At 45.8% G+C, this 1,153,433-nt stretch overlaps 6 protein-coding genes and 1 non-coding gene across 9 annotated transcripts; 4 read left to right on the top strand and 3 right to left on the bottom strand.

Moving 5' to 3' along the window:
* Positions 1-1,617: 1,617 nt before the first annotated feature.
* Positions 1,618-208,561, bottom strand: CUNH10orf90 (chromosome unknown C10orf90 homolog). 3 transcript variants are annotated; one of them, XM_055300079.1, is made up of 10 exons: positions 208,322-208,561; positions 186,719-186,791; positions 72,499-72,590; positions 64,214-65,186; positions 26,071-26,361; positions 22,886-23,070; positions 20,492-20,669; positions 6,001-6,064; positions 2,616-2,715; positions 1,618-2,526 (listed from the first exon to the last, which is right to left on the bottom strand). In XM_055300079.1, exons 1-10 carry the CDS (start codon positions 208,559-208,561, stop codon positions 2,488-2,490), a joined length of 2,235 nt encoding a protein of 744 aa, XP_055156054.1. In that variant the 3' UTR covers positions 1,618-2,487. The 3 variants fall into 3 exon arrangements, with proteins under 3 accessions (XP_055156054.1, XP_055156055.1, XP_055156056.1); XM_055300080.1 differs by lacking the exon at positions 26,071-26,361; XM_055300081.1 differs by lacking the exons at positions 186,719-186,791; positions 208,322-208,561 and adding an exon at positions 79,708-79,729.
* Positions 208,562-366,567: 158,006 nt separating this feature from the next.
* On the top strand, positions 366,568-366,674 carry LOC129494008 (U6 spliceosomal RNA). Its single transcript, XR_008661270.1, has one exon. It is a non-coding gene; the product is annotated as a U6 spliceosomal RNA (small nuclear RNA).
* A 23,700-nt stretch (positions 366,675-390,374) lies between these two features.
* Positions 390,375-888,825, top strand: DOCK1 (dedicator of cytokinesis 1). Its single transcript, XM_055346339.1, is given in 53 exon segments — positions 390,375-390,513; positions 447,226-447,309; positions 454,699-454,739; positions 458,289-458,344; positions 461,948-462,044; positions 464,653-464,801; positions 468,915-469,050; positions 469,927-470,084; positions 471,714-471,795; positions 472,208-472,343; positions 475,851-475,923; positions 479,004-479,146; positions 483,571-483,696; positions 488,415-488,539; positions 489,551-489,649; positions 490,623-490,695; positions 495,830-495,933; positions 496,305-496,488; positions 501,133-501,230; positions 505,551-505,640; positions 505,949-506,049; positions 510,307-510,441; positions 519,832-519,940; positions 560,547-560,617; positions 564,216-564,322; positions 581,637-581,764; positions 584,206-584,301; positions 703,888-703,989; positions 710,807-710,901; positions 786,535-786,613; positions 792,111-792,211; positions 802,040-802,098; positions 812,855-813,003; positions 823,469-823,554; positions 823,741-823,897; positions 830,285-830,325; positions 831,764-831,854; positions 834,632-834,751; positions 849,211-849,300; positions 850,079-850,183; positions 854,448-854,589; positions 854,724-854,765; positions 854,768-854,801; positions 856,345-856,429; positions 859,355-859,441; positions 862,163-862,339; positions 863,237-863,320; positions 868,530-868,667; positions 875,470-875,615; positions 878,742-878,940; positions 881,546-881,699; positions 884,325-884,485; positions 887,667-888,825. Coding segments are annotated over 53 exon segments (5,667 nt in total). The 5' UTR covers positions 390,375-390,467; the 3' UTR covers positions 887,763-888,825.
* On the bottom strand, positions 593,580-630,872 carry INSYN2A (inhibitory synaptic factor 2A). The gene is made up of 3 exons (XM_055346340.1): positions 629,701-630,872; positions 609,297-609,368; positions 593,580-593,931 (listed from the first exon to the last, which is right to left on the bottom strand). Exons 1-3 carry the CDS (start codon positions 630,870-630,872, stop codon positions 593,748-593,750), a joined length of 1,428 nt encoding a protein of 475 aa, XP_055202315.1. The 3' UTR covers positions 593,580-593,747.
* Positions 888,826-979,405: 90,580 nt separating the features above from the next.
* NPS (neuropeptide S) lies at positions 979,406-983,325 on the top strand. The gene is made up of 3 exons (XM_055345752.1): positions 979,406-979,446; positions 980,148-980,229; positions 983,146-983,325. The coding sequence occupies exons 1-3, from the start codon at positions 979,406-979,408 to the stop codon at positions 983,323-983,325; spliced, it is 303 nt and encodes a 100-aa protein (XP_055201727.1).
* A 141,135-nt stretch (positions 983,326-1,124,460) lies between these two features.
* On the bottom strand, positions 1,124,461-1,125,479 carry LOC129523132 (nascent polypeptide-associated complex subunit alpha, muscle-specific form-like). Its single transcript, XM_055345753.1, has 2 exons — positions 1,124,913-1,125,479; positions 1,124,461-1,124,835 (listed from the first exon to the last, which is right to left on the bottom strand). Exons 1-2 carry the CDS (start codon positions 1,125,477-1,125,479, stop codon positions 1,124,461-1,124,463), a joined length of 942 nt encoding a protein of 313 aa, XP_055201728.1.
* A 106-nt stretch (positions 1,125,480-1,125,585) lies between these two features.
* FOXI2 (forkhead box I2) lies at positions 1,125,586-1,129,530 on the top strand. Its single transcript, XM_055345754.1, has 2 exons — positions 1,125,586-1,126,093; positions 1,126,922-1,129,530. Exons 1-2 carry the CDS (start codon positions 1,125,586-1,125,588, stop codon positions 1,127,326-1,127,328), a joined length of 915 nt encoding a protein of 304 aa, XP_055201729.1. The 3' UTR covers positions 1,127,329-1,129,530.
* Positions 1,129,531-1,153,433: the final 23,903 nt, after the last annotated feature.

Raw genomic sequence — 1,153,433 nt, forward strand, 5'->3', positions numbered from 1 at the left:
GCCCCGGAGCACAGACCAGCTGGAGCCAGACATCACAAACTCCTACCCGGACTCCACCTCCGGGCCCTTAGTTACGAAATGTCTAAGGGCATTCGATCCCAAGTTGACTCTTTCTTACTATTTAGATTTTAAGACCTGGCATCCGCTTTACAAAGGGGGTAAACTCTTCACCGGCAACTTTTGGAAGTTGGCTGCATGCAGGAATTCTGAGATATTTAGTTGCTAAGTGACATCAACCCACTTCTTAGCAAGTGCCCTAGAACAGTCTAGAAATGGTTGGGCCCTGGATTTAAGTTACCGGTTAGGAAAAGCTTGGAAACTCTCTGAAGATAGTAAAGAAACACAAGAAAAGCTAAGGAACTTGCTGGGCCAGTGTTTGATGGTGTGATCTCACCCTTGCAGAGCTGCCCCTCTTGCCTACCGTTGAGATGGATCTGGGCCCTCTAAATGGTTTCCCGCCACTTGCGGGCACAATGCTAAGCTTTGTTGGTAAAGGAGACAGGGACGCTGTGGGACAGAAGGGCGCTGCTTCCTAGGTCTGGGACAGTCGGCTCTGTGGGCTCCTGTGGGTCAGGTGGTGGCTGCTTCCCCGGCACCCCCTCAGTCGATCCTGCAGCAGAGTAACATGGCTTCCACATGCATCCTAGACAGCTGGCTTCCAGCAAATTCTAGAGGGTGGATTTTCAACAAGATCCATCAGCAGGGACCACAGGCACGCCTGTCACCTGCTGAGCCACAATCATTCCCTCTCCATCCTATCTAGGCTTCAGCCCAGGACAGGAGAGGATGCTCCTTATGGGCAGGGATGCTCCTTTTCTGCACGGTTCCTACCTGCATGCTTTGCAGTTCCTTCTCCCTCTCGCTGGCCGATCCCTTGTTCCTGCAGCTCCGTTATGGTAAATAGTCATATACATTGCACATCCCTGGCCAAGCTACCATGTGGTTTCTCTCCCCTGATTGGATCCAGACCGATAACCTGGTCTAGGGGCGCAGACTGCGGAGCAAAGCAGCTGAGATCTGAATCCAGAGTCTGCTCCCTGCTGTGTTGTTCTATCATCTCTGGTCGGTGGGTTCTGATACGATGTGCCCAAAGGGCGAAGCACCAATCCATCCTGGAGGGCAGGGCAGAGGGGATGGTGTCAGGACAGAACCCAAAGGCTGAATTTTTAAGCAATTTTCTAGTAGATACATAAATGAAAGGCATTCCTGAAAGGGGGCGGTGTATGCAGCCCTGGAAGGAGGGAAAGTGAGTGACATCCCCAGTCTGGGGACAGAGCTGCCAGTAGGGCTCCTGCTTAGTCTCCCCAACCTCCCCGCATTCTGGGGTGATTCCTAGTGAGATCAGAGGCCTTTGGGATCCTAACCCTCGCTCTCCAGTTTCCCTGTTTTCTCACCCCCGCTCTCTGGGGACAACCCGGGGCCTCTCTCTCTCCAGGGCCTCGGGGGGGCAGGGGCTCCTGACCTGGGTGCTGTGGTGGTAAGAAGGTGGCAGAGGAGTGGGTTAGAGGCCCCCACTGGCCGTGATCTCATTTATCAACAAGCATCCTCCACAGCAGCTTCACTCATAACAGAGAATACACAGCAGAGCGACATTCCCATTTTTGTAATAACCGCATTTATTTCCATTTTTGATAAAAAACTAGTTAGTTCTTAACTCCCCAAACACACATGTATAAATAATGAACATCGTCAACGTTGGAAGAGCAAATGGCAGAGCCGGGGCCCTCAGGCCACCTTTAGCAACACAGCTTTTGTTTTGGGAGGAGGGGGCTTTGCAGGAAACACTGAAGTTACCTATAATTTTTCTCCCACCGATTCTGCTCCCCTAGCTCCTGTGGAAACAGACTTTCTATCAATGGAGAGAAGCAGTCAGAGTGGGGTGGGGTAGTGAGGACGGCCCTGCCCACCCCGGGGTCACAGACAAACAGACTGCACGTTCCCGAGTCCCGGACGGAGCACCTGCTTGCGTCCACGGTCAGCTTCCAGCAGCACGCGGCCCACACATCCAGGGAGTTTTTAAACATCCTGGGTGCTGACCCAAAGTCTGGAGTTGGCTGAACTGGCAAATATTGGGACTGACACCGAAAAAGTGATAGATGCGGGTACCAAAAATCCGATGAACAAAAATAACCCCCTGGGATCTAGGCCCGTGGAACCGTGTAAGGCCTTTCTGCCTCAGTGGGAATGGTGGGGGCAAACATCAGAAGCCAAAGGTCAATTCCAAATTGGAAAAATGAGGAGCCTGTTCCTACCGGTTCACATCACGTGGGTCACCCCTTGATGGCCTGCCGACCCGCTCCCTCAAGGGTTACTGTTTCTGTGCGGTTTGGGTAAGCAATTCAGGAAGCTATGTTTTCCCTTATGGGTAAAAAAAAAAAAAAAAAAAAAAAGTGTTTCATATGATGAAGATAATGCTAAGTTTAATGCTTGATCCAGTGTTTGAAGTCATCCCAGGGCCAGGTAGCGGGTCAGCAGGGCAGCCTGTGGTTAGACCGCGTTCCTTTGAAGGAGCTGGTCCAGTAATTGCTAGGGAAGCAGGAGACAAACACGTCAGGTTCAGGGTCAGCATCTGCGCGCCACACACACGTCACACCTGCTGGCGGCCGGGCCATTACCTTTTTGAAGACCTCAGCGCGGAGTCGGTTACTCTGTAAGATCACTCTCTTCTTTTGTTCCTCTTTTTTCTTTTTAACTTCCGGCAAGTTATTATAGATTCTGAAACAGAGTCAGAAAAACCCTCTGAGTGGTGGCGAGACACCGTGTGTGCCTGTGGTGGGTCTGTGTCCTGTCCTGGCGACAGGCTCTTCCATTTCAAAGGCAAGGCCAGCTGCGGATGGGCCATCTCGGATCTGCGAGACGCCGAGTCCCAGGGCTGCCCCGACAGGCCCCAGGACGGGCCGGGGGGGCTGTGACGACGCCAACAGTCCATGGGTCCCCCCCCGCCCCGGGTCAGAGCGGGGAGGCCACCTGTCCGTGGGGCAGTCACTTCTCTGCCCCTCCAGTCTCTCTGAGATAATTAATGACTCGCTTGCATAAAGTGGGAGATTCCAAATCCGCCGCTTGGCCACTCCGTGTAAACTTGCCCCAGATACCTTTTTGCTACACAGTTTTTGGACACTTTCCCGTGACTTAGAAAAGGAGCAGGGAATAAATGGAAGTAGCAGGAGCCGTCCTGGAAGATCACACATGTAAATGTATGTCTACCTCTTAACCTGTTGCCTTCCCAATTCAAGTGCTTCCAGACACGTCTCAGGCATAAAGTATTGTGTTTTGGTCCTGGTGTAAAATCAAGAGTTTCTGAGTTACGAGCAGGGCCCAAGAGACCTTCTTCTGGACCCTTCTTTCCTACCTCTTAACGGAAACTGTTTGTGTACGGACGCCAAAGGATATTTCTGCAAGAACCCACAGTAGAAGGACTGCAGCTGAGCTCTGGGATTGCTGTATACATGGCACTCGGATAAACGCTTTTTTTTTTCATTTTCTCTCATGTCTGAAAGCCAGACAAAATTTGTTTAATAGGTTCTACGGTTACAATAATAACTAATGAATAAAAACATTACTGATGACAATATTAGCAGCTGACCTTATCCTGGTTACTGAGCATGAGGCTAATCGCCTGGCATAAATGTTCTCAATCCTCACAACAGTTGAAAGAGGCATGTTGTGTCCTCCAGAGTATGATTTTTCCCCGCATTTTCCCCCTTTCTTTAAATTTAAGCTCAATTTGCCGGCATATAGTATAACACCCAGGGCTCATCCCATCAAGTGTCCTCCTCAGTGCCCGTCACCCAGTTACCCCATTCCCCCCACCCACCTCCTCTTCTGCAGTCCTTTGTTTGTTTCCCAGAGTTAGGAGTATATTGAGGAAGGCAAGCCCCAGCGAGGATGGGAGACTCGTGTAAAGTCCCTCAGCTGGCTAAGGGTGGGCTGGGATTCGAAGCTCGGACTCTCTCTCTATGCACTACTCTCCCCAAACCATGTAGCATAAAGTGTCTGGGAAATTCTTGTTCCACTGATATGGTGTGAATGAGTAAATAAACACACACAGTTTCCATGTCCAGGAACTATCCTGGAAAGGGCCAGGGATGTAGACGATAAGGAATCAGTAGGAAGCTGAATGTTCCAAAGCTCCACAGTGGAAATCCCTTCAGATGCAGAAGGCCGTCTTCTGGATACGAACCATCTGAATCGTGTGGGCAGCTTAAGATAAAAATTCCTAGGTGTCACTCCTGGAGTGTCTGATGTAGTATTTTGTTAAAAGGGGTTCCTAAATAAATTATGGTACATCCATACCATGCCCCACTCAGCAGAGAGTGAGAACCAATGAGAAAAATCATCTATGCCTGTATCTTTTGACACAGAAAGAACTCACATGTCATAAAGCAAAAAAAGTAAGCTATGGGAAAATAATTTATATGGTATGACCCCATTTATGATTTAAAATTAGATAATTGTAGATGTACAAATAAAAGTCAGTTTCCAAGCAGAGAGAAAGGCCAAGAAGAATACACAGAAGGTGATAACTGTGGGTCTCTGGGGAAAGGATTGGGCTCAGGGAAGTGGGGTAGGAGGTAGGAGGGGGAGACAGTGGACTTAGACTTCAGCTTTTTCTCTACTGTTTGAATTTTTAAAATGAAAATGTGATTTAACAATACAACTAAAGACAAAGAATACAAAAGAAAAGAAAGGTCCATTGTGATTGTGAGTGAGTGAAGTCTGAGAGCCAGGGTCAGAGCCCACCCAGGATGTAGTGAAAACCCAAGTACAGACTCCATCCAGGGCATACACCATAACCTAGCTCCTGCATCCTCCCTGAGCCTTGGTTTCCTCTTCTGGAAAGCCACAGGGCGATCCTGTCGACCCTGAATGCTGCTTTGAGATCTAGCATTTTCATTGCAAGGCTCTGAAATAGCAGCTTTGGGTTTAGGGACCGGGAGGGGAAGATTCAGCTGAATTTTCTCACAAAATTGAAAAAAGAACACAACTCTGCACTTCTCAAACAGCAAGTCTGAAAACCCGGTGGCCCCTCAGCGCCCCCAGTTAGAACGCCGTGAATCCGTGAATCAGGTGGCTAATAAGATGCTCCCCTTCTTGTCACTTCCACTCCTTGACTTACAAAGGGCCCCCCCCCACGGCAGATGATCAAAGTTGGCCAATTATCATGGAAACAATTCGGTCATGCTAAAAGCAGAGATTTTTTGTGCCTGGACTGTGGAGAAATATATTCTTCCTATTTCAGCGGTTTTCCTAAGCTTGCTATCAATTGGGTGTAATTATTAGAGTACGTCCCAGTGCTAGATACTTTACTATAAACAAATGACATTTTACTTGCATGAACTTGGCCAACACTACTGAGTTCTTGCCTTTTGGGTAGGAGGCCAGGGCTCAGAAAGAATGGCCGCCTTTGTGTGCATCAGGTCGGTGAAATTGTGGGGGTCTGGAATTGCAAGCAGCCAAGCAGAACAGGGGAGTTTGCACCAGCAGGGCCGCCAGGCCCGCCGGGGATGCAGCGTCAGGAAGGCCAGCGTGTGGCCCGCGGTGGCTTTGCTGGCTCCCATGTGCCACAGGCTTCCAAGTCTGGACTCTCTTCTTGCAGGCTCTGCCACTGTCAAGGCCCTCAGGAAAAACCGCCTCTCTCCTCATAAAATCACCTTCAAAGGTACATGGCGACACACATCACCTGCCCACAGAGACGATGAGCGTGTGCAGAAGCATTCCCATTACGAGTCTGGGGGTCTCTTAGAGACCAATTACTGGACCAGTTCAGAATCCAAGACCCACCGCTTTCCTAAGGCTTTTCCAAGGACGGCATTAACATTCAGAGGTGCAATTGGACAACTATACTTCTCTTAGCCAGCTTTTCAAACTCACGGCCAAGAAGACCTCAAGACATTAAAGTTGGACCTGGAAATAGTGACTCCTCTGGACAGCGCCTGGACGCATCAGACTCCCTCCCCCGCCTCCCCCCACATTTTTCGATCTCACACAATAACCAAGTACCTTTTAGATCGCATGTGCATCTCCTTCTCTGAAATGTACCTTTCTTTGGGTTTGAACAAGTTATCTGGAATGAAAGAGAAAGAGGATTAATTTTGGAAGGTGTGGATACGGCACATTCTAGAGAAACACTACAGTGGACTTAGTACACACTTTGCTATTGATCCTCAGTCTAAGCCCTGCCCTGCTGCAGATACTGCAGGACATAGTAGACACTCAGACACCGTAAACGGTTATATTAAAATTGACAACCAATAGATTGGTCTTGGCAATAAATACCGTCATGAAACACAAGGTTACCATCTAACATACTTTGCAGACAGTGACCCTTGCATGTGCTCAGATAGCAATAGTCACGGTGCTTGGGGGGGGGGGGGCAGCACCAAGGATCAAATCCCATGTCGGGCTCCCGGTGCATGGATCCTGCTTCTCCCTCTGCCTGTGTCTCTGCCTCTCTCTCTCATTTTGTGTGACTATCATAAATAAATAAAAATTAAAAAAAAAAAAGAAACGCTAGCATTTAAAAAAAAAAAAAGAAAATGTGCTTAAGTGTCACCCTGGGTGCAGGGCCCTGGGTGTCAGGTGAAAGATCTCCACACTAGGCTCTTGTCTCAAAGGACAAGGACATCTCCCTGCTATCATTAGAGCATTTCGAGAGCAGGAGTGGACACTCACAACCGGAGCCCTCGGTCAGGGACACTCAACCTTGGCATCCATTCTCCTGCAGGACTACCCACTTCTAATCACTATGAGTCTGGAATGTTTTTCATCGTAAGTCCATATTACTAATCACAATGATGCTTACAGATGGCACACTTGAGTGTGGTATGTATTTTTTAAAAAAATAGTGAATACCCTCCTGCAATAATTCCATCTACCACAAGGCTCTTGACCCTAAAGACTGGCCAAGAGTCTGTCACACAAAAATCCTCTTGGGGTATGTGTTGCATGGAGTACCTCTGAGAAGCTTCCACACTTCCTGGAACACCTGGATAGGGACCAGGTCCCCTCCTCCACTGAGCACAAGCAGGCAGACACCTCAGCATCCTAGCTAAGTATCACAGAGTTGAAGTGGATTCCCTGTGATCCCCAGTGAAGACCTCACATGTTCCTATCAATCTCCTCCATGGTGGGCCTCTCCCCCCACTCAGCGCTCCCGTGGAGTCACGCAAGACCTCTCAGGCTTGCAGAATTCTCCACGAATATACACGAGGGTGGGGTAGAGACAGGAATTCTAATGAATTTCTCCCCTCTAGAGAAAGAAAACACAGCTACTGATTTACAAACTGGAAACAACAGGGTGGCTGAGCTTGTAGTCTAGTTATTGAACATGAGTGGATAAAAAATGGCACCATTACTTAACTTCAAAGATAAGATTCCAAGGAGGAATAGGAGAGGAGACAAAAGAAAAAAAAAATCAGAAGAATTTTCCCAGCTAAGAGAAAACGTCCCCAGTGTTTGGAAAGGCATGAGAGAAAGAAGCAGTCAACATCACCATTGCGCCCACCCTTGGCTTTCGCCCCAGAAAGGAAAGCTTCAGAAACATCCCGATGACTTTCCCAAAGACATGGGGTGTCACCTTAAGGCGACCAGGTCTTGGGAAAGCGGTTGTGTGACTTTGAAGACTCCCACTCAGGCCAGGAGAAGGAACCTCTACAAAAAATTAAGAGTTAAGCCTGGATTAGCATTCCTTAGGAGGGACTGGAGATTAGGGCGTGGTCAACCCAGACAGATAATGGTGCTCCCAAGGAATACAAACCTTATAAGCCGTATCTGTGATATTTTTTATAATCTTAATCCAATGGTTTGTGGTGTACTCTGGGAAATTCTTTTTTTTTTGTTTTGTTTTGTTTTGTTTTTTTAAGTTTATTTCTCTAGAGCACCTGATATCACAAAGCAGCTTTGGTTTTATTTCCAAGAGGAAACAAAAGCAAATGTGAGCTCTTTGGCACCTCCACTGTTTTGTTTTCTGAGCTCTTCGTGGCCTGCTGTGCCTCAGCAGGAATTGAAATTCAGGGCCTGCAGCCCACATTAGGTGCAAAACAAGTAGGTCCGGCATCCAAGCCGGCCAGGCCCTCCTGGGCTGGTGGGCTCCACCCACACTCTGGGAAAGTGCTCCTTCGTTGCTGACTTAAAGGTTTCATAACACCACCAAGCCCATCTGATGAATAGAGAGACCAAAGAGAGAAGCAGGAGTTCTTGGCGCCTGAAGGAAGTTGTTTGAAGTAAAGCAAGTGGCTTGCTGATGGCTCTCAACCTCACCAGAGTACATAGAACTCTATCTGGCTCTCAGAGGGGGGAAGGAGAGGGGGGAAATGGCACATCAGACATGGTGGGGGGGTCCTTGTTATTATTGATAACAATACTCCTAGCATTTATTGGATGCTTCCCTATGTGATCTTCATACCAACCCTGTGACTTGCTCATGATTTTCCATATTTTAGGATTGGGGAAATCTGAAGTCAAAGGGCTATTTCCTGTTCAGGTTCATGAAGTGAAAGAGTGAATGGCAGAGCTGGGTTTCAGCCCAAATTAGTCCAGCCCTGTCCACACATGCTCTTAACCTCAGAACACTGCCACCGACTCGTATTGCAGAATCCACATACTGGAAGCACTGATAATGCCAGTCCACTTCCCATGAGGCCAACCCCAAATGTGTTTCTCTTGTACTCCTTCCTCTTACATCTAATGAGCAACTACTACATCACCAGGGGTTGCTCAGAAGAAAGAAAGGTAAGATCCTACCATCATGAACCTCATTTGTTCACATAGATCAATGGAACAGAATAGAGAACCCAGAAGTGGACCCTGAACTTTATGGTCAACTAATATTCGATAAAGGAGGAAAGACTATCCACTGGAAGAAAGACAGTCTCTTCAATAAATGGTGCTGGGAAAATTGGACATCCACATGCAGAAGAATGAAACTAGACCACTCTCTTGCACCATACACAAAGATAAACTCAAAATGGATGAAAGATCTAAATGTGAGACAAGATTCCATCAAAATCCTAGAGGAGAACACAGGCAACACCCTTTTTGAACTTGGCCACAGTAACTTCTTGCAAGATACATCCACGAAAGCAAAAGAAACAAAAGCAAAAATGAACTATTGGGACTTCATCAAGATAAGAAGCTGTTGCACAGCAAAGGATACAGTCCACAAAACTAAAAGACAACCTACAGAATGGAAGAAGATATTTGCAAATAACATATCAGATAAAGGGCTAGTTTCCAAAATCTATAAAGAACTTCTTAAACTCAACACCAAAGAAACAAACAATCCAATCATGAAATGGGCAAAGGACATGAAGAGAAATCTCACGGAGGAAGACATAGACATGGCCAACATGCACATGAGAAAATGCTCTGCATCACTTGCCATCAGGGAAATACAAATCAAAATCACAATGAGATACCACCTCACACCAGTGAGAATGGGGAAAATTAACAAGGCAGGAAACAACAAATGTTGGAGAGGATGCAGAGAAAAGGGAACCCTCTTACACTGTTGGTGGGAATGTGAACTGGTGCAGCCACTCTGGAAAACTGTGTGGAGGTTCCTCAAAGAGTTAAAAATAGACCTGCCCTATGACCCAGCAATTGCACTGTTAGGGATTTACCCCAAAGATTCAGATGCAATGAAACGCCGGGACCTGCACCCCGATGTTTCTAGCAGCCATGTCCACAATAGCCAAACTGTGGAAGGAGCCTCGGTGTCCATCGACAGATGATGGATAAAGAAGCTGTGGTTTATGGAATATTCCTCAGCCATTAGAAACGACAAATACCCACCATTTGCTTCCACGTGGATGGAACTGGAGGGTATTATGCTGAGTGAAGTAAGTCAATCGGAGAAAGACAAACAGTGCATGTTCTCATTCATTTGGGGAATATGAATAAAGGTGAAAGGGAATATACGGGAAGGGAGAAGAAATGTGTGGGAAATATCAGAAAGGGAGACAGAACATAAAGACTCCTAACTCTGGGAAACGAACTAGGGGTGGTGGAGGGGGAGGAGGGCGGGGGGTGGGAGTGAATGGGTGACGGGCACTGAGGGGGACACTTGACGGGATGAGTACTGGGTGTTATTCTGTATGTTGGTAAATTGAACACCAATAAAAATTAATTTATTAAAAAAAATGAACCTCATTTGTTGAGGGGTGTGTGTGTGGTATTTAAATGATTAACAAACCAGCCACAAAGTATCAGGCAAGTGCTCGGAAGGAAATGAAACGTGATCACATGGTAAAGGGGGGTTGGGGCGGTGAGGGGAAGAGATATTGAAACCAGAACCCAGATGAACATAGGACCAGCTGTGGGAGGCTCTGGGAGAAGGGGGTCAGTGGGGAGAACCAGCGAGGGCCACAATGGATGCAGTGTGAGGGAGGGAGGGCTCTAGGCATGAGGCAAAGTCAGGCCAGCAGATGATACAAGATGAAAGACAGCACCACTACCCAACCCCCTGCCAGGCACACCTACTGAGAGCCCCCGGGGACTGTGAGCACCGTGCCCGAGTTTGGACACTGGAAATGTAAACCAGAATCTCCAGACTATGCTACTGTGCACCCAAACTGGGAACCACCTGTACTGGGTTTTGTAAGCCAGCTTAAGGGGCTTTGCAAGCCTGGTAAGGAGCATTTCTTCAAAGTGAGAGAGAGATAAATATTTTTTAAAAGGGGGGGCACCTGGGTGGCTCAGCACTTAAGTGTCTGCCTTTAGCTCAGGGCATGATCCTGGGATGGAGTCCCACATCGGGCTCCCCACAAGGAGCCTGCTTCTCCCTCTGCCTGTGTCTCCGCCTCTCTGTCTCTCATGAATAAATGAATAAAATAAAAAAAAAAGTGAGCGAGATGGAGAACCACGTGGGGTTCTAACCAGGAGATCTGATTAGTGTTGGTAAAAGCTGGCCAGCGGCTGTTCATAAACAAACTCAGATGGAAGAGCCACAGATAGGCCCTGGGGAGGGAATCAGGCACCTGGAGGGGGAGCTAGAGAGGGCAGTGCTCCGAGGGCGAAGTTGGTGGGCTCTGGCTTCACCGACACTGCCTGTGGGCAAAGCGAGTGGTGGGCTGGGAGAGGATGGGGACGACTTCCAGACTGTGGGCTGGAGCGACTGTTCACCAGATGCCTGCTAGGCTTCCACCCCTTTGGTGCTATGCAGTAGAGACATGAAGGTCACTAAGACCAAGGGCTTAAAGCCCAGGGTGAGAGTCAGAAAAATAAGGCCTTTGGGAGCCGGGACCAATGGTCTGCATGGGGTGGAGGGCTCCTGGGGGAGTGGGCAGCCCTTGGGGGGAAGATCAGGGCTGGGGGTGCTTGGCAGGAGGAGAAAGCAGAGCTGAATCTTAGTACGGCAAATCGACCTTCAATAAAAACAAATAAAAAAAAAAAAAGAGCTGACGCTGACGGTGGGGGGAGGAAGGGTGGCCCAGGGGGTGGTGGTGGGGGATGCCGCAGAACCACCGGGACCTGTGTGCAGCAAGAGTCGGTTCTTCAAGCCCCCGTGCGACAGGATCCACTGGGGGCCTCACTTCGTGGAATGGAAACCACCCTGCATGCGCTTTGTTAAAAAAAAAAAAAAATACCGCAAAACCGCCTCTATCAATTCTCTTTGAATGAAATTCTGCCTTTATGAAATTAAAGTGACTGGTGAGAACAATTTGCAGCCTGCTTATTGGCCGTTTATGGATTTTCCTTGAAGCGTTGTTATTGCAATTCACTGATAGGGAGCGAGGAGAACCCTGGTTGTATTTACCTTTCATTAACACTCAAAGAGAGGAGGTTTGGGGTTTGTTTTCAGTTTTTTTCAATAAAATTTCTAAGGTAAATTGCCCATTCCTGTATTTCTGGAAAATCCTTTCTGCCCCCCCCCCCCCCGCCCCGCATCTGTTATGTGTGGCTCATTCTTGTATCGAAGCCAGGGGGGCTGTTGATAATTTAATTTGGCAAGGCCAGACACACTTAACCCTTGCCTGTTTCAAAGTTGGCCAATAACAAGCTACCAAGATCTTGGTGCCCCTGAGGCTGCTGGGGGCAGGGGACAGAGTAAGAGCTGAGTCCCGATACCCATCGGTCTCTGTAAACACACGTGTTTATTAATAACCCTCGCCTCCTACGTGTGTGAACACGCACACACACACACAAGGGGACAGGTGGCCTTCACCTTGTATCGCCAGGAGGCAGCAAGGATCAGCCAGTCGCCAGCATGATTGGTTGTTTATGGGCCTGGGGTGGTTCTCCCTCCACACGGGGCCCTATCTAAGGCTCTGACTGCAAAGCTTCATTTTCCCTATTGAGCAAGTAATCTAAATGATAATCAAGTTCACGCTGGATTTATTACTACAGCTCCCTCCCAGGAGCTTGTTCTCTGCAGTCACCCTGAGCACTTTGAAGAATCCTTCAGGTCCTTGCTCCCCCCACCTGAGAAAGCCCCAAAACCAAGAGATGCCTGTTGGAGAGAATCCAGCATAGAGCCAATAAACCACTTTGGAGTGTCGATACCAAGTCTACACCTCTCGGCATCTTCTGTGAAACATTGGGTCTATCGAAAAAGAATGCAGATGGGGTGCGGGTTTTGGGGGGGCGGCGGTTCTCTGATAGATTTTCCCTAACAAAGGACCCCAGTATCTGTGCTTTCTGAGATCACAAGGCCATTGAGCAGCTGGCCATCCTTTTGGCCGGAGTGCTTACATCATGGCTTTCAAGAGTTAAATGCAATCCCTTGCACATCATTTCTATTCAGCTCACTTTGGTGGCACCTCTAATCTGCCTGACACAGGCAATAGCGGAGTGGTCTAGTTTGGGCTAATTAGCCTCCCGAAATTAAATGGTACACACGGCACCGCACAAAAACGAGTGGAAAGATATTTCAGTGCCTCGCCTCCGAAGTGCTCTTGCGATGATAAAATCCTGTGCTGGATAAACATTCTCATTTTTCTCAGATCATTTCGGCCTTCGGTGGAATCCTGCTCTGAATGGCAGTTCCACAGGGTAGGCAGGCTGCTCCGGGCCCTGGAAGGTGGTGGCGGCTGCACAGATGCTGGCGTTGACATGCAAATGATGCTCGGCTCAATTACCACCCAGCTACACCAGAGAGGGGCTGATGTCAGAGCTGGAAAACGCAGCGAGGCTCTCCCATCCTTCCGGCGAAGGGACGCAGCATCAAGAGCTCAAGGAAACACCAGAGGTCTCCAGGGATGCCGACTTCTCTCTGCAGGTACTAAGGTATGAAGTCCGCTGGTTACACAAGTGACTCGGTCTGTTGGCGGAGAGCTCAGTCCCCGTGCAGAGTTTTGTCCTGGGGCAGAGAGCCGGGCAGGGATGCTGGTGGTGACAACAGCCCGCCAACACCACCAGCGACTCATGAGACTCCCCATAAATCTTCATAATAGGAGAGCCCTTGGTGGGGCCCAGGGGCCACAACTTCAGCTCCCCCAGCGAGAGGAACCAGATCCCCAAGGCCAACATGTCTACGAAGAACATTTGTGGAAAGACGTGGGGTCTTCATGCCATCCCTGGTTTTATCCTGTGCTTGGACCAAGAGCAGCCAGCCAAGTCCCCCCACCTCCCTCCCTGCTCTTTCAGGGTCTTTTGCTATGTGATTCCAGACTTGGCTTATAGCGCCTGCCAGGCCAGCTCTCTTCCCAAGTGGCCCTGACTCCTTAGTGACAAAGTGGGGGATGGATTTTTTCTACTCTGCTTCCTCATCCTCCCAACACCCTTGCTCCTTTCCATCCACGCTCCATCCCTATGGCCAAAGACAACAAATGTTATTATTTCTATGTATTATCTGGTTATTCCTCAAAGGCCCAGCAAACAATGAAGGGGCCCAAGGCTCTCTGCTGGCTCTCATGAAAGCCAAGAGGACCGCAGAGGAAGGCAAGCCTGTATCACTGGTTACCTCTCCTCTGCATCACTCCTACTTAAGCTCTTGCTATAGATAACGCCCGCTCTTGCCATTATTTTAGAGTCACATTTGTGAAATACTTTCCAAAGGGACTATGACTGGCTCCTTTCCTCTGATGGACTTTGTGCTGGGTACCAGCATGATGGCATGGTTACGGGGCCAGGGGAACCTACATGGAGACAGGTCTAGCAGAGTCTGTCAACGGACAAGCTTCCAATGAGGCAAAGCAGACCACAGACCGTGAAGGTGGCACCAAACTCTACGGCCCAGAGGCCCCCAGTGCCCTCAACCCTTGCTTCCTGGCACTGCTAGACCAAAGGATACAAGTAAGGAGAGTAAGACCTCCATTCCACAATCCCAGGTTTCTGTGGGAAATGGGAGACTTAAACTCCAGGAGGTGGGGTTTCCTTAGCAAAGCACGGTAGATAGTTCCATAAGCAGAGAGTCCTAGAGTGGTATTTCCAAAGCGGACTCTCGAGAATTGGATAAAAGCATTTCCAAGGTTGAAAGAGTATAGGGGAAACAGGGTCAAACTAATGTAAGCAGTCTTCATTGTTGCACAACTTATGGGTGCCTTCGACAGTCATAATCATCAGTTTTCAAAGTTAGTGTTTATACCTACAGCATAGCAATTAATCTATCTTAAAAAGAAAATCTGCTCTACTTTCCCCACATTTCCCTTAAAAATGTGAGTGTTCAATGGCAAGTTTAAATTACTCATTTAAAGGGACTTTAACAATGGCTCAAATCACACACTTCACTGTAAAACAGCAACAGTTAGTGAAAGTCTGAAAGATTAACTGTTGATATGAGAGTCATTGTTTGCTCCAATTCCAGGGTTTGCCAGCATTTTTTAGGGAACCACAAAATATGGTGATTTACAGATGATGAATAAACTTTCCTCCCCATTGCCAAGTAGATTTATATCCTCAGTGTCACTGCAAGGTTTACTACTAAACTGCATCGTGAGATAAAAGGAAAATCATTTGGAAAATAAAATCCAGACAATTGGGAAAAGGAATCTCCCATAAAGTGATTTTTTTTTTCCTTAACGCTCTGTAATTCCTGTTTCCACCTTGAACTATTTTCATTGGAAACAGCACTGTCCTTCTAACCGACAGATGTAAATTGGTCTTTTTCTCCCACGTTTCTTAAAAAGAAACACAACACCTTTATCATCGGCCTGTGAAGGACACCATAATAGTGCACTTGGAAAGATCTTTGAATCAGGGAAACAGTCTCTTAGCTAAACCGTGCTGCTCGTTTTCTTTGCAGAACTGATGAAGTAACAATGACTTTTATCTGATAAGCACATTTAAAAATTCCTTTGTGAGTAATATTGGGAGAACTACCCCCCAAAATATTTATTCAGATGTTTTATGGGAGAACATTCGTGAGATCAGACCAGGCGGACCAGCCGTGGACCACGCGGCCGGGGCTCAGCTTAGCTGCATGATGAACAGCACATTTTTATGACTGCGATGACTTCCCTGCCATCTCATATCTGCTGGGTCATTTCTCCAGCTCGACGCTCTGGGAATGCAAATTCATTTTAATACTTTGCTCTGGCCAAGATCATCAGTGAAGGCAGATCTGCTGGAGGAGGAATTCTGCGGTGCCTTCCAGAGAATTCCGTTCCTCTACTGGTCCGTGATCTGAATGGCTCCGACTTGGATCACCTTGGGAAGTGTGGATAATGCAATTCAGATGAATTCAGTCTGTTTTGCTACGTGCAGCAGAGCAGCCCAGAGTGACTCAGTGCGGGGTGTGCCCATTGGCGCTTACAGTCTAGGGGGGCTTTACTAGCATCCCCACCTGACCATAAGCCAGGGTGGAGAAGGTAAGAAGGTTGGGGATCCAGAGACATACAAGAGCCATGAGCCCTCACAAGGCAGGATGAGGTGGGGGCAGGGGACAGGATGGGAATATCAGGGAGAGCTTCATGGAAGGAGGGGACATGCCTCATGGGTTTTCTAGGCATTTGCAGGTTAGGGGGACAGTGTGAGTGGGTCACCAGGAGGATCCCGATAGGCAGAGAGACAGAAGCAGCCGGGACTGCGTGAGAGCACAGCGGGGCTCCCATGACCATGCAGGTCAGGCATTACGGGAACCAGAAGGAAGGGCCTTGGGAGTAAGAGGTTAAGGAAGATGCTGGACTTAGGCGGGGCCAGTGAGGTGAGGCAACATTTTATAGGGCAGAGACAAGGAGAGACAGACAAGGCTTCTCTTAGGTGCTTCCGGGATCCTGATGCAAGGACACCAACTGGGAAGCCTGGGGGGTGGGCAGAGTCAGGCCAGGAGGGGCCCAGGTCATGGGGTCGGGATGAAATCCAGGGGGGCTCTGGGCTGGACTCCCAGGCTGCGGGGCTGCAGCAGGAACAGGCCGGAGCCACACCCTGGTCAGCAGGCGGTGGTGAGGGCGCCGCTGATGGAGCACCTACAGGCTACAGAGGCGCTGCCTACACCTGACGCGCTCTGTTCGTCCCGCCCCTCACTCATCCTACTAGGCAGAAGCGATGACTTACTCTGAAACATTCCAAGTTAGGGACCAGCCCCCAGGCCCCTGGGAGCCAGGTAGTGATGTCAGGGAAGGCGGGGGATGGCCCTGAGACTGCAGGTCCATGGTCTCCTCCTTCCTCCTCCTGCTTCCCTGGCTCTCACCTTCTCTCCTCACGACTCAGCAGTCACTACCTTACATTGATTCCATCACCTCAAAAGCTGTCCCATCCGTCACCGTCCTGGATCCCGCTGCCCTGCCCAAGGCCTGCCCATCCCGTCCTGCCCTGGCCTCAGCTCTTGACCTCGGAATAAGGTTCAACTTGGAAGCAGCATTCATGATCCCCGTTAGCCTTCCTGGGCAACTCTGTGGCCCGTCTGCCACCCTGTCGGCCCACACCCCCACTCCGCAGTTCCATCCGAACTGACCCAACACCTCACGCACCCCCATCCTGCTGCACCTGCTCTGCGCCTCGATGCACCAACAGGGCCCCAGCCCAGCACGCTTCGGAGGTCTCCCCATCCGAAGCCGCCCACCAACCCCAAGTGGCTTCTCCCTGTGTTTCCTCCCCCACGAGCTTGGGAGGTCCGTGAGACCAGGGGCTGTACCTGGCACACGGTGAGTTCCCAAGAAAGGTTCACTAAGTGACAGAGGAGCAAAGTCCCGTGTTACTGCCACAGCCACACCACGGTGGGCCCGGGGGGGGGGGTCCGGGCCAGGAAAGGAACGTACGCGTGTGCTGACTCTGATTCAACCCACAGCCGGCGAGTAGTAGAGACAGGCAGGTGGAGACAGGCCTTCATAAGGCTACTCGCTTCCTGGTCTCCCTGGAGTCTCAGCTGCTCATGAACGTCCCCATCTACCAGCAGGGAGCCCGATTACCTGTCCCACACCTGTCCACATGCACGCACACGTGCAGCCCGGCCCTGAGCCCTGAAAACTGCTCGGTGTTCATGGGTTAACAGGAAGCAGAGCCGGCGCCCTGGCCCTCACTGTCAGCAGGCCCGCCGCTGAGATGCTCGCTGTCCCGGCAGCCCCCGGCCATCCAGGCACCTGTCAGCCACCAGAGTGCCCACCTGAGCCTCTTAGGTGCGTCCCCGACACCAGACTGCTGTGCAAACCCCGGCGACAGGAGGCAGCTAGCCCAGCTCGGAAAGCCCACCCGTCTGCCTGTCTGCCTGCCTGCCTTCCTTCCTTCCTTCCTTCCTTCCTTCCTTCCTTCCTTCCAGCCGACGTCTTGACGCTGTAGCCACAGCTCGTTCACGCATATGATTTATTAACTAATTTAGCATGTAAGGAAAACATCTGCATTTCGCTTTTATCATCTTGCCAGCAGACAGGCTGAAGACAAGATGTGTACCGTAGACTTGTTTAATGGGGCCCTAAACACTCCCTCCCCCTTGCCCCAGCTCGCACGAGGCTCCGGTTTCCAAAGTTGTCTGATTTCACTGACCTAACACAAACAAACAGGAGCATAAAGCTCTCATCGACACATAAATACGGCAGGGACGGGCAGTGGCCATAAAACCCCTGCCCCAAAGTCCTGCCCACAGTGTCCTAGTGGCTATGACTACTTCCGAGCTGGGGGACAAAAAGGTATTTAAACTATTGACTGGTTATTAAAACCATTGACTGGGTCCGATCACCCTTTAATATAGATGATTTCAAGATATTTAAAGTAAATTTTGGGGACGCCTGGGTGGTTCAGCGATTGAGGGTCTGCCTTTGGCTCAGGGCACGATCCTGGGATCCGGGATCGAGTCCCACATCGGGCTCCCCAAAGGGAGTCTTCTTGTTCTCTGCCTGTGTCCCTGCCTCTCTCTCTGTGCCTCTCATAAATAAATAAAATCTTTTTTTAAAAAATGAAGTGAATTTTGTTTAAAGACTTCATTTAACATGAACTTGTAAGCAGATCTGTTGAGGGGGAAATGCCACAGTTGGACAATGTAGTGCTGAGAATACCATCTCCCCAAAAAGACATGTTCAGGTCCTCACCCCCCACTCAACCTGTTTTTGTGAATTAACTTAGAAACAGGGTCCTGGCAGACGCGTGTAAGTTAGAATGGGTGATAGTAGATGAGGGTGGACCCCGATCCAGCGACTGGTGTCCTCCTAAGATGAGGAAATTCGAATACAAAGATACACAGACAAGGGCAGGTGGCCACGTAAAGAATGAGGCAAAGAACGCAGTGATGCATCTGTAAGCTAAGGAACACCAAGGATTGCCAGAAGCCACCAGAAGCTAGGACACAGGCCTAGCATGAATGCTCCCTCTGAGCATCCAGAAGAAAACCAGCCATTTAGACCCCCTGATTTTGCACTTTTGGCCCCCGGACTCTGAGACAACACATGTCTACTACTTTAGCCACCCGGCCTGTGGTCACTTGTTAAAGCAGCCCCAGGAGGGACCAACGGGCATCTCTCCAATAGTGGAGACAATGGTCATCCTAGAGCATCTGGCACCCACAGCTGGCCCAGGGGACGAGGAACCCTACGCCGCTGCTGACGAATGGCCCCACGTGGAAGACACTCCTGGTGTCTCTGGGTCCCCATTTCTTCCTGCACAAAGTAAAGCTAAAACTAAACTTCCCGACTAAAAAGGAAGCTAATCAGATGCCATTTTTTTTGCACATGAATCTGCCGAGGTCAACGGCGGCACTGTTTCGTGTTTGTTGTCATTTTCTAACAAGCAAGATCTTGTTGTTGGTCGAGGCCAAGTGGCCCACCCATCACGAGCACCCTGGCGGCCCTTCCCAGGACAAGCGCAGACATCCAAGGGCGCAGGGGGCTCCCACTTGCAGCTGACGGTTGGTCCCTCGTGGTAACCTGAGAAGTCTGCTCCTGAACCCAGATTGCTCTTTGTCGAGCCAGCAGACAGTTTAGTCCCCAGGAGAACACACCCAAATCCAGCCAGGCAGCTTGAAAACGCTGGTGAGACACATTGTCAAAGAGGGAAAGTCTTTGCATGTTCATTTTGTTGGTTTTTTTTTTTTTTAATTTTTTGAAGAAGCAGGCTGGAAAATGTCACTGGGAAGGAACAGCAAAATCCTCTGCCACGAGAAGGATGACCGTTGCCCAGGGTCTTAGGACTTGCAGTGCCGTGGGTGGACGAAGGAGACGGCCTGCCCACGGGCCACAGAGGTCAGAGGGCATCCTGGCATCACACCCCTTGGTCTCCGTCACCCAGGCTCCCCTACGCTGTTTGTAATGTTTGCTAAGCTGCATTTTATTGAATATGCTTATTTCCCTAGAGGACTTTTATTCAGATTTATACCCATGATTTCACCTCCTGGGGGCCAGCACATTTTGCTAGGAAGAAAGCTCTTGTTCCTCTGTCCAAAGGAATAAAAGGGAGGTTTCCCCAGGCCTCCAGATTTTCAGATTTGAGTTGGCAGGCCTTCCGTAGGTCCCCAGTTTTGCTCTCATCTCTTCTTGTTATTCTTGCTGCTTTAATAGTCTGTTTATAAGGTCCGAGAAGAAAGGACCAAGGCCCGTCTGGCTCCCCGCGCCATCCGCAGCTCCCAGCAGGGTGCCTGGCCCAGAGAAGATTCCTGAGAACTCCGTGTCTAGCGAGCCTATGCGTGCCGCCCCTCCCCGGGGTCAGCGCGACACCAGCCCCACCGCGTTTGGAAAGCCGGGCATCCACTCTCGGAGCTCACAGCGGGAAAGGGGTTTCCAGATGACGAATGTTGATGCAGACAAGCTGGAATCGACCTCGCGCCCCGCGCCCGGAGATCTGTTTTGCAATCTATAAAGGGCAGAGGGGATTCTCTTGCAAATGTCTGTTGGGAGCCAAGAATGTGAACTTGCTACCCTGGCGGCTGCAGGCGTGTGGCTTCCTGCCCAGCTCCGGAGGTGCGTTCGTGTCCAAGTGCGTTCTGCTGAACCCAGTGCCCCACACGAGCGCCCAGCACGGGGTGGCTCCCGGAGCAGGCTTTAGGATATTGGGGTTCGGGCGCATGCGGCAAACCCGAGGCCGCTGCAAGTCAGGGGTAGCATTTGCACCATCACTGTGGGTGAAGGTCCCGGCCCCTCAGGCTCCCCCACCCCCCAGCCTCACCTGCCCTCCCAAGCCACCTGTAGCTTACCACTAAGGGGGTGGGGAACCGTGAACTGCTTCTTGTTGGCGCGGACGGGAAAGAGGGTCTGCTTCTGCCCCAGGTTCTCCTTCCGCTGCGCTTTTCTCTGCTGTACCATATGTTCTAGCTTCTTCAGCCGCTCTTGGGAGCGAGAAATGAACTGGGGTTTACGGGTTTCCAGTGCTTCCTAAAAACAGCACGAAGATATTTTACCTTTTTAATAGAAGTGACACAGACAACACACCCCTCTGATTTGGTCAGGAAGCTGATCGAAAGGACCACGTTCAGAGACCAACAGCCACGGCCGTGAGCACACCCCGACTTTCTGCTGCTGCCTCCTGTCAAGACTGCAGGAGACGTGTCATGAGGACACAGGTCCTGCGGGTCAGCCCTGGCCGGCACCGAGGGCCCCCTGGTCACCGACAGCGAGAGGGCACACTGCCACCCACCCCTCCTTCCCTGGCCACCCATTCAATCTCCAAAGGACCAAAATCCAAGTGCCCCGAATTGCATATTCCAAAGACACATGGGTGGGGAAAGAAAGGAAAGGATTATGAGTCACTCGCTTCTGCTGGGGGTTGGAAGCCTCACACACAGACTCAGATCCTCCACCCAGTGCAAAATACGTGCCTTTTCAGGAGAAACCGTAATCCTGGCTAATGGGAACGTCTATTCCCAGGACGACAAAGTTGGCAAAGTATCTTTGCCTCTGCAAACTGGTTCTTTTTTCATTTTTTTTTTAAAGATTTTATTTATTCATGAGAGACACAGAGAAAGAGACAGAGACACAGGCAGAGGGAGAAGCAGGCTCCCTGCGGGGAGCCCGATGTGGGACTCGATCCCAGGACCCCGGGATCACCCCCTGGGCCAAAGGCAGGCGCTCAACAGCTGAGCCCCCCCGGGGGCCCCTGCAAACTGGCCCTGCAAGCTTCACGGAGGGATGTCTGCGTGGCCCCGTTGCCCCTCAGCACGCTCCCCGCTCCACCCCTGCCCTAATCCACGTACTCGGGTCCACGGATGTGTTCCACTCCGTGTCAGACACTGGGCTCTGAGCTCTAGGGGTCTCTGGGAACCCCCACGTTGACTCTGGAAGGCAGGTCTATTTATCCCCATTCGACAGATGCGCAACCCGAGGCTCGTTGCAGTTGGGTGGATCTGAGGGCCACCCCCATTTTTTCCACACTGACTTCCATGGTCTTCACCCGCTATTCCGTGGAAACCTCTGGCCGGTGCTCCACCCCTGGGGTAGGAGCCCGCCACACCCCCAGCTAGAGCTCCAGCTCGCCCGGGAAGCTCTGGCCCATCTCCCGCTCCAGCCTGAGCATCGTGGAACCTCACAGTCCGCCTCGTACAACTGATTCACACGCACTTAGGGCCACGCTGGGCCATGTCTCACCCACGCTGGATCCCTCGCGGCCACTGCCCTGCGCCCCCCACCCCGCACAGCAGGTGCTTGGCAGAGGCTCTCCGGCTGCACTGCCGTCGCGGGCCTGTTCCTCCTCCCCAGTCCTCTCCCAGCCCTTTGGGAGCCCAGGTTGCGGGGGTGGGGGGTGCAGCTCAGGCGCTGTGGCAGGAGGAGGGTCCTCTTGGCCAGCTGGTCTCCATGGCATCCCTCGGTCCCAGGCACACTGGGGCTGCACAGACAGCCCCCGGGAACAGCCCTCTGGCCCATGGCTGCTTCGGGGGCATCAGGAGTCTCTCGCCATGGACCCACGGAGGACCCCGGGGGGCGGGGACCAGCCGATGGCACCATCTCCACATCTGCAGGGAGGTGTGTGACATATCGGGTACTTTCCTAGACAGGGTGTCTCATTATACAACATGCTGCTGGCTGGGGCTTTCTCAGAGTTGTCTGCCCTTCTAATCCTTATCTCTCTATAATTTTGAACTTTAAAAAACATGTACATATTACTTTTACAACCAGGAACAGACACCAAATGAAAGCTTTCATATCCTTGAGCTCATGGCCATGTGATTTAGGGCAACCTCCTTCATCTTTCCAAAGCGTAATATCCTTACACGAGGATGAAATCATAGGGGCCCTACCCCTACCCCTACCCAAGAGGGGGGCTGCGAGGATGGAACGCTCTGATGTCTATGAAGTGACCTGCCCTGCATCACCCGTAAGTTCTCAGGGCGTGCTGTCCCTGCCGTGATCATTGTCACTAGGGGTATTACGTGATCCTCCTTCCAGCCCAGCAGAGTAGACATCGTTTCTCCATCACTCACACGGTGAGACAGAGGCCCAGAAAGGCTAGGGGACCTGCCCAGAGTCACACAGCCATTATGAAGGGGGGGTCAAGCCTCCAGTCTCAGAGGTGGAAGTGACATCGTGCCCCACGGACTCTCCGGGTAAAGGTGTCCCTTCGGTCGGGATCAAGCCGGGTGCACAGAGGGCCTTACCTGCAGGGTCAAGGAACCTACAGGTGTTCGCTGACCCTCAGAATGGTCTTCAGACAGGTCAGGGGTCTCTGGTGGCTCAGGGGGCGCTGGTTTGGGGGGTGCCGGTTCGGGGGGTGCTGGCTCGGGCTCCTCACTCTTCCTGCATTCTTTTATTTTCACAACCAAGTCACAGCACTTGTAATCCCCTGGGAGAGAAGATTTAGAGTCCCATTTAGAGGGGCAGCAAGATTTTCTCCTGGCTCCTCAGAGCCTTGAGACACAGAAGACAACTTGGAAAGTAGAAACACCAGTGGGTTATTAATGGGCCTCGTTAAGTCGACAAGATCCTGCCTCAACAGCCCCCACCGCTCCCCCTCCCCGCCCCAACTGCCCTGGTCACAGGCAGGAATGTCTGTGGGTAGCCAGACTTTGCGACCGTCTAATTACGCCGTGGAGGTATTCCCTCGGCTTCCAGGGTTCAGAATGTCTTTGTTCACAGTGAAAAGAAACTTTTCTATTCTGGGCCTCATATTAAGTGTGTCCTGTACAATTATTGCAGCTCAGTTGTTTGGGGACAGTGTATTAATTTATCTTCTGTTTGCTACGCTAATGATGTAAGACAGAAAAATGGTGTTCAATTATTTATCCCTCCCCTTCATTTGCCAGAGACTACCACTGGCTTTACATGTATAATTGGAACGATCTGTCTCTCGATGCTGGATCTGGCCCCTTCCCGAGGCCATCCTGACATTCCCTTGTGGCAAAGGTCAGGGGACACATCGATTCAATAGCACTTCGGGCAGGGCGGCCTCTGGCCTGTGGAAGGAGGGACTGATGTGTATTCACTGACCAACGGCTCCACCAGGGACACACTGTCCCTTCTGTCCCCATGTCCCCCCAACACAGCCTCCCCAGCCCTGCAACTCAATAGTGTCTTACTCCTCATCCACATGCCCTCCCATCGCCACAAAGCCCCTTTGATTCCCATGCCCGGTGACCTCCGACCTGCAGGCCGAGCCCACATCCATCAGAAGCGCCCCCCCCTTTCCAAAGCAGCTCCAACCCGCAGCTCTGTGTTCCCACAGCAGAACATGCTGCACACCCCCAGCGGCAGGGTCATAACAGGACGTGTTAACCTCACATGCCTGTGTCACTCGAGGGCGGTGGCACCATGTCACATCCACCCCGCGTCCCTCATGGGAGCAGCCTGGGAGCCCTCTGGTTCTGTCGGGAGAGGAGACATGGCCCTCGGGAGGCCCGCCTGGCCCCGGGTTCCATCTCTACGGTCCCATGAATCTCCAACCTGAAGCCCCTTCCAGAACAGCCACCTCTCCTGCCTGGACCCTCTCCGGCCGGAACCCGCGGGCCTCTCTCTGTGCAAAACCCACCCACGCTCCCGAAGGCCTCCAAGTGCCGCAGGCAGACCAGACTCCGGGTAGCTCGTTCACGGGGGATGGCCCACTTCCAACTCTCGCCTTTCACTCTCTACCACCAACTTAGAGGCTCCCAAGGCATTCTCTTCCATTCCTTCAGGCATTTGCTCTTGTTCTTTTTGGAGGATTTCCCTGTTGCCCCCCCCGCCCCCGCCCCAATCCCTGCTTTCAGTCCAACCAACCTGCCCCGATATCCATCCCCCAAGTCCCCTGCTGCTGGAGTTAACTCCACCTCCCCCCACACTCTTCCCCTTTCTTGCCGTGAACTTCCTCCTGGCTCAGCTCATCCACAGGGATGCCACAGGGCCTTAGATCCTTTCCCACCTGCACCCCACCACCAGGCCCCGCAACCCAAGGCCGGTGCAGGCACGCCCACCTTCATCGGTGCTCACAGCAGTGCTCCCTATTATCGTGAAACTCTCCACGACTGTGGCCTCTCCTACCCAGTCTGTGCTCCTCCTCGGAGTCTTGGGGGTCTCAGCCCCCAGCTCTACCCTCTCCCTTTCTTCCCCCTGATCCCCCACCATCCAGTAGGCAATCTCTTTCGGAGTAAATCTAATTCGATCTCTGTCCTTCAAGGGCTTGGCCCTACCTTTGGTCCAAGCCCCATGAGTGGGTTTTAAGGATGGTCCAACTTGACCGCATGACCTCAGACTCCCACTAAGCCCCTCCCCTGTCCCCAGCACCTCTGGCCCTTTGGATCCCAAATCAACCACATCTTTTCCATCAACTCTTTGCTGTGTGTGTGCCCTTCCCCCAGTCTGCAATGCAGTCTGATTTGTAAGCATCCTATCGGCTTTCAAACCCCTGCTTGGGATCATTTCCTCAAGGGGCAGGTCTCGCCCAGCCCCTCCCTGGAGCCCCTGCGGCCACCTGCAGCTTCCTGACTGCTCAGCACACAGGTAGGATCCTGGTGTCTCCAGCAGGGAGCTCTAAGCACAGTGAGTGGCACGCGGTAGGTGTACATACAGTAGGTATTTAATAAATGCTTCTTTCATGTATTAATGGAAGAGGAGCAAGGGATTAACTCAGCTCCCAAGTGAAATCAGTTTTAATCAACTACCATAGCCATTTTAACCTTTCTATCCCAACACCATATAACCTGGTGGGTTTCTTTCTCTCCTCATCCAGAGCAAAATTTGGGAAAACCTTCAGAGCAACAGGAGATCTAAATTCTCTCATTGAAAATTGGGCACCACAGATCTCTTTTCTATTCTACCTTTATATTCCTTTATAGATCAGGGCTCACTGCAATAGGAGTAGGGGTCAGCTGCTTGGCCTTTAGAGAAGGGATGGCCCGGCTGGAATTCTTGGTTCCTTTCCTCTGGGCGAGGGTCGGATTAGGACCTACCTGGAGGGCACTGTGAGGTCTGCACCTCTCGGCCCTGTTCCTAGCTAACCAGTCACAGAGGACCACGGGCAGCCTGGTGGACCTCAGAGCGGCCACATCGGCATCTCAAATCTTCCTTAGCTAAGCCTGGGAACCCGCCATGCACCTGGGAGTGGCCTTCCTCTTGGCCTTAGTCGATACTGACCCTGCACACAGCAGGGCTGGAACCCTTGACCTACACAGGGTTGTCTTCTCCACACTTGGGAGGGAGAACTCACCCACCACGGAAACCTGCTGTCCTGCTTGCTCTCGACTCCCACAGCGGAGCAGGGACAGCTTTACGAGGTGGGCTTGTGTGAACCAGGGCTCAGGAAGGCATCATACCATTTTCCGTTAGAATATCAAGGAGGAATCACCTCATCCCTGCCTCCCTTGCTCCTTACCTTTGGGGAACTCTCTTTCTATCTGAACACCACGGTCTTCCTGTGGAGGTGTGCATAAATCTTGTAAGGGGCAAAGAAACCCGGATAAAGGGATTCTGGATTTCAGGAGGCTTTGCTGTTGACTCTCTGAAGGCTCAGAGAAGTTGCTAGACTGACAGCAGTTGCTTGGAGAGCTATACTCATCGGGAAGGAAATCTTTAACCAGCTTGTGTTCCACTGGGGGAGCAGACAAAGTCACACGTGCTTCTCTCAGTTGCTTCTTGCTGCTTCCAGAAAATACCTTTGTCTCTACTAAAAATAAAACAAGAGTTGTGCTCAAAACATCTGATGAGGGCCCATCAAAGGTACTGACTTCTGCACACCTTGCTCGTCTGGGGACAGGGACTCAGGCTGCAGGACCGCCTCTGGAGGGTTCTGGTGGCATTCAGTCCGTGGTCACTGTTCCAGCTGGGACGTCCCCCCAGCTCACTGAAGAGCTCCACTGTATACGCCACTCTTGGGCATTCAGCCTGGGCATTCACTGTGCTCGCCAAAGCCCTTAGAAACTCAGATGGCTTTCTTGATAATAGGCAACAGAGTGGTGGTTCAGCTACTGACCGTGGGGCCGGAGTACCCGGGTTCAAATCCCACCTCTATCACTTCTAAGGTATCTAGCCCCACCTATGAAATCGAGGTAATACTATCATGAGCTAATCACATTAAATATTATAGCTATTTTGAGTGTAAGTTCATACATGTACATAATAACACATTTATATAGACAATTTTTATAGGATAATGTTATAGCAATTAAAATCGAGATAATATGAAAAAATACTGATCCATGTAAGGTGTTTAGCACAGCACCTAACACACGATACGCCCTCAATAAACGTTGCCTGTCATTATTGATGCAGAAGCATTGATGGAGTTTGTGTACAATGGCGAGTACGGACGTAGGAGGTCACGGTGCTTACTTCTCATAAAGCAGTGGATCGAAAATGTGTACGACATGCTGCTTGTTGCCACACGGTAATACCAAAAGTCTAGAGAGCACCTTCTGTCCCTCAGTGGGGAACTACTAGAACCAGGTGCCTCCACGCTTTGCAGCAAGGGGAGAGAAGAGGGCAAATGCTCTTGTGTAGATGTGCAATAATCTCAGGTGAACGAAGCAAAATGTGGGACCGTGCATCAGCTCTGCTTCCCTGGGTAAGTGCTTATGTAGTCAGGACATCCCTGGAAAGAGCCCGGAGGTGCTAGGCACCTTGGAACCTCGAGGACAGCGCAGGACCAGGAACTGCGGGTGGGGGACAGACTTTCTTTTCACTGTTTGCCTGTTTTATACTCTTGGTTTTTATTTTACCTTTTTTTTTCTTTTGGAATACTCCATAAGTGTTTTAAAGTTATTCATTTTAAGTAAGGCGGTGACTCTTCAGCCGGCACCATCTCCTATGTTGGGAGATGTTAGGGGGACGGAGCCCCCGCTGCCAGGGGCATGTGTCAGATTGCCTCCTTGTGCGCTGGGGAGAAAAAAGTCCCAGGTACTGCTGGGATAATAAGGACTCTTAGAAGGTTCTTGCAAGATTTTCTCAAATGTCATACACAGAAAGGAAATGAGCCCATGACTCCCTGGCACTGATTAGAACTGGGGCCTCTCTTAAAATATCTCAGTTGTCCACAATTCGGTGGAGCCCCTGTGCCCCTGAGCCCTGGTGTTCCCGACAATGAGAACAGATGTGGTGTTCTGGTGTTAGCCCTGGTGTTAAATGTGGTGATGTGCAGCTCAGGGCAGCCAGAAGAACAGAGAGAGGGTGGCTCTGGGGTCTAGGGCAAGTGAATCAATAGAGGATAAAGCCAGCTTTCCATGTTCTTATAAACAAAATGAGGGAAACCTGGGTCAGTGGTTGAGCATCTGCCCTCAGCTCAGGGCATGATCCTGGGGTCCTGGGATCGAGTCCCGCATCGGGCTCCCCATGGGGAGCCTGCTTCTCCCTCTGCCTGTGTCTCTTGTGAACATAATCTTTAAAAACAAAAACAAAATGACATGGAGCACCTCGTGGGTCCTAGCACATTGGAGGTACTAAGAAAATGACAGGTTTTTTATGGCCCTGTCAGTTGGAGATGACCTATGGCATCCTCTGGCAAAGGCTGGGTTTTGCTCATTTGTACAGAACTTTCTAAACTTTTATTTCGAAAACCGTCAATTCTGGTTAAGCACGAGATGTCATATGCAAGATGTCTCAAAATGGTTATTCCTTTCAATGTTGCTTCCTTTTACAAGCAGCTCTCTTAAAAGAATCAAAAATAAAATCAGCAGTCAGTGGTACAGTCCCCGATCTGCTCCTTCCACACGGGTGTCAGGCTCTCTAAGGGACACTGACCCAGCGACCTATAGCGACCTGTCTGGTTTTATGTAAATTCTTACGTGAACCACTGTGTGCAAGTCGGGTGGTCCACTCGTGATGTGGAAGAGTTAAACCCCCCAGAAAGTAGTAAGTAGTTTATGTGCTGGAGAAGAGAAAAATATGCAGTCTGAGAGGGACGCTTCTGACAACTTATTGATCAGGTCTCTTTCTGTGGATTCTGAAAAGTGCAACCATCAGCCGTGACCCTGTCCTCGGGCAGCCCTGCGCAGAGCAAGAGGCGCACTCGCTTTCTCCCCGTAATGCCCTGCATGTGAGCAGGACTGAGTGTGCTCGATTCATGCCCCTGACCCTAAACCCTATCAGCCCGGTGACGGCCCACTGCACTGGCCGTCTTGAGAGTCTTAAGAGAGGTGTGAATAAAGCTGCAGCCTCTGACAGGCATTTTCTATTTCTTGGACTCAAACTCAAAGCCTCCTTCCTGAGCCAGAACTTGGAAGAGCTGGGGCACCGCGGGTTTCCTTGAAATAGTCACATTCCTTCTGTTGCCTCTTCTCAGATGCATCATCACCCTGGGGTGCCTGGGTGACTCGGTGGGTGAAGCATCTGCCTTTGGCTCAGGTCATGATCCCAGGTCCTGGGATGGAGCCCCACGTCTTGCTTCCTGCTCAGGGTGAGGGGAGTCTGCTTCTCCCTCTCCCTCTGCCCCTCCTCTCCACTTGTGGTCTCTCTCTCTTAAATAAATAAAATCTTAAAAATAAAATAAAATCTTAAAATCTTAAAAATAAAATAAAATCTTAAAATCTTAAAAATAAAATAAAATCTTAAAAATAAAAAAATCTTAAAAATAAAATCTTAAAATCTTATATCAAAAAATAAAATCACATCAAAAAAATAAAAAATAAAATAAGATAAAATAAGATAAAATAAGATAAGATAAGATAAAATAAGATAAAATAAATAAAAATAAATAAAATAAAATAAATAAAATTAAATAAATAAAATTAAATAAATAAAATTAAATAAATAAAATAAAATAAAATAAATTAAATTAAATAAATTAAATTAAATAAATAAAATAAAATAAAATAAAATATAAAATAAATAATAAAATAAAATAAAAATAAAATAAAATATAAAATAAAATGCATTACCCTACAGGTTGGTCTTCTATAGCTCGAGTATCCAGAAGACTCACCTATCCAGAACTGTGCCATGCTCCAGGAGGTGAATGAAAGCAACAAAAGATCCTGCCCAACAGTCACGATTATCTTGTGTATAATTTTCCCACCTATGTCAGTATCCATAAACAATATATTTCCAATACCAATAGCAAGCTCAAAGCTAGTTGTTTTCAGGTGAGGAGGTCATTGCACCTGTTACTCAAAAGCTTCCAGGAGGAGAGAGATCAGCAGGCGGGCTCGGCCACAGCTTCCCTGAGAGCTGATGGGGCGTGATTCTGGGGAAGACAGAGGTAAGCCACGAATGAGTCCCAATGACAAGGGGCTGACCAGGGTCTGGGCAGCAGGCAGGGCTGGCCAGCAGGAAGAGAGCCGGGGGGAGTGGGCTGCTCTGGGCTTTCTGTTCCTGCCCTCAGCGTGCATAACTGTAAGCCCAGGGGTGAGTTACAGTGGGACACTTCTCTGCGGTGAGATGCGGGCCCTGGGCTGACCCAAGTGCAAGGCAGGGAGGTGAGCAGGGGGCCTCCTGGACACGCACAGCATCATGGCCAAACTGAAAGACGTGACTCTGGGCCAGGCGACGGCACTACCAGCCCATGCAGGCCCTTAGGAGGAGATGAGAAGGTGCCCCTTCCCCAAGACACTTTACCTCCAATGGCCAGAAAATATCATAATGAACCAATCTGATAGAAAAAAGATACTTCCCAGATTCTTTCCAAATATTAAGACAATGCATCTTTGATTTTTTTTTTAAGAGAGAGAGAGGAAGAGAATGCATACAAGTGGGGAGCGGGGTAGGGAGGTGGGGCAGAGGGAAAGGGAGAGAGAATCTCAAGCAGGCTCCACACCCAACACAAAGTCTGATGTGGGGCTCGATGTCATGACCCTAGATCAGAACTTGAGACAAAGTGAAGAGTCGGACGCTTAACCACCTGAGTCACCCAGGTGCTCCTATAATATTTTATGTTCTTAGATGAGCCCCTACTGAGCTACTAGCCCACCCATTGACATACGGTCCTGACTGACAACCTGGCTCACAACAGATGCTGGGATGGAGCAGTGGTTGCCAAGGAGAAGGACCAGCACAGCAGCCAGTTTCCAATAGTGAATCACAAAGGAAAAGCAGAAAAAAAAAAAAAAAACAGACACACAAGTCAGAGAGGATAGTTGTCTGGGGGATGCTCAAGAGCCTGAGGCAGGAAAGTCACATACAGAGCACATTTTAGAGTCATTTATCTCCACATTAGTTTAGATTTTTGTTCTAAGTTGTTTTGGCGTTGAAGATGGAACTCGGCTCCTAGCAAAGTCCTGTCTAAGGGTTTGGGTTACGTCTGCGCACCTTCCTGCCTTCTTAAAACAGACGGAATCCAGACAATTAGCCAAAGAGACAGTTCTGAACTAAGCCAGCTTCCTTGAATCCCAGGCCCATGTTTGCTCCCACATTTCAATGTTCCTGATGGGGATATTTCTCCCCCTCAAAAGCTGGACCATCTTACAAATGACGGGGTCTTAGAGTAACTGAAGCTTGTTTCTGTCCATGTTTCTGGGTCAATGATATAAACACGAGTTTCTAAACTCAACCACAGACCCAGCGTGAGGATCTCCTACAGGACAGCTATTTGCACTGAAGCCCCCACTGCCCCCCCCACCATCACCTCCTTATTAAAGTTCTTATGTCTGCATTTTCTGTACAGCTTACATAGCTCACCTTCCTGCCTCCCCTGTGGGTTCTCCTCCAGCAAACCCCGTAAGCACCGCACCTCACTGGAAACCAAAGAAGCGAGCTTGATGAGACCGTGTGTCAATCAATGGCAAAGCCACCTTGAATGGCACCCTGGGTCAGTTGCGGACTCTCCTTGACTTTGCTTGTCTCCAGTTTTGGCACGCTGCTGCCCAGGGGAAAGACAGGGCAGTCTCTGCAGGGTGCATGCTAATTTGGGGGGGTGCATAGGCTGTTGGGAGGGAGGGTGCACACAACTTCTCCAGCAAGTGCTTTGCTCCGTTCACCAGAGAGAGAAAACCTCCAAGCACCTCCAGTTACAATGCACAGAAGGTCAAGTCCATCGGTGGCCCCCCACAAGAAACAACCAAGAGAGAAAATAAAAGAAGAGCATTTGGCCACGAGCAGGGCTGGTGGAGGTCTTCTCTTTTTTTTTCATGCATCAAGCCTTCATCGTCTGACTGCAGGCTAGAGCTTGTGTGGAAATGGGTCTCCGTGTGGGACCCCATACCCCACCCAATCCAGACTTCTGTTCAAAATCAGCCAATAAGTGTTTCAGCATATTTCGGTTCAGCTTCTACGTAGAGCTGTCGCAGGCTAGGAAGGGGGTCCGAAGAGGGGAGGGGGGCAGGCAGATGAGATAAACAGCTCCCGGCAGGGAGGCCGTGTCGGGGACCCACAGGGCCCCGAGCCAAGGCCCAGAGCAGGAGCCAAGCCAGGCTGCCTTGGAGAAGAGAAAGGGGAGGACCGGGAGGGCCCAGGGGAGCAGACAGGCAGCCTAAGAGTCAGAGGGTAAGGATGCAGGGGCGCCCCCAAGGCGGCTGGGCCGCAGGAAAGCCACCAGGAACGAGGCCCTTCCTTCTCCGGAAATGAGACTTCCTGCCAGTGCCAGCCCCTGCTAGACAGTAAACAGGTCTCTTCTGCTTTATGCATCAAACATCACAACCCCGTCTGGCTCTAGAGCAGCAGACCTAATGGGGGTGGGGGCAGCCACCAAGAAATACGGCTGACTTGTAAGTGGGGGCAGCCCCTACCCTCTGCAAGAAGAGCCTTCCCTTTCTGGAACCTTGGCCCAGGGTCGGGGAGGGGAGGCCAGGGCTATTATGTTGTTCAGACGTCTACATGGTGTCAGGACACAAATATGCCCGCGCAGGGATCAGAGGACCTCCGTATTCAGGGAACAGGAGAACAACGCAGGAGGTTCATTACTATTGTTCTAGGGTCAAGTTGCAAAACACCATGTGGGGAAGAGCGCGTGCAAGTCTCGTTTGCAGCGAAGGCTCATATGTGCAATTCCTGCGAAGGGCAGTGAGTAATATCCCTCCTCTCCCAGAGACTATCTAGAAAGGACACTGGATAAATAGAACTGTTTTTCTAATTATGTCATAATCCTAGAGGTCTTAAGGCTGATGAGCAAAAGCCTCCGGATGTACAAAAAGTATTTGGAAGGCAGAAATCAAAACGCACGCACACGTGCACACATATATGCCTGTTTTCTGTAACGTGATTACCTTGAACGCATCACACTGCACGTGGTGATCAAGAGACACCAGTTTTAGGTCAGGATTAGATCGCATCTTTGTACCTTACACTCCAGGAAGTCAGTCCCTGGTTATTGGATCGTCCAATAACCATGCTTTAATCCCAAAGCATGACTTCTACTCCTGAAGCACAAGAAAAGCCTTTTCTTAAAACCTGATGCTGGGGGAGTCCGGGTGGTGCCGTTGGTGAGGCATCAGACTCTTGGTTTCGGCTCAGGTCGTGATCTCATGGTCATGAGTTCGAGCCCCGCATTGGGCTCCGTGCAGAGTCTACTTGAGATTCTCTCTGCCCCCCCCCCCCGCCCGTCCCACTTGTGCTCTTTCTCTAAAGTAATGAATAAACAAATCTTGAAAAGAAAAAAAAATCTTGATGAAAAAGTTCCCCAAAGCAGCCATTGGGGAAGATAATTTTCTCATTAAGGTGTACTTCCTTTAAAAAAAAAACTTTTTTTTTTCAAATTACAAAGGCAATACATGATCACATTTGAAATATAGGAAAGCATATAAAAAATTAAAATCACTGACAAGCTGTCACTCAAAAATGTTCAGAGTGATTTTCCTCTGGGAAGGAGGGTACATTTCCTGTGGAATTATCCACTCCCCCCCCCTTTTTTTTCCATTTCCATTTTGGGTATCACTTATAACTGGACAGAATCACCCGCTTCCACACCAGAGATACAGAAAGACACAGGTTCATCAACACACTATTTTTTTTTTTTGGAGAATTTTACGGCTGCTGACGGCCACTCTTTCCACTTTGCTTAATAATGCTGGCAGGCTTTCATCTCCCCTCCTCTTCTTGCTCTTCTTGGGTGCTCAGACAATTACCAAGGAGGTGATGCCGCATGTTAAAAACTGATATAAAAATTTTTAAAAATCCAGCCAACCTTCCAGATGTCAAAGGGAGCAGCAGAGGAGAATCTTAGTCAAGGCTCCTGCAAAGTGAAGTGTCTGCTGGGCGCATGCGTGTGGCAGGGCCAGGGGCCTCTAGGTCTCATCCCATCACCTTCATCGGAGGTTTTAGTACTCCAGAGAGGGAGGAAGTTTGTTTTCAGTCGCTCCTGCTCCCTTAAAGAAAATGCCTGACTTCCCAATCTACAACCCTTTACCAGCACCTATGTGCCAGGCACTGTTATAGGACACTTGGGATGCAGCGGTGAAAATAAGACTAATGCCCTCGCACGAAGGACCATCCACGTCAGCCCCCCTCCTGTAACCAATGACCATCACCTCCACTTCCACAGCCAATGAGATCACTCCTGCTCCTTCAGCCAAAGAAATCACCTCAACTCCTATGACCAGTGACATCACCTCCACCACAACCCACCACCTCTACAACCAATGACCATCACCTCCACGCCTACAGTCAGTGACCACTACCTCCACCCCAAAACCAATGACATCACCTCCACTCTGCCCTCCACTCCTGCAACCAGTGATATCACCTCCACTACCACATCCCTCCTATAATCATGACCATCACCCCTACTCCAATGCTCGTCCTATAGTCAATGACCAGCACAGCACCTCCACCCCTACAATCTGGCATTCGCCCCTAGACAGTCCACATACAGGCAGATCTTCACGCTCCTACATTTTATTTTATCTTTTAAAGATTTGTTAGAGAGAGAGAGAGAGAGAAAGCAGAGGGAGGGGCAGAGAGAGAGAGACAAGCAGACTCCCTGCTGAGCACAGAGCCCAATGCAGGGCTCAATCCCAGGACCCTGAGATCGTGACCGGAGCCACTTAACTGACTGCACCACCCGGGTGCCCTGATGGTCCTACATTTTAGAGCACCCTCACCCCCACAACAGCTTCTATACGTGGATGCTGGATGTTGGCATGACAGGGGACAAACGGAGCCACCATGTGGTGATGCTGCTTTCAGCATTAGCACGAGTGCCAGTGCGGTTTGGACTGCTGTTTTCTGGCCATGATCTGAATATATACCACGTTTTCCCTTCTGTTCAGAAAGGAGTAGAACATCGTTGTATGAACCTGCTTAAGACTCATTTAATACAATTACGATGAAGATGGGAATCATCAGGTCCTGGAAGCAGCAAATCCTTACAACCTTCACTCTGTGGTCCTGGACTAAAGCCAGAAATTGATTGATTTCACGCTGAGTTGTGAAGGACGTAAACACAATTAAAGAGCCGATCTGAAGTGCTTGATATTGAAGATGAAAGCCCAGGCCAAAAGTGCAGGGTATAAGTTAGAGGTCCTATAACACGCCTGAGGGCTCGGCCTGCAGAACCCCCATTTTTGAGATGCTTTCCAGTTCCCAAACAACTGCCTCTGGTGCTCTCGGGACCCTGGCTGTAAGGAATCCCTGTTTTGCTGCTCAGTGGGGTTGGAGCCAGGGAGGAGACAGGCTTGCCTGCTACACAATACCTCCACTTCCTGACTCTCCCATTCAGCCCAGTTCCTCCCTCCAACCCAGGCAGACACTCGTTTCCATTACAAGATCTGGAAACATCATTTGGGGAAGATATAAATACCTCCATGGGTTCCATGTCAGGAAAGGAAGTGAATTCCAAGGCTGTAGGATTCCCGTGGAAAAGGCTCCGGGTTCTACTTCTCAGTGCTGTTGGGACTGCTGGAAGCACTTCCTTGCCTGGCTGACATCATTTTTCTGGTTTTCCCAGACACTTGGTGTAAACCTCAATCGTGTCAAACCAAACTCAGTTGGAAACACATGGTCTTGTGTGCATCTTCTTCTAAGAATGCTGTGGCCTTTGAAGAACTATTTTTGAAAATCAGAATTGGAGAGGTTCCCCAGGGCCTCTGAAGAAAAGCACATGCCACCCGAAAATAGTAACGAAGAATAAATCAAGCAACACAAAGCCTGAATCCGGGCTGGCCAGGCTGCAGTCATCATGCAGACGCCCTGATGCCGGCTGGCTTTCTCTGCCTGCATCTCCTAGGAGCAATGCTTACACCCATCCCGTCCTTTCGGCTCCTGTCCCCTCCTGAATGACCATCATCTCCCAATGAAATAAACAGGTGGTGTCACACCAGACAAATGCTCTGTTTTCCCATTACTCCCATTTTATGTGGATTTCCTGAGTTATTTATTTCTCGTCGCTGAAAGTAATTCATAAGAAACAAAACATATTTAGTTTATGGGCTTGCCCCGAGAGATCACTTAGGTACAGAAAAATGGAAATATGTTTAACTGTTTCTTAAATGCTATGGTGAGTATCTGCAGCTAGTAAGCATTTTCCTCGTGCCCAAAGAAGGGAGAGATTTTTGTGTGTGTGAAAGTGAGCTTATCATTGTCTTATTAAAAATCGTCATCTTGGAGCAATGTGGGAAAGGCAAAATTGCTAAATAATTGCAAGCTTTTTCTGAGCTGATGTCTAATATACGAGCCTGGGGAAAGGAGAGAGATCCCATGTACTTTTATTCTTCCAGTGGTGTCATGTTTGCTAGGAGAGTAAATCACGTCCTTCTGACAACTTCAAATGTTCAGCTAATACAGCTGAGCATTGTTTTATATAAACTTGCACCATTGGCAGTGAATTATACTGAATTAGTGTAGGATGCACACTTTTCTCCCCATACCACTGCCTCCCCCTTCTTTTTCTGGTCAGGATATTCAACTTATCCTTGATTTCAAAATAGTAGGAGAGTAGGAAAAAAAGATAGGTGATTGGGGGTTTTAGAGATTTAAAAGCCCAAAGGAAACCAATCAGGCTTTCCAAAGCTTCTCTTAGGAAGGGAAATCACCATATTTCCCACTGGGTTCTATCCAGTTCCTACAAACTCTGAGCCATCTTTGTTTCTTATCTTGACGCCTTTCAAAGAAGTCTTTTGGGTCAAGCTGTAGAGTAACTACAGCACCCTTTAAAAAGTGAGTTTTCAGGCAGCGAGTCTATAGGTTTTACAGATGGTTTATTTAAGAAATAAATTTTTTGGGATCCCTGGGTGGCGCAGTGGTTTGGCGCCTGCCTTTGGCCCAGGGCGCGATCCTGGAGACCCGGGATCGAATCCCACATGGGGCTCCCGGTGCATGGAGCCTGCTTCTCCTTCTGCCTATGTCTCTGCCTCTCTCTCTCTCTCTCTCTCTCTCTCTCTGTGACTATCATAAAATAAATAAATAAAAAAAATTTAAAAAAAAAGAAATAAATTTTTTTAAATGGTCATGTTAAACATCTTACTTGTTAGCATTAGGAGAAGCAGGGTGAGGCATGCAAGAAAACTCTTTGTATTATATCTGTACCATTTCTGTAAGTCTAAAATTAGGTTAAACTTGAACTTTAAAAAAGTCTTTTGTGAGAGGTTTAATATCTTCCCAAGAGTTGCAGTTTTTCATAGAGTTGAAAGTCACGTCTCAGTAAAAACTCTGTAATATGACTCCCTATCTCTATATTTGTTGATGTACCAGAAATGGCATAAGCATGTTTGTAAAATCCTGCTCTGTATTTATTAAAACATCCTGATGCATCTCAGCACCGTTCCCAGTTTCCCACCATCTGTTGATAAGTGGAGAAGGGTCATCAGCTACTGAGAATCCCACCAAGGTCAGCTCTGTTAACAAGGTACCTGCAGGGTCCCTCAGAGAGAGCATGGCATCAATTCTCCCAGGATGGCCAAGTTTGCAACATGACATCATTTCAGAGAGGCGGAAGGCATTTGGAATATGGATGATAAGAAGGATTTGGAATTGCACACCAGAGATCTGTGATCCACTCCAGCCTGGGTTTGCCTCCCATTAACTGTGACTGTGCAACAGATCACTGAGTCCACCTGGCCTTAAGTCACTCATCTATACAATGGATAACAACCACCCTGCTCCACGAGGACAAACTGGGACATTGTGCACAGAGAGAATAAGGCAGCGTGCAAGGGTGAGCCTTTGTTACAGTGTACTCGGCCCTAAGGTGGCTCATACCCAAGGCACAAAACTAAAAGTCATATGGATGGACTTGTCCTTTATTTCAGATCTGGGGGCAGGGGGAAAGTATACACCCAAGGACACACAGAGGCAGGAAGACAGCTCAATCCTTGACCCATTTCCCACTCGCATGCCCAGACTGCTATTTCCTGCCTATTGTGCCAAATTCACTAGGAGGCCAGGGAAGGTCAATGTGGGTTATGCTTTGTGGTCACTTTATATGGCAGGATAATTGCTGGCCTTTGGATAGAGCACTCAGCCATCTCTGTGGGCCTGCAGAGGAGGACCTCAAATGTACTCTGGAGGAGGGGATTCTGCTCTTCAGCCCCATGGGGCTTAGTCTGTCCCTTGAATGTGCCATCTCCCTCCTTATGCCATGTCAGGAGTTTTTCTGCTGGGGATCAGGTGAGAGAGAAAGAAGGATATGGAACCACCTGCAGGGGCTGGAGAAGATCTGAGACCTCCAGGGGCGCCTCAGATGAAAAGCAGGTGGAAGGAGACAACACCAGCCCCTGGCCCTTCTATACCTTTCTCCCCTCGAATTTGCAGGGGTGCCCTGACCACTTCAGTCCTATTCAGCTGCATATGAATACCTGCACTGGGATGGGGACAGGGAAGAGGAACACCCAGTGAGATAGGTGCCAAAACTCCACCAACCCAGGCATCAAAGGGCAACAAAAAGTCTTTCAAGGTCAACCCATGCATAAAGATATTTGTAATATTTCAGAAACATCTATTCACAATGGGACTCCTTCTAGGGTCACACAGGTATGTCCCAGAACAGAGGGAGAAAAAGCACTGAGAATTAGCAATGCAAGGGGTTTTCCAACAAGCACGGCAGCTCCCACTCCACCCAGAGCTGGAGCCTCTGAGTGGTGAGCTCCCAAGGGACCCCAATGGTTCAATCTCACCCCATCCCGAGTAGGGTCAGACTTGGACAGGACCTGACCCCAGGACACAGCTGATGTGTGCTGTGGTGAGGCCTCTCCGAGGCCACGGGGCGGCTGTTATTTATACACTCTGGGATGATTCTCTTCCTTCATGAAGATGCCTTTCTCCCATTAAAGCTAATGGGAGTCATGTGGCTGAACTGAAGGCATTTCATTCTCCAGATTTTCCAAAAATAAAATGTGGAGAAGGGAAACATATGTATTGTTTCTATTTGGGCTTGTAAAAACACAAACAAAAAGGAACCAGAGAGATTCACTGTCCAAGAGCTCCAGTTCTTTCTCGCTTATAATAGCAGAGAGGTTACTTGCCATTGAATAGGTTTAGACGGGAGATAATCTGAAATCTTGCTCCACGCACTATGTGAGCACAGTTTAATGAATGTTCTTTTTCATCCCTTGAAAACTACATCCCATCTTGACATTGACGACCAGGACACAGAAAGGTCTTTATTAGCTAATAGACTATGGAATGGTCCTGTATTATGGTTCGAAGTAAGAGGAACTATATTCCGGAGAAGTCTGCTGTAAAGAAAATTACTGAAAGGGGAATTTTGTTTTCCTAATGAGTTTCATTATTCACTTGTAATTACATATGGCAAGGATGAAAAAAGTACCTCTTGGATATAATAAAATTACACTTAAGAACACAAACATCCTTTTAGAGTTAGATGTTTAAGGAGAAGATGGTAATACAAGCTTAATACCCACAGCACCAGGAGCCAATCTCAAAATGTCACCAAATAGCAATACTTTACAGGGAACTTCGGGCCTGCCTTTGTCTCATGTAAGTGTAGTATTATCTAAAATTGGCTGCGTTTGCTCAATCTTCTGTTGGCCAGAATATCTCTAATTTCCATTTAGGACCTTTCTGTTTGTTTTGGTTTTCTCATCACTTGTTCGCAAGCATCTTGAAATGTGGCCATCCCTCCACACACAATTTGGTCCAGTGCTTGGGAACCCGCAGACACAACCAGTCTCTGCCTGGCAATGAAGGCTTCCCCCCAGGAGCGGTGAATGGACAGCAGTCAGCTGTCTCATATATTTGGAAACAACCAAGCGGGACCTGAGCCAGCCATTCTGCCCCTAATTCAGTGAGTGTTTACTCCCAAAGCTAGGCATTTCCTTCCTTCCTTCCCTCCACTCCACAAGCATTCCATCAGGGAGTCCTGTTAACTCTAAAACACCTCAAACCATCCATTCTACTCCACCACTCACTTGTTGACTCTCATTCTACAGACTTTTCCGCTTCCACGTGAGATCTTGGGAAAATGTAAGTCAAATCATGAAAATCCTCTGCTTAAATCTCTCCGGGGGCTTTCATTCCACCTAAAATAAATCACAAACTCCTCGCAACCTGATCTGTCTTTTACCCACCCGCTCGAGCTCATGTGGCTGCCCTTGCCCTCCTCTGCACTGCCCCACTAGCCTTGGTATTATCCCTCGAATGTACCAGCTCCATTCTTTATCACATCAGGGGCTTCTCACCTGCTGTTCCTTCCATCTAAAGTGCTCATCCTTTCCACCTTCACAAAGTAGGCCCCCTATTATGCAGATCTTGACTGAAACATCACTTACTCAGAGATGCCTTCTGTGACACCACCCCCTCTGGAGAAGCCAGGAAGTAGCCAATCCAATCACGCCACCAGATTCCAATGCTTTGCTAAAGCTCTTATCGCCACTCGAAATTTCTCATGTTGTTGCATCATCTATTTGTTGTCCATCTCTATCCATTCACAAGAGTAAGCTCCACAAAGGCATGGACATTGCATTGCTCCCTGCAATACCTAACACACCTAGATGATACCTGGCACCCTCAATCAAGCTTTGTCAAGTGACTCACATCATTTAAGTGATGGATCATGTCTTCCATAAGGACTTATAGTCTGTGAGGAGCCCAATAAAATCTGAAGACTCATTTGCCTACCAGATAATAGGAGACAATGAAGAGTTACAGGATCTGCACCCAAAAGTATCATCAGGGGAATTCTGACAATTTCTTAAGGGAGAATATTAATTCGATAATTCAATAGCATTTTTTTAGGTACCTCCTAGGGTCAAGATTCCTAGTATGAATGACAGATAGAATGTGAATGGAGATATAGCTCTTGGCCCCACAGAGTGGCCAAATTGGGGTATTTGTGACAGAGGATAGATGCCTTCAACCTGAGGATAGTTAATTCCATCCTCACTCTTATGGCAACAAAAACACATAATTCTAGAGGAGCCTGGGTTCTTTCAGTTTCAGTGGCCTCAAGGAAAGGAAAATTGTTTTGAGACGAAGCCTAATCCCTGAATGATAGAGCCATTTCTGCATTCTTACAACTTTTTCTTTTTCTGGAATCATTCACTCCATTCAGGAAGATCTTTGAAGCCTTGCTTATCTTAACTGGACCACCATATTGGCAGGCACTGCAAATCCATATGGCTGAAATGGATGGGGAGTGTGGCGATGAGGTGTGTGTACATCCCTGCTGATGGGAACTGGACATTTGCTAACATTCAAATGCACAGATCTCATTATAAGCATGTCATCATAGACAACAGTTCCGGCCCCTTCCTAGTCCAAAACTTTCATAAACCAAATGACAAACTTGACCAATTTGAATTCACAGTCTCTGCACACTATCTTAGCAGAGGCACAGATGGATAGAAATTTAGACAAAAGCCAGGTCAATGGAATAGTGGAGACAGAAAAGCAAAGAGCTCCATTACACTCTGACTGAAAGCATTTACTTCCTAAATAGCTAGTAGTTGTCATCCTGGCTTTCCCCAGGATGTGGAATTACACGTTTTCCATTTCTGACATGACCACCAATCTAGCCATGTGAGGGCAATTTTCAGGAAGGAAGCAGCTGATCAGCTTTACAGGCCATGTAGACCAGATAGTAAACCCTGGTCTGTCCCTGGGGAGAACAAGATGGTCACATTTTGTCTGTGATTAGTAGGGGGTGGGCGTTTCCTTACAGAAAAAATAGTTCAAATTTTAAAGGGAAGTTTCTCTTCTGGAAAAGGAGTGAAGAAACCATTTTTTTGGTGACCCCTTAATTTTAAGTTTCCTGCACCTGTTACATGAGGTTATTTTTGCTGAAAAATATGTAGCAATAAGCAGTATTCAGAAATTCATTGCATCTTAAGTGACTGTCTGGAGGGCATTGCTGGCTGAGACAACACAACTCAAGACAGTCACTGTATGCAGATTATATCCCTATGAAGCTATTATTAAATCACTAAAAAAAAAAAGGCAGGACTGTTCATCAAGCTGATAGGCATGCAGCTGGCAGGTTTTGAACAAGGTGGGGACAGCTAGGGGTTGTACCGTATAAACAAAGAATATTTCCTGCTCAGCAGGTGGAGCCCAAATGAAATATACTGTTGTACACTTAGCATTCTAGTCTTTGCTAGTCTTTTGACTTGCAGTCTAATTTCTTTTGGTTGAGGAACTAATTCAACTCAGCTGCAGAGACTCTGCTTTTTTGTGCTTTAAGTTTTGTGATGTAATTAATTATTCACATCCAATTACATCATGTTAAAATCCCCCTTCCAGTCCTTTCTCTACTAATCCTAGACTCAGTGTCTGTGTGTTGACTTGATCAAGGCTCAAGAGGAAAGCAGAAAGTTCATTCATAAGCACAGAGGTGAGCCTGTGATCATCTTTAGTGATATTTGGCCAAACACATGCATGCTTTCAGTTTTTGTTGAGATCAGACATATCTTTATTAAAAAATCCTAAGGAAACAGGCCATCTCCAGAATAAGACTTTTACAATTAGCTCAATAAACATGGCTTCCATACCAACTGGATGCAGATATTGCCACTTGAGTCCCTGTGGCACTTCACAGTGCACCCAGAGTGAGGCCTAAAATCTCTGCTGTGGATTGCCTTCTGCACTGGGTCCTGGACTTCTTTTCCATCACCATATTCTGTTTGCAATCCATCAAGTTCCCAGGGATCTAAGTACATGCTCTATTTGTCATTGTCCTAGATCTTCTGAATCTCTTTGTCTACTGTGTGCTGCTTTCCAGCCACTGGGATGTCCTTCTCCATCCCACTAATGCCAGGTTCTCCTTGAAATTTTGCTAGTTCTCTCATTGGAAATCAATCCCTCTCACTCTGCTGGCTCAGCACAGCATGTGGATTATCCCATGGGCCTGACTTTGACTCATCCTGCATTTCCCGCTTTCCCACTAGCCTGTGAGTATCTTGAGACAGAGAAAGTTCTCTTTCTCTTCACCATACCACCAACAGCGCCAACCACAGTAATTCATCTCTACTCTCTTCTCAATAAAACCTTGAAAGGTGTTATTTCTGCATCTAGGTTTCTTCATGAACATTCCAGTTCTCTGAAAATCCATCATTATTTGCATTATTACAACAATTTCAATTCTCTAAAGACAGTGAAGTCAGAATACAGTAGCGGAACTGTAAAATGGAAGTTCAAAATGACTTAGCAGTGACTCTACAATGGCCCAGATGGTACAGGCTAATAACCATTGTGGTCCCTGGTGACATAAAAGAGTACATTAAAGACTCCTAGGAAAAACTCTAATGCTCAAGGAGCTGAAGGGGAGATGGAATATAAGACAGTTCCCAAAACAGGAAATATACATGGCTAATAAACAATTCTACCTTATTTAAAATTAAACATGACTGAGATACTATCTTTCACTGATTGAATTAGTAAAGTATAAAATTATATGCACTCAACTTTAGAGAGAACACAGAAGACCAGTTCTCCTATAAAGCCAATGGCCGCAAGCCACAGCAACAATTTTGTAAAGCAATTGGTAGTAAGGTCTCAAAACACTTAAAAGTTTTCAGATATTTTACCCAACAATTCTCCTTCCATGAATATCACTGAAGAACACAAGCAGAAGTGTGGCCAAAGATGTATGCACAAAGATATTCAATAAGTGTTATTATTTATAGAGGTAAAAAATTAAGAAACAAGCAAAATGCCCAATATTAGAAATGTAGTTAAAATTTTTATATCACTATAGGATCTGAATATTAAACTAATACATTCACAGAGAATTTTTAATAACATGGAAAACAAGTCACTGTGATTCATAGCTTGGGAAAAACTGTAATGATGTTAGATAAAGTCTATTGAGGTCATTTAAAAAACCCAACTTAAAATAAACACCACTTAAGTTTCCTTGTGTAAATAAAATGCATACAATGTATAGGCTGTAAAAATTAATATTGTAACAATGACCATTAGTCTATAAATTTAATTTTTAAAAATACCCTAAAATCCCAACATTTTTTTTAAATGAATGGCCAACTTAAGAAAATTCCACTGGAAAAAAATATTTTACTTCCTACAACATGGTTAACTAGATACCCAAAACACCCTTATGCTAAAAAGCAATTAAAAACCATGGAAATAAGCATAAATACATATAGCTCAGCTTGAAGGAAAGTAAGGAAACCCTTCAGAGCCCAAGAAGAAAATTGGAGACCAATCCACCTTCTCTAAGGGCAACTGCTGATTTCTGGTCATCCAGAGCTTTGGATTTAAGGACAAATAGGCTAGTGGACAAAACCTGGTGACTGAGACTATGGGAAGTCAGGCTAGAAACCCCTGCATGAAACACCAAGTCATAATCACAAGCCGATCCCCTCTCAGGCTTAGGGCCAATATTCACACAACTCAGTATGAACAACCATAGGTTAGAACTTTAGCATAATGTGAGCCCACCTGAGAGGAGCATGAAAATCTCTGGAGGAACTTAGCCCCAATCTAGGATTCAGAATTTCCACAGATAAAGTTCCAGTGAACATGTGCTCAGAATCACAGTAGCCAAAGAGCAACCATATATGGTAACCATGGTTACCAAAGTACCCATATATAACCCCAAAAATCACAATATATGCCAGAAACCACCATTAGCAAAAGTCAGTAGATAAGCAGAACTGTAGATTCTGACTACATATGCCTCAGATACTAGAAATATCAGATAGAAATTATAAAATAATTGACATGTTTGGAGGCATAAAAGAATTAATCAAAGTTATCAATAAGGAATAAGAGACTATAAAACTGGCCAGAGCAATTTCAAAAAGAAACTTAAAGGTGCTCCCCACAATGAAGAAATGCATTAATTGAAGCTTAAAACTCAGGTGAATTTAGATAGAGCTGAAAACAGAATTAGTGAAGTAGAATACTAGCCTAAACAAAGTTTAATGAATGCCTCAGAGAGAGTCAAATCAATGGAAATTGAAAGGCAAGCCAAGAGGAAAGAGGATGGAATGAGTACAAAATACATCTGAGCAGAAATGACAGGGGATAATAAAAGAAATGATGGAGAAGAAATAAAGATATGGTTGTGAAACTTCCAGAACTAATAAAAAGAACCATCAGCCTCATGAAGCGCAGCAAATCATGCAAACAACAAAAAAGAGATCCACATCTAAAACTGTCATGGTGAGGCATAATCCCAACACAAACAGAAGATCTTAAAAACAGTGGGGAAAAAAATACAAAGGTCAACAATTATTAGGCCTACAGCTGCCTTCTACAACTGGAAGCCCAAAGCACTAGGATAATATTTTCAGACGGGTGGGAGAAAATAATTGTCATTATAGAAGCTTATGCCTTACAAAGTTTTCTTTCAAGAATATTGTGAAATAAAAATGTTTTTAGAATTCCCAACTTCCCCAACCCCAAACAAATTTGCAGAGTTTACCACCAAAAGTCCCTCCATTTTGGAGCACTTCGGTGGCTCAGTGGTTGAGTGTCTGCCTTTGGCTCAGGTTGTGATCCTGGGGTCCTGGGATCGAGTCCTGCATCAGGCTTCCTGCAGGAAGCCTGCTTCTCTCTCTGCTTGTGTCTCTGTCTCTCTCATGAATAAACAAAATCTTAAAAAAAAAAAAAACAAAACCCTACAAGTCCCTCCAGTTTGATGTGCCACCAAAAGGGACATCTCAAATATATATTTTAGGAAGATGAGAATTGATATCAGCAGCAAAGATCTGACATATATAAAGGAAAGGGGAGCCCAAGCAGTGGTAACCATGAGGTGAATTAAACAGATTGTGTAAAAGTAACATTGGATTTATAGGACTCCTAAAACAAAATATAAAAAAAATAATAGGACTAAAACATAATGACCAATCTGACGGGGTGACGGGAGTTAAGATTCTAAATTGTTTGAGAGAGGATTAAAAATATCAACTTTCAGCTTTGTTAATTTCACATGTTACAATTTCCAGCTGGTCAATGAAATAATAAAGAGTATAACTTCCAAACAGCAGAGGAAAAAAAGTAGAATAGAAAAAAATTATTCATTACAAGGTTATGAAAAGAGATAAAAAGAAAAGGTAGGACAAAGAGAAAGCCTAAACAACATGATGGAAATAAATCCATACATACCAGTAATCAAACTAAGTGTAAGTGGTCTAAATTTTCTAGTTAAAATAAGTAAGAATAGCTAATAGCCTTTAAAAAAAAAAAAGAGCAGTGATTATCTTCTTGCCTTATCAGATATTAAATCACACTATGAAGATACATAAAACATAGTTATATTGGTGGAGCATATGTAGAAAAGATTTTGAACTGAGTGTGAAAAAATGTATATCAAAATTAGAAGGAAATTCGCATCTTGAAATAATTATGTGAAAATATTTGATATGAGCATTTGATTTAAGTTTCCCCCTTAGGCTAAAAAATTAAACAGGAGAGGAGCAAATTTAGGACAAAGTAAATAGACACAAGGAAATAATAAAGCCAAAAGCAGAAATCAGTGTAACAGAAAATCGGCAAACAATAAATAAGTAATAAATAAATAAATAAATAAATAAATAAATAAATAAATAAATAAATGGAACAAAACCTAGATCCTTGGAAAAGTTTTAATAAAATGAATAAACCTCTAGCTACACTGATAAGGACCAAAAAAAAGAGACACAAATGATGAGTACCCAAAGCAAATGAGGAAACATCATTACAGATCCAAGGATAGTAAAAAAAATATTATGAACAACTTTGTGGCAATAATTTCAACAATTTAGGAAATGGCAAATTCCTCGAAGGATGCAAATTACCAAACGGATTGCAGAAGTAGTAAAAAGACTAGTCCTATAATAATTAAAGAAGTTTAATCTGTATTTAAAGGTTTCCCACAGAGAAAACTTCAGGCCAAAATGACTTCACTCGTGATTTCTACCAAACACTTCAGGGAAGAAATAATATCGACCCCCCAAAGTCTCCTCTTGAAATAAAGAGATCACTTCCCAATTTGTTGTATAAAACTAGTATTTTCCTGATACCAAAACCAAAACATTTTTTAAAAGGACATACCACTCTTCCATATTTAAAAGGAACAAATATTGAAAAAAAGATTCCTAAAAATATTAGCAAATAGAATGCAGCAATATATTTATTTTCGGATGTATAATACATCATGACTAAATAGAGTTTAACCTAGAAATATATAGTTAATTTATCATGAAAATTTATGTAATTCCCCATGCTACAATATAAAGGAGAGAAACCCTATTATTTCAAGAGGTACATACAAAGCATGTCAGTGTTCAACAATAATAAACACTTTTCATCAAATTTGAAATAGAAATAATGAAACCACCAAAACAAAAATTGGCAAAAGATTTGACTAGACATTTCTCCAAAGAAGACATACAAAATGGCCAACATGCACATGAGAAGATGCTTGATATCATTAGGGAACCATTAAGGAAATGCACATCAAGCCCACAAAGAGATACCAGTGCACACCCACTAGGATGACTATTACCAAAAAAAAAAAAAATCAAAATGACAAGTATGGACAAGGATACAGAGAAATTGGAAGCCTTGTGCTTTACTAGTAGAAATGTGAAGCGTATAGCTGCTGTGGAAAATGGAATGGTGGTTTCTTAGAAAATTAAACATGGAAATCCTATATGATTCAGCAATTCTACTTCTTGGTATTATACCCCGAAGAATTAAAAGCAAGAGACTCGAAGAAATATGTTCACAGCAGCATAATTAACAAAAGCCAAAAGGTGGGCCCAATGACAACCAAGTGTCCATTGACAGATGAATGCACAAAATGTGGTCCATCCACACAATGGACTATTATTCAACATTAACAAAGGAGGAAATTTTGACACAGGCTACAGTGTAGATAAAATGAGGACATTATGCTGTGTGAAATAAACCAGTCACAAAAGGACAAATACTGTATAATTCCACTCATATGAGGAGTCTTGAGTAGTCAAATTCCTGTAGAAAGAGGAATGGTGATTTCCAGAGACTGGGGGAGAGGGAATGGGGAATCCAAGTTTCAGTTTTGCAAGATGAACAAAATTCTGTGGATCCATGGGAGTAATGGTTGCAAAACCATTACTGAATATATTTAATGCCACATATCACACAAAAAAATGGTTAAAAGGATAAATTTTATGTTATATCAGGATAAAAAATAAAAGAAAAAAATCGGAGTAGAATGAATCTTCTCAACCTGGCAGATGGACTCTATCTACCTACCTCACCTTCCTATCTATATTTTTAAATCCTGGCAGCTAACAAGGGAATAAGTCAGGATGCTCACCCTCATTACTGCTGTTCCACATTTTACTGTTAAGTCTTAGTGTAAAAAGGCAAGAAAAAAGAAGGTAACAGCATCAAGATGGGAAAAAAACAAGTAGAATTTTCATCATACATAATATTACTGTGTATGTAGAAAATCCTGGGGAATCTACAAAAAAAAAACTACTATAATTAAGTGCTTCTAATGACATCGCGGATTCAAGGTCACTATACAGAAATCAATTATATGTCTATGTGTAAGCATAAAAAAGGGGACATGAAGTGTTTAAAATCACTATCAAAAAAATAATAAAAAATAAAAAAAATAAAATCACTACCATTCATTTTTGGGAGCATTCAGAACGTGAAATAAGCAGGAACATATTTAACAAAACACATGAACGATCTTTATCGTGAAAACTACGAAACATCGTGGAGAGAAATTCAAGATAGATGTCGTGATGCGGAAAAATCTCAAAAGCATTAGTCTGAGTGGAAGAAAAGTTCCGAGGAAAAAGCCCAATCTCCTTCAATTTATATAGATTCTAGAATAGACAACAAAAAGAAGATCGGCAGTTTCCTGGTACAGGGAGGAAGGGGAAGATGGGCTCGGAAGGAGCCAAATATTTTTCTGAGCTGAAATATTCTGTATCCCACTGTGATGCTGCCTACATGGGCACATATGCTAAACGTGTGTACCTTAAGGTAAGCAAGTTAAACCTCCGTAGAGCTGATGAAAAGCAAACAACAGAGTGTGGGATTGAAATGAGAGGGTTTTTTTAATATAAAATTAAAATTTGATAAAGTATGATGGCAGCCAGAGACTCTCCCCACCTGAGTCCCGCAGTGACGAGACACATCAGATGCCAAAAGGATGTCACATTTAGGAGTATTTGAAAGATGCCCCATCTCTCAAATGCCTACATGGTCACAGAGCAGCTCCTGTGAGTCACGTAATATTTAAAAGGATGGGAATTTCTAGAAGGAAACTGGAAATACGAGTCAGGAAATCCTCGTATAAACATTAATTCGATACAGGATTGGCATTTCCAGCCAGTAGAGAAATAATGGATTATCTCATCAATCGTCCACAGACAATGGGCAAACCATTCAGGGAAAAGAGACGCCAAGCTTCTGCCATCTGAGGACGTACATCCAGAGGGATTACAGATTTACAACAAAGGAGCTGGAGAATGGGCTTAGGAAAATAATAAAAATTACTGACTGTCAAAAATTAAACAGGCATGGTGACTAAATGCAATGTGATGCCCTGGATGCGATCCTGGAATAGAAAAAGGACATTCGTGGAAAAACCGGTGAAATCGCAATGAAGTCTGGAGTTTAGTTAAAAGCACTGTGGCAATACTGATTGCCTAGTTTAGGTCAGGGGGTCTCAGCTGTGGGTGATTTTGCTCCCCGGGGAACATGTGGCAATGTACAGAGACATTTTTGCTTGTACGGCTGAGATGAATGGAGACTCTGCTAACAGTGTCTTGGGGTCAAGGCCAAGGATGCCGCTAAGCCCTGCAACACAGAGGACAGCCGCCCCCCAGTGAAGACCCCCCCCCATCCGAAATGCCAATAGTGCTGGGGTGGAGGAACTGTCATGGAGAAAAGTGCTGCGATTCTGTAAGACACAGGGAGAAGCTAGATGTAGGAGATATCCAGGAACTCTCCATACCACCTTTGAAACTCTTCTGTCAACTTAAATCATTTCAAAACTCAAAGTTCAGGGATCCCTGGGTGGCGCAGCGGTTTAGCGCCTGCCTTTGGCCCAGGGCGTGATTCTGGAGACCCGGGATCGAATCCCACGTCGGGCTCCTGGTGCATGGAGCCTGCTTCTCCCTCTGCCTATGTCTCTGCCTCCTCTCTCTCTCTCTCTGTGACTATCATAAATAAATAAAAATTTAAAAAAACCCCAAAGTTCACAAACTTATGATGCCCAACATTAAAGAAATACAAAAAGGAGATTTTAACATAAATACAAATCCAAAAGAAAAAAGACTGAAGCAGACAAAGAAAATACACAGGCAATTTACAAGAGCAGAAATATAGACCTACCAAAGGGGAAAAGTTCAACATGAAAAAATTTGCATTCATATATCATCTTTCATTCATCAAAATGGCATGGAAATTGCTGTGATGCCAACACTGAATGTTTGTGCATCTTCAGGGAAGCTGGTGTTTATGTACCGATAGCGTAACTTCAGATACTTGTTGCAGAAAATCTTCTGGAAATCTAGATCTAAAAGCCTTCAAACTCTGCCTATCCTTTGACCCAGAAATTCTTAGGAATCCGAGTTAAGGAAATCATATGAAATGCCCATACAGATTTCTGTAGAAGGACACTTGTCAACACATTGGTTACAAAACTGTAAAAAATGAAAACAATCTATTCTATAAGAAGTTTTTTAAAACAAACCACAACAACAAAACCCCCAGGTAAAATCCATGCAATGAAAGCCTGGGTAGCTTATTACAAGGTTAGCGGGAATATTGTAGGACATGAAAATGAGCTTCACAGTCCACTGCTGAGGATGAGTAGCCTCCTAGAATGATGCTTTACATGACGCCTTTTCTGTTAAGAAAGGACTGGAAGGACAGAATAAAGAAAACATGTTTGCTGCATCCAAGTAATCTGTTCAGGAAGATCTACGAAAATATCCGCAGTGGTGTTACCGTGCGTAGTAGGGCTCTGGTTGCTTTTCATTTCCCTCTCTTGGCTTGTCTACATTTTAACTTTTATAATGAGCATATATATATATATATATATATATATATATATTTTAACAAGAGGAAAAGAAAACATTAAAACAGCAGAAGGAATGAAAGAGAAACATTACATTTACAGCCTTTTCTAAGCATTTAAATGGATGCTGGGGAGAAACCACAGAGTTCCCATGATGCCAAGAGCCAAGGAGGGCTTGGGTCTGAGACCATGAGGATGGGCTTTCCCACACCAACTTCTCCCTGATGTCTAGACAAGCGACCCTGGGACATTCAACATGCTTTAAGGACCACCAGTCCCAGACTCTATGGGTGGGGTCCCACGCACCACTCTTCACAGCTTCTTTGTGATCACTCGTGAACCGGTCTTGCTTTATGGGGTGCAGGACAGGATGCCACTGGAACTCAAGGTCAGTTTCACCATCTACACGGGCCATCTGAGCCAAATCACCTCAATATAATCCACATTTATGCAAAAATGGATAAGGCCCTACCTTAACACACCAGAGCTCCTCATCTGCTGAATATATACCAACATGCAATGCACGCCTAGACCCTCAATTTAGTCTCCTGTCCAAAGAGGGAGCAGATTCTAAGTAAAACTATACACTTTTTCCCTTCATTCCAGCCAACTTAGGTATCAGTACGTGGGAAAGATAAGACCAAGCCCGAACACCAAACATCGCCCTAAGACCCTGCCTGTTTACAAGAAACAGGTGTCGAAGTTGCCTGGATTTTCTGGTAACGTGGAAGGAGAAACATCAGGGGCTGCACAGACTAAATGTCCTGAGAGGGAAGAGTCACTCAGAAGACACACAGCTCTAGGATCAGGGAGTGTGGAGGTGTCACTCCTTGTGGGGCCCCCCCAGAAATGGCATTGTGTAATATGAGTGATCCCCTCCCTTAAAGTAGGCTCGTGCACAACACACACCAAAGCACAGTGAAGACCGAGGTGGTCCCACAGAAGATCAAAATGATGCAGTCCTTGTACCCAAATGTTTCAACTAATCAAAACAACCTGGACTTCTCTAGCTTTTGTCGCCAACTTCTGAGTCTATAGAAAACCGCCACCTAGGAGGCCAGTTTATATAGTCCTCACCCAGACTCTGAGTTTTACTCTGAGTTCCTACAGGGCATTTATCACAAGAATGGGAGTGGGGAAGGGCAGGCATTTGGGGGAGCAGGTTCTCACTGTGCGTGGCCTGACAAAGGCTCCTACAGAGGGAACCCCTGTCCTGTGCAACTGCACTTCAGGACCCCCAAACCTTGAAGAGTTTGACCATTATCCCCGGAAAGCAGAGGATCATGATGCACACAGTGGAAGGGACATGCTGTCCTCCAGACGGAACTGTCCCTGAAGGGTAGTGGCATATGCTTCCCCAAAATATGTCACTTTGCAGGAGCTGAGAGCAGCTGAGAAAAAGCCAGGAGAAGAAATGCTCTCTGCCCTCTCCCCATTTCCCTATTTGACTAAAAGCACAGCATAATTTTACAGAGGTGTCCCTCCTCCCCTCTCCAGCAGGAAGGACAGGAGTTAATCATCAGAGACAACTGCAGACGCATCAGCCAGGAGACAGCACCAGCAGAAGGGACATAACGAGCTCCAGCCTTTATCTGGGATCCTCCCCGCCTTGCTGACCTCGGAAGCCTGACGCTGCTTTCTTTTGTCCTGTCATTTCTTCCCAGAACCATCGTCCTTGTTGAAGATCTACATAAGCCGGACTCTAGGCCGCTGTTCAGAGTCAGATTTCCCACGCATGCCCTTGCCCATGTACACACGTCAATAAACGGATCTGCTTTTCTCTGGTTAATCTGTTTGTTTTTTTTTTAATCTGTCCCAGAGAACACTTAGGAGGGTGGAGGGAAAATTATTTTCCACCCCCTACATCCTTCAGAAAAGACCTCTTTACTGGAGAGACACTGGATTGCAGCACAGAGTCCAGTGTGGACCTTTTGAAAAAGTCCCTGCTGTGCCTGACGCCCACCCCTGGTTGAGAACATGTTTTCCATGCTCTGGTGCTAGCTCCCAAGCCATAGGTGGCGGCCAGAATGTCCCCATGCGAACTGTGGTGGTTCATCCACAGGGATGCCCTCACCGGGCTCTGACCTAATCCAGGAAATAAATGATCCCGTGTAACAAATGGAGAACAATTGCTGCATTTAGCAACAAGCTATTGGGGCAGCATGGCTTAAGACGACTTTCCAGGCTGGTCCTACCATCCTCATCTCTCCTTCCCCCAAAGCTAGTGGGGAGCACGGAAAATAAAGTTACATATTTTTTGGAAAGACCTGAGCTGCTTCTGCTTTAAGATAATGGGGGAAATAGGAGAGCTCATGAAGCCAGAAGACTTAAACACACCACCACCTATTTCGCACATTTTTCTTCCCTTTTCTTCAGGGTCACCCATTCCTGGACCACTTTTCCTTACAGAATTCACTGTTAGAGCCATTCCTTCTTCCAAGATCCCGTCTACATGAATTTCCCACAGACAAGTCAGGTGGCACTGGGTCTAAAGATAATTATTCCCACTGCACACCCACCATGCTCAGTCCTCGTGCACAAGGTCAGTAGCTAACAGAGCCTAAACTGAAACTCAGATGAATCTCATCCCCACACCCACGGTCTTCTGACGGTCACATTCCCCTGACGATCACCGTTTCTCAGGCAGGTTTAGATGGCAGCTCTGCAGTTGCCCAGTTTAGAAGATCAGACCATTTATTCTGTGGTCAGCCGGCCACAGCCCTTGAAACCAGGTCTCTCAATGACCATTTCCTAAACAACGTGAGGACACAAGTCACTCGTACAACTAAGGGAATGCATCAGGGGAAAAAGTGGGGGGAAAAGCTTTTCCCCCCCCTAAAGACAGTGGAGGTAGCTGACATGAACAACTTTGAGAGATCATATAGACGCTGGGAAATGATCTGAACATCATAGTCGAGATTATTGAGGAAAACAATACAATCTCATCCAGATTTACCAAGACCTAAGTGAACACACACACACAAAACCCTTCATAATGTTTTTGCAACACTGTCCCTAGGTTTTCTCTTTTAACATTAAATCAGACCATCTAAAGGATAATAGAGAACTTGTTCCATGGTAATACTTACTGAGTTCTTGGAGGGAAACAACAATTGGAAATTTTTTCCTGCTAAATTTTAAAACCAAGTGGGAATGCCATAGTTTTCACTTCACTTTTTTGCAACCTACCTCTGGACAATGAATCTTACATGGCTCCCCACCCGTTCTTGGCCAGAGAGGTTTTAGATATGTCCACAGGGAGAGGTGGTTTGAGGAAAGACAAGACAGCTGGCTTTTAAGGGACGCTGACATCAGCAAGGCTTTGTTGGGTCATCAAAATGGCCTGTCCTCCAACCAGCACACAAGTCCTGAGTAAGGGCTCTGTGCTCTGTAGCTCTCTGCTGGCTGTGGAGAGGTCAATGCCAAGGCTCAGACCTGGATCCTGACCTCAAGCTCCATGCAATCTAGAAGAAGAAAATGGTCTTCAAAATATAGCAAATATATCATATTAATAGGCCATAAAAGTCCTGGGAGTTGGGTACTTAAGAGAAATGGCTGGACCAAGTGCTGAGGCTGTGTCTCAGTCTGGTGAGCAACAAGGACTGCTGACCAGGCTGGTCTGTCATCACCATGGGCTGTAAGGAGGTCTGGGCATAGAGTACAGGGCCAACAGTCCTCAGCCATGGCATGGGGGATTTTGTTGTGCCCCCAACCAGGCAATGTCTGGAGATAACTGATTTGGTCACAACCGGGAGGGAGGGCTATAGGCACCAAGTGGGCAGAGGCCAGGGGTGCTGTTAACCCCCCCCCACCCCAGTGTACAGACAGCCCTTACAACAGAGAGTGATCTGGCCCCACATGTCTAGGCCTAGAAGAAAAGTTCTGAGGCCTAAAGAAGAAAGGTATGAGGGGTGGGGCCAAGGGGACAGCCACAGCCAAGGTCGAGGTGAGAAGCAGGAGCAAGGAATGCTCACCAGCAATCACAGAAATGCCAGCTCAAACCACAAGGCTGGAGTTTTCATCTTGGAATTTGCAGAACTTAGCAGATTGGTCCCTAATCTTGGCCAAGCACGTATACAGAAAGGGCCTTCACAACTGAGAAAAGAAGCTTCCACCTAGGCTTCTCCTGAAGTTGAATCTGGCACTGTGCCCCAAGAACCTTAAAAGGTTGATACTCTCTGATCTAGATCTGCCAGTTAAAGGATTTTTTTCCAAAAGGATGTAATCTAGCGAAGCCTTACACACCCAGTGTTCGCATTAATATTATTCCAAAAAGTGAAAAATGAGTAACAACTTTAAGGGCCAAGAATGAAGAAATAGTTAAATAAACTATGATATGTCCATAAAACTCACCATTTCAGTCAATAAAATGTTCTCTGTAAAGTACTGTTAATATCAGGAAATATTTATGACCTAGGGCTGAGTGGCAGAGACCCAGAGGAAAATCACATACGTAGCAGGATTTCAACTATTTAAAAGAAAAAAACATACATGCGTAAAAAACCTTGGAACAAATACACCAAAGTATTAACAATGATTATTAAGCTTTTTATTCTGCTTTTTTATTATTCTCAGTTGCCTGTAACGTATTAGTCTTATATCAGGAAAATAAATCCATCTGGGCATGGAAGTTCATGAAGGCAATAAAGAAAGGCATGGATGAGGCTGGTGGGGGTGGACACAGAGGCCAAGGGACGGCTGTGGGAGACTTTCGGCTTTGTCAGTGACCAAACATAGCAGCAAGGGACTGGGAAGGGGTTCAAAGATGACCCAGGCTTCTGAGCCTGGGGTCCAGGAGCTGAGATGACCATTACCAAGAATAGAAGCAAACAGAACTGAGCACAAAGGTGACCACGGTGGCCTGAGATGTGCCATCAGAGGCTGCGGAACACAGCCAGATGCGGGAGTGTGAAGCCTGCCCCTCCCTCCACAGTGAGCAGGTGCCTCTGTGCAAATCTGTTTACCTGGAACTTGAAGGTAAGCAATGTTCCCACCTCATGGCCTTTTAGGGAGCAGTAAAGGGATGAAAACAGTGAAGTACCTGGCCCAGTGCCCGACAACACTAAGACCCCAATATGGAAAAGCTGGGGAGCTCATAGCACTACCACCCGATGGAAATGCTGCTGCTCTTTCCAGGCCCCAAATATTTGCATCCCAACCCTGTTCAGTCCCTGTCCCTCTCTTTCCTTGGGCCTTCTCAAACTCTTCTGCAGCATAAAACACCAACTCTAGGAAGAACCCTCCCAACCACACCTGTAGCCTAGAACATTCTCCAAAGCTCTAGATTCATGGGCCCAACCTCCAGCCTGCCCACTGCACCAGAAGGTTCCACTGACACTTCAAATGTATCCTGACCTCGTGGCACTCGGGGTCGTCTCCGCTTCTCCTTGCATCCTCCCCATCTGGATGAAAACCTTCTCCCCTGTTATCCATAATACACAAACAACTCTTAAAGCTCAACAAGAAGAAAACAAACAATTCCAGTAAAACATGAGCCAAGACCTTAGCAGACACCTCACCAAAGGAGATACGCATCAAAGCAGAAAGATGCTCCACGGAAAGATGCTCCATGTCGTATGTCATCAGGGAATTGCAAATTAAAACAGCAGTGAGACACCGCTACACACCCATCAGGATGGCCACAATCCAGAAGGCTGACCACACCACATGCTAGTGAGCATGAGGAGCAACAGAAGCCCTCACGCGTTGGCTGGCGGGAAGGCAAAATGGTACAGCTACTTTGGAAGACAGTTTGGCAGCTTCTTACAGAACTAAACACGCTCTGGGAAAGCTTTCTGTAAAACTAAACAAACAGACCAACAAAAACTAAACATCCTCTGGCCATGCGATCTAGCAGTCACACTCCTTGGTATCTCCCCAAAGCAGTTGAAAACTTATGTCCACAGAAAAACCTGCGCACAGATGTTTACAGCAGCTTTATTCAACACTTAGAAGCAAACAAGATGCCCTTCAGCAGGTGAGCGGAGAAACTGTGCTCCATCCAGACGATGGAATATTATTCAGTGCTAAAAATAAAAATAAATAAATTAATTAATTAAAAAAATTGAGCTATCAAGTCACAAAAAGACATAGAGGAATCTTAAATGCATATTGCTAAGTGAAAGGAACCAACCTAGAAAGACGACGTACTGTAGGATTCCAACTATTGGACTTTCCAGAAATGGTGAAATACAGAGACAGTAAAATGGTCAGTGGTTGCCAGGGGTTAGTGGGAGGGAGAGATGAATAGAGCACAGAGGATTTTTAGGGCAGTGAAACTATTCCTTAGGCTACTACAGCGGTGGATACGGGTCACGTTCCCGTGTGTTTCAACCCACAGGAGGCACAGCCCCAGGAGAGCACCTACAGTAAACGACAGACTTTGTGTGCTTGTAGTAGATCAATGTAGGTTCATTGACTGTGACAAACGTACCACTCAGTGGGGAGGTTGACAGTAGGGGAGGTTGCTGCATGTGTGGGACGTGGGATTTGTGGCAAATCTCCTCACCTTTCTCTCAAATTTGCCGTGAAACTAAAACTGCTCTAAGAACTAGTCCATACACAAAAACACCACCACCTTCTCTGAATGCTTAAGCCAGAAATCCGAGTTCCACCTCCTCTGGCTTCTTCCTGAGCTCAGCGGTCCTCAAGGCCTGCAAGCTCCACCATCAGACTTCTCCTACCTCTGCAGCCCCCAGGATGGCTCTCAGGTGCACCACAGCTATGGCCTCACCTGCTTCCATCTCTCACCCTCTCTGAGAAGCAAGATGATCTTATTAAAGCATAAATTGCATCACACCATCTTGCTGCACTTAGGGTAAAATTTTAAATCCTTATTCTGGTCTCTGAGCCCCTAACCCCACCTAGAACTGAGGCCGGGCTCACATGGCCCCACTTACTATGTGGGAGGTGCACAAACCTTCTCAGCAACTCCAAAGTGTCACGACTCAAAGCTTTGGGACACAATGGCCCTTCTACTTACGATTCAAGAATCAATTTTTAAAAGGCTCCTCCTCAGAAAGTTCCTGCTAACGTCCCATCTTCTGAATTAAGCCTGCCTTGTCAAACTCTCTTACAGTCATCACTACCCCCTAGAGCATTGACCATGATCTACAATCACACTTATTTTGGGGTGTCAGTTGGATGTCTGTCTTCCCCCTGGACCGTAACCTGCATACCAGGGAGACCATATCTAAGTTTTGTTTCAGTGTTATGGAACCAGAGCCTCACCCAGTGCCAGACACCATGGCTGACACAATAAATGTCATGTGACTGAGGGAGGGTTGTCTAGATGGGACACTGGTCTGGCACTAGCAGGAAGTGCCGGGGCTGGACACATGCCTAAACCACTTAGTGGCAATGGCAGGTGGCACAGAAGTGCCTGATCCTGCTGCTGATGTACAAAGAGGCAGGACAGCACGTGCCAACATTGAACCTTAGTGACACTGCATCTCTGGAGCGGGAGAAAAAAGAGAGAAAGCCAGGAGGGTACTGGTTGGGAAAGGTTGGGGCGAACCCAGAGTATACAGGGCACTGGAGGTCAAGGACGAGAGAGCTCTTCCCTTGGACTCTGAGCATCTTTCCTACATTCTGGGAGTTAACCTACAGAGATGACCCCCCCCCTCATTCCACAGGTGGGACAATGCGAGACTTTGTAGGAAAAGGACCTGCCCAAAGTCACCCAGAGAGCCCGCCCCTGAGCAGGAGGTGGCATGCTTTTCCAGTGAAAGCCCAGAGAGCAAATACTATGGGCTTCGTGGGTCACTCGGCCTCTGTCCCAACTAGTCAACTCTGCTGTCTAGTGAGGAAGCAGCCACAGAACAGCATGTGGAACAGCATAGCTGTGTCCCAAGGGAACCTGATTTCCAGAAACAGGTGGGTTCGGCCCCCTGGGCTGCAGTTTGCTAACCCCCACGCTCCAGCTCCTGCTAGATACCAGGGGTCCCAGTTTAGCGGTCCCTTTGCCAGCTGATTCTAACATCCACTGGCTTGGTTTGCTGTTGACAATAAAACAAAACACAAGAACTCATTCCACTCGATCCTTCTTGTGTAGCTTCACAAAACGTAAGAAGACACAGGCAGATCATTCACCTGGTCCTCAACAGCGCTCCTTGTGATCATGGTCTAAATGTGGGCCAGCCCCTGGGAGACAACTCCCCATCCAGTTGGTCAAGGCAGCCTCAGGAGACGCCCCACAGGCACATTCGGTCACTGTGGCACCACCAGCACACCTGATCATCCACAACCCTGCTGGCTTTTCCTTCCAAACAGTCAGCGTCTGGCCACCTTTCAGCACACCCACCACACCACCTGGTCCAAGTCGCTGCTCCTGCACCAGGACAATGTCCAGCACGCATTTACTGAATGAATGAATAAACATCAAGGGTGGGGAGCAAATTCTCCACTATCCTCTTTGTTCAGGTGCTAAGGTCCACGCGCATGCCCCCACCTCACTGTCCCAGATCCAGCCATGCAAGATCCTTGAGGTGTTTTAGATCAGTATGAGGTCACAGACGAGAAAGATAGATTAAAGGGCAGCATGGCCAGCTATGATGTACACTGTGATGCCCTCGATCCCCCTCAGGAAAGAAGGGATGATTCCCCAGCTGCTGAGAGTCCACCAGGACCATGGCAAGCATCTGGCACAGAGAGCTGCCTCACTCACGGTCACAGCCCCTTCCCGGGGGTGGGGGGGGCAGATAAAGGAACAGCCCCCTTGTCTCAATTCAGAATAACTCTGATGGGCCATCCCAAATTCAGAGTTCCCACAGGCCTTCATTATGACCGCATCACAGAGCGACTTCTCCCTCTGCCCATTCCTACTTTTTTCCCTTCCCACCCACAGATGCCAAGACCACTCCCTAATAAATGCCTGTTAACCTCCAGCTCAGAGTTGGGTTTCCAGAGAAGCCAACATTCAAGACTTGCAAACAGAGTAAAATTTGTTTAGGAGGATGAATGGTTCGGAGTTAGCAAATTTCAGCCAGTAGGCCAAATCGGGCCACTGCCTGTTTTTGTAAATAAAGCTTTATTAGGCCATGTCCATGATCATTTACTTACGCATTGTCTGTGGCTGCTTGAGTTGAGTAGTCACTACGGAAACCATCTGGCCCTTTACAATGAAAGATTGTAGACCCCAGTTCTAGATCATTAAAGGAAAATCGTATTTGTAAAATAAGAGCTCCTCAAATGTTTTCTGGCTCCTAATAAGAAGTTCTCATGGGACTAAAGGAGCAGAACCCAATGCAGATTTCTCTGGTAGGCTTGACACATATGCATATGGTCTATCATTTTCCCTTAGTGATGAAAGTGCTTTCTTCATGACATAAACCTCACTCGCTACCCATGTGTTAGATCATAGCATCAGAACACTGGTAGACACAGTAGACCTTTCACAATGCAGCAGGGATCCAGTCATTCCGCTCAGGTGAATCCTCTCCAACCATTCACACCTTTGATCACCAGTGATGCTAAACTCCACCAGGGACTTCTCAGACCAAGGCCACCAGCAGTGTGAGCACCAGCTGGGCATACTGAGACAGAGTCTGCCACAGAACTTCAATGCTTGGGGCAAATAAAAAAAAAAGTACATTCATAAGTCTCTTCTCCAAAAGCATCTAGTGAACTTCAGTGGATGTCTTGGGAACAGGAGAAAGCTTCAGATCTAGGCCACAGATGCAAAATTAAACTGGCAAGAAGTAATGTACCAAAGTCAATACTGTTTCAGGCATGCAACACCCAGCAAAGAGAACTATTCATATCAATACTGTACATCCCATAGGACAGCACAAAGAATGGGATTTCAGGCTGGGAAGGATTTCTGAGCCAATAAGTTCCACCTGTACCAAATGATGTAGCTTAGTAACTTAATTAGAAATTAACTGGGTAACTCACTCTCCTAATAGATTCTGGCCACCAAACGCTACTATTACTCCCTATGTCCATGAGTGGTCTTCAAATATTCCCATCGTGGTGATAGTGGAGATGGGGCCCACCACTGAGTCTCCACCCAGCAAGCTGCTCTGCTTAGGGCTGTCATTGAGAGAGTACAGTCAGAGCCAAGCACAGGACTGTTCTCAGCTCCGACACTTAACGGCCGTGTGGACTTGGGCAAATCATTTCATCTTCAAACCTCATTTGTCTTAGCTGCAAAATAGGGATAACGATACCATCTCTACAGAATGGTCTGAAGGACTCCAAGAAATGGACACAACCGATGTCAGTCAGGACCTGGCATCTAGAACCTGCATGGTATATGCTACGGTCCTTGGTAGGATGAGTGCTGAAGACAATGAAACCCTTCCTTAGAGCAGAGCAGGGAGCTGTACATTGCCCATCCTGCGGGTGCCGGCAGGAGGCATACCGACAGTGGAGACACAAGGAATGACACAAGGAATGCGATGCCCCATAGACATGGCCTATCTCTACTGCACCAAATGTGTGAAAGTCTCCCATTTTCCCTAATCTTAGTAACCTTTCTGCATGTGCGCCCCGGAGACTCATTCTAGAACACAATGTATAGGACTTCCTGTCTGGTGACCTAATGACTAGAACTGAAACGGCCTCGCCTGTTTGTAGAATCTTCCAGACTGCACCTCCCTTGTGGCTGAATGTCAGCAAGGCGGCTGGAGAGGATGCCGCTCGGCCAGGATCTGGGGATCCTTCAGATAAAAAGAATCAGATTCAGTAACTATGAAATACGAAAACCGCTAATAGCTTGTGTAGCCACAGGAGGTTGTCAAGAATGCCTCCGACGAGATCCCCGTTCCAGACAGGAAACACAAACAGCTCCTCGGAGTTTTAATGAGCACTGTCCCTGTCAGAAAGCACTTGCAATAAGGCTAGAAAGCTCTGTCAAGACCGAAGGTCAGCAAGCTCACCGTCGGAGTTCTGTGTAGATTAGCCCAGGACAGGCTGTGGTAGTTAAAGCCCATGGGCGGTGCTTATAAACCTCAGGCAAGAATTCAGTGGCATGGACAAGAAGCGCGTTCTTGTCACCTGGTAACAAATACGTCCCCTTGCAAATGACTTTCTGAGTGAGAAAGTAGGAAAGTCTAGGGAGGGTTGAGTGAGTGACTGTGTCTATGTACGCATCTGAGGCATGTGCCCAAAATGGAGAGCTCAAGCTTCTGTGAATTGGAGCTTGATGACTGAGGGACCCAGAGTCACATGGACACTCTCCCTCACAGATGTCACCTGTGGCAAATAGAGTTTTTTTTTTCCAAACTAGAGGGAATCTTCGAGAACACCAAATGCACCCCTTATCTAGCTACTCAGATGAAGAAAGGCTCGGAGAGTTGGGGTGGCCTGTCTACATTCACTGCACAAGAAAATAATAGACCAGCAACTTTCAAAAAGGTGACCCGGCCTCTGTGAATATGTCTCCTCAAATGGTAGAATCAGGCCACATGATTCAGAGCCACCCACATGGAATCCTTGGGATCTGGAGTATATTCTGAGGGAAATCGGCCCATGGGAAGTGACTCATACTCTTTGCCTAAGAACATCAGTTACACGAGCAGTCATTCTACAAAGTCAAAATCAAATATCTTCTCTGCACCCAAACCAAAATAAGTTGGGGTGGGGGTAGGGGATTTTCTCTGCTCATGCTCCTTTCCCGTGAAACCAGTGTTTGGGACCGGGCTCTAGGGATTTTTAAAGAGTCTTTGAGGAACATGCCATAAATCCAAAGGATTATTTCACATCATGAGACACAACGTAAAGGACCTGCTTCAGTGGGGGTGGAGGGGACAGACATACAACAATGTAGGTTGTATGTTTCCAGAATCTTCATGGACCAGGAAGAGGAGATGGTTGACTCGGGCGATTTCTCCCCCCCACCCCCAAAGATAGATAGATAGATAAATTTATTTATCTATCTATTTATTTATTTATGAGAGAGAGAGAGAGAGAGAGAGAGAGAGAGAGAGAGAAAGAGAGAGGCAGACACAGGAGGAGGAAGCAGGCTCCATGCTGGGAGCCCGACGTGGGACTTGATCCCAGGACTCCAGGATCGCGCCCTGGGCCAAAGGCAGGCGCTAAACCGCTGAGACACCCAGGGATCCCCTGACTCGGGCGATTTCTTAAGATACTGAGGCCCATCCTTGTAACATTGATCAGGGCTTACATCTTCCTTTTTGCAGTAAGTCTGTAAGACTCAAGCATTTCGATGGTCTAATCAACCTGAAAGCCACGTCAAATTGCCTTAAAAATCTCTGCGCATTCAATATACACACGCTTGTTAAAATTAATTACATCATTTACCATTTCTATGCACATTATAGCTTAAAATGTTTTACAGCTATTTTTATTAATTAATAAAGCCTTAATGGACAAAAATTATACCATAAAATTATTGTACGTATGCTGCATTTCCAGTTTTACTATTATCTTTAAATATTTTCCCCGAGTGGAAAGTCACTAATTCATAAATTAGAGTCTGTCTCGCTGAAAGTAAAACTGAAAATTGGAAGTTTTCTACAGAGAAAGAAATCTCATGTTGGGCGAAGGCCTATTTGCCCCTTCCTCATCTCTTAAGAAAGGTAAAGGGGTGCCCAGGGCTGCTGACATTGGGAAATCTGCCTTGCTCTGGCAGTGGCAGACCGAGCAACAAATTCTAGCCGAGTTGCCCCAGAAAATTCCTGCTTTTGCTCTTTGACAGGGAAAGTCCCCAACTTTTTAAAGAAATGTCCCATAGTACTAATCGCCCCCATGCACACACCTACACTGCCCCACGCACACGCACAGTTATGGACTGTAAGAGCAATCCATAAATACCAACTGTCGGATTGAAAGGTAAAGAGGAGCAGGACTCTGGACCCTTCCAGATATGCAGATGTTCAGCTCAGAGACACAAAACCTCTAGGCGTGGACAGCACTTTGCTCTCTGCTGTTTTCCAGCGATGTGGCCCTAAAATAATTTCACCAGGGGGCTAGCTTTTCCTGCTCACTACACTACAGGGTCTGGAGCTATTGTTGGAAACAAGAGGGAAGGTCTCCCAGAATCTATAAAAGTATCTGTGAAATCTAAGGCAGACTTGAACACTGAATTATCCACGGTCACCTTAGAGCAGAGCAGATAGAGCGAGGCTCCGGAGAACTGCTCCTTGAAATAAGTCACGGAGAAGAAAGTGGCCGCCCACCTTGGCGGGGGACGTGCACGGATGAGCTGACAGCCAGGGATCTGGACTTGGCAGCCCCACCTCCCCAGGACGGCAACGCCACTCACCTGCCGTGTAACTCCAGCCGGGAATGTGAATGGCCAGCTGGCTGGCACCGCGCCCCGGGCCACAGGCTGGGTAGTCCTCTCTCCCTTTGCTTACAGTGACCTGGTTAACTCCCACGTCCGAGAATGCTCGATCTTCCACCCGACGTGAGCCACTGCAAGGACAGGCGGAGGGCCCCAGATGCACCTGCTCCAACGCTTGGTTTTCCTTCAAGAAACTGTCTTGCAAACCTGGGTTCCAGCGGCGGCCTGGCAGGTCCGGGCTCCCCTGGGTGAGCTCCTGCTTCAAGGCGCTGCAGAGGGGCACCCCGTTAGCTGGGCCATCTGCTCCATCTGGCGTCAATCTGTGGGAACTGCAGCTCAGGTGGAGCGACAGGACCGACCTGTGCATTTTGGGGCCTGCATGTTGAGGCTGCTGAGCCGGGCCGGGGAGGACCCCGTCTAGGTAGCCGCCAGAGCTCGGGCACTGCTGGGACACCCTGAGGTGCACGCAGGAGCTGAACACCAGCGGCCCCTTCCCCGCCTGTGGGGCACTGGGAGGAAAGGCGTCCTCCGGGGCGTCCTCCAGGTTGGTGACCCAGTACCTGTGGGCCTCGCACAGCCGGGGCTGCGTCTCAGGCACCTTCAGGCGCATCACAGAGCAGGTTCTGGAGAGCTCCGCGCAGGTGCACGGTCCCTGGTGCCCACGGGGTGCGGCGGGTGCACAGGGTTCCGCGAGCAGAGCGCCCTGGGCCTCCCACGCCAGGCTGCCGGCTGGGGGGCCCACGCGCCGGGCCGTGATGGTGATGGACGCGAAGCCCCTTGGGGGCCCGGGCTCCCCGGGAGGGAGGCCCACGGAGGCCTGTGGCTGCGCGCGCGGGGTGGGAGCGTAGGGCACCTGCAGCGCAGCCCGGGTTGCCTTTGATTTATTCTCATCAATCAGCTGTGAAATGACTATGGATGAAATCATTTTTGTGTTTTGCGATGCCAGAGTCTCCTGCAAATGGAAAAAGATGGCAATTATTCACGCAGCCCATTGTCATGCAGGCAGTAAACGCTCCTCCAAGGGCCAAGAGGACGTCCTGAAGCGTGTTCTCGTCTAAGGCCTCCTGCCCCACACCTGACGCCTCCTCCCGGGCTCCGGAGGGTGGGAAACCCAGACCCATCTGTGAAACGGTTAAACATTCTGAAATCATTCTCCCCACCGACCAGGGGGAATTGGTTTTCTCTGCTGGGTGTCTATTGTTAGTTTATTTAATGATGTTCGGGTGGATGGGGATCATCAAATTTTAATAATCCTCTCCACTAGGCCTGGGAACACCTGAATACAAGTTCACAGCCTCATGGGGGAGGGAGGATGGAATTCTGGAGCAGGGCTGGGACCTGGGGCCGCAGGTTCATGTGGGGGATGAGTTAGCCCTCCCCCCCACTCTGCCTGCATCCCCAACACAATCCTCTACCTTGGCTCCCCATGCTTGCCATGGGGATTTGAAATCCCAGACAGACGAACAAAGGCAATCAAACACCCAAGCTGGACTTAACCTAGACTAACACAGAGACCACGGGAATCACTAATCAGAAAGGGGGCGGAAGGGCGTTGGAAGAGACAGTGTGGTTGCTCTGCACCGCAGGGCTCAGGGGCACAGGCACAACCTCTGTCCAGTAGCGGGAGCAAGGTGTGCCACGCTTCCTTATCAGCAGAGCTGTGTCCTAACAGTAAACTGCTAGTGTGTCCAAAACAATGTGCTGAGATTTTTTAATAAAGCATCTAACCAGGTCAATAGCAGGAGGAAGGATCTCTTCTGTCCTGGTTTTGTTTTTCATGTGTGCGTGGAGAACACTGCAGAAAGCTACGTGGGCGAGTGCGTAGTGCAGGCTCGCGGGGCCCAGGTCGGAGGCCTCCTTTCCGATGCTCCGTATTCTCCGTGCTTAAAAGGGACCCTTGCCTGAACCTGCATACGGTAACCACTCGATTCCCACCGGGAGCAGAGCCTTCTCGAGGAGTCCGGAGGCTTAATTGGTGCTCTGCAAGAAAGCAGCAATTCTCAAGCTGTAAGGGGCCTGGAATGCTAAGCACTGCAGGTTCCCCAGGCTCCAGAGCTTCTGATTCTGGAGGTCTGTAGGTGGGGCCCCAGCATGTACATTTTAACCAACATCCCCGTGATTCTGATGCAGGTGATCCAGGGAATACACTTTGAAAAACGCCAACAACGGCTGGTCTTTTCAAGGAGGGGAAGGGCTTGTGCTTGATGGGAACGAGAAAATTGTTCTCGTTCCCTTAGATGTGATAAGAAAGCACAAAATTTTCTTCAGGGCAGGATCAACACTTAGGCCACTAATGTAATGCTTTTCTCCACCTGGAATTTGGACAGGAGGCCTGGCACACGGGATCTTAGCACCTGAGGCTCATTGATTCTTACTGTTACCATGGGAAGGTGGTCAGCTACTCGGTTTTTCCTTTTTTTTTTCCCCCCGCCCCTGTTTTAGTCCCCATCACCTGACACATACTCAGATTTTAAAGATACATGGGAAGTTGCGAATTCAAAAGATAACAAGAGACAGGTAAAGAAGAAACAATCGTCTTAAAACTCACTTCATCTTTTTAAAAACCTAAATAGCACTGGCTACCTTTTTCCAGGTGGCTCACGAGAGCCAGGCTCTGCTTGAAACCTCCTTCAAGGTGGGGTCTCCTCTTCAGCGCTTCTCATGATACATAACAACCTGGGAGGCCCCCAACTGCCTCAGAATCCCTGGGGGTGGGGCCCAGGCATCAGTGCTTTTAGTTTCCAGTGTGATTCCAGTGGGCAGGTGATGTTGAGAAGCAGCACCTGAGGCTTCTGAGGCACCTGTCTCTCCTTTCGAGGAGGTACTTTCCATGACTGTAGTTTACATACGAGAAAAGTGAAGTGCGTCTGGCACCAACCCCAGGCAGTTTGATTGGCACACAGTCCCTCCCTAGTTAAATTTACCTCTGAAATTAATTGCCTGTCCACCCTACCAGGTGCTTAATCGTACCTGGTAGGAATTCCTTTGACACAGGTGTCTGAAAGAAAAAGCCAATAGTCATCTTGGAAAGTGGGCTGTGTTGGTCTTATTTTATACTCTATAACAATGTTTCCCAAAGTTTGGGCCAGGGACCACTGGCGTAAAAAAACACCTAGCATTGGGGTGGGGTTAAAACTTCTGGGTTCTTCCCTCCCGCTCTCTAGGTGAAGGGTAAATCAGGATCTCTGGGGCTATGGCCAAGAAGCCATGTTTTTAACCAGCTTCCAGGTGATTCTTCTGCACAGATAGGGTAGAAGAAATGCCAGGCCGGGATTCAGACCTCCTTGGGTCCATCCTGAGCACACGGTGGGGGGACACCCTGGGGCTACGTTGGGGGTTGCAGCGGGTACCACTATAGGAGGTCCTAAAGGCCCAGAAGGATAAGATAAAGAATTGCCCACCACCTCATTTTTTTTTGTTTTAATTTTTTTAAATTTATTTATGATAGTCACAGAGAGAGAGAGAGGCAGAGACACAGGCAGAGGGAGAAGCAGGCTCCATGCATCGGGAGCCCGACTTGGGATTCGATCCCCAGTTGGCCAGGATCGCGCCCTGGGCCAAAGGCAGGCGCTAAACCGTTGCGCCACCCAGGGATCCCCTGCCCACCACCTCATTACCTTGGGCCTGGCAGGTGTAACTGTGACTTTGAGTCCATCAAATGCAAATAGATGAAGGAAGAACAATAACGAATGGCATGAATCTGAATGTAACTCTGAAGCTAGGGAGTCGCCTAGTATGTCAAGGTGACACTGCTCCTGAGGGAGAGATGCTGACAGAAATCCAGTTCCCAAGAAAAGTCTGGTTGCCTTCTCCACCTTATAGGAAGTTTTGGAGATCAAAAACAATGAAGGATGTGAAACTACCTCTCAAAATATGAACATGATACGTAACCGCAGGGTGTGACATTTTCTGTGACTTAGCAGAAATCAGAGGACATCTGATGGATTCAAACCTCCAGTTGAGTGAGGGGGTACTTATAATGAATGCTTCTGTGTTTATTTGAATTACATAAGTGGAGATAACCTATCACATAGCCAATACTTTGAAATGTTGTCAATGTGAATATAGAATGAATGAAAGTTTCTAGACGTAAATTCTGTCATTATAACATAGAGTCATGATCAACCCATTTTTTTCATGAACTCATCAGACATATCTATTGAGCTTCTTCAACAGGAAACTGAGGAAACTTCTTGACCCCACAGAGTTAACAAATGGGAGAGAACACCAAGCAGGGATTGCGGTTGTCAGGACTGGGATTACTGGTTAAATTTTACTATGTTTTCTTGAGGTGTTCTCACCCAGCTTTGACAAAAGCCCCAACCGACAACTGAGAGAAACTAAAAAAGAAACACTTTCCTCTTTGCTCATCAATTCACATCCTACTATTGTATGGGAAGTTCTATTTAGCAGATCCTATTTTCTTATTAAGCTCCATTAAATCATTAAAGGATAAGGTCCAACCTCTTAAAAATCAGGCAGCCATAACACAGCACCATAGTCTGGGTGGCTTAAAACCAGAAATTTTATTTTGTCACAATTCTGGTGGCTGGAAGTCGGAGAGCAAGGAGGCGGCATGGTGGGTTCCTTCTGAGTCTTCTCCCCATGTCTTCACATTGTCTTCCCTCAGTGTGTGACTATGTCCCAACATCCTCCTGTTGTAAGGGTGTCGGTCGTATTGGATAAGGCCCACCTTGCTGACCTCATTTAACCTCATTTACCTCTTTAAAGATTCTGTCTCCAAACACAATCACACTCTGTCATTCTGGGAGTTAGGACTTCCACACATGCATTCGGAGTGGGGGGAGACATAGTCCATGACTGACAATACAATACATCACTTTGTGTCCAGCTCTTCTTCCGGGGCTGGGAAACCAAGAAAGAGATGAGACAGAGGAGCTATTTGATGTTCCAAACTTGGCCCACTGCTTTTAAAACAGGGCCACTTTTTAGAAAAGTGATCCCATCGTTCACATCAAATATCTTTCCCAATGAAGCTATTTCAAGGTGCCACTCCGTCTGTTCTTTATATTGGGTTCACTGAACATGGCTTTGGAAAAAATAAAAAGTGTCTTTTATCTAAAATAAGATTAACTGATGTAAGATTTGATTTGAGAAGAAAATAATCTTGCGTTTAGAGTAGAACATTCAAGGTCAGGGAAAGGTCAAATGAATAGTTGGATTTCATGTCTTGCCTGGGCAATAAATCACCCATTTCCTGACCATCCTCGTACCACATTCGTCTGTGTGTATTTTCTTTCTCGTAAATGCTGCTTTAAGATATTGATTTCTTTTAAATGTTTCAAACATGATTTTGTAGGGCTGGTAACTGCTTTCCTAGTTTTATGCATTTTATTGACTGTTTTTAACTTTATATTTATGCCGTAAGGCATATTACTATAAAGGCACCATTTCATATTGAAGGAAGAAAGAGATAAGCGGCGGATGGTCAGAGAAATCAGATCCTGAGCCACTGGGATGAGGATGCTTCCATTCCTGTTGCAATTTATTTCTCCAAAGGATAAGCATCTAATCCAACCTGTGGCTTTGAAATCTATATTTTTCTCCACTTGACAATTCTTGCCATTTTCATGGCTGCTCTGCAGCCTACAACTATGTTTGCCAGATGGATACTTCAGCCCCATGTCTGCACGGATACTCTCTACAGCCACCTCCGTGCTAGCTGCAAGCATGTTTACTCCTTTTTATTTGATCCAGAATTATCACCACTAAGCAATCTGTCAACCTAGTGGCATTTCATCATGCATGTAAGAGTGTTTTCAAATGTGAGTTCACTCTGGTATGTAGCAGTGGAGAAAGACCGGTTTAAGACAAATGGAAGAATTGTAGCTTTTCTCCATCTCCGTCCTAAAACTTTTGTCCTTCTATGCACTTACAAGAAATGAAAGGACTCTTTGCAGTGTAACATATAACAGTGAAAAGCTGGAAAGAATCCAAATGTCTTTTAAAAGAGGATCGGTAAGTAAATCAGGGCAGGCACAACTGCACTGTATTCCATAGAAATTAAAAATAAAGATTACAAAGAATTTACACGCCATGGGAAATTGCTTGTGATGGAATCTTATGTAATAAAAGAGAGCCATAAAACTTGATGTGCATTCTACTTTTATGTAAAAAAAAGATTGCATGGGGAAAATAAGGGAATGAAATATATATCAATATTTTCTTACTTATATATTTCTATATTTTCCTAAGTGTCTACATGGAGCTGCCAGTACTTTTGTGATCAGGAAAATTTAAACGTTGTTTTTTCAAAGAAGAAAACCCTGTTCCATATTTCATTCCTTTTAAATAATCACTTGGTTGAAGAAGTGCCTGCATATCATTTCTACAGCTTCGACGAATTTTGAAAGGAAAAGTGATCAATCTTGTGCAGGCTCCGGCGGAGAGGCGGAGATTTATGGCAGTTACAAAGGAAGGGCATCCGTTTGGAGTGTTTCATCATCTTACAGCATCCTTATAACAAACACACAGGGACAAGCTTTAAAAGCTCAAAGTTAGGAGGGAAATTTGAAAGTCACACTACTGATAAGATCAAAGCTGATGGTCCAGATCATTCCAAAGCAGATGTTTAGAAGGTGTGATTTCTGGGAGTTATTTAATTCAATGATAGATAATGACTGTGTGTGTGTGTGTATGTGTGTGTGTGTGTGTGTGTGTGTGTTATGGAGACCGAGCTGCATGGCTGCAAAGATCTTTATCACTAATAACCAAACTAATTTTAACATCAACAGGAAAATGCTGGAATTTGCCAGCTCAGTGTCAAAAGCAGGTAGGAAAGACCTTCAGCTTGTATCCTTCTTAAAAGAGAAGCAATCAACTTCATCATTATCCTGCCCTTCTTAACTGGGAACCTGCTTCCAGGGATGGTTCTCCATGATCCACTGTTCTTGTTCTTTTCCCTCCCTGCAACCTGAGGTTCCTGCTCCTGCTCCCCAGGAACAAATTAGTGATAGCCCAGCATCTTTACATCTTTAGACAGTGAGCTCAGTGCTTCCCTATAGAAAGGGCTTCAAGTATTGGGGTGCCTAAATGGATGGTTCGGTGGTTGAGCGTCTGCCTTCAGCTCAGGTCATGATCCCAAGGGCCTGGGATTGAGTCCTGCATCGGGCACCCTGCTGGGAGCCTGCTTCTCCCTCTATCTATGTCTCTGCCTCTTTCTCTGGGTCTCTCATGACTAAATAAATAATATCTTCCAAAAAGGGCGGGAGGGCTTTAAGTATTGACAACTAGACTTCACACCCAGAATGGCATCCTTTCTCTGTCATGTGGGAGTTCAGTCCTGGGGTCTCTGAGGGAAATGTCGAACTTCGTTAAATGCAGAGCTAAATCAAAGGGTAATACCTAAGACAAGTATTTTGGGGGGGGAAACAATTTTTTTACAGGTACCCTTGCCACTTGAATCTGTCATGAGACCTCAATTCTTATAATCCCACAATCTCTTAGAATTACAAAAGTCGGTGGCAGATTATCCATTTGTGAAAGACAACAGTGGTCTTGTAAGCTAATGCCTTGGACGGTTCCTTCTGGCTGGAAAGTCCACATAACTAGAATGAGCCTTCCCTGATGCCAGCCTTTCAAGCAAGATGAGAACAGAAGCTCTGGAGCCGGACAGCTGGGGGATTCAGGGCAAGTCAAGTACTAGAGGTACTGGAGCTTTACTTTTCTCACCTACAAAATAGGTATCATAATAATATCTCCCTCCAGGGACTGTGGGAAGGATGGAATGAGTCAGTCAATTAGCCAGAACCTGGTGTGAGAGACACTGGTGGTATTAACCACCATGTACAGAGTCTTTGTTCTCTAGAATCAGAAACATTTCATTTTATACATATGACCTCTAATTTTCTCCCTATTTCAGACAACTGACATTTTCTGCCGTTATAACAATGTATACTAGCTTGTTAGATTTCCAATTATCTCTTCTCCACCTTCCAAGTGCTGCATGGCATCATCCTGTCTCTCTCCAGCAGATTAATTTTGGTTTAAAATGGAGATTCAATCACCATCCTCTCCTATGATACTGCAAATTTACAAATTGTTGGCGAGGATTATAAAAGAATAATTATACAGCATGTACTTCAACCTAACAAGTCTTAGCCATTGATGGTTAGATTTTCTGCTGCCTTAATTCGGTTTTGACTAAACAAAATAAAATGCAAACACAACATAAGGAGGCCAGTGATCATGTTTTATAGTTGGCTGCATTTTGCTGACTACCCTAGAAGTTAGAAACATGTTACCTCGGTGAAGTCAGATTTCTTCTCTGTAACATCAGACTGAAGATGTTTAAGGGTGATTCGATCATTTGTAGTGTACCGGTTGTCCCGTAATCCTAGGCAAAAGGAGATAATATTGCTACCTTTTAGTATATGAAAGGATGAGATGGACTCTATGACTCTACTAGGAAGTTTCACATCACCTAGTCAGGTATTATTACCAGTCAAGGGTGAAGCTGGTATATTTTGACCCATGTTAAAACCTTGTACGTTGCCCTCATTCATTCCACCCCCTTTACTTAGGCTCTATGACTTTATTATTATTTAGTTTACAATTAGGCTGCAAGATTCCTTCTTCCACCCAGCAGTCGTTTATGTTCCTGGATTTAGTAATAATTGAACAAGTTCGGAATGCTCACAGTCTCCCTCATCCTGAGTTTATACCCAGCAGGAGAGAAAACCACATCTAAGAGGTTCCCAGCACCACTCAAGAAAGGCTGAAACATTATGACCAACTTTCATCCAATGTCTTAACACAACAGCGCTTGAAGGAGCCATGATTGGCACAGACGCAGACATCGAAGCTGCTTTCGAATGGCTGAGGATAATTCTGTGATAATACTGCAAGGACACGTGAGACACCATGGGTAGCCCTCCACAGAGACACCTGCCACCCTGATGGCCTGGGATATCATCAGATCCAAGTGCACACACTGGCGGCGAATTGTGAACCTGGATTCAGTTCTGGCCCCACCACCCACGAACTTGATAACAATGGACAAGTTGGAATCTCCTGATCCACCAAACCTGGCCTGCGTGCCTCATAGAGCCCTGGATGGAATCCACAACGCAACAGCATTATGATCACCTGTTGCTAATGTAGGAACGTATGTAAACACAGGAAGGTGGGGTAGAGAGGAGAGTCTGTGTGGCCCAATCTCTGCAGCCCAGGTAACAGTGCTGCCTCCACGATGCAGCTATTCTGGGGAAAGTGATTTTTTCCAGAGCCTATACAGAGTGATTCCCCAACAGCTGGTGCTGGTGATAAGAAAAAAGAGACTTCAGAAGTAGCTTTCTAAGTTAGACTCCTATCTTCATCAACTCATGAGAAGGGCTTATTACATATATATTTACATATAATTCAAACAACTCGTTTTAAATCATTTAAAAATAATACAAAGCATTTTATGGAGCAAATGATACCTTATAGTATTTTTATGCTTGGCAGATTTGCAAAGGGGTCAGGACATGACTTGCGGGAATTTCAGGGGCCACTCTACCAGCCCACCCAAAGCCCGCTCATGTCCCACCTCGTCCTTGGGTGATGAGGCCCCCATCAGCTCTGTCCCAGACGTGTGGTTGTGCCTCCATCTCTGCCTGTTATTGAGTGACAGAGATAGTCATCCAAGATGATGTGCACACATTACTTTCCATGAAGCGCAAATATAAGACCTGAAAGATCTCATGGATTTCTGTGCAGAGTCGATGCGTCATGATGAGCTGACAATAAAGCTGATGAAGATGGAAATCTCCTGGCTCTAGTCAGACAGCATCGTGTAAAGAACTCTAAAGTCAGCAAAGACCTGGGGGCCGGCGAGGCCCAGAGCTGCAGCCTAGCCCAGCCCAGCCCCAAGCTCATGGGCAGTAGGTGAGCTACTCATCCTCTCAGAGTTTCTGCAGCCACAAAATGCAGAGAAGAACACCTCTCGCTCAGCCTCGTTATTGATGCCCCAAGGCTAGTGTATGTAAAGTACGTGGGCCAGGGTGGCATCTGGGGTTAATACTTGATAAACCACACTGGTGAGGACTGTTTGCGAGCACGACCAAGGCAGCACCACCTCCCACCCTGTGCCCCAGATGGTCGCTAGAGTCAGACCACACAGTCCCAGAGTCTCTAGCTACTGGTGTGGCTTTGGGCAAATCACTCAGCATCCCGTGGCTCCTTGGTATGAAGTTGGAGGTGACAATGGAGCCTACTTGATAGAGGTACTGGGAAAGAGTAAGTGGCCTAACTAATTAGCCCTCAACACAATGCCCAGAACCCAAGGATATGTGATAAACATCAGCTACAGGGAAGTTGCATCACCCTCAGTGGAGAGGAGGGACAGCACTGGGCCAGACAAGCAGGGGCTGTGTGTTCGTGGCCTGTAGCTGCTGTATCAGTGATCGCCAACTGTGAGGCCTGTTATCTTATGGTTATGGAGCTCAGACATCCATTGGGAATGAGTCTTACAGGGCTAAAGTCTCAGTATCCAGGGGCTGCACTCCTTCGGGAGGCTCTAGGGAGAATCTGTTTCCTTGCCTGTCCAGCTTCAAGAGCCCGCCGGCTTTCCTTGGCTCCTGGCTCCACATCACTCAAATTGTGCTCCCACCATCACTTCTCCCCCTCTCTCTGACCCTCCCACCTCCCTCTTACCCTTGTGATTAGACTGGGCCCACAGGTAATCCAGGATAGATGTTCCGTCCCATGGTTCTCAACCATACCTGCAAAATCCCTTTTGCCACGAAGGGTAATATGACCACCACTTCTGGGGATGAGGACGTGGACATATTTGGGGGCACCCCTGTTGTGCCTATCAAAGACTAGTTGGGGGCAGCCCCAGTGGCTCAGCAATTTAGCACAACCTTCAGCCCAGGGCCTGATCCTGGAGTCTTGGGATCGAGTCCCACATCAGGCTCCCTGCATGGAGCCTGCTTCTCCCTCTGCCTGTGTCTCTGCCTCTCTCTCTCTCTCTCTCTCTCTCTCTCTCTCTCTCTGTGTCTGTCATGAATAAATAATATCTTAAAAAAAAAAAAGACTAGTTGGGGAGACTGAGGTAGATGTGTTGGATGAAATGTAGGACCTTTAAAACAACACATCGAGAGTCTGTGTAGCAAACAAGGGAAGACACTTACAATGGGCTGTTTATTGAAAGAAAGGAAACAAAAACTTATGAGCCACATGATTGCAGCATTAAAAGAAAATTTTTAATATGTGTGAGAATTCATAAAACCAGTAAACTTGTAACTGAGAGCCATGAACCTAGTTTTGAGTGAAAATGAGGTAGGACTGGAGCCACACATGAGGATGCCTGACATACGACCTCAAAGGACATGAGGAGGTGAGTTACCAGAATGGGTTAAAGCATGGTATTGGGGAAAGAAAGACCCCGATTCAAATCCGTTTTGCCACTAACCACTCAGTCAATTTAAGTAATTTTGGGTAAGTTACTTAAATTGTCAGAGTCTTATTTTCCCATGTGTCAGAGGAAGCAAGACCCGTCTCCTAGAGTGGCTACAAGAAATAATGAGATGATGAATATCAAGACCTGAGCAGAGTGCCCAGCATGTGGTGATGACACAACCCTGCCCTCACCCCATGCCTTCCACTTGACCACGTAACTGTTGCTACCGGTAAAGGTCTGCACCATCAGGTGACCTGCCCTGGCATCTCTGAGTAAGGCCAAGCTGGGGGAATGCTTGGGGCAGGTTAGCAAGAACAAGGGTAATAGTTTTGGCTTTTCCACTAGCTGGGATCCACCAGTTCCATGGGAAAAGGGTTCACATCTCCAGTACAGAAAACACATTAACCAGAATGGACTGCACCTGGACTTGGTCTTGCTCTCAGAACAAGGACAGGAGGGGTCCAGACCAGTTGGCTCCTTCTCTCCACAGTGGGAGCTGGTCTGGCCTGGATCTCTCACAGGCGCAGGTGAAGTCTACTGTGCATCAAGAAATTGTCCTGGTTAAAACACAAAAAACAAAAAAACTGGCAGTAGGTGGGCAGGCCCTGAGCACCTGCAGGACATACACCAACCAGCTATGTGTCATCACAGAAATCCAGCAACCTGGGGCCAAATTCTAAGTTGTGTCACTCTGTGTAGTTTACATAACCCCATCATTTCTGTTTCCCCCTCTAAGAAATTAGAACCTGTCTCTGTTGGGAGGGCAGCTGTCAGAGACTCACAGCTTCACTCTTCTCCGAGAACGGTCCTCTATGGAGGCTGCGCCTTTCTCTATATTGGCTCACAGCCCAGGATGGGGCACAAAATGGGTACAAAAGCCAGGGAAGCTTTGTTGTTTATGCCCTGAGCGTAACCCACGGCCAGGCTGTACCTGAGACCCCATCAGGGCTCCTTAGCTCTCTCACAGTCCTACCTGGACAGCACCCTCTCGCACCTGCCCTCAGTCCCAGCCTCTGCTCCTTGTAAGCCCAATGGGGCCCTACCACACTGTGCTGGTTAAGAAGGAGGGCTTTCAAAGTGGGGCTCCTAGATCACAATTCATCATGGGTGAACTTGTTAGAAGGGCACCTTCTCAGGCCCCACCTGCTGATCTGCAGATCTACTGAATAAAACTCAGGTGGGGCTTAGCCATCAACATTTTAGCAAGCCCTACGGAACATTCGATGCAGCTCAGGCCCAAGAATACTGCTGGTCTTAGGCCAACCGGCTCTTCCACAAATGATGACTTTGAGGTCCCGGGAGGAAACCACATGCTTTCTGATGCAAAACCACCACCCCCTGGCTTTTAGAAAGCCATATCTAGGGGATCTAAATGGATTTTAACCAATGACTTCAATTACAATGAAGGCATCAGGAACGCCAGCATGCTGACTTTCATTCTGAAATGAATTTAAAAGTCAGTCCAGTTGGCCAACAATTCATTGCTGGTTTATGGATCAGCCGTGTTTGGTGCCCAGCGCTCTTTGCCTCTGGCCCCAGGGAGTGTGTCAGCACACGGGCATGTCTGAAGAGGTCTTCTCTTCCAAGACGGTTGGAAGGATTATATATACACTTCTGTCTTCATCAGCCTGCACCACTCACCCAAAGCCACCCATCCCCAACTTTAGGCCCCTTCCCAGAGGCCACAAGCAACCCATTGCTCATGAGGTCTTGAGCCGGACACTCCTGGAATCCAGATTTCCTCTCTGGGGAAAGTGCGCTTCAGCCATGGAATCCAGAGCAGGAATTTATGTGGCGCCCACGGTGTTAAGGCCCCAGTGAGCCCCTCTCTTGCCCACGGCTCTGTCACAGAGAGAGCCCTGCCAGCCAAGGGACTGGTAGGGTTTGGGAGGGGGACACCGGAAACGGCCCTGTAGGATGGGGTGAATGTAGACAAATATGGAAGCAGGATGGAGAGAAGGTGGCACAGCCCAAGCAGAGGCGAAAGAGAAAAGTGGGAATGGCTTAAAGCATAAAAGCAGAAGAATCTGGCGTATTTGGAGAATGGCAAGTAGCACATTGGGTGAAGCACAGGGTAGGAGCAAGGAATGGCCTACAGTTCCCACACAGCACCCAACAATGCTTGAGTCATCACCACGAAACCAGCAGGCAAGCACCTTCGTGCCTGCAAATGGCACCATCAAAGTGGTGCGCACATGAGGCGCACCCAACCTTCAGCCAGCGGGGTGAGCACGGTTGGCACTCCTCTACCGTTCACATCCACATGCCCGCTTCTCGGACCACAAATGCCTTTCACATGATTTACTCAGAGCTCTCACGATGCTTTAACAATACCTTCAGAAAATATTTTAAAATAGGCATTTCTCGGAATCACTTATCCAATTTCAATTCAGCTAGTCACTTCTGTGGGATTTGACCTTGTTGGCTACCCAATGCCTCTGGAAGTTCTTTCTGTATTTGACTTCTGGAAGGACGGGTCATCTGTCTTCCTCCCTCCTGGCTACGGTGTCCTTTCCTTTGTGGGTTCTCTCTTTGACCCCACTTTGTCTCCCCCTTGGGCTCTCATGCCAAACCTCAAGACGCATCATGGCCTTTGCTTGCTTTATAAACCAATGGCAAGGAAGGACCCAGATCTCGTCCTTGAGTACCAACTAGAACCAGCCTCAAGCTCGGCTAGCTTGAAAGGGAACCAGCCAACGTGTCCCAAGTTGCTGCCACCACTGGCCTCCTCTGCCTCTTCTCCCCCTGCCAACCCTGCATCCATTATTTTGGTGAGTGGCCCCCATCCTCTTATCACCCACAATAGAAATTGAGGTGTCCCCTTCTACACACACCTCCTTTCTCTCATCTCACCTCCAATGTCCAGCGGAAAGCCAAGACCTGTTTCCTCTTATGAAATAGGCTCTGCTCTATCCCATCTGTTTCATCTCCCCTGCATTGCCTGGTCTCATCAAGGTCACAGTCAAGCTGGTGACCCCACAGCTTCGTCTCCTGTCTGGTTCCCCCAAATCCCCTCGATGTCACCAGTTTGTGACCTTGTGGTTCCTTTGGAAAATCTAATGAAAGGATCCCCTCCTCTTACCCTCCCTGCCCCGACCCCCAAACAGAGCCTGGGGAATATACACATAAAAACCTGAGCTCATGTGCCCAGGCTCCTGGGGCTCCTGGAAAGGAGGCTAAAATTCCTTAAAACAAGCCTGCCACTCCTTCCCAGACGTGGTGGCTTCCACCCCTCTTTGATCTCAGGTGCCAGCTTTCCAATCCTCCTGACCAGCTCACTGCTCACCTTGGATCCAGCTCTGGAGCATCTCCTCTGAGAAGGGCTTCTTGGGCTGCCCCCTCCACCTGACACCCCCCACCCCATGCTGCATTGCCCTCCGGTCTGTACTGGTGCCTGCATTCACTTCCTAGGGCTGCCGTAGCTAATGATCACCAATGAGGTGGCCATAGGAATGTATTGTGTCACAGTTCTGGAAGCCAGAAATCTGAAATCAAGGTGCCGGCAGGGCCCAGGGGGAGAATCCTCCCTTGTCTCTTGCTGGCTGCTGCTGGTGGCCGGGCATCCTTAGTGTTTCTTAGCTCATAGCAACAGAATGCTCAGGTCTGTGTCCACAATCACATGGGTCTCAGTGTCTGCAAATCCCTCCCTTTACAAGGGCACCAGCCACTGGGTTTAAGACCAACCCTAATCCCGTCTGACCTCATCTTGTTGTATCTGCAAGGACTCTATTTCCAAATTAGGCCATGTTCATGGGTGTTAGGAGGTTAGGACTCACTCCAACATTATCTTTTGGGGGGAACACAGTTCAACCCGCACCTGTGCCCCCAACAGGCTGTTGCTACCGTCCATCCTTACTTACTACACCGTGCCGTAACCACCCGTTCAAGAGGCTGTCTCCCCCATTGGACCGAGGTCTTTAGGGGACATGCTATTCATCTCCTTCCTCCGGTGCCTAGTCCAGCCACCTGGCCAACTGAGGACACTCACTGTTGACTGAATGAACAAATGATTTTATATTTTGATAACAGTTATATCTGTGAGGGGCAAAAAAAAAAAATCACAACATACCTTCCTCGGACAGTTTTATCATATTCCACTGGCGTTTCAAAGACATTTGACTCAGTTTCAGAGGTCTGTTAATGACAAGGATGTTTCTGGCTAAAAAATATAAAAATAAAAATAAGAAAGAAAAGAAAAAAAGAAATATCAGGCACACTTTACATCTGTAGCTACTCTTGGAATGAGTCAGGCTGCCGAGGTCCACGCTGGGCGGAAGAGCCTCGGAGGGTTCTATCTGTGATGAAGTCACCAGAATGTTTACGGGGCAACCAGGGGTGGGGGGAGGGAGTCCACCTTGGCTCCGTTTCTCATTGGCGACAACAGCAACGATCACCGTGATGTTTCTACCTGAGGTTCTCTGACAAGTGAGAAGAGTTGGCATGACCATTATTTACAAGTTTTCTGCAGAGCACTGAGATACGAGTCAAGGAGCTGTTCTCTCTAGTGCCTACATTCAGACACCAACTTCTCCTCTTCCTCACCAACTTCTCACTCCTTCATTTTTCGCCTGGCTTGGGTGACACTGGTTCTCTTGCCAGGTAGCATTTTTTACTGTTTAAAAGTTCCCTGAGTGTGACCATACACTCAGGAAAGCACCACAATGTTAATTTGTTTAATCTGCTTTTAACGTGTTACCAAATTCTGCAAACCGGGTCACAAGTTGGGCAACATGACAGTCTTTATCATGCAAGCTATTTTAAGAACAATCGGTTTTCGTGCAACTTAATAAAACACCTTTGACACTAAATTATAACGAACATTGTTTTATAATTCATGCCCGACTACATCTGAGGTAGCTTATAATTAGCAACAAGGATTTTTTTGTTGTTGTTAAAGGTAAACCCATGATACGAGAGGCAAGCGATGAGCTGGAGAAATCGCTGACCCATAACGCCTGGTCTAAAAGATGACACTGGCACAGATGAATCACAACCTAAGGGTGAGTTTGCCACAGCCAAGGCCAAAGGGAGGCATGATAAATTGCATAACTCATTGCCTTTCGAATGAAATACGATGTTTCGTAAGGAAAGTGGTTTCATCCCCTGGGATAAGACACTGGGAGCAGGGCGGGGGGGGGGGGTGTCATTACATAAATGGACAGCACCTGTGTGAGTCTTTCCGTAAACACCAAACCGATAGAAACTTCCTTGGATAATCCCAAAGTGCTTTGAGTCTGGTCAACGTCACTAATACAACTTAATGGCTAAAATTTCTCTTTCCATCTCTGCAAGACAATCGATGTTGGATTCAGTGTGATCTTCTTTAATGCTCAAACTGGCCTTATGAGGAGGGCGCTATTATTACCCCCGTTTTACAGGTAAGGAGGCTGAGCCTCATTTAAGTGATGTGCAAGGGTCACCCATCCAGGAGGCCTCCAGCTAGGACTTTGCAATACTACTGATCACTGTACCTGTAGCAAAGGTAGAAACTGGGCAGATTGAGAAAATGCCTGGATTTTGGTGGCAGGGCCAAGGTGACACCGGCGCTACCACACTCTTATGCTATCATCTTGGACAAGACGCACACCCTCCAAGCCGGGGTTTGCTCTTTGGAAAGAGAGGCACTGTAGGGCCGGGAACTGTGAAATGAGGTGAATAAAGGTTTTCATGGGCTCAGCACAGTGCCTGGCACACAGTGGGCCCTGGAGAAAATGGAAGGTACTATCAGCCACAGTTCTACACAAAAGTTGTAATCTCAGAAAATTGAGGTAATAAAGATGTTTTAAGTCTATCCACCCATTTTGTAGCTGGTTTCTGAGATGCCTGGAGCTTAAGGCACCGCATGTTCGGCCCCCAGTGTCCCGGGTTGGCTTCCTGGGGACAGCGCAAGGGCTGTGCACTGACTGTGATTGCGCATGTGCACCAGTCTACAAGCCCTGACACCCGCTCATGTCGGGTGAGTACTCATGTACTCACACCACGAGCTCGGTGCCACAAACATGTAAATGAGAACCCAACGTCTTTGAGCACCTAAGTTAGGTGCTGGGGTAACAAAGATGAATAGCACACAGGAGTCCCCGTCTTTGAAAAGCTCAGAGCCTAATGGGGGAAGGAGACCCAAAACTAGGCCTCTTTCATTGCAATGTGGACTTGATCATTTTCTCCATGGACTATCTGCTTTTTTACCTTCAATTGTGGTAAAATACATGCAGCACAAAGTAACCATCTTAACCATTTGTAGGTGTCCAGTTCAGGGGCATTCGGTACGTCCCCACTGTCATGCTCCAGAACTCTCTCATCTTGTAAGCTGAAACCCCGCACCCCTAAAAGCTCACCCCTCATTCCCCACCCGCCCCTCAGGCCCTGGAATCCACCCTCCTACTCTCTGTCTCTATATATTTGACTATTCTAGAAACCTAACATAAGTGGAATCATGCAGTGTTTGTCCTTTTGTGGCTGGCTTGTTTCACGGAGCGTGTCCTCAGAGTTCCTGCGCGCTGCGACTGGCGTCAGCATTTCCTTCCTCTTCAAGGCTGAGTAATATTCCACTGTTTGTAGAGAGCATATTTTGTCTCTCCGTTCACGCGTCGCCGGGCATTCAGGTTGCTTGCACCCCGCGGTCATGTGAATAAAGCTGCCGTGGACACGGCCGTACAAATATCTCTTTGAGGGATCCCTGGGTGGCGCAGCGGTTTAGCGCCTGCCTTTGGCCCAGGGCGCGATCCTGGAGACCCGGGATCGAATCCCACATCGGGCTCCCGGTGCATGGAGCCTGCTTCTCCCTCTGCCTGTGTCTCTGCCTCTCTCCCCCTCTCTCTGTGTGACTATCATAAATAAATAAAAATTTAAAAAAAAAATATCTCTTTGAGTTCCTGCTTTGAATTCTTCCTGCGGGTTACCTTCTACCTTTTTTCTGATTTCCTATCGGTCTTATTACCTAACATTTGCTTGGCAAACTCTAGGGTTCTTTTTTGAGGGGGAGGCAGGACAAAGAGATGGACACATGAGAGATCACTTTAGTAGTCCTCTTAAAAGTGTCCTTGAAAAATTATCATTTCCCGGCTTTGTACATGCATGGGGCGGGGCGGATGGGACAGGTAGGGGGTCATCTTGTTTTATGACCTTGACAGAGGTAAGCAAGAAAGCACAGGTGGCCTCTGTCATGTAACCTAGGTACCTTCGATGTGGGCTCCAATGTGAAGGAGAGAGAACACACCTCCCCTCTCAAAAAAGACTCCATGAGTGGGGACAGGGGGGCAGCCTGGGTCAGAGAGAAACAGGCCTGGGCGGTGGGGCAGGGGTTGTGCTGGGCTCCCAGGGAAGGCGTCGGCTCACCTACACGAGGGGCCTGGGTCCGGGCAGCACCAAGAACAGTGGAAGAGGTTGAAAGCAGGCAGTGTTCCCTCATTTCTTTTGGCTTTAAAAGGGACACAGCGCGCTACAGCGGGCAGAGTCCAGGCAGGCAGCAAGGACACTGGGCTCCTGTCCCACCTGGCCACTCGACTGGGACCCTGAGCAGGTCAGCCCATTTTCCAGGCTCAGCTTCTCCTTCTGTGACATGTGGGGTGGTGGGGGCCCGCGTGGCCTCGGGGACACCGTGTTGTTCTGCTACATGGCCCTGTCCCAAGATGGCCAGCTGCAAGGTGTCAGGGACATTTGAGGGGTGTGCGCGTGGGAACACGACTCCCCGCTCGGGCCTGCTTCCTTCACCGGGCGGAACACACATCGTTACACGCTCTCTTCTTCAAGGAGCATCAAGCTTGCTGAACAAGAGTCGCTATTACCTCGCATTGGAAGTCACAGAGTGGTTGGATTCCAGAGGGGCCATTCACCCTTCCCAGGTGGCGGCAGAAACCTGGGACCCTGGGGTGGACAACAGGGGCCCGCCGGGCCCGTCGCCCCCAGTGAGACCCAGGCCCCCGCCACCGAGGCCACCCCCTGCAGGACGTGCCGGGGGGTCATCTGCTTTGAGCCCAGGCCTGGATGGCAGCCAACACGCGGGGAAGAAGCGGGCCGCGTCCGGACACCTCCGGCCCAGCTGCAGATCCACGCCCTCCAGGGAGCCCCGAGAACCTGGCAGCTCCGTCCCTTATGGAAACCAGAACTCTCTCATCTTGTAAGCTGAAACCCCGCACCCCTATTTTCATAAGATGTCAGGTGGGTCTCCTCTGCTTGCTGCCGGGACGAAGCCGGGAGGGCCCAGGCTGGCTACGGGGCCGGGCGGGGCCGGAGGAACGCAGGCTGCCCCTGGCGCTGGCCACACCAGGGTGGTGCAGCACCCCAGGGCGCCCCGCAGCAAAGCTCTCGTGTAAGAGCCTCGGGCAGCATGGGGAGGGGTGCTGACCCAGATCCGCAAGCCCCGCACCACAGGAAACCCCCAGGCTGGGAGATGCTGGCACATGCTCGGCCCCGTGCCCAGGGGTCTGCCCAGCAAGCCCAGGGGGCTCCCTACACAGTGCTCCCCTTGCCGGCTGGGGAGCTTGCTCTGCACGTCACCGGGCTTCGGGTTTTGAGGGGTGTGGGTTTTCCTTCTTTGTTGCTTGTTTACTGGAACGAAGATCCAGGGCTCTGCGTTTCCTACTAGTCTCTCCTGCTCTAACAGACCCCGAACGCAGGCAAGAGCCAGGAAAACCACCCCCTTTAAACGTGGAGGCACCTAAGCATCGCAGGTGATGGGCTCGTCTACACGGCCCCTCTGCAAAGACGGGACACAGAGGCTGGGGAGGGACAGGGCTGGCCGGAGCAGCTCCAGCTCAGGAGTAGCGGGGGTGGGCTCACTCCTCAGAGACAGTCCTGATCTCCCGCTCTCCCTCACGCTATCTTCTATGCCCCCCACCTCCTGGGCTGACCTTCCCTCCGTGCAGCTGACTTCTGTTCATACAGCTTTATTGAGCTGTAACTCACGTACCATAAAGTTTACCCTTTACAGCGTACAATTCGATGGGTTTGTATATTGACAAAGTTGGGCAACCATCACCACTGTCTGATTCCAGGACAGTCTCATCACCCTCCCGAGAAGCCCCCTCCCTGCTGTTCCCCATCACCCCTTCACCCCAGTCTCTGGCAACCACTAGTCCTCTTTCTCTGGATTTGCTTATTCTGGATAATGCCTATAAATGGAATCATATGACATGTAGCCTTCCAGTTTGGCTTCTTTCACTGAACATCATATTTCTAGGGTTCATCCCTGCAATAGTATGTGTGAGGCTCTCATTCCTTTCTACGGCTGAATACTATCCCATGGCACGGATACACCACATTCTGAGCATCTGTTCATCAGCTGATGGGCATCTGAATTGTTTTCATTTTTGGGTTTTAATGACTGATGCTGAACTTCTGTGTACAAGGTTTTATGTGGACATAGGTTTTCCATCTCGTGGTTGTATACTTAGGAGCAGAATTGCTGGGTCCTAGGGCAATTCCATGTTTAACTTCTTGGGGAAATGTCAAACTGGTTTCTGAAGTCCCTGCACCATTTTAAATTCCTACTAGCAATGTTCGAGGGTTCCACTTTTTCCTCATCTTTGCCAACACTTGCTCTTCTCCATTTCTTTGACTAGAGCCATCCCAGTGGGGGTGCAGTACCATCTCCTTGTAGTGTTGACTTTCCTTTTCCTAATGACTAAAATGTTTTATGCCTTTTCATATGATAGTTGGCTGCTTGCATATCTTCTTTGAAGAAATGTCTATTTTTAAATATTTTTATAGCAACTCTAAGAGAAAGATGCTCAAGGATGCCTCCTTTTCTGTCACCCACATAAATGAGTGAACAACAGTGATTCACAGACTCCCATCAGACAGCATTTCACATCGATGTACCTTCAGCGAGAGTGACATCACTACATGGAGGCTAAGAGAATTTCTTTGGCATTCTACAGATAAGAGCTTGAGTTACCTTGGACACATAAAAAATTTGTGACTTTGAGATAGAAACAAAAAACCCCTAGACTCTTAAATATAGAAAATAAGTGGTTACCAGAGAGGAAGTGGGAGCATGGGTGGGGGTGAAATAGATAAAGGGGAATAAGAGTATACTTATCGTGATGAGCACTGAGTAATGTATACAAATGTTGAATCACCTGAAACTAATATTATACTGTATGTTAACTGGAATTTAAATAAAATTTTTTAAAAAAGAAATGTTAAATCATTATATATACCTGAAGCTAATATAGCACTCTATATTAATTGTGCTCCAATAAAAATAAATAACAAAAAATTTTGTGACTTAGACAAGTCATCTAATGCTCTCTGCCTCAGTTTCCCCACCTGTAAAACAGGGATCATAATGTTTATTTCACTGTACTGTCATGAGAAGTAAGAGAAGACACACTGAAAACCCTTTGCACATGGCTTGGCATATAGGAAGCACCCAATACAATTCACTTCTTTATTCAGTGCAGATATATATATGTGCATATATACACACACACACATATATATATATTCATATATAGTATCAACCATGGGCCAGAGTAGGCCCTGAAGTCACAACAATGAGCAAAACAGACAGAAAATCTCTGCCTGTGTGGAGCTTATATGCAGCTTAACATTTTAGCAAAAGTTAATGATTCTAGTTATTATTATAATTCAACATTTTTACTCTTGATTGCAAAATAAGTACCAGCTCATCAGAAACCAGAAACTAGAATGACAAGATAAAGTTTCCCTAATGAACTTGAACTTTAGAGAGAGATGAAGCATTAGTTTCAGTAATTACGGCTCTCCTGCCGGCTCCCCAGAAAGGCCTTTTCTTCCTCTATACTTGCAGAGAGATATGAAGGAGAAATGCCTAAGAAGACACCCAGCAGTGGGTCCACAGGTCTTTGGAATATGAATAAAGGAGAGAATACCAAGATTTAGCACTTCCAGGTGTCTGAGCAAAGAGAGGGATAACACACCAACTGAAGGGAGTTTTAGAAGCTTCAGAACAGATAATTTAAAAAAAATAGACTAAAAAAGAAAATGAGAGGCATACTTGGGTAGAAAGAGCAAGCAGAGCGGCTTTTGATCCTGGAAAAACAGGTGGGGTGGAGGCAAGTGGCCCTGAATCTGAAACCGAAGGGTAACACTTGAGAGCTCCTCTGGGCATGGGGAGCAAAACTTTCCTGAGCAAACAAGGGTGCAGGAAACACAAACAACCCTGCTCTGTCGGGAAGTCAGTAGAAACACACAAAACTGACCTGCACTCAAGACCAGATTCACCATGGACTAGGCATGTGAACCGAACAAGTTGCTTGCCTTTTTTTTATTTCATCATCTGCAAAATGGGTTGATCTATTCCAACCCCATCCAGCAGGTTAGACTCTCAATCCTTCTAAGAGAACATTTCCACCACCTAGGATGGGAGGCCTTTAGCATAACCTAGTTGTTGATACCCAGCTTACTGTGGGATTTTCTGGGATGTCCAGATAATCACAGTCTCTTTGTGTGTGTGAGAGAATATGTCAAACCTAGGAGAACAGGAATATCAATAGGCTGGTTTTTTGGAGAAAGTCAGACACACAAATAGTCAGGGAAGAGTAATTTGCCCTATCAGATATCAAAATTTGCTTTAAAAGTGTAGAGAAAATGTCAGCGCATTGCTATAGGAATAAACAAAAAAACAACTAGTGGAAAAGAATAAGAAATCCAGAAAGAGACTTTCCCATATATGTAATGTGAAAAGTAATGAGGTAGTGTGGATAAACAGAAACCATAATAGATGATGCTGGGACAATTAGTTGTCATTATTTTAAAAACCAAAATTTGTTCCCTACTCCTTACCACACCCACAAATCAGCTCCAGATAATCTAAAAACTTTAATCTGAAAGGTTAAGCTCTAGGACTATAAAGAGATAAAATAGTTAAGATCTCTATGATCTTGGGTAAGAAATTATAACTTTAAAATGTTCCCAAAGCAAACACTACTAAATAAAAGTTTGATTAATTTGAGTATTTTTAAGAATTACTGACTATTAATGGTGTAATAAAAAGAGAAAGCAAGCTACAAATTAGAAAAAGATATTTGTAACCCACAAAACAGAGTATCAAAACCAATAAAAAACTACTATATCTGAAACTAATGATACATTGCATGTTAACCAATTGAATTTAAATAAAAGTTATTTTTAAAAACTTCTATAAATTAATTTGAGAAAGACTAGCAACTCAATGGAAATATAGGCAAAGACAGAACACAACATTTCTTGGAAGAGAATGTCCACTAAGCAACTGAAAAGAGAGATATAGATATATAGATATGATATTGGGGAAAATAACCTTATTAGCAAATAGAGAAATGAAAATAAAATCATAATAAGAGACCATTTCATAGCTACCCAACTGGTAAAAAATAACAATACTAGTTATTGATAAAGACAAGGGGCAGCTGTGACTCTCATGTATGGCTTGTGAGCATCAGCTGATACAACCAGTGAGAAAGTAACCTGGTGAAGGTGAAGATGAGCAATTTAGCTCTCATTTACAGTATTTCATCAAAATCTAACACTCCATCAATTATAAGATGTACCATTTTCTGTATCATCAAGAAGGAAAAAAAGCTTCCAATTATGCTCTAAGGTATCACTAATTTTAAGACACATTCTGATTTCAGATGTATTAAAATATAAAAAAAACCCCACATTTTAGGATAAATCAGTGTGTATGTAAAAGAAACCTGCTAATCAACACCAGAATTTACAAAACTGTCCATAGAGTCATTGCTTTTATTGGTAAAAACCTGAAAACAACCAAAATGTACTTTGATAGAACTTATAAATAGTGAGATATTCAACACTCCAGCAGTGAAAATAAATAAACTACAGGTGCACAGATCAACATGGGTGACAAAAAAACAAATCAAAATAAGAGCAGAAATTAGTGAAACAACAGGAAAAAATAGAAAAACATTAACAAAACCAAAATTGGGTTTTCTAAGGGAAAAACAACAAAATCAATCAAGAGAAACATTAAAAACACATACAAGTAGCCACTGTCAGGAATGGAAGAAGTGTTACGACTACAGGCATGAAAAGGATAGTGAGGAGATATTATGAATACATTTTATGGGAATAAATTCAACAACATAGAAAAGATGTACGAATTGCTTAAGAAAAACACGACTTACCAAAACTGACACAAGATAAAGTAGAAAATCTTAAGAGTCCTAGAGCTAATAAAGGAATTCAGTCATTATTAAAAAACTTTTTATAAGGAAAACTCTAGGCACATATGGCTTCACTGCAAATAAGGAATAGAATAAGATGGGAGAAAACCAAGTGTTAGCTCAAGCAGCCTGTAGGCATATATGGGAAAGATGAACTTTAAGGAAAACAAAAAATAATGCCAACTACAAGACTCTTGAGAAGTTAGAGACAGAAGCACAACCTATCAAGACTACTAGGAATACCTGACAAAACCATTACAAATATATATATATATATATATATATATATATATATATATATATATATAGAGAGAGAGAGAGAGAGAGAGAGAGAGAGAGAGAGAAAGAAAGATTATAGATCAATGTCCCTCATGAATATGGACCAATGGTTCTCAGGGGTAATCTGCCTCCCAAGGGATGCTTGGCTGTGTCTGGAAACGTTTCTGGCTGTCACCACTGGAGGGGCAGGTGCTACTAGTGACAGCAGATATTCCCTTCCAAGAGGCCACAGAGTCTGGGCTCTGAGACACCCCCCTTCAGCCTTCAGCACCCCCCCACCCAACCGCCTCCCAGTGGCTAACATCACAACTACATCTTTGTCCCATGCCTCAGCACTTCCCTTGGCCCCAGGAACTCTCAGACCTTGGGCAGGGAGACTCTACTGGGCTCCATCAAAGTTGGGTCACCCCAGATCAATCTCCAGTAAGTGGAGTCAGGACTCATATGCAGAGTGAGCACAAAGCAAGCATTCTTTAAAAAAAAAAAAAAGCTTGCTATTATGCTGCTAAACCCCATTCATAGAAACCCAGTAGGATTCCCAATAGGGCCATTTTGGAGTAAATCTCTTTCAACTCAGGGGAACTCTTGTCTTATCACTTAAGGCCCAGTTCAAACTATTTCCCTCTAGAAGCTTTTGCCCCCAGAAGAAACAACCAGTTGCTCAGACATTGGAGGACCTGACACCAACTTTGACTTTAGCAAAGCTAAGTTCTCACAGCCCGTTTCCCATTTGTGACATGAGAGGAAGCACCCCACTCACTTCAGGGAATTGCTTACTGCAGGGAGAGCCCCCAGCACATGTGCCTGGCACGTGGCAGAAACTGAGGAATGGCAGCTTCCAATTAGTATAAGAGCGAATTAAAAGTTTGCTCAACTAGGCTGAATTACACGTGCTGGTTCTCCCAGGGTGGGCCCAGTTCAGTGTGTCCACTGGCACCTTTCCTGAGAGGCCAGCATCCCCATAACTGGGACTGGATTAGACCAGCGCCCCCAAGATGTATCTGCAAATAAAGAAGAGGGAGAAGGAAAATGCAATGATGCTTTGAGAGCAGGAGGCATCGATTTCTCGCTCTCCACACCCTTACTTAGAGCTACCTGCCTCAGGTGCCCCCTCCTGCTCAGAGTGTCTGTCCTCCTTGTCCCCATGAGATCAGCTTCCCTGGGGAAGGACTGTCCATTATACATCCAGGGTGCAAGTCCTGTCCCACCAAACCCCCTACCATCCAAGTGAGATGCCAAGATACCTGCTTGCGCAAGACCCAGCTCTGTTTCTTACCTGATTAATCTAGGCTTCCCATGCAGGCCTCCGAGCTCCTCCCTTCAGTGTCCAAACTACTCTGGTTTTGTCGCTGGGGAATTTCTGAGCTTCTGCTCCCTGACGTTTCATTTTTCTTTGGTGTCGCATTTGCCATCCCCCACTGTACTTGCTCTTACGGTCGTAACGGGGCATTTTGCTCTCCCAGTCTCCCAGTCCTCTGCATCTGGCTGGAAGCTGTCCTACCAAACAGAGGCTGTTACAGTGTTTGGGGTACACAGTCCCTCCTTTCATAGGATATCACTGGTATCATAAACCAAGATCCAAGAGGCATATCCAGCTTTTTTATGACGTCTACAGAGATAGCTTTACTGCATCTCTTGCTCACTCCCTGGGGGTAGAAGAGATAGATGGTGATGCCACAGGTATGGTGATGCCATACAAACTTAATTTTTCTACTAAGAATTATCCAAATCCCTAGAATGAACTCTAAGTTTTTTGTTGCTGCTGTTTTCCAGTTCTGCTTTCCTCCTCCCTCAGTAAAGTCACAGAAATAAGGCATATCGGGTGCATCTGGAAGTTCTCAGCAGGCTCCCGTTCACCTGGCACACACACCATGAAACATGGCACTGTCTTTGGACACCCCAGAGGACTCTGCACAGGGTTGTTTCCCTTGGCGGGTCTCTGTGGGGTGACAGTCACCCCCATCAGCTCTGTGCTTCTCCTGGGAACAGAAACCAGCCACTTCCACCTTGCTGAGAAGGAGCTGATGCCCAGATGGCTTGCTCGCAGCATCTGAGGTCACACTCACAGGAAGAGCTATGTATTTTCATTTCAGGCCTGGAAGATTTTTAAACAAATCTCCAAATATATCATGATACTCTTAATAGATTCCCGCTACCAGGTTGCAAAACATGAAGTTGTGCTCTACAGACCCCTACAAATCAAGTGCATTGTTTGAAATCCATGGATGTAAAGGAAACAGTGAGAAAAATATTTATAGCTGAAGCCCACAGCAGCAGGGATTCTGATTCTATAGATAATATATTTTCATTTCCCTTTCATGTGTCTTGGATCTTCCCATTAGAACTAAAAGTGGTGGAAATATAGCCTTTTTTTTTTTCCTTGCAGGCAACACACAAGTGCTCTCTGGTCTCTGCTTACTCAATCAAGCCTTTCCCCTAAGAATCTCTGTGTTAAGGATCATGGCATGGAAAACGATGAGCCATAACAACACCTGCGTGCAGCATAGCTGTCCTTGAACCTCCAGGGCACACCAGCTCACACCCACATCAGGCGTGGGCGCTATAATCCCTGCCGTTTGTTCTTCTTCTCCAAGGACAATCTGAGCTATCACTGCAGTCCATTGACCCTCCAGGTGGAGCAGAATCTTGAGCCTACTCTTTTTCCTATTGGTGTGGAACAAATGGTACAGCCCCTGAAGAGCCACCTGGGGCACAGGAGGGACACAGTTAGGACAGAAGTCCACCCTTTGCATGATGTGGGTTCTGGAAGGGGCCTCTTCAGTGGTGCTGCTCTGGGAAGAAGTGGGCACTGACAGGGGAACCAGGTCTTCAGTCTGGGACAAGAAGTCCCAGACTGTAGAACACAGAACCACCTCTATCTGTGGATGGGCCAGAGGGCTTGATACACCTTTGAACTTGGCAGGGGGGCGGCTAGGGTGGTGGCACTTTGAGGCAGTGTTCAGTAAGCATGCTTTGGCAAACACACCAAAGACCCTCTCATGGCCCTAGTGCTGATTCCACCCAAGATCAGGAAAGAGTGAAGACTGCTCCCGTCCCCTGAGTGTGGCAAGGATGTAAACGTAGTCCTGCTGGACACCAAGCCAAAGCTTGCCCACCAAGCTGCATGCTGGCCCCAAAGAAATGGTTTCCACCCGGGCTCTCAGTGCTGAGACCGTCCACCACAAAATTATGCATAAAGCCATATTTGTGTTCTTACAGATGACAATGCCCTTGAACTCTTCCAGAGCCCTGCCTGTGTCTGATAAAAATGTCTGCCATTCAAAAGCAGCCCTGAAAATCCCACAGCAAGAAGTCTGGCCAGGTAAGGACGCTCAGGGTCCTTGATCACCAGCTTTGTGTTTCCCCTAAAACAAAGCTTCCAAGGGCTGGATTTGGCAAGTCAACCATTACCCTGCCAAGTCCTCAGAAGCTGGAATACAAACACCCAAGATTAAACAAACACAGGGACGTAAAAATAAAGAGAAATGTAAGTGGGTTTGGTGCTTATCTTTTTTCCCAACAAAAGATAACAGGTAATTGCTTTTTTATCACTAGCACTTGAAATTTGAAAGTAAAGAAGGAGCGAGGCTTGCTATCACACCTAAACTTGGCAGCCCATTGATCCTTAACTTCCACTTCTGCTGAGCACCAATAGTTAAACAACCCTGATACTCGTATACAATTCAATAAGCAAAAGAGCCAAAAAGCAGCAAAGGAAATGTCAACCGTGTCATTTCCAATAGGAGGGCTTTGTGTTTTGATTTTGTTAACTGATTACATATATACATCCCCGCCCCCTTTACCACCATCCCCCAAAAAGTTCTAAAATGTCATCGAGTCTCTAAACGCAGCCTTCACCAAAGTAGAGACGTCTGGACAAGCGGAATGAGATGCTTCATGGCTTCCCCAGAAAAGGAGAAAGCTGTTGCCTAGCAACCCAGCCCCCCAAAACTCCTGCCAGTTGCCTGGCTCTTGTGAAAAGGGAACATTTTTAAGAGACACAGCTCTTGCCTGTAGCTGCCAAAGCAAAGTGCTTCACAGGGGAGCACCCTCTCTTTCCTCCCCGGGGGCTTTCCCATACAGTGACACAGAGGGAGCCAAAAAGTGCCATGTCTGAGCTTCCTGGCTTGTTCCCCTCCGAGAGGAAGATCCTCAAATTCCTCCCCACTTAAGTTCTCAACAGAATTTACTTTCTTCTGTCTAAAGACTTCCCTGGATGCTCAAGAAATTGCAATGGTCCGCAGAGAACCTGCGGTCTCTCATATCTGGAGGTAATTGTCTGGGTTTCAATGTGCTACCGAAAATTTTGAAATCAAAGGTATTTATTGAATACCGTCATGGGTTCAGTTGTCTCTCCCCAAACTTGTATGTTGAATTCCTAAGGTAATCAGGCTGACACGAGGTCATTAGGGTGGGCCCTGATCCAATACGATGGGTGTCCTTATAAAAAGGGTGAGTTTGGACACAGATACGCTCACAGAGGGAAGGTCAGGTACAGATGATGGCAGGGAGCAGGATGGTGCTCAAAGAAGCTGAGGATTGTCAGAGACGGCCAGCAACCCCCAGGAGCGAGGGCGAGAAGGATGGACGGGACAGACTCAGAAGGAACCCTGCCAAGGGCACCTTGACTTTGGACTTCCGGCAAGGGATAACCTAAGCCTTAGTGAAATTTTAGGTTGAATTTCGCAGGCTTCATTTTTTTTACCATTCCTGTTGGAGATGACACTGTTTCCCTTAGTTCATTTTAAATCTAATTGGGGGCCTCCAGACCTGAGAAGCAATGTTTTTGCTGTCTAAGCCACCTGATGTGGGGTCATTTGTTTGGGCGGCTCAGAAAACCAATACTGCCATTCCCCACAGTGCCACAGGCTGCTACAGGTGTCACCCCCTCTCTCACTGAGCCCCCACGGCTCCCTGTGTAGGATTCACCCCGCTTAGCACACAGGGAAGCCCGGGGTTTAGGGAAATGGGGTACCTTGTCTGATACCCCACAGCTCCCAAGCACAGGAGTTGGAATTCAGGGTGAAGTCAGGTGCCTCGGAAGCCCACGGTCTTCACCCCCTTGCTGGTCTCTCTCTGCTCATTCTAGATGAGGCTTCCCTTGCCTGGCGGCCAGGGGTTCCCCCCCACACACACAAAGTAACTAACAGCAGAGCTAACTGCTAACCAGGGCAGGGAAACCCCGCAAAGCCAAGGCGCTCTGAAATATTTAACATATCAATGGGAGGCATATTGCCAGCTGAGCTCAAGCCAGGAGCTGGTCGTTGGCCGACAGGCAAGAGATTCCTGCTCCAGCAAGCTGAGCCCGGAGCAAAGTTAGCTTTGAAGTTTATTAAACGGCTGTGTCTGTAGGGTCAGGGGAGAAAGTATCTGGAGGGGCCCCTGCTGTCCCAGCTCTGGGCAAGGCAGTGCAGGGGGACCGTCCCACCACGGGGGCAGAGTGGGGTACTTAGGAAGTGCTTTTCAGAATTTGCAACACTCAAGGATCCTATTCTCATTTGGATTCCTGCATTTGACAGGGAAAGCAAACTTCCATGAATAGAGTAAAAACCCACAGGAGGGCTCTGCTCCACAAGCAAGAGATGCTAAAATCACCACCAGCAAATGAAGGTGAATTGGTATCACAAACAAGGTCACCACGCTCAGAAAACTAAATCCATGGTGGGAAGGGGGGGGGATATCTTTATTGTTAGTGGGAATCTGTGCAGTAGCATTTGAACTTGGCGAAGGTTCCCCATCAAAGAAGCCACCTCCATCTACTACATTATTTAAAGGATCAGATCACATTAAAAAAAATGCATTTTAGTAATTCTTCCAGTCACACAGATCTTCAGCCAAACGCTGTAGAAGTAAATTCATTCCATAAATATCGCATATGTGAAATGATCAAATAGTAAAATCTGACTAACACGCTATAATGAAACAAAAGAAATATAAAGCTTATTTTTAAGTGATTTTTATAAAATGGGCAAAATTTGGGGACTCCTGGGTGGCAGTTAAGCATCTGCCTTCAGTTCAGGTCATGATCCCAGGGTCCTGGGATTGAGCTCCATGTAGGGCTCCCTGCTCAGCATGGAGCCTGTTTCTCCTCCCCTCCCCCCCACCCCCGCCCATCCCTCCTTTTCCCCTCCCTCCCTGCCTCCCTTGTGCTCACTTTCTCTCTCTCACTCAAATAAATAAATAAAATATTAAGAAAATAAACAAAATGGACAAAATTTATAAGCCACGATATTTGGAAAAAGCTTATAAATTAAAAATCCCAGCATGCACTTATTAAACACATCGTATGACTTCTTGGTTCTTTGCAATTTTAAAAAATAATGAGAATTCTTGTGATAAAACATGAAGTGCCAAACAAGGAAACCTTGGCTGCTGGGAAGAAAGCAAATATTCGCAAGATCACAGAGAGAAAAGGAGGGAAGTAATAAGTTGGCCTGGAAGAGACAAAACCATCATGACTTCTGACGATGTGATTGTCTACCTGGGAACCCTAGGGTCTGAGCCGTAAATGATTAGAAACCACTGGCAGAGCTGTGTGGTTAAAGCACAATCAAAAACTACTCCCCCTCCAAAATCCAAAAGAAACCAAAAAAGACCTACTCCCAAGAATCAATGACTTTCACAAAGAGCAGCAATAACCAATTGCAAATCATCATCAGAAAAAAAATTAACAATAGCAAGAAAATTATACACAATCCAGGAAAGCATCTAACAAGAACTATGCTATGCCTATGTCAAGAAGATCATAAAGTTATACTAGAGGAAATAAAAGAAAGGCTAAGTGGATGGGAAAGCATGCCACATTTCTGGATGAAGAAGTCAGAATTGTAAAGTCAATGCTCCCCAAATTAATTTATATATTCTAAATTTAATTTTAAAAATGGACAATAAACAAATTAAAAAATAAAATTAAAAAATTGAAAATGTGATTTATAAATGTATGTGGAAGAGAGAATACATAAGAATACTCAGATCAGTTTTGATAATATACACGAAGAGTGCGATATTGCCATAATACATAGCGAAACATACAATTCAAACAGTGTGGTTGGTCCTAGTTAAGGAAAAGCTGGTTAGATCAATGAAATAAAACAGAGAGTAAGACACCCATGCACACTGGGGGATTTACTATCTATAAGATGCTACCAATCAAAGGGAACAGGATTGGTATTGGTAATCCATTTAAGGATAAAATAATCCTAGGGCCCATATTTAAGCCATCCACAAAACAAAATTTAAAATGGATTTAAAGTGTAAACATAAACAAGTGAAATTTAAAAAAATAAAATAATATTTTTTATAACATTGGAAGTCTTCTTAAAGACAACATATCAAGAGGCCATAAAAGATTAACAATTAAAATATAAGATAATAAGTAACTCTAATATGACAAATGTTGTTACATACAAAATTAAATGACAAGCAACAGACTGGAAGAAAACATTGAAAGGAAAAATACACAGGATACAAAATTAACTTCTATGCCTATATTAGAATATACTTTTTAAAAGTAAGTAAATGATTTGAACATGGATTTCACAGAAAATACAATGGGGTAATATTCAATTAAAAAAGATTCTGGGGCAGCCCGGGGGGCTCAGCAGTTTAGTGCCACCTTCGGCCCAGGACATGATTCTGGGGACCCGGAATCAAGTCCCATGTCGGGCTCCCTGCATGGAGCCTGCTTCTCCCTCTGCCTGTGTCTCTGTCTCTCTCTCTCTCTTTCTCTCATAAATAAATAAATAAATAAATAAATAAATAAATAAATAAATAAATAAATAAATAAAAATTTAAAAAAAGATTCTGAAGCTCTTTAGCAATTGGGAAATATACATTAAAACATTTAAATAAAATAATACTTTATGCATTAAAGGATATTATTAAAGAAATGAAAAGACAATATACAGAATGGAACAAAATGTTTGCAGAGCGGATATCTGGTAAGATCCAGAATCCTGCATATATAAAGAACTCTGCAGCCTAACAACTAAAAGACAACCCAGTATTAAAATGGCCCAAGAATTGGCATAGACACTTCTCCAAAGAATTTATGCCATGGCCAACAAGCACATGAAAAGAGGCTCAACAGTATGAGTCATGAGGGAAATGTAAATCAAAACCATATAAGACCCCACTTTATATCCAGGATGGCTATAATTAAACCGAAAACAAAACAAAACCACACATACCACAAACCCCCCGGAAAGTAACAAGTACTGGTGAGGATGGGAAGAGATAGAAACTTTCAAACATGGCTGGTGGGAATGTAAACTGGTATGGCCACTGTGGAAACCAGTTTGGTGGCTCCCCCAAAAGTTAAACCTAATCACCATATGATCATATTATCATATATATGTAGATGTATATACATGTATCTATACAAAAGTATTGAAAACAGGTCCTCAAATACTTGTACACAAGCGTTTGTGTCAATACGAATTCACAATAGTCAAAAGGCAGAAGCAAACGAAATGTCCATCAAGAGGTGAGTCCATAAACAAACAGCTGTACGTTGTACAAGGGACAATGTATACACGCACATACACACACTGGAAAATATTCAGTTGTAAAAAGAAGTGAAGCATCAACAGAAGCTACAACATGGATGAACCTCAAAAACATCATGCTAGGTAAAAGAAACCAGACACAAAGGATCCCATATTATATGATTCCCTTTATGGGAAACGTCCAGAATAGGAAAATCCACAAACATGAAAGCAAATTAGCAGTTGCTAGGAACTGGGGGGAGGTATGAATAGGAAGGAAGTAAGGGGCACAGGGTCTTCACTCGGTGAGATGAGATGATTTGGAACTGGATAGAGGCGCTGGTTGCATAACATCGTGAACGTACAAATGCCACTGCCATGTACACTTTAAAATGGTTAAATTTGGGGGCGCTTGGGGAGCTCAGTAGGTTAAGCGTCTGCCTTCGGCTCAGGGCATGATTCCGGGGTCCCACAATGAGCCCCTGGTCGGGCTCCCTGCTCAGCGGGGAGTCTGCTTCTCCCTCTGCCTCCGCCCCTCCCCTCGCCCATGCTCTCTCTCAAATAAGTAAATAAAATCGTAATAAAATGGCTAAATTTTTTGTCATGTTTCACTTCAATAAAAAACAAAATACCTTCCCTTTTTCTTAGTTTGGTGAACACGATCATACACACATGTACACACATCTGTAACAATCCAGTGTCCGGGTGTGGGAAAGTAGGTTCTCTCTATACTTTTGGCTCAAACATCAACCGGCACAGCATTTTGGGGAAGGACATTTGGCAATATCTATCAAAATTTAAAACGTTTGTACCTTGTGACTCCTCAATTCCACTTATGAAATTCAATTCCACACACGCCCTGAGGTAGATGGGTATGTTCACTGGTGCTTAGTTGTTTAAAAAATGACACAGAAAATCCAGCAAATGGGTGTGGTTGGTTTTGTTGAGAGCCTCAAAGAAAAAAAAAACCGAAGGGCCATTTGGTCTCAAATTGCCCTTGAACATCCCTTAAATCGCCCATAAATTACATATATGTGATCTGCGTAAACAAGTCTGTATAGCAATAAAAATGTACAAACATATAATTTACACTATAATGTATAATATGTACGTCCATAAAGTAGTTGTAATAAAAATTAAATCATTCAAGTGCTACACTGCTTAGACACACTTCAACAAATTTGTGAATATTCAAACTTGCCAGCTCTGCCCGTTGGTGAATAATGAAGTGTCCACGCATTTTGGTTCTTTCATCTGAAAAATGGGGATGCTACACACACCTGTCTCCAAGGGTCACCGAGAAGACACGCTGAGTTAATTCAGATAAAGTGCCTGGCACTATAGCTGGCACATCTTCAGTATGCAGTGAATGTGAGATGTTATTAGGCAGCCGAGGGGTTGACCTTCTGGAAGGCGAGGTAGATAATTCACAGACGATTTCACAGAATGCAGTGTGATGAGGATCTCTGGCAGCTGTGGGCACAGGTACACGGGGGAACAGAGCAGGGCACTAAGGACAAGCTGACCACCCCTAGGGGCCCTTCCCACCACCTCTTGGCCCATTTGAAAGTTGGCCATGAACCCATTTCCTGAGACAGAACCACCAAAGGCTCCTAAGACCAATACTAACATGCTTTTCCCTGGAGGACTTCATTCCTCCAGGCCTGTGCTATCAACCATCAGCACATGTGTTTAAGAATTCCCTGTGTTTGTTCTCTGGAAAATAAACTGTTGGAAAGAAAAATCAATTTTCATTAGCAGTGCTATTACTTTCAAGAGAATCCCTTCTCAAATAAAAGTGTTAGAGGATGCTCCAAAAGCTGGTGTCACTTTGACTTTCCCCTGCAGGACTGAGTGAGTTGCTGACTCGAGCCTCAGCGTGGTCGTCTCCCCTCAGCCCCCTGCCCCGTCAGCATCCCGAGAGGACATGCCACCAGAAGCCAGCAGGTGCCACCGAGGCACAATGCAGGCTGGGCGGGCCTGGGCTAACCCGAGAGCCTCCGCTTGAGGCCGAGTAGCCCTGACTTCAGCTGATGCAGGCACAGGACTGGGGTTGCCTGACCCCATTCTTCAAGAGAAACTCTATGCCTGAATTTTTATTTAAAATCTGCCGTTTTTTTTTTTTTTTAATATGAAGTATAAACAAGAAGCACTGTTGGGTCCCTCCAAATCTGCGGGATGGACCTGGCTCAATGGTCCCAGTTGGTGGCTTCATGGGACACACACTTGCCCTTGTAGGTTTGAAACTGTGCGTGCAAAGGTGATCACAGACCACAGCTGTGGATGTCATAGGAAAACAATCTGCTGTGTTCTTCGGGTCCAGCAAAGCCCATTGTTGGATGTGAGTCAGTTTCCCATCCGCAGCCTGTCACTCATCTGCCTTCAGGACTCAGCCCCAATCGCCTCTCTGCACCGTGCCCCCCTGCTGGGGGGTCATCATTTCAAATAACACCTGTCACTCTGTGCTGTGCTTCACATACACCTCACTTAACAAAAATAAATCACAAGACGCATCTTCACCAAGAAAGCACACTGAGGTTTATTTTCATTTCCACTTAAGAAGTCAACAGAATTTGTGACACTTGGCACCTCCCCTTTGTCAGTGGAGCTGTTAGAGAGATTATCTTAAATGAATGTACAGAGAATGATGGAATCAGGGAAGGGAAAGTACAGAGCCACCAGGCAATGCTAGAGAAGAATTGATTTTTCCTAACGGAGAGGAGTGAATAAATCGCATGAAGCACGGCCCGGGAGAGCTACTCTGAAACCCATTCTTTCCCAGATGGTGGAATGCCCCTGCCTTGCCCTATTGATCCCACTGCATGCACAGCCAGAAGAGTGGAGGACCTTTGATTATCTGGTGATTTCAGTATCTCTCCCTCCTTCCTGATCAGCACTGGCAGGATGATGGATTTTGAAGACAATTTCTAGGCTAGATCTCCCATATCTGGCGAGGGCAAAATGACTTCTAAACACTACAGTCATTTCTAGAAGAGATAAATGTCAACCCTTTATTTAAAAGACGTGGTGCCTGTTATCCTGTGTCTGGAAGTGACTCATAGCCTAGCTGAGGTGGGACATAATACATCTCCACCTCTACCCTCCTGTCACATCACAGAGGCTGTGACTACACAGCTGCCTTCATCCACTTAATCACACCCTGCCCTCCTCTGATCTCTCCCATCCAGAGCCAGGGCCCCACTCTCCAGGGACCATGGGAGCTGAGATGACATTAAGCAGAGTACAAATCTCCCATAAACCACCATTTGGGTACAAAATGCACAAGCTATGGTTAGTTTTCCAATACCCTAACTCCTCTTGGTTACGGTGTCTCTACGATCTTAATTAATTCCTGTGCCTTACCTTGTATTATATAAAGGAAGGCATCATGACCTGTATACCTGGCCAAACGAGTGACATCAATGTTTCCCTCTTTTTGGTCACTGATAAAGAAGCCTTTAAAAGTATTCACTTACTCTTATCAATATGCTATGACTGTTTCATGCTGAATTCTCTCCATTGCCCATGATCCCAAGGTGGCTAAGGAACCTAGAGGCAGAAATTTCTCACAATATTTAAATAGCACTCTCTCTCTATCTCTCTCTCTTTTCTCCCTCTGGCAAATACATCTACTGGAATTCCTGAAACCATGGAGGCCAGAGGGAAGTAACACAATATCTCTCAAATGCTTAGACAACAACAACAACAACAACAACAGAACTTTCAACCTAGAATCCTATACCTCAGGAAAGTATCATTCAGAAATGAAGAGGACGTCAAATAGGAAAAAGAAAAAACAAAGAAAATCCGTGGCCAGCAGGCTTACCCTAAGAGAATGGTAAAGGTAGTTCTCTCTAAATAGAAAGGAAAAGATAAAGGAAAGAAACTGGAACACCAGGAAGGAAGAAAGAACACAGTGAGCAAAAGTATGGATAAATACAATAGGTTTTCTTCCCCTCTTGAGTTTTGTGAGGTATGTTTAACAGTTGAGGCAAAAATCACATGATGTGGTTTTAAATGTACGTAGAGGAACTATTTTTAAACCATTGTATTATAAATGCAGGAGGATAAAAGGATATACAGGGAGGTGAAGTTTCTGTATGTCGCTTGAACTGGCAAAATGATGACAGGGGACTGTGATTTTATATAGATAGCTACTTAATATAGCTCTTCCTGCTTTCCTTTGATTGATGTTTGTGTGATATATCTCTTTCCATCCTTTTACTTTCAAGCTGCCTAGATGGCTGTATTTAAAGTGAGTTTCATGTGGATAGCAAATGGCTGGGTCATGTTTTGGAATCTAATGCACTAACTTTCATCTTTTAATCTGTGCATTTGCATTATATACACACATGAGATGTATATATACATAAGTACATAAATATATGATGTCATATACATCATGCATACATATCATATATAGAGAAATATATCTCATGTATGCTTACACAAATAGCATGTATACATGATGAAGTACAAACATGATAGTACATGCATGATATATATTTATATTATGTGTATATATATCATGTATATATGTATGTAATGTGATGAGTTTTATATCCAATACCTCATCCCTAGAGTAACCATTAACAAAAGCTATACAGGGACATACTGGGAAACATTATAGTTAAATGATAATGAAGTTGTAAGAAATGTCCAATAACCCACAGAAGGAAGGACAAGAAAATAGAGAACAGAGAAATGAATAAAACAGAAAAAGCAGAATACAAAAGAAAAGGGTTGACTTAAGTCCTAACTTATCTATAGTTACATTAAATGCAGGTGGTATCAATACACAAAATAAAAGACAATCTTTTGTGGAGTGGCTTTTAAACTATGACCCGATCATTTGCTATCCACAAAAAACTCACTTTAAATATTGCAATATAGGCAGGTCGGAAGTAAAAGAATGGAAACATTAATCCAAGGAAAGCAGGAGTAGCTGTAATAATATCAGACAAAGTAGACCTTAGAGCAAAGAAAATTACCAGAGTAAGAGAGGAACAATGCATAATGATAAAAAAAATCAATCTACCAAGGCGACATGGGAATCATAACTGTGCATGTCTCGCATAACAGAGCTGCGAACATGTGAAGCAAAAGCTGATAGAACTGAGAGGATTAGCAGACAAATCTGAAATTATACTTAGAGAATTTTAACACCCCTCTCTCAACTGTTGATAGAAGAAATGGTCACAAAACCAGCAAGCAGACAGAAGAACTGACGGACACCACGGCCAACCAACAAGATCTAATCAACATTTTTAAAACACTGAAGAAGGGCACCTGGGTAGCTCAGTGGTTGTGCGTCTGCCTTTGGTTCAGGTCATGATCCCTGGGTCCTGGGATCGAGACCTGCATTGGACTCCCCATGGGGAGCCTGCTTCTCCCTCTGCCTGTGTCTCTGCCTCTCTCTGTCTCTCACAAATAAATAAATAAAGTATTAAAAAATAAAACTACTGCACCCAACTACAGCAGAATACACATTATTTCCAAGTAGCCATAGAACATATACCAGAATACACCATTTCCTGAGCCATAAAACAAACATCAACAAACTTGAAAGAGTTGAAATCCTACAGAGTGTGTTTTCTGACTACAGTGGAATCAGACTAGAAATCAATAACAGGAATATAACAGGAAAATCTCCAAACACTTGGAAACTAAGCAACATACTTCTAAATAATCAATGAGTCAAAGAGGACATCTCAAAGGAAATAAAAAAAGTGAACTGAATGAAAATAAAAATACAGCACATCAACATTTGTGAGACACAGCTACAGCAGTGCATTTATAGCACTAAGTGCAAACAATAGAAAAGAGGGGCAGTTTCAAATTAACAACCTAAGCTCCTATCTCAAACAGCTAGGAAAAGAAGAGCAAAGTAATCCCAAAGGTGGCAGAAGGATGGAATGATAAAGGTAAAACAGAAATCAATGAAATCAAAAACAGAAAAACAATAGAGAAAATCAATAGAACAGTGCTGGTATAAATAAAACTGACAAATAAGAAAAAAAAGAGAAGAAATCGATTACTAATAACAGGAATGAAATAGAAAGATATCACTATAGAAATTACAGACATTCAAAAAATAATAAGGGGAAAGGAGAAAAAATAAGTGGGAAATATCAGAAAGGGAGACAGTACATGAAAGACTCCTAACTCTGGGAAGCAAACTAGGGGTGGTGGAACGGGAGGTGGGCGGGGGGTGGGTGTGACTGGGTGGCAGGCACTGAGGTGGGCACTTGACAGGATGAGCACTGGGTGTTATTCTGTATGTTGGCAAATTGAACACCAATAAAAAATAAATTTATTTTAAAAAATAATAATAATAAGTAAATACTATGAATAACTCTACACATAAATCTGACAACTGAGATTAAATGGACCAATTCCCTGAAAATACAAACTACCACAACTCACCCAATATGAAATACATAATTTGACTAGCCTGATAGCAATCAAGAAAATTGAATTTATAATTAAAAGCTCTGTTCCCTCCAAATATCCAGGCCTGATGGCTTCACTTGAGAATTCTACGAAACTTTAAAAAAATTAACATCAATTCTACACAATTCTGTCCAGAAAAAAGAATAATTCTCAGTTTATCTTATAAAGCTAGTATTGCCCTACTACAAAACCAGACTGGAAAGAAAGAAAGAAAATGGTCTTTATTTATATATGACATGTTTGTCTACATAGAATATCCCCCAAATGTCTACAAAAAAGTTATTAAAACTTGTAAGTTCAATAAGGCTGCCAGAGACAACATAAACATATAAAAATAAATTACATTTATATATAGTAACAATGAATGCTTGGGTATCAAAAGCTCAGTCATAATACCATGCACTAAAAAAATAAATAAAAAATAAAGTACTAGGTGTGAATCTAACAGAACATGCGTAGGACATGTGTGTTGAAAATGATACAACATTAACAAAAGGAATCAAAGAAGATATAAGTAGAGAGACATCCCATGTTCATGGATTGAAAGAGTCAACATAGTAAAGACATCAGTTCTCCCTAAATGGATTTGTAGGTTTAACATGATTTCTATCAAAATCCCAGCAAGATTTTTTTATCAGTATAGACAATTTATATGGAAATATATAGGACTTAGAGTAGCTAAAACAATTTTTTTTAAAGGAGAATAAACTGGGAGAAACCAATCTACCCAATTTTAAGATTCACTATATACCTTCAGTAATCAAGACCATGTGGCACTGGCAGATTGTTGGACACCTGTATCAATGGAACAGAATGATGAGCTCAGAAAGGCACTCACACAAATATGTCCAACTGATTTTGATGAAGGTACAAAAGCAATTCAGTGGAGGAAAGATATCTTTTTTTCATTTAAATTCAATAAATTAACATATAATGTATTACTGGTTTCAAAGATAGAGGTCAGGGATTCATCAGTCTTATATAACACCTAGTGCTCATTACATCACAGCCCTCCTTAATGCCCATCACCAGTGACCCTGTCCCTGTCCCCCCACTCCCCTCCCCTCCAGCAACCCTCTGTTTGTTTCCTATGATTTTTAAGAGTCTCTTATGGTTTGTCTCCCATCTGATTTTGTCTTACTTTATTTTTTCCACTCTTCTCTTATGTCCCTCTGTTTTGTTTCTTAAATTCTACATATAAGCAAGATCATATAATGGTCTTTCCCTGATTGACTTATTTCGCTTAGCATAATATCCTCTAGTTCCATTCATGCCATTGCAAATGACAAGATTTCATTTTTTGGAGGCTGAGTAGTATTCCTGTGTGTGTGTGTGTGTGTGTGTGTGTGTGTATACACACATATACATCACATCTTCTTTATCCATTCACCCCTCAATGGACAGCTGGGCTCTTTCCATTGTTTGGCTAATGTGGACATTGCTGCTATAAACATGGGGTGCAGGTGTTCCTTTGGTTCACTGCATTTTTATCTTTGGGGCAAGTCCCAAGTAATGCAATTTCTGGGTTACAGGGTAGCTCTATTTTCAACTTTCTGAGGAACCTCCACAGTTTTCCAGAGTAGCTGTACCAGCATTCATTCCCACCAACCGCGTACAGGGGTTTCCCTTTCTCCACATCCTCGCCAACATCTGTCATTTCCTGACTTGTTAATTTTAGACATTCTGACTGGTGTGAGGTGGTATCTCATTGTGGTTTGATTTGTATTTTCCTGATGCTGGGTGATGTTGAACACCTCTTTGTGTGTCTGTTGGTCATTTGTATGTCTTCTTTGGAGAAATATCTGTTCATGTCTTCTGTCCATTTCTTGATTGGATTACTTGTTCTTTGGGTGTTGAGTTTGATAAATTCTTTATAGATTTTGGATACTAGTCCTTTACCCGATATGTCATTTGCAAATATCTTCTCCCATTCTGGTGGTTAGTTGTCTTTTGTCTTTGTCGACTGTTTCCTTTGCTGTGCAAAAGCTTTTTATATTGATGAAGTCCCAATAGTTCATTTTTGCCTTTGTTTCCCTTGCCTTTGGAGATGTGTCTAGCAAGGTGTTCCTGCAGCCGAGGTCACAGAGGTTGCAGCCTGTGTTCTACTCTAGGATTTACATTTCTCCTTACATTTAGTTCCTTCATCCATTTTGAATTTATTTTTCTATACGGTGTAAGAAAATGGCTCAGTTTTGGGATGCGTGGGTGGCTCAGCAATTGAGCACCTGCCTTCAGCTCAGGGCATGATCCTGGAGTCCCAGGATCGAGTCCCACATCGGGATCCCTGCATGAAGCCTGCTTCTCCCTCTGCCTATGTCTCTGACTCTCTCTTCCTGTGTCTTTCATGAATAAATAAATAAGATCTTAAAAAAAGAAAGAACAGAAAATGGTCCAGTTTCATTCTTGTGCATGTGGCTGTCCAGTTTTCCCAACACCATTTGTTGAAGAGACTGTTTTTTTCCCACTGGATATTCTTTCTTGCTTTGTTGAAGATGAGTTGACCACAGAGTTGAGGGTTCATGTCTGAGTTCTCTATTCTGTTCCATTGATCTATGCGTCCTTTTTTGTGTGAGTACCATACTGTCTTGATGATCACAGCTTTGTAATAGAGCTTGAAGTCCAGAATTGTGATGCCACTAGTTTTGGTTTTCTTTTTCAACATTCCTCTGGCTATTCAGGGTCTTTTCTGGTACCATACAACTCTTGGTATAGTTTGTTCTAGCTCTGTAAAAAATGTTGATGGTATTTTGATAGGAACTGCCTTGAATGTGTAGATTGCTTTGGGTAGCATAGACATTTTTACAATATTTGTTCTTCCAGTCCATGAGCATGGAACATTTTTCCATTTCTTCGTGTCTTCCTCAATTTCTTTCATGAGTGTTCTATAGTTTTCTGAGTAAGGAAAGGTATCTTTTGAAACAAATGGTGCTGAAGCAATTGGACACTTAAAGGTTGAAACATTATCCTTGAACTAAATCTCACAGCTTATACAAAAAATTAGCTCAGAATAGAGTATGAAATAAATGGAAAATATAGAACTATAAATACTTTAGGAAAAACAAAATACTAGACTATCTGTGGGATCTGGGACTAGGCAAAGAGTTCTCAGACTTGAACTAAGAATGAACCACTAAAGGAAAACTGAAAAACTGGACCTCCTCAAAATCAAGATATTTTGCATGGTGAATACCTTGTTTAGAGGATGAAAAGGGATATATTTGCAAATATTTGAGAAAATATCTGTGAACCATATATCCAACAAATGGCTAGAATAAATTTAAAAAGAAAGTCAAAACTCTGTAGTAAGAAAAACAAACCATCCAATTAGATAAAGGTCAAAAGGCAGGAAGATACATTTCACCAATGAGCATATACAGATGGCAAATAAGCATGCAAAAAGATGCTCCACATCATTATCTGTTAAGAAAATGCAAATTAAAACCACAATGAGACATCACTATATATCTATCAGAATGGCTAAAATAAAAAATAGTGACAACACCAAATGCTGGCAAGGAAGCAGAAATACTGCATCACTCATATGTTGCTGGCAAGAATGAGAAATGGTACAGTCACTCTGGAAAACAGTTTGGCAGTCTTCTGAAAAGCTAAACATGCAACTACCATACAACATACTATTACACTCCTGGGCACTCATCCCAGAAAAATGAAGACTTGTGTGCACACACAAAAAAAAAACTGTACGTGAATGTTTCCAACAGCTTTATTTATAATAGCCAAAAACTGGAAAAAATCCATGTGTTCTTCAGTGAGCAACTAGTTAAGCAAACCATGGTACATCTATATCATGGGATATTATTCAGCATTAAAAAGGAATGAACTATTTATACATGGAACAGCCTGAATGAGTCTCTGAATAATTAATTATGCTGAGTGCAAAAGCCAATCCCAAAGGCTGCATGCTGTTTGATTTCATTTATATAACATTCTTGGCATGACAAGATGTTAGAAATGAAGAACAGGTAAATGCTTGTCAGGGATTAAGGAGAGGGAGGAGCAAGAGGGAAGTGGGTGGAGCTATAAAAAAAGTCAACAGGAGGGGTCCTTACAGGGTGGAATATTCCGTTTTGACTTGTATTGTGTCAGTATGCTAGTTGTGAAATTGCACTATAGTTTTGTTTTATTTTTTTTTACTTTGTTTTTTTTTAAGGAGGCCTGAACTCGCAACCCTGAGATGGAGACCCTCAGATCATGAGCTGAGCAGAGATTAAGGGTCCAAGGCTTAAACAGCTGAGCTACCCAGGCACCCCCAGCATTATAGTTTTGTTAAGATGTTACCATTAGGGGAAAATAGGGTAAAAGGTACATGGAATGTCTGTATTACTTCTTAAAACTGCATGTGAACCTTCAATTATTTCCAAATGAAAAACTTTGATTAAAAACATCTCCAATGTCACTGCCTTTCTCTAAATTAGAATTCATCTGGTCCTCCTCTGTTTTCTCCCTCTTGGAGAAGAGGGCGGGAGGGGAGGGCAGAGCCAGACTTGCAGCCAGGTGGTCCTGGATTTAAGTCTTTGATCTTCATATGCCAGCTGCAAAACCTTGAGTGTGTCATTCATCCCCTCCAAGCCTCAATTCTGTAAAAGAGGGATAATTAAATCTACTTTGAAGGGTTGCCCTGAAGTTAAAGAGAACATTTGCAACATGCAAATGGGGTGCCTAGTGCATAATAAATGCTTAATAACTAGTAAATGCCTCTACTGCCACCAGCACCTCTATGTGGGTTTATTCCATTTTGCTTGGTGCGATAGATGATGGTATAAGGGTTCCTCCAAAAGTAGGTGGTAAACTCCTTGTGCAAAGTACTGGGTCCTATTCATTCATTTTAACCTCAGGACATATCATAGTCTGTCACTGGTAAATACCTTATAAATGCATGCTGGACTGAATTCATGGAATAAAGTATTATAAGGGTGACCTGGGCAAAAAATATGTGGCAGAAAAACTGAAGATCAATAAAAGAATGGAAACCTTTTGTTAAAGGTTTATGCAACCTTTAAATGCAACCTGTTGTATCTCAGCAGATCTAAGGGAGCGTAAGATGCCTGCAGCAGGCACAATTTGTCCAAATTCATCTCTTAGGCCTCAGGCTGCATTTGAGATGATTTGATATAATATCCACAGGAAAAAGGCCCAGGAGAAGAGAAACCAGTGATTTACAGGATTAAGTCCAACACCGATTTCCTTATTGATAAGGAGAGACTTGTACTCTTGCTGAAGGCAGTTTTGAAAAGGTCTTCAGAATGACAATGAGGACAGCTGTGTGTCACTTGGTCGGTGGTAGAAGCACAAACAGTAATGCCTACAATTGAATTCACCCACTAGAACCAATTAGGACCCACTGCCTTTCCAAGGTACATCAAGTGGTCCTTGCGTTTCTCAATCTTTGGAGATGAAGTGGAAATTACTAGAAAATAGGTAAGGAATTGGGGAAACTGCCTATGGTTACGGTCTGGAAGTACTGGGTTCTCAAATGCCTGTGGGAGTGGAGAAGCTTGGCAGAGGAGGGAAGGAATTTGCTGGAGTTCAACTGATCTTTAAATGAAAAAGCTCCCAGTATGTCAGCCTGAAACAACATTATCATAATATCCTTATCTGAAATGTAAGCTCCCTGGGAATAAGGGTCCCCGTCTCTTTTGTTCACTGCCAGTGCCTGGAACCACAAAGCATACTCAAAAATATATTTGTTGAATGATGGGTTCACTTTATTACTCCCAAGTGCCCCAGGTATGGATGGTAAATCTTCGAAGTCTGCCTTTGTCTTTGTTAAGGCCAGTCCCGGGACAGAAGCCTCTATTGTGACATCTCTACGTTAATCCAGATCCTTCCTCCACAAAACCCAAAGACACACCATTGGAGTGGAACTGGGCATGCCCCATCAGGGAAGTCTTCTGGGCAAATAGGGGAAGACTGGACAAGTGGTCCTCTATCTGTGTCTCTGTGGAAGGGTGAAATATCCAGATTCTTCTTTAGGATGCACCAGTGTTCACTTCTCCAATACTGAGAAATCACCAGGTCTGCTTTGACCTGAGTCTGGACTGAGCCCTGCCAAGAGACACTGGCTGTAAAGGACACTCATCAGAGATGTGATGCAATCCACTCACCCTGCAGTCTGATTATGTAGCGTTCCCTGTCCACTTTGTCAGACCATTTACCCAGCATGAAAAAAAAAAAAATGCAGGAGCAGCATGTGTCTGCAAAGGCAGAGAGTGAAGTTCTAAGCCTTAGGTTCTTGCTGTATGGCCAGAATGAGTTATCTCATCTCTCTGAGTCTCCAGTTTTTCATATGTGTGGTAGGGATAAAATCAGTAGATGTATTTGGGGGTTATTATAAGAATTAAGTTACAGAGAACAACTGAAACAGTATATCACTGCAATGCAGTAGGAAAAAAATATTTTCAATAAATGTCCCTGGCCAATGGGGCACTGAGCAACTCAGTCAGTTAAGTGTCTGCCTTCAGCTCAGGTCGTGATCTCAAGGTCCTGGGATTGAGCCAGAGCTCAATCTCCTGCTCAGCAATCTCTCAATCTCCTGCTTCTCCCTCTCCTTCTACCTGCTGCTACTCTCCCCACTTGTACTCTCTTCCTCTCTCTGTCAAATAAATAAATAAAATCTTTTAAAAAAAATGACTCTGGCCAAATAGACACCTGTTTGGGGGGTGGGGGACAAGTAAATCTTTACTCCTGCCTCACACAATGAACACAAATTAATTCCAGATAAATTATAACCCTAAAAAAGAAAGGTCAAACTATAATGCTTTCAGAAGAAAGCAGAAGAGTACCTTCATGACTTTGGGGCAGGCAAAATTTTCTTTAAAAAGGTACAAAAAAAAAAGAAAATGAAAAGGTACCCTGAAATAGTATAAAAATTAAAAAAAAAAGATGGATATACTAGACTTCAGAAAAATCAAGAACGTCTTCATCAAAAGACACCATTAAGAGAATGAAAAATCAAGCCACAGATGGAGAAAAGATATCTATAGATCCATATTTTTGTCCTGGATATATAAAGAGCTCCAACAATTCAATAAGAAAAAGATAGAAGACACAATGTTCAAAATTGGGCAAAGAACTTGAAGAAGTACTTCAAAGCACAGGATGTCAAGTGTCCAGAAAGCATATGAACAGGTACCTATTCAGCATCATTAGTCACCAGAATAATTAAATTATGAAAACATTGCTGAAAAGCTAAAATTTAAATATTTGACAGTACCAAGTGCGAAAAAGGATGCCGAGTGACCACAATCTGCATATATTACTAATATAATAGTAATACACTTACAGACACTTTGGAAAACCGGTGGATGTTATCTACAAAGCTAAACAAACGAATAAAATCCAATGCTGACCCTGTGACACAGCTGTTCCACTTCTAGGTATCTATAAAAAAGAAATGGACAAAAATGTCCACCAGGAGCACAAACGAGAATGTTTGTGGCAGGTTCGTCTGTCCAAACACTGGAAACAACCCAAATGTCTACCAATAATAGAACAGATTAATAAATGTGTTCTGTTCATACAATAGAACATCGTGTAGCTATTACAAAAGAGCGATACTAAGACATCGAAACGCTCTCGGCCACAGATGAATCTCAGGCATAGCGTCAAGCAGAGAAGCCAGATTCCAATGGAGAGGATGCCTGACTCCATTTCCGTCGAGTTCAACGGACAAAAGTAATCTGTTGCAGCAGAAGTCAGAATAGTGGTTACCTTGGCCAGGTGGGTTATGGAGGTGGTAGGTCTGGATGCGGAGGGGATGGGAAGGTGCCCTCTGACTTACTGGACATGTTCTATCTCGATGTGAGTGGTAGTTAGAGGAGCAGACATGCGTGTAAAAAACGCACCAAGCTAAAAAAGAAAAAGAAAAAATTCAAAAAACTAAAAAAAAATTTAAATTTTTTTTTAAAAATTAAAAAAACGCACCAAGCTGCACACCTAACATCTGCATGTGACCTCCCCTTAAACACGATCCACGAGGTACGGTGCGAGATCCACAGTAATCACTCAAAAAATTCACTGACATGAAATTACTGTTAAATTGACCATCATAATGAGGGATTCCTTCCCGAGCCGGTTCCGGCTGCCGGTTCTCTTCAGAAACACTGCAGGGGCAATTCGGTCCCTTATTCGCTTTAACCTCGCAGTCTTTGAACTACTTTCATTATCCCTTTTGTCTCACAAAACGTGCATGAAAGCCAAAGACACCTTTATTTCAGACGACTACTCCTGCTGATTGCACCTAGCTCGGAGACTCCGCAAAATGTGCGGCACAATCAGGCAGCCAGGAGGGCGGGGGAGGCAGCAAGCAGAGGCCGCTGATGATCGGGCGTCTGATAACCTGGGAAGGCCAGCAGCTCTGGGCTCACAGTGCTCGCCCTGCCAGGGGCCTTACCACGCTGGGAAATCTCCCGCTGAATATCCCTTTTACTGGGGAGGACAGTCTGATTGTGGTCCACACAAAAGAAGCCACCTCTCCTGGGACTGTCCTCTGTACATTTATCAGAACACTCCGCCTTAGGGCCAGAAATTAGAGAAGGAAGTTTTGGGGGGTGGGGGACACAGCCGGTCCCACCTGGCTCATCAGCCTTTCATTTCCCGCTAATTCACACCCCAGACTTTGCATTAACCTTGAATGCGTAACAGGATAAATGGACCGAGCTTTGGGGGAGAGGAGGTGGAGGGTGGTAAATAAACATAAAATACAGCCAGATCCAAGCACCAGCTTCGCGGAAACGGAACTGGAGGAGATTGACACCTTAGCTTATTGACACCTTAGCTTATTGAAAAAGCTGTTGAAAATAAGCTAATGGGACCCTGCAAATTCACACTTGGGTCAACGTAAGCGAAATCCGCGCCATACTGAGGGGCCGGGGGAGGCAGGCGGACGGGTGTCTCTACTCGGGCCATCAGCTCACTTCAGAAGCCGGTCCCTCTTGGCAATAGAGAGAAATGATTACATTTCACAAAGATATCACTCTGTCTATGCCTGAGTCGATTTCACATTTTAACCTGCCATAAAACTTCTGTGAAATTATACAATTTTGGTGAATGCCTGTAAATTTGTGAAGTGAGTCATCCTCAGGTGAGCCCAAATTGGTGAAAAATGTCTGGCTCAGCCTGCATCAGATCACAAATGAATCTTTGCTTTCTGATGTGATCGAAACCGGCTGGTTGCCTGGCCCTTAGCCAAAGCCATGCATGGGCCAAAATGACAATAATCATAATCTCAGGTCCCCTATCATGATAAAGAAATGATACTTGACTTGTGATCTGGAAGATTGCAAAAAAATCGCCAGCAGGTAGCACGGACGTGCTAAAGCAGAGGAAGCAGGGACAGGAAGGAGAGACTTTGCAAGGACTCAGCAGAGGCAACCAGGTGACACCCCATCTTCTTCTTTTACGCTCAAAATAGAGCGCAGACGGTTCCTCCTCGTGGTTATCGCACCTCGATGTTTTCCTAGCTGCACACTCATGAAATGATCCTTGAAATTATATTACCAAGAGAAATTTTCCTTCATTGCTTATTTTGATATGATTTCAATAAATGTACAGTATGTGAAATTATTTCTTCATTTCACCCTGGTCCTGAAAATGAAATCCAATTTAGGAGCCAGTCTACGGAACACCAGCTGAGCACAACACCCGAGCAGCATACTGTTAACAGCGGGACTGGGTCCTCGGACCGTGTGTTTCCTCGACCTGGGCAGGAACAAGGTGGTCGGTGCCCAGGGTCATTCTCAGTGGGCTGAATCATGGATTGTGGATTCTTAATCAGGAGTGTCAACTCAGAAGCCTTATTTCTTCAATCAGTCTTGTGATCTCTAAAAAGAAGAGCATGAGAGATCCTGCAGAAGCCAGGAGGGCCAAACACCATGGATACATTGGTTCACCACCAATGGTGACCCCAGACAAGGTACTGGGGTGCAAGCCAGAAGCCCTGACCTTGAGGTGGGCAGGCAGGGCTGTAGGGCCTGGGCATCTCTGTGAAGGCTCTGGGTAAGAAAGGTTACCCAGTGTAGCATTGTTCCTAGGGATATATTAAAATGATGGTCTGGGGTGATGGGTTTTTGATGACTTCGAAAAATTATGACATATTTCAGGCACATAGATGTAAAAATGAATAACACTGTTCAGTGACACATTACTGCTGAAGAAATAAGTGTTATCAAAACAGTCGACATCTTTTCCCTAATTATATCTTTCTCCAATTACACCCCCTTCTTTTTTTTTTACACCCCCTCCTCAGATGAACATTGCCCTGAATTCAGTGCACATCTTTCCTGTGATTTGTATTCGTAGAAGTGTATGATTCCTTTAGCAAAGCGTGGTATTGTTTTGAATGCTGTCAAATGTATGTTGACAATATTTTATACTGTTTATGTCAGGGCAGGACTTTTTATCTATTTATCAGAGACAGAGAAAGAGAGAGAGAAAGAGCAGGGGGGAGGAGCAGAGGGAGAAGGAGAAGCAGACCGTCCTCTGAGGAGGGAGCCCGACAAGGGGCTCGATCCCAGGACCCTGAGATCCCGATCTGAGCCGAAGGCACATGCTTCATTGACTGAGCCCCCCCCCCAGGAGCCCCCAGAACTTGATTTTTTGCTCAGCATTTTGAGATTCATCAATGTTAACACATGTAGTTCCTAATGGCTTCTTCTCGCTACTGGTGTCCTATGAATGGGCAACCTCTTTCAGCTCCCCTGGCTTTGGGTTTTCTCTTTCTGAATTTCCTGCATCAGACAGGCATGACTTTTACCATCAGAAGAGAATACAGTTTGATGAAAGGAGGCAGCATCCACAGGACTCCTCCCAATTCTCCTTCTTCTAAGTTCTCTCTCCAGGGACGACGATGCTGGAACCTAGAGCCAGCCTCTGCCCCCAGCCAATGGCCAGGCCTGGGCGCTGCTCCTGCTCGCACCCCCGGATGCCTCACTTACCCCACCCTTCTTCACATCGGGAGCCCATCCCCGTCACTGGGCTGAGGCCATGTGTCCGCCCAGCCTTCTCTTTGCTCTGCCCTGGTTCAATCCACCATCATGAATCCCCACCTGATACTATCCCAGGTCAGGTTTTCATCATCTCATGCTTGTGTTACTCTACCAGCTTCATCACTGGGCTCCTGCCTCCAGTTTCATTGCCAGAAGACTTACCTTTCTAAAACAGAAACCTGAACTTATCAAACCATCCCCTCCACCGTAAAAATCCTTCAGCGACTTCTCATCGTCTTGGGGATGAAATCCAAACGCTGAAGCGTGACGTAGGAGACTCCTTGTAACGCGATCTTTGCCCATCTGGCCAGCCTCCTCCCGTCCACCACGAGGAGCTGCTGAAACTCTGCAGACGGGCTGCACAGCCTCCCACTCTCCCTGTGGTCTCTCCTGCTTGTGCTTGCTCCTCGCCTTTCCCTGCCCAGCCAGTGCTGGCTACGAGCACTCTGGGCCACCTCAGGCCACCTTTACAAAGCCCCTACCCCATCCCAGGTGGGTGTCCCACTCCATGACCCTCAGCATCTTCCCGTTGCCTCTCGCACAACACACTCACACTGGTCTGCACTCGCACAGAGCCGGCCCCCCCAGCACTGTGCCACGCACCTTGAATCCACAAGATCCAGCTCAGCCCACACCTGGGGGTGCGTGAGGGCCAGGTGCCTGCAGAGACCCTGAATTGCTGGGACATGTGGCATCCTGAAAAAATAAACTTTCCACATAACTGAAATTCATCTTTTTGAACCCGAAATACTTCTATTTGGTAACTTATTGAGAAATGTTTCTAAAAATGATTTATGCCACTGATATTTGGCCCATACTCTGGTACACCTGGGCCCGGTCTCTAACCACATTGATTCTTAGAGGTCAGGGCCTGTGCCCGACAGTTGTTAAATGTTTTAAAAAATCACTCTTGGGAAGCCCAGGTGGCTCAGCGGTTTAGCATCACCTTCAGCCCAGGGCGTGATCCTGGAGACCCGGATGAGTCCCATGTCGGGCTCCCTGCAGGGAGTCCGCTTCTCCCTCTGCCTGTCTCTGTCTCTGTCTCTCTCTCTCTCTCATGAATAAATAAACAAAATCTTAAAAAAGAAAAATCACTCTTATTTGCTTCCTTGAATTCTTTAAAGTGATTTTCAACATGTCCTGATGATCCATTAACATGAGCAGCTATGCTAAAGTGTTGGAATCCACATGAGGCTTTGTCCCTATATCAACAGGCCCCATATGGTGAGCTTTGATATGGAGAGTTGATAACCCTCTGCCAATGGCCACCACTATCCTGTCACAACTCTACTAGAGGGAATGTCTTATGCCTGCATCGTGCCTCTTACCATGCAGTTTAGGATTGCCACAGGAGCAGAACTGAGGGCAGCAAGGAAAAGGCACCCAGCCTGGCAAAGCTGCAGGTCCCCTCCACAACCCCTAAACCCTCCATCCTCTCCTTCGGCCTTCTGCCCAGAGCTGGCCGTTTTGTAACTGTCGCACTGAGTCAGTGCTGGTGGGACTGGTCTGAAGGTAGGTACCAGGGGAAGTGAATCATCTCTTCTGTGCCCAAGCACCAACCTGTTGGCTTAAGAAACCAACCAACCAACCAACCAACCAAGAAGCCTTACCTATGATACCAACTGGCAAAGTCAGGATATTTAATATGACAGCATAAACCAGAGTTGATTTCCTTGAGTTAGCAAGTTAGGAAGATTTTTCTCAGAGTTTATTAACAGCTCATGGTCATACTCAAAATATGTAGTGGGAATTTTACTGAAATTAGACTCCCCACGGTTTCAGGAGAAATACCTCATTCTGTTATCCATACTTGATAAACCATGGGAAATGAGAACCTTGAGGAATTGTTAAAGTTCTTGGCTCTTTTTGTGTCTTCTCATGACAGCAGCTTATGTGATGTCGGGTCATCTGAAGGTTAACTTTATAATACTTGCTCTTAGCAAGAAATGCTATATTTCTATGCAACCACTCCATTTGTTTCCTTCAACAATCTTTGAGCAAGGCCACACAGAAAAGAGAATTTTTCCTTTCTCACTGGACAGTTCTCAGCAGCCAGCACGAATTACTTTCAGAATGAAATAAGCAAGGGGCCCCCAGACCAAAGTGGGTAGGACTCAGCCTAAGATGAAAACGTGCCAGCGAGGAAAGCCTTCATTTTTAATGTTTTGCATTTACTTACAACCAGAGGAAAACCAAAATTAATTTTCCACTTTAGTTCATTGGCAAACTATTTTTCACTTTGCTGAGCATTCAAGGCGCAGTGATAAATGGCAAATAATAAGCCTCCACCACTCGAATGCACGGATGGAGGCCTCTCAACTTTGCCTCAGTGGATATAGTCACGTGGCCTTCCCTTTGGGGTGAGACCCTGTTACCACATTTGGCTCTGACTCGCAACGGCCTTCAGTGACACCAGACACCCAAAGTCTTACCAAAAATATAGCCTGTCATGGAATAAGACACCAGCACAGCATGTCTTGGGTGACAGCTCAGAGACCAAGGCCATGCCCACCTTGGCAAATGCTCATCCGAAACAGGGCCAACAAATGATTTCTGCAAAGGGCCAGAGAGTAGATATCGAACGCTTTGCAAACCACGCAGTCCCTGGTGCAACTATTCAAGTCTGCCACTGCAGCACGGACGAGGCCGTGGACAACGAGGAGACAACGGGGTCTTGCCGTGTGGCCCACAAGAACTTTACAGACACTGAAATGTGAATGTCATGTGATTTTCACGTCACAAAACATTTGTCTTTTTTTTTCAACCATTTAAGAATGTAAAAGAAAAAAAAAAATTCTTAGCTCAGAGAGCTTACAGACCCACACAGTATGATTTTCTAGAACATCATCTGCAGGTCCCACAAAGCCTGCACAGAAAGTGCATCCCTCAAGCCCTCTGGAGTAAAAGGAAATGTCTGCAGATAACTTCGGACACGAGCATGATGTACTGGTCTTTGCTCTGGCTGCTCTCAAAGACCTGTCCAGAGTGGATGAAAAAAATGAGTCAACAGTGTGTCTTCAAAGATACCAGAACTGCCAGAAAAGAAAAAAAAAAGAACCTGGGAGATGTGGAAGAAAGAATATGAAAAGTGCCCTAGGAGTATAATTCATAGCCTGTCGCCGGTTCCAAAGTGTGGGTCTCACCCTCTAATTAATCTTAATGGCAGCACCGCCTGCTTCTGCTCACGGAATCCTGATGAAAATTCACTGTATTTCATTCAAACATGCATGAGGCTCCGATACCTTAGCGGGTGGTGCGCGGCGATGACACTGCACAGCGGCGAGCGGCCAGCCCAGCAGGACCCTGTGGCAAGTGTGGGAGCACCCGGGCAACCTGCAGGCGACCGACCTGCTCTGGGATCCGGGTGCGGGCCGGAGCCTGCAGGGGGTCCGGCCGAAAACCATGAAAGCAAACGTTCCCGCTTTGTTCTTCGGTGTCCGCAGGACGGTGAGGCTCCTGTGACCGACAAACGTCACCTCCTGGCCCCGTGGCCGCGAAGTAAGCAAGGACACTCTCGGAGAAACATTGCCTGGCAGCCTGCGGAGTGGAGGGGCAGAGGGAGATGCCAGCAGGATGCGGGGAGCCAGCACCTCCCGGCTCCGCTAAGCACCCATCAACACCTCCAGATAGGATGCCAGGGAGCCCGGGGAGGTGTAAATTTGGAAGTTAAGTGAGAAAGAGACCCCCACTGAGAGCCGAATTGGGAGGGTAAAAGCTGTGCTCCGGGAAGGTCCTTGCAATCAGGATCAGTCCTGAAAGACCTCGGGCCTGGGAGGAAGCATGAATCCCTGACTGCCCCCCCCCCAACCCAGGGGTGCCGGCTGGCTCCTCTCCCCTCTATCTGAGCACAACAGGGGGTTGCCCCGAAGAAGCTGCAAGGTTCCCGCCACTGCTGCCCGGAGCTGGCCCAGCTGGCTCCAGGGAGGAGGCTCCCCCCTGCACCCCCATCCAGTGTGTCTTGTTGCAGCCAGGCTTCCTGGACCCCCAGGGCTTGGAGGGGCCTCCGCCCTCTCCTCCCCCAGCACAGCCACAGTGAATCTCCCAGGATGGACAACTTTAACTGACACTCCCTGCATTCTCCTTCCAGAAGGATCAAAGGGGTTAGCCCGGGATTGGAGCCACGGGAGACAGTCTTCTAAACAGAACACTTTTGGTCTCTGCATGAGACCGAACAGCCCCCCGAGACACAGCAGATGGGGCTCCTGGCTCCGTTACCTGCTCCCTGCACCACCGTGGTAGACCAAGCAACCTCGCTGATAGGCAGATTGCCCCACCTGTCAAATGGGCACAAAGCAATCTGCAGAACTGTGGGTGGTTCTTCCCATCCTTCCCCTGGAGCTGGGATGGTGGTGGGGGGTGGGGGGCAGGGGGCGCCTACTTTAGATTCAGAAGCCACCTTCGGTTTTAATAGGCATCAGTTGCCTGGTTAGAGCCAATATGCGTAGAGCCTGCCGCAGGGAGCCCTGCAACCCGCCTGAGAGTCAGGACCACCCAGGGAACAAAGGTGCCGGAGCCCCCCAGCCAGGGCCGGGAAACCACCAGGAGCATCCCTCCCTTTGTGATTTACCAAACGCACGTTATGCCATCGGCCAACGTGAGGCCACATTTTCTCACTTTGCAGAAACGGAGGTTCCCAGGGCGGGCGTAGGATGCCGGACTCAGGCCCTTCCTCACGGCCCCTCGCGGGGGTGTGCTGGAGCCTGCTCCCACGGCTGGCCAGACACAAGCATCTGCACCTCCTCCTGACTCTGTGGTCACTGGCATCGCGTTGATGTTCTGAAGCCAGGTGTGGCAGGAGCACTTGAGCCACCAAAGCGGCCAGTACTACGACTCACGGTGACCCCTCCTCCCTCTCGGGGGCTGCTCGTAGACTGACAGCAGGCCACGGGACCTGTCGGGGCCCTGCTGCATACCCTGCAGGGAGCTCAGCCAGCAACATGGCTGCGTGTGGCCAAACAGCACGTCTGGCGCGAACCCTCACATCCACCACCTGCCACATGATAGAGCGGACGCCGAGGCCCCAGCTTTCACTCCGAATGAACCGGCAAATGGATCCAGGGCAGGGCAAGCAGAGTCCCGCCTTGGCTCTATGGCTGCAACAGGGTTCTTACCAGGAGCCATAAATGGCCAAACGCAGGGCTCCCGCGCTCACCAGGTGTCCAACAGCGGACAGGAGAGTTCTGACCTCCCAAGCCCATTTCCTCATCTGTAAGAGGTGGACGATCATGGGCCCTTCCTTGGAGGACGGCTGGGAGGAGTATATGTGACTGCTTCTGTGCAGCCCTGTTGCCAGCATGTGGCCCCGAGGCCAGGGCACGTTGACAGGTGTGGCGGAGGGGACTGTGGTGAGGGGAGCCTGCACAGCCCAGCAACCTGTGCACTCAGCCCAGGGCGTCCTGCTGAGCCAAGTCCTTCCTCATTTGCCTCCAGTGACACTATTTGGTCCACAGACCAGAGAAGTTGGCTGCAGCAGCGAACCCACTGAGACACATACTATTATTACTCATTGCACTGACATCACTTAGGACCAGTCGGATACAGTCCCTGCCATCAAGTGATGCACCATCCAGCACAGGGTCCAGAGAGTGGGAGCTAGGAGCAGGAGCGCTCAGAACGGGCTTTCTCAGCTTCGGCACTGCTGAGCTCCAGGCCAGAGCATTCTCTGTGGCCCCCCACACCTGCAGAGTGTAGGGTGCTCAGCATCATCCCCGGCTTCCACTCACTGGACACCAGTAGAGGCCCCCATGCATCCCAGCTGTGACCACCAAAACCATCTCCAGACAAGGCAAACTCATGCTGGGGGACAACCCTGGTTTGGACGGGCAGCCATCTGGTCCAGGGACCGTGGGGGCCAGGGTCTGCATCGCCAGGCTCTGCAGAGCTCCACGCACAGAAGAGATCTGGAAACGTATCAAGTGTCAGCAGGGACAGTCCTTTCCTTCTTTTTAAAGATTTTATGTATTTATTCATGAGAGACACACAGAGAGAGGCAGAGACACAGGCAGAGGGAGAAGCAGGCTCCCTGTAAGGAATCCAATGTGGGACTCGATCCCAGGACCCCGGGTCTTGCCCTGAGCCAAAGGGAGACACTCAACCGCTGAGCGACCCAGGCGTCCCGGGACATTCCTTTCCAAACAGAGCATTTATGTATAGTTTGGCCTTTGTAAACATCCCTGAGTAACAAGGTTGAAAACCTGACCAGACTGCGGTGAGCACAGGAAGGTAATCCAGAGGTGGTGACCAGACATGGGTCCTAGAGGCCAAGGCCAGCTGGGCAGCAAGGGTGGCCTCACCGAGGCAGGAGTGGGGACAAATCCCTCCACGGGCACCCTTCTCCTCCTTCCATCCCAAACACAAGCCAACAATCAAGCCTAAAATCTGTCAGTGTGCAAGCAGCCTGGCTCTCAGAGGGACACAGGCTAATCAGCAGCAGGCGGCCTGCGTCCCATCGGGGCTTGTGTCCCAGGTGCCTGGCAATGCCTGCCTCCCTGCCGGCGCTCAGGCCATGTGGACTAACTGGATCCCTCGCCCTTGCTTAGCGGACACGGAAAAGTGAGACTCCCGAGGTCTCGGAACATGTCAGCAACAAACAAAGTTAAGAAGTAGGAAAAGAATGATGACCCCCGATGGCCACCCCCACCAAGCACTCGCCAAGGGGCAGGCCTTGGCCGAGGGTATTGAAAATGTCATTGCATCTCGTCTCCGAGGCCCCCAGTGAGTTACGGACAGGCTTAGTCCTGCCACTGCACACGGCCTAAGTGACTCTGCCAACGTCCCACAGGCAGAAAGAGCCAGAGCTGGACACGAGACGGAAGCAGAGCCCGCATCCCTGACCTCAACCACAGAACTTCCCGCTAAGGAACGAGGTGATGGGCAGGGCCCGCCGGCAGGAGGGTCTCACACAGAAAGCCACCAAATCCAGGCGTATACTACCAACCACCCCTCACCCTCGACTCTGCTTCAAAGGCCTTCCACATGCGCTCGGAAAGAAAGGGCCTGCCTTTCACAGCCTGGAGAAGTCGGCTGGTGGAAACCATGGCAACCTCCCCCATCTCACGTACGAAGGGCCAGTCTTGTCCCCCATCCACTCTGGCACACAGATTGGCTTTGTTCTTCCTTTTCTCTGCCTCCCACTCATGTGTGGCATGACTGCTAAGTGGCCTTCACTTGCCCTCACCCTCCCCAAGTCATCCAGTTCAATATTGAAGTGAAAACATCTTTGTGTTGACTCAATTATAAATTTAGGAATAAGACTCTAGATCCAAGGTTTTAAAAAAAAAAAATATATATATATATATATATTCATATTCACATGCATTCACACATATGAAAGATGTATACATCTTTCAAACTAAGTAAATGAATCAATTTACTGTCACCCTCCCTAAAAACAGGGCCCTTGTAGGAGCCCCAAGCTCTGCTTTTAAAAAAAAAAAAAAGCGTCTTTCTGTATTAGCATCTGGAAAATTGGCATGTTTCCAGTGAAACGGGAAACTTCTCACCACTCCGTGCTCCCAGACCCTGCACTGGGCTGGTTTAAGGTACTTCAAAGCTCCTTGTCATTTGAACAAATTGGAAACAGAAAACAAAGGGATGAGAAAGGAGCCATCCCCGCGCAAGCACTCTCCATTCTGGAAGGGAAGCAGAGTCCTGGCAGCCTTTGATGTGGCCCTGTGGCCACATTCCTCCCTAAAAGCTCCAGACGCTGGTCCCAGCAGCTCCTCTGTTGTTTGAAACTGAGCAAATCCAGCGTTGCAGACAACAGCCTCATCGTGCAAGCAGAAGCACCTAACATGTGCACTGTTATGGGCGTGATGGGGGTGCTGGTGCTGGTGCAAATAAATATCACTGCTCCATACCTCCCTACCACTTCAACTACTCGGTAGTCCTCACTAATTCCCCTCGATGGCCTGTGTGTGGACGAGCCTAGAGCCCAGATGGAGGACTGAGAGGCAGCCCAGAGCCGGAACGTCTGCCTTCAAGTCCTGACGCCGGCTCCGGCATTCACACAAGCATGACCTCGGGGAGATTATTTCACCCATTCCGGTCTGGTTTCTTTCCCTTTTAAATATTCATGATCATAATACCTACGTGATGGGCTTACTGAGCAGATCAAATGGAATATCTGTGCTTGAAAGATAGCAAGCCAACAATTGATGTTGTTCATGACTTTTTTAATTCAACTAATATTAATTGAGGGCCCTGATGTGTCAGGCATCGTGCTCAGCGCTATGATAGAAGTGTGAAGAAATTGGAGTGAATCCATGCCCTTCAGAAGGCGAGGATGGAAAAAATGAAAAGAAAAGAACAGGGGAATATGTAAGAATTACTTTTAAGTTTCAGAGAGCTCTATGATGGAAATCCCAAGGGGCTGAAGCAAAGGACACAGCGCAGCCAGCTGGGCGAGAACAGGGCTGGCCTCTCTGAAGGGCCAGTGGGAAGGCGGGAAGGACTCAGTGGGCACAGCGAGGGGGAAGAGCACGAGGGAGCACGGGAGGGGAGGAGGGATGGATGATCTACTGGAGGGGGGCATCCCTACTGGGACACATGCAGCCTGAGACGTGTGTTACCCATCCTAGGGGCACCCAGCAGGCAACTGCCTGCCAGCAAGTGCAGCCCAGTGGAGAGCCTGGCAGGGAGGCATAGCTGGAAGTCTCGGCATAGGGCAGACATCAGAGCCGTGGGAGTGTGAGAGATGACGGAGGCGAGCAGAGTGAGGGCCAGGTTGGGTAAAGGAGGTTGACCAGTAGAGCAGACCCAAAAGTTGTGGCCAGTGAAATGAGGGAAACCAGCCAGGAGAAAGTGGTGTTTTTCAGCTAAAAGAAGAGGGAGGCATGGCTGTTATCCATTGCTAGGAGGTCAGGTAGTATGAGGAGAGCAGTGCACGGCTGACCCTGCCAAGAGCAAACACCAGACAGCAGCAGGCGTCTGGAGGAGTGGGGCTGGGGGCAAGCGTGCCATGTGTATTTTTGCCCAAGGGGAAGCAGAGCACTGGGGTGAATCTTGGGAGAGCTGTGTGGTCGAGAAAGACTATTTTGTTAAATGGGACATGTCTGAATGCCGATGGAGACAGCCCAGGAGAGATGAGTGCATCCGAGCTACTGCATGATGTCAGGAAAGACGCTCTTGACAAGAGGGGGTGAGAGAAAAGCAAAGGGGAGGCTTAGGCCATAGATCAGAGATGGGCAAACTGCCACATCCATAGAGAGAACGTGCTCGATCTCTGTTGCTGTGGGACAAACAAACACAAACAGCCCTTAGAAAGATAGCAGGTTACCTCACGGTTATCTAGGTTGGAAGTTGGGCAGAACTCAACTGGACTCTCTGCTCAAGGTCTGTCAAGGCCAAAATCATGCTGTCAGCCAGGGCTGTGTTCTCTCCTGAGCCTGACATGCTCTTCCACGCTCATTCAGGTTGGAAGATAAAGGTATCAGTCCCATGTGGTTGTAGGACTGAGGTCACCGTTGGCTGGGGCTTGCTCTCAGCTCCTGAGGGCTGCTCTCGGGTCCTCACCACAATGCCCCTTCATCTTTAAAGTCCACACAAAGACTCTTCCTCATCTTAGAGTGTCTCTAACCTCGGGAAGGGCCTGACCATTTTAAGGGTTCACCTGATTAGGTCAGGCCCATCTAGGCAATCTTCCTTTTGATTAACTCAAATTTGACCGACCAGTATCCTCATCTTGGCCCACGCGTGTGGGGATCTTACAGGGCACATGTCCAAGGGGACAGGAGTCTTGGAGTTCTGCCCACAGACACAGGGTAAAAGATAGATAAGGGCAGTGGGTATCGGGGAACCCAGAGTGGGGAAGACAGATTTTGCAGTTCACAGTGTCCATTTCCCAGGCAACATGAGGCATGCTGTCTGGGGGCAAGTTGGAGGGGTGAGCACCCGATGGTAGAAGAGGGGAGACCGCAGCCCTCTGGTGGGAGGAAGGCTGGGGTGGGTGCTAAGTTGGAGGGTATAAGCGGTGCTGGGGGTACTGGCAGCCGGGGAAAGGATGCCTGGCCAAGACAGTGGCAGGCACCTCCCTCCAGTCAGTCTTGCAGAGAGGGAAGAGAAAACTGGGTGGTGGTCTAGGAGAGAAACTGTGGCCGTGGGGGAGCAGAAGCCAAAGGGCAGCCACAGGGAAGAGCAGGCCGAGGAATGTCGGGGTTCGGGAGGAACGAGAGAGCTGTTCTCAGTCCTGCACTGGCTGCAGAGAGAAGCTGCTCTTCCTGGGGCCCAGTTACTGCATTATTGTAACACGAATTCTTATAATAAACTGTCTTTCCATGAAGGAACCTGCACTGGTCTCTGTTCCTCGGAGTGGGGGAAGCCCACCGCCCCCCGATGCACACCAGGCTTTGTGCCCAGTACTGAGGGGACGGAGACATGGGTCCTTCCTCTGAGGACTCCACAGCCTGAAGCAAACCGACCTGCAGATAATCATGCACCAGCCAGACCAAGACAGAGGGGTACGAGCCAAGTATGTGGCCTGGTAACAAGTTTTGGGAAGAGGCATGAAAATAAAAAATTAGGCGTAGAGGGCAGAGTGAGCGAGAGAAGACGGTGTCTTGGGAGAATGCAAGCAGGGGGAGTTTACTGGAGGTGTGGAGTCTTACGTCTGAGCACAACCTGGTGGGTGTCTGTGGTCAACCCATCCCAACAGCTGAGAGTCAGAAACACATCACCCAAACAACACTGCAATGGACAAAATGTCATTGTCCCCAGACAAATCAATTCTTGGCACATGAAACCCAACTTGAGAAGGAGCCCCAAAGCTCCTGAAGCATTTCTGAACCACCGAGAAAGCAGAGAGGTGCCCCCGTCAGGCTTTAAAGGAAAAAAAAAAAAACAACAAAAAAAGGCAAGAAACCAACAAAAAGAAAGTGATGCTTCTTTTGAGGTGGTGACCCAGCGCCCCCTCGCATGGTGGCTGTACTCAGTGATACGCTGTAGTCCTTGTGAACCAGAGGCAACAGCGTGCATCTAAAAGAAATATTTCTTTAAAAATTAAATAAAGCAAAAGCTCTCTGTAAGTATTGGTGTTACCCTGCATGCCGAGCTCTGCACTAATCATATTCTGCTTTATTGCAGACCCTGGTTTATGCTGCATTATCTCCCTTCTTTTAATTCCTGGGCACAGCATACTTTATGCCTGCAGACTCAGAAACTCCTTAGGGCAGGGACTTCATTAAGGTTTGTGTCAATCAGGGGAGAGTTATGTGCATTTTCAATAGCACTGAGAACTATCTGCACCGCCTTCCTCTCCTCCTGGAACTTCCCACCCTGCCCGCATGTTCTTTAAGATTCAGAAATCGGATGCACTGAAATGGACCCCCGGAAGTTAATATATTATTACCCAGTTAGCACAGTTTTATTTCATGGTACTATAATGTAAGGCTCAATGATTTTTAGGCAATAAAAGGAGTTACTTTAAAACTTAATTAGGAAAATTTAGAGACTATATAGGATTCTTACTGAATTTTTGAAAACTTGGAAGTATGCACTGATATTCCTGAGATTTATCTAATGGAAATCCCGGGAAGGGTTTTGTGAGCTGTTGTAAAATCATTCTCAAGGGTGCTATCTCTTATGGTTGCACCAAAGGCATCGTACTGAAAAGAAATAAGAAACCAAACAAGAACACCCCATTCCTATGGGACGTGAATCCATATTACTGTCTCCCTCCCATGCTCTTCGGGGATGTCCCCACACATCCTTCAAGTTTCATTCCACTGGACCCCAGTCTGTTCTCCACACTTCCCATTTCTGTCTTTTAAACTAACATGATCTCATTTAAAAGGAAAGGAAAGTGGGGCACCTGGAGAGGGGGTGCAGTGGGTTAAGTGGCTGACTCTTGGCTTTGGCTCAGGTTGTGATCTCAGGGTCGTGAGATGGAGCCCCGTGTTGGGCTCTGTGCAGAGTGGGGAGCCTGCTTGGGATTCTCTCTCCCACTCCCTGCCCCTCTCGCTCGTGCTCACTCTCTCTCTAAAATAAACAAATAAACCTTTTTAAAAAATAAAAAGAAATAAAAGTAAGACAATTTGAGCCATAACAGAATCTTCATCAAGACCCCAGAAACATCTTCCCACAGCATCCCCCGCAGTGACTCTACAGACTGCATTTCCAATGCCATGCCCCTTCCCTTCCCTCCATACAAACCCATCCTTATCCCACAGCTTTATCTTCCATCAAAATAGATGTGCTTGCCTGCAGGAGATTGTCAGGGAAATAAATGTTGGGTTTGGCTCCAGTCCCTTTAAAGAAGCCTTTACATTTCTTGTAAAGGCTATTCAAAGATGCAGCCAGTGAGCGCAATGCACCGGGCTCTGGACCTGCAATGTCCTTCTGGGGACATTGAGACTTCTTTTAGAAGCAAGGGTGAGTGATCACTTTTCAGAGACAGAAATCATTCATTTCACCCTGACAGGGACTCCCACAACCTCACTGCAAACCAAGGGGACAGAGGAGACTCACCAGTGGGAGGGCTGTCTCAGAAGAGCCGGGGGTGCTGGCCAGGAGCCCTGGGGCCCAAGGCACCCAGGACTGGGCTGGCCCTGCAGCTCCTGCAGCAGAGACTGTGGGCAGTGGGGAGAAGCAATCACCTGTGGGGCCTGGGAGGAGGCCCAGGTAGGAGGCAACACTGAATAATGAAATGCTTTCCCTCACATCATTAGCATTCTATTCAAACCATGCAAACGAAGTATCCATTTCTCTTCCTGGCTTAGAAGGAGAAGGGCAGAAGCTGCCCCCTGGGATGGAGATGAGCAAGGGGACCAAGGATGGCAGGAGCTGGCACCTGGATTGACCCTCCACCTGCCACACTCTGCAAGACCGTTCACTACCAGGGACTTAAAAGGAACATCGCTAGTGGGGTGAAGGTGAGGGACTTTGGACCCCAGCCATAAATAAGAAGACTTCAAGCTTCTATCTACAAAAGCAAGGGGGCACCCAGCACAAATAGTCAGGACTGTGTGCTTCTGGGTGGAGAGCCAGCATCTGGAACCCTCAGAGGAAGAGCTTGAGATGGTGACAGGACAACCTCAATTGTCATTGTGAGGAGGGCCCTGATCGGGCCTCTTTGGTCAACATCTCAGCTCAGAAATATACCTCATTAACAGAAGAAGGATACTTAAAAACATTGCCTTTCTAACTCTTAAAAAATGGTGATTTTGAAAGATTTGTTCAAATTCTACCCGATGGAAGGAGAGTGCATGAGGATAATCTTGAAGAAAATGGGCTCCATCTTGCTCTGGGAGAACTAATTTTTTTTTAGTTTCTTCAAGTATGCTATAGTTCACTTTGTTTTAGCAAAAATGCATTATGTTCCTTGTTCCATTCAAATGCTAGTAATTGAAGGCTTCAACAGTAAGAAATAAAGCCTTACAAACATGAAAAGAAGAATATTTTAATAATCTGTATAAGAACACCCTTCAAAACTAGACCCCCCAAATCCAAAAGTCATGAAAAACTGAAAACTTGGATTATATGGAAAATTAGAATGCTCTGCTGTATAGTGACAAAAACTTCTACTACAAACAAAGTCAAAAGATAAATGACAAACTGGCAGAAAGATATTGAACATTCATCTGTTAGGCAAAAGATTAATTTCATTAATGCAAAGTGAGCCCCTACAATCAATAAGACAGAGATCAAAACGAAAGAGAAAAATGGACAAAGGACACAAATGGGTAGTTCACACGGAAAAAATTATAAATAGCTCTTAGACATATGGAAATATGTTTAACCTCAGTATAAAAAAAGAAATACAAACTATGACAGCCTGAAAAGAATATTACAAGACAGGAAAATTAGAGAACAGTCTTTCTTTTGAACATAAATGTAAAAATCTTAGGCAAAATATTAGCAAATCAAAGCCAGTGATATGTAAAGAGAATGATACATCAAGATCAAGTGAGGTCTGTTGCAGGAATGCAAGTGTGGTTTAACGTTTAATAAATCAATCTACATAATATACAGCATTAGCAAAGGAAAAAAATAAGAAAAATAATACAAACATCTTGAAGATGTAAAAATAATGTGACAAGTGGTGTAAAAAAATCCAGAGCAAATTTCATTCTCTCTTTTTTTTTTTTTTAAGAGAGTGAGTGAGCATGCATGAGCAGCAGGTGGGGGAAAGGGACAGAGTGACAGGGAGAGAAAAAATCTTAAGCAAGCCCCACATCCAGCACAGAGCCTCACATGGGGCTCAATCTCACAACCCTGAGATCATGACCTGAGCCAAAATCAAGAAATCAAGAGTCACATGCTTAACTGACTAAGCCACCCAGGTGCACTGCAGATTTCATTCTTGATGGTAAAATAGTAGAAGCTTTCCCTCTGAGGATCAGAATGAATAAATGTACCTCCTACAACCACCTTAATTCAACATGGTACTAGAGGCTCAACTCAGTAAAGTAAGTCAAGAAATAGAAATAAAATGCAGAAGGATTAGAAAGAAAAAAGAAAGCTCTAATTATTTAGAGATAACATGATTATGTATTAGAAACCCAAAAGAATTTTTAAAACTATTAGAATTAATAAGTGAAACTAGTAAGGTGTCTGAGTGTCAGAAAGCAGTATACAAAATTCAATTGTATTTCTATTTACTATCAACAAAGAAAAGAAAACAAAAATTTTTAATTATTTTATTTATAACTTTTTAAAACCTAGGAATAAATATTAAAAAAAAAATCTGTGCAAGACCTCTGGGCTAAAAAACATTTAAATATTATTGAAATAGAGTAGACATTAATAAATGAAGAGATATACTATGTTCATGGAATAGAAGACCCTATTTTGTAAAGATGTCTATTCTCCCCAAATGGAACCATAAATTCATCACAATCCCATTAACATTCTAGCAAAACTCCAGCAATTTTTTTTTGTAGAAACTGACATACTGATTCTAAAATTCACATGGAAATTCCAGGTAATCTTGAAGGACAAAGCTGGAAAATTTACACTATCAGACGTAAAGACTCATCATACTGTCACAAAAATTAAGATGTGTGATACTAAAAAAAGAATGGGTAAACCAGTGGAGATGAATAGTCTGGAAACTGACCATCATCTGATTTATGACAAATGTGATACATAATGTAGTGGGGGAAAGGATGGTCTTTCAATAGAAGGGACCAGATCAAATGGATATCCAAGGAGGTGGGGCAAATGTATCTGGACCCTTATCTCACACTGCACACAATAATCAATTCCAGATGATCAAGATCTTAATGTGAAAGGTAAAAATAAATAAATAGAGCTTCTAGGAGAAAACATAATAACATCTTCGTAACATCAGAGTAGGCAAAAATAAATTGTCACAAACAAAAAATAACTACATTATTTATAATGCATTTGTAGTGCATAAAACATTAATAAATTGAGGCATATTAAATGAAGAACCGTTCATGAAAAGACATCAGTAAGACAGTGAAAATACAATCCACAGAGTGGGAAAAGGTATTTATAACACATACATCCATCAAAGAATTCATGACTAGTGTATGTAAAAAAATCCTGTAAGTTAGTAAGAAAAAGACAATTGGCCCAATTTAAAATGGGCAAAGGACTTAAGCAGACTTTTCACAAAAGTGAATTTACTAATGACTAATAAGCAAAGGGAAATGTGCTCAACTTCATTAATCATCAAGGAAAAGCTAATCAAAACCATTAGACACCCGTCAGAATGGCTAACATAAAACAACTGCAAAATGCCATATGTTGGAGAGACTGTAGAGCCACTGGAAATCTCATACAGTGATGCTAGTAAAGTGTATTAGTAAAATTGCTTTTTAAAGTTGTTTGGCATGCCCTGTGAACTCCCAGTTCATTCCTGGCTATTGCTCAACAGAAATCCTTATATATGTTTAACCAAAGACGTGTATAAGAATGCCCATTATAACTCCAAACTGGAATTTTTTTTCAAATTCCCAGCAACAATAAATACACAAATTGTACATTTGCACAAAGAAATTCCACTCAGCCATGAGAATAAGTGAACCGTGACATGCAATAATATGAATGAATCTCACAAACACAATATGTGAAAGAGGCCAGACGTGAAAAGTATGTACTTTTGGCACAAAGCACAAGACAGGCCAACCATCTGGTCAGTCTGTTGATTCCAGAAAGGAGACACAAGGGAGCTTCTGGGAGGCCTGTCAGGTTCTACATATTGATCTGAGTCCTGGTTACATAGATGTATTCATTTTGTGAAAATTCATGGAACTGTATGCTTAATTATGGTATGTGCATTTTTATCTATAGGTAATACACATCAATGAAAAGCTTTTTAAAACGAGTCAGTTCTGCTCTTGTGGGCAGGTGTTTATTGCTGGCTGCCCAGATAGTAACATCATACCCCATATTCTTTTCTCTAAGGAGACAGTGCCACCAGGTCACACTTATCAACCACTTGCATACAGGTGTTTCAGTGAGATTTCATTCTGAAAGGGTTTCAAAATTTTATATTTCATGATGCAATTTTACACTAAGCAAATTTCACTGAACTCTGTTCAAAGCAAAGACTGCATGAAACTTCTAAAAAGTTGAGCATGTATATTATTCATAGTTACAAATGACATAAACAACAGAAGTGAAGTTTTCCAGGAGTGGTCTTCCTGAAATCTGCCACCATTTTATTGCAAAATATTTCACATATAAATATATGTTGCTGAAGTAATGAGGGAAAGAGTCAATTCTTACCAAGCACTCGTACGGAAGATGTAGTCGCAGGTATTTGCATGTGTGAACACATCGTTGTCCTCAGGACAACCCCATAATGTAGGGTTATCATTAGCTCCATTTTATAGATGGGGAAGCTAAGTGGTTAAACAGTTTGCTTACTATCACAGATCTCCCATATGAAGCCAGTGAGAATCAAACCTGGGTGCCTGGCTCCTGTACCCATGATTCTACCAGGGAATGATCTTTACCCACAAACATAAGCCTGTGGGTCTTGGTGCTATTCGACGTGTCTCTCCTGGACCATGGCAGATTTCCTAGGGGTAGATCCATCTGCTGGCCAGCATCCATTAAATCTGATGTAAAAGCTACCAAGTAAGAGGAAGGGGGAGAAATGCATTAAAGCAAATACCTACCTGAATTCTTAACAGCTGGAGTCCCAGGATGCCCTAACTCTCTTCCCAAGACCTAGATTTGCAATTTTTCTTTAGATACTAAGAGCTATGTCTTTTCTAATAAACCCATTTTTCCAAAGGCTCACTCGAGTTGGTTTCTCTCACTGCAGTAAAAAAAAAAAAAAAGAAAGAAAGAAAGAAAAGAAAGAAAGAAAGAAAGAAAGAAAGAAAGAAAGAAAAGAGAAAAGAAAAGAAAGAAAGAGGGGGATGGAAAGAGGGAAGGAGGGAGGGAGGGAGGGAGGGAGGGAGGGACGGAGGAAGGAAGGAAGGAAGGAAGGAAGGAAGGAAGGAAGGAAGGAAGGAAGGAAGGAAAAGAAAAATGCCACTAAAACAAGATGCTAATCCTCTACTTGCCCATGGTATAAATAAGAAGTGTGTGTGAGTGCATATGTGTGTGTGTGTACCCGTGAGTGTTTCTGGACAGATTTCCAACCTCCCTCTGTCCCATCCACAAGGGGCTAGCTACATTGTCTTTTTTTTCCCATATTCTCCATCCTATTTATCCAACATCATGACTGACACTTACAGTTGTTACAGGAGGCATTAATTTACACTAACAAGGCAAAACTACTAGGTGTCCAGCCAAAGAACTCACTCACAGCCTGGCTGAGAAACAACCCACTTAGACTAGTTGCATTGCAGAGTGAAAACGCCAGAAATACACACTGCACCTTCTACTGCTACTTAGCTAGGACTGTATGAGGTCAACTTTCTCCCTCCTCTGCCTCACTTGGCTCCTTCAGCAAAATAAGACCAGCAGGAATACTCATGCAGGGTCCTTTGTTTTAAAGAACTCAAAGGAATTGAAAGGAAAAAGCCTTATCATGGTGACAATTCCAGCCCCAGAGTGCATTTGACTAGCAGAAGTGCTCCAGGGGAGAATAGACAGGCAGACCCACTGGCCATTTTCCATGAGCACATCCTTGAGTTGGGATTGCCAGAAGAGCCATGTTAGAGGACTGTCCCGTGGTGTGGTCTCATGCCAGCCTGTCTTGCCACAGAGCCTTCTGATTGCCCCATGTAACCCCTTAGGTGGTCTTGGGGCTCTCTCTGCATCTTGTCATTCATATTTCCTCTCTTCTCCCTCCTTACAGGCAGATTTTGCCCTCAGTTGTTTCATAGGATGGTTTGATCATCCTCTTCATGGCACAAACCTGATGGCCAGAGTTTAAAATGAACAGCAGCTCACACTGGCATTGGATTTGTGGATGGCTATCACATGTGGCCGCATGAAATATGATAAACCCCTTCCAATTTTGAAAATTCCCCACCTTGTGAATCCTACATTCGTAACATAGAATCTTAATGCAGAAACAGACTGAACTACATTTCCCAGCATACTTTGCTTCTAGGATGCTGGCATGTGACTCAGAGGCCCACCAAGCAGAGGCGCCCCGGCAGGACCTTGGTTCAGAAACCACTGCAGATGGTGGGCTTCTTCCTGGGACACAAGGGCAGCATCCCAGTCTCCCAGGGCAATGTCAGTCTGGGGTTGGCCGCTGTAGTGCCAACTTCTGGTTGTAGCAGGGACAGTGGGATCCCTGGAGAGAGCCTGGGGACCAAGTAGCTTCCTGGTTGTGGTAAGGGCAGGATAATCCTGGCTCAGCTACATCTCTCCTCTCCCAGGTTTTTCTTCAATGGCTCAGGAAGTCCCTGGAGTAAGCCTACTGCCAGGGCCCCTCCAGAGATGTCCCTTAATAAGTCCCCTGAACTAGCAGCAGGGAACTCTGTGGTCTGCAACTAAAAACGCTGGCCAATTCCCCAGGTAGATGCGAGTGTGTGCCAAGGATGCTTTTAAAGGCTAGAGCTTCTTCCTCCCTACTCCCATCTCCTCGGTAGCTCCTACACCTCTGATTCAAAGCAGGCAAATTGCCTTCCTTCTTCTGCTTCCCTGGATTGATGGCTTTTGATTTTCTTTATCCTTTTCAACAATTCTGATGAAATCTAAGTGATGAGGGAGCAGAAGACTGAGAACAAAGCACAAGCTGACACCCCACAACCCCTCACCACCACTCCTGGGTGAGATCTGTGTGACATTCTTCCAGGAAACTTCCAACTATCTTAATGTTAATGCTTTGCTAGAGGGAAAAAAACACCTTAGCATGATAATAGCAAGGCCTCCAGTATCTTAAGGGTCTTCTTTTGCCTGTGAAAGTCCTTTGGGACACCTCCCTCTTTCCTTACCTCCCCCAACCCCAGAGTATATAGTCCATTGCTCCTCACAACCCCACTGTGGCTCTTTCTGCCCAAGGGTTCTGTCCCTGGCTTTAATAAAACAACCATTTTGCACCAAAGACATCTCAAGAATTCCTTCTTGCCCGTGGGCTCCAGACCTCACCCCACCAAACCTCACTACATTCCTAAACTACATCATAAGGACACTTATTAAGGCTGCATAGATGGTGTGTGAAACAAGGGGGTGTGGATGTACACATTGACAACCTGGCACACAACACCAGCATTCACTGTGTAAAGGATCTGCTGTAGAAGAGCAAGAGGGGGCTGCTATCTCCAGATTCCATATCATTTCCATAGTTAAAAGTGAGACAAAGTCCCTCAATTCATACCTGAGAGGTGAGGGCACATATATATCAACTTACTATGGAAATGAATGAGGAGGTGGGTATCTTCTGATTTTGTTCTCTTCATTTTCTTGGCGTGACCATATTTCTCGACTATTTTCTAAACATCATAAAAATGGCCTAACCAGGAGTATCCCATGCTACCCACCCCCCATGACCTCAAGAAGTGAGCCTAAGGTCTTGAATTAAAAGGTGGACTAGATTACTTAAAACTTGAAAATATGTACCTCACGTCACTCTGAGAAAGAGGTGGTGATGTCACAAAATCACAGATCAAGAGACTCTTTCCTCCAACAGCTCAATGTCATCCTACAGGAGGGTTTCCCAACCATGGTTGACACAGCTGACATTTGGGGCTGGATAACCCTCAGTTGTGGGGGCTGTCCCGGGCATTGTAGAGTGTTCAGTAGCCTCTACCCACTTGGACCCCACCCCCAGTCATGAAATCCAAAGATGTCTCCCCACATCATTGCCACATAGGCCCTGGGGACAGAATCACCCCTACCTGGGAAACACTGCCCTGGAGGCGGGCACAATAGGCTACTTTGCCCAAGTATGGAAGCACCCACATGTACAAGCCTTTTAGCTCAAGGAGTGATGTTTTTTAGTCGAAGCCTCAAGAGTTGTATATTAAATCTCAAGGTAATTTCCTTTTATCTCTGAAACATTTAGAGAGGCAAAAATCATTATGAATTCTAATACAAAAATCTCTGCACCTCAAAGTCATCTCCTTCCATTTGCGATTTCATATCGAAAACAGATCCTGGGTTGTTTAAAAGATCCCTTATCCCACTTTACCTTTCAGGCTTAAAAGCCTCAAATTTAGATTCTTACATTTCATTCTGTTTCATATTTATGAGGCTGAGCATTATCAGTTATGTTCTTTTAAATCATCGTTTCTTGGCATCATTCTGCTCAGACCAGAGCAGAACGGCCAGTCTCCCTCAACGTTTGCAAAGAGCCGTGTCCTGTCAGAGGGCTAGGCCTGGAAGGACAGAGCCCTGAAGTGGCTCCGCACCCCGACTCACCCCAGCCGCACACAGCCGCCGCCCGTGGCTCTTCCAGCTGTGGCAGCCGGCAGAGCTGGCCCACGACGCTCTCAGGAAGGACAGTGCAGCTGTGCTTCTCCCCGGTGCCCCACAGGCTAGTGCAAATGATAAACCGACCTGGATAAACACTCAGTGCTCTGACCTGGAAGAGAGGACAACCCACCACCAGCACCACCAGCACCACCAGCACCAGCACCACCCACCCCAGCAACAACAGCAGCCACCCTGGAGATCCGTGCACCACACCTAGTGAACGTCCCCATCTGCTGGGTGAGGCCCAGGAGCCTGAAGGGAGCCATGTGCCCGCTGCGGCCATGTACCCAGCGAAGCCGCCTGACCTGCTCGCCTGCAGGAGACCCTCATCGCTTGTGCTTGCCCTACGTTGTGTCCCTCTCCCTGTGGTTAATAGTATAAGAGACCCCTGCTGCCCCCTCTCAGAATCCAGCTGACTCGGGAGTAGCTGACAGTCCTAGAACCCAGAGAGGATGGTCGAGGGGAGTATTAGTACTTTTTAGAACCCTAGAATTTTATTTTATTTTTGAATTTTAGAATTGTCTTCCTTCTTTTCTAGAATTTTTCACAGTCCTCATGACCATTCACCTCAATCCCTGAGAGACACCGTATGACATTTGTGTGTTTCAGAAGTTCCCTTGGTGGGCCTAACAAGACATCCCTGATCCCTTCCATCCTGTACAGGTGCACACACACATCACACACATCACACACACACACACACACACACATGTCCCAGGATGACAAACATTGCCTGTGGCCAATGCAGCCCCTGGAGGAGTCTAAGCAGAGGAGCACACATGGTACTGAGTTTCTACGTGGGAGAGGCTTTTCCCAGCAGAACAGAGGATGAAGGACAGATGGAGGAGCACCAGACTGGAGTCAGGATCCCTGCTGGGGTGCTCATCTCCAGCTGGTCAGAACAAAGATAACAAAGATAGGCATTGAAGTAATGTTTCGATCTTGAAGGTGGGATTCGAGCATTGCAGGGAAGGAAGGAAGGAAGGAAGGAAGGAAGGAAGGAAGGAAGGAAGGAAGGAAGGAAGGAAGGAAGGAAGGAAGGAAGGAAGGAAGGAAGGGAGAGGGAAGTAGACAGGGAAAAAGGGAAGAAGAAAAAAGGTCAAAGACAGGAAGAGGGAGCAAGAGAGGGAAGGAGGAAGGGAAGCAGGGAGGAATGGTCAGGAGCAGCAGGTACAGGGCAAGTACAAAGACTAGAGAGCATTCTATCGGGCTGAAATAAAGGATTTATGAGTTGGAGACCATTCGGAAAAGCATATTAGGGCCAGATAAGGGAGAGCAAGAGAGGCCAGTGCCAGCTAAGGCCCTTGGCCTTTGTGCTATCAGCTGTAGTTCTCCAAGCAGGGTCCCCAGATCACAGCTTCAGCTTCAGCTTCAGCTTCACCGCCGTTACCCAGGAACTAGGTAAAAATGCCAATTCTCAAGTGACCTCCTCCTGCCTCCAGACACCCCTGCCATGGGGCCCGGCCTTCTGAGTTTTAAGAAAGCCCCCAGGAAGGGGCGCCTGGGGGGCAGTAGGTGAAGCAACTGCCTTCGGCTCAGGTCATGATCCCAGGGTCCTGGGATCAAGTCCCCACGCTGGGCTCCCTGCTCAGTGGGGAAACTGCTTCTCCCCCTCCTCCCTGCTCCTGCTCTTTCTCCCTATCTCTGTCTCTCTCTCTCTCTCTCTCAAATAAATAAAATCTAGAAAGAAGAAAGAAAGAAAGAAAGAAAGAAAGAAAGAAAGAAAGAAAGAAAGAAAGAAAGAAAAGAAAGAAGAAAGAAAAAAGAAAGAAAAGAAAAGAGAAAAGAAAAGAAAGAGAAAGACCCCAGGGAACTCTGATGCTTTTTAAAGCTCGAGACCCTATTGCTGTGAGCAATAGGGAATCACTGAAGATTATTGAGCAGACAAGCAATTTAACTCTGTCCTAAAAACTGAAGGAACTTACTTTTTTTTTTTTTTCCAGCCTCTCAAATACAAATGGTAAATTCCGGGTGTAAGCGCTCTCCGGGCCCTAATTCCAGACCTTTGCCTTCAGCACATCTTCTTACATTTGGCCTCCACTGTCTGAGGGACGGCTCTGCTATATAATATTTACAGCAGAAACCACCTTCCTGGAGCAATATCCAGGCGTGATGAGCCAGAGCCACGGGAAACTGGATCACGGAGAAAGAGATGTGAGGATGCATCTAGAAACCAGAGCCCTTAGCATCCCTCGACAGCTGTGGGCCCGGGAGACCTTCGCTTTCATTAAGCAAAAGAGAGCCTTGGTGGAGGGGGGCTGGGGTGGCCCTGCGAGGCGCCCCCAGGAGAGGCCAGGCAAGATGAAAGCAGCCTGAAGGTGCTCTGAGCGATCGCGATGCTTCTCGGCGAGGAAATCCAGCATTTGCGAAGCTGCCAGGAGAGGCCTTGCTTTGCCTCTTACTTTGTTTACAAAATAGCAGATGAACAAACCAGGTTGGTAATTGCGACCTGGCATCTTCCAAAGGACCATTTGCATCTATTTCTTTCCTGCAGGGCTTAAATTTCAGAAACTGCTCAGAAAATGCCTAGAGTCCGGTCTCTTAATTGGGTCGCCTAATCCCCAAAAGTCAAGAGGAGGAAATGTCAGCCGTGGAGGGTGACTCTGGAGACTGGGCTCCAGGATGAAAGTGGGGAGAGGGTAAATCTCAAGGCAGAGATCAAAACACTGGCTCAGGGAGAAGGCTCTTCAATTTACCATCTGTGCTTTGCCTGCCATCGCAGATTCTGCTCCTGGGCCACGTCCCATGACCTCACCTCCCCGCCCCCAAGCCTCGGGAATTGGATTCTGGACAAAGGTGCGAGGGGCAGGGGATCTCAGAGGCCAGTTAGGAAGGGACACCACACGGCCTCTTCCAGGCCGACAAAGAGGGAACCAGGCTTCAGTAGCATCAGAACAACGGGGCTGATGTAAAGGTGATTCCATCATCATCCCCTCTATACTCTCATCCCTCTAACAGCAGAGGAAGGGTTATCTGGGAGGGTCCACGCCTTCGGATGATGGAAGCTGCCCATCGGTGACTTCTGGGATGTCATAGCCCAGTGACTGCAGCAGTGACATCAGGGTGGCCTCACTGTCCCTGGCCACCTTTATCCTTTATTGGATAATTAGAGTTTTGGAGCATGGATGGGATCCAGGGCGTCTTAAGACCTCTCTAAGTCACATCCTAGGAAACATAAGAAAATGGTCCCTCAGAACCTTAAGAGTGGAGTGGAGATGTGGTTAATCAGTTGACACAATGTGCTATTTTGTATTATGCTTTTTCTTTTCACATTTTGGAGCCATTAGAATGTGGGGGATTTTTAAGCCCCAACCATTTCACAGATCTCTGAAAAGCAGTCAGGCTGAAACTATGGAGGCCCCAGTGAATTGTGAAAGTGAGGTGCGAATTACATCCCCCACTCCTCAGTCCACGTAGGAAATGAGTTGCCAAAAGGATTTCCAGGGAGGAGCAAGTGACAACAAGACAGGAGCTACATGCTTCGTATCCACAGACATCAGAAGGGACAGAAGAAATCACGGGGTAGGGGTAGCTCCAAATCATCAGGAATATGGTGTTTTCTAAGATGTATGTCATTTTTAAATTACATATTTCCTACCATACATTATGTCCTCTGCTACTCTGTAGGATTAAAAACATCCTTTCTTGTTTTTTGTTTTTAAGTGTTTATTTATTTGAGAGAGAGAAAGAGAGAGAGTGCACGCACAAGTTGGGTAAAGGGCAGAGGAACAAGCAGACTCCCCACTGAGCAGAGAGCCCGATGTGGGGCTTGATCCCCAGAATCAGGACTGGAGCAGAAGGCAGATACTTAACCAGCTAAGTCACCCAGGCACCCCCCCAAAAAATCCTTTCTTGTTTTCAAACACTGCGTTGGGACAGGGAGTGCTATAATAATCATGTTCCATTAATAGCATCCTTGGCATTCGGAGCAAGATACCGACCACCTTGATTCTGCATGGGGAAGGGTAGGAAAGACCTCAGGGAGGAGCTCTATGAAGGAGCTTCCACAGGGAAAGATAAAATGAGCATCGAAAAGCAGCACCAACCCCAGGAAGAACGTGCTGGTGAAGTTCTAGAACCACAGGAGCAGAAACAACCTGCACATCCCCGATAGTTGGGTAGTAACCTAACTGGGGAAGACCAGACCAACGTTACCAAGAGTGAGGTAGGTCTCTCCGTGCTGAAGCAGATATATTTCCTCTAGGCCTCTTCTTAGGTGGTAAGTGAGACAGGACAGAACAGTATGGATGGAAAGATCTCATTTACATTAAAGACAAGAAAATAAGCCAAAACACACAAATTGTGTGTGTGTGTTTGTGTCCAATACAGATACAGATATATATATATATGTAAATGTCCAGAGATGGACATTTCCTGGAAGGAAATGCAGGAAAATGTGAGCAACAATCACATCTAGGGAGGGAGTTGGGAAGATGAGGCCTGCGAGCAGATTGCTGACTATTTTATAGCAGTCAGCACATGTCAACACCTCGTCAGTGCTGGCTACCATTCTCGATGCTAGTACATGAGGTGAATGAGACGCAGACACAGCGCCTTATAGACAGTGACATTCACCCGGGAGGAGACAGTAAACAAACACATACATGGGTAAAATCAGGTGCCGAGATGGGTGCGATGGAGAGAATGACAGAGCATGTCCTCTGTGAGCAGCTGGAGGATGGAGACAACCAAGGTAGGTTCAGAGTAAGAGCATTCCAGGCAGGAAGGTCACCCAAGAGCAAAGGTCCTGGGACAAAAAGAGCTCGCCACGTTCAAGAGATAGAAAATAGACCCACAGGGCAGGGAGTAGTGAACAGAGAGGTGAAAAGAGGCCCCACCAGGTAGGCAGGAGCTTCACAGCATGGCCAAGGGCCTGTGCTGTATTCTAAGTGAAATAGGAAGACTCTGGAGAGCTCTCAGGTGGCAGAGGAGACACAGACCAGGTTTGCTTAGAAAGTGGCCGCTGGCTGCTACAGAGGCACGGGGCAGTCCCACGGGGAAACTATCCCAGTAGCCAAGGGAAGGAATGACATGGTTTGCCAAGGTATGGTATGAAGTGGTGGCTTCCAAATTCTATTTTTGAAGGCCAGTTTGGCAGGACTTAGAGACGCATTCAAGGTGGGATGCGGCAAGAGAGAAGGATCCACCATATCCCTTGAAGGAAGGCCTAAGCGACTTGGTGGAAGATGGTTTCACTGTTGAGATCAGACTGGGGAGGGACACGGTTGTAGGGGCAAGATTTGGAAGGAAAATCAACAGAGGTGCCATCAAGAGGAGATGCAAGTGGGTGGTCCTTTAGTCAGGGGTGGGACATGGGAGAAGGTTCAGACTGAGGCCATGAACAAGAGCGGCTGTCATCGAGTCCCAGATGGTGTCCCAGCTACGGGGCAAGATGATGTCGCCTGGAGAGATGAAGTGGATAGATGAGAGAATGGGGCCCTGGGGCACGCCAAGAAGTTGAGTCTGAATAAGGGGAAGGAGCCTTCAAGGAAAGCAGAGAAAGAAAAGGGCTGCCGGTGACAGAGTGGCTGTGAAGCCTAGAGCAAAAAATGAGTTCAGGAAGAAAAAGTGACCTGCTGTCCCAGATGCTCATGAGCCGGAATGAGGCAGAGATGTAACAACACGGCCATCCCTGACGCCGGGACAATGGTGGGTTCAGTGGTGGGAGGGAGATGATGTGGGTCAGAGTGGGTTGCAGAGAGAATGTACCATGTTCTCATCTGCCATCTAAAAGCCCTCATTAAGGGCTCCCGGAATTCTCTGGCCTTGTGCTTGAACTATGGAATTCAGGCCTTATTGTGCCTCCACCTGCACTTATGGTGATTAGTTAGGTTGCAAGAATACAGAGTCTTTGGAAACCCAAGCGGATCATTAGAATGTCAGGCTGCATTTCACAAAGTGGACAAAAAAAATTCTAATTGATACCCACGAAGCTGACCTCTGCTCCACATTGATTGATAGATTGGGCTCTTCCACTGAGATTCAGAATGTGCTTGCATAGCCTTTGGATGGCTGCCACCCCTCCTGACAAACCCATCTTTTATCTCCCCCGCAAGTGACAGCATCAGAAAAAGAGGAGCTAAATTATTTAGCTTTACGGGTTGCCCGTTTTCAATGTTTAAAATGCTGCAAAGGCAAACTGCAAATAAGGGATTTTGTGGAATCTCCAGCAGCTCTCAGCCAGAGGCAGCACGGAGGTGGGGCAGGAGGAGGTGCAGTGCAGGTCGAGGGGAGACTGAGCCTCCAGCTCCCGTTCTGGCACAGACTGACCTGGGCAAACCACAACCTTTCCCGGGCCCAGCTTCCCCACCTTATAACTTAGGGAATAGATAGACCTCCGACACTGGTAGGTGTGAAGCACTTTGTTCAAATGAAACCCTATGCAGAAGACCCATGAGGCAGGGGTAAAGGTGGACAGGCCATGGTTGGGATCGGCAGCAATCCAAAATCCCCCAGACCTAGCTGCTCACGGACGCATATCCCATCACGGCTCCAAACCTTAAGCACTGGGAATCCTCAAGCTCTCCAGACGATACCATTTAGAAAATAACCTACCGGACTATCCATTTAGAAAAAAACAAAAAAACAAAAAAACAAAACAAAAATGAGCTTCAACCCTTAGTTCACACCTTACACAAAAATTAATTTGAAATGGGTTATATACCTGAATATAAAAGCTAAAACTATAAAACTTACAGAATAAAACATAAGAGAAAATCTTAATGCCTTGGAGTAGCAAATATTTCTTAGAACTCCCAAAATACTGACCATAAAAGAAAAAAAAATGGCAAGTGGACTTCATCAAAATTAAAATCTGTCCTCTGAAAAACACCATTAAGAAAATGGAAAGGCAAACCAGAGATTGGAAGAAAATACTTATATTACTTATATCTGGCAAGTCTTATACCCACATTATATATAGAACTTTTATAACAGGGTGAGTGCGTGGCTCAGTTGCTTAAGCCTCTGACTCTAGATTTCGGCTCAGGTCATGATCTCAAGGTCATGAGATCAGCCCCACATTGGGCTCCGTGTTCAGTGGGGAGTTTACTTGAGATTCTCTGCTCCCTCCCCTGCTGCTCCTTCTCCCACTCGTGCTCGCTCTCTCTCCCAAATAAATAAATACTTTTAAAAAAGAACTTTTAGGGACACCTGGGTGGCTCAGTGGTTGAGCATCTGCCTTTGGTGCAAGGCATGATCCTGGGGTCCTGGGATCGAGTCCTGCATCGGGCTCCCTCCAGGGAGCCTGCTTCTCTCTCTGCCTGTGTCTCTGCCTCTCTCTGTGTGCCTCTCATGAATAAAAAAATAAAATCTTTAAAAATAAAAAAGAACTTTTATAACTAAATAAGAAGACAACTCAATTTTAAACTCTTCATAAATAAAGATAGAAAAGTGACAAAAAAGCACATGGACCTTTCAGCATCTTCAGTCGCCAGGGAAATGCACACTGAAACCACAATGAGATATCCCCAGACACCTACCAAAAAAAATGGCTTTAACCTAAAAATACTGAAAATATCAAGTGTTGATGAGGGTGTGGAGAAATCTGAACTTACATGCACTGAACTTCCTTCATTAGAATATCAGGCTGCATTTCACAAAGTGAACAAAAAAAATTGATACCCACGAAGCTGACCTCTGCTCCACATTGATTGATAGATTGGGCTCTTCCTTTGAGATTCCGTGCATTGCTGGGGGGAATGTGACGTGTTATACTTTACTTTGGAAAAAAATGTAATTTCTCAATAGGATAAACTACAAAGGTTGACGACACAACCCAGCAATTCCAATCCTAGGGATTTACCACCACCCACCCACCCCCTGCAAATGAAAACATATGTCCACACAACGACTTGTAGTATCCAAGTGTTTATAACGGCATTAATCACAGCAGTGGGCCACTCATGCGATGGAATATTACTCAGAAAGGAAGAGGAGTGGATGGGTGTTCAAGGTGGCAGGACCAGAGTGCTCAGGAGCTGAGGCGAGAGGACCCAGTGTGCCCGAGGCACCGTGGGGCTGGGGCAGTGAGGCAGAGAACAGCCAGGAGGCTGGGAGGAGGCTGGCGCCAGATGCCACACGGCCTTGGGAAGCGTGCTAATTACCTGGATTTGTTCTAAGGGCAGGAAAAGTGATGCAGCTGACTAGCTTGATCAGATTTGCATTTTTAAAAGACAGCTGGCTGCCAGGAAGGAATGAACTGGAAAGGGGCAGGAGTAGAGGAGGAGAGACCGGTGGGGGGAGATGCCTGATGACCACGGCTAGGCTTACATGGTGACAATATGGGGGGGGGGATGCATTCGAGGGAGTTCTAGGAGAACATACCAACAGAACTTAATGGCTAACTGAGTTCAGAGGAATGGCTGCACTGATCACTATTAAATAAATCCCATCTTTTTTAGCGTCTGCTCTTCATTTTGGAGTCGTCACCCAGCACATAAGCCATTCCTTGCAAACCTCATCAGTGACTGCCTGTGTCACCTGAGTCATTGGCACAAACGTTGGAACATGACAAGGAACACTATGGCACGAACGACCCACCTCTCCAGGTTGGGTTGGAACAACCCTCTTTATGCCACCATGAATCCCCCAGACCACCTTTCTCCATTCCTCCCTCGGTGTCATGAAAGACCCGGGAGGTGCCCCATGAGCATCCATATTTCACAGCATTGCTCTGCACGGTGGCTCTGAGAAGCAGATCGAAAGCACAGGAAGGATAGGACAACGTGGCTTAGAGCTCTCCAAGGACTTGCTTGTGGTCTTGATGCATCATCACCGACCGGTGGCAGAGCTAGACCCGCACACCAGACACTGAGCACCGTTCACTCCTGCCCCTTCCCCAGCGGCTCCTGCACTGAGATGACAGGTCCAGCCCAGCTGGCCTTTGACCCTTCTGCGCACTTTGCCATAAGCCCAGGTGAGTCATTACACCTGGGTGTGCTTCTCTTGGAAGAGAGAAGAAGGAAACAGCAAACAACCTCGTGACATCCTCCTCTCCTGCACATCCTGTAATCTGACCATAGGGGAATTCATATCTTCGAACCCAAGTCCACTGGAAGCAGGTACTCAGCACAAAGCCCACCTTGTCCTCCAGCTATGCCAGCCAACAGGTTATGATTTAAACATCCATCACCCCTGCACGACTTCCCGCCCCTTGCCTGCACTCTCCTGGCTTGGTACACGCTTCCCTGTCCTCCTCCGCCAGACCTGTAATTAAGCTACTGTGTCAGGCCGCGCTTTCCTTTGCAGTTGGCATGTGAGCTGGTCTTTAGGAAGGAAGCAGTTACCAGCTCACGGACGGGCTTATTCAGCGGTGGCATTTCTGAACTGATTGAAGCAGGTGTCAAAACTGAGCGAAACTAAGGAGTTTACCAGGGAGCAGTCCCAGCGCTGGCCCTGGGGTGAGGAGCAGGGATGAAAACGGGAGCCTGCTGTTTCTCCTCACCCCCCCCCCCCCCCCGCCGCCTCCCTTCCTCCACCCTTCCTTGCTTGTCCCCTTCGTTCCCTCCTTCCCCCTCCCCTTCTTCTCTCTCTCTCTTCCTTCTAATTCAGTGATGAAGGATTTGCAGGCTGTGCTGGTCTATGGTTCCGTTTTGCTCTATTTCCAAAATAAGCGTCCACGCGCACCTGCCGACAAGCTTCAGGTTCCTGTTTTGCTGACAACGACTTAGAAGCATGAGGACGTTTCTGTTGGGGTCAGTGGGCCTCTGCTTGAGCCTGGTTCACACCTGCCCAATGTCTGCTCGTTCTGGTAAACTCCCCTGCACGGGGAGATCTCGGTGCTCTACGGAGATGGGACGCCCCAGTGGAGCTCCACCGTCCGAAAGGCCCAGCCCAAGGCAGCTCCTGGAGCTGGGTGGTGGACGGAAGGCAGCCTCGGGAAAGACTGGGAGACGGAGGCTGGACGGCACCCACGGACACAACTTTGAGATGCCAGGGAAAAGCACCACCTCCCGGCTGTCCCCTCTGCTTTGCAGGGCTTTAAGTGCTCTACTGATAGCTGCATGCACAGTTAGAAGTGAGTTTAAAAAACCAGTAATAAGGTATTTGGAATTAATCCCCTTCCAATTGTTTTTTAAGATTTTTTTTTTTTAAGATTTTACTTATTCAAGAGAAACACAGAGAGGAGAGAGAGGCAGAGGGAGAAGCAGGCTCCATGTAGGGAGCCCGACGTGGGACTCAATCCTGTCTCCAGGATCATGTCCTGGGCCGAAGGCGGCACTAAGCTGCCCCCTTTCCAATTGTTAATATTCATTAAAGTGCTTTTTTTTTTCCTTTCATTAAGCAACAAACACTCATACTCCTTTAAAAGGACGAGCCAGAGAACGCGGTTTGGGAGGGCAACATTTGCTTGCTTTTTCCATCCAGGAAAGCATTATGTGCTTGTTTTCCTTCTCAGCACAAAGCTCTGGGATGGATGTGAGACACAGGTGGAGGAAAAGAATAGCACTCTCTTTTCACCACTTTGTAGATGAGATATTTTTAAAGTTCCAAGATGTAACTGCCTAATCATTTCCCCTAAGAATTGTCTCATTGGCCACTGCAGCCAAATTATATAGATTAAAGCACAGAGAGAGCTCAGCTAACGGGAGCCACGGTGTGTGGGGGTGTGTGTCCAGGTGGATGGCTTTCCTTGGGGCCTGAGAGGGACAGCAGGTGGCCAGCTCACCACAGCCGGCATGCTGAACCTAGGCGTCCTGCGCTTGGCAGGTACTCTGTGTCCCCAGGGGGCTGATGTCATGGAGGAGATGCCGTGGAAAGTCCCAAGGGCAACATTGCTATCTCCTCTTGTGGCCATCAGACGAAAACCCCCACTGAGCCCTAGCGTGGACAGAAGCCCGTGCTGTGTGTGGGGAAGACGTACTCAGGGAACAACAGGCAGATGCAGCGGGAAGCTCACGGGTGAAGTCACAGCAACCAAAGCAAAGCCAACCATGCGCGAGACTCAGGAAGCATTAGGACAGACCAGAAACATCCCCTCACCCCAAAGGGGGAAAATGCATCTCACTCACTGAATTTCAAACCAAGAAAAAAAAAAAGACACCTAGATCCTCCTTTCTGTTCAAACCAGAAAATTCACAAGATGTACCGCAGGCACACGCTGTAAGAGAGAGTGTGCATATCTGTGTGTGCTTTTATTTTTTTAAGATTTTATTTATTGATTAATGAGAGACACAGAGAGAGAAGCAGAGACACAGGCAGAGGGAGAAGCAGGCTCCCTGCAGGGAATCCAATGTGGGACTCGAACCCAGGACCCGGATCATGACCTGAGCCAAAGGCAGATGCTCAACCACCCAGGTGACCCCCGTGTCTGTGTTTAAACACAATATAAGACAGGGGATGTGTTATGTTTATCTCCATCTCTTCACCAAAGCATCATATATGATGCCTGACCTCAAACAACCGGGTTTTCCAGTTTCTTGCCATTTTGGTGCATGTATGCACCATTTGATTTAAATGACTATTTTTTTAAATTTTAATAAAACAATGACTTTTCTAGTTATGCCCTAGAATTCAGAAGCCGAATAAAGTTCCATGCTCCAAGGCTTCTATGACAGATGTTCTTTAGGAATCCAGAATAACCAGCAAGCTGCCCTCCCAAGGAACCACAAGGACATCTGATGATGCCAAGGCACCTCACTCACCATGCAGGGAGCTTGGTTGGCCTCGGGGAGCTTTCGGGGAGCAGGAAAACAATCCATTTTCTCACACCGACCTCTCCTTCATGTGTCCCTTAGTTTCAACTCCAAATGCCTCAAAGTAGCCTATGAGGCAAATAGACACCAGCACACACCCCACATAAGGAAAACGCATTGCTAAACACTATTATTCACATTGCTACGCAAATGTCCTCTCCACAGCCAGTCGCCTCCTAAACGCGAGACCAGATGTGTCCTCCTGAATGAGGCCCACAGACCTCGCCCCAGGAAAAATGTCCCCCAAATGTCTGCTCACATTTCAGGATGAGCCCTTGTGATGAATCGCATCTCTGGCAAAGGTATTAGCTATGATACAAATCAGTGTTTCCTGGGTTTTGAGCTATAATGAGGGTGCTGGAAGCACCTGCTGGGAAACTCTTCCCTTCACCCCAAGCACCCACCTTGGGGAGCAAAGAGCTGTGGGCACAATCATACAACACTAATGAAAACTAATAGTGAGCAGCTGCTCTGCTCCTAGCCCTGTGCTTTCCTCAGAATATCTCATCCCACACCCACACCAGGAGGCAGAGCAAGGGCAAGACCCCAAGGCCCAGTTGGCCATGAGGTGGCTCACCTGGATCTCAACTGACTGGGTTGGGTGGGGGGGTCTGGCTGCAGAGCTCTTGCTCCTACATGCTTCCTCGGGCTCACCGCTGGGTCCTCAGAGCACACAGCCCCTTACAGGTAAGGCTGCACCCATCACTGCTTTCCTGGCCTGTCAGAGGCCACCACCACAAGGGCTTGGGATGCTACGTGTAAGTGAATTTGCCCAAACTGCTGGAAGCAACTGAACCTCTCCGAAGTCAGGATGTGTCTTAAAAAGGATGCTGTGTCATAGTGAAGTTGACAGGTTTGGGGTTTCCTTTTTGGGTCTTTCTTAGCCACACGTAAACTAGTGGTGCATCTTACCATCAGTGGACCTTGGACTTGAGAAAACACAGTCATGTCCATTTACCCCCTCGTTGAAAGACAGTGCCTTGCCAATGGGAGTTCCCAAAATTCAGAATAACAAACAATGGGTGATATGAGTGACACAGCACTCAGAGTAGCAAGTCCAGGACAAGGTCACCGTGAGGGGACAGAAGAGACACTAGGAAGGGGATGGCAGGTTCCAGGGGAGGGGATCGGGTTTAACATGGATCGCGTTGGAGAAACAGAGGAGCGCTCCAGCCTGGAGGTGGAAGTCAGCCTGGAGGTGGAAGTCAGGGTGTCAGCCGTGTCGCATGTCACATGTCGTCATTTGAATAAGACAATATCCCAGGGCTTGACCCCCAGAGGCCCCTACCTGCCGTGTGACCTTAGATGAGCTGCTTAGGCCCTCTATGCCTCAGTTTTCCGTACGTGTAAAAGGGGCCCATAGTTACACTGACCTCCAGGTTAGCGTGCAGGCTGAGTGCATTCGAAGTGCTGGCAACAGCCCCTGGCAATTATTCCTAGATGGTGCCCACCTGCATTTTATCTATGAAAAACATCTTCTACTGCTTCCAGCCCTGAAAGGCAGTCACAGAAGCGTGATTGATTCCACAGGTTTTTGGAATTTGAGGGAAGCTTCTGGTGGATGCGAAAGAGAACCAGAAGCAGTGGGAGGTGGGGGAAAGGCAGGAGGCCATCCACGGAAGCCTGGCATCAGAGGCTGCTTCACGGCCACCCTAGCCTCTGGATTCAAAGTGGGGGAAGAGATAGGGTCGTCAAGGGCAGGCGAGTACAAAGACCGAGATAAAATTAGATTGGATAAGCTTGAAAGAAATGCTTGTGCTCATTTCCCCTGAACATGGCTCTCGACGACTCAATTCGCTCATGTTTTCATTTCCACCCCTCCTGAAGCCAGCCCAGGCTCCTTCCAGAAATGGAGATTCAGAGAAGCCATCTGGCTTCTGACCTTGGGCCTCACCATCCCTTGATATCTAAGTAAAACTGCACCACGAGGGAAAATGCGAACCTTCTATGTCACCCAGGAGTCTTCCTGTGCCACGTTTTCACAAGGAAAAAAAAAAAAAAGAAGAAGCCTCCAAGTCATTTATCCAATATTTTTGCCTGTTTGGCTCTTGATCCTTTATTTCCTTTCTCAGATTTGATCTTTAGTTGAAGGGGAAGAAAAAAAAATCTGTATCTATGCCCTTGTTTAAAAGAGAGAAAATTGCATGAACAAAAAGTCTCCAGTCTTCAGTGAGAACCTCATCTCTACTATACAAGACAAGATAATCTATAAAACATAGAAATGCAAACGCAAAAAAAAAATAAAAATAAAAAATAAAAAAAAAAAAGAAATGCAAACGCAGATGTGCTTGCTTCCCCTTTCCCCAGACTACTATCAAAGTTCATTTAGGGCTTTAGTTTTTTGTTTTCCACAGAAGCCACAGAGTGAGACCATTGGTTTTGGCCACAGGGCTCAACATCCTAATAGTCAGTAAGGCCGAAGTTCTGATAATAGACACAGATTTTGCTGAGGTAACAATTTATCTACACTTCTCTGCAAGTTCCACCAAGCTTGAGTTTCTTTAGCTACATGAATCCATTTTAATAAGAGCTGACAGTTTAATCAGGTAAGATAAGGCACATTTTCATAATAGGGCACAAGAGGTATGCATATTTTTCCATTAATAGATCTTGGGATTTGGTCACGTAGCCTCTGCATAAAATGTAGACATTTCACTCCAACGTACCCTTTTGATCTGGTGCCACACCAGGAAAGCTCAGAAAAAAGGCAAAACTGGCTGTAAAGGACATTTTATAATAAAATGGATTGCACACATTAAAGGGAACTCGACTTTCAAATGAATGTTGCTCCATGGCTTCAGTTACGCTAATCACTTAATGGCCATTTTTAACCTTATAACCAAGTCATGGGGGAGAAAAACTCTTCATTCTGGAAAATGGCTTCATATTTATTCTCAGTAGAGACAGAATTGGGGCCAACAAGTCATGAATATGGATGACTGCAAACGCCCTCAAAGGAGCATGCACCTTGATGTGCCAAACCAGAGATGCGGAGGCAGGAAGGCATTTCTCTGACTCCAGCCCTCTCACCCTCCAACTCTGAAACAGGCCCAGTGCCCTCCGCTGAAAGGCACAGCCTCGGGGTCTGGGGTGATTGGCAGGGCCAGCCCTGCAGGGTACAAGCTGAGACTCGGTTCCCTCTGCAGGACGATTGCAGAAGACCCTGGAAAGGTCCCTATGTTCCTGCAGAACAGCTGCTCCTTGGTGATCCCTGGGACCCTGGTGGGAGCAGCTTGTGTAAGTGGCCCTGGGATAGACATCCAGGAGAAGGGAAAGATGGGCTGTATCCCCCAGCCCCCCAGCCCTAAAGAGCACTCTACCCAAACCTTCGTAGCCAAGGAGGAAGGTAGGCTCCCAGGTCTCCTGGGGTCCTGCAGGTGACTTGACAACACCAACCCTTAGAGATGGAGCCTGCTGAGCATCCTGCCAGGTGTGACATTGCTGCCTCTGGACCCAGAGCCAAAAGTTACTAGGGCCTGGGATTAGGAACCCAACAACCCGAGAAGGGAGAAACAACCAGAAACCCAGAAAATGTGGCTCCTTGTGAAACAGAGCTACAAGACAATACAAAAGAAAACTTAAAATAATAAAAAAAAATTCAATTGCAGTCTATATTTTTAAGACTTTACATACGATCTTTAATTTTAAAATCCCATCTATAAATTGAAGTAGAGGATGGCCACTATTGAGACCTAAATTAGTAGCTTTAAAATTAAGTGGAAGAAACAGCTCAGACTACAGAGTAGCTCTTCAGAGGCAATGCAGTTTCAGGTTAGAGTCTGGGAATACTGAGCCCAGGGGGACCCCCGGATTCCTAAGAGTTCCGCCTGCGGTACATAAAGCAACTCTCAAGACAGGAGAACGCTCATCAGGGATTGTATTGATGTTATGATTAAAAGAATGTCCTTTGAGACATGAAATGCTATTAAAAAAATGAATAATGTCACTCTTGTAGGTTATAATCAGAATGATAAATGATTTTGGGTTTTGAAACACTTGGGGAAGAAAACAAGTACAGCTCATTACCGCGACATCAGTGGGCAGGCTGGCTCTTACCAGAGGCTGTGGGCTCCCTCATGTTGGTAGTGACCTGTGACTCTCTCATCTCCCTTTCTCTTTGAGCAACATGAAGCTACCCCAGGGTCATCCGTGTCATTTCTGAAGGTTATTCTGGAGTGGGCTGTCCAAGATCGATTTTCTTGGCAAGTAAAATCAGCTAACCTACTACCAGGCAAAGAGGCCTGGGCATTCCACCTGCTGTAGAATTTACTTCCAAGAACTTTGAGGGGCTCTAATGTCAAGATGCAGATTAGCAGCATAAGGTCCTTTTAGAACCTGGGAGTGAGGGTATGGATGGAAGCAGAACTAAGGTTTGCACAACTCTTAACTGAATTGGCTTCAAAAATTTCCGTGATGTAGCTGTTTGGGTTGAGGTGTTTATTTGGGGTTATTTGTACAAATGCCGGATAACATCCCTGCATTTCCATGAGGAACCTGCTGGAACTGGGGAAGCAATATAGCTCCTGAATTTCATTTCTCAAACCTCATATTCCATGATTTGATGAAGAGCATAACCTTCAGTGCAACCTTCTCAACCTTGTGTCCCCCTGTACCTGATGTCATCTGTCCACCTCTGCAGGTCCACTCCACCCTTCTCTATCTGTGCTGTACCCTGGCAGGCTGACTTGCATGGACTGTGCTGCCAGGGTTCCCTTACCTCCGGTTGCCAGTTGGGTTCATCCAAAAGGGACCACAGGTGAGATGTAGAAAGGAGAAAAGGTGGGGTATTGGACACCCCCCCCCCCGGCTCCTCCTTGTGGGCTATTTATAGGCTGAGTTCAGTTCCTACAGGTATTCCTCTCTCTCTGGCCAGCCCTCCACTCTCTACCATCGTATATAGATGACCTCACCTCAACATCTCCAGAAGGTATAAGGGGCTGAGACAAGTCCCAGGGTTCTACACCATCCCCTGTCCACCTGTCATAAATGGTCCCTTTTAAAACTCTCCTAAAATTACCCAGATGGGAGTGCACTCTCAGTCTCCTTCCAGGGTCCTGACCAGTGAACTCACATGAGTCCAGCCTAGTCCTTGAGCTTGGATGGCCCTCAGGGAGGGCAGAGATCTCCTCTGGGCTGTTCACTGATAGTCTCCAGGGTTGAGAAGAGTCCCAGACACATAGTATGCACTTACTAAATATTTGCTGGATGAATGAATGAGAAATGAATTTTCCTTTTCATTTTGTCCACATATTTAATCAAATACTTCAAAACACTTTAGATTAGGAATTCATTGCCTCTCCTAGTCACTATTTTAATCCATAGCTATAATCAGACCTCTACCCACCCCCACAGTTAATAAATGAAAACCAGACACAGAACAAGTTAGCAGAGAGGAGAGCTCAAACGAAGCCCCATCTGGAAATCTCCCCAAGTACTCCACATGCCCACCCCCTACACACACACACACACACACACACACACACACACACACTTGGGTCTGGAGGAGGGGTGGGAGTCTCTATACCGGTTCTGTTTTTCTTTGTTTGTTCCCATTTGCATTTAATTTCATTTCTGATATTTTTAAGTGTAACAACTTAAGATGTTATTCACGTACATTCACGTACAATCCACTCATTTAAGTGCACAATTGCTTTTAGTGTAGTCACAGAGTTGTTCAACCATACTAGGACTTCGTCATTTCCAGAACAAACTCCATACCCATTGGCAGTCTCTCTGTATTTTCCTTTCACCCTCCAGCCTAGGCAACCACTCCTATATCTGGACATTTCATATAAATGGAATCATATGGTATGTGGTCCTTTGTAATGGCTTCTTTCACTTAGCATATTTTCAAGATGCACCCATGCTATAGTGTGTATTGGTATTTGGTTCTTTTTATTGCCAGGTAATATTCCACTGTGTGGATACACCACATTTTATTGATCCATTCATCAATCAACAGACATTTGGGTTGTTCCAACTTTTTGGCTATTACGAATGATACTGCTATGAATAGTGTACAAGTTTTCTGTGGACATAGATTTCTGTTTTTCTTGGGTAGGATTCCTAGGTCATATGGTAACTCTATGTCTCACCTTTTGAAAAAGTGCTAGACTGTTTTCTAAAGCAACTGCACCATTTTATGTTCCCACCAGCAACGTAGGAGTCTTCCAATTGCTCCGCACCCTTGTCAACACGTATTATTATCTGCACTTTTTCTTTAATGATAGCTCTAGACTTATTCTTAAACACTTCCCTGAGATGGGATTTTTGTCAGATGTGGCTTCAATCAGCATTCTGGACCCCTCACGGAAATGATCATGTTTAAGGGACTGTTCTAGAATTGCTTCCCCAGCACCTCACAATTTCTGGAGTCCTATCCAGGCTCCAAGGGCACTAAGTAGATGTGGCCTCAAGTAGCACATTCAGAGTCCAGACAAATTCCACAATGGCATGAATTCTGCAGGCTCTAGAGCTGTCCTGTCCAATACGGTAACCACTAACCATATGTGGCTATTCAAATTTAAATTAATTAAAATGAAATGAAATTAAACATTCAGTTGCTCAGTCACACTGATCACATTTCAAGTGCTCAATAGCTGTATTGGACAGTGCAGATACAGCACATTTCCATCACTGTAGGAAGTTCTATTGGATAGCACCAAAGAGGAAAGACAAAAGACACTACACATCCCCACCCTGTGAAAAATGTTCACCGGGGTGGCTTTGTCTCCAGACCCCACGACGCACACTCCCATTTTGCCAGTCAACCGAAGCAGCTCAGAATTCTTAGTGATACTAGAAAAAAAAGGGAGATAGGTCTATATTTTGATGTATGGACACAGAAATTTAGACCTTGAGACCTTACAGGTGGACTATCATGTTTTCCAATCAGTTCAAAATTTCAAGCTATTCTTTTCATTCCTCAGGGTCCAGCTACCCAAACCTCGAAGTCTTAGATGAGAAATATTTAACATCTAAAATGATCTCTCTCTGAAAACTCTTCTGTAAAGGATTGCCAACACTCATGCATTTCTAAAACAAAGGATTTCCTGTGTATGTGCTATTAATAATTAGCAGTCAATTAACACTTTGTCAGCTTCCAGCATGTTAAAACTGTTAACCAAGTGGTTCATAGGAGAAAAACTTGTCCTCGAAGCAGCAATGGTGTGTTACATACTAAAGCAGTCAGTCTTGAATTCTGGAGACTGGAATCTGGTGGGGCATACCAAATACGGGATTTCACACATCTTTATAATTGTTAGTATTCAAAGAGTATATTCATTATTCCTTTGAAGGCAGGCAAATACTCCTCACTGTTTGTATATATCAATGGGCACTAGCCTTCTCTCTCAAGTCATAATACTGCACTTTGCCACAAGTTCAATGACGTCCAAGGACCAAAGCTACAGGTGAACATTTCAATCCACTTATACAAAAGTTCACAATTACTAATTCAGTCCCGAAAAATGATATAAGGCAATTTAAAAGTCAAGTTCTTCACAGAGCTTTTCTCTCCATTTGAATCACTATAGACAAACTAACTCTTGCCAGGTCTTGTTTTAAAGAATCAACCGGGAACTTCCCAATCAAGATAAATCAAATTCACAACTATGTGACCTTCAGGTGAAGACTAAAAGGATTTCTGGGGAACTCTCTCTCTCTCTGGATATGAGCCTCTATTTATACATGAGCCAAGGTTTTCAATGTCTTACATCTGAACAGAGTATGTGGTACCCCATGAGAAGCCGCCCACTGTGATGGCCTGACATCCACCACTTGTTCAATAAATGCAAATGGGAAGCCTAGCCCCATGCTCCTTGAAAGGCAGTCAGGAGACCGTGGGCTCCCCTGAAACTGGTGCTACTCTCCTTCCTTAAAAACGTATGTTCCACATTATATATGGGCAGGTCTTGTGATCCCATCGCACGTCTCTTTGTGTTGTGGGCCCCAAAGCAGCCACAAGGTAGCAGGTAAAGTCAATGTAGCTATGAGGTAGGTTCAAGAGTGGGTACAACCTAAAGTCTTTAAGAGACAGAAAGCTGTGAGACTATAGAGGTCATTGCACTGAGCTGCCATGGCTCTACCTGCCCACATTAGAGGAGGTAACATCTTTTCATCCCCACTTTACAGAAAAGGCCACAGAAATTAAATGGCTTACTTAAATTCATTGGGGGTTGGATGGGAATTGAGGTGTCCGGTCACCATAAAGGGAATAAAAACGTTCACAAAATGTGGCAAGCACCTCTGAGAATATGACAAGGGCAAGGATAGGCATAGCTAGTCTTTGCTGAGTGGATTCAGGGTTAGAGAAAGGCACGTGATGTCCCATGGTACCTTGTAACATCTTCTGCTCTATCCCAAAACAAAGGTATCAACTCCAGACAACCCCTGTCCTCCCCCTATTGGAATCGAGGTTATCATGTGGGGGTGCACACGGGGCACTGGGGATTTGGACAGAAGACCAGGTGTCCCATTCTTCATGGGGTCCCAGGCTGATACTCCTCCATGGTTTCCTATCCTCAGCTCAGCCTTCTAACATCAGCAAAGGTTCACACTTGAGGTCAGTAGGGGAGGAGCATTGCTCAGTGACCCTGCAGGCCATTATTCCTCTAGAAGGTGTGATGCAGAAGCAGAAGGAGACAAGGCATTAACTTCTATTTAATATGTTTACACGCTTTGATAGTATCTGAAATCATCTGTGAAATAGAACAGCAGAAATACTCTTTTTTCAATGCCAACTATTGGGCTCAATCATGTATCAGGTGGCACTTACAGCACCACAGAATGCTATAAAACGCAGTGTCCTGAAACAATGACGTACTTATTATTTCTCCTGATTTTGTATATTGACAGGATGCTTCTGATCTCAGCTGGTTTGGCAGAAGCCCAAGGATCTAGAAGAGTCTCACTGGCATGTCTGGGTTCCCAGCTGGGATCCTGGGGCTCTCTCCACAAGCTTTTTCCTCTAGAAGGCTACCTGGAGCTTCACATAGAGGCACAAAGTTTCCCAGAAGCTAGAGGGGGTGAGCCCCACTTCCCAAGAGCTCTTCAAGTTTCTGCTTGTATTACAGCTGCTAATGTCCGCTCGGCCAAAGCAAGTCACATGGGTCCAGCCCACAATCAGATGGGAGAAGCAACACAAGGGGGTGGCTACAGGGAGGCACGATTCACTGGGGGCCATTTCTACAGCAATCCATAACAAACTACCCCAGATGAGATGAGTGCCATAAACCAGCAAAGGTTATGTCTTCTGTTGAATATAACAAAGAAGAATGAAATAGTATAAAAGCCAAGTTCTTATACTTATTAGTAATATTTCATAGTAAGACTTCAGCAACCATTATCTGTGAAAGAAGATGCACTTGAAGCAAGACCACAAAATATGAAGTCTTAAATACAGAGATCTGAGTTGACTCATATTTTTAACTTCCTTATATTTTATTCTCTAACCAAATCTCCTTAAGATTTCTTTCAGTTTTCCGCAAATATCTTTTTTTTTTACAGTACCTATGATGTGTAAGGCATTATGAAGATTCAAAGATTAGTAGCATATGATCTCTACCCCACTGGGAGAGATAGAGTCTCTGCCCAGATCACTGTAATATTTATCCTAAGAGAGGGAGAAAACATCACAAGAATAGAGAGTCAGAGGAAGGTCCAAATGGAGTCAGGCTCAACGTATACCTCACGGTTACAACTTCCTGAAATTCCATAAACCCTGCATCTAATTCCAGCTTGGCCATGTGCTGGGGACCTCACATCAGGGCACTACTACTGTAACCAACATCTGTGATAGGGGACGTCTAAGTGTTCCAGACCGTTGGACAGAGGTTATCCTCTGGGATGGCTGGATATGGCACTGAGCTGTGTCTCAGGGCACAAATGAGCACATTTCTGCTGGACAGTTGATACACAGTCCCCCCCCCCCCAACTGCTGATGCTCGTGGTCTGCCAGAAGCTGCTAGTCTCTTGATTTTTGTGTTCCTGAGTGTGCCCTCCTTCCAAACCTGTGACTCCTTTATCTAATCTGGGAGTGTAATAAACTAGCTCTGCAAATGCACACTCAAATCTATCTGCCTCACACTTAAACCAATGGCTACTGAACTGAATAAACAAGTCTTTGCCCCCATCTATGCTTCTATTTTTACAACAACGCTCTTGCAACAAGTCGTAGGTGACTCCTATCTAGCTGTCCTAGGGGAAAGGTTTTCAGGGCTCACCTGAAGGTCTTGGATGAGCATAGGGATAGGAAGTGGGGGAGACACACACCAAGTAATCATTCCAATATGATCGCACCCATCCCATGGAATCTACCAGTCTTGCATGCAGTCAGCATCTGCTTGGGTAGGAGGTGAATGGTGAGCGAGGCCTTGGGAGGATTTTAAGATGCAGGAAGGTATTGCAGTTGTGGCAAAGGCAGAAAGGCGGTCCTGTAGTGTGCATCCTCTGGCAGCTTCTAGCAATCCCTTGGGCAGCAACATGGTGGCTCTTTGTCTACTAACTTAACTCTGGAGGGCAGGGCAGGGCTCTTAGGTATCTGAGCCTTGTCTTTGTGTCTGTACAATCCATCTCCTTAATTAATGGCCATTCACAGCTAAAGCCAAGCTGGGGGCAATTCATGCCACTTGAAGAACAAAACCTTTGATCTTTGTTCTTTGTTGTCTCCTCCTAACCGAATCTCAGGCAGGAAGAAAAATAACAGCAAGTCTCCCCTTCTTGATCCAGTGACCTTCATGCCCCAGCAAAGTAAGGCCTGCAACACTGATGTGCTGCATCTCCCCTTCCTAAGCAGAGCTATTTCATCAAACTTGAAAAAAAATGGGAGACTAAAATCCCTGATGGTGATTCTTCTAATCTGCCAGGTATCATTCGCTGTGAGAAATGCAGCTGATTTAATTCCTCCCCATTGAAACTTTCTCCTGTTTCTGATAACCTGAAGAGGGAGAAAGTGGAAAAAAAAAAAACAGTGTGCAATCAAATAGCACAAATTCCTCAATGTATGCCAGGCTAATTTCCTTGGAGCTGCCCCCTCTTTAACTTTCCCAAATCGCTCTATACATCTACAACCCACACCAAATAAGAACACTTGGGGTATTCCTTCCAATTGGATCTCCAACCAGGGAGAGATATAAGATCTCCATTCCTTTCCCCAGGGTGCCAGTGAAAAGAATGTTCTGCTTGCTGACTGGCAAGAACAAGCACTGCAGCAAGACCTCACCACCAATCTAGGTACCTACAGAGAGATGCCATGCCTTCTACTCACAATGACTGGTTCGGATTCTTCGGCCGGCATGGCTTGGGTTCTTATATCCCTCCAGCTCAGAGCCAGGCTTCTTAGCAGGTGTATATACCATGAACATCCAGTCTTTGGGTATGGACACATACTGATACACAAGTCCCTAGATTCATTCTGTGCCAGAGAAGCACTCCCCAACACTGCACTTCGTTTTCATGAATGGCTTCTGAGACCTTCTGATATCAGGATCTTTGTCTTTGTGTCCTGGGCACCTATCTTCCAAGCTGATCTCCCTCAACCCACTCTCTATCTCTGCAGAGGAAGGCATCAACTACCATGGGCTCTCCCTCTGTTCACCTTGGGGTTTGCCATTACAAACGTAGATTATACAGAGAGAGAGAGAGAAGATCGTCAGTCACAAAATCCATGAGCAATAAATGTTAACGTATGCCAATTTTTATTCAGAGTTGGCTGTGGGCCATGGCTGATGCTTAATATTTATTGAGTGCCCATAATGGATGAGGCCTCTTCTGACCCTCTTGTGGAACAACCCTCCGGAGCAATAGAAAATGCTTTCCTAAGGGAATAAGCCTCCCTCGCTGTGAGGCTCACAAGGGAGTCTTAAAGCTGGAAGGGGTTTTATTACCATATTTCATCAAATTGAAGGTGCCTTTCAATCTTATAATCTTCTATTGATGTACCATTATTTTCTGGAGCTAAGAAAGACAGACACTGCCATTAACTGCCAAGTGCCACGGACTCTAGGTGCTATGATGCCCCTAGAGCTCAGAAATGTCAAAATAGGACATAATGTGCATCTTAGAATCAAAGAAATAGTTATTTTATCTAGCTTTGTTCATGACCTTGACATGGAATCTCCTTGACACCATTTGTTTTCTTCTTGAAGACTCTAGGACAAAGGCTTCCCATCTGCCCACAAACCACGATTGTATTTGAACAACCTTATTCTCAGCAAGTCCTTCTTCTTGCCCAGCCAGACTCTCTTTTACTTTTACTTGTTTGATTTTCCACTTACCTGGATAGAAGCTAGACTTCCCTGGCCTTATTTTAAATACAACCCTGTATTTCCTGAAAGACAAGAATCAAGCACCACAGTCTTTCCTCCTATAAAGTCAAACAATTTCAATTTCTTTTTATTGAAGTATGACATCCACATACAAACAAGGAATAAATCACAAATGGATAGCTTGGTAAGTTTTGCAAAATGAACACATCTGCAGAATCACCATTCTGATTGTTTAAAAGTACGAGCCTCCTTTATGCCTTGCCTCCTCATCCGCCCCCAAGTTAATCATTCTGACTTCAGTCAGAACCAGAGATTCATTTTGTCTGTTTTAAACTATATGCAAATGAAAGCATACAGTATATAATCCCTTGCATTTGGTTTCTTTTGCTCAACATTGCACAGCCTCCTGCAGTGTGTGGTGGCAGTTTGTTCCTTTTAATTTCTACAACAGATTTATCCATTTTACTCTTGATGGACCATTAGGTTGTTTCCTGCGAATGCCTGTTACAAATCACGCTGTCGTGTATATGCTCTTATACATGTCTTCCAGGACACAGAGGCACGCATTCCTGTTGGGAATATACATGAGGGTTGAATTACTTAGCCATAGGGTTTGGGTATGTTCAGCCTGAGTACTGACAACTCAAGAGTTTTCCAAAGTCACGGGGCCAGTTCATGCTCCTGCATGCATGAGCAATGCATGAGCGTTCCTGCTGCTCCAAGTCCTCACCAACACTTGGTTGTGTCTACTTCATTAAGCCATGCTGGTGGGTGATATCTCACTGCACTTTTAATTTGCATTTCCCTGATGACTAATGATGTTGAGAGCTTTTCCATACATTTTTTTGCCCATTGGATATCCTCTTCTTTGAAGAATCTTTTAGTTCTTTGGCCCCTTTAAAAAATTGTGTTGTTTTTCCTTATTGAACTTATAGAAATTCTTTATATAGTTGATACTGGATACAAATCCTTTGTTAGATGGATCTATCAATCTGTCAATCTATCACACTGTCAATCTGTCAGTCTTCCGCCACTCTGTGGTTTGCCTCTTTACTACCTTACACAGTGTCTTTTGATGAGCAGCAAGCCTCAATTTTAATTTAACTTTAAAATAATTCAGTGGACCAATCCTTTATAGCCTTATAGTTGGCATTTTATGTCTTACCTATCTCATAATCCTAAAAATATTTTTTTCATGTTATCTACTAAAGCCTACTTGTTTTGGGGCACCTGGGTGGTTCAGTCTCTTGATTTAGCTCAGGTCATGATCTCAGGGTTCTGGATCAAGCCCCACATCTGGCTCTGTGATCAGCACACAGTGTGCTTGTCTTTCTCCCTCTGCTCCTCCTCCCATGCACACACGCTCTCTCATATAAATAAATCTTTAAAAAAAAATTTTAAATAAAACCTACTTGTTTTGCCTTTTACATTTAGGTAAAACACTTTACAATCCACCTGAGACTGAATTTGTATATTTCCAACTGTTTCAGAATGAGTTCTTCCTCACCTCATTGCTGTGGCCCCTTTGTCACTCATCAGGTGACTGTGAGCTTACATCTGGGCTCCGTATTCTGTTCTGTTACCACTTCTAAACTGTCTTGACTACTTCAGCTTTACTGCTTCAACTAATAAAAAAAATAAACTCATGTTATAAAATTGTCACCCATATGATTCATCCCCAGGACAGTGTCTTGATCGAAAGAACAGAGTCCACTGAAACTAAAGGAATCTTAAAATAATTCAACAACATTATTTGTATTTCTCGAGCACCTTACTCCTCCCCATGTCAGGCCCCTCTCTTATTATCCAATATAGAAGTCAGAAAAGATAGAAGACCCTCCCTGGAGGATGGAGAGGACAGAGGGAAGAAAAATTCAGCAAATCCAAAGTCTTTTGACTGGCTATAGGGAAAAGAAACACTAGAAAGATTCCCTCTTACTCATTTGTTTTAATTTTCTTTGGTTTTAAACTGATAAAGGCCATATAAATATTTTATAAATTCCAGTAAATGGGAGGAGGGGAATAATCTACATCCCCAAAAAACTCAACAGTTACAAATTCTTACCAGTTTTATCAAGAAATAAATGGCATCCGTCACTATGTAAGTGTAAGGCATACCGTATGATGGCTTGATTCACATATACTATGAAATGATTACCACAACAGGTTCAGCAGACATCCATCTTCTCATATAGATACAACAAAAAGAAAAGAAGGAAGAAAAGAAAAAAAAATTTTTTTCCACGTGATGAGAGATCTTAGAATCTACTCTCTTAGCAACATCCCTACACATCACCTAGCCAGGTTAGCCATAGCCATCCTGTACATTACATCACTAGGACTTATCTATCTTGTAAGTGGAATTTTGTACCTTTTGACCTCCTTCCTCCAATTCCTCCACCCCCAAGCCCCCACTACCACCTTCGGTACTTACAAGTCTGATCTCATCTCCTATGAATTTGGCTGTTATTGTTTTATCCCACATATAAGTAAGATCACACAGTCTTTCTCGGTCTATTTCACGTAGCATACTGCTTTCAAGGTCCATCCATATTGTCACAAACAACAATTATAAATTTAATGCATCCCTGACTGGTCTTTATTTCATGTGTTTAATTAGTCACTGTTTTTAAATTTGACTAGGTATTATGCTTAATATTTATTGAGTGCCCATAATGGATGAAGCTCCTTCTGACCTTCTTGTGGAACAATCCTCAGGTGGGATAGAAAATGCTTAGCATGTTTTGCATTTCTACAACTTATTCACATGGTCTTTTCTCTACTATCAAGCTTTTCGGTCACTCCTGATTTTTCTTAGAATAAATAATACTGCAATGAACATCTTCAAGTATATGGTTGTCTTCTTTCTATTGAGAGATTTCTTCCCAGTGGGTGTTACTACTTTATGTGACCATGGGCGATGTTTAGTTTCAATATACACATTGTGAATTAATTTACATTTTAATGGGGTTGAATTTTTTTCTACGTTACTTTTTAGCGTCACCTCCTTTTTTTGTCCTTTCTGCATTGATCCAGTGAGGTCTTAATATTTTCCTTTTCAATTAGCGTGACACATCTCTAGATGACAAATATGGTAGCTGTCTTTTGTTTAAACCTTGTACTCCTTTGGGTCAGGGATGGTGTGGAATTTATTTCTGTATGTTCAGTGGTTGGCACACTGCAGGCACCCAGCATGTGCTCAATCAATATTTGCTGAGTGAATGAAGTCATGTTTGTTTCAAGTAGTCTCCCCTATCTATTGTTGCCATCTGTGCTTTGTGCATGGAAGGAATTAATAAATGTTGATTGTTTATTATGATAATGATGACATATGGTGTATTTATTTTTAGTGGCATCTGTCATGAATAAGAATCCCCAGTTTTCTTATTTCAGTATGGCATCTTATGGATTAACTTTCCTGAGACCATTTCACTCATTCTTGCTATTAATAAAAATTCCTCCATACAATTAATGTAGTAAAAATTGGAAAATCTAGACAGAATTCTGTCCCTTCACCTTAACTCATCAAGACCCATCTACTTCTACTCTACAATTATTTTGCATTTTAGCGATACTGAACTACCTACAGTCCTCTAAATGAACTATTCTCTGGCTTCTTGGCCTTAAACATGTTCTTCTCCACCATTTCTTCCACTCTGTCCCATCTTCATCCCCTAATTGGCTTATACTCTATTCCTTCATACACCCAGTTTAGCAAACATCCTCCCCGTCTCTGTCCCATGGGCTCATTAGGTGTTTCTCCCTATTTCCTCCTAGAAGCCCCAAATTTTCCCCTCTGATATCACTTTGCATCTGTATTAGAATCTGTAGAATTGTGTCTGGTTCATTATTATACTCACTCCCACTTCACCGTTGTATCTACATAGTCCCTGGGACATAGTAGCAATCAGATTTATTGTTGAATGAACAAAATAATTGAAATAGGGTCACCTGGGTGGCTCAGTTGAGCGCCTGCCTTCAGCCTAGAACTCTGGGATCGAGTCCTACATCGGGCTCCTTGCAGGGAGCCTGCTTCTCCCTCTACTTGTGTCTCTGCCTCTCTCTGTATCTCTCATGAATAAATACATAAAATCTTTTTTAAAAATAATCAAAATAAACTCCATGGATATCAACCTTCTCTATCTCCATTGATGAATAATTTCACCAGGCTTAGAAAGGAGACTCAGACCCTTCCGTCCACTCTTTATCACCTCTTCCCATTGGTGGGCTTGGCTAGCTCCTCCTTGTGACAAAGAAAAAAAAATCTATCTTTCTCTTTCTGTTAATGTTGTTTTTAAGTCTGAACACTCTATAACAGTGGTTCTCAACTGGGGACTTCTTCCCTCTAGGGGATAGCTGTCAATATCTAGGAACACTTTTAGTTTTCATAATGAGGGAAGAGGTGCTGCTGGCACCTGGTAGGCAGAAGACAAAGATGCAGCTACCATCCTACAGTGCCAGGGTGGCCCCCACTACAGAGAATTATCTGCCCCAATGTCAGTAGTGCCGAGGCTGACAAACCCTGCGCAAAGAAGTCCTTTTCAATTATTTCAGCACCCCGGTCTGCCACCACCCAGCAGTCCCCATCTCCCCAGAAGCCTGAATGACAAGGGAGGATTTTCCTAGAGGTGGCCAGAGTGCCCTGGCATACAGCTATGGTCTCTGCCTCCAACAGTGCTAACCATGCTCTGGTTAGAAAGGTGCACACACTCCCATTATGCAAAGAAACCTCAACAGCCCTTCAGATAGCTACTTGACATAAAATTATTTAATTTACATGTGCAAGCACATATTTTCATACATACTTATCATTGCCACAAATTAAGTAGCAATATTGGAAAGGCTCACATGAAATATTAACAACATAATTTGATTTCAAAATGCACCATGCAATTGTCCTCCATGGGAGACGCAGAAGTGAGAGCAAACAGCATAGCCCAAGGCCTCAGGCCCGATCCCTGCCTGACCAGCAGCTCTAAGGGCTGTTGGATAAGCTCACAGCTGGATGTCACTGCAGACCTGAGAGTAATACTTTTCAAACCCAACTCAGAGCATGCCTTCCCCTACTCAAAACCTCTTCTGGGCTCCTCACTTCAACTTGAATTACCATGGCTTCATGCCCCCACCCCAATCTGTGGCACCATCCCCCACTATCCCCTCATTCATCAGTTCCTGACTGGCCTCTGTACTGTTCTCACTCTACACATGTCCCAGACTCAGGATTTTGTCCTTCTCCAAATCTCTCATACCTCACTTCCTTCCTTCCTTTGTATGGCTCAAACATCCCTTTTTCCCCAGAAGTCTTCTCTGACCATCTACACAAGACAGTGCACCTCCATTCTTCTCTACCCATCTCCTGCACTTTATAGTTCTTTGCAGAGCACACCACCACCTGGCAATCCATATCTTTCTTCGTTGACTGTCCCCCCAAAGTAGGATGAGAACTTCGTGTGGCAAGGTCTTTGACTGCTCATAGCTATAGTACCAGCCCCTAAAATGGTTTCTAAAACACAACATTTATCTAATAAATATTTGTTGAATGAATAACTCCATCATTGCACTTTTAGGTCTGCCCCCATAATACAAAGAGTTGAGGAACTTCACTCGTCTATTCTTGATAGGTGTTTCGCTGGCGCAGGCACTGGAGGATAATTACAAGATCATAAAACCAGGTCCCTTTTTGTTTTCTATTCAGAGTTCCCAGCAGGAACTGCCTCTGGCTAACTTAAACCAATGGCATTGGTCAGAATTGCCAAGAAGGATGAGAACAGGGACCCTGGCAGGAACTATGTGAACTCCTGGGAACTAAACAAACAGAGAGAGTCAGGAATGGTCTTATAGCCAGACACACAGTTGAGGTAAGAACTTTGAGCCATGTCATCTGTGATGGTTTCTTTTCTCCTTATGGTTCTCATTCCAGCGCCAAAGTTTTAAGAAAGAGGATCCATCTGGTGGGTCACCTTTAGGATTTATGCTGAAACTATAGAGTAGGGAAAGGAAATCTGGCAGGAAATCGGCCTGAGGACCACTTGAGCTTCCACAGTGGGGAACAGGCATCCATATTTACTTCCAACAAGGCTGAGCACAGTGGGAATAAATATACCTACAAAGAACTTGGCATGCTGGTAGGAAACAGAAAGGGACCATGGGCAGCCAAAGATGGGCAAATACCCACTCTGCCTTTCCCTCAAGGAGCTGGCAATTGTTTCTTGTTCAATCACAAGTGACAGATGCATCAAGTTCGGTGGTCCAACGACGATGCTAATGCAGAGACCTGCAGAGGTCCTGAGGAGGTGCCCAGTGAGACCCTAGAATTTTCACACACTCTCCCTTATTGGAAATAAAAAGATTATACCTAGCAGACACCAGTCTATCCTTTCCCATGGGGCCTCAGGGCCCAGCCTTCTAGAACAGGCATTCAGTAACGTCTCAGGGCCTAGAGCAGCACTTCCTAATGTATGTTCCATATGACACTTGTCCTGAAAGATGCTCACTATGCAAAGGTCAAGCGGGTTTCCAGAACTTGCACAGACATGCCCTTGGCTCTAAGAGTCCTCATTAAAGAAAACAGCTCACCCTAAAACCCAGTATATCCCAAGTGGACTTGACCGAGGGATGTTTTTATAAAATACAGCAAGTATTTGGCATCCTATTTAAATGGTAACCAATGGAGCATCATTTGGGAAACTTGACCAAGAATACAGTTATCTTTTAGGCTGTGTCTCTTCTATCCCCCATCTCACATATGACTGGTTCCAATATATTCTGAGGAAGTAGAGAAATTCAGAGGGCCGGAACATGGAGGGGGTGGCGGGGAAGCAGTATTGGACCGAGCCAGTTCATATCCTTTCTCAGTAGGTTGAACTCTTTGGTGCAACTCTTTAGTTTCTCTGAAGGTATCAAGGACTCAAAATGAAGTAAGAGTGGGCAATGTGGACACTAACTTGAGGACTGAAATTCAATCCCTTAATTCCTTTACATTGTTCACCAGAATTTTTACTGCAATCTTTAATTCCGACAGTGGATGATTTTGAGATTGGGGACTTTCCACGGGATGCTGCATTACTTCTCAAAGTGTGAAAACACCTCAGACTTCCTTCTCCTAGTGGTGTACAACTCACTCTCTCCTCTATTGTAAAGACAGATTATCATGGAAAGTGGACCATTACCTCAACCTCCCTGTCCATTCCACCTTGCTCTACCCCCCCCACCCCAACCCAGGAAAAATCCCGCTGAGACCACCTGCCTCTAAGAACCCACAGCAATCCTACTGAGCAAGGAGGGAAAGAGGTCACCTGGCTGACTACATTGCTGAGTGCAGCAGCTTCAGGTAAGCTCAGGGGTGTGGATGCTTGGGGTCAGTTCAGGAACTGCTGGGCCTCCTGCCTTGCTTCACATGTGTTAGGCTCATTACTGTGATAATAAAACCTTATTCTGGCTTTAGATATGTTCTTCCAACTTAAGGAAGGATTATTGCATCTTTGATATCACAATTAAAATGGATCAGCAGGAAGAAATAATGATTGATCCTTGAACTATTGTGCTGATGTGTTAAAAGCGCTAAAATATGCCTTGAGCAGAAACACTGAATCACAGGGATCGATAAACTGAGCTATACTGGTGCCCCTGCTGCAGGCTTCCCAGGTAGGCCGGTGCTGGCAATTACAGAAACGGGGCTGACTTTAAAACCGCTTCAGCAGGAGTATGTAACCTTGATTTCTAAGTGAAAGTGTAATTGTCCTTGGGGCTGTCAACACTTCCAAACTTTTCTCTGGCTGTCCACGAGGACATCCCCATCCAGCAGCTATCTCGGCTGCCGCAACAAAGGCCATCTTGCTAAACTGAAATAAAGCTCAGTGAAATCAGGTGGGCCATGTAAGAGCCATGATTTTGTTTTTTTAATAATGGAGATAAACCAGTTATTTTAATTTCTAAGGTCTCATCCCATGTTACTATCCCTCGTGGTTGATTAGGAAAACCTCACCATGGTCCATGGAGGTGGAATGGCACCCCAATGGCATCGGATTCACTGGGAGCGCCACCTAAAGCAAACCTGCAGGGAAACCAGCCTCTTTCTTATCTCTATGTGGTTCATGGCTCCAGTCCTGAAGCCAGACTGAAAATCCAGAATTTTGGCTGCTCCATGGTTAAAGAAGAAGGAGGAGGAGGGGGAAGGCAGGGGAGGAAGAAGAAGAAGATGATGGTGATGGCGAGGCCTGGGGTAGAGGGAGATCCAGCACTAGAAAAAAATCATTCCTGTGTCTGGCCATTACAGGTAAGAAGGGGGAAGTCTAAGAGGCCAAGGTCACACACTTTCATTTCTCTCGGAACCCCCAGCAAAGAGAAAGCTCGCATTCCAGCTGCTCGGCAGAGCATGGTTTCATGTCAACAGGAATATATCTGCTTTCTTTCTGAGCATGCTGGGCCAGTTTTCTCTGAATAGGGGGGCTGCTTGTTCTCCTTGTCAAAAGTAGCCATTGTCTCTCAGAAAAATGCATGGAATTTTACCCAATCTGTAAAGCACAGGTTTTTTGCTCTCATCATAATGATGGGGCCCTCGGTGTGCTGCATGAAAACTCCCTCCCAGTCCAGCCTGAGCGGGTCACTCACCTCTCCTCTGCTCAATTTTCTCATTGGTCAAATAAGGCAAGAAGGTCCCTAAAAGATCTCTTCGGCTTTCACATTCTTGGGGTCTCCAAATGTCCATCTGTTACAGTAAATTCAAAATGCCAAGGCCTATGTCTTATTTATGTGTGCATTTGCAGGCCTTTCTCAAAGTTGGTGCCTATTAGATGTTGGGTGGATGGATGGAAGGAAGAAAAGATGGAAGGAAGGAAAATAGGAAGGAAGGAAGGAAGGAAGGAAGGAAGGAAGGAAGGAAGGAAGGAAGGGGAGAGGGATGGGGGAAAGGAAGGAACGGTGCTGGGGGACTGGATGCTTTGTTTGTCGCTAGTTCACTAGTGTTCCTTTTTTTTTAATTTATTTATTTATGATAGTCACAGAGAGAGAGAGAGAGGCAGAGACACAGGCAGAGGGAGAAGCAGGCTCCATGCACTAGGAGCCCGATGTGGGATTCGATCCCGGGTCTCCAGGATCGCACCCTGGGCCAAAGGCAGGCGCCAAACCGCTGCGCCACCCAGGGATCCCCTAGTGTTCCTTTTTTGTGGAGAATCCCAGCACTCACAACGAGCCCTTGGCTTGAGTTTCGACCGTCACTGGGAACATTGAGCCAACGGGCGGGGTGCCGATCTTGCTAGAAGTCAGCCTTCAAGATGAGTTCCATTGGCATTGAGAGGTCAGCCTTCAAGATGCGTTTCATCGGCTCCTGCCTCTCAGCATTGAAAATCATTCAATAATAAGTAATTTGGGACTGATTTGCCAAGTGGACAGTTCTGAATCCTTGGCAGTCACCACTCCTACACTGAGTGACTCTCTGGCCATGAAACATCACCTTCCTGTCCTTCACCTGGTCCCTGCAGCTTCTCCGACATCAGGCTCACCTTCCCACCCCTCACTCTCCACTGTCCTCACAAGCAGGAGTGCAACTGGAGATCCCAGTTCATTAGGGAGGACTTTCCTTACAAACACCGAGCTCCTTCCATGGGCCACCCCCAACTGTAGAAGTAGCAGTATCCACCATTTACCATTTACCTGGCCTCTGAAGAGACCTGTGGGGTGCCCTTGTGGAAGGAGCTGGGGTCTAGACAGCCCTCTCTGCGACACCGCCAATACAGAAATTAAGATTCCAAACACAGGCCAGTGTTCCGTATAGTTACATCCTCATTGAGATTGGAAGGCAGAGGCAGCCTTCCGAGGTGGCATTTAGGGCCCTAACCGCTCATGAATGATGAAGGCTGTTTTCTGCAGCATTAATTTACCATCATTGACCTCTTCTTGCATTAATTGTGAAGGGTGAAAACTTTTATGATGACAGCTTCTTAAATGCTAATTTCGTCTTTTGGGTGAGGGAACGAGAAGCCCAGCTTATCCTAGCTAATAGGACGGCAGAGGCAGACGCCCTCCGGCAAAGATGTCTGATGGACACATTCTAATGAAGGGGAAACATCTGGCCGGAGACCATCTTCGGCATCCTCAAATAAGACCCCTGCTCTGTGCACAACACATCTCAATTATCAAGAAAAGCCTGCACGGAGACAAATGGCAGGTGTTAACAGCAAGAGCAGGAGATGCAGCTTCCAGCTGCCCAACAGATGCAGACATCTGAAGGGATCTATTCTTTATGCGATGGCTTGAAAGGGGGAAAGTTTTCAAAGTAATCTTACATTCCACATTCTTAAAATTTTAGTTAAACTTATCAGAAAAACCGATGCTCACAAGGGATGAGGAGCCATTTGTAGAAAAATGGGCTTATAAATAATAGGGCTATGCATGCTTTGTATTCTGTGTGGGTATGACCTCCTTCCCCATTAGTAAATCCACATACTTTGTATTCAGTAAAGACAGGAGCCACCAACACTGCAAAGCTCTGTCCAGGGATGGGGCCAGGCAGTGTGGGGTTTGATGAATGCCAGCTGTAAGGAGAGGTGGGGGGGGGGTCTCAGACCCCAAAGATTGAGAGCTTTCCTTTTGCATTCACCCACCTCTCTTTTAACTTGCAAATATTACTCCGAGTTCTATCTTGCATTAGCTGTATGACAATTGCTCCTTTCTTGCCTCTTCAAATATAGATAATAAAAGTAGTCATCACCCATGTGCGCACTTTATACAAGGCACAGTCGGTGCCAACATGACCAGGTTTAATCCTCACGACCCCATGATGTAGAGACTATCACGGTCCCCATTTTCATAACAAGAACATGGGCCAATGAGCTTAAGTCCCTGGAGAACCAGCTCACTACTCTGCCTTTGTGTCAAAAACCTTCGTTCGACAAAACTTGACGTGATGCTCACTGTGTGCAGAGTCTAAGACGCTGGGATGCAGAGGTCCCAGCGTGGCCCCAGTGTGGTTGCCCTGGACTGAGCTGATTGGAGAGGGGAAGCCGAGTAGGGAGAGGGGACTGCCTCAGAGGAGGTGGCCCAGCAGGGCTCCCAGCAGCAGAGGGCCCCTGGGGTCGGGACGGTGAGTCGGTGGGTGGAAAGCACACAGGTGGAAAGCAAAGAAAAGAAGGAAGGCAAAGCCTTTGCTCGCATCCATCCCAAGGGCCCCCTGTATGCTTGGCAACCCCAAAAGTGACCTCGCCAGCTCTGCAGCCTGAGCAAGCACGCAGTGGCAGTGGGCTCCCTCGCACTGGCCAGCGTTCACATCTGACCGACCCTGAGCAGTCCTGAAATGCACAGGGAGCTCCTCAACCTCCCAGGGCCTATTCCCCCACTTCTGGACTTAGGGGGGATCATCAGCCTGTCCTAGAAGTAGTGACAGGATTAAAGGGGGTGCTGGGAGACCACACCCACAATTCTGCCCTTCCCCTGCCATGCACCCCCAACCCTTGAGCAAAATCTTGAGACCCTGCTTTCAACATCTGTGTGACCCCAACTAGTGCCCCGAGGTCACCACCCATCATCACAGGCCCCCTTCTCTGGACAGCTGCTATGGGCCTGGACCCCCTGCAACCCCGCCTGCCCCCCTACCCATGCCACCACTGGGCCCCAGGTCAAGTGGAAGAAGCCTCAGGCTCCTGGCCCATGTGGACACGCTTGCATGTACCAGACCGCAGGCCTCACAACTCCTGACTCTGCCCCGACGTGTATGTGTGGCCTCTTCACAAAGAAGAATGAATCGGGATTGGTAAGGCCCAAAATGAATGAGGATTGGTAAGGCTCAACCCTTGTGCTGCTGGCGCGGCCCTCCAGGTTCATCATTCTGATCACCTCTCCAACCACTTCTCCTTCCGCCTCCCCCTTCCTCACCACAATCAAGCCCCACCAGCTTTCCTTTGCCCTTCCTGGACATGCCAGGTTCCTCCCTCCCTTCCTCCCTCCCTCCCTCAGGAACTTTGCACAGCCTGCTGCCTTGGCCTGAAACAGCCCCCGCCCTGGCCCCCTGGACAGCAGACTTCTCTTCAATCTTCCTGACCTGAGGCAGGCGCCCATCTGTTTTCCTCTCCCATCTCCTTATTATACTAATTTTGCTTACTTGTCTGTTTACTTGATTTTTGTCCATCCTGAGCCTCTAGCATATAAATTCTAGGAGGGCCAGTTCCCGTGATGTCATGGTGAACACTGCACAGCCAGTGCCCAGCACAGTTCCTGGCACATAGTCAGTGCTCAGTAGAGGGGGGAGCCGCCATCCTGACTTACTCAGTCACTACCTTCCAGGTCTTTGAGATCTTTGAACTTCCTTGATGGCAGGGATTTAAATAGTGAATGGTTGAAATGGAAGACAGGCAGCGTAAATACCAAGACCCAAGGAGTAGATGTAGAAGACAGAAGCAAGACTATGAAACCATGAAGGAGCCACGAGGTGGAGCTTCCTCTGCAGGCCAAGGACTATGCCACTGCTTAGGGGCAAGAGTGGATGGACCAGGTGCCTATGGGGGACCAGACACCGTCCTTGTTTCTGTGGCTTCAGGTGCCGCAACAGAGCTGGAATCGCCGAAGACTGTAAGGAGCAGAATCCCAAGGCACATAAACTGACAAAAATTCATATGGAAGAGATGGGATTGGAAACATTCGAGGGCAACCTTAAAGAGACACTATGTCTCCTGGACTTGCAAACTGGAGGTCCCGCAGGTAATCAGTAACTGATAGACCCAGATCTGTCTGACCAGGAGGTATTTTCTTTCCAAGACTCTGTGTGTCGTCTTGCATCCATTGAACAGCTACTTATTGGGTCCCAGACCCTGTGCCAGGCACTGGGACTGCGATGACACATGTGACATGTGTGGTATCTGGACATGTGTAGTCCCAGGCCTGTGGGCAGCCAGCATCTATCGTGCATTCACCAAGTGCCAGGCACAGATGCACTTGGTATATATTTAATGTGCCCAGTGTATTAACTCCCATCACAAAACTCAGAGTAGAACCCCATCTTAGGGGTGAACAGTTTGGCAACCCCATAGGTAACTGGACTTCTTTGAATCTCAATGTTCTTATCTATCAAATGGGCATAAGTGTACCTTCTTCATGGAGTGGTTGTTTTATATATATATATATATATATATATATATATATATATATATATATATATATATATGGCACATGCCCTGCGCCTGCCCAGCAGATTGCCAGGTGTATAGAGTTGGTAGATGGATGGGATTAAGAGTTCCAATTCTCTGCACCCTCCATCCCCCACCCTTTTTGGAGGTGAGGGCTAGTTCTCACCTCTAGGTTCTGAGTTTCATCATTTGGCTTGCATTGGCTTGAAGATAAATTTCTGCACTTCTGTTTCTGCTCTTGCCCCCTGCCTTCACCTTGGGAGCATTCCCAAGTGGCCTGCGTGAGTGGAGATGTCATTCCAACTGACACCCTGCTGATGCCCAGCTGACCCCCAGCACACAAGCAGGCAGACAAGACCAAAGCAAAAGACAAGAACCAGGAGCCGAAATTGCCAACGTGCACTTTAAGAGCCAAAGAAATGCTCATGATTCTATGAGCCACTAAGTCTTGGAGACGGTGTGGGTTTGGGCATTACTATGGCAGTGGACATCTGACCCCCATCGCTGGTGTTCATCCCTCTTCTCCCTTTAGATCCTCTGATGAAATGGCATTTCTGGAACTACATGGAGCCTGGTCTGACTCCAGGACCTGCTGCCAACTTCCTGATGTTGCTTCTCCCACCACCAGCCACATGATAAAAACTGTCCAGGAGGGTACAGCATCCAGGCTCTGCAGGCATTTCCCATCAGCTCCCCAATAATTGCCCAGAGATCCATGAGGACCCATGAGGAATTTTGCTGATGGTCAGGATATGTCTTAGAAGAGAAGATGTGGGACATTCCATAAACTGCCAGGAGACTCTCTAGGTAAGGTGTGGTGGTGTCTGCCTGAGATGGAGCCGCACACAGGGCAGGGAAGTCTGAAGACACCTGCTGAAGTGCTTAGAAGCACAGGCCAAGGGTGGAGCCTGGTCCATCCTGGGGATGGCCTTCCACAGCGGCCAAGGACAGGGACAAAGTTGGCCATTGTGGGGCTCCTGGCCAAGGGAGGTATGGGCATGAGGTTCTGTGATAAGCTGGGAAAAGAGCACCCCTTGTCTGGGATAAAGCTGTGGGGATAAAAAAGAAGGCAGGCCAAGGGACACGCTGAGCACGGTGACCAACTGTATGTGTCACCTAGAAATGGGGAGCAGTCTGGTGTCCAGTGTGGCAGGCCTGGAGGAAGCCCAGGTCATGGGGCAGGTTGTCCTTCTATCCTCGTGCTCTCCTCAACCCTTACCCCCTTGTGGCCCCCAACCTCACCTTCTCTTTCCTTTCCCCACATGCAGCCCAAATAGAATGTTCCAGAAAGAAAATAATAGCATGACCTGTAAGCATCAGTATATTTTTGGCAAAGGGGGTGGGCACTGACAGCACACAATGCTGATTTAAATATCAACGACGAAGATTGGTCACTTGTCATCAGGGAAATGCAAATCAAAGCTGCATGAGAGAGATCACCTCCCACCTGTCAAGTCGGCTAGTATTAAAAAAAAAAAGTAACAAATGTTGGCAAGGATGTGGAGAAATTAGAAACCTTGTATCCTGTTGCTAGGAACTCAAAATTGTGTGGTCACTACAGAAAATGGTGAGGGCGTGGCGGAGGGGGGTGGTTCCAAAAATTAAAAATCAGAACTACCATGTGATCCAGCAATCCGACTTCTGGGTATTTACCTGAAGGACTGAAATCAGGATCTCGAAGTGATAGTAGCACCCCCACGGTCACCGCAGCACTACGCACAGCAGCCAGGATGGGGCAACCACCCAGATAAGCATCAGCGGGTGACTGGATGAAGAAAATGGGGTCAATGTACACAATGAAATACTATCCAGCTGTAGGAAGGAAGGAAATCCTACCCTGTGCAACAACAGGGATGGACCTGGAGGACGTGATGCTGAGTGAAGTAAGCCGGGCACAGACAGACAAACCTGGGGCATCTGGGTGGCTCAGAGGTGGAGCAGCTTCCTTTGGCTCAGGGCGTGATCCCAGGGTCCTGGGATCGAGTCCTGCAGGGAGCCTACTTCTCCCTCTGCCTGTGTCTCTGCCTCTCTCTCTCTTTCTCTCATGAATAAATAAATAAAATATTTTTTAAAAGAAAGAAAGAAAGATAGATAAACCCTGTGTGATTCTACTTCCATGAGGTTTGTAAAATGGTCAGATTGCTAGAATCAGAGACTGGGCTGGTAACAGCCAGGGACTGCAGGGAGGGGGATTGGGGAATCATCAATCAATGGACATAAATTTCAGTTAGGCAGCGTACCCCAGAAATCCCTGTACAGCGCCACGTCCATAACTGGTCTAGCCAGTGTAGGCTTACCAAGTTGCCACATGAGTAGATCTTATGTTGAGGTGTTCTCACCATACTAATGTTTTGTAAAAAAAAAAAAAAAAAAAAAAAAAAAGGTCAGGATTAGTGGTTCTATCTATTTTAACTACTCCTCGGAACAGCAATGCAAGGTAGGGTCTTACCATCCCCACTTTACAAATGGTGAAACTGAGTTGCACAGAGCTCAATTCAGTTGACCAACATTGAAGAGTGAACCGTCGGGGCACCTGGGGGGCTCAGTGGTTGAGCATCAGCCTTTGGCTCAGGTCACGATCCCAGGGTCCTGGGATGGAGTCCTGCAGGGGGCCTGCTTCTCCCTCTGCCTGTGTCTCTGCCTCTCCCTCTCTGTGTCTCTTATGAACAAATAAATAAAATCTTTACAAAAATAATAAATAAATAAATAAATAAATAAATAAATAAATAAATAAATAAATAAAAGAAAATAAAAGTGAACAGTGGAGGAGCTGGGATTGCCTAAGGCCTCCTAGTTTCACCCCCTAACATTGACTCCAGCCAGGGCCATTGTCCTCTGAGCCAACTGTAATTTATGCCCGGGCACCCCTTGCTTGGAACCCGTGTTCACCAACCCCATCACGCAGCACAGCTTTCTGGAATCGACGTCCCCGACCCCAGCCCTGCCCATTTGCAGAGCTGCCCAGGAGCGAGGCTCGGCCCCCTCGGCAGGCTGACAGTCTCAGTGTGTAGTCCCCCCCCAGAGACCGTTTCCTAAGTCCCATAAAAAGAACAAGGCAAACTGGGGCGCCCGCAAGGCGTTGCGGAGAGAGGCGCACATTCGGAGCTGAGCAAGGAGCTGGGGGCCCGGGCTGGCCTGAGGATCCAAAGGGAACGACGAGCTGAGGGTCATTAAACCGAAGCCATTTCGTACCGGAGAGGGGAGGGAACTTTGAAAGCACGGCCCCGTTACAGACCCCGCGGCTTTCCATCTGCCTGTGGAAACCAGGGCACATTCCCGGCGCCCACCTATGGGCCGGTGCCCACCTGAGGGCCAGTGCCCACCTGCAGGCCGGCACCCACCTGTGGGCCGGTGCCCACCTGCGGGCGCCAGCTTGGGCTCTGAGGTGCCGGGAGCACGGCCGCAGCGCCCGAGGGCGCGGGATCCAGATCCACACGGGGCAGGCCTGCGGGTGGAAAGGCACTGCCCGCGCTGACAACCTGCCCCTTGCAGGGCTCCGGGCGGCCTCGGGAAGTCCCCGCGTCCAGGAGAACATCACCTAGTGGGTGCACAGCCAGTGCTGATGCTGCCCAGGGTGCTTGTCGGATCCCGCCCCGTGGAGGCCAGGAGGCCCGGCTGTACCTGCGGGGCTCCCCGCACCCCCACCCACCAGGGCCAGGGCCCCCCCAGCCCCCACGAGCGCCCTGGCTGGCTCCCACACCGGCTCCCCACAGGATCCCATTTCAAGAACGAGTTCCCCTTGCAAGTAACTCGAGCAGCTTTCGGGAAGCTCAGCCTCTGTGGTCGGGGTAGGCTGGGAAGAATGGACCGCCCCGCTGAAGCCCCTATACAAAGGTTCGGGAGCTCCCTCCCAATGCCAGCCTGAGGGGAATGTTCCGGAAGGGTTTGGAAACCTAAGGTCCCCTCCTGTGCCCAGGGGATGCATGAGACACGCAGCTGAGGCTCTTTCCGGAACAGTGGCACCTTTGAAGGCAGAGGCCAGATCTTACCTGTCCGATTGCTCAAACACACACAGGCCATTTCTACCAGGACACGAGAGGTCTTTGCACCCCCTCTGGGAGCTGAAAAGTGGGGGTGGCCCTAATTTTCTTTTTCTATCTGTTATGACCTCTGATTGTGAGCTCCAGGCACAGGCCACCCTGCCCACTGCCTGGTTCCACCAGCCCCGAGGGCAAGTTGGCAGCCTGTGCCCATACCCAGAGAGAGAGAGAGAGAGAGAGAGACCACTCTCGGGAAGCAGGAGAGGAGGAAGCAAGTCAGGAGGTAATTTGTTCAAAAAAGGCTGCTTTTCAGGGCACCAAGGTGGCATTTGCCTTTGGTCCAGGGTGTGATCCCGGGGTCCTGGGATCAAGTCCTGCATCGGGCTCCCTGCAGGGAGGCTGCTTCTCCCTCTGCCTATGTCTCTGCCTCTCTCTGTGTGTCTCTCAAATAAATAAAATCTTTTAAAAAATTAAAAATTAAAAAAATTTAAAAGATGCTTTGCAAGAACAATCTTACGGCCAGCACCAGTGTTCTCACCAACACGTAAACTAGGCCAGGGGCGCAGACGGTCTTGCTCTCTGTGGGAGGCGCTTCGCTCAGTGTCCTGGTCCCCTGGGCTCAGCCACAGCACAGCTGCCAGAGAAATCCTCCTCTCGAGCTTGGAAAGCCGGACACTAACATGACCATTATATTAAATAACACGGTAAGCTTCAAAAGTACATTTAATTCCATGTGTCACTTTCAATTTGCGTTGCCTTTGCTTATACATTTTTTTTCTTTCAAAGAATCTTTTCTTTCGATGGCCAGCTGGGCACAAAGCTGCTCGAAAATAGAACGCTTCAGCTCTTAACCAAGTCTGTCCTCTCCACGCCCTAGTAACAATATTTCACCAAAATAAGCAGCATTTGGGGCAACAGGGCCCACAGAGCTGGGCGGGGTGGGGGGTGGGGGGTGGGTTCCTTTTATTGGCAGCCTTTCCCCAGTGACATCTATCTTTGGAAGGAGTATGTGACTTTGACAATTGTTTAGAAATGTTTTTTCTCTCGGGGGCTCTGGACATAAAACAAACCATAGGGAAGTAGGAACCCATGAGCCTCTTTAACTTAAAGCCTCTGAAATCACACCAGGAATCACATGTAAGCCCTGGGGCTCCTGGCTCTGGGGCAGGCAATACCATGAGATATTGGTGGAATCCCAGGAAGGAGACTGAGAAGCCTGAGGCTGGAAGGGAGGGTCTTGCTGATTCAGAGAGGAGAAGACAGGGCAGAAAGGGAAGTGCACACAGTGTCCCAGCATCACCCTAAAGTCCTTCTGAAGTTAGCTCACGGTGACGTGCCTGATTCCCCATCCCCATGGCTCTCCAGGTTCTACAGGTGACTTAGCTCCTTCCTCCACCCAACTGGCTCATCCCCCCAAAGGTGGTTTACGGCACACCTAGCTTGGTACGGGGGCTGGCAGGCAAAATCCAAGCTCCCCTGCAGCTTACATTCTGGAAGGGAGGGGGCAGGTGCTTCTCAAGCCCAAAGAAACATAACACGATTGTCACAGGTGCAGCAAAGAAGAGGAAGGTGGACTCTGAGTGCCTGCAGTGGGACTGGTCTTGAGATCAGGGATGCTTCCCTAGGATGTATGGCTGAGGATCTGTAGTCAAGGGTCCTTAGGGGGAAAGGAAAGGGCAGCGTGGGTCAGGCAAAGAGATCAGCTTGTCCAGGGGCTTCACAGCAGGAGGCACATGGAGGATGGGGTGGGAGAGCCAGAGGGAGGGAAAGAGGGAGCTCAGGGACTGGCGCCCCCAGGGCCTCTCACACCATAGTAAGCTTTGCCTTTATGAGCAACTGAAAGGCATGGAAGGATTCTAAAGGAGGAATGGCATGGCCCACACAGCTCATTCTGGCTGTAAGCAGAGACGAGACGCAGAAAGCACAGGCTACTGCAGTATCCAGGCCAACACAGCAGCAGGGACGGGTCTCAGAGATGAGCAGGAGGTAAGTCAGAGGGACGCGGTCATGGATTGGACACCAGGGGTGTGGGAGAGACAGAAAGACTCCTAGGCCTCCAGTGTGACAGCCCCATGGATGGTGGTGCCATTCCTGAGAGGGGACAGCAGTCTTAGCTCAGAGAGATATTAGGGTTCCATTGCATCTCGGGCCCATTTTGGCCTCAGTCTAGAACTTGGGTTTCTGCCTTGCTGGGGAACGAGTTCCTGGCTTACACCCGATTCCTGGACCTGATGCTGGGACCTTAGCACTCTGAGCAGGACCTAACCTGAGTCAGATCCAGCCACAGTTTCTCTCTCCATGTGGCTCCCACCCTACATTCCCAGACACCAAGGTGTACTTCCTCCATGTGAGGACACTGTGTCCTCCAGCTGCACGTCCCTGACACTGACCTCGTGCCTCGTTGGTGTCCACACCTGGCTCTTGCCATGCTCTTGGAAGCTGGGTCCAAGCTCTCTCTCTCTCTCTCTCAATCTCTCTCTCTGTCCTCCTTGCCCCAGCAGGTATGTAACCCCCTAGATCCCAGACCATGTCATTCTGCCCAGGCCCCAGGCCTCCACACCTTCACTCTCTCCATGTCAGGCCCTCACTGTGTAAGGATCACCATTAAGACCCCATATCATGTGCTGTTTTGACATCTGGTGCAACTAAGAAGGCTTCATCTGGCCAAACTGCAAACTCCCTTTCCAGCCCTGCTCCCACAGACAAGATCCCCCAGTCAAATAACCCTCCTTGTCATGGAGATGGGGGGTGAGGGGAGGAGCAGCTCCTGCTTTTCCCTGAGCCATAGCTTCATTTCCTTTCCAACTCTTGGAATTACTTAAACAATCCTATTACATCCTCCCACAGGAGCCAAGGGTCACCCCACCCTCTTGACATTACAAAGCCTGCCTCCACTGCTTCTACTTGTTCACTTTGTCCCTGAGGGTAGTTCTCGTGTGGCCCTGCAGGTGACAGGTGGCAGGTGCTGTGCCCCTCCCCAGGACTGTGAGGTGTATGTGATTCATAAACTGCTAGCAGTTGCCCCACCCGGTGTCAGGTGTTGTGCCTGGCCACCCCCATAATCCTAGAGTGGGAACCCTTCTGTTACCAAATGATGAAGAGGAGGCAATTCAAACAGCCTTCTGTAGGAGAGCTTTATGCTGAATAACTCTTGGAGGTGAGGCGTGATAATTACGCATATTTCTTAAAAACACGGCAAATTCCAAAAGACCCATAGGGTGGTTTTTACAAGGGATGCTCGTGACAGCTTCTTGGGCTCTGCTCCCATAGTCTCTGATGCCACAGGTCTGGGTGGAGTCTAGAGAGTTGTTTTTGTTTTAGGTTCCCTGGAGGACTCCGGTGCCCTCTTCCACTTGGGAACTATTGCTAGAGCAGAGCCGTTTCCCTTGCACTGCGATTTCAGTAAAATCTTGTCTCCATGCTGGAAAGGGGATTGCTGCTCAGCCATCAGACTTGGGCTTCTTAATGCCTCTTCACCAGTGGGTGCCCCTTCCCAGCAAAAACATAATGCTGGATGCCTGTCACTCAGACCTGATCCCTTTGTTCAGGTCAAAATACTAGTGCCCAAAGATGCCTGCCCGGACACCCACGTCAAGGTGGAAGGGCTCATATGCTCCAGGGAAAATGAATGGAAACGATGGGCAGTCCTCATTCCTCTAAGAATAGGACACAGTGGCCCTCCCAGAACACTGCCAGTACCTCATGTCTACCCCAGCATCTGATTTCCTTACTTCTAGATGAGCTCCTTTTGTTTCTCTGTACACAAGAGGCGATGACTAAGCTTCCAAGCCTTTGAGGGGAGGCAGTTACATCTGGCTGGATGCATTTCATTCTGCCACAGACCTCCACAGACTGGGGAATCTTCAGCTGAGCTCTTTGCTTGGTATATTTCTTGCCAATTATTTTTAAAATTAGATTATGTACAGGGGATGGGCAAAGATGACCCAGATGCAGAAATTCATACAAGGGGGAAAAGTTGCTTATCACACTATTTATAGGTGATTGTGACAAAACGGAGGGCCAAGACCCAGGCAGGCACTAGGTGGAACTGAGGAAGGGACACGAGCATAACGGTTGTCCATTAGAGAGCAAAGCGACTTGGTCTACTTTCTTTCCAGTCATGTTCTACACAAGCAGGCACAACAGACCCAAACGTGTCCCTTTCATCTGGCACAGAAAGCAGGAATAAATGTTCTTTCTTCTCGGGTGGCCAGCGAAGTTATGTTGCCTTTTCCCACCTTTCCTCTTGCAGAGCGAGGGGGACACTGAGCAGAGCCAGCAGCAAGCAGGCTCCATAGGAGCCACTTGAGTGGAGGCCTCCATCCCCTTAGCAAAGGGAACTGAGTAACAGGACAGGTAAAGCACTCGAGAGAGTCGTAGAAAACCCCAAAGGCAGCTGCTATCCCTGACAGGCTCTCAACTGCGGTCACGGAATCCAATTCCCAGCCTGCTCTGGGGCCTTGCCTGAGAGAGTCAAGTAAGATCCCTGGATGTAGAATTGGCTCCACATGGTTCCTTCAAGCAACTAATCCTTTGCAATCCAGTGAACTTATATACACTGGTCCCTAACCTGGGGAACATAGAGATGAGTGAGACAAGGTCCCTGCCCTCCAAGCCAATAGTCTTGGAGAGAAAAAAGAAGAAAAAAAAAAAAAGACAAGTCTACAAGGGAAAGAGGAAAATGCAGGGTGGACTAGAATCATGGAACACAGAAACCCTGAAGTGCCAAGCATGGGCTGGTTGAATCAGGGAATGCATTTGACAAAAGGAAGGATTTTCACAACCGAGATGTATAGAAGGTGGTTTCGGGAGAGTCCCCAGGGGCAAGGAGAGGGTCAAGCAAGTGTAGAGTCAGATGTGGGATGGCACCAAATGCGGTGCCAAGGAATCGATACTTTGCCCTCCGAGGACTGGTGTGATCTTTAAGCAGAGAAGTTGCATTGATTAAAGTCAATCTTACACGTTGTCCCATAGGTGACTTCCCCTCATGGGCAAGGAGGAGTCTGGGAGTGGGAGGCAGATGGCGATACGGCATGATCAACAGGGAACCTGCAATTACAAACTGCAGAAGAGAAAAGAAATAAAACCCATACCCATCTCGGGGCAGTTTTTAAAGGATAACAGACCAATCCTTCCTTGGAGGATTGGTGTTGTGGCAGGACAGCTGTTTGACTTGGCACTGATGAAACTAAAAGTATGGGTTAGGAAGGCAGCAAATCACTGCTCTTCCTAAAGCTGGAGGAGAGAAACAATGACCCTCAAGTTTTAAGTGAAATATAATTACTTCATCCCACTCATCAATCAAAGACCCACCCTTTAAAAACTGCCAGCTGTAAAGGTCGGGCTTAATTGATCAGGAGGGAGAAAATTTCATGCCGTTCCACCTTCCTTCCTAAGCCAAGTGAATTAGCAATTAAAAATTCCAGGTGATCCTTCATTAATTACCTTTCCATACATTTCCCATAACTGATGTCCCCAGAAATGGCTTAACTAAGCACCTGACCCTCCTAACTATTGCTAAATCCTCAGATGAAGCAGTCTTGTCTGCAGACAGGTAGCACAGGGATGGGGAAACAGTAAAAGGAATCTTTTTATAACATACAGAATGGAAATTTCAAAGGGACTTCCTACCTTCCACTGACTTTTGAAAACAGATATGAGTTTGGGTAGAAACAGTCACCCTTCCTACATTATTTCCCTCTCTTAGTGTTTGGATCCTATTATTCATTGTGACCTGGGGTTCTACGCAGACCAACCGCATTTCAAAGGTCTTGCCAATAGGATGATTTTACCATGAAAAATCAGCTCCCCCTCCCCCCACCCTTCCCACTCCTGGAATCCCCAATGAGCGAGGAATGACTATAGTTGCAGCGTGCAAGCGAAGGGAGCAAAAATGAAAATCCGGAGACGATGTTTCATTTGCAAGTTCGTGCATGAGCCCTTGAACCCTGTTTGCAGAAAATATGCCCCTCCCTATCTGACTTCTAGGTTTACCACCCAGGTCACCCAGTTCTAGAGCAGCTGGTAGAGATGGGGCATAAACCACTGTTGTCTGAGAGCAAAGTAAGACCTGAGCAAGTGGACTTTTCCCAAGACAAGGAGCTGAGTTAGGGCAAAGTCAACCCTGGCACTAAATACCTCACATTGCAAAAGAAAACCCTGATGCCAGGTTTGTGGTTCCCAGGACAGTGCTGTCCTTCCCTGCCCCAGCCACCACCCCACACAGTGGGCTTCTTCGGTTTTGCAGCCTCATCCCCTCTCCATCCAGCTCATATATTTTCTTTTGCATTAATCTCAGTTGTTCTCATGGCCTGTAAATGATGGTCAGATTGAGATCTACGACCCTAACCTGTCTCTCCATCTCAACACCAAACTGCTGAATGCATCCCGGGCATCTAAGGCAGGTGGCTTCTCATAAGTACAGGGTCCAAACCCCACAAAATCGGGATCCTCCAACCAGCACTCCCATACACACTCTGTGAACGTCCTGGCCCCGAGTTCTCTACCCCACTAACAGCAGCACTGTCTACCCAAGAAACATCTTAAGCCTCCCCCTTACTGGGGCATCTGTGTGGCTCAGTGGTTGAGCATCTGCCTTTGGCTCAGGGTGTGATCCTAGGGTCTCCAGATCAGGTCCCCACATCGGGCTCCCACATGGAGCCTGCTTCTCCCTCTGCCTATGTCTCTGCCTCTCTCTGTGTGTCTCTCATAAATAGATAAATAAAATCTTAAAAAAAAAAAAACTTCCTCTTACTGCAAATAATTCGGTCATTACCTAGGGCTCCCGTGACTCAAGCACTGGAGTCACTCCTGCCCTAGATGAAACCCCCATAATCCCCTTCCTGGAACAGGATACAGGAGTCTTTCTAGAACATACATCAGATCATGCATTCTAACAACTCAGTATTTAATAAGGACTCTTTGCCTCCTCAAAACAGATTAAAAGCAAAGAAGTAACTTATTTTAGTTTGGCTCAATACAATCTAAAGGATTTCTAACAGTTCCCACTGTGTGAGCACGTCATGAGCTACCTCCCGAGAGCGAGCCCCCCGTCTGTGGGGTGCTATGTGGTCAGCCTGCTCTGAGAGGCTTCCCCACTTTTGCACAGGAAGGAGGAGGAGGGTTTCAGACATCAGACAGCAGGAGGAAACTGGACAAAACTGGACGAAATGACCCTCAGGCCCTGCCCAAACTTGAGATTCTATGAGCTGACCTCTGTCGGGCCCGTAGACTCCTTCTGGAAGAATTGCGCTGCTAGCCAGGTGTGCACAGGATTACACGCTCAGAAGCCACGTTTCTAATATTTGACCTTGCTTCCTGACCTGTGATGATCGAATCACGATGGAGCCTGAGGAAGTGAATTGACAGACACCAAACCCTCTCATGGTAGCTCTTGGTGAGGCCCACGTCCTCACTGCCGGAGCCCACGGAGTCCCCTTCGTTCCTGTGCTTCCTGCAACCTGGTGGCTCATCCTGACCCCTGTCCTGGCCCTGTTGGTGGTGGCCTGCCAAGCCCAGTTTTAGCAAAGAATCCCACGGAGCCCAGATTTAGAGAGAGAATGCTGCTGAGCCGGTTTCACAAGACTCTCCCCTACCTTGACATCTAATCAAGTTCTTTTTTGGTAATGTTGTATGCACCCAGTCCCCCACCCTACTACAGATGCCCCCACCCCACCGCCAGCTACAGATGCTCTGGCTGCATTGGCTGCGCTGGCTGCATTCAGAGTTGAGCCCAGTTCTCCACTGGGATTTCCCTTCTCTACCGCAGTAGCTCACCTGTCTCGCCATTGCAGAGGAGATGACAGTGCCATTTCTCTTTAAGAGACGGGAATGACCCTTCGGGGAGACGCATGGAGCCTGGACAGCAGAGAGTCGGCCTTCCAGGAGAGCACGGTGCCTACTTAGGTCCTGACTCTGACAGAGACTCTCCTTGATCAAACCAGAGTCAGGCTTCTCTGAGAAGTCGATGTACCAAGACCTCACCCTTGAGCTCTGTCCTTGGCCTATTTAGTCCAGCTTTAGAAAGAATCCTGCTGGTTCCATTAGAAAAAATCCCCCACCCTTGATATGTGATCAAATCCCTCATCCCCCACCCATCAAGTCAATTTAGCCCCCTGACCTCTTAGAAAATTTCCATCCACTGACTCCCACCCTGCTCCTTGGCTGTGAATGCCTACGTTTCCTTATATTCACAGTTGAGCTTGGACTCTCTTTCCTCTTTGAAGACCCCAAAGGAGTGGTCTCCCTGAATAAAAGCTGCCTTACGCTCTTTAAGAAGCCTTACGAATGATTTCTTTCTTTAATAGCTGCTTGCTTTCTATAAGAATGCCCAAGGTTTAAGACTATCTCTAAAGTATCCTTCCATAATTAGAACTCGGAAAATACAGATTTAAAAAGAAAGGACGAGGGAGGGAGAGAGAGGGGGAGAGAGCCAGAGTAGCTGTATCTCCTCCTCGCCCAGGCTTGCTTGGGCACATTCCCTATAGCCTGGACCATTAACCTGTGGCCTCTGGGCCAGCATGTGCAAGGTTTCTAAGTCATTAAACGGCTAAGTACCTCATGAGCCAGCATCCACTGTAGGAGTGCCCGATTAGGCCCATTTTGAGCTAAGCTCGTCCTACAAAAAAAGCAGACTGATGGGTCTACATCTAGGTCACCCGGGCCAGACTGTTCTCCCCACTACCTCTGAGCACTCCGAGGAAAACACGGCATTCTCCTCAACGTCCCCAAGCCCCCTGTAGGGAGCAGGTGGCCAGACGTGCTCATGAGCCTGCCATTTATGCCACTAGAAGTGCCTGTCAGTGGATTCATGTTCTCACCACAAGCAATTTCTGGGCTCAGTTTTTAAAGGATCCAAACTAATTATCTGCCACCATTAAAGAGTAAGCTATAAACCATGCTTTGGGAATCCAGGAAGGATTAACTAGGAAAGCTTCACTCAAATAATATATTTGTCTTGAGTTGACTGTGTTGGTTATGGAGGAGAATTCAGGCCCCTGATACCTTTGATATGGGTCAGGGTTAAGGAGGAGAAAAGCTATAAATGTGTATGTGTATAATCACACGCATGCACGCACGTATATGCATAAAATATTTTTCATAGATACCAATTCACCTGTCACATTTACAAATTAAAATTAACATGAGGATTAAAAAGAAAATGTGCTACATGAACACACGCTTTTAGAAGTTATTATTCAGAAGTTATAGTCTCTGAATTGAAATGCTCTGTTAACCTTGTAGTCTTAGTGTAGCACCATCAGAAAATGTGACCTAAACCCACCTGACTTCTCTCACAGCCCAGGGACTGGGGTGGGGGGGGAGGGTGGGGACAAGCTTGTTTCCACACCACTTATATTAACAAACTTACAAACAAAACAAAACAAAACAAAATATTAACAAACTTAATAAAAGTTCTGAACTGTAACCACCTCACCTGGTGTTGTTCCAGTATAGGGGCCGTGAATTGAAGCTTCACCGCAAATGATTTATACATGCCTATACTTAAACTGCCCCTGCTCCGTTGCGAGAATATTCCATATTCGCCCCATTACTCATTCCTGGAGGAACCTGCACCACGCTGGCCTGAACCCCTGCAATCTGCAGTAATCTCGGGTCCTGAAAGCACTACCAATATTTCTTCTGCATTGTTTGCTTTTCTCGGAGACTGCCAACCTAAACGCCTGGGTGTTTAGAAATTCAAATCAGCTTCAAATCTTGTCAGAGCCACTGAGCTATCATCTTGGGGTTGCAAGGAGATGAGGCTCCAAAGAACATTTCATTATTAATAAAAATAAAGGAGAGAGATAGTAAATAAAGGCTTGAGCGGGAACGCCACCCGGTCAGAGCCCAGCTCTTTACCTGCGTGTGAAAGACCTTCATTTCTTTCCCAAGCGGAATGATCTTTGGGGGACGAGAAGAGCCGACTGTGGATCTGGAAGATAAACAGAAACCTTCCCAGTTTTATATTTTTATTTGCCAGATATATAATCTTCAATAATGCGCATTATTATTTCTAAAGAATCAAGAAACGTCCCTAGAATCTATCCAATCTCCCAAGAAAGAACTCTGGGTTTTAATGAAGACTTATTTCCATTTTCTCCTGCATTAACTCTGCAAATGAATAAAGGGTAGGTTTCTGATGATTTCAAAATGCACAAGGAGGAGGAGGAGAGGGGAAAAAAACCATAATCAGCTAACATAGATTTTGCTAGTAGAGCAAAAAGAACCACATCTAATATTTCTTTTCCATCCCATCATGATGTTGAATGGGTGTGGGGCTAAAATTGGACATGCAATAACTATCGATAAATTGATTAACCACAAGCAATCAAATTTCAGGAATCAGCCTTCAAGGCCCAATGAAAATAAGATTAATATATACAAAAGCGTTCTGCTGTCTGCAAGTAGGATTGTGACACTGACTTCCCCCGCCAAAAGGCAAAGGTTGGTTTTGTGAGTTTATTCCGCAAGTGGTTTGCTATAGGTGAGACTTTTGGTTTGGATTTATGAATTTATAATCAGGGTCCACACTGGGTCTGCCCTGTGCCCGCCATCCCTCCTCACGACTGTCCCCTAAAGCTGATGAGTAACTTTTCCGGCCTCCTGCTGTGAGCGCAGTGTGATTGGACGTGGCGATGCCAATTGTGCATCTCTGCTCACTTCTTGGTCCCACCCAGGCTGAGTCAGGCTTCACAGTGTTCAGTCCCCACCCTGGCCCTTCTCATCCCCAGCATCTGGACAACCAAACTGGGGACAGAGAAACGTGGGGGGAACCCAGAGCAGGGTGGGGCTAAGATCTGGGGAGTCACACACCACGTTTGGCCACTCCCTGGGCTTCTCTGCTCCAAGCCCTCCTCCGTTGCGGCCTATGCACGACATGACCTATTAATTCTCACAACGGACACATCACAGGGAATACCAGGTAACCCGTGGAACACTTTCAGGAAGGAAATACAGGTGCAGCAACATCGGATGTAGGACAGGAAATGATTTAAATCCCAAATTGAGGGACGCCTGGATGGCTCAGTGGTTAAGCATCTGCCTTCAGCCCAGAGCGTGATCCTGGATGGCTGGGATCGAGTCCCACGTCCGGCTCCCTGCAGGGAGCGTGCTTCTCCCTCTGCGTGTGTCTCTGCCTCGCTCTCTGTCTCTCTCATGAGTCATTCAAAATGGACTTAAAGCTCTATTCACAGAGATGTTTTTGTGGCGTGGTTCATCATGGCAAAACATCAGAGGTTTCTGAAATATCCACCACCGGGGAATAGCTCGGGAGGCCAGCGCCAAGTGTTGATGCATCCGTTAACATCGTAACAATGTTCTTGGTCTGAGCTGCAGTCTCCACAGCTACAGACCACGACCACGTGCCACGTGCCACGGGCAGGCTTCAATGCCATGCTAATGTGGATATTATTTCCTAGGTGATGGGGAAGTTTTGGGGATTTTTGAACAAGGAGATTTAGCGCGTAATGTTCACTTGTGTGTTATACCTCAGGCCTGCGTACACGTTGAATTAGAGCCGTGCCTGGAGTCCTGACCATGCGCCAAACTTCGTCACTTCGACATGCGACACTTTGCAACTGTGTTTTACCAAGCCTACCTTGCACTGTATATTCATTTTATAACTTTTTTTATTACAGTAAAATATATTTAATGTAAAATTTGCCATCGTGATCATTTTTTCAAGCATACAGTTCAGTGGCGTTCGACATGTCCACAGTGATGCACAAACCATCACCACTCTCCTCTGTAATTCTTTTCATCTTGTAGAACTGAAACCCTGTACCCATTAACAACTCTCTCCCCTTCCCCTTGTTCCTCGTTTTGGCTAGTGTGAATAGTTATTGCCACGAAATGCATGTACAAACATCTCTTTGAGCTCCTGCTTTCAGTTCTTTGGTGTATATGCCCAGACATGGAATTGCTGGACCATAGAGGAATTCTATTTTTTTTTAATATTTATCTATTTATTTGAGAGACAGAAAGAGAGAGAGCAGGGGGAGGGGCAGAGGGAGAGAGAGAGAGAGAATCCCAAGCAGACTCCACGCTGAGCACAGAGCCCAACACAAGGCTCCATGTCAGGACCCTGAACTCATGACCTACACCAAAATCAAGAGTCAGGCTCTCAACCAACTGAGCCACCATGGTGCCCCCCAATAATTCTATTTTTTAATTTTTTGAGGACCCTTCACACAGTTTTCCTAAGAGGCTTTACCATTTTTGCATTTCCACCAGCAGTGCACAAATGTTTCCCTTTTTCCACATCCCCACCAACATTTGTTATTTTATGTTTTTTTTTAAATAATAACTATCCTAATGGATATGAGATGTATCTCACTACAGTGTGATTTGCATTCCCCTACTTATTCATGATGTGAAGCATCTTTCCATAGGCTTATTATACATCTGCTTTGGAGAAATATTTCTTCAAGTCCTCTACCTTGTTTATTTGTTCTTAAGTTTTGTTTCTCTGTATATTCTGGTCATTAATTCCTTATCAGATAAACCAATTTGCAAGTATTTCCTTCCTTTCTGTACAATGGCCTTTCTCTCCATTGATATTGCCTTTTGATGCATTTTTTTAATTTTTATTTAAATTTAACTTAGTTAACATATATTGCATTATTAGTTTCAGAAGCAGAATTTAGTGATTCACCAGTATGCATAATTTTAAAAACTTTTCATTAGGTCAAATTTGTCTATTTTTTCTCTTGTTGCCTGTGCTTCTAGTGTCATATCCAAGGAGTCACTGCTAAATTAGCTGTCATGAAGCTTTTGCTCTAGGTCTTCTTCTTCTTCTTTGCTCTAGGTCTTTTCATAGTCTTTGGTCTTGGATCCGTGAGAATGTTAGACAAGGATCCAACTGAATTCCTTTGTATATGGATATCCAGTCTTCTCACCACCATTTGTTGACTAGACTGTCCTTCCCCTATTGAATGGCTTGTCAAAAGTCATTTGACCATTTATGAGCAGGCTTATTCTATTTTATGGGTCTATTTTTGGTCTTTACACCAGTACCACACTGTTTTGATTACCGTAGCTTTATAGTAAGCTTTAAAGTCAGGAAGAATGAACCTGCCAGCTTTGTTCTTTTCCTGGATTGTTTTGGCTATTTGGGACCCTTGAGATTTTTTTTTTGGATCCCTTGGGATTATATATGGATTTTATAATGGGTTTTCTTATTTCTGAAAAAAAGTCATTGAGATTTTCACAGGGATTGCACTGACCTTATAGATCATTTTGGGTAGTATCGATATCTTAACAATACTAAGTTACCTGATCCATGAACATGGGATGTGTTTCCAGTTGTTTATGCCTTCCTTAATTTATTTCAGCAACAGTTTGTAGCTTTTATTGTATTGTATATGTCTTTTACCCCCTTGGTTAATTCCTAAGTATTTCATTCTTTTTATTTCAACTGTAATTTGAACTGTTTTCATAATTTCCTTTTCAGATTGTTCACTATTAGTGTAGAGAAATGCAACCGGTTTTTGTGTTATTGCCTCTTCATCTTGTTGTTTTGCCAAATTCGTTTATTAGTTCTAACACTATTTCTGTGGGATCTTCTAGGGCTTTCTGCATATTAGATCATATCATCTACACATAGAGATGATTTTACTTCTTTCTTTATGGTCTGATGCCTTTTATTTCTTTTCTGTGCCTAGTTGGTCTGGCTGAGACTTCCACTATGGTGTTGAACAGAAATGGTGAAAGCAGTCATCCTTGTCTTGTTCCTGATCTTAGAGGAAAAGCTCTCAGTCTTTTACCAGCAAGTATGATGCTCACAGTGGGTTTTTCATTATGTAGCTTCTATGCTTTTGAGTTAGTTTCCTTCTGTTCCTTGTTTGCTGGGTGTGATATATTTTGTGACCTGTTTTCCATGTCCTCCCCCTAGAATGTGAGCTGCACACAGCAAATTCTTTATTCATTGCTTTGGTTGTAACATCTATAACCGCACTGAGTCTTTGAAAGCATGTACTGAATGACAGGAGTGGGTGAAAGGACTGTGATAGCACATGAGCACATGCATGTGATGATGTACCACGTGATATCAGTGGATGTCTACTATGATTTCCACTGAGGAAAAAAAAAAGTTTTATGGAAAGAAAGAATGGAAAAAGTATACAAAACTCAGTATATATGGCACTCTTTCTGCACACAGATCGTGTTCCTAATAAACAAAAGATATTGCTAAAGGTCTTATTAGTTAAGACCTGGGAGTGTCCCCACTAGGAGACACTTATCAGCACTGAGCTATTTCTTGTGTGATCATTAGGTAGCTCCTGTCTCACCCCTTTCAAGACTTTGTCTCCCTTAGGTCTCTGAAGCCATTAGTTCTTAATGAACGGCCATGTTATTTAATGAACGGCTACAGTAACTGACCTAAGCCACATGGTGGAGGTTAGATTTAGACCCCATTTTCTAGCTCTTTTCCCAGAAGCTCCTCAGCCTGCATCAAGCTTGGGATGACACAAGGAGATACCACTGAGGCCTCACTGCACGCACACAGTGACCTCACTGGATCCTACAACAACTCTGTGGGAGAAATAGCTTGATTATTTTACAGAGGTGGAAATTGAGGCACAGAGAGGCTAAGTAATTTTCTCAAAGTCACAGAAACCTAGTAAAGCAAGTGAAGAAGCCCATGTTGGAATCAAGGCAATCGGGATCAAGATCAGTCCTTGAGAACAGAACACTATGATTAGGATCAAGGACATGAAAAGAATCATGACACCTCAGAATACAGGGACTGTTCCAGTTTGCACAGTTCTTTTATACACATTACCTCCTTTTGACTCCCCAAAGTCCCTGAAAGGTGGCCAGAACACATACAGTTCTGATTGTATAAAGAAACAAAGGTCCTGAGAGTGGGAGAGACATCAGGGCCCATGGGCAAGAAAATGGGGCTTTTACACTTGCACCAGCCCTCCTGACTCCAGGCTGGCATTCCTTCCACACCCTCTCACCACTTGCTACCTTATAGGGTCCACCGCTACCAGCAGAAACTCCACGGTCAAGCCTGGCACCAGCTAGGATGCTGATAACATTGACAACAAAATGATCCTGTGAGTTCTGTCAAGAGCCGGAAGCTGAGCACTAGCGAGATCTGAACATCTCTGGTACAGTAATACTAGAACCATCCATTTACAGAAGACTAAACGCTTTACAAAGCAACTCTCACATTCTCCTACTTGATCCTCCCAAGTCCTGCCATAATGGCTGGACCTTAATGAGCAAATATGCTACTGTTTTTGCTGTTTTTGTTGTTTACTGACTCTCCCTTCAAGATATCAGAATTCTTACAATAGATCCATAATCCTTTACCTGCAACTCTAAAATCCGTAAAGCTCTGAAATCCAAGAGGGTTTTTTTTTTTCTGTGAATTTGTAGAAAACGAATCTGACAGTCAGACCTTCCCTGAACTAACCTGAGGCTATTTATAATATTAATTTATTCCATTTAGTGTGAATATTCATACATTTTATTGCAAAAACATCAGTGAGCTTAATTACAGGGTGATTAGATCCTGCTAGAAATGTTGTGCAGTGTTACCTTTCTGAAATAAAATTAAGAAATCATCGTTGAATCACATTTGGCCCCAAGAGCTCTGGATGGAGAACTGTGATCTCCGTACAACAGACGTTTAATAAACTTGCCAGTCCCTGGGTTCGAGTTTTCCATAGATCCTCTCATCCTGTTCCCACAAGGCAGCCAGTATCTCTGCATTTTGTGGATATGGACACGGGGGCAGGGAGAGATTCAGGAATTTGCTCTAGGTCACAGAGCTACTAAATGCCAGAGCCAGGATCCTCTCCAACTAGAACACAGTGCTCTCAGCATTCCCCATATTAGCACATGTGTGTGTGTGTGTGTGTGTGTGTGCTCCTGCATGAGTGTGTGTGTTCAGTGGTGGTCAGGGCTTTGTAAAGCATTGAGCAAGTAAAACAGGGACCAAGTGAAGAGAAAGGAGAGAGAAGAGCAAACAGTTGGGAACTTCTAAGTCTACACAGATCCCTGCCTCTAGTACCTCTTCACTCTGCCTTGCCTGGACGTGTGCATGGTCTACAGAGAAAACAGAGGAGAGATTACAAGTCTATTTATATCTCAAGGACCAAAGACCAAGGGTGGATTTTTGGCCAAGTCTTCTCTTTACAATGATGGCAGACATTGTTGGGGTCCAAAAAAAAAAAGAGGGCCATTTCTTTTCTGCATCCGGTGTCTTCTCCTCAGGGGATATTGAAGGTCCCTCTAGAAGGCAGATAGCACGTCACAGGGAGGGCTCCAGCATGGCCTGCCAACGGGTTAACACAGCCTCTTCTCTTCAGGGGCGGGAATACACTCTCCATGGCTAATCTGGATGCATGATTGATCTTTGCCAGCATTGCATGTTTATATTCAATCTTCTGAATTCTCTTCTGCAACAATAATTAATGTCAGAGCAGTTTTTGGATCAACAGTGTATTTTCTGGTTAATGCAACCCTGCACCTATAATAACTCAAAACTGAGATTTATCACTCTGCCATGATTCCCTCTTCATGCTTCATCTCTCCATGTTTACATCTGCTTTAACTTTTTCTAATCTAAAATAAATCAGCATGAAAAGCATTAGATTTTTCATTTAGATTCTCAATTGCCTTTTATTATGGAGATAACATCCCTTATCTGATTGCAAATGGGGGGGATTGTTCCCTTGTTAGGATCTGCAGGAAGATGCCTCAATCTCTCCTTGCTTCTCCTTCACTTGTGTTGTCAAGAGTGGTGCCTGGTGGGGTTCTGGTTTGAAAATAAGGCAAATCAGCATGGAAGGAGGATCTGTTATTTTCATCCTCCCTCCTCTTGTGAGACTCACGGGAAGCAGCCTCCCTGGCTGCCTAACGAGAAGTGGTCCATGGAGAATTCACCCTCCGTTTTCCCGCCAGGGTGACTTCAGCCCCTGTGTGTTTGCACGGATAAATGAGAACAGTGATGATGAGGATGAAGAGCTTGGCTGGAGATTTCTATGCCAACATCAGGCGTGGGCAGGGGGTGGGGGGACATAACGCCATAACACGGGCATGTTAATTACCCAGTTACAAAGTCAAATTTAGCTGAACTATTTTGTATATCAAAGAGGTGGATTTCCCCTGATTCCTTAAGTATTCCTTTCAGCATGTTCTATTATGTTTCCTATCATTTGCAACCTTCTCTCCTTGCTTTAAAATGCAAGCTGATGATTCCAGAAGCTGAATCCATTGTACCAGGTGGAAACTTCTCTTCCCAGGAATTGTTCCCTGTCACGGGCTACTCTCCCAAGCGGCTTCAAGTACTTCCGAATCCACTACAGTGAAGCTACCCTGACTCGGAACACCTCAGGAAGTTCTGACAATTCAATCGCCTACTCAACTGTACAACTTTTAACTCAACTGCTGTCATTTTTCCTTCTTTCAAAAGAATAGAGACAAAAAAAAAAAAAGGACTAGGGTATTTCCTGTTCTTTGGCTCACCTGTTCACATGGAACTCATCCCCTGGGCCCATGGGAGAAAGGCCTTTACTATTTCACACTGGTGGCTGCTGTTTGCAACTTTTTTTTTTTTAACCTAGACTGGCAGAAAGCAATCTAAATGGAGCCCTTTCACATCTTCTCACAATTAGAGAAGGTGATGACTTTTACTTAGTGAGGAATAGCAAAACAGGGTCCTTGATGGCTTCAGAATGGAATAGTATCAACAGCTACACTACAGATTGCTTACCAAGTGCTAGGCACCATACAAAATGCTAAACTGACATTAAATAATCTCCATGGCAACACAAGAAGGAAGGTACCATGGTGCTGCCATTTGAGAGACAAGGACATGCCATTCTTAGAATTCTTGTTAATGATGGTATCAGTAATAGGATGATAAACAGTTAAGCATTACTGAGCTATTGCTATGAGCCAAGCTCTGCCCTGAGCACTTTTCATACATCACCTTATTCAACCCCCAAAAATGCACTGGGTGAAGGGAAGGGACTCTTATTAACTCCATTTTGTATATAAAGCAACTGATCCTGGGGAAGGTAAGAGTTCATGCAAAGTCAGAATTGAAAGAAAGTGTGGACTTAGAATAAAAATCTATATGTACCGGAATCAGGGATCCTCACCTCTCTGCCACCCCAATAGAACATGATCCATTTAATTAAGAAGCCAGAAGTTGTAATGAAAAATTACAGTCACACACACATACACACACACCCCTGCATATTGCATGATTTCAGTTAAAAACATGCCAGACCAGGTAAAAGTTAAGTGGCAGAAAGCAGATCAGCGGTTGCCAGGGGCAGAGCTGAGGGAAGGTGTTGGGTACAAAAGGCACCAGGGAACTTTCTGGGTGGTAGATATGCCCTACATCGTGATTTGGTGCTGGTTACACCACTGTATGCATTTGTCAAAACAAAATGAACTGTACACTTATACAAAGTATGAATATTAATATATGTAAATCATACATAAGCCTGCATTTTTTAAATGTATCGTGAACAAGCTCCACTTTAGCTCAGAGTTTCAATTCAACACAGGGTTAGTGAGAGAAATGAGACAGGGACCCTGACCTCAGAGATCTCCTCCTGTTGTGAAAGAGAATCGTCCTACGCACTTACAAACACGAGTTAGCGCAGGACCAGCTTCACAGGCATGAGACCCAGGCAGTGGCATGGGAGCCTGTACTGCGAAGGGCCACATACGGGTTTCATGTCACCATCTTGAAATTCTTTTAATTATGGTAAAATATACATAGCATAAAATTTAGCATTTTAAGCGCATAATTCAGTAAGTAACACTAAGTATATTCATCATGTCGCGTGATCATCACCACTGTCTGTCTCCAGAGCTTTTCCAGCCCCACAGGCTGCAACGCTGTACCGTTAAACACTAGTTTCCTATTCTACCCACCGCCCCACAGCCCTGAAAGGCACCAGTCTACTCCCCATCTCAGAGAATTTAACTACTCCAGGTACGTCATCAAAGTGGAGTCTGTCAACATCTGTCTGGTCATGACCAGCTTATTTCACCCAGCATAACTCCATCCAGGCTCACCCAGGTAGTAGGTGGGATTTCCTTTTGCTGTGCTAATAATGTCCTCTGATGCACGCAAGGTTTTCATGCTGACCAAGTCCAATTTATCCATTTTTTTTCCTTCTGCAGCCAGTGCTTTTGTGTCACCATCTTGAATTATAAAATATTTTTATCTTTGAACTTGTGTTTTGTAAATGAAATCCCAAGAGGATAGTGGGTGTACTGTAAACAGAGGACGGGGCAAGGTGTGTGTTTGCTGATTTCCTCGTTGCCCATCACAGATGGTCCTCAGTGGCCCCTCGCTGAGGTGAGCCTACCTTTTGGAAGCCTACCTACCTACCTGGTGAGCCTACCACACGTGGAAGTTCAGCAAGACTCAAAGGGAATATGAGGTAAGCGAATCACATCTAGGATCAAGTATGCTGAGTGCTGACAGCCCCAAGGGGCCCGTGCTCCCCCGGAAACAGACTTACTTCAAATGCAGAAAGAAGGCAGTAGATTTCTGGGAAACACGAGTGACCAAGCAACCCTATCACAGACTTTCTTCCTCATGTTACGTCCCTGTGTTGGCCACCTGCTTATGCTGCAAATGACAGCTCAGAAGGAGAAGGAGAGAGGGAGAGAGAGGACCCCGTAGCTCCCTTTTATCTTAGCCTTTCCTTGCCCAGCAGGAAACTGAAGGTACAGAGCATTGGTCGAATATTATGTCAAATAAAAGAGTTGATTTTTGCAGTGTTTCCATTGTTCCAGTGAGAATGAGATACAGATATGCATGTATAGCATCAGTGCAAATAAAAGCCGCATCATTTCAGTGATTCCACCTATGAGTCGAGTGCTCTTATATTCGTGTTAAAATGGCATTACGCAGTTTAAAGATGAACGTCAAAATTCATGGTAATAATTTAAAATCTAAATTTGTCTTTGCTTAAACCAATGTTAAAGAACCCATTAAAAACCAACAGGACAAACCCAAAGAGAGACAATAAAAGGAAGGAAAAAAGACCTACTTTAGTACCTTGAACAACTATTTCTCCCTGCTGTTCTAACACGAGGAGCACATGTCCCTTTTGCCCTGGCCCCCACGTGTTGCATAATCAAAACTGAGGATGTGGCCATTTATTGCGGAACTCTGTCATGGAAAGTCTTCATATTTTTGTTTCCTGTGTGTCTGACAGCTAGCATGGTGGCACACACCTCCTGGAAGAATGACAAAGCTTCTTTCCTGAATATCACATCAACGGTGAGCAGCAAACAACAAATCTCTGAGCACATTGCGTCTCCCATATGACCCTGGGCCCCTCCTTGCATATCCATCAACCGAGACCCCATCCCTCTGGCACATGTGGCCCAGCTCACCACCTCCTCTAACAGGTGTCCTCCAACACTACTAGCAAAGTGTAGCTACTACCCCAGAACCAAGTGTTGAGAAGCCAGCAGCATCCAGAACTCATTAGAGAGGAGTGCAGCTAAAATAATGAGTTTCATGAACTTTCTGTGACCAGAGGGCTGGATCGGAGGCATCTGAGCCCTAGCAGAGAGTAGCCGCTTAGGGCTAACCCACTCACCGCCAGCTTCGGGCTGCTCTGCTGGGAAGATGCTCCTTGTCTTCAATAGAAATTGGCAAGCAATTTGTTGTCTACTTTAAGAAAATAATTCCCCCATTTGTCTTCAGCCCTATTTGTTTCTCTGACAAATTATTATTCCTAAATTCTGGATGTCTTCCAAGAATGCTTATTTTTAGAGCTGTCTTGAAGTCCTTTCTGGATGGAGAAGGGATATAAATTAGAACCTAGAGAGAAAATTAAATAATTTCTCTATTTGGAATTTGATTGATGAAAAGGGTAATGAAACAAGGGACCTCCATTTTGGACCTTCACTTGGGCTACCTAAAGCCAAGGTGTATCTGTTGATCACTGCAAATGAGTGGATCCTCAGGGAGCCTAACATGAGCATGGACTCAGAGGCAGATCCCTTGCATGCACAGTCTTCAACCATCACCTACTCTGGCCCCAGATTTTCATCTCAAACATACTTTGTGCACTTTTTTGTTTATCCATTCATCCATGAGTGCATCTATTCACATGTGTCCCACAATGATTTTTTTAAAGATTTTATTTATTTATTTGAGAGAGAGAGAGAGAGTGGCAGAGGGAGAGGGAGAAGCAGATTCCTTGCTGAGCAGGGAACCTGACGTGGGGCTTGATCCCAGGACCTTGAGATCATGGCCTGAGCCAAAGGCAGACGTTTAACCAACTGAGCCAGCCAGTTACCCCATGCCACAATGTTCTTGAAGGTGACCTGGTGTTGGGGGCACAGTGGTAAGCCAGAGGACCTTAAGGGCACCTTCCCTTGTGGACCTCCTAGACAGAGGCTCCAAACCTATGTGCCTTCAATTCCAACACCTCCTTCTATTTCCTTTTCTGCCCAGATACAAAAATTTGAAATAAAGTTTAGGCAGAATGTTAAAACAGCTCCCAGGATTCCCACCTTTGGTACACACATCCCAGAGCCTGTGAGTACAACGGGCTCTCACTTCCACAATTAAGTTATATGATATGGAGAGAGGGTTTTGCCTATATAATTAAGGTTGCTAATCAGTTGATTTTGAGTGAATCAAAGGGAGATGATACTGGGGGTGGGGGGGTGCCTGACCTAATCAGGTGTGTCTCCAAAAGAAGTCAGAAATGTTCAGAGCAGCAGATTGTCTTTCTAGCAATTAATAAGCAAGCAAACATGTGAACTGCCTATGGCTGGTGCTGCATGGCAGGGACCTGAGGACAGCTTCCAGGAGCGGAGAGTGCCAGCTGACAGCCACCAACAGAATGCAGACTCAGTCCTCCGACCACAAGGAACTGAATTCTGACAATAACCAGTGATGTTGGAAGAGGCCCCTGAACCTTAGGTGAGATCACAGCCTTGTCTGACACCTTGATTCAGCCTGGAGAGACATTAGCAGAGGGGCCAGCTAACCCACACCAGGATATCCAGTCTACAAAATTGTGAAATAATAAGTAGGTATCATTTTAAGCCAATTACATGATCATTTGTTTTGCAGGAATAGAAAAATCATACAGATAGCATCTGCCAGATTGCTTTTCCCTTTTCTCATAGCCCATCGGAGCTAAAAACAATCTTGCACTAAATTGATATTATCTCAGCCATAAATAAATAAGCAAACTGCCTCAGTGAATCATGCAGCGTGATCACAAAGAAGCAAACATATTCCTTGCACAGGAGAACTCTGATTGACAACCCTGTGACCACCACTGGGAGACACTGAGATATATACTATTTACACAGGATGGGCTGAGCTTGATGATCTGGACTCTACTATATACAAGTACTTGACAGGCAATGCATTGACATATGTTCCAGTAGATTTGGAAACTTTTCAGCCATTATTTCTCCAAATCACTTTCTACCCTCATTTCTGCTCTACTCTTTGAGATTCTAATTATATGTGTGTTGGATCTCTTGATATCAATGTTGTCCTACAGGTCACTCAGGCTTTCGTTCTCTGACTCTCTCTCTCTCTCTTCCCCTCTTCCTCTCCTCTCCCTCTCCTCCCTCTCCTTTTTCTCTGTCTTCAGTTTAGAAATTTCACTGACCTTCTCTTCTGCAGCATCCAATTTCCTATTAATCCCATCTAGTAAAATTTCCATTTCAGGTGGTGTCATTTCTTTTCCTTCTCTGTAAGTTCTATTTGGTGCATTTTTATATCAACTATTTCTTTCTCCATCGTGGTAGTATCTTCTCTTAAACCCTTGAATTTATTTTTTAAAGACTTTATTTATTTATTCATGATAGACATAGAGAGAGAGAGAGGCAGAGACACAGGCAGAAGGAGAAGCAGGCTCCATGCAGGGAGCCCGATGCAGGACTCGATCCTGGGACTCGAGGATCATGCCCTGGGCCAAAGGCAGGCGCCAAACCGCTGAGCCACCCAGGGATCCTCAAACTCTTGAATTTAAATGGAAAACAATAGTCTTGCAATAGCTTTTTTTTAAAAAAAAATCATTGCTTTTTAATTCCATCATCACTGTCATTGATAAATCTGTTGTTATTAATCATGATTTCTCCTGGTTAAGAATCATGCTTTCCTGTTCCTTGAATGTCTAGTGAGCTTTGTCTGGATGCTACATCTTTTTAATTTTACATTATTGCTTGCTGAATTTTGTTGTAATCCGTGAAAGAGTATTGATCATAGTTTTGGCAGGCAATTAAACTACTTGTGGAGGAGCCAAATTCTTTCAAGAATTGTTTCCAAAATTGTTATAGGATGGATATAGGGTAGCCTTTACTCTAGAGCTAGTTTGGCATCCATCCAAGGCAAGACCCTTCTAGAATCTCTACTGAATTTACCCTCTACTCAGTGACGTCTTTCTACTCTGGATGGTGAGAAACTTAAACAATCCATGGCCCTGAGTGAGCCCTGAGAATTGTTCATCTTACGGCTTCCCAACAACTGTTCTTTCCTTGTCAGCTGTTCTTTGGCCTCATGGACTTTCACATAGATTAGTTTTTAGCCACAGATCCAAATTCCAAAACTCTTTCTCTGCCTGGCTCCCTCCTCCCAGGAACTGTGCCCTGCAAATTCTAGCTGCAATTCTAGAGACCACAGAGTTCTACTTACGCGTGATCTTTCTGTGCCACTACCCAGGAGCTGCCATTCCTTCTGCCTGAAATGTCTTTTCCTTCTCCACCCAGGCCCCATATTCTCACTCTCCCTTCATCTTCCATGACAAACATGCCCAAATGTCTCCTTCCCAGCCTTGCCTACAGCTCAGTGTAAACACCTTGACTTGGCACTCATTAGGATGGCTGCCTTTTCAACAGATGCTAAGCAGGGGCAGGAACCCTGCCTTTTGGACCTCTGTGTTCCCAGCACCAGAACAGTTCCTAGCACAGAGTAGGTCCTTGATAATTTTTTTTAAGTCAGCCCAATATTTCCTCTTTAATCTATCTGCTCCACCAGAGAGGGAAGAGAACATGGGACAACACTGAGGTCAGTGAGGACCTATGTGGGACCTAAGGACCAAGGGGAGGTGCTTGGTGAAAGAGCTGCGGGAAGGAAAGATTCCTGAAGCAGAGGGAGAGAGCAAGTCAGAGCAAAGGTATCATTATCTCTTACCACCAGATCCTGGCATAGTTGGCTTTGTCTACAGTCAACCCCAAAGACCCCTGGGTTCCTAGTCGCTGCTGTCAGGATAAGTGCTGCTCCCCCATCTCCCCACTCCTCAGCACCATGCCAGAAGCACAACCTCAGAGCAAGACATAACTGAGGCAGACCCTCCTCCTCCTGCCCCTGTGTCCCCATGCAGCCTGCATCAGTGATTGGGCCTCACAGAACTTTCTCTTTGGAAAAATAGGGCTCATGTGCCCCACACAGCTGTGGTGAGGATCAATGAGGCAATTGAGGGATCAAACAACAGCCCCTTTTGTTCCATCTCTGTCTCTCAGTTCTCCTGGCACACGGTGGCCCAGCCACTCTCCTCTCTGACCATGCCTCCCCTCCCCCGCCCTAGGCCCCTTGGCTCCAGTTTTCTCAACACAGGCCAGTCACTTGGGCTTCTTTGTTGTCTCCTTCTTGGCTTGTGCAGTTGGAAAATATCAGCCTGGAAGTTCCATATTTGGACCTGCATCCAAATCACCTGGATTAGGGGGCACCTGGGTGGCTCAGTGGTTGAGCATCTGCCTTCAGCTCAGGGCATGATCCTGGGGTCCTGGGATTGAGTCCCACATTGGGCTCCCCATGGGGAACCTACTTCTCCCTCTGCCTGTCTCTCTCTCTCTCTCTCTCTCTCTCTCTCTCTCTGTGTGTGTCTCATGAATAAATAAAATTTTTTTAAATCTTAAAAAATCATTTGGATTTCATGTTAAAAACAGAAATTTCTGGATCCCACCCTTCCCAGAGTCCCAGGTCTACATTGCTTGAATGTTCTCCTGAGGATTCTAGAGTACACTAAAGCACGAGGGGCATTCCATCCTTCCTGGGGGTGGTGAACTCCTTTATATCCCTGTGGCTCTTTGAAGGGAAGGTGCATCTCACATGGAACACGTTCTGTTAACACTTCCTGCCTTCTCCCCACCTTTCACAGGCAGGAATCAGATGTGTATGAACTAAATTCTCAACAGTCCCTTGTCAAAGGTGGAATTGGCAGCTGACCACAGAATTAGGTGGGTTGTGAGTGGAAACTGTGCATTCGGCTCAGGGCCAATTTGCTGACTAATGTCTGAGTTGCTTGGGGAATGGATTACCCTGAGCCAAGAGCACCGAAGGTTACAAGTCCCTGTCACCTGGCACTCTGAGTGTGGGGAAGGAGGGGTAGGGATGTTCACCCCAATTTAAACAGGACTGCATGCCCAGAGCAGTCTCCTCTAAGCTCTGGTTACAATCAGCCTGGTCCCAGGGGCCACGCCTTCACAGCAGGGTTGGGGACAGCAGAGAAAGGCAATATTGGAACGTGAGTAGCAACAACTCACCTTGATGAGATGCTGCCTCTCTGCCAGGCCTGAGGCTTAGCCTTTTGTATGGATTGTCTCCCTTCATCCCTGCGGCAAACCTAGGAGGTAGATGTCATGGTTCTCATGAACACAGGTGAGGAAACTAGGCCTCAAAACAGTCAAGAAGCTTCCCAAGGTCACTCATCTAGCAAGACCCCAGGTTCAAGCCAGTGCCCTCACACTTAGCCACATGGCCACCGTTCACCTTCCCTCACCCCTCCCTTGGTTTGGCTGAAATGTGGACACTGAGTCCCCGACCTATGCCCAATGTCCTGATGCACACTGACCACAGCAGTGTCAGATAGATCTCAAGGGACTGCAAGTGTTCCAGATCAAGTCACGTGTCACCTCTAACAAAGCATTCACAGCACAGCTATTCTGGAGACCTCAACCACCAGAGGTGTCTGCTGATGCCACAAAATTCATTTCAGCCCTCCGACCCACGACACCTGCTAAGAACCTTGCCCTCTGATGCCCAGCCTCCCACTGACACCTGTGGGGAGAGCCTGGAAGAATGTGCCGAGTGAGCAGCCCAGAGACCCCATAAGTGATTGTTTCATCTTTTGCCTCCTGGATTTGCCTCCTCCTGCACCTGCATGAAGACCACCAGCTGCTGTCAGCAGAGAGGTGAGTGGCTGAGGCTCCCATCGGAGCACCAAGTACACACACAGGCAGAAGCAAGGCCTGGGGTGAGGCAGGGGTTCCTGACCTGCCAGTGGGACTGCAAAGGTGATGGGAATATTTATTGTCCTTTGTCCAATGGCCTTTTCTCAGTGCTCTTTCCTTGAAGAGCTCACTGCCTACACCACAGCCAGAGCCACCGGCCGATCTAGCAGAAGCCTCGCTGGAGGCCAAGACCTCAGGAAGAAACATGAGACCGTGAAGACTGATCTGGCCACGTCTCTCTGGCTTGATTTGGAAATGGTCACATCATTTTGCCCCGTTTGGTAACTGTGAGAAGAAAGGGAATGTTTATTTTACTTCCTGTTTCCTCTCATTGACTTCTTCATTCCCCAAATAAAGTTATCTTGAAGTCCAAGCACCTAAAACCTGAGTACTTCTATCTCCTATGACCTAGGGCTCACCCCAACCCAAGAAGACATTCGGCAAAGCCCAAAGTGGCATCTCTCAACCGTGGTGGGACATTAAAACTACCTAGGGGGTGGGGGGCGCTTCCACTTCCAGCTACGATGGAGCAGAAAGACAAAAGCTATGAAGCAATGGGGTCTATGATCCTGGAGGGAGGGGGCATGACAGGAGGAAGCCCTACAATTGTCCCTACCCAGAGGCAGTTTCCAGGTTGCAGAGCACAAAGCAGAAGCTCAAGAGAGGAGCATTGGGCAAAGGAGGCAGAGATCAAGACTCCAAGAAACTGAGCCAGCAGAATTTGAGGCTAAATTCTGAAGAGGAGTGAACTGCAGGGAAAGAGAACTCCAGCAACCAGCAACAGGTCCCTCCAGTCTCTGGCTGAATACTGATTTTCGCATGCTTAAGAGAAAACTGCATAAAACCAGAAAAAGAACTACCAGAAAGTAGTAGGTCAGATGCTTCTGGGATCTTTCCCAAGGGCTGGAAACAGTTCATGCTCCTACTGGCCCTGGTGGAAAGTTCTCACACACACACGGGGCATTAAGTAGGTCCTCCCAAGGGTTGTACTTTGACAGTGGGGGCTCAATCAGCCCTAGGCCAGGGCTTCTCAGCCTCCACACTGTGAACATGTCAGGTCAGGTGGGTCTTTGTTGTTGGTGGTGGAAGACAGCCCTGGACGCAGCAGTATATCTAGCAGCATCCCTGGCCCCTCCTCAGTAGGTACCAGTAGCATCTTCCCCACGCTGTGACAACCAAAGTGTCTCCAGGCTTTACCAAGTATCGCCTGGGGACAAAACCATCACTTATTGAGGACGAATCCCCTAGATTAAAGTGTGGGGAAAAGTCAGCCTCACAAGGATCAGATCATTTGCAGGTAATTTCACCTCACACGGGACCAAAGTTCAATCCTCTTTAAAGGAATACAACACAACCCCACACACCTGCCCTGGGTCACAATGGCCTTGGCTGGGCGATGAGCATATGTCAGTGTTAAAAGTTCACCATAAGGAAATTACCCAAATGGTCCATCAACAGATGAACAGATTTTTTTTAAATGTAGCATATAGGGATCTCTGGGTGGCGCAGTGGTTTGGCGCCTGCCTTTGGCCCAGGGCGCGATCCTGGAGACCTGGGATCGAATCCCACATCGGGCTCCCGGTGCATGGAGCCTGCTTCTCCCTCTGCCTGTGTCTCTGCCTCTCTCTCTCTCTCTCTCTCTCTCTCTCTCTCTGTGACTATCATAAATAAATAAAAATTTAAAAAAAAAGAGGTAATAAAAATCATCTTTAAAAAAATAAATAAATAAATGTAGCATATACATGCAATGGAATATTATTCAGGCTTAAAAATTGAGAAATTCCTACACTTGCAACAACACGGGAGAAACCAGAGGATTTTACGTTCAGGGGAATAAGTCCATCACAGAAGGACAAATGCCACATGATTCCACTTATATGAGGCATCTAAACCAAACTCCTAGAAGCCAAAAATAGAATGGTGGTTGCCAGGGACTGGGGAAGGGGAAACGGGAAGCTGTTGCTCAGTGGGTGTAAAGCTTACGTGATAGATTAGTGAGTCCAGAGCTCTGCCGTACAACACGAGTGCCTATAGTTAACAACATGGAGCTAACACCCTTTAAAATACAGTAAGAGAACACATCTCACGTTAAGCATCTTTACCAACAACAACAACAAAAAAAACAAACAAACAAACAAAAAAGTCACATGCACAAGAAAACAGGAAATGTTTAGAGGTGATGGATACGTTTAGAACCTTGATTGTGGTGATTGATGGCTGTCATGGGTGTGTGCCTATGTCCAAACTCATCAAAATTTATACTTTAAATGTGTGCAATCTTTGCATGTCAAAAAAAATTTAAAAATAACAGTTTGCCATGATTCTTACAGTCAGCCAGAATTGAGCATCACTGCCAAATCCAAAAAAAAAAAAAAAAGGATGAGTAGGAAGGAGAGATAGAAATGATAGAAGTTTTAGGAAATCTTAAAAAGCATAGCCACAAGGCGATTACCACATACAGAAACTTTCTCTGGCTCATCTAATGATTAAATGTATTAGAAACTGTCACCCAAGAGAAGACGGATGGATGAGACTTGACTTGCATGCCCCAGCCTGTGCCTATAAGCAGAAGGTTCTCAACAGTCAATTAGGAGATGCTAGCTCATATCCACACTCTAGGAGATGCAAGCGCATCTCTGAATTCCACGTGGTTCCCCTCAAGTGGAAACCATCCCTGCTCTGCTTCTGTAAGGACTCTCGGGATGTGGCCATGTTTGCAGTGTGATCAGCAGCCAGAACTCAAGCGCAGGTCCGTCCCATTACTCGGTTCTGGCTATTTTTAAGTCTGAAGTCTATCAGATATCTAGGCAGGGAGAGAAAGGCCCTTAGCACACTGTGTTTTTAATAGTTTGGAGCATTTTGGAATCAGCAGGGATCAAGGCGTTGCAAACCCCTCGCCACCATCTATTTCCCATCCTACTTACATTTCAGACAAACAGGTCAGCTGTACATTCCTATTAAAAGGCAGTTTAAGTAAGGGAACGAGTGTGGCTGGGCCACCCCTGGGACAGAGTCGGGCTGAGCCACTGCTTATCTCAGATGAGAGGCAGCCTCTTCAGGCATTAACACAGCCCAGGACAAAGACAACAGTTTTAGAGAAATGCCAGTTTTAGACATTCAACTCAACTGGAGTGGATTTGTAGGTCCTCATGGGAGGGACTTGAAATGCCTAAGGTTTTTACAGAAACAAAATTTCCAAAACTCACTTTTACTGGAGAATCAGCTAGTTTCTTTAACCTAGTACCTCTGTGCACTGAGCGTTTGCTTCAGTGACCCTGTCCATTTCTCACCCCATCAGGTACTTTGTGGTCACAGCCCAGGCAGGTTAACCCATGACCTTGGAGCTGGTGAGAGAGAAGGGGTCACTGGGGCCAAGTCTAACAGGGCCCCAAGACTGTTAATTGGGCTCTATCATCAGTTCAGCTTGGAAACTGAGCAAGGAAGTTGACTCCTTCCTGGAATTCCTAATTTAAACAGCGCTGACATGCCCCCGTGGGAATAATATGAATAGTTCAATGGATATGGAATATTTTAAATTCTGACATGTTTGCCTCTAAAAGGGCAGAGCTCAGAAGTAAGAGGGAAAGGAGGCAAGGATCCGATGTTGGGTTTCAAACCTGACCTGCCCCTGAGCAAAGTGGGCCTTGCCTAGACCACTTCCCAAATCACAGACACAGTGAGGTCCGTCAGCTGGGGGCCTGATGGCTATGGGAGGGCCTCAGACTCATTTTCACATAAGAATTAAGACTCCAGGTTACTGCCAGGTGGCAGGCATACAACCTCCACTTGTTGACTGTAACTGGTAATTGGGGGTGGGAGGTGTGGGGGACACAAAGCAGCAGCTGTGACTGTCAGCACGCTTAAAGCTTTTTACAATCTCCTGCAAAGATGCACTTCTCCACATTGTCGCCTTGAGTGTCGCTATAGGGAGAAATGAAGTTTTATTCATAAAAAAAAAAAAAAAACAGGACACCAGAGCTGCTCTCTGTCACTTAAGGCTTAAACTGGAGCCAAGAACACGTCTGCAAAATGCAAGATGGTATAATTCAACAAGTCTTTCTCTCTCTGGAGGATCGAAAAGTAACCTGAACGAAAATTATACAATGATAAAATTCTGTCCCCATCCAATTAATTACTTGTGAATAATAATATCTCTGGTTTCTTTCAATTATATTCTAATTGCACACCTTTTGCTCTGGTTGATTGGACAATGAACTAATGAACAACTATTACTGAATCTAATTAATGCCATTATTTCTGAGGCCTCTATATCTCTGTTGTGAACATGGAAATTCACAATCCCAGGGCTGCAACTGGAAGAAGCCAGCCTTGAACCCTGCAGAACAGGTTCTCACATTGCCCTGAAATGAGGAAGCCCGGAGTGGGGAACAAAAGATGTGGGGTCTTTGCCAGCATTCAGGGCGAAGGCCCTCCTAACAACGGGCATCAACATTCGGAAAGGTTCCCATTTCAAAAACACTGATAATTTACCTGTTACCTTTATCAAAAGAGATAGGTAAGTGAGCTCTAGAGGAGTCAATTACGACGACATTCATAATTTATTACATGTACAGTAACGAGCGGGTCGGATTTCATGCGTGTTTACTCTTGAAAGATAACTGCTCGCGCCTTGCACCAGTTGCAGAATGCAAATGTGTCTGAGGGATGTGTTTATCTCACTTTGACATTCTAAACTCCAAAATTCTCCTTTTCTCCTCCCCCCCCAATCCCTCCCCCCCCCCAAAAAAAAGAGTCGCTTCTGTTTAAAACTTAGGATTCCCTCTCAAAGGAGCAAAAAGGCCACGCTTCCGGGCCTGGCTTAAATCATGCAATTTTAACTCCAGCAAGGCAAGTCATAGATACTTTTTCTACACAAGGCGCCAGGAAACAAATGGGAATTTGTTTCTAAAGACGGATGATTACAAACGAACAGAGCTAGGGCTCTCTAACTGGCAGACGCATACTGCGCTTTCCAAACGCGGATACAAATGAGCTCGCTAGTCCCTACTAAGTGTTTGCAAATGCGGACGTGGGTCATGTGTAAAGGACACTCCTGCGATATGCTGCCCCCCGCCCCCTTCCCGTATCTCAAACACTGAAAGGAGAGGCGAAAACGTCTTTTCCCAGCTTGCCGGGGGAAGAGTACAAATAAGGCGATTCATGTATTAGACCAGTCAAAACACCTGCACCACCTGGCGAGGGGCGCCTCCAGCTTCTCCGCATCAGCGGTGCGCCCACCGCTCCCCCCAGCTCCAGCCGTACCTCATATCTGCTGGCCGCCCGCTCGGCCGTCTCCAGGCCTTGGTACATCTGGATGATGCAGACTTGGGCTCTTCTCTGGGCGGGGAACCAGTTACTCTTCACGAAATCCATGACCATCACATGGTTTCTCAAGCCCGTACTGAATGCTCTTATCTGAAAAGTCGGGTGCCCGGCCGTGTCCGAGTGGCGGGCGGCGCACCCCTCCTGATGGGTGTTTGTAGGAATCCCAGAGTGCCGCATGATACTCGGAATCTTGTGACTTCAGCTGGGGAGCCTGGCACACACGATTTTCTTTGTCTGACCCAGGTATTGGGTGCGGCAGGAGAGCCTCGGGAAGGGCCCCAGCGGGGACGGTCCTGGTGCCCGGGCCCCAGCCGCAAAGGGGCCGGACGCTCCGGGGTGACCTCTACGTGCCTTCAAAGCACGCTGGCCGCCTGCCGTCCCTCCGTCTCCGGCGCCTCTACCTGTGTTCTCGGGTCACCCAAAGCCGTCTCTGGTTTCAAAGGCCCCCCTCTCTTTCCCGCAGTCCCCAGCCCTGCCGGGTGCAGCGAGGTTCCACGTGTCCTGTAGGTCGGGCCCCTCGAATCCCGACGGACTCTTGACTGGGCCGTGCAAAGGAGCTATGGGCGACCCTGGCTGCCTCTGCACAATCCCTGCCTTTTCTCGCCGGGATGCAAAGGATCGAGCGCAGGCTCCTGCCGACACGGAGAGTGACCTCAGCCCCGGGCAGATAAGAAACACATTCAAGAGAGGAAGAGGGCCCGGCGCAGAGGAGCGATGATGCAGGCAGGCGATGGAAAGCCCGCTCTGTTAGGAAGCGCTGTGTCCCTGGCGGGCGGGGACAGCGTAGTGACGGCTCTGGGCCCGAGCCAGGCAAAGTCCCGCCACCAGCCTGAGCCCCGGTCTCCCATGAGGACAACTGGAATCACCAACTCACAGGGACACCAGGGGAGTGAGACGGTGAGGAAAGAGAGGCGTGTCGCACGGTCACCTGGGCATCATTTCCAAGGCCTTGGTACCTGGTTGCATGGTTGCGTGTCTTCTGCCCAAGTTACGTGGCACAGTTCTCTCTCTAACCAATGACGTAGTGGAGATTCGCACGATGCTGAGAATCACTGGCTTGTGAATCGTGTGGAAATGCAGGTGCATGACGTACGCCTACTCATTTCATTTCACGTTTTGGTACCATTTCTGTTAACCCAGTAATTTAGAGGGTGGAAATTACCAGACTTGGATCAAGGGTTGGGCCAGGAGAGAGCTGATGACGGGCACGGCGGCCGTCTTCCGAGTCCTCACACAGCTCTCTCCTCTGTGGGTGACTCCCTCTCAGCTTTCAGCACAGATGCCCCCTGAACAATCCTCCAGCCCCACTCAAAGGCTAGGGCAGGATGGGGGGATCGGGGGGGGGGGAGGCTAAATGAGCAAGTGACTCCAAATGCATTCCCCTGGCCCAGAACCAGACCCCCTCCTGCTAGAGGTGGCGGCTGGCCAGGACCTGGACTGGAAATGTTGAACTCCTACCTTTTGAGGCAACGGGAATGTTGAAGCTGAGAACGAAAACAAAGGAGAGGGGAATGAGCTCAGAGAAAATTTAGGCCGATGTTCTCATTTGACTGTTAAGACATGAGACTCATAATCATTCACTGTGATCCGCACCGTGAAGCGGAGTTGACTGTCCCTTAAGCAGAACACTGTCCGTTCTCCCCGTGGTCCTCCCCAGGATGTCAATGAAGTTGTCAGGACCCAGCTGATGGCAGCGTGGTTCCCACGCGAAGGGCGACACACCAAGATCCAAGCCTGAGAGCCAGGCTGGATGCTCCCCAGTGAGTTACACCATGGGGCGCCATCTGAAATTTGGAAGCTCTTTGATCAAGACAGCCGGGAGAGAAATTTGAGCAATAAAGAAATAAAATTAAACAAGGACAGAAAGGGAAGAGGGCATTTGCTTGGCTCTTTGGGTGCCATGAACACTATTCCCTATATCCAGTCACCATTGAACCAGCTCCTACTGATGCCTATCTGTCCCCATCCAGCAGTGGCAAGAGGGAAGGGAAGGGAAGGGAAGGGAAGGGAAGGGAAGGGAAGGGAAGGGAAAGGGAAAGGGAAAGGGAAAGGGAAAGGGAAAGGGGAAGGGGAAGGGGAAGGGGAAGGGGAAGGGGAAGGGGAAGGGGAAGGGGAAGGGGAAGGGGAAGGGGAAGGGGAGGGAGGGGAGGGGAGGGGAGGGGAGGGGAGGGGAGGGGAGGGGAGGGAAGGGAAGGGAAGGGAAGGGAAGGGAAGGGAAGGGAAGGGAAGGGAAGGGTGATCTGTGGAGACTCCAAAGATCACCAAGGCTGTAGGTGACTCTTCCTTCTGCCAAGGTCATAGGCAGATCTGGGCTTCCACCAGCTTCTGCAGCCGCGAGAGAAAGCACTAGTGTGACCTTGCATAGGTCTCCAGAATTCTCGGCCCTGGAAGGAAACCTCAGCACTGTCAGATCCAATCCCTCATCACCCAGAGCAAGAAGCAGAGGCCCAGGGGGAAGGAAAGAGCACAGCAGGGGGATGGACCCCCAAAGTAGCATGTGATTACAGATGAGCCCCCTCCCATCAGCCTTCTGTTCCTTTGTCACCAAGCCCCTGGGTGCTCCATGTCGATCCAGGTTGTACGGGGACAGAGCGGAGGGCAGCTCCCCGCCCAGGGGAGGTCTCCCCAGGAAAGGCAGCAGACCCTCTGCAGATGGAGGCCTCCTCCTGCCTGAGCCACTGAGGAGGGGCTTGGGGGGGCTCACACCCCCGGTCCAGCCTTGGATCCAGTGCTCCTCATTCTCATCAGGGCCACCCCTGCCACCAGTCTAACCAGAACCCCCGATCCCTCGGTTACTCACAGCAACGGCTCTACAACCTCGGTGAACTGCAGACCACTCTCTGCCTCACCGTCCCCACCTGTTTCAGAGGATAACACCAGCACCTTCCTCCTTTGGGCTTCTGTGGATCTGGAAAAAACTGGAACATGTAAAGTGCTTGGGCCAGCCTGGCACTGGGCACGTGCTCGACAATCACCAGCCACGGTCGCCTAGAAAGGACAAGCACTCTCAGAGTGGTAAACTCCTGGACGCGTTATTTTAATAAGGCAGGAACTCTGTTCAGGGGAAAGAGGAACTGAACTGGACACTGTGAGACCTGAATTCCAGGACTCCGTCCACCACGCGGTGCTGCCCAGAACAGGGTGGGGGGTTGATTCACTCAAGCGCATTTGTAAAGTATATATTTTTTAAACCTATTGAAATGCAAGTTTTTAATGTCAGATACAACAAAAACAAAACACCCAGTGGAAGGAGGAGTACTGGGACGCCTGGGTGGCTCAGCAGTTAAGCAACTGCTTTCGGTCCAGGGCGTGATCCTGGGGTCCCGGGATCGAGTCCCGCATCGGGCTCCCTGCATGAAGCCTGCTTCTCCCTCTGCCTGTGTCTCTGCCTCTCTCGTGTCTCTCATGAATAAATAAATACAATCTTTAAAAAAAAAAAAAAAAAGGAAGGAGGAGTACCAGGCACAAACCTACATCAAGCTAATTCTCACCCAGAGACAGAAAGCCAGTCACATCTACCACCACAAGAGAGTGGCATGGGACTGTGTGATGCCATCGCGTGGGACCATGTTGGCCCAGGACACTGAACACTGTCCTGTGAACTCTCCCGTCAACCTCCACCCCATGGGAGCTGGCCTTTTTTTTTTTTCTAAGATTTTATTTATTTATTTGAGAGAGCGAGAGAAAGAGCACAAGCAGGAGGAGCAGCAGAGGGAGAGGGAGAAGCAGACTCCCCACTGAGCAGGGAGCCCGATGCAGGACTCGAGCCCAGGACCCCAGGATCATGATGTGAGCCGAAGGCAGACGCCTCACCAACTGAGCCCCCCAGGGGCCCCTGGCCTGTCTTATAAGGACAGCTGACCTCAGTTGGCTCGCTCAGGGGTGTGCACCCAGCCAGAACGGAGCCAGTCACAGTCCGTCCTGGAAAATCCTGGGTCCTGGAACAGAGGGGGCGGATGCCACAAGACGGCACACACCTGGCGTGGTGGGGGGAGGTGGCAACGGCCACTGAGAGAGCCAGAGGCCAGAAACGGAGAGCATCCTGATGGCCCTGGAGCCCTGGTTCCTGCCTGTGGGTTCCAAGTGAGACTCTAGATCTTTATACTACTTTCTCTCTTAGGCTGAAGCTATTCAAATTGAGTTTCTGTCACTTGCAACCAACGGAGTTTGGGCTGAGTCTCTGAAAATTGATTCATTCATTAAACGAGCACATGCAAAGCACTTGTGTGTGCCAGGCATTGCCAGCACCGACGACACACAGACGAAACTCACACTGTTCTCACGAGGAGTTCAGTGCTCAGCAGAGGGACAGACGCCTGGACAGGGAGCTCCTCACAGCCCGGGAGTGCTTTTCTTTTTTTTTTTTTTTTTTTTTTTTTTTTAAGATATTACAAATTCCTCGCCTCCATCTTTTTTTTATGATTTTATTTATTTATTTATTCACGAGAGACAGAGAGAGAGAGAGAGAGGCAGAGACACAGGCAGAGGAAGAAGCAGGCTCCATGCAGGGAGCCTGATGTGGGACTCGATCCCAGGACACCAGGATCATGCCCTGGGTCAAAGGCAGATGCTAAACCACTGAGCCACCCAGGGATCCCCCTACCCGGGAATGCTTTCCACGAGGGAGACTTGCACCATGCTGATGCAGACCTCAAGAAAAGACCTGATACAGACCTTGGATAAGAAGAGATAGATAAGGATTAGAGATGTGCTGCTACACACACACACACACACCTGTGGGTGGACAAAAGTCACCTGCAGGGTGTCACATTTCACCTTCTGTCCCCACATTTTATCATTAAGCTCATGGCCAAAAATGGGGAAGCACTGAATGAAACCCCACTTGCCACAAATAATCCCCACTCTATGGAAAACACCTTTCCGATTCCTTTGCTGTTTTATTCTTCTTTTTTTTATTTATTTATTTATTTATGATAGTCACAGAGAGAGAGGGGCAGAGACACAGGCAGAGGGAGAAGCAGGCTCCATGCACCAGGAGCCCGATGTGGGATTCGATCCTGGGTCTCCAGGATCGTGCCCTGGGCCAAAGGCAGGCGCCAAACCACTGTGCGACCCAGGGATCCCTTATTTTTTTCTTCTTAAACCAAAGAACTCAGTAACCTATAAAAGTTAGCTCTCTGACCTTATTAATGTCCTGCAGAAATTCTATTTAATTTCCCTAAATGGGTCCCTAGGGTGACCAAAACTGTAACATTGTTAGCAATTGCCATCCAACGACACCAAATCAACACCGAGGCCTGAATGTGTTTAGCGTTGAAATATATGGGAAATTAATCTCTTATTTCTCCCCTGCCCCCGATACAACACGCAGGGCTGCATAGGATGCGCGGCGAAGTATTTAAATAATGAATTATTCAGGGGATCCCTGGGTGGCGCAGCGGTTTGGCGCCTGCCTTTGGCCCAGGGCGCGATCCTGGAGACCCGGGATCGAATCCCACATCGGGCTCCCTGCATGGAGCCTGCTTCTCCCTCTGCCTGTGTCTCTGCCTCTCTCTCTCTCTGTGACTATCATAAATAAATAAAAATTAAAAAAAAAAAAGAATTTAAATAATGAATTATTCAAAAAGAAAAGGAACTGCAGGTACCTGATGCCAGAAATTCATGCCTGTGAATTCTTAATCTGTTCTCCAATGGGATTAGCATTTACGACTATGAAAGATGTCCTAATTATGCAGAGTTTCAGAGTTGATTTTCTGCAGGGCCCCGCGCAGATCTAAAAAGCATTAGGCAACAATAAAACCAAATGACTATGAATTTCTGAATTCATAATTTGGTTTTCCTTTGGGGGGGGGAGGGAAATGGCATTTTTATTTATGGGCGCCTCACTCATCAGGTGGGAGCTGAAGTTTTCTCTCTCCTCAAAGGCACTGAGCTCGCTGTACGAGCATCCAAACTGTCATGGGTGGAATTCACAGTCGCACTAGGACCAATGCAGTGTGTGTCTCCTCCTCTCTCTTCCCACCTGCTGAGGTTCGAGGCCAAAACAGAGGGCTGAGAATGGCTGATTGTGGGATCCTGTTAGGAAGGGGATGCAAGTTAGCTCCCCGAATGCCGTCGCCTTGAAGCACTCAGCCGCGCTGGGCTCTAGCGCTGGTTGCGGGATGGAAAGGGTGTCCTCATTTCACTAACTATTGGCTCGATGGGTGAGTGAAGTGAAAAGGTATCGGCCGTCTTTTCTCATAGGCTCGCCTTTTCCTCGTCCATAAATGGAAAACTTTTCTTTCTCTGTCTTTAGACAATGTTGAAAACCTTGACAGTCCCATCTGTCTGCCAGCGGTCCCAGGGACAAAACCAGGGAGAAAACTGAAGTCAGTGGCACAAACAATATTGCCAGTTCACCCACGAGGCTCATGTTCTTGTCCCTTGAGCAAGGGATCGGTAATCACTCACTCACCACCCACTGGGTGAGCTTCAGCTGTGTGGCAAGCTCCGATTACACATTCTTTTTTTTTTTAATTTTATAAATTAATTTTTATTGGTGTTCAATTTACCAACATACAGAATAACACCCAGTGCTCATCCCATCAAGTGCCCCCCTCAGTGCCCGTCACCCATTCACCCCCACCCCCCGCCCTCCTCCCCTTCCACCACCCCTAGTTCATTTCCCAGAGTTAGGAGTCTTTATGTTCTGTCTCCCTTTCTGATATTTCTCACACATTTCTTCTCCCTTCCCTTATATTCCCTTTCACTATTATTCATATTCCCCAAATGAATGAGAACATACACTGTTTGTCCTTCTCCGGTTACTGTGGCCAAGTTCAAAAAGGGTGTTGCCTGAGTTCTCCTCTGGGATTTTGATGGAATCTTGTCTCACATTTAGATCTTTCATCTATTTTGAGTTTATCTTTGTGTATGGTGCAAGAGAGTGGTCCAGTTTCATTCTTCTGCATGTGGATGTCCAATGTTCCCAGCACCATTTATTGAAGAGACTTTCTTCCAGTGGATCGTCTTTCCTCCTTTATCGTATATTAGTTGACCATAAAGTTCAGGGTCCACTTCTGGGTTCTCTGTTCTGTTCCATTGATCTATATGTCTGTTTTTGTGCCAGTACCACACTGTCTTTACACATTCTAAGCCACTTCTAAAACCAGAGCTAGGGACGCCTGGGGGGGCTCAGAGACTGAGCCTTTGGCTCAAGTGTGATCCTGGGCTCCTGGGATCGAGTCCCACGTCAGGCTCCCTGCAGGGAGCCCACTTCCCCCTCTGCCTGTGTTTCTGCCTCTCTCTCTGTGTTTCTCACAAATAAATAAAATCTTTAAAAAAAAAATAGGAAAACCAGAGCTAAGCCACCTTTGGGGAGAAATCACATATCCCTCCCTCACGCTCACTGGCAGAAGTGTGTTATTTGAAGACAACGAATGGTATTTTCATATTTTCTCTCTAGTGTGTGAACGAACAGATTTTGAATAAAGAAAATCAATGGCTTTGTTAGACACTATGCTGGATTTTATTTTTTTTAAGCTTTTATTTATTTATGATAGTCACACAGGTAGAGAGAGAGAGACAGAGACATAGGCAGAGGGAGAAGCAGGCTCCATGCACCGGGAGCCCAACGTGGGATTCGATCCCGGGTCTCCAGGATCGTGCCCTGGGCCAAAGGCAGGTGCTAAACCGCTGCACCACCCAGGGATCCCTATGCTGGATTTTAAAGCAATATTTTGACAAGCAAGAGTTGGGGGTGAAAGATTAGGTTGAAATTTTAAGGAAAACAGCAAACTCGATTTGCTATTTACATCCTGGGGCAATTTTACCTGAAAGGAAAGCCTGGAGTGTGGGCCACCCGTCACCGCCCTCCTCCCGCGGGAAATGAAGGCGGGTGGGGCTGGGGCAGCAAACGGCGAGGTCTACTGCTATAGCCCGAGCACTCGCACTCTGCTTTCTCCAGGTGTTCTTCTCGCAAATGTATTCACTGTTACTCTTGGCCAGGCTTCCTTCCTTGCGTGAGTTAATTTTTCAATGGAAGTGTTGAAAACTGGGATGTCTTGGTGGCTCAGCCGTTGAGCATCTGCCTTTGGCTTGGGACATGATCCTGGAGTCCCAGGATCGAATCCCACGTCGGGCTCCCTGCATGGAGCCTGCTTCTCCCTCTGCCTATGTCTCTGCCTCTCTCTCTCTCTCTCTCTCTCTCTCTGTCTCTCTCTGTCTCTCATGAATAAATAAATAAAATCTTTTAAAAAAAAGAAAGAAAGTGTTGAAAACTTCCTGAAATGCAGTATTTATCAGTAAAATAACAAGAGCTTCCCGGGAAACCCCAAGACTAGTGCCCACCAATAGCGTAGCCTCCGCCGACCCCCCAGGTCTACCTGGCGCAGATCCCTCCCTGCCACTGGGGCATCAGGTAGGCAGCTGCTTGGGTGGCACCCAGACTGTCTCCCTGAATGCAGAGTGGCAGGCACCTGTGGGGATGAGGCCCAGATGGCATTTATGGGAAGAGAATGGTCTTCTACCTGCACACCCGCCCGTCAGGCTCGTGTCCTGTGCTACGTGATCCTGTCCTGGGCAGAGGACGGGCTTCCTCTGAGCCCCCAAAGCACCCACCGACTTGGTAACCAGGTGGCCCCCTCCCCACTGCGTGTGGCCAGCCGGGTTATCCTCAAACATGAAAACCAACAGCCAGGATGGGCAGATTACTGATTTCCCAAACATTATAAAAACTGGTTCTATTTCAATGATCTTTTGTGCATGTACGAGAGCATACACACACACGCGCGCGTGCACACGCACACACGCACGAAGATGTGTAACATTCCGTGTGTTTCCTAAAAGTAAAGTAGGCCCAGTACAATTTACCTTTTGGGTCATTTCATATAAATAAGAATTGTCTGGCCACCTTGCCTGTCCATCAATGCATATGAGGTCAGCAAACTCTGGCCTGTGAGTCAAATGTAGCCAGTGGGAAGTAGGCCCACTAGGGCCTATGGGGGCTGGACGCAGAGATGCACTTCATAAGATGCACTTCATAAGGCTCCGTCAGCTGGCCCATGATGGCACGTGAGTTGCCAGGGCTGGCCGGCCTCACGGTGCTCCTGGCCCAGCCTCTCCACCTTCCAGCTGCATTCACCCTGGGCTTTCACTCACCTCTGTTCCCGGGGTGCCCTTTTCAGGTTGGCTGCTGCCACAAGGGGTTTCCCAAACTCTGCTCTCAGGAGAACCCAGGCTAAGTCGAATACCAACTCGCCTATGGCACCCCCTCACTGCAGCCCAGATGGCTCAAGGATCTCTTCTTCGAGTGACTAGTCCCTCCCTTGACTTTCACCTCTAGTGCCCCAGACACTTTGGTGGCGGGCATTCTGCTCTCACTGGGATAAGTATCGAATCTCCATTAGGTCCTTCTAAACGTCCAGCTCAGTATCCTACTCATAAAAGAATCCCAATAAATGTTACGTGTAATAGCACAATAACAAATGAGCCACATATAGGAATAAGGGATAAATCTTGTGCATAAGGATATAGGAGCCACGAATCAACCCTCATCACAGGACATTGAGTTAGCACCATTTAAAGTACCTGGTGTGACTCAGAAGTCCAGGACCATCAAATACTCAGATCACAGATAGGCTGCATCCCACGCTATAGGTTTTCCTCTGATTCCAACCTGTCTTCAAAGGCGTGTAAGCTTGACAAAATATCACAAGGTGTTATTTTTAAACACATGCCAAAGGAGCACAGGGCCATCTCCTGTCGTATTGAAAAAACAGGTAAAGGGAAAGGGTAACTACGGCTGTTGTGTGGGCATCACTGATGGGCATCAGTTTTGGGCATCACTGTGGACTATCGCCATTTGGGCATCACTGTTTGGACATCACTGCTGGGTACCAGCAAAAAAAGAAAATGGACTGTCTAATGGTGAGCTCCCCTCCCACCGTTTCTCCAGAGCTTGCAAGCATGGGTACCTCGAGCCTTTTCTGGGCCCGTCCCCTACTATAAGGTGGGGCACAGTAAGTGTTCGTTGAATGGGTAAGTGCTCCGCCGTTATAGGAGTCTCCTCACTGGGGCAATGGGTTTCTATTACCAGGTTTGGATAGAGTGCAGCCGAGTGCACACCTCTCTGGAACAGGATTCCATTTCTGCGCTGCATTTGAAGGGATCTCACACCCTACTAGAAACGTGCAAGGACACCTGAGTCATCTCCTCAGGGGTGCTCCCTCTCCATCACCTGGTGGGCCAACCTCCCCCAGCCACTGCTGGCAACTGTCTGAGCAGCCTCCGGAGAGGCCTAAGCAGGCCAGGGGCACAAAAGGATTGCAGCGCCCTCACTGGCAGGAGAGTGAAACCTGCCGGGGGAGTCTGTCCAGTATGCGTGTCCCGCACCCACCATGCACCTTGCCCTCCTCCTGTGCCCGGGTACGCAGGCATGGGGCGAGGCCACCTGGCCGTGCAGATCCGCTCTCCACCCTCTCACCAGCCCCCAGGTTCTCGGCCCTGGAGCCTTTCATTCTAGGCTGCTCTGCCCAGCCCGCCCTCGTCCCCCACCACCTGTTCCACCAAAGGGAAACAGACCTCGGATTCCGCTTGTCCTCCCTGTGGGCCGACCACAAAGTGCTCCCTCCTTAAGTTTCCTGCCCGCTTTCTCTCACCCGGCTCCGGTTTCCCTCTGGGCTCCTCACCCTGCAGTTAAAATTCAAATCGGATGACAGCCCTATTTTTTAAGCAAAGGAAAGAGCCTTCTATTGGGAACCAGAATGAACCCAGAATACAGGCCCGGACCAGGCCAGCGCCCTTTTTGAAAAGAAGAAAACAGAAATTCTAAGAGCTTTGCTTTTTCACACAAAGAATTCATCCTGCCAGCCAATTAGAAGAGCGAAAATAGTTTTAAAAGCTACAGCCTGAGTCCTCAGGAGTGGCAGCTCTCTTGGCATCCTGGCTGGAAAACGGGTAATTCGGCATCCAAGCCCAGGTCCCGCTGGGTAGCTGCTGCTGGAGCTTCCTGTTGACCACAGGGTCCAGGCTCTCCCACCCCCACCCCCGCCTCACCCCTGGCTCCCTGGAGCCCACTGGAATTTCAATTGCCTCTTGCTCGCGTATTCACACCGTGGACACTTTTTGAGCACCTGACGCCCAGATGGCAGGCACAGCTCTTGGCATTGGAATACAGAGCCAAGCAGAACACAGTTCCTGACCTGCACACTGCTGGTGGGAAGGGAAAGGAGTGAGACCACCGTGGAAAACTATATGGTGGAGCCTCAAAAAACTGAACATGCCATCACCACGTGATCCCGCAGCTCCACTTCCGGGAATGCACCCAAAAGAATTGAAAGCAGGATCTCAAAGACGTCTTTGTGCACCCACAGTCACAGCGGCCTTGTTCACGAGGGCCGGAAAGCACAAACGACCCGGGTGTACTTTAACGGCTGAATGGATAAACAGAATGGGGGGGGGGGAGTATTACTCAGCCACAAAGAGGAATGAGGTTCTGACACATGGGATGGCCCGGATGAATCATGGAGACGTTTTGCCAAATGAAATAAGTCAGACACAGAACAAAACGCACGCTATGATTCCACTTAGCTGAGGTGCGTGCAATCGTCAAATTCATGGAGACAGAAGGTGGGATGGAGGGTTGCGGGGGGTTGGGGAGGCTGGCGAGGGGAGATGTTACTTCGTGGTTATGGACTTTCAGCTTTGCAGGATGAGATGAGTCCTGGAGATGGATGGAGGTGATGGCAGCACAACGGTGGGAACGTACTTACTGCTGCTGGTCTGTACACCTCAAAAGGGTTAAGATGGTACATTTTGTTACGTATATTTTGCCACAACTAAAAACAATTTTACGGGCACCTACGTGACTCAGTCAGTTGAGCATCTGACTTTGGTTTCAGCTCAAGTCGTGATCTCAGGGTTGTACGATCAAGCCCTGCGTCGGGCTCTGCACTCAGCCAAGAGTCTACATGAGATTCTCTCCCTCTAACTCTCCCTCCTCCCCTGCCCTTCCCCATTCACTCTCATGTGTGAGCTCTCTCTCTCTCCAATAAGTACATAAATCTTTTTTTGAAATAATAATTTTAAAAAAAAACATGGTCCCTGCTCTCAAAGCTCTTGATATCTGGTGGTTCTGGGACAGTGGTGTCTCCAAAGCCGGTCTAGGCACTTGTGCAGTTATTCTCTTGTCCCCGGGGGGATGGAGGACAAGATGGCAACTTTACGTATGCTTGCTTTTAACTCATCTTTTAAAAATATCTGTATAGAGCTGGTTCTATAAAGTACTATATTAGTACAATATAGTTCATGGTCATGCATTATAGACAAAAATTAGGCCTATCTCTGGAGTGCCCTAAAAATTCCTTACTGGTGAGGATGATGGACTGGATGCTGTCTGGAGCCCGTTGTCTTAAAGAATGGGGCTTTGCACCTCTGCAGGGCAAGTAGACCTTTCCCAGAATTGGAATCCTTTTCTCCTCAGAGCAGAGTAGGGGTGGTGGCAGGATAATTATCCAAGTTGTGCTGACAACTGCAAGTGGCAGTGGCACATGGTCCCTGTTTACCAGGCCACCAAATACAATTGGGAAGGGCAACTTCCCAATTTTAAACCCTGTTTCCCAGGGTTTAAAAACAATGACCCTGTTCCCCTCCTCCTTCTCCAGGGTACTCAAGGAGAGTTCGTGCATTATTATTTCTGAGGGATTTTTCTGCTGCTCCTGGGACTGCTGGTCACTCTGCAAAGCCATGGGCAGCCAAGCCTGGCAGAGCCATTGCTACATCACCACTGCCTCTGTTCCTGGGGTCAGGCTTGCCCACTTGTCCCAAAGTGATGGGATGGGCTCTCTCCCTACTGGGATTAGAGCCTACATTAGGTGTCCCACTGTGGTTGATCTTCTCACAGCCCCTACTCTCAAGGGACGTATGACATTCTCCTCTGGGACTAAGTGGATGGTACTGCCTGGGGCTGCTTTCTAAGCGTGCCTCCCACTAGCCCTCAGCTAGTCTTCAGCCCAACCATTGACTATCTTCTGTCTTGGGTAAATCCCAGGTCTATCCTGGAGGGAGGAGGATTTTCTGAGGCTTCCAAGAAAGATGCTCATCCCTGATCTGGGCATGCTGGGAGACACTCGTTCCTTGTGCATGAACAGAAGGGGGCCATGAAGTTTGGAATGTCTATGGCCATCTCCCCCCTGGGGACAAAGCCGACATCAGGGAAGCCAGCATGGACACACAGAAAGCAATCAGATCCTTGATGGCAGGGAGCAGCCTGAAGTATCCCCAAAGCCCATCCTACGCTGGACTTGCCAGCTCCACATGCAGATAAATCCCAGCTACTATTTAACCTCAGTGTGAATTCACTATTGGCACCAAAAAGCATCCTAATTACATGAGCTTTGATTTGGCCCTAGCTCATTTTTATTGCTGGCCTATGATGTCCTTGGACTTCATTCAGCCTGTTACTATTTGTTACTATTTCCAGTAAAAAATAGGGGAGCAGGGAGAGAGATGTTGGCTTCTGTGCTCCATCCTCTTGCAGGAGCCACCCTTCATCATGGGGTCATCTCTGACCCTTCTGGTTCCAGTACCACTCCTCTCCACACATGGACCCAAGCCCAGATGCAAAAGACAACAGGAAGGAGAGATAAGACCCTGTGCATCTACTCAGAGCGGGGGCAGGGCCGAGCACCATGACTTCAAGCGTCTCTATTACTGTCACTCAGTTCCCGATAGCTGCCTCATTGTCTTCCTATCTCACCTGTCTATTAGGGGACATGGGGACATTTTTATGTTTTCTTATATCTCAACCAATTGTGTTCACAAGATACTTCCTACCCTGCGATCTTTAATCTGATTAATAGGCTTAAGCCCCATTTTTATGTTATCTTGTCTTGTTCTGCTTTTGTTCTATCAATCACGTCACTGTGTAGAAAGCAACAAAACTAACATAACAGAAGCTTATTCTTCCCCAACTCGTTTATCCTGGTCTCATTTATCTTGCTGTTCTCTTTCACCTGACTTCCTTCAAGGATTACATGAACACTCACATGTGTTAAATTAGAAAAATATACAACCTTGTAAGAGGGAGTTATATTTGCATAAAATACTGCCACCTGACAGCCCCGCAAGCCACTGTAGACAAGGCAGGGCTTGCCCGTGAAGTTCAAGGCTGCCGTGCCAAACACAGCAGATGTCTTCCTGGAAAACCCAGTGTCCACCAAGAATATTGTATTATTTTTGAATTGCATAAAAGGACCTTGAATTTTCTTTAAAAAAAAAAAACTGCTGGTGAGTTATCTTCTACAGTTAAGAATGTTGATGGCGGTGCTAATTACTTGCAAGCATCACTCCAAGTCTGTCCTTGTAATGTTCTCTCAAGAAGATTCTAGCTGACTAATGGCTTCTCTCTTCAAAGAGAGTTCTTTAAATCATGTGATCCTGCTGACCACAGACGACTGGGTAAGGGATGGGGGCTTAGTTCAAGCCAGTTATATTTCCAAAGAGAAGCTTTCTGTCTGGGGAAAAGGAGACAGAGCCGATTGCTTAGGAGTGACCCACCAGGAAGGTCATGAGATTGAGTGCCGCCATTTGGGGCCAGACAGAACCATGTGCATGGGGACGACCAGAGAGGCTAGGCTGCACAGAGCAGATAAAAGCAGGGTGGCCACAAAGATGAAAGGGGACAAAGAGACATCAGGACACCCTTCTCAGACTTGCCTGTCCTTGTTGTATTTAGGATCCAAGGAATATACTTTTATTCTAACCAGCCATAAATCCTACTTTCTTGCTCTTTCATGAGTAGACTTCTGTACCTTGCAGCAGGGCAATCACGCTGGCTAGGATGCTTTGGAGGATGCAGCATGAGCATCTGGGGGACTTTCTTCAACCCCTTTTTCTCAACACCAGAGGCTTCTCCCAGGCCAGCAGCTTCACACGCTCTGACTTCTTTTTTCTTCCTAATTTACCAGCTGTTCATGAATGGCCCCTAGAGAGGGCTTCAGGGACACAGTGCCAATTACCTTCTGAGAAGAAGCCCAAGTCCTCATGATGGGAACTTCCAAGGCTTAGTGCACTCATTCTTTGGCTATAATTAATAGAATTTTCAAGTTGAAAGAAACTTTATATTAAAGAACCATATGGCCCAAATTTGCAAGATAGTCCTGATTTCAAATATTCTGTTCAGTGTTCAGCCAATCTATTCTTATTTTTGTTTCAGCAAATGTTCTCCTTCCTTCTTCTGCTGGAGATCAGAGAATAAGCTGGGCCCTAGTAGCTAATCTCAAGGAGCTCACCGTCTACTGGAAGGTCAAACGAGAACAGTGTGTGAGGATTCCCTGGGGGCTACAAATGATATAAACCCCCCTACACCAACCCAGACAGAGAGAGGAGCCCAATGGCTCAAAGAATCCAAGGATAGATCCAAGAATCAAACTGCCAGAAGGATAAGGATTTACCAGGAATCAGGAATGACTGGATTCTCCATATGGACTCCCCTGTTGCCTACACCATTGAGGCTTGGCTTACTTATCAATAAATGGGAGGATGATGTCCCTTATAGAGGGCTCAGGCAAAGATTAAATTTAAAATACCTCAGAGAAACACCTAGAATGATGTAAAGGAGGAGCTCAATCAATTTCCCATTTCCCCTTCTGGCGGGACCAAGATGGCAGAAAGCCTAGGAATATACCATTTGTTACCTGACATGCTTGGAGTGGGGTGTAATAGAAATGCAAGAGTGTAGGAAAGTGGAAGGAAAACAGAGATAAAGGAACTTTTGAGTGACTGGAGAGGATCTTCCAGGCATCTTTGACTCCAAGAGAGATATTCTTTCCTTGTAAAACCAGAGACTTCTCTCCCTCCCAGGACAATTGTAGAAATTATCTTGAAGAAAAAAGAAAAAAATTATCTTGAAGAAAGCATTATCACAAAGGAAGCCACGCCCCTGAATTTCCAGCAAATGCACAGATACAAAAAATATTAAAATGGAACATCTAGAGCTAGAAAAACAAAAATGTACTTACAGTGTACATGGAACGGATTCAGAAATTCTCTGTAGATTCCAAACTAAATCTGGACTCACCCAGAAAGACTGATAACTCTCTGGAATTAGCATGTAAATATTGATTTTAACAATAAGTGAGCATCCTCAAGTCAATTGGCACTGACCGATGCTTATTAGTAGAGTAGAGGTACAAAAACTCGAGGAGACAAAAGAAGATATGAGAGGATCCCAGACAGAGCTGCCCTCACCCTCCTAGCTGGGGCTGTACCAAGACCCTCCTGAGGAAAGATCCGAAGGAAGTCATCTGAAATGAGGAAAAAGTCTTCTGTTTTCAACGGAAAAGGTACTAATTATACTATGAAAAAAAATAAACTGGAATATCTAAGTAAAAAAATCAAATTATTAATTATATACTAAAACTATACACACACAGAAAACCTTAAAATGGAATGTGACAAAAAAATGGAATATGACAAAATATCAACAGTGATCTGCTGGTGCAGTGAGACCACAGGCAACCTGTTCTTACGGCTTTTCTTTTCAGTAGTGAATATGCATTCTTCTTCATGAAAACCAATTTTAGGAAAATTTTTCAGAATAACTTCCCTTATTGCTGAAGAGAGGTACCTCAAAGATCAAACTGAAGTTTGAAGAAAAGCAGCTGGAGCATAAGTCAGATGGTGTCGTGCCAACAGTGGGGCTCAACACTCACTGGGCGCGTTGGCGTGCCAGGCACCACAGAGTGTGTAATGCAGAGCTCACAAACACCCGAGACTGACACCACAGTTCCCCACATTCAACAGCAAGGTGAAGTGAGGCAAGAAAGGAATAACACGCTCATGGTCACTCACCAGAGCAGAGGCCCAGCCCAGAGGTGACCTGGAGTCTGGCTGACTCTGAGCCCAGCCTCCAAACCTCTAGGGGAGCAGGGCACCCCATCAAAGTCCATCCTCTTCAGATAAGATGCTCCATGAAAACGAACACAAAAGTTGCTCATGGCGTTTTCATAAGGGTCCTGCCCTAGGTGCAGAAACCAAATCTCAAAAGAAGTCAGGCAACTGGACCACAGCCACACTGCTGGTAAGGGGCAGAGAGCAGACACAGCCCTCCTTTCTTGACACCATGGTCACACCTCTGAGTGCGAGGAGGGCTGGGATCCTAACTCTGCTCATCTCACCTCTGGTCTGAGTTTTTCCAGGAAATTCAATAGTATATTGAAAAAGAAAACATACATTTATATAGTATATTCAACAGGTATTCACTAAGTACTTCCTGGGGCTAATCCCAGGGGCTCAAAGACAACATCCCTCCCTCCAGGATCACACATTCCACTGGGATGGAGGCGTGCGCACAGTCGCAGCCTGTGACAATGACTATAATGGTGCTAGGTCTAAGATGCAGAACCTTCCACGGAAGACCCAGGAGGGACCAGGAAGACCCAGCTGCCTCCAGCAATGAGGAAAGAAGCTGGTTAGTGTCTGCTGTGGGCCTGCAAATGGAAATTAATTCCCCTGTGGAATTGAGGCCAGTCGCCCTCAAATCTGAGTCTGGGGCACAGGTGAGAAATTCAGCTTAACCCAGAGGGCGTCCTACTTCACTCTACCGCCTGCCCTCCCCTGAAATCCAGTTAGCACCTGTTGATCTGAGACTCTTCCATCGGTCAATGCATTATAGATTGCACGTCACGTATCATGCTAAGCCGATACATCACGGGCATGGGGCGCCAACCTCTCTGCCGCTGATCAAACCCCTCTGATGTTGCCAAACCTGGCATCACAGGAGGGCCACCCACAGCCCTCACACTCCGTCTACTGAGTCCGATTTACTGACGGCCCACAGTGAGCTGACACGGGCAGGAACAGAGGAAAGAATAGTCCAAAAAGGAGCTGAGCCCTTGATGCCAAATTCTGTTGGTAATTGGCCTCTGTCCCCTCCCTATCTCTTGTACCCGCTTTTCCACCATCAGTGGTCTTGAATACTAGTCTCACTGAATATTGAAACTGGAATCGGCCTGAAAAAGCCAAAGCATGAAGGAGGTAAGCAACCTGCTCAAGGTCACACAGCCACCTAGAGGAGCCCTTTCTATTTCTGATGAATGGAAGCCATTAGGAATCATCTTGCATACAAGGTAAAGGCTCCACCCTGAGAATTAATTCCAGGAACAGAAGCAGAAACTGGTTGAAACAAGTTAAATCAGCAACTCAGGGAAGCCTGGTGACTGGGGAGACCCAGAGGTCAAGGAAGGATTTGTTTCCCCCTCCGCTCCCCTCCCTGCCCTTTCTGTGATGGCTCCCTTTCCCCCTACCCAGCTCCAATGGCATTTCCTGGACACATGGAGAAAAGCCATGTAAGGAAATTCAGATTTCTGGCTTGAAGAGTTAAAGGCAGACTGTGGTCTGCAAAGCCAGAAAACACTGGGGTCCTCTGGCTCTAGACCCAGTACTGTCATGTGTCATCCACTGGGAGTTGAACACTGGGGGCCTCTGTTTCTCTTTCAGTAAAACACCATTTGCCTCACTCACCTGAGACCTTAGCAGTTAAGGAAAAATTGTTCTGACACTTGTTACAACAGTAAGGAAGACCTTGTTCAAGACCACCGCAAGAGGGAGAGACCCAGCTCACCTTAGAGCACAAGGGCAAGGAGAGAATTCCAGCAAAGGAGTGGAGAGAGGGGCTCAGTGGGTGGACTCAGTGGGTGGAGACACCCTAAGAAAGGCATCAAGAGCCAGCGGGATCCTGGCCAGAGGCAGGCCAAGGTGTTCAGATATCAGGGGGAGGGAGATGCTCGCTAGGAGGAGCTGGGCAGGCCAAAGACAGGGCAGGAGCCAAGGCAAGATCTGGAGGGAACAAAGCATCAGAGGAACCTGACAGTAGGTCAAGGAAAAAGCCTTTTCAGGCCCCGAGAATCAAACAAGACACTCTGAGGCCTGTGCATTGGGGAGCCATGAAGAATGATTCACATCACTTTACGTTCCCAACCCCCATAGTCATTTGCTATGAGAATCATTTAGAAATACCTTATGTTTAATAGATGGTAAAAAAAAAAAAAAAAAAAAAAACACAGTTGGCGTTTGAAGTCTAAACAAACACAAGCTTTAGGCTCTGGAAACTCTGAGAAATAAACAAATTCACACAAGCCAGTGTTGTTACCACCATCTGGCTAATCCTTTGTCACCATCATCATAGCTAATGGCCAAGTAGCCAGGGGACCACTGCGGGCTGGGGGCCTGGTCCTATTGGGCGTCGGAGGGATGGGCCCAGCCAGTTGCCTGTAAGACTCCTGGGATGTTTCCCATTACACGGGACATGGTCAGGGTTCAGCCCGTGGAGGGCTGTGCTAATCAATCTTGTACTTCCAGCCTGGGGTTGGAGGGGGAGGGGCGGTAAACAAAAGTAAAAATAACTCAGAGAGGAACATTCTTGTCACGTATCGAGTCTTCCTGGTCATTTTAAAGACCACGATTTACTACCTGCCAGGATTCGGGGAAGGGACTCCGAATTGCTTCACAGATTCAAAAACATCACTGGGGAAGAGACCAGCTGGCGGAATGGTGGGCCTCTCTGGCCATGCTGCCTTCACATGTGCTCACATGCAGCCAGAAAGTTCTGGTATGTGCCCAGGAGCAGAGAAGCAAATGAACTCGGGGAGCCTAGAACCAAGGACCTGGTGAAGCAAATGCAACCTGACCAAGGGCAGATGGACGGAGGCAGTACACCAACCCGACCCAACCCCGACCCTGGGATGTGAACCCTGAGTGCTGGGGCCCGTCTTCCTCTGCCCAGTGAGCCCCGTGGCTTCTTCCCTCCAGGGTGTCTCTCTCATGCTCCCTCCAACACAAACACCTGGTGGAAGCAGAGCTGCCTGTGGGTATGGCACCGGGGAACTAAACCTTCTCACAGGCTTTGAGGCGCCACACAGATCGCAGACCACCCTCACAAACCCATGACCTCGATCATAAGATCTGACCTTAAGAAGCCCTCCGTGATTCCCAAACTCGGGGCTTGCTCTCGCTCCCCCGGGCCTCTGATTTGCAAGCTCTCTTTGGATCACGTCTGACTTGTTCTGGGCTGCGGTGATTCCTGCCCCATCCCACCACTGCCTTGGAGGGCCTGTTGAGATCATTTTGAGTCAATCGAGGCAGAAGTTCTACTGACCCCAGCGCAGCCTCACGACCCCCCGGCTCTCCCAGGCAGACTCGTCTGGTGGAAAGTAAGTCTCCTGGCTGCCATTCTGAGTCCAGACAGGAGGGCAGAGGAGCCCTGGTCTCTCCCTCTTGTGCCAGAGTGACTGTCTCAGCATTTCCTCTCCCTGCCTTCACCTTTGTTCTCACCCACTTTCAAATAAAGCGAGAAGCCAGACCCTCTCACCCAAAGCAAACAGAGCTTGGCAATGCCCTCACCCGTGTGCCCTAACCTTTCTGAGAAGAGAGAATATAGACGGATCTCAGAGGGCCCACACGCTGCCCCCCCTTCTCTCACCCCATCCCCGCGTGGCCTGAGCATGTGCTCTCGAGAGGGTGTGGAAGTCACGCCAGCCACCCCAATCAACCCATCCGCGTGGCCAACCTCCGGGAGGCCCCCGCCAGTATCCCACCCTTTGCAGACACCTGACGCTCCCTCCAAGACTTCACATGTGAACAGGGAGGGCCCCTGCTGCTCCCCCAGGGTGAAACAGGAGAGGCTCAAAGGCAAGCCTCAGTCTTGTAAGGGTGAAGGCCTGGGAAGTCCCTGCTGGGAAAAGCCTTCTTCCTTCTGGATGTGAAGTAGCCAATAGAGAAAATGTGCTCCTGCCCTGATGGGCAAGGATGAAACACGCTACGTAACACACTGGAAGATGTGAGCTCTCTACTGAACAAACCAGCAGAGGCCAGTGGCCATTGGTCCAACAGCAACAGAGGCACCTGGGGAGGCACCAAAAGAGGGATGTGGTTTTTGTGGATCGGTTTTGAGCACTGAGATTTTACTCCACTAATCTGCTGCATCTACTAAAAGGCAGCCCTCTTCAAAGAGAGGCAACCCAAATATTTCCACCAAGAGGAAAAAATCTGTCCCTCAGGAAGCAGGCAGTAAACATGGAAATGAGGTAAGTGAACATAGCAGACCCTACACCACACTCAGCCATGTGGTGGACTCCTCTAGGGCCCCACGCCTGGGTTTCTGGTGTCCTCCAAGTTCCAGAAGCCTACGGATTAGAGTCCTCCCACAGACTGTTTGGCTGGCCCTCACCATCAGAGGTGACCTGGTCGGAATGCACAGCAAGGCCGAGCACCCGGAGTGGCCGCTGATGCCACATGTAGAGTCAAACGGGCTCAGAGACAGAGTCTGAGGCCAGTGGGCTTGAAGACAGAAGCTGGGGCGGCTCCCTGGGCAGAACCAGCAGGGTGAGGCCAGGAGGGGGATGAGCCTCCTGGCAGGGCCACTGAACCTGCCAGGCTGGTCCTTGGTCAAAGCCCCTGTGACTTCTGATTCCTAAGGCCAGTGGTTCACGACTGGGACCATTCCGTCCTTCCCTGGGGGAACCCGTGGCAATGTCTGGAGACACTTGTGGCTGTCACAGCCGGGAGGACATGTCATGGCATCTGGTCGGTAGAGGCCAGGGATACAGTTAAACATCCAGCAAAGCACCGAACGGCCCCCAAGACCGAGGATTCTCCTGCCCCACACGTCAGCTCCCTGTAACCAGCACGGAGGGTACGTGAAGCTCCAGGAGCAACGTGGTGCCGTCCTTCTCCATGGTCTGCACATTGCTGTCTGCCCTCCTAGAAGTCCTACTTTGAAACTCAGATCCACCAGCAAAGCTCGCAAAGGTCCTGATCCTCGATCACACCTTGACCGAAGTGATCGAAAGTCCAGAAGGTCCCGAGGAAGGCCGCCTCCGTTCTACCCACCAGGCGGCTTTCTCACAAGTGCTCCTTTGTAAGGGGAAGATACCCTGAAGGAGACCAATTTGGGGAAAATGAATTGTTCCCTCCTCTTGCCATGAAACTGGAAAGCTGCCATTTGAATAAACAGGGGTCATTACCCTTTGAAAGATGTCTTTCCTTTTGTCTGATTCAAACTAGCCATTTTTCATGTAAAATACAAGCTAACTGGGAAATTACATTTCTACTCTTTTATAATACAGATTAGAGAGATGAAGAAAAATCTGCCATAAACAATAGAAAAAGCCATTATTCAGATGGAGAGCAGCCTGCAGGAGGCAGTTTGCTTGAGATGCAAGCCCTGAAATCTGCATATGGCTCCAGCCGGTAACTCTCAGTCTTGGCTGCACACTGGAATCACCTGAGAAATTCTGGAAAACTCCCAATGATCAGGCCATATCCCAGACCCATCTCACTAGAAACTCTATGATGGTTGTCACCACTGGGCATCACCCGGAGAGATGATTAAAAGCCAGGCCCCCATGCCCAGGGGTTCCAATCTGTAGGTCAGGGGAGAGCCCAGGAATCTGCATCTCTAACAAGATCCCCCGGTCACAGTGACGGCGATGCTGCTGGCCTGGGAACCACATTGTGAGAACCGCTGCTCTCAGGGAGGATCCAGGTATCCCAGGTGTGCAGCCAGCATTGAGAATCGCTGCTGTGCATCTGCTCAGGGACTGACTTCCCCTAGGGAGGCCGCGAGGAGAAAGTTAGACGGGTCCCTGATGCCTCTGCTTTCCCCGGTCAATGCAATCCTGAAAATGAGAATCCTTTAACAAATGGACTGTGGTGGCTGTAGAGTGGCCAAGCTGGCAGACGCAGCCTCAACTGGGGATCAAGGTTGGCATCACCCGCAACGAGCCATGTTGTGTCACGTGCCCCCTCATGTGATGTGACAAGGAGGGCACATCACCTCTGTGGCGTTCGTCCCCAAAATCTACAACTGCAACGGAACAAGGAGAAAACATCAGAGAAACTCCAACTGAGGGACCTTCTACAAGACGACAGATCACTACTCCTCAAAAGAATTGAGATTATGAAAGTCAAGGGATGGGACACCCTGGGGGGCTCAGCGGTTGAGCATCTGCCTTCGGCTCAGGGCGTGATCCTGGGGTCCTGAGATCCAGTCCCACATCGGGCTCCCCGCACGGAGCCTGCTTCTCCCTCTGCCTGTGTCTCTGCCTCTCTGTCTCTCATGAGTAAATAAAACCTTAAAAAAAAATTTAAGTCAACAAAAGACTGAGGAAGTGTCAAAGATTGGAGGAGGCTAAAGAGATGTTAGGGCTCAATGCCACCTGGGATCCCCGGTTAGATCCCCCGACAGAAAGAGGACCCCAGTGGGAAATCCCAGGAGAACCAGAGAAGCCCGTAGATCACAGCACTGTACCAATGCTAAGGTCTTAGTTTTGACAAACGTACTAAGGTTTCATAGGATGTTAACACTGGGCCAAGCTGCGTCAAGGGGACCCATTACTATCTTCCTAACCCCTTTGCATATTCAAAATTATTTAAAATAAAAACTTTAAAAGTGAGAATCCTAGGACTGTCTGATTTTCTCAGTTCATTTCATTATTTGGAATTTATTTTTTTTAAAGATTTAATTTATTTACGTGACAGAGAGAGAGCACAAGCAGGAGAATGGGCAGAGGCTGATGCAGAGTTCATCCCAGGGCCCCGGGATCATGACCTGAGCTGAAGGCAGATGCTTAACCAAATCAGCCACCCAGGCACCCCCATACTTTGGAATTTATGAAGAGATCTCTGCAAGAGATCAAGGGAGTTATAGAGATGTCCTTCCCTAACTCACTACCCACTGTTTGCTGGGGACATGGACAAGGTGGGGTGCCTCACAGAACTGGGGGCACATGAGCAAATATTTTAATTTTAGTATAAGACATGATTAGGTAAAGTGGTTACTAGGATCAGGATTCTGATAATGCTGAGAAAACAGTAGGAAGTGGTACAATTTGTGACGTACAGACATAGTGCAGGGAGCCACACACTCCTGAGTAGGTGCCTTAGTTTAGCAGCTAAAAAAATTAGGGGCTAACATGATGTCCTTGCAGGTCCTTTCCCCTCGCGTGTTCAACAATTCACGTGTATGTTGGGACTTTTGAATAATCAGCTCTTCTAGAAAATGAGGCGTGCCTATTTCACACACCCTGGGAAATTCGAAGGAAATCTGCAGTTATCTTTCAGTGACACTATTGGTAATTTAAGTTTTTTTCTTCATACTTTCATGTTATTTTACCAATTTTGTAAAAAGGGACATGTTGTGCTTCTGTAAGTCAGGGCGAAATGAACAAAAACACACAAACAAATACAAGAATTTCAGTGTTTTCAAGACTCACAGAAAACAAACCACATATGAGAAGGCCACTGATGATTTGGAATTGCTAATGACGCTCTTCTCTGAGAGATATCACGAGTTGATAAAATGTGTAAATATGAATGCCTGAAGGCTCCACGAGATGCTAAAAGAAATGAGTTTATTCTATTTTCCACAATGCAGAATTGATTTTTCTCTTGCCTTGAAGTCCCAAATTATGCTGTTTTGAATCCATTCCACCCACATGTTGCCAGGCAGGGGATGTGACCAAGAGTTAAACTACACGATAGTCCTGCTTGAATGCAGCGCTTCGAGGTGTTAAATAAAAACTAAATTGAGACTTTCATGCCTGGCCCTGATGGAGAGACTGGACTCAGATGTCCCTTCTTGCTGTGAAGAGCTGTGATGGGCTGATTTTGTGTCCCCCCAAAATTCATATGTTGAAGCCAACCCAAAGTGACAGGTGCTTGGGTATTGGTCATCTGCTTGCATTAAGGGACACTGCGGGAATCTGGTGTTCACACAAAGGTCACTATAACGTCCGTTAGAGATTTCCCAAGGATAAAGTTCACAACAACCAACACTATTGCTTGTGAGGACTTGCAGCCGAAATTCTTCTCAGATGTCAGCCATAGAAAAGAATGGGCATCTGCTAGACAACTCACCTGATTGCTTCTTCTCTCTTTGCTTTGTGGGCTGGGATGCTTGGGGCCAAGTTCATGAACCACCTCAGCCAACAATGAACAAACTCTCTAGTTTCCTTTTTTTCCTACTTAAAATCTCCGCTTAACCTGTTTCCTGCAACTACTTCTTCCAGCATCTTGTATTACTTACATTTTTGGAGGCTACATCAAATCCTCTGTGGACTGAAGCAACATATGAATTAAAATATGGAAAAAACACAGGTAAGCAAATACCACGATGTAAACTTCTAGATTTGCCATTCCACATTTTTTCTGTAAATGTCATAAAGTGACATTAAAATAAGAATAAAAAAAAATCATGCCTTGTCCAACGTGAGGGGTAGATAAAGGAATCCTGTGATCCTATTTGCAAACTTGCATCCAAGATCATCTTTCTCCAACTCTGACACGATACTGCTCAGTTTAGGAAGCTTCAGTGATTACAGGACATAGTGGGCAGAATGATGACCCCTGGAGATGGTCACGTTTGGGTCCCCAGCGCCCATGACCATGTTAAGTTACATGGCAGAGGGAATTAATGCTGCAGATAGAATCAATGTCGCTAATCAGCTAATCTTAAAACAGGTTGTCTCCGGATTATTGGGTGAGCCCAGTATAATCACAAGAGTCCTTAAAAGTGGAAGAGAGATGGAGAGAAGCAGCATGAGGAAGACCCTCCACTGTTGCTGGCTTTGAACATGGAGGAGCGTGTCAGGAGGCAGCCTCTAGAAGCTGGGAGAGGCAGGAAAAACAGTCTTCCCCGGAGCCTCCAGAAGGAATGCAGCCCTGCCCAAGTGAAACCCATTTTGGATTCCGACATCCAGAACTGTAAGATAATAAAACGATATTACTTAAGCCACTAAGTGGTGGTAATTTGTCACAACGGTCACAGAGAACTAATGCCCAGGCTGGTGAACATCGCCTGGGAGCGTGCGGCCACGGCTCTAGACCCTGGCCTACCTTCCCCATCTCCTCGACGGCATCCAACCCCTTCCATCTCCAACTCGCCACCACCCCCATTTCACAGCTCCTTCTCTCCACTCAACGTCCACTGGCCCTCTTGGCCTGGAGTCCTCCTGCTTGGTCTCATGGAGGTCCCTGGGCCTCCTCCGCTCCTCTTCCAAACCATCCATCTGCTGATCTCCTACTTGTCAGTCAAGGCCCAACTCAACGGTCACCTCCTCCTTCAAGGGCTCTCCTTGATTCCGCCGCTGCCCCCCACGGCTCCACGCCACACAGAAAGGGCCCCAGACTGGAAACACTCACGCACCGTGCTGTGACTTCAGCACCGTGGGTTCGTTTTCATGTGGCCCTCCCCAGAACCGACCCTTCGAAGTCAAGGACAGTGCCTTGGTCACCCCCGCCCCCCGCCCCCATGCCTAGCTCTTAGCAAATGGTGTCCTAAAAGGAATGGAACTGAACAAAGACACAAAGACACAACCACCCGCCTTGCCCCCACAAGCAGGTCTCACACCATCTGTAAAAGTTCTGTGTCAACAAATTGGAGGCGACACGGGGTGAGGAGGCCGGCCCTGCCGCCGGGTTCCCTGGACTCCCTCCAGCGCGGCCGCCACCAGCTGCCTGGCCGGGGGCAGGTTTGGGGACGTCCCCGTGCCTCCCTCTCCTGACCTATAAATCCAGGAGCAGGTTCGAAAGCATCTGCATTCCCGAGCTGCCGGGATCAAAATGCAAAGATGAAGCACTCGATAAATGCGAGGTGTTATTTATTTGCTACTCCGCTTGCACTGGAGTTCAAAAGCCACACCGGACTTCCACTAAGGGAGAAAGACACGTTTGCGCCCTACAGGCCGCCCTGGGCTGCCACTGCACACGGGCCGTGTCTAGGGCCCCGGGTCCCCACCGTGCCCCGGCTTCCGTGGCCCCCCATCCTCGGGAGCTGGGCGCTCCCCACGGGCAGATTCCTGGAACGGGACACTTACGGGCCCGCCCGGCGCTCTCAGAAGCAAAAAGCTTGCAGGGCCCGCCGAGTCCAAGGGGCCGTTTGCAGAAAATCCTGGGGGATCGCAGCGGCTTGCACTGTGAGGCCACCTACCCCCTGCGGCTGGGCCACCACCCTGAGGCCCGCGTGCGGGGAGCACCTCCGGGGGCAGCTGGTGACCCCCATCCTTCCGTCCTTTCTTACTGGATGTCTTGATAGAGGTCCCACGGGAGGACGACACCACGACACCAGCTGAAGAACCTCGGGGTCACACGCACCCCTGCAGAGGATGCCCAGGCCCCAGCCGTCCCCTCCTGCTGCAGGAGCAGCTGCACTGGGCCTTGGGGGCACGGTGACCATGGGATGGCTGGGCAGGAGTCCATCCTCCTGCAGAGGCCATCCGTTCATCAGCGTCCTGTCTGTGAGCCACCCGGCCCCCTTCCAGCAAATTCCTTTCTTGGTTTTCCGCCGGCTGACGCTAGTTTCCGTGGCTCACCAACAGAGCCCTGAACCTCCGCTCCGTGAGCTGGTCCCAAGCTCAGGCACCACGGGCAGGAGTGTGACAGGTGGGTGCGACGAGCAAGGGCTGCCTCCAAAATAAAAATGGGGAAAAAAACCCAAACACCCAGCTATCAATATTCACGCTGCTTCCGGATGATTTAACATGAAAGAGCAGCCCTCGAAGGCAAAGACCTGCCTCTTGCGAGCAGCATTTTAAGAGGATGAAAAGCACCCAGTGAGCCCGAGCTCAAGGGCCAGTAAGAGAAACGCAGGGAAACGAAGAGCGGACGCTCGTTCGCTGGAGCCCCACATCCAGCAGGTTGGTGGCAGCTTGGCGACAGCAGGAGGGGACCCAGGATGGAGGAGATCCTCAGGCTGGGGACCCCGGCCAGAGCGCTCCTCTCCCACGGCAGCCAGGAGCGGGCCTTGAGGGCACCGTGGGAGAGCGCGGAGGGGGGTGGCGGTCCTCGGGGTCACCCACACAGCTCAGGCTCTGATGGAGCGTGAGGTGGCCTTTCTTGGACCAAGAGAGGGGAACAATGATTTGTTTCTTGCAGATCCTCCCAGAGGTCCTGGTACCTGCCCGACAGTGTCCTGGGACCTGGGGGTGCAACCGTGCACCTGCTAGGTTAGCTATAATTTTCTTTAAAGTGTGTGGATAGGGACGCCTGGGTGGCTAAGCAGCTGAGCATCAGCGTCGGCTCAGGCTGTGATCCTGGGGTCCCGGGATCGAGTCCTGCATCAGGCTCCCTGCAAGGAGCCTACTTCTCCCAGGCCTGGGTCTCTGCCTCTGTGTGTGTCTCTCATGAGTAAATAAATAAATCTTTAAAAAATAAATAACTATATAAATAAAGTGCGCGGATAATGAGAATCGACGGGGGCTGTCAAGAAACTGGAACCCTCGCCTGTCGCTGATAGAGGACTGTGCAACGGTGCGCCGCGGTGGAGACAGTCTGGGGATTCCTCCAGAATTGGACACAGAATGACCCTTTGCCACAGCAGTCCTGCTTCTGCGGATACACCCCAAAGAACCGACCGGTGCTCAAACACAAACATATACATGAGTAAGCACTAGTCAGCAGCGCCAAGAGGTGGAACAATCCAGATGCCCATGAATAGGTGAGTGCATAAATGTCCACTACCTGCAAAGGAGAGCTACTTGGCCATAAAAAGAAATGAAGTCCTGACACGGGCTACAACACGGATGAGCCTCGGTGATGCGCGGAGTGAACGGAGCCAGACCCAAAAGGCCACCTATGTGGCGTATGATTCCACTTCGATGGAATGTCCAGAGTCGGCAGATCCAGGGGGCCAGGAAGCAGGTTCGTGGCTGCCAGAGGCTGCAGCAGGCGGAGGGAGATGTGGGCACTGGCTGCTTCATATATACGGAGTCTCCTTTTGGGGTGATGCAGACGTCCTGCAGCCAGACGTGGTGGTCTACAGCATTACAGGCAAACCAAATGCCGATGCATTGTACGATTTAAAATGGTTTAAATACTATTATGTGTATTTTAATAAATGGGGGGGGGCCCACCAGCAGGAGTTTACGGTTTAAAGAAACAAAAGAGAAGCTAAAACGAGCATCCATGTGATAAAGGCACGGGAGGGGGAAGGCCCCATAGTACGGCCGCAGGAAAGGGGTTTTGTAACTTGGATGAGGGGAGGGTGTCAACAAGGAAGACTTCCTGGAGGCAGTGATGCCTCAGCCGGGAAAGGACATGTTGGCGTTAGCCAGCCCGGGACTCGGGGATGCGGGCAGACGTGGAAGCAGGTGGGCGGCATCCCAGCAGGTGCAGGGGCCCAGAGGCATGAGGGTCTCAGCATCTTTGGGGGGATTTGGAGGGACCGAGTGCAAGGTGGGCAACCGTGAGGCGTGAGTCTGGCGAGCCGCGGTCAGACCGAGCACAGCTCTCCGCTGGACCGGGGGCTGCTCACGCTGGGCCATCGTGTCCCCCTGACCTTGAGGCCGAGAGCAGGGGAGAGCTCCTGGCTCCCCCTTCAGCGACAGCCCAGGGCGACGCCATCAGGGGAAGGTGTGTGGACCCGGGAGAGAGGGAGGTCTAACCCTCGCGGCACCTCCGCAGCCCCCAGGGCCCCCCGCGCCCCCCTCCCTGCCCCCTGCCTGGGCCCTTGTGGGAGGGGACAGAGGACAGACACGGGAGTAGCCGAGCCCTCTCAGAATCCACTGCAGTGACGCCCAAACCTTGATCCCGCCGACTCTCCCATCGGACGCCAACTCCGCTTTGCAGAGAAGGAAACTGAGGCTCAGGGCCGTCACGGTTTTCTAGAGCCGACGGTGCGGGGCATCCCAAACAGCCTGAGCTCAGCCCCAGCCCCAGGGCTCCCCGCCGGCTCTTCTGGGGCCTGTGCTCGGAGCCCGCTGTCCCCTCTGCCCCCCCCCCAGGCTCGCAGAGCCCGCTGCCAGACCCCCGCTTTGATCCCACCCCTCCAGAAACCATCCTGGGAGTCCAGGCTGCTCCAACCCCTACTACCCATTAAAGTCCCAACTTCCCGGGCGCCCAGGGGGGCTCAGTCCGTGACGTGTCTGTCTTCGGCTCAGGTCATGATCTCAGGGTCCTGGGATCGAGCCCCATATGGGGCTCCCTGCTCCGTGGGGATCCTGCTTTTCCCTCTCCCTCTGCTTGTCCTCCCTCTGTCTCTTTCTCAGCAAAATAAATAAATAAAATCTTTGGAAAACAAAACTCCCCCTGTGCCATCTGCTGGCTCCCCCGGGCCAGCACTCAGCATCCCGCAGGACCTGGCCCAAGGCTGTCATCTCCCCCTCCCTCCCTCAAGCACCTGGCCAGGCTGTCCCCCACCCCCACCCCCCGCCTGCAGGCAGGCCTGTCTCCTCATGCACCTGTCAAGGGAGTAGAGTCTCCCCCTGGGCCCCTCGGGTGCTGGGTGCTGGAGCAAAGGACCTTGCTTCTGAGACCAGGCAGGAATTTCCAGGTCACCCATGATCTCCTGCTGCTCTGGGCACAACTTGCGCAGCTAAAAGCAGCCCGACTCCCCAGCTTTGGCAGCATGTGCTGCTGTCGGATCCCCAGATGGGGCATTATGCAGAGCTGGCCCTGGGCGTCCACACCGGGTGGCCTCAACGTGTGAACAGTTTTTTTCTTTTTTCTTTTTTAATATTTTATTTATTCACGAAAGACAGAGAGAGAGAATGAGAGAGAGAGAGAGAAGCAGGCTCCATACAGGGATCCTGATGCGGGACTCGATCCCAGGACGCCAGGATCATGTCCTGGGCCGAAGGCAGGCGCTAAACCGCCGAGCCACCCAGGGATCCCGTGAACAGAGTTTCTGAAGGTCACGGAGAACTTCCCTGTCTCCTGCCTGAGGCAGCTCCTGACCTTCTAGGGGCTTCGCCACAGACACTCTGCGCAGCCCGGGTACGTTATCTTTATGAACCAGGCGATGTTGTGATTCTGCAGAGGTGTGAACGGAGTTAAAATCATGAAGGCTGCAATCATGCCAGAATTATTTAATTAGAGGAACTGAACGTTGAGATCTTTTATCTTACACTTGAGAACACGAGCCAGAAATCCACCCCCGGCATCAGGCACTTCAGATCCTCGCACTCAAGTGAGAAGCTCCAGCTGCCCCAGCTGCTCAGTGCTCCTGAGACCAAGCACCTCTGCCCCTGTGCGTGCTGTTCTCTCCTCCAAGCCTCCATCCCCATCCACTCCCCGATCCAGCTGGGAAAATTCCACTCAGCTATCAAAAGGGTCAATTCAAATGGCCTCTCCTCTAGGATACCCACCTGGGTTTCTCCCGGCTGAACTGGGGGCTCCCTCCACGGAGCGGCCTCAGGGCCATGAACACAGCCTGTACCATGTTCACTGAGCTTTCTTATTGGCATTTACCTCTCTGGCTTGCCAGGAAAGTAAGCCCTTTTGAAATAGAGACCTGCTCATCTTCACTCCTCCTGTGTCCAGGCACAGCCCGGGTAAAGGCCCCACCCACGACTGTTGGGGCAAACAAAGCCAGGCCTTCTGAAGAAGGGGGCACAGATCCTCCAGCTCCCAAGGAAGCATCCCTGGAGCCAAACACTGAGCCCAACTGTGTGATCCTGGTCCAAAGCCTGGCTTGACTCTCCTACACAGAGTGGCCAGACCTGGTGGTGAAGGCTAAGGAGCTCCGTGGGTCTGCTAAGCAGGAGGTTCCTGCCTTCAAGGAGCTTCCATTCAGTGGGAAAGCAGGCGGTAAAACAAACATATAAGAATTTCCATGAGAGGGATGCCTAGGTGGCTCAGTTGGTTAAGCATCCAACTCTTGATCTCATCTGAGGTCTCGATCTCAGGGTTGTGAGTTCGACCCCTGCATTGGGCACCATGCTGGGCATGGAGCCTGCTTTAAAAAAAAAAAAATAAGAGAAGTGACAGCCACATCCTTACCCAAACAGAGATCATCACCGAAGCCACTGCTACAAATAATTACATTATCCACAGTGCCAAACTTTACAAGCCACAAACTCAGACATATGTGAAGGCAATATTATTTTTTCACACTTGAACTTAATTTCCAAAATTCTATTCACCAGTGACAGGAATTTGACTTTAGATCATTCAGGGTAAACCCACTCAACTAAGGCTCTTCCTTCCCCCTTCTTTGCAGGGTAGCTTCTAAATTGGGGAGGGGAATTTATCTTGGATCAAATAAATAAGTGGAGAGAAGTCCTTGGTACCACATGTGTGAGTGACGGCTGCTACTGAGCCCTCCTTCCTCCTCTGGTCACCAGCCATTGGCATCACCTCCTGCTAGCCTCAGTGAGACGCCCTCATGCTATCTGGTTTACCAGCAAAGATCAACAAAGCCAATGTGGAGCCTTCTTACCCAACCTCCAGGTCTCTTTAGGTTAGTAGCTGTCTCTGTCTACTTGCACATCCCCCTTCAATAGTTTTGCTGGGTTTTGCAAATAAAAATGCAGGGTGATCTGCGTTTCATCTGACAACTCTTAAGTCAGGGACCCAGAAGATTTCAGATACTTTTGCCCAATGCTTCGGCTAGAACTCTAGGGGAATTTCTCAGACCTGTTCCACCTGGATCTCCCACCCCACTGGTCTTCCCTCCTGCTGCCACATTGCATGGGGAGGGACAAGGCCTCAATGCTGGCCTGGGCCCGAACAGGCAGTGGAGCTCAGACCTCCTCTGCCCAAGACACCCAGGTGCAGTTCGAAGTTATATCATCCCTCTTCCTGGGGTATTTCTTGCTCCTCAGAGTAAGGAGGGGCATGGAACCAGCTCCTGTCAGACTGAGCATCTAACTCTGCAGCTTTCCCTCTGACTCTCCCCGGCTAGTACCTGGGGAAAGACCTTTTCTCCTCCAGAACAAGAACACTGATTCTTTAGTTCCTCCTCTAAATCTTCTCTTGTATCTACACCTCAACTTCTGAAAAAAAAATAAAATTGCCTCTCTTCATTTCCTGGCATTTTGGTTAAACAAACGTTACCAACCCTCCCCTAAAGACAATACATTTAGGGAGAGTAGGAAAAAATGCTGGTTTTGAAAAAAGCACGATGAATAATTCAAAATATTATTGATACACATGCTTTCAAATGGGTTGGGTGATTAGTGACTGACCAGTGCTTGCTCCTGGAATAGCCGCAAGCTGACAAAATCCAGAAATGACCTATGTGAATCTAGATCATCCAAAAGGAAGGCACCAGATGAGACTGTGCAATGACTTTACAAGGAAAAGATGCCTTCTAAGAGGCAATCGAGGGGAGCTGGAAAAGGCAGGAAGAGTCATCAGACCATGACACAAGTTGAGGTGCATGAAGGAAAAAGAGGGAAAAAGATGTCCCAGGCTGGGGAGCAATCAAAGGAAGGTTGGGCCAAGCCCTCAGGGAGCCCTCAAGCCAAAGTCTTTAGGTAGAGCAGTCCTGCTCCTCCCAGGAATGGGTCCCCGTGGCATCCCTCTATCACCCTGAGAGCAGCCACTGGGAGGTGTGGCCTCAGAACAGGAGTGGTGACAGGTCTCAGAGCACAGCAGCTGGGGCTCGTGGTCACAGTGTGTGCGGCCCACTCCCTGTCCACGCATCACCTGTTTGGAAGCAGGGGCGAGCTGCTAAAGCAATGAGAATTCAAAACAGATTCTAAAGAAGGAAAAATTTTAGAGACAAAAGCTGTCTGTCACTATCTGCTGTTACTCTAGGGACATTGCCCAGTTCTGAGTATAAAGACAAGGGTAAACATCTTGTGTGATACCCAGTGAAAAACTAGGTAGAGGGTCCCTGGAAGGGAGACAAAAAAAATCCCAGGAGAGCTCTGGCACGCATTTGGGCATCCTCAAGAATATGGGCCTGTTTCCTGAGAACATTAGCTGAATTTTGGAGCTAGGCAGAATGACAACCAGATATGTAGGTGGAAACCTCTGAAAAGCACAGTCCCAGGAGTCAAACATTTGGTCTCAGAACCTTCCTGAGCTTTACTAAGGCTGCAACCCATCGTTGACTTAATCAGACCCTGACTGCACTGGGGAGACCAGTCACTGCTCCATGTTCCCAGCAGAGAAAAGGGTTAAGTCCTGTCTGGAGGAAAACAAAACCATTTGAGGCCTCTAAATTGAAATATTACTAGGTCAAAAGTCAGAATCACATAACCATATAACAAGAGGTGAAAACCCTTCAGAAAACCTAAACAGGAGAATCATACCCACACGGATCTAGATACTGAAATCAGCTAACAAACTATAAAATAACCATAACTAACAAGCTGATGATAAAAATGGATACTAGTCATAAGATAGACAATTTTAACACTGAAATATGGTCTATAAAAAATAATAAATGGTCAATCTTCAACTGAAATAAGTGGTGTTTGAAATGAGGAATTTTAGTCAGATTTAACACAGCAGCATACAGTATTGTTGACCTGTACTGGCAGACAGATCAATGGAAAATATCCAAACTAAAGCATGGAAAGGAAACAGGGGTGGAATAAAATCAGAAAGACACACTGAAATATGTGGTCAGGTCATAATTAAAATATCTAATTATGTGTATAATTAGTGGCCCAGAAGAAGAAAAGGGAAAAAAAATGTGACAGAAGCAATATCTGAAATCAAAGTGGCAGAGAATTTTGTAAAGATGATAAAAGATATCAATTCAAATACCCAAGATATTCTACATAAATATTTAAAAATTTATAATAAGGTAGATCATGATAACACTAATAAAAATCAAAGATATAGAGAACATCATTCAAGCAATGGAAAAGGGTAAATAATTTTTCTTCAAAGACCAACAGAAAGACTAACAGCTGAGTTATCAACAAAAACCATGGATTCTAGTGCTGAAAGAAAAACTATTTAATACTATGCAAAAAAATACTACCAACCTAGAATTTAAAACTCAGCAAAAATAAAAAGCCTTAAAAGACAAAGGTGAAACAATGAAGTTTTCAGACAAATAAAACCTGACAATTCACTCAAAGCAGTATTAACAGGATTTCTTCAGGCAGAAGGACAATGATCCCAGTGAGAAACATAGAATTGCAGAGGAACATCAAGAAAAATGGAAAATGTAAGCATGCAGACAAATATAAAAAATGCTGATTGAAAATGCAGTGTTCAAAATAATTATGGCAATTTCTTGTGGGTTTCAAAATATGTGAAGAATAAAAATATGTGTAGGGGCACCTGGGTGGCATAGTCGGTTAAGTGCCAACTCTTGGTTTCAGCTCTGGTTGTGATCTCCAGGTCATGAGATTAAGCCCCATATCAGGCTCTCCAGTGAGTGGGGCCTGCTTGAGTTTCTCTCTCCCTCTGCCCCTCCTGCTTATGCTCTCTCTCTCTCTCTAAAATAAATAAATAAATAGTTTTTAAAATATGAGTAGTGTCATATGACAATCACTAATGTAAAAGATGGAGGGAGTGATTAAGTTGTCCTAAGTTTCTACCACTATTGGAGAAATGGTAAAAGTAAGAATTTGTTTCAGATTGGAGTAAGACAAGATTCATGTCGTGATCCTTAGGATAGCTACAAAAATAATAGAAGAATGTATAACTAATAAAAGAGGAAAAATGAAATGATAAAAAATGTTTATCATAATTAATCCAAAAGAGGGCAAGAAAGGTGAGAAAAGGGAACATAAAACAGGTGGGTTTTGTTTATGTTAGTATAAACATAAAATGATAGATCTAAAATTCAAGTATATCAATAATTAAATTAAATGTTAATGAATAAAATATTTCAATTAAAATACCAAGTTTGTTAGGATGATTTTTAAAAAAGCAATGCTGCTGTTTACAAGAGTCACAAGTAAAATACAAGTAGGAAGGTTGAAAGAGAAAAAATGGAAAAAGATAAGTCATACAAACAATAACCAGAAGAAAGATGATATAGTTATACTATATCAAAGTAGACTTTAAGGCATGAAACCTACAGATAAGGAGGGACGTTTCATAATGACAAACAATATCACAATCCTAAATGTGAAGGCACTCAGTAACATACTTTCAAAATATATAAAACAAAAAATTTACAGAACTAAGAGAAAAGTAGAGAAATCTGAGCTTACAATGAGAGATTTCAACACATTGCTCTTAATAGTTTATAGGGGAAAAATGACAAAAAATGTACTGAGGATCCTGTATGTATGATGTGAATAACACAATCACCAAGACCTCATTGGCATATATGAAACATGATGGTACCTGCTATTGGGGTGGGAGTGTGGAGTAGGACTAAGCACATGAATTTATGTGCTTTGAAAAATGCTTTGGCTGCTGTGTGATGAATGGATGGTAACACAAGAAAGGGGAAGAAATTGGAAGAAAAGCAGCTAGGATATCATTGCAGAAGTCTTGGCAAAAGATAAAAGTAACAATGGGGAAGAGAATGAGCAATAGTCCAAAGGGGACTGCATTCTCAACTTAAAGCTGACAGGACATGCTAATGGATCAAGTCAGGATTCTCTCTTTTTTTTTTTTTAAAGATTTATTTATTTGAGAGAGAGAGAAAGAGCGAGTGGAGGGAGGGGCAGAGGGAGAGAATTTTTCAAGTCGACTTCCCACTGAGCGTGGAGTCCAACATGGGGCTCAATCCTACAACCCATGAAATCATGACCTGAGCCAAAACCAAGAGTCAGATCTCAACTGACAAAGTCACCCAGGTGCCCTAGGATCAGGTCAGGATTCTGAGGTAAAAGGAAAACCAAGAATGACTCCAAATGACCAACATGTACGTGAAAAGGTGTTCAACATCACTAATCACCAGGGGGATGCAAATCCAAACCACAAGGAGGCATTGCACCTGTTAGAATAACCATCCTCAAAAAGACAAGAGATAACAAGCATAGGTAGGATGTGGGGAGAAGGGAACCTGGTGCACTGTTGGTGGGAGTGTAGATTGGTTCAGCCACTTGGGAAAAACATATAGAGGCACCTCAAAAAATTAAAAATAGGACTACCATAGGATCCAACAATTCCACTCCTCAGTCTACTAGGAATGAAAACAAGATATTGAAAAGATACCTGCACTCCTATGTCACTGCAGCCTTAGTCATGATGGCCAAGGTACAGAAACAACCTCGGTGTCGGACAACGGATGAACGGATAAAGAAGACGTGAGATACACACGCACAGTGGAATATTATTCAGCCATGAGAAAGAAGAAAACCCTGCCATTTGCAACAACATGGATGAGTCTTGAGGGCATTATGCAAGGTAAATAAGCCAGACAAAGACAAAGAATGTATGCTGTCACTCATATGTGGAATCTATAAGAGCCAAACTCAGAGAAACAGAGTAGAAACACAGTGGTCACCAGGGGCCAGAAGTGGGGGGGAGTTGAGGAGATGTCGTCAAAGGATACAAACCTGCAACTAGAAGATGAATGAGCGTGGGAGAGTTAGCGTAGAGCACGGCGATCATGGCCAACAGTACTGCAGTACACACTTCAAAGTTGCTAAGTGACCAGATCTCAAACGTTCTCACCACAAAAAAGAGGTGACAGTTCTGTGCCATGCTAGGGGCATTACCTAGTGATATGGTGGCAATCATATTGCAATATGTAAATAAATCAAATTGACAGTTTTCATACCTGAAATGTACACAATATTATATGTCAATTATATGTCATTTTTAAAAAATGATGACCCCATCACCCATTTGATTGATTCTTTTTTACGTAAACACTATTTTATTTGTGGCCATTTTTTTTTCTTCTTCACAATATGCCTTCAAGACCTTCCCATGTCAGCACATGTAGGATAAGATCTAAGCAACCAACTGCGCGGTCAAAGGCTGTGCATATTTTAAATTTTGAAAGGCCACATCAGCTTGACCTTCCAAAATCCCAAAGGACAGAAGTAACAACATAGCACTCAACTCTGGTCACAAACTCAAACTGTGCCTCAGTTGCCTGACTTGTAGAAGGGTAATGAATAATCCGTCCCCTGCCCACCTCCCAGGATGCTGGTGAGGACCAACCCAGACCGAATAAGGGTCCACACTGTGAAACACGGAGCATGGAGCACAGCGTTGGGGATTACACCAGGAGACTTCAAAAGCAGCTGGACTGGGTGGCCAGAGCTGCAGCCCACCTGCTCCCACTGCCTGCACTTGGAAGTCACAGCGCTGTTTGTCACCGGCACTGTTAAATGAGCACCAACCAATCCTCCTCAGTTGCAGAGAGAACAAGCGTAGGCTCAGCCAGGCATACAAATTACAGGGCTTCCTTCATATATTCAGAGCATGTATGCGTGGCATTAATTTAAAATCATTCATTGCTCTTCTTATCAGGGTAAAGGACATTGGTGCATTTTAGTGTTATCTTGAAGTTAATTTGAGGCTTTAAATATTTAAGTGTTTGATAACTTGTAGTCTGGAAGGATGAAACACAGAGAACCATAGATTGTATTTATTTATCTGCAGGTGAAAGACAGGACACCTTCCCCTCTTGAAATAACACTGACTTTTAAAAATGTCTTTTTAAAAATTCATTTTCAGGCTATTGATTCTTTCAAAATGAAGATGCTCTATCCAAGAGGAAAAGAAATAATTTCTGAATAGCATCTAATTCTACAGAATGTTTGGGTTAGAATACTCAGTGATCTATGCAAGTAGGCAAGGATGTACATTTGTAACGTGAGCTATTAGCATCTTAGAACCCAGCCCTGTGACCTCTGTCTCGTTTGGGGAGACCTCACCCAGCACAGCATTACTGCCAGGCCATCAAAACGTACCTTCCATTAGAAGGCATATTTTTGCTGTTTCCTAGGATGAATGATGATTTTCATCAAACCCCCTCCATTTCCCAGTCAGGTACCCTTTGCACAATTCATTCATTCTTTCATTCATTCATGCGTTCATTCAGGAAGTCTACACCCAACAGCTTATAGTATGGCATGGTGGATAAAAGCTCCCCACACATGTTCAATCCCATCACTGCCGCTCACCAAATGTTTCACCTTGGGCAAGGATCTCCTCCATTTGAAGCAAAATTCGGGTTTTTTAAAAAGCACCTTCTTTGGACACTCTTTTTTTTTTTTTGGACACTCTTTGAAGACTAATTATATAATGCACAGAAGCAATGAGCATAGCACCAGGTACACAGAAGTGTCCTATGGATGCTATGCACTGCTGCTGTTAATACTCTGAGCCAAGTGCAAAGTCTGGGCAAGGCATTATGGGGGGGGGGGGTTGCCAAGATAAAGGAAGACAGAACTGCACCCATAGCTTAAGGCCCGGATAACAGATGAAAGGTGAGAAAGCCATAACAGCTTGCAGAGGAGTTTCAGAATGAAGAAGAGGGTGCAGCATTTGGGGACCCCAACATCCCAGGATGCATCATGTGAAGGGAAGTAACTCCAGGTGGGCCTCATGCGTTGCTCACTGGTACATGATTAGAATGGGCTGGTTATATAAATCAAGATCTGTTGCTCCTCTGTCTGCAGGACCATTCCCAGCAGTGTTCAAACATACTATCCATGTCTCCAGTCTTGGGGTGGGGTGGGAAGAGGCCCACTGGGCTCAAAGGAAAAAATTTTTAAAGGTTAGACAACAAACAGAAATATATGAAAATGCACCTTTTTACTGGGCAACCCAATATCAATGAGTCAGCTTCAGGGAAACAATGTCATCTGTCATAATGCTGCTATGATTTGAACTTTATCGGTACCACACCTGGATATTTTAGAAATATTTAGAAACTTCCTGGCAAACAGCAGGTGCTCAAAGATGCTCTGGAATGGTTAAGTTCAAGTGAGAGCTAACATAAGCCTGAACTCAGGAAGCATGGCGAGGGCAGGACGGTGTGGTATCCGAAGATCCTAGCAGCACCCGGAGTATGTGAGTACACCCAGGAGGCATTAGGGCCAAAAGAACAGGAAGTGGCAGGGATGTGATCATCTATTGGCAGACATGTCTGAGTGCTGACCTCACATCAGACACTACACTGGTACCTGGGGACAAGGTGTTGAACAAAGCATGATGCAACTGGACCCTAAGAGTGGAAGATAGAGCCCTAGAGGAGACCAGAGCTTGGGAAGGAAAGCAAGAAGCCTCTTTGTGAAATATTCCACTTGCAGAGAAGCCCCAAGCCACACACCTGGTAGCCACCACTCTGTTGGACTCCATGTATTTGGTTTCCAGGGCCCTCCCTACTCTTAAGCTCTTACTCGCCAGGACACCCTGCTTATCCTTAGCATTGACAAAGTGGCTGCCATATTGAATCCCAATTTAGGGTGAAAGACAATTAAGTTGGAAATGCTTATTGTCTCAGCCTAGTAATGTAGCATGAGAAATGGACGGAATTAGAGCTGGACAATGATGTCTTTCTTCTTGGGAAATCAAACTTGTCCTGGGTCCCTGATGATACCCTATTACACACACCATTATCTACACATTCAATCTAAGGGACATTTATCTTCTATTTTAAGGAATCATGACAACTCATTATGGAAAAGAAAGAAAAAGATCAGACACACTTCATTATGTGTTTTCCCTCAATTAGGTAGGGATCTCGGCGGATTAATATTCAAAAAGATGTAGGTCTTTCTTCTAACCTAGATTTTCTCTGGGTTTTCTCAATATCAGGCAGCAGATAGCAAGACAAAATCAATGATATGCAATAAACAAACACACGCATTACTGCATTTTAAAGTTTCCCCAAGACCATTGTTTTAACCATAATCACTTGATAAAAATACCGAATTTCCCTGTACTGGATTCTTCCAGTAATCTTCTTAAAATCTTCTTCCAAGATTTTATTTTTAAGTCATCTCCACACCCAAAATGGAGCTCGAACACATGATCCCAAGATCAAGAGTCGCGTGCTCTTCTGACGGAGCCAGCGAGGCACCCCTCCCCCGTGATGGTTTTTAATACTTTTTCTTTCAAGAAATGGGATGGGTATGATAGAAAAAGTCTTAGATTGGTATAACAAGCTTGCTTCTGCAACAATCAAGTCATTTGACCTCTATTACTCATATTCTCATCTGCAAAAATGGTTAGAATGATAATCGCTTCCCATGCTGTCATGAAGGTTAATAATGTACTTTACAAAATCATTTATGACATATTCCAGCAAGAGCAATTATTACTTGTATTCATTTGTTAAGTAAAAGAGTTTTAGTTGTATAGATGTATTATTAAAAATAATTGTCTTAAGCTTGCTGTAGTAACTACTAATTACATACATTTTCCTGAAACTCCTGCTCAACAACCTGCTTATTTAAAAAAAAAAAAAAAAACAGGCAAAGTATATTTATTTTCCCAAATGGCCTTAGCCAATCATTATCACCACTGGTCCCAAAATTGTGTTAGTGCCTCCATCCATTATGAGAACATCTGTTATATGACCCTGGTATTTGCTACATGCATGATCAATTTTCAAGTATTTGATATTCTTGGGGTGGGGAGAATACACAAAATGGAAAGGCAAGAACGTATTAAGCAAAAGCATAGAAGTCTACTCATGAACAAAGTCTCCTTCCGTCATCTGGCGAGTAACTGCGGCTGGTCTAAGAACTCGCATGCCATGGAAGTGGGTTTTCTTTCACCCTGAGCAAAGGATTTCCACTCATTCAATTTTTTTCTTAAAAAAGAGCAGCCCAACATGGACAAAGCAGGTAATAAGACAGAGTGAAGACGATTCAAGACATACCATGTCATCAGTACTTGGGGCCAGAAGGATGATAGCCCAAGGATGGAAACACATTAGGGTTTTTGACCACCTAACTCTCATTCACTTTTCTGGAGGAATGAGCTTTATGCCCACTGACACCTGCCTCTTTTTCTCCCCCTTAGCTTCTCCCACACATCCCTCCTTGCATCTCATTCTCTCCCTCTTCCAAAGTGTCTATCCTCCCAAATGGCGGTGGTTCAGAGAAGAATTGAAGGTTGTCAGGGAGGGAGACAAGAGGAGGAGCGGGGAAAAGCTATAGGATTTTGAGTTGTTCCCATGATTCCGACATTTTTATTTCATTGCTTTGCTTATCTTCAGATTTTATCCATTTCCCCGCTGAGGTCTCGGCTCATACCCGAGTTTCTCTTCTCAAAAGGTTGTTGTGCATTTGCGTTTAAATTATCGACACTTTAGCAAAATGTTCATCTTTTAAAGTGACCCTCTTGTCCTTGGCCTTCATACTAAATGAAGGTGAGGATTAAAATTCAACTCTTTCCACCACTGCTTTCTTTAATGAGAAAAACAAAATTGGGTTTGAAGTAGATTAAATAACTCATTTGATGTCAATCGAGGTGAAGCTGAAACATGAGGCATTCAGTAGAAACAAATACATGTTTTTCACTATTTAAATGTCTCGAGGGTTTGAATCATTTAGGCTTTGGTGACACACTGACCCCGTGGCTCTGTCCATCAGACTGGACCCTGAATACTTCGAACTTGCTTTTACTTCTTTATCATTCCCACAATGTACAGCATAACACCATGTAGAACCTTTGAAAGTATCCGCAGATTCCCAAACTTTAACATACATGAGAATCATCTGGGGTGTTTGTTATGGATGCATACTCCCAGGTTCTGACCCAGAACACTCCCTCATTAGGTCTAGGGATAGGAGGTGGGTACCAGAATCTAAATATTTAACAAGCTCTGCATGTAATGCTGATGTAGATGACCCACAGAAAGCACTCTGGAAAATACTAATGTGGGGGGGGGGGAGGCTTTCCAGTTAGGGGTTTCCTACACTCCCTCTGCAACCTCCGACATGATCAGTGCCTAAGAAATGTTTCAAACTTATGACCAATTTATAAAGGCAAACCCAACAGAAAGAGAACTCAGTAGCGTGAGCCCTCTCCAGGTTTTGAGCATTGCTCTGATTTTCCTTGCCCCATACTTCATTACCCGGGACTTGAGCATTAGATTAGTATCCTACTCATCTATTTATTTCATCCCCATACAAATTCCTTTAACAGCACTTCAGAACAAAAGTGAACTAATTTTAGTAAATCACTCACTGGGGGGCACCTGGGGGGCTCAGTGGTTGAGCGTCTGCCTTCAGTTCAGAACGTGATCCTGGGGTCCTGGGAATAAGTCCCACATTGGGCTTCCCGCAGGGAGCCTGCTTTTTCCTCTGCCTATGTCTCTGCCTCTGTGTGTCTCTCATGAATAAAATAAAATAAAATAAATAAAATAAAATAAAATAAAATAAAATAAAATAAAATAAAATAAAATAAAATAAAATAAAATAAAATAAAATAAAATAAAATAAAATAAAATAAAATAAAATAAAATAAAATAAAATAAAATAAATTTTTTTTAAAAAAATCACTCACTGTGTGGCTAAACCATAACTTTTAGCTCCCAGTCTGGGTTCCTTAAGGAGACTTGAGAGGTTTCAGAAAGTCTGAAGAAGACAGGCAATTAGCCACAGCTTCAAAACACAAGGTGAAGCTAAATTTGAGGAACAATCACATCTACATCTGGGGATTCACAGTTCCAAATCTGGGGGTTCATGGCTCAAAAGTGGGGAAATTTATTGTGTAGCAGGGGCTAGAAAATTTCCCAAGTAGATGTGATCAGTCACTATCTCAAATATTAAACAGGTGATATAATTTGTAATTGCAGAAAAGTTTATTTAATATTTGTTGAGTTCGACAAATGCTTTGGTTGTGTTTTGCCAGTTGTTACTATTGCCTGAGCGTATTAATGGAATGCATTTCCATCGGGGGCCCAGAGAGACTTGCACTCAAATCTTCGCCTTGTCGCTGACTCGCTGTTGGGACACCCAAGGCTGTGGGTTCCCATCACCAGCCTCCAGATGTCTTTCCCATAGTCGCTCCTGTTCCTGACACTTTCTATAATGAAACCAATGTCCACATGGAATGGTTGGTTGCAATGTAGTGACTAAAAGGAGGGCTTGCAGTTTTGAAAAGCCCACCGAAGTTGCCTCTAGCCTTAAACTTTCTTGGCATTATAGACAAAGGATCTAAAAGGAGAAATTAACCTCCTAGCTCCTAACCTGATACCTCAAGATGGAGACTCATACACTCAGAACTGGCTTCTGCTACAGCTGCTCTTTTGTGCAAACACTCTGCCTTTCCCTCTGTCTTCACAAAAACGAATCCCTGCTGCTCTTTTTGAATGCCAGGACCACCTTGATCTATGGCTCCATGAGTCCTTGTTCCTCTTATGAGAATGACAATCATCCTTTAAACAATACACCAAAAGATCAAAGATCTGTGTAGCACTTCGCTAAAATCAGAGTGTCGACTCCTGGGGGCATGAAATACACTTTTCATAATTCCTACTGACAACATTCCGACTAGACGATTTCGTCCTTGTCATCCTGGTGGATTTGCTGTAGGAGAAGCTCCTGGAAGCAGAACGGATGGGCCATCTGCCATCTGCTCAGTGGAGACAATCCCCATTAAGGGTATTGGGCTTCAATGCATCTGCCTGCAAGATGAACCTCTCAAAGTGGGATTTCACTAAATCAGTGTTAATCCCACTTACGTAATCTACTACTCGGTGCTTTGTGAAAACAGCAGGATTCAGCAAGAAGCTGTTCTGGGGTACAAAATGCAACCCCACTCCAAGAGGCCTGTTGGTGTCAACCTCAGCAGTGGTACCTAAGAACCTGTCCCTGCGGGTAATGAATCTTTTATATACCAACTCCTAGGCAGGTTGACCCCTGAGCAGGGCACAGAGGAGCACACACTCAAAGCCTACAAGGAACAGAAGTAAATGAGGGAAGCTGACCTTTTCGGGACAACAGCAAACTTGGAAGGGCAACTCCTATCTAAAAAGGATCCACAGCTATGGAGCGCCACCCAATGCTCCCATGCACAGTGGCTGCCCTGAGCTGTCAGATTTATTGGTTTTTCATAAGATTTACTGTGTTTTAGGTGAAAGCCACTGAATTTTTCTTAATCAACTTAATGCATGCATATCATTAGAAAATCAAAGACTTAAAAATTATGGAGACAGTGAAAAGATTAGTTGCCAGAGGGTCAGGTGTGCGAGATGAGTAGGAGGGGCAGAGAGGATCTGAGGGGCAACCAAGCTACTCTGTATGATACCATGGCGGGGGATACACATCATTACACAGTTGTCCAAACCTTAGAGCCCACAACACCCAGCGTGAACGCTAACGTCAACCATGGACTGTGGGTGAGGAAGACGCGCCCATGCAGGAGCCCACCACCTGGTGGGGGATGTAGATCGTGGAGGAAGCTGTGCCTTTGTGAGGGCAGAGGGCATGTAGGAAATCTCTGAGCCTTCTGCTTAATGTTGCCATGAACCTAAAACTGCTCTAAAAAAAAATTAAAAGGAAAGGGACACCTGATTTCAGCTCAGGTCATGATTTCCAGGGCTGTGAGATCCAGCCCTGAGTTGGGCTCTGTGCTGAGCAAGGAGCCTGCTTGATTCTCTCTCTTCCTCTCCCCCTGCCCCTCCCTGCTGCTTGCTCATACATGCATAGGCTTTCTCTCTCTCTCTCTCTCTCTCTCTCTCTCTCTCTCTCTCAGAATGAAATAAAATCTTAAAAAAAAAAAGAGAGAGACAGAGAGAGAAAAAGAAAAAAGAAAATCAAAAGAAAAGCTGAAAAAAATCAAAGGCTTATAGCAACAGCAACCCTTGTTCTGGCCCCTGCAACCACCATTCCCATTCAGTAAGCACCACTTTTTTTTTTTTAATTTTTAAATTTTTATTTATTTATGATAGTCACACACACAGAGAGAGAGAGAGGCAGAGACACAGGCAGAGGGAGAAGCAGGCTCCATGCACCGGGAGCCCGACGTGGGATTCGATCCGGGGTCTCCAGGATCGCGCCCTGGGCCAAAGGCAGGCGCCAAACAGCTGCACCACTCAGGGATCCCAGTAAGCACCACTTTTAACTCTATTTCTTCTGGTATTTTCTTCTACCTTACAGAAAAGTATGCTTATTTAGCTCTTCAGTAGTTTGGTTACCTATTTATCTCCTGCATTCACAGAGGCGGAGGGCTTTTTAGCTCTCCCAGCACCCAATCCTCCCTCTGCACCACAGCCTTGGTCTCCAGGTCACCCCTCGGCCCTCTCCTGAGCTAGGTTCCCTGTTTTTCTGGGCTCCGTGTTTTTCCTGATTGTTGTTTTGTTAGAAAATAGTTCTGGCAATTTCCCTAAAAATGCTGTTCCGAAGGTAAGTTGTTTGAGGCCCACCTGTTTAGAATGTCTTTGTTCTATTCTCGCACTTGCTTGGGAATTTGGCTGGTACAGATGACTGCCTTGAAAACCATTTTCCTTCAGATTTTTAAAGGCATTCCTTGATTGTTTTCCGTTTCCTGGGTTGCATTAGATAAATCCGTACTCTCCAATTCACATGCCTTCAGCTGTGTCCTACTTCTCTCTTTTTGCGAACTTTAGGGTCTTCTCTTCATTCTGACATGTTACGGTGACAAGGCAAATGTCAGACCTGCATCTAGAGCCCAGCAATGCCATTTGTGAACCCTACGATCCGGGATATAACTTAGGAGTGTCCCTCTGTGAAACAGGCATGAGTGCCCTTCTCGTAAGGGTGGGGGGGGGGTGCAGATTAATGAGAGAATACATCAGAGCCCTCAGAACAGGGCGTGGCACAGAGGGGACAGTCAACAAATATTGGGTTTTGTGACTATTGATACTATCATCCTCATTTTTTTAAGATTTTATTTATTTATTCATGAGAGACACAGAAAGAGAGGCAGAGACACAGGCAGAGGGAGAAGCAGGCTCCCTGCAGGGAGCCCGAAGCGGGATCTTGAGACCCCAGGATCATGCCCTGGGATGAAGGCAGATAGATGCTCAACCACTGAGCCACGCAGGCGTCCCTATCATCCTCATCCTTTGTTCTGCTCCTGATTTCAGCAGTGGTTTGTGTCCTTCACACCTGTCTCTTCAGTTAGATTTTCACTAACTCCCTTCCTCCATGTTCTCTCTTCTTGTTTCCTGGAATTCCTATTAGTCAGATATTGGACTCCTAGCCTCACCTCTCCTGTTCCCACTCTTTCATGTTTTCCATTACTCTTTTATTAGTAGTATTCCACTTTCTGCAATATTTCCTGGACCTTTATTGTCCCAATTCCTCTGAGCTTATTGATGGCTACTATATTTTCAATTTCCAAGAGCTCATTCTATCTCCCTGATGGTTTCTTTCCCATTAGCATCTTGCTCTTGGTTTCTGGATGCACTGTGTCCTCTGATCTCTCTAAGAATAATAAGTAAACTTTGAAATTGCTTGCTGATTCCTACAATCACATTTCCTTTGGATTTCTTTCTTCTACTTGTTTGCTTGTTTCTCTCATTTTCATGATGCAAGATTTCTTCCTCAAATTCTGGTCATCCTTGGCTGTTTGCTCATATCCAAGAGGAAGGGCTGAAAAAGCTATGCCTGGGGTAGTGATTGTTTTCTGGTAGGCTTCAGCCCCGGGGGGTCAGGGGCTTTTCTCCAGAGTTCTTCCTCTGTCCCTGGAGTTGAATTCTCCAGGGTCCCCTCTGGGCACACAGCCTGCCTGCAACATTCTGGAGGAAGGACAGAGGATGGGAGCTGGCTGTCCAGGCTCCAGACACAGACTTTCACATAATCCCTGATGCCCAGCTCTGTACCTCAGCCCTGCCATCTGTGGCCTGGATGCCCTCCATCACAGCTTCTTTAGAGGATGAATTTCCCAGCTATCCATGGAGCCAAATGGAGAGCAGTCAGCCCCAATATCCTACCCTGCCCCCATCAGAGCCTGGGGTCTTCTGGTCCTGAGCATCGAGGGGTTCTTAGGAGTGCACTGGCTGTTCCTCTCTATCACTTTCCACCCCTCATCCACTTTCCAACTCCAGGAAAACAAAGTCCTGATTTTTTAAATTTGGTAACTAATTCAAGTGTTATGATATTCTTCGGCAGGTTGGGGCAAGGGGGAGCATGTATCAGGAGGTCACAACCAGCCCCTTGGCCAGTTGCTAACCTGGGACCCCCCACCCCCACCCCAGCCTACCTATAAGAATGACCTGAGATATTGTTAAGGACACAGATTCCTAGACTCCACCCCAGACCCACTAAACCAGAAGCCCTGTGGGTGGGGCCCAGGAATCTTCATGTTTAATAAGTTATCCTGAGAGGTTTGGATGCAAGTGCCCTGGTGTTCATCACATACAGATGAAGACTGGTTAGTCACTGCTAGTCTGTGGGCAGTCAGCAATGAGGTACTGAGTGTCTGCTTGACATTAGCCTGATTGGGTGATTTCCATGCACTGCTAACATTAAGGGCTCAGCCCAGGGATGCAGTGACTCCATCAGAGCAGGCAGTTGGGATCTAGTCAGTGTTCTACCTGGGGCCGCCCTGGGACACATTCTCAGCAGGTGCAAAGATAAGCACCATCTACAGTGATGCCCTCTGTACGGGTGAATGCACGAATGGGCAAGGAGAGCTAGATGACCGTGTCGTACCACAATGGTGTATTTGTTTGTTCTAGAGACACAGACTATCTTCATCATTTCTGCCCAGCCAGCATGTCATCCGGCGTGGCCCTTAGTAGGTGCTCTATAAATGGTTTTGTTGACATGTTAATTCATCTTTGCCAGATAGGATTTAAACTGACTGCTCTCCATTCAACTTTCCCTATCGGTGTCACACCATTGGAAAGTGCCATCTCGGAAAGCCATTTTAGTTCACTGGAAATGTGGCATCAGCAGGTCTTACAATTTAAAAATGTGGAAATCTGGGCAGCCCCAGTGGCTCAGCGGTTTAGCGCCGCCATCAGCCCAGGGTGTGATCCTGGAGACCTGGGATCAAGTCCACATTGGGCTCCCCACATGGAGCCTGCTTCTCCCTCTGCCTGTGTCTCTGCCTCTCTCTCTCTCTCTCTCTCTCTCTCTCTCTGTGTGTGTGTGTGTGTTTCTCATGAATAAATAAAATCTTTAAAAAAATATAAAAATGTGGAAATGTGAGAATGCTTAGACCTTTTATTAGCAGTAAGATTGGATGCTTGACGCTGATTGTTTACTGGGAGAAGAAAGAAAACAGAAGGCTGTATTAAAGAAATGGAGTGGGGATCCCTGGGTGGCTCAGTGGTTTAGCGCCTGCCTTCGGCCCAGGGTATGATCCTGTAGTCCCAGGATCAAGTCCCACGTCAGGCTCCCTGCATGGAGCCTGCTTCTCCCTCTGCCTGTGTCTCTGTCTCTGTCTCTCTCTCTGTCTCTCCCTCTGTGTCTCTCATGAATAAATAAATAAAATCTTAAAAAAAATGAAATGGAGTGCATGCTCTGTAGAAATTTGCAAGAGCAAAGTATAGTTTGAAAAGTATCATGGCTGATTAGAAATGACAGAACAAGAGTAGATATGTGTGTACATGTCTAGTGTGTGTGTGTGCTTGTGCAAAAGACTGCATCAAGGAAGGACAGAAATAATACCCTTCTCTAGATGAATTGAGTTTTTCCACATCGGTGGGAGTAAGCAAGCCTTCCTACATTGCTACCACTTCCTTGTCTAGAATATGAGTTTTACAAACATGGGAAGGGGGATTTTTTTTTTTTTTGAGAGAGAGAGAGAGAGCGCTCCAGGGGGTGAAGGGGAGAGGAAGAGGAACAAGCAGACTCCCTGCTGAGCAGAGAGCCTCCATGAGGCTCAATCCTAGGACCCTGAGATCATGACCTGAGCTGAATTCAGATGCTTAACTGACTGAGCCACCGAGGACCCTGGGAAGGGGGCTTTTAGATGCTGCTTTTGTTCCTAATGAATCTTTTTCAATCAAGGGGGTGGATGATGGTTCTTTGGATGTATAATATTTTCCAGCATAAACAAAGGGAGCACAGGGCAGAGTCCATCATTATGGTTGAACAGATACCCTTACCCTAGCACTGCACAGGCTGAGAGGCCACTATTTGCCTCCCTTGCCAGCAGGACCAGCCTCCCCCACCTAGGCACTCAACAACCCCAAGCCTACTGTTTAATGGTCATTTTTTCTCAGCATTAAAACCTTTTGTCTTCAAAAGGTCCTCTCTATTTAGGGGATCCCTGGGTGGCTCAGCAGTCTAGTGCCTGCCTTTGGCCTAGGGCATGATCCTGGAGCCCTGGGATAGAGTCCCACATCAGGCTCTCTGCATGGAGCCTGCTTCTCCCTCTCCCTGTGTCTTTCATGAATAAATAAATAAATAAATAATATCAAAAAAAAAATATCTTGAAAATAATCTGGGACTGTTTTGGTAAGGTCCATGCAGTCAAAGCTATTTATGAGAAGGTGTTCACGACAGTCTTATTTATAATTGCAAAAAAATTGGATACCTCCTAAAAGTCTACCAATAAAAGTTGGTCAATAGATTTTATATTTTTTAAAGATTTTTGTTTATTTATTCATGAGAGACACACACACAGAGAGAGGCAGAGACACAGGCAGAGAGAGAAGCAGGCTCCATGCAGGGAGCCTGACATGGAACTCGATCCCAGGTCTCCAGGATCACATCCTGGGCTGAAGGCGACGCTAAACCACTGAGCCACCCGGGCTGCCCCAAGTTGATCAATATACTATGATACTCATGCTATGGAACTCTATGCAGCAGTTGAAATAAACAAAGTGGCTGTTTGCCTCACTGGGATGGGTACTCAAGCATAAGTATTGGGGGAAGATCACTGCAGAGCAAAATATAAAACTGTGTTAAAAAAAAAAAAAGGTGAGGGGTGCCTGGGTGGCTCAACTGGTTGAGCATCTGCCTTTGGCTCAGATCGTGTTCTTGAGGTCCTGGGATCAAGCCCTGTCTCGGGCTCCCTGCTTAGTGGGGAGCCTGTTTCTCCCACTCCCTCTGCAGCTCCCCCTCTGCTTGTGCTCTCTCTCTCTCTCAAATAAATTAATAAAGTCTTTTAAAAAAGAAAGAAAAGAAAAATTAAAGAGTATGTACCAATGTATAATAGATGTTCCAGTGTGCACAGAGAAAATTCTGGAGGAATACAAACTAAACTATGTATAGTGATTATACCTAGAGAATATAATTGATGGGTAGGGAATGAGAAAGAGGAGATTTTCATTTTTTTATTAGAATGGACTGATTTTATAATTTTGAAAAGTCCTCAATCCCCTATGAAGATGCAGCTCTCTATGGAAAAGGTTATTCCATGCTGTGGTCCAGTATCTTGACTGGAACCTGAGTGAATCATGGAAGGGAGCATTTATTATACAATCTGCTGAGAATTAGCCCAAGGATTTTTACAGAGAAGGGGGTTGCAGAGCCCAGACAGGATCCACAAGGTGAGGATGTCCTGTCCAGGGCAAGTCCTTGCCTACAGACCAGAGCTTAGCATGTGTCAAACAGCAGGATTTGGGGAGTGTTGCCCAATAGCATTGCCTTCCTTCTTGCATGGAAAATGATACACCACCGGCCAGCACCAGTCATCTTGTGTCCTATCTCTGCCAAGGATTTCTTTTCTCAAGATGCTGCCCATGCACAAGGTGTAAAAGCCAATGGACCAAACTGTAAGTGGACTGGCCTGTTACCGATCCCCCGTCCTCCTTCCCATAATGTCAACTCACATTATATCTTTAAACATCAGAGCCTCTACTTGGTCAGAAGAATTTAAGCAAGTGACATATGGGCTGCCTGATATGAAAAATAACTATAGTTCCCATTACACAAAGGAATCTTTGCTTTCCCCATCCTGAGCTCTAACTCCCCCTCTGGTTGACTGAGTCCCTGACTCCAGAACACAGCATTTAATTAAAATCAACAAGGGCCAGGATGGCCTAGGATTTTGCTTCTGGCTCCCAAGCAATCTGCTGACCTTTCTCCGACACCACTGATTATATTTTAGTGTTGGAATCATTGAATGGTGGGTTCTAAAGAGAGTCACTGAATACATTTGTGCTTTGGGAAAAAGCAGCCTCAGCCATCCTCATCCATCATCGTTAGGTGGAAGGGGAAAATGCGTCAAAGTGGCTCGTTTTCTTTCAACTGCAATATACCAGCAGAGCGCATAAGGATTCTATAACATGCAGCAACCACTGTGATTTATCCTCATAAGGTAATGTCTGAGCCAAAAGAGAAGTAAATCTCAGAGAAAGCACCTTTCTCTGCTGGGAAAGTGGCTGGGGCCATTTGTCCTCCAGGTACCAACCACTAAGGGTCACAGTGCCCTCTGGTGGTAGATGCTTTTTCCTGCGCTACACAATGGCCGGCTTCTCTGATTGGCCCCACCCAAGACCAAGGCAACTCCACTCTGCAAAAGGTGCTGGGGACCCAGAGGCCCAGAAGAAGAGTATCTGAAAAGCAACCCACATGTAGAAATGGGAACGACTAGTAGGAGCTTGTCGGGCTCCTGCGTGTCCTACGGAGAGCTGGCACTTTGGACAAGGCAGTTGGCTCTATGTAAGTTCTGGTGACCTCTCCTGATCTACTGGAAAACTGTGCCCAGCCAGGAAGAGAAACAGCACTGCCCAGGGAAAGAACGTCTTTGTGTGTGTGCGTGGGGGGGGTGTCAAAGAAGCTGGGTGTGGGACCCCACTTGATCACTTGCTGGTTGAGTGACCTAGGGCAAGTCATTTTGCTTCTGCAGTTTTGTTCATCAGTTTGCTATCTGTGAAATAGGGAGAAGAAATCCTACTTCGTGAGGTCATTGTCCAAGCAAACAAGACAATATGCATCACGGCTTATGTCACAATGCGGTCCCTCCATGGCAAGTGTCACTAAAGCATGGCGTAATTCCACGTGTTGTTTCAGGTTCTTCACGCCACTTGGTGAGACTGCGGGAGACAACAGGCATTTTTTTAAATCATAGATATTATCATAAAGCTGTGGAAAGAAAAGAAAAGAAAGAAAAGAAAAGAAAAAAAGAAAAGAAAAGAGAAAGAAAAGTTATGGCCTCTTTCCTCTAAAGATGGAGTCAAAAAATATGGAGAATCTAATATGAACACTCATGCACGTTCTTTACTTTCCCTTCCTCAGTCTCTCCACTGCTTCTTATCCCTCATTCTAAAATGAACAGACCTTGATGGATCTTTAAAATCTCTTAGAAATTATTTCCGAGTCTGGGAATTCTTATGTTAAACAACCCTACTTGCTCAAGTCGATCCAGAGTATTTCAAGGAATAAAGATCATGAACAATGTGCCCACTAATTTTATTTTAAATTGCAAACAGGTAACTAGCCTCTCTGGTCACAACATTTTCATTAACTGATCAATATATAACCTTGCTTGGGACGCCCAGGTGGCTTAGCGGTTGAGCATCTGCCTTCAGCTCAGGGCATGATCCTGGAGTCCAGGATCGAGTCCCACACATTGGGCTCCCTGCATGGATCCTGCTTTTCCCTCTGCCTCTGTCTCTCTCTCTGTGTCTCTCATGAATAAATAAATAAATCTTATATATATGTATATATATATACATATATATATATGTATATGTATATTTATATATAAAACCTTGCTTTATGTGTGTTTCTGTTTAAAGAAACACCTTATTTAATCTATTTTGTCCACTCACTAACATTGAACTCCTAGCCAACGGCACTATAATTCATGCCTAAACAAATCTTATCATCTAACATGCACATTTTCCCCAAAAAGCACGTCATAGTCTTCTTGCGCTCGGAAACACTAGGTCACGCTTCAGCCCTACCCTTGGGGGACATTTTAAACAGTGAAATTACCAACAAAAAGCACAAAACTAGAGCTAAAAGAGTAGAACTAAATTAACTACATAAAGGACACTTGTTTACGGTATGAGTGCCAAAACAAGAAGGCAGAGGGTCACCTTGTTCCACCCCAGCAGGGAATATGCACCCAGAGCCGCTCAAATTTAAGCTACTGTGTGCATGTGTTTGCCCACAAACAGCCCCGAACACACAGTGAGTGTTGGCTTGAAGCGACATCTTAAGAAGTAGATGAACTCACAATATTGAATCCATGAATAATGAAGACCAACTCTACCAGCAGCTTGCTCGGTGGGGCCTGTGGACCCAAAGACTGCGAGGCTCTTTCAGAAAGAACGTGAGATCAAAACGATTTTCAAAGTATTACCAAGATGCCATTTATTTGCCTTTTCCTCTGTATTGAACGTTTGCACTGATGGCGCCAAGAAGGGCAGTAAAACTACTGGTGTGTCAGCAATGAGTGATGGGCTGGCGCCAAACGCCACCACTCGTCACTGTGTGTGTCACCAAGCACTCAAAGAAAAAATAAGCCAGTTTCACCCAAAAATGTTCTGGAAGCAGTAGAAATGATTACTATTATTTTTGTCTCTACCTATAAGAACTCATCTTTAAATTTGTCCCAATTGGGACATATTGGGAACGGCACATAAAGCACTTTGCTGCATCCCGTTGAGCAACAGTTGTCTGGAATGAAAGTCCTTGAGCAATTATTTGAGTTGCACACTGAACTAGCCAGTTTTTCATGGAACACTGTTTCTGCTTGAAAGCACTTCTAACAAACTATGGGCATTCAGACTTGAGTAACTGGAGACATTTTCTCGGGAGTGAATGAAATGAGTCTGTCACTTCCAGGAAAACAACGGATAGTATTTGTTGCCAATAATAACATTCAAGCTTTCACATGAAAATTACATTTCGGAAAACTTGCCTATGCCACCATGAGCTGGAGAGCCTTCCAACATGTTTAAACAGTTTTCTGATGTGATTGGCGCTGATATTAACAAATGTAATTCCTGATAGTGTGTGATGAAATATATCAACGTCCAGCGGAGCTGTCTAACTAGGTGAGCCCACATTTTCCAAGTGACCAGCGCACGATGTCACAAAATCACACACGGGTAAAATATCCATTTAAAGTACAAGATGGGGGGGGGGGGGAAATGGATCTTATTAAAACAGAGAATGAAAAGTTCATTAATATGACTCCATGTTCCACACTGCAACCAGCTTTTGAGAAACTACCTTCAAGTTTTGATATAGTATAGAAGAAAAAGATCCATGATTACTTGAAAACACTAGGGAACGGTCATCTTTTTTCCAACCACACACTTGTGCATGGCCAGGTTTTCCTTTATATGCTTCAACCAAACATATCACAACACATTTCACGAAGAAACAGATATGAGAATGTAGCTATCTTCTAGGAAGCCCGACATTAACGATATTTCCAAAAATGTAAAATAATGCCACTCTTCTCCTTGTCTTTTTCTTAGAAGATGCAGTTCTTTTTAATGTTATTTATGTTGACATATAATGGGTCTATTCTTATTTCTTAATTAATTTATAAGTAATTTCTCGTGTCTCAGGTAAGTTCTAATGTGGATAATCTCAATAGACAAAGCCCAAATTAACACAAGTTCTTCAGGAATCTCAACAATTGCTAGAGACGTACTGCCCGGCCCACACTCCGCCGCTCAGTCAGCTCTGCCGCCACTTCAGATACAGTATTCTCACGTGGGTTTCAAGATGAAGGTTCTAGCTCTCGCTCCCCAACAGCAAAAGAGCAGAACGAAGCAGGGTGCTTAAAGAACTTGGACCCTGAAAACAAGTTGGGAGCCTTAAAGATTCATGCCAACTTTGATCAAGCCATGGAGAGAACAACGATCTTCCCAAAGATGCAGCGTCCAAGAGCCACTGACAGTGGTCCTCCAGGGTCCATGGATGGAAGATTTGCTGACCAGAAGACCCCTGTGCTATGTCCTCACCCTGAGCAACCTCATCAACTCACAGACATCCAACCACCATCCACAACAGGATTGCTCAAACTCTCTCTCTCTGAGAGGCTGTGAAATCTCTTCCAGTTACCCCAGTAAAAATGCAATAAAAACAAGACAACGGCCAAAACTTGACAAGCCATCTCGGTTACTAGAGAAGGGTCTCAAGCACGAGCCAAAAGAGAGAACCTCATTGCCTGGCTCTGCATCAAAGGATTTGAATTCCTTCAAAGTCCCACCCCTCCAGCGCCCGCTGCACCCTCCTGAGAATCTCACTCCCTTTCTCTGTTTTTTTCCCCACCTTCCTCCCAAAAACCACTCACCCGTATTAGCTTTAGGGATCCATCTTTCCTCAACAAATCTCTTCCATTTTCTTATATAATCACTAGCTTTTCTCCTTCCTTCTCCACTCACTACGTGGTTGAGCATGACAATAGCCCACAAACAAAACATCAGGATCCCCCCTGGAAGAGGATGGGGCAGGCTGAAAATACGTACGTGCAAATGGTTTTGTACAAATCACTTTCTTCTCTAACAGGCAAATGGCACTCAGTTCCAAAGTCTTTTATTTTTATAGGACTAAGAGTTATCCATGAAATGTGTTTCTAAATTTGGAGTTCTTAAACTAAAATCAGCCCTGTATTAGAATTTACTGAGGATTTTGCCTGACAGTATTGCTTCTCTCCTACTTCCTGTGCAAATAAGCCCTTGGAATTTTCAGGGATAATGCTGTGTCATTAATGCATTGTCAACACTGCCTTGAGTTGTTGTGGTTGGTACTTGCTGTTATTATTCCATTTTAATTAGAAATCTTTATTAGTTTGACTTCATCATTATCACTTTAATTTCTTGCAAGCTATTTGGTTTGCTATATAATGAGATGCCTATTAGCATCCACAGCATCTTTGGCCCATAATTTCCCAGTGCCCAGATTTAGGACAATGTGTAATGGTACAAATATGAATCCTTCAGATGCCTATTGCCAAGATTTGTGAGATGTTATTATAGATAATTATATAATCATAAATATGTTATTGTGTGATTTTGTTGTTATATAAATAATCTCAGAATGTCTTTAGACAGTGAAATTTTGTGATTAAAAAGGAGTTTCTTCAACTGGAAAGGTGGAATGGGGCAGCGTGAGGCCACAGTGTCTGTGTCTCAAACAACTAAAGTCAAAAGTGCTAAAGATGCATGGTTTGTAGCATCTGCTGATAATTCCCAAATCAGAATCTCAAACCCATATTTTTTCCTAACCTCTGGTTCCATACATTCAACTAGGTTTCACAAACAAACTCATCATTTCCAAAATAGAAACCATCTCTCTGCTGGCACACCAGTCTCACTCCTTATAGCTATTCCAGGCTCAGGAGATGGCATCACTATTTATTCACTCAGTCTACAGCCCTGACTCCCCTCTCTTTCCCAGTCCAATCTCCAAGTACTATCAGTTCTGCCCTCTAGATACTTCTTCAACCTGCCCTTTACTCCCCATCCCCACTGCTCCCACCCCAAGGCACTATCATCTCTCATCTGGATTTTTTACTATCTCACTCTCCAGCTTCCAAAACCATCTCTGGCATATAGTAGGTGCTTGTGTCCGATATCTTGTATTTGCCTCTTTGGATCCAGCCTTCTCCTGTGCCCAGCCCCTCTGTCCTGGGCCCAGAGAGCTGACCTGATGGCTCATCTCAGCATAACAGTCTGTTCATTGCCTCTTTCAGCAGTGCTGTCCAACAGAAATGAAAGTCAAGCCACCGATGTGAGCCACATGTCATTTAACGTTTTCTAGTAGCCACATTTTTTATAAGTAAAAATAAATGACTGAAGTTCATTTTAATAATACATTTTAACAGGACACATCAACTTGCAATCAATACAAAATATTATTAAATATTTTACAATCTTTTTACTGAGTCTTCATGACCCAGTGTGTATGTCACACAGCACATCTCGGTTCCCACTAACCACATTTCAAGTGTATATTAGCTGCATGTGGCGATGGCTGTCAACCTGGATAGCTCAAGCCAGCATGGGGAAAGGGAGTAAGATCAGAGCGTTTATGCCCCTAACTCCCTGCCTCCCAAAGTTTCCACAGGCTAGCAAGTCCCAGCTCTGGTAGAACAGCCTTCTTGTCTCACCACCTTGTGCATTCCTGTCCTGCTGCTGTAACAAAGCACCAAACACTGGGTGCCTTATAACCACAGACATCTAGTCTCCCACAGTTATGGAAGCAACAAACCTGAAACCGAAGTGTTGGCAGGGCCACGGTCTCTCTGAAGGTTCTAGGGAAGACTCCTTCCTTGCCTCTTCCAGCTTCTGGTGGGTGCTGGCCACCCTTGGGTTCCCTGGTTTGCAGACACATCACCTAATCTCAGCCTCCATTGTCACACGGCCTTCTCTCCCATGTGTCTCTGCATCTCTTTGTATAAGGATACCAGTAGTGTTCTGTTAAGGGCCTGCCCTACTCCTTATGACCTCACCTCAATGAATTACATCTGCGATGACTCTATTTCCAAATAATATCACATTCTGAGGTTTGGAGAAGGACATGAATTGGTGGCAGGGGGGACAATATCCAACCTGAGACACTCCGTAACTGCAAACTCTTCTGACCAAAGCATGAGCAAGTCCTCACTGATGACTCTGGCTTGAGATCCCATCTCTACCAAGCACTAAACTTCCATATGCTAGTAGATCTACTTCTAGATTTTTCTACTCTGTTAAATTGGTCTATGCATGTGCCAGTTGCACTCTACTTTAGTTATAGAATCTTCATATCATGTTTTAATATTTTAATTCTAAAGCTTCATAATCTGTTTAACCTCTGCTCCGCATCCCTGTAACTCACCTTCCTACAGTTCTCCCAGTGAATGCTCCTCATTTGTTATTCCAAATAAACTTCATAAGTGGCCTGTCTAGGCCCATTTGAAGAAGGACAATCATTATATGGTTTCACTCATATGGGGAATATAAGAAATAGTGAAAGGGATTAAAGGGGAAAGGAGGGAAAATGAGTAGGAAAAATTAGAGAGGGTGACAAAACATGAGAGACTCCTCACTCTGGGAAACGAACAAGGGGTAGTAGAAGGGGAGGTGGGCAGGGGGATGGGATGACTGGGTGACCAACACTGAGGGGGGCACTTGACGGGATAAGCACTGGGTGTTATACTATATGTTGGCAAATCGAACTCCAACAAAAAAATATATAGAAAAAAATAATCTCTGATTTTTCTGAGACTGCCTTCACCTAACAAATTGATCTGTAAGGAATTGACATATTTGGGAAAATGGATTTTTCCATCCAAAACATGGGATGTTTTCCCAGTTGCTCACGGCCCCTTTTGTATCTTCCAGGGGTGCTTACGTTTTCCATGTAGGTTTTAGACCTTTCTTGCTAAGTTTACACCCACGTATTTCATTGTCTTTCCTGCTGTTGTAAATGCAGTCTTGTCCTTCAGTATGCCTTTGCATTGGTTTTTGTTTTTATATAGTACATCTACTGATTTGTGTGTTGATTTTATCACTTGTTAATTTACTGAAGTTTCTTACTATTTTATAGCAGCTTCTCATTGATTCTTTGGGTTGTCACATAACCATATTATCTATAAATAGAAATACTTTTATATTCCTTTCTAATGTCTACCCTGTAAGTTCTTTACTTTGTCTGGTTGCATGTAATAACACAATATTAGACAGTAATAAAGAGAGTGGTCATTATTTCTTATTCCAGCCCTTGGCAGCAAGTGTTTTCCCATTAAGTAGAAGCTAACTTTTGTCTGAGGCTTATATATTTTACATGTGGTGAAAGCATCCATCAATTCCTATTCTACCACAGGGATAAGTGTTGATAAAGGGAATAAGTGTTATGATGGGTGGAATTGTGGTCCCCAAAATTCATATGTGGAAGCTGTAACTCCAGTACATCAGAATGTGACTAGATTTGGAGAAAAGACCTCTAATGGGGCAATTTAAGTTAAAATGAAGCCATTAGGCTGGGTCCTAGTCCAATCTGATTCTTCTTATAAGAAGAGGAAATTTGGATACACCAAAAGGCACCAGAAGTGTATGCACACACAGGAAAGACTTTGTGAGGCAACAAGGAGGAGACCATGTGCAAGCCAAGGGGAGATATCTCAGAAGAAAACCCCTCTGCCAACATCTTGACCTTGGACTTAGAGCATCCATAACCATGAGAAGATAAATATCCATGTTTATGCCACCCGGACTATGGTCCCTTGTTGTGACACCTGCAGCAGACCATTGCAGGTATGAGTCATATCAAGAGCCTCTTCCATATCTATGGATATGGCCTTACCATTTAGCACCTTGGTCAGTATGGCGTATCAACGTATTTCCTAATATTGGACCATCCTTGCATTCTGGAATGAATCTCACTTTTTCTTAATGTATCATTCTTTTAATGTGCTCTTGTGTTCTCTTGGATAACTTTTATTTAAAAATTTATCATCAAAAAAATGTATCATCAATATTTATAAGCCAGATCAAACAGAAGTTATATTTTCAATGACATCTTTCCAAATTTGAGGATTAATGAGACTTTATAACAAAGTTATATTTTTCTATTTCTTCTGTGGTAACCAGTCTGTTCAGACTTACTGTCTTTACCAGGTTCTATTAAAGTAAGTTGTATTTTTTTTATTTTTCCCATTTTATTTAGGTTTTCGTATTTATTCCCAACACCCATAGAGTTGTAAAAAAAATACTCTTAATTTTTTTTATTTTTTGGGTTTCACCTTTTGTTACTCCTAAGTTGTGAATTTCTGCTTTCTCTATTAGGTTGATTAGTGGGTGGTTTGTCCATTTTGTTGGGTTTTACTTAAAGAAATCACTTTTTTATTTCCTTGTGATCTCTACTGCTTTTCTATTTCTTTTTTTTTTAATAGGTTCCATGCCCAGCATGGAGGCAGTGCAGGGCTTGAATTCACCAAGACCTTGAAATCATCAGTCTTGAACTCATCAAGACATGACCTGAGATCAAGAGTCAGACACTTAACCAGCTAAGCCACCCAGGAGCCCCCTGCTTCTCTATTTCCCGATGTACTGACTTCTCCATGGTTGGTTATCAAACCCTTCCTTCTCCTCTCTTTTAGTTTGCTATATTGTTCTTTTTCTATTTTTTTTTTTGCATTGGTGCTTAATTTATTTCTTTTTTAATTATCATTGCTATATGGATTGAATGCTACAAATTTTCCACTGGTATTTTTGCTATATCCCTTACATTCTGTTGGGTCGTATTTTTACCTGTACTGACCTTTAAGAACTCCTGCAATTTCAATTTGCATTTTTCCTTTGAATCTAGGAGATGTTTAACAGAGGATTTTTTTTTTTTTTGGTTGTTGTTTTGGTAGTGGTGGTGGTTTTTTTGTTGGGTTTTTGTTTGTTTGTTCGTTTGTTTGTTTAGTTCTTTATTTTATTAACTGCTTACCAGATATATGGGTTACAAATAATTCTCTCCCATTATATAGGAGGCCTTTTAATTTGTTTCATTTTCTGTGCAGTAATTCTTTAGTTTGGTGTAGTCTCACTCATTGATTTTAGCTTTTCTTGCCACTGTTTCTTACAGAAGGACATTTTGATTTGTTAATGTTGTCAATTTCTGGCTTTTTATGGTCAAAGACTCTCACTTGTATTATTTCTATTCCTCTAAATTCATTGAGATCTTCTTTGTGGGATAAGATTTAGTCAATTTTCGTAATGTCCCATGTTTACTTTAAAAGAAAATGTCTTAAGGTGCTTGGATGGCTTAGTTGGCTGAGCATCTGACTCTTGGTTGGGCTCAGGTCATGGTCTTGGGGTCATAGGATTGGGCCCACATTGGGCTCCACACTTATCAGAGAGTCTGCTTAGGATTCCCTCTCCCTCCTTTTCCCTCTGCCCTTCCCCCATTGTGAGCACTAAATAAATAAATAAATAAATTCTTTAGAAAAAATTAAGAGAAAAGAAGATGTATTCCCTTGCCTGGTTCTTTAAATTATACAGATTTACCTCATTGCTCATGCTGGTTATGGTTTCTATATTCTTACTAAGTTTTTGTCCACATGGTATTCCTTCAATTGAGAGAAGTGAATTAAGTTTAATGTTAATGGGTTGGATGACTTCTCTTTGAATCTTTCATAGATTCAGCACTATAAAATTGTTGCTGTGCTACTGGGAGCCTAAATACTAGTAACTGTGGTATCTTTCTTGCAAACTGGAGCCTTGACATCATAGACTCTCTTCTTGGTCTTTTATTATGCTTTCTTTTTTAAAAGATTTTATTTATTTATTTGTTTGTTTGTTTGTTTATTTATGAGAAAGAGAGAGTGCACAAGTGAGAGGGGGAGCGGCAGAGGGAGACGGAGCAGCAGACTCCCCACTGAGCAGGGAGCCTGACGTGGGGCTCAATCCCAGGACACCAGGATCATGACCTGAGCTGAAGGCAAATGCTTAATCAGCTGAGCCACCCACAAGCCCCTTATAAGGCTTTCTGATCTGAATTCCACCTTGCCAGATGTCAAGGTTTCTTTCTTGCATTTTTATCCTTCCTTTTATTTTACTTATGATGATTTTGCATAGTATACATTTGTCTATTCTTTAATTGTTAACCTCTCTCGATCTCTCTTTTTTAGGAGAATCTCTTACATGAATATAGTGTTAAGATTCTCCTTTGGTAGCCGAATCTGTAAATCCTTCTTTTCATAAGCTAAACCATTTATTTTAATCAACATATTTTACCTCATCTTCATATTGTATTTGTATATTTACACATATGTATGTACACACCTATACATAGATACATACATTAAAATACACATAAGAGACTTTCAGCATGTGGTCTCTTTGGTTTTTTATCTTTCTGTTCTTTATGTTTTAGAAAGTAGGAACATTTGTATTTTTATTAGTTACCTTTATACTAGTACTATTTCACAATTCTTTAATTCCTCATCTAGAGCTTTTATCTATTGATCCTCTGCTATAAGCGATATCAAAATTAGCTAGTAGCCCCTTTGCACTCCCATGCTTCCCTTCAGCATCTGATTTGAAATAATATCCTTGTACTCCTGGTTAATACCAATACAGTAACTAGTAAGTCTATCCTTGTAATGGTTAACTGAAGTCATCAAAGTTAATCATTCCAATGTCTGTAGTTCAGTGAGCTATTATTTAACTGAATAATACTGCCCTGCAGGATTCATCCAAACCCCATGTCCTAAATTCTATCAAAGCATTATGGTCAAGAACTGCCTATTACTGAGCTCCAAACATTTTAAACAACGGGAACATAATACACTCCAGGAATGCCTGATTCCCTACTCCCTTGATGGCCACTCTACCCTTAAGGCAGTGTCTTTGGACATTTTTAAGCAGTGGTAAAATCAGTGGTTTTTACTGATAATGCCCAGAACTGTGCTGACTACATATTTTAAAAATTGGTTTATATGAGTAAATGGGACACTGGGACAATGTCTAGCACAGAACAAATCATCATCATCATCACCACCACTCTGAACAGACATCAAAGCTGAACTCAGGACATTCAATATCCTGAGTGAGCACATCCTGGCATATCCTGTTATAGACATTCAGGCTTTTTGCCATGACCTCCTGGAGTCTATTCTTCTTTCCTGTGCAGCCATACTTTTACTTCCCTCTAGAAAACCACCTCTACTGAGCTCTCACTCCTTATTGTTGGAGGAGACCTGGCCTCATCCCAGAGAAGCTCCAGTAGTGAAGCACATGAACAAGACCTAAGCCAATCAGTGGGTAAATCACATTCTCTTTGACACACTGGTTGGTTTAAGGACATGCATATGACGGGACAGAGGCAATAAGATTTTTTTTCTGGGTGTCCTAGGAAAGAAATGCCGTTTTCTCCTGAAAAGTAGAAGATCTGGGGATGTCACAGCCCTTTTGTAATCATGAAAAGAAAGCCTGTCTGGGATGAAGCCCATAAATGAAGCTAAGTGATAAGATGTGGAGAAACAGGTTGGGACTTTTTTTTTTTTTTAACCATGTCTAAAGGTACCCCTGACTTTTTCCCTAAGTGAAACAGTAGGTTTCTTTCATCTTTAGCTGACTGGTGTTGGATTTTGTTACTTCTAACCAAGAGTCTTAAGTGACACATGATCTGATCTTGCTTTTCTGATTTTACCTCCTACATGTGTTTCACAATATTCCAGATACTTGGCTTTGTTCAAACAAATCCCTCTCTCTGTGATACCCTTTTGCCCACTCCAGATATCCAAAGTGTTTTCATTTTTTAAGATAATAGGTCAAATGCTGCCTTCTCTATAAAGAATTCCCTGAATTATTCAGGGAAGATGAACAGTAACTCAGCAATTTATTCTCAAATGGTCCAGGAAACCAATGCTCTTGACTTTCGACTTGCAACTTCTCCATAACTTTGTAATTCTTTTTAATTTTTCTTAAAAATAAAAAAAAGTCTGAGCCGTTTGGTGGGCTTATCCTCAGTAGAGGCAATTTGATGATAATATTAGTAATACTCTCCTTTTGGGGGCTAATAGCCCTAAACATATCCAATCTCCTCAACAAGGTAGATGCACCCCTTGTGAAATGGGCCAAAGTATCCAGGATTTATCCCAGTTCCTGGCACATGATAGGTACTCTGCCAAAGTTTTTGGAATGAGTGAATGGATAGGGATGGATCCTGCACACAGGCATCAAAGTCTTGATTGTACAGAAAACCCATAGAAAATGTTATTCAATATTTTATGTGATGTTAGAAAAGATTATTAGTGTTCTAGGGTCTGATCCTTGCCTAAATAGTTAAGGAGAGTAAAAAGGAGATTTTCCATCAACTGAAATAACTTTGCTTCCTGCAGACTGTGTAGCAGGATAATTGAAGATTCATGCAAAACTAATGGATTCTCTATGAAAGGAACGGAGGCATGAAGGGAACCTGATATCATTGCACGATGACAAAGGAGCAGTTATTTATCAGAAAAATAAATTGGATTTACTCAGCTAGTGGCACTGCCCCTATTGTAATGCTAAGTACACATTTGGCACAATTTACCTCCTTCTTCCCAATCTCCCTCTGCTTTGCCTTCCCCATGTTTGTCAGTGCTTCTTGCATCAGATGGTCCATTCCAGGACCCTGTGTATGAACACAATCGTCTATACAGTCACAAAACCTGCCCAACACCATCAGGACCGGAATGCCTCTGAAAACAGAGGTCCCACTCTTCAGTAATTGGTAAGAGACCACACTCACCCTGGCTGCTGCAGGCCTGACCCCAAATCCCACCCTCACACTGAAAACGTGGACTCTGTCATTTCAAACCAGAGCATCAGAAAGGTGTCAAGTGCCTGCTGGGAAAATCTAATCCCATGTCTCATGTTGTGGAGTCCACTCCTGGCCCCAGCTCAGCCCCTGCATGATTACGATCACCCAGCATCCCAGGCTCAGGCTACTGGTCAGACCAGTAGAAGCCAGTAGCTGCCCTGACCACACAGTCACAGTGAGGAGCAAATACACAGGGAAGAACTATGAACATAAAATAGTTTCCAGTACACAGAAAGTATTAGCATTATTTATATGCTAAGGCAATAGTTCTAGAGATATGAGGCATCAGAGAAAAAAGAAGGTAAAATGGATTGATGAAATTTGCCCAGTCTCCACCTGGAATGCAATGCCCAGCTTTCCCTGAGAGGATGCTGGCCTGCACCGTACCCAGGGCTGATGGCATCACCAGGTAGATCTGGTGGTTGGACAGAGCCATACACCGCAAAGCCTTAGTACTGTAGCACACGTTGATTTAACCCACATCTCCCAGAGATCACAGCTGTGGCATCTGTACGGCAAAGAGAAGGGCATTCACTCAGTCACTCGCATAGACGTGGCCTCCTCGCTGCCATCTTTTCCCACCTGCCCCTCCTCCCTGCTCCACTGTGGCTCTCCCGCTCACGCGTGCTGTTTTCTACTAGCTCCAAGCCACAGAAGTGCTTAGACCTCCCCAAGCAGAAAATACTTGCTCCTACCGTGCAGTCTTCCAAGCAGAAGGGTTTTTTCTTCTCTCCATCTCTCTCCCCCATCCCCTGTCCCGTGCCTCCTAAGTGAAGGTCCATCTCTTGGGCCAAGTAGTTCCCATTTCCCCACATCCTCTTTCCTTAACCTTGTCCACCCACCTGGGCACAGCTAACCCTCCCTGTGACTCTGGAACCTCCGTCTCCCAGGTTCTGGGCCCACACTGTCACTGTCTGTAGGATATCCTCACCCAAATGCCCCAGCAGACCCTTGTGCTCACTCCAGGCCCAACTAAATCTTCACCTTCCTCCTCAGACTTACCTCCTACCTCAAACTCCTGTAATTCAAGCAACAGGGCTAACATCATTCTGGTCATCTGGACTCAAAACCTTGGAATCACTCTTGAGTGCTCCCCTCTATTCCCTACCAGCCCTATAAACCCTCTCCATCCTTTCTGCGGCTGCCTTCACTCAAGGCATTATTGTGTTTTCCCCTGGATGCTGCTTTCTATAGAGTCCAATCCCCTTAGTGTGGCATTCGAGTCCCTTTCTGGCCTCATCCTGGCAGCTTTATTTCCTACTCCTTCCTCATACATACTGTGCTTTCCCCTGGGGCCAGAGTATCTGCCTCGAGCCAAGGACACCAGGGCTTTCTCAGCCCCTGGCCTTTGTTCACACAGGCTCCTCTTCCTGGAGCACCTTTCCCCACCTCCCATCTCTACTTGGCAGAATCATCTGAGCCCCAGCTGCAACCCACCTGCCAGGAAACCTTCCTGGTGCCCTGCTTTTCTGCTGCCTCTTTAGAACCACGGGCAAACATGCCCATTCTCTCCCCTAGATCAGAAGTTCCTTTAGAGAACAGGCTGTGTCTTGCTCCTTGATGAATGGCACACAGTGTCTATCCCATAGTAGCACACCATACTTATTTGCTGTGATAAATCCATTTGTTAAAATAAATTCCGCAGGAGTGGATTCAATACCTCCTTTGAAATGAACCTTGTTGCCTCCTGATGTTTTCATCCCCTTGAAATGTTCAGAAATCTTCTCTTAGACTTGAGGCTCCTACTTTGAATCATCTAGATAGATTTGCTTGGCTGGCAACCACAACACTCATCTCGAAACTTTGTGAAAGAGTAATAATCCAATTCATATGGCATAATAGAACAATGCTAAATAAGAGTGTGTGTTGGTGAACTACAAAATGCCCAAAGAAGAAAGAGATGCTGTTTGAAGGATTAATTAGTAGTGATTGGAAGAAACTGAAGCAAATACAAGGAGAGCCAACTCCTGATTTCCCAATTCCCAGAAAGCAGGGGGGAGGTGGGTACTGTCTCCACGGCCAGGAGAGGAGACAACTTTGTTTCCGGAGTTGAAATAGAAGATTTTTGGAAGTCACATAGACTTAGCAAGTCTGGACAGTTTGACAGGGTAAAGAGAGCTGAACAAGGGCTGAGTGTTCCGGCTTCCAGCGGGGAGGTGACCCTGGACAGCCACGCGGAGCCTCAAGTCCAGAACCCTGAGCTTGCTCTGAGGCTCTGTTGTAGAGTCATCTTGCAATTACCAATTTTTGAACAAGGGGCCCCACAACGAAGCAGCTGGTCCTGGCCTGGGGCCTCTGAGGTCAGAGGAGCAGAGAATAAAGAAACACCATGAAGGTAGCACCATAGGTGAGACGCCACCTGTCTAATGTCACCTGATGAGCAGGGAGGGGGATGCTTGCTCTCCGGGAAAAAGCCTCATCGTTGCTGGGAAAGGGGATACAAGATACCTTTCTCTTTTGTAAGCCAGTCTCTGAAGGCATTTTTGCAAAAATTTTTTCTATCTAGAAGAACGGGAAGTAGAAGTTCCCAGGAAAATTTTCAAGTGAAGGTTTCCATGTGGAATCACCAGACCAATTAAAAATTATAATATGCAAATGTCTCTGGCATATATGCTAATAAGTAGGCTTACAAATACTCCAGGGTGGCACGTCTTAACTGCAAATTACGCAGCTGCTGGTTTTCTGAAGTATATTTCTAATTCCCTTTTAGAAAATGATATTACATGACCATAAATAGTTTATATCCATGACTTGAGAGTCTTCTTAAATGGAGTATCTCGGTGAGGGATCATATTTCTATCACACCTCAGAATGAACTCCTCTGTTAATTATAAGATCTCAAAAACCTATATTTTGTAGGCAAATGCCTACACTGGAGGAACTAGAGGATTTAACCACAATATTTGTCTTGTGGCTCATTTTGGCTTTGACAGTTTGTCTGTAGTAATTATTGCTTTCTCAGGAAATATTTAATGAAGATAATAAGATAATCCCGTGCACTACTGACTTTCTCATTGAATCTTTTTAATCCATTATTTTAATTATGGAAAAAATATTAATTTGTTATTAACCTAACATAAGGTTGAATTTCCTTATATGTTACCAAAAGTGGTAGTTTATTAGATCTGATTTTAAAGTGCAGGTATCCGTAGTTGTTTATACAGTGAGGCTTTTAAAATTATCTTAGTGGAAACACCAACATTCTTTTAGGGAGAGCAGTTGTTCTGTTTATTTGGGAAGATACCCTGATCATCCACTCATGGGGTTCAGGTTTCCACTGGACTGGAAACAAGTCAACAAAAGATGTGGTCAAGCTGCTTTGCATTTGGGGACCAAGGAGAGGAGATAAGAGAGGTTGAAAGGGGTTCCCAAAGCTTTTAGGAATATAGCAGTTGCGGTGCCTGGGTAGCTCAGTGGGTTGAGGGTCTGACTCTAGGTTTCAGCTCAGGTCGTGATCTCAGGGTCATAAGATCGAGCCCCGCATGGGGCTCTGCACTCAGTGGGGGAGTCTGCTTGGGTTTCTCGGTGTGTGTCTCTCTCTCCCTCTGCCCCTCTCCCCTGCTCGTGTGTACTTGCTCGCTCTCTCTCTCTCTCTCTCAAAATAAATATATGAAATCTTTAAAAAAAAATAAAAGGACATAGCAGATAGCAGCTGACACTTGACTGTGAGCTACAAATCAGTGCCAGCCCCCTAACTTCCCTTCAGGTTCACGACCCACACGAATGTCTCGTGTGCAGAAACCGAGGCAAGGGGCGGTTAGCCACTCAGGCTGGCATGGAGCAGAGAGGCCACAGGTCTGACAGAAGCAGAGGCCGAGCACACCCAGGGATCGACCCAACTCGTGAGTGGGCTGGAAGAAGGAACATGAGTGGACTTCTGGGAGGCACTTGGGGGTGCCCTTCACTTAAAAGTCTCTGTAGGGGACACCTGGGTGGCTGAGTGGTTGAGCGTCTGCCTTTGGCTCAGGTGATCCCAGGGTCCTGGGATCAAGTCCCACATTGGGCTCCTCACAGGGAGCCTGCTTCTCCCTCTGCCTCTGTCTCTTTCATGGATAAATAAAATCTTAAAATGAATGAATGAATGTCTCTGTAGGACGTAAACTGAAGGCTGCTGGGGGGCAGGGTGGGGGGTAACTGGGGGACCGGATGGAGGGCACGTGATGGAGCGAGGACTGCATGTGATATGCAGCTGATGAACCACTAAATTCTAATTTTGAAACTAATAATACACTACACGTTAATTTAATTAAATTTAAATATAAATGTACGAATGTCTGTATGTATGTATATATGCCCAAGTGGCTCAATCAGTTCAGCCTCTAACTCTTGATTTTGGCTCAGGTCACGATCTCAGGGTCCTGGGTCTGAGCCCCGAATCTGGCTCTGTGCTCAGACAGAGTCTGCTTGTCCCTCCCCTCCACTCCCCCCACCAAATAAGTAAATAAAAATCTTTTTTAAAAAACAAGAGTCTCTTTTTCAACACTACCATTAATTTTCCAAAAGAAAATGTTTTGCCCTGGGAATTTTTTTTTTCCATGCTAACTGTTTCCTGATTTGGGCGATGTACCATGACTCTCGACCGAGCTTCCCACTCCCCCGCTCAGCCACCACCCTGTCCCCAAAAGGCCTCACTTCGGGCCAGGCACACAAAAGACGAACAATAAAGCCCTGGCCCCTTCTGGGTGTTGGGTGTTTTCTCCTCTCACTTCCTCAGCAAGGACTACAAGGTGGTCAGATCGCCAGGGTTCCCAATCCCCCGGAATAGCCTGCAAGAAACCGAAGCAACGGCAACTAGTGGCATCTTCACTGGAGTTAACGAGGCCTTAGGCCTCTGCCTTCCTTTCTCTCTTCTCCCCAAAACACAAACTGGAAATCTTACAACGTACTCACTGACTCGTCTTCCAGCCTTCCCCTCTCGACCATCATCCACTTAAAATGTGTTCTCTAAGCATCAACTATGAGTAAGGTACTGTGGGACCCAGGAAATCTAACAAAAATCCCCTACCCCTGGACAAGCAGAGCAGGACTAACTCCAGTCTGTGCTACACCCGCCATCTCATGTAAAACCCCCACACGACCTGCCTGTTGCTTAAGGCCTTCCCTCACCCTCGTTTAGCTATTAAGCACACCCTTATCAGAAACCAGCACACATAGGAATGCGGGACCTCTGACCTTTAACCACCAAAGAATGAAAACCCCGTCTTTTGCCCACCAAACCTGCACACCAGTTCTGACCAGAATAATAGGCTAGTTCAGATGGTCACTATAGGGTGAATCGTGATTCAATCGGCCACCTGCGTGTGGACCGACATGACTGTGCAACTTTCTATGTATGTTACGATCTCATTGGCCACCAGCCCCTTCAACACTGCTGTGCTTCTTAGTCTCGGGGTCCAAGTCTCTGCTCCGCTGTGTCGGGTACACTTGGACCCAACCTCGAGCTTGTGATTAAACCCTTGTGCGATTATATCGGTGTCGGCTCCTTGGTGGTTTCTCGGATTTGCAATCTTGGGCACAACAGTACAAATCCATAGGCAGTCTTGCTTAAAAGCTGTATTTTCCTGTTTAGCAAGAAATTATGAAATGTCTGTGAGAAGGCGAAAATATTAGGAAAACACACCCACGAGACTAGCGATACTACGGAACTAACCGCCAGTAGGACACGCTTGTCACTTGCCACTGAAGCTACGGTCCCTGCTCTGTAAACCCAGTGCTCACCGCCCCCCCCGCCCCCCCTGCCACGACCTGTCAATTCCAAAACCACTTCCTCTTTCTTTCTGGATGATTCCTCACTCGAGGGTCTAGAAGATCATGACCGAGTTCCTTTCACTCCAGAACTGCATAGCATGACAGCCTGACATGAGATGAGTCACCGAAGATTTTTGAACCCAGATGAAGAGAAATCAGGAAAACTTATATACACTTGTGAGCAGCTTTCTTCCTAAGCAAGAGTTGCTTGAATTTGCATAGTGATGTAGTCTGTTCCTTCGTTCCAGGGAAACCAGCCAAGGACCTTCAGTATTTGCAAAGCAAGAAGACTCTACTGGAAAGAGTTTTGAGAAAATGCGGCTTCGGGTACCATGCACCTCCACGTAGTCCTCTAAGATGATGTTATTTTCTGTGAACGGACAGAGCTGCCGACTCTAAACGGTGTTAGCGATGGAAAAGTACTCCTTGCCTGAGCGAGGATTTTATCTGCCCTTCATCCACACACTCTTATGCCTTCTTGCAGAGCAGTGGGTGTGTGCCCACAGCAGTTTGGGGGAAGCAAGGATGGGGTGTCAAGGTCTACAGGAAGGACATGCAGGCCTCTCCATCACCTCACTCCAAGAGAGGGTCACAGGGCTCACCTCGGCCTAGCCCAGCCCGGATGGCAGGTAGGATTTAAGACCTGGTAGCCCAGCTTGGAGAATTGTACTCATGTCCTGTGGCTGGTGGCGAAGCAAATCAATGATCCTCATGAAATCGAACCTGGATAGACTTATTATTCTTACCAGGATAAAAGGCTTGGGGCCTGAGGCAGTTCGTCTTGGCCATGCGCAGGTGGCAAGGCAGACATAGGTTTTGAACCCAGGTAGGCAGGAGGCCAGTAAAGGGCTCTCTACAGTAGTTGTGTGTGATTCCTCCACCTTCTGTGATCATGGACCCATCATTAATATTTTCCTAAGAGTCGGAACGTGGTCTTTGCTGTGCTGTAGGGCCGAGAGAAGCCAGCGAGAATGCCATGCTCACCCCTTGTAGTAGTTTCCTATTGCTGCTCTAACAAATCATCATAGATGAAGTGGCTTGAAACAATGCAGAGACATTCTTTCATTTCTGGAGGTCAGAAGTCCAGAATGGGTCTTAGGGAGCTAAAATCAAGGCAGGTGCTTCTTCCAGAGGCTCAAGGCGGGGAAGGGATCTGTTTTCTTGTCTACCTTCTAGAGGCTCCTGCATTCCTTAGCCCATGGCTGCATCACTGCAACCTCACTTGCAACCTCATTTCCACCCTCACATCTGCTTTTCTGGCTCTGACCTTCTTGCTTTCCTTTATGAGGTCCCTTGTGAGTACACTGAGCTCATCCAGTTTTTGCAGGGGAAGCTCCCCATGGCCAGAATCTTAATCACATCGGCAAAGTCCCTCCTACTATGTAAGAAAACAAATTCACAGGTTCCAGGGACTAAGGTAGCACCACCCTTGGGGACATGACTCAGCCTACCACAGCCTTCCACCCCTAGAGACAGCGCTGCAAGGGGCAGAGGCAGCAGAGCCCCAGGGGGCAGGAGGCCAAGGTGGAAGGTCAGGGGCAGCTCCCCGACATGCTTTATTTCAGATTAACAACAAATCACTTTTAGTAAAAGCAAAAAAAAAAAAAAAAAATACTACATGGAACGCACTTAGACTAAAATTTATTCATTGTTTATCTGATATTCACATTTAACTTGGTGTCCTGTATTTTTATTTGCTAAATCTAAACACCCTTGAGGAAATCACAGAAGTAGTTTCACAGCACCTGGAAAGTACTTTGAGGGAGCTAATGTCCTCCAGTGATGCCCTCGGAGAGGTTTGCTATTGCAATTACACTACATACAGGACTCATTGATTTTATAAATTACAATCAGAACTCCCTTAGCACCTTCTTATTTCCACATTAATAATTCTCTGATCTTAATCTCATTGTCTTTTCTAATGTAGGTTTTCTACATTCTTGAAACTTGGCCAACTTTTCTCTGATACTAAATATATATTTCAAAAATAGTATTCCAACCAACGAATCGAATTAAGGTTTTTATTTTCACAAGGCAGAGAGACACTACCTGTTGCTATCAATAAACAATGCGTGGCTCATTCAAACTCACAACTGACTATCAAAATTCCTCATAGACATGTAGAAGGTCAGCTAACACTATAACAGCTATATGATTTGTGCATCAAAAAATTCTTTTGTAAAATGCTAGAACTCTTCAAACAGCATTATAAGCTGGGTGTTAAAAAGAGTTTCAAGTCAATTGCTAGGTCATGGAAGCTTTCCTATGCAGTGGACAACCAGAAGTGTGAGCAAGCCCCCATGAAGAGTATATATTTGTGCTTGAATTGAACAATAGCCTGAACAGGCTAGACTATCCCTATCCAATAGAATTAACCTCAGCCTGATAATTATAAATTTTTAGTAGCTTTTTAATTTAAAAATTAAAAAAATAAAAACATGTAAAGTTAATTTTAATGATATACTGTATTTCATCTATCATATCCAACGTATTATTCTCACAGCATGTAATCGATATAAACAATCCATCCTAATGACATATTTTTATAGTATTTCCCTACTACGTCTTTCAAATCCTGAGTATATTTCATACTTATAGCACAGCTCAACCAGGAGTAGCCTCATATCCAGTGCTCACAGCCACACATGGCTGGTAACTTCCATACTGGATAGGGCAACCTGACAGTGTAATAGACAACCAGTCACAGTGAATTTTTTTTTTTTAAGATTCATTTATTCATGAGAGACACAGATTGAGAGGCAGAAATACAAGCAGAGGGAGAAGGAGGCTCCCCATGGGGAGTCTGATGGGGGGCTCAATCCCAGGAACTCAGGATCACAACCTGAGCCAAAGGCAGATGCTCAACCACTGAGCCACCCAGGTGCCCTCACAGTGAGTTTTCTAAACACAGAAACCCAAGCAAGTGAGTGATTGTCCATGCTGATGGGCATTGATCAGGTTCTGCTAGATCCTCCCAGCATGTCTTTTTAAAATCCCAGTCACCCCATTTGTTTCTACCATCATTCCTTCAAATATAAAAGATAGTACTCAGACACACAAAGATGATTAATTGGAATCAAGCAATTAGGAGGGACCAATATGCTAATTTATTCCTTTACACCTACAGGAAAAGAGAAGCAGTAAATTTAACATTTCAGGGCAGAGGACAAGAAGAGTCATCAGCTTTCTAAAATAGAACAGGAAAAGAATAAAAATTTAAAAATAAAAAAAAATAAATAAATAAATAAACAAATAAATAAATAAATAAAACAGGTTTCTGAACCTGACTCAAACATAAAATGATTTTCAATCCTGTGAAGGAGAAGCACTGTGACATTGTAAAGCTTTTAGAGCAAACTGAAGTCTGAGATCCTGGGGCCCATGGACCCCAGGGAAGAGGGGTTAAGGTGAATCTTAATCTTCTTGGGCAATAGGGTTTGGAACCCAGAGTCCCACGGGCTCTTGGGAAAGATGGAGTGACTTTTGGACCCTACGTGACTATGGGCCTGATCTGGTCCTCTCAGACAGAAATGAGAGTGTCACCCACTGCTAGGCACTCCGGGGGACTCCAGGCTTCAGGTGGGAGGGGAGTCAGGACATGTAAGGCACCCTGGAGCTCCATGGAAACTCCTTTATCACAGAAAACCAGTGGTCCCAGCCAGTCCCACCCTTAGAGTCCCCTGCACAGCCTGTGTACATGGTGTCCAGCCACCCGTGCAGTGCCTGGGGTGGTTGCAGGGGGGGAAGCTGGCACCCAGCTGGAGAAGCAGTGAGTTTCGCTCCTACACATAAGTATACATAAGAGCTCACTGACACGTCAAACAAATGCCCTGAGTCTACAGTTCACACATTCCATTTTTGAGGTTAATAAAATATACGTTAGGAGTTGTAATTGTTGCTTCAGAGCATAAGATCTCAGGGCATGAAGGTTTTCACCATTTGCAAGACCACTGTGAAAACACTTAGAATTGTGGCTGTTGGAACATTCGTACAATGACAACAGGAGCAAAACTCCCAGGGTTCACATTTGATGGAATGGTCATGTGTGACAGAAGGGACGCCGGTCTAATTTTCTGAATGCATTTTCGGTCCCAGTGACTTGTGCTCCCGGTATGAATTCCTCTCGCCAACACACATGACATTTTGGCCTCTTACTCAGAAAAGAAACCTGATGGAACTATGAGTATTGTTCTCGAATAATAAGTCTTCCAAGCTACCAACTGTATACGTGCCAGGGGCGAAGAGCCACAGAGAGCTGATGCCACGGCGGCCAGCTAACATCCTGCTCTACAAGATCTACAGGTATCAGCCGTCTGATAACAGCTGCATTCAATTTCAATAATAGCATCTGCGAAGTGGAGTTCTCCCCCCCAGAAGACTTTTCAGGACGAGATGTCATCTCCAGGTCCCTGTCTGTATCAGGAAAAGAGGCTAATACCAAACCATTGAGACTGATTATCTAAAATACATTTTCCTTTTGGAAGATGTCTGTCGAGGGAGATTTTTGGAAGAAGATGTGTAAAAATCTGATACACTGACTCCAGGCTGCTTATGACCACGTGGCTTCCAAGTTCATGGAGTGAATTTCCCTTTGCTGGTTCTTTTGGGGCGTGGAGATAGTAACAGTCTCACAGATGTCATCATCTGGCCTTACACTGCCCTGATCTTGGGGAGACCTCTGACTCACAGGACATGCCCCATTAGGGGTGCCAGCCACTTATATCTGTGGTTTTATTTTTTTTTAATATCTGTGGTTTTAATAACCCCTCAGAAGGTCTAAAGTATCCACTGTAGCCCAAGGCAGGGGTACATGCTCTATTCTGCTCCAACTCCAGCTATAGAGCACATGGACCTGAAAAGGCCTGGTGACCAGACACAGGTGACCTGCTGCTTCACCCAGGAAACTACCCAACTCTGAAGGGCATTAAATACAAAGCCAGAGAATGGACTGAGAGCCGCACCAAGTGCGGTCCAGGGGTACGCAACATTGGTATCACCTGGGCAGTGGTTAGAAACTCAGAACCTCAGAATCCAGTCCAGACATGTGCAATGAGTTTTAACAACTTCAATGACTCTGATGCTCGCTGAAGTTTGAGACGCCCTAGGCTGAGTAACAAGCTTCGTAGCTCTAGTCCCAAAAAAGGTTAAAGCCAAATATCAGCCTCCTCAAACAAAAAGAACAAAACAGATGTTGCTTCTTTCCATTTATGCATTCAAGCTCAGCTATCACTCTCTGCTGGACTCTGCTGGGCCCGGGGATGCAGGGCAGAGCCCAGCAGGCTGATTCCTGCCTTGCTCATGTCACCTTTCTCATACATCCTGCACGTGCCCACCCTGCTCATACCCAGTGATGGTTACCCAGCACTGTGACTGCATGTAATGCCAGTGAACTGTACACTTTAAAATGGTTAACTTTTATTTGAAAAACTACAAGGTAAAACAACAACAAAGACAGTCTGAAAAGAAAAAGCAAGTATCAGAATCAGGCTGAGGTATTTTGGAGTTACCAGACGGAGGAAGTTAAATCATGATCATTAATGTTTAAGTGTTCTAATAGAAAAAGTAAACTACATACAAGAAGCAGATGGGAAATGTAAGCAGAGAAATAGAAATTTCTAAGAAAAATTAAAAGGAAATGCAAGAAATCAAAAATTGTAAGAGAAATGAAAAATGTCTTTTTTTTTTAATTTTTTTTTTAAATTTATTTATGATAGTCACAGAGAGAGGGAGGCAGAGACATAGGCAGAGGGAGAAGCAGGCTCCATGCACCGGGAGCCCGACGTGGGATTCGATCCCGGGTCTCCAGGATCGCGCCCTGGGCCAAAGGTAGGCGCCAAACCACTGCGCCACCCAGGGATCCCTGAAAAATGTCTTTGATGGGTCCATCAGCAGATTGGACAAGGCCAAGGAAAGGATCCATGAGCTTAAAAATAAGTCAGTAGAAACTTTCTAGGGACACCTGGGTGGCTCAGCAGTTGAGCGTCTGCCTTTGGCTCAGGGCGTGATCCTGGGGTCCTGGGATAGAGTCCCACATCGGGCTCCCTTCATGGAGCCCGCTTCTCCCTCTGCCTGTGTCTCTGCCTCTCTCTCTCTCTCTCTCTCTCTCTCTCTCTGTCTCTCTGTCTCTTATGAATAAATAAATAAAAATATTTTTTAAAAAAGAAGCTTTCTAAACTAAAACACAAAGAATGAAAAAAGCAGAATATCTTGAAAGGAATAGCACAATTTAAAAAGGTGTAACAAATGTGTAATTAAAATATCTATATCTACAGAACATGAAAGACTCCTAACTCTGGGAAATGAACTAGGGGTGGTGGAAGGGGAGGTGGGCGGGGGGTGGGGGTGACTGGGTGACAGGGACTGAGGTGTGCACTTGACGGGAACTATATGTTGGCAAATTGAACACCAATAAAAAATAAATGTATTAAAAAAATAAATAAAATAAAATATCTAGAGGAGGGACCCCAGGTGGCTCAGTCAGTTAAGCATCCAACACTTGATTTCTGCTCAGGTCATCTCAGGGTTGTGAGATCAAGCCCCTCATCAGGCTCTGTGCTCAGTGGGGATCCTACTTAAGATTCTCTCTCTCCCCCCCCAACATGTGCTCATGCTCTCTCTCACTCTCTCTCAAAAATAAACAAATAAATAAATCTAGAAGAAGAGAGAATAGAATATTTGAATAATAATAATGGCAAAGAACTTTCCAAAATTAATAATAGATACTAAATCACAGATCCAGAATCTCAGAAAACATTAAGTAGACTATCAAAAAATCTAAAAACCTATTACCATACCATAATCAAACTGCTGAAAAGCAGTAACAGAGAAAATCTTGAAAGAAGCCAGAGGAAGAAGAAAAAAAAACTTACTTATAAATAAACAAAGACGGGATCCCTGGGTGGCGCAGCAGTTTGGCGCCTGCCTTGGCCCAGGGCGTGATCCTGGAGACCCGGGATCGAGTCCCACGTCGGGCTCCCGGTGCATGGAGCCTGCTTCTCCCTCTGCCTATGTCTCTGCCTTGTCTCTGCCTCTCTCTCTCTCTGTATGACTATCATAAATAAATAATTAAAAAAAATTTAAAAAAAAAACAAAGACAAGAAATTTAGCAGATATTTTATCAGAAACCATGCAGGAGAATGAAGGGAAACATTTTCTGTTGAAAGAACAAAAAGACACCAATCTAGAATTCTATACTCAAAGAAATTACTCCCCAAAGTGAAAGTGAAAGAAAGATCTTCTTAGATAAACATAAACTGAGGAAATTCATCTCCCGTCCTGTAAGACATGTTAAAAGACTTTCTAATGCAGAAGGAAAATGATGTAGGCCAAAACCATGGATCTACATTAAAAAAAAAGAAGCACATAGGAGAAGGAATAAATGAAGGTAAAGCAAAATCTTTTCTTTTCCTTATTCTTCATTGATCAAAGAGACAGCTATTAGTGTGAATTAGTAATAATACCAATGTATTCAGTGATTATCCCAAATGGATAAATGAAATGAATAACAGCAATGCTATAGGACAGGAGAGAGAAATTAGGAATTCTCTTTTATCAGATCACCTTACTACCCATAAAGTGGAATAATGTTATTAGTAAGTAGACTTAAACTGTCTAAAATTAAGTACTGTAGACTTAATTTGTCTACAAATTAGGTATAAGTAGACTTAAATTGTTTAAAAATAAGTACCATAAACTCTTAAAGCAACCACTAAAATTATTTTGAAGGATTTACTTATTTGTTTATTTTAGAGAGAGACAGAGAGCACGTGTGCAAGCAAGCAGGGGAAGGGCAGAGAGAGAAGGGAAATCTCAAGCAAACTCTACACTGAGCACAGAGCCTGATGCAGGGCTCGGGCTCATGACCCCAAGATCATGACCTGAGCCAAAGTCAGGAGTCAGATGCTCAACTGACTGATCCACCCAGGTGCCCTAACATTTTTAAGTATACTGATAAAATATATTAGATAAAATATAATCATTTGAAATGTTCAAATCAGAGAAGACAGGAAAGAAGGTTCCGACAATGAATGGAAAAGAGCTACATAATTGAGACTAATATTAATCCAAATATATCAATAATCACATTAAGTATGAACTGTTTATTTTTTTAACTGTTTAAATACTACAATTAACACAGATTTTTCAGAGGAAAAAACAAAACCCAAATATATGTTGTCTATATGAAACTGATTATAAAGTCCAATGTAAAAGAATGAGAAAAAAGACCACATTAATACTAAAGAAAGCTGGAGTGGCTTATGTTAATTTCAAACAAAGTAGATTTTAAAGCAAGGAAAATTATCAAGGGACCACATAATGACAAAGAGTTAATTCTCTAAGAAGATACGATAGTCCTAAAGATGTATGCACTTAACAACAGAGCATCAAAATATATGATGCAAAATTTGATACAACTGAATGGAGAAATAGACAAATCCACCATTAAAGTTAGAGCTCAACACTTCCCTGTCAGTAATTGATAGACCAAGTAGACATAAAATCAACAAGGACATAATAGACCTGAATAATACTATCAATCAACTTAATCTAACTGCCATTTATTGAATACTCCATCCTACAACGGCAGCATATACATTCTTTCCAAGTATGTATCAAATATTCAGCAAGAGGGACACATTCTAGGCCACCAAACACATCGTAATAAATTTAAAAGAATAAAAATCACATACCACAAAGAAATTAAGCTAGAACATATATAGCTGGAAAATCTCAGATATTTGAAATTTAAGCAATATACTTCTAAACAACACAGGGGTCCCAGGGGAAGTATCAAGAGAAATGTAAAAACATTTTAAACTAAACTGAGAATACAACTTATATGTGGGATATAGTGAAATCAATGCTAAGAGGAAAATACACAGCGTTGAACTGCACTTGTTAAAGAAGAAAACTGTAATTGCAATAATCTAACTATTCATCTCAAAAAACTAGAGAAGGAAGAGCAAGTTAATCCTAGATCAGGAAAGGAGGAGAAATAACAAAAATTAGAGCAGAAATCAATAAAATTAAAAACAGAAAAATAGAAAAAATTCTACAAACCAAAAGATTGATGAAACTGATAAAGCTCTAGGCAAGCTAACCAAGGAAAAGAGAAAATGCAAATTGTCAATTTCAAGCATATCCCATGGGCATATTATATGGCTATTATATATTATACATATTGATATTACATCGAGGGAAGATACCAACAACTCTATGTCCACAAATTGGATAATTTGGATAAAATGTGACAAGCCCTTGTAAGATCAAACTCTCACAAGGAGATATGGACAACTTGAATAGCCTTATATCTTTTTTTAAAAATTGAATTAATAACTAATACCCTTCCAAAAAAGAAGTATCAGATCCATATAGCTTCATGGGTAAACTTTGCCAAACATTTAAGTAAGAAATAATGCCACTTCACCACTATATCTTCCAGAAAATAAAGCAATGGAAACATTACCTAATTCATTTTGTGAGGCCAGCATTACCCTAACAAAAAAATCAAATAAAGAATTACAATAAAGGAAAATCACAGACCAGTATCTTTCTTAAACACAGACTCAAAAATCCTCAAAAAAAAATATTAGAAAATCAGATCTAATAATGCATAAATTCCACAACCTAGTGGGATTTACCCCAGGAATGCAAAGATGGTTTTAACATCTGAAATTCAATGCCATATTAAAAAGCTTATGAATAAAAATTACATTGTCTTATCAATTGACACCAAAAAAGCATTTGACAAAATCCAACACATAGTCATGATTTAAAAAATGATAATAAAACTCAGCAAACTAGGAATAGAAGGAAAGGTCCTTAATCTGGTGAAAAATATCCACAAAAAGCTTACAGTTAATATGAAACTTAATGGTATGAAACTGAACAGTTTCTTTCTAAACCAGGAACAAGACAAGGATATTCTCTCTCACCATTCCTATTCAAAATCATACTAGACATATAAATTAGCAAAATGTAATAAGAGAAGTAAAAGGTAACCAGATTGGAAAGGAAGAAATAAAACTTCTTTGTTCTCAGTAGAAAATGCCAAACAAACAAAAATAGCTCTTTGAACTCAGAGAGTTTAGCACCATCACAAGGTTAATATACCAAAGTCAATTGCTCTCCTTATAACAGCAATGAACTGGAATTTGAGATGAGAAAGGAAATAATTTACAATAGCTTCCAAAAAATAAAATACTTAGGTATTCATCTAACAAAATATATGTAGGAGTGACCGGTGGAAAATTAAAGAACACTGATGAAAATCAAAGATCTGTATAAAAAGACAGAGATTTCATGTTCATGGAATGGAATGATTAACCAGTATGGTTAAGATATAAAATCTTCCCAACATGATGTATAGACTTGACTTAATTCCAATTAAAATTTCAGTAAGTTATTTTGTAGATATCAATAATTCTAAAATTCATAGATAAAAGCAAAAGGCCTTGAATACTGAAGGAGCACAAAATTGGAAGAGTCACACTATCTGATTTCAAGAGTTATCGTAAGGCTACAGTAATCAAGACAGCATGATATTGGTGAACAAATAGGCACATATGATCAATAGAACAAAATAAAAAGCCCAGAGAGAGACCCACACAAGTACAATCTGCTGATCCCTACTAAATTGCAAAGATAATATAGTAGAAAAAGACAGTCTTTTCAACAACAGTACTACATGCAAAATAATAACCCAGTCACAGACCTTATACTTTCCATAAACATTAATTAAAAATGGATTGTGGAAAAAAAATGGATTGTGGATCTAAATGCAAAATGAATACAACTTCTAGAAGAACACATAGGAGAAAATCTACATGACTTTGAGTTTGGTGCTGAGTTTTTAAGTACAACACCAAAAGAATGATCCATAAAAGAAAAACATTGACAAGATTGACTTTATTATAACTAGAACATGCTCTGCAGAAGACACTGTTAAGAGGATGAAAAGATCAAGCCACAGACTAGGAGGAAATATTTTCAAAATACACATATGTTGAAGGATTTGTATCCAAATATGCAAAGAACTGGTGAAACTCAACAATAAAAAAAAAATAAACAAGCAGCCCGATTAAAAAATGGGCCAAAGATCTGAACAGACACCTCAATGAAAATGATATCTAGATGGCAAGTATGCATATAAAAAAGGGCTCGATATCATCTGTGCTTAGGGAATTGCAAGGTAAAACAACAATGTGATACAAGTGCACACCCATTTGAATGGCTAAAATCTAAAAAACCCCAACAATACCAACTGCTGGAAAGAATTCAGAACAGGAACTCTCATTCATTGTCATTAGAATTGCAAAATGATACAGCCCCTTTGAAAGGCAGATTCTTACAAACTAAACATTGCCTTGCCATAAGATCTAGCAATTGCACTTATAAGTATTTACCCAAATGATCTGAAAACCTATGTTCACACACACACACACACACACACACACACACCAAAAAAAAAAATTGTGGACACATACTTAGGCAGCTTCATTCAAAATTGCCAAAAACTGAAAGTAATCAAAATGCCCACCAATGGGTGAACAAATAAACAAATTATGGCATATCCATACAATGGACTATTATTCAGAGCCACCAAACCATGAAAAGACATGAATTAATCCTAAACGCATATTACTAAGTGAAAGAAGCCAATCTAAAAAGGCACATTCTATATAATTACAATTCTGTGATATTCTGGAAAAGGCAAACTATACAGACAGTAAATAGATCTATGGTTGCCAGGGGTTCCAGGCGGGGGTGGGTTGAGTAGAAAGAGCATAGGATTTTTAGGGTGGCAAAACTATCCTGTTTGATATTGTAATGATGAGTACAAGACTATAAGCATTTGTCAAAAACCATAAACTTGACAGCACAAAAAGTAAACCTTAATATATGTAGCTGGGCAAAATGATCAAAAAATCACTTAGGATGTTGAGGGATCCCAGGAGGGAAGACAGAATGTGACAAAAGAGTCTAAATGCATTAAAAACCTATGAAACAAGCTCACTGAATGGGGTAAACAATAAGGTGCAGACCTAAAAAACTCTGGAAATGAGTAGAGGCTGTAAGACCCAAAGGCAAAAGCAACAATACATAAGCACCTTAGTTGACAAAATTGTTTGCCAGGGAGATATGTGTTAATTCCATTATACCAATTCCTTTTATGTGTGCAATTACCAAGTGGCAGGAGCCAGGTTTCCCAAGTTGGAGGGTGGGATACAGAGAAGCAAGGGGAGGAGGCCAGACAATCCATGTGGGAATGATTAGGTCTGGAGACCTGAATATGCTAAACTCATGTTCAACTTGAGACAGTTACACATTAAAATATTTATAGCTGTGTATAGACATGGTTTAGAATATACACATGCATCTGTTGCTCTGTCAGCTGAGAGAACCCAAAAGAAATGACAGCCCAGTAGCAACAAGCACACCTAATACCCAGATGTTGGTTTCTAACATCATTCTCCAATGAAAGGAAACAGGGCTCCTTAGAGAAATGGCTGATTCATGGACTGGGACAGGAAATATACAAGATGAGCCTGGAGAAAAGAGTAGTGCAAGGAAGTGCTTAAAAAAGGAACAGATGGGTCATGGCAAAGAATACAGGAGCCAACTGAAAGCACTCTTTGGCCAACAATGGAAAAATGTGAGTGACAAAATAAAGTACTATTAGATTATAACCCAAGGTATAGAGATATGGAGTCCAAATGATGAAATAAAAATATTAAATAAGTAAATAAATAAAAGTAGACAAATCTTCCATGCAAAAGAATTACAGATAATTTACATAACTATTTCATTTTTAAGAAAGGAGAGTATAGGGCGACCCCGGTGGTGCAGCAGTTTAGTGCCGCCTGCAGCCCAGGTGTGATCCTGGAGACCCAGGATCGAGTCCCATGTCGGGCTCCCTGCATGGAGCCTGCTTCTCTCTCTCTCTCTCTCTCTCTCTCTCTCTCTCTCTCTCTCTCTCTCTCTGTCTCTCATGAATAAATAAATAAAATCTTGAAAAAAAGAAAGAAAGAAAAGAAAGGAGAGCATAGCCCCTTCTCCTTCCCTGCCAAGTGTGGGCTGCATATGGTGACTTTCTTCCAAAGAGTACAGTAGGGAAAAAGAGAAACGAAGCCTAACTTTACAGTGTGGAGACACAGAACGACTTCAGCCAAATGGTCAAGGTCAACATTAACAGTAACAAATCCTATTGATAGTATGTACCCTTGGTAGGATGTGATGAGAACAGCACTTCACCTCTGGGGTCTTCCTCCCAAAAACCAGTAGCCCCAGTCTAACCATGAGAAAAACATCAGACAAATACCAGCTGAAGGATGTTCTCAGAAATATAGGACCAGTACTGCTCAAAACTGTGAAGGTCATCAAAAACAATGAAAGTCCGAGAAACTGCCACAGCCAAGAGGAGCTTGAGGAAACATGACTAAATGTGATGTGGAATCGTGGATGGAATCCTGGAGCAAAAAAAAAGACATTAAGTTAAAACTACAGAAATCTAGTAAACTATGAACTTTGACCAATGAACATATGCCAACATTGGTGTGTGAATTGTGACAAATATACTGTATTAATGTAAGATGTCAACAACAGAGGGTACTTATACGGGTATTTGGGAATTCTCGGTATAATTCTGGCAATAATTCTGTAAATCTATTTTTTTCTTAGTAGGCCTCACACTGGGTGTGGGTCTTGAACTCAGGACCCTGAGATGAAGACCTGAGCTGAGATCAAGAGTTGGACGCTTGACTAACTGAGCCACCTAGGAACCCCAATAATTCTATAAATCTAAAACTCTTATTATAAAAGTTGGTCTTTTAAAAATCAAAAGGATAGGAAGCAGGGGTCAAAGTTGAAAGAACTCACAGATTCTGAAATCTGGGCACCCACCTGAAAAAAAGAATAAAGTCTACCAACATGTCCATCATAACAATATCACCACTGATTGATATGACATGGCTGTAGGCTAAACTAATTGAATTACATCCAATTATAGGCAAGATTCAGATACATACCAAACTATTCAAGAGTCAGATGGGCTGAGGATAATATCTTAATAGAATGAGTGGCTTATTTTTTGAAATGCTAAATCAGAGCATGAAAATCCAGACCTGCATGCTGGCTAAATCCACACAGAGATAGGCAAATGGAATCTCAAACACTGTGCTGCTAATTTGTGGCATCCTTATAACTAAATTGGGCAGTTTGAAGAACACCAGGGAAGAAAGACAAATAAGAAAAATGACCCTAAGGAGAGTATAAACAGAGCCAGAAAATAAGGAAATGAGATTCTAGTTGGATAAATGCCAGGTAAAGCATCTGGGAAAAATAATCCCAAACACAGATAAAGTCACAGGGAATGAGATGCCTAAAAATGCCAAAAGAAATCAAGCAGCGAAAGATTAAATATTAGGTGTACGCAATATGAACACAGCGTGTTGAACAGACAGCGTGTGCCTCCTCTGGGTGTACAGGTGCGACAACGAAGCCAACAGATCTCTTCCCGTGTAAGGTAAAAATCTCTGGTCCTCCGGGAAGCTGGGGAGGCATGGGTGTGGTCCTGGCTTTTCCCAAAGAACAGGGAGCTAAGGAATTCCACACTCCTAAAATTCTTGCCAAATGAGAAGGTTGTTTTCATAACTGAGCACACTCTAAGAACACAAGAGCTGGAGAGGCCTTATGAAACCCAACGTGTGACAGTGTCATGACTCATGACAATGGGAGCAATAGAGGTCACTCATAGATGACATAGCTTAACACCATTATTTTCAAAAAATAGAAATAACAAACAGCCTTTCTCAAGTGCTTACCGTGTGCCAGGCACAGCGCAGAGCATCTATTACACAGTCATTTAATCCTCATGATGCCCTCTAGGGGGGGAAGTGATGTTACCCCCACTTTACAGATGAGGAAGAGGAGGCCCGCTAGGCAGTTGATGCCAAAGCCAGGACTAGAACCTGAGCTGCACGGCTCCCAAGTCTGTGCTCCCAACCACCCAAAGAGGTTGCTGCTTGATGAGCAAGTGTTCCAGAGTGAGCCCCGCCAAACCCACAGCCCCCTGTGGAGGGGTCTAAAGACCTGAGTTGTGATGCTGCAGACGGCATGGTCCAAGAGCTGCAAGTCCCCAGGACAACGGAGGGGAAGGGCACTCTTCTGATCTCTTGCCCTCAGCTCTCTCAAAAAGTGTGACAGGGCAGTTCCAGCCCTGGGGTGGGGAGAAGACAGGATGATGTCCATGCAGCAGACGTGGGGAGCTCCGCCGTGTGGCCACACACCTGAGCCTGTCCTCTTGCTGAGTCTGTATCATCAAGGAGCAAGAGTTTGATTTCTATTTGCCTGACTCTTCCAGTGAAGAGCCATTCCCGCTCTTCTGAATTCAAAGAAGGGGCTTGGTTGGCACTTACAGCCAAGTGAACACTGCAGCTCCCCCCACCTGGTTAGCTGCTCTCTGCTCCAGAGAATGGGGCAGTGCCAAGGCCTTAGGGACTCTACCAGCCAGCAGACACTCCTGACACAAGAACACATGCCCCAAACATATGGCCCACACTTTCCTTGAGCCTTACGTCCTCCGCCACCTACCAGCCAGAGGCCATCTCAACTCATCTTCCTTGGGCATCCATCCCGTGCTTGAAAGGGTCCTGGGAGCAGCCCCCTTGCTAGAAGAGTGTCCACTCTAGTGGGAAGTTCCTGCATGACACCAGTAACATTCTTAAGTGCCCGACACTAGTCTGACACCAGCACAATCAAGAAAAGTGAAATATTGCACCTACATTAAGAAAATGGGTCTGGAGGGAGCTCTGTACAGCAGAAGTAAGGGATGGCCTCACCAAGACATGAAGATTTTCAGTCCATGCACACGTGGAGATATAATATAGAGCTAACACACGTTACAGAATAATAGAAGACAGGCTGCAGTGGAAGGAGGCAAAAATAATTGGGTCCAGACAATAAGAGAAAAAAAAAAAGGAAATGAAAAAGGAAGAGGTCACGAGAGCTAGAGGGTCAATGAGAAGGCTTTAAGAAGCAGCAAGGATTCACTTGGGCTTTGAAGAGGACCTGAACTTTAAGTAGACATGGATCAAAGGCATGGGTGGGGCTCCACTAGGGGGACGTCAGGCAGAAATCAGGGCAGGTCCAGGTCCCAGGCCGAGGCCTGAATCAGCACTGCTGTGGGGGATTTGAAAGAGGGTAGAAGACTGAAGGTCATTGACGGCACCGTCCAGGCCAAAGGAGCATCAGAAAAGCTGGGAGGGGCCAGGTGTGGCGTGCACACCCTCCCGCCCCAGGCTGACTGAGGACCTTTGCCAGGTACCCAGGTGGGCTCTGCTGTGGAGCAGCCTCTCAGCAGTACCTGGGGAGCCAGGATGGGCCAGAAGGGTCAGGTGACTCAAGGAAAGCTGGGAAGTAAGTAACGTCCCCAGCGTCCGGGGCCAACTGTGCAAGAGAGCCTCACCATAAATCAGACCAAAAGCATTCCAGCTGGGGTCCACGCTTTACATGTGCTCCGTCACAGAGTCCTAGAATCCACCTGGAGGGAGGGCTTGACCCTCACCCAACCCAACCACCTCGCTACTCCTGCAGAAGGGGGAAGAGTTCGTGACCCTTAACGTGAGGAACAAAAAGAGAAGTGCCAGGTCTAAACTCCGGCTCTGCTCTCAGGTGTTCGGGGGTGCCAGGGATACGCCAGTGAATAGAACAAAAATCCCTGCCCTCGCAGAGTCTATGTCTCGATGCATCTATAATTCGTGGTGACCCCAAAAAAAAAAATCTTGGTCACCCTCACACCTCCCCTACAGAGCTATAGGAAGTCAGAACAAGGTCCTGTATCACATACAAGGATTGTTTAATGGTGAAAGAAAAATCCCCCGAGCCTGGCACAGAATCTCTGGAGCTGGAACTCAACATATAGGGGGCACAGGGTTGGGCCCTCCCTGCCACGTCCCACGATGTGTCCCAGTGCTGAACAGGCAAGAGCCACCCGGACGCTGGAAGTAGGAGCACCTGCAAGGTGTGGCCCCACGCCACCAGCTGCCACCACCAGCCTTCACGTCCCACGGCTCCACTCCAGAGGCACCCCGACACACTCCAGAAAACTCACCACCACATTCTCAGCCAGCTTGCATCCGAAAGCACCCCCGAAATACTTCTTTGCCAACCAAAAAGAAAGGAAATCAGTTTTTTGCCCAAAACGTGATTTTTTTTAGTAGTCTCCCTCTACAGATGCTTCTAGTTACACCCTGTAGGTTTTAAGCAAAGATAATTAAATGGATCTTTCAAGGCAAAGACCAACCGGTGAGACTAAATTATAGTTAAGCACATGCTTCTAATTGAAACCTGCGACTTACCCAACAGACCGAGCGCTTCCACCTGGTTGGTGGCGAAGCCGGCAGGTGCCGGTGCGATTTTCAGGGTCAAATGCGGGACCCGGAGAGCGGAGGGACCCTCCGTGAGCCCAGAGGGCGATCCCATCTGCCAGATTTCTGGGCTTTTGTCCGAGTCCTCCCCTTGTGTGGGGCCTCCCAGCAAAGGGCCTCCAAGCCTTGAGCTCCTTGCTGGGGAGCGGCCAACCCCAAGGCCCCGCCAGGAGTTGTTGGGACTCCGAGGACCTGTTGGCTCCCCCAGGTCCTCAGCCACGCCTTCCCACCTTGTTCTTGAAGGATGCCGGGCCTGGGACCCACCACTCTGGAGGAAAGAGCTCCTGCCAGCAGAGGTCCAGACACCCAAGCCGCGTGCACAGGTGACAAGGACAGCAAGACCCCAGCAGCCACGGATCCTCTGCCACCCACCCGGTGCGCAGTGGGCTAAGTCCTCCAGCCCGGGTTCAGGGCCTCCCCTCGCCGCTGCCGCCTCTGCTGCTGTTCCAGTTCTGCTCAGGGTGGGATGTGCTGGGCCCCGGCTCTACAGCACGGGGATGGCTATGTCCTGCCCCCACCCACCCTTAGGTGCGCGGGGAGTGGCTTCCTGCAGAGAAGCACCTTCCCCGTGGGGCTTGGTAAGATTCAGTTAACCTTCAAAGTAAAACGGCAAAAATGGGTTTATGCAGGAGTAGCAGAGAACTGCAATCCGGAACATGCAAAACCATAGGTAAGTTCCTAGAACAGAGAAGAGGAAAAAAGGGATGTTGGGAGGGCTGTCCCCAAACCAAAGTCCACTGGAGTAAACTGGGAGTTCCAAGCATGGTGGCTTGGAGCATTCCCCCAGCCAGTCCCTAACTCCATTGTGGTGAGGGCCCTCCTTATTAAAATTCTTAATTCTGGGGATCCCTGGGTGGCTCAACAGTTTGGCGCCTGCCTTTGGGCCATGGCGCGATCCTGGAGTCCCAGGATCGAGTCCCGCGTAGGGCTCCCGGCATGGAGCCTGCTTCTCCCTCCTCCTGTGTCTCTGCCTCTCTCTCTCTATCATTCATAAATAAATATAAATAAATAAATAAATATAAATAAATATAAGTAATAAATAAATAAATCTTAAAAAAATAATAAAATAAAATTCTTAATTCTGGGGACACCTGGGTGGCTCAGTGGTTGAGCACCTGCCTTCAGGGAGTGATCCCAGGGTACTGGGATTGAGTCCCTCATCGGGCTCCCTGCATAGCACCTGCTTCTCCTTCTGCCTGGGTCTTGGCCTCTCTGTGTCTCTCATGAAGAAATAATTTTTTTTAAATATGACCCCCCCAAATGACCCGTTACCTACAATAAAGCCAATTCTGATCCCCTCCCCACAAATTCCCATTCTTTGTCTCTTAAGTGATTGGCTGAACTATTTGTCCACACTGACCAGTCTAGACAAAATATCCACTAACAGGACTTGACCAAATTCCCATCAGGCTCTCCCCTTCCCCAGGGTCTAGTGTTTGTCCTGGAGACTGGAGAAATGAACCCAGTGACCCCTCCTGAGCATCAGCTGACCTCAAGGGAGAACATTCCCTGACCCACCATCTGGCCGTCCTCTCCTCTGACTCCCCTGCACCTGTTCTTTCCGGCCTCTTTACACCTCCCTCCAAAAAGAGCATCTTTCCTGGGGGACCTTCGGGAGCTTGCACATCTCCGAGTTTTTATTGCAGTTGTCTCCTCCCCCCTGGCAGCAATCCTTTTGAGCGAAGTTCCCCCAAACCTAAGTCCAGATTCATGTTTATCCGACACTGCCAGGTCCGGTTCGTTCGTGCCCACTCGGTCTCCTGCTTTCTCGCTGGTGACCTGGGAAAGCCTGCCCAGCCTCTCACCCCTTGGCTCACCTCCTCCATGGAGCCCTCCCTGACTCTGCCCAGTGGGAAGCAGATGGCTTCTGCCAACTTGGCTTCCGATTGTTGCATTTCTGCAGTGGCCACGCAGCCTCAAGCCAGTTCCCTCACTTCTCAGAGCTGAGTTCACAAAAACTACTAATGGCGCCTTCCTCCCAAGAGGAATAAAAATGGGTCGGGGGGCGCAGTGACCTTGCAGTGCTCAGTCCCTGGAAGCCCAGGCCAGCTGACATGCCCCAGGTGTGCCATGACCCTGCTCTAGCGCCCAAGATAAATATCCCTGGCTGGGCCCAGTCCTCTTCTCCTGCTGAGCAGTGGGCAAGGCAGGTGCACCCCTGAGACACCGGTTACTGCGAAAGAGAGGAACCCAGCCAGGGCAGCTCCAGGAAGCCAGGCTCCGTAATGCCACCGAATGCAAAGCCTCCGGTACCCTTGGGTGCTCAGCACTTCCCATCTAGTGGTTCCTACTGGAACAGAGTCTGACAAGGTGGTAACGGGGGTCTGGTCTCTGTTTCCCAGGCTTCTCTGGCTAAAGCGACAGATGCTCATTAAAATACTCATTTTTAAAATTGCTTTCGTTGGCTTCATAACAAGTCATGGTGGTAGCACTGACCTGCTGTTTAATAAATGTGCTTTGTATGTAAAATCTTTCCCAGAACGAGATCTGGGGGGAGGAAAAGTCCTGGAAGATGTCCTGTGGCTGAGGCCCTGACAATGGTGGGAGGGCGGGGGGCGGCCCACGTTCACAGCACAGGAACCGGGGTCACAGGCTCGCCTCTCATATCGTTTTCTTGGCCGGCACACAAATCTAGTTTTTGTTTTGTTTTCAAGTTTCGGCGTGCTGGCCATTCAGCAATGCATTGTCTACCTTCCGATCACCACCCCCGGACTCATCCCCTCCCGATTCCCTCAGCCATCAGCTAGGTCCTGTGGGCACTTCAGTGACTTCAATCAGGCCTCCTGCCTCCTTGACCAGTGCCTTCTCTGTGACACAACACACAGAGTGTTGTGGCGGTGGCCCTACTGGGGACCTCAACCATTTCTCAGGGGGCCTTGGCCCAAGTCGGCCTCCCAGGCCATGAGAATCTTTGAGGTGTTCAAGAGACACATTCAAGAGTCTGAGACTCAGAAACCTCATTTATGTAACTATGAAAGCCCAGTTTTCCTCTCTGACCTAACTCTTCTATTTCTAGAAACATATCCCAGGGAAATATGATCCAAAAAATATGTATAATGATATTCATCAGAGAGCACTGATTAAACACCAGAAGCTTGGCCACAATATAAATGTCTAGCAATACAGCATTCATATATAATTTACAGCCAATAAGAAACCATATAAGCCATTTAAAGATTATGTGTATGCTCTACTCAGATATTTGTTTAATAACAAATTAACGGCCTATGGTTTAATGAGAAAATTATCCATTATCTTGTAATGGACCCAGTTTACTTGCTTCCCTGATCCTCCTCACGCTTGAGGCCTTGGCTACGGCCACCACGACTTAATCTCCCAACACTGCCTGCCTCAGTCTCCCCAGGCCAGCGCTGGGCATGGGCTTTGGGCTCAGGCCCCATTGCTCTCGCAGCCAGGTCCACATCAGAAACCCATGTGGACCATGGCAGCTCCACCCCGGCCAGGCCCTGAGCTGCAGGGTGGGACCTGCTTTCTCCAATGGCCACCTGTAGGGGCTGCTAACAAAGCATAGAAATGCCAGGAAATTGGTGTCCTGTGGAGTAAAACTCTCCCAGTCAGGGGGCAAGAGACTAGAAGGAGACCTCAGGTAGCCAGCTCTCCTCTCCAAACTGTCTGAGGCGTGGAAGACAGGCCGCTTTATTTTTCTCATGAAGCTCTTGATAGCTCAATAACACACTGCCTGATGTTTGGTTTCTCTCCTTCTCTGCCTCCCTCATTGCTGCTGCCCCGGGATTGCAATTCCCAGGAAAGCCTTAGGAACTAAGCCAGGTACCCGGGCTAAAGGAAAAAAAACACCTAATACTCTGTGTGTGTGCACGTACGTGCGTATGAGAGAGAACTGCGGTCACGGGTGATTTTCACTTTTAGATATTTTAAGTTTTCTGTAATTTTAATTGTGAATACTATTACCTTTGTAGCCATTAAATGTTATTTTTGAGAGCATCACCCAGTGAAAATTTTAACCACTCCTGAACAGATGAGCCAGCTGCAAAATTGGAGGTCCACCCTCACTTCTGACACCAAGTGCAGGTTCAGCGGAGGGAGTTCCCAAAACCACCTTTAGGTCTGATGACTCACAAGAATGACTCAGGACTCGCTGAAAGCTTATACTCAGGGTTATAGTTTATGACAAGCAAAGGAAGTAAATTAAAATCAACCAAGGGAAGAGGCTCATGGGCAGAGTCCAGGAAAATACCAAATGTAGAGCTTCTCAGCCTCCCCCTGTGGGGTCAGGGACAGCATTGCTTTCCCAGCATCATTGTGTGACAATATGCAGAATGTTGCCAACCGGGGACACCCACCTGAGTCCTGGTGTCCAAGTTTGTACTGGAGTGCGATGATGTAGACGTGATGGATTGCTGTTGGATCTGAGTGGTCACCAGCCCTTCCAGAGGTCAACTGATACCATGTGACCCTAAGTCCCCACCCTACATCTCACATTGTTACAATCCTGCTTGGTCCAAGGGCCCCAGGAAATGAAGACACCCCTATCGGGTTAAGACATCCCAAGGGCTTAGAGGTCACGTCCCAGAAGCTGAGAACAAAGGCCAGACCTCTTTGGGGACAGGGTTAAATTCTATACTACACAGCCCTGTGGAATTCCTCAGGGGTCCTCCACTGCTGTCATGGTACTGCTGTACCTTTGCAGACCTCTCTATTTTTAATTTTTTTAAAAAATTATTTGAGAGAGAGAGCACACACAAAGGGAGAGGGAGAAGCAGACTCTCCACTGAGTAGGAGCCCAACACGGGGCTCGATCCCAGGATCCTAGGATCATGACCTGAGTTAAAAGGAGATGCTTAACTGACTAAGCCACCCAGACACCCCCTCTGCAGCCCTCTTTAACATCTGGCTGCTGCTTATCTCTCTGGCCACATCCCTACTTCTGTCCTCCCGCCATGGCAGGTGCATGGGTATTGTCTTTTGCTCCAGTTCCCTTGCACTATCTCCTCTGCTCAGAACACCTGGCTGGCTAACCCTACCTGGGGCTTGGACCCACTGAGAGTCTGCACCCTGAGCCTGGGATTCCTACACTCACAAAGCTTTCTTCTTCCCTACAGACCTTCTCTCAGGCAGCAGCTTTCCAAAAGTCATCCCTTTTTAATCGTTTCTTTGGGGAAAACAATATCAGAAGGAAAATGAGCACTGGTGATGGAAGTAAAATATCTAAGAAATGATGGTTCTTGGCCAGAGAGTGGAAGTTTGGGATGGATTAGAGAGTGAAATGTCAAAAATAATTTATTTACTTCATACCTTCTTTGGCCAGATATGTCTCAAGCCTTTACAAATAACTACTGAATCCACTTTTTTTTTTTTTTAAGATTTTATGTATTCATGAGAGACACAAAGACACAGGCAGAGGGAGAAGCAAGCTTCCCCTAGGGAGCCTGATGCAGGACTTGATCCCAGGACCTGAGCCAAAGGCAGATGCTCAACCACTGAGCCACCCAGGTGCCCCACTACTGAACCCTCTTAACAATCCTATGAAGTCAGTACTATTACTATCCTCCATTTACTGAGGAGGAAATGGATACACAGAGAGGCTAAGTAACTGGCTCAGAATCACACAGTTCATAAGTGGTGGAGCCAAGAAGGCATCTGAGTTCTGATTCTACGGCAATGCTGCAATACACTAGGGTATACACCCCAAGGCACCAGGAGCTGAGATCAATCTGCTCACTGCTATATTCCCTGTTGTTAGCACAGTTCTCCGTACCTAATAGATATGCAATGAAGGTTTATTGTTAATTGATTAATTAAGAGGACTAAATATGTTTAAATGTCCATTAATTCATTAGTCACAACGATGGTCTAATATGTGGATCATTTAATGGACATTTGAAGACATTAAATGATCTGCCCAGGCAGAAGGACTAGACATTAGGGAATGTTTTGTGGATGTGAGAGAGAGCAAATAAGTCTCGGTTAGGGATCCACGGAAAGAAAACGTTTGAGAGCCCTCTCCTAGCAAATAAGAATGGGCAGATGACTTTCTAGGGTGAATGTAGCTAAGATACAATTAAATACATTTCTTGTTGAATCCTTGAGTACACGGTCAGGTTCATTAATTAGTACCCATAAGGCTTAGGTCAAGAGAATCACAGGATTTCAAAGATGGAAGTGACCTTAGAGGTCATCAAATTTAACTTTCTCATTTTGCCTGTGATTTTCATAAAAAGGAACCAAGGCCCAGAGTATTCAAGTGGCTTGCTTATGATCATCACTCCCTTTACATAGAAATCCCCTCCCTCCCCTCCTTGAATGTCCTGGTCTGATACATCCTGCAGGGCTCTTCTCAACTCCCATCCATGCCACATCCATTTCCTTACACCCTCAAAGCCATCGGAAGCATTTTATCTCCTTCTAACTCCCATAGCCCCCAGTCTGTAGTGCTCTCTAATGCTTAGCTTTGCAAGCAGCCGGGTGTATGTTCAATTTCCCAGATGGGCATAGAGCTCAGCAATTATTTGTTGAATGAATGAATCAATCTACCAAACCCCATATTGGCTGACACAGCAGGACATACCTGGCTTCACATGTCCTGGCAGACCCGTTCAGGGGCCTGCCCAGGGAGGGGCCCCAGAGAACACCTGTGTGCCAACATACTTCTACCATCTGGGGTCGTAAGCTTCAGAACCTGGGTTTGCTTCCATTCTCCATCACTAACGAGCTGAATTATCTAGGCATTTACTTAACTTCACTGCCCTCCTTGTCTAGAAAATGAGGATAAGAATAAACCATACTTCCCAGGGTTTTCATGAGGATTAAAGGGATAATGTTATATAAAGCATTTAGTACAGTGTTGAGCACATAGCAAGTGCTCAGTAGGTGCTAGCAAATGTTGATTTCTTATTATTGTGCCCAGAATAAAGCCTGGCATGTAGTAAGTGCATAATAGATGGTAACTGGCATTTGCACCCTTGGCGTCTGGAACCTTTGTCGCTGCCTCTAACTGCACTTCAGAATAGAACATTTCATATTATCAAAAGAACAAGAAATTTGGAAGAGACCAGTGCTGTACCCCAAGCTGTAGTTCAAATAACCAGGGAATGATGATGGCAGAAAATTGTAGAAAAGCTTATCTGTGCAGGAAGAAATGTGTATAACTACTACAGACTCTTAAAATTTCCATAAAGTTGTGTGAGCAATTAAAACACATTAGGGACCAATTCCATATTTGCTCCCAGAACCAAATAGGGTAATTGTGTTACTGAACTAATATCATCATTTCTATTTAGCGGAAAGAGTTCTCAGGTCATAAACACTAGGGTTTGCATTCCACCGTAGCCGACTTCCATGAGACCCAATGACCCAGCTAGCTTAATCAAAGCAAGCATCCTTCCCTCCACAAGCTTTTGTCACTCACACTGTAGGATCTAAACTTAAGAATTACAGGATAGGGGCGCCTGGGTGGCTTAATTGGTTAAGCATCCAACTCTTGATTTCAGCTCAAGTCATGATCTCGGGGTCATGAGGTCGAGCCCCGTGTTGGGCTCTGTGTTGGGCATGGAGCCTGCGTAACATTGTCTCTCACCCTCTGCCCCTCCCCACTACTCTTTCTCCCTCTCTCTCCAAAAAAAATTAAAAATTATATAAAAACGAATGAACAAAAATTATGGCACAGCCTAAACACAAAAAAATATTCATTCACCTTTATGAAGCTCTTAGCTCCGAAGATTTAAAATATACTGAGCCAAGTACTTTGAATTCAGGGGGGAAAGAGTCTCCTCAGAGTTAAGTCATGGGGTGATAATAATTACGAGGCATTATTAATTAACCTTTCCTGCCCTCAGACCACATTTCACAGATGATAGAGAGGGATTTTGCTTTCTATTCTTGACATCAGTGTCTTTCCCCTAATTTTAAATATTAGACATGAAAAGAAATCTCACAGAGGAAGACATAGACATGGCCAACAAGCACATGAGATAATGGTCTGCATCACTGGACATCAGGGAAATACAAATCAAAACCGCAATGAGATACCACCTCACACCAGTGAGAATGGGGAAAATTAACAAGGCAGGAAACCACAAATGTTGGAGAGGATGCGGAGAAAAGGGAACACTCTTACACTGTTGGTGGGAATGTGAACTGGTGCAGCCACTCTGGAAAACTGTGTGGAGGCTCCTCAAAGAGTTAAAAATAGAGCTGCCCTGACCCAGCAATTGCACTGCTGGGGATTTACCCCAAAGATACAGATGCAGTGAAATGCCGGGACACCTGCACCCCGATGTTTATAGCAGCAACGTCCACAATAGCCAAACTGTGGAAGGAGCCTCGGTGTCCATCGACAGATGATGGATCAAGAAGCTGTGGTCTATGTGGACAGTGGGATATTCCTCAGCCATCAGAAAGGACGAACACCCACCATTTGCTTCAACGTGGATGGAACTGGAGGGTATTATGCTGAGTGAAATAAGTCAATCGGAGAAGGACAAACATTATATGGTCTCATTCATTTGGGGAATATAAAAAATAGTGAAAGGGAATAAAGGGGAAAGGAGAAAAAATGAGTGGGAAATATCAGGAAGGGAGACAGAACATGAGAGACTCCTAACTCTGGGAAACGAACAAGGGGTGGTGGAAAGGGAGGTGGGCGGGGGGTGGGGGTGACTGGATGACGGGCATTGAGGAGGGCACTTGATGGGGTGAGCACTGGGTGTTATGCTACATGTTGGCAAATTGAACTCCAATAAATAAATAAATAAATAAATAAATAAATAAATAAATAAATAAATAAAAATTTTTAAGAATAAGTAAATATTAGTCTCAGGTTCCTATGGCCTGGAGCAAAATGACAAAATGCCCAAACTGCATCTTATTTCCTTATTGTGATTATATATTTCCCACATTTGGGCAAATAATCAAAACACCCAGCCTGGTCCACAGCAATAGTGGTTTCCGTGCCTCCGTGAGCTGAGATGGCCCCTGTCCTGTTGTTTTCTGCTTGGCATCAGCCTTGACAGAACAGGTAAATCTGAGACCTTAAGAAGGTCTCCGTGTCCACATTGATAGGTCTGCATGACATGTGAGCAGCACTTTACAGCCAGAAGACAGAAACAGAAGCCCTTGTCAGAAATAGCTTCTCCGGCAGGGCACTTTGTGAAAAGAAATAAGACCATTTAATCCCATTGTTAGGCCGTGCTGTAAGAGTTACTGCCTTCTTGCTCTTGGGGGGAAGTTTCATTGTGAGAGATGTTCTTGATGTATTTATGTCTAAATTTTATTTGAAGATAATTCTTTTGCACTTGCAGAAAGTTTCTTTTTTTCTTCGTTGAAAGAAGAGCAGCCCTGCCACGGTGTGCCATTCTTGCTAAATGGGGAGGATGTCATTCATCTCCCATTGAGTTGCTTTGGACTCTCATAGGGACCTGACACTCTGGTGAATAAGATAATTAGAAGGACCCTGCTGAATGGCAAATGAATTGAAACCTCGTAAGGATGAATCAGCATGAACTGGCTAAATAAATTATGGCATTCATACAGTGGAATATTATAAAGGGATTTAAAAGAAGGAGGCAGTTACTGTATTGATACAGAATGTTCTCCAGTACAACTATTATTAAGTGAAAAATATAAGACCATGAAGAGTGGGTCAAGTGTCCCGCAGTTTGTGGAGGCTTTATTTATTTTTTAAAGATTTTATTTATTTATTCATGAGAGATATGGGGGGGGAGGGGGCAGAGATAGAGGCAGAAGGCAAAGCAGGATCCATGCAGGGAGCCTGATGTGGGACTCAATCCTGGGACTCCAGGGCGAAAGGCAGGCACTAAACCACTGAGCCACCCGGGCGTCCCTGTGGGGGCTTTTTTTAAAAGGAGATATAGATCCTTATGCTTACAGGTGCACACGATTTCACATGAAGAATCCATTAGAAATATGTAATGGGCATTTTCTCTAGGGAGGTAACTAGTGCACTAAAAAAGAGATGTACTTTTTTACTGTATACTCCCTATATTTTTACTGAGCTATAATATTCTATTTGGAGAGAGAGAGAGAGAAAGATTTACATTTTTTTAAAAAGAAGGATGTTCCTTACAAATGGTGTTAGAACAATTGTCATCTATATGTTTAAAAAAAATTGACCCACATAAAGATTAACACGAAATGGATCAGAGATGTAAATATAAAATACGGATGACAGCACTTTTTAGAGGAAAACCACCAAAGCCTGCATTAGACAGAGTTCCTAGAAATAACCCAAATCATGATTTGTTAGAGACTGATTGATAGGACATCAGCAGATAGTCTTGCATGCTTACCACCCTGAGCAACAATAATTTGGCAGGCATCCACAAAGAAAAATTTAAAAATAATGAGCAAATTGGATTTTATTAAAAATTTAAGACTGGGGACACCTGGATAGCTCAGCAGTTGAGCGTCTGTCTTTGGCTCCGGGGGTGGTCCCAGAGTCCCGGGATTGAGTCCCACATCAGGCTCCCTTTGAGGAGCCTGCTTCTCCCTCTGCCTATGTCTCTGACTCTCTCTGTGTCTCTCATGAATAAATAAAAGAAATCTTTTTTAAAAAAAAATTAAGACTGGAGCTCATCCAAAGATACTATAAGAGAATAAAGAGACAAGCCATAAACTGGAAGAAAATATTCACAAATCACATTTGATAAAGGACTTGTATCCAGAATATACAAAGAGCTCTCAAAACTCAACAATAAGAAAGCAAACAACCCAATTTGTCAAATTGGAAAAGCTTTTGAACAGATGCTTCACCAGAGATTACATGAGGATGGTAAATAAGCACATGAACAGATATTTAACATCATTAGCTGTTAGGAAAATGCAAATTAAAACCGTGATAAAATGTCACAACAAGCCTGTTAATATAATGGAAATTTTTTAAAATGCTGACAATACCAAATGCTGGCCAAGATGTAGAACAACTCAAATTCTCATACACTGACAATAGGAATACAAAATGATATGGCCACTTTGGAAACCAGTTAGGCAGTTTTTTATAAAGTTAAATATGCACTTATCATATGATCTAGCAATCCCCTCCCTGTGTATGTGTCCTAGAAAAAAGAATGAAAACTTAAGTTTACATAAACACCTGTACACAAATATTCATAATAGCTTTTTTGTGACAGCTAAAAGCTGGAATTAGTCCAAATATTGTCCAGTAGGTTAATTGACAAAGTGTGGTATATCCATACAATGGACTATCTCTCAGCAATAAAAAAGAAGAAAAGGAACAAATTATTGAAACATGGAACAGCTTAGATGGCTTACAAAAACGTGCAGAGTGAGAGAAGCTAGTACAAAGGCTAATGTACAATTCCATTTCTTTGACATTCTCAAAAAGACAAAACTATGGCTATGACAAGCAAATCAGTGGTTGCCAGGAAAGACAGGTGAAAGGAAGGTGTCACTGGAGAAGATTAGCATTAGGGCATTTGGGGGGTAATGGAACTCTTCTATATCCTAATTGTAATAGTGGTTATAGGAAGACATATATATGTCAAAACTCATAAAACTCTACATCAGGGGCCAGCTGGGTGGCTCAGTCAGTAAAGTGTCTTGATCATGATCATAAAGGTCATGATCGCAGCATCCTGGGATTAAGCCTCATGTCCAGCTCCCTACTCAGTTGGGAGCCTGCTTCTTCCTCTCCCTCTGCTGCTCTCCCTGCTTGTGCTCGCTCTCTCTCTCTCTCTCTCTCTCTGTCAAATAAATGAAATTTTTAAAAACAAACAAACATCTACACCAAAGAAAAATAAGATATTTTACTGTATGATTTTTTTTAAGGGAAAGGTAAGTTACAACTTCCAACAACAGAAAAGCAGATTCATGGCTAAGATCATGACTAAGATACTGTTGTAATGCTCCTATGTTATACATAAAATCATAAAATATTAAGTCTAAGTTGATTAATGTAAGTTAAAGACACATAATGTAATCCTTCCAGGAACCACTAAAATATTATTAAAATTGAGATAACAGAAAAAGCCTAAAGAAGAACCAAAAGAAATATTTTACTAACTCACAAGAAGGCAAGAAAGGAGAAACAGAGAAACAAAAAAAGCAGATGAGACAAATAGAAAACAACAGCAAAATTGCACACCTAAATCCAACAGTGTCGATAATTTTTAAATTGATACCAAATTGATTATTAAATGGACTTAAAACTCTAATCAAAAAGCAGAGATTTTCAGACTGGATAAAAAAAAAAAAACCTGGGACCCAAGTATATACTGCCTACAAAGGATACATTTAACATTTTCAAAAAGATAAAATAGGTTGAAAATAAAAAGATGAAAATGGATATACCATGCAAACACTAACCATAACAAAACTAGAGAGGCTACATTAATATCCAGCAAAATAAATTTTTTAAGACAAAAAGCATTACTGAAGATAGAGCAGAGTGTTTTATAATGATAAAAAAGTCAACGTAGCAGGGAGGCATAACATATTTATAACTGTGTCCCTAATAATAGAGCTTCAAAACACATGAGGCAAAAACTAATAGAAATAAAGGAGAAATACATAAAGCCACAGAGTTGGAGATTTTAATACCCCTCTCTAAGTAATGGATAGAACAATTAGAAAAAAAGTAGCAATGATACAGAAGAACTGAATGACACTATAAAACCCTTACGCTAATAGATAGCTACAGAACACTGGCTAATAGCTACAGGACATGCATTCTTTTCAGATGTACATGGAATGTTCATGACATAGACCATATGCTGGCCTATAAAACAAGTCTCAATAAATGTAAAAAAAAATGGAAATCTTGGAGAGTATGTATCCCAACCAAAATTAAAGTAAATTGTAAATCAATGGGACCTGCAGAAAAATCCCAAGTACTGGAAATTAAATAATTAACTTTAAATAAATTATTAATCAGATAATAAACCAGAACACCCATACCAATTATTATTTAAGTTTTCCCTTACATATCTAGAGAAAAGATGAGTAAACCCAAGGTACACAGAGGAAGGACATAACAAAGAACTGAAAAGTAAAATCCAATAAAAGAGAACACAATGGAGAAAATTTTAAACGGCAAAAAGTGATTCTTTCAAGAGATAAATCAGGTTCATTAATCCCCGGTAAGACTAATAAGAGGAAAAAGAAAAAACCAATCATGAGCAACGTGAATAAAAGCTGCGATGTCACTGTGACTCCTACAGACATCAAAAGAACATCTAGCAGCTTAGACAAAATGGAAAATTTCCTTGAAAAACACAATTGATTAAAACTGAAACTACGTAAAATATAAAATGTGATTAGCATTTGTCTAGTCCAGAAAATTGTTTGTTTCTAAAAAACACCGAAAAGAAAATACTAGCCCAGATGTTCTCACTGGTGATTCTGCCAAACGTTAAGGATGAAATAATACCAGTTTTATGTATGCTCTTTCAGAAAATACAAAAATAAGGTACAATAAGCCAGACGCTTAACCACTGAGCCACCCAGGTGCCCCAGGGGCAAGAACTCTTAACAAAATGTTAACAAATCAGAAATAAACATATATATTATATGTTGCTCTATAACATAGCATTATATGTAATGCTTATAATGATTATATGTAATTACAAATGTAAATATAGAAAATAGAGCTATTATATTGTAATTCACGTGTAATATAATTATATTATATGCTATGTTGTTATATATAGTTACATAATATGGTGATATTATTTAATGGAATATTAGCCATCAGAGAGGACATATACCTAACATTTGTATCCATGTAGATGGAACTGGAGGGTATTCTGCTCAGTGAAATAGGTCAGCTGGAGAAAGACAGTTACCATATGCTCTCACTCATATGTGGAAAATAAGAAATAGTGAAAGGGACCATAAGGAAAGGAGGGGAACTGAGTGGGGAAAAATAAGAGAAGACAAACTATGAGAGACTCTTGACTCGGAATCAAACAAAGGGTTGCAGAAGGGGAGGTGGGGGGGTGGGCATTAAGGAGGGCATGTGATGAGATGAGCACGGGGTGTTATACTATATGTTGGCCAGTTGAATTTAAATTTTAAAAAATAAATTAAAATAAATTAAATAAAAATTAATTAATTAATTAAAAATAAATTAAATAAATTAAATAGAAGCACCTGGGTGGCTCAGTGATTGAGCATCTGCCTTTGGCTCAGAGTGTGATCCTGGGGTCTGAGATCGAGTCCTGCATCCGGCTCCCCGCAGGGAGCCTGCTCCTCCCTCTGCCCGTGTCTCTGCTTCTCTCTCTGTGTGTCTCTGCCTCTCTCTGTGTGTGTCTCTTGTGAACAAATAAATAAAATCTTAAAAAAAAAAAAAAAAAGAAGAAGAAGAAACCAGTGACCTACAACAATGTGGGCGAATCTGTCCTACACTATGTTGACAGGAAGAAGCCAGGTACAAAAGAGTACATACATGAGTCCATTTTTATGAAGTTGTAAAACAGGCAAAAGTAATTGAAGGTGGAAAATAAATCAGAACGCAGCGGTCTCTGGGGGCAGGGGAGGAACTGAGTGGGAAAGGACCTTCGGGAATTTTCCGTGCAGACAGAAATATTCTACATCAGGCACGCTGGTATTACTGGTATACCCCTCGGCCAGATCACACAGTGAAGATGTGTGTGCTGCCAAGTTCATAAATCTTACCTCAAAAGGAAACTGTGAAACTAAACTAGAGGAGAGTGGGGTGAAGGCGAGTGAGTGGAACGAGTAATGAAAAAAAAAAACTGTGGATGAATTTCCTAATTGTTGAAACTGGGGGATGGGTGTCCGGGTGGTTCACTGCGCAGCTCTGCTCGCCCTGTGTCCACCTGAAATGTTGCACAGTGAAAGCTAGGATTTGACCTTCGGCCAGGCTGCGTGGTCTTGCGTGGACAGTCTGTGAACATCACACACGCACAGGGGTGCTACTGTCTCCCATGAGGGTACCACACCAAGGGCACGTCCGTGGAGAGCGCACACACCTCCTCCCTTCCCCTTCCCGTGTGTCTCTGCAGACCTTCGTGCTCCCCGGGCACACCAAGCACCTCACAACACCTGTAGGATCATCGTACTATCATTGCCCTAAGTTACCCCCTCCCTCCCCATGGGCTTGAAGCCTGCCCCGACCCACCCACCCTACCTCCCGCTGGGAAGGCACTGCCCTGAACCTTCCAGGGCACTCACCTCACCGGACAGCACAGATCGTCCGGGAAAGTGAACTTCCTTTCATTGAATTTAATAATTCAAAAAAAAAAATGGACAGAGACTTTAAGAATTGTCAGAATCTCCACATCCTGGGTAGTAAGCTGGCATCCTGGTTTCGGTTTTTAAAGATTATTTATTTATTTATTCATTCATTCATTCATTCATTCATTCATCCATTCATGAGAGACCCAGCTAGAGAGGCAGAGACACAGGCAGAGGGAGAAGCAGGCTCCCTGTGGGGAGCCTGATGCGGGACTCGATCCCAGGACCCTGGGATCACCACCTGAGCCAAAGGCAGACATGCAACCACTGAGCCACCCAGCCATCCGGTGTCCTGTTTTGGCAACTGCATCCAAGCCTAGAAGCCCTCAGAAGAAGAGGGGGGCTACTGGAGGGGGCGGGGGCAAGACAGAGGGCTAAGTAGGAACCAGAGGCCCTCCATGCTGTAGAAACCTACACTTAGTGTTTGGACACAAACAAAAATAGTACTAAGAGAGAAAAAAGGAAAATTTTTAAAGATTTATTTATTTGAGAGAGAGAACACACTCAAGTGCGGGCAGGGGCAGAGGAAAAGAATCTCCAGCAGATTCCCAGCTGAGTGCGGCACCCAACTCTGGGGCTCAGGCTCATGCCTCATGAGATCATGACCTAAGCCAAAACCAAGAGTCACACATCCAACTGACTGAGCCACCCAGGCACCCCAGAAACATTGTTATTATGATCCCCTCATGCCTTAAAAAATAAAAAGATATAAAATTCAAGGGGAAATATGAAATACACATGGCTATTTGCATGTTTAAACATGTCCTGGAACCGAATCAGAATGGGTGGCCCTCACTTTGCAAGGTGCCTTGGGACCGAATGCATGCACGCTGGTACCACGCAAAATCCAGGATGTCTGCGTTCTTGCTGAGTAATTTAGGGCCCCCTTAGAAGTGGGAGCAAGGCTCATTTTCTGATTAAAAGTCGGTGAGTAAACCTACTTCTCTCACGCCTTCCAAAGCCACCCCGAACAACAGGGAAATGCAGGAAAACAACATCCTCAAAGAGCCAGGGCAAGAGCCATAACCCCAAAGTACAAAACGACACACACCTGCCCAGTGCTGTGAATTATGCTCTAAGAGAGAGAAACTGCCAAGAGATAAGGCAGACCCTTAGATTTTAAGCTACTCACAAATGTCCATAATTATTAGTGTCACAGTCCTGAAAGGCTCCTACCCCCGTCATCGGCGTTCAATTAGCTTTGTGATTTGGGCAGGCCCGTGCAGGAAGCAAGCTGATCAATGGTCAGAAGAGGTCAGTAAAGGAGAAAGGATGACGAGACACCCCTTTCGTGATGGGGAGGTAGCATCCGACCTGAGGGAAACTGCCAGAGAAAAAGAAGAGGAGGAAGCTATGACCAGGTCAGAACATAGAGGCTACAACTAAGGACTTTATAAAAGCTCTGCTGATTTTGTGGTTGCTGACACCTTCGATGTTACTTCTCCTTCATCTCATATATATCACAGCCACAGTGAACCAAATGTTTCTGTTGCCCCCAAATCCACATGCTGAAATCTAATCCCTAAGGTAATGGTATTAGCAGGTGGGGCCTTTGGGACATGAGGGTGGAGCCCCCATGAGGGGGATTAATGCTTTTATAAAAGAGGCCCCAGGGAGCTCCCAGGTTCCTTCCACCCTGTTGAGGACACAGGAGAAGTCACCATTTCTGAACCAGAATGTGGGCTCTCACCATCCCTGAATCCGCCCCACCGTGATCTTGGACGCCCAGCCTCCAGAAGTGTGAGAAGCACATGCCAGTTGTCTATAAGCCACCCAGGTTATGATATTTTTGTAATAACAGCCCAGATGAACTAGGGCAAGAGGTGATCTGATTCTCTAATAAAAGAGAACCAGAAGGAGGTACAAAGATTCAAAACAGATATTATCAGGCATCAGGAGAGGATAAGCATGTTGGAAGACCTAAGAAAAATAAAGATGTTGAATCATTCAAACACATTGGAAAGGACCAAAATTCTTGTTCAGAAGCATAGAGGGGCAAAACAAAATGCAAAAAGAATAGCCATTAACTTGTGAGAGTTCGGCCTCCTTGGAGAACAGAGCGGCTTGTGTCAAACCAAGCTTGATGGTGGTTATAGGAATTATGAACTCTGGACAAAATCTTTAAAAAATCTTGTTTGAGGGCACTGGAGCACAACCAAATTCAAGCAAAAACTGGAGGTGATTCAACTCTTGAAAGAAAAGAATCACTAGGTGTAATCCCTGCGTAATTGCTTTTCCTTCGAGAACACTTCACTCTGCATGCTGAGGGTTATGTAGAGCTCAAGGGAAGGCAAAGTCCCACTGGCAGAAGGAATCAGAGGAGAAATTGGGGGCTGCCAGGGTGACTAGGAATTAAGGAAGAAATCCGATAAAGGAGAGAGGCACAAAAAAAGGAGCCCCAGCATCTGTAACTAATCCTCCTCCCCAATCCCTGAATGTTCTCCAAACTGCATAGACAGAGAGACACCAAGTAAGGAGGAGGTGGGCAACAGGAGGATAAGGTGCAGGGCAGAGATTTCAGCCACCACCATACCACAGGGAGCCAGTTGGGAATTTGAGTCACCAAGTTAAGAAGACTTTGTAATCAACAGGCTTTCCACTGTCACCCCAGAAAGACCACCTCTTGAGGGTACAGTCCTTATCCGAGGACTAAGAGACTTGCCCAAAGCCTAAGGGCAAAACTGCAATGATTTTGCACAACAAAATCTAAAATCAAGCCTGGACGAGTTCCCGATGGTCTGTCAGAAATCTAACCCCTTGTTGTCACAAAAACCAGCACCCTCTGAGAAGCCAGCCCCTCCAGGACACATAAGTCAGTGTCCAATGTTAATAAAGCTTTAGTGGACATGCGAGGCACCTGGGCGGCTCAGTCAGTTAAGTCAGTTAGAATTATTAGTCCAACTAGTGATTTCGGCTCAGATCAAGGTCTCAGAATCTGGAGATCCCGCCTCCCATTGGGCTCCACACTCAGCGAGGAGCCTGCCTGAGAGTCTCTTTCCCTCTCCCTGCCCCTCCCCCTATACTCCTGCATGGGTGCTCAGGCTCTCCCTCTCTCTTAAATAAATAAATCTTTTCTAAAAAATTGAGTAGACACAAGAAGATACAAGAAATGTGGTTCACAGTCCAAAGGAAAAAAGTCAGTGAATAGAAGAAATAGCACAAAAACTCAAAGTTTGGAATTAGCAGAAAAGGGCCCCCAAAAAGCTGTGATAGATATGTTTATATATAACTTATATTTCATATACATATAAATGGATTTTTATATATAAACAGCATGTAACAGTATGTATATAACAGTACTTATATTTATATATAAAAGTATCAGTTTAAATATGATGAATAAAATCATTTAACTTAAAACACACAGAGAGAAAAAAGTTGCCAAAAACAACCAGAACTTCAGTGGTCTGTGGCTTAGGACCATGCAGCCTAAAGTGTCCCTGAAGATGAGGGGGCAGAGAAGGGGACAGAAAAAACATCTGGAGAAGTAGCGACTGACATTTTTCCAGATTTGATCAAAAGCAGCAATTTGCCAATCCAGGAAACTCTCTGAATCCCAAACTGGAGGAATACAAAGAAAACTACACTTAGGCAAAATTACAAACTACTAAAAACCATCAATGAATTTTTTTTTAATCTTAAGAGAAGGCAAAGAGGGGCACCTGGGGGGCTCAGTCAGATGAGCATCTGCCTTCGGCTCAGGTCATGATCCCAGGGTCCTGGGGTGGAGCTCAGTGTCGGGCTCCCTGCTGGGTCAGAGGGAGTCCGCTTCCCCCCTCCCCTCCCAACCCCTGCTCATGCTCTCTCTCTGTCTTTCTGTCTGAAATAAATAAATAAAACCTTTTAAAAAAAAAAGAGAGAGAGAGAGAAAGAGAGATAAGGCAAAGAAAAAAGACAAATTATATGCTGGAGAATAATGATAAAATGAAGATTTTAGGAAATAATGGAGGCCAGAATACGTTGGAACAATATTTTTAAAGAGCTGAGAGGAATGGAGCACCTGGTAGCTCTGTCGACTGAGCCTCCTACTCTTGAGTTCAACTCAGGTCATGATCTCAGGGCCTTGAGATCAAGCCTTGCATTGGGCTCTGCACTCATTGCTCACCACAGAGTCTGCCTGTTATTCTCCTTCCTCCTGCATTCTCTCCTTCTCTCTCTCTCTCTCTCTCTCATAAATAAATAAATAAATAAATAAATAAATAAATAAAATCTTAAAAAAATAAAAATAGGGGGTTGGGGTGACTGGGTGACGGGCACTGAGGGGGGGCACTTAATGGGATGAGCACTGGGTGATATGCTATATGTTGGCAAATTGATCTCCAATAAAAATAATAATAAAACAAAAAATAAAATAAAAATAAAGACCTGAGAGGGAAAATATTCCCCTAAAATAAAGGTCAAAGACTTTTACGGATGAGGAAAACTGAGAAGACTTGTCAATAGCGTGCCTACAAGAAATACTAAAGGAAATCTCATTGGACTGAAGAGAAATGAAACAAGGTAGAAATTCAGAACTTTAGGCAGGAATCCAGACTACTGGAGGTAGTAATTACATGGGTGAATATGAAAGATTCCTTCTGTATTTTTCTTAAATGATCTAAGAGTTGGGGATCCCTGGGTGGCTCAGCGGTTTAGCGCTGCCTTCGGCCCAGGGCGTGATCCTGGAGTCCCGGATCGAGTCCCACGTTGGGCTCCCTGCATGGAGCCTGCTTTTCCCTCTGCCTGTGTCTCTGTCTCTCTCTCTGTCTCCGTCTCTCTCTCTGTGTGTGTCTCTCATGAATAGATAAAATCTTTAAAAAAAATAAAATAAACAATCTAAGAGTCGATTTACAGCTTATAGCAACATTTAAATAATATATTGTGGAAATAAATAAATAACATATTGTGGGATTTTTAACGTAGGTAGAAGATAAGTGGTCATATTATCAAAGTATACGGAAGAGTAATACCGTTAGAAAATGATGCTGTTTTGAGATTCTCCCATTATTTCTGAAGTGTAAGATGGTGGTAAGTTAACATTGCATATGGTATTCCCTACCACACACACACACACACACACACACACACACACACAAGAAAAAAGGAAAAACCACTTTTCTAGATAGAGGAATAGCCAAAAAGCCAATAGAAGGAGGTACAATAGGGCACCTGGATGGTTCAGTCAGGTAAGCTTCTACCTTGATTTTGGCTCAGGTCATGATCTCCGTGTCTTAAGACTGGTGAGCAGTGAGGAGTCTGCTTCTCCCTCCCCTCACTGCTCCTCTCTCAGCTCTCTCTCTCTCTCTCTTAAATAAATAAATAAATAATAAAATCTTTTTTAAAAAGATTTAAAAAAAGATTTAAAATATTTAAAATAAATTTAAAAATCTTTAATGGAGGTAGAATATTAACGAAGATTCTATAAACACACATAAAAATAGATGGAAAAGAGGAACACAAGTATAAAGAACGGAATCAATAATTAGAAAATAAATAGATATTGTAGATTTAAACTCAACCATATTACTTAGCACATTAAAATTAAGTGCTCTAATTAAAAGGCAAATCGTCAGACTGGATCACAAACCAAGACTCCACAGTATTTTACAAGAGACCAACTTTAGATATAAAAACACACAGACTGAAAGGAAAATGATGGGAAAACCTCCAGGCTCATCTTACACATGAGAAAGGAGGCCTAGCTCTGTTAACAGCTGACTTCAAACCGGAAAGGACAGCAAGAGACAAAGAGAAACATTCCAAAATAATAAAGGAGTCAATTCATGAAAAAGCCATAACAATCCTAAAAACATGTATGCACTAAAAAATGAAGCTTAAATCATAGGAAGCAAAAATCGGCAGATTTGAATTGGCAGACAAGCCCACTCTCCCCCTTCCCTCTCAGCCCATCGCTTTGGCCGCTTCCCATAATGGGCTTTGGGGCACGGTACTGAAAGCTTCCTTTGTGCCAAGAGTCTCCTGCTCACTTCCTCTCCTCTTTGCTAGGGTGCTTATTGGGCAGTAACCTTCCTCATGATCTGTATAATATCACCCAATTCAGTCCATTTGCTCACATACTTACTGGTTAAATACTACGCATTGGCCACCGTGATGTAACTTCTCCGATGGATTCTCATATTTCCCCTACTGGTACATGAGTCAAGATTCATGAACATGAAGGCCGATCCCGCCCCCCAAAATCATTCATCTTTTTACCCATCATGGACTTTAATGCACCATTGGGCACGTATTAAACCCTTGAAGGTAGGGACACCTGGGGGGTTCAGCGGGTGGAGTGTCTGCCTTCGGCCCAGGGAGTGATCCTGGGGTCCTGGGATCGAGTCCTGCATAGGGCTCCCCGCAGGGAGTCTGCTTCTCCCTCTGCCTGTGTCTCTGCCTCTCTCTCTGTGGTCTCCCATGAATAAATACATAAATCTTTAAAAATAAATAAATAACCCCCTGTGGGTATGTGATCATTGAGCATCACTGCCCCCAACCAGCCTTTAGGGAATAATCTCATTGCAGCCCAATTTAAGGAAGGGAGCCTCAGTGGCTTTCAGATTATACATAATCATCCACTGGGGCTGCCCTGCAGTGGGCACTGTAGATCACAGGAGACAACAAGCTGACTTTGGTGGCAGGGGGACTTGTGGGCACCAGCCTGCATTGGGCCAGGCAGGGAAAAGAGGCTTTGCAGGAGGAGAGGAGGGCTTTCCTGAGATGGACTTCCATTATCCCTCCCTATCCATGCACAGCTTTTGTGGAACTCAAAACAATAAGAAGCGTGTCCAAAAGCTCTGCCGAGCCTCCACGGAGACGACAGTGTGGACAGCCTACACACGCAGAATCAGCGCCTGAAGCTATCCTACGGATACACCCACAACTGCGGGGGTGAATGCAGGGGGATAGTCACTGAAGCCCAGAAGTCATTAAAATAAAACTAGAAATCACTTTATCAATAAGAGATTGGTTAAATAAATTATGAAATGAACATAAAATGGAATGCTGTGCAACGATGCCCCAAATATTGACTGAAGAAAAGTGAGGTAGAGGTCATTTTTAGGATAGAATCATCCTTCAATGAAAAAGAAAAGATATACATGTATATAACTAAGAGATATATATGATTATAGAAAATATATCATGTTTGCAAATTCTGGAATATGTAAAATGATTTCATATATATATATATATATATATATATATATATATATACAGAATATATAGAATATATTCCGGAAGGATATATAGGAAAGCATATCTGTAACAAAATGGTCACTTTGAGGGCAGGGGGCTAAAATCAGGGTATAATAGACTTCTCGTTACAAACTTTTATTATTTTTTACTCGATTTATGTTCGACTTTCATAATTCTTAAAAATTGAGTGATTTTTTTTGTCATGAAGAGTTTAACTGGAAGAACTTATGGAATATTCTAGAACAAACCTACTGATTTAAGATACCGAACAAGGCCGCTGAAACTTAGGGATTTAAGTGATCTGTCCCAAGTCCCAGAGGCAATTAGAGCAGAGCTGGGCTGAGAACCCACATCCTCTGGTTCTGCTGCACTGCAGTTCAACCTTCGATTATCCACATGACCTACTGAGGTCCTACTCTGAAGGTAGCATTCATTAAGTGTAGACAGTGCCCGTGGGGATTTCTTTAAATAAACAAAGTCCTGGTGTGAATGCAAAATGATACAGCTACTTTGTTTTAAGTTTTTATTTAAGTTATCTCTGCACCCAATGTGGGGCTCGAATTCTTGACCCTGAGATCAAGAGTCTCATGCTCTGGGGCACCTGGGTGGCTCAGTGGGTTAACCATCTGACTCTTGATTTCAGCTCAGGTCATGATCTCAGGGTTATGAGTTGGAGCCCCTCGTGGGGCTCTGCACTGGGCATGGAGCCTGCTTGAGATTCTCCTTCTCCTCCTCTCCTGACCCCACTCCACCCAACCCCAGAGCATTGCATGCACACACTCTGTCTAAAAAAAAAAAGAGTCCTATGCTCTTCTGACTGAGTCAGGCAGGCACACCAAAAATGGCATAACTATACTTTGGAAAACAGCAGCAAGCTAAAAATGCAGCTACAATATGATCCAGCAATTCCACTCCTAGGGTTACGCTGTAGAGAAATGAAATGAAAACATACATCCATGCACAAACTTGCACATGAATTAGCAGCCTTATAATCATCAAAAAAGTGGACACAGTGCAGATATCCATCAAATGATGAATGGATAAACAAAACATGGTATATCCGTATATTGAAATATTATTCAGCCATAGAATGGAACAAAACACAAATATGCTACAACATGGGTGAACCTTGAAAACACCATGCTGAGTGAAACAAGCCAGACCCCAAAGATCTCATTGTATATGATCCCATTCATAAGAAATTTCCAGAACAAGCAAATCCAACGAGACAGAAGGCAGGTTTGTGGTTGCCTGGGGTTGGGGGAGTGAGGGGACTGGAAGGGAGAGTGATGGCAAAGGGAGTGGAGGTTACTTTTCTGGATGATGGATGATGGGAGTGTTCTAAGCTAACTCTGGTGATGGCAGCGCGACTCAGGAACACGCTGACGGCCACTGAATTATACAAGGGCTTTGACTGGGTGAACTGTGTGGTGTGGCAAGTCTATTGCAGCAAAGCTGTTAAAATAAAAGTCTTGGTTCTGGAACTTCCCATGGGCCTGGAAGAAAGGGCTGGACATGGGGGTTCTAACAGAAAGCTCAGACCAAGGCCTGAGACTTTGAGGAGTGGCCCCACGTGTACTCCTTTCTGCCCTGGGGGATGGGAAAGGGAGTGAGTAGGAGAGGAGAGGTGTGGATGGGCCCCCAGGGGACCCACTGCCACTGGGAAGTGGAAGCACTGGAGGCTCTAGGTCCAGACCATCTGTGCAGCTGCAGGATTCAAGGGACAAGGCCGAGGCCAGGTCAGAAAGTAAACATGCAGCCTCCAGCCATGGGAGCCTCCAGCTGCCTGGGCTTGTGTCACAGGAGGGTCTACATAGACCATGAAGCCCCACATTCATTCCAGAACCTTCCTCTTCCAGATGCATGGGCTTCCCTTTTCTGAAATGCAGTCTCATTCTACAATCTCTAAAACCCAACCGCTTTGCTCATTACTTTTCCAGGATCTATTGAGGAGCCTCCAGTGCCAGTGCTGACCACTGGGTTTCTTCCAGCTGGTTCTTTTTTAGCTCCAGACTTTCATTTTGGATCCCCACCCCCCCACTCCGCCCCTGACAAGACACCATCCTCCCTTGGCTCCTCAATGATCAGTCCTTAGGTGCAGCCTGAATTCTTGACAAGGACCAAGGCAGACTTTAGAAATGTGGTTGCCGTTTGTGGGGCATCATTTCCTGGTGACATGTGTAAATCCAAGTCATGACAAGTGGTGTTACATAATGGATGGGTCTGTTCCTCCGTGGGGGTTTGCCCGGATTGTTATTTGCTCCCACGTACACATCTTTCCCATTAAATACCATCAGCCGGGGATCTTTCCATGAATCGTAACACCATTTTTAAAGTATCTTTTTCTATAACGAATATAAAGAGTAGAAGGATGCTTTAGAGCTTTCTGAAATCCAATTGATCTCATGACTTTCAAATATGTCTACATGGCTTCACTTCTAAGAATCAGAAAATATATATATATTTTTCCAAAGCAATCTCGACTCATTCGTTAGCTCAAATGTCTGTGCTCTGTTCACAAGAGATTGATCCATGATGCTGCAAGACAAATACTAACTGAGCCGTGTGACCTTTGGACCAGCCCTGATTTATTCTATAAAATGGGAATAATAATGTCCCATACTTAATAGAGGTGTTTTTTTTTTTTTAAATGAAGAATGTGTGGGAGCATTTAGGCCATGGCTGGCACAGGGGAACTACTCAGTGAAAGCTAGCTGCCATGTTATGTCATGTCATTTACTCTCTACAGAAAGGTTAGTGTAGGAGGGAGCGGCGAGGGAGGAGATTTGAACACAAGGCCGCGCAACCTCAGTGTGCAGAACGTTGTTACACTTTCCGCAGCACATAAAGCCCTCAGCCCAAGGCCTAGCGCTCAGGAAACATCAGATATGTGCAATAAATCATAGTGAGCCTGGCTATAAACCAGGGTCTGCTCGAGCCAGGGTTTCACAACTGGATCTAAACAAATCTGCAGATGCATAAAGACCCAAATACAAAGGGGAAAAAAACTGTTTTAGAGTAATGAATTATGACCCTTTCCCTTCATTTTATAAAGTCAAATAAACATCTGGGAGGAAGGAAAGCATTGTGAAGGAGGTTTATAATCATTGTAAGTGGAGATAGGGCATTCTGGAAGCATGAGCGTTCTTAGAGACCGTCACAGAATAGCGATGCCCCAATGGAAGCTAAGGGGAAGCTCAGGCATTTGTTCCAAGACCATCCGAGGGACCTCTCCTCAGATAAGTTAACATACAAAACAATAAAAAAAGGAAACCCCACAATTTCTGCCCACTTTTTTTTTGGGGGGGGAAGCTTGAGAAATGTACCAGTTTGGAGGAACAATCATAAACTAAAGATCATTTCCTATTTTTTTAATGAGATGTTATGGCCAGCTCTCACTCACAGTGGACAAGAAGGAAGGCTTGTAAGAAAAATAAAATGGATTAATAGTTTAAAAATAATAATAATAATAAATTTAGCTCTCTCAAGGGTCAGAGCCAAAAGGTTCCTGAAAGTGAGGACCCCAATAGCACAGGTCATGTCCTTCTCTGTCCCCAAAACCCTGAAATGCTTCCTATTTCTTAACAAGGGTCTAGCACCACAGGGTGACAGTTCACTAAAAGCTTTCTAGGTGCTAGGTGGGTACTGTGCAAAGTGCTTCTCGGACATGGCTCCTAGCACCCAGCCTCGGGGATTACCGATGCCAGAGCCTGGATTCCGATCCAACATGGGCACCCTCACCTCCACCCCAGGGTACAGAACTGCTGGTGAGCCTCGCTACCTGTTACTACAAATCTTTATAACAACTCCCATGGTTTCCTGCCCCTCTCTCTTTGCTTCTGTTGTTCTCTCTGCAAAAATGCCACCCCACCCAGTCTGTTGAAGCCAATCCCTCCCCCAAGAGACAGTTGCACCCTCACCACATCCCCCGACCTCTCAAGTTCCTCAACTGTGCCCCTACCTGCCTTTCCACATGTATGACATCTGGTGCCTCTCTTAACGAAACCAGAAGGGTGTATGGAGGCTCACAGTGTCCTGGAAAGTGCTGATGCTTTCCCACCAGATTTTGAATCTCGCCTCTGCTTTCCATTCGCTATGTGATCTTGGATAAGCTCTTTAGACTTCCCATCTGTAAAATAGAGGCAACAATTCCCCTGCTTCCCCTGGTGGCAAGCTGGCATTTCTCTTGCTACCTGGTTAGGTTGTGGGAGACATGCCATGGACCATGTGTTATTCATTTTGTGTTTCCTGCTTGGCCCCATACACATGGTAGGACCTCTAGGACTCCCAGTCAAACTGAACTTTAATGCATGTCTCCCCCAGAACATAGAGTGAATGCTTACATCGCCCTGGTCTATTCAGTCTGGATCTCCTAATACACAGTTTTAATGCAATAAGAATTATTCAGAGTTAGGGAAGCCCGGGTGGCTCAGCGGTTTAGCACCGCCTTCAGCCCAGGGTGTGATCCTGGAGTCCCGGGATCGAGTCCCACATCGGGCTCCCTGCATGGAGCCTGCTTCTCTGCCTCTCTTTCTCTGTGTGTGTGTCTCTCATGAATAAATAAAATCTTTAAAAAAAAGTTTTTTAAAAAAGAATCATTCAGGGGATCCCTGGGTGGCGCAGTGGTTTGGCGCCTGCCTTTGGCCCAGGGCGCGATCCTGGAGACCCGGGATCGAATCCCACATCGGGCTCCCGGTGCATGGAGCCTGCTTCTCCCTCTGCCTGTGTCTCTGCCTCTCTCTCTCTCTCCCTGTGTGACTATCATAAATAAATTTAAAAAAAAATCTTAAAAATACTGTATAAAAAAAAAGAATCATTCAGAGTTATTAACTTTTAGTAACAGTCTTTGCAAAGAACATCTAAATCTTCAGTAGGAGCTGTGTTTACGTAAATATTTATTGGTTTTAAGGATTTCAGGGTATATTGTAACAATACTTCCAGGCATAGTTCCTATTATTGCTCAGAATAGACTGAATTTAATTTTTCATGTTCTGTTCTTAGTTATTAAGGACACATTGCCCTGCCCTGGTATCTCTGGAGCCACCAACATAAAAAAGCAAGCAGAGAAAGGACAGAATGATTCCAGGATCCTTGGTCAGCATTATCATTCACCAGCGCTGGGATTGTGGATGACTCAATAAATTCCTCTCGGCCTCTATTTCTACCTCTGTAAAGTGGGGGTATTACTAGTATCGCCCTTGCAGTGATGTTATGAGAATCCAGTCAGAAAGCGTAGGCAAAAGTGCCTGCTGACATGAAAGAAACACAATCTTAGTGATAATTATGGGCATTGCACTATTGCAGCTGTCTACCAAACACAACTCTGAGCTTCCTGGATATCTGGTCACGAGGGAAAACCACAATTTATATATTTAGTAAGAGGAAGCTTAACATTTCTTTGGGAAAGAAACTCTATGCTCAGGGGAATGTGCCATGCCGATACACACAGGAGAGCAGCAAATTTTCTAATGAATGATGTGTTGTGGGCCATCTTGGAAAGAACAGAGACATTCTTCTTGGAAGCATTTCTCACAGTGACACTTGAGAAAAGTTGAGAACATAGTATCGGCTCATCACTAAGTGAGGGAGCTCCTGGCAGCCGAATTTCCTGCTCCTGGCAGAGCATTTCTCGGGCTGGAGAATTTCTCAATATCAGAGAATGGCTTCATTATCTATAGGTCCTCCGCACGGCACAAAACAGAGAGAGAGAGAAAGAGAGAAAGAGAACATTCGTCATCAGGTGTCAGCTTCACCTACTCAAAGGGCAGAGAATCTAGGATCCATGATTTCCTATAATAGTCTCATTTGACAAGCTAGAAAGAGATGAACATCTTTACTAAGACATAGCAGTTCGCCAAGAGAAAAATCCCTAACTAAAACACTCCCTGGTCCCAAAGAAAACCATTAAGCTACAATTTATAATGAGTAGCACAACCCTCATTTGGGTAATGCTCATATATTCAGCAAATGTGTACTGGACCTAACAATATTATTATTGGTAAAAGCATATAATAAATATAATAGCAAACATTTACTGAGCCAAGAACAGTTGTGGACATTTGGGTCTTAAATAGAGAGCTGGATGCCTGGTCTGTGCCCTGGGGGAAGGAGCTAGGAGAGGGCTGAAGGGTGGGATGGTTACCTTGAGGATGTGAAAGTAGATCTTGTAGCGAAGAATGGGGAGACCCAGTCTGCAGGATGAAAAACCCCTGCGTGTGAGGTAAACATGTTCAAGAAGTAGGGTGAAGGATTGCTCGTACTGGGCAGAGGGAGGTTCCAGTATTGACCCCCACCGGTGCAAAGAGCAAGTCTACAGTTGAGTATTTCACTGAACTCAATCAAACATCACAAACACGTACCTGCATGTCTGGAATCTTCTATCTGACCAGCCCCCACCCTGTCCAAGCCATCGTCCTCTCTTCCTGGACAATCATGCCATTTCCTAACTGGCCCCTCCCACCATGCTCTGTACAGCGGCCAGAGTGAGCATTCTGGGTGGCAGATCTGACTTCGTCACTGCTCCCACTCGAAATGAGTCTGCAGTGGCCCCCACACCCTCAGGAAAAAGGTGCGCTCTTCAGAAGGGCTCCAAAGACCCTTCCTGACCTGTTCCCACCACCTCCCCAGACTCCACTTCCCAGAGTTCCTCTGTCCTCTGAGGTCTCCTTCTGAACCCTCACCTCCTGGCCTGGCACAAGCCTCATCCACTTCCCTCCTCTCTCTTTGCCAGGCTGACTTCTCATGCTTCTGGGTCACGTTCATGAACCATCTCCCTGTCCCTGTGTGCTCCTCCCATGGTGAAGCCACCCCTCTAGCTACCATTGCCCATTGGCCCCGCCCAACTGATGTTGACAGCAACAGGCCAGTGGCAAGCTCAGGGTGGGTGTCCAGGAATGTTGAAGGAATGAGCATATCAAAGAAAGGCAGAAAAACACCAACAAGGCCAGCTCCAATTCCAGTCTAGACTAAACCACAGCAGGTGGAGGGGCCATCTTAGATCAACCAGCTCCTCGACTCTGCGGAGCCAAACCAACCACAGGCACTTTGTATGAGAGGCCGGAGTTCCTCTTGTGTCCATTACAGTGATGCTTCTCTAACCCACACAAACACCAGTCTTCCTCCATGGTACCATTCCTTCCTTTGAGATGAGTCCCGCCCTCGTATTTTAAATGTCAGTACACTGCGTACTTCAGAGCATCTTCCTTCATGAGCTCTGAAGTGCCCATCCACAGAATGATCTAATACGTAGCCTAGGCCCCCAGGGTTTGAGGTGGGGTTTTTAGCCACTGTTATGCAATCAACTGATCTTTCCCTTCAGTGACATCTAGTTCAGTACAATCTCTCACTTAGACTGCAAAATATGGACTTCTCAGAATTTTGATGTTGAGTGTCCACTGTAAGTGAAGATAGTGGAATTGAATGGCCGTGGGTTTACCTACAATCACCTGAATCTCCCTCCCCTTCTCCATACACACACCACACACTCCAGGCATCTGGAACCTCCAGAGCGGGATTCAACACCAAGTTGGCCGAACCCAAGACTCACTGGGGATCTCAAGGAAAATGGATAGACTCGCTGAGTATGATCAGAAAGTCTGAACTGAAAACACCAACAATGCTTTGTTTCCACACAAAACGTAGCCCCTTGGGAAATTACACTTGGGTGATTTATGGAATGTGGGCCTTTAGCTGTCTCACACTTTGCAGTGCCGACAAAGACAACAATAATGTATAATTGATTCCACTTGGATCTCAGCGAGTCAATAAAGAACTTTGTTTATACATAATTTTGTTGGGCAAATCTCCCAGATGGTACTGAAATGTTGCATTTTTAAGAAGTTGCGTTTGGTCCAGGAGGATCATAAATTATAAAGATAATGTGTCTTTTGTATCATTACAGTCATATAATTGTAATCACAATTAGAGTCACTGTGAGATCTAACTACATTCTATTTAAGTATTACTTTCGACATTTTTAAAGCTTCATTTATTTAAGAGCCAAAAGTCAAAATAAGGGCTACAGAACCCCTGAGCTCCGCCTGCTAATGCAAGGGTAATTTTACAAATTAAAATCTATCGTGAAAATAAAAATTTGCTATTCTTAACCATAGGAATCAGCAGCACAAATATAAACTTCAGTGGGTTTAGGTTAACTTTCTCAATCTATAGAAAGATGCTTTTTAGCTAGGTTCCTGGAAAACTAACACTTTACCTCTGCAATAATCTTCTACTCATCAAAACATGTAATTTGCGCTTTTATTAAAGATAAAATTATGTTTCTCTCTTATTGCTGCATTGCACAAAAATGCTCAAACAGATTATCATGAAGTTGGGAGGATAGGTTTGGCAGAACGTGGAAGGTTCCGGCTTATGAAATGCTTCTGGGGGCCCCTGGTGGGTTCACCTCAAAGAGGCTGGTGTCCCGGTGTGGCTGAGACCGGCACCCCAGCGCACCCCACCTGGTCCCTCCCCAAGGAGCCACAAGCCCTGCATACTAAGGCACTGTAGACAGAGAAAGCAAGCCGTAGTTTCAAAAATAAGCCCCCAAATGGAAATTACCCAGGCAGAGGCTCCAGACTGTAGGCGTTGGCTTATAAATCGAGCTGCTTCTCCGGAGGGTGACGCCGCGTTCACCTGCTCCAGGTGAGAGGCCTCGGGGATTCGAGTATCAGGATAGTTAATGATTCTCTCAAGTGATGGCAGGAAGCCCAGCTGCCTCCTGCACAGATGGGAGGAGATTCGGGGCAAGGGAAGAAGCCTTGGAGAAGGGACTAGAACAGCAGTTCTCAGACTTGAGGGAGCATCCCAATCACCGGCGGGACACGCTCATCCCAGATGGCAGGGCTGCACCCCCCAGAGATTCTGATTGGAGGCCGTGGAAGGGGGCCTGAGCATTTGCAGTCCTAACAAGTCCCCAGATGCTGCTGCGGGTCCCGACACCACAGGTGTGAACACAGCACCCGAGCAGGGCCTGTTAGAAACGCAGACTCTCCAACCACCCCAGAACCTACTGATTCAAATCCACAGCTTAACAAGGTTCCCCAGGTGGTTCGTGCACACATTAAAGTTTGGAAAGCACCACACTGTGTGACATTTAAGGCACTTTGGGTCCCTGGATTCAACTACTTCTGCAGCCAGATTGTTCCGATATGGGGGTGTGCGCCTGCGCGCGGGCACAGGTGTTTGCTGGAGAAGGGAAGGTGTGGTTGGCTCTCAGCCCTGGACGGCCTTTCCCCACTCCCTCTCCCCTCCTAGACACACAGACCAGAGTAAGGCTGTGCGTCTACCCTGCCAGGTAACCTGCTGATGCACGTGCCCCGAGCCAGTGCACCAATCCTCACACCATAGCAGCTGCCCGTCCTTGAGAGGCGCCCCGACCCTGTGCCCGACATCAAGGTGGCAATGGTCCTGACTCCTTTTTTTTTTTTTTAAAGTCCCAGCTCCTCCGCGAGGGCTCTGGGGCTCAGAACCGAGGATGGACTCAGCTCCTTCTTTTTTTTTTTAATTTTTATTTATTTATGATAAATAAATGAGAGAGGCAGAGACACAGGCAGAGGGAGAAGCAGGCTCCATGCACCGGGAGCCCGACGTGGGATTCGATCCTGGGTCTCCAGGATCGCGCCCTGGGCCAAAGGCAGGCGCCAAACCGCTGTGCCACCCAGGGATCCCCGGTCCTGACTCCTTGGTCCCCCCACAGCATAGCCTCGGCCCACAGATGTTGGTGGGTTGACAGAAGGGCTGCTGGCCAAGGACCTGCGGTGAGACACACAGCACCTGCTCATGCTGTGATCCCCCAAGCCCTCCCCAGCTCTGCCCCCCACCTTCACACCCAATTTCCCCCACCCCCAGAGCCCATGTGGAGCACAGCCCACTTGCCCCAGACTCTCCCGACTCACAGCTCCTCTCTGGAAATGACTTGGTCCTGCTGCTTAGCCCCTGGAACACAGATGTTAGGGTCACAGTGGAGAGAAGGAACGGACAAGCTTTTTCTATAAAGGGCCAAATGGTTAATATTTTAGACTCTGTGAACCACACAGTCTCCGTTATGCAACTTAACTCAGCCCGTGTTGCTTAAAACCAGGCGTAGACGACATGTCAGCCAACAGACATGGCCACGTTCCAACAAAACTTTATTTATGGAAGCTGACATTTGAATTTCGTATAGTTTTCATGTATTACAAAATATTATTCCTCTTTTGATTTTTTTTCCCAACCATCCAAAAATGTAAAAGTTCTTATCGCATGGGCCATACAAATAACAGGAAACAGGCAGCACGCTGGATTTGGCTCACGGGCCATAGCCTGACCTCATCGAGAGGGCAAGTACAAGGTTAAGGTCAGATCCTGACTGGGTGTCTGACTGTATGGCCTTAACCCACCCACTTAACCTCTTCCTAGCACCTGCTTCAGAGGGCTGCTGCCAAGGGGAAATGAGAGGACACAGGCTGTGCCTTAGTGACGAATACGTGGCGGTGGTTACTGTTGTTGACACAGCTAATGGAGGGGCGCCTGGCTGGCTCAGTCAGCAGAGCACGAGGCTCTTGATCTCAGGGTCATGAGTTCAAGCCCCAGGTTGGGCATGGAGCCTACTTAATCATTTAATTAAGCCAATGAAAACCAAGTTCAGGAAAGACCAAGGTGCTTTATTCAAGAAGCAGGCCCCCATTTATTAAACACTGTTGAGAATATGGAGGAGAGTAGGGTCTCTCCACGGTGCCCCAACTTGCAGGGGTTCTGTGGCTGCTGAGGTCCCCAGGAAGCCACACTAAAGCACCCAGGAGAATATAAAAAGTAGTGAAAGGGAATAAAGGGGAAAGGAGAAAAAAATAAGTGGGAAATATCAGAAAGGGAGACAGAACATGAAAGACTCCTAACTCTGGGAAACAAACTAGGGATGGTGGAAGAGGAGGTGGGCAGGGGGTGGGGGTGACTGGGTGATGGGCACTGAGGGGGGCACTGACGGGATGAGCACTGGGTGTTATTCTAAATGTTGGCAAATTGAACACCAATAAAAAATAAATTTATTTTAAAAAGTAATAATAATAAAGCACCCAGGAGCTACCTGGGACGTGCCAGAAAGTAGGGCAAGTGTAGACCTGGGCCGCAGTGGCCAGGATAAGCCCTAATCCAAACTTGTCTCAGAGGTAAGAGAGCCAAGGGGGCCCCTGAAGAGGCTGGAAATGGGTCTGGCTCTCCCCTCTGCGAGCCCTCTGACAGCCTGGTAATTCAGCATCTCTGAACCTTGGCTGCATCATCTATCCTATATTTGCTAATTGGTTTGACAAATATTTATTGAATACCCACTCTGTGCCAGCTACTGCTGTCAGCGCTACCGGAACAAATGTAGAAGACATAAAAAATAGAGGGAGATGATGGATCTGGAGATAGATGAGAGTTGGGTGGATGGATAGACAGATAATAAACAGATGGGTGGATGGATGGATAGTAACATAGCTGCCGTCAGCAACTTCTTGGCTTAGGGGAATAGTTTGATGAGCTTGTTGGGTTGTGCCAGGTGAGGCCCGAAGGCTGCAGGGTCAGCCTGCAGGGGCGATTCTCCAGCTGGCTTCTGTACGGTGGTGGGGGTGACGGGACTCTGGCCCACCGGACAGCCTGATTTACACAGGAAGGGGTCCCCATCCTGCGTGACTGCCCAAATTTTCCAAAGAAACTAAAACTGTGGCAGTGCGCCAAATGTTCGATGTCGGGCCTCTATCTCAAAAACGTTTTAACGCTGGGGCCCAAACGATGCACACCTGTGAGCCGAACGTATCTGGCCTGGAGGCCACCAGTCGGTGATCTCTGATTCAGAAAGACACTGTAGAAGAGCAGACACACGGGGTGCAGCAGGGGTGTGAGGAGGGAGGACAGAGATGGAGGCTGATGGGGCGAGGCCAGGGCATCGAGGCCAGCAGGCTCTGAAGGACAAAGACGCCTCATGTCAGCGCTGCGCTGCTCCGGCCGTGCCATCGACAAGCTCATCCCGGGGCAGACCTTGGGTGGATCTGCCTGGCGTGAGTGTTGTGGAAAGAGATGCAGGAAGGGGGCGGGGTGCCCGGCAAGAGCAGGAACCCAGAAGGCCCTTGGAAATGGCAAAATCAGCGTGGATGAGGAACAGGAGATTGGGGTCCACGGGAGTGTCAAGGGCAGGGTGCCTCCAGCCGCAGCCGGGTTCAACAGCGGAGTGCAAAGCCTGGCCCCGTCCTCACCGGCTTTACCTGGACGGACAGACGACTCTGGCTCTGCTGACCTCATGGACCAAATCAGCTGATTATACATGAGGAGGGGCCTTCCCAGGCAGCTTCTGCGTGGCCAAAAGTTGTGTCTCAGAACATTTGGTCCTCAGGGCACTTGGGGTGGGGGGGGAGGCTTCACTCCCACAAGGAAAGCGAGGAGCGCACAGCGGACCGTGTGCCACAGTCGCAGAGTAAAGGGCACATCCTGAAATCCACCCCGGGTCCGCCAGCCGGTTCCCTCCACTGTGATGTTGTGTTTCTTGTCGTGTTGTTGTGCTGGTGTCGAAGCCCATCAGGAGAAGAGAGACACTGGCAAAGGTCAGCAGAGGTGGAGAGAGACGGCACAGCAGGCCCTGAGCGGGCATCTCCCAGCCACGCCCGTCCTCCTCTCTGTCCCCTGTTGCCGTAGCTGAAAGCCCGTGTGCTCGGGGCCGAAGCCCCGTTCTCCACTTGTACCTGTTGCGTGACCGCAGACGTGTCTCTTACTCCTTGGAGCCTCACCTCTGACGTGGGAGTAATAGCGTTCCCGTCCCTTCTGTGAAAGGTTGTAGGATGGAGAGCACTCAGGTAGGTCCTGCTGGGAAGAGGTTTTGTGCCTGGGTTGGGTTGGGTTTCATCTTTGGTGTTGGGGTGACCTTCTGCACCTCCTGCACGCCTCAGCTCAAGAAGGAAGCCCTGACTCTGCGACAGTCGTGAACCACCTCGTGTCACCCAACTCCTAATCTATGGCATGACTCATCATCACACCACCACGTCCCTTCCCTGGGGGACTCATCGTTGGCCTTTCAGATGGACGCAAAAGTCCCCTGGGCTGTAGAGACCCATTGTAGTGGGCAGGGGCTCTCCCGGCCCAAGATAACTGGAACCATTTGGGGGACCAGGCAACCAGCATTCGGGTCACCTGGTGTTTCTGCTTCTGCTGAACCCCCAACCTCCGGCTTACCCCCACCTTGCTTCCAGGTGGGCCTCTGCTCTCCAGGCCAAAATGACCAACACTTCCCCATCAGGCCCTATCTGTCCAGTGTTCTGGTTTTCCCAACCTGTGGGAGCACCAGCAGGCCCATGTGCAGCCCAGTGTCACTGCAGCCAGCCTCCCAGGGGGCACATTTACATTTTGGTGGGGCCTCTGCTGTCTGAATTCAGACACTAGCTAAAGGCAGATTCTGAGACACAGGAATGAGGGCCACTGGGCTTGTTCACTGGGGGCTCTGCATGCAGGTAGGTTCCCCCCAAGAGTGCAGGTTCTGCCTCCCTCATTCTAACTCTGAGCAAGATTCCCACCGAAGCTCCACATAGGCTGCACACGAAGATGCTCACCATCCTAATTCCACAGGGGCTAACTCCTCACTTTGTTTTTGCTTTAGTAGATCCACTGGTCCTGGGCTTCACGGCACACTGCAGCCCCATCCGTTCCAGGCTGTGTCCTGGACAGTAGAGGGGTGACCAGGGCCAAGTTCAGTGACTCTAGTGTTGGGAATTTATCTTGAACCCAAAACAGTGGGAACAGGGGCCAAAGTGCCTCATCCTGTTCAGTCTGCCCCGCCAGGACCAGCCAGCTATCCTCACGTCGGTTGCCGCCACCAGCACGAAAATAAAAGGTATTTGTCTCCATACCACCTAAAAGCATTGCTTCTTTCACTAATTTTGTAATTTAATAAAAAAAAAAAAGCAGTCAACTTGGCTTGATATGATCCATCCTTTATATACCAAAGGGATAGGCATTACTGCTTTAAATTAAATATAACTTCAAAATGTGCCACCTGGATGCCACCATCCCTTAAGCCCTTTAAACTGCATTCTCTTGGAAACAACGTGACATTTTAGCTGAACACAGTGTCTTTTTTTTTTTCCAATTGTGAATGAGTGTTTTATGTCCTGCGAAAATCAAAAGGAAATTTTTGCTGTTATGATTTTATTATGCTTCTTTATAGTATCGTTTGCTTTTGTGAAGTTAAAGAAAGCAGTGGAGTGGAAACCAGTAACAAATAGGGCATATTGAAATGGGGCTCCATAGCTTAGAGTTTCCATTCATTTAATTGGGGAGAAAAGTGTGTGTTTGTTTGGATATCTAATTATTGGGAAAGGAGAGGTTCATTTGTCTGAGTTAATATCCCTTAACCAAGTTAAAAATTAGCATACATCTCTTTAATTACACCTTGGAGTGACAGCATCATGCATCAGCCACTCGCACAGGCCCATTTGCCACCGATCCCCTCCGTCTAATCTCTGTACGAGGCTGGGAGGGGATGTTCTGACCACCTGCTCCCCCTGCCCCCCCCACACACACACACACTACCAATTGCTGGAGGGACATAAGGTCCCCTCCCCGGGAGCCTCCACCTGCCCCTTTGTCATCACCGGCTGGAAGCCAGCGTGACCCTAGATGACCAGCCTCCCTCCATGTGCTCGGCCAGCACACTCTCCGATCTGTAGGTGCCTTGGTGCATAGATGTGCACAATCACTGCAGAATGAATGAATGAATGAATGAATGATATTTTAACAAATGCTTGTGAGCCCTCCTCTATGGCATCACAAGGCACATGGGTTACTAGTCAACCTATGAAGTCAGGTTGTCATCTGCCCCTGCTGAAACAGTCATGGGTCTGGGACCGTGTCCCCCTGGAGGTTGAGAATGGAAGGAGCCTTTCCTGCTGAGACTTACGTGGGTTTTTTGTGTTTTTGTTTTTTAGGATTTTATTAATTTATTCATGAGAGACATAGAGAGGCAGAGACACAGGCAGAGGGACAAGCAGGCTTCCCACAAGGAGCCCCATGTGGGACTTTATCCCAGGACCCCAGGATCACGACCTGAGCCCCCCAGGTGTCCCTATGCGTTAACTTCTTAAGCGCCTCGCCCGGCAGGTCCGTTCGTCACCTGCCTTAATATCACCAAAAACAGATGACCTGTAGCTTACGTGTCCCACAACCGAGAGATGGTGGCGGGAGGACTAGAACTGAAGTGCACGAAGTTACTATTGAAAAGGATGTTTATACGGCACTTACAATAACATGAAAAATTGTTTATGATCTAATACTAACAGGAAGCAAAATAGTCTGGTCCATATAACGTTATATGAAGACTATTATGACAAATGTATTTTTTTTAAGAAATTGGAGAATTCTAATATACCAGAAGAAAGCAGCAAGAATGGTATCTTTGGATGATGAGTTTGGGATGTTTACTCCTCCCTTTGACCAGAGTTTCCACAGTGAGCTTGTCGTACTGTTACTGTATAAAGAAATCGTCCAGAAGGGACTCGAGTCACCTCCACGCCCACAGCCAGCTTAGATTACTATCGTTGGCTTTCCCGAAAACACGGTTCTGGTGACATCTGTGTGGCCAGGAGGCTTTCCCATCCCCGGAGGGCTGCTGGGTCCATGCCACAGGCCAGTCCAAGCCCCAGGGCGCCCACCCTTTCCATTGAGTGAGGACTCAGTTTCCCGATAACAGGGGCAGGGGACGAATGGGGCTCCTACCTCCACCTGTCTCGTTAATTATTCAAGCTTGGATGCTGCACTGCCTCCCGAATTACATTTCCAAGGTGCTTTAAAATCAATAACTAATTTATACCCAGTCCTCTAAGAAGGAGTTAGGAGTTATTTTTCATCTCATTAAAATGTAACCTCACTTAAGCCACGACCGGTGCTAGATTCGGCTCGGGGTGGGACCGACTCCCGGGGCGAGATGGCCAGGCCTCGAGGGTGAGAAGGGTGCCTGGGTGCTACTGCTGCCCGGGAAGCCCGAGGTCCTGGCCCAAGAGCAAAGCCCCCGCAGTCATAGAGGAGGGGCCATCTGGGCTCCCACTAGGAAATTTGTCATTGTCCCATCCTGTGAATTCACTTTAGGGATTCTAGAAGCAGGTGAGGATTGCATGTGGAAGTGTGTAGGAATTGTTGCGGACTATTCTAGAAATCCTGCTAGAAGTGCCGATGGCACGTGGCTATAACTGCTAGGGCGCCCTCCACGTTGACATACCCTCTGCGTTGTCTGCCCAGGGAAACCAGCATATGGTCACATGCTTCCTATCATGTTTCATTTTTATATAAAAATTGTTAAGGTTGTATTTAATAGCACCTCAAGGAATGCTGTCATGGGAACAAAATCCCTTTTTAAATCGCATATTGAAACATTAGTCACTTGAGTTCACAAAGATAGGATAAAAAAATTTTTATCACAGTACCATTTAGTTATAAAGGCACTGGAATCCATCTACTCCCAAATTTCCAGGGCACATTTCCTTTGATCCATTGGTATTTCTGAAATCCAACAATCAAAACTGCTTTAACAAGTGGCCGTGCACATGGCCTGGGTCCGAATCTTCTCTCTCCCTAAATCCCACCATCCTGTGCAACCCAGCTCCGGTGCTGGCTCTTCCTGTCGTGCCCCAGATGAGGCCGAGGGCTGTGTCCTCCAGACATCTCAGTTCTCTGTCTTCTTCCTGGACCCTCTGGCTCCCATGATTACTGGTCCAAACTCATCACCATTCCTCCCCTGGTGTTGTGAGGCAGAGCCATCCACACACCAGTTTCTGGGAAGAGAAGAGGAAGGGAACGCTAATGTTTAGGAAATAGTGAGACCACGAGGTCTGGGAGTAAACGATAGGAGGCAGGGGGTGTGAGGTCATCCCACAAAGGGAGAAGGGAGTCACTTTTGAACACCCTTGAATGCATTGCTGAGGTACTTGTTCTTCATTCTGTAGGTAATAGGGAGCCACTGATGGTTTCCAAGCATAGGAGTGAGGTGATCAGAGATGCGGTCTTTGAAGGTCTTGCAAGAAAGACGAGAGCTGGAAAACACCACCCTACCCCTCCAGCTGGAAGTCAGATGGCCCCATTTGAGACCCTCCCTCATTTCTTCTAGTCTCTGTTTAGGAAGACTCCTTCCAACCTTGTGGCTCAGCATCTCTGTCCTCCCATGCCTCATCTTCCCGGTATCTGTTAGCATCTTGCGGTGGGTTTTATGCCACATATTCCTTCCCCAACAGCGTCTGCAGCAGTAATGGGTACCACCCCTGCTTCTTGTCTCTCTGCCTGATTTCAAACCTGTCTTATTTCAAAAGAGGTTCTGGACAGATTGTTGGTGGTAAAGCAATTAGACGAATGTATGGATAAATGGACACATGAAGGCACAAGTGAAGGCTTGAGGGAATGCCAGCTTCCACTGTCCCAGAGGCCTCTGCTGCTCCCACAGCCCGTAGGGACCAGGTAGGCCATGCCCCGGGCATCCAAAGCAAATGATATGAAGGAGACTCTGGGGCTCCTGCTCTCATGTCTCTGGGCACCAAGGGGACCAGCGTCATGGACCCAGCATCCTGGCCTTCTCCCTGTCACTTCTCTCCCTCGTGACGCTTTTCATCCTCCTCATCTTATTCCTTTTAAAAAAAAAAGATTTTATTTATTTATTCATGAGAGACGGAGAGAGAGAGAGAGAGAGAGAGAGAGAGAGAGAGAGAGAGAGAGAAAGGCAGAGACAGAAGCAGGCTCCATGCAGGGAGCCCGATGCAGGAATCGATCCCGGGACTCCAGGACCACGCCCCGGGCCGAAGGCAGACGCTAAACCGCTGAGCCACCCAGGGATCCCCCTCCTCATCTTATTCCTAAGGATAGAGGCCTTCTCTAATGCTAACTTTTGCAAAGATCATTATAGCACAAGGTCCTCGACATGTCAAATCTTCCTTAATCACTCATCCTTGGCCACTTTCCTTTAGATGAATAGAAACCCATATTGCTTTGGCTGATCAAACTGGGGTCCACAGAGATGCGCAGATCTCTGTGAGTCCACCCAGATCTGCCCACCTTTTCCAGGTGAACTAGGTCCCTAGGGGAGAGAGGATTTTTTGTTTGCTTGCTTGCTTGCTTGCTTGTTTTAACATAGGCTCCATGCCCAGCGCGAAGCCCAACGTGGAGTTTGAACTCAACTTGAGAACCGAGCTGAGATCAAGAGTCAAACGCTTAACCAAATGTACCACCCAGGTGCTCCCGAGAGCATTTTTTAAAATTCTACCTTCAGATAAATATTGTGGAAGAAACTGGACTGAGAAGAAATACAATGGGTGTGGGAAAGATAAATAGATCCTGCGTCTCCAAGTTATGCATATTTGTTAAAATAGCCTGTACCCCAGGATCTTTATTTATGATTTTGAAAAGCAAACTGTTTGGAAAGCTATAATAACTTTAACTACAGCATAAAGGAAGGTACTGTGTAGCATGATTTGCCTGCCATTATGTTATTTGTACTGTATAGATACAAATTTTCAGAATCAGATGTTTTATGGGAAATCATTACAATTCTGAAAATGTGACTGAACTTTTCCTAAACGTATCAAAACTAGAACAGCTTGTGAGCATACATAATTGACAACAAAGTTTATGAGGCAGTAGATGTCTACAAATATCAACAGAAATTTTACAGAACTATGTCGAAATTTGTTTTGTATGTTACACTCAGAAAAACAAATGCTTTCCGGCATGTATCTACCATTCACGTAGTTGGTGGCAATGAGCTCATTCGCAGAAGGGTCAAATTATTTGATGAGATCTCTGGGGCTTGAGACTGATAGGGCTGCCATGGACAGCCGTGCAGGTTGTGCACTGAACAACTGCAGGAGACCGCTGGGACATAAAGAATGACGTAAAAGGCGCTCCTGGTACTGCATGGTGCACAGCCCACACAGCGGCAGAGTTCATGAGTCGTGTTGTGGGAGAAGCGGGATCCACTCGTGTGCCCCCTGAAGAACACAAGCAAGAAAGAAGGCAAACTTGCACTCCTATTAAAAACAAAAAACCAAAACAACTCCCTAAACCCTTGTGCCCTGTCAGTGGGAATGTAAATTGGTGCAGCCACTATGGAAAACAGTGTGGAGGTTCCTCAAAAAATTAAAAATAGGCCTATCATATGATCCAGCATCCTACTTCTGTGTATATATTTGAGGAAAAGAAAAACACCGACTCTGAATGGGACACGCACGCGTGCCCGCTGCAGCATTACTTACCGCGCCAACACATGGAAACAGCCTCGGTGTCCGCTGCTGGATAAACAGGTAAAGAAACTGTACCTGTACAAACACCTGTATACACCCACACATGGTGGGATATTACTCAGCTGTGAAAACAAATAAAATATTGCGCTTTGCAACCACATGAATGGGCCTTGAGGCTTTATGCTGAATGAAATAAGTCAGAGAAAGACAAATAACTATTTGATCTCACTTGTGTGTACAATCTTACCCAAAAAAGCCAAGCTCGTAGATATAGAGAACAGACTGATGATTTCCAGAAGTGGGGGTTGGAGGAGTGAAAGGAGTGAAGGAAGTCAAAAGGTACAAATTTCTGATTATTAAAAAAAGGGGGGGGCATCTGGGTGGCTCAGAGATTGAGCTTCTGCCTTTGGCTCAGGTGTGATCCCAGGGTCCTGGGATCGAGTCCCACCTCCGGCTCCTTGCAGGGAGCCTGCTTCTCCCTTGGCCTCTGCCTCTGGCTCTCTCTGTGTGTCTCTCATAAATAAATAACTAAAACTTTACAAAAGAAAAAAAAAGAAGGGGCACCAGGGTGGCTCAGTAGGTGAAGCATCTACCTTCAGCTCAGGTCATGATCCCGGGGTCCTGGGACAGAGCCTTGCATCAGACGGAACCCGCTTCTCCCTCTCCCTCTGCCTACCACTCCCCCTGCTTATGCTCTCTTGCTCGCTCTCTCTCTCAAATAAATAAATAAAATATTTTTTTAAAAAAAGAAAATGGATTGGGATCCCTGGGTGACTCAGCGGTTTAGTGCCTGCCTTTGGTCCAGGGCGAGTCCCAGGATCGAGTTCCACATCAGGATCCCTGCATGGAGCCTGCTTCTCCCTCTGCCTGTGTCTCTGCCTCTCTCTCTCTCGCTCTCTCTCTCTCTCTCTCTCATGAATGAATAAATAAATAAAATATTTTTAAATGGATAAAGAAAAGGATTCCTTACCAATCAGAACCACCTTCAATTCATTCATTCACCGATTCACTTGTTCATTCAGCTCTTGAATATTTGCACTCGTGCACATGCACACACACACACACACACACACACACACTGATACCCCAGGGTATCTGCATCTACCAGAGAACACTACTCCTTGGTCTGCTCTCACTCTGGGATCCATGATCTCACCCGCAAACCAAGTATTTTTCATCCTGTGGTCCTGCCCCTGGGTGCAGCTTTCTTTGCCCCCAGGGTTTGTGAGTTGGAACCCGTTGCCTTCTAACAACTGGGAAGGTCTTGTTTGCCTGTTTCAGGTTTGCATTTGAGAAAAGTCTCAAGCACACCCCCGGGCCCCATCGCATGAGATGTGTTAGTAACTCTACCCAGGAGAACATGAAATGGTTGCTCGAGAGCTGCTCATGATAATAACCTAGAACAATTCCATGAGACATGATCCCGCTTTAGGCCCAGGAAGACCAATTGCATTCCAACAAATGATTTAGAGCTGGCCAAAAAAATCTCTCATAAATAAAATGGAAATGAATAAGCAATGAATTGGCATCTGTTATGGCTTTTGAAAATGTCCAGTTGGCTATGGATAGACTCTGGAGCTACTAACGTTTGTAGTACTTAGGACATCTCCTCGAGGACCCCACCACCACCACCACACTCTGGAATTGGGTTCATTTAGCACTGGAAATTTCTTTGCTGCTAACTAGTATTTAATACTATCCCACACATTGAATAACTGCAAGAACTTGTGTCTCCTCTGGAGAAAAGAAGCTCAGGTAATTTACGAGTTAGAAAATGAGACCAAAGCAGAAAACAGTTGATGGAATTGGGACAATTTCACCCAGGGAAGAAACAGACTACACGATGGGTCACTAATTCTGGCAAGTTTATTAAAAGTTATTTCATGTGGGGCACTGACCATCTGGTTTCCCTTTCCTGAGCACAGAGAGGAAATGACTTGCAATTGCATCAGGAAGGATTTTGGTTGGAAAATAAGGAAGGATTTCCAGATGCTTAAGGTTATTAAATCCTGGCTGATGAGGGGCTATAGCATCACCTTCTGGAAATGGTTCAGGGAACGACAACTGCTATCAGCCCAGGCCGTTTTAGGAGCAGTCTGAGCAGAGGACGCGGGACAAGTGAGGTGATCTCTCTGAAATGCCTTCCAGAGTTCTTCCTTGTGCTGAAAGTGCCTCTTGCAGGAGGGTACATAATGTCCAGGCTTCCAAAACATTCTTGCTGTTGGATTGCAGAGACCCTTCCTAGGGGCAGAAGGGGGGAGTTATCCGGCCCTGGCCCCACATCTGTTGTGGGTGAGTCATGGGACCTGTAACATTATCAGGGTCTCTGTGCCCCCTTTGCTCTTTCCGAGCTTCTTAGCAGTGGTCAGGTAAGCCCTCCGGTGAGCCCCACCTGCTGTATGCATCAGTCACCATTTCTGACCCCCTGGCATTCCCTCCCCTGCACCTGGATCTACTAGTCTGCCTCCCTAATTGCAGGGGACGGCACCCACTCCAGGTCGCCATCCCCTGTCCCCTGTCCCTTGCCCACTGTGATTGGTCTAGTGTTGCCTTCAGCTCAAGTCATGATCCCGGGGTCTTGGGAAGGAGCCTTGCATCAGACGGAGCCCAGGGCAGGCCAATCAGAACTTTGCCCAGACTGTTCTACCCAAGGGTGCTGCTTCCTTTGTGGAGACAAGGATGGGGTCCCTGATGCCTGAAGCCATGTCTCCACTACCTGAAGAAAGCTGTTTTCAGAAGAATCCCAGGAGATGGGAGGTAGAAAGGATGAATATGGAGAAAACTTTGCCAAGCCTCCAGGTCAGCCTGTCGGCCAGCCTCCCCTGCTATTTCCTCTTAGGTTTCTCGAGTCAAGAGAATACTCTCTTTTTCCCCTGAAGCTAATTTGACTTGGGTTTCTGTTGTTTGCAACCCAAAAGTCCTGATGAATATGGAGTAGGAATGAGGTCCCAGGATGTGGGTGTTAGCAAGAGCCAAGGGCATTGAAGATAGGGCCATGCTGTTCTGTATTAGAAATGTCCATCAGTGGGGCACCTGGATGGCTCAGTGGTCGAGCATCTGCCTACGGCTCAGGTCATGATCCCCAGGTCCTGGGATTGAGTCCTGCATCGGGCTCCCTGCAGAGAGCCTGCTTCTCTCTCAGCCTAGTCTGGGCCTCTCTCTGTGTGTGTCCCTCATGAATAAAATCTTTTTTAAAAAAAACAGAATCCATCAGAAGTGTCTATTCACCTCTGGAGAGAAGAGAGGAAAGGATAGAAAGAAGAGAGAGAAGCAAGGAGTCAAGAGGGCCGACGGCAGGGCACCACCCTGACTGAACTTGCAGAGGGTCCAGCGTGCTCCCAAGAGCAGCAGGACGTGACGCAGGATTTCCAAAAGCTTGCTGCGTGCTGGGGAAGTGAATATTCCCTTGACCCACAAACTTTTGGAGAAAGTTCCACCACGTGCAAGCAGCCTATATTCATGGCAGTCAGAAGGTGGGCGATGAATTCAGAAGAAGGAGTGTCGGGCTGCAGTTAGGCTCACCATTAGGTGGAAATAAAAGGCAACCCCCCAAGAGGCAGAACCTGGAAGGAGAACTCTTTAAGGCAAGAAATCAAGAATTCTGGTCTGACTTTCACCACGGTAAGCCGTGGACCATTTGCAGACAGCTAAGGGGTGGGCTTTTGATTTCCGTGGGGCCCAGAAGAAGTATTTGAGTCATTTGAGTCACTGTTATCTAGATGCCATGAGACCTAGGGGCCCTGGAAGTAAATTAAATGCTCTCCTCTGGTAATAAGGTCACAGTGATTTAGGATCTATACCTGAGCAGTCCTTAAGCCAGACCCGGTCCCATTTGCATGGGGCATTTTATTTATTTGTTTATTTATTTTTTATTTATTTATTTATTTATTTATTTATTTATTTATTTATTTATTTATTTTGCATGGGGCATTTTATAAGCAAAGGGCGGATGGGGAGCAAGCAAGAAAGGTTTTCCCAAGTCTTTGGGGAGCTGAGCAGGAGGCAGCATCAGAAAGAAATTGTGACCAAGACAGTGTCAGTCAAGCCAACACAATTATCGCCCCTAAATTGTGAAGTGGAAGGCAGTAGGTTTCGGAATGACATTGATCTGGGTGAGAATTACCCAGAACACTGTTTTAAGGAACAAGCTACCTTTTTCAACAGTGCTAAGCTGATGCCCAGACTACTTTACCATTACCATTTAACAAAGAAGATTTAATGTGAGAGAAGCTAAACTTCCATTAAGTCATTTCAAACACCCCCGATTCATATTTACTAATAACGATGATTTCCAAAAGCTCATTCCTGCAACCGAGCGGGCGGCGCAGCAGGCCAACGCTGTGCACGGAGTAATCTCCGTGAATAATTGCCTGTCAGCGTCGCATATTAAAGAGAAAACAGCAAGCTTAGGAGACAACGCTTTGGTCTGATTTCTAACTTGAAGACACAAAGCAGAAAACTCAGCTTGAGGAAAATGCTTTTAGACTTTCAAGTTTACATGACATTTGGGAGTCTCAGCCCCATAGGAAGGGACTTAGAGCCATCGACGGATGCCCTGAAACTCAGCACCGGATTTTTTTTCTGTATGCCTGTATTGTGTGCCTTTTCTAGGAAGAGGGTTGATAGAAGGAATACGACCCCCAAACATTTTAGAAACACTGAATAAATGGACCTCTGCTGGTGCTGCCCAGTAGAATTTTCTGGAATGATGGGAATATTTTCTGTCTGCGCCGTCCAGAATGGTAGCCGTCAGCCACATGTCACTATTGAGCGCATGAAATGTGGCTGGTGCAACTGACCAACTGAATCTTTTATTTTGTCTAATTTTAATTAATTTAAATCCTGAAAGGCGAAATTATAGAAATACAAAACAGATGGTTGTGAGGGACTTGGGGTTGATAGAAGGCTGACCACCAAGGAGCAACCCAAGGGGATATTTTAAAGTGAACAAACTCTTCTGGGTCTTCAGGGTGGTGGTGGTTACTTGACTTTATGCAATTGTCAAAGCCAAGGAACCATGCATGAAAAATACTGCATGTAGGGAATTTGTTGTATGTGAATTGAAAATAAAAATTTTAAAGATTTAATTGGCTGCAGTGGTTAGTGGCTACCGAACTGGATGTGCAGCTCTAGACTGTCGCTTGAAAAGGCCTACATGTGCTGCCTTCAGCTAAGATCGTGATCCCAGGGTCCTGGGATCGAGGCCCTAGTTGGGTTCCTTGCTCAACAGTGACCCTGCTTCTCCCTCTCCCTCTCCCTCTGCCTGCCACTCCCCTGCTCATGCCCGCTCTCTCTCTCTGTCAAATAAATAAAATCTTTGGGGGGGAAAAAAAAAGGCCTACACGTACGTGCATCAGCCATGATGTACCTGAGCTCACCTGACCAACAGATTCATTAGCTTAGAAATTGTTGCTCAAACCATCACTGTAATAAAGTGCATTCCTGCCTCACTGACAAGGGCAACAGGCTGAGCACAGGATGTTGACTCTTGTCCCAATCCCTCCACCTCTGCTGAGTGGGCCCAACCCGCCTTGGCTACCACAAAGTCCAGCAAAGCAATCTCGTCGCACATCTACTACCACAGTCCCAGGTTCCAGTCTCTCGCCAGCGTTGGGGCTGAGCTCCTGCATTTGCACCATCCACAGAGTCCTGCAGGCAGAGAATAGGCACGTGGCCTGAACACGCAGTGAGAGCCCGCAGAACCTCCCCTGGCAACAACAGGCATCTTCCCCAGAAGCAATCCCACGACCCTGGCGGACACAGCCCTGGCTCTTTCCCAGGTGAGCCTGCATTTGTTTCCTGGAACCTCCCTGACAAAGTCCTGAAAACCTAGTGGCTTAAAACAATAGAAATGGATTGTCCTGTGGAGGCTAGCAGTTTGAAATCAAGGTGTGGGCAAGGTTGGCATATTCTTGAGTGTCCCAAGGGAGACTACACGCCATGCCTCCCTTGGAGCTTCTGGAGGGTTCCAGATGTCCTCAGTGTTTCTTGGCTTGTGGCAGCAGCACTCGGGTCTCTGATTCCACTTCCCCCTTCACATGGCATTCTCTCAGCTGTGTCTCTCTGAATCTCTGTGCCCAAATTTCCCTTTTCTTATGAGGACACTAGAAATTGGTGTTGGGCCCCTCCTAAGTCATATACTCTCATCTTAATGACATCTGCAAAGATCCTCTTTTCAAAAAAGGTCATAACCCCAGATAACAGGACTTCAATGTATCCCTTTCACAACTGAAACCTAAGAGATCCCAACCATTGTTGGGACACAGTCCCTTTCCCAGGGTGGAACATTCTAGACCAGATATGGCTTCACGTGACTATGTTTCATTTCATTTGCTTGTGTGTGCACGTGTGTTTTCCACTGCAGTGCTCTTGCCATAATGTGAGTGTCCTGTTCAGGGCAAAGTGGGGTGGTGCCAGGCCAGTGTCTATCCTTAAAATTCGGTAGAAACTTCCCTTTGTTAACCAAAGGGCAGGCCCCTGAGGCATAGGCGTGGCCTCTCCTGAGTCAGGGGCCCTTGAGCTGGTTGGCCCAACTCTGGCCACCTGAGCAACTGTGATGCAATACACCAGAGAAACCGGGATAGATTGATTGATTCTAACACATGCTTCCTACCACAGGTGACGTTGAGTTAGTTCACTTTTGAGCCTTCTTACAGGTAAAACATTGTGCGTCTCTTTGTTTATTTCTCTCAGAAATGTTATAAGGAGTAGAAGTACGTCTTAAGTCCATTCTGAAAATGATCACTTCCTAATTTCTCCTTTCTTTTTTTTTTAAAGATTTTATTTTTTTATTCATGAGAGACACACACAGAGAGGCAGAGACACAGGCAGAGGGAGAAGCAGGCTCCATGCGGGGAGCCCGATGTGGGACTCGATCCCGGGGCCCCAGGATCATGCCCTGGGCTGAAGGCAAGAGCTAAACCACTGAGCCTCCCAGGGATCCCCTAATTTCTCCTTTCTTTTTCTTCATTAGTCATGTGTACATGTAATGCCTACTTCTTGGGCAGTTTCACTCATTGGATAATATACATACTGAGCACCTAGTGGCTAACTGGTAAACATTACCTTCCTGACTTTTTTCTTTTCACTTTTCCACACACATAGGGGCCTTAAAAAACAATTTTTATTTAATATAAAAATGAAGACAAACATAAAGAGTAAATTAAAATATCTGTAATTCCCTCACCCAGATATAATTATTGTTTAAATGCTTATGTATTTTCCTTACAGTCTTTGTTAACGCAAATGTTTACACACACTATTTCTGCCAACTTGGTTTCATTCTGTACATATTTGTTTTGCGACCTCTCTCACTTAACAAGATAGTACATTTTCATATTTAATTAAGTGGTCTTCTAAAGCATGGTTTGTAAAGGCTGCAGAGTAATCCGTCATGGATATAACATACTTCTTCAATGTGTAACCTTTCGTCAGCAATGTTGGCTGTTCCCAATTTTTTACTATTTTGAAGAATATCGTCAGAGGCATTCTTACAGGTAGAGCATTGTGCACCTCTTTGTTTATTCTTCTTAGAAATGTTATAAGGAGGGACACCTGGGCGGCTCAGGGGTTGAGCGTCTGCCTTTGGCTCAGGGCATGATCCCAGGGTCCAGGATCCAGTCCCACATCGTGCTCCCTACAGGGAGCCTGCTTGTGTCCCTGCCTCTCTCTCTGTGTCTCTCATGAATAAATAAATAAATAAATATTTTTTTTAAAAAAAAAGAAAAGTTATAAGGAGCAGAGATACGTCTTAAGTCCATTCTGAAAATGATCACTTCTGAATTTGTCCTTTCTTCTTCCTTCTTTTTTCCCCTCTTTTCATCTCAGCCAGTAACCTGCCCTCTGTGTCCCACTGAGCAAGCAGAAGCCGTCAGAACAAAGTTCAGTTCTTCCACTGGGGCACTGGGACCTGACCTCCCTGCTACTCAGGGATGCTGCTCCTAGAATCTTCCTTCCTCTCCTGCATCCCCAAATCGCTACTGGATCCGGATCATCCCCAATACCGTGTAAACATGCTGACTGCCCTACTATACTCATCTTCTGTACCTGCTATAACAAATCACTGCAAACTTTGTGGCTTAAAGTAACACAAATCTATTATCTTACTGTCTTGGAGGTCAGAAGTCCAAAATGGGACTTCACTGGGTGAAAATCAAGGTATCAGGGGTTGCATTCCTTTGGAAGCTCTGGGGAAGAATCCATCTCCTTGCCATTTTCAGCTTTGACAGGCTTCTCATATTCCTTAGCTCATGGTCTTTCCTACCATCTTCAAAGTGAGCAACATATCATGTTCAAATCTCTCTCTGGCTGACCCTTCTGCCTCTCCCTTATAAAGATCCTGTGATGGGACACCTGGGTGGCTCAGTGGTTGAGCATCTGCCTTTGGCTCAGGTCATGATCCAAGGGTCATAGGATCAAGTCCCATATCGGGCTCCCTGCATAGAGCCTGCTTCTCCCTCTGCCTCTGTCTCCGCCTCTCTCTATATCTCTCATGAATAAATAAATAAAGACTTAAAAAAAAGACCCTGTGACTACATTGAGCCCACCCAGATAATCCAGGATAATTTCATCATCTCAAAATCCTTCACTTAATCACATCTACAATGGTACCTTCTGGCATGTAAGGTGAACTACTCAAATATATGGACATCTTTGGGAAATATTATCCTGCCAACATCTACCATCTTACTCCCAGAACCCACTCCAGTTGGACCTTTACCCCCACCCACAAGTGTCCTGCTCCTGCCAGGTCACCTGTGATCTCCATGGTGCCACATCCAGGGGTCCAGGTCTCCTGTGCTCTGATGTCTCTGCTACATTTGATTAACTGATCATTCTTTCCTGCATGGAACATCTTTTAGCTTTTAGGATGCCAGGATTTCTTGGCTTTCCCCTTATTTCACTGGTGGCACCTTCTCAATCTCTCTAACTAAATCCTTCCCCTCCCCTTGACCACTGTGTACCTCAGGATGCAAAATCTTTATCTGCACTGACTCCGGGGGTGGCCTCATTTGGTCCTATGATGTGGAACATTACCTACTTACTGATGGTGCCCAAATCCATATTCCCAGTCCTACCTCTCCTCTGAGCTTGCAGACTCAGAAAGTTCCCTTTGAAACAATAGATGTTGGTGAGGATGTGGAGAAGAGGAACCCTTGTATGCTGTTGGTAGGAATGCAAGCTGATGCAGCCACTCTAGAAAACAGTATGGATATTCCTCAAAAAAGTTGAAAATAGAGCTACCCTCTGACCCTACAATTGCACTATTGGTAGTTACCCCAAAGATACAAATGTAGTGCTCTGAAGGGATACCCGTACCCCAATGTTTATAACAGCAATGTCCACAATAGCCAAACTATGGAAAGAGTCTAGATGTCCATCGACAGATGAATGGATAAAAAAGATGTGAGAGATACACACACACACACACACACACACAATGGAGTACTACTCAGCCATCAAAAAAAGAAATCTTGCCATTTGCAACAACGTGGATGGAACTAGAGGGTTGTATGCCAAGCAAAATAAGTCAGTCAGAGAAAGACAATTATTATATGATCTCACTCATATGTGGAATTTAAGAAACAAAACAAAATCATAAGAGGGGAAAGAAAAAATAAAACAAGACAAAATCAGAGAAGAAGACAAATCATAAGAGATTCTTAATCCTAGGAAACAAACTGAGGGTTGCAGGGCAGGTGGATGGGGTAACTGGGTGATGGGCATTAAAGAGGGCACGCAGGGATCCCTGGGTGGCTCAGCGGTTTAGCGCCTGCCTTCAGCTCAGGGCGTGATCCTGGAGTCCCGGGATCGAGTCCCACATCGGGCTCCCTGCAGGGAGCCTGCTTCTCCCTCTGCCTGTGTCTCTGCCTCTCTCTCTCTCTGTGTGTGTGTCTCTCATGAATAAATAAAATCTTTTTTAAAAAAACATAAAAAGGAAAATTAAATAAACATATTTTAAATATATCTCAAAAAATACATATATTTAGAAGAGCCCCAGTGAGTGGGCCAGGCAGTGGTTCTGGGACTGGGCTTGCAGCAGAAGCAGCTCAAGACAGTTTTGACAATATCAATGCCTGGATCCTCCCCAGATTGCAAATCAGAACCTCTGGGACACGAGATGCCAGGATCAGTACATTTTATTTTATTTTTTTAAGACTTTATTTATTCATGAGAGACAGAGAGAGAGAGAGAGAGAGGCAGAGACACAGGCAGAGGGAGAAGCAGGCTCCAAGCAGGGAGCCTGATGTGGGACTCGATCCCGAGTCTCCAGGATCAGGCCCTGGGCTGCAGGTGGCACTAAACCGCTGACCACCCGGGCTGCCCAGATCAGTACATTTTGAAAGTTCTCCAAATGATTCTGCTATCAGGACTGAGAACCACTAGTCAAGTGTAGGAACATGGGAGGTGGTGGATAAGGTGAGAAGGAAAAGATACAGAGGCATGAGCCCAAGCTGTCCAGTGATCATTTATGTGGATACTGAAGTATCCACATGGATACTACACGGAGACAGAGCAAAGAAATCCAGTTCGTTCTAAGTACAGATGCTTTCCTGGTCTGGTCTCCTGGGTGTTTTATTGAGATAAGCTGGACAGCTCGTGAGGGGTAGTTGGGAGTGTGATCTGACCAGGGGCATGTGAGCCTCTTAGCGTTTCCCTCAAATTCTACTGTGGCTGGTGTTGAGGCCCAGGAGTGGGATGATCTAAATAAGATCACTCTGAGGTTGGAGGCCTCTCTTGTGTCTCTGGTAGGCAGAATAATGGCCCCGTGTAGTGAGTTAGGTGGTGTCTCCCCCCAAATCCATGTCTACCCTGAAACTCGGGAAGAGATTCTTTGGAAATAGGGTCTCTGCAGATGAAATTAAGATCATACTGGGTCAGGGTGGCCCTTTACTACAATGACTGGTGCCTTGATGAGAAGAAAGGACACAAGAGAGAGGGTACCCATGTGAAGACCATGGCCAAGATTGAAGTGATAAAACTTCAAGCAAGGAACACCAAAGATTGCTGTAGCCACCCAAAACTAGAAGCAGGAAAGGGGGCGGGCACCTGGGTGGCTCAGTGATTGAGTGTCTGCCTTTGGCTCAGGTCGTGATCCCGGGGTCCTGGGATCAAGTCCCCACATCAGGCTCCTTGCCAGGAGCCTGCTTCTCCCTCTGCCTCTGTCTCTGCCTCTCTCTCTCTGTCTCTCATGAATAAATAAATAAAATATTTTTAAAAATAAAATAAAAGGAAGAAGCAGGAAAGGATTCTTCCCTAGAAACTTTAGAGGGAGCATAGCCATAGGGACACCCATTAGTCTCTAGAACTGTGAGAGAATAAATTTCTGTTGTTTTAAGCCACCCAATTTTTGGCACTTTGTTATAGCATCCCTAGGGCCCCCAAAGATGTCCACATCTGAGTCCCCAGGTCCTATAAATGCATTATGTTTCATGGCAAGGGGGAAACAAGATTGCAGATGGAATTAAGGCTGCTAATCATCTGAGTTTAAACTAGGGAGATTATTCTGGATTACCCAGGTGATCTCATTGTAGTCATAAGTGTCCTTTCAAGTGGCAGAGGAAGACAGAGGATTCATTATCATAAAGATATGATTTTGGAAAGACTCAACTGATCATTGGTTTCAAAGATGAAGATCTGATGAGAGGTTTAGATGCCACATTTCCAAAGAACGTAAACACATATATGCAAAATTTTGCCTTGATTACAAACCTGCTGCAAGGTCAAGCCTGCTGCAATTTCTTCTGGTGGAGAGCATGAAGAAGACACCTTATTTCAAAAAGGGCTTCTTGTCGCACTAACATGTCCCATAAACAAAATTTCAAATACATAATGGAAGGCCTTTTTATTCCCTCAGGATGAAGATTTCACCTCTGGGAAAGAAGGGAAGAAATCTCTTTTTAAAAAAATGGATCTAAAAAAAATAAAATAAAATAAAATAAAATAAATAAAATAAAAATTAAAAAATGGATCTAAATATATGCCCAAAACAGTCAAATGCAAAGACTCAGAGTCTTATACACCAGTGTCCACAGCATGATTCACAATAGCCAGAAGGTTCCAAGGAAACAACTGAAATATCCATTGACTGAGGAACAGATAAACAAAATGTGGTCCTTCCATACAACGGAGTATTATCCCTCCTTAAACAGGAACAAAAAATCCTGACACTGGCTACGACATGGCTGGACTCGAAAACATTATGCTAAGAAAAATATACACACCAGACACAGAAGAACAAATATTATATGATTCCACTTATATGCTGTGTCTGAACTAAAAAAAATTTATAGAGACAAAAAGTAGAACAGAGGAGAAAGAGAAAATCAAGAGTAATTGTTGAAGGTGTGCAGAGTGTTCACTGGGAATGAAAAAGTTCTGAACACGAGTAGTAGGGGCAGCTGAACAACAGTGTGAGCGTGAATAAAGCCAAGTAACTATACACTTAAAACAGTTAAAGAACTATTTTATGTTGTGTACACTTTACCATAAGAATAAATAGTCCTCCTCCCAGGACTATTTCCTGGAAGGACTTTCCCAGGAAGCCCTGGGTGGAGAGCCCAGCAAAGACCTACAAGAACTGTCCACATTAGTATGTAATATACTTTTAAAAGAGAACAAAAATAATAGGACTAAAAAAATTCTTTGCAAATACAAACACAAAATGACGACTGAAGCTCAGCTGCTCTGGGCTGCTCACCTGTAGATCTATTATTCACTCAGTTGACCACTATTTACTAAGGTTTCACACCTGCCGCAGCCGCGCTAGCCGGGATAGGCAACTGCGCACGAGTGTACCCACTCCTCCCTACCGGTGGCTGGAGGCTGGGTGCCAGGTACGCCGCCAGGTCCCCTTCACAACCAAGTCACTCTCTCTCCCACCTGCTGGGAGTTGGGGCCGTCAGCTGAGTCTCCCCCCAAGTATCACAGAGGCTGTCACCAGGCAAAGATCATGCCTCCCACCTGGGGACCACATCTGGGGGCCAGTCTGTGATGGGTGATGGGGTATGAAGGTCAGGCTGAGGGGGCCACCCCACTCCCTCACCCCACGTGATGGGCAGAGGCCAGTGTCCGGCCCGAGTCCCAGCTCAGAGCCTTCCTTTGCCAAATCCTGCTTCCCCTGCTATGCACCCCCTCCACCCTGTAAGAGGTTGAAGGCTTCTGGCCCAAAAGCTTCCTGCCCACAAATCTCCTTCACAGGACCCGTTTCTCAGAACTCGACCTCAGACACAGGGGAAGCAACCCCAGATCGTCAACCATGAGAAGACCAACCCCCAGTGCTCCTCACTACAAGGAGAGAGAAAAGTGTCTCCCTGGATGGTCAGGTTGGTCTTGTTTGGGGCGGTGGGGGTGGATTTCATCTGAGATGTAAAGGATGGAAAGGACTTCTGGTGGCCACAGGTGGGAAGGCATTGCCCCAAACGGGACATGTGTGGGCAAAGATGAGAAGTGTGGGAAGGCAGGGCGTGTCCCCCAGGCGGTGGAGAGCCTGCTGGGGCCCGGGGCTGCCGGGGCAGCAGCGAAGGGAGGCGCGAGCCTGGCTGACCTGTTCCTGACCTCACCCCTGTTGAGGCCCAGAGGCCCCTCCCTGATGAGTCAAGAAGGAGTTACCTGCGAACAAGTCAAGGAAGATGTTAGAACCAGAGGAGCATCAGGACCTTGTGATAAAAGAGCTCAGAGAAATTATATATGCACTGAATATGGATGTCTGAGAGGTGGGGAAGATTCCCTGGGGAGATAAATGGTTAAAGGAATCGTAACATCTTGTTCCGAATGCTTCCTTTTATCCGTTCCGTGTAGATACGTACAATGACCTGCAGGGAAAGATGGCAGGTGTTATTGCTAACACCTCTTTTTATAGATGATGATTCAGACAGAGACAGACAGAGAGAGAGAGATTAAGCAATTTGTCTAAGGTCAATGACTTGTAGAATTCTGTTCTTGCAGGGCCGTAGGGAAGTAGAGCAGCATACTTAACGCTAACATTAGTAGAATTTATGAATATAGACACTTCTGGGAGCTTAAAAGTAACCCCCACCATTCGTGTAACAAACAAGAACCCTGAGATCCAAGGAGGTCAACTAGCCCGTCCAAGACCACAGAGCTCTTAGAATTAGACTGGATCCCAATTCATGGAAATCCTTAGGACGGAGCAGCTATGGGAAATTCTGCCCACAACATGGTGGGATTTGGTGTTGAAGCCTCCTTTGGCTTCCCACCAGCTGTATGAGCAGCCCAACAGACATGCACTTGGCTAGGTCCCTATGACTGGTGAGCAGGAGCTCTAGAAATTATTACTTCTGTGTGCTCCACTGAGATCCAGAAAGCTCTCAATGTGTTCCACTCGGCAGTGAGATGACATCAAAGTACAACTTTTACGATGTGATGTCTTGTGGCTGGAGGCCCTTGCTATAGCATGTGGGCCTGTCAGGATGCCAGTTCACTCAGCTGTCTAGCCCTATGTCACCTTATTCTATTCAACTTGCCTGGGCCCCAGCAGCGTGGACGCCCCACACCACCCCCCTGAGCCTACCGTGTTGTCATGACCTAGCACCTCTACACACACGGTGCTCATTTTCTGGTCTCTGCTTTCCTCTGTTATTCCAGGAAAATCTTACTTCTTCAAGACTCTTCTTTTTTTTTTTTTTTTTGTGGTGTGCCTAGGTGGCTCAGTATCTGCTTTCAGCTCAGGTCATGATCTCAGAGTCCTGGGATCCAGTCCCATGTCTGGCTCCCTGCTCAGGGGGGAGTATGCTTCTCCTTCTCCATCTGCCCACCTATGCTCTCTCTCTCTCTCTCTCTCTCTCTCTTTCATGTGGATGAATAAAATCTTTTAAAAAAATGTTTGCACTCATGTTTATAGCAGCAATAGTCACTACAGTGAAGAAGAGGAAACAATACCTATGCCCATCCAAGAATGAATGGATAAACAAAATGTGTTCTATTCATACAACAGAATATTATTCTGCCTTAAAAAGGAAGGAAATAGGGGATCCCTCAGTGGCTCAGTGGGTTAGCACCTGCCTTTGACCCAGGGCATGATCCTGGAGTCCCTGGATTGAGTCCCACATTGGGCTCCCTGCATGGAGCCTGCTTCTCCCTCTGCCTGTGTCTCTGCCTCTCTCTCTCTCTCTCTCTCTGTGTGTGTGTATGTGTGTGTGTGTGTAGCTCTCATTAATTAATTAATTAATTAATTAAAGGAAGGAAATTCTGACACAACGCTATAACGTGGATGAACTTTGAAGACGTTACGCTAAGTGAAATAAGCCAGCCATTAAAGACAAATACCGTGTGATTCCATACTGTGAGGTCCCTAGAGTCATCAAATCCACAGAGTCAGAAGGTTGAATGGTTGCCAGGGACTGGTGGGAGGGAGAATTATTATTTCATGGGTGCAGCTTAGGAAGATGAAAAGTTTCTGCAGACTGATTGCACAACAATGTGAATATACTTAACAATACTGGGCTGTGCACTCAGACATGGTTAAAATGGTAAGTTGCATGTTATAAGTATTTTGAAATACAAAAAATTTGAATACAAATACAATTTGGAAAAAAAAAAAGCCCATCCTCTGCAAAGTATTCCTTGAGTCCCCACATGGGTGATCCATTCCCACCCAGGTCTCTCCAAGGTTCTCTGGACACACTTCCATTGATGTGCTGGTACTGCTACCGTGTAATTACTTACTGATGTGCTTCCTTCCACCAACAAGGGATTTATTAAGAAAAGGATGGCCTGATTGCTTTGGTCTCTGTAGCCACAGCCCCTATGCAGTTGACTGTACATGGCCAGGGCTCAGCCAGTGTTTGCTGATCAATTGCTGAACCCTAAGTAGGGTGTTACCATGAGGTGTCAAGCCGTCCCAGCTCTTTGATATGATCATAGGTCCGTGGAGACTCAACCTGATGCTTCTACAACTGACAAGTCATTTATAAAGAATTGGCTTGACAGATTGAACATTTTCCCCTTGAAAAATGGAGATGAATAAGAAAATATTGAGCATCCTGAAGCAATTGGATGATTTACAGCGACATTAACGAGAGCTGAGCCCTGCCCAGCTCAACTTTGCTTTGTTGGCATCTAATGCACCTCCATAGCCTTCCTCCCCTTATCGAGATCTGCAATCCACGAGCCTATAAATATTGTAGTAGCATATGACCAGGGGTGTCAGAGATGTCAGCCGTGGTGATAAAAGTGTCTATCGAAGAAGCTTGAGGGTGCATCGCGGTGAAGGATGGACTGGAGACAGTCCATGGCGAATGTTAATTACAGGGCTGGGTTTGGGATCCAGGCACAGAGGCTGCGGTGGAGGGTGGGAGGAAGGGGGGACGAGGGCCAAGGGCTGTCCCTGGGTCGTTCCTCATTCCTCCACCCCGAGTTGTTTGCTGCCTCAGTGCTCACGCTTCGGGCCCAGTATTGAGGTGTTACTGAGTCTCCACGTAGGTCCCGCATGTTTTCATAGTTCCCCAGTTCTTTTTTTTTTTAATTTTTATTTATTTATGATAGAGAGAGAGGCAGAGACATAGGCAGAGGGAGAAGCAGGCTCCATGAACCGGGAGCCTGACGTGGGATTCGATCCCGGGTCTCCAGGATCGCGCCCTGGGCCAAAGGCAGGCACTAAACCGCTGCACCACCCAGGGATCCCTAGTTCCCCAGTTCTTACACCGCCTCCACCCCATCCCTGTGGTCAGCCTCTGGCTTTGGCTGTGAAGAGGAACCAGCTGGCTGGGGCAGGTGCCCCTCAGATGGGTGAGCTGTAATCCCAGAGATTTGGGAGGAGAGGGGTCATCAGTGGGAATGGGGTGAAGGGGTGGGAGCTGATTGGAAATGTGTCTCAGAGCCAAGATCACCCAGATGGTCCGGAACGATTCATGCACGAACCTCTGGGGAATAAGGGTTTGAAAGGGGTCTGAAAGCAAACAGCAATGCCTGCCCACAGCCGAAGGCTTCGCTGACAGCAATAACAGTCATAACTTACACTGGCTGAACTTACTTCGTTCGGTCTAACAGTAATAACCTACATCGCCTCAGTGGTAAGCACTGCGCTACGCGTTTTTAATGGACTATCTCATTGAGTCTTCCCATAACTCCATAGAGCATATTCATTAGCTCCACTTTCCTGTTAAGGAAACCGAGGAACTGAGAGGCCAGGTGACCTGCTCTAGGACCTGTGTGATGCCTGGATGGGGACCAGCTTGGGGAGGCTGGACAGAACCATCATAAATCAGGATAAAGAGCCACAACCCTGGGGCTGGGTCGCTGTGAAAACACACGCTGGAGAAGTGCCAGTGATTGTAGGCAGATGGTCAGATGCTGTGACTAAAATACCATCCAGGTGCCAAGCATTCATATTAATCAGAGGGTAGGTTGATATTTCAGTAAAGGGGCCATAGAGAAAGAGGCTACAGAGACAGTCCCCACCCGAGACAGTGAGTTCCAGGTAGTGAGACCACCTGGCTGCACACAATGCCCGAGGGACCAGAGCAGCTGTGCCAGCAGGGAAGGCAGGCTCCTACCCCTGGGGTTCACTCACACACACTCCAGCAAGACCTTGGCTGCACACACGGGGTGTCCCGATCTGATGATTCATAGACATTCAATCCTCAGAGAAAAGAAGGCAGGTCCTTGGCAAGAATCCTCAACCTGCCCCTTCTTCAGAATCTGTAATGAAATCTGCCTGAAATTACAGACTTAATTTTTAACTAGCTTTCCCAGTAGATACTGGGGGAGATACATTCACTGGGATGATTTGAGCCCTGGAGATGGGCCACGTGAGTGGAATCCATACTATGTTTCACGCTTGGCACATATTTAGTTGACCCTGCGTGTGCCAGTCGCTGGGCTGGGTCCTGGGGCTACCCGGTCAAATAAGACGTGGGCTCAGTTTCAGTAACAGGTCAGTCAGCTGTGAGGTTGCAAGAAGCCCCGTCATGAGAAGTGATGGGAATCCACGTGGAGCTCTGCAGGATCATAGCAGAGCTGCCACTTGGTTTGGGGGCGCCTGGAAGCTGATCGTGAGGCTGGGGGCTACTTGGGAGGCGTGAAGCGTGCAGGCAGGGGAGTGGGGAATAAGATAAGGAGAGGAAAGCACCGATGATCCTGCACTCTTGAGCCAGCTACGTTGTGGGATGAAGGTGCTTCACCCTGCGCGGGGAGCCAGGAGCCAGTGTACAATGCCCCCCTGTGAGCTGACCCAGGGAGGACGAGACAGACGGGCATTTATGTATCAGCTCCCAGCGTTCATCGGCTAAGCCTGCTCCCAAGGGCTTTAATTCTCTGGCACCTCTGACCTGCCACACAGGTGACAGCTCGAGTGGCAAGCAGAACCCCTTGGCGGCAGCGGAGGAGGAGCGTATGCTGGCGCTGGGACTCCAGCCAGTATGCACTGCAGTGGCAAAGGTGAGGGCACGCGGCTGGCACACTCGGTGTCCATCCAAGGGTCACGCCTCTCCCAATGGTTATTTTTAAGGCGTTCATCGGGCCTCTCAAACTAAAACATAACCCTGTCCAAAGACAAAGGCCATTGCTCTGCCTCTTGGCATCCATTCCCACAATATTGCCACCTGCTTGACCCTGTGCCCTACGTCAGACCTGGCCGGTATAATTCATAATTCCCCCTAAGGATTCTGCTATGAGGTCATCAGCTGTTTTCCAGAGAAGGAAACAGGGAGTCAGGGCTTCTGCCTGTGGACTGTGGGGGTTGTGCACAGCACCCAGGGGCTGCTATTCGTGCAGACTTCTATATGAATGGAGCCTTCTAGAGTTGAGCAGTGTGCAGCATGTGCAACATGTTCAGGAGCCCTGTCCGAGAGAGGTTAAGCTGCTTGCCAAGCATCCTACTACTAGGAATAGGCCGCTCCAAAGCCCCAGCTCCTAGTCCCTGTCTCTTCCTGGGGAAGGCATGTCATAAAGGCCTCAGGACAGCACAGGGCTCCCATGGAAAACCCACCTTAACTCTTTCAGTCCTTCCAGAAGCCACTGAGTCATCTAATAGGGATATGCTGTTGGTCAAGGGCGGAAGGAGGAGGACCCGGCACAGGGAGCTGGGAAGGAGCACCCAAAAGATCAGAAGGGAACCCCGAAAGAGTGGGCTCCCGGAAGACAGAGGAAGGGGGTGTTTCAGCAGGAAAGAGCGGCCCACTGTGAGGACCTCCAAGTAGCTGTATGCGCACAAAGGGGAGCCCATTTGCTTGGAATATGGAGCTCCTGTGTGACCCCGACACAGGTACCATTATGTGAGGCCTGTGTGCAGTGAAGTCAGGAACGGGAGAGAAAGCATAGACGTTTATTTCAAGTGCAGGTTTGCAGGTTGATGGGGAAGAAAGTGATGGAGCAGGGGAAGGGGTGCAGGACCCCAGCCCTTACTGTGACCAGGGGGCTGGGCCAGAGCCCTGGAACTCTTTACTGAATTGGGAGGAAACCCCCGAGAATGTGGCTCCTAGAAGCCAGGAGCACAGTGGGACCGGGGGCGGGGGTGTGTGTGTGTGTGTGTGTGGCGTGGGCTCAGATGCAGGACTGGATGGTTTAAGGGAGACCTTTCAGGAGTCCCGGGAGGGTCACCTGTAATCCAGTCTAACGTCTACAGGCTGGGAGTGTGTCCCTCTCCTCGCCTGGGTGCACGCTCTCTTGCAGGGTTCTGTTTTCAGAGCCCCCCTGACTTATTTCCATGTTACTTCAGGGGACCCAGCTCTTTCCAGAGCAACAGTGCTCCCAGCTGATGGGGGGCTGGATGTGGATCATTCGGGTAGTTTACCGAGAGTTACAGGAAGGAGGGACTGTGTTGGTCTGCCCTTCTTTCTGCACGCTCTCCCAGACAACGGCACCGGGCTCCAGGCTCTAAATGCTGTGTGTTTGATGGCCCCTCCTGCTGTCCATATCTCTTGCCCTCATCACCTCCAGAAATTCCAGCCCCCAGATCTGACAGCCGATGGCATGGCTCTTGGATGCCTTGGAATAATCTCAGACTTCACAGGGAAAACAGAATTTGTATTTCCTACAGTTACGCACCATCCACACCTTCCTGCATCCCCTCCGTCTCTGTATCCCATCCCACCCCACCCAGATTTTCAAGCCAACTATCTAGGAATCCTCATGGAGGTCCCCTCCATTCCTCACTCCTTCTCTGCCTGCAGCCCATTACAGGTCCTGCCATAACCCCCACTACCAGTGGGACCAGGACACCCTGATCCCCAGAGATCTTCAGCACCTCCTAGTGAGTCTTCCTGCCTGGACTCTTGGACCGTCTTCAATTTATTCACAGTAGAGCTGCTGGAGGATTTTTAAAGAACATTAGATCTATCACTACTCTTCAGCCTAAACACACAAGGCTGGCTACGACATCTAGAATGAAACCCAGCCCTGCCTCCCTCTCAGGCCTGATCTGCCCCGTCCTCCACTGTTAATTCTTTGCCAGCCATATGGCTATGCCTCTTCCTTGAACACACCAAGCCCACCCTTCCTGCTGGCTCTTGGCTCTCCATAGTCCCACTCCTCAGAATGTGCTACCCCACCTAGGCATTGGAGAGTCGTGTCTTAAAGGTCCCTCGGGGTCTCTTTTACGTCCCCACCACCACCACCACAACCGTGTAACTCTCTGCAAAGCCCTTAACCCATCTTCTTGGTTTCTTGTTTATATTGTGTGTTTATTATCTGTTCCCTCCCTGCCTTGCTCATCACAGTCATACCCGTGCTTGGGGTCTTGACTGAGCATGATGGTCTCGAGAACCACTTGAAGGGTTAAGATAGAATGGATATCTGAACTGACCCAAACAGAGGGGAACCAGACTGTGAAGTCTCTTTCAAAAATGGGCATCCCCAAGATGAGAACTAAGCCATCTACAGGCCAATGAGGTCATGGTTCTTCTAATCCCCAAAGAACAAAGATAAATGAAAGTCATGCCTGCAAGTCCAGACATGGACCCTTCCTTCTAATTCCTCCTCGAAATCAATCTCATCATTGTAATGAGCACATTTAACATTATGGCCAACTTGAGCTTGATGGTAAATCAATAACACGAGGAATCACAGAGAAGAACGGACCCATGTTATAATCTGTAGGCTCAAAACTTCAAAGAAATGTTACTGCTACTTTCACCCTTGACTCTTGGAGCTGGCCGCTGGGGGCTGTGCAATGAGTAATAGCCTCATAATTGTGCCATGGATCAACCGTCTGTTCTCTTTCACTGGGATTCGGATTTTGATCTGTCATATTTTAGTAATTACAAGTCAGGATTATATTTCAGGAAGAAAATGTGTTTGAAGCCAAAAATATAGATCTTAAGTTTACTCATTAAAAAAAAATGCACCAACCCAAGAGAGGTTTTGTGAACCTCTATGGGATAACAATCTAGAAGCCAGAGTGGCCTATAGCCGGGCCAAGTCAAAATTTAATGCTATTCCTATTCAAATGGACAAGTTCTTTGGATGTTGTTTGTGAAAGGGAGATAAATGCAAAAAGATCTCTGAAGGCCAAGGAGCCATATGACCAAGGAAGAGGGCAGGAAGTCCAGCTTGACAAGAAGTGGTTTCTGAAGGGGACATAGGGATGACAGAAGCATGTCGTAGGCTGCCCCAAGACAGTAAATCACCACGCCCCACATCTTGTGTTAGACCCGCTTTTGTCACCCTGGAGGTTTGTCACCCGCTTTTGTCACCCTGGAACTAGGTGCTCTTAGCCCTCTCTTCAGAGCAGATCAGGATAGCAGGCCCGAGGGTGTCCTTAAGGGTGTAGTTAGACAAAAAGAGAGACTGAGGGAAGGGGTCTGTGCTCTAGAAGGCTCCATATCACAGAGCAGTCATCACGGCGGGTTTGACCAAAGTAGCCCCAGATGTGAAAAGAAGACAGTATAATAAGAACGACTAGGGTTTATTAAACAAAAAATATGCAAGACTTTTTCTCCAGGGCGTCCATTTTGCCCTTTAGCACAGTTGGCATTCTCAGACTCCATACGACAAATAGCTATAGGCTTTCATCTTAAAATTCTGATTTTAATATCTTTTTTTGGTGGGAGCAGGGCTGAGTGGCCCAGTTGAAGTGTCTGCCTTCAACAAAAAGACATTAAAGGCATTCAAATTGGCAAAGAAGAAGTCAAACTCTCCCTCTTCGCCGATGACATGATACTCTACATAGAAAACCCAAAAGCCTCCACCCCAAGATTGCTAGAACTCATACAGCAATTTGGTAGCGTGGCAGGATACAAAATCAATGCCCAGAAATCAATGGCATTCCTATACACTAACAATGAGACTGAAGAAAGAGAAATTAAGGAGTCAATCCCATTTACAATTGCACCCAAAAGCATAAGATACCTAGGAATAAACCTAACCAAAGAGGTAAAGGATCTATACCCTAAAAACTATAGAACACTTCTGAAAGAAATTGAGGAAGATACAAAGAGATGGAAAAATATTCCATGCTCATGGATTGGCAGAATTAATATTGTGAAAATGTCAATGCTACCCAGGGCAATTTACACGTTCAATGCAATCCCTATCAAAATACCATGGACTTTTTTCAGAGACTTAGAACAAATTATTTTAAGATTTGTGTGGAATCAGAAAAGACCCCGAATAGCCAGGGGAATTTTAAAAAAGAAAACCATAGCTGGGGGCATCACAATGCCAGATTTCAGGTTGTACTACAAAGCTGTGGTCATCAAGACAGTGTGGTACTGGCACAAAAACAGACACATAGACCAATGGAACAGAATAGAGAATCCAGAAATGGACCCTGAACTTTATGGTCAACTAATATTCGACAAAGGAGGAAAGACGATCCACTGGAAGAAAGACAGTCTCTTCAATAAATGGTGCTGGGAAAATTGGTCATCCACATGCAGAAGAATGAAACTAGACCACTCTCTTGCACCATACACAAAGATAAACTCAAAATGGATGAAAGATTTAAATGTGAGACAAGACTCCATCAAAATCCTAGAGGAGAACACAGGCAACACCCTTTTTGAACTTGGTCACAGTAACTTCTTGCAAGATACATCCACGAAAACAAAAGAAACAAAAGCAAAAATGAACTATTGGGACTTCATCAAGATAAGAAGCTTTTGCACAGCAAAGGATACAGTCAACAAAACTCAAAGACAACCTACAGAATGGGAGAAGATATTTGCAAATAACATATCAGATAAAGGGCTAGTTTCCAAAATCCATAAAGAACTTATTAAACTCAACACCAAAGAAACAAACAATCCAATCATGAAATGGGCAAAAGACATGAAGAGAAATCTCACAGAGGAAGACGTAGACATGGCCAACATGCACATGAGAAAATGCTCTGCATCACTTGCCATCAGGGAAATACAAATCAAAACCACAATGAGATACCACCTCACACCAGTGAGAATGGGGAAAATTAATAAGGCAGGAAACAACAAATGTTGGAGAGGATGTGGAGAAAAGGGAACCCTCTTACACTGTTGGTGGGAATGTGAACTGGTGCAGCCACTCTGGAAAACTGTGTGGAGGTTCCTCAAAGAATTAAAAATAGACCTGCCCTACGACCCAGCAATTGCACTGTTAGGGATTTACCCCGAAGATTCAGATGCAATGAAACGCCGGGGCACCTGCACCCCGATGTTTCTAGCAGCCATGTCCACAATAGCCAAACTGTGGAAGGAGCCTCGGTGCCCATCGAAAGATGAATGGATAAAGAAGATGTGGTTTATGTATACAATGGAATATTCCTCAGCCATTAGAAACAACAAATACCCACCATTTGCTTCAACGTGGATGGAACTGGAGGGTATTATGCTGAGTGAAGTAAGTCAATCGGAGAAGGACAAACAGTGTATGTTCTCACTCATTTGGGGAATATGAATAACAGTGAAGGGGAATATAAGGGAAGGGAGAAGAAATGTGTGGGAGATATCAGAAAGGGACACAGAACATAAAGACTTCTAACTCTGGGAAATGAACTAGGGGTGGTGGAAGGGGAGGAGGGCGGGGGGTGGGGGTGGGTGGGTGACGGGCACGGAGGGGGACACTTGGCGGGATGAGCACTGGGTGTTATTCTGTATGTTGGTAAATTGAACACCAATAAAAATTAATTTATATAAAAAAAAAAAAAGAAGTGTCTGCCTTCAGCTCAGGTCATGATCTCAGGGTCCTGGGCTCCCTGCTCAGGGGGGAGTCTACTTCTCCCTTTTTCCCTCCCCCCACCTTGTGCACTCACTCTCTTGCTCTCTGTCATAAATAAATAAATAAATAAATAAATAAATAAATAATAAATAAAATCTTTTTTAAAAATATATTTTTTTAAGTAGGCTTCATGCCCAACACGGAGCCCAACATAGGGCTCAAACTCACACCATGAGATAAAGACCTGAACAGAGAACAAGAGTTGGACACTCAACCGACTGAGCTACCTAGGTGCTCCTGATTTTAAAATCTTCATGCATTTTCTAGTATGTGCTGGCTTAAAGCCTGAGGAGAATAGCATTATTCGTGTTGTATTAAGTTCTAATAGTCAACTCAATATCATTGTATTCTAGGTGTTGGTTCTGTGACTTAGAGATGTGGGTTGAATGGAGTGACCCCTCCTTACCCACCATGTGAATCCTGCTTTAGGATCCATCCAACAGCCAGAGATCTAGGTAAAGGATCTTGGCTTTTGTGTGGTCTCTTATCTCCCATGTGTTCTACAAATTCCTATCCTTCTTCCCTGTCTGGAGTCAGGCTTTCAGCACTTCTTACCTGGTGAGAATCACCTGCTTCACTGCTCAGACTCCTTGTCCTCCAGACTGGCATCTTCAGTCCAGCCTTCCATTGCAGTCCCTGCTTCTGTTCTAAGGTACAAATACAGGGACACCGGGGTGGCTCAGTTGGTTAGGCATCCTACTTTTTTTTTTTTTCATCCTACCCTTGATTTCATCTCAGGTCATGATCTTAGGGTTGTGAGATCAAGCCCTGCATCCAGCTCTGTGCTGAGCAAGGAACCAGCCTAAGATTCTCTCTCTGCCCTACCACCTTCCTCTCCAAAAAAGTAAATAAGGTACAAATACACTCATGCTTATACTCACTCAACATGGAGGGGTGCCTCTAGGGGAATCGTTAGAATGAGAGACTGAATCTGCCATGATTGTCACCTTTCCCACCTTGACCTTCACCCTTCTATGCTTCCAGTTCCATTTCATGGCTCCCTACTCTTCTGGGTCACCCACATTCCACCTCTGCTAGACCACAGGTGGCTTTGTGTCTATAATCACATTCACGTTTTCTCTTCTGGAAGGGTGTTTCCTCCTCTGTCCAATTCACTTTTACTCATCCCCCAAGGGGTAGTGTTACCTCTGCTGGGAAGTCGTGGATTCTCAGACTTGACTCCAGGTCTCTTCTCAGTGTGCCCATCATCCCCAGAGCATACGATATGCTCCCAATAAACAATTCACTGGTTCACGTGCGGCACTTAACTGTGAGCTCTCAGAGGGCAGGGCAGGGTGTTTCCTGGCACATAGCAGCCATTCAACACATGCTGGGTGAATGACTGTGGAGTGGATGAATGGCTGGGACAAGATCTGTTCTTATGCTTATTGCCAAAAGCTTTTTTGCAAAATGACAGTGCCTGTCACCTGGGCCAAGAGAAACCAGAAAAGAAGCCAGTGTCCCAGCCTGGAGGGCAGAAAATTAGAGGGCAGGTAGATGCCCTTGTAGGGGCCATCAGGGAGGTGGCCACAGGAATCAAAGGGAGAAACTGTCCTTAAGATACAAACATGGGAGGCTCTAACTCAGGTTTTAGCCTTCAGTTTTCTCAACATGGATATTTGCTCCAAGACACCATAAATAGAAACAAAGAAAAGGATTGGAAAAGGAATTTGAGACAAAGATTTAAAGACCTTTGGTATTTAAAATTAAGAACCAAATTAAAGGAGAGGCCCTGAAGTAAATAAAGAACGTGTTCACTCAACACAGGACTGATGGGGAGACATCCAGGGACTCAGCAGTGCCGTTTCCCTGAGCAGGCATCGACACTGGGAGCCGGAGGGCGTGGGATTCCCTCTGGAAGAGTGACAAGAGGAATCTCCCTCCATCTAGTTTGCCTTAGTGCCGTCCTGAGGATCAACAAATCACTAACATCCCAAAATTTCTGCTGCAAGAGCAAAGGCAGGCCAGAACTATCACCAGAAAGCCACTAAACATCCCCACTGCACCTGGGGATATGCTCTGGCTGATGTCCCCATGTGCCAGGTCCTGGACAGCAACACTGCAGGTCCAGAAGCTGAACCTAGGGTTGATCGGACATAGAAACACACTCACATTAACAAAATTTCCAAGAGGTATATGTATAGATCAGAACAACCTGAGAAAAAAGTGCTAAGAAATAAAATGGTAAGTAGCCCATGATCCTCATGCCTACAGATCTGTGTACACTCCCTCTAAAGTCACAGTGCCAAGTGAGGGGCACTGGGGGACACGGAGTCTAGCAAAGGCTACTGGTTTGGTGACCCTAAGCCTAATGCCAGGGGACTCTGCTAGCCAACCCCCTTGTCTCCACAGTAAGGTGGGATCTCACCTACTCAGCAGAAGCTTGGATTTGGGAGCACCTGGATAGCTCAGTCAGTTAAATGTCTGACTCTTGATTTTGGCTCAGGTTATGATCTCAGGATCAGGTTGTGAGATCCAGCCCTTCATTGGGCTCCACATGCTCAGCCTGCTTGAGATTGTCTCTCTCCCTCTCCCTCAGCCCCTCTGTCTCCTTCTTTTCCTTCCCCTGTATGCTTGGAGAAATGTTTTCTCTCTCTCTCTCTCTCTCTCTCTCTCTCGAAGAAGAAGAAGAAGAAGAAGAAGAAGAAGAAGAAGAAGAAGAAGAAAAAGAAAAAAGAAACTTGCATTTGAATGGATTTTTTTTTCTTTCTGCCTATAGCTCTTCTGGCCCCTCTCTTCCTCAGAAAGGATGTAGGGGATTAGGTTTAAGACTTTTGGAAATAATACCCAAACTAGTTGATGTCATAGTTTGGAGCTCCCAAAAGCAGATACCGTGATAAAGACTTGGGTGAAGATAGTTTTTTGGAAGATGATCCCAGGAAGCACAAGGGAGGACATGAGGAAAGGGAGCCAAGGAAGGGAGAAAAGTCAAAGGTTCATTAATGATCAGGATGCTCCTTGTTCCCCACTAGGGCCCATCTGAGATACCATGGGAAGCAAGCCCAGTAAAGTATACTCCCACTAATTCCCTTCTCCATTGGTTGAAGCTTATTCCTGGAGGCATTTACTATCCACGGTACCTCCAAGCTATGCTTCAAGTGCCAAAGAAAGCCTTCAAGCAGGGGGGAAGAGAGAGAAACCAGAGTCCATGGATGCTTGGAATCATCTGTAAGTGCCTAGGAATTCACAGGCACCCACTCGGATTGTGCTGTAGCTGACATCTCCCCGGCCACTGCTCTGGGATCGTGGTCCCACAGCATTCAGCCCAAGAATTCAAGCCCAAGAATGGAAATGATACTCATTGAAAAGGTTGTTTTTTTTTCCCCCCAATGTTTTCATTTACTGTGAACTATAAATGATTCATAACTTGATTTTCCCCACTTGTCACAAAATGTGAATTTTCAGTTCATTTTAAAGATTAATTTTTAAACTTAGGGATCCCTGGGTGGCACAGCGGTTTGGCGGCTGCCTTTGGCCCAGGGCGCGATCCTGGAGACCCGGGATCAAATCCCACATCGGGCTCCCGGTGCATGGAGCCTGCTTCTCCCTCTGCCTGTGTCTCTGCCTCTCTCTCTTTCTCTCTCTGTGACTATCATAAATAAATAAAAATTTAAAAAAAACTAAAAAAATTTTTTTAAACTTAAACCAACCCCTAAAAAAGTAGTAATATTTAAAATCATCTTTCAGTTCATTTCTATTTTAATATAGAAATTAACAGACCTACTCAAGATTTAAGATTCTGTCTTTTTATTCAATTAATAGCTTACAATTAAACATTTATTATTGCTATTAAGGACAACTAAAAATTATTAATTGTGCCTAAATTACAATCAAGTCAAAATTTTCCAAATGAAGATATAATACTAAAACATTTACCCTCCTTTCTGCTTATGATATAATTACAGAGACAGTCAACCTACTATTTATCTAGAGTATTTATTCAACCACATTATAAACCATTAATTTTTAGAGAAAGTTTAGTTACCAAACACTCTTGGCTTATGCTTGAGTGTCTAGAGTATAATCTTTATTGTTCTTCCAACTGTGATAGCGAGTGGCAGTGACAAAATTTCTGATATCTGCCACTTGTAGCTGAAGTGCTATGATGGAAGAAGTGTACCATGATTTAAAGCCAACAAAAAAGCAAAGGCATAGGGGAATTCCAAGAACAGTATTTGAAACCTGCAGAGGTTTATGCCCCTTCCAACAGATAGTGAACACAGGGTTTTCAGGGAAGAAGGTTGGAAGGGCTGTAGCAGCTTGAGCCCTAGGAATGCTCCAAATGGCCCTGCTGGGATTTGCTTCTAGAACAGGGCACACACAGAGTCTTGAGAAACCTCAGGAAATGAATCAAAACTGTCCAGGATGGGCAATAGAGACAAATGTAAAGAGAAGATCCAGACCACAGTGGGGAAGGGGACTGGATCCAGGAAAGTTTGCTCAGAAAGCAAGGCACCGTATGTTTGAACAATATGCAAAAACAACAGAGTGGGGAGCTCTCTAGATTTAGAAAAGCTTTTCTGAACACTTCTTCAATTGGAAAGTTCGGGAGAACCAATTCTACTTAAAAACGAGTAACAGACGTGCTTATTTTAGCAGCACATATACTAAAATTGGAACGATGCAGAGAAGATTAGTATGGCCTCTGTGCAAGGAAGACACTCAAATCTGTGAAGCATTCCATATTAAAAAGAGAGAGAGAAAGTAACATAAAATATTGAGGTCAAATCCCATACAAAATGACTATAATAGAGTAAGAAGCAGAATAAACATTCGTACAGACAATCAAAGCATGCCAGAAAGATGTGGCAACAGAACAGATCTGAATTAACCTATTATCTCAGAATAAGCTAAAATGATATAACATATGGGTAAACAATACTTAGGAAGACCCAGAAATGAGATAACGGAACTCACAAAACAATTAGAAGTCAAAGAAAAGTTTATATCAAAATGAAGCCTAAATTAGAAGGAACATAGTAGTGAATAGACAAAAATCGCTCCTGAAAAGAAATAGCTGATTAAAAAGAAAGAAGAAGAAGAAAGAAGAAAGGAAGAAGAAGAAGAAGAAGAAGAAGAAGAAGAAGAAGAAGAAGAAGAAGAAGAAGAAGAAATTTAAATCAGAAATAAATTTTAAAAGGGTGCCCGGTAACCCAGTAGATTGGGTGTTTGACTCTTGGTTTCAGCTCAGTTCATGATCTCAGGGTCATGAAATTGAGCCCCACCTTAGGCTTTGCCCTTAGAGTGGAGTCTGCTGGAGATTTTCCCTCTTCCTCTGCCTCTCCTCCCATTCCTGCTCCTGTTCTCTCTCTCTAGAATAATGAACAAATAAATCTTTAAAAAAAATTTTTTAAACCTTTGAGAAAAAATAATGAGTATTGAAAATAGGGAAAGAAGATTAAACACACAGATAGTAGGAGTCCCTTAAAAAGATAATAGAAGCAAGGGAAGAAAAATATTAAAAACATAATTCAAGAAAAATTCCTAGAAATTAAAAAAAGGATATGAGAGTCCAAATTGAAACAGCATAGTGCAAACCTGAGACCACTGACCTCAAATAACCAACAGCAAGATACGAAAGTTTAGTAGAATTACTGAGTTTAAAAAGTCAAAATAAAAAAAAAAAAAACACGTTGGGCCTTTAGAAAAAAGGACATGGGACTTGTAAGGAAAAAGAAATGAGATTACCCTCAGACTTTTTACTGGAATGATTTCATCCAGAAGAAAATAGAGCTCATATTTAAGAAACTCAAGGAAAGGAATTATAAGTCAAGGATTTTATATCCAGAGAAACTGACTCTCAGATATAAAATTATTATGGACAAGCAAGAGATCCAGGAATGCTCAGTCATCAGCTATAAAGATATTTGATGAGCATGGAATATACAGTTACCTGTAGAAGTAAGCAGGGATGAAGAGCAAGAGGTCAGAGTAAGTCACAAGGGTGTATTGTGACAACACAGATAAAGACAACTGTTTTTCTAATTAGGGAAAAGAGAATGTGGTGAATATTTGCATAAAAAATGCCTTAAATATATTTGTGGTAGTATTAGTACTTTTATTCTGAGGCTGCTGTGTACTCAATATGGGATAAAACAAATGTGTGATTATGGGCTGTATTAATTCTATCATCCCTTGTGTCCTTGAGAACCAGGAATCTTGGTATCAAAGAAGGTACATGTATAATAGAAAAGAACTATAAGAAAAATTACATAAAATTCTAAGTCTTTTTTTTTAAGATTTTATTCATTTATTCATGAGAGACACAGAGAGAGGCAGAGACATAGGCAGAGGGAGAAGCATACTCCATGCAGGTAGCCTGATGTGGGACTCGATTCTGGGACTCCAGGATCATGCCATGGGCCAAAGGCAGATGCCCAACCGCTGAGCCACCCTGGCATCCCAAATTCTAGACTCTTAAATCAATATGAAAAAAAAAAAAAAAGAAATCAGTATGAAGGGACACCTGGGTGGCTCAGTGGCTGAGTGTCTGCCTTCGGCTCAGAGCATGATCTTGGAGTCCTGGGATTGAGTCCAATGTCAGGCTCCTTGCATCTCCAGCCTGCTCCTCCTGTCTCTGCTTCTCTCTGTGTCTCTCATGAATAAGTAAATAAAATCATTTATTTTATATACATATGTATGTATTTATATACATACATATGATCAAAAGCTATAAGCTTCCAGTTATAAGATACGTAAGTACCAGGGATGAACAATTTGATAACTACAGTTACCATTGCTACATGATATGTGGGAAAGGTCTTAAGGGAGTTAATCTTAAGTGTTGTCATCACAAGAAACATTTTTTTTTTGGAAGATACTTATGTATTCCTGAAAAACACGCACAGAGAGAGGCAGAGACACAGGCAGAGGAAGAAGCAGGTTCCATGCAGGAAGCTCCATGTAGGTCTTGATCCTGGGACCCCGGTATCACGCCCTGAGCCAAAGGCAGATGCTTGACTGCTGAGCCACCCAGGTGTTCCAATTAACATTTTTTCATACCTTTTTATTATGTCAGTATGAGATAATGGATGTCAACTAACCTTACTGTGGTAATCAATCATGACGTGTTAATCACACCTTTATTCTGTACACCTTAAACTCACACTGTGATATATGTCAATTATATCTCAATAAAACTGGAAAAATATTTTATTTTATTTTATTTTATTGGAAAATATTTTATTTTATTTTTTTAATTTTTATTTATTTATTTATGATAGTCACACACACACACACACACACACACAGAGAGAGAGAGAGAGAGAGAGAGAGGCAGAGACACAGGCAGAGGGAGAAGCAGGCTCCATGCACCGGGAGCCCGATGTGGGATTCGATCCCGGGTCTCCAGGATCGCGCCCTGGGCCAAAGGCAGGCGCTAAACCGCTGCGCCACCCAGGGATCCCGGAAAATATTTTAAATAAAAAGAAAAACGTTAAAATTATTGCTTCATATATTAAAAATACATTGCTGAAAAGGCTGATAAATAATAACTAATCCGATTGAAGTGAGCATCTCCAGAGCTCAATATGTCATCTAAAAGAGTTTCTCACTGAAAGAAACTGGTGCTTCTTAGAGAAATGACTGATTCCAGACCTAGAGCAGGAAACATATAGGTGACCTGAAACATCTTTTAATGCCAGATGGAGGCTATCAGAGATGACTAGGGTCATGTCAAAAGGACCCAGGAGGCAACATGAAATGCCTCCCTCAGGCCAAAGATGGGACAATGAGCTTCTATAATGCTAACAACTGCTATTGAGTGAAATACCCCTGTCCCCAATCTACAGCTTCAAAAGTTATTACCGAGAAAGGATTATATTTGAAAGATGACAGAGAGAGGATTCATGATCTTGAAAACAGGTGACTACAGAAGAGTCAAGCATTGTTCTACCTTATTCATGTAAGAATCATCCCACTGGGGAACCAAATAGTAGATGAAGGGAGGCATCTCTTTAAAATTGTATTCCAGCTCATAAATGAAAAATGAAATGGCCGAATTAGAATATCACCATTTAGCAATCCCCAATAATTTAACACAGAAAGGCATGAAGCATCAAAGCCTGTTAACATGACAAAGAAAGAGAGACAGTTAATTAAGTGCCTCCTATTATCTGGCCGAAAGGACCTAACCTGAATCTGATCCAGTCTCTGGAGCCAGCTACAAATTTTCAGGAGATACAAGGACAAAAGAACACGTTAAACTATACATAAGTGTGCAATCGGCAAAGGACAGACTGTGGGAAATTTTACAGGTCAAAGGTCCTTCAACAGATTAACCTGGAAGAGAACAAAAGGATGGAAAAGGAGCCAAGAGATTAAAAGAGACTTGAAAGATAGACATTTTTTAAGCAAGGTCAGTGCCCAAAGTGGGACTTGAGCTCACAACTCCAAGGTCAAGAGTTGCATGTTCCACTGGTTGAGCCAGCCAGGTGCCCCAAAGATAAGCATTTTTTAATATAAGACAGTGATTATGACGTAACAAAAAATATGTATCTGGTCTCTGCCCATTCTCGGCACAGAGCTTCTAAGACCCTTGGAATCTTCTGAGTCCTAGGAGTGTCTTTGGTATACTAACGAGATGTCTCTAGGCTAGAGCGTCTCTAGTTAGACTCCATGTGGAGGCTGGTTGCCAGGGGAACCAGTCCTGTGATTAGAGGGGTGGAATTTCAACCCCTTACCATGGCCCTTTCACCCCCACCCTGCCTGCTCCCACCAAATCTCCAGGGAGGCAGGAGGGCTAGAGATAGAGTCAATCACTGCAGCCAACAATTTAATCAATCGTGCCTACATAGTAGAACCTCCACAAAACCCTTAAATGATGAGGTGTGGAGAGCTTCTGGGTTGGTGAATACATCTGTGTGCCCAGGAGGATGGTACATACCAAATTCCAAGGGGTCAGAAGCTTCTGTGTTTGGTACCCTCCCAGACCTTGCTCTCTATGCTTCTTCACCTGGCTGTTCATTTCTATCTTTTACTAAATCCTCTATAATAACAGTAAATAAAGTGTGTCCCTGAGCTCTGTGAGTCGATAAAGCAAATTACTCAAATTGTAGCCAAGTCAGACAGAAGTGTAAGTGACCTGGGGACCCGCCACTTACAATTGGCTTCTGGGGTGAGGTTAACTTTAGTGGGACTGAGCCCTTTACCTGTGGGGTTGGTACTCACACCGGGTGGTTAGGGTCAGAACTGAATTAAATTGTAGGCTTCCCAAGTGGAGTCCGAGAATTGATGAAGTGCTTGATGTGGAAAATCTGCACATTTGGTGGCAGATGTGTTACGTGAGAGAAACAGTTTTCCTTTCATCGTGGGTGGGGATGCATGTTTAGGTGATAAAGATGCATTTAAAAAAAGCACAAGAAATGTACCACTGTAACAGTCCACACGATGGTTGCCTATGGGGCCACGGGAGAGGTTGTGGCTGGGACAGGGCCTTGTGATTGCATGGGGCTTCGGGGCGGCTGGCCAAGTTGCGGTTCTTCACCTGATGGCGTTTGCCTTGAAATAATTCGCTAAGCCAAAGGTTTGATTTGTGAAGTTTTCTATACTTGTGATTTATTTTACAAGAAAAGGATTTTAGAAGCAAAACAAAAGCTTATCCCATGAGCACGATTTCCTTTTTGAAAGCTAAAACCTGATTTGTCCTGTGTGCTTCTCTATACATTATGAAATAACTGTTTCGATAAAACAAAGCAGTGTTTTTAAAGCCTCTCCAGGAATTTGTACCTCGTATCTGAATGAACACAGAATTTTCCTCTTGCTTAGTTTCACAAGGCTTAGAGTGGCTTTTCTAGTCTGCAGAATAGAGAAATTCACCTGCACAACTCCCGCTTTCAGTACGGGATTAAGTCACTTTTCTTCAATAGAACAAAAACATACTTCTCTATCATCTCTGCTTGAGAGTGAACGGGGGACATTCTGAGATTCTGTATTTTCCCTGAAAAAGTGTAGCCCAGTTTGCGCACTTAATGTCACCCGGGCCGGGTGCCCCTTTGAACTTCAGCTGGCCGAGGGCTCCCTGCCTCAAACTAATGAAAGGATCCAGGAAGCTACAGCATAGATTGCATTCCGAGGAGGTCTTGGCTCAGCCTGAGGCTCCCTCTCATGCCCTTCGGCTTGATGCTTCCATTTGCACCTTGTTCAGAAGTTTCTAGAGTCAGTCGCTTAGCAAACACAGCCCCCAGTGCTCTTGGGAGGCTGGGCTTGAATTTCGACTCCATAACCTCACTGCTGAAGTCAAAAACTTCCTTGTGCATTGCTCAAGGAAAAGGAACCAGCTGGAAGGCATGATGAAGGTCTGCCCTGCCCGTAGCCCTTCCTGCAGTTGGGCTAACCTACACTCATCAAGGTAGATCCTGGTGGTACCTAGTCAGGTGAACTCACCTGCCAGGGCAGTCAGCCCCAGTTACTAGGGGTCTGATGTGAACTTTAAATATGAGCTCTTGGGACGCCTCAGTGGCTCAGCAGTTGAACACTTGCCTTTGGCCCAGGGCGTGATCCTGGAGTCCCAGGATCGAGTCCCACATCGGGCTCCCTGCATGGAGCCTGCTTCTCCCTCTGCCTGTGTCTCTGCCTCTCATGAATAAATAAAATCTTTAAAAAATAAATGAATAATAAAATAAATACATATGAGCTCTCTAAAGGTTTCTAGAAAGTGGAACTATACCTTTAAGATGCCCCACACAAAGCCTGGGGTGCCGGGTTCAGGGAGCTCCCCTGGAGCCAAAAAGGTTTCCTGCCCTCCCAGCCCCCAGCCTGCACCGCAAACCCAGCACAGCAGAGATCCTCACAGAAGATAATAGACAATAATAAATATTTACACTACATGAGGTATATGAAGTACACTAAAGCACTCATCTAAATAAATGATCGCACATAATACTAAGTAACTTTAGGGTACAGTTTCTGCCCTGGGCAGGGGGTGTATGTTGGGTTGACAAGATTCACCCAAAATCAGAAGCAACTAAAAGCACAACTATACCACCTGCCGCCTCCCTACCATTTCCACCGCACCGCCTACCACCTCCCCTCAAACTAATACTCCATGGGTCTTCGGATCCTAGCACTCGGACCTTTGTACTTGCCACTTCCTCAATTCTATTTATGCTGCTCCCAGATTTTTGGAAAAAAAAGAAAAAAATTCAGGTCTTAGCTCACACGTCCTCCTCTCGCAGAGGCTTTCCTGAAAGCCCATTATCCGCCTGATTTATTTGCTTGCTGGTTTATTTGCCTCCCTAACTATCAGCCCCATCAGAGCAGGAAACCTTGTCACTTGTGTATCCCGAGCACCTAGCACACCACCTGACTCTAAGAGTGTTCCGGAGACCAGAAGGTGAGGGGTGGCTCCTGGCCTTTGGGGTCACCGTCACCACGTCAGGGCCCATCAACCCGTCACCTGGCAGGTAGCTTCACGCTGGAGGTCCTGCGCCCCTAGGCCTCTTCTCCATCTGGAGGACAGCCCTTCTGTCCCTGCTCTACACACAACCTCTCGTCTCCCTCGAATCCAGGACACTGGCTTCTGTCTTTAACAAATGCCTTGGACCTACTACACCTGAGGTGGGGAGCCCTGCTTGGTGGCGCTCTGCCAGGGGGTGATGTCAGGAACTGCCGTGGTGGGGCGGTCGGGGGGAAGCAGGGGACGGAGGGGACCAGCTCCGGCCTCCTCCCGAGGGGGCTGTGGCAGGAACTGCGCCACAGACGTCCTGCTCAGAGATGTAAGGTCAGCATTTGGAGCCTCTGTGTCTGGGCCTGTGGGTCATTGGCCCCAGTCTGGGCAGGGGTGGGGCTCCTGGCTCCCACCAGGGCAGGGGGTGGAGGGAGGGCAGCAAGGGGCCACCAGCACTCACAGCCACTGCAGGTAAGGTCACCTGGCTCTTGACCTCCAGCAGCCTCTGCTTCCTGGCCTTGGAGTCCCCAATGGGGAGCATCATGGGGAGGCCTGCACCCTGCCCTGATGGAGAATGCAAGGACCCTGCACGGAAGAACCCAAATCCACAAGTCAACCCTCAAGCCCTGAGGCAAGTGCTCCGTCCAGGTGAGCGCTGGGCTGTAGGTGTGCCACCTGCTGCAGACAGCAAGGCCGCAGTGCCCTCCACCCTCCCAAGGGGCCCACGTGGCCTCCGTGGCCGTGCCTGCTGGGTGGCATGGAGAGCGGGGTGGGGGCGACGACGTCCCCCACAGCTCCTCCTCACCTCCTTCATTAGTTTCTTTCACCAGCACTGGGGGAGCCCCAGCCCCGAGCTACAGGTTTTATAGCCCCAGGAGGTTCCATTCAAGCCGCGCTGTTCCTGCAGAATTTCTCCATGGCTCTCCGCACTTGAGGAAAGGAAAGAAGAAAATCAAGGATGCCTAAAATACACCAAAAGCATCTGTTGCTTAAAACTCTTTCATTCTGCTGATTAAAAAATAAATAAATAAAAAGGAATGAACTTCAGAAAACGAAGATCTCACCCGAAATAGGAATTCCATGCTTGTCGCTCCTTAAATTAAACTAAAATAGCTTCAAGCTTAAAGTTTCTATAACATGATAAAAAGCAGGCAGGTCAACCCTGGAAGACATTCATGTGTCCACCGTGGCCCGGAGGTGAGGGAAGTGGTCTTTGCATCTCAGGGCTCAAGTGGAGTGTGGTAGGTGCACAAAGAACTCTTCCCGAACCAATGCCTGCACGAGCGAGCGTGCCTTACCTGGCCTCCCTCTTGTCCGGGGCCTCCCCCCTCCTTGCCCCCCACTCTGGGGCCTGCCCCCCTCCTGTCCGGGGCACCAGCCTCTTTCTAGGACAACCTGCAGCCGGGCAGGAGGGAGCTAGGGGCCAGGAGGGCCCAGCACCAGGCCTTCACCATACTTGCCTGCCAACACCTTGGTCTTGGACTTCCAGCCTCCAGAACTTTGAGAAACGGTGTCTGTTGTTTAGAAGTCACTCAGTCTATGGTATCCTATCACAGCAGGCCGAATAGACTAAGACAGTTCCCTTTGGGGATCCTAGACTGTGGGGTCTCCTAGTGAACACACACACACACACACACACACACACACATGCATTCGGCCCCAGAAGCTTCCCGCTGCCCCTGTGGCCTCTGCTCCCCCTGCTAGTAGGTTCCTCTCTTCCTACCATAGCTGCTCTCTCTCCAACTCATGGGTTACCTCTGCCGCCCCCTCACTGCTGCAGGGCTGTGCCCCTCCTGCAAAGCCACTTGCTCCTGGAAACCCTTCCCCTATCCCCGCTGCCCCTCAGCCCTGCCTCTTCTTGGTCATTGCGGGGTGGGGGGTTGGGGGGAGAGGCTGCAGGGAGCACAGAGTGTCCCACAGTGTGGGATGGGAGGGGATTTGAAGTGGGCACACGAATGAACACTTCTTCCTTAAGGTACTTAGGCCTTTATTTTTAGTTACTTTCTACTTATGGCAAGAGATACTGATTCTCCTTTTCAAAAACATCTTCCTTTTTTAAACATCTTGTATTTTTTTAATATTTTAAAAAAGATTTTATTTATTTGTTTATTTGAGAGAGAGAGAGAGAAAGAGAGAGAGACAGAGAGAGAGAGAGAGAGAAAGAGAGAGAGACAGAGAGAGAGAGAGCATGAGCAAGGAGGGGCAGAGGGAGAGGGAGAGGGAGAAGCAGGCTCTCCACTGAGCAGGGTGCCCACGCAGAGTTTGATCTCTGGCCCCTGAGATCATGACCTGAGCTGAGGACAGATGCTTAACCGACTGAGCCACCCAGGTGCCCCTTACATTTTTTGATTAAAAATATATAAGCAGAGCACCTGGGTGGCTCAATCGGTTGGGGGTCCAATTGGGTCAGCTCAGGTCACCATCTCAGAGGTGTGGGATGGAGCCATGTTTTGGGCTCTGGTCTCAGTGGGCAGTCGGCTTATTCCTCTCCCTTCCCTGCTTGCTCTCTCTCTCTCTCTGTCTCTCTGTCTCTCTCTCTCAGATAAATACATAAATAAAATGTTTAAAAAATATTAAGCCCATGACAGCACAAGTGGTGGTGGGTGTGGCAAAAGTCCTCAGAGTGGCAGGACAGGGAGTGGTTTTAGAACCCGTGGCCCCAGTTTCACCCTCTCTTACCACTTATGCCTTTCTCTGGAGCTGTTTCCCAGTCTGTTGTCCTCCAGACTGTGCGGCCCTGGGAGTGGGGACAGCTCTTGGCCATTGCTGTGTGCATCCAGGACCTGTGCTGTGCCTGGCAGGCAGTGGGTACACCACGCACACTTCCTGCCCCGAGCAGAGTCCTGCAGGATCCCAGACCCTCTGCTGGGCCTAGGATACATCTGGCTTGGCCCAGAAGCCACTTCCTCATTGCCCGTGGTCCTGGCCCCTGGATGCCGGCCAAGGGACAGGGTGTGTGTGCCTGCCTGCATCTGGCTATGGCCCGCCTCCGAGGTCCTCACCCACTTATGGCTGAATTCTGCTCTCCCTGTGGCTCTGCAGAGCTTGCTCCTGTGCCCAGGAGTGAGGAGTGCTTGTTGCTGAACGTGTTTGTGTGTCTCAGGCTTGTCCTCTTCTGGGGAGAGGGTCTGGGACTGGGCCTTCCATGATGCTGAACACTGGGTGGCTTGTGCAAGTTCAAGAAAAGGCTAATTGGGATTGGTCCTGTCCCCAGGGTCACTCAGCTGCACCCTTGCACAAGCCAGATGGGTTGGTCCACAGGTCAGGGACACGAGTTTGTATTGCTCTGACAGTCCCTGCTGTAAGTGACTCCTGCAGCACCCAGAAGAGAGGCTGAGTCACCCACGTAGTCACTCACCCATTCATTCATTTGACAAACATCTGTTAATAATAATAGCTAACAGGTTTTTAAAGATTTATTTATTAGAGAGGCAGAGAAAGAGCATGCACGTGAGCAGCAGGAGGGGCAGAGGGAGAGAGAATCTGAAGCAGACTGAGTGCTGAGCGTGGAGCCTGACGCAGGGCCTGATCTCATAGCTCTGAGATCAGAACTGACCAAGAGTTGGTTGATTAACGGATTATACCACCCAGGGGCCCCAACAGTAGCAAACATTGACTCGTTATGTTCCAGACAGCGAACAAAATGCTGTCCATACGGGTATCTGCCAATGAGAGGCTGTAATTAAGGGAGATAATGCCTGAGCTCAATGAGGGCTGTCTGTATTATTACTCCCAGCTCACTACTAGTAGCCCCAAGGGCCAGGGTCTGCACAGAGGATGCAGAAGGCTCCCTCCCAGGCGAGGGGCAGTCGCAGATAATTACAGGGTCACGTAAGTCCAAGTAAATGCTGTCTCAGATGGAAGGGCTTCTGTGAGTACTACTGAGGGGGTGACCAACTGCCTGGGGAGTGGAATCCTCACCTGGCTGCCCTCTGACCTGGGCTGGGCTGGTGTTAGCCCCAGCCAGAAAGAGAAATGTGTGGGGATGCAGTATTGGCTGAGGAAGGCTTCAGTTGAGGGGGATTCTGTGTCCAGGGACCTGGAGAGAGTAGGTGTGGCTGGAGCCAAGTAGAGAATAGTGTGGACCTGGGAGCTCAGGTTAACACAGTGCTTATTGGGGCGGTGGGGGGCAGGTAGGCTGATGTGTGCCCGTGGGGTGGATAGTGAGCTGGGAGGGATAGTCTGGGTGCAGAGGCAGCCCCAGCAGGGGTATCCTGGGCCCAGGCCACACCAGGCTGAGAAGAGCCAGCAGGCTGCCCCTGCCTGGATCTCCATCCAGTCATGGCACTGGGGCACTGACCACTGGCCTCTTCAGGAAGTTTGAATTTCACTATGAAGACACGTGCAACTGTGTCTAACCCCTTCCAACAGGACAGGGATGTCCAGGTGGCCCTTATCTGGTCTGGGTGATGGGAGTCCACTGGCTTCATTGTGTACCTTTGGGCTGTTTGGACCTGGAAGCAGGGAGATCCCAGGAGCACCGGTCCCTGAGGGCTAGAAGTCTCAGGTCAGGCCCTGGCTGCAGCCCCTGACAGCCTCCTGGTCTGCAAGGTCAGCGTTAGAACAAGGCCTGGCATATCCACGTAGCTTGGCTGCCATAGTCGGTCACATAGTTAAAGTCTGGGGTCTGACATTGGAATGATCGGGTTTAGTCTTGACTCTACGGCTTTCTAGCTGTGTGAACTCTGAGCAAGTGACCGAGAATCTTTAGGAGGCTGAGGTTCTTTTTCTAGACCGTGGGGATAACCGTAGCACATAACGCATAGGTTAGCGCCAGAATTAAATGCTCTTGGGGCATTAGTGGGAACATTCCCAGTAAATTGGCTGTTACCGTGCATGTGTTTAATCGGTGAATGTCGAAACTCTAAAAGACTTTCCAAATTCATCCCCTCCCCGCCTTTCCTCGTAATTTGTTCTCTAGATCCAGTTTGTCCTCTCCCTAGTCCATGTGTCCCAAGCTCACCAGAGTGAGCTTCCTAAGGCACAGATTGGATCATGCTGGCCCCCTGGCTTGGCAGTCGCTGCCCTTCCCCGCAGACCCCATATCCTCCCACCACTCTTTACCGCACCCGCATCCTGCAGTCCCAGGCACGGAGCACCTTCCCTGCCTGGGTTACATCTCACGTAGTTCCTTTTTGCCCAGAATGACATGTCACCATCCTATCTCAGCTTCTCCCCAGACTGTCACCTCTTTGTCCACTTCCTCTGATTCCTCCAGGTAGTACAGATTTCTCTTTCTTCCAGACATACCCCCAAGCCTCTAGAGGCAGGAGCGTGGGGTGGTGTGTGTGTCTGAGCCCTGGACTGGCATCCCCAGAGCCTGCCCACAGCGGGCCTCCTGCAGGCTGGCTCTCACCTGGACTCCCCCGTGGCGGCTGAGAAGGAACCTCTGGGCCAAGGGATCCGGCTGTGGGGCTCAGAAGAGAAAGTGCTGCCTCTGCTGTTTGAACGTCAGGTGGCAAGAGCCAGGTCCTGGAGTGGGTCCGGCTGTCAGGGCTGCAGCCCACATGCTGTCCCTGGCTTTCCAGGTGACCCCGGGTGACCATGGAAGTTGGTGGGAAGCTTCCTTAGCTTCTGCGCAGGTGACCACCACAAGCCAGGGATGAGACACTTATTCTCACAGTTCTGGAAGCTACAAATCTGAGGTCAAGCTGTCTGCAGGTCGGGTTCTCCCTGAGGCCTCTCTCCACGGCCACTGTCGTGGCCTTCCCTCTGTGCACATGCATCCCTCATGTCCGTCTGTGTGTCCAGATCTCCTCCTCCGGGAAGGACACCAATCAGGTTGGATCGGGGCCATCCCTAATGGCCTCAATTAACTTAATCATCAGTTAATGGATTGATTGAAGTATAATTAGTTTCAGGTATACAGTGTAATGATTCACCAATTCTATATATTTCTCACTGTTCATCACCATCGGTGTCCTCTTGATCTCCTTGACGGATTTCACCCGTCCCCCTGCCCACCCGCCCTCTGGCAATCACCAGTTTGTTCTCTGTATTTAAGCATCTGTTTTTTGTCTCTTTTTTTTTCTTTTTCTTTGTGTGTTTCTTTTCTTTTTTAGGATTTTTATTTTTTTAGGAATCTCTACACCCAATGTGGGGCTCGAACTTGCAACCCCGAGATGAATGGTCACATTAATGACGTTAATGGTCGCTGCACCAGTCAGGTGCCCTCATGTTTTGTTTCTTAAATTCCAAGTGTGTGTGAAATCATACAGTATTTGTCTTTCCCTGACTTACTTAACTTAGCTTTATTCTCTCTAGATCCATCACATTATTGCAATGGCAAGATTTCATTCCCCCTTTTTTTTTTTGCCTGAGTAATATTCCATTATGTATACACTGCATCTTCTTTTCCCATTCATCAGTCAATGAACACTTGGGCTGCTTCCATATCTTGGCTATTGTAGATAATGCTGCAATAAACACAGGGGTGCACATATCCTTTTGAATTAGTGTTTTCTTTCTTTTTTTTTTTTTTAATTTATTTTTTTTTTATTTTTATTTTTTTTATAAATTAATTTTTATTGGTGTTCAATTTACCAACATACAGAATAACACCCAGTGCTCATCCCGTCAAGTGTACCCCTCAGTGCCCGTCACCCATTCACCCCCACCCCCCACCCTCCTCCCCCTCCACCACCCCTAGTTCATTTCCCAGAGTTAGAAGTCTTTATGTTCTGTCTCCCTTTCTGATATTTCTCACACATTTCTTCTCCCTTCCCTTATATTCCCTTTCGCTATTATTCATATTCCCCAAATGAATGAGAACATACACTGTTTGTCCTTCTCCGGTTACTGTGGCCAAGTTCAAAAAGGGTGTTGCCTGAGTTCTTCTCTGGGATTTTGATGGAATCTTGTCTCACATTTAGATCTTTCATCCATTTTGAGTTTATCTTTGTGTATGGTGCATGAGAGTGGTCCAGTTTCATTCTTCTGCATGTGGATGTCCAATTTTCCCAGCACCATTTATTGAAGAGACTGTCTTTCTTCTAGTGGATCGTCTTTCCACCTTTATTGTATATTAGTTGAGCATAAAGTTCAGGGTCCACTTCTGGGTTCTCTGTTCTGTTCCATTGATCTATATGTCTGTTTTTGTGCCAGTACCACACTGTCTTGATGAACACAGCTTTGTAGTACAACCTGAAATCTGGCATTGTGATGCCCCCAGATATGGTTTTCTTTTTTTTAAAATTCCCCTGGCTGTTTGGGGTCTTTTCTGATTCCACACAAATCTTAAAATAATTTGTTCTAAGTCTCTGAAGAAAGTCCATGGTATTTTGATAGGGATTGCATTATACGTGTAAATTTGCCCTGGGTAACATTGACATTTTCACAATATTAATTCTGCCAATCCATGAGCATGGAATATTTTTCCATCTCTTTGTGTCTTCCTCAATTTCTTTCAGAAGTGTTCTGTAGTTTTTAGGGTATATTTTGAGAACCATTTGAATGGTAAATGGTTCTCCAACCTTTTATTTTCAGGTTGTAGGTGTCCTTCTGTCTAAAATGAGTCTCTTGTAGACAGCAAATAGATGGGTCCTGTTTTTTTATCCAGTCTGAAACTCTGCGCCTTTTGATGGGGTCATTAAGCCCATTCACGTTCAGAGTTACTTGAACTTCTTCTTAAAGGGGAGTTTTAAGAGTCCCCCTTAAAATTTCTTGCAGAGCTGGTTTGGAGGTCACATATTCTTTCAGTTCCTGCCTGTCTTGGAAGCTCTTTATCTCTCCTTCCATTTTGAATGAGAGCCTTGCTGGATAAAGTATTCTTGGTTGCATGTTCTTCTCATTTAGGACCCTGAATATATCCTGCCAGCCCTTTCTGGCCTGCCAGGTCTCTGTGGAGAGGTCTGCTGTTACCCTAATATTCCTCCCCATGAAAGTCAGGGACTTCTTGTCTCTTGTTGCTTTAAGGATCTTCTCTTTATCTTTGGAATTTGCAAGCTTCACTATTAGATGTCGAGGTGTTGAACGGTTTTTATTGATTTTAGGGGGGGATCTCTCTATTTCCTGGATCTGAATGCCTGTTTCCCTTCCCAGATTGGGAAAGTTTTCAGCTAGGATTTGTTCAAATACATATTCTGGCCCTCTGTCCCTTTCGGCACCCTCGGGAACCCCAATTAAACGTAGGTTTTTCTTCCTCAGACTGTCATTTATTTGCCTTAATCTGTCTTCATGGTCCCTTAATTGTCTGTCTCTTTTTTCCTCAGTTTCCCTCTTTGCCATCAACTTGTCTTCTATGTCACTCACTCGTTCTTCCACCACGTTAACCCTCGTCGTTAGGACTTCTAGTTTGGATTGCATCTCATTCAATTGATTTTTAATTTCTGCCTGATTGGATCTAAATTCTGCAGTCATGAAGTCTCGTGAGGCCTTAATGCTTTTTTCTAGAGCCACCAGTAGCTGTATAATGGTGCTTCTGAATTGGCTTTCTGACATTGAAGTGTAATCCAGATTTTGTAACTCTGTGGGAGAGAGGGCTGTTTCTGATTCTTTCTTTTGAAGTGAGGTTTTCCTTCTAGTCATTTTGCTCAGTGCAGAGTGGCCAAAAACAAGTTGTATTGGAACACGGGGGAGTATCACTGGTCCGTCTAGCTGGTCTTCTGGGGGAGGGGCCTGCTGTGCTGATTTTCAGGTGTCAGCACTTGGGGGAGCTGCTCTGCCCCTGCCTGCTGCAGGGCTCAGCGGGGGTTGTTTACCCCGTGGGACCCAGGGAGGAACAGCAGCAGTTGCTATGGCAACTCTGGAAGCCTGGATTCAGCCTCCGCAGGAACTACAGGGCTCGGGCTCTCGGCTCTCAGTCTGCAGGGCCTGGAGGCTCCGGGGCGGGGCCGCTGATCTGCTCAGCTCGGGGCAGGAGCGTCCTTGCTGTCCTGGGCCCTCCCGGCCTCTGCCTGTCCCGGGGGAGGCCGGATCCTGGGCTGTGTCCCAGCGCCCTGTGCTCCGGGGCCTGCGCTGTGGGATTCGCGCTCCCGCCCCGCAGCTCCCTCCCTGGAGCCGCTCCCGAGCCCCTCCGAGCTGCTCCGGTGCGTGCTGCAGCCCTTAGGGAGCTCGGCGCACTCTCCTGCGCTTGCAGGTGCCTGTTAGTGTCCCCGGGAGCCCGAGGGCATCCCCGCCCTCCTGGGTCCTGCTCCAACTCCCTGCGAGCCCCTTTCCGCCCGCCCGGGAAGGTTGGTGCAGCTCCTGCTCCTCCGGGACGGGGCTTTCCTGTCCTGGGGACACTCGCCCCGGCCTCAGCCCGGCTCCTCGCGGGGCCCCTCCCCCTTGGAGGCCTTTTGTTCCTTTATTTCTTTTTCCCCGTCCTCCTACCTTGATAGAAGCGCGAACTCTTCTCACTGTAGCATTCCAGCTGGTCTCTCTTTACATCTCAGGCCGAATTCGTAAATTTTCAGGATGGTTTGAAGGTTATCTAGGTAACTTGGTGGGGACAGGTGATTTGGGGACCCTGCTCTTCCGCCATCTTGCCCCTCCCTCTCTCTTTTTTTTTTTTTTTTTTTTTGATAAATACCCAGTAATGGAATTACTGGGTCATATGATATTTCTATTTTTAATTTTTTGAAGAACCCTCACACTGTTTTCCACAGTGGCTGAGCCAGTTTGCGTTCCCACCGACAGTGCACGAGGGTTCCTTTTTCTCCACATCCTTGCCAACACTTGTTATTTAGCCATTCTGACAGGTGTGAGTTGGCATCTTGTCATGGTTTTGATTTGCGTTTGCCTGATGATGAGTGACGTTGAGCATCTTTTCATGTGTTTGTTGTTCATTGTGTGTCTTCTCTGGAAAAAAGCCTATTCAGGCCCTCTATTTGTAATGGAATTATTTTTTTGGTTGTTGCTTTTTTGTTGTTGAGTTGTATAAGTTCTTTTTTTAAAATTTTTTTTATAATTTATTTATGATAGTCACACACAGAGAGAGAGAGAGAGAGAGAGAGAGAGAGAGAGGCAGAGACACAGGCAGAGGGAGAAGCAGGCTCCATGCACCGGGAGCCCGACGTGGGATTTGATCCCGGGTCTCCAGGATCACGCCCTGGGCCAAAGGCAGGCGCTAAACTGCTGCGCCACCCAGGGATCCCTATAAGTTCTTTATATTGTTTGGATATTAACCCCTTATTAGATAGATCATTTGCAAATATCTTCTCCCATTCAGTAGTTTGCCTTTTTTTGTTGTTGTTATTGATGGTTTCCTTTGCTGTGTAAAAGCTTTTTATTTTGGTATAGTCCCAATAGTTTAATTTTGCTTTTGTTTTCCTTGCCCCAGGAGACATATCTAGAAAAATGTTGCTAAGGGCAATGTCAGAGAAATTACTGCCCATGTTTTCTCCTAGGAGTTTTATGGTCTCAGGTATCACACGTAGGTCTTAAATCCATCTTGTGTTTGTGTCTGTGTATGGTTTAAGAAAGTTTCATTCTTTAGCATGTGGCTGTTCAGTTTTTTCCCAGTGCCATTTGTTGAAGACTCAATCACCTTTTCACAAGCCCTATCTCCAAATAAAGTCACATTCTGAGGTACTAGGGGTTAGGGTTTCAACATATGAATTTTAGGGGATGCACAGCAGTGCCTAACAGCGAGTGCCCAGAGGATAACCAGGAAGTTGTTGTCCAAAGAAGTAAGGGGGGGGGGAGACAAACCCAACAAATGCCCACTCTAACTCCTGACTACCTCTTCATGGAGCCATGAAGCCTATGACCCATGCCCACAGCAGTGAGCATGTGCAGAACCAGAGACAGGAAGGGTCTCATCTGAATAAGTTGAAAAGGAAGAGGCTAAGAGAATCTCAGAATTTCCCAGGTGGAATAGGGTACTTTAGAGAGATCTACCACCAAACCTGCCATGACAGGAACAGCTCCCAGTTCTAGGCACTTAACTCTGATTTTATGGTCTCCGTTTTTTTCCCCTCAATATTTTTTGTGTTTCCCTCTACCATTTGGGGGTATACGGAGCATATTGATAATACCGCTTTAAGGTCCTTGTATCTGTGTCTGTTTCTACTGATCGATATTTTCCCCCTGGTTATAGGTCATATTTTCCTGTGTCTCTGCATACCTGGTCACTTTTGGTAGGATGCCCGACATCATGCCCTTTTACATTGTCGGGGGTAGATTTTATTGTATTCTTTTAGATAGCATTGGACTTTGTCCTAGAGCTATTAAGTTACTTGGGCTCAGTTTCATTCTTTTGAGCTTGTTTTTCAGCTTATTGTTGTCTAGAGCAGCCTTGGGTTTGGGGATAATGTAGCCTCACTGCAAAGGAGTGATCCTTTGGAGGACCATCCCTGTCCCACTCTATATTTTGAGCTCTTTGCACCCTGCTCGGAGGGACCACTAAGTACTGTGTGAGCTCTGGGAATTATGTGGGGCCTGCTACTTTCTGGTATTCTTTTTATGAAGTTTTAATCCATATATGCATAGTATTCTAAGACTCAGGGCAGCCCATTTGCAGATCTCTGGGATTCTCTGTGTGGGCAGGCCCATCCTCCTGGGGACTCTGCCCTGCAAGTCCTAGCAGCTGTGACTTCTTTGAACTCCAATTTCCATCTCCAGTGAGTGACCTGCCTCCAGGCTTGGTGGAATACTGTTCCCTGGGCTGCAACCCCAAAACTGCCTCTAGGAAGTGAGTAACTGTACAGCACACTCCATTCATTCACCTACTATCAGGGATCATAGTTGGGGACAGCCTAATATCTGGTGCCTGAAAACCGTTCATTTATGTGGAGCCCACACCATCATTAGGCTCTGCTACAATTATCTCATTAAATCTTCACAACACCTTAAAAATCAGACTATTTTAAAGAGTTGCCAGGTACCTTTCCCAGAATCAGACAGCTGCTGAGGTCTTGGCCATGATGTCTGGTGGATTCTACGACCACTGTCCTGCACCATCAGAGGACCTTGAGGTTCACCGGGTGGGGGGCACTCCACTCGTGAGGGCATCCAGCCTCTAAGGGCAAGACCTCGATGGCCTTGACACCCAGATCTAGGGCTCCTTTGATTTCAGGACACTCGATCTCCTGCAGGTGCCCTGTCCCCTGGCTCCGGAGCTCATTTCTTTGTATACTCAGTGTGGGAAGGACTGCTTGGTGTGCATTTATATTCACAGTCACATTAGCCCACAAGGTACTCTGGTACAGGAGGCAGCATCCTCTACTGACCTACATATTTGCTTTATGGCGCTGGTTGAAGTTTAACACCCGGGGTCGGCCTTCATAATCTTCCTGGAGGATGCTGAGCCGTGGGAGGTGAGGCAGAGGCCGAGCTGTCAGAGCGAGGTCAGTCCAGGCTACTGTTGGGTTTTAAATCTCAGACCCTTCCTTCCTCCCCATTTTTATTTTATTTTATAAAAAATTTCAAACATATAAAAAGTAGAGGTGAAACACTCATAGACCTTCCACCTAGATTGAACAATTTCATTTTTTTTTTTTTTTTTGCTTTCGTTGCGGTATTTTAAAGTGTACGTGACAAGCACAATGACGGTTCACTTCTAAACACTTCAGCAGTCACCTCAACAGTACAAGGGCACTTTTTGACACAACCACAATAATACCACAATCACCTTTGATAAAATAAATAATAATTCAAAAATATCATCTAAGACTAGTTCATAGTTAACATCTCTCTCGTCTTTAACATCTTTTAGCGTGTGTTTTAAAAAAGTAGTAGGCGGTCAACAGCTGTACTTCGCATTTGAGTGTCGTATTTCTTAAATCTTTCGAAATCTACAATGGTTCTTTCCTATCCGTCCATTTTTTTTTTTCTGTAAGATTTTCTTGTTGATGACATCAGACCGGGGTCCTGTAGAAGGTCCCACCTTGTATCTTTGTCTGAGTGTATTTCATGTTATGTCATTTAACTTGTTTCTTGATCATCTCTGTAAACTGAATGTTAGATGTAAAATCTTGAGTATACCTTTTTTTTTGTGCTATGTCACCTTGTGTACTGTGCCCACACACCTGGTCATCTAATATGACGTGGATATCTGCCATTGGCTCAAAGGGGCAGCAGCTAGATGCCTCACTACAAGACCATGTTCCTCCCCAGCCTGTAGTCACACCCCTTTGTTGAGGTGTATAAAAAACCCCACATCCAGGTCCTGTTCTCCTCTATATCACCCACTGCCAATAATTTTTTTTAAAGATTTTATTTATTTATTTATTTATGAGAGATACAGAGAGAGGCAGAGACAGGCAGGCAGAGGGAGAAAGAGGCTCCCCACAGGGAATCCCAACATGGGACTTGATCCAGGGGCCCTGGAATCATGCCCTGAGCTGAAGGCAGACGCTCAACCACTGAGGAATCCCCACCCAGGAATCCCCACCCACTGCAAATAATTATTTCTCCCTAATGACTGGCATCTGCAGTGGGCAAGATTTTGCTGAGCATACCTCCTGAATTTGTACTTTAAATAAGGACATTTTTTCAAATTAAAAACAACTTAAACAATTTTCAAAATTTAAAACTGTAATATAGATTATGCCTTTTTCACGGCTCCATCTCAAGATTCTGCTGTATCTTGAGGAGGTCACTAGTCTGAACTCCCACTGATGCTTAGGAGTGGGACATTTGGGAACTCCAGAGCTCTTGGACAGATCACACCCACAAGCACAGCATAGACCTAAGTCCTGCACGAGGCCTGGCAGGTGTGGCTGAGATCCGTGGCCCGGGCTTGTGGACTCAGGAGTTAAAAATGCCAACTGGCCACAACACGCGAGACTCCCGGAACTGGAGATGTAGCCAGTCCCGAGCTCATGTAACCGTGGGGCCAGGAGCCAGGGCCATGGACTTGATTTAGAACCACTGCTGGAGTCGGCCAGGGAATGCTGACAAACCTCAGAGCTGCAAAAGCCGTGGCCACATGCACACGATCTCAGCCAAGCTCGGGCACACTTTTCAACAATGGGACCAAAGGCTTCGTGTCTCAGGCACACAGTCCATGGTCCATCTGGAGTTTTAAAGATCCGATTTAGAAATTCATTTATATGACAGTCTTACAACCATATACAAGTATGTATCTGTTTATATATTTGGTGGGTCACCTTTATCAGAGTGCCAGTGGCCACTGTTCTAGAATGTGGACCATGAAGTTGTTAGGCAAAGAACCTAGAGGTAGCATGCGAGGGGGAAGCCAACCATAGTTACGGTGTCTTACGTGTGCAGCCGGTCTCCTGTGATCCTCAGAAGAGCCCCATGAGGTTGGCGTCATTACCCCTAGTTTCTATGTAGGGAGCTCAGAACAGAATGACCAGAAATGGAAAGAGAATGGCCACCCTGCTGCAGCGGCTCGCCCAGGCCTCCTGAGTGTGTGTGTGTGACTCTGAAGCCTCTGGGCTTTCACTTTATCGCGCATCTTCCCCAGTGTGTAGCCACACAAGCAAAATTGAAATTGGGCATAGAAGACAAGGTAAGTAGCACCAAAATTTGTTTGCCAGGTGTTCTCTGCAGAATCAGAATTCCTAGCAAGACCCTTCCTCTGCAGGCTCATTTTGTGTCCCTTTTCTCATTTTTCCCCCCAGATGCTTCAGTCGTTCAGTTCCTTGAAGGAGATGTGTTCCTTTCCACCCCAGGGCCTTTGTACATGCTGTTCCCTCAGCAGTTCACCTGGTTCGTTTCTGCTTGTCCTTAAAGTTTGGGCTTACGTTGTTGCTTTCTCCGGGAAGCCCTTCCTGACCTGGATGGAGGTCAGGCCACCATGCCACCTGTCTTGGGGCACCCTTCTTCTCTTGGACAGCCCCTTTACGGTTGCTTCTCTTTCAATGGTCAGTCACAGGCCGTGTGTTCGGGGCCTGAGCCCCTGAGGTTTCTCTTTCTCCACGGGGGCTTCGAGTGCACGCAGGAGCCCAGGTGCCTTTCCCCTGCGGGATTTAAGTTCCTTACTAGTAGAATAAGGACCGTAACTTTCTGTGCATCTGTGGTTGACACCCCCGGACTCTCAAGTCACACCTCATCCTCTCCTATGCAGCAGGTTCTCTCCCCCACGCAGACTGAAAAGCTCCTAGGGCTTCCAAAGCGTATTTAGTCTGCATCCTGGGTGGGATGCTGAGATCTCCTTGGCTCAGAGTAGCCCCAAGGGCAGGCAAGGGCACCCTCTACAGCAGAACGGTGGCCCGCCTGGCTTTCCCCAGGCCCTTGTGGCGCCCTCCCCCCCAGCTCTGCCACCCTATGCCCTTCCTACCCTGTGGAGCCTTTCGTCCTTTTACCTAACCCTTCCTCCAAGCCTTGAAGACTCCCAGCCCTAGGGCCATTGTCACGGTTCTTGGCAGGAAGAGGACAACCAGTTAATAGGATTCTGAATTAACTCCACTTACTGAGCTGCCTGCATTCTGAGGATTTCTCCTGTTTCTTGGTTTTAACCTCTTGTTCTTTCCTGAAATTATGGTGAAAAATAGAGACGTGTATTTTAAGTTTTTTTTTTTTTTTTTTTTTTTTTTTTTTTTAGGATTTTATTTATTTATTCATGAGAGGCACGCAGAGAGAGGCAGAGACACAGGCAGAGGGAGAAGCAGGCTCCCCGTGGGGGGCCGGACGCAGGACTCGATCCCAGGACCCCGGGGTCACGCCCTGAGCCAAAGGAAGACCTTCAACCCCTGAGCCACCCAGGCGCCCCTGTTTGAAGTTTTTCCTTGGAGAAATGTGAAGCCCCATTATTTATTGGCGTGGAAACAGGCCAGGGTGTGAGAACCCACCTACAGGGTGAAGGCCCCTTTCCACAGAGCCCCTGCCGTCTGCTCTGGCTCCTCTCCCGCTTCCTCAGTTTCCCTCCTGCACACACCCGCACTCGCGTCTGCGAGCCCAAGGAGGACGGGGTCGCTGGGCCTCGGCGGGGCTTCTCTGGGTCGCTGCCCTCGTTCCACACTCAAGCGAGGGGTCACCTCCCTGGGCAGCCCTCCGCGACCAGCCCTGCGCCCCCCTTCCCGCCCCGAGCACCGACCTAACCCTCCCACCTGCGGCTCCTCGGCGCCTCCTCCTCCCCCAACGGGCAGGTGCTCACTCTGAGTTCAGGGTGGGGGGACCGCGTGCTCGGCTCCGGGAGACACCCCCTGGCGGTCCCCGAGCGGGGCGAACCCCAAGCCCCGCAGATCGCCCCCTTGTCGCTGCCCCGCCCCAGTCCAGGGCGCCCCCCTGTCGTGCTTGGACGGCCTGGCCCCCAGGAGGCCTCCGGGACCAGGGGTCCCCACGGGTCGGGGTCGACGTACCCACGGGTCGGGGTCGGGGTGGGAGTCGGGGTCCCCGTGGGTCGGGGTGGGGGTCTCTGCGGGTCGAGGTGGGGGTCGGGGTGGGGGTCTCCGCGGGTCGAGGTGGGGGTCCCCGCGGGTGGGGGTCCCCGCGGGTCGGGGCGGGGGTCCCCGCGGGTGGGGGCGGGGGTCGGGGTCCCCGTGGGTCGGGGCGGGGGGTTCCCGCGGGTGGGGGTCCCCGCGGGTGGGGGCGGGGGTCGGGGTCCCCGTGGGTCGGGGCGGGGGTCCCCGCGGGTGGGGGTGGGGGTCCCCGTGGGTCGGGGCGGGGGTCCCCGTGGGTCGGGGTGGGGGTCCCCGCGGGTGGGGGTGGGGGTCCCCGTGGGTCGGGGCGGGGGTCCCCGTGGGTCGGGGTGGGGGTCCCCGCGGGTGGGGGTCCCCGTGGGTCGGGGCGGGGGTCCCCGCGGGTGGGGGTGGGGGTCCCCGTGGGTCGGGGTGGGGGTCCCCGCGGGTGGGGGTCGGGGTCCCCGTGGGTCGGGGGTCCCCGCGGGTGGGGGTCGGGGTCCCCGCGGGTGGGGGCGGGGGTCGGGGTCCCCGTGGGTGGGGGCGGGGGTCCCCGTGGGTCGGGGCGGGGGTCGGGGTCCCCGCGGGTCGGGGCGGGGGTCCCCGCGGGTCGGGGGTCCCCGCGGGTGGGGGTGGGGGTCGGGGCGGGGGTCCCCGCGCGGGGGCAGGGCTCGGGGCCGCAGACCCGCCGCCTCCCGCGGGCGCTCCCGGCCTTTCCCATCCGGCCCGCGACGCCCCGCCCGCCCCGTCCCACATGACACCGCCTCCGCCGCAAACTTTTTCCTCCCATCCTGTCGCGGCTCGGAAGGAATGGAAAATGGCGGCCTAGGCGCGGAGTTTCCTGCCGGGCGGCGGCGGCTGTGGCGGCGCCATGACGCGCTGGGTGCCCACCAAGCGGGAGGAGAAATACGGCGTGGGTGAGCCGGGGTGAGCGGGCGGGCGGGGCGAGCGGGGTGAGCGGGGTGAGCCGGGGTGAGCGGGGCGAGCGGGGCGGGCCGGGGTGAGCGGGGGGGCGGGGGGGAGCGGGGCGAGCGGGGCGGGCGGGGGGAGCGGGGCGGGCGGGGGTGAGCGGGGCGAGCGGGGCGGGCGGGGGCGAGCGGGGCGGGGCGGGGGTGAGCGGGGGGCGAGCGGGGCGGGCGGGGGCGAGCGGGGCGGGCCGGGGTGAGCGGGGCGAGCGGGGCGGGCGGGGGGCGAGCGGGGCGGGCGGGGGTGAGCGGGGCGAGCCGGGGCGAGCGGGGCGAGCGGGGCGAGCGGGGCGGGCGGGGCGCCCCGAGCCTGCTGCCGGCGCCCCAGGAGCGCGGGAGGCGGCCGGGACGCGCCCCCCCCCCCCCGCGACCCCGCGTCCCCGCGTCCCCTCCCGGGGCGCCCCCACCCCGGGCCCCGCGCTCCGGCCGCGGCGCAGCCCTGCAGCCTCGGGGCCCCTCGGGGCGCGCTCGGACCCCGGCGCCGCGGCCGCAGCCTCGGGGGGGCCCTGCCCGGCGCCCGGGGCATGGTCGGGCCGCGCGGGTCCGCGTCGGCTCCCGCGGGGCGGGGCGGGGCGGGGCGGGGCGTGCGGCGCTCGAGGCGGCGGCGGCGGCTGCAAGTTGCAGGGGGCCCGGCGGGACGTGCGCCCCGGCCCGGGAGCTGCGGGCGCGGAGGCGGGACAGCCCGGGCTCCGCCGCCCTTTGTGGTCTCCTGAGCGCAGTGCGCGGTCGGGCGGCGGGGTCGCGGGGGGCGGGGGGCGCGAGCGCGGGGAGCGAGCGGGGCCGCCCCGACGGCGCCCTCCCCCTCCCCTCCCCCCTCCCCTCCCCCCTCCCCTCCCCTCCCCCCGCCCGCCCCGGGAGCCCCAGCCCTGGCTGCTCCCGCGCCCCGCGCCGCCCGAGCTCGCTCTCCGTCGCCTCCGTCCGTCCCCCCGGCTGCCCCCCCCCGCCCCCGCCCGACTCGTAAGGTCTTTGGTGACCTCGGCCTCTCCTGGCCCCACAGCCGGGCTGCTCCCGGGGCGCCAGGCCTGGCCCCACAGCCGGGAAAGCCTCCGGGCGGCCCTGGCCCTCGGGGTTCCTCTGTGACTGCTGGCTCGTCCCCACCTGTGGACACTGCAGCAGCGGGGCCCGGCCCACCTGCGGGGCTGGGGGAGGGGAGGGGGACTTGCTTCTCGCTCCGGGGACCCCTGTGGCTGAGCTCTCTTCCCACCCCATTTGCAGAGATGAGGAAGCTGAGGCTCAGACAGGGTCACAGAGGTCAGCGGCACAGGTGGCCTCTGAGTGTGTAAGCGGCGCCCTGGGCGCCTCCATGTGGCTCCGTCTCCGTCTCAGCCGTCCTGATAGACACGTCGGGGTCCCTCTGCAGCCCACGGAGGAGGTGTGGGGTGAATGTCCGCGACTGCTTCAAGGTGTGGTGGCCCTGGGGGTCCGGGGACACAGCAGGGACAGGTGGAGGGGGGCCCGGAGCACTGGGGCTGGCGGCAGGGGAGGCAGGAAGGCCGGGAGCGGAGGAGCGGGACCGCAGACAGCCCTGCGGAGGAGGCTGCGGAGGAGGCAGGCAGCAGCTCTAGCTCTGGCCAAGGGCTTGCCTCCCCCCTCCCTGTGCACTGGGACACTGCAAGTGTCAAGTGTCAAGTGCCACTCCCACTTGACAGGGCCAGAGAGAACCTCCAGTGTTCACACCTCTGCTGAGTGCTACTTCTGGGATGGGAACTCTGGCTGGGGAACTTAGGTCATCCCACGGAGGCCAGGGGATGGGGAGGGGCTTCTCCCTGGAGCACAACATTTTTGATACCTGACACCTTTCATTGGCTCCCAGGATGACCTGCTGGTGTCCGTGAGGACGCTGTAGGTGTGGCACCTGTTGAGCTGCAGGACTGTCCCCGTCGAGAGGACCAAAGGGAGCACCCCGTGACAGAGTGAGCGGGGTCTCCTTGCTGGGGAGGTGACCGTGGGCAAGAACATGGCTGTGTCCCCTCCCCACGAACCTCCTCCCACAACTTCCAGAAGCTTCGCTAGCACTCACTGACATCACACCTTTGGCTGATTGTGGTTTTAAGAAAAGTCTGTGCTGGAAAGTTTCCAAAGGACAGCGTCCTGGATGGTTTTGCCAGGCAACGCGAGGAACGAGGTGCCCACGGCAGTCCGGTGGAGGAGAGAGTGGCCCGCTAGGCTTGGTTTCACTAGGGCAGGGCCGAGGCAGCCGAAGGCGCTAGAAGGCCCTAGAAGGGACAGGACAGCACAGCGTGTTCAGCATCAGAAGGAGCTTTCAGTGACCACAGTCCCGTCAGGCAACTCCTGATTCTGGGCAGAAGGCAGGGCGAGCGAGGATGCGCACATCCGGGTCAGCCCAAGCCCTCCACTGTTCTGGGAGTTGGCACCGGTGGGTCCCATTGGTTCTCCGGAAGGGAAGCCAGCAGTGCTGGGGGGCAGGGATTCATTCGCAGTAGCTAACAGGCTGTTTCCGCCCAAGGGAAAAGTACTGGCCGTCCCCCTTACCAACCACAGCGTTTTTTGGGGGAGCCTAACAACAGGGCTGTGTTTCCTCGGAGGGCTGTGGCGGGTCGTGGGTGGGCCTTGCTTCCACTCCGGCCACTGGATTGGCGGCATGAATGAATCACGAGGGGAAAGAAAATGATAAAACTCCATCTCATTTGGAAACATGAATCACAGCTCATTGTTTGCACGTACTTGGAATCTGTCAGGAGCATTGTTTGTAAATGAGACACTTTATTTTTTTGCAAAATGGGGAAAAGAGTAAACAGCTGATCTGTTGCTTCCTCAGCAGGGCAGGAAGTGCTGGTCTCTCCCCAGGCCCCCCATTTATTCCAGTGTGGGTTGGGGTTGCCCCCAGGAAATTTTCCAGCCTGTTAATGTCTCCCCCTGGGCTTGAGTTGAGTGGGTCAGTGTTTACAGATTTGGTTAATTAACACGGGGAGGAATTTTGACTTACCCTCACGGGAGTGGGGTGGTGGTGGTGGGGAGCTTGGCACGGGTGAACTTTTCCATCATCCCCCAGCTAGGCAGAGTCTGAGGTCTCAACGCTAATAAAACTATTATTGGTCCTGTTCCTAAAATGAGGTAAAAAGATGCAGTGTGTTTTAGAGTCACACCTGAGAACGGTGCGGTGCGCTCACCTCTCTTGGTGTGAAGGTCAGAATAACGGCCCTCAAAATGTCCATGCCCAAACCCCAGACCGCATAAATACGTTCTGTGACATGGCCGAAAGGGCTTTGCACATGGGGTTAACGTAATGAAACAGAGTTGGAGAGATGACGTTGCATTAGCTACCTGGGCCCCCAAAGCAGAGAACTTTCTCTGGCCGGTCACAGAAGAGTGGAGTCGGAGGTTCCAAGCCTGGGCAGGGTCCCACGCAAGGTTGCTGGCCCTGAGATGTAAGAGCTTGCTGGCAAGGACCAGAGGAAACCCAGGGAGCTCAGGGCAGCCCCCCAGCTGGCAACCTGCAAGGAAATGTGGACCTCAGCCCTGCAGGTACAACCGGATTCTGCTAGCACCCCGACTGAGCCTTTTGAAAAGGGATCCATCCCTTCCTGAGCTCCCGACGAGAGCCCAGCTGGCCAACAGCTGGACTTGGAGACCCAGAGCCACTGAGTGTCTGACCTGGGGAGCCGTGAGATTATCCCTGGGGACCCTTTGAAGCTGCTCAGGGAGTGGTGGTTAAGACGGCAATAGAAAAACTAGCAGAAGTGGTGCGGAGAGCAGTGTGGGAGAGTGAGGTTTGTTACGGAGGAGATTGAACACCAGTGGATCCAATTGTGGGTGCTTAATTCTGGCCTTTCGACGGAGAGCTCAAACGGGAGGTGGGTGTTGGTGCTGCAGACACTTTAGCTCCTGGCTCTTACTCCTTCTGTGGCCCCTAAGCACCTTGCTGAGCCTGTTTCCCCATCTGGAAGGTGGAGCTAAGCCTGCCTACCACAAAGACTGAGGAGGAGGATGCCTTGAGATGATGATGTTGGCAGAGCAGGGGGGCATCATGTTTGAGATCAGCCAAGCGCTCAGTGGCGCGTTGCTTTTATTAATTTTTTATTTAATAAAGTGCGGTTCAGAAATGTAGTGACAAGTGATTTTCCGTTTGGATTTGACAGGCACAGTTGCTGCAAGAATACTTTTCTTCAAAAGTTGATTTCTTAGTGGTGTGTTCTGCCCCTCTATTGGGGGAAACGCGCATGTGCTTCGTGCTGGGGAGCATGACTTGTGTGTATTTAGATTAGTTCTGAGTGATGATAACTGCTAGCTAGGAGTAGTGTAATATCCAAATAAATTTGGGAGTGGGGGAGTTGCGGAGAGATCTCTTTTGTTATCTGGAGTAGCAAGCAAGCTGCTACTTTGGGGAAGAAAAATTAGATTTGATTGTAAGTAAATAGAAATGCGGGCATTTTCATTCACTGGAGTTGCAGAAAAACCAAATTAGGGCATATTATATTTCTACAAACCCTATTTTGCTTTGGAAACATTATAAAAAATTTAAATTTATTGTGCCAATGTTTGCCTCGAATATCACATCTTATCAGGGCTGCCTAGGATTTGTGAATAGTTCCTTGTTACCTTCCTTCCATCTATGAGTACTTCCTGCCTTATCTTTTTATTTCTTCTTTAATGCTGTATTTTCAGATAATTATAAGCACATGCCTTTTTAAAGAAATAATACAACTGGGACGCCTGGGTGGCTTACTGGTTGAGTGTCTGCCTTTGGCCCAGGGAATGATCTTGGATTCCCTGGGATCGAGTCTTACATCGGGCTCCTTGCATGGAGCCTGCTTCTCCTCCATCTGACTGTGTCTCTGCCTCTCTCTCTCTGTCTTTGATGAATGAATAAAATCTTAAAAAAAAAAAAAAAAAGAAATAATACAACAGAGACCCCATAGACCCCATTACCAGTTTCCCCCAAATCAGAGCCAGGATATTGACGTGGATGCAATCCAGGTACAGAGCATTGCCATCCCCAAGGACCCTCTTCTTGTCCTTTCATAGCCACACCCACCTTGCCCTTCCTTGCATAAACCCTGGCCACTAGTAGTCTCTTCTCTATTTCTTTAGTTTTATCATTTCAAGAATGTTCCACAAGTGGAATCCTACCGTATGAAGCCTCTTTGGATTATTTTTTTCCATGCCACATTATTCTCTTGACATGCATCAGGTGGTTGTGTGTATCCGCAGGTGGTTCCTTTTCACTGCCGAGTCGTGTTCCGTGGCATGGATGTACCACAGATGGATTAACCATTCACCTGTTGAAGGACATCTGGGTTTTGGCTGTTATGAATAAAGCCACTATGAACATTTATGCACAGGTTTTCATGTGAACACAAGTCTTCCTTTTCTGGGATAAGTGCCCAGGAGTGCCATTGCTGAGATGTATGTGGTTGCGTGTTTGGATTTTTAAGAAACCGCCAAACTATTGCAGACTAGTTGCAGCATTTTGTGTTCCCACTGGCAACATATGTGTGATCCGGGTTCTCCCTGCCAGACTTCCTTGTTGTCCCTCTTGTCTATTTTAGCCAGTCTGATCCAGTGTGGTCGTACATCGTTGTGGTTTGCATTTGCATTTCCCTCTTTGCAGCCCCTCCTTGAAGAGTGTCTTGGTGTAATTTGGGAGATGGGCCTGTGGGCTGCTGCATGAGCTGCGCTGCTGGGGGAGGCTGCTGACAGAGGAGGTGCTTGCAGAGGTGCAGAAGGAGCGGGGCCACCACGCTGTGCAGTTGTCCAACGTGTTAGGGAGCTGAGCTCCGTTGGAAGAGGAGATCATGGGGTGGGAGGCCAGTAGGGCTGTCCAACAGCGTGGACATAGAAACACTGCCTTAGGGCAGCTCTGGTGGCTCAGCGGTTTAGCGCTGCCTTCAGCCCAGGGCATGATCCTGGAGACCCTGGATCAAGTCTCACATCAGGCTCCCTGCATGGAGCCTGCTTCTCCCTCTTCCCTCTGCCTGTGTCTCTGCGCCTCTCTCTGTGTCTCTCATGAATAAATAAATAAAATCTTAAAAAAAGAAACACTGCCTTACACCACTGGCTGATCGCCAGGCACGGTGTTCAGACTCCTCCTGGGTGTCTGGAGAAGGTCTCTGAGAGGTAAGCCCTGAGGAGGGGACCCAGAGAAGGGTCAGAATTTGAGTTTTAGCCGTGGTGTGGCCACTCTTTGTTGATGTGACCTGGGGCATTGTCTTTGAGGCTCTCCTGGCTGGTTCCAAGTTTTCAAAATGGAAGGATGATGCTTGGCCTTGTCTGTAAGGTCGGGCTGATGGGAGGTCCCAGGAGCTAAAGACCTTAAGGCTCCTTGGAAACATTGTTACGCCAATAGCAGTAGCATTGTTCCTAAGTTTGCTCTTATTTATAAGGTGGGAAGTGCTTTGGGACCCTCCCTCAAGTCCACATGTAAAATGTGTATTATTTGGCTGCCGGAACAAAGTACCGCTCTGAGGGGCTTAGGCAGGAATTTATTTTCTCAGTTCTGGAGGCTGGAGTCCAAGGTGTTGGCGGGGTAGCTTCCCTCTGAGACCTTTCCGTGGTGTGTGGATGGCTGCCTTCAGTGGGCCCTCACGGGGTCTTCTCTGTGGGGTCTGTGTCCTCACCCCCTCTTCTTGGATGAGGGCCCACCCTCATGACTTCCTTACCTTCATCATCTCTTTATTATTATTATTTATTTATAGATTTTATTTATTTTCATGAGAGACACAGAGATAGAGGCAGAGACACAGGCAGATGCGGGACTTGATCCCAGGACCACGGGATCATGAACTGAGCCAAAGGCAGATGCTCAAGCACTGAGCCGCCCCGGCGTCCCTTCATCATCTCTTTAAAGACCCTATTTCCAATACATTCTGGGTTAATGGTGGGGGTGGAACTAAAGCGTTTGAATTTTGGGCGACATAACCTATAACAGGATTGTCACAAGTCAGACTTTCCCTCTGAATCTTAGTGATGCTTTTGGTGGCCACCATCTGAGTGAATTTGTTTTTTTCTTCTGCAGGGTTGTGGGTCCCCAGTTCCTTGGGGATGCCTGGAAGAAGGGAGGAGGGAGCTGGGAGCTTGGAGCTCCCAGTGTAAACCCCCCCCACTCCCTCACAAGGCTCACAGAATCTAATTTAAAGAATCGAATTAGTGTCTGTGTTCAGCCCTGGAAATTTCTTGTAATCAAATTACTGACAGAATGATACAGCCAGGGAGTTTGAGACAGGAAGTGGAGCAGGTTTTAAGTGTGGTCACTCACAGCGAGGGCACACCTGGGGAACGGCTCTCCCTCCGGCACAGCCCGTCACACCCCACCTGCTTGTGCTCACCTGCCTTTAGCTTTAGGAGGCAGAGACCTCCAGCTGGGACGTGTTTCCAGTTTCTCACTTGGATGTTGGGATGTTGTCTTTTTGGCATGTGGGTGGCGTGGCCGGGCTCCCTGTGGTTCTGGAATGCCAGTTGTCCAGCGATGGCAAGGAGCGCCTCTGGCTATGGCATCGCATGCTCACTGTTGGGCCAAGTGCACAGCTCCAGGGGGTGCTCCTCACTTTGTGGGCCTGAAGTGGGCTCCTGCACCCCTGCTACACCTGCGCGGTCTGCAGGGGTCCTGGGCAGTCCGGGAGTGCTTTAACTTTGGTAGCTGATGGGGCGAGGGCAGGTGTTGACATGTGACAAATAGGTGGCCGCATGCTTCTTGCTGATCACTCGCACAGGGTTAGCAGGGCACTGGGCAGCCCCCCCCCCCCCCCGCATCCCCGCATGCACCTCATTCCACGTTGAAATTTTGGGCACTGTCTGTGAAGCAGGGGAGCTGGGTTCTTGTTTCACGGCGTCGAATCTTGAGGACCAAGAGTGAATAAAATGATAGCTTATTAAGCAAGGATCCAGAGAAAGTTCTCTGGGGTGAGAGGGGTCCCCACACGGTTGCCACTGGGGGCTTGCAGGGTTCGTCTCTTACGGAAAGCCAACCAGGGAACTTAAATCCTTTTAACATCTCTATGGATAGCATCAGTGAGTAAGGACTAGTGCCTTTTTTAGGGTCCTGGTAAACTTTGTTGGTCACAAGTAGCTGTTCTAACAAGACCCCACCTCTGATGCCTGGAGGCCTGGCTTGTTTATCTCTGGTTCCTTACACCTCCACATTTTTGGAATTTTATGAGCCTGATCCCGTAGCCCCTACTTGTCTCCCTACCTAGCCGCGCCTCTCCCTTACTCATCTGTCCCTTACTCATCTGCTTACATATATGTGTATATTTACATATATATAAATGAAAAAAAGATTTTATTTATTTGAGAGAGTAGAGTGAGAGCAGAGTGCAAGAGCGTGAGCCGGGAACGAGGCAGAGGGAGGAGGGAGAAGCAGACTCCCCCCTGAGCAGGGAGCTAGATCCTAGGACCCGGGGATCCTGACCTGGGCTGAGCCACCTGGGCACCCCAGGCACTCTCTGCTCTTTGTCAGGATCCCCTCAGCCCCTCAGTCTGACCATGTGCCATGGGGGGTCCCATTACCTCTGCAGCCTTGCAGCCACTGTGCGTTTTAAGGGAGGGTCCCAGATGGGGAGAGATGTTTGATGGCTTTGCTAGAATTTTAGTCTTCACCCTGAGGTCCTATCAGGGGTTGAAGTTCCCATAGATCCCAGAGCTCCTGAGGGGACCTGGTGAAGGGAGCCCTCTAAAGCTTACGTGGAGAAATCTCTCACCAGAAGCGTCACTTGGGGTCTTTGTCCTGGTGGGATTGCTGTTCTGGGTTGCAGTTTGTTGCAGGAATGTGACTCCAAATTCCTGTGCCATCTTGAGTGATTCTGGTTAACTTGGCCTTGTAAGGAATGCTTTTATATGTAAATATTCCTATTGTGATTGCTTTTCTGAATCTGGGTTGGCTGGCTGCTGTAACACACAGCCCCAACGTTTCCGTGGCTTCCTACAGTGCGGGTTTGCTATTTGTTTATGCCTCAGTCCAAGCGACTGGTGGGAGGGGGTGTAGACGCTCTGCTGCCTCTAGCCATCTGGGGGCTCAGGTTCCTTTTGTCCTGTGGCCCTGCCCTCCACTAGGCTCTTTGCCTTTCAATTTGGGGATAAGGAAAGAAAGAGACAGAGGACAGTTTACAGCCAGGGCTGGGGGTGGGTGCGCCTCCCTCCATACTTTGCCCAGAGCTCAGTGCCTGGCCAGACCTGACAGCAGCACCTGGGCTTGGGAATAGAGTCTGACTCTGTGCCCTGCAAGAAGAGGGGGATGTGCACATTGGGTCTCCTCCACCGGTTCCCATCGACACCTGCTTTCTCCTAATCAGGAGGAATTAGACCCTTCAGCCTCATTGGCCTCAAACACAGAGATTGTAAGTTGTAAACACCATTTTGTCCTTGGGAGTCACTTGACAGCTGATGTCCAGACCTCTCCAAATACATGAAGAGCTGCGGATGAGAACAGGTGCTGCCTTTTCCTGGGCCTGTTTTCAGCTCCTTTATGTTCTGTAGATTCCGGGATGTCCTTCACTGTAGACCTGGCCCAGAGAGTACTCCTTGTGGGGCGGGGTAGCCCGGCGAGTCTAAGGGAGGCTGCCTTCTAAGTGAGTCATCTTCCTATTTGTCTGGCAGTTCCTATTCTCGCCATCCTGAAACATATGCGGCACCCCCGGATCCCATTCCTGTGTCTTTTGAATTCTTTTGGCCTCAGAAAAGGGTGCACCAAACCCTGCTAATTAGATCTGTGTCTAAGTGTTGGTTTTTGTTTATTAGAACGGAATCTTTAATCTTTATGATTAAGCCAGGCACCGAAAAAAGGCTGTCCTAGTAAATCAGTCACAGCTATAGTAACTTAAATTTTGGGAGGGGGGTGGCATTGTGGTATAGGGTGCAGAGCACTGGACTGAGAGTCAGAATGCCTGGAATCCAGGCGAGGGCACCTCTCCTCTGCTTTATCTACCCTCCCCAGCCTCAGGCCCTTGGAGATGGGGAAATGGTGTCCTGTTTGCCGAGGTGCCTGGGGGAGCTAGCAAGATGACACATACAGTAGAGCTTCCGCAAGGAGAAAGTACTACTTTCTGTTATTTCCTCTTTCAGAAGGAGAAAGTACTACTTTGTACTGTTGATGTTAACCTGTTACAGAAAAGATATGCGATTTCTTTTTTTTTTTTATAAAATTTTTTATTTATTTATGATAGTCATCAGAGAGAGAGAGGCAGAGACACAGGCAGAGGGAGAAGCAGGCTCCATGCACCGGGAGCCCGACGTGGGATTCGATCCCGGGTCTCCAGGATCTCGCCCTGGGCCAAAGGCAGGCGCCAAACCGCTGCGCCACCCAGGGACCCCCAGATATGCGATTTCTGGTGATGGTTTAAATCACTTACTGGAAAAGGGCACTGTGGCAGTGGGAGCTTAATTTTTCCCAAGGTTTTGTAATTTTCGTTTTATCACTAGACAAGTTGGGTAGTCCTTGATGAACGCTGCGAGCCGGAGAGCCCATGATGCGCGGGGTGGAGAGTGATGAAGGCGAGTGTGTCCCAGCTTCCCTGAACACCATAGTTGTGAGCCACTGAGGAGTGATAGAGTGAAGAGAACTGTGCCTTCAGATAACCCTTCTTTCTTCCAGTTTTCTTGCTGGTGTTGTTCTTAGACGTTGGGGATCCAGAGCCGCCCTCCTGGGGTGTATGTTGTGGTACAAGTCAGTCCCCTATGTGACATTCTTGGAGCTAGTGGTGTTTCTGAATTCAGGTTTGTCTTGATGTGGAGGAGAAGATGGTCCCCGTGCAGATGACCCACACCCCCAACCGCACACCCCTGTCAGGTCTGGGGACCCCCCACCCCCACCCCGCAGTCACATGTGCTGATGAGACCGCGGGGAGTGTAGGGTCTCTCCCAGTGTGAGGGAGGTGACCTGTGATGAGCGTACTACTCTCACTCAGGCTCAGTTTTTGCCATTAAATGAATTATAAAAGACTCCTTTAAAAAACAGATTATTTCAGAGAAGAACAAAGAGAGAGAGCGCACAAGCTGGGGGGAATGGCAGGGAGAGGGTGAGGGAGAAGCAGGAGAGCCTGATGTAGGTCTCAACCAAGGACCCTGGGATTGTGACCCGAGCTGAAGGCAGATGCTCCACTGATTGAACCACCTAGACGCCCCCAAAAACTCTTTTTTTTTGAGCTTTGGGTGATTGCAGGGACATGGATGTGTTGGAATTTTATTTTATTTTATTTTTTTTTGTGGCGAAACCAACACATTTAGCGCTTGTCAGTCCTGGGCTTTCAGGTTCTCTCATCAGAGTTTTCAGACCGTGGTGGCTGCTGGCTGCTTGGAAACCCTTTAAAAAATGCCCTTCAGAGCCGTCTGGCCTCATTTCCTGCTGTCCTATCCATCTGGGGGTCCGGCTGGACCCAGTCTGTGATTTGCCCATTCCTGCCTTAGCTTCTTAGGACTTGTGCCCAGGGCTGCAGCATTGCAGGCCTTGTCGTCCCTGCCTCCTGACCCCTTCTGGAAGAAACGGCCTCTCTGTTCCCAACCTGGGTTGTGGGGACAAGTGTGTGTGAGGGCTGAGGGCCTAGCAGGAATGACTCTGAATCCCCAGGGCCTGGGAGTCTTGAGGCAGAAGGAGGGTAAGGGGGGAAGGGTAGAGAGAGAGCCAGGGGAGGGGGCAGGTGCACCCCAGGGTCAGGGCATCAGGGTTGAGGAGAGGCCTGCCTTCCCTCAGAGCTCACAGCATTGAGGTTTTCCCTTCTTCATTGCCTTGCCAGAATCTCCGGATGCAGGTTCTGGGCTGATGTATCTGTATGGCCAGGAGGCTGAGCTCTAGGCAGTGGTGTACCGCACGGGGCCTGGGGTAGCTGGCCCTGAATTTGGGTGAGAGAGGCCCAGCTCAACCCACTGGTCCTGGTGGTCATACCTGGGAAGTGACCTGTTTGAGGCTCAGTGCCTTCTCCCTGTGAATATTCGAGGGCATCACTGCTGTGGAGGCTGCCCGGGCAAAGCCAGGACCAGTGCCCAGGTTGGGATGTATGCATGGGGGACTCTGCACCCCTTCTGGGCCCCAGTTGGCTCACTTGTCGACTGTGAACAACAGTAGTTGCTGCCTTGCAGAATTGTTTGAGAGTTAAATGAGCTAATTCAAGCAAAACTGGGTTTCTGGACCCGTGTACGACTGACATTCTGGGTCGGATAATTTTTGCTTGCGCGGGGCTGCCTGGTGCATTGTTGGGTGCTCAGCAGCTTCCCTGGCTTCCACACTAGATCTGAGTAGTGCTCCCTTTCCCTCAGTGTGACAACCTGCGTAGCTGCAGACGTGGCCCCATGTTCCCTGTGGGCAGGATGGCTCATCTGCTGGAACCACTGGTACGACGTGCAGGGGTGAAGCTGGACTCACAGGTGACACCCCCTGGCTGTTTGCATTGCAGTGGTGTCTCCTGCATACCTGGGCAGGCCAGCTGGAGCCCTATAGGACTGACTGCTGGAGGGCGTTCTGGGGAGGCAAGGGGAGGCAGAGGGGAGGGAGGGGGGAGGGGTACAGCCCCTGGCCGGCCTGCTGACTGTGGGAAGGTGGTCAGGAGCCAGCTGTGTTTCTTCTCCCTTCTGAGAGACACAAGTGGCAGTTGTGAGGTCAGGTCCTAGACAGATGTGCCGATCCCCAGGGGAATCACGGACTCTTCCCCACGTCCTTCCTGAGGGGTCAGGCTGCCCCCAGACCTCCAGAAATACTGGAGCTCAGGCGTTCGCCACTGGAATTGTATTTGGTGGAATAAAGGCCTTCTCAGGACTTCGTCCCCCCCCCTCCCGAAAATAATAACTTATTTTCTTTAACATAATTGACTTTTCCAGGGGCAAATAATGATTTAGCAAGGAGGGAAATGTGATTATTTTTCTTCCAAATTGCTGTGCTTCTATTAACTTCGCAAGATTTATTTTCAAGTCCTTCTAACGTCATGTGTGTTCTGCTGCCTATTTTTCAAAGGCAGGAATGCGTCTTGGTCCTCCAGGCACTGTGGCCAGGCTGCCAAGTTTCTTTAGATGTTTCTCAGGGAGTGTTGTTTGGAGGATCAGCCTGGAGCGGCCAAGGGGAGGGGGAGGTGGGGATGGGGAACCGATACTGGGGACTCCCCCATACACAAGGGATGGATGGGACTTAGTCCAGCTGACCTCCGTGATGTCCGGTGGTATTTCTTTACCCAACTTCAGTCACCGCTGTGTGTCGTGGCAGTGCCACAGTGCCTTTGCATGTGTTCTTCTCTTTGTCAATAGTCTTATTTACTTTCTACCTCCAGGCCCCCTTCATCTTGTAAACCTTTCCCAACTCATACATGCTGCACGGGGGCCCTCCCCGATGCTGCTCTCTGCAGTTCTGTTACCCGTGGGAGCCGTGGGGGCACCTTACCCATGTCCCCTGCTGGACAGAGGGCCCTGGAGGACATGGGCTGCGTTGTGTTCCTTTCTCTGTTCCCTGTGCCCAGTGTGACCCCCGGTGCACCTGTTGAATGAAGGCAAAGGTACAGAGGGCTTTTATCTCAGCCAGGTGTTGGGAGCTAACTTGAAAGCCGCAAATCTCCTGGTGGTGGAGAGTCATGACCCTGGATGTGCGGCCCCTTCTGGGACGTGTGGTAGGAGCACTCAAGAATCCAGCGCAGGGTCGGGTCAACTGGACGTACAGCTCCCCCACCCTGACTGTGGGTGACTCCCTGAGATGGGGCTCTGTCCTGGATGGAAGTGGGTACCCAGTGCCCTGCTGCTTACAAACTTGGTGACCAGACAGCTCAATCCGACCTCAGATAATGGGGGGCATCACCAGCATGTTGTTCCTAGATCTACCCCCTGCTAAGCTTTCCCTTCCTAATGTGATGCTCCAATAACCTGCTTTCTCAGTTTAGCGGTTGGGGTCAAGGGCAGGGACTAGATGAGCAGGAGGACAGGAGAAGGAAGACCCAGGTTGCAAAGGAAGGTGACAGGAGAGCCTCGGCTCAGGGTCCGGTGGCCGCGGAACCCCAGGGAGGCTCCGGGCAGCTTCTGGGGCCTGTGATCATCTGTAAAGTGGGGATCCTGCCGCAGTGTCCCCTGCCCCGCAGCATGGTGGTAAGAGTCCAGTGAAATCAAAGGGGATCGTATGCGCAAAGTACATGGTGCCTGCAGAGTAGCAAAGAGCTGAAAGGAACCACCAGACATTTCTGTTTAGAAGAGAGATCTGGGGCAGCCCGGTGGCTCAGCGGTTTAGCGCCGCCTTCAGCTCAGGGCCTGATCCTGGGGACCTGGGATCGAGTCCCACGTCGGGCTTCCTGCATGGAGCCTGCTTCTCCCTCTGCCTGCGTCTCTGCCCCCCCCCCTCTATGTGTCTCTCATGAGTAAATAAATAAGATCTTAAAAATAATAGAAGAGAGATCTGTAGCCTTTTTCCTGTCGAGGTCCAGGTAATAAATACCTTAGGTTTTGTACCCCCCCACCCCGATCCCCCCTGAAGGCAAAACGGAGGGTGCCACGTGGGTATTTATATAATTGTTAAAAACATGGGACCCCCCCCCCCCCCCGGGGCGCCCGGGTTGCTCAGTGGGTTAAGCTAAGTCTGACTCTTTTCTCAGGTCTTGATTGACCTCAGGGTCGTGAATTCAGGCCCTGCATTGGGCTCCCCATTGGGCGTGGAGCCTCCTTAAAGAAACAAACCACTCAAAAGTGGAACCACTCAAAAGTGTGTAAGAATCAGAAGACAGTTTGGCAGTGCCTCAGAAAGTTTTAATTAAACACACACCTACCATATCACTCAGGGATTCCATTTCTATGTCTGTTCCCTGAAAAGCTGCAAATGGGCATTGCACAAAAACTTGCATATAAACGTCCACCGTGGTAGTATTTACCATACGAGACACATGGAAACCGTCCACATGTCCATCAGCAGATGAGTGCGTAAATAAAATATGGCGCATCCACACAACGGAGGGTTATTCAGCCATAAAACGGAACACCAACCCAACACTACAACATGGGTGAACCTAGAAAACAGTATGCAGACTGAAAGAAGCCAGTCACAAAAGGACATATATCTTAGGATTCTCTGTATAGGAAATGTCCAGAATAGGCAAATCCATAGACCCGGAAAGCAGATTACTGGCTGCTGGGTTGGGGGAGAGGAAATGGGGAGTGAATACCGTAAGGGGCATAGGGTTTCTTTTGCAGGAGACGAGAATATTTTAGAACTAGAACTGCATAGAGTTGGTGGTTGCACGACATTGTGAATGTACTATATGCTACCAAATTGTACACTCACTTGATTTATTTATATATTCATTTACTTTACTCCTACAACCTTCCTGGGAAGGGAGTACTATTTTTGGTCTCTATTTTGCAGAGGAGACCAAGGCACTGAATATTTTGTTAATGAATTGTTTTAACCAAATCATACACTTTAAAATGGTTAATTTAACCAAATCATACACTTTAAAATGGTTAATTTGAGCACCTGGGGGGCTCAGTCGGTGAAGCGTCTGCCTTCATCTGGGGTCATGATCCTGGGGTCCTGGGATCGAGCCCTGCGGGGAGTCTGCTTCTCCCTCCCCCTCAACCTGCTGCTCTCTCTGCTTGTGCTCCGACTCTCCCTCTCTCTATCAAATAAATAAATAAAATCTTAAAACAAAATAAAATGGTTAATTTTATGTTACCTGAGTTTGACCTCATTAAAAGAATGGTGGAAAGCATTCTCCGTGTACGGGCCAGAGAAAGCCGGGCTGTCCGTGGCCGGATTGGGTCTGCGGGCTGTGCTTTGCCAGCCCCTGGCTCTCAGAGTCTTACCGATCCTTTGCCTTTAGGATGATGGCTATTTTGTCAGAGTGTTCTGTACTAATGAGAGAAGGATGCAAGCTTTACGAAAGGGAGAAATCTGCCCGAATCTTCTCTCTAAATAACGTACCTTTCAGAAATATCCACCCTTCTAAGCCTATGTGTTCCTGTGTTGCATGTGGGCAGAAAAACGGGAGATCCGTCGACTCTTGAGGCTGAAAGGACACCCAGCCCCTCGGTGTTTCGGATCGAGTTGCTGGGGGGGGGGTGGAGGCCGAGCGGGGACCCTCTCCGGAACCCAATCCAGAGCCTTAGTGAACGCAGAGTGGGGGAGGGCCACTCCAAGTGATTTAACAGGAATCCCAAATCTTTAGGGTCCCTGCCCCTTCAACTGTGTTCCTTCCAGTGGAACAGAAAATAAAATCTCCATTTTGCACTTCATCTGACCAGCAGTTACCAGTGGGGACCGGATGTGGTCAAGGGCTGTGAAACCTGTGTCTGCACCATTTCCCGCCTTGATCGCCGCCGTGATTTATAGGGCGGCCCTTAGAGGTGGGATTACCGCGGAATGGGCCTTCGGAGTGAAGAATCTAAGCCCCCGGACGTGAAGGAGTGGATGAAAGTGTTTCTTGAGGACAAAGTTTTAATAATCGTGTCGTGGCATAAACAATATTCCATCAGTGCTTCTATTTTTAAAGTCGATGTTTTATTTACCTGCCAACGTCTGCTGCTGCTTACCCGCAGGTCCATGCAGCAGCTTTGCGAGTTTTCTGGGTCAGCCTGCAACATTTTCTCCTCCCTCCCTCCCTCCCTCCCTCCCTCCCTCCCTCCCTCCCTCCCTCCCTCCCTCCCTCCCTCCCTCCCTCCTCGCTTTCTTTTCCTTTTCTCCTTCCTTTCCTCCTTTCCTTCCTCCTCCTTCCTTCTTCCTCCTTCCTTTCCTTCTTTCCTTCCTTCTTCCCAGCCTCCCGCAGCCTCCCGCAGCCTCCCTTCCTTCCACGTTTCCGCTGGCCTCCACCTCTCAGTGACCCGGGAAGGATCCCCCCGCCCCCCGAAGGCGCCGCAAGCCCAAAGGAACGGGATGGTGGCGTCGTTTCTAGAACGGTTCTTGTTTCACACAGCCCGCTGGGCTGGGCAGGAGGCCTGCGCGGCCTTCTGCTTGTGTTCTGAAGTACCCTTAATTGTGTGTGTGTGTGTGTGTGTGTGTGTGTGTGTGCACGCGCGTGTGCACGTCGTAGGAGCCGCGTGAAATCCTGGCCCCACCTAGTCCTGCTGCTTCCTTCCCTCTACCCTACGGTCTCTTACACCCGGGGGCTGCGGGGATGGCTCCAAAGTACACCCCTTGCCCTTGCAGAGGGGCCTGGCCGCATCCCTACGGACAAACCCCAGACCTCGGGACGGCTGAGGCCCAAGTTATTAGAAATTAGTAGTTATTAGAAAGCCTTTCCTGTGACACGTCGAGAGAATGGAAGCTTCTGGTTTCTCCCTCTTCTGAGTAGGTAAGTCAGGGGAATATGTAGAAAGTCAAGTGGAGTTTTTTTTTTTTTTTTAGATTTTATTTATTTATTTGAGATAGAAGGAGTGAGGGAGAGAGCGTGAGCAGGGAGCAGAGGGAGGGGAGAAGCGGGCTCCCCACTGAGCAGGGAGCCCGACCTGGGGCCCCGGATCCCGGGACCCTGAGATCACGACCTGAGCCGAAGGCCGACGCTTCACCGGCTGAGCCCCCAGGCGCCCCGAGATCGTTCTTAATGATGGAATCAGCCTTCCTGAGCGGCCGGGGTTGGTCAGTGACGTGACCGTCGTCTTCATCACGGCGGCAGAGGGCCTGAGGAGCCTGGGCTGAGCACCACACAGGTGGCCGGCTTTGCCCTACAGCAGCCGCTGCGCCACCGGGAGGCCGCCGATGGCACGGGGAGCTCTGTGGCCGACCGCTCTGTGGCATTTTGAGTCAAAGGTTAAAAAGTTATCAGTGACCTGTGATACCCAGGGGAGTGTGAGGGCTGCTGAGGAGTTAGCCTGGCGGGTTGTCATGTGGTGACTGCGGTGTGTCGGGGGCCCTGGTGGGTGACTGCGGTGTGTCGGGGGGCCCTGGTGGGTGACTGCGGTGTGTCGGGGGCCCTGGTGGGTGATTGCGGTGTGTCGGGGGGCCCTGGTGGGTGACTGCGGTGTGTCGGGGGGCCCTGGTGGGTGACTGCGGTGTGTGAGGCTGGTGCTGGCGTGACTGTGGTGTTTGAACAGACTAAACAGCACAATGTGTGTATGGTGTTTAGTGTAATGCCTGGCACCTCGTCAGCACTTGGTACTTGGAACACCGTCACTGGCATAGTGTCAGCCTGAAAATCCATCCCTGGTGACAAAGCAGCCTAAGTTTAGTGTACTTCTGTCTTCCGTTAAAAAAATTAAAAAAAGATTAGAGTGCTGTTAAGCAGAATCGTTGGATTTCCACAAAAGTTCCTTGATGTTTGTTCTCCTAAGTTCAAAATTACTTACAAGCTTTGGTCTGAATTTAAGAGACCCCGGAAAAGTAGACAAAAGGAAAAAAAAAGCTGTGATAAACAACATTTTCACATACTTACTTGCATATAGTTATATGTTAACTTGAAGGAAAACACAGTTCTTGATGATTCTAATACCTTGAGTGGATCATTTAATAAATATGATAGAAAATGGAGATGTTTTGGGTTACATATCTCTACCCTCCCCCCCAAAAAGGTAGGTTGGAACCCCTGTGCCTCAGAATGTGACCTCATTAGAAAATTGGGGACGTTGCAGATATAGTTAAGATGAGATCATTCTGGATTATCGTAGGCCTTTAATTCTGTGTGACTGTTGCCGTTAGGAGAAACGAGGAGACTCATGAGGAGGAGGCCATGTGAGGACAAAGGTGGAAGTTCGGCTGCCAGAAGCCACCGTGCCCTAGGGGAGCTAGAAGGACCCAAGGAAGGAGCCTCTTCTAGAGGGGGAGCATGGCCTTGCCCACACCCTGGTTTCAGATTTCTGGCCTCCAACACTGTGAGGCACTGAGTGTTGTCCTGGGTCACCAAGTTTGGTGGCAGGTCATTGCTTATGGCAGCCCGAAGACAGAGGGTGAGGGCAGAAATGCATTTGAGGAACAGGTGAAGAGGGTCTGTGGAGAGAGAAGATTGTGACCTTGGAGCGGCCCCCTCAAGACCCTGCACCTGTCTCCATTCAGTGAGCCGCGGCCTCCTGACCCTCAGAGAGGTCGTGCTCCAGTCTTTCGTGTTCTTAGAGAGTTCTCTGGAATCCGAGGTGGTCAACTATGTGCCAGGTACGGGATACTGATAAGTGATGTCGGTTTTCTTTGTTGTGAAAGTTTATGGACCAGAACTTGAGGTGAATAGGAGATGCTTAATTAACTGCCATCCCTGCAAAGGGGTCAGGCACCGAAGCGTACACTGGAGATTCTTCTGGAGCTGTTAACTTGGTGCTTTGTATATGAGTAGGTGGTCTCTGCTTCCCTCCCTCCGTCGGTGGCTTACTACTTCCACCTTCGTGCAGCAGATACTGCGTCACAGAGGCCTCCGTGGCTGACGCCCTCCTCGGGGTTGGGGAGCCAGGGAAGAACAGGGCAGCCCAGGTGCGTGCCCTTGGGTTGCCCGCAGTCTAGTGGGAGACACTGGCTTGGGAGCTGGTGGTTATGATGCTCAGAGTGCGCGCTCTCTCAGGGTGGGGACACTTGACGCGTAGGTGAGGGCCACCGACTCGGGCTGGACGCTCGGGGAATGCTGCTCCGAGCAAGGATCCTTTACAGACACCTGCGGCGCCTCCAGAAGAGACCCCGGGGAGATGGGGTGACGTGCTCTCGGTGGAGGGAACTCTGTGTCTTGAGGTTTGGGGTTCAGATGAGTGGCTTGTTGGAGAACTTGAAAGAATAAAGCATGAACTGAGTAAGAATTCCCCGGATACAGAATATAAAACCTGAGTGAGACGGAGGATTCAGAGCCCTCCGGGTTTCCTGGGAGGGCCTGAGGAAGAGCGAGGGAGCGTCAGACCCATTTCCCTGGTGCGTCCTGCTCCATAGCAGGCTACGTCCTGGCTCTCAGCCCTGATTAATTCTGGAGAGCTGTGGCCTGGCCTGGTGGCTGGGCCCTGTCCCCTGGGGGCCTCAGCTGAGCCTGCAGCCTGACTGGTAAACTTGGCCGGCATTATTAAGTCTCCCAACTTCCAATTTACCTGAAACTAAGGAGAAATGGGCTTTCGTGCTTCCATTTATAAGCGTTATTTTGCACAATTGCCGCACAGGCAGTATTGCCCTGAGCCAGAAGGGCTGATGTATTGAGTCTAGACTGGAATTACGGTTAAGTATTTAATCAGGTCATTTCAGAAGCTTGGCCGTGGGCATTTAATCTCTTGAGGCATTTTCATATGTCTTGTTTGAGGATGGCATCTCTGTCCAGGAGACTGCAGGGAAGAAAATACGCTAACCGTGAAAGCTGCCATGATCCGGAGAGGCAGAAGGAACCGGGGCCTCCAGCCACATATAGATCTATTTAGGTACAGATGAAAACCCATGCAAGTTTATTTGTGTCCGAATTGATTCTGCAACTCGTTGTCAGGTCCTGTTACGGGCTGGATAGTTACTGGCCTGGATCCCACAGGGTTCGGGGATGGTGTGTAGTTGCCCCAAACTGGGGCTGAGGCCGGTTGGGAAGCATTTGGAATTAACCTCACCCTCTGCACTGTGGTTTGCTCATCTGCAAACTGTGGATGATACTAGTTGCTGCCCCTTGATGTTGCCACGGATTACAGGCCGACACCCAGGGCACGGTGTCATGTATTGGCCTCGCTGTCAAGAGTCGAGTGGAGAAACGTACCGTCCGGGGTGATGGTTGCAAACCTGGGGATGCAGAGCGACGCCGGTCATCTGAGAAGGGGTCCTGGCTCAGTTGTAGGTGGTGGGCTGTCTGGGGAGCCTGGAAGGATGCTAGGATGGGAGGGGAAGCACAGAGGGACCCCCCGATGGCAGGGAGCCCACAGGAGGCCGTGGCTGGGCTGTTGCATGGGACATGGGGACGTCACTGCAGAGTAAAACCCATCGAGCGGTCCCCGCTCCCTCTGAGGAGGCCCGGGCAAGCAGCAGCCTGTGCTCTGACTCCACGGATTTATCCCCTGTGGATGGTTCATATAAAAGGAGTCAGACAATATGTGGCCTCTGTTGACCGGCTTCTTTCACTTAGCGTAATGTCGAGATCCTTCTACGATGTGTACCATGTGCCAGTGCTTCAGTCCTTTTTATGGCTGAATAATTTTCCACAGTGTGGACGCAGATACAATTTATCCATTTAGCTGTTGATGGACATTTGGGTTGTTTCCACGTTTTGGGTATTGTGAATAGTGCTGTGAGCATTCAAAGACAAATATTTGTTTGAACACCTGTTTCAGTTTGTTTGGGTACAGGCCTAGACGTGGAATTGTGGGGCCATATGGTAGTTGCATGGGGTCTGGGATGCATCAGCGGATGCCTCCTGCGTGATAAAGATGCATCTCCCCTGCTGCGACATCGCTGACATCAGAGAGTCATAGAGTCCAGAGGTCAGTTTTGGAGTTCGGTGTTCTCTCGAGTCAGCTACCACACACCCCCCGCTGAGCAAGGTCTCTGGGTCTCCTGGGTGGTCCCGGAGCTCTGCTCTGCCTGGCGCCCTGGGAGTCAGCGGCTCTGACATCCTGGACGGGGGAGGAGTGGCGGTGGCTTCCAGTAATTGAAGAGAAAAAATGACTTGGGAGAAGGATGAGGGTAGTACTGGGTCTCAATTTTCAGACCAGTGCTTGGAGCAGATATGTCAGCTGATGTTTGTGCACCCTTCAGCCAGAGGCAGGTGTCCCCCCGGTATCACAGACTCCGGGGTGCCAGCACTCAGATTGCAAGAGGGACGAGTTGATGAAGGGAGGGAGGACTTGAGTCTGCACCCCACCTTCACTGTACTGTAGCTAAGTGGTTGTGGGTGAGTGACAAATGTGATTAGGAACCTGCCTTGTAGGGTCATGGAAGGGATGATGTGAGCTAATGGGTGTAAAGTACATGGACATTGCCTGCCACTTGGTAAGTGTGTGATTGATTAATGGTGGCTATTGTCTTCGCTTCCTGCCGTTGTAACAGGCCAGGCGGCTTCAACCAACTGAAGTATGTTATCTCAGTTCTAAGGACTGGAAGTCTGAAATCAAGGTGCTGTGGATTGGTTCCTTCTGGAGGCTCAGAGGAGTTATCTGTTCTTTGCCTTTCTCCTAGCTTCTGGTGGCTTCTGGGAATCCTTGGGGTTCCTTGGTTAGTGGGAGCAACATTCCAGTCTTTGCCTGTGCCTTGGCTTGGTGTGCTGTGTCTGAATCTTTGTGTCCAGATTTCTCTCTTCTTATAAGGACACCAGTCGTTGGCTGAGGGACCCACTCTAATCTTAACTTGATGACATCTGCAAAGACCCTTTTTACAAATAAGGTCACATTCACAGGTACCAAGGGTTAGATAGTTGGATGTAACTTTTGGGGGATAAAATTTCACCCACAACAGCTTCTCATTATGAACATCTCAAAATAAATGGATCTAACCAAGGGCTGTAGAAGGTGTGGAAGGCTGTAAACGTGGGCGAGCCCTGATTCCCTGGAGGGAATGTGCTCCTGAGTGACAGTGCCTTCCTAAAGCGCATTGGGGAGCAGGCCTGGGCAGCAAATTCCCAAACTCTTGACTTGCTGGGCTGACGGCTATAGCTCCCAGGTGTTAGGGGGACCAGTGAAGGGGAACAGCTACTTGGATCCTAGTAAAGTGAAAGTGGGTATGGCTGGGACCAGGGAGATATCAACCTTCATCCCACAGGTCATTACCAGCCAAAGGAGCCAATCGGGGATTCCAGGAAAAGGATATGAACAGCTTCAAAGATGAGATGGGCATAAACTTATAATAAAGACCCTGAAAGATCCAGTGATCCCAGAGGGATTGGAGATCCTCAGAAGTAAGACGTAGACAGTGTATTCTCAGATGACCCTTCAGGGGAGAAGGTCAGCAGTGTGTCTTCACGGGGCACCTCTCATGGCTCCAACACGGAGAGCTATGGATGGAAGTCGAAGGGAGAAGCCTTTGTCCTGGGATGGGTCACTCCTGCTTCTGGTTCCTCATCTGTTGAATGGGGTGGTTGGCTCATCTGCAGTTCTCTCCGGTTCTGTTTTTCTGTGTTTTTTTTGTGGAAGCCAATGTGAAGTGGGAGCTGGTCCAGCACAATTTATGCATTCAGGCTGTGGAGTAAGACAGTCCTTATCTCTAGGAACGAAGCATTTTCATCTATCAGCTCACGATGGGCATGGACCCTACCTTCCCTAGCCAGTGGGGGACTCAGTGAGAGAATGGATGGAAAGTGCTCAGTGGGGTACCTGGGACACAGTAACTGGTATTCCTGTTGGTGAAGGCAGCTCAGATTCAGTGCCCTTTTTCAGAAAGTTGTAAGAAAGGTAAAGGGATGATCAGATCTCAAAATGGCATTAGGTCTTTGTTTAACAAGGTAGAGGAAAGGTGGGGACATGTTCTTAGGGGCTGGAATGACCATTTTTAGAGTATTGATGGATAGATGATGATTCTCTGGAGATCCTGCCTCTTGGGTTCTAGAAGGTCCAGTCTAAGCTGAGTGACAGGTCAGCATTCCCAGAGGTCTTGACTGTCCAGGGCCATAGGCCTGAGCACATTGGATGGACGCTTGCCAGACCAAAGTTGGAGTCTTACAGTTAGGGCACAAATCTGACAAGACAGGCAGTGTGAGGTCTTCAAAAGCCGCCTCCGAGGGAGACCTGGAGAGTGCTCCTCAGTGAACTCCACCACTGGGGAGTGGGGGGGGGGGGGGCTGTTGCAGACACTGGACGAGATTCCTCGGAAAGCAAAATTCACTGCATTTCAGGCCGCCCGGAGAAGCAGATGAATGACGTGTAGCTGGAAGGTTTGGAGGAGAGATCTGAGGCTCTGTGGCTGATTCCTTGTATGGAAGTGTGTCCAGGAGCCCCAGATGGGGTCTGGTGTGTGGCACCAGAGGAGATGCCAGGCCCAGGGACGCAGGTTGAAGGAGCCAGAGCCCTGCTGAGTCCTGGGAAGCTCTTCTAGTGGATTGGGGTGGACTGTCCCCTGGAGTTCACGAACCCGCCACGAATGCCTGTACACCTATGATGCGTGGAGTGGTTGTGACTCCAGAAGTCCAGGGACTGGGGGAGGATGGAATCAGGTCTCTTAAGTTTCTCTCTCTTGGGATGTACTTCAATTACTGCTGGTCTTGGGCGGAGCTTTTTATAACAACAGGTGCCTGGGGTGAGGTCACAGCACAGTATCATCATGGGCAGCCCCGCCTTTCTCCTTTCCTGTATTTAACATCTGTCCTGTGGCCTGTTCTCCATGGGCTGACTGGGGTGGGTACTGAGGCAGCCTGTAGGCACTTTGTGGCTGGTCGCGGCAGCCAGTGAGGGCTTTGCCTGTGGACAGGTGGACGAGCAGAATGCCCAGGGGCTCAGGGTGTGGCAACAGAGCACTGATGGTTGGCAGCATAGGCCTCTGGGAGGCGGCCCTGTGCGCCAGGTGCTGGTCTTCTGGTGTCCACTTCCCCCAGTTGGGATGGATACTGGGGCGGAACGTGGTGTTGAGATTTGTGGCTCTTGCAGGTATGTCAGAGTGGAAGCGTGACTTTATTTTGGGCGAAGCAAATGCGGCTGATGGAGATGGTTCCTGTTGGTGCGGTGACCCAGTAGAGCCCAGCAGCAGTGTCTTCTCGTGCCTGATGCCTTCCCCGTTGGGGGGAACTATTCCCATTAGCAGGGCCAAGCTGCAGAAGCGACAGTGTCCTTCTGGATTTCTCCTCTGCCTTGTCAGAGAGGCAAGATGTCCAAGTGTCCCTTGGAGCAGGGTTGCTGCCTGCCTCTTTTCACTTAAATGTTTCAAGGATTGCACGATACACAGTATCTTTGAAGATCTTTGAAGGTGGTGAGTTTGCACATGGCACTTGTTAGGGCTCCTGGCGCTGGCTTAGGGTTGAGCACCAAAGGGATGGAGGAGGCACCCCCTGCCCCTGGGATGCTCTGCATGTAGTGGTTTTATCCATCTCTGAATGATGATGTACTATTGATCATGCTTCCTTCTGAGGCTTGACGGTGTTTTGTGCCAGATGTTTACAGCAGAGCACCTTGAATGTCTCGGATGTGAGTTCTCGCCAGCAATCTTCAGATACGTGAAATTGAAGTTATTTATTTTATTTACTCTTCACACTATGGCATTACTCATTTTATAAGCAGCATTTACATCGTCTTTTCCTCTTAACGAAATTTAGCTTCTCACTGACAAAAAAACCAACACAAAGAGCCTGGTACTTGCCTTGTCACCTGCGCTTTAGACATCCATGGTGGAGGTCACAGCAATGCCTTTGTGTGACAAATGCAGATTCTTAGTGGGGACCTTGAGCATCATGGGCGCGTTGTAACTCAAACCTGCCACACCACAATGGCTCCATTGCCAACCCCCTCCTCTTACGAGAAGCCACACACTTGATTCACTTTTTCCTAATCATAGCCTTGGGTGCTGAGGATCCAAACCTGATAAATTATGCAAATACTTGAAGATGAGTTTTAATTTTATCTTAAAAAAAAAAAAATCAGGGATCCCTGGGTGGTGCAGCGGTTTGGCGCCTGCCTTTGGCCCAGGGCGTGATCTTGGAGACCCGGGATCGAATCCCACATCGGGCTCCCGGTGCATGGAGCCTGCTTCTCCATCTGCCTATGTCTCTGCCTGTCTCTTTCTCTCTCTGTGACTATCATAAATAAATAAAAATTAAAAAAAAAAAATCAGTCACCTGACGTGTTGCAATAAATTGGAACAAGCCTGGGCAGCCACTTCAAATACACTTTGCAGGTCTTTAGGCTTTTATTTCTGCTTAAAAGATGGATGTCGACTTTATTTTCCTACCCTCTGTGAGTTGACTTATATGTGGCTCAACACCACGGCTGGCCATGGCCTATTTGGAATTTGTGGGTTTTTATTTTTAATTTTTGTCTTGTCTATTTAGAGGGAGAGGGTGACAATAAGGATTATGAAAAGTATGAAACTTTTCCTTTGGAACTTGGACTGTTCCATCATAGCCACGGAAAAAGCCCCAGTTGGGATGTTACTGATTTTGATCTAGAATTTTCTACCGAGAACGTCATGAAGTTTGAAGAGAAGTTGTGATATCGGTGCATTTCATTGGTTCGTGATCAGGGATCATGTGGTTTTATCAAGACAACCACTCAGTGTGTGGTGGCTGTGTACACCCCACTGGAATAGGGCGGGAAGCTGGAGCTCATAGCTCTACTGCCCACTGGGACAGGGTGGTTCCCAGAGGAATTCTGGCTGCCGTGTGGATGAAGGACCTGCCAGGGGATGCAGACTGGCGGCTGGTTCTTTACAGGGTTAACAGGGCTTTTCTGGGCTTGCCCTGGCCTCTGTGGCTGCCCCGGCATGCCTTGCCATTGTTCTCTGGCCCAGCTGAGCTCTGTCCTTGCAGCTGTCACTAAGCAAATGTATCCTGTTCTCTCACCCTCCTTACCTCTCCTGCACTTCCTCCTTCCTCCTGCCCTCCCCATTCCTCTCTCTGCCTGATTTCTCTCTGATCTTCTCTCGGGGTTGGGGGCCTTCACGGCTGCCCACAGCACCCAGTGCATTAGGGCCCAAGGTGGCAGGCTGTGTTGTGACCACCTGGTTACTGCACCGTTTCTGCCGTGAAACCAGAAACTCTGTGGGGTCAGGGACTGCGTCTGGCAGCCCTTCTTTATGTCCCTGGTATCTGCTGCTGTCCTTGGCACAGAGCCGGTGCTTGGTCAATATTTGTTGAACGTACGAAGTTGGAATGTTTAAAGTTCTGGAAACCTTTTGATAATTTGTGGGAGCACCGTTGCAGAACATTTGCATTTGGGGCTGCTTGAGAAAGAGTTGGTGAAAAAAAAAGAAAGTACATATTTTAGGCTTTATAGACTACACAGCTTCTGATGCTACTTCTCATTTCTCCAGTTTTAGCCCTAAAGCAGCCACAGATGAGGCATCAGTGTCTGAGTGTGCTATATTCCAATGAAACTGTGTTTCTGGACAACCAGATTTGAATTCTGTATAATTATTGCATGCCATGAAATATTCTTATTTTGATTTTTTCCCCCAACCATTTAAAAATGTAAAAACTGGAGAGCCTGGGTGGCTCAGTCAGTTAAGCATCTGCCTTTGGCTCAGGTCAGGATCTCAGGGTCCTGGGATGGAGCCCCATGTCAGGCTTCCTGATCCCCAGGGAGCCTGCTTCTCCCTCTCTTTCTGCTCCTTTCCCCTGCTTGTGTTCTCTCCCTCTCTCCCTCTTAAAAAAAAAAAAAGAAATCTTAACAAAAATGTAAAAGCTATTTTGGAATCACGGCCATGCCAAAACTGGTGGTGGGCCAGATTTGGCTGGGGGAGGCAGTTTGCAGTTTGCAGACCTCAAATACATGTGGATACTAGAGATTAGGATCGTGCTCACATTGTCGCCTGACAAAAGCAGAATTCCCAATTAAAAATGTCAAAAAAGGGATCCCTTTTGCAGCCCAGGGCACGATCCTGGAGTCCTGGGGTCGAGTCCCATGTCGGGCTCCCTGCATGGAGCCTGCTTCTCCCTCTGCCTGTGTCTCTGCCTCTCCTTCTCTTTGTGTCTCTCATGAATAAATAAATAAAATCTTAAAAAAAAAATCAAAAAACATTAGTGTAAAATCAAAGAGAAATGAGTAAATCTACCGGGTCCGGTGGGTTCCTCAAACTTTCCATGGCATGGTTCTTTACTGACTTTTGCTTGTGTGTATTTTGCCCCAGTAAGTGGAACTGTGATTCATTTCGAGTTAGGTTCGTATATGGTGTTAGGCAAGGATCCAGCTCTGCTGTTTTGCATGTGTATATCCACTTTTTCCAGCAGTTCTTGTTGAAAAGACTGTCCTTTACCCATTGAATGGTTTGGCTCTCTAATTGAACAGCATTTGACCATAGATGTGAGGGATTGTTTTTGGGCTCTCTTTTCTATTGCCTTGGTCTATATGTGTACAGTTTTTATGGTGGTACCAGTCACACTTTTTTTAAAAAAATTGATTTATTATCATTTTAGTAAAGTCAGTGCCCAATGTGGGGCTCAAACTCATAACCCAGAAATCAAAAGTTGTATGGTTGAGGCACCTGGCTGGCTCTATTGACTAAGCCAGCCAGGTGCCTCAACCATACTGTTTTGATTATTGTAGCTTTGTAGTAAGTTTTGACATCAGGAAATGTGAGACCTGTAGCTTTATTCTTTTTTCAAGATTGTTTTGGCTATTCTGGGTCCCTTGAGGTTCCTTATGAAATTTTGGATGATTTTTTCTATTTTTGCACACACTGATTACTTTAGCTATGTCTCCTGTGCTGATTGTTTGATGGACATCGGTGTTTCTATTTATTGTATTTTAAATGTATTTATCTTTTAATTTTTCCTCATTGGTTGTGGCTTGATTCAGTAATAATTTACCCTCAGTCTTACCAGATTAGTGTTCTGTGATGGACCAGCCCAGGCAGGAACCTGGATTTGGTGTAGCTGCTGTCATTCTTCCAGGATGCTTTGGTTTGGGATCTGATAAACCCAACATTCATAGTATTTCTGTATTTGGATCCCTTTCCTGGTGGCCACAAGTGCATGCCCCTGAGTGAAGGGGATGGCCTTATTTGGAGCCTGTGTCCCCTGGGGGCCCCTCCACCGGGGGGAGCTGGTGGCTGGCCCTAGCACAGGGTCAGGCCTGGAGTGACAGTGTCTTCCTGTCCTACGGACAGATTTAGAGGAGGAGCAAGAGAGAGAAGAAAGTAGGCACGATTTATGTTTCCTCCCAAATGTTCCTTTCTAACCTTTGAAAAGTCTGCTTGTCTAAATTAGAGGCAACAATAGCATGTTTCTATGTAGTTTCTATAACCAACAAGAAATTGACGCAGTGAATTACGCATGGTTTACGTGAATGGTGGCCGACCAAGGGGCATTTGAGGACTCGGAGACTTGCTTTGTTTTATAATTTTGGTTGATTTGTTGGGAGTTGCTTGAGAATGATTTAGTATAAACCTGTCCTAGGAGGAGGAGGAGATCCATGCAACCATTCTGCTTATTCTTTCAAACCAGGGTGATTTTCCAAATTAGATAACAGAGGGAATCTGGGGCATTTCATACTCAATATAATTTTTCAAAGTACCTATTTCAGTAAACAAACTCATCACTCCAAATAACTCAGAGTGCCAACTTTTATAGTTGGCCAGGGTTTGTTTAATGAGAGTATCAAGTAAAAATTTGAATCGTATTGACAAGAACTGGAGTGGTGATAACAAACAGTAATTGCTGACTCTTTATCTTATCAGAGAAATCAGAAGTGTCTATTGAATTATGGTGACTCTATTATGTTGCTCTGTGAACTTACCAAGATAATCCTTTTGAGGGTGATTAAATGTAATCATGAAACCATATATATGAGAAAGCAAACAGATGGATAAACAGCCAAAGTAATTATCAGTTATACAATTACATTTTTCCATCACAATATTTCAGGGACCCGCTGGTCCAGAGTAACCTGTTGGGTCAGTGTCTGGAAGGATAGTCTTCATAATGTTGCCTGATTGATTTATCTGCCCTGAGATCTGATGAGAGGGCATATTAGCAGTTTAACCTCCCAGATACTGTTTGGAACTTCACGCTTGTCTTGGTATTTAGTGGACAGAGAGGAAGAGAAAGTTTGATATAGTGTGTATTCTGTGCTTATGAAAGGAGATGCTGTATTGTATAAAGAAGTCCACCTGAAAGAAACAGATAAAAGGGATTACATTTTATGGATATATTATACCTACCTAGATCCTGATGAAATTTTTCACTTTATGGTGCCAGTTTTGACTCCAGTCATCCTTTATTTATTTTTTTTCCCAGTCATCCTTTAAAACGTAAACACAAAGTAAATCATTCAGCCAAAAACGGTTACAACAACAGAAATCTGGTAAAGTCATAGTTAAACAGTTTGTGGGTTTTACTTGTCCGAGTAATGTCTAATTGCCTTTCCTGGAAACTTTCTCCTTTCTCACTCAGCCTTTGCAGGTGGGGTGCTAAGAGTTCAAAATCCCTTGTGAAGATATTGTTTGCCTGTGCTTCTCTGTAGGTCCTTTAATTGAAGCATGGTCGACATATACTATTGTATTAGTTCCAGGTGTGCAGCAGAATGATTCAATATTTGTATACATTAGGAAGTGATCACCCCATAAATCATCTGTCACCCTATAGAGTTGTTACCAGTTATTAATTATATTAACTACATTCCCTGTGCTGTACATTGTATCTCTGTGATTTATTTATTTTGTAACTAAAATTTTATATATCTTTTAATACCCTTCTATTTGCCCATCACCTGCTGCTTCTCACCTCCTTCAGCCACCTTATTGTTCTGTGTACCTGTGAATGTTTTGTTTTGTTTGTTCATTTGTTTCGCTTATAGATGCTACATGTAAGTGAGCTCACATGGTATTTGTTTTTCTCTGTCTGACTTATTTCACTTACTGTAAGACCCTCTAGATCCATCCAAGTTGTTGCAGATGGCAAGATTTCATTCTTTTTTCATGACTGAGTAATCTTCCATTCTGTATGTATATGTGTATATGATTATATATGTGCGTGTTATATATATAATGTATCATTTGCACATCTAATTGATCCATTCATTCATTGGTCAGTGGCAACTTGGGTTGCTTCCGTGTCTTAGCAATTGTAAATAATGTTGCAGTGAATGTAGGGTACATCTATCTTTTTGAATTAGTGTTTTCTTCTTTGGAAAATGCCCATGAGTGGAAATATGATAGTTCTTTTTTTTATTTTAAAGATTTTATTTATTTATTCATGAGAGACACAGAGAGAGAGGCAGAGACACAGGCAGAGGGAGAAGCAGGCTCCCTGTGGGGAGCCCGATGTGGGACCCCATCCCAGGACCCCAGAATCACGACCTGAGCTGAAGGCAGACGCTCAACCACTGAGTCACTCAGGTGTCCCGAAATATGATAGTTCTATTTTACATTTTTTGAGGAATTTCATACTCCTTTCTTTCCTCAGTAGCCGCACTATTTTACATTCCTACCAGCGGTGTACAGTGGTTCCTTTTTCTCCACCTCCTCACCAATACCTGTTGTTTCTTGCCTGCATGTCTTTTGAGCTGCTCTGTTTTGGGTATTCTAGGATGTGGACAGAAGCTCGCATGCTGAGGAGCTGAGGGCCAGGAGGGTATGGGTGTGTGCTGGCGCTCTGATGTTTGATCATTGTCCCAGTCCTTCTTGCACCCTAAGTAATAGACACAGGGAGAGTGAGATCAGCTCCTTTCTCCTTAGTTTTTCAGTGGAATGAAGATCACTTTTCTATTTCATGTTGAAACTGTGCACTGGATTCATTGGGGAGTGGATTGCCTGATGTTACAGGAGGAGTAAATCTTGAAAGACCTATGGACATTGGACTCAGAGGGTAATAGATAAATCTGCTCCTTGTTTCTGATTTGCAGGAAGCTGCCTTAAGGGAGTGAACTGGCCTCCAGGGACCTGCCATCTCTGGAACCTGGGACCTATGATGAAGCAGAGAAATATCCTGCTTGTTTTTACTGTAAATACGCTCAGCGTTACACAAATTGATTAAGAGATAACCACGGTCTCTCCTTTTGGGAAGCTTGTAATGGAAAGGGGGGGTTAGCTGATGATTCCTCTGGCTGGCTGTTTATTTACAAGGCGTTTCTTTCCAGAAAATACTTACATAGATTACGTGTTTCACAACCTCAATATAGACTCTTTTACTTTTCATGAGCACTTGTGATTTTAATTACTATCCTAAAAAATATTGATTTCCCTTCATTTTTCATCTAGAAATGATCATTAAAATGAACAAACAAAAGTTTAAGAGTTTCTTTGGACCTTACCACCTTACTTTCTTTGAAGGGCTAATGTGCTTGTAATCAGGAGTTGCACACTCATGGAGCCAGACTGCCCAGGATCAAATCCCAGCCCTGCCATACTAGCTGGTTGACCTCAGGAGGGTCGACCTGTGCATGCCTCAGTTTCTTTTTCTGTTGAATGGAGATGGTGATAGTGGTCTTGGCATAGAGCTGAGGTGATGGTTAAAGGAGTTAGCGTATGTAAGCATCTACCAAATGTTATTTATTTATTTTTTTAAGATTTTATTCATTTATTCATGAGAGACACAGAGAGAAAGGCAGAGACACAGGCAGAGGGAGAAGCAGGCTCCATGCAGGGAGCCTGACGTGGGACTCGTTCCCGGGACCCCAGGATAAGGCCCTGGGCTGCAGGCGGCACTAAACCGCTGAGCCACCTGGGCTGCCCATACCAAATGTTATTTAAGCTTGGAGTCAGTGAGTGGATTTTGGCTAAAGACCTACGCTCAGGAAATAATTCCCAAGTGCCTACAGAATGCCAGTCACTGGGCGAGGCTGTGGGATACAGTGTGGACTATAGAGGTAGAGCTGCAGGGATGGCAGGTATGTAGACAGCCATACAACAGAGTGGTGGATAGTAGGAGGGAGAAAGGCCTATCATAGAAGGCTTCCTGGAGGAGGTGACATCTCAGTGGGTGATTTGAAGAATCAGTATGAATTAATGAGATGAAGAAAGGCAGGTGGGAGTCATGTAAATATATCCAAAGGCCCAGAGGCATGAGAGTGCCTGGGACATTGAAGTTCAGTCTGGATCATTCTGAGGGTGGGTGGAGGATGGAGCAAAGTGCAAGGTGGGCAGGATGGCTAGGCTGGTTCATAAGCTTTACTGAGGGATCCGAGTTGATCTTTAGATCAATGAGTAGTTATTAGAGCATTTCTAGAAAGATCCCATGGGTAGTTTGAAGAACAAGAAGGAGGAAGGAGAGGGGATGAGAGGTTAGGCAGCTCAGGCAACAGTCCAGCTAAGAGGTGGCGGTGGCCTGAGCGACAGTCATGGCAGGAGGAATGGGAGAAGCCAGGGGATTTGACAGACATGGGGGGATCCACGGCGCAGTGTGGTGAGTGTCACGGGGGCGCGGCAAGAGAGGCATGTAGACAGGGTGGGCGGTGCAGCTGCTGTCTGGGGTGGGTAGTCCCGGAAAAGGGTAAACTCCATGAGGGCACAGGGCCTTGCCCGTGGCAGACATTCAGGAAGACGTAGCTGCTTTATTTGATGAGCAGCGGCCCTGTTTGGAAAGACTGAGCTTGATGTGCCTTCACACCTCGAGTGTCGGTTGCCAGGGGATGTCTGTGTTCATGGGGGCGGGCGGGGGGGAGTTGCAGAGGCGAAGTGGGCTGGAGCCTCAGTGGGTGGTGTGGGGTCAGAGGTCCAGCTGTGGGAGGGAAGAGCACTGAGTGAGTAGCTGGAGGGAGGCGTGTGCGCAGGGGATGCTTTGGGGCTCGAGGTGGGAGGCTGCTGGTCTGAAGAAAGCAGAGAACAAAGCCCAGCTTTGCCAGGTCATCCGTATTCGTTATCGGCTGCTGCGTAACAAATGACACCAGACTTGGTGGCTTAAACAATGTTTATCATCTAATGGTTTCTGTGGGTCCAGAATGTGTGCACAGCTTTGCTGGGTCTTCCAGCTCAGGCTGTCTCACGAGGCTGCAGTCAAGGTGAGGTCATGTCACGGTTCAGCCGGGGTGGGGTCCATGTCCGTGGGCACAGAGCAGTTTTGGCAGGATTCCTCAGTGGCTCTTAGCTGACGGCCACCTGCAGTTCCTTGCCACCTAGGCCTCTCCATAGGGCGGCTCACAACACAGCAGTTGGTTTTATCAAAATGCATAAGCTCTGAGAAGGACACACAGACAAGCCAGAGTCCTCTATGTGACCTAATCATGGAAGTGACATCCTGTTACCTGCTGCATTCTGTTGGCTAAAAATGAGCCAGTAGGTTGAGCCCGCACTCAAAGGGAGGGCACCACCAGGGCATGAGCACCAGGAGACGGGAATCATAGTAGCTGTTTTGGAAGTCTGTCCATCTGGTCTTTGAGTTTTGGGTCCTTGGGCTTGAGATGCCTTGGTGACCTCATGACCTCATCCCATCTGGCTGTCAAGGGTCCCCAGCACAGGCCCTCCACAGCACTGCGATGACTGTACAGGAAGCTTTGGTTCCCTGTTGGGGTCCCCTATCGAAAAGGTGCAAACACTGACCTGAATTGCACAGGGGCTGTGATCGAGGGATGTCCCCTTGGAAAAAGAAAACTCCGCTTCACAGAATTCAGTCTCTTTTATTTTATTTTTTCCCTTTCTTGTCCTAGTCTTTTATTTGTTGAACAGTAATCTTTAACAATAAATGCCAAAGGAAAGCCGAAAACAAAAGCAGGGGATTTGCATGGTGGATGGGAAATGGCTATAAGCCCTGGCCCGACCAGAAGGTCCTGTTTGGTTCTGTGGGGCCAGGAGTCTACAATGTGGCTTGTTCATCTTCTCCCCCTCACCCCAAACAAAGGTCTGGAACAGCTTAGACGGGATGGTGAACGCGATGACTGGTCCTGAGTTTTGCTCTTCTACCATTTTTTCTTGCTTTTGCTCTTGCTCTCTGACTCCGTACATTCCAGATTGTTCAGTGGGTTTGTCATAAACTTGCAGGTTGAAAGGAAATTTCTTGCTCATTGTTTGCCTGAGATCTTGGCTTGTGTTCATCTTATTAAACAAAAAATATGCTCCAAAAATGCCCAACAGTTCAACTACTAATACTCCCTTACAGATCTTTGCCAGGGGCTCCATAGTGTGGCCCATCCTATAACCAACAGGCACGGGCTGGGTGCAAAGGGAGAGCTGTTCTGCTGTTTACGGTGCTGTACTGGACGTGCTTACATGCCAGTCTCTCTTTTATAAACTATCTTATGTTGAATGGGGTTAGTATTTGGAGAGCGGGAATCGCAGACCCTTCGTGGGGCTCAGGTGAGGGCCATCCTTGCTCCAGGATGAGGTGGGTGTGTTTCTCAGGAGCATTGTGCCCATCCTGACCTGTTGGCAGGAACCCGGAGGGTGTGGTGGGGAGGGATGGAGATCCTCCCTGGATGAGGATGTGGGTGTAGGATGTCCCCAGGGCCCATCAGCTGTACTGTCCTAGGATCCTGGAGCATTTGGGGCAATGACTCAGTTGTGTTGTTACACTGTAAAAAAATAAAACTTTATTTGTACAAATAGGCATCAGGCCAGATTGGCCTACAGGCTGTGGCTGCTGACTCCTCAATGGAACAAGCAAATAAAATGCCTCAAGTGCTTTTCACTGACGGTCATTGATATACATTTATAGTTTTATGTTGTATTTTATTGTCCACATTACAGTGTGTGCACACTGGGCTTGTGGAGATTGGATAGGAACCTTTGAGAGACGCTGGGGAAGCGGTGCTGAAGGCTTTGCTTTCCTGACATGGCTGCTTCTAAGCTTTGGGACCTCAGACAAATATCCTGGGTTTGTTTTAAAAAATTGAGCTCTCGGGATGCCTGGGTGGCTCAGCAGTTGAGTCTCTGCCTTCGGCTCAGGGTGTGATCCCGGCGTCCTGGGATCGGGTCCTGGGGTTGAATCCTCCATCGAGGTCCCCATAGGGAGCCTGTTTCTCCCTCTGCCTGTGTCTCTGCCTCTCTGTCTGCGTCTCTCATGAATAAATAAATAAAACCTTAAAAAGAAAAAACAATCGAGCCCTTGCTCACTCTCTCTCTTCCTTCCCCCTCCCCATTTCTCTCTGAAGTCCTCTCCATCTGTAGCTGAACTTTCTCTTGCCTTGGGAAGCTGAACAAGGTAGATTCTCCCTGGCGAAGTTTATTGCCATTGCCCCTTTGTCAGGAGTATTCCCATTTTGAAATTGGTAGCTTAAGAAGCAGAGCCTGAGCCTGCATCTTTGTTTAAGTGCTTGACCAAGGAGGCTCTCGGGAGAAAGCTGTAGGGGAAGTGACAGGGACAGGATGGGGAGGAAGCCTCAGCCTGACCCCACCGGGAGCTCTGCAGCCCGAAGAGCATCTGGGATTTGATCCCCCCTAGGAATGGAGCCTGGCCTTCTGTGCTCTTGTCCCAGTGAGTCACAGGCTGTGGGTCATGCTCGGTGCAACCCCTGGGTATTTCCCGGCAAGGATGTGCCTGGGGGAAAGGTGCCTGGCACAGCTGGGGATGTAACAGCTCACAAGGTACAGGCTCTGTAAGACCCCCTCCCCAACACTGCTCTGCCCACTAACTTCCATGTCACGCTCTAGGGTGGGGACCCCACAGCCATGTGAGGGTCTTTTCCCCTTCCCAGAATGCCACGGAACCCCTGTGTTTCCTGAAAAGATGAGGTGCTATGGAAGCCCCTCTTCCCTCCATGCAGAGAGCTGGGCCAACCCCAAGGACATTCCTCCCAGGATAGATCAGAGGATGATCAAAAGTGAAAAGAAATCTTTAATTTTGAACGCAGGTTTTTTTTTTTTTGGGGGGGGGGCTGTATTCTTTAAAGATGTAAACATTTATTTATTTATTTTAGGGAGAGAGAGAGAGTGAGCACAGAGCATGGGGAAGAGCAGAGGGAGAGGGAGAGAATCTCAAGCAGACTCTGCACTGAGTGTAAAGCCCTACATGGGGCTTGATCCCACCACCCTGAGATCATGACCTAAGCTGAAACCAAGAATTGGATGCTCAACCCACCGAGCCACCCAGGCTCCCCTGGCTGTGTTCTCAAACAGCCGGGTGGAGATCATACTTGGATCACGGTGTTCGAATGGGTTCTCCGGGAAAACACATGTATGAGTGAAACACTCCTTAAAACCGGCCTTGCTGAGCTGTGCCCTGGGTCCCCTCTGCTCCATCTTCCTTTCTGGTCCTGAGAAGCCCGTTGGTCAAGCCATCCTGAGTGCAGATTGAGGCTGTGCCGCTGGTGCTTTGTGTTCTGTTGGCCGTGGGAGGCAGTTTCTTGGAAGCCCTGCTGGTCTGCTGGTGGAGGCAGCCCAGTGTCGGGGTGGCTGTGCACAAAGGGTCATCAGCCAGTCACTGTGATGTCTCAGCGATTGCTGGTGAAGTTTCGTGGGCTGGACCGCCTGCTGGACGGGGCCACCACCTACATACTCTGTTATTCTTAAATAGCTTTATGGAGATATTATTCACATATCATGCATTTCACTTATTTGAAGTGTGCAGTGGGATGGTTTTGGTGCATTACATTATTAATTCTTATATGTTGGTGGCATCTGTGTGCTGAACCTTTCCTCCTTGCAGCGGGCTCAGGGATGGAGTGCGGGAGGAGGCCTTCCAGGCCCGAGCTGGAGCCAGGAGATTGCGGTGCCAGGTCAGCAGGTCAGCGCACTGGACCAGAGGCCCCCAGAGTCTTGGCCTCGTAGGAGACCATGATTTGTGTATTCAGCTATTAACCTATGATTAACCCCAAACTTCCCATCCCTGCCAGTGTGTCTGAGTGATCCTAGTCCATTTGGCTTGATTTTCCATCCTCTCCCTCACAAGGGACCCTTGCACCTTTCTGCCCTCTCGAGGTGGGGGATGTGTGCTGTCATGCCTCATGTTCACCTGCCCTCCCAGGCACCCAAGGCAGCACTGGAGCAGGTGGGGAGGCGGGTCAGCTCGGCGTGTTTGCCAGCAAGCTGGCATCATTCTCTTCTCACCCAGGCCTTCCACCCTGCACATTTTTACTCTTGATCTTTCTCCCTTTATAACCACCTTTTTCCCTTTGCCCCAGGACTCTGGGCACCTGTTTGGGTCCTGCCCACCCTTCCTGGGTGGTGGCAGGTCTCAATGGGGTGGGAGGGCTCTCCAAACTCAAGGGTTCCACCTGAGTGGATCCTTCTCTGCCCAATTCCGGCTGAGCCTTGAAGATGTATAGGTCCCATGTGCATGGTGTGCTGGGCCCCAGGTACAAGGAGGTAATAGCTCCTCACTCCTGTGCTCCTGTAGGCCTGGACGGGGAGTGGGGTGGGGGGAGGGGGGCTTCAGAAGCTCCTGAGCCACATGCTACCTTTGTAACTTTATAGAAAGGCACCCCCTTGGGGTGGGCATACTACTTGGTAAGCACAGGGGCCTGGGTTTCATTTCCTCTTTGCCCCTGAGTATTTTTGGTGTAGTCAACAACCTACCTGACAGTACACAGGACAGTCCTGAGCCCTGAGCGTGGGTGGGTGAAGGTCGTTTCCATGACACGGCTCATCCTTGCAAACCCTTTCTCTCCCCGGGGCATGGGTATTTCCTCTGTTTTAGTTCAGAGGAGCAGGACACAGAGCTGGGACATGGATGGATTTCTCTGTGCGATCCTGCTCCAGGAGCATGGGGTATTGAATGTCCTTTTCGTGCAGTAACGATAAATTCGTGTTAGACAGGAAAATGTAGGAGTTTGACGGATGCAGGAAGGATCTGCAGCGGAAAAGTATTAGTAGAGAATATTTCACCTAAAAAGGACTTGGTGACAAGGTTTGCTTGTGACAGTCCTGGTGTGATATTAGATGATATTTTGTGTGACTTTTGTTTTGACGTCTTTTCGCCTGGTTTTACGGGAGCTATTTAGGAAGCGCCAGAGGGAGAGGAGCCAGGGAGGAAGAGCCCTGGCCAGCCGCCGGTGGGGGGCAGTGCTCCTTTGGAATTCGGGTCGGGTGTTCGTGGCAACTCGCGTAGGACACGGGCTCCCACGCCTGAGCTTCCCGGCCTTCCAGACCTGGGACTCTAAGCCTCATTTTTTTGTTATAAGGATTTTTATTTATTTATTTGAAAGAGAGAAAGGGTATGAATGGGATGCTGGGGAGCAAGGGGGGGAGAAGCAGACTCCCCCTTGAGTAGGGAGCCCCATGGTGGGGGTGGGGCTCGATCCCGGGACCCAGGGATCATGACCCGAGCCGAAGCCAGACGCTTAACCCACTGAGCCACCCAGGCGCCCATCGAAGCCTCATTTCTTGACCTGTGAGATGGGAATTGTGGCAGTCATAGCACCCCAGGAAAGTTGTGATTATCGCATTGGATCGTGCTCAGGAAGCACGCAGCCGTGGCCATTCCACGCTAAGGGCTTCGTAGCCCTCGTTGTCCTTTGGAGGGTCCAGGGGCAGTGTGTCTGTAGCAGATCTGTCTCTGCTTTTTGGACGGAGGGAGATCGTCTGAGCTCTGAGCTGTCTTGAGGGTAGGAGTCTGGTCTTGTGAGTCTCCCGCCGCTCTCGGCGCTCACCTGGGGGCTTGGGTGGTACCTGCTGCTCCTTTGCGGGGCTGGGTCCACCGATGGTCTTAGAGGCCCCGGTGAGCTCGGCCAGATGTGACGCAGAGAGGCAGTTTCTCGTCTGGACTGGGCTTCTCCTTGTGAGATTAATGGATTTGTTACTTCACTATGTCTCAAGGGCTTCCTAGGGGGAGGGATAGGGGGCCTTTGACACTGCTCACTGTCACAGCCCCTTTGAAGCACCAGGGAGCTGGCTCTGGGGGAGGCACTGCAGTCCTGGTTTGTGAGGAGCAGCAGCATAGCTGCTCTTTGTTTGGGAGGCCGGAGGGCTGGTCTCCCAGCCAGAGGTCACATGATGCCCGCGGCTGCCCCAGCAGCTCAGCCTCCTTCCCCGGTTCTTGGCTCAGCTTTCTGTGCAGAAACGGCCCGATGCTCTTAGGACCCACACCATGGGGCTAGTAGGGAATGAAACGAGGAGATACACGAAATCTTTAGTGGAGTGTCTGGTCTTAGTAAGCACAGAATGGAAGGTAGCTATGATTATTACCGTGGCGGTGGTGATGGTGTCCTCACTGGTGTTGGTAGCAGTGGTGGTCATGGTGGTGGTGGTGGTGGTGATGATGCCGGTGGTGCTACTGGTGGTGGTGGTAGTGGCGATGGTGGCAGCATTGTCGGTGATGATGGGGGTGATGGTGAGCTCCCCATCTTTCTCCCTGTATGCCTTTGTGGCAAAGGCCTCATGAGAACAGCGTGAGAAGATTGTCCCTGGTTTGTGGTTGGGATTTTTTTTTTCCCCCCAGGAAACTGGTTTGGCAGAGGAAATATTGTCTACGTGTGTTGGGGTTGGAGGCTGCTGTGGCTTCTCAGTGGTCAGCTGCAGTGTTATCTAGAGCATGCTGTGTGCAAGTCGGATGGAACAACAGGGAATTATAGGGAAATCAGCGTTTTCCACTGTCAGGCTTCTAAAAGTTAAAACGAAGCAAACAGTTGAGACGTATTCAATGGTTTGCTCGGTGCATTAAGAAAAAAATACCGAGTGGATCCTGTCTATGGAGTATCATGGCGGACACACTGTTGCGTGCATTTTCTGGGATGGATTCTCTTTTGCCTTCCCTTTATCCTCTTCTGCTTTTGTCCTGTTCAGCAGCGACTCTATAAGCAAGCAAATAGGTTTTTATGGCCTCTTGCTAAGTATTTCTCATCTCTTGCTAAGTATTTCTACCACGGTGCAAAAGCAATTTTGTTATGTGATGCTGTATTTTTATAGTCAATTGAAATGACTATTAAAATATAACATAGCTCGTCAGGCTCACAGTAGCTCTGCTGGTGAAGCACTGCCCTTGCAAGATGGGGCAGCAGCTGCTTAGAAAGACAGACCTTCTGGGAGCCGGAGCCCGAGACCTGGGCATGGACCTGAGCAGTCACAGTCATGGGCCTGAGACCTGTGTGGTCACATAGGACCGTGCACTTAATTTTTTTTTTTATTATGGCAAAATATACATAACATACAGTTTTCATTTTTCAGTGTATCATTTAATGGCATTAAGGACATTCACGTGGCTGTTCAGCCATCAGCACCATCCATCTCCAGAACTTTTTCATCTTGCCAGACTGGCACTCTGGCCCCACAAAACACAAGCTCCCCAGTCGCCCTCCCCCTGCCCCTGGCAACCACCATTCTATGTTCATCTCTATGAGTTTGACTATTGTAGGTACCTCATGTAAGTGGAATCATCTAGTATTTGTCTTCTTGTGATTGGCTTATCTCACCGAACATAAGGCCTTCAGGGTTGATCCATGTTGTAGCATGAGTCAAAATTTCCTTCCTTTTCAAGGCTGAATAATATTCTGTTGTAAGGATGGCTCTTATTTTGTTTATCCATTCGTCTGTCCACGGGCACTTGGGTTGTTCCATCTTCTGCCTCTTGTGAGGGCTGCTGTTGTGAACCTGGCTGTACAAATATCTGTTCAAGTTCCTGCTATCTATTCTTCTAGATATCTACCCAGAAGAGGAGTTGCTGGGTTGTGTATCATATTTAATTTTTTTTTAAGGGACCACCAAAGTGTTTTCTGTGGCCACTAGACCACTTCACATTCCCATCAGCAGAGCACAGGGGGGCCAGTTTTTCCACATCCTTATCAACACTTGTTATTTTGTTCTTATTTTTTCTTGAATAGTGGCCATTCTAGTTATCCTGAATTTTTAAATAACCTTTGAGCAAAGGATTTTGCACTTTCACTTGCATTGGGGCCCTGAAAATCATGTAGCCAGTCCTACTGGGGACTGCTGTTGCCTTGCACTCGCTGCAGCCACATTTAAGAGTGTTAAGGTCTAGCCACGCATGGGTTTAGCAACCCAGTGCAGAGGACAGAGGCTCATGCTGTTCAAGCCTATTCCTGGCTGGCCTGGGTCTGGGCGGAGTAGCATTTTGAGACACGGAGAGGCAGGCAAAACAAGACTGCTGGCATCTGTTGGGTTGCTTAACGTCTCGTCTTAGGTCTGTATTCAGGCCTGGGTGTCCACGGTCCATAATGTTTGTGAGCAGAGCCTGTGGCCTGCTCTGTAAAGGGCAGCCCACCTGCCAACACCCCTCTCCATTAACGCACACTGTCTTCTCCCATCTTTGGGCATTGCCTGTGGAAGGCAGATCTGTCCAGTGCTTCACTGAGGAGGGCTTTGCCTTGTGTCCTCTGGGAACTTGCAGGGCATGCCAGGTGATTCAGACAGGATGCTGGAGGAGGCTTCTGGGTCACACTTGTCCACACGCCTTGTGAAACAGAGAAGGTAGCACCACATAGGTGTGTGTGAGATACACAGGGGGGAGCCACCCAGCTGAGGCTAGCCCCTAACACGTGTACTGTAAGCGTCAGCCTCGCTTTTGAAAGGGTTCAAGTGCAAAGTGAGAATCTGCTTTCCTCCAGCTACAGTGCATGTGGGGAGCAAAATGAGCTCTCTCTGGCCATCTTCCAGGAGGCATCCAAGCCATCCGCCCCTTCCCGCTCCCTGCCCTCCTCTTCCTTCTCTGTCATTGGCCCCTTTCACAGAGAGAGATGGAGCCTCATAGAATTTGTGTTACTTGCTCAAGGGTTGGAGCTGGGGTTTGGAGTTGAGCCCCAGTTTCGATGCTGGGGTCTGAGTGCCCTGCTCAGAGGGGATGGCTGGCTGGTCTGCAGAGGTCAAGAGAGTGTGACCTGATGCACTGAGGGGTCAGCCAGCCTAGAAGATGGGCCTGTGCAACAGGACAGGGGGCGTGGGCTGCCCTAGGGCTGGGGTCCTGGGTTGGGAGTTGTTGGGTGGGGGGCCCTTTACTTCTCAGGTACATCATACAGGTCTGTCTCCTTACACGTATCTGTGAAATGGGGTCGTAGCGTGGGACTGGCTGTGCTGTATGTCCTTTGGGAGGGGCAGGTCAGAGCACAACAGAGGCCGGAGGCCTAGTGCTTTGTCACCTGAGACCCCCCTGTGTGGGAGGGGATGGTGGCTGTTCCCTGGAGCACATGTCTGGAAATGCAGGGCTGCAGGGGGCTCCCCCTCTAGCAGTGCCTGCTGCAGTTCCTTCATGAACACCCCATGTGTGCTCGGCTTTATTGTTTTTCCTCGAAGAGTGCTTGATTGTTTTTTAATCTCCAATTTTATATTTTATCAAAGCTAAGTAATGTAGCACTCAGGAGGAAAAAGTGCAACAAACTACAAAGGAACCAAATGTTTCCTTGGTGCTAAGTGCGCCTTCCCTGGGAGTTCCAGGGCCGAGGTGGGTGCCTGCCCTCCATGCCTGCCGGCACCTGCTGGGCCTGGGGGGCTGCTCCCAGGTGCTGGATGCTTTTCAGAGAGCGGGGGCACCTCTAATCAAGCCTGAAATTCCCATTGGTAGAAAACACGGCCACTAAAAGATTCATGGGGGAAGGTTCAGTGCAGCCTTTTTTAAAAAAATAAATACCTGCAAATGGGAAATAAATAACCCAAATGTCCATCTTCAGGAGAATGGATCAATACATTGGGACATGTTGATACCATGGAAGACTATATACCATTAAAAAAAAAACCCACTTCTGAGAGGGCACTGTGGATCAATCTGGAAATGTTGAGCCATAGAGGGCCGCTGGCATAAGGGAGTACGCGTAATATAATTGCCCTTACAGCCAAGAACCGACCACATTCATTGGTGCTTTTAGATTCCATTAAATCCAAGAGTTGTCAGAATTGGTCTATGGTGAGACAAATCTGAGAAAGTGGTGTTGTGGGAGGAAAAGTGCCTAGAGGCAGGCACGAGAGTACTTTCTGGAGCTCTTATGTTGGATTTCTGTAGGGTATAGAACGATCTTACACTCACTGAGCTGATGACCTGGGATTGTGCAGTCTCTCACGCTCCTTAAAATGTAGACGCAGTGAGGGCACGTCTGCAGATAGGTGAGCGTATTCTCATTTGCTGTGGGGCTCCCTGCACTCATTTTGTTGTGTGTTTAGAGATTCCGGATGCCACTGTGTTCATGCAGTGCCCAGGGATATTGCTTCTTTTACACGTGGCTTTAAGCCCCCTGTGGCTTCCGAAGGACAGGTTGAAAGGAGGGAGTGGCTTGTGGGGACCACCCGTGGGGGCTTTGTCGTTTGACACTTGGCGCAGTAGGTTTTTCCATGTCTCTGCAGAAGCCCATCATGGGGTGATGAGGATGCCTTGACTTAGGAGACAGGAAGATGGGGAGTATGCAGATGATGTTGGAGGTGCAGGGCCCTGTTAGAAAAAGCAGGTGGTTAGTTCTCAAGAAGTCTGGAGTAATTTGGGGACCAGCGAATTTGTGCCCTGGAATATTTGCCACTCAACGCCGGTGACTCTATCCTGATTTTAGTGGTTTTTCCTTCTCAGGTTGGTGCAGCTCAGCTCCTACAGGTCTTCTCCACCCAGCTCTCCTTGTGGAGGGTCACCAGGGAGTGGTCAGGGCAAGGGAGACCATCGGCGGGGGTGCAGGGCAGCATCTCTCCCAGGAGAAGCCCGCTGGAGTGGACTCCGCTCTGTCTCTGCCCCCCCTTGGAGCCCCTCATGGTTGTGTGGTTTGCCAGCGAGGCTGAGCGTGTGCAGGTGCCCGGGTGGGATCTTGGCACCACTTGTCCAAGTGAAACTGTGCTTTATTTCTGGGCAGATGGCTGGACCCCATGACGTGCCTCCCAGGTTTGGCTGTCAAAACGGAGGTGCAGGGAGCTGGCTCTGCGGAGACCCTGGTCTGGTCGTCGATTTTTTAATGTGACACAAGTGAAAACACAACTGCAGTGTTTTCCAGTGGATTTAAGATTCAAGTAATAGTTTGGCCGCCTTGGATTCTTCCTATGTTGATTTGTTAAGCGATTCACACAGTCAACGCTTGTGTCACTTTGGGTGCTGGGCGCTGCAAAGCCTAGAAGCAAAGGTGGAGAAGATGCAGGGCAGGTGTGAGAGGAGATGGGGAGCAGAGCTGTAGGGGTGAACTGGTCTCTGGTGTTTCAGAAGGACTGCTTGCAGGATGGGAAGCTAGAGGAGGGAGGCCCTCTTCACGGCTCCGTTTGACCCACGTCGGGCACCTGTGATGTGATGGGCGCATCAGTATGAGTAGCAAGTGGGCAGTTCTCTTCTGGCGTTTGGTCAGGGTGGGCAGGGGTGCTGTGGAGCGCCGTGCATGCCGCCTGAACTTCCTGGGTGCGTGGAGGTGACAGGAAAGCTCTTCCCCTAGGTGTAGGTGAGCTGCAGGGCGCAGCCCCACAGGAGGGGGAGAAAGGGCATTCCAGACAGAAGTAAGCTTTTAGACAGAGACCTGGGGTAGGTATGGGGCACCTGGGGTTCAGTTCCTTGGGAACACCTGCTTACATTCACACAATGACAAAGGCTTCTCCCAACTTGATTGCTACCTTTATTTGTGACTTTCATATATAATATGAATAATATGTAAATGTGTGTATTTCTATATATGTTTATAAATACATGAAATATACATTTACACACACATGCACATATTTTTTTTTTGAGAAAGATTTGTTTTTTGAGAAAAACAAATTAACAAGGAATGTTCTGTATGTCCTTCCCTTTCTTTCTTTGTCACTACTAATATTAGACTGAGTGTTGTGAAAACAGGAGAAATCGCCTTATTCTACAGAAGAAATCACCTGAGACTTTCCGCTGAAGCCCAGTAAGAGGAATTTGGGGATGTGACAAAGTGTCATTATCCTTTAGTATTACAGAAAAATGGATCCTGGCCCATTTTTTTCTGTTCCTTCCTCTCCCATCATTGCCTCTGCCCCTGATGCCCTTGGGCCTGGGCGTGTTTTAGGTGGAACCTGTTGGACCAGTCAGGGACTGGGGTGGGGGGTGAGCAGCGGGGCATGTCTGGCCAGGTCTGCAGCACAGAAGCTGAGCCCTGTGTCCAGTCAGACACTGGAGAGGTCCTGGTGGCACATGGTCCCCATCGGGAAGCTCTCTGGGACCAGTCCCTGGTTGTGGAGTCCACTGGGGTTTGCCCAGCCCCGTGGGGTGGGGTGAGGTCCTTGTCAAGCCCCCATGGTCAGGGGTAACAGCTGGGCTCTTAGGTCTCTAGCATATATTTTCCTAAGCAGCAGTAACCTTTCTGTCTTGGAGAAGGATGATTAAAGAGATGGAATCTTCCCCCATCTTGTCTCTCTACCCCTCTTTGCTGCTGAGCAGAGTGAAATGCAAAAATAGATAATTTCCAGGTCAGCCCAAGTCTTTTCTTATTTGTGGGTGGATTTGCAAAGACTGTCCCATAATGAAGTCCGTGGTTTTTCTCTCCTGGCACCGAGTTTATGAGAGACAAAAGCGTTGAAAAGTGGACTCTGATTTTCCCTGTCAGGACAAAACAGTAAAGCCAACACCCCTCCACCCGCCAGTAACCCGTGTATTGTGGACACTGTGACCTCCTGGGCCGGAGAGAAGCCAGGTGGTCGCTGGCTCGCTGTGGGCTAGCTGTGGGCCAGGCGCACGGTGACATTTCATTCTGAGAAAGACATTAAAATATCTCTGAATTGTGTCTGTCAGTTCCATTAGAATTTGAGAAAGGACTCTTTTGTACGCTTCTTCTCTCGCACTCTTATCTTCACCATCCCTCCCACCTGTTTCCATCCAAAAGGCAAGAAGAAATCCCGAATAGCAAACAACAGGTCCTTTATCTTGCTGTGCCCCTGCTCTGTCTTGTAATTATTTAGATGAATTCCTTGATTCTGTTATTCAAACGTTGCAGGAAATCCTGCCATGGGGGATTTTCTTGGCTGAGAAACAGTCTCTGTTCCGAAGAAAGAAAGATAGGAACCCAAAAGAAGTAACTCTGTGACTTTGAAACTTTGAAAGTGGTATCCTTTTTAGAAATGTGGTGCTCTCTCTCTCCGTCTCTCTCTCCTTCTCTCACATACACACACACCTGGAGGTGTTCTTTGATCTTGAGCCCATCACCCCTAATTTCCTCTTGCTTCTCCTTCCGGTTGAACCTCATGTGTGGAACAGGTAAGGGAGGGAAGCCGCTACACCCTCAGGGACCTTGTAGGTGCAGCCACTGGACCCACTGAATATTTCACAGCTCCCAGTAATGGGAGATGCTAAATCCACTAGGAACCTTCTCATTCTCTCTAGCAGCCTTTCCTTTTATTCTTTACATCCTTTAAAATTATCATGGTAAAGTATAACATAAATTTGTCATTTTAACCACTTTCAGGTGTGCAGTTCTGTGGCATGAAGTACATTTGCATTGTGGTGCAACCACCACCATCACCACCCATCCATCCCCAGAACTTTCCCGTCTTCCCCAGCTGAAACTCTCTACTCTTTAAACACCAACATCGCGATCCCCCCCACCCCCCCAAGCCAGTCCCTTATGTAAGTGCAATTATGCCCCATTTGTCCTCTTGTATCTGGCTTATTTCTCTTAGCATCATGTCTCGAGGTTCATCCCTGTGACAGCTGGTGTCAGAACTTCTGTCTGTTTTAAGACTGAATAATATTCTGTTATATGGACAGAGCACATTTTGCCTATCCATTCGTCCCTGGGTGGACACTTGCGTTGCTCCCACACTTTAGCTATTCTGAGTAGGGCTGCTGTGAACGTGGCTGTACATATTATCTCTTCAAGTTTCTGCTTTCAGGTCTTTTGGCTATATACCTGGAAAGTGTAATTGCTGGGCCATATGGTAATTCTAAGTTTAATTTTTTGGGAAACAACTAGACTGTTTTTCACAATGGCTGTACCAACTTACAGCTCGATGAACAATGCACAGGATTTCCCATTTCTCTACGACTTTATCAATACTTGTTGTTTTCTTGTTTTTTAATACCAGTCATCCAGCGAGTGTGACGTGCTACCTTATTGACTCGACTGGTGGGTGATGTGGAGCATCCTAACATGTGCCTGTTGGCCATTGGTATATTTTCTTTGGAGAAAGGTCTACTCAGGTGCTTTGCCCATTTTTTAATTGTGTTGTTTGTTTTTGGTTGTAGTTGTTGAATTGTGAGAACTCCTTAAATATCTTGATGATCGGTTCCTTTTCAGATATAGGATTTGCACATATTTTCTCCTATTCTGTGGGCTGCCTTTTCACTCTGTAGATAATTTCCTTTGGTGCACCAACATTTAAGATTTTGATGAAGTTCAACATCTATTTTGTCTTTTGTTGCCTCTGTTTTTGGTGTCATATCCAAGAAATCATAGTGAAATCCAAGGCCATGAAGTTTCTCTCCTGTGTTTTCTTCTAAGAGTTTTATTGTTGTAGCTTTTATGTTTTAGGTCTTTCATCTATTTTCATCTTCCCTCCCATCCATCCATCCATCCATCCATCCATCCATCCATCCATTTTAAAGGTCCTGCTGTTGCCAGGTACTTTTAGCTGCTTGGGAAAATGAAGACTATTGGCAAAAGCAGTGTTCTGATTCAGTATGTTTCAGGGCTCTGGAAAACTCTAACCTTGCCTGAATGATATGCTTCCAAATTGGAGTAGGGGGCCGGGGTGGGGACTAGTAATGGTGTGGCTGCCAGTATCTTTTTGAAGAAGTAATTTAGGAAACCTAGCCCCCAGTTCCAATACAGAATTTGAATACAGGGCTGGTCTCTATCCAGAGTGAAATTCAAAGGAAATACATACAATCATGTTCTGGTTCTTTATGCACTAGATATTCTGAATGGGCCTAGCATATCTCTCAAACCCCAGCACGGTTTGAGACCATGCTCTCGGTGCTAGACCAGAGCAGGAGTCCTCTGGCGTCTTGGGAAATACCAAGTGTATATGTTTGGCATGGACTAGACAGCGGATGGATGGCCCTTAAAATGAAGCCCTGTAGCAGGCAGACAGGCCCCTTGCCCCTGTCTCCTTACGGATATGGTTTGCATTTCCCCCAGCTCTGAGAAGCATGCTAGTGAACATTTATTTTTCCAACTGAAGGCAAGACAAAAGGAATGAGATCAAAAACAGAGCAATTAATTTTCACAAATTGACTTTTTAAAAGAATTAATTAACTTTTAAATTGCTACTTGAAATCTTGAAGTCATATTTCAAGGAGACCCTGTAGGATAGAAAGAGCTGAGCAGATTTTAGAAGTAATGTGTGGTCAGGCCCATACCTTCGATGCTTTAAGGAGGCTTTGCATCTGAGCACTGATGGTGAGTTCTCTCATTAGATGCAAAGAAACCCAAAGCAAAAACAGGAAAGCTAATGCTGTGTCTCTCTTTCTTAGTGATTGAATAAGTTTTGGGCTCCTAGATCTTTCTGTAGAGGGCAGGGTTTTTGCTCTCACTCTATGGCAGACCACACAAGAAGGAATACATGGTGATCTGGTTTAATTATGTGAATTTTTATTGAGTTGCCTGCAAGGCATGGTATTAACCACTGTGGGAAATCCAGTGATTAATAAATGTTTACTTCCCTCAAGGAAATCTGGTCTGGAGGGAGAGACAGATACTTAGATAAGCATTCCTGCAAGGCCATGGGATGTCAGAGAGCTTGTAGGAAAAAGTTGTGGAACAAGCAATTAATTGAGGTATGCACATACCTTTTTTTGGTCAACGGAGAAAGTCAGAATTCAGGAAGGATCTGGAGAAGGATATGAAATGAAACACGGGCCTTGTAGACAAGGAGCCTTCAGACATAGAGGGAGGGAGGAAGGCATTTCCAGAGGCAGAGCAGCTTTCAGAAGGCCCCAGGGGGTGACGTGGGATGGGGGGTGGGGAGCTGGAGGAGTGTGAGTGGGGAGATGAGATTGGAAAGGTAAGTTCAAGTCCCATCCCTCAGGCTTTGGATGATGGAGACTTTACCCATTATTCACAAAGCCAAGGGAAACAGTACAGTGTTTTGGAGTAAGATTTCAGGAAGGTAACTGGTGATAGAAGAAATGAGAGCTTATATAAGGAGATCAGCTAAAATATTATTTTTCATTGTGGGGTGATGGAGACAGTCTGGAAGGGACACCTTGGGGTCTCAGGGCTGTCATCAATCCCTGCGTCACCTGGAGCAAGTCAGAACTTCTCTGTAGGGTTCTGTGTTTTTATCTGTTAAATTGGTTGATGGATGTAGTAGTTTTTTTCCCTAATGTCAGATTAGTCAAGTTGGTTTTTTGTTTTTCCCTGAATAGGAATTACATTTCCTCAGCTGCTTTTTCTGTACCAATTGGGGTGGTCCTGTGACTGTTCATCCTTCACTCTGTTAATGTGATGAATTACCTTGATCGGTTTTTGGATATTACACCAACCTTGCATTACTGGAATTACCTCAACTTGAGTTCTTCTTTGTAAGGAATTAGAAGTCCATTAGCAGGATGCTTTGGACATTGGTGGACCTCAGAAATGCACAGGCATGTTTGCCTGTCTGGGAACTGCAGGCTGGATGTTGTGATTTGCAGGGGAGCTACCAGGAGGGCAGTCTGAGGCCCAGGGAGGGCTGTGGTTGACACTGGCCAGGGATTGAGGAAGAGTCTGTGCAGGTGTTGGCACGGAGGTCCTTCATTCAGGCTGGCCTTGGCCCTGTACAGCCCCTCCAGGGGCTGCTCAGACATAGCAGACTCGAAGCTGCTGTAAGCTCTGATGAAAGAAATAGAAAAATTCTATTTCCCCCTCATAGGACTGTTGTGAGGGTGAAATGAGTCTGAACATGTGAAGCTCCTTGTCTATTGTCTAGCTCATAGAATATACTCAGTTAATGTCAGCCAGAATCAGCAGCAGCATTGTCACCATCAGTACCACTGTCACCACTGTCATTACCACCACCACCACCACTATTGTCATCACCACTGTCACTAACACCACTGGCACTACCATTAGCACCACCACTGCCACCATCACCACCACCATCACTGTCACCATGATCACCAATATCATCATGATCACCACTATCCCCACCAGCATCACCATCGTCATCATCACCACCTTCATCACTATCATCACAAGCATCACCACCAGCACCGTCGTCACCATCGTCACCACCATTGCCATGATCATGATCATGATCCAAGGTATCCCAGTGTTGTACCATCAGCAGCAGCGGCAGCAGCAGCTTCATCCACAGCATCATTGCTGTTAGCATTAGGAATGATATGGGTGTAGGTGGAAGCCTTCTCTCATTTATGAGCCACATTTCCTTCCTTATATCCCCAAGCAGCCATTTTTAGGGTGATTAGGAGATTGAGCAGAGGTGATGACTTTGCCTTTTCGTGTCTCTCTGATCCATTCAAACTAAGTGAGGCACAGACCAGCGTGTTAATTTTTAATTTTGGGAAAAAAGACCCATATGGTTACTCACTCTGGGCTGCTGCTGACTCTTCCAGAAAAAGAAAAAACCCTGCCATTCTGGGGAAGAACCTTCATGCTGGGTTCATCTCTGCATCTTTCTCATTTCACATGAGCAGCATAGCAAGCCGCTGCACTGGGCTCCACAGTCCAGGATTGAGAAATTCTGCTGAACGTGCGCGTATACCCATTGACAGCCGGCTTTAGCCAGGCTATTAAAAAAGGCAAATGGGTTTGAGGAGGAGGAATATATTAAGCACACGGCCCACCAGCCAGATGAGGGTGGATGCAAAGATATGAGTGGACGCGGGATGACCACATTCTCTTGTGGAATCATTCCCAGATCTTAACAGATCCGAAAAATAAGACAAATGGGCAACTTGCAAAGAGGTTGCCTTTGTGCTTCTATCAAGTAAAGACATTTTAAAACCCAGATGTCATCCGTCATTGTCATACTAATAAAGGAGAAGACCGTGTCTCCTCTTTCTCAGCCTGCTCTACCCCTCAAGGAGGGACCGCTCTAAAGGTCAAAGAACCAGAATTCGGAATAGTCTCTTGTCTTGAATACTTCTGGGTTTAAGAAAAATTCATTGCATTGTATTCATTTTTCCATCACCCAAGAATTGGGGAACCATAGCCACAGGCTGGTCAGGTTCAGATGCTTGCAGTTGGGACCTCTGCCCCAGCTGCCTTCGGCAGTGAATAAATTAGCCACAAAACACTCCTTTTACATTGTCCTGCGCATACCTCCCTCTGTGTTTCGCATGGCTGCTGTAACCAATTACCACACACCCAGGAGCTTAAAACAATATGTATTTATGATATTGCAGCTCTGGAGGTCAGAAGTCCTAAAATCAAGGTGTGGGCTGTGTTTCTTCTGGAGGGTCCTGGGGGATTCCACTTCCTTGCCTTTCCTGGCTGCCAGGGGTCACCTGTGTTCTGGGGGGTTTGTGGCTCCTTCCTTGACCACTGTAACCTTTGCTGCATCATATCTTCTGACTCAAGCTTTCCTGCCTCCCTCACACTGACCCCTCTGATTGTACTGGTCCCACCTGGATAATCCAGGATTAGCATCCCCACTTGAAATACTTACCCTGGACAATCCTGCATGGGCCGCCTTTGCCAACATAAGGTACACCTCACAGGTTCCAGGGATTCAGATGTGGATGTCTTGGGGGGGGGGCATCATTCTATCTACCACACTTCCCCCTCCCTCCCACTCCTTTGGCCAATAATCTTATGTAGTAAAGTCTTTCAGTTTGCCTTTGAAAGATTTTTAAGGCTGTGATAGTAAGAGCAAAGGGCCAGAGGCTGCGCAGCCACTATGGTGGTCTTAGCTCTGTGTGTCTTTTGGGGCCCCAGGCATGAACCTTCCCTTTCATCTATAAAATCGGGTCTTTAAGGCTCATTTCATAGTTAAATTTGAAGTTCCTCTTCCCACAACTGGTTTTGTCTGCCTTTTTCAGAGAGGAAGAGGGCAGGTACTTAGAGATTTTTATGTATGTGCCTTACAAATTCACAGGAGCCTGGATGTGTTTATAGTGGACGTGTTCATTTTGCTTTATTTTTATTATTTTTGATGTGTTTATTTTTTGCACATCTCTAACAGAATAAGCATGCTGGCAGGGATGCTGTTAAGAACTGTGAGAAACGCATTTATGACTCCTAAAGGCTTAGGAATATAGTTATGCTGAACCAGGAAACGCTGGCATATGCTCCGAGCTTCCTTTACCTAATGCAGTTATTTCTCGTTAAACTTCACCATAAAATGCTAAATAAACTTAATAACTACTAATAGCCATTTATGTCAGTTGAGGACATTTAAATTTTATGAATTTTGGTGGAAATAGAGGAAAATACCTATGAAAATAGAATTTTCTACATGCATGTTTTTTGATGTTTTAGGATTTTCCTGATCGTGTGTTTATCTCCTCGCTTTGGCTTTTTAAAAAGGATTCTGATAGTGTTAGAAGTCTTTATTGCAGTAACAGCAAAATGCTCCCAACCCCAATTAGAGTCTTTATCATTTACTAAGTGTTCACTGCAGGACACCCAGTGTTCCAATCACCAAATCTGCCAGTGGCATCATTGTCTTTAAGACACAAAATGCACATGGTCATGCAAGGTGTAGATATCAAGAGCCTTATTTCATGGGGAAAGGTGAATATGGAGAGGATAGGTCATTTGCTGGAGGTCCCTCGGATCTTCAGGCATAGAAACGTTACCTGTGTATTTTGTCTGCCGGGTGGACATGGGAACCAGGGAAGGTACCTAGGCCTACACTGCCTTCCCAGCCATGGGTAGCTCAGGTATGGGGCAGACAGCAGCAGGTGTGCTGTGGTAGAGACGTTTGGAGAAGGGGTTGATGAGAGAAACATAGTGAGCCTGGCTTTCTGAACAGGTGCACCTGGTTGGAAGACCGTTTGATGGTGGTGAGGGGGTAAGTTGGCCCATACAGGTGTGGGACAGGCTGGTTACTGTCGTTCAGGGAGAAGAAGCAGGGACAGGGACCCTCCTAAGGCCCATACTGTGTGGTTGGTGGAAGGCACACCATGCTTGCTGGAGGAGTTTGCACATGCTATGATCAAAGAGAATTTTAGAGATGGACACAGTGAGAATAACTTCATCTGGTAGGGTGTTCAAGATGGATGGATGAGACCATCAGAATTTTGAAGAGGAGTTTTACATTAGGTCTGCTTTCTTTTTTTTTTTTTTAAATTTTTATTTATTTATGATAGTCACAGAGAGAGAAAGAGAGAGAGGCAGAGACATAGGCAGAGGGAGAAGCAGGCTCCATGCACCGGGAGCCCGATGTGGGATTCGATCCCAGGTCTCCAGGATCGCGCCCTGGGCCAAAGGCAGGTGCCAAACCGCTGTGCCACCCAGGGATCCCCGGTCTGCTTTCTTTTTAAGTAAGATCCATTGGAAAGGAGGAGCATCACTGTATCACTGTATTTTTCTTTCTTTTTTTGTTTTTTGTTTTAATGACTGGAAGTTTGTACCTCTTAGTTGTACCTGTTTCTTTTCTTTCTTTTTCTTTTTTAAAGATTTCATTTATTCATTCATCAGAGGCACAGAGAGAGAGGCAGGGACATAGGCAGAGAGAGAAGTAGACTCCCTGCGGGGAGCCCGATGTGGGACTCAATCCCAGGACCCCGGGATCATGACCTGAGCCATAGGTAGACACTCAACCACTGAGCCACCCAGGTGCCCATTAATTGTACCTGTTTCAACCATCCTGCATCCAGCTCCTCTCTGGCAACCTCTGTATTTATGCGTCTGTTTTCTAGTTTCTTTGTTCATTTGTTTCGCCTTTTAGATTCAACATATAAGTGAAATCTTGTGGTATTTGTCTTTGTCTGGCTTATTTCACTTAGCATAATACCCTCTAGGTTCATCCATGTTGTTGCAAATGGAAGGGATCTCATTCTTCTTTATGGATGAGCAATATTCCATTGTGTATATATAGCGCATCTTCTTTATCCATTCATGTATTGATGAAAACTTGGGCTGCTTCCGTATCTTGGCTGTTGTAAATAATGCTGTTTATTTTTCCAATAAACACAGGGGTGCATATATTCTTTTGAATTAGTGCTTTCATTTTCTTTGGGTAATACCCAGTAGTGGAATTGCTGGATCATATGATTTTTTTTTTTTAAGATTCTATTTATTTATTCATGAGAGACATAGAAAGAGAGGCAGAGACACAGGCAGAGGGGGAAGCAGGCTTCTCACAGGGAGCCTGATGAGGGATTCGGTCCCAGGACCCCGGGATCATGCCTTGAGCCAAAGGCAGATGCTTGACCACTGAGCCATCTAGCCGCCCCATGATGTTTATATTTTAAGTTTTTTGAGAACCCTCCATACTATTTTCCACTGGATGCAATTTACATCACCACCAACACTGCACAAAAGTTCCTTTTCCTCTACATCTTCCCAGCTTGTGTTACATCTTGTCTCTTTGATTCTAGCTGTTCTTCTGATTGGTATAAGGTGATATTTTATTGTGGTTCTGATTTGCATTTCCCTGATGATGAGTGTTGTTCAGCATCTTTTCATGTATTCGTTGGGCATCTGTATGTCCTCTTTGGAAAAAAAAATATAAGTTCTCTGCCCATTTTTTTCTTTGGATTTTTTTTTTTTTTGTATTGAGATGCATAAGTTTATAGTATATTTTGGATACTATCCTCTTAACCAGATGTGTCATTGGCAAATATCTTCTCCTATTCAGTAGTTTGTCTTTCTGTTTTGTTGATAATTTCCTTCCCCGTGCAGAAGTTTTTTTTTAGTCTCAGTAGTTGATTTTTGCTTTTGTTTCTCATGCCTCAAGAGATATATCTAGAAATGTGTTTTTATGGCCGATGTCAGAGAAATTACTGCCTGTGCTGTCTTCTGGGAGTTTTATGGTTTAAGTTTCACATGTAGGTCCTTAATCTATTTGAGTTTATTTTTGTCTGTGGTTCCAGAAAGTGGTCCAGTTTCATTCTTTTGCATGTAGCTATCCAGTTTTCCCAGCACCATTTGTTGAAAAGACTGTTTTTTCTCCCGTTGCATATTCTTTCCTTCTTTGTTGTTGGCTAATTGACCATATAAGCATGGATTTATTTCTAGGCTCTCCATACTTTTCCACTGACCTATGTGTCTGTGTGCCAGCACCATACTGGTTTGATGACTACAGCTTTGTTCTTCTTTCTCAAGTATTTTCTTTCTTTTTTTATTTCTTCTTTTTTTTTTAGCATCTTAAACACTTCCTAATGTCCTTTTTCCACTGTGATAGTTACCTTTATCTCATCATGCTTGAACAAAAGTGTGGTCTCCATTTAATGGTATTACTTTTTTAGGTGCTTATCTGAAAGGAATAGGAACTGCTTTACGTCAGGATACGCATTGGGGATTTCAGAGATTTGTTGAGTTATTGCCAGTTTAAAGAATTTCTTACAATGTTGGACATATTTTTGCCTATTTGATTGTTATGTAAGCTTTTTGGCTTAGTATCGGCATTGGTTATATGATTATTTTATCTTTCTTTTAAAATTTATTTATTTGTTATATGATAATTTAAAAAATCAGGTTGGTTTCTAAAGTTATTCAGCCTACGTGTAATTGATTCATAGTTAGAAAGTATTTCATGAAATGTATTTTTCTTTTAAGATTTTATTTATTTATTCATGAGAGAGACACAGAGAGAGGCAGAGACACAGGCAGAGGGAGAAGCAGGCTCCCTGCGGGGCGCCCGATGCAGGACTTGATCCTAGGACTCCGGGATCACTCCCTGAACCAAAGGGAGATGCTCAACCACTGCGCCACCCCGGTACCCCTCAGGAAGTGTATTAATGGAAAATACAGTGTATGAAGTGATAATTGAAATGTTAACAGTATCACTTTTCTTTCTATTATAAACATTATTCAGCTATAAAAAGGAACAAAGTTCTGATACATGGTATAGCATGCCCAAACCTTCAAGTCTTAGGTTAAGGAAACCAGATAGGAAAAAGGACACTATAGTTTGATGGTGTTTCTCTGAAGCAGGTAGAGCAGACCTGTTCCTAGGGACACAAAATGGATAGAGGTTGTCCTCAGGCTGCGGGGAAGGGACAGGGGTCCTTGCTCCATGGGCGTGGAGTTGCTCTTTGGAGGGATGAAGAAGGTGTGGAAGGTGACAGTGGTGATGGTTGTACAGCGTTCTCAATGCTGCCGCCGCCACGCTGGACACTTAAAGCTGCTTAAAACGGCAGATTTCCCATCATCTCTATGGACCATGTCAGTGTGGGTTTATTTCCAGGCTCTGCACCGTGTTCTCTTGGTCTGTGTCTGTTTCTGTGCCACCACCACACTGTGTTGATCCACTAGAGTGCTTCAGGGCCACACTTAAAAAACAAACAAATCCCAGTTGCATGATGTTCCGAACTTCTTCTACTTGAAGACATATTTGTGTCTTGAAAGAAAAGGCTACTGTAGGTTATCAGAGAGGCTGATCTAGGCAGAGTGAATGTGTTTCAGCATGAAAAACAAGCAGACACAAGCCAGCAAAGTCACTTCGACCTCTACTAATGTCTTCTTACCTCTGTTTCTCCTTCGCAGCATTTTATAACTACGATGCCAGGGGAGCGGATGAGCTTTCTTTGCAAATAGGAGATACTGTGCACATCTTGGAAACATACGAAGGTGCGTATACCTTTGGTGTCTTTTCTCTTACCATTTTGGGCAGTTAGCACGTTTTCAGGTGTTTCAGAAATAGGTGTCCTCGTGACTCTTGTGCCTTTGATCCGTCTTCCTGTGTGAGGGATGCCATTTCTGGGGAGGGCTGTGGCGAGGTCTCTTCGTTGTTCGAATAATATACTCAATTAAGATGAAATTAAAGCTAAAAATTCTAATTTTTCACCTCTAAAGTTTTTTGTGGAAATAGCTGTTTTCATTAAAAAACAACAACACTTTGGTTCCTTTGTTGCAAATGTATGTGAATCTTGATTGTAACTGACCACTTGGAAAACTATGAAAAAAATACATTTAAGACATTTTCGTGTTTAAGTTACCGTTTTGATGTGTTTAATGCGGGTGGTGAGACTTCTTACGTTCTCACATAGATTTGTTAACAGAGGAACCAAAACTGTTTCTTTTTTTCTTTGACCCCATTTTCTTAGGGGTGAACAGACATTGTGACAACTGTGTGGGATGTGGGCCAGCGAAGCAATCATTGTCCAATAGGTTAGAAATCTAGTAAGTACACTATTGTGATGGTAGTTTCTCAGTGTCTTTGGATTTTCACACAATTTTTTTTTAAAGGCTTTATTTGAGAAGGAGAGAGAGAGCGAGAGAGCGCACATGAGACTGGGGTGGGGGCAGAGGGAGAGGGAGAAGCAGACTCCCCGCTGGGCAGGGTATCTGATGCAAGACTCGATCCCAGGACCCTGAGATCATGACCTGAGCCCAAGACAGCTGCTTAATCGACTGAGCCACCCAGGCACTCCATGCAATCAGTTTTTATCTTTAGTGTTTTGGATAGCATTAGAACGGCCCACCCTTCCTTTTTACCCTGTGGTTATTGTGGCACATACAGAAGGGAAGCAATGATGGGCTTGATTTCTGAGACTCCGCGGATCTGGAAGTTTTGTAAAATTGTGTAATTAGCGTTGGTGGCTTTATTTCCTGCTGGAAAGGGTGACTCCCATATAGCAGATGAATGAAAAGAACTGATTAAAATGGATCGTTTCAATAGAAAAATTGCTTTGAAGGTGGTAATTTAGCTAAACCCTTCCAGTAGGAGGTGGGGCTAGGAGAGGAGAGTGCAGCCATCCCACAGTGATTGGCAAACTGGACTTCACACTCAGTCTGCAGAATCCACTTTGCACACGAGTGAAGTGGCCGTGAGCCTCCGTGCACTAGGCAGGCTGCAGCTTGTTCCTCTGGTACTCCTCCCAGACACCTCCGGGAAGCACAAACCTATTAAAACACCCATGGCCATGTCCCTTACTTCCCCTTGTGTTGTGTTCAGACTTAGAATTCCAGTCCATTTGCATCTTCAACCCTAAAATCTTCCTACTGGGGAAAAAAAAAATCAGCTTTAGTGGCGTATGCCTGGAAGCAGATGTAACTCTGCGAAAACAGACCCTGTCCTTAAGTGAATGAGTAGTTGTGATGGGTGCCTTCTGCTTGTTTTCAATTTTTATAGCTGACAGTTGGATTGCCTTATCTGCTCTCCGTATATATTGCCAATGTTTGAGAGGAAACAGAGAAATTAAGTGGAGGTTAAGGATCAGACCTCTCATCTCAGACGCTTTACTGATCTGAAGGGAAAAATGCTCTTACATCTTTTTTATGTTTGCCCTCTCTCAGTTGAAGTTGAAATCCTGGTTAATAAACACTGGGCAATGACGTCATTCCCGAATAGATAGCAATTTCCGGTCGGCCTGGGTATGTGGGGACTGCCATCTCTTGTTCTTTGCTTCCTAAGGAGAATGTACTCTTTAAGCAGTGGGATCCTGGGATGAGCCAGTGATCCTTGCATACATTTGACTTAAAAAAAAAAATGCATAGCGAGCATCACGGTAGAAGCTTCCTCATTGAGCATTTAGTTTCCGGGCTAGTCAGTCTTCCAGATTCTGATTAAACTATTCCAGTCTTTGTAGAGACCTTCTAACACAAAACAAATTCCTTTTCTTTGACAACTGTCATTTTGGTTTTAATCAGAATCTGATCAGAGAAAGGCTTGTGGGAAAGTAGTTTTGACTTTGGGAAACTTGGTGTCTTTATTCATCAAATAAAAGTGGAATAATTGTTTTTCTGCTCTTTCCTTTTGTTCTATTTTAGTTTCACGGCTCATATTTGAGTTTGGCCCTTTTTTTTTTTTTCTTTTCTCCTCTCCCCTCCTACGTTTCCTCTAAGAAAATGTATTTCTGTTTGTCAAACTTAATTTTCCTTTTCTGTGTGATCCTTTTCAGGATATTACTTGGCTTTCTGCAGAGAATATAAATTCTAGATGATCACTCTTTATAGTAAGGTTCAAAGAACAAATTTACCTTTAAGTTATGGTTAATTTCCCTCTCGCAGGCTCATGAAGGCCTGGAGCAGAGGACAAAGAAGAAGCAGTGTCCAGGTCACTGTGGGGGTGGAAGGAGCATGGAGGGGTCACTGAGGGCACGTCCCTGCCATTAAGCAGTGTCCTGGCTCAACTAGACAGGAGAGGTGAGCCAAGATCCCGTGTTTATAAAGTGACTCTTGAGTGGCCTAGGGCATATGCTGATCCTGCCACCTGCTTGTTACCACGCTGGGTGCTAGATGCCATACGTCAGGGAGCTTGCAGGCAATGTGCAAAGATGAGGAAGTTACTCTTTTGATTCAGCCACTACACTGGAACTGAAAATATCTGTATTTTTTAAGGGGGGTAATGATGTGTTTGTTTTCTTACAAAATGCACCTCACTTCTTTTTTTTTTTTAAAGATTTTATTTTTATTTATTTTTTATTTATTCATGAGAGACACACAGAAAGAGGCAGAGACACTGGCAGAGGGAGAAGCAGGCTCCCTCCGGGGAGCCCGATGTGGGACTTGATCCCAGGACCCCAGGATCACTCCCTAAGCCAAATGGAGATGCTCAACCACTGAGCCACCCGGGTGCCCTGTACCTCACTTCCTTTTTGTGTCTCAGCATCTGTTAGCTGAAGGTCTTGTGAGATAGTGTGAGTTTCCTGGGGCATCTATAACAAAGGACCACAGTGGGCAGCCTCAATGGAGAGACATAGTCTCTCCGGGTTCTAGAGGCCGGTCATCTGCAATCATGGCATCTGCAGGGTTGCTTCTCCTTTTTTTTTTTTTTTTTAAAAAGATTTTATTTATTTATTCATGACAGAGAAAGAGAGAGAGAGAGGCAGAGACACAGGCAGAGGGAGAAGCAGGCTCCATGCAGGGAGCCTGACATGGGACTCGATCCTGGGACTCCAGGGTCATACCCCAGGCCGAAGGCGGCGCTGAACTACTGGGCCACCTGGGCTGCCCAGGGTTGCTTCTCCTGAAGGGATTTGAGGGAGGTGCTGTTCCTTACGTCTCCCCAGCTTCTGGCAGCTTGCCAGCAGTCTCTGGTGGCTTATTTTATTTTATTTTATTTTATTTTATTTTATTTTATTTTATTATTATTTTATTTTTTTCTGGTGGCATTTAGATTGTAGGATCTCTGTAGGCATTTAGATTGTAGCACTCTCATTTCTGTGGCAGTCTCCCTGTGTCTCTGCTTTCCCTGCATATGTGGACACCAGTCATTTTGGTTTGTGGCCTGCTGTAATGAATTCATTTTAACCTGATCGTCTGCAGAGACCTTATTTCCAAATAAGCTCATGTTCACAGATACAGTGAGGACGTCGACATCTATTTTGAGGGACACAGTTTAACCCATGACAGATTGGAAGAGGCAGTCAAATTGATAAGGTTCACATTTCTTTGAGGACCTGTGAGCCCTCCAGCCCGGCCTCCACTCAGCAAGCATCCCTTGCGACTGGTTGCAGCCGACTGGCCACCTGGCCCTGGCTCAATGGAAGGGCCCCCTAGCTGTGGTTACTGTCTACCTGAGGGTGGTCATGTTGCTCCCAGAGCCTCCACCTGTGGGGCTGGGTCTGCCCCTGTGGTGCCTGCAAAATGTTACATGCAGGACACCTGTTGGTTCTTTCTCCAGAATGCCCACTGTGCACGTGGATACTGTCCTTCAGGACAGGATTTGGTCGCCTCTGGAGTTTGGCTCTCTTGCCGTTCAGTACTTAGGGCACAGGACGCTGTACACCTGACACAAATGAACGTCCTGTCCATCTTCAGGCAGCTACTTGTGAACTGGGCAGATCCCAGGACCCGGTGATGTGGTCCTCGCCTGTCCATCCTTGAAGAAAGTCCAGCTGCTTCCTCGTGCATGTCCGGGCTTTGCTGCCTGGTTTCTCAGGGCGCAGTGAATGCACCTATCCACACGCTGCTGTGCCTGGCGTGACTCCTCCCTCCTCCATCTGACTGACCACAAGTCTTCCTTGAAGACCCAGTCCAAGCTCACCTGTCTGGGTGGCAGCTCCTTGCTGCCTGCCTCCGGCCTCCCTCGCTCGGCCTGGTCTGTCCCCTCCTGGCACCACCCCTGGACATGGATGTGCGTGTGTTCCTCCTATTGTTCTGCTGAGAACGCTGTATGGGGCTCGCTGACTTGGTTTCCATTTTCCTGTGCTGGATTCTGTGCCCCCTGAATTCAGGGCTGTGTCTTGCCCTTCCTTACCTGTCTCTGAGGTGCGGGACTCTTGCTGGGAGCATGCCAGTTGACTCCATAGAGACCACCTGTGAGCCCTGCCTGGGAGAAGAAGTTACTGGCCCAGTACTGCTACTGACTGACCGTGGACCCTCCTGCTCCTAGCCTCACCCCCTCTTGCTCATTCCCCTTAGAGCAGCCTGGTCTGTGTTCTCTTAGATCCCCTCCCTCCCCTGTGAGAGACCAGGGCAGGGATGTCCTCTCTCCTTCATGCTGACATCTCTGCCCTGCAACGTGGTTTGGCCCCTGCTTGTCTTAGGGGGTCTTCCCATATGTGAGCTCACAGAGGGCAGAGACTGGGTCCCATCTCTTTCTCTAGTTTGCTCTGTCCAGTGCAGTCTCTGGCACACAGTGTGTGGGCTCAGTTGGTTGAGGGAAGAATGTAATGCAAATAATCTTGGGGAGGAACAGGATAGGTTTTCATTTTGCCTAGGAAGGCAATTAAAAAAGAAACTCCCTCTATTATTATAACATTAAAAAACCAAAAGGACTTCCTACCTTTTATTCCCGTGGCTCATCTCTCTCTCCTCCCTCTTCCCACAGAAAACCGTTTAACTTGTGTTTCAAGTGGATTTTTTTGTTTGCCTGTGTTGTACTGTGTGGCATGCCTGTGTACTTTTCATGCATATAGATGTGGGTGTAGCTCTCTGTGTGTTTGTTATTTTGTTATTCTGAGCTATATTCTAAGATGCACCCCCCCTGTGTATTTTTAGTATATGTTTAGGTCACAGCTCCCACTGCTGTGTGTGCGCCCCCTGTGTTTTACCCACAGCCTTCTCAGTTCTGGGCACTCGGATCTCCTCCGCTTGCAACCGTCTGCGTCCTGCTGCCATGAGCCTTGTGCATCTGTCCCACCGTGCACGGATGGGTGTGCGCATGTCTTCCCCAGGGATGCATTCCCAGGTTGGGGGTGCTGGTTGCAAGCTGTGTGGACGGATAGTTCTGATAGGTAGGGATGGCTGCTGCCTTTCGGTTGCTGTTGGCTCCATTCTCCCCCAGAGCCCAGGGCTGTGCCTATATCCTACATCATTACCATTTTTACCACTAAAATTTGTGCAGTAAAATTGTGTTTGATTATTATTAGGTTGGAGCCGTCTCTTCATACGTGGTATGCCCTTGGACTCCTTTTGTACACTGTTGATAAGTATGACTCTTTTTTACTTGGCTTCTGTCTTTTTCTTGTCTCTGTGCAGTCTTTCCTTATACGTTCTAGAACATCCATCCCTTGTCAGTTTCAGAAAAGAAAGGGCACGATCATAATGAAGATGTGGGAAGGCTATAATGACGGGATGGAAGACCGTCCTTAAAACTGAGTAGCTATAGCTTTGGTTTGGCTCTAGATGTGGGCTGGTGACTGCATCGGCTTCCCCTTTCTCTGTTGCAATGTCTGTGAACGCCGCCCTAGATGGGCGCAGGTTCTGGGCCGGCACGCAGGAGCCAGCGAGGTTTAGACAGCATGGCTCTCAGAGATCATCTCCACATGTGCAGCAGAGATCTAGACACTTAGCGTCTGCAGGGCTCCCACTCGATCTCTGAGTCCCATTGTCAAGAAAGCCAAGCGGTCACCATTAGGTCTTTGCAAGGATCCTGGGAATGTCCATCTCCTGTTCTGAATGCTTAGAAAGCATCCGTTGATAATCACTTGAGGACTTCGCTCACTTCCACTGCATGACTTTCTGGTCTGTGATCACCGTCCCTGCCCCGGGTTGGTAACATGATTTGCTCTCTAGTGGGGCAATCTTCTGAGCTCACTCAGACATCGCTAGCTTCTGAGCTTTGAGTTTCTGATACTGTGTAAGAGTCTAATATTTGGTTATTCTCTGGGAATTTACTCAACTTGCACTTTTGGGGTGCTCCTGAAATTCTCAGACCGGGTCCTTGTGTTCCTGTGGGCAGAGTTAGAATGTGTCTGAGCTTTGGTTGACTTTCCTGAGCAAGGTGGCCAGGGTGACTTGCGAGTGTAAGGAAGCAGCCACAACGTCACGCCAGGTGGGGCTATTGGGAGGCTGGTCACTGACCCTGCACCCCCAGGGCTCCTGCAGGACAGTTTCTGCCCTCGACTTGACGGGAGGTGCCAAGGGAGCTGCTCTGCCGTCAAATGGCCCCTTCCGTTTAGCATTTATATCGTGCTAGCTATTATAGAAAGCCTGGCTTTAGCTTCCTCCCCACATGGAGGCAGTGAGAACTTGAGTCTAGGCCAGATCCCAGGGGCTAGGTGGGTTCATGTTTCTGGGCCTGGTGCTTCCTGCAGAGGGCTGAGTCTTTGCCACAGAAACTCTCTGTGAGATCACAGGCTGCTCCGGGACACAGCGTCTCTGGGTTGAGGAGGGAGGAAGTTAGCGCTCAATAGATGCTCTGTTGTGGGGCACTTGTTGATGATCTGGGGATGCTGGTATGTGCACTTGGCAGGGACCCCTCTCCTCATCACTTAGAGGGAGAGATAGGGCAGTGTATCCCCAAGGAGCCCCCTCCGGGATGAGTGGTCCCTAGGACGATGTTCCCTCCTGGGACTGTGCTGCTTAACTTCAGATTGACCGCTTCGGGGTCTCCAGCAGCCGACGGAGATGAGAGAGCTGGCGGTGTGTTTAAGGCCACTAGCCTGGCGGTTTCGAGACCCGTTCTGGAACCTCCCAGTCTATTTCCACAGTGTTAGGGTTACTGAATACTGGTGACAAAGTGATCTCCCTGGATCTGCAAGGCAGTGAATTCTGCAGGACAGGAAGGTATTGTGGGGGCCCTGTGATGTCTCCTCCTTCTCTAACTGTTGCAACTTTGTGTTTGTTTAGGGTGGTACAGAGGTTACACCTTACGAAAAAAGTCTAAGAAGGTAAGTCCTTTTTCTGAACCCCAGTGCCTTTCCATTCATTCACCACACTGTGAAAGGAGATTATTCCCATCCCATTTGTGTCTGTGGGGTTTCCTTATATATCTCCTTCTCTGAACCTAAAACACATGTGGACTGACATGTGGGCTACCCCGAATTGTTTTCGTTTGAACAATACATGTACCCAGGAACAGCAGCTTTACTTCCAGGATGGAGCCGCTGGGCTGCGGCGCATTGCTGACCTGTCATCACGAATGGTGCAGTCTTCTTTTCCTGGTACAACATCAGGTCCTCTTTAAGTGTGGGAGGCAGGAGAGAATGACCTGGTATTATGACTTCAGGAAAAAAAAATACTCATGATTTTCAGTCTTAGTATTATCCTCGATGATAACAGGTTTGCAAAGGTCATGCATGCTGGTTTTCCTCTTGGGTATGACTATTTTCAAACTAAGTCGCCTGCGAAAGAAAGGTTCTGCTTTCCAGGGCAGTATGCGTGCGTGCGTGCGTGCGTGCCTGCGTGGTGGTTTGAACTCCTGAAGCCAGGACCTGCAATTACACCTCGATCCTTGTGGTGGACACTCCCACACACAGTTCTGTGGTGGCTTCTCCGTTCTTAGCTTCACATAACCTAATTATGGCCCTTCTGTTTTATTCCATGGTTTTGAAATAATGTCCAGTCGAAAGCTGTGATTAGGCTCTGTCCACGTTAACTTACACACTTTAATATCTACTTAGGCTTGACAAGACGGTTCATTTTACTTCTATTTCTTAACGTTGCCTCTCATGGTCTCCTTACTGGGCTGGACTCCTCATGTGGTCCTGGGCCTGGAACTTAAGGCTTCCAAAGTCTAAGTGGCTCAAGCATGGGACCTGCCTGCCCTGCTTCCCCCAGAAACCCTGCAGCTAGGACCTGCTAGGCAAGTCGTTTAGGAAGGGCCCAGGTTGAGCTGCAGGGCAGCCCTCCTCTGGCATAGTGCTGTGGTGTTCTTATGGGAGAGATGCAGTTAGGAGTATTGGTGAGGCAGATCCACACATTGGAGCGAGGACCTCCTACCCTGCCCTGCCAGCCTCAGACTGGGCTGTGGGTCTTATACATCCAGTGACATAGAGACCTGAGGTTTGAACAAGGTGGATTCAAACCACGTGGGTGGTGGGATAGATTTCTCCAGGGAAAGCTCTATTTTCACACCTGATCTCCCCTTCTGTAATGAAGAATGTATTCCCCCCCCCCTTTTAAGATTTTATTTATTTATTCATGAGAGACACACAGAGAGAGAGAGAGGCAGAGACACAGGCAGAGGGAGAAACAGGCTCCCAGCGGGGAGCCTGATGTGAGACTTGATCCTGGGACCCTGGGATCACGACCTGAGCTGAAGGCAGGTGCTCAACCACTGAGCCACCCAGGCATCCCAAAGAATGTATTCCTGCAGATGAAACTCTACTTTTATATGAGAAAGCCACAGTTGAGGATTTTATTATAAAGAGAGGAGGTTCTTGACACTGTCTCCCTCCTTAGCCACACAGCATAGCTGGAGCTTCACATGCTGGGCTCGCCCCAGGCAAACTGTTCACTTTCCTTTGATGCTTATTTGGTGTTTGGTACCACCTTCCTCAGCTTGGGATCCTTTCTACCATCATCATCGTGTCCTGCCCCCACCCCGCCGTGCCTCCCTGAACTGCCCTTCACTGGGGTTCCCCAGCTTTACAACTCATTGGTGCAGTACAGCTGGGTGGGGCTGTATTCATTTCTTCTTCTAAAATCCTCATTGGAAGATGAGGCAGTTGTGAAGCCCTTAAAGATAGTATGATTTTTATTTTTTCATGAGAGACAGACAGAGAGAGAGAGAGAGAGAGAGAGAGAGAGAGGCAGAGACACAGGCAGAGGGAGAAGCAGGCTCTCTGAAGGAGCCTAATGCGGGACTGGATCCCAGATCCCGGGATCACGATCTCAGCTGAAGGCAGCCACCCAACCACTGAGCCATCCAGTTGTCCCCATAGTATGATTTGTGTAGTGGGCTCTGTCCAGGCAATGCAGATAAGGGACTTGGCCCCCAGTAATCCAGGCTCCCAACTGTTCTGGAACCATCCCCTGTATAGCTATTCACACAGATGTCGTTCATCTGGACCAGTTTTAAACTACCCCAGCTGGAGAGCTTGCTCATTTCAAGCCTCCACATGTGTCCCCGCTCTGCCTTCTACTTTTCCTTCCCTGGCTTTGTGCTGCCCCAGAGCAGGTTTACTGAGATGGAGGGGTGTCTTTGCTTCTGGACACGGACGAGGCTGGCATATCTGTTTTCTTCCCCCCTCCATCCGAGTGCAGATGTTGACATCACATGTGCTGCTCCTGGAGGCATCCTGGGATTTGGAGGTTTCCGAAACAACTAGGACCTGGGGAAGCTCCCAGCTTTGGGACCCTTTGGCCCCTTTTGTTGCTCACTGACAGTGGCCACTGTCTTTCTGTACAACTGCTGCCATCTCTGTGATAATTCTTCTATATGTGAAATTCAGGCTTTCCTAGTAGGCAGGAGGAACATGAATCAGTGGTACCCATGCCCCTCCTGAACATGATTAGTAGTTGTGGTTTCTGGTCCTCCTGTGTAAATCCTTTGGGGCCAGATGCCAGGGAAACACAATCAGAAGTTCCTGTTCACACAACAGGTGCCTGGAAACCACCAATGCCACTGAGTAGATTTCTGTTGTATGCACTAAATCTCATACAGGAAACTCTGGCTGGCTGTGCTGTGCTGCCCAGGGTCCCAGCACCTCCTGCCCTACTGCCTGCTTTCAGATGCTCATTTCTGCCTCACATCACAAAGGGAGCTGTTTTGCTTGCTCAGGAAGCAGGACAGAAAGTCTTGGTAAAGCTGCTAGCACTTTACGGACCATGCCTGACGCTGAACTTGCCCTTGAGAAACTCTGCCTGGCACACCATGCTGCTAGGCCCCAAGTGAGCTGCACTTGGGCAGTGCAGAGCTCTGTGTTAACGGAAGCTGGTGTCTAGTAGTCTTGTGAATTTGGGCAATATTTGCCCACTTTCTGTGTTTTCTCGGATGGTCCCTCTGTTGGGAGATTGATGAGAAATCTGTGGGTCAGGTAAGTAGTCCTACATGCATACGTGACGATAAATGATGGTGGAAGTCCACTGTTGATGGCCATTTTAGATTTTTTGAAAGAAAGAACTGTCAAAGACCGTCATCAGAGATTGTTTTTAGGCATCCACTGGTTTTTGATTTGCCCATGTCAAGGGCAGCCCTGGATACAAGGTACGTTCTATGGAGAAGATTCAGGAAAGCCCTGTGTGCTTCTTTCCTTGCACACAGATTGCTTCTGTTTTCTTCCTTTTGAGATGTCTGTAGTCTCCATGAAACAAAAACAGGCTGAGTTTATGTTTCCTGTTTTCCCCACTATGTTGTATATGAGACTTTACTATAAGACTCACTGAATTAATAGTGGTCCACCCATCCCTATCCACACGTTTTCAGGGTGGTTTTTGATTTTTGGTTGGTATTCAAGTTGATAATAAAACTATTGTTTTTTTTTTTTCCTCCAAAGGGTATATTTCCTGCTTCATATATTCATCTTAAAGAAGCCATAGTTGAAGGAAAAGGGTGAGTCTGGTCTTAATGTTTAAGTAAAGAAACATGATGATTGTATTTGGCTTTGCTGCTCGTCTGTATAGCAGGGCCTGTCAGGGTTGGATGTGGGCGTGAGTGACCATGATGGGACAGGAGTTCTGGGGTGAAAAAGGGGACTTGGAATGGAGATGTATGTACAAAATGGCCTTCAACCTTTGAAAAGTCTGAAGTCAGCACTGTACCTGCAGTCGTGCTCTTTACACCCAATGTCGATTTTGGGTAGCGTTGGTCCAGTGCTCTCTGCTTCTCCATGAGCAGTCCCACCCGGTAGAGCCTCCAACCCCCAACTCCGAGTCCGTTTTTCTGGAAAACTTTGCAGGCTGTGACACAAATGGAGTTTAGGGTGAAGCAACAGGTGGTAAATTGGGACATGTGTGAATTTACATTTTGTCTAATTGTGATGTATGTTTCTTAGAGGTCATAAAACTGATGTATAAGATCATTAAAAGGACTTTTATAGAACGAGAACCCATTAGGCAGGAATGGCAAATGAATAGCCAGGTGTGAACTTGGAAGAAGGAGCATTAAAATGTTTTCCTTTTTTGTCTCTTCTACATCTTCACCCTCAGTTAAATATGTAAATTATAAAATTACTAATCATATGATTACTGCATAATGACATCTCTTTGGCTGATTACAAAATTGCCTTCCCAAGCACTGTACTTTTAACATATGAAAAGGACTAGCTCAGGTTGTGTAGTTGCATGATGCATAATTAAAATGAAGAAAAAAAATAAGAAAATAATTTAGAGGCCTAGATGGTGATGACCTGTAATACAGTATATATATATTTTTATATAGATTAGATGTTTTGTGTGCAGAGTTTTAAAGGGAAGGAAAGAAAAAAGGAGAGTTTTGACTCTTGTGGAAATAATGAAATAAAGCATGCATTGATTGTATTTTACATTTCTCTGTATCAGAATCGATATAGAAGTCAGACTGTGATTAATGTTTGTTAGAAAGCACCCTGAGTATACAAAAGAATATATGGAGAATCTAATTGTGAAGCATCATAGTAATGTGGACAGGAGGTTATTTTGATTCTCAGTGAGTGGAGTCACTCCCATGCAGACAGACAGACAGACAGACAGACACTGGCCCCCATTACTGGGGCTCCTGGAGATGCCCTGGGGTGAGCGAGTGAATGGTTGACTGGGGACATGAGCACTTCAAAAACGCATTCCTGCTAATGCTTTGGGGCTCCCTGTGTTTGCTCTGCTGCTGCTCCCGCCCATGCCAGCTGCCCTCTGCCTCCCTCCTTGTAAAGACCCTCCTGCCTTCAGACTTGACAGGTGGTCTCACTGCTCCTCCTTTCCTCTGGAGATCTGTGGACCTTCCCCTCCCCTGCTCTCCCCTCCCCTCCCCTTCCCTCTCTTCCCCTCCCCTGGGTCCTTCCTCCTCTATGGGGCAGGCCACTCTGTCATCCACCCCACCTGCCTGCTTGCTCTCCAGGGTTATTACTCCAACTCTTTTGCAGGGTTTCTTCTTTCTGTGCTCCCTTCCCTTTCAGACATCCCACATCATTGCTGTGTGCCAGCTGCCAGTGATTCCCTTTCTCTCTCTAGCCAAGGCAGTTCCCATTTGTCCCCTCTTCCACGCTCCCATGGCTGCAAGCGCCTCCTGATTTCCAAGCTTCCAGTGTCAGGGCTGCTCTTCTGGCTCTTTCCTACAGTCTTGGACACATGGCTGTCCCCTTCACTGAAGCTCCTTGTCTATTTCTGTTGCTGCCATTATAACCTACGTCCCCCCTGCCCACCGCTCCCAGACAGGCTCTCCTTGCCTGTCTCCTAGCCTTTTGTTGCCCTTCCGTTTGAGGGTGCCTATGTTGTTGTGTTTCCTCTCTGTGGGTGATGCTCAGATCAGGGCCTCCAGCCCTGACTTGTTCCCCCCTTGATCATTTAGAGCCAAGTAACTAAGGAGCCACCACCATTGGCCGAGTGTCTGCTGTGTCCTGGCCTTTCTTTCATGTGCCCTGTATGGTGTTCTCTCCGTAGGTCTTACTGAGGCAGCTGTTGTTGGGTTTATACATTGCTGACTGCTTGCAGGTAGTGAGGTGGTTACAGAGATGATAATACAACACAGCCAGGTCAGATACATTAGAGCCGGTTGGCACGTTAGTTCCAGGGACAGATCAGGCCTGCAAAGAGGGAGGAAGTGAGAAGGATCCAGAACTGAGACCAGGACACGGGATGAGCATTGAGGCCCTCTAGTCCTAGTGCAAGCAGGGCCATCTCGTTGAGCTCCAAGCTTCTGCAAGCCAGTGCAAAAGCCCAGTGGACTCAGCATGAAACAGGATCTGGAGGACAGAAGCATCGCAGTTGCTGACACATATGCCCACCCTGTGAGAGAAGAGAAATCCTCCCAGAGGCTTTCTAAGGATGGTATTGCAGAGTGTAATGAACCACATTTTCATCAGGATCCTTACTGGGAACCTTGGTGACAGGCTTGGCAGGGCTGCTGTAATGACCACATTCTGTAATAGACACACTGATAATGTTCCATGAGAGGGAAATTCCTAAAAGGGGTGGGGGTGGGGGTGTCTCATATGCACCCCTGCCTCAGACATCCGATTCCTGTTGCTCCAGGTGCTACATGTGGCCAGCCCTGTCCACAGAGACTGATTTTCTCTCAAGGACTTCACGGTTTCTTCCTTTGAGAGTCCCCACCATCAGTGGGCTATTGCAGGCCTAAACCCCAATGTGAACCAAACCAAGAGTCCTACCCACTGATCTCAGCTCCAGCCAAAGCAAGATATGTAGGTGGAACCTGTCTCGGAATCCCAGGACATTCCATGCTGGTTGGAGTCCTGTCTGTTCAGGACCTCTGGGGCCAGGTGGCCTAATTTTACAACCCACCTTTCAATCTCTTACTTGGTCTCAAGGGTTCTGAGTCTTCTTCATCATAAGGCCTGATGCAGAGCATGTGACCAGAAAACAATGGCTGATATGATTAAAAAAAAAAAAGCATAAATAGATAGCAAGTTAAGAATAAGTCAAGGGTTCACCTTTCCAGGTGTAAAGAAAAGGGAAAGGATAATCCAAGTGTTGGGATCAGATAAAGTATCTCTGGACATTTGAGAGCATTTGAGAGCTGTCGCCTCATTCATATTTCACCAAGGATAACTGCTTCATGTATTACCATATAATGAGTTTTATGCATGATGGAAATGTAAAAATCATCTTAACTCAAACCTGCGTTTTAATGCCACACAGATTGGTTATAATTTATGGCATCTATAAGATAGATGGGTACACATATTATGAATGTACTCTCAGACCTTGACGTTTTGAAGACTTTCAATGGGATATTATTTGCCTCCTTCATCTTACCTTGACACACGAGGTAGACGCCTTTACTTGTAGGGTAATACATGAACACACTCAGGTTCTGTACAAATATTACCTGTCGTTCTTAGAGGTGTGTGTATTCCTATGTGTGGACACAGTCTTACTTGTATATTTTCTCTCCATTGGCTTAAATATTTAATTCTGTGGACTAGATTTGGAATTTACAAGGTACAACTTGCAGACTCCATTGAAACCATAAACTTGGCTGTCCTTTCCTCCTTCTCCTTAGGCAACATGAAACGGTCATCCCAGGCGACCTCCCACTCATACAGGAAGTCACCACGACACTCCGAGAGTGGTCCACCATCTGGAGACAGCTCTACGTGGTGAGCAAACGGGATGTTGCATCCAAGCTCAAAAATAGAGAATGGTCTTTTTGGACCTTGCTGTACCAGTGGGATATTTTTTTCCCCTTTCCCTGGGAACCTCAAAAGCAGAACTCCTGGGACTGAGTCATACTCAAGGCAAAGAAAGCAGCATGGCCCATTATTCTGGCCACCCTGGGCGGGGGGCATTGTCCTCTTGGACCTGCTTTGTGTTGGGGTACAGCCATGCTCACTGTGACAAAGCAGTGATTGGTAAAAGGAAGGGCCAAGGATTTCACCCTCCTTGTGCTAAAACAGGAGAAGGGCTGCTTGAGTGCTTTGGAAGACAGGATTAGGGAGTCTGCACTGATGTAACCCCCAGTGTTTACATTTTGATCATGAAAACTAAAATCTGCTTTTAAGCTGTAAGGAGTGCTCATTTATGGATGCAGTAGAGAGCAATTGCTGTTTACTTTTTTTTTTTTTTTTTTGCATTGTCTGTTTCTTATTGTTGGAGTAAAACCACATAGTCTTCTAGACCTAAGTGTGCCTGTTACAGAGGTAGGGAAGGCATTTACATCTTGGCTCCGTTGTGCAACTGTCCGGTTCTCCCAATCATAGAAGAAGCCTTATTAACGCAGGGAGGTTGAGACTTTGACATCTTCCATTTTCTATTCCCTCTGGGCATTTCTTTGCACATAAATTCATATTTGCAGAAGATTACCTTTTGTTAAGCCCGTATTTCTATTCAGAGTGTTGATTTCTCATATGCTAATGTTGTCAGCACAAAGCAAGGGCTCTGGAGGGAAGTCACTGCATCGATTTCTTGGGAACACAGAAAACTTGCAAAAGTCCCACAGCTGCTCTCTGGGCAGGCTTGTTGTTTTTGATTATACAGTGGTTTCTTGTAAATGCACAGTAATAAGCAGTTGCAGTAATTGGTCATCAAATGTTCTCAAAAACCGAAAAGCGTAAAGTTAGCCATGAATGTTTTGTGTAAATCTGAGCAATTTTGTAGTCGGTCTTTCATGTTCAACTTAGCAATTTTTAAACAAAAATATGGCAGCAAAACAAACAGGACTGATGCTGACTGATCCGTTAGTGGGCATGGTGCTAGCCTTTCCGCTTGGGATAGGCATGCCCGGCCGGCGGTCACCTTGGTTTCCTTTTTAGAAATGTAGGTTTGCCTCTTGTGGATTTGTGTTGTTGGATTTGCACAAAGCTAGAAGAAGAAACCCCTTACGGTATCTTTCTGTGAATTGTTTTTTTGCTATGCTCTGTGATTGTCGACAAGTTAGCAAAATATCACGGAGGTTAGATATTTGATAGGCTTTAGAAAAATGAATTAGTAAGAGGAAACAAACCTAGTTGTGAAATAAACCATTACGTTTGGCTATTTGCTTGTTACTTAAGAAATTAACATGAGGATGATGCCATAAGGAGGAGCTTGTGGGGTGCAGAAGAGTCTGTTGGGTGTTCTATGACAGGTTGGTGGTAGGGATCTTAGAAATTGCTAGAAAAAAGGTCACATGCTAGAAATAGTTGGATGAAAGGTTCACATATATGTACAGCAGAAGTTATTTTTTAAAGATTTTATTTATTTGAGAGAGAGAGAGAGACAGATAGCAAGAGAGAGAGCACAGCAGGGAGGAGGGGGAGAAACAGATTCCCTGCTGACTTGGGAGCCCAACTTGGGGCTCGATCCCAGGACCCTGAGATCATGACCTGAGCCAAAGGCAGATGCTTAACCAACTGAGCCACACAGGCACCCCAAGCAGAAGTTATTTTAAAAAGCAGCAATGGCCACATTTTAATATTTGTAGGGGCCATGTTTAGAATTTTGTCAAATTAAGTGTCTGCTAGATTTCTTTTCATAGAGGGAACCACTGGCTTCTTTTAGGAGTTAAGGGGCAATCCCTAATTCCCTTGATGAATTGTACTCTCAGCTGTTGCAAAACTCTTGCTTTTTGTTTTTTGTTGTTTTTTTTTATACCATCAGCTCCCTTAAAATATATGGAAAGTGATAAAAATGTGAATTTTTTCATGTTTTCCTTTTGAGGTAAATGCACGGAGAACTTGTAGATTGAGATTTTACTCCTAGCAGAACTGCTGTGTGTGCACTGAAAAAAGCACAGTGTGTGGGGTCCCAGTGTGATGCTGTTCCCTACAGCTCAGCTGACAATACACCCAGTTGCCTGGTATGCCAAGGATGGCACAGGGCACAGTCTTCAGTAGTGAAGACTCCATGGCAAGATCTGTAGGCTCACGCTGATTCTGTGGGAGTTTCAGAGTTGCCTGTCCACGGGCTACCTACTAGAAGCTCATGGGCTGTGTTTGCAGCTCCACATCCAGACCCTGCTCTGGTTAACTTCTTGATTCAGTGGCACATACTCTGGAATGTCAGATGGAGTATTGAAGATTGTGCATTACTTCTTATATTTTTGATCTTTTAGTGCCTGATAGAAATCAGACTCCATATCATGTGTTCCCGTTCCATGGTAAAAACATCTTCTGATATTGATTGAATCCCATCATATAAAGTATATACTACATGTGTATTTGAAAAACAGTCTACAGTGCTTTTTTTATACCAAAAGCTTCATACTTGGCTTTTCTCCCCTCTGTGTAGCAAGACAACAGGGAGATGTTTCGAAGTGTGCGGCACATGATCTACGACCTTATCGAATGGCGATCACAGATTCTATCTGGAACTCTGCCGCAGGATGAGCTCAAAGAGCTGAAGAAGAAGGTCACTGCCAAAATTGATTATGGAAACAGGTTTGTTTATGTGAAAGATGATTTCATGCTTAAGTTATCCAATATAATAACATTACTGTAAGCCTCGAGGAGGCTAAAATCGTATTTTATCAAAAAAAAAAAGTCTAACATCAAAATAAGGGCATGGTTTTCATTTTTAAAAGGATAGGTTATTTTCTATTGGATTCTAAAAATCAGTTTTCAGAGTCATTGTCGAAACTTGTTCTTGTCTCCAAGGAGCTGGGGCAGTCTGTCATTTTCACTCTTCCGTTGGTGACAGTGCCATGACTCCCCTTCTCCCCTCCCCCGACAAGGGATTTTTATTTTCTGCTCACAGTACTTGTCTTCGAGTCCAGTTGTGGGGGTACTTTGTGCAATAACAAGCACCAGGTTTCTCTGTGGAATCGTAAGTTCTAAGAATTGGAAGGGACATCAGAGGTCACCTTGAAACTTAGCCACCAGGGCAGGGGTGCCAGGTGTGGCACACCAAAATCCCGCCGGCTAAATCTGAATCTCAGACAAATAACACATAATGTGCCTTGTGTAAGGATGTCTTTTTGCAAAAGTTCCCATCTACAGCGAGCCTCCACTGAGCTCTGCTTGACTGCCCTCGGCAGTGGTGCACTCCCTTCCCCACAGCACCATGAGTTCCAGTGTTCGGAAGCCTTCCTGATGCCGAGCAGGGGTGAACGGCTTCATTCTGATTATGCCAAGTCTGTAACCGGAGTGAAGCCACGCCCTTTCCCACGGGATAATGATTTGGTTATTCATGTAACGTCAGAGCTGCAAGAAGCCTTAAAAATTATCCTGGTCACATGATTCCCAGATGCTGGTCTATATCAAAATCACTTGGAGAGCTTTCAAAATAATAGAACTGTGGGACCCACTCCTTATGATTCTGATTTCTAATATGTGGAATGCTGGCAGGAAATCTCAGTTTTTAAAAATAGCGTTGGACCATGCTGGACAGCAGATTGGGGAAACTTCTGGGTTAGTCCAAACCTCTCATTTTACATGTTAGGATGGTATGCAGAGAATGGGAGAGGTTTGCAGAGAATGGGAGGTTTTGCTCCTTCTCCATTACCCAGGGCTGAAGGATGCCCTGGGTAAACTAGAGAACCTTTCTGTAAAATCAGAGTTACAACATAATTTTACTTTTTAGTACTTCATCCTTTCTAATATGGAAAGTCTCTAGAAACAACATTAGTTAGATATAGTATTTGAATTAAAAAGGCTACAGGTGTCTCCCTCCCCCCACCTCGAAATTTAGAGACTTCTGGGTGTAGGGTATTAGATATGTTGCAGGGAAACCCATTTCATGAGCACCTGCTTATTAAAATACCAGATTTTTAGAGCTTTTGATTCTGTTTTCTTTTGGACTATTGTATTTTGAACTTATGTTCAGAAACCACCTGCTTAATTTGGCTGTGGGAAGCAACCAAAGTCATTATGTCATGGAATAACCTGGGTAAGAAAGGAAGTGTTTCAAGACATAATTTACTACTTGATGGGAAATACAATCCTTAATAAGACATTTTTTTTTTTTTTTTTTTGCCCTCTTGCTGTACTAAGATCTACCTTCATAGTGGAAGTGCACTGTGGATTCAGAGCCATGTGAGCTCTGGTTGCTGAGAAAAACAGAATGGTTGGCATGAAGAAGATCCCTGTACCAGTTTCCATGTGGCATTCTGGAAAGAGCATGGACTCTGTCATGAGAGGGTTCTGGCTCAGAATCCAGGCTCTGGGTTCTTCTGGTTCTTCTAGATGTTTCTCTGAGCTTAGGTTTCTTCTTTTGTGAAAAGAGTCTGCCATCTGTCCAGGCAGGAGTGAGGTGAGGAGCACATGGCAGGATGTATGCAGCAGGCTGGTATATAGCCTGGGCCTCTGTTCCTCAGAGAGCATGATTCTGTGTGGTCTGCGGCACTTCTGGCCCCTTCTCCTAAAGCCAGGTGCTTTGTATCCCTGCTTCCACCAGCATCGAATCCGCCCTGTAGAAGAAAGGATTCCCTCCTGACCTCATTAGCATAGTCTCCACCCACACTGGCACTGACCCCGCCCATGCCACCAGGGCCCCACCCACACAAAGGATTCTCCCTGCCTCATTAGCATTGACTCCACCCACGCTGACATTGACCCCGCCCATACGAGCAGGGCTCCACCCACACAGGGCCCTGCCCACACAAGGGAGGCTTCCTCCCTACCTTATTAGCATTAACTCCGCCCACACCCGGCAGGGCCCGGGGCCCTGCCCACACAAGGGAGGCTTCCTCCCTGCCTCATTAGCATTGACCCCGCCCACACCCGGCAGGGCCCCACCCACACAGCAGGGCCCTGCCCACACAAGGGAGGCTTCCGTCCCTACCTCATTAGCATTGGCCCCGCCCACACCAGCACTGACTCCTCCCCAGGGACAGGTTCAGGGCTTGTATGAGCAGTAAAATTTGGGAGAGGGGCTTTACCTCATTAGAGAAATATGTTACAGAGACAACTGATGGGAGCCTAAAAGGCTTTAAAAAAATGTCTTTCTTTTGCTCTTGCGGCACCCCACAATCATTGCAACTACTGAGCTGTTTTCCTGCAGAGCGAAAAGCCTCTGACTATTTGTTTAAAAGCCTGTTTACCCTCATGTTGCTGACAGGCCCAGTTGGCTCTGCCTCACCATCAGTGGATTTGTTCAATAGATATTCACAGGGAAAAAACAAGGTCTTTGTGACTGCTTTGCAAATGGTGCAGTGGCCCAGCGTATCTCTCAGAATGAATCCTGTGTGACAGGGCATCAGACTCCTATCCAGTGTTAAGGTGTGTGACCTTCAGGGAAGAGAAGTCAGGGACGAGTTTGTCTGGTTGGAGTCTTTATTACCAAGTCAACTTTCTTAAAATTGTAACCGCTAAAGGCATTATTTAATTGAAATTTATCTTTCTTTCAGCAGACTCTTTACGTTGCCGAATGGTTAAAAAAAAAACCTGAAAGTTTCCTGCTTCTATAGACTTGTTAATTGCAGGAAGAAAATCCCAAAGGCAAAGTATAAGCCATCGGTGGTTAAGATCCTCATATCTTATTAAAAAGAAAACCATAACACATCAGATAGCACAGCTCCTGGTTTCTTTCTTTACATAATGGTCTTTGTTTATTCCTTAAATAAAAATTGTGCTAAAAATCACTTAACGATTTTGTTGGATTTGGGGAAACAGAGAATGTTGCTGAAAAAACATTTCCAGATTTAGATGGACAGATTTCTTAGACAGATGCTGCTCGTGTTTTAAGTTGGCTACTACATCTAGCCATCTGGCCAGAAAGTTGCTTAATGTTATTGTGGATAACATCCACATGTTTGGTGTCGAAACACAATAGAATGTCTTTGTTGAAGATCTTCTGATGGGCTAATTTTAGGATTAGAACTGACTGCAGGTAGAAGAAAAGCTGTGTGATATAATTTACCAGAATGGAAGGGTGGGTATGTCCATGCTCCAGCTCTAACTCCTTTCCTCTTCTCCCCAGCTCAGTGATGATGTCACAACCACCAATTTTAAGTATTTGGGCACATGTGTTTGTATGTGACTGCATATGTAAATATATATATATATGTATGTGTGTGTGTATATATATATATATACACATATATGTGTGTATGTATATTTGATCTATATATGCTATATACACACACACACAAACACACACACACACCCCTCCCCCAAATATATATAGCATGTGTGTGCTTTAAACTGTCCATGCTATTCACATAATAGTAACATACACTTCTTTGGGTTGTGTACATCTGTGAAAGTTCTAACTTGAAGACAAAGTCATTACTGCAAAAGAAGTAAAAATTGAGTAATTTTTTTTTTTTTTTAAGATTCTATTTTTAAGTAATTTCTACACCCAATGTGGGGCTCACACAACCCTGAGATCGAGAGTCACATGCTCTACTGACTGAGCCTGCCAGGAGCCCAAGTGATTTTTTGTTTTTAATTCCATTGGAATATGTTTTTAAGTTAAAGTAATTGGTGCATAATATTTCTGGTGATCCTGACTTTCTTTGACGTTTTCAACTGTGCTCAGTTGCTGGGACCAAAATTGTGTCAAGGAATCAAGGAATTCAAAGCCTATGAAGTTCTGAATTCTTGTTGTTCTAGAATTCTCGATCTGGACTTGGTGGTGAGAGATGAAGACGGGAACATTTTGGATCCAGAACTAACTAGCACGATTAGTCTCTTTAGAGCTCATGAAATAGCTTCTAAACAAGTGGAGGAAAGATTGCAAGAAGAAAAAGTAAGTTCTGTTTTTTCTGTAACGTGCCATTGACTTTTGGAGTATCTTCGCTCAGAAACTGTTTTCAACATTAATAAAACACCAGTGAAGCCCAGAATTTGCACTAGAAAACCCCCCAAAAGGCACAACTAAACCATATATTTCATACAGTGATGAATGGAAAGGAACCGGGCATCAAAACATGCTGCTGAGGGCCAGAATGGATTTCATTCCTTGATGGGGGAGGGTTGTATGGCAGTTTGCTTTGTCCTAGGAGGCAAGATCTTAATGACATTGACTTTGTGTTCTCATCTCCTGGGAAACAGTACTTGATTCTGCATTTCCTCTTTGATAGGAGCCCAGGGAGCAACATATTCTAAGCTTGATGAGGGCAGGGAACAAATGTCTTATTGATCTTTTTTATCTTCCCTGGTCTTTAATGGGATCTTCTGTAGAACAGATACTCAGAAATCGATTGATTGAGTCAGCCATTCATTCAGCAGGTCTTTATTGAGCACCTGCTGTGTGCCACATACTGAGGACATAACGATGAATAAGACAGAAATATCCTCGGAGGATTTAGCCTAATGGAGAAACAAAAATTAAGCAACTATGCATGTAAACACTATTGTGATTGATTGATTAGACACTTGAGTATCTGAAGTCAGTACTCAGTACACTCTTACGGGATTGCGACCTTTGCCCTGGGTGTAGTTACTTTCAGCTGGGTGTGTGCATGTGCTGAGAACTCCCAACTGGGACAGGGAAGTAAGTGACTCTTGGCTTTGCTGTGTTATGCCAACTGGTTGCAGGGTTTCCTATTCTGTCGAGAATAAAGAAAGTGAGGGTTAGTGGTGAGTATTGCTCATGTCAACTTTGTTTTATTTCTACTTACAGTCCCAAAAGCAGAACATAGATATTAACAGACAAGCTAAGTTTGCTGCCACCCCTTCTCTGGCCTTGTTTGTCAACCTCAAAAATGTGGTTTGTAAAATCGGAGAAGATGCTGAAGTGCTCATGTCTCTCTATGACCCTGTGGAGTCCAAATTTATCAGGTCAGTGACGTTTCCCTGTTGCTGCCTTTCCTCTCTGGTTAATGTCAGGAAAATGGTACTGGAGTCACCGCAGATCTTGCTCTCGCAGAGAGGTGATCAGCTGGCCAGGCTTCCCCCAGCAGCTGACCCCGGTACTGTTTTGGAACGGTGTGATGGCAGGGCTTGGGCTCTGGGCCAGGGTCTGCTTTTCCATATGCACACAGATATTTGAATGTAGGGTTTTTTGTCTGGTAACATTTCAAGGACCTGGCAACTAAAGATTGAAGTGATTGTTTCCTATGATGTCTTCATAGAGTTTTATGTTTCCAGACTCTCACCCCCCCCCCCCAAAATATTATCACTCTTGTCTTAATCTTGCTTTTTCAAACTTCTGTTTTTTGTCAATGTCATATTTGGAGGTTTGGCCTGTTGTTATTTCTGCAACATGACTGGCTGGAAAGTGGCATCTGGACCAGTGCCTGCTACATAAAGGCTCTCACTTTATTTGTTGAATAAAATATTATAAATCTTGTCTCTGCCATTTCTGTCATTTCTAATGTGGCTTCTTTCTTAGTTCTTGCTTTTGTCTCTCAGTAGAACTTTCTATTTATCCAGATGGAAAAATTATGATTAGATTTTGTGTGAAGTGTGTGTATGTATGTGTGTGCTTGTTTAAAACTGAAATATCTTCGTTTTATTATTCAAAAAAATTTTTTTTAGCAGATTGAGAGAGGCATGTACTTGCGAGGGTGGGGAAGGGCAGAGAGAGAATCTTTTTTTTTTTTTTTTTTAAAGATTTTATTTATTTATTCATGAGAGACACACGGAGAAAGACAGGGACATAGTCAGAGGGAGAAGCAGGCTCCCCGTGGGGAGCCCGATGTGGGACTTGATGCCGGGACCCTGGAATGACGACCTGAGCCAAAGGCAGATGCTCAACTACGGAGCCATCCAGGTGCCCCAGAGAGAATCTTAAGCAGATTCCACGCTCAGTGCATAGTCTGGAGTGGGGCTCAATCTCATGAGCTTGAGGTCTTGACCTGAGCTGAAATCAAGAGTCAGACACTTAAAAAAAAAAAAAAAAAAAAAAAAAGACACTTAACCGATTGAGCCACCCAGGTGCCCCTATATTATCCCAAATTTTAAAAGTTAATATGTGACAGAAAACAGAACAAATGGATGAATTCCATCCTCACTTCTGATACGGACTTCACTTCTTAGGATTCATTTTGTGTATTTGACATGTTTGCTTGTTCTAGGCTCTGAATAGATGTGCAGTGTTTCTTTTATACTATACATGAATGAATGGTGAATTTTAGATTATAGTCAATCTAAATAAAACAATGCTTTTAAAATAATAAACCTTGAAATGACATTTGCAAATGGTTCCACTGCAGTTGTAACCCTAGACATCCAAAATTACAACCTCTCAAGGGTTTTGTACTGACCGTTCTCTACTGTTACCTTGTGTGGAGATGACTTACGTTTTAATGGAAGAGCAGCTCTGTGTGGCTTGGCTGACATTTCTGAGCTCGTATAGTTCCTGCGTCCTGGACCTTCGCGGTGGTCATCATAAATCAGTGTGGGTGTCTGTTTAGTACCCCGTTGTATTTGGAAAATGAATCTGCTTTTATTTCTTTTGTTTTCAAGTGAAAACTACCTGGTTCGCTGGTCAAGTTCAGGATTGCCTAAAGATATAGACCGATTGCATAATTTGCGGGCTGTCTTTACTGTAAGTACACCCAAAGATGTTCATTTGAATCATTCACCATTCTAATGATTATTTTTAATGACCTCCGTCTGTCTTTTCTCCCTACTAGAGCATGGATCCTTGGGATGCCTGTAATCCATGTGAATTCAGTAATAATAAAACGCCTTCCCAGAACTGTTCTGGGTCTCTCCCTTCCCTCTGCATCCCCCTGAAGGAGATTTACCTCGGCACTCTCTTAAACTCCTGTCTGAAGTTTGCTTAATGTTAATTGACTATTGTTACTGGGTTCCTTTTTGTTACGTGAATGACTTATTAAAATGCTAAAAACTGGTCAGAGAAAAGAGTCTCAATCCATCTTTTTAGTATCTATTTCAATTGAACCTGCGTTGAGTAATGGTTCTCCCAAATAATTTACGGAAATTAATATTTCCAGGACCTCGGAAGCAAAGACCTGAAAAGGGACAAAATCAGTTTTGTTTGTCAGATCGTTCGAGTGGGTCGCATGGAGCTGAGAGACAACAACACCAGGAAGCTGACCTCGGGCTTGCGGCGGCCTTTTGGAGTGGCCGGTAATCCATTTCTCTCCTTTTCCTGGGAGTTTCAAGATCATCACATTCACTCTGAATTCGAGCTGCTGCTGAATATTGGACAGTGGGCTGCTTTGATTTATAAGCTCTTCTGTTAGGAAAAAAAAAAATCTCTTAGTTCTTTTCTGTGTGGTTCCTGTGGACGTGCAGCTCAGGATGCTTCAGCCTGCAGGTTTCAGATGTAAATCATACATTTGGTTTTCAAGCAGATCACATCTCCTGAGGGAGACCCTGACCCACATTCTCAGCCTGGAGGAAAGCCAGTCATTGGAAGTTTTCAGTGTTTCTGGACTTGGTGATTCATTGATTTAGGAGTAAATTTGCCCTAAAGAGTCAAAGTGATGAAGAGGTAGAAGGAGAATGGACCATGAGGAGGACACGGTTATCTTGAAATAGGTGGCACCTGTCCTCCATATTTGTGTTCTGCTATTTTGGTGACAGCTCAAGAAAAGGGAGAGATTAGTCACATCTGCAGGGAAGGTGAGGGCGTCCCCCCTTAGTCTGCTGGGGGAAGGTGAGGGCGTCCCCCCTCAGTCTGCTGGGGAAGGTGAGGGTATCCCCCCTGGTCTGCTGGGGGAAGGTGAGGGTGTCCCCCCTGGTCTTCCGGGGGAAGCTGAGGGCGTCCCCCCTCAGTCTGCTGGGGGAGGTGAAGGCATCCCCCCTGGTCTGCCAGGGGAAGGTGAGGGCGTCCCCCCTCAGTCTGCTGGGGGAGGTGAGGGTGTCCCCTCCTGGTCTGCTGGGGGAACGTGAGGGCGTCCCCCCTCAGTCTGCTGGGAAAGATGAAGGCATACCCCCCTGGTCTGCTGGGGAAGGTAAGGGCATCCCCCCTCAGTATGCTGGGGAGGTGAGGGCATCCCCCTTGTTCTGCTGGGGAAGGTGAGGGCGTCCCTCCTGGTCTGCTGGGGAAGGTGAGGGCATCTCCCCCGTCTGCTGGGGAAGGTGAGGGCGTCCCCCCTTGTCTGCTGGGGGAGGTGAAGGTGGTTCTATGTTTTTGATGCAAAAGGTAAATGTTTTAACATAGTGATTCTCGCGCCTAACTGTAGATGAGAACGGTTGGGGAAGTATTAAAAAATATATTCTTGCCTAGCTCCCACAGCCTGCCAATTAAATTAGAATTGCTTCTTTCACCAACATCACCTGTGAGCCACTGTGGGCCACGTGGCGCCTGGCGGGACGCTGCCGTCAGACTGCCTTCCTCCTCCTGTTCCACGTGGCACCGAGCAGGCCCATGGGACTGTGCTGCTTAGTGTGCGCCTCTAATCTTCTCAGGACGTCCTCTGACCTGCTCTTCTCCTTCTGGTCAGAAAGGATACCTACCTCTCCACCTCAGAAGGTTGATCCCCCTCTTTTGGTAATCAGCTTCTGCCCCTTCTGGTGCAATTGCAGTTCCCACATCTGAACTTAATTTTGAGGTTTTATCCAGAATAACTTCTGCATGTTTGTGTCGACAGAGCTCAGATGAACAATGTGTTCATGCACTTTTAAGCTTACATTTCTCAGCCTCCTATGGAAAATATTATGTCACGTTTCTTTTTTAATAGAGTGTAACAGCGGGGATATAAAAACTATGAAAAAACCAGCGTAATTAACACATACGTCATTCATAATTTTGTGTAGCCGGGCTCGTGCCAGAGCCCCAACTGGAGCAAGGACTTCCTTGGCACGGGCTGCTGTGCCGCTGAGCAGCCCTAGAGGGAGTTTCCCTGCAAAAGCTGTCCGCATTGTTGCAGCCTTCACCTCCCAGGATCAGGGTGGTGGTGGCCCTGGGAGGACTGTTGCTTCCAGGATCTTAGAGGATTAAGGCTGCCTTCTCCTGACTGGTGCTTGGATGCGACTTGCATTACCTGCTCCCTTGCTGCCTTCCTGCGAGACTCTGCTGGGCTCCTGATGGGTTCCCGGGGCCAAGTACTGGGGTTGTACGACCAGGGAGAGACACTCCACTGGTGGGGTGAGCCCCACGACAGAGGAGACAGCTGTGCAGACACACAGGCAGTCTGTCTATTGTGGCCTGTGGGTGACAGGTGTTGTCTGAGGCTCAGACTCACCTTGCCGTGGCCCAGAGCCACATGGTTCTGGACTGGTGATGGACGTGTGGTCTTGGGCATGGGTGCGCCTTAATAGGCACGTCTCGTGCTCATCAGGTGCCCCTAAGGATACTTAAAGCTGGAAGCATCCTCTAGTAGGTGGAGACTGCAGTCCAGGCCATGCATTTCAGAGTACCCACAACCTCATGTTCAGGTTCATTTGTGATTCTTTGACCTGCATGTCTAAACACATGCATGGGCTCTTTGTTCTGTGGGGAGCGCTGATTCTGCAGAGTGTGTGTTGGGGGCATACTCCCTCAGGACACACTCAGGAGGCTGCGTGGGATCTCTGCAACCAACCAGGAGGTGGCATTGCTTCTCCTGGTCCTACGGAGCCCTCCCCCTTTTGTGGGGGCAGGTGGTAGAAATGGAAATTACCCACATTTTTAGTATATGACCGTAGTCATCGAAGAAGAGAGAATCAGGCACGTTGCTCACCTCTCTTGGGTTAAGGGTGGCAATTGAGCAGAGACCGAGTAAGTGTCCAGGGCTGTTCTTGGGGTTTCTGACTGTGTTGGTCAAAGCCTGAGCATCAGAGACTTTCTGGCTGACTTGGGGCAAGGTCATTCGATTGTGTCCTTGAGCCTGAATTTCCTCAGTTGTGCGGGAGGTGATTGTGAGGATTAGCTGTCTGGTATCCCTTGAGAGAGTGTCTGTCTCCAGATACCGGCACAGGGCAGGTAGGTGGCGGCAGCGACTTTATTATTGTGATGTCACTTGGAGGAATGTGGCAGGAACTTACAGATGACCCAGAGCAGTGCCGAACAGTGCCAACCAGTGCAGTCGGCCCTGGCCACATGTGGCTATTATGTAAATGAATGCAATCAAAGGAAAAATTCAGTTCCACCACCACGGTCCAGGTGCTTGTGGTTCCAGAACATTACATCATCAAACGATGTTCTGTTGGGGAGTGCAGGTCTAAACTGTCTGTGGCATCCTAAGCAAAAGAATTTACTTTAAAAAAAAAATTAAAAAAGATTTTGAGAGAGAGAGTGAGGGAGGGAGAGCGAGCAGAGGGGAGGGGCAGACGGAGAAGGAGAAGCAGATTCCCCACTGAGGTGGCAGCCCGACCTGGGGCTCGATCCCAGGACTCTGGGATCTTGGCATCATGACTTGAGCTGAAGGCAGACACTTAACTGACTCAGCCGTGCAGATGCCCTAGGCAAAGGAATTTATGAAGTAGAACTCTGCCATTTGAACCCCACTTCAGTTTGGGCCAGCATTTTCAGATAATTTCATTTTTCTTTTGAACATGAAAATGCTTTAAACTTGGATATTAAAAAAAAAAAATGCCACCGTGCAGTTTATGCTGTTGTTTTGTTAGAAGACAATCTGGTGTTCCTCTGTTTGTTTGTTTTCTCTGATTATAGCACTTAAACAGTGTCTGTTTTTATCTTGTCCCTAGTGATGGATGTAACGGATATAATAAATGGAAAAGTAGACGATGAGGATAAGCAGCATTTCATCCCCTTTCAGCCGTAAGTATGGAGCAATCAGAGCACTTAACCAGATAGACTATGGAAAACGTGTGTAATAATTCTCTACAAAATTAAGTTTACGAATTCAGCACAGAGTTTGGTTCTTTTATAATAAAGACAGATCTGTGTAGTCACCGCATTTTTGTAGCCGCATGAATCTGAGGTTAAAGTTGCTTTATGGTCTTAGACGTGGAAGATTTTCCATGTGATTCAGGGGAATCACCTTATCACATAGGACACGCAGAAGTACCATTCCACTCTGAGCATGCATATTTCTTTGCATAATTGATTTATTCTAGTAGCTATTCACATATTCAAAATACAGCACTTTGAAATTCATCACGGGAGGTTGCTCTTTTTAAAATAGAAAACCAAACAAAATAATGAGGCCTTCTTTTGTAAAGCGAGAAGTAACGCTTGAAGCAAATAATCATGCTGCTGACTTTCTGCCCCTGGTTGCTCAGAGTGGACTGGGTCTGTGCTCCCAGTTCTTCGGGTTTATCTAGTTCTGAAGCCAGGTCTATGGAGAGGTGTGGGAAGCTTGGAAAACATTTGGAGAAGATTTGTCAAGTAGATCCCGTGGAAAAGGTCGGAAGAATTGGCGTTACTTCCTTGGGGATTAAAGCGAGAGGGTACCTACATAACGTCTCTGGCCACTTCACCAGGCACTTCTGCATCTCAGGCAGCCGTGGAGAGACAGAAAGGGGTTGGTGTGGTGTAGGTAATCAGAAGAGACAGTTTCCTCCTGGGGGTGTGAAATCTTAGAGGAGGAGACCATAAGGTGTGTTAGAATGACCTGTCACAGTGCTCTGCCTTCTGCCTCTTCTCATTTCTCTTTTTACTTAAGTGGTTCCAGGCTTGAAACGAATTTTAATTTTAGGAATTTTACATTGTCTTCAGGTGTCAGTCGTGGAGGTCTGGAGGCTGGGGTTACTCAGGAGGTGGCTGAAGGAGTCTCTGGGGCACGGTGGGCAGGAGCTGTGAGCTTGGCTTCCTTTTGCATCACCCATTCTTGCGTGGGGGATCTCCTCACTCAGCCCCAGGCTTGAGAGCCACTTGGTCAGAATGGGATCAGAGTGATCAGAGTGGTTTTCTTTGCAGGCAGGTGATCTAGTCAGATAGCATCCTAAAGCGTGGCTCAGTGGAAATTTTTCTAATCCTCCCCGTGTGTGAGAATAACAGAAAACCCTGCATTAGCCAGCTTGAAATGGGTATCTCACCACACAAAACCGGAGGCTAACAGGTCATCCGTGGCTTCATTTTGGTAGGGTTGCTCTTCTGTCCAATATGGTAGCCTCTGTCCAATGTGGTAACCACGAGCTACATGTGGCTATTTAAATTAGGGAAGATTAAATAAAATTAAATACTTAGTTCTTCGATCGCATTTAAAGTGTGTTCAGTACCTCAGGTCAGTGAGGTCAGTGAGGATCTAGAACATTCCCACCAATGCAGAACGTCCCGTTGGTTAGTGCTGTCTCGGAATCACACCTGGTGAAGATAGTTACAAAGGAAGCACAGTTCTGCAGAATCTGGAAGTTTCCTCAGTAAACAAGGGAAACATCATCTTTGAACATGGATAGATATTGAGGTAATAAATAAAATATACCCTTATAAAATGATAATACTAAGTTGCTTCTTTTGCCCGTGAGAAATAATGTAGCCCAGTGCTGTTTTGAATGCTGTTTTATATATTAGACCTCAGAGTTTCTTTGATGCCCTAATGTACTACTGACTTGAAATTACCTGTTGCCTGTTAGTATCTTCTGGGAAAAGTCAAGGAGAAAAAACAAAACAAAACAAACCTGTGGGTTATTGTTTTGAAAAGTTAGGGGAGTTATTCGTTTTAGATTCACTAGTCTAAATTTCACTGGGTTGTGTTAGGAGCTGCCTGAGATAGCATATTGTCACCATCTTTTTCTGTCTTACCGCAAAACACCCGTTTTAAAAAATATTATTACGTGTTTGACTCTTATTATAATTTGTGATTCCTTGCTCCATTAAAAGAAGGCTAATACACAGATTAATATTTCGAGTGTTTGTAACAAAAGAGCAGCATGATTTTAATAGCAACATAAGCAATGAAACCAGTTCTTTGGGAAATGCCATGCTAATGAAACCGTTTTTTGCTCCATTAAAACTGATTTATTATATCACAGGATAAGTTTTAGGGAAGCTAACACAGTGTACATCTTTTTCTTTCTGTCTTTTTTGACTTGGTGAAGTAAATTAAAGTAGTCCTCAGCTCTCTTGAGTAATGTGGGCTCAAGTGATGAATAATACTTGGCCTTGGTTCTGGAAATGATTTTAAACATTATGTACATGACGTACATTTTCTCGCTTATTGCATATTGTGCTTTGTTGTGCTATGTGGTATTTCTCTTTGCACATGTTGCCTGTTTGTACTTATCTCTTGGTCTTAGTGTAGCTTTTATGAAAAAAACTCATGATCCATGGGACCCTCAAATATTGATGATTTACATTCATAATTGTGTTGTCACAGTCTCACTTCTCAGACATAGTAGTATGTTCTCCAAAGACTTTGCCATTCTTCTCGTACTTAATTATCTGAGGCTACACTGAATATATAATCTGATGGAGTATAGTGGTCACCACCCAAGTTCCCCAAGCAGTTAGGTTGTAGGGATCCCTTTTTGGTCTTGATTTTGCTTTTCCCTTCACACCACCTGCCTCTTGACCTAATGCTATGGTCAGGAATTATTAAAATTGAAGAAATGGACATAAACATTCCTTGTAATTAAATGCTGTCCAAACACATTGTTTTCAGATAAGTGTCCTTTTTTTATTATCTGATAGAAATGGAGTGGAGGCTTGGTGCAAGTTTATTTCCTGGGGATTGGGTCAACCTCGTTTGCTTTACTTCTCTTGTGTGGTTCAGCATTTTCCTGATCAATGCTCTTCCCTGTCTCTCTTGTCATCTATCCTGTCCTTTGTCGTGCGTTGACTCATGATGACTCTCTCGCATTCGGTGACGATGATCTCTTGTGTTCCCTTGTTACCGTGACCTCTGGGTCTCTGTGCCCCTTTGTCTCCTGTGGTCTTGGTCGTCCCGTGCCCTCCAGGCTCGCGTTGGACGACGCCATTCGACACAAGCCGCTGAACATGTCATCCCGTTTTTCACCCAGGGTGGCAGGGGAGAATGACTTCCTTCAGACTGTTATAAACAAAGTCATTGCTGCCAAAGAAGTCAACCACAAGGGCCAGGGTATGTATTCTTTTGTTTTATTTCTACACATGTTCAGTTATTACATGAACTTGAGACAATGCTGTATGGTTTGCATTTTAGTTTGATGATGATAATGGTGGTGGTGATGATGATGTTGATGATAATGGTGATGATGGTGATGCTACTGATGATGGTGGTGGTAGTGGTGGTGATGTTGGTTATGAGGATGGTGATGATGGTGATGATGAGAATGAGTATGATGATGGTGGAGGTGGTGATGCTGCTGATGGTGATGGTGATGCTGGCAGTGTTGGATCACGATCTACATGTACGGTGTATGTACAGTATACAAAGGGTTTCTTGTTGATGTCCCTTGTCAGCATTGCTGAGCCCCAAGCCCCTGGATGAGTAGGGGAGGCGTGTGGGACACAATGAAATGTTTGCAAAGAGCCCAGTGTTGAGACTAGAAGCAACTCATTTGTTTGCTTTCCTGCGTCTTCTGCAGCCCTCCCTTCTTCTCCTAGCCATTTTTGAAAGCACTTGAAGGACTTTACAAGAGAATACAGTCACTGTCCACTGGCTGTTACTTCACTTTTGCTGCTCAGAGAATTGCGGAGACATTCGGCACAGCCCGGCTCCCTGTGCTCCTTACTCTCTTCCTTGTCCGTGTCGCACACTCAGTGCTGGCACGTTGTTTGCTGGGGCTCCCCTTCCTCTCTTTGAGGAAGTGCCTTCGTTTTGCAGATGGATCTCTCTTCAGTTTTGTAATGGAAGGGATTTCTCCTCCTGACTCCACGTCTTGCACTCCTCATTTTTAATCCCCCGCTGACAGGTTTCCCAGCAGCTGACCTTCTGTTGGCAGAGGCAATGAATCAGTCACCCCAGGCTGGTGACAGTTGGCACTCGGGCTGGCCAGGACCGCTGCCAGAACACAGCTGCTTACGGAGGCCTCGCCTCCAGCTCGAGGGGAAGTCACCTTCACAACATCTCCCACCTAAGGCTGTTTTTTGCGCCAGTGGGAGAACCCACTTTTCAGCCCCCGATTAGATGGCGACTTATCATAGAGTCAGTAGAGCTTAAGTGGAGCGACCTCTCTCATTGTCTAGTTACCTTATGTCACTAGCCTTTTAAGACACAATTCTCTTGACTCATTTTCCATTGTTATAAAGGGGAGTGTGAATTGAGTTTGAAGAATGTTCGGGAGGAGTGAGTAGCCTTTGGTGTTCTGCGGTGTGAACTAGCCAGCTCTGTCCCTGGCAAACAACAACAAAACAAAAACCCCGACCCAAAGTTAACGGTTAATGAACCGTGGCCTCTGTAGACAGAGCAGTTTAAGCTGACCCAGGACCCACCTTCTCATCAATTGCCAGCTCTCTGATTTACACTTTAATTGAAAACCACAGGGAGATCCAATTAAAGCTGTTTTGATTGGAGCCACTCTCAGACTGGGAGTGCCAGTCCCCAGACCCCAGGCTCCTGTTGGATTGAGTCTCTCTGGCAGAGCCATTGGATTTTGATAAACTTCTATCACAGAGTCACACAGGAGAAGCGGAGATTGGTGTCAGGCCAGCAGGAGGACCCACAGCCTGCCTCCGTCAGGCTCCCTGGTGTTGGGGCACAAATGTGTGTCACCAGAGGCCATGGGACTCATACCAGGGGGCCCAGGTCCTTGGTCTCGAGGAGACGGATGGGGTGTTTTCAGGTCACAGTGAGAACTGAGAGACTAGAGCATTCTTTTCTCAAGGGGACCACAGGTGCCTTCCTGAACTGCGGTGCCCCCAAGCAATGTCACTAGCTGTTTTTTTTTTTTTTTTTCCTCCCTGAAGGAGCATTTCTGAAGTGAACATTTCTCCGGGGCTCACTGCATCAGTTGCCTGCAAGGCCTGTGGGTTGGCCCAGTGGAGCTCTGTGTTTCCCCAGGTGGTGACCCAGGCTCACCCCGGTGATGTGTGCTTGCCTGTCAAGCCATGGTGAAGAGTACGGGCTGGTGGGAGGGACGTGGAAGCCTGGGAAGTCTTCACTCCGGACCAGGGTGTTTCCTGTGCTCATCTGTTCCGAGCTCCTCTCTGGGCTCTGGCCTGTTTTGGGTTTAATGTCCACATGTTTACTTGTCCCAGTTGACATTTTTTGTATTTAGCCCAAATTATTCTGCACCCTGAACCCAGAGGTGCTGGGTGTTGTATGCGGACAGTGAAGCCCCAGACACCCCCGGACATCTGTTCTCTATTGTTTGAGATAGAATGTGTGCTAATCTCTTTTGTTTTTAGCTACTCTGGTTAAGCAAAAGTCAACCTAAAATACCCTTTTTCTTTGGAAATGGGCCTCATTTTCTCTTTTGAGGAAAGTGTTTTAAACCCGGTGTAATCAGGAAAGCTTAATCTCCGTGTTTAAATCGCGTTCTAACAAATTGAATTGTGTCATTAAGTTACTTGTTTATGAACTAAGATCGTTGAGCGAGCTGGTATTTGTGAGAAAGGAAAGGTGTTGGGAAGGCGGCAGGATTTTAGAATGGTGTTAAACGTTTCTCTGCCTCTGACCTCTGTACATGATCACCACGTCCTGCAGGTCCTTGAAAAATGTCTTGGAGTCACATTCCTTCTGGGGACAGTCATTCCTTTGGCAAGTTTTGGGACCTGAGTGAGAATTGAGAGCCCATCAGCGGTGCCTGGGTATCCCCAGGAGGGACCACGTCTGTTTGTGTCACCTGCAGTGATAATCTCCCCTTGCACTCCTGCAGGCGTCTCTCTTACTTGGTCTGCTCTACTGGAGGCCACAGCCATGGGTTAGGTGCCTGGCCCTTCAAGGGACCTCGCCTGCAGGTTCAGAGCAACACCAGCCTGTGGTGCCTTTGTGTGAAATAGAGAAAGGGTGCCCATCCTCTGGGTGAGTGAGGATATGCAGGCAGGGCCTGGGCACACGGCTCGGTGAGCAGAGTGTGAGCTGGGTTTGGCTCTCACTTGCCTTTCTTTGCCAGGGCTTTGTGCAGTGCGCATTCTGAGCAATGATACACATGCCCCCGGTTGGGTGTCACCTGCTGACATCTCTTTAGGGACCTCCTTTTACTGGTTATGCTTCTCTCCTCCTCCTTCAGACTCTCCCTCTCATGATTTGGAGTTTTATATCTTGAAAAGAAAGAGAAAGGAAAAAAAATATCAAAGTAAAGAAAAAGGAAAGTACTATTCATAAAACAATCTACCTTAGATAATACATCTGTCTCTGTTTATTGACTTTTTCTTTGCAGAGGACAGATGGGAAGCTCGAGGAAAAAGGTGTGAGGTGTGGGGTTTCATCAAGCAGGGTGGCTCTGGGCAGGAGCCACGTGGGTGGCCCTCCGTGTGGGAGCGTCGGGGGTGTCCCAGTTCTGCTGGGAGTGCACGTTTGTGGACAATGTCTGTGGTTTACCCATCTGCCTTCTACTGAAGGCCTGACCTAAGCAGTGGTGAATGGTCCCTGTGTCCTGGGGGAGGAATGGCTGGACAGACACACACTAGTAGTGTTAGAGCAAATATCTTTATATTCTGATGGGCACTTGGGGTCCTGCAGGGCTGAGTGACCAGGGAGCAAGCCAGTCAGGCCCCCAGGGTCCCAGGGACAGAGACCCGGACGAGTCAGCTGACGGTGACAACTTCCCTTCCCTGGGAGAAAGGTCCTGTTTTCAGAGTGGCCACGAGCGCCAGGCAACTCATTTATCTCCCGCCTTTGGTTTTGTTAAAAAGTGTCTGCTATATTCTCTTTTATTTTTATTTCCTGTTTGCTTGCTGCCCAAGAGTATTTTACACAAAATGCAACTCTCCATCAGCTTTGTGGAGCGAGAGGATGGCACACACGCTCGGCTCTCAGGAGCTAGAAAGTTTCCCATGTTCTGTCCATGGAAGCCCTTCCGTCTTGCTCAGAGGGTTTCCGAGTCTTCACTTTCCCCCCTTTGGAAGGAAGAGCCAAGTGGTGGCCAGAGCATTTGTTTCTCCTTTGCTGTGACGTCGTGAAACAGAGGGACCGGGCTGCCCTGGCTGTGTGGACTGGCCTGCTGGTGGCTCGCAGCCTGGTGCTGTGCTGCCCACTTCAGAAGCTTCCTGGGTCAGAGGAGCTGTGAATTTACCTCCCGAACCCTCTGGTGCGGTCATCCTTCTGGGAAGAATGGAAAAGGATAGCTTTCTCAATCACGCCTAGAAAAATGCTTCTTCCTGATTTATCTTAAATGCCTATCAGGGGAGTCATTGGTTCTGTGCACAGCTCTGCTAATGTGCATTCACCCAGGCATTAGACACCTCCGGGGCAGGGTTTGTATCCCAGTTAGTCAGACACAGGTGACTCACCTGTGCCAGGTACTTTTCTGGGCCTCTCTCTTTCTCACACACCCACGTTTTCTCTTAAGTTGTTGGTTTGTCAATTAACAGTTGCTCCTGAAATAATCTTTCAGAAATGTATAAGCTAAAACATGACTTATGTATCCATTGTTTTCCTAGGTTTGTGGGTAACCCTGAAATTACTTCCTGGAGATATCCATCAGATTAGAAAAGAATTTCCTCATTTAGTGGACAGGACCACAGCGGTGGCTCGGAAAACGGGGTTTCCGGAGATAATCATGCCTGGTAAGAATTGTCCGTCCACACTTCCGAGTGTGGTGTGGATGTGGCCAGCGTTTGGGGCATTTGGCTAGACGGCCACCGTGAGCATTGCGGGGACAGTAGCCTGTAGGAACTGTGGCCAGCAGAGGGTGGAGCTTGTGGTAGGTGATGTGTAAACCCCAGCGTGGTTATGGATCATCCGTGTAGGCAGGAGCTGTGGCCAGAGTGAGAGCTGACCACCTAGGTTCAGGCTGCGGGGAGGTGGCTTCTCTTGGTTGTAATAACCTGCTGGTGGGAGTGGCTTCTGGCAGCATGGTAATAAGGACAAGCCGGTGAAACAAGCATTTCCAGAAACCCAGCCCTAAGGGCTTGAGATGGGTTTCCACCCCAGCTTGAGTGAACGTCCTCTTCATTGTAAGCAAACCCTTTACTGCCACATGTTCTATTTTTAAAAAAATATTTAATTAATTTATTTGACAGAAAAAGAGAGCATAGGCAGGGGGAGCATCAGGCAGAGGGAGAGGGAGAAGCAGGCTCCCCGCTGAGCAGGGAGCTTGACTTGGGGCTCGATCCCAGGACCTCAGGATCATGACCTGAGCCGAAGGCAGATGCTTAACTGAGCCCCCCAGGTGCCCCTCCTGTATTCCATTGTCACCCTTAATCTAGAAGCCTTGCACTTCGTCTCTGCCCCACATGATGTGGTGGAAAGGAAGAACGGGACTTAGACATTCCACCAACCCTGGCCGCACGGACTGTGTGTTTGCTGCGTTGGGTAATACGTGTAATGTGATTAAGGGCTGTGGAGCGTGGGGCTGTTTCAAGGGCCATGTGGGATTCACTTTTGGTTCTGATCAACTGCTCAGTCGTGGTTGGTTCCCTCTAGGATGAAGGCAGCTCTTATGATGGTAACATAGGTTTACAATGAAGATCCGTTAACAGCTCTGGAATCATCCAGAATGTGTTCAAAGTTAAGGGGGCATGGTTTAGGTAAATGGACCCTACTATTCCAGGCTTAAAAGAAATGGCCCTTAAGGTGAGTTGTCTGTTCACCACTGTGGTCCCCAGCCTGGAAGCCCAGCCTTCAGCCCTAGAAGTGAGAACATGGGACCCCTAATCTGTCCTGTGTTTGGAGTTGCGCCATGGCTCCTCTGTGACCTTGCTTAGCTGTGGTCTGCTGCTCTGAAGAATGAGTGGTGATAATCTCTACCTGTGGGGCGGGTTAGAGCTGGGATGCTGCAGGAGGTAAAGTGATGGAGAATGCAAGCCCCGCTCGCTCGAAGGGCTGATCCCTGAGGATACCCATCAACTCAGGCACCTGAGCAGCAGAGACAGCAAGCTTCTGAGTACCCCCCCCCGCACCTGCTCTGTTTTTGCACAGCGACCTCTGCTGGGTTGTCTCCTGTGCATATTGACTTCGTCCCCTGGGTAAGGCCCCTTGATGGTTCCGTCTTCTTCCCAGACCTCAGTGTCCTGAAAAAGATGGCTTGCTTTTGACCCAGTGTTTCCCAGCAAGGAGCCTGAGCATCGTCCAGACCGACCTGCTCAGTCCGCTGCCCTGCAGCCCCCGGACAGTGATGGGCTGGGTGGTGCAACGTTGCACATTAGCCACCTAGACGTCAGCTCTTCCTTCCTAGTGCAAGGGTGGCATGAAGGAGATGTGGACACCTGACAAATGTTTGGATAGACATCTGCCCAAAACAAGGAAGGAAGGGCAGAAAGTGAATGTTTACACCTGGTACCTGCTCGGTTCATATTACTTAGTATCACTCCGGCCCGATAATGGATTTTAAGCTTATTAAACCAATAATGGAATTCTATGTTACAATTAATCTCATGTTTACATAATACTTTTCAGTTTCCAAATAGCGTTCATATTAATAATCTGATTTGATCCTCACGAGATCTTGGGCAAGCACGTTAATATTTATCCTTTATATCTGTGGGATACTTTCTGGTTTGCAGATAATGCTCACATTAATAATTTGGCTTGATCCATCTGAGGATCTCGGAAGCCCACACATTGGTGTTGAACTAATTGTGATAAAAATTAAGCTGCAGCCTGAAGTTACACAGCTAATGAGCAGTAGAAATGGGGCCAAACCACCCTCCCCTTGGCGTGGGTGAGATTCCCTGTGGCGTCCCTTTATCGGGCCCACGGTACACTCGCAGGAAGAGGTATCTGCTCATTGTGCGTGTTGTCATAATTACTGCTTTGTTTATTTTAGGGCAGGTGGGGAATGTTCTTTCTGCTACCTCTGTCTTTCAGGGCTGTTGTGGGTCACTGTATATTCTGACTGGTGAATCGATGGGAAAGACATCGCAGATTGGTTAGGCTGGGTCATAGTGGCTCACCCGTAGGGGAAGAAAGCATGATCTCCAGTCCGCTGCGCAACCTTGGGATGTCTTCTATGGGCAGGAGTCAAGTCTGTGTGCAGCAAATTAGTTTGGAGCTCTTCGTGGGTGTTTTGCTTGCACGTGGGCTTGAGATGAAATTTATAGATTAGGATGACATTGTGCATTCATCTTGGGTAGCCTTAGGATGGCCTCGTGTTCAAAGGGAGACCCAGAAAACTTCTAGCTTACAAGCTGGTCGTGTTTCCTCCTTTAATTGGTCAACTTAAAAGGTAAGGCTAGACCTCTAACATAACCTCCTAATGGATTCCCGGGGAAGCCATACAGCTGACCGTTGTTCCAGCAGGTTCTGTGTGCTAAAGTTGGGGGTCAGGGTTCCTACAGGAACTATTCCAGCTATAGTTGAGTCACCTTGTTCTCTCTGGCCGGGGGATCGCTAACAGGCTGTGGGTGCCGCTTTACACCCTCTGGGGTGGGGGTGGGGATGGGGATGAGACAGCCTGGGGTGTTTTCACTCAGATCTCATGGCCTTCAGTTTGGTAGAACTGTGCATTGTTCCGTCTTGTCTCATCTTATGGAGATGCTTTTTCCAGAGACGTGCACCTCTTTTGCACAGTGGGAGAGCCCGCTGTGTCACCTGTGCCAGCGGCTTTTCTACCTTTCTGTGAACTGCTGGAAATCCTGCAGTTTTTCTGAAGGATCCTGGTGGGGAAGCAGAGTTTTCTTCTGAGCTGAAGGTGGCTGGAGGCTTGTGTGAGTCCATCTACGTCTGCTTCCAGTTCTTCTCTCCCCAGAATGAGGACCCTGTAGCCCTGCAGGCATCCACGGAGGGCACTCTTGTGAGTGTGCGTCTGTGGGGTCTATCTACTGCAAGTAAGGTCTTACATCTGGGATGGCCCTGAGTATGGATGTCTAGGCCAGTAGGAGAGTAAGACCACGGGGTTCTTTACCTCCCTGCCCCCAGCGTGGGATGGCGTCTGACTCGTGAGGCCTTTGTGACGCTCTTGCAGCCCTGTTTTGATTATTGCTTTTGTGCTTTGGCGGAATGTGCAGGCTGAGGGCTCATACACACTACCCTGCCTTATCGATGAGGCTGTTTAGCTGTGGGAGGCGTGGGAGGTTAAGTGACTTGTCTGCGGTCACACAGGGATTGGTGGCAGGTGCTGGCCTGGCAGCTGTGCCTCCCGCCCCGGCCCTGGGCTCTATCACTCTTAGCTTCTCGCACGGTCGGTATTACTGACTGCAGCCATGCTTCCTCTCCCAGGAGCGACTGTGGCTGTGGTAGCAACCCACCGGGATTATTACAATAATGACTTTTAAATGAAGCCTTAATTTAATAGTTGGATACATTAAAAGCCAGAGTAGAGCAGTTAAAAGAAAGAAAGAAAGAATGAAGGAAAGAAAAAGCAAGAAAGCAAGGGGACTTGTTCTTGACCCACGTGGACCTTTCACTGCTCTTGATGGACCTGTTTCTCACATCCCCTGTGGGAGAGCAGGGGGGTCAGACGTGGGACGTGACCAGACAGACAGCAGAGGAGCAGTCACTGGGTAGTGATGCTTGCTCTAAATCATGCTGCTAATGAAGCTTGCTAAGTTTTCCCAGTCGGACCATTACCAGGGGCCTCACATGCTCTCAGCAGGAAGGAGCGTCTTGAGTTTATTTGTTGTGTATGGGTTTTGTTTTGGTTTTGGTTTCTCCCAACTTCTGGCCTGTCTCACTTTGAAATGCATGGGTCTGTTGCTCCGAACAGAACAGAACGGAACGGGTCTGTTGTGATCGGGACAGCTGCTCACCAGGAGGAGAGGAGATCCATGCAGAAGGCTTCTCTCTTGACTCACTCCTAGTCCCTGATCCCGCACATCACCTCGGAACATTGCCTGTGGTTCTAATTCTCAAATCAGCTTTTTGTTCAACTCCTTAGAAAAATGTAGAGGAAGCCAATATTGCCAGTTGTCACCCTAGGTATGGCATTTCATGTTGTGATGTTCTTCAGCTACTCAGACTCCGAGAACCCAGCCCATGGTCCGCCGTGAGACAGTGATGTGAGTCACAATGAGACCATCCCCGTGAGAGGGGATGGTCACTGCAGATCCATCGACAGCATTCAAGTCACCATGGGCGTGGGCTACCCACTGGGGAGAAGACCGTGCACATAACTAAGGGCCTTGAAGTTTTTCCTCCTTGTCGTACTCTTAATGATGATAATGCTGAAAACTGCTTTTGTCATGTCTTTAAATGCTGCGACTGTTTCGTAGAAAATATTTCGTAATCATCTGTACCGTATTTGTAATCCTCTGCTCGGAGAGGTACCAGTTTAGACAGTGTTGGAGAGTTCCCCGTTACATTATGAGTAATGGATTGGTTTTAATGGTATAATTTTTTCCCCCAGGTGATGTTCGAAATGATATCTACGTAACATTAGTTCAAGGAGATTTCGATAAAGGAAGCAAAACGACAGCAAAGAACGTGGAGGTTACAGTGTCTGTTTACGATGAAGACGGGAAACGGCTGGAGGTATTTATGGTTGCAAAGCTTAATCTGTGGTGTTGAAACTTTATTTTCCAAGTGTGTCCTTGGCTCTGCTGCAGGATAGGAAAGCCTATAGCTGGGGCTGCGCGATCCTGTTTCTGAGGACCCCGTCTGTTTCCCGGCCCTGTCACGGGGCCTCCTTTGCCAGCATAGACCCAGGGCTCAGAGGTCTGATGGTCACACAAGAAGTTCAGACGTCGTTATTATCGCTGTCTATGAGATGGGGAAACTGAGGCCCAAGGAAGTCTTGTACAGGGTCAGAGAGCTAGTGGGAGGTGGAACTAGGGTTTGAATCTGGGCATCTAACCTCATGCTCTGCTGGGTGGTGGGGGTTACCAAGACCTCCCCCTGCATGGCCACAGCAGCCTGGCAGTGCTCGGGGATGGTGGCCAAGCCAAGAGCAGGTGTCCCTGGCAGCTACCACTCTGGACCATGGGTGACAGGCTGGGCTCCCCTGGGCCCACAAATCTGAGAGTGGTACCCTATGTGTGCACCTAGGCTCAGCTGTATGGGTGGCCCGTGTGCAGAGTCCTTGCCCCGCAGTGCTGCCCTCACCACTTGGGCTTTACCAGCATTGCTTCCGCTGGAGTCGAGCGGTCAGTGTTTATGGCTGGTGGAATGGGAAGGAGTCCCGCCACCCCCTCCTTAGCCTGTGGCTCTTTATTCGGGAACCTACTGAGTGGATCAGGCATTCTTCCTGCAGCTCTTAATGTTAAAGCTGTTCGGGGTGAGGGCACGAAGGATGGACAGTAGCATCCCTCTACTGATAACCATCAAGATGCTTAAATGTCTGCGAGCAAGATTGTACGCTGGCCGCGCTTTCTCCAGATGAATCCGTCCTTCCATTGCCGGGAGCATATTCCATTTGTGATGGGGTTTATTGGCATTCCTGTAGTGCTCTGCTTAGCTCATCTACTGGGGGCGGGAGGTGGGGAGATGGATGCAGTGTCAAGCTCTATGAGGTCTGATGCGAACCCTTTATGCCTTCTTTTAAAGCATGTGATTTTCCCGGGTGCTGGTGACGAAGCGATTTCAGAGTACAAGTCTGTGATTTACTACCAAGTAAAACAGCCACGTTGGTTTGAGACCGTTAAGGTATCATTTACATGGTCATTTTATCCCACAGGGTTGATTATGAAATGCTCATTTGTATCCCAAGGAAGTCCCCAGCTCCCACCCGACCGGGGGCTGCTCGCCAGCGGGCACCCTAGGCAGGCAGAGGAGCTCTCCCAACAAAGTCGTTCAAGGTTGCTAAGGAACCATGCCGGCATTCCGTGGAATACATTTACTCTCATCTCCTTTTGGACATAAAAATAGGACTTTCATGGAGACAAATGACAGAGTCCTTTAAAGATAGCTATTATCTTTCTCTTCTTGGGTCTGTTTTATGTGTGGCATGCTGTCTTTACACCAAATGGGAAAAAATAGAGGTGACAATATATGGAGGACATTGCTGGGGAGACAGGTCCCGGGCCGTGGTGTGACACTGCGATCCTGGTGCGTCACACGGATGTCACCCCGGCAGCCCATTGTGGCACACATACCCCAATCCCTGAGCCAGCAAGAGCTTGAATGTTGGAGAACCCAGCTTGGGGTTGGCCTTAGACTACAGATGTGAGATAAGAGAATTTGGGGCCATCTTAGCTTAAAGCATGTGTGTGTGGGGGTATCTTCTTTGACTGAACGTCACACCTGGAAAGCTTAGTTCCTGTTGCCAAGGGTAGGTCCCCGCGGCTGCGGCGGGACCATGGATGCTGCCGCCAAGGGCTAGCATGAAAATGGCAACTTGTGAAAATAGGCTCTTAAGAGAGAGGATGTGAAACGTCTACGAAAACTTCTGTGGGCTTGCCGAGTCGGTTTGACGTCCCTCGCAACATTTTTAAATTTGTCTTGTTTAAATTTTCCAAAAGCATTTCTGCCTTTGGGAAAGTCCTACAGGGGGTTAGGCCTACGTGTTTTCATCCCCGCAGGGAGGAAGGGTGTACAGTTGCAGAGTATCTCCAGTTAAACGAGCCGTTAATGTGAGTACTGGGTACCCGTGCTGAAACTTCTTCTTTTAACTGTGCAGGTGGCAATTCCCATTGAGGACGTCAACCGCAGTCACCTTCGATTTACCTTCCGCCATCGGTCGTCCCAGGATTGTGAGTAATCCCTTCATTTTGGCCCGTGTCATTTGCGAGGGAAAACTGGGGGAAAGCTCAGCAGGCTGCACTTGCCACTTGCTCTGGATTGTTCTCAGTTGTTCTGGATCGTTCTAGAACTCGGTTATCCTAACACAGTGCGGTCTTAGTCCTTTAGCTCATTCCTGCATTGACCTGTTTCCGGAAAATGTTATTGACTCTCATGGAGCTGATTACAGGAGATCTTCATTTTCTTCATGAATTTTTCCTGCTGCTGCTTCCTGTTCTTCCTTTCTGTTTCCTCTCTTCTGTGTGACTTGTAACGCTGTTCTGTCCATCTTAGAAAAGTCATTGAGACACGAGTAGGTTTCAGAAATTGGCCCTTACTGCCCTTTGTGTTGGAATGGAAAACCTCGAGATCCATTTTGTCTTGGTGGGCGGCCCCTGATGTCTGGCTTCAGGCCACGCTTCTCTCATAGGAGATCTTACTATAGTGCTGAGTGATGCTGAGAAGCTGGGAGGAAGGGACTGGGGTTCGAATCCCTCCCCAAGACACTGGAGTTTGTCTTGTCACACTTGTTATTGTCTATAAGGATGTAGCCCTGTGCTAGATGCTAAGACATCATGACAGGCAGCTATATCCTCGCCCTTGGTGGTCTGTATCCACTGGGCAGGGAGCTGAGATTTTGGGAAATAACGAGAAGATTGGCTGCATTGTGTGTGCTGTAGCTTTGAGGGAAGGGGTGGTCTGGGGGCCCATGTTTGTCACGGACAGCCCCATGGGGGTTGGGGCTGCTTGGGTGGGGATCCTCAGCCCTGGCTCTCTGTGTCTGCAATACTCTCTCTGAAGGATAACAGTCCCTAAGGGTCTTGACCAAGTAGTATGGAGGCTGCTGAACCTGTGGCATGATGCCTGGTGTAGGGCAGGGGCTCCTTAGAAGCCACTGCAGTGTGGTTACTTGTCCATCCTTCGTACTCTTTCTGCACAGGGGCCTGCCTACCTGGGCCCTTTCTCAGATGTGGCACCTGCAGTGGTAGGGGTGCCGGAGAGTGAGTACATGTGCAACGGCCTGATGCTGGGTGAATGTAGACTCCAGTGAGGAGGCAGGTGGACCCTGCTGGTCTTCAGAAGCGTTGGGGAGGCATGTTCATGCAGTTCATAGGGCTGGTGTGGAGAACGTGTATCAGCCCGAAGATGTGCACAGAGGGTGGGCTGAGGCCACTGAAGAGGTTGAACCAAAGGATCTAGATGGCCCAGGGGAGCGGCTGTGTGCAGGGGCATCATTCCACCTTCCCTCCTGTCCCACTGTTGAAGCATAGCAGGGATCTAGCTAACAACGGGTTGGGGTTCCAGGGCTAGGCAGCGTGGAAAGTGGTACCTGGCCGCTGCATGCTTGCCTGAGGACCAAAGCCAGCCCACCTGGTGGCAGGTGGGGGTCTACTAGGTGTGCATGGCACCCCTTGATGGCCAGAACTTTGGGGTTAGAGCATCTCATGTATTAGCTACCATTCACACGCTCTTACCGTGCTCCTGGCACAAGCAGTTTTACCATGCCATCTGCATGAGTGCTCATGACAGCCTCCTATGCCGTCACCATGGTCATCCCTCTGCACTTTACTGTGGAGGAGCCTGAGGCTCACAGACCCCACCTCAGTGGCCCAGAGTCACCCAGTTCGTCAGTGGGAGAGCTCTGGTTCCAGCCTAGTCTGCGTGCCCAAGTGTCCCACTCCCATGCCTTGCAGGCACGGTGAGGCCACCTCTGTCTACACCTGTCTGCTCTTAGTTTAGCACCTGTTGTCTACACCTCACAGAGAAGGTTCTCGGAACTTCAGTTTGAGTTGAGGTGTGAGGTCAGCCTGGGAGTATTGTGGAGAGGATGGAGCAGGTGTGTGTGGTTGGGGACACTCAGGGCAGGTCTGTCCTCTGTCGGGGCATGTGGGGAGCGTGGTGGAACGGTTGGGGTGTGAGTGGGCTGCAGCGGGGGAGGTGGGAGCACTGGAGGGGCAAGGACAGAGTTCTGGGGTCAACAGAGGACTGTCTGTCTCAAAGGCACGTTCCCCGTCTCCAGAGGGCTTCTTCTCTCTGGTTAATAAATTGCATTAATGCAGAGGGATATCTTCTATAGCATTTTAATTTTCAAAATCCTTGTTTTTCTAGTTAGTTTTAAGTACTCATCATAGACAAGATGCTGTCACCCGACACACCACCACACATTTGCATAATTAATGAGGCTCCGTGGCCGTGGCTTGTGTGGTCTTGGAACCATGTTGAGCATCAAGAGTGTGAGGCTGACGCAGTCCTGAGCTGTCTGCTGTGGGAGTGACAGCAGCCACTGAGACCTCCACAGCCTCCTGGAACGTGGACACGCAGGGTCAGAGATAGGACATGTCTCCTGTGCAGGCCCCCCACGTCCCCCAGGCCAGATGAGCTGCTTTTCCCCTGGAGGGAGGCGAGCATAGGGCCCAAATCCTGGGCTTTCTCAGGCTGGGATCCATCCCTCGGGGTGGGAAGTTTGGAGCTGATGTGACACACAGTCCACAATGTCATTGGCCATTCCAGATGCATCTGCTCCTATTTTACCCGGACTCGAGAATCTGTGCGGCTCCGGGTCCAGCCGGCCAGGGCCTGGGTTTCCCTTGGTCATAGGGGGCCTGGCTGGGTCTGGCAGCTCTTGTCTCCCATGCCCTGGGCATCCTGTAAACTTACTATCTGCTCACAGTGGCTGCTAATGAGCATGTAAAAAGTGAGTCTGTGGCCTTGATGTAAACGGTAGGATGTTAATAAAGGTGCTTGCTGTTGTGCTACTTAATAGTAGGATCAGGGGAAGCCGGGTGCTAACGGGGATGCTGATGTGTCCTCTTGAACCATGGCTGCTTTCACGAAGACACGTTTATGTGTTTTCCACATGAGCTCAAACCTAGAAGGATCTGTTCTTTGTCGCCTGAACATGGAGATAGTTTACGTTTTGTGAGGCCCTTTTGCAAAGTTATTTTTCCCCCCAATTCCTAGGATACATGTGTTTTTGCCTTCATCCTTCTCTTTATTTTGGTTGTTCAATCATTCCTTCATTTATCTAATGAGCTCTCATTTCTTGAGCACCTACTGTGTGCCAGGCACTGATGGACACCACGACTGCAGAGGTTAACGAGACACGTTACCTTGTGCAGTGGTGGTGACTCAGGGAAGATATTTTGAGCCCCTGACTCAAGGTGGGTGGATGTGCTCCTTTCTACATTGACCTCTGTCTTTTCATCTCTCTCTTTTTTAAAGATTTCATTTGAGAGAAAGAGAGAGCGCGAGCGAGTAAGCGAGCACAAGGAGGGGGAAGGGCAGAGGCAGAGGGAGAAGCAGACTCTGTGCTGAGCCGGGAGCCTGACATGGGGCTGGATCCCAGGACCCTGAGGTCATGACCTGAGCCGAAGTCAGAGACTCAAGTGACCGAGCCGCCCAGGCACTCCTCTGCCTTTTCATCTAAAAAGAGAATGTGGGATGTATAATTTTAAAGATTACAGCTCTGAAACTCGTTTCCATGCCGTACTCAGTTACATCTTGCGGAATCCATGCCGAATCTCCTTCGGTGGAGACTCCTTATCCGTCCCTCCTGCGCTGGCCCCTGCCCCGCTACGTCCCAGCCCCTTGGCCCTCTACCCTCCGACAGGCCAAGCCTGGGCCCACTTAGAGACTCTGCATTTGGCCATGACTGTCCCGGGAAGGTTTGCACACCGGCTCCCGTGTTGTCCGTCTTCTCAGAGACCGTGTCCGCCCATCCAGCCACTCATCCCTGTTCCCACCATTCCCCTCTCACACATCACTGGCAGCAAGTGAGAGAACTGGTTGGTTGGCATGTCCCCAACTAGGACAGATGTTTACGGAGTAGCTAATACACGGCAGGCACTGGGGAAATAGCGGTGACAAGCTTGCAGTGTCCCTTTCCTTCCAGAGGCCTGCAGATGAAACTTAACAAAAAGCAGCGGTTTTCTCTCTCTCTCTCACTCTCTCTCTCTCTCTCTCTCTCTCTCTCACACACACACACACACACACACACACACACACGAACCTGGCGGGGATAAGGACTGTCGTCTTGGTTTCCTCCGGCCACCCTAACAGAATAGTCCAGGGGGCTTGAAACAACAGAAATGTGTTTCCTCACAGGTCTGGGGGCCTGAGTCTCAGAGTACCAGGGCGACAGCACCCTGGGGTCTGGTGGGGATGTTCTAGGTTGTGAACTCACACAACGAGGAGAGCTCTGCTGTCTCTTTCTTTGTTTTTGAAGGGCACTGGTTCCGTAGGCTCAGCGCTCCCCTCTTATGACCTCACTAACCTTAAGCCCCTTCCTACAGGCTTCATGTCCACTGTGGTCACATGGGGGCAGGATTTGGGGCTCCAGCACTAGACTGCTGGGGGGCACCATTCAGTCCATAGCACTTAGGAAGAAAAACGCATCAGGGCATCAGGGGAAGTAGGGAGAGAGTGTGACCAGGTTATAAATACTGTGTTAGATGGGCTGGTCACCAAGGAGCAGGTGATCCGTCAGCCGAGACTTTGGGTGAGGGAGGGAATGAGTCTCACATGCAGGTATCCAGGGAGGAGCGTTCTTGACAGAACGAAATTTCACATCCATGTGTTCACTCCACCTGGATTTATATTTGTGGATGCCACGAGGTAGGAATCTGTTTTTTCATACTGAGAGCCAGTTTTCTTAGGGAATCATCTGTCCCAACTGGCCTGTCCTTCGTCGTGTGTTTCCAGACCCTGTGGCTCCCTCTGCTCTGCGTGTCCCATTGTTAAGCTGCACTGTGGTCTTTGTGGTCATTTCCAGTCACTGCTGGTTTCTAGGGTTGCAGCCTATCCCCCGCCCGGGCTCTCCTTCAGCATCATCCTGCTGCTCTTGACCGTGGGAATCTGTTGTCGTGTTCATGACAAAACTCTTCCATGAGATTCTGATTGGAATTCCTTGGAATTTGCAGATCATTTGGAGCACCAGTGGTCCCTTTGGGAGGAGTCTTTCTTCTGGTGAACACTGTCCATTTTTCCATTTCCTTTTATTTCCTTTGATTCAATGTGGTTTTGTCATGTTTTCACAAAGGTAGCCTTTGTAGCTTTTTATGTGCTATTGCCATGACGGCAGTTAAAGATGATTGATTTCTCTTGCAGCCAAGGATAAGTCTGAGAAAATATTTGCACTAGCCTTTGTAAAGCTGATGAGATACGATGGGACCACGCTGAGGGACGGGGAGCATGATCTCATCGTCTATAAGGTACACACCGCTTGCTTGGAGCAATATTGCTGGTATGGACTGCTTCGCTCCTCTCTGGGCTTCCTGGCCTCAGCTGACTGTTGCCCGTCTTTGAGAGAAAGCATCTCTTTAGCTGCAGTCGGTTATGCAAATGCACGTTTCAGATGACCAGCCTTTTTGCTGATCTGATGAGAGAGGATAGTGTGCAATAAATGTTAACCTGAGTGAATCTACACGACTAAGGGAAATCGTTAAAATAAACAGTTTAGCAAATGATAAAGAGCAAACATCATGATGGCTAAAAGGATAAAGGATAGCAAGGGAGAGAGGAAAGCATCAGGCGGCGTTGATTTTGTGACTTGCTTTCGACGTGTGTGTCATCAAACCCACAGGCAGAGGCCAAGAAGCTGGAGGACGCCGCCACGTACTTGAGCCTGCCCTCCACCAAGGCAGAGTTAGAGGAAAAGGCGCACTCGGCCACGGGCAGGAGCATGCAGAGTCTTGGGAGCTGCACCATCAGCAAAGACTCTTTCCAGATCTCCACGCTCGTGTGCTCCACCAAGCTGACTCAGAATGGTGAGTGTGGGGACGGAGCCTTGTTCACCTGTGGCTTTCCTTCTTCAGCCCCGTCCTTTCCACGCTCCCTGTCAAGGAGTGGAAGTCCTGCAGGTGGTGGAGTGGGTGCTGGCCCCTGTGGGTGTCCACGGACCAGAAGGGGGCCTGGCATCCACTGTACTTTAAAATTCGCTGCAATCGAGTCCCACATCGGGCTCCCTGCAAGGAGCCTGCTTCTCCCTCTGCCTGTGTCTCTGCCTCTCTCACTCTCTGTATCTCTCATGAATAAATAAGTAAAAAACAAAACAAAACAAAAAAACCACTACAATTTTGGTCTAATGATTAAACTTAAAGCGAGGTAAACCAGTGGGATTGATGTAAAAGAAAGGTTTTTGGCCACAGGAAGGTGGCATGGTATAAGGGAAGACACAGGGGATTTGGAGCCAGACCGAGGACCTGCTATTGAGCCCTTGGAAATGTAACCCTGGAAGTGACCTTGAACCGAGGCCCTGTGAAACTGTCTGAACCTCATTTCCCTCATCTCTGCACACATGTAGGTGTAATGTGTGCCTCAGAGGGCTCCGTGAGGATGTGAGTGTTAGGCAAACTGTATGATCTGAGGCGCCCACTCTGTGTACGTCTTCCCATCTCCCAGCTCTTCACTGACATAATTACCACTTATCTTTACTTTTAAAGGTCGATTTTAATGCTATTTCTGGTTCCCCTGGCCGTGAGATAAGGCACCTGGCTGATGGAATCACACCGAAGCTCAGTGTCAGGTGGTGCCTGCCCGGCCTGTGCTCGGCCAGCCAGGCTGCCTTGACTTGTTAGCACTGCTTGCAGACTCCCCAGCAACGTGACTGTGTGGCCAGGGGCACTTCTCATTCACAGCACACTGTCTGGACGCAACAGAGGCTCCTCTGCACACTTCCTACATTTAAAAATTGCATCCCCCAAATGTGACCATATCACAGCTGTGCAGAGTGACTTACTTTATGCTCTCTCGAAACTCAGCTTGAAAATCCAATTTTTTTCCTCTTAGCCACCCAATATGGATTTCGATTATTAATGTTTGTTGGTATCTTGAATTGTGTCCCTGGGGATTGTCCGTAAATCTTGGTGGTAGTCTTGGATTTGCCCGAGGAACGGTCATTGTTTGCACTGTAACAGGATAAATGCAGCACAGAGTAACCTCATCATCGGGAAGCCATGGCTTTGGAGTGGAGAGCAGGCCTGGTGCTCGGTGCGCAGGGCCTGTTCACGTTTTCCGTGCCTGCCTTCTCCCCTCTGCTGTACAAACTGTGCGTCCTCACTGCTTGTCTTGTGAGTCAGCTGTGTGGAGGAACGTGTCTCTCAAACGCATGAAGACCATTTGGACACATCTCTCTGATGCTACTTTCATCATTGTTTGCCCGAAGCATTATGAGTTACCCTTAGCTGGTGGTGTGCAGTAATCTCCATAAACAGACTCGAACCCTTCTCTCAGCATCGGGTTCTGTGCAAGCACGGAGAGGGCTGCAGAATGCCCAGGGAGCACGTGGTCAGCAAGGCCGGTGCTGGTTTGGAACTGTATTATGGAAAAAAGGGGGACTCCACAGGTCAAACGTTATTCTCTGGATATGGCTCTGCTAGTTCGCTAGCCTGACAGCTACGCGATCCAGGGCCTCACTAAACCCAGGGTAATGGCATCCTCTCTGGTGAGTCGCTGCCCCGTATATGTGGCGCTTCAGCTTTTCATTATGTGCCAAGACAAATGAGAGCGGCTGTGTATTGCCATTGTCTCTACAGGCAATACACAGGATGGGTAGGAAGCCACCCATCTTATGCATCGGTCATGCTCCAGAAGTATGTTTGGAAGTTGTTATTTGGGGCTTGAACATATCTTCCCATCAAAACAATGTTCCAAAGAGCAGTTAGGTTGGGAGGCCCACCCACAGAAGTCTCAAGCCACATATTGCTGGAGAAGGGGACAGTGAACCAGAAATCTCTCCGGGGTGTGATGTCGACCCTCCTCGCACATCCCGGCTCCTTGGCTGTCACCAGTGACAGGGTGGTTTCCTCCCTGGAGCCGAGGGAGCGAGCGCCTGGCTCTTGGCAGCAGCTGTTGCTGGGCAACAAGGAGATTCCGGGGTGATCCTGCTCATCGAGAGCGAAGGGGACATCTTTTGGCTTTCATGGCACACCAGCCAATGATTCCTCTTTTCGGGATGGTGGTGTGGCAGGTGGTACACAAGATGGAGCTGCCCCGCTTGGCATCTGAGCACTGAGTCCCAGATTCTCATTCCGGGAGTCATTTTTTCTGTGACCGTGATTTGTTCCATGGGAGTTCCATCACTTAGGGGAAAAGCGGTGGCTGAATTATTCATCGAGGTTTGTATTAAACATCTCTGTTCTCAGCACTACTGGATGCTTTCGGGGATAAAAAGAGAAGCATAGGATGGGATTCCTCTTCTCAATTAGCTTCCTATGTAATTAGAAGTCACGAAACACAAGATGACCATGGGCCAAACTATGGGTGGCTTTGGGGGAACAAGGGCTGGGACGAGGAGGTGCGCCGGGCTGACCTGGATACTGGGGCCACCGCTCACCTCTGTTTTCTTAAAATGTGCTCCCCCTCCTCAGAGGCCTTCTTCCACTGTTCATTTGCCAGTTGTTCCTTTTCTCAGATTTACAGTACAGAGGTCAGCCTCTGCCTCCCTCCTACCTAAGGCACCACTAAACTTTGCATGAATGGAATCCAGATTATTATCTACTTTCCATGAAAGGAAACTCTTCTGACATGGAAATCTCCCTTAACCCTGGGACCAAGAGCATGTCCAGCCAGGATGTGGCCTTTGTCATCACTTCACCATCTTTTAGAAAGGACGATGACTCGTTACCTTTCATTTAGAAATGAGAACACGTTAACTTTCACCATGGGTGGCTAAAATCTTCACATCCTGATCCTCTTGTTGACCGACCGGTGTTGTCTGTCTTCATGCTGGGCCTCTTGCTGAGCATGTTCGCTACACGACACCTTTTAATTCTGGCACCAGTCCTGCAATTTGGCAACATCGTACCCCGTCGTTCAGATAGGTAAACTGAGGTAAGGTTGCAAGCCCAAGGTCAGGGAGTGGCGGCGTTGCCTGGCGGGCGTTTGAATTCTGCTTACACATGGCACGGTGCTTCAAGTTTTGTCCTCTCTTCATGTCCACGGGTCCCCTTGTCAGCTGTACTTGGGGGTGAGGGCAAATAAATGAAAATGAACGTTGGGTGCTCATCATGTGAATAATGCCTTTTGTGTGGTTCAGTCCTCAAATAAGTATTTTGTGTTCCCGGAAATCCTACCTATTGCCAAAATTGTGTGTTTCTTCTCAGTATTAATCAGGGTTTTTTTGTTTTGCTTTGTATTAATGGAGACACTCTGTGTAGCTAAAGTTTGTTCCCATTGAGTGTAAAAGGTAAATTGGATACACTTGCTAATTGTGTTATTTTCTTTACATAATGGGATATTAATATAAGTTCAAGGGAAGATTGTGTGGGCACATGTTCTTTCCTAGAGATGCTTTGGCTTCTGTCTTTATGCCTTAAGAACGTCTTGCTGCCTTAAACAAAATCATTTCTGGACATTGTCTTTCACATTTAGTCTATAAAAATCCATCTATTCAGCCCATGTTTTTTCTATTGGAAAACAAACAACAAAAATTCAACCATCAGAAACAAACAGCCATGGAAGGCCAGGCCAGGGTAAGGGCAGCAGTTGCCCTGCAGTTCAGGCTTCCTGTCACCTTACAGTTTCTGTACCTGAATGCATATTTCTTATTGTATGTTACTTAATTAAAAGAAAAAAAAAAGCCATGTTCTCAAGTAGGAAAAATCCACTTGGTAGAGGATTTCAGGGCAGGACTTTATGCGTGAGCAGCCTTCTTCCAGACTCTCTGCTGGGCTGAGTTTACCTTCTTGCAGATTGGAAAGGCCAGCCCTTTTTTCTTAAGCTCCCCAATGCATTTTTGTTTTTTATTTTTATTTTTTTTTGAAAGACTTTATTTATCTATTCATGAGAGACACACAGAGAGAGGCAGAGACAGAGGGAGAAGCCGGCTCCTCACAGAGAACCTGACTTGGGACTTGATCCCCGGACCCAGGATCATGCCCTGAGCCAAAGGCAGGTGCTTAACCACTGAGCCACCCCACCCAGGCATCCCACCCCAGTGCATTTAAAAAAAAAAAGATTTATTTATTTATTTGCGAGAGAGGGAGCGAGAGAGAATCATTGTGAGCACTCGTGAGTGGGAGGAGGAGCAGAGGGGGTGAGAGAGAGCATCTCAAGCAGACTCCCCACTGAGCGAGGAGGCTGAGCTGGGGCTTGATCCTCGCACCCCGAGATCCTGATCTGAGCCGAAATCAAGAGTCAGCGCTACCCAACCGCCTGAGTCATCCAGGTGCCCCCCCAGATGCATTTTTAAGCATCACTGTAGAAATAATTTCACGGGAAATGCAGTTTCAAATCATGAATTCAGCCATATTGGGTGTCAAGTATCTTCTAGAATGTTATGAAGTCTTAAGTTAGCAAATGTTTCCAAATAGGGCTGATTTTTTTCTGTTTCAAAATTGTGTCGAGACCCTCCCCTGATAGGTGACTAAGGGAGCTGAAGCTCTTTGCTAAAACTTGTTCTGTGTTTTCAGTGGACCTGCTGGGGCTCTTGAAGTGGCGTTCCAACACCAGCTTGCTGCAGCAGAACTTGAGACAGCTGATGAAGGTGGATGGTGGCGAAGTGGTGAAGGTAACACAGACCAGGGGTTGCTTGTTAGGTTTTTCTTCCACGTGTTAACAGATCTGGGCACTCCCTCCATGGTAGCATGGGGTTCTGGTTATAATCCTCCAATGGATGTTGACCTACACCTGTAAGTGGACAGACTCTGGCTTGGATTCCAGTTGGAGGGGCTGACTGGCTTCACAGTGAAGGAAATGGGCTCTGGGATCAACCCAGTCTTGGGTTCTGGCTCCTCTTCTAGTGGGTCCTCAGTGTGGGACGGAGGAGGGTGAGATCACCTCATCCAAGCTTACTTTCTCTTGCTGTATAATGGAGATAGCAGTAATACCTGCTCATAGGGTCGTTTGGAGGTTAATGAGACACGTAGCCTGGATCTGGCACATGGCGGGTGCTCAGGCAGTGTTCAGTTCTCTTGTTACCATCTTATCAGCATCGTTACCCATCCCCAGTATCAGCCCAGGCTCATGATTCACCCAGAACTTCTGCAGTTGACCTGGAGAGATGGGTGGTGTGTCAGGAAGGTCACAGCCTTGAGAGTCTTGTCTTGGCCATTTCTTTCCCCCATGTGATCTTGGACACATAGCCTCACACAGAGCAGGCTCTGCAGAAATGTCAGGTACCCCCTTGATTCCTTATCTGCCTGATAGGATAGTCAGACTGGGGTGATCTGCGATCCCTTGGAGCACTCCAGTTCTGTAATTCTTCATTAGGGAAATGTTGCTTCTCATATTAGACCGTTCTTGTCTCTCATTGGCTCCAAGGGCTTTTCCTTTTATTTATTTAGTTTTTAAGATTTACTTATTTATTTGAGAGAGAGAGAGAGAGATGCAGGAGCAGGAGGGGCAGAAGGAGAGGGGGAGAGAATATCAAGCCGATTATTCACTGAGTCGGGAACTCGATCCCAAGACCCTGAGATCCTGACCTGAGCTGAAACCAAGAGCCTCAACCGACTGGGCCACCCGTTGTGCCCTTTGTCTTTCATGTAAGGAAACCTGTTTCCAAATTTAGCATGTCCCATTTGGCCTGCAGACGATAAGCTGGTCCCCACTGGTGGTGTTCTGTGAACGAGGTGTCTACAGCCTGGTCTGTCTGTCCCTGGCTCAGTCCTTTGCTCTCCATGAGAGATGCTTGCAGAAGGAGACTGCCTTATCTCTGTAAAAATTAATTACTTAAAATGGCCTTAATTAAGCAGCAATGTGGTTAACTTCAGTATAAATTAATTTGGTTGCGCCACTTTCTGAAATTCATTGTATAACCATTCAAACATATCCTTGCTAATCTTCTAATTTTAATCATCTTTTGAGGTTCTTGTCTGCTACCTCTGGCTCGGACAATGTTAATTGCATTTTAAACTTCCCTGGGTTCTGGAACTTCCCTGATTCGGATGGAAACTGATGAATAAGTTAATGTAACTTCAGAAGATACACAGTTAATGAGAGTTTTGTCCTTTTTCATTTTTAAATCCCTGTATCACATCAGGAATTAGCTTTATTTCTGTTGGCCTGTTGTTACACGAAAGGAGAGGACCCAGAGCCATCTTGTCTTCTGGTTGTCCTTCACTCCCCTTACCTCATCTGTTACCAGATCCTGTTGTTCAGCCCTGGAAATGTTTTTCACCAACCTGCCTCCTTCCAGTGCACTCGTACCCCAGGTCTGGATGGCTGGTCTGTCCATCACTGGCGCATCTTGTGTACCCAGTAGGTCTAGAAAGGAGAAGGGACTTGCCTAAGGCCACACGGCTGCTACTGGGAGCCAGTGCTGGAGGGACTCTTAGCCTGCACGGGGCTCCTTTTACTCTGTTTGAGGGTGCTCAAGACTGAGCTTATTCCATTCATTCAAACCCCCTCCCCTGTATATATTCTTGACTGATAGTAGAGAGATGACATTGATTGGTGATGAACAGTATTTGCTTAATTAGTAAAAGATACAGTTGCCCATTTTGATGGAAAATAAAAATGGTGATTTGGGACCTCCATTGGCTAGTCTTCAAGAGCAGGTGGGTGTCAGAAGAAACGCGTTTATGGCTCTGTGTGAGGGGCCTCCTTCAGGATGTGGTGTCCCTGTGTCCCTGAGGCTTGACAGCCAGGTCGGGGAGGCTCCAGCTCTCTGCTGCCATGTTTTTTTTTTTTTTTTTTTAAATTTTTATTTATTTATTTATGATAGTCTCACACACACACACACACAGAGAGAGAGAGAGAGAGAGAGAGAGAGAGAGAGAGAGAGAGAGGCAGAGACACAGGCAGAGGGAGAAACAGGCTCCATGCACCGGGAGCCCGACGTGGGATTCGATCCTGGGTCTCCAGGATCATGCCCTGGGCCAAAGGCAGGCGCTAAACCGCTGCGCCACCCAGGGATCCCTGCCGCCATGTTTCTGTGCTCCTGATGATGTCGTTGGTCTGGCTGGGATGGGTAGACCTACTGCAGGGGCTCTGTGTGAAGCGAAATGAGCCAGGGGTTGGCACTTGGTGAGTCCATTGGTAGTAACATTGGGCAATTAGCAGATGGCGTAAAGTTTTGACCTTTGCAAAGATGTTACAAACTGAACATGATGGGAAATAATACAAAAGTGATGAGCTGGTATGGGCCCCAATGATTGAGGGCTTGGTAAAGGCCTTGATGTTCAGACCAGAGCACCTGCTGGATGAGGTGGTTTCATTTCCCTGCTGCTTGTATGTGATGATGACACTTCCTGGCATAAAGTAGGTGGCGGGGGTGGGTGGCACAGATGAGGGTTTGGGGAGCCTGGCTGGCCCAGTCCGAGGAGCCTGCGACTTCATAAAATGCACTCTTAATTCGCACAGGTCCATGGTGGTAGTATATTCTAGAGTTGTGCAACCATCTTCACTGTCTGATTCCAGAACATTTCCGTCACAAGAAAAAATAACCCTGTAACCTGTCAGCAGTTACTCCCTACTGTCCCTGTGACCATAATTTACTTTCTGTTTCTATGGATTTGACTATTTTTGGTTATTTTATATCAATCAAATTATACAATATATAGCCTTTTGTGACTGCCTTCTTCCAGTTAGTATAGTGCTTGGATTTCAGAGCATGACGTGGCATGTATCAGAACTTCATTCCTTTCTATGGCAGAATAATAAATATTCCAATGTATGGATACGCCAGTTTGTTCTTCTGTGGACATTTGGGTCCCACAAAATGTTTCCCACATTTTGATGTTTATGTGTAAAGCTGCCATGAATATTTGTGTACGAGGTTTTGTGTGGACATAGGTTTTCCATTCATTTGGCTACATGCCTTCGCATGATTGCTCACGGGGCAAATGTATATTTAACCCTTTGGGGAATTGTCACAGTGTTTTCCGACACCATTGCACTGTTTTACATTTTCACTGGTGACACGAAAGGGCTCTGGTCCCCCCCCATCCTTGCCCACACCTTCTGTGCTGCTTGCATCTTGACGATAGCTGCTCTGTGGGTGTGAAGTGCTACCTCACTGTGGTTTCGATTTGCAGATCTCTAATGACTAATAATTTATGTATATACTTTATTCTCTTTTGGGGCCATTGTTCTGTCACGGGGAATTCGGTGTATTCTTGAACTCCTCCACCAACGGGGAACTCATTCCCTCCAAGATAGTCTTTCTTGGTCTTACGCTTCTTTCAGGGGAAGGTGGAGGTGAAAAATTTGGAAGCTGGTTTCTGGGTGTGACATACCTTTGGAGTCTCCTAATTTTTTCTTTCCTTAATTAATTCCTGATGGTTTGTCATTCTGTACTCTCATATATTTATTTGGTGAGTTATCATAGGCTATACAGGGAATTTCTAAATTACTCTTGAATGCCATGTGCTTCCTGGTGTCCTGCTGGGTGCCCCAGTTTCAGAGTCCCACACCTCCTCCATCTATGGGCATCTGGGTCTGTGGAAGGTCCTTTATTATCCTCAGCTGGAGGTTTGTCCCTGTGTGGCTTCTGTCCCCTCCTGAGCTCAGGTCCTAGACTCAGCATCCTGGAGGAGACAAGGCCAGTCTTCCTAGAGCTGCTATTGAGCTGTTTGTCACCAGACTGGTGAAGACCAGAGAAAGGGTTGGAGGAGTCTTATGGGGAGGGGACCATAGGGCATGTCCCTGTTACAAGTCCTCCTCTGCTCAGCTCAGGGTGCCATGTCTTTGGTTCTGAGTTCACTCATCTCAGTTTTCATCCTGTGTGTCTAATGGCTGGGAACGGTCTCTAAAGCACACAGCTTCATTGGTGACATTTGGGAAATGTGGGTGCCTGGAGTATGGCCACACCCCAGGTGTGATAGTTATTCTAGGTTGGGGGACAGCGAGGTGAGTTTACTTTGTCCGCTGACATTTGGTGTGTCTGCAGTTCCTCCAGGACACCTTGGATGCCCTCTTCAACATCATGATGGAGAACTCCGAGAGCGAGACGTTTGATACACTGGTGTTTGATGCTCTGGTAAGAGGCCTCTACTTTTTTTCTGCTCAGATGTTGAGGTGCTTTTCATGATGCAGCCTTTGAAGCCAGGGGAGGGGATCCCTCCCAGTCACCTTGGAAGTGTTTTCCGTGGTAAATCCAGTCCAGGTGGCTGGATTGTGATGCACAGTTGCTTTCAGTGGGACAACTGTAGTGAGGCCAATGTCATTTATGGGGTAAGAAGGGGTAAGATCTGAAAATGTTCTCGATCACGGACTCCCACCGCAGTGCAGATGATTCAGAGGAGGCTTGCAGTGTTTTACTAATGAAAATATTGATTAATTGAACAGGTGTTTATCATTGGACTAATTGCTGACAGGAAATTTCAGCATTTTAATCCTGTTCTGGAAACCTACATTAAGAAACATTTCAGTGCAACATTAGCCTACACGTAAGTTCATTTCTGTTGTTTTAAAACCAATACTTCATTTTCTGTGTTTGTTATTAAGTGCCTTTTTCTTTTCTTTTTTAAGATTTTATTTATTTATTCATGAGAGACACAGAGAGAGAGGCAGAGACACAGGCAGAGGGAGAGGCAGGTTCCCTGTAGGTAGCCCAACGTGGACTCAATCCCAGGACTCCGGGATCATGCCCTAAGTCAAAGGCAGATGCTCAATCGCTGAGCCACTCAGGCATCCCGAAGTGCCTTTTTCATATACTTTTGTCTCTGGTTGTATATTTGCCCCCCCACCCCCACCCCAGTCCCCCAACTCTGAATTTACTGGGATAATTTTTATTATTGTTTCCCTGTTAACAGATCTGGAAACCTTGCTGAAAGGCAGTATGTGATAGATTATCCTAACACTCTGAAATAAATTCTTGTCCTCCTCTATACCTTCCATTTGTCTTTGAAGTTTTCAGTTTTTGTTCCATGAAACTGATGTAGGCCTCACTGCAGCTTCCCAACCAGCTTTTGGCAAATGAGTAAATGGATATGTTCCTGATTTGAGATTATTGGTTGTTTAGTGTGAATAAAATTCAGTTCTGTACTTCTCAGTGTATCTTACTGCTCTTTAAAGAGGTCCTTCCTTTTTGTTCTAGACGCTTCCGCTGCAACTCACTTGGATTCTAACTGCCCACCCAGGTGTTCTTGACCTGTGCCCGTAGCCCCATTCCTGTCCCCAGGTGTCTATTAGCAGCCAGAGCAAGTGTGGGATTTTTGGGACTGACAGGTGGCTCGCCTGTTGTTGACCAGCACAGTCTAGGAACCAGCTTCCCCTACAGCTCTGTCACTTAAAAGTTTAAATTTCTTAACCTCTCTCGGCCTCAGCCTTCTTATCAGTAAGATGGGCATGATCTTAGGGTTTGTTGAGAATTTTCCTTATTAAAAAAAAAAAATCGTTCTTAAAGATTTTATTTATTTGCGAGAGAGTGAGTGAGAGCATGAGTCGGGGAAATAGCAGAGGGAGAAGGAAAAGCAGACTCCCTGCTGAGCAGAGAGCCCAGTGCTGGGCTCAATCCCAGGACCCTGGGATCATGACCTGAACCAAAGGCAGACGCTTCACTGACTGAGCCAGCCAAGCCTCCCCTTTCTTGAGAATTTTAATGAGTTATTACATGTTAAGTGTTTGGAGTAAATCTTGGCACTTAGAAAGCACGAAGCAATTGTTAGGTTTCATTATTATTAGAACGATTAGGATGAGTTCCCTTGTGCCTCTCTCACAGTGGGATTTATTGGCGTTTATTCCAACTTTGAGCTGTGAGAGTTGCAATGAAAAAAGATTTATTTATTTATTTTTATTTTTTGAAAAAAGATTTAAATAATTTCCTTAAGAAATCCTCCCTTAGAATCACTGGAAATGGTGTGTCTTGACCATATTCAAGGCAGAATCTGTTTCCTTGCCTGTATGCAGCCACGAGGCTCAGGGTCAGAGGTCTGATGATGCCTGCTATGTGCCTGACATCTGTCATCCTGTCCTGGGGCTCTTTCCATGCCTGCCTCTGGTGCATGTCTATCGCAAGGCGGTGGGTAGAGCCCCAAGTGCGAAGAGAGCTTTGTGCTTGCTAATAAATATTTGTTTAAAAAGATTTGTTCTTTTAGTGGAGACGTCCAGTTTGCACTTGGGACAGGTCCTTTGAGACCCCGGGGAGGGCGGACCACATGGTACCCTCTTGCTTTGGAAACCAAGCGGGGTTTCCTGGAGTGGCCTGTGAGCTGCTCCTAATGCTGCGCAATCGCCATCCGAGTCATGTTCACATTTCTGCGTCTTTGTTGAAATGTGGCCAAACAGCTCTTCTCAGATTATCTCTTGTATTTGAATTTCAGAAAATCAGCACAGTAAGTAGGCTTGCCCTGCTGTTTTCCAGACCTTCGGTTGGCACTGCTCTTTCTATGCCTTTGTCACACGGGGCGAAGGGAAGGTTGGGGACTCTTTGGCAAGTTCCTTAACGGAAGAAACAAAAAAGTGCTGTTGTATCTTTCAGATAGGATGAGACTGGGTTGAGAATCCGTATCCTCCCGTTCAGCCACTGTAATCTGCAGAAAAGGAAATTTGTTTTGGAAAATAACTATTTTTACCATGTTTTGATAAAGTCTCCAGCCCCGAGCGGTTCGTGGGTGTGTGAGTCTGATAGTTAAGTCATGGCGTGCCAAAGGAGGTAACTGTGCCTAATTGCAGCACGAGCCTAATCGTGGAAGGTCCTCTGCGCTGATGGAGTGCTCACGGTGGTCTCTGGGCTGGGGGATGCTCCTCACGGAGGGCCTCCCAGCTACTGCCCCGTAGAAGCCTCGGCAGGCATGGACCTAGGCTCGACTCTCTCCCAGGTAGTTTACCTCTTTCCTCTGATGCTGTTGAGATCATCAGCCTTTCTTCACAGAGGACTCTAGGAGAAGAACTAAAAGATGCCTGGGCCGCAGCCGCGACCTCCCGGTTCTGTTCTCTGGCTCCCTGCATGGGTGGCCCAGGTGCTGGAGCCCCAGTGGAGGGACCAGCACCCAGCCAGGCGAGAAGGGAGGGAGGCATTAGCTTCGGGGACCCTTCTTTCAGAAGACCAAGCCGGGATGGGCTCCTTTCTGTCCACAGAGCTCGTTTTCCTAGAGCTGGTTTAGGGCTTGCCTCCACTTAAGTGATGCTCCATTCTGTCTGTTCCTCTCAGTTAGTGCCAGGGGGAGGCTCGATCTTTCTGCCATTACAGATGGTCTGGCTCATACAGATCTGGGTCTTTGGACTTCCTCATTAATTTCCTGGGCCTGGGTCATTGTCTTTGCAGATCATTCCTTCTGAATTCTATTATCTGTCTCTCTCTCTATCATCTGTTTATGTATTTTTGATTAATCTGTTGGGAAAATACCTAAGATGTGTTCTATGGAGTATATATTTCTTGGGATATCCATGGGTTTAATAAGAAATTGTGTCTGCTCAGTAAGTATGAGAAAATAAGTTAAATCAGGTGAAACAGCTTTTATGGGAGGGCTTCGGATGTTCTGTGCCTTGAGAACCACCAGAAGACCTGTGTGGTGAGCTCTGCCCTTCCCAACAGGGGAGCCAGGGGAGCCTCAGGGGAGAGGGCCCTTCTGGCCGGGCTTCTTCCCAACCATCTTGCAGGGAGGCTCTTCTGGAAGTGTCAGATTTCTTTGCTAGGGTTCTGCAACGTGATGAGTCTTAGAAATGATTTCATGTCCCCTTGGTCACCCAGAAAGCTTATCGTTGTGATTTATCAGGACAGTGGTTATGCTCAGGACTGTTGTGGGGTCATCCCTAATGCCAGTTACAGTAGCTCTTAACAGGTATCTTAACAGTAGTCTCAACTAACAGTCTGGTGTATACGGGCTCACGACTTAGCTGGAAATGCTGGCATTGCCCCACCAGGTTATTTTTATGAGCATAATGAATATTTAAAAAGCCACAGTGAGTTCTTATTGATGCCATGAAAAGTTGGGGATCAGAGAAGTTTGCTTAAAGGGGTAATCTTGTTGGTTGTTGTCATATAGACTGCACATAGGGGGCTAGTTTTTGGAGAATGATAGTGCAGCCCAGTACTCTAAAACCAGAAACTGTATTATAGTTCATTTAGCTGTTCTTATATGATTTAGAAGCATTGCTTGAGGGTCAGCCTTAAAAATAATAGACAACGATTATTAGTTTATGGGCCAGTAGTAGTAGAAAATGTAGAAGTTTTGGCAGAATTAAAAGTCATTTATTGTCATCACTGCCTTTGTCATTGGAAAATAATACATGCTTGATGTAAAAAAAAAAAAACCCATCACAAAACGGGTATGGCTATGAAGAGAATCTCTTCAATTTTATGTTGCTGTTTATCTATCTAAGCCTGGGCTTCTTCACTTGTAAATTAGGGATAATATACCTGCTCTTATACCCAATTATTATTGTTATATTCTAAAGTAATAATTGCTGTGTTGTTGTGAAGGTTAAATTAGATTTAAATGTAACTTAAATTACATTTAAATGCTTAGAAAAGCAACTAAAACTTAGAAAAACACTTTTTCTCTGTTCAGATCTCGCTCCTCTGAGTGTTACCTCATGGCTCCCTTTTAATCCGTTTCCAATATGTTTTATAAATATTCATCTACTGACAAGTGTGAAGCAAAATAACAATAATCCACTTGTGTATTTCTGCCCCAGTGAAGAACTTGAGATACCGTAATCTTCTGAACATATTAATTAATTTGTGATCCCATTGTGAATAGGAAGCTGACCAAAGTTTTAAGGAACTACGTGGACAATGCCGAGAAGCCGGGAATAAACGAGCAGCTGTACAAAGCTATGAAGGCTTTGGAGTATATCTTCAAATTCATCGTGCGCTCCAGGATCCTGTTCAACCAGTAAGTGTTGCCCATGCCGGGCCTCTGAGAGGATCTTAGGACATCTTTTCCTTCCTTCCTTTTCGTTCTCTCTTCCCCTCCCTCCTTCCCTTCCTCTCTTCTTTTTCCTCCCTTGCCTTGCTTTCCAGAGTGGCAGAACAGTAATAGATAGCTGTTCCATGTTGGGGTTGCCCGCTTGTAGTGTCACTACTCCCAGTGCCGTGAAACGTAAGCACAGGTTTGAGTAGCAAGCCCTGTTCCTGAGCCTGAAATGTGTGCATGTGAGTGAAACACTGACCACTGGAGGTATTCCATATCACCAGAGGTAGTGCAGGGTGTATACCGAGGGCTCTGAAGTTCGTTTCAGTATATCTTCCTCCAGAGAAAAGCCTTGGAAATGCAAACAGTTAAAGCAAGCAGCAGCAACAAGAAGCCAAAACCAAGTTAAATTGCCTCACTGGGGAAGCCTGGGGGGCTTCCTCTCTTTCCTTCCTTCAACCAGAATAATATTTTGTTTCTAGAGAGACGGTCTCTTGTGTAGAATTGCCAGGTGAATGGACACTTAGTTGATTAGCTCAGTGACTTCTTTTTCATCCTATCTGGATGAATTTAGGAATTGTTTTTGAACCTGAAAGTGGCTTGGGGTGTTGATAACTTTGTTATTTTATAGAGAACATTAATATGTTTCGAGGTATCTGATTAAGAGCTGTGCTAAAACCAGAGCTTCCTGTTGGCCCACAATATGTAATTGTATGAATGAAGAGATGTGGAAATGGGAGAGATTGAGTGTTGAGCGTTGAAGTGGACTCTGCTTTTTTTCTGTGGGAGGACAGCTAGCTGCATTGGGTGACCTACTGTGAGTGATGCTGGTGCACGTGGATTATTCAAGGTTGATGTTCTTGTCGTGAGGTCTACACACAGAGATGGAGTTATACAAACTGACGTCCCTCTCATTTAGAGAACACACATCGTCTTTTTAAAAGCACGATGCTCTTGAAATGTCTGAGTGAGAACTGGTCATTGAACCAGTGTCTAGACCCAAATCAGCCCCTCATTATTCCTCTTCCTTTTATCATTGTTGCCCTGAGCTTGCCTTTTCCAGAAGGGCTCAGAAGGAAGGGAGGGTATTCAGAATCCAATCTTGTGTACACCGTGGTGCAAATAAAGCCAGAGGAGCAAGTTATTGACTGTGTGTAGATCTGGAAAAGTCATACACAGGGTAGGACCCATGTTGATTACAGTGGTGGTCAGTGGTTACAGCCTCTATGTTACTGGTTAAGGCTTATTGTACTTGTGTTCTCTCTGAAGTTGACATGATGTAGACAACAATCTCTACACTGCCATTGTGTGAAGGCACAATGGTTTGAGGTCACATGCTGTCATCCTTGACTCAGGCATCCAAGGCATGCTCTTCTATTTTGCTAATTCTGGGTAGGCATGAATCTGGCTGTAGACCGAGCTTTCTCTTTTCTTTCTTTTTTTAAAGATTTTGTTTATTTCACAAAGAGAGAGAGAGCATAAGCAGTTGGGGGGAAGCAGTGGGAGAGGGAGAAGCCGACTCCCCGCTCAGCTGGGAGCCTGACATGTACAGGGCTCAATCCCAACCTCAAGACCATGACCTGAGTTGAAGCCACTTAACTGACTGAGCCACCCAGGTGCTTCTGAGCTTTCTCTTTTCTTAAGGTCAAAGCCATTAATGATTTTTCCACTGTCAGTTGTGAAAGTTGACCAAGTAAAGTAGGTTTGTTTTCCTGGATTTAATTTTTCTTCCAATAAAATTAATTCTATGAAAATGCACTTCTTGACACCCTCTTTTTTTTTTTTTTTTTAAGATTTTATTTATTTATTCATGAGAGACAGAGAGAGAGGCAGAGACACAAGCCGAGGGAGAAGCAGGCTTCATGCAGGGACCCTGATGCGGGACTCGATCCCAGGACCCCAGGATCATGCCCTGAGCCAAAGGTGGACGCTCAGCCACTGAGCCACCCAGGCACCCCAACACCCTCTATCTTGCTTTTGTGTATTTCCCCACTAACTTTAAATCATTAATTACTCTAAACCAAAACCTACAGTGAGGTGAGAGCATGAACTTGAAAGAACAGAATAGTTAGGGGATATGCATAGATTCTTCATGTTTTGTTGGAAGAATCTTAATCTTGTACAATTTATAATCAGTGTGACATTGAGTCCGGGGTTTGATGATGGTCACTTCCGTCTTGAGCACACTGGCTGACTTTCCTTCTCATTCGGAGACTAGGAATCAAAAGAAATCAAAAGAAATTTCAAAAGAAATTATGCATTGATAATCTGTGTTCTTATTATTGTAGTAAACGCCGTAATCTTGTACAAAATCATGCAGATAGGGAAGACTGGTGTCACCCAAATGGACCAGTGGCAACGTTATATCTTATTCTTGATCTCTTTCAGTCTCCAGCTACAAATGACATGATACCTTAGAACCATGGTCCATAAATGTTGTTGAATTTGATCACTCTTAGAGAGGTTAGGACTAGGATTGGCTGCTGTTACAGAAAAACCTAGCTTAACCTGGCTTAACCAGATGAGCTTCACTTCTCCCCACCAGCATACGTAACATGGGGTCCAGAGGAAGATCCTGGAGTTCATGCACTTGATCCTCATGTCCTCATGTCCTTGGTTCCTTTTTCCCTTCTGTTCCACCACCCTTAGGGTCTGTGTCCGTGTCTTATGGTTTCAAGGACCGCATTCCAAGCAGCATAGAGGGGAAGGTGTGGTGGAAACAGCCTTTCAGTTACTCCCCTTTTAAAGAACTTTCTCAGTCCCTATGAAGTGTCATATGCTCTCATCTCAGAACTATGTCATATGACCACTCTAGATGCAAGGAGGTCGGTAAGGAGTTTTAGATGGACTTAGTGATGCTTTCAACAAAATCAAAGTTCTTCTAGTAAAGGAGTAAGGGAGAAATATCTATTGGATAGGTGATTAACATTCTCTTCTCATGCTTTTAGCCTGAGTTTCTGTTACCTGACAGCTCAGAACGCCCCTCGCTTACTCTGGGTTCCAAAGTCCTACTTAATTAGGCCACTGAGAGCTTCTCTCCCTGTTAGTTTGGGGGTCAATTTCTGAGACTCCTGTCACTAGAGTCTCTTTGGCTTTAAATCACTGGAGCCCTATGTGACCCAAAGATGTGGTTCGGTCTTACTGTGCTACGCAGAAGTGGAGTGAAATGCTCAATTGATCGTTGCCTGTGACCCAGGGAAGCGTTTATGTTTGATGTCCTTAGGAATGCCTTTGCTTTGGCACTTGGCAGCATGGTGTTGGCACAGACCGTGGTCCTGCTTGCCTGCCTTTGTTCTGGAGTGGCCCCTGCAGGAGCCATGGCCTGATGGCCAAAGGAGTCCTTTGCTGGGATAACTTATTTGTCAAGAGCTGACACTGTCCAGGACAAAAGTGCAAAGAGGTCATAAGGCAAGTAGCAGCAGTTGCCAAAAGGCAGTGAGGCTTCCTAAGGCTTCCAAGGCCCCTGTCTGGGCATTTCAGATCTCATCTGAATACTGTAGGGAACACAGAGATTTTGATGATGAGGTCCCCTCCCTTCCCCCTTCCTCTCTTGTCCCTTACTTCTCCTTTCCATAAGTACTTAATGAGCTTTGGAGTCCTGACTATATCCCAGACTTTAATAGTTTATTGACCTTATTTTTTTCCTAATTGCTTCCTAAATGTGTATCTTGGCTGCCTTCTATGATTCCTGAGGGCAGAGAGGAACATATGTTTCCTTTAAAATTTAGAATACAGTTGCAGCCACATTATGTAGATAAGAGAATATTTCTTAAATTTAAATCCGTGGTCTAAAACTGCTGAGAACCCAGATTCTGAGGGGGAAAATCATAGCCTTCAACTCATGGACTACAGGACTAAAGACTTAAGAAGGGTTTTATTCTGCTCACCCCCACTCCCTGTTGTCCCACTGTATGTTTCAGTAGCTCTTCAGCTGTGATACCAGAGGGATGAATTTTAGATGAAATAATATTCCTGTTTCGTAGAGGCTGCTTAAAGAGAGAGCGGTCCTGTGTCCTACATGGGTGTCGGGAGTGTTTGCTCCTTAACAAGTTCTGAGCAGCTCTTCTGTGTGGTGTTTGCAGAGCTGGGGGAAAAAGCAAGCAAGGGCTCCCATTTTCTTACCTGCACCACATTTATTAGCTTGGGAGAAAGACAATTGTGCTCACAGCTGGAGTTGACAAGGGTTGTTTTTCTCTTTGCAGTTGGAATAAACGTTAGAGTTCTTTATTTTCCTTCTTTTTTTCAAAATGGTGTGCTGTGTTTTCAGGTGATGTAGTAGCTTTGTAAAATTCCCAGATAATTGACAGTCATTATTCTTCCAAAGAACAAAGAGGTGAAATGTTGGAGATGAAGATATGGAAGCTTATCCCACTATCTTTCTCACTATGCAAATCCATACTTTCTGTTTTGTTTAGAAGGCTCGTTTTGTTTTGAAGTGAGAACAGCAATTTTAAAACTCTGGCCCAAAGACATTGGTTCAGAACCCACAGAAAGATTCCTGACAGCCAGGGGCACTTCTCCGCTGGTTTTTGTTTGTCTGTGTTTTCTGTGTGGGTGGATCACATTAACTGGAAAGCCAGAAAACAGACACATCCTGCATCAGACCTTCTGAAGTAAATTACTAAAGCTAGTTATTGCTGTGTCTTCTTCTGTCTTCCGGTGCTTTCTGGAGGCTTTGCCTGTCATCTGGTGTTAGCTTTGTGCATAATTAGTTATTGATCATGAATAAGTTGTTGCAGATCTGTCATTCTGCCATCATTTCCTGGGTCACAAAAATAGAATGTAGTTAATAGACAACAATCTTGTCATTCCCTGATAATGAATACTTATCATGTGTAAATAGAGCAAGGAATGATAACTAGGTCTTACTCATCTATTTACTGATATCCCTCTGAGTTCTTTCCTCCCCCCTTCCTTCACCTCAAGGTGGGTCAAACAAGTGACTGTTCTTGGTGTATGTGATAAACCCAAGAGGTGAGACTCTAGAGGCGTCCCTTTCATTACAGAAAGGTGCATCAGTGGGAGTGCTGTAAAATACCAACCATTTCTGTGTTTTAAACATGTTGATTGGCAGCAGAGAAACTAATAATTAAATTTTCATCTTTGAGGGATTCTTGGTAGAAATTTCGATATAATGAAGACTCATGCCTCACACCTTACAGATTTTGAAACTGTGTTATTGGAGGCATATGGATTTAGGATTGTGATCTTTCTCTTGTGGATTTACAGGCACAGCTCACTTTATTGCTCTTTGCTTTATTGCACTTTGCAGATAATGTGGTTTTTATAAGTGGAAGGTTTGTGGCAACCCTGCATTATGCAAGTCTGTTGGCACCATTTTTCCAAAAGCATTTGGTCACTTCCTGTCTGTGTTGTGCTTTGGTAATTCTTGCAATATTTCAAACTTTGTTTATTATTGTATTTGTTATGATGCTCTGTGATTAGCAATTATCAATGGCTGAAACCCCAGGTTATTTTTAACATTTTTTAGCAATAAAGCATTTTTGTAAATGAAGGGATGTACTTTTTTTTTTTTTTTAAGATTTTTATTTATTTATTTATGAGAGACACAGAGAGAATGATAGAGAGAGGCAGAGACACAGGCAGAGGGAGAAGCAGGCTTCATGCAGGGAGCCCAACACGGGACTTGCTCACGGGTCCCCGGGATCACGCCCTGAGCCGAAGGTGGCACTAAACTGCCCAGCCACCTAGGCTGCCCCCCCTTTTTAATATATATATATATATATATATATATATATATATATATATATATATATATATATATAAAATGCTGTCACACATTTAATAGACTGCACTACAGTGTAAATATATTTTTCATATGTACTGGGAAACCAGAAAATTAATTTGACTCTATTGCCACACTCATTTAATTGTGATGGTCTGGAGTGTCTCCCAGGGATGCTTGTACCCCTTTATCAATATGAAAACTTTCCCTTTATCTTTTGGTTAATATTTGCATGGAATATCTCTTCTCTTTTCCTTTTAAGCTTTCTTTGTCCTTATATTTAAGGTCTGTCTCTTGCACACAAAAACATAGCTGTATCTTTTATTTCATCTGGTCTGAAACTCCTTTTAACTGAAGTTATAGTTTATTTGTATGTGATGGGTTTGCACCTATTGTTTCTTCTGTTCATTTTCTCTTTTACCCATCTATATTATGCTGTCCTTCTTTGTGTTTTGTACCAAGCACAATTTTCTTGTTATTGTCTCATTTTTCTCCTCTTTTAACATGTTAGTGACACATTCTTCTACTATTCTTTTAATGATTATCTTACACATGACAACACGTGTGTTTGAATTCTTTTTTTTTTTTTTAAAGATCTTATTTATTTATTCATGAGTGTCATAGAGAGAGAATGAGGCAGAGACACAGGCAGGGGAGAAGCAGGCTCCGTGCAGGGAGCCTGACATGGGATTTGATCCTGGGTCAAACGTGGGAATTGATCACGGGTCCCCAGGATCAGGCTCTGGGCTGAAGGTGGTACTAAACCGCTGAGCCACCTGGGCTGCCCGTGTGTTTGAATTCTTACAGAGTAATTGAAATGATTACTTTTGCCACTCTTCACATAATACCAGATGTGACTAGAATAGAACGCTCCATCTCCACATGAAATCTCTTTTTTTATTGTTATTGTTATACATTTCAATATACTTGTATTTTATGCCTTGTAAGACACAACTGTTAGTATCTTGTATAGTTAGTATTCATTCAATATGTTTTATATCTATTCTTGTTTTTTTTCATTTTTCTTTCAATTCCTTGTTTCTTTATGGCTTAAGTTTCCTTCTGCCCCCCAAAAAACTCCTTGTATAATTTCTTTTAATAAAAGTCAGCTACAGGTTTTGTTTATATGAATATCCTTTATTTTCTCCTTGTTTTTAAAGGATATTTTTATTTAATAATAGAATTCTAGTTTGACAGTTCTTCTTCCAGATACTATTTTCTTCTCTTGTTTTCCCTCAATTTCTTGTGAGAAGTTGGCTTTCAGACTTCTTGTTACATCTTTGAAAGTGATGGTGTGTTTTTTTGCTTGTTTTTCCTCTAGGTGCTTTTACAATTTGCTGTTTCTTTGGTTAGGAGCAGTTTTACTATGGATTGTGTAGGAATGCTTTGGTTTCTATTTATCCTATATTGGATTTTCAGAGCTTCTTGGACTTTGGGTTGATTTCTCTATTCATTTTGACAAATTTATGGTCATTAACTATTCTAGTGTTGTATTTGCCACATTGTGTCTCTCATTTTCTTCTGGAACTTCAATTACACATGTATTTGACCTCTTTATTATACCTTATATCTCTCTAACACATTTTTCTGTTTTCTATCTCTGTGCTTTTTTATTTTCCTGTTGATCATCTTCCACTTCACTAATTCTGCCTTTTACTTGGTCTAATTTTAGTTTACCCATGTAATAAATTCTAAATTTTATATATTTTTTAGTTTTAAATTTTCATTTGATTATTTTCTGTAGATTTATTTCTCTGCTAAACGTTCGCATTTTACCTTCTGTTTTCTTCATCTCTCTTTTTCATCTTTTTTTTCTCCATTTTTCCCCTGTTTTAAAACATAATAATTGTATTTATGTTGACATTCTTGCTAGCTAACTGCAATATCTTGACCACCTGTGGTTCTATTTTTGTTGTCTTTTTTTTTTTTTAATTTTTTCACTTGGCCATGTGGTCTGTTCTTTTCTATGTTTAGTTAATTTTTATTTAAATGTAGCTTCAGATGATGTGTTCTTCTTTCAGAGATGATTCATCTTTTCCTCTTCTAGGCAGAGACAGTGGGGGTGACCTTTTACTCCACAGAAGCTGTGCTGAGTCAAGGCTGTATTTACTGAGCCTCCATCTATATCTGGTTTGCTCTTGGTTCTCCAGGGTTTTCAATTGCAAGTCTGCTGTGTCATTTGGGACCTGTTTCCCTGGCATTTTCTAATTCATTATCATTCATTATCTTTGGAGACTGATTAAAAACCCACTCTACCAACGTTTTCAGCCTCCTTACCCCACGTAGTTCTAGGAATTGGCATATGTCCTGAGGAGGAGACCAACTGCATGCTTGAAGCCTTCCCAAGTGTTTGGACCAGTCTGTAAAACATTGATCTGTTGCTTTGTGTTACCTGCAAGCAGAAGTTCATGACTCCATATTTTTGATTGTTTGCTATGCACCATTTAAACAAACTCCTATTGAATAAAATCCTTTATGAAACAGACACACTAGGTTGGTTGCGATCTCCCATTTTAGACAGAATTTGTTGGTTTACAATGGAACTCATTTAAATATACGATTATCTCTAGGGTAATTAATTATCACTTAGTTTACAACATTTTCCATTGTACACAAGTTTTCAGGTATGGTATACTTTTAATTAGGCAGAAAACTAGTCTATATTAAGAAAACATCTGCGTTGCAACATTTTAAAATGCAAATGCATTGCTTTTTAGTAACACAGCAACTTGAAGTAACTGCTAATAAATAATTTATACTTGAAACTTATTTATAATTAGCAACATATATTTGTATACATGTAACCTATGTACAACTTCCTTATTACCCATTTATTGAACAAATGCTCCACCTCTCGAAGATTTTCCCATTCCCATCAATTCTGTGATGAATACATTTGTATAGTGTCATTATTCTGAAATAAAGTAATTTCAAATTTACTTTTTTTTCCTAAAGATTTTATTTATTTATTCATGACACCCACACACACACACACACACAGGCAGAGACAGAAGCAGGCTCCATGCAGGGAGCCCGATGTGGGACTTGATCCCGGGTCTCTAGGATCAGGCCCTGGGTTGAAGGTGGTGCTAAACCACTAAGCCACCCAAGCTGCCCGACTTTACTCTTCTGTCATTTTCAAATGGCTACAAGGTCGTGTTAAATTCAGGAAATTAAATTTATCTTAATTATGTGACACCGTGGTTTAAAAAAACACTGGCAAGAAATACACCAAAATATTAATGGTGTCATCTCCGTGGGGTAGGATGAATTTCTCTGTTCCTTCTTCCTCTGTTCCTTCCTTCCTCTTTCTCTCCTTCTTTCCCTTTCTATATATTTCTGTGTTTTTCAGATTTATAAAATGTTATGTTATGTTACAATGAAAAAGGCAATAGATGATGTGGTTAAAAACCAGCCTCTTGAGCATGAGGACATCTCTCCATAGCCCTGTGGTCCAGATGAACCCCATTTCCGAGCTGCCTCCTGCATTCCATGGACGTGGAGGATCTTCCCCCACATTCTCACTTGCCACTCAGGCAACACCTCTCATGGCTGTTGATGTAGGAGCCAGGAGTGGTGAGGCCCTGTCTGGCAGGTGCCAGAGAGTCTTGTGTGCTCCTTTGCAGACTGTACGAAGACAAAGGAGAGGCGGACTTCATGGAGTCCCTGCTGCAGCTATTCCGATCCATCAGCGACATGATGAGCAGCGTGTCGGACCAGACCATCAGGGTGAAGGTAGGCCCACTGTGAGCTGCAGGGCTCCCTGGGTGGGATGAGAGCGGCAGGGGCTCTGCTTCCCTCCAGGTGTGAGCTCGGGGGACAGCCCAGGGCTGGCTCTTGTGGTTGCTCCTTGGCCAGGAGATGTTCTGAATTGACTCTTCGTAAATGTGAGGATGCCAATGAGAATAATGTTTGCACGTCACTGGTCAGGGTGTGTCCGGGTCTGGACGTCTGGACACAGGGTTGGTGAGTTACCTTGTGGGAATGATCATAATGTCTTCGTCCTGCTGCGAGGCTTTGGTTTGCATAGAAGAGCGAGGATCCAGCATTTCCCTGGTCCCACCATTCTCACCACTGGGATCATTTGTTCTCACCCTTGTTGCCCCGTGGAAGAAAGATGCCTTCACCTCCTGTGAGGTCTGCTTGTCCGTGGGTTTGGAGTGTGGAAATGCTGGGAGGCGGAGCACGGGGAGGGCCCCTGGAGTAGCCCCAGGGCCGTGCGTGCTCTTCGGCTTTACCCCTTCTGGAAGTTTCCATGGGGCCAACCAACTGCAGTCATGTATGGTGTGCAGTTGGCAGCCCAAGCTGATTCCTGCAGAGGACAAGAATCTTCTGAGTGATTAACTCTCAGCTTTCACATAAGTGCTCGCCATAGCGGTCTTTGCTACTCTCTTTCCTTCACGCTCTCTTAATACGTGATTTCAGAAAACATCTTTATGGCTTTTGTCTTGAAGATGTTTTGGGAGTGATTTCCGTTTCAAGCTTAACCATTCAGTCTGGAACGAAGATGTCCATGTGTCAGGTGTGTCTGATGGTTGCTGTGACCAGGGGAACCCACATAACTCAGCCTGGCGGAGCCACACTGGCCCTTTGATCTCAGAGCTGCTGGAGCCTTCAGTGGAATTGCTTGATCTTATGTGAATTTCTTATAAAAAAAAAAAAAAAAACCCTGGTGATCTATACAGGAAGCGATGTGGTGCATATATTGAAGGTTTAGGTCGCCTGTTTTGGCGCCTTGGTGCTGCCCCACGCTTCCGTATGGTAGCAGGGTTAAAATTAGCAATGTGTTGGGGACTTTTACTACGACATCCTGTGGCATTTTAGAAAACCAGGCGCGGCGGGTGTAAGAATAGATAAAAATTACAGGAAGTTTGAGCCCAGCAGTAATTTTAGATTTCCAAATATACTCTTAAATGTTATTAAATTTGATTGGGCTTGACTTTTGTCTGCTTGCCTCCCTCTGTGTCAAATTAGTGACTGAAGTCTTGCAAGACCTTCCTTCCAGTGGGTGTTTTATTATGAGGCGGAAGTGAATTCAGGGATGTTCATGTGTGGATGCCAACTTTACATCTGCGAGACGGGTGACGGAGTCTTGTTCCAAACGTTACCTCCCTTGCTGCTAATTTTGTACTTTGTTCTTGCACAATAGGTGCTCTCTCTATGGGTGAGATTGAAAGACTCCCATCCCAGGACCATGATTTTTGCATTGTTCAACCTCTTTACATTTTGCTCTGTGGAACCAATATAGTTGTGAATCATCTTCTACAGAGAAAATATGGAAAAACCAAGCGGCGTTTTGTAGGGGTTACATGTTGTTTCTCAAAGGGTGGTCCTTGGTGGCCGTTTTGATTTTTGAGATGATCTGTGTGCCCTTCTCTGTGACTGGGACGTCAGTGGGCTCTCATGCCTTCTTGGCATCATGTGGGGTGAGCCGATGGGCTTGGTGGGTGGGGGTGGCGAGGGGCCGCCCTGTCCACTGGAACCCGCACCTTGCAGTCACCTGCCCAGAACTGCAGCCCACCTCCATCCACCTGGCAGATTAGAGTCAGCTCCCATATTTTATGCCTCAAGGGAGAGAGAGGCAAGAGGAGTTTGGGGCAATAATTAACTGCAGGACGAACTTGGCGTCTATGTAGTTGTCAGCCGCGCTGCCTTCCATTTGACTCCGGAGCAGACGTTGTACGTGAGTGGTTGAAAGAATGTAAGTGAGCATGTGCACGAAGGGGACAGTATGTTTTTATTACGTGGGAGAGAAACCTGCGGGGTTCAGGGGTGTGCTGCGCTGTCCTTCCCTCTTCTGCTGGGGGCCGTGGATGCCTGTGCTTCTGGACCGTGCTCTGGGGCATCTGTGTATTTCTGGAGACAGACTCACCTTTGTGTTGCTTCACTGTCCCTCAGTGAATGCCACTGACCTCAGGGCTGCTGCCAGACCCTTAAATTTTTTTTTTTTATTATGGTAACGAACTTAAAAATGACCATCTTAACCATTTTCAAGAATTCAGTTCTGTGGCATTAAGCGCATTCACACCATCTATCTCTAGAACTTACTTCATCTCTCCAAACAGAAACCCTGTCCTCGTTCAAGAATGACTCCCTGTTCTTTCCCTCCCTCAGTCCCTGGCATCCACCATCCTATTCTCTGTCTCTGCAAACATTCATATTTGGGGTTCCTCATGTAAGTGGAATCATACAGTGTTTGTCTCTCTGTGATTGGCTTCAGGACTCTTCCATGGAGTGTGTAGCAGGTGTCCGAGCCCCTTCCCCTTTGTCTCCTGGACTCTTCCATGGTGTGTGTAGCAGGTGTCTGAGCCTCTTCCCCTGTGTCTCCTGGACTCTTCCATGGAGTGTGTGGCAGGTGTCTGAGCCCCTTCCCCTGCGTCTCCAAGACTCTTCCATGGTGTGTGTAGCAGGTGTCCGAGCCCCTTCCCCTGTGAGGCAGAATTGTATTCCCTCCTATTTGTAGACACACTGTGTTTATTTATGCGTCCACGGATGGACAGTATGAATAATACTATTCATTGTGAATAATGCTGTGAACATGAGTTTACAGATCACTGTTTGAGTCTCTGCTTGAGTCTCTGCTTTCACTTGTTTTGGGTGTATGTCAGACGTGGAAATGCTGGGTCATACAGTAATACTGTGTTTATTATTTGAGGAATTTCCATTTTCCTTTCCATCACAACCATATCAGTTTACTAAAAAAAAATTTTTTTTAATGTTGAAATTCCTTAGTGAATTTACCTTAGCAGCTATTTCCGGCAACTTCTCAAGCTTGAGGTTTATCACCACCCCCCTGCCACCACCTTCAGCAAATGATTGTAGTCTATCTGCTTTGCTGAAAAGATCCTCTGCGATCTGTCTAGCATCACCTTACCTTTCTCACTTCCTGTCTTGCTACCTGAAACTAACCTTCCACCTGTGCAGAGGTCCTCCCCACCCATCTCTGCCTCTGGGGTTCTGATCAATCCCTTATGTATCCTTTCAGTCTAGAACCTTCTGTCTGTATATCAGATTGCTTTTTCCCTTTGTCTATGATCATGCCTAGACATTGTCAATCCTCAGCAGGTGCTTGTGGGACCCTTCACTGCCATCACACTTCTCTTCTTCCCATCCTACAGGAGGGGCCTTATACCGTTGCCAGGGCCCTCTGGTTCTCTCTCTGCTCTCCCCTGGGTGATCGTGGTCCACCTCTCCTTCACGTATGACTCAGTGGCACTCAGATGTGGCTTCTGCGAAGCCAGATGTGGCCATTCTTCCTTTTCTTCTCCTTGGCTCTAATATCACACATGTGTTTGCTCATTCCACAGTTATTCTTGATAAAATTCTGCGGAAAGTTTCTTAGCTCTACTCCCTCGGTGCCGTACCTGCCCTTTCTTATTTCCTGACTGTGTGTCAGTGCTTTCCTAAAACTCCCATCTGGTGGTGGCCTTCTTTTTCTCAGAAAGCTGTGATGTTTTCCAGCTGCCTGGAGAAATGGGTCGGATTCCAGTTTCTGCCTTTCAGAAATCTCCTTGGCCGACCCAACCAATTCTCCTTTAATTCTTAGAGACTCAAGTAGAGTGCCTCCCCTAGAGAACACGAAACATCTGGATGTTGGGACGCCTCCTTGAATTAATTCCGATAGTTGATAGAAAAAAATCATGAGCTCCATGTGCTAGAATAGCAACAGCTGATATTCATTGATCACTTTCTGTCCTAAGTGCTTTACATGTATCAGCTTATTGGATCCTTATGATGATGCTATTAAATAGGGACTATCATTGCTTTCAGATGCAAACAATCAGAAATATTAGCTAACTTGTCCAAGGCCACATGGCTAGCATGGGGCCAAGTGACCGTTTAGGCCTAGGCTTGCCTGGTTCCAGAGCCACATTCCTTTGTCTTCAACTCCTCTGGAGAATGCTGCTAAGCACCAGTCATTGACAGTATTCAGAAACAGAGCCCACATGGTCTTCCCCATCGGTGGACAGCAGCTCTGTGTCTGATGCTTTGGAGCCGTAAAGGCATAAAAACCCTCTAGTGGACCTTTCCATCTAAGTGGACGTACTATATGTTCCTGTGTAAAGCAGTTAAAAAATAACTTTGACCAGGGGCACCTGGGTAGCTCAGTCGGTTGAGCATCCAACTCTTGATTTTGGCTCAGGTCATGATCTCGTGGTTGTGAGATCAAGCCCTGCACTGGGCTCAATGCTGGGTTCTCCTTCTGCCTCTCTGTCTGCCTCTCCCTCTAAAGAAACAAAAACAACTTTGACCAAATGCCTCTAAATTGAGTGTGTTTGGGGGGAGTAAAGGACGTTTGATGGGGCTGGTCATGCAGGCTTTGGGGAGGACAGGATCTCGGTCATGATCCCTCTGTGATGGCAGTGGGTGGTTCTCTTTCTTGACCACTCGTGGGTTGCAGTGCTAGGTTTGGGGTGTTTGGGGTTTTACAATCAGAGTTAACACAGGCTTTGCTGTTTTCACTGAATTGCAAAGATACTACTAACATATTAGCTCTATGGACTAATCTTAGAGATTAGTCCACCTTGCTTCCGAGGCATAGTCTGCTGGTGAGTCTGGGGCTGAGAAATCCAGAATTTTCTGTAGAGGGAAACTGACCATGATCAACAATAAGAAATAGATTCTTGGGTGTTTGTGTGTGTGAAGCTGAAAGATGTTTCACGAGAAGGTTCTTACCTTTATTCCATGTAATACCCTCTGGCATTGTCTGTTCTAATACCTCTGGTCTATCCTGAACTAATGTATTTCAATAAAAACAAAACAAAACAACGAAACTGCATGTTGACAGGCACTACGGTGTTTTTCCTGAACGCCGAGTGTATCTCACCCCACATTTAAAAATGCGGCTGGGGATCCCTGCGTGGCGCAGCGGTTTAGCGCCTGCCTTTGGCTCAGGGTGCGATCCTGGAGACCCGGGATCGAATCCCACGTCGGGCTTCCGGTGCATGGAACCTGCTTCTCCCTCTGCCTGTGTCTCTGCCCCTCTCTCTCTCTCTCTCTCTCTCTCTCTCTCTGACTATCATAAATAAAAAAAAATAAATAAATGAAAAATAAAAACGCTGCTGTCCCTCATTCTTGAGGTTTCATTTCCTGTGTCTCTTGCTCAGTGTAGGGTGAGAATAGGGTTTGTGTTCTGTGTCTCCCGCGTCTCATACAGCCTCAGGCCCCTGCGGCTCAGCGGACTGCACGGGGGTGTTGGGGGCCCGAAATCGAGGTCTTTGGGCTAAGGTTGGCGCCCAGATGCGGGAGGCTTTGTCTTCCTTGCCGGGGGCTGCTCCCTCATCATTCGTGGTGCTGCTTCGTCTGGCCTTCTCTGGAAGGGACCATGCTTGTGCTCAATGCCGTTTGGGGGGGGGACTTTTGTCCTCCGACAGGCACCGTTTCAGTTCCTTAAACCCCATGTCCTGACTTGAAACGAGCATCACTCACTCACCGTACGGCTTGTCTAAACTCCTTCCTCATCAAAAGACTTCGTTGCTACTTGTCCATTTCTAAGCTAGTGTCTGGGGGCCACACCGCCTGTCACAGGTTGGGAGTTTAGAATTTTTGGTCCCCAGGAAGCATTGTCTCAGTGTATTGAGGTTGATGCCAAATCGGGGTCAGGAGTCATCAGACTCTTGATGTCAGGTTCACGGGGGGCTCCTGACCTCCCAGGGCCTCGGTGACGGAAATTGGTGCTTCTTGTGCTGGGTGCGAGATTTTGAGATTTCCAAAGGATGTCATCTTACTGGTTCTCTTAAACAAAGCAGCATTTTATTATGTCCTTGCACTCGGTTTTAAATGTAATTGCGATCTTGTTAGAAAAGTGGAAAATGCCAAACATTGATTAAGAAAAATAAGACTCATTTATCTTTCATCTCCCGTGGATTAATTACCCTATTTAGCATGTTCATCTTTTATTTTTTTTTAGCATGTTTGTCTTTATAATGGTGTGCTTTTTCTCCTTAGTGTCATCAGATATACTTGAGCTTATGTGATATATGTGATCTGTACGTACACGAACATTGACAGATACATACGTGCATCTACACGTGCTTTTACAACTTTCATTTTTTTCCATATATATTTCCCTACGTCCTGTACTATTTTTCAAGAACATCGTTCTTAAGGTTGCGTACGACCTTGTGGTTTTGTCATCCCTGATTGAACCAGTTTTCTGTATTTGGGAACTTGGATTGTTTCTCGTTTTTGACTCCATAAACAGTGCTTTCGTAAGCCTCCCTGGCTGGCCCTCTCTGTGTGGCAAAGCCCTGGTTCCATCTGGTTTACTGGGGGCAGCCAGATTTCCTAATGCTTGGAAGGACTGTGAAAGTCCTCACCAGAGCTGTGAGGACACGCCCCCGGGTTATGAATCTGTGGGCCTCTCGTCTGCTTGGTTGTGTTCAGTGCCACTGTCTGGCCTTGCTTTTCACTAGAGCCCTGGTTCTCCCTGTGATGGCACATCACTGCCCACCTCGCGGGACCAGCCTCTCAAGTTGAGTGTTGTGTGGCTGCAGAGCCATTCTGCCCGCGGGAGCCACCTGCTTCCGTAGCGTCTGTTGGTACGGGGATTAGTGGCCGAGTCGGGCATGGAGATGAGAGCTCTTCAATCCAGATGATTTTGGGTCATGAGGGTACTGGCCATGGAGATGAGGGACCAGTATGCACCTTACAGAAATTGGTAGCACCCAAGCCAGGAAGGTGTACTAACAGCAAACAATGAAACATCTTTTTCTATTTCTTTTTTTTCTTTTTCTTTCTTTTTCTTTTTTCCTTTTCCTTTTCCTTTTCCGGTTAGGGATGGTTATTGATTGTGTTGATTAATCCAAGAGTTCCAGAGATGCGAGTCAGGGCTTTGCTTGCCTGTCTCTCGTCACCCATGTGGACAAGGATGGGGGTGGGTGGGTGGTTTGGGTGGTGACCTTCTGGGTCATGCTGTCTGCTTTGGGGGGACACCCTGTTGAACCAGAACATCTGGGTGCTGAGGGTCTGCAGCCCAGGAGAAGCCAGTACAAAGGGAAGGTTTACATTTGATTGAGAATCAGCAACGAGCCAGGCCTTCTAGAGAGTTCTGCTGACACAGAGAGGATCGGGGAGGACTGGGATTCAGGCGCTGTAGGAATGTGCCATGCCTGGAAGTGGTGACAGTCTCCGAGCACCGCTGTACCGAAATACCACAAACGTGGCCTCTTAAGACAGAAATTTATTCCCTCAGTGTCCCTTCTGGGTGCTTGTTTTAGTTTGGGCGGTTAGCACAGATTATCATAGACGGGTTTTCTCTCCTATGGTGGAGAGCAGAGGCAGGAAGCAAGCTCCCTTGTGCTCCTTATCAGGGCACTAATCCTGTCACAGGGCCCCACCCTCATGACTGCATCTAACCCCAACCACCTCCTGAAGGTCCTGGATCCTGATCCCATTGCATTGGAGTGTACAGTTGGGACATAGGAATTGGGGGGGGGGCGGTTGGGGGATGTAAGTGTTCAGACATAGGAGTGCTCTAAAGGTCTGCTGTAGGCCTTTCTCCCAGCACCTTGTGGGTGCCGATAGTCCTTGGCTTATAGGCGCTTCGCTCCTGTCTCTGTCTTTCTCTTCATACCACATTCCTCTGTGTGCCTGAGATTTTGTGTCTCTTTTCTTCTAGGGACACTAGTCATATTGGATTGAAGGCCTACCCTGCTCCAATATGACCTTGTGTTAACTTGAATCTGTCTGCAAAGACTGTTTCTAGATAAGGTTGCTCTCATAGGTGCTAGGGGATAGGATTTGAACAGATCTTTTTCTGGGACACAATTCAACCTATGGTAAAAGTCAGTGTGGACTCTACATGGTGGATGCCAGCGGCTGAAGAAGGACTAGAGGGGTAGCGCCCAGGCCTCAGTGTGTGCCCATAGATCGCCTGTAGGTCTTGTTAAAATGCAGATTCTCACTCAGAAATTCTGGAGAGGGGGCCCAAGATCATTCATGTCTAAACAGTGTGGGGTTAATGCTGACGGTGTTGGCCCCTGGGCGACATGTGGAATTGGAAGTGGCCAGGGCTGCCCTCGTGTAGAGAGCATTCCGGGGATCCCTGGGTGGCGCAGCAGTTTGGCGCCTGCCTTTGGCCCAGGGCGTGATCCTGGAGACCCGGGATCGAATCCCATGTCGGGCTCCCGGTGCATGGAGCCTGCTTCTCCCTCTGCCTGTGTCTCTGCCTCTCTTTCTCTCTGTGTGTGACTATCATAAATAAATAAAAATTAAAAAAAAAAAAGAGAGAGAGCATTCCGGCTGCCGTGTGAGCACCAGCAGGAGGGGACACATGGAAGTCGGGCTTGGGCAGGTGTCCCTGCAGGGTGGCTTCACCCGGGCTTGCAGCCCTCATCTGCCTCATGTTCTGGGTTGTTCTGATTGTGCGAGCTTTCCCTGTACACAGAAGACAAGACGCTTGGAGGTGAAGTCATGACTCATGTCAAAAAAGAAAGCAGCAAAAACAAAGCCACAGAAAGGTGAAGAAAGTATTTTATGACTTGTTCTTAGTAAACCTTCAGCTCCAAGTACTTTCAATTTCCTCATGCTGCTTTCTGGTCTGTGGCTTCCAGATTCTGCAGAGAGTTCTGCAGTCTGGCCGAGGGATTTGAACACATCAGACTCCTAGCTTCTGCCAGAGTGGTTGGTACTCAGGAGAGCATTTGCCTAGCCTTGGATTTCTGGGGTCTCTTCTGGCCTCAGTGCCTTTCAGGGCAATTCCACCGTCTTCTTGGCTGCTCCCCTAGGATGCTTGAGGTACTGCCCACAGGGCAAGACATTATCTGAAGCTGCCTGTGTGGATATACTTGCCCCCTTGAGCCCCTCCCCATGTCCAACACAGCACATTGTTAACAGTAGCAGAAATGAAAAGATGATAAGTCCTTTCTGTCGGCTGCTCTGCTTCAGCAAACCAACCGTTTGTATTGGTTTTCCACCAGTTGTGGTGCATGATCGTGAGCATTTTGATAGTTCCAACATAGATGCCATTGGGTTTCCTGCTCCTGTATCATTAGATCACAAGCATCTTTCCATATTAATGAGCAGTCATGATTATGATTGTGATGGCTCTATGCCAGTTCAGAACATGGACCTGAATTGATGTGCATTCATTTACCTAATCAAGTGATTTTTCATCATATTAATTTTTCCATTGTTGAATACTAGCAGTTTGCTTTTAGCATTTTAAGCCTGCAGTAAATGATTTCATTGATAAGTAGTTGTTGGCATTTATCTTTTCAAAAATTCTGTGGCAGGTTTCCTTTGTCCTGATTACCCCCATAATCCTACCTGTGTCAGAGGACAAGACTTTAATTTGGGATTGCAGAATTCCGGGCATTTCCTGGCCATCCCCTCTGTCCTGTCCTCCTTATGATGCTCACTGAGGGGGAAAGTGTTGCTTTGAATTTGTGGTTCCAGCAAATTCCTTCTCTCCATCCCTGACCTTGACCTTCAGAGGTCTCTCCCTCAGCTCCCCTCCCCCATCTGTGGCCTCTGCCTCTGAGTCCCCCTCCCCCGCCCCCCATATACCTTCTGCCAATGGGCATGGTGTCATCTGGCCTTCCATCCTCCATCACAGTCAGGGTTTATTCAATGTCCCTGTGAATGTCAGCAGGCCTCATAGATAGGTTTATGACTAGCACCTCATCCTTCATTTATTTGGTCATATATTTTTAAAATGTACTTAATAATATGTTCATTCTGTGTGCCAGGCACTGGGCACAAATAACAGATATGGCTTTTGTTCTCATGGTGATTACATTGAAGAATGAGCCAGAAATTAGCCAAATAACTACACCCATAAACATAGTTATAGATGGCAATACATGATTTTAAGCAAATCGTAGGCATAAGCTTCTAATTTTAGATTATAATGTTTTTTTTGGGAAAAGTAAGAAATAGAATGACAAGCTATATCAGGGTGGGGATTGGAAATAGTTGAGGGGTTCAAGGACGGTTCCAAGGAGGTGCTGGTTAAAGAAAGTACAAAATGGGGGAAGTCCCAGGTAGAGGCAGCAGACAGGCAGGTATTTGTTGCTGTCATGAAATGCAAGATGAATTGTGGTTGTGGCTGGATAGAGTGGCAACAGGAAGGCCAGGACTGTGAGGAGAGGAGGGGCAGGTGAGTGTGGACATATTGGGCCGAGCCCTCTGGCCCTGTTAAGGGTCCAGAGAGCCACTCAGGTGCCCTGGCGAGGGTTTGGTCAGATCGGATTTGGCTTTTTAGAGGATCACCTTGGCTGCCATCCGCAGGATGGATTGGAGCAGCTGAGAGAGGAAGCAGTGGGGTGAAAGGCTCTCGTGGAATCCAGGTGAGAGACCATGGTACTGGGGCCAGAGCAGCATTCTCCACCTCAGCACTCTTGACCTTTGGGGCTGAAAGTTCTTGGTCCTAGGGGCTCTCTTGTGCAGTGGAACATGTTTAGCAGCGACATGCATGCCGTAGCATAGACAACCAACAGTATCTCCAGGTGTCCTGCCAAATGCCTCCTGGGCTTTGGAGGGCACAATTGCTCCTGGACGAGAACCATTGGGCTGCAGTACTGGTGAAGAATTTCGAGAAGGAGAGAGAGAACTGCTGGTATAATTTGCAGGCCATGGTAGGAGATCTGATACAGGAAGTGAGGAAGATGAAGGGAGGTGTCCTAATCACCTACCAAATTTTTGGCTTTAAGCATGTGAGTGATGGAAGTATGTGTAGAAGCAGGTGGAGGTTGTAGGGGGTCTAGACTTTGAGCATATGGGCTTCTCCTGAGACCCCGCTGGACACCTCTTTTTGGGAATTGCTGTGTTAATGACTCTGCTCACTCTGTCATGGGAACTTCTTTATTTACTCCTTGTGGCACATTCTAGATATCTTCCTCATGTGTGTCCTCCTGCCATTTCTGACTGCATGGCTATGTTTTAGGGTTAGGTTTTCATTTCCTTTTCTCTTTGTACAGCGTCCTGTTTCCTCCCAAAATCCAGTGTCTGCTTACTGGTGCTGCTGGCCGGTTGGCTGTCGGTAATTATGCAGATACAGAGCTTGTTGCTACTGGATGCTTGGTTACATAACGCAGTGGAGGGAGATACCAATCCCAGACTCCCATCTGGTGTGGAGGGAATTTATCTGCTGCTTTTGTCCAGCTGGATTGTGGAGTGTGAAATAATCGTAATCCTTCGTATTTGTGGCACTCTCACTTGTCAAAGCCTTTGGATGCCTGCCATCTCTCTGATCCTCCTGGTGCCATGCAGTGTCCGTTAGAAGTAATAATGGAAAAACTTTCACAAGGGATGGGCAGGAAGCATAATCATATAAAAAGTCTGCATTTTAGGAGCTGAGTTGTTGAGGAAAACCTTTATATCCCATGTCCACTGGCTCTTCTCTGTCATCTTCAAGATGAAGCTGCCCCATGAACCCCCTTCCCAGAGATTTATTTCTAAGAAGGATGAGGGGGCTTTAAAATGGTCTAAAATCTGTCCAGTCAATCCTAAACAAGATCTTCTCAAGTGAAAGGAAGAGACAGGATCTCCAAAGGCTTATGTGCAGGTCACTTGTGGAATGGTATTTATAAATGCATTTGCTGTAGGTTTGTAGATTTATTTATAAATGCATTTGCTGTAGGTTCATTTTTGTATTTTGATATTCTGTGGTGAGGCCTCTTTTACTGCAAATTGCATAAGCTTCAAACAAGAGGTAAATAAATGGGAAGTTACCCCAGCGTATGGGCAAAAGGACTCAATACTGTTAAGATGTCAGTTCTTCCCAACTTGATCTATTCATTCATTGTAATCTCAGTAGAAATCTTAGTTGACTCTGATTTGTGCAGAGTCAGAGGACCCAGAATAACCAGCCCAACGTGGAGGGAGGACAGTGTCACAGCCCTGCCACTACTTGACTTCAGGTCTTAAAGGTCTTACTGTAAAGCTGCAGTAATCCAATTGCATACACCCAACTCAAATTAGGTCCAGAAGGAAGAATAATTGATTCATGGAGCTGGGGAGTCCAAGGCATGAGGCAGGCACAGCCGTGCCCAGGGGTTAGAATATCTCCTCCCTTGGCTCAGTTGTCTGTGCGAGGGGCGAATGGCCACCCGTAGTCAGAGGCTCGTATTTTCATATTGTTTATAATCCTAGAAGACACAGAGGGCCCGTCGCTCTCTTTAGATCCATAGCAACTCTCAGAATGAACCCTCGCCAACCTTCTTGATGTGAAGGAGTGACCATTCCTGGAAGGAGCAGACTCGGAGAAATTGAAAAGAAAAATAGCTTCGTGATGCAGAGTGTGCAGTGAGGGAGCTGGAAGGGCCAGCAGGACAGAGGAGGGCCCGTGTGACGTTTGTAAATGTAGCTGAGGCCAATTCAGATTTGTCACTTTGTGCAATGGGCCCTGCAGCTCTGCCCTGGACTTGTCCACTGGCGGATGGAAAGATTATTTAATGCCTTCATGTAGGATTGGTGTTCCAGCCGGCATGCCAAGTAGCCCAAGCTGAGACCAGAGAAAAGACCAGATCTTAAATATGCCCAAGCAAGAAATTTATTTCTTGTTGGCTGGTTGCTCTTGCATAAGCAAGTGTGAAAAAGGAGTGTATCCTACGTGTGCTTAAAAAATCATCAGCTCCATCGTAGCGAATAATTACGAATTTCATTAAAACTATTGGGCAGAACTTAGGGTGGAAAGAGTTATTTTTTGTAGATGTATCGGTGAAATCATGGACTTTATGTGGAGTATGTGGAGTCCAGTTTCAAAAGCATTCAAGTAGGTAACACTGTGGGATCGGGGAGCGGGAAAGTCACACCTAGAGCTGTTGTCACTCGCGCAGGAATAGAGTGGCTCCCCTGAGGGAGGGTCAGCCTGCAGTTTAATGTCTCTCAGCCCAGTGCTCTTCTCACGACATCCTGAGTCAGATAATAAGTTTGTACATTACGCTGGCTTTATTTAGAATCCTGTGCTAGGCAGTATAATTTTGACGAGAAGCTGAGCAGTATTATTCTCTATGAACTGTGAATGTGACACTTTTATAATTCAAGCAGAATTATTTTTCCCTTGGGAAATCCTATGCATTCAATATGGTACATTGAATTAGGGAAGAGGTAAAGGGGAAAAAAAGCTATAAAAGGTGTATCTTATTAAAACAAAGCAGGTTTTATTCTTGCCTGCGTAACCTTTAGATACGGTGATTGATTCTTAGAGACACTTTTTTTTTTCTTTTTAAAAGCATAAATTCTCTTCTCTCTAGTTTAATGATTGAGGAAGAATAACAGTCCTCATCGTCTGGTGAGGTGGAACATAACAAAAGTGTAAATCAAAATTTGAAAATGATATTTTTATAACATTTCATATCATGGTGACATTATACATTTTGTGTGGTCACCGCTCAAGATTACACGCAGAGTTGCTGTGTTTGAGAGGTTAGGTGTCTGGCAAGTCCTTTCATTGTTTTTCTTTTAAATGATTCATTTTATATTAAGGTAGAAGAAAATACTATTCCTCCTGCCATTTGTCAGGCCCGTCTTCTTCTCTGATAATTCCTTGGTAGGTCACGATTCTGCTTACATGTTCTCATCAGTGAATCCTTCAGAGAAGTAGCTTTGTGGATCTGTCACCCCTTCAAAGGAGTAGCTTTGTGGATCCGTTACCCCTGGATGTCACCTTGCTGATGTACGTGGTCTACCAGTTGGCCCCTTCTTCCTTCTGCTGCTGTATTTTTCCAAGTCCATATAGTGGGCGCGACAGCAAACCACTGGTTCAGCAGGATGTCGGTGCGCTCCAGGTTATACAATTGCATTTCCCCTTTGGGTGGGTCTATTATGTGTCGGGGACTTAGTGTCCCACCTTCCTACTGCAGCCAGAGTTACTCTTGGAGCGGTGGGCAGCCGTGTGTGGCAGCAAGCTGAGGTAAGTGCTCAGTGTTCTTTGTGGTTATTAAAACTTTGCCTATCACCAAATCTCGATCCAACAAAACCGGTAGGAGGACTATTTTAATTTTAATTTTATTTTTATTCAAGATTTTATTTATTCGAGAGAGACAAGGACCGTGAGAGAAAGCATGAGTGAGAGATCATGAACAGGGGTTGGGGTAGAGCGAGAAGCAGACTCCCCGCCGAGCAGGGAGTCCAATGTGGAACTCGATCCCAGGACCCTGAGTTCATGATATGTGCCAAAGGTAGATGCTTAACCCACTGAGCCATCCAGGTCCCCTTTGTCCTGAGAGTGGGGGTTGCAGGAGTCCATTGGTTTTTTTTTTTTTTTTTTTTTGGAAGACTGGAACCTAGGGGCTGGAGTGGAGAGTTGCACCAGGAGCAGGAAGCATGGGGTGGGGGCGTTCTTGGTCCTCTGCTGTGTCCTCAGAGCTGGGAAGGGGAGCATGATGTATTCCCAATCATCAGATGTAATATCTGAGATTCCAGGTGGACTGAGAATTGAGCTATGGGTTTATGTTTTTAATCTAAAATTACATTTTTAGAAAAGGACAGGATCTCCCAGAGAAGAAATGGGGTGGGGTGGGGGGATGGTGGGCAGGGAGGAAATGGACTTTTTCTCCAGGGATGTCTCAATATGAAAATTACATGAGTTCTTAGAAATGTTATCTTATGATGTTCTTTATTCTTTTATTTTTGTCCTGGGATAACTATTTTCATTTACATTTTTAAGTAAAATATGTTTTTAATTGAAGAAAGTTCTCCTGGATTCGGGCAAGTTCCCTTTTGGAGTTTTGTGTCTGTCCTTAGGAGCACCTTCTTGGGGTGCATGGCCAGCAGGTGCCCTGCCAGGGACTTAGGGTTAGGGTCCCTAGGAAGCCACTTCGGGGGATCTGTGGGGCTGGCACCTGTTTTCACGCAGGGCGCCCTGATCAGCGGAAAAGGTGTTAAAACATACAAGTGACATGCTGCGTTTGTGGAAGGTATTTGTAGAAGACCGCGATCATTTTCTAAGTGTGTCCATTGTTTTCTCTGGAGGGTCTGGGTTGGCCTGAGTCTCACCACTGTCCGACATAAAGATGGCTCCGTCCCCTGCACTGGCTTCCCATCACTTGTGGGATTCTTAGTGCTCCTTAGCCTGCCCTGTGGTCTCTCCACTCTCCTTCCACACCTCCTGCTTCTCTGCCAAGCTTCCTTCTTGGCAGGGTGGAAGGAGCACTGGATCAGGGCATGGGACCCCGGGAGAGTCCTTTCCTCACAATTTCATCTGGAAAATATGTGCAAATGGTGTTAACCAAGGCATGAAGGGTTTGATGACTTCCAATCCACTAAATCACCCGCTTCTGTTCGTTGTTGTGGAGCATCTCCTTCCTCCAATGTTTCCTCGTCCCTTTGTTTGAGGACAGCATGTTGTAAGCAGCGTATCGCTGCTGTTTTTCCCAAGCTGACAACCTTTGTCTTTCGTTTGGAATATTTAATCTGTGTGCTTTAAACATTTTTAAGAGCCCTTTATCAAAAAGCTGAATTTTAAATTGTGGGATAATTGATACGCATTGAAATGCCTAAATGGGATGCGTGTGGCCTACTCGGTTTTGTCAGATGCTTACATCACGTGCTCCCCCCGCCATCAAAGCGTAGAACATGCTCACCGCTGGTCCCTGGGCTTTGGCTTGTCCAGGGGCACCTCTTCTGATCTTCGGCCTGGAATCTGAGTCTCTGAATCCCAGTTCCTTCAGACAGAAACTTTCTACCCCACTGAATTTGCTTGTTCTCTGTCTGTAGAATAAAGGAAAGGGTTTTAGACTGTATAGTGAGGCTCTCTCTCTGCATTTACGCTCTGTGATCCGCCCTCTAGAAAGGAAACGGTCACCTCTTTAAAATAGACAGTGAACAGCAAAAGAAACTTTGCATAGGCTGAAAAGGATAAAGATGCCATCATTTGCTTGCACTGGGAAGTAATTGTTTTAAAGTGTGCACAGAGACAGATTTTTAAAAGAAATCTGTTGAGTGTGTAATGCAGTAGTCAGTCCTGTAAACGTGATGTGTCTTTGTTTTAAACTAATTGTAGCTCCCAAAATTAGCACACCAGCTGTGTGATACTTCAAATCTTTTCCCTAGTTTTTTTTTTTTTGACACTATGCTAAGTTCAGTGGAGCATAGTTTCATTCACACCCCCACTTATTTATAATTTGGGATAATTATTGTAGTGTCTCTGCTGCCATTTACCTCTCTGGTTAGGAAAGTGAGGCTTTGCCAGACAGATATGCAGCGTAAGTGGGGTTCAGTCGTTGCTGGCGCTCTTAGACCTGAGGTGTCCTAGACTCTAGGAGGTGGACTCAAGTCTTATTTCCACCAGGTCACTTCCAGGGAGTTCAGAAGTAATGAATTTCTAGTAACCCCCCCCCCCCACCCCCGCTCAGAAATTCTCAGTTCTTGCCAATACCATGCTAAGCCAGGTTGTTAATTTCTTTTAAAAACTTGAAAGTGACAGCATTTCATAGTTTTGAAATTTATCGCTCTCACTTCCCAGACTTTCTACTACCCCCCTCCCCCCGGGTTTGATTGATGATTGCTTTTGTATTATACTTACTACTTAATATCCTGCCATCCTGAGGTTTTTTTTTTTTTTTTTTTTTTTCCTTCACTGCAGCTTCTTTCCATTGGATTGGGGAGTGTGGTGTCATCTGGAGATGCTCGGGTTGCTGTGTTTGTCCTCTGAGTTTCTGCTGGCACCTCTGGCTGCTGGCATCTCAGAGCTGAACGAGCATATTCCTCCTGGAAGGAGCCCTCAGTGGGTACTTACGTATCACAGTGGACACCGAGTCTGTCTCTACCAGCCTGTCGTTAATGCCAGGCTATTAAAAATTGGTTTTATTTATTCTGTTTGAATTTGGAGTTTCCTACCCAATAATTTAATATTTTTTAAATGACACCTTTGGTGTTTTACTTGTCATGAGCGAGGATCGAGTTAGCCAGCCTGCAATTTGCCTCTCGCCTTCCCAGTGTCTACTCATTAGCTTCCTAATTGTTTTCATAACCTCCTCTGAGTCTGGTGTGAGCTCACTCTCAACCTTTGTCGCCCCTAAGGTAGTTAAGTGAGGTTTTGCTGTCTCTGTGAATTAAATATGTCATCTCTTTTTGAATGTTCCTGAACCCGTGGGCTATATTTTGGCAAATAAGTACTATTTTCAGAGAATTAAAAAGCCCATCCATTTATATTTCCTTTCATTAGGAGAAATCATGGTTTCGTAGCCATGGAACTATCAGCTGGTGTTCTCTTGGGCGGCTTTGGGATCCGCATGTGTGACGATTCTTGCTCACTGATTTGCGCTTGGATGGACTCTAACCATGGGGTGTGTTTGCTCATTTGAGACTTCTACCTTGAGGGTTAGATAATGACTTTTCACACTGCGTGCTGCCTCGTGGTCCCCAGAGCTGAGGAGGGATGCCCCTGGGTGCTCTCCTTATGTCCCACCAAACCCAAGGGGTCAGCGTAGTTTTTGTCTCTTCACTGACTTCACTCCCTGTCTTCTGCTCTCATCTCTTCTCTGGTAGGTCTCTGCGCTGTGACATGGAGCTAGCTGTGGTTGCCACTTGCCAGTGACAGCCGCCCCAGCCACCTGGGGAGGAATGCCTGGGTCTTGGTTCAGAATTTTCGGTAGTCTCTTTACTCTGTCCTGCCCTGGACCAGCAGAATCAGAGTCCCGATGGGTTCCTTTTAAAATCAAGTTTATAGAGGTTTTATAAGTGCAGCCTGTGAGTGCGTGAGCCTCTCCTCACAGCCCAGCCCACAGTCCAAGCATCTCAGGAACCCCTCCTCCCTGCCCCCCCCCCCCCCCCCCCCGCCCTGTGGCTGGGCTCCCAACACTCATGCACACAACCCTTCTTCACAGGAATGCAGCTGAACCCAAAGAGGGTGATGAGTGCCCCAATCTCTCTTCCCTTTGGCTTCTACTGTGAGCCTTGTCTAAGCCACAGGGTTTTGTTTCCTAAAGATTTTATTCATTTGACAGAGAGAGAGCATGCACAAGCAGGGGGAGAAGCAGGCTCCCTGCTGAGGGGCTCGATTCCAGGACCCAGGGATCTGACCTGAGCGAGACCATGACCCGAGTCTGAGGCATCACCTACTGAGCCCCCCAGGTGCCCCCTGGGGTTTTATTGCTTGAGTTCCTCTCCTCTCCATGACCCAGAGGGGCTGCTGACACCTCAGACAGGGGGTGGTTAGTTGTAGAAACAAGGAGGAGAGCCTTCCCACCAGGCATCGGTTCTCACCCCAGACACAGGAACGTGCCTTTCTCCTTCTCCAGGTGTGAAGAGAGTGGTACCCAGCCCTCCTACGCCTGGGAGGCTGGTGTCCGCCTGGGTCTGCTTGTAGGGAGGGGACAGATAGAGGCTTCCACGGGGGAATAGGAAGTGACAGCTCTGTCCTGCTCTGGAACGTGCCCTGGGCTCCTTCCCCTTGGCCCATGCATGTCCCCTCCCGAGTGGCCCCATCACCCATCAGCGTCAGCTACCCTTCTCCCTTACTTTCTCTTTGCTCACTTGTCTTTCCACACGTGGCCCCAGAAGACTGTTCATTTCCTGCCTGCTGTGCTTTTTGCCTGTCCTGCTGTCTTTGCGTGCAGAGGCCTCTCTCCCTGGAATGCATCCTCCCCATGTCTCTCCAGGGGCCCTGCTTGGTGTGGAAGCCGCTGGTGGAGGGTTGCCCGGGCATCCTGCATGTCGTGCTGTTGGCTCCCAGAGTCCTCTGCAAAGGACTCTCCGTTTGTAACTGAACCGCGGTGAGCAGGTGTGTTGGCCATGGCCACTTGCACGGCCACTTCTCCAGCAGATCAGGTCTCTTGGCGGTTGAACACTGGGCCTGGCATGCCGTGGGCGCCAGCTCCTTATGAACAAATGAGTAAGTTGGAGATCAGGAAAGTACTCTGAAAATGCACCTGCCGCTGGCATTCAAGGAGAGGTAAAACACCTGGTGCCTCACCCCTGGGACACCTCGAGGCGGCCTGGGTGGCGCCGGCCCTGCGCCGTGCTTCCTCCTCGCGTGGCGGGGTGCCGACTCCTTACTTGACTGCACAGATTGGAGAAACACTTTGGGTATTAAAATAGGAGTTAATCATACCAGAAACTCACTAACTGAACGTCCTGGTGAGGAAGTATGCTTCCTGTTGATAGATAATAAAACAGAGTGGAATAATTTGAATTCTTTATAATGGATGTGATTATAAATGATTTCCCTATTTACTCATATAAAAGGCTAAATGGAAGATGATTAGTGAGTTCTGTTTTTTCCTAAGGTGATTTCTTAATCTTCCAAACAAATACCTGTGATACATGGAAGAAAAAGAAAAACCCATTAAAAGTTATTTAGAATCTTTAAGAAGTTTTTAAAAGCTTTAGAACGGAGTCGTCTTTCTGTCCTTTGCTATGTTATGACACTGGAGAGAAGATATATTCTCAGCAACCATGTTGCTGTGCTTCATTAACCTGGGGTCAAAATTGTTGGTGTTCTTCTGATCACAATATTGGGCTGCTGGCTCTGGTCATCAGAGGAATGATGAGATTTTAGATATAGCAGATAATTATACTTTTCCCTCTTTTATTGTAGTGCTCCTAAGATATTAGTATTCTTCATGAATCCAAACCTTTTTTTTTTTTTAAGATTTTATTTATTTACTCATGAGAGACACAGAGATAGAGGCAGAGACCCAGGCAGAAGGAGAAGCAGGCTCCCTGCGGGGAGACCCTGATGCGAGACTCCATCCGAGGACCCCGAGATCATACCCTGAGCCAAAGGCAGATGCTCAACTGCTGAGTCGCCCAGGTGCCCTGAATCTTAAATCTTTTTAAACCTCATTACTTAATATTGTCTCATCATTGGGTGACCATAGGATGCTGTTTTCTTTTTAACCTTCCTTATCTCTAAATTCTTCCTCCAGTAACCTCCTGGCCATTTCATGGGTGTTTCATGACTTGTAATTAATTAGTTCTTCGTTGACGAGTGATGGTTGCACATTGTGATTAGGGAGATAATATATAAAGCAATGGTAAGCTAAGTATGTGAACGTTCTCCACCATGTTTGGGTTCCAGAGGCGTCTGGTTGCCTCATTATAATTATCTCCTGTTTTATTTTTGTTAAGCGTAGGTATCTGGTTCACAATGTCTCTCACTAGCATGGCAAGCCATTAAATTGAATTTTGGTATAGAAGACGGTCTCCCTAGATGGGCCTCCGAGCAATAATGAAGTTAGGGCCATCCTCTTGGTGTCCAGCACCTTCTCCCTGGGAGCCCAAACGGGAACAGAAATGGTGGGGAGGCCCCCATGGGTGCAGTGTTGCAGGACTGCCTCCCTGACATGGTGAGGTGGGCAGTGTACCACCTTCCTGTTTCCTATGGCATGTGTCAGTGAGAACAAAACACAAGTTACTATTGCATCAGAATACTAGTTTGCTCTATCTTTCAATGAGTCTTCATAAGGAATTCCATATTTAAGAGGTAGAGCTCATATGTTACTGTACTGTGCAAAGTCCATGTGCCCCCAGGGATGCTCTGTGGTTCTCCGTGGCACACCCACCGTGGGGATACAGAATCTTGCAAAGGTGAGGAAGAGGGTGGGGCTTCTGAGAAAGGCAGTGGTCAGAGGCACCCTACCTCATGGAGACCTGGGGACGTGTGAACCGGAGGCAGCTGATGAGGGAGGGCAGAGAGCTCCTTAGCCCAAACTGGGATGCAGGACTAAAACCCCCTGCCTTCTGATTTCCTGGTTTGTTCATCATCTTCTATTCCAGTCTCTGGATTTTTGCCCAAACCTAATTCTTACTCAACCTCTGCAGTATGGAGAGAAGCCTTGGGCCTGGAGTTTGGGGAAGGATGAAGGAAGAAAGGGAGCTTAAGAACCCTTCTTACCCTCTGGCCATCTGTACTTTGTGAGCTTTCTGGATCTTCTTATACAACCTTCAGCAGTTGCTCTTAGGCCAGTGAGAACAAATGGTCACCAACAAAAAAATTGTATTCATGAGATATGTTTGAGCCCTTCTGTATTTGCCAGGCACTGTTCTAGGTGTGGAGGTTTGTCAGTGGTTCAGAGCATGCAGAGGGAGGCGTGTGAGCTGAGGGGTTATGTTCTTCTTGTCATGGAGACAATGATGTCATCCATCTGCTGGTGATCATTGGCAATAAAGATTAACTACCGTTTATCATCACTATCATTTTATTAAGAACTTCCTCATCTTAGAGGGAGAGGAAGCCAATTTCATAATAGAGAGCAGGTCTAAATTTTTAAAACTTCTGGCTCTTATAAAATTACTTCTTTTCCTTCATTTTTCTTATATTAGCACAGTCCAGTGGGGAAACTCTGCTTGATCATCCCGTGTCACACATGGGTGATTGGGACTCATGACTCTGTGTTGCTCAGATTTCACCTCTAGGCACTTTGCCCTTTCTTTCTTCTTTTTAAAGTGTTTTAGTCATTTTATGCATACATGATTCATTCTGCAAATGTTTCCTAGCACCAGCTCAAGGCCAGATACTTATGGAAGGTGCTGTGGATATGGAAAGATGATTAGTCTCAGCTCTTGGGGAGATCCCGAGTGAGCAAAGTGATGCAGGAGGACCCCCCACTGAGAAGGACACGGGGTTCCCCAGTCCTGGGGCCTGCAGAAGTTGGTGGAAATTGCTGTCATGTCTTACCTGCCAGGTCTGGAGGAGCCCCCGTATGCAGGAAGGGAGACTCGACCTGAACTCTATGAGGTAACAGCCCAATTCTTGTACACAGCATGGTTGCCTCTCACAGTAGGCATGAGACCTTATGACTTCTTAATATTTTTTGTTAAACCCCACTAAAACACATTAGCTTAAAAACGTGATGTTAGTTTGCCATGATTTTAGAGGTTACCTAGCAGAATTGATGAAAAGGACTAAAGAAATACAACATACCTTTGACAGTTTCCTGCTTACATGAACACAAGTGTTGGATGTCATTATAATAAACCTTTCCAAGATCATTTTTTTAAAAATATTTTATTTATTTATTCATGAGAGACACACAGAGGCGGAGACATAGGCAGAGGGAGAAACAGGATCCCTGTGGAGAGCCTGATGCGGGTTTCAATCCCAGGACCCCGGGATCATGACCTGAGCTGAAGGCAGATGCTCAACCACTGAGCCATCCAGCCGTCCCTCCAAGATCATTTTAGATAAAATAATTAATTGGTCACATTGCAGAGATCATGAAAGATCGTGAATGTGAACCTAACATAAAGTAAAACCCTGCTAATATTATATATGTGGGGACTTGTGGCTTGGGAAGTAATTTACCATAGTTCATAAAAAGTGCCATCTTGTAAATATTTTAGATGGTTGTAAAATGATGACTGAGAACTGGGTGTTGGTGGTAATTAAGGTAATGATATCAAAGGTGCATGTAAAAAATTAGCATAATTCTTTTACATGGGTAAAAATATTTCTAAATTAATATTCATATACTATGATGTTAAATAGGAATGTATAGTTACATTAGCGAAGTATTGTGAGCGGGTTCTTGGCTTTTATCTGTATTTATCGAAGTAGATAGATTTGAAGTGGACAGATGTAAAATTCTCTCACTCGGAAAATGAGGGACTGTTGTATGTCCAGGGTCACCTGATTGATAGGGACAGAAGGCAGCTGGGTAGGTGGGAGCAGATGTGGCAAGAGATATTTGTGATGGGCTTTAGAACGTTCCAGAAGGTTCCAGAAACATGATGGTGTTTGGGTGGAAGGAAAGGCACTCAGCAGCTTGTACTTAGAACAGTATCCATTACACAAGGGCTTTTGTGTATGCTGTGTGTGTGCTTAGAGTCACACCACACTTGTCAAAGTAATGAGAGTTTTCAGAATATGGGCTTGTAATTTCCTAAGCAGAGCATATGACACATTGACTTCTCAAGTGGATGCAGAGAATTTCTGCAGTGTTCGGAGCAACGAGTGAGAGATGGGTCATTGCTTTGTAAGGTTTAACCTGGCGTTGACCAAGTTCCAGAAGTTCATGCTGAGCTCAGTGCCTGGTGGTCATGTGGTGGGGGAGGGGGGGCTGCTCCATGGACCCACCCTGGGGAGACTGTTGAGTGTGGGGTTGATCCCTGGGGCTATTAGGATGCATTGTGGTCCAGGGGGTCCCTGAGAAATCTGGTGACTCTCCCAGAAACCAGGCAAGGGTTAACCTTGGGTAGGAATGAGGACTTCTCAAGTGTGAGGGCTTTGAAAGAATGTTAGTTCACAGACTTCGTTCTCAAGAACCATTGCATGTCCTCTCTCCTATTTGTCAAATATTCTGTGGGGTTTTGGATTGCAGTAAACCTCTTCGAGGTTTACTCTGATGGAATGCTAGGAATTTGCATCCTTCAGGGCCATCTATATAAAGTAGAATCGAAATAATATTGATGTTGGTCTTGAAAGAGATAAATGATGCTTTAGTTAAAATATAAATGTTGGGAATAAATGAGGAATCTCATCCTGAGCTTTTTCTTTTTGTTTTGCTTTCTTTTTGTTTGTTTTTACTTAAATTTTAATTAGATAACAGTGTAGTAACGTTTCACCTGAGCTTTTTTCTCCACAGCTTTATTGTTTTATACACTGTTATGTTTACCAAATTCTAGACTTTCCCTGATCCTGAGGTGAATTGTTGAGTGTTCTCAGATGATCACGTCATTTCATTTTCCAACAAATAGAATTATTTTCTTGCCATTGCTTTTGTAATTTCAGAGTTTTCTCAGATTCACTCTGATTTATCCTTTACAAATGCAGAGTCAGAGCTAGCTGGCTTTCTAGTGTGATGGTGGCAATTATAAGCGTCGTTGTAAAATTCATCCCAAATTTTATTTCACTCGATAACCAGTTAGCTGCCATCATGTACCTCAGATTTTTTTCTTTGTCCTATGGTCAAGCATTTTGTGTGGAGTCTTCAAATAACAAATCTTTTATAAATTGGAAGTTGGTGCTTTTGTCCTTTTCGCTTATTATTGTGGTGTTTGCTGTCATTTCCTCTGACATTTGCTCTATCCTTCCCTCAACTGTGGGAGCAGCATCGTGTTCCTCTGGAGCAAAATAACCACGTTTCCCCCAGATTGCAAAGAGGGTCTCCAAGCTCATGTCTGTGCTAAACATACTCATCAGAAATTATTAAGAGCTATTAAGTTGACTACTGTCGATGTGCACAGTAGACACCTCAGCATTGTTTTTTTATTTGCTCTGGTTTTATGCCTTCATAGGAACTCTCGTTTTATTTAGTTGAAAATAATCTTTCATTTCTGTCCTTGCTTCCGAACGTGACAGTGATGATGGCGTTTTCCAAATAACTCACTATTTATTTGAGTTGTGTCTAGGAAAGGAAGCACGAGAGGTACATTTTATTCCTTTTAGTGTCACTGGCAAAACATACTTGAAGCCAGGTTTTGGGAGAAGTCAATTTGAATGAATTTGTGTTGCCTTTTCTGTGATTCTCGTGTTTGCCCACGGCGTGCTCTCGAGGCACTCGGGCCCGAAGGGGACTGCTGAGTGGTTAATGACTGCACCTCGGAACTTTTATTAAAGAGCAAAAGAAAACCCCTGTGTTTGGCTGTAGATGGTCTCGTGTGTCAGGGAAAGACAGGACTTGGGCCTCTTGGGGTTGCCATCCCCAAGGTCTTCAGCAGGGAGGTGACTGGGCTTGTCAGGTGGATCTCTCTGTAGGGCTGTGGCAGCTGTAGCCACACGGAGCGCACAGCCAGCCTTTCAGGGCCTTGCAGGCAGTATAGCACCTGCTCCCTGCACCCCTGCCTCTGCACCCTGGAGGAGCGTGGAAGGTGGTGGGTGGTGGACACACGGAGCACATGGGGTCTTGATGGCAGAGGAGTCTGGGAAGGAAGAAGCCTGTACCTGGAAGCAGTGTGCCCACATGTGCGGGGGTGGCCTGGGCGCAAGAGAAGTGGGCTTTGAAGGAAGCTAGTCTCAGCTCGTGAGGTCCATGAGCTAGCGTGGAGGGCAGAGGGGAGGCCTGTGAGGGGAACACAGTGGGCTGAGGGTGGGTCGGGTGGCCGGGGCTGGGCATGGAGGCCACCTGGCGATCACGCATTTCCTTATCCACGGCCCATCCGTGCTGGACCTGTCCTGTATGCCGCCGCAGAACAAGACAGCGCAAGCCAGAGCCCTTCCATGTGGCCCGCACATCCGAGTGCCTTGACTTGCTGCCTGTAAATGGGAACGTGTAGCTCTCTTGATTTGTAGCTTCCTGTCAGCATGCTCTGGGCTTCATTCTTTCCTTCTCCAGCAGCCACCAAGAACTGAGCAAAACACCCAACACGACAGTCTTTTATGAGTCATTCCACAGACGTTTGTTGACCTTCCTTGACTGCCAGGTGCTGGGAGTGGTGTGGCAGGTGGCGTCCCCAATACGAGCAGGGTCTCTGCCCTCAGGACGCTGAGTCTAACGTCTCAGAACCGGTAGGTTCTAGTTGCCGAGTACTGATTCCCTGGATCGTTCAGAGGAGTCGTTGCCTGTGTCGGTCAGTCGGTAGGAGGTCTGTGTGTCCTCACGGGAGCCCGTCTTCTCTGTGGCTGAGGGTGGCGATGTTTGGGGAAGGAACTTTTGAAAGAAGTTTTGTTGGCAGATTCTGAACTTTCCCTTGTAGTTGCCTTTCCTTCAAAGGACCCCTTTTGAGTGGCCTACGTGGAAATAATTTATAACAGTGAGAATGCCATCGCACAGAAGGAAAACATCTCTTTTATTAATCCATGCATTTGCGTAAAGGAGGGAGCCGAGGGAACAGCTGTGTTGTGGGTTGAATTGCATCCCCCAGATTCATATGTTGCCTCATCCGAGTCCCTCCGAATGTGATTGTGTTTGGAGATAAGGCTTTTTGAGAGGTAATGAAGATTATGTGAGGTCATTAGAGAGATCTCCGATCCAGTCTGACTGGTGTCCTTTTAAGAGGAGATTAAAGAGACCACGTGAGGACCCAGGGAGAAGGAGGCTGTCTACAAGCCAAGAGGAGAAGACTCAGAAGGAACCGACCCTTGGCCTTGGGCTTTTAGAAGCCGCCTGGTCTGTGAATGTTGGAGCACCTCCAGCAGATTGCTGCAATGGTCACAACAAAACCCAGTGAGTTGCCTAAACTTGGGTTTGACTTCCAGGCCTAACCTCTTCTCATCACCTGCCCTGGCCACTGCCCAGGGAAGGGGACCCTGCCCACCTGGCCAGACCTTGATAGAAAGAAGCCCTAGTCCTTGGCCTCCCCCAGTGACTCAGCCCTGCTGGCATTTCCTTGTTGTTTTACATCACTGGTGCCAGACTCTGGGGGCTTCTCCCCCTGCACCTGTTCCTTGTGTGCTCGGAGCCCCTCACTGGGGCCTCTTTCCCGTCGTCACTCCTCTGCTTTCTCCTCTGCTCCCTCATCCTCTGTGCCTCCCTGGGTTTCCTTCCGTTCTTTTGCTCTCTCAGCCTCCCCCATGCCTTCCTGCTTTGGGGGACCACAGGATAACAGAGGATTCGGACCCTGACATCTAGGACAATAGGATAGAAAACCCCACTCAGGAGCAGCTGACTTGGAGTCTCGACCTTGGGCCGGGTTTGCCTTTGCAAGTGTGGGATCTGTGGGGTCAGGGGCGCCCCGGGAGTGAGGGACAGATGTTGCCTGGGGCTAGTGTCTGGGCTCTGTGATAATTTGTCTTCCTGACCAGCTTTTCCTGTGGAGGAGAAGAGGCTGACCCATGGAAGTATTTTTAATTGCCTAACTGAAGGTTTTTCTTTTTTTTGGCAACATTTATTAAAATGACCCATCCTGTGTCTCTGAGTACATTTTTCAAAAGTTGTGAATTTGGATGTTCATGTTTTAAATCCTCTGACCTACGTGGCAAATGTTTGCTGAGGCACAAATCAGACATACAACTATAGAACCGAGTGAAAGGGCATTTAGAGGTGACATTTGGGACAATGATGGGTATTGGGGACATTTGGGTAGCTCTCCTTTTTGGTTTCCTTGGATTTCTACCTTGGTAGATTGTATTACATCTTGCTTAATTAAAACATTGGCATTGATAGTGGCTTGCTTCAGGTGAGTTGTAGCTGTCCCAGTGAACCAGTGACAGTGGGATCATTATTATGATGACTAATTTCATGCCTCATTTTAGAAATAGTTGGAGGCACCATGCTGTTTCCAAGCTGTTGGTCTGTCACCCTAGAAACCGTCGCGTGGGTCAGTCACACGTGTTACAGTGATTCGGAGCTGCTAAGAGCAGTCCTGTGATTATTTTAATGAAAAGTGCCATTTGATAGTTGAGGGCAGGACATTATTTTTTAAAATAATTAAATTTTTGTGGTGAAATATACATACATGTAATTCATCTCAACCATTTTAAAGTGACCATTTGGTACTTTAACCGTATTTTGCAACCATCACCATTATCTGGTTCCTAAACAATTTTGTCATACCAAAAGGAGGCTCTTTTACAGTCCTGTCACAGTCACTCTCCAGAACTTTCTCCTGTGGCCTCTGGCATCATTCATCTGTTTTCTGTTTCTGTGATTTTGCCTGTCTTGGATATGTCATATCCGTGATGGCATAAAATACCTGGCCTTTTGTGTCTGGCTTCTTGTATCACATTTTCAGGGTTCATCTGTATTAATAGCATGTGTCGGCACTGAGGGGGGGCACTTGATGGGATGAACACTGGATGTTATGCTATATGTTGGCAAATTGAACTCCAATTAAAAAAAATGTTAAAAAAATAAGTGAAAAAGATTGCTCAATAAAGACAGAGTGCTTTTATTTTTTTAAAATTTTATATAAATTCAATTTGCCCGCTATATGGGACTAAGAGCTTTTAAATGTAAAAATCATTGGAATAGAAGTATTTCTTGAAAAAAAAAATAGCATGTGTCAGTCGGTACTTCTTCCTGTTTTATAGAGAATCACAGTCCCGTGTATGAGCATCGTATTCCATGTGTACAGTTTGTGTATCCATTCATCAGTTGATGGACGTTTGGGTTGTTCACATTTCATGAGTATTGTCGATAATGCTGCTGTGAACATTTGTGTAGACGTTTTTCTTTGAACACCTGCTCTCCATGGTTTGGGTATGGACCTAGGAGTGGAACCAGAGGGTCCTGTGGCTCTTGTCTTAATTGATCGAGGAATAGACACTCTTGTTGCTTTATTTGCATAGACTCCTGAATTGCACATGCAAGTTGGTCTGTAAAGATTCCCCTCCTCCCGTTTTTATATTAAACCTTCCTCTGTAAGGCAGTTGGGGGACTGTACATTATATTTTCAGGTATCTAGGTCCTTCCCTGTGTCAAGATTCAAGGAATCCAACCTCCTGCTATGGTGTTCTCTGAGCAGGGGAGAGGGCTGTCTAGCAGGAAGAGAAGAACACTTAGGGTCGGAGTCCTGGGATGGCAAATCCATCTTGAGATTTTAGAAACTGTGATAGATATGCACCTTTTCCAGGAGTATTTTATGTCAAAATACAGCATTCCTAATACAGCAGAATCAGTGTTTATAATCTAAACTGTTGAACCTGTGACGCAGAAGAGTCTCAGGATGGCTAAGAAGACTCAGATTCTGTCCTCAAGGAAATGATTGAGCACCGACTGTATGCCAGACTCCTCCCTGCAGTGTCCCCATTAATTCTCACAAGACGTGTCCTCCGGCAGAAACTGAGAAATCAGCACCAGTGAACCTGAGGGTTCAGGGACCCACTTTGGTGAAATGAACGGACGGCGGAATGGTGCTACGGCCTATATTCTAGATCTGCATTAGTCTACTTAGATTTAGGTCCTTTCCAATTAAATAAAGCTAAACCTTCTGCTTCTCCGTCCCCTTAGCCATATTTCCTGTGCGGTACAGACCCAAGTACCAAGGGCCTACTGTACTGGACACAATGGCGGTAGAATGTTGCCATGGGTGCAGGCAGTTCTGTTGGCCAGGCCTGGCCAGACCATAAATACCGGAGTGACCGCAGCAGTGTTGTCGATGCTCCGGGGCAGAGGGTGGAAGGGGTGGGCGTTGGGTGGGGAAACAGGTGTCAGGATTTGATCCTAGAAGGGTGGAGTCATGATTCTGGTTCTGTCCTCTCTGATCAAGGAAGGCATATTTCTGCCCCCAGGGCCTCCCCCATGTGTCTCAGCTGCTGCGGGCCTGGAACGTGCTGCTGTTTCTGCCACTGCGAGTAGGTGGTCTCTGGCCCTCGCCTGTGCAAGGATGCTTGTTCTTCCTCCCTAGTGAGATCAAGGCAGGCCTTGACAGTAAACGCTTAGCGACTTACATATGAATTTGACACCACTATGGCTTCTGAGTGGCATTTCAGCCCGTTAGAAACTATTTTTATTGTATTTATAAAGCTCTTGGTTGGAAGAGATGGAAAATGAAAGCAGAGCTTCGTCTCTGCCTGTGGGTAGTGGGAGGACCCTGCCTTGCCTTTTGGTCCTGGGACAGGGGCGCTGTGCATCGGTTTCCCAGGCACCTGTAAAGAGTGAACACAGTCTGGATGCCTTCAAACAGCAGGGATTTATTCTCTCCCTGCTCTGGTGGTGTTGGTAGGGCTGTGCCCTCTTTGAAGGCTCCAGGGGAGGATCCTTTCCCGTCTCTTCCAGCTTCTGATGGCTGCTGGCGGTCCTTGGCATCCTCAGCTGGCACCCTACCCTGCATCACACGTCTGTGCCTCCGTGCCCCATCTCCCCACTTCTTTTATAAAGCCACCGACAGTGGATTCCAGGCCCTTCCTCATAGTATGACCTCTTCTTAATTTGGTTTCATCTGCAAAGACCCTCTTTCCAATTAAGTTCATAATCACTGGGACCTGGGGTTAGGACTTGAACACGAACACATTTTGGGGGAATACACACAGTTCCACACACTATGGGAGGAAAGTATTTGGGATGCTGGGCAGCCACCATGCCCGGGGCTTGGGGTTGAGGTCGGAGTGGGGAGCTGGGCCCCCCTTTGCTTTCACTGCGTCTCTCCCCAGAGGGTCCTTCTTCACCCCGTCCAGCCTCCTCTGCCTGTTGAGTGTCTTCCCCCCACCCCCGACCTTCATCTCCAATGCTTTGTCTGAGGGTTGGTGTGTGCCGAGCACAGGAACAGTGGGCAGTGGAGGGGGGCGCTGAGGCCTGCCTGTGCTCCCCCTTTTCCTCCTGTATCTTTGTCCTTCCCTCCTCTACACTGGCCCTTCAGCGCCTCTCGTTGCTCCACACCTGCTCTATTTTGTGAGATCATTCAGACCGGGAGGAAAACACAAGTGTGTTGTGTTGTATTCTCTAGCTGCTGATTTCCAAAGTGCTTCACTGCAGGTCAGGCCGTTAAGGTGCTTCCAAGATGGACCATTTTCCTGTATACGTCGACCCCTGCATTTCAAGTGATTTTTAAAAAATAGCCATTATTTGTAACTTACGCTTTGCTTCTTGGAAGCTGTCTAGACGGGTAACCAGTTTTTGCCAATTTGGAGCTGTGGAGACCTGTTCAGAGGATCGCTCCCCTTCTCCCCGTCTCCCTGAGCCTCTTAGGTACGCGGTTGTGCCGGTAAAGTGTGACAAAAAAAGTTGAGTGATTTAATTCAAATTTGTTCTTGCCTAGATTACGGTTAATACCCCTTTTTAGCATGACTTCATTCCTGGCAAATGGATTTCCGGAGGTTAAGGAGAGCACGGTGGTTCCAAAGAAGAGGGTTTATCTTCGTGTGTGTCGTGGGTTAATTTGTCCCTTTCTCATTCTTTGTCTTGCACTTTTTGCTACGTGATCCTGCTCCCTAGCCGCAGGTCTGCAGGCACCTGTGTTGTGTCCTCACTCCCTGAGTCATGGTGGCTCCACTCTGGGCCCTTTATTGTCTTATATTTCATTCTGTTCGTGACCAGAGTCCATCTGGTGTCCTGTGTGCCCAGCGTTGGATAATGAGGGATGAAACAGGTGCGGGCTTCAGACCCTTGTGGCAACACGGAGAGAGGGGGTAGCCCAGAGACTGGTTGTTGCTGGTTAGTGAGGCTTCTTGTGACCTGAGCAGACCTAGGGGCCCAGGTCAGGCACCCAAGGGCTGAGGGCTCCTGCCTGCTGGGGACCTGACGGTAGCACAACTGCCCAGCCGGGAAAGTTCTTGTCTATCCTGGTGGTTCTCAGCCAGGGGCTGTTTGGGAATTTCAGGGGCATCATTTGCTTGTGACAGTGACTCTGTGTATGTGTGCGTGTGTTGTGTGTTTACAGGGGGAGTTACCTCTGACATTTAATGGGCAGGCGCCAGTGGTGCGGCTGTGCTAAGAGCAGTCCTGCCCAGGGGAGACCCTTACCTGACAGTGGTGGTATCTCCAACGGAGGGAGAACAAATTGTTTTGTGGATCTGTTTGTTTCTCATTGTGGTCAAAGCCACGTATTAGAACATCCCCTGAATAGTTTTTACAGTTCAGTAGAGTTAACTGTATTCATGTTGTTGTGGAACACCTCCAGAACTTTTGTGCGACTTAAACTTTGTCCCCACTAAACTATAACTTCCCATTCCCCGAAGCCTGGAGCCCCTGGTGCCCGCCTGGCCCGCCCCACCGCCCTCCACTCCCCCCCGCCCCGGCTTCTGTGTGTCTGTGATTGTGACTGCTTCAGATTTTTTGTGCAAGTGGAATCATGCAGACTCTTTTTGTGACTGGCCTGTTTCACGGGGTGTAATGGCCTCAAGGTTCATCTCTGCTGCAGCATATGTCAGAATTTCTTTCTTAAGGCTGCATTCCATTCCATTCCATGTGTGTACCACCTTTTCTTTTTTTCTTCATCCACTGATGGGCATTGGGTTGCTCTTACCTGTTGGGTATTGTGAATAGTGCTACAGTGAACAGGATCCTGTTCCATTGCCTTTGGGTATGTTCCCAGAAGTGAGATGGCCAGATCATATGATGATTCTATTTTTGATGTTTGAGGACCGTCCTTACTGTTTTCCTTGACAGCTTTACCAGTTTCCATTCCCACTAACGGTGTACAAGGGTTCTAGTTCTTTGAGTCTTTGCCAACACTCCTTCCTTCCTTCCTTCCTTCCTTCCTTCCTTCCTTCCTTCCTTCCTTCCTTCCTTCCTTCCTTCCTTCCTAGCAGCTATCTTAATGGATATAAGGTGATATCTCATTGTGGTTTGATTGAGTTAATGATTAGTGCATTGTCTCATATGTTTGTTGGCTGTAACATGGATCTTTAAACGTAAGGAGCTTATATTGGATTTATTGAAGAATCTTAGTAAGTGTGTACTTTCACTATTTTTTTGGGTTAGCCTTCATGATGCTTAAACATGAAACTACTCCTAGGAATGATTTCTTTCAACTGCCAAGCTGTCAGTCTGTCAGTTGGGATTGAATGAACCAGCGTTGGTGGTGGAGATGGGGATGCTATTTTAAAGACCAGTGTCTGCTTAAAGGAAGCTTGATTATAAAGAGAAGAGTTATTTTTAGATTTAAGATACATTAGATGTAAGTAGTCTTTTTTAATAACAGAGTATAAGGAGTAGAAACACTCACTGTCATCATCTATTTTGTTGTTCTGGATTCCTGCAACCTGTAAGGCAGGGTACCTCTCTCCAGAGTGCTCCCTGTTTCTTCCATTCCCCCCGAAAGGCACAAGCTCAGTCTAGGGCCACCTGTTGGCTAGACTGGTCTGGCTCCACTTTCCGGATCAGAATGCTCTGGTTCTTCTGCAGCCGTTTGGTTGTGCCCCGAGTCTTCCAAAGATGGAACTTTTAACTTTGAAAGGAGAATTTGTGGCCCATATATATTTTAGCTCAAAACCTCCAAATGGAATCATTTTAATATGCATTTTCTTGAGAAATATGTAAATTAATAATTGCTTCATACATTATTCAAGGAAAACTTATTTTGTATCACCAATAGCTCTTGTAATCTTATATAAAGATATGCTAATGGATTTAATTAAAATAATTATACTGAATAATGTAGCCTGAACTTTACCCTAAAATAGTGTCTATTAATCATCATCAGTAGTAACAGTTTTAGCCAGAGAGACACTTACAACATTAAACTGATACTGGGTAGAAGGTACATTTTCTGTTTTGTTTTACGGCTTGGATTAAGTTGGCATTCTCGTGAGCTGCATGATGATTAAATTTGCTTAGAGAAGAGTATACAATCTATTTAATTTCTTCAACCTGAACTATTTCAGTGGTTAGAAAACTTTTAGCATTTTCTGCCGCTTCAAAATCCTTCCTATGTATTTAATTTTCTTTCCCCATCCAAGCTGTGGCTCCAGTATGCTTCTTGTCCATTTGATTCAGGTCTGACCTTACCTTCCTCCCCCAGAGCTGCGATCGCTGGACACCAGGAGTTCTCGATTGCCAGGATGGTGGGCGATGGACTCACTTTTAGGAGGGGCCCTCAGCAACTTGCCTATTTAATAGGCAAGTTCTTTTCTATTTAATAGAAATAGAAATCGTTGGGACGCCCGCGTGGCTCAGCTGTTAAGCGCCTGCCTTCGGCCCAGGATCGAGTCCCCCGTCCCACATCAGGCTTCCTGCATGGAGCCTGCTTCTCCCTCTGCCTGTGTCTCTGCCTCTCTCTCTGTGTCTCTCAATAATACATAAATAAAATCTTAAAAAAAAAAAAAAAGAAAAAAAAAGAAATAGAAATAGCTTTCTTTACCGCCGGCCGAGATTCTCTCTAATTTTGTTTCTGGTATCTTTCTGCCGCTCACTGGCTTTCAATCAGTGCTCAGTGGTGGGGAGCCCTTTGTTTTGGGGGCTGATTTCCGTTTCATGTGCCACGGTGTGCCGGGGACTCAGGTGGGCGTCCCCAGCAGGCCAGTGTCCACGTGTCCACCGCCCAGAGGCCCAAGTGCATTTAGAATTGGACTGGTCCATCCGCAGGTGGGCAGATGAAAGCTTTGCCAAGTTCAAAGAGAAAAACAAGCTAGGACTTAAAATGCCTTTACATTAATTTGCTTAGGTTTACAGTCAAACCTGAAGAAATAACTTTCTTAGAAAGCAAGCATTGGTTTGATCATCACAGTTAAGTCTTAAAACACAGGAGATGAGTAAACAAAGCTAAACACTGCGAAGTCCTCTAAATCCCTGTATTGTGCTGCTCTCTTTCTGGCGAGGCGTGTCAGAGAGGGGGTGGTCTGATGGATTATATGGCCCCTTGTGGCCCAAGGCCCACGGCCCCAGGAGGACCGAGGGAGGGGGCCCCACTCCACATGCCGCTCTGTCTTGCTCTTTCTTAAAAGATTTTAATTAGTTAGTTAATTAAGAGTGCATGCACGAGCAGGGAGATACGGAGACAGGGAGAGGAAGAGAGAGAATCTCAGGCGGACGCAGCACTCAGTGCAGAGCCCGAGGTGGGTCCCCATCTCATGACCCTGGGGTCGTGACCTGAGCCAAAATCAAGACCTGGATGCTTAACGGCTGAGTCACCAGGCGCCCCTCAGCTCTGTCTCTTGATGAGTCCTGCAGGCCTGTGCCCTTCCCACTCCCACCACGCAGGCCACACCCTGGAGAACTAACTGATGGGTGATTGTCACCCTGGAGCGCAGAGCCCACCCAAGGCACCATAAGCACGGGGGCTGCTGACACGCCGGCCCTCGCGTAGCCTGAACAAGATTTTGCTTAAATAACAAGACAATTATACAAAATAATAAACAAAATAATAAAAACATAATAAACATAGGACAAACAAAAATAAACATAGGACAAAAAAAAAAGGAAAATAAGAAAACCCTCCTCAGATCCCTCCCATTCCTGTTATCCTGAATTCTTGATTTGGCAAATTCTTCTACTCCACGTTTAGCACGTCATATAGGGATAGGACGTGATAAACGAAAGCTTCCACTGAATTGCGGGGTCACGTTTGAGAGTTTGGCACGTTCAAGAGGGTTTCCGTGCCATCGTTTGCACACATCCCACGGTCTCCCACCACGTCCTGGCGGCAGCACTGGCCACCGTGTGTTGAACACCCGTGATGTGCTTGGGGTGGCACGCCGAGCGTGGCATGTACACTGCGTCTTTCCACCCTGCCGGCAGTGTCTGGACGCCGGTGCGCTCCCCTGGCCGGTTCACCAGCGGGAACCCCTGAGCACATGCCATCTTCCTGGGTTCACGCAGCGAGTGGTGGATGCGAGCTCTTGGTGCAGACAATGAGGCCCTGGAGCGTGTGTCCCGTGTCCCCTGTATGGCACCGCCCCCGTGCGTCCTGCCGCCGTGGCTTCTCTTGCCTGCACCCGGGCCTTCCTGTTCTGGAAGTGTCCTTCTGCAGAGACGATCCCACCCGGCACTGTCCTGTGCTCTGCGTCTTGGGAAGCCCTCGAGCCAGCTGCTCCTTCTACTCGAAAGCGACCTGAGTGAAGCAGCCCGACTTCACAGGGAAAATGAAGCCTTTTGCAGCAAGCAGGAGCAGAAACCAAAACACTTGAGGTTCTTGACAAATCACCCCTATTAGACGCGGGCAGAGCTTGCTTTTTCTTGGTCAGGAGAGTTAGAGCCTGCGGGAGCGGGAGCGTCCGAGTCCCTGGCTCTTCCGGCGGCTCACCAGACCGTTCTCTTGGCTGAGGATGGGGATTTCTGCGGGTCCAAAGCAAAGACGTGGAGTGTCTCTTGAGAATTAAGAGGTGGTTTTGTAGAGAGCTCCGTCAGTCCGATGTCTTGGAGTGTGTGTTGTGTCTGAGAGCCTCCGGGGCCTCAGGGAGCCCGGAGCGAAGGGCTGGCCCTGCGTAGCGCACGGGCTCTGGTGTGCGGCACACGGACACGGCCCAGAGCAGGAGCCTCTCCAGACGCCCAGCTCGAGGTCCCTGTGTCTTGAAGAACATGATGTCTTAGCCAAGGACCCAGGCGTGATCGGGGGTTAACTCTTGAGTGTTTGGGGCAACAGCCGGCGTGCGTGGCGTGCAGGGAAGCAGTGGCCCAGGAAGATGGAAGACAGGTGCACCTGCTGGTGAAAGAGGCTCCCCCGGTGGGAGAGCCTCCTGCAGGGGGAGGTGGGGGCCGCCCAGCTCAGACACTGGGGAGGAGGAGCCCGAGCCTCTGAGGGCGCCGACTAGTTGGACTGGTACCCCAGGAGTCGGGCGATGCCTCCAAAGCATCCACGTTAGGTTTGCCTCTTGTCTCAGGAAAGGCACCCCGGCTGCCGCCTGGGGCGCAGACTTGAAGGGGTCCGTGTGGAGGCGGGAGGTCCATCAGGTGGCTGCGGCAGCGGTGCCAGCTGGGGACAGAGACACCCAGACCTGGTGGTAGAAGCTGTAGAGGCCGAGAAGATGGTAGAACCAGGGTTCAGTTCATAGTGAGGCTCCACCCGCTTGAAGAAGAGGGAGCACCCCAGGGAGGCTGTGACCTGGGGACGGGGCCGTGCGGCACCCTGAGCCGAGGTGTCCCCGGGGAGGTCAGGTGTCGGGCTGGCCTGTGGCGGGTGGGGTCTGCAGCGCCCCTGGGCCAGCAGGGCTGCCGCGTGTGGGTGGGACGCCCACCTACCTGGGAGCAAGGTGAGCCTGGGCAGTGGGCACTAGGGCTCCGCATCCCGGCAGAAGGATGGGCTCCCTGAGGGGCATGTGGAGGAAGGGGAGAAGCCTAGAATGGGACTCCAAGGACACCCATCTTTAAGGGGTGGTGGGCACAGGGCCCTGCGCAGGCAGCTGGGGAGGGGCAGGTGCAGAGGAAGGCAACAGGTGAGGGCTCGCAGCTGGGTCATGAAGGGGCACCTAGGGAGAGGCCTGGGGCCTCGGCAGGACCTGAGCCAGGGTGCAGCTGGAGAGGCGACAGAGGGCAAAGCCGGCAGCGTGCTGGGCAGCGGGCACCGCGCAAGCCCCCAGCCTGGGCACTACCTGTGCGGCAGGGCCAGGGGGCATTTCCCTCTTGAGAGACAAATGTGGGCTCCCACGCGGAGGGAAGGAGCGGCTGGGGTGAGGACCCAGTCACCCGGAGGGAGGAGGGGTGACAGAGGGCACAGGGCCCCTGCCGAGCCCAGGCGCGGGATGCCGACCTTGGGAGCTGGGCACTCCCCCTCTACGCCTGGACCCTCTGGTGCCTCTGCTCCTTCTCCTGGTGGATTTTGTTTTTCTCCGGCGTAGGAGCTGAGGTGGGTGGGGAGGGCTGAGGTCCCAGGCTCCAGGAGAACCACGGAAGAGCCCCATGGGAAGCAGGGATGGGCAGCAGGTGCAAGAGTGGCTCCTTGCTTGTCCTGTTCTCTTTGTTCCATCGGCTCTGTCCTTTGTTCCCAAGCTGAGCCAGGGTTGGTGGCAGGTGCGTGAACCTCTCTGTTCTCTCCAAACCCCATGTGCTATAAATTCTGTGTTAGGCAGCATTTTGGGGTTCTGATGGGCACATGCCCCTTTCTGTGGGCATCACTGTGACCTCTGGATGGGTGGAGGCCCTAGGGAGCCCTGACCCGGTGTGGCTGTCTGTGTGCCTGGTTAACGCAGCACCCGGAGGCCCCCGGGGAACAAGTGCAAGGCGGGCCATAGAGGCCTGTCTTGTTTGTCGCCCGTCGGCTTCATCCTTGTGAAATGGGGGTAACTTGCAGTAACTTGATAAATTCCAAAGTTGAATTGTCGAAGAGGTAATTGGGATCCCTTGATCTGGCTGGTGTGGGAGGACAGGGCCCACCCTAGGAAACAAGCCTCAGTGATTGTGCAGCGCAGAACACTGCTGTCCTGCCTGTCTCATCCGGACCGAGCCGCACTGAGAGAGACAGGGACAACTAGTGTGCAGTAGGGTGCCATCACCCCTCCCCTGCGTTCCTCTTTCCCCCAGTGTACACAAGCTCCGCTTCCTCCACCCACAGAGGTGGTCTCCGTCCCTATAGCTGTGCCTTTTCCGGAATGTTTTAAAGATGGAATCACATGGTACGTAGCCTTTTGAGTTTGTCTTGTTTTACTGCTCTGAACACATTTGAGATCATCCACGTTTTTTGTAACGCGAGCTCGATTTTTTTTTTTTTAAATTACTGAGTAGTGTTCCATTGTATGGATTCACCTCTTGAGGGACTTTTGAGTTGTTTCTAGTTTTTGACGATTGCAAAGAAAGCTACTGTCAACATTTACATGCAGGGTTTTGGGTGCGCATCAAGTTTGCATATCATCGAGTCCAGACTCAGGAGTACAATTGCTGGCCTGTATGGAGAGTGCATGTCTCACTTCATGAGAAATCGTCTTGTGCTTTTCCACGGTTGTTCCTGACCTTGTTTTGCATTCAGCCCAGCAGCATTTGCAACAGCACTTGATATTGTCAGGTGGCAGGGTTGTTTTTTTTTTTTTTTTTTTTTCCTTTCTAATAGGTGTTAGTGATATTTCACTGTGGTTTTAATTTGCATTTCCCTGGTGACTAATGATGCTGAGCATCTTTTCAAGTGCTTATTTGCCATCCATATATCTTCTTTGGAAAACTGTCTTTTCAAATCTTTGGCCTATTTGGAGGGAAGATTGTTTTCTCATTATTGAGTTTTAAGTGTTCTTTGGATATGCTGGATACAAATCTTGATCAGATAACGATTTGCAATTATTTTCTCCTAGAGTGTGACTCATCTTTTATTATCTTAGCAGTAAGTTTTCAAAGTGCAGAAGTTTTTATTTTGATGAACCACAATTTATTGATTTTTTTTTTCTTTTACGGATTAAGCTTTTGGCATCTTATCTAAGAAATCATTGCTTAGCCCATCACAAATGTCTTCTGGAAATTGTGTAGTTTAAAGTTTTATGTTTAAGATTTATGAACCACTTAAAGTTAATTTTTGTATAGGGCGTGAGGTATGGAACTAGTTTCATTCGGTGGTGAGGTGGTGGGGCCTGTGTTCCATTATTGCAAATTTGTGGACCATGTATATTCAGGGTATTATGTTAAAGTGAGCTTTTGCTGTTAAAGAATAAAATTCAACTGAGTAAATTTGAAGATCTAATAGGCTTTATTCAATGATTCATGAGTTGGGCAGCATCCCAATCTAGCAAGTAGAAAGGAGCTCTGAAGAGCTGGACAAAATGAAACTTTTATAGGCAGCAGGGGGCAAGGACAAGGGACGAGCAGGCTACTTCTTTTTTTGAGGGTTGGAAGAGGTCTATCAGGTGGATTACTTCAGTAGTGCTGCCCAGGGAGTTCCAGATTGAGTAGTTTCGTTTTTTGTTTTTTGTTTTTTAAAGAATTTATTTGACAGAGAGAGAGGGAGATGAAAGAGCACAAGCAGGGGGTTGGGAGAGGGAGAGGGAGAAGCAGACCCTCCCACTGAGCAGGGAGCCCTACATGAGGCTCAATCCCAGGATCCCGAGATCATGACCTGAACTAAAGGCAAATGTTTCACCGACGGAGCCACCCAGGCGCCCCTCCAGATTGAGTAGTTCAATCTTACATTCCTGAGAGAAGCTGAAACTGCAATTAGTTTAGGTATGAAGCCTTGGTTTGCTGACATGGAGTTTAGCACAAGTGACTCCATTTTGGTTTTTTGTTGTTGGTTGTTGAAACACCACTCTTGCTTTTGGAAAATAACGTTAACAATTGTTTATGCAGTAAGTGCAGTATTTTCCAGCGTTCAAAGCATTATCCTGTTCTCTTTTCAGCTTGAGTTTGAACTTTAATGTAACCTCTGGATGTCCTTAGCATCAGCATTATTTCCCCCATTTCATTTTGGGAAGGGGAGCCCAACCTGGCAGAAGGAGTTACAGAGAGTCACAGATAGAGGGGGAGGCCCACCATAGTCAGAACACTGAAAATCTATTAACTTTTCCCATCAGGCTGTGTAGCTGAGGGTGCTGGGGCTCTGGCTGCCCACAGAACTGGGTTTTGATTCTGTGTTCAGGTCTAGCGGTCTGATCAGGGGCAGAGTAATTAGCGTCTCCATTGCAGTTCCCTGGCTGCCCAACATAGCTAGCTCTCTGTCGGAGGTCTATTGGAATGAAAGATAAAATATATACAAGGTCCCAGTGCAGCACATAGCATGTAGTACGATCTGTCATGATAAGCATCACTCTTATTTTTTGAGAGTGTGGATTTTCTGGAAAATGCAAAATAGGAATATATGAGATAAGGCTACTACTGAAGAAACAACAGATTCCTAATTAAGGGATATACAGATATGCAGAAATAGTTTTGGAATGGAACACAGTCATTTTAGTTGTTGAATGTGAAGCAACTGCAGGGATTTGAATGGTAGGGGATTCTTCTGAGGGACACGGGGTCTTCCTGTGTCCACTATAGCTTCATTAGGGTTAAGGAGAAAATCACACAATAACTTAGTGCACTATAGGCATTTGGTCCCCAGGCAATAACTGTAGGCCTCTGTTAAATTATTATGTGTCAAGAAAACCATCTAACAAATCACCATTGTTTGTGGATCAGAGGCTTTTTTTCTTTGCTCTATTTTTGTTGTGTTTGATGATCTCATCTTCTCGTCTAGAAAGCTATCTTTCTCTTCTTGGTATGTCTGTGGTTCCTCATAGTAATTACAGATTTGTGTTAACATTTGCCAGACTGCATTAGGCTCAGCATTCTTTGCTCTTGGTTTGCAGGGGGCGGCGTTGAAGTACTTGCCAACAATTGTCAACGATGTGAAATTGGTGTTCGATCCCAAAGAGCTCAGGTAAGGAAGCACCTGAGGGGCAGGCTTCCCATGTCCTTCACTTTGCCTCCTTTCTGTGCATGGAGGTTATGAGAGACTCAAGGTTCAGTCTCATATTGGCAGGCGTCAGTGCCCTGGATCATTCCTGAAGACATGCTGGTTGTCGTGTCTGGGACACTTCCCTAACGATGACTTTATATTGAAAAGACCCCATCCGATGGTGTCTTTTGACCAACAGTCAAAGTATTTTCTTTAGCAGTTTGTTAAACACTCAGGAGACACATGGGGTAGATCATACAAATTTGACATTTTGCATTCCTTCGAGAGATTCAATTTCACTATGTAGTGGTTGGGTTTTTGTTTTGTTTTCGGCACCTAAAATATCTGACACAGGAGATTTACTATTCACTCCTCTCCCCTGCACGTGCACAACTGCTCATCGTGAGCTCCTCCTGACAGACTGCAAGCCTCAGGCAGAATGGTTAGGAGTTGTCACCTAAGATAACATTAACAAAATCAAAGCGAATCTCAAGGAGGCTGGTTGTTGGGCTTTCAGACCAAGGAGTGAGGCTGAGGACTGACCGAATCCTTCCTTTTTCCACCTGTTTTTCCCTCCTTGGTTGCTGAGTCCAGGCCTACTTGTGAAATCTGTGGATGCCCTGGGTTCTACATGACTGTTGAGAGCCACTGGGATGTGCAGCCTTTCTAACCCCAGACACCTAAAGCACCGCCCTTGTCTGCATTTGATTGTGGTTTTGATTTAACATTTGACATCATAAACTACCTGCAGGAGATGGGACTGTTTTTAGCAGCTGAAAAGCCCATTTAAATATTAGTAAAGGTCCATGTGTCCCCTGAGTGTTTAAACTGAATAAAAAATGTTCATCCTTCCCGTTCTTTGTGTCCACTTTAGCTTGCTCTTGCCTGGGAGGTGAAGGGTGAGTGGCTTTCTGGGGGAGGGGGGTGTACTCTCCTCCACGAATCACCAGGTTTCTGATGTGCCTGAGGATTTAGTGTCCTCCATGGACACATTTATTTTCTGCCCCCCAGCACTGACAACACTGGGCATAGCTTAGCACACCCTCAATGAGAAGAGGAGATGTGAAGGGGCCATGTCTGCCCTGTCTAGGGAGTGTGTCCCATGTATCAGCAACCCCTGGGGCCTTGTCAGAAAATGCTGAATCTCAGGCTCCTTCCCAGGTCTCCCCAGTTAGAAATAGCGCCTGGGGCCCAGCCGTTGGGTTTCAGTGAACCTTCTGGGTGCTTTCAGTGAGACTTTTGTTGGAGAGCTTCAGGTCTGGAGAATAGGAGAAGTGGGGCAAGCTGTGGTTGGGTGGCCCATGGGCATACTCTGGGATTGTGCTTCTCTTGAGGCACAGGGGTCAGACTCTAACCAACTAGTGGGACCACATCCACGTTCACAGTGGGTGCTTGCATCAGTGCTTGGAGAGCCAAGGGAGACCCCCTCTCTGGGGCCAGCCCCATCTTCTCTTGGTCCCTTGTCTCTTGATGCATGCCTGTGTGCAGCTTCAACACCTTATCTACTGATATTTTATATATTTTTTAAAGATTTATTTATTTATTAGAGACAGAGTAAGGAGAGGGCAGAGGGAAAGAATCTTGCAAGCAGATTCTCCACTGAGCCAGGAGCCTGATACAGGGCTTGATCTCACAACCCATGAAATCATGACCTGAGTTGAAACCAAGAATCAGTTGCTTACCCACCTGAGCTCCACCCAGGCACCCCACCTTATCTACTGATTTTTTTTTTTAAATGACCTTGTAAATCATGTAAGTATTTTTTCCTTTTTAGAAAATTGATTGATATTTTGATGAAACAGAAGAGACCACAGAGGAGAATAGATCAAACTTAATTCCACTGCCTAAAAATAACTGAAAGGATGTGGATTTGCACACATGCACAAATATTCACATGCATATGTGCACACATATTTCCTAAAAAAAATTCAACACAGTTATATTCTTTATTTTACAGGCAGCTTCTGCATGTAAGACATTTTGTTTTCCCACATTGGGGAGTAGTCTTCTACATCATAATTTTTAATAACTTCCATGGTGTTCGATCCTATGTTGGCCCATCATTTATTTAAGTAGCAACAGTAGGCACTGACATCGATTATGTGCTTTCTCCATATAGAAGAGGCTTCACGCAAAGCACTTTCTATGTATTGTTCAATTAATCTTTCCAACAGTGGTATGACATCGGTTCTGTTATTAGCCTACTTTTATGCTAAGTAACTTGTCCCTGATAACTGAGCTGGTCAGTGGTGGTGCTTCAAGGCCAACCCAGGCTTTCTGACTACAGCAAACAGGCCACTGTGCTATAGTGATGGCTGCTGGGTTCTGTTTGGTTTTTATTCTTATAAAATATGCTAGGATACATGTTTTTGTAGCTTAACTGTAGGATCTTGCCCTTATGTATATCATTAGCAGAAACAGTGAAAAACAGTGAAGTGGGATTACCATGTGTCATATTTTCTTTTTTTTGCATTTTCTTAAAAGATTTTTAACAAATACTACTCAGTTGCTCTCTAAAGGTCAAAGCAACTTTCTACTAAAGTATGTTGGTGTCTGTCTTCCCAAACTTTGCCGGTACTTGAAATTATTATTTTATAGAACCTTTGTTGATATGATTGGTGAAAGACTTTTCTTTGTTACTAACAAGAACCCTTTGTCTAAGACCCCGTCATAGTTTTGTCAGCTGTTTGTAAAAGTAATGTTTAAAAAGAAATCTCTAGTGAGATGTAAGTTGCATCCTATAAAGTTTGCCAGTTTTAGAGTATTTAATTAAAGGGCATTCAGTATTTTTACGGAGTTTTGTGCCCGTCATCGTAATCCAGTTGTAGGGCAGTTTCATCACCCCTTTCAGATCCCTGGTGCTCATTAATAATCTGTCCCTACCCCAGCCCAAGGCAACCACCAATCTCCTTCCTGTGTCTACAGATCTGCCTTTTCCAGGCATGTTATACGAAGGAAATTATATAATATGTGGCCTTTCGTGCCTGGCTTCTTTTACTTGGCATAATATTTTCAAAGTCTATCTGTGTTGTAGCCTTTGTCAGAACTTCATTCCTTGTTAGGGATGAATTCTATGGGTATATGTTGTTTGTCTGCTCCTGAGGTGATGGACATCTGGGTTTTTCTCCTACTGAATGTGAAGAATAATACTGATAAGATTCATGTGTCAAGGTTTGTGTTGGATATGTATTTTCATTTCTCTTGGGTATATACCTGGGAGTGGGTCTTTAAGTAACCGGTTTAACATTTTCAGGTAACGCCAAGCAGTTTTCCAAAGTGGCTGCACCAACTTACATTCCCATCAATGTGATATGAGGGTTCCAGTTTCTTCATATCCTAGCCAACACTTGTTATTGTCTCTCTTTTGGATTATAGCCATTTGAGTGGGCATGAAGTGAAAAATAACATTTTAAAGCATCATTTCGTTGGGTGAGATTTTGGTTTCTATTATGGGCAGTATCCAACGTTCTGGTAGAGTTTAATCACCATTTAATGACCTTGCATCTCAGTATCATCTTGAACACAGTGGCTCATTTTGCTGTTATATCCCTAAACTCTTCACTTGTGTTTTTCATTATAGCAAAATGTTTACTGATTTCATCCTAAATGTTCCCATGGGTTTGCTGACCATTCAGAAGCTATATTGCTTGATTGAAATCATTCACAGTGACCTCTTCACACAGCACGGTGAGTGGAACCCTGAGAATCATTAAATTGTCCCATTATTCATTGTCTATAGGACTTGTCCCTTCTGAATTCTCTCTTCTATGCCAAAAGGAGCGGAGGTTGCAACCAATTAAGACAGCTCCATTACAAGACAGGAAGATTTAGTCCTTACAAGAGAATGGTAATTGATGTACAGTGGAGTGATAGATCATTGAAAGATGAAGGGGAAAGCCTCGTAGTTTGTAATTTAGGTATACACTAAAGCCCGAAGATAATCAGCATACATTGTAGCCTTTAAGATGTGTGATTGTCTATCCTGGGGAGGCAATCACCTGCTTCCATTCAGATGATTGCAAAGAAAAATGTCAAGTTTTCTTTAAATTTAGAAATAATGGTACTGTCTTTTCCTGAACTTTGCATTCTTTGACAGGGCTTCCTCAAACCCTGCTCAAAGTAATAAGAATTTTAATGATTCCTCAACTCATTTATCCTGAGGAACACCTTCTATTTCCCCACGTTATCTCCCTACCCTTTTTATTAATCATTTTCTTTCTATTTGGACAGATTGAATTAATATTTTACACTTGTCAAGCAGTTTTATTGAAAGCTTAAAACCTTTGCATAATTCCACAACCTTTCTCATTTAGTGGAGGCAGATGTGGGGACCGTTGAGTGACATTCTGACCGAGAGGCACAGATCTCTACTCTTCTGTTTATGTCCAGACATTTGGCTGTTCCATTCATTTTCTTTTGTCCTCGAGTGTGGCGTTTTAGGGACGGAGCCCTGGCTGGGGGTGTCCTATTGGGCTCCTGGCTGCATCTAGAACTCAGTGTATGTCCGGATTAGTCTTCCGTAACTTCTGGGCTCCTGGAGCCTCTGTTTTCCTGCTGGCTTTAACCTGATTTCTTGATCGAACTTTATCATTGCACTGGAGTCTACACTTAACAACGAAGGTTTATGTTAAGAGAAAATGCCAAGACTTCATTTGAGTGGGAATGTTCTTTTTGAGAAGAAACATCAAACTAGGAAGTGAATGGGTTTCTGCAGCCCCTCCAAACATTTCTATCTGGGCCACAAGCCCATAGCTCACTTGCATAATTGAAAGGCAGCTCTGTTGCCATTATTTGGGATTCAAAGCACACGAATCTCCTTCAGCCAGCAATCCTGAGTGTCCATACTTCAGGGCCTCATTGGAGGGCTGGGTCTTGAATTACTCATTCCCCAGGTGTCTTCTAAAGCTTGGTGAAACTATGGGGTTCAGGAGGGTGTGATGATGAGGTGATGGGTGGGGACCACTGCATCATTGTTTCTTTCTGTATCGACTACATTTTATACCAGAGCAAGTAGGGATCCCTGGGTGGCGCAGCGGTTTGGTGCCTGCCTTTGGCCCAGGGCGCGATCCTGGAGACCCGGGATCGAATCCCACGTCGGGCTTCCGGTGCATGGAGCCTGCTTCTCCCTCTGCCTATGTCTCTGCCTCTCTCTCTCTCTCTGTGTGTGTGTGTGTGTGTGTGTGTGACTATCATAAATAAATAAAAACTAAAAAAAAAAAAAATAAAAAAAAATATACCAGAGCAAGTAAAACCCCCCAAAAGTTTTCTATTTGGATTATATTAGGACTTCCCTTCTGCTAACCCTCCAACCCAAAGATGCACACACCACCACCAGCACTGACCTACACCACTTCGTTGAATGAACAATTATCAATGAATAGCAATTGTCGATGGATTGCTTGTACTTTTATTGACTGTTGACATAGGGAAGACCTCCTTCCCTATGTCACATAATTTCTATTATAAAACTCTGTACCACCTACCACATAGCTCTCTTTGAATGAGGACCTAAAATATAAAAGGTTCGATTAAAAATATTTAAAATAGAAATTCTTCTAAGAATACATTTCAAGGGAGTGTTTTCTTCTATTGAAGCGTAACTTTATTTCCTTAGCTAGTAGAAAGCTGGAAGGGACTCTTCGTATTTATTTTTGGTAATTCCGTCAGCCTGGGAGTCTGGCGATTCTGATTTTCTTCCTTCCAGCACCGTTTCTCCTTTCGCTCTTGTTCTGTAAGTCTTGTATTAAAGACCGCCTCAAGGCCTGTTGTGGAAGTTTTGCAACATGCTGTTAATTATTAACCTAAAATCTTAAGTACAAAGTTAGGGCCTTAATTTTCATAGCAAGCTGCACCAACATGGAAAATGAGGTCATGGGAAATAATGTGAATCGAGACTGACTTTGTGCTACAAGAGCCACAGCTCGCCTGAAGCCTCCTGTCTTAGAAGCAGCTCCTCAGCTGCCCAGTCAGTGGGCCTTGTCTTAAACCAACATTGGCTGCCCACATGTGCTTCCAGATGCTCACAGGCCATCTGGAAATGTTACAGAATACACCGTCCCATGTCCAGCGTGAAGAAGGAGGACCTCCTGTCCCGTCATATAGGCTATGAGCATTAAGAAACTTTCTGGGAAGGGATAGCAAAGACCACTCTGATTTTTCTCATCTGTGGGCCCCCTGCTTTTTCAAGGCAGCCTACAGCCATCTCACCTCCTTCTCAGGAAAGACTAATCAGCGGAAGTCTTCAGATATCATTACTTTTGCAAAATATTTGGTACCATGTTTGGTATAAATCATTGAAGCCAAAGTATTTTCTGATGCGATGGGATGGCCCTGATTTTCCTGCTTTGTTCCAGTTTTTATTAGTTTGTGACGGTCCTGGTCTGTGTGCTTTTCCTGATCCCAGTGGAACCAGTCAGACGAGTGCCCCACGTGTCCAGAGTTCTAGAACTGGATAGAACTGACATTGTGTGGTCAGGGTACATCACCGTGTGGCTCCTCTAGGTTCCCCAGTGGGGACTCCAGGGCCTGTCTTTGCTCACCAGCATGTGGGTTGCCTGGCTCCTAGAAGGGATTCACTGAGTTACTTTGCTCTAAAACATTGCTTTCCTCCTCACCACCCCGCCACCCCCCGTATTGAATACGTTCCATAGTTTTAAGAATCTCCGTTCAGTGGGAGTGACAAGATGATCTGGGTGCAGCAAGGCTAGGCAGTGAATACTGAACTGGAATTGTTTCTCTGCAGAGAGGCCTGCCTTTGCCAAGTTGGGTCCCAGTAGGCTGAGGCTTGCTGTGTCCTGTCGTTGCGGCCTTGTTTTCCTGACTGCTGCTTCTCTGTCTTCTGAAGGACCCGGAAACTGAGGTCGTATCCAGCTGAGTGTGCGAGGCCATCACAGGGGATGTGTGTTTTGGCAGAGAGGGTCGTTTGACCCCAGTTGGTGTGGAAACTGTGGCTCCTGTCGCTTCTTACTCATGGGTGTCCCAGCTGCCGTACTTCCTCTGGGTCTGGGCTGTGCTATCCTGCTGCTTCTGTGGCCACTACCCTGGTGGAAGGGAATGGGAGTTCTTGACAGAGCTGTCCCGCCCACTGCTTTTTTCTAGTTGCATCAGGGCTCCTTGGCAGGACCTGGGACATAGTCTGCCTTCCAGGTGCAAGAGTGGCTGTGGACTTGTTCTGACTTCTGTACTGGGGAGGCACAGCTTGTCATATAGAGATCTCTCCCCGGTATAAGAAGGCTTTTCAGGAGCTGAGATGGACCTGGTGGCCATGGTGGGTGCCTGCCACATGGTCTGCCAATAAAGCCTGGGCACCAGGCCCTCTGGAGACTCGACTACTCACAGTAAGCACCACTGAGTACATGAGCCTCTCCTTTAACTGTGATTTGTTTAAAAAGAAAAAAAAAAATGGTTTGTGTCATTTCTCCTACAAATTATTTTATTTCCTCATTAAGAAAGAACTATGTATTTCTGGAGGCCTGTGTGATGAGGCAGGTGGGACACAGCAGGACTGAATGTGTGGGTTTTATGATCAGACTACCTGTGTTCAAATCCTGCCTCTATCACCTGCTACTCAGTGACCTTCAACAAGTTACCCTCCTGGCTTAGCTTTCTCACTGCCTTGTTCTTGTTTCCTCCATCATGCATTTTGAAGATGAAAGTATGTATAGTGCTGAGATTTTTATCTCACGTCTAAGGCACAATCAGCATTAGCCATGTTTCCATTTTTACAGAGGATTCAGTAGAGAATGGCAGATAAGATCCTGCCCTCATCGAAGAGGGTAATTATCATGTCAAATATGAGCTAAAAGTTAGTAAACTTGGATCAAAGAAAGAAAAGTGTTATAGGGAGTTTCCTCTGAGAGGTACTCTGATCACCCTGCATGGAATACCCCCAGCCTCTGTGCCCCAGGCCTGACACTCCCCACCACCTGAAATCATTGGCTTTTTTTTCTTCTTTGGCTTGCTTACCTGTGGTCTCTCCCTAAAATGAGAGCTCCCTAAGTATGGCTTTGTTTATGCTGTTGCTGCTTGATTGCTGGCTCCTAGGACAGTGTGCTTGTCCACAGTACATACTTACTATTGCACAATCAAAAATGGCTGTGGATGTCTGAATACAGCACTTCATTTCTCAGGGGGCAGCAGAGAGGAGGAGGAGGTGTGACCAGCTGCATACATACGTAGTTCACTTGATTCAGGGGAGGAGAGGTTTTGTGTTTGTACAGAGAAACTGGCTGGCTCTCTTCCCTTAGCCCTGAATGGATTGATCATGGAAGAGGAAGGAGAGATGGGAAACAAAGACTTAGGAGTGGCTGAAGCTGTGGAGGGTCATCCATGAACAGTTTTATAAAGTTAGGATCACCTTTTTGCTTCTGATTTAGTTCTTCCTCAGTTTTATGGACATGTGAGGTGGGAAAGGAGTATGGTTCAACTCTACCTCTGGATTCAAGGGAGCTTTTTGTTAAGATTATGGTAAGTTTTAATTGTAGAGAAAAATGGAGAGAAGATGGTGTAACATACCTGTGGATTCCTCACTGGGCTTCCAAAGGTATCAAGCTCTGGTTGGTCTTGTTTTTATCTCTGTGTTCCTCCCCCAGATATTTTGAAGCAAATCCCAGCCGCCATAGCATGCCGTTAGGATGTCTTTTCACAAGTTTGGTGGTATTCAAGGAGTGAATGACTTTGTTTCGGGAAAGGGAGGATGTGCAGAGGGGCTGGTTACCAGTCTGGTGTCTCCACTCCACCTTGGATGTTCCCGCTCCTGCTCCTGAGCTGAGGCGAAGGGCGTTTGACTCTTTAGCATGCTGTGCACGGGAGCCAATGAATGGGCGGTAATGGCTTCCAAGAGTTGTCTCGCGATGTGACTTGACTACTTGAAAGCTGGTTAAATAGATTATGTGCTTCACAAAAAGATGACTCTTGCATATAATCTGTGGTGTGGAGTGAGCAGATTTTCAAAGCAAGATGCAAAGAGACAGAAAGGTCAGAGCTTCATAATTTGTGCATTTGTAGCTTTGTTCCCCTGTGATTATATTGTTGCCCACATATCTGACAAAAGCTGCGAAAATTAAAGCTTAAATCCTATTATAGAAATGAAAAGTTTCAATGTAATTAAATTAAAATAAACACTAGGACACCAAGGTTTAGGATTTATGCCCACAAAAATGTTTTACATTAATGTTATAGCAGTTGGGTAAAAAAGGAGTCAACCTGAGATTGCATTAAATTTCAAATTAGTCAGGAGCTTTGGACATACTTGCAAGATGCCTTTGAGTTAAGGTGAGAGAGCTCCTGGAACACATGCTCTCATCCACATGGGCTCCTTTCCACCATGGATCTGAACCTGAGAATTTTGGGAATCCTCAGTCCAGGTAACACTGCATCTTTTCCTTGTCTTTCAGGAACTGACCTTTCCACATTTCCATATTGAAAATGACCAAACCACCTGACAGATTTTCTTTAGAGCTCACAATGTACTTATCATGTGTCTTAAATTTTTTTTGTCTTCTTTTTTTTGCATAAGATTTGAAGAGTAAAGATTTGAAGACTTAGTAGCAAGATAATCCCTTTATAGTCTTGACAGTAGTTTAATACTCTTGGTGGATTACGTTGTTTAAGCTCACTATTCATTGGCATCCATTTGTTTGTTTTTCATTTTTGGGTTTGTTTTTTTCCCCTGATGGTTGGAATCTAGCAGTGAGTATGAATGGGAAATGTGCCATTCCCTCATTTTCTGGCCATTCCCATGGCTCTTTCTTTTCAATATAGCAAACAGGCTCCTTTTAAACAGTGTTCGTCAGCCTCATAAAACTTCATTTGTGTTCCATTTTTGAACAATACAGAGCTTCTTCAAAATGTAGGCCTAGAGAGCTTAAATTATTTTCCTCATTCTTATTTTCAAGGTGAATGATTCTTCCAGTTATCAAGCAGAGTGAAACTCTCCTTTTTAATGGTAGAAACATTAGTTACAGCAGCCCTTTGAAATCTGAGGGCAAAGGCTCAGATGCCAATGGGACTAGCTATTAGGAAATATTGAAGTCAGATTTCCAGACTATTTTTGTTGTGATTAATCCCAGTTATAAAATTTATATTTCTTAAGATCACTCTATCAATCAGCCTCTACTTTAAATTGTAGAAAGAATAGCTATGTTTAATATAGATTAAATTTATCATTTAATAATAAATTTATTAATAAAATATACCTTCTTAATGATTTGATCCATAAACAAATCAAAATAAAAACTCTTGAGCTTCTCTACTGTTGGAAGTGGAGAGAGATTTGTCTTTATTGAAGGGATCTTAAACCCAGAGCTACTCTACAGTAATTTTGTTAACTTGAGGGATATTGTACAGGAAGCAAAATTGGAGTTGAGTGCCACGGTCATGTAACATACCACGCATATCTCATTCCAGGATGCTTTAATTAGGTGGTTGTGTGATGATTTCTAAAGAATGTTACTTACCGGCTTTGAACCCGAAAGACCCATTCTTGAAATAATGGTGGAATGTGAAATCATTTTCTCCTATTCTTGAGAAAATTTTAATCTTTATCTGTAAAGTACTGTACCTTTTTCATACCTCATTCTGTATATCACTCTATATCATTCATTATATGAGTGTTTGAAAAGAGTATTTGTTAAAACAATGCAGCCTTTTAGAGAGGGCTTACTGAGTCTAGGAGAGTGAACTCAATTTCAGTTTCTCAATTATATCCATTTCCATTCCATTATAATTTGGTAAGCACCTGTCATGTGCTCAGGACTCTTGGTTAGCACATTTGATTCCTCTGAGAAGCTTCAGAGCCATCATCTTAAAAATATATAATTGGAAAAGCATAATTCTCTTAATTTCCAGTTAAGGGCCCAGGGGTTAAACAGCAAGTCCTACCAATCAGCGAGGAGAATCCCGGGCAGGGTGCTGTCCACCACTGTGGTGCTGATTAAGGAGCTGTCTTGTTAGAAATCCATCACCCCACTCTGTTCTTAAAACTATTTCACACCCCACTCTATGAGTAATACATTCTGAATACTGAATTCACTTCAAATGCCATATGGAACAAGACAAAATACAAATATATGAATAAACGAAAACAAATGTAAACTAGGCAAAAATAAGCAAAAATGTAGTGTTGTGCTCATGGTGTTTTCATACTTTTTTCTTTTGTTGTGTGTGTGGGGACTCTTATCTGTGATCACATTGGTAGTGCCAGTAGTTCCTCAGGGTGTAGTTGGTCCTACCTTTATCATAGTGTGTTGATCCCTTGTTCTGTACCCACCTCTGGGTGGGCTCCTATCCCTATTGCTTAATGTTGGGAGCAAGAAGAGCAGCTTTAGAAGAGGATGCCTCGATTGTCCTGTATCTAGTCATGCTCACACAGGGCACCAGGACTGAAGGTAAGTCTCCCCAGTTCATGATTCCTTCCAAGCCCTATGAGATAAGCTCTGTACCTCCATGATATGTTACCTAAGTGACTTGCCTGGGACAATTGGAGGAGCACCAGGTCAGTCTGTCTTCTTTCAGATTCTCCTTGAAGACTCTGTTTTTTTTTTTTTTTTTTTTCTTTCTTTTTCTTCTATGTTGTATAACCGTTTCCTGAGTGTATCAACCATCCCTCAAGATGGAGTGGACTGGACCATATAGTTTTGACGTTGTTTTTAACATATACATTTTATTGTCAGGGCAGTCAGGAATTTGTAGGCTTTTTGTTGTTATTTTTTGTGGGTTTTTAAAAAATCTTAGCTGGTCAATTCAATCTTGGAAGCCAATTTATTTACAAAGAATCTACCACCATGAAAACACATTGATGAAAATCTTAATCACTACGAAGCTGAGGACCCCCACTTAGGTACAACAAACATAGCTATGATGCTAAACAACTCTAGTCTTTTCCATAAAGTGAATAAGATACAAGTTTGACAGATCATAGTAATCCTTGATGCAGCAATCCTCAGATTTCAGTATGGTCCTGTATATTTTTAAATAAGCAAGGTTAGAATGAGCTATAGAGGTTTTAGGTTTTAGAAATGTATTGAGTGACAGATGGCAGTTAAATCAAGTGATTGCAGCAAACATCCATAGTAAAAAAACACTGTATTTGCTGGACTACATTGACCAAGACCTACTTTTTTGTCCACCTTCACCCTCCTGGTTAAAAAAATGCACACCACACCCAAGCCCTGTATATCGTCTTTTTGTTTTCTCATCCTCCACGTGGTAAGATTCTGGCCGAGGACTTGGAGACCGGTAGCATTCCTTCCGAACTTACCAAACCACCTCCTTAATGTACTTCATTCCTGGCCTGACTGGCCGTTCCCACATAGTCTTCCCCAGGATTTTACTTGACTCCTTAATTTTTTCATCTGCTTGTAAATGAGACTCATTTGTGATTCTTCCCTGTTGATGGTTCTTTCATTTCTTTCTTCTGAAAAATTCTTTTTTAAAAAATATTTTATTTATTTATTCATGATAGACATAGAGAGAGAGAGAAGCAGAGACACAGGCAGAGGGAGAAGCAGGCTCCACGCTGGGAACCCAACACGGGACTCGATCCCGGGACTCCAGGATCACGCCCTGGGCCAAAGGCAGGTGCTAAACCACTGAGCCACCCAGAGATCCCCTGAAAAATTCTTTATTACTGCAATACTAATGAGTGTTTAACTTAATTATTAAACATTTCAAGACTGGGGGGTACAACATATTTGCTGCCCCATCCCTTCTTCCAAAAAGATGACACCTATTTTACTAGGTCCAATGGCTTCATCCAGAAGATATCTTTGATCAGCTTCTTTTCACATTGCCATACAATATATATCCTGTCATGTCCTTCCAGTTTCCAAGGTTCTTTTAATTTCTTTTTTTTTTTTTAAGGTTTTATTTATTTGAGAGAGATAATAATAGAGACAGCAAGTGCAGGAGGGGCAGAGAGAGAGGTAGAAAGAGCATCCCAAGCAGGCTCCGTGAGTGTAGAGCCCAGCGTGGGGCTTGCTCCCACAACCCTAAGATGATGACCTGTGCCAAAACCAAGAATTGGACGCTCAGCCAACTGCACCACCCAGGTGCCCATGGATTCTTTAAATTTCAATGTCATCTTATCAATTAAAATTCTATGGCATTGCATACCTCAGAGCTGACATGCATATTATCTCATTTCTGATCATTTCAGCACTCAGCTGAGTGGCACTGAGGAGTTTCTGACCAAAATACTTAAGAAGGTGTTACCAGGTAATAGAAATAGAAAACATGGTGCAGGGCAGTTGTTTTTACTTCATTTCACAAAGAGAAAATGGAGAAGAAAATCAAAAAGGAAAAGTGACATACTTAGGGTTACTCAATATGAATTGATTCTCCTGGTACTACCAGTGAGTATGACTTGTTGCATTTAAATGATACTTGGAAAAATGTAATTTGCATTTGACATGTAAAGATACCTGAACCACATGTAGTCGCATGCATGGGTCATTTATTTTAAGGAGTGCTGGCTTCAGGATCAGGCATCTAATTCTGGCTTGGGTGCTTAGTGGCGCAATCTCCACACATCCCTGGTACCCCCATCTGTCAATCTGGACATAAGTACATGGCTCCTGTGATCCCTTACAGTGCTGACTGCATTTCCTGCATTTCTGTTGTTTGAAGGCTTGAGGGAGAAAATCATTTGAACAAATTGAATCATGTGGGTACAGAGTTCTTAGATAGTTGAAAAATAAGATGAGTGTCTATAACAAATGAGTAACAAGCATCCCCCATTTATATAGCTCCTACTGTTTAATTCTCATTAAAAGTGTTAATCTGGATCTCAGTTCTGTGTAACAGGCTCAAGGTTATTAAATGCACTTTATGGATCATTTGTTTAATGTGACCAAACTAAAAATTAAGCAGCACATTACTCAGTGTTCATAAAACGAATGTTTTAAATGGACAAATTCATTCTCGTATTTGCATCTTGCCTTAATGTAGAGCTGTAATGGGGTTATAGACGGATATTCTATTTGGACATTTATAAGCTGATGATGCCTGTTGAATACCTTTTATAAAGATTAATATTTTTTACTTTGTGCCCATTACCAGGGCATTAATCATCATGGCTTCAGCCTGCACAGCTGAGCATGAACAGATGTCGAATTATTGCTGTCTGTAATCATAGTGGATCACACTGGGAGAGGGGCTTGTGGAATGGTGGCTGGGACCTCTGATCCCCATAGCTCATTTGTGTGAATCTGGATCCCCTGGGCTGCCTGCCCCTTCCTGGCTGCCTGTGCCGGGCTGCCTGCATTTTCCTCATACAATGGGAAAAATCAGTGGAACTCTGCAAGCTTCCCTTGCACAACTGTTCTGGCTTCCCTGCGGGTCCTATCTCTGCCTTGACTCACACTAACCCGGCGCTCACAAGCCCGGTGGTCACATCCATGTGAAGAGAGATCTGATAGGAGAGATCTGCTGTGGCCTTGATTCTCCTTCCAGGGCTGAACACCAGTTCATTAAAATGAGAAACCACACAGGAGGTCTTTAACATCTGTTTCCTAGTGTACTTTGAGACCATGCTGTCCAACACAAATACAATGTAAGCCACAGACACACTTTATAATTTTTTAGAGGCTACATTAAAAACAATGGACAAAGCAATTGCTGAAATTAATTTTAATGATTTATCTAAAATATCATCTCAACACAACTTCAATCTAAATATTACTAATGACATGGTTTCATTTTTTTTTTTTCCATACTGGGTCTCTGAAATCCAGTGTATTTTTGACACCCAACAGCACATCTAAATTTTTATCACATATACTTCATCTGGATTTTGAACATTTAATAAAATTTACCACTGAAAAGTAAGTTTGCATACCTGAATTGTTCCATTACAGTGTTTCCAGTAAGCAAGTATATTTTTTTTTTTTTACTTTTATGTTTTAATGTCTTCAAAATTAACTGAATTTGAAAATTCTGTTCCTCAGTGGTACCAGCTATACTTCAAGTGCTCATTGGCTGCCCTATTGGGCAGTGCAGCTCTGAGGCAATCCTCTCTGTGTACCTCTGTTGAAAAGGCTGACTTCGTATAATGATATTATTTCTATTACTGTTATTGGCAGCTCCTGTTTATTGAATGCACAAATTATATCATCTGATTCTTGCAGGGAAACTCAAAGGTAAAGACACAGCCCCATTTGGCAGATAAAGGCTTATAGAGTATAGGTAACTTGCCCAAGATCCAAAAAAAATTGTAAGCAGGGCGGATTTTATCATTTCCTAATGTGGTGGGTAAACTGAACCATCGTGAGAGTAAAATCTTTCCCAAGATTGAAGATTGACCCAGGTTCCTAGGCTTCAGTCAGATATTTATTGTAGCTATTTTCCAAGTGGTTATGTGGGGCTGGTTTATTTAAAATGAGTTTTCTGTTAGAAATGCAAAGGTTTATTTGTTTGTTTGTTTTGGGGGGTGGTTGTCGGTTTCCCAGGCCATCTGTCATGAACTTAATTGGACTATTGGCATCGATCACGGTAGAGAAATGGCCCTCTGTTCATGGGGAAGGGTATTCAGGACATTGAGCTGGGACATTCAGAATATGACAGGAGATTCTTCTTTCTCAGCTGCCAGAGATGGCATTTGATGCTTTAAAATTCTGCATTGCAGGTATGAAGTGTGTTTGGTGTGTGTGCATGTAGTGTGTAAGTATGTGTGTTGTGTAGTGTATGTATGTGATGTGTATGGTGAGCTGTGTAGTGAGTCGTGTGTGTTTGTGGTGTGAGCGTGGTGTGGTGTGAGTGTGTGTGGTATACTTTCTTCTGTGCTCTATGTTTTTTGTTTCAACTTGATGGTAAAATTTGAGAGACCTGGGTGTCACTTAGACCTTGTGCCCCATGACTTCTTGAAGAAGTTGGAAGTCGCTGAAATGTGGAGTAAGTGACGGTCTTTGAGAGATGACGTTGGGGAACTTGTGTCACTTGTGCCCTGGCAGGAGCAGTTAAACAGCTTGGACAGCCCTGGGAGGCAGACTGGCTTCCCGCTGCACATCTGTCACTCCATACTGTGCACCTGGAATTGCACGTGACCCACACCAGCTCTTGTACTTGAGTCTGCATGTGCGCGTGCATCCCTGCACACCCCTGTCCAACTGCCTTGGACACCGTCCTGTGAAAAGGGAGAGAGAACTTGTTATGATGCTGTCGTCCCTCTGATGTCTTCCGAGGACAGGACAGGGCAGCTTGGACCAGGTCTCTCCTTACCAACACACAGGAGCCAAGCGCTGTGGTTTACAGACCACGAACAAGTCCTATGTGTGACAGCTGTCCTGCTAGGAGGAGCTCACATGCACACACACACAATCAGGTCTTAATTTACATGTGGGAGCTCCTCTCCTTGAGTGGGAACAAGACCTCTGCTCTCATGGAGATTGCATCCCAGCAAGGACTGTAGAACCAGTCATCACGGATGGTGGTCCATGTACCAGGCATCTGGGGCCCTTCTGCGTGCAGATCTGTCCCTGGGCCATGTTGGGGCCTGCAGAGCACGGGTCACCAACAAGATGTGCTGATTGCTTTGCCTCTAGCTTTGGTCCTCCCGGCCTCTCAAGGTCTCTGGAGCATTGCCTTTCTTCCTGGGAGCCGGGGCCATGTTTCTGAAGGGTGCTGCTGTCCTGTGACCCTCTGTCCTTGGGAGCCTGCATGAGATGCCTGGTGAGGTCAGCAAGGTCTGAGGAAAGCCTGGGCACCTTGGCAGCCTGTCTCTGGAGCTCTGCTCTGGGGCCGGGAGGTGGTGGTCCTTTACACTGGAGTGTCGGGCTGCTTTCATAAAGTCCTTCTGCCAGCATTGACTCCTTCTATCCTCCTTCCAAGGAAGTGTGCTGCTCCCCATTCCCCACTTTACCATTACCAGCCTTGGGTGGGGAGGGTGACGAAGGATAGATGAACTACGGTTCTCCTGTGGATACTGGAAACGTCCAGCTTGAGGTTGCGGGTCCATCAGGAGGATTATTTTTGTGTTCTTGGGGGGAGCTAAGGCAATGAAATGTCTTTCCGTGTGACAAAATGGCAATGAAGTTTCCAAAAAGTTTTGTCATTTCTCATCAAGAGAAGCTGGATAACAAAACAAGTGCAGCTAACACGCGGACCCCTGTTTTGGGGAGAAGGTGGACGTTCCCGTCAGGTAGCTGAAGATGGCTGACAGCATCTCCTGCCGAAGATGAACAGGGCAGCTGTCACTTCTTCACCCTGGAGTAATTCTGACAAATGACACTAACACACTCAATTACCTCTGGGACCGGTGAAGTCAACAACTGCCTGTCCAGGATGACAGATAAATGGGGTGGCAAGAGATCGATTTTGGCCAGGGCATCTGGGTCCCAGAGACTGGAGGGACATGTCTGCTATCTCTGAGTCCAGACTGTGTTCCTCTGGTTTTCTAAGACTGTTCACAGACACACTCCTCCTCCCAACCCGGACTGGCCTTCTACCTCTGTTGGGTTCCTCTTATGCTTGTTTTGCCCAGTGACATTTGTTTTCCTTTATTGTATTGTCAGGGTCCAGGGCTTCATAGCCCCAACTTCTCCCTCTGATCTAGATGTCTTGGAAATCTGACCTACCTCCAAGATGGTGGCAGTGATAGGGATGACCCAGTGAGCAGGGGTGACCGAGGGCTAGTCCCCCAGGTGAGGGTTGTCAAGCTGGGTGATGTGTTTCAGCAGAAGGGATTGAAGACCGTCATCCTGGAGATGTCCTGCCGAGGGCTGTGAGGATGGACGCAGGCATGATTGGACCCGAACAGGATTGCCAGGAGACCTTCCCAGCCTGTTGGATTCTAGGAGGTTGCTGTGTAGTCTTTACGCTGGATGTGGTTGGTCTTGTGGTTCAGGTTAGCATGTCAAGAGCTACTGAGGGCAAATGTCATTTGTGAGCATTGGGTTTCGGTAGAAAAGACACTGGGCTTGGGGTGCTTGTAGGATTCATGTGTTTGGTGGGTCAGCATTTGGAACTGATGCATTTTCAGGCTGGCTTCGCTGCCATAGGTAATTTTCTTGTGGCATTTTCCTTGGACTGTTTTGGTTTTCATGCTCCTACACCGACGGCAGGTCTCGGCTCTTTGGAGTACTTCCCTTGTGAGTTTATGGGGATGTGGTATTTGGGGAGATGCTCTCCATGCGAATCTGACTTCATCCATTGGCATCATAGGGAGGGTTGGCTGAGTAGGTAAGGGAATCGCGTGAGGGCACCTGACATCCATGAACACAGACATGGAGGGCCATGATCCCCATAGGATAGGACCTCTTCATGTGTTCTGTGTCTCCCTCCCTGACCACTGTTAATTCCTGATATTAAGCCATAAGGTGAGCCTGGCCTCCATCCAGAAGATGCACAGCATGTCAGCACCTCATGCATTAAATATTGGCTATTCTAATTGTCAGAAGTAAAATCATTGAATCACTGAACAAAAAACTCTTTCTGGAAAAATGGAATTGCTATTAGTCTTTTTCGGAGGATAAGTCAAAGGGGTTTGAAAAAGCCTTGGTATCAGCTTCCCATATGTGGTTCCCTGGAAGTAGGTGGAACAGAAGGGTTTGTGCTATTTCAGCATCCTGTGGCTCCCACCTGCACTCCTGGACCTTTATTACTGTGTGGTCCTTGGGGAAGTCTTCTAACTAAGTGGGTATCAGCATGCCTGCAAGAACCATTTCAATGTTGCATGCTCCATTTTTTCTTACATTAAAAAAAATTCAGGAAACATTAGTGCAAAACATGCTTTTATGTGTCATTAACGTAAGCCCTAAAATGTAAAATCTAAAAACAAGCTAAGTATATCTAATGTTTCAGAGCTCTGCCGTCTTCTCTCTCGTGCTCTGCATTTTAACGGGAGCAGCGGTGGCTGGGCCGGTTTTGCCAGCAGAACTAGGGTGGTAAGCACAGATAGTTCATGTTAGAGGGAGGATGATACTGGAGTCAAATGTGATTTCCCAACTGGAAGAGACCATTAGTAATTGCATTTTTGTCTTTAGTCTCCTTTGTGTTTGTTTCCTTATTGCTCTTTAATTTTCTGAACATTCTTTTCTCTGCTCCTATCTAAAAAACAAACAAAAACCTGGTAGTTCTTTGTCCTTACACTCCAGTCCCCCCCCCACCCCCCCGCCCCGTTACATGGCCATGCTCCCGGGGGCTACGTCTATGTCCCTTATATTCATTTTTCACCCCTGCTCACTCAGCCACTCCTGGAAGCCGCCTCATGGGGCCTGTGTGCCTCTAACTACCACATCCCAAACCTGTTCTGTTTCATTCTTGCTGTCATGTTTGGCCATGTTGTCCACTGTCCTCCCTTGTTTGGGTGACGTCACTTGTCTCTGCCTCCACATCCCTGATCCCTCCACCTTTGTGTCCCGTGCATCTCCTGTTCTAGTACCTACATTCTGATGGTCACAAGTTTTCTTCTTATTTTTCACATTCCTTTTGATGGTCCTTTTGGCTTTCATTACTGCCTTGAGGCTGATGATTCTTTAATTTGTTTTTCTAAGCCAGAAATAATGTGTAGAACCTTCCATCCATTTGCCTAGTAGAGGGGCCTACTTGGGCGTCCAGCCAACAACTCAAAACTCAACGTGTCCAAAACAATCCGGAACCTGTTTAAAATACACTGTTTTTCTCATTTCCTTTCTGTGGGTGGCATCACATGGCTCCTTGGCTCTTAGGATGCTGGGCACTGGGTTTGACTCTCCCTTTTCTGCCACCTTCCACCCCCAAGCGCCGTGTCCATCCAGCCTGCCTCTGGTATTGCCTGTTCAAGGCCTCTTTCAAACTCACCACTGCACATGAAGTCAGGCCTTTGCTTTTTCTCACCTGGACGATCACTGGAGCTAACTGGTTTCTCTGCCTCCTGTCCCCACTGCCATCCCCATGCACCATCCCAGAGGGTCTCTAGCCTTTTCAGTCTGATCACATCTCTCCCCCATCAGCATGTCTGATTTCTCAGCTTCCTACAATCTCAGCCACCATGTTCATGCTGGTATCCAAATGCCTGTATTGCCTTTTATCCTGCCCCTCGCCTTGCCCCCACCCCCTGCAGCAGTGCGTGTGCCTCTCGAATGTGCCATAGGTTCCTGCCTGCCTGATTTTGTGTACAGATTTCCCATTCTTTCACTGCCTGCCCCATGTGCGAAATTGTGATTCCTCTTGCTAGCCGGTGAAGGAGGCCTTCCTGACTCTCCTCTCCTGGCTCAGTGCTTGTTCACCACGGCTCCCTCCTTTACACGCCTGTGCAGTAATTAGGATAGGGGTCTGAGAAGCCAGAGAGGCTGTGGCTCCACACTTGGATCTGTGTTACATCATAAGAGCAAGTACCTTGTCCTGAGCATCTAACTAGGCCCAGGTCTTTGTTACTTAACCTTGTAGGAGTACATTGTACCGCAAACCTGTGGGTAGCTAATGCCATGTGTCCATGTTAGGGATGAGCAATCGGAGAGCTAACATGAGCTGTTCACGATGGCCCTGCTAGTGCAAAGTGCAAGTGGGGAATTGAGTTGGTTATGACTTGGCTTGAGCTCAGAAACCTTTACTAGGCATATGGAAATTAAGGAAGCCATGCTTTGGCCCTCCTGTGGAAAAACAAGAGTAGCTGCAATTAAAATACTTTTTGTTGTAACTAGTATTTCTTTTAAAGCTATAAATCGAATTTTTAATTCAGCATAGAAAACTAGTCAAAACCCCCCAACATGTACATTTGTGTTTATATGTACGTGCATACTCTGTGTGCAGCGTGCTGATGCATGTCTGTGGATTATCATTGTATATTGTATTTGCAAGGAGAAACACACCTAGATGTGTGCTTGTGTATAACGAATTCACAGAGCAGGATAAATGATTTCCACACATCCAGCCCTCTGACCCCCTCCAGCTGTCAGTTTCACATTTGGAGGAAAGTAAATGTAACGTGCTTGAAAACAAGGTAACGTGCTAAGAACACAAGCTTCTAGCAAGTAGAGTTGTGTCTTGGTGGGTCTCCTGCTGACTGGCAGCCCCATGTCCCCTGCAGACTGCAGAGAGATCCTGCTTCCGATGATGACGGATCAGCTCAAGTACCATCTAGAGAGACAGGAAGACCTGGAGGCCTGTTGCCAGCTGCTCAGCAACATCCTGGAGGTTCTGTACAGGAAGGATGTGGTAAGTGAGGGCTGTGTTTGCTCAGGCTGCCTCTGCGGTCCCGGCGCGGGGTGGTGGTGGTCCCCTTATGATCCACAAGAGCCCCCGACTCACTGCACAGAGGTGCATTGGATTCAAAAGGAATGATCTTAATTTTAAAGGTTAGCGCCTCTCTCTCTCTCTCTCTGCTGAGTGGTACCCTTAAACCGTTTTTTATTTATGTATAAAGTGTCATTCTAATACTAAAATGTCTATTCTTCCAAGTTAAAAATCTGTAAGTTTTTCCTGTGCCTTCTCAAGTGAATGCCTCCCCAGGACAGATTTTGGTCCTTAAGGTCAGAAGAATCACTTTGATGATCAGAATTAAAAATAAACGAATGGAGGGTAAATATCTACATTCTTTATTGTCAGTGCTCATTTTATTTTTATTGTCAATGCTTATTTTACTTTATTTTTAAAGAATTTTATTTATTCGAGTGTGAGTGAGCTTGAGAGAGAGAGAGAGAGAGAGAGAGAGAGAGAGAGCAAGCGCGCACATAAGAGTGGGGTGGGGAGGGATCCCTGGGTGGCGCAGCGGTTTGGCGCCTGCCTTTGGCCCAGGGCGCGATCCTGGAGACTCGGGATCGAATCCCACCTCGGGCTCCCGGTGCATGGAGCCTGCTTCTCCCTCTGCCTGTGTCTCTGCCTCTCTCTCTCTCTCTCTCTCTCTCTCTCTCTCTCTCTCTCTATCAAAAAATAAATAAAATAAAAAATAAAATTAAAAAAAAAAAGAGTGGGGTGGGGAGCAGCAGAGGGGGAGGGAGAAGTAGACTGACTCCCTGCTGAGTGCAGAGCCAGATGCAGGACTGGATCCCAGGACTCTGAGATCATGATCTGAGCTGAAAGCCGACTCTTAACTGACTGAACCACCCAGGTGCTCTCAATTCTTATTTTAATATAAAGTAAAATATGCACAATTTTTTTGTTTGTTTTAAGTTTTTCGTATTTCTGAGTTTTGAGAAAAATGGCTCTTCCTCTTTTCCCATGTTCCTCTCCCCACAGGTAATTTCCCTCTGCGCTTTTTTACCTAGTTTTTTTTTTCTTTTTCTTTTCCTCTTTTAAAAAATATTTTTAAAATTTATTCATAAGAGATACAGAGAGAGAGGCAGAGACATAGGAAGAGGGAGAAGCAGGCTTCCTTCGAGGAGCCTGCTGGAGAATTTGATTCTAGGACCCTGGGATCACAATCTGTCCAAAAGCAGATGCTCAATGACTGAGCCACGCAGGCACCCCATTTTTTTCCTTTTAAATGGTATTTCCTTTTGTATTGTAAATTTTATGTTGAGTCCATTAACCTTTTTTCTTAATCAGAAGTTGTTATAAGTGCATATGGAACATCTGACCTATGGCTTCCCATCCCCGCATGCCCCTCATATGCATTTGTCCACACTTGTGCACATGTGCAAACATGCATGAACTCACTGATTCTCCAGGTGTGTCTGGAATGGCGTACAGATCCTTGTCCATCTACCTGTACCTCCAGCAGAAAACACATGGGCCAGGGTTTTAAGTTCAATAGGGCTTACTCTTTGCTCTGCCCTGCATGGTCTCTGGATACCTTCCCAGTCAACACATGCCCATGCCTGTCCTTCCCACTTCCTTCCCTCATGGGCACAGTCTTTCAGAGCCTGGTTAGTGCCATCAAAGAAAGAGATTGTATTAAATCACTTGCTAGCAAAGGTGGCTGGGTGCATCGTCTCTTCCAGGGGAGTTGCCTTTGAAAGGTGTTAGAAGCCCTAATCCAACAGCCGGTCCTCGCGGCCCCATTGCAGGGCTTTCCCTTTCTATGAAGGGGGGAGGTTTGGGAGTGATGTGGTGGTAGGGCCCATCCTCGTGGTGGAGGTGGTGCCTGCCCAGGCCAGTGTGTGAGCATCTAGAGAACATATTGAACAAGTTCCAAGTTCATGAAGAAGAATCAAGGATCCCATCACATTCAAAATAAAAGAGCAAGTTTTTACTGATGGAAAAATCTGTGGCACTGTGAATTTGTCCTGAAATAAATATATTGTATTCCCAGTGATTATTCCCCAGGTTATTCAGACTTGAAATGCAGAACAATCTATGGTTGCTCTCTGCCTGCTTTCCATTTACAAATGGACAAGTGTCTCTAGGAAACTAATTGGTGGGCTAATCAGGGATCATAAACATTATATTGTTTAAACAAATTTGCTTTATTTTTAAGTTTTGCTTAAATTAAATTACTGTGATTACATAACAAATTATCATTAATGGACTATAATTAATAAGATGCCTTGTGTTTTCTTTGTGAAGGCTTTTGCCTTTGACAAGGGCCATTCTTCATCTCGTTAAGGGTTATAATTGATTTACTTTTTACAGGGTAAATGGATTCAGTGACAACTGCCAGGGCTTGCATGTTAATGATTATCTTAGGTGTTGGTTTTCACTGATGTGTCTTCCTCCAGGGGCCAACTCAGAGGCATGTCCAGATAATCATGGAGAAACTTCTCCGGACAGTGAACCGAACCGTCATTTCCATGGGGCGGGATTCCGAACTCATTGTAAGTGCTCAGTGACGTATGCTTGGGTGTGTGATTGTGGCCGACAGCATCTTTCTCAGGCATGTCACTTACTCTGATGCTTGAAAATCCACCTGGTCCCTTTCCAACTGCCTTTTGACAGTAAACTTATTTTACTACTTTGTAGCATGCAGCTAATGTGCATTTATTTACAATCTGGTATATAAAATATATGCTGATTTTTCCCCACGATTCTAGAAGCAAGTATCAAAGTTGAAGGGTCAGCAAACCAACATTTTGGAGACAGAAACATTTGATTCTAGTTTACTCATGATTTACTTTTAGCAAAGGATATGTATTTTCTTCTCAGTCTTTTATTCTTCTGGCAGTTTAGTTCTACGTATTTACATTTAAGATGCCGTTAATAAAATTTTATGAAGGACCTTAAAAAGTAATTGAGGTGCTCCAACCCAGCTATTTTATTGTCTACTCTGATATATAGTTCATGTTTCCTTTCTACAGATATGACTGAGGCTTGCAATGACATTTGTGATTTCTTTTTTTCCAAGCAAGTTGTAATAATAACTAAGTTTTTCAGGTTTTGTATTATAAGGCTCTTCCCCACCCCCCAGAGTTTTCCAACTCTCCCTCCCTACCATTATTCTTAAGTTCGTTTTTTTCGACAAAAGATGCACACATAGATCCCTCTTAATTCTTTTCATTTCTAGTGTACGTTACCATGTCACTAAGTTTGGTTGATGGCATTTCCAGAAAGAAATTTTTTTTTTTCAAATCCACGAACAAAACATCCAGTTAAAGAGTTTTCACTGGCAACTAGACTAGCTACACTGGTCCTCCTTGTGTGACCACAGTTCTCTCTGCATATCCTGGGAGGGGGACGAGGAAGGTGACACATGTGCCTGTTCGGGCAGCAGGGCAGGAACATAGGTAGCACTGGAACGGTTTGGTTTCTGTGGCTGGCCTCAGTAAAGGATGCGGTTCACAGATGGGTAGCACAGAAGTGGGACAGTGGCTGCCTTACTATTTTCCCATCCAGTGAAACAGCCTACTTTATGCTTCAGAGTTTCAGCATGTGTTATGTTCAGATTTTTCCTTTTTAAGGTATGTGTCATTTAGGTTTGGACGATCACATGTATGAATTAGGAAATAAGATATTTTCCTTGTAAGTTGGCTTTATTTGCAGTGGACTTTTCCATTTTTCTGCCATAGTGGATTTGTCTACCTTATCATGTGCTTTTCTGTAATCTTAACACCTTTGTACAGGTGGGTGGAGACTGGGCTCCATGGAGTAAGATGTGAGGTATCTCCAGGATCACCCCTAGGGGCTGGTGTTCCTGTCTTCTTGGGGTGTTACCTGGATGTCCTTGGACCACTCTCATGTTGTGGAATGCTGCAGGGCTCTGAGGTGGGATGGATGATGTGTGGCTTGAAGTTGAACCAGGTTTGGTGCCATCCTCTTAAGATGACCCCTATTGGAATGGGCTGGAGTACAGAGGTGGGGGTGAAATGATGGCATTGTTGGGTTTCAGGGAGTAAGTGATGGGCACTGGTAATGCAGTGTCCAGTGTTGGGACAGTGAACTGAGGAGATAGTTCTAGGGTTAGAACTAACCCTAACATAGTGTTTACTTGGGTCATCCCCTGCTGGGAAACTGGGTTGAGGAGGACAAGGAGGAACTCATACAATTTTGGATGGTGCTTGGAATGTGGAGAGATTATAAGGTGTTCTAGAAGAAGGTAGACCAGAGCGTGTGGAGCGTTCTAGAAGAAGGTAGACCAGACCATGTGGTCCCCAGATGCCTTTGGGAAAGTTCTCCTCTCAGGCATGATGCCCATAGTGGTAATCATGATGGCAGCACATTACCAAGTACATATTTCTGTGTGGCCACTGTGCAGTGAGTGAGAAGATTCTTGTTTAATTCTCAACTTTACCATGCATTTGCAATTGCAGAAGATGTCCTGCGGAGGCTTAAGATGTGGTTCTAGATCCCAGCACTGGCATGGAAGCTATGATTTGGTGCCTTGGTTTGGTGCTGCAGCTGGTTCTCCTAGACTTTTTTGTAATACTGATACTCATGCTATTGATCTCAGTGGTGTCCAGGAGGTATCAAAGGGGACTGTGAATTGCTTCTAGGTTTTCATCCCTACCATCCCTAACTAGGGAGGCAGCTGTCCAGAGAAGTAGGTAAGCAGCTTTCAATTTAAGACCTTTCCATGATCTCTATGGGCCACACGCTGGGATCTCCTGGAGGTAGAAGGGAGGATTGGGTGCCCCTTTCCTGATGGGCTTGGAGGAACCCTTAGGAGTTCCTGAGGAAGAGCCCATGTTCTAAGAAGAGGGTATGACAGTGATGACCCACACTCAGTCTTACCCAGCAGTCAGCAGGGGTTCAAGGCACTGTGTGGGAATGGGGATACAGAGCATGTCCAGGCCCATTTCCCACCATCCCGACTTTGTCCTACAGAAGTCTCTAGAAGTGGAAGGGGATTTAGGTCCTAAGCTGATTGCTCCCAGTTCCAACATCTTCAAAATCTATAAAAGGAGTTCAGAGATTCCTTTTGTACAACTGACGAGGCTGTCATGGAAAGAATCTCAAAAGAAAAAAAAAAGATTCTGAATAAGCTGCAATTACTCAGTGAGCAACAACAACAGCATCAAGATGTTTTTATGAAGGACGATTACCTTTTAACATGAATTACCTAGAAGAATCTTTAAGTCATCAAGGAGCCCTTGTGATGTCCACAGAGTGGGAAGACGGAAATGCTGCTCTGCTTGGTGTGCTAACCTTGCCTTTCCGATTTGCTCAGATGTAGATTTATGCCTTAGCTTCTTAATGTCACTGTTGTTGCTCTGTGAATTTAGATTAGAGGAAGATCTGGGGAAAAAATGTCCCTGACAAGGTGGAGAACAAACTCAATCAGTGGACCTTCTAGAGTAGAAGAAGAGTGGAGAATGGTCTACAGACCCGCCCCGGGTAAGCGGTGATAGCGCAGTGCAGCACAGAGATTACAGTCCCTCTGTGCTTGCTGCTCGTTGTTGCATAAATGGAATGGGAATTGTGTAACTATGAATCAGCTTAAGGATTCTGAGTAATCACTGGAAATGGCTTTAAAAATTAAAGTGATTAAAAAATGTTGAATAGTTATGCTTCATGTAATGATCTATTCCACGATTTTGTCAACAATCATATCCGGAATGTGGCCTCTCCTTCCATCGGAATGTTATTAGTTGGGAATGCTCTCGTGGGCTGACAGTTTTCCTATCTGTTTATGTACGGAATTGAGAAATGAGGGACTTACCATGTCACTGGAGAAGCTGTGATGTACAGTGTGAGCCTTGGTTTTTTTTTTTTTTTTGTAATATTTAATTAATTTCTTTATTTGAGAGAGAGCACGCAGGGGAGCGGCAGGCAGCGGGAGAGGGAGAAGCAGACTCCCTGCTGAGCAGGGAGCCCGATGCAGGGCTTGATCCCAGGACCCTGAGATCATGACCTGAGCTGAAGGGGAGATGCTTAACCAACTGAGCCACCCAGGCACCCCAAGCCTTTTCTTTTATCTGTATCTGTGGTATTTCCTAAACACTGTACAGTTGATTGTATATTGTTTGTTTTAGTTCATTTTATACCTTTCAGCATTCTCTGTGAAATGAGCTATTGAAATGCATCTCATGCATAGGATAAAAATGTGCCATAATCCTAAGTGTCATACTTTTTTAACAAATAAAATTGCATCTGGCAAGTATAGAATCATAGATCTTGTGAATGCCTGAAACAGGCCCTAACCCAGAAGCCTCATGGTAACCTTGCCACAGTGTTGAGATGCTATTTTATCTTTATTCCATTGTGATCTAGTACTCAGGAATAATTGAGTGAAATGCATAGTTTTATATTGTCCGATTTCAGAATCTATGTTTCTCTTCTCTTTTGGAAATTTTCAAGTTCTTTTGTTATGGAAAATGGTTCTGAGCCGGTTCGGAGTCATTCTGGGTTAGCTGCTCTTGTCTTGTGTACAGATGGCATGACCTGCCTTCTGGTGGGTGACCCCCTGCCCCTCCCCCCCATGCATGTGTCTTTGCTGGAATAAAGCGATTGTTTACAAAGCTGGGTTGAGAGAAGACCACATGAGTAATCCACAGGGATGTGCCTTCTCCTGTGATATTAGGTGCTGCTGCTTCTCCCAAGTGATGAGATTCACATTCTGTTAACGGGTCCTTTAAAAATGTAATCGAGGGATCCCTGGGTGGCGCAGCGGTTTGGCGCCTGCCTTTGGCTCAGGGCGCGATCCTGGAGACCCGGGATCGAATCCCATATCGGGTTCCCGGTGCATGGAGCCTGCTTCTCCCTCTGCCTATGTCTCTGCCTCTCTCTCTCTTTCTCTGTGACTATCATAAATAAATAAAAATTAAAAAAAAATTAAAAAAAAAATAAAAATGTAATCGAGTGATAAGGCCTTTTAAAGATTTTTCTATGGCCTGAATACCCACCAGAAGACTGGCAATTGCTCATTCACTAAAATGAAAATGTGGGCCTTTTCTAAGGAGAGGTTCCCTTTGGAAAATTCACCAGGAGGGCTTAGGAAAGGGGAAGATGGTGCCTGGACTGTCTCCTTGCTCTTGTGACCAGCACATCTCCTGATTCACTACACCCATGTGACGGAAGTTACTCTGTCTCCACTCTGAGCACCAGCTGTGGGGGACATTCATGGGCCAGGGGTGCGTTTCATCAGGAGAGCGGCATCACTGGTGGGAGAGAAGCTCTTAGTGACAACCCAGTGCTTTCTTTGAGCCTTCGTAATTTATAAGGACCTGACACGTTTCTTCACCTGGAAAAGAGTGTAATAGAACTGGCCTCCCGGTATCGAGAGCCTGTTTTACCAAGACTGCTGACCAGTTATTTTCCCAAAGCTGTAATGACCCCATGCATGAACATTCATTTTTGTGATGTTTATTCTAATGGAGTTGAGGTATGAATATGCTTTAAAAAAATTCTATCCTTAATCTTCCATTTGCAAAAGAAATTAATACATTATAAAAGTTTCAAATGGATGGTGTCTGCGTCTTCTCTATGAGATCATAAAAAGTGTCTCTAATGGTATTTTTGCTAATAAATCTGCCTAGAAGACTTGTGGCTTGTAGGAAAGCATAGCCTAACAGGCATGCGTGTGTGAGCTGTGATGGCTTTATATATGTTCATTTTTATTTGGTATCGGTACAGCAACACCAACCCTTTTCAAGGTTGGTCACTGACTGTGGATTTACTGCAGAGGAAAGAAACACCACATCATGCCTGAGTAAAATATGTGTGCGGTTCTTGCATATTCATACTAAACCACAAAGGTATCTTAAGTTAATTATCGAGCTACTTAAAAGGCAATGTGCTGCTTTCCTATGACCTTCTCATCTGCCAAAATGTATGCTGCACATCACAGCATGATTAGTTAATACCAATTCACAAAATGGAATGCACTTTCTGAATCCTATAGCTCCTCCAGTAAATAAATTGGCCGCACACTTATCTCATGCCAAATGTGCCAGTGATAGAGTTTTTCTAGATAAAAGGAGATATATCAGTATGGAAAGCAGCTGCTGTGATCTTTAGGTGACACTGCGCCAATGAAACCGCCTCGCTTAGTAATCAAGTCAAATTTTACTTGCTGATAAAAACGCTCCCGAGGGCCAGTCCACTTGCGGTGGCTTCATCCATGCGCCGTGCTGTTCCAGATGGCGTGGAATGGACACGCTCACAACCCAGTTCTTGTTGGTTTCATCTCCTCTCTTCTACAAAAGGCACAAAGCAGGCACTTTGATTTGATGCTGTGTCGTCTGAGTTGTAATCCAGGATTGTGTACCTCAGCTCTGCTGTGCCTACGTTCCCCCCCCCGCAGGGAGAATGGCTTTTTCAGGCAGCTCTTGGTTACTGTCTGAGGCTGGAGGCAGCCTGGTGCTCCTGAGCTTCCAGAATTCTGACCGCATGTAAGCCCCACCCCAGGTCTCCCCAGCCAGGGACACCTCGCCAACCCTGCCCACATCCTACACCCTTTGCGAATTAGAAAGGTTTTCCCACACCTTGATTCCCTCCCCATTTACAGTCCATGGGGGTTGGGGGAGGACCTGAGATCCAAGGAGCAGATGCAGAGGCCCTGGGACCTCTCCTTGGATGCCAGTCGCAACCAGTCACTTGGAAAGTATGCACGAGGCAGGATGCCCCTTGCTGTATCTAGTTAGTAAGGGGAGACCTCTGAGTCAGCACCAGTAGGTGGTTCAGAATGAGTAGAGAATGAGACCTGGAGAATTATTATTTCCCAGATGCTCCAGGCTGGAGCATGGGGTCTTCCTCCCCACCCTGCCCACGGGTTACTAACACCCATCCCTTCTTTCTTTTCCCTGGTGAGTGTATGAGGCCAGCAGAGCTTCTGTCTCAGCTTCACTGGTCCTACCATCCTATTAGTGCAGACAGCAGGAAAGGGGGTGGTGACATCTCTGCTCTGTGGCTTCCAGGCAGACCCCCGTTTTGGGAGAGGGCATGAGTATTGAGCTGGTCTTTGCCAAAGAGTGGGTGCTCAGCCCAACTGGGGTGTAGGTCTTTCACCCACACTCCCCACCTCCCCTCAAAGAAGAAGGAGGAGATGGCCCATCCCCTGGGGCTGGGAACCTGCTTAGTGGCTGATTTAGAGAGAAGCTGTCTCCACGGGGCCATTACAAGTTTTGGCATGGGTACACTGATGAGTTCCCTTGTCTCTCTGAGGCTCTTTAAAAATTGCACGGAGTTAGCCAGATCCTGCTGTGAGCTGCTATGGTACTTTGCGCCCTTAAAAAGTCTCCCTGTCCTCCTGGTGGCTGAAGCCCCATCAGGATCCATGGTCTGGTAATTCCAGCCCTGCCCCCTCCCGCCAGGCCTGGTGAGCCTGCAGCCACCTGACCATCATCTCCTTTCTTGAAGATTGGAGAAAGCTCTTTTAAGCCCCAACATCCTCCCTTTATTATTCTTTTCTGAGATTACTTCTACTGATTCCCAAATTCTCGAGACCATGAAATGAGTTTAAGAGCCACACAAAACATTACCTTTGATTTTTTATTTAAAAATTAATAAAGAACTTAGTGACAAGTATCATAATTTAATCTCTATACGTAATGCCATGTGTACATCTACATATGAGGGAACACTGTACTTTTTACCTCGGTTTTGTATCAAAGTTTTTTACTTAAATCTTTCTAAGAGAAGAATCGGCATCTGTTAGTGACACATTGCAATTAAACTATGAAATGATTTTGAAAATATTTTTTTTTATATTCTGAAGATAGTCTTATTTTTAAATAGGGATTAGGTTATCTTCAGTTTTCTTTTTGACTCTGAAAATTTTATTTATTTTTTGGTCTAGACTGCTTTCAAACAGTGATGTCAGTTTACTAGGATGCCCTCTTGTTGAGACAGATTTATAGCACTAATTGGAAAGCTGCTAACACCCTTATTTCAATTCACTGGGATAGTCGGGATTCTTAAAACACAAGGGGATATAACTTGTTGCAAACAGTTTTATAACTTCAGTTAAAAACAGTATAAAATACATGAAACACATTTTTTTTTGAATTTTTGTCTACATGAAACAATTGCACTTCCTTCAAGGTACAGGATCAACGTGTCTAGCCTTTTCCTCGCACAAAAATATTTCTCAATTCTGTTTAACTAATATTCAAGGATTTCTATCCTCATGTAGTGTTTCCACAAAAGATGTGTGTTTTTCTTTTAATTAAAGCGTACATCTGCAGTATAGTGTGAGTAACCCCCAAAGGATGCTTACATGATACACTCTTCATTTTTATCAAGTCCAGGTCTGACTGCTGATCACCAGGTCCTCGTAGAATCAAAACACTTAGAACTAAAATAGATTTGCTGTTGAGTCAGGAGGAAAACACATGGCCAGAAATAGCTCCAATGTGAAAAATGCAGGTAGAGATCCTTTTACCAAGGGCAGCCACTTTGTTTTTGGCATCTAATCAATGAGATGTGCATGTCAGCATCAGCACTAGATTAGATGTGAGACTTCTGGACAGAAACGTGAAGACTGGGTTTCCTGGTATGTTCACAAACTATTCAAAATTTAAGTCATACAAAAAAAGGCAAAATAAGATTCCCTATCTCTTATCATGAAAAGCAGAAAGTTGACAGACCAAGTCATTTGTAGATGAGGGGCTTTTGATTTCTATAAAAAGATACTTGCAAAGGTGCAAAAGAATGAGTGGAAAAATAAAGGAACTAAGATTTATATTGCAATGTGTAATCAAAAGAACTCTAAGTGTCACTGTTTATTTAAAAAATGCCTAAAAACGTTTGATTCACAGCTTTCCCCTAGGTATGTCATTGAGTACAACTTACTAATACGTTAAATGTAGGTGACGTTAAGTTTGTTGGTAGCAGCTAAACTAAACACGCGGTTTCTCTTTGAGATGGTCGGGTCTTCCACAGTTGTTTCAGAGCAGAACAGGTTGTATCAAACGTCTGGTCGCGCTTTTGGTGATGAACCGTGTCTCAAAGATTGATCCACAGAAACACTTTCCGGTGGCAGAGAACACCTATGATTTATTGGTGACTGTATTAACCATTGTGTATCTCTAGGTGTGTTTTCAAATTCTTGCCAGAATTTATCATTTGGCCTTTGGGTACCAAAAGATTAAAAATGAGATCTAAGAAAGCTTAGTGTCCAATAGCTCTGACCCTGTCAACTTGCAGTGATTAAAGGCATGTCCTGACTTTGGGGGACTCCTGGCTGCTGGCCATTTGGAAAATGAGCAGTAAACATGTCGCAGGTCTGGAGATGAAGAGAATGCTGTCTGAGGTGTCAATGTGACACTGAGATGTGGTCACTTGGCTTAGCGCTACAGCACATGAAGGCAAATATACATATAGTCACATTTTAGAGATTATTCATGGTCTCCGACCACTTGAAAAAATTGTGCTTTCTCCAGAATTTGATGTGCTGAAAATTGCACTCGCCCCCTGCTTATTTGCAAAATTAAACATAAAAATGAAGTCCTTTGCAAACATAAGGCTTGCTTTTTCTTCTCATTATTTAAAAAAAAAATAGGCTTGAAAATAATTATGAGTTTTAGCTGTGTACAGAGTGACAGCCCACCCTCTCGTGAGCTGATAACGTAACACTTGCCGATCTGGGGGGTGGGGTGGGGGCATAGAATTTTTTTTTTACTTATCATCTTTGACTATATAAGCTTCATTTCAGAGTTTACATCCCACATCCGTGAACTGCAAAGAACAGCTGGCAAGGTGTGACCTTTACTACCTTGCTTCTGAAGGTCATTATCTGTTGGTACAAAGGCCTTTTTGGTAAGCAGGGTGGGAAGTGGGAGGCGCCCGAGCCAGCCATGGCTCACTCGATCCTGTTCATTTTGGAAAAGGATTTACTTAACTCCAGTGGCTTTTAAAGACGGCCTTTAGACTCCACACGCCATGAGTTTTAAAGAAACCAGAGTTTCCATCTTCCGTGCTTTTTAGATTCGGGTTTGGATTTTTGCTTGGGAGTAGCGGAGTAGGGCTCCTGAGAGTAAGGCGAAGGTGCAACCTGAGTCTCCTCAAAAGGATGGAGTTTCTTCAGAACTGGCTGGAGCTTGTCTTCTTGCTGCTTAAAGTCCAGCTCCACACTGGGAAGAAGAGAGAGGGGAGAATTTAGTGCTTGATCTTTCATATATAAAGATCCCTCTTAGTGACCGCAAAATGTGGCAACATCCTACCAGGGTGATGATCGTATATTCTATGGCTCAGTTGTAAGTAGTCAGCTCTGATCTGTTTGAGCTCTGTGTCACTGTGAACCATCTCAGATAGGTTCATTTTCTTCGAGAATGACTTACTTGGCTTTCGTGGAGAGCCTCTGAAGTTTTATTAATGTATTCAGTTGGTGTCAGAGTATATAATGTGTTTGTTGTAATGAAAAAGATGACATCCGAATAGCCCTTTTGCTTGTCCGTAGACTGCACACACGTGCTTCACGGAATAAACAGGTAACCAAAAGTATGAGTGTTCAGGGGCCATCCAGGCACAGATAGAGCAGGGGTGGGAAAGCCCTGTGCCCGTGCACCTTTTCACAAGATCAGAGAAATCCACAGATCTCACCTCAGACGGTTGTGGCATGACATGACCTTGGGTTATGTTCTTATGAAATCTCATTGCCTACCAAAATGGCAAGAGCCACGATATCCAACCTCAGGGAAAATAGCGTGTTTATAGAGTCAGTGCCATTGAACATCACTCAGTTGTGATCAGAGACAGGTTTTTAAGCAAGAACACGGTGTTTGGTGAAAATAACCAAACATCGTAACGGCATTGCTGAAGCCAAAGTGTGCAGACATGTAGCCATGTGGAAGGACCTTTGGCAGTAGTGATGATGTTTGTGTTAGAATGGCAGGATTCAAGGCAATTTTTTTCTTATGAAATTTCTCCATAGAATACTGCAGCTTGCCTGGTGTCCTTCCTGTTCTTCGTGGCCCATTGTTGGATCCCCTAACTAACTTCTAGAGGGTCCCCTTGGCCTTTGGGATGGAACGCCCTGGTCCAATGACACTTTCTGTGATGGTCCCAGTAGTGATGAGCCTTGCCTCCCTTCTTACCACCCCCATTCCCTGGTTATTTGAACGTGGGCACTGCATCACACCAGGCCTCCAGAGAATTCTGCCCTGTGTTCCTCCATGTCTGGTCTGGATGCCGACTAAATGTCAGTAGATTTCAGTAAAGGCTCAGCAGTGATGATAATACATGAGCTCATAACATTTTATATCTAGTAGAACCGTAAACCATTTATAAACATGAAATCCTATTGATTTAGAGAACCATTAATCCCAGCCAAATTTTGACATTTTGGAAAGACAAAACAGCAAAGCTGTATTATCCGGAGTTTTAAAAACAAGTTCAAGACCCATCTAATGGACCATTTTATGTCTGAAATCCACTGTTCCATTTTTCTTATCATCGAACACTATAATAGTACTGGAAAAATTAAAAATATTGTCAGAGAAGTTTATGGCTAGTTAACCCCTGCTCCCAAAACAAGAATTATTTTTTTTCCCTTCATTTCAAAGGGCCTTTTTGAGTTATGCTGCAGTTTATAGGAGGCAGAATGAAAACCTCGTGAACTCGCGTCTTGCTAATCGAGAACACGTGATCACGCAGGCACAGTTCCCCTGCAGGGGAGTTGCAGACGGTGGAAACCTGCATGTATGAACCACGAGCACAGTTACGCCGTGCGGTGGGAGGGGCAAGGACCCACGCTGCCTTTCTTCTTGTTTCTCCGGGGGCCGCGGGGGCTCTGACAAGTCCCTGCCCCTTTCTTAACGTTTAGGGTCCCTAACTTCAAGAGGTAAAATAATGACTGGCTTGATGATCTCCCTGAATTATGGTGAGGATTTCCGACCCCCACTCCCCGCTAAGAAAAATCAGTGAAAAACTTTATATTAAAGTATAAGATGCAGTTCAGATATTACTTAAGCCTTATTATCTGTTGATCACTCACCCTGTAATGGGAGCAAGAGCTAGCAGCGATAAAGATGCCTGTGGAGGAATTCTTCTGCTTGGACCCTTAACGAGGAGAACCAAGGACCTTGCAGTCAAGTTTGTGAGACATTGTGGTAGCCACCACGGTAGGTTAGGCACCAAAGGGTAGTTTTATCAGGTGCTTGGTTAATCCTGGAAGCGTGCTTTCCAGATCATAACCACCGCAACAGTTCCAGGTAGGTTTTGAGTTATTAGATTGGCAGGCGGGTGCTGGCGTTTCCTAGGCTAACAGTACAATTCTGGGTACCTGTAATTATTGAATTCCCATTAAGCCGCTACATTGGGAATCCTGTTATTAACCAATTTATCACACCGCGGAACCATGTAATCACAGAGTAATCTAATCTGAGTTCTTGTTAACAAAATGACTCGACTCTGTCTGTCGAGTTGATTCCTGTTTGCCCTCCCCCGTTACTGAGAAGCTGCCCTCAGGAGCAGCAGCAGGAGCAGGCTTCTTTATGGCAGGAGTGTGTATGGCCACCATTGCCCGTGGGACAGCCCCCTGCTGGGGCTGGCAGTGACCTTGAGCCATGTCCCTCCCTCCCCTCCTGTCCCTCACAAGTGCCAGTGCATCTGCCTGTGGGACGTGTGCCCCGGCTGTCAGACACATGATGTGTATCACTGTGTACACTCTTTTCCTCTGGGGGCCTTTGGTCATTATGGAAGGAACACACCAAGTCACCGGGTTGATTGGAAGCAGACAACTGGCTGGAGAGGGCAGTGTCTGAAGGTTAGTAGTCTGGCCAACTCTGGCAGACACAGAGCAGAGGTCCCTTTAGTTAAGAAAGGAGCACCTGCTGTCCTGGCTAGAGCAGAGGACTGGGACAGAAGCCACCACTGGACACAGGGCGCTTTGACTCTATGCACAGACCCCTTCGTCCCCCGAGTTACCCAAACAGCACCAGGGCAGGCTGCCCTCACTCTGGGCTCTGCCGCCGATGCTTGTGTGACACTAGGTATGGGGCGAGGGCCCAAGCATGCTGCCTGGCAGGCTGTGTGGGGGGGAAGTGGTCGCCACTGCTGCTGTCTTTGTGGCTCTTACCTTTCTCCCTGCCTGAAACACCTGTCCTTGCTGCTGACATGACTGGCCACTCCTCATCCCTCTGTCCCCCCGGGTACCCATTTTCTCCTCATTCTCTAGCCACCTTCTGACAGATCCTCTAGCACCACGCCTTTCTTTTCTCCTTCTCTGCCTCACCACGAATAATTATTTGTTTCTGTATTATTTTGCCTCCATCCCTCAAATGCAGGTGCCGGGATTAGGGGGGGATATTGTCCCACCCCCATTCCCAGGACTTACACAGAGCTTGGATCATGGCAGTTGACTCTGTAATATTTACTGAATTAAACAAATGAGCACAGAGCCTTAAAAGACAGATTCTCCTTGGCTTTGGTCCCACTTGCCCTGGGCTGCTCTGTTTGGTCGGCGCCGTAGCCCATGCCCTCTTCTGTCCTCCCATGCTGAGCCCACTCCTTAGCCCAGACAAACAAGGCTTCTCCTGGAAGAAGTTGGTGGGCCTACTCCAGGTGGAATCTGGCCCAGCTCCATTCTATCAACTTAATTGAAGAAGATGGTAAAACACTTTCTGCAGCACAAAGGATCTTTTTGGAGCTTGGTCCCTGTACTTCCAGTTCCTACTTCCATTTTTCTGGAAGAGTCTGCAGTAGGAACTTGGAAGGACTGGATGGGATCGGTAGGGTGCTCATGAGTGGCCAGCTGTTTGCGAGCTCTGCTCAGGGGAACTTAGGAGTGGCATTTTATTCTTCCCATGGGCTGGAGGCCCTGGTCGTGTCTTCCCCTCTGTCAAAGGTGACTTGCCTCCACTGTGCAGTTTGGTTCTGCTTCCCCAGCTCAGACACTTCTCCTCTGGTGGGCCGAACAGATGAGAAGGTTTGTATTGCAAGTCTGAGCTGTAGACCTCATGACCTTTCAGGACCCAGTGGGGGTTTAAACAGCTCCCCGTACCCTCCAGGGCCTGTGTGCCCAGCAGCACACACGAGGCTGGACGCTGCTGATGCCGCCCCCCATCTCCTGCAGGCGGGGGCTGGTGTTCGTGATACACTGTCATGGGGAGATGTGCATTATGCTGAATGCTGTGTGTCAGGAGGATAAGCAGCCTGGAAAAAGTCCTGACTCTTGAGTTTCAAGACCAAAGGGGCCGGAGCCAGGCCAGCCTTACCTGTGCTCGGTGTTCTTAAATGCCTGAACAAAACACAGGCTGCAGCTTGTGCTGGGAGACACACGATGCCCAGAAGTCCCGGGGCTGCATAGGAGGCATAGCTCCCCAGGAGCTCCTGTTATTTGCCTTGACGTCTCTCCTTTCCCTGCATCCCCTTCTCCCTTCAGACAACCAAACCATTTGACCGAATGCTTTGTGTTGAGAACACCCTGTGAGCTGAAGGCCCACCACGGTGCTATTGCAAAGCTATTTGCCGAACTCCCTGTGACTCACTGTGGCAAACAATTAAAGCGGCGGGCCGTAGATTCAATTTCTTGGGTTAGTCTTTTTCTCTTTTAAAAATGGGAGTCTTAGGATGGAGACTTTTCTTGCAAAATTATTATTCAGTACATTTCCAAAGAAATAAAAATCTGTCCTCAGTCTCAGGCTGCTCCGTCAGCTGGCACTCCAGCTTTGTTCTCTTCCTGGAGGCTCTGCTAAGGCTTTGTAGTAACACCTCTTCCCCCACTTGCTTTGCCTTTGCAGAGGAGTGTGGTTGTAGCTTCTCCAGTCGGTGCTCTGCTCGCTTGATGCTCCTATAAATACTTGGACCCTGCCACAGTTTCTTTAGCACGCTGTCGCCAACTCCTCAAGTTAATTTAAGGGGAATGTAGTTAAAACATCCCTTTCTTCAGTCCTCTGTGTGCAGCCGTTAGGAGTTAAAAAGCAAGTGAGTTGGGCTCCCAAGCACTTGTGTTTTCCGTAGTGGAGGAAAACCTGGAACCTCAGATTTCTCCAGCTTCGGCCACCTCGGCGGGCTCTGTAGACTGCAGAGCAGGAACGTCTGTTTTTAATTCTCCCTGAATTAGATCACCGAGTTCCCCCGGCGCTCTCTGTGGCTCTGACTGACTCACGCTCGGCCACTGTGGATAAATCATCTCACCTATGGGGACCTGAGCTTGCTGGGTTGTGAAACAATAGTGGAGATATGCTCTTCCCCCACATGGGGGTTCTGCGGCACATCCTCGAGTGCAGGGAAACAGCACAGCGTGGGGTGTGGTGGCTCTTGCTGTGTAGATCTAGGTGGGACAGACCGTGTTCCCCATGGCTCAGCGCTCCCTGTCTAGGGCTGGAACCTGGCTGGCTCGTATCAGCACCACGGACAGCTCCACCGCTCCGAGGGACCCTAATGTTAGGATCCGAGTTGCAGGCTGGCTGTTGCCCTTGCAAGCTGGGTGAACTGAGGCAAGTCTCTTGCTCCTGGGCTTTGATTTCTGTACATGACCCTGCCCATGCCTCCAGGTAGTTGAAGAACTGGGACCCCAAACAGCCATCATACTCTTCCCAAATCCGTCTCCAATTGAATATTTGAGGGGCACCGTACATCCAGCTTGTCTCCAATCAAATCTTTCCTTGGGCCCGCTGCTCTGTCCTCCCAAACGCAGCCAACATTCGTCCAAGTGGCCAAGCTTGCATCTTGGCATCAAGCTCCACCAGTTCTTTTTGCTTGATCCCACCACCCACATCAGGGGATTTGCCCTCTGCAGGCTCCAGCATCCTTCCTCTTGGGCCAACCACCACTACCCTTGTTGAAACCTTCAGAAGTTAGTCCTCTGACCACTGAAACAGCCCAGCAGTAGGCTTGCTTTCTCCCTCTCCCCCTCCTCTGTCTCCTTGCTCTCCCCTTCATTCTCTCCCCTCATCCCCATCATTCTCTCCCCTCTTCCTCCCTGTCTCTCCCCTCTCCCCCCTTTCCCTCCTCCTCATCATTCCCCCTCCCTCCCTGTCTCTCCCTGTCCCTCTCTCCCTCCTCCTTGTCTCTCTCCCCTCCCCTTCATTCTCTCCCCTCTCCCTTTCCCTCTTCTCCTGCTGTCTCCACCCCTCCATCTTTCCCCTCCGTCTCTTTTCCCCCTTCTCCCCTCTCTAACCCATCTCCCAGTTACCTTCCAGAGTCACCTTTGGAAATCCTGAAACTCCTTGGCACAGTCCTGCTCATCCTCCAGCCTAGCTCATGTCACCTCTTTCTGTGGCATTTCCAGAATAACCACACCTGCCCGCTCTCTGTCCTGTCCAGACTCTCCTCACGCATGGTTGTCTCCCCATCTTTACTAGACCGAGTCTATGTCACATTGGATTGTAGCTGTTTTTTTCTCATGACTGTGAACTCATTGAGGGACAGACCCTATTTAATTCTTCTGTTCAAGATGCAATGAGTACAGTGTCTGGCTCAGAACTTGCTTTGTTACTGACCTGAAATAAACAGATGAACTGGACCCAAACCCCCTCACTTCTTATCTCTGCAGAATGCTGCTGTTCTTTTATATTTTACCATCAAAATGAATATACGTATATAAAACATGTCTATGTATGATATACCTATGTTATGTATTATCTGTGGATCCCATTCCACTGGTTTCAAATAGTAATAATTTGTATTACCAGCTTTTAACACTTTGAACATAGAAATGATTCATCATAACTTTAGATCCTTCTCTCACCATCATTTCACATAGTAGGTGCATAATTCAAGTTTATGGAATCACTATAAGATAAAAAATACCAGAAGTATATGAGTATTCAATAATATTAATACCAAGACTATAAGATCTCTCCCCCTTCCCTGCTATGCTATGGCAAGGAAATTATGATTACAGTTATAGAAACCAATACACTAGCCTGTTGTCGTAGCTATAATTATATTGTTATTGTTATTTGTTAGTGACTTTTCTGAACGGTTATATATCCTGACCACACTGGAGAACAGTCCTCCTCTTTGGTGCTTGGCTAAGCTCCATCCTTGGTCTCCATCTTATCTTTGAGTTCCTCTGGAATACAAATAACTAGTCTGGCACCCACGCCTTCTCGAAGTGCCTGAGTTTGTGGGCTGGCCAGATGCACCAGGATCAAGGAACCACGTGTTAGCTTCCCATAAATTGTACCGCAGAGAGGTGAAAGTGGAAAAGACTTCAGCTCTATTTATAACCTCCACCCATAATAATTTCTTGAGTAGGAAAGGGACCAGATCACTAACAAGAGTGCCGCATGTGTATTAAGCATCTCCTATGCCACACTCCTGGCCAGCCACAAAGAAGCTACATAGTAATTATAAGAGTACAATAACTATTAAATGTAGCCTGCCACTATGCTGCTGTCTCTGGCCCCACCGAAGGCCATGAGTTTTATTTATTTATTTTTTTGAATCTTTGGGCAAGGAGTGCATTGGAACTGCACTTAAAAGGAGAAAATAAAAAACTCTTCAAAATTGATTGTAGTGAGTCCGGCAAGTGCCGGAATGGACCACTAGGTTAGGTTACTGAGGGTTGTCCAACACCTTGGACTGTCACTTCATCTGCTCTTACCATTTTCAGGATGGGCACATTTCTGCCTAGGAGGCAAATGACTTCCTAGGGTCATAGTGCTGGAGGTAATATGCAAAGCAGCCCGACCCCCTGGGCCACCAACCCAGGACTTGAATTCTAGATGCTCCAAGGAGCTCTCCTTCTATTGATCTGAGCTGAGCTATGCCATCTGTGCTGATAGGAAGCAATGAGAGTCGCATCACTCAGACCGGAAAACCATTAGCTTCTTGTGCGAGTCCTCTGGTGTCACCAGTGACCATGTAAATCCTGGGCTCCCCACTCAACCCCCAGGGATGTGGTGTATAAGAGAGGAGCTCTTTCAAGAGGGCTGATGGGAGAGTCTGTCGTGTGGTCTTAGCAACCAATATCCTCTCTAATCGCCACGTTCCCTGTGGAATTTCAAATGATCTAACTCAGGCATTGTGGTAGGAACCAAGTCCTTCATCTGGCCCCTAAAAAAAAAAAAATAAAACTTCGTATTCATGTAAAAATGAATTACATCCATTTTCTCATGATACTGACAGTGCAACCTCCTCCCAAAGGTTTTGGACATCGGTGATGCCTCCTTAATTATTACCTCTGGGTATAACCAAGGGTGAGGGTTCTAAGAGGAGGGTGATCAGTGTAATCAACCTTTCTTTGCTGAATACATTTTAACTAATTGCTTAAAAACAATATGTTGAGATAACTAGTTGGTTTTCAGTTTTCCAGTCTCTAATACATATCAGAGTTCCGTGTTAGAATGAAGGTGTTGCTATTACAAAAGCCTAAATCCTTATATATTGGGGAAAAAGAAATAATGTATTTTACAAATTCTGATGGAATGGGAAAAAACTCTGATTATTGGCTTTGGGAATTTTCAAGGAGAATTCTGAGGTCTGTTAAATCTTCTGTTCTTTTAATTTACTTTATTAAAAAAAAAAGTACTTCCTTATGCCAGAGTCATACTATATAAGGTATTACCCTGGGACTCCTTCCTGTCATCTTCCTCCCATACCATCATTCACTGTAAATACAAAGAACAGAACGCTAAATATTAGACAAAAGGCTAATTTCCTCCACATCAGTTCATGTTGTTAAAGAACTTAATATGCACAAGTGGCAGTAATTAGAGCAGGACTGGAAAGAGCACTTCCACTAAGAGATAATCACTAAATGACAAAGGCTGCAGAGATCTCACTCCAAGTGGGCTCTGGGCAGGCTAGACTTGGCACCATTTCTGCATACAAATGCAATTACCTCTCTTAACAATAAGACTTCATTAGTCGTGAGGCTTTCAGTGCTGGTGGCTGTCCTGATCATGCGTCACCCTCACCAGCTCTTTGCAGTTTGTGCAGTACACCAGAATCGGTAAAATTTCCATGCACAGTTTTATTTAGAATCTTTGCGTCCTTATATTCTGTGCTCTTAATGGCGATGCAATGAATTACCAAGGACGATATGAGGAAGTGCCACCCGTTACTTCTGTGGATTCCTCCTTCCATCTCATATAAGGGTAATTGATTCATCTTCCCTGAAATCCTCCAGTCATTTTGGAAAGAAACGTGCAGCATTTAGGAACTTCCTGCCAGATGAGCAGTCAGGGATCGTGAGGTCCCAGAAGGTTCCCAGATGCTGTAAAGATGAGTGTGCACATGCGGTGAGGCGTCCCCTTCCGCCCCTGGGGAAAGTCTGGCTGTTTCTCTCCCTGGTTCCTGCCCCTCGTTCCTGACTCTGTAGCCTGGGGGGGTGGGGGTGGGCTCTAGCGCACATGACTGAACCCTCCCCAGCATGCTGTCCTTCCCAGATGATCCCACCACCTGTGAGTCGGCCCCCTCCCAGGTCAGGCATCCCCGCTTCCTTCAACTTCTCTTTATCTGTCTTTTGTCCTTGTGTCTGTGGCACACACCATTCCAGCAGAAGGTTCTCCTTTGTCAGAGCTCTGCTGTTGCAGAGTCTTAGGGTAGCGGGTGTATGTGGGGTTATCTTCAGCCAGATTACTGACTTCTTTCCATCTCCCAGTGACTGGGGTGAAGCCTCCCATTTCCTAGGCATCCTAGTGAAAATGCTTGCTGCAGAAATGCCTATAAGCACCGCATGGAAAGGGCTTGGGTATTTAATCAAAATGGTTGGTTGAAATCCTGCCCATGCTTGACCATCAGTGGATCATATCAAATGACAAAAATAGGACATAGACAACATGGCCTTCTGCAAGATCCCCCTCCCTCATTGGGACTGAAAGCAAAGCAGACCCTCAACATCCTGTCCATACAGATTCCTGTCCCTTTCCTGGTCCCCCACATAATTAGTGTACCTGGAGGCCAGCTGTGTGGTGGCCTTGATGTGTGGAAATGGAGCATGTGTAGGCAGCGTCCTCCTGGAGGGAACAGTAGCATCAGGGCTTCTGACTAATGGTGGGAATTCTAACACAGGAAATTTTTAAATTCTGGTAAAGATCCTATTTAATGAATCCAAATCAGCATCATTATTACCTTTTAATTTTGCTCTCATTCTCAAAAGCCTTAGAATTGAGGTTGGCACGTGCTTTTTTTCATAAAAACGTACAAATTTGAATTCAAGCCATTTTGTTGTGGTATTATTTTACGAATTAACCACTTCAGTAAAGGAGGGAAATGGTGTATTTCATTGTTCCTTTCTGAAACACAATCTGAACAAAAGGTGAATCATCAGTAGTGTGACTCATCAGATTCGTCTGACAAGAGAATTAACCAAGATAGGCTGGGTACAAAGCATCTGAACTGCTTATGAGCAAATATTATATTAGTAATTTATCCTTAAAACATTTTCTGAAATAATTACAGCATATTGTGACAGGAAATACGGATGATTAGCCAGAAAAGTTTTACTAAAGAAAACTGAAACCTGTATTTCTGTTAATCTTTTTTCATGCCGAGATGGTCTTTCATTAGAAATTCAGAGTTGGTCCAGATCACAATCCAAGGGATGTCATCTTAGGAAAAAATGTAATCATGTCAACCACCTCAAAATTCCTGATTATGGGAAGTGTTACTTTTGATGTTGGAGGTTTTAGTGGACCAGCGAGCAGGGCCAGCTATTGGCTGCCCAGGAACGGTTGTTGGGCTCTACATAAATCCGATTTGCTAACGCAGGAATGGATGTTACTTGGTTGAGAAATGCCTTGTGACTGTCCACACTTTTCCTTCCATGTATACTTTCTGTGCAAGCTCAGAGTCAGTCCTGCAGTAAATCGCTTGTAAATCACTCAGTCAGCAAGCTTTCAGAGCTGGAAGGGACCTATCTGATCCTTGTGTGCTGTTCCACGTGACTTTAGAGATTTAGTGGCCACCCCGACAGAGAGAGGGTGGGGGTACCTCTGGGGCACCTGGTGCCTGAGCAGCAGGCTCTCGTAGGCTGATGGTACCAGCCTTTGGCTTGTGGTACTGGCAGCCTTTTCCCCCGAAATTGCTTCAAGACCTTTTGTCCTTTTGATGTTTCTTCCAAGTCCTGTATATTTCCACGACAGACTTATTTTTTACAGAGAAATATGTACCGCCGCCCATGGCAAAGGTACACATTTATTACAGGACCGTGTTGATAAAACTGCAGGCAGCCAGGTCTTGAACACGGCACCTTTTGCATCTCCCTGGGCCAAGTGTTACTGGAAACACAGTGGATTTTTATGCTGTTCGGAGAGGGTAATTGGGTTTTGAGTGAAAAGTGGTATGTACATGCAGGACAGGCAGGGTCCAATTCATTGACCTCCAGGGCTCTCTGCCTACCAGCGAACAGGCATGACAAATTGCAACATGTGGCTATAGCAGCTATGATGGCCTCTTGTGTGCTCCCAGTTCCTGGGATAACCACTGTCTTTTGGGAGCTAAAAATATCTTTATTTTGAAACTCCTTTAACCTGTTCAGTCTGGAGGTTCGCGAGGCACCTTGGGAAAGACCAAGAACAGTGGTCGAGATGGTGGTATGGGGACTGAGGTCTAGGATGCAGGCGCTGGTATCTGAGAGCTCGGGTGCCAGAGCCACACTTGGAACCCGCTGCAAGGACCCTGTCCTTGAGCTACCTCAGTGATGGGGCCCTCTCTCTACACAGTTGTGTGCAGGAACTGAAGGAGGACTTGCTTGCAAGTTTCCTCGGTGAGAAGAAATGGACTTAAATCATAAAGCCTCTGAAATCTGTGCCCTCCCTTTGGCTCACTTCTCAGATATTACGGCTGCCCATGTGCACTGTGACCGGGTCCCCCGAACAGGTGATCTCTCCTGCATAAGGACTATGAGTTCTGAATGCTTTTCTACCAAAGAAACCTCTGTTCTTCATGAAGCATTTGGCTTTTGAGGATTAAATCATAGGGCTGACCGGAAACTGAGAAGCCACCTAGCTGAATTCCTCCTTGATGTCCTTTCTCTTTTGACAAAAGGGAACCCTCCAATAGGGAAGTCATGTATCAACCATTGCCAGCCATCAGGGCAGTCTTGGAGAGATGCGAGTCTCAAGGAGCCAGACCAGTATCCTTTTGTCATTGTAGGTTACTCTTTGGTATTCAGACAGTATGACGGAAGCCCCCTTGGTGGCTGTCCTGGGTTAACTACCGTGTGGTTCCCCCGTGACACAACTGATGCCCACACAGGCCATCGCTCCTGCTGAACAGGCTTCCTGTAGGTGACTTCCTGTAGGGTCGCCTACAAACCCTTTATTCTTATTCTGCTGCTGAATGCTCACCACCAAGAGGATCTTGTGTTTGGATCTGTTTATGTCATTTGTGCCTATCACTGAAATGATATCATTTATTTGAATGTTGCATAAATCAATGTAATAGGACATAAACCAACAACGTAGAACTTAGGCAAGAGAGAATTATTTCTGTGAGTTAGGTGCTTTGAACAGAGTAGGGTGTGACCAGATACCAAGTGTGAAAAAGGTACAGGCAGTCAGGATCTAGAAGTGTTGTGAAATCAGATTCCCCCCGCAAGGTGGTTCACGGAAAATCCCTTGGAACTTGAGTGGGGTGCCCATATTCATAGAAAACATCTGGGTTGCCCTTCAAAAGCCTGGCATAACTTTAAATCAGCTAATTGTTAGATCTCAATCTATATGAGTCAGATTAAATTAATAGGTTAAGTGTGTGATGTCCCTTTTGACTGGCTTTTCAGTGAGTTGACTGGACGTGAGCTCTCACCTGACTTATCATCCATGAAGCTCAGAAAACTGGGGTCCAGGGTCAATAACCAGTGTACCGAGTGTTACATTTTTTGTTGACCTGCAACCTTGTGTGAGTTAGTAACAGTTAAATTTTAGTGATTTCTAATGTAAGTGACTAAAAATTGGGAACAGAGCTTGATGAGCTGTGTGTGTTCAACTTGGTAGTGATACTGAGATCCTTATTAATGGCTGGAAGTCTAGAGGCAGCGGGAGTCCAGCTGAGATGTTGTTCTTAAGCCCTTCTAGAATAACTTCTGTTTGCAGCACAAGTTTGGGGGTTGGGGAATTGGTGTTGCCATCACTCTGACAGGAGAGATTTTAAAATGCTTTCCTGAACAAGAGATCTCACATTCCAGTTTTTCTAGTACCACCTCTCCAGGGATGTTTGCCTCATTTAGAGATGGGGCTGTGTGTGGGGGGTGTGCCTGGCTCTGGAGGGTCCTCTGGGGCAGCTCCTGAAGATGCACACCAGCACTCCAGCAATCCCTGCAGTCGCAGATCTGACGACAAGGTTACTGTGAGGGGACGTGCATTGTCCTTGTTTTGCAGGAAGTAACCAAAATGATCACTGTGGCCCAGTCCCTCTCACTGGTGAGTCTTTGCTCAATTTGGGCAATTTCCTGTGGTTCTGAGACATTCACGGATCTTTCAGAAAGTGGGCCAGGAGCTGGTGTACTGGGGTTCATGCAGAATGTTGGTTGAGCCAATTCTAAATTGCAAGCACTCAGAGCTAATTCCTGCAAAAGACAAATTTCTGTCCTTCACGGGCTTGTTAAATCACTTCTAATATCACTTTTAATGTAAGTTACTTCTGGATTTAGAGCTAAATTTACTTAAATTACTTCAGTTACACTGGAGAGTGCCCTAATAAATTCTTTTTTCAATCACCCACAAAATGTTAAATGGGTTTGTGCTCATCAAGCTCACTGTGAACCTTCTCTGAAAATCTTGGTGCACTTCTGCTCTGTTGCATTAAAAGGCTGGGTGAACCACGGCTCCCAGAGTAACAGAAGCTAAATAAATAGTGAGGGTATATGCCAGGCCCTTTACAGTCTTCACTTCTTTTCCTAATGACTTATATTAGTGAAGGGTTATCTTGAGTCAGAGTTACATCGCCTCACTGTTGATTCTTAGTTCTCTTCCACAATATGAATTTAGTGAAAATAATTCCTACTAAGCAACTTCTCTGATAAGTAGATGTCTCTGAGGAGGTGATTTGCGATTTGTGGGAATTCTTGACAAAACTTGCCTGGGCGCTTGCTTTTCACCTCTTCTTTGTTAATGGTGGGAGGATAATCCAGCAGTTCGGTATGCTGGGCCGGGGCTCCTGCCGGGGTCCAGGCTGCCTGCGTACTACCAGGAGGCGGTAGCAGCTGGCATGTGCCTTTTACAGACCTTAACCTGGTGATGGTTCCAGCAGGGCGGGCTTTGTCAGTCTCAGAGCGATCAACAATTTGGACGGGACGAATTCCTGTGGTGGGGCTGTCCTGTGCTTTACAGGATGTTAGCAGCACCTCTGGCCTCTACCTACTAGATGCCAGTGGCACCCCCCTAGTTGTGACAGCTAAAAACGTCTCCCTCCAGACCTTGTCAGATGTCCCCTGGAGGCTAAATTGCCCTTTGTTGAGAACTTCCACAGTAAGGAATGTGCTAGTGTGACACCTGGTGCTCATGTCTGCCTTGCCCCAGAAGATGTCACCAAGTGACCCAACTCTGCTTTTAAACAGTCTAAGTCCCATCCTGGATGTTCTGCTGGGCTGGAGATGTGTGATGAGCCCAAGAATGTGTCAAGCTTTTTGCTACATTGAAGACATTTACACCCTCTCCCTGTCTCTACCTTGTTGATCAGAGAAAGGGGACTTTGAAGATCTTTTTAGAAGGTGTATTTTGGTGGGCATGGGTCGGGGGAGAGGAGGGATGGGAGGTCTTTCATACATTTCTAGATATAGAACTATGCAGTGAGAATTGTTTTGGTAATTGGGTAAGTCAACTGTAATTGTCCTTCAGCCTTAGGTTTTAAGCAGCGAACTAAATCATAGCATCTCTTAACTGCTCTCGTGTGGTTTTGTGAAAATTATATTTACCAAAAGAAAACAGGCAGTCACCTCCCTGAAAGTTGTGACAATATCTGAGAATCCTAAATTTCCACAAGAAGCCCAACGTGGTTTTTCCCTATTGAAAGTTTGTGCTGAATTCTTGTTGATGCAAGCAATCTAAACAAACTTTAAATTAAAACAAAACAAAACAAAACAAAACAAAAAAACGTGATGAACAACAGCTGTAGGGATTCTAGACTGGGGATTATGTCCCAAGGGATGCCAGTGCCACAATCTTTGTGAGTTCCTAAGGAAATAAATTGCACGTTTGGTCCAAGCAGCCTGGGTTCTTCCGTGGTATTCCTAGTGCATCCAGTGTGGTTTGCAGTCTTCGATCTATACCATCTGAAGGACTTAGCTTTCATAGCTTTGCTAGAACACACAGTACAGTGCTCATGGCTATCAATTCTGAGAAAACAAGCCATCAAACTTATACCGGTTTTTGAAACCACTAAGATGCATTTGCAAGATAAATGAGTTCAAGCTCTCCCTCATCCTGGGATCATACACCTGGGGTTGAGTATTTAGGAGTAGCTTAGAATTATGGTCAAGTAAAGCCCTTTACTTTGTGTCTGATATAATCATCCCAGCATGGCCCCCAATGATTCTTGCATCCGTTGGGTAAACATCATTTGTCACTCATAATAGAAAAGTGGGAGGAGGAGAACGTTAACATACCTATAGATAATACATGCACTGTTCCTGCATGTGTCACAATTAGCTGTGTCTTGCCCAGTCCGATATGAAAGCCTACAAGATAAGAACAGGAGAGCATTACAAGTGGTGGCTGGTGGTCGCTGGCTGTTATAGAGCAGACACCTCACATCAGATGCTTTCCCAATGCCATTGCTTGTCATGGTGATGGAAACTGATTAATGTGTGTTTCCCATTTTGCTCCTGTCTGCATTTATCATACAAAACCAATGCAACGTCTACAGCTAAGATGATATTTAAAATAAATCCAGAATGTGAACATAAGCTACTGGATGAAATAGATAATCTGATTTTGCTAAAAGAGAACTTGGGATGTTTCAGTGAAGCTCTATGTTTATGGTATTTTGAAGACACTTTGGGGGAAGACCAATGCCAGATATGTTAACTCCATGGCTTAACTTTGCTCCACAACCTCTCACTGCAGGTGAGAGTACATGTCTGCAAACTTCAGTTCATGGGCTGAATCCTATCCCTCATTCTGACTTTGTCCCCCAAGAATGGATTTTACATTTTAAATGGTTGGGGAAAAAGGGAGAAAGGATAATAATATTTGGAAACTGTGTGCGTTAATGAAATTTAAATTACAGCGTCCTTAAATATTGTGAGAGTAAAAAAATAGTGAACATTTTTTTCATAAATATCTACACATGGTATCTTCCATTTTTGCTTCTTGGTTTCCAGATTCCAGATATTTATTCTCTGACTCTAGAAAGAAAACAATTTGCTCAGCCTTGTGGCAGAGAATCCTAGTGCTGCTGTCATGCCTTCCACTGACCTTGTCTGGCTCTATTATCTGTGAGATCTATCAGTCCTATGAGGCCACACAGGTTTGCTTTTTGGGGGAAGGGGGTGGCAAGGTTACTTTCTTCCTCCTTAAAAAATAAACTTAGAGTATTTTTTGGAGCATACTGTGGAAGGTTGAGTACCCTAAAACGTTTGACTATTTCTTGGCCCTCTTGCCTCAAGAAATTAGCATTAGAGGTGGTTTTACGCTCTTTCTTCTAACGACTTCAGCTGACCTTTCTTCCCTGATATTTTTAACAGCCAGGCATAGTTTTTCCGAATATTACTTTGTACCCAGGGGCAAACATGATAACCACAGTCTGTTAAATTTGTGGCAGAAGAAAAGCTTCCATCTGAATTGGCTTATGTACACTGAGGGGATAAATTTACATTTACATAGAATCACTCAACATAGTAATAGTGTGCACAGAAGGTTTTCCGTCAACATCAATAGTCAGTATTTTTATCACCTTCACTGTGTAAACTTTTCTGGTATGCATCATGGATTTCGAATTGAAAATAACTTTTGTTTTCCTCATTATATTTTGTTACATAAACATTTGACAAAAAGATTTCCCACTCAATGTCATGTTGTCTCAGTGAGCTTTGGTAAACTCAGGACTTGACCTTTGAATTCTGTGCATTTTACTTAATCTAGTGACCATATCCTGCCTTAAGGTGCTGCTGATCGTCACCTGTGACCTTAGTGTGTTTGGGCGAGGATTGGAATCGTGGTGTGGCGGCTTGTGTGTTGATCTTTGTCCACTATCACTTTCTGCATTGGGCTCCTTCGGAAATGCACGTCTCGCATTTTACTCTCCCCTTGGCTTAGTCAGTAGAGAGGAACAGCCAAGAGCCTGTGCATCACAACCTCCCCTTTCTCTTCACTGGACATGGCCACTTTTTTCCTTAGACTTTTCCTCTTGTTGACAGACCCCCAAGAGTACATTGCTCATGTACCTTCCCACCTGGCTCCAGATTTGTCAGACCCATTCCGGGGTTCCCCTGTGTCATGACATCGACCATTTTCCATTCTTCCATGCCTTACATTTGTACAAAGGGAATTTCTCCATTTGGCATATTCTCCCAAAGCTTGCCCAAAGCTCCTTTCTGACTGAGGTCATTTTTGTACAATATTGTGCACAACATGTGAGCCCGTGTCTTAGCAGTGACTTGGCTGGTGCAAAACATGTTGTCACACTGTTAGGTTGGGTTGCAGATGAGGTAGTGTTTTGCTTTTGTGTTGCATGAGCATGTGCTAACCACCTACCAGGACAGCTGTTTATAGGTGCTAGTCACCTTCCAAAGTTGAGGCTTTTAAAAGAAAGCAGGTAGCATCAGAGACATTTCTTAGCCCTTATCTGAGGGTCACTCTTTCTGGGGTCTGAGGAGAATATGAATTTCAAACTTGTAGAACCTTCCTGTCTTAGACCTCAGGACAGAGCTCTATTAAGTCTCATCAACACCAACACTCCTTACTTGCCCAATATCCTAGAGTTCCCAAGTGTCTCACATTAGAGCCTTGAGCCTTCAAATTAATTATGGTATCCTCATTTTAAAGAGAAGAATACAGTAACATTTCAGGGCCAGGATCTCATTATTCTTAGACCCCAGGCTTCTGATTCTCTGTGATGCCTGCCTTCTACCTTGGGATTGGTATTCGGCACTATGTATAATTGGCAGCTTGGGCTAGTCAATGAATCCAGCAATGACAGGACAAGGGCTTCAGGTACCAGAAATGCACAAGAGGACTTTCTTACAGGACCTTGGCATTTTTCAGTTAGAAATTGCTTTTTTAAAGCATTTTCTGAAAAGACTCTATTCTTATCCCCATCTAAACACACACACACACACACACACACACACTTTTTTTTTAACACTATTACAGTCAGTAAGTTAATAGCTATTAAGTGCCTATTAAGTGTTAGACATTATTTGGCTACCGAGGAGACATTTTTGAATAAGACACAGTCTTTGTCCTCACAGAGCTTGCAGTAGAGTGGCAGAGGCAGACAAGCAACACATAAACACATGGATGGATGCACTGGATGAATGGGATGGGCAGATGGATGAATTTTGATAACATTGTGTTAAGGAAGGGTTGTGGAGAGGTGGCTTTAGCTAGCAGACTGAGGACCTGGATTCTGAAGCATGACCTTGATGATAATAAAAAAAGAAGTGAGTCATCTGAAGATGCAGGGTGGAGTGGTGCAAGCAGGAGGACCATCACATGTGAACATCTTGCAATGGGAATGATGTTGGCATATTTGCATGACAGAAAAAAAAGGCCAGCATGGCTAGAACAGATGTTGCATAATGGAGTTGCCAGAGATGAGATGAGATGATGTAAAATACGAAACTCTTTGGATATTATTTTAAATTTAATAAATTTAATCTGGAAAGCCATTCCAGAGTTTTTCTTACACTTGGATGAAAGAGTGGCACAGAAATCACTTCTTGACTTAACTCTCCCCCATGGCTCCAACATCACTTTCATTCAGTTCCCTTTCTCTTGCTTCTTTTATTTGCAACTCAACCTAATTCACTTACTCAATCCTGAGATATAGTATGGTTTGATGTTTATTGATAAGAGGCAAATGAGTCATCATACCTACTTTATATGGAGACATATTTGTGGTCACTGGTTTTTAGCTAATTTAAAAGAAAAACATGTGGTCAGTCGTATTTCTACAGTGTCTGGGAAGTTTTAATTTCTCATTGCCATGAACTTTTCTTAGAGACCCCTCAGTATGTTTCTAAGATTTTTTTTAAAAAGATCTTTCTTTTGTTTAAAGGATCCAAGAGTTTGGTGTCCATAAAGATGGCTTATAGAAATAGAGGTCAATGAGAAATTAATTTGCAGATAAAATTTAAAATGTTGCCCTTGGGTCATGTGGTTAAGTCACAGGCTGCCTCCAGCAGCTAACATCAATCAAGGTATACCTGCTAAAGTTTTATTAAGCATGAGGGTGTTTTCAGTAGAGGGCTTAAACTATGTAATCCATTGTGCTTATTGCTTTGATAATCCATCTAATTGTCCTTGGAGCTTTCAAGCTGTAGGGTTTGGCTTCACTGATAATTTTATGGTCACATTAATAATTGTGTTACAGCATCTGAATGAATGTGTTCTCTAAATATAGATGAAACAGATAAATTCTTTCTATAGGACAGGGAACACAAAGTGCTTATGGAATTTCCCTAATTTTTCCTTCTCACTTGGAAACAAGTCATAAAACCAATACTTGGAATGATTATCTTTCTAGATAGCCATTGCTGTGAAGAAGAGCAATCCAAAAACGTTGGGCTGCTGGAGCAGAGACTTCTCCAGTGACAGTAGGGCTAGAGATCTTTTGTGATTATAAGTTTGGAGAAGAGAGAGTTTACGTTATTGATGTAAAAGCTACGAGGAAGAATATCTTGACCAAAAATTGTGTTTTCTGTCTTGCAAGTTAATTTCTCTTTTTGTAAAGCTCTCTTTCCTTTTGAGGAGTTACACCGTATATAGGTTTATAATTCTATGCCTGTCACAATGCCCGGAACACTGAGTATTTGGTTAATATTAACGTGACCAAATAATAGAATCATTCTTTTGGTTCTCATATTGAAGTTCAGTAATAGACAAATCTAATGAAAAAATTCCAACCAAGTGCAAAAAGCAACCAAAAAGCATACATGTGAAAAGCTCTGGTCCCCACTTTTTTCCCAGTAGGAACTCCTTTGGACTCCAATAATTAGCATGCTCATTGTAAATAGTATTTTTAATACACTTATATTTGTAGCACTCACTATTGTCCATTGCAATTAGTTGCCATTTGTCAGTATTTTCTGTTATTAACCTGGAAAGAACACAGCAGCAGCACCAAGGACAACGCCAAGCACCAAGCTGTCTTGGGTACTTGTTTTTCTCTCTTCTCTTCCCTTGATTCTCTTGCCTCCATCCCTCCAGAGCATAGTTCTAACCAAGGAATGAATTCCAGAACCTGGAACCCCTCCTCATTTGATACCTCTTTGACACTTATGGTCAGGGAGGGCTTTGCTGAAACCTAAAGGAGACTAGACATGAGTCATGAAATGAGTAGTGATGTAAAGAGCATGGACATGGAGGAGGACTTGCTCCAGATTTGCTAAAGCAGAGGGATGAGGACAAGTTTATTTTAAAATGTAGTTTTGGTGGAGTCCAGGTGTAGAGCCATTTCTACTTCTGCTTTGTGGATTTCTTCACAAGACCTTGCTCTACTTTCAAGAAAGCAAGATAAGTACCATTTACAGAAGATAGTGTGGATCTCTAGTTGGGGCACCTCCATTCAAACACAACACTGGGGCCTCCTTCCTGGAGTGGCCTTGAGTTCTCCAGGTTAACCCTGTATATGCAGTTCACCAGTTTCTCCAGCTATCTTAGGCTTCTGCAGTAGCCTGCTCTAATTTTTAATTATCAGTTTCAAAAATTCCTGTGTATAAAAGTATACTTTTGTACGCCTATACAAAAAGGAGAAAAATGGTGACAGATTTGGGGGTTTGCAAGTCTTTGGTCATTTCTGCTGATCAACAAAAGGTAACGGAATGTAGAATTGACAATGAGCAACAAAGGGGGTAAGGCACATGGCAGAGCCAGTGTGGCAGTTGTTATAACAACGCCACGGGGATGATGAAGGAAGGATGGCTGCTGGTGTCAGCCTGAGCTATGTCCTGGGATGCAGGGGCCCAAGAGCAGGGGTGGCCGTGACAGGCAGCATCTGCTTTCTTGAGAATGCATCACAGGGAGATCTAAGATAGCAAGGCCCTAGGTGGTAGGAAAGGGTGCTGAGAAATGTCATAGAAAGGTCATGAAAGCTTTCTTCCTGGCCACATATCCAAGCTGCTCAGTGTCTCTGAGACCTTGAAGATAAAGCTTGAGAGGCAGGACAAACAACTCTGATCCTCCCCCCCCATCCCCTCCCCCAGATTAATTGTTTGGTTAAAAGGTCAGGAAAGGAAAGAAAAATGCCTCTCACTGTGCCTATTATCAGAAGCAAAGTCCAACAAAAGTCATAAGCACCTCAGAGAAGAAAGGCTGGCAAGTAGAAATTAATCCTCTGATTTAGTAGTAATTACTAGCACTATATTATTGGATTGACTCAGACCATGCTCTTCCTACTGCCACATCCCACAATGCGATTTTCTCCACAAGGTCTTAATTTCCCAACTGAAAATTTTTTTCCTTCATTCCTGGATGACCGTGGATGGGTTTTGACTTCAGAAGAGCATTCTCCTCTCAAGCAACGTCACAAGTGCATTAGCACGTGGCATGCTGTGGGCCTGTCCCCCAGAGCTCGGCTTTGCCACACAGTGTAGCTGACCCTGTTGCTAAACTGCTGGTCTCTTAAATGGCAAAGTGATTTCAGCAAGTTCAGAATTTCTGGCATGCAAGCAGATGGTGTCTCCGGTGATGCTAAACTCAGGGCATGATCCTTTAATTGTGGTCTTCAAAACGCGTACATTACAGAGGGTATTGGAATGGTCACTTGGAGTTAACTCAAAGGTATGTAATGGGCCCTTAGTTAGAGATGGCGGCTGCTTTAGAAAAAAATGGCACGATCTCTATTCTCAGTGATAATTTTATGCACTTGTTTAATTTATTCTTATTCCGATCTCTCTTGTTCTTTTGGCTTTCTCACTGGGTGCCAAGAAGTGTTTTTTCTATCACATTCTAGCCCAGGTTTGTGCTACAGCTGTCCCTTCTTGATAACTGAGCCATCACTTATGTCAGCATCTTAAAGGGCTTTTTCACTTAATAGTCTCAAAGTGACTGTAATTAGAAGCATAAAGTAATACCACAACTATTGTTGGGAGAAACTAAACTTCAAAAAATAGTCAAAGGCAGCTGTTTTCAGTGACCCCCTATGATGTTTTAAGACCACCCCTGGCAGGGCTTTTGGCTCATTCCTTTTTTTTTTTTTTTTTTTTTTTGGCTCATTCCTAAGGCTGAGTTGTCACTAGGAATTTGCCAGATCATGCCCTGGAAGTGCAGTTGCTTCCTATGTTAGCTGTTCCATACTGAAAGTGAAATTAGCCTTTCCCATATATATCCATGTAATCTCAACTATATCTGTGTTTTGCATCTAAGCTATTAAATGCCAGGATCTGGGGAAAAGAATGTGAAGTCAGGGGCACTTGGGTGACTCAGTCCATTGGGCGGCTGCCTTTGGCTTGGGTCGTGATCCGAGCGTCCTGGGATCAAGCCCTGCACCAGGCTCCCTGCACAGTGAGGAGTCTGGTTCTCCCTCCTTCTCTCCCTCTCCCGCCACCCTGCTTGTGTGCTAGTGTGTGCTCTTTTGTGGATAAATAAAATCTTTAAAAAAAGTCGATTTTCCCAACAAACTCCCAAGATCATCTGTTGATCAGTAAAAAGGCAGTGCTGGCTTCCCCTGGCAGTGGTATGACTGTTTCTTCTTCCCCGGAAGCTGAGACGGAGCCATCTGTTAGCCAGTGGCCAGCTTCCTATGTTAGGCTGTGTCCATCAGTGGCCTGGGATCCCCAGCTGACTAAGCATTTTGTGTCTTTTAGAGAGTGAGGTGGTGTTTTAAAGAACACAAAATAAGTGACCACAACTCTTTGTGGCACCCCCATTTCCTCCTGCCATAGGGGGTGTCTAAGAGGGCTGACTGGTTGGAAGCCTTTTTAGCTTCTATAGGAGCAGCACAGTCATCTGCACCCAGGTGCCTTCGGGCAGGTCCTAGTACCCTTCCTCTACCACAACATCTCCCATTTGGTATTATCTTGGTACGCTTCATAGTCTCCTTTGTTTGCCCGGCTAACAACGTGCACAAGAGTCATGGGAGAGGTGGCCATAAAAGTTTGTGGCTACGTGGAATAATGAATGGAAGAGCGAATAACAAAATTAATTGGGAAGGTAACTTTGCTTCAGTAGATCTATGAGGGTTGGATTGATCTCAGTCCTGGTGAAATTTAGCAGCTCTTACCTCATTTAAATAAAACTCAGACTCCTGTCCACGTTTTCTATTCTGTATCTTGAATATGGTATAACCGCTGAATTATTTGTGTTTTAAGAATTTTAACCAGCAAATATTTGTTAATTATATAACCCTGGTTTCTCTCTTTTCATGTTCTTATGCCAAATAGGACATTAGTAGGTATTGGCTTTAGTATTAGTTCAGGTAATAAGGCCAAACGCATTCAGTCCTGCTTTCCTCTCTTCACCTAGAACTTCTTTTTGGAGAAGAGAGGTCTCGTTGATGAAGAACATCAAAGTCTTCTTTTCCACACATACTCATGTGATCCTTCTGAAAAGAATGTGTATGTTCCAAACATCCTTTGTGTAAAAAATAAGAGTTGTCCTGGCTGACTCCCCAAGGGAGATCTATTTTTTGGGTTTCACATTAGAATAGAGGAGGGATATCCTATTACCAACATGATGGTTAGATTTTGTGGCACTCTCTAGTTGAGTTGCAGTACAGCTGAAAAAACCTGGAGGGCTAGCCTGGGAACCCCAACACCATGTATAAGTTAGATTAGCTGGAAATTATGTTGTGGTCCAAAAGATTCCTTAGATACGATGTTTTATAGCGCAACCCATTCGGAGGTTAAAGTAGTTCTTTCTTCTTCCCATTTGTCTTAACCTTAACTGACTTTTTTTCTACTGGAGGGTAAAGTTCTCAAAGTTGTTCATAGCCTGTTCTCCCAGAGCCAGGAACTGAGATGTTGATCCTTGAAGAATTAGCTCCACATGCAAGCCCCATGGCATCTTACAAAACACACCCAAGTAACGTAATCCTGGTTATTTCCACTTTGTGTTCTAGTTAGGAGACCTCTATTTAGGGTTTGGCTGTGGATTAGCCCAAACAACTAGCTGGCCTTCAGCATGCTTGCATTTCATGGTTCGTGGAGTGCTTCCTCGGCGTCAGCTTGGTGCTTGGCCTCTTCCTGGGGAGCAGTTGCTTGGGTGAATAAATCACAGTCCTTGCCCTCAAGGCACTAAAAATCTAGACATAGGTCTCCAGTATGAAAGAGCTGCTTCTGCACTGACTGAGTAGAGCTGTAGAACTTTGAAGAGTTGTGCTACTTCTCGGGACAGTTTCTACACTCATTCAAATGTACATGCTTGCTCTGGCACAGATGCTCTGTTCCCTCGTGGGCAGCTCAGCGTATCTTCTGGCAGATTCCCAGTACCTGTTTGGGTGCTTGCAACCTTGTGACCATTTTTTGGTGCATGTTGATGATGTGATTAAGGGTCTTTGCCCCACATGCCTGAGAGCATCTTGGTGGCCACGGATCTATCTTCCCAGTCCTGGCTCTGAACTCACAAGAGCTTTCCCTGTAGTAGGGCTTGAGGTATATATTGTAAGTATCTGTTTCTCCTGTGACTCACAGAGAGTGAGTGCTGTGCTTCTCTTCTCTGCTTTCACCGTTGGCCACAAGGCTTATCAGTGTGGAACATACCATGCGTTTTTGTTATTATTTTGCCTTCTGTCTGCCCCCCGTCCCTCCGAGAATGTCAGCCCCACTAGGGCAGAGATTTTTGTCTGTTTTTTCCCTAATGAACACTCACTGCTCACATTGGGGCGTGAAGGATGGTGGATGCTCAAGAAACATTTTTTGAATAATGAATGAGAAAATGAGTGAATGAATGAGTGAAGAATCCGTGTGAGGATCCTGGCGGGTTAACTGACATCGTACCCTGTGCTTCGGATATGAAAACAGGACGGTCAGCACTCTGCTATTCCCATCCAGATCAGGTGAGAACATCTGTCTCGAAGTATTAACATGATCCTATCTTAAATTTTCCTCACAAGTGGAAAAGGTCAGTCATCTTCTGCTTCCAGCACCCAGATATTCAAAAAGATGGTTCAGCCTGTACCTGACCCGGCCCCCTCCTCATCCAGGGGAAATGCCATCTCTCTATCCCAGAAGCAGTCCTGGTGAACGAGCTTCAGTGAGAAACAAAGACCTTATTAATAATGAATGCAGGTGCTTTCTTTATATGATGTTGACAAATGAGATTGTATTGGCCTAGCAGCTCCCCAGATGTGGTGACCCTCTAATTCTCAGGAGGCTCTGGCTCTTAGGGCAGCTTGCAGTGCTTGTTTTCATTATAAAGGGAAATAAAATGGTGGCCATTGGCGGAGCATGGCAGCCCGTGGGACGCTTCAAGGGTGCGGGAGTCCATGGGGGCCAGCAGGTGTCCCCTGCTTCTCCCTCCACCCTCTGCCTCTCCTCCAGCAGTGCTTCCCTGCTCTCCTTAAGGATCTGCCTCATTTCCTTGCTCTCTTCCCTTTACACAGAGCCATGCATGATGAAGAAACAGGAATTTATTATTATTGTTATTATTACAGATACATTATTATGACTGTCAGAAATAGGGTGGGCAGCACGATACTGCCCTCGTGGTGCTCTGTCCTCTGACTCGGACAGAGATGGACACAGAAGTAAACACTATTATTAGGGCGGGACTTTTCAGAGTTTTATAATCAGATTTCCATAATACAAAATCATAGTATGTAGGAATTAGGGAAGATAGTACTTCTTATTTTGTGCGTGGATGGTCCGGTTACATTACCAACAGGGCAAAGCTTGCATTTTCTTTCTTACGTTCCTAAGCTGCAAAATGATAACCGTGATGACAAACAAGTCGCTCGCCCCAAAGGGCATCAGGAGTAGTAGCTATTAATAAGGAAAACAACTTTTTAGGGCTGAGCTGAGGCTCAGTTGATTAACTTGTTTTCCTGGAAGACAGATAAAGCTGAAGCTATACCTTATTGAAAATTAATGAAAATGAATTATGGTGGCAGTGGCTACCAAACTAGAATGAGAATAGGCATCGGGGTATGTTGCACTGAAGCAGGTTTTCCTTGGCTTGCCAAGTTTCCCTAGCACTGGCACTGCTACATGGAGTCTGACTTAACAGAGGTTTTAATTTGAAAGCATTAATGTGCATTTGCTAGTATAGTTCTGATCCTAAATATCCACAGAGCCCTTCATTTTTCATTTACAATTTCTTTTGATGTGTTTTTTTAGAGCAGTTTAGTTCATTTTAAGTCAGAACCTCCTCTTTGTGAAGCGTTTGTGCTTTGTTTCAAAAGTCCGACCTCGTGCTTGTTTTTTTTAAACAACCGCTTCAGAGCTCTTGCAGTTGAAGATTAAAATCTTGAACGTGTAGTGTCGTCATTTATGAGATTCTTGATGTCCATTTATGAGACTTTTATCTGGGGAGATAGTCTAGTGCTGTAACCAATGAGACAGCGATAGGAAAAAAATTTATTCTGTTTTTGGTGCCTAGGACCTCCATTCCCGTAAATGTCCTTTCAAATCCGGCCGTTAGAATACACACATGCTTGTTTTGGTTGCATTGAAAACTTTCCTCCAACCTGTTGTTCACATGAATGGAGACGTACATTCGAGGAAGGTAGAGCCAGCTGGGCCTGTGGCGGTCACTCATAGAGCCACTGATGTGACACATGCAATAGGAAGACCTTGGAGGGTTCTCCCCAGGACGGTTGCCTCTGGATAGATTTTTGTACTCGGCACTTAGGTCCCCCGACTTCAGAAGATCAATGCCTCTGATTTTTTTTTTTTGAAATTACCTCACGGAGGACATTCCTCTTACTGATTATGAGTCCTTAAAAGCATGTGTCAGTACTGGCATCCCTTTAAACGGTGCTTTCTGCTTTCTCCATTATGTAAGTTTGCAAAGATCTCGCCACTTCTAGGCCCAAGAGCCTCTTCGTCCCTTCAAGAAAAAGTAAGAATCCAGATTTGCAGTAGCAACAAGAATGCCTGCTTTTTAATTCTCTGCAAACATACCAGGTTTGCCATTTTCAGAGGATGAGAGAGCAGGTGCTCAGGCCTGACATATCTAGATGTGAAGTCTCACTCTGCCATTCTCACCAGCCTTCCGGCCTTGGAGATGTCACCTGCATAGCCAGGCTTTGGTTTTCTGGTGCAGATAATTCTTACCTTCAGTGTTATTTTGAGAATTCAGTGCCACAATGCAGAATGCTCGTATGTTGGAGGGGCTCAGAATCGATGGGCTTTATGGGCGTTTTGCCTAGAGATACTCACTTCCTCGAACTCTTGCAATATCCAGTGGGCAACAGAGCTCAAGCCATTTTTGCATAGCTTTAGCAGAAATAGAATGGGATTTTAAAAAGTATTTGAAAACTAGAACTTGCATTTCATCTCTTAAAAAAAAAAAAACACCTGAATTCTGGGACACAAATCCATAAATTCCATAAATGTTCATGTCATGCCTTGAATTGCTCATTTTATCTGCAAGTGGGGTATCTGGATTGCCTAGTAGCTCTGTGGTGAGGCATTTATTCACCTACCAACTTAAAAGGCCGGGGAGGTATTTGAAATCTATTTTGGCATTCTGCACAGGGAGATTATTTAAATTACATTTTCGAGTATGTGTGTGATACCTACATGAAGCCCAAAGCAAGAATTTGGAATGTGTTTTATATTCTTACAAATATATTTGCTTCATTTTTCATATTAAGGATGGAAAGACATTATTTTTCAAGAACTTAAAAAAAAAAAGTGTTTACAAAGTTACATACACACAAGCTGTAGCGAAGACTCACCCCGGCCCTGTGCATTAAGGGAAGAGAAAGCTGGATAGTCTGTGATGCTTGCTTCTGTTGCAGAATCACAAAACATAATTTCTACTTGGGACTTGAAACTTGAATGTTTGATCACAAATATATAAAAGCCATTAGTTGTAACAGAAAAAGAAAACAGAAAGGTGTTCCGGAAATCTGTTCGGAGGCTGGCAGCCGAACAGGATGGAAGCCAATTCGAGCATGTGTAGCAGGTGAAGAGATAAGTACTAAAGTGTCAAGAGATAAGAAAATACGACGGTGGGATCCCTGAACGCATTTATTGAGGAACGTTCGTAGAGAGGGCTCTCCTGCTTTATTCTTTCTCCCTCTCTGTAAACTTTTATATGTATTTGAAGGCAGTGGCTGAAATGACGATGTTGTTAAGCCTTTCTGGAGGATTTGTGTCTCGAGCCGAAAGGAGCTGTGGGGTCCCTTGTGTCATCGGGACTGTCCTCTCAGAAGGGACCATGTAGCTGGGAGAGGCTTGGCCAGGGTGTTCCCGACCCCGCACCCCGCCTTGTCCGAGACACCGGATCCAAGTGGCCTGTGCGTGTCTCTGAAAATGGAATCAGGGCTGATGTCCCCCTTCGTAATCCTCCCTCCCTCCTAATCTTTGGAAAGAAACCAGCCTGTCTAATAAAGCAGGAAAGTCTCTCTTGACAGTGTTTATTTCCACTCGCCTCCTTGCTTAACCTCCCGGCACTTTTGTACTTGGAAGGCTTCTTCTCAGTAACAGAGTAATTTGGAAGGAGGTAACTTGTACTGTGTGCAAACACCAGCCTGGATTGAGAGCCTCGTCCTCCGTGTTCCATTTAATCTGCAAGAGAAGTCCACGAGGCAGGTGCTCTTAGCTGTTACAGAGACAGAAGCTGAAGCTCAGAAGAGGTTCAAAGCTGTGCCTAAGCACAGCTGGGGGAGAGGGGGGCAGAGCAAAGTCGCCAACTCAGGACCGGCTGACTGCCGAGCCCCGGTGGTTCCACTCCCCTCCCCTCCTGGATCTCCTTCCCGGAAAATGGAAAAATGAAGGGAGCGGGAGGCAGACCTCGGCCGGCTGGCTGGAATGCCTGGGTGACGACAAATATGCAGAGGCACCGAAACTGATTTATCAAGAAGATTAGAAAATGAAGTGCTGACATTTTCATCCTGCTCGGGTAGGGAATGCAGAGGGATAGGAGTGCATTTGGCAGGGAATGAGGAGCTTTGTGCTCCTGATCTCGATGCCCGGTGCTGCGTTCCCTCTGCTGCTCACAGTGCCCCGCTCTTCTGTGATGCATCGTGCCAGGCGCCGGAAGGCGGCACACAGGACTCATTCCAGAGGAGACCCACAAGGGTTGTCTGCGGAACCTCTAACGGCCACCCACTTCCCGTCTTCGAAGTGCGGCCATTCCAGCTAACCAGGTGGAAGGCTTCCACCTCAGTAGGTGGGTGGGTTTGGCAAGAGCAAGCCCAGCATCCGTCCAGAGGATGCCCAGTCCCGTGGAGCCGGGACTACCACCTTCCTGTGCCCAGCTTCTCCCTCGGCTCTTGGCGGGGGCTCTCGGATGTTCCAAGTCAGTCTCATGCTGAGACTCGGTGGTTCCTGTGTTCATGCCCTGGCTGCCGTGGGGGTGCACGGATTCCCATGTTGGCCCATCCTGCTCTGTGACTTCAGCTGTCCCCTTATGCTTCCTCTGTAATTGTGAGGCAGTATTTATTTATTCTGTTTGGGCATGGATAATGAAGGGAACTTCGGAGAGATTTCTCATCCCCTGACAGGTCCTTCTGAAGAGTGCCTGATTCTGAGGGATTTGTCAATACAGGGACATAAGAGAAAGCAAGGATATCACTTCTGTCCATGTAGCATCGATATCCAGGTGAAAGCACGTCACGGCACGCAACCATGTGCTGGGATGACCTCTTATTCCTGCTGGTGGGAGAGTGACACCTTCACGTTTTAAACAAATGCTGTCATGTATGTAAACGTGCAAATTACGTGCAAATTATATATACGTGAATGACCTACACACACGGAGTTCGCAAGCAGAACCCTGCAGGTTGCATGGGCTGATGATGAACAGTCAAGTGTAGGCTTGGAACAAACTGACCAGCAGTGGCCTGGGGATGCTTCCGCGGCGAGCCTGAGCTCATCGGACTTGTTTCCTCTCCTTGCCCGGCCCAGGACTCGGCGGGTAGGAGACTCTTGGTCGAGGCCTTCCGAACATGCAATGAATGGTACGCCTGTCCGTCTGCCAGTCACACCCCTGGCGTTGTCCCGCACCCGTCTTCTGACCTGGTTTTCAGTTGAGTAAATGTGGTCCTTCCGTTTACAAGACCATGTGGCAAACTGTGCTTATGGCCCAGATCCGGCTACTGGCTGTTACGTGCCTAGTTACACGGGAACACAGCCACCCTCATTTGTATACATACTGCCTGTGACTGCTTTCATGATACTGTGGCAGAGCTGAATCGTTTGAACAGAGACGGCTGTGGCCTTCAAAGCCGAAAATATTTACTATCTGGCCCTTTGTAGAGAAAGTGTGCCAACATCTGCCAGGTCGAAAGGTGACTCCGAGGTCTTCAAATAAACATAGATCCTGATTTTTTTTTTCCCTCCCCCTGTAGATGGGAGTAGCTACATACCTTCACCCGCTGTGTGGCCGGCCTCCTTGCTTTAGTGATTAAAAGCAAAGCAAAGCTGGACCAACAACACAGGATTCCACGCTGGGTTTGCATTAACTTGTTGCTGCCCTCAGGTCTTTATTCCTACCTGCTTTGTCTTCAAAGCCACCGTGAGCACTGCCCTCAAAGGGTCCCCGGTTTCAGGGGGATTCCCTTGGCTTGTTTTTTCCTTGCTCTCTCCGTGTGCCCTGGACCTCCTGTCACAGAGAAAGACTCTTTCTTGGTGAGGTTGACCCGGCTGGACAGGGCCCTGAGAGTGGTGGCAGGGATGAACGGGAGACTGGGTCACTGGATTTATAGCCCTCCCTGCAAGCTGCTGGAGTCCTTGGGCTGGTTTGTTATTTAGGATTTTCTTCTTTAAAGTGATGGTCTCACATTTGCTCTGACTCAGTACAGCTGCAGAGCCTCCGGGCTTCAAGATTTCATCTCTGCCTATCCATCACGTTTGACGGCCCGGAATGGCCCGGGTTCTGCTCTCTCCTTTTTTACCCCCCAACACCCAGGCCTGCAGGTAACACCCAGCTGACGCCGGGAGAGATGTGATCGGTGAAAGGGCCCACTTCACTCTGGGTAGCGACAGATCCTGCCCTCATGCATGATAGCTCGACTGAAGCGCCTCATGTTGTTTCGGGTCTTCTCTGAATAGCAGAGTAACATTAGGCTGTCACCACCACCGAACCCACAGAGACGCTCAGTGTGCCGGGGTGCCGTCTCAGAAGTAAATAACCATCTCCCCATGGAGTGCCCATCACATTGGCTGGTGATGGCACAGCAGGAACATTTCAGATCTGGAGCTCGTGGGTCAGAGGGTCTCCTGCCCGAGCAGCCCATGGCTGCTCTGGGGAATTACAGCTGTTACAAGAAGTACTTGGGTTTTTAAACTCAGTGCCCCGTTTGCTGGGTTCTCAGCCTTCGACAACTACATTAGTGGCCTATTGAGGCAGCCTGTGTGACCCTGAGCTTTCTGGGAAGAGACAAGAATAATACGGAGAGCTCTGAAATAAGCAGGATAATTCTTGGCATTCATGCAAGCAGACTGACCACATGCTGCCCGCACTGCATAGAGTGAGCGATTTTAGCGAACTGCCCAAACGTTTTACAAGGGACTAAAAGACATGATTTGGAATACTTCTTGCACAGCTACCTACGTATGGAATGCATCCTCTGAAATGCTATTAGAACACGTCCCTTCCTCGGTGCCCACTGGGTGCTGGTTTCTGCTTCTAGCTTTTGCAGACATCATCTTTAAGCTCCTAGTAGCCTGGCTTGGTAGGAGAGGACATTGAAGCTCCCCGAGATTAAGTAACTTTCCTGAGCAGAAAACACTACCACGGCCTTTTGGAAATCTACAGAAGCAAATGAGATTAATGAACCTCACGAAAAATACTTTGGAGGTTACTGAACGTGGTTGGGGTTGGTGACATAGGAATTCCCATGCACAGAACAGCTCAAGAAGCTTGTCTGACAGACTCAGGCACACAGTTTGTGCAAACTCACTAGTGAAAAGAAATCCTATGGAAAGGTTATACTTTCAGTGTTCTTCGAGAAACAGAAGTTGGGCCCTGGACCCTAGCCAAGTTCCAAAAGTATTGCCTTCCTTGGCTCTGTCCTAACATCATAAACCAGAGCAGGCCCTTGGCCTCACCGTGCGAGGTGGGTTTTGGAGGGAGATCTGTAGTGGGACTCAAAGTCGTGTGTCCCACAATGCACATAAGATGCCTGTCCTTGGGATCTCTGGGTGGCTCAGCTGTTTAGCGCCTGCCTTCAGCCCGGGGCGTGATCCTGGAGTCCCGGGATCGAGTCCCACATCAGGCTCCCTGCATGGAGCCTACTTCTTCTCTATGTCTCTGCCCCCCCCCCCCATGAATAAATAAATAAAATCTTAAAAAAAAAAATGCCTGTCCTCACTAGGTCTCCTCCCAGTGTGGGCAAACTCTTTACAAAGTAGGCTCTCCGTGCTTAATTAGGGGTGGAAGATGGGGAGGGAAACTTATTTTACCCAGCTTCTGAGCATCCTCCACTCTTGATGATTTTGTAAACTCTAGAAAACTCTACTAGTATTTTAACTTGGTCATGAAATTCTTTGTCAGTGTTACATAATGACTATATAATAATCTGTGTAGAGTTTTTTTTTTTTTTAAACCATGAGATGCAACGAGAACACCTATTCCACTGGCTTAGATGGAGTACGTACAATAAGTCCTGCAAATTCCTCCTTTAGCATGATTGTCCTGGAGCATGCCCTTCAGGGGCATGGTTTAATGCTCAAAAGAGCAGAAGGTTAAATTTTCCAGATTTTGTGATCTGGTTGAAATTGGCCACGACAGCAATATTTACACCACAGAAATCAGCAAATGCTGTTGCCCCACCCCCAGTACCAGTTGTTACAGATGAGCCAACACACCTGTCTTCCACCCTCCGGCTCCGTGCTGGTGTCAGAAACCCAGGAGAGGGAAAGAGAAGGAGCTTGCCTCTTCTCTGCAAATCTGTGAGGCTGCTGGCCTCACATCCTGCCATGGTAAAGAGTGGTGGAATTTGGCCAAATTAATGACCTCGGGCATTGGCAAGAGGGCCCACCTCTAGGGTGGCCTTGGAGTTTGAAGTCATGTGACTGTTACCCAAGTCCAGAGGGCTCAGAGATCGAGGTGGAAGGGAAGGTCTAGAAGAGACGTGGGAATTCACCAGGACACTCAACTGCTGTTCTGCAGCAAGCTCGTCATGTGCAGGCAGCAGTTGAACTAGGGATTGATTTTAAACTCAGCTCACCCTTTGCCTTGATCTATAGTGCTCAGTCCTCATACAGTTAAGAGCCAGGCGCAGCGCCCCATTTTGGGGAGACCGGGGTGAAGGATGTCTTGTAACCTTGGCAGTGCTCTGTGTACTATGCGATGGCCAGTCATCACGTATGGCTCTCGAGCACCTGAGATGTTCCCAGTAGGACCGAAAAACTGAATTTACAATTGTAATTAATCTGAGTTGTAATTAATCGGAGTTTGTGTCTGGTGGGTACTGTACTGGATAGAGCAGCTCAGGGCTTGTAGGAAGAATATTGGTGGAAGCCGGTGTGCTGGGAGTGTGGTGGGTACATTTGTCACACTGGACTCAGATGCGGGGCTAAGTGTTCCCCAAACCCCAGCATCTTTGACCAGCTAGACCAATCAGTGCTCGTGCCACTGCAGTTATCAACCCATTCAGATGCACCTGGCTATGGGCTAACTGCATTAGAGGGTCACCCCACATCATCCTCTACTTCCATCTATAGGATGAGTGATGATCTCCAACCTACGGGTGAAAACATGGGGCACAGAGGAGTGGAGCCCTTGGCCCAGGTCCTCAGAGTCAGAATTCCCACCCTAAAGATGTCTCAGTAAGTGCAAGAGCACCGTGTAGACTGGCAGCGTTGCAGAGAACTCAGAGGATCCCATGTAAAACAAATCTCTACACTTGTTCTAATAGGATGAGGAGGACACATCTAAATGTGATTCTCCTTTCATGACGTATCCATGTGTGTTCAGCCTTGGCGGGCTTTTAGCTTGGCACCTCCCCTTGTGAGCGTACACATTTAGTATATGCATTTGGCTTTATACCGTTTGGTGGCTTTTTTAATTTTGGGAGGGGGGAGGGAATGCCCCAGCAAGTAATGTTGGTATCTTCCTATCTTGCTGTCTGATTCCAGTCACTACAAGCTGTATCGAAGTCAGGGAATGGGTCCCTATTGGGACCCTGTTAGGCTTGTTCAGTCTTCGGTGGGAATGTGGTCTCCCGATGTTAGACCCACCTGAGCGTGTTGCTTTCGGATGTGTACGTATTCAAGTCTAAATGACTGAAATGGGATGAAAATGGAAATGTAAACCCAAGGCTGAAAGAGGCCTTTTGAAAATATTCTACAATGTTAGGTTATCACTGATCCCCACAGAGATTAGCTTATGATTGGCTGACAGCTAAATACCATCAAATGCAGACTGTACTTTGCATGGCGGGGCAGGTGGGGGGTGGGGGCGTGTGGAGTTCTTGAGAACCAACTCTTCTTACAGATGGGTCACCTGCAGTCAGTTGGAAAAGCCAGAAACCAGGTGCAGAACCTGCACCAGGCACCTTGCCTCTGGAGCCACGGCCTAAGCCTCGCCTACTGCCTTGGGCCATAGAAACCGTTTCCTCCCCCTTGTTTGCGATAGGCAAACACCAAACACAGTATAACCAAAGCACAAAAATCCTCCTGAGGAAACTGTGCATCAGTGATCTGCTGCCCCGGTGATGCATTTCTTGGCTTCCCTTCATGCTGGCTTCTAGCTCACATAACCAGGGGTAGAGGTCCCCAGGGTGGGAACTAAGCACAACTAACTAACTACATGCCTCAGAACCCCCCTCCAGACCACAGGCTGCAGGGAGTCCAGACTGTGCCGAGGGGAAATGGGAAACAGAAAACCTGGCATCAAGATGAAGACCAGAAGCCATGGGCAATGTTTCTCGAGAAGCGTGGCACTAGAGCACTGCTGGCATATTTGTTTCCGTGAAGCACACGGCCGGGTCCTTCTAGCTAGGGTGCTCACGGCTACCATCCTTACTGTTAGGTCCGCTGCCTTTAAATTTGCTGCCGCCAATTTCCAAGTTCAAAAGATGGAAAACAAAGCTCTGCACTCTGTTATCAATGCTGGGTGGTCTTGGCCACCAACTGGGTATGATTCCCTCTCTAGTCCAGCTGCACACAGAAGACAACTCGTAGGGGGAAAGGCACGGTCTCCTAATCACACAGACAGGGCTTGCCTAAGGCTAAGCATTGCTTCTAGGAGCTCCACATCGGGACAGAGAAACATACCCTCTATTGTGTGAGGCCTTGTACAGTCCTGAATATCAATGTTACTCTAATGATTTAATATAACCAAGTCAGCATTTGCTTTGCAGATGCCATTTCAATTCTTTTTTTCTTCTGTCATAGGATTCCTAAGAGGCGAGTGGTTTCTCATTTAGCCCTTTTGGACTGGTGTAGCTGTTATACCTCATCCATATCCTAATAAACCTTTTGTCTTAGGACATCCAAAGTTAAGACCCGTCATTTCATTCATTCAAAACAGAGGTATAGGATTCAAATTCCAGGCCAGGCAGATGAATGCCAAGCACCAAGTACATCTTCACGGCGAGTATACAGTGAAGTCCTAGCCTCAAAAAATAACCCCCCCCCCCCCCGCCCCAGCTTGCGCTGTCCTCGGACTATCACCTGTCCACAGAAATGCTGGCACTGCTCTGGCTACGGGTTTGGGCCCTGGAGGCTACACGGGTCCCTGGGGGGGGGGGGTGAGCCCGCACGGCTTCACGAGAAACGTGGGCATACATACCCTTCCCGATGGGCCTCTCCTTTCTCCAACTCCTGAATGACCCCCAAGAGCACTTTGATGGTTTCCTGGCTGGAACTGATCAGGTCCTCCATCACCTGCAGCTGTGCTTTCAGGTCGACCACCTCCGTGTGAGGCACGATTTGTCGGCATTCTTCGCCCGCCGCGGCGGCCGGGGGGCAAGGCTGGCTCTCCTCCCCCGGCGGGGCTCGAGTCTGCGGGGGCTGCTCACTACATTCGGGGGACAGGCACTGCGTCGGGGGCGAGCAGGCGGCCGCGGGGCCCGGGGCGGCCCGGAGCCCGTCGAGGCGCGCGGCCCTCCTGGGCTCCTGCTCGGCCGCCGGGCAGAGGGGCCGCTCGCCTGGGGCGCCGGGGTTTGACCAGGAGGCCTCGGGGCCCCGGGGCCCGGGGGCAGGCGCGTACACGGCGGCCACCTCCGTCTTAAACAGCGTCCCGTGGGCCGCCGGAGCGGCCTCGTCGGTGTCCGGCGTCGCGCGGCCGGGCCTCGGCTTCCCGGGCAGCGCGGGCTCGGGCCCCGGGGCGTCGGGCAGGGCCCCGTCTGGGCAGCTGGCCTCGGCAGGGCCGCCGCCCGGCTCCGCACAGTTGACCGCGGCCGGCCGCTCCAGCGCGTCCACGGGCTCGTCCGAGTGGGCCACCGGGGCCGCCGCCTTGGGCACCCGGCCGCCACCCCACGGCCGGCCGGCCTCCCCGGGGCCCTCCTCGCGCTTGTCCTTGGCGTCCGGCCCGAACCCGTTGTTTTGACTTTTAAAGGCGTCCGCCGCCGGGATGCCCTTGAGGTTCCCTTTCTTGCGGTCCAGAGGGAAGGTCTGGTAGCACTTTTTGAGGTCCGGCGAGGTCTGCACGCCCGTGCTCTTGGTGACATTGGGGATGGACCTGCGAGCGGGCACGGTCATGTACTTGCGGTAGGCCGCCCTGGAGGACGCGGGCTTGGCCTCCCGCCTGTCGCCCGGCGGCCCCGCCGGGAGCTGCGCGTCCCGCTGCTCATTCTGCGCCTCGCAGATATCCTTAAACCGCACCTGTAGGGCTTTATTCCGTTTTTTAATCTGCCGGTTGGGATCCAGGGCATACTTCATCTCCAGGGCCAGGCAGGCGGCAGGTTCCACTTCACCCTCGGACGTCGTGAGTACGCATTTGCTGGTTTCCTTACTGACCATGATTCCTGCGTTCAGAAACAGCAACACAGACGTCAGGGACACAGAAACACACACGCGAACACACGCGCCGCACCGACTTCCAGCGAACGGGACTACTGCCTGCTTCCTAATTATTTTTTAAACAGGTGAGGCTGGCCTTTATGTTAAGGAAAATCAGACAGGCGGAGAATTGCTGGCAGGCACAGCTTGAAATGCTTCTCAGATATTAAAGCCTGCTTGCTTTTCCATGTGGGATACACTCGTTTCTTTTGATAGTAATGCATGTTTCCCCATTAGACAAACCTGTTTTACTATATTCATCAAGAAGCCCAACGATGCTGCCTCTTTCCGCTTTGCAAATTATCATTTCACATACACGTCCCCACTTCATAGGCAGATGGTTTTCCAAATGCATCTTACTCGGTTTGGGTTTTTACTAGTTTTTGAGGATGACGTGATTAATCTATTATTGGAATCCAAGAGAATTGCTGTTTTCTTATTGGAGATTCGAAGTCCTGATCAGATAAATGTGGAGAGCCCTACACGAGGGACTCAAATGAATCTATTTGTCTTAGCCGCTATGGATGCCATGGGACGACACGGCATCCTGCTCTATGGGGAGACCAGAAAGGATGAGTCTTTGCGCTGTGGCTTGCCTCTAATGGGTTACACTAGCCCTAGAGAAGAACACTGGGTTTCCCTGCGTCTACAAGGACAGCGTTAGCAACTCTTTTCTTTGATTCTGGGGAGAGTGGTATTTGAAAATACTTTTTTTTTTCTTTAAAAGAAATTATTCATTCTAGAATCAAGTTTTGTGTTTTGATCACAACCTCTGAAAATGAAAACAATGGTGGTTGTTTCAGTATTTAAATCCTGAAAGAAAATAAAATCACAAGGCTTTATGTTAATCATGCAAATTCATCTTGGGCTGAATTATTAAATGCATCTAAAAAGGTGCAGGTGGCCGACGATCCCTCTGGGGAATACCAGTGGGGTAAATGCCTTCACTTTATCAGGCAGATTCACAGCTGCTCATCGCACGTGGAAGAATTTTCTTGCGGGCTGAACTTAAAGGAAGAAAATATAGTTATGTTGTTTGTGAGTTTGTGTTTGAGAAGAAAATAGATGGGGGGAACTGGGGTGTGCAGGGGCCTGGCGTTGGAGCACCGTGTGCAGAGAGGCAAGGTCATGGACACGAGCTAGCAGAATGAGAACCGGCCTGGGCCGCACTGCCTGGTCCACCTGTTGACAGGCCCTTTGGTCTGTCATTGGAGAAGCCTGTGAACCCAGGACTGAAACCTCCAGGGTCGCTTCTCTCCAGAAATGACCAGGGAACTTGGTGGGTCGTCACAGCCGCTCTAGAAGTCAGTGAGTGAGTGGGCCACCAGGAGCTCCGCTGATGTATGAAGACTATACCTAACACCTTCCGTGCCGTGCGGCCCATTTGAAGGAGCAAAGTGGGGATCAGAGAGGTTATGTCATTTGTTAATGTCACATAGTAAGTAGGACATACACGCAGGAGCCAGATCCTTATCTCCCAGATGCCTGAGGTCATGCTGTTTATCATGATGTCAAATGTCCAACACAGGCAGGACACCTCCCCCTACTCTTAGTTCTTATTGGGTTAGGATTGCGGGCCAGTGGGCAAGGTGGTCTGGTGAAGGAAAAGAATTGGGGAGAAGCCCAGAGTCCTCATGTGAGACCTTGTTCTAGAACTGCCTCTCCCTGCCGTCTGGAGACTCTGTTAAATTGGCCTCTGCATCACAAACCAGCATGGCCCTGGCACTCTGCAGGTCTCCACTAGACTCACTGAACAAAAAGGCTTAGAGAAAACTTAATTATTTCATCACTTATGCCATGATGATGAACTGGCAGTCATGTTGGAGGACAGCAGAAATCCGCTCTGCAGAATTTGGTGTAAGTCAGAGGGCCAGGGTTTCTCAGCCTTGGCGCTCCGGGCTTTTAGGCTGGGTGACTGTTCTCCTGTGCACGCAGAAATGTCGAGCAGCATCCCAGCTTCTACCCACTAGATGGAAGGAGCAGCCTCTCAGTATGCCAGCTAGAAAGGTCTCCAGACGTTGCCAAAGGGCTCTGGGGGGTGGCAGAGCACAGCCACCCCTGGGTAAGAACCACCACACCAGACCGTTCATCGTGGGTGCTGGAGTGTGTCCCTGAAAGGGACGGGCATGGGAGAGCAGAGTGAATGACCAGGAACAGATGGCAGTGTCCTGACACCCGGGGGCATGGATGATCTAGAAGGTGCCTGTTCTCAAGGGCTCATCTGGAAAAGGCCCAGCTCTGTGCTGAGCCAGGAGGGAGCCACGTCCTCGTGCCACATTCTGCATCTGTGTGTCCTCTGACTAAGGAATTACCCAAAACGGTCCATCTCCTAGGAAGTCTGGAGAAGACCGAGCATAAGCCTTCTTTGGCTTCTGGAGCTTTACTGGGTGCTGAGGATAGCTGGAGGCCTCCCGGCAGTTTTGGAGAGACCTGTAAAGGGAAGGAGTGGAACGGAGCCGTATCGTCTCCTGGCGCTGTGTTGGGAGGACTAGATTCTGGAGAGTGGGGAGGGTAGAGCATGGCTGCTAAAGACAGGTAATATAGATCTTTTACAGACACTTACCCCAATAGGTTAAAGTGGACTTGGTGTGGGGAAGGCACGTGGGTGTGTTGGGGGGGGATAATGAGAAAATTAAATCTCAACCCTCCTATCTCATAATCACTCTTGAACTGCCTCTTTGTTGTCCAGCTCTGTCACACTATATTGTGCCATCATTCTGCAGAAGACCTTCCTACTAGGGAAAATTTGAAAGGGAGAGCATTTTTACAAAAAGCAATTTACTAGTGATTTTTCAGCCTTTTCCCTGCCACTCCTGAAAAATGTGTGTCTGAATAAGTTTGTCCTACCATGTTATTCATCATTGCGATTTGCCAGGAACTGCACTGAAATAATTTTCTTACATCAGTCTGCTGGTTTGGAAAGATATTCTGAATCTTGGACCCAACCATCAACCTAATAAAACAAATCCGAAAAATTAATTGCCAGTGGCAAAATAATAATAATAATAATAAAGCAATTCTAAGCTCTTCTCAGTTTTACAGGGAGTTGCTAAGTATATAAAAATCATTTTCCTATTAGTGAAAATCATGGTGGTACTTGGGGACTTTTTTTTTTCTTTTTTTCCTCAGGGTAGTTTGTTGGTGAATTCGGTTTTAAAGTGGTAGAAATTGAATTGTCCTCATCCCACTGATAAGTAAGACATCAAAGGATTCTTATAGTTGACTTATTTGGACTTCAGATGGAGATCTGTGCACCTTTTGATGCCTGGGTGGCGTTTTCTAAAGCTTCAGAATGCAATTTTCCTGGACGTTAGGAATTACTTTTCATAGGAAATGGTTACCCCTTTCCAGGGCGTTCACTTACTGTTCATGGGGCAGGGGGGATGCGGGCTGGTAGAGATCATTAAGGCAATGTTTTTGTCAGGAAAGGAAATATGGGCGTTCTAACAGAAGACATCCCGCCGGTCAAACCTTGCGGCACACTTCATTCATCCGTCGTGCCTGCGCTCATTCATTCAGCAATTAGTGTGCACGTGTTACGGTGTGATGTCAACGCGCAGTCCGCGTGTACTTCTCTTATCAAATGCCAGCGCGGTCTGCAGGGCACTTGCATCTCCTCCTTGACCCTCAGGGCAGCCTCACAGGGGACACACTATTGCTGTCCTCAAACTACAGATTGAGAAATTGAACCTCTAGATTTTTTTTTTTTTGGTAATATGCTGGGAGTCCTACCCCTTGAGGGCCCCTGCCTGGATCCCTCCAAATCCCAAGGCACCGAACCACTGCCCTGTCCAGGGAAACCTGTAGCCTGAAGGAAGTGCCCTGCAGTGAACCTCAGAAAGCATCCAAAGGCTGGAACTTGTCTGAGCAATTTCCTCGGCCTGTCTGTCACAGGGTCTCCGGGTGCAAGTTGTGCAGAGAAGCTCCAGGTGGGTCCCAGGAGCACACCTGTCCCTGGGCACAGACGTGGTGGGGGCTGCCCGGAGGGCTGGACTCCTCGGGAAGCCACACGGGCATGTTCGGCGCTGGCTCGCCCTGGCCGTGTCACCTCTGAGGACCGTGGGCTCTGGTTCTTGGAGTTAATCTCTTGGCTCCCGAGCAGCGGGAGTTCATCAAGTTTATTTTTCATAAGAAAATGGTGTTTTGGAATTCATCGGACTGTGCCGTCTTGAGGCGAATACGGCGAGTCACGGTTGAGCCCGTCTGGCTCTGGGAGAGCTCGATGTCGAGGAGCTGTTCGGAATGTAAATGTCTTAATTACCCTCAAATTAAAGTGCATAATCAAATGTGAGTTGTAAATATATAAACCTTGTATTTTTAGATTAGTGATGGAGACTCATCTCTGTGTGCTGCTTTAAATTAATAGCTTATATAAAAATGTTCATTCCAGCTTCAAGGAGTGGAAAATGGAAGCAACTAAAAGCCTAACAATAGGTAAACGGTTAAGTAAACGGTGGTGTACGTCCACTCAGTGTGGCCATTAGAATGATAATTATAAAGATTACTTAGTATCCTAGGAAAACACTTATGAAATCATGTTAAGTGAAAGGAAGCCGTCTACCAAATTGTGCTGGAAGAAAATGAACAAACATGGTCATCACCACTGTGGTTTTAAGATAGTGCATTTGGGGAGATCTACTTTCCATTCTGCATTCCGCTTTTTGTTGGGGGAGCTGCATTATCATTGTTTGCCAATTAAAAAAAAACACAGGGCAAAGTGGGTCCACACCTTAGGCAGGATGACAGGACCGGGCAGCTGGAAAGTATAAACACTGGGATCAGAAGAAGAAAAACCCAGAAATGATTAGATTTGGGTATGCACAGTCTCCCAAAGGTCATCTTTTACTGTTTGAGGATGCTCTGAATAAAGAAATAAAATAGCACAGATGCAGATGCGAGCGTGTCTTCGCACGTACACATGTACACGGGTGTGCGCGGGTAGGTTAGGAGAAGGGGTGTTTAGTCGCAAATATGTCAGTACATGAGCAAGCTCACTGCTGGGAGGAGACCTGCCATCTGTTTTAATTAGAAATAAAAATGGATTTGACGTATCCTCTGCATTTATTTTCTGAAGCCAACTGGAATCTCAGCAGCTGACAGGAGACTCTCCACCAGATTAGCCCCATTCCTAACATGTCTGCGCTCCCGAGAGGTTTCGGTTAGGCCCCGTGCGGGGCTGTCTGTGGCCTGGCGTGGCGGACCGACCGTGGGGGCTGGTGAGTGCGCTGGCTTGCCAGGACACCCCTAGTGTCCCATCCGACAGTGGAGATAGCTGAAAGAGCTAGGCAAGCAATCTGATGAGTCTGGAAGGGGACTGTATGATATTATTGGTTTTTCTAGTGGCTTTCCCGCTGTTGAGACACCTTGGAGTCACAGATGCTGGCTGGAATTCAAGATTAATTGGGTCAGCATTTTATTCCATATGCTGAGGGAATGCCTGAGCATTAGGCTGGTCAGGACGGGGGAGGGGGGCCAGTGAACCTACCCTTCTTTTAACACTCACCTTCCCGGAGGGAAAGGAAAAGGCCGCATCCCACCCCTGCAGTGAACTCATTTGTGTCGTGAAAGAGTTAAACTTTGAAGGCCTATTTCCTAGGCGCCGATTGATTCTTCCAAAATGGAAGTCCTCCCTTCCTAACTGCTATAGATTTTGGACTGTGCCTTGGTTAGATTCATTATCCCGTTTAATTTCCTTTAATACACTGAAATGATATTTTTCCAGACATTTGTTCACTTCTTCAAAGGTCATTGATTCGAGAGGACTGAAATGGGGTAACAAAATGAAAACACACACCCCTCCGAGATGGAGCGCTTAGGGAGGAGGCTGCCCCAGGTCTCCGCGGTGTGGGAGGAATTGGGGCCCAGCCATGCCCCCTTCCCTTGATTTGTGGGAGACGGCAGTAAGGCCTCCAGCATTAAGAACTGATGAGCGTCCAGTCAGAAGTAGCGGAAAGGGGCACTCGTGCAGCTCCGATGCAGGCTTCACGCAGATGGAAACCAGCTTAGGGGGAGGCCCCGGTTCATGCATATCCGTGATTTCCGAAAACACATCGCCAGCCACAGAAAACGTACCGTCGATCACTTCAGCCACATGGTGCAAATCGCTTTTGCCACACAGACTCACACTGCACTGCTTCTGATGAGTGGGGGACCACCTAATGAGAGGAAGGGAACCATCCATGTCATACACGGATGCTTGGGGTTTAGCATTGAGGTTTTAGAGAAACCAAGAAATGGTCCTCGTCCAAGGAGGAGCAAACCATCCTCCTCCATTTGCTTCACTACGTGGTTCTCTGATCTTTAGCTTACACTGATGTTAACCTTTGCTTATCCTCTGTCCAAGTGGAATCTCAATTAGTAGAAATGAATTAGCAAAATTTTATGATGTCGGCGAAAACCAACTAGGGAAAATGCCTCCTCCAAGTGAGATGCTACATCAGCGTAGAAAACGGCTTTTATTTGCAGCAGTTAGCTTTGCTACCTAATGATGTCCAAAGAGAGTCCAGAAAAACTGGTTCCAGCAACCCATCAAAATCATATATAAGATTAGTATAAGCAACTAATTTCCCTGCTCTTTTCTCACCAGCAGGCAGGACAACTGGGCAAGGTGTTAAATGTAAGGGCTCTGGCTTTGAATGTAGCTCTTAGGTAGGCATAGACTATTGTAGCACAGGTCCCGCCCGCTCTATTGCCTGTGTGGTTCTGGGCCATCAAGCAGCAACCAGCTGGTAGTTTGGAGCCCAAGACCAGGAGGTTGGAGTTGGTAGGATTTGGAAGAGGTGGCCTCCTTTGCTTAGACTTTGCGGGAATCTCAAGTGAAAACATGTACATCATGGAATGAACTTTGGGATTGTTTTGCCTTACCAAAGATGATGAATCCTTATGTATTATTAATTATTATTATTATTATTATTTTACTAAATGGCATGTTTCCACTCATGATCTATCCTTGGGCTAAAATTAGAACATTGATTTTTCCAAAAAATAACTATGTCAAAAGAGTATATGTTTTCCCTGCTGTTTCTTGAAGCTGAATCTCAGGATACCATTTGGGAACACCGAGGGCAGGATTTCTGCGGGGAAGTAACCAATCACTGCAGATGAAATGATTTAGAGCTGAAGATGCGATCTGTCTTCCTGGCAAGACAGTGTGAGTGCCCATCTATTACCATCAAAACAGGAATCCCCCCCCCCCCTTGTATTTTTCTCTGTAGTGCATCTCCTGTGTTTCCCTGGTCCAGCCAAACTATAGAGTTTGCTAGGTCTTGAGTTTACCTATGGAGGTAGCTAAGCCAAGAAAGAAAGGGAGAAATGAGCATTTCTTGTAATCAGCTTCTGCTTCTAAGTGGGCAGCAAAACGTAGAGCAATGACAGCCCCAAGAGCCTATGTACAGAATCCTAACAAGAGGCCGTGGGCCATGACCTATGTGTGACCCTGAGGTGGACCAGACTGTACCCAGAAACATAGCTGCTATGCCCCCCTCGGCCACGCGTGGAGCAGGGGCACCCGCTATTACATGCAGGACTGAACTTGGCTTGCAATGGGGCCAAAAGCCCCATGCCCCAACTTAGGATGGTGGCGAGTCCCCAGCGCTCCGTTGTCAGGGCCTCCTGGCAAGTGCTGGCAATGCTCTCAGCCTGATTCATTCTCTGGCTTAAGTCTTTGAAGCCAGTCTTCTCCAGGTCTCAGGGATTTTTGTTTTTCCTTTCTGTTGCTTTACCCATTGGCTTTTTCCTTCCTGTTTCCACTGCTCCCACCCTGACCTTGGCGTTCTCACGTCCCCTGCCCTCAGCTCTCCATCCTCCCCTCCTGCAGGTCCTGCTCGTCCAGGCTTCAAGTTTCTGTTCTGTCTCTAGAACACGCCATGGTCTCTCCCTGCTTCGTGTCTCCGGTTCCCGTGGTTCCTGTTCTAGGACTGTGCCCCCGGCCTCCCCTCCCCAGGTGGGGTCTCTGTGATGGTCCAGGTCTACCCCTCCCTTCTCTGTCTGCTCCAGTCCTCGTGCTGCCTTCCCTGCATGGGGAACAGCACCTGCCTGTCTGGGGTGACCTGGCACCGTACCAGGTGCTGGGCACGCAGGAGAAGGAGGCACAGTCCTGAGCAAAGGCATGCATCTGTGCCTCCCCGGGGGACTCGGAAGAGCAGGCCTGAAGCATGAGTCACTCTTCTTTGATATGTATCAGTTCTCTCCTTACACAAATAAAGTGATTATAGACGAGGTCCCTGGAAGCACCTCTTTCCCCCTAACTCAGTCAGCTTTGATATCTGCTAATTGGTGTAAGAATATAATGATCCATGTTACAGGATCCTCACAGCTGGGGCCTCACCCATGGTATTTCCAGAAGGCTGACGATGGGTCTACCATATTATATTGGTGGCTCCCAAGGATTCTTTCTGTGTTGCCTCGATTTTCAGACTGGATGGAACGTGGCTGTTTTCTGAAATCTGGGTAGAAATTAGATGAGTGGAAGGGAGAGAGGCATATGGTTTTCTGAGGCTAATAAGTAAAACCATGTCTGGAGATTCTGGTCTTCTGAATCATGGCATAACTATCTTGAGTTTGAGTGTATTCAGCATTACCGTAAATTCTTTTCGTTGCTTACAGAAGAGAAAGAGATGACCCATACACTCAGAAAAATGAGTATATGGTTCAGAAATGGTGTATGTAGGTGACCCATGAACCACACGAAGCATAGAGATGCCAAACCCTGCAGAATCAAAAATCTGCATCTAACTTTTATTTATTCTTATTTTTATTTTTTTAAATATTTTATTTATTTATTCATGAGAGACACACAGAGAGAGAGGCGGAGACACAGCAGAGGGAGAAGCAGGCTCCCTGGAGGGAGCCCGATGTGGGGATTTAATCCCGGGACCCCGGGATCATGCCTTGGGCCAAAGGCAGGCGCTAAACCGCTGAGCCACCCAGGGATTCCCTGCATCTAACTTTTAACTCCCTCAAGACATAACTACCAGGACTTCTGGGTGGCTCAGTGGTTGAGCACCTCCCTTCAGCCCAGGGCGTGAGCCTGGAGTCTCGGGATTGAGTCCCACGTCAGGCCTTGCATGGAGCCTGCTTGTCTCTCTACTGCCTATGTCTCTGTGTCTCTTATGAATAAATAAAAAATGTATTAAAAAAAAAGACATAACTACCAATAGCCTTTTGTTGACCGGAAGCCTTACTGATAACATAATGTTGATTAGCACATTTTGCATGTTGTATATATTACATACTGTATTCTTAAAGTAAGCTAAGGAAAATGGTATCAAGAAATCATAAGAAAGGAAAAAAAATACATTTATAGTACTGAAAAAGAAAAACCCAAAACTCGCTTATAAATGGGCTCGCACAGTTCAAACCCACGTTGTTCAAGGCCGAACTGTGTGTTATATGCAGTACAGTGGGGTCCTCACGACATCTGCGTTGTAGTAAATAGGACTTGCTGGGGAGTGCCAGTCCATTAGTTCTTACATCATCCAGCTCTGTGCTCAAGAGCGGGATGTGGTAGTAGCAAAATTCGTTCAGAATTTAATTCAAAAACTTCAAGGGCTTGGGATGACTAAAGCATTGTAAAGTGTGGAGTCTTTGCTAATCTCGGCCTTCTAATTGGACTCTGGGTTTTTGCTCTAGAGAAGGAGCCACGGACCTGCGGGGTGGGGATCCACGGAGGGTCTCCAGTGCACCTGTGAGTCCGGTTACTTCAGAGGGGGGTGTTCGGCACAGAGCTTTTGAATGAAATAACTTTCGTTTCTCCTTACTTTGAATGGAGTACATGCTCTATACAATTATTCTCAATAAATAAGATCAATACTTAGAAATTGAATTCTACACCACATTTTGTTCACGATGAACATGGAGAGGAAGTAAGAGGGGAGTGGAGAAGTAGCAAGAGCCAGACAACAGGAGGGGAAGGGTAGGGTGGGAACCGCCCAGAGAGAGACACATAGGAGAGGAAGGGTGGTCCTCAGGAAAGTTAGTCCCACCACGCCGCGTCCCATCCTGCCTGCTGTTACCTACTCGGAGCCTCTGCTGTCAGCTTTTGGTTCTCGAGGGGCCGCTGGAGCAGCCCCCTATCCTATCTAGAGTGGAGCGGGCCAGCTCATCGGCGCTAGGACAGGCCTCTGGGGCAGGACATCATAAGGCTGCGCACTCCCTGAAGCCCCCAACACAGTTTGTGCAAGTATTAAAGTTAATGAATAATCCTATTTTAAGTTCCTATTTCTGCATTCTGCTTCTCCTTGTTCATCTCTCCGATATCTTCTTGGGTTGGGTGGTCCCTTCCTTGACAAGGGATGCAAGAAAAGGGAGTGAAAGGACACGGGAATGGATGGTGAAGGGTCATGAAGAGAAGTTGGCACCACTGTGAGTGAGCAGTAATGACAATGAGGAAGCGAGGCTCTGGGTACATGGGGATCCTAAAGGTAGTTTTTAAAAGGAAACCGTAAATCTTTCCAAAACCTCAAGTGACCCTTCTAGGCTTGGCCTACTTGAAGCCGTGGGCGGGAGCATAGGTGTTCGAGAGGTGGAACCTTTTTAGGAGTTTTGGTTTATTTTGTTTTGTTTTCTTATAAGGCATTTCCAGTTACGTAGGAGTAGAGACTGGAAGGAGACATGCTCTTCCTGAAGGCTTCTACCCCTGAGCCCGGCTTTTCTAGAAAACGTGTATTAATCCCCACCCCAGTCCAGGTCACTCAGAGTTCCTGGGGATGGAGCCACGGAGACGGGGCGGCAGAGATCCACGTACTAATGCATCCTTTCCGAAGATCCACGAGGCCACCCCTCCTCCTCTTCTCCTTCCTGCTCTATTGCTAAAGCACAGGGCAACATGTGGCACATAAAGTGCCCATAAATATTTATTGAACGAAGGGAAGAGTGAGGGATGCCCCCGGGGAGCCAGGAGCGCTGGCCCCTTCCATTTTGTCTAGAATGAACTTGGGGCTCAGCCAGGTGTTGGGCCGATCACCAACACGGCCCAGGCCGCAGCCGGCATGTGAACCTTTCCGTGGCCTTGCTTGTGGGGCAGCCGTGGGGACAGGTTCACATCCCTAGTGACCAGTCATTGTCAGGGTTTAAAACATAAGGTGTTTTGTTAGGTTTTTTTTTTTTTTTTTTTTGTATTATTTTGTTTTGCTTTCTTTTTTTGCCGTGTGGACAGATGATTGAATGGCAGAGTCCAAATAAAGCGTCCCCTGGCAGGTGAATAGCAGGAAGACCCGAAATAGCAGGGCACCTTCACACCTTTGTTCTTCTGCTGTTTCTGGCTGGGGATGCAAAACATCCACAGTTCGGCCCTTTCCTAGGAATTCCGTGGCTGGGGGCAGCTCTTCAGAACCAGAGATCCGCGGTTTGGGACGAGTTAACTAGGAACATTGCCAGACTTTTCAGAGGGTGATTTACTTTTGGGTTTTCCATGTAGAACTTTGTGAATTGGTGAGGTGGCGTGCCCTCAGGCTTGCCTGCTTGGCATTGTCACACTCCGTAGGCTTTTCGGGACAAAGCGGTTCCTGGCTACGCAGTCTCACCTGATCCTTAAGAACTGCGGTGTAGACACCGCCTGCCTGGTCTTGAGTTCCGGCCCAGAATCCGGGGCTCGCTACACAGTCTGGGGGAGTGAAGGTGGAGTGGGAGCTGATGCTTCTGTGGTGCTTGGCAGAGCTTCGGTGCCATTTCACACTTTATGTTCTCGCATCGCGTTCTCCAAACACCCTCTGAAGGAGGGGGTGCCATTTTTTGTAAAGGGGGTGCAATCGAGGCATGGATAGGCAGGCGAATCAGTGCCCATGGCCACACAGACAGCGCTGGCACAGAACTGGGAGTGCAGATGCAGGCAGTGTGGCTCGGACACTGCTCTCACCGCTCCGGGCTGTGACGCGGGCACAGTAGGTCGGTGCCGTGAAAACCCTCCGTATACGGTCCTGGTGAGGCTGGCAAGGACAGGCACACTGAGAGCATGTTCTAGTATGTGGATGACACTGGATACCATCTGTTCCTCGACAGAAACATGCTTGAGAACCAGCTGGAGGGTTGCAAACCTTGGATGGCTGATTAAAAGTATACAGTTGTCCCGGTTTTCTGCTTCAAGCTGGGTACGCCATTGGTCATTCTCACTGACTCTTTGGGGCTAGACTTAGAACTATGCTAATGCTTCGATGTAGAATTTAATGATCGTTAGGTGTGAACTGGGAGCCTGGAGCCCTGGATGAGAGTCCTTTCTCTACCACTCATCACCTGACCCTGCGCCGTGGAGTAGCACGTCTGCCCTGTCCAGTAAGACTGGGTGTTACGAGACCCAGTGTTCCAACCACGTGATAAATTCCATCGTTCAGCCTCACCTTGGGTATTTTTGGAACACCAGCAAATCTGATAGACACAAGAAAGTGGGGATACACTTAAAGGGGAGTTAACTTCATCTGTGGAGACCAATATTGATAGCAAGAACAAAGCAACTTAAGCAAGGCTGGGAAGCACGTCTCTGAAGCCACCGTGCTGACAACTAACATTAAAACAAACACAGACAGTGAGTGATTGAGAAAAGTAGTTACCATTGGGCTCTGCAATGACCGGAAAAGCCAAATGAAAGCTATGGTTTGAAAGTCGAGGAACTTCTTTGTTTCGGCCATTTCTTCAATGTCAAGCATGTGGCACCAACTTTTCTGGGGAATGATTCTGTCCACACTTCTCTGAGCTCTGTGAGTCTCACGGGCACGATTAACAGGAAACTGGTCATTTGTACCATGTGATTTCAACAAAGAAAAAAGAAAAAGAGCAAGTCTTTATGCACCATTCTGGTGCTGGTAAACAAGAAGTGATAAATTGATGAGCCTGCCCCAAAGATCAGTGGAGTTGATGTCGTGATGTCAGATGGAGTTGTGAGGTCAAGGCCGAGAGGCAGACACATGTCTTCCGGTCATCTCGAGGTGACCCAGTGTATTTTGGTAAAGCTCCTGTGAAAATTCCTTCCAACCAAAAATGTCAGCATTTGGGGTATAAGTGCACCGAATCGGTCTGATGGGAGGCAAGTTAGAATCTCCCATTTTTCCTTGTTTCTTTTATCCCAATACTAAGCCATTAAATGCAAACACCTTTTTTCTTTAGAAACTCAACTTCTACCCAACTGAATTTTTACCAAGGAAGACTCTAAGGCTGAGTTTGGTGGTAGAAAAACCCAAATCTTTGATACCTTCTTGTTTCCTAAACACTGTGCGGCCACATGTAAGAACCATCCATTTCGAGAAGCAGGCTTCCTTTCTACCACCTTATGTGTTTCCTTTTAATTTCTACTACAAAAAAGGTACAACTGGAAGTCAAAGAGAAAAATTATTGTCCAATCTGGATTCCCTGAATTTCTAGCAAAATCATTGACTAGGTTTATTACTAAGAGCCTCATTAAATATTTATTAAGCACCTGTTTTTAGACAGTACTATTCTTAGTCCTTTAAGAGTTTCTTTGTGTGTTGAATCCTTGGTCCATTGTTCTCTGCTTTGAAAGTATTTCTGCTGTTAGTTTTAAGAAGTAAAAGATGATGAAAAACCTATTTTTTAAAACAGTCCTCCTGGTTGGAAACTCAAACTCAACTTTCTAATGGCAATCGCCTCGTTTCCCCCAAACCTGCTGGTTCCTTGACAGAGATTCTCTGTTTTCACTTAGATTACCCACCACCCGGTTCCCATCTTTAATCCCTTCTTCATGTTGCCATGTTACAAAGATGTGCCATGCAGGATGTTTCTCTCGCAGCTGCCCCCTTACATTGTTCCCTAGTGCCACCAGTTACCCTTGATATCAATTAGTCGTCACCTATTACACCCTCTCAACTGGTCTCCAGGTCCTCGACTCTGGTTTATCTCTAGCTAACAAGACGCAGTCTTCTGGAAATGCATGTTATTGTTCCAAGTATTCAGGGGTCCCCCATAGCCAGGCAGCGCCTCCCGTCCTGCTGGTTCTTCCTCAAGCTGGCTGCACAGTCCTGCTTCACTCTCTGATCCCCACTCTTCCACCTTTGCCCAGTGTCACATCTCACTCTTCCCATACAAACCTCTTGCTCTCACCACCCGGCGAGTGGGCTCAGCTCCGGGATTTGCACGTGCTGGGCTTAGGAGTCCAGTCTCAACCTTCATCCCGGGCAGGGCATCACTTTTTCTTGGGAACCTCCAAGGGTGCTGTCTATCCTATCCTGATTCTACCTCCCACCTCCTCTCGTCCTCCCGGACTGGAGCTTCTCGAGGGCCTGTCACTTGGTTTCTTGACACTCACATGCTGCCTTGGCCACTGCTGCTGCTGCTCAGTACGTTTCCATGGACAAGCAGTGCTTGGTGGACAAAACCATTTTCATGTCAGTCTACTTTCCCTATGTTTGCCCATGTTCAGAACCCAGATTTGATAGTTCCACTACATTTCCCAGGACATGAAAATCGCTTACTATGAAAGTACATTACAGCTGATTTGAGGTCTTCAGTCTAACCATGAAGGACAGAAGCAAAAGCTAGAGAAATGAGAAGTTGACACACACACGGGATGCTTCCTGGGGAACAACCAGTGTGGAGGGACCCACATCACCACTGGAATGACCTAGAAACACGAACAAAGACCGGTCAGTTCCATTAAGGTTGAGTGTGAGTGTGACGTATCTCCACGGTGGCTCCTTAGCAGGGCCCCAGGCCATGAGCCTCCCCTCTCTGCTCTTTCCCTCTGGAGTTCTGAGGGGAGAACCACTTTCATTTGTGGCAGCCCACAGCCTCCTCCTCACATCTCTCGTATGCTGCAGTTTACTGCATTTCATTTTATGCCCAGGGCTAGATTATTAAGGTTTGAATTGGAATTTCCCATAGTAACTGTAACACAAACTTTGATTAGCATTTTGCCATGCTGTGACTATTTTTAAAAAAATTTCTTGGGCCCGGTCATGGCTCTAATAGCGTAACTCAGGTGAACAGACAACGTGTCCACGTGATTCCCTCTCTGATCTGGCTCAAACTTCCCCGACATGGTAAAGAGGAGAGTGCTGTGGATGTACAGTACTCTGGATAATCTGATCAATACTCTATACAAGCAATACTCATGAAGAATGACTTTGGAGATAGTTCTTTCCAAATTCCTTTGAAATATGGTATTAGCAAAAAAGGTTTTTACTGTGGAAACATGATTTCCTTCTTGTCCCTAATATCTGCTTTTCTGTATTCAACTTAATTTTTTCACTGTCCCAATATGAGTTTGAGACTCAGCCTTCAGCAGGAAGACAGGGAGCTATCAGGTTAGAGTGTTTTGTTTTTATTTAGATCAGCGGTTCGTCTCTGGATAATATCTTTGTATACCTCAGAGTCCCTCCACTCATTCATTATGGTTATGAATGATGTCTGAAGTGCATATGACTCACACCCACACTGAATATCCTGATGACTTATGGTAGAGGAGCCTCTGAATGAGTTTATATCAGGAATTGAATTTGGAACTAGGAGATGTCTCTGAAGTTATGGTTTCTCTTCTTCTGAGAGGTAAGATTCTTGGTTGCTTGGAGACACTTTAGTGCCTCCGGATCCGAAGCAGAGACATTATCATACGTAGTCGAGAGGATTGAACCTGTACTTGGTGTGGTTTACTGTTTAACATGAGAGCTTCACAACTTGTTTGTATGAATCCCCGCAGGGTCCCCACAACTTGGTATCAGTCCCTCTAGACTCTCCTTAATATATTAAGATACATTAACTTTTAAATTAAATGGATTAAAAATGATGATGTTTTACTATATTTATGCTATAGGATAGCTCACATACTGGAGAAAGACTTATCCAAATGTTTGTAGGCGAATTTCATGGTAATAAAAGTGTTGTCATGTAATATCAATCATATTAAATTTTCCTTTAAAATATTGAAGTCACTCCATAATGTTATGAAATATTAAAATCAAATATGTGAGGAGACTGAAAAGGATCTGCCTCATAAATTATGTCAGCTAATTTTGGGCTGGAAACAAAGGTCTCAGTGGAATTACGGTAGGGAAGGGTTCTTCACATTTACGAAGGAATTGTTTAAAAGAAAGCTGCCGGTGTTGTCTGGGGAGCTCCAATAACCTCACTTTACCCAGATGGCTGTGGTTTGCCTCAAACAGGCATGCTTTTAAAAATATATATATTTTATTTTATTTTATTATTTTTTTTTGGTTAACCACTGGCTGGTTATGCAGGAACCTTGACATGCACCTGCACAGGTGTCTGGTTGGCTGGTCCGAGGGCTCTAGAATAAAATATTCCCACTGACCCTGCCCCTGCCTTTCCACCTGGATGCTGGTCCATAGACCGTCGCTTTGTGATCTAGCCGTGATTTCTTTATCCTTATTCCCCGAGAAGCAGCCTGTCCCCAACAGTAACTGATCTGCTCCTCATACAAGTGAGTTCGGTAGTTGTCGCTCTAAATGAGACAGCCATGGGTTAGAGCAGCCAGGAGAATACAAATGTCTAGCTAAGTGAACGCATCTGTCCAGCTGCTCGGCTGTGATCAGCTGTTAGTTCTGAGAATCGTTTTTATTTTCTCACTGCTTATTTCAATGTGTAGGAGTCTTCCTGGTAGACTGATGCCTTTTCGTGCACAAGCCTTTCACTTATGTGCTTATTTAAATTGCCTTTTCCTCTACAGAGGGAGAAATGACAAAAATTCTCTATCCTGCCATGGGGGAGGGGGAGGGGAAGACAACTGTGGCAGAACAGAGAAGCCCCCAAGTAAACAGAGGGATGAGAGGATCCAGCTCTCCATCGGGCTCTTTGAAAAGCTCTCTTTCCAGCTTTTGCCTCTTTAGCTAATTTCTTAACCAGTAGCTGTGCTTCTCAACAGGAGAAGGGGCCTGGTTTAAGTAAAAGCTCCAAGTCTTAATCACAATAATGAAAAATGAAGGTGTGACAACTGTAGTAAGTTTAAAGGCATACTTTTGAGTTTCAAGGGCATCCTGCCTTTAAGTGGAGGTCTTTCCTTTAGCTAAGGAAATTAAACAGACTCCTTCTCTCTTTAAGGAAATGATGAATTCCGTGAAGAAAAGCGCAAACTCTCTGTAGCTAACATAATTTATGCAAAATCATGCAATTAGTGATAGCCGTGCTAGACATTTTTTATCCAAATGCGCCTCTAATAAAACCATCATGAGTAGCAGTGCCATCTAATGTAAGTAGTAAACATGGGTAGTAAATTATTAATATCTGGTGAGGCATGCAGATGGCAGGGCTTCCATTTTTCCATTTTTCCTTTGAGCTGCCTGTGCCCAGTTGCTAATCTTTCTTGCAAAAAAAAAATGGCAAAGATAAATATGAACTTTTCTTTGGAAAGTAACATTCAACAGGATATGAATGCAATAAATAGCACAATGTGAATAGTAAAAACCGGCACTTGCCGCCTCCGCAAAGTGAAATGGTGGTTACTTTCTGCTCCATCTGTAGCATAGGCTTAATAATAACAACGTTAGAGCATTTTCCTACAGTGTAGGACTGCCTGGGAATGGCCCCCGGTCAGGTGATTTGGGTGGTATTTTTCAGCCAAGTCCCCATCCCTGTAACCTTGACAGTCCCCCACCGGCAAATGGAAAGGTAACCCCTAGCAAGTCCCTGTGCAAGGGAAAAACCTCCAAGCGCACTGACCTCCACCCTCTCTGCTAGTCCGAGCTGTAGTCCTGTGAAATGATAGCGTGGCTTCCTGGCCAAGGCAAGGCTAGCCCCAAAGTTCCTTCCCACTCCTGCCAGCTCCCCTCGGGCTGCTTCTGCAGAATGTAAGCGCCTAAGCAAGACAAGGTCAAATTAAAGTGCTTCATTGCCGCCTCTGGCTCGGGGGCCCCACAGGGCTTCCAGCCCCCCAGGCACACAGACCTGCAGCGGCAAAGGGGTCGGGGCGGGAGCCCAGCTCCGTAGACGAGCCAGATGCACCGACTGTCTCCCCTACTGACTCCAGAGGCGCCTCTCCTCCCCCACTCCTGGCATCCCCTTACTGCTAGCTCCGTCTCCCTGTGGCATGTTTCTGGGTAGTAGAATGCTGAGGTCACAGGGACAGGTTCTTTCATCCCAGCGATGCTGGGAACCCTGAGCATGAAGCAGCAAGACGCAGACTCTCAGCAAGACGCTCCTGACTTTGGGCTCCAGGCGCTGCCCCGGCCCGGGGCCGGCCCGCGGGCACCCTCCTCCCTCCTGCCCTGGCCCTCGCCCTCGCCCTCGCCCTCGCCCTCGCCCTCGCCCTCGGGCAGGCTCGCTCGCTCCCTCCGCAGCACTGGTCGGGGTCCCACGCCTGTCCCGGCCTGACACGGGGAGCCACGCACCCGGGGGCCCGGCCCGCAGCCCCGGGAAAGTGCCAACCGGCGCGAGCCCGGGCGCCCCGGGGGGTGGGGGGGGCGCGTTAGTTCACGTGGGCACCTGCCTTCGCGGCTGCTTCGCGGCCCCTCTGCCCGGACTTACCCCCCTCCCCGCCCTGCCCCCCGAAGTTAACCAGCCGCACTTGCCAGTTCGCTCTAGTTTGCCAGGCACTTAAGCAGCTCGCCTCATTCCGGAGCCGCGGCCGCCCGCCCGCGGTGCCCGGGGTCCGCCCGCCCGCCCGGCTGGGGCTCTCGGGCTCGCGGTGGCGTCTGCCTGGAGCCCGCGGCGTAGGCCGGCGGCCCCGCGCCTCCCAGGCCGTCGCCAAAGTTGCCGGACGCCCCTCGGCGACCCGGCCGCGCCAGCTGCGGTTGCATAACGCCGCCCGCCGCGCGGTGCGCTCCCGGCCCCGGGGCCGCGGGGTCCCCGGCGAAGCCGCGTCCGGGGCGCCCGTCCGTCCGAGCGGCCGAGTGCGGAGGCGCCGGGGCGCCGGGGCGCCGGGGCGCGGGAGCAGGGCGCGCGGGAGCAGGGCGCGCGGGAGCAGGGCGCGCGGGGCTGCGCTTACCTCCGGCTGCTCACAGGGAAGTCGAGGTCGGTGCAGCGCCGGGCTCGGGCATGTCTCTCCGCGGACCCGGGCGAGCCTGGCGCGGCGCGGAGCGCTCCGGGCAGGGCATCCGCGGCGAGGCTCGCCGGGCTCGCGCGGAGGCAGGCTCGGCTCCCGGGACCCGGCCGGCTGCGCGCCCGCCGCCCGCCGCCCGCCCCCTCCACCGCCGCCGGCCCGGCCCCCGCCGGCCCCCGCCGGCCCCCGCCGGTCCCCGCGCCGCAGCTCGCGTCCGGGCGGCCCGGCTCAGCGGCGCGCGCGGGGAGGCAGCTCCGCCGGCCCCGGGGACTCCGCCAGCCACGGCCCCCCGGCTCCGCGCTCCTCCGATGTCCTCATTTACTGCGATGGTCTCCGGCGAGCCGGGCGGGGGCGGTGGGGGAGGGAGCGGAGGGAAGTCCTTGCAGCCGCCCCCGGGGCCCCGCGACTCCGCGGAGCCCGGCGGCCGAGGACAGGGCGCCCGAGACGCGCGCCCGCCGCCCGTGCGCCCGGCTGGCGGCGAGGCGGGCGGAGCCCCGGGCCCCGCGGGGCGGGCGGGGGCGGGGCGGGGCGGGGGTGGGCGCTCCGGGGAGGGGGCCCCCGCCCGCCCGCCCGCCCGAGCCGAGCCCGAGCCCAGCCCGAGCCCAGCCCGAGCCCGAGCCCGAGCCCGAGCCCGAGCCGGAGGAGGCGGTGGAAGGAGCCGCCGGCGGCCGCCGCCTGCGCGCGGGGCTGCACCGCGGCGCGTCCTCGGGGTTCCTGGGCTGCAGGCGGCGCTGCGCGGCCCGGGAACTTGTTGAGTCTACCCGGGGCCGCCTCCCGAGCAGCTGCAGGGGGCGCCGGGGTCGCCGAGCACCGTGGCCCGCTTGCGGCCGGCGGGGGGCGGGGGGGGGGGCGCGGGGCGGAGGAGGAGGAGGAGGAGGCGGAGGCGGCGCCCCTCACCTGCGGCTTGCAGGGCCGGGCGCCTGGCCGCGCGCGGAGTCCCAGCCGGGGCGGCCTCTCCAAGGGGACGCTGGCAGGCAGGCCCGCCGGGAGGGCTGAGCACCGACGTGGGAGTGCCCCCTGGGTCGGCTGCCCGCTGGCACCCGGAGCACTCCCGAGCCGGGCGCCAGCTCCGCTCCCCATCAGACCCCCCTCCCTCCCTGGCGCTCACACCACCCACCTGCAGACGCCACGGGGTAGGTGTCCTTTTCGTTGCAGGGCACAGTTGAGCGCACTTGGGGAGGAAGAGATCTGGGTTGCACGGGGAGCTATACCCCACCCCCTCACCCAGTCCACCCGATCCACCAATGGGTACTGGTGGGTCTTCTGGGTGAGCTCACAGCAGCTGGGCCCCCGGGCCTCCCTGAGTCCTGGCTGACCCTGGTGCTTGGGCCTGAGACTAAGCAGCCAGCGGGCCACAGCGGGCTCCCTGAATTTTCTCAGGCTTGGGGCTCCGAGTTCACTCTTCTTGAACATATTTGAAAGCGGCCACACTCATGAGTGCGTCTGTTTCCCAAGGAAGGGCAGAGAAATGGTGGATCCAAGGGCAGCCACATGCTTTGGGGGGTGATTAAGGGGGAGGAGAGGATAAGCATCGTCACCAGTCCTTCAGACAGAGCTGCAGGTGCACACACCTCTCTCTCTGCCAGCACATCCCGGAGCCCCGGCCTCACCACCAGCCCCGTGCCTGGGACCTCACCATTGCTAGTTTCTTGTTCGCCGAGCTGAAGTGAACCTAGCACGATGCCTAGTATGTTCTGTTCTACATACATTACTTTACATGTAACGCTTTATTTGTCTGTATGTGGTGCTTGGGGCATTGCGTCCAATCGCTCCAGAGGAAAAGCATCCTAAAACCTCCTCCTTTCCCCTCTTACCTCGCAGCCTCCTTTGGGACACAAGCCGGCAGTCCTCTGGCACCCAGATGTGCACAGGAAGGGAGTCCTGATCCTGGGTCTCTAAACTCTGTCTACTTTCTTCAATGCTTTTCTAACTCCAGATCCCCGAGTCTGTTTTTTAGGCTATTTACTTCTCCGGCTGGCCCACGGTGCTCATGAGAGCTGGCGTATGCCAACACATGTGCGAGCAGCCTGAAGACCTGTACCCCCTGTTCCGGCTGGAAGGGACCTGATGTTGGGGATGTGTAGGACTTGGGGACGTTTGAAGCCAGGTGGAAGGGATCCTTGCCATGGACCGCTCCAAGATACATCCCCTGGGGAGGTACTATTGCTTCTGCGGGCCCAGTATCTCTCCCAGTGGTCTGGGGAGCTTTCTGTAAATCTTGCTTTATTGCTAATCCATAAAATCGAAATCTGCCTTCCATCCCTTAAACACGTCACTGTAAATAAAACTGCCGGGAAATACTGGAATTGTGCTGGTAGTAATGGACAGCTATGTTTTTAGGGACCCGGATTAAAAACAGATAATCACAAATGCATGCACAGCAGGACAGAACAGAGCCATGGGGGGCAGTGTTAGCTGGCAAGACAGTGGCTCCGGGGACAGTGTTATTTGAGATACACATGATGTGTAATTCGGAAGAAAAACTGTAAGTGGCAGGTTAGAAAACCCACTTATGTGAAGAGGAGAGTTTAATGAACTTCTTAGGATTATCAAGACTATCTCTGGGTGTTCAGTGGTTTCCTAGACTCATAGTTTTTCAGTGCTCCAGGTCATTGGTATCCTCCTCCTTTTTTGAAGTCGGAAGCCTTTTGTTTACCGTATCACCTAATTGCAAATCTTCACATCACAAGCGTAAACACTGGCAAAAACTTGTTTCACCATAACTTTGCCTATGGTGGGATAGTCCACATGGGTGAGGCTGATGGATTGTCACGTTCTCATCTTGAAAGCAGACACTGCGAGGGGCTGACCAGGGAGACAGGGGATTCGTGAATGCCATCTTCCTGCCTGAAGACGCCCCGCTGCATTACCATTATTAATTTTTTTTGCAGACAAGACTGGTGCGTGTTTTTAGGGTCTAGGATTAATTGTTATGTTCCGTTTCTGCAGAAGAGTTAAAGTTGGCAGAGAGTAGATTCATTTTAGGACTCAATTAGGTAAAAATTGGTTCCTTGCATTTTGCTTCTGATTTTTGCTGAAAAAGATGGGCTTGCGAAGGGACAAATAGCTACTCTTTAAGTAGGGTCTCCTGAAAGCAGAAGCCCCCCAAAAGTAAGAGACAAGAAAGTACAAGAGAGATGGCTAAAAGCATAGCCGAGCCTCTCTCCTTTTGCCTTCTCGTGCAGAGAATTACCAGATGCCAGCCCTGCTGTTGAGTTGAGTCACCGGAGGTCTCAATTTCCACCTTAAAAAAGACAAGAATGTGCAAATCAGAGATGGACGATGATGTTGGTAACAGTTTTGCCCCCCCTGAGTTCCAAACTGGATATAACTCAGGTATCTATCAGCAGTAGAATGGATAAGAATTTCCGGGTTTCCTCATGCAGTGGGTGGAGTACCACACAGCAAGGGAAAGGACCGGTGGCTGATGCGTGCAGCAACACGAATGCCGTTCACAAACATGCTGCAGAAGCAGCCAGACCCGAGAGTGTACGTGCTAGGATGCCATTTCAACGAGGCGCGAGAATGCAGAAAAAGTAACACGTCAGCATGGTGGTTGGTTACCCATGCCCTGGGCCCCACCACCCCACGTGGTGCTGGGTTGTCCGATGTTGAAGTCGGTGGTTGCACGCCTTGTTCGTATGGGAAGGTTCACTGAGGCATTCTTTTTGGCACGCGTCCTTTCTGTCTGGGTCTCCTCACTGCCTTTGCAGCATCCACGTACGTGCTCCCCAGTAATGTATCCTTGCAAAGGAACCGGCCTACCAGTCAGTGAAGTTCGCTTGCTTTGTTGCTGATTTGATAAAATGGCTGAAGCCACTTTATCTCCAAAACCCAAGGTGGGAGAAAAGAGGGTGTCTGTACACACACTGCTGCGATAGGTGAGACTTTTTGTCCAGCTCTGGACCAGAACTTTCCTCGTTGGGAGGCTGCCACTGAGCACCTGCCTGACTCTCGCAGGCCGCCATCATGGCGTTCTCTCTGGACGGGGTTTCCCTCCCTTGTCCTTGACTGTTCTGAGTGACTGTCAGGTGCGCCGGTGTCTGTGATGGTGGGTTACATCCTCGCGTTCAGAAGCTGTGGTGACAGATCGGCTGCACTCAACCCCTACAAAGGAGAAGTAACTCAGGGCGGCCTGGGCCTCGAGGAGAGATCAGTCACACCTGGACGCTCCTCTTTTCTCTTTCAAGAACAAGACATCCTGCTCAAAGGGGCTCCAGCCAGACCTCATCTTTTGCCTAGAAGACTTGAGAGAAGCCCTTCTGAATCATTTCCTTTGTCATATTCTGCTCAAGCATTTACTCTCCGCTTTCTGGACTGACTTTCTGAGCAAAAGAGTCTCCCTCTGTGTGAAGCCCCATGCCTGTGGCTCTTCCATTGTCCTGGCAACAAAGCTGTGTTTCCTCCTGGTGGGCAGCGGAGCTGTGTTTCTGAAGTGCTGGTCCGTGCTCCGGGGGACTCTTCCCCACCCCAAATTTCTTTTCCTTCCATGATGAGCGACTAGAGATGGGTTTATTGGCCTGGAATACAATTTGGTTTGGAAAAACTGAACATCACACAAGATTAGTTGAAATCCCTGGTTTTCTATTATGCATCATTGTGAATCTAATTTATCTGTAGAAAATGGAATGGTTTTATTTGTCAAGAGAACAAAGGTGGCTCTGGGTTTCCTTTCACACATCGTACAACAGGGGCAGTAGTATTTAGAGATAGTGAAGAGGGGACATGTGCCTCTGGCTCGCTCCCTTCCACACGTTAGCACCTCTGATCAGACCTAGAGGCTTCCCCCTTCCCCCCCCCCATTAAGTCAGTAACTGCCCCTCATTGCTGATTGAGGAGCGCGTGGACTGTGTTTTGTTGGTGGGGTTGACGGGTCTCCAGGGCTTTTTCCTTGTCCAACTCTGACCACCTGTGCACGAGGAAAAGGCTAAGGGGCTTTTCTGAATCCTTTCTGGGAACACCGGTATCCATCTGAGCTTGCCAAGGGCAGCTGCTCCTCATCCAGCAGGTGATGTGCCAGGCCGAAGAATGATACCTTGGACCAGAATTAGGTCAAGAAGGGATAAAACTTGCTTTCAGATTTCAGTGTCTCCTCTGCTAATCTACTTTGCAGGTATCAGGACCGTTGACGGCTCTCCCTTCCACGGCCGTCTGCCCCCACGCACACAAGGCCTCTCTGCCTTTGGGCGGCCACCGCCGGGAGGCCTGAGGTCTGGCACAGCACCTTCTGGTAGAGGTATTCCTGCCTGCCATCCATATGCACCTGAGCTTCATAGACCTGAAGGTGGGATTGGCAGAGGGGGAGAGAGAAGACAGCGGGATGCTCTTCCGTAGAACTTCTCTGACGGTGACAGGTCACTTTGGTTGTTCATCTGCAGTGCTGGGTACACTACGCAGTGTCTCTTTTTCTCCTCGCAGGACAACCATGAACTGGATATTGTTAAATTCTTTCATAGATAAAGAACAGAGACTTATGGTAATTTCTCCAAGGTCACACAGCTAGGAAGTGATGAAGCCTAGATTCAAGTCTAATTCTGCTGGATGCCCCAAAGCAACAACCCGCCCAGGTTCATTATTTAGATAGGAACTTGAGTGTTGTTCAAGGGCACACGTTATAAGTTAGTGTTTCTATAAATTATTCGGTGCTATTTAGACATGATGGCCCTAATTGAGAATGTCATTAACCACTGGCATGCTCTCCTGGCACTTACCTGGCCCCGAGCAACAGCAGGTACCTGCGTCCAGAGCGTCACCGTCCCTTCCACTCCTTTTGTGGTATTCGTGGAACCCTCTCATGGGACATCCTGACTAGAAGTGTTAACTGTTATCATCAAGCAGATAATACATCCAGGCTGACTAAAGAGTGTCTTTGAGTGAATGTTCTTTTACCTTCCGTAGCTATGCTTCATCTTATCACTGTATCAGTTATACTTTGAAGTCAAAACAGTCACTGGAACAGCAGTGTACCATAATCAGGGCACGTTTGGGTAGCTCTTATGCTTGTCCAGTATCGTCTCAATATTGTAACACACTTTCTTCATTGAATAACAATAGTTGTCCTTCTATTGATCGATCGACCAACAAAGACCATTTCAGATTCTTCGGGTGCCAGTGGTGGTCTCATCACCTGACTTGAGATGTATTGCTCAGTCCTGTCGATTATGGACCACATGGTAGCAAGCTACCGTATATTGGAAAGCAGGCATTTTGCTTTTTAAATGCTGAGTTCCAAATGGGAGTAGTACAGAATTGTTTAAAAATTTCCAATTGCACCTGATGACCTCTAAGGTCACTGGATTTTCAGTTCCATATTTTTTGATAAACAGTTTTTTTTGGTTGTTGTTGTTTTTCATATCATTGAATCCTTGGAGAATTAAGTAGGTCATTACTTTAATTCCATTGCTCTGTAGAGTTGCAGGTCTCCCATTTCCTATTTGCCTAATTTGTGGTTTGGCACATTCTGGAGCTTTGCTGAGATCTAAATGCGTGCACTCCCTTACATGCTCACTTCTGGGTTGCCATTCATTAATACTAACGTCCTTTTAACGGATGGTAAAGCAATCATCAAGAACATATTTTAACACGTTTCTTATGCAACTTTAATTGTCTCTGGGATTTTAAGAAAGCCAGACATTTTGATTTTAAATGTTGCTCAGTAGTCTTTCTTAAACACAAATCCAATTTGGCTCATTGGTCAGTGTTCCTGTGCTTGGATAGTAGATGTCACGGTTTTCTCAATCCCAGTATCCCAACCATCACGGTTCTGTGGCAGGTCCTCTCCCTTCCCTGGAAGGAGAGCTCTAAGCGGCCCCCAGGCCTCTCAAACTCAGGAGATGGAAGCATCTTCATATCCCGGAGTGTGCATTTCTTTTCAGTGAAGGAGGCAGATCACGCAAAGCTTGCCCTGTTGGGGCTCATTGATTGGCTCTTTTGGTAGATTAAGAGAAGAAACTTGAAAATCATTGTGTTTATTTAACAAATATATTTGAGATGTGAATTTGGAGATGGTCACTGATAAGTTGAAATAGCATTAGCAGAAAAATCAGTTACTCAGCAAAAAATTGAAAGGAGGGCAGCCCCGGTGGCGCATTGGTTTAGCGCCGCCTGCAGCCCAGGGTGTGATCCTGGAGACCCGGGATCGAGTCCTACCTCGGGCTCCCTGCATGGAGCCTGCTTCTCCCTCTGCCTGTGTCTCTGCCTCTCTGCCTCACCCCCCCGTCGCTCGTGAATAAATAAAATCTTAAAAAAAAAAATTGAAAGGAAATCTTAATTTGCGTTACGCGTGTTCTCAACTTGAGCCCCAACAGAATTTGGTGAATATGAAATGTTCATCTGGGTTTGGACAGTTAAGCTGTAAGTTGAGGATTCCAGAGGCTGTGACACGTGGGTCCCTACGAGGCCACTTTTGGACACAGTTCAGCGTGTCATCATTGCGCGTGATTTGTCCCTCCTCCACCCATTTTGTACGTGAGCGCTCTCTGCCCATTTGAATGTGGATCATTTTGCTCTGTTGGATCAGCATTAGCAAATGCAAAATTGCCCTTTTATTAGGATGTCTTAGACCGTGAGCATTGTGCCCTCAAGTTCTAGTAGAAGATGAAATTTATTGATGATTTTGTTCACTGCATCCAAGTAGGAAAATGAAGAAATTTATTTTAATGGTACCTCCCCCCCCCTTCCCAGCAGAGTAAATATTGTCACATGAAATTGCTGATGATACTTCCGAGTCCCTTAAAATAAGACTTGTGATTCATTCACACCATGAAAATAGTAAAGAGCCAACAGCTTCACCTGCAGATTCATAAGTTATCGGCTCCTTCCTTTTTGGTCTCTGGGTGTTAATGAACATTTCCACTTCTGGAGCTTTCTCTGCTTCTCTCTCCAGCAAGGACGAGGAATAAGGGTTCTGGATATCTGGTTCAAGCTCTAGGACTCAACCACAGGAATCCCATGTTCAGACTCTACGGTTGTGAGCAAAGGGAAGGAATTCCATTGGAAATTTTGGACAGCCTCTCATAAGAAAATAGAGTACCCCTTCCTGGTTGCGTGAGCGGACTGAGGCCCATGCCCACACCCTAGAGCAGATGACTTTCCAAAGAAACGGTTTCCTCTTGTACCTTAGGCACGTACAGAGCTCTTTGTTGAATTCTTGCTTTATTGATGGAATATATACTTTGTTAGTACTTAAAGGACATTTTAAAACATTGCCGAAGTGAAATCAGCTTAAGGTGTGAGACATATGACAAGTGTTGAAACGTGGCTGATATTCGCCATGAAATTTAAACAAGCTCTGCTAAAGCAGAAATAATATCTCCATACCATGTAAAATGCAAAGATCTCCTGTAGACTTGCCTATTCTCTATTTCTTGACAAGCATGCATAATCTCTACATTTACATACAGAATAGAATCAGTATTTTTAAAGTTATTCATTCATGGGTGTAGCTCAGTTTCAACAAACCCCTCGAATGAGAGTATGGCTTGGCAACAGGTCCGCGGTCAAGTTTCCCCGTAACAAATGCTCATTTTGAATAAGGCTCCCTTCAAATAACCGCTGCCTCTCATGCACTTACAGGGTTCCTGTGTGTCAAAAATTACTTAATAGGTGACTCTGGAGAATTGCATCTCTTTTGGCAAGTGTGATCTACCATATGTTCTCATATATGTGCACATAGGTATGCATGTGCATGCTGGTGGTTTCCAGAATTTGTCCTGGATTTCTGCACATGTTCCACCAGGAAGATGGTCCGGGTGTGATTAGGGCTGCCAGAGCAGGATGTGGGCCAAGTTCCCGAAAGTCCCCTTCTAACTTCTGGGTGACATTTCCTCAGGAGAAACCAGAGCTCAAGAATTAAAGAAGGCAGCACATCTCCCACAGGGCCAGGCTCTGTGCTCGGAGCATTACACATTTTTCTCCTGTTTTCATCCCCTCAGCGATGTTAGGAAGTCCTAACACATGACATGTTCATGTGATATGTAAACTGAAGGGCTGGTTGTGTAGGTTGTGTGAAGGAATCGTGGAAGATTCCTTGCCAATACCTCCTGTCAAAGTTTTAGTAAATTGGAACTTATAATGTGCTTTTCTGAATATTTCTATAGATCTCGTCCAGTTCGACTCAGTTTATTCCTGTTTTTTACGATAGCCAACACCCTGTTCTCCATAATATAGGCACAGTGGACCCTTGGACAATGTGGGTTTGAACTGCATGTTTCCACTTTGCGTGGATTTTTTTTTTTGATAAATACAGTACTATAAGTAGATTTTCTCTTCTGAGTTTAACTTATTTCTAGCTTATGTTATCGTGAGAATATATTTGTTAATACAGCTAACGTATAAAATATGTGTTAATTGGATGTTTATGTTATTGGTAAGACTTCCAGTCAGCGGTAGGCCATTCGTAGGTGAGTTTTTTGGCGATCACAAGTTACATGCAGACTTTCCTCGGCGTGTGCATCACCGTACGTCATCTCACGTTGTTCAAGGTTCAGCTGCAGACTTATTGACTTATTGAATATTTTCTTTAAAATGTATGCTAATTTCTTCTGGATAAAAGATAAGTCTTAGCATCTCAGGGGCCTATTTTCTATGAGTGTAGGCTGGTTTTGGGTACAGTTCCTCCATAACTATTATTACACTCTGGACCTTCATGACGAAATAGAAAACACTGCTACCCTCATTCTCCAGTCTTCACTCAGCTAACTCTATTTATGCCAGTCGGTCCCCCCACGCCAAACAGTTCTTCTATGCCGGTGATTGTTTTACAGTCTTATGTGAATCAGCACCCTAATCATCCTAAAATCTCTGTATATCTAAATACTGTTATCAACACGGTTTGTCAGATGAGGAAGGAAGCACACAAAAGGTCAACAAATGTGACGTAATGTGATGTAAGCCTGGAATCTTCCTTAGAAACCAGTGCTGAGGAGTTGTGGAGGATTTAGGAATAGCCTCTGGGAGTATCCGGTAATAATTTAACTTTCCGAGAAGCAAAATATAGACATATTTCAGCTTTGTTTGTTTTTAACTTGTACCTGAATGAACCAATGCCACTTTTGGGAGACCTGGAAGTACTATCTCCTTTTCCCCAGGTAAACAGAATAGCATTCATTCTTGAACATGCTAAGAATGTGGGTTGAGTGTCACACTTTGGGATTGCCTTCTTAGACAATTGACTTTACCACCTAATTATTGATGGGAGGAATGGTTTAAGGCAGTGGTTATAGACTCTTTCTTAGAGAGTTACATAATAAATATTTTCGACTTTGTCAGTCATACTATCTCTGGCGTGAAAACTCATCTCTGCTGTTGAAGCAGGAAACAGCCATAGAAAATAGATAAACAGTGAACATGGCTGAGTTCCCATAAAACTTTATTAAAATCAGAGAGTGGCCAGATTTGCCCCACACTGTAGTTTGCTGGCCTCTGTTTTATAGCATTTGTCCTTCTGAAGAATTTTGGTGCCATACATGGACCTAGTTTTAAGGATGAATTAATAAAGCATTTGATTCATTATAGGAAACAGTGTTTTCCTACTTTTTGCTTCTCACATGTGCTAGAATCTAGGAAACCTGCCTCATAGGAGATTTGAGCAGAATTCGATCAGTGTATTCTATCAAGGATGACTTCTGGTGAGGGGTACGGTGATGGAGCTCTTTGTGTGTCTTTGAGTAACAATAATCGCATGCCTCAAGACTCACGTTCTTGGGAAAACAAAAAAAATTAAAACATTAAAACTGGGAATGGCAACATCTTTGTCATTGCGTGCTAGAAGAACTTTGCTTTGCTGGTTATGAGAATATTCTAGTTTATTGGAACTAAAATGCAGTAGGTTCTTCAGTGGGAAAGCCATCTATGCCAGCGGCCTTTACCCTATTGCACCCTCCTCCTTCCCCCCCAGAGAACACTCTGTAAGTCAAGACAAGACAATATTGGACAGTTAATATTGGATTTTCATCTCTGGCTGATTTATTTAAGTACTTCGTGAAACCAAATGGAATATCTTTGCTCTAGGCTTTTAATCCTAGAGCTTTTATGGTGACTAATGTATTTTTTGTTGTTTTGATAGCTCCCAAGCAATTGAAATAAATAGTTAAGTTTCTGTAATTGTTCTTTGTACACATGTGAAAAATGCTTATTAGCTTAATACGAATTTTTCACTAAAGGCTCAATAATCAGTCAAATATCTTCAGATTTGACTATCACAAGGGAGCAAAGATTCCATGACCTATACGTTTTACAACATGCCAAAAAGGCGATGTAGTGATTGTTGCACCGACTTTCATTTTTGTCAGGACTGTGTCATCCGTTAGTACTTTGCAAATTCTCTAGAGACATAAGATAAACTTTTGACTTTTCTATAGCAGCATTTTTGTGTTGCCTGTCATGAGGACTGTGGAGCGCCTTTATTGATTAAAATTAGTTCCTGGTGGGTCGTGCGATAATTTGCCGAGTGGTCGTTAATATAATCTCTGTGGTGATGGCCATGTGTTTACCTAGCAATGAGAAGCCGAGCCTACCTTCCTTTCTCTCACGTGGGCTTAACTGAAGGAAATGTTTTAAAATTTATCTTCTCGCTGCATAACTCTTGGAAGCACTGAAATTCTGTTGAATATCCAGAGGCAATTCTTTGGTTTTATACTTTGCTGCTGCCGACAACGAGTGGCAGCTTTTGAGAACCGATGAGTCAGGATGTTGAACTCACAGAAGTTAGGAGAAGGGTGAAGTTGCCTTGGGAGTTAAGAACAAATCGGCCTATGTGTGTGTGGATGTGCGTGCGTGTGTTTTAGGGCTTGATTTGGATTTTCATAAAAGAAAAAAATCAGAGGTCGTTTTGCATGGGAAGATCTCACTTAAGATTTTCTGTCGGTTGGAGAAAGGAACCCGGACAAGCTGAAGCCTGGAGGAGAGCAGAACCGGGGTGGACCCTGTGTCCCCTGTGTCTCCCTGGTGGCTTCCAGGATTTGCTGGACGTGAGGGTGAGGGCAGGTGTCAGCCCATCACCAGATCGGACAGTATGATACGGTGCGTCCTGCGGGGAATCAGCGGAGGAGGAGGGCTTCCTGGGCCTCACCAGATCCATCCTTCCTTTTCCCTTGGGCAGAGCTGCCTTGCATTTATAGATGATGGGTTTGAAAAGTGGAGAAATAGTATAAAGGCAAGAAAGTGATTCGTACCAGTCGGTTGGTCCGTCAGACAAGTTGTAAAAATAAATATGCCCCACAATTGGGCCATTAAGTCTCAGATGTAGGATTTCTTGAAAGAACGTTGCCGATGCCCAGGGGTGGGAACAACAGTCCCGAGTGGGCCTGCCTGCCTCTTTCGGGTCCCCATGTGCTCCCAGATACGCAGAACCCGAGCACCTGCCTTCAGCCGGGGGCCGCTTACTGAGCCGCGTCTTTTCCACTTGACTTCGCCCTCCTGGGGCTGCAGGCTCCCCCCACCCGCTCTCCTGTTTTCCCGGGACCAGGGGACTTGGCTCAGGAACCGCAGGCTGGGCTGCTGCGAGGCCCGTGGAGTCCTCAGTCCCTCCGCTCGTGCCTCGGACACGTCACCCTGCTGCGTGCCACTCTTCAGAAGGTTTCAATCAGGAAAAAAAAGAAAAAAGAGAGGAAAGATTTCTGTCTCAGTTTCTTGGTTCCCTCACAGTGAGAATGAAACCTTTTATGAAGTCTTAAATTTGGTGGTTCTTGTCCTGTTACCTCCGGAAACCAGCGTCAAGACTCCGTTCTGCTGCCGGCCACAGGCGCAGTGGGCCCCGCAGCCCGGAGCGGGGGGCGAACGACTCCCGCAGAAGCCGTGGAGCACCGCGGAGGGGACAGGAGGCCCTCGAGCCGCTGTAAAGGGACCCGTGCCTGAGAACTCATCCTGCAGGAGGGAGGACCCCATGCAGCTGGATGATGATGGTGATACAGTCGGGGGCAGGTGCTCTCTGGGATTACCGGGAAGTAAGTCTCCGGTTGAGCTCAGGACTGCAGACGGGCGGACCTACCGGGAGCCACGTCAGGCTGCTCCTTTCTCCCTCCTCCTCTCCCTCCTGGGCCTCAATCGGCTGCACCTCTGGAAGCTGAGGGCACAGGCCCTGGGGTGCGCGCCGCTGCTCTGTGCTCTGCTAGTGGAGGTTGGGAGCAGGATGACCTCTGCTGGTCTCTCTCTTGGTTTTCTTCCCCAAGGATTCCTCCCTGCATGAGATTGAGAGCCTGATGCAGATCCTCTCCCTCTGCTGCATTGTCCAGGGCATTACTAACTGTTTTTTAAAGGCATGAACTCCAAGCTCCGGGGGTCCCTGGGGCCGATTGCAAGATGGGACAGGGGCTTCTTGACTTAGTGCAGGACAGCCGACCCCCCTCCCTCTCACCCGTCAGAGCTCCAGCTGCCTGCTGAGCCCCGTACACCCGGGCCAAGTGCGTCATGCTGGACAGAAGGGTGTTATGGGTCTGCCCTTTTGGGCAGGACATTGCTCTTGATTTACTCGATGGGTTACAGGGTTGGTTCAGGGTTCCCGGCAGATGGTATCACATATTTTAGGGTGAGAAGTGCTCCGGTCAGGGTGCTCTGAAGATTGACTCACTGACCTGGGCAAAACCTGCATCCAGTGGTCTTTACAGAGGTCTGTGGATGACTGCGTCTCCCTCTTCGTGAATCTGAGGCCTTGAGATGGGCTCTGACCAGCGTCTGGTCCTCCTTAGAGGACGCTTTTATTATTGTCTTATTTGTCTCTGACATTTAAAAGCTTTTATTATTGAATTCTTAATACAATGTTTTTTTTGTTTTTGTTTTTTTTTTTTGTTTTTTGTTTTTTGTGTTTTGTTTTTTTAATCCTCATAGAAATGGTTTTCTAGTAGAAATGACATAATTGGCCAAATAAGAAACATTTGAACACTGTAATTTCTGTGAAAACATATTCAAAAGTAATGCATGTGGTTGGTGACAGACGAAGGTGGTGTCACCGGGGTTGGGGAGCCTCTTTGCTCACCAGCCACCCCTGGGTGAGGCCCTGAGTCCTCCCAGGGAAGTGCTCTGGTGGCAAGTGCTCTCACCCTTTCTGGACTCCGGTCCTTGGCTGTTTCCACATCTCCTCGAACCTTGCAGATCATTTCCCGTCAGCGTGACAACCAGCTGCGTGCACCAGAGCACACTACAGGGCATGTCGTAGTTCCCAGGTTGGAAAATAGTGCCACTTAATAGGATTCAAACCTGCAAACAAACGTGCATTTACTTTTTGAGAATATGATGTGTTTTCCTCCTTGAAGAAGTCAATGCTTTGGAAAAATAAGCATTTATTACAGAATTATTCAAAACTAGTTTTCATCTTGGCAATGTTTGAAAATCACTGTATCTCACTTAGCTTTTAAGAAATACCCATCACAAGTGATCACAATTTTGATTATGGGCATTTTTTTTATCAATGACGTGAAGGTTAATGTCCTGAAAGAAGAAGCATCGTGTAACCCTTCCACGGACTTCCCAGCTGCTGCCTGCCCAGCCCTCCCCTTGTGTGTCTGCTTGGATTGAGTATGAAATTCTTTCAAGATGCAATTTGGTCTTTGTACTCATGTGAAAAAAAGTTTTTAGAAGCAGACGTACACAAGGCCACTATGTGACGACCCTGGTTGCATTTCAAGAAAAGTGAGACTTTATTAGTTATTTTCTACGTTTGTATTCTTGAGGGGCTATGTAAGCATGTGATAGAATCCAGATGGAATTTGAAAATGAGTTTCCATTAAAAGGTAGAAAGGCTTCCAATTCAGGCATGTGCTGAGTGGGGCGGACTGGGTCCCTTGCTTCCAAGAACTCTCGCTTTATATTCCCTTTGCTCCTTTGTGCTTTTTCCGATCACCTGGTTGAGCTACGCCTTTCCCTGTGGGGCATCCCTGAATCCCAGTCACTCAGAACCTCTCGTGTCCTATATGAATGTTTTGAGTATTTGTGCAGATTCTTTTTCCTCTCACCAAAGGATGCATTTATTGTGTCTATAATGTGCGTGACCATAATGGCAGCTCCTCTCTTAGGGTCTCTGAATGACTTCCATCAGGTCACTGGCTTGTTTGTCAACACCTTTTCATTCCCCACCCCCTGTCCTCTCCCCAAAAGGATGGAGAAGATCACCTTGACTTCCAGGCTGAGTTCCTGCCATCTCCATTCCATAATGATGTGCTGCTTTTTTTTTTTTAATTTTTTCTTTTCAAGATTTTGTTTAAATTCAAGTTAGTTCACATAGTGTGGTATTAGTTTCAGAGGTATTTAGTGATTGATCAGTCGTATATAACACCCAGTGCTCATTATTTCACGTGCCCTCCTTAATGCCAATCACCCAGGCACTGCATCCCGCCCCCTTTCCCTCACCTCCAGTGACCCTCAGTTTGTTTCCTAGAGTTAAGAGACTCTTAGGTATTATGCTAAGCGAAATAAGTCAGAGAAAGACAAATAACCATATGATTTCACTCATATGTGGAATTGAAGAAACAATGATGGTGTCTGCTTCTTAAATTTCACTTGGAGAAATGTTTTCAGTTAAAAAAAATATTTTTTTACTTTTTGCTGTCATAGATGCTTTTTATAATATGTGATAATATTACAGTGAAAGGATGCATGAAATCAAATCTCCTCACTTCTCTGCCCAGCACCCCTTCCCACCCACTCAGGTAGTTAACAATGTGGACAGCCTGGCATTTTACCTTTACGCACCTGTCTTCTTGCTCACGAGCACTTAGGCAGTATTTTTATTTACATATATAAATAAGCTCAGATTATCATTGAGAGTGGGAGAGAGGGGTTTCTTTGCTTCATTTTGTTTTTACAATCACCATATTCAAGTTACTCTGCATTTTTTGAGTTTCTTTTTTTTTTTTTTTTTACCGCAGTTTTAGGTTAGGCTCACAGCAAAATTGAGGGGGGAATGCACAGAGGTTTCCATGTACACCCTGTCCCCACACATGCACAGCCTCCGTGACTGTCAAATCCTCCAACAGAGAGGTACATTTGTTAGGGTTGATGAACCCACACTGACATGTCATCATCCTCCCAAAGTCCATAGTTTATCTTAGGGTTCACTCTTGGTGTTGTATATTCTGTGGGTTTGAACAAATATATAATGACCCCATAATGACCCCATATCCACCATGATGATATCCTACAGAATAGTATATCATTGCCCTGAAAATACTATGTGTCCTCTCCTGCTCATCTGTCCCCAAAACTCCAGGCTCTGGTGACTGCTGATCTTTTCACTGTCTCCAGAGTTTTGCCTTTTCCAAAATGTCATATATTTGGAATCATACAGTATGTCGCCTTTTCAGATTGGCTTCTTTTACTTAGTGATACGCATTTAGGGTTCCTGTTTCTCTTTTCATGACTTGATAGCTCATTTCTGTTTAGTGCTGAATAATATTCCATTGTGTATATCATAGTTTATACATCTTTCTACTGAAGGACATCTTGGTTGCTTCTAAGTTTTGGCCATTATGAGCAAAACTCCTATAAACATCTATGTACAGGCTTTTGTTTGGATATAAATTTTCAGCCAATTTGGATAAATACCGAGGACCACAATTGCTGGATCTCGTTGTAAAATGAGTGTGTGAAGATTTTCTTTTCTTTTTTGTGTGTGAGAAGATTTTCAAGATTGCTTTTTTTTTTTCATTCAACAATATAATGTGCACAATCCTGCAGTCCGTAGATAGAGGTCTACCCCTGGTTTTATTCTATCAGAGTATTCTTTAAACATTTCTCATCATAATAAACCAAAGGCTGTCATTTCTCCCCTAGTTTATCAGAACAAATTTATTAGTACTAATTATCTTTGCTGCATATACATCCATGTTTGTTCTTCCTGGTGGAATGAATGTTTTAAACGTACTGCTTACGGGTTAAGCATTTTGGGATAGCATCAAAAGCAGCAGGTAGGATCCTAGATAAAGAACATGACAGTTCTTCTTTTTATTCAAAGCAATCAAATGATTAATGCTTCAAAAAGGTGATATATCTAGAACATTCCCAAGGATGATCCGATTTATTCTTCATAATATATTCTTATCTCCTTCTGGGCTAGGGTAAAATTTATAGGATTTGGAATCCTATTTGGGGGTATTGTCAAACACTTACTGGTCGATCGTGATCAGTTCTACTTAATGGATTGGACACATAAGATGTGGATTGTGTCACATAAGACCATAAGCTTGTATAATCACAAGCTGAACCGTGTGAAAATGTTTCCCGATAGCAGTGTTTGCAGAAACTTTACTATGTTAATGTACATTGTGACTTTGCAAAAGCTGAGATAGACCTTAACATTACAGTGTTTCCTGACTTTGCTTACCCGAGAGCTCTTTATTTTTTGTATTTTTGTGAAGTATGCCAGGGCTGAGTTCCAGGGAACACACTTTGGGAAATGACCTCCACTGTTAGCACACTGCAGGTAGAGCCGAGAACCTTCCTACTGCAGAGCTTTCTGCCTTTCCCCACCTCTTCGTTCGTGCTCATCAACATCCTTCCTTGCTTTCTTTTAAATCAAAATCTATTGCGCACACGAGAGGATCAATGCAAGTATGTACAGTTTGTTTAAGTTTTCATTTTAATTCCAGTTACTTAACGTACAGTGTTAGATTCGCTTAGGTGTACTAGGTAGTGAGTCCACAGTTCCATAGGAATACGTACATTTTAAAAAATAATAAAACGGGCTGTGCACCACCCCCAGCTCAAGATCCTCAGATGTTCCTTCGTCCCTCAACTATATTCCTCCTCCTTTTTCTGATGTAGTCTTTAGTCAGGTTTTTGGGTTACTTATCTCCTTAGTCTTCTGAATAGGTTCATCACATATTTCCATATTCCTTAACAGTATTTTCTTAACGTTTTGCCTGCTTTAGCCTTTCATCCAAATGGAATCATATAATACACGTTTTCCTGTGACGTTATGGTTTTGTGATCTATCTGCTTTGATGGGTGCAGCTGTGGCTACTTCCTTTTCTTTAGAGAATACAATTCGAGGCCTAGGATGACATCGCGGCTGGGTTATCCCTTCTTCCTGCATGGATGTGTGGGTGGTGTCATGGTGTGGCATTGGAACGGAGGTGTTAAGACCACCCATCTGACTATGTCCCTGGCCCCCCTATGCCGGGGTTCCTCTATGCTACAAACCCCAGGGTGGAATAGGGAGTTAATATCTACTTAAGGCAGATGCGTATGTAGGCAAGGAGTCCCCAGAGCTTCTTAGGGCCCCCACATCTACCCTGTTCAGTAACAGTGGCTCTTATATCTGCCTCTGTGATCGCCCCTAGGGCTACTCCTCATTCTCTTTTTCCAACCCAGAATTATTATTATTTTTCTAAATTGTATTTATTTATTCATGAGAGACACAGGCAGAGGAGAAGCAGGCTCTCCGTGGGAAGCCTGATGTGGGACTCGATCCCAGGACCTCGGGATCACACCCTGAGCCAAAGGCAGATGCTCAGCCACTGAGCCACCCAGGCATCCCCCGACCCAGAATTGTATTTATGCTATTATATTTTCAAATGCAGGCGTACACCTTTCTGTGGGTTGGGGACATATTGGTGACCTGAACCTGGACATGGTCCTGCTGTCTCTAGCTCCCAGCTCCCCTGGATGCCCAGGGCCTGTGACTAAGACAGCATCCAACAGCCTCAGCTCACGTCTGTACCCTGTTTATCTTGAGTTCCTGCTAGCAGGGATGAACAGTGATGGATTGTGAACAAATGGCTCTGCCTTGTTTTTTTAGGCCCTGAAATAGACAGGATGGCTCTGGTAATGCTCTTTGACTGATGGGCACTATTTGTAACTAAAGCTCATTCAGAAGCTTAAAATATGCTTCCACAAGGTTGATTTCAAGATAAATTATGCAGAGCTAAAAACGAAAAGGCAGGAAACCCCTACCCACACATGTGATAACTTACGGACATTTTCAAAGTAGTCTAAAGCCAACTTTTTGCTGTTGTTGTTGCAGATGCAAATGAACAAAAACACAAATCCCCAAAACCAACAACAGCAAAGACATCTAAATGGCAGGGCAGTGAGAGCCAGACTTCCTTTTTTATGACCCTAGACCTTCAGCCTAAAGTGACTGCCCTGTCTGTTCTCGTGAGGCTCTGCACATTCATTTGTGTTTCTGCATTGGCTTATCTGTCCACCTCTTTCCATGTGACATGGAAGCTTGTGGAGATGTTGCTCCCTGGGCACCATATCCTAGCTGTCCCAGGAGGATTTATTCACAGGGGGTTGGCATTACAGAATCCTTGGTCCCTGGGAGTCCGGAAGGGGAATGGTTGTGCGATTCACTAGTGAAATAATTTTCTAGAAGGTGTACAAGGTGCCAGATCCTTGGGCTGCATCAGGGAAAAGTAAGAATAAAAACTCCCCTTTGGATACACATGTAGTGAGATGATGGGACACCTGCACCCCAGTGTCCATAGTAGCAGTTTCCACAAGAGCCAGACTGTGGAAGGAGCCCAGGTGGCCGTCGACAGATGAGTGGATAAAGATGTGGTCTATGCACAGTGGAATATCACTCAGCCATCGGAAAGGATCAATACCCACCATTTACAACTGAGGGATATTATGCTGAGTGAAATAAGTCAGTTGGAGAAAGACCATCATCATATGATCTCACTCATGTGGAATATAAGAAATAGTGCAAGGGACCGTAGCGAAGGAGAGGAAATGGAGTGGGGAAAAACTAGAGAAGGAGACAAACCGTAAGAGACTCCTAGCTTTGGGAAACAAACTGAGGGTCGCTGGAGGGGAGGGGAGGTGGGTGGATGGGGTGACTGGGTGACGGGCATTAAGGAGGGCACGTGATGGGATGAGTACTGGGTAGTTATACTGTATGTTGGCAATTGAATTTAAATTACAAATAAATTGGGCTGCCTGGGTGGCTCTGTGGTTGAGCCTCTCCCTTTGGCTCAGGGTGTGATCCTGGAGTCCCAGGATCGAGTCCCACGTCAGACTCCCTGCATGGAGCCTGCTTCTCCCTCTGCCTATGTCTCTGCCTCTCTCTCTGTGTCTCCCATGAATAAATAAATACAATCTTTAAAAAAAATAAAAATAAATTTATAAAACCCAAAAAACATACAAACAAAACCATTCCCTTTGGAGTCTCTGGTGAGTCACTCATTCGAACCTGTGTGTCAAGGTGTCATTCATCACATCGAGTCTCAAGTTCTAGAGTTGGGAAGTGCCTTCTGTGAACTTTTCTATTAAACTTTACATAGAAATGAATACTCAGTCCACAAAGAAAGAAACAAGACGTTGGAAGAAATCTTAGGTGCAGATGCTCACTGGGCAGACACCAAGGCAAGATTGGTCAGTGTGTGTCTTTTTTTTTTTTTAATAATAAATTTATTTTTTATTGGTGTTCAATTTGCCAACATACAGAATAACACCCGGTGCTCATCCCATCAAGTGTCCCCCTCAGTGCCCACCACCCAGTCACCCCCACCCCCGCCCTCCTCCCCTTCCACCACTCCTAGTTCGTTTCCCAGAGTTAGGAGTCTTCATGTTCTGTCTCCCCTTTCTGATATAGAGGGGAAGGGAGAAGAAATGGGTAGTGTGTGTCTTTAGAAGCATTGCCAGCTTTTAAAGGGAAAACCACTTGCGACTTAGTGGAAACCTGTTATTTTTCCCACGTCATCATGTCCCAGGAGCCCCTACCCTGGAGGTGTTCTTTATGACCATGTGTGGCAGTCTCCAGGCTGGGCAACCTCACTGTTCCATCTGCTGGAGAACGAAGAGGCTAAAATTCACACTCACGCGTGAGCAAAAAGCTGCGGTTGATAATTCAAAACATCCCCAATGCCATAATAATAATAATAATAATAATAATAATAATAATAATAATAATATGCCCTACCCTCATCTGCCACCGAGCTTTGCATTTGAGGAAAAAGGGGCGTATCTCCATGTACCCTCCTCTATTGCAGATGTCTTGTCTTTTCTCCTTACTTTTCTATTTTTTTTTTAAAGATTTTATTTATTTATTCATGAGCAACAGAGAGAGAGAGAGAGAGAGAGAGAGAGAGAGAGAGAGAGAGAGGCAGAGGGAGAAGCAGGCTCCATGCAGGGAGCTTGATGTGGGACTCGACCCCGGGACCCCAGGATCACGCCGTGGGCCCAAGGCAGGCGCCAAACCGCTGAGCCACCCAGGGATCCCTTCTTTTTACTTTTCAATGTGGGTGAAGTTTTGAGACATAAATTAAAAAAAAAAATCCCAATTTGCTAATTTAACAAAAGATTCAGCCCCGAGTTGAAAGGACTTGTGTGTCAGGCATGGCTCCGTGCTCTCCTTTTGGAGCGAGTGCAGGTCCCCTGTGGTGTGGGCATCCCCTTGGAGCTGGTGTCCTTTCCTTTGGGGTAAGAGCACAGCCCTGGGATCCAGCCTGGAGATCTGGGCCCGACCCTCGCATTTGAGAGGTTGGCACATGCCTGTCGGCCCCTAAGCTCTGCTTTGCCAGGTGGCTCTGCAGGATACACATGTTGGCCGGATAGGACGCCTTTTATCCCCCTCTTGCTCTTCTGGTATCCAGCCGTGTCCCCCAGCGGCTGCCGGTAAGTGGCATGATCGTGCACATGGGCCCCTGCACGGGGGTCATGCTTCTTCCATGCGTTGAGTTCTAGCCCTCAGGTGTGAGCCGCCTCGGGCTCCTACCCTTCGCTGTGGTTTGAGAGTGACACCTGTCACCCCAGTCCTGTCCACGCGTCTCTCCTGAATGGGAGACAAGTGTGTCCTCTCCTGTTCATAGCCGGTTGTGCTTGATCCTTCTTCTTGCTCCTCCACCTCCCCGGGACCTGCTGCGTTCAGCACTCCCCATCCTCTTGGCATCCCCTCCAGTCTTGCTGGGGCTGCGAGCGCCCCTACCCCCCGCCACCAGCGCGCTTCTCCAGCCCAGGCTGCTCCGTTCTTTCCTGTTGCATCGCCTTTCGGCAGCTCCTTGAGAACCACCAGCTGCTGCCTCCATGTCTTTCTTTCTTCAAGATTTTATCTATTTATTTGAGAGAGACAGTGTGAGTGAGAGCAAGAGAGAGCACAAGCGAGGGTGGGGGAGAGGCAGAGGGAGAAGTGGGCTCGCCCCGCTTGCAGGGAGCCCGATGCGGGGCTCGATCCCGGGACTCGGGGATCACGACCTGAGCCAAAGGCAGGTGCTTCACCGACTCAGCCCCACAGATGCCCCTGCTGCCTCCATTCCTAACCACACCTCTGACCTTCTCCCCTCTCAGTTCTGGAACAATTCTGTCTTGGGGACCCTGACAGTGTCCTGATGAGCACGTCCTATGCCCTCAGCACAGGGCTCCTCCTCTGGGTGCCTCCCGGGCCTTTGGTTAACCTTTCACTGTTGCTGATGCACAGACACGAAGGACACGCTTGAGCATTCACTAGGTATCCGACAGTTGCAAAACAACACTTGAAGGTAGGAACGGTCGCCCTAAATGTATGCGTGAATAAGGTGATAACGTGGAGAGATTAAGTAATTACCTCGTGTTACATTCTTTATGAAATTACGCCACCAAAATGTGTGTGTGTGTGTGTGTGTGTGTGTGTTAAATACACTGGAATCTCCTATTTTTTACTTCAAGACCTTATTTCTTTCACCTCTCCGAGCACTTCTCCCTCTTTTCATGGCATTGCTTGGTCTGCCTGCCTCCATCCTGGGCACTCCCATAATATATATGTATTTTTAAGATTTTATTTATCTATTCATGAGAGACACAAAGAGAGGCGGAGACACAGGCAGAGGGAGAAGCAGGCTCCATGCAGGGAGCCTGATGCAGGACTCGATCCCAGGACCCCGGGATCACGCCCTGAGCCGAAGGCAGATGCTCCACCACTGAGCCACCCAGGTGCCCCTCCGTAATGTTTTCTCTTTCACTTTCTCTTCTTTCTTGTTACTCTCTAGCCGCGTGGCCCCTGGCCTTCGTGCAAACTTCCACGTTCTCTATCTTCATTCCCCAGCATTTGCTGGAAGCCCTCATCCGTGTTTCTCACTGGTATTCACCCCGAGTGTCCTGCGACTGCCTCTTTGCTCCATGTGATTGCTTCGCCTTCCTAACAACGCTTTGCAAATTTTATCGGCCAAAAGAGTGTTCCTTATTTTTCTTCACTCTTTTATAACTAGGGAATATTTAGGTTATTTCCAGGGGTAAAGGAATGCTGCCTAGACCATCTTTCTACCCCAAACACTGCTCTGTTTAGGTTTGTTTCCTTAGGATCTGCTCCCACAAGCAGTATTGCTGAGTCAAAAGCATTTGCGAGGAGTACTTAAAGATGTCAACGTGAGAGATTGGATGAGCAAAACAGAAAAACAAATCGAGACTGCAAGCTTAAAAGCTAAAGATGAAATGGTATCTGTAAATCAGAAGTAATTTAAATGCCTATTCTTATATCAAATATTATTGTTTTTCATGTCCACGAGCAGCGTGTTGCTTTGACGTTCAGGTATTCACAGGTCTCTGGAAACGGTCAGGGGCTTGCGTTTCTACGAACACGTTTGAATGCATCACTCGCCCTCGTGGTGATAATCCACATTCCATTCTATCAACTGTGGAGACACCAGATCCCACCATGGGCACCCAGATTGGACCTTACACTAAAGCAAGGTTTTACTGGTGATAGGATTCGGGTTCATTAATTTCGTAAATTAATTCTCGCCTGCCACCAGCAGGTTTTTGGCCTTCAGAACAGTGTTCTCATAGCTGCAGTCAGACAGAGGCTAGCAGCCTGCAGTTGTCAGAGGGAAGCGCTCTCCTAGGAGTGGTCGAGTCAGGTGGGGATTTGAGCTTCTCTTTAGGGGAGGAGCGCCTGGTACTCATTGTGGGGCGGGGGCGTGGGGGGGGGGACTGTCCTCCCCCAGAGTGGTGGCCTCTCAATGGCTGGCTGCCTTGTTGCCCTTCCATCACTGTGTCTGTGGTTCAGCCAGGACTGGGGGGGCAGGAGGGGCCGTTAGAGGCGGGATTTGTTCATCCCCCTGTGCACCGTCATTATAATGTACTGTCGCATGCCCGCATTCTCAGTTCTGAGCGTGCAGTGCTGCACCCTGTAGCCATGTCCCTGCCCTCGTGGGCGCTGTGTTGTCACACAAGGAAGGGGTGTGGGCAGGAGAAGCAAGAAAACTTCCCAGACGAGCGTCTCAGGACCCCGCACCTAGGATGAGCGTCTGCTGATGGCATGCCCGCTTACAGCTTCTTCTTTCCCTGGGCCTCAACTCTGTCCTTGGCTTCCAGCTTTCAGAGAGGAAAACCGGTTTCTTTAATTGGATTCTGCACATTACTTCCGTGAAACTGCATAGTGTAAGCGGTTTAGGCAGTTTCACGCTGGGTTTTATTTCATTAGTGACACTATGTATGGATTATAATTCTCACACGATGGCAATATGCTAATTTGCTGGCAGCCAAAACCACGAGAAGCCTACTGTGTGTATGGGCAGTCTGTGGAGCATACTGTGTTCCTGGGGAGACTCAGAGCTCCTATGGATGTCTCCTCCTCCTCTAATTTTTTTTTTAATTATAACAATAAAAGCAAAGATATATTTTAAAAATATTTCTACTTAATACATTGCTTAAGTCCACATGATACTTTCTTTTTTTTTTTTTTTAAAGATTTTATTTATTCATTCATTCAGAGAGAGCGAGAGAGAGGCAGAGACACAGGCGGAGGGAGAAGCAGGCTCCATGCAGGAAGCCCGATGTGGGACTCGATCCCTGGTCTCCAGGATCACGCCTCGGCTGAAGGCGGTGCTAAACCGCTGCGCCACCGGGGCTGCCCCACATGATACTTTCTTATCTGTTTGGAGATCTTTAAGGAAATATTGGTACAGTCATGCTTTAGACAGGTAACGCCAGCGTGCTGGCAATCCGAGCCGGCTTGCACGGGATTTTTGCATATTGAAGAGTGAAGTTTTGTTGCACGCTGGTAACATTGGTCTAAGGGGGGCAAAATGCCATATGGAAAAGATTTTTATGAGGGTTTTTTTTGTCTGTTTTTTAAAAAAACTATTTTTTCTTTATTTGTGATACAGAGAGAGACAGACAGAGACAGAGAGAAGCGGGCTCCATGCTGGCAGCCTGACGTGGGACTCGATCCCGGGTCTCCAGGATCACACCCTGGGCTGAAGGTGGCGCTACCTGCTGAGCCACCAGGCCTGCCCTTTATGAGGTTTAAGAACCATGGAGTATAAATACTTTGATTAATCTGGAGAGAATCTTCATTAGGATTTGTGGTGATTTCCTTTATAGAAATTTAAGCATAATTTGACTTAGTACGCAGTTGTGTCAGTGCGACTGCAGAACCGACCATCTCACTGTGTCCACGTAGAATCTGCTAATGTTCTTTGGGTGTCGCTAATAGTAGGGCCAGATAAATAACCCTCCGTTCGAAAACGGACTCATCAAGTCATATCATTGTGAGCTGGAGAACTCTTCCTATTTGTTTGATTTTAGTTTAGTTTAATTGAAATACCCTTGACATACAGTGTTACGTTGTTTCGGGTGTACAGCACAGTGACATGACAACTCTATATGTTACGCGGCGTTCGGCACAACAGGTGTAGCTACCATCTGTCACCAGACATGGTTATTACAATCCTATTGGTTATATTCCCTATGCTGTGCTTTTCATCCTCATGACTTATTTATTTTATAACTAGAAGTTTGTATGTCTTAACCTCTTCAGCTATTTCACACACCCCCACCCCCACATGCAACCACCTGTTTGTTTTCAGTATTTGTGAGTCTACTTCAGTTTTTATTTATTTATTTATTTATTTATTTATTTTTTTGGTTGGAGGTAGGAGGTAGGACAATCTTTTTAAAACGAGAAAAAGAGGTGCCTTGCGTAGCTTGCTGGCCAGTGACTGGGACAGAGGACATCTGACTTCTCTCTGGTCCAGTCTCCTACCCGTAGTTGCGTGTCTCACGCTCCTTCCAGCTCACCAGCCAAGAATGCTCCCTTGCCAGTGACCTCCAGCAATTGGCACCTAGATAAGGCAGTGCTTTCCCAAGTGCACGTGTCTCTGCCCGCTGCACCGCTCATACCCATGGTCTGTGCTGTATTAAAATTCAGGGTCCTTTCCCCGTTTTCTTCTGACTTTTTGCTGTTATTTTCTAAGCAAAGGATGACCGTGTTATTAAAGTCTAACTTAGAGGATATTGTTGACTTAATCCTCCAAATTCAGAGCTGGGCCTATGGATTTGTTCTGGAGTTTCTCTTTTTGGTGAAAAGAGATCAACAAAGGGTAAAGCAGAAGCCGTTATCTTGCTGTCGATGAACTAGACTTGCTGCAATATTGCACAGGCCCTAACCAGTGTGAACATGGAGTCGCATGATCTGTGCAGAGCAGCCCTAAAGAAGTGAAGATTTTGGTTAGGCTTACTGCTACTTCAGGGGTACTAACTTCGCTTTTTGCTAACTTCTTCAACCTTCTTCATTTTACTTGCCATTTGGTCTGTATTAGGGTGCTAGATATTAATCATGGTAAGATATACATAACGAAATTTACCACCTTAAAGTAACTTTTATTTTTGAGAGAGAGAGAGTGGAAGGGGAGGGTGGTAAATGCAGAAGGAGAGGGAGAGAGAGTATCTTAAGCAAGTTCCTCACCCAGCGCAGAGTGCGGCATGGAGCTCGATCCCACGACCCTGAGATCATACCCTGAGCCGAAATCCAGAGTCGGACACCTAACGGACTGAACCACCCAGGCTCCCCGACAGGTTAACTTTTTTTAAGTGGACTGTTCAATGGCTTTGAGTACGTTCACATTCTTGTGCAACCTTCGCCTCACCCATCCGCAGAATTCACTTTATCCTGCCAACCTGAAACTCTTAACTTCCTATGAATTAATAAGTCTCCCTTCTGCCCTCGTGGCACCAGTCTTCCCTCTGTCTCTGTGGATTTGACTCTTCTGGTTAATGGAGCTGATTTTGACAGCATTTCCGGCTGTGGAATCCCATCCAGGGCTGAGTGCGACCCTGTCTGTGGAGCCTGCCCTTACAGGCTGTGGCAACTGTGTCCCCAGCCCACCAGCTCTGTGATCCTCACCACCCCTGAGCTCACACCCATGGAGGTGTAAGCTGGCCCTTAACCATTCTGACTCCCACTCATGCAGCACTGTCCTGTGGTCATGCTGTCCTCTTTCTTACGGATTGAGATTCTCACATCTTGAGACTGTGTCCTCATATTTCAATGTCCTTAGCCTTCTCGTTCAGCCTTTGGCACAGAATAAATACCGAGAGCATTAGGGATAAATTACAGGAAAAACAGTTCAAAGATTTCATCTGGTTAAAGATCCTTCCTGTCATGGGTCCTGGAGTGGCCTTCCTTGTTTCTTCCTGGGTAAATGAGCCGTTGCCTTTCTTTTAATTTCTTTTAAATGTACAAAAGTTTAACGTTTGCCCAGAGAGAATGAACAGAAGCTAAGAAAAGGGGCTTGGGGAACACCCAGACTGAGCAAATGGGAGGAGGGAGAGGAGGAGAACAGTTCAAGAACCAGGAGGCTCAGGGATGTGTGTGTTAAAGCAGCTTTGACTTGATTGCTCATGAGTGAGCCGCAGGTGGGGCTGCCACAGTTAGCAAATACAAAAACGGGCCAGCCAGTTAAATATGAATTTCAGGTAAGCAATGATTTTTTTTTAAAAGGTTTATTTATCTATTCATGTATGACGCAGAGAGAGATGAAGAGACATAGGCAGAGGGAGAAGCAGGCTCTACATGGGGATCCCAACGTGAGACTTGATCCCGGAACTCCAGGATCACGACCTGAGCCAAAGGCAGATGCTCAACTGCTAAGCTACCCAGGTGCCCCTAAGCAATGATTTTTAAGTATAAGTATGTCCTAAATATTGCGAGACATACTTATATTAAAAGTGATTTGCTTCTTGGACTCCTGGGCGGCTCAGTGGTTGAGCATCTGACTTTGGCTCACGTCGTGATCCTGGAAGTCCTGGGATCGAGTCCCACATCAGGCTCCCTGCAGGGAGCCTGCTTCTCCTTCTGCCTGTGTCCCTGCCTTTCCTTCTGTCTCTCATGAATAAATACATAAAATCTTAAAAAGAAAAAAGTAATTTGCTTTTTATCTGAAATTAACATCTAACAGGTGTCCTGCCTTTTGTGGCAGCCCTAATTGCAGAGGGAGGAGGCTCTGTGCGGATGGGTGAGCAGAGGAGTCCCCAGCAGTGGGGGTGGAGATTACAGGGAAGCCTAAGGAGATGGGGATGTGGAACTGGATCTCCCACCCTTTAGGAATTTGCTTTTCTTTTCCCTCTTTTAATTTGTCTTTTTGTCTGTTTTGAGCTATTTTCTTTTGAATATTTATAAAATCTGTCCCTAAACAGCTAGTCTTAAATATCCTCTGCTTGGTGCCCTCAGTGTACTCAGGGCAGCACTGGTGGGTGTGTGCTCATGAAGAATCCCTGGTGTTTGTTTCCAAACCTGGTGATAACACCTGTCCCTGTTGAAATTATTTAGCTTTGTTACATGCCATAGGAAGATATTTTCTTTTCAACAAGCTATGGAAAGGTCAAGAAGAGACAATCACTGAACAGTTGTAGAATTGGGTGCAGAGAGACCACTGTCAGAGGTTGGGGAAAATCATGAGAATCTGGGAAAATTTTATATTCAGGTTGTTTTTCATGTGTCATCAAGTTTTTTAAAGGAACTGAAACAGAAAATTGTAGAAAATGTCTTGGGGGTATGATTTATGAGACAAAGATGAGCTGGTGTTTCACCCACAGGGCCTGCACTCAGAGAAAAAGGAAGTCTGGTCCTGTTATGGACCAAATTGTGTCTTCCCCAAAATGCAGATGTGAAGTGTCAACTCCCAGCATCTCAGAATGCAACCTTATTTGGAAATCAGGCCCTTAAAGAGGTGATTAAGTTAAAACAAAGCCATTAGTTTGGCTTCCAATCCAATCTGATAGGTGCCCTGGTAAGCAGAGGAGATTAGGACACAGAAGAAGGGGACCAGGTGCTCGGAGGGGTGGCCCTGGCAAGCCCAGCAGAGAGGCCTCAGGAGAGAAGAGCCCTGCCGATACCTTGATCTTGGACATCCAGCCTTCAGAGCTGGGAACATAAATTTCTGCTGTATAAGCTCGCTCTCTGTGGTATTTGTAATGACCAGTAGTAGACAGGGCCAAATGAAGATACTGGTAACACATACGGAAGTTACAATGAAAGGCCCGTGAGTATATTGTATCCAGGGCCTCTCTGGTTTAAGCTGTGGTTTCTTTGTCAGATCAGAGCAGCTAAGAGAGGTCTCCTGTGTGCCTGGTGGGACCACCCAGCACCCTTGTAGCTTCCCTTCAGCATCAACTACTCCCATCCTTGAACTCACTGCTCCAGTGCTCACAATAAACCACGTGAATGGTCGAAAATGGGGATGCCCAGAAAGTCTATCTGCCCTCAAGATCACTTGTCGCTTTCTTTGAGTTGTCACTGTGAAATGGAAGCACTTAGTGGATCTGGCCTCCGTGCAGAGAATAGCTTCCAGAGGGCTTCCTGGCACAGTTCACCAATCCGTCTTAGGGAAAGTCGTGTCATGAGCAGTTTCTTGGAGTCAAAATGTGTCTCAAAATCATGATCGCGTGAGTGGAACCTGCACATTATGGCTTATCTTTCCTTTTCCGGGTCTTCTTCAGTCATCTCCTAAATTTAATGCAGAGCTTAGTGCTATTTTAATTGAAAAATATTGAAGTTAAACATTTGAGAGGACATTCTACATCTTTGGATGTTCATTCAGCTTTTCCGTTCCTCGCTCAAAGTGCTGTGTCGTGTGGACTGGCCTGCTGGGTAGCAGAGTACTAAGTCGGTGAGTGTCTGGTAGAGGCTCTTTAATTTGATGACATTCCATCAGAATGCAGTTCTAACAGCATCATCCGGTGGCTTTGTCCTTGTAGTCCCAGACGTGGGCATCAGGCATCATTTCGGTGAGCCTCCAGGAGCAACACAGGGGGTACACACCTCCAGCTTTGTTCATGCTGATATTTCCAGCATTCATTTTTAAGCAGGATTTGTACTTACAAGTGGCTGTTGGAAAGTAATTGCATAATTAGCTTACTAAATCACCTTTTGGTCATTAGTGCCTCCATATCTCTGAAAAATACACCCCGTGTTCGAGACACGCCATCCTTCAATGTAGTTTACCTTCTTTTATGATCAGCTTCTAGGAAGAAGTATTTAGCATAGCCACAAATCTGGGTTTGTGAGATTCAAACATCTCTCTTCAAGCATCGGTTCCTTTGTTGTATCCAAGTAGAAAAAAGGGCTTAAATCAGAACGTGTCACTTTGACGATCAGGATGGTCCTCACTGGGTGGCGGTAGCTGACTCATGCAGGGTTCTTTTTGTTCAAGCTTTTTGATTAGACAGTTTTACATAATTTAAAGAGAGAGAGAGAGAGAGAGAGAGAGAGAGAGAGAGAGAGAGATCTTTACATGATAAACAAGTTTTTTTTCCCTAGATGAATTTTATAGTTTTTCTAGAAAAAGAGACATCCCCCTTTTTTGGACTTGCACCCCCCCCTTAATAACTTTATAATTTGGAATAGTTAGACTTATGGAAAAGCTGCAGAGATCCTCCAGAGCATTCACATGTACCCCTCGCCAAGTGTTAGCGTCTTATGTCACCGTGGGACATGTGTCAAAACTCAGCAGTCGACCCTCCGAACCACTTTGAGTTCGTGAAGATGTTTGATCATTTCGTTTTATGACTGTACAGATTTAGGACAATACAAATCAGTGTCTTTTGAGGATATTTTGGGTAAGAATAGCTTAGACTTGTATTCAAAAAACAAATGAACTATTAAATTTTGTGTGCTTACTGTTTAGAAAGCTAAAAATCAATTAGTCCTAGCAAAATATTCTTTTAATGCCCTTTAATTTAATAACCTGTTACTTAACTCACAAATTTTTGAGCCTAATTATTTCATTTTGCTAATATACCTTCAGTTCCTACTTCTTCAGTAGAATGCTAATAATATTCTCCACCAAGGAACCAATGGAGAAACTGAGCATCAGAATTGAGCTGCTAATGAGCACTTCGCTCCTTTGGGAGTGGTGTCTGTCTCTCCAAAGCAGTGTCATTTGTGATGCCATTGGTCCATTCTCCTTTACTCTCCCTCTCTTGTTGCAAAAGAGCCCTGGAAGTTTTCCTGGGAGGTGAGGGTCCGGGGAGCTCTGCTTCCTGGTGACGCCCTGGAACAAGGGTAAAGTGAGTCGGTGCGCGTAGCTGTCAAGAGCCGAATGGGGGGATCCCTGGGTGGCGCAGCGGTTTGGCGCCTGCCTTTGGCCCAGGGCGCGATCCTGGAGACCCGGGATCGAATCCCACATCAGGCTCCCGGTGCATGGAGCCTGCTTCTCCCTCTGCCTATGTCTCTGCCTCTCTCTCTCTCTCTCTCTCTCTCTCTGTGTGTAACTATCATAAATAAATAAAAATTAAAAAAAAAAAAAAGAGCCGAATGGGTTAGGGTAACCCCGCGAGAAGGCCGCAGCTGTGGGTTCTCTGCTACTGTGCTTATCAAAATGAGTTGGAGACTCACAACACAAGATATTGATATTTTCTTGGGTATATGTTTATAACCATGCTTTGGGATTACATGCTCCTTCTTAAAAATTCATGTATTTACTTTCTGTCCCTGGAAAATCCATTTTTTTTAATGAGCCATTAATTATTTAATAAGAAAAGATACCCTGTTTTATTATATACAAAAACTGTGGACCACGATTTTCAGGATGGAGAAAGACTAGTATGAAATACTACTGTTTTAAAATGTATACACACACACACACACACACATATATGGACATGTATACATATATACATATTATACGTATATATATATATATATATACACATAAAATTTTTTTACCATGGCTTAAGTTATTTGAAATAAATAATTTCAAATAAAAGGAAATGAAGATTTGAAGCAGGCATTCCTAAAAAAGCAGGGAGGTGTGCATATTACAAAAATTCTTTTAAACTCAAAATAGTAGGTAGTTGATGTGTATTTTAATGAATCCAAATATGTTAACAGGGCAGTTGGAATGGAAAGCAAAAGCTGTACATAACCATCAAACTGGAAGTAGGTATCAGAAAAATCACTGTATATACTTTTGTAGTCTATTTTTGACTATATATACATAAAATCTATTTTTACAAAATATATTGTGAAATTCACGTTTCCCACCAATAACTCCGTTTCTCTTTGCCTGTAAATCTGAATCAGAGAGATTTGGAAGTCATATGTTATTATATGTCAAAAATACGAAAATAATTACTGGGAAGGAAAATAAGAATTGTGATTTGTTAGCAGGCCCCTTGTAATTGAAGTTCTAAGCACTAAACTGACTTTTTTTTATTTTTTAATAATTGAATGTTTTATTGGCAATGACAGGAAGGGAGTAAGTTTTAGTTAGTCAAGCAAAGAGTTCTCCCTGTTGCTCCATCAACGCTATAGGCAAAGAGGGCCTATAAAGAGGGACTACAAGTGTGTCCCAAAGAGAAGCAAGTAACACCTGGTGTGCCCTCTGGCTTGTCCTCTGGATGTTTTCTCTGATCATTTTTTTTTTCCATTTAGATTCCAGAGAACTGACATGACACAGAGTGCCACCAAGTCTCCTCTTGTTGATAATCTTCTCCACCTGCCGTTGTCCCACACTGTCAACAACCAAAGGCAGGGCCTAATCACCTGTATCTTTCCACGGAGTTAGCTTTCTAACTGCTGGATCCGTACTTTAGAAAATTATGAGTCGTTCCAAAGATACCTTTTTCCCCTTTTCCCTTCTGTAGTTGTCAGGAAAGGAATGGCATTTGTGTGTACAGATGTGCAAACAGAAGCCACAAATAAAAGCTGTCATCCATAAGAAGTAGCTAATATAAGACGCTCTTTTCTAAGTGAACATCCACGTTGTCGGTGTTCTGAAGTTTCCCTGAGAGGCAACTTTCTTTCCTGTCATGTTGGTTGTACTTGTGGGTGGGAGTAGTGTCCCATCTGCCCTGGGAATGATTAGCTGTTAAGACATAGGAGGCTTGAAGGCAAGTAAGATTGAGCAGTGCCCCTCCCCCATTATTCCTTGGCTTCTGATGAAGGCTCACCTGTAAGACCAGGATGGCTGATTGCCGCCAGCCAGGTGCATCGGCCTTCTGGCTCTGCAGGGCCCACTGCATCCCGTGCCTGGTGCCCACAGCCTTTTCTTTAGTCCTCCCTTCCTTTCTGCCTCTCTGACCTCCTGCCATAGTGAGGCCTGTTGGGCTCCCAGGTCTCAGGCTCCTGATGCTTTCACCATTATGATTAAGCAACACCTCTGCCTGGACTGCATTTATCCCCCCCACCTTCCCTGCTGCCTCCACCTGGCTAGTTGGCCCCTGTTCCATTTCCCTACAGCACTGAAGTCACCCATCCTGGCCCTGTCCCATTGCATAGATTGATTCCTTAATGGCTGTTTCTCATTGGACATGGGCAGGTACCATTTTGCCTTATTTTCACTCACGTTCCAAGCTCCAGCACAGGACCTGGCCTATAATTAGGGGCGCCACATTTGTTGGCAGCAGTGAGTAGACCATCCCAAAGACCTCAGTTCTAGCAAATCCCCCATGTGGCCATTCTTGGCTCTCTCAGCCCACTTGTGGCTTGGCAGCGGGCCCTGAAGCTGACATCCCACCTGTCTTCTTTTGTCCTCTTTGGCCCTGCTTGTCCTATTCCTTGGTCCTGTTGCTCCAGAGCTTCTTCCTGGACACCCTGTGGATACACGAGATAGATGGAGACACCTGGCTATCACGGAGAGCCCCTGGGGCTGGGGGTAGGGGGGAGGTGAGGCTAGACTCGTCAGGCTCTGCCAACATCAACTTCTGAAGCTCTGTGGATAGTTGGCAACTGTTTCTGTGCAACACGTTTTATAAGCAGAATTCCCAATGCCTCTGCTCCATATCCCCAATATGTCCTGAGCACCCACCTGCTTAGCAGGAAAGAGACACCAAATGGGTATGAGCTGGCCTCACTCGTCCCCTGCTGTCTTCATTCTGAGCCACCTGCCAGCAGCCCTTGTACCAAAATGTCTGGCTATAGTGGCTGGTCTGAATACTTTGCACAGATTCTGATTCTCATAGAAACGACCTTCCTGGACCTGAAATGGGGCCCTCTGATTGCAAAAGGCTTACGTAGACCATGCTAGGTCTTAGTGGAAGGTAGTGCATGGAAAGGGGTGAAGCCGCAGTGATGTTTAGCTCCGCCCCGTGGCCTCCTGGCTCCAGGCAGTAACAACCTCACAATCACTCCAAGGCTGGCCGGAGTCAGAACGAGGCCTGCTTTGACTTGTGACCCTGATAGTGGGGCATCAACACTGAGGGTTTTCACTGTGGCTCAGACACAGTCAACTCTGGAAGCCACGTCTCGGAGTGACTGTCGGACTGCTCTGAGATGGATGCTCAGCGATCCCACTCACAGCGATGTGAGAAGGGAGGAATTTCGGAGCCTTCCTAAAACCTGGCGTTTTGACTTTTTCTGAGCTCTGGCTGTTTCTCCCCTGTTACCTTCATAACCCTTACCTTGAAATTTTACTGCCTGACTCATAACTGATGTTAGTAATCAAGTAGATTGTTCATCTGGCAAAGTCACAAAAATATTAGCAATTGGAAGATAGTTTTAATGTTTCAAAACAATCCACATTTGCCCTTGTCTCCTTTCCTTAATGAAGAGAGTATGCTCTCAGGTGGTAGCGTGAGGGGGCATTGAGCCATTTGGCTGCACGACCCCACCGTGTCCTGATGCATACAGATGCAGGGTGCCCAGGAAACCCTCCAGAAAGTTGTGTCTGAGTCCCACCAACGCTGCCCAGGCCCGTGGTGGCGGGAAGGCTCACTTTGTTTTCCATCGGCTCGGCAGCACCCAGCACAGGGCACCGGGTGTGAGCTTCTCTCAAATGCAAGAAAAGCCCTTTAGCAAAATGAGGTTTTCTGCTTCTTCATGTTTCCTGGATTACAGGCCTGCATTGTGTTGGCCGGGTGGGCACCAGCGCACTCCCTTTGGTCTTAGCCTTTGCCGCATGTTTTGATGGAGGCTTATAATGATCTGACGTGGCTGGGCCCAGAGGGGAAGCTCTGCTGGGAGAGAAGCCACAGGCTGTACTTGGATGCTGGAGCAGAACCTCGTTACTGCCTGGTAAATAGACTCGCAGACCGTGCTTTGGTCTTACAGCGGAGCCCAGTGCGTTTGCCGTACGTACAAAATTGCAAAAATTCTCCAGCACATCGGATTGTCGTTATTAATGCAATTTCTATTCAGTGAGTGGCCAGTTTTCTCCAAGACTCATCCGGCAATTCCTTTTCCCTGGGCATTGTTTAATTTGCTTTGAAAATGATAAAATGGCAAGAGAGAGAGCACACTTGAGAGGAAAGAGAACACCTGTGAATACGTGTGGCTCCAAGGTGGATTCTAGCAAACCCCAGCACGGAGATGTGTTGGGATCATGAATTCAGGGCCAGCAGCTTCAGTGCAGAGTGCTGGCACCATTGTCTCAGAACATGCATTTCGAGCTTATTGTAAAAATTGCTTTGGTGCGTGAATTTCTTTAGAATGGTACACATTAGCTATCGGTTTAGGGATCTTTCTTTTGTTTTGTTTTGTTTTTTTTAAAGATTTTTATTTATTTGACAGCATAAGCAGGCGGAGCAGCAGGTAGAGGGTGAAGCAGGCTCTGTGCCGAACAGGGAGCCCAACATGGGGCTGGATCCCAGGACCCCGTGATCATGACTTGAGCCGAAGGCAGATGCTTAACTGACTGAGCCCCCCAGGTGTCCCGGTTTAGGGATCTTTAAAAGGATTGGAAAAGCAGTGAGTAACTTCATCAGGAGTACATTCTCCTATCCGCTGGTAAAATCAGTCTCTCCTTATTTCAAGTCATGGCCTTTGCTGGATGGAACAATTTTCCCTTCTACTTGTTTCTGTTAGGCCTTGTCCTTTTCTCTGACTTTAAACATTATTTCTTAAAAAATGACAGCTGAATTCATACATGGATTCATTGTTCTTTTCTAGAAATGAGAGAGGTCTGTTGTTGGTAGCCAAAGATCTCTGTCCTTGTGGAGTTCATATTCTAAGGAGCAGAGCTGATAGATGAGGATGATCATAAGTGGGTGGATCCTGTATTGTTCCCGAAGAAGGCAGGGTGCAGGGTCAGGTGTCCTGGCGCGGAGCCAGGCTACAACTTGAAATGGGATGCTGTAGGCTTAGCTCTTAGAGAAGGAGGTCTTATGGCGAGAATGGCTAAAATTAACAAGACAGGAAACAACAAATGTTGGGGAGGATGTGGAGAAAGGGGAACCCTCTTGTGCTGTTGGTGGGAATGCAGGCTGGTGCAACCACTCTGGAAAACTGTGTGGAGGTTCCTCAGGAAGTTAAAACAGAGCTACCTTATGACCCAGCAATTGCACTACTGGGTGTTTACCCCAAAGATGCAGATGGAGTGAAATGCGGGGACACCTGCACCCCAATGTTCACAGCAGCAACATCCACAACAGCCAAACTGTGGAAGGAGTCACGGTGTCCTTCAACAGCTGACTGGATAAAGAAGATGTGGTGTATATACAGTGGAATCTTACTCAGCCATCAGAAAGGATGACACACTCTATCACAAGATACTACTATTTCCATGGATGTGGATGGCACTGGAGGGTATGATGCTGAGTGAAATAAATCAGCCAGGGAAAGTCAATTGTCCTATGGCTTCACTCTTATGTGGAATATAAGAAATAGTGAAAGGGACCATAAGGGAAAGGAGGGGAACTGAGTGGGGAAATTTAGAGAGGAAGACAAACCATGAGAGACTCCTAACTCTGGGAAACAAAGAGTTGCAGAAGGGGAGGTGGGTGGGAGATAGGGTGACTGCGTGATGGGCGTTAAGGAGGGTACATGATGAGATGAGCACGGGGTGTTATACTATATGCTGGCAAATGGAATTTAATAAAGTTAAAAATTAAAAATAAAAAAAATTAAAGTTTAAGAAAGAATAAAAAGGCGGGGGGGTGGGGGAGGAAGAAAAGGAGGCCTTGAAGCCAAGCTCAAGGAAGGGGAGGGAGGGAGTCAAGTGGTCTTCTGGCTGAAGAGCCTCTTTCAGGGGGCAAAGGCAGGCAGTCTCTGCAGGGAGGGAGCTAGGCAAGGTTCTAGGACCCCGTGGAAGTGTGGCTGGAGCAGGGAGGGAGGTTGCTAGCTCTGCCAAAACAGAACACGGCAGAGTGGGTGGCCTAACCTACAGAAATTCGTTTCTCCACAGTTCTGGAGGAAACCCAGCAATTCTAGATCAAGGCTTTCGGCAGCACTGCTGTCTTCTAAGGGCTTCCTCCTTGGCTTGCGGCATCTTTGTACATTCCCTCCTCTGCACATGTCTCTGTGTATCTTCTCTTCTTATAATGACTTACTGGATCAACTGCCACCCACCCCTGGCCATGACCTCATTTAACCTTAATTACCTCTTCTAAGGCCCTCTCTCCAAATACAGTCCTGTTCTCAGGTGCTGAAGGTTAGGACTTCAACATAAGAATTTGGGGGGTGACAATTCAGCCTGCAACAGCAGAGCTGGAGTTGGGGGACGGTGTGCAGCAACTCAAGGACGGCCTCCCAGGGCCATACCTTTACCTTGGTCCATATTAATACTGCAGTTTTGCTTTTTATGTGTCAGAATGGTTTTATGCCAAATAATGGTGATTTCCTTACCGGAATTTGCATGTAGTCACGTTTGAGGTCTGTGATTCTCTCAAGCAAATGCCTCCTATTGACTGTGCTTCTTTTTAATTGATCAACCTAGATTTCTGCTTTTTGCCTCTTCCTGACACCTAAGCAGTTGATTTAAATTCAAAACAAGTGGGCTTTATTATCCTGTATGCTTTTTCTTTAGATAGAAACTAGGAGCATTACTTTTTGCAAACTTTTAACTGTGTAGCCAGATAATTAGCTTGTGGAAAACATACTCAATTTTGCAAACAAGTAGTGATTCTGGAAAATAATTAAAATTAGTCATTATCGTACCACTTTGTGGATTTACCTTCCACTACATGCTGTTAAGATCTTGCCTAAGCAAGATTAATAAAAAATAAAAAAATCTTGACGGAACATTTGTTGGAAAGTGACTTCCAATTTGCATCTTCTCTATGTGACTTGTGATTAGAGTGTTGGGTTCAGGTAATGGGAAAACCAATTTGATTTGCGATGCTTTCTTTTTAATTTTATGTGCGTGGTGAATAACTGCAAGGCCCATGATTGTCACGAGATAAAAACATTAATCTTAAAAATATATGAATTTTGTTCAAGGAGATTAATCTCGACAAACTAATGTTTTTACTCCCTAATTTAAAATTATGACGGTCACTGTTATGATCAAAGCTAAGTAATTTGGTAATTATAAAATGCGGCTCTAAATTTTAATCAGATTAGTGGAATGGGTTCTTCTAGTATTCTCATTATGTCTGTGTGGAAATAAATAGGAGATATGAAAAATGTTTCCTTAACTCTGGGTAATTGCTACAGATTTTAGCTGATCTCCCCTTGAATGCTTTCTCCAAGTCGACATCCGAGGAGGTTTTTTGTTTTATCTTTACAAAATTTGACATGATGACATCTGCAGCGTGTACTTGCCACGTGCGTGATGTCACCAGAGGGTTTCCTTCACGTGCTAGCTGACCTCAGCTCTGACAGGTGAAGCTAATGTTTAAATTTCACTTCCAGTAGGCTCCCTCTCAACATACTCTGTCCAGTAGAATGTGAGCTTTGTGCGGGCTCCAGATTGCGCTGCACGTACAACAGCCCTCTGTGAATGCCTATTAAATGAATGAATTAATAACATGGCTCCGTTACCCTCCTAGGAAATGAGATTTGTGAAAAGTGTGGCTGTTCTAAGTTCTGTTTTATTATATAGCTTGTCCTTACATATTTATGAGTCCCAGGAAGTCCCATTTTTACCCATTAGTAAGAATTTACCAGCATACCTATGTGCTTTTCTTGATGCTTAATTTTTAAATTGTTTTTATTTTTTATTTAAATTCAGTTAATTAACATATATTATATTATAAGTTTCACAGGTAAAGTTGAGTGATTCATCAGTTGCTTATAACATGCAGTGCTCTTTCCATCTCATGCCCTCCTTCATGCTTGTCACCCAGTTACCCCATCCCCCCACCTCCCCTCCAGCAGCCCTAGAGTTTGTTCCCTAGAGTCCATGTCTCTTATGGTTTGTCTCCCTCTCTGATTATGCCTTCTTTTATTTTTCCCTCCCTTCCCCTATGCTTAACTGTATTGCTGATCCAGTCTCTCTTCCATGATAAAACTCTTCTATTATAGTAATATCCATAACCATATTTGTTTAGCCTCACATATTTTGTTGCAGGTGATTTCTAAGTTAGGAATATGATGATACACAGGTCTGTCATCAATATCCATGAGACTAGATCTTAAACGTTCTCACCTGTTAGAGGTATTCCTCATGGTATGATGGTGATCATGTTGCAAGGAGCGTATAATGTATCAAATCAACACATCTTGCACCTTGACCTTACACCATCTTATTTGTCAGTAGAAAAATAGAAATAAAAAAGTCAGACCCTAAAATCATGCTAATTAAAATTTCTAAAAATCAAAGATCTCAGCAGTTACTAGTACAACTTGATGTTGTCTTGGTAGGGATAGACTGGGTTATAAAAGTCTAGAAACAGGAATAAGAGAGCAAGGACCACAATCACAAGGGATAGCACAAAATTATTGATAGATAATTGGTTTTAGAGTCCCCCCCCCCAACAGCCACTGTTGGGAGGAATAACCGAATTCTGTAAGTTTAATCACAAAACACATGCATTAAATTCAGTCATTTCCCAGATACACAAATAAAGATATAGAGAAAATGTCAAAGGTTTTTGAAGCAGGCACCCCTCCCAATAAGAGCAACAGTAATGAGCTTTTTATAATCCATATGACGAAAACCGCAAAATATTCTTGAATGGCATAAAAATAGACTTGGAACAAATGGACACACATTGTATTTGCGGAAATGAGAAGGCTAATATCCAAGCCTCCTCAATTAATTAAAAAATTCAGTGGAATCTCAATTTAAATTCCATTGGGACCTGTTTCAAACTCAATAATGTGGTTGTAAAGTTCATGTGCAAGAATAAATTGGCATGGATACTCCAGAACAATGTGAAAAACAAGAGTAATGATGTAGGGCTTGCACCGCTGAGTAACAAAGCCATTTGAAAGTGACAATAATTAAAGTATGATCCTGCTTTTATTAAAACTAGTCTCTTTCTATATGTGTAAGGGCAAGAGAGAATCTGATATAATATAAAGATTAGTTACATATCACACGGAATTTTATGATTCTCAAATTTTCTTCTTTATATAAATATTTTCAAGATTATACAGGAGCATCCATACTTTTTTGGTTCTGCATTTTGACATATATGTACAGTTGTGTCATCAAGACCAAGTGCATGGGTTAGCGTATTTCCATTCTCATACAAAAGTCCCTGGTGCCCCTCTGGAGCCCTTCTCCTTCTGTCACTATCATGTTTTCGTGTCCAGAATGTCCTATACATGAATTCATGCTCTATGTTTGTGTCTGGCTTCTTTCACTTACCACAATGGAGAATTATCCATGTTTATGTGTCATTTAATCTATTTTGTTGCTCGGAACTGTTCTATCCTGTGGACGTACCAGTTTGTTTACTCATCCGTTGATAGTAGACGTGTTGGGTGTGTCTCCCTGTGTGGAATTATGAATAGAATTGTCTATAAACATTTGTGTGGATGTCTTCGTGTGGACCCATTTTCATTTCTCTTGTGTTAATACCTAGAAGCAGGATGGTTGTGTTGTATAGTAAGGATGATGAAACTGTATAAGAAACCGCCAAAGCGTTTTCTAGAATAGCTGTATCATTTTGCCTTCAGGCCAGCAATAGAGAATTTGAGTTCCTCTGCATCTTTTTTGTTTTTGTTTTTCTTAGACTCCATTTTTCTAATAGGTGTGTAGTGCTAGCTTCTGATGGTTTTAATTTGCATTTTCCTATTGACAAGTGACACCGAACCCATTTGCTTGTGTGTCTTGGCCAATTGTGTTTCCTTTTTAGTTGAAATATCTATTTAAATGTTTTTTTTTTTTTTTGGTGTTATGTTTTGTTTTGTTTTTGCTAATTTTTGGATGGGTTGTTTTTATTATTGACTTCTTGGAGTTTTTATAATTTCTGGGTACAAGCCTTTTGTACCAATTCCACAGCCTTCCTTTTTACTCTTTGCAAAGTCTTTCAAGGAGCAAACGTTTTTAATCTGAAGAAGTCTGACTTACCATTTGTTTTCTTTTGTTTTATGTGTTTTGTATCTTAAGACATATCTGCCCAGCCCAAGCTCACGAAGGTTTTCTCCCGTGTTTTCCTCTAGAAGTTTTGTTATTTTAACTTTTGCGTTTAGGTCTATGATATATTTTGAGTTGATTTCTGTACGTGGTGTAGGATATGGATTGGGCCTCCTCCCCTCCCTTTTCTTCCTGCCTTGCTCTACGGTGGCTCACTGTGCCGTTTGAAATACCACTTGTTGAAAACACTATACTTTCTCATTGGGTTTTCTTGGCACTTGGTTTGAGAATCAGTGAGCCTGATGTATGGTCAGTTTGTTTCATTGATGTGTTCTTTCACCAGTAGCCTGTTCTTTTGATACCTGTCATTTTATAAGTCTTAAAATCTGGTAGTGTCCTCCTTGGTTCAATATTTCTTTGGCTTTGTCGTGTTATTTGCTTTTCTGTATAAAACTTAGAATTAGATCGTTAATTTCTACAATAAACACCTGCTGGTATTTTCTAATTGTGACTCAATTGGCGGCATCTAAGCTACGTTGATTCTTCTGAACCATGAATATATTTCTTCATTTTCTTCTAGGTCTCCTTTGATTCTATCATGAATGTTTTGTGAGTTTTAGTATACAGACTCAGTGACTTTAAAATAAGCTGTGTATGTTTTTGTATTTTATTCCTCGTCGTCATCACCACTGTCACTGCCACCATAAGCCGTTATTCGGTATGTAGCCAATGACTGTGCTAATATCCTCATGTATATGACCATTTTAAGTCTTCCAACTTACACCTTACGTATATGACCAATTTAAACTTTTTTTTTAAAGATTTTATTTATTTATTCATGAGACACACACACACACACACACACACAGAGAGAGAGAGAGAGAGAGGCAGAGACACAGGCAGAGGGAGAAGCAGGCTCCACACAGGGAGCCCTAGGTGGGACTCGATCTCGGGACTCCAGGATCACACCCTGAGCCGAAGGCAGGCGTTAAACCGCTGATCCACCCAGGGATCCCCCCCAATTTAAACTTTTTAATTTAAAGTTAGTTAATTTTAAGTTAAAAGACTTAAATTTAAAAATCCCAGATTTTAAAATCATTGTTGCCATTGTACAGATGATTAAATCAAGGCTAAGAGAGGTGAAACACCCTGTTGTGCTTCACACAGCCTTCCTGATCTCGGTCAGGTAATTGTTCCAAAATGTCTGCCTCTGAAACATTTACTCCTGAACAGATTTTCTGCTACACAACTATGTATCTTCTACCATAAAGAGAATGGTATTGTAAAATCTCCAAAGGAGTGTGAGTGATGTGAAGATCCATATTTGGTAGAGAAACAGAATGTTTTTGTTCTTTGCTTTTGCTTTCACTGTAGGGTATTTTGTTAAGAGCAGAATACATATGTGCAGTGCATGCTCCAAATCAATTAGCCATTCCTGCATTTAAGAAGAATGCATATGGTGGAGCTGTACATGCAAAAGCAATACACCCCCATTTATTGATACTACAGCTCCTCAAACATTTTCCCGAGTGAATATTCCTGGCTTTGGGTTGCTTAAAGCTCTTTACTTCCTATCACCCCTCCCCAAGTGCATCTTAAAATAGCTAAATCATTGCTTGTGTTCCTGTTACTATATTGAGTAATAGTTCCTGTGATTGGAAAAGAAACACTTCCTCCTTAGAATTCCCTTGTCAGTCTGTAATGATTCCCTTCTCTAATATTTGTAACATCATGTCTTAATTAATTGTTGTCATGTGTCTCTTCTCCACTAGGCTTTGGGTAGACTTTGTATTCCCTTAGCTTTTTCATTTGATATTTTTCTTAGATAAAGCAATTTGAAAAAATTATTGTAAAAACCAATATCCTCATCAACTAGATCCACCCTTTATGGACATTTTGTCCAAATGCATTATCTCTGCCCTTCCTCCATTTTGTTAGAGTTGTAAAATATGTGTGTAATATAAACTTGTTTTTGACCAGACCAGAAGTTCACCACAGGCATCATGGCACATCATCCCCTAATTGTTTCATGCATCTCCTAAGAATAATCCTGCTACATAGTTAATAAGATTTTGACATCTCTAGAAATTAACAATGATCCCCTAATATAATATAATACATGACCCAAATGAAATGTCCTCATTGATGTTTTTGAAGACCCAGGTCAATTGTCTTGTTAAATGTCCCATTCCTGGATCTGTCTTTGCATTTCCTCATGAGCAAATGTTTTTGGCGCAAAACACTACCTAGGTGATCATGTGTCCTTGGTGCGTGCCATCATAGTAGGAGGAGAGACGAATTTGCAGGTGGGAGAGAGTACTTTCAAGTTGAATGAATATCTTCCTTTTCAATGACCTTGACCTGCTGGTTTCAGTATCCATGGAGGACCTTGGCTAGAATCAACTAGTCCTTTTAGGTTTGAAAGTGACAATTTTTGAACTCCTCAATTCCATCTACATTTTTTAGTCTTCTATAAGAAAGAGCTTTGCCTTTACTTCTCTTCCCCAACTCCCCTCACTTGTATGTCAGTATGTCAGTGTAGATTCATAATTTTTAAAAATTCGCTACTTATAATCCTTCACTCTTTTTATTCTTTTTGATACTTAGATGTCCTGATTGTTCCACTTGTGACCAGGGGAGCCTCCTCCACAAGCATCCTCTGTGTCCTTTTGACTTCGTCGGGTTCTACTGGTGTGGCAGAGGGTTGTGTCTCTGGTTCTATGTGTGCCAATTTGGGCAGGGCTTTATTTAGTGCCGCCAGACCCCCTCCAGGAGTGCCATGCTGTCAACACCTGCCCACTCTTTAATTTGTTGAGCATTGTACTTGTTAATATTTTGTGCCATTTTGAATCTTCTCATCATTTTGGCCTTATTCCCTCAATTTCTTCTGGTGTATTCCGAGTGGCCCTATTTTTTGAGAATCTATGGAACCTTGGATTTCCACAGGACTGTGGTGAGGGATCTGGATGGAGCCCCGATGGGATGTGTTTCCTGCTTGCCATATTCCCCTTTACACACCTGCTAGACAGGTACATTCCTCTGCAGAATTTCTCTTGGGTTCCCCCAGATTCAGTCACACTTTCCCATAGCAGCAGATTTTGAAAATAACACCAAGAGCATTTAGCTTCAATATTCCATTAGGGGCTTATGGAGTCATAAAGGGATCAGTTATGAGTGCTGTATCTTGGTGTGTGGTGTTTGAGCATGTATCTGCTCATGACATATGTATATATTTATGTATAAGTATTTCCTAAGAAATAATATCTTATGACTGAGATTGTCTGTTTCTATTATATAATAGTCTCGTATTTCAAAATGTTTTATCTTTCTTACGATTCATGAGCTTTCTTTGGGTAACACTTGGCATGTGACATACTTTCCTCCTTACCTACACATCCAACCAATATAAATAATATTGAGGATAATATCCTTTATGATTCATATAGAGGAATTTCATTTTATACAAGAAAGTTTCAACTGTAATCTGTAACTATGATGGTGATAGTATCCTTTATGGACAGAAGTCAATTTAAAAAAATATGTAGGCATATTGATCCTCCCTTCAATGGTAAAATTTTATTATGACTGAATTATTCTTGTTTCTACCACAGTTTACAGATGCTATATATCATGGGAGAAGATTTGGAAAATCCTAAGCCCTCTAAGGCTTTAATATTATTTGATTTACTGAGTTTACGAAAATAAATATAAAATTTTCTGCTTTACTCTCTGACTTGTGTTAGCAATAAATAGATTATATTAAAGGAGTTGTATATAAAGTATATATTCCTCATTATACCATAAAGTATAATTGGACATGTAAAATTTTATTGTGATTTATTTTTATTCTCTATAACAAATGTATGTGTTTAATTTATTGTATTGAATAAGTAGCAGATAATTGTTATGGGTAACTTAAGATCCAGATAGTCCCTTTTGGTATATTTGGCCTCTATAAATGTCTTCCTACAATTACTGCCACTGTAAAATTGAAATTGATTTTGTTTTTAAAATTAGATTTCTTCCCTTATAGTGTCTGTGATAATATGAAATAGTAGTCCTCTATGAACTCAACCAGGCACTCAATTTAAATTTAAGGTACAGGTGTAATTTTGTTGCTAGGAGTTGAAGAAAGCTAATAGATGACATTAGTGTAGCTTCTCAACCATACTATTTTTAATTTTGTGTGGTTCCTTTTTACAAAATACTCACTTTATGGTCTTTTCTAAAATAAGGAATTGCAATATTTTGGAAACTAAATGAATAAAAAGACCCCCATGCATTAGATAAAAGCTTTGTGGGACTAAATTTATCTTGAAATGAGAAAAGGGAACACAGCACAGCCCTCAGTTTTACCATGGATCATATTTCTGAGAAAATGTACTAAGTTCAAATGATGTGAGCAAATATTCATTTTTCTGAGAACTTTAGTTTTAACAATAGTACTTGATTCATTCTTTCAATGGTATCCATTATATCTTATGCTTCATCATTTTTTTAAAAGATTTTATTTATTTATTCATGAGAGACACAGACAGAGAGGCAGAGACATAGGCAGAGAGAGAAGCAGGCTCCACACAGGGAGCCTGAGTGGGACTCGATCCTGGGACCCTGGGATCACACCCTGGGCCGAAGGCAGACGCTCTACTACTGAGCCACCCAGGTGGCTCTGCTTCATCAAATATTTAATTAACAACACATGAAATACCTTTACACAGGGCCAGCAGTGACTTATGTCTCCTGATGTATTTTGCGTGGCACACTTTTTCTTTCATTTTACAACATTGTTCTGCCTGCATTTTCAATATTCATTTCTTCTTTATAGCTCCTCTCCTCTCGTAAAAGGGTTAAGATATTTTGTATGACATGAGAAGTCATCAGTGAGGACATGAAAGCAAAGGGGAAGAACTGTCATCCATCTCTTGCAAAAAATTTGAGGAGAACGAACAACTTCACAAGGATGATAGAATTTGGAGGTGTTTTTCTAAGTATATTACTATCATTTGACGTCTGAGTAGTACAATTACTTGGCTGATAAGGGTAAATAGTTTATTTGTCCTGAAAATTGGCTGTCCTGACCCACCTCATCCTCTCCATTAGCAATTCCCAGTGTACTCTGTGACTCTTTGCTTTCCTTTTCTCTTTAATGTTTTAGAATCATTGTTTTATCCCTAGTGTTGTGAAATCTCATGATGACGAGTCTTGGTCATGCTTGACACCTAGTGCATGCCATTTGAGAAAAATTAATATAATTTAATTATGTTCTATTTTTAAAAGTTTTTGATGTCTTTATTGAGATATAATTCACATACTCTAAAATTCATCTGTTTTAAGTGAACAATTTAAGTGTTCAGTATAATCACAGAGTTAACTACTACCATCATCAGTTTTAGAATATTGTCATCATCCCCAATAGAAATCTGTATCTGTGAGCCATCGACTCCCCATTAACCCCACCTCCAGCTCTTGCCAATCACTAATGTACTTTCTGCCTTTATAAGTTTGCCTATTGCGGATATTTTTCAGCAACGGAATCATGCAGTTTAGGTTTTTTTGTGATTGGCTTGTCAATTTCTACAAAGCTGCTGGCTGGGATTTTGATAGGATTTGCATAGCTTCCGTAGATTAATTTGGGGGATGCTGTCGTCAAGCAATATTAAGTCTTCCAATCCATGAACATGGGGTATATTTCCATCAAATAATTAATTTTTTGGATGTTTTTGTAAATAGAGTTATTTTCTGAATTTCATTTTTTGGAGTGTTCATTGCCAGTCTGTAGAAAAGCAGTTGATTTTTGTATTTTGATCCTATATCCTGCTATCAGCTGAACTCATTTATTCTAGTAGTTTTTATGTGGATGTTCTGTCCTTTTAGAAAAACAGCCTTTGCTCTCCTTTTTCTGTGTTCTTTCTTTCTGGAGTCTTTGTCTATCAGATATGAATGTTTTTTGTTTTTTATTTTAACGATTTTATTTATTTTTTTGAGAGGGAAAGAGAGAGAAAGTGGGAGGGGCAGGAATAGAGGAAGAGAGACAAGCCGACTCTGCCCTGATGCAGAGCCCCAGGTGGGGCTCAACCCCATGACCCTGAGATCACATGATTTGGGCCAAAATCAAGAGTCAGATATCCAACTGATTGAGCCACGCATGCACCCCAAATATTGAATCTCTTGAATGGTTGTCTGATGTTTCTACTTTGTGTGTGTGTGTGTGTTCCACTTTCTGGAGGATTTTGTTAATTTTACCTTCCCACACTTCTATTGAAATGTTTATTTCTGCTAACATAGTTTGAATATTCCAGAATGCTTTCTTTGTTCCTTTTTTTAACATTATGTTCTTATTTTATGGATGTGATCTCCTATCTACTTGAGGACAATTATTGTAGATCTTTGAGTTCTCTTTTATATCCCCAGTTGTTTTCTTTCCTCATGAGGCTGTTCAGTCATGATCAGACTGTTTCCCATGTGTGCACAGAGTTTGGAGGTGTGGCGAGCCTGCGTGGGCTGAACCTCTGGGGCCAGACAGTGCGTATGCTCCCTTGGGCTGCTCAGTTTTCTCAAAGAGGATTCTTCTGGTCCCTTGTTCCAGTTTGACATGGGGCTAAGATTGCTAGAAGGGGGGGTTAGGTTAAACCTTCTTGCGAATATGCTGGGAGTTGGGCAGACCAGAGAGTGGAATGGTTATGGTGTTTGGTTGCTTATCGCTAGATACTTTCAGCCAGGTGGCTCCTGCCCCTCTTTCTCTTCTACTTTATCAGGCATCCACTGTCCCCTCCAGGCAGAGAATAAACCAAGTGGTCCCCTGCCCGGGAATGAGTGGGAGCATCCCCTCAGTGGACTGGCTGGCAGTGGGCAAATAGGCCGCATGTTAAACACATCGGTGTTCTTGATTTCCCCCTCACGATGGAGCCTTGCTTTCTGAGTCTTCTAGGATTCTGTGCCCGGAATCAGCAGGTTGCTTTTAAATTATCACCCTCTTCTTGTGTTCAAGGCACTCAGTAACCATTCATGCTTCCCTTATCAGCTTCTAGAATCCTTGTCTTCAGTTGTGTCCTCTCCTCATCCTCTTTGTCCTTATGGCTTTGTGAATTAAAAGATGTTCTTTATTGTCAGCTTTATGTGAGGAAACAGGTTGGGCATGTTTTGGATTATTTTTCATTCATCATGCAGAAGCCTCTAGGTATATGTTCACAAGTATTTCTCCAGAGACTTTGGAGGAATCTTTTGGGACAGTGAACATTTTGCAGTACTTTCTGGACTCCCTATTTTTCTTTCTTAAGTTTCCTCATAGCAAATAGAACCCTTACACATTTTGCTTGTGGCTTTCCCTTTTGCAAACAGAAAACCTTCATGAGCCCTAGAGCTTTCACCTTAACTGCACCAAGAACTCCTCCATTTAAGTCTTGCCTACCTTTGCAATGGAAGACGCTGTTTTCAGTTACTTCCTTTTCCTACATTCTGGTGCTCCTAACGTTGCTTTACAGCATCAGTTCTTTGGCTTGAATGCCCCCCAAAATGAAAATCAATTCGAAATTCACCAAGTCATCCATCTTCCCACCTTCACCACAATTCTCGCACAGTGCCACTGAGCAGTATATCACACCTGTCACTGGAAGGTCCCTTTTTTTTTTAGCCTTTAGTGATGATTATGAGGATTGTTTTCATCACCATATTTGAAACTTAACCTTCTAACTGCGAGTTTCTCTTCAAAGTACTTAAACTTGGTGAAAACATGTTTAAAATTTTTACAAGTCATCCGTGGAAGTCATGAAGTGTAATCCCAGATTTAAAAGGAATTCTTGCGTCATTCCTACCAGGAGCCTGCCGTCCGGACTTGGTGCTCCTGGGTCACTGTTCACAGCTTCCACAGCTTCTGTGGTTTGGAGCTGCCCCCATCCCTTGCCACTTAGAGCACGTCGAAGAGAGTTAGAATTTCTCCCTATGCCATGTGTCCTAGAGAGAAGAGATGTGCTGCATGCAGAGTGTGAGCTCTAGGGTCATGTGAACCATTTTTATCTCTGATAGACCTACCAAGAGCAATTTCATACGCCTCCTTCGGGTCATGGCTTAGTCCGTCTTTATTACATAAAGGAGGCACACTCTCAGAACTCCTCAGTACCAGGCACCAAAATCCTTGGGGTTGTTCCTTCTCATTCATGCACTCACCCTTAGACCTTACACTCGGCAAAGCTGACAATGATACTGTTTAAAAGGTAGGTGTTCAACTCAATTCCCATTCTCCAATATCTATCCTTTTAGAATAATCTTTTGCCTTTATATCCTACGTGCATTTGCCTGCTTCAGAAAGTCCCCTGTTCCACCACCAGTGCCTCATTCTGCCCCCTTGGTTCTCCCTCTTGTTGGTTCTCCCTGCCTACCATTCTGCCTTTTCCCCTCTCCTACCTGTCCCCCTGCCCAGTACATTGGGAGCCCAAGCAGATTTAACCCTGGAACATGGAGGGTGGTTCTACGAGGTTCAGAGGCCAGTGAAGTACAGGACTTAAGGAATGGTGCAGAGCAGTTACCACGTCTACTTGGACAGAGTGGCCCGTGGATGAGATTTTTGAGGATAGGGGAACAGGAAACCTGGAAGTCAAGCACAGGATGGGTTGGTCCCTGCTACCAAAAGATCTCCTTTTTTCTCAGGACCATCTTCTACAATATTCATATATGTTCACTTTACAAAAGTAATCTAGTTCAGTTCTCCCACCCCTAATGAGTATGTTTTTTCTTCTTTCTTATCCTTATTGTTCCTTCTTTTTCTTTACATCTTTTTTTCCTTTCCAGTGCTATAGTCTTTATATTGCTGAAATAGAGATATGTAATTATCTCCATGTTTGGTCCTCAAGCATTTTCTCATGTTATTAAAATAGTTCATATTTGCATAGGTAATGTTTAATGTTTTAGTGGTTGCATAACATTTCATGATCACACTCCGGGATGGTTGCCTGATTCAGCAAGCAGCGGTGCAGGGTACGTGGTTCAACCTGAGCTTTGGCTAAATGGTAAATGGACGTGCTGGCGTATGGATGTCACATGCAGTATTTTCCAGGGCAATGTTTGGGACATGCTTACTCTTTGTTGTTCATCTGAGATTCAAATTGAACTGGGCATCCTGTATCTTATCCCGCAGTCCTCCAAAACATCGCATTATTTACACAGTTTCTTGTGGTTCAACATGCAGATGTTTTCAGCAATGCGACAGACATCTTTAGACATCAGAATTTTGTATTTTGAATGAACTTCCTTCGGTGGATTGTTAGCAATGGAATCACCGAGGAGATGAGTGTTTTTTCTCAGACTTTGCAAGCCTACTGCCAAATCGCTTTTTAAAAAGGTTATAGCAATTTATGCTCCCACCAGCAGCGTGTAAGAGTGCTCATCCCCTGCACCCTTGCTAACATTATCCTCACTTAAATACTCCTTTGCTATTTTGGCAGGCAAATAATGGTATATCATTTTCATCTGTGATTGCTAATGAAGTTCACTTCTTCTTTTTTTTTTTTTTTGTTTATTAGGCATTCTGTGTCCTGATTTTTAAGTTTTCTGCAACTATATGCTGACTTCTCTGCCCCCGTTTTGCATTGCTTTGAAGTCTAAGGAATATGTCTTATTTTCATTTATTTACTTGTTTTTACTCAGCCGCTGGGGCTGGAGCTTGGTCCCCATGCTCAGGTTTCAGGATGAGTTCTGCACAATTACCACCAGCGTACCTGCCACCCCACCCATTGTTCAAAAGCAAAAGCTTCATAGAACTTCTAAATGCATTTCAAATAAATCAATTAAAAAGCATAGAATAGTAATTTTCTTTTGAGCTTGCAGAATAAAAATTTTCTTTCCATAGTTATCCCCCATGTCTACTTCTTGTGTATGACTGGTTTAAAGTACAGCTTCTATAACGACCCACCGTGTCTGCCCCCAGACTCCCCCCCCCCCCCCCAGTCTGCTGTATGGAGTTCTTTCGGGTTCTTGAGAACAGTAAAGCTTCACGGTCATCACATCACTTCCCTCTGGAAATACGGGTACCCCATTCATGGGACTCCATTCCAAAGAAAAGGGGGAGCTTTCTGTGGATTTCAACAGGTGTATTACCCCATTTCGATAGGGGTCCAAAGCTTTAACATAGTAAAGAGCACAGTAAATAGCAAAGATTTGCTTCCTCTAAGAAAGAAAGTCTGCACAATACAAATGTTCTTGAACATTTCTGTAGGTAAAGTAAATAGCACATTGGTAACCCCGAGCCTTTTGACTCCTGACTCATGGCAGTGCCCTGCCTCTGTCCCCATCCCGGGGCATACTCCCTTTTAGTCCTCATCCCTGTAGAATAAGAGCCCATTGGCTTTCCTTCCCTGTGACATTGTCTCCAACTTGAAGTCTTCCCGACTGGCTATTTGCATATTCCCAGGACTGGCTTTGTAGAAATTGCTATGTTCTCGACTTCTTCATTTTCTACATCACGCCAGCGGCCCCAGCCTTGGCCTTGCATGAAGTTTGCAGCGTTACGTGCCAGTCTGCTCCCTAAATCGAGTATCTCCATATCACCTGTTTGAGTATCTGCCCAGACTCCTTATGCGCTGCTTTTCTCATCTGTGCTACTCTGCTCTCCCACTGTTGTCATTCTCGAAGCTGCTCTGGGGTCTTGCTTTTCTTTCTTTCTACTTGATGTTTTAAGTTAAGTACAGAGCTTTCCTGCATCTAATAAACATAACTGGCTTTGTGATTTGGGCGATTCTAATGTGGAAGCCCCCATCTTTTAGACCTGTAGAAAATTCACTCGAGCCCCTGCCCGTGCGTCTTGGCCGATATAGGCGTCTTCTTGCCTTAGGAAACTTCTTGTCTCCTGAGAAGGAGACCAACTGCAGAAAACTGTGTTAGGGAGGGGACTGGGGCCCTGTCTGTGGTGGCCTCTTCTCACCCTCCTGCAACTTTCTCTGATGCCTGCAAAAGTGCAGAAAGTGAGTCTCCACCTCACGTTGTCCCATCAGCAGCATCCTCAGATTTCTCAGAAAGAGAATTAAAATGCACATCTGGGCAAGAGGAAAGAAATCAGCTCAGCTACTAAGCAGCCACCTTGCGGCCAGCCACTCTGGGTTCACACCCAGTTTTTCCACTTACTCATTGAGGGCGATCATTCAGCCTCTGTCCTAGTGCCTGTAAAATGGGACAAGAGGAGAATCAGTGGTGGGGTTGAATGGGGACTCAGCACACCACTTGTCACATGGTAGGTAGTCCATCAACATGTAATATTATGAAGACCCATTCCCGAAAGATGGCATCTCATGAAGAGTAGAGATATGACGACAGCTTCTCCTGAGCTCACGAGGATGCCAAATATTTACATATCTCAAAAGTTCATGTTCACAGACATTGTGCCATTTTATAAATCATTCCTCAAGCAGAAAACAAGCATTCTTTAACTCTTTCTCTGAATACCAACTCGGAATCCAAATCTGGGCAATTATCATCATTCACAAATAATTTTTAATTCATAATTCATTTTTAATTCATCATTCATAATTTACATTTCTGTGCAAATGAAAGGGACCACATTGTCATTCTTGTATTTGTTCAATTTGCATAACGCACCCTTTGAGGACTCATTTGGAAGCACACACGTACGCTGTAGAAATAAAATAGGTCGGGAAAAATATTGGACTGTAACATTTCATGGTAGAGAGTGTGTTCCAGATTAATATAGAGGACATGGACGTATTCGAATATACTGCTTGTAAGATAAGAGTAGGGTTTGTAAAAGAAGGCAGTTTGGGAACTCATGGAAGAGGCCAAAATTGGGGATATGTCTCAAAGTATGTCTCATCCTGTAATTAGACCAAACTCTTACTGGTTTAATGGGAAAAAGTGTATGTCCTGTGTTTCTTAAAATGTCCCTTAATTTAGGGACAAATATAGAAAAGCAAGGAAGGCTTTTAAGATGTCCTTCGCCACGACCCACAGAAGGGATCAGTTGCAGTCAGTGGCAACAGGACCACTTGGGCTTCCTCCCACCCTTCAGTGCATGTGTACACACACACACCTGCCTGTGCACACCCACAGCTGCACACATACTGGCTGCCTCTTCGTTAACTGCATTGGCCTGTTATTTTCTCCATGTCTTGATTCTGTTTGGTGGTTTCTGTTTTCCCTCCCTGCTCTTTCTGCTAGGAGAAACTCTCCTCTCTCCCACTTTACATTCTGATGAGCCTGCATGCCTCCTCACATTCTTCTTGTGGAAAAGAATTGGACCATAACTCATTGTGGAATCGGTGGTGATTGCCTCCAAATTGGCCAAGGGGGACACAGGCAGATTTTGAGAAATAAGGGCCTCTCTTTGCCACGGCCCAAGAGGAAGGGCTGCACACACATCTCGCCTGGTAATAAGAGAGCAACTTTCCATGGAGGACAAGACATAAGTGTCAGTGGTTTCAATCTTGTCTTTAATTTTTGCATATTTAATGCAAAAATATTTAGAGCTTGTTTTTCCAGGCTGGACAACCATGTGTCAGGAAACATTTAAGGCAGAGACAAGGAGATAGAGCATGACTCAAGTCATGAGGTGGGAAGGACTGGTCCTCTCATGCTGGCCAGCCAGTGGGGGTGCCAGAGATCGCAGGCCCCCTGCCCACACTCCGTTGCTTCTCCTTGACCGTTTCAACACCAGACTCTTAGTTCATAGCAACTTTTCCTATAAGTGGTGTTCTCTTCCCATCTCATTGTTCTTTTGATTCCTTTACAGGGAAACTTTGTGGCTTGTATGACAGCTATTTTACGACAAATGGAAGATTATCATTACGCCCATTTGATCAAGACTTTCGGGAAAATGAGGACCGATGTTGTGGTGAGTGTAACTTTGGCCCTTTTCATATGACTGTGTTTGGGGGCCAGTATTTTAGGCAAAACATTGACATCAGTATTTCAAGTATGATTTTGCATGAGGACTTGGCTCTAATTGGTTTGATAATCCATCTGGCAAGGGAGTCCATATTTCTTAGAAGATGCGGTTCCCAACACACGGACTTGTTCCTAATGCTGAGCTAGGGAGTGACTCAGCATGTAAGCCCAGAAAGAGCTTCCTTATGCTATGGAATCACTGGAGATGTGGAGACGCTACCCACGGAGAATCATCTAGTAACTCCTGTTCACTTATTGATTGACTTCTCAATAGCAGAAGCCAGAGTCTTTTCAGCTTTAAATTATACTCTGGTATTAATTAGCTCTAATCATGGGGGCTCATCAGCGTTTCTCCAAATAATTCTCCAGTCATCCTCAATACAACTGTGTTACAGCTTAATTAGGAGAAGCATAATAGAGGGGAAGTGAGTGCTTTGGAACCACCTCCCTAATGACCGAAATCCCACGGCCATACAGCAGATGTCTTCCGTAAAGCTACGACCACCCTTGTTGGCAGAGCTCTCGGTTAGATGTGAACCTAATCTCTGGGGTAAAGTGGCACAGATTTCATTTCTGAGACCCCCTAGATTCCTGTGGGATCCAGCAGATGCTACTAGTGTTTCCAGAACAAGGTTGGTTACACTTCACATCATTGTATTTACCTTACTAAGGGAGGCGAAGAAGGATACATTTAGTGGTTGTTTTTCAAAGGATCATTTCTAATAAGAAATGGCCTTCTTCGTGTTGCCACCCCCAGTGTGTGTGCACGCATGCATGTATTTAAATTTCTAAGGAGACAAAAATGGATCTAAACCTTCAAATCATAGCAGTTTTCCTTAAATGAAAGTGAAGGAGCAAGAACGTATAATGTATTTGTGTCTCCGGGTGTTGACTTCTTTTCAAAAACACGGACGTGCAGCTTAAAGGAGGTATACGCTCAGGTACATGATCTGCATTATATTTGTGTCCTGTCATCCCTCAGCAGTCATGGCACAGTGAAATCATATTTGATACGTGGAACGTCCCATGCAGCCAGTGAATCTTAACTGTATCCCTCCCTCCACCCTGTTGGGGTCAGTGTAAGGAGGGCTGTAGCTGAACCTATATGAACAATTTCCTAAATAGCATTCCAGGCTCAATGATACAGTTCTCAGACTGAGAAGCATTACCCATCATGATGGAGGGTATACTTAGGGCTCCCATTAATCATTTGCCCTTTATCAGAATAGTCATAGGATCCAAATCCACACATGCAAACTGTGAAAAATATTTCATCTGAACCATTAAGAGGTGCCATTGGTTGGGAAGCTTCAGTGCATTGTGAAAAGTGATTCTACAGAATGGATTTTAAAAATGACTGTAATTTGCCGAAGTCCAAGTCTTGTGCCCTCTCTCCTTGCACGGAGCAGATGATCAGCTACTTACTACATGTTGTGGTCCTGATTTCCCGAGGGATTTTTTTTTTTTCTTTAGACACAGCAGTTCAGAAAATCAATTATTTGCAGACGATTTGATTTCCGTTTTAAAATGGCATTTGTGGTTTGGATATCACAAATTCGTATCGCAAGGATTGTAGGCCCTTTTTTATTGTTGTTAATCTGTCAGAACCTTTGTAAAATGTGTTCCTATCCATTAACTCTACACAGAAAGTATTGGACTATTTTTCTACTCTGACAGGCACTTACAAAAATGATAGATCATTTTATGTTAAATAATTGAAAGTTAGTTAGTACTACTGCAATATGAAAATAGCCTCGACTGTTTTCTCAGGACTATTTCTTTGTAACAAGTGCCGCTCCAGGTTTTCTGATTTAGCCTTTGGTTGGCTGGATGAGCGATTCCCATCGAAAACCGCAGTTACTATCAGCACCAAAGTCGTATGCCTCAGAGCTGTTACTCTTAGTCTCTCAGATGACCCCTTGGACCCCAGGACAGGGAGAGAGGACGGAGCACTGTGTGAGGCAGAATGAGTGACCCAGAAACGAACAAAAACAGACACGTAGGGTTCCAGACACTCAGGGCAGACCCATCTCTTTAGCGTTGGGTGCCTTGCGAGACCTTTATGTTCTTCTGCAGTGGAGATGCTGAGCTGTAGGATGGGCTGCTAGCTGTCATGTGCCCAATATCAACATCAGGAACATAAGTAGAGAACTTGCTCAGTCTCCTTAATAAGACTGGAGGTGATGGGCAGTGCCCTGGACCGTCTGGGGAACAGAGCTGTCTTGCCACTTGTCCTAAATTGCCACTAGGTGGCCCTTCAGAAATGTTTGTCAAGTGACTGAATGAACAGTGCTGTATCCAAGGATGATGCAGGTAGAAGTAATGCTTGCTGGTTCAATGTTGAGTGAACGCAGAACCCGAGGGCTGTGGGCCTTTTGCCTCCACCGTGGACTCACGGCTGATCATGTGTCCCCAAGCAGCCTCACCTGTCCTGGTGGCCTCTCCACTTCTAGATTCTAACCTCGGGAAGCCAAATTGACAGGCTTGTGAGCGAGCAGGTTCCTCCATCTAGAACACCCTCTTGCCTTCATTCAGTGTCAGTCCCACCCCTTCTGAGGACCTTGACCTGATACCTGCCCTGGTCTCACCAGGCAGATGCGCACCCGTTGCTCATTCCTCCTTACCTGGTCTGTGGCACTAGGCCACCAGCCTCTACGGAGGTGGTCCTGATACTCCCAGCTGGGTAGTGATGAGCAAAGGTGCTCATGGGGGTCAGGAAAGCAAGGATGTCAGGTGACCATCCATGCCTACGAAATGCTCTGCTCGTGGGTGAGCCTTGAGCTCCATATGAAGTAGCCACTGCAGATTGACTTGCAGCATCCTGAGTGGGAGGAGGAGCCTTGTGATAAACACATTTCTTATTTCTTGTGACCGTTTCCTTTAAATGAAGCTATAGCAAAGATACTCTTCACCAGGTGATATGTCTGGGGAGTACAGAATCTTTTCTTAGTGAATTCAGTCAATAGTTATTTATTAAACACCAACTTTATTTTAGGTTAGTGGAGGAAGTAGTGGGCAAAGCAGACAAGTTCCTGCCCTCGTGGTTCTATAGTCTGGTAGAGAACGTCACCGTTAATCAGGGGTTCCTTCCAACTAACCCCCATTATCCCTGCTGCAAAGGCATGGTTCTTATAAAGTACTCAGATTAGACGGAGTCAGCTAGTTGTGAAGCCTTTGCAAAGGAGAGGATTGTGGGATATTGAGGAATAGAAGAAAGAGCCATGTAGGGGGGAGGAGGGCATGTCATGTATAGGAACCTGCGCAGGAGGCGGCAGCCAGGGTACCAGGGATGGGATGAGCCTGGACAGGGTCATCAAAGCACACAGGACCCCAGACGCCATGCCGAGAAACTCTGTTCTTTGCTTGTTTTCAACTTTCTACACCATTTGTTTGCTCCTCATTGTTTTAGAATTATTTTTCAAGCATTTATTGTTTTGAGTCAACTTTAGAGGTAATTTTGGAATCACATGTGGCTGTAAAAAGTAATACTATACCCAGTTTCCCCAGTAGTAACACCGCGCAGAACTATAGCACGGAATCAAAACAGCATGCCAACATTGATATGGTCCATGGTTCTCGTTTGCATTCCCCCACTTTTACTTGCCCTATTTGTGATGAAAAACTTCAAACATACAGAGAACCTGAAAGAATAGTACAATGAAAACTACTATTCCTAACACCCCAATCCACCAGTTGCAAGCACTTCGCTATACCTGCCCCTTCTGTGTCTCTTCTGTTTCAGTAACTATGCAGCCAAACCTCGTTAAGTGTGTGAGAAACGTGCCACTCCACTAGTGTCTCAGCCGACCCCTCTCAAGAATCAAGAGCATCCCCAGTGGCCTCATTGTCTTTTCAGAACATAAAATACATAATGTCCATACTCTGATTTTCTTTATTTTCTTTTTCTTTTTCTTTTTCTTTCTTTTTCTTTTTCTTTTCTTTCTTTTATTTTCTTTCTTTTATTATTTTTTTTTATACTCTGATTTTCTTAATTTTTCCCATTCTTTCTGGTCTTTCATTAGGGGCCTCCTCAAATCAGGATCCAGTCCAGATTCACTCATTGCATTTGGCTGCGCCTCCTTTATTTCTCTTTTTTTCTAGAATAATCCCTCACCTTGTCTTGTCTTTCTTTGTGCTGCTTGGTAATGGCTTTCAGCGTGTTCCCCTGTCCCTCCACATGTCCTGCAAACTGGAAGGTTGGCCTAAAATTCAAGTTCATCGTTTTGGCAGGAGAGCTTCAAAGCTGGTGTTAAATGCTACCCGTCGTGCCCGTTAGGTGGGTGGGAATGCCGAGCTGACCATTGCTGACCGTAAGTTTTGTTGCGTGGTTGAGAGTGGGTACCAGCCTGAGCTCCCCACTGTGAAGATATGTGCCCCTTCACAACTATCATGTAATCTTTGGCTGATGCTTAGGCACCCATAGAACGTTGGCAAATGTCCAATCCCCTGACCAGTCTTTATCTGATGAATTTAGCATCTATTGAGGGTCCTTGTCTGAAACACTTACTCTTTTGGCTTATCAGGATTTTCTTCTGATGTCAAGACACTTTGTCTTTATTCTAAGAAATATCAGAAAGTCCCTGGAGATACAGGTTAAATGGGAGATTGGGAAGTGTCAGTGCCTTGACCAGATTTGAGTTTGAGAAGACTGTTCTGGGTCACGGGTGGGGGATTGCGAGGGACAAGAGTGGACATGGGCAGATAGGCTGGGATTCCCCGTTGACAGTTCAGGTAAGAGAGGATGACCTTAATTCAGGTGGATGGGGATGGGGGTGGACAGAAGCAGATGGATTCGTGACAAGAAGATTGTGCCTATGGATTGATGGCTATTGTTAGAGCTGCCCACTTATTATATGGGGCATCCTGTGAATAATCAAACAGAAAAATACAGCAGAAATGGATTCTCACTGAAGGATGACATTTCCCCAGAATATCTCGTATTAGTCCTCTGTGTCCCCTTGTTGACTTGGAGATCCCAGCGTAATAGTCTGCTAAGCCTCATCGGCCGTGGCGGGAGCCATCGGCTTGGCTAGCAAATTATGCAGACGGACAAGGACGCCTTGCAAAACCTCATCTTCCACAATATGCAACATTTTGTCTGATCAGCAAAGTACTGAAATTTAACAGCTGAGCCATACTAATGAAGGATGGGACTGTGTTTCCTAGAAAAAAAAAATCAGGGAGTTGGGAAAATATGCTTCTCTTCCAGAATAATAAAACCCAGACCCTGTATCTCAATTATTAGGCTTTGAGGAGTGATCAGCAAGAAAGCCAGCAATTTCATGCAAATAGAGATGAGGCCAAATTATGGCACTCAGCCGGCCAAATATGCAACCTGGTCATTAAAATGTGAAACTCTTGACAAAGTGGGAATACCTAAGTGGGGAAATATGAATTGCAGTTATTAGCCTGGGGAGAGAGACCCCGTTCATCGTGTCCGGGGCCTGGAGCACTCCTGCCTGGTGTGAACTTGAGGCTTGGCGGTCACAGCATGGGCGAGCCAGAGTCTGGAGGACACGGAGTGGACTCTTCCCTCTCGAAGAGGTCCCGGTCTTGATTCTCGTCTCGCCTGGGAGCATCTGTTGTAAAAAGGGGGTCACCGTTGCTCCCTGAGGTTTTATTCATGGGAGGGTGCACACAGTAGGCATGACCTGCCAGGACGTGGCACTGCTGGTAAGGTTGCCAAGGAAGTATTTCCCTTGGCACCTCAGCTTACTGATGCCACCGAGTTTAACTTGCTCCTTTTTGCAAGAAGCGCTTGTTTAGGACTTTGCTGGGAGTTGCTTCCTTGGCTGCTTAAATTCTGAATGCCACGTTGGGCTTCACAGCCATTGCACCTAATTATGATTCCATAGATTAAAGAAATGAGAAATATCCACTCATTTGGCAACCTCTGGCCACGGCCTCATTTTTCTAAGTGGAGTCCCTGGTGCTTTTCCCCTGCCTGCCGCACAACTTGAGGGAGCGTGTGGACTACCGGGGAGGTGTGCTTTTCAGGATAATCGCTGATTTTGTCCTGGTCAGCTCAGAGCAAGCGCCAAGCCATCAGGTTGAAGAAATTCTCCTAATTTTGCCAGGCAGAGGCTGGAGCCCCTAGGATCCGGGTTACCTCTTCCTGAGGCCTCGAGCAGAGTCATCAACGTGGAAGCAGGGTAGCACAGCGGAGGATTACCGTGGAGTACAGCGGGTCATGTCCAGGGTGGCATAGGCATAACTGAGTAGTTCATGGGGTCGGAGCTGCCCTGTGAAAGTGGCCACATGACCAGAGGCTCAGTTGGGTATGGTGAACTGACCTGGTGCTGATGGTCAGGAGCTCCCGCTTGAATCCTTTTTTTTTTTTTCCCCGTTTCTCAATTACATAAGAAAAAGGAATGGCTATTAATACTTGGTAGCCTGATGGGCCCTGCTCATAATGAAAAATGTATTTAGAGTAAACCTTACATGTTATGTGCGCAAAAAGTACCTTTTCCTATCAGCAGAAAGAACGCACATTTGTAACCTGGAAATCTATGATGGCTCTTACAGAGACCTACCCAGGTACTGTTTCTGAATATATCCCTGAGAAAGCTATCACAAACAGGAGGTGCTCTGACAAACGGGAAGAAAAAAAAGCACCTGTGATATATCTTCATTACTTTTTAGAATGTTTTCATTCAGCTTTAAAAAAAAAAAAAAAAGAGGTCATTTTTTGTAATTACTCAAGAGGGGATTGGTTTTCTCCCTCTCTTGGTGGGCTGTTGCAATGTTCTGTTTTTTTATTTCAGGATTTCCTGATGGAAACATTCATCATGTTTAAGAACCTCATTGGGAAGAACGTCTACCCTTTCGACTGGGTGATAATGAACATGATGCAGAATAAGTGAGTAGAGGGAGAAAAGCTCCCACCTTTTTACAAGGCGTCTGATTCGTGCCTGGTGGGAACAGTGGTGTTGCCTGGATACCATGGGGGCTCTCCGATAGCGAACACATCCTCCCCACTCTGTGATGCAAACAGTTATTGGGAGAAACAGACCTGGAGATTGGGTGGTTTCCTTACACTGGCGCAGGGCTTTGCATCCTGGAGAGATACAGAGCTGAGCCCGAGCCCCCCTTAGCGTAGGTCCGGGGCATCCTCTGTCAAGGCGACGGTTTGCCATCAATGTGCCATCTTGTTGTAACCACATGTGTTTATTAATTAGCCCAAGTGATTTTCACTCTGTCTAGGTTCTTGAATGGTGTTTGCATTTGTCCTATTTCAGCTTTAAAAAGTGAGCATTTTCTTCATACTTATTAAATATTAATCTTGTGCCTTGTTTATCCTTTCCCTCTGTAGGCTGTTGGGTAACTTTCCAGGGCTTGTGTTTTATAATTTCTGAAAGCACCAACAATGATCATCTGTTCTCAATCGCATATGATTCCTGGAAGAAATTCCCATTGACCTCCTTTTTAATTTTTTTTCCTTCTTTCTTATTGCATTTTTTTATGGAGATAATTGTAGATTCATAGGCATTGCGGTTATAAAAAGAAATACAGAGAGATCTGTATACACTTTACCCAGGTTCCCTTAGTGGCAACATTTTGCAAAACTAGAACACCGTTCTGCACCCAGGGGCTCGGCATTGATGGAATTCACAGATGTTACCCAGATCTTCCTGTTGTAATTGTGCTTGTCCGTGGCGCTGCTTCTGGACCCCGCCACCACAAGGGCCCCTGTTGCCGCCCATCTATAGTGCCGCCTCCTTGCCCCTCCACCTCTCCCCTCTCTAAACCTGGGCATGCACTAATTTTTTCTCCACTTCTAAAATTTTTGTCATTTCAAATGTGATGTATTATGCATCACATCAAAGATAACATTTTAGGGTTGGCTTTTTTCACGCTGCTGAATTCCCTGGAGATTCATTCAGGTTGTCGGAAGTATCAGTAGTTTGCTCCTTTTGATTACTGAGAGGCTGAGAGGCATTCCATGGTATGGATGTATCACAGCTGGTCCAACTATTCACCTGCTGAAGGACATCTGGGCTCTTTCCAGTTTGGGGCTATTAGAAATAAAGCTGCCATGAACATTCGCATATAGAGTTTTTTTGTGAACATAATAAGTTCCTTTCTTTGGCATGAGTGCCCTGGGGTAGGTATGCAGGGTTGCATGCTCTCTGCATTTTTAGGTTTTTAGAAACTGCCAGACTGTGGCTGTACCATCTTACATTCTCACTAGCAAGGTGACAGTGATCCAGTTTTTCTGCATCCACACCAGAATTTGCCATGACCACTCTTTTGCATTTTAGCCCTGGTGATCGATGTGTAGTGTGTCTCATTATAGTTTTGATTCACATCGTCCCTGATGCAGCAAACAATGGCTTGCCACGTCATTAAGGAAGCCACAGAGCTGGTTGTAATGCTGACCAGAGTGAAAGGCAGGCCTGGTGCAGAGTGCGGGAGGTGGTGGGTGTGGAGTCTGTTCTCTGCCTTGTGACGCCACATGTGAACTTGACCTGCATCTCTCTCACAGAGTAGCCGTGGCCTGGTACCCAGCCTATCCATTCCACACCCCTGGGATGGGGCAGTGGGGTGCTGCTCCCTTAAAGGTCAGATGAGATTCACACTTCAAGTTGTTGGACTCGTGCCTCTGATCCCTGGGTTCCCATGGGGTAAACTGTGAAGGAAGGCATAGCCCCACTATTGATTTATACTATTTTATAATGAGTGAGTGTCTGTTTTCAGTTCTCACACGATGATTGCTTCCTTCCCTCTTCCTTCTATTCTGTGAACTATCTGAGCATCACTTCAGAACCACATGGAGGTGAAAGCCATATGGCCTTTGGCTCAAAGTGCGGAGCACCGTGCTCAGAGTCTCCTTCTCTGGATATTTGATCCAGCTTCTCCTGATGTGTTCCAGTGTTTCTGCAGTGAGAAGGTAGCTTGACCTGTGGTCTCCAGAACTGCGTGTTCCCTGCACATCAAGCCAGCCTTGTCCCTGTGTCCCTACTCACTAGTGCACATCTATAGCACCCGGATGCAGGACAGAGATGTAGATGTGTGGTGGCATCTGGGACCCAAGCCTTTGCATCTTGCCATAGGGAGGAGAGTTTTGGGGGCAAGGAGCCGTCTACGAGGGAGAAGCCACGGTCTGCTGTGTCCTTCTAGCAAGGGATCTGATGGCCACTTCTGAGGATAAAGTCTGGTGTAGGTGATAATAGAATTCAAGTCTGGAGCGGGGAGTCCATCCTGTTCTGTTGCTCAGGGTACACGGAGGCTGCAGTTTCAAGAGACAGCTTGATAAGGGACAGACTCTGAATATAAAATCCCTATGGTTTATTTTATGTTGTACATAAAATGTAGTACGGAGCCATCTAATCTAAAATCCTAGTACTCTGAGGCCGAGCCATCCTGCTGATACTGCTGCTTCTGGCAGAGCTTTCAAAGATGAGCAGCGTTTGTGTGCGTATGTGTATACTTGTGTGTGCGTGTGTGTACGTGGACGTGTGCTTGTTGGTACCAAGCCAAAGCCCTTTGATTTGCAGAGATTCTGGCTGTGTGAGGCTCAGAGCCCTCTGGGTTCCCATCGCACTTGCCACATTCCGTAGGAACAGGTCCCCAAGCCAATGTGGGTAGCAGAGGAGGAAGCCACAAAGGAGGCGTGGACGCCCAAGTTCGGGCGGCAGTGATTGTAGTCTTCACTCTGGAATCCCACTGGCCCCGAATGCTGTCCCCTCTCTTGAGTAAATAATACTGGTTTTTAGAAGCCGCATCAGTTGGGTTTGGCAGGAAAAGGTATTACCTGTGCACCAGCAACTAGCTAAAACCTCAAGCTATCTCAAGGCATCTAGGTTAGTGACTCTTCACTTTTCTTTAATGTTCTTGCTTAACTGCCAGGCTCAGAACGAAGATTTTATTTCCTTGTTCATTGAATCCAGTCATTCTCTGTGATGTGTTATGTGTTTGCCTCCTAGGACTGCAGATGAGCATTTGGCGCGCTTTCTGTGTGCCAGGCGCTGTCGTGGGGAGAGTACAGTAATCGTGCCCGTGATTCCCACAGCAGCACTCTGAGACAGCTGGGGTTTTATGCCCATTTTACAGATGGGGAGATTAAAGCGTGGAGGTTTGGTAACTTGCCCAAAGATACAGGGCTGGCAAGTGACAGGGCCAGTTTTTAAATCCAGAGCCCACTCTCTAAAGCATCCTGCTTCCTTGCATATGTCTCCTGCTTTTCAAAGAGTATGTTGTTGTATTTAACCCTGGTGTCCTTTCAAGTGTACCTTTCCTGAGAGATTTGTTACTTATCCGAGTGGATGTTAAGCACAGAAGTCAAAATGTTCTTACCTAGCTTTCTTCCCCGTGGAAAGTTTATGCTGCTAAAGAGGATATCATTTATTGCCGAAATTCATGGAATTTTGCTGCTGTAAACTTCTAGAAGAACAAAAGCTCACTAATATTGAAATAAATTAATTCCCTGTAGAAATTACATAGATACCACATAGCATTGTTTCTGTGATGTTATCTATGTTTGTCTTTATCTTTAAAGATTTTATTTATTTATTCATGATAGACACACACAGAAAGAGAGGGAGGAGGGGCAGAGACAGAGGCAGAGGGATACGCAGGCTCCATGCAGGGAGCCCGACGTTGGACTTGATCCCGGGTCTCCGGGGTCACGCCCTGGGCCAAAGGCAGGCACTAAACTGCTGAGCCACCCAGGGATCCCCTATATTTGTCTTTTTAAAAAACCTGTAATTTGACAGCTCAATACCTTCTCCGTTGCCAGACTTCCATGCTCTTCCTCTTCCTGGCCTGTGTCAGAGACCTCCTTGCATCCATAGGATAAGCAGTGATTCCCAGAAGCTCCCGCAGTTCTGTATTTATGTTTTAATGGCACAGCTGGACGTGCAGTTTTACCATCCACAGCTTAGAAATTGACAGACTCAGCCCCTGCGGTCTCTTAAATGGTTGTGTGCTTGTTCAGCTTTGTGTCTGCAAATGTAGACATGGGGCTTGTCAAATGTAATTAAAGATGGTGCCCATCAGTTCTAGAGCAACCACTTGTAAATCAGGAATCAAAGTTCTAAGATCCAGTGAAAGTCCCAAGGACAGGAGTTACTTGATTGCTGTGTTCAGAAGAGCAACTGACTGGTGATGGCCTGACATTACAGCTCTGCTCTCAGATATGACAGTGCCAGATGGTAAGATGACATTTAAGATAAGCACGGTTCAGATATAGTAGAAGTGTGCTTCCGTGATATCATCCAGAAGTGCTTTATAATCTTCCCCGAGGCAAGGAAAGGCTAGGTCTGCATGTAAGATCTGAGGCTATATTGGAAGCAGAGACCTTCTCTGTTAGCCTTTAAGTGCTGGTATCCATCCTTGAGCTCATATTAGCCAACCTTTTCGGATTTATTCTTCGTGGTGTGCACAGCAGAGTCTAATATTGAGGACTCATGCTGTGTGGCTATCATAGAGTTCTCTTTGGTTGTTAGGAGAAGGGTGGCCACTTGTTTGAGTTTCTCTGTCTTTCTTTTAGTCTTAGGACTTCAATTCATCCCAGCAGTATGTTTGTACACTAAAAATCCCAAGCTAGAATTTTAAGGCATGGGAGTGTTCTCGGAGGCAATGAATGTACTCATTGGTTTGACTGAATTCCTTTTTCACCTTGAAGAAAGCATTTGTTGTAAACTGCCATAATTTCACTTGGGAAAGGCATTTCTATAGTCCTCCCGGGGTGGAAAAAAGGGCAGTGGTGAGTTTAATTTTCAGATTTTGAAAATTTAGACTTTCTAACTCCTATAATGTGTATAACATGTAACAGAACCCTTTCCACATTTGTCAAGCATTCAGTCAATCTTGCAACTGAATTTAAAAAAGAAATTCAACTACCCCGATTTGGATTCTCACTAGGCCTTGTTGCTTGTGTTCCTCTCTCAGGATAAAAAATAAATGAAACCAACATTTTGACCCTCAGGTCATTCGTAGCTTAGGTCATAAATAGTGATGATGCATCATTTTTAAGTGTTCCTCTGTATTATCACTGATTTGGTATCTTGCATTTCTTGCTTTCTTACACATTAAGCTGGGGCCTCTTTGTGATTTGTGGTTTATATCCTACATACTTTCGTATGAGACTTGGTCCGTTTTACAAGGAAAGGTTTGTAGACCCTGAAAATAGAATAGAGCATGGAAAACCATAGAGAAAACATGAAACTCTCTAGAAGCCAAGAGACGCGAAACTGCCTGGAAGACAAAGCAAAAAGGAAAATATAACGGGTTGCAAAGTCGTCACTCGGTGATAAAAGAGTCCCTTGCAATTTGTCAGGGGAGACTGACAATTTATGATGTAGATCCTTAAATGACACATCAAGCCAGAGAATATCACAGTTAAGGAATCAGATGAGAACTCAAAATTCTGCCCACAGTAAATGGAAGAGATTATCATTTCAAGTTTGAAATGCTTAGGATGTTGCCAGTTGGCATATATTGGCCGTACCAGAGCCCGGTCATAATTGGACCTGTCTGAAAGACTAGCTTATCAAATACAGAGGATTTTGCTGACTTGCCAAATATAGTCTTGTCTAATTGTTGACCATTTGAACATTGAAGACCATCGGTCAGAAATGATGGCCTGGTTTTATTTTACCTGGAATCAAGTTAATCTTATATTTGTCCTTAGAAACCCTGAAACTGTGTCTCTACTCGGAATTTTTGAGATCATCGTTGCTACTTTTTTGATGGGTCTAGGTCATGTTTTTGATCACGGCCTGTCCCAGGACAGTCCAGGCTGATGCTTGTACAGTCTGCGTTTTTCATCAGTTTTCTGTCCGCTACAGCGTCGGTGCATTTCAATGTGGCCTCATCCGTTCCTCCTTCTCTTCCCTGTGATTCAGGAGTCTTGTGACCAGGTTGCGTTTGCCTCAGTCCATTACGTTTCCACCAGCCTAACATATTCACACACTCATAATCGCATGTGGCTCCTCGCGTGCGGTAAATTTCCCAGGCATATTTTTATAACGTAGTCATTTCTCTCCGTTTAAATACAGCACATTTCCCCCACTCAGGAGCAGTATCCATCAGATGTATCAGAGTCCAAGATGGCAAGCTCATGGATGTTTCTGCCAAAATTAATTTGGCGTGTAGTCAGGACAAGAAAGGGCCTTAAGCCTTAGAAAGGTATTTCTACCTTTGAGATGCCAGGCTTCTTAAGGATAAATCATGATAATGCTCAGAAAGCAAATTTGCAGGCTAGGCTGTTTGCAGGGACAGCGCCATTTGGTTCCATTGCCGTGGAAGGATTTTTGTCCTTGCTAGCACTGTGCCTTGGGCTCAGAGCAGAACAAATGTGCCGTTTGCCTTAGGGCAAAAGAAAGAGAGGTGGAGAGGTCCCCACTCGCTGGGAATCTGCCTCAGGGGTTAAGACACCAGCTAGCTGAACGTGGTCGAGTCTGGGGGGACTGTTTTCCTGCTCAACCTCCTCTTCAGGAAACACCTCTCTCTTGGAAGGGCACACAGCTGAAATCTTTTTGCAAGTTGAAAGCACAGATATAAAGCATTTGGGGCTCAAGAGACTGTTAGATTATTTCTCCTCAACATCTTTTTTTCTTTCCTTTGAAGCCTGGGGTTTTAGTTGATGTTGTTACTTTTAATTTAATTTATTTTTTCAACTTCCTGGTTTCCTACTGAGGTTTTGCATATCCAATGGCTTGAAGATTTTAAGCACACCCTAAGAATCATTTTTTCCCTTTGAAACTGTATATGGCGCTGTTGACATAAACACCGTCACAACACGCTTGCTGAGGACCACAGGAAAAAGAAACTAAATATTGTTCTGCAGGGAAGAAATTGGAATTCAAAGTCAGTATAATGAAAATATTCTGGAATGAAAATTTCCCCAGAGCTCAGCATGTCCACGTCTTACCCAGCTCACACACGTAATAATGTCGGTCTTTTATTTATTTATTTATTTATCTATTTATTTATTTATTTATTTATTTACTTATTTACTTATTTATTTATGATAGAGAGAGAGAGAGGCAGAGACACAGGCAGAGGGAGAAGCAGGCTCCATGCACCGGGAGCCCGATGTGGGATTCGATCCCGGGTCTCCAGGATCGCGCCCTGGGCCAAAGGCAGGCGCTAAACCACTGCGCCACCCAGGGATCCCCCAATAATGTCGGTTTTTGAGCCTTGATGCTCTCCACAGAAATTGGCCTAACCTGAGATGTTTTGCTGCTCAGACCCCGGTTTGCACACACAGGGGCACATGCCTGCCTCCTTGTTTGGGCTAAGCCAGTGTAGACCTGAGCACATTCTGGCAAGTCTCCTGGAGAAACACATGACATGTTTCCCTGGGGCTGAGTTGGCCATCTTCGGCAATGGGATTTCAAGACGGAGATGGATTCCAATCTATTAATGGCACCCTGGATCCCCCAGCAGGAAGAGGACCCCACCTGCATGATACTTTGCTACCAAATTAAATACTATGGCATTTCCATAAATTATTTTCGTATTTTCCATATAGTTATTCTCTGGCATGCGTGCTTTTGCTCTGTGCTTAATAATTAAGCTTGGCCTGAAATTAAAGCAAATAATTCCAGATCTTACCTGGTTATTTATAACCAATTTATTGCACGTAACATAGATCTTTTATCCAGTTGGGTTTTATTCAGATTGCCTCTTTATTTAATTCAGAGATGAAAACTCAAACTACTCTCAAAGGAATGGCAGTGATGAAGAGCTCTTAGCCAGGACTCTCATTTAGGGAAGCTGACTTCAGAGGAAAGTTTTGAAAGGGCAAAGTCTGTTTAAGAATTCTCAGAGCTGGTGCACACCTTGCTGCGAGCTCGTGGCTGGTGTTGATGAGGCCGTCTGCTGGCACTTAATCCTGGAGGACGTACTTCACTTTATAAGAAATGAAGCCAAGTGCGCTCTCTGTTTGATGCATGAAACTTCTCTCGATGCGCAAGACAAAATGGAGGAAATACATTTTATTAAGGTCAATCTCCAGATCTTGCCGTCCTAAATGTTTACCTCCAGCGCTCCTGGGACTTTGAAGAAATCATGTGCAATGTAAGACCCTGTGCTGGTAAACTTTTATTCTAAGGCTAGGATGGGAGGAGGAGGAGACAGCCAAGGTCAATTGAATGCCTGCTGAGTTGCTGGCATGGTCTTGGTACTTTTCTCGTGGTTCTCAACCATGGGGGATTTTGTTGTCTCCCCGCAGCCGCGCCCCAGAACGTGGCAGGGTACAGACACATTTGTTGCTTCGCTCCTGGGGGAATGAAGGCTGCTGGCATCTAGTGCGTGGACACCAGGGATGCTGCTAAACATCCTTCTAGGTGCAGGATGGCCCCCTTCAAAGAATCATTCAATTCAAAAGTGTCAATAATAACCACATTTTGTAGATAGAAAAAACTGAGTTTCAGTGATATTAAATCATTAATAGAAATATATGCGATTCATTTCGGTGATCCTCTCTTTATTGACACATTTCTCAGCCACCCCTCCCTGTTGTAGGACCCCAGCAAAGATAGCATCCCTTACAATAAACACTAGTGGCCATCCCCTGAAGATGCTGGGAATGACCTTTCTCTTACTGAGGAAGCACCTGTGAACTGGAGGCAGTTTCCTCCAAGGTACCCTGTCAGGTGCTCCAGCTTGCAGAGCCAGCCTTAGGAGCAAGGAGGGTTTGGGGATTAGGGTCACACTGACATGAATTTAGATCCCAAGCTCACCACAAACTCACCAGGATTTGTCTCTTATATTTTTGGTAATATCCATTCTAACAGATGCAAGGTGATACTTCACTGTAGTTTGATCTGTGTTTCCCTGATGATGAGCGATGTTGAGCATCTTTTCACATACCTGTTGGCCATTTGTTTGTCTTCTTTGGAAGAACGTCACTTCTTTGGAAAAAGGCCTGTTTTTTTAACTGGGTTGTTATTTGTGACTGAGTTATATGAGTTCTTTATATATATTTTGGATATTAACCCCTTTTTTTCTGAATATTTACGCCTTATCCCACTTTCTGTGCATACAGGATAAGAACTTTGTTTCAGATAAGCATGTTACAGATCTGTTTTCTTATTCAGTGACTACGTTCTCTCCCTCACTCCCTCCCTTTCTCTCTCTCTCTCAATAGTGGTTTTGTTGGTTGACATTAAACATTTTTATTTAAATTTTTTTCTTTAAAAAAAAAAATCTTCAAAGACACTTGCACAAAGAAACAGAGCAGACTTCCTGCTGGGGAGTTGGTTGTAACCAGCATGGTGACTGTCCTGATAGAAAGGGAGGCTGATGTTACAGATTCTCTCCATATAGGAACCTCTGAAATAAAATCATCTTGAAGACAGAACATGGAGTCACACCATTCATTACCATACTCTGGCTGTTTTCTGGACAGGAGATCAGAAATAAAATTGAACAATAACTTTATTATGATTCCCCCCCCCTCCGAGAGTGGAATATTTAAATTTTTAAAAGATCACATATGTAATACATTTTCAGACTAATAAGGAAATGATAATAAAATTTAATATCATTTCTCCGTAGAATCAAAATGTCAACAGGATTGTGACATCTTCTGTACATGTTTGCTCATAGAAGATGCTTTTCTATTTCCCTTGCTTGCTCTATTTTTATGGAATTCTGTACACCTGTGTGTGGATTTTTGATGCCGTGGTGGGGGGAATCGCCCCTTGTCATTGCGGTGGCTGGTCCGTGCCCGAGACCCTGCCTGGCCCAGAGCAGGTGCTCGTCAGACAGAAACCACCCAACTGGAAGATGGTCAGTGCAAAATACTGTCTTATTACAAAGTCAACCATTAAAGTCTGTGATGTGTTTGTAGCAATGCTTTTCCAGGAATAAAATCCTGTTCGCCAGTTTATATTTGGATCCACAAGGAAATAATTCCAGGTACAGGTATCCAGTGAACAAAGTAATACTTCTTACTCTCTTGAAGATCTGTTAATGATTTCCTGAATTGAAAGTTGTCCTAAACTGACCACGGACGTGTGAGGCTGATGCCCGTTGGTCCCGGCAGGGCCGGCGTCTCGAACCTGCAGGGAGGCTGCTCTCTCCTGCTCCTGTTACCCTTTCCACTGAGACTTCCCGGGAGGGTTTTTACTTAATACTGTACCTGTCAGATTCCCAGAGCTGCAAGTGAATGGAAGATACAAATTATACTGTAAAGTGAAATATTTTGTGTTATCCTACAGTTTGGTTGATTTAGGAAGAAAATGAACGCTGACAGCTTGGTCTTTTCAGTTCACTGGATTCTAATGACTCAAAAACAAAAGCCGAAAGCCTCTTCCCCCTATCGCTGTATCAGAGATGCTCTGAGTCACTCTCGTGCAGAAGACCCACTGCCCTGCAGCTCCGTGTCAATGATACAGAGGACCCGAGCAAGGAACAGGCAGTGCTAAGTGCAAATATTTGTAAATATAAATATTAACCGTGCCCAGCAGGGGAAGGAGCACGTTAGCTGTCTGGCTGTCTGGGCAGCTTTTTAGCACTTAACACTTTTCTGTGCATGCAATCTATTTTTCATAGCAGCCGGGGCCTTTGCCCATTCTGTCTGATGTGTTGCCCTTGCAGCATGGGGCTGCCTGGGATGCTGAGTTTGGGGAGAGTCAATTAGAGGAAGCCCCCCTATCTCTCCTGTTCTGTGATTGTTCTTGATGGCCTGTCTTCTCTTCCTGATGCATTGTGCTCAGGGAAAAAAATCCCTGAGGTTTCCTGTGAGAACCAGCAAATCCTAAAGGGTCGGTGACGGGCATGGGGGGGCACTTGATGGGGTGAGCACTGGGTGATATGCTGTATGTTGGCAAATTGAACTCCAATTAAAAATAAAAAGAAGTCCTTTGCATTAAGAAAAGAAAAATCCTAAAGGGTTAGAGTGAGTTCTTCTCCCGTGATGGAATGGGACGGGATGTCTGTTTGGAAGAGGTGGGTGACTGTTTGGTTAGGCTGCGCTCCCTTGACCGAGGCCAAAACACAGACACTCCCCAGTTCGGATTTGCTATGGGGCACTTTCTGTACCTTGGTCCTGGCTGCAGAGGGGTTGGACAGGTGGCAGCCTGGGAGCTGGCCTCCTCGAAGCTTCGCACAGCCTCCAGGGGATTAAGAGGTCAGAAATCTGATTTGATTCTTCAGACGGAATGTTATTGCTCAGCTAAAGTAAACGGCCATCTCAATCCCCATCTGAAGCTGCAGCTTATTGTGTGGATGGTATTTTTAATTAGCCATTAACCTGCCGATGATTCAGAAATGGAAAACAGGAGTCAGGCGGAATATTGGACCGATTTCTTTATTTTTGATATGAAACCTGAGAATTAAGCTTGATTTAAAGAGAATGGACTGCTTCCCTTTTATGAGACACCCAGAGGTAAACACGGTCTGCCGGTAATTCACGAGGGCCTGGCTTTTCTGAGCAGCATTTGTCAGACAGTTGGTATTCTCTCTTGGATCCTAAGGTCTCCAAAATGTGGTGCATTATGAAGTGAGTTTCTAATACTGAGAAAAAACGTGAGACAAGGGAAATACCCTACTTGTTATTTATATCCTGTCTATAGGGTGAATTTGGGGTGGTTCTCCAGCTTAAGGAAACCATACATATAACCCAACACCTTAAAGTAACCACATGGATAGATGGAGATCATTGGGGGAAGAATGGAGCAGAGGGAGCTCTATGGGAACCCCGCACGTTGTAAAGCACCTCATTTTGCCTCCAAATCTGGCCAAGCCCAGCCAGATGAGGGACAGCGTTGAGTTCCATCATCCCTGGGGTCTGATCAGAATGGTTCAGACTTTCTCCCACTGTGTTTTAGTGTTTTCCTGACACTAATTTCTTTCTTCTTTTCCTTTTTTAAAGAATTTTATTTATTTATTGAAAGAGAAAGCAGGTGCACATACATGGGAGAGGGTAGAGGGAGCCCAGACTCTAGCTTGGCTAGATCCCAGGACCCTGAGATTATGACCTGAGCCAAATCCCTGATACTAATTTCTAAGGAAATTTCTTATGCCATCCCTGGAGGCTGGGCAGGAGTTGTTTTGTTTTGTTTTACATAATTGAAGATGCCCGCCATGGCAGATTTGAAGAAGTGGTACAGACCTTCTTTGTGTTTGATTTGTTGTAATCACCTGGTCAGAGCCAGGATGGAGAAGTGGATGCTGGTCCCGTGATCATCTTTCCCAGGTTGCTAAGGTAGGGTCATACAAGGAGCTTGCTTTGCAGGTGGGGAAGCATGCCCCCTTCACAGCAGGTTATATTTTGTTTTCAGCATACCTGGGAGTTGGATGGCCGTCGGAAAGTGGTTTGACCTCCCCGGGGCCGCCTGCGGGTAAATAACAGTCTGGGAAGATTCATGGTGGTGTATGCCAAGAGCCCAGCACAGAGTATCTCTCCACAAAGGCTGGAGGGAGTGACCTCCCCAAGCTCAGATTATCATTACTGTATCATTCTTGCATTAAGGGGATGCAGGGGTCAAGCTTTGGGAGCCTGGAGAGCAAGTGGCTCATGAGGCTCTGGGCTCTTCCTCTCCATTGTTAGCTGAGCGGCCTTTGGGGGGGGGGGGGCAGGGCAGTGCAGCCAGCTGTCTGCACTGAGCACTCAATCCAGTGACTCCAGTTAGTGGATGGACAGCAGTCCAACATGTGAACCGCAAGTGGTAAACTGTTGTGACTCAGTGTGTTCCTTCCCTGGGAGGCCCTGGCTGTACCATGCCTGGGTGGACTGGAACCCCTTTGTATTTAAGTGCAGTGCCACTGACCTGGGAGAGCATCCGCCTTCACTTTAGCCTTGAGTCTCGTCCTGGCAGAGGGTGCAATGGCGATGGGGTCCAGCCATGGCTGCATACCCCCTGAGATTCTGGGAGACCGTTCTCTGCAGCCCCTCCTAGCTGCTCCAGTTTCATTTTCAGAGCTGCGGGGGGTCAGAGCCAAAGCCCTTTTCTGGAGGGACAGTGACCGAGTCCCCAGGGGTTGTAGAGGAGCTGTGGGCCTCTTCATTGGTGGACTGGGTCCACTGCACAACACGCCCTTTCAACAAGCAGCATCAAGTGTGCCAAGGTTTGGGCCGATTGAGGCCATCATCAGGGCTGTGAGCATTTCAGGGTTCTGGGCATGAGAAAGAGGAGGAAGGATCTGGTTGCCTTAGAACAGCCTCCGATCAGCTACTTAAAGGATCCACTGGGTAGGATCACCTGGCTGTGACCCCAAATGATGAAGCTTCAGGCAGATTTTGCAGCAGTTGCCTTGAGACTCGTTAAAAGTCTTGAGTGTAGACTTAAGGGGGACTCTGTTTACTTGGTGGGTTTCTGATTTGTTCTGTGAGGGACAAGTCAGGATCACAGACTCCCAGAACAGAGGCATGTCCGAGGCTGACAGGTTTGGGAGGCAAGGTCAGAGCTTTGCACCCTTGGTCACGTGGCATCTCAGTGATGAAGGGGAGACAAACAGGCGAGGTGCCACCTTGTGCTGTATCCTGGCCATTTCGGGGGTGTGCTTCCTTTTCTCTCTTTGTTAATTGTTTTAATAATTCTGTTGCTCATAAAAAGAGAATATTTACCTATTTATTAAACTTTTGATTGTGTTAGTGCGCTGTGGTTGGTGCACTGAGCCCCGTAGGTAGCAAGAGAACGTACTTTAAGTCCTATCGTGAGGGTGTCAAGTACATGGTGACATCTCTTTTACACAAACATCCTGGTCGGCCTCAGTGCCGAATTTTCACTTTTCTTGAGTCTTTGTTTCTTTCAAGTGATTTCCCTTTAGATTTCTAGATCCACCTTCTTGGAAACCAATTTCTGCTTCAGAGTTGAGCTATTCAAGGACAGATCTCCTCACTAACGCAGAGCTGTACACAAACTTGTTATCAAATGGATGGATGTAGGGATAAAGGGGGATCCAAAGGTGTCTCCAATCTTCTGGAAATCCTCCACAAGGAGAACAAATGAGGGATAAAAATAGCATGAAGCTTTCAAGTTTGCCAATTCCCAGCCTTTATAATTGGCAGTCTATTTGTAGAAATTACACTTTCCACAAACTGCTTGGGGTGACCTTCATTTTCCTTCCATGAACATTGGCCAGCGTATGGCTGTGTGTCCCACCGCTGCGTTCACTCTGTCCAGCCGCGGCTTACCGGGTTTGCTAGGTCTCCTCCCTGTTGTCCTCACATCACTCATGCTCTTCCAGTTGCTGAGATCTCTCTGTTCCAGACTTCATTTTTTTTTCATACCTTCACGGTACTCATCATCTGGGTTTTTCCTCTGGGTTTTGTGCACCTTTCCTCCACCTGAGATTATTTGATACGCATCATGTTCAAGTGAATATTTCAACTCTTCGGCACACAACTGCTCCAGGGGGGAAAAGAAACAACCAAGAGGCAGTGGGTGGGCTCAGAACACGTGGAGGGATCAGCCCCAGGGCCCAGGATCCAGGCTTTTATAGAAGGCACATCGTCTCAGGTGACTCCCGTTAATTCTGGAGTTTCAGCTTCTTCATTCCTGAAGTGGAGAAAATAATGTTTTGCAATGAGCGTTTCAGAAGACGTAGAGCTGAAAACTGGCCTGCAGCAACTCACACTATATTAAGGGAAGTAGCAAAGAATTTGATGCCTGTGAATAAAGACTTTCCTAAAAGCACGCTGGCCCTCGCTGCAAGAGAAGACAGAAAGAAGTTGCAAATAAACAAAGGATAGAGCTTTTGTCTTAACTACATGTGAACATCTTTAACTCAGCGTGATGTCCTCAGGCACAGGTGTATGTGCGATTTTGTGTGATGCTGTGTAATGTGAGCAAATTTCACTTCGCTTTTTCACGTGGCTTGGATTGTGATGTGCGCATATATTCTTGCTCGTGTGTCAGTGCCTATCGCTTGATGGTTTATTATGGGAAAGGTATGGTTCTGGCTCTGGGGACATAGAAAGAAGGCGGCAGAGCAGACCCAGCCGCCAGGAGCTCCAGGCATTTCAGAGTTCGGGGTATCTGGGAAGGATGGACAAGAAACAAACTGACGAGCAAATTAATAAAGCTGATTCTGACCATGAGAAGAACTTCAGACAAACCCAGATTGAGGGACCTTCTACAAAGTACCTACCTGCCAGGCTTCTCAAAACCATCAAGGTCCTCAAAGACAGAAAAAAGTGTAAGAAACTGTCACAGCCAAAGGGGCCTGAGAAGACGTGATGACTGTGAATGACATGGTGTCCTCGGTGAGGTCCTGGAACAGCAGAATGACCTTAGGAAGAAACCAGTGAGCTCTGGGTGGGTCATGGGGATTTAGTTCATAGCAGTCAGGCAGGGGCACCGGTGGCTCAGTTGGTTAAGCATCAGACCCTTGATTTTGGCTCAGGTCATTATCTCAGGGTCGTGAGATTGAGGCTTGAGTTGGGTTCTATGCTCAGCAAGGCGTCTGCTTGAGATCCTCTTGCTCCCTATGCCCTTCCTTCCCCACCCCCCATTCTCTCTCTCTCTCTCAAATAAATAAATCTTTAAAAAAAATAGCAATGATCTAAAAAAAAAAAAAACCAGCAATGAGGCAGTGATGGTTCCTTGATGGAATCAAATGTACCACAGCAACCAGAGAAACTGAGTGAGGAGCATAGCCTGGAACCCTGTGCAACTTTGCTATAAATCTACAACTATTCTAAAATCTATGTTATTCCAAACTAAAATAAATAAATAAATAAATAAATAAATAAATAAATAAATAAATAAATAAATAAAAATAAATGGGGCACCTGGGTGAGTCAGTGGTTGAGTGCCTGCCTTCCGCCCAGGGCATGATCCCAGCGTACCGGGATCGAGTCCCGCATCGGTCTCCCTGCAGGGAGCCTGCTTTTCCATCTGCCTCTGTCTCTGCCTCACTCTGTGTGTGTCTCTCATTAACAAATAAATAAATCTTAAAAAAAAAAAAAGGAGCAAGTCGGCAAGTATCAAGTGGTGATGAGGATCTCTCAGATGATTTGAGTCGGGGGCTGTGATAGACTGGGGGTCATGCATGCCATCTGGCTCTCAATGAAGGGCTCCCAGGGGCATGGCAGTTAAGCTGAACTCTAAGTGGTAAGTCAATGCCAGAATGTTCCAGAGAGAGCAGGTGCCACCAAGCTCTCGGGTAGAAGGAGCAGAAAGAAGGCTGCTTTACTGTTTTAACAGGGCTTTATTTTGAGGTGGAAAGTTGCACACTTTATTTTCATTTTTTAAAAAATATTTTATTTACGTATTAATTATTTTTTTTAAAGATTTTATTTATTTATTCTTGAGACACACAGTGAGAGAGAGGCAGAGACGCAGGCAGAGGGAGAATCAGGCTCCATGCAAGGAGCCTGACGTGGGACTTGATCCCAGGACTCTGGGATCACGCCCTGGGCTGAAGGCAGGCGCTCAACCACTGAGCCACCTTATTGTCCCTTATTTATTTATTTTAGAGATGGGGTGGGGTTTGCAGCAGAGGGAGCTAGAGTCTCCAGCAGACTCCTGCTGAGTGCACAGCCCGACACGAGGCTCAATCCCATGACCCTGAGTTCATGGCCTGAGGTGAAAGCAAGAGTCTGATGCTTAGCCGACTGAGCCACGCAGGTGCCCCAATGATGGACACTTCAAAACAGAAACGTGGCATCCCTGATCTGTCTTTTCACCTACCTGTTTGGTCGGCAGCTCAGAGCACAGGGCCCAAGCAGAAACCGTGAACTGGAGATAGAGCCCACAGAATAATCTGGGAAGGAGAGGCCGTGGCCAGGACTCAGGTGGTCTTTGGAGAGAGAAAGAAATGAAGGATTTAGGGCATGTTTTGGAGATGGGTCAAGTGCACTGTTCCAGACTGTATGCAGGGAGGGAAGGAAAATGAAGAATCAGGAAAAGTTGTAGGGTTTTGGGGTGGAGCTAAAAGATTGATGAAGGATTCAGTGTGAGAACCGGGTTTAGGGGTGAGGCTCACTCACTCTGTCCTGGACTAGCTCCGTGGATCTCAGCCTGGTTTTCATTATCACCCTCCTAAAGAGGATTAGATTAGATTTACATTTAATTAAGAGACATTAAATGCTAAGAAACAAGCTTTTGTAGGGGAGGGCATGCTTTAGAGGACTGCAAGCCAGTGTAATGTCTGAGATGTTCTTTGCCTTCCCTGAGAACCCATTCTCACCCCCTCGGGGGAGACGTTGACCCCATGGAAAATGCAGGGCCCAGTGAATTATGAGGTGCTTGGGAGGGCGGAGGAGGGAGAAGTTAGGGAGCAAGTGGAAATTTCAGCCTGAAGTTCAGAAGACGACAGGTAGTGTTAGAAGGTCCTGAGTGGGGTGCCATTAGCATTTAGATGATGACTTTGAGGCCACCTGGCGAGTGACCCGTAGCTACAGAAGAGAAGCAGACCAATTGAAGCCCGGGTCACCCTCATTTTTAGGGGCTTAACAGTTGCAGGTAAGTCAGCAAAGCAGTTGCGGAGAGCAGTTGCCAATATCAGGAGAAAAGTCAGGAATGAGAAGACGGTGTTACAGTGAAGCTGCTCGTCCTTTCTGCCACTCGGGTCACTGCCATTAGGGACCAGAGTAGCCCACCAACCTGCAGGGCTCACACAGAGCGTGGAATATGAAGAAATGGGCCCCTCCATCAGGATTTTGAGATGGCCAGGGGTCAGAGAGATGGTGTCTGGAAGGCTCTGCGCTACAGGCCGGTCTTTCCCGTTGTTGCTGTTGTTTTGGGGCATGTTGGGAGAGACAATGAGGGGGCATCGAGGAGGTCAGTGGGAGCTGTGAGGTCCAGGGTGGGAGCCATGGAAGGGGAAGGGCTGGCCATTGATGGGAACAGGACAGCCAACCCCCTGGGAGAGATGTCAGCATGGGGTAGACGTAGGGTTGGATGAGGAGAATAGCTCTGTGGATTCTTTCTGGCATCTCCCTAAAGTCTCAAGTGAGAGAGAAGTAGTTTAGGGAACAGAGATTAAAATACAGCTGTATCTACATGGTGACCAGGTGAATCTTTCATCCGTATCCGTTCCTGCTAGAGCGCACCCCTGGGTCCTGAGCGTGAGTAAGGTCCCTGTGGCTCATGCCGCCCTCTTATGTAAGCCTGGGAGAGGCCTCATAAGCAGACGAGTCTAAAAGGATACATTGCTTTAAATAACTCACATGAAATCATCCTTCTGTGAACATTTCTAGATGGATCTTGTCTTTTAAGCTTCAGCGAACCCTATTAGCCATCAAAAACCGTCCGGTCTCTCAAAATAGCCCTCCTCCAACTACCTCCCACACACCTGCCCCGTGGCTGCGTGGCCCCTGGAGAGGCTGGGGTGGGATGCTGGCTGTGCAGGTAGGGACCGGAGCCCACGGGAGGGGCGGCGTGTGACTTTGGGCCACCACCGTTCTGCAGGTGTCCTGGACCTAGGGGCCCCCTGGTGCCTGAAGTGTGGGCGCTCTGAGGCTGTCTGTGTCTTCTCTGTTGGACTCCCCTGAGGGCTTTCGTCTTTGGGGATGGAGCAGCATTAAACCAGTGTTGGCAGGTGCCTTGACCCGCTCACTGCCTTCCCTTCCCTTGGCGGTGAGTTCTGTGATGCTCAGGTGCCTTCCACAACCACTTTGGTCTGCTGCTGCTTCAGTTCACACATTCCTGCAGGACGGCAGCCCTGTTCCTCTGCTTGTGTGTCTTCCTCACCTCCTCTCCTTAGTGACAACAAAGGCAGGACATACTCTGGCCTATTGGACATTTCAGGTCTCAGCTGTGGGATGCTTCAGGCTTTTCTCTGTTTGTTTACAGGTGTGGAATATAGAGCTCTGTGCAGAGCTTCTTTATCAGGCCCAGCAAATCTTGGATGCAGCAAAAATTTTAAGAACCAAATTCTTCCTCTCTCACCCCAATTACTCTTTGGTCTCCATGAGGCCGCCACTCTTCCTACTTCTCTACAGCAGAATGCATGGAGGGACTTTAGAAATCACATGGCAAGCGTCCTGGGCCATTTCCTGGTGCTGACTTCACCTCCCTATTCCTCTGTGACCTAAGATCAAGTGTCCCTGGTGCCAGCGAGCAGCTGGTCAGTGTGTGCCGTGCTCAGAAAGCTAATGGCCTCAATATATTTTACTGAGCACGTTCCTACGGAAGCATCTCCTCTGTTGGCCCAGATGGGGCAGCCGCGATGAAGGGCTTCTTACCTTAGCTGCTATAGTGGTGAAGGTTGGGAGCAAGCTCCACAGGATCATAATCAGTTTCCCTGTTAGGAAGGATGATGATGTAGAAGTATCTATTGACCACCAGTGATCCTGATGGTCTTGAAAATTTGACTTGGAAATTTTTTCTGTCTTCAGTATTGCAAAAAGGCATCTCACCTAATTCAGTCACGTAATTGATTGTTAATCGAAAATTTTGTAAGGTAGTGGATATCTAAAACATACAGCACATACACCACCCAGCACATATACACTTAACTTACAAGTGGTCAACCTGCATCCGTTTCACAAGCTATGCTTAATCATGCTGCTTTACTTTGGCAGATTGAAGGTGGGTCTCCTTTTTTTTTTTTTTAAAGGTTTTATTCTTTTATTCATGAGACACACACACACACACACAGAGAGAGGCAGAGGGAGAAGCAGGCTTCTTGAGGGGAGCCCCATGTGGGACTCCATCCCAGGACCCCGGGATCATGCCCTGAGTCAAAGGCAGACACTCAACTGCTGAGCCACCCAGGCGTCCCAAAGGTGGGTCTTCCGATTAGCTTCTCACATCATGTTTCTGGCCAAGAGCACCTCCAGTAACAAGCTCTCATCCCTTCAAACCGAAGAACTGATGCCAGTGTATATGGCATATATGGCGTATATGGAACTGTTTTCGGAGTGTTTGGACTCTCCCAGGTGGCTCATGCCCACCTGATTTGACAGCGAGTTTTAAGGTGACTCATCTTTTTACTCTTTTCAAAGCTTCAACTTCATTTTCACATAAAAGTCAACTTTCCTTGCATAGCTCTATGTTATCATTTTATATAATGTTTACGTAAAGCAGGCGGTTATGCTAACAGGTATAATGGGTATCAACCAGGTGGAGAGCACATAAATCTGTGTGTCCATATGTGTGTGTGCTTTGTTCTTACCTGCAGACCTTATGTGGTACCATCGCTTGAGTAGCTGTTGAATGGAACCCGTGGTGTCATTGTTGGACGGATTAAAAAACAAAAAAAAAACCAACAGCTCTGTTAAAGTAAAAGTTAGATCTTCCTTGGTTAGTGCTGGGCATAAGGGATTTTTGCTTATGGATGTCTCAAATCCATGGCCATTAAAACAAAGAGACGTGCACTAGACCATGTTGGACCTTCCCAGGCTGAGACATCCACATCCTTCAAGTAGCATCAAGCCAGTACTGGCAGTGGAGTTTCCTGTCACTAACTAGCCATCGCTGAGCTCTGCGGCGGCGGGTTGGTAAGCTCTCGGACTCTCCGAAAATAAGACCAAGTTTTATTAAGATCTGGGAGAAAAGTAATAAAGTAAACAGAACTAGAAGTCAGTGGACCAGCGGGTTTTGTTCTCATTTTTCTCCTAAATATCCCTCATCCAATCCTGGGGAGAATTACATGAGGGAGAGAGAGTTCCAGCAGACTAAGTTTGGAAAGTTATAAAAGAAGGTTGATTTAAGGGGCACCTGGGTGGCTCAGTGGTTGAGCATCTGCCTTCAGCTCAGGTTGTGATCCCAGGGTCCTGGGTTCAGGTCCCACATCGGGCTCCCTGCGTGGAGCCTGCTTCTCCCTCTGCCTGGGTCTCTGCCTCTTTCTCTCTGTGTTTCTCATGAATGAATAAATAACTAAATAATCCTTAAAAAAAAGAAGAAGGTTGATTTAACTTTAAAGGTTTATATTCCTCCCTCGCCCTGGGTATTGAACCCAATCATGTGTTTAAGCAGCAGCTGATGACATGGTAATTGCTGTGATCAGTGGTGCCTGATGACAGGGAAACTGAGGTCGCATGGTAGCCGATCACATGGTAAAGGAGTCCCTGGAGGCTGTGAGATGGCAGGGGAGGGGCTGGGCAGTGGGACATGGAGCGAGGAGAGAAATTTATTGCTTTCTCTCAAAAAGGTGCTCTTGTCAAAACGTAATCACCCATGTTAGCAAACTAACGAGATGCCCGTTGCATTTTTCGCCAAAATAGAATGTTTCCTTCTGTAAGACAAACAGAATGTTTGCTGCTTCCAAGATGATGGGGGCAAAAGTAAGTATCTAAATAAGAACTCCCGACGTATGAGCCTGCGGAACTCCAGCATGGGACCCACCACCTGGTGTTGGGACCATGCACCCAGGATGTACACTCGGCGCCCTGAACATCTGGGTTCCCGGCAATATTTGATGAACTGATGAATCTTGCTCCTTCGTCATCTTTAATTAATAATTTTCCAACGTAGAGTCTCCCACAGAGGGGTGTAAATCTGTGTGCCTGGCCTTTTCACCATACAGTAGCGTTCATGATGCTTTACGAAAGCTTTGAAAAGCCCAGATTTTTTCTTAGAATTCCAGGTGTATTCCGTGGGAATTATTACCCAGGATGACAAAAATCATCATCTTTAATCTTCACCAGGCCGTTAGTCTGGGCTACACACTGTACTCGCATCATTTTGTTTAATCCTCTCAGTCGCAGAAGGTGGGTCATATGGTTCTTACTTTGCAAGTGAGGCTGATACTGATTTAAAAGTTCACGCGAGGTCGCACGGCTGACCAGTCAGAGAAGACGGAAATCAGACCAGGTTTGCTTGGTCCCCCAAGCACCCCCAAACTTGTGCTCTGAGCTTTAAATCTTGTGACTTTTCACCTCTGCTGTACCTTCTTTTCCCTTGTGGGGGTGAGCGGGGTGTAAAGGCAGGAGATTATCCAATGATGTAACTTCTCGGACCGGCCTCCCCCCACATTGTTTTGGCATCGAAGCTCCAGTGCCAGTGCTCCCCCTCTGCCGGCTGGGCACATGTTTGGGACCCTGGAGAAGACAATTCTTCATGACACTTGTCAGAGATTGGTGGGACAGACTTTATTCAGGACGGCCCTGATGGGTGTACGGACACTGCAGTGTGGGTTTTGCAGTGGAGGAGAGAGGTGGGTTTCCCCCCACCACGTGCAGCAGGGCAAGTGGGGATTTATTGCCAAGGAGTCGGTAGGGGGTCAGAGGATGGAGAAGCACCAAAGAAACCTCACAGGTGAGGAGGGATCTTGGCTAACCCGACCTAACAGGATTCCTGCTGAAGGCGGGCCAGGTGATCAGCCCTTGTCCCTGGCAATGGTGTGGGTGAGGACGTCATCACAGATGGAGGGTGGGGGCTTCTGGCTGCGTGGGCTCAGCCGGATTCTTGCTAGCGGTCAATGTGGAGGTGATCACAGAAGCCCAAAAGTCAGAAGAGAGCTCAGGAGTGCCTGAGATTGCTCGAGGAGATGATCTTGGTCAGGGGACAGAAACTTTTTTTTTGGCGGGGTGGGGGGGGCGTCAAATAAATGTGTTAGCTTTCCCTGCAGAGGCTGCTCTCATCCTTTTGCAATGTACTTTGGAAAAACAGCTCAGTTAGGAGTTCCTGCTGGCCTGGTACAGACAGACAGAAGGCCCCACAAGCCCAGTGCAGACAGACAGAAGGCCCCGCCGGCCCCTAAGCCCAGTGCAGACAGACAGACAGACAGACAGAAGGCCCCACTGGCCCGGTGCATGACCGTATTAGTTCACTTGCACGAGCTTGTGAGCTCGGGAACCTTGGACAGGCCACAGTCTAAGGGAGGATCTATTTTATTCCATCATTTGTTGTTCCTCACAGTGGCTTTTCCTATGCAATACCTTCCTGTAACTGAATTGTGGGAAAGTGACCTTAAAATTGAGTCAGACGTCCTACTTTGAGAACACATTCATTCGTTGAGAAATTTCTGTGGCCTTTCAAATGAATTTCATGTATTCAGTTTTATTTTTTTAAAAACAGAGAAACCTTTGTTCTTTGAGTAAAATGTCCTGATAGTGAACATCTCTCTCTCTCTTTTTTTCCCCAATGTAGACAAAAATACCACGCATTTCACAGAGTCTGTCTATTGTCACCTTTCTCCTCACCCTGCATTCAGCCAGCTTTCAGGCCCTTGGAAAATCGAAGGCCAAAATGAAGGGGATCCACTCAGCCTTGATAACCACTGGGGATGAGGCTGGCAATTTGTTCGATGTTCTCGTAAGCACTTAGGCTCCGTGGGCATTCTCGGACATCAGAGCGTTCAGGACGTAGCTCAGTGACTACAGAGCCCCATGATGGGTGGGGAAGTTAGGGGCTTGCCCCAGGAATGCAGAATGCCATGCTTCTCCGACATGACCCGGGTCGCTTCCCATCAAAGATGCCTTACCTGGATTTTTTTGTTGTTGTTGTTCCAAGTTGGGGAAGAACCAAGACTACTTTCAACTTTTCCATTTGCAAAATGGTACAGAGGAAACAAAGATCACTTTAGGGTCATGGTCCTCGTCTTGAGTTAGCGAATCTCTGACACTATTTAGTTTAGCAAGTTACTCTGTTGGAATTTACAGTACAGCCTTATTTAATATATTTCCATTTAGCGAGTATTTGTTTTCAATAACCGCCCTGGCTTCCTTGTTTGGTTTGTGCCGAAGACTTTGTCTCTGTGTTTCCAACGTGGCTGGGAAGGGAGGCCCAAGGGCTTTGCCACACTGATACAGTTTTATTTTTAAATTGAAAAGTGGATCTGTTTAATGTCCTTCAAGAAGCAAATTCATAAAGCCGCGGCATTCCTAAAATGCCTTGCCAAAGTCATAATTGGTAGAAAGTTAGCAAGAGAGAGGGATTAGCTCATTGAGCCATGGCACAGCAAATTGTAATGGTCTCAAGTAGTTTTGTGGCTTGTTGAGAAAATGATACAAGGTTTAGTGTGTGTAAGCACCCAGGCATTGACATAAAGACCGCCTTTACTGGGAGAATTTCTAATAGGACAGTTCTAGACCCCCTTGGAAGAACATAAAAGGACATATCATTCCAGAAAGGATTAGGAGGAAAGTCTTTGGTCGTTTGCCAGGCATCGGTGCTGGTCCTTGAGGATCGGTATAGCAGGTGCTGCACATAGGTGTGACGTCCCCGGGAGGCACATGTTTGGGACCGGGTTCCCCCTTGTCCCATGGCTCAGGGCTCCACTGGCATCGCTGAGAGGGGACCCAGAGGGCCTGTGGTGGTCAGAGGCCAGCAGAAGCCACTTCATCCAGGACTCACACATTCTCCTCGCAAGAGTTGGGTACCTATTTTAAAGGGAGAGTAGGATTTGGTTGGCAGAAGGTGTGTGTGGGGAGGGTCCCTGTGACTCAATGGTCTATGCTCAGATGGAGGGTGACTCGGGGGCCTTTGTTAGGGGATCACTTGGTAACCGAGGGCTGCTGAGTGGAGAGGGCCATGGGGTTTAGCAGCATAGGGCCATGGAGCTCCCAGGCCAGATCGCAGGACTCCCGAATGGCCACCCCATGATGCATTGTTTCCATAGGAACCATGAAAGAGTTTCTCACTTGGGAAGGCAGGTGTCCTCGCCCCCTGTGGCTGCTGCAACAAATCACCAGAGATTGGTTCACAGCACAGTCAGGAGTCCTGGGGGTCAGGAGCCCAAAATGGTCTCCTGGGCTAAAATCAGTTGTCGGCAGCCCTGCAGTATTTTCTGGAGGCTCCACAGGAGAATCTATTTTCTTGCCTTTTCCAGGTTTTTTTTTTTTGGGGGGGGGGCTGCCTGCATTTCTTGGTCCATAGTCCCTTTGCATCTTCAAACACAGCGGTGACCAGTTGAGTCCTTCTCACAATGTAAGTATGACTTGACCCCTCTGTGTCTCTCTGCCACTTGGAAAGGCTGTTGTGATTATACTGCGCCCAGCTGGACAATCCAGGACAAGCTCCCATCTCAAGGTCAGCTGATTGGCAACCTTAATGCCACCTACAACCTTCTAGTCCCCTTGCAGGTAACATGACCCACACTCAGCTTGTGCCGAGCATGGCAGACAGCTCGGGGTGGGGGCTGCTGTTTTGCCCAATGAAACAGGCATGGGTTGTCCTGTTGGCCCCAAGATGTGCATTCTAGAATAGGGCTTGACACCTAGTAGGTGCTCAGAATTATCCTGGAAAGCATAGTTGGTTGACCACCAATGTTCCTTTCCTCTTTCTTTTCTCCCTCCCACCACCAAATGTGCTCAGGGAGATAGGTCTGCTTTTTACTGGGTGAAGTGCTCTACAGGGCTGACCAGGGCACTGACTGAATTCTGTCCTTTTGTACAGATTATGTACAATCGGATCCTTGGTGGGGGGTGGTCCCCCTTCCTTTGGGTCTCACACGCAGGGAAAAGCTAGCTGTCTCCTTTGGCTCAGACTTTCTCATCAACTGTAGCCTTTTCATGCCTGTTACGTCGTATCACACCATCATGTTGGCGAAGAACCCAAAACATCAGAAAGACTCCATTGCTTTGACTGTTGTGAGACTTTTACCCAGCAAAGAGGATTAGCTTCAGAATTGGTTACAGTATGTGAAATTTTATGTACCTAAATAAGTGCGATTTAGGCTTGGTGGTTTTTATTTTTATTTTATTTTTATTTTTTTAAAATTTATTTATTTATTTATTTATTTATTTATTTATTTATTTATTATTTATGAGAGAGAGAGAGAGAGAGAGAGAGAGAGAGAGGCAGAGACACAGGAGGAGGGAGAAGCAGGCTCCATGCCAGGAGCCCAACGTGGGACTCGATCCTGGGACTCCAGGATCGCGCCCTGGGCCAAAGGCAGACGCCAAACTGCTGAGCCACCCAGGGATCCCCGGCTTAGTGGTTTTTAATCTTTGGGGTTGGAGGGAGCGTTATAAGTTTCTTGAAGGAAAACCTAAGGGAAGAAGCAGTTATCTCCACTTCCAAAGGGGAAGCTCATCCATGGTTGCTTACTACAGAGTCACTTTCTCAAAGGAACGTGAGCTGGTTCTCTTTAAGCGACTTCTTTCTTTCATCAGGGTTATGGAGGTATAGTCTCTGTTCAGTGCAGCTCCCCCACGTTAAGTGTGTAGATTGTTCTCAGAACCTTCTTGATTTTTAGACCCCATTGGGAGAATGAGTACGAACGACCGCTACCCTTTTTCACGGCTTTGTGGAAAGGTTTGTAGTTGATGATTATTGTCCAGAGGAACATCTTTATTCGCCATGATTCTGATTCCTTGGATCAGTAGCATCACATTTGCCTGAAAATACAGCTGTTATTTCCTCTTTCGGTGACGTCCCATTCTTCAGGACTTCAGGTGTAAAGGATCATAGAATCTTCCAGAAGGCTCAAAGTTTCTGGTCCTTTCTGTTAAGCATGGAAGACCTCAGGGCCTTTTTCCTCTTCCTGCTTCACTCTTTCCTCTTTATAGAGGGAAAGCCACAGGTACAGACTGATGTGACTTGCACAGAGCTCTGTTGTCCCCCCGCCCCCCTCCGGATGGAGCTGGTGGTGTCCGTGAACCTGAGGGACTGGCAGGGACTTCTGGCAAGCAGTTCCATCCCAGAGAGTGGGTGCGAGAGCACAGCTGGCACCTATGTGCTCTGCAGGTGACCTGTGACCAGCCAGCCTCTGTCTGAGTTGTGCTCAGAAACCTTGAAGCTTTAGCCACCAGACGGGGTCTGCCCAGGAATGGACAGTGGTCAGATTTCTGTTGCCACGATTAATTAATTTTATTTTATTTATTTATTCATGAGAGACACAGAGAGAGAGACGCAGAGACACAGGCAGAGGCAGAAGCAGGCTCCCTGCAGGGAGCCCGATATGGGACTCAATCCCAGGACCCCGGGATCACACCCTGAGCTGAAGGCAGATGCTCAACCATTGAACCCCCAGGCACCCACCAAGATTAATTTTAAAAAGCCCGTGTAAGCCCACAAGGCGGTCACCTGGGGAAGGCCCCAGTCCACCTCCACCTTTCTATTCCACACATGCCACGTGTTCCCAACCACTTTTTTCTTCTCCTCTCTCCTCTTGGCCATTTTTTTCCCATGCTTCCTCCGCAGCAATAGGTGTTCATTTGGCTCCGTATCGTCTTTACCAACACCTGCTCCAGAGTTACGCCGAGTCCTGAGAGCAGGCGGGCTCTGTTTGGGTGACATAGAGTTGTCATTTCTTAGTGGCAGACTTCTATAGAAGAGAAACAAGAAGAAAAGGCCGTCTCTGCAGAGCGCCTCTGTGGACCTGTCATGGGGAGAGCCAGCGCCACTCATGGGTTGTCAACGATTTCTGTTTTCTTTCCTCCGGTCGCCAAAGGACGGAGACATGTGCAGAATTGCCCAAACGAGGGTGATGTGTCCTGGGAGCTAAATGTGCGGTAGAGGAGCAGGGCCTTCCGGGGGCTGTGCTGGTGGGGGCCGGGGAGCGTGGTGGGTCTGTGCTGGCCCAGGGTGCCCGTAGCCTGGCTGCAGGAGCAGGCCTCGCATGCCCGGTGCGACGTTCGGCTCCTGGAGCTCAGCCCTGGGCTTTTGCTCGGCTGCACCGAGTAGTGACTCATCAGTTTGCCTCCGCCAGCTGTGCTCTCACGCCCACACTCTTGGCTGGAACTGCTGGCTTGTCTGCCGCACGCCGGAGTCGGTGTAAGCAGCAGGTCAGGCGAGGGAGGGAAGTCGGCTTCACAGGCAAGCAAGTCGGCGAGAGGAGGGCAAAGCCCTTAGCATGGGCTCAGCCCAGTGGTGCAGCCTTGACCTGATTTCTCACCATGAGGTTCACGGAAGGCTCCAGAAGGCATGCCATCTCGGGGTGGTGGGGGCGACCGGGGGGGGGGGGGCAGGCAACCTCCCAGGGCAAAGCACACGGACTAGTGGTCCTTTCACATCACTCTGCTCATTAATTAGGGAAGGAATAAAGCCGCCTCCACCTACCCAGAGAGGAGTGAGGAAAAGTACATCCACTCCTAGACCGCCACAGCTCCTCTCACTCTGGATTTCTGCAGATCTTTATGCATGTTTATTTTACTTTCTTATCATCGTAGTATAAATATCATCTGTGTGCTGCTGCCTTTTTTTTTTTTTTTTTTTTTTTTTTTTTTTTAATGTCCCAGTCTACCACAAGGATTTCCCATCTTATTACAGACCGTCGTCATCAGCAACTTTCTTTCTGGCTGCATGTGAATCTGTCCGGTGATTTGCCAGCACATTCTCTCATTTTGTATCCTTTTCGGTTGCTTTCAAGTTGTATCTGTTACAGATAACATTGTGGCGAGTGCCTTCATGCATATGGTTTCTGTATTTTGGATTATTTCCTAGGATGCATTCCCAGAAATGGGATTACTGGGGCCTGATACATATTGTCAAATTGCTTTCCAAGAGGATTTTACCAATTTTATTGCGCCCTTGCCAGAATTCAGGATTATCTTCCAAAGGAAAGTTTTGTTAATTTAACAGGTAAAAAGTTGCCTTATTTTGTTTATAACTATATTTTTTTCCTCCTTCTTCTTCTTCGTCGTCGTCGTCGTCATCGTCACTTTCTTCTTCCTTTTGCAAGATATTATTATTCCTACCCATTTTATTTCTAACTGGAGCTTCTGTTCTATAAACTGTTTGCATCTTTTGCTTATTTACGTATTGGGTTTTAATGTTCTTTTCTTAAAAATTTTCTTGGCATTTTTAGACCGTGCTCATATTAACCCATTTAATTTTTCACGAATACTTTTTTTCAGTGATGTTGTTTGCCATCTCATTTGGTTATATGTATGTATATATCTATATATCTATATATCTATAGATATGTTTAATGCTTAGTATGTTTATGTTACTTTACATACAAATACTAACTTTTCGCATCTTTCCATCCATCATTTCTCCTGTTTGGCACCCTCTGTCCACAAATTTAATATTCAATTCTATGGTTTATATTATTTTATTATTTCATAGTTACATATTTCATTTAATCTGTAATTTGGCTCTGTGCTAAATATATCTGAATTGATTCTGAAATTGCAAATAGTTACTACACCATTTATTAAATAATCTTCTATAGTGTTCAAATGATCTTCCAATTAAAATTTTTTAGGTCACGTTATTGGTCATTTCTGAGCGATCCGTTGCTTTCATGCTTGAGTCAGAACCACATTGTTTTGATTACTACGGTAAAGGCATGTTTTAACATTTGGCAGCTCTAGAAGCTCTCTTATCCTTCTCTGTTTCTTCTTTATTATTCTCAACAATTGTTCTACCAAATGAGATTTAAAGTCATTGTCTTAAAAAAAATACCGTAAAATCGTATTGTCGAATCTCCTCTCAAAAATAACTATTTTCAGATTCTGACTGAGTTTGTATTAGATATGAGCGTGAAACAGGTACAGTTTATAGCGCTGAATTTTGTGCTTGGTGTATTTTGTTTATTTCATGAAGGACATTCATGTTTATTATGGAAAATATTGGAAGAGAGAAAGTAAAATGGCTCATCACTCACTAATGACCTTGCTGACCATTTTATGTAGAAGTTTCTGTTTTATTGGTATGTTTCCTCTTTACTGGTGTTGGCGGTGAGGGTTCCCCACCCTGCTTCACCCTCAGTGTGGAGGTCAGACAGGGACTCCATGTTGAGGACCCCAGATGTCATCTGTTCCATCTGCAGGGGGCTGGGCTTTGGGAGTGAGGAGCGCAGGCACACTCACGTGGTGAAGGTACAGGTAGACCAGAAGGTTGTCCTTGGGGTCTTGGTGGTCTTTATAAACACCTGCCTAGGGCAGGGTGGAAGGTGTGGGCATTTGAGGATGCTCTTCAAAACACATTTAAGCCACCCCACCACCGTGCTTGACAGGCTGTGAAAATGGTGGCTTTGCAGTAAGGGATTTACCTGAAAGTCCTCCCTCTGGCCTCAGTGGAGCTATCTGAGCAGACTCTTCAGTGAACTGATCTGATAGAGTTGGGTTCATCTGCAAATGCCACAGCAGGTGACCTCCTCTGGTTGCTGTGTGTTTCTGAGGGGCTTCCCAATCCACCCGGCCCCCAGCATGCTTCACTAGATGCAGCTGCCAGCCTGCTTGTCTCTACTTCTCCTTTTTCTGCCTTCCCTTCGGATAACTTCCAGTGTAGACCTCCACCTCACTCCTCTTCCATGGTAATTAAATGATTCCCTTCATGTACCTCTTACTTCCCATCTGGAACGTTTTTTTCCCTGCTCAAAGAACACTTGAATCTGCTGATTTTGAATTCTTTAATTACTTGTCTAAAAATGTCTTCAGTTTGACTTCATTTTTGAAGAATAATGTAGGTAAAGAATTTTAGACTGGCTGTTATTTTTTTTTCAGTAACTTGAAGATAATTCTGCACTCGTTTGGCTTTCATTGTTTCTTTTATGTCTTATTACTACTTGGAAGGTGAAGTATCTCTTCCTCCAGTGGGGTTTTAATCCGTGTGTGTGTGTGTGTGTGTGTGTGTGTGTGTGTGTGTTTTATTTTAAACTTTATATTATGGAAGCTTTCATATGTATGCAAAAGTAGAATTATATAGTAACTCCCTGTTACAGCTGCCATTCAGCCATAACATCATAAACCATGGCTAAACTTATATTTATCCTCCTAGATCATGGCTTAGCTTTCTGATATAACAGAATTTCCCTGGCTGATCTGGTATATTTCCTGCTCCATATCTAGAATCAGCCAGTGACCTGTAGTTGCTTTTTGTGGGAATTGGTATTTAGAGATCATAAGCTGGGCAATAAGGGTGCTCATTGCAACTGAGTTTGTCAGTGCTTCCAAATCTTCTAGGAGGCAGGACAGGGAAATATATTTTCAATAGAAAATGAAACAACATGAACTGTCTGATATTTCCGATTCCAATTTAGGATAATGGAGTTTTTACTTATCTTTTTTTTTTTTACTTATCTTTATTGAGTCTTTATTTGTAAATTGCTTTTCCTTCCTTGGAAAATCTTGGTTCCTAATTTTGCTAGTATAATTACTTTTTCCTTTATCCGTATCTATGTGTAATTATACGTGTATATATATGTGCATGTCTGAATAATGTATAACTTATGTAGTGTATAATATAGAACACATAGCACATAACATTTATTTATCACATACACACATATAAGTATGTGAAATAGTTTCAGAATAGCAATACCAATACATTACTAACAATGTGATTACTTTTTTTTTAATGTATCCCATGAGAAATAAGTAGTCAAATTATTTTGTTTTTCACAAACTTGAAGTGATTCCCCTATGTTGCTAAAGTCATCATTTTGATATTTAGGGTAATTTCATTTTATTCTTGATTTTTATTGGATGCTCTTTTATTTTGTTTAATAATTATGTGTATCAAATATACTAAAGAGATATGTTTAGGTTACCTTCATTTCTGCCCCTCTTTCTCTCTACAGGAAAATATTTTATTAATTTGCTGTTTTTCTATATGTTACTTAATTTTTATTATAAGTAAATACACAGATACTAATATTCCTCTCCCATTTTTATTCTTAATTAAATGGAGGCACTTCTGTAAACTTTTTCTACCTTGTTCTTTCCATCTAACTTTACGTTCTGGAGATAAGTCAGGAGAAGTACATAGAAATATTTCTCATAACTGTTTACCACTGCATTGTACTCTATTGTGTGGATGTCCCGTAGTTCATTCAGTCAGTTCCCTGTTAGTGGACGTTGTGTTGTTCTTAGACTTTTGCTCTAGCACGTGGTGCTTCGAGTAATGTCCTTGTGCCCACATATTTTCATAGTTCGGCCAGTGTGTCTTTCTGAAAGATTATTTGCAATGGGTTGATTAGATGAAAGATATGTGCATATGTAATTTTGGTCAGTAATACCAAATTGCACACCATAGAATAATTGGATTGTGCATTCCCACCAGAAACAAATGGCCATGCTTTTTTCCCCAGTCTTTCCAACATATTATGTTGCAAAACTTTTATATTTTTGCCAATTAATCAAGTAAAAAATGGTATCTCAGTATCAGTCTGTATGTAATAGTTTATGTGTATGTTGGGTGGGGATTGTTTGCTTGTTTTCTACAGTGCTTTGAATTCATAATGTTTTGAAAAATCCTCAGTCTCTCTATTATTATTGCTTCTCTCATTTTTCTTTTTTCTGAAACTCAGTTATGTAATTTTTAGATTTTTCAGCATATTATATGTATCTCTTATGCTTTTATTTAGTTGATACTTTCCCTCCATTTTCTGTCTATGCTTTAGTCTAGACTTCCTTTTTTGAAAATATCTTCTAGTTCCATATTTTATCTGTCTCATATTATGCTAGTAAACTTATGTAGGTAAATCTATGTATTATGTTCTAAATTTCTGTTATGGAATTTCCACTTGGTTTTTTTTGCTAACCAAAAATAAAATTATTCATCCATTCTTTTAATCACTTAAATACTTTTGGCAGGCCTGTTTCTATTGTCTTTTCTCTTGACCTGTGGTTGTATCATGGTTTCTTACATGCCTAGATTTTTTTAAATTAATGCCAGAGATCACATGTGAAAAATATATAGAATTAATTGGATCTGGATGATGTTACCTCAGATAGGACTTACTTTTTTTCCCCCCTCATTTCATGTGTTTTTATAGTGTGTTTATTTAGACAGTGTGATCAAACCCCTTTTCTGTGATATTCACAATGAGGGTGAGAGTACTTTGGAGAAAACTTTATTTTTAAGATTTTATTTATTTATTTGTTTGTTTATTTATTTATTTATTTATTCATTCATTCATTCATTCATTCATTCATTCATTCATTCATGAGAGACACACAGAGAGAGGCAGAGACACAGACAGAAGGAGAAGCAGGGTCCCTGCGGGGAGCCTGATGCAGGACTCAATCCCAGGACCCGGGGATCACTACCTGAGCCAAAGGAAGGCGCTTAACCACTGAGTCACCAGGTATCCCCAAAACATTTTTTTATTGCATTTCTTCAGCTTGTTCCTTTCAGATAATTACAGATTTCCACGCAGCATTAAGAAATACTGCAAAATACCCTTCACTCAATTTCTCCCATTGGTAACATCTTACAGAATGATGCTATATCACAACCAAGAAACTTGACATTGATGCAATCTGTGGACTTTATTTAGATTTTACTAGTTGTACATGAGCGCATTCGTTTGTGTGTATGGTGTGTGTATTTAGTTCTGTGCAATTTTAGCCCACATATAAATTCGTGTGACCAACACCACAGCCAAGATGTGAGTACTTCCACCGCAGCATCCTTTCTATCACCTTGGGATAACCACATTCACTCCCCTCCTCCTCACCCTCCCTAACTCTTGGCAAGCTCCAGTCTCTTCCTTATCTCTGTATTTTTTTTTCACTTTATGAGTGTTCTGTAGATGGGGTCATAGAGTGCATAACCTTTGAGAGTGGAGATTTTTTTCATTTAGCCTAATGCCCTTGAGATCATCTGAATTATTGCATGTATTGTTAGATTTTCCTTTGGTTGCTAAGTACTCTTCCATAATATGGATGTAGCTCGGTTTTAACCAGTAAAGGATACCTGGGTCATGTCTAGCCTGGGGGCTATAATGAATAAAGCTGCTGTGGTTGTTTGGGTAGAGGAGTTTGTGCCTACAGAGTACAGTTGCTGAGTCATATCACTCAGGGTTGCTGGGGCTTGGGGATGTATGTCATAACTGAGACTTTGCCTCCCCTTCTCCTTCAACTGTGGACATCTATCTGGAACCTGGCTGCTGCTCACTTAGGGGAGAGAATGGGAAGCAAACACATGTCTTCTCATTTGAATCTTTTGTGTTACTCAAGACCCTTGGTTACCAGGGTCAGGACAAGGGCACAGAGTAGCTGAGGTACAACATGGATTTACTGAGAGGATTGTTGGAGCATATGAAAGGCAGTAGTTTCAATGGGCACCTGGGGATAATCAGAACCACGACTTGAATGCTGTCTTTCCTCTTTGCCTCTTAGTGTGTGCCAGCTGCATTCCTTGCTGCCTTGTCCCTTCCTCTTGATGGCAGACAGAGAATGTGGCCACTTGCCATGCTCAGCTCTGGCTCCCTACCTCCTGTTGTCAGATTTCAGAGATCGTACCTGACCCTTGTTCAGTTCTAGAAACCCTGGATGGAACTCTGAATGTCCTGGGGGATGGGGGGGTCAGACACCTAGTTCACAGCCCTGGTATCGACCAAGTGCCAGAGGTGGGGGCACTGCTGTAAGCCAGAAGGGCCCCCGGTTAGGTCAGTCCACTGTGAGAACATGATGGGGTGGGGGCTTGCTCCGGGTCATACAGGGCTCAGCATCCCAGCCACAGTTGCCTGGTATTTGCCTCTCACTTCATGGCTTTGTTTAATTCTCCCTGTCTAGGAGACAGAGCTCAACCTCCCTGCTCTACGGTTGTGGTAGGGGTATGTTGTTTATCATAAGTGTAAGTAGATAGAACAGCATTTCTGGTCACAAGCCAAGTGGAGTGACATGGAGGCCATAAATAATTAAACAAGGGGTCCTTGCCAGCAGGAGTGTCTGTGTGAGGAAGTGGGTGGGTGGGTGGGGCTGGACTCTTTCTGGGCTCCTGTGACCCGCACTGTCAGGCTTGCCCCTGATACCACTCAGGAGCAAGTATCTGTGGCCTTGCAAGGACATGAGCTACAGCGGGTCCTTGGAAAGTCTGCACGTCCAGAGTGCCTCCGGATGTATTTCATCGATTTGCCTGAGCTGTCACAGTTGGCCTCTGACAGCATTTCTAATAGACCACTCTGATTTTGGACAGTTTTCATTATGTGTATTCCCACTATGACCACTCCAGGTCGGTCTCTCTCTCTCTCTCTCTCCTTTTTTAATCCTCTATTAAATGTTTGCTGGGTACCCCATGTCGCCCAACATGGTAGATTTCCAGACACCGTGGGCTCTGTGGACCCTGTATGCTGCCCCAAGGAAGGCATCTGGGGGTTCTCCTGGCGCCAGGACCTCAGGGATGCGAGGAGCTTTACTACAGGTTGGGACCCTCGCTGCCGCTGGTGGGTCAGGGGCTGCCTCTGGTGGGTCAGGGGCTGCCTCTGCTGCAGCTTAGCTGCTGCCAAGCTCTTCTGTGTTGCTTCGTAGAACCTGGGAGTGTGAAGCTGTGCTCTGGGTCTCTCTGCGTCTTCACGAGAGAGCTGGGCCACCAGCCTGTGTCACAGGGCTTCAGGGTAATCATGAATAGAGGGACAATGTTGGAAAGAAAAGAAAATTGGTGACAGACAGATCCCAGGTGTTGTGATATTACTGTCTGACTCAGTGGTTTCTAGGTATCCTCTTGCGTCCAGCTTTGTATGCTTTTGCATCTCTGTCACTTGATGAAAGCTGTGGCCTGACTCCGCTTTGTATTTGTCACATATGGCATTGACCACATTTATTTCAGAGGGAATGAGGTTATTCTCGTCACCCATGCACAGCAAGGGGTGTTGTGTGTTGCACTTGCCGAGGAAAACCTGCTGATGATGCAAAGTGACATTTGACCAGCTGACAGTTGATAATGGCACAGCCTGTCTCTGACCCAAGCTTGACAGGTTCATTTTGTACCATGGGAGGCTCTGGGGAAAAACCAAACAAGGTCCCCGGCGGAGCCCCGCCAAACCTGACCAGGAACTCAGCAGGACACGAGAAGGGGTATTTAGTGGAAGAGTGTGAGGGAGACCCCCTGTGGGATGCCCGGAGGCTCCCCTGCAGCACTGTGATGAGGGCAGGTGGCTACCCTGGTCAGGAAACTGCAGAGGAAGCACAGAGTTGGGGGGAGTGGCCTTTTCATGGGAAGAGGGGGTGCTGCCACCTAGTCTTCGGTCTCTAGGAGCATCAGTACAGGATGAGAACAGAAATACTGCCTCCCTCTGAGGAGAGGAGCCTGGTGTCCTGCAGGTGGCCGTGGCTCTCCCTTACCTATGGCTTGGGGCCCCTGTCTGGATGCTGAAGGGCCGGGACCAAGTGTCATGTGTCACCTGCACTTGCATCCTCCCTGGGTGCATCCAGCCCAGACTGAGTGCACGATCCCGTCTCAGTGAGCAGAGTAGTGGCTTTGCTGCTGAGCTGGACATACATCCTTCACCAAGGCACACTTCTCTCCTCCCCGCCCCCGTCAGGGCCAGGTCATCGTCTTCAACCTGCTGAACAGCTCTGGGAGGGTTGAGTGCAAGACTGGGGGTGGGAGAGGGGAAGGCACTTGCCTGCCAAATGAGCCAGGTGCTCAGCCCCTCTGAACCTGGCAACAGATTCTGTGACCAGATTCCTCTTAGATACTGCCAAAGACCCAGCGGGTAGATGGTACCCAGTATTTGTGGATGACTACACAAGGAAAAGGGAACCAGCAGAAATGGGAGGGTTCTTCGTTTACTTAAAAACCCGGTGAGCACAGCTAGGAGTCCTCTTCCCGCCAGACTCCCTACCTCTGACTTGCCCTTACAACCGTCCTGGTCACCTGGTCTACCTCAAGCATTGGAGTGCACTGAGCCGCCTCAGTTCTCAGGGAGGCTACAGTGGCTGCAGCAGTTTCCATTCCCACCAATAGTGCCTGAGGGCCCTTTATCTCCACCTCCTTGCCAATACCTGTTGTTTCTTGTGTTTTGATTTTAGCCATTTTGACAGGTGTGAAGTGATAGCTCATTGTAGTTTTGATTTGCATTTCCTGGAGGATGAGTGATGTTGAGCATCTTCCCCGTGCCCGTTGGCCAGCTGCATGTCTTCTTTGGAGAAATGTCTGTTCCTGTCTTCTGCCCATTTTTAAATTGAGTTATTTGTTTTTGGGGTGTTGAGTCATATATGTTCTTTACATATTTTTACATCTCCTTCATTAGAGATGTTGTTTGTAAATATCTTCTCCTATTCCGTAGGTTCTCCTTCAGTTTTGTTGATTGTTTCCTTTGCTGTGCAGAAGCTTTTTATTTGGATGAAGTCTCAATAGTTTATTTTTGCTTTTGTTTCCCCTGCCTTGGGAGACATATTTAGACAAAAGTTACTGTGGCCAATGTCAGAGAAATTACCGCCTGTGCTCTCTTCTAGGATTTTTATAGTTTTAAGTCTCACATATAGGTCCTTATTCATTTTGGATTTATCTTTGTGTATGGTGTAAGCTAGTGGTCGGTCCACTTTCATTCTTCGGCCTGTAGCTGTCCAATTTTCTCAGCACCATTTGTGGAAGACACTGTCTTTCCCATTGCATATTCTTGCCTCCTTCGTTGAAGATGAATTGACCATATGAACATGGATTTATTTCTGGGCTTTCTGTTCTGCTCCATTGATCTATGTGCTATTTTGTGCCAGTAGCGGACTGATTTGATGCCTGCAACTTTGCAGTATAACTTGAAATCTGGACTTGTGATGACTCTGGTTTTGTTTTTTCTTTCTCAAGACTGTTTTGACTATTGGGGGTCTTCTTTGGTTCCATGCAAATGTTAGGACACTTTGTTCTAGTTCTCTGAAAAAATGTTGGTCTTCTGATGGGGAGTGCCTTAAATCTGTAGATTGCTTTAGGTGGTATGGATGTTTGAACAATGCTCATTCTTCCCATCCACGAGCATGGAATATCTTTCTACTTGTTTGTGTCATCCTCAGTTTCTTTCATCAGTGTCTTATAGCTTTTAGAGAACAGGTCTTTCACCTCCCAAGGGTTGTATTTTATGTGAATTGTCCTCTTCTTGAATAAGGATGATAGAACTCATGAAGAACTTGGGATTGGGTAAAGGAACCCTTTTAGCAAACACAACCCATAGTTGTGTGCTAATGGAGGCTCAGGGTGCCTGCCTAACCACTAGATTACAAAATCAGACGGTTATAATATATTCTTTTTGTTCTTAAAAACAGTTACAGATGTAACTAAGGTCTTGACAATATGACAAATCTAAATCAGGTTTGTGAAAAATATTTAAACCTTCTCCATTGGATACTGATAATTGGTCTTTTAAGTTAAATTCAATACAGGGGTCCTGTGTAGGGTGGACAGGTTCTGGCTTTCTTACAGCATGCCCTGTGGTTTTGGGCAAATTTCTTAACCTCTCTAGGATTTCTTTTCTTCATGTATGAAATGAGCAGACGTTATACTTGCTATATGATTTCTGAGGGCTCTTCTCACTCAGAAATTCTGACTCTACTTCAAAGAAGTGGATTACCTCTCCATACCTGACTGATTATATGCCATGCAGCACCAGGTTTCATTACAGAAACAGACTAGCCAATTATTTTTCGCATAGACCTTTGCAAACCACTGAAACATGAGTTACTTACAAGGGACAGCGGAAGAAGAGGGAGACGTGGTGCCTGCAGCTAGAACCTTCCCTGAGCCAAGGTGGCCGCACCTGCCAGCTCCCTGCAGGGCCCCATCATCCTCCCAGGGCCTGCTCTTGGCACGTCGGTGTCCAGTGGATTGACCCAGACTAGCTGTGCTCTAATTTGCAAAACAAATTACCTAGCAGTTGAGTTTGCTTTTGTCTCTTTACCAGGCTGTCACCGCAGGTGAATCAGAATCCTGTGGTTCTCTGTGCAGTCGCCACCGAGGCCCTGTTCACAGGAGCTGAAGTTGACCCCGTCCTGTGTATACCCACTCTGCTCTGATTCAGCACATTTGCAAAGTGGTCGCTGTACAGAGTAGACTCTGCTCATCTACCTCAGTGCTGAGCGGCTGAAAACCCCAGGTCCCTTGGACAGACCGGGTCTGTGCACAGCCCATTTCAGGACAAGGTGCTGAGGGCAAGAGGAGAGAGGCCAGCAGAGGTAGTCTTTACGTGGCAAGCACGTGAGGATAGAAGGTAGTTCACGACTCCGGGGCAGGGTTGATATGTGGAGAGAAGCTGGGCCCAGAGGGCTGACTCTCAGGGGCACAGTGAGGAAGAGAACAGTCTGGAAAAGTGTCCTGGGGGGCCTTGTCAGCCTTGTGGTGCGAGAAGGAGCTCTGTCCCCTCAGTGGCTGGAGGTAGAGTTGTCCACGTTCTTCCCCAGGAGAAGGATGAGGCGGGGACTCTGGCGCACTTGCTGTGGCCTCGGGTGAGAATGAATCTGGAGACAGGGATGCCAGTGGAGGGGACGCGGCAGCCGATCGCAGTTCTTGGGATGCCAGTGGCTGGAGAGCATCCACAAGGGGTGGGAGTCTGTTGTTTCAGCAGTTGCCCAGTGGTTGAAATCAAGGAAGGGGCTGCCAGAGGACAAGTCTGGATGTTATGACCAGAGCTAAGTAGATTCAAAGGGAAGAAGGCCACCACAGATTTGGATTGGGGTTTGCTTAATTTGAGAAGCCTCATGTAAGATGGGCCGGCCGTCCAGCAGGACCCCAGAGCACAGGTCCCAGGCTCAGAAGCAAGCAGCATCTCAGGAGTACGTTGTCCTGGTCAGAGTGAGACAGGAGATGATGGGTCACGAGAACAGTGAGCCCTCGTTCTTGGGGCGAGCAGAGGGATCCGAGACGTAGGACACTGTCATGGGGACGTCCTCATGGAAGGGGACGACGAGGACAGCTGGGCAGTGAGCACTGAGGGAGAACCATTCTGGCGCCACTCAACTTACATCGAAGAAGGAAGCATTCGACGGATTGTTCTCATGAATTCTTGTAATTTGGCAACAGAATGATAGGCCTTGGACATGCATAGTGCCTCTGACTCTCTGTCCCTCCCCAATTTTACAGTTACAAATTCTAGCTAACTCTGCAATTATGTTTGAGAATCTTAGAATGTTGAAACTATAAACCAAACCCTCCTGGCATTGGCTTGGGAGGCCCTTGCAATGACAATCAGCTCAACAAAGAAGGGAATAGGGGAGTGTTTTCATGGTAATGTGGTGACAGCGGTGGGCATTGTGTTGGAGCTGGGGCATGGGATCACCACCCGTAACCTATGGTTCCTTCTTCTCCACTGCCTGGTCTGGACAGCGCTCGTTTCAAGGTTTTGTTGATATTATCATGAGGAGAAACAAACACTACTTAATTAACCCTAGCAAACCTGGTATTGGAAAAGCAATATTATTCCTACCACATGTAATAACCCATCTATAGGGAAAATAATCCATTAAATGTGAATCAATGTGAATTTAAAAACTGCTATTAAGATCGGATTGGTTCCTTAGTTACAAACACCATAATTTTAGCGTTTGCACATGCATACTTTGTGATACCATGTTCTGTGTCCCTAAAACCTAATACCCACACAAATAATATCCATATGGTAATTAGCGTCAAAAATCACAGGTAAGCCAATCACATGTTTCACAGATGAATCCTTTTGTTGAGGGTTAATTTAAATCTGTGACTAATTAGACAGCGATCCCCTGTTTTGAAATTCTAGTGATAATTGTAGCAGAGGGTGCATTTGTTTGCATTTTTAATAAATCATTCATTAACTGAAATGAAATCTTTTCATTAAATTACCTCTCATGGTTGAGTTAATGGGGAGTTCTCCTTTCTTTTTAAATTTACTGGAGTATCCTTCAGTTCTCCTTGAGTGAACCAAGCAATTGCTTTGACCATTGTCAACTAGAAAGCATTTCCCCTCAGCATTCTCTCTTCCCCAACTGGGCCATAAATTGTCTTGCAGCTGAGATTGCCGTCTGCTTCCGCGGAGTGTGGAGGCTGACGATCTGCTCAGAGCTGGTTCTTGTTATACCTTCCGCAGATGCATAAAACCTGCTATTGGTTGATTTCAGGAGAAACACCTAGCAGTCTTCTCTGGGTTTCTATCACAAGACCCAAGGCTACAGTTAGAAGAACATGACTTTTGGAAATCCGCTGGGCACATTTGTCAGAACTTTCTGGCATTTTGAGCATGGAAGGGACATGAATTCTCTGCTCATGAGAGACCAGAGGAAACCTACACAACCCAGATAATCCGGAGGTATGGTACAGCCAGCCAGGGTACCAGTTTGGTGATGAATTATGTCCCTCAAAATGTATGTGGAGTCCCTAACCCCCGGTACCTGTGGATATGACATTATTTGGACATAGGGTCTTTATAGATGCAATCACGTTGAGATGTCATACTGAGGTGCATGGCCCTGATCCAGTGACTGGTGTCCTTAGAAGAAGAGAGAGTAGGGCCAGACACAGACACGCAGGGAGAAGGCTGTATGATAATGAGGACAGAGGCCAGGGTGATGTATCCACAAGGGATGCCAGCTACACCTGGGAGATAGTAAAGGAAAGGCACAGAACAGTCTTCCCCACAGGCTATGGAGAGCGTGGCCCCACCGACACCTTGATTTCCACCCTCATGAAGGACAAAGTTTCTGTTGTCTTTCGCCACCCGTTTGTGGTCATTTGCCATGGCAATCCTGGGACATGAGAACACCATCTATCACCAAGTCTGGTTGAGTCCTGGTGTGGCCTAACCAGTCCCTTCTGGCCACACTAGAAGGTCCACCTGCTTAGGTGGATGGGACTTGGTCAGTTAAACTAAGGCTCCATACTCAACCTCAAACCTTACCCCAGCCCTTTTCTCCTGCCTTCTGGAGATAGGGTTTTAAAAAAGAACAATGTCTTTGTGGTATTGTTTATTTCAGACTCTGTATCCTTTCTTGGAGCCTCCTGGTCTTTGGACTTGACTCTGTTTCCCCCATGTTAGTCCTGTGCTGAGAAGAGGTGAGCCAGGTACAAAAACTTGCAAGAACCATGAAAGGGGAGGTGCCTGCAGTTTCTTCCCCGAATGCCCAACAGGCCCGCAGCTGGCACCGTCTCCTGCTAGCAGGTGCTGCTGGGCTGCAGCCCCAGAGCCCTTGCCCCACCTGAGCTTTGGGAATGGCAAGATAGTGGTTGCAGTGAGACGGGACGTTGAGAGGTGAACCCAGAAGGCCTCTCTTGCACCATCTGCTCCTCCCTGCACTTTTGGCCTGTGTCTGTCCCCATCGGCCTCTGCTTGCCTGATAATTCTCTTTTAGGAACTAGTTGGAGAAAGCCAAACAGGAAATGAGCCACTGAGCCAAAGTAGTGAAGGTCAGTATGTTCTAGAGTAGAGGGCTGCAGAGAAGGCAGCCAGGACCTGGGAGATGGGTAGACCCTCAGGGATCGCCTGCTGGGAAGGTCCTTAGACCACGAAACAGAGAAGCCGAGCCCCTGCCTCTGGGCTGTGAATTTTACCCGTCGCGCTGGTGCCAGGGATTATTTTCCCGTGTGTTTTCCCCTTTCCTGTACATGCCCTGGGATTTCATATCTATCTGCTCCGAGTTCTTTGTGATTGTTAAGGGGGGGGGGTCTGCGGGCTGGTCACGGGGGTGGCTGTTGCAGGCTCTTCCCTCCTGCCTTCTCCAGGCTGACCTCCCTGGGCACCAGCTCGCTTCCTTTACATGTGTTGGTGCTCAAACTTGGTCCATTCCTTCCTCCTGGCCATTTCGGAGGCGCTGACGGCCGCTTTCGGCCCCCCATGAAGCCGGGCCTGCTGAAGGCTGGTGCACCCACTTGTTGCAGTCTCCCGAGCAGACTCGAGTTTGCCCCAATCTCCCAGCCTCGTCCAGGTCCTCGAACTGTTGGAGGGATGTCAGAATCATGCCTCCCCTGGGAAGAGGAGCCCGTGTTTCCATCTTAGCAGAGACAACAGGCATCTGTGCCCTGGAATCTCTGTAAAAGAAGCCAGGACCAGGGAAAGGTGGGTGGGGCTTGAAGCTTTTTCCATTTAGGGTGAGAGGCTGCCATCCACTTGCGAGCGTGCGCTGGGCCTCAGTTTTCTCACCGCCGTGTGCAGGGCCAGAGTGCGGGTTTTGTTCTAGATCAGAGGGTTAATGATTGAGTTTCTCCTAGGTGGTTTTACACACCGGCATGATTCAACAAAAGCTTTCAAAAGTAAATTTTGCTTTCTTTGTTTGAGCTTCTAGCCATGTGTATTGATTCTAGCAAAAATGACCCAAATGTTTAGTTGATTTAACAAATATAAGTTTGTAAAACTAACTTTAATGAGGACTATCCTAACAACTTTTTTTTTTTTTTTGAAGGGCTAGAAGGATGGCTGTTTGCAAAACAGCTTCACTTTCATGGTGTGGAATAACAATTTTCATCAGTGTGGAATGATAGTTTCTCAAGGCTTTCAGGTCACCTATGAATATGCACATCCAGGTTTCAGTATTGGTAAAAAAAATAATGAAACAATAGCAAAAACCCAAATGTATTGCAAGCAGGAGTTTATACTGAGTCCGCTATTTAAGGATCCCTGAATGTCCGCTGCCATCTGACCTCTGTTTCTGTTTGGTGGTGGTCTCCTGGACCTGTTTCCTGCTGGTGGTCCTGTGGGTCAGCACGGCAGGGTCTTCAGTGGCACGTCTCAAAATCCACATCCCTTTTGGTATAAAGCAGAGCTTTGAATGTCAGTCCAGGCCCCCTTCTAGCCCAGCTGTTGTCCAGTCTGTTTTCCTTCTCCAGTCTGCCCTGGAGGATGTCCAGTGAGCCTTGACCTCTCTGCGTGGCCAGCTTGAGCCCGCCATGCCCCTGAGGTCCTAGGGTGCCTGCCCTCTCTGCACCCACCTGTGAGTGGGGAGGGATGGCAGGTGGGTGAGGGATGTGCTTGAGACCCGTGGGTTCAGGCATCACCAAAGAGACAGATGGGCACCAGGAGGCTATTCTTGGGGGGCCAGTGCTCCTCTCCAAGGGAATCCTGGGGCTGTTCTGCAATTCCCTGTTAGTGTTTCTTGACTCGGCATGAGAGCTGTGCCTGCTGTCCATAGTTAAAATTAATTTAAGGATGGGAGATTTAATATCACAGTGTCATGTGGTGCCAGCTTTGTGTGCCATGAAAAGGGAGGTTTGAGGTTACTAGAGAAGCTGCATTGTTCTTTAAGTTTCTGGCTCCTTGACATACCAGTGTAATAATCATATATATATGATATATGTCATATCATATATATATGGTGTTTTGTTTTGTTTTGTTTTACCAAAATGTAGCATGATTAAATCCTGTGGTTAAGTTTGGGATAAAAATCAAAAACACTATAGATTGCTTAAAAAAAAAATTATCCTGACTCTTGTCAAGAGGGTGAGAATAACTTTATTCGGGACTATTTTGATGGGCGTCAGAGCCCAGGGAGGGAGATGAGGCTCAACTCAGAATACGACAAGAACATCTGGGGGGGGAGGTGTGGTCAAGGAGCAGGTGTGCAGGTCAGTAGATGGAGCAGTACTAAGAGCTGGGCATTCTTGTACGCCAACTTCACACAATTCCTGCTGAAGGGAAGCCAGGGGTTTGTACTTCTGAGGTGCAGAGGAGGATCAGGTATTGAGTGTGGGAGATTCTCTGTCCTCTGACTCTGCAGGATTCTTGATGAAACGTAGCATGTGAAGGCCCAGCGAGGTTGGGGGCAAAAGTCAAGGATTCGTCGAGAAGGAGACACAAGGGAGCCTTCCTAAAGTTTGGCCAATGAGAGAGTCTGTGTGCTGGCGCTTGATTTAAATCTGATTACTCAACAAACAGTTGCTGGTGTTTTCTGGGTTAGGCACTGGGGTTTAAACAATTTTTCGTGGAGGATGAAAAGGAGAGTGTCGTGCAAATGTAGTGCATAGGAAAGTGTAGTGTGCATTCCTCCTTTGGAAGCCTTCACTCTGGGCCAGCCTGATGCTGCTGGAGTTCAATAGAGAGGCTATTTTGGGGATTGTCCTTCCAAGATTTGCAACAATATTTTAGAGCTGGATGTATTTGAGAATGGGAAGGGCGAAGGGTGAAGGTGAAGGGAACAGCATCTGCAAGGCAGTAAGGAGCATAAGCGCCTCCTTGTCTCTCCACATGCAGAGGTCCAGGTGGGCCAAGGGAGTGCTGGGGGGTCGGGAGCTGAGACTCAGCGGTCTCAGAGGTTAGAGGGAACCTTTTCCCGTGTTGGTGGATGAATCCAGACCATGCTGTTCTGTGAGGTTCCACCCTGCCCAGACCTGAGACCCTCCCAGAGGTGCTTCAGAAAATAAATTCCTCTTTTTGATGAACAACAGTCTAATGTATTTCTACATTCATACCAAAGAGAAAACCGCCATGCCTCTTCCTGAAGTCTCTTATGCCCACTTATGACATTCAGTTAAATTTTAAAGCCTTCCGGACTAAGAGGGGGCTTCCTCTGGGTGGTTAAACCAGAAGTTAGGTGATGGGTTGAAAAACTGGAAGGTATTTTTGGGATGCCTGGGTGCCTCAGTCAGTTAAGCAGCTGCCTTCGGCTCAGGTCATGATCTCAGGGTCCTGGAATCGAGTCCTACATCGGGCTTCCTGCTCAGCAGGGAGTCTGCTTGTCCTTCTGCCCCTGCCCCCCCTGTTTGTGTGCACTCTCTCATTCTCTCAGTTAAATAAATAAATCTTAAAAAAAAAGAAAAAGAAGAAAAAGTGGAAGGATTTTTAGGACTATCTTTTTCACTACCCCTCCCCCTTTTTCCTGATTCTTTTTTACGTAGGGCCAATGCCTGTTTTTAATGTGGTTCCACTGATTCACGTAAGGTTCCTTGCGCGTGGAGTTAGGCGAGTTTCACATTTTCTAGTTTTTCCACTCGTCTCCCCTCTGCCTAATTTTGCCGAATGTTTAAAGCTATTTACCTTTGTAATCTTTCTAAAAGATTCTATTTGGTTTTCCGCAAATGGTTATTCCTTTATTGGCACTCATAAGGCCTCGTTTCATATTGTATTTAATTACTCATCTGACCTTGGGACTGTGAGCTCGGGGGGATGCATGCAGACAGAAGAGCCCAGATGTCTGGACAGGAGCCTCTGGCTTCGGTGGTTAGTGTGCCGTGGAGACTGGTCAGCATATTTTACGAGGCTTTGCAAAGCATCCGTGAACTTGGGAACTTGTTTCCCTGAAAATACCGTTAGAGGATTTCTCCTGTACTTGAGCGCCCAGCACATACGTAGCCCTGTATGAGTTTTTGGGAGCAACACCTGTAATTTTATGATCGGGTCCTGCCCTCAGGGATGGGGGTCCGGTAACACAGTGCAGGAAATGCGATGTCCCCTCAGGGAGATCAGAGAGGGAGCTCCCAGGGACAAACAGGGAGGAGCGGCAAACATGTGCAAGCCTCAGGAACACAGTCGTACGGTAGATTGACCATCTATTTGCAATCAGAAAAGAATCCAGAGGGACCGCCTTGAAGACTGGAATTGAGATGTGTGTCCGCTGTGGCATCTCTATCCTAAGAGGTAGGATACAGATGCCACTATCTCTGTCTCTATAGAGATAGTTCCCTGGTGTCTCTTCCGGTCAGTTTCAGAGGTGGCTTTTCCAGACCTGAACATCTATTCATGTTATGTCCTAGACCAGGCCCCTGACCTTTTAAGGACCCGGTTGACCAGATGGCTTAGACCCTGGTTTGTGTTGAAATCAAGGTGATTGGAGATTGAATGTTTTTGTATTTAGCTCAGGTGTTCTCTAGATTGACATTTGAATGTGAATTGATATATGAACTTGAAAACCTCAAAAGTACTTGTCAGAAACACTGGAACTTTTTAGGGACACCTCTCCATGTTCACTTACTCATCTCAGTAGACTCCTGATGTTTTGTGCTGTTGCCCTGCCTCTTGCCCACACATTCGGGAGCAGCGAATGGGAGTGTTCCTATAAAACCTGGTTCATCTACAAGTAGATAAACACACAGCAAACAAACGGGCTCTTAAATGCAGAGAACAAACTGGTGGTTCTGCAGGGGAGGGGGACCAGAGATGGGTGAAATAGATGAAGGGGATTAAGAGGTACAGACCTTCCGTTTATAAAATAAATAAGTCACGGAGAGGAAAAGCGCAGCGGAGGGAATATAGTCAATGATATTGAAATAATGTCTTCTGGTGACAGATGGTGACTACACTTCACCGTGGGGGGCACTGAGTAATGTATACAAGTGTCGAATCACTGTATTGTACACCTCAAACTAGTATAACATAGGGTGTCGACTGTACTTTCGCAATAAATAATAATAATAAAAAGAACCCTGGCTTATAACTGCATGCAGAAGCAAAATGCTTGGTATCATGGGGGCTCTTTGGGGCATTTGAAAGCATGTTTGTATTGATGAGAATGGGAATTTTTTTTCTTTCTTGTAGAGATTTTTCCTAAGTTCAGTGTAGGGCCTACTTTCTCTGACTTTGACATTTTATGGTGTTAGGAAATTTATCAGGGAAGTGTGTTTTGTTTATACTGATTGTTTTACGGGGAATGTGGATAACTGTTTGGGGGGCTTTTAAATTTATCTCTCTGTGCTAGATTTTTAGCTATTATGAAATTAAACCAAAAGGAGAGCAATGGGGGGCATTAAAATTGAAGTTTGAGAAGCTGAATATCTTGATTTCTTAACAGGAATTTTGCCATAATCTCTCTCTGGATAAGAATCAAGAAAAATATTTACATGTATTATATGCAAAGTGTAACAGTTAAATTAGCCATAATTGAAAAGATGTAATATGCTGACGATAATTTGGAACTGTTTTAGGATTAAAAGTAGGATCCATTTATAAGAAAATGTTTTTCATTTGGTTTTTGTAACGTTAATTTGATAAGTTCGACATATTGCTTTGAAAGTGAGTGGGTAAAGAAGGTGAGAGAGCCCGCTGGCACTGTGCTCCTCAGATTGGTGGCGCCTCTGGCCCTGCTTTGTTTTGTTTGAACATTTCAGTCTCTGTGTGGACAGCTTCGTCACTTGATGAAAGATGAAACTCCTTCCTCATATGCACACATGTGGGCAGCGAGGTCCTTGGCACAAATGACATCGTCACGCAAAACATCGCGTTGTCCCGGCTCACCATTGTGCCTTTTCAGGGTCTGCACTTTCTCTGCGGGACTGTCCACTCTCCCCTCCCACCCTCCTGTCTCTGAGATGATTTAGATCTTAATTTGGTCTCTAGAACTGACAGCAAATGCCCAAAAGATGTTCTGGGGTGCGATGCAGTGTGTCATGGCTAACGGCACCCAACCGGGAGACAAATGTGCTCTGCTGTCTACAGGCTGCCGCACACCTCCAACATCCTAGGTGGGTGGTGGGCATGGTCGTGGTCCTTCCCTAGCCCTGTCCTGGGATAGATGTAGAAGCCAGACATCTCTGAGGCCCCTGGGAGGGATGAGAGTCCTGCCTTCTGCAGGGGGGCGGGGGAGCTGTCTTCTCCTGGGTAAGGCCCTGCTCTGAGCCTGGTACTGTTTGGATCCCTTCCACTGCAGAGTTCCTGGCCCACTTGGGGTGTCACAGGCTTCCACGTACATGCATGCTTTCCCCACCCTCTGGGTGTCTGAGCACATGACCATATAAATGCCACTGTCCCTGGGAATCCTGCTGTCCAGACCTCTCTGCCTCTTTGTCTCCTGCCACCTCTCTGTCTTTGCTTGGGAGCTGCTCTTCTCAGGAGACCTCTTATCTCTTCTGCTACCTGTCTCCCCGGAGTTGTCACAGCCCAGGTGAGGCTCTGTGGTGTGGGGCTGCAGGTTGGGCAGTCCTCTGGTTGTCTTGGTAATGGCCCCACATGTGGTAATAGGACACCCACCTGCTGGGCTGGTTCCATTTGAAATTGCATTTACGACTGCTTTTTGAAGCAGGAGGAGATCCGTGGGGAAGTGGCCAGCATTGTCATGTCTGCTTGGTGGATAAGGTGACTTTGTTTCTAGCAGCACCACCAGATGAGTTTCAGATTGCATTTCTTGATCCAATCCTGTTGGCTTTGTGGTTTGTGGAAATTAAAAAACCACTTGACTTTCTCGCCTGGCCTGGCAGCACTATGAGCTTTACATTTAGTTTTGTTAATCCTCACCAGTATTTCAGGACCTGACTGGGACACACTTGTGTGCCAGGCAACTAGCCGACTGCCTCTGTACTAGGGGACCCTGCTTCCTGGTTCTTCAGTCCTGGAGGAGGAGATCTGGGATGCTGAGCCCACTCTCTTGTTTGATCTTGGTTTGGGATTATCTGCAAAGTCTTAGGAATGATGCAGCTGCAGCCATTTTCTCTGATTCTCTGAGCATCGCCCGGGCTTGTTGGGACCAACCTCGGGGAGAACTTTCTTACTTCTCCGTGTTAACGCTTTTTAATCAATGAGATAGCTCACAGTGTAGAAAAAGTCCTTTCACGTCTTATGTCCTAGGTCAAGGGAATTCTGTGTTTTGTATTTCTTTTAAAGTCCTGGTGATAATTGAAATTGAGGGCTAGGACTTGGGATGTTCTATGAATGGGAGCCCGCTGCACGTCCCACCCACCTGTCTGGCTAATATCCAGAGGAGCTGAAGCAGCCCATCCAGCATTAAGCAGGCACCCTGGGAAATGAGGGAAATAGGTATAATGCTCTCCCCCAGTAGCTGGGCGCTAAATTAACTGGAACAACTGGATGGCCAGCAAACAGTTGAGCTTTGTCGCCACCTTATTCTGGGTTTGTTGATAGGGGACAACTTTTCAGACTGTTTACATCATGGAAATTTGATAATCCATTTGTATTACTTAAACTGCATATTTTGTAAGTGTTGTCAAAGTGAGGGAGTAATTTGTAACAGAGGCAGAGTATGTAGAAACTGTTCTCATAAAAGTGTTCTCTAAATTGCTTTGCTTGCAGCTATGGAGGTTGCTATAAAGAATTATTTCTCATATTGGATTTCTAAAGCCGCAGGAGTGGTCACAGAGCAGGCAAGGGACAGCGTGATGATTTAAGACTATTTAATGCCTCAGTTGTCATGAAATAGAAGAAAATAAACTCCAGTGGGCTGCTAGAACACATCACCACAATCTCTTAATGCCCCAAACTAGGAGGCTGATTTATCTCTCCGTTATGTCTTATTAGATGGCAATCGGACGAAGAGAAATAAAGGGACAACCAGAGCCAATGGCAGAAAATTAATCTGAAAAGAGTGTGATTCAGAACAACACGAGGGTGTTGTTCTTAAGTTTGAATCAAGCTTGGACCCAACGCTCCTCCAGTACATTTATTTCTTTTAGTCGCGTTTAAGTGCATACAGTGGAACGGGAGTAAGCGCGGGCCAGAGGACCAATGTCCCTGTTTCCCAAACCCTTGTGCATAGGACTCTCCTGAGGATCTTATTAAAAGGAAGATTCAAATCCAGAAGATCTGGGAAGGAGCCTTGCACTCTGCACTTCCCAAAAGTTCCCGGGGGCTTCTAAGTCAGCTCTTCCAGGGGCCACAGTTGGGGGAGTACGATCCTAATTCCCCCCTGGCTGATGGCAAACCAGCTGTAAGTCCTCCTGTTCAGAGCGCCCTCCCTGTACACATCTGATGAGTATGGAGCCCACCCCTCCAGGCCGCACACCATCCTGCAGGTTTGCTATTCCTCCCCGAGAAGGGACTGCCTGTGTCTCTTCAGTGAGGTCTGTTCTCTTACTGCCTTGTCCTCAGTGAGGGGAGAGAAGGTTCCCCCACCTATCAGGGGCAGGCCCATGATTTATTTAAATGATTTAAGGAATTGTATCCTTCCCAACCTCCCCCAGGGGTGAGTCAGCCTTGCTCCTTTCCTCAGCAGTCTTGGGCTTTGTTTTAATCACTCTAGAAGAGGTGGTCTTGGGTTTTCTCTGGATATCTGGAATGGTCTTACAGTCTTACAACCCGTGATGAGCAGCCGATCTTATTTAATCTTGTGCAGTGCTTCTGGCACCCACAGCAGATAAGGCTTTCTCAATTTTACAATGCAGAAAAGAGGCCAATTAACCTGCCGTTCACTCACCTAGAAAAGTAGCCAGTGGAGATCCACAGTGATGGACTTCTTGGTACCACACCAAAATCCATGTGCTGGAAAGAACAAAGCAACGCGCTGAGCCTTTCCAGTATCATAAGCGCATTGACTGTGTGTGGTGTTGGTTTTTTTTTTTTTTTTAAGAGAGATGAGAGGGGGGATGGGCAGAGGGAGAGGGAGAAAGAATCCCAGGCAGGTCCCATGCCCAGCCTGGAGCCTGACGTGGGGCTCCCTCTCATTGATATCATGACCTGAGCCGACATCAAGAATCGGACGCTTAACCTACTGAGTCACCCAAGTGCCCTGACTGTGTTTTTTTTTTAATTAAAATTAATTTTTAATTGTAACACAGTACCTAGGACATAAAATGTGCCATCTGAAACATTTTTAAGTGCACAGTTCACTAGTGTTAACAATATTAGCATTGTTGTGCTAGAACTTTTTTCATCTTATAAAACGGAAACTGTTTCCCCATTAAACACTATAACTATCCATTTTGTTCTCCCCCTGGCCCATGGTATCCACCATCCTACTTTCTTTTCCTGTGAATTTAACACTCGGGATATCTCATATAAGTGGAATCCTATAGTATTTGTCCTTTTGTGACTGGCTTATTTCACTGAGAATAGTATCCTAAGGTTCAAACATATTGGAACAGGTGTCAGCGTTTCCTTCCTCTAAGACTGAATCATATTCCATTGTATGGATGGGCCACATTTTGCTTAACCATTCATCTGTGGATGGGCATTTGGGTTGCTTCCATGTATTGGCTGTCATGACTCCTGTGCTGTGAACAAGAGTGTGCCAATACTGTTTTTTGGCCTAGCTCTTTAATTTTTTTTAGTATATCCCCAGAAGTGAGACCGCTGGATCACTTGGACATTCTATTTTTAGTTTTCCAGAAACAGCCATAATGTTTTTCATGGCACCTGCTAACATTGGACATCCCCTCCAAAGGTGCACAGAGGTTGCAATTTCTCTACAAGTGCTTGCCAACAGTTTTTTTTTTCCTTTTTTTTTTAATAGTAGACATCCTAATGGAGATGAGTTGTGTTTTGTTTTGTTTTCTATTTAAACATATTGACTTCCCATTAAAATCTTTACACAACTCCTCAGATTGCACTTGTTTTACAGATAAAGAGTCTCCGAGGTGCTAAAAAAATTGTCCAAGGGAACAGAAGTAGGGATGGTTAGGGATGGAGCTAGACTTGAAGTCTCTCTTCCTCCTCGTGGAGCATGCTGGCAGCATCAGACCCCAAGTCCATGAGGCCGTGAACCTAAGGACACCTCAAAGGGCCTGAAAGGGCAGTTGTCTAGTGACTGCTCAAGTGTAAGTTTTTTGAAGTCAAGAAAGTGACCAGTGATGTTTCCCAAACCCCTTTCTGTTATCAGAGACTTTGTCAAATGAAGTATTTCCTCCTTGAGTCAATGAGCTCATTTCTCATTGTCTGTTGTTATTGTGGGTTTTCTTAGGTCATGATCATACCCTCTCAGAGGTCTTAATCCCCACCTACGCTGTGTAGTCTTGACCCCTCCTTCCCTTGCTCCCTATGCCCATCCTCAACCAGCTTTCTCACTCCTGCTCCTCTCTGGCTTCCCTTTGGAGATGCCTATCAGTGCTCGTTCTTGAGACCCAGTCACCAAGGGTGTAGGGTAGGGACCTAATCTAGAACAAAAGACCCTGCCTGGCCGTTTGAGGGACTCTTTGCTCCCACGGGCTCCCAACTACATGGTTCTGAGTTTGTGTGTGTTTGCATTTGATCTACGTGTGTGTTATTTTTGTATAGCAGCTCCCAGTGATGTACACAATTAATTTGTTTTGTGAAGAGTGTGTGTGCAACAAATTTTAGGTAGCAGTTTTTGGAGCTTTGCACCCTTCAAAGAAAACAACTTTTCTTGCCCACAAATACTGAAACTGAAAATATTTCTCTGAACATAGAAGCATCTTGCACACACTTGTTTTTACACTTTGGCTGATGAGCCTGCTCATGACCTGAAATTCCTTCAGGGACCGGGGTGATCATATACTGATAACTATTTTTAGTGGATCTTAAAAGCAAGAAAGAGCAGACCATAGAAGTGCTTTCCTTTGGAGTGGGAGTGTTTAGAGTTGGAGAGATTGTGGGTACCTATATGTGTCTGGTCTGATAGAACATTTTTCTCATGATGAGCTAAAGAAAGGGGGAAAAAAAAGAATAACAAAGGGCCAAAGCCAAGAGCCACTTGGAAATGAGTATGGTTCCTTGGGGTAGGCTCTGGGCGACCTGTGGTTAAGCTTTATCTGCTTATTTCTGAAATGAACATCACATTGGTGTTGGACGAAGTCTAAAATAGCTTTAGCAACTTCCATTATAAATGGTTTCATTCAGTTGTAAGTTATTTTGAATGCTGTCTGGCCCCAAAGCTGCTGCCTTTGTAAGTAATTTTGAATATGTGTGTGTTTGTAGGCAAAGCCACACGTGCCCTGTCTCCGTTAGGTTTCTGTTAAAAAGTTGGAACTGTGATGAGACTAAACCCTCTTGCTCTCAAATTGAGAGAGATCCCCTGGGCCACAGACACACATTAGGGAGGCTGGTTTTCAAAGTGTCTGCAGGTTCCTCTTAGAAATGGCTGTAGGGGCAGCAACCTTGTCTGTCTGTCTGTCTCATGTGGAAGTTCCTTTAGTGTGAGCCCTGGCCTGGCTTACCCCTCCTAGGGGCTCCTCCTAGGACTGGCAGAGGGGCTCGGCACCAGTGTTTATGAACACACACGCTGTAGGGGTTTGCTGTGTTCAGGAAACATGTGTTGTGTCTCTGCTGTGTGCGTTGGGGATCCAGAGACCAAGTATTTGGGCTCTCCTTTCAAGCACTTGCTAATTCAGATGGGCAGATAGACATAGGTAAACAGTGTGGACAGTTGTGGTCGTGATGCAGTGACTGCGTCAGAAGTGAGCAGTGCCAGCGGAGGTGCAAGCCCCCTGGTCCCCACCAGCTGGTCCTGGGCCAGCTCTTTTTCCTTTATGCCTCTTGGGAGTATCCAGTTGGCAGAGTGCAGAGCTGTCCTCCCCTCCATGAGAGGACTGGAGTGTGGTGGCATGGAATGTAGGTACTACACAAACCATATCGGTACCTCACGGGAAAGCCGCTTGTGGTCTCCTCCAAGGAGATGTGGAGTCCATGAGCCTGTCACGGGCTGAATTATGTCCCCTCCTCCCAAATCCATTTGTGGAGATCCTAATCCCCGGTACCTGAAGAATGGGACTGTACTTGGACATAAGGCCTTTACAGTGATAATCAAAGTCAAAATGAGATCCTTAGAGTGAAACCTGACCCAATGTGATGGATGTCCTTTGAAGAAGGGGAGGTTAGAACACAGACACACACAGAGGGAGACCATGTGAGGACGTGGCTGTCCACAGGCCAAAGAGCTCTCTCTGGGGAAACCAACCCTACTGCCACCCTAACCCTGGATTTCCAGCCTCCAAAACTATGAGAAGATAGCCTTCTGTTTAAGCCTCTCCATCTGTGGTACTTAGGGCAACCCCAGCAGCCCAACAGGGAGCCTGTTATCTTCACCCTCTATGAGGGCTGCCCCTAGAGTCCCATTATGGAGTTTCAGGGTGCCACATACCAGCTGGGGACAAGCATTTGCATACTCTCTCTTACTTAGAATTTGGGGGAATGGTAAATGACAGACTCTATTGATCTGTTGGTAGAACTCCACAATCTTGGTTAGAAAGTAGGAGGTACTATTGAATTCTTGTTTTTAGAACTCAAAATCGTGTTGAGAGAAAAAGCCATCTGTGTTCTGTTTCATTTTGTTTTTTGATTCATTTTGAGTAGAGCATTAACACCAAAAAGCTTTGCTTCCTTTCCTCTCTCTTTTTCATATTTGAAAGGACTGTGCTTGTGTTGTGATTTTTGTGACACGGGCTTATTTCTCATTTTTGGACCGTGGGCGATTTGAGCCAAGAAGGATGACTTTTAGCTCCAAAGGGCAGTGGTACCAAGATAACTGGAGGTGGGCCTAGGACTTGGCATCATCCTCCAGAGAAGCCGATGGGGAGCCACTCTCCGCCTGCAGGTCACCCCTCCCCCGGCCCCGCCCCCAGTGCACCTGTGTGACACACATGAGGTCGGACTTGGGAATAACCAACCCCCGACCAAGAACGAAGACCCCTGTCCACCCCTGGCTAGGCCATAAAAAACACATCAGCACGGAACATAGAAATTCCCCTTAAATAATGAAATGTTTCGCTTAAATCTCGTTCACTGCTGTCATTAGCTAAAATGAGCTGATGCTTCTATGTACATTCTTGTATCCTTTCCCTGGATGATTTCCCAACATTTGACAGACCTTAGTAAAGCTATTTTGAGACTTTGCTGACAGTTTTTCTGGGCCCACACTATGTATTTCAGCCATTTCAGTCTTAACTCTGTGACCTCATTAAATGTGTATTTTTGTATAAGCCTGTGGGTACGGGTGCAGTGACACGCGCTGAGTTCTTATTCAAGAATCCAAGTTAAAAACAACCCTGCTCTTTTAGTGCACTCTCTGTGCCTTTGAGTTTGGGCCAGGAGGGAAAGGCTTAGTCCACTACAACCTTTTACAAAAAAGCATTGAAACAACGTTTTTTTTTTTCTAAAATTTCCTGTAATGTGCAATCCTTTGATTTGTTGAAGTCCTACAGATTTTTCACTCTTCAGGTGCTTGCCGTGTTCAGAGAGGCAATTCTCAAATGTCCAACCCCGGATCCAGGTGTCCTGCTCCACACACAGGGCACTGTCCCTCTGATCGCCTGACATAACTAATGATTAAGGATTTGACGGTGCGCTATCGAGACCGCGTGTCATCCAGAGTAGGCACTGTGGATTCTAGATCAAATTTGCTCATTGGTGATATCAAGAAGGTTACTCACTAAAACACCTTGTGTTGCAGCCTCCTGGTGGGCAGTTAACACAATGACGTGTCTCAGAGCCAACTCCTGGGGTTTGGTTCGGTGAAGGAATGAATTTGGCAGGCTTTAAAAATCTTGCTCTAAGCCTTTCAGACTTCTGAACATGCCCACGTATTGTGTGCATGCCACTCACACGCAGCTGGGGGCACCTTTCCTGCTCTGTGTGTTACCAGAGGACGCCTGAGTGCGTGGACTCCCCACAGGTGTCTGGACAGCAGCAGCCACCTCGCCGTGACCCAGCCGTCACTGCCAATGGAACTTGCTGCTCCTCGAGCCCCCATTGGCTCCGCCTCAGTTGTGCCAACAGACGAAGAACACAGCAGCCTTCGAGCTCCTAGACTGAAGGCAGGCAGGGCCTTTCGGGTGCCACATGTCTAGGACACAGACCTTGCTCAGCAGTTACTAACCTTCACTTTTCCCACCTTAAAGTAGAATGTATATAAGGACACAACCAGAAATGGATTTGCTAATTCCAGCAACATTCAGATTTTAAGGAAATGGGCTTAGAGATCGTTTCCATGGCCACATTTGTTTATTCTTGCTCCATTCAAGGGTTTACTGCATGCCTCCTAAGGGCCGCGTGGAGTGCTAGCTACTGGGGATGAGCATGAGCACAAGTGGGTAGGGAACCTACTGTCTGGGAGCTGAGAGTCCCAGGGGAGATGCAAGACTTGCTCTGCCTACCAAAGGAGAGAACCTGTCCTGACAGACGTGACCCAAGCACTCTGACGGAGATGCACGTGAGCCCATAGGAGTGGGTCCTGAGGGATGAGCGGGTGTGGGAAGGCTGGGAAACAGTAGAAGAAGCCAGCCAGGAGTTTGGAGGCAGGAAGCAAAAGTGCTCCAGAGAGAGGGAACAGCATTTGCGAAGGCCCCACACTGAATAAAGATCAGCGGGGCCTAGCGCGGAGTTCATCCTATGGGTTCCCCCATCAGGCCCCCAAGGCCACCTTCGATAAACGCTTTCCCTCCCTACGCCTTCCATGCTTTGAACTCAAGATAGTGGCATCATCTCTTTTGATGAGGTGTTCTGACTATTGATGCACATGAGTGCCAGTCCCTGTCGTAGACGTGGACATCTGATGCTGAATGAGGCCGACGGGGCCCTCGCCTTCATGGAGTTTGCCTTCAGATGACAATTCGGCAAGCACACAATGAGACCATACAGCGTCAGCCATATGATACAGACGTGGCCAGGGCCGGAGAGTGCCTGGGGGCCACATTGCTCCTGGCAGGGAGGTCGGGATCGCTCCCTGGGAGGGTGGGAATGGGCTGTCCCCCACCAGGGACGGGGATGCCGATGCGGCCTCGCCAGGGCTCCCCCTCCCCTCTTGGGCCTGCTCCCACCTGCCTCCTCTCCACCCTCGAAATCCAAAGCTTCCCCAAGGACGACGGAGGGGAGGGAAGGAGAACTGAGAAATGAAAAGGGATAAAACCAACAGAGATCGCCAAAAGCGTGTGGCGCGCACACTGATCACATCAGTAAGAAAATCGTTTCCATCCCTGATTTGCTTTTCCTTTAAATAGGACATTCAGTCATAGCTTCACCATAAAATTGATTTATTGTGTGGAAATAATTTCCGTAGCAGGGGAACTAATTTGATTGTGTAGCATAAAGAAAATGTATGTGGGACAATAGGGAAGAATAGAGCCAAAATGAATCCAATATATTTTAATCTCTGCAATACAGATTATATTTTCAATTAAGAAGCTCAACTTGCGTGTGTTCAGCTGGCGGGAGCTTCCCGGAGCACTTTCCGTGTGTGTTTATGGGTAATAAGTCGCTTAGCATTAAGAAGGTAGACAATCATTAGCCCATGATCACCCAATTGCTCCCGTTAATAGCAAAGTCAATGGGCGCCATCGCCATGGCCGCTCTCGGGTGTAAAAAGTGGAGTAGCACGGACGTCGCAACTGTTGTGTTGGTGAACGTGACACGGCGAGACAGAACAAAGAAATCCTCGGTTCCGTCCCCTTCGGCCCAGGCAACGTCGGTGGGGAGGCAGCGTTTGGATGACCAGCCGGGCTCCCCCGGGCAGAGCGGAGCGCGGCCTTGTGTCTACGCAGCTTGGCTATTGCGTCGAAGCAACGTGGGCCTTGAGGCAGAGGGACTCGGGTCTTGGTTCCCCTGCGTCCTGGGTGTTGCTCACTGCCTCTCAGCCTCACGGGCTCCTAGGCCGAGGGCAAGTGAGGATGCTGGCCCTGTCGGCTTGTCTCAGATCTCATTTAATCTTCGGTCAGACCCATGAGGTGGAGCCGTGATCCTCTGACAGGCGGTGGAATCGGGCTTTTTAGGCAAGAGTAGGTGAGACAGCAGCCAGCGCCCCCCTGCTGCACCTTAGCCCGCGCCCCCCGTTTCTCAGGAGTTCCCTTCTCCTTCTGCCTCCTAGTAGCCGTCTACTGAGCAGAAGATTCTGGGGCCTGGCTCTGCAGACTCGCACTTTGACCATCTCCCCTCTTTAGCAAGATAGAGGATTAGGGGAAGTGCAGGAAAGAAATAAAGGGGTCATTTAGAGAGAGAGAGAGAGAGAGAGAGAAGGAATCTGGCAGGAAGAGCAGAGGCAGATGTGGAGTTCGTGGGATTTTTTTTTTTTTTTTAATAATCTATTTTGAGCCTTTCCAGAAGGCTGGCTGGGAAGGCTGGGGCTGTGGACACACAGGGGCTGGTACAGCCAGAGAGCAGTTGTGTAAGTGGCACGAGATGCCCAGGGCTCCCTCCTGCGCAGCCACGTGGCTGGGATCACATCAGGTTTGATAGCATCAAATCAGACACCATGGAGCGGGATGGAGGGGGAAATGAGGTCAGAGCCATGAGGTGGGCCTAGGCCTTGTAACGCAGAAGACACATGAGGGCTGGGCCCAAGGCGGAGTCCGTGAGCTGCAGGTGTAAGGAGCCCAACACAGACGTGGAGGAGAACAAAGATGTCAAATCCCAGGTTCAAACTCTGGGCTCCTGTGTGCCTTTGGGCAGTCATTTGTTCTAGAAATGTGTATGGAGCAGCTCCCTGCTAGTGTGGAAATGAGTCAGCCCCAGGCCCAGCCCATAGGAACCCCACTCCCCTCCCTGTCCCTCCCTCCTCTTCTCTCCCCTCTCCCCTCCCCCTTCCTCCCTCCTCTCCCCAGCCCTCTGGCCCCTCTCTCCCCTAGCCTCCCTCACAGGTTCATCCTCTCCTGCCCCAGAACTGCTGGAGTTGTCCAAGGCTCTTTGCTTGGCCTGCCCTTTTTTTTTTTTTTTTAATTTTCCTATTCTAAAAATCTCTCTTCCTTGGATTCTCATCCATTCTTAAGGATTTGTTTATATGTGGACTCAGATCCTGTTCCAAATAGACATCCCACCATTGACTTTTTCTCCGATCCCAGACCTTGCTGGCACGCGGGGCACCGACGCCTGAAGCCAGGGGCACTCTGAGCGCATTCCCCACCCCCATAACCACTGCTGGCCTGCCTTCTGTCTTCTTGCTCTGCCAAGTTGTCCTCCCCCCACCCCAAATTCAGCCCATCACCCCTTCCTGACCCACTCAGGTCCCGGCACAGTGTGGGTGCACAGTCTTGATAAAAGAATGAGTGGGTGAGAGGGGAGCAGTGGCAGGTGGGCCCAAATAAAATCTTTTAAACCATAGATTGGCAAACCATCATCTGTGGTTTGCCAAAGTGATCCTGCCCCTGGTTTTTGTTGTTCTTGTTTGTGGTCCACAGGAGTAGGCGTTGCATTTTTTAAAGGATTGAAAACAAAAAGTCAAAGGAAGAGTAACATTTCATGACAACACATAAATTATATGAAAGTCAAATTTCAGTGCCCGTAAATAAAGTTTTATTGGCACAGTGCCATTTCCCTGTTCATTTGAGTTTTGCCTTGGGCTATTTTTGCTAAAACAGCAGAGTCAAGTAGTTGCAACTGAGACCATATGGCCTGCAAAGCCTAACTTACTCACTATTTGCTCTTTACAGAGAAAGGTTGCTGATCCCCGAACTAGACTATTTAGTGTGTAAGGTGCCACATCAATAACAGATTGTGATTCACATGCTGTCAGCAATAATCAATAATCAATCATTCCTATGTTAACTGGGAACCTATTATGTACGAGGTGATATGAAGGACACAGAAAGTGGCTTCCATATGGATTCGGCCTTCCGGGAGATAGGATCACTACCATGGAAGGAATAGTGAAAACTGTAAACCTTGGGAAGTAACTCTGGTGTCTGTAGCAGGAGAAACACACCATATTGATACCTTGGGGTTCGGGTGGCCAGACCATTTGATTATTTCAATGTGGGAAGCACAATAAGGTTGCCCAGGGGTGTCCATAGCCTAATCCTCAAATCCTGGGGCTGTGCCATGCTAGAGGGCAAGGGGACTGTCTGTTGCACCTGCTGATGGATGTGAGAAGCCAGAAAAGGCAAAAACGTGGAAGCCTCTGGAACCTTCTCCAGATCCTCCAGAAAGCACGCAGCACTTCCGACGCTTCAGCGTTAGCCCAGGAAGACCCACTCTGGACATCTGTAAGATAATGCATTTGGTTGGCTTTAAGCCACTGAGTTGTCGTAACGTGTCACAGCAGCCGTGGGAAGCTCGTACACTCAGGAACTTTGAACTTACGACTTAACAACAAACACGACGCCGGGGCTCCTTCTGGTCTCCCATCTGCTGATCGCACCTCCGCTTGGCGCTCCTGGCCGTGGCCTTCCCTCTTTCCGGGCTCAATCAGGCAGGGGCCCGGGGTCCCGGCTGCTGTGCTGGCTGCCCAGGGCCCCCAGAGTAAATCGGGGGTCGGATGGCTGCGAAGTCCCCTTGTTGTGACTTGACACTTGTGGATTTTGTTCTACGGGGCAGTTTATAAGGATTTTCTGCACCTCGGTGTAGAAGGTCATTGGACCTGTTGTAGCTCTGCTGCTGCCTCACACCATCGGCCGGGGGGCCGCTCGGTGCCTCTTCTGCTGTGCCCCCGGCTCTTGAAAAGGCTGCACTCCTCTGCGGAGCCCTGGGCCCTCGGCCCTCCGGCCCCCAGCCCTCCAGCCCCCTGTCCTGCTCGAGGCCGGGCAGGCTCTGGCCGAGCCCGTGTTGCAGCCCTCCGTGGGCGCTCCCCTGGTGCCCTTCGCCGTCCGTTTTGCAGATTCTCGCTGCTCCAGATGTCACCGGGTCACTCCACATTGGAGCCCCCTCAAATCCCAAAGAATCATCCAGCGGGACACTTAACCTATAGGGTGAACCACAGGCACTTCGCACAGGTAGAGGGTCCCCCCTTCTCATGTCGTTTCTCCCGGAGCCCGTTGTCTCCCAGGCCGGGCCACACGCAGGTGTAAGCGGGGGGACACAGTGTCTGCACGGGCTTCCCAATGACCTTCGGGAGTTTGGCGGCCTCTCCCCAGGCACGGCTCCCAGGGCAGGGCCACGTGCTGCTGCTTCGTCCAGGGGGCCAACTCCTCTTTCGGGGCGAGGCTGGACGTGCAACCTGGCTTCTCAGCTGCTTCCCCAGCCTCCCCGCAAGGTCCCCTGCAGCCGAGCCTCTCTCACCTCTCTCACCCGTGGGTGCTTGGGGCTGGAGCAGGGTGCCCATCTTTCCTTTCAGCTCGCTGTGCTAGCACGAAGGCAGGCTGTTCCAACGGGTTTCCCCGACGTATCTTCCCCGGGCCCCTGCCAGAGCTCCTGTCCTTGTCTGTGGCGAGCGGGAGCCTGCTTTTCTCCTACCGCGCATTCAGCACCTGTGTCCACTGTCTCTCGCTGCTGGGTAGTGTCAAGGTCAACTGTGAAATCAGCCACCATGTGTCTGACTCCTGAGTGGTCCCTCCAGGGTGAAAAGAGCCGCTGTAGGAAGGGAGCCACTCACACGAAGCTGGTTCTTGATTCGTGGGGAGGCGGGCGGGGTCCTCGGCTCTCTCTCCAGCTTCGCTGTGTGTTGTCATGGGATCGACGCAGCCAGAAAACGAAGATACTCAAGGCCATGGAGAAGCGGTGTCATGTAGATGCTGACTGAGCAGAGACCCTTGTGGGAAGAGGAATCCGCTCCCAATGCCTTCAACCCCTGGTTCTGAAATGACAGAGAGACGGGCTGAGCAGAAATAACCCATCTCAAAGGCAGTTGACAACCTAGCACCAGCCACATCTCCTGGGCGACAGGAGGCGGCCCTAACTGTCATCTGCCTGTCATCTCATACTTGCCATTAATTGGGCACTCATTAAACAGCATGCCAGTGTTAGAATTCAGAAATGCCTGGAAAGTGTGTTTCCTCAGGGGCAGTTTGAGAAGACAGCACATGTCTGGCCCCCCTGAGGCTCCAGGTGGGACTGGTGACTCGTGAGTGTGTCATCCCACGGACAGCCCAATCCAGCACCAGGTCACCTTTGTGTCCGGGGCAGAGCCACACTGTTGGGTACCAGCCAAAGGCAGGTTTCAAGGTTGTTTTGTCCTTTTTTCTTTCTCTCTCTTTCTCTTTCTTTCTTTCTTTTTAGATATTGTCAGTTGTTCCTCATTAAAAATGGGGAAAAGTTACCTGTTCTCTTTGCTACCAGATTATAATGAAGGCCAGTCTCCAATCAAAGCCAGCCACGCAGTTATTAAAAAACACCCCTTCACCAGCTGGTGCAATCATGAAGCCCCACATCTCTCTAATTGTAGGTGCTGAGAAAGTATTCCAAAGGCAAAATTCACTGAAGCTTGTAGTCATCATCAGGCAACCAGGGTCCTTCAAACCAGTGACATGATGCTAGAACACGGGCTCAAGCTTTGGGCCTGTCCCTTGACACTGGGCTCCTAAGATCCATTGCGGAGAGTCCCTAAAATACTTTAGCTCGTTCATGTACCTTGCATAGCATTGGTTTCAATTGGAAGAGCCCATTTCTATTAGCCATTATACTCATTAAGAAGGCACAAATTCCCCAAAAGAAAGTAATTTCCAACGATTGTTATTCCCCTGCTTCCCCTTTTGATCAAAGCACTCCTCTGGAATGTGGTTTTCCCATTAAAGGTTAGTGGCTGGTTGGTTACTAGAACGTATCCCTCAAACCGGTGCCCCACTGAAGTGCTTGAGAGTGATTTGCAGACCTCCCAACAATTACGTGGTGCTCACTATCTGCAGGAACTGTCCTAGACATGACACACATTTTATAGCTCATTGAATCTTTACCACTGAGCGAGGAAATGTATTATTGATGCCCATTTCGCAGACGAGAGAACTAAAGAAACCCACTCAAGGTTTCCAGAGCTGGTCAGTGGTAGAGCTTTGATTTCTTCTCGGGCTATTTATCCCTGAAGCCCCTGCTCTAAGCAGCACACTCAGCTGCCTCCAAAGCCAACCGAGGCTGGAATCCCAACCTTCCAAATGTCATCCCAGGGCTTCCATTGCCGGAAAAGCATGGGGTTGCTTGATAGCCTTGGCTGAAGTTAGAGAGATGCTGACTGTTGTAGCCAGGAAAGAATAAACAAGATCAAATGGTCTTAATAGTGAAAGGAGTAGATTTTAATTAAAAAATAGGGAAGGATTAATTAAACCGTTGTTAGAGGTAGGAATAAGTAATGAGAGCTATTCTCCTTGAATATCATTTGATGGAATAGTAGACCTCATTCTCATCTTGGTGGACTTTGCCTTCTCGGTCACCGCATGCGAATGAATGGGCATGACTGTGTGCCTATAATACTTGATTTATAGAAAGAGGCAGCGGGCCAGAGTTGGCCCAGGGGCTAAGGTTTGCTCACCTCTGAGATCTGATACTATGCAATGTTGGTCAGGATACTGTTCAATTATAGATTTCCCTGTTTGGGTTTGTAACATGGGAGTGGAAGTGGTACTTCCATTATTCAGTCTTCAGGACTGTGCTACTCTCAATAAAAAGACAGCCTCATCTCTTTAGTGTGGATCAGAGGAATTATGTAAATGTGAAGGACTACTTAAGTGCATATCATGGACTGTATGGGGAAGGAAATCATTATTTGGTTCTTGAGCTCTTTGGTCTGGGTTGTTACACTGAATCCAGTGAACAAATGAGGTTGGTATCGGATGACATCACAGGCTTAGAATAAGGTTATATCTGTTAATAGAAAGTGTCACTCAGCAGATTGCAGACAGTTGTCCTCCTGAAAGAGCCACTTCATTCTCACAAGACCTGGCTCAGGTTCGTATTCCTAGCTCTATCTTCTAACCTCCCCTTCCCTACGCCGAGTTTTTCACCTTGTCACAAATACTCAGAACAGCATAAGAGCTGACAAAGGAAGGGATGCCGTGATGACATCCTGTCCATCTGGGCTTAGTCTCAGGCTGCAGGAGAATGGGAGTAGGACCCAGAAAAGCCAGGTTGGCACTGGGGTTTGGGTCTCTAAGGATCAGTGAGGGTCTCTAGGACCCTCCTCCTTATGGAATCTCCTCTGCTGGAGTGAGGGTGGAACCATGAATAGCGAGGCATTATCCCTCCTATGATTTTGTTATGGACAAAGGGATCCTGCATATGTATTAACGATAATAATTAGCCTTAAGACAGGGATTATCCAGGCGGGCCTAATATAATCAGGAGAGCCCTTTAAAAAGAAAGAGTTTTCTCTGGCTTGTAGCAAAAGAAGGAAGCAAGAGATTTGGAGCATGAGAAGCATACAACATGCCCTTGCTGATTCGAAGATGGAGGGACCATGAGAGAAGAAATGCAGGCAGCCCCTAAGAGCAGAGTGGATCCTGGCTGGTAGTAAGGAAATAGGGACCTCACACATATAGGGACCTCAGACCACAAGGAACTGGTTTCTGCCTACAAACTTGGAAGATAAGAACTTCTGGGTCAGAACCCAGCCTGGTCCACATCTTCACCCAAACCCTCTATGACTTTAAGCAGAAGATCCCACTGACTCTTAAGGAAATTCTGACCCATGGAACAGTGAGATAATCAATGGGCATTGTTTTAAGCCACCGTGTTTGTGGTCATTTGTTATGCACCAGCAGAAAACCTACCAAGATGGTAGCCCACCCCAGAGCGGGTAACCTTCACCTGATACCTATGAAAGCAGGAGCCAAGAGTGAGCTGTAGCCCTGCACTGACACCCTAGCTCTGGTACCGTTAAGAAAATTGTCTCCGATTCTGAGCACCAACCTCATCAGGCCACCCATTTCCGTCTTCCTTGGGAAGTTAATGCCTTCCATGAAAGTCTTGGAGCTACTCTCCATGGACAAAGATGGTTGAAGAAATCTCCATATACTTGACATGTGAATGATGATAGTTCTGAGCCACAGTGAAATCAAAGAGCTGGGAGCTCAAAGTTGTAAGACTTTCTTTTTTTGCTGAGAGCCTGACAACAGGTGAGCTTTCATGAATGTTGATCTCCTAATTTTTTCTTTATCTTCCTTCAGACACCTCTTCTGAAACAAATAGCAAAGAAGAAGACTGAGGCATTTATCTTTTGTATTATTATCATAACCAATAGTAGCTGCCAATCATGGAAGAGCTAGTACGACCCAGGCCGTTTACAAACAGACTCCTCTAATCCCCCCTACCCACTGGGAAAAGTGAGTTCAGAGTTTTTAGTTTACTTGCCTGAGGTTGCACAGCCTGTGAATGAGGAATGTGACATAGGCACAGATCTCAAGGCTCCTGCACCCCTCCACCTCCCCACCTCGTCATGTAGTTCTCTGTGGGGGATACACCACAGACAGAGGCCCACTTGGCCTAGTGAGAGGGAAACGAAACCAGTAGTGAGTAGAAGTAGCCAAACACCTTATAGCTGGGGAAATGTGGAGAACATTACCCACTGCTAGGTAGCCACTTTCAGAACGTTCATGAGCCCCTAGGCCCCCGACAGGGCAAGGAATGTATCCCAATTTTTAGCCTGTCACAAATGAGCCTAAAGCAAATTACCTTCGTTTGCTAAATGATGGCAGTGCCCTTTAGCAGGTTTTGAAAATGAACCAGAATAAATTCTCGGCATGACTGGGATATTCCAAGCATGAAATAACTAGAAAGAAGCATTCCCCTTTGTAATTATCCTAGATTCTCTTTAGAATTTCTGCCTTGAACCCTACAGCTGGCTCAAGGCCTCTGACCACTTAATTTTTCCCTGGGCTTACTGCGTGGATTCAATTATACTATATTTTATTCTATATGAGATACATTGCTCGGTGCTGTAGGGGATAAAGATTCAGCACAGATGGCCATCAGGGGACTCACAGTAGATCTGGGACACGCCATGTCCACGACCATCGTCATGTGTCAAGTTAAGTGATAAGTGACATACCAGGGCCATAAAGGACTCTGGATGGATGATTTTTACCATTATTATTCCTGCTTACTTATGTTTATGCTTATTTATTAACGCCCCACCCACCCTGAAGACACATCCGAACAGCCTTATTCTTTGGGAAGCAAAAGGCAGAGGTATATGAAATCGTGGAGCTGAATCACACTGATGGTAGCGTTTAGGACAGAGAAATCATGACTCCCACCGCTGCAATATCTGGAAATGTCTGGTTCCCTTTCCTTCTCAAGTTTTCCTCTTTATTGTGGTAAAATATATATAACTTAAAATTTGCCATTTTAACCGTTTACATACAAACAATTCACTGGCATTAATTACATTCACAGTGTTATACAACCATCACCACTACTTATTTCTAAAATGGTTCCTCACCAAACAGAAACTCTTAATTCCTCATTCCCACCCTCCATTCTCCATTCCCACATATTTAGAACTTGAAAAATACTCCAGTGATACATAATCTCATACACACTCATATAAGCTGTGTGGGCCTAGGCTTCCTCTGCCCTCTAGCCTGTGTGGTGAAACCCCCTCCCCTCCCCAAAACTCTATAGAGGACAGAGAATTATAGCTTCCCAGGGATGACAAAATGTTCTATGAAGGGCCAGGTAACTTAGTAGGCACAACTACTCAGCAGTGCTATTAGAGTAGGAAAACAGCCACAGAAAATCCCTGAATGAGTAGGTGTGGCTGTGTTCTAATAAAACTTTATTTATATCACCTAAGACCCATTAGGATGGCTGTCACCAACAAAACCAAAAACTAACAAGTGTTGCTGAGGATGTGCAACCATTGGAATCCTTGTGCATTCTTGGTGGAATGTAAAGTAGCGTGTTGGTTCCTCAAAAAGTTAAAAATAGAATTCCCCTGTGTTCCGGCAATTCCCCTTGTGGGAATATCCCCAAAAGAATCGAAAGCAGAGGCTTGAACAAATATTTATGCACCCATGTCCACAGCAGCATTATTCACAATAGTCCCAAGATGGAAGCAACCCAACTGTCCTATCTGCAGATGAGCAGATAAATGAAATGTGGTCCATTTGCATGATGGAATATTATTCAGTCTTCAGAGGAAGGACATTCTGACAACTGCAGCAGCATGGATGGACCTTGAGGACGTGATACTCCCTGAAATAAGGCAGTCACAACAGGACAAGTATTATATGATTCCACCTGGAGGGACCTGGAGTAGTCAGACTCCTGGACAAAGGCAGTAGAATGGTGGTTGCCAGAGCTGGGGCGTGGGGAGGGTGGGGAGTTGTTGTTTAATGGGCTCAGAGTTTCTGTGTGAGAAGGTGAAAGGGTTCTGGGGGTGGATGGTGGTGATGGTGGCACAACAGTGTGAATGTGCTCAATGCCGCCCAAACATACGCTTCAAAATGGTTAAATTGGTAAATTTATGTTATGTGTATGTTACCAAAGTTTTTATTAAAAAGAACTCTATTTACAAAAACAAGCTGCAGGGCTTAGTTCACTGCTTTGAAGGATGGGAAGGGGACGGGGACAGGGGTGGGGATAGTAGCCAGTGTAGGAAGCACAGTTCCAACAAGCAAGCTTGCTGAGAAGTAGCCAAAGTGGGATTGTCTCCCAATGGGCCTGTATGGAGAGGGACACATATGTGTATGGAGAGGGACACATATGTGTATGCGCTGTAATGGTCATCAGTGCCATCCATGGGACACCTGCTGTGCTGTAGACACGGGACTTCCTGAAAGCCTACTGCGGTTGATGTTAATAGCTCATTTTACAGAGGTGAAGACCAAGGCTCAGGGAGCAGAGTGACCTACTCAAAACCACACAGCTCGTTAATGGCAGGGGTGCGTCCTGAGCATTATTAGGTAGCAGTACGGGGGCACTGTGTTCCCTGATGCTGGGAATGACCCATAAATTCTTTGGAAGGCGGGCATTCTCCACTGCCAAGGTGTATAAGAAAGGAGCCTCATGAGAGAATGTGTCATACGCCCTTGCTGTAAAGCTCCTTTAAGCATTAAGGATCTGAAACCTGGCAAAAAGGGACTTGGAAAATATTATAATAATATGAGCCAATCTGAAAAGGCTACTTATTGTATGATTCCAACTGTATAATACCCTGGAAAAAGCAAAACTATGGAGACAGTAAAAGGATGAGTGGTTGCCAGGGGCTCAGCAGGAGGGAGGAATGAGTGGGTGGCGTGCAGAGGATGTTTTGGGCAGTGAGACTGCTCTGTAGGATGCTGTAATGGTGCGTTCCTGTCCTTATACATTTGTCCCAACCTACAGAACGTACACCGAGATGCCCCCTCCTATGCAAACCCGACTTTGGGTGATAATGATGTGTCAGTGTGGGTTCATGCACTGTAGGCAGCGTCCCCCCCGGTACAAGATGCTGATAGTGGGGGAAGCAGGGGGCATATGGGAACTTTTGTACTTTACACTTAGTTTTGCTATGAATCTAAATCCGCTCTAAAGCTCAAGTCTATTAGGAAAACAATAATGGGGCACCTGGGTGGCTCAGTGGTTGAACATCTGCCTTTGGCTCAGGGTGTGATGCTGGGGTTCCGGGATCAAGTCCCACGTCGGGCTCCCTGCATGGAGCCTGCTTCTCCCTCTGCCTGTGTCTCTGCCTCTCTCTCTTTCTCTCTCTCTGTGGGTCTCTCATGAATAAATAAATAAAATCTTAAAAAAAAAAAAAAGGAAAACAATAATGATGATAATGTGAAGGGGACGAGATGGAGAGAGACGGAATGTGCAGAAAGTGATCATCGTTGAAACCCGGGAAGGGTACCTCATGGGGTCTAGTCTCGTAGGTGCTGGAGATTTTCCTTAGTACAACATAAAAGCAAAATAATCTCAGGGTTTTATCTGTGTCCGGCCGCCGATGCTGGTAGAGCTTCCTAAGGAAGGCTGTGTGGCACGGGGACCGGTCATGCACGTGATCTAAGCCCGCTCTGCCCTTCCAGGCACCTGTGCTTCTGCCTCTTGGAGGCTTTGGGGTAAAATACAAGGTAATTCATACCCCACAGGCCTTGTGTGCATTAGATGACATAACTTTTATCAAAGTGACAGAAGTCACTGGGAATGTGCTAGGTGCTCAGCAAATGCTCGCCAGCAAAGCAACAGAGGCGGGAGGTGGCCGAGCAGGACAGGGATCCTAGAACTGGGTGGTTCCCGGCCACCATCGGGGCATCTCGCCCTCAGCCCACGGCGGCTCACGGCCACAAGTCCTGTGTTGGCAGGGACTGGAGACCGAGTGTGCACCCAGAGTGCCACTCTGTTGAGCAGGAGCGGACGGGTGGGCCTGGGCCAGACACGTCCACCCATGGCAGGGATGACGCCGTCTCGGTCCTGAGCGGACACTCCCTGGGAGTCCTGCTTGCACCAGGCTGGCCAGTGCCACGGTTCACAGCAATTTGGATTTTAGTTCAGAGCTTGACGGATGTTGAAGCCTGATTTGAAAAAGAAATCAGGAAATCTTGACAAAAAGGAAGGCCTCAAGTGCATTCAGGAAACCATGGCAGTTGTACCTTTTGACTTCACAGCTCCTTCCCTGCTTTAAGACACCGCTGTGGACTGTACCCCAGCACCCCCAGCCTCCCACAGTCTCCCCAGCCGACCCTCCCAGCCTCATGCCCTGGAAGCTCCCTTCACACAGGTCTTCCCACTATCTCCCAAATCGCAAATGTGGGAGGAGGTCCCAGCCAGGCCCCTACCTTCTGTGTGTCACCCCACGCATCCTATCCCAGGGTCTTGCTGGGACATCACTAGTTTGTGTGCCTGTGGTCTTCACTGCCCCCCACCCCCCCCACACCCCCGCCCACCGGGGTCCCATGAGAGGAAGGGGCTGATCTTGTCTGGTTGGAGCCTTGACCGGAGTGCCCCTCTGCCGAGGCCGGGCTGTGCTGGCGGACCGGGGAGTCCTTCCTCCCCATGCCTACTGGTTGAAGTGATGTTCTCTGTATCCGCTTATCACCCCTCCTGAAGTCTTCCCTCCTTCCCTGCATTCCTGAATTATGCGGAGATCATTTAAGGCAATTTTCCAACTCCTATGCCTTGTTCTGCAGGGATAGAGTCTGTCACTTTTAATTTGTCTCCTTTCTTCCACTCATTTTGGGCAAAACATTTCATTAAAAGATGTGGGGTTTGTTTTTTTGTTTTGTTTTCCTTTTTTTTTTTTTTTTTTTTTTTTTTTTACCCCAAAGCATCTCTTGCCTTACTGCCAGATGCCCTTATAGTGAACTGTACAATCTAATTACGTAACTTAAAGCAAGCGTAGGGGAGGAATGAAATACTCCGCAGCTTCACCGTCTGAGAAATGGGGCTTTGTTTTCCACTGGAAGTTCAGTGGCTTTCTTGCTTTCCTCGCTGTTTTTCCCTGTGTCGTAATGAGGCACCTCATCTTCCAGTTTTATTGGCAGTAGACACTGGGTAGCAGAGATGCTAGAAAAGCCTGAGGCTCCGTCATGATAAAGTCATTTTAGTGACTGTAATTGTGCCAGGAACTTCTAATAGTTAAATTGGTTCCTGATTATGTTCCACTTGCGAAGTTCCCCTCCACTCAATTAACACATAATTATTTAGGACTCTGCTACTTTTATGGCTCTGCACGCACTGCCTTCCAATAGACAGCTTATTGGGAAGGTCCCTGTTGGAGCCCACGCAGCAACCAAATCCCTTTCTGTGCAAGGACACAGCAGGGATGTGGTCCCAGAGGCGAAGCCCACAGGACTCGGTAAAATGCTGGTGGTTGAGAGACCTGGATCCCTGCAGGTGCCTCCCGCCGCCGAGCCTCACCCGATACGCCCAGCCTGGCTCCTAAAGACGTATGCAGAGTGTAGAACTCTAGGGCGTGTGTTCTCCTTTCTACCAGATGCTTCTGAACGTTTTGTAAAGTGTCGGTGGATCATGGTGTTAAAGTGACTTTGTGCTGTGTGGTGATATCTCTTTGTTACCTTTAATCTCAGAGTTAAGGAACAAGACCCTTTGATTCAAAGTTCAAGGGAATGCAGAGGGCTCTCCGTCCCAACTTTCACTGGCTGGTTGAAAATAGGAGAATCTCGAAAACGTGAGCCACTCTCTGAAGGTCTGGTAGCTAAATGTTTACATGGATGTGAAAAGATAGGTAGAGTGGGAGGGGGAAAAAAAAGAGAAATAATAGATGATAATGTATAGAAAGAAGTGGATCAAGACTGTAATTGGATGTGTGTGTGGGAGTTTGGACAACAATCCATAGCTGACACCGTAAGGAATAGCAATAGGCATTTTATTTCTAGTGGGAGCTCGCTGTGATGAGGTGTCCAGGTAGAAGAGAAGGAAGCCAGGAAAACTTGCTGTTTGTTTGTTTTAGTTGTAGGAGGTTCGGGAATGAGCTTTACCTCACGCTGCCCCTTAAATGATTGAAAATGGGGAACATCATAGCAGGATTGGTACAGATGGTGACTCTGACTTTGGGGAGACAGGAATCAGTTACCAATGAGAGTGAGATCAAGTCCTTTCCTTGCAGCCATGAAAAATAAAATTTCCAGTCGTTTGCTTTGAATAAATTGAGCATCTTAGAGAAAGTGCATCTAGACCTCATGGCTTTTTGAATCTTTTTGAGATGACATAATTTGCCTGTGGTTCTCCATACATTATTGATTTGTGTGTTTGGTTTTTATCTTCCGAGGTTTTAGGTCATAAATAAAGCCATTCAAAGATTAAAAATGATGGAAAATAACTCTATTGCGTACGGGCTCGCACTTTTTCCTGATGGTTTTGACCATGTGGGAGAGCATCCACGAAAGCATTTCATTCTCACACCATTAGCTTTGTTTTTAGAAATTACTTAATCCTCCCGGCTGGGAATAGACATAACTTGTTTGGCTCACAGAGTTACGAATCTTTTTCCCCCGAGCCCTTCACTTTTCTGGCAGAGTAGAAGCAGTGCTCATCTCCACTATTTCCTACCTTCCCCTCCCCCACATTCTCTGTCCCCAGACATCTCACTCTCCTGCTCCTAGACACTAGGAACATGGGCAGCATTATGCATGACCTCTCTTCATTGTATCCTGTGCTGATGTGGAGAAGTGTCGCATGGGGAGGGTAGATGCTCTCTGCACGAGGGAGGTTCCAGGTGTGTTTGTTTTGTTGTGTTTGGCTGGTGCCAGTCCTGGACACACTGCTGGCTCTGAGAGATCTGTTAGCAGTGCTGGTGGAGACTAATGGATCCTCAGATCAGAATGCTTCAGAGTATTCTTAGTGCGGAGGGGTCCTTTTAAATGCTTTGGGGGATTCTGATATGTAAAACACAAGGTTCCTACCATCAAGGAACAAGTTCTAGAGGTGGAGAGGAGACTGATGCACCAGCTCTGGAGGCAGAAAGGAGAATGGTGGACCAACTCTGAAGGTAGAGAGGAGAATGGGGGACTCGCTCTGGAGGTGGAGAGGAGAATGGTGGACCAGTTCTGGAGCTGGAGAGGAGATTGAGGGACCAGCTCTGGGGGTAGAGAGGAGAATGGTGGACCAACTCTGAAGGTAGAGAAGAGAATGGGGGACTCGCTCTGGAGGTGGAGAGGAGAATGGCAACCAGCTCTAGTGGTGGGAAGGAGAATGAGGGAACAATGCCCACTCATAAATGCCAAATGCTTAATGAGAAATTTGGTTAACAAGAAACTCAAGAGCTGAACCCCACAGTGGAAAATCTCTGAATGTAAGAACTCCATGGAGATTAGGGGCTGCTAAATATTCTGGCCTCCCTGAGCCCTCTGATTTGGGGTCAGGGCCAGATCTTCTGGGCTACTCATCCCTCCCTGCCTCCCTCTATTATCCATCCATCCATTCATCCATCCACTCATCCACTCATCCACTCATCCATCCACTCATCCATCCATCCATCCATCCATCCACTCATCCATCCATCCATCCATCCATCTACCCATCCATCCATCTACCCATCCATCCATCCATTCCTGTGACTGACACCTAGGGGGCCTGTGAAACCATGCTGGATGCTGAGTTAGCATTGTAGGCATGTGAGTAAATACGCAGACAGGACTCTTTGGGAACACTTTGGACAGCCTCTCTTCCCTGAAGCCAGCTCCAGCAGTCACCAGGACCACAGAGCCAGCCCATTCACTTTGCCCTCCCTCTCGTCGTCTCTTGACAAAAAGGACTTAATCTTAAGCTGTGTTGAACCTGCCTGAACTCTTCATTTCAGACTGGGAAGGTGTCCTGCCATCCAATTGCTCAGCTTAGTTCGTGATCCTTTCCACATTCCTCTGGGATTGAGAGCAGATTTTTATGCAAAAGCTTCTAATGTAATTTATTTATTTTCTCTACATTTCTTACATTTATTAGAAATAACCAATGAATTACAGCAGATAATAGATGTTCTCATGTAAATGCTAACCCCCTTTATGTCCCTTTTTCCCTAGTTAGATCATTGATTCATCCTCAGATGGACGTGGCATTCCTTAGTTTTTAATCCCATCAGGTGTGGGCTACCGGCTATATAGAATTTATGTGTGTCCCAGATGGTTCTGTAGAAGACGCACGGTCCTGGATGCACTGAGCCTGAGCAGCTCGCCCTTGTTGATGGCACTAATGGCAGTTTTTTATTTGATCTTGCCTTTAGTTATCCTGCTACAACTCACATTCTTTGTTATTTGTTTTTTGTCTTTGCTTTTTAAAAAATTTATAGTAAATCTAAATTATAGAATCTCTCTCAGCTCTGCTCTTTCTCAGTTGTCAGTTCATTAAAAAGTTTTTATTTGGCCTTCATATTATTTCAGCATGGCATATTTAAAAAAAAAAGTCATTTTGAGAAATATCTTTATTTAACCAGCTGAAATTGTTCCAGAGCTTAATTAGAAGTAGCATATTGCAACTGTTTGGGTGCTATCTCGAGGCAGAATAATTACCATGTAATAATAATGCATGTTCTAGTAAACTTGCCTTTATTGTCAGAGTGGGCTGGAGAGAGGGTCTTCCTTAAAGCTCAGAAGGACCCTGGGGAACCCTAGTGAACAGCTGAGTTATAAAACTGAAGGAAAAATTAAGGGGGTAAAAATGTGTCTGTGGTCATTATTAGCCCAGGGTTTTGGGCTGCATGAGGGCCCCCCACTGTAATGACAGGGAGTGATCTCACTCCACTGATCCTCAGGGGACTTCCATTGGCTGCTGAGGGTAATGCAGAACAGGTCCCCAGATGCTCTCTGAACACAGTCCCCAAGGGGCAGATGAGCCAGGCAGACCACTTTCTCTCTAGCCTTGCACCTCGTACTTCTGGGAGACCTCAACCTGGACCTGGAGGGCTGATTACGGTTGCCAGGTATGCTAGATATATGAGACATGTCCTAAATTTAGTGATTTCCATCCTGGTCCTATATTAATTCATCAAGATGCCCTGAGTGCCCTGTATTCAGCTTTTCTCAATAAATCCCCAAATGAAGCCAAAAGAACTCCTTTTCACATTTAACTGTGCAGCCCATGGTTGTAATATCTGGCAACCCTCTGGCTGATGGATGCTGCTGCCCGTTCTGTGCTCCTGGTTAATGGACGAGGCTGGGATCCCCATGTCCCTCCGTTGATAGTCGCTTAAAACACTGATGCCTCCTTTCTGGTTCTATTTAATGTCACCAGGGGAGAATTCATATAACTCTGGGCACAGTTTTCTTCAGCAACTGGGATGGCCGACTTGATCACAGGCCATTTGTCACACCAGTTTTGGCCCTGGATCCAACCGAGAGGTTCCTTAATGAAATGCTGCCTGCAAACCCCCTTTCTTAGAGCTGTCTGCAGTCCGAGTGTGAGAGAAGCTGCAGGGTTGGGCAAGAGGTGGCGATGGAGACCTTACAGCCCCAGGCGGAGAGTCCCTCTCATCCTCCTCCAGGCTGCCCAGCCTTCGGGGGCTCTGGGACAGTCTGGGATGTGGAGCTTCTCCAGGCACACACAGCTAAAGAGATGATGCTTTCGGAGAGCGCTGGTTCCTGGGAAGTAACCTAGATTTTTCTTACACTCTCTGGCTGCTTCCTGCTGTCTAAACAGAGGAAGTGTAATTAAGTTCATTATCTGTGACCTAATGCTAATTCCTCTTGCACCCTGCCTTTGTGCAAAGGGAGAAGGGTCATTTAAAAAGAAGTATCTGGCCTGAGCTTTATTATTGAGAATACTCTCAAGGGCAGTAAAACAAATCTACGGGATGAACGGGCTGGTGGAAGGGCTTAGTGCTCGGGAATCATTCATAACCTCTCAAATCACATATCTCAACATGGAAAAGTAAAAGCCGAGGAATTGAAGGATGTGACATTTTTCTCTGGGCACTTAAAATTGTACATTATCGATGGGTCAATAATTAAAATTCCTGCTAACCTTCTTGTCAAATCACACATCCACTACAGCTTTTTTATTTTAACAAGGAATTAGTTACCAAAAACCAACATTTGGAACAGAGGACAAATGACACTGAAGTAAGACATGCCTCCAGATATGTCACCAAATACTCCAAGCCTGATAGATGGTGTATAATAGCACTTTTAAATGCTTACCTCTAAAATGCCAGCTAAGCAAAGACCAGTTTAATAATGTTCTGTGACAACATGGTGACTTGAGAAGAGGATTTAATTAGCACCTTTTCTTTCTTTTTTTTTCCCCCTAAATTAGGCTTTTTAGTGATACTTTTCATATGTTACTTTCGGATGCTGTTATTTTGGTCTGTTTCTTTTATTCTGCATGTGCTAATTTCCTTGATTAATTTGGAGAACATCTGCATGTAATTCTCTGGGCTTTTTATTGGCACAGCCTCATAGCTTATCCCAGGACTTGGAGAGTTTACTTTCCAGACAGTCTCGTGTTGTATCTCATTGAAATGCCAAACCTACAAAGGTGCCAGAGCCTACGTGTGTAATTATGTAATCTTCTCTTAATCTTTCAGAGTCTTCCTGCGAGCGATTAATCAGTATGCAGATATGCTGAACAAAAAATTTCTGGATCAAGCCAACTTTGAGCTACAGGTAAGAAAAGAGGTAGACCTGCCCTTTGTTGGGAAGCCATGCTAAAACAAATTGCCAGTCTGAGCCAATGTCTTACAATTCCAATCCTCGAACCTAATGGGTTCCCCATCCAAGGTATGGCAATGGAATTCGTAAGATGTACCACTGGAACCCGAGAATTGAAAATTATGCCTTTGGAGTATTTGCTCAATTTAGCAAGGATGGAGATGGAGCGGTTTCAGAGCAAAAGTACAGGGTCAGAGTGACAAGTAGGGACTGAATAGGGAGGCCGCCCACATCTGTTGTAGCCCAGTAGACTGTCTCAGACCCAGACCATACACATGTGGGGAGAAAAGGATCAGGAGAGGATGAAAAGCGCGTTTGCATCCCTGAACTTGGCTGCCTTTGTGCTACCTCCAGTGGAGTTTACCAGGCACAGGCCCAACCCACAGGGCTCTGGGTTCAGTGAGGTTCTTCAGTGGTTGCAGCGATGCCGGGGAAGGAGATGGAGGGAGGAAGGGTGTGTGTGTGTGTGTGTGTGTGTGTGTGAGAGAGAGAGAGAGAGAGAGAGAGAGAGAGAGAGAGAGAGAGAGAGAGATAAGGATTGATTTTGCCTGGCACGATTTACCAGGCATCTGATGTTTGTGGGTCTCACTTCCATTGCACTCTAGGTGTATTTCTGCTAATCATGATTTTTTTTTATTACTTAGTTTACTAAAGCTTGTTAATAATAATTTGAAAAACTCATTCAGATGTACAGGGCATTAGTTTCCTAGGCAGGATTGTTCACTGAGAAGGAACCTAGACCTGTATTTCTTTTATAATTTTTACACCATAAATGTCTGTTTTCTCTGCATTGTGGAATGTAAGAGTACCGTGATTTTTTAAGTTGTTATCTTTTTCTCTTCTTAATGCTTATTTTCACACATCCTAAAACACAGAATGATTCTCATCGTAAAGTATTTGTGCACTGTACGTCAGCACGTACAGTAAAATAGGAAAGACCCCTTCCCACTCTTTTCCCCTCTGCAAGGTGACTCTTAGCTAATTGTCTACACTTCTGATGCCTATTTAAACCTGTATCCAGGCATGTGCAAATAAATAGTCCTTTGGCTTTTAACACAAATTAGACTAGAGTCTGTATTCTTTTTTCTGTTCCATCACATTTAGCAGTATGAATGTACCAACACTGATGCAGGCACCCCAGCACTCATGACCTGCGGGCCTCTTCCAGGTTGTTTCCATTACAAACACTGCATCTCAGTGCTGCATTGCCGTAGACAGGCTCCTGGAAGCAATAACTGCCAGGCCAAGCGGTGAGAAACTGTACATGAGTGGACATTGATAAATTATCCTCCTGTAGCAATTTGCAGTCCCATCAACCTTCTTTGAGAGCAGCCATTGTCTAAAATCATCTCCAATACCGATTTCTTTAAAATTGTTGATTCTTATTTTTGTTGGAATTTCTCTGATTGCTACTTAAGCTGAAAATACTTACTGGCTATGTGATTTCTACTGAGAACCATCTGATCCTTTCCTGTACTCATTTTTCTATTGGGCTAGTTGTCATGCTTTTCTCTAAGTCAAAATTCTTAACAGAGCCTCATCATGGGTTTAGGCTTATCATACAGAAATTTTAATTTTTCTGTAGTTGTATCTCTTTTATTCTATGCTTCTTGGGTGTTATGTTTTGTGTGGCAAATCCTTCTTTGCCTCCATGTTATAAATGTAACTGGTTTTTGTTTTTTTTTATATTTATAGTTACTATCTACTCATACTTTTATAATTCTGCTTTTTTAAAAAAAAAAAAACTTCCTGATAATTAATCTATCTGAGATTTCTCTAGTTACTGTTGGGGCTAAGTGCTTAAACTTCACTTTTTCCCCATATCATTTCATGAATACATTCATCTTTCCCAGTGATTTAAAATGCCACTGTAAAAAAACATAATTGCAATTGTGTGTGTGTGTGTGTGCGTATCTGTTCTATTTTCTGTGTTACTGCCTTCTGGTTTTATACCCTGCTAGTAGAGCCAGGACTTCCCTATTGATGTGCCACTGCAAAACTATCTCGGTTCTTCTTTTGTATTTCCTCTTCCATGTGAAATGCAAAATCAGGGACACCTGGGTGGCTCAGTTGTTGAGCATCTGCCTTCGGCTCAGGTCATGATCCCAGGGTCCTGGGATCAGCTCCTGCATCTGGTTCCCTGCAGGAACCTTGCTTCTCCCTCTGCCTGTGTCTCTGCCTCTCTCTCTGTCTCTCATGAATAAATAAATAAAAATCTTAAAAAAAAAAAAAAAAAAACAGAAAGAAAGAAAGAGAGAAATGCAAAATCAGCTTGTTGCCCTTACTTTTTAAAGATGCTGCACTTATTTTAATTGGGAGTCCATTGAGTTTATAAATAAATGTGGGGGAAATGTTACAGTATTGGGTGGAATACTTTGCAGTGTTTCTTTTTTTCTCACCCCATACAGGAATATCTAGGCCTTCTTTTTGTGTACTTCATTAGGGTTTTCCTTTTTATCCACATGAGCCTCACCCATTACTTGCTGGGGCGTTTGTTGTGGCTACTGTGAGTGTGGGCTCCTTTTTCCCAGCATGCCTGTCTGTTACTGCTGCTCGTGTTCACTGTTTCCCGGGGAAGGTCCCTGCGATGCTTCTCTCACGCCTGCATACCTCAGCAGCAGTGTGTTCTTCGGGTCGCACATAGCACGTTGCCCCTTGGCAAGTATGGAGTGCGTATGGATTGCTGGTTCACCCTGATGCGTATGCACCCTCCCACCCTCCAGTGGGGGGCTATGGCGCAGGGTGCCCTATGGCGCAGGCAGCCTTCAATGTGAGTTCCAGGCAGCTGGTGCTCTGACCAGACACATTTTATGTTCTTGCATCATCGTGTTCACTGCACTGTCTCCTGGCATTTCCTTCTCCTTTAACTCATCAATGAACCCTGAAGGCTGCCTGCCACTTCCCCTCCTGCTCCCCTGGGGTCTGGTGCAGCCTGCCTCTCTCTCCTGGCACTACAGCATGATGGACTCTTAACCTCACATGCCCCAGGTTTGTAGTATGTATTTCCTACAAACAGCAACTGTCCCAAAATGACTACAGTAAAACTACCCAAACCGAACTTATATTGTTACTACCATCTCATCCTTAGACCCCATTCGAGTTCAGACGTCCCAGTCACAGCCGTCACAGGTCAGCACTATGCAGGTGCAGTTACTTGGCCTACCTCAAATCATGCACTGCATAACATTTTTCAGATTGTATTTTTATCTGATTTTTTAAGGCTTTTTTTTTAAAAAAAAGATTTTATTTAAGAGAGAGTGCATGGGAGAGTGAGCTTGAGCAGGGGGTAGGGCAGAGGGAGAGGGACAGAGGGAGAAGCAGACTCCCTGATGAGCGGGGAGCCTGACGCGGGGCTCGATCCCAGGACCCTGAGATCATGACCCAAGCCAAAGGCAGATAGATGCTCAACTTACTGAACCACCCAGGTGCCCCAAGACTTTTTTTTTTTAAAGATTTTATTTATTTATTTATTTGTGAGAGACACACAGAGAGAGGCAGAGACATAGGCAGAGGGAGAAACAGGCTCTGATGTGGGACTTGATCCCAGGACTCTGGGATGGTGACCTGAGCCAAAGGCAGACACTCCACCACTGAGCCCCCGGTGCCCTCACCCCCAAGACTTTTTTTTAAAGTCAGTTTTAGGTTCACTGAGAGGAAGGCATAGAGATTTCCCAAACCCCCTGCTCTGACACATACACAGCCTCCCCAGGAATCACCATCCCCCCAGAGCATCCCTGTGTTACAGTCTGTGAGCCCGCAGCGCCAGCTGAGCCCCTGCCCATGACTCCTGGGACAGACCCACAAAAGGTCCGTGCTTCCTGGCAGTGCTGCAGCAGGAGGCCATGGCCAGCAAATTGGGCACCTGGGATGGGAAGTGTGAGCTCCAAAAACAAAAGAAGCAACTTGTGTCTTATAGACTCTTTTAGTACAAATGGAGCTAAAAGAGAATGCACCTTTGTGGGCGATGAAAGAGCATCAGCTAAGAGGTTTGGGACCCCGACTCGAGACCCTCCATCCACTTCACGTGTAACCTGCGGCTTTGGCCGAGTCTCTTCCCCTCATCTGAGAATCAGGGCCACAGCACTTACTGGCTGATTCGGCAGCAATCCAAGAAGTTGCTATGTTACTAAAGAAAGTGCCCAGTTCATGAAAAGTGACAGAGAAATGGAAGACCACACACCCTTACAGCTATGCTTTCAAATTCCCACTTACTTCACAGGTGACTACAAAACAGAGTCAATACCGTTCACACCTTATTTTTATAGAACCTTTTGCAGCTCTGTCATTTGATAGATAAATATGATCCCTGTTTTGTAAATGAGAAAACCAACACCCCCAGATTTCTTCTAAAGGCCATGGAAGGCCTTTTGAGCTTGGACGTGTGCTAGGAACTTTGTCCAGGCTCTTTCCCTCCAGGAGCAGAAGCTCCCCCAGACTGTCCTCTGGCATAAGCATGGTGGGTGGAGGAGTGATGGGCAAAGGCCAGGAGTATGTTTAAATCATCCCTGTGTGTGATCCAAGAATTCTTCCTGCATCTTCGTGTTCTTGACTTGGTCTTACACATTGACATAGCCACAGGGTGTTAGTTCCATAATTTTAAGAATCTACCCATAATGACGCCTTTGTCTATTTATGTATTTGGTTATGCATAAAGATTTATTTATTTATTTGGAGAGGGGCAGAGAGAGAATCCACATGCAGACTCCCCACTGAGCATGGAGCCCGACACTGGGCTCGGTCTCATGACCCTGAGATCACGACCTGAACGGAACTCAAGAGTTGGGTGCTCAACCGACTGAGCCACCCAGGTGCCCCCATAATGACACTCTTACAATGGCAAGTCTAGGTTTCCGTGTTTAAGTAGATGGAGCTTCCAGCATCCAGAGCTTTGTAACAAAGTCATTTCATAGTAAATTGCCTGTTAAGCCACATATAGTCTGTAAGTCTTTGAAATATAAAATGTTTGATGTTTTTACAACTCTTCGCCTTAGTTATCTAGTGTTTATGTACATCTTTAGTATCTGAAGAATCGTAAATTATAGAAATTTATATACTATTAAGGAAGGCGCCCCACGATACTCTAGTAATAGGAGCCCACATTATTGTCCTTACCGTGGGCTCGGCAGCCCCCGGAAGCGTCTGCACGTATTCAATCCCGTGATCCCCTGAGTACCCCAGGAGTTGGGCATGTTGAGGTTCCCACTTTACCACCCAGGAAACCGAGGCACCAGGAGGTTAGATCAGTGGCCCGCAGAGTAGGATGGGAGCACTTGCGCCATGTCCTTGGTGCCCATGCCCAGTGGCTGGCTGACCAGCCGTCTGTATACAGTGAGTGTGGATTTCTAAACCTTTCACAAGTGTGTGCGTGGCAAATGAGGAAAGTCTCAGGGTGTTTTGAGATCCAATATTAAGCTGTTCAGCATCTTAGCATCTCCCCCTTCTTGGTTTTCAGCTTTGGAACAACTACTTTCACCTGGCTGTCGCTTTCCTCACTCAGGAGTCCTTGCAACTGGAGAATTTTTCAAGCGCCAAGAGAGCCAAAATCCTCAACAAGTAAGTCTGTGTCCAGCCCCGAAGTCACGGGCAGGTGCCTGCCACTCTGTTAGCATAATTTCTGTGTTGTCTCTATGCCAACTTGGTGTACAACTTAAGATATAATCATGGTGTCGTGAAAGGTCGGTTTCAAGCCACAAGTCTGCTGTTGCCTTTCCTAACCCATGAGTCAAGGTCGAAGACTGCAGAGTTCATTCTGGTGAATTCAGAGTCCGCGTAACGCACCTCCGTTAGCACCATACAGGATGGGAGTTTCAGGAGCTCCTTGCTTTTGCGGTGCGCTCTTCTGGTGTCCTCCCACATGTGCTCTTACCGTCTGTTGGTGCAATGCTCCTTCGAGAAAGGAAGCTTCTCGTGCAAGCCGTTGGCACAGTTGGGATTGTCGAAGAACTCTGGAGTGAGAGGTGCCTGAGGTTTCCTTCTTTGCAAGGGGTTACCCGCGTCGTGCTCCTGGTGGACGATCCAAAGGACCGAGCTAGTCCTTGGATGATCCTGACAAACCTGTCGGAAGCCCCGCGTCCCTGTCTGGGTCCTTCAGCTCTGAGCCCTGTCCTGCACGGCTCCTGGCCCAGGACAAAGAAGAGAGTTTGTGTGCACTTTCTTTGCACACTTTGGGTGCCCCGAGGTTCTTGCTGTCTCTCTTTCTGCCTCAGTTTCCCTGACTTCTCTGAGTGCCCCTTTCATGAGGACTTCTTTTTTTTTTAATAAATTAATTTTTATTGGTGTTCAATTTACCAACATACAGAATAACACCCAGTGCTCATCCCGTCAAGTGTCCCCCTCGGTGCCCGTCACCCATTCACCCCCACCCTCCACCCTCCTCCCCTTCCACCCCCCTAGTTCGTTTCCCAGTTAGGAGTCTTTATGTTCTGTCTCCCTTTCTGATATTTCCCACACATTTCTTCTCCCTTCCCTTATATTCCCTTTCACTATTATTTATATTCCCCAAATGAATGAGAACATACAATGTTTGTACTTTTCCAATTGACTTACTTCACTCAGCATAATACCCTCCAGGTCCATCCACGTCGAAGCAAATGGTGGGTATTTGTCGTTTCTAATGGCTGAGGAATATTCCATTGTATACATACACCACATCTTCTTTATCCATTCATCTGTCGATGGGCACCGAGGCTCCTTCCACAGTTTGGCTATTGTGGACATGGCTGCTAGAAACATCGGGGTGCAGGTGTCCCGGCATTTCATTGCATCTGAATCTTTGGGGTAAATCCCCAGCAGTGCAATTGCTGGGTCGTAGGGCAGGTCTATTTTTAACTCTTTGAGGAACCTCCACACAGTTTTCCAGAGTGGCTGCACCAGTTCACATTCCCACCAACAGTGTAAGAGGGTTCCCTTTTCTCCGCATCCTCTCCAACATTTGTGGTTTCCTGCCTTGTTAATTTTCCCCATTCTCACTGGTGTGAGGTGGTATCTCATTGTGGTTTTGATTTGTATTTCCCTGATGGCCAGTGATGCGGAGCATTTTCTCATGTGCATGTTGGCCATGTCTATGTCTTCCTCCGTGAGATTTCTCTTCATGTCCTTTGCCCATTTCATGATTGGATTGTTTGTTTCTTTGCTGTTGAGTTTAATAAGTTCTTTATAGATTTTGGAAACTAGCCCTTTATCATGAGGACTTCTGAGAAGAGTTCTCTTATTGCTCCCATGTCTCTGTGTCCCTGGTCCCTGTGTGTTTATTTCATAATCCCTCTGCTTCACATGGACTCTTCCAAGGCGTTGGGACTCCCTGACATTAGCAATGCCAGCGGGAGTCTCAAAAGGTAACAGAAGCCCCCCTCCAACGCTCCTCCTGTTATGTGAGTGTGTCTCTCACTTGCTGGCCAAATCAAAAGCACGTCATCCCTGCAGAGTAAGAATTATGTCAGCAAATATTTATTGGGACATGTACTATGTGCCAGTGACTTTCTAAGCCCTCCGAGAGCATTTTTCATGTATAATCATTAAAACAAAAACAAAAACTGTTTATTGGGTTCCCTTATCACCCTTAACTTTCCAGATGAGGAGGGTGAAACCTGTTTTGAACAAGTCACATGGCCAGTGTCACACACCCGGTCGTTCTAACCCAGGCAGCTCAGGACCCAAGATGTTACCTGCTCTGCTCTTAGACCCTTAAATCCTTTCGTTGTCCCATCTACATAAAGGTCAGCTTGCACCTGGTCATATTCCTTCAAGCTTCCTCAGTTGGGTGGCTCCAGCCAGTTGGCCATTGATGCAGATAACTGTCCATCGTTCAGAAAAGAGGAATGCCCCAGAAGGTTCAGGCCAAGCGAGTGCCCACCAGCAACTACTGGGAAGGAAGAGCTTGCCTTTGCACAGCCAACGTGGGGTCTGACATCTAGTCCTGGCTCAAGAAACAGACTCCAGGGGCACCTCCTAGGGACTGGCTCCATCGGGAAGCTCCCACTTTGCCAAATTTACATCTTCTCAGGGCTCATATGAAGTTAGAGGTGGAGACTAATGGCTGTTGCTGGCCTAATTGTTTCAATACTCTCATGGTGGAAATTTCTTTAGTAGAAGCAGAAATAACTGGCACACTCTGAGCACCATACAGCTTATTCACAGCCAGCCCCAGACGCCTGGGACGCCTCGTTATCCAGTCCGGTGGAAGGACAGCTGGGCTGTAGCAGGTGGATGCCCCTACCTGCATGTGCATGGGGTTCACTGTGCGGTGAGTTTGGAATCCAAACCCAGCTCCAGCTGACCGCAGAACCCACTCTTTGCCAAGCACACAGCGTGGCCAACCCTTGAAGATGCCTGCAGGACAAGGGAAGTTAAACCAGAAATCTGTCTTCAAAGAGCTGGCATCTCCAGTGAGGTTTTTAGAGTAAAACAATTGATTCTGAGCATTCTCCAGGCCAGGGCCGGGTGGCTGTGCACTGGGCCTTCTTTTGTCGTGGGAGTGTTAACAGTCTAAGCTAAAGCAACGTCAGTAAATGCATTAACCACACAGGGCCTTGGCCGCCAAAGAAAACGTTTGTTTCCCACATAGCTGTGTGCATTCAGAGGCTTCAAAGCCAAGGAAAATTAAACACAGCCAGCTGGTGTCTCCCCTTCTAGAGCCGGCAGGGCTTCTGAATCGAGCTTTGAGTATTCTCTTCCTCATAACCGTGGCAATAAGAGATTCTAGATTTTCCCTTTGAAATTTTCTCATGGATTCTCCAAGGGGGGGAAAAAAAACCTAAGCATTTTAGAAGTTGCCTTTGCAAGTCTTTGGTAGGACTACCCCAGCTCCAGCTCCTACGCAGCCTCAGGGCCCCTCTCCCAGGGGCCTCAGCTCAGTGTGTGGCCATGACAGGCCACCAAGGAGACAAGCGCTCAAGGCCCGGGAGGCCTTGTGGCTAAGACGCGTGACGGGTTCACCCGTGTTTGTTGTATCCATCATGCTTCTTTCTGCACCTTAAACATTGTGATCAGTGTGCTGTTTTATTTCTAAATACCAAAATCTACATGAGACACATTTAGAGTCGTGCTACCCCAATGCTTAAATTTTCCCAGGGCCTAGAAATGTTTTAATCCACTTAAAATTGTGCTAGAGAAAAGGGATTGAGTGCCTGCTTTGTCCTCAGGTCCGGGTGCTAGGGACCCAGAGGTGAGAAGTTCACAGTCTCGGGCAGGCGGGCAGATGTGCCAAGGGAACAGCGATCCAGTGGACGGCAGTGCTGACCGGGTGCCTGGGCAGCCTGCAGATGAACATTCGGGAGTGACGTGGGGTGCGGGGGAGCCCAAAGGCCTCCTGCGGGAGGGGCTTCCTGGCCGGATGGGGAAACAGCAGGGAGGTTACCAGGTTGGCTGACTGAGCCACGGGCCAACCAACAGCCAATACCCAAAGGGCACATCAAGTCCAAGGGTCATGGCCTGCTCTGTGAGCAGAGAGATGCTCTGGATTGCTTTAGCCTAAGCTAGGCCTTGAGGGCTTGGTGCAGAGCGAGAGGCCCAGTGATCTGCAGGTCTCAGCACAGGGCTGGTATCGATGCAGAGCACAGTGGAGTATAATTCAGTGGGTGTCTTTTTCTAGCGGGAAGGCCCGGGGCCTCTGAGGGCAGACGGGGCAATGCCACTCCCATTCAGTAGCCTCTGGCTGCCTTCATTTGGGCCAGTTGACTGCTCTGGGATTCCTGAATCCAACCCAATGCATCGGAGTGGGGGCTTCATTGAGGAACCTCCCCTGCCCCCACCCCTGCACCCCCCAGCACCCCCCCACACACACCCTTTTCTTCCCCCCTGCCAGGCCTGCAACAACTCCTATCTGCCTGGTTAACCCCACTGTGGCCTCAAACAATAGAAAATCCCGATGTCAGGAGATCTGCTCGCTCATTCCCTTTCGTGAAACTCAGTCCTCCTGATGACCTAGGTTGGCGAGATAATTAAGATATTCATTCCAGCAACATTCCCCAAAGTACATGGTAGTCACGTAAAATAATGGACCACACCGTGCAGAGAACTGATGATGTCAAACCCAAATGGAGGATAAGATTTTCCAATGAACCACAGAATAAATAACCACCAGGAATCAAAGTCTACACTAAGAGAATTTAACTGACTCAGCCTTGAGGCATCCTTGGTGCTGGTCACAACCCACAGAGGACAGAGGTGCCGGTGGCATGAGATACCTGGCCGTGATTTCTCCCCCCGCCCTCATCCCCCCCCCCCCCACAGCCTTTTTAACATGACTGGGAATCAGGAAACATGAGTCAGATATCAAGAAGTTGGCTTTTCTTTAGCAGCCAGCTTGACCGCTTTAGTATGCAGGGCATGTGTGTCCGAGGGTGGGACAACATGACCCGTGACTGCACACAGGCCTCTGTGTCCAGCACCAGACTTCGTTCTGGAAGAGAAGGGGATTCAGGCACTGGGCCTCCAGCAAATCTAAGCATAAAATGCTTGACTTAAAATTTTCAGCCCAAGAGAGTCAAGTTTGAAGGCCAACCCCAGGTCAGTGTATTTGAACCTGTGCACAGAGGACGCCCCCCCCCCCCCATGAAGACCCTCGTCGGTCTCCACGCCATTTCTCCTCTTTCTTTCCTTATTTATATGTATATTTTTAATGCAGACCCCTGCCCTTAGCCTGTCACACCTTCTGAGAGGACAGGTTCCACAGCCAGCTCGAAATTCCACATAAACAGCTCCCTCCATCTTTCCGAGCGCGGGGTTCTGAGATGTTCGTGCATTGAGTCAAACTAAAGCCACTGCTTTTAGAGAAACTGGAGGAAACGAAGCTGTGACAAGCCCCCCACCTTGCCACCTGGCCTTACCTGAGGCTGTGACTATGTACCCCAGGTCAGCACAAGAAATAGTTTGAAAAAGTAGAGCTTGTGTTGGTGCTTGTTTTTTTTTAAGAGACCCCAATAATTCCAAATAAGTTCACTATAAACCCGGAATTAGCAGGGGGCCCAGGGAGACAGATTTAACAAGCGGTGACCCCCATGCCCAGTTCCTGTTGGCAAAGGTCAGTGTCCCGTGTGCCTGAGCGATGCTGTGTTCGACCAACGTGGTACAACCTGCGCAGTGCACGAGGCCGCGGCACATCCAAGCCCGGCGGGTCATAAGCTTCACTCCCTCGGTCACAGATGGGGTCACAGATGGGGTCCCACCTCCTTCGCGTCGCCCATCATTCCCCTCCAGCGACCTCCACGCCTGTCTGCATCTCTCAGCCTGCACCCACTCCTGACACTGTCTCCCTCTCTTCTTTGTTTCCAGAACTCCGTGTAAGTTTTCCTCCTCCTTTGTGACCTCTCTGTTCCCTTGTCAGGCCCATTATCATCCGTCGGATCCTTCTGACTTGGGTCTTCTCATTTTCTTCTCCTTCCTTCAGATGGTGTTTCCAGCTGCGCCTCAGCCCTTTCTCAGGCCACAACAGCAGCTCAGTGGGTCTTTGTATTAGTTTCCTACCTCAACCACTGAACCACCCAGGCCTCCCTTCAAAAAGATTTTTAATTTAAACTTTAAAATGCTGCCTCTGTGGCTTTTGTTCACACTGCATCCCCCTTGGCCTCTTAAGGGAGAAGAGCAGACTCTGTCCTCCAGCCACACTTCCTCCTTTGCTCTGTATACTTACCTACCACCCACTCCCTGCCACAGGGCCTTTGCACCTGCTGGTCTGGTTGTCCAGAATGCTCTTCTTCCCTTCTCTCTGGATTTCATCTTTCCTTCTTCAGATCTGAGAGTAGACATTGTTGTACAAGAGAGTTGTAGCCACGGCCAGCTTGGCCCACCGTTAAACTCTCACCCATGTTTTTCCTAAAGGGCCATGATCACAACCTTCATGGAACTGTACTTACATATGTGTGTTGATCTTATGTTGATTATTTGTTAATGTCCATCCCTGCTACCATGCTAGTGGCCCCCACAAGGTCTGTGGCCTTTGTCTGTTCTCCGTATTACATTAATCTTCCCATCCTAGCTCTGCACCTGGCCTCTAGTGAGTCTTCAGTAATTAATGAATCACTGAGTAATGTTCTCTGAATGAAGCAGTGTGAGTGCTGAGATAAGCTCCCAGAGACCAGGTTCATGCTATTGTAGGTCAGGGTTACAGGCCTGGGTGTGGATCCTATGTCTACTTAGGCTGTGGGAAGTTCGCCTCCGGCACGGGGGAGCCTTGGCTCCCAACCCGTGGGGTCGCTATGGGGGAGTGCGTGGGGGGAAACGCCAGGAGACTCCAGCTCCGCGCTGCTGTAGCTTTGCGGAGCCAGGCACGGCGGCTCCCTACCAGCAACCTCTGCTTCCTCAGTCTCATTGCCAGAGTCAAATGAAACCAGTGCCCTCTGAGAGTCCTGTGCTCAGCCGTCAGGGATGCCCCGACTGGCCAGGCCTCGGGATGCACGCCGTGACGCAGAGCATGCACTTGGCATCTCAACACTTGGGTTCTCTTTCTTCTCTCCTTGCCGGGGACTCAGCCCAGTCCTCTGTCTCTCCCTTCAGGACCCGTTCCATCCCCTCAGGTGTGGATTCATAGCGGTGGACTTAGCTCCGTAAAGCTGCCACCAGGCCTGGGAGCCCGTGGCCAGGGAACGAGCATTACCCCCCATGTTCTTGAGTATGCTTCTTTCTCCTCCACCAAAGCTGGGCCCCTGCGTGGCTCAGCGGTTGAGGTTGACCTCAGGGCATGATCCTGGGGTCCTGGGATTGAGTTCTGCATCGGGCTCCCCACAGGGAGCCTGCTTCTCCCTCTGCCTCTCTATCTCTCTCTCTCTCTCTCTGTGTGTGTCTCTCATGAATAAATAAATAAAATCTTTAAAAAAATACATAGTTTCACCAAAGCTGCTCTCTCGCTGCCAGAGACTCAGTCTTGCCCTCACCTTCCAGCTCCCTGCCCCTCTGGTTGCCTTTGTTCTGGCCTTCAGCACCTTTGTCTTATTGGAGGATGAAAACCACATCTCCAGCCCCTTTCTACAGTAGGGCCTCTCATGATGGATGTGCCCCGGGATCATGGCTGATACCCCCATCCTCAGATGCTGTGAAGGCAGGTCATTTTCCATATAGAAGACAGCACAGTGTAACTAGAAAACGCAAGTGGCATACCCATGAGCATCTCTCCCGCTGTCAGCACCATAAGGAGAGGTGACCTACGGGGAGAGGCAGGAGTGGCGGAGGCTCCCCGTCTGCATGGGCCTCCTGGCATCCAGGGGTCAACCCCAGCTCTGGAAGAAATGGCAAATCACTGTAGGTCACTACAGACATTGGCTCACTCCTGAATGACCCAAGCCACCTAGCATTTTAGCCATTCTTTTTTTTTTTTAAGATATTATTTATTTATTCATGAGAGACAGAGAGAGAGAGGCAGAGACACAGGCAGAGGAAGAAGCAGGCTCCGTGCAGGGAGCCCAACGTAGGACTCAATCCCAGGACCCCAGGATCACGCCCTGGGCCGAAGGCAGGTGCTAAACCACTGAGCCACTCAGGGATCCCCCATTTTTAACCATTCTTATTTGTGAGAGAGATTTTTCCAGGGTGCAAAGGAATCCCTTGGCTGTTAGAAGAGTATTTAAAGCTTGAGTTAGTCCTGCAGTGGCAGCCCAACCGCTGTGACCAGCATCCACCACCTGGCCGGCTCAGTGTGTTGAGATCTGAACACCTGCTGGCAGGCCCTGCCCGGGGCGGGGCGGGGGGGGGGATCTTTATGTTCTCGGGGGTCCTGCCTGGCTCGTGGAGCTCCCTGGCTCGCCAGATGCCCACACTCCTGCCAGGCAACTCCTCCACCTGCACAGTGAGGAGCTCACAACCTCAGGAGGAAGCACCAGCACTAGGTTTGCACTTGGTTTTAGGCGCCGAGATGCTTATCCCCAGTGAACGGCGGGAGGGTGCCTGCGGTATCCTCTCCGGGCCTGGGCTACGGCGGCTGCTGGGGCCCCTTTGTCATTTGCACAGGAGCAAAATGGGAATGGGGAAGCTGGATCTCCAAGCCCAGGAAGGGTGCACAATTCCATGGGGCTTAGATCATACGGACCTTGGGTGATTTGGGGTGCCAGTTAGACCCTGAAGGATGCTCTCTGTCACCGTCTGGCCTGGTCCAGCAGCTTTGCTGACCGTGGACAAGCCTCTAGTCACTGTGGCCCTGGCGATGGGTGCTTTCCCTGGTTGAGATCCCCGCCCCCCCGCAACACTGAATTGACCTCCATCAGTGCTCACCTGGTTGGCGGGCTAGGCTGTTAGGTAGCTCGCTTACCTCCGAGGACAAGCTTGTCCTCACAGGAAGGGGCTGACGCTCCCAGCTCAGTCTGTCTGTTGGTACAGCAGGCCAGGTCATCCGTGCCGGGGCGGTGGCCCCGGGTGGACCTCTGAAGGGCCTGCCAGGCGGGTCGCCCTGGTTGAGAGTATGAGCATCTGCAGCCGTCTCCTGCCGAAGGTGACAGATGGGTGCTTCGGGCACTGGAGACTTTTACAAGGTGGCAGACAGCGACGGGTGTTGGTTTACCAGGAGGATCTTTGCCTGGAGAGCCACAGCCAGGTCATCTGTAAACACAGCCTCCCTTTCCACATCAGCTGACAGGAGGATGAACAGAGCAGCCTGATGACCCAGATGCTAAACTGTCATACCGTACGATAGTTTTGCAGATTATTATTTTTAATATAATCAGTTTCTTTTTCCTTAGGCGGTAGAGGAAGAAGTTAAATTGCTCACAAACTAATAAACGTTTATCTTCTGAAGCATCAAATTCTGTTTACTCACGAAACACACACCTCCTCTGCTGACCCGGTGGGAGGAAAATTAGCATTTATTTTCCCTGATAAACAAAAACAGGGGAATGTTTATTGACATCTTTTAGTGCAAAGTCCTTCCTTACATCGAAAATGCTAAAGAAAGATGGGAGATATTTGAAAGAGGCCTTCCCCGCTTGGGTTGTCCACTCCAGGGCTTAATTTTAACAGGTGAAAGCTGCTTTTGTGAGCCGGGTTGAAGGATGTCATTTGGTGTTTGCAGTGCCTGGATGCTAAGAGCCTCTCTGAAAACAAGCTCCCCCTGAGGCCAGGGAGCCAGGTCGTCCTTCTCTTGCCATTTAGAGATCTGAGAAGGAAAATACTGTCATTACTGGCCACCACCTGGCCTGTGGTCCCACCGGAGTTGGCGGGGGGGAGGGGGGGTGGGGGGAGGGGAAATATTACCTAATCTGTGGTGATGGGTAGGTGAGACTCCCTCAGCTGGATTTTTCCTCTTTCGGTTCCCTTTCATGGCAAGAGAAGTCAAAGCTTTGATACTTTCTTTGTTTGTCTCCGTGCTGGGAGACTTTCATTGCACTTAAAAAGAATCTAAATCTGATTTCCATATGCTCTAAAGAGTGACTCAGCATTTCCCCTGTCTTTGGTTCTCAGGTATGGAGACATGAGGAGACAGATTGGCTTTGAAATCAGAGACATGTGGTACAACCTTGGTGAGTAGCTGGAGTTTCTGGGCATCATGGTGACTCTTGAAACCGTGGTGGGCGCAGACAAAGTCCCTGGCTGTCTGTGCTGGGGCATCTGGAAAATCTGAATTGCTTTTCTTCCTTGAAGGGCAATTGCTACCTTTGCAATAGTTGTTTTCCGTAAATAAGAGGAAGGGAGAAAATCTGATCTGTGGGGCAAATAGAAGAATCAGTCCACTGCCCCCTTTACGTCAGCTGAACACAGCTCTGCCTTGAAAGTTCTTTGTTTCTGAGCATCACTGACATTCCTCCAGCTTCTCAAGCATCAAACCATGTATGTAGCTCATCTCACTGTCACAAGGGCCCCTGTTTATTGTACTCAGTTGAACACATTCTGCCCTCAAAAAAGGTTGTTTTGTTTTTTTTTCTTGCCTGCTCAAAACTGGACCCTGAATATAGGTAAACTGCCACCAGGTGGTGATAGTAGAACATTCTAGAGCACTGGAAATCCTAGGGGCTTCCTGGGTTGAAGACGAGGAATTAATGTAGGTGTTTGTCACTACAAACTTTCCTCTTCCTGCTGCTTTTGCTTCATCTCCAAAGTTGTGGTATAGTTAGTTTTCATTTTCATTTGTCTCCATAGATCTTTTCTGATTTCCCATTTTATTTCTTTAAACCATTAGTTATTCAGGAGTATGCTTTTTAATTTCCTCTGTTGGTGAGTTTTCCAATTGTCCTTCTGTTTCTGGTTTCTGATTTCATTCCACTGTAGTCAGAAAAGATACTTGGTATGATTTCAGTCTGCTTAAATTTGTTAAGAATTGTTTTATGACCTATGGTGAGACATATCTTGAGGAACACTCCATGTGCCCTTGAGAAAAATGTTATTCTATTGCTGCTGAGTAGAATGTTCTATCTGTCTATTAGGTCCATTTGGCCTATCATGTCACCTTCATCGGTAAATATAAACAACCCAACTTTACACCTCAAGGAACTAGAAAAAGCACAAAGCCTAAAGTCAGCAGAAGGAAGGAAATAATAAAGATTAAGAGCAAAAATAAATGAAATGGAGGATTAAAAAAATAATAGAAAAATCTAACACAATTAGAGTTGGTTTTTTGAAAAGATAAACAAAGTTGACCAACCTCTAGCTAGATTAACTAGGAAAAGGGGAGACTTAAATAAATAAAATCAGAAATGAAAGCAGAACCTTTACCACTGATACCACAGAAATAAAAAGGATTGAAAGAGAATACTATTAATAATTATATGTCAATCAACCTAGAAGAAATAGACAAATTTCTAGAAATATGCAGCCTACCAAGACTGGATTATGAAGATAAAGAAAATTTGAACAGACAGATGACAAGTAATCAGCAATCAAAAACTTCCCAACAAAGAAAAGCCCGGGAGCAGATAGCTTCAATGATGAATTCTAGCCAACATTTAAAGAAAAATTAATGCCAATCTTTCTCAGACTCTTCCAAAACATTTAAGAGAAGGGAACACTTCCAAACTCATTTTATAAGGCAAGCTTTCCCTGATACCAAAGCCAGATAAAGACACTACAAGAAAAGAAAACTGGGCAGCCTGGGTGGCTCAGCGGTGTAGCGCCTGCCTTCAGCCCAGGGCATGATCCTGGAGACCCGAGATTGAGTCCCGCGTCGGGCTCCTTGCATAGAGCCTGCTTCTCCCTCTGCCTGTGTCTCTGCCTCTCTCTCTCTCTCTCTCTCTCTCTCTCTCTGTTTCTTTCATGAATAAATAAATAAACAAAATCCTTAAAAAAAAAAAAGAAAAGAAAGCTATAGCCTACTGTCTTTGATGAACATAATGAACATAGATGTAAAACTCCTCAAGAAAATCCCAGCAAACTAAATTCAATAGTATATTGGTAGGATCATACCCCATGATCAAGTAGGATTTATCCCTGGGATGCAAGGATGGTTCAACATACACAGATTAACAAAAGTGATGTACTACATTAACAAATTAAAGTATAAAAGTCCTAGAATTTTTTTAGTAGATACAGAAAAAGCATTTGATGAAATTTAATACTTCATGTTAAAAACAGACTAAGTATAGAGGTAATATACTTTAATATAATAAAGGCCACATATGACAAACCCAAAGCCAAGATACTCAGGGGTGAGGAACTGAAAGCTTTTCCTGTCAGATCTGGAAGACAAGGGAGCCCATTTTCACCACTCCTATTCAGCATAGTACCAGAAATCTGAGCCAGAACAATTAGGCAAGAAAAAGCAGTGAAAGCCACCTAGATCACAAAGGAAGAAGTGAAATTATGTTTCCAGAAGACATGATCTTTTATTTAGAAAACTCTGAAGACTCCATCAAAAATGCTAGAACTAACAGATTAAGAAAGTTGCAGGATACAAAACAAACATATCAGTTCAGATCAGCTCATCAGTTGCAGGGACACCCGGGTGGCTCAGTGGTTGAGCATCTGCCTTTGGCTCAGGTCGTGATCCCAGTGTCCTGGGCTCGAGTCCTGCATCAGGCTCCCCGCAGGGAGCCTCCTTCTCCCTCTGTCTATGTCTTTGCCTCTCTCTCTGTCTCTCATGAATAAATAAAATCTTTAAAAAAAAATAAAAATAAACATCAGTTGCATTTCTATACACTAAGAACTATCTGAAAAGGAAATTAAGAAAACAGTCCCTTTTCCAGTAGTGTCAAAATGAATAAAATACTTAAAAGTCAACTTAAACAAGGAGGTGAAAGACCTGAGCAGTGAAGGGGGAAAAAAAATTGATGACAGATTAAGGAAGTAACAAATAAATATAAAGACACTTCATCTGTATAGATTGGAAGACTTGATATTGTTCAAATGTTCATATTACCTAAAGCCTGTAGGTTCAATGCTATCGACCTCAAAATCCATTTTTCACAGACATTGAAAAAAATAATTATAAAATTCATATGGAACCGCAGAAGACCCAAAGTTGCCAAAAGTCCTGACAAAGAACAAAATAGTAGGCATCATAGTTTCTGACTCTGAAATATATTACAAAGCTACAAGAATGAAAGCAGTATTTAGTACTGGCATAAAGGCAGACATAGAGACCAAGGGAACAGAGCAGAGAGCCCAGGAATAAGCCCACACGTATACAGCCAATTGATATTAGACAAGAGAGCCAAGAAAACACAATGGAGAAAGGATCGCCACTTTAATAAATGGTGTTGTGAAAACTGGATATCCACATGCAAATAATGAAACTGGATCCTGTCTTACATCATATCCCCAAACCAACTCATGCTGGACTAATAATAAAGACTTAAACATAAGACCCCTGATCCTCAAAACTCTAAAAGTCGCCATAGGAGAAAAGCTTCTTGATATTGATCTTGGCAATGATTTCTTGGAAATGACAGCAAAAGAGAGGCAAAAATCGACAAGTAGGACTTTATCAAATTAAAAAGGTCCCGCACAGTAAACAATCAAGAAAATGAAAGACAGCCTGTGGAATGGGAGAAAACGTGCAAACCGTCTATCTGCTAAGGGGTTCATTTTCAAAATGTAGAAAGAGATCCTACAACTCAATAGCAAAAAACCAACCAATTAAAAAAGGGCAAAAGACTTGAATGGACATTTCTCCAAGGAAGAAATACAACTGGCCAATAGGTTTATGAAAAGATAGGCAACATTGCTGACCATCAGGGAAATGCAAATCAAAACCACAATGAGATGTCCCATCACACCCATTAGGATGGCTATTACGAAAAAAATAAAACATACTGAGTGTCAGCCAGGGTGCACAGAAGTTTGAACACTTGCGCAGCGTTGGTGGGAATGTAAGGTGAAGCATGTGGAAAACAGCATGGAGGTTTCTCAAAAAATTAAAAATAGAATTACCATATGATCCAGCCATCTCCCTTCTGGGTATACATCCGGATGAATTGAAATCAGAGTCTTGATGGGGTATCTGCACTCCCATGTTCATTGCAGCATTATTCACAATAGCCATGATATGGAAGCAACCTAAATGCCCATGGACGGATCGGTGGATGGATGGATAAAGGAAATGTGGTATATGTATATTCAATGGAAGATTATTCAGCTTTATTAAAAAAAAAAGAATATCTTGCCAAATGCAAAAACATGGAGAACATTATGCTAAGTTTATAAAATAAGCCCGTCACAAGAGGAGAAATGCTCCATGATTCCACTTATATGAGGTTTCTAAAGAGTCAAACACACAGAACCCTAGAATAGAATGGTGGTTGCCAAGGGCAGAGGGGGAGGGGGAGGAGGAAATGGGGAGGTATTGGTCAAAGGGTACAAACTTCCAGCTAGGCAAGATGAATGAGCCCTAGAGATCTGCTGTACAGCGTAATACAGGTGACATTAACAATACTGTGTCCCACATTTAAAAATGTGGTTAAGAGGGTAGATCTCATCTTGAGTGTTCTTACCATGATAAGCAATAAAAAGAAAAAAGAATATAATTAATAAATAAAAACTTAAGATTTTTTATTTATGAGAGAGAGAGAGAGTGAGAACATGGAAGGGTCAGAGGAAGAGGCTCAATCCCAGGACCCCAGGATCAGGATCATGACCTGAGATGAAGGCAGACACTTAACCAACTGAGACACCCAGGCACCCCAATAAAATTTTATTAATTAAAATAACATGGAATTCTCTATGAAAGTGTTAGTCCTTATGCCATGTAATTCTGTGAGGTAAACGCCTTAAAGGAATAAGGAACTGATCATGGGGCATCCTGTCACCATCCTGAGTGGGTCCTCTATGACCCTGCGTCTCTCCCAGTGGAGATTAAGCTCTTCCTGGCACCTGTTCTCCACTGTCAGCTTGCTTTGTGCAGAGGCGTCCAGGCACCTTTCTTGAGCGTCATGGAGGGTTCTGTGCAAGACTTCAGTGATATTTCCTGCCTGAGCCACCTGGGCCTGGCTTCTTTTGCTTAGATTGGTACCTGAAGCCTATAGCGGCCACAAAGGGCCTCTGCTCCCCCCTCCCGCCTCTCCCCAGTGACTCTGTTCCCCTCTCCAAGGAGGTAGATACCTGTCTACTTCTCTCTGCTTACTGCACAGCACGCAGGTTAAATGTGTTCCCCGAGGGCCAGAGCACATTAGCTGCATCCCACCGTGCTCAGTTCTTTTTATTTTTTTTTATTTATTTTTTTATTTTTTTATTTATGATAGTCACACAGAGAGAGAGAGAGAGAGAGGCAGAGACACAGGCAGAGGGAGAAGCAGGCTCCATGCACCGGGAGCCCGACGTGGGATCTGATCCCGGGTCTCCAGGATCGCGCCCTGGGCCAAAGGCAGGCGCCAAACCGCTGCGCCACCCAGGGATCCCCGTGCTCAGTTCTTGAATAGATTCCTGCTCTCTGTGTAGTGACCAGAGACCTTGGCTAGAAAGATGCCCTGGTGCATCTATATTCCTTGGGAAGAATGAAACAGGGTGATGAAAACTGAGCATGGTTTTTCCATGGTGGGGAACTGGACTTCATCACCCTCCCGAGGACCCTTCCAGCAGCCAGGGGTAGGGTTTGGGGGGACCACACCTGTAGTCCGGCTCTGCGGTCAGCAAGTTCATGGCAGCTTGTTTTCAGCCCAAGCAGATTTTCTCACAGCAGGATTGATGCCTAATCCTTCTTGAGTTCCTGGATGTCAGCAAACCTGTGTAAAGGAGGGGCTCTGGCACACCTTTAGGGAGTGCTATTCGGAGAATTTCCGAATAGCCTTTGTCCATCTGTTTATATGAAGGATGGAATCTTTTTCAAGTAGCTATTACACAAAAAATAAATGCGAAAAGCTCAGGGAAAAAATACTGTAAGATATTCTATGGATAATACTAATAACATAGAAATTAAGAAGTGTGGTTTAACGTGAGGCACGAGCTGGATTTTCAGGAGTAAAAATCCAGCATAGAAGCTTCCAGGTGATGATGAAGAGTTGGTTGGAATGGCTCTGTCTGCTTTTATGCTCTCCATGGACGTAGGAGCTGCGTATGGAATGCTGTTCTGGTCTCAGGCACTTTAGCATCGTCAAGGGATCCAATGATCCTTAAGGGTCATTGCAAGCGACTTTCCCACAGCAGCTTAGATGCCCAGAATCTGAGTTACGGCTCCAGACTGTCAATGGGCTTCCTGCATCTCCAGCACTGAGCCTTCCGGGGGCTGCCCTGTGCCTGGTCTTCCTGCTGCCCCAGGGGAGAGAGGAGGAGCCCTGGCTCCAAGTGAAGAGATTTGAATCCTACTAGAGTTTTCTTCCTCCCTTGCCTCTGCCTGGCTGCGTGGCCTCCCGCATGACCCCGTCTTTCTGGGATTCCATCAGTTTTCCAGGCTGTAAGATAAAGAGGTTGGACTCAAGTTTTCAAGAGCCTTCCAATCCTGACGCTCCATAATTCTTTATATATGTATGATGATCTCAGTAATGAAATGCCAAGGCTTCTAGAACAGGGAGGAGGGCCATTCATGATTCATTTTAATTGATCATGGTCTGACAGATGCATTTGTCATTTGCCCTAGTAGGCCAGACACTGCAGGCTTCACGCCAGGAGAGGACCAAATACAGCCCCATCCAGGAGTACAGAACAAGGCAGAGAGGGATGGTCGGAGAATGGTGTGGAGGGACTGCTCTCTGCTGTACGAGGGGGACTCTAGGGCTCTTCTAGATGCCAGCACCCTCCGGGCCGGTGCTAGGGGCTCCTCCTGCCACCCCTCTGCTCGAGAGCCCCTCCAGGCTGTCTCCCACACACAGGCCCTTCCTAAGAGAATGGCAGCACCTTCTTGTAAGTTGTTCAGTTTCACCTCTCAAGGACAAATTGTGGGAATTGTGTGTCTCCCCCAAAGGAGAATTTTAGGTATGAATTCAAATGACAGTACTTCGTTCTGAAATGCCTTAATAATTTGTACATCATTTAGGGTAAGTAGAGGCATCCACCTTGGCAGATATTCAGACTGATGATTAGCATATTAAAGTGGTTTTAAAATAAATAAATGCATAAAATGGTTTTTCCTTGCTTGATAAACAGTTGCTGCCCCACGTCGGCCCACTCTGGCCCCTAAGCGCTCCCCAGAACCCTCCCCTCCTCTGTGAGGTCACTGTCTGCCATGGAAGGAGGCTGCAAAAGTCAGCTCTAGCCAGGACTGGCCTGACTGATGGGCTCTCCTGCCTTTTTGGCTTTTCTTCCTTTCTATAAAAATTATGTTCCTGGCCACTACTTTAGTCTCTGAGGCTGACATCTTGAGAAACTGGCCCCATTTCCACGATTGCTGCAAAGGAAGGTACAATGGGCCTGGGGTAATGTGAGCTGCTTCGCGATGCCACCTCCAGGCCCTGGGAAGGCTCCACCTTCTGAGGATGCACTCTTAGGTGTAAATCAGATCTTTAAAGCTGTTTTGGAGCTGCTGGTTCCCTCGACATTATCTGTCATTATGCTCCAAATAGGCTGAGTCAAGCGGGAGATCTTTGATTTGCAACGTCAAGGATGCAGTTAGGAGAGCAAATGTCCCATTGCATCCTGGCAGTTGCTGATTTGAATACGGTGATTAATGCAGAAGATCTGTGTTCTGCAGCGTTTCAGCCAGGAATATCGACTGGCCCCAGCTGCGGCCAAGAGGTCAAATGTAAGCCATGACCTTGGTCAGTTCAAGGTATGAATCTGTTTACAGCAAGAAATAACCAACAACCAGCATGATCGGGTTCCTTGCTTGTAAAATAATTAAGTTCTTTTTGAAAATTAAAAACCTATAATAAAAGTATCTGCCCCAAGCAGCCCCTTGAAACAGCTAAGAATGGCTCAACGGGGTCACCTCAGGCAGCCTGGCTCTTTCCTGCTGTGAATCTCAGGTGTTGGAGCTCACCACGAGTGCCATTGCCAAGGCCACCACTCTAGAAGTTTATGACAGCACATCTCAGTGCCCTAAAATGTACACAACCTATTTCTACTCGGCTTTTTTTTTTTTTTTTTTTTTTTTTTGATGGGCTCAGGTTGGTGGGAACATATTGGCAGGTTGATCTAGCCAGCTCTGCCAACAAAATAACAATGGAACTCAGGTATATTTGTCATCTCACAATTAGTCACCTATCACTCGATCAGACCTTGAGCCTGTCAAAAGGTCACAAATAACAGAGGTAAAAACCAATGAATCACTGGAGTAGTAATTGTGCACATACCAAGAAGACAATTTGCAGGCCTAGAGCACTCAAACCAATACGTGGAAGGAGGTTTAGGGGTATTATTATGAAGCAGCTTATATCGTGAGAAAGCAGTGGCTGCTTATGACTTATAACATTAGTGAGTGCTTATAATTTTAGAATTCTCTTCAATGAGAGGGAATTGGTTAGTGGTTTGGAAAATGTTTCTGTTTTTGTTTTTTGCCAACGATTTCCAGAGGCATAAGCAAGGAGTGACCCAGGTCAAGTTAGCCTTGCAAAAGAAGCTAAATTAAGCCTTGCTTGTAGGACTAAACTGGTTTTGTCTGCTTAGAGAATTTTCAACGCTGATCTCCATTTGTTTTTTATTTTAACAAGCCGAATGTTCCACGAGACTCTTTCTTCCCTGAGTCTTTCCAGTAATATGTGTGGTACGGTGAGATGAGCTTCTCTGGATCTCCCCTCCACGAGGTCTGTTCTGCTCGATTTAATGCAAGTGCAAGCACGGCGTTGCCCCATGGGACATAGCAGCATGTTTTCCCCCTCCCAAACCTGTCACATTTTGAGTCCAAAAGGAGAAATCAAAAGCTCACTCTCTCAAAAAAAAAAAAAAAAAAAAAAAAGGAGGAGTGTGGGGGGAATGTGCTTATTTCCCAAGCTCTTCAGTTATTTATCAAAGCGCACTCCGTGAACCAGCCGCCAGAGCACCTGCTCTCACCTTGGCCTGCGCCGCCTCCACTTGCATTTTGTTTGTGACACACGGCATGTCGGCCAGCGTGGCGCAGACAGTCCCGCCAGAGCCAGCGTGCTCACAGCAAGATCTTTATCGGCCAGGTTTTGTCTGGAATAGTTTTCATCCAGGGTGTCCCTTTGTGGATGATTTTGAGGACTGGACAAATTATGTGCTTTCATTAAAAGCCACATATGTAAGGCCTCCTCAGTTTGACTGGATGAAGGACATTTTTGCTTGGTCTACCTGTGTGTATGCGGAGATTTTCCTGGAGTAAGAATGGGTTTAATGTCCTGGATCATTGGACCCTCGTGACTGCAGAGATCATCCTAACACCCAGGGGAGGCAAGAGAGCACAGCCCAGTGTTTGGAGGGGACGAGACAGCTCCTTGTTTTATAACTAGGAGAAAGACTCTCGGTGGGTTTTAAAGAATTTGGGAGTCATAAACTAGGAGATTGGCAAGGTGACCGGAGGCAAAGTATTCTTACTGTGACCTGATAATTAGCTTGTTCTTCCTTTGTCTCAAAAGGGGAAAAAAAGTGCATCCTTCTTTTCTTGAAGTCTACACTGCAAGAGTCACCTTGATACTCATTGATTCCAAACCTGAGTTCATCATTAAATTTGAGCAAGATATGCTCCAGGGGAAATCCATAATGCAAATGCAAAAAAAAAAAAAAAAAAAACAAGAAACTAAAGACGATTACTAGAGAACACTCAGGCATTACTTACCTTGAGGACTGTTTTTTTGCAGAGGTTAAATCCCCAGGCATGTCACTATAGGTAAAGCTAGGCAATGGCCCCTGGCCAGGTTTCTGTATTCATGGAAGGTCAATAATCGAAGATTAGAAAACCATCACTCTTATAACCTATTTTTCCAAGCCTTGCATCTGCGGCCACTTGCTCCTGCCTTAAATGCTCCTCCCAGCTTGGAACAGTAAAATCTGTCAGTGACAGACAGAGCACTCTGTGACACCCAAATTGTGTTGATGAACGACTTGGTGTCACTATCATCTGTTTTCTGAAACATTGGCTCTGACATTTTTTAGGCACAATACAAGAAAAGTGTCACCTGAGAGACTGAATATAATAGCATTTTAAGAGAATGCTTTGCCACAGTTACATGCCTATCAGAGACATTAAGCATTTGGGGAAGTGATGATAATCACATTATTATAGCTGTATTCAAAATACTATGTATTTAGTAAAAATTGAAAGTAAGATTTTCATTATATTCAGATTCCTTAGTGAAGGTTACATTTTGCATGTGTGTCCACTTAATGTAAATTTTAGAAATCTATTAATTTAAGTTTATTATGAGGGTTACGTACCTCGTTAAATCTGGTCATTTTGTAACAGCCAAGTTTGTTTTATGGTTCTTTTTATAGAAATCTGTATTCATTGAGTAATAAAGAAAAAAAACCTAAATTCTTTAGAGGATCCATTCTATTTTCTGATTGTATAGAAATATGAGTAAGATTGATTAACTCTGGATAAATTGCTAGTGTTAATAACAAAATGTCACAAATGAGGTATCAGGTATTCCGTCTCCCAGCCCCGCTACAGAGCCCCGCTCATGTCCATGATTCATGTGATATAATTGTCTATTTGTGAAATGGTATTTATCTTATATAACAGATAAGTCATGACTACAGGTATTACATCGTATGGATACTATAATAGTTTCCCTTACAATATTTAGAATACAGTCCACTTTTTTTTTTACAGTCCACTTTTTAATATGAAAGGCTGGACACATTCAAAATGCCTGTGGTTGAGAAATGGATACATGTCCCCAATATCCGAGCATTCAAAATTACACTGATCTGTGTTGTTTTGTTTGGTCCATCGAAGCTCATTTTAGAATCCTATCTCTTAAAAAATAAAAATTTTCTGAATAATGCCTTTCTATATTTAAGGTCAACACAAGATAAAGTTCATTCCAGAAATGGTCGGCCCGATATTAGAAATGACGCTAATACCTGAGACAGAGCTGCGCAAAGCCACCATCCCTATCTTCTTTGACATGATGCAGTGTGAATTCCATTCCACGCGAAGCTTCCAGATGGTAAGGGCGAAGTAGGTGTGTGGTAAGTGGCTTGGGGAGAAGGCACTCAAGCTTGAAAACCTTGAAAAAGACTTACAAATGGCTCTGGAGTTAAGGGTGTCGAAAAACATGAAAAGCATAATTCCCTACAGTTTAAAACAGAAAAACCCTGGGCTTCCCTTCTTGAAGAAGCCCATCATCCTTTGCCCTCATCTTTTGGAGGAAGTATTACCGATTATTATTGGCTTTTACTTACTTATTTTTATCTGGATTTACATACACATTAAACCCTGAATAAAAGTCTCTTTCCCTCCTTCCTTGATCTGTACCCTCAGAATGTTTAACCAGATGTGACCACGTCCTCTCAGACTGGCTGCTTCTTGCCGACGTATTATTTTCAAGTCAAAAGTCTTTGCTCTTCCTCTTTCATATGCGTCTTGGTCTTTTTCAGTGGGACTCATAAGAACTCCTTGAAGAGAGTCTGTGTAAAATGCTCAGGATATACTGTATCAGTAGGGAAGACAAAATCTGAATATTTATGTTGGAGGATTGACAAAATCTCCTTCCCTGAATTCTATGAAAATAAGTTTGGTGTTTACATATTGACTTTGGGGAACACATTCATGTGCACAAACATACAAAGGCTTTCTCCTCAATGGGCCGCTGGGTTGGCTAGGATGCTTTGCAGAAGGCATGGAGAGAACCCAAATGGTAGTGGGTCCACCACATTGAAAGCAACCTTTGCTTAAATATTATAATAATTCAAGTGACTAAGTATCTCTTTCACAGAGAGTTTTGTAGAATTTTAAGAAAAATTCCTCTATTGGAAGGAAACCAAAACTGTATCAGGTAGCATGATCGTAGTGGGATCTAATATTCAAAGAGCAGATTTTCCTTCCCAACCTTTATCCTTTTCAGTTCATAGGTTTTAAATAGTTTATAGATTCCTACTGGTCAGTCTTCATTATGAAGGCCTAAGGTGGTAGCCATGAAGAACAATTTTGCTACTTGCTGGAGCCAAAAACAGACCCAAAGCCAAAAGAACTTGCGCTCTGTTGAGTACCAGTTGAGTTTGCACACGAAGTGAGGTAGTAGACCATGACTCCCGACTTAGCCTGGAACGACCTGGATCTCCAGCAAATGAGTGAACGTCTTTAGTCTTCGATTCAGAGCTATAATAGTGGTATAGAATGGAATCTACTCCAAAGGGAGGTTGTGAGAGGTGAACAAAATAAACCTATGAAGACCGACTGCCTGGCTGCCCACCTACCCACCTGCCCACCCTCCCTCCCTTCCTTTGCTTCTCCCTTCCTCTCTCTCTCTCTCTCTCTCTACAGGGGAAGAGGGCTTCCTTACACTTCTTTTATTTATAAAATTAAAGAGATTGTTTTAAAAGAACAGCTGTTTTTATTCACCCTGGTTTACAATCAGCCTTTGTACACATGTAATGTAATGTTGTAAACATTGTCCAAATTTTTTTGGTTCTTTTTGTTTGGCAGTCTATCACAGACATCTTTCTTGATTACAACGTAGTAACCATGATTTTTGTGATGGCATAACATTTCATAAACTGAAATGGGTAATCTTCTCCTACCCATCCCTTTAGCTGAGCATTTAGGTGGTTTGCACATTCTCACTACTATGAGTAAATGCGCAGTGAACACATGCATGCATATAGCTTGAGTTTCTTTTGAAAGTTTTCCTGGTACGCATTCTCAAAAATGGAATTGCCGATTCGAAATATTTTTGTAAGTTTTTGACATCACCATTTTTTTTTTTTTTAATACATCTTTGTTGTAAGATTTGACCCATCTCACTGCCACGGGCACTAAATTATGGTCTGATCTCATTGCCAACTCACCACAACTAGGAATTGTCATTTAAAATGCCTTTTCCTAGGCCGAAAATACATCTGACTTTTTGAACTTTATTTGAACCCGGCCCTAGACAAGGACCTTACGAAAAAATGCTATTAAAGAATCAGGTAGTGGTGCCTTGTGGCTCAGTCAGTTAAGTGTCTGACTCCTGATTTTGGCTCAGGTCATGATCTCAGGGTCATAAGATTGAGCCCTGTTTTGGGCTCTACACTGAGCAGGGAGTCTGTTTGAGAGCCTCTCTCCTCCTCCTTCTCCCCCCCCTCCCGGGCATGCGCTTCCTGTGTCTCTCTCGCTCTCGCTCTCTCTCTCTGTCTCAAATAAATAAATCATATAAAAAGAATCAGGTAAACGAGAAAAATGCATTTATGTGAATAAATGTTATGAGCCCAGGAAACTAAGATCAAAGCCCTTTAAAACACTGTGTCATTTGTCATTCTTTGAAGCTGACTTTGTTCAGGTCAAAATAAGGTCGAGCAATTGGAACTAGGACAAGGGCATGAATGAGAATTTGGTCCTGAATTGTTCCTCTTCTTCCTTCCATTCTTGTGGTTCTGATTCCTGCAGCTTTAAAACATCTTACACAGTCTTCTGTAGAAGTGCTTCATTTTCACCAATTCACAGGGTCTCTGGTTTGTCAATAAATGGCACAAAGTTAACGGAGAGTCATGGTGTTTCTACCTTCATTCTTAACAGAGCCCCCTCCCCCCGTGGTAGGTTCAAAAACGGTCTTATATCAGGACACCTCTTTCCAGAAAACTGAACTGTTTGAGGAATACCGAGAATTAGTCAAAGCATATTTAATTCTATTTCACGTCCTTAAATCATATCTTCCTTGGATATAGGTAAATAAAAGCATAAACATAAAGACTAGGTCCACAAAACCCATGGTCAGGCCAAGCATGGCCAGCTACTTGGATTTTTTTTGGTCAATAATCATTGACCCTTTGATCATCTGTGTTGTCATCTGCTTTTACCTTCAAAGACAAGCGGTAGGACGCACCAAAGGTTTTTTTTTTTTTTTTTTTTATTTATTTATTTATTTTAAATTTTTATTTAGTTATGATAGTCACAGAGAGAGAGAGAGAGAGAGAGAGGCAGACACAGGCAGAGGGAGAAGCAGGCTCCATGCACCAGGAGCCCGACGTGGGATTTGATCCGGGGTCTCCAGGATCGTGCCCTGGGCCAAAGGCAGGTGCTAAACCGCTGCACCACCCAGGGATCCCCACCAAAGGTTTTTAAAATAAAAGCAGAAAAACTAAAACTTGTGGGACAAAAAAACCCTCTCTGCTCTATTAATCTGTTCTTGTGACCTCGGAGAAAGATCAATCTCCTTTTCTCTTGCGATATCTCAATTTATTTTTTCTCTTGGTCTGTCTCAGCCTCCCAGGTGGAATGTCACACAGAGTGTCATGCTTCCTAGACCTGCTGCTTCCCTGACATCCCCATTTTTGCCAGGCTCCTTGTCATTTGGTTTGATAGGTGCAGGTTTATAGTGCCCTTGTCTTTGTTTGCTCTTCTGGCCTCCATGGTGGGTTGCAGTGACTTGTCCACCCTTCTCTGTCTCTTGCCTAGCATCTAGCTGCTTCTCTTGGGCCCTAGTCCAGGGCTCTTCTGGACCACAGCATCTGTCTCTTGACTTACTATATCTTTACTAACTCTTTCCTAGTCTCAAGTCATCTCTCACCTTCTACAGGCTGCTGTTTCTGAAGCACAGGGCATGCCCTCTGTCCTTGGTGGTGTTAGTCCTGTTGCAGCGAGTATGCATGTGCACTGAACAGCAGGGCACAGACAACCCTGCCTCCATCCCAGAGAGCCTCCAGGTTGGGGCTGGCTGGCTGCTGTTTAACTAATCCGCCACCAATCCAATTACCTAACCTTATTAGTCACATCAACAAGGGCTTAAATTGGCTTCACTTTTATAGCAGCTGTGCAAACCTAATGAAGTGAAGGGAAGACATTAGGGTTTTTCATTTTTCCAAAACATTCACGTTTTGAACCTATGATGTAGCTTTTTTTTTTTTTTAATGTGCTGTGTCTTCCTGAGTGGGGCTGTTACTGTGCTGTTTGTGAAATATGTGTCATGTCTGGGCAGTAGTATGCTCTTGAGGCTGGAGTGGAGAGCGAACCCTCTGGATTCAGAAGAAAAACCTGCCATTTTGGTGAAGATTAAACTGCATCAAACCATTATTGGAATTTCAGAAGCAGGTATTACCGATTGGCTTTTCTACAGTTCCACAGAGTTGCAGCTCCTGTGTTCTTCAGCTGTAGTGGAGGGACTTGAATTCGAATGTTCTTACACATATATTTCCCCAAAGTCTACTTTTTTCTGGTCTCTACTTTTGCAAGAAAGAGCATGAATCTTCATCCAAAAGAGCATGTCCAGGCAGCCCAGGTAGCTAGCAGTTTAGTGCCGTCTTCCGCCCAGGGCGTGATCCTGGAGTCCCAGGATCGAGTCCCACATCGGGCTCCCTGCATGGAGCCTTCTTCTCCCTCTGCCTGTGTCTCTGCCTCTCTCTTCTCTCTCTCTCTCTCTCTCTCTCTCTCTCTCTCTCTCTCTCTTATAAATAAATAAGATCTTTTAAAAAATAAATAAAAGAGCATGTCCTTGTCCTCATCCGTGGTGCTACTGGCCCTGCCTCTCCAGGGTCCAGGCTCACCTCACTAAATGGGCTCACCTTATTGTCAGATTGGGGGCATGGAGTTATGTTTCACATGTTCTGTCCTCCTGCTGGCCTGGGACACCCTTCCAGGGCTCCAAGCAGTGCCTTATGTCAGCCTGATACCATTTGTGCTGGGCAGATCCTCACAGGTTATGAAGAAGACCTGCAAAGACCTGCTCTTTGGTTCTCCTGGTTCTTCCATCCCTTTCTAAGAATCTTCTATCATGTGGATCCCGCATCTCTTCTCCTCTGTTGCCCCTTCTACTGACTCTCTCTTGTCCACTAGCTCTGAAGGACGCATTCTCTAGTCTCTCCCCTTGCAACCTGTCTTCTCCTCAAGTCATCCCAAGCGTGTGTTCACTGTCCCCCGGGCTCACCCATCCCCACCCTCACCCATTCCCAGAGGAACATGTTTACATTCAACTGGAGACTCAGGGATGTCTTGACTTTTTTTTTAAGATTGTATTTATTTATTCATGAAAGACCCAGAGACATAGAGAGGCAGAGACACAGGCAGAGGGATGCCCGATGTGGGACTTGATCCCAGGACCCCAGGATCACGCCTTGAAGGCAGATACTCAACCACTGAGCCACCCAGGCATCCCATGACTTTTTTTCCACAGAGAGCTCCTTACCGGTGGTGATTTCAGGGTCTGCTCGGCCGGCATGCAGAGGTTTGGAGGCATCGGCGTCTTGGTGCCCCTTTCATCATCCCCGTGTCACTGACACCTCCACCTCCACCTCCACATCAGTAACGCTCTGAGCCTCAGCCTCACTGGATTTTGCTTCATAAAGAAAGTAAAGGTTCCCTCCTGGCACCTTTTTAAAGAATTCCATTTGTTATGTCCTTGGAAAAAAAACAGAACTAACAGCTGAGAATTGCGGCAAATGACCATTTGGGCTGTATACCATTAATAACAACGGAATGGAAAAGTCTCCACAGCAAAATAATATTTTCAATCATGGAGTTACTTTCTGTCATCTTTGTGAGGGGCAGTAAAATGCCCCACAACTTCCGGAAATTCCCATTTCATTGTAAGACTATTAGAACATGAGTAATCTTCACTTCTTCGACGTTTTTGAGGTCCTGTTTGAATAATCTCTGTCTACTGCCCATGGCTAAGGAAATAATGGAATAAGCCAAGTGGGTGTTGATGGCTTCTGCTACTTGGTGGGAGAGCCAGTACATTGTGTACTGTCCTAAGGATGTAGTTTGGTGGTGATTTTATCCTGTTTAATTCTTTGGGATTATTTTTGTTTATTTTTATTTTCAGTTTCAAAATTGAATTTGAATTTATTTATTCGCATTTATTTATTTGCATTTATTGTTCTGGACCCTGAAAGGGAACACACAGCACAAGAACTGGGCTTTTATTTCATGGTGTCCCAGACCCAAGAGCCTGAAAGATCCATGGCAACTAACACCCTTGACTCTAAGAGTTCTGATTGCATTGAATTCTATTCTTCAAATCCCTCCAGCAAAGAGATGCCCACACTCCAGTTATCTCTTTTAACCAAATTAAAAAGGACTCACTCTGAGGGCATGTTCCTGGAGTCCAGTGCCATTGAATACAGCCCCAGAGTCACTTCTTGGTGTGTGTGGTGTGGAAATGAGGAGCAGCTGTGTGTGTTTGAGGTGTCGACGGCCGGCCAGGCAGTGGACACATGCCCAGCCGTGGGGCTCCTGAGCTGTAGGCAGAAGCTTCAAGGTCAGCAAACAGCCTTCCTTTTGGACTTGGAAGATGTGGGGATTTTAGAATGTGAGATACGGGGTGCCGGAGATTAACTGTGTAATTAAGTTTACAGAGCAGTTAAGCAAGAGGAATGCAATATACATAAAAATATTAGTGTGTCTGAGCAGAGGGATTAAAGGTTGTGGCAGGCTGGGGAGAACTCAGTGACATTTAGGATGTCACCATGGGAGCCCCCAGCCCTGAGGGTTTGGGAGTGCCAGGCTGCTCCCTGCAGAGCCATCCCCTTTGTTCCTTGGTCCTGTTTTCCCTGTAGGTATAGTTCAGTGACATCCCCCCCCCCCAACCCATCGTTTCGACACTAATGAGAAGGGACATGGTTTTGCAATCCTAATGGGTTGGCCCAGTTCCTTCTAGAAATTCAGAAATTGAGAATCTGATTCCTTGGAGGTCTCTCATGAACCAGGGAGTGCTCTCAGATCATGATCGTACCCCCAGTGAGCACATTTTCTTGAAAAATAGGAGAAAGCAGAGCACCACTGGACAGAGTATTCACTGAGGCTTATTTGTAGAAAAGACAGAGAAGCACTTTTGCTACCGTCCATAGAAGACCATGTTCCTAGATTTCAGATTTCATTCTGTTCTTGATAACCTCCAAGCACTTTATCGATGGGGTCAATTATTTGTGCAAACCTTTCCATGCTGGTCCAGCTCCCTTCCTTGCTCTGACGTAAGTTCAGATCTCTTGTATAAATGTGTTCCTCGGTGCCTGCAAAGTGCAGGGTCTGGGTCCATACCTTTATAAATACATTATAGCCAAAATGGTCAATCTAACTCCCAACAAAAATGATTCATTCCAAACCAAATAGAATTGGCTTTTGGATTATCCACTACTGAGATCCTTCACTCCATGATCCCTTAAATTGGAGCCAATAACCCGTGGTTAACTGTGGCGTCGAGTGGCGAAAGCAGTCATTCCTTTCAGAGTTAATTGAATTAACAACGCTGTCAGTTCACAGGGCTGTGAGCATAGCCCCCTGCTCCACCACATTTGGTTTTACAGCAACCTTCCAAAAAGTTCAAATTTATATGTGGACTCTGTTCCGTGTTCTTGGAGGGCTGCTGGTGTTGGATGCTTAGAGATGCTCTGTTCAGCACATAAGTTAGACACCCTGTGGATATTTTTGTAGTGATGCTGGTGATTCCGAAAAGAGAGGAAGTAGAATGATTTTGCTTATCACATGAGTGAGCCTCTGCCACCTTTTGAGCAACACAGTAAACCCTTGCTAATTTTAACCTAAACATAGAGAACCCTGCTGCAAATTACCAGACAGCGTGCATTTACGAGTCAGATAATCCGCATAGTTTTTATAAAACCAGCTCTGCTCTATCAGCAAATGGACTTTCTCCAGTTTATTTGGACAGGATCATTTAGTTCTGAGGATGATAATGGTTCGTAGAACACTAACAACTTGATTCTAGTATATTCTGTGAAAACTAACGCAGACCCTGGAATGAGAAGCTAGCTGCAGGTCTGGGGTACTGAATCCTTGCCGATAAACAGAATAGGGTTGCCAGGTGTTTGTGCGAATTACTTAGTTTAGAGGTTAGTAAAATTAGAATCAGCTGTGTTCTTCTGATCTACTTATCATTCATCCGCTCATTTTAGGAAACATTAAATTCATCAGTCAAAATTTGATAAGCAGCATACTTAAGGAGCTGGAGTTCCTTAGTGCCCTTGTTTGTGACAGCTAGGTTTACGTAGAAGCAGAGAAAACATGCCATTTCCCTAAAGTAGACTCCCAAGTTCAAATACGCCTGATTAACTAGGGATGAACGGTTGCAAATGGCTCTGTGTTTGCCCACGTTAGGATAAAGCATGTTCTTCTGCATTCTCTGTGCCTTCCTCATTGTATGCTCATTCAACATGTGTGGCATGCAGTCCTGTGTTTTAATTGAGTCTTATTTTGTACCTCAAGTATTGGTTCCGAAAAATCAGCAGTCACCAAAGAGTTGCTCTATGGTGCTCCTATCATGGTTACCTTCTGGGAAATGGGACTGGCTCACAGCATCAATGTTTGGACTAATGGCAGCCAATCTGCCTTGTTTTTGATTCCAAAAAGGCCCACCTTCTGCAGAATTCTTGACTGTAAAGAATAGAGTACAAGTGGGTTAGTATCAAAAGGTGGTTATTTTATAGGAGAGTCGCTGTCATGAGGCTTCAGGTAAAAACAATTAGATAAGTTCTTTTTTCTTCTTCACTAGAGCTGCCTTTTTTACAATGCCCCTAAAAATCCCTGAATTTTTCAGGCCAAATAGACTAAAATAGAGGGCGTCTGTTTGGGGAGGAGACAGTGGGGAAGATCAAGGAGAGAACTGTGCGATGTGCTGAGGTCCGGGTTCTGTGCTGTGGCCGAGTCCTTGATGTCAAGCAAGAATCAATACTCCTCTCGAGTCCTGTTTAAGCCTCCACTTCATCTGTAGTGTGATAAAATTGTGGCTCCAGGCAGCAAGTCTGATCAAGGTCAGGCCGGTGTGTGCCTGTTTGAGGCTCCTCCCTGGGTCTCCCCAGACCCCTTGCCTTCTGCCTCACAGAGGCCACAGTCAGCGGCCTCTACAGCAGGAGCATCCTGAGTGCCCAGTGTGGACCAGGTGCCCCCAGTTCCTGTTGCCAGCCCTCAAATGAGTGTGTCCACCGCTTGGCTTACGTGGCCAAGAGCGTGTGCTGTGTCTCAGCAACCTGCTGGAACGTGCCTCTGCTGACATGCAAAACCCTCCCCAGCTCCAGTTTAGCACTAACTCTGCAGTGATTCATGTACACACAGCACATTCATGCCATTACAACATCAGCACCACGCAGTGTCCTAGGAGAGACCCAGAGAGACTGAAGTTCTTGTCATGCTGCTTAAATAATTATAGGATCTCTGTAATAATGGGAAACTTGGGTGTTGTTGCCTGGGAAAGCATTGCCTGAGAATGTATTTTAATGGGATCCTAGGGGCGCCTGGGTGGCTCAGTTAGCTAAGCATCTGCCTTTGGCTCAGGTCATGATCCCAGGATCCTGGGATCGAGCCCCACGTTGGCCTCCCTGCTTGTTGGGGAGTCTGCTTCTCCTTCTCCTTCTACTCCTCCCTCCTGCTCCTGCTCTCTCTCACTCTCTCTCCTTTCAAATAAATAAATAAAATCGTTATAATAAAATAAAGGGATCCTAGAGATCCCTGCCTACATGCAGGGTGCACTTGCTTTCGGAACTCTGAATTTGGCTGTTGTTTCCCTCAATTCCTCCTATACCTGTCTTCTTTTGGTCTGATGTGGTTGTCTCACTCTGTGGGAACTAACTCCCTCACAGGCCTTCTTCCCTGGCCCAAGTCGATGGGTAATTTCAGGGGCCCTGCAACATGGTGGCCATCTATCCAGAAGCCCATAGGGAGGTGGCCCTGAGTTCTGCTAGCCATGGGGGACTGGCAGCGAGGATGGGCACTCAGATCTGTCATTAGCAACGTAGTTATTTCCAGCCTGGGCAGCCCCTCTGAAAACAGTCTGGAGGTTTATACCTCTCCAGAATTTAGAGTTTTCCGGAAAACTCCAAGGGACAGGGCTTGGGTCCAAGAGATAGTTCTAAGGATCCTTTCTTACTTGTATGCTCTGGAAATCTGATCAGAAGCTTTAGGGTATTCAGGAGAGACCTGGAGCTGGACTTATTGAAATGTCTGCTGGTCTTGCAGAGACACTGTCCCTCCTGGGTTTTGCAAGATTTTTTTCAACCAAAGTGAGATATTTCACTAGATCCATCAAGAAACGGCAGTGAAGTGGCCCCTTGCATGTTTTGCGATTACAGAGAACTCTTTGCTGGCAAGTGCAATGCCATCTGTTCTTTTCCAGGAACTACTGAGCTATTTTAGATGTTACTTGTTCGTGGAGATGAAGTTTGAGACGCTTTTTCATGTTGCTCTTTGATTATTTTTCCTTCGGTTCCCTTGTCTTTCTTTCTCTGGCTCTTGCTCCTGCTCTCAGAATATACATGTTTAGGCTCCATTAACCAGGGAGGGAAATGAAAGATTCCCCCCTGTGGCAGGGGATCATCGGACATCTCCAGGGATCCAGGGACGGCAACTCTTAACTGAAATCAGGCTCCAAAGGCTTTAGGTAGCCAACTCTCTGATGATGATCTCTTACCAGTTTACGTACTATTGATGCTCAATCATAAAATGAAATATCCGCCATGCTGATTATTTACGCTTCCTGTGTTTAATTATAGTTTGAAAATGAGATCATCACCAAGCTGGATCACGAAGTGGAAGGAGGCAGAGGAGACGAACAGTACAAAGTGTTATTTGATAAAATGTAAGTGTTGATTAACAGTAGGATTTATGTCAGAATCAAGACAGAGAGACCGTAATTAGACTACAATGAACTTTGTAGCCCAGAAATAATTAAAATGTGTTAATAATGGAAAATATTTTAAATTGCACCTCAGTCAACTTTCTTTTTCTGAGCGTGATTAACAAGGTGTGCATAATTATTTTTCAGCCTCTTGGAGCACTGCAGGAAGCACAAATACCTCGCCAAGACAGGAGAAACTTTTGTAAAACTCGTCGTGCGCCTGATGGAAAGACTCCTGGATTATAGAACCATCATGCATGATGAGAACAAAGAAAATCGCATGAGCTGTACTGTCAACGTGCTGGTGAGTGAAATGCAAGTTAATTAAATTTCCAATCTTCACAGTGAGGCAGAAACTGTACCAGGAAGTTCAAAAGCCTTATGCCAGCTGGCCTCAGAGCTTTCCGAGGCAGAACGGAGCTTCCTCTGCTTGTTTCCTTGTCTGTTGTGGGGAAAGGAAAATGAAGAAGTGTTTTGCAGCTCCACTGTAAACAAGTCTATAAAATCATCTCCCCCCTGGGAGTTTCCAGGTTGTCCTTCCTGTGGCTGAGAATAGTGAGCAATTCTCTTTTGTCACCAGGGTGGCACCCTCGTTTATTCTAAGTCCCAATTATAAGGTTTCATCATTAGGAGATTGCAAGCATGTCCTGTAGTGGGTTGAAAGGTTGGCCCCAAAAAGATAGGTCTCACTCTCAATCCTCAGAACCTGTGAATGTGATTGTATTGGGACAGAAAGGCTCCTTGCAGATGTGATTTACTTAAGGGTCTTGAGATGAGATCATCCTGAATTACTATCCAAGTGGGCCCTAAATCCAATAACAAGTGTGAGAGACAGAAAGGGAGATGCACAGAAGACCAAGTGAAGATGCAGGTAGAGAACAAAGTGATGGACCACCAGTCAAGGGGCACTTAGAGCCACCAAAAGCGAGGAGAGGCAGGGTAGGATTCTCGCCTGGAACCTTTAGTGGGAGGGCAGCCCTGCTGACGCCTTGATTTCAGACTCTGGCCTCCAGAACTATGAGAGAATATATATCATTTTAAGCCACTAGATTTCCAGTGATTTGTTAGAGTATCCACGAGGAACTAGCTCATGGCCACATGGAGAGCAGATAGCTTGGGGAAACTTGGCTACTGCCATCCACAGGCCTCTTGCACACCTGCTGTCACTGTGACATGGCCAGGTCCTACGGACACCCGCTTCCTGTTAGAGTTGTGGTGTAATGATTTCAGGACACTGCGCTTTCAGGAAGCTTATGACAAGCTCAACCAAAGCGAGTGGTTGGCAAAGCTCATCATTGTGGGGAGCCACATGACGCCCACATCTAGCGTCAGAGCTCTCTGACTCTCTCTGCATCCTCCTCCTCTGCCACTCCCACAAGGAGCCAGAAAAGCAGACTCTTGGCCCTGAGAGGGCCTTCCTCAATTTTCCCTGCCTGTCCCAGGGCAGGAATGCAAGAAAACACTACTTCTGCTTTATGCTACTTACTTCACTTCTATAGACTTTGTGTATCACCATCTGGTCATTAGATGACACAGAGATGCTCTGTCTTTACTTCGAAACCCCTCATCGGAATGGACTTGTAAGCACCCTGAGCTCATGAAAATGGACCAAGGGGAATATGACCTGTCGTTCATTCTTTAGAAAACCACCAGAGATGCAGTGAGTTTAAATGCAAAAGGGGCTACTTTCATCTTCCATCCAGTTTAGTGTCAATACTGCCTTTATGCTTGACATGAGGACCTGACAGCTGAAAGCTCATGAGCCATCTAAGCCCCTGCCTTCTGTGGAGAGGCGACTGTTTTGATGAATGATAAACACCATCTATAGCAAGTTTGTTTTTTTTTTTTTTTTTCCTTAAAATGGGGGACTTCTGGTATCTTGTGTAAAAGGACTTTGGATTCTTCTCTGTAAGAAAAAACCTGGAAAACCAAAAACCAACAACTTTTCTTAGATCCATCTTCTCAGATCTACTGGGAAAACCGCTGCACCCCAAATCGGGGAGACAAGAGGATACAGTGGTTCACAACTTACTGGAGCAGAAGTCCAAGAGCAAAAAACCACCACTGGAGCTAGAATTAGATTAGTTTGCTCTTACCCAGTGTATCATGCCCACTGTCAGCATAAAATTACAAGGCATACTGAAAGCAAAAGACACAGTTTGAAGATTTAGAGCAAGCATCGGAGCCAGCATCGGAGCCAGCTCCGGCTCAGATGTCACAGAAGTTCTGGAATTTTCAGAGTGAGAATTTAAAATAACTGTGATTAATATGTTAGGAGCTCTAATGGAAAAAGTAGATGTATGCAAACACGGATGAGTACTATAAGCAAAAAGAAGTGCTAGAAATCCAAAACACTGTAACAGAATAAAGAGTGTCTTTGGTCTCATTAATAGACTGGACAGAGCCAATGAAAGAATCTGTGAGCTTGAAAGATCTAAATATGTCCGCATGTGTGCCATAAGGGTCGTGGGCAACTGTAAGTAGTATTGGCTTCTGGCTTCTGTCCATGAGCTCTGCCCTGGGTGAGGGTGAGGGCCCCAATCTTTTGCCCAGGAATGCCCTAGCCCTTGCTGCATTGTCTTCCTGCATTCTTGCCTCTGTTCAGAGGAATTTACTAATATGATGCTAATATGGTTAACATGAAATGGAAATCAATATTTTTTTCTGTGGGAGAGAAATGGAAACCTTTTAAAAATCATTTCCTTCTATGGACACACTTTTTTAGTGCTCTCTCTGACTTTTAAGGGGATCTATGAAGCTGATTTGTGTCCAGAGGGGAGAATTATTATTACGTTTATTCGCTTTCCAACTTTGATGATTGAGAATACTATTTCTTTTTATTTTAAGTAAGATCTCTCACGTTCACCAGGGCATGCAACCTAGTGGAGATGTGTTCTGAATGTGGCCTTTTATCATAAGAACCCAGGGTCAGAAAATCAGCTCCTGAAATGCCACCTGCAGTCATAGTTTCTGATGTTAACCTGTGTTCCTCTGTCATAGGGAGCCTCACTGAGTACCTACCTGTTGTTACTGCTCTCAGCAGGAGCCAGGCTTTAACCAAGAAATACTCCCAGGATTCCTGAGATTATCTGACTTCATTAACCTCTTTGAACTTGGAACATCCTGCGTCATTCCATAAAGAGTCAGATGTTCCATTCTTAACCATTTCCTGGGGATCAGAAGATGGATCCCAAACCATCACAAATCTTTCATTTAAAAAGTAAAATAGATCTGCGATTAAAGAGGAATAAGAAAAGTGGGGTTCTTTTACAGACAGATGTTCTGCGTCTTAATATTCACTACCCAGTTCACATACCATCACATAAATAAAAACATAAATGTGTTTTTAATCCCCTAGCCCATTTTCACCTTTTCTCCTGGTACTTTCTTATGAAACAAACAGAGTTTCATAGAGATGAATATGTATATCCATCTCTCAATGAATATAGACATATAAGCATACTTTAGTGATATATAAAATGCACTCAGTTTATCACTAACCTTGAAATCCTAAAGTTAACAAATAGAATAAAGAACATAGGATTTATTGACGCCCTTTACGTCCATTGCCAAATTTCCTTTAGAACCAGTGCTATTATTGTTGTTGTTGTTTTAATGGAATTAGTGGAACATTCCAAATTGTGTGGATTTATTAATGTGTTACTGTTCCTTACATTCTATACAAAAAATAAGAAATGAACAGTCACTCTCTCTACCGACCTAAGTCCCCTACACGTACCAACCCCTGAAGCACATCTGCATTACGTTGGATCCTGGTTGCCACTGGACCAGAATCCACATTTGTGATTACATAGAATTTCATAATCGTGCAGTCTTTCATGACTGGTTGGTAATTTTGTTGTGTTTCACCACATTTGTCTACACAGTCTTCCAGATAGCCCTCTCTCAGACCAATAGACTCATTGCTGTTTTATAGACTTGAGTCACTTTTTTCATGGCCCCTTTATAAGACTAATTAAGGTGGTTCTCAGAAGAATTCTATAAATCTCAGTATTTGCTATCATCATGAAGGAATACAGAACTGGAATCTAATGCAAATGTATAAGTTTTGGAAGATTGGCATGCAGTGGTGCATTAGCGCTGGGGGGTCTAGTTCCGAAAGTGTTGCAGAGATCCACAGAGATCCGCAGAGATCCGTAGAGCTTGAGCCTGGTACAGGCGGCAGCACTGGGTACAGAAGAGACGTGAGAAAGGAGATGCGGGGGAGGGGGAGGCGGCGCTGCCTGCAGAGCCCAGAAGTGGAGCGCCAGAACAACATGAACTTTTACGTAAGAAACCCACAGTTTTATATAGAAACTGGGGTTTGAGATGAGCGTCCTTCAGTTCTAGAGAGGTTTTGAAGTCCTAGGAAGGGAACAGAGCTAAGCTCAGGCAGGGAATAGAAGACATTTCCATATCCATAAGAGAGGAATAAAGGTCGCAGGATATCCCTATTGTGAAATTGTAAAGGAAAATGATCAGAAGCTTGGAGAAGGATTAAAAATACGAGTGCAAAATAGGATGGTATGAAAATTGTAGCTTGTAAATACTGGTGAGTTAGAGCTGGAAGTGAAGGGCTCATCCTCTACCTTTGATGCGGATTCTCTTTGTTAAGTCCCCCTGAGTTGTCAGCTGAAAATATCCTCATTACTGAGCCATAGCATATGAACCAGAGGACATTAAAACCTCAGATGCAGCAAAATATGAAAATCCTGGAGCATTTTCTAAAGGTGCCCCCCTCTTACTTTCTGTATTTATTTATCACTTCCTTTCAGAGAGATCAATTTTAGAAACTGTCTTTTTTTTTTTTCCTAATGAAACGAAACAACTTATTCCTTCTGTGGGATAATTGGAGTCCTTGATAGTGGTGGTATTCCTATTATCTCAGGCCCTAATCCCAGAGTCCTCACGTGGTACTCAGGTGCTAAATTTCACAGTGAAAGTGGCTACGGTGAGGCCTGCCGTTCTTTTGACCTGGTGAGGTGATTGTTCTGCACCTTTTTGGAGCCCCGTGTCTGATAAAGATTTTAAAGTGTTCATAGAGATGTTGACATTTAAGAAATACCATTTTGATAGAAATGTTCATGCTCAGCCAGGAGATATTTTACAATATGTAGAAATAGCCCATTGCTTCTAGCCTGCTAATTAATCTCTCTTCATCAGTGCTGGTACAGAAAATGCTTTCAAGTGGCAGCCGGTTTCTTTAGTGTCATTTATAAAGTCTTTCTATCTGGAACAGCATCGTCCAATAGAAACCTCTGTGATGCTAGAAACGTTCTATATCTACATGGTTCAGTACAGTAACACTAGCCCCACGTGGCTACTGAGCACTCAGAGTCCAGCCAGCATAGCAGAGAGAGCCTGGAAACACAGGAAAATGGAAACACAACAGTCCAGAGCCTTTGGGCTGCAGCAAAGGCCGTCCTAAAAGGGAAGTATCTAGCAGTACAGGCCTTTCTCAAGAAGCAAGAAAAGGCTCAAATACACAACTTAACCTTACACCTGAAGAAGCTGGAAAAAGAACAGCAAATAAAGCCTAAATCCACCAGGAGAAGGAAAATATTAAAGATAAGAGCGGAAATCAATGCTATAGAAATTGAAAAAAAAAAAAACAAGAGCAGTAGGACAGAGCAATGAAACTAGGGAGCTGGTTCTTTGAAGGAATTAACAAGATTGATAAACCTTTCACCAGACTTATCAAAAGAAAAAGAGAAAGGACCCAAATAAAGTCATGAATGAAAGAGGAACAATCTCTACCAACACTGCAGGAATACAAACAATTATAAGGGAATACTATGAGCAATTGTATGCCAACAAATTAGGCAATCTGAAAAAAAGGTGGATAAATTCCTGGAAGCATATAAACTACCAAAACTGAAGCAGGAAGAAACAGAAAATCTGAACAGACCTGTAACCAGCAAAGAAATTGAATCAGTCATCAAAAATCTCCCAAGAAACAAGAGTCCAATGTAGGATGGCTTTCCAGGGGAAGTGAATGTTTAAGTTTATTTAATATTTTTGAAGATTAATTTATTTTATTTGAGAGAGAGAGAGAGAGAACCAGAGAATCTCAAGCAGATTCCCTGCAGAGCTGGGACCCTGAGATCATGACCCAAGCCAAAATCACGAGTTGGATATTTAACCGACTGAGCCACCCAGGCAGCCCTAACTTTATTTAATTTTAATGAAACTTAATTTACATTTGCACACACGTGGCTGGTGGCTACTGTATTTGCCACCTCAGGTCTAGAATGCCACACTGCCTTCTTGTGCCCCTAGCCAAGGCTGGGCCCAGCATGTTTCAATTCATGTCAATGACTCTTATTCCCAAATTTGCTATCTTTCATGTTTTTTCATCTTCTAATGACTTTACATTGATAAGAATGGCTAAGGTGTCGTGTCTTTGGAGTAATGCTTTTATTTAGCTAAAGATTGCTGACTTTCAAGTGACAAAAGTAGGTTTTAGTCCTCACAGTGTAGGAAATGGAATCATTAGAATCACCCCCCAAAAAAGGTGAAGACCAGTGTAAGGCTTTGTGCTTTATGTGAATTTATGGTTCTAGACCAAGGAGCTGGATCCGGATCCCTTTGGGTGTTTGACACAAATGGAAGAACCATGAGTGTTTAGTGCTCACAAGATCCCTTTTGTAGAACAGGTTTCTTAAAACAGTGTTGTGATTTGATTTTTCAGAATTTCTACAAAGAAATTGAAAGAGAAGAAATGTACATAAGGTATGTAGGCATCCTGCTTGTCCGTACCCTCTGCATGTTTATTATAATTGCTATTTGTCATGTCTATGCTAACAAATGTTTTGTGGCCACAGGGGTTTATCTTGCAAGAACAGTGAATCCTAGAGGTTTTATATATTCTGATTCCTTGGGCAAATGCCAATGCAGACATTTTGAGGGTCATATTTAGCCCAACTAGAGCAAAGCCATAAATAATTATTTTTTTAATAAATTAATTTTTATTGGTGTTCAATTTACCAACATACAGAATAACACCCAGTGCTCATCCCGTCAAGTGTCCCCATCAGTGCCCGTCACCCATTCACCCCCACCCCCTGCCCTCCTCCCCTTCCACCACCCCTAGTTCATTTCCCAGAGTTAGGAGTCTTTATGTTCTGTCTCCCTTTCTGATATTTCCCACACATTTCTTCTCCCTTCCCTTATATTCCCTTTCACTCATAAATAATTATTTCACAGGGTTTTTGTACCTCGATGGACTCATGTGGCCCTTCCATAAAAGAGACAACAGCACAATTTTCATGTTTTACATTAATCCATATGATCAAATGAGAAATCAGTTTTAATTTTATCAGAAATAAACAATAGTATAATTTTTCAGCCTATTCCTTTAACTGGCATTATATTATGATATTTTATATTGTCTGCTGGATTTTTCTCCTTCACTTGCCTTTTCCTCTAGAGGTGGGCTGTGATTGATGCCCTCTCTCTCGGCCACTTCCAGAGGCCAGTGTGAACATTTAGCAAGATTATAACATAGCAGAATAGAATAAGGATATGTCCACATGGGTTGGTGTTTAATGATGTGTTTATTACATCAAGCTTGATATTCTAACTTGATTTCCAAGAATTTTTTTACTTTCTCCTTTATAAAAATATATCATATAAATTTAATAAACTTTTGGGAAAGCAACCAGATTCCTTTAGCCAAAATGTAGTTTGCTTTATATTAAAAAGCAATCTTTATATCTCTATGACAGAGAAATTCTTTTGATCACATTCACTATGGTCATTGGACCTCTTTATTTTTATGGATTTGTGGGAGGTGTGCATTTGGATTCAATAGAAATGTAAGAAATCACAACCCAACCTCGTGATCTCATTTCAAATGTAAGAAGAAAACTCTGGAAAGGGGTAAAGGAATGAGAGACCCTTGAAGTACAATTCTACCTTCTTGGACCATCTTTGTTTTCATCCTGAAAAGGGGAAGACTTTATTTTACAAAATATTGTTGTATATTATTCTTGTTGGTTTTCCTTAGTGCTTTCTGCACCAAACATATATGAGGCATTGGGAATTGTGAACATTGTGAAGAGATTGTGTAGATAGGATTTACTGTTGAAGGTAGATATTAGCTCTTGCAATCCTTAACACAAATGATTTGTGGATGTCTTAAGAGCCTCACTGTGTTTTGTCACCTCAGGTACCTATACAAGCTGTGTGACCTCCACAGAGAGTGTGACAACTACACAGAGGCGGCCTACACCTTGCTTCTCCATGCAAAGCTTCTGAAGGTAATAGAAATTACTACACACTTTTATGATTCCATTGTTACAAAGTCTAAGATGATCTAAATTTTATTTTTCCATGATAAATTTTTGTAAACCTATAATTTAAGATCTTATGGATTTTGAGTAAATGGAATGACCTAAACAAAGATATATAGAAGGTACTTTGATGACAGACTTGGCCCTACTGAATGCAGATTTAACAAAATGTCCTAGCAAATTATCACTGAGCATCACCAACACCCATCATTGGGCTGTAGGCTAGCAAAGACTTAAGAGGTTCTACAGGTCCTTATTCATGCCAGAAGAACTCAGTAGTAGAGGATAATATCATCAGTAAGAGGGATTTCTGTGGTACACAGCTAAGGGATAGGATGAGATGTATCCCTAATTATCTTAGCCAAGAGTTCACACTGAGATCTTCTGTTAGTCCATCAGTTCATGTGAGACCTTGCATTTGGTTCTCCTGGAGCGTTGCCCCTGAACACAGGTCTGGCATGACAACTTTCAGCTCCAGTGATTGTTTTGTTGTGCACATATCTTTTGACATTGGCTTGTTTGTTTGTTTGCAGTAATAGACTCATACTCTTCCCTCCTATCCATTCTAGCCCAGTTAATCCTACAGAGTAAGCCCTCAGTATATACTTGTGTGGATGGATGGTTGGATGGATGGATGGATGGATGGTTGAATGGATGGTTGGTTGGATGGATCAAAGAATGGAAGTGTGCATGTGTGAGTGGGTGGATATATGGATGATGAATGGATAGATGGAAGTGTAGGTGGCTAGATGGATAGATGTGGGTAGATGGATGGAAGGATGGAAGTTTAGGTGGGTAGATGGATAGACAGGCGGATGGATGGATGGATAAGTGGATGGGTAAATAGATGTATCCAAATGTGTAGATGGCTGGGTAGGTGAGCAGATGGATGAAGGAGTGGATGGATGAAGAAGCTGCTATACAACCTCTAGTTGTACGTTTTAAAACTTTAGCTAATCATTAGATCATCTTTCCCATTGTATCCTTATAAAAAATTGAAAAGTTATAAACTAGAGAAACAAGAACAGTTAGGAGAATTAGAATTTAGTTGAGTGACCCAGCATAAAGACCACTCATTCAAGGAATCCTGTTTTCAAAATCAAGCCAGCCCCTTGAGCACCAAAAACTGAATGAAAGAAAACCAGTAAAGACTACATTAAAATGAGCATTAAGCAATGTCTGTGGGTGATGAGAAGCATTAAGGAGAACACTGTGTTAGGAGTAAAACTCCAGCAAGATTCTTCCAGCCTTTGGCCCAACTCCAAAATCTCCAGTATCTCTTAATGCTACCAATGTACCCAAGCTGCTATAGAGACATTGAGTATGGATATTTACCTTTGTGTGAAAACAGAAGGGTCCATTATGGAAAAAACAGGAAGAGGCTCAAACTGGGGCCTCATCAGTAGACCCTCTTTGGCTTCACACCACAGAAAGCTCTCCCAAGGAATGTGATTTATGACAGAGATTTCCTTTGGCACACCTGACACAAGCCATACTGCTAGGAACTCTAATGGCGTTCATTTGTTAGAAACCCAAATTTCGGTAATAAGGCATTTTTGCAAATATGGAGGTATTTATTGTCACCGGGGAAATTAAAATGGGGTTGACAAAGTGCTTACTCACCCTCACTCTCTCATAGTACATACACGTTTAATTGAGCACAGATGGGGCGTGTTTCATATCCCAAGTCGGTAGGCCCAAATGCATTATCTTTTCCACTGGGAAAAGATAAAGTTTAACTGAATTTTCCAGTTAAATGGCGAATGCTCCATAATTTCTCTCCGTGTCTTTTACACCATGACGTTTCACAATTTTTCCTAAATACGTTTTGATATTGCATTCACCGTGAACTCATGCTGGTTAATCAACTTACGAAAGGATTATTTGTATTGTTATGAAAATTGTTCTTCAACATGACAAATATATTCTTGTTCATTAAAAATTCTCAAATATAGTCGTTTTTAGTTATTTTGTCAAAAACAAGAATGATGAAAACGTTAGCCTTGAGCCCTTGTAATCAAGTAAAATCATTTGAGTGTTTAAGTGGAAGGTGTGGAGGGATTTTTACCTCCCTAGTCAATATTTTTTAAGTGATTTTAAACTCCAAGGACGTTATTTGAGATCTGAACTTTCTTATTTATTTGATTTTTAGTTACAGGCCAGAATCACCTAAAATTTTTACATTTATCCTCCATGAAGGTAGAAATCTAGCTATACCATGAGAACTCCATAATTAATCATTTTGTAACAACTGGTTGTAGTCAGGATCACAAGTCTAAGAGGAACCTGCAAGGCGTGACTGGTATGTGAGATCTGTGTATCTTCTTTGCTGTTGAATAAAATGTTGAGCACCCCAAAACAGTAGCCAGCACCCCAGGATGCCTCACTTGAGAAAGCTCCAATCGCCTGGCTCATAATTTACCTTAGGAATTATAAGACATTATCAGCAAGCTGACAGTTCTCTGCTTTCCAGAACCTGCTGGGTTTCTCTTCTGTATGAATGTAGGCCCAGCTTTGCCTCCCTCTTGTCTTTCCTTCCTCGTGGGGCTTCTGCACAGAGGTTCCACCCTCATTTCCATACCCCAACAGCCTGTTGACAGCAGCCCTGTTTGTCCCCCAAACCATGGCCTGCATCCATGTAGGACACACAGGGCTCACTGCGGTGTATTCTGACCAAGGGTGGGCAAGTGGTACCACTGGATGCACCATCACCTGACATTTCTCATGCTTTGCTTTGGTCTCAGTGGTCAGAGGATGTGTGCGCGGCCCACCTCACCCAGCGGGACGGGTACCAGGCAACAACGCAGGGACAGCTGAAGGAACAGCTCTACCAGGAAATCATCCACTACTTCGACAAAGGCAAGGTAAAAAAAAATGGGGGGGGGGGGCGTGTTTTTTGTTGTGTTTCCCTCTTTATGTGTGCCTCCCCACAGTGCACATTTTATAACACGTGATGTATGTGGAACCAGAAAGTGGTTACAAATTGTAGATTGGAAGGACTTCTGCGTGGTGGTCCACCAGTTGGCACTTCTAGGTAGAAATCCTACCCCAGAACCCTGCAGTCTTCCCTTTATATACATGCTCTGGAGGGAAGAACCTAAAAGCACAAGGATGTTACCAGTCCTTGCCTCAGGGAACCGTGTCCGGGACCCTGATTTGGAAGGAGCTTCTGAGCACCGAGAAGGAGTGGATTCATTCCTTTGAGAGTTTTCCATTTTTCTACTACCACTGAGAACGGAATCCTGTGGTTAGACAAGGATTGCTCCATTTTGGCGGATTCTAGATTAATTGGCTTCCACAACATTATTTATTCCATTGACTTCTATGGAAAGGAAACCTGCCATCATTTTAATCAGCCAGTAATAGATCTCATCAGTAGTTTGTGTGACTCACATAAGCTGTAACTATTCAGGGGGGGTAGGGGGGAAAGCAAAGGAAAGGAGCTCCTTGAGCTTTGGAATGTTTGAAAATCTGCCACCAGAGTGACTTGGGAGCTCTTTCTGCTGCTTCGTCAGGACTCATAACTCATCTTGGTTACCTGTTCCTTTCTTCACTCTGAGCGAAGTGGCCAGAGAACCCCTGGAGGCGCGGTGTGAGCCCTCTAGGGCTGCTGTAATAAAGCACTGCCAATTGAGTGGCTTTAAATGACAGAAATGGATTCTCTCCCTGTTCTGGAGGCTGTAAGACTGACACCAATGTGTTGGCAGGACCGTGCTTGCTCTGTGAGAATGACAAAAGGGAGAATCTGTTCCATTCCGTCCCCCTTACCCCCTGGGGTTGCCGGCAGTCCTCTGAGAGCCCTGGCTCCACCTCCACTGAAGCACGTGGCATCCGCCCTGTGTATGTCTCCATGTCCAGATTTCTCTGTCCCAAGCCCACTGGTCACTGGATTTACCCAGTCTCCCATGACCTCATCTTTACTCATCATATCCAAAGACCATGTTTCCAAGTAAGGTCATATTCAGAGAAACCAGGATTAGGACTTCAACATACATTGGGGCAGTGGGGGGGGGGGGGTAGAAGTGAGGGCACAATTCTCCCAAAACAGCACTTACAGCAGGAAGGGATGATGGCCACCTCTTTTGGTGCCTGTCAATATAAACAAAACTCTATTGAGAAGATAATGTGTGTTTTATTCATTCCCTATTGTCCTTGACACAGGACAAAAAATCAAACTATTCAGAAAAGCGTGTAGATTGCCCAGAGGCCACTTGGAAATGTCTTATGGATTACACCTTGGATTACACCTGGTCCTGCAGTGGAATGGAATATATTTCTTTATAGCAATGAGACACTTTCACAATTTAGGCCGATTACTAAAATTTTATTAGTTTAGCCGGGGGAACCCTATTTCTCAGCAAACTGCTAGAAGAAATGGGGCTGATTCAGCCATTCCTCGCCCTCTGATGACTTCCTGGCTTACCGTGTTCTAAGCTGTGGGGTGGGCAGAGCTGGAGGGCCAGACGGCATCGGGGCATCGGGAACGTGTGCCTTTGCTCATGGCCATTCCGGGCTCTCCCAGTGGCAATGATACATCCTCTGGCAGAGTCGGCCCCTCAGACTTCTCCCACCATGTCACCCCTTGTTCCCTCCCATACACCTGTATTTCAGCCACATCACCCAAATGTGGGGGGCCTCATACACAGCAGCCCTTCCTGCCTCTGCCTAGCTGGCTTCTGCTGCTCCTGCCCTTGGCTGGTTTCTTCCCATCTCAGCTTGAATGTCACCCCTCCTCTGACCCCCACGGTATCTTCTCCTCCTCCCTATAGCACTTCCCATAGTTTGCAGCTGTAGGTTTGCACATGTAAGGCCTTAGTAGGTCGTCAACGCCGTGAACATTGTGGCCACACATTTTCCTCCTACAATGCATCTAATTCTCAAAACAATGCCTGGCACATAACCCGGTGGGCATTTGTTGGTTGAATGGAGAAATCAGTGAAAGAGTGGATGAATAATCAGCATTTCAGAGTGACTCCTGACACTTGGAAATGCTCATCTATAGCAGGACAGTGGCCTTTAATAAATAATCAAAGAACAGAGGCCTTTTCATTTTTTGCAAAGGCAGCTTTGTATGGGGGGTGGGAAGAATGTGTTCAGTTTAAAACAGAGTGGTTCTCAACTGGGACCCACAGGAGACATGGTTGGCATGATGGGGGCCGTGGACTGCCCTGGCATCTAGTGGGTGGAGGCCAGGGATGCTGCTGAACATCCTACAACATATAGAGAGTGACACAGCAAAGAAATATCCAACTCCAAGTGTAATATTGCCGAGGTTGAGAAATCCTGGTTTTGAAAAAGCTCAAGTGACAAAGTATTGTAGGCAAAAAGAGGAGCGGGTGGAGAGAACATCCTGTGTTCTGGAGGAGACACAGAGATGGTTATGGTCAAGGAAGCAGTCGGCTAACCTGGAGTCCAGAGGAGTACTTGCTAATCACGGGTTAGGAGGGCTGTCTCCACAGTAGCTGTTGGAGTTGTCTTGGCAAAACAGATTGAAAAGCCATTTCTGAGGATTTGTAACTTTTTCCACAAGAATGTTCAAAGAAACAAAGTCCCCTCATCCCTCTAAAGCTAACTTGGAGAGTGAGCACAGGTGAGCGAGAAAATTCATCAGATGAAATCTGAAGTACTTGGGTGATTAGCTGCGAGGCACAAAAATGTTGTTCTGACATCAACAAGCATGACATTTCCTGGGAAGAAGATAACAGAAGGAAGCAATTACTCATCTCCTCCATCAGGACTGATGGGCAGGAAGATGCTGGAGTTCCAGCCTCCTGACGTCTCAACGAGTCTACACCAGCCGGCACCCAGATGGGTACAGGTTCCGCCACAAAGAGATGCAGCCAAGAAGGGACAGCACATCACCAGCCTGGCCCTTGCACGCCTTGTCCAGAAACGACCCACGTGTTTCTGTTCATGTCATTGGCTAAAGCAAGGAACCGGGCCATAGCGGGCCCCAGTGGAAGTTCCCAGACATGCAGCCCCTCCTATGCCCTATGAGGGCATTTAGGAAGACAAGCGAGCCAGGGTTCTAACGGAGGGCTTGCAAGGCACGTGGAAATGACCTAAGTAGGTGTATGTTCTCAAAAAGATAATATTCATATAAATCCCCCAAATAGTATAGCTCCCTGCAACTGGACATGTGAGAATAGAGATATCTTACAGAACTCAGTGTTGGGCTTTGATCCCCATTTCTCCATAGTCAAATTTCCTTCTTCCATCAGGGCAGGGGCTGGGAACGGTGTGCGCAGCAGGAGGAGATGGGCTCCTGTTCCCTGTGGCTAGGACACTGGAAATCACAGTGAGGTCACAGCAGAAGATATCAGAGTTGGGCACTTTGTGCCAGAAATAGGATCACTTTCATTTAGGAAATAAGACTGCGACACGGGTGTCCCTGCCAGTTCTGGGTATATGCAGTATTTAAGAAAGAACATCTTCTCTGCCTTTTCTGAATACAATGGAGTAAGACAAGTGGCTATGCTCATTGCTGCAGATCACCAGACTGGATTTTGGGAGGGCCTCATTGTACACATTTCCATACTCTGTTCCCAGATTGCAATCACTTGGGGAAAAGGTATCTCACAACGGCTCTTGGGTGATGGGTGACAAATTTTCCAGCCAATGGGCACTTGAGAAGGGCCTCCGTTAATGCAGGGGGACCTCTGAGCAGGTGCCCCAGGGAAGCCAGTGCTCAGACAGAGGGGTGAGACTCTAGCCTACACGGTCCGATCCTGGAATCGTGAGGAACATGTGGTCAGTAACGTTTGAAGTGTGGCCCATCCAAACCAAGATGTGCTGTCAGCGTGAAATACCCACTGGATTTTTAAGACTCTAGTGTAAAGTAAAGAATGTTGTTGAGGGCTGAGTTGTTTCTGCCAAAAATACATACATGCGAGTCGTGAACTCTGGTACCTCAGGATGTGACCATGTTTCCACCTACGTCCTTTAAAGAGGTGATTAAGGTAAAGTGAGGTCACTGGGATGGGCCCTGATCCAATCAGGCTGGTGTACTTCTAGGAAGAGATTAGGACACAGACACACAATAAGGACAGTGTGAGGACGCAGTGGGAAGAGGTCCATCTACGAGCCAAGGACAGAGGCCCCAAAAGAAACCATCCGGCCGGCGACTTGATCTTGGACCTCTAGCCTCCAGAACTCTGAGGGGATAAATGAATCGAGGGTACCCAGTCTGTGGTACTTTGTTACGGCAGCCAGAGCGACTAATGCAAGTGTCAAGTTTCTCACTAATTTTTTTGCTACCGATTACATGCTGAAATGATAATATTGCAGATGTTATTAAATTTTACTAAAATTAATTCCACTTCTTAAAAACGTGCTACTAGTAATTTAGCAATACCTGTGTGCCTTGCATTATGTTTCTTTTGGTCGGTGCTGATCTGAGCCAAAAAGGCTTTGTTCTCATTGAGCATCAAGACTCTTGTCCTGCTGGCACATCCCTCCACATGCTGGTGTGAAGGGAGACTTTTCTGTTTAGCCTTTGAGGCTAACCTCAAAGCCTTGAGCCTGTTTGAGGCTAACAGGCAGCGAGGGCTGTTTATGGGCCTGTTGGCATATTTTCCTAATGCTGAGTGAATATCTGAAAAACTAAACAATATCCAAAAGAATGAGAACATGGGGACCAAAGCCAGGAAATAATAGAATTTATGTCAGAACAATGAGGGAAAGTATGATAACAAGCATTAAATTAGATTTTTTTTTTTCTTATGACCCAATGTCATTTCTAAAGTTTGGGGGGAAAAAAACTGTTGGAGTGTGGTAATTACGCACATTAGAGGATTTGGAGGGATGGACGAGTTAGGGGCTCCTTTATGGCAGAGGAGTCTCTGAAGGAAAAACACAGAGGGCAAACGTTAGAGAAGGAAGGAGGCAGAAACGGAGGGAGGTAGGAATGAAGATAAACCCTTAGAAACCAAGAAAAGGCAACATAGCTTTGTTGCAGCAAGATACAGCTTTCTGATACTATTTTATCTTATTTTATTATTAAAATTTAGCATTATGCCCCTCAGGTATGTTGTTTTCTTCTGTGTTTTGACCAAAGTCAATTATAATCTCTTTATGGGTTCCCTCTTAAGGATGAGTCACGTTTTCTCATTGTGGTCTGTACATCTGAGTGCCTTTGGGAATGAGAATTCCTGACAAACTCGCTCTATTATCTTCCCTGGCTTGGTCAGGATCCTACCTGAGGCACTGCTGAACCATTCGGGTCTTTGGATAGAAGAGCTGCTGCTAGAGCCGGTCATCCAGCGTTCTCTTCCTCCTGAGCTCCGTCTTCCCAGGCTTCTGGTCCGAGGTGTATCACCTCCACACCTGTCCCTGACACTCTGCTCCCTGGGTCGCCACTCTATGTTCTAACAAAGGGGCCACAGTATCTATATGGCTTGAATCCCTTCAGAGATGCCCAAACCTCTGGGATCCCCCTACCTCCTCTGTAGGCAGATCCAGGCTTCTCACCTGGCAGGTGAGGCCCCTCCCCTCACCTTCGTAGAGTAGTCGGCGCTACCCTACCTATCAATCCTCTCTCTACCCACAACATCTTGCCTTTTTTTTAGAACATGCTCTTTGATTCCCAACCTTGTGGACTTTCCATGGTCTTCCCTGGGTGTGGAAGGGCCCTCTGTTGCCTGCTGTCCTATTCCCATGCTCTCTCCAGTGTGGAGCCTCCCTGCCCCCACCATCCAGGAAGACGTCTCCCTAGACACTCTTTGCCCTAGCCTTGGAACTCTGTATGTGTACCCTGTATCTCCCTACTTTGAGTATCTCGTGCTTTCTAGGCCCCCTAAGTGCCCTGAGGATCTTGGTAAATTGCAGATTCTGGTTCAGCAGGTCTTGCGCGGGGCCTGAGGCTCTGTATTCCTAAGCAGCTCCCAGTATGACAAAGGAGCTGGTCCGGAGACCACCCCAGTCACCAGGTCCTGCTTCGACTGAAGCTACTCGAGGGCAGGACAGGCTGTGTGTGATGCTTCTGTGTCCCTCGGAGGGAGACTGGTGCTGCATCGAAACTGGACACTCGGTCAAAGATTTTTTTTTTTAGTAGACTTTATCTTTTAGAGCAGTTTCAGATTGACAACAAAATTGAATGGGAAGTGCAGGGAGTTCCCACAAACCCCTGCCCGGACTCGTGCACGGCCTCCCCCCCCCCATCAGCACTGCCATTGTGGTTCATCTTTTATGGAATGGAGCACCTTCTGGCCAGCGCTGGGGCAAAACACTTGCAAAGGGCACCATCACTCACACATTCCACAAAATACCTTCCATTAGGCCTATTTGTCTCCTCTGTGCGGCCTTGCCTTCTGACCCAGACTCGTCAGCGCCTAAGGAGGTCTAAAGAGGCAGATCCCTGACATCATTTCTGCAGTGTGTAGGATTTGGGGCTGGGGGTGCAGGGGTGGGGCATGTTCCACAGGCTCCTTTCCCGAGCCTGATGCTAACTCGACCTCAGTACCACGTTCACTGCAGAGCTATAGATCGCACAGACCGTCCTGCAACACTTGGGCCGGCTCTTCCTTCCTGGATTCTGTGCATCTTTCAGAAATGACAGTCCTCGGTCAGGATGTCGCAGGAGGTCATGCAGCAAGTGAGCAGGGCTGCCACATTGGGAGGGCAGCTGGTATTGGCCACGATCTCTGATTGAACGGCTGACCCGGCTTCCATCCTAGACCCCACGTTCTGCGCACGATCCTGCGGCACAGGATTTAAATTCTTTAAATCACAAGAATTGGGTCTGATCTTACATTTATTCCATTTTAAGGGGAAAACATTACAGTTCTGAATACATGAAAACATGTATTTGAGTGACGGGACTTAATGGCACAGTTGAAGTTGAAGGCTGAGGATCACGAAATTCTAAAATGGAAATGAAACGGGGCCTCAGTCTGGCAAAAGTATGACTCCATTAAGGCTCCATCGATACAGGCTGTCACCACGTGGCTGTATCCGTGGGTAATTAAGTATCTTCATTATGTCCTTAATATATGGACACTTTACTCATCCAAGAGCTCACTTGCACTGTTAGAAATTTATTCAGCTTCCTAGGGGACCTGGGGAACTCAGAATCCGAGGCAGGGTTGTCCCCCGAAGACTTTGGGGGCAGTAATGGAGCCGGTGCCCGAGGAAGGCATCTTAGAGGCTGCGGGGACAGCAGAAGACAAGGGACCCAGGCCGGACCGTATTAAAAGTTCCTCTGCCTTTGTGCTCTGAAAGCTGCAACGCTGAATGGATTTTCTGCTGCTTTATATTGGACAGCCCGGCTTTTGAATTATGTTCTGTTATCTTTCCATATTTCTTCCACACGAAGTCATTCTTCTATTTTTGCTTTTCTACCGTTTTAAAAAGTTTCGAATGTCTTTCAGCCCAGCTCTTGGGCTTTTCATCTTTTTCTTTCTCTCCATAAAACGTCATTTCCATCTGTTTCCCCTTTCGTTCTTTTACGGTTCTTCCTTCCTGGGCTAATAACCACTCCTAGCTCCTTTCCATTCTGTTTTTACCACCCGTTTGAGCGTCCCCCTGCAAGCCTTCTGTCGGGTTTTATCCTGGCAGACGGGCGCTCTTTCCCGAACATGCTCTCTGCATTGTCTGTCTTATTGTGTTTGGTTGAGGCCTAGTAATTTTCAATAAAGCCCTTAATCCAAGTGCTTTGCTGAAAATTACCAGGCTTCTCTATGGAGGATGAGTCAAAAATAGAAGCCCTGCCATCAGGAAAATGTAGTCAGAGCGAGGGAGCCCGTATTAACCAGCGTTCAGCTACCTCTGCAACCAGGAAGCCGCCTGGCAGCGCCTGCAGAGGGGGCAGGCCCGCGGGCCCACGTGCTGGGGGAAGCTCTCTGGTTCTTTCCAACTGGAGCTCCGTTGCCTCTTCCCTTAAAATAACCTCGCCTTGACAAAGTTCGCACTTTGCCTTGCACCCAAGTCAGAAATGAGGCATCTCACATCTTCCTGTGAGCTAAAAATAGGGATTTGGGGAGTAAGTTGCTGCAGTTGGTGGAATGGTTCGATTTCTTTCCTTAAGTATTTGGGGCGAAGTTTTGTCATTCGATGAGTTTCCCTTTTAAAGCACAGTGGTTCTTCAGAGGAACGGCAGGTAGAGGCGGAAAGACACCCGCTTCCTGGACTGTCCTCGGCGTTTCTAAAGTTTTGAAAATCCGGATATAGGCCAGAATCTGTTCAGTGAGGAGGAAGCGGGCCTGCTAACGTGTTCGAAGGGATCATGATAATATTGATCTGCTCCTATAAAATAAGAAACCTTTTTTTTTTTTTTTTAATCAAAGCGTGCGCAACATAACATCAGTGCTCAGACTCCAGAACCACACTCCTCCCCACTCTCTGCAGGGTCCCTAGCAAGTGTTCCCACCACCAAGCGTACTGGTGCCAAGGGCACCCGTGAGTGAGAGAGGCCTGCCTCCAGGGCTGCCAGGCTGGCCCCTGGGCTCGTGCGCACGCAGATAAATAACAGAACCTTACTCCGGTCTCTCACACTGGTGGGTGCTGGGTCTACCTGTCTAGCAAGTATGGGAGTGATTGCTTCTTCTGGGGAGAAAGGAAAGGCTTGGAGGAGGTGACACGTCGACTGGTTCCTGAGGAATAAGATCAACTTTGCCTGGTGATGGCTGGAAGGAATTGCAAGGAGTAGGAGTAGCCCGGGGAAGGGCAAGGGCTCCTGGGACCATCTTGGGTTTCTGGGGGAGCTAAGAAGTGGGATAGGAGGTGAGAGGTCCTGAGACACATGGACGTGGGGGACTGGAGAGCCAGTTTACCCTCGGCCTTGTACGTATTCTGAAGATTGGGTTTACTCCCTCAGGCACAAGGAGCCAATGAGACTTCATGAGAAGAGGCAACAGTGACTTCCTTTTCCTCTTTTCAGAGAATAATTCTGGCTACTTGGTGGCAGAAGACCAGCACGGGGGGTGGTGTTGCAGGGGGGTGGAGGGGCCAGAGACCCACTGGGAGACCACAGAGAGGGAGGTGACGTCTCCAGGGCTTGAAGTCAGCTGGTCACACAGGGCCTCTTTAATGGGTCAATGCCAGGAGGAGCCAGGGTGCCCAGCACAGCCCAGTCGCCCATTGTAGGGTGAGGGGACAGCATCCTCAGTCACTGCCAAATTGGAAGAGACCAAGTTGCTAAGTCCAGTGAGTGAGGTTTTATTTCCTGCAAGGCAGTTAAAGCCGTGCAGAGACATGAGGCTCCAATTGTCACATGTTAATTCTTTTCTTCAAAGTAGTTGACCCTCCAGCTAGCGGGTACGCAGGCAGTATGACACCACTTCACCCTCCGCGCGTCCCTGGCATTTCCTCGTCCATTGGTCTGTGTCTGTCCCTGTATATTCTGCTTCCGTCTTGTCTGAGGGACGGGCTCTCCACGCACCTACCAGAGCCCCGGAGCCCCTTGCCCATCCCAGGACGTCAGGCCAGCCCGTCTACTTGACCCCCGCAGTGTTGGGGAGTTTTGCTCTCTATTGACTAACATACATTCCCCTACAACTGTGCCCTTATTTCTCCCTCCTTTAAAAGAAGTTCTCTCTTGTTCTGACTCTTCTCTCCAGTTACTGCCTATCAACCTTCTCTTTTTGACACTGTTCCTCAAAGAGCTGTCTGTACTCCCCTCTGTCCGTCTCCACCTGGTCTCTCTGGAGCCTGTCCCCGTCCCACGTGCCCCAGAACCACCTGCAGAATGAAGGTGTGAGAGTGTCCCTTCTTTGCAGCCTGATTTAGGCTTTTCAGAAATGTGCAGAACTATAGATGTCCTGGTCTGAAGAAGAAAATGCAAAACCTCCAGGTTTTAAAGAAATGTTTCCTTCCTCACTTCGCCTTTCAAGGTGCTAAAAGCTGAGCAAGTAGTTTTTCTGTTCCAACAGGTAAGGAATGTCTGCGGGGAAAACAAGCCCAGAACCAAATCAACAATAAACCCCGCCGCTTTGGTGCAGTCGGGTACTCCAGGAATGCATGTGACTTAAATGGGCAGTGCTTCCTTGAGTGAGTGCTTCCTCGAGTACTTGACTGCACCAGAGCGGCAGGGTTTATTGTTGATTCGGTTTGAGAACCTTGTGAGAAAGGCTTCCTCCGCCAGGCCCAAATCCCAGATCCCACGGTTTTCCCGGCATGTGTGACCAGCTCCGTTCCTGGGCATGCCCAAGGAGAGGACAGCATTGTTACTCCCACATGGGGTGGCTTTGAGCTGCACACCACAGAGGCAGTGCCCCTGCTGGGATGGGAGACTGGGGCCTGATCTTCTCTCCAAGAAATGTCTTTGGAAAAATGTGGATCCTTTTATCTGATCAGCCGACACCAGTTGAAAACATCAGGGGGACCAAGGATGGGGTCATCGGCTCAAGAAATTGCCAAGAGGCCTCGAGAGAGGGTGGTGTCTGCAAGGGTCTCTATTCTTTCAGCTGAGCCGCAGCCCTTAGAGTCACCATAGCCCTTCTCATGACATACATCTTCCCTCATGCCAGAGGGACTGGAAAGAGACTCCCTCGCAGGCTTCTGGGCTCGCTCGCTGGTCAAGACCTAACGCTCGTTCTGAGCCACCTCACTCCCCTCTGTGCTGAGGGGCCTCAGCCTTTGCTCTGGATTCTTCTATACCATCACATCCTCATCCATTCAGACATCAAAGACCATGTGGGACGGGAAAGTCACAAGTCATTGATGATGAGTCTTCTCCCAACAAATGCCTGGAGAAACAGCTGAATTATAGAGGAATGACTGAAACTCGGGCGTCCCATAAAACATCCTCACCAGTGAGTCACTTACAGCTAGTAAGTGAATTAAACCAGAGTTGTCCACGCTGTCCCAGTGAGTAATTCAGTAACCTGAATTACTGGTAAGGGGCAGTTGTCCTGGCTGGCATCTTCTCTCTCATTCACCACAGCTTCCTTACCTGATGAGGTCAGGGTTGTTGGCCAGGGGGACTGGCCCACCGTCAACTGTATAGTTTTCTGTAGGAAATGAACAGCTGATCTGTCCTCTACAGTCATGGACATCAGGGCGCTAAGGAAGGAGTTTCATCAGAAGAAGAGAAAAAGGAAAAAATTTGGGGGTGCCTGAGTGGTGCAGTCAATTGAGCTTCTGACCCTTAGCCTCAGCTCAGGCCATGATGTCAAGGTTGTGAGATCGAGCCCTGCGTTGAGCATGGAGTCTGCTTCAGATTCTCTCTCCCTCTCCCTCCCACTCGTGTGTGTGCATGCATGTGCTCTCTCTCTCTCTGTCTCTCTCAAATAAATCTTTTTTTTAAAAAAAGAAGGGAAAAATAGTTGATATTCATGAAACTTGATGAAATGAGACTTCCTGAAACTGGGTAATTCGGAATGATGGAGACAAGACGGTCATCTCAAGAGTGGGTAGGAGCTAAGATCGTCTGATGGAAAGAGGTAGTGAGATGAACGTGTTCCGTACTGCAAGTAACTAGCGATGTCAAGAAGGCAATAAAGTGGATTAAGGATTTCAAATCAGGGAACGAGGTTATGTGAGGATCTGGTGCTTTTCTTCAGGGCTGTGGTAAACCTCAGAGCCTAGCACAGGAGCTGAGGCAGGATGGTCAAACTCGTGGGTTACAGTGATTCTTTCACGGAGGTCATCTGAATCTCGATCACATTGAATCTGTCTTCTCCCTGGTACTGAAATATCTTCCAAGGTGTTCACATCAGAAATATGAATTGCCCACACTCCTTAGAGCCCTATCCAATTAAAAGTAGATGAAAATCTCCCTAATGCAGAATCCTGTAAGACCCTGGAGGGATTGGGGGGAAGGTGTATTTATAGAAAATCTGATAGAAAACACAACCATGTCACCTAAGGGTGAGTCGGATAAGATATTTATTCAAGACTAACATTTCTTTTAAAAACAATTACTTTTGATATGTATCTAAAGCATCTCATCTGTCATTTAGGATAAAAGCAGATTAAGCTTTTACTCAGTAATAAATGAGATGCCCTAACATTCTAGGCAGCTAATAGAGTGTGTATTTGCTTGCAGAAAACTCAAAGAAAAATCTTGTGACAGAGAATCACAAGTAAAAATAGTGTTTTCTTTGAAATGGAAATACTCTAAGGAAGGAATTGCTCACTAGAGCTTAAAAGAAATATTGAAATTGCAAGAGGCTTCCCCTTCCTAGAAATGTGAGCTTGGACCCCCAGCAGAGGAGCCAAGGAGGATCTTGAGCAGCAGATTAAATATTCAGAGAATGCAGGGCAGCTCTGGAAGCACCAGCAGGATGGAGACCATGGCGGCTCTGGAAGGGGAACCAGGTGTGCAGACCCAGGAAGGGCATCTTGGCCTCTTTCTCTCTTCCCTGGGCACTAGTCCCATCTCGGAAATCTGTTTCTACTCTGGGCTTATTTTTATTTTGTCTTGCAAAGTATTAAAGTGTAATTCATATTCCAGAATAGCCTTTTTTCTTATTAAAAAAAAATAGCAGATGGTTTATTTAGGCAGTAACTATAAAGAGTATTTAAGTCTTGTTGGGCTGTTCAGTAATAAGTAAGGCCCTTGATGGGGTCATCCTACTAAGAAGCAAAGACCAACCAGACAATGAGTCCTCAGTGACAAGAGTGTGCCACATATGGAACTGACAGCTTGTGTTCTCAGCAGGAACCTGGAACTGGTGATTAGCCTCATATCCTTTAAAACCCATCCCAGTAGGAAGGGATGGGAGAAACTGGAAGTGCTGGCACATGATCACTCTTATGGTCTGAATGCTCGCATTCCTCCTCCACCTCCAATCACCACATTCATATGTTGAACCACCACATGATAGTATTTGGAGATGGAGCCTTTGGGAGTTAATTGTGTTTATATGGAGTCATGAGTATGGCTGGCCCCCCACAATGGGATTACTGCCCTTCTACGGAGAGAAAGAGAGCCTCTCAAGGCCGTGTGAGCACACGATGAGAAGGTGGCAGTCTACAAGTCAAGAAGAGGTCTATAAGCTCACCAAGAACCAAACCTCCCGGCACCTGGTTCTGAGACTTCCCAGCTCCCAGAACTATGAGAAATAAATGTCCATTGTTTAAACCACCCCATCCATGGTACCGTTTTATAACAGCCCAGACAAGACAGTCAACAGAAGCGAGAACTCTGGGAAAAGATCAAGCTGGGCCAAGTACACCTCTCTGTGCCCTTGGGCAGATTACTGACCTATCTCCTCCCCAACTTCTTTATCTGTGAAATGGGTATAATAAAGTCCCACCTGACGAGACGAGATGGACTTGCTGGACAGAGCGAGCTCAGAATCACCTGTCTTGACTTCAGTTCTACCATCTTGTGGTAATGGTGGCAGTCGGGACGGGAATGGTTTCTGGCTGGGGACACAATGTGTGGGATGGTGTGGTGCTTTCCTGAATCTAAATCAACAACCTCCAGTTCTTCTGATCAACATCCTTGAGCCGGCCCTCGGTTGTGGTCTAGTGTTTTTAATAATGCTCAGTCTCTCAAGGGCCTTGTGGTCTTTGAGAAAGAATGGCAGAAGCACTCCAGTTTCTGTATGTGACCAAAGGGTTAGAAGTCAGGGGGATCCTGGGTCATCATGGGAGCATGAGGAGCATTGGCACCCAGAAAGACTTCCTGGAGAAGATGATGGCTCCTCCATATGTAACATATTCTTCTCGAGGAGACCACTCTATTTTTCCCAGGAAAAATAAGAGAAATTCAGGCCTCACTATATGCATCAACGAATTCTCCCAAAATGTCAAAGTTTATCAGCATTCTAATGAATCATTTACCTGATTGGAAATCCACTCTCAAACTACTACCAAAAAAAGTTCCCCCTTTCAAAATAATGGCAGGCGTTATAGTCTCACGGTATTTGCACACATAAAGCAACGTCTTGCAAGCTTTAATTTGGAGTTGAACTATATCCTGTTCTTTCTGACAGTCCAGTCTTTATTCAGTGGTATGATTGGGAAAGTCACAAAACCAGGCTCCTTGTAACCTCTCGTGCACCGCATTTCCTTTTCCCCCCACCCCGGCACTGCTGCTGCGATGGATGGGCTTCAGCCACCGTACTTGGCAGCAGGAGAGAGGATGGAGTGGGCCAGAACTGGCAGGCAGACTGCTCTGACCCTGGGCAGAGGCCAACATGACCGATGAGCCAGTAGTGGACCAGTTTAGTCAACTGATGTCTGGTCATGAACCAAAGGACATGAGCCTCTAGAACATATTTGTATTTTTCTAACGTTATTCTTGTAGCGTTCTCCGATTCAGCAAGCATATTTCCAAATTGTTTTATTATGAACAGTCGTATTACTGTTTCATTCCTTGACTGCATGATTCAGCTTTGAGTTTCGCTTTCTCTTTTTTCTTTCTTTTTCCTCACAGATGTGGGAGGAGGCCATTGCTCTGGGTAAGGAACTTGCCGAACAGTATGAAAACGAGATGTTTGATTACGAACAACTCAGCGAATTACTGGTAGGTCTCCTTTTCTTTCCATTTAAATGAACACAGGTGATCGACACTTGTTTTTCTGGGATTTCTCTTTCCATTTTAACTTGGAGATTCTCTTCGGATCCTGTGACCTTGGCCATGGTCCTCCATTTTACCCAGGAGGACAATCTTGAGTGTTTGCTCGTTGATTCGGGCCTTCGAGTACTCACTTTTATTCCCAGCTGCACTTTGGGAACCAGACTCTGAAGATTTCTCGGAGCATTTGTATGTAAACGACTATTGACCCCTTGTGTACCGTACTCTTGATGGCCCAAGAGTCTCTGAGAATCTCTGCTGGTTTAAAACTGACCCATCTGTGGGGTGGGGGCTGAAGGAAGAGTAGCCCAGGCCTTTCTCTTGCCATTAATTTAGACCAGAATTCTCCCCTTTTAAACATTTCTGTAATGTATCCCAGTATCTAATAGATACCAGTTTCAAAAAACTAAAGACCAGCCATTTGATCATAAGAAAAACCATTTCTGTGGCACCTCTTTGGTTATCAAAAACATAGATAAATCATACCAGTTATTGCATTTGGCTCTTTTGGACAGATTCCCTGCTAACTAACCACTGGGGGTGAGTGACAAATTCTGTCTAAGCCATGTGGCAAGGTGACCAGACGCCTATCTGCACTGTCTCCCCCACATCCTCACCTTCCCACCCAATTGGAACCTCCAAAGCTTGAAGAGCCCACTGGAAGATTCTAGAAGAATGGATGCTCAAATATTCTAATCAAACCTGAAATTTTCTTTCTTCTTTTCAGAAAAAACAGGCTCAGTTTTATGAAAACATCGTCAAAGTGATAAGACCTAAGCCTGACTATTTTGCTGTTGGCTACTATGGACAAGGATTCCCCACATTCCTTCGGGTAAATTTTGATTCCGTTTCATCTGAGCCAGGATTGCTCCCTGGACAGAGAGCCCCTTCTCATTGTGAGGAATGATTTGGACTTTGCATCCATGGGTCAGTCTGAATCTATGCTCTGAATAGCTCTGTGCATAGCTTAAGCTATGAGAGAAGGCCTGCTAAGGTTTTCTTTGATTGTATAAAAGTTTCCATCTGATTTTTCCTAAATAGAGCTCTCCTTCAGAGATTTATGTGTGTGTTTTAAACTGTGGTCAAACACAGATGATGGAAAATTTACCAAGTTAACCAATTTCAAGTGTACAGTTCGGTGGTATTAATACTCTTGTGCAGTCATCCATCTCCAGAACTTCTTCGTCTTTCCAAACTGAAAATCCATACCCAATTAAACAGTAAGTCTGCATTACCCCACCTCCCAGCCCTGGCAATACCATGCCACTTTCTGTCTCTGTGAAATTGCCTGTTCTAGGTACCTCCTAAAGTGAAATCATATGGTGTTTGTCCTTTTGTGTCTGGCCCATTTCCCTTGGCTTAGGGACTTTAGGGTTTATCAGTGTTGGCGCATATACCTGAATTCCATTCCTTTTCATGGCTGAATAATATCCCATTGTACAGCTAAACCATATTTTATTTATCCATTTGTCCTTCAATGGACATTTGGGTTGTTTTGGTTATTGTGAGTAATATCACCATGAACATGTTTATTTTTAATTCTATGAGAAATTATAAGTGGATTTTCATGGCCACATTGCTAGGGACTCAGAATCACAGTCTGTCCCTTAGACAGATGTGTTCTGTGTGACACATGATGGAAGAAATACTATGATAATCAGCCAGATGCCCATTCCCTAGCACTCATGAGGCCGGAGGAGAAATTGTATAAATAAATGCTGCTTGACCTACTAGTAGAATTGTTTAAAGCTTCTCTTGGATGCCATTGACACATGGGTCACGATTTCTTATGATTTTTTTTAAGACCCATTGTTTTCTCTTATGCTGGGAGACCATGCATGATTCCTCTGGTTTCAGCAAAGGGGGAACTCTTGCCTAGAACACAGCTGTCTTTGGCCCTCATGGCTGATTACACAGAAGTCCCTAACAGCATGAGATACCCCTGGTGTTGCCAGCAGGAGAAAGGACTTACTTGCTGAGGACTTGTCATGGTTTCTGTGACATCAACAAGTGAGCCTCATAGGCCTGGTCTGCTCCAGAAGGTCACCAGTTGGTTTATCCACTCATTCAAGGTCCTGAGTGACTGGGGCATCTGGCCCTGTCCTGTCATTGCTGGTCCATCCCCTCTTTTTTTTTTTTTTTAAAGATTTTATTTATTTACTCATGAGAGACACACACACACAGAGAGAGAGAGAGAGAGAGAGGCAGAGACACAGGCAGAGGAAGAAGCAGGCTCCATGCCATGGGAGCCTGGCGTGGGACTCGATCCTGGGTCTCCAGGATCACACCCTGGGCTGAAGGCGGCGCTAAACCACTGAGCCACCCAGGCTGCCCCGTCCTCTCTTCTTAACACCGCTGCTCTCCTTGTGGCAAGACATGCCTAAGACAGCGTTTGATCAGAAACCCAGATTCCAGAGAAAATCTTCCCAAAGAATGAATAAAGGACATTTGGTTATAAGCCCTAAATTAGGGAAGGTTTTGAAATTATATTTTAAATTTAAAATATTTAAAATTCAAATATTTTAAAATATTTAAAATATGAAAAAATTCACCCAGCTGAAGATTATTATGAACCTGGAGTTGATGTTATTAAAGGCCTTCCTTAACACGTGTGAATCTGTAGGTGTGCCCCTGTGTGTGTCTCTAAGAAACAGAGAGACTGACCCTAAGTCATGGCTGATCTGGGCTGTGCTGAGACGTTACGGAGTGTGTATGGCCCTCCGTGGATCGTGCTGTGACTTAGGGCCACTCACTATGACTCTGCCCTGACCTGCTGGCATGCAAGTGGGTGGGGTGGGCACTTCGCAGTGAGCATTTGATGCCTGGCGTGTGCTGGGAGCACAGCACGTGTGCTCCAGGGACTGCACTGGGTCATCTACCCCGTCAGAAGGACAAGATGCAAAGTGTGAAATAGGAGTTTAATGGGCTTGATGAATATTGAACTGACTTCCCTGCCACACCTGAATAATTTTGTGGGACTATAGCAATATATTTATTATGCTTCACAGATCACCTGTCAGGGGTCAATTTGACAATGACATTAACAGTTACAAAAAAGCGGGTGAAATGTTTGGCTATTTAATGCCTCTGAGAACTGACTGTCCCTTTTGCTTTGTTATTCTTTAAGAATTGGTCTCATTGGGTTGTTTTCTGAGTTTGTTTGTTTGGGTTTTTTTTTTTTTTTTTTGCTTTCATGTTAATATTTATGGTTCTTACAAAGAATAAATATCCTTGACTATATATGCATTTCCCCCTTATTTTCATGTTTGAAGGGACTGCTTCAGAATGCAAAATAATTGATATTTCTAGAAAATGTTAGTAGTGTTTTCATCTATAACTCACTAGTGTTTTTCTATTAAAGCCTTTATATACATTTTATTATTATGTCTTTCTTCTAGCGTAAAGCATAATAAATGCATGCGAGTATGTAGTAGCCTGTTATACATTAAATCTTCCTGAATTTCTGAAATGTTTGGCTTTATATAGCCTTAAAAGATGCCCACACTGTGTATTTATATTTCTAATTAAGACTACATATTACTTCGGTTTCTGCTTGACATTATTTTTTTAGAGAAAGAGAACATTTTTCTTCCATAATGGGTACTTGAAGACATACCTAAGCACAAAGTGAAAAAAATATTCAATTCTTAAACTGTTCCTTCTTTAGTGATTTATAGGGACTCAGAATAAGTCGGGACTAGGGAAAGAAATGAATTGAGTACCCTAGGATCTCTCTTTATCTTCTGAAAATTCATTAATTAGACAAATTTTCATTTGACTTCGCACCTAGTCTCTAGGAGATGAATGCAAGAATAGACAGCAGGATGCTATTCTGTGGTGCTGTCTGTCTCTCCTCTGTGGCATCTGGCCTGGGTCATGACAGATGATAGGGCTGCGCCTGACTCACGGCCAGCCAGTCTGGGGCCTCTTGCTGATTGGAATAACAGATCCCATGAGGAAAAGCATCAGCCCCCCAGCTTCCCGTTTCTCAGGTCCTGTGGCATCTTTCCCTTGTTACACTTTTACTATAGGGTCAGACAGTCTTCACGTTGAGCAGGATGTTGGGGGCAGGGGGTGTAGGTTCAGGAGCTAGTGGTAGCATCACACTACCCATGGCCACCTTTCTGTGACTCAGCTGATAACTCGGAACACACTGTTGAATCTGTGAAGGTACAGAGACCTGTGACATCGTAGAATCAGGGAATTCCTTAGAGGTGCATTTACTGAGCCACCATGTCACCCCCAAACAGAAATGGCCTCAACAAGGCAGCCCGTGCAAGGAAGAATGCTCACCTGCCTGACACCCACCCCAAGGTCACCTAGCCATCTAAAACCAGCCCCAGGGGGACTCTCCAACTCAGGAGTTATGGAGGTGACAACGTGTCATCCAAGATGGACAAGAGCCAGTCTTTAGAAGGAGAACTCTGATGTTATACCTGTCACTCATCAATGGGGGCAGTCCTGCCATAGCCCTGTCCCATCTCTCACCACGGGGGAGGCCACGGTGCTCACAACTCTCTCCTTTGGTCTTGACATCTTTCCTTGGGGTTCAGCCCTTCTCTTGGCTGTGTCCTGTTGGAGATGGCTTAGAATGTGATGCTCAGGCTCTCAGCATGGAGGCCACACCTCAATCCCATGCTCTCTTAATATTCCTCCTGGGGGATGAGAGCTATTTAATTAGAACCTACCCCAAAGGAAAAGCATGAACACCATGATCCACTTGCCCTGGTGCCTTTACCCTTTTTAGCCACTTCATGCCCCCTACAAGGTGGGCTTCCAGTGCTCACTTGGCTCTTCCTGTTTTTTTTTAATTGATTGTTACTGTTAAGACTGAAATACATCATCAGATGTCAGTAACGTTGTGTTCAGTGCTCCTTAAACACTATTAACTTATGTGGCTCATGTTTGTGCATTCTTAATAAGGCCAGTGCAATTACAAGCTGTTCTTCAGTTCAGCGACTTTATTAAAAAAAATTTTTAAAAAATAAAAAAAAAAAACCTCTCAAGCATATTTTGAAGACCAGTGCATTAATGCGTGAACTGGTTGGTCCTGGCCTTCCCCCGTGGTGTTATTTAATGAATGTCATTGTTTCCAGGGGAAAGTTTTCATTTACCGAGGGAAAGAGTATGAACGCAGGGAAGATTTCGAAGCTCGACTGTTAACTCAGTTCCCAAACGCTGAGAAAATGAAGACAACATCTCCACCAGGCGATGATATTAAGAACTCTCCTGGCCAGTGTATCCTTTACGACAACCCTGTGGAACATGACACGATCGCCATGCCGTGCGCCTGGGTGGTGGGGTGCACCTGGGGACCTCATCGTGGCTGCTGTCCTCCCTCCCTGGTGATCCTTAACTCTCTTTGCCTTCAGATATCCAGTGCTTTACTGTAAAGCCCAAACTCGATCTGCCCCCAAATTTCACAGGCCTGTGTCAGAGCAGATTGTAAGGTAAGCCATCCTGGTTCTCCCACCTACCAGTAGGACGGTGGCAAAGGGCTGTGCACTCAGCATTTCACCTTAAAAGGATGGATTTTTGCTTTCGATTCGCTTTCCAGTTGATCTTTCCATTACTTACAAGAGCAAGGGAAGCATATTATTCCCAGCATCAAACAGTGAAGGAGGAAGTTAGTATATGTTGCTGGGGGGGCTATAAGAGTTATTCGCTCCCTGATGTGGGGAGACAAGGAAAACTCGGGAGGAAGCAGGGTGCACTCAGGTCTCCTAATAACGGGCCAGGTGTGAGGGTCCCCACAGAGCTTCTCAGCAGAGCACCAGCCCAGCCCGCCACTCGGCACTTCGGAGTCCTGCCTGGGGAGGGCAGGAGTGTTTGCATGCTGTAAGGCCAGAAAAGGGACTGGGACATTTGCTGTTTTGGATGAGGAACCTACCCTGCCCCTGCAGCACCACGATTATATAACATGGGATTATGAGGCAGATTTTTAGACTCACTTGTCAGAGGTCCAAATTTGGAGGGCTGATGCCTCCCGTTGAATTGCACCTGGCCTAGCAATGCTGTAGAGACACTCTGCTTTTAGATGTTTCTTTAATGTTAAGAATTTCCCACATGATCCATGTTCTGGTTAAGAAATTAACCTCTTCGATGGCCTCATAATGCTCAGAATCTGCTTATTTCACATCCTGGGTTGCTGTGTCCTTCCTCAAAATTCACTACCATTTCTTTAACCTTTTATCAGCCATAATGGAAAGTAAGCTAGGACTCTGTTTATTGATGGATGATTGCTTCCCCGAGGCACATATTTTTAAGTTTTGCAACAGTTTATTTCAGAGAGGCCTTAAAGCAGATAGTGAATCGTAACTGATGATTACAACTGGATTGGCTGTTGTGCTGTGACGTGGGGGGAGTGCTGCCTGCATTTCCATGCTGGGTGTGAATCAGTCCGCCTTTGGCACACGCCTGGAACCTATCCCTTCCCCAAAGAAAGAAAGTACACGCATGGTCATGCGTGCCGCTTTTCGTGGTTGCAGACTCTGCCTCTTGTAGACATGAAACTAAGGTATATAAGATCTTTTTAAAAATAATAAACACATGATTTTAAGACTTTTTAATAAAAATTTATTAAGTAAATTTTATTAAATTAAATTCAATTTATTAAATTGAATCACTGCATTAAACCAATAAGTGATGAATTAAAATTTTGAAGTCATCAACACAAGAGTGGGGGACGCAGGCCTGTTGCTCTCCTTCACTTCACCTTTTTTCTGTGCGCCTGTTTCACTCTTACTCAGCATCTCCTCTCCCCTGGGGGTTTTCAGGGACAGGAAAGAGGCAGAAACCCAAGGTAAATTTTCCACCTGCCAACATCCCTCTTCTGAGGCCGGCGAGGAAAGGGAGCCTCAGCTATCCCTCCAGGTCAAGGTTGGGGAGATTTTAAGGGATGCAGTGACCTCTCAGGAGGCAAGACCCCATGTCTAAAAGCAAATCGACTGCTTTGGGGATTAAATGTCTAATGATCTGTCTGTCTCTGTACAGTTTTTACAGGGTGAACGAGGTCCAGCGGTTTGAATATTCTCGGCCGATCCGCAAAGGAGAGAAAAACCCGGACAATGAATTTGCGGTAAAAAAAAAGGGGGGGGGGGCACCTGGGTGGTTCAGTGGTTGAGCATCTGCCTTTGGCTCAGGTCATGATCCTGGGGTCCTGGGATCGAGTCCCACATCGGGCTTCCCGCATGGAGCCTGCTTCTCCCTCTGCCTGTGTCTCTGCCTCTTTCTGTGTGTCTCTCATGAGTAAATAAATAAAATCTTAAAAAAAAAAAAGAAATAAATACTAGATAAACTCCCAAAGAACCCATTCCATCACCAACAAAACCGCCTGTGGAAAACTGGCCTCGGAGGTCACCACAGTGCAGTGTCAGATGTCTCTGTGCCTTGTGCGCAGAAGTCCAAAAACAAATCCTAACCCCTTCAAATGTGGTGAAACAATGAACCTTCCACAAACGGTGTCACTAAGGCCTCGTAATGCTACCAGAAGGGGACGGGTGCTGTGACCCTGCACCTTGTGCTCGTGACACACTCGCTTCCCTCCTTGGCTTCTCGGAGCTATCTCCCTCTGAGCCCCGGACCCCGGAGCACCCTGCTGGTGCCTCTCATACAAATAGGCACACGGAGGGGCCGATGGCAAGCAGTCAGAGGTGAGCAGGGCAGGAACCCAGATGCTCATTATCTATCACCTGAGTTCCCTGAGGCACAAGGAGTAGGTGCTCCTGGGCAGCACAGAGTCATGGGCCAGGTAATTCTTTGTGCCGGGGCCGCCCTACGCATCAGAGGATGTTGAGCAGTGTCGCTGACCCTCTACCCATCAGATGCCAGTAGCACCTCCCTAGTTGTGACAACCAATCGAAAAGGTTATCATGCACTGTCCCCTGCATTAGAGGCATGAAAATATTAACACAAATTGTTGCAGCTTTTTAAAAAATATACAGTTGGTTTAATGGATTCCGTTTGCGAAGGATAAATCAATTTTTTGAAATAAAGCCCTTTTTTTTTTTTTTTAATGTTAACATTTCTCCCTCCTTCTGTCCTGCAAACCTCCTCTTGAAATCCCTAGATAGTCCCGTATTTTAAGGAAGCTGTTAGCCATGGGCACCTCCGAGGAGGACCAGCAGCACTGCCGGGGACTGCATCCCCTTGCCTATCGTCGGGAGGTGTCTGGGGGTGCAGAAGGTCAAAGGTGACCTGACTCAGAGTAAAGTTTGGAGCACTTCCAGCCAAGTTGCTGCAAGTTCCAGCCAAGTCCATACAACCTCCCCCCTTGAAGCCCTCAGTTTCCTGGTGATCCTCCAGGCAATGCCTGAGAGTCTCCAGTCTCGGCACTGAAAGGCACTTCCTACCCCAAGCCATCTCCCAGGGTCCACAATGAGCTTTCGTCCCGTGGATTCGAGTCATTCCCACTCCCCACACTGGTTATCTCCAACAAAGACCCTATATCTTGGTTAGTGCCAGCATCCCAGGATAGCTTCCTTGCTAACTGGTCACTGAGTGTTGGCTGTAGCAGTGAGGGAGGGGACAAGACCCCAGCGCCGAGGAGGTGGCTTTCTGAGCCGTCCCTGGTAGGGCACTCGTGGCAGCAGCGCTACCCTCTGTGCAGCGTCTCCGGGCCGCGGGATTTACAGGCAGTTCTTGAACTTCCCTCACACAGCTCACATCCGGCAGCTGTGTGTGTTCTCAAACCATAAAGAACGAGGCGCAAGGAGGTCAAGCAAACTGCCGATGGGTGTGCAGCCAGTTGGGACAGAGCTAAGAATAACCGAGACCCCTGACATTCGGGGCCGCACTAAGCCTCCGAGGCTGTGCTTCTTCTAAATGGCCCGAAATCCCCTAATGGCCCCGTTAGGCCTTCGCACTTGGACGAGGCTTTCAGAAGCCACAGGATTTAGTCCTTCACACGCCTGACAAAGCCTAAGGCTTGCGGATAAGCGTGGGGCTTTCTGCAGCAATGGGAAGCCAGGCTCAGCCCTACTGCAGGTGGCCTGGCCCCCCTGGTTTGGGGGACGCGGGAAGGGCTGCCCTGCCAGGCCGAGCACTTGGCGTGGCCGGCCAAGGAGGGGGCAGGCGGAGAGTAGCACCTGACTTGGCCGGAGTGGGCTTGTCCAGAAGGCCCTCAGTGGAACCCAAGGCCCCTGCCCCGGTTGTGCTGGCCTCTGCGGGGGTGCTGGGGGTGCCGCCCGGATGCTCTGAAATGCACCCTGCTGCTTTCCAGGGAAGGTCCCGAGGGAGCCACATCCTCGAGCAGCTGGGGAGGCGGAGGCCCGGCCTCTTCCCTGGCCCCTCTGTAGCCTCAGAGGTGGGGGAGAGCTGCTCCTCTAAGATCCAGCGCAGCTCTCCAGAACTGCCTGCTGTGTGTGGCAGGACCACTCCTGACAGACCCGTTACTGGAATGTCTAAGTTGCCATCTCCGGGTGGTGGGTGGTTTTTTTTTTTTCCACATCTGTATTTTCTATCGTGAATATACATCAGTTGTGCAAGATAAAAACGTAGGCCTGAGATACTGACCGATTGGTCTCAGGATGTGAGCGGTCACTTTCATGAAACCCACTTTTCCTTAATACCTGTCTTTGAGTTTCTTTTTTTTTCTTTTTTCTTTTTTTTTTTTTTTGAGTTTCTTTTGAACGTGAAGCAAGGCTAACGGAGAACCCCTGGAGCCTTTGCAGAACTCTGTTTTCTCAGAGGGAGCTCGCCCTCATTTTGACGTCTAGAAGTCACCCCGAATCTCCTGTTTTATTTTCTTTGCCAAATGCCAGGGCGGCTGGCGCCGCTGGCCAAGGGACACTGTTGTGTCTCATGTGACCGTCCGGCCCACAGGCAGAGCATGGCGTGCCACGTGCCGCGCACAGAGAGGGCCCCGCGTGACTCCTCCGGGGAGGACTGTCCCGCACGAGCACCTGCCTCGCAGAGAGTGACTGTCCCGCCCCATCAGGGCAGAAACGTTCAACCTGCAAATATCCTTCTCCTGACAAGTGCCCTGTGTGTGTTCCCTTTGCAGAACATGTGGATCGAGAGAACCATATACACAACCGCGTACAAATTACCTGGAATTTTAAGGTGGTTCGAGGTCAAATCTGTTTTCATGGTAAGGATACCCCCCAGAAGGCATCGTGCTTTCCCCTCCGTTCATTACAGGGCTCGGCTCGCACTCTGCCACCCCAGGTCAGATGGGACTTAACCCATCATCACCCCGCGTGGTCCTTGGGGCATCGACTCCCCTGGCCCACGAATATTGTGCTGGAAGTGCTGTGTAATCACAACCAGCTCTAGCTGACAAGAAAACCAGAATTAAGATCTCCTTTCTTCTTACAAAATATTTAAATCTAGTCATCGCTGTGCTGTTTTGACAGTTCTTTCTGTTAACTAAATGAAAAGTTTAAGACAAGTTCCAATTTACATACACTTTTTAAGATCTTTCTTCCTGATGCTTTTATTGCCATTTACATGACAAACAACTTGATTAATAGTACTTGCTCATTTCAAGTAAAAATAGCTTGAGAATATACCCCTCACTGGCACTTTTTAAAGAAATAATGACTCGCATCTCATCAGCTAAACTTTGCTTTGCCTCCGTGGTGAGCTACGGGACAGTTTCATCTACATGAACCGGAGCCCGGCGGCAGATTCTCACTGAATATATGGAAGTATCAGGGAGTGGCAATTGCCCGTATAAAGAGATATGATTGGAATATGTATGTTGATGTGGAGTCGCAATGCCTTTTGTGTTCAGCCAGCGGGATCTTCTCCAGAGCGGTGGTGCCTCCCATTTCCAATGAGTCCCCTTGGAAACTTCTGACTTGGTTCCAGAACCTGGCTGGAACCTCTTCCCCAGCCCAGTTTCCACTCTTGTCCGTCATCCATGCCCATCTGAGCTCGGGGCACATCCCCCGTACCCCCATCCCAGGTGCCCCCTCCTCCTCTTCCTCTGAAGCCCTGGATCTCCGTGCCTGTTCCCACCTGGGGCACTTGCATTTTCTGCTCTAGGAGCGCCCGCTCCGAGCCCCCCTAGCACCCAGGCGGGAGCAGTGGATGGAGAGGCCTCAGAAGGTACATGGCAGGTGGCAGAAACGCAAGCCTTTGCTGGCACCATCCGGGGCTGGCGATGAGGATGGAGTGGGGGGGACTTCGCATAAACAGCACTAATCTTCCTAATGAGCCCCTGCCCGAAGCCCTCAGTAAGCCGGGATTTCGAGAGCCAGCCAGATCGCGAGAGGAAGGAGCTTAACAGCTCAGAGGTAGAGAGGGGTGAGCCCTGACTTCAGTGAAGACGTGCTTCTGCTTCCCGTTTTTAAGGAACTAAGAAGCTGGAAGCTGAATAATCCCGGAGCACATCACCGAGAGCCGCTCTGGACCCCCCTCCGCCCCTGCCTTGTGGGTGCCTCCCGGGCCAGGCCGCCGTGGGGCGCCCAAGGGGTGCAGCTAGCCCTGCGGTTGGATTAAAAGGAAAACTATTCTTTCTTGAGGCAAACGGGATCAGAAGCAGGGAGTTAGCAGACAGTCAGGGCGGAGTACGTCCCCGGAGTGGGGATTTGGCGAAGGTGTGAGGTGTGTGCCTGGGGTGCTGCAGGCCAGGACCTGACCCCGCCGGGGCCCGGGTGAGAGCAGCAGCCCTGCGGTACGTGCTCAGGGGTGAGCGCAGCCGGGGCAGCGGGGTGGCCAGCACGGGCCCGGCCGCCCCTCTGTGTGTGAGCACCTGTCAGCTCCCAGGCAGCACAGATTATGTGGAGCAGAAGCAGCTGGCTTCCTCCACAGTGGCTCTGAGGCCCGGCCAGGCCCTTCCTCCACGGTGACTCCAAGCATCGCTCTAGAATCTGGGACCAGCCACGAGCAGAGTTGTCTGTTCTGAAGTCCCTGCCCCCACCCCCTGCTCCCCTCTGCCTGGGCAGACAACACCCAGGGGCTATGGGGTGGAGAGGGGAAAGCAGGCTGCTCTGCTTCCATCACTTGCTGCAGACACGGTGGGGTTCCCAGGCACCCATCCCACCTCCTTGGGGGGGAACCAAAACTATCATGTGTTGAGATCACCCTGGATGTGGGTCTGTGGCCCAGCTGAGCATCTGTTAGAGTGAGGCCTGGTGGGAAGGGGTCGCTCTTGTTGCGGCCATGTCTCCCTGGTCCTTAGGGCTGAGCCAGAGAGGCGTGCTTGGCTGGGCCTTGCTGGGAGCTGCGGGGTCCCCAGAGAAAGGAGGACATTTGCAAGATGGGCAGTGGTCCCTGCGTCCTGCACGGAAGGTCCCACTGACCAGTGGCAGGTGTTCAAATGGAGCCTGTGAGGTGCTATTGGAAGTGGTGACATGTTCCCACCAGGTTTGGGGAGCTCTTCCTTCATAAGTGAGTATGTGGCCTAATGTGGAGACCAGGGTGGGGCCCTCCGCCCCTTCCCCAACCAAACAGGTGCAGGAGGCTCATAGAGTGTCTAGGCCTCCTGCCTCAGGGGGCAGTGCTAGACTGCTCAAAATTCCTTAAAATCCTACCCATTTTAAAAGAACCAGACCACATGTGGTTGCGTGCACACATATACACACACACCCCTCGCAGAGCCAGACAGCCTTGTATCAGCCCTTGGAATTTGCATGTGAGGGCCACACCTGGAAATGCACAATGATATTAAACACCCAGTTGTTCTTGTTTGGGTGATGAGGGACACCCCCAGAAAACCCCTTGGGAAGAAAGGTGTCCAGAGGAATAGGAAGCCTGGCCCCCTTGAGAATGCTTCCCCTTGGCAAGGTCCCACAGGCCAGAGAATCAGCAGAAGATGGTGGATGTAGCCACTGGCCTGAAGTCACGTCTTCTCCTTGCCCTGCAGGTGGAGATCAGCCCCCTGGAGAATGCCATCGAGACCATGCAGCTGACCAACGACAAGATGAACAGCATGGTGCAGCAGCACCTGGACGACCCCAGCCTCCCCATCAACCCCCTCTCCATGCTCCTCAATGGCATCGTGGACCCCGCCGTGATGGGAGGCTTTGCAAATTATGAAAAGGTACATGACGTGCTGGCGGCACAGCCCTGTCTCCGGACACCTATCTCCAAGCCCAGAACCCACCGTGGGCTCACTGACCCATCTCAGCTGTGACCAGGCCAGGCCTGGGAGCTCCTAGAGGCGCCGGCTACAGGAGCCCGACCCCAGGCAGGGCTCCCTGGGCATGGTCCCCGCAGGTGGGGGGGCTACCCTCTAGAGCTGCCCTCGGGTGGCTTTCAGGAGTCCTTGGATCAATAAAAGCCAAGAGATACCATTTTAGTGAAAGACAAAAGGATCAGAACGTTTGGGATCGGCAGGCATGGCGGGTACAGGGGAGACGCTCGTCTCCTCAGAAGATGTCTCAGTAGAAAGGAGCAGAAGTTGAAGGGCGTGGGGTGTGGGCACGCCCAGGGGTCTGTAGGACAGCTGGCTCTCCATTTCGGTTACCAGGTTTGGAACGTGGCCACGGCCACTCCTCCCTTAGCGTCTGTGGCAGTTTCCCGATGTAACGATGGCAGAGTGGAGGCCATTCACAGACAAGTGTGCTGACCCCTTGTGCAGACGGAGTAAAAGCTGAGGCAGATAGCAGGCCCAGGGCAGGGTGCCGGGTGCGAGTCAGGGCCCTGTGAGCCGCTGGGGAGCTGCTGCCAGCAGACTGAGCAGTCAGGGTCAGCTGTGGCTCTGCTGGATTCCAAGGACAGGGGTGCCACCCCCAACGCCCCTCCTGGCTGCCCGTTGGCTCCGTTTGTTGTGTTTGATCTAACCAGACCTTTTGCTCTCAGTGCTGGGGAGGGTCCATCCCCCGGGGGTGGGTCTGTTTCGTATATGGCTCCATCCCCAGGGTCTGGTGCATGGTCGGTGCACAAAATCACGTGCTGGGTAAGCAGTGTCCTGAGTGGCTCTCCCTGTCTCCACCAGGCCTTCTTTACAGAGCGGTACCTGCAGGAGCACCCAGAGGCCCACGAAAAGATTGAGAAGCTCAAGGACCTAATCGCGTGGCAGGTAAGCGTGGGATGGCAGCCCTGCAGGGCTGGAGCCGGGAGGCTAGACCCACACCCACTGGGCCGGCTCTGCACACATGCCAGCCCGCACGGAAGCCTGGGACATGAGCCAGAGGGCATGTAGCCATGTTTGCCCCCAGATAAACCCACCCACCAGCGCCGTGATTCATTCAGCTCCTAGGCTGCGGTCCTGAATTTGAACACACAGAAAGTCCTCCCTTGCCAACGGGCCTGGTCCATCTCTGCTGGAAGATCTCTGTCTGGTGTTGACAGGACAAGATATCAGAGGCAAGCTCAGAACTTGGATGTCCCCAAGAGCTCAGCTCCAGCCCGTCCCAGGAAAGGCGCTCACGCCAACGCCATCTGTGTGGGAGGCGTGGGTGGGCCACTGCAGAGCACCCACCCCTCCCGTTCTCCCCGGTGGTGGCCAGGGTTGGGAAGTCCACACTGGAGTTTCCCAGCGGTAATCCTGTATATGATTGTGCCCCTGAGGCCTCTGAGTCTTACCTTAGAGGGGCCTGGTGTTAGAAGGACATGGTCCAGGGGGTGTCTTGGGTCCAGTTGGAAGTGACCTGTTCACACATCTGCGCCTCCGAGCCTTCGTGAGCCTGGTGGAGGAGGGGACATCCAGACCCAGTTCTCTGGAGCTCTGGCCCCACTTGCTCTGTACTTAGGACATCTCACTTCTTCAGGTTTTGTTTTCTCGTGTGGGAGGTGAGGAGGGCGCTGTCTGATGTAATCCCCACACAGCAGGCTGAGTGCAGAGAGCTGAGGGAGGTCGAGGCCGGGGTCGCCCTGTGCGGGCTGGCAACGCTGAGTACCCCAGGCCACTCTGCTGAGCTGGGGGTCCCAGGCTGCCACTTGGGGCCCTGATGCAGGTGAGGAGACATCTCCGTGGGCACTTGGACCCTGGCCTTCCCAGAGCCTCACTTCAGGGGCTTCTGCGTCACCAGCACATTGACCATTGTGACCTCTTGGGGTGGGGAGGGGCCAAACTTTGGTTTCAAGCAAACTTATAATATATATATATATTTCATAGTAATGAAACATGTATAACAAAATGTAACACCTTAACCAATGTGGGGTACGGTTCCGTGGCCTTAAGGACATTCACATTGCTGTGCCACCAGCCCCTCCATCCATCTCCAGAAATTTCCCATCTTGCTGGAAATCTCTGCGCAAACTCTCCGCTGGAATCCACCGTCCACTGTCTGTCTCTATGATCATGATTGTTCTTGGTACTTCACGTTATGTGGAGTTGTATGGTCTTTGTCCCGGAGTGACCGATTTATTTCACTGAGTGTAATGCCTTCCGGGCTCATCCGTGTTGTTAGCCTGAGTCAGAATCCCCCTTTCCTTTTTGGGCTAAGTAATATTCCATTGCGTGGGTGGACCGCATTGTGGTTGTCCGGTGATCCATCAGTGGACACGTGGGTGACTTCAACTTTTCAGCTGTCGTGAATAATGTAGCTGTGAACACGGATGCACACAGATGTCTTTGCTTCTCTGCTTTCAGTTCTTTTGGGTACATACCCACAAGTGGGATTCCCGGATCCAGTGCTAATTTTGTTTGTGGTCTTTTAATTCACATCCGCCACATCCTAGTCAACACTGGTCATTTTCTGGTTTTGTTTTGGTTTGTTTTCTTTCTTACAGTAGCCATCCTCACGGGCGTGACTGTGCCACAAATCTGTAGACATTGGTTTGCATTAGGATTATTCTGTGGTAAGAAATCCTGGGAGGGACGCCTGGGTGGCTCGGTGGTTGAGCACCTGCCTTTGGCTCAGGTCATGATCCCGTCCGGGATCGAGTCCCGCATCAGGCTCCCTGCATGGAGCCGGCGTCTCCCTCTGCCTCTGTCTCTGCCTCTGTCTCTCTGTCTCTCTTGAATAAATAAATAAAATCTTTAAGAAAGAAAGAAACAAACAAACAAACCCTGGGAGCTGGCGCCAGGGACCTCATTGGCCAGGGATCGTTCTCTGCATGGAATATAAGTTTTGTGTAGACAGTCTCCCTCTGTTTCCAAAAACCAGAGAGTTTAAAAGTCCTAGTGATTCCATTTTAGATGTAGAAACCAAAGAGTACAGAATTCAAGACTCCATTGAAGGCTATAAAATCATTGCCACACAAAAACTAGTTTGGTCTGCAAAAGTTGTATTGATTTTTTTTTTCTTGTAAGCTTTTACAGCAAATTGGATTTTAAGAGTTTCAAGTCCTACAGAGGAAAATAATTTGTTCCCCAGAGAGAACTTTATGTCAGCACTATGTCATCACCCCTAATAACTATATTAAAGGATGAATTTTAAAGCAGCTCACAGGAAAGCTGAAAGAATCCATTTTCTAGCAACTTCATTAAATCAAAGAGTGATGAAAAATACATATTCAAAACATTACCTGTGATTTCACTTTCATTTGCAAATGTTTGGAAACCCATATTTTAGTATCAGTGATTGAGTCCTACGGTCATTAAAATTAAGGAGTTTGGGGTTATCAGGATGTTGTCTTATGTTTTCGTTTGTTAGTTTGTTTGGTTTGGGTTTTTTTCTGGAAACTCCATCAGGACAGAGTGAGGTTTTCTCTTGGGAATCCCAAGGGCTCGTTGGCAGAGTTTCCATCAGTGATGTGCAGTAAGCATAGCCTGGTGCTGAAATCGTTTGCGAAGGCGGGTTAAGTTCTAGGCAGCTCTTCACTCTGCTCTTGGCACCCCCAAACCAGGGGGGTGCGGACCTGCCCCTCCCAGCTGGGAGCCAGTGGTGCAGGCGACATGGGGCCTCTTCTGGGTTTACAGCTGACACCAAGTCAGAGGAGCCCCAGCGCCTTCCTCAAAGGCCGAGCTCTGTCCTTGCCCAAATGGCAGCTGTCTTGTGGAGCAGCACTGCCAACGTCCAAAGATGAATCTGTACAGACTCCCACTAAACCGCTGTGTTGTGTACCTATTTCTCTTTTGAAATGCACAAAGATAAAAGATCAGACCCACTCATCATCGCCAGCTGATGACAGGCGTGGCCATTGTCACCGGGGTTGGTGCTCCTAGAGCACTGAGCAGTGCTTCCAAATGTTCTGTGCTGCTGGCAGGCCATGAATTTGTGCAGGGGCCACAGAGTAGGAGACTTCACATAAGGCACCGCTGCTTAGAAGGGCGTCTTTCGAGAGCAGGCTGCGTGCTCACCTTGAACAACTCAAGGTGTGACTTTGGGAATGTCTCTTCCCTCTCCCTCGCCCCTCTCTGGGCTCTGGGAAACTTTTAAGAAATGCAGATTCCTGAGATCTACCCCAGCGCCAATCAGGGCTCCCGGGGTGGGTTTGAGGAACCTGCCTGGGAGTTTCTGATGCCCATCCAGGTTGGAACCCGCTGAACTATGGGGTCCCCAGAGATCACTTCAGGCCTCATTCCATGGCTGGTGTTTGTATATTAAGCACCCAATGTGTTGGAGTGTTGGCACAGAGCATCTGGCTGTGCGTAGCTGTGGTCACCCCTACTCATAGAACAGAGGCAAGATCCCTTCCTAGAAAAAGGTTGCATCTGACAACGTCAGGCACCTGTTGAAGTGGTCAGTTCTCATACCCCAGAAATCTCACCTGCCAGCTTTCAGTTCACGCAGTACCAGGGACCCAAACCAAATGGTCTTAACTTTAGTCCAGCAAGTGGCGTCTTTGATGTCGGAGAATCTGGCCAATTAAGGCTTTTAATCAAGCCAACAAAAACTGCAGAGACATCTAGACTGCATACTGTATATTTGAAGAAGGTCCATTCTACAAGGAAATGCTTGCAGGATCTCAAGTGGCTCTGTTTTAACCTTGAGGCAGCATCCCCATCCTCGCCTTCACACTAGATAGAGAGCGTCCCACCAAAAACTGCCCCCAGCCTGCCTGTGCCGTGCCCCAAAGCAGAACTCAGGAAGCAAAAGGATTAGAGTGAGCGTTTTCTACTGTTGTACCCGACCATGCTGCGGCCAGCTCTGGGGAAGCTGCCATCTGCAAGAGTAATTCATATGAAATATTAAAACATCTCAGCCATCGTGAAATCTCACCTGCACACTGTCCTTTTGGCGGTGACCACCCGGAAGGGGATACTCAGGTGTAGGCCCAACTGTCAGCAAAACAAGCTTTGTGCCCAGCAGCCCAAGGGCAGGCTGGGTGGGCTGTGACATGGGAACACTCACTCCTTCCCTCTTTCCCTGGAGACCACAAGAGGCAACAGCTGCATGCTATAAATGGCAACCAAATACATTCTATGCATTGATTCATCTTGATAAGATTTCTTGAATTTGTTCACATGAAATTCAATTGTGTACTTATTATCCTTCTCCCTAATAAATCTGCTCATTGAGGTTGGTGTTCTGTTGTATTAGGGAAATCTGTTTTTAATCAGTATTTTGATTTAATTATAAATTATTAAGAGGAAGCCTCTTAGCTTGATTGCATTGAAGAATGTCTAACTCCTGGTCCGAGCGTTGCGGGAGAGCAGAAGCTGGAGAAAGAAAGCCCTCCTAGACCACCCCACCCGCCCAACCTCTTCCCAGAGCAGTGCTCGAGGGTCTCTGGGGCTGGAGAATGAAAATGTCTCCCTGCGACGCTTTTAAAGGTCAGCTACATCTCCGCGCTTGGAAGTGAAGTGTTGGCATGGATATTTTGTGACAGCAGTGTTGGCAGAGAAGTGATTATTTTTAGTTTTAAGGAAGAATAAATTTGGTTTTCCTTTCCAAATAAGAAGATCCTTCAGGACTATAGATCACAAATAATCAGATTTTTAAGCTTTAGAATAGGGCTCTCAATTGCCTATAAAGGCAATATCCTGGGCTAAAAAAACAAACAAACAAACAAACCCTTTGCACTGTGACATGACCCTTTGCTAATAGATCAAGTTACAGCTAAACCAATTCAGAACCGCAGTTCTTCCCGAATTCACGTGGAAAGCACAGATGAGTCTATTCTGGGATTGGTCGACCAATGGGAGTCAGGCAAAGTCACCGAGTGGCCATCGTGCGCTGAGCACTGCACTAAACGTGTCCAATTTAAAACACAAATGATTTTAATTTGAACATTTTGGTCTTTGGGGGTAATGTGCCTGCTGATGAGTTTGATTCACGGTTTGATTTGGAAACAAAGCCGTTGCATTTTGCGCACAGCGCCACTTTCTGCCTGGTGTGCGCTCCTCTCTCTAGACCATTAACCAGGAAATAAGGAGTGTTGACTGCTATCTTTTTCAGATTCCATTTTTGGCTGAAGGGATCAGGATTCATGGAGACAAAGTCACAGAAGCACTGAGGCCCTTTCATGAGAGAATGGAAGCCTGTTTCAAACAGCTCAAGGAAAAAGTGGAAAAGCAATATGGTGTCCGAACCATGGTAAGGGGGAAGCCTTGCAGAAGGGGAGGTGGGTGCCTTTGCGTCACACTGTCCAACTGGGACAGGCTCACAGGCAGAGTGAGTTAGATGTTATATGTGACACCTGCTAGGGAAGTGGGATTCGAAGGGCTTCGGCACCCTCAGAAGTCCATCTGCCGGTAAACCAGCAACCTCCTCCAATAATTGGAAATGTCAGGGTGAGTCAGCGTTCATGCGTTTGCTTGATCACCACACACCTTGCTCACCTGCTGTGGACAGCCTATCCTTAATCTGGTGAGGCAACAGAGAAACCGCGCAGAGGCCCGTGTGACTCAAGCTTGGCTGGCCGTAGGGGCCACCCCTACAGCCATATACCACACACAGAGGGCTAGGTGTCGCACAGGGCAACGGCACTCATGTGTCCTAAGGCAGACCTGGAGCCTAGGTCCGGTCCAAAGTCCCAGTCATTGGAGAGAGTTGCTGTGGGTTACTGAGACCTGAAAGTGTTAGCAAAGACTAACATCTTACAGCAGTGGTCATTGGTCTGGGCCAAGAAAGGTAAGCTGGAGACAATCCGGGGAGGAGTAGGGACAAAGGACTCACCCGGCAAAGGCTGGGAGGCCAGAATTCGAATCCAGGCCAGAGGCCATTGCGGACATAGCCATGCCTTGGACAGAGGAGAAATCACAAGAGGAGCCGTAAAGGTGCTCAGCCCCCAAGAGCCTGGAATGGCGGTCTGGGGCAGGAAGTTTTGCTCTGGAATAAGAGCAGAACCGGGCTTTTGTTAAGCGTTTGTGGAAGTTTCTGAGTAGGGACTGTGGGATCAAGATCATGATAAAAGAGTGGCTTCTGCTAGGTAATGACACAAAATATCTGGTGGTATGAGCCCTGCGGAGGCCTGGGAGGCTGTTCATGAGCCATGTCTTAGCAACATGGGGACGAGGCCACTGCGGTGGTGTGCAGCTCTCTCCTTAGGGTCTCCGGGAGCCTTGGTGGGTCCTGACCATGACTGTGCCTGGACTCTGGAGACGTCAGGCACAGCAGATGACTCAAGGCCCCCTCTCCCTGTTGTTCAGAGGAAAGCAATAATGTGACAAAAAGCCTTCCAAACTAGAAGCCTTCCAATCTAGAATCCCAGCCCTTGGCATGAAGAGGGTCAGGGCCCCCATGGCTTCCGTCTTCCTGCAAATGAGCAAATGAAAGGCGTGCTGTAGGAAGGTGCTCTGCTGCTCATGTCGCACAACACTTTTCTCTCCTTCCTAAAGAACCAGGTGTCCAATGTAGGGCACCATTTTGGGTTCTTTTTCGGCCCAATGCCATCTGTCTGCTGTTCCCTACAGTTCTCTGTTGCTCTTCCTGTTGAACTCACTTCTTTTTTTTTTTTCACACATTTCTCTCACTTAGCAAACACTAATTTAAGTGCTTGCCATATGCCAGGGACCTTTCCAAGTGTTTTGCAAATACGAACCTGCTTAATCCACTTACCACTGTGAAGGAGGCACTGTGGTCATCCTCATTTTACAGATGGGAAGGGGGACATGAGGTCCCACCCTCGCAGTGGCCACTGCGGCCACTGGTGGACTTCGAACCCTGATAGTCTACCTCCAAGGCTGTGCTTTTAGCCACTACACTAATTTACACGGCAAAGCTTTTGCTTCTCTTGTGCATGTGATCAGAGGCTCAGGAGGGACAGAGAGCCCCCCAGAAAGGGGCTAACTGGGTTTTCTTGCACTCCGTGCTGGCCCACCCTGCCCCCTGGCCCACTGTGCTGGGCTCCCGTTTCTCAATGTATCACTAGCAGGGTGTAAACCTGACAAAGCCAAGAGAACACAACCCCTCCGCTGTGGTCTGAAAACTCGCATGTGGGGAGCTGCTCCAGGGGGCCAGGCTTGAGGAGCAGGGTGCCTTCCTGCCAGCTGCGCTGGAGGACCCTCAGGGCCAGCCAGAACCCTGGGGCCGTGCTTGGTCACTTCGGGGCCTGCAACTCACTATAGCTCAGAGTCGAGTGGCCAGAATTTCGAAGTGCACGGGCATACGTCTCCTCCAAAGTTTTGCACCACCTTGAAGTCTGAGAAATGAACTTTGGAGATCTCAAGGTTTTTGGACTAAGTGAAAGACTTCCTCTTTTATCACTCGTATGATTTGTATTTCAAAACGACAGAAACCCATCTGGCTCACCAAGCATCCTTCGTGTTCCCTTCTCTGCTGGGATTGCATTGCTTGTGCGGGTGCTTGCTGCCGGACACGGGGAGAGGGAACACAAGGGCGGGAGGCAGGGCCGTTGCGGGGGTGGCGAGGGTGGCTTCCTCCTGAAGGACAGGTTTCCCCTGTTCTGACGCAGCCATCCTTGGCCGGGGATTAGTGGTTTCCACCACAGCCTGAGACATCACGCCCACCGCGCTGCCCGCCTCTCTGTAGGGGCAGCCAGGGCACCTAGGGGCTGGGCAGGCTTCTTGGGAGGACCATCCAGGAACAGAGGGGCATTTCCTCCCCCTGGCTGCATTCTTTCCTGGGGTTCCCTTCCCGCGTCCTCCATCCTGGGATCCTAGAGGCAGGCTCTGCAGCCCGCGTCCCTTGAGCAGAGAGACAGGCAGATGCCCCTGTCATGCTCTGAGAAATGTGGCAATAAAAAGCAGTCTGGTGTGAGCCTTTTCTGCCTTATCTACTCTGAAAACTTGCAAACATCTCAGAATACTTTGAAAAGCAATACAGTATCATCCTGTTAAAAAAAAAAATGGATTTAAAAATAAAAACCCCATAGAAGAGACATAAACCATTTTGTCAATTTTTCGGATCCAGCCAGAGCCATAGATAGAAGCAGAAGATGTGGACACCCTTGGACTTCTTAATCCACAGGCGGCTCCCCCAGACCTGGCGCCCTTCCCGCTGGCCTTGACCTTGCCTGTGCCGGGGCTCTAGGGGCCACCGCTCCCGGGCAAAAAGCTCACAGCCCAGCCCCTCCAGATGCATAGGGAGTGATGAATGCAGACCCCGGGATCCCTGAGCAAGAGGACATGAGCACCTGCTGCAGCTGCATTCAGCACCAGCCCCTGTGTCTTCACTGGCGGCACACGGGAGGCTTGTGTTCGACTTAAAGCTCCTAGAAACAATTTCCATGTTTCTCATGCAGTTACTATTCCTCTTCCTTGAAGTCCATTGAGGAGCAAGAAAACCTCGCCAGGGTCCACCCCTTCTCTGTCGTCCACGTCATCACTTTATGCATCCTCTCCCTCTGAGGCTGCTTCCCTCCCGACTCCTCCCCAGAGCCCCTTCAGCCCCCTGCTGACATGCCCAAGAAAGGCACACTGACTCCCTCCCTGCCCTCCTTGGCTGACGGCACAGCCCTCACCGGTCAGCGGATGAGAAAGCCACCAGGCATCCTTCATGCCTCGCACCCTGTGCTTCACCTCATCACCTCTGCTGTCCCGGAGGCCCCTCCTGCCTCCAAGATCTCCCTCTCCAGCCCTTCCTCCATAGCCATTCATATGGTTGTCATATCAGGATCCGTGGAACCCTGGGGTCCCCCAGAGGCTGCTCCGGAGGCTGACGTGATAGCCCCTACCTGCGGGGAGAAGTCCAGCTTCCCCGGTTCTGTGTGCTCGTGTTCAGTGGAGTGCTTCACCAGGGAGAGGACTTGGCTCACAAGGCTCACGGGAGCGGTCATGGTGCTGAGCCTCTGTGGGAGAAGCAGGGCTGACCCTGTGACCTCGGGTCCTTCCATCCCCAGCTCCATGCTGTGTTTGCGGCCTCTGAAGGATGAGGTCAGGCTCCTAACAGCATGCACACACTCTCCCCACGGGCCTGCCCACATCCCCAGGGGCCCACATCCCCATGCAGCCCTTCCCAGGGGCCAGCATGTCACCCTCTGGATTTGCCGCCCACACCTGGCATTTGTGCTACAGCATTTGGAGAACACTTCCAGAAAACTAGGAAACCTACCTGCTTCTCATCCTACCCCATAAAACACTGGTCGCCACCATTAAAATTCAGCTCTGCCCACCCCGCTCAGATCCACTCGCGTGGGGGTCAAGGGGAGGCTTTTGGGCTCAACTGTAAGACAAGGACACGACACGTGTCAGAGCCTTTGGGGTCGGACAGGGCTCACTTCTGGTAAGAGCCAAAATGAGTGTTTGCTTCAGGCCGTTATAATGACACCAGCAAGGACATGGGGAGCTACCGGCAGAGCGTGCCAAGGCCTGTGGGCTCCACCTGCGTCATCCCATTTCGTCCTCACACCAGCCTCGTGGTGGGATGATGATTCCCTGTGTGCTCCAGAGGAAGCTGAGGCACAGACAGGTTCCATATGTTATGCGAGGTCACATTGTTGGTGCCAGAGCCAAAATTCTAGTCTAGTCCTACCTGCCCCACCCCCCACCCCTGCCAGCCCTGATGCTGGGACACAGAGACATCGTTCACTCACGGTGTCCTGGTGCTCGAGCCACACCTGTCATGGCTGGGAGAAACTCAGATTGCTTCAGATGAAAGAAAAAAAAAAAAAGAAGTCCCAATTCTTCAATTTCTCAAGGCTCTGCTCAGTCAAGAAGGAATTGTAAGACAAATGGCCCAAAGCGTGCCCTGTGTGGGACCCAAGAGTGGCTTCTGTCCCTCCTCGGCCAGAGCCCTGCACCTGCCACCCCCTCCCCTTTATTCTTCCCAATCCATACATCCACCCAAGACTCAAGGTTGCCTCTTGAGGGACACCACCAGGCTTTGTGGCCACAGGTAGGATGTTCAGGGTCTTCTGAGCCTTTCCAGGAGCTGGAGTGAGGTGGTGCTTGCTCGGCCTCTCCACCTCCTTGTCCATGACCAGCTCCCTCCTCTGCCCCTGCGCACTCAACACTTGCACTGCTCACATGGAAACCATCAGGCAGGGAGTGGGACTCACAGCACCCGGGTGTCAGGTCACATTTCTTCTCTGCTAGGTGCTCAGCTGCATGTCCTTGAATGCTACGACGTCTCCATGTGCCTAGTAGATGATGGATATAGAGGCGGCACGTTCCCGACCGCAGAGATCACCTGACCCTGTGGTAGCTGCTTGTCTGCCCTGCTGCTCCCCTGCCACCCCCCACCACTGCCAGGTCCAGAAAGACAGGTGGAGGTGAAGGCCGCGGCTGTCGCAGGGGGAGATAGGAAGGCAGCACCTCCGGGTCTGGTAGGTGGGTGTCCACGTGCCCACCTCCAAGCTGCTGTGGAAGAGATGGCACGGGGTAGTGTGGGCCACAAGGCAGAGGCTGCCGGCCGTCTCATTCAGAGTGTGAAGAGGGGCTGAGTCCCACAGAGATGCCAGAGGGAAGAGCGGTGGCCGAGCGGGGTGGCAGATGAGGGGGTCAGGGCCCTGCCAGTGTCAGGAGCACTGGGACGTGGAACAGTTGGAGGCCCAGCCGAGACGCTGAGATGAGAGCTGTGCATCAGAGAGCCAGGCCTTGGCCTCCTGTCTACACGTGTCTCAGAAAGGCCGAGAGGAGCCTTCTGTAGACTTTGAGTTGCTAGATTTTGTACAGGAAACATTTCCACAAATTGGACTAATGTATGCTTCGTTTCCTCATAAAAGGCCAGTTAATGACAAGGGCCGTCTCCTTAAAAGTCTTCAGTGGCACCTTCCTTGGTGCCAAACCCAAGACCTGCCCTCCATGCCGGCAGATTCCAGTGACATGAGGCTTCAAACTAGTGGTTGGCACACTGTGGCCCACTGGCCTTTTTGTAAAACCGGTGTTATGAGAGCACAGCATCCCTGCCCTCCCCCATCTCTGTATTGTCCCTGGCTGTTTTCATGCTGCAGTGGCCAAGCTGAGCAGTGCAGATGGAGACCTTGTGGCCTTAAATACTTATTATCTGGCCGTTCACAGAAAAAGTTTACCAGCTCCTGCTTTAAGCTGTTTTTCTGTCGTCGTGAGCATGCAGATCGAGTAGTATTCCAGTGCAAAACACTTATTTAAGAAACAGGCCCACTTTTCAGATGTGGAAGTGGTGTTGGCTGTGTAACCAGCCATGGTCCCGAGCACGTCGTGTACGGGTGATTGCCCGAGGGCCAGCTTTGGTGGTGTGAGGCTGGGAGGATGTGCCTCCATCCTCCGGTTAAAGGAAGGAGCTTCTGCGGCAGCTGGTCTTGGGGCGCAGGTACACTAGCATTTTCCAGGTAATTAGAGAATGACACGAGCTCTGTTCCAGTGACTCGTGTTTGGATGATATCAAAGAGAGGATGGAAAACTCTGTCCAGAGACCATGTTTCTCCAGAATGCATCTCTAGGTCACTCGCTGACCGGGAAGAGGAGCTTGAGCAGCTCCAGCCGTGGCTTCATCTAGCTCACCGTACCAGTCACTGGCAGGGGAGCAAATCCATCTTTAATTAAGCATCAGGGGCAAATTCTTTTACTCTAGAGAAATTCAATCAGACACATCCTTGTATTTTGGTGATCTGCGTGGGTTATCCACACGCAGAGATGTGCAAAGTTCATCGAATGATCTTGCTACTCTATAGATTTTGTGGTCAGGACATTCTACGATGGCTTTGGAACAGGTTGTTGGTAAAGAAAACTGCACTTAAGATTTTTAAAAAAATGGGAAAGTTGTGATATTTTTCACAATATCAGGTAAGATTTCAAAAAGCCCTGAAATAACCATCATTTTCATCTTTAACTCTGAATAAGAATATGCACTGCTCATAAAGTGTGGAAGATTTTGGTCTAGAATCCAGGCTGCTAAGACCACTTGGCCCCAAGAGTCTGACCAATCCAGGCAGATATCTTTTGGCACAAGAGCATCAAACAAGCTTCTCTCTCTCCTTTTCTCTCCCTCCCTCCCTCTCTCTCTCTCTCTCTGTCAGCCTTCAAGTCTGGATGACAGAAGAGGCAACCGTCCCCGGTCCATGGTCCGATCCTTCACGATGCCTTCATCATCCCGGCCTCTGTCGGTGGCCTCCGTGTCATCCCTCTCATCAGACAGCACCCCTTCCAGGCCAGGCTCGGATGGGTGAGTACGACTCAGTAGCAGGGAAGGGGCTTGGAAGGTCTTGTGAGGAGCCACCCGGGCCCTGGGTTTATTTGATCCCAACTTGAGGAATTTTTTTTAAAAAATTGAAACTGTCTTTGAAACTGAAGCTCTGGGATGCCTGGGGGGCTCAGTGATTGAGTGTCTGCCTTGCACTCGGGGCATGATCTGGGGTCCTGGGATCGAGTCCCGCATCGGGCTCCCTGCAGGGAACCTGCTTCTCCCTCTGCCTGTGTCTCTGCCTCTCTCTGTGTGTCTCTCATGAATAAGTAAATAAAATCGAAAGAAAGAAAAAGAAAGAAAGAAAGAAAGAAAGAAAGAAAGAAAGAAAGAAAGAAAGAAAGAAAGAGAAAGAAAGAAAAAAGGAAGGAAGGAAAGAGAGAGAAAGAGGAAGAAAGGAAAGAAGGAAGAAAAGAGAAAGGAAGAAAGAGAAAGAAAGAAAAAGAAAGGAAGGAAGGAAGGAAAAGAAAGGAAGGAAGGAAAGAAAGAGAGAGAAAGAAAAAGAAAGAAAGAGAAAAGAAAGGAAGAAAAGAAAGAGAGAGGAAGGAAGGAATGAAAGAGAAAGAGAGAGAGAAAGGGAGAAAGAGAAAGGAAGGAAGAAAGAAAGAGAAAGAAGGAAGGAAGGAAGGAAGAAAAAGAAAGAAAGAAAAATAAAGAAAGAAGAAAGGAAAGAAAGAAAGAAAAGAAAAGAAAAGAAAAGAAAAGAAAAGAAAAGAAAAGAAAAAAAAGACACTGAAACCCTCCAAGACTTTGTAACTCTAGCACCCAGTATGACTTTCAGGATCTTGTGAGTTTTTGAGAAAAAATTATTTGGGTAAGATTTCCATCAGATTTTAAAACCTGCAGTGAGTGTTCATTCAGTTCTGGACGTTCTGGACGGAGTATAGTACGTTCCTTGCTGGCTGGGGCTCCTACTTTTCATCCCCGGCTCACTTGCATGGTGTCGCGCCCACGCAGCACTGTCTCACGCGGTCGGCTTGCCTGACGGCCAGCAGGGCCACCTTTTTTCTACAAGACCTCTTTGGAGACCCAACAGCACAAAGTGACTAAGCGGAGCAAGAAGCTAATAGACTGGTTAGTTTGGGTTGAGCTCCCACTGGATCTCTTGCTTTACCTTCGAGTGCTAAAAGGTATCAATAATTGTTTTTGTGGTTTTGAGCAGCAAATATGTAAAGTTTGCTCAAATTAAACAACAAGAACGTGTCATGCAATTTAAACAGAGAACGACCACTAATTATTTTAATGTTGAGTTTGCAGTTCTGTGTTTGTACAACCCCATTTCATTTGGTTTTCCATCCTTCGCCTTACGCAGCTCACAGCTAAGCGCCCTTTGTTGCCAATGACCGGTGGGCCCAATGGAAGATTGAAAGCTAAACCCACATTTTTTTTCCTGACAGTAACTTTTATCACTGTCTGCTGCTTATAAAGCCAAATCCATATGGAAATTCTCAATTTAGAGGTATTTAAATCATGTGTGCTTGTCACTTAGAGCAAGATTGCTAAAGAAATTTAATTCAACTTTCCCCCAAGAAAATCCCCAAGCTAGTTATGAAAAGGTTTTTACATTTCCGAGAACACAGGGGGCGAGGGTAGAAATTGATCTAGAGGTTTTAGAGAGAGGTGTGGTGTACCAGACGCGTGAACACACGCCTCCTTCTCCCAGGAGGCACTGTGTATCCTTGAACTAGAAGGCATCTTTATTAGAATCCAGATTTTTGTTCATTCTAGGGTTACCACCCTTAGCTACGTAATTAATGTGGAGAAAATGAGACTTTGGTCCCCATTGGCACAGGTTATGTGCAGAAGAAAGTTCATCTTGTTGGCAGGTGCTTCTCATAATGTGAAAAATTTTCGACGTAACCTGCCTTTCTCTTGGCTCTTGGTGTGCTCCCTAGATGTTTGCAGGTCTTCCCCTTCAGCTCAAAGATGTCCACTGCTCCTATTTGTTTTCCCCTCCGTTAATTGTCCACAAAACCTAGAATAAAATCTTGAGGATTATTTTGTTTTATTGACGACATTCTGTATGCTCTAACTTCAGTGTTGTGCTGTATTTATTTTGTAACTGGACGTTTATAAAGTTTTGCAGGCTTTTCCATACCATTATCCACGGTCGCCCCCCCTCCTAGCTCCTTCCTGCTGCAGAGGATGTTAACTCCAACCTTAGAACTGGAATCATTTCTTCTCTCTCCTGATATAATTTACTAGGATAGAAACAGGATGGACCACCCCCCCCACTGCCACCCCAGTCTTATATTAAAATACCAAACCACCATTGCATGCAGATGTGTGTGCACACTCAGCTTTGACACATGCCTTAGGAGCTAGCCCCAGATCCACTTACTCGGTAAGTGCCCAGTGGAGGCACTAACCATTAACTTGCTTTTATACCAGTGCATTGGCGTCAGTAGGCACCAGGGTGGTGATGTCTTCCTTTCGTCTTGAGACTGGGGACGTCCAGCCCACAGTGGTTCAGGGATATCAAGACTTCTCAGGAGATGGTGGAGCCAAAACCCAGGTCTTCTAGCTCAGCGCTCAGCTGAAAATTTGAGGGCATCTCCATGTACCTACGAGCTGGAATCAGCTTGCTTCTCACGGAGTCATCCAAAAGGCTTCCAAGTTGAAGCGGCGGACATATCTGTAATCTTGAGGTGGCTGTAGGAACTTGGTCAGAATCGAGATACCAGGAATCTATTTGCTTCAGCATCTGCCTGTTTCCCCTATTATATTTGTACATATTTTTGTATGAATCTCCACAAGGCAAGGGCTCCCCTTTTGAAACCTACCCCAGATACCATCCTCCCATCAGGAATCTGCGATAATCCCTTTATGTCAGGGTGTCCTGTCCACTCAGACTCCACATCTCCCCCATCCTCCTAGATGTGTTCTCTTTCTTCCCACTGTTGTCTCTATCTCTTGTCGGTTACAACTGGCTAATATGCATCTTCATCCCCCCTTGACCTCTCTTTATAAATCATTCCTTTCCTGTAAGACTGTGCAGCTCCCAGCCCACCCTTTCGTTCCTGTGAACAGGTTTACGTTTATCTGCAGGCCGTGAAGCAACTCTTCTCCTCTTAAGTCATGAGTGATTTAAAGGACCATTTCTTCTAGGTTTGCTCTGGAGCCTCTCCTGCCCAAGAAAATGCACTCCAGGTCCCAAGACAAGCTGGACAAGGATGACCCCGAGAAGGAGAAGAAGGACAAGAAGAAGGAAAAAAGGAACAGCAAACATCAAGAGATATTTGACAAGGAATTTAAACCCACCGACATTTCCCTGCAGCAGTCTGAGGCTGTGATTCTTTCAGAGACGGTAATTTCTTAGGGAACCTGCCCCACGCTGCGGTGGCTCCTGGGACCTACCTTTGCTCCATATTTAGCCAGTGGAGCTGTCAGTTGGTTTTCACTGAATTTTCTATAAAATAGTTGCTTTGAAAATCTGAGGTCCCCCTCGGCCCTTCCCTGGTATAACCCAATGCTGTAGGGCATCCAGAGGCTCAGAGCGGAGCTTCCCTTCTGGAAGGTACCTGTCTTAGCGTTCATCCTCCATCCCAAAGGGACTTGGGTGGTTCTAGGATTTCTGCAGCAATGTTGAACTTGCTTCCAACACACAACCCGACATCTCAGGAGATGAATAGGAATGCTTCTGTCGTCTGAAAACAGTACTCCCCGCATTAGAATCTGCTCAGCGGGAGTCCCAAAGCCCCTTCTGCTGGGTTCAGCCCGCAGGACGGGCATCCAGCATTGACCTTCCTGCCTCATCGGCCCCACATTGACGTCTTTGCCATGTTTCAGAAGGCCTTTCTGGGATTTAAGCTGACATGTGCTAGTTAGCTGACATGAGAAACCGCTCCCGGGGAGCCTCGGTCACTGCCCAGTCCTGGGCGTGTGAAGGGGGGGGAGCCCGTGCCACACACTGGCGGCCTGAGGCTGGGCCGAGGGGCTGCAGCTCACAGGAGCACTCAGCAGCGCTGCAGGCCGAGGGCATCTCAGAGGAGGCTCAGGCAGCTTCTAGGGTGAACTTTATTCAGAACCTGCTATTTGTGGACTGGAAACAAAATAAAAGGAGAGGCTCTCACAGGCTGTCAGCTTCAGAGGTTAAGTCGGGCTCAGAGCCACCTCCCCCTAGAAACGATGGACACTTGTCTTACGGCATCCGGGAATGTGTCCGCCCCGGGCAGGAGCCCATGACCTGTCCTGGCTGTGATTGAAGGGTTGCTTGACAAAAGGGCTCACATGGGACCACCTTTTGATAAGACATATTTATATTTCCCGGCTTGTTTATATCTTCAATTCAAAGGGTACGTTTCACCCACACTGCGTGCCATTCAGAGAGGTGGTCGCGTGTTGTTTGGCTCTCCAGAGACAGAAGGCATATTCGAGAGCCACACCATGGCCCTCAGGAAGGCAGATGCCCTGCTAAGGCCTTCAGGCACAGGAGGGTGGCCAGGGGTGTCAGAGCACAGGAAGGGGACTGGCCAGAGGCTGACCTTCATGCCTAGGTGCTGGGCCTTCAGCAATGGGAAGAAGAGGTCTCTGATGAGCCTCCCAGCATGCTCCATCCACGACTCTGGAAAGCTGGGGTGCCAGTGACCTTGCTGACACGAGCCGAGGTCGCCTTCTCTCAAGCCCAGGATAGAGAGCTCAGGTCCCAAACCCTCAGAACTGGGTGGGGAATTAACAGAAACGCGAGATATTTACCAGGTGCCAGATACTCTGCATGTCTTTCCCTATATTTTTATTGAAGCTCCATTTTAAGCTGATACAAGTTGAACCACACGGCAGAGCTGGTCACAGTGAAGTTGTGTGAAAAGAGGTCGAAGGTCGGGCCAGGCACTTGGCCATCACATGCAGGTGTGTCCCTCCCTGCCGAGGCCTTGTTTGCTTGCAATGACACTAGCAAAGATGGGCCGAGTTCACTCAAAGTGGGGCCCCCCACAGCTGGCCTGAAGCGCCTTCAGCAGGTCCACGGGCACGCACCAGGGTCAGAGCCCAGAACCCGGCCCCTGGTCCGCCTCTGATGACCCTCAGAATAACCACAGCTGCTGTGGCTCTGGGGACGGGAATCCCGACCTCTTGCTGGGCGCAGGCTTACTGCTCTCGGGGCAGCCCAGCTACCTGTCTCTCCAGATGACAGGTGTCAGCAAGGTCTGTGAGTACATGCGGACACCTGCAGTTTCCAAGGCGAGCCTCCATGGGCCTGCAACCAGCCAGGTGCCACGGGGCGGAGCAGGTGGGCAAGTCAGAGACAACTTTAGTGGAGTCAGAGCAGCAGCCCCACTCCTGGAGGCAACACCGGCACGGCTGGTGTTCCTGGGCCCACCGGGGTGGCCTTGGCTTTCTGCCCCGTGCCCGGCCCCCGCAGCTTCCACAAAGGCTATACCTCTGCTCACTCCCAAGGGGCTGGATTCAGCCTCCTGCTTGATGTGGCATCATCAACAATCTCATGACCTTCAGCTGAGACTTAGAGCCTGGGGTGGGAGCGAGGGTCCTCCAGGTGCAATTTGCTTGGCACCAGGAAAGCACCCTTCTATTCTCGAGTCATCAGAACGTGCCTCACGGGATGGGACTGTCGCCAGTCCACGTGCACATTTGCCCTGTCCCAGGCCTCCCTCACATCCTTGCCCCCAGCAACATTTGGCACACAGTGGCTCCTAGAGGCATTGCCCTCATCTCTGTCTTCATGTTCACCTGGCATTCTCCTGTGTACATGTATCTGTGGCCAGATTCCCCCTTTTTATAAGAACACCAGTCATACTGGGTCAGGGCCTCTCCCCCCTGTCCCGTGACCTCCTTTGGAGGTCAGGTATTTGCAGAAGACCGTATTTGCAGGTAAGGTCGTAGTAACAGGTACTGAGTATCGTGGGGAACACAGGTCAGCCGTGGCGACCCTAACTCTGCTCTTTCCTCCAACGTAGATAAGTCCTCTGCGGCCCCAGAGACCGAAGAGCCAGGTGATCAACGTCACTGGAAGTGAAAGACGTTTCTCTGTGTCCCCGTCACCACCATCCTCCCAGCCAACGCCGCCTCCAGTCACACCAAGGGCCAAGCTCAGCTTCAGTTTGCAGTCGAGTGAGTGGAACATTCTCCACATTGGAACTCGTGGCATTGCTCTGTGACTCCCTCCTTGACCGGAGGCTGGAAAGTTAGGCTCGCTCCTCCCCTTGTAGCTGTTTTCACAAGCACCCCGGGTACAGGGAGTCCCCTGCGCACTTGGGCAAACCAGTCTTCCCAAGTTCCCTGGGGGGACTGCATGCTCCCAGAACCTTCCTTGAGCCAGGGAAGGTATGAGAGGCACATGGACAGCCCCCGTCTTGGTATCATAGGATACAAGCCACACGAGGGTCTTGGCCTTCCTGTGTCTGGGAGGAACGTAAAGTGAAGAGGCATTTCCAGGCTGTTCTGAAGAGCTAAACACATGACTAATTTTTCTAGTTTTGCCTGACTTTTAGGGTTCCATGACTTATTACCATAAACTTGTTGGCTTAAAACAACAGAAATTTATTTCCTCTCCCTTGTGGGGGCCGGAAGTCAGAAGTCCGGATGACAGGGTTACTTCCAGAGGCTCAGAGAGAAGACTGTTCCGTGCCTCTCTCCTAGCTTCCGGTAGCTTCTAACCATCCTTGGCCTTCCTTGGCTTATAGATGTACCCCTCCAGTCTCTGCTTCCGTCTTCATGTGGCCTACTCTCCTGGGTCCTCTCTACCTCTTAAAAAGACACCAGACATTGGCTTTAGGACCCATCTTAAATCGAGGATGATTTCCTCTTGAGATCCTTAACTAATTGTATTTGTAAAACGCCTATGTTCAGGTAAGGTCACATTCCAGGGTTCTGGGTGGACATGAATTTTGGAGGGACACTACTGAACCCACAACCAGTGGTAATCAACTCTTCACCACTAAATTCAGGCCTTCCAGAGAGGGGAGGTCTTGGTGGCAGGGAGTACTGGCAGCAACAGAACAGGGAATTCCAGGAGAACCCACCTTCCATCCTCTGCCCCGGGTAGGGGCTCTGTGGACCGTTGTTCTTTGCACCTGTTGTTCTTACTGAAAAGGGGCAGGGACCATTCTGGAGACCACCATATGGGGGGTATGTGGTCAGTGCTGCCGCCATGAATGAGCCTAACTGAGGACACAGTTTCCTGGCCACTGGGTGTTACAGTTTCACATCCTTAAACTACTACCACGGAATCTTTTTCTAAAAATATTTTACCATTTTCTTTAAATAGTTAAAAACAGGCACCATTGCAGCCGGTGTGGAAAACACTTCGGTTGCATCTTAATGTTAAACCTAGGTTCACCCTAGGCCCCAGCAAGTGCGCTCCAAGCCCACGCCCCAAAGAGGTAAAAACAGGGACTTGTATGTGAGCATTCGCAGCTGCATTCTCCACGGTAACAACTGGTGGAAACAACCCAAGCGTTCCTCAGCTGATGGTTGGATAAAGGAAGCATTGCATCCAAAGAGATAGCCACACAATGGAATATTATTCAGCCACAAAGAGGAATGGAGGGAGCTGTGACACAGGCCACATCACGAATGAACCTCACACATTATGCTCAGTGAAATAAAAGACAGGTGTTCTGTGATTCTGCCTACAGGAAAGCTCTAAAACGCAAATTCGTTGAACAGGGACTAGATCGAGGTATCCGGCTGGGTGGAGGGGGATTTGTGGGCAATCTTTGCTTAATGGGGACAGACTGTGTGTTCCAGATGATAAAAGAGTCTGGGAAACCAATAGTGGCGATGGTTGCCCAACATCGTGAATGTAATCAATGCCGCTGATTTATACAACGAATTCTGGTTAAGATGGCAAACTGTGTGTTGTGTGTAGTTTACCGTGACACAAATAAGCAAGAAGTCATGAGGGCAGTCATTCTATCTCTCACAGGCCCGGACTCCCTGGCAAGCCTCCCTCAGAAACCCTCAGGTCCCCCAGGCAGCCTTTCCCCTCCCCATTCAGTGGGTCAGTGGGGAAACCTCAAAGAGACCCATCAGTAAAGATGTCAGTTTTCCTCTAATGTAAAGGAAAAACAAATTTTTCCTAAGAGTCTCCACCAGGGTTACGAAAGTTTCCCGCCTTAATGATTCTCCTTCCATTTGAACCTGGCTGGTTTTTCAGGTCACTTTAAAAATCAATTGTACTTCCCCTCGGCTGCTTTCAAGTAACAGCCACAGGGCCCGTGACTGCTAATAACTTCATTTCATAAGGTCGTGGGTTTTCCTGTCGAGAGAGATGTGAAGGGTGGGTGACTGGCCGGCCGTGTGCTGCTTTGTGGGCTTTCACGTCGTGCAGGCGTCCAGGTAACAACCGCAGGACGCTGGCTGCGGAGACCTGGCCACGCTCTGAACACGCCGGGTGTAGACGGGCCTTGTCCAGCCACTGTGTAGACGCCACCAACGCACAGAGGCCCGAGGAGGGGTCGGTAGGGGCCCGGGGATAGCATGGCTGTTTTTACAGTGGATTGACGGCTCCTTTAAGCTTCAGATGTCTTTATGGCACTTGGTATTCTCTTTCTAGAACGTGCCTTGGGAGCTGACCCTTCACCTTCTCTACCCCTCCCAGCTCACTTCTCTTCTCCGTCTCTCCATCGACAGGCGTTTCTGCCCCCTACCCCCTCCCGGACAGCAGGTGAAGCAGCCCCATGGGCACTCGGGCTCAGTGGGGCCGTTTGATTCTAAATTGACCCATTTTTCCAGGTCTGGAGCTGAATGGCATGACCAGCATGACGGGGATGGACACGACCGAGGTCCCGCCCCCCCTGCCTCTCAAAGGGAGCATGGCAGATTATGGGAACTTGATGGAAAACCAGGATTTGATCAGCTCGCCCACCCCCCCGCCCCCTCCTCCTCACCAGAGGGTAAGTCAGCCAGAGACCCGAAACACCGGCTTTTAAAGTCTCTCCTTCCACAGAGTGGAAGCCCCTCCTTGCTGATGTTGGCGGGCTTGCTTTGGGCCAGCCCACATCTGGTTTTGACAAAAGAGGTCAAAGCGATAAGAACTCTGTCCACAGGATCTTGGTTCAGCATCATCCGTCCCACCGACGGGGCCTGGGCTCCTACGGGATGGCAGCCTGGCCCCTGAGAAGCTCTGAGCCCGACCGCAGTAAAGTCTTTAAAAGCCGTTTAAACCAGTGCGTCTGGTTACGAGTTGACAGTTCTGGAAACGTTCCTTTGAGTCTCCTGGTTCCTTTCATCTCCTGGTTCTGAAGGTTGCTGTCACGGGTTCTCTGTTCTGGGCTGACCACAGGCCGAGATCAGTGTGCACACTTTACCCCCCACCTTAAAAACCAATATAAATCCTACAAGCCCTTTCTTTCTTTCTTTCTACGGGTGCTTTTGTATGGAGTGTCCTGCGAGTTTATTATCTTCTCTTGTGAGAGGGGCAGACAAGAGAGGGGATTTTATGTAAAAACACAGAACAGCAGCGAGGCTTCATCTCGGATGCTGAAGGGATGACTGACCTTCTGAGGCCGTAGTTTCAGATCAGCCCTCTGTCCCCAGAGATGCCACGATGGGGGACCGGCCATGGAGATGGGGCCACGTTACCCGATGATGGCTTTTCAGGAGGCCGGAATGGTTTGTTGGAACCACCGAAACGGGGGCCTGACCTTTCCCACACACTTTTCACTCTAAGGTAGAAGGAAAGAGGCCCAGGGAGTCGAGTGAGAACATTGGTTGGGTGTTGTTTCCCTAACAGCTTAGTTAACCGATCACACCTCTGTTTTCATACCTTTATTTAGCTGGGAGAGTAAGAATGTCCCCCGAGTCTCCCCGAACCAGTGAACAGAAAATTCCGAACTTGGAAATAGGACCACATCCATTTGGTGACAGATCAGTGCAGGGGCAACACTTTACCATCTCCGCGCTGTTGCTACATCGCTCGAGGTGACTGTTGCCACATTGATGCCACGTGCTGTTGGGTCAGGAAGGAACCCGACGAGCCTCGGCTCCATTTATAAACGGGTCGTGAATTCCATTAGATTTCATTACCCCAGTCTCTGTGCTGTTTGTTTCTTATTAACAAACATCATTCCTGCAGCAGGAGAGTGAGTTCCGGTGACACGCCCATGGCGTGGTGGGTCACAACCTGTCGGAGGCAGCGGCGCTCCCTCTCCGCAGGCCCTACGGGGCTGGGGTAGGATACCGACCGCTCGTCTGTCTTGAGGGATGATCGATACCTCCTGCCACTGTCACTGATCAGCCTCGGGCTTGCAGTCACCCCCGTCCCTGGTTGTCACCACGTCAAGCTGTCATTTCTTTCAAAATGGCCCTTACGAGCTGTGATCTGACCTGTCATTGGACTTAGTGGCGACAAACCTGCCACCTTCCCACCTGGCACAGAGGGTGTCGGCCGCGCCGTGCTTGCACCCGTCTATGTTTGCCTGGCTCGCTCCGACCCATCGCCCTGGCTTCCACACGTCCAGAAGCACCTGTTATATCACATCTCGAAATAGGTGTTTGCTTCGGTCTTTTTTTAAATGTTCTTACCAACCTTGAGAAAACATAGAGACTATTATTTTACTTCATTTCTTATAATGTCTCAATGTCAGTACCTCGGTCCTATTTTTCCCGATTGATTCTCTCCCGCGTGTTAGACACTATGTCAACTTTAGCATCTCCTTGTCTGCGAAATCGGGAGGAAAGTTGGTCAACAGGGGAGAGACTGCTGTGTCACCGTCCTGTCCTTGAAACTTCTTTCCTCGCTTTGCGCTTCCCGTGAGCCTCCACGCAGAGGCTGCTACAGAGTCCACCGTGCTTAGGTGATAGTGTTCTGCGATTTCCCTCTGGTTCATTCTACCTCTGGCACATCTGCTCATTTATTCATCCGTCCATCCATTCATTCAGCACTTCGTTTCCTCCCCACGTTCACTCATTCATTCACTTACTCAGTTGTGTGGTCCACACTTTTTTATAGAGCATCTCATGTGGGGCTGGTGTCTGTGGTGGTCGGGAGGGTGCCACTGACTGCCCTCCATCATCCATGCCCTGGAAGGTTCATTAAGCAGGGGTCTTTCTATCACCTTGGCAACTGTCAAATCATTTGTAGGGATCCAAGGATGAATGATGGCCCAGGAACCAAGGACAGCCTGCTCCCTTCTCCTTTTCTTTTCCAGAGAGAGAGAGCGTGCACACATGTGAGGGGAGGGCATGGGGGAGGAAGAGCGAATCCAAGCAGTCTCCCTGCTGAGTGCAGAGCCTGATGCAGGGATTGATCCCCTGGCCCTGAGATGGTGATCTGAGCCAAAATCCAGAGCCAGACGCCTAACCAACTGAGCCACCCAGGTGTCCTGACCTGCTACTTTTTGTTGTAAATAGTTTCATTGAGACACAGCCACACCCATTCTGTATATGATGTGTTTCCCCCACAAAGAGTTCAAACATCCCCCTCAGTTTGCAGTTTTGGAAGAGACCGGACAAAAAAACTGCCCTTAAACGGGATAGCGGATACCTGGATAGTGGCCACAGGTACCCGGCTGACCCTCTCTCCCACGACTTTTCCAGTTCCAAGAGCAAAGGAGGGCTTCTCCCCCAGAGAGCCTCTCCAAGGGCCTGTTTGTCCCTGAACAGTTTAGGGACATCTTCAGGGGGCACCAGCAAAGGGCCATGGACCCTCATCAAGGACAGCGCCAGGCCGCTTGGGTGGCCCCTGGTCTGCTCTGCTCCTGGACCATTGCATTTAACCGCTTAACCTGTCCAGTTCTGAAATCAGTCCATTTCCAGGGGCACCTGGATCAATAGTCCCGGGAGGTAAAACTGCCAGGCAGAGAGCAGTGGTTTCCCATCTCAGGGGCTGTGCCGATGTGCGATGCGCTTTGTGAAACGCAGTTGCTCAGAGATGCCAGAGAGGCCTGTGGCCGCCAGCTGCCCAGCCCCATGGGCAGCAGCCCTGCCAGCCCGGGTCACACAGGGAGGGCCGGCCCCACCCCGGGGTGCAGAGTAACTTACCCTTGTGGCCACTATGCCAGGTGCTCAGGCCCTCAGGCCCTTACCTCTAGATTACCAGTAACATGGCCCCTGTCCTGTGTCTGTGTCTTCTAGCATGTTCCGCCTCCACTGCCCAGCAAGACCCCACCTCCGCCCCCTCCGAAGACGACACGCAAGCAGACGTCAGTGGACTCCGGAATCGTGCAGTGAAGGCCGCAGGACCGCTGGGAGGTCGCAGCTGCACACCCCCTGCCCCACTCCCCACTCTTCTCCCGTGCGTCCTCATTACCTCATTGGGCCCATGATGTCTCATCTGTCGTGCAATCGCTTGTCCTGAGAAGGAGCTCACTTACAGCCTCTCGCATCGGGGAGCAAGGTGGATAGGGGTCTGGAACGGTGGTCAGCACGATCGAAAGTGGGGGCTCTGACTGTGTCTGTCTTAAGAGCCTAAGTCTTGCCCAGAAGTCCCCCGTTGGTGCCAAATGACAGGTGAGCAAAGACGGCGCTTGCCCTGGGTTTCGGGCAGCAGGAGAGGTTAGGCCATCGCCGTGAGCCCGTGAGGCCGTGTGGCGAGTGCTCAGCTCCTCCAGAGGCTGGTCCCCAGCTCCCCCTGGAAGGGAGGGTCCTCAGCCCTCCTCCTGCGGGTGTGACTTGCCCTCAAGTGTGGCTTCAACCCCCGTCAGGCAGTTAAGGTCCACCCTTTCAGGGAAGTTCCTGTTTCCTTTCCTATAATTTAAAATAGGGTTCTTTCTCAGCTACTGAACAGTTACTAATTTATGCAGTAGAAACACCGTTAAAAATCCTGGATCCACTGGGAGAGCAAATACACGTCCTTTCTTTTTAAAAAGAGAAGGCCTGCAGCACATCGGTGGCTTTAATTGGGTGACTTCTTTCTGTCCTCATTCTGTACAGAAGTTTGTATATATGATGGTCCTTAGAAGTTAAGTGTTCATGTTTTTGGTCCTTCCCGTGTAACAGGCGTCCACAAATGATTCTTGGTATGTGTTCTTAATTTTTTTAACTGCTGGAAGTATGAACACACACATACACAAAAATAAAATTTTGTTGATTTCCCCCCACGCACACCCAGCTCCAAAGTCTTGACAATGTTGGTGGACGACGATTAAAAAAACAAGAACAACTAACTTTGTATAACCTAATATTTTTATTCTGTAATCTATATTTTTTTATCCACTATAATCATGATACTCTTCTAGTAGGCTTGAAAGTTATCCATTGACAACAAAAAAAATAAAAAGCCATTTAAAAAAGATTCCCAGTGTCCAAATACTACGTTTTTATCCCTTGATGTAAAAAAAAAAAAAAAAAAAAAGCATATATAAATGCCATTGCTGTTGCTCTTTTTCTTAAAAAGCTTTGTGACTCGCACGAATGTGTGTGTGCATCTTTCTTAATCACCTCTGTTGTGTCATGTGGGGCCCAGATAGACAGCACCTGTCTCCCTCTGTGTGTCCGCACGTCCTTACGCACAGAGCAGAGCTCAGCGCCCGCTGAGACTTTCTCCCCTCAGCCCAGCCCGGCTCTCTGGCTGCATTTCTGCCCCTTGAGGCCTTCCAGCTGCTGACTTGGGAGAGGGTTCTGTTCGGTGCGATGTTTCACCTGGTGTTGCAGAGCTCTCTCTGGATCTTAGGTGGCGAGAAACAAAGAAAGCAATGGGGTCCCCTTGTCCACGTAAAGCACATTCGCCTATGGTCCTTCCCGACACGTCCCTGTTGAAACCACAAGGACGTGCCCCACGGCCCCATTAACCAGACCTCAGGGAAATCTGCTACAGAACCTGAGGCTCAGAGGATCCTTCCCTCTCACTCGATCACTGCTCACCCCCCCCCCCAGTTTTTTCACCCTTGCTGTAAATATCCAGCCCATCCCCAGGAAATGTCAGACTCATGTGAATATAGAATTTTTTCCTTTGTCAATTCTTACCCTTCGACTGAGATACTCATCCTCCACTGAGTATATTGGAAACTGCATACCATCCGAGATCCTAAAATAAGCCCATTGGCACACCAACCTGGGACGGGAGCACACGGGAGAGGCCGGTCTGGTAGCCAGAGTGGTGCCCTGCATAAGCTGTTGCCCAAAATTGTAAAATGAGTTCCTTGGTCCTACAAAAAAATAGTTATTTTTCTTCTAGAATGGCATCTGGGTTCCAGTTCTCTCCTCACATAGCCTCCTCCTGAAAGTTTTCCTGGATAATTCCCAGACTCTATACTTTGGTGGATCCTCCCCGCCCTCCCCGCTGGATGATCCCCAACTGCTGGGAACTTCACACTGGTGTCCAGAGTTAGAAAATATGCAGACACAAAATGTCTTCATCTTTTAAATCAAGGGCTGGGCTGCAAAACTAGACTCAAGGAAGAGCTGACTTCTGTGTCATCCAGTGTCTTCTGGAGACACTGCCCTGGAATGAGGTCAAGGGGAACCATTTGCCTATGTAGATGCAGTGATACATTTTTTTCCTCAGGGGGAAAAAAAATTCTGAACCTTTCATCATTAACTTCCAAAGAACCTTTTTAGGCATTTTTTCCTAATCATTTCCCCATCAAGAAATTTTAACATACAGATATACTATGTATGTGTTTATGTGCGTTGTGTATATCTATGCTTTTTACATGAAGAAAGTAAGATTTTTTTTTGTCCCCTAAGCACTGGTTTTCACCCCCTTAGGGGTGATACTGCCTCGTTGAGAATGCATGCTCTAAAACAGGAATGATGAGGATCTTCTGTTCTATTTTTGCTTTGGGTGCCAGGAAGCTCAAAGCCAAATTTAGCTCTCACACATTCAGTTACATTTCGGTTTTATTCTCCTGCCTTCCAGAATGCTCTTCAGTCTATTGCAAGTCGATCCTTATTTAACCCTATTTAACTTTTATTTTTAACTACCCAGTTTAATATGTCTTCTCAAATCTCTATTAAAAGAAGATAGCGCATAAACTGTGTTTTATAAATGTCTTTTTTCTTTTCTAAAAAGCACCCTTGGTGCTTGAAGAGTGCTTGCTAATATTTAAAGAAATTAGTTTTTAAATCAATGTTAAGGTTATTCTTTCTTGGAGAGAATTGATCATTTTACGTCCTTACAGATTTCTTCAGCTCTGATTCTTTTATGGTGTCGGGCATCACAGCCCACGTTCGCCTAAGTCTTGGTTGGCATTATGGAATTTAGCTCTTGTGTTTTCGTTCTATCTCTTGATTACTTTTTAGCATTTAATGACTTTTTAGGGTCTTTTTCAAGACTTTTGTGGTTTTTTTTTTTTCTTCAATCTGCCCTTTCCAAATTATTTAAACATCTACTGTGTAGTTGGTGATGCCTCTGAAAAACCTAACAGGAAACCTTATGAGCCAATAACCAGTTGCACCCAAATAAGCCAAACTGATGCTCCTCGTTCATCTCCCACCAACACAGAGAAGCCAGTGCTCCATGCAGGTTCTGTGACAGCCTAAACAGCAGCTCAGGCGTGAGACGGGAGCAGGGACTGTGTGGGGTGTGCCGCATGACAAAACTCTTTTTGATAATATTGGTGGGTTAGTTTCAGCTGCAAGCAAAACACTTGTGATCATTAATCTGACATGTCAGCTTGGCCAGGCCGTAGCATCCAGTTAATGAAATGCTAATCCAGCTATTGCGTTGAAGAGACTTGGTAGATGTGGGTCCCATCTACCATCAGTCGACCTAAAGTAAAGGAAATCACCCTCAACGATGTGGGTGGGCTTTGTCCAATCAGGTGAAGCCCCTAAGAGCAAGCACTCAGGTTTCCTGGAGAAGAAATTCTGCCTCAAGACTATAGTTGGAAACCCTGCCTGAGTTTCCAGCCTGTGCTACAAATGGTGGACCTGCCAGCCCCCAGAATCACATGTGCCAATTCAGTAAATAAATCTCTCCATCTCTACATAGACATACCTCCTATTGGTCCAGTTTCTGTGAAGAACCAGTTTCTGTGATGCAAGAGGATCATGACATTTTCAAAGTAAAAACATTCTCACGAAAGACAAGGGGTGGAGCACAGCAAACTTCCTCCAGAAAAGCGTTATTTTGACAGACAGAGGTGACTTTAGAGTAGAGGCACCTGGATGGATACCCAGAGCCTAGAGAGCCCGGGCAGCCACTTAGCCTGCTCATCAGTCTGGCGATAATAATACCAACCACCCACATTGTCCTTTGTGTCCTGGGGCTGGAGTGTCCGAATGGCTTCCTCCATGGGTCTGGCCCTGGGGCTGGCTGAGCACACTCCATTTCTCTCTCTCTGTGTCTGTGTCTCCACCTCCCCTCCTCACCCCCACCCTGGCTGCCTTTCATCCTCCAGGGCCGTTTTATCTGTAGGAGGAGACTTTGCATGGCCAAGTTTCTCCTTCTTTAAACTGCACAGAATGTCCCTTCTCTGAGAAGCTATTGTGAGATTATGGTGTGACCTTGCCCCTGGCCCAGCAGCAGTGCAGGGTGCGCACCTCCGAGCCCACCCGGTCAGGTTCTGCACATTCCCACTGAGTCCCAGCCTCTCCGGAGGCCAGTGCTGCCTGACGCTCTGCGGGTCAGCTTTGGAGCTGTCGGTGCTGGAAATGGCCTCACACAGCAGCCCTGCTTCTTTGCATTCTTCTCTTCACTACCTTTGCAACATCTGAAGTCTCCATGAGTGTCCTGTAATCCTCCAGCGATCTCGCTGCCCTTCCCGCCCCGGGGAAGGAATCCCATTCCTCTTTCCAGCCTCAGAACAGCATTTCCACATCTCCCTGGATTCCTGTAGTTTCGTTCACCGATGACTGCCCGTTTAGCTGATGCTACTAATGTTTATTTTCACTATTGGGAAGTGCTGGGTTTCATCAGCTGTTTGTCACTTCTCTTACTTCTCTTAACTGGGTGTGCCGTTTTATGTTCATTTGGATTGTGTCTCCAGTGACATGCTGGATACGTTGTCAGGCACAATGGTGGATAATGATGGAGCATAGGGAGTGTGGTGGAGCATGGAGAGCATGCTGGAGAATAGGGAGCATGGTGGAGCATGAAGACCATGTTAGAGCACAGGGAGTCTGAAGAGCACGTTGGAGCACAGGGAGCGTGTTAGAGTACGGTGGAGCATGAAGAGCATGTCAGAGCTTAGGGAGTACGGTGGAGCATGGAGAACATGTTGAAGCACAAGGAGCATGGAGAGCATGTTGGTGCATAGGGAGCATGGAGAGCATGTTGGAGCACGGGGAGCATGGTGGAGCATGGAGAGCTCAAGGGGAAAGCGATGGAACGTGCTGGAGCATGGCTGATGGACCCAGTGTGGTGTGAGCTGGGGCCTGTCAGGGACCATAAGGGCTCAGGGCACCTGGATCCCATTCCCGGGGGGCCCTGCCTGGGAAGGCGCCGCTCGCCAGACCTGCCCTCATCAGTGGTGTCCGGACGCACTGGCGGAGCTCTCAGGAAAGGGCCTCGGGGCAGTGGCCCAGCTCTCCCTCGGTGGCTTTGATGAGCCTTCCGGCAGAGTCGCGCTCTGTCCCCGGCGTCGCCCCTCATCGCAGGCTGTGGGGTAGCAGGATTCCTCCTGCGGATCGTGCCTACACTGTGCAGCTCGAGACGTAGAGCTCAGCTTCCCTTTCTTCTCTCTCCCCTTCCCTTCCTTCCTCACCAGTTTGGGCCTAAGGCAGGCATCCATGGGTGTCGGAGCCACGTGCCGCGGGAGGAGGACAAGACCCTCTCTCCCCTGGGTGAGGGCCACATGGGACCGTTGTCCCCGCAAAGGGCCGCAGGGAGGGGGAAGGCGTGGCTGCCGCGTCTCCCGAAACGCACCCCATCAGATGGAGAGGCCACACTCCACCATGGCGGGGGCTTCGGGTTTGTGCCACCAGCAGAGTCTGTGATGCTCTCCCGGGGCGGGGGAGGGGGGATAGCGCCCCAGGAGGGGCGGACGAGCGAGCCTGAGCCCCTTCCTCTCTGTGAAGAGCCCACCCCGGCCCCCCGTGCCACCCTGACCTTGAGGGATGGGGCTGGCGGCGTCCTTCCTCCCACCCAGATGACGACAGGTCCTATCCAGGGCACACGGTGCCCCGCTGGGCACAAGCAGCTACGAAACCACCCGTGGAAGCGGCCGGGCCATCGAGAAGCCACCTGAAACATGCTGCGCTGCGGTGCCCTGAGTCCTCAGCCGCTAACGTACAAGTGCAGCAATTGGGGAAGTAAAAATAATCAGTTTTGGAAAGGAATATTTCTGAATTAGCATAAATTATACCATTTAAAAATACTTGTTAACAGTTAATTTAGCATTATGAACACTTGTGCTGGAGAGGAGGGCACTTAATATCGACTAACGAGCTACCTGCAAAAGGCAGGGTTATTTTTAAGCTCCTACATATTTGGGGTTTCTCCGCGGGGAGCACAGTCGACCTCCACGGGCCTTCGCTGCCTGGCGGGAGAAGTGCACTTTGGAAGGCGGGACAACATCGCCCTCATCCCTCAGTTCTTCAGAAGCGTTAGGGGAATGGCTGTTCTTCTCTGTACAAAGGAAAACCATGTTCTTTCAGCCTCGGAGTGAAGAGGCTGCTGCCTCCTGCTTCCCAGACCAGCTCCCAGCAGCTGGGGGGTCGGGATGTGCCCGCAGAGCTGGAACAGGACATGCAGAGCCCCCTCAGCTGCCAGCCAGCCTGGAACCTTCCAACCTGCAGCGCCTGCAAACACCGTCTCCAAGATGCATTGGCCCTGCTCCTGCTGAGCGTTGCCGTCAGAAGAACAAGAAATGGGGAGCCCACAACTGAACAGGCTCATGTTCTGCAGAAGTAGAAGGTGAATTCTGGCATCTGTCTCGGTAAAGACCCTTAGAGCTCACATGACTCCGAATCTCCGTTTTGAGAGTCTTCACTGGTCAGAACACTTGCTGCAAGCCTGGCAGGCAAAAGGCACCGAGCTAAGGGACAGGCAGGTCGCACGACTTAACCAACGTCACCCTGCTGGCTTTTCCAGCTGGTGACATTTAAAAAACTCACTTTGATGAGCACGGCTTTGTAGTACAACCTGAAATCTGGCATTGTGATGTCCCTGGCTCTGGTTTTCTTTTTTAATATTCCCCTGGCTATTCGGGGTCTTTTCTGATTCCGCACAAATCTTAAGATGATTTGTTCCAACTCTCTGAAGAAAGTCCATGGTATTTTGATAGGCATTGCATGAAACGTGTAAATTGCCCTGGGTAACATTGACATTTTCACAATATTAATTCTTCCAATCCATGAGCATGGGATATTTTTCCATCTCTTTGTGTCTTAATTTCTTTCAGAAGGGTTCTGTAGTTTTTAGGGTATAGATCCTTTACCTCTTTGGTTAGGTTTATTCCTATGTATCTTATGCTTTTGGGTACAATTGTAAATGGGATTGACCCCTTAATTTCTCTTTCTTCAGTCTCATTGTTAGTGTATAGAACCGCCACTGACTTCTGGGCATTGATTTTGTATCCTGCCACACTGCCAGATTGCTGTATGAGTTCTAGCAATCTTGGGGTGGAGGCTTTTGGGTTTTCTATGTACAGTATCATGTCATTGGCAAAGAGGGAGAGTTTGACTTCTTTACCAATTTGAATGCCTTTTATTTCTTTTTGTTGCCTGACTGCCGAGGCTAGGACTTCTAGTACTGTGTTGAATAGAAGTGGTGAGAGTGGACATCCCTGTCTTGTTCCTGATGTTAGGGGAAAGGCTCCCAGTGTTTCCCCATTGAGAATGATATTTGCTGTGGGCTTTTCATGGATGGCTTTTACGATGCTGAGCAATGTTCCTTCTATCCCTACACTCTGAAGAGTTTTGATCAGGAATGGATGCTGTATTTTGTCAAATGCTTTCTCTGCATCTATTGAGAGGATCATATGGTTCTTATCTTTTCTCTTGTTGATATGATCCATCACATTGATTGCTTTATGAGTGTTGAACCAGCCTTGCATCCCGCAGATAAATCCTACTTGGTCATGATGAAGGTATTGTTGGATCCTATTGGCTAGTACCTTGTTCAGAATTTTTGCATCTGTGTTCATCAGGGATATTGGTCTATAATTTTCCTTTTTGGTGGGGTCTTTGTCTGGTTTTGGAATTAAGGTGATGCTGGCCTCATAAAACGAGTTTGGAAGTATTCTATATCTTTTGGACAGCTTTAGTAGAATAGGTTTGTTTCTTCTTTAAACATCTGATAGAATTCCCCTGGGAAGCCATCTGGCCCTGGGCTTTTGTGTCTTGGGAAGTTTTAGATGACTGCTTCAATTTCCTTCCTGGTTATCGGCCTATTCAGGTTTTCTATTTCTTCCTGTTCCAGTTTTGGTAGTTTGTGGTTTTCCAGAAATGTGTCCATTTCTTCTAGATTGCCTGATTTATTTGTGTATAGCTGCTCATGATATGTTTTTAAAATTGTTTGTATTTCCTTGGTATTGGTGGTGATCTCTACTTTTTCATTCATGATTTTATTAATTAGAGAAGACAGTGTGGTACAGGCACAAAAACAGACACATAGATCAATGGAACAGAATAAAGAATCCAGAAATGGGCCCTCAACTCTGTGGTCAACTAATATTCTACAAAGCAGGAAAGACCATCCATTGGAAAAAAGATAGTCTCTTCAGTAATGGTGCTGGGAAAATTGGACATCCACATGGAGAAGAATGAAACTAGACCATTCTCTTACATCACACACAAAGATAAACTTAAAATGGATGAAAGATCTAAATGTGAGACAAGATTCCATCAAAATCCTAGAGGAGAACACAGGCAACACCCTTTTTGAACTTGGCCACAGCAACTTCTGGGAAGATACATCCATGAAGGCAAAAGAAACAAAAGCAAAAATGAACTATTGGGACTTAATCAAGATAAGAAGCTTTTGCACAGCAAAGGATACAGTCAACAGAACTCAAAGACAACCTACAGAATGGGAGAAGGTATTTGCAAATGAGCTATCAGATAAAGGGCTAGTTTCCAAGATCTATAAAGAACTTATTAAACTCAGCAGCCAAGAAACAAACAATCCAATCATGAAGTGGGCAAAAGACACGAACAGAAATCTCACCGAGGAAGACATGGACATGGCCAACAAGCACATGAGAAAATGCTCTGCATCACTTGCCATCAGGGGAATACAAATCCAAACCACAATGAGATACCACCTCACACCAGTGAGAATGGGGACAATTTAACAAGATGGGAAACCACACAGAGAGGATGTGGGGAAACCCTCCTGCACTGTTGGTGGGAATGCAAACTGGTGGAGCCACTCTGGAAAACAGTGTGGAGGTTCCTCAAAGAGTGGAAAATAGAGCTGCCCTATGACCCAGCAATTGCACGAATGGGTATTTATCCCAAAGATAAAGATGTAGTGAAAACACCAGGATACCTGCACCCCGATGTTCATAGCAGCAATGTCCACAATAGCCAAACTGCGGAAGGAGCCTCAGTGTCATCAAAAGATGAATGGATAAAGAAGATGTGGTTTATGTACACAATGGAATATTCCTCAGCCATTAGAAACGACAAATACCCACCATTTGCTTCAATGTGGATGGAACTGGAGGGTATTATGCTGAGTGAAATAAGTCAATCGGAGAAGGACAAACAATATATGGTCTCATTCATTCAGAGAATATAAAAAATAGTGAAAGGGAATAAAGGGAAAGGAGAGAAAATGAGTGAGGGAGACAGAACATGAGAGACTCCTAACTCTGGGAAACGAACTAGGGGTGGTGGAAGGGGAGGAGGGCGGGGGGTGGGGGTGACTGGGTGACGGGCACTGAGGGGGCACTTGATGGGATGAGCACTGGGTGATATGCTATATGTTGGCAAATTGAACTCCAATGAAAAAAAAATGATTATAAAAACTCACTTTGGATGAGAAACAGGTGGGGTCATAGGCATGTCTTCTGTCGTTCTTAGGGCTCCAAGCCTTCCCAAACTGGCATTAAGCACAAGTCCATACCGGAAATCCACAGCAGACTGTGCTGCTTTATTGGGCCACTTTATTTTTCTCTGTACCAGTTATAATAAAATCGCCCATGGGGCCGTGGTTGTATTAGTATTAGGAGCCAAGGTTGCAGTTTGCAAAGATGATTGTCCGCTCCAGGACCTTCCCCAAATGTGTACATGTTAACTACCCGAAGTTCTCATCCTGCCTTCTAAGAATTTGGTTAGCAGTCGTTTCACACCACCTCCCGTGCATCACCTCGGTGAAACAGGCGGCTTCCTCGCGAGTGTGGGTGTCGGTGTGGGTGTGGATCTTTCCCAGGCGAGGCGTGGCTTCCCTTTGCTGGCGGAAGGGGGCACATCCTGCACTGTGGCCCCACGTGAGCCAGTCTTTGGGAAAAGTGGAAACACTTGGAAACAGGATTTGGGTAGAAAAACAATTGAAACCAGCGGTCTTGCAGCAAGCCACTGAATGGAAGGGACGAGGAGGAGCAACAGGTTTGTTTTTGTTTTTGTTTTTAAAGGTTTATTTTTTTATTTTATTTATTTATGATAGTCACAGAGAAAGAGAGAGGCAGAGACACAGGCAGAGGGAGAAGCAGGCTCCATGCACTGGGAGCCCGATGTGGGACTCGATCCCGGGTCTCCAGGATCGCGCCCTGGGCCAAAGGCAGGCGCCAAACCGCTGCGCCACCCAGGGATCCCCAGGAGCAACAGGTTTGAAAGCCCCACGACACAGTTTGAAAATACCCTGTCCCCAGGCCTGTCGCTCTGTATCCTCCCCCCAGTAGCAGCTGTGCCCCAACACTCTCTCCCCATTCCCAGTTCCCGCCACAACCCCCGGGAAAGCCCACGCCTTGCTGTTCCAGTCACTTATCCATGCATTTCTGCCTGTCCCTCTGCTTACTTCGGGACAGGGGCTGGGGGTCTCCCCCTTCTTCCAGGTCTCAGTGGTTTGCGCACAGGATCTGGCAGCCTCCCTGGAGCCCACGGAGGCTGTCTCACAACCATCTCACCGCGGTTCCTGCTACATGATGCCGGCGCATATGGAGGCAGAGAAGAAGGGATGAGGCCTCTGGGCAGGGAGCTCGGCATCCTGCCTCCCCCACCTGCTTCCAGGACCACTGGCCCCCTCCTGCCAGACAGCACCCAGCTCCCCCAGCATCCCAACCCTCCCCTCGGGCAGGGGACCCTCTGCAAATCCTCAGGCTCCTGCTAAAGGTGGCAAGTGGCCACCTACCCTATTTCCACTGCCTGCCTTTGCCTCTCATCCCCTGTTCTCAAGACCACCTGATTCTTCCCTGGAGGTAGGGAAGATTCCATCCGTCTACACTGGCTTGGGTCCCCGGTAGCAGTTCATCAAATCATGGAACCCTCCTGGCCTTTGTTCTGTCCCCTGTAAGACCAGGGGGCGTCAGCTGCTTTGCCCCTTGGGTGCTCAGTGATTTGCCTCGTCCTCATCTCCCGGGTTTTAGGTACATCCAGCCTGAGAGAGACTGTGGGGGATTTAGAATCCAGTTCCCATTGGTTTACTGCTGCCTGGCGGGGGTGGGGGGTGGTGGGGGGTGGTTACCACCCCACACTTCCGGGTTTGGGGATCAGCTTTCAGAGAGGCCCCAGAGGCATCAAAGCCAAGGGCACAGGGCAGCCAGGTGAGTGCTGCTCACTGCGCAGCTGCGCTGAGGTCACCGCTGGGCCCCGAGGCCCTGGCAGGGCAGCGAGGGGCGCTGAGAGCACCCAGCACACCCGGCGGCGGGGCTGAGGCTCGGCGGCGGGGCTGAGGCTCGGTCTGGGAGTGATGGAGCCCGCAGAGTGGGGAGCGGGGCTTCCGCCTCCCCTGAGGGTGAGGCCAGGCTTTGAGGAGGTGAGAGACTCAGCACCGCAGCAGCAGAAGGAGATCGTGAGGTCAGCAGGTGACAAAAACCTCAAGGGTCTGGAGCTGGTGGGGGCTGCGAGGGTAGGTTCCAGAAGGATGACGTGGGTGGAAGGACCCAGAAGCGGCCGCCAGGAGCACCTGCCCTGAAGAGAGGGCAAGTGGGTTCCGTGGGAGGTTGCAAGGGAACCGGGTTTGGGTTAGGGAAGGCGGCAGGTGGAAGCAGCAGGTGTGCGTGCGCAGGTGCATGGGACTTCCAGGCCAGGCCACTGGAGGGCCGGTTTCCTCTGCAAAGTCCTGCTCTCCCAAACCTGCCTCCCAGGGACACTGGAAATCTTGAGGGGGAAGCAGGGAGGACAGAAGGACAGCATGAGGGACGTTGGAAGTCTGGGGGGAAGCAGGGAGGACACGGAGAAGAGGGAGGGAGAAGAGGAAGCGCTCGCCCCAGTGCACAAGGGCAGCTCTGCAGGATTTGCACACGCAGGGCACGTTCCATCGGCTTCACAGACGCAGAGGAGTGAAGCGGCAGGTGCCCGGTCCGTGTCCTCCATCGGTCCGTGTCCACTGTGCCCCGGGGCGCCCCACCCGCAAGGCGGGTTCCCACCCTCTCCACGCCCTGCTCCCTCCCCCAGAGACTCCTTTCTGGGGACTGCAAACACCATCTGGAGTCCGGGGTGGGGGGGAAAGTAGAAAAATCATAACCCAAACCTAATCACTGCTTCTAAGAGGTAACACAGCAGTGAGCCAAGAAAATGATAATGTTGGAGAATTATCATCATAAATACAATATAATAAGAGTGACTTATTTTTATCATTAATCTTTTATACTTTCCCGAATATTTTCCTATTTACTATCTCATCAGACCTTCAAAACTGCGTCCTAAGGGATAGAGTACCGGGTTTCCCCCAGGTCTGCAGAGGCTTCGAGGCAGCGGGGCCGGGGGCCACCTGGCCAGGTGTGCGGGGAAGCTGGGGCTTCAGCGCCCTGTCCCGTGCTCCCCACACACCCACCCGGTAGGCAGCTCCGCCTTCCCTCGGGGCTTCCATGGCCCTAAGGATGCGGCTCCAGCCCCGGGCGGCCTCCTTCAAATTCCAGCTCAACCACCTACAGAATTTGTGCAGGTACTTGACCTTGAGCAAGTTAAGCAGCCCAAGCCTCTTCCTCCTTCGCCTCTTCCTCCTCTTCCTCCTCCTCTTCCATCATCAATATATGAGTAATATGAATAGTAACATGAATGTAAATACGGAGTTTGGGGTTGGTGCCCCAGGAGACCACTGCCCCCACCCATGAGCATGGGCAGCCCCTTGGCAACTGTCGTCGGGCCCGAGGTGAACACAACATGCAGTGGGCACTGCACTGACCCACTGAGACCAAAGAGAGGGATTTATTTTTCGTGCTTGGGGAAGAGGTTGTGAGAAAGAAGGTTAGGACTGTGCATGGCCCCGGCGCATGGCTGTCTTGGGGTCCTGAGGACCACCGACCTTGGCAGGGTGCCGGAGGCCCTAGGGTAACCTAGGAGGTGCACGCAGCTGGCCCCCACCCCCGTGACCCCAGTAGCTTCAAACCACACACGAGTCATTCTCACTCATACTGCGTGACCCCCCCACCCCACCCAGAGCAGGAGGGACCCCCCCCACCCCGTCCCGCTCATCGCGGCCACTCCACAGCCCAGGCAGCTGGAGGCTCCATTTCAACACCAGCTCCCACAAGTGTCAGAGCAGAAGAAAAGAGCATGGGAAGAGTGTGCTCTGGCTCTTTTTCTTTTTAAGATTTTTAAAACGTGTTTGAGGAGGGTAGAGGGAGAGGCAGAGAGCTGCAGACTCCCCAAGGAGCAGGGAGCCTGACACGGTGCTGGGATCACGACTTGAGCGGAAGGCAGATGCTCAAGCGCCTGAGCACCACCCCCCTGCCCTGACCCGACCCGGACACCCCGAGGATGCTCTGGCTTTTAATGCAGCGTCCAGGGGGTGACCCATGCTATTCTGCTCAGATTTCATCGACCAATGTGAGTCACAGGGAGGGAGCAGGGTAATCCTACGGGGTGCTGGGGAGGCAGAGGCAGAGAAGTCCTTGGCCGCAGGGTGGGAGCAGAGAGAAGCCGGGTCCCTAGCGGTGTCGCAGAGCGTCCTCCTCCGTGGGCCTGCCCTGCCCGGGTCAGGCGGCAGCTCCAGGAAATAATGCTTTTGCTTGTTCCTTGAGCCCAGCATTGTTTCTGTAGGTTAGAGAGTCCTCCCTTCCCGTTGAGCCTCCTCCCTTCCGCTCCCCGTCCCTTCTTGCAAGGGCTCCTCAACTTTGTTTTCTTCCCAAAGAGCAAATTTATTTTTAGTGATTTTCTCTTTTGTTCTTCTACTCTGTTTCATTTATTTCCATTCTTATTTTCCTTCCCTCCCTCCCTTCCTCCCTCTTTCCTCCCTCCCTCCTCCCTTCCCTCCCTTCCCTCCCTCCCTCCCCTCTCTCTCCCTTTCTCCTCTTTCTCCTGGCTGTGACTGAGGACACTAGGGGACGTAGGCGGCAGGGCGTCCCGGCCATGCTGGTGCGGGGCACAGCGACCACCTACCTTCAGAGATCAGCACCCGGGGCGGGGTGGGCGCCGCCACTAACCGGGCTTACAGAGGAGGCAGCTGTGTCTGGGCGGGTTACATGCCGAGACCCTAGAGCTCATTGGGGAAAATCTGGGACTCGAAGCAGCATCGAATTCCCTTTTTTTTTTAATAATAAATTTATTTTTTATTGGTGTTCAATTTGCCAACATACAGAATAACACCCACTGCTCATCCCATCAAGTGCCCCCCTCAGTGCCCGTCACCCAGTCACCCCCACCCCCCGCCCTCCTCCCCTTCCACCACCCCTAGTTCGTTTCCCAGAGTTAGGAATCTTCATGTTCTGTCTCCCTTTCTGATATTTCCCGCACATTTCTTCTCCCTTCCCTTATATTCCCTTTCACTATTATTTATATTCCCCAAATGAATGAGACCATATGATGTTTGTCTCCTGGGAAACACTGCGGCAGCTCATATCCTGTGACCCGGGGCCTTCGGGAGTGTGTGTGATTGCATGTGTGTATGTGTGCACAGGCGCACAGGTGCAGGATGCTTTAGAAATCACTGATAACAAAGAATTATTAAAATAGAAAGGCCTGGGCAGCCTGGGTAGGTCAGCGGTTTGGTGCCGCCTTCGGCCCCGAGCCCTGATCCGGGGTCCCGGGATCAAGTCCCACGTCGGGCTCCCTGCATGGAGCCTGCGTCTCCCTCTGCCTGTGTCTCTGCCTCTCTGTGTGTCTCTCATGAATAAACAAAATCTTAAATAAAATAAAAATAAAATAGAAAGGCCATTTGTTGAGTGCCTATGTTCCTTGGTGCACCACTTTCTCTGCATCATTAGACAAGATTATATCCACTTGACAGGAGAGGAAGCTAAGTGTAGACCTGGCCCTGCGATCCAGCTCTAACTGGCTTCGGGTTGGACTCTCTGCTCTTCCCACTCCCACAGCCCCCCACCCCGGGTTGTTTCCAGGAGGTGATACAGACCCTCGAAAGCCAAGTGGGACCCAGGGGGGATTTCAGCCTCCCTCCCTGCTCCTCCCGGGGCTTGGCCCCTAGATGCAGACTGGCAGAAGGAGACCTTTTATCACCAGCAGCTGGTAAGTGTGCGTGTGTGTGAGCTACCCAGCTGACATGCGCTCGTGTCCGAGGCTGGGCAGGTGGGGCCTGGCTCCATCATCTCCTACATGTGCACAAATCACTTCCCAAAATAAACTCCTTGTCTCAGGCTCTGCTTCTGGGGGGAACTTGGACTAAAATAGAGGCTGTGGCCCAATGAACGGGAGGGTCCCTGAAAGCAGCAGGTGGCCGCATGGCCTGGCACACCTGCAGCACACACAGGGCCCTGAGAGGCACGGCTGTCGTGTTCTGGATGGAAGGTGGGAGTCCTGGCTCAGGGCTTGGGTTTGTCCACGTCCCTCCACCCCCTGCACGTCTCCACACCGTGGCTCATGCTCCACACCTGCCCTTACCCGCCACACCTTTCTGTGTCCATCACTCCGTGCCCATGACTTGCTTCCAAATGCAATACAGACTGAGCCTGGCCCCTGGGTCCCCTTCCCCTGGCTGCATGGCTCGTCCCTGCTCCACTCTTGTTTAAACTCAGCTTGGCTTTTGGCGACTTTTTTTGGACTCCCCTTAGCTCCTCATTCCTAGCTCTTGATACAGCAAGCACACAGCTAGCTAGTAATTGCTGAATGGGTTAAACCACTGCGCTAAGTTTCTAGAATAAAAAAGAAATCAGCAGAAACCTGAGTCAGGAGTAATGACAAGGAAAAAACCTTCTAAAAATACATAATCTTTACTATATAGCTCTCTCCTGAGCATATCGACTTTGGAAATGTCCGGCAAGCCTATCTTGCTGGACTTCTTATAATAAACTGTTAAGCTCCTTAGTAATGAATTCCAGAACCTAAAGTATGTCGGTATTGAGCCCTGCCCTGCCGTAATAGTTCAGGTGAGTCTTACCACGCAAGGGGTATACGCTGGACAGAGAGTCCGCTCTTCTATTTTGGGTCTTGCACAAATTCATGGTCAACTTCGTGTGTCCGGGGAAATAGTCTGGATTTCTCACCTTACGAACTGAGTTAAGGTCCAGCTCTGGTTCTTTCTCTGCCCGTCCTAGAACATGCTTGCTGGGTGTGGGGAGGTGGTTCTTGCTTCAAGTCCTGATCAAATGACAGCTGGGTCCCCAGAGCAGCCTGGAGAGAGCCATGGGTGGAGGGCATCCCCGGCTGTGCCCATGATAGCCGTCCTGCTCAGTGCCAGCCAGGATCCATCACATCACCATTGTCTGAGCTTGTGTGCACTGACTCCTGTTTCCTTTGAAGGTCTTCTGGAGAGCTCTGGGCAGATCCATCTCACTCTGGTCAGATAGCAGACCTTCGGGAGGCCTGGCTCCCGAGTCAGGAAGCTCCTCAGGGATGGTATAGAATCCTGCAGGGCTTCCCAGGTGGGCTTGGCACAGAGAAAGACCTTGCCCCGCAGCCTGGATATCCCGGCCCCAATGCACCAGCTGAGACACACAAGCAGCAAAGGAGATTTCCCAGCATCTCATGGTCTCTGATCTCAAACCTGGCCCCTTCCCTCAGAGCCCCTGAGACCCGCCTGATCCGAAGTGCCCTCTCTGCCCAACAGGAAAGCAGTGCTCTTAGGAAGTCTGCACGCTGTATCCTCAGGCAGTATTAATAGACCTAATCTCCAGGGGAGCCTCCCAGAGTACCAAGGCCTCGGTAGTATTTGTCAATAAGAAAAGGGTTTGGTTGCTCTAGGGTGTGTATCACTATTATTAGAGGACAGAGGGCACGGAGTTGCCTGGTTTTTGCCACCAGAGGAGGGGTCTACCTATCAGGGTGGGCCGGGGCTGGTTTGTCTTTATAGCTACCCAACACCTGGCTCTCTGCCCATAATGGGTGGTTGGTCAAGATGATGGAAGGGTGGGTGAATGGATCGATGGTTCGAATAGCATCCTTCAAAGTGGAAGATGTTGGAGAGGAGGACTCTTTCCCTGGAAATAATGAGCAGAGTAGAAATGCAGGCTTGAGTCAAAGGACTGCACGGAAGACCACTTGGGAGGAACTTTCTGTTCTCATCTCCATTCTGGGAATTCATACAATCTGGACTCAAAACTGTCCTCCTCGGTCCCACAGGCCAACCACCCAGGGAATGCCTTGTTGCAGGGCTCTGTTCCCTGGGCGGTGGCACTACTGGCTGCAGAGGGGGGCTCCTTTCTGTGCCCCTCCTGCCGGGACACACGTGAGGAGGGTAGAGCACCAAAGCGTGGAGCTTCATTTGAGGGTAGTGCACACTTATTGAACAACTGGGTTTCTTTTTTTCCTTTTTAAATTAAAATATAATGAACAAACAGTGTTGTGTTACTTTTAGGGGTACAGCACAGTTATCGACAATTTCTACACATTCCTCCTTGCTCATTAAGAGAAGTCCACTGGTTTTATTTTATTTTTTTATTTTTTAAAAGCTTTTATTTATTTATTCATGAGAAAAACAGAGAGAGAGAGAGAGAGGCAGAGACATAGGGAGAGGGAGAAGCAGGCTCCATGCAGGGAGCCCGATGTGGGACTCGATCCCGGGACTCCAGGATCATGCCCTGGGCTGAAGACGGCGCTAAACCACTGAGCCACCCGGGCTGCCCAAGTCCACTGGTTTTAAAGAGAAGCAGCTTTTGGCCACAGATGTGTTCCTAGAAATCCACATATAAAGCAAGATCTGGATAAATCAAAGCAAGTCTGGTCATAGAAGGAACGGTACATGGAGTGGCGTGGGGACATCCCTCCCGCTCACTGACACGGCTGTATGCATCCCCCCAGTTCATTTCAACGCAATGATTCGTTCATTGTAAAATAAACCAAGAATGAAATTCTCAAAAAGAAGAATGTAGACTAATTTCTATAAAATTAGAAGTGAAGACGTACATACACAATGTCACTTGCTTGTTGAAGGCTGTAGGGCTGGAGCCCCCATAGGGCTGTGAAGGAGCCTGCTGGAGAGGAAGGCTCTGGTAAGGGATGGTGGTGATGCTGGGTTGGAGATGGACACAAGGGAGATGGGGTGGGGGGAGGGGGAAGGATGCTGGGGAAGAAGGGGAGACCACCGGGGAGGGGATGGGGGAGGCCGAGAGAAGCTACATCTGTGGGGAACACCAACATTCCTGGTGGACAGTGATGGAATTAAATATGATGAACAGCCTCGCTCAACAGCACCAGAGCTTGATGGCTTCAAAGACTCGTCCTTGGGTTCCAGATAGCATCAAACATCATGCTACTCTCTCCACGTTCATTCCAGAATGATGGTTATGGCACAGTTTCAGTATTGCCCAAGGCATGCCTGATGGCTGCTGAGTGTTTGAAGAAAAAAAAAATGTGTCTTCCTAGAGATTTTACTGTGTGAGTCCCTCTCATTGCTCTCCTCTTAACCTCTTTTCTTAGCTGTTATTGCTAACTTAGACTTCCAAATGTATTTTCACTCATTTATTTTTCAAAATCAATTTTGAGATAATGGAGTCAATTTGTTGGGGGGAAAAAAAGATGTTCGTTAATTTTCTAATATTGAATCACCGTTTCACTTCTGCATGCGCCTTCCTTGGTCGTGGAGTAGCATTAATATTCATTTAATGCACCTGCAGATTCCATGTGCCAATACTGTAGTGAGAATTTTTAATTTTGTCTTTATAAGAGACTGGTTAACAGGTTTTTTTTTTGTTGGTGAACCACGTCCTGGTGGTTTCACACTTTGTTCTGTTTGGACTTTCTGTGGTCCTCTATTATATCAATTTGGCTAGGTTGGATGAGGTTTTTCAAATGCGTTTTCCTCATATGCTCTGAGCTAAGTAAGGTAAGCCACAAGATATTTTTGTATAAGATCTGGAAAGTAGAAATGAAGCAGCAGCCTGTGTGTGTGTGAGTGTGTGTGTGTGTGTGTACACTTGGAAGGTCAGGCAGGTGTTTTTGTGGCTCACATACATCGTCACTCATCTGCTGATTCACCTCATTGGCACGGGGGCAGCAGCTGGGCCTGCGGCTTCCTATCCTCCCCAGAATCCTCCTTAGCTTCCGTGACCAGAGCCAGATGTGTGATTGATTAGGTTTCTGATGCGGAGTCCCAGCTTCCCCCAGAGAAAGACACGAGGCAGTAAGCCTGACAGAGGTTCTAGTCAGTCCTCGTGGTTCGAGCCCTCTAGTGCTCGTGGACTCAAGCTCTTCTTTGCTGCTCTCCACTTCGTTCCCATGTGCTCTTCCCAACTGCCCATATGGTAGGCCCCAAGCTCCACCACCAGCCATGGAATCAGTAGTCCATAGCCAGCTTTCACAACTGGTCGGGTCAAGTGCCTTAAGATACATTCTAGAGGTCTGCTTTTCTATCCATAGTCGATACGAAATTTGGTACCAAGGGTAGAGCACTGTCATAACAAAAGCTGCAAAGGTCATGGTGGCTTTGGAACTGGACAGTAGGCAGAAGCTGAAAGACTTTGAGGAGAGTTAGTGAGAGCTTCAAAAGCCTTAAAGGGGCTGCTTGTGCAAGCCTGATGGCCTTCGAGGCTGGGTGCGTAACAGGAAGCAAGGACAGTCTTAGGAACATGGGAAGAACAGGGATGCCTGTTGCAGCGTGGTAGAGAATGATAGAGCTTTGTACACAGCACAGATCATTGTACGGAAACATGCCACCTGTGGTCATGTCAAAAGTAGAATACTGAACTGGATGATCTCGCCAAGGAAATTTCCAGGCCAAGTGGTTAAAGCTGCAGTCTGGTTTCTTATTGCTCCTTATACTCCAATGTGACAGAGGAGAAATAACCTGAAGAAAAGATCATAAACGTGAAAGGAGCTAGGATTTCATGTTTTCAAAACTTCTTAGTCTCTCCAGATGGCAAACGATGCTGGAATCAAGAAATGGTTGCCCGGTAAAGATTAAATTCAGAGCACTCATGGGAAAGCATGGCCTCAAGATGAACACAAGGGTATTACCAATCGTCCTTTGGTAGACCTCAGAAAGATGGAATGGGGTGCCTCCGAGAATTATTTAGTCAATTAATAAACAGAATCTTAATAAACAAGAATCTTAAGGGAGTTTCACCTTAGCAGAAGCTCAAGGAGAGCAGGATTTATCTCAAAGATATTTACAACTGCAGCTTTTGTCTAGTGGATTAAACCTCCAATAAGATGTGTAGGGGAACTACAAGCTTTAAAAAAAGATATATTGGCAAGAATAACACCGACTTGGCCTGGAAGGGATAGAGACAATACCAAGAGAAGAGAGGCAACGGACCCTCAAAGTTCTACTGGCAGGAACCAAGCTGAGAAAATTTTATGACTGCAAACATGGTTGCCTTTTATAGAAGAAGAAAGGATGACTCGGAAAGCAGAGCCAAGAGTCCAGAGGAGAGAGCCAAGAGCCCAGACAGTAGGAGGACTGAGTCTTGATTTGAAAAACTCCCAACATTTTCCTGGCGGGATTTCAGAATTGATAGGGTGACTTCTCTGGGCCTTCCAGTGTCCCCTTTGGAACAAGAGTGTCAATAGCAATTTTTCCATTCCATGGCTATATGTTGGACCTGCGAGGGCTGTGCAGCTCTTCTCTGTACAGATTCCGAATTCACTAGGCTCCAGGAACAGGAAGTGTCCTTGAGGAGCTGTCTTAAGGAACTGCATGGGAGGAGCCTTATCGGATCTGAAAACTCAGATGACGACATTCTGGATTTAGAGATAAGTTGCTAGGGAAATGGGCTTTAGGGAAGAGGTGAGGGTATTTTGCATGTGAGAGTAACGTACACAACTTGTGGCCCGAAGACAGACTATGTTGGTTTTAAAATGCGTCCACAAATCCTTTGATGCACCTTCCATCAAGATGTAAAACTTAATCCCCCTTCCCCAGAACCTGGGCAGGGACTAAGTGAGTAAGGTGGAAATGGCAGCGTGTGACTCCCAAGCCTACATCAGAAAAGTCGCTGTGACTGTCTCCTTGTTCTCTCTCAGATGGCTCATTCTAGAAGCCATCGGCCCTGTCATGAAGACCCTCGAGTGGCCCTATGGAGAGCCCTACATGGTGAGGAGCTGAGGCCACCAGCGAAGAGCCAGAAAAGAAAACCATCTTGAAAAGGGCACCTCCAAGTGCCAGGGAAGCCTTCAGAGGACTTACAGCCCCCACCAATGTCTTGGCTGCAGCCTCACGAGGGACAGAACCACGGAACAACCCGCCCAAGTTGCTTTTGAATTCCTGACTCAGAAATTGTGAGATAAGAAGTGTTTGTTGTTTAAAGACCCCAAGTCTTGGGCTAATTGATTAAGGGGTAATGGATAACTAATGTAGCTCTGTTATGCTGGAAAATTAAATCGGAACACTTTGCAGAGCTCCGGATGGTTAAAGGCACATCGAAATTATCTCTTTCTTGGGAATTTGGTAGAAGTCTCTCATAAATCCATTTGCTGCAAGAAGCTTTATTGCTTTGTGTTTTTAAATTTTGAAAGTAGATCCTTGATAGATTTTAGATTTCCCTTGCGGCTCATTTGGGTTTTTCGACTTTTTGGTGGCTCCTTGATAGAAGTAAAATTATTCCAGCTTCTTTTAAGGGTGATTTGGGTTTATTCGTGCTTTCCTAAAACATAAACCATTTCATTTAAGTTTTAAAATGTCTTATCTCAGAGTTGCTTATACTATACCTTAAGTTATTATAACTGTATGTGTTTCACGTTCTCATTAATAATAATGTGCTTCTGTTGTCAATCGTTTTCCCTGGTTAGGGGAGAAATAACCTGATTTTTTTTTAGAGGTTTGTCTGTTTTACTATTTTTTATAGACACATTTCTTGGACCCATCAGTGTTTTTTAATATCTTCCAGGTCCATTATTTGGTTTCTATTTTGATCTATTTCTCTACTATGTTTTCTCAGGTTTCCACCCCCCTCCCTTCAGTTCTTTAACTGAATGATAAGTGTATTTAGAGGTTTTTGACTTAATAGTAAAAAGCTTGTGAGCCTATGACTAATGCTTTTACCTTTAGAGTTCCTTGTCATCATTATATAAAAATCCTGTAATTGCAATTCTGATTTCCTATTGTCCCAAATGTTAGCTAGAGGACTGATAGGTTTTGCTTCCAAATGGTTGATTTTTCTTTTTATTATACATATACGTTGGTCTGAGAAGGTGACCTAAGCTTTCTTTACTTCTTAGAATATTTTTCATTTTTGCACATGGCCCATGGATTTTTTTTTATTAGTTTCAGAGGTAGAGTTCAGTGATTCATCAGTTGCCTATAACATGCAGTGCCCATTCCATCACATGCCCTCCTTTTTTTTTTATAAAGAATTTATTTATTTATTTATTTATTTATTTATTTATTTATCCATGATAGAGAGAGAGAGGCAGAGACACAGGCAGAGGGAGAAGCAGGCCCCATGTAGGGATCCCGATGTGGGACTCGATCTCAGGACCCTGGGATCATGACCTGAACTGAAGGCAGAAGCTTAACTGCTGAGCCACACAGGCATCCCACATGCTCTCCTTAATGCCCATCACCCAGTTACCCCATCCCCCTGCCTCCCCTTCAGCAGCCCTCAATTTGTTTCCTAGAGTTCAGCATCTCTTATGGCTTATACCTCTCTCTCTGATATCATCTTATTTTATTTTTCCTTCCCTTCCCCTATGTTCCTCTGTTTTGTTTCTTAAATTCCACATGTAAAAATGTCTCTGCTACCCAAAGCAATCTACATATTCAATGCAATCCCTATCAAAATGCCATCAGCATTTTTTACAGAGCTGGCCCATGGATATTTTGAAATAATATATATTATCTACCGAGTATAAAGTTTTATATGTTTATATATTATTTTATATATGTAGTTATACATACATGTATATAAGTTTATAAAATCAGTAACAAAATTAAATATATACATCTCTAAAGCCACCCTGCCCCTCCTGCTTCAAATACTGCTCCCCCCACACTCTGTCATCTTCTCAATTTTTGCAGAGATAGAACCATACGTAATCTCCTCTACAAAGCTTTACCTGGCGCTGTGGCCCGGGAGACAGCCTCCAGATCACCTGTTGGGGCCCATGAGGTAGTGTCACTACATCCATCTCCCTCTCTGGGGGCAGCCACATCTCTGTACTCCCAGCGGGTTAGCACCGTGCTGGGCACAGAGGAGTGGAATGTCTTTTGCACAATGTACTATTCCCATAAGGACATCAGTCAGTGTTTATTGAGTAACAGATTTCCAAAGCCAGTAACTCTAGTGTCAGCTGTGTACACATTTTCTCTGCCAAGTGTCGTGTTTTCTAGAAGAACACAGATTAGCTACCTTTTCACTCGACACACAGTATTACCTTCTGTGTTAAAAATTAGCCCTTGTCCCAGATCCGTTGTTATGAACCCTTTTGCAACTCCAGTCTTGTCAAGCTTCATTATTCTCAATCTGATCCGACAGTTGGAGGTTAAGAAGACATCCATTGCCTTGCACAGATTACCTGGTTCCTACAGGTAGCAGTCTGGGTGAGTGGCTGCTGCCCGTGCAGGTCTCAGAGCATTCAGTTTGCAACTATTTACCCAATGCTTACCTATTGGCACTAACTGTTGTTCCATATGTTATATGCGAGACACCATATGGTATATGTGACACATTTTGTAAGAAAGAATATTTGCCATTTTCTCAAATGTCATAGGAGGACAATTCTTTATATTATAGTTTCATTTTATTAGGAAGAGCTTAGGTTCAGCAGATGCTGAACTTGTCTTCCTTTCACTACTCATTATCGAGGAATTTTAAAATTCAGAATTTCCTTTTGGGATTGCTTTCTTTTCTTTTAGATTTTATTTATTTATTTATTTATTTATTTATTTATTTATTTATTTATTTATTTATTTATTTAGAGAGCAAGTTGGAGGGGCAGAGGGAGAGAGAGAAAATCTCAGGCAGACTCCTGGATAACTAAGGAGCTTCTTTTCTTTTAGATTTTATTTATTTATTTATTTATTTATTTATTTATTTATTTATTTATTTAGAGAGCAAGTTGGAGGGGCAGAGGGAGAGAGAGAAAATCTCAGGCAGACTCCTGGATAACTAAGGAGCCCGACATGGGGCTGAGATCACGACCTGAGCCGAAATCAAGGGTCGGACACTTCACCGACGGAGCCACCCAGGTGCCCCTTGAGATTGCTTCAATTTGCGAAAGGGTCCATGGGCCAAAATGTTGAAAGGCTGCGGACATCCCGCTGACTCCCCGAATGCTCATTGGATCAACCCTATCAGGGATTGAAGAGCGTAATTAGGGGGGCCGTACATGGAAAGTATCTAGCCATGGCTTCAGAACTTGACTTGAGAGCTTTCATCCTGCAGAAGAGAAAGGACAACCCTTTGGCTAGAATATGATCATATTCTAATTCCCGTCGTCAATGCTCGTATGAGAGATGATGACATTTATATGCAAAAGGAAATTTTCAATTTACCTCATGGTGTAATAAAGCCACCGTGGGGTATATAATCCTCCTCTCCTGTTTGAGAGCACTCTAAAGGGGATTATTGTCCGAAGAGGACAGTGTAATCAGCTCGTTGGACACGCATTTTTGTCTTCTAGTAGTTTATAACGGTTGTAGCGATGCCCTCTACTGCATGCCAGAGGTGAATTGTGGTTATGAAAAGTAGATTAACCAATAATAATTTTGGGGTGTTTTGACCAACGATGGAATGTAAAGTGTTTAAAATATGTATCCATGGAGAGAACTTTATTTACCTTCCTTTATTTTTTTTTATGTGGTCACATCATTTCTTTCACTTTCATGGGTCAATAGGCATGACTAATCTCATGGTGCTTCATTCTATTTATTGTATTATGAAGATGACTTCTAAACGTCCTAAATATTACGCTCCCATCCACAGACACGAGTGATGGTTCTTGCAAAGTCCTGCGGACTACATCATCCTCCCAGGAACCTTCCAGCGGAGGGTGGGGGAGCTGCCACGTGAGAGTCTGCTTTGAACAATTTCTTCAAATTCTTTCAACAGAAAATGTTCCCCATGCAGCAGAAAGAGGTTAAAATGGTTCATAAATTTGTAACAAATCTGTTGACAATAAAATAATTCCTGTCGAATAAGAACAGTTAAGAGATCCTGGAAAAAATAGAATGCCCTCTCCCTGCCCTCTTCAATTGCTTGCTAGTAGCTAAACAGTTTTTTGTTTTTTGTTTTTTTAGCAGGCATGCTTTAATTTTTTTTCCTCTAAAAATTTAGGTAGCTAGAGCCTGAGCTAATTAAAACCAACGTTAAATAAGAATTGAATAACCTGACAAAAGGTTTATTCTGTTTTTCTTTTAAATACCAGCTGAAATGCTATCTGATAAAGCATTTTTCTTTTGTTCCTCTACATCATTAAAGATTTCCACCGTCAGGATGACTGCAGAGTCGAGCACCCCTCCAGAAGAGACACTGGGAAGGAGGGTGAACGATTCTCTACCTCTGGCCCTACCGTGATATTCAGGTTATTCCCTTTGACCTTACAGGTTGTAAGTCTTCTTCCTTGTTGGAGGGGGCAAGGCAACCATTTGCAGAAACATACAGGAGTTGGGAGAAGCAATTAAAATGTATCATGAGGGACCCCTGGGTGGCTCAGTGGTTAAGTGTCTGCCTTCGGCCCAGGGCGCGATCCTGGAGTCCAGGGGTCGAGTCCCACGTTGGGCTCCCTGCATGGAGCCTGCTTCTCCCTCTGCCTGTGTCTCTGCCTCTCTCTCTCTCTCTCTGTATCTCTCATGGATAAATAAATAAAATATTTTTAAAAATAAAATCAAATAAAATGCATTGTGTGCCTGTTTTGTGCCAGTGCCTTCTTGGCACTTGACCATCACCACCCCATTGAATTGTCACCATAACATTCTGGAGGGGGTATTATGATCTTCAGTTAGTGGCTGAAGTCAGGGCAGGACCTGGAGGGGCCAAGGAATATTTTTAAGGTCATATTATGTATACAAGTGGCTCACATCCCTAGGTCGCAACACGGCCTGGAGAACCTCGTGTGTTCCGTAGTCAGTGCCCTACCATCCTCCATGAGGCTCTGCTTTGGTGCCCCCCTTGTTCTGTATCCCCCTCAGCAAAGAAAGAAGGGAACTGGACTGGGAAGGAAATGTTCAAATGTCCTTTATGTCCGGTTCCAGTGTTTTATTTGGACCCAAATGCGCGGAGTTTGCTGAGTCAGGGAAATGGGGATCTGTTAGGGTTTTTCGGCCCTACTCGGCTCTCCAATGAATTCAGGAGCCTTTTTCCTGACCCCGCACCGACCGCTGGAGCCTCACCCTCCAGCATCAGAGAGACCCTCCCACTGTCCCTGAGCTCCTCCATCTCCTCCCTTCACGACCCAACCACCTTGACACCTGTTCTTCCTTAACACCCCCCCCACCCCCGCCACTGAGTCCAAGTGAATTTCCCCTCCCTGGCCAGGAAAAGTCCTGGGGCTAAGGTCCCCAGTGATGCCCCTGTCGTGTCGGGGGATTGCGGTGAGTCTCTGCTGCTTTCTCCTCTTACCACCTTTCTGCGCAGCAGACTTTTCCCTCTGAGGAGCAGCCTCTTCTTGGTCTCCTGATAGGCTCCCCACCTCCCTGATGGCTCCTCTTGAGAACCTCCGAGGGGTCTTCCTCTGCCCGCCCCAGGTCCCAGGGCCAGGCTCATGGCCCCTCTCACTCTGCGTCTCTAGCTCAGACCTCTCTGAGCTCCAGATGCGCGTGTTCAGCCCCTCGGGACCAGGTGCACGCGTGCACCCTGCAGGGCTTCTGCGCCAGGGGCGCGTGGCTCATCCTGGTCTCTGTCTCCAGGGCATGGGCCTGGCTGGGCCCCTCACTTCTGCTTCATCAGGCCTCAGAGGCGGGGGGGGGGGGGTTCTATCCAGTCCCCTCCCTCGGGGGCAATGGATTGGCCTGCGCCCCCTTGCACATCCTTCTGACTCGGGTAACTGATGCTCTCTTTTACCTTCTGGCCTTGAGGTGGTGCAGCCCCCCCCCACTTCCTGGCACCTTCGCCATCACTTCTTGCCCCTCAGAGCCTGCCCACCCTAGGGCCCTTGCTGTCACCCCTCGGTCACCCTGACGGTGTGCCTTCTGTTCCCTGCGGCCCGCATGACCCCCCCATGGCTCTAGCTTTCCCTGCCTGCCCTCCCATCCCCTGGTCCCCTGAGGGCTCATCATGACCCAGGAGCCCCCCGGGACCCTGGGTTCCTCCGTGACTTCACCCTCTCCCTCACACAGGGCCCATTCCACCCAGGCTCCTCTGGACCCCGCAGCCGCCAGTGCCACCGCCCCGCCTGGGCCTCCCCCCGCCGCTGGCTGCGCGAGGGCCTGCTGCCTGGTCGCCCGTGCTCCACACTCGTCCTTTTACTGCACTTTCGGCTGCAGCCGGAGCACTGGGTTTCTAACACACAAGCCTGATCGTGGCACCTCTTCCGCGAAACCCCTGTTGAGTTCCTGTGCGCCTCAGGATGAACCCCACAGGAGGCTTGGGTCTCCCGGGCCTGACGGACCCTCCCAGCCTCGGCTCTCGTCTCCACCGCCCTGGCCACACTGAATCTGTGTCACACGCACCGGGCTTTTATGCTGCCTGGGAGCTGCGCCTCACCTGGCGATACCGACCGACCAGCAGATTACACCTTAGACGTCACTTCCTCCAGGAAGCCTTCCCCGATGTCCCCTCTAGCTGCTATTTCAGTGCTCCTTTAGCATACTGGACATCTTCCTTTCTCCTCCTCCTCCTCCTCCTCCTTCTCCTCAATAGCTGTGGTTTACCAGACACTCACTCCATGACAAGAACTGTGCTAAGCACTCAGCGTGAATTGGCTCCTTTCGCGTGTACAGAGCCCCTGAGAGGTGCTGTGGCACCTGAATGCTGTGTGGTCACAGGCATTTGCTCATACACGGGGTGCATTAGCAGACTTTTCCTAAATGTAAGCACCTCAGGCTCCGTGGGCCACACGGTCCCCGTCGCGGGTTCTCAGCTACCAACCGCAGCCCGAAGCAGCCGCAGACACACCGGCATAAAGGAGCACGGCCGAGTGCCAGGAAAACCGTCTACACAGTCAGCGGGCGGCTGGGTTGTGGCTTGCCGAGCCCTGGTCTCGAGGAGACTGTGCAGCTTGTGAAGGCAGGGCCTGTCCGTGCTGGTCCCCGCTGTGTCACCAGCATGAGGACCGGCTGGCACTTTGTTACTGTCTCCAAGAAGACGCTCAGGTGGGACAGGTGAGGAAGAACCAGGTGCCCAGCGTGCCGTCATCCCCCAGGAGAGCCCCCGTTGCTGAGCCCAGGTCCCCGTGACTCCATGTGACTCATCCGTGAGTTCTGCCCTGGCTCAGGAAGCTCTGAGTACCCCCCGATGGGAGACCATGGCCACCGGTCCCCAACTCCACGGTGGCCAGACTCTCCTTCCCCATTTGATAAAGTTCCCCTTAAAGGATACTAGTCTCTCTCTCAACACTCCACATTCGGGGGATGCCTTGGTCTAGACACCCCCCAACCCAGTCCTGCCCCCCTCTGCCCCGAGAGCTCCTTACTGGGGTCTCCATGGGGTGCCTGCCGGTCCTAATGAGGTCAGGCTCTGCAAAACCCAGTCCCCTCTTAGGGGAGTGCCTTCAAAAGCAGGACTCCACTCTCGCCCCCCACATTTTATTGAGAATATCTCTCTGGGGATCCCTGGATGGCTCAGCAGTTTGGCGCCTGCCTTTGGCCCAGGGCACGATCCTGGAGACTTGGGATCGAATCCCACATCGGGCTCCCGGTGCATGGAACCTGCTTCTCCCTCTGCCTATGTCTCTGCCTCTCTCTCTCTCTCTCTGTGACTATCATAAATAAAAATAAATAAATAAAAATAAAAATAAAAAAGAGAATATCTCTCTGTTCCATCGATGTAGAATAATTTTAAATGCACAGTCACTGCAGGATTTTGATCCGGGAGCGACACGATGAAAACGGTGTTTTAGGAAAACCCATCCTGCCAGCCCTGGAATTCAGGATGCGTCATTCACCGCGGAGAGGGAGGCAGCAGGGCCTCTAACCGCAAGATCACACGTTCTTAGGGAGGGGTGTTAAAACAATTTCATGCTCGAGAAAAGGGAAAATCATCTCATATTTCAGAAAGTCGCGCCGCAGCACCTCCCTTCACCTGAAATCACTCTCATGGGCCAAGGTCCCAGCAGGAGCACCCAGGGGCTCCGGAGGCCACCGTGGCCCTCAGGCTCCTTGTCCTTCTCTGTCTCAGCCCCTGTCACATACCCGCCAGCACCTGGCTTGCGCTGGAGCTTGTTAGATGGGGGCTTTCAGATCTATGGGTCTGAGCTCCTTGAGAACTGGGACTGTTCTGGTTTCTTGCCCCTGGTGGCTGGCCCGGCCCAGGGTAGGGGCCCGTGCATAGCGACGGACCCGAATGGACTTTCCAGAAAATGCTAGGAAGCACGCACGGGCAGAGAGCTTATGGTTGCCGCCACAGCCGAAGGCTGCCTGGGAGCCGGCCCTGGTCCCCTCCTTGGAGCCCCTCGGCCCTGCCCCGCAGCGCTGGTGCCTCGGCCTCTGCCTGGCCGCCTCAGTGCGGAGCCTCCCAGGGTAGGTCGCCGGACTCTGTGGCCTGCACACAGCTCTGACGCCCCCACCGCCAAACCATGCGGAAGACAGTCCTGAACTTCCTGGCCCGAATCTCTTGGTGAAATGATTTTGCAAAGGTGACGTCTTTATGTTCCTGGGACTCAATAATGCAATTCCAGATGCTTCTCCACATTGGTGACAGTGCTTTGCGGTGTCTTCAAATGCTGCTTGGATTTCCTCGGATTGCCCAGGTGGGCAGCGTAGACAGTGCTTGAGATGTGAGGTTTAAGCAGATCTTGTGCACAACCAAACACCTGCCCCGCACAGAGTCAATCCTTATTACACAGGAGGGTGGCGAACGAGGAGAGCAGTTCATGCCCCAGCTAGTACTTTCTGAGGATGGCCCTTTAGTGCCACAGCCACGACGGCACCCACAATCGAGCATGGCCTGCTGTGTGGGGCGCATCCATATCGCTAAACAGTTCCAAGATGCTTCATTTCTAAGGACTCTGTCGCTGTTCTCGAAATCCATTAACGAATATTTTCCCGTATTTCCTGTACTGGTATTTCTGCTTCTCTTAGGTCTCCTTGGGCAATTGAGCTCCCAGATTATTTTTCCTGGAGTGCAGCTTCCATCCCAGAATGAAAGGATTGCTCACCCAAGCACCCAGCGGCCCCTCGGCCTAGCCACTCACCCCGCTCCCAGGACAAGTCCTTGAGGCCACACGGTTTTGCCCAGGCCACTGTGCCCAGCCTTATCACACCAGCATCTTGCTCATCTGAACTGCCCCATGGACCCGCTGCCCGTTCCCTGGAACTTCTCTCTGCTTGGCTGCCTCTGAGCCTCTGCTTGGGCTCTTCCCCTGTCTGCATCTCCATCACCGACACCACAGATCCTCCGCACGGCACCTCTTCTGCTCCCCAGCCTCCCTCCTGGGGCAAGCTTCCACTCTTGGTATACATCGCTTTGGGGGAACAGGGCATCAAGAGGACAGGGTTCCAGGCCCAGGAGACTGCATGACACAGATGAGTCCCCTGGCCTCGCTGGGTGGGGTTTGCTGCTGTACGTAGGACTGGCGGGGCCGCTCCTGGGTAGTGCTTCGTCCGTGTTCGGATACTGCGGCCGATGGAGTCCTTCCCTCGGTAGGTGTTCCTTTTGTGTGTGTGGTTATAAAAGAACGATATGCTCATTTAAACATTTAGAAAGATACAGAAGTTTCTAAAGAAGAAATTCCCCCTTAAATCCCACCACTATAGGTGATTACTAGAAGCAGTTTCTAAGGCTTTCTATATAAACTCTCATTTTATTTTTTAGCACCAGAAAGTGGACATAGGCTAGAACCTGTTACTTCAGTCAAAACCAGCTTTTTCATGTTAGAGGTTACGGGACTGCCTCATGTCCTGGGAGAGTTGGCCATGGATGCCGGGCTACGCTGCCCAGAACCTCCTTCAGAAACAGGGCACTCAGCCCCCCGCCTGCGGCTCACAGCACCACGAGCCCAGCCAAGCACTGGCTCGGCGTCAGGGCCTGTGCTCCTGGCCCCACACACTCCGGTGATTGACCCAGGTGGTGAGAGAGGGCAAGACCTGTGCCCTTGCCCTCCGGTGCCTCTGAAGGGTGAGATGAGCTGAAGCCTCTCTTGCAGGAGCATCTCCTCAATCCCACTTCCTCCGGGTTCTCGCAGAGGTGCTGGAGTCCACTTCCCAGCAAACTTCCAGGATGCCAATCTCATATAGTAGCTTTTAACGTTGACCAGACAATGAATTGTATACCTTCAAAATTAAAATATTACGAAGGCCCAAGAATTGGTATTTAGACAGGAGATGGGTATTCAGGAGAGCACTTGTTGCAATGAGCACTGGGTGCTGTAAGTTCAAGTGTACATCCGAAACCAATATTACACTGTTGTTAACTAGCTGGAATGTGAATAGAACAGCAACAACAACAACAAAAAAAAAACAAAACAAAACAAAAAAAACCAAATACCCAAAATGAAATAAATAAAGTGACTGGAATCCCCCCCCCCCCAAAAAAAGAAACATTGGGATGATTTCGATTTTTCACTGTGTCCAAGACGTTGAAATCGACATTCCCGCCCATCCATCTTCGAGCAAACTTCTGATGGTTTCCTTGGAGCAGTGCAGCCCCGCGGCCCAAGGTGTAGACCCTAAGAGTCCCTGAGACCCTCAGAGGAGATCTGTGAGGTCAAAACTATCTTTGGAATTATGCAAAGATTCCCTTTCTCTCCTTCACTGTGTTGGCATCACACGGCAGTGCTGAACGACGTGGTTGGTGAGCAGCTCGTGGGCTCTCAAGGGGGCCACAAGCCACAGGCCTGCTCCTCCTGCGTACTTGCAGGTGAAAGAAAGGAAGCCGGTTCACCTAAGAATGCCCTTGAGGAAATAACAAAAATGATTAATTTGATTACATCTCGACCCGATGCATGTCTCTTGCATATTCGGGGGGAGCGGACTCGAGCCCTCCTGCTGCCCACCCCGGTGTGTGCACCATCTCCGGGCCCGGCAGGTGTGCGGAAGTTTCTGTTTTGAGTCTAATGAGCTGCTTCTTCCTTGAAACACCATCCCGACTTCGAAGGATGACTGACAGACAGGCTTGGCTATTCAGACCGGGGCATTTGCTAGACATTTTCTCAAAAATGAACAAGGTGAGCCTGTCATTTCGAGGTAAGTGACTGAGAGCGGTTTGTTGTCTTTTGATGTGTGTGTGTGTGTGTGTGTGTGCGTGTGTGTGTCTTTTGCCAGTGATAAAATTCAGGCTTTCAAGTGAAGATTCGAATTTTGGAACGCTTACATCAGCCACCCTGGGCTTGACAGCTTCCCAGGACTTACGGGCTTCACCAATGTGACTTTAACAAATATAATTTTTTAATATTGTCTAATGAAATGTTTCAACTCAGTGAAACCAACATTTTTCCAAATGACCAACACATAATGATACAAAATCATGGGTGGATTAAAAAAAATCCACTGAAAGTACAAAATGGACCAAAGTGTTTAATGTAGTGGAGTAGAAAAGGTCATTGCTGCATTGAGGGGGTTTCTGTTTCTACGTCGCAACTAATTTCATGAGGCTATAACTTTTTGAGTTTTGGTGTCGGATGTGACCATATCCATAATTAAGTGAAAGGGCTATTAAATATTGTTCTCTTCTCTAATGACATGTCTTTGTGACATCAGCCAAAACAACATATGACCACACATGTCATGTAGAAGCAAATATGACAATCCACCTGTCTTCTGGGAAGACAGACAGTAAAGAGATAAGAGAGACACATACTCTCCTCATTACCCTTTTGCGTTGAGAAGCATAGCTAATTTTTATAATTTGTTTGTGTTAGCACATAATGAGTTTATTATTCTTCTTTTAAAATGTATTAATAGGGACGCCTGGGTGGCTCAGCGGTTAAGTGTCTGCCTTTGGCTCAGGGTGTGATCCCAGTTTGGAGATCGAGTCCCACCCACATCAGGCTCCCTATGAGGACCCTGCTTCTCCCTCTGCCTATGTCTCTGCCTCATTTTGTGTCTCTCATGAATAAATAAATAAAACTTTTAATAAAATAAAATTACAATGTATTAGTAAACACAAAGAAGCATTCTTAGCTTCGATTTCTGATACAGTAAATATGGGTGGATATAACCCATAAGAAAAGGAAAAAAGGCTGTTTGGTCCTCAGTAGTTTTTTAGATTGCAAAGAGCTTCTGAGATGGAAAGGTCTGAGAACTGATCACGTAGTAGATCTTCCCCCTCATTCCCCAGCCTTCTCTGAGGAGGGGAAGCTACAAGCTCACAGACCACTGATGGCTTCACATTAACTGCTGAGCCAGGTGGCCACACAGCAAGCTAAATGCTGGAGGAGAGGATGCTCCCTGCTGCCCTGGCTCGTGTGGCTGGAGAGTGGGCAGCTCGTGAGGGAACCTTCTGCCTGCCTACCCCCGTCTACCTTCCCAGCAGTTTCGACGTCCACATGGGGCTGACACCCCATCTTCTCCTTTCCTAGATGTCCTAAGGTTCAACAGTTCCCATCCCTTTCTCTGTTTGCTTCCCAACCCTTGGACAGTGTTTCTTGTGGGGTTCCATTGTTTGCAAACTAAGTTGCACTTTCCCCAAATTTGTTGCTTATTTTGAAACTTGTTGATGATACTTTAAAAAAAGATTTTATTTATTATTTATTTGAAAGAGAGAGAGAATGAGCAAAGGGAGAGGGAGAAGCAGGTTCCCCGCTGAGCAGGGACCCGATGGAAGACACGATCCCAGGACCCAGGGGTCATGACCTGAGCTGAAGGCAGATGCTTCCCCGACTGAGCCGCCCAGGTGTCTCTGATGATACCTTTTGATATGTATAAAGTGTTTGAAATATTTTATTAAAAATATATAGAACATATTTTAATCTTTTGATTATACCCTTGCTTCACTGTCATGAAGCTTAAATTATTTTTTTTACCATAAGGTTTTAAAATAATCTCCTACATTATCTTTTGGCATTTTGATGTCAAAATTTTATTTTTTAAAGATTTTATTTACTTATTTGACAGAGAGAGAGTGCAAGCAGGAAGAGCAGCAGAGGGAGAGGGAGAAGCAGACTTTCTGCTGAGCAGGGAGCCCAACATGGGGCTCGATCCCAGGACCCTGAGATCATGACCTGAGCCGAAGGCAGACACTTCACCAGCCAAGCCACCCAGGGGCCCCTGTCCTTTATTATTTCAGTTTTATTCCTTTAATAGATATAGGATTTTAAAGTGATTTTATTGAAGTATAATTTACATACAATAAAAAGAATGCATCCACATTAAGTGTAGGTTTATGAGTTTTATGCTCCTAATGGATATATTTTTATACATAAGTGTGTATGCCACATACGTGTGCTCTGTCACACGTGGCCACCATCGAATGACTGTCCACTCTTTAAAGACATTCAACAGTTGATGGATATTTGAGTTGTTTCTGATTTGGAGACGATTGTTAATAAAGCTGATATGAACGTCCAGAGACAAGTCTCTCTGTGTATGTAGTCTTTAAAATTATATACTCAAGTTGGTTGTTACTGATGTAAAGGAAAGCTGTTTTGGAGAATATTTCAATGTGTATGCAGGAATCTTAAGGAATGCTCTTCTTGCTTTGGATGGTGTTCCAGGTAATGCTCGTTGATTTTCTGTGTAGAAAATAAGATAATGTTCTAGTGACAATACTCTAGTCTTTTTTATTTTTTTATTTCATAGAATAACCTTGTCTTTCCCTTTCCAGTATTTAAAGATTTTGCTTCTCTTTTTTGCCTTATGACATTAGTTAGAAACTTAGGAACAAAAATTGAATGATAGCCCTGGTACTTGCTCCCTCTTGTATACATGATTCATTGTGTAATGTTACGGGTTGAACGGTGTGACACCCCCCCCCCCAATTCATGGGAGTTGATGTCCTAACTCCCAGGCCCTCAGCATGTGGCCTTATTTGGAGATGGGGTCTCTTTACAGCGGTCCTCAAATTAAAATAAGGTCATTAGAGTGGACACTAATCGAATATGACTAATGTCCTTATAAAAAGGGGAAATTTAGATGCAGACGCATAGGGAGAAAGGGATGTGAACATGAAGACGGCCATCTACAAGCCAAGCAGAGAAGTTTCCCTCCCACACCTCAGAAGGAATCAACCCTACTGACACCTTGACTTCAGACTTCCAGTTTTCAGAACTGTGAGACAACACATTTCAGTTGTTCATGTTTAAGCCAAAGTGTGAATACCTTGTTGTGGCAGCTCTAGCACAGTAATAATACATATAGCAAATTATCTCAACACCTAGTGGCTTAGAATAGCCCCTGTTTTATTTGCTCACTGTGTTGTGGGTCAGCAGGGTGGGCTGGCCTAACTGGACTGCCCCTTGCTAGTCTCACCCAGGATCCTTCTTGTGGCTGTGGTGGTTTGTAGCTCTACCAAGACAGAGTGGCCTAAGATGGCCCATTCACATGTTGAATGGTGGGGCTAGCCAACAGCTGAGACAGCTCAACTCTGCTCCATGTGGCCTCACAAGCTCCTGTAGGGGAGACCAGGTTTCTTCATGTGGTGTTCTCAGAGCAGTGCTTCCAGGGGCTGTGAGCAGGAATTACAAGGTCTCCAGGGTCCTAGGCTCGGACTCACACATGTCCAGCAAGTTCCATCGTCAAAATATGTCACAAAGCCAGCCCATATCAAGAGGTGGGGCCAGAGACTCCTCCACTTATGAGACAAGAGGCAAAGCAACACTACAAAGGAGTGTGCACCCAGGAGTGTCTGGGGAGAATGTGTGGCCATTATAGCCATCTACCACTCTGACTTTAACGGGAAAATCTAAGAATTTTTTTACATTTTTAAAATTTAAATTCAATTTGCCAACATTAGTATAACACCCAGTGCTCATCCCATCAAGTGCCCTCCTCAGTGCCCATTACCCAGATACCCCTTCCCCCCCACACCTCCCCTTCTGCAACCCTTTGTTCGTTTCCCAGAGTTAGGAGTCTTTCATGGTTTGTCACCCTCTCTAATTTTTCCCACTCAGTTCCCCTCCTTTCCCTTACAATCCCTTTCAGTATTTCTTATATTCCACATATGAGTGAAACCATATGATGATTGTCCTTCTCCGATTGACTTATTTAACTCAGGATCATACCCTTCGGTTCCATCCACTTTGAAGCAAATGATGGGTATTTGTTTTTTCTGATGGCAGAGGAATATTCCATTGGTATACACCATATCTTCTTTATTCATCTGTCAAAGGACATCGAGGCTCCTTCCACAGTTTGGGTATTGTGGACATTGCTGCTACAGACATTGGGGTGTGGGTGTCCAGGCGTTTCACTACATCAGTATCTTTAGGGTAAATACTCAGTAGTGCAATTGCTGGGTTGTAGGGTAGCTCTATTTTTAACTTCTTGAAGAACCTCCACACTGTTTTTTAAGGATTTATTATTAGTATGGTGCCTGCCCAATGTTTCTAATAGATACTCTTTTTAGAAAATTTATGTTTACTATCCAGTTACTTAGAATTTTTATCAGAAACAGATGTGCAGCTTTAGTAAATGCCTTTCTGGCATCCCTATAGATGACCATATGGTTTTCCCATTTGACCTCTTAATATAAGAAATGGTAGCAATGGGATTCCTGATATTCTGCTCCGGTCTGTATACAGTTTATTTTATCTCTCCATTAAGGAGTGAGCTTCTCGAGGGCATAGATGCTCTGTATCTGTGTACTGGCACACAGTAGACTCACAAGTAGTGTCTGTTGAAGTGAGTTGTATTGATGATCACTTAAATTCGAGGCACGTTCTCTCGGTTACATCAGACAGGGTGCTGGAGGTGGCATTTCCTTCCCCAGCATTCATCCAGCCTATTCCTGGACATCTCATGAATATTGTAGGGGCTGCTGCAATTCTTCCTTCTACTCCCACCCCACTGCTCCCTTTCCCCTCTCCACTGTGGTGCTTCACTGTCCTGCCAACTCAGAACTACACCTCTTCTCTATCATTACCCAATAACAGTGGTGTCTATAGAAACAGAAAAGGGGGGATTGTTTATCTTTGCAATGGCTGCTCTTTATCTTCTGCAGGTGCATGCTTCCCCCCCCCCCCACTAGTTTCGGGTAACTAGTCATTCTCTCGAGTAGTCCCACGTTCACAAAGATGGAGCCTCTAGGTGAGTTCTAGTGGGTGTTGTGATTCCCGGATTTTAATTGTATCCTTACAATCTCACTGTTTTCAAAATTTCACAGGAAAAAAAAATGGGAGCAAAACAATACAATTTCAAACTCGCTAGCAGTTGAATCACTGCTGTAACTTCATTAGAAGAACAGAATATTATTTCATCATCGTGAGTCACTACAACAGCTGGGGCAAAGCTTTCTGGAAAGATGCAGGCCCCGGGCTTCATGCAGCTCAGCTGGCTGCACAAACCAGTCCTTGACCTGGAATAGCAGCTGAGGCCCAGGACGGTGTGTGCACACTGATTGTGGTCACACGGGCAGAGCAGGGACTGGAACCCTAGCATCCTGATTCCACAGCTGCACTCTGTGGGACGCGACACAGTGAACTTCCGTTGAGCTAACAGATGCAGATCGAAGATGGATTTGGAGGAAGGAGGTAGGCTGTGAGCTCATGGGCCCATGGAAGAATCAGGCAGCAAGAGAAGACACCCGCTAAGAATGTGTCCTTGGGATCCAGGAGCCAGGGTCCAGTGCTCCACCCACAGGGATGCAGGGCATGCTCTGCACACTCTGTCTTCCTCCTGTCCATGAGTCTCATTGCCTTGAAGAGTCAGAGCCTCTTGGATGGCTGGAGGCCTTCCCACCTTCTTCCTTCTCTCTAACCACAATCCCTTGGTGTGAAACACATGGACTCCAGAAACCCACCTTCCGATTCTCATCCTGGCACCTCTCTACTCTAAACAATAACCTGCTGATGACTCAGTTTCTTCAGCTCTAAAATGGGGTGGAGAAAGGTGCTTTCCTTCTGGAGTTTTAAGGATGGAATAAGAAAGCCCACGTGAGCCTGGTACGTGAAGAGTGCTCAATAAAAGTTTGTTGGGTCAATGTCATGTCTGCTCTATTCAATTTTTTAAATTTGCAGTAACAAAGTACCACCAATGTAGTGACATAAAAACAAATAAATAAGTAAAACACATTTATTATCTAATAGTCCTGTAAGCTAGAAGCCCCACCAGGCCAAAATCAAGGTATCAGCAGGGCTGCATTCCCTTCTGGAGGATCCAGAGGGGAACCCATGTCCTTGCTTTCTCCAGCTTTTAGAAGCTTCCTGTGTTCCTTGGGGCCCTTTCCTCCATCTTCAAAGCCAGAAACACAGGTCAAGTTTTTCTCAAAGAATTTCTCTGATCTCCTCTGCTGCTTCTGTAAAATAATAGAAAATGCATATATTGGTCTCTGTGCCCTCTTCCTGGCTTAGATCTCTAAACATCTTCATACTTTCCTAGTGATAAGAGCACAAGGAGCATCTTTTGTTCCAATATTTGGTTTTTGATCCGGTTCCTGACACAGAGCTCCTAAGTCCCTTGGAACTTCCTGGTGATGGGAGTCTCTTGTTCTAATGGAGTCACTCTTACTGGATAGCTTCAGGATGGGGGCTAGCCACCAGAAAGACCACACCTTCATGAGAAGCTTGGAACTTTCAGCCCCATCCCCATCCTCCGGGGAGGGAAGCAGGACTGGAGATTGAGTTAATGATCAGTCATGCTTATGTCATGAAGTCTCCATTAAAAACTCACAAAAGTATAGGATTTGGAGGGCTTCTGGATTGGTGAACACATGGAGGTGCTGAGAGAGGGCAGGGGAGCTCCATACCCTTTCCCCACATCTCATCCTCTGCATCTCTTCCTTCTGGCTGTTCCTGAGTCATTTCCTTTTTGTAATAAACTGGCAATTAGTAAACTGTTCTTTTGAGTTCTGATTTGGCAAATTAATTGAACTTGAAGGAGGGTCATGGGAACTTCTGATGTGTAACCAATTCTGCCAGAAGTTGAGGATAATCTGAGGACCTACTACTTGCAATTGGTGTCCTAGGTGGGTGCAACCATATGGGACCGAGGCTTTCACCTGTGGTGTCTGGGCTAACTCCAGTTAATGTCAGAATTGAATTGAATTCTAGGTCACCCAGGTGGGGTTGCGGAGAACTGTTTGGTGAGGGGAGACCATCCCCATCTGATGTCGGAAGTGTTGAGTGTGGTAGGCGTGGGACAGCGAGGGAGAACCAAGGGGAGGAGTGGAGGCTTTTCTGATGCTGCCTCCCCTTGTTAAAGACTCCGTGATCACATCCGGCATTCCCAAATAATCTAAGCTCATTTTCCTATTTTAAGGCCAGCTGATTAGCAACCGTAATTCCATCTGCAACCTTAATTCCCCTGTTGTGTAACCTAACACATTCAGTTTCCAGAGATTAGAATGTGGATATTTCTGGTGGCAGGCACTCTTCTGCCTACCATACCATAGAAGTATTTCTATAATTGCTAAAACAAAATAATAAAAAATAGCATAATAAATATGGTAAGAATTGCACTGTGCTGAGCTCCTGGCATGGGGCTACTGTTCACGGTGTGATGGCTGAGGGTGAGGATGCAGGACCAGGCCGAGACACAGGGTTGGAATCCCAGCTCACATGGTCATCGACTGTTCACTGTCCAGCTTAAATGATTTATTGAATCCCTTTGGGCTTCTGTTGCCCAATTTGTAGACTGGGGTGACAATTACAGCTCCTGTCTCATATGGATGGCAGGAGATGCTCTTAAGTACTTCCGAGTCTGGCACTTTGTTAAGTACTTTGTAAGGATTAGTTATTATGTGTTAAATGAATGAAACTTAGCTCATATATTTACCATCCTTTGTCCATTATAATGTTTTGGGGTCTCATGTACTACAGTTTTGATGGACTATGTGTACTTTCTTGCTCTTTTCTTTTGCTAGATGTGTTTTTGGCTCCTCATCTTTATCCAAATATGTACCACCTTTCTGCAGACATTATTCCCTCCAGTGTCTTTGGTCAACTCTGCCCTCTTTTACAGAGGGCCTGGCCCCTGTGCCGGCCCCAGAACATCAGGGGGCTGATCAGAGCTGCAGTTCCTGCTGTTTCTTTAGCAAGTGTTCAAGGGACAGATTCAGCTTCTTTGCATTCCACTCCGCTTCACTGTCCTCATCCCTAATTCCAATGCCTTCTTCTACACAGCCCCTCAGGAGGTTACTGTGGTTCTCACATATGTGAATCAAAATTCTTGCCATTCCCAAGAGTCAACAGATATAAATGCATATACACGGATGCTCATTCTAAGGACTGTCTCCAGGACCACAGGGCTATATCTGGCCATACAAAGGCTGTGTATACAAATGCGTATGTGCATACACGAACATGCCCTGGGCTCACTGCTGTTCACTTTGAAGATCATCTCTACTATTATTTCCACCATAACCGTACTCATTCCAAGTGCCAGCTTTTCCTTAGGTTCTGATGGCTCTTGTGCTTACCCAGCACTAGGAAGTTGGAGCTGTTATAACAGCCCTCAAACTGGGGCACCTGGGTGGCTCCATGGTTGAGTGTCTGCCTTTTGCTCAGGTCATGATCCCCGGGGTCCTGGGGATTGAGTCCTGCTTCTCCCTCTGCCTATGTCTCTGCCTCTCTCATGAATAAATAAATAAAATCTTTAAAAAAAAAAAAAAAGCCCTCAAACTTTAGCCCCAACTCATCCAGCTGAAGAGCAACCCAATGGAAGAGGGGTTCAAGACAGAGCATGACCACCCTCTGTTGGTGGCGGCCCAGTTGGCATGGATGCTGATGCTGTAGTTTTGTTCCTTGGAAGAAGAGCCTGTGTGCAGAGCTGTGGCCCTCAGATTTCACAGCAGGTGATGGGGAGGGGGGCTTGCTTCAGCGGGCTACTGTGAGGGTCCCGAGCAGTTCCGGGTGTATTTTTAGCATATCACTGATTAGCTCTGTCTCCTCATCAGGGCTTCAAGGGAAGTGGGGCATCTTACTGCCAGGCTCCAATCATGTGCCCTCTGCCACAGGGACATCTCCTAGTCATCACGATCCCCAAGGGGTCCTAGGTGAAGGACAAAGGAAAACTGCAGTGAGATCTAAACTAAGCTCAGGAGTACAAAACCAAACCCGTGCGCTTAACCACACCCATGGTTTACCAGAAATAAAACTGCTTCTTTAAGACAGTCACTGAAAAAAAATCATCAGTGACAGAAGATGGGCTTTTTTTCATTATCCCCAGTAGTTCTCTGCAAATTAGGATTATGTACGGTCTTCTCTGCGTGCATTTCTGAGTTGACTATAGAACTGACATCATGAAAGTTCTAGAATTTTGCTAAATTGCTCTTTAGTCTTGTTCATGATTCCAAATGAAAAGTTCCACGAAAAGGTACAGTTTTAACAAGATACTTGGTGGGAGGAATTCCGTGTGCCTTTGGGGAAGAGTTCTGTCTCCTTCCAGCAGATGGAAAAAATGGCGCCACTATTTTGTGAAAGTCACCCTGGTTTCTGTGTTGTCTGTCCCACAAGGAGACGGACACCTTCACAGAGCAGGGAAATACAAATGCGAAATCTTGATGCGAGCACTTCAGAATCTGCAAAAGAGAAAGCCGAAGTAAGTTCACGTCTTCAAACGGGGCTGGTTTCCTAATAAGAAGGTGGTGAATGAGGTTTCCTGGAACTGGGATGACTCGGGAGTCACTGGGTGAGGACGTGACTTATATGTCCACACCACCTTGTCACGCTTAGCACCTGGATGCAGACATCACTTGGATCCTCTTCCTTCCCTTAGGACTGCCTAATATTTTTTCAGTGAATAGACTTTATTTCTTTATTTCTTTTTTTTTAAGATTTTGTTTATTTATTGGAGAGAGAGAAAGTGAGAGAGAAAGAACACAAGCTGGAGGAGGGGCAGAGGGAGAGGGAGAAGCAGACTCCCCACTGAGCAGGGAGCCCAACTCGGAACTTGATCTCAGCACCCCATGATCATGACCTGAGCTGACGGCAGATGCTTAACTGACTGAGCCCCCAAGGCAACCCTAGACTTTATTTCTTGGAGCAGTTTTAGGTTTACAGAACATCTGAGCAGAAAGTACAGTACCCTTACGCCCTCCCCATCCGAAGTTGCCCCTCTAACTGCCACCTTACATAGTGTGGTGCGATTATTACAGCCGACGTTCGCCCATTATTAGCAACAAGTCCATAGCTCACATTAGGGTCCCTCTGTGCACTGTGCACCCTGTGGGTTTTGACAAATGCATACGTCATGTATCCACTGTTACAGGCTCACACAAGATACTCTCACTGCCCTAAAGAATCTTTATGTGGGCCACCCTTTTTAGGGTTCTGGTGGCAGGTGTCCCTATTTGTTTTGTCTCAGTCTTGGAGGAGTTATCCATTTGGGGCTTTTGGTCCTTCAGGACCCTACTAAATCTTGTTCCACCCCAGTCCTCTGGTCTTTGCACATTACACTCCGGTTTGGTGCCCCCAAATTATTCAGAGGCTCACTCTCCCTCCCTGGCACTACCTTGATTACTTTGGCCCCTGCCGGCTGCTCTGCACTGCCCGACCCGGTCCCTTGAGGGGCTTGCTCCTGATGGCTCGTCCTGACAGCTGATGCCCGTCTGGGCCTCACCAGGGTTTCCAGCAGCGGCTGTGGCCAGGCTCTGTTGGGCTCCTCTGCGAGTGAGTCGCATCTGCTTCGTGTCATGAACCGATCCTTTCTCGACTCTCCCGGCTCGGCCCGTGTTTCCCGGGCTCATTTCCTGGGAGCCTGCGGGAGGAGCAGCCCATCCACGTCTCCGCTGAAGGATCTGAAGGCTGACTGCGTATGTGCTGTCCCTGTGCGCTTAGAGCCCACTTCAGAGGTGGGGACCTGAGCTGGGCCCTGGCCGCCCAGGCCGCCTGGCAGGTGAGGCCGCACTCATTCTCCCACTCCTGCTTCTTGGAGCACAACAGAGGGACTTGTTTTGTCGTGCTGCAGGGAAGTGGCCGGGCCTGAATCTACTCTGGAAGCGCACCCCATGGCCGGATGTGGTTCCCCCTCAACCTGCTGAGTCCCAGCTCCTGGGGTCCAACTCGGTTCCACGGTGGCCCTGGGCCTGGGGTCTTGATGTGGGGCCCTGGAGGGGCCTTGGCTTGTACAAACGTGGTGCCCTGTAACCGATCCACTCTCCTTTCCCCCATGGGCTCGTCCTTTCGAAAATTAATCTTGTCCCCCAGGAGAGGCTTGTTAGCCCCCAGCCCTGCGGCACCTGCAGGTCGCCAGGGTCCGCGGGCCACTCGGTTCCCCCGGGCAGGCCCGGTGATCACGGTGGCTGGAGGGGACGCTGCCGGGGTCTTCTGCGAGCTTTGGCTGCTGGGGACCCGGGCAGCCAGGCCGAGTGGAGATGGCAGGCGGCCCCGCCGGGACTTCAAGTCTCCCTGGCCCTGATGTGAAGTTTCCAGACAGGAGACCGTCTGGCTCTTTGCTAATCTGCATGGCACCTGCAGCAGCCTCCTCACGTGTCCCTGCCATGACAGCCCGTTGGGTACAGCAGTCTAGGGGACAGGCACCCATGGTGAAGACCCCTGAGCTGGCCGATGACCGCAGGATCAAGTGGAAGTGTCTGCAGCAAAGGAGAATTCAGGGCCGGAGAGATTTGCCATCTCATCACTCCTGGGGTGGAATTTTGTGCCCAAAGCAGGACACAAGCAGCTTGTCAGGGAGATGTGGGAGGCGAGAGGCATCCTCCACAGGACTCTGCAGGTGAAGGAATGAGGCCAGGTGTCTGAGCGGAGATGGAAGACGTTCTGAGATCTCTCTTTTTTTAAACCAGAAAATGCCAGCACACTTTTGAGACACGGAAAGGATTCGGGGGTGTGGGTGCTCTTCCCTCAGTGGCATTCCATGTGAGGGCTGAAACCAGGACGCCGATTCTTCACATTCCTTCCAGCAGCTGGCGGAGGGTTGACCAGGCCAGGGAGCGTACAGGATCTTCCTCAGCTGTCTGCCTGGGCCTTAGGACTCAAACGCCATCAGGCTTATTTGAGCAGGGGATTCGCATAATCTACATGGTGTTGCCGAGATTTCACCCAGTAGCAGTGTGCAGGATAAGTCAGAGGCAGGAAGAGAGATGGCAAATGCCTGAGTCAATGCAGGACAGCATCAGGGGAAGAAATGTGCAACCTTGAGAGATACCAGGGGACAGTTCTAGTGCACTAGCAGTTATTTTGGAGACAGGTGGTTCGATGAGGAAGATGCCAAGGCTTTACCAAAGTCAGTAGCTCAGGACGAGGGGAGGGATGGGAGAACAACAGTAAGAGTGAAGGATTGAAGGGTCTCCCTGTGGGAACCGCCAGAAAAGTGGTCCTGGAGCTCAGAAGACACATCGGGGACAGGACACTTGGATGCCAGAGGGAGGAATGGAGTTCATGGTTGAAATAGGGGGTGAGGTTGGGGGGAGCATGTGACTATCAGTGACTGTAGACTAGCAAGCCAAGTTGATGGATAAAGACACAAAGTACAGAAGGCCTCCAAGAAGGGGAAACAATGATCAGAGAGATGGGACAGGGTCAGAGGAAGAGAGTCTAGGCAGGGAGGCTCCCAAAGACGGAGGGGTCGGCCGTGTCCTGTGTTTTTTGTGGGTCAGAAAGTCAGGCTCATGAGGGGCTCTGGAGAGTTTGCTGCAGCCTGTCAGGGTCCAAATGCTGGTGGACTGAGAGCTGGGACGGAGGACAGGGATTCAGCGGTGACATGTTGCTTGTCTCCAGTAAGCACCAAGTAAGCACTTAGGAATTATGCAAATCACTGCAAATTCAAAGGAGAAGATACCGTGAGTGGTGGTCCTGTTTCCCAAGGGCTTGCTTGCATCAAGAGAGACAGACATCAAAATAGAGACCAGCACACAGGGTATGGCGGGGCCACAGCACTGAGGCAGGCAGTTCCCTTTGGGGGAATCAGAGGAGCATCTGTTGAGCTGAATGTTTCAGATTTCTATCAAAACTGGAATTAACAAGGATGCCTGCCAGTAATACGGATCTTTGCTTGATGAGCTCAGGCAAGTGCCCTACCCTCTGAAGACTTGAGTTTCTTCATTTAAAATATGCGATGCTTAGCCTGTGCTCCACATGGGCATTTCTGCCTCCAAAAGTCAGTCTTTCTAAGTCTTTGAAATATGGAAAATGGTCTGGTAGTTGCTCAAAGTATTCAAGTGGAATAACTACATGATCCCCTAATTCCACTTCTTGGTGTATACCCAAAGGAATTAAAAGTTGGATCTTGAAGAGATATGTGTACAGCTGCGTTCACAGCAGCATTATTCACAAAAGCCAAAAGGCAGAAGCAACCCAAGTGTCCCATCTGGAGATGAACAGATAAACAAAATGTGACATAGCCACACACTGGAATATTATTCAGCCTTGGAAAGGAAGAAAATTATGACATCTGCTACAACGTGGGTGGACCTTGAGACATGATGCAAAGGGAAAAAACCAGTTGCAAAATCAAATACTGAATGATTCTACTTATATGAGGTGTTTCTACTAGTTGATTCATAGAGACAGCAAGCAGAGTGGTGGTTATCAGGAGCTGGGGAAGGGGGGAATGGGAGTTGTTTCATGGAAACAGAGTTCCAGTCTTGCCAAATGAAAAGAGTTCTGGAGATGGTTAGTGGTGAATGCACAACAATGGGAATATACTTCATGCCCCTGAGCTGCACATTTAAAAATGATTAAGATGGTAAATTTTATGTGATATATATCTTACCACAATTTAAGAAAAGTGATATGAATACAGCTATAACTCATTAAGAGTTCTAAATATTCTCTAAAAAAATTAGGATTTTGAATTTTTACAAAATGTAATGCCATTGGGAAAGGCAAACTACATTAGACTAGGAGTCAGAGATTTGAGTTTTATTAGGTTCGTTTGAAAAAATAACCTTTGAAATGAACAGTGAGGTGAGTCTACACAAGGTATGGCTGGACAGTTCTCTCACTGGTGGGTGACTTGCCATGGCTCCAGGCTATGGGTCAGGTTCAAGTCTTCTTAGTGGGTTGCTCCTTGAACCAGCAGCTACCTGAGGCATGACTTCACATGGCAATGGCAGGGCTATAAGAAACCAGAGCCAATTGTGCTGCACAGTTGTGGCTTCTGCTCATGTCATACTAACCAATAGTTCATTCACTCCATCAGTCCAGCTTACATGGCCAAGGCCAAAATAATACACAGGGAAAGAATGTTGTTCTGAGAGCCAGAGGGGACTGAAAAGGCTCTGGTCGTGTTTGCATATAATGGCATAACAGAAGAAGTGTGGGGTCAGTGCTCCAATCTACCTCAATCACATTTCAGAATTGAAGCCCATTTCAGAGTGAAGACAACCATTTCTTAAATGTTGCTCCATACTTATCTGATTTCTTGCAAAATCTTCTCTATAATGAGCCCTTGTTTTCATGACTGTGTTTGTATTGCTATTTGGGTAAACAAGTCACAGCCTTTCTGAGAAGCCATTTCTTTTCTGTTTGTTCTATTTCTGTCTATGAAAGTGGTTCACAGGATCTGAACTCTTCTGGCTCGCATGTGTTCCGCCAGCATCCTTCCTGTCTGCTGGAGTCACACTTTTTAATTTTTTGCCAGTATATTTTTTTTTATTTCCACACTACATCAATTTCATCACTGTGCAGTAGCCTGACCCTAGTGTCTAGCTCTCGCTAATTTCCTAAGACCATCTTGGTCATTAGTTGGAAATGGATCTAGACATTAAGCATTCCTGATAATGCCTCTGACATGTAATCATTGACTGCATCCATCACGTCCACCTTCATTATGCTATGTGTCAGGAAAGTTCCCCAATTAACATTGGGAAAGTTGAAATCAGACATATTGTCATCACAGCCGAGTTGTCTTATCAGGGTTTTCCTGTTTCAATGTAACTGCAGGGGAAGACATGCAGACAGCCGAGATTTTATTAGATAGAATGGCCCAATTTCCTTGGCTCACAGGAAATAATAGAGGTGGAAACTCTCAGGATGAACATAAAGTGCTATACTCCTACTCAGTTTATCATCAATGACAAACATCGGCAAACGTCCAGATGCCATTTTGTGTTTCAGTACTTAGAGTCTCACCTGTTAATTCTGGGCTTCAAAGCAATGTTTTTGGAAGTGTTGCCTTGATTCTTTGTAAAGTAAGTGGATTTCCAATTAGAGGACTTTCTTTTGGCCAGGATGCAAACATTGCTTGTGGAGGCACACACCTATGTGCCTGATAGTTGAGCAGCAGGAGAGTGTAGCGTGGGTGCCAAGAAAGAGCACAGACTGTGCAGATGTTGCACAGTGAACCAGAGTCTGTAGGACCAAGTGGCCAAACTGTGGAATCATGGGTTCTGGTGGAACACCTCTGAGCATGTTGTGACATTGTAGAGTCCCAGGGAAGGCAGTGCTGAGTCAGGACTCATGCAGACACAGCATCACTGCAAGAAGATTGTTTGAGTGTTAAGTGCAAGGTATTAACAAAGACAGTGGGTTGTGATCGGCTTGGCAGCTGTTGATTTCACTGACAGAAAAGATATAATCTTTATGTTACCACCAGAAGGACCTGCCGCTTCTCTGTGAGCCAGGCAAAGCTCCTACTTGGCCAGGGCAGACATGTGTCTTGAGGGCAGATTGCCCAGTGGATAGGACACTGTTCTTCAATTCCTATCTCAACGCACTCTCCTGACCCACCCTCTGTGCTGTATTTGAGCAAGGGGCTGGCCTTGGAAGGATTCACTTAAAATGAACAGCAACCAAAAAAGGAAAAGATGTGGATATCAGAAGTAAAAGTGCAAAATAAAATGATACAAGGAACACACTAAATCAAATGTTGGTCCAAAATACACAACCGAAGAAGAATTGTGCCATGGGATGGCATATATTTCTGGACAGAAACTTCTCTGTGATAACAAACAAATCAAAGATGGTACAGTCACTCTGAAACAAGCACACCTATATGAGCTATAAAACCTCAAAAGCAGATGATAAGACAAAAGAAGCTGGTGAAGACTGAACTGGAAGAGCTTAGGAAAGAAATGGAGAAGAAAAATCAAGTAATTACAGAAATAAATGCCAAGTTAGAATAAGTATAGAGGAAACTGAGATTGGCTTGAAAGAGAGACCTGAAGAGAAAAGGAAAAAAACGGTGTTTAAAAATCATAGAAAACATGTCACATATGAAAGATAGAGGGGATACATACTACAAAAAACACATCCTTGGAGAAGGGAAAAAATCAAATGGAAATGAAAACATATTCAAGATATAACAGAAGAAAATTTCCCTGTGACAATGGGATTCCTGCACTTGAACCTGGAAAGAGCAAGAGGAAATGAAAACTTGAGAGAGGTGCCCAGAAATTTAATGATAAAGAACAAATTGTGTGGGTATCAGACAAAAGGGAATAAAAATCAAGTTCACAAGGACATAGGGAATATTTGAGCCTTTCTTTAAAATGTGACATGATAACAAAATCCAGCAAAATGAAAAAATTGTAGTGAAGGTATTGGTGATGAGTTTTGAATCTATGTCAATGTGATAATTATGTGTACAGAACAAAGTAAATACTGCAAATCTTGAAATTTAGAACAATCTAAGTATAAACATCAGGAGGAAGAGGGTGCAGAGAATGTGGGAGAGGTGTGAATGTATGAATTTTTCATTTTTCAATAGATGCTTGCAAAGATGATAGGCCAAGTAAAAATGGTAAGCAAGTCAAGGTTTAGACATGCTAAGGTTATAGGTTTAGTCCCAAAAGAATTAAAAAGCAATATAACTCATTAAACTTCCAAAAAAGTGGACATTTTACACACTGCAAATACTGATGAAAATTAAATAAAATAAAGCATTAATAAAGAAACATTTCCCACCTAGGCATTTAAAAACTCTCTCTTAAACACAAGTAGAAGAGGGGATTATAACCAAAATAACCTGGGTAATTATAATAGGTAAAGAATTGTATACCAAAACTTACAAGTAGTTAAAGGGTGAACAAATCTGTAGCTTTAAATACCAGTGTTATGAACAAGAAAGGCTGAAAATAAATTATTATTTAAATAGAGATGTGTAAAAACAAACAGTAATGCAAAGGAAATTAGAATGTTAATAAAGATAAATGTAGAAATTAATGTATTATAAATAGAAAAGCAGTGGAACTAATAAATTATTCCAAGAGATGGTTCTTTACAGAGCGGGAGATAGACTGTAACTAACATAATTACGAGAAAAAGGACATAAGCATAAATATGAAAAATCAAAAAAGAAATGGAAAAATTAAGGCAAATAAATATACTTAAATGTCTAGATGGAATGGATGACTTATTATGGGAAAACATTAATTACCAAACTTGATAATTAATCTCTAGAAGATTGTAGTAGAATATCCAAAATGGTCTCCCAAATGTATTCTATTCTAGTACTTGGAATCTGTGACTATGATGACGTATCACTGCCATGACTGTATTCTGTTATGCAGCACAGCTACCCCTAAACCAGGAGATCATGTGGGAGGACTTTATCTCATCACATGAGCCCTTAACACAGAAAACTTTCTCCATCTGGTGGTGGAAGAGAAAGTCAGAAAGATATGAGGTGTGAGAAGGACTCAATGCACTGAGTTGCTGGATTGGAGACGGAGGGACCACAGAACAAGGAATGCAGGTGACCTCCAGGTGCAGAGTGGATCTCCAGTGACAGATAGTGAGGAAAGGTGGTCAACAGTCCTACAACCACAAGGGGCTGAATTCTTCTGACAACTTGAATATTCTTGGAAGCAGATTTTCCCCCTATAGATTCCAGTTAAGAGCCCAGGCCACTTGACACCTTGATGTTTAACTTTGTGCAACCTCAGCAGAAGACTAGGTGGAGACCACATGGACTTTTGGCCTACAGAACTAGGAGATGGTGAATGGATATTGTTTTAAGCTGATAAATTTGTGATAATTTGTTATGGCAAGAATAAGAAACAAGTACAAAGATACAAAACATCAAAGAAGCTAGATTTCCATAAAAGAAACAGGATTGTTAGTAAGTTTCAGAGACAAATTCCACCAAAATGCCAAAGTACACATAATTTAGATTATTTATTGAAACTAGAATAATATATAAAATAAACTTGACTAAATACAACATAACAACAAAATCTTAAGGCAATCTCCTATATGAAGATGGATGCAGTAAATGTAAAATAAAATATTAGCAATAGATTACTGCAACAACATATTTAAAAAAACACCTAAATCTACTACTATCAAGTATTTTCCTTGCAGGAATGTGTGGATGATCTGACATTAGGAAACCTATTAATATAATTCAATATTAACTGATCAGAGAAGAATGATCAAATGATCTTCCTGAGTGGTAAAATATCTATGTTAAGAAAATTCACATTAAATCTTGCCAATATCAAAAGATCTTCGTGAACTAGAAAATGATAGCAGGTTTTTCCATAACATAAAGCAAAAGCTACTATCCAGTTAATAGGGAGCCTAGAAACTTTTTCAACAAAGATACAAAATACTCTGTCAGAATAAAGGATACTTTTAAAAATCACATGACAAATAAAGAAATAACTAAAAATCCTATTAGTTTTGAACATAAAATATGAGACTTACATGCTAGGGAACACACCTTTCTTTGCAATACTTTGGAGGGTGGTTTGAAAGGCCAGGAATGCGATACTTCCTAACTTGGGCTCCATTGAAATAGCAAAATAATAACAGATTAACTACCTTTTATTATTGAGCACTGACTGTGAGCCTTCCGTCATGTTCAGTACCTTATGTCCATCCTTCCAGAGTCTCCATAAGTAGTCTTTTCTTTTTGTTATTTTCTTTTTGCCAGTGAGGAAACTGAGGCATGAGGACAGGCTAGGGGATACACCTGAGGTCATCTAGTTAGCATTAGATGTGGACAGAATTTTAAAGATTTTCTTTATTTTATTTTAGAGAGAGAGGGAGAGAGCACTTGAGCGGAGGTGGTGGGGGTGGCAAAGGTGGAGAGAGAGAATCTTAAGCAGGCTCCACACCCAGCATGAAGTCATACAACCTTGAGACCATGACCTGAGCTGAAATTAAGAGTTGGATGCTTAATCGATTGAGCCACCCAGGAACCCCAGTGGAGACAGGATTTTAACCCCCAGTAATTTAACTGCCACATCTAAACCTTTACCCTATGGGGTATTTTCTCCTACTTCTAGAGAAAAATAGTAGGGCAGCCTGGGTGGCTCAGCAGTTTAGCACTGTCTTTAGTACAGGGCATGATCCTGGAGACCTGGGATCAAGTCCCATGTCAGGCTCCCTGCATGGAGCCTGCTTCTTCCTCTGCCTGTCTCTGTCTCTGTCTCTGTCTCTGTCTCTCTCTCTCTGTCTCATGAATAAATAAAATCTTTAAAAAATAGTAGATGTGAATGGCAATTTTCCAATAAAAATGACATGCAGGGTCCACCTGCACTCACGTGGCAGCCCATGATGTTGGAACATCATGGGGTGGAAAGCGTCCATGAAAGCAGCTCCTCCTGCTGCTGAGGAGCTACACACATGGCTGTGGACATTCCAAAGGGAGCAGAGGCCCCAGAGAGTCAACCCAAGTCTGTGGTTCCAAAGTGCTCCTGCAGTGGGATGGCAGGGAACTGTGGAGCCGAGGGGAACAGCTGTGGCTGAGGGTTCCCTGAGCATGGTGTGCCAGAAAGAGGTGTGCTCAGGGCTGGGGACAGAGCTGCCTCCAGGGGGTGGGGGGTGCAAGCAGGATGAGGATTTTGGTACTTCTTTTCTCTTTCATTTACATTCCTTTAGTGCAGCCTTGGAGTAGAGAAGCGTTGAGTCCTGTGGCCAGCCAGCCTGGGCATGAATCCTGCCTCTACCGCCTCTCTCATGTCCAACTTGTGACCCAAACTCTCTGTGTTTACAGTTCGGGGGAGAGGGAGTGGGGGTAACAGTGCTACTGCTTATGCTGTAATCCATGAAGATGGTCCAGCACTGCTACCTGAATCATAGCAATCACTCAAGAAGGCTTCCTGTTGGGTTAAACAAAAGCATGGATTTAAAAAGTTGCACAAAGTGGCCCTGGGACACAGTTGGTCCTCCCGCCCACCATTAGGCAATACACACCTTCAGGGCACTGGAGGGCAATGACAAGCAGCTGACTCTGTGGAGGTAGTGACAGTTCACCAGGGGTCCATGCCCATCCTCTCTCCCAGCTCACAATGACTTGGAGGCAGGTATTACTATTCCCATTTTATAAGTGATTTTTTTTTCTCCCCCAGTCACCAAAGGGATGAGTGGCAAATCCAGAACTATTTCCAAAGCAAGGCTGCCTCTAGATGTTCGAGATCCATATTCATATTTCAAGATCATTTCCCAAGATCTTATTCAGTGCTAGTCAGCGAGGCTCCATGAAATTTACTTATGTTATCATATTTTATTCCATCTTGACAAAAATATGGAGGTAAGAGCATTTTTTTTTTACTGCTACATTGCAAGTTCAACTCCATTTTGACGATGAGAAAAATTAAGTCTCAGCAAAGCTGAAGTGACTTGCCCAAGTGAAATAGCTAACAAGGGCAGGAGGTGTGATTTTAATCCTGAGGGTCCTCATCTTGGTTAGATTATTTTATCTTTCTTCTCTTTTCTTCCAAGACAATAAATTAATGCCTGTCATTGGTTCCCGGATTTAAACATGTTTGTTGCAGGTCAATCCTCTGCCATTCTTATTTTTATTGAAGCTTATACTGATTGTTCTATATCTGGTCAATTGTAGGATGTAGTCTTAGGAGCTTCCTTGCTATCTGGTATTACCACATGTCCTAGGTTCATCTTATGCCTCTTCTATTCCAGACCTGAAACCAATCATTTGTCTAAACCATGGTTGCTTTCACTGAGCAAAATTTCAAGATCACAATCTGTGTTCTTGGGGTGATCATTGCTACTGGATGTCATAGTGGACAGAGTTAGGAAATATATGGTATTTCTCCCCCAAAATAAAGACACAACGTGTGACTCATACTGATATTTCCAAGTTATATTCAAGGCTACATTTTTAAAATTGTTTTCCATTTTGTTTAAATTCAATTTACCAACATCAAGACTATAGTTTTAGTTTGACCTTGACTATATTACATCTGAATCTCTTTTTTTAATACTGAAAATCTTGGTTCTGAAGCACACAGGATGATAAAAGTAGAATACTCCTTAAGTATTGATTTGTTCAGCCCATTTACACACGTTAGCATCTTTTGATGATAATTCAAAAGTTACCACCACCAACTCTGATTATTGCAAACATCTTAATTCCTTCTTATGCTTATACTCTTAGTTATATTTTCAGGTCATATATCAATTACATACTATTATACTTTTCACTTATTTACTCTTATTTCTACAAGTAACTATAGGTTTAATGCTCACTGCTATTCTTTACGCTCATGGTTCTCTGTTCATTTTGACTATGTAAAGCTTTTTCTACTAGGTCCCTTAGGAAGATCTCATATGAACACTATTGCCTGAGTTCTTCAGTCTTGGTAACCATTTGTCTATGCTTTTGATATTTGAAGATCAGCTTTGCTAGATAAAAATCCTGGCTCATATTAATGTTTCCCTAAAAATCTTAAATATATTACTTCATTTTCTGACATAAAAACAGTGCTGGAAAACTTCTCTGACAATAATCTAATTTTATTCTCCTTCTAAATCACATTTTCTTTTTGCCAAAGGATTTTTTTTTCTCATTTTTTCATTTAATAAATGTAGTGATTTTACTGGAAGGTATCTTTTTATTGGTTAATCTGTGTTAATATTGTCTTGCTTTAGTATATGGTTTCATATCTTTTTCTTTATTTCAGGGTTTCTTTGCATTCAAGTTTGTCTTATTGATCTTCATTTTTCATTTGGTATTTTCCTTCAGATACTGCTATGATCCGCATGTTGGATCTTCTTTGCCTATCTTCAATACTTGTGCTATCTTGCATCTTTTTAAAATCTCTTTTTCATATCTTGTTTTTTTGTGCCTACTATTTTTATTAAGACATTATTTATGCTTGTTTGTGCTTGCATTCCTTCTAGTTTAATCTTCCTTTCCAACAATAGTTTTAAATTATTATTTCTAATTGTTTTTGAGTTCTGTTAACCTCGTTCTGAGTTTTTTTTTTAATTCTTTTTTTTTAAAATTTTTATTTATTTATGATAGTCAGAGAGAGAGAGAGAGAGAGAGAGAGAGAGGCAGAGACACAGGCAGAGGGAGAAGCAGGCTCCATGCACCAGGAGCCCGACATGGGATTCGATCCTGGGTCTTCAGGATTGTGCCCTGGGCCAAAGGCAGGCGCCAAACCGCTGCGCCACCCAGGGATCCCTTTTTTTTAATTCTGACTTAACATTGTTCTTTTGTGTCTTGTGTCATTTTTAAAATACCTTATAGTTCCTTTTGAAATAATGTTCCTTTTTTCTTAGTGTGGATTGGGGAGTACTTCCATTGTCTGTGGGGATGTTACTCTGCTTCATAATCTACTTTTCCTCATTGTAACTCCATGCGGGGTTTGATCGTAATTGTATTCTGTGGCTTTTATGTATGTATGAGATTAGTTTTCCTGAACTTTTAGAAAGAGGATTGGTTCAAATGTAGCTTTTCTAGCTTCATGGGGCTCTTACTCCTGTCATTTAGATATGACGTTTAAAATAGGGCTGCTTGCCTTCTGATATTTTTCTGGCTACATTTCCTCCTCCTATACCTTATCTTACTTTATATTTCTACTATCCTATGACTCCTTACCTCCTGAGTTTGGATGACACTTCTAACAACATCTTCTCAATTTGGAACTCCATCCTAGATGGGAACCCTGAGGGCCACTTTCAAAAGTTCACAGGGACTCAATTGCATCAGACCCTTCAAACCTTCCTAACATCAAACTGGCCCTCACTCATTACTAGAACAGTCAACTTATGCCCTGCCCCAAATTCAGCTGCTGTTCTCAGATGGACATATGGTACTTACCAGTAAATGTCTGTTAACAATTTGAGGCCTTCCAATTCTCAGATCTTCTGCCTTTTTTTGACACTGACACCAGAAATATGGTGGGTTTTGGAGATGTTTCTCTACTTGCTTGTATTTTGGGGTTTGCAGGAATATCTTACTGTCTAGTGTTATTATGAATTTTGTCTGTTAATTTTGACTTGCAATATAGTTGCTCTGTTTCTATGCACAGATTCTGGAAAACCTAAAAAATATACCTACTGCCATCTTCCCTGAATTGTATTCTTTATTTTTTAAAAAAAGAAATAGTGTTAGGTTTCTTCAGAGAAACAAAACCATTAGGAGATTCACACACACATATGTATATGAAGAGATTTATTCTAGAAATTGGATCACATGGGTATGGAGGCTGACAAGTCCCACTATCTGTCATCTGCAAGCTGGAGCTCCAGGAAAGCCAGTGGTGGAATTCCATCTGAGCCCGAAGGCCTGAGAACAGGAGGCTGCTGGTATCTCAGTGTCAACCTGAAAGCCTGAGAACCAGCAGCATCAAGGGCAGAAGAACATGGATGTCTCAGCTCAAGGAGAGAGAGTCCTCACTCACCCTTTTTCCGCCCTTTTGTTCTATTTGGGCCCTCAACAGATTGAATGGGGTCCACCCACAATGAGGAGAGCCATCTGCTTTACTCACTTCACCAATTCAAATACTAATCTCCTACAAACATCCCAGACATAGTGTTTTACCAGCTATCTGGGTATCCCTTGGCCCAGTCAAATTGACACATAAAATTAGCCATCACAGAAAGTATAAATTATTTCAGATGAAGGAAAATATGAAGAATAATGTGACAGATATTATATAATCACCATCTAGGTTAAGAAGTAAAGCATCACAAAAACAGTAGAAACCCATTGGGTATTCCCCTTCAGGCACATGGCACTCAATCCACACCAATGCTTACCACTTCCCAGAGGCAGGCACTAATTGATAAATTATTCTATATTCATAGAATAGAATACACAGCCATGCAAATGAATGACTGAACCACGATATCAACCTGGATAGATCTCAGGTACTCTGGTGCTATTTCCATAATAAAATGCATATTTCTATCTTTGTTGGGCATAGAAGCAGCTGTTTTCATCTTTCCTCCAATGACACTGCTCACCAACCATGTGGGAAGCTGATGAACTGACCAGTATTTTCCTTCAGGGAGGCCTCACGGTGCCAGCTAATTCACTTAGATTGGAATTTTTAGTAGGCCAAATTTGGTATTTTCCCATTAAAAACGCAGACCTTTCTTACACTTCATGGATTGTAATTTCCACAGGTTAATACGCTTTGCACCAAGAAAAAAAACCTAATTACTTTGCACCAAGCTGTAAGAAGCTGTACCAACTCAAGAACATAATTATTGCTGTGTTGTGAGCACAGCAGAGTTGATTCTTATTTGTGATCCTGAGTTATTATGCTGCAAGTCTGCAAAATTATTTAGACAGAAATAATTATACCCAATGTAGTCAGATTCAGAGTACTACAGATTGCAGTAAATTAGAAAGCCTGATCCTAAATATATATATTATCTTGTTTTCGTTCTCTCTTTCCCTGAGTCATTTAGTCTTTTCCTTGCAAACTTTTGATTCACTTAACTGCTTGTCTTTGAAGACTTTTTTTTCTTTTTATATCATATTTTAATAAGATGTAAATTTTGAGCATCACAGAAAATCAGTCCATCCTTGGCTGGCTGTCTTCTATGAGAGTATGTGGTTATGTTGATCTTCACCCCTGTCCCGGACATACACCTGCCACTCAAAATCAAGGTGAAAGACTCACATGGATCTTTAAAAGACCATAACCAAATAACCTCTAACCTGAGGAAGCTCAAACTCAGCAGTAAACTTTATTTTAGCAGTAAACTTTTTTATTTTTTTATTTTAAAAAATTTTTATTTACTTATGATAGTCACACACAGAGAGAGAGAGACAGAGACACAGGCAGAGGGAGAAGCAGGCTCCATGCACCGGGAGCCTGACGTGGGATTCGATCCCGGGTCTCCAGGATCGCGCCCTGGGCCAAAGGCAGGCGCCAAACCGCTGCACCACCCAGGGATCCCTAGCAGTAAACTTTTTTAAATGCACAGATGATGTGGTGCAATGGCAAAACTGCTGTATGTGGGGCTGTAATCCTGCAGGCGAGTTCTGTAACTTGCAGCTGTGCTAACTTTTGCAATACCTTTCTGAGAATCACTCTCTTTATCTTGAGAAATGGAGTTGGTAAGATCAGCCCTCCCTAATTCAGAGTGTGCCTGTGTACTTTGCAAAGTATAGACTATTATTAAGGTAACAAGCGAGCGGGACAAAATGACATGAATTTGAACGAGATTTTATTTAACTGAATCATCCTCAACCTTGGCTGCTCTAGAATCTTCTGGGGAAGCTCTAAAAAAATTGACAATGCCTAGGTCCCACCACAGGGATTCTGATTTAAGTGATCTGGAAAGAAGGCAAAGCATCATGTTTTTAAAAACCTCTCCCAAGTGACTCGAATGAGGAGCCAGGACCAAGATGCTTTAACTACTTGATTCCCACCTGAGATAACCTAACTTCGATCTTGCAATGAATTAATCCTTCTTCAAAGTATGCTGACCTTGCTGACCTTGCTGCTAGCTTTGAATGATTATAAATTAGTGATTCCTGAAAACGGCTTGCTCAGAACCATCCCAAAAGGTATTTAAAAGTGGAGACTCTTTGGTTAGGTTTATTCCTAGGTATCTTATAAACCTAACCAAGGAGTCTCCACTTTTAAAGGATCTATACCCTAAAAACTATAGAACACTTCTGAAAGAAATTGAGGAAGACACAAAGAGATGGAAAAATATTCCATGCTCATGGATTGGCAGAATTAATATTGTGAAAATGTCAATGCTACCCAGGGCAATTTACACGTTTAATGCAATCCCTATCAAAATACCATGGACTTTCTTCAGAGAGTTAGAACAAATTATTTTAAGATTTGTGTGGAATCAGAAAAGACCCTGAATAGCCAGGGGAATTTTACAAAAGAAAACCATAGCTGGGGGCATCACAATGCCAGATTTCAGGTTGTACTACAAAGCTGTGGTCATCAAGACAGTGTGGTACTGGCACAAAAACAGACACATAGATCAATGGGACAGAATAGAAAACCCAGAAGTGGACCCTGAACTTTATGGTCAACTAATATTCGATAAAGGAGGAAAGACTATCCACTGGAAGAAAGACAGTCTCTTCAATAAATGGTGCTGGGAAAATTGGTCATCCACATGCAGAAGAATGAAACTAGACCACTCTCTTTCACCATACACAAAGATAAACTCAAAATGGATGAAATATCTAAATGTGAGACAAGATTCCATCAAAATCCTAGAGGAGAACACAGGCAACACCCTTTTTGAACTCGGCCACAGTAACTTCTTGCAAGATACATCCATGAAGGCAAAAGAAACAAAAGCAAAAATGAACTATTGGGACTTCATCAAGATAAGAAGCTTTTGCACAGCAAAGGATACAGTCAACAAAACTAAAAGACAACCTACAGAATGGGAGAAGATATTTGCAAATGATGTATCAGATAAAGGGCTAGTTTCCAAGCTCTATAAAGAACTTATTAAACTCAACAGCAAAGAAACAAACAATCCAATCATGAAATGGGCAAAAGACATGAAGAGAAATCTCACAGAGGAAGACATAGACATGGCCAATATGCACATGAGAAAATGCTCTGCATCACTTGCCATCAGAGAAATACAAATCAAAACCACAATGAGATACCACCTCACCCCAGTGAGAGTGGGGAAAATTAACAAGGCAGGAAACCACAAATGTTGGAGAGGATGCGGAGAAAAGGGAACCCTCTTACACTGTTGGTGGGAATGTGAACTGGTGCAGCCACTCTGGAAAACTGTGTGGAGGTTCCTCAAAGAGTTAAAAATAGACCTGCCCTACGACCCAGCAATTGCACTGCTGGGGATTTACCCCAAAGATTCAGATGCAATGAAATGCCGGGACACCTGCACCCCGATGTTTCTAGCAGCCATGTCCACAATAGCCAAACTGTGGAAGGAGTCTCAGTGTCCATCGAAAGATGAATGGATAAAGAAGATGTGGTTTATGTATACAATGGAATATTCCTCAGCCATTAGAAATGACAAATACCCACCATTTGCTTCAACGTGGATGGAACTGGAGGGTATTATGTTGAGTGAAATAAGTCAATCGGAGAAGGACAAACATTATATGTTCTCATTCATTTGGGGAATATAGATAATAGTGAAAGGGAATAGAAGGGAAGGGAGAAGAAATGAGTGGGAAATATCAGAAAGGGAGACAGAAGATGAGAGACTCCTAACTCTGGGAAACGAACTAGGGGTGGTGGAAGGGGAGGAGGGCAGGGGGTGGGGGTGAATGGGTGATGGGGACTGAGGGGAGCACTTGACAGGATGAGCACTGGGTGTTATTCTTATGTTGGCAAATTGAACACCAATAAAAAATAAATTTATTATTTAAAAAAAAGTGGAGACTCCTATGGGGTGCCTGGGTGGCTCAATCGGTTAAGCATCTGCCTTTGGCTCAGGTCATGATCTCAGGGTCCTGGGATTAAGCCTTGTATCTGGCTACTGGCTCTTTGGGGAGTCTTCCTCTCCCTCTTCCTCTGCCCCTCAGCCCTCTGATTGTGTGCATGCCTGCGTGTGCGCTCTCTCTCTCTCATTAATAAGTAAATAAATAAATAAATAAATAGTCTTAAAAGAATAATAAAATAAAAGTGGAGATTTCTGAGCAAGGTCCCAGATCTTCTGAATCAGAATGTCTAGGACAGAAGACCAGAAATGAGAGCTTTTTTAATAAGTTGCACAGCTCTAAATGATTATCTGAATGCTAACAGGGCTTGCTTACTCATGGAGGGATTGCCTCAGGTTAAAAAATAAAAAGAATATGGGTCTGGATTTCTCCTTTGGAAAACCAAACAAGGGGGATGAAGTTAAATGGTCTATTTGAGTCCTTGCTAAATCATTCTTTTGTATCTCAGTTTCCCCTGAGAACATTTACTTGTTCAATAAAGCACCTGAACACCTATGCCAGGCAGCCAATTTGTGGGTCTTTACTGGGAAACTGATGAATCAGACATATTTTTCCTTATAGCATTCTGGTGGAGAAATAGTGATCAAGGAACCTTGAGCGCATTTTTGCATTTCCTTCTTTTCTGGTATCCTCGGGAGAAAATAAGCACATAAAATATTTTAATACATCCTGAAAATGCACACTGTTTGATGCCTACGTACATCTGTAATTATGAGCAGTGTGGAGTCATTGCTCTAAGTCACAGTGAGCTCAGAGCGTCCACCCCGCTGAATTCCAAAGCACCCACTTCCTATCATCTGATCCGGAAGGCAGAAGTTCATGACTGCTGCGTGGGTGCCCTCTACCTCTGTCCTCCTGAGATTTATGGGAGAATATATATATATATTTTTGTCAACACTCCTTTTATAGATGCTCTAGCTGCACAAGGATTGACTTGTCCTCATTCTTCCAAGTCAGCTTCTAAGGTGCCAAGATTGTAAGGGACAGTGGGAGGAAAAATCTTACTTTAGAGAAAATGTTTTCATAAATGGGAATTTGTGACAGGTTTTAGGCATCAAAGCTACTCTCTCCTTTGTGATACATTGTTTGAAAATCTTGTGATGTTTGCAAAAAGATTACAAGATTACAGCAAGTTCAATGCTGCCATTCATGGGATAGATAAGTCCTCCTGAAGGACAACTTGGACTGACCAGGTGTTAAAACTGGTCCTAAATCTAGTAGTTTAATGACCCCAAAGATGGTCATTCATTCATTCATTCATTCATTCAAGAAATATGTGCCCATGTGCCAGCCATCATTACAGGCTGTGGCAGAGGGCTACCTTCACTTAGCACCCACGTTTCTGAGTCTGTGCTGAGGCAGGAGAATCATGCCATGTGTTGGGAATCTAGAGAAGTTAAAACATTGACTTCATCTTCAAAGAGCCTGTGTTTTGGTGGAGCACACTGGCATCAGGTTTAGAGCTTAGGCCTTAGAGACAGAAAGAGTAAAAATTCAGGTGAAACCCCCTATGTGCAGCCTTGAGAAAATGACCTCTTCAAAAGCTAGTGTCCTCATTTGCTAAATGGACATAGTAAGTGTCAGGATGTCTTCTTATAAGTCGCTGTGAGGATTCCATGAGACAATGCACATAATGCATTTAGCACAATTATCAGGCTCAATAAATTCTTACCATAATCTTATATAAATTGCATAAAATTTTAAAAATACACACATTGGAAAATATGAATTATGAAAGCTTGCTACTGTCAGTAAGGAACAAAGTAAGCCACACTTCAAGAAAACAATCAACAAACCAGAACACGGGACATTCTTCAAGACAATTAGGCTTGTCTTTTCAAAGAGTCAACGACATTAGAAACAAGTGACAGACTTTTAATTAAGAGACATAACAGCTGCATGCAGTATATGAAACTTGGTGGGATCAGGCTAGAAAACTGGCTATAAAAGGCTTTTGGATACCACAGATTAAATATGAACATGAACCGGGCATTGGACAAGATTAGGAAATTACCAGTCTTACTCTCAACTGTGATCATGATTCATATTTTCATTGTTTATGTTTTCTATGGATACAAGTTGAAATATTTAATAATAACATGTCAGGAACTATGTGGACATATTTATTTATTTATTATTTATTTTAAAAGATTTTATTTATTTATTTGAGAGACAGAGAAGTACAACCATCTATCTGTAGTCTTGGAGGGGGAGGGGCAGAGGGAGAGGAAGAGGGAGAAGACTCCCTGTTGAGCAGGGATCCCGATGTGAGGCTTGATCCCAGGACCCTGAGATCATAACCTGAGACAAAATCAGAGTTGGATGTTTAGCTAACTGAGCCACTCAAGTGCCCTACAACATACTTTTTAAAGATTTATTTATTTTTATTTATTTATGATAGACACAGAGAGGGAGAGAGAGAGAGGCAGAGACATAGGAGGAGGGAGAAGCAGGCTCCATGTGGGGAACCTGACGCGGGACTCAATCCTGGGACTCCAGGATCACGTCCTGAGCTGAAGGCAGACGCTCAACTGCTGAGCCACCCAGGTGCCCCAACAACAGTAACTTCTATCCGGACATGTAACTATTGACAATGGTTAATTTAGATGGTGGCTACTCATTTAGACCTTTCAGCTTTTCCATTTGTTGATTTTGCTCAAACTTTTTGTATGTTTGATTTTATTCTTAATAAAACATTGAAATTATTTTATAATTAAGTACTTCAGTGTTCTCTAGCACATCTTGAGGAAGATGTGTAGTGTTTATTCGGAAACTTTAAGAACCACCGCCTCGTCCCCTGGCTGGCATAGTGATATCAGAAGCAGAGAACAGGTGGCAAATTGTTGAATAGGTGGCATATGGGGCCTCACATCTCCAGGACTGAGGGGAATTAAACCTGAAGCCCCAACGCTGGGTCATCCCCCTTCTTGTGGGCTTCCCCATGTGGTCCCGGCCAGCTGCTCTCTTCAGAACCATGTGAAGAACTGGTGATTATAAAACCACATGGAAGATGGAAGACCCCAGGTCTTGGTTCCCACATCCCTCCCCACAGGACGCCCTCTGTGAACCTGTGTAGACCAGGATCCTTCTTGAACACTCAGCTCTATTTGCAAGAATTGAGGTTTACCACCTGTGATTTAGGTGGTCCCTGTAACCGAATCACCTGCCTCCCACATTTGCCCTTAGTCCCAGGAAAGGTAACCAGTTGGCTCTTGCTTGAAACATGTCAAAATGGGGCTTATGCCTAAGCAGCTCAGGATCCTCTCCTTCCTTCTCTGTGCCCTACTTTCTTGGTGTGCAGCCCAGATGCCATCAGGGTGGAGGAGATCCTGTGTCACTTGGAACCAGAGGTGGCACCTGGGGCCTGGGCTGCCTTCATCCTTGCTCTGGTCCAGTGCTTGTGCATCAGTGGCAGCTCCTGAAGCTCACACTCCTCTTGTCGCAAAACAAGAGTTCCTTGGTTCCTTTTTAGGGCCTTCTGCTCCCATCTAGAGGGAAACAAGAATGTCTCAAGTGCCTTCCTGCCTCACCATGGGGTGCATAGAATGGCAGAACCGGGAGGACAGGACAGCTGAAAGAGTCCGTAGGTGCATCTGGCTATCCAGAGCCCGCAGGTGCCTGAGGGTGGCTCCACAGTGCCTTGGAGGCCCAGTGGTCACATCAGCTCACCCTTCTTCTGGATTTTGATCTGAGCAGTGAGTCAGGGATGCAGATGTCTCAGGGACCCATGGTTCCTAAATTCATACCAGTTGTTTCTGGTCTCTTTCTTGTGACCAGTTGGGCAAAGCTTTCTCCCCTTTTGGACAGAAACCAGTGAGTTCTCTTTCTAATCTATTATACGTGGATTAACTTTTTGCCCTCATCCTTCAGACTTCAGCTTTTGATTTTCCAAATGAAGGTTTTTAGAATTCAAATCAGCTTTTCTCTCCCAAGAGCATGGCCCTTGCAACTGAACACCATAGTTTTTGAGGTCATCATCTCACGGCTGCTCTGGGTGGGGGAAGGGAGTTTATGAGAAAGCCCTTCTTGCTGCTGGAATATTGGAGGGGAGGCAAAGAGTAAGAGAAATTCAAAGGAAAAATAGGCAATAGTTATTGCAGGCTGAAGATTGGCCACTAAAAGTTGAGCACATCCTTCTCCCTGAGACAGGGATGTCATCCTAGATGGCAAAAGGGACTTGGCAGATGTGGTTAAGCTTGAGATGGGAAGATTATCTTGGACTACTTGGGTGGGCCCAATAGAATCACAAGGGTCCTTGTAAAGGAGAGACAGGAGGGTCAGAATCAAGAAAAGATGTGACAAGAGAAACAGTAGTTGGGAGTGATGAGCATTGCAGATGGAAGAAAGGGCCAGGAGTTAAGGAATTCAGGTGCCTCTGGAAGCTGGAAAAGGCAAAGAAATAGATCCTCTCCAGCCTCCAGAAGGAATACAGCCCTTTTTTCAAAGAGAAATTAAGTGCGTTTTAATTTATTCTTTATGTATTTGTTTTTATTGAGATATAATTGACATATATTGTTGTGTAAGTGAAAGGTACACATGTTGATCTGATATATTTATTTGATGCAATAGGATTACCACTGTAGAGTCAGCTCACACCTCTGTCATGTCACATAAATATCGTTTCTGTTTTGTGGTGATAACAATTAAGAACTTCCAAGTTGATAATATAGTATTATTGACTATAATTACTATGCTGTGCATTTGCTGTCCAGGACTTATTATCTACCAGCGACAAATTTGCACCCTCAAACAACAGCCCCCCTCCCCACCTTGGTACCATTCTACTTTCTGTCTTTATGGTTTGCCTTTTTTCGATTCCACACAGAAGCGGTATCATGCAGTATTTATCTTTCTCTGACTTATTGCACTTAGTGTGATGCCATCAAGGTCCGTCCATATCGTGGCAAATTGGAGGATTCCCTTCTTTCTCATTCTGCTGACATCTTAATCTTAGCCCAGTAAGACTCATTTTGGACTTCTGGCCTCAAGAACTTTAAGATAATAAATTGGAATTGTTATAAGCCACTACTTTTGTGGTGATTTGTTACAGCAGAAATAAGAAACTAGTACAATATTATACCAAGATGTTACCCAGTGGTCTGTCACCATCGTTGGGGTTGGGTGAAGAAAGCCTTCTCTCTTGAGTGCACTATAAACCCCATGAATGAACCCCAATCTGTTTTGCTTGCTATTGTGATCTGTCTGTGCTATTGAACGAGTGAATGAATTAACTGTTACTTTTCTCCAAACCTCTGCTCGCAAGAGAACCATCTGTCCATCTCAAGGACCTGTACCTTTTCCCTCTGCCAATTCTTGGCCTCTGGTCTCTGCAACATTTGAGTAACTTACCTCCTGCCATGTTATCTGTTTTTCAAGGTCAAACACACCCATGTCAGCCTTACCTTGCAGATCTTGTTTCTGTCCCAAACATGCTTTACCTCAGCCAGGTGGTAGGACCAGGATGCTGGAAGTGGCCATGAAAATGCCCCTTCCAGGCAAGTCTACACTCTCTGCCCATCTTTGGAGTTACGGGGACTCAGATAAGATCCCTTAGCCTATCCCCCACCAAATGGCTTAGAACAGGTGGCCTCATGTCTCGGCAAGAGGGAATCACACCTCAGACCCACCCCAGCCTAATGCCAGAGAACCTGAGCTTGTCCAGAAGAATCGTGGTAGCTCTTCCACACTCAGGCATTGTGCTTCTAAGGATTTTAACCATTGTCTGTAGCTTCTGGTTCATCTCTGAAAAGGTGGGCAGACTGGCCTTTGGAATATCAGTTCAACTTTGAACCCATTCATGGAAGTACCTCCTTCTCCTCCCCAGCGTAGATCATCCACACCAGGGAGGGCATATGGGTGTCCTTGCTCATGGCCACTGCTACTTATCAGCTGTTGCCTAGAGGTCCATGCTGGGAGCAATTCTGAGGCTATATCTCAGTTCAGACAAAAAGAGTACTGTGGTTGATTAGCAATGACTGCTGGGGGCTCTAGGGGTGGGAGTGGTGGCATCATGAGTTTCCCATTCATATGCCATCCAGCTGGCATTTCTATGCAGTTTGAACCACCCATTTTCTTAGTGTGTGCCTCTCTCCAGCTATATTATAACTCTTTTGAGGACAGAAATTGGGATGCAGACCTCTTTGAGTCCCCAGCACCAGGCACAGTGCTTGGCATAGAGTGGGGGCTTTTATAGACAAATATTGAAATACTCACTTAAACAGAACCCAAATTTCTTCTCTATGTTAATAAACCCCTAGGAGAGCAGACTTGTCTGGTGTTTCTCCTCCTTTCCCTGCAGAGAGCCCCAGGCATATGAGTGAACCCGCCTTGATCACTGTTGCTTATGTCCACCTGCTGATTTTTCCCCGTCCTACTTGGACTCCTTTTATCTGCCCTCTACAAGTTAGAAGCCTCTCCTCCTAGGGTTTAAGACTTGCACAAATAGTCGTTTTCTAATTCTGGCGTTGAAGTAGTTGTGAACAGGTTAATTTTCTACGATGACATCTCTAAATCGGGTAGAGGCACGGGTAGTTAGCAATTTGGGGAAACAACTGCCGAAAATTTACGTACATGCTAATAGAGTTTTTTATTACATACTTTTTAATTGAGTATGTGGAACAGGATGCTGATAAAATGGCAATTGTGATTCTGGATTTAGCTGAAATAATGATCCCAACTTCTTAACCATGTTGTGGTTAAGAATGAATCGACTATCATACAAATTTCAATGAGGAAATTCTCTTCCTAATGATCCTTCCATATTTAACCATCATTCACAGATGACTCAGCTAAATGAATCGATGGAGTTTAATTCCCCCCAACCTTTCTTTAGAGTGACTACTAACCAGCTGTCTTATCTCACAGAGTTCTTTCTGGTTTACTAAGAATCCACCAGATGGCTTAAATCCTATTCCCGCCACCCCCATCCCCCACTCAATGCAAGTTGGAAAGTGAGAGAGACGGGCCTGTAACCAAGATGTTGTATTAGCTCCTGAAATGAGTTGTACTCATGCCTAAAGCTTTTAGCGTTGCTGTGGGTGTCAGGAAGTGACAGTTAATGCTAAAAAGGGTTAATCAGATTTAGTGGATTGCCATCCAAGTTTTATCAAATGCCAGGGTTTTCTCAATATGCTGCACATCGGCAAGATGAGAATATCATTGAGAGGAAAATTTATAGAATATGTCTTTGCTGATCCCAGGACACAAAGGGAGCTGTTTCCCGGGCAACAGACATGTCTTCAAGCTCACCAGGTTCGTGATGCTCTCTCAGCCTCCTCCCTCCCCCGACTTGTGGGTTTTGTCAGGGGCAGGACACATCCTTTTTGTCTGGGGTGGGTGGGTGGGGGAGATGCAGGGCTGTCCTGGCTGAGTTGGCCTGGGCTCCCAGCTGCCTCTCCTTCACCTTTCTCGCAGATGGGACAGAGAGGATAGCGGCTGGGCAGAGTGCGAGGTGGATTGAATCCAGCCCAGGAAGGTCATTACCCTCTTGCTCAACTGTAGATAAGTGGACTTTGGAAACAGATGGTGCCATCTGCAACCCAAATTATAGGAGGCAGCTTCAATGGAGAGGTAAATACTACCTACCTTCTTTGCCAACAGATGGACAACCTTCCACTTATTTCCCAGCTACAAGATATGGTTTCAATTACCTATATTTAAAATTCCAACTGGGAATGGTTATATGAGTCTAAAAATAAGAGGGATGTGATAGCAAGTGAGAGCTTAAGTATTTAGTTAGGAGAAAGAAGAACTTTAAAATTAATGCTACTCATTAACTCTTTGAACCACAGATATTTTTTTTTTAACAAGGGACAACCAGAGAGAGGAATTTCATGACAACAGTCAAAAGGCCAGTTTTAAAGAAGCATTGCCCTAAGCCCTTCCAGACGTTTCTGAAGTGTACCAAACATTGACCATGGTTTCTTTGAACATAGACATCGTCTTTCGAGGCAAAACTCGCTTGGCCTTTTGGTGGGTAGTGAACCTACAACTATCCTGGGGCTGAGATGGCTATTCTTTATGCAAACACATTTCCTCTGCTAGGCTTCTCTCCCAGCCCACTTGCTGCCTCCTGACTGAGTTCTAGTGAATGTATGATGGGGGCCAGTTCAGGGCCCAGACTTCTTTTATTTTTTTAAAGATTTTATTCATCCATTCATGAAAGACAGAGAGAGAGAGAGAGAGAGAGAGAGAGAGATTGAGGCAGAGACACAGGCAGAGGGAGAAGCAGGCTCCATGCAGGGAGCCTGATGTGGGACTCGATCCCAGGTCTCCAGGATCATGCCCCGGGCCGAAGGCGGGCGCTAAACCGCTGAACCACCCAGGCTGCCCAGGGCCCAGACTTCTAAGCAGTGAATGGCTCCTCTGTGCCCTTGTCCTCTTCTGCCAGCTGCACACAATGACAAGGCTCTAGATGACTTTGGAGTCCTGGGACGGAAAGAGCTTTGACCCCTTCATCACCACATGGAGGAGAGCCACCTATGGACCAGGAACACCCTATGGGTGACTGCATGAGCAAGACCTGTTGTATTTGATCTGAGGGACATATTTGGGTCTTATTGCAGCCTGGCCTAAGCTGGTGAATATACACATCATTTGGTAAATGTGAGTGGCATCCAAATGCATTAGTGTAACAAATTTTTGTTGAGTGTTATTTTGATTGGTTCTGGGGATACCCAGGCATATAAAGAGGATATGATTTCTGCCATTGTGGACTTGTGAGTTATGTGGGGGCAGCCGGATGAAACTCATGTCAATGAAAAAACATTACAAACTGCTGTAAGATCTACGAAGGAATCAGAGGGGGGCCGAGGGCACTTCAGATGGGGAATTCAGGGAAGTCATTTTCAAAGAGACCGTATTTGTGCTTCCCTAAAGGATGAGGAAAACCAGACCCATGGAGAGGGAAGCAAAAGTGTTTCTGGCAGAGAGAATAGCATGTGTAAAAGCTCAGAGGTGGAAAGGAGTGAGAGTTTTTGAGGGTTACACAGAGGCAGGGCTAGGACCATCCTGAACAATACAGACATTCCAGGTCAGAGCACGTTACAGAGATCCAGCTGAGCAGGGGTGGGGTGTGGCCTCCAGTGTTGCCAGCAGAGACAAACGTCAGCTATGTCTTGGAGTTAAAGGACCAGGGCTTATTGATGAATCGAGTTGGGGAGAAGAGAATAACTTTCAGATTTTAAGCATGAACAACTAGGTGGTTTATTTACAATGAGAGAGAGAGAGAAAGAGGACAGAGTGGGAAGAAAGCCAAAGTTCAGTCTTGAACACATTAAATTAAGATGTCCCAGAGATATTCTTGTAAACATGCCAAATAGATAGTTTGAAATATAAGCCTGTAACTCAGAAGGGAGCTTGGGCTTTGATGCACTTCTGAGGCCGTCAGTATGTGACTCCAGCTATGGGAATGTGCACAGTCCCCTGGGGAGAAGCTACAGATGGAATAAAGAAAGACCAGGACCCAGCCAGAGGCACACTCACATCTGAGGACACGCAGAAATGTGGAGCCACCAATGGTGACAGAGAAATTGAGAGAGAGGGAACTTTGGACACGATGGTATCTTCGAAACCAAGACAAAACTGCAATTTCCAGTAAAGGACACTTTGTTCCTCTCTAAGGACTGGAAAGGATGGCACCAGGACACCCAGAGCAAGGGGTGGCTGGGTAGGGGATGAGAGTGTGCAGGAGGGCCAGAGGATGAGGCTGGAAGGCCTGGCGAGCCCAGGGTGAAGGAACTTATTGACCGTGATAAGGATTTTTCACGTGACCCTCTAGCCAATGAGGAGCCAGCAATCTTAAAACATGGAAGTGAGCAGCTCACACCAGTGATTTTGGAAGATCGCCTTGGCAGGCATGGGGCAGGTAGGTACATCAAGGAGGGCTGAGGGTAGCAGCAACCCAACAGTTAGGAGGGCGCTCCCACCGTCCAGATGGAAGGTGATGGGCATGGGAAGTGCGACGGTGTCAAGGAAGACAATGAGGCCAAGAGTCAGCATAACCTGGGTTCAGCAGGGCTTGGGGTAGGGTCCCAAGGACGCAAACACAACTGACATTGAAATGGGGTACACTGTTGAAGCTGTAACCCATAGAGCTTGATTTTAGAGGATCAAACATCAGCTCGAACACCAGAAAGTAATTTCAAAGTCAGCCAGATTCTGTGCTTATACTTTCCGCTCCTGGGAATGGTGCTCCAGTGCATGGGGACGTGTCTCTAACGCCTCCTTCCTTCTATCTGCTTGGCTCTCATGCTCCGGGCCCCGGCATCTCTCCCCTTGCACCTGTCTCTACAGCCACTCCGTGTGCCTGTCCCACCTCTTTCCTACACTGCAGCACAACGCAAACCGCCTCAAAGCACTGGTTGGCCATGCAGAACGTTCCTCAGGGAAAGGAAAGAAAGTGGTTGCTCCAACCAGAATCTAGGAGTGAGACACGCTGTCCCAGCAAGTGAGCAACAGAGCGCCACTGCTCACATGTCCTCTGGGTAGAGCAGAGGAGGCTCCCGGGGGCAGCTGGTCCCCCCACATCGGGCACAGGGGCCCACGGAGAAGACAACCACTCTTAGCATTTTCTCATTGTTCACCTGCGGCCAACGAAACAGCTGCAGGAGAATCGCATCCGCAGGAAAGAGCCCAACAGGATGCCCGAGAAGGTGTTTTGCATCTTTCTGAGGAAGCTGCTCCCTGTTTCAAGCTGCCGATGCTTGGCGGAGAGGGAGTTGGTGCAGGAGCCACGCGGTCCCCAGGCTTTCCGGACCGGGGAGCCCGTGGGGAGCAGCACCGCCAGGCCCGCATCATGTTGGGGAGCCCAACTGCGTGCACCTACCCCTCGGGAAGATCCTTGGAAGCTGGTCCTTGTGAGCAGAGACGTGTTACCAGGAGAAGAAAGTAATACAGCACTTCTGTGAAATCACAAATTAGCACGCCAGTGTGGAAATAAGAGTTTAGAATATCGAGCTGCTACAATGGAGGAAAGAGCAGAAAGTCTGCGCTGTAATCACTTGCCAAATTGGAATGAAGCCTTCGTCTTCACGGGAATCAAAAAGGCCCACGCGCCGTATCAGTGGAAAAACTTCCTGCTGCCAGCCGTCGGGGCCTGTGATAACGAAGCCTTATGAAGTATGGGTGCGTGTTTGTGTGTGTGCGTGTGACCAGATTTCCACTTTATTACAGAAATAGGAAGTCAGAGAGGTCTCGGGTCCTTGTTGGTGATTGCTGGTGTGTTTGAATAAACTGCAATTTTGTTGATTTAGTTAACTCTGAAAAGTGCATCGCATTTTTAAAGAACTCTCAGATCATCAACACATGCCACACTTTCAGAGCTGTAATGAGGCATGATTACAATGGGATGAGAGTGTGATTTTTAATATAACCTTAAACGGATGTGTTCAAGAGCTTGCCATCCCTCCTCAAAATCATCACTTTGTGAGTCTGCTCATGTTTTCCAGCTTCTGTGATTGCTCAAACAATTGTTTGATCTGGTGTTCGGAGCCATATTATTTGAAACTCCAGAAAATCATTCTTGTGGCTTCCCAGCCATGCTTCATTTTTTGACCCTAATAGTAGGGCTTGGTTTGATCCCCTACTGAATTTGCAGCCCTGGTTCTGAGTGACTTTTTCCCCCCCTCTTTTTGAAAGTCATCACCATCGAAGGCAAAATGGTTGAGAACAGCAAGGAAATGCAAAGGAATGGTTTTTCTTATCCTCCCAAACTTGGAATTAAGGTTTGGGTTTTTTTCTAAACAATTGTCTTTGGGTTGAAAACATGCCTGCAGACCTCAATCTATCATGAAGGATTATTCAGGAATGAATGGATGGATGAAATTGACAAGCAGTCAGTGTCTGTCACGTGTCCTTTGTTATGGGTCCAGGTAGGTATTGGGACCCGCCATCAGATAAGCAGTGGCCGTTGATCTTCTGGAGTTCTTAGACCGATGAGAAGACAGATAGACCCACTTATGGATAAACATTATAGGACATGCATGTGGGCCATCTGGGGTGGTGGTGGTGGGCCTGGGCTGGGGTGTGAGCGCTGGCAACCCTCCCATGGAGCCAACTCCAGCCAGGCAGTTCATCCAAGAGTCCCAGCAAGGCCAGTGGCGGGGGCCTGCCTTATGTGCGGGGCTCCCAGAAATGTTTTAATTTCTTTTAAAATCAGAAGGATGTAACCCAGCCTGGATTGTATTCATCTATAGACACATGCAGTCGTAAAATATAACTTTTTTTTTGGTAAAATATGACTTCTAACATTTCTTTGAAAGGAATCATTATCTCTCTTCTCAGAGGAAGGGGGTCCATGAAGGCAAAAGTGCCTCTAGCCCAAGAAACGCATAACATGGGCCCGCTTCAGACCCATTCTCTGAAGTGATGTCTCGGTGTTGCCCAAATGGGGCCAAGACAGCCAGGCTCGTGGCCTCGTGTAGGGACAGTTCCTGCTTGGTGACCGTCTGGAGTCTTTCCACTCCTGGCACTTGACCCTTTGCTCCTGGGGTGCTGGCCATCGAAAGCTCCTGGTACAGAATCAGCAAAGTGGGGCAGGAGAGCTGCTGAGCAGAGAACTGACTCATTGTTTGCAACTGAAAGAGAGAGAAGCCCCCAGAAGTCAGGTAGGGATCAGGGAAGATGGCAGGAGAAAGGGGGGTGCTGTGGTCACCAGGGAGCTTAGCCAATGAGAACCAGAACTGAGCTCCAGAAGGCAGCCACTTTGATTTTTCTTTCCTGAAAAACTGGGTTTAGGGATGTGGGAAAGGGAACGAAGTGCACCAGTCCGCCCCCCCCCCCCCTCCGCCTTCCGACACGTTGTCCCAAATCACTGGCACCGACAAGATGTGGTCAGGCCATCCAGGGCCAAGGGAAGATGCCTGCAAGGCAGGAGTCTCCCATTTGGGGCGAAGGGGGCCGGGGTGCGAAGCACTCTCTCCCCTGAGTGTCTAATATCCTGGAACAAGAGTCTATACACGCTCGGAAATCCGGCCGGGGGCTCAGACCCAGACAAGGCTCCGCACACGGGCCAGCTGCTTTCTCTGGGAGGGACCTTCGGTGGAGGATGACAGGCTCCCGCTGACACTACCGTCCTCCGGCGGCTCTCCCCTGCCAGTCACTTCTTAATAAAGCCTGTCACCCTGAGATGGCGGGATGCTGAGCTCCTGCTGCCTCTCTTCTCTGCACCTGGCCTTCTTTCCATCATCGATGTCGGACTCGGCCCCAACAGCTCTCCCCCCAGAACCACAGGCCTAAGAGCTGGTGAAGCAGCTGATTCTGGTTTCTAGGCCCTCACCACCGTCTGTTCCCCATTGTCCGAGTTGGGCTGCTCACCCCCTTCCAGGGAGTGGGGAAGACGTCAGCTTCATGCTCCTCCTCTCTGATGTTCGCTAATTCCTGAGCTCCTAAGAGAACCCAGCTACTCGCTAGCAGCAGTTCTTCATTTTTTTATTTATTTATTTTATTTATTTATTCATAAGAAACACACACAGAGAGAGAAAGAGACAGTCAGAAAGGCAGGCAGAGGGAGAAGCAGGCTCCATGCAGGGAGCCCGACGTGGGACTCAATCCCGGGTCTCCAGGATCACGCCCTGGGCCGAAGGCAGGTGCTAAACCGCTGAGCCACCCAGGCTGCCCGCAGCAGTTCTTTAGAATGAGAAGATGAGCCGTGCAGGGAGCCGAGCTGGGGGTGACATCGCGGGCCCGCTGTGTGGTCCAGGCGGGGCTGCTCCGCGCAGGTGCACCTGTGCCATCCGTCCCACAAGGCCCGGGGCTCAGGAGGGCCTGTCTGGGCTGTGCCGCTCTCCTGCTGCTGCCTAGAAACTCTTACTACTTTTTGAACAAGGAGCCCCGTATTTTCACTTAGCCCTGGGCTCTGTGAATATGTAGGGGGCCCTGGGTCTTGGGCAAGATGCTGAGAACAACAGCAAACCCCATGGAGCAGCGCCAGGCCCTGTTCTGACCTCTACGTGCATCAACACATCTCACCCAGAGTCTAAGAGGTAGTTCCTGGGCTTTATTGTTAGTTCCATCTTACGGATGAGGAAACAGAGGCACAGAGAGGTAAGGCCCCTTGTCTAAGGTCACAGAGCTAGGGTGTGGGAGGACGGGGATCCCTCCAGACTGTCCTCGTGGCCCTACATCTTGGAGCTGCCCTGGCAGGAACTTGCCCTCCCCTGAGTCTGTGCCTCTGGGCCCAGACATTCCTGGGGTTCTTGTGGTAGCAGCACTCTGCTCCACCTCCGGGGAAGGGTCCTGCCGCCTTTCCAGATGGTTCTGGTGCACCAGTTCATTCCCTGAACCCAACGGAGTAGGGTCTTCTGGCCCAGCCAGGTCAATCCAACTTTCTCCTCTGAGAGGTTTCCCCCAGAGCAGCAGCAGCAAGCGGCCTCCCGCGTCCCAGTGTGGACCATGAGATCCTGCGAGCTAGACGCTGGTCTGCCTGGTTCCCGCCCCAGGCACACTGGCTCAGCTCGAATTCCATGCTCCTCCCCATGATTCCATGGCTCTGAATCAGCCTGAGCCCCTGCCTGTGTCTCATGACCGCAGGACCCTAACGGTGCAGGGTCGCAGGTGCTCCTCGGCGGCACGGAGACGATGCCTGCCCCCTGGTTGTGGTGACAGCGACGCTTGCTTCCTGCGGGGCGCAGGCCTGACACACAGTAGGTACTCAGAGGAAGGTGGTAGTAGCCATTCGAGCTGAAAGTGAAGGAGTCTGTTCTTCACGTTCTGGAAACTTGGCGTCTTCACGGTGTTACTGGGAATTCGTTCTTGCGGCTGCAAGGAGAAATTGCATGTTTACCATACGCTCAGCTGAGGATCCAGAGGAGCTCTTTATTCTAAAGTGAAATGAGCTTTCATCTTTGACAGGCGTCTTTTTGGTAACGCTGACATCTTTCTCAGCCGCAACTTCCTTCAGAATCTCTGCGAGCAGCTCGTGAATGTGATCCAGGTTGGCAGAGGCAGCCCTTCAGCTTCTCCAGCGGCTGCCAGGAAGAGGTGCTGCAGCCCGGGCCTCGCATGTCACATCCCAAACACTGCTCGATTGTCCCATTTCCCGCCTGCAAGCCCCCCGCCCTCCTCCCAGAGCGTCATGTATGAATGTAAAGGAAATGAACGGTCTGCCATGGGCATGTCTTGATGCTCTGGGCTGAATCGGGCAAGTCTTTGACAGGTTTTCATTGAAAAGAAGTAAAATGATTGGGGATCCCTGGGTGGCGCAGCGGTTTGGCGCCTGCCTTTGGCCCAGGGCGCGATCCTGGAGACCCGGGATCGAATCCCACGTCGGGCTCCCGGTGCATGGAGTCTGCTTCTCCCTCTGCTTCTCCCTCTGCCTGTGTCTCTGCCTTTCTCTCTCTCTGACTATCATAAATAAATAAAAATTAAAAAAAAAAAAGTTAAAAAAAAAAAAAAAGAAGTAAAATGATTCCCAAAGAAGTAGCATTCACAAGTCCTCATAAAGCTTCCAAAACCAGATCATTTGTGGTGTTCAAATCCAGGGTTGAAGTTGACGGCTGGAAGGCCTTCCCAAGCTCCCCCTGCCCTGTGAGGGCCGGCCGGGGACCCAGGGAACCCAGCAGGACCTACCTGGCCTGCCTCTGGTGCTCAGTGTCCTAGTTAGAAATCCCTCAAATGTAGTCCTCCCTTTCTTCACCCTGCCTGTTCTTTTTTTTTTTTTTAATATTTTATTATTTATTCATGAGAGACACAGAGAGAGAGGCAGAGACACAGACATAGAGAGAAGCAGGCTCCATGCACCGGGAGCCCGACGTGGGACTCGATCCCGGGTCCCCAGGATCAGGCCCTGGGCCGAAGGCAGGTGCTCAACCACTGAGCCACCCAGGGGTCCCAACCCTGCCTGTTCTTGAGGATTCACCCAGAAACCTGTCTTTCAAAGAAGACAGAACAGGCAAATACTAAAAGGACTTCAGGGCAGATGACTCTTCCGCGCAGCCCAGCAGACAAGAAGGGACAAGCAGCACCAAGAAGCCAGCAGCATGTCCCCAAAGCGTAAGGGAGGTCCTGCAAGGCGGGGTGGAGGGCGAGATGTCGGGGCCAGGCGGGAGCAGGGCCCTCCACAGCCTCGGCCCGTCCGCTTCCCTGCAGGCCAGTGGGATCCTCCGGGCTTGAACCTTGCCTCCGTCTTCAGCAAAATCCCCACATGGCAGTTTTGTCGCCACTTTCTTGAGCAAGCAGAGCTCGGCTGTCGGCCCTTCCCTTGACCCAGTGCTGCGGCGCCCGGGGCGGGAGCAGGTGCCTGGGAGCTGGGGCGGCTGCAGCAGCAGGTGCAGGGCGGCTGGGAGTCCTGCAGGGGCAGGGGCCGTCGGGAGACAGCGCAGGCCTGGTCCTCTCCCTCCTTACTCAAGGCTACCGTCGGCCCAGACTGCGCTGCACGGACTCGGCTCAGGGTCCGCGGGGAAGTCGGCAGAGCTCAGCCGGGGCTGTGGAAGGGGCGGCCGGGCACGGCGATGGGCGGCGAGGCAGGCAGCAGACCCTCAGGTCCACGCTCAGCAATTCTTTTTTTTTTTTTTAAAGATTTTATTTATTTATTCATGAGAGACACAGAGAGAGAGGCAGAGACACAGGCAGAGGGAGAAGCAGGCTCCATGCAGGGAGCCCGACGTGGGACTCGATCCCGGGACCCCAGGATCACACCCTGGGCCGAAGGCAGGTGCTGAACTGCTGAGTCACCCAGGGGTCCCCCACTCTCAGCAATTCTAAACCAGATCCTCGGTGGCCATCTGGAGCTTTCTTTCAATCTTCCGATCTTCGAGGACCTTCTTGATCAAGCGGAAGCTCCAGGACGTGCCCTTGCCAACAGCAGAGAGCCTGGACACCTCCTCACACCTTCTTTGTGCATCAACCATGCTGGCCGGCCCCGGGGCAAGCTTGGAAGAACGTAGGCAGAGAGAGCCCGTGTCAGGGCTCCCGGCCGTGCCCATCAGGTCTTCCCGAGCACCAGGAGCTGCGAGGTCCCGGCTAGAAGGCAGCCCCCAGTCCTTCTAACCAAGCCCTGCTGGTGTTTGTTTCGAGAATGTCGAATAGAACGGAACAAAACTGTCACCCTTCCTTCATGCTGTTTCCCCTGGGAAAGGGGAGCACCTGTGCCCACTCAGGACACGGTGTCCTTCGGCAGTGCCTTGCGATTCAGAAGGTGGAGGTAAGAGCAGATCTTTTGTGCTCCCCCAGGAAAAGGAGGCCAGAGTAAGATGTGCACAGTGGAAACTGGGTGTAGACGGGTTGGTGGCAAGGCCTCTGGTAAACTGAGTGAAAACCAGAAGCAGAGGAGCCTGACCTCCCGGCTTAGTCTCTGGAAGGACTTCGTTGGGGGTGGCCGTGGGGGCCCAGAACGTGCCACTGGGTGTTCCAAGCCAGAAGGAGGGCCGGAGGTCACTCCTTGGGGGCTCCATGAGCCATCAGGGGGAGAGGGAGAGATCTAGAAGCTCGGACCCCGCAGTGGAAGCCCCGGAGGACCGGGGGCCTGGTGCCGCGTGGTCAGGGCCCTCCGGCCGGGAGAGGAGGGTCTCAGACGCGTGCAGGCCGCCCCTTCCCCAGGAGGTACCGGCAGTCAACAGCGGCCCCTTCTCTACCAGTTGCCACCTCACCCAGATGCCTGTGCGCCAGGGCAGGAGGCAGCAGAAGCCCCAGACGCGGGGTCCTCGCCCCAACTCCCAGCCCACCCGGCGGTGGCCCTCCAACCAGAGGAGCTCTCGTGGAGCAGCTGAGTCACATTCAAATAGCAAGTGTAACACATTTCCACACCCTCCCCCTGCCCTAGGAGCCCGGGTCGGGTCAGGATCCTGCAGGGAAAGAAGCCGCCAGCTGGAGAGGATAGGAGGCTGTCGCCCAGTCGCCTCTCTCTGTGGCTGGCTGCCCCCTCCGCTCATAGAAAGGAGCTTTCCTAGATCTACAAAGTTGCTCTAAGGATGAAATGCTGCACTTTTGGAAAAGTCCAAGTGCAGATCACAGCGACAGATGCCCAGCCCGCAGAAGGGAGGTGCAGGGAATGAAGAGGAGCGGCCCCCCTTCCTTCCGTGTCAGTCTCCTCCCGGCGCCCCCGGAGCCAGGCCTTGCTCCTGGCCTCAGCTGAGCAGTCGTGGGCTCGGACTCTGCTGTTCCGGCTTCATTAGATTTTCTGATGAAGTGGCTCCTTGCCTGAACCTTCCTGTTCTCACTTCCTTCCTCCCACACATCCACACTCCTCAGGTATTAAATTTTCCCTCTGGCCAGCATCTGACCTGGATTACAGATGTTTCTCGACTAAACAGCTGACAAGACACCGAGCAATGACACATGGGGCCGGTGAGATGCTTTCCGTGAGCTCAGAAACTTTCGTTAGTTCAGCACAGAATTGTGGTGTCTGATACTAATTGTGTGGCTAGAATATTAGCCGGAAGCCTTTGAAGTGTTCCCAGGCAACCGTATTTAAGTAATTAGCCTAAACAGGCGAGGTGACAGCACAACAGCCAGGGCATGGGGGGCTGTAAACCGCCCACCCCAAACCCAGACTACATGTAGCGTGGATTTCGTGTTTCTAATTAGGCTAATACAACTTTTTGCAGAAAATTGAAACATCCTTAATATTCACTGATAGCTTCGGAATTCTTAGTAAAATAATTCTTTGAAATGGTTAAAAAAAAAAAAAGGAAAAATCTACGAAACAAGAAATGTTTCAGCGAGGCAGAAATTTATCTTTTCCCTGTTTAGACATCTGAAGTTCAAAAGGCTCCCTCTTTTAAGAGATGGTGATATGAAATTAGTTTAGCTGGGGGATCAGGATCGTTTTGTAAGCCACGGTGGAAGCTTCCAGTAGATAAACTTTCAAGGGCCTTGTATTTATTTGCCCATGAATACAACCCTAATAAAAGACTGTAAAGTTTAAATGGGTACATAGTTGGAAAATGACTACAGTGCTCATAAAAACTGGATGGTAGGATCCAACGGTGAGACATCTGAACCTCGAGCGGGAAAAGATGCAGGGAGAGGTCAAGATTAAAGAACATACTCAGCAGGTTGGCCCGAGAGATAAGGTTTATGGGAATGACCCTGGGAATGACCAGGGGCTGGAGGGTTGCCTACAGGGCAAAGCCTGCTCTCGGCAAATCTAACAGGTTCTCTGGGCTCTGAGGATTTTTTTCCCCCTTTAAGCCTTAACTGAGGAGCCCAGGCAAAGTCCCCTGGCCCAGTTCCACGATGGGGGCGGGTGGGACCTCTGTGGCTGCTGGGCAAAGGCTACACTTTTTCCTCGCATCTGCTTTCCAACTGATGATACTCGGAGAGTCGGTCTGGGAAGTGACCTCTACCAGGTGCAGGAGGGGAGCGGGGAAAAGAGGCAAGGCTGGGTCCCTGAGCTGGCTCATTATAATGAGGATGGTGCAGAGGGTGGCAATGAGGTGGTGCATGTGGATGTTTAGCACGACGCCTGGTACCTACTGTTCTCTTTCCTGGAGATCACCTGAGCCTGGTCCCCTCTGGGGGCAGGTGGGAAAGAGAGACTCAGAAGGAAGAGACGGCCATCTCTTACCCCGGCTGTTCTTCCCTCAGCTTCCAGGCTTTCCTCTCCACCTGGCTTCTCCAGGGTTGCCACAGCCACCAGACAAGGGGCCCCCAGTTTCCTTTCCGACCTTCCTCCTGTCCTTCCTCCTCTGCCTCCTCCTCCCTTCTGCTCTTCCGAATCATGCTCTCTTCCTCTTCATCATGCCCAGTGCTACAGTTAATCAATCAACGTCTCCTGGCTCCACTGGGCCATGACACTCTGCACTGTGACGTCTGGTCAGCCGTGGCAGGGCCGTCCTCCTAGTCACCCTCGATCACCTCTCAAGACTCTTGGATGGCCATTGCTAATTCCCAGAGGCAGGAACCCAGGTACTCTGGGTGTCCTTGGTCAACTCCCTGTGTCCTTCTTTTCCCCTGCAAAGGTGACAGGGGACCCGGGTCGGTCACATGTTGATGCACGCTGATCCCACCCAATCGCGCAAGCTTTGCCCGCTGGCAGGCAGTGCCATCAATCTTGCGTCTATCTGCCACCCCGCCCCCCAGGCTGGGAGGGAGTGTGGAGATGGGTGACTGGTGATACATCGGACAGGAAAAGCAGGAAGAAGGCAACCCCTGGCACACACATACTTTATGTTTCCCCCACAGCCCACCCTGGGATTGATGAGGATAGGATGTGGCCTGGGGAAGAGCTCATAAAGTATTTGGTGAATAAACAGATTTTTTCTGGAATAAAACTGAACAGGCTATTTTTCTTATAAAGCAAGACTTTGCCATAGTCCCCCCTTACTCTTGGTTTTTTGTTTTGTTTTGTTTTTTAAGTAGGCTCCACACTCTACATGAAGCTTGAACTCAAGGCCTGGGGATCAAGAGTCAGATGCTCTACTGACTGAGCCAGCCAGGCACCTCTTTTGCAATCACCCTGTTGGACTTCAGTGGCTCATTTTCTTTATTTCTTCATTCATTCATTTGTTCATGCATTCAACAAATAATTATTGAGTCCTTACTATTCTCTGTGTGGATAGTGAAGAAGTGAACAAGATAGTAAACTCCCCGTTCCTGGTGGGTTTGGGGCAGAGTCCAAAAAGCAAACAAAGAAACAAAGGCATCAGATGGCCATGGTGATGTAGTGGAGGCTTCCCTGGGGCTTTGTGGGAAGTGACACTTAGACCAAGTCTAATGCAAGTAGAGCCAAGCATGTAGAACCAGAGGGGATTACACCCCAGGTAGAGAACGGCATTCCAAGTTCAAGGGAGCGAGAGATGGACAGTATGGTGAGGAGGAGAGGGTGAGTGAGTCTGGGGGTGGGCTGAGGGCAGATTGTGTGCATTGTTTCTCTTTTTTCTTTTTTTTCTGTACATTATATATATATTTTATTGGAGTCGATTTGCCAACATATAGTATAACACCCAGTACTCATCCCGTCAAGTGCCCCCCTCAGTGCCTGTCACCCAGTCACCCCCAACCCATGCCCTCCTCCCCTTCCACCACCCTTGTTCGTTTCCCAGAGTTAGGAGTCTCTCATGTTCTGTCTCCCTCTCTGATATTTCCCACTCATTTTCTCTCCTTTCCCCTTTGTTCCCTTTCACTATTTTTTATATTCCCCAAATGAGTGAAACCATATAATGTTTGTCCTTCTCCGATTGACTTACTTTGCTCAGCATAATACCCTCCAGTTCCATCCATGTCGAAGCAAATGGTGGGTATTTGTCGTTTCTAATGGCGGAGGAACATTCCATTGTATACATAAACCACATCTTCTTTATCCATCATCTTTCAATGGACACCGAGGCTCCTTCCACAGTGTGGCTATTGTGGACATTGCTGCTATGAACATCGGGGTGCAGGTGTCCCGGTTTTTCACTGCATCTGTATCTCTGGGGTAAATCCCCAGCAGTGCAATTGCTGGGTCATAGGGCAGGTCTATGTTTAACTCTTTGAGGAACCTCCACACAGTTTTCCAGAGTGGCTGCACCAGTTCACATTCCCACCAACAGTGCAAGAGGGTCCCCCCTTTCTCCACATCCTCTCCAACATTTGTGGTTTCCTGTCTTGTTAATTTTCCCCATTCTCACTGGGGTGAGGTGGGATCTCATGGTGAGATATGGTTGACATTTGGGCCAGGTCAGTTCCTCACCGTGTGGGACTGCATCTGGGTTTGAGCACTAACTGCAAACAGCACTTGCAAGTCTTTGTGACTATCATAAATCCACACCTCTTAATCTCCAGCCCCCTTGAGAGGCCAGCACTGGCTGAGTATGGCATTTAGGGTAGGGGCAGGAGCTCGGACTTTATTCTCAGCGTGATGGAAGACACTGCAGTGTTTAATTTACATCATTAGGCGTAGTTACCGATCAGTCTGACTACTGTATGTCAAAGATTTTAGGGAGTAAATAGTGGCAGTGGTGAAGCCAGGCAGGAGGCTCTTTGCAGGCTGCATCAAGCCCGTTGGCTATATACATACGGCACCTTAGGGAGTGTAAGAGAAGGAGACACAAACTGGAGGTCAGAGGCAAACGTCAGGACTCTACAAGGCTGTTGAGGGACATTGTGTAGAAATATGAGAAAGGCATCCAGGGTGGAGCCTGGGCACTTGGAACATTCAAAGTCTAACGAGAGGAGGAAGAGCTGGAAAGAAGCAGTAAAGGAGTAATCAGCAGTGGATGAACAAACCAGGAGAGTGTGGCATCATGGATGGTGAGAGGAGAAAGCATTTCAAGAAGGAAAGAGGTTGATAATCTGTGTCCACTGTGGCTGAGAGATCAGGTGACATTGGGTCAGGGGGTGACCACATGTTTGAAAAGATCTTTGGTGACTTTAACAGAAAAAGTCATGGTGAAGGTACCAGCCTGCAATAGGTAGAGGGACTTAGGTGGGCTATTTTAAAAAAAACATTCAGATTGGGACACCCGGGTGGCTCAGCAGTTGAGCGTCTGCCTTCGGCTCAGGGCATGATCCTGGAGTCCTGGGATGGAGTCCCACATCAGGCTCCCTGCATGGAGCCTGCTTCTCCCTCTGTCTATGTCTCTGCCTCTCTCTCTCTCATGAATAAATAAATAAAATCTTTAAAAGAAATAAATAATAAAAACATTCAGATTTATTTTATTATAAAATTGTAATAACATGTTTGTAAGCTGATGGTAGTAATCTCTGAGACAGACAGGCAGAGAGAGAAAGAGAGAGAGAGAGAGAGAGAGAGAGAACACAAGGGAGAAGGGGAGATAACTGTGGACACAAAGTCCTTGGGAGTTGGGGGGCTTGGCCCCTCATGGGAGCAGAGGACTTTCACCCACAGCAACCAGGCAGGGACTGTACATGGGAACAGACATGAGTGGGTTGATAGGTTTCATGGTGAGAAGATGACAAAATGCCTGACTCATTGTGTCGGTTTTCTCAACGATGTAAGAGGCAAAGTCATGAGGGTTGGTGGGTGGAAGGGTGGGTACAACGGGGCCATATGAGGGTTAGGGGAAAGGGTACAAAACCCTCCTTTGATATATTGAGAAGATGGGTCTACTTACCAGGTAATTCGTTCTCATCGGCCACTGGGGATTTGTGGTCATGGATTTTTGCCTGAGACCAGGACACACTATTGTTGGATTTTCCTTTGGTCTTAACCTGAGTGAGGTTCACAGATGGAGTCATTTGGGTTTGCTCAACGTTGTATTTTTGCCAGTCGTGTTTGTTAGAGGGGAAGAGGAGCACTTCTAGAGGTGTAATTTGGAGGATGGACTGTGGGCTCTGAGCTGCTCAGTGGGGAGAAGAATCCCCAGTGGGTGGTGGCTAGTGAGGATGTGGCAAGAACACAGACTGGAAGCCTCACGCAGTTGAGGGGTCTCTGGGGCAGGAAGGGGGCAGGCAGCGGCTGGGCTTGAGGGCAGTGGCACTCTGGAGGCACTGCGTTTGTGAGTGGCTACTTGAGCTGGTGAGATAGATCACCCCTGGTGGCTCACCACCCCACCCGTCCAGCTGGGACGGATCCCAACGACAGGGATCTTGCTCCATCTTCCGACCTGGGTCTCTGCAGCTGCCAGCCTGAGCCCCTGGTGGGCCCTCAGGTGACTGTGGTTCCTCCTGTGTCCTGCTGGGGCACGTGCAGTTCTGTCCTTAACTCCTCATCAGGACTGAGCTCTGGCAGGTGCCTTTACCCTCCCCCGCCCCCCCCCAATCCGGACTTTGGAGTTCCCATTTCTCTCTTCATTGACTCCTTTGTGGTGTTCTCTTATCGCTGCACTCCAGAGCCTCACACGGCCCGGCATGTAGTGCACCCTACTGATTCTTTGACGAATCCGTAAATGAAACGTTGACTGGCTGCAAAGAACATTCCCTAAGATGCTTTCAGGAGGCTGCCCAGCCTCTGCCAGAGCCCGGCGCTTCATAACGGGATTTTTCCCTCTCACGGTCGTTACTTAGAAAGGCCAATTCCAGCTGCTATTCATCGGGTACCTAAGTAGTATCCTGCAAAGAGCACATCAGTGATTAATGGATTTATTAAATAAAATGCCATTCATGATATGGGGAACCGATGTCTAATATAACATCTGCCTTCTTAAAAAAAATCAGAGTATCATTAAAATAAAATCAGGGTGTAAGGAAAATAGAACCATGTGCAGAGGTTTGTGACTAAGAACATATGTTAGTGGGAAAAAAACCCCAACCTAGTAGCATATTTTATTACTAATTATTTAAATCAACATGTAAAATATGTCATTTACCTCAAAGACTGTTTTGGATGGTTTCTAAAAATAACTATCTCATTGAATCCAAGACCCTCTCAATGAGGAGATATACCACTATTGTCGTGCAGCACCGAGGAAGAAAAATATGCTGCCAATTACCTCTGATACCTTTATCGTAGGATGTGTACCTGCCCCAAATGTCTGCCCCCAACAGAAGACCGAGCCTCGAGCTCATTTATTTCTTAACAGTGGTTCTCGACCGGGTGAAAGAGGCCTGCTCCCCCAGGACACTTGGTAGTACCTAGAGACATTTTCCATGGTCACAGGGAGGGTGGTGGTGCTATTGCTATCTATTGAGTAGAGGCCTACAAAACACAGCTTCCAACACCCGAGGGACCGTCAGCCCGAGACGTTAATAGTGTCAATGCAACAAAACCAGGATCTAAACAAACAAGAAGAGTTGCTTGTGCTCTTTACATTCCACCATCACCTGCCAGATTTTCTTTGCCTTTTATTTCCATAGAACATGGATTTTTAAGCACTGGGTCCATTCTGAATGCATATGTGAAAACTATAACCATGACTTGGAGCAACGATTTATCTCAATAAATTAACCTAAGCCCTATGCAAGCCTTTGTTTCTCCTACTCTAATATAAAACCAGAAAACACACTCAGTCACATTCTATGTTCTAATTATACTTTCGGAGGGTGTAACAGTCATATGAATTAAGAAGCAGTAAACGTACATTGATTTTTTTTTTTACATATTCCGAAAGATGCAAGCCTCAATGCGTGTCCTAAAGCATGAACAATGGAATCAATTGTAGAATTTTTTTAAAGACACTCAAACGCAGAATTATATCAAGCTGACAGGCCTTTCCAACTTGTGACGTGTCTCCTTAACATCATTTGGACACAATTCAATTCACATCCTTGGCTTAGCAAGGAGCTAAACCCAGTAGCAAAAACGCTGGTGCTTGTGGGAAGTTTCCGGGGGTTATAACAGGAAACTCTGGAAATTATAGAAGAAGAGGCCTTCTTTCATCTTTTCAGATCCATATCTGTCTGACTTGATGAGCCTGAACTTCTGAGGCATGATTCAGAAAGTGTCACCCAACTTTAGGGGTGACCAAGGAGAAGCAAAAGTCAAAAAGAATTTGTTCTTTCTGTCTCTGGCTTTCACGCTGATGTCACAAGGACATTTGTGAGAAGGGCATGGGTGTCCCTAAGACAGTTACCTTGTGACAAATAGGAAGTAAACTTTCGCTGAGAAGTCCATTAAATTCCAAGGCTGAGTCGAGTGCTAACCTGCCCTTTAGGTGTGGACAATGGGTCTTCGCATGTTCTAATTGCACCATAAGTATTCGTCACAGACATCTGACTACAGGCCTGGTCACTGAAAGAAATGGTCCAGTTCCTGGGCCAAGCAGCGCTCCTGACTCCCATCTCATTTCCCCCCCTGGGCCCCGTTACATGTCTGGAAGCCACCACCCCCATTCAGGCATTCAGTGCTTGGCATTCTATCGCCTTCCTACAATCAAAACCTGGTTGAAAGAAAAGTCTTGCACTAGACATTTAGAGATTAGGATGGATTTAATTTGGTGATGATGCTGTGGATTCAAACATTTTGATTCTAGACTCTAATTAAGCAGCAAAAGGCTCTGCTTTTTTCATAGGAATTCAGGCTTTCATTGATAGTTTGGAAAGGAAGCTGAGATGGTGGAGCTTTGGCCCTGCCTCAGACATCAGAGCAGTTTTGGGGCATCTGGGTGGCTCAGTTAGCTAAGCATCCGACTCTTGATTTCGACTCAGGTCATGATCTCAGGGTTGTGAGATCAAGCCCTACCTTGGGCTCTGAACTCAGTACAGAGTCTGCCTGAGATTTACTCTCCATCTCTCCCTCTGCCTGAGCCCCTGCCCCACTCATTTTCTCTCTTTCTCTCGCTCCCCACCCCCCTCAAATAAATAAATAAAATCTTAAAAAAAAAGAAGTCAGAGCTGTTTAGGTGACCTGAGCCCCAATCCTGCCCTCTCACAGGGTCTGCCTACCTGCTGTCTGGGTCCTGTTTTTTAATAAGCTCAAACTGCAAATGTAAATCCTGCTAATGGAACTTCAGCTGAGAATTCAGTGAAGACAAGAGACAGAGTCGTCTTGTTCATTTTTGTGTCTCTTGGGCCTAGATCAGAGCAGGTGACTAGAATATGGATATCCAGTGAACAAACGGTAGACTGAACACCTCTTAAGTGAAACATTGTTTGGAGGGATTGATTCCTGTAGTGTGAGTTATTTTTGAAGGCAGAAATCTTTCCTGTGGATACATGCAGGGATTGAGCAATTGATTTAAAACTGTTCAACTCTATAATTTTGAGTACCGTCTATGAGAGGTGACTGCTTTGTGGCCAGTTGTCACTGTGGGAGGACAGTTCCCTACCCCTCAATCATGGTAGTACTGTCAGATGATCCTTTGAGTTGGGGAGGGAAGGCTAATATGCCAGGACTAATTACAGGGCTAGATTTGAGAAGGAATCCTGATTCTTTCATACAACATTCAAGGCTTTTTGTGATTTATTCCCTTTAATGAATGTTTACTGAACAGCTCCTGAAGTAGTTTGTATCACAAAACATCCCAAAACGCACTGACTTAAAACAATAATTATTTAGTATTGCTCACATTTCTGTAGGCTGGGGTGGCTAACCTAGGCTCCTTGTCCTGGACCCCTCTACTGACCTTGGCTAGGTTTTTTCACATGTCTGCAGCTGACCACTGGCTGGAGGATATAGGCTAGGTGTGTCCAGGCAGCTCTATGACACGAATCTCTAATCTTCTTCTGAGGGTCTCAGATCAACACCGGTGTGCTCTTCTCAGGGCAACAACAGAAGTGCAGGAGGACCAGCTCAGCCTCGCAAGTGCTTTTCACGTTTTTGTTGTACTATGTCTTCTAAGCCAATTGCAAAGTCAAGGAATGGGGAAGTGCACTCTGTCCATGAAGAGGAGAGAAAGGAGGGAGTAAATATGTCCGAACAAAGATTTAATCTACCATATCAAGCATGTATCAGGAATATCCCATCAGCCTCATTCACTAGTAAGTCTTTGTCCTCTTACAGTTCCAGCCTTCCAAACAAATGAGTAAATGAGTGCCAAGAGGGTAGATGGCAGAGGGAGGAAGAATCACCATCTGTTTGACTTTGTCTGTGGTGAGATAATTTGGACTTGTTATAGATTTATGTCTAAATCAGTAATTCTTATCTGTAGAGGAGGAGGATAGGCTATGGATCTCAGGAAATCGAGAATGTGATGAAAGCTTTCCTTCCTCTTCCCAGATGAATGTCCATATACACAGAAGCACAATTATCAACATATAATTTTAGAGGAATTAAGGGCTCTGAAGCCCATCTGTAGATCTCCTTGGGATTTCATGGATGTCTAGCCAAGAGCATCTGGTCTAATTGCTTCTACATGAAAGGCCCAGAGAAGTTGGGATAGGCCTGAGTTATCAAGAAGGAACTTCTGGAAAGCATGTTGACTTCAGACTCCTTTGGGAGTCTGTTGTAACTGAGATTAGACCTTGAGGGACTCCAGGGTTTCAGATCTGATAATGTCCCCGGATCTCCTATACTGAGCTGTTTCCAAGTGATATGGACCTATTTCAACAAACAAAAAAGGCACCAGCAATATACTAGCTCACAAGCAGTTCCCAGGTGACAAAGCAAACACTGGAAAAGAGGAGAAACATTTTAAAGCCACTTAAGGCAGTATATGGTTAAGCATTCAAATGATGCCATTGAGGTGAGTGTAAAATGTGTCTCAGACAGTTGTCTTGCAGGATCTCTGAGGATACAAAGCAGAATGTGGGTCTTAAAATTAGAGAGGGGTGCTCTTCCCTGAAAAAGTAGGAGAACAAGAGACCACCAGGTAATTCACTTTCATGTCTACAAGAAGGATCAGGCCATGAGCTGGGGTTGGGGATGGGAATGAAGACATCTAAAAATTGCCAAGTGATAGGATAGGGAAGTGGTACCAAGAGAGTTTGTTAACATCTTGTTTCCAAGACACAGAAGATTAGACTTCAAGGGTGTGTGTGTGTGTGTGTGTGTGTGTGTGTGTGTGTGCTGGTCAGTCAAGGAGAGGGGGTTTGATGTCATAAGCTCTGTCTCCTCCAGAGCTGAGTAGGTGAATGATGTTCTAGATCCATGAGAGGGGACTGTGGCACACTGTTTGAAGTGTGCCCTCTAAAGTCACACAGGATTGGCTGAGGCCTTCACAAACAGTGTGATGTTGGGCAGGCTATTGAACCTCCACGAGACTCAGTCTCTTCACCTGAGGGTGGGACTGTAACAGCGCCTTCCTAGAATTGTGATGAAGGCTTACTGGACTGATTCAGAAAAAGATTGTGCGTTCTACGGTGTATAGTGAGCACTTAGTAAATAAACACATCCTCGAGTGTGGTACCTAAACTTCCTTGTGAAGTGACTACTCCTGTAAAAAGGGGGGTTTGGCTTATATAAATGGGGTGTCAGAAGAGAGAAATTAGTTTCAAGCACAGATCCAGAAGTTTAACAATATCATCAGATCTTTCTCTCTCTCCCTCTCTTTTTCCCTTTCCCTCTCTCTCTCTCTCTCTCCCTCCCTCTCTCTCTACCCCCCCTCAGTCTCTCTCTCTCTCTCTCTCTCTCTCTCTCTCTCTTTTCTCTCCTGGTTTCCCCCTCTCCCTCTTCATCTTTAACTTTGGACATGAGGCTCCTTATCAGGCAATCTTTCTATAGGTGGTAGGAAAGATGTTCTCTGGCATCTCCGGGTTTATCTGGCCCATAATGACATAATTTTTTTAAGTTTTACTTTTATCACATGCATCTGATTTAAAGGATAGACTAGCTCTAAGGGAGCACTTCTATGAAAACAACACTTTCTACCTCCTGTTTCATTGCCTCTCTTGGAGTCATCACTTTTCAAACTTTCTGGCTGATTTTCTTTCTATTTATCTCTCAATAATACGATTGGTTTTGATTTTTTATTTTTCAACATTATAGCATGAATTTTCTCTGTACAAATTAGACAATTTACCCCACTATAGAAATCCACTATTTCCAACATCTAGCTCCCAATTTAGTTAAATTACTCCTTGGTTAGATCATTGTTCAATAATTATATTACTATAACTATGCAAATGATACTCTCTGCTGAGTCAAGTAGTTAACTATGATTACTTTTGCTTCTTACATAACTTTGTTTAATTGGAACAAATGTCTTTTTCTGTACTTCTGCTTTTCTTTTCCTTTTTCCTTAGTTTTCTATAGGTTTGCCATCACGTCAACCCCAAATTCTCCTGTTGTCTAATTCTCCTCTCAAGATGTGCAGATATTCTATGGCTTTTGTTTTCTTACAGAAATCTCTCCCAGAATCATCTAGCACATACCAATCTGGACTCTTTTACCCTTCAGGCCTGGTGTGCAGATCTCACTGGGGATCTCTTCTTACTGTCATCCTGGGAATTGTCTTCCTTATTTCCTGTATTGATCTCCCATTAATGTATCTCTCACATTTTCTTCCTTAGAGGTGCATATGCTTATTTTTGGTGGAGCATATCTTGAAGTGCTTCCTGGCCAAGGGTGTGAGGGAAGTATAATTTGGAGATCTTATATATCTGAAAATATTTATTATAGTCGTCCACTTAAGGGATAGTTTGGTTGGGAATAAATTCTAGATTGGAGATCATTTTTCTTTGCAATTTTGAATGCATTGCTTTATTCTCTTTCCAAGCTCTCAGTGTTATTTTTGAGAATTCCAAAGTGCTTCTGGTGTCTGAATCTTTGTAGGCAATTTGGAGGCTTGTAGGAGATAATTTGCTGAAATTTTATAATGATATATCTTAGTATGGGTCAAATTTAGCCATAGTGCCAGACACTTGAGTCCCTTCCTTCTCAAAAGTCAGTATATTCTGTTATGGAAAATGTTCTTCTATTTCTTTATTGATGATTCCCTGTCCTCTCATTTTTTTCTCTTTTATTTTCTAGAATCCTTGTTATTTATATGTTGAAACTACTGGGGGGGGGTACTATTCTTTAATTATCTTAATTTTTCTCCTTGTCTTTTTTCTTTAATGTCTGGGAGATTTATGCAACTCTATCTTTCAATCCTTCTACTGAGTTTTTATAGTTTTAATTTTCATGAGCTCCTTTTTTGTCCTCTAAATGATTTGCTTTCTATAGCTTTTTTTTTTCTTATTTTACAGATACAATATCTTCCTTTTTTCTCTGGAGAATATTAGTGAGTTTTTTTTTTTAAGTTTTCTTCTCTTGCATTCTTTCCTATTTCCTTCAAGTATTTTTCCTTCATGTTTGTTGGTTTCTATCTTTCAGGATAAAACACTGTTGCTATGGATTTCTCTCCAATTTTCTTTGTTCTTATCAGTTCTGCCTTTATAAATGTCCTGTACTCATTTCAGTTGTATTTTTGAGTTGTCTGTTTATATTAAGAGTGAGGCGCTAAAATGTCCATAAATTCAGTGTGTGTGTTAGTGGGCATTGTCAGCCCTGGACTTCAGTGGATTTCACTTGGCTGGACTGCTTTTATGAGGGAACCCTAATGTCTGTATCTCTAGGTTTTTCATCTTGAGCTGGGAAGATTATCCAGAGAAGGTCTTCCATTCACTTGTCCTGAGGGTAAAGACCTAACAGTGTGTGGGAGCTGTGCCAAGGATGAGACCACATGGGTCTCAGCACTGATTATAGTACTTGTTCAACCTTTGGTTTCAGACAAGTAACCCTGTAACACCACTAGACCTGATTCCCTCAGTCAGGAAGCATTCTGTTTTACCATTTACATAAAATAGATCTATAATCCTCTGCTGGAGCAGAAGTTGTCTAGACATGGGAAGTGGAGAGGTGATGCGGGATTGAATTAAGTCTCAAACTTCTAGCTGATCTCTTCTTACTAGTGCACCTTCATCACATCCAAAAGCAACTGGTTCCATGAATACTTAAGACTGTTGAGGATCTGTTACTAAAGTATCTTGATAAGAATTTTTCTCAGATCTACTTAGACAATTGCTCATCTCTCAACAAAACACTCGCGATCATCTTCTCTTCCATTCTTTTTGTTCTTATGCGTTTATTTTAGCTGGGTTTAAAAAGACAACAAAAGGAAATGTGTACGTTCAGTTTTTGGTGTTCTTAAAACTCTTTATCTCCCAACCTTCATGTGATATCCCCCAAAAAGACTGATAAATTTGTTGGATTATATGCCCAGGTCCTCAACTTGGCAGTATTCCCTGTGATCTTTGTTCTCTTGAGAATCTGGATCACCTGCTTTTCCTTGTGGTAGGCAAGGGGTCACTATATATGATCAACAACTACATGAGAATCATACTGAGCATCAGTTCCCTAAAGAAGGGGACGTAGTACTGACAAATAGGTAGCAAATGTCCCAGACACAGGGCAGTTTGTCCTCCAAAAGGTGCTGATCTTGAGGAAGCAAGGATTTCCCTTGGTTGCTTTGTATTCAAAAAATGTTGGCTCCATCTCAGAAACACTAGTTATCCAAGCAGAAAGCACCTCCCTTGATGTATTTCTCCATTGTAAGCCTCAGCAACATCTGTTCACACTTAGCGCTTCTGAATCAATTTATTAATGTGGATGCCCATTGGTCTGCAAGGACAGTGAAGGCTTCCCAGAGAAATTCTATGCCCTGGAGAGAAAAAGGAGGCGATGGTAGGCAGCTCTTCTAGAGCTCAGGGCCTGGACTCTGGGTATGCACAAGGAAAGGGGTAAACGTAGTGCCCTTCTTTTATTGGAGTGACCAGTGACAAAGGGACATGATATTTGTTTCCCTGCTTTCACCTCAGAAGTCCTAAAGGAGGGAAATCCATTGTGGAAAACAATCCATGCCCATTGTGAGGGTAGATGTTCTTTTTTCTTGTAAGGATTTTGTGTTAGTTTCTGAAACATGATGCTAGGACATTCAAAATAATGTCATCCTTCTTAAGCGTTAAACCCTAAGTGGGACAAGCTTGTGGTTTCTTTTGAGACCTCTAGCTGTCTATGTCACAATGACGCAGTTTAGAAGACAATGTTTCTGAAGGACATTTTTAATGGCAAACTTTAAATGAAGTCAATCCTTGATGGCTCAATGACAATGCCTGTGTGTTTTTGTCCTTTTCCAACTTAACAAGAACAAAAAAAGAGCCAATTAGTCACATATGATGAGACGTGATGACATTTTTACTTCTGAACTTTCCTGGTATAAAAGGGTCACCCAAGGAGGATCTGACAGTAAGTGTGAGGAATTTGGCAAGAAAACCACTGATCTGCAGAGATTTTGGAAAATCCAAAATGATTAGGTAAAAGACTATCTTTTTCCACAAAGAAAACTGTTGAATTTACATATTTTTTTTATTTATACTTGCCTAAATGAAACTAATCTTAGGGTTTTTTTCCCCCTACCCTATAGCTCATTAAAATTCAGCCTCATTCTACTTCTGCTGAGTCCTACAATGCATGTGATCTGGTGTTATCCAGTTTCACCTTCTAAGGTAAGAGTTTTGCCTGTATTTTTGATGTTTTACTAGATGGCTTATTTGTGTTTATGTTCAAAATAATCTCAAGAAATATGTGACAGAGAGTAATTTCTCCTATTATTAGAGCTTTCAATGAAAAAAAATATAAGCAGTCATAAAATTAGTAAAGAGAAGCATTTATGTGACAAAAATAATGCTAGACTTGTTAAAATTTGTTTTTAAATATTTAGAAGTTGGCTCCTGCATGGAAAAGCATTCATTTTGAAGTAAAATGTGCATAGTTTTGCCCATGACAATTTAGTTATTCCACATATGTGCATTCATGATCAAAGTGAACATAAACCATTGAAACCATATTACAAATACAATAGATCAATTTTTTAAAATAGTGAATTTACCATTTTTTTAAAAATGCTAACTTTTCAGATACAGAATATAGATAAAATGACATATATTGATGAAACATCACATAAAATATTAATTCCTGTGTTTATTCAAGAATATTGATTGAGATTCTAATGTTAATCATTGAACTGTTCAGAATATTCAGAAAATGAACATCTTTCTTTGGAATTTTTTATGCTATTTTTATATGATATTTCAGGTGTTTTAATGTCAATACTTTGTTTAAAATATTTTAAAATATTTGTGGTCCCTGATAACATTTTGTATTCACTGAGACTTAACCTGGCATACTGCAATTACTGAATCAATGTAATTCATGAAACTATTTTTTGGATAATGAGATGCTACACAAATCCTAAATAATAGATATATGTCCAAACATAATGATCTAGCTGTTTATATTATTGGTCTTCTTACTAATCTTTGCATCTGTCATTTTTCTTTTTCTTGTTTACTTAAGTTAGCTTCTTTTTTCCTGATTTAGTCCTATGAGCATTCAACACTAATTGAGTCATTGATTCTATAAGACATCAACCATATTGATCAAATTGATGAGTCACAACCCATAAATTGGTATATTTTCTCAAGTGTCTTCCTAATTACTTTCTGTTCTTTTCCCGAAGGTTTATTCATGACATTTCTGTTGAAAGAGAGGCATTTGTATGCGGCTTCTTCTTCTTCTTCTTTTTTTTTTTAATTAAGAATGTACTTTCTTCTAATGTACTTACAAATCGGCTTACCCATAAATGAGATGTTTCTTCTTTCCATGCATTTTCCATATTTCTATTTTTGCATGTGACAATTTCATTCTCATTATAACTCCATCATGTAGCAAAGGTATCAATTTGACTGTTTAAGGTGAGTAATTACACAGACAAACGATGTATAGGCTCTTGTAGTATTTGTTGTTAACTTCGTAAAGTACATCAATTAGGCAAATATACTGTTTACAAGTCAGCTCTGGCAAGGACTCCCTTCAATGATCAGCGAAGTACATCGGTATCTTTTTAGGGATGTTTCCAGGATCTTATAATCAGAAATGATGCATTTCTTTTGCAATACAATGGTGGCCTCACGAGTATTTCTGGAAAGAACTGGAATGCTTCCCTTCCTGAAATGACTCATAGGCCCTCCTTGCTGGGGATTTAAAATAGATGGCATTATATTATGCTTAGATTTCCTCCATTAACACAAGGAAAAAGACATTGTGGGCATTCAAATAAGAGTTTTGATTGGTTTCCCATGACCAATATTTCTGAAATTCCCTCTGACTGTTCCCAGGTCCAAAAAAAAAAAAAAATGCTCATGATTTTCCCAGAGGCCAGCGGGAATGATTTACCTGGGTGCTCTGACTACTGGAACCTTCAGTAACCTACCCAGGCATGGGTGAAGCATCCTAGAGAACATTTTTTTTCATTCTGTCCCCCTTTCAACTTCCAAAGTAACCTGAAACCACGCCTGTGTTCCTGCCCCAGGAAAGGAAAATGTGTAATTTTTTTTTTTACTTTGTAATATGTTTCTTTACAATTAAGACCTGCCAGCCTCCTTTTCCTCTTACTGCTCTCATGTGTTGAGAAATGGATTGGAGTCAGGTGCTTCCACTCAAATCCCTTCTTCATCTACAAGCCATTTAATTTCTCAATTTAAAACTGAGGAAATGATAATATCACTTCATCCATAGAGCTTTCTGAGAGGATAAAATGAGATGATGCACATTAAGGATTTACCACAAAGATCATTGATAAATCTTTGGTCCATTTATTGATGAAACTTGGAATTGTAACTCATCAGCATTGTACTTCCTCTGAAACCACAGAGGAGGGGACATAGGACAAGTGTTGAAAATTCTTACTTGATATCTGTGTCAGGCCCATTTCTTGGGACATGCCCCTCTGCTCTTTACTTGGTTTCTTCATCTGGAAAGTACGGGGTTGAACTGCACATTCTAGATGGCCAGATTGAGCTCTTAAGATTCCAGACATGTGCTTCTTTCAAGACTAAGTACCCCCTCCACTATCTGGGCCTTTAAACCACTGATGAGGAACTGAACCAAAGTCAAAAGATGAAGATGCTATTGTTCAAGAAGCAAGATAGCTTTGTGGAGAATCTTGGTAAATGGCCCACGACAAATCCCAGAAGAAAAATTGTTTCCAACTGAAACCTGAAGCTTGGTTATCATGGGTTGTTTTTTCTTAGTAAATTTTTAAAAACTTCCCAGGACTAATTAGTGCCACTTGAAAGATTCTTTATAAAGTAATAGCAACAAGATAACTATGTATGGGTACGATGCAAATCCCAAATAATAGCATTTACATAAGTAGCATAAAAATTAGACAGGAGAGTAGATGGCTCCGAATAATATTTTGTATTTAGATAAAGCATATGTTGTGTTCTCGTAAAATTTCCCCCTTGAAAGTTTGGAGACATTGAATTTATAGCCTTAAGGTTTTGAAAATTGTTACTGTTGAAATAAGTTTTTAACCCTAAAGTTGTATTCTCTCCCTCGTCCCCCATCTGAATTGCCAGGTGTCTGGAAAATCTGATTATTTTCTCATCCTGCTGAACACCTGCCCAACCAGGATGGACAGAAGCGAGGGACTAGATTTTCTAAAGCCAATTTTCAAGAAGACGTTTATGAAAAGGTCCTTTCGCAATGGAGTTGGCACAGGGATGAAAAAAACTTCCTTTCGAAGAGCAAAATCATGAATAAGTGTGCAAAGGACTCTGGGAATTAATCTCAAACTTTGTAGAGTGTGACTAATGTGCTAAAAGTCAGTTATATCTTTATCATTAAGTATTGGTGTGCTCTCAATTCTTAAATATCATTTCTCTCTGAGCTAGTACGGAGTAAATTGAGTTTAAAAAAATGTAAACCTGCCTCAAACTTCCCTTGCAAGAGAATAAACTATTTATGTGATCAGTTAGCAACTTCCCTGGCTAAGGATGGACACATTTGCTTTGATCTTAAATTGGCTAGAAAGTATGAGCATTTTTACTGTAATGACAATGGTATGATTACTTTCCTGACTGTAATACCGTAATATCATAATTCTGATTTCTTTTTCTTTTAAATATGACTTTCTGAGATGACTCAGCAGGGCCAATTCTTTTCGTATGTGCTTTTTTAATTTCAAAGAGAGTCTTGTGAGATTAACCAAAGTTAAGGTTCATGCTACCACCGTATTTTCCTTAATCAATTGATTGATACCAGAAACAAACATCACCTGCACCCTCTGGGAGTAACGCTTGCTGTTCCTTCCAACAAATATACTTGGACATGGATTTTTGTTTTGCCTTGGAAGTTTGTTATTTCCTTTTACCTTAAAACATAGAAGCACTGCTAGTAACAATAATTGCAACAGAGAGACTGTTGGTTGCCCTGTGGGGTGGGAGAGTCCTTTGTGAGCCAGTTCCCCCAAACTGTGCTGATGAACACACCACTCCTTCCCTCTCCAGGAAAGACCTGGACTCTCCTTCCACTGAAACTTCTGACATTTCTCCTCCTCCTCTTCTTCCTCCTCCTCCTCCTTCCCCTCCTCCTCCTTCTTCTTCTTCCTCTTCTTTTTTAAGTAGGCTCCATGCCCAGTGTGGCTTGAACCCATGACCCTGAGATCAAGACCTGAGCTGAGATCAAGAGTTGGATGCTTAACTAACTGAGCCACCTAGGTGCCTCCTGACATTACTTCTTTTAAAAGGATAATACATTGGTTGATGTGTTATTTCTTCAAAGGCCTAACTTTAATAAATGTGTACATGCATGTCTGATTCTGCATGTGTGTGTTGCACACACTAAAGGGTGTTCTGACTGAGAAAATCATTGTGTTTTCCACTTCAATCTATGTGTATAGGCACAGATGAGGTGAAAAAGTCCTCATGCACTTTAAAATGGACTAGAGACCCTCGTGTCCTTTTGCTTTCTATTCCCATGATCCTGACCTTTGTTCCTCTGGGGACAATTTTAGAAATCTAAACAGCTGGTCAGTGGTAGCTCCACCCTCCCTACCTTCTATGACTGAACTTCTTTCAGAGTATCTGGAAATGCAGTGAAGGAGTTTATCTGTTAGTAAAGTCCTGTCTGCTCAAAGGCTCTGTAGTACCATGAGGCCTAATAGGTGAGATAGAAAGTGCTTCCAATAAACTGGAAAATTGAGCAGTAGACTGTCAAGGAATCTAGTTTTTTTTTTTTTTAAATCTGCCTGGCATTATAGGCAGGGAGGCTAATTAGCTAGCCCAATAGGTGTTATTCACTCCTGCAAAGTTGAAAAATAGTTACTGCATTAATGTGCTCATGTTAAGTGTGGTGTTGATTGGGCATCTTGTGTAGGGAAGAGTTTATTGTTGCAAAGGAATCTTCCTGATTTTCTATTTGCATTTATATGAATTGGTTGGAGTAATAAAACACTAAATACATAATTGGAAAAATTCTTTTCCCATTTCTGGATCTAAAATATCATTCTAACCTCAGGGGGGAAAAGGCCTATGAAAAAGTAGTGGCACTCTAAAAACCATAGCAGAGTAAAAGCTGGCAGTGGGGAAGTTTACTTTCTGATGCAGAATTGTACCTCTTGCTAGGGTTTTAGGAATAAGTGTAAAGATGAAAAGTACTTCCAAGTCCTGTTTGGACTGTGTCATTAGAGAAGTGACCAAAGGCTCATCATGTCAACCTTGAGGAAGCGAATCCCAAACCAGTGTAGAAACCAGGTGGCCAGGGGACTGTATGCAATCCCGGACACCAGTTTCTGCTCAGGCAGTATGCTCCCAAGGCTGCATGGAGAATGGCCTTAAAAGATGAAAAGTGCAGATGAGCTGGTCACAAGATGTTAATGACCCTTTGCTCTTTCCCTTGTCACCTGGAGGTGTTGAGGGAGGTCTGAATCTCACCGTTAGAGCCAGCTGCCTCAGGCAAGGCTTTGGAAGCCCTCAGAAGGCACATATCCGAAGGGATGAGTAACATTGTTAGTTAGTTTTGGTCAACTGCACCTTAACCTGTTTAAGTTTCATTTTTCACTTGGAGAGATTTTTTTGAAGGTGAAGGAAAACAACTCTTGAGGTTCATGGGCACCTGGGGGGAGGATGCTGATGTGGAGAAGGTGTACATGAAGCAGGACTGGGCAGGCAGGATGCCACATGGAGCTGCTTGGGTCCCAGTGCCAGCATTACTCAGTTGCACAACCTTGCCCGAATCTTTCTGAGCCCAAGTTTCAACATCTGTGAAATAAGGCTGGTACCACTGTCCTTTTAGTATTGTTTATTTGCTTAATCATTTATAGATTCATTCACTTGACAAATATTTATTGAGTACCTAGTACATTTCAGGGAGAGTGTTCTAGGCAATGGGAATGTAATCATTAAGAAAACAAACCAAATTCCTGCTCTTGAGGATCTTCTATTGAAGTGGGAGGGGAGTTGGGGAAAAGAAGATGATAGTTTTGTTAGATGGTGATAAGTGATAAGGACAAACAGCAGGAACAGGGAGAAGGAAGATGGAGGGGTAGGGGTGTCAGTGTGATTTCAGATACAGTTGTCAGGGAAGGTGTTGCTGAGAATGAGTAGTAAGAATCTCAAAATTTCTACAGTGGAGCGATCAAGGAAAGGATGGAAAGGCTGGAACCAGACAAGTAGGGGATTTATGCAGGGTCTTGTCAGAACTTTTGCTTTTCCTCTGAATGACATGGGAAGCCACTCAAGAGTTTTGAGCAGAGAAATGACATTATCAAATATATCTTTTAGCCTTCGTTAATTTGTAAGCATGGGAAATAAAATGCATACCTAGTAGATCTCGATAATAGCAGCAATAATTCCTTCTGTGATTGACATCCAGGAACTCAGATTCCCTTCCTTCCCTGCCTGTTTCACAATTCTACCCTGGGAAATAATTACGCTGTGAGCTGAAGCCTGTGGTTTGGGCCAGGATCCTGGGAAGAGAGCTCTGTCACTCTCCGAGGTACTGAAAGAATCTTGATGAGAGATCAGATTCCCCTCCCATCAACCAAAACTTGTCTTGAAGCTGAAATTCCACTGGATTCTCTTTTATGTAAGAGTGAAGAGAATTTTGTTCTTACAAACATTTACAGAGACTTCCACAGAAGCAGGGAGGGATGAATGGGTAGGTGACTTTGTGTGTAGAAAACCCAAGGAAAGAAATTCAAGAATTAAGATTTCAACTCACACACATGAATTTTGGGATGCTCATCTCATTTTATTTCTCCTGGCAATTTATTTCTAATGCAGAAACATTAAAAACCAAATAAGGATGTCTGCTACAAAATCCCCACTCCAAACACTTTAGCCTCATTCTTTTTTGAGCATTCCCAGGAAGGAGCAATACTTTAGGGAAAGAAAATCTGAAAACAATTAGATTTCATTTTCCACATAGAGTAAGACCCAGAATACAGCAATTTGACACAAACTCTGAATTCTACAATCAACATTCTCAACTCTTTTTCACCCATCAGACAATAACAGCAAAAAGGAAAGGTCCAGGTGGCTGCTCTCTGCCCCTCCCCTCTGGACTCATTTCTCTCTGCTAATATTCATGTGAACTCACGTGTTAAAGTAGAGGTGGGTTTCACTGTCAATGGGAAATTATTGCTTTACTTTCTGTCCATGCAGGCAAGAATATTTTCTGGGTGGCCTGACAGCAACTCTGAGCTTCCTGGGATTGACTGTGTGGACCCCACCTCCTCCTTTTCATGAGTGCTGTGCCCACTTCCAACAACCCCCCTTCTGGGGTATGAAGCTTTCCTGAGCAGCTGACACTCCAGTTCAGTCTGTTCCTCCCCAGCTAACAAATCTATTCTCCTGCTTGCCCTACAAAAAAGTGAGGCAGCTGGCAGGATCTCTCTCCTGGAGCACAAACTATGGTAGATCCAGCCGTACAGGTGCAAGATGCCTCTCCGTGGGATAACAAAGACCCACATCAAGTCCTGCAGACATTGTCCAGCTGCTGAGCCTTCTGTTCCTGAGCTCTGCTTTCCATGGTGTGGTGTTGACACTGAGCCTCAGCCTTTTGGCTGACACCTTCCCGGCTGACCTCTGCCCATCAACTGCTAAAGCTCTAGATGAGGCAAACTTGCAAAAAATCAAATCTAAAGAGATCTTTCATGAGAGACTCCTAACTCTGGGAAATGAACAAGGGGTGGTAGAAAGGGAGGTGGGCGGCAGGTGGGGGTGACTGGGTGACAGGCACTGAAGGGGGCACTTGATGGGATGAGCACTGGGTGTTATTCTATATGTTGGCAAATTGAACACCAATAAAAATAAATTTATTAAAAAAAAGAGAGATCTTTACTAAGTGAAACTCAATGTGTGGTTACAAGCAGATTCCTTCACAGTAATAAGCAAGCTCCCACTTACCAGGTTTGGGGTTTTGTGGCAAGTGCTTTCCATAAACTATCCCATTTAGACCCTCCATAGCCCTTGGGAAGACACTGGGGTATTGTTATTCCCGTATATAGACAAGGACACTCAAGTTTAGGCTGATCCAGGGATCTTTCTCATGGAGGATCAAGGTCAAATACCTGGTAAATGGCAGGTTTACATTGCCCAGAGGATAATGTCAGGCAATGAAGGGAAGAAAAGGAAAAAAGAAATCAGAGAAAGGTATATGTAATTGTTAATTTTGTGTGCCGACTTGACTGGGCCATGGGGTGCCTAGACACTTGGCTAAACTTTACTTCTGGGAGTGTCTATGAACATGTTTCTAGATGAGATTAGCATTTGAATCCTTGGACTAAGTAAAGCAAATTGCCCTCCCTGTAGTAGATGAGCTTCATCAAATCTGTTGAAACCCTGAATAGAATACAAGGTTGAGTAAGAAAAGAATTCTCTCTCTCTCTCTCTCTCTCTCTCTCTCTCCCTCCCTGCATCCCTCCTTCCATCCCTCACTGTCTTTGAGCTGGGATATCAAGTCTTCTGCTCTCAGACTCAGATAGACTAGAACTTACACTATGAGCCCTCCTGCTCTCAGGCATTCAGACCCAGACTGGGACTGTGTTACTGGCTTTCCTGAATCCAGACTATTGCATGAGCCAGTTGCTTATAACTGGCTTATCTCTTATAATCCCTCTCTCTGTTACTCTCTTTCTCTCTGTCTCTCTCTGTCTCTCTTTCTCTCCTTCTCCTTTTATATCCTATTGCTCTGTTTCTTTGGAGAACGCTAATACAGTGTATTTGTTTTCTTTCTTTCTTTCTTTCTTTCTTTCTTTCTTTCTTTCTTTCTTTCTTCTTTTTAAAGATTTTATTTATTTGAGAGACAGAGTGAGAGAGCAAGAGAGAGAGAGAGAGCACACAAGCAGGGACTGAGGGAGAGGGAGAAGCCGACTCCCCACTGAGCAGGGAGCCCAATGCAAGACTCAATCCCAGGACCCCAGGATCATGACCTGAGCCGAAGGCAGATGCTTAACCAACTGAGCCCCCCAAGTGCCCCAATGTATTTTTTTCCTATTGCTACATAAAAAATTACCAGAAACTTAGTGACTGGAAACAACACACATCTGTTATGTTCTGAGGGTCAGGAGTGCAGATATACCTTATCTGGGTCCCCTGATTCAGAGCCTTACAAGACTGTAATCCAAGTGTCACCTGGGACTGTGGCCAAGTTTCAAAGCTCAACCAGGGAAGGATCCACTTTCATGCTCATGCAATTGTTGGTAGAATTCAGTTCTTTGTGACTGTGGACCTGAGTACCTCAAATTCTCGCTGGCTGTTGGAGGGAGACCACCCTCAGTTTTTAGAGACTGCCATCAATTCTTTACCAGGTGGGCTATCCACCATGACTTCCAGCTTCATCAAAGTTAGCCAGGGGGAGAATCTTCCAGAAAAGTCACATTGTAATGTTATGTAACGTAATCATGAAGTTGACATCCCATCACCTTTGCTGTACTCTACTGGCTGAAAGTAAGCCACAGGTCCTGTCCACACTCACGGGGATGGGTTTATACAAGAGTGTGAACACCAGGAGGTGGAGATCATAGGAGTATGACCACTGTAGAAGTTATGGCTGTCTACCCTGGCTATGGGAGCTAACCATCTATCTCTAGACTGGAGCCCTAAGAAGGAGGAGTCAAACGTGACTGACTAAATGTGGACAATGTCTGGAAGGAAGTGTCTGTGAGGTGCTTTATCCACACATTTATGCACCTCAGCCAAGCTTCTTCTCCCCTCATGTGGCTGGCTGACCCACACACTTGTGTCCTATGGAACAACCTTGGGACAAAGACTTAGATTCATTTTAAAGTTTAAGCACACAGTAAATATGTTATTGGAGTCCTACTATTTGCCAGGCAGGGAATGAAGAGTTTACATGTATAAGCTCATTAGATTCTCATAACAACTTTAAAAATAAATACAGTAAAACAGCTCTGATGTAAGTGCTCTTCTTAACCCCATTTCACAGACAAGACATCAGGTGTAATAATAGGCCTGCCCAAGGTCACACAACTTGGGAGCAGTAGAGCCAAGCTGCAAACCCGAGTGGCCTTGCTCCAGAGGAAGGAGCACTTCTCCCGGTATCAGTATCTGACCATTAGACTTAAGAGGGATGCCATTTCCTGGGAGATTTCAGGCATTTTGTATGGCGCATGCTGGTTAAGATAAACTCCTACAGCTGGAGTTTGGGGAGACATTATGGTGAATAAGTAAATAAAAAAGGAAAAAGGATCCAGTGAATGAAAATGAAGATGTATTTGAAATTTCCAGGATATGTTTCCCATGGGGAAGTGTGTTCCCAAGGGAGAGAACCAAGGAGCAATTACAAAATGACTGGATCCAGTTCAAATAGAAAATTTTAAAATTATGAAGGAGCTGCCTACGTGCTTGGTAAACAGGGACATAACATTGTAAAGTAACCTTGCTATAAATGACGGAGAAATCGTCCACAACAGTAAAAGTGTTAGAAGTTTTGCTGGAGAAAACAGCTTGCAGGAGGTTTGTAACTCTCGTCCTCCTGTCCGTGATGGGACTTCTCGCATCCTTGGGCAAGCAGGTTAGTAATTATCAAGCTGAATTATAGTCACTGCCAAAGGATGACATTAGCTAGGATCCTGCTTCCTGCCACCACGATGGAAACCCTCCAGGTACATAAAAGAATTATGGGTTAAGTTTTTTATATAGCCTTTGAGAAGCAAGAGCTGCAGCTCAATATTGGTGCATTGCATCCTCCCCACCGGTCTGCTCTGGGCTTTGGTAACCCAGTCGTGTGGCCAAGTCAATCAGTTCCGGGGTGTCTCATGCTGCTTGAGATTCATGAACACAGGCTTTGGATTGAGACATACGTGAGCCCAAAAGCATTCCACTCAATAAGCTATGACTGTGCACAGGATCCCGGACTCCTCGAAGCCTCAGTTTCTTTATCTGTAAAATGGAACCCACAGTGACATCTCAAGAGAGTTGTTGTAGTAAGAGATAAGTGAACTAGTACACGTGACGCACCTAACGCAGTGCTCTATCTTGTGAATAGTCCGTAAATGGCAGGCTGCTACGGCACAAGGACGAACATCCCATTTTAACAATGGATAGAAATTGGGTGTAGGGGCACCCGGGTGGCTCAGTCTGTCGAGTGCCTGACTCTTGGTTTCAGCTCAGGTCGTGATCTCAGGGTCATGAGATCAAGGCTCACACTGGGCTCCATGCTCAGCGTGCAGAGTCTGAGACTCTCCTTCTGACCTTCTTCCTCCCGAATAAATAAATAAACCTTTAAAAAAAAACTGGGTGTATAACTCACCTTACAAATTAAATCAGTGAAGCATTGGAACAGCTATAATTTGTCAATGATGGAAAAATAGATTGGCTATTATTCCAAATATATTACCAAGATAATATAGATGCTGGTAGGACTGAGTCCAGGGAAAATTTCCTATGTTCCTTAGAAATAGTGTGGCCAGAGACATCTGGGTGGCTCAGTGGTTGAGCATCTGCCTTTGGCTCAGGTAGTGATCCCAGGGTCCCAGGATCGAGTTCCGAATCGGGCTCCCCGCAGAGAGCCTGTTTCTCCCTCTGCCTGTGTCTCTGCCTCTCTCTCTGTGTCTCTCATGAATAAATAAATAAAATCTTAGAAAAAAAAAAGGAAATAGTGTGGCCAAATTTAGTATATTTATTGAAGTACATTGGGAGAACCGTATATGATGATGCATCCTCTGCAGCAACCAGCCCAGGAAGCTGATCTTGCAGGAATTGGCCCAGAATAATCAAGACTCGATCAACAACCTCTAGTTTCTCTATTTCCCCCCTATTTTCAATGCAAAGCCAGCGGAGAAAGCCAAATATGCTCCCAAACCAGTTACAAAGGATGCCCTGCTTTAGGTACTCCACCTCTAGCTTCCCCAGGCCAACTGCCTCCAATTAGGGCTCACCGAAGCCTCCCTTTCCCCCTTCTAAAGCTTCCCTGCTCCTCTGCTTCCCTGGGAGTCTCTGCCAAATGCAAATGACGGGGCTGACTCCCTTGATATAGAAGCTCCAAAGGAACAGCCTGCTTGTTCTCATTCGGGTGGTCTATTCATTCCGACAACCCTGATAACACCAAGGTGGAAAGTATCAAGAAAAACTTCACAGGAATTCTACATTACTGATTGAAAGTAAAAATCTATTGGCATAAACTTTTCCTTTTTTAAGATTTTTAATTTATTTATTGGGGGTGGGTGGGTGGGTCGGGGACAGGGAAGAGTAGAGGGAAAGGGACAAGCAGACTCCTTGCTGATCCCGGAGCCTGACGCAGGGTTCGATCTCAGGACCCGGAGATCACGACCCGTGCCCAAAACGAAGACTTAGACGCTTCGCTGACTGAGCCACCCAGGTGTGCCTCAAGTGTTCCTGTTAAGTAAAGACATTTTATTTCATCTTACTATAAATCAAAAAATTAGACATTTAGAAACTTTAGAAAAAGGACAAATGAGCTAAAAATAGAATCCTAAGCTCACTGCTGTAGGTAACCCCTCAGCATTTTCAGATGCCTGTGTGATGTGAATGCGAATGTGCACACACATTTTTATATAAATGCGATCACACAGTTCTTATTCCGAAATCTGTCTTTTTTAATTCCACAGAATGCATGGAGAGCTTTCCACGTCTGTGAATGTTAAACTATACCATTGTGCTTAACGTCTCTATGGTATTCAATTGTGTGCATATATCACAATTAGCTAAACCATCTCATTTCCTATTAATGGACATTTAGATCGTTCAATATTGTGTTAATGGGGAAAAATGCTACAATTCATTCTTCTATACATTTGGCCAATTGCCTCATAATGATAAATTGCTAGAAGCGGGAAAGCTGGTCAAGAGATACACACATTTGAAATTTCCACATATATTGATAAATTGCCCTCCAGAACATTTATACCATTGTAGGAACATTGGACATTGCCCGTCTTCTTCAATTTTGTTGATACAATAGGTAAAAAGCATTGTTACATGGTTTAAACTCACACTTTTTGTTTTTCCATTACTGGTAAGGATAAACATTTATATATCATCTGTCTGTCTGTCTCTCTACACACTCAGGTATTTGGAATTCTTTTACGAATCGCCTTATCATGTATTTGGCCCATTCTCCAGTTGGATTTCTTTTCTTACTGACGTTGAAACTTCCTTATGTAATAGGATATTAAGCATTTTTGTCATATTTCGTAATTACATTTTTGTTTTATTTGTTTTTTTAGCTTGCAAATATCTTTCATTTTTCTCCTTCACAGTTTCTGGCTATTGGGTTACAGGAAAGAAAATGTTCCCATTCCAAGATAATAAAAGATTTTAAGGTTTTGTTTAAATCTTTGATCTAGGACCTCATCTCTTGCTGAGTTAGATTATATCCTCAAGTGTATTTTCATAAAGGTATTTCAATCCTCTTTGCATATTGAGAATGTCCTTCTGCTGACTTCTCATAAATAACAGTTTGTTGGGTATAGTGTTCTGAGGTTAGCACTTTTTTTTCTGTCAAAATTTTATAGACATTTGATTGTTCCATTTTCTCCTAGAATCCTGTTTTTGGTAAGTCCCAGCCAGTCATTTTTTTTTTCTGGTAAGTTACCTATTTCTTTTTGAATATTGGTAAGATTATTTTAGTTTCTTTAAAGTTCAGTAGTATTGCCAGGATAAATCTCAGTATTTATCATTCCCTATCAATTTTCTGGGTTATGGTGCTTCTTCAAAAATTCTCTTTTCTGACATTTTTATGTTGTTCAATTCTTCTCGCTCATTCTCCAGCTCGTAGAACCCAGTATCCACCTTGTCTCCAATGCCAATCCCATTTTGATCACTGTCTTAGTCCAGATTTTCCAGGACACAGAATAAGGGCAAAACTTCACGGCAACCCCTTGTTTGGAGTGCCATCCTGAGACAGCAAGGATGAAAGCAAAACGGAGGTGAGACAAAGACGGAGGAAAAGCAAATGCAAGGTTGTGCACACCAGGAGCTGACCACTGAGGCATCAGAAAACAGTTGGCATCTGTGGCGACATGAGCTGCTGGGCCTTGCAGCAGGTCGTTGGAGAGGGGGTGGAGGTGCAAGTTTTGTGTCTACTGAGCCTTTGGTCAAATTTGTCTACTTGCTTCTTTTCATGGACGTTTGCCCAGCAGGGCGCTCACCCCTCCACACTCCCAGGCCGTGTTGCCACCGTGGTTCCCCGGTGGGGGCGGTGGGAGGAGCAGGAGCTTCTGGTCTTGGTGGGTTCCCTGCAGACACAGACCCGGTGGCATTGCCTGGTGGCACTGGGAGCAGTGACTGAGGGTGGGCCCGGGATCAGGCCTGTGTCCTGCCTGCTGATCCAGCCTGTCCGCCCTGGCTGAGGGCAGCACCTCTGGCTGAGGCTGCCCAGGGGCCCTGAGGTAAGCAGCCCAGAACCCGGGAGGCTCCTATCTCGGGTCCAGTACAATCATTTTCTCTGTTATTCTTCAGTTCCTTCCTCTTTCTCCGCGATGCTGTGACTTTGGATTCCTGTCCTGAATGTTAAGCCAGTTTCTATAGGATCGATTCTGTTCATTGCAGCTTTGAGAACATTTTCAATTTCTGCAACAATACTGTTTCTTTCTTTATTTTTATTTAGGCCAACCAGACCTATTTTAATCTCATTCTGCGATCTTCCTTCGCTTTTTATCTTTTGTTCTTCCTCCCCTCTAAGAATGAGGAGAAAATTCCCTGGTTTGTTTGACTTCCAAACATGACTGCTTTGGGATATTTATTCTCTCTCTCTCTTTTTCTTTTTAAAAAATAAAATTTCAGAACAATCATGCGTTTTGAGGGCTTGTGATGGCAAATCTTTTGTCAGGCATTTAGCATAAGTTATCTCTTAATCCTCACAACAGAACGATGACATCACTAGTATTATCTCAATGTGGCATAGAGTGATTAATTAAATTCCCCAAGGTCACCAGTGCCAGTGAGAACACAGAGGAGCCAAGGCTGCAGCCAGCTGTGCCTGACTCCAAGTCCTGTTTCCATTGACTGAACGGTTTCTCCGTGTGAGTGCTTACAGTGCTCTCCCAGATAGGCCGTGCGTTGCCTTTTTCACCTTGTTTTTTCATCAAATTAGCTGCAGATCCTTGACCAGGCAATTGCACCTCTTGTGCTCAGTTTCCTCATCTGTGACACAGTTTAAATTGTGTTCTTTCTAGCCCTGAGCATCTTGGCTCAATGTTCTCCGTCTTCTGTTAGGTTTTGGAGACCTAACCCAGACTTTTAATTTGGGCTGCTGTTTGTCCACAATTGAAGCAATGAGACTTCAATCTTAGCATCTCATCTGCTAAAAAGAGGTTTTAAAAACCAGACACAAATGCCAGGCATTCTCCCTGCCACATTTTCTTGATTAGGTAGCAGAGTGCAATGGATCACTGATTACTAGAAATAGGAAAAGAACTAGAATTTTGCTTCTCAGAGCTCAAAAGTTAGAACAAATCTTTGGTGCAGACCTTAAGGCTCACATAGGGAAGCCCACTTGACCACCACGTGTGGGTCACGAATCCTTATTCAGCATAGCTCCAGGCCCTGGCTTAATGCAAATCCCCACCCAAACTTTTCAGACCAGGGTCATGATAACATAAATGCTATCCTGTGGTGGGAGCGTACATCTCTGCAGCTAAAAATAGCATTTTTTTAAGTTCTTTTTATTGGCAGTTTCCTTCAGTGTTCAAGAGATGACATTTGAGAATGCTGGGGATGTGGGTAGCGACAGAGCTGATAAAATGGGCTCTTCCTTGGGGACAGGAGAGGCCTAATCTTTAACCACAAAGTCCAGAATTTGGACGTCATTTCCAGAAATCAAGGGGATGTCGTGAAGCAACACAGTCACAAGGTCCTTAAGCTGTCTCCAGGTGTGTGGTGGATATTGGCGGTTTGTCATCACTCAGTATCCATTGCCTCTTCTGATAATGGTAACAGAGGATTGTACTCTGGGGACTCCCAGTCTCGTATGCTGGGCCCTGTGGTCCCAGTGAGGCTGGGCTCCAGGTCCAGAGGTGGCCAGTCAGGCCACTTAGTTCCCCTCCACAGGAATGGTTTCAGGAATCAGCACATAAAATGCAGAACTTTGTTGAACTTGCCTGGAGGGACAATTCTTTTCCTTCCATGGCCTTGGAGCTGTGAGGACGGCGCCGTTAGCATCTTTCCATGATGAGGGAAGACTTTGCATGATCCTGAGTGATACAGGGACCTGGGCAGAGGCCAGAGGCCAGGCTCTGAAGGCAAGGGCTGGGGCCCTGGAGTCCCTCATGCCTGAAGACACATCTACCCCAGCCCATCCTTCAATGTGAACCAATAAAATTCTCTTTTATTTCAACAGATTTGAGCTGAGTTTTCTGCAGCTTGCCCACAAGCACTTCTATCCCACCGTGTGCACGTCTGTGGCTTGGACGCCTGAACAGGAGGGCCATTGTTTTTCATTTCTGCTGAAGTCAGATGTCAGCCCTTCCTCCCAGGTCTTGGTTTCTACTAAATAACTTTGATGTTCTCTAATAACTTGGTCATAGCATTTCATTTGCCCGAGGAACCTGCCTTAGGGTGCTGTTTCACTAGAAGTATTACATAAAGCTTTCAACAAGCAAAATTAATATAAAGTTATCCTCTTCTTAGGTGGGAGAACTTCCCTCAGCTTCAGAGTGAATGCTAAAACACTCCCAGAGCCAGAATGGGTATGAGAAGGCTCTGAATTATGCTCTCTCTCAAATGTGCACTAAATGTCTGCCGTGTGCAAATTGGGAGTGGTGAAGAACAATAAAGGCAGTGGCATCTTCTGTTATAAACTCCTGCCAATGAACATGAAAAAGGGTGATATAACAGAAGAGCAGGAAGAGGAGGAAGAGATTTTAAATTTTCTTTGGTTTTATTCTGTAGATAGAACCATAAAAACCAATGACTTCCTTTTGGATAGGGCTCTTCTCTCTTTTTTTTTTTTCTGTTTTTTTCCTTAAAAGAGAGTTCACATCAATATCTGAATTGACATAGTAGAAAAGATCCTATAATTTCCATTTTACAGTTGATTAAACTGAGACCCACAGGAATAAGCCAAGGACAAACGGCTAATCATCAGTCTATAATTTTTGAGTAGTCTAACTCTGGGGGCTCTCATGATAAGCACAGTCTTACTGTTCTGATTTATAGAGGATTTTAGCGTGTTAGATTTTGAGGGGAGTATGCATGAAAACTTGCCACTGAGCACATGGAATGTGTTGGCCAAGTGTCCTGGAAGTTTCCAGTTCATGGAAGGACTTTGTGATGGGCCAGCATTCCAGATGATGTTATACTTTCATTAGTAACTTTTAAAAACTAATTAATTTTAAAGGTCCATCCAATATTTTAGAAGAAATTTCGCAGGTTAAATCATTATTTAATTTGTAATGTCTTGAAGGTGACCATTTCAGGGGAAGCACGTGGTATCTGGTAGGGGGAACAAACATTTGCAAGGTGACAGTTAAAGTACACCGTACCTCAACTATGGAATAGAAACAGCTATGTCACTGCAAATCAAGTGTGGCAGGCAGCTCTCCCTGGGCTCCTGGCCTCAGATCAATGAGTACCATTGGGTGGGATTGGAATGTATTGGATTCCATCCAATCCCAGTCAGGGTCACGGGCTCTGCATCAAGACCTCAGTTAGCAATCCCATCTTGGCATTGACTAGCTGGCAGCCTGCCACATTGCTTATTTCTCTAGGATATAGTTCCCTAATCTGCAAAACATCCTTGATAACAGTAACTGTTTTACAGGATTTTATAAAGATTAAATGAGGTGATACCTATAAAAGCTCAGTACCAGGCCTGATGCTCAGAAAACACCTTTACTCCCAGCATCATACTCAACACGGCACCATTGCTTTCAACACCACCATTGTTGTCATTATTGACATCAAAACTCAGTTAGGTCTCTCTTTTGGGGGACCTAGCTATCCATGTTGTGATACACTGCAGTTTATTGTCCTGACACCAGGGTCCATGACCTTGCCTGTCTGCCCATGATGGAGAGATGTGCTCTGCATAGCACACCTCAAACATCACACACAAGGGTCAGGATGAAATATGACAAGACATGTAATTTTTACATGAGCATTGTGTTTTATGTCATTCAAGCCAAATGGCTCAATCACTCTACAAACACTGCACTAACACATTAGAAGGTCATGCGGGCCATTGTTCAGACGTGATGCTAACCACCTTCACTCTCTGCCAGGAGTCGTCACTCTGCTTTTCCCTCCCTTTGCTTCCCATGGGGCCCCATTGCTACACAGCCCAAGAGGGAACTCAAGGTTCCACATTAGGACTCTGCATGTTAAGGGGTATATTTTACTTGGAGCTCCTTCTAAGTCTAAATCATAAGGCTACATTTGCCATGGTCCTGCTGATTAATGCCACCTATATAGATATAAAGATATAGTTCTTTAAGATGTATATATAGTTATAGATATACATATATAGCTATATATGTTTTTTCAATCTATGGCTTGGAAAATCATTTACTGTTAGGAAACCCCTTCATCTGGGTATGTTTACTATGCTGAAAAAATGTTGCTAAAAGCTCTTGAGTCTCCAAAATATAATTTGATGTAATGAAAGAAAAGAAAATCTTCCTGCTTGGTGAAATAATCTGGGACAGATGGAACAAAATACATCAAAAATTAAGAAAAATAGGTTTGAAAAGTTCATTTTGATCCCCCCTCCTTCCTCCTCTCCTCCATAGTAAGGTATTCAGTTTCTGGAAAGAAGAAAAGTAATTATAAAATTTAGACTACATATTGTAAAAAATCATAAGGGTTTTGGATTCTTATGGTAGAGTGGCTGTGTGGGATGTCTATTTACTTTCAGTTAAATTTTCTTTGCTTAAGTTATGTGCATAAGTTTCGTTTTCCACATTTAATTTTAGGATGGCACTCAAGTTTAAGAAAATATTTACACAAAGAAAACTAAGCATATATTGCACTATTATTAATCCCAATCCTGTTGACACTCACAACATTTTTTTGTGAGTATCAAATCCAAAATTCTAACCCTTGTGAAACTGTGGGCACAGCCCTCTGAGCTGTGTGTTAGGTATCTTTGTGGGGATTTTTTGGTTGTAATGTAATTGGTTTAGGGATTTGATGCAGGAGAAGCCACTAATACAAAACACTGAAATATAATAATTCTGGTGTCTTGGGATATAGATATAATCATATAAGAAATTTTTCATATTACCAGGCATCAGGAAAAACATTTGACTTATTGCATGGCAATCAGATCCTTGGTGAAGGAAGAGATTTGATAATTTATGAATGTACAAGGGTCTGTGTGTACCTCTTCTGTGACATAGGAGTTAAAGAAGAGGGAGGGAGGGCAGATGAAGGAGGAGAAGAGACATTCCCTGTCTCTAAGTCGCTGCCATTAAGTAGGAGGTTTATTGAAATATTTCAGTAACTAAGTAAGTAAGCAAGTAAACCAGTGGAGAAAGAAATGTGACAAATCACCGTCAATTGGTTCCATGCATCAAAAAGAAATTTTCTTGCAAATTGAGGAAGAAGTGGTCCTCCTTCTGAGGCTGGAGTGACCCCTCACAGCAGCTAGATTTCCTCATTGTTGCTAGCTCAGAGAGTTGTGTTCTGTGTATTTCAAAGCAACTTTGATCCCAGCAGACTCTCTTTTCCCTTTCTTTTCCCGTTTTTCACTCTAATTTGAAACATTGCTTTAAGTGAGTGCTCGGAAAGAGCAACACTCGATGAAAGAGGCACACAGGCCTCTCGAGACTTTTGGTTTCACATATTGGAGGCAGGAAGAACCACAGGTAATCAGCAACACCTGCTTCTGAGGAAAACCAAACATCATTTGCTGGGGGTACGGTGGGAGTATGGGCGGAGAGCCCTTTTTTTTTTTTTTTTTTTTGGAGAGCCCTTTTTGAACAAGAACCTGACCCAAACAAGCTTCAGAAATAAAGGAATGTATCACGAAGATACTGAGTAAGGAATGTGGCTGGAGCCTCAGTGAGGGTCTGTCCAGGCAGCTTTCCTCATTCTACATGTTGGTTTCAATCTTCTCTCACTCTGTGGAAATGCTTTCCTCACAGAGTTGGATGTGGGACTACCTTGAACTCACCACCTCTTCAGCGAGAGGCACCCTCCCCTGGATCAGTTGGCTGCAGCCAAGAGTTAAAACTCCTTGTATGAACATGGCGTATATCTTGTTGAACCTCATATGTGAACCACATGTATGTACACATGAACCTTATTTATGAGTAACAACCATGAAACAATGATGTGGAGGGTCATTCTTAGAAGGAAGCCATTCAGGGAAGACCATCCCATGGGAATGCACTAGAAGGTGGACTGTCCATTCATCTTTCATTCCAAGACAGCTAGGTCTTCTGTAAGGTCTACAGGACATCAAAATGTTGGGACAAATCAGTAGGAAAAAAAATTAAATCACAGTTGCTTTCATATTATGTAGACTGAACTTGGTCATCAGGACTGGTCATTCTTGATGTGTAAACACCTCCTCTCAGCTTTTTGGAATAGGACAGGTAACCTGAGTGATAAGACGTGACAATGTCACCTCCATAATCTGCCTGGGCCAGCTGTCTTTCTTAGCTCTTCCTTGTGCACAGACATTATATCCTTTACTGGAAAAAAAGGATGTGTGGATAGTTAATTTTATGTCATCTTGACAGGCTCAGGGACACACAGATAGGTGATAAAACGTTATTTCTGGGTGTGTCTGTGAAAGTATTTCTGGAAGAAATTAGCATTTGAATTACTAGACTGAGTAAAGCAATCTGCCCTCATCAGTATGGGCAGGCACCATCCAATCTGTTGAGGGTCCAAATAGGGGAAAAAAAAAAAAAAGTAATGGCAAGGTAAATTCTCTCTCTCTTCATGAACTAGGATGTCCATGTTTCCTGGCTTCAAATATCAGAGCTCCTGATTCTCAGGCCTTTTGAATCAGACTCAATTATACCACTGGATTTCCTGGGTCTCCAGCTTGCAGAGAGCAGATTATGGGGACTTTTCAGCTTCCACAACTATGTGAGCCAATTCCTATAATAAATTTCCATATATATATATATATATATAGAAATATATTTATACCAATATATATCCTATTGGTTCTATTTCTCTGGAGAACTCAGAATGTTTCAGGCAGAAGAAGAAGCACCCAGTGTTACCTGCTTCAGAAAATATGGCTTTTCCTTGGTTCTTGCCATGTACAACAGTGAGCCCATTTGGCATGGGTGGCCACTTCCATGGAGTGATTAGGAAATGTTCAGGTAATTTTTAAATTAAATATGCCCACAAAGCCTGCATAGGTGCATATTTATTTCTAAGCTTCAATATCGTTCTCTTATTTCTGGTTAGGTGCAAGTTTTATGCCAGTTTTCCAGCCTGATAGAAAACTATAGCAGTTGCAGTTGATTTGTTTCATATACCATATTCTCAATCTTTATTTTATGTCCTTAATAATAACCATGTCCCAAACATGGTTCTTATAAATACATAAATATTTTAGCATAATGTTTAATGGCAGGCAAATCTAAATATATTGAAATGTAAAATGTTTGAGTTAAAAAATTATAGTTACATATCATAAAAGAATAGAAGGAAATGAGTTGTTACTTTTCCATTATGTCCATACTAAGATCTGGAAAGATAAGATTTGTGAAGCAGCATTTCCATGTCACATATAACAGATAACTAAGGTGCCAAGAAGACCAGAGATGTTCCCATTGCAAGTTGAAAGGAAGTGAATTTAATCCCATCTCCCAGGCAAAATGTCATCCAAAATGATTATTTAGTTTTTTTTGTGAAATTTTTTGAGATGTTACTGTGATTGTCACACTGAAGATGAAAACCTCAGAAGAGAATTTAAAGTTACCACAAACACATTTGAGAAATAGTCAGTCAGGAGAACACTAAGATGTTAAATTTTGGTGATTGGTTTAGAAAATGACCACTAGAGTTTATGCAACGGGATATGAAGTCCTTGGGGACAAGGTATATTTTTCTTATTTTCTGTTGCAATCCTTGTACTTAACACAGTGACTGGAAAATCATAACCACTCCATTTGTTGACTAAATGAATAAATTATTTACTCACCTATATCTTGCTTTATTTTTAAGAAATGATTAGCTGGAATAAATAGAGCCAAGAAAAAGGCTTAAGGAATCTCAATGAGTCATGAGGTACATTTAAGTACAAAATAAAAATTAAGATAGTTCTTCTTTTGGGGGGGGGGAGCCCAGGTAGCTCAGTGGTTTAGTGCCGCCTTCAGCCCAGGGTGTGATCCTGGAGACCCGGGATCGAGTCCCACGTCGGGCTCCCTGCATGGAGCCTGCTTCTCCCTGCCTGTGTCTTTACCTCTCTCTCTATGTCTCTCATGAATGAATAAATAAAATCTTTTTTAAAAAATCTTTTTTTTTTTTGAGGAGGTGTGGGAGAGGAGCAGAAGGAGAGGGAGAGAGAGAGAGAATCCTAAACAGGCTCCATGCCCAGCATGGAGCCCAACACAGGGCTGGATCTCACAACTCTAAGAGCATCACCTGAGCTGAAATCAAGAGTCAGATGCCCAACCAATTGAGACATCCAGGTACCTCAGAAATTAAGATGATTCTTAGTGAAAAGGGGTTACTTCCATTTATGTTTGATAGTGTCTTAATAGAGTACTTGACAATGTAAGCAAGGAAGACATTGATTAGCTGTCTTTTATCTTCATGGAAAATGAGACAAGAGAAAATGAGTTAGACATTAGTATGTGATATTTGAGGTAGACATAAGAAAGTGATTTTTGGTGACATTGATTTTTAAAACCTTTACCAGAGAAATATCGGTTGGCCTTTCAGCTAAACATGGAAGATGGAAGACATATGTCTACATTTATATCCTCTGGCAACTGCACTGAAATCACAACAAAGGAGTTTTTAAAATAGGCATAAACCCACAAGGCTAAAGAGGATGAGGGAGAAAACAATAGCAACCAAATCTGAGAAGTTGGAAAAAAGACAGAAAAGGAAAAATGACCTAGAAGACCCTAGAAAACTTAATTTTAATCTGACAGTGGAAAAAGTTAGACTCAAGTTGACTTATACTGCATAACTCTCAAAACGCCTAATAATTGGTGGCTCTGGGTATCTCTGAAAGTATATTAAAGTAGGGTGACTAAAATAAGGAGGTTTTTAGAAATCTGTTTAAGAAACAATCAGACCTCCAGGTCATGATTTCCTCTCCCATGTTAGGTGATCACCTTTTACTTGCATCTTGCATGGTCCAAGACTGGAAATTTATTCTTTGATAAGAATAAAGAAGAGGGTCTCTGGATTGGAGAAACCAAGCATCGTTGAACACAGGGTACCTACTGAAAATTTAGGGGTCAGGAGCATGTGGACATCCTGGATGCTGAGAACCTTGCTCAACTCTCTCTTCGCATCAGCAACTACAAGAAACAGCTTCACCTCCAGTCAGAAGGCTGGGAGATCCTTCCTTTGGTTATTTGGCAAGCCAGAAGGACAGACACAAAGATGCTAGCATGGGAGGTTTCCCAACTAAGCAGCCAGCTCACCCAGTAGTAAAGCTCATGGGAGACAACCTCCAGGTATGTGATTAGAGCTTCCAGTCAGTTCTTCAGTGTCCTCTACTTAATAGGAGCAGAAAATCAAAGATTAAGAGCCATCCAAGAGAAGCCTTGAACATGGAGGATAGTTACCACAGTTTCAAATAAGAAAGAGCAACTTGGAGTAAGTAGGACTATATAGCAAGAGAAAACAATATCAAATACCAAAGCAAACCAAAACAACAACCAAACTATCAGTGATATTATTACAGAGATAAGGTAAAATGAAACCACAAAATAAGAACCAGATGCTATAGAAAGGAATATTCAAGGAACAACAGTAGTACAAAAAAATATCAGGAAAAAAAAAACCCACACCAGTAGAGCTCACAAGTCAATGGGAAGGTTTGAAGAGAAGTTGAGAAAGCAGAACCAAATGATGAGGAAATGTAACATAAGAGAAAAGAACTAGAAGACCACTTCCATAGGTTCAATATTTAAATAGTCATAGTCCCCAAAAGAAAGAACAAAGAGAAAAAAATGATCAATGAAATGATTTAAGAAAATTTCCCATAACTGAAGGACCCAAGTTCCTAGTTTGAAAAAAGCACAGCAAGTATGCAGTATGGTAACTAGTAAATAAACCCTGCCAAGGCACACACTACCAAATTTCAGAACATTCAGGACACAAAAAGATCCTGATTCAATGAAATAGAGAAAGAAAGGTCACATGTAAAGGATTGAGAATCAGAAAGGCTTCAGACTTCTCAGTGATGCCTACAAACAGCTAAAAGCCACAGGAGTTCAATTTTTACAATTCTAAAGAAGATGGTTTCCTACACAGAGTTCTATACCCAACTAATATATCAATAAATTATAAGAGGAAAATAAAGACATTTTGAGAGAAGTAAGTCTCAGAAATGTGCTTCTTATATGTTCTGTTTTGGGACCCTACAGCAGGATGTATTTTACACCAGAAGAGAGTATAGACCAAGGATGTGGAACACAGGTAAAAGAACAGGTGATACAGACAGAAGATAAATGAAGGGAGCCCTGAGTAGGACAGGGAAGGGAGATCCAGGAGACAGTTGTGCACAAACATCAAGGGCATCTGTTCCAGAATGGGGCAAGTCAGAAGGCTCTGGGAAAGGCTTCATCAGGAAGTTTCAATCGATAACAATCCTGGTGTGTCCGAATGTCTTGAGAGGTTATAGCCTGATGAAGCTTTCTTGGTGGGATTAATGAAAATTAGGCAAATTAGGGAGATAAAATATCAACTCAAGGGAAAACAAAAATTGTGCAAAAGAGCAAATGCAACCTTACTGTATGACTCACCTGTGAACAGGGCTACAAAGTTGAAAGACGTAAATCTCAAAGACTGAGCTCCTAAAATTGTGATTTTACTATATAATGCCTAAAACTGAGAAATGAAGACTACGAGCTTATTTTTGAAGATATGGAGGTGAAATAAAAAAAAATCATCTGAAGGTGTTGAAAGAGGTGGCGTCTGGAAAGCGGAAAGTGGCAGTGATGTGGGAGATCACTCTTTTTATAAGGAAATGGGTATGACTAATGGACTCTTTTATGGATACACTTGCTTGAGTTTGGCAAAATTAAAAACTAATGGGAAGAAAAAGGAAGAGGGAGGATGGAAGGAAGGAGGGAAGAAAGGGTAGGAAGGAGGGAGGGAGGAAAGAATGAAAGAAAAGGCAAAGGATGAAAGGAAAGGAGGCTATGTAGATCCTTTTCTCCCGGCAGATAGCATTTTGGTTGATTAACATATGAACTCGCTGGTGTACAGGCCTCTGGACTTTAGGCAGCAGAGTTTTCAGAATGCAAAGCTTGGTCCACCGTGTGTCAGCACGTTTCCCCTCCTTTCTTCACAACACTAATTGTAGGTTTTAGCTCACTCTTGAACTGACTATAATCATTCATTAACCAAACAAATGAATATCACAGGGAGATTCTCCCAATTTAGGCTGGGCTAAGACGGACATGTCTGAGGTGAGTCAATTAACATCAATGTTGCCTTTGCCCAGCTGTTCACACATTCATGGTACACTTGGGAGATCACAGCGATGTTTGTGGAATTTACAATTCAGATTGAAGGAGAATTTTACATCTATTTAGAACAGATTTGTGAAGATAACCCTTTGATCTTCCCCAGCTTTATGCATTCGCAGGTGCGGCCACTGGATGGGACAGAGGAGCAGGGCAGCTCTGTAGAATAACAAGAGGCAAACAACCTTGAAATTGATGCCAGTCTCCTGGATGTTCTTTGACTTCGGTGGGAGGAGACTTGTCACAAGGCACACTTTTGTACCATCCTCCCATTTTGCATTGCAAGTGGTGCTGTCAGAACGACTGGATATTAACCTCTTGCTTGATGAAAAGGAGCAGGTAAGAGACTGGGGTCAGCTAAGAGTAAGGAGAGCTAAGGGGCCCGTTGGTCTTGGGTTCAGATTTCAGCACTGTCACTCATTTGGGCAATTTACATCCCATCTCTAAACCCTGATTTCCGATTTCCTTACCTGCGAGATAAGGATTACAACATTCTTTCAAAAGTTCCTAAGAGGATTATCTGAGGTCGTGTAAACAAGCAGTGCAGGACTAGTGTAGTGGGTAGTCAATGAATTAAACTTCTATTACCTATGAATTGCCTCATCTTCAACCTGGGTAGCCACTGGTTCTACTTCATCTTTAAAAAGAAGACCCCTTCAAGCACTATCATCTGTGATTCCATTCAGGACCTGTCACACGCATTATTTGGCCAGCATAAAAACTCTAAGAAGTAGGATGAGCAGATAAAATAAAGGATCCAAGGAGTTAATAACTTCCAACTGGTCATCCAACTGGTACGTAGGTAAACAGAGTTGAATCCAGGACTCTGAATCATTAGAAAGCCTCATGTAGGAGTGTTGTCACCAGTGTAATTTCTGGGGAGCAGTGTGAATTATTAGAGAGCTCTTCCTTGCACTGAGCTAGATTCAACCACCTTTTGAAGTCAACTCCTTTCTTTGATCTGATGACTCTTAAGAGCATTTGAAAACAGCTACTCTGCCATTCAGGCTTCCTGAATGGTTCCAGTCGATGGTTAGAAGCTCAGACTCAATTACCACCATTTCCAGGTCAGGTACTAAGTGTCCAGGCACCAACACCCATGAGGACATGAGCGTCTTGAATCATTGGCTAAGGTCGCTTTCAAGGGCATTTGGAAAGTTTCTCCTCTCTGGTGACTATTTTGTGAATCCTGCAAGATACTGGGTTCTCAGATGCTCAGGTGGTCTTACCACAAAGCTCTCTGTGACAGCCTTTGTTATAAACATTAGACTTATTTAGTCAACTTTGAAAGCTCTTAAGAGCTTGAACAGTGTGAAGATTGGAGTAACCACCTGATAGAAAGTTGTCCAAGGCCCATTTGCTCTTGGCCTTGGCATCCTTGTTCTGGGAGAAGGCTTTGCACTCCTTATCTAAATCAGCAAAGTGCATTTCACTCACACACAATCTTTTTCATGCTGAAAACGGTAAATCCAAGGCTGCAAGGTTCATCTCCTTGTAATCTGCTGTGCAACCCTGGGCAGGTGACCCTGATCCTCCATCCATATGGAAGCCTTTGCATCTGACGGCAGCAGGGGAGGGCAAGGGAGCTTTGCAATACCAGTTAGCAAAGATCATCCTAAATACAATGCCAATTAGAACAATATACCCTTGGAAATAAAACTCTGCACACAAAATACCTCAATCCCGGTCCCAGAGAGAGTAAGAAAGCACAGATCCTAGATCAGGAGGGACAATAGAGACGGACAAATTGCTATGTGCTGCTCTATATTTCCACTGGACCCAGGGGTCAAGGAGTCTGCTGGGTACAGGCACTGGCTTTGAGTACATCTGTGTGGGTTTAGGATCTGATTCCCAGATGGAGACGGTGCAGATGGTGCCGGCAGCACATACGGGTGGGAGGATTTAGTCCCTTGGAGAAGGAGTAACATCATATTCCCAGATGGAAGGGTCAAGGCTGTGGATATTTTTGGTGCCTTTCAGTAGGAGGACAACATTATTCCCAGACCTGATTGGCAATCCTTTTTGGCATAATGGAATTTAAATGTTGGCAAGGATGCTGGCTTGTTTGTCACCTGATTGTGTTACAGAAATAAAACTCGGGTGCTCTGCTTGTCTGTGACGTATGACTCAGTGGTGCTGTCTGCAGGGAGTGGATGAGCAAAAGATTCATTGGATAATTTTAGAGAAGAAAGCAGAACACAACTCTCTCTTCCTCTTTGACAGAACGCGAAAAAGTTGTCAAAAATGCACCTTAGCCGTACAAGTCAACTGGTAAACCAGTCAGTGGAACTATAACCCTAGCCAGTCAGTACTGTAGTCCGTCTCTATAAACCTTAACAAAGGGGCTAGCAGTAGAAAAGGTGTCAAACATTTAAATTTTGCCTCATATAATTTACCTAATTTCCTAGTGGTAGGAACTATCAAAAATGATCAGGAACCTTCTGAAACCCTGCCTCCCATTGTTTAGTTGGAATTTTAAGCATTTTAGTGAGAAGGACCAAAAATCCATCCTCCTAAACATTTGATAAAATGGATCAGAGGAGTGCATAATAACACTTTATCTTTTCTTAATGAAAACACTGCCACCATCTGGTTAATAAATGGTTTTGACTACTCTTTTTATTGAGTGAAATAAGCAAGTCATGTTCCCTTCATTTAAAACAGGACCACGATTTCTAGTAAAGGTAATCTTTCCTCTTTTCATAAAAATTAATAGCATCTCATAGTGTCTGTCATTCTTCAATCATTTCCATGCCTGTGCCTGCCATTCCCGCAGCAATAGTGGGAAGCGTTTCATAGGGCACTGATGGTTCGCAGAGAGGATTTGAATCTTGTGATATCTGGATGGTGAATTACACGGTGCACTTCATCCAGTTCACGGGACAGTTGTCCTCACTTCCATAGAAGAGGGAGAGTCTGGGTTAGGGACCTGATGACCATAGCAGCAAATGTCCTCCAGTAGCCTTGAAACACCTCAAGGCTAGATGGCTGGTCCTTCATTCTCCAGGAACAGGAGTCCAGCTTTATCCCTGCATTTGTACAGGACATGCTTTGAAGAACTTATTTGGGCTTCAGAACATCTTTTAGTGACCTGAGATTTCTTCAAATGTTAGGACACAAAACAACAGAAAGAGAACGGGAAATTCTAGATCAGCTACATCGGGCAAGTGTGAAATAGAACTCAAGACCTGATCGAATTTTATAAAATGGGAAGCATCATCTCAATACTTTCATGCATTTATTGAGGTCAAATGTGGCACCAGGATCAGGGGCTGTGCCTGTCACTTTGTTTAGAAACGTTCTTTTCCAAGGAAGGTTGGGAGCCTTTGAGGGAAGCTCCCAGTTCATACAGCATATAATGAGCATGTTCCATATGCCAGGCACATTTCAGGCTCTTCTTCATAGAGGGCAGAGTTAGATTTTCAAGGTCAGGAAGTGCTGGGCTCCAGGAGTGAGCAACATCACACTGGGAGCCCCCTCTGATGTAGTACCCCCATTTTAGCCAGGATCACCGAAGGTGGATAGGGCTCACCCATGGGGGCTGGGAGCAGAGGGCGTGTGTGAACAGGAAGCAGGAATCTCTCAGCCATGGTGATTGTAGAATGGGGTGCAGGTGATCTAAAGTTGCCCATGTTGGAGAATCTCAGCCATGAAAGTGGTTTTTGTTTTGTTTTCTTGGGTGTGGTTTGATTTTAACTATTATAACAAAGCCCGTGGTGTTCCTGACTGCCCTTGTTCAGCATGGTGGTGGTGGATGGGATCCAATCATTTTAGGAACTGATGAATTAACTGGAGTTGCCCCATGTATAGTGTTACCCAAACTTGTTGCATTACAAAGTCCCTTCTTACCAACCATGGGGCAAGAAATGTGCACACAGGATGCCTGGCAGGGTTGACTGAGTGGTCTCCACCCTCAGGACAGTGTCAGCATCATTGGACCCAAAATGCAAAGGCAGAGGAATGAGTCTAATATTTCCAGGAATCTGCTTCCAATGGGGCTCTACAAAAAGCCTGAAAGACGCATCACCCCTTCTAACACCTCCTGGTGGGGAGTGTGGGTGATGCCAGCCTCACTCTGGGGACAAGAAACCATCTTGAAGAAAAAGGAAAACGATCTGCTGAAACTCATATAGTGGGCAAGCATCAGGCTGATATTCAAATTCATGAGTTCCTGCTTCTTGCACACCACACAGCGGGGCAGAGTGCGAGAAGACAGGGCAGTGACCACAGGACTGCCTAGAACCTGATGGTGACCTTGAATGCTTTACTTGTCCTCTCTGGACTTCAGTTTGCTGATGTGTAGAACAAAGGAGTTGGGGAGAATGATCTCTAGGGGACTTTAGCCTTTCTTATGAGGTTTCCCACAACCAAAATTGTGCATGTGTGTGGATGCATGCACACGTGCACACTCATCCTCGCACATGGGGTACTCACTATAGTAAGAGCTAAGGAGGGGCGAGGATGTAGACATCCCACCTTTATACCATGGTCATATCAACTGAATTTTCACACTGACATTTAATTCCATTCTATCTGACTGTTCAGTTGAGACAATTGAACAGTCAGATAGAAGCCAGAGAGAGAGAGAGAGAGAGAGAGAGAGAGAGAGAGAGAGATGCTGGCATTCACTGGGGTCCCTTTCCTTTCAACTAGTGAGGAAGATGTTAAGGATTTCCAGGACGAAAAGATTCAGTTCTCCAACAGGCTTTAATAAGAAAGGGGGAGGGATCATTAAGAATTTAAAATATGAAGATAAAAGCTCTCAAAGGTTCCTAAGCACCAGCATTAAGCTGCAACATCATTTATTAACTGCATGATTTTGTAGAACTCTTTATACTTAATACTTATCTCAATTGAGTTCACAGGCATGAAAGTATTTATGCAACACTATTATGTAACGTAAGGGCAAGTGCCCATGTCAGGATATTATGAATGCCTGATGGCACGTGCATTCCAGGGTACAGTTAACATTAAAATAAGGTGCAAGCCAAGTACTTCTAGTTTCCCTCTGGCATTCAGAGTGGTCTCCAGAAATAAAGCAGAGAAAAAATATTTTTTTCTTCCAAAATGTCTATTTGAAAATTTTTATTCAGAAAATGGGGTTGAGGGAATTTGAAAAGAAAAATTAAAAATATGTATATATTTTTTTGTTTGAAGAATTCTTGTTGGGCTACTTGCCCACCTTTTCTCTCCACATTCAATCGACCTGATGCTCTAATGATACCAAGACCTTAGGGAATTCATGGCATTGATTTTAGCAAGAAATGGTGATCAATTATTAAACGTCCCAGCTCTTCCACATGCATCCCGGGTCCTCTCTGCCACAGGCCTCTGGCTCTTCTCGCCCGTTCTCGGATATGCAGAAGGATACACTTGACTTTCTTGACTCTGCTGAGGCTCAGGCTGGGCTGCTGGGGCTCTTCCTTCAGTCCAGGAATCAAATCTTTCATTAAAAGGAAACCCCAAAGCAAACATACCCCCAGTGCTTCCCCAAAGAGGAATTTTCCCCAAGTACACACTCTTGGCCTCCACTTGATCACCTTCTTCATGCAACCTTGGGGGTTTGAAGAAAGTAGAAGCAGCATCTTACCAGCCTTATCATCCCACACTGCCCTGGGCCCTTCTGCCCAGCTCCCTGTCCAGGAGGTGTGCACACAAAAAGGGATTTTTTTTTTTCCAGCAATCCAAGGCCCACGGGCTTCCACTTGATGACCCAGACTTGATCTGGACGGACAGGATCCTGGGGCCAGGGCCGCCTCTGGCTGGACGATTTTGACAAATAGCTCTGCATTTTCGCACATTTTTCCACCTGACCTTTTCACAGCTTTTCTCCTGTTTTGTGCTCACTCCCTCAAGCTGTATGATTTCAAAAAGAAACTTCTCATCACTATTTGAACATCACTCAACTGGCAAAGAATAATCAAGAGGTGGATGTTTATTGGAAAGAGCTCTTCAAAAAAAAAAAAAAAAAAAGGAAAAGGAAAGGGGCTCTTCTTGGATGTTCCATGTCCCAGCTTATAGCAGAACCTGACGGGGGTCAAGGGAGTCAACGTGAAAACCCCGAAAGACAGAACAACTGGATTTTTTCCTACTTCATCTGATATAAGGTTTTATTTCATTTTGTTCTTATGTTGTAAGACTAATGCACAATTAGAAATTACTATCATGGTATTAAAGCATATTTGAAAATGATTTCTTAGTGAACAACTCACTTTAAGTCCAGAGGCTTTGCCATAATTAGGTAAATGACTGTGAATCAATCAGTCCATGAGGCATTTACTGAACTCATTCAGTGTGACTATTGTGTCATCCCTATTGTCAAATAACCTACAGATACTTGTTCTGAGAGATTTTTCTGGATACACTTTGTTTCCTTTCTGATGCCCTGCATTGCTAAACTCAAAATATTTTCAGACGTTGCAGAAAAAAAAAGAAAAAAAAAAAAAGAATATGCTCAGTGTAGAAAATTGGAAAATAGGACAAAATATAAACAAAAGTAAATCCTATTGCCAAAGACAACTTCCTTTAACTTTTTAGTTTATTTCCTTCCAGGTTTTTCTCTCTGTTTTTTTTTTTTTTAATATGTTTTTAGAAAATAGCCTTATCACTGAGGGGGTCACTTGATGGGATGAGCACTAGGTGTTACTCTATATGTTGGCAAATTGAACACCAATAAAAAATAAATTTATATAAAAAAAAGAAAATAGCCTTATATATATATAGGTTTTGTATCTTGATTTTTTATTTAACATAGCATAGGCATTTTCTATTTAATTACATATTTAGCAAAACACATTTAATGTTTGCATAATATTGCATTATGTTATTATCCTGTAATTTATTTACCCATTATCCTTTGATGCAAATGCTCATTTTTTAAAATAAAGGTGTACTGAGTGCCAGTCTGAGTCAGGGGCCATGTGGTGTTGGACATCTCCACACTTTGTAACATTTTAGCTTTATGAACTTTATAGTGTGGAGTATGTTTTCCTTACAACAGTGTGTATAGCTTCAATTATTTTATTAGAATAAACTTCTACAAAGCTCATTATTGGATAAAAAAAAGATTAACACTTCTTGGGGCCAACTTTTTGTTTGAAAAATTGCAAATGTACAGAAAAGTAGAATAATATAACACTCATTTTGCTTAGATTCACCAGTTGTGAACATTTTGCTCACTTTCCCTCTCTCACCACCTCATCTTCCCCCACAGATGCTTCCCTTTGAACAATCTGAAGCTTTGGAAAGTGCCTTGCAGAGGTCATGATATTTCACTCACTTATAAACACTTCAGCCTGCCTCTCCAAAGAGAGGATGTTCTCTTACACAATCCTGCTACCTTCGCCACATCTAAAAAATTTACCACTCATACAATAACGTTAGCCAACATGCAGTTCACTGATTTTTCCCCCAACTGTTCCAGTAATGTCCTCATAGGTTTTGAAAATGTTGTGGATTTGTTTGTTTGTTTATATTTTATTTTGGCTCAGGATCCAGTTGAGATCACACACCACACTTGGTTATCATGTCTCATTCCTCCCCTACCCCACAGGTTTACTGTAGCAGAGTTTACACTGAGTAAAATTCAGCCTTTCTGGGTGTATAGTTCTATTAAATTGGGGCAAACTTAATAGTAATGAAACGACTTTGGTGATAGTTTCAAGATATAGAGGATTTCCATCCATCCTGGCCTCGGTCCCCTTGTCCCTGGCAATCACTGATCTAATTTCTGTTCCCAAGGCTTTGCCTTTTCCAGGATGTCATATAAATGGACATCACCTGTTAAGTTTGACTTTCTTCAATTAGCATTATGCTTCTGGGAGTTAGGTTTCTCCTTGCACAGGTCACTGGTGTGGTCCTGTTGGTCACCAAGCAGCATTCTATCATGTGGATGAGCACAATTTCATCATCCATTTACCAGCTGATGGATGTTTGAGTGGTTTCCAGTTTGGGGCAATGATGACTAAAGCTAGGGATGTCTGGGTGGCTCAGCGGTTGAGCGTCTGCCTTCGGCTCAGAGTGTGATCCCGGAATCCCAGGATTGAGGCCCCCCTCGGACTCCTTGTGTGGAGCCTGCTTCTCCCTCTGCCTGTGTCTCTGCCTCTCTTACTCACTGTCTCTCATGAGTAAATAAATAAAATCATAAAAAAAACCCTACTCACACAGTTAATTTTTGTATGTGGTATGAGGTATGAATCAGTGTTTCTTGTTCTGGATGTAGATGTCCAGTTACTCAGCACTGTCTTTTGAAGAGTATTTTTTTCTCCATTGGGTTGCTCTGCTTTATAAACAAAAGGATACACGAGCAAAGATTGTACGAAGAGAGGATTCTACTCAGGATTCTACTCCATAGTACACACATTGGAAACGACGTAGTACTTAGAATTCTAAGGCTACGGATATAAGACTGAGAGCCAAGGGTCCATTCTTCTAGGTTCTCATTTGTTTGAGGGGATTTTGGATGAATAGAGTATTTAATTGCCACTCCTCAGTACTAGAATTTAATGCTATACATCAAATTTTAATAAGCCTCTAGCTAACTCCTGTTTCTTCAAAATATTTATGCTAATATTGTTTTTTTATAAACTTAAAAGAAGTAATATATAGAAAATGTGAAATTTTTCTGGAAAACGAGAATTTTTCAGAACCATTAGGCATTAAGGACAATTTTATGTCCATGGGGCCTCTTTGCACTTCACCATATACCCCCGGGGATACCAGTTTGTTCTATCATAGGGATAATTAGATAGGAAAAAAACCTAAACTCCTTTTGATTTTTTTCTTTCCCAATTGTTTTCTACCCCCACCCCCACCCCAGGAATTTCTTATTGCCATTCAATCACAAGGGAATTCTGTATTCTGATTCAGTGTTTATTTAACATGAAAAATAATAGTTTAAATATACCATGAAGGAACAAAAGATTTCTTTCCTCTTTGTTGTTTAGCAGATGAAATGCTGGTGCCGTGAGTCTGCCAATTTCCCAAAACTGGACTGAATTGCAAAAAGCTGTCCCTGCGTATCAGGTTCTATATCCAGTACCTATTTCCTCCTGACTCATTAGCTCAATATTTCAAGGATCCAGGCTAGCGTAATGCGTAAATACCAATGGCGTCATTGTTTATCACTTTCCTACCACCAGTGGGAGAGTAATTCTGATGAGAGATGCTCTCAACGCCATGCGGGATGCTGTCAAGTGCAGTGCCCAGGATCTCCTTGGTGGGATTCTCAGTGAACACGGATTGGGAGGCTAATTGTTTGTGCAGGTGGCAAACTAAAGGAATCTCTGGCCCTCTCTGTGATTATTCATCCATGATATTTGCAAGTCCTTCACGTGGCTGAGGAAAGGGAGGAGACAAGGAATAGAGATGCATCCTACCCTCCTGGAGCTCAGGGCTTGGTGGAGAAGGCTGGCAATGGTACCTGCTGCTGTCACACAGTGGGGGGCTCTGGGGACTGAACACATGGCAATGTACCCTGGTCAGTCCTTCATATGGTCACAACTATTTCTTAGTGAAGAAAGACAGTTAATGATGTACTTCATTTTGCTGCAAATGCAGTAAATCTCCTCTCATGTAAATGAGCCAACAGTTCCCAATGATTAATCATCTTCATGATCAATTGTCTTCATCCAATTCCCGAGCTTATCTTCATTTCAACAATCTTGTCATGTGCAATAAACATATTCCATTTTGCCTTGCAATTGTTGATTAAGAATGTTAAACATCTGCTGAAATAAACCAGATCTGTGAGCCACTCTTTATCGTTTGGATGAACAATGAATTCATTCCCCTTATGCAAGTAATGTCTATTGTTTTTCCTCCGTGGAGAAAAACATCAACTTGACCTTGAGTTGGAAACCCTTACCAGGGCCTTCTCCTATCTGAGTCAGCTATGTCCGTGGAGCAGCAGGACAAACATTCAGATTCCCATTTTATTAAAATTCCCATTTTATTAAAATTTGACTAAAAACAAACAATAAGCCACCATCTACTTCAGTCGGTGTATCTTTACTCCTACAGTTTAATGCTTCATTCGTTAGGAACTTTTCAGCTGCAAATAACACTCTGATTAGCTTGGGATATATTTCAGCCACAGCCCAAGAGTTTAGGAAGTGGCCACCTAGGGCTGGTACAGAAGCCCCTGAGGCCCCGGACAGTTTACATCTCCATGTTTGCACTCCACTGCCCTTACGGCAATCCTCCTCATCATGCTTATCAGCTCCAGTCCCAGGATGATCCCTCCCTGCAGCTTAGCATCAAGCTAAGAATAAAGCAAAGGGAAATATCGAAGGAGCATCATATCAGTATCAAAGGAGCATCACATTGGCAGCTTCCAGCTGCAAGGAGTCTAGAAATGTGTGCATTTAGTTGACAGCTGGGGATGGAACTCAGAGTTCCATCAGTGAGGAAAAAGGGGGTGTAGACATTGGCTAGGTGACTAGGAGATTGCCATAAAATGCAGAAATGAGGGGATGGGCCCTTTGAGGGTACACATGCTTAATATACTTAGAGTATATTGGATGGCAGCAGATATACTGGCAAAGCTCACACCCCCTCATCCTCTACCATTTTCATGCACGCTTATTCTCACTCCTCGTAGGCAGTCCCTACATCTCTTCGTCAGACAGCTGCCTCCGGCTGCCAGAGCTGTACTTTGCGTGGGGATTTGCACCCTCTCAAATTAGCACTCAGTTCTCTTCACACTAGTAGATGTGAACTACTCATTTCCCCAGCTCCCTCTGGGGGTTGGGCCAGAGGTGCACCTCTCAAGGCTCCACCTGCTGCCCACCCTCAGCAGACCTCCTTGCCTTCCTGGTCCCATCTCCTCCTCCTCATCCACTGTCAGGTTGTCTAGAAACCCTTTTTAATAAACCACTTGAACAGACACCTAAATTTTGGGGCATGCTTCAGGAAGCCAAGCTACAACATCAACTGCCGTCGTTTTAGCCTCATCGGTGCATCCAAATTAATTTTTTTTCCCCTTAGTCTATCCAGCAATTACTAAAAAGATATTTACACAGTGTCGAAAATTTCTCTATCGGATCCAACCATCAGGTGCTCTGTGGCACAGTTAGTGTTTATAGGTATCACCACCACAAACGTGGTGAACAAACCAACTGCAAGGTAGAGAATTGAGCTAAGCTCAGTCACTTACTCATTTATTTGAGGAAAGGGTGACTTTTAATGGGAATAAAATGTATTCTTCTCATGCCACTTGAGAGGGGTAGGTTTTCCAGCAAGGCTGCTTGTATTGGCTCCAGACTAGAATTCATCAAATTGATCATATGGGGCTTCACCAACTTTTCTCCTGGCACATGAATGTCACCATTCAAGGGATTCTGAAACCAAGCTTGGAAGAGCCAAGCAACTTCTTATTCTAAATTATATGTACTTGTACTTTTCATTCATTGTTTCTGGTCAAATCCTCTCTAGATGCAAAATGATCTTAAACTTTCTTCAAAGCTTGCAGCTTTGTTCTCAAATATCCCATCATGATCTTGACTTCAGGTCATTAATTGTTCAGTTTTCCTCAACAGGAAACAAGCAGTTTTAAGCATATTTGTTTGCCACAATCATAAAATTCATCTCTGAGATAACTTTCTAAGAACACGATGCCTTCTATGTCGGCTGGTGCTCCTGACTTCTTGCAGGCAGGCTGTGCTGGAAGCAACTTCTGCCGTAACAAGTTCAAGGTCAGAATCTTCGGAGACAAAAGTATGTTTGTCTCACTCTTCAGTGACTCCAGAGGGCTCTGGATGTCTTCATTATCTGGCATATCTTTACCCATTTCAGGTTTAGGCTTCTAACTTTCCATTTTGAAAGGAACACGTTTCAAATTCCCTATTGAAAATAAAATTCTTAAATTGTAATAGTTTAACCAAACAAAAGAAGAGTGCCACCAGTGCAGCAAAAGCCAGTTTGCAGTCCTTTCTGTCATGAGAATTCATTGCAGCTGGAACCTGGCAAAGTTGCATTTTTGGTAAACAAAACTTTTGAGCCAAACAACAATGGCAGGAAGTTAAACTGGCTTGTGTGGGCCAATTTTATTTTCTGTAATCAAACACTGACTCAGGAAGTGACACATTCACTTGAAAAATGGCTTTCAGTTCAAGATTTTGCACCAAGGACATGTCTTTACTTCCTGAGAATAAACCTCCCATGACAGTAAAACAAAAAACAAAAAAACAAAACAAAACAAAACAAAAAACCAACCCAAAAAACAAACCAAAAGAACCACAAAAGGGAAGAAATTTGTAAAAAAAAAAAAAAAAAAAAAAAAGTTATTACACCTTAAAATGTCAAATGAAAAATGACAGGAGCTCATAAAATCCACCACTTATTAGTATACTCACGTCATCAGGGAAACTCTCTGTGGCTGACCCTTAGCTAAGCCAGGGTTTTGTTTTTTGTTTTTTGTTCTTTTGTTTGTTTGTTGTTGTTGTTTTGTAAACAGTGTTTGCAAGGAGATGAACTAATTGGCAGACCCAAAGGCATTTTCTGAATCCAGCACCAGCTCATTTCCAGTTCACTGGGGATCTCATTGCTCCCCAAACCTCAGCTTTCAGTTATAGATGGTCCCTGAGCCACAACTACCTTTGCTAGATCAGCAGTGGAAGGATCTGGAGGCACGAGTAGTTTAGGACTGTCTGTCCCTATGTGGGTTGATCCCACTTTCCCTGTGAGCTATGTCGTATATTCCCCAAAGTAAAAGACTGGGACTCCCCACCTTAATGAAACAATCAGCAGCAGGGGAGATGCCCAGTTCTAAACACATATTAAACCCAAGAAAAAAAATACAGTCATGAAATGGGCAGTAGACACAAACAGAAATGTCACCAAAGAAGACCTACACATGGCCAACAAGCACTTGAGAAAATGCTCCGTATCACTTGCCATCGAGGAAATACAAATCAAAACCACCATGAGATCCCACCTCACAACCAGTGAGAGTGGTAAAAACTAACAAGACAGGAAACCACAAATGTTGGAGAGGATGTGGAGAAACCCTCTTGCACTGTTGGTGGGAACGCAAACTGGTGGAGCCACTCTGGAAAACAGTGTGGAGGTTCCTCAAAGAGTTAAAAATAGAGCTGCCATGACCCAGCAATTGCACTAATGGGTATTTATCCCAAAGATAAAGATGTAGTGAAACACCAGGATACCTGCACCCCATGTTCACAGCAGCAATGTCCACAATAGCCAAACTGTGGAAGGAGCCACGATGTCCTTTGACAGATGAATGGATAAGGAAGATGTGGTATATACATAATGGAATATTACTCAGCCATCAGAAAGGACGAATGCTCACCATATGCTTCAATGTGGATGGAACTAGGGTATTCCGCTGAGTGAAATAAGTCAGTCTGAAAGAGCAATCATCACATGGTCTCACTCATATGTGGAATATAAGAAATAGTGAAAGGGACTTAAGGGAAAGGAGAGGAACTGAGTGGGAAAAATTAGATAGGGAGACAAACCATGAGAGACTCCTAACTCTGGAAAACAGAGTTGGAGACGGGGAGGTGGGCGGGGGAGGGGGGGCTGGGGTAACTGAGTGATGGGCACTGAAGAGGGCACTTGATGGAATGAACACTGGGTGTTATATGTTGGCAAATCAAACTTAAAAAAAACAAATGTAAAAATATATATAAAAATTTAAAAAATAAATAAAATAAACACGTATTCAGCACCTACTGAGTGTCGGGTACATGCTAAGCCCCAGCAGGTGGAACGAGCTGATGTGATTGTCTTCCTTCATCCTATGCTCCCTGTGGAGCAAGCAGAGCAGATTCAGCTCCTAGAAGCCACCTTCTACCCTCCTGGAGTTCAGATTGGTAAGTCCACAGTGAGAACCTTTCCAAACATCCATCTATTTTTAACGTGAACCAACTGGGCCATCTGTCGGGTACCTTTTTAACTACTGTCAATGTGCCAAGAAGTTCTCTGTCCAAATTTATATGCAGCAAAGGGTTACTGGTTCATGCCAATCAGCAAAGAGTTCAGAAGGCTCAACTCACTTTAGAAAACTGAGTCTTAAAACAGAAGTTTGTGCTCTTCCCATCTGTTTTGAGGCAATTTAAGCCATCCCATGACATGAATAATGATTAACCAAGAACTTACAATGAATTATACCTTTAGAATCCCCATTTGATTGATTTTTTTACATTTGGAATTGGTCACACACCGATACCCCAGAATGCTCCGAGATGCTCCTTGAGAGCCTTGTGTGGGGTGGTCAGTGCATTTCTCACCCACTGAGACTCAACTTCTAGTTCCATTGGTTCCTGGGGGGCCTCTGAGAGGAGTTTGGGTTTCTCAGAGCAGATCCAGATTGAAAAAAACACCTATGTCTTTTCAGTACCATCTTCTTAATGTGAAGAAAACTCTAAATTCCTGTTGCCAAAACTATGAAAGATACAAAAGTTTGGTCTAGCTCCCAAGCACATTCCTTGCGCTTTCACCTCTCTTCCTGAGGTTGGTCTCGAGATGGCCTGTGGCTTGTCCTTCTCATCTTCCAGGGATCTCAGCATCCTGAAGGCTGTCAGTATTCCTGACAGTGCAGGATGTGTCAGATGGTGTTAGAGAAGAAAAGGGTCTTTTTGTTATTATTCTTCTTGTTGTTTGAGTTGTTTTGTATGTTTTCTACTTTTAAATTTTTTAAATAAATTAGTTAATTGATTATTATTTTGAGAGAGAAAGAGCACTTGTGAGTAAGGGGAGGAGGGGGAGGAGTTGAGGGAGAGAGAATCCCAAGCAGGTTCCATGCCCAGCTTGGAGCCCAATGTGAGGCTCCATCTCATGACCCTGAGATCATGACCTGAGCTGAAACCAGGAGTCGGATGTTCGACTGACTGAGCCACCCAGGTGCCCCTGTCTGCTTTCCTAATGAGAAAAAGTCTAGTGTGTTTGGTGTCGGTATTTCGGGAATGTTCCAGAGATCTGATGATTAGGAGAGAGAGAGGACGGTGGCTGGAGCATCCTCTTGAGTGGATGAAGGATGGTCTGCTGTATGTGTGTATATTTATAATAAGTAAACGTTTTCATTAGGATAAATTTAGGAAAGCTACCAGGAACATTACAGATGACTAAAGACTGGATGCCTTTCACTGAGCAATTTGAAGGATAGGACTGTCATCCCTGGTGCAAGGAGGAGTATGGGTAAAGAAAGTTTGAGGACCAGAGCCAGGAGAATAGGAATTCAGGTGGGGGAAAGTCTCAAAACAGGTATAAGAAAAACCAGAGGACCCAAAATAAAAATAGGAAAAGAAACCTAACAGGCTGAATTAATATTATCAAGTATTGTACAATGAAATTATTTAAATTTTAAAATGGATTAAACGTTTTTAGAAAGTAAAATATTTTAAGTAATAAGATTTTGTGATTTGTTGGTCTTTAATGAAATATTAAATTGATCCTAAGTTATTCACTCTAAATTCTGTTATGTATAGTCAGTGCACTTCCAGTGAGTAATTCAGTCTGTGTTCTTCAAATGTTGTTTGAATTTTTGTTCAATTAAGAACATCTGAAGTTAGATCTTTGGATGAACCTAATGGAATTAAGAATGTTTTCTTAGATCATTGAAGAAGCTATTAGATTTTAACTAAGACATATCAAATCTCCTTTGATTTGGATGGTAATATTTGAATGGTAATTTGAATGGTAATATTCCACAATAATACAAAACATTTTTAAAATCCTTCTAATACAGAACATGCCTATTTTGGTCCCAATCACTCCTGAATTTACAATGACTATATTCTTAAATATTCTAGAGAAAAACATCTATTTTCTTATTGGAAAGTTATCGATATTTCAAAAACAAATACACAAAAAGATTCTTAAAAAAAAAAAAGAAAGAACCCTAACAGGCAACTAGTTGATTAAGAAAAATAAATAGGCAATAAACCAATGAAAAAAAAAAACTTAAAAAATGCATATAAACATTAATGAGCATGTGTTTCTTTTCCAATCTGATTGTCAAGTTATAAAATAGTAATAATAGTAATAATCATAATAACAGTAATAATTATGTTAAGTGCCGGTGAGGATGTGGCTATCTGGGCAACTTCTCTGCCTGTTTAAGGAGATATCAATTGGTAGAAAGTCAGAAAATGCTTTGTGATCTAGTTAAATCACTAAACTGCATGAGGTAAATTGTCTTCACATTGATTTAGGTTTTCAAGTTTTACTAAACTCTGATGATTTAACTTTTTGAGAATAAAGATCTTCTACTAATTGGTTGCATTGTTTGATTTGGGCTACTTCTAGACTGGAAAGTTAAATTGAATTTCAAAAATAACTAATACCTTATTCCCTTTGCCAAATTTGATTCCCCTGGGTAAGTCATTGGAATGTCAGAGAAATTTAGTGTCAAGGAAAGTGGCGGGATGGATATTGTTCATTCCAATCTTGAAATGACAGATTCTTGAACCACACACAATTAGGCAAGAGGACATGGCAAGTGGGCATAGAAACAAATGAGGCTTAGGGGTTAAGTCTAGAAGAAATCACTCCCTATTGTAACCAGTGCTGCTAAATTAAGCCTAGAGGATGGTGGGGGTCTAATTACAGTTAAGTGTAGATAGCCTCTTCCAAATGTGGTATCAGAAGAGATTCTGAACTACCTAGTTCTACAGAAACCATAGTCACTAGATGTATTTATCTAATTCTACTAGGGGAGACATAGCTCTGGTGGTCTTAGGAAGGCAGTGGATGCACACAGTCCCTCACTAAGACTGTAAGGTCTATGTCATCCCTGAATCTCTAGACCTATGATAGTGCCTGGCATAGAGAATCCACTCAACTAATTTCTCATGAATGACTGGGTAGATCAATAAGTGGATGGATAAGATGGGTAGGTGGATGATGGGTGGACGGAAGGATAGACAGATATGACAAGAAACAAAACTAAGTTTTCATGGCACAGCTAAGTTGGTTCTAAATAGCTCAAGGAACATCTGGCTCTGAAGAATCTCTGGAAAGCATGTGGTCAGAAAAAAAAAGACCCAGCTAAGCAACCAATTAAGAGAAGACATTGCCAGAACTATTTGCTTGTGGGGAAAGCTGAAGTTTCAAGGTATTATTGCATTAACAGTGTTTCTATGAACTGGTCCTTTCCTGATTCTGGAGATTTAATTACGAAGGTGTGCTTTCTTATTCTTTTTTATCTTTTTTTTTAAGATTACTTATTTTAGAGAGGGAGAGATAGATTGGGAGAGAGAGAGGGAAAGAGAGAGAGAAAGTGCGCTGGCGCACAGGTGAGTTGGGGGGAGGGGCAAAGGGAGAGCATCCACTGAGCGTGGAGCCTGATGCCGGGCTTGATCTCATAACCCATGAAATCACGAGCTGTGCCAAAGCCACGACTCAGACGCTTAACCAACTGAGCCACCCACGTGACCCTGTACTTTCTTATTTTCAAAAAACTGGAGTAAAAAAAAAAAAAAGGATTTTGTTTGATCATACAAAATTCCCGACTTATTTTCAGAAAAGCGCTAGCAAAGGCTTTTATTTTAATTCTTATGATTTCATGAAGGAAGGCGAGCTGAATTTGTAGTTTATTTTGAAGCAAATGACATTTCTTTCCTGGTCTTATTAGTTAGATGATGCATCTCGTGTCTTATCTGTGTGTGACAAATTCAGTCTAAGGGCTGTTTGAAAATGCTTACCGCATCGTTAGCCGTGTGCCCTTTCCTCACTGTCTATGGTGCTACTCACGGTGCACAAATGAAGTATGTGTGAGCGACTCCTGTGTATGTCACACTTCTCTGAGATTTATAGCTCTGTACCTTCAGTGGAAATTTGTGGAGCAAAGTCTCTCCAAACTTTGCAAAATCAAATGTTTATAATGTCAGTGTGAATACAAACTGGAGTTAAAATAACTTGGCACCTTCGGTTCCTTCCCTTCTCCTACAAAAAGAATGATTTTACAAAGGAAGACTTGAAGTATTAAAGACAAAATGAGATATTCTTCTCATAAGCTGTCTGTGGCCTCAGAAATCCTTTATTTGATTAAGGAACATGGAAAGACCTTGAAAACTCCGTTGAAACAAACAAACAAAAAAAATGGACCAGCTCATTGCTTTGCAAAAGGTGAGTGTTAACTAAACTCTTGTTCGTTAGATTTGAAAATATTTTGGAGGAAACTTTTAAACACGTGATCTTTCAAATAAAATCCTGGCATGTTTGTGCTTAGATAGCTTCTGGAAACGACTTCTTCTTTCCCAGGTTAGGGATATCGGTGGGTCACAATTTGGGAGACAAATGGAGAGTAAATGAGGTGATGGGATAGAACTGTGGGCCTCAACCAGGGAGATTTTGCTTCCCGTGGAGTGTTGGCAAAGCCTGGAGACATTTCTGGAGGTCACAACCTAGGTGTGAGGAGTGCTATTGGCGTCTTGTGGGTGGAGGCCAGAGACACTCCTAAATGTCCTGTGATGCACAGGATAGCCCCACGGAATAAAGAAGGATTCAGGCCAGAATATCAGTTGTGCAGGATTGACAAAGCCTGGTATAAAGGTTTTTGGAAGAGTTGAAGGCCAGGGCTGGGCAGCCAAGATTCCACGGCCGCGGAGTGGGGGAGGGGCTCCCAATTCCAAGCCCCCATGTCCAGGCAGGAAGGTCAGAATGGCTGGTCCATCCCATGTATTTAACAATCAGCCCATGTTTCCATGTACGTTTTTGGTCCCAAATGCAAACATGACGCCATATGTAATTTTAAAATTTATCTTTACCCAATCATGCTTTCTCTTTTAAAATTAATTGAAGGCCCCCTAAAGAATGCGCACCTCTTGCTAAATGGAAAGAAGTCAGACATGATATAAATAACATTCAACTGTATTAAAATTAACTTGGATAAAGTCCTTAGTCCTACAATCAAAAGTGAAGTGTTCTACACATAAAATACATCTTAAAGGTAATATATTTACCAAGAAACTCAAATGATTACAAGCCCTCAGGGATTTCAAAAGACAACCAGGTCTTAAGAACGGGCACTGAGGGGGGCACTTGGCAGGATGAGCACTGGGTGTTATTCTGTATGTTTTTTTTTTTTTTTTGTTATTCCGTATGTTGGTAAATTGAACACCAATAAAAAATAAATTTATTATTAAAAAAAAAAAGAATGGGATCAAGGAGGGCAGATCAGTGGGAAGGCGACAACCCAGAGGGATGCCCAGGAGGAGGGATTTCTGTCCTTCTATGCCTCACGCCCCCATCCCACCCCGCCTGCTTACCCAAAGCCACATGTGTCATTTATTTACTGAAGATATTATATACATCACAATCAAGGATGCTTCCAACGTACATGTTCTCTAAAAATAAAACTTTTAGGAAAATAAAATCCATCATTCAGCCTAACCCCCCAAAATGCATATTGCTTATCAATCTCCTTACTCACTTCCAGTAGAGTGAGCTTCCTTCTCCTTGTGTGCCCTGGAATGAGCTCCTCTGCGTCCTCAGTTGCCCTTTCATGATGCCAGATGTAACGGGAGCTCCTGCCTCAGGACCGCGGGTCAGTAAGACTCCCCACCACCACTTGGTGCCCCTACAGATCGTGGGGGCAAATACTCTCAAGTTAATAAACTGCTTCAAACGTACGGTCTCTTCAGTGGTGACTAATGACTCCAATATTCATTCATTATGTTCCCATCATTCCAAAGGCAACAAAAGCCCTGATTATACACGACCTGCCAGATAACTTCATTTGTGCTTCTGCTTTTTGCTCATCCTTAACGGTTTTTAACGCGCGCTCACGCTTGGAGCCAGGTAACATTCAGTGACTGAGGAGTCATGATCAGGGTCAAGCATGATGATTGCCTTTGGGGTACTGAGCGGTGTGCCCCTAACTAAGGCGTTCCCTTGGGCTGACAACAAAGGTGGTGATCGGAGTCTTCTGAGCCCTCGCCCCACGAACCGGAGAGATTAGTCGTCTGCCACAACGTTGTCCATCGCTTCTCCTTCCTTTCCTTCAGCTTTGAAAGGGACGCTCTAAGCCACTGTGTGCACATTACCACGGACTCTGCTGTATACACTGACTACACGCTGTGCTAGCATGCACTGTGTTCTGTACACACTTACTACACCGTGTGCTCTCTATGCATACTATGCAGTGGGCTGTAGATACACCTGCTGCACACTGGGCTATGCACATCCAGTGTACTGTGCTATGTACACTTACTACACGCTGTGCTGTATGTACACTGACTACACTCTGCACTATATACACATCCCAAGTACTGTGCTATATACACTTATTACATGCTGTGCTATATACACATCCCAAGTACCGTACTATATACACTTACTATACGCTGTGCTGTGTATACACCTACGACATGCTGTGTATATGCACATCCCAAGTATTGTGCTATATACACCCACTACACGCTGTGCTATATGCACATCCAATGTACTGTATTATATACACTTACTACACGTTGTGCTATATACACTACTACACACTGTGCTCTGTATGCATACTATGCAGTGGGCTATAGATACACCTACTACACGCTGGGCTATGCACATCCAGTGTACTGTGCTATGTACACTTACTACACGCTGTGCTGTATATACACCGACTGCACGCTGTGCTATATACATCCCAAGCACTGTGCTATGTGCACTTACTACACGCTGTGCTGTATATACACCGACTACACGCTGCACTATATACACATCCCAAGTACTGTACTATATATACTTACTATACGCTGTGCTGTATATACACCTACGACATGCTGTGTATATACACATCCCAAGTATTGTGCTATATACACCCACTACACGCTGTGCTATATGTACATCCAATGTTCTGTATTATATACACTTACTACACGTTGTGCTATATACACTACTACACACTGTGCCTTATAGACATGCTATGCACTTTGGTATATACACTTACCACACGCTGCGCTATATATATACTTAGTACACGCTGTGCTATGTATACATACCACACATTGTGCTATATACACATACAATGTACTGTGCCATATACCTTTATTACACTGTGCTATATGCATGTTCTAAATATGGATACTATACCCGGTATTCGGTACACACTCTGGCCATTGTGCTACATACACATAATCAATATGCATACCATAACCGTATTACATAAGCATACTACACACTGTGTTGTACACTTAGTGCACACTGTGCTGTATATGTGTACTACACGCTGTGCACTAGATCTACTTACTACACACTGTGCTGCATACACATACTAAGTATGCGTACTATACACTGTATCACACACACATAGTATATGCTGTGCCACATACACATACTACACACTGTCGTGTGCTATACACTGCGTCTCTGGATTAATTCATATGCCGGAATGCCTGAGCTCACCTTCGTGTCAATTTTTGCTAGCTTCTCACTTCCTATACCACTGGGGGCCAAAGCACAGCCCCTACGCCAGGGTGTTCAAACTTAAAGTCTCAGAAAATCTCTGATTCAGTGTCACCTGGCTCTCTTACTTCCTGCTTCTGCGTTGTCCTTAAATTCAATTACTAGAAAATTTCCAATTGCCTCCTGCAGAATAAACTTAGATTCACAAATGAACTGTGTCTGACTTCCCTCATTACTGCTCCTGCCCACAAATTTGCTCAGCCCTTTTTATACTAACATTTTTCCTTCCTTTCCAGAGGTGTTTTGTTCTCGTTCCATTTGCACAAACAGAATTTTCTTAACATATTCTTTCTTATTCTTTAACCTCACTGCAGAGAAAAGGAAGGACTTGACGCTGCAGAAGCAAGCCATTGCTCTCCAGTTGCCTAAGGAACTCAGCCCTCCCTCCCCCTGCCCCCCATCCCCCCTGCAGTACCTCGCCCCCCAACCCATCTCAGGTCTCCCACCCTTCAGGTACTTTGAACCTCCTAAAAGCAAACTGAAAACAGTACCCTGAAAGATCTCTTAACTTCCAGGAACTGACCCCAGGCTAGCTAATGTTGCTCAAGCCCCTCTCTAAAGAATGGTGCCTGAGTTCCTGGGCAGATCCAGGTTTGAAGGGATGAGAAACATACAATTTGGGGGTACTTCTTCGAGAAGAATACAGACTCATAAACACATAAGTAAGTATGAAAGTAAATGTTTATTTAAAATGATCAATATCAAAATAAATTACACATTTTAAAGAAGCTGAAAAATCTGCAGACATTACAAAATCCCGAAAAGGTAACATGTTAGCCTATATATTTGGCTGCCTCCTCTGATTATCTTTTCACACAAAAACAACTTGGCAATCGTTTCTATAAATCAGTGGTATCCAGTGAGAACCTCAATGGGAGTCACGTTCATGATTTTCGGTTTTCTAGTGGTCACATTGAAAAAGGTAAAAACAGAGGAAATGAGGATGATTTTAACTCTGTGTTTAACCTCATATAGCTGAAATACATGGTCTATACAGTTTCAGGGTACCCCCCCTCGGCCCTTCATTCTTTTTCTTTTTCTTTCAAATAGAAATGCCTATGCCTGGTCAGTGTAAAACTGACCCCACCGGGCTATAGTAACTCTCTAAAAAAAACAAGAAATCCTAAAACCCTAGCAAGGTTGATCTGCTTTACAGCTAGCTCAGAAATGACTGTTAAATATTATGACAAGAGCGTTAAAACAAACCAGTCAATGGCAAAGCCTGGACGTCCTTTCTTCTTCTCCATGCTCCCATATTCCTCCTCCATGGCTGCTATCAGCAGCCACAACTAACCCCTTGGCCTTCTATAGGACAGATCTCTGACAGCGTCTCTCTAGGCTGACAGGAAGGGGTCCGCAGGGCTGTGCTCCTGCTGGAGGCTCTAGGGGAGAATCTGTTCCCTTGCTTTTCTGGCTCTAGAGGCATCCGTGTTCCTCAGCTTGGGGCTCCCTCTTCCATCTTCAAAGCCAGCCACCATGTCTGTCCCTGCTCCTGCCTTCCTGCCACCCCCACTTTACCACCGTTTTCTGCCTCCCTCTTGCAGGTGTAAGGACGCTTCTGGTTACCTTGGGCCCTCCTGGGTGATTCAGGGAATCTTCCCCATCCCAAGGTCAGCTGATTAGGAACCTTAATTCCACCTGCAACCTCATCCCTCCTGTTCATGTAAATAACCTAACATTTTCATGGGTTCTGAGCACTGAGGTGTGGTCATCTTTGGGAGCTGTCACTCCACCTACCACAGCACACAATTTTGAATGAAGTGAATTGTGTGTGTGTGTGTATGTGTGTGTGTGTGTGTGTGTGTGTGTGTTTTAAGATAGTCCACACCCTTGCGAGCTGCAGCCTCCTTCTATCACAAGTGTCCAGAGGGGTGAGGCTCTGGAAAGAGATGATCAAGGTGGTCCTCAGACAGCACCCGCACATCCCCTTTCTAGGTGGACCCAGTGTGGTGGGGAGAAGGGAGGCATGGAGGCCCTCCCAGTGCTGCCTCGGCAACTCCCATGAGCCTGAGTACAAGCACCAGTCGAGGGTCAGAGGGTCAGACAATTTTAAGTGGAGTGACTGTGAGTGACTGAGTCACATGCAGAGCTGAGTGGAAGGGTCAGGGCTCCAGCTAAGCAGCGCGGTGTGGGAAGGGAGCCACCCAGACGCAGACAGAAGCACCGTTAGGACTCAGAATGCAGTGATGGTACAGTTTTAAAAGCAGGGAACCAGGAGAAGCAGAGCCCCTGTCCTTCCATAGGCCTCCCAAGAAGACTGGAAAGGATGCTGGCTTTCCCGCCAGCCCCAGAATGGAGGGGAAGGCAGGATAGGCACTTCCACTTAATTCTCTTTTTAATGTAAAATCAATATACAAAGGCACGCACAGATCCTAAGTGACCACCTGCTGTTTCTTGACAAATGCATAAACCTATCTAACCCGAATCTCTATCAAGGTACGACGCGTTACCGCTGCCACCACCCCACAGAGCTACCTCGGGCCTTTCCCCAAGCAAACTCTCTTCTGCTTTGACTTTTAAAAATTTAATTAAAATTTTTTACTTTGAGATAGCTATGGATTCGTGTGTGGCTGTAAGAAATAACACAGAAAGATACTGTGGATCTTTTACACAGTCCCCCCGACAGTAGAATTGCTTAAAACAGTATCACGAGATCCAGTATCACCACCAGGGGGTCGACAATGAGGCAGCCAAAATACAGAACCGCTCACTTCCATCTTGGCAGGGACCGTCTCCCCTTTTATATATAGCCAAGGCCCCCCTGACCCCTGCCAACCACTTGTCTTCTCTCCATTTCTGTAATTTTCAGACTGTTATATAAATGTCATCATACAGTATGTTTGGGATTGGCCTTTCACCCCCCTCCACATAATTCTCTGGACATTAGTCCTGGTTGCTGCGTACGTACTTCAATAGTTTTTTTCCACCGTTGAGTATTGATCCAGGGGCCATGTGGGTCCCCGGGGCCATGCACTGGCCACAGATTTTTCAACCATTCACCCGTTGAAGAACACCTGAATGGTTTCCTGTTCTGGTTACTGCAAATGGAGCTGCAATCAACATGCATTTATGTGAACAATCATCCTCGTTGCTCTGAGATTAATGCACCAGAGTACATCGCTGGGCCATGCGGTAATTGAATGTTTGTTTTTTAAGAAACTGCCAAGCTGTCACCCAGAGTGACTGTACTATTCTGTATTCCTGCGAGTGACAAATGCAAGGTCCAAATTATCTGTTTCTTCAGCCCCAGGCCTAGGTTATAGGAGGCAAAAAGGAGACGCAAGGCAGTTCCCACTCTGTAGTTTCATGGGTCCCAAGGTCCCTGGCTCGTCTGCTTTCTTCCTCCCACATTTTAGAGTTTCCTTTCCTTATGTTTGCTTTATATATGGAACATCCAGAGCAGCTAGTTGTATTTAGTGGGAGGAAGAGGGAAATTATGCCATCTTTCCAGAAGCAGAAGTTCTCACTCACTTCTTGCTTAATAGGATTTTATTAAGGTACAGTTTGCATACAGAAAAATTCTTGCATTTTAAGGGTGTAGCTGGTCAACATTTCAAATGCATACACGCTGTGCTGTGACCACCGCCCGGCTTAAGATACTGAATTTCCAATCCATCGCTCCAGAAAATTCTCTCTTAGGCTCCTTAGAGTCAGTAACCATCACCTCCTAGCTGGCCACTGTTCTGACTTTTATTGCCATGGATTGGTGTGGCCAGTTTTCAACATTCACATACGCAGAATCATAGGCATCACTGTGTGTGGCTTCTCTTCTGCACAACACAGCGGTTTTGAGATTCACCCATTACTGTTCCATGCATCATTCTTTTTTACTGCCGAGGAACAGTTTGTTAGAGAAACATACCACTGGTAACCCATCCTTTTTTTAAAATTTGTCTTAAAGGGCAATTTGAGGTCAGCAAGCTAAGGGGTCGGAAGTGAAATTCGGGCCGATGAGGCCCATCACATTCAGGTTCTAGAGGTAAAGATTAAAAAGAAAAAAACATAGCTGTTTCTCACACTTTGTAACAGGTTAATATGAAACATACAGCTTACCTTCCTCAAAGACAGTAATTTTAGGAAATTCTATTAGGCGGCCGTGGATATCTGTCCCTTTTGAAATTCTGATGCGCTGAGAGCTAGAGCTTCTCTGAAATCTGCTCTGTTCAGAACCTCAGGACTCGCCCCATGCTCCCCACCAGCAACAGGCCTGAGAGAACCTGAGGAATCAGCAGAATGTGGTGCAATTACCGACGAGAAAAGATTTTCACTTCATATTTGGCTTTTAAAAAAACATAAAAAGCCATCTTGTGTTGCTCTTCTTGTAAAGCAACACAAAACACTGGAGGAAATAATGAAATGTTAAGTCAATGACAGAGATGGATTTTGTTTGCAGAGATTTCCACCCATAAGACATGATGACAAACGTCGCTGCTGCAGACAGGGAAGGGATCCTATGCCCGTGGTCCCAGCCCACGGAAATAGTACCCATGAGCCACCAGAGCAGTGATTGGTTCCAGCAAGCATTCACTGTGCACTGGTGATGTCCACATTATGGGACAAATTGCTCTGCGCACACAAGGGAAACAATGGCAAGGGCCCTGCCTGAAAAGAGCTTGAGAATTAGTTGGGAGAAAAGACAAATGCATGGAAAATGCAATAATGATTCAAGATCTCCCAATGACCATACTCTGTGTGAATCAATCTGTATACGAGTTTACAGGTTCTTCACAGGCGATCTTACCCAGCAATCCTGAGCTAATGAAAAATGGGAGAGATCTCTTTCATTTCTTTATACTTTTTTGGAGTGAGTGGGACTTGAGGGAAACATACGGCTTGTTCCAGGTCACATCAGGTGAGTGTGGCACAACCAGGAGCATGGATGTCCTCCCTCAGGCACCCTCGTGCTAAATCACACCTGGAGAGTGGGATGAGGATGAGGAGGCAGGAAAGGAAGAAGAGGCACCTTCCAGGGTGGATCAGATCATGGAGAAAGATGAAGAGGGTCCCCCACAAGGTTGGGGTCGTGTGAGCCAAGCCTTGGCCGCCTGCGAGGACAGTCAGGTTTAGAGGAGGGTGCTCCTCCCCCTACTCATGAGTACTCTCTCTCTTTCTCTCTCCCACTCACTATCTCTCTCAAATAAATAAATAAAATCCTTAAAAAAGGAATTGATGCTAGATTTTGTCACATGCAGCTTCTGCATCTATTGAGATAATCATATGGCAGTGTTTTTTTTTTATAGTATGATGATGCATTGAATTGTATTGACTGATTCTCCCCCATTAAATTGATATTGCATTTCTGGGATAAGAACTTCACCTCCTCATAATACTTTATTTTTTGCATATATATTCATTAGAGGTATTGGTGTTTCATTTTCTTTTCTTGTAATGTCTTGGTGTAGTTTTGGTACCAGGATAGTGATAGATTCATAGAATGAATTAGGAAATAGTCCTTCCTATACAATTTTCTGGAACAGTTTTATAAACTTGGTATTATTTTTTCTTGAAATGATTTGTTGATCATCAGTAATGCCATTTGGGCCTAAGATTCTTCTTTTTCTTTTTTTTTTTTTTTAATTTTTATCTGAAGCATATGACACAGTTACATCAGTTTCAGGTACAACATAGTGATTCACCACTCTGTAAGTTATAACGGGCTCCCCACATTACCATCCATCACCATAATACGCTGTTACAAGACCATCGACACTGTTCCCTATTGTGTGCCCTTCATCCCTATGACTTATTCAGTCCATTACTGAAAGCCGGTATCCCTTCCTTCACCCATTTATGGGAGCCAACTTATTCTCTGTATTTATGGGTCTATTTCTCCTTTTTAAATATGCTTGTTTATTTGTTTTGTGTTTTAGATACAATATATAAATGAAGTCATAATATATTTCCCTGGCAGGTTTTTAACTACCAATATGATTTCTTTCTCAGTGGGCTTTGATGACTTTTGTGCCTTTCAAGAAATTTGTCTATTTCATTTCAGCTGTTAAACGTACTGGCATAAAGTGGTTTATACTATTTCCTGGGTTTTTATTGATACCTATAAAATCTGTTGTGATGTCATTTGTTTCAATCGTGATATTGGTAATTTGTGTCTGCTCTTTGTTTTCTTGGTCAGCCTGGCTAGACGTTTATCAATTTTATTGGTTTTCTTGAATAGCCAGTTTTGGGGTCTATTGGTTTTCTCTTTTGATTTCCTATTTTATATTTCATTGGTTTCTACTCTGATCTGTATTATTTATTTTCTTCCGCTTTCTTTGGGTTTGAGTGGCTCTATTTTTTAAATTTTCTGAAGGTGGAATCTGAGGTCCTATATTGTATTCTTTCTTCTCTTTGATGTAGATATTCAGTACTACAAATTTTCCTCAAAGTGTGGCATCGGCTGCATCCCACAAATCTTAGCATGTTGTGCTTCCAGAGAGTTTCAAAATATCATGTTTTTATTTTTAAAATGCTGTTTTAAAATACTTTCTAATTTTTTATTTCTTCTTGAATCCATTGGTTATTAAGGATAAGTTATTTAGCTTCCAAATATTTGAAATATAATCCCACTGTAATCAAATAATATAGTTTGTACAAATTGAATCCCTTAAAATGTATTAAGGCATTTTATTTATAGCTCAGAATTTGATTGATTTTGGTAAATGTTTTGTGGGTCCTTGAAAAGAATGTGTATTCTGCTAATATTGGGTGTAGTATTCTAAAATTGTTGATTATGTCAATTTGGTTGATAACAGACTCTAACATACTTTCCTCAACTCTCCAGCATGTTAGAAATATGCTTTAAATATAAAGACAGAAATAGGTTAAAAGCTTAGGATAGTAAATTCATATTTATTTACACTGATCAAAAGAAAATTGAATTGACTATATTAATATCAAAATTATTTTCAGATTTTCTTATTGATTTTCTGTCTATTTGTTCTGGTAGTGATTGGAAAGGAGGATTGAAATCTCTGACATATTTCATTAAAAAATTTTTTTTTACTGGAGTTCAATTTGCCAACATATAGCATAACACCCAGTACTCATCCCACCAAGTGCCCCCCTCAGTGCCCATCACCCAGTCACCCCAACCTCCCACCCACCTCCCTTTCCACTACCCCTTGTTCATTTCCCAGAGTTAGGTGTCTCTCATGTTTTGTCACCCCACTGATATTTTAACTCCTTTCCCCTTTATTCCCTTTCACTAATTTTTATATTCCCCAAATGAATGAGACCATATAATGTTTGTCCTTCTCCAATTGACTTATTTCACTCAGCATAATACCCTCCAGTTCCATCCACGTTGAAGAAAATGGTGGGTATTTGTCATTTCTAATGGCTGAGGAATATTCCATTGTATACATAGACCACATCGTCTTTATCCGTTCATCTGTCGATGGACACCAAGGCTCCTTCCACAGTTTGGCTATTGTGGACATTGCTACTATAAACATTGGGGTGCAGGTGTTCTGGGGTTTCACTGAAGAATGAAACTAGACCATTCTCTTACACCATACACAAAGATAAACTCAAAATGGATGAAAGATCTAAATGTGAGACAAGAATCCATCAAAATCCTAGAGGAGAACACAGGCAACACCCTTTTTGAACTTGGCCACAGCAACTTCTTGCAAGATACATCCATAAAGGCAAGGGAAACAAAAGCAAGAAAATGAATTATTAGGACTTAATCAAGATAAAAGGCTTCTGCACAGAAAAAGAAACAGTCAACAAAACTAACAGATGACCTACAGAATGGAAGAAGATATTTGCAAATGACGTATCAGATAAAGGGCTAGTATCCAAGATCTATAAAGTACTTATTAAACTCAACAGCCAAGAAACAAACAATCCAATCATGAAATGGGCAAAAGAACAGAGGAAATGAACAGAAATTTCACAGAGGAAGACATAGACATGGCCAACAAGCGCATGAGAAAATGCTCCGCGTCACTGGCCATCAGGGAAATACAAATCAAAAACCACAATGAGATACCACCTCACACCAGTGAGAATGATGAAAATTAACAAGACATATTTGATTTTGATTTTGTCTATTTCTCTTCCTAATTCTGTCAGGTTTTGCTTTATGTATTTTGAAACACTCTTATTAGGTGCATATATGTTTAGGATTGTTATGTATTTTTTCTTGAACTAATCTGTATATCATTATGGAATGACTTTATCTCTGATAATGTTCTTTGTTCTGGAATCTACTTTGTTGAAAAATTTTTTTTAATTGGGCATTATTTCATCAAATATTTTTCCTGTTTCTCCCTCTTTCTGTTCTTCTTTGCAGACTTCAATTACACATATAGTGGGGCACTTGAAATTTTCACTTGAATAGCTCATTGATTCTCTATTAAATCTTGCAATCTTTTTTGCTCTGTTTTATTTTGGGTAGTTTTGATCACTATCTCTTCTCACTTCTTTTCTTCTGCAATGTCTAATCTGCCACGAATGCCATCCAGTGGCTCATCACAGGCCAGGCAGCAGGACTTGACCAACAAGGTGGGCAGCAATCAGAGCTGAGAAATCTCAGGGATGTGAAAACTGAGCAGCAAGATGGAAGTGGATGGGGCTGACCCATGACCAGGCAGGGTGAGGAAAGTCACAGGCAGGTGCTGAGCAATGCAGCATGCACATAGAGAGGCTGACACATGGGTAATAGGTTAGCATCAGAAATACCAGAGAAGAAAAAAGAAAGAGTAGGGTCACAGAAAGACTGGAGATTCTCTAAACTCATGGGGAGCCAAGCCTTGAGTTATTTACCTGCTGTAAGTCCACTTCCTTGGACAGACTGACCCATGAAGGCAGAGACAGGTATTTGTTCTGTTTGTGCCAAGTGCTTGGTACAGAGAAGCTGCTCACAATATTATTATTTTTTTAAGATTTTATTTATTTATTCATGAGAGACACAGAGAGAGGCAGAGACACAGGCAGAGGGAGAAGCAGGCTCCATGCAGGGAGCCCGATGTGGGACTCGATCCCAGGACCCCTGAATCACCCCTGAGCCAAAGGCAGACGCTCAACCGCTGAGCCACCTGGGCATCCCGGCACCCCATAATATTATTTTTAAATAATTGAAAGAAGCATAGATTTGATGTCAAAGCCCTAAGAGCTGGGGTGAGGGCAAAAGGCCGTTGACATAGGCTTTTGGGGTTTGGGGTTTTATGACCTGGAAGTCAGATTAGCTCTTGCCTCTAAGAATTTCCCTCCAACTCTAGCTTTCTGGCAATTGTTATATTTTTACAGAGTGAGGGGGGCCTAAATACAGGGTAGTTGTAATTATGCCCATAATGTATAATAGCTACCCAACCAATCCAATATAACTGGATTATGTTTATAATTGGAGTAAATTGTAATTTTAAATAAAATAAAAATTGGGGTTCTACAAAACATCTCAAATACCTAATTACAAGGAAGCAGTTTTGCATAAAACGTTCTAATCTATTATTAACCACAGCACATTTTCAAAGTGTAACTACTAGCCGATCACAGTTGCTTTGACATGATATTACAAGTCTCTTGCAAAGTCTATTAAGGCACTTTTAATAATGTGTAGTGGTGTTGGAGACTACCATTTTATAAGGAGAGATGATTAAAAATAGGAAGGCTGAGAAGTGAAACCATAACAAGATGTGGAGTCCTCAAAACTGTTAAAGTCATCAAAAACAAGGGACAGCTGAGAAACTGCCACACTCAATGTTCTATGGGATCTGGGATAGAAAAAGGACGTTGGATGAAACCAAAGGAAATCTGGATAAGGTATGGAAGTAAGTTAATAATAATGTATCAATATTAGTTTGTTAGCCATGACAAACATACCAGAATCCTGACTCATCACGGAAAGTGACACGAGGTATATGGTAACTGTCCTGCCTTCCCAGTTTTTTTTTTTTCCTTCCCAGATTTTATATAAACCTAGAACTGTTCTAAAAATAAAATCTACTTAACAGTAGAGAAAATGAAAGAAAACCTATGGAGGCCCAGACAAGCATTTGCACCGAAGCAGCGTTGATTGGCTGCTCCCATCACTTAGTACCTGCAGAGCTTGAGCTGCTTTTCTGCGGAGCATCGCAGCTGTGCAAGTACTAGCAGATGCATTAAGTCACTCTTACTGTATTTTGCTTAGCCCTTCAGGTATCTGTACACACATATGTGGATTCACATTCACTGACCTTCGAGTTCAATTATTCACATTTACAAGTTTTTAAGCTTGCTCATAATTAGTCGAGCGGGAGCTGTTGAACTGTGAAGTGCAGGATGCCTCTTGGTTTGGGGTAAAGCCATTTTTCTAGGACAAGTGTGAAGAAAAGACCAGAATGTGCCAGGGAAAAATGACTTTTAAGCTTTTCTGTCTGTCTTCAAATCACTCATGTCACGTTTGTGGCAATTTATTCTCACAATGAAATGTTTCATTTGTTTAGAAACTATAAATTATAAAAAGGACAGTAGTGCTGCTGGTACAGCCGAAAGGACAGTACTGTTTCACCCCTTACTTGAATTTAAAAAAAAAAATTAAACCAAATGATTATCTCACTGAAGACACTGACATTTGATCTGAATATTCAAAATCTGCTCCTCAGTGGAATTTGAGAGGTCCTTATGATATGTAAAGTTGGACCGGCAAAGCGTCTTGTCTTGTCTTTTCTTTTTTAATTTTCCTGTTAGTTAACATACAGTGCAATATGGGTTTCTGGAGTAGAATCCAGTGATTCATCATCATTTACTTACAACAGCCAGGACTCGTCATAGCAAGTGCCCTCCTTCATGCCCATCCCCCATCCAGCCCATCCCCTGCCCACCTTCTTCCTTGGACCCTCATTCTGTTCTCTAACATTAGAGTCTCCCTCCTTTTTTTCATTTCCCCCTTCCTGTATGCTCATCCATATTCTTTCATAAATCCCATATATGAGCCAGGTCATATGGTATTTGTCTTGCTCTGACCTACTTCACTTAGCATTATTCTCTCTAGCTCCATCCACATCGTTGCAAATGGCAAGATTTCATTCTTTTTGATGGTGGAGTACTACTCCATTGTCTAAATACACCACATCTTCTATATCCATTCATCTGTCGATGGACATCTGGGCTCTCTCCGTAGTTTGGCTATTGTTGAGAATGCTATTATTATCTACCACAGGATGCTGTGTGATCCATCAGCCCTTTGGGAGGATGGGGCATCAGCAGAGCTGTCGGCATGCCTCCCTGAGCCTGCAGCAGTGATCATGGGCGCTGGGCAGGAATACAACTGCACAAGGTTTAAGCAGAAAGCTCAACAATAGTAGCAGGGATTATAATAACCTGCACCATTTTCTGAGACATAACATGGGTCAGGCCCCACGTCAAGTGCTTCAGACACCAGTTCTCTCCTTAATCCTCCAGCGTCCTGTGGGCCAGCAGGCCCTCCCTTTTCCATCTGTTGGACAGATGCTGAAACCAGTGGTCAGGTGGCTTCGGTGTCTTGCAAGGAAAGCTAAATCCCAAGACCTAGGATACATACAGAGCGGGGACAGTATTACCAACTAGTGAATGGTAATATTTCTACCTCTTTGGTAGAATGGGCTATTCTGGGATCCCTGGGTGGCGCAGCGGTTTGGCGCCTGCCTTTGGCCCAGGGCACGATCCTGGAGACCTGGGATCGAATCCCACATCGGGCTCCCTGTGCATGGAGCCTGCTTCTCCCTCTGCCTGTGTCTCTGCCTCTCTCTCTCTCTCTGTGACTATCATAAATAAATTTTTAAAAAAATTTAAAAAAAAGAATGGGCTATTCTTTTCTTTTCTTTTTAAAGATTTTATTTGTTTATTCATGAGAGACAGAGAGAGAGAGAGAGGCAGAGACACAGGCAGAAGGAGAAGCAGGCTCCCTGCAGGGAGCCTGATGTAGGACTTGATCCCAGGACCCCGGAATCACGACCTTATGCAAAGGCACATGCTCAACCACTGAGCCACCCAGGTGCCCCTATATTTTTTTCTATTTTCTGTTAGAAAAAAATATTTTCTATTTTTTTCTATTCACAATCTTTATCAGGAGATCTTGCAAACTTTCAGAAAAGTGAAAACAGTAAAATGAACCCCCACGTATCCTTCTCCTGGATTTGACATTTGTTGATGTTTTGTCTCTTTGTGTATGTGGGTGCATGTATGTGTACCAGTTTTTGTTGGACTATTTGGGAGTAAATTGCAGACGTCATGGGGCTTCTCTCCAAAATTCCTCAATATCACCTCCTAAGAATGAGAATATCAAGTGAAGGATATACTGGGTTAATTTTTCCAAAAGGGAAAATAAAGCCAATATGAGCAGGGAGCGATGCCACTGCCTTTGGAAAATGCCCAGTCTCCTGAGCTGGTGTGTCAGGTTCTCCCCATCTGGCCTGAGTAATCACAGCTCAGCACCTCCACTGTTCACCGCATGTGGCTGACCACTCACCGTCGCCCAAAAACACTGGCAAGTTGAGGGTGCTGAGCCTGGGCCCATGCATTCCCTTCTCTGCCCAACTAAATCCCGCTCCCTCTTTAGGGCCCAGATAGTGCTACCCCTCCCCATGGCACATCCCCTACTGTCCCCGTCTGTGGGGACAGCGGCTGTCTCTAGCAGATAACCCTCGGAGTGTTCTGCTTTGCTTTGGGGTAGCTGTCTTCCCATCTGACTTTCTCACTGGGTAGCAAGCTCCTTGAGGGCACGGGGTGGTGAGCGATTCATCTTTGAATCCCCCCAGCATGGGATCCAGAGACCTGTACACAGCAGGTGCTTGATAAAGGCGCACTGAATAGGATGGGTCAGCTTGCCCAAGAAGAACAACCCATTGCAACCACTTCAGAGTTCAAGACACTAGAAATGCTCCTTTTCATTACAAGGGGTAATTATTTGGATTAATTCACAGTAACGAACACAGGAAGACCCAGAGCAAAGCTGGAGTGGTCTCGCTGCTCAGATGGTAGCACTTAAGGATGGAAGCGCTTTCACTTCTTCTCAACACCCTCCTAATGAACAGGGCCGGCTGTGTCACCGTCATCCCGGCTTTACACGCGGCAGGTAGCTCCATCCTGTTTACCCTGCGGATCTGCGACCGCGCGAAAGATGAAATGCTATTAAAAAGGAAATCATGGGGGATCCCTGGGTGGCGCAGCGGCTTGGCGCCTGCCTTTGGCCCAGGGCGCGATCCTGGAGACCCGGGATCGAATCCCACGTCAGGCTCCCGGTGCGTGGAGCCTGCTTCTCCCTCTGCCTGTGTCTCTGCCTCTCTCTCTCTCTCTGTGACTATCATAAATAAATAAAAATCAAAAAAAATATTAAAAAAAAAGGAAATCATGATTGACAAAACTACAGAAAGGGGAAACATGTCGTTCTTCAAAAGTGCGTAGAGCATCAAAAAAATGCCACAAAAAGGAGCTTGTTAACCGCAGGGAGTTCAACAGTGACATTATTATAGCCAACTGCCAAAGTTTTGTAGAAAAAGGCAGTAAATGAAGCGGTTGAGATGAACAGAGCCCACTTAGAAAGGGAAAAAATACATTGTATTTCTGAATGCAACAGCTGCATGGAAGTGCAACAAGATCCTGGCTCAGATTACAGCTTTGGAGCCGCCCCCTCGGCGGGGGCTAATCCGCTCCGGGAGCCCTGGCAGAGGCTGCGGGAAACGCTGCGAGGACGCCCCCCCACCCCCCGCCCCCGCACAGCCCCCCAGCTGGCCCCAGCGGCTGCGGCTGCGGCTGCGGGGTGCGGGATGCGGGATGCGGGAGACGCTCCTGCCGCCGCGCCCACCTTCCCGGTGCGATCTCCCCACCCCCGCGCGCCCCCCAGCCCCGCGCGGCCCATCCCCGCAGGGCCCCCCCATCCCCGCACGGCCCCCCCCAGCACCGCAGGGGCCCCCCCAGCACCGCAGACCCCCTCCAGCACCGCAGAGCCCCCCCCCCAGCACCGCACGGCCTCCCCCCATCCCTGCGCACCCTCCATCCCCGCAGGGCCCCCCAGCCCCGCGCGGGACCCCCCCCCGGTCCCCACACGCCCCCCCCCAGCACCGCATGGCCTCCCCCCCATCCCCGCGTGGCCCTCCATCCCCGCAGGGCCCCCCAGGACCGCAGGACCCCCGATCCCCGCACGTCCTCCCCCCACCATCCCCGCGTAGATCCCCCCAGCACCGCACAGCCTTCCCACCCCCGCGCGGCTCCCCCATCCCCGCGCGGTCCCCCCAGCACCGCACGGCGTCCCCGCACCATCCCCGCGTCCCCCTCCATCCCCACAGGGCCGCCCAGCCCCGCATGCCCCCCCCTGTACCGCACGGCTCCCCAGCCCCGCGGGGCCCCCCACCCCGGGGCGGCCCCCAGATTCCGAGACAGCCCCCCCACCCCCGCAGGACCCCGGGCTGCACCGCAGGCCTCGCTGCTTTGCTGCAAACCCGTGGACAATCTGTTCCCTCCCCAGCAGGATGGGAACGACCACCCGCTTCCTGTGGGAACGGGTCCTTGGTGTTCATCCCGGATGGGCCCATGGACATGGCCCTGGGTGGGACGGGCAGGGGTGAAGCCCCAGGACCGCCCTTCCCTCCCCAGTCCTGGACAAGGCTGGGGGAGGAATGGGTTCCCAGCACCTGGTGGCCCCCTTTCCTCATGCCAGGACACGTGGCATTCCCCAAAACGACCGTAAACCACCCCCCACCCCCCACCCTCCCCTGGCGTCAGGTGTGGCCAGGCCGGTGGCCCTCCCCGCCCTCGAGCGCTGTCCACGTCTGGAGGAGGCCACGGGGGCGCCCCTGGGACCCGAGGCTTGTGCAGTGATGCGGTGTCATGCAGGTGAGAACCGCGTGTCGGACTCTTTACTCTGCTCAGAGGCCCCTCCCTTGGGCCTCAAGGCCCCCCACCCCGTAGCCCCATCCCCACCCCGACCCCTGACCCCCTACCCCCGGTTCTTTGGAAGTCAGGTCAACCCCTTTGCCTTGCAAGAGGTTAGGCTCACCTCCTTGCTCCCAGGAGTGAGCACCTGACCCCAACTGGCACCCCAGAGCCCCCCGGCCACGGTGATTGGTCGGGAGCTGGGCACAAGACCAGAGCAGGCCAATCAGAGCCCCCCTGGAGAGGCTGGAGGGGGCAGTAGGGTGGTCACAGCCAGGTGTTCCCCCCCCCACCACCACCACCACCACCACTTTCCCGGTGCGCAGCGGAGACGTCAAAGAGAAAAAGCCAGCTCCAGGACACGGTGTTCCTAACGCCAGTCGCTGCTTTAGCCCCTGGACTTTCCAGTGATATGACCCAGTCACTTGAACTGTGCTGCTGTCGCTTGCGTCTGAAATGATCTTGTTTAATCATTGGCTCCCTGTTCGGGGGCCCCTCCTAGGATGGGGCTCCGGGAAATCAGGGACTTGGCCCTACTCACGGTCTTTCTCAGCTCCTGGGACATTTCTTACACCCAGTGCAGGTGCCTACCCCGTTCCCGGGAGCAACTAACCTTAAAGGGTGACCGGGAGTATGGTGCATGCCCAGGGTTTACATAAATAAAATCTTAAAAAGAAACAAAAAAAAGCGGGGGCTCGCCATAACCAAAATGCATCAGGCCCTGAATTTGGGTCCTGTGGCTGCCCCAAAAATTACCACAATGTGTGTGTGTGTTACCAAAGCAACAGAAACTTGCTCCCTGAGGGTCCTGGAAACCAGAAGTCCAGAATGAAGATGTCAGCGGCCAGTGCTCCCTCCCTAGGCCTGGAAAATCTGCTCCCCGCCTCTTCCAGTTTCTTGTGTTCCTCAGCTAGTGGCTGCAGCATTCCAAACTCTGCCTCTGCGGTCACACTGCTTCCCCTCTTCCATGTGTGTCCCCACACTCCCTCTGGGTCACAGGGGTACACAGGACAGCGTTTAGAGCCCACGGCAGATAACCCAGGATCAATTCCTCTCGAGATGCTGAATTTAATCACATCTTTTGCCTTTGAAGGTGACATTCACAGATTCTGGGATTTGATGTCGCTATCCCTGGGGGGCCATCTGGCAGCCTCCCAGGGACTGAAGAGCAGCACCTGGAGGGCCAGGTGGAATGTCCAGGTTCCAGCGCAGAAGGTGATGGGCAGGCTAACAGGAAGTGAGTATGCAGACCCAGCCACCAGAATGTGAAGTGAGGCCCCTGGGGACCCCAAGAGCATGAGAATACCTGGGACTTACCCCTGTCTTACCAGACTCAAAGTTCATGGCAGCCTTCTGCCCCCAAGCCCACAGGATGGCTGGTGGGGTTGAGGTTACTCACCTGTATCCTGCTTTGAAAGGATTGAGCTGGTGGTCTGTGGGTGGGAGGGATCAAAGGGCAGAGGAGGGTGTGGGTGTGTGTTGGGAGGTGGCTGCTGGAGGGCGCCGGGTGAGAGTGAGTCTAGACAAAGAGGATCCTGTAGCTGCCTCCTAGCTCTAGAGGTGTTTACATCCTTCACACATAGGATGACTCCAGCAGACGTCTGCCCTTCCCATCCCTGGTGTGAGCCACAGAAAGCTATCCCGGGAGGCAGAGTGAAAAGGTAATCCAGGTAATTCTGGGCAACATTTATCTCTAGCCACAAATGACATTCTTCTTCTGGAAACAAAGGAAGATGGATCTGTTGCCTCCTCTTTCTTGTTCTCAGTGGCTGAGAGCACAGGGATGGTGGCAGAGCTGTGCCACCGAGAAGACAGGGCTGCTTACTGCAGGAGGCACATCATAATGGTCTGGATTCCAGCTGCTGCACTCACTAGTGGTCTAACCCTGGGCAAATGACAACCCTTGTATTCAGCTCTACAACCTGGAAAATGACAATATCTACACCATTGGGTGAGACAATTAAAATAAGTACCACACTAAGAATAATGGTTGGCAAATACCAAGACCCCAACAAATGTTCACAACTCATTGTTGGCTGAGAGCTTAAGGACCCAGATCACCTCCCCTGAATGTGAGGACGATTGCGAGTATTGATTGAACACCAGCCAAGGGCAAAATCCTCCAAGGATTCTGATGTAGACCATGTAGCACCTGCTCTCAGACCACTCGCTGGCCAGAGGGGGACCAGGACATAAATATGGGAATGTTTAAATGAAAATGGAATTTAGAGATTGTTCAATGCAGTAATAGCTGGACAAGTCCACTTGGTTCTGTCTCCCAAGGACATCCAAAATCTGACCGCTTCTTACTGCTTTCCCTTCCACCGCCATAGTCCAAGCCCCTGGCCTGAACCATCACAACAGCCTTCAAATGTGTCACCCTGCTTACAGTCCATTTTCCCTCACAGCAGCCAGCTTTTCTCTTTTAAAATGCAACCTGATTGTGTCACCCCTTTCTCGAGGTCTCCAAAGGCTCCTGTGATATAATAAAAAACAAGTATTTGGTCTTTGTCCCTAATTCCTATAATCCTTACAATTTCCAGAAAGATCAAGCCTTGATTAGAAGGTTGAAACTTTCAGCCCCATCACCCCAATCTTCCAGGGGAGGGAAAAGGAGCTACAGATTGAGTTAATCACCAATGGCCAAGGACTTAATCAGTCGTGCCTACTAATGAAACCTTGGAGACTTTATGGGTTGGTGAGCACACCAAAGTGCTAGGATTTTTTTTTTTAAGTGCTAGGAGCATGGGGTGCCCAGAGAGGGCAGGGAAGCTCTGCTTCACTCTCACCTCTCCATACCTGCCCTATGCATCTCTTTTATAATAAAATCAGCAATAGTAAATAAAGATTGTTCCTGACTTATGTGAACCATTCTAGAAAAGCATCAAACCTGAGAAGGATGAGAGGGCAGATTGTAGAAGATCCCAAAGTTTGTAGTAAAGTTGGACAGAAGTGTGGGTAACCTGAAGACCTACTAGTTGTGACCAGCGTCTGAGTGGAGACTGTTTTGTGTGACTGAGCTCTTAACCTGTGGGGTCTGAGCTAACTCAGAGTAGTTACTGTTAGAATTGAATTGAGTTAAAAAAAAAAAAAAGAATTGAATTGAGTTAAGGATATCCATTTGGTGTCTGGAGAATCAGAGAATTGGTCACTGGTGTTGGAAACATCCCAACTTCCCATTTGGAATAAAACATTCTACCCTTGGCTATAAGACCCTATATAATCTTCTATTATCCTCCCTTTCTCTCTAGACACATCTGGTCCTCCACCCCTAATCCCCCTTCCTCTTTGTTGTTCCTCAAATACAAGAACACACATCCATCCTGGGCCCTAGCAGTTACCATGGTCTTTGCCTAGAATACTCTTCCCAGAATGGAACGATGGCTCATTCTCTACTGTCATTTCACTATCCCTTGAGCAAGAAAGTATTCCCTGTCCAGCCCATCTGAAAAGCATGACTGCATCCCTGCACCTGTCCCAATTTTTTTGCTTAGTTCTTTTTTTAAAAAAAAATTTTTATTTATTTATGATAGTCACACACACACAGAGAGAGAGAGAGAGAGAGAGAGAGGCAGAGACACAGGCAGAGGGAGAAGCAGGCTCCACGCACCGGGAGCCTGACGTGGGATTCGACGCCGGGTCTCCAGGATCGCACCCTGGGCCAAAGGCAGGCGCCAAACCGCTGCGCCACCCAGGGATCCCCTGCTTAGTTCTTAATACCATCTCACATTATACTTAGTATTTGTATATTTTTCTTTTGCTCACCCCAACTAGACTATCAACTCCACAAAATCCAGGACTTTGTTTCGTCTATGATTTATTCCATTAAATCAATAAAAATTTTTGAATGAAGATGTTAGTCAAAGGAATAACTTTCATTCATTTGGGCAACCATTAAACTTTTGTGAAACCTGGGCTCTGCCCTCAAGAAGTCCCCAGTAGGTGAACAAATTATAAAATCAATCATTCAAATCAATTTTTAAAGTAACAGGATTAAGGAAGTTCAGGGGAGAAAATCTTACAAGTGGGGGAGAGGGGATTCCAATGAGACTCTTGATGGAGGGCACGTTTAGAGGTTGGCACTTCAGACATGGAGAGGGGTGAGGGAGGCTTGTGCATCTTAAATCAGTGATACCACTGCACCCCTACTATGTGACATGGAGAGGCTGGAAAAGTACCCAGGATTATGAACCAAACAATACTTTTGAAGGGAAGTCAACATTTTAGTGAAATTAATAAATGTTTAATCACAAGTTAAATCTGAAAGCTCTTTATTTGAAAAATTTTAATGGTGAAAAGTTACCCAAATACAGTTTTATGCTTTACTTTATTCTTTATAGCCTAGAATTTTAGCTCTAAGGAGAAAACAGTCAAATTGATGTTTTCTGCAGGTGAATCCAAGGCCATATACCTGGCAAAGGCACGTGAGAAAGGGGAACCCTCTTACACTGTTGGTGGGAATGAAAACTGCTGCAGCCACTCTGGGAAACAGTATGGAGGTTCCTCAAAAAGTTAAAAATAGAGCTACCCTACAACCCAGGAATTGCACTACTAGGTATTTACCCAAAGGATACAAACATAGTGATTTGAAGGAGCACCTGCACCCCAGTGTTTACAGGAGCAATGTCCACAATAGCCAAACTGTGGAAAGAGCCCAAATGTCCATTGACAGATGAATGGATAAAGATGTGGTGTCTATATACAATGGAATATTACCCAGCCATCAAAAGCAATGAAATCTTACCATTTGCAATGATGTGGATGGAACTAGAGCATTGTGTTAAGCGAAATAAATCAGAGAAAGACAAACATATGACTTCACTCATATGTGGAATTTAAGAAACAAAACAGATGAACATAGAGGAAGGGAAAGAAAAATGAAATGAGAAATCAGAGAGGGAAACAAAGCATTAGAGATCCTCGACTCTAGGAAATAATCTGAGGGTTGCTGGAGGGGAGGCAGGGGGAGGGATGGGTGATGGGCATTAAGGAGAGATGGGTGATGGGCATTAAGGAGGGCACTTGGTGTAATGAGTCCTGGGTGTTATATGCAACTGATGAATCACTAAACTACCTCTGAAACTAATAGTACACTATATGTTAATTAATTGATTTTAAATTTTTAAAAAGATATTAATTGAAAAAAAAAAGGCACATGCACTCAGAGCTGAGAATGGGGCCCAGTGGATTCTGCTAGGCTCCAGGGGCAACTTTGCAAGTAAGTTCCTCTGTTAAGAAGGCATGAAGAGCACAATCTAAAAGTGAGATCAAAGAAAACCTCATTAGCTCAGATGTTTCTATTCTCAATGTGTGACCACTTGAATTTTACCTTGGTGATGAAGAGTTTGCAAGGCAAACTAAGAATATAAATAAGATTAGAGGCATTATTTAAACCACTCAGGAGAACAGTGTTTTCATGAATCCATTTACATACCAACTTGATAGGTTAATTAAAGTATCATCTAATTAATGAAATCACCTACTGTACATTAGCCTGATAAAATAAATTTGCTTGAAAATAAGTAAATTTTATGTTTCTTAAAATAGGGACTTTGGTGTAAATTCATGAGGTATAGTATTTGAGATAGAAATTCAAATCAGGGCAGCCTGGGTGAGTCGGCGGCTTTAGCGCCACCTTCAGCCCAGGGCCTGATCCTGGAGACTCGGGATCGAGTCCCACGTTGGGCCCCCTGCATGGACCCTGTGTCTCTGCCTCTCTTTCTCCCTGTGTCTCTCATGAATAAATAAATAAATAAAATCCTTGAAAAAAAAAAAAAGGGTTCCATTTCTCCATATCCTCACATACATCGTAATTTCAGGCTTTTTACACTTTAGCTATTCCTGTAGTCATATGTCATCATATTTTGCTGTAGTTTTAATTTGCATTTCCCTAATGACTAATGAGATTGAGCATCTTTTTATGTACTAATTTGCCATTCAAATATCTTTTCTGGTGAAGTGTCCAAATCTTTTTATTTTTTTCATTTTTATTTGGATTGTTTATCTTATCACTGTATCCTAAGAATTCCTTATACATTCTGATAGAGGTTTTGCAAATAGTTTTTCTGAATCTGTACCTTGCATTTTCATTTTCTTAAGTGTCTTTTCAAGACCAAACATTTTAAATTCCAATAAAATATAAATTACACATCTTTTAAATAGTTGGTAGTTTTTATGTCCTATTTAAGAAATTTTTGCCTAAGCAAAAATCACTGAGAATTCTTTAAAATAATTTGCTCCACAAATTTTATTATTTTTGTTAATTTTTGTTATATGGTATGAAAGAACCTTTGCTCTTTGCTTATGGCAATCTAATTGTTTTGGTATTATATATTGAAAGGATTATCTTTTCCATTGTTGAACTGCCTTGGAAAATTTTGTGTATGTGCTTATTTTCTGAACTTTCTATTCTGTTCCATTGAGCTAAATGTCTGTCTTTTGCCAATGCCACACTGTCTTATTTACTGTAGCTTTATAGGAAGTTTTGATGTCAGGTATGGTATGTCCTTCAACTTGTTTTTTCTTTATAAAACTTCTTGGTTAATTTTGGCATTAGCTTGTCTGTTTCTATAAAAAAGTAATAGTAATTGGTACTGCCTGTATCTATAGATAAATTTGAAAAAAAAATGCATGTCTTAATATTGCATCTCTTGGTCCATAAACATGGTATATTGCTCCTATTATGTCTTCTTAATGAGTTAACCCTTTATCAATCTGAAATGTTTCCCTTTAAAGCATGTCTCAAAAGTATCAGGTTGATTTCATGTAACTTAACTGCATCCCAAACAAAACCAAAATAGATGTATAGAAATAAAACAAAAATCAGCATCTAACAATGTAAAATTCATGACTGGCATCCAATCAAAAATTACCATGCATCAAAGAAGCAAGAAAATGTAGTCCACAACCAGAACAAAAATCAGTGAGCAGTAACAGACACAAAATGACACAGATAATAGAATTAGCAAACACTTGGGTGCCTGGTGGCTTAGTGGATTAAACATCTGCCTTTGACTCAGGCTGTGATCCCAGGGTTGTGGGATCAAGCCCTGCATGGGTCTCCCTGGTCCATGGGGAGTCTGCTTCTCCCTCTGTTTCTGTTGTTCCCTCTACTTGTGCTCTCCTGACTGACTCTCTCTCTCTCTCTCTGTCAAATAAATAAAATAAAAATCTTAAAAAAAAGAAGAATTCGTAAACATTGATGTTAAAACAGCTATTGTAAATATTCTCCATTCGCTCCAGAAGGGAGAGGAAACATGAACACAATAAGGAGGGTGGAAAATATCAAAAGACCCAAATCGAACTTCAGAGATAGAAAACATTACCTGAAAATGAAAAATACACTGGAAGAGATTGTCACTGGTTTAGACTAGAGAAGAAAAGATAGATAATTTGCAATCCACTTGAAAGCTTCCATTCCATGTGCCATGGTATCAGGGTTGCTAAGAGGTACCTCCGTGGGTAACAACTTAATCAGCTTACGGGCAACATTTGTGCACAATTTCTTTTGCCTTTCCTCTTACAGAAACATTTCCAACCTCACTTCAGAGGCTTACCGCTCATCCCCTTCAGTGAGATTGTTTCATATACTTGAATACAATTAGATTCCTTTATCACATTCTGCATTACATCCTGGATCCTCTGGTCTCCTTAGTGGTTTAAAAATTTTTTTTTGCATTCATATTCATTGTTTGTGCTGTAAAGTTCTAGGAGTTTTGACAAATACATAAAGTCATGACAAATGCCTTACAGTATGATATAGAAACATTTCGCCACCCTAAAAAAAAAAAATCCCTTGTGCTTCACCCACTCAATCTTCCCCTTTTCTATCCTAAACTCCTAGCGACTACCAATCTCAATATTATTGTTCCAGTTTTGCCTTTTCCAGAATGTCATATAATTGGCTGATACAGCATATAGCATTTGCAGACTCACTCCCTCCACTAAGCAAAATGCATTTAGGATTCATTGGTACCTTTTCGTGGCATACTAACTCATTACTTCTTACTGTTCTGTACTATTTTTAAAAACTCAGGTTTCCACTGGGTGTTATACTATATGTTGGCAATTTGAATTTAAATAAAATATTTTTTTAAAAATAAAATAAATATGAAACAGTTTTTTTTTAAATGCCCAAGTTTCTCTGGACTGGGACAGATACATGTACATGTATGTGGAAAACAATAATATTTTCTATTTCAAAATATGTTACCACCATTCATCTAATCGCTCAGGCAGGAAAACTGAGAGCCATTCTAGCACCTTCTTCATCCCTCTTCATAGTCAATCAGTCGATGTGCCACCAGTTCTTTTGAATTTCATCCTCGACGTATATCTTGAATGCATTGATTTTTCCTCTGTTTCTACTCCTATTGCCCCATCCACATAACCATCATCTCTCAGCTCGGCTACTTTAATAGATTTTTAATTATCATCCCTACTTCTCCTCCTAGCAATTCTCTAGGCAACAGCTAGAGACACAACTGGATGTTACACCCCTGCTTAAGATCCTCCCAAGGCTCCTCCATCTCTTGGAATGAAATCCAACGACAGAGCAGTAGGATCTTTACAGACTGAGTTCCTGTCCACTCTCAAAACTCAGTAGCCATCACTCTCCCTCTTGCTCACGACTCAGTGCTGGTCTTAAAGCTGCTACAGCAAACTCCATCTCACCCCACGGAGCCCTTCCACACAGTCACCCCTGTAGGAATGCATTTTCCCTAGTTGTCTGCATAAATGCATTCCTCTATTTTTGCTCTTAGCCTGTATTACAATTTTTAATTATACATATTTTTATGTTTGTCTTCCTCACTATCTTGCGAAAGCCCTTAGGCAAGGCCGAGTGAGTTTTGTTTCCTCTGGACTCCAGCATATAGAACTATGACTAGCACATAGTAGTTGCTCAAGAAATAAGTGTTGAATTAATGGAAGGATGAGCTGTACTGACAAGAGAAAGAGCTCAGGCCAACTCAGCTTCAAGTTCTCACTTTTATTCTTAGTGATTCTTGGACACATTTTGTAAAGATTTCTGATTCACAGTTTCCTAGTCTATTAAGTAAATATAATATTCTTTCCTGGAAAACTTAGGGAAAGGGTGGAAATAGTAAGTATAATATAGATAGCCTAATACCTGGCTATACTATAGAAATGTAGCAGATGCTAGTTGAAGAATCAGATCTAGAAACACAGACAACAAACTGGTGGTTGCCAGAGGGGAGGGAGTGGGAAGATGGAAAAATCACTGAAGGGAGTGGGCGATCCAGGCTCACAGTTATGCAGTGAACAGGTCATGGGAATAAAAGGTACAGAGAATAGAGTCAATGATACTGTAATAGTGTTATATGGTGACAGAAGGTAGCACACTTATGGTGAGCACAGTGTAATGTGTAGGGATGTTGAATCACTATGTGATACCCAAAACTAATGTGAACCTGTGTCAAGTAGACTTAAAAAAATAAATTAATTAAAAAAGTATAAATGCTAGCAAAAAACATCTTTCTAGTATTTTCTTCCTTGATTTTAACATGGTCAGATGCTGTGGACAATGCTTTTTGGTTTGGGGCACCTGAGTGTATCAGTCAGTTCAGCATCCAACTCTTGATTTCAGCTCAGGTTGCGATCTCAAGGTCATGAGATCAAGCTCCGCTTCAGGCTCCATGATCAGCGTGGAGTCTGCTTTAGGCTTTCTCTTCCCCTCTACTGCTCCCACCCCCAACGTGTGCACATACTCTCTCTCTAAAATAAATACATCTTTAAAAAATTATAAAAATGATTTTTCTAGGGATCCCTGGGTGGCTTAACAGTTTAGCACCTGCCTTCGGCCCAGGGCATGATCCTGGAGTCCCAGGATCAAGTCCCACATCAGGCTCCCTGTGTGGAGCCTGCTTCTCCCTCTACCTGTGTCTCTGCCCCTCTTTCTCTCTCTCTGTGTGTCTCTCATGAATAAATAAATAAAATCTTTAAAAAATGATTTTTCTTTTCTACGTATTATCAAATTGATCATTTGTTTATTTTATTATATATTAGATGCCTCTAATTTTTGTAAATGTTTACTAATTTTAAGATAGAAAGAATGCTGGAAAGGAGGAGAGATAAAGAAAATTTAAGGGGTCTCATAATTTCTTAGTATTTTGTTTTGTATACATATATTTTTAATTTAACATAGTTCATTAATTATATTTCTTGGGAATGACACCTTTTATCAATATTAAATTACTCTTTTCCTATTTAGTGGTTTGAACCTTAAACTCAGCTGTGTTTGTAGCAGAGGGAGCATAGTCAATAATATTGTAATAACATTGTATGGTGACAGATGGTGACCACATTTATTGTGGAGAGCACTGAGTAATATATGGAATTGTCCAATCAATATGCTATACACCTGAAACCAATATAACACTGTATGTTAATTATACTTCAATAAAAAAACCCACAAAAAAATCTCAAATGTGTTTGAGATTCATATGGTTACTCCTTTCTATGATTATATTTTCCTAATAATTTTTTACTCATCTGTTCATTTCTAACTTTCCATCATAGTGTTGTTTCAGGTGTGTCTTTAGCCAGTGTGCTGCTGGATTTTCTTAAATCCAGTACCAACTCTTGGAAATACATAAGGTAAGGTTCTCAAACAGGACTCAAACTTCCCAGAGGATTCATTCAACTACAAATTCTTGTTCTCACTTCTGCAGACCCTACTTGAGCTCAGCCTGCGTAGGGCCCAGGAGTCTGCATTTTGACGATGAATACCAGTTTCTGAAACATCCAGTCCATAGAACATTGTTCAGGAATCATGAATTAAAGAATTTTGCCTCTTAGCTACAACCAAATCATTTCCACTTCACTTCTCTCATCTTGTTTTATACATGGTTTCATTTCACGCTTTTTTTACTTCATTTTCTTTTTTGGCTGGGGCTAAATATATTTGGTTAGTTTTCCTCCATTTGTTGCTTTTTTTAAACTACTAAAATCTACCTTTAAACATTCCCAGAAATATTTAAACCCGTGTTTCTCTATGTACAAAGTCAAACAATAATTGATTCCATTTCTCCTTGCCCCAGGTAAAAGGAAAAATTAAACATATTCTTGGTTTGAGGCCATAATTATTATTATCAGCGTATGCATTTCTTATGGTATAGCTCTCTGGTTTCAAGAATGTTTATTTATATTTGCAGTCTTTTTAGAGCCATGATTGCAGGTATTCACATTTAGCTGTCTGTTTAATTGTCTTACCTCTTGCCAGCTGTTTTATAATGACATACCTAACTGCTGCATTTAATGAGGCCACATCTCTTCATTAGCAGAAGTGTGTATGTCAACATGAGTTTTTAAAAGAGTATATCTCAGACCTTGTGCAGGTTGAGAACATTCTTGTATTATTTCTGCACACAATCAAAATTTGTCTGGGTATAAAGTCTGACCTTACAACATTTCTCTCCAAGAACCTGTGGACAGTGATCCTTTGTTTTCTGAACTGTGGGTTTTCAGAGAAGTCTCAGACCAATTGAGTTTTCTGTCCTTATGAGCAACATGCCTTACCTATCTAAGCCGCTTCTAGGATTTTTACTTTGATTATATTCTTCAAAAATGTGATTATTTTCTAATCAATTTTGCCTAGAACAAGGTGGCTGTTGTCAACATGCCTATAAATAGATTTTTTTAAATTGAGGAAATGTTTCTTTAGTTATGTTTATCTTTAATCATATTCTCTGCCAAGCCTTCTGGTTTCTTCGTTTGATACATTACTAATTCTTAGGGTTTCTCGCTCCTGTGCATGATGTGAAGTTTCTCAGTGGTAATGACCACCTTATGGAACTGCTAGTTACGTGTCCAAGCTTGTGAATCTGACCTCTGCCGATACTGCAGGAGAAACCCACTGCCACTCTACACCATCCCTTGACGGCCATCCTCAGCATCACCAGGCTAAGGGAGCCTCTGTGATGAGGAGAGCAGTTAGCATCTGGAAGGATGAGTCATGGAAACACAACCTGCAGAATGGGAGGAAATGTTTGCAAACTACACAACCTATTAGGCATTATTTATATTTAAGGTGGTTATACAACTCAATAGCGAAAAAGCATATAACTTGGTTAAAAAATGCAAAAGCAAACTGTACTGATTTTTTTTTTTTTAAGTAGGCTCCATGCCCAGCATAGGCTTGAACTCAGGACCCTGAGATCGAGACCTGAGCTGGGATCAAGAATTGGATGTTTAAATGACTGAGCCACCCAGGTGCCCCAGACTGTATTGATTTTTAATGTAAGTCAACATGCTATGTCTTTCTTATTACTTAAATTGTGTCAGTACAATAATGTGCAGCTAAAATTATAAACAGTTATATGCAATAATTAATATGTAACTAACATTACAAGTCAGTTATATGGGGAAGTGTGAAAGGCTCTTGAAAATAAATAAGTTAGATATAAAGTCAGCAATAATGCCACTGATTTCAATATACTTCAAAATTAAGCTTTTCCTATATGTTTAATTAAAAAGAATATGATATAGTGCCAAAACTCTATCTGTCCAACAGTTATCTTATTTTATTTTTTGTTACCCAAAGTTGAAAATATGAAAGTTTTATGAGTGAAAATTTATGCAAAAAATAACAAATTCTTGATTACATTATTTGAATAGAATAGGCATTCCTTTATTGAATAATATAAATTCTTAACATCACAGGTTTTATCTATGGGTTTTACCCCATGTTTTGAAAAATGGGGTAGTCACAGAAAGAATCAGTGTTTTTGTTGATGAGGCTATGTGGAAACATTCTTACATATTGTCATATGAGGGTACAAAATAATAGAAACCCTATAGTAGGCAATAACTAACCAAATTACCTCTTACCCAGCAATCCTTCCTTTAGGAAAATACTGTGAGGATATACCTTAACATTATAAGGCAACACAGACATAAAGTTAGTAATTATGACAACATTTGTAATAGCGACAGGTGTGAAACAATCCAGATGTCCCTCAGGAGGAGGCTGGTTGACAACCCTGTGGTACGGCCACCCAAAGGAATATTATAGAGCCATCTAAATAAATAGGATGTCATCCCTGTTCCATTTGAAGTAATCTCCAGGATATAGTGAACGACAAAAACAGGATGCAAAGCAGTATATGTACCATGCTAAAATTGTAAAAGAGACAAGGAGAAATAAGAACTTATAATTGCAAAAAACAAGGCCTTCAGAAAGATAAACACAGGATAATAAAAATGACTACTACGTGGGAAATAATGGGGGGGATGCAGATGCAAGACACTTTGAGACCACACGGCTTGGGCTTTTGAGCCAAGTAAATATTATGCATATTCAAAAACTGAAACTAGAGCAATAGAAAAAAGCAAACCTAAAACTGCAATGAAATGAGATCAAATAAGCCCAACGGTATATGCAATAAGCATTATTTCAAGTGACTTTTGAACTTAGTACGTTGGTTGCACATCATTAGTGGGATGTATTTTAAAGACAGAATAGCATTCCCTACCACGGAGAAACAACCAGCCAAACAAAACTTAACTCCAGAACCGAGGCAGGAAAAGTACACCATCTTCCTGTGTCAGAAAGCAAGGTGGCCCTCCAGCACTCATGGGGAGGGAGCACGTCACACGGATGCAGAGAACAGGAAAAGGAACGTTTTAAACATCATCCCATTTGTGAGAGAATCTTAACTGTCTTATACTCAGGAGTAAATTTAACATCAGACATGCAGGATGTCTTTGCTGAACACCAAACCACACAGCTGAGAGAAATTTAAAAAAAAAAAAAAACTATTCCTGGTTTGGACTGGGAGAGTTTACATTACTAAGATGTCACTTCTTTAGGATTCGATACATAGATTCAGTATAATCTCAATCAAAATTCCAGTAGGCTTTTTTTTTTTTGGTATAAATTGTAAAGCTGTTTATAAAATTTACAGGGAAGAGCAAATGAGCTAGACTAACCAAATATTTGAAAGAATAAACATATGTTACAGGACTGTAGACTTGCCATAAAGCTACAGTAATGAGGCATGATATTGACAGAAGGACAGACATAGAGAGCAATGGAATAGAATAGGGTCCAGAGGCAAACCCACAATTATATAACCAGTAGATATTTGACAAGGCTACCACAGCAATTCTAGGAGAAAGGCAAAATCTTTTCAACAAACGGTACTGGAAAAACTGGATATTCATATAAAGAAAAAAACCCCCACAACATTCTTGACCCTTCACTCACATAGATAAAACAGACTTACATGTAAAACTGAAAACGACGAAACTTCTAGAAGAAAACATAGAAAAAATTCCGTGGCTTTGATTTGGGCAAATATTCCTTAGCTAGGACACAAAAATATGATTAATATTGGAAAAAAATTATAAATTGGTCTTCATCGAAATTTTAAAATTGTGATATTTGAAAGGCACAGTTAAGTAAACCATGACAATGGAAGGAAATGTTATATAGTATATAGTATACACACGTACATATATACACACACATATGTATGTACATATCGCATATCTATGTCACTTGCTATGTGTTGACCTTATACGATTCTTGATTCAAGCAAAAAAAAACTTAAAACAATTATGGGACAATGCAGAAATTCAAACCCTGGGTATTTGATATTAAGGAATTGTTACCAATTTTTCAAGTATGACAATGATACTTTAGTGATGTTTCCATAACAGGTATTTTAGGTTTTAGGGAATCCATACTGACATTTTTATGGATAAAATGATACTGTCAAGATTTGTTTCAAAATAATCTATGGGGGGAGCAGATGGAAGTGTAGTTGAGACAATGCTGGGCTGTAAGTCATATGAATCGTACGTGTCTTCCTCATCACACACCTGTCAGGTGGCCATGATCGCTACACCCCCACGACAGATGAGAAACCCAAGGCACAGAAAGCCCTTGATCTTGATGCTTGTGTGACACTGCCCTTCACTTTCCTCCCTTCAGGGAGGAAGGATCCTGAAGAAGCAAGAAAGGACCACTCAGTAGAACAATGGCAAGCAGGAAAAAGAAGCATGTTCCTTGTCAATCTGGATATACACTGGATTGGTATCCTCAAAAGTGAATGACTGGTTTGGAGGGGGCAGCGCATGCTCATAGGCAGGTCTCACCGCAGGACCCAGCATCCCTGGGCAGCTGGACTGGTGAGAACTTTGCAAAGGAACCAGACTAGGAGAATCCGAGTCCACATTTAACCGCAGGGCTTGGTGCTCCTTCTCCCTTCCTCCCCCAAAGATCTGGGAACAGTGGAAAAATCCCACAGGCTAATGGACCTTTCAGCAGAAAGGCAGCCTTGAGACAGACAGCAGGCCAGAGCATCGTGCCTAGCCCTGAAGGCTCTGGAAGCCTGCCTTCTTGAGACGGGAGCCTTGCATCTGAATCTCCCTGCTGCCCTCTTTCCACTAGATGGTAAGCCCCTTCCGGACAGGGGCTGTGGCTCTGGCATTACTGTCCCCAGCAGGTAATTAAAAAGTTTGCTACATGGATAGACTCCATTTCACTCCATTAAAATAAGGGGAAACCTTAATTTTATTCTGCTGGCAAGGGCAAAATGACACAGGCAGACTCAGACTTTGTTGGTGACAGTGTAAAATGGTACAACTCTTTAATCCAATAATTCTGGTTTTTGAAGGTAGCAATTTTATTTTATTATTTTTTTAAGATTTTATTTATTTTTTCATGAGAGACCCAGAGAGAGAGGCAGAGACACAGGCAAAGGGAGAAGCAGGCTCCCTGCAGGGAGCCCCATGTGGGACTCATCCAAAGAGCCAGTTGGCCTGAGCTGAGGGCAGATATTCAACTGCTGATCCACTCAGGCTCCCAAGGTAGCAGTTTTAAATCGGGGGGCGGGGGCGGGGGCGGGGGGTGTGTATTCAAAAGGATAGATAATATAGCATTAATTATAATTTAGGAGAACTAAAAATAAGTTAAATGTTGAATAATGTGGGAAGAGCTGAATAAATTTATGCACTCTTGAAAATTTATGGTTAACTGTATGTGTTGTGAATATGCACGTGTGTGTGTGTGTGTGTGTGTTTCAATCTAGGCAACAAAGAGAAGTGAGCATGAGCAAAATATATTAAAGTAGGATTAGATTATTTTATTAGAGTCATAGGACCTTGGATGGTTTTCTCTATTTTTAACTTTTAATTCAAAGTGATTATACTTTTAATAAAGATAGATAGGAAAAAAAAGATAGGGATATATATTACTATATAACATATTATATATATAATATATATATATTATATATATTTACGAAAGAGAGGGAGAATAGGAAACAGAAAAAAGAAAGCTGACCTATAGCAAACCCAAATCCATCATTTTCTCTAATTTTTTAGAAACGTAAAGGACAATGTCAAGAGAAAGTGTGGCCCTGGTGATTTGCTGGCACTTCACATTTTTAGAAGCTTTTCTTTTATATAACCTTTCTTTGGGGCATCACAATGTTCATCCTGTCAAAAAAAAAAAAAACATCCCACTTCTTGTTCAGGATATTCTATTTATTATACACTGACCTGCTTGCTGTGTTTAATGCTTAAAGGACTATATTTTAGTACCACTTACAGAGCTTTAAATAATCCCCTTGTTTATTTCCTTTTCTTGTTGAATGCTCTTTTAAAATATGTTTTGAAATATAAGGTTGGGGGCTTTGTGCATGAGAAATAATTACCATACCACTTATTCTAGGACCGAAGCAGCCTTCAGCAGGCAGGTGCTATTCCTAAATCCAGAACCTGTCATTTCCTTGGAATTGTTAACCTACTGGGCACTACTGATGTGAGATGCTCTGAAATGCTCAGCTCATTAGAGACTTTAAGATCTGGAGGGTGTGCTTTATTTTTCATGATATGAATGTTTGTGTATGTGACTACGAATGTAGTGGAGCTGATGCTAACAGTTTACTTAAATGTACTTATAAAGAATGTTTGGTCTGCTTATTTTTGTTAAAAATTAGTTATTTTCACTGATGAGATATATCAATTACAAGTATATGAAATAAGCAGGTTTGAAATTTCATTAAATAAAATTTAGTTTATGGTCAGTTGCAAATTTCAAGTTTGATAAACTGAATTTTTTAAAAATACCTAGATTATGAAGTTATAACTGTAAATTCAAGGTATTTTCTATATAGATATACATAGGTAAATAGATTAAGGAGGCAGGCTTTTGGTAAGTATTTGAAAACAACTAAAAAAAAACTCTTTCGAGGGGTCCCTAGGTGGCTCTGTCGGTGAAGCATCTGCCTTGGGCTCAGATCATGGTCACAGGGTCCTGGGATTGAGTCCCACATCTGGCTTCCCGCTCCACGGGGAGCCTGCTTCTCCCTCTCTTTGTCCACTGCTCCCCCTGCTTGTGTTTTCTCTCTGTCAAATAAATAAATAAAATCTTTTAAAAAAATCTCTAAAAAATTTTCTGTCTATATATAGAGAGAAATTACAACCTGGTCAAGTGGACCTTGTGAAAAAAATGTCCTGTTTTTTTCAGATATAAATCTCCCTTACAGTAGATTGAAAGATTACTCTCAAAATGTGATCACATAAGACCTCAGAAATAAATCTGAATCACAAAAACAACTTATATAAAATATTTCTTTGAAATATTCACATAGAAGAGAATATCCATTTTATGCCAGTTACATATACAGATCTCTGGTTCCTGTTTTGATTATCTGAAAGAAAAAAAAAGCTATTGTTTAAAACTGCAGCTTTGAATCTAAATTTTGTTTAGGGGCAAATATATAGAACAAGGCAAAAAAAAAAAAAAAAATCCAAAACACCATATTATCATGTATCCTAACCCTAGAAGTGGTAAACTGTAACATCTACTGTTTGAAGCGAGATCTGCCCTTTTTTATCCTCAGACATTTTAAAATGTTGTTTATAATTGTTGGTTGAAAACAATTCAAGGCCAACCCATTCAAGTGGTCAGGAGTCGCTCCTGGTCAGAGTCATCTATTTTAATGCTACAAATGTTTACAAAGTACCACGCAGGCACTTTGCTGGACCCCGGGGGCAGGGAAACCAGCACACTCTGAATTTCACACAGGACACAGCTGCTGCTTTATGAATTTCAGGGCCTCTCACTCCTGTCTGAGTCTCATTATTCACTTAGCAAATGTTTCTTGAGCTCTTCCCATGACCACTCACTACTGCAGCCCTGGAGTGATATAGGTGAGCCAACAACAAGGCCGCCTTCTGCCTCTTAGTTTGCATTAGTCTCGTCTATGCCTGGTGGCTTCAAAACATGTATAGGGTGTAGGGTTTCCGTTTTGCAAGTTGAAACAGTTCTGGAGATCCGCTGAACAATAATATGAATATATTTAACACTACTGAATTGCGCATAAATATGGCTAACACGGTAAATTTTATGGTTTTTTTTAACCGTAATTTAAAAAGTATTGCAAAAACAGATTGAATAATTTTTAAAAGGTACAAAATCTATGATACTCCTCCCTTCAAGTGCTGGAGCCTGACTTCTCTTCCCTTGAACGTGGACCAAACTTAGTACCTCGTGCCTAAGGAGTGGAGTGTGGTGGCAATGGTGCTGTGTCCTTTCCAATGGGAAATTATGAAAACAGTCACACCATCTGCCTGCCTCTCTTGCTCTTGGGTCTGTCACTCTGAGGGAAGATGAAGGTCTGCAGTGAAAGCCCTTAGCAGCCCTTGGAGAAGCCCGTGTACAGAGGGGCTAAGACCTCCCACCAGCCCAGCACCATCTTGCTGGCCAAGGGGATGCACCATCTTGGAAACAGATCCTCTATCCCAGTCAAGCCTTTTGATGACTGCAGACCTAGCCAACATCCAAATGAACTGCAGAGACCCCAAGCCAAAAGCATCCACTGACCTACTCTTGGATTATACAGAAGGATAATAAGCCATTGAGTTCTGAGGTGATTCTCCACACAGCAGTAGGTAGCCTCTATCAGGCAAGCTCCTTAGATGAGGAAAAGCTAGGCCTTTGCCATTGCCCTGGGTTCACACCCTTTTCTGATCCTTAGCACCTATAGCACATTTCAAAACCTCAGAAATCCCCCTTTGAGAAATGGGAAGACGGCCATCTATTTCGCAAAGCTGTGGCTGTCATTAAATGAAACCATGGAAGATAGGTGCCTAATAACTGGTAGCTATTATTACTTGAATTCATAGGGCACATCAGAGCTGGGAAATCTTATTTCTGTCACCTCAGTCAAATTCAGTGTGGTCCTTTTTTTCTACTATTCAATACAGACTAACCCAAAGTCTCATCAACAATTTGAGGAGCCCTGAGATATCTGGGCTACAGGGGACCAGAGAGCTCCTTCAGGCAATACCTTCTGTGTACTCTAAGACCCGGACCCGCTAACCAGTCTGCCCCAAAGCCACGCCAGGCCAGCCAACACTAAGCCCTGGAGAGCTGAGTCACAGCCTGGGGTGCCAGGCTCTGCAAGTTGATCTACATTGAGTGTTAGATCGATGTGCCCCTCACACTTTCTGTGACTGAAGACACCTCATTAGCTGTGACAGAGAGCCTGTTAATTAGTCCCATAAACCATCCTCTGCTGAGCACCCACAGGAGCCCCTTATGCACAGAGGTGCTTCAAGTGAGTCCATGCACGACTTCCCAGGTGGGGCTATGTGGCACAAACGAAATGAGCTGAGAGGAGCCACATGGTAAGTCTGCGGCCAGCCATGCTGACACATCACTATAAATATACCTTCAGATTTTGATAGACTTGTCCCCCTGCTCTAATCCCTTTATCACTCCTCTGCTGACCCCCCCACCCCCACCCAGGGACCAATAGGTGAGAATTCACCAGGTAGCAGCATCCTTGACTGATATCTGAATCCTTGACTGATGCCCCAGGGCTCTTCCTGAGTGTTCAGGCTAAAACCTTAAGCTTGGGTCAAGAGCACCCAGAAACTGCATCCTGTGGTCATTTTTTAAAGAGATTAGAAATTTTAATCAAGTTCATCATTTCTAATATCTGAAATCAACTCAATGAAAGCATTTTTGAAGTTTAATGTCTTCTACATTTTTATTTATAAAGGGTTATATGATTTCTCTCCTTCCTTCCTTCCTTCCTTCCTTCCTTCCTTCCTTCCTTCCTTCCTTCTTCCTTCCTTCCTTCTTTCCTTCCTTCCTTTCTTCATGTTTCTTGATTTTTATACCTTAGTCATTTTTGTCTAGTTGTTTCTTTTTCTTTTAGCTGGTTATTTATTTGCCCTTATTTCCCATGGCATGCTTCTGGATTTATTTGTCTTCCTACTCGAGTACATCCTTCAAGGGAATTTCCAAAGAAAATCTTGGAGAAATAAGCTTTCTGACCCTTCTGTGCCTAAGAATATATTTGCTATGCCTTTTCACACTGAAATTATAATTTAGCCAAATATGAAGCACGTTCCTGCTTCCAGGACTACTGTTGGAAAATCTAGAGTCGATCTGATCCTTATTATCCTGTGGGAGATCAGCGTTCCTACCTAAAAGCCTTTGGGAATTTTGTTTTTGCATCCGATGGTCTTAAATTACACGGTAGGGTTTTTCCTTATTTAGTTTGCATTCTATGAGCCTTTGCAATCTGAGATCGCCGCATGTTTATTTCTAGGAAATTTTTACTCATTATTTTTGCATATATTTTCTCTTTTTTCCTGGGACATCTTTTATATATATTATGCTAATATAGAATGTTTATTACATCTCAACTTTTCTGTTGAATTTCCCACTTTTGTATTCCTTCCTGATGCCTCTGGGGATTTCCTAGATTTGAGTTTCTAGATCACTAATACGTTGTTTGTCTATACGTACTCTTCCATTTATTTGTTTTATTTGAATTATTTTATTTTTTGCATGCAGTATGTGCTTCGGTTCTTGTTCAGAATTGCTTGGTCCTGCTTTGTGTTACCAATATCCCTTCTCTATTCTTGTTGCATTTATTTTAGGTCTTCATGATCCTGCTCCATTAGTTCTGGCTTGTCCAGTACCTGTTGCTCAGTTTTTCTTTCCTTTTAATTTGAGGGTCTGCAAAAGCATCTGATTGATTTTACCATTTCAAATCATTTTGTGTTGAGAATACCTTTGAAAGGGTAACTTTCAGGAGTGCCTGGGTGGCTTAGTGGGTTGGGCATCTGCCTTTGGCCCAGGTCTTGGGATCAAGGATCTCAGGGTCCTGGGATGGAGCCCAACATCATCTGGGGAATCCTTGCTCAGTGGGGAGCCTCTCCCTCTGCTGCCCCCTGCTTGTGCTCTCTCTCTTTCAAATAAATAAGTAAATCCTTAAAAAAAAAAAAAAAAAGAGAGGTAACTTTCACCCTGGAGTATGGGACCGAGGTCATTGTTTTGATCCTGATGGGTTTAAGAAGGGAGGGTACCCAAGGAATAGCGTTCACAGAGAAACCATCTAGACTTGACCACCAGTAATAGTGTGATTAAAATAAGAAATAGATATTTGTTGCTCACCCCTTTCTGACACAGATCTCCAAAACTCTTGGAATTTCCTGTGATGATGAGTGATAAAGACTGGTTTTGTTATGCTAATGAGGTCGATCTGGGGCCAAACCTAAGAATGGGGGCTGATTGCCTGGGGAGCCAACCTGTGATTTAAAGAGTCTTTTATTCTTGACCTCCTGGGAAGGAAGAGGGCTAGGAAGTTGAATTCAATCATCAGTGGCCAATGATTTAATCTAACTGGCCTACATCAAAACCCCAAAGGGGAGGATTTGAAGAGCTCCCAGGCAGGTGAACATGTGGAAATTTGGGGAGAAAGGTATGCTCGGGGGAGCATGGAAGCTCGGTGCCTCTTTGCCCTATGAATCCCTTCTGTCTGGCTTTTCACGGGTTTTATGTGTTTATAATAAATTGGTAACCTATTAAGTAAAATGTCCCTCCGGGCTCTGTGAGTCACTCTAACAAATTAATGGAACCCAGAAGAGGTCAGAATCTCCCATCTATAGCTTGTAGGTCAGAAGCTTGGGTGACAAGCTGAATTTGCAATAGGCACCCGGTGTGAGGCTTGGGGGTGCAGTCCTATGGCCTGGTCCCTTACCTGTGGAATCTGAGCTCTCTCTCCAGCAACAGCATTAGAATTGAGTTGAATTGTAGCCACACAGTTGGTGCCCAGGGGCTCCTTGTTGGTGTGGAGAAACCCCACACTCCTTGGAGCTGGATGAGTGGAAACGTTCTCCACCCTATTTGCCACATCTTTATCAGAGACCCTAATACCCACAGCTTTCCTTTCCCTCCATCCCCTTACTACTCTCTTTAGAGAGACTTTCCCTTGTACTTCTGTCACTCAGCCTGTCAAGGGGCCATCCAGAATGTCACACCTGTTACCGGGTGGGGGCTCTCTGCTGTTCCCACCACTACCCCCATGCTGCCGGGCTGTGTCTGCTGTGTTTCTCTCCCATCTTGGAGAAGGAGAGGGTGACGCTGCTAAGGGATGAGAGGCAACGAACAGCCCTTGCCAAGCCAGTTCCTCCCCAGGCCCAGCCCACCATCTGCTCCTTCTCTACCTCACCACTATTTTCTCCCAAATCAGGTCACAACTTCATCTGAGTCCCCAGGGGGGCCTCATGGGCTTCATTATCTTTCTCTGAAGCAATATAGTTTCCTCTTCCTTTTTTGGCACCTTCAAGTTTGGACTGGGAAGAGGGCCAACAGCCCACACTAGCTCTCTCCTCCTGATAGTGAGCAGTTATAAAATAATATTAACTGTGCATCTCTTTAAATTTTTATTCTCAAGGCAAGTTATTAATTCAACTAAGGCTTTTTGCCTTGATTGGAGTGAGTGCATTGACTGAGCTTCAGTCCATAGAATATTCCAAGGAAGCTAAACCCTGCTTTTATTCACCAAGGAATACGCCTGAACCATTCGCAATTACTCGTTCAATCAATGTTTATTGAGCACTTACCAAATGTCAGACACTGTTCTAGCTGCTGGGGATGCATTAGTGAACCAAGAGTTAAAGTCCCCTGTCCTGTGGAACTTGAAATAAATATAGACATAATAAATAAGTTTTAGCAAGTTAGAAGGTGCTAAGTGCTATTTTTTTTAAAAGAAGAACCAGGAGCAGAGGGGGGATGTGGGTTGCAATTTTATGCATGTAATCAGGGTTGTTTCAAGGAGGAGGTGACACTTGGGCTAAGACAAAAGGAGCAGCAAAGAATTGAAGGAAGCCCTGGGTCCTACTCAATGTGAAGGTCAACTGAGAGCTTTTAGAATTAAAGGAAAGCAAAAAAAAGATGAGCAGGAAGAAAAATGGTCAGCCATTCAGCGCTGGTGTTATGATGGGGACCTAGGTCCCATGTTGCTCCTCTCTGCCTTCTTTTTTTTCTTCTTGTTAAAGATTTTATTTATTTATTCATGAGAGATGCAGAGAGAGGGACAGAGACACAGGCAGAGGGATAAGCAGGCTCCATGCAGGAATCCCGATGCGGAACTGGATCCCGGGACCCCAGGACTCGGGATCACGACCTGAGTCAAAGGCAGATGCTCAACCACTGAGCCACCAGGTGTCCCTCCTCTTTGCATACTAAGTAGAGCTTCTGACTGAATGGAGTAGAATTTATCAGAAGGAACTGAAAGTCAAGATGGGAACACGTACTGTTCTTAAAAAGAAAACAATAAAGTGGTTTTGAAAATGCCAAGTCTCCTACCCAGGCCATCTGTGGACTAAGATCTTGGGTGGAGGGACAGTTAGTGCGCACACATACTGCTCATTCTTGCCTCTGGGGCCCTCCATCCATCCCCGTGATGCGGATCCAGATGGGGGACCTGCCAGGTGCTCTCACCCTGCAAATATGGGGAGTAAACAGTCATAGGGGACAGAGTGCTCCTACATTTGATCCCAGGTAGGTGGTTGTGAAACATCTTTCCTAGGGCTCTGAAGAAAGCCCCAGTAGAATGGAGCATTGTCATTCATTGCAGTGGCCAACTCAATAAAGCATCCTTATTCCCTGGCCCCACCTCAGTCCTTTAATTCTTGCTTCATGAGATCGCTTTCCAAATAAGCTGCCTACCCAAAAGGCTTTGTCTCTGGCTCTATTTGGGGAAAAATCTAGGCCAAGCAGAACTTAGCTGTTAAAACCGAGCATTTGGGTTTGACCATACGTAGCCCAGCTTAATAGCCTGTGTGCTTCACCACCGTGAAGTTGCTCCTTCATCTCTGAGTAAGTATGGCAAATTTCTGTCAGATTTTCAGACAGTCAGGAAAGGTGACCTCCACATTATTCTCTGATGAGACGCTGGAGAGTATTATTAATGGGTCACCTTGAGTTCACTCGTAAGAGTCAGAATGCAATCTCTCAGAGATGGTAAGTCTCAAGGTCCCCAGGACACGGAGAGAATCTTGTCCTTTGGCATCTCCTGTGCCTGGAATGTGGACTATGATACACTGGGTCCTCACCAAAAGTTTGTTGGAGGCTGTCAAAACACACTATTTTAGGACTATCTAATTTGAGAACCTGAGAGATAAAGTGTCTCAAACCCTTATATCCTTGGGGACAAGGTAGGGACATATGGTCTGGATGCCAATTTTATTAAGTAAGATGTTTGTATAATCAGACTCATTTAATACTGTCCTCTTCAATACTGATGGAAAGACCTCGGTCAATGTAGAGGGAAGTTTCTTATGATTTTACCTCAGTTTTATCATTTCTATCCATTTGTATCAGCTTTTATTCAGAAATTTCTATTGAGCCCCTTAATCTAAGAACTAGAATATAAACATAAACAGCATGTTGCCAGCCTCGGATAAAGGGAGGGACAGATTAGGAGATTGGGGGAGAAAAGGGAAGATAGTACTTATCGAGAGTTTCAGTGCTTGTCCTGAACCAGCCTAACACACATTATTTCACTAAACCCTCACCGTGGTTAACAGGTGAAGACACCACGCTCAGAGAGATTTACCTGTTGGCCCAGGATCTTCACAGCTGAGGCCAAAGTCCATCCTCTTACCTGTGATCCAGTGTCTCTCAGAGGGCAATTTACCTGTGAACTCCTGCAACAAAATCTCCAAAGGGCCTTGTCCAAACTGCAGACTCCTGGGCTACCCTCCAAGTATGAGGGACAAGGGAGGACAAGAGGAAGGGACCAGTCCACAAGCTTGTGTCACTTGCCTCTCCTCACCCCAAACCCAGGACTTCTGGGGACACCTTGGTTTATGAACCTCGGTTCCCACCATGTTGCTTTAGCTCTGTCATCTTCTGACCAGGGACTCAGGGCTCCCGGCTCCTCAAGGGGCGAACAACCAACAGTGGTTTGAAGGGGATCTCCATGTCCTACTTACTCTTTCTTAAAAATGGCCTTGTGGATGCAGGTTCTCTTTTCTTTGCTTTTCTATCTCAACCATCTTCTCTCTTTCATAGTAAAAAAGGCACATCCCTTGCTGTGGTATATTGTTCTGGTGTTAAAACCCAGCTCTACATAAAGGGGCAATTGAAAATATCCAGGTCGCTGCAGGGACAGGAATGAGTGTAATGAATGGGTACCAATTCCTTTTCCAGTTCAGGTTTCCTCAAGCCTTTGCTTTTGACAAATCTGAAGGAGAAACTAATAGAGCTGAGAGCTAAGAGATTTTTTTTTTTTTAACTTCAGGTCACTAAGACGTTTGGCATATGACTCAGGAGCATTTCAATGCATTACTATCATGAAGCTCCTTTACCTATTTATTTATGTCGATAAGCTCTCTCGGCACTTATATCTATTTTTAAATAGATGCTGAGCTCTGCTTCTCTTCTAACAATGTCATCTTCAGCCATATTCATTTATGCATACTTAAACCAACTGTAAAAATCCCTACCCGGTTTACCAAAGGATGTGTTTCCAATAACATTTTACATGTGTTTAATTATGACTTGGCAGAATGTATACTACATGTTATGCTGTGTTGATTAATTGCATATTAATAATCCCATTAATAGTAGCTTCAGCCAGGATGAATTTTTAAACCCAGCTTTAGTATCACAAAAAGCGTTCTCAAAAATTTAAATGTAAAGATATGTGTATTTTTGTTTTTCACAAAGAAGCATTAAATTGATCAATAAGACTTTCAATCATAGGCTATATTGCGCCTAGAGAAAATTGTGTCAGAAGTGTAATACAAATCCAAGTTCAAATAGAAAAATAAAATGTAAACCTGAAATTTCTGACTGTTAAAGCTGAGATTATATATCTTGTAAATAGATGATGATGGGTATTGAATCACTTTAGCATCAGATTCCATTAGACCCATTACATAGAATGATAGACTACTTTTGATTCTACAATGTAAACTTACAAAATTCTGGAAGTTATACCTGTTTGCATCTTTCACACATCTGATGAAAGCATTTGGATTTTGAATTAAAAGTATGTTGGGGGTTGGCTATTTTGCAAAGTTCTTATTTTGGAATAAATGAGCCAAACCCATCAGAGGCCAGTGCCAGTGTCCAGTGTTCACAGCTCCCATATCTCCCACAGCTGGGACAACGGTGAGAACCCAGGGGAGGGGCCCTGGGTAGGGGGGAACAGTGGGAGATGTAAGACGATGTCCTGGGGACATCTGAAAGTAGGTTTTTGAGGCTTCACTGATGACCTTATGCTGGAGTGCTGGTCTCAGAATTTGGGAAAGCTGAAAACTGACCCCAGTAAAAGATTTGAAGCCCCTAACTTCAAGAGAAGTGACATAAATCTAGTGATAGCAAATGGAAGATGTTAAATTGAAAATATTCCAACTGAATGTATAATAGTCTTTAAAAGAGGTTGCAGATAAAAGCACACATAGCTAGACCTTACCTTTAAGATAATGCAGTATTATTAAAATTAAAATAATTAAAATTAAAATCAGAACAAGGTAGAAAAAGGTGTCATGAAATGTCCCAATTCTCCAACCTGCTGGAGCACAAAGGGATCCTACTATGGTATCCACTTACTTTTTTTTTTTTTTTTTTTTAGATTTTATTTATTTATTCGTGAGAGACACAAAGAGAGGCACAGACACAGGCAGAGGGAGAAGCAGGCTCCACACTGGGATCCCAATGTGAAACTTGATCCTAGGAACCCAGGATCATGACCTGAGGCAAAGGCAGACGGTCAACTACTGAGCAACCCAGGCATTCCCACTTACTTCTTTCTAACCAGCTTTAACTTCTCACATATATTATAATGCCTACATCCAACCCCCTGAAAATGAATTTCCCTGATTAGAAGAATTTCAGGCAGCATTCTGGAATTTCAGTGATTCGATTTGAGCCTAGGCAACTACTTAGAATGCTGGCAAAGCTATTTTATGATCTAAGTATAAATTGAAAGCTCTACCATTCCGGAAAAGTAAACTTAATGCTTATCAAGAAGCATATATATCTTTTGCGTGATGAGCATGCTGTATGTAGAAAGAAAATGTGTCTCTGTGCCTGATTTATTCTCACTTTTAGACCAGTGGGGGGAAAAAAACAGAATTTTTATCTTTACAAACGTAGATCAAAATATTATTTAAAAACATCCTGGAGAGACCCATTTAAAAAATATTAATTATAGCTGCTATTATAACACAGCAAGCAATAAGGTGACCTAGAGAATTTGGCCCTGAATTTTCAAATATCAAATTACTATCTTTGAAAAATACTTAAAGTGGATTCTAATAAATCAGGGGTTATACCATGTGTCAAATATCTGCCTGAAATATATTCCTCTGGGTAAGTTATGAATCAAAAATTGGGTCTTAACTTTCAGTGCACAGTTCCCAGTATGGTGTAAAAGGAAGAGCATCATATAACTTTACCTCTCTGAATACTTTCTCTGAAATTGTAACTTTGTAGCCCAAATTATTGTGTAAGTCAGTATAAAAGTGCTGAGTAACACTGAGTCTGCCTAATGCCCTGAGATCTTTTTATCCTCATTAATTCACATACTGTGTATGTGTGCACACGTGCGTGCACTGAGTTTCAGACCTCAGTACCAGACCTTTAAGCATTGACCTTGCTTAAAGAAGGCTGACTAGGGATTTGAAACTCATAAAGTTCTTATTACTGACCCTTCCTTTACAGGAATCAAATCTGACTCTTCCCTAGGTAAAAATAATAAGTGTCTATTACACATGACAAAAAAATAATATGACTTTCTATGTGCACTATTTTGACGTGGAGAAATATACTTTACCCCTGTCTTAAAGATAGATTTTTCCATAGTGGAAAAGGCAACAAAAGATTTAGATGAATGTGTCAGAAAGTGTGAGCATTGGGTTCATATTGATCTGATCAAGACTTATGAGGAGAGGTGGAATTTGGCCCAGAAAACAGTTTGGAAAGAAATGCACCCAATGACTTCAGACATTGAAGGCTTCATAGGAAATTGCCATTCCTCTGTGGGCTGAAAAGTGATTAGGCATGAATGGTTTTAGACGTCTGGTGTAACAAGGACTTCTGCTTTGTTGATGAAGCATGGAAACTCAGCTTGTCTTCAGAAGAAGGGGGAAGCCCCAGCCAGCCATCCTGGGTTTGTGTGAGTATTAAAGGTCTCATCCATAACTGAGGGATCAATAATTGATTCCATTCCTTAGTTCCCCTTTTCCTTGTCTTCATCCATTTCCCAAACCTCTCTGTGAAGTAGAAATAAGTCAATAAAGATGTCTCAGTTGTGAGTGAAGTTTTAGTTCTAGCTTCCTAAATACAATCTAATAGTGAAGGTTGGATCAGTTTGCAGGCAATTGAGTGGAAGATTATACAGATCTTCCTCATCATACAATAAGGTCATGACCTGATAAACCCATTGTACTGTTGAAAATCCGGTAAGTTGAAAATGCATTGAGTACACCTGACCTCCCAAATATCATGGCTCAGCCTCGCCTACCGTGTAGGTACTCAGAACATGTACATTAAGCTACAGTTGGGCAAAACCACCACATAGACCCTGCGTATGAAAAAAGCGTCGAATTCCTGGTGCAATGTATTGAACGGTGTATGAAAGTGAAAACAACACTTTTCAAAGGGTGTTGACCCTCACGATCACAGTTGTAGCTGCTCAAGCCAGCACGCCGAGGGAGGATTGTCTGCATCCTGCTAGTCTGGGAAAGGGTCTAAATTCAATATCGGAAGTACAGTTTCTACTGAATGCTGTCACTTCGACACCATCATAACATGGAAAACTCCTAAGTCGAACCATGCTTAAGTTGGCGACCATCGATAGTTGAGAAGAAACTGAAGGGGGGGAGAGGCAGCGGTTTCTGTTCCAGTCCCAATTATCTTTGCCAGCCAGCTGATTTTAGTGTCACCCTAGCTTAGGTTCCCCATATAGTAAAGGGAATGATAATATCTGTTCTGCATAATTGACAGGTTTTAGCCGGCTTGTATAGATGGCACATAAATGCTTCTTTATGACATGAAAGCATCTCAGGAAGTTTTTGCAATTAGACATTTTCTTTCTATCCACCTTTATCACACATATTCTCAATGTTTCAGAGAAAGGTGTGATTTAATAGAAGGTGAACTGATCTGTAGTCAACACTTGATTATTCATGGTTAGAGAATAAACGTCCCACATAGATAGTGACTTTTTGTCAATAAGTTTAATTTTCTTCCTCAGGTGAAATTAAAGTAATTTGAATCAGACCTGTCACAAGGACTTATGAAGTTCCACAAGGAAGATCCATTTAACCAAATTTCTCCATGGTTGTGAACAAAATGCCTCAAAAAACTTCAGATGTTGCTCAAAATCACTCTACTGTGGATTCATGCCACGCTCAAAGATTCATACACAAAAGTATCACTCCAACTTCTAGTCATATGTTTTACATGGACAAGGCTTTCCTTCAAGTTTAAATTTTCCTTATTCACAATTTTTTAATGGTAAAGCTAGAACGTAGGCTATTCTATTGTTAGGAAGATATGCCTGTTATCCTTACCATGTTTCCATTTTACTTCCATTATGACCCATGCTCGTAATTATTCTCTTAAGGTGCCTGTTTGTGTGTGTGGATGTCTGTGTGGATGTAAAAATGTGCATGTGTTTAATAATAATGTTACACTCTGGGAAAAAGTCAAGGAAGATTAATAGGGCATAAAATTTCTAATAACAACAGGATATTAGAAGAAAATAGGAGAATAATTACTTGAATACATAAACAATATGGTTCAAACTTATTATTTTGCAATTGTTGAATCCATAATTTATATCTTTAATAAACTTCAGCATTTTCTCCAAAGCACATCCCGGTTGTCTTTATTATCTGCATAACAGGAAGACTCATTATGCAATATAATTATTTTGTATAAACAAACTTCTAATCACTGTTATGAAATTATTTATGAACATGTAACACTAAGGAAATCTCAACAAGGTTAAATCCTGCAGATTGTATAGTTTAAATCTCTTTAATCCTCTTTGGTTCCTTTGTTGTGCCATATCTCTAGAAAGCATGATGAACGCTATATTTAAGAATCCTGTGTTGAGACGTGGTTCCATTACTTCAGAGAGGATTCCCATATAGTCCACAATTTCTTTTGCCCATTTCATGATTGGATTGTTTCTTTGGTGTTGAGTTTAATAAGTTCTTTTTAGATCTTGGAAACTAGCCCTTTATCTGATACGTCCTTGCAAATATCTTCTCCCATTCTGTAGGTTGTCTTTTAGTTTTGTTGACTGTATCCTTTGCTGTGCAAAAGCTTCTTATCTTGATGAAGTCCCAATAGTTCATTTTTGCTTTTGTTTCTTTTGCCTTCGTGGATGTATCTTGCAAGAAGTTACTGTGGCCGAGTTCAAAAAGGGTGTTGCCTGTGTTCTCCTCTAGGATTTTGATGGAATCTTGTCTCACATTTAGATCTTTCATCCATTTTGAGTTTATCTTTGTGTATGGTGCAAGAGAGTGGTCTAGTTTCATTCTTCTGCATGTGGATGTCCAATTTTCCCAGCACCATTTATTGAAGAGAGTGTCTTTCTTCCAATGGATCATCTTTCCTCCTTTATCAAATATTAGTTGACCATAAAGTTCAGGGCCACTTCTGGGGTCTCTATTCTGGTCCATTGATCTATGTGTCTGTTTTTGTGCCAGTACCACACTGTCTTGATGACCACAGCTTTGTAGTACAACCTGAAATCTGGCATTGTGATGCCCCCAGCTATGGTTTTCTTTTGTAAAATTCCCCTGGCTATTCGGGGTCTTTTCTGGTACCACACAAATCTTAAAATAATTTGTTCTAACTCTTTGAAGAAAGTCCATGGTATTTTGATAGGGATTGCATTAAACGTGTAAATTGCCCTGGGTAACATTGACATTTTCACAATATTAATTCTGCCAATCCATGAGCATGGAATATTTTTCCATCTCTTTGTGTCTTCCTCAATTTCTTTCAGAAGTGTTCTATAGTTTTTAGGGTATAGATCCTTTACCTCTTTGGTTAGGTTTATTCCTAGGTATCTTATGCTTTTGCGTGCAATTGTAAATGGGATTGACTCCTTAATTTGTCTTTCTTCAGTCTCATTGTTAGTGTATAGAAATGCCATTGATTTCTGGGCATTGATTTTGTATCCTGCCACGCTACCAAATTGCTGTATGAGTTCTAGCAATCTTGGGGTGGAGGCTTTTGGGTTTTCTATGTAGAGTATCATGTCATCGGCGAAGAGGGAGAGTTTGACTTCTTCTTTGCCAATTTGAATGCCTTTAATGTCTTTTTGTTGTCTGATTGCTGAGGCTAGGACTTCCAGTACTATGTTGAATAGCAGTGGTGACAGTGGACATCCCTGTCTTGTTCCTGATTTTAGGGGAAAGGCTCCCAGTGCTTCCCCATTGAGAATGATATTTGCTGTGGGCTTTTCATAGATGGCTTTTAAGATGTTGAGGAAAGTTCCCTCTATCCCTACACTCTGAAGAGTTTTGATCAGGAATGGATGCTGTATTTTGTCAAATGCTTTCTCTGCATCAATTGAGAGGATCATATGGTTCTTGGTTTTTTTCTTGCTGATATGATGAGTGTTGAACCAGGCTTGTGTCCCGGGGATAAATCCTACTTGGTCATGGTGAATAATTTTCTTAATGTACTGCTGTATCCTATTGGCTAGTATCTTGTTGAGAATTTTTGCATCCATGTTCATCAGGGATCTGTAATTCTCCTTTTTGGTGGGGTCTTTGTCTGGTTTTGGAATTAAGGTGATGCTGGCCTCATAGAACGAATTTGGAAGTACTCCATCTCTTTCTATCTTTCCAAACAGTTTTAGTAGAATAGGTATGATTTCTTCTTTAAACGTTTGATAGAATTCCCCTGGGAAGCCATCTGGTCCTGGACTCTTGTGTCTTGGGAGGTTTTTGATCTCACACTCCATATCTAATAAATTTTTTAAAATCTTAAAAAAAATAAAACTATACACCAGTTCAACTCTCTGAAAGAAGAAAACCTGAGTATACATAATGGAAGAGCTCATGGGTACCTATGAGATCTGACCCACAATGGTGGTCTCTGAGACAGAGCTAAGGAAAGTGATTAGATTTTAAATGTACAGAAAAACACTCAAAGAGTCTTTGAACAAAAAGATCAAACTAGTTATGAGGGCAAAAGAATTCAAGTGGCATAAGGCTTCTAAAAAGTATGCAAAGCCAAGCAAATTTGAGCAGCATTCTCAGGAAACTCAAGGAAAGAAATGATGAGCCAAGAATTTGAGTCTGCTCTTCAAATATCAAAGAAAAACATAGAAAAGCAATTTTAAACATGCAAGAATGCAGGTAATTCATATCCATTAGTCTTTCCTGAGGAATGTACTGGAGAATGAATTTTCTCCTGCCAAGATAAGACTGAGGAGATGCAGCAGAAGAACTAATTGTGAGAATTTAATGACAGAGGTAAAACCAAAGCAGGCGGGAAAATAATATCCACATGTTACATGTTTGGATGAAATAAAAATAATGCAATTAAAAATGAAGACACAGGAAAGAAAGGAAGAGAAAATAGGATTAGCTCATTTGGAATTGTATACATGCTATGAGGGAGGCAGAGGGTATCATGAAAGACAACAACCAGAAAGCAAACACCTAAGGAAAAAAAAAGCAGGTAACTAAATGCATTAAAGAAAGCAATCAAAGAAAAATACAGACTCTCTGAAACACTGGAAGAAAAGAGCAATTAAAACACATTTTATAGAGAAGAAACTACAGCAAATGTTACATAACGCACATAGAAATTACATAATTTGATGAAAAGGAGACCAAGTATATCAGTAAATGCAAATGGATGTAAATCACCTATCAAAGAAGACTTTCAGATTTTGCTCACAAAGCAAAAGCCAGCTTAATGATGTGTATAAAGGACACACCTAACAGCACATCCAGAGCCCTGGAATTTAGGAAGGGCTAACATGGATGAGTGGGCAAAAGAATACCAGGAAATGGAAGAAATAAGGAATCAGATTACACTCCTTATGTTTGAAAAATGTCATATTCAAGCTAAATACATAAAATGTGACAAAGGACACTTAGGTATTAAAAATTACAATTAACGATAAAGCAGTAAAAAATAGCACCAAAACCCAGTGCAATCACAGGTATAATGTACATGCTGTAAGAGAAACATAGAAACAGGCTCACAACAAAAACTTTAAAATACTCTCAGTACAAGTTACATCAAGGGGACAAAATACATAAAGATATAAAATGGTGCATCCTCTGGATATTAATGAAACTGGATCCATTAAAGTAGAGAATATGCCTTCTCAAGTGCACAGAGAATATTTGTGTTATGAGTGAATGTGTTCCCACCAAATTCCTGTGTTGAATCCCTAACCAGCAATGGGACTGCATTTGGAGATAGGCTCTTTATGGAAGTAATTATGATTGCATGAGGTCAGGGACACCTGGGTGGCTTAGTCGGTTAAGCATCTAACTCTTGGCTTCCGCTCAGGTCATGATCTCATGGTCATGAGATGGAGCCCCAAGTCAAGTTCTGCATTCAGCATAGAGTATGCTTCAGATTCTCTCTCCCTATCCCTCTGCTTTTCCCCAGTTCTCTGTCTCTCTCTCTTTCTTAAATAAATAAATAAATAAAATCTTTAGAAAAACAAGGTTGTATGACATCACAGGGTAGGGCCCCAACCTAACACAATTAGTACCTTTATAAGAGGGGACACCAGAGAGTTCTCTGTCTCTCCTTGCACACAGAGGAAAGGTCATGTGACCAGAGCACCCAGTGAGAAAGCAGTCTGCAAGCGAGGAGGAGAAACCAGTCATGTCGGCACCCTGATCTCAGACTTCCAGCCTCCAGAACCGTGAGAAAATAAATTTCTGTTTTTTAAGCTACCCACTCTGTGACATTTTATTATGGCAGGCTGATCAGAGTAGTAAAATCCACAAACATTAATCATTTATTAGCTAAAAAAGATTTGGTAAATTTTCTAAAAAGTAGAAATATTACAATTACTGTCATCATAATTCAACAAGACTAGAAATAATATCAGAGCTTAAAAAGATCCTTCCACTTGGAAATTAAGAAGGCTTCCATAAAACAATTATTGTGTAGAAACGCAAATATAATCAGAAAGTAGAAAATCTGAAAAGTCATGTTAATGAAATGTGTATCCGTTTATATGGGACACATGTGAAGTGGTAATGAGTAAGGGGCAGTGAGGCTAGGCAGGGAGAGACAGGTGGGGGACTACCTAACCGGACTCACAGAAATCCCAGATGTGGAGAAATGTTATAGATAAGAAATTAACCAAAGAGAAGGGAACATAACAAATCCACCTTATTTGTTCTAAATATAGGTGAAATATTTCATAGTATTTACAAATCCAAAAATGTTGGTCTTAAATGTTGTAGACAAGATATTTACCAAGCTCCCTGGTCAGTTTTCTATAAAAGACCGACCATAAAAGCCCTCACTGGCAACCCATTTGGGACCCTTCTCACTGTAGAGAGCTCTTTTTCTTTCCTTTCTGTTCTCACCTTCCCTTAATAAACTTTTGCTTCACTTCATCCTATTGTCTATGAGATTCATTCTTCGACTCCATGAGACAAGAACCCTGTAACCCTGCAACAGTGATAAAAGGAAGATATACAGCCTTAAATACTTACACTTTTAAATTAAAGGATAAAATAGGTTACCCAAATTTCTAACCCAAAAAGTTGAAAACCAAGCAAAACACAGCAATTCATAGAATATGAAGAAAATAATAATGATTAAAACTAAAAGTTACCGAAATAGAGAAAAGTCAAGCAATATATCTAATACATCAAAATCCTGTTTTAACAAAACTGACAAACCATTGGGTAATATAATCAAGAGGAAAAAAAAAGAAAGAACTTTACAAAACAAGAAGTAACAAATGGAAATAACCATAGAAACAGAAGAAATTTAAAGAAGTTTAACATACTGTTTTACTGACTTCGATACAAATGAATTAAGTACCTAGATGAAATCAGTAGCTTACTAGGAAAATAGCGTTTGCCAAAATTGACCCAGGTAAAGAAAAAATGCTTAATTAGACCAATATTTGTGGAAGTAATAGAAAAAAATCAACAAAGAGCTACTTCACAAAGTAACATCAGGATCAGATGGTTTCACCAGGGAGTATTACCAAGCCTAAAAAACCTTTAAAGAGGAAAAAAAAAAACAAAGTACAGCATCAGAAATATAAGATAAGCCATTCATAAGTTGAAAGTAACTATACCAAGGGACTACTATAAGAAACTTTGTAGCAATAAATTTGTCATTTAGATGAAATTTCTTTAAAAACCAACTTGTAGGGGCACCTAGGTGGTTCAGTGGTTGTGCGTCTGCCTTCAGCTCAGGGCATGATCCAGGGGTTCTGGGCTTGAGTCTCGCATTGGGCTCCCTGCAGGAGCCTGCTTCTCCCTCTGCCTATTTCTTTACCTCTCTCTTTGTTTCTCATGAATAAATAAATACAATCTTTTTTTAAAAAGCAAAAAACAAAACAGCAAAACAAAACAAAAAAAACTCGACCTGCCAAAATTGACACAAGAAGAAAATATAAAAACACAAACAGCACTGTTTTTATTAAATAAATTGAATTTATAACAAAAACTTTTCTATAAAGAAAATTAAGCTGAAATAAATTCATTGGTGACTTAAACATCCAATAAAAATATTTTGCTAAGATTACACAAATTCTATCAGAAATACAGGAGGAAAGATCAACCTTAATTCATGACCCTAACTTGCTTTATGAAGTCGGCATAACTCTAATACTAAACCTTGACTTAATAAAAAAATTAGATCAATGTAACTCATCTGAGCAGAATGGTAAATGCTGAATAGAACATTCATAATTTGAATTCAACTATCTGTGAAATATAATGTCACTTGAGCAGCTGATTTTAAAACATATCAAAATGTAGGGAACCTAGAATAGCTAAAATAATTTTTTAAAAAGACAGAATTGAAGAATCTTAAGATTTACTATAAAGCTACAGTAATTAAGAAAACTGAAATTACTATGGGGTGAAAGAATGCAGGGTCCAGAAAGAGACCCACAGGTATATATCCAATTGATTTTTGATACAACTTCCAAAGAAATTCAATGTGAAAAGGATGATTTCTTTTAAATGTCACTGAAACAATTAGGCATCCACATACAAAAGTATGACTCTCCATTCTTACCCCATATGTTCACAAATATTACCTCAAATTGCATCACAGATCTAAAAGAATAGCTAAAGACATAGAATTTGTAGAACACTTATTAGGGTATTATTGTAACCAGGGGGTAAATACATCAAAATGTAACAATCATTAAAAAAAATTAGGTGGTTTGGATGTCATCAAAATGAAAAGATTCTGCTCTTCAAAGTATGGTATTAGGAAAATGAAGACGAGTCACAGAATAAGAAAATATTTGCAAAACACACATCTGGTAAAGTGGCTATATTCACGGTATAAAAAGAACTCTAACAATTTAATATTTAAAAAAAACTCAAAACATGGGCAAAACATTTTAATTGACCTATCTTGAGGAAGATAAACAAATGGCTAATAAGCACATATAAGATGATCAACATTATTAGTCATGAGATATATTAAAATAGAAGCTTCAATAAGATGGTACTGCACATCTACTAGAATGGCTAAAATTAAAGGTGACTAAGAATACTAAATGTTGGTGAGAATGTGAAACATCTAGGACTCTTGCATATGTTGATTTTAGCAAATTCATAACTGAAAGTTAACTACAAAAACCTCCAAAGAGCTGGAAATTAAGCTCCCTACTTCTGCTTTATCCATTGGTCCAAGAGATGTGGCAATTGAAATTGGAAAGTATTTTGAACTATATTGTAATGAAAATACAATGTATTAAAATGTGTAGAATATAGTTAAAATTGTTCAGAGAAAAAGTTTTAGCTATAAAGGCACATGATAGAAAAGAAAGAAAGCTGACAATAAATTACATAAACTGTCTTCTCAAGAAGCTAAAGTACAGTAAATTAAGACCAAAGAAAATAGAGGAAAGAAAATAATAAAAATTGGCACAAAAATCAATAAAATAGAAATCAAATGCACAACAGGAAGCATCAACAAAGTCAAAAAGCAGCTTCTTTAATAAGTTTGTAAATCTCTAGCGAGTTTGATCTGGGAAAATAAAGAGAAAACAAATGTTTTTGGTATCAGAGGCAAAAAAAAAGATGTCATAAAGGATGCTGTGGATGTTTAAAATATAATAAATGCATGCCAATAGATTTGACAACTTTAATGACGTACACGAATTTCATGAAACAAGATTTACTGAAGCTCACAAAAGAAAACATAGAAAATTCAAACAACCTTTCATGTAAAAATACGTTGGATTCATGATTTAAAACCTTTCCAAAAAGAAACCTCCGGGTCTCAATGGCTTTAGTGGTGAATTATTCCAAACATTTATAGAAGAGAAAATATTAATTTTGCATAGACGTTTTAGTATAGCATAGCTACTACAAACTCTAACAAAGCATTACAAACGTAGTTTCGGTGAAAGGCAAAGTACAATGGGACAGAACAGAGAGTCCAGAAACAGATTCGTGTCCATATCCACATCCATATGCATCTGTTATGACAAAGTCCCCACTGCAATTCAGGAGGAAAAAATGTCAGTTGGAAAGCCACGTAGAAAGGAATGAGCCATATGCCATTCTATATATAAAATTAATGCAAGATGTACCATAAACTTAATAGGAGACGTAAAGCAATTAAGCTTCTAGAAGAACGCATAGAGGAATATTGTACAGATTTCTCACACAGAATACAAAAGCACTAACATTAAGAACTGTTATTCATCGAAGGATGATATTAGAAGAGATGAAGAGCCCCACATCTGGGAGAAAATATTTCAGTTCATATATTTGACACAGGATTTCATTCTGAATATACAAAGAGCTCCTACAAACTAAAAAGAAACAGATATCCGAGTAAAAAGTTGGGACACAGAGTCAAATCACCACGAGATCCACCTCCACTCCCTTTTTAATGGTTAAGCCTACAAAGCCTGGCAGCCCCAAGGGCTGGTGAGGCTGTTGGTGATGGGCTGGTGAAAGGGTACAATTATGTTCTAAAATTCCTTGGTGGGATCCGCTGAAGCTGGAGACACATGAACCCTGTGACCTGGCACCTGCATTGCTGGAGGAATGAACATAAAAGTCCCATAGAAGACATGCATACGAACCTGCACAGCCATGCTAGTATAAAGGCTAAAAACTGGAAACTAATTAAATGTTCATCAAGAGTCAATAGATAACAAATAAATATCCACACAATGGAATTCCACACAGCCACAAAAAAGAAGGACCAGGCAATGACAGGGATGGAATTCGTGTTGATATATAATATAACATTTTGAGGGAAAGAAGCGAGACTTAAAAGGATATAGGATTTCCTTCTAGGAGGTTCAAAACCAGATAAGACTGGTCTCGGCTAGTGTCCTTTGGGGAACTGGCAAGCAGGAGGGCCCTGGGGGAAACATTTTGGGGTACTGTAAATATTCTGCATTTTATTCTGGATCATAGTCATGTATAAAAAAATGTGTCAAGCTATACACTTAAGACGTATGCACATAACTGTGTGTAAGTAAACATCAATTTTTTAAAAGACAGAAGTAGAAGCTTTATGGATTAGAGGGGAAAATGAGGGCAAAATAAAGATATTTTCAGAAGGATAAAAACTAAAGGACTTTATGACTCGCAAGACTGCATTACCAGTAACAGTAGAGAATTCTCCAGGCTGAGGGAAAATGATGTTGGTTGGAAACAAAGGCCTGGGGCAGGAAGGGAGAGCTTTGGAGATGCCAGCACCGGGGACATAGACATTAATATTGCCTGTGAAAAGCAGCGTTCAATGTCACATGGCGTTTAGAGCATATGGAGGAGGAAAGCAGACGACCACAAACACAAGGGGTGGACTACGAGGGAGGGAGCTCAAAGGCCGCAGGGCTCTTGCCTTGTCCACAAAAATGCTAAGAGCACGAAACGTGGGTGGATCGCAACAGATGAGTGATGCGGGTGTGATCTCTCACGTAACCATTATAGGATAGCAAAAGAATTTATCTGTCAACTATTTACATAATATTTAAAGTCGATGTGTCAGGAAGCAAAGGTATATGTGCCGTATCCAGGGTGATGAGGGTAATTCTGGAAAGAACTAGAACAGAAATGCTGACAAGAGCTGATCCTGGGAAACGAGACTAGGATGAGGAGATAGAGACAGGGACCTTTCCTCTTTGAGTTCGTGAATTCTCTGTAACTTTAGGGCTATGGACAATGGACACGTGATACTTTCATTGGGTTTGAGTTCTATGACCACCTGATCCAAACTTTGGTTTCTACCATCGTTGCTGAGAAAGTTCACATGTTCCAGGCTATGCAGCTGCCTCGGTGGGCATTAACTTTGAACCCTCCTACGCTAAGTGGCCAGTGTGCCTGAGACAGGAGATGAGGAAGGTGCAAACTATCCCAGGGCCGGCCAGTCTGCTAGCTCCTGTCAAAGTGGGAACCAGGGGGTAGCTGTCCTGTTGATGGGGAAAGTCTTGCACCCAGTGGGTAGACTCCCAGACGTGCTGAGATGCCTGGAGCGGTGAGCCAGCACGAGCAGCTTACCTGGGCAGCGATGCCCAGCAGGGGCTGGCAGCCCCAGGCAGAGAAGCAGAACCACAGGAGGACCAGTCTCCCCGGAACACAGCCCTGATTGAACGGAAGCGAAGCCGCAGTCTGAGAGTTGGGCATTATTTATCCATGGGGGGCAGAGACTAAGATTGTGTTAGCCTGTCAAGTTTCAAGAATATTTCAAAATGGAAAAGAGTATTTTTCCACTTGGATTCAACATGGATTTTAGGTCAACAGGTGTTTTGCTCTGACTTTTCACCAACTTTGGGGTTCTCTAGGTCCATTGAGATTCTTGGTTACTTCACTTCAGAAATAACTCAGGTGGCTCCAGGCAAATATGTCTACACAATGACTGTTTGACGATGCTGCTGCTGACTTCTCAGGAACTGCCCTCCAGGAATGTTTGGGGGCGCAGGGATGTGGAAGTGATTCATGGGGTGAAGACAGTGGGCACATGGTAAAGATGGGATGTGCCGCCTCATAGGCGTGTGTCCAACCTTGGCTTTGACCCTAAGGACAAAGCCCTTAACCCCTCGCATATCTGTTTCCTTCCTTGTAAAGGGGAATCCTAACACGTGCCTACCTCTGTGACAAGTTGGTGTGAGGTGAGCCTTAAGGATTGGAAAATAATGTGAATAATTTCCAGAATTTAAAACACTCCAATAATATGAGGTCATCATTGTTCTTAATCATTTCAGTGATGATTCGAAATGTACAAATCAATATATTAATATATTTTATTATATATATAATGCTACTCCCTTAAATACTCTTAAACTGGAGCAATATTCAAAGACAGTTAAAAAATGTCCCCAGTTTGGTCTTGTACTCTTAGCTTAAAAAAAATTCACGCATAGTTTTGAGGAAATCTCATTAGTTGAGACATTAAACTTCATTATTTCATTTGCTAATGAACAGCAAAGATTTACTGGGTGTGAATGACACCCATGTACGAATATGGGGCCCCTCTCCTGCACTCAACTGGATCTGCCTGTAATCCACAGAAATCAAACCCTACTTAAAATTGAGAGAATCTGGGATCCCTGGGTGGCACAGCGGTTTGGCGCCTGCCTTTGGCCCAGGGCGCGATCCTGGAGACCCGGGATCGAATCCCACATCAGGCTCCCGGTGCTTGGAGCCTGCTTCTCCCTCTGCCTGTGTCTCTGCCTCTCTCTCTCTCTCTGTGACTATCATAAATAAATAAAAAAAAAAATTAAAAAAAATTGAGAGAATCTGACTTTTAGAAATATCCTACTTACCCAAGAGCGGATCTAATCTATTAGAAAACAGAGCTGCTCTCAAAATAACATACAGGGCACCAAGAGTGACACATTCACTGAAAATCAAAGAGAATCCATTGTTGCCTCAATGGTTGAGACATCCATATCCTAAAGAGGCCACTCCCTTTAAAACTTTAGTACGGCTTCCCCAAGATCCTGACTTTTTGGAATCTGGCTAAATGCTAGATTTATATGCTTTTGTCCTTTTCTCCCCCTGACGATTAGAGTACAAATCATACTCTGGGTTGATCTATAAGGAACATTCCACTGTAAAGAGCTTCTTTAAACAAAACCCACTCTGAAGTCTGCCCTCTGCCTTCACAAAGGATCCACTGGGCAGTACTGTGAGTATATATCAGAATGAGGGGCAGTTCATCATTGGGTGAATTGTGCCTCCCAGGGTCTCTTATGCCATCCATCCCCAGAGCAAATTGTTGCTTTAATGATGTATTAGTATAATAACCTGCACAGGACACACCAATGAAGTATTGCTCAGGATGGCCCCACTTAGGAAAGTACAGCTCCAGGAAGAGCCTAAATAACCCAGAAGGTGATTGGAAGGCTTTCACCAAGTCTAAAGGCAGCCAACAAGGCACTTTCCTAGGAGCAGAGAGAAATACCAGTTTTAAATTAAACCTCCCATCATCCTTGTAATATATCTGCAGCCCTATTTGACCCTGGTGTCTTGGCTAATTCTAATTTGCAGGCACCATCTTGGTTGGTGGTGAGGAATGTGGAATTTTGCTCCAGGGAGTTTCTGAATCAGGAGATGGCCAAGCTCTCTCCTGCCTGTCTCTCTCTCTCTTAGAAAAGCCGTGGTGCGGAATACCTTAGAGATTTTCCAATTAGTCTGGAATAATTGAAATCACCTATAATGATAATCTTATTGAACACATACTTGGCCTTCTCACATGGTGCTTCATTGCCTCTCCTGCTCTATAAAAATAGATTTATCCTCCTCCCTGTTTCTCTCTTCCCTCAAAATGTTTCATGTTATTAAAAACAGAAGATTGCTTGTCAGATGTTTTATTTGCCACATGTGTGGGGCCATCGATCATCTTTAGTTGCTCTGTGTGCGCATGGGCACCTCATTAGCCGAACGCCACTCATCACGCTCATGTGAAAATGCTGCTAATTGGATTAACATATATATAAGAACTAATTAAAACATAGCATTTACATCATGAGAAGTGCACTTGTTGGAGGAATAGTAGAAGCATCGCGGTAAGTGAAAAGCCCACCCTACAAATTGTCCTTTATGGACATAATTGCTCCTGTGGTGGCGGTGAGTTCTTTAGGCGGCATCCACAAGGGTAGAGGCATTCATCTCCATCTGGCCTGGAATCAGGCATATAAAGGCCATGAAGGAACCACAGTACATATGGCCCCGTGTAAAGGAGGGATGCATACACTCTAACAGCTCTCCGAGTGCTTCTGTGGGTGGAGCTGGTCTGTGCTGTCTCTCTCCAGGCCTCCATCTCTGCCTCCAAGTGCACAGGAAACCAGCCCACCTTACTGCACTTGAGTCCAGAGGGTCCCTAAGCTGTGCTGAGTTCTAAGGAAAGCACGCCAGAATGGCAGACCCATAGGATGGTGCCTAGGTGAGGGATCATGGAGAAAGCTCTACATGAGTTTACTTGGGATAACCATGGAGCTACCCTTTGGTGCCTCAGTTTACCTGAGAGGGGCACTCTGGTGATCCTGATGATAATAATGACGGTAATGGTGATCGTGGCAAAAATAATGACAAAGGAGATGAGCCACGGAGCAGTTGTGATCAAGGACGTTAAGGCAGGCAGTCAAAGAATAATTCGTCTTTTTTTTTTTAATTTTTTTTTTTGTTTTATTTATTTATGATAGGCACACAGTGAGAGAGAGAGAGGCAGAGACACAGGCAGAGGGAGAAGCAGGCTCCATGCACCGGGAGCCCGATGTGGGATTCGATCCCGGGTCTCCAGGATCGCGCCCTGGGCCAAAGGCAGGCACTAAACCGCTGCGCCACCCAGGGATCCCGAATAATTCGTCTTGATGAAGCAAGATTTATGCCAGGAAATCAAGGATGGTTCAAAGCATGGAACACCATTAGATTATGAAAACCCCATAGGAAAAGATTTACTTGTGCAATGCTAATCTGTGGAATGGAAAATTGGTACAGACCCCCTGGAAAGCAATTTGGCCACACAGGTTAGGAGAGGTCCAACTCACAGAAGCGGACAGTAGAATACAGTTACCAGGGGCTGGGTTGAGGGAGAAGTAAGGAGTTGCTGTGTGATGGGTAGAGAGTTTGTTTTATAAGAAAAAGTTCTAGAGGGATCCCTGGGTGGTGCAGCGGTTTGGCGCCTGCCTTTGGTTCAGGGCGCGATCCTGGAGACTCGGGATCGAATCCCATATCGGGCTCCCGGTGCATGGAGCCTGCTTCTCTCTCTGCCTCTCTCTCTCTCTCTCTCTCTCTCTCTCTGTGACTATCATAAATAAATTAATTAAAAAAAAAAAGAAAAAGTTCTAGAGATTGGTTGCATACCAACATGCACATAGTTAACACCACGACAGTGTATGCTTAAAAATTGTTAAAAATGCAAAAAATTGTTAAAAATTGTGTGCATTTTTTTTTTACCAGAATTAAAATAAATAAAACCCTATTGGACCAAGTACCTCCACAGATAAACTGACCTTCCTTGCCATGAGATGTTTGCTCATGTTGCTCCAGCTGGCCCCCACGGCTGGGTAGGTCAAGTCCCTAACAAATCGTGCTTCCTCCACTGGTGACCGGCTAGAGTAATGCATCACACCATTTCACTGGAAGACTATTAGAACTGATCACTTACGTGGTGTCTAACCAGCAGTGCCCCCACCCCCCAAGGCCAACGTTAGAGAGGTATGCATTCACAAAGATTCCAAAGCTGGGAGGTTAAGACATTTCTCTCAGCTTTCCCCAAGTCCACTGCCCTCCTCTCCTTCATCTGGGCGGTCCCCACCATAACAAAGGAACAGAAGGAAAATTTTCTGACCCAAGATTGTCTAGGAATCCTGTGTCACTCTTTGAAAGTCCCATGTGTGTCACAGCAGCAAAGCCCAGGCAATGCTCTGATCGTCCTAAGTCACCCAGCTGTCTGCATCGGTGGGACCGAACCCCAACAGAAGGAATTGGTGCACATGGTGATTTCTGAAAAGGCATGGGGGGTGGGGCAAGAACCAACAAAAACATATCATCAACCGTCTGGCCTTCTGGTAGCATTTTGCTTTAATGCCATGTGAGGGAGGGGGAGGCAGCCCGACAAATAAATACATGTCTGAGGTCATGTCCAAGTATCTTTTAGTATTCCGTGTGATTAATAATAACCCTGAATAAAGTCCTTCTCTGTCTTTCTAGTCGGAGAATTGCTGCTTCCGCTGTACAGCCTCAAGAGATTCTTTGACTGGCTTTTTATTATGGATTGTTTCGCCCCTGTCTCGTAGGCCGGCCACAGGTGCCTTCGGAGAGGAGGCCGAGCTACTAGAACATCCCTTCAGAACCGAGTAAGTGGGACTGGGAACGCAATGGGGGGTGGGGGACAGGGCAAGATGTGTGCAGCATTAGTGCCCACTGCCTCCCAGTGTGGCTCTGCTGCCGACCCTGCGAAGGTGACAGCCGTCTTCTCGGAGATCCCGGGGCAGCCAGGGATGGGGATGCAGACGAGGACCCGGTGGCTCCATGCATCATGCGCTCACTTAAGACGAGGGACACAGAAGGTGGATGGAGGCTATGGTGGATCCAGCTTTTTTGACTCTTCCCCTGGTTGGGCCAGGTGATGGGGACACAGAGCTTAAGAGGTGGCGGCAGCAGTTGCTTCTGAACCCGGTGTCTCAAATACAGGAGTTCCTGTCAGTCTCCAATTCCTCCTTTGTGAGCCTTTACCCCCAGGTGTGGACGCACCTGCTTCCCTGGACTAAATCTCTCTCTGTTTAAACCACCTGCTGTGTTTTTCTCTCCTGTGCTGAACCCTGAGTTACAGATGGTAAATTAGCCTTGGTTTCACCCCTTCCGAGTTTGTAGTCAGGCATGGAGGTTCAAATACGGGGAATATCTAAATACACCAACGGGAGAGTGTTTGAGGAGTGATGGCGTGTTAACCCGAAACAAATAATTGAGGAGATATTTTGCGGACATTAAAATGTATAAAAACGAAGAGAAAGCATTGAAGGTATTTTATTTGCTAGATGATGATCTGATAAATCAAACATAAAATTTTTTATTAGGATTTCATCTCTCCATATTAAGTTTTATACATGGATCAATATTATTAGCGAACAGAGAAATGAAATAATTGCTTTTGAACTGTGGTATGATCTATTACTTGAATTGTGGACATTTTTATCCATTTGAAGTTTCATTTAAAGGGGACGTAAATTGTTTTGGTAAAAAAAATAAGAAATAGAGAGAATGCATGGCAGGTTGCATAAGACAGTCGTAAAGATGATGAAGTGAGCTGGAAAATTAACCAGAGGAGCTGGGCTGTAATTGGGTTTAAAAGTTCTATTTATAAAACGTCTAATATCATATTCTGCTTTTCATATATAAAAGTGTGCTTCTTGGCTGTCAGCATATGTACCTGCTGACTTGCTTCTCCAGGGTGTACTCATGAGGAAGTGTGTGCTCCATGCACTGATCTGAGGCCCTCGTACTGTTTGCTCCCCCGGATGACTGCACTGCCTACCTACCCTCTCAGATCAGTTCACCATCCATTCGTTCCCACCCACCCCTTTGCCACAGAGCAGCCAGGTCCCAGACAGGTGGAGGAAATTCCTCAATGCATGCGGTTGGTTGGCAGCCCACGAGGAATTAAATCCCAGGGCTCTCAACACATCCTCCACCCCTCTGAGAAAAAAAAAAAAAAATGAGCAAGAGCTTCGACCGTTGAAGAGCACTCAGGTTAGAAACCGAGGAAGGTGCCCAATGGCAAGGGCTAGTGGACATCGTTTCGAGTCGGGCAGGGCCAAATTGCCAGAAGATGAAACAACTTACAAGGAAAAACACACGTAGGCGAGAGAAAGGGAAAGCAGAGGAGAGGCGGGCAGAAACGAGAAACAGTGGAGTCTCATGCATTGATAACTGGATGTAACTAATTTAGCATTTATTGCTTTGTTTATTTTTGTCTGGAGGGTAGGAAAATAATTGCAAATCTGTACAATGCGAAAATATCTTTTATAATCTAAAGCCCTGTGGCATTCCCTTATTTGGGAGTCAAAGAAAAAGGACAGAATGTTCCTTTTCTCCTTGAAAGCAGGCAAACGCACTACATTTTTGCTCAATAGAATACAGAAACATTTTAATGTGAAAACATATGGATCCCCGGGGATACAGGAACCGTCTAGGTGCAGAGCACTAACCCCGGAGCGCTAGCCCCTACCAGGGCCCTGCTCTGCGTCCAGCGCTGGGGGTGGAGGCGCGCCCCTATCAGGCAGCGTGGGTGAAAGGGACCCCTTGGGCTAAGCAATGCCAAAGCCATAGGCACGCTTCCCTGGAGACCTGTGCCATGGCTCAGACTGTTTTGGCTTGAAGAACAGCAGAGCAAAGCTCTTCTCCATGCCAAGAAGCTGTGACTCATGTCTCGAGACTCCATCGAAGCAGCTGGTAAACCACGAAGAGTGAAGATCTTGGTGCCTGAGAAGTTCCTCCATCCACAGGCCGTCTGCTTCTGGAATGCAGGATCAGATCAGCCTCTCCACCAGACGTCTAAAGCTATAACTCATGAGCTGAACTCAGCCTGCAGAAGCATTTTGATTGACTTTCACCAAATTCCAAAATCAAATTAGTTATTGATTGACATTTTAAAATTTAGACTCTCACACATGCATTTGGTTTTCTGCTGCCTTTTTTAAAGGAGAAAGAAGCCATACCCTGGCCCTGCTCTCCTATGGGGCAGCGACTGATGAGGGCCGGGTGGTAGCTGTCCTTTCTGGAGAGGGCATGAGCCCTACCATTGGCTCAAATCCTCACCACCCTCTTTATTCCTTGGTGACGTGAGATTAAGAGTTGCCTCACACAGGCAGACCTTTGTGCTTTGCTAATAGCATTTCACAAATACTGCATTTTTTTTCTTATAAATTGAAGATTTATGGCAACCCCACATTGGGGAGGTCTATCAGCGCCATGTTTCTGGTAGAATTTGCTCACTCTGTGTCTGTGTCCCCACATTTCAGTCGTTTTGGCAATCTTGAAATTTTTTCATGGTTATTTTATTTGTTATGGTGACCCATGATGAGTGATTATGACTGGAAGCCCAGACAATGTTTAGCATTTTTTAAAGGTTTATTTATTTATTTTAGAGAGACAGGGAGAGAAAGAGTGCATGCGAGTGGGGCGGTAGGGCAGACGGAGAAGAAGAGCAAGACTGTCCTCAAGCAGTCCTCCTGCTGAACGTGGAGCCTGACCCGGGGCCTGATCCCAGGACCCCAATATCATGACCTGAGTCAAAACCAAGAGCAGGATGCTTAACCAACTGAGTCATGCAGGTGCCCCAATGGTTAGCATTTTTAACAATAAGATGTTTTCAAATTCAGGTATGTACATTGGTTTTTTAGACATAACACTATGGCACACTTAGTAGACTACAGTAGTGTGCAAATACAGGTTTTGTATGCACTGGGAAACCAAAGAAGTCATTAACTTGCCCTGTGGTGGTATCACAGTATTCTGGAATTTAACCCGCAATATCTCCGAGGTATCCCTGCATTGGTGCAACCCATTCACTCTGTGTGCTAGATTTTGCCAGGTGTGAAAGTTTGTGACCCCCTATTGTGCTACATCCAGTCCCTGCCTCTTGGAAAATGTCCAAGCCTTTGTACTGAGTGTTGAACAGAGTTAGTATATAATCACAAGGGCAAGCTTGCTATGTAACCTCCATCATTTCCCTTTGCAGGAATCAATTTGCTCATTCATGAAATGGGGGAGAAGCCCTGGGTACTTTCTGAAGCCCCTCCTCATCTAACATTCCACAGGCTAAACCCCCTCAAGCTCCCCTTGTTCCTATCCATCAGCCCGGTAATATTCGCATTCATTAAAATTGGATTTCTCCTCCTTTCTCTGTGTTTGCAGAAATCACTTAATTACTTGAAAGCTCCCCAAGCTGTCAGTGACACAACACTGCTCGTGTAGACAACCAGGAACCCCTCCTGAACCTAATCGCCATCCATTGGACGAGAGGCCGCCATATGCACAGAAAGCTCCCCCAGCCTGTCAAGGAGCTCTCCCTGCAGGACTGGTGGGTCTTATAAAGAGGCCAGAGATTCAACGGGCCTGAAAATTGAGCTTTTTTTTCTCTCCTTGGAATTCATTTGCTGTATGCTGGTTTGAGGCAGCTTGACGTGGGAGAAATGGAGCCTGAAAGCCCTTCTGTATGAGTTCCTATATCCAGCATCTCAGCCATCACTACGGTGGCCTGTGCTCGAAGAGCTATTACACACTACCCATGGCCCTGGCACTCGCTCAAAGCACTGGGGGAAGCAGCAGGAAGGTAGGCAGAGGGCACCACTCTTGCAAAGTGCTTTTGGGGGAGGCTGTTAATGAAAAGGAAGGTTCCATGGAACATCACAAATGTATTTTGCCTCATGTAAAAACATTTTTCTGGCAAGTAATGTCCTTGACTTTTTTTTCCCTTCAAAAAATGCCCAAGAGTACAATACATCTTGCGGCTTGTTACTAGTTATGCAGCATGTGGTAAAATATGAGCTAAAAGGTATAATTCCAAAATGCACAGTACAATAGATCTTCTTTCCTTGGAATGAATTTATTTGGTCATTGCCCAGCTCAGGTCTGTTTTAAATGACTCTGTAATACATAGTTCTGACAAGGAATTGAAAATGAAGCCGAAAAATACTTCAAATTAAATGTGGCATCAAATGAGAACATTTTTTTTTTCAGCACTAAAAAATCTAATGAGAAGAGTGGAATCTAGCTTTGGAATTTCTATATACTTACTTTTGCACTTACAGTGCTGATCACTATAATATATAGTAAAAATATAAAAATAAAAAACCCACAACTTAATGTGTTTATCTGTACCCATGAATCATTCTAAATGATCGTAGGTGAGGCAATTGTTTTTAAGTACAGAATATAGAAAGTTTCTAAACATTAACTTCAATGAATGTAAGATATTAGATCAACATTTTTTTCTGGAGATATTTTTTTTCTTGGAAAAAAAAAACATAAACTACTTTGTGGCTCCCTTGCAAATAAAAATTCTTGTGGTATAAATTTTATCTACTGAAGTTATCAGTAGCATTTGGGCTAAAAATGATTTATTTCTCTTGTGCCTCTTCAGATCTGCTTGCTTTGGCTTCTCTGATATATATCTGCCTTCAACAAATCACTGGATCGTCAGGATAAGGGGTGTATGGCTGCTTTTGAAAAAAAAAAGCTTCCAAACACAGTATAAAAATCTTGCCTGACGCTTTAGTCACAATAAAAGAACTAACCAGGATCCTTTCGCTTTAAGGGAAAGATGAATTGAACACAAGCCATGAGCTAAGTGAAATTGAATCCAAGACAATTTTCTCCTGTTCTGCCATTTTTATTCCATTGTTACTTGATAAAAATTAGAATTGGCTGTCTGCAGAAGAGCTATGTGTTAAAGAGACAATCAGGTGTGTGAGTGGGAAATCATCCCACTTGGTTCTTCATCAGTAAAATGAGCATATTGAGTGAGATTATCTCTACTGTCACTTCAAGCTTAGAGGTTCCTTGACTCTCTGGCTATTTCCCTAATGTCCCCATAATTCTGAAAAGAATTAATCTACCTTCCCTGATGCTGAAATTAGTTTCCTGGGCATTTCATTAATTGTACCATCATTGAAATTTATGCTTCTCTAAATACAGAAATCTTACCTTTAATATACTTGATTTTCATGCTTCCCTTTTTTTTTAAGAAGTAACCTATTTTGCTTAAAGTTTCATGGTTTCCTATAGGAATAGATTATAAAATGCAAAAATCTAAAAAAAAGAATTGCATTTTTCAATGGTAGGTCATTTAAGCACTTTGTAAGTAGTAATGGTGATGAAAATGATTGTTTACCTATTGAGCCAAAAGTGAGGGTCTTGTGTGCACATCTTATGGGAACATGTGGGGGTCTTTACTATAGGAGGTGCTGATGTGGCCTGGTCTCTTCTTCAACAGTACACATTTTGAACTGTGATTGAAGAGAGGTCATGGACATGGCCTCGTTGAGCCTTAAGATCATGCCTAGATTTTTTACGGGTTTCCATAGGGTCAGGGGATGGAATTCTATCTCAAGTCCAGCAAGTAAGATTGCTTTTGAGAGGGTGGTCTGGATTTTGCTTGACCTGGCCAGCTCAACCATTTATTTTCTGCATGCCCTGCAGCAAACTATCTAGTTTCACTCAGTTTGTGTCCTCACCTACAAAGTGGCAATGATGGTGTCATTTAAATCCTGTTGGGTCTTTATACAGATTAAATGAGGAATCACCTGTAAAGTTTTGGGCCCGTTGTCTAGCATGTGTTCAACACCTCTTCTTTCAGATATCAGAATTTGTCACTAACCAACTTTGTGGGACCAAAGTCTTAGAAACTCCCCTTAAAGAGCCTAGTTCCCTCTCCAATCAAGTCCATGAAGTGCTCCTAGCTTTGTCAGCCTAATGTCAACAACACCTTGAGGATCTTTACATGTAATGTAAGAAACCTTTCAAGAGAGCTCTTTATTAGTCACATTTCAGATCTAATAATAACTTGAATAATTATTCATGGGGCATAAAGGTAATCAGGAAACAAACTGATTGCTAGTTCTCTCCGAAAGGACACATCAAGGCCATGATATGAACTGCATCACCTTGCTGGAAGGAATCAAGTACCAGAAGCCACCAGATTGAGAATGGGGCTGAATGTTTGGAGCCACAGGGACAGCAAAGCCAAGAGACCCATTTCTGTCTACACTCAAACCATTGAGACTTGGTCAGTTCTTAAAACTTAGCAGTGTTGGGCAGATGGGCCACTTCTGGATTTTTCCAAGAGGCCTACATCTACTTCATGCATTCATCCATTCATATGTACCTTCATTTGTTCACTTACTCAATATCTACCATGCCTCCAACCACAGGAGGATAGATTATTCCTTCAGAGACTGATATTACACAAATAAATATTTGGTTATAAATGACAATAAAGATTATCAAGAAGGACAAGGTATTACAAGGATATCATGGGGGCTATTTTTTGAAGGGAGTCAGTGAAGCCTGTTCTGGAGAGTGCCTCTTTTTTAAAGGATTTATTTTATTTATTTGATTGATTGAGAGAGAGAGAATATGACTATGGAGGAGGGGCAGAGAGAGAGAATCATCAAACAGACTCCTCCCAGACTGTGGAACTGGACATGGGGCTCAACCCCAGGACCCTGAGATCATGACCTGAGCTGGGATCAAGAGTCAGCTGCTTAACTGACTGGGCCACCTGGCTCCCTGAGGAGTGGCTTTTAAACAAACTTGCAGAAAGAGTAGGACTGGGTAGGTAAATCTTGGAGGAAGAACATGCTGGGCAGATGGCCTTCAAGGTGGAAAAATTGATGGCTTTCTTTAAGAAGCTGGGAGATTGCTAATATGTTTGAGGCTTGGGAAGGGAACTAGAAGAGCTTGAAACAAGGTCACAGCCACAGTGGTGGTTAGAAACCAACCAGTAGGGCCTTGAGGACACAGTGTGCATTTGTGGTTTTGTCTTCAGTGTCAACAGAAGCAACTTACAAGTGTCAAGGAGGAGAATAACATGATCATAACTGCAGTTTAGAAGACCCCCAGTGGCTATAAGAAAGCTGATTCATAGGGGGCAGCATGGCAAGCAAGGATAGGGGGTCAGATGGAATCCAGGAGTTGGGGAATGTGTAACAGAATCATATTGTTAGTTATTATTTTTGATTTTTAGTCCAACCTCCATCCAGACTACATGGGAGTAGCATCAAGATGACCCATCATTCCAGAGAGTCACATATCCAATTCTGACTGGGCCCTATACACCTCTTCTGGATTGAGAGGTTTCTCACATCCAAACCCCTTGCAAGTCAGAGACCATCCACAGAGTCCTTCAGGGATGGCTGTCTGTTCCTGACTCCCAATCTCACATTGATTTACTCCTTCTACAACTGTTCACTAAATCCAGAGAAGTAGGAATATGGCTTGTCTCCCTGTTGTCCACTAACACAGGGCAAGTAGACTGAGGATTGAGATGAAAACAAAAACTTCAGGGGCAACTAGGTGGCTCAGTGGTTGAGCATCTGCCTTTGACTCAGGGTGTGATCCTGGGGTCCTGGATTCAGTCCCTCATCAGGATCTCTGCAGGGAGCCTGCTTCTTCCTCTGCCTGTGTCTCTGCCTCTCTCTGTGTGTGTCCCATGAATAAATAAATAAAATCTTAAAAAAAAAAAAAACAAAGAAAACAAAAGCTTCAACCCACTATTCAAATGGCCTGCCTCTCAGCTGGAGTCTGGTCAGGAGGCAGGAACCATTCCAGTTTAAAAGGAGAATTTATTTATATATATATATATATATATATATATATATATATATATATATATTTTATTGGAGTTCAATTTGCCAACATATAGTATAACACCCAGTGCTCATCCTGTCAAGTGCCCCCCTCAGTGCCCATCACCCAGTCACCCCGTCCCCCGACCCACCTCCCCTTCCACTACCCTTTGTTCATTTACCAGAGTTAGGAGTCTCTCATGTTTTGTCTCCCTCTCTGATATTTCCCGTTTGCTTTCTCTTCTTTCCCCTATAATCCCTTTCACTATTTTTTATATTCCCCATATGAGTGAAACCATATAATGTTTGTCCCTCTACTTCGCTCAGCATCATACCCTCCAGTTCCATCCATGTTGAAGCAAATGGTGGGTATTTGTCGATTCTAATGGCTGAGGAATATTCCATTGTATATCTAGACCACATCTTCTTAACAGGAGAATTTAACATAAGCGTCGTTAGCCAAGTATTATAGAACTGAAAAGGCAAAAAATAAACACTAAGGTACAGGACTTGTGGAACAAGTGGAAGCTGTTGGAATTGTCAAAGTTTGGAGGAGGGTCCTTTTGGGGCTGAGACCCAGACCTTTGAGGAGGGAAGTTGATTGGTGGGACAGTTGTCCCTGAATGGAACACGAGGAGGCTAATTGTCTAGATGTTGGAAAAACTGCAGGCTGGAATCAACTTCTCCTGGAATACAATAATGCACAGGAAGTAGTCTCTTCCCTATCCCCTAGGCCTGCTGCTTCCTTGTAGTGCCACCAAGTAGCAGTTCCCAACAGGGAGCAGCGGCCTAAACAAATCTGGAGAGTCCCAGCCCTAGATCGTAAACCAGAGAAAAAAGGGTGTGTGTGGCTGAGAGACAAGAGCTCAATTGCTGGCAGCGTCCCAAATGATCATTTGGCAAAATACAACTCCTAAGATCAAATTTTAAAATATTGTTCGTTGTTTTGTAGAGATATATGCATGTGCTTTCATATCTACATTTTCAGAAAGGTATATGGACTAAATAGATGATAGATGATAATATTCATGAAATGTTACTTTCCCTTATTACCTAGTAAATATGTCTGCCTCCAGGAGGTTTTTAAGTACATCGAGTATGTAAAGAACTCTCATAACTCAATAGAAAGAGAACCCATTCCAAAAATGGTCAAAGTATCCGAATAGACATTTCTCCCAAGAAGAGAGACAGATGGCCAACAAGCACATGAAAATACAATCAACACCATTAATCATTAGGGAAATTCAAATCAAAACCACTCACCCACTAGGATGGCTAGAATCAAAATACAGTTAGGACAAGTTGGCAAGGATGTGGAGAAATTAGAACGCTTGTACGCTGGTCATAGGAATGTAAAATGGTGCAGCTACTTTGAAGAACGGTCTGGAGATCCCTTAAACAGTTAAGCAAGAGAAATAAAGCATGTCCACACAAAACTTGTACATGAATGTTTACAGCCACATTATTCAAAAGAGGCAAAAGCGGAAACAAACCAAACGCCCATCAACTTATGAATGGATAAATAAATGTGGTATATCCACTCAATGGAATATTATCTGGCAATAAAAGGGAATGGAGTATTGATTCATGTCACAACACGGATGAGACTTGAAAATGTTTGCTACATGTAAGAAGCCAATCACAAAAGGCCACATATTTTATGATTCTATGTATATTAGGCATCCAGAATAAGCAAATAGAGATATAGAGTAAACTGTTGGTTATCTAGGGCTAGGGGTGGAGCTGGGAGCTTGCAAAGTGGTTGCTAAAGGGCACAGGGTTTCTTTTGGGGGTGATGACGATGTTCTAAAATTGGTTGTGGTGATGGTTGCACAATCCTAAAAAAAACTACTAAAAATCACTGAACTGTGTACACTTTAAATGGGTTACTTATATGTGAATAACATCTCAATAAAGCTGCTACTTAAAAAAAAAAAAAAAAATACTAAGGCCTCAATGCTTCCAGGCATTTTCACCTGAAGAGAAAAACAACAGGAAACCCAGTAACTCTGCAAAAGTCATATTTAGACTTTCTTTTCATTTAGTTAAGAAGGAGCTTTTAAATATTTTGCTCCAAATCCCATAACTACCAAGTGACTGGGGCGGGAGATTAAAGAATCAGTCAACCAACTCCAAAAAAAAAAAAAAAAATGTCTTGATTAGAGTCATACCCACCTTCTAGGATTCTATAGCCTCCTCCAGGATCTGTGTGTACAGTTGGAGGGTTTGTGCAGGGAGCAGATTTGCCCAACCAAGCCCCAAGGAGGATAAGTACCTTCTCAAGCAGCCTACCGAGCTCTGGTGTGTTTGGCAGGAGAGTGGCAGCAGAGTGCTGCTCTGCTTCAAACGCTATTTATTCACAATGACATGCATTCAGAGACCATGCCTGCCCCCGATCTGTTATTCCCTGTGCTATTTTTGTCATAAATATTATATCCAACTATGGTATAAACCACACAGCACAGTGTGGCAATTACTATTTTAATCGATCATGTGTTTTAAAGAAGTTAAGAGGAGAAAAAAATTTTTAATATTTACCCCCATATTTACCATTTCCAATGCCCCTCATTCCTTTTCACGGACCCAGTTTTCCATGTGATCATTTCCTCCAACCTGAAGAATTTCTTTTAACATTTCTTATATTGCAGTTTTGATAGTGAAAAATTCTCTCAATTTTCATGTATCTAAATACATCTTTATTTTGTTTTTCTTTTTGAAGAATATTTTCACAGAATTCTGGCCTGACCATTTTTCTTTTGGAACTTAAAAAAAATTATCCATTTATCTCTTTACCCCTATTGATACTTATGAAAATTTAGTTGGTTTTTATATTATTGTTCTCTTGCATGCAATATGTTTTTTTTCTTTGCTTTCAAGATTTTCCCTTTATATTTGATTTTCTGAAATTTAACTATGACTTACTTAGATGACTTTTTTCTTTGTATGTATCCTTCTGGATATTAGTTGATCTTCTTGGTTTAAGATTTGACCGATTTAGAAAATGTTAGCTCTTATTTCTTCAAAAAATTTTTTTGTTCCATTCTCTTTCCTCTTTGTCTGGGACTTGAATTACAGATTCGAATTAGATTCCTTGATGTTGTCCCAAAGGTCATTGAGGGATCTGTTCTTTTTTTTTTTTTTTTCTTTTTAAAGATTTATTTTTTTAAATTTTTAAAAATTTATTTATTTACTTTAAAGAGAGAGAGCGAGAGCACGAGCAAGAGGGGCAGAGAGAGAGGGAGAGAGAGTCTCAAGCCAACTCCCTGCTGAGTGCAGAGTCCAATGTGGGGCTCAGTCTCACGATCCTGAGATCATGACCTGAGCCAAAACCAAGAGTCAGGTGTTCAACCACCTGTGACATCTAGGTTAATTTTTTCTAATTTTTTTTGTCTTCATCTTTGATAATTTCTCTTCATTTATCTTCAGGTTTAGTGAATCTTTTCCTGTTGTCTCCAATCCACTGTGAATCTCATTCTGTGAATTTTATATTTCAGGTAGTATTATTTTCAGTTCTAAAATGATCATTTCATCCTTTTTGAAGTTTCCATCTCTCTCCCAAGATTGCCTACCAGTAGATTCATAATGCCACATTTCCTTTAAGTCCTTGATACTACAAACTAATTCCAATATTTAGGTCAGAAGGGAGGGTCAGTCTCTATTGCTTTTCTTTCTTCTGGATTCTGACTTACATTTTCCTGTTTCTTCCTCTGTGTAGTAATTCTTTATTGTATGTTGAACTATGTGGAAACTGTTGATTCTGTTATTTTTTATTTTTTATTTTTTGAAGATTGTTGATGTTTTTCCCAGCATTCAATAAACTTGAGTAGATTAAACTCCAGACTCTGTCCTGGGATGAAGAGAAGCTAAAAATCCCACTCAGTTCTTTCAATTTTTCATTTTTCGCTGTCTGCTGGGTCTCCTGGTGTCTTCTTCCAAGTATATGTAGTTCAGGGGTCAGTCAAACATTTGAGTGGCATTTAGGTTCAGATTTTGAGTCTCTTCCCTCTGTATCCCTCTCTATTTCTGGATATCCTCTCCTACCTTTTCCGCTACCCTTGCAAGCCTAAATTCCATTTTGGATATTCTAGGGAGTGAACCTGTAGACTCCTGTTTCACATCTAGTGACCTCACATGGTGATGAAGGCGAGCACTCTCAAGCAAAAGACTGCCATAAATGCAAATCTCACTCAATGCATTTCTTTCATTTTAACATTCAAACCTCCCCACTTTCTGACTTCTCTTGAATACTTTCTGATATATTCAAATAGTTATTCAAAAGATATTTTTTAATTGTTATATGTGGATTAGGTCTAAAACTAGCTACCCCATCATTATTTTTTTTTAAAGATTTTATTTATTTATTCATAGACACAGAGAGACAGGGAGGCAGAGACACAGGCAGAGGGAGAAGCAGGCTCCATGCAGGGAGCCCGACGCGGGACTCGATCGCGGGTCTCCAGGATCACACCCCAGGCTGCTGGCGGCGCCAAACCGCTGCACCACCGGGGCTGCCCTACCCCATCATTATTGAAAGCAGAAAATTTGGTTCGGATTTTTTTAATTTTAAAATAGGAGAACATATAGCCTTTAAAAAATTATCCTGTTTTCTTCAAAGATTGTTGATGTTTTTATATTTTATATTTTATATGCTGACAATCAGTAACTAGGGTTTTAGATTTCACGATTAGACTAGCACTGGGTACTGTCAAATTTTTAAACACTCAGATTTTAAAATATATCATTATATTACCTTGCATTTCTTTAATTATGCATAAGATATTCTTAAATTAATTAATCAGTAGGCTTTCTTTGCCATGAACTCCATGTTTATTCCCTTTGCTTGATTTTCTATTGGGTTGTCTTTCTTTCATTCATTTTATGACCTTCTTGTAAATTAAGGAAATTAGCCCATAATTTGTCCTACAGGCCACAAATGTTTCTTCCTAGTTTGTCATTTGTCTTTGACTTCACTTAAGATATTTTATCCATACTGAAATTTTTATTTTATAAATAATAAAATCTCTCAATTTTCTTTCATGGCTTCTGAGTTCTGTGCCCTGCTTACAAAAGGATTTCTGCACTGAAAAATTATAAATAAATTCAGTCGTAAGGGTTTTTTTGTGTTTTTTATGGCTTTATTTTATTTAGCTTACTCTTCAATCTATTCACAAGTGATTATGATTTAAAAAGTAGAGAAAAGTCTCTCTCTCCTCCTTTCTTTCTTTCTTTCTTTCTTTCTTTCTTTCTTTCTTTCTTTCTTTCTTTCTCTTTTGCTCTCTTTCTCAATGTCAGTCTATAGCTTAGTTACACGTTTTAATAAATAATCTTCCTTTTCTCTGTTTATTTGAAGTGTTTGCCATATAATACAGTAGTGCTCTCTTATCCACTGGGGATGTGTTCCAAGATCCCCAGTGGATGCCTGAAGCTGTATGGTACCAAACCCTATATATGTTATGTTTTTTCCTATACATACATACCTATGACAAAATTTAACTTACAAATTAAGCACAGTAAGATATTTACAACAACAATAAAAAATGAAACAATCATAACAATATACTATAATAAAAGTTATGTGAATGTGGTCTCTCTCTCTCTTCCAGAATACCTTGTTATATGGTACTTACCATTTTTCTTGCAATAATATGAGATGATAAAATGTCTATGTGATGAGATGAAGGAGGTGAATGACAATGGCACTGTGGGATAGCATGAGGCTACTGCTGACCTTCTGATGATATGTCAGTAGGAGGATCATCTGGTTCCAGACCACAATTGACCCCAGATATCTGAAAAGTAGGAGAGCGGAACCATGATGAGAGGGGACTGATGGATCATGAGTTACCTTTTGAGTTTGATCCTTTTGTTGATCTCCTGTTCACACATTCTGTCTGTGTTCTTCTCTTTTTCATCACCAAACTATGTTCATTATCAGGACCTCATTTATTTATTTATTTTTATTTTTATTTATTTATGATAGTCACAGAGAGAGAGAGAGAGAGAGAGAGAGGCAGAGACATAGGCAGAGGGAGAAGCAGGCTCCATGCCAGGAGCCCAACATGGGATTCGATCACCGGTCTCCAGGATCGTGCCCTGGGCCAAAGGCAGGCTCTAAACAGCTGCACCACCCAGGGATCCCTATCAGGACCTCATTTAACATGTGATCATCTCTTAAGGCTACTCTTGAGGAATAATTACTTTAAATGTATTATACTTTAATGGTGCACTTCTGTGAACATTTTTCTCCATTTCTTCACTTTAATTATGGCCATTAAGGTGTCTGGCTGCAACATGTGGCTGCTTCCTGCTGACAGTGTTTGTGTGGCATCTCATGCTGTCCCCATCCTCTCTCAGGCTGTAGGCTACCGATACTCCTCTCAAAGCTTTCTGCTGGTGAAAGATGATGATGACACTTTTGGAGAGAAGAACACTGTTTTGGAGTCCCCAGCCAATCGCCTTCGCTTATAAATAACATCAATTACATTCCCCAAGCCTATTTCTTAAGTGTAACAAAAGTAATTCTAATGTTATAAAAGTACAAGAGCTATGGAGTATATCAGTCATAATAAATGATCATTATCAAAGCTCAAATGAAAATAATTTAATGTGTCCATAATAAACTCATTCACTAAGTAAATGAATGTGACAAATGCTCTACAAACCTGTGAATCAAACTAAAATATGCTAGAAACTAGAAACATAGAATAAAAGCATTTTTAAAAGATTACAGACTTAAAAGACAATACTGACTTTTGTATGCATTTCAGAGGCTTTATTTCATTCCAACATAAGATGTTTGTTTGTTTTCTGACATTTATTCAGATATAAAAGCATTCCCGCTAGACAGCATAACCTAGAGGCTGGGAAAGATACAGCTAAATTAGTTATAAGCATTCAGAGAAATTTTATTTTTAAATGAAATCTACTTCTCAATAGGATGAGTGAAAACATGAGAGTTAAAAGGAATTCAGGATCAAGCTAAATAAATAAAGGTACATATGAAGTCTGAGGGGGATGAGAGTCATTTTTCCTGTCGATAGTTAATATTTTAAGTTTATATTCAAACCCAGGCCCAAGAGAAAAATAAGTCAGGGTTTCAGTAGCAGCAAATAAAATGTAATAAACCCATAGGAGTATATTAAGAAACCAATCCACCCCTGCAAAGGTGATTGATGTCTGAAACCCTGTGAAATCAGGAAACCAAAATGTCAAGCAATAGAAATATTTTTTTAAATCTATAGGCGCACAAATATATTTATGTATATGCAAATACATGTCTATGCATATGTATGTGTTTATACACATGTATGTGTCTTTATAAATAGATGTACATATATTTTTAGTTTTATCTACTACTGCTTTTTCAAATGGCACTTCAGATTTTATTTGACTTTTCACTAAGAAGTATGTTACCTAGGCTTTTTAAAATACAACTTACCATAACTTATCAACATGCCAATATTACTGATATACAACGTAAAGGCTTAGAAGACAATTGATAGTGGCAGATACTGCTTACCTATAGATCTTTTTACCTTTTTTTTAAAAAAAGCATACCTCAAAAATGGAATTTGAGTTACTGGCTCATCAACTTTGAAATACTAATACATAGAATACTTCTAGTCATTTTCGAAACTGATAGAACACTAGCATCCCATAAATAATGATTTAGGCAACTGCGTATATAAGTGTTTATCTGCATTTCACAAAAAGTCTTCAACTTTCTGGGGGGTGTACGGTGGCAGCGGCCACCTGCCCACCCATATAAAATACGATGCCAGAGATGCTGAGAGTCGCCTGTTGAGTACCTATTAGATTAAGCCATTGAATTGTATGCTGAAAAGAATGCTTGGCACCAGACATATCCCCCATCCAAAATACAGCTCTGGGTGTGAGCACCACTGGGAAGGAAAGGAAAGAGAGGAAAAGAAAGAGAGAAAGGGAGTGCCAGCTGGCAGTGAGTGAGAGCCCAGCCCCTGGGCTGCCAAAAATGACCCCGTCGAGAAATTATAACTTCCATGGGTTGATGTCAGAACCTGGAGGCAGAGAAAGCCAGTCCATACCATTGGAACACTCCAACGGTGGCCACTTGGAACAGGCAGCAAGAACCCGAATCCAGGGCTTACTGCAAAATCATTCAGGGGGCACCGGGAGAGATTCTAAAACAGACAGTGTTGATCTGTCCCCTGGGTACTTTCAGGTCTTGGTCTTCAAAGCAAGATCTCCATCCCCTCAAATTCTCTTCGAATCAGTGTCCTGCTGCACTACTGTTTCCAATGTTCCCCAGGTTGTAGCGTTATTCATGAAACATGAAGAAAAACCGGCCCCAAGCAGTGATACATGTGCCACTGCTCCAGGGCTGGGTAAGCTCTGAAGCATCCTAATTCTGCCTTGGGTTCTCCATCACTAAGCAGAGCACTGACGATGGGACATCAACCACCCCAGAGTCTGAAGGCATTTTCCAAGTGCCCACCAGCCACTCCTACCTCTCCTATTTTTAAAGGTCCTAGAGGGGGAAAAAATGCCATTTCTTTGTGCTGGAACTTGGGGCCAATGTGGAACATCCTCATGGGCAGCTGTCCCCGAGCCATCTAGCATCTGTTCTGCTCTGCTCCTGTGTGGGTGGCTTAGCCTTCCTGCCTGGTGAGTTCAAGCCTGATTGCCAGAGAATTCCAGCAGAGCTAGAAGTTAGCGCTGATGTGCAGTTTTCACAGGACAAGGGCCAGCTGGGGGGGGGGGGGGTAGGGTGTGAGGGGTGAGGGGGAGGATGTGGCAAATGAAGCCTGAAGTCATTTCATAGAAGCCACATGATGAAAATGGCCAGGACCATTAGCAACCCAGCTGGACCTGCTTTGTGTCTGCCTTGCACCAACATTCCCGAGGTGCCTCTCCCACCATGACAGGCCTTGGCTGTATATTTTAATTCCTGTCTTCGATTAAACATTGATCACAATGCATCACCACATGATGTTTCAAGGAATGAGAGTTCTGCAGTTACCTCTGAAAAATTTTATGACCATCCTTTGCAGAGAAATTGATCGTACAGCAGCTCACTAGCCAGGAAGACAGATGAGTTGTAGGGGTGCCATATCCTGGGCATCAGGAGTTCCAAGTGAGGCCCTGATTTAATGAAAATGCTTCTGGACTATGGCCAGCTGCACAGTGTCCTGCTTCATCCAGAAAATAAAGCAGGGCTCACCTGACTCCATGCTTTGCCATCTTTACATTACTGTTATACATGCCTGTAGAATCCCGAGCTTCACTTGGTTCCTAGACAACATACATTTTGGACTCGTACTGACCCCATTTGCATCACAGTTGACTATTACTGAACTGGTTTTAGAGCACAGGACCGATTCTGACCTGGAAGTGAGAGAAATGATATAAGTTCAAATTTTACAAACTCTGGTACCTGGATTTTAAAGACCCAGCTCATCCACCAAAATATTGGTGTAAGAGGTCGCTGCATGGTTTCGTGTATTCATCAGTCCTCATTTTCCCAGTGCTGACAAGTGGGTGACACTCTATTCACAGGCGAGTCTAGCAAACTGTGCAGGGGACATCTGTGGCTTCTCAGATTTGACATTTACCAACAAGCATGCCATTCATGTGGATTTGCACATTATAGATCATTTCTGGCTTCCGTTCCTAATAGAACCACAGATTTCTGGGACCAGAGCGTAATGAGCGAATTACAAATCTATGCACCTCTCAAGCAATTTTAGCGCTGCTGTGACTTCTAAATTGTGAGTTCTTTGCTTCTGATTCCTGTATTTGCATATCTGTTCAAATCCAAATGATTAAAAAAGAGCTATCAAGGTTGATAGGCCTAAAATTAGACTTGTCTGTTCATTTTGAATGTACACATTAATATAGATGTCTCTACTTCCAGTTTTTTTCTGAACCTTCAGTGGAGGAGAATGAAGTGTGCCAGCGGTTTGAGACATTTTATTTCTTTTCCAAAGGAGCCACTAACAGCATGTAAATCAATCAACAATGAAAAGCTCCTCCACTTTAGAAACATGTACAGGACATTTTTAAAACCCCAGCTTTAGGAAAGAGTAAACTTCCACCAACTCCATTTAAATTGCACTCCAGTGACTTCAGTCCAAGAAAAAACAACAACAATCTCTTACAATAAGAATTATTATAGGTGTTTTTAAAAATCATTTTATCCAATGTGACTAACCCATGGAAAAATGTATTTTAACATTTGTCTTTAAGCCCACAAAATGCATTCTGATTACATCCCCATTCACTGTAATTCCTCATACATTTAGTCACCAGGAAAATTACTAAAAAAACAACCACTTTTTAAAATCTTTTCTTTTTTTCCTATTTTAAAAAGAGTAACTCGTTATTTAAAGGAATTAGACAATATTTATGGACCCTTCTTTGAAACACAGTGTGCAGAAATAACACTCCATAAATAAATAGCTTTTGAAAAAAAAAATCACTTGGTTTTCTACATCCACAAGGCAGTGGGGGACATGTGGGACCTGTCCTGCTCTTCAAGGGATGGGATACTGCCCAGAACTTCAGGGCTGCTACCTTACATCTGGCAACATATGTGCTTTTCAATCATGCCTCAGATAAAATCAGAACCAGAAGGATCCAGTCTGGCTTTTGACAGCTCTTCCATCAGTCACTGGATAGGACACATGATACGGCTGTTCGCTTTTTCCAGGAAGCCTCAATTTTGTAAAGAGCCAAATAAAGTACATCCACCTTGCTTAAGCAAAGACTAAGCCTGTGACCTTTCCTTTAGAAATGACACTGTTGTCAAGTAAACCATTGTCGCCGCTGCCTTCAGAGGATTGAGGTCTGTTTGGGAGGTTCCACCTGCTGTAGCTACTTGCAGAATTACAGTCATGCACTTGGTAGGAAGTTAATCCTGCAAAAGTTCAAAGGTGGATTGGGTTGTTCATTCCAAGCTGGGGCTGTCTTTTGTATTTAGTAACTTGAGCATCTCTGCTTTTACAGGAAGGTACTTGGAAAATAAAACCGTGATTCCTTCAAGGCAGATTCTGGACCCCAGGTAACTTCTTGAAAGAATTTTTGTATCCATCTTGCTTTGACTTGATAAGAGTCCTAATTATTTTTCCCCCTTGAGTGATTAATTGTTGAAAAGAAGAGTCCTGCCATCTGGGACATCAGCTCACCAACAATGAGTGATTCTTAGTGTGAGCAATTAAACTGTGTCCATGTTTAAGCTTTCCATTCTCTGGTCTTCTGTATCATCAATTAAGGTGTCTTGCAGATTAAGTTACCTGAGGCTGGCTTGTCTGTTCTGAGGGAGGCTCCCCATTAAGGACAAATACTGTAATAACTCCCCAAAAGTATCCAACCTGGTTATTAAATGCTTGGAAGGAGGTGTCAACCTCTTCCTTGGAACAAGGAGGTGTTCTAGTATCTACACCCTGCTGTGCCCTCCCAAAGAATTAGACAAAGAATCTTTCCCTAAAGCGTGAGAGGGATTCTTTTTCGATCTATTTCCTCCTCTGTGACACCAAGTGTCTGGGAATTATACCTCCCGCTAACAGAAGGTTACAGACACTCAGGTCTATACACTTTTTGGTTCCCACTCAAAATTATTATTATGGTAAAATGATCTTTGAGTGCTAACTTGGGTGGGGCTTGATCTAATGCTTAGATCAGCTATTTTACAGGAACAGGTCAGAAGATCGGGTTTCAGCAATTGCTGTATAAATACTGTAACTTCTCACAAGTTTTAAAGCTTAGATAGGCAGGGACAGAGGGGCAGGTAATTAAGGCAAGGATGGAGTACAGTAACTGCTGAGAATAGAATCCCCAAATGTTTAAGGGACTTTCGGTTCTATGGTAATTAGTGAACTTTGCTGATCCTTACAAAATATTAGATTCAACATGTTATTAGGAACAAGCCAATACATCCTGAGAATTGAAAGTACCAATTACTAAGAAAGGCAGGGATAAGGCAGGGGACTAAAGAGAGAGGGATGACTTAAAAATCCCTGTAAGAGAGTAATTACATCTCCTGTTCCCATCTGGTGTTTCTGAGACCCTGTACCCATAAAAGAAAGGACATTTAATTTCTGGAGTAACTAAATCAGAGAGTTCTAGACTCAAGAGCATCAGGCACAGAGGGAGATGGGAATAGAATGTCTTACTCAAACCAGGGAAATTGAGTGAAATTCTATAAGATGAACAGTGAGGCAGGAGTCCTGTCTCCAAGGCCCACAACTTCACAAGCAGGCTCTATACCCAGGCAGAGCACTGGGGCATCTTTCTAAGAAATTTGCCTCCATATTGTTTTCTGAGTTGATATTCAGGGGTCAACTCCAAAGCTGCCTTGGTTTTGTGCATGTGTGCCTGTGTGTGGGCACACATGAGCTACCAACCAACTTTTTTTATTGCTTCACTCCTAAATATACATGGTCAGCCAAGAATCACTAGACCTTTAATGATAGACTCCAACATGAAAGACAAAGATTGAAACGATGAAAACATAAAAAAGTGTAAATGAGCTCAAAGGAAAGAGACAACACAGAATGCAGAAGATAATTTCAAAATAATTATAGTTAATATCCTAAAAGATATAAGAGAGAATTTTGCAAACAAGAAACAAGAACAAGAAACTATTACAAGGAACAGGCAAAAAATAAAAATAAGAAAGTAGCCTGGTTTAAGAAATTGTTGAGAATATCCATGAAAACTAAACCAAACAAAAATAGAACAATTGGAGCATAAAGTCAAGGAATTCTCCCAGAAAGTAGAACTATAAGAAGAAAGGTTTAATAGGACAGAGAAGACAAGAAAATAGTGGATCAACATAGGATGTGCAAGGGAAGAACTTAAACACTCCCAAGGAGAAAAAAAAAATGAATCAAGAATCTTAAATAACTTTGCACTTCACAGTAGCTTTTGAAGCTGGTGTATAATGGATAAATATCTTCAAAATTCTAAGTAAAAATAATCTCCAACCTATGTATCTATACCCTGACAGACCACTAATCAAAATGAAGGTAGAAATTCAGTGCATAAAATTCTCAAAAACATGTACTTCCCAACCACCCCTTCTTGTGAAGCAACAAGATGTGCTCTAACATAAAGTAAATACCCCAAGAACAAGAAATATCCGAGACCCAGAAAGCAGGAGGTTCAAGAAGGAAAGAGGAAAAAGAAATTCCCTGGAGAATTGCAAAGGAAAGTCTATATGAAAACAGAGAGCAGGAAGTCTGGTTTAGAGAAATTAATTAAAAGAAGGACTTCAGAAAGATGATTTCTCAGACACATACACAAAACAGGGTAATTTATTATCAGACAAGTTAGACTTTGTAAAGAATTATACTCATATGCCTTGTGGAACACATTGAAGGTATGGAAAGACTTAGATGTTCAAGGAAAACCATGTAAAATTTTAAAACTGAGGCAGTTGTTTTAACTCTTGGAAAAATAATATTTTACATAAAGGAAAATGTAATCATACCACTCTGCTTGGTCAGCAGTAGATGATAGTTACCTGAGTAAAATAGTTACAACCCTGAGAATGAATTTAAATAAAAATTAAGATGCAAAACTGGGAGAATGGGTTGGAGGGTTAGGTATAAGTGAATCAAAATCTCATCTCTTTTAAAATGAAGCCAATAGGTACTGCTAAAAATTGGTGAGTTGGGCAATAACAGTATCTGCATATTATTTAAATGTAGAGGTAAAAATTAAGATATTAGTCCATAGAGTTTAAAAATAATTACTCCTAGGGGTCCCTGGGTGGCGCAGCGGTTTGGCGCCTGCCTTTGGCCCAGGGCGCGATCCTGGAGACCCGGGATCGAATCCCACATCGGGCTCCCGGTGCATGGAGCCTGCTTCTCCCTCTGCCTGTGTCTCTGCCCCTCTCTCTCTCTCTCTCTCTCTCTGTGTGACTATCATAAATAAATAAGTAAATAAATTAAAAAAAAATTATTACTCCTAGGGCAGCCTGGGTAGCTCCGCTGTTTAGCGCTGCCTTCGGCCCAGGGCATGATCCTGGAGACCTGGGATGGAGTCCCACGTCGGGCTCCCTGCATGGAGTCTGATTCTCTCTCTGTCTGTGTCCTTACGTCTCTGTCTCTCTGTTTCTCATGAATAAATAAATAAAATCTTTAAAAAAATTATTACTCCTATGGAGCAGAATAGAGTAGGAGGATAGGAAAGCATATAAGTTTTTGCCATAAGGTCTTTGTATTACTTTGATTAAAATATTAATTAAAAAAAGAAAATGAATACTAGCGTGTACTATAGAATTATGGAGGAAACCTCAGAATTGCTAATGGAAAAAAACAAAAGTAGTCACATCTGAGGCATAGGGAAGGATGGTGGGAAGGAGATCCTTATGTTTTGCTTTCACAGTTTAGCATCATGCACATTACTTTAATAACAAAAACAAAGTAACTACAGGATTAAAATTAACACATTTAAGTTTATTATAGTAATTTGAAAAATATCCAGTATCGCACCAAAAGGAAAATGTCCTAGCTAACAAACACTGAAAGCTTACTGAATGCCAGTTTACTGAGCTAAATGCTTTTATATGAGTTAACACCTTTGGTGTTTAAAGTGCTATGAGGTAGTCACAGCCAACTTAACCCCAATTTAACGCATAAAGAAGTTAACGTTTAGCAGGGTTAAGTAACTTGATTACTTACAAATCACAGTGGAAGAAGATTCAAGACTAAGTAATCCCAAACTCAAACACTATGGTTTTAACCACCATATTGCATTACCCCTGTGCAACTTGAAGTCTCCAAAATGTGCTCACGACTTTTCTTTTCTTCATGTCAAAATGGCAGCAGCAGTGAGTAATGTTTGGAAGACATTTATGGCTAGATTTTCAAGTCCTACATTTCATTTTTGCTAAAGTTCTTGTTCACATCTTTCATTTATACTGAAACATTTCCCCCTAGAACTTGGATTTTTGGTCTGTGTTAGAGTATAGAGCTGTGTTAGGCTATAAAAAGAAGCTCTAGTTTCAGAAATATGAGCTCTCAGGGAAGAAAATGTCAGAGATTTGAAAATTCAGTGGCATCTCACAAAACAAAGCCCATTGCCAATGCTATTAAGGATCAGGGTGAGAGATTTTGTTTATGGATCTATTACAAACCCTGGAGACAAAATCTTACACTTACCACCCACCCAAAGTGTACTGAGTCAATAAGATGAATAAGTTGGACATCTAAAGGGTTGGTGAGGACCAGAGCAACTGGAATTCTCATGCAGGACTGGTATGGAGATTGGTGCAACCTCTTTAGAAAATGATCAGTATATAATAAATCTAAACATATACATACCCTATGAGCAGGTAATTCTACTCCTAGAAAGTCCTAGGTATCTTCACCAAAATATTTGTTTTTTTTTTCTTTTTTTCATCAAAATATTTGTATAGGATATTCATAGCAGCACTATATATAATAGCCAAAATACTGGAAATAGTACAAATATCCATCTATAGGAGAGATAGATAAAATGGTCCCACAACAGAATGTACTGCATCAAAAAAAAAAAGGGGGGGGGAACTATAAGGCCTTGCAACAATATAACTGAATTAAACCAAAGGAAATATTGAATGAAAGGTCTAGACAGAAAACAGCATGCAGTACTAATTGTATTCATATAAAGTTCAAAACCAGGCACAACTCATTCATGCTAGAAATTAACATAGGGGGCGCCCGTGACAAGGAGGAGAGGAGGTTCCATCTGGAGTTCTCTGATGGGCTGTTACCTTCCAGGTCCTAATGGATGGATGAATTCACTTTGAAAATTCATCAAGTTGTGTACCTGACTTAATGGACTTTTCTGTAGAAAGATCAATAACATTCACAAAAAAATAAATGGAACCAAGGAAGAAGCCTTGATACATTTGATACGTTCTTAGACATGTGTACCCTCAGTTTAACTTGAGCACACTATAAAATTCCTGGCTTAGAGGAGAAAATACTGCATACACATATTATCACAAGCTTAGGGAGTCTTAGGTGCTCTAAATTTTTCTTCCAGCTTGCTCTGTCTTTGAGCCTTTGCTCTTTCCACGCCTCCTTGCTGGCACACTCTTTCTTGCCCTCCCAATCCTGCCAACATCCTGTCTCCATGGTGAACCAATATGGCGCCTCTGCATCATCCTGTCCTTTTGTGCCCTGCACTGCACTTAGATGTTTGCCTCAGTGCTTCCTCACTTGTGTTCTTCCTTCTAGACAGTTTTGTCCCTGCACGACTTAACACAGACCCCTGGCATACGGTTAGGTGTTGAGTAAATTCTTGTTGACTAAGCATTAACACACGTCCTTCCGGTAACTTATGAGAACTACGAGTGTGGCCACCGACAGAAAATCACAGGAACTGGCATAACCTCGCTCCACACACTTTCATGCAGGGGACACATTGTTAAAATGGTGATCACGGACAAGCCTTGGGGAAAAAAGAAATGATCCAGAAGGGTATTGTGCAACCAAGGGTAGAGGAGAGAGGTAAAGTTGAAAGTGGGGAAGTCACTTTCTCCTTCTGGGAGTGTGTTCTGGAGGAGTGTTTTCTGCAGCTGAGCTGGGAGTTTGCACATCCATCTCTGACAGCCGGACTCAGCCTGAAACCAGGAGACTGAGAATTCAGACTTTACTGAACCACCCCTGGTTTCTGTGCTTTTACCCGCATAAAGGTGATCCACTTGTGCTACCTCACTGACTACTGGAAAACCTCAAATGAGACCACATCTGTAAGGGCGCTTTGTGTGTTCCGAAGCACACATAGATGAGTTATCATTTTTTTGCTGATAGCACAGATTGAGAATCATACCATTAAAAAGTAACACAGCAACAGCAAAAATGATCCAATAAGTAGAACCTAATTAACTGGCAGGGTTCCACTGCCCAATTAAGAAAACAGATAAACAGAGAACATCTAACAGAGGGAATTTGATGATGAATTTTTTTTTTTTAGATTTTATTTATTTATTCATGAGAGACATGAGAGAGAGGCAGAGACACAGGCAGAGGGAGAAGCAGGCTCCCTGTGGGGACCCTGATGTGGGACTCGATCCCAGGACCCCGGGATCATGACCTGGGCAGAAGGCAGATGCTCAACCACTGAGCCACCCAGGCGTCCCTGATGATGAAATTATTGGATAAAGGTAATATTATAATGACACAGAAAGCTGTCACATCCCTGCCGGAGCCAATGCTCCTTGGCCCACAGTCCACTGTCTCTGCTCTCCGGGGCTGCACTCCAGGAGCCATCTTCTGCTGGCTGCCACCTCTGTGGGACGAACTCAGCTCATCCTCCACTGCTGCGGGTTCTCCTGCCAAAGCCTGCAGCTTCCCATAGTTCCCTACTGCAGCCCTTGACCTATGGCCTTGTGGGGACTGGAGGCACCGCCTGGCACAGAACAGCCCACATGTGCCTCTGCTGGATGCAACCTTGCATTGCCAGGCACCGTCAGGAAGCCTGACAGCATCTAGGGTTCTACCCTAGCAGAACGAAAGAGCATAGAGAAGTCTAGAAGGACAAGAGTATAAAGGGCTGCAACAGACAATATCTGGTACCAAGTTCACTACCTGTTATTTCAAAAAAATATATAGCCCTGATCATTGTAACCACACAGATATATAAGGAGAAACAGATCAATGGGTTAGAATTAGTTTTTAAAATGATTCTTTTAAAAATAAGTGTTAAAAAAAAGTGGTAAGAAGATATTTCCGATTTTCTAAAAGTTTCATTGAACCTAACTTCTTACTTGAGAGACACTTAACTCTGGGAAATGAACAGGGGGTAGTGGGAGGGGAGGTGGGCGGGGGGTTGGGGTGACTGGGTGATGATGGGCACTGAGGGGGGCACTTGGCGGGATGAGCACTGGGTGTTATGCTAAATGTTGGCAAATTGAACTCCGATAAAAAAAATTTAAAAAAAGAACCTAACTTCTTAAAAAGCATGCATATTTAGTTCTCAACAAAGCGTTTTCTGTAGAGAAAAAAACACCATAAATTGCACAGCATATTGCAAATATTTCTATAATATCTTTTTTATTTTTTTAATTCCTCACAGAACCTTTCTGAGGCAGGGCATGTTTTATAAATAGAGGAATCTGAGGTTTGCCGAAGTTTGGGGGCATGTCCAAGGGCGCAGAGATGGTTGGCGGCCTGAGCATTGATGGCGATTTGTCTGCTTCCCTGGCCTGGGCTCTTTGCTCAAGAACACCTATGACATAGTCCAGAAGCAGCTAGACTGGGTGGGCAAAGAAGCCCGACGACCAGCCCCATCCTTTGTAAACTAAGTAGCGTGCTTAGAACCTACCACCCCGGTGATGCCACAAGGTGCATGGGCCAACCTTGAATGGATGCCCTGCTCCACTGGGCCTGGAGAGACACCCAGCTAATTATCATCTGGTAATTAGATTGGCTTCCTTTTTCCTTAATGCAATTCTCTGCAGATGTGTGACCAAACTAAACAGATGTTGGGTGTTTGTCTCCATGTCTGCAGAGCTGCTGCTCTGTTGGTAGCTTTCTAAAGGTAACTGAAGACACAGGGGACAGTTATAAAATGCTGAGAAAATTATTTCTTTTCCACCAGGCCCTGGGAGAATCTGATGGAAACTGAGCTAATACTTAGGCATTGGCTGGGAAGAACACAGTGCCTGGCATGGCAAAGAGTGCGGGGTGGAAGTCCTTTGAACGCTGTGCCCTTTCCATCAATTCCAGCCCATCATAGACAATGCGTGAGCCGAAGTGGGTACAGGGGATCTTCAGATGAAGTCCATGGAGGGCAGAGGGTGTGAGCTGGAGGGACCAATCTGCTCCAGAACGCACCTGCAATACAGACAACATTGACAAAATTGCAGAAATCCGTAAGTTTAAAAAACTACTGTACACTAGCAAATTCCAAGGGGGTCATCCCTGAAAAAATCCCTGCAAAGTGCAGCAAGAGGAAGAGCCAGCCTCGTCTAACTGACACATGCAGACAGCAGAAACAAAGAACCAAATGACAGGCAGTCACCATGTGGAAATAGGAACATGATTTCCTTTGGCCGGGTGTCCCAGAAAACCAATTAAATAAATAAAGAAATAGAATTTAACAGATTAATATTATATCCTATAATGTATCTTTAATTCAATATTTCAACCTAATTTAATACACTATAAAAATATATAAGTAATGTGTACTTTATTATATAATATATTAATATAATTATGTTATATAACATGTAACCTATATGATACAATATAAAATGTGATTGCTACATTATTAATATATTAATATTGAATTAATTTGATATTTGTAATAGTTACTCTTTAATAATGACGTATTGAGCACTAAACAGGTGCTTCGCATGTATTACCTCATTTACCCACCATGACCCAGTGAAGCAGACACTATTATTACGTAGGTTACCCACAGGGATAAGGAGACTCAGAGAGGTGTGGTCACTTTGGGGAAGGGACAGAGCAAGGAAGTGGATTCCAAGCCAGGACTGCCTGCCTCCAGAGGCCATGCTCCTAAATACTAATTTCCCTGCCACTTAGGCAAGGTGTGGGCTCCCGTGGCCTGTTGGTTCCTGGCACCAGGCTCACACTCTGTGCTGGGACAGAACTGCGAGAGGCAGTCTGAGCCACAGCAGGTACTGGAAAGCCACTCAGGCCTGCCTCACTTCTGGAGGGGCAGCAACCTTCTCTCTGTGGCACCTACACAGAGCAGACGTGGCGGGGGCAACTGCACCCTGCCCCTGGGCGTTTCATATGGTCTTCACCTGCATCCCTGGTGAGGAGGAGCCAGGACCACCCCCCTTCTGTCCACCTGCGTGTGCTGGCTCAAGTCAAGTCTGAACCAAAGTGGTCAGGAATCAGGGGACGTGGATTACATTTAAGGAAAACGAATAATAAGAGATTGAAAATAAAGGGATTTTCTAATGTTTTGCCATTAGAGGATGTAGCCAGAACTGCATCTGGGCAGCAGCAAGCAAGAAGGCGCAAAGCCCTAGTAGTCAAGAGCATCTCAACCTCTACCCTGGTCCATTATACGCATATTACCGTATGCATTTCATAGTGAAAATAGGGTTTAGATGCTCATATGGTTGGCAAGTTAGACTCAGTAAAAGCAGATCTCGCTTTTACAGACTTGATCGTTCACACGTGAAGATGTGGTGGGGCCTCTGCCCAGATGAGGTCACACAGTGGGAAAAGAACAGCCCAGAGGGGAACTCGGGTCCACTGGCTCCCGGGCACTTCCTGCCTCTGGCTGGGGACTGGAGGTGCTTAGCTCAGTAATCAGCGAAACTTGAAATTTATTCCAAATACCTTATTATTTTTTTTAAATCAAGGGGATATTTGTGGTGTTCAGTTAGAGCAGATCTTTCTCTGAAATAAAATTTTTGCACTTATTATAAAGTCCCATGTATTTACTAGCATTTTATGGTTTAAAAAAATTCAATAGAATTTACTATGAAAATCGACATTACAACTTTTAATTCAGATTCTAAAAATATAAGGAAGGAAAAATAAAATAAGATGAAAATTGAGAGGGAGGCAAACTGCAAAAGACACACACTCTAGGTAACAAAAAGGACTGCTGGAGGGGAGCAGGTGGGAGGATGGGGTAACCCGGTGATGGGCCTTAAGGATGGCACATGATGGAATGAGCACTGGGCGTCATAGGCAACTGATGAATCACTAAATTCTGCCTCTGAAGCTAATTTTAAAAAGTTAAATGAATTGATTCCTGAAAATAATTAAATATAAAAGAAAACTATATGATAAAACAAATTTACTACATGGGAAATCTTTCTCGAGGAAAGTTTATTTCCTTAATTTTTTTTCATTCAAAAATATCCTTACGATGGCTATGGATTTGGAATATTTCTTTTTTTTTTAATTTTTTTATTTATTTATGATAGTCACACACACAGAGAGAGAGAGAGAGAGAGAGAGAGAGAGGCAGAGACACAGGCAGAGGGAGAAGCAGGCTCCATGCACCGGGAGCCCGACGTGGGATTCGATCCCGGGGTCTCCAGGATCGCGCCCTGGGCCAAAGACCGGCGCTAAACCACTGCGCCACCCAGGGATCCCCGATTTGGAATATTTCATTCCTCTTACCTGTTTCACTACTTTCTAACAAGGAAGTAATGGAACTTATGCGATATAAAAGTGGGATTTTTCTTATCAAACGGGTCTACTTGAGGAAGCAGATTCTAACTTCCCACTAGATGGCATTATAGTCACATAATTAAGGATGGGAACACTCCCAAGAGAAATGATTAACACACACACACACACACACACACACACACACAGCCACCACGTGGTTACAAAGAGGGTGACTTTTTATCTCAGCTTACTGGAGTTGGGGGCTGTTTATTGACTACAAGGAAGACAAGGCCCACTCATTATTTTAAAAAATATGTATATATTAGGAAAAAATTCCAGACTAGTAAGGAGAAAAAAAATGCACTATTATTAGCCACCCTAAGTACACTAATTGACATGTTTTGTGCCAGAAAATGTGCAAAGTGCCTCTTATGCATGATTTCATTTTACCCCAGTGGGGCGAGTAGGACCTGGGACATAGTTACTGTTGCATTAGAGATAAGGAGGCTGAGGATCCAAGTTAATTCATTCAGGGTCACACAGATAGTAGTTGGCAGGACCAAGATTCAAATCTGTCTCCGTGGGACATTACAGGCTGGCCTGTTTTCGCAACCTCATTGCCAAAGCCAACCACTTGCGACATTGTCCTGTCCGGCATCTACAAATGTCTGCCTGTCTGCAGAGACACAAGACAGTGTTACCATAAAACTTAGACCATCCTTATATGATCCCAATGGCTGCTATAACTGTTAACATTCAAGTAACCTTATATAAATTCCATCACACCCGTTTACTAAATATATGTTTGAAAGAAATTGAACATTGCGCAGTTAACTTACCAAGCGTGTTTTCCAGCTTCTTACTCCTCAGCAAATTCAAGGCTTTGAACTTACATGGAATGAAATGAGAAGAATCTACCTGCCAGCACAGCTACAGACCACACAGAGAAAAGAGACATTTCAAGTGATTTCACAACATACGCCTTTGACTGTACTTCATTAGTGGAATGTATTTTAAGGATAAAAAGGAATTGCAAAGAAATCTTCAATCTCATTCTGTTAATAATGATACTGGTGTAGCTATTTGAAACCATAGAAATATACTGTGAGATAAAGCAAGAAATAATTACGTCGATATTATGAAGAATGAGATTTCCAGTGTAACAGAAATGAGACATGGATATAGAGTAAAAGTTGAAAAAAAAAACCTATAAGTTAAATTTAAATAAGAAGTATTTTAATTCATGATTTTAAAAAATATATTTTCTAGGGGCGCCTGAGTGGCTCAGTTGGTTAAGGGTCTGACTCTTGGTTTCAGCTTAGGTCATGATCCCAGGGTCATGAGGTCAAGCCCCTCATTGGGCTCTGTGCTCTGCGGGGAGTCTGCTTGAGATTCTCTCTCTTTCTCTTTTTCTACCTCTGCCCCACCCCCTCCCTTTCTCACATTCTCTCTCAAATAAATCTTTAAAAACATAGAAATATTATATTTAATATATAAATATTTAAAAAGACATAAAATACATGTATATGTATATATATATCTATAAATGTTTCCCAGTTTTTTCCACTAAAAGGCATAGAAACAATGTTATTCCTTTCCCAGGAAGCATTTTACTCCCAGGAGTATGGAGCCAGAGCCCATGGGAGAAATAGCTGACTCCAGATCTGCATCAGGGAAAGTACAGAATAAGCCTGAGATACCTTGTGTCAGAAAGCAAGGAAACGTTCAAATACTAGCAGGGCCACGTCAGGAGGACACAGTGGCCAGCTCAAAGAGACTCCCAATGCCCCAGTTTGGGGACAATATAAGCATCACAAAAATAATGAGAATTTATTAAAATGTCAAATACATAAAATTCCTGACTCCATAGTGATACTCAAAAAAAAGAGAAACTCCAAAAAGGTATTGTTCCCAATTAGGAATGACTGTTTCACCAACACCTTATTCTTAAAACTGATCAATAAGGGAAATAATCATGCTTTGGTTTTGTATTTCTAATAGGAATTGTAGTTCAGAGAAGTCCAGTTGATGATAGAAAGCTCTATTTTACAGAGAAATGGCAGCTAACCAATGTTAATGGAGTGATGGAATTAGGAAATTCCTAGGTTGCAACTCCCAGTAGAGTGATTCAGGCAGCAGCCACCAATGGAAAATAAGATCAGTAGCAATTTCTACGCAGAGATCCTTTTATTTGCAGAATTGGATTTTTGTTTGTCCCTAAAAAAATTATTTAAACTCAATTTAGTTTCAGGGGTAGAGTTTAGTGACTCATCAGTTGCATATAACACCCAGTGCTCATTCCATCAAGGGCTCTCCTTAACGCCCATCACCCAGTTACCCCATCCCTCCACCCACCTCCCTCCAGCAGTTTGTTTCCCACAGTTAGGAGTTTCTTATGGTTTATCTCCCTGTTTTTATCTTATCTTTTCCCTCCTTTCCTCTATTTTCCTCTGTTTTGTTTCTTAAATCCCACAGATGAGTAAAATCATATGGTATTTATCTTTCTCTTATCTCTCTTAGCATAATACCTTCTAGTTTTATTCCTACCTTTACAAATGGCAAGATTCCATTCCTTTTTAAAATATATTATTTATTTATTTGACAGAGAGAGAGAGAGAACAAGCAGGGGGAGCAGTAGGCAGAGGGAGAGGGAGAACAGGCTCCCTGCTGAGCAGGGACCCCCCCCAATGCTGGACTTGATCACAGGACCCTGGGATCATGACCTGAGCCGAAGGCAGACATTTAATTGACTGAGGCACCCAGCATCTCAAGATTCCATTATTTTTGATGGCTTTGTAATATTCCATTTTATATCTATCTATTTTTCATCTATCTCACATCTTCTTTATCCATTTATCTGTTGATGGACATTACTGCTATAAACATTGGGGTGCATGTGCCCCTTGGAATCACTATGTTTGTAGTGATTTATCCTTTGTATAAATATCTAGTAGTGCAAATGCTGGGTGGGTTTTTTTTTATGGTATTCATCATGCCACAAATTAGTTTCTAGTTGCCTTTACAATGGAGAGTTCTAGCTGTCGCTCTCTTAACCCAATGATCAAACTCAATCAGCGACAGGGGACTAAACTGGTGTTGTGTGCCTGTTGATATGATGGGGTAAAACCACTTAACCATGGGACACCTGGGTGGCTCAGTGGTTGAGCATCTGCCTTCAGCCCAGGGCATGATCCTGGAGTCCTGGGATCAAGTCCCATGTTGGGCTCCCTGCATGGAGCTGGCTTCTCCCTCTGCCTATGTCTCCACCTCTCTGTCTCTCATGAATAAATAAATAAAATCTTTTTTAAAAAATAAAAAAATAAAACCACTTAACCAGAATCTATACCAATCTTGAAACCTACCTTCCAGTGTAAAAGAAGTGCAGGGGATGACAAAGTTAACATTACCAGAGGAAACGATCAGATCCAGATTGTGGCACCTCCCACACGTCAACTGGACTGCTCTTTTTAAAAAGCCAGTATCTTTAAATAAAAACTTTAGGGTGGGGGAGCAGAGGGCAAGGGCTGTTCTAGAATAATAGAAACAGAAAGGACATGACCAATACATGAAAGCTGTCATAGGTACACTGGATTCTGATTTGAGAAGAAAAAGGCTAAAACGTTATTCATGACAAATTAGGAAAATTTCAATACGAAGTGCATACTAGATAATATTATAGAAGTACTGGACAGCCCGGGTGGCTCAGCGGTTTGGCGCTGCTTTCGGCCTAGGGCGTGATCCTGGAGACCCGGGATCGAGTCCCACGTCGGGGTCCCTGCAGGGAGCCTGCTTCTCCCTCTGCCTGTGTCTCTGCCTCTCTCTCTCTCTCTCTCTCTGTCTCTCATGAATAAATCAATAAAATCTTTAAAAAAATTATAGAAGTACTGCCAATTTGTTAGTTGCCATTATGAGATGCTGTATAAGACAATGTCTTTTTTTTAAAAGATGGATACTGATATGTTTCAGAGCAAAGAATCAAAAGGTTTATCATTTACTCTTTAAGTGCTTCAACAACAAATACCCCTGTGCACAGAGATGAAGCAAATGCAGTAGGAGTTTACAAATTTTTTTCTTTTTTGGAGTTTACAAATTTAATTCAATATTTGATCTTGGTTAGAACAAAAGTGATTATTTTTGGTTATTATTATTTAAATAATTTAAAACTTTAAAAATTATTTATTTAAAACTTTTGGTTAGCAAAAGTTTAAAAATGGGTGAGATGTCATCTATTTAAATATTATTTAAATATAGCCAGGTTTTTCCTTAATAAAGGGAAACTAGAGTATATTAGGGGAAAAATATAAATAAAGCCTTTGCTCAGTTACCCATCAGAAATAGAATATATTTGAGTGTGTGCTAAACTCAAGATTCCTTCTCTAGAGTGATGGATGATTGATTAATTGAAAGAGAGATTACCCATACATACCACAGTAACTACTCACTAATGCCTATTTTACGTGTGTCACCTCATGTAGTCTGCAGAATAACTATGAGACGGGCACTATTAGCTCCCTCTGCAGACAGAGGGGGTTAGCAGCCCACCTGTTCAGGTGCTTGGAACTAGAGCCCATGCTTGGGTCCAGGTCTACATTTTTCTGCTGAAAAAAATGTCTTGGCAATCTGCAGAGCCCTAACGTTGCTTTAGCCTTTTCTCGCAGTGATAAGAGTTTGAGGCAAGTTTCAGTAATGAACCACCTTGGGGGGGGGGGGGTGATGGCACAGGCCGTGTATGAATTGAGAAACCTAATATGTCAAAGCACTTCACAAGTGAGGGGGAAAAAAAGGGAAGTCAGAGGTGGAATCACTGACTGAAGATCCACAGCTTGAGGCTAAGGTTGGGTTGACTCCCTCCTGAGCTCTTGGCTACAGTGGCCCCTGACCTGACCTGACCTCTTCTAGAGTGAGAAACTGGAAATCCATATACAATTCCAGAACTTGGGGGCATTCTTTGGAAGACAAGAACTGCAAAGTCAAGGACGGTTTTGGGGGATGCTGTAAATGATCCATTCAAAGACCAAGAAGCTTGAGTTCTCCAATTTTGAATGTTTTAAGAAGTTGTGTAGACTCCTCCAACCAAGTTGGGTCCTGCCAATCAGGCTTGAATATCAGTGGAAGTGCCCTTTTTGGAGTCCCACACAAGAGCTAGTGAGAAGTTAGGGCATGGGGGCAGGGCTTTGCCATGGAGAGACCCAGGTTCAGTGAGAAGTGGGAGCCTCCCTCTCACCACAAAGATGGGGGGATGGTCACTGAACTGGAATGACATGGCTTTGTTTATTTTTAAGTTTTCTATTGCTGTGTGACAAATTACCACAACTTAGCAGCTTAAAACAATACCCCTTCATCATTAGCTCATGGTTCTGTAGGCCAGGTGTCTGGAAGGCATGGCTGGGTTTTCTGCTGAGGCTTAGATCAAGGTGTTGGCTATTGTATCTGAAGCCCTGGCCCTCTTCCAAGGTCATTCCTGTTAGTGACAGAAGTCAGTTCCTGGTGGTTATATGACTGAGGTTCCTGCTTCCTTGATAGCTGTCAGCCTGGGGTCACTCTCAGCTGCTAGAGGCTGTGGTCATTGCTCATGTGGGAAAGATGAGGGATTCGGTTTGGGACATGTTGACTTCAGAGGAGGACATGCAAACAGCTGGCAGAAATGAGAGAATTTTTAGTGAATTCAGGAGTTTTCAACTGGAAGTGACTTGGCCCCACAGGGAACAGCTGGCAATGTTATAAGACACATTTAGTTGTCACGCCAGAGGGGACTGCCAGCATCTAGGAATGAGCCACCAGGGACACTGCTAGACATCCTACAGTGCACAGGACAACACAGAATTAGCCAGCCCAGAGTGAGTAGTGCTGAGTCTGAGAAACTGTGAGTTACTGGCTGGTACTTGGCTCCCAGAGCGAGGAGAAGAGGCCTCCCAAAACACAGCCCTAACAGGAGGGCAGGCCAACCCAGAGCCTGAGAAGAAGCCAGGAAAGGGGAGGTAAGTCAGAGAACAGAGGTGAAAAACAGGGCGAAGAAGGGGTGTTGGTTCTGGAAGGCGTCAAGAGCTGCAGAGGGTGAAGCAGTGAGGAATGGAAGTAATCGCTGGATTCCTGGAGTCGGAGGCCACTGGAGACTGTGCCAGAGCAGCTGCCCGTGTGGGCTGAGTGACGAGGCTGTTTTCCAGAGGGGAAGTCAGAGCAACCCCCAGCAGAGGCAGGGGACAAGCAAAGAGAGGGAGCAGCATCTGGAGAGGAACTCGGGCTGAAGACATTAAGATATGTCCTGGGGTGGGGGCTGAGGGGGGGTCACAGAAGGAGGCCCCTGGGAGGCCCCCTGGGAGAAGTGTGGGCCCAAGAACTAGAAGAGTGCACCTCTCACTGGGGGTCCTGCCCCTGGGGCTGGGGTGCTTCCTCACATGGTGCACCTCAGGAGAGAGAGAGACCCACGTGACAAAGAGGGACACTTGTCCCAGATGGTCAGAGGGGAGGAAAACCAGGTGTGGGTGCTGCTGCAGGAGGGGCTTGGAAGTGTGATGGGGGAAGACTGGAGAGACCTATCCTCAAAGGAGGCAGTGGGGTCACTTTTGAGAATAAAGGGGAAGGGGGGCAGGGGTTTGAGGGAGGGAGGGAGTTGTGTTCGGAACCCTAGCGGGGCTGAGGGTGCAGGGGAAGCTGGGTACCCTGGAGATGGAGACTTTTTCCCTATTCTTTCATCCCCTTGAGCTTTTTTTTTCCCCCTCTTGGAAAAATTCTCATCAGAGTTCCATCCAAGTCTGACTCAAGTGTTAAGACATTTCTCCCCCAAATGACTGTACTCCATCTACTGATACTCATTTTATGAGTCCAATCTGTTGAGAGATAGGGAGGCTGAGACAGTAGAGATGGAAGATGGACACTGGGCTCACGAAGCAAAGAACGGTGTTTAAAATATGGGCATTCCTTTTTTTTTTTTTTTTTTTTTAATTTATGACAGTCACAGAGAGAGAGAGAGAGAGGCAGAGACACAGGCAGAGGGAGAAGCAGGCTCCATGCACCGGGAGCCTGACGTGGGATTCGATCCCGGGTCTCCAGGATCGCGCCCTGGGCCAAAGACCGGCGCTAAACCACTGCGCCACCCAGGGATCCCAAATATGGGCATTCCTGCACAAACTGTAGTGATTTTTTTTTTTTACAAAAGCCAAATTGAGAGAAATTACATGAAGCTTCATCTGATTTTCTTAGAAGTCTGAAGCGCACGCGTGTTAAAGACTGACAATATTAACAGAAAGAAAGGCTGTTCAAATTAAAGGGGATTTGGAAAGAACTATCATCTTTTTTTTAAATTCCTTTTCATTGTTAAGAGATGAGCCAAAATGTTCTTTAAAATTCTGTATCTCTGATTTTATTATCCCAGTAAAGCAGTTCACCGCGATCACATTAATGCTTCTTCCCAAATCACAGTGTTACTCCACTAGGATAAGTGTCTTGTACGTTCAGAGCCTTGGGTGATCAGACCCCCTCCCACCCCCCCCCCCACCCCCCCAGGGAGGAGCAGAAGCTTCCTGACTCTGCAGAAGCTACACACCCACATCTGCTGCTGGAACAAAGGGAAGGACCCAAGGTCCTGTGGATGCGGGCTGTGCTGGGACGCCCACCGCGTGGCTGCGCTTCTGACCCTGATGCTCCGTCTCCACTGCTCCTGTGGTTCGGGTCCTGATGGAGCTGTGTGGCTTCCGAGGTGCCCCGGCCTCACGAAGCCTGGTTTCTGGAAAGCTGCCTCCTAACCAGCAGTCTTTTCAAACGTCAGGTGTGGAAACCTGCTTAGACTTCCAGCAAACTAAGGATCCTTAGGGAGGGCGGGAGGGGTGCACGGGAGCGCAGACACAGTTTGCTTCAGAACGAACACATCTGAGTCATGCTCGCAGCCACGGTGGCTGATGGCAAGACTTTTTCTTTAAGATGCTGTTACCAAAAGCTTGTCGCCTCCACAGAGAGCAGCACGTGTTTAAAACTGTGAGGACATGCTGAAAACCGCTTAGCCGACAGGCAGATGGTTCTGGCTGCTGTTATGAGAGAAGGAAGAAAAAGCAGGTACTGTCTTCCCCCCTGAGTACAGCCCCCGCCCCCAGGCTGTCCTGGGAGCGATGGGGGTGGGGAGAGCTTCTGAAAGGTACCTGGGATCCTACAACAATTGGAAATCTTTAGGGAAGGGAGAGAGGGGCAGGCGGGTACAAGCTGGCCGAAGAGCTGGCCTCTACCTTCTAGAAGCTCAGAACCACGGCCTGAACCACCCCCTGAACTGCCTTGAGGTCTCCTACCACTTCTTAGGGGCCATTCCTTTTAAGGGGAGAGGCCTATGTTGCAATGGAGGGGCTCTCCCTTCTGCCCTTAAATCGTTCCACAAATTGGCGGTTTTACATAAAATTTAAAATCACAATTTAAGAGGCCTAAGGCCACACCAACAGTGTGACCCAAGATGAGACCCTTAAATCCTAAATCCAAATCTTTCCCTCCCTCCTCCAATCCTTAACCCCAACCCATCGCCCTCCTCCTCTTCCTCCTCCTCCTCCTCCTCCTCCCCACCACCAAAGAGGAGAGGAGGCGGGCTGTAGGATTGAAACTTGGGTCCCTTAAATGAATTTAAATATATTTGCTTTGTCGTTCCACAGACCCAGGGCGAAACCCGTTTCAAGGAGACTGGCTCTGCTGCAGCAGGCGCTGGTTTTCGAAGGGATGGGGCCCGGCTCCTATCTCGGAACCTCGATCCGCGGAGACTTTTCCCGTCTCCGCGCGCTGGCAGGTGGCAGGAACTCGGGGGTCCTGGATGCTGGCGCTCTTCCCAGGCACCCAGCCCCGTGGTGCCAGGCGCACCGGGCGGGGGGGTGGGCGGGAGCCCGGAGAGCCGGCGGGGAGCGGGGAGGCCGCGAGCGGGGAGGCTGGGGGAGCCAGAGGGAGCCGGAGGCAGCGGGAGAACCGCGCGGGCGCGCTCGGAGTCCCGGGACGGCCAGGGGAGGGTTTCGCTAATCCCTGCACCCCGCGGCGCCAATAAGCCAGGCGCGGTTTCTGCAAAAAAAAAAAAAAAAAAAAAAAAAAAAAAAAAAAGGCTTCCCGGGACAGCTGGGGAGGCTGGAGCTTCCAGCCTGTCTCAGGGGTCCGGCCCGCCTCCGCGCACTGATTGAGCGGGGACCCCGTAGGCCTCCAGCGCCACTGTCTCGGCCCAGCCAGGCCTGGCCCCGGTCGCTCGCGTCCTTCCCCGCGCTGCCTCGCCTCGTGGCCGCAGCGCATCGACATCCGTGGGCCTCATCGCGACTCCTCCCCGTCTGCGGAGCGCGCACGGGGGGATGAGACATTCCGCAAAGGCAGGGTCCCCCAAGGGCGAGCAAGGTGCCGTGCGTCCCACTGGGGGCCTGCGGGAGACGTGGCACCTGCGCGAGGAGGTCCAGGGCAGCAGGGCAGCCGGGACTTCGGGGCCCTAGAGGCCAGATGAGGCCGGGACCGGTGAGATTCCCGCGGACGCCGGTCCGGGGCGCAGGACGCATCGAGGGCTGGAATCCCCGGGGCGGCGTCTCCGGAGTGCGCCGGGGCCGGGGCCGGGGCGGGGCGGAAAGAGGACCCTGGGGCGGGGATCCAGACGGCACTCGGGGCCTCGCAGTCGGGGGGAGGGGGCTCGTCACCGCGGGCACCGGGGCGAGGGCCGCCGACCGCATTTAAAGGGCGGAGGGCGGGGCCCGGGAGCTGCCGGCGGCGGGGCTGGACGGGGCGCGCAGGAGCTTCGGCGCAGAGCCTCCCGGCCCGGCCCGGGACCGGCTGGACATGGCCTCGTACTGCGACGGCTCCGGGGTCTGCCCCGGCGCGCACAGCCAGGCCCGGGCCGCCGCGCCCCCGGCGCCCTACGCGCGCGGGGACCTGGGCGCCCCCGGCGCGGCGCAGCGCCTGTGGCTGGACGCGCCCGCTCTGGGCCCCGCGCCCTGCGCGCCCTGCCCGGGGGCGCCGGCCCTCGCCGGCCCTGGCTACGCGGCCCCCGGCGCGCTCCTCGGCGCCCCGGGCGGCCTGGCGGGCGCCGACCTGGCGTGGCTGAGCCTGTCGGGCCCGCAGGAGCTGCTGCGCCTGGTGCGGCCGCCCTACTCGTACTCGGCGCTCATCGCCATGGCCATCCAGAGCGCGCCGCGGCGCAGGCTGACGCTCAGCCAGATCTACCAGTACGTGGCCGGCAACTTCCCCTTCTACAAGCGCAGCAAGGCCGGCTGGCAGAACTCCATCCGCCACAACCTGTCGCTCAACGACTGCTTCAAGAAGGTGCCCCGCGAGGAGGACGACCCAGGTGAAAGAGGGCGCGCCCCCGACGGCCGGGGCCGCACCCCGCGGACTCCCGCAGCGCGGCTGCTGCTGGCGCGCGAGCATGGGGGGGCCCGGGGCATCCCAGCTGCACGGCCCAGCTGGAGAGGAGCGGGGCGGGGGGGGGGCAGACAGGCTCCTAGACGACCCCCGGGTCGCGCGGGCCCCAACTTCGGGCCTAGCGCTCTGTGGGTCTCGAACCCCCTGTGCGCTCCCGCGGAGGACGAGCTGGATCGGCCTTGGGGGGCGCGTCTCCGGGTTTCGGGGTCCTTTGCTGTAAAACGGGGAGGACGGTGCCCACCCCAGAATTGGGAAGTAAGGGGACAGCCCGGGTGGCTCAGCGGTTTAGCGCCGCCTGCAACCCAGGGCCTGATCCTGGAGACCCTGGATCGAGTCCCGCGTCGGGCTCCCGGCATGGAGCCTGCTTCTCCCTCTGCCTGTGTCTCTGCCTCTCTCTGTCTGTCTTTCATGAGTAAATAAATAATACAGTCTTTATTTAAAAAAAAAAAAAAGGTAAGTAAGGCCGAAGAGATGCCGCTTGCTCGGGGAAGCGCGGGACACCACGCAGAGGCCCAGCTGGCTCTGCAACCCGGGGGCTGCTGCTTTCTCCCTGGCCTTGAACTTAGGGGGGCTCGGGATGCCTCGGTGGGCGCCCTTCCCGGCCTTTCTCGGATGTAGCTGTTCGTCCCAGTCCCAGGCACAGACCTCGAGGCGTGGGGGACGAGGTGGGGGACGAGGACGGATGGAGGGAGCGCGGGGGGGATCTTCTCGAGGTTGACCTGCTCTGAGCTGCGCCCTCTCTTTACCTGCGCAGGTAAAGGCAACTACTGGACCCTAGACCCCAACTGCGAGAAGATGTTCGACAACGGGAATTTCCGACGGAAGAGGAAGAGGAGAGGAGAGGTGGGCGCCGCTGGGTCGGGAGCGCGCAGCCCCGGGGGAGCCAGGGCGCCCGAGCTGCAGCCCCTGGGCGCCCCCTCCCCGGACCCGCGGGCCCCGCCGTCCCCGCCCGACGCCGCCTGCTTCTCCAGCTTCGCCTCGGCCATGGGGGCCCTGGCTGGCGGCCTCGGCAGCTTCCCCGCCGGCCTGGCCGGAGACTTCTCCTTCGGGAGACCCGCGGCCCCCGGCCCCGCACCCGGCCTCGGCGCCGGCCCGCAGGCAGCGGCCGCCGGCTTCCGCCTGGGCCCCTTGGTCTACAGTCGGGAGGGGACCGAAGTCTGAGCGGACGCGGGGATGGCCCAGTGTCGTCCGGAGGACCTGAGCTGCAGCCCGGTTCCCGCCCGCGTGGCGCCCGCGGAGTCGGGGCCGGGCCGGGGCCGCGCGGGGAGCGCAGACGGGCGGGGCGCGCACCTGTCGTGCCTCCCTCCCCCAGGGGACCCTTCCGAGGAGCCCTGCTCCAGCTGTTGGGCCTCCAGCCTGTGCTCTGACCCGGAGCCGCGCCGTCCAGGGGTGACAGGCTGGCACCCTGCCCCCGCTTTGTCGAGGGGAGCCTGGCCCACCCCAAGAGACTTCTAGGTACTTGTGGGAGGGCAGCCGGGGTGCTACCTGTGGCCCGTTTCCTCCTCCAGGCCAGCCTGGGCCACCTGGAGGCTCTGGGTCTTCCCTGGGTGCTCCAGGGAGGTGGGGAGTGGGGGTGAACGGCAGCCCCGAGGGGCGGATGGCTTCTCTTCACCCTGACCAGAGTGTGGCCCAGGGGGTTCTGGGACTACTGGGACTGGGCCAGGTGTAAGAGGGACTTCCTAGTGGTGGTGAGGAGGGCGGAGGGCTGCCAGAGGCCAGGGGGCAGCAGCTCCTTTCCTTGTCCTCCCCTGGCCCTTACTAACCTCCTCCTAGGACCAGGAGCCTCAGGTGGCCACGGCAGCAGTGCCTACCACCCACACTCACAGGATGGGTTCGGCTTTGCTCCCTACCCAACTCACACACCCCACTCACTCTTGCTCCTCACCCCGCCCCCACCCCTAGTTTGGGCCCCTGCTGCCCCCGCATGCAGAGGGAAGCAGCAGCCTCCAGGTACATGTAAGCCTCTCTCCTCGTTTGTATCTACCCAGAAGGTCCTCTTTGGACCCCATGGCCATTGGGAGGGAAAGGGTGGCCCTGGTACCAGACTTAGGCTGTCTCGTAGTCTCTGGTCACCTAGGGGCACCAGTCATTTCAGAGAGCCTCCTGGTGCTGCAGGTGCTCCGTGTGCTCACCCACCTTCCCCGCACCCGGGGACCCGGGAGACGCACCTTCCCTGAGGGAGGACAGGGACAGAGGAGTTGGAGCAGAGCGGATTAGGGCGCTAGCCAGAGCCCCTGCCTCCACCCCTGGTAGGTTTTCCGTGCTTGGTTCCGAATCCCAGTGCTGCTGCTGCTGCTGCTGGAAGGGAGGGCTGCCCTGTGTCAGTTCCCCGAGTTGACCAGCAGTGGCCCTGATGAACACTAGTGTGTGTGTGTGTGTGTGTGTGTGTGTGTGTGTGTGTGTGTGAGAGAGAGAGAGAGAGAGAGAGAGATGGATGGGAGAGAAGGAGGGAGGGAGAGACAGAAGAGGTTGGAGGTTGGAGACCAGGATAGGACAACCAAGAGTTGGGTGAATTTGGATCCTGGGGCGTGTGTCACTGAGCCTTCCTGGTGGCAGCCACAAACTCACTAACTCCTCAGCATCGCAAGGCATCTTGCTGCTGGCCAGGCAGCCCGAGGAAGGCAGCGTGCTGGTTCTGTTTGCGATACCATGTTGCCCAGCCAGACTTACAGGCAACGTCAAATCTCTCTTGGAGAAACACTGCCCAAGTGTAAGATAATGCAAGAAGGCCAAAAAAGAGAAAGAAAACCCTTCCCTTATAAATCGAAGAATTTTATCTCAAGCCTGTTTTAATAAACTATGATGTTAAAAAGAAACATCAATACCTGGAGCTTGAATGTACATGCTGTTTTATATATGAGAAGAGTTCCAGCAGTGTTCTTCAACGTCCCCACCGGAGACTCCGAGTTTGCAGGAAACTTAGAAAGAAAGAATTAAAAAAAAAAAAAAAAAAGTTTGACAACATTGGGAAAATACAATGTACAATCTGACAATCAATGGAGCTTTCAGAAAATTGATAAATGTGTATATAAACGTCGTTATATTATACCTCAGTACGTGATGGCTAGAAATTGGTGCAAAGCTGGTCATTTTCCTTCCAACAGTGGTTTCCTGTTAAAAATGAGAAAAAAAAACAAAACTTTTCAAAAATATTTATCAGTTTTTGGTTTGTTTCACTAAAAATCAGTTTTGGGTCTTTAAAAACTGTTCATCTGTTCAAGCTTTATAAGCTTAATATGTAATTGTGTAATCAAACAGAGGGAATCTTCCTGACAAATGCATAATTAAAAATAATTCTAGCCGGGTGGGGCGTTTAGAAATCAGAGTCCATCTCTCCTCCGTGACGGTCCATGTGTCTGGATGTATTTGCACAATGGGTGTGGGGTGGGGGTGTGGGGAGGAGCAGCCCAAATGCAGTCCCTGGGCCCTGGCACAGTCAGCTTGAGGGGCCACTTATTATCCCAAAGAGATGTTTTCCCAGAGAAAGGAAACTGTGCTGAAATCACAATAAATAAACAGCAAAGCAGCTTGTAATCAGTTTATAATTAAATCCTTTCTTCGGTCAGGACTCACTGAACTTGACCATAGTTCTAAAAACAAGCTGCCCACGGGCTGCTCAAGGGCCATTCCCTGTTCCTTAGATGGGGAGCAGCTACCAGGAGGCCAGGAGAACCCCCTCACCTTTGGACTTAGAGCCCTGTCACGGCGCTCAGGCCCCATCTTCTCCACCTCTCTGCCCCTTTGGTCTTCAAAGTAACAAAGCCTATGGAAATTTCCAAAATATTCTTTTAAATAACTGTAAGCCTTTACAAAAGGAGTGCCTTGCATGATGTTACAGGACCATGATGGTATGTCCTCGGAATACTTTGTTCTTCGTTTGAACAAACATTTCGGTCGTGCCGAATAATTTAAAAATAAAAACAATGTGTTTCAAATTTCAGAAGGGAAAGACAATTAAAATGGCCATCATATCACATTATTGGGAGTTTTTACCATTGCCAAACTGTAGTGGAAGTTTTCTCATTGAAAACCAAAGAGCGGGGATCCCTGGGTGGCGCAGCGGTTTGGCTCCTGCCTTTGGCCCAGGGCGCGATCCTGGAGACCCGGGATCGAATCCCGCATCGGGCTCCCGGTGCATGGAGCCTGCTTCTCCCTCTGCCTATGTCTGTGCCTCTCTCTCTCTCTCTCTCTCTCTGTGTGTGACTATCATAAATAAATAAAAATTAAAATAATCTTAAAAAAAATTAAAAAAAAAGAAAACCAAAGAGCACAATAAAATATATTGTAATCCCCACAGCCCCCCAAACATATTAGTCATGGATAAACAGGAATCCCCAAAGAACGATCTGTGATGAAAATTCAAAAATATGTTAAAAGTATTTTTTAAAGTGTAGTGACTAGTGCTTTAAAAGGTGAGCACTGGATTTCAAGATAGGGGTTTACATTTCACATATTAGTTAAACCTGGAGTTCGTTTATTTATGATGGGCGGAAGTTTTGCACGTTAGCAACGCTGCCCTGGGATGTATATGTTCAACTCTGAATATTTTAATTTCCTAAGTGTACCTACTGCGATCAAGTGGCATTTTTCACTCAGGGAAATAACATTACAGTAATTATAAGAACTCTTCAGGGAAGCAGAAAACTGAAGTTCTTCGCCATTCTGCTGAGAGAAAAGCTGAGTCAATGGGCTAAGTGATCTCCAGAAGCTCATCTAATGAGAGCTAGAAAGGACTCCTGATAGACATGCAATCTTCCGATGGCCCATACTCAGAAATGCACCTGCGAATGCCATATTCCCACACACACACACATCACAGTGTCACGCTGTGCCTGGGATTCTCATGAGAAAAGCAGTGGATGACAGTACTGACCCCTGATACGCAAGGGCCTAGTATTTTCAAATTGAGACTGTGAGAATGTCACATTTGCATTGAGGATTTGACTTCAGATGGAGAGGACTGCGTGCGAATATCACAGAATGCAGCAGAGGTCAAGTTGCGTATATCCTAATAAAATGCCGGGCTTTCAGGAAATCTTTTCAGGTGCCAGATACGCACTGGGCTTGGTGTTCATCCCTGCGGCGAATTGCCTGGGCTCGTTGCTGTTTTCCTAGGACCTCTTTGCAGTGGGCGAGACAGAGATGAAGGAGCAATTATCGCCTGAATCTTGGTTATTTGGCTCCAAAATGATGATTTTATGATCAAGTCAGTAGGGCGGGGATCCCTGGGTGGCGCAGCGGTTTGGAGCCTGCCTTTGGCCCGGGGCGCGATCCTGGAGACCCGGGATCGAATCCCACGTCGGGCTCCCGGTGCATGGAGCCTGCTTCTCCCTCTGCCTGTGTCTCTGCCTCTCTCTCTCTCTCTGTGTGACTATCATAAAAAAAAAAAAAAAAAAAAAATTAAAAAAAAAAAAAGTCAGTAGGGCGTTTCATTTGTGAACACACCATTAGTGCATTTTGTCTTTAAATACACCTCACAGTGTTTCCCACACTCGGCTAACTCAGGATATGTTTGTTTGATTTCTCAGCTTTATAACTCCATTGTGATTAAGGCCAGGGGTCGAGCCCTGCCCCGGGCTGGAGCCAGTCCAGTCCTCTCCCTTCTCCGCAGCATCATTCAGGAACCTTCACATAAAACCTGTCGTCTTACTAGAAGATCTATCGTCTGATAGTGACAGGAGAGAGCAACTGTGACCAGAGCTGGTCCTTCCTCAGGGCTCCCGGGTACGAATTCCTTTTGTGCACCTCTGCATCCATTAGTTGAAATTTGGGGAACTCTTTCTCTTCTAATTTAATATAAAATTTGTTAAACAACATTATTCAAGGCAAACTGCCTGGCACCTGCAATAAATTGACTTATTTCTTTGATCAGTTGTCATCAGTGGCTGAACACAAAGAATGTGAAATATTTTTAGTTTCACTCAACTCACAGAGGGTAAGTGAATAGTATATCAAATTGGATTTTCATTTAAAAAAATCAGAATTGTATCCCCGCCTTAACATTGAGCAAGTTGAACTGATGAGTCATTAAGGCTTTCTCTACCCCTGAGAATCCCCCATCCATCCATCCATCCATCAGTCATCGATTGAACATCAAGGTGACAAGGATTCTGTTAGCTGCTTAATGGTCATTATCTCATGAGGCCCCCACAGCCACTCAGTGAGGCAAATTATTACCCCCATTTTACTGATACAGAAACTGACCCATTAAGCTGCTTATCTCCCCAAGGCTGCAGATAATACTGAGTGATGTCAGCGGGAACCTGCCTACTCTCTGCCCCTGACTTTGCTGCCTTCCACTTCATCTCTGAGGTTCCAAAAGGATCTCACTTTTCAGAAATCTTTCCCTGGCATCCAAAGTCAAAGTTTGGTATCCTTCTGTTCTGCTTCTGTAGCTCCTGGATGGTCTACATCACTCTTCCCCCCACCCCAGATTGTTGTCCATGTGGGGAGCAGCCTGCCTGCTTTATTTCACAGTAATATCCCCAGTGTAGACACCCAGATAGTACCAGTTGAATGAATGAATGAATGAATGAATGAATGAGTGAATGAGTGTGTGAGTGTAGTTGTACCCTAAGCTTTCCATACACTCTCCATCCCATCATAGGACTCCCCCCACAACCAGTGTCCCCTATGATGGGCCAGATTCCCCCATACATAGGGTCAGGTCTTTTTCTGGACCCTCCAGATATAACAATGACTGAATCAGGGTGGTGGGGACAACTGCCATTATGCAGAGTGAGCTGTGTGGGAGGGCTGTGTGCAGAGGAGGCTGGAGCTGGAGGTTGGGGGGTAGGAAATTCAGATGCCAATTAAGTTTGGTTAGTTAGTCCACATGAGCTTCACGTTTGGATTTTGAAAGCCATCAGAACAACACAAATGATGTTCCAGATAATGAGGCCAATACTTGGTGGCCACTTCTTGATGACAGGTTAACCACACAGTCCTTAATCTAAGGGATGATTCCATATTTGCCAGTGATGCCTGTGCATTTTCTAGGCCTCTTCTCCCTTCCACCTCTGCTCTCTTCAGAGGTAAGTCCCCTTGTCCAGAACGAGGCTTAGCTCTCAAGGTGGCAGGAAGAATTTGAGGACAGGAATTGTGTCATGCTTCTGAGTTTCTTCCACAGGGTCTGGGCTTAATAAGACTTAACAATGGGGAGAGGTAAAGAATGTGTGTGCAATAGATAATTTTCACTACCTACTCCTGGAAGATCTTAGAGGTCGACCTGTCTCCTGGCCCCTGATCCATTGCAGTAATCCATCACTGTGGCTGGCCTGCACGTGTGCATGCACCAGCGGTTTGGCTCTGCCTAAGGCGCACATTAACTTCTGCACCTGAACCAAACAACCTGCTGCTTTGACTGGACCTCACTTTGCTGGGTCTACTTTACTCCAGGAAGCCCGAGGGCAGGTTGGTGTACAGGAAGATGGACTTCAGGAGTGAGCAGAATTAATACTTTAATGAAAGGTTTCTGTTTCAGGATTCTTGAAAAGTATGGTGCTTAATTCTTTATGCTTTTTTTTTTTTTTTTGTAATCCTGAGTGGAACAGGACTGCTTCATTGCTTTATTTACATCACCTCCCACCTCCTTTGATTTTTTTAATTTTTAAATTCCTGCTGAAAAGAATAATCACATAATATTTAATTGGGGAATATTAAAAATTGATCACATTAAACAGAATAGCATAACAAAAGAAATATAAAAAAGGAAGGGAAAATGTTCAGTCATTTGTTATAAAATTCTTTTTTTTTAATTTTTATTTATTTATGATAGTCACAGAGAGAGAAAGAGAGAGAGGCAGAGACATAGGCAGAGGGAGAAGCAGGCTCCATGCACCGGGAGCCCGATGTGGGATTCGATCCAGGGTCTCCAGGATTGCGCTCTGGGCCAAAGGCAAGCGCCAAACCGCTGTGCCACCCAGGGATCCCTAAAATTCTTTCTTTTATTGAGATATAATTGATATGCAACTATGTCAGTCTCAGGTGTACAGCATCATGATTCAATAGTTGTGTATATTGTGAAATGATCAACACAAGAAGTCTGGTTACCATCCATCCCCTCACATAGTTAACAAACATTTTTCTCTTGTGATGAGAACTTTTAAGACCTACTTTCTTAGCAACTTTCAAATATACAATACAGTATTATTAACTACAGTCATCATACTGTACAGTACATCCACGTAACTTATTTTATAGCTGGGAGTTTGTACTTTTTAACTCCCCTTTATGCAATTCTTAAGAGATTTATTGTCCCTAAACTTTTTGGGGGGATCATTTACTATTGCTTTATTTTTTTCTGCTATGTCCTGGTTGGTATCTATAACCAATGAAAGATATGTAAGAAACATATGAAATATAAGAACCCACATCAATAATACGTTTTTATTAACAAGATTTCTTTTTTCATGTGCCCTTTTTGACAACAAGATTTCATCGTTCTTCATTTCCAGGGTTTGAGCATGTATGTCTGTTAGTACACATAACCATATTTATGCACTTATTGCAGGCACAAAATTAAAATGAGATTTATAACAGGAAAAGGTCATACATTCTCAAGCAACTAGTAAGATGGATGTTACCACATTCTTCTGACCTCTCAGGAGGGACCCCACTCTTCAGCTCAGATTTCACATGGGCTCATTCATACAGCAACCTCAAAGCTCTCTTGATGGCCTAATGGGGCATCCTTAGTCAAAAAGACTGTCAGCACAAGTGAGTGTAGAATGACGGCCTTTGCTGAGACAGCACGTCCAGCTCACCACCTGCTGGACTAGCCTTTCACCAAACCAGACACGGTGCTGTGGCCATTGTGGAATGGACACATTCAGTCTAGAGGTGACCAAAACAAATGCTTTATAAATGTTTTTCCACTTACAGACTGAGTGAAATCCCCGCAAGAGAGCAAAAGTGTAGAGCCGGGCTTTTGAATTTAAGAGTGCAGAGCCCTGTGGTTGAAATGAGCCCTGCTGAGATGCACCTGCTAGGACAAGAGTGAAGTTCATGGTGGTGACCCGCTATCAAGGCCTCTGTGAGCAGGGGCTTTGAGGACACCAGGTCTACTAAAAGCTCATATGCAGGAGAGGTATTGTTAACTTACCTTTACAAGTGAGAGAACTAAGGCTTGGAGAGGTTCAGTGATTTGCCCCAAAGGGGGTGGGGCGGGAGACCAAGGTTAAAAGCCACAGGTGTCTTGACTCCACGGCCCATGGTCTTCCCATCATCTGTGCTGCCTTTTCTCTAGCAGATGGAGGTAGCAGAGAAACTCAGTGTCTCTGTCCTCAAGCTTAGCTCTTGAGAACTGAATCCTTTGTGTCCCATTCCTGTGAAAGATCAGACACAGGACAGAAACATGACTGACTCTGGGCATTATTATAAAAAATATGTATAATTTAGTAAAATGATTAAAAAAGAAACATGACCAACTTTGGACTTTCTTGGGAGAAACACGACTCAGTAGGCATGTTTTTTTAAAAAATTAATTAAATATGGCTAACTCAGGGGCACCTGGGTGGCTCAGTCGGCTCAGGTCTGCTGAACATCTGCCTTCAGCTCAGGTCATGATCCCAGGGCCTGGGATCGAGCCTGGCATCAGGCTCTCTGCTCAGTGGGGAGTCTGCTTCTCCATCCCCCTGCTGCTGCACACTTGCTCGCTCTCTCTGTCTATCCCTCTCAAATAAATAAATCTTAAAAAAAAAAAGACCAATTCCTCTTTATTATAAAATGTAATTTATTAGACATAATTTTTAACATTAAGGGAAATCACTAAATGAATAAGATAACATCAATAGCTTCCAAATAGAACAAAAAGAACAAAAAATTATAATGGGAAACTCCAAATTATTTATCATATTTGTCCCACCACCAGTCTTTGTGTTGCCCACAGGCTAGGAGTGTTATTTCCATTGGTTAAAGAAGAACACAAAGGAATATTTCATGACATGTGAAAATTACATGAAATTAAAATTTCAGTGCCCATAAATACAGATTTACTGAACACAGCACGCCCATTTGTTTATGTGCTGCCCACAGGGCTTTGGCACTGCACCGCAGCTCATCACAGACCACAGCTGCATTGGACACGATCACCGCTATCATAGCCACACACTGCAAATCCCAATGGCAGCCCCGTGCAGCCTCTTGAGGACCACATATATTGACGTTCCAAGACTTTTTTTTTCCATCACCAAGGCATACTCATTTATCAAAAAAAGAAAAGAGTGGACTTCAAATGTTGTAATTTTAAGGTATGGTAATGTGGATTGTTTTGCTAATGAGTTGCGTGGTGAGGCATGGTGTATGTTACACAGTAACACCACGCGTGTGCTAAGGGCACACATGCTACATCCAAATTACTAGACTAAGCACTTCCTCATTCAGGACAGTGATGTTCAGAGGAATTAGCAAATTTACAACAGGTATATCAGCGCAGCAAAATTTCTTCCCCAAAATAAGAAGATGAACACAAGGCTGCCATCACAGTACGTTTCCAAGTGTCTCATTTGACAGATAGGCAAGGAAGGCCATTAATTCATGATAAATTCATTAAGCTGGATTTGGTGCAGCAGTTGAAAAATGTGCCCAGAAAATGTCCAGAAAAAAATAAACTTGTTTAAGACAAGTAGCTTCTGCCCTCAATTTTGTTCTATTATAATCAGGTTTTATAATTTGGATGTCATCAAAAATGTTTTCACAACATTTGTTTTCTCTTTTATAAAAGTATCAAAAAATATCCTTTTCAGAAAAAAAAAGTTGTTAACACCTGATTTATCAGATAATAGGAAAGGAGAATGGGAAAGAATCATTAAGAATGAACACAAAATAAGATGTAGAAATTAGCCAAAATACATGATCAATTATAATAAATGTAAATGGCTAAACTAATAAGGACATAGGATTGGATTTATTTTTACTGCTGCTGATTAGAAATATACCTAGAATAAACCTCAAGGAAAATTAAAAGTGAAGAAAGAAAAAGAGAGTCACATTCTAAAAAGCTGGAATAGTACTATTAATACAAAATAGAATTTAGGTGAAAAAATATTGAGATGGGCTAAGAATAAGTCTACATAGTAATGAATTCACATCAAGAATATATAAGGAGGGGCACCTGAGTGGTTCAGTTGGTTACGCACCTGCCTTCAGCTCTGGTTATGATCCCATGGTCCTGGGATCGAGTCCTGCATCAGACTCCTTGCTCAGCAGAAGTCTGCTTCTCCCTTCCCCGACTCCTCCTTCCTGCTCATTCTCTCTTTTCTCTCAAATAAATAAATAAAATCTTTTTAAAAAGAATATGTAAGGAATATGAACAACCAACAATATTTTCTCATAATTCAGTAAAGAAAAATTGACAGAAGAAGACACATTTGACCAATCCACAGAGTAAGTGATCTGAACCGACTTCCACCTAGCTCAAGTAGACACACACACACACACACACACACACACACACACACACACAGATTAGTAACATTGTGGCCTTGAACATTGAAATTAGCCAATCTGATATACCAGAGATAATTAGAACCATATGCTAAAAATGATGGGACCCATTTTACACAAGTGTTACTTTATAAATTAACCACAGGCTACATCTCAGAGGGGAATTTCACAGTGATGGAAGAAGTTTGTCACAGAGACTATTTCTCTGACCACAATACAATTAAATTAGAAACTAACAATAAAAGATAGTTAAGAAAATGTCTGAATACCAAAACAAATTCTTAAAATTCTTAAAAATGTTAATGGGTTAAGAAGGAAATTGAAATGAACAATTATGAAAATGCTTGCAAGATGGTTGTTAAAGCAGATATCTATCATATATTTTTGATGAATTTATTTAGAAAAACAAGGAATATAAAAATAATTGAGTTATATGTTCAATAAAAGTAACTAGAAAAGAGAAAGTATGTTAAAGAAACAAGAAGGAAGGAAATAGTAAAATTTCCTAATAAGATTGGCCTAATAAAAAGGATAACAAAACAATAGAGACAATCAACAAACCCAAGTGTGCATTCCTTAAAGAAAATGAATAAATTGAGCAAAATGTTAGCAAGGTAGATCAAGAAGAAAAGAAAAAGGAGGTGGCCCACTAAGCACTCCTGGGAAGGATGCGTGCCACAGTCCCTTCTACCACCTTACCCAGGAGTGCTGAGGCCCAATTCTGCAGAGCTTCACTCCAGTTGCTCCCAGGGATCTTGCTGGCCCACGACTATATTATCACTGCCTCCTGACAGGTCATGTGGTGCCTGAGTCTGCTTCTTCACACTTCACATCACTCCTGAACTCCAGACATGTATATCCAACTGCCTTGTGGACATCTGTGTGTGGATGACTTCCACGTACCTCAAATCCAGTATGTCCCAAGCAGAGCTCACCATCTTAGAGGCAAGAGTTTCAGCACTGAGACAGGAACCAGTTTTGGAGGGCTGGGAGGCAAGGGGGGTCAGAGAGTGTGGACAGCTATTTCAAATACTTATCCCAAAGAAGAGAGGGAAGTAGGGGGGGTCAGAGAGTGTGGACAGCTATTTCAAATACTTATCCCAAAGAAGAGAGGGAAGTAGGAGGTCAAAGTACTTTTAATTTTGTTGGTGTTTAGCAGAAGCATGTTCAAATGTAGAAGGTAAAGGGCCAAATGGCAGGGCAAAGGGAAAAATAGAGCCAGAGAGGGAAGAGCAGAGAGAGGAAGTAGGAGGCTGCTCAGAAGTGGGGAAGGGTTGGCCCAGAGGGGACAAAGGCCATGTCCTCCTTTGAGACTCCAGGGAAGGAGCTGGGGGAGTGGGGGAGGGGGGAAGTTGCTATGGGAGGCTCTATTTTCTCTGAGAAGCAAAAGGTGCGGTCAACCTGTCAAGAGGTAGAAGTAAGGAGGGAGTGAAGAAGTTAAGGAGGAAGTGGTCTTAAAAGGGAAGGTGCCGAAGAATATAGGGGCAAGTATCAAAAGGAGATGAGTAGGTGTCCCTAAAAGTTTTGGGAAGCATCAACAAGATTCCAGATGAAGGCAGGGACAGGTTCCTTACTCAAGCATGAATCCTGGTCTCAAGCGGGGCGGGGGCAGAAGCATCGAGGCCGCACCCAAACCCTAAAAACCTATGTCAGGGGTCTTCAACTAATTTTTTTCCAACTAAAAACTTGAAGTTGCATTGGTGTAAAGTAGGTTAAAAATTTAAGCATTTTAGAGCCTGAAAGACCCTTGAGAATATTCTTCCAAGGATGGCTAATACACTGCACTGTTGCCCCGTTCCTTACTTCCACGGCAGACATCATCCATCACAGGGCTCTTATCTTCTCCATCTTGACTCATCTTCAGAATCTTTCTCACCACTGTCCTTCAGGAAGCCATCATCTGTCATTCAGAGTTCACACAAGGAGTTGAATGTGTGTCCAGCCATGGTAACATAAATGAAAACTGAAAAAAAGTAAAATGATTTATTCAAAGTGGAACTTGCAGTAAGTGGCAGAGCTATGCATAGATTCTAGGTTTCTCAACTCAGCCCACCATCTTGTTACGCTAATGTACTGTGGAAAAGGTAGCCTATCCCCCCTAAGGAGTGGTTATTCATATTTTCAAATATTTTTCCCTCTTCCCATTACAGAATGGAATAATCCACCCTTCTCACCGACTTTTTTCTTCATCCAGGCCTGGAGTTGACCTGGCTGATTTCCTGGTTGTCACCACTCACTCGACGTTCTCATCGCCGCCTCATCTGATATACACGGGGTAAGCAGTCAAATGTGTTAACCAGTAATCCAGCTTAGGAGACGTAAACAAAATCCCATGAGTCTTTAAATGTTTGCTTGTCTCATTCTGCGTGTTTTCATTTCTTGAGTAAATTATTTGACTTAAATGTTTAAGATTCAACTTGAGGGAACCCTGAGTGTTCGCTGAGGAAGAAAATAGTGGGATAAACAAACCCTCCATTAATGTATTTTCAAATTGAGTCAGACACGCCTCATAAAACAATAGACAACAGCTTCTGGTTAATTAAGCTGGAGTCATGTTGTTTTTTAAATAGTTAAGAGGGTGAAAAAAACAGGCAGATTAATTACTGTTTGACTGAATTATTGCTTTTATATTGGAGGGGCTTGAATAAAGTTTATCAAATTATGTACAGGTCTGTATATTTCTTCTTTCCGCAAACAATGACTAGGTGCTCAGCATATACCTGGGACTCTATCAGAACAGCTTGCAGGCGAGTCAGGAAAAGGAGTAAGTAAATCAAGGAAGGCCAAGACCATGGGAGACAGGGTTATATCCATTTCCCATGGCAGCGTGTGGCCCAAGAACACTTCCTTATGAGGAGCCCTACTCATGGACGCTGGAAGGTGGAATAGTTTCCATGTGAGCTGAGTAGGAGGTCCTTCTAGTAGTGGAAACTAGATGAGCAAAGACCTTGGAGTCTGGAAACAGCAAACAAACGTCAGGAGTGTGAGGGTGAAGGTGTGATCTCCATCACTGAGGTTCCATTAGGTGAACAGAGGGGTGGAGCAGAGGACTGAAACGGGAGGTGGCTTTAGTCATCATCTTGATTTTGAAAAGAACCAGAAATCAAGTCCAAGATGGCGCTGATATTTGATCAATGGGAGAAGGAGCCAGGTTAACCACTCAGAACTTCTCAGGGAAAGGGCTTACAGAGCTAGAATTTTATTCTATGTGAAACTGGGCTCACATGCCTTTGCTGTGACCCAGAAAGACCACTTTGGGGTCCAAGCTCTGGTTGCAGGCTCTGGAAATATGCAATGCCTGGTCTTTTAGCTGAGATGACAAAAACCCTACTTATTCTTTCCAGATCCACTGGTGGTCACTCAGCTCAGATTTAAATCAGTGCTATTATTCTTCTGCATTTTAACACAGCACTTTCTGTGCCTCCCCCCCCCCCCAAAAAAAAACCCTTCATTAGAACATCTCCGTAATGGAAAGCTCCCTAATGTCTATGCTGTGGTCTCTGGGACGACAACTGGAAGCTTGAGGTATGAATCCAGGTGAAGAGTGCCTCTGTGATACGTGACATGCACAAAAGGTAATGGACATCCCCCAAAGTCAATATGGTGACAATGTGTTTATATCACATGTCAGGTCAGGTCACCTTTCCTGGGGCCCCTTCTGGGGTGAACCCTTCCCCCATCAATGGGACCCACTCACTTCCCGATGAGTCCCTTTGCCCCCGCATGCCTGTACCACTCACTATACTGAGACTTAATTGCTTAAGAATCTGCTTCCCTAGTCGGTCATCTCCTTCTTGCAAGAAAAGCCTAGAACCTGCTGTGCTTCTCTGTCACCCAGCGTGCAGCTCTGTCCCTGGCATCCAGAAGATGCTAGAAGGGTTTATCTTGTACTTACCTGACATCCCTCTGCCCCCTTTTTATTCTTAAGCTGAGATGTTTCTGACTCATTGCCGTATCTTCTCGGCCCCTGCCAAACACTTTGGTTCTATTCATTCCAGGCCCAGAGCTAGAATCCTTTCTTCACCAAAATTCCTGCTACCGGCAACATGATAACCTTTCTGGATAATTAATATTTTAATTCCCCTGTCACTCATATTTTTAAATTTTACTTCAATTTCAACTGGGCCTGGGCAATTTTCACAGGTCTGTTTACTCTGCCCATGGACTGACACCCAGATTTTGTATGAATAATGAGCCAACAGTCAGCAGCTACTTAAGTACTGCTCTACTTCTTTTTGCTACATGTCCCCACTCGGGCCGTGGGTGGCATCACCATGACCCAGATTGAGCCAACCTTGAGCACTGAGCATCACCAGAAGTAATTTGGAGCTGACAGGGCAACACAGCTTCTGAAGTGATATTTCATAGACAAAATTCCTTTCCTAAATGCAACCTACTGGTTTCAGATAGTTAACTGAAAATAATCATACCGTGGAACTCAAAGCTTGTATAGGTTTACAGTGAAAAATCTGATCAGATTACATATGTGATCAAGCTTTATTGTTCCCTTGAAATTGGAAGGGGTAAAATGTAATCAAAAATGAAAATATTTTCAGAGACAATTTCTTCCAATGTCATTTCTCTGAAGAATAGCCTTTGTTTTTGCTTACAGATAGGGTGATAAACAGCGGAAATAAAAAGTGCGTAACTACAAAAACCTCCTTTAAGCTGAATTTATATGAAATACTTAGGATAGCGCTCTTCAGCTGTCCTGGCTGAAAACCAGTCTTCCCCCCCCTCCTCCCTTGTCTAAACAGCAATGCCAGATACCCAGAGGATCAGTCTGATGGGGATGCTGTGTGCTGGTGACAGGATGTGGGGGAGGTTCTCAGGTGGAAGGTTGCTTCTCTCTTCCCTCCAACCCAACTTCCCTCCATCAGTCAAGGCCCCAGACAGCTGGTGTCAGAGTGTTCTATTTCTTTTCCATCCCCAGCTAAAGGCTTTATGGGTCAAGTGTCAACCGCACTGGGTTTTACAAATAGGACTCATTCATTCTAACAATGGGAATGAAAACAGTGTTTCCTGTAAGAGCCCAGGTCCACCACCTGTAGGGACAACAGGGTGAAATGGCAAGAAGGTCCCACTGCATCTGGTCAGTCATAGAGTCATCCATAAAATTTGCCTCTCTTCAGGGTCTTCATTCTCCCAGGAGGGGTGCAAATGGCCCTCTAACGAGTATAGAACGTGAAGCAGTATTGACTTCAGCCTTCTCCTGTACCCAGTTCAGGATCATGCTGACAACCCTATAATTTTGGAGAGAATACATTTCCAAAAAGCATAATCAGAGGAAGGTTCAGCTGAATCATGCATAGTCCTGCACATTTCATGTAAGATCCAGAAGTTTGTATGTTTTTGTTCATTATAAATCTAACTGATTCTTTACAAGTTTTATACGAAGAACACAAAATTGGGAGAAGATTTTTAATGACCTCTTGCTTTCTTTCAAGCACCATCAAACACCAGTTTGGCATCAAGTTCCTTGTTCGAGGGAAAGAGAAATTTGTCATTATTTTCCCTTGAATCATTACTATCTCTCAGTAATGAATGTGAGTCATTATCTTTGAATTGCTCTCATCCCTCCAGCCTGGGCCTGGCTAATGACTGCAGCATTGGGACAGAAGCTGCGTGGCATGGAACAGAACAAGAAACGGAAGATTCAGTCACATAACCACCTTGCATTTCGGGTGCAAACGGATGGACAAGTAACTAAATTAATCAAGGTGAATGAGATACCGATTCAAGTTAGGTGGATTCTCTGCCCCACTGGCCATTTTTCTTCCCAAACCATGATGCATGCCATGGCCAAGGTTGGTTTCCCAAAACAGAGGTCACCTCATCCATTTCTGAAATATCCAGGGGCACCAGAAAACAGAAACTGCCTGGAACTCAAGTTCCACTAGAAGAAGCAGTCAAGTCTTTCCAGCTTCAAGAGCCGAGGCCTTTGGGAAGTTGCTTCCCCATCAATCCATCTTTCTGTCTCTTCCCGTAGGACTTTTCTGCCTAATACCAACTATTAACCTTATTCTATTCTTTCTTACATGTTGACTGCATTGCCTACCTGTCTCTCTAACTAGATTGTCAACTCCCTGTAGACAGAATTGGCTGATTCATCTTCTTTTATTTTTTTTTTTTAAAGATTTTACTTATTTATTCATGAGAGACACAAAGAAAGAGAGAGGCAGAGACACAGGCAAAGGGAGAGGCTGGCTCCCTGCGGGGAGCCTGATGCAGGATTTAATCCAGGACCCCGAGGTCACAACCTGAGCCAAAGTCAGATGCCTTTGAGCCACTGAGCCACACAGGTACCCTCATCTTATTCCCAAGACCCAGGTATAGTGCATGTTGGTGGACTCTCAGTAAATACAGGACAAGGGGGGGATCAATGGATAAAGTGTCTCACTGTGTAGTGTCATGCTGAGAGCCTCTGGACCCCAGAGGAGACACTGTCTCTGTATTAGCAGAAACTTGCTTTCCACCCCTAAGCTGATAGGGAAGAGGGGGGGCTTGATTCCTCTTTGGAAGCTACCCCCTCCCCAAACAATTCTCTTATGAGGAGAGAGCTTGGAATCATGTCCCATACATGCTGTCTAGCCTCTAATTTGCCTCAGAGGGACTGGCAAACTTCAAGGTCAGTGGAAAAGTGCCAGCCCCTCCTCTACCCTGTCTCCTGCATCCCTCCCCTGTGTCCCTCCAGCCTCTCACCTGTGTAGCCCCAGGGTCATGACTCCTGGCATCTGGCTGAACACATTTCAGTAGCTCCATCCTCCTTGTTTTGTTTTTTTTTTTTTTTTAGATTTTATTTATTTATTTATTTATTTATTTATTTATTTATTTATTTATGAGAGACAGAGAGAGGCAGAGACACAGGCAGAGGGAGAAGCAGGCTCCATGCAGGGAGCCTGATGTGGGACTTGATCCTGTGTCTCCAGGATCACGCCCTGGACTGAAGGCAGCACTCAACTGCTGTGCCACCTGGGCTGCCCTCCATCCTCCTTTTAAACCCAGTTTGCTGACACTTCCTACGGGACTCTGTCTTTCCTCAGACCACACTCACATGCCTCAGCCTGTGGGGTGCAGCCACACAGCCATACAGCCATGCTGGGCCTATTCCGTCCATTTCTCTCCTGCTTCATCAATTTTGCACACAGCTTTTTCTGCCTGAACCCGCTCACTGATGCATCTGCTGTGGTCATTCCCGTGACCCCACTTACTCCTTAAGCATTTCCATCCTCCAGGAAGCCCCCTCCCAGGTTTAACCTATTCTTTATCTTCACAACCCTGACTTCCTCTTGTAGATGACTTAGCATATTCTCCACTGCTTTCTGAGGGTTGGGGTCATGCTTGAGTTTTTCATCACAGCGTCATCTGGAGATATCACAAGAGTCTGATCCAGTCTACAGCCTGCTTCTGTATAGCCCTGCGCTAAGAATGACTTTTAAGTTTCTAGAAGGCTGGACACAAATCCAAGCAAACAAACAGGCAAGCAAATAAGACAAAGAATATGTAGCAGAGACTCTGGCTTAAAAAGCCTCAAATATTGACTCCCTGGCCCTCTTTAGGAAAAGCATGCCAATCTCGGCTGAGGACACTGCTGCTCATCCAATATCTGCTCGATGCATGACTGTGGTTGAATTCACGTGGGGTGCTGTTGGGGGCACCCTCATTAGCAGTCCTCATTAGCAGATTGGCACTGACTAAGCCTCAGGTTCTGGGAGAGACAGTTGGGAGCTTCAGGAAGTTGCCCTGACACAGGATGAGAGTATTTAGGGGATGGGAGAGAGACGTCTATCTTGTTAAGTTTGCATCCCAAACCGCCAGAGACATTTGGTACAAGTTGCTGGAGGTGGGTGCATTTTCCTGTCTCTAGGTGCCCAGATAGAGTCAAAAGAGGAATCAAGCACCTTGAAAAGAGGAAAGGGAGAAGGGTCAGGTCATTTCTTTCTAATCTGACCCCATCCTCACAGCCATCTTTGTGGACTGTCTCTATACATCCCGAGATCCTATAATCAACACTTTCACGACTTCATATGGTTTTTCCAAAACATGTTTTTCCAACTTTAGCATTAACATAAGCCTTTGCTTGAAAGGTTATATTCCTGAGAAATTAAAACAAGCTCTGCAGTAAAATAATTTGACATTTCAGGGAGCCATTTCTGCCATACACTGAATGTCAAGGAACACAAAAGAGAATCTCTAATTAATGATAAAGAACAAAGAACAGCCAAGTTTATTCTTGAGTCCGTTGCTCCAGCCTGATTAGTCAGATAAACAGCTTTAGAGTTCAGCCCACTGAGTGATGAATATTCTATCTTCTTCTCTTGCAGAGAGAGAGATACTTTTCAGCACAGCCCACTAACACACAAAATAAATTTTGGTCCTCGAGAATTTTCCAGGCCTTTTGACTATGTTTCATTGTGACTTATCATTTTGTTTAAATAAAAAGCTGAGGGGTGCTGGGGTGGCTCAGTCAGTTAAATGTCTGGCTCTTGATCTCAGCTCAGGTCTTGATCTCAGGGTCAGGAGTTCAAGCCCCACACTGGGCTCCATGCTGGGTGTGAAGCCTACTTAAACACCAACCAACCAACCAACCAACCAACCAACCAAAAATTGAACAAGAATATAAGAATAGTTCCGGCAGTGGGGGCACACAAAGGTTTGGAGGTGAGAGAGAAGTTGGCATGTTTCAAGGAAGTGAAAGGCCAGTTTGGCATGGCACCCAGCTTGGGAGCAGCACGAGGAGGTTGGAAGACAAAGCAGGGGCCAACTCCTCCTTGCAGTTAGGACTTGACCGGAGGGCAAACTAGCAAAGGAGTAGGTACTTATGGTAATAAAAGAGGCTGGCCTGGTGAGGAGGGCACTGTGTGGAAGTGGTGTGCTTACTTGCTTTTGGAAACAATTACGGTAGATTGGAGAGTGTGAGCCTTGACTTCCTATACTGGCTCTGTGTATACCGTCAGGATGACGTTGAGGCAGTTGTTGAGTTCATAAGCTCCCTGGTTTCTCACTCCCCCTTTATGGACATGCTACCTGGCAAGCTTTTTGTGAGGACTGAATGGGGAACCAGACATAAAGTCCCTGGGAAATGCTTGGCACCTGGTGGAGGCACAGTGTAGGGTCATTCTTTATCTTGCAGTTCCAGACTGTCTGTGAAACTTCCTCCATTTGCAATAATTGTAGCTAACATACAAGGTGCCAGACTTCACTCTTTTTTTTTTTTTTCTAATTTGTGGAACTTTCCCACCCTATGAAGTAGGACTTATTGATTCCGTATAGATGATGATACTGAGGCATGAGAAGGGTTGAGTAACTTGCTCCAAATGACATAACACCTAAGTATAGAACAGGGATCTGGACTCAAACAGTCTGGCTTGAATCCTCACTAGATCAGTTTGTCCATGGTTCATAAACGGTCCATCTGAGCCCCACAAACAGCCTCTAAGTGAGGTAGATTATATTCATCATGATTTTTCATTTGAGGGAGTCGAGGCTAATAGTCTCAACAGCTGGTCCCTACCTGACCATTTAGCAGGAATGAGGCCATGCCAGGACTTAGATCTAAGCTAGAGGACAACTCCTGGGCCCTTCTCACCACCTGGGAGGCCTACTTCCTAAATATGAACCATAAGCAGAGTCCAGTGTAATCACTAGGGTGGACATCCATGTACTAATCTGCTAAAGCATTGTATAACTGGAAGATACTCCAGGAAGTATCTTCTTGGTGGTGAGTTTGGTGCTTGCCACATCTCAAGATCCTTACATGTTCCAACACTTACAAATTACAGGAGCAGTGGTTTATACATATGTTATTTATACATATGTTGTTATGTATACATACATTACAAATAGGTTATACTTACCACTTCTACATAGTGTTTGGTAACAACTGTTAGTATCTAAATCAGCCTAGTTTTCAAAAGAAACAACACGGCAGTAAATCTTGACTTATGAGCCAAGAAAGATAGAAGACAAAATATGTATATGTGCAACATATATGTATGTATCCTAATCCTAGAAAAAGCTTCTCTGAAAAGACAAACACTATTGACTCTAGAAATTTAACCAGGATCCCGCTAATGCCATTAATAAATTATAGTGGTGCGAAGGCAGGCATGGGAAGCCCTTGGAATCAAGCACGCCTCTGCAGAGATTCCTCACCCCCTGCTGGTGTGTCTGCCTGTCTCGTTACCACTGTATAACCTGACCCGTCTTCATGCTTTCAGACTGGGCTTAGCACAGAGCCACACATCACCCGGGCTGGACAGTTACGAGAGACGCTCTGAGAGCTGCTAATAACAAAGAGGGACACAATGACCATGATCATGCTGGGAAACCCAAATCACAGCTCTGTCTTTTCCAGAAGTGATCCATGTCCAAACCATGCCCCAGCAGCTTCCTGCTGACTTTAAAGTAACCCAATCAGAAAGCTGTGAGGAGCTGGAGCTATTTCATGCTTGTGAAATTTCCCACCCTTTTGATGGCGAAAAGAGAGCGTATTTGCAGAGTTTTCCTTTTATGCCCCCTACCAAATTTCATGCTGATTATTTACCAATTAAATGCACAAGAAGATCCACTGAAAATACAGTCTTAACTATCGAGTGTCAGTTTAATTCAGTTACAATGAATCAAGATCTTTAGTACATTTTGAGGCAAAAATGTCTCCTGAGTATTCGATGTGCTTAAATGTCTGTGAAAATGAATAAAAAAAATGAAACCGTGTAAGTACAAGACAAAAAACATGAGTGATTTTGTCTACGAAGTGTGATATAGGTTGAGTGGGGATAATTCAAAATCCGGAACCAATAAGGGAAAAGATTGATAAATTTAATGTCACAAAAAATGTTTCTGCATGGCAAAAAAATAAGCTTATATTGTCCTGATATACAAAATATCATTCTTCATAGTCATATTCTTTGTCTTTAAATCCATTTTGTGTGATATTAATGCAGCTGCTTCTGCTGAAAGTTTTCATAGAACAAGTCTATTTAGTATTTAATTCTCAATCTGTACTGAATGTACTCAAAGTGTTTATCTTGTAATATGTATGTTATATAGTTGGTCCCTGACCTGCACTTTGATAAAAGCATTCAATCCATTTGCCTTTAATTTAATTATTGATAATGTTTTAAGATCTCCATTTTACTATTTGTTTTTTATCTCATCTGTTCATTTCCCATATGTTCTTCATTCTCCCCAATGTGTATATGTGTGCGTGTGAGTTAGAGATTTTAATATTCTGTTTTTATTCATTTTGTGGCTTTATAGCTATGTCTTTGTATTATGTTTTATTGGTTACTCGAAGAATTGCCTCATACATCTTAGCCTTGCATCAAGCTACTGAGAGTTAATATTGATTTGTTTTAGGAAACTTAAAAGAATATATTTTTGTTTATCCTCACATGCATTCTCAGTGATATTGTTATAGATTACATCTATAGATATGATAAACCCATCAATACAATATTAATGTATTTCCTTTAAGAAGTCACATGTCTTTTAAGAAAGTTAAGAGAGACAGTACCTGAATAATACTTATATTTGCCCATGTATATAACCTGTCTGGTACTATCTATTCCTCTAATAAATCCAAGTTATTTGTGCTCTTTCTCTTCACTCTGAAAAACTTTCTTAGGCATTTTTTAGAGTGTTTTTGAAAAGATTTTATTTATTTATTTGAGAGAGAGAGAGTGTAAGCATGCACATAAGCAGGGAGGGAGGGGCAGAGGGAGAGGTAAAAGCAGACTCCCTGCTGGGCAGGGAGCTGGACATGGGACTTGATCCCAGGACCCCAGGATCGTGACCTGAGCCAAAGGCAGACACTTAACCCACTGCACCACCCAGGTGCCTCTTAGGCATTTTTTGTTAACATGTTTGATGTACTCTCTATTCTTGTTTATCTGAAAATGTTTTTATCTTGTCTTCATTTTTAAAGGATAAGTTCAATGGGTATCAAATTCTTAGCTGACAGAGTTTGTGATTTTTGTTATTAAGCATTTTGAATAGGCTATTCTGATCTTCTATTTCCATGGTTTTGAATGAGAAGTCAGCGGTCAATCTTGCCATTTTCCCTCTGTATGTGATGTGTTTCTTCATTTCTGCATGTTTTCAAGATTGTTCCTTTATCTTTGGCTTCCAGCAATTTGTCTATGGTATGGTTAGGAGCAATTTCTTTGTGTTTATACTTTTGGAGGTTTGTTAAAATCCTTGAATTTGTAAAATATTGTTTCACACCAAACTTACAGCATTCTTTCCTCAAAGAGACTATTTTCTGTTTCTCTCTCTTTCCTGTGATTCTAGTTACACATCTGCTGGGCCACTTCATATTTTCCATAGGTCTCAGATGTTTTGTTAATTTCTCTACTTATATTATTCTCTTTTCTGGTTAGATTAGATCATTTTTATTGCTCCATTGTCCAGTTTACTAATCCTTCTGCTATCTCCAAAGGGATGTTGCAGCCAGCTAGGGAATTTTTATTTCAATATTGAACTTATCAGATCCAATATTTTCTGTTGTTTTCATTTCTGTATTGAGATTGTCAATCCATTCATTGGTTGCATATTTTCTCCAAGTATTTGAACATTTTTCTTTTAATTCTTGAATGCACTTATAATAGTTCATTTGAAGTCTTTTTTTCTAAATCTAACAAATGATTCTGCTTGAAGTTTATTTTTATTGACTGCTTTTCTTCCGGAGTATGGGTCTTTCCCCGTGGAACAGGGAGCCTGCTTGTGTTCTCTCTCTCTGTCAAATGAATAGATAATATATTCTTTAAAAAAACTTAAAAAATTTTTAAAAAGCATCAAACTCACTTATCTGTTTTGAATATCGTATCTCTCAAGAATCTATTTTCCTTTGTCCTCTTATTTATTTTCAAGGGGTTTCCTCTACATCTGTGTGTTCAGCTATCATCCAGAGTTTTGTAGTTTATTCTGACTTTGGGGCTACTCTTTCTGAGTTCTCATATTGCCGTAATTTCCACTTTCAATTTTCAGCTGCTTTCTCAGCCAGCCCTGAACTCTGTTCCCTGGAAGTAAGATCATATTTTGTCCAACTACCATTGCCATAGCCTTGGGGTGGATCAGCATGCTTGTTCCAGTGAGCCACAAACAGTTTTTATCTCTTCCATTTGTAGTCTCTTGAAATTAAACCTGTCTAGTTTCTGTTTTTGGATGCTTTCCAGCATCTTTAAATAGTTGGTTATTTTATTTCACCCATTTCTTATACTGTTATCTGCAGAGAGTCACATGACCACTTTATTTCTTGGCCAGTAATGGAAATAGAGAATTTTTTCTGAAGTTTCAATTATTTTATTATTGTTTCCTAGAGTTTTTTTTTTAGCTTTCTATCTGTTAAAAGATTACAGATATATTTCATTATGTCAGAGGGTCTGAATCCATTTTACATTTTGGAAGGAATTTATTGAGAAGTTATTTGTAGCCTAAGATACAGTCAACATTTGTTCATGGTGCCCCACAAACACTGGACTAAATAGATATATTCATAGATAGAATGGAATAAAGTTTGATATATGTATTAGGTAATGATATCTATTATGTCTCTAATGTTGTCCATATCACCTACTGTTTTTTTGTCTTCTAGTTCTGTGTTAGGCTGTTACAAGTTACAGAAATCTCTCAGTGCTATTATGCTTCTGCCCACTTTTTTCTCTTATTTCTTGGAGTTTATATTTTATGCATAGTGGTGCTATTATTATTACATATTACATGCATGCTGATGCTAATAATATTGCAGATTATTTTGTATATAAAATTTATGGCAGTTATAGCCTTATTATACAATATACATTTATTGTTGTAAAAGACTTCTTAGTACTTCATTTCAATCATAAATTTTTTATTGTACTACACATTCTTCCCATTTGACATGATTTTAGTTGTTTAAAACTAATCTGTGCATTCCTTTTCTGATCCAAAATAATCACAAAGTAGAATTTTGCTGCAATATTTTATAGGAACATTGGAAGATGGAAAATATTCTATGTCCTCTTCAGCTATTCATCTTGTCCAGAATCTCTTGTGTCTAGGACTGAAATGTACATCAGACTCAGCACATATCCCAAGCAGTGAGCTGCTCAGCATCACCAGACATCACATGAGTTCATATGACCTTCTTATTCCATGAGCATTCCTATTTAAGTCAAGTTATCCTTTACTCAGCCCTCTCTGTAAGTCAGAAGCCATGATACACACTGTAATGCTATGACATTACTGAATCCTTACAACAACTCTGTGAGAAAAGTATTATCATCACCATTTATACAGATGAGGATACTGAGATTTAGAGATTGATTTGCCCAAGGGTACAGGTATTTTTGAGGTAATTTTCAAAGGTTACATGCCAGTTAGGCCATGCATACACTCATAAGGGTCACAGCCAGATGGATAAGACTTTTAACTTCAGACAATCTTACTCTTCCACCTGCCTGTATCTTAACCACCATCTACCCTCCTCTCTCTCATACCACTTCCAAAGAGAAGCTTTGAATTTTGCAGAGTTCTGGTAGGAAACCTCCATGTATGATTTCCTCCTGCTCATGCACCAATTTCTGGTTTGCTTAGCTTTGGCCATAGTACCAGGAAAACACCTACACATGGTGATTAAGCATAGCAAGATAAGCCATGGGAATCATTGGGGACCATCTTCCTTGGAAGAAAGCAGAGTTACTAGCATCCATCTGGAAGCTCCTGAGATACTTTTTGTTTTTGTTTTTTGCTCCTGAGATACTTTATGGAGCTTTCCTGAGCCCATTTTCAGACCCCTCAGTTCATTGCATTACTACCTACACCATGACTAGCTCTTCTAGGGCAGGGTCCTCCTTTCTCACCTTCATATTCCCAGAACCCAGCACACATCCATCCCAGAGTAGGCACTCAGTGCATGCTTGTTTTTTTAAAAATTTTTATTTATTTATGATAGTCACACACACACACAGAGAGAGAGAGAGAGAGAGAGAGAGAGAGGGAGAGAGAGAGAGGCAGAGACACAGGCGGAGGGAGAAGCAGGCTCCATGCACCGAGAACCCGACGTGGGATTCGATCCCGGGTCTCCAGGATCGCGCCCTGGGCCAAAGGCAGGAGCTAAACCGCTGCGCCACCCAGGGATCCCTCAGTGCATGCTTGTTGAGTTTTAAATACAGTGTGTCATCAGAATGTGTTTTATGTACAAGAAAATTTCACTTATATTAGCTGAAAGAACAGCAAATATGCGTTGTTTAGAACATTGTATTATAGTCCTTTATGCTATTTTATAAATTCTAAGTCTAAATAATACCTGATGAATAAATGGAGAATTTATGTTAAGGCTTTTTATATGATACATACAAACTTCAATAAACACAACTTTTAAAGTAAAAATGATGCTGTCAACACATAGACATAAAGAGATCACCTCTACAAATAGTTACTTGTACTCATTGCCACATCAACTCTACCTTTGGGCTGAAGTTTTGGGTTTAACGTTTTAGTGACCATCTTATCTCATAGCATTTTTCTACAGATTTCTTTTCTAATAAGAGGTCACATGGAATGTAATAAATCTTAGATGTAAAGTATGTGCATCATGCATTTAAAGAACTTTTGTAATTCTAACTGCTTTGTTTTTTCAATATCTCCTTTTAAAAATGCCCAGCAATATTGCTTAACTGGTTTGAAACTTTCTTTGCCTATATAATTGAATCATGACAGACATCCCTAAAGTTTTATTTTCATATTTTTTTTAATTTAGTGGGTTATATACTTTGAATATCCTGGTGATAGACCTTTGTTCTCCAATGTTTGTCACTTAAATGCTTTATTTTAAAATG

This window comes from Nyctereutes procyonoides, unplaced genomic scaffold (assembly GCF_905146905.1).
Source record: "Nyctereutes procyonoides isolate TBG_1078 unplaced genomic scaffold, NYPRO_anot_genome, whole genome shotgun sequence".
Lineage (NCBI taxonomy): Eukaryota > Metazoa > Chordata > Mammalia > Carnivora > Canidae > Nyctereutes > Nyctereutes procyonoides.

Coding starts and splice junctions, on each gene's coding strand:
- FOXI2 (XM_055345754.1), top strand. CDS start 1,125,586: ATGGCCTCGTACTGCGACGGCTCCGGGGTCTGCCCCGGCGCGCACAGC. Junction 1,126,094..1,126,921: donor CCGCGAGGAGGACGACCCAG/GTGAAAGAGGGC, acceptor TTACCTGCGCAG/GTAAAGGCAACTACTGGACC.
- CUNH10orf90 (XM_055300079.1), bottom strand. CDS start 208,561: ATGCGGCACTCTGGGATTCCTACAAACACCCATCAGGAGGGGTGCGCC. Junction 186,792..208,321: donor GGGCGGCCAGCAGATATGAG/GTACGGCTGGAG, acceptor TTTATCTTCCAG/ATCCACAGTCGGCTCTTCTC. Junction 23,071..26,070: donor AGAAAGAGAGTTCCCCAAAG/GTAAGGAGCAAG, acceptor CTTCTCTCCCAG/GGGATTACAAGTGCTGTGAC.
- LOC129523132 (XM_055345753.1), bottom strand. CDS start 1,125,479: ATGCGGTCGGCGGCCCTCGCCCCGGTGCCCGCGGTGACGAGCCCCCTC. Junction 1,124,836..1,124,912: donor GGGCCGGACCCCTGAGACAG/GCTGGAAGCTCC, acceptor TTTTTTTTGCAG/AAACCGCGCCTGGCTTATTG.
- NPS (XM_055345752.1), top strand. CDS start 979,406: ATGGTAGGCAGCTCTTCTAGAGCTCAGGGCCTGGACTCTGG. Junction 979,447..980,147: donor GCTCAGGGCCTGGACTCTGG/GTATGCACAAGG, acceptor CCTACCCTATAG/CTCATTAAAATTCAGCCTCA. Junction 980,230..983,145: donor ATCCAGTTTCACCTTCTAAG/GTAAGAGTTTTG, acceptor CTGAATTGCCAG/GTGTCTGGAAAATCTGATTA.
- INSYN2A (XM_055346340.1), bottom strand. CDS start 630,872: ATGGTCAGTAAGGAAACCAGCAAATGCGTACTCACGACGTCCGAGGGT. Junction 609,369..629,700: donor GGAGAGGCCCATCGGGAAGG/GTATGTATGCCC, acceptor CTTATCTTGTAG/GCTTTCATATCGGACTGGGC. Junction 593,932..609,296: donor AGTGCATGTATTATCTATAG/GTATGTTAACGT, acceptor TCTTCTTCCCAG/TGTGGAGCTGGACTTTAAGC.